At 40.2% G+C, this 1,153,433-nt stretch overlaps 3 protein-coding genes, 4 long non-coding RNA genes and 1 other non-coding gene across 13 annotated transcripts; 4 read left to right on the forward strand and 4 right to left on the reverse strand.

Annotated features, from left to right (window-relative positions):
- TYR (tyrosinase) lies at positions 28,259-139,255 on the reverse strand. The gene is given in 5 exon segments (NM_001287562.1): positions 28,259-28,887; positions 42,550-42,731; positions 92,473-92,620; positions 128,519-128,735; positions 138,321-139,255. Coding segments are annotated over 5 exon segments (1,593 nt in total). The 5' UTR covers positions 139,140-139,255; the 3' UTR covers positions 28,259-28,660.
- On the forward strand, positions 264,967-871,380 carry GRM5 (glutamate metabotropic receptor 5). Of its 3 annotated transcripts, none has more exons than XM_018043523.1 (10): positions 264,967-265,034; positions 283,302-284,163; positions 512,890-513,139; positions 688,882-689,117; positions 757,628-757,874; positions 762,172-762,340; positions 766,988-767,114; positions 794,751-795,690; positions 849,295-849,390; positions 866,697-871,380. In XM_018043523.1, exons 2-10 carry the CDS (start codon positions 283,503-283,505, stop codon positions 867,529-867,531), a joined length of 3,561 nt encoding a protein of 1,186 aa, XP_017899012.1. In that variant the 5' UTR covers positions 264,967-265,034; positions 283,302-283,502; the 3' UTR covers positions 867,532-871,380. The 3 variants fall into 3 exon arrangements, with proteins under 3 accessions (XP_017899012.1, XP_017899011.1, XP_017899013.1); XM_018043522.1 differs by lacking the exon at positions 264,967-265,034 and adding an exon at positions 266,958-267,124; XM_018043524.1 differs by lacking the exons at positions 264,967-265,034; positions 849,295-849,390 and adding an exon at positions 266,958-267,124.
- On the reverse strand, positions 940,844-954,229 carry LOC102182853. Its single transcript, XR_311196.3, has 5 exons — positions 953,475-954,229; positions 952,723-952,805; positions 951,625-951,741; positions 947,123-947,203; positions 940,844-942,528 (listed from the first exon to the last, which is right to left on the reverse strand). It is a non-coding gene; the product is annotated as an uncharacterized LOC102182853 (long non-coding RNA).
- LOC108634251 lies at positions 955,622-957,824 on the reverse strand. Its single transcript, XR_001917527.1, has 2 exons — positions 957,778-957,824; positions 955,622-957,022 (listed from the first exon to the last, which is right to left on the reverse strand). It is a non-coding gene; the product is annotated as an uncharacterized LOC108634251 (long non-coding RNA).
- Positions 979,164-1,013,562, forward strand: LOC108634200. Of its 2 annotated transcripts, XR_001917454.1 has the most exons (5): positions 979,164-979,525; positions 994,150-994,221; positions 994,305-994,495; positions 1,005,565-1,005,618; positions 1,012,707-1,013,562. It is a non-coding gene; the product is annotated as an uncharacterized LOC108634200 (long non-coding RNA). The 2 variants fall into 2 exon arrangements; XR_001917453.1 differs by lacking the exons at positions 1,005,565-1,005,618; positions 1,012,707-1,013,562 and having other exon boundaries at positions 994,305-994,955.
- On the reverse strand, positions 1,026,519-1,030,020 carry LOC108634252. The gene is made up of 3 exons (XR_001917528.1): positions 1,029,937-1,030,020; positions 1,028,247-1,028,817; positions 1,026,519-1,027,012 (listed from the first exon to the last, which is right to left on the reverse strand). It is a non-coding gene; the product is annotated as an uncharacterized LOC108634252 (long non-coding RNA).
- Positions 1,043,283-1,086,011, forward strand: CTSC (cathepsin C). 3 transcript variants are annotated; one of them, XM_018043267.1, is made up of 7 exons: positions 1,043,303-1,043,547; positions 1,045,629-1,045,774; positions 1,065,757-1,065,923; positions 1,071,085-1,071,240; positions 1,076,613-1,076,728; positions 1,082,937-1,083,068; positions 1,085,055-1,086,011. In XM_018043267.1, the coding sequence occupies exons 1-7, from the start codon at positions 1,043,376-1,043,378 to the stop codon at positions 1,085,555-1,085,557; spliced, it is 1,392 nt and encodes a 463-aa protein (XP_017898756.1). In that variant the 5' UTR covers positions 1,043,303-1,043,375; the 3' UTR covers positions 1,085,558-1,086,011. The 3 variants fall into 3 exon arrangements, 2 of the variants coding, with proteins under 2 accessions (XP_017898757.1, XP_017898756.1); XR_001917494.1 differs by lacking the exons at positions 1,065,757-1,065,923; positions 1,071,085-1,071,240; positions 1,076,613-1,076,728; positions 1,082,937-1,083,068; positions 1,085,055-1,086,011 and adding exons at positions 1,050,544-1,050,696; positions 1,052,502-1,055,030 and having other exon boundaries at positions 1,043,283-1,043,547; XM_018043268.1 differs by lacking the exons at positions 1,065,757-1,065,923; positions 1,071,085-1,071,240; positions 1,076,613-1,076,728; positions 1,082,937-1,083,068; positions 1,085,055-1,086,011 and adding exons at positions 1,050,544-1,050,628; positions 1,052,502-1,055,030 and having other exon boundaries at positions 1,043,284-1,043,547.
- TRNAE-UUC lies at positions 1,113,636-1,113,708 on the forward strand. The gene has a single exon. It is a non-coding gene; the product is annotated as a tRNA-Glu (tRNA).

Genomic DNA, 1,153,433 nt, shown 5'->3' on the forward strand with positions numbered 1-1,153,433 from the left:
GTGTAACCTTAGGCATTTCGGTTCTGGGGTTGTTAATGTCCCTGGCTAATGGTGTGACTACGGAAAATTGCTCTTCACTCTGGGATGAAGATTTCTCATTTGGACCAGACCTGTAGTTATTAGTCTTTTTAGTAATGTATATTTTTGAGAACTTGATTAAAATGAATATTATGACACACCTACAAATTATTACATTTAATTTTGGTGGGCCCACAATCTCCAAAAGCAGGGACTCCTTTTTGAGAACCTCTGAACAAAATAAGGGTTTCCCAGGGGGTTCAGTGGGTTAGAATCCACCTGCAATGCAGGGAACACAGGAGACACAGAAGACACAACTTTGATCCCTGGGTCAGGAAGATCCCCTGGAGGAGATCATAGCAACCCAGTCCAGTATTCTCAGCTGGAGAAGGCTGTGAAAGAAGAGCCTGGCGGGCTACAGTCCCCAGGGTAGCAAAAAGTAGGACATGACTGAGCTACTGAGCAAACACACACACAAACAGAAGAATCATTTTTATATTTGTTTTTTTTTTTTTTTTAACCTATACCTTTCAGTTCTGATTTTTTTAGGGGAAACTATCAATTTTTTTACAGGATTGTTCTAAGACATGAACTATGTAGACAAAGGAAAGGAAATTCTCTTTATATTTCCCCAGACCAAGAATCCATTGGAATTTTCCATTCCGTCTTTAATCTTTTTTGGATCTCCTGTTTTGTGTAAGGGAATGCTATGATTTTTACATATATAATACTAAACTCAGATTCACACACATACACACAGACCCCACTCACATATATTTAGAGCTTGCTGTTTTTGTTTTTTGGGGTGTTTTTACATTTTGTCTTTATTTGTTTTCTTCTAATTAACTTAAAGTTTAGACGATTGATAGTTTTGTTTTGTTTTGTTTTTAAATTTAGTGACTTTAAAACACCATTCAGGCATTGTGATAGTATAAACGCTTAAAGAAATAAAGCAATGTAGACAAAGCACAGGCTGAATTGATTGAGTCAATGTATTCGTGTTGCTCATAACCCCCCGAATCAGAGTTTGTTTGAAGCATTAACAGCAGGTAACGGATTTAAATTATAAGTCATCATTAAAGAAGCTTGCTGGAAGCAAATGGGCCAGGATTGTCATCAATAGATCAAGCTGATGATAAAGAATATTTATTATATTAATAAGAAAAATTTTAAGTAAAAAATTGTGTTTCTTTTCTTTAAGGATGGTAAACTCAGTGGAACAGTGATTTTTCTAAACACCCCATGAGACACATTTTAAAGTGCTTCTCCAATAAGCAGATTCCTTTTCTTGCGTTATCCAGGATACTTTAACATATTATAGAAACATAAAGTGATGAGGTGGTTGGATGGCATCACTGACTCAGTGGACATGAGTTTGAGCAAACTGTGGGAGAGAGTGAAGGACAGGGAAGCCTGGCATGCTGCAGTTCATGGGGTCACAAAAAGTCAGACACAACTGAGCAACTGAACAACAACAACGTGCTGAAGTTGGAACTATTCTGATTGTGCAGTTGAAGAATCTGAGGCCCAAAGGGAGATGAAAACTTGCTTCGAGTCATTCATTGAGTTTGTCACAGATAAACTTTAGTCATCACTGCTACTGTAAACGGAGAAGGCAGTGGCACACCACTCCAGTACTCTTGCCTGGAAAATCCCATGGACGGAGGAGCCTGGTAGGCTGCAGTCCATGAGGTCGCTAAGAGTTGGGCGCGACTGAGTGACTTCCCTTTGACTTTTCACTTTCATGCATTGGAGAAGGAAATGGCAACCCACTCCAGTGTTCTTGCCTGGAGAATCCAAGGGACGTGGGAGCCTGGTGGGCTGCCGTCTATGGGGTTGCACAGAGTTGGACACGACTGAAGTGACTTAGCAGCAGCAGCAGCAGCTACTGAAAGGGGCTTTCCCCCTTCGTGTGACAAATACATCTAATGAGTCACATCTGTTGGCTTGAACCTCCCCGTAAACTCTATTTAGCGCTAGGTGGAAAATAATGTATGAGTGTTAATTCCACATTCAGGTACAGAAAATCAGTCTTTCCCCCTATGTCTTTTCTAATTTCTTACTTAGTCTTATATGTTTTGCTGATTAGAACCTATTTCCAGATAACAGTTTTAAAATGTGTCAGTGGTGGTAAAGGGATTTTGTTTTCCAGGAGTTTATAATGGAAAAATACGTAGCAGTAGAGTTTCTAGGAAATGCTAATATTGCAATTTTAAATTTAGAGTCATAGACCAAAGTCATAACTTCAACAGCCTTCTAACCACACAGGGAAATGTTGATATTAAAACAAATGACTTTGGTTCTCTGTTCACATGACCATAACACATTTCTTGTTCAGGAGAAGAGAGTCAGCTTTCTGTAAACTCCTGGGACAGGAAATAAATGAAATCAAGCATAATAGATGGACAGTTAGTTCTACTACCACAGAACAATGAGAACTCTTTTTCCTTCTGTCAAATCTTCCCTCCATTACCCCAACTTCTTTATTTCATTCTGTAGTATTCTCAAAGGACAGAGTTGCAAAAGCTAGCTAGATGAGGTTTTCCAAAGGAAAAAAGCAGACTTCCAATACTTGGCAAAGAAATGTCCAATAAGGGAAAAGAGAGAAAAGGTCATGTGAATCATTTAAAATTAGCAGAGTTAAGCAGCATTGTTTTAGAACAGACACCAATAATGTTTCTGAAGCTAATACACAGAATTTTTATTTTCTCCTATACCAAAGTTTGATGTTCTTGTTTATAGAATCTAAAAATAGATTTTTATTGTATTTTACACTGGTGCAAATACCCAGTAGTCTAAATGCAGAGTCTTAATACTGTAATTTAAGAATTGGTAAGGGCAGGAAATGCCTCATAGGAGCAAACCTGGAAGGGAAAAAAAGGGAATCAAAGAAAGAAAAACTGTTTAACAGATCAGGACATGTTAATGCTTTTTTTATATTTTTTCCCATAGCATATATGCTCAAATGCGTGGCAAAACTAGCTATTAGTCTGGTTTGGAAAAATGTAAAGAATGTTGTCTTTGGTTCATCTTTAGGAATCCTCTCATTTTCATTGTTACTTGAATTTTTGCAAAAGCTTTGCTTTTGATCAGAATTCTATTTGGCTTCTATAAGAATTAGAGCTTTGATGAGCTGCCGGTTGACCTGGAGACAACGCTGATATTTCGATGAGGACCAGCACCACATAAATACTTCAGTATATGTGGCAATAAAGGGAGGCTGCCACGCACTGCTTCAGCTGCCGACGCTGCACATTGACATTCTGTCACTGCAAGGTCATATTTCTCAGCACTTATCCTTCTAGCCAGAGAGTGAAATCTTCCTAAAAAGGCAGATGCTGAGAAAGACATTCTGCTGTATCAATAGTGTATCTGTTCACCTACATCAGCACATTCATCTAAAGATAGTTATCATATTAAGATAACTATAAAATTCATTTTAGTGGTGAGAAATATCCCCAAGGCATAATAAGGGAGGCAAGCTTGCCCTGTATATATACAGCACAGTATATATTTATATATATATGTAAGCACAGTTCTCTCAGTCATGTCCTACTCTTTGCGATCCCATGGACTGTAGCCCGCCAGGCTCCTCTGTCCATGGGGATTCTCCAGGCAGGAACACTGAGGTGGGTGCCATGCCCTTCTCCAAGGGATCTCCCCAACCCAGGGATCAAACCCAGATCTCTGGCACTGCCAGTGGTCTTTACCATCTGAGCCACCAGGAAGCCCATATATATGGCTCAGATGGAGCGGATACCTTGGAATATTTAACCACTTTCTCCTTAGCCAATGGATTGGCTGCTATATGTATACTCAGCTCTCCAGCTGAGCCTTGCGTGCTAAGTTGCTTCAGTCATGTCTGACTCTTTGCGACTCCATGGACAGTAGCCCACTGTCCATGAAGATTCGCCCATCAAGAATACTAAAGTGGATTGCCGTGCCCTCTTCTGGGGGATCTTCCTGACTCTGGGACCTAACCTGTGTTTCTTAAGTCTCCTGCATTATCAGGTGGGTTCTTTACCACTAGCACCACCTGGGAAGCTGAGCCTTAAGGTATGCAAAATACCTTATGACACACGTGCTGGAACCTGACCTGGGTTGAACGCCAGGCTCAAGTGATTAGATGTGCTACACAGTTTAAGCTGCAAACCCCCAGAGACTATCCAGTTCAAGGAAATACCAGCTCTTAAGTCAGCTTGGCATCGTGAATCACATACCCGGGTACCCACTAGGTACAGTTATATTCTTATTTAAAGGTGGCCAATATTTGCTCACCAGATGGCATTAGGAGAAAAGTGTCTTTATGGTCTTGTCCTTTTCATTAAAATTTAAGTTCAGAGTTGGGAAAAGTAAACATCACTTTAAAAAGTGGGAATATTTGGCAGCACTTCTGTTCTTCCCTGAGAGTGTGCTAATTTGATCACTTTATTCAGCCACCTCCAGTGTGTAGAGTGAACAGGATCCTGGGTTAGAAATCAAAAGACTTGTAGCCTTTAGCCCTGAAAAGTATTCGACCAGGTGCATAAAAATAGAAATGGTATCTGCCTCTGCTAAACTCACAAGGCCGCATTGTGGCAGGCATGCGGAGGAGAGGAGACAGTGGTGAAGAAGGATACATTCCGGGCAAATCTTCCTTAATAGGTGTTCTGATAGTACAGTCAAAACACTTCTCTATGTAAAAACACGGGCTTTTCTGAGTTACAGCCATTGTTAACTAAAAGAATTTATATTTTCTGGGCAAGTAGAGAAGTACCCGCAAGCAAATCGGCACCACTATCTCTCTCTCCTGAGATTTCTATAAACAAAGCCACCTTTTTGTCTTGTATAACTGCCTTCTGAATTCCTCTAGAGTATTTTAGATCAGGCACAATGTGGCTGGAGATAGCTGTATTTATCTATGAGAGTTGAACTAGGAATTGTTGGAGGGTCATACAAGTTACCTGCTTATTTAAGGGTAATAGAGAAAAATCAGGTGCTTTTGAGACATCCTAGTGAATTAAAACAAGGCCTAATCTTAGAACTAGAAATAATTCTTAAAAGCTTCGTAGGAATAATTATACAAAGCACCTGGATTGTAGCTATTTTTTCCTGGATGGAAATAAAATTATCTTTTTTCTTACTCTTAACAAAGATACCATATTATATATTTTCATCAAAGCTTTGTAGATATTTGTATTTAAATTATATATATGCATATGTATGTGAGAGAATATTTTTATGATGGATTTAAGGAAAATTTTCCTATATGAAATCACATTCTACGATAATGTGTAATGATACTTTCCAACTTTCATTAATAATTGGAGAAAACATAGTTCACTTATCACAATGTGAGATGCTCAGAATTCTAGGCCCTTGATTCTTGTTGAGCTAAATGGAAGTGTGATTTTATACAGTGCTGGAGAAGAAGCACTATGTCAGATTCAATACTTAAAGAATTGGGAAAAAATACACTTACTTACATATGTAAGTTTATTGTTGTAGAATTATGGTACATTGTAGAAAACCTTCATTGTTTTGGTAAACAAATAAAGGTTGGGTAAATATTCCTAAAATTCCTTTCATTATAAACGAATTTCATGCCTTTGGCAGTAATAATCAAGATTTTTTTCCCAGGATTTTGAGTATGTTAGTGTTTTTTCATCCTGTGAAAGACCAAATGATCACACTAGTATTACTTGTGAAGTTATTAAACGAGCGATATTTAAGAAATGTTCCTTTGAAAGATTTTGAATGTAGTATAATTCCAAGCTTCTCACGGCTCTTGTAACTTTCAGTTCAGCAGGATGTATAATTGGGAATTATGGAATTCTAGTCTCTAAACTTACTATGCTGGGTTTGGGGTTTGGATTTTATTTTTTATTTCTTTGTGTCGTGGCGTTATTCTCCAAGCTCGTAATTATTCTCATTAAAGCACTGAAATATTTATATAATTTTAAGATGTCAAAACTTTGCATATTTCTCCAGAAAAATTAATAAAATATAATGTGTTCATTATGAATTCTAATGATGAGTTTTCATACTTGATTATTGACAATTTCTATTTGCCTAAACATTGACTATACTGTAAATATTTACACCCATACAGAAAGTTCTGCTTAAAGAATTTGGTTTATTTTCCCCAATATGTCATCATCTCTGTTTTTTTGAAATTTACGCATTACACGAAATAAAGAATAATAGGATAATAGCTCACAGGTATATTTGACATTTACATAGGTATGAGTGGTTTGCTTTGTTGTAGACACCTGTATTCCAGTACCATTTGAAAGCTAGCTGTGTGAGTTCCCCATCAGAAAAATGCAGACCAGAATTTTCTCTAAGATTTATTCCCTCGTGTTTCTGTGCTGGCTGTGAACCTGTCATCTTAGAGTGGACAGAATGAGTGAAAATGCTTCAGTATACATGCTTATGGTCACGTTTAGGTTTTCAGGCATGCAAAATTGGAAAACCTTCTTTGCATCAGGATAAAAATTATTTGCTTCAGAGTAAAGGACTTTCTGGTGGCTCAGTGTTAAAGAATCCACCTGTCCATGCAGGAGACGAGAGTTCAATCCTTGGGTCAGGAAGATGTCCTGGAGAAGGAAATGGCCACCCGCTCCAGTACTCTTGCCTGGAAAATCCCGTGGACAGAGGAGCCTGCTGGGCTACAGTCCGCGGGGTCGCAAAGAGTGGGACACGACTGAGCAACTAAACAACGAGGACAGCGACAAAAGACGTTATGCTGTCTGCGTCTCTAAATGGATGCTCTTGATGTTCCATTGTTACTCATTGTTTTCTTTCATCTAAAAGTCATTCGTTGATCAAATCAGCTGCCACAGAGCCCTCATTTATAGAGCTTTTAGGAGTGGTGGCTTGTTTGTAGGGTTTAAGCAGATTACTTCACTACATGGAACTGCATTTTTCTCAATCAATTCCTGCCGCATTACAATCCTTCAAGGGATTTATTTTCAGGGTATCTGCCTTCCTGAGATGGTGTCTTGCCTCCTGTGTTTTGCCAAGCGGTCAAGCATTCTATAATGAGCATTCCAGTAGGTCAAGTTCAGACGCATTTAAAAAGCAAGATTAGCAGTTATGTGCTTGCATTCCCCATGTGCATTATTTGCTTTGTATCATAATGGGGTCATGAGTGCATGTTTTAATAGCATTCTGTGTTGTAAAATTACTCATCAGCAGCGGCCAGAAAGAACACAAAAGATAATTGGGAAAAAATGCTTTGGGAGGGTGTGCAAATCAAGGAGACTTTGATGGAAACCTCAATTCTGAAGATTAAAAGTTCCTTTAAAATGCCTTTCCTTATTCATATTGATTACCTTGCTGTCAGGAATGTGTTTGCCAGAGCTCAAAAATATGAAAATGTATGACAATAAAAGTTTCTCATCAGGCTTTTTATTAGGCAGTGAAATATACAAGAAGTCTTTTTAAGTGGCTTGTGTTGCAGAGACCCTGTTTGCAGCTTGGTGGTAAATATGTCATCTAGTGGGAGATATAAGCCAATATCCAAGCCTGTTTTTGCATCTCAAATATAGACCCCATAGTATTGTATAAATAATATTTTTTACTTACAATGACTGTTAATTGTGACAGATTTCCAAGTCACCTGATATACATTTTGACAAGATGATTTCTGAAATGTAATTCCAGGCTTGTGCTGACAGAAGACTTCTGTAGGCGGTATTGATTAGTAGGCAAATTTAGACTTCGAGTTTTTAGAATAGCTCTCTGCCTTGCTTTTCTTTTGATTCCCTGGTCGCTCAGATGGTAAAGAATCTGCCTGCAGTGCAGGAGACCTGAGTTCAATCCCTAAGTCACAGAAATCCCCTGGAGAAGGGAATGGCAATCCGCTCTAGCATTCTTGCCTGGAGAATTCATGGACAGAGGAGCCTGGCAGGCTGTAATCCATGGGGTCCCAAAGAGTCAGACACCAATGAACAACTAACACTTTCACTTTTGGGTTTCTTTTATGGTGGTGGTGAGAAATGGTTAGTTATTTATTTAAATCTGTAATAGGATACTTGGGGGAAAATACATTCTCGTATCCCAAAGCAGATGGAAATAACATTCCTAGCAATGTTCTACAACTGTGTAGCTTCTGTTAAGCTTTGCCTTTGGAGTAGTTGCTTGTACCCTTTAACCCTTATCTGTTAGTAACAAGAAGTGTATCCCAAATTAGATAAGCTGGCAGACGAGACCTGGGAGCCATGACTATGCTCTGAAGTTGAACTGTGACTACAGTTTCTCTTCTCAGTTATCTAATGTAAAGTCCATTCCTCACCTGTTTCATTGAGTCCAGCTTTAGCCTGAAACATTAAACTTAAAGGCTTTTGCACAGCAAAGGAAACTATAAGCAAGGTGAAAGACAACCCTCAGGATGGGAGAAAATAACAGCAAATAAAACAACTGACCACGGATTAATTTCCAAAATATACAAGCAGCTCATACAACTCAATATCAGAGAAACAAACAATCCAATCAAAAAATGGGAAAAAGATCTGAACAGACATTTCTCCAAAAAAGACATACAGATGGCTAACAAACATATGAAAAGATGCTCATTATTAGAGAAATGCAAATCAAAACTACAAAGATATCACCTCACACTGATCAGAATGACCATCATCAAAAAGTCTACAAACAATAAATGCTGGAGAAGGTGTGGGGAAAAGGGAACCCTCTTGCACTTTTGGTGGGAATGTAAATGGATACAGCCACTACTGAAGACGGTATGGAGATTCCTTTAAAAACTAGGAATAAAACCACCATATGACCCAGCAATCCCACTCCTCGGCATATGTTCTGAGGAAACTAAAATGGAAAAAGACATATGTACCCCTATGTTCATTGCATCACTATTTACAATAGCTAGAACATAGAAGCAACCTATTGGAAGGAATCCATCAACAACGTCCATCAATCCATGGAAGTTGTCCATCAACAACTGAATGGATAAAGAAGTTGTGGTACGTATACACAATGGAATATTACTCAGCCATAAAAAGGAATGCATTTGAGTCAGTTCTAATCAGGTGGATGAAAATAGAGCCTATCATACAGAGTGAAAAAGTAAAAGTGAAAGTCACTCAGTTGTGTCCAACTCTGTGACCCCATGGACTATACAGTCCATGGAGTTCTCCAGGCCACAATACTGGAAAGAGTTGCCATTCCCTTCTCTAGGGGATCTTCCTGACCCAGGGATTGAACCCAGGTCTCCCACATTGCAGGCTGATTCTTTACCAGCTGAGCCACAAGTCAGAAAGAGAAAGATAAATATTGTATATAATACATATATATGGAATCTAGAAAGATGGTACTGATGAATTTTTTTGCAAGGCAGCAATGGAGAAAAAGATACAGAGAACAGACTTATGGACACAGGGAGAGGGGAGGAGAGGGTGAGATGTATGGAGAGAATAACATGGAAACTTACATTACCATATATAAAATAGGTAGCCTATGAGAATTCGCTGTATGTTTCAGGGAACTCAAACAGGGGCTCTGTATCAACCTAGAGGGGTGGGGTGGGGAGGCAGACAGGAGGGAGGTTCAAAAGAGGGGACATGTATGCATACATATGGCTGATTCATGTTGAAGTCTTCACAGAAAACAACAAAATTCTGTAAAGCAATTATCCTTCAGTTAATAAATAAATTTATAAAAAGTTAAAAAGAGAATCCTTCATTTATTTTTTCCTGTTGGTTCCTCAGCTCAGCTATAGACTTTAGAACCTTGACATTCTATGCTATACTCAGCACATGCTGTGTTCTCAGTCACCCAGTCGTGTCTGACTCTTTGTGGCCACATGGACTCTAGCCCGCCAGGCTCCTCTCTCCATGGGATTCTCCAGGCAAGGATACTGGAAAGGATTGTCATTTCCTACTCCAGGGGATCTTCCCGACCCAGGGAGTGAACCCACGTCTCTTACGTCTCCTGAGTTGCTGGCAGATTCTTTACCACTGTACAACCTGGGTCCAGGCTCTGCTTCTGTATGTTCCCCAGTCATCTTCTGAATTAGCCTATTTTCCTTGGTTCCAAGTTTTCCCTTCCCTCAGGGCTTGGGCAGATCATCCATGCACTGGCTCTGCTCAGCAGCAGCCCCCCTGCACCCCTGGTTGCAGCCGTTGCCCATCACACACCAGTGCGCTACAGAATCAGATGTCTCTATGGCAGGCTGTTCAGGAGTTTATTTACATAGGAAGTGATGCTGCAAGTACAATCGAGTCTTTTTCCTGGTAGTTCTGTTCTATAAAGATCGCACAAGCACACACTCTGAATTTGTGAATACTGAACTTTTGATCCCAATTTAGTTCTTGTGAGCATCTGATCCCGATATTTTTATCAACCAATCAATACATGACCTATATGTTTGTGTGTTTCTGGTTAAAGATACTTTATTTAATATATATTGTCATTAGCATTGAATTCACAGCCAGCAGCACTATAACATGCCTGAATGAAGGTTGTCTAACACACGTATATTCTCCAGAAGGTACATCATGGATAGATTATGATGGTTTTACTAGGCCTCATTTATTATTAGTTCAGTTCAGTCACTCAGTCTTGTCCAACTCTTCGTGACCCCAATAGATATGTTAATATATGTAAAAACTGTGCAAACACTTGTGTTCAGCAAAGGTTAACATGGCAGGCCTGAGGTTGCTGTTTTTCTTATGAAGTCCTTTTTGCAGGATTGGCCATCTGGGAACCTAAATTTCAGGAGCATTCCCACCACCCTAACTGCCAAGAGGGACTCAGTATAGCTAAACTTTTGTGCAAACAATGAGGTTTGTACTGAACACCTGCTTTCCTTCTGAGGGCCTGGAATTTTGGTGAGTGCTGGGCAGAGATCTTATGTGATCAACCCCCCATAAAACCTTGAACATTCTCTAATGACCTTCACTGGCTCATAACATTTCACAGTTTGTCACAACGTATTGCTGGAGAACTTCTGTGTGTCTTATATGATCTTGCTGGGAGAAGACTCTTGGAAGCAATTGCCTGGTTTCCTCTGGACTTCACCCTACACATCTTTTCCCTTGGCTGATTTTGCTCTGTATTGCTGTAATGATTTATAGCTGTGAGTGCAATTACATGCCGAGGCTTGTGAGTTTTAAATAAGAATCATGAAACCTAAGTCACACTGGGCTCCTCGGCCACAACCTGCATAACTCTTAGTACAGAGGGTATCCACTGGTTTTGTACCTGAGGAGTTAGCTAACCAGATTACTTTGATACAAGTTAGGCTGAAATTGTGGATGAGACTCCCATGGATTTGGAGGGCCAACTGTGTTCCTGTGCCACGTTGTACATAAGGAGCTTGAGCATCTGCAGGTTTCGGTGCCCATGGGGGCTCTTGAATCAATCTCCCATGCACACTGAGACCACTATACCTTGTATTCTCACTGTTCTATGTGCCTGAGAGGGAAGTGGATTAGCACCTTTCCCCTACCCTCAGATCTCCCTTCCATTCATAGAGCTGACCCCCTTACTGTCTTCTTTATTATATCTCTTTTTTCTGTTTGCTTTCTTTTTTTCCATCTGACAGATTAAGAGCAGTAAGTGCCCCATATTTGGACTCATCCTTTACTAACAGTTGAAGGCTCCATTTGGGACTTTCTTAAGCCTCATACACCAACCGAGGTTTACCAATAAACTCCAAGTTGGAGTTAGACACTGGCCCAGTTACTAATATCACTGTCTCTCTTCTTCTAATATTGTGTACTGTATAGACCTCTTATACCTTGGAAGGAAAGCTATGACCAACCTAGACAACATATTAAAAAGAAGAGACATTACTTTGCCAACAAAGGTCCGTCTAATCAAAGCTACAGTTTTCCCAGTAGTCATGTATGGATGTGAGAGTTGGACTGTAAAGAAAGCTGAGCACCGAAGAACTGAAGCTTTTGAACTGTGATGTTGGAGAAGACTCTTGTGAGTGCCTTGGACTGCAAGAAGATCCAACCAGTTCAATCCTAAAGGACTGATGTTGAAGCTGAAACTCCAATACTTTGGCCACCTCATGCAAAGAGATGACTCATTGGAAAAGCCCCTGATGCTGGGAAAGATTGAAGGTGGGAGGAGAAGGGGACAACAGAGGATGAGGTGGTTGGATGGCATCACCGCCTCAATGGACATGAGTTTGAGTAAATTCCGGGAGTTGGTGATGGACAGGGAGGCCTGGCGTGCTGCAGTCCATGGGGTTGCAAAGAGTCGGACACGACTGAGAGATTGAACTGAACTGAACAAAAACTGACATGCAAAAATAAGGGATGCTAAGCAGAGGCAATATGGGATTCCAACCATTTTTTGATCCCCTTTGAAAATTATTAAAATAATCCCCAAAGCACTAATACTCCTTGTCTGTTTCCCTCCTTTTTCTTCTCATCCTCTTCTTCAACCTATTTATTTCTATGTTTCCTTTGAGTGGATTGTGATGAATGTAATCTGTGTTGATAGAATTAGCTGTTCTCTAAGATACTCCCTTTTCTCTTTGTTATCTTCCCTGTATTCTCCCGCCCATCACTTTAAGTGATTAAGTCTAATCTCTTTTTGATTTAAGATTAAGTCAGATCTCTTAATTCCAACTGTGACCTACAGAAGAGGTTACATTCCCAAGAAAAACAAGCTCTACCCCATTAGCCACTCTTTATTACACTTCTGAAAACCACTACTTGCCAGTTTCCCACCAATATTTGATTTATTTCAACACAGAAGATTCACTATACCTGAGACAGTAGTTTTAGTCATTACGCAACACGGTGATTCTGTTTACTTGCTTATCAGATGTTGTATTTTTGGTGTTATACTTTACCAAGGAGCCTTTAGGTCCTTGTCAAAAGGAAGGCTGATGATTTGTTTCAGCTGACTTCATAGACAGGTGTCTTTCTGGACCTACAGAATTCCAGCATTGGCCATATAATGCAATATGGAGTTAGAATTCCTTTTGAGACAAATCCCTTGAATTTTAGACTCTTATTGCTTAAGTTAAAATCTTACCTCTGTTATGTGGGCCATTTTTTAAGAAACGTTTTATCAGTTTTAGTTTTCCTATTTGTAGAATAAGGGTTACATAAGTTAATAAATATGACATATTTAGGGACACTAAGTAAGTACTCATTGCTATTAATAATAGCAACAATTTTAATAAGTACAGAAAGATAAGTATGAAAGTCTGGAAGCAGGAAGGTACGAATTAAAATTCCTGGTTCTGCACACTTAGATTTGTGACTTTGGGGCAGGTATTTTTTGTTCACATTTTTTCCTTATTAAAATTAAGGTGAAAATCCACTTTTAGGGTATGTGAGAACCAGAAATTATAAAATAATATGGTTTAGAATTATGTCTAGCATAAAATAGATAAAGAGGTAACTATCATAATTATTATGGGAGAAAATAAATAATCTGAAGAAATCAGGTAGTAGGCCATTGATAATCCATGCCTTTTCCGTATTATTTATGAAAATGTGCTTTAAAATATTGCTCTGAGGTGATTACATTTCCATTACAATTTCATAGTCATTTGTCTGCTTCCCTGTCAGCCCCACTAATTGTTCATTTCTTCAATGAAGGGCACACTCTTAGGGTCTTAATCATCTTTGTATTCTAGGTCTTAGCAAAATATCTGATCCTCAATAGATTCTCAGTAACTGTTTGCTAAATTAAATTTAATTCTCATTGTGCTATTACAACTAAGGAGCATAACTAATAGGAAATATTGGGAACTGTTAGGACATATTCATAAGCACAGAAAGAATTCCAAACTGGCTGTCCTCAAGAAAGAAAGCTATTATACTGAAAAGCTAGAAGGGATCAGTTTAAAATTCATATGATCAAAATTATGTTTTTAGCACTTACACATTATTTGAGTCATTAAAAAAGATAGATCAGACTTAAAAACTAGAATATTAATTTTGATTAGTTTTCTCTCTTCCTTATGGCACCAAAAAAACTCTTAGTTATTTTCCTTTTTTGGAATTTCTTGCCTCTCTCCTTTTCTTGTTCCATACCCACCATCTTAGTCGTAGATACAACCTCAACATCAGCTCACTGACTCAGTGGCCAAAATATAGAACAGCATTAAATTTGAGACAGCTCACATAACATAATAGAAATGATTTTTCCATGTGTATTTGAAAGCATTTTAATAAAAGATTGATATCACTATCTCTCTGCCTTCTCTTTTACTTACACTCAAAATTCTTTTAGGCAGCAATTGAGACGTATCTTGGGCTTCCCAGGTGCCTCAGTGGTAAAGAATCCGCCTGCCAATATAGGAGACTCAGGAGACATGGGTTCGATCACAGGGTCAGGAAGATCCCCTGGAGGGGTAAATGGTACCCCACTCCAGTATTCTTGCCTGAAAAATACCATGGACAGAGAGGCCTGGAGGGCTACAGTCCATAGGGTTGCAAAGAGTCAATGCAACTGAGCACACACGAGATGTATCTTAATGGAAATATTCCAGGATGAAAATGTTCATCCCAGTGATCCCAATCATCCCAGTGATCTATAGCTAACTGAGGATCAGGAGAGCACCGCTTACTTTTGCTTTGCTAGAAATATCTTATTATCAAAGGAAACAAATTCAACATTCTCAAACACACTCCTTTCAGTTTTGTTTCCAAACCTTGATTCAAGACACACTAGTCATTGAATAACCAGAAAGATTAGCTTAAACACATTTTCTTCCTTGAACTTTTCTTGATGCTACCACCAGATGCACACACACACAACACACAGAATCACACATATGGCAATAAGCTATACCAACTTGGGATATTAGAAAGAGCATGAACTGCAGAGTCAGATGTGGGTTTGGATCACAACTTCATACTAGCAGTGCAACCTTGGGCATAGCCTCTTGGCATTCTAGTTTCCTTATTTTTCAAGGAAAGAAAAGATAATACTAAACTCAGAATTTTAGTGACAGTGGAGTGAAATCAAATGCATTAAACACCAGATACTGACATATCATATGACAAAACTCTATCTAAATATTAAGTCCATAAAGTCTTTCAACTTCTGTAATTCTTCTCCATTGACCATAAGCCAAACCTGATATATGTTTATAGCTTGTGTGTCTAGTTCTTATATTTATTCATGGACTCTAAGCATCTGACGGGCATAATTTCTGTCTCTTCATTTCTGTATCTGCACGAATTCAAGCTAGTGAAGTCTCTCAGTCGTGTCCAACACTTTGCAACCCTATGGATTGTAGCCCACCAGGCTCCTCCATCCATGGAATTTTCTAGGCAAGAGTACTGGAGTGGGTTGCCATTTCCTTCTCCAGGGGATCTTCTCAACCCAGGGATCGAACCTGGGTCTCCTGCATTGTGGGCAGACACTTTACTGTCTGAGCCACCAGGGAATCCAAGCTTGGGGATGCCTAATTTCAGATCAAGCTTTCATCTATTTCTTTCTACCAAAAATTGTTCTGAATTAAAGTTTTTTTTTTTAAATACATGATTCCACTATTGTCTATCATTAATGGCCTTTTCATCATGACTTATCATGCAATAGAATCTCTAATTGGAATGTTCACCATCTATATCTTAGGACATAGTCTTCTAGAATCACTAGCCGATTTATCATGTTGTTATGCTTTCAGTTCCTGCTGAGAATCTTTTCTGTGAGCATTTCTGTCTTCTCAGGGTCACTCTTTTCACCAAGTTCAGTTCTCCATCTTCTTTTATTAGGAGTATTTCTTCATTTTAGCCAAGCGTGACTTTTTCTAGAGCTATCAGCTGCCCTTACTTTATGGAAATTCTCAATATGCTGAAAGTGAAGCTGATCTTACTTTCTAAGGATAAACTGTTTCTTCTATTTTTATTTTTCTCTACTTGCTCAAGTCCAACCTTTTGTGAGTTACACCCTTATTCTTCCATTTACCCTCCATCACATGCTTACTAGGGGTCAGGCACTAGAAATATCATGTCTGAAAATCACTGCAGGCCTTGTCTTCATGGAGTGTATAGTTTGGTGGCAGAAAATACAGTAAACTTAATGCACACAAATAGATATATAATGAAAAGTATGGTAAGTTCTATGAAAGGAAAGGAAAATATGTGATCAGAGGTTAAGAAAGGAAGATTGGAATTAGATTGGCAAGGCAATTTGGAGAAAGTGGCATTTAAGAAGAGATCTAAAAATATGAGTAGAAATTTGAGAAAAGTGTGGAGTGAAGTGAGAGGGCGATCCTAAAGCAGAACTCACATGTTTAATTAGCTAAAACATATGTGGTTGGAGCACTGCAGGTAATGTGCAGAGTTGCATGAGACAGACTGGAAAGAGTAGCAGGGGCCACATCAGGGAGCTCTTTGTTGAGTATCTGGAATTTAACTGGAGGAAAATGTGAACTTTCTAAAGGGCAATAAGCATGCTTGAAAACAGTCACTTCAGTCACTATGTGTATTAGAAAAAGGTAGATAAAGAAGGTAGAATCCAGTCAAGAGGTTATTGTAGTAGTTTCAGCAACAGATGATGATGGCTTAGACCAGAACTAAAGCAGAGGTTTATGGCCCACACTAGATGAAAGAGCAATGTCAGCACTTCCATGGCTGTTGTTGAAGGGAAGATCGCAGAGCAGGTCAGAATGGATGTCCCAGATGAGGCTAGGAAAGCCACCTCTGGTTACACTGCATGGAGAGACTTCCAGAAAGCTCTGTTTGCCAAAATGATAAAGAATTGCTGATGAGGACACTCATATTTTTGAGATGCTCAGTGGTGTCTGTGCTCTGGAAGTCAAGGCTAATTGTAGGAAATATAGTTTTAGAGAAGTATCAATGAATCCAGAGGGGAATCATAGGATACTAACACTGTATTTGAGAAAGCTTGGGACGGGGGCATATGACCGTGGGATCCAGTGGTCTACCACCAAGAGGCTGCCGGCTTGACAATTTGATGGAGAATGATCAAGTCCGGTAGCCGTGGCCTGAGAATGGTTCTGAGCATGAAGGGCTTGGTCCTCCCATGAGTGATGGCGTTTGCTCTGTCAACTTGGCTATGATGAGCCACAGTGCCCTGAGTCCCCTGTTGAGGGAAGGGAACAAAAGGAATATTCTCTCAGAGCTGGAGGAAGTATTCGCAGCATTCATACATTCTCTCCAGCTAGCCAGTCAAATGTTAATATGAGTACCGCTGTGAAGGGATTTTGCAGATATGATTAAACTTTTTAATGAGTTGATTGTGTGTTAATCAAGAAGGAGATTATTCTGGCAATCAGTTGTAAAGCCTTTGTCTGTAGGGTTTTGGACTTTCTAACTAAGAGACCCTCCCTGGTGAACAAGTTTCACCTCATGCTCTTGGGGTTCCAGTTTGCTTATCTTCTTTCTAACTGCTTGCCATAAGGATTTCAGATTTATTTCATCAGTCTTGCATTGCTATATAAGATAATCCTGTATAATAAACAGATAGATAGATAGATGGAGAGATAATAGATATTCGTCTTAGCTGCAGAGCTCTCTGTAGGGTTGGCTGAGGACTCTGTTGTATCACTTTTTCTCTTATTCCCACATCCTACTTCCGTTTCTCTCTTAGAGGGGTAATCCTATAAGTACCCTCTAGCAAAACTCCTGCAGGAAAACTTGTCTTAGTCCATTTCTCAAAGAACCCCATCTAAGAATCCCTCCATATTTAGAGGAAGAAGAGTTGAACCTAGAAGAGATGCTGAGAAAGAAAAGCCGGGAAGTAAGAAAGAAAATCACAAGCAGATTGTCTCCCAGAAACCGCAAGAAAATTGTTCAAGGGAAGAGCAATAAGAAGTTATATGGTGCCCAAATATCAAGTAAATGAATCACAAAAAATCCTCTGATATGGCAATGCAGAGACCATTAGTGATCTTGGTAAGAAGCTTTGTATAGAGATGGGGACAGAAAATAAGCTGGGGTGGGTTGAGTAGCACATAAGAGACAGAACACAAATTTAAAACAGCTAAGAAACTTGACTGTACATAAGAAATAGGGGAAAAGTTGAGTGGAAATGATATCAGTGGAGAGCAATTTTCTTCTGAAGATGAGCATGTCTAAATACAGACGGGATAAGGATCCGACAGAGTGGGAAAGCTGAAGAGGCAGGGAAGCATGAGGAAAGCTGATGAAGCAAAGGCCCCAGGAAGTTCAGGAGGGTTGGGATCTCAAGATTATAGAGACATAGGACAGGAAGGTCATGTACACAGAAACAGCAGGGGTTAAAAAAAGATAAGCAAAATTGAGATATAGGATGTTTATATTGTTTCTAGCAAAAGAACAGAGGATTTCCTATTTGGCAGTTTCATGTACAAACAGCAAAAACAATTACATATAATTCATTCACAAAATATAATATTGTAAGTATGATATTAATATCATATACATACCTGTGTCTATAGGTATGTCTATAGTTATATCTGTACCGAAGGACTTTATATCTTAATAAACTGGCAAAAGAGTGAAATTAGCAAGAACACTAATGAACTATTGTTGCCACAATTGTTAAGGGGGAACTCTCATGATTTTATAACTACCTTCCCTTCAGCTACTCTGAATTTCTTGATTTGGTTTAAGGCCAGGGACAGCAAACTTTTTTCAACAAAGGGACTGATAGTAAATACTGTAGGATTGTTGGCCATATGGTTTCTCTGCAACTCTCCAATTCTATCACTGTATCATGAAAACAGTCATAGACAGTATGTAACATAAGTGAATGAGTGCAGCTGAGATCCAATAAAGTGCAAAGAACAAAAACAGACGGCAGGCAGGATTTAGGCCAGGGGCCATCACTTGTCCACACTTGCTTTTATCCATGCCAGGAGTTTGTTGAGACCATCAACCATCTCATCTCACACGTGATTTTGATGAGTTCAGTTCAATGATCAGTTTATTGTTGAAGCCTTCTGTGTCTTCCAAGTTCATATGAATGTACCTCTTCCCCGGTGGTGAAGACTCCACCAGCCAGTGCAGCAGATGCGGCTCCATCCCTGGGCCGGGAAGATCCCCTGAAGAAGGAAATGGCAACCCACTCTGTTATTCTTGCCTGGGAAATCCCATGGACAGAGGAGACTGGTGGGCTTCGGTCCAAGATGTCACAAAAGAGTCAGACGCAACTTTGCAATTAAATGACAACAACAAATGGTGTTAGTATAGTATTCTTAAAATACCTACAATACTTATGCAATACTTATTATGTAATAATTTATGTATTTTATTCTGATTTCACTGAGAATGGAGATAAAATCTTATTAACTTTTGTATCCCTAGCACAGTACCAACATAGAGTTGAAGTCCTACAAATAATTGTTAATTGAATGAATGAATAAGCAAAGTATAAACCATTACTGCCGACTCAAACAGAAGTCCTTCCTGCTGGTGCAGTTGAGTAGTTCAGTACTAAATTGAGAGGTGGTTTAATAGCCACAAGTGTTTTAGGGACTGTGAACCTGTTACTGGCATGATGTATATTTCTATGTCTTAACTGTTTCTCTGTCTTAAGGTATCAGCTCAGTTCAGTTCAGTTGCTCAGTCATGTCTGACCCTTTGCGACCCCATGAATCGCAGCATACCAGGTCTCCCTGTCCATCACCAACTCCCAAAGTTCACTCAGACTCACGTCCATCAAGTCAGTGATGCCATCCAGCCATCTCATCCTCTGTCGCCCCCTTCTCCTCCTGCCCCCAATCCCTCCCAGCATCAGAGTCTTTTCCAGGGAGTCAACTCTTCACATGAGGGGGACAAAGTACTGGAGTTTCAGCTTTAGCATCATTCCTTCCAAAGAAATCCCAGGGTTAATCTCCTTCAGAATGGATTAGCTGGATCTTCTTGCAGTCCAAGGGACTCTCAAGAGTCTTCTCCAACACCACAGTTCAAAAGCATCAATTCTTTGGCGCTCAGCCTTCTTCATAGTCCAACTCTCACATCCACACATGACCACAGGAAAAACCATAGCCTTGACTAGACGGACCTTTGTTGGCAAAGTAATGTCTCTGCTTTTGAATATACTATCTAGGTTGGTCATCACTTTTCTTCCAAGGAGTAAGTGTCTTTTAATTTCATGGCTGCAGTCACCATCTGCAGTGATTTTGGAGCCCAAAAAAATAAAGTCTGACACTGTTTCCACTGTTTCCCCATCTATTTGCCATGAAGTGATGGGACCAGATGCCATGATCTTCGTTTTCTGAATGTTGAGCTTTAAGCCAACTTTTTCACTCTCCACGTTCACTTTCATCAAGAGGCTTTTTAGCTCCTCTTCACTTTCTGTTATAAGGGTGGTGTCATCTGCATATCTGAAGGTATTGATATTTCTCCTGGCAATCTTGATTCCAGCTTGTGTTTCTTCCAGCCCAGCATTTCTCATGATGTACTCTGCATAGAAGTTAAATAAGCAGGGTGACAATATACAGCCTTGACGTACTCCTTTTCCTATTTGGAACCAGTCTGTTGTGCCATGCCCAGTTCTAACTGTTGCTTCCTGACCTGCATACAGATTTCTCAAGGAGCAGGTCAGGTAGTCTGGCATTCCCATCTCTTCCAGAATTTTCCACAGTTTATTGTGATCCACACAGTCAAGGGATCGATGCATGTGTGTGCTCAGTCATGTTCAGCTCTTTGTGGTCCTGTGGACTGTAGCCAGCCAAGGTCCTTTGTCCATGGAATCTTCCAGGCAGTTGCCATTTCCTACTCCAGGGGATCTTCTCAGTCCAGGGATTGAACCCACATCTCTTGTGTCTCTTTCATTAGTAGGCAGATTCTTTACCACTAGGGCCACCTGGGAAGACCATATATCATTATTTCACTAAACAGATTTACTATATTCATATTATGCAAAATGATTTTGCAGAAACAAAATGTATGATTATATTTTGTCTCTCTTTTTTAAAGATAGTTGATTTGTGCCAAGTTAATGTGCTCTTTGAGAATTTGATAAATAACACTTACTGAGTACTTAAGCTGTTATTCAGTTGCCCAGTCACGTCCAACTCTTTGTGACCCCATGGACTGCAACACATCAGACTTCCCTGTCCCTCACCATCTCCCGGAGTTTGCCCAAGGTTCATGTTCATTGCATCAGTGATGCCAGTCAGCCATCTCATCCCTTGAAGCCCTCTTCTCCTGCCCTCAATCTCTCCCAGCATCAAGGACTTTTCCATTCAGCGCTCTGTTCACATCAGATGACCAAAATACTGGAGCGTCAGCTTCAGCACCATTCGTTTCAGTGAATATTCAGGGTTTATCTCCCTTATGATCGACTGGTTTGATCCAGGAGTCATTTCCCGCACCGCAGTTTGAAGGCAGTAATTCTTCAGCGTTCTGCCTTCTTCATGGTCCAACCCTCACAACCGTGTGTGACCACTGGGAAACCATAGCCTTGGCTATACAGACCTTTGTCAGCAGACTAATGTCTCTGCTTTTCAACGCACTGTCTAGGCTTGTCACCCCTTTCCTGCCACTAATAAATGTTTGTATTATTCTCCAGACTATGTTAAGGAACATTCTATTATAAGCTACACTTTAAAAATGCAAAAACCAAGGAATGTAGAGGTAAAATAATTCATACAAGGTCATACAGTTAATGAGACTGAGCCAGGACTCCAATTCATAGAGTTTGACTTCAGATCCCATGCATTTTAAAGGTTTTCCTGTATCTTTAATGTACTGAATATCACAGCCCATGCCATGTTAATCACACATGAACAATTTATCATCTTACCAATTCTTGTTAGTTTTTAGGTCAATATTGTAGGCAGAATAATGCTTTTTCCCATCTCCCCTCAAATGTCCCTACTCTAATCCCCAGAATCTAGGTACATGCTATTAACATAGCAAAAAAGGCTTTGGGGATATGATTAAAGTGAAGGACCTTGAAATGGAATTTCTAGGAATACCAGCTTGACCCAAATTATTTTGATTGCTTAAAAGCAGAAAACTTTTCCTTGCTGCAGTCAGAGAGAGAGAGAGATGTGATTACAGAATAAGGATCAAAGTGAGGCAATGCTCAATGCTATCTGTCTTTAAAGAAGGAGGGAGGGGGCCATGTGACGAGGCATGCAGATGGCTTCAGGATGCTGAAAAAGGCAAGGAAATGAACTATTTCATCGTGTCTCCACAAAGAACACAACCTCACTGCCACTTTGATTTCAGTCCTTTGAAACCTGTAGCAGTAGAACCTGAAACTCTGGTCTACTGAATTACAGGATAACAAACCTGTGGCATTTTAAACCACTGTGTTTGTGGTTATTTACTGCACTAACAATGTTGCTGTTCAATTGCTAAGTCATATCTGAATTTGCAACCTATGGACTGCAGCCTGCCAGGCTCCTCTGTCCATGGGATTTCTGAGGCAAGAATATTGGAGTTGCCATTTCTTTCTCCAGGGGATCTTCCCGATCCAGGGATCAAACCATGTCTCCTTCATTGGCAAGTGGGTTCTTTACCACTGAGCCACCAGGGAGCCCCCTGCAGTAGCAATAGAAAGCATATAATCAGCAACAAAGTTCTCTCCAGTATTAGAGAGAGGAGAAATGTTTTCATTCTTTCTGTATTTTCTGTCTCCCTTTCTCCCCCTTTCTCTCCACACATATGTGAACACTCACACAGACACATCTATCTTTATAATTCCTCTGGCAAGAATGTTTTAAAATGGCATGATTTGATAAGGAAGAGTGACCAAATTCAGGTGGCGCTAGTGGTAAAGAAGCTTCTTATCAATGCAGGAGACATAAGACACTGGGGTTCGATCCCTGGGTCAGGTTGGGAAGATCCCCTGGAGGAGGGCCTGGCAACCCACTCCAGTATTCTTTCCTGGAGAAGTCCATGGGCAGAGGAGTCGGGCAGGCTACAGTCTGTGGGGGTCACAAAGAGTCAGATGTGGCTGAAGCAACCTAGCACGCATGACCAAATTCAAGGAAGAATGCAGAACTTTCTCAAAAAGCAGTAAAAACAAGTGGTTCAAACTTGTCTTGGGCTTTGTTTTCAGGTTTCCAGCCTTCCCTACCCTGTCATATGATCTCCTGTCTATCCTAATCACTGACCCTGACTCTGCTTTGATTCAAACTATGTTGATGACCTGGGCTTATTCTTCCAAGTATGGATTCCTGGTTTTGCTGTTTTCATTCCTATATGATTCTGAAATGTACACACATATTTCTACCTAGCCAAGATGTACTCATTTCTAAAAATATCTTACCTGAGAACCAATTTACATGCATGTTTCTCCCTACCTTTCTGAAATGGCCTCAGTCTGTATTTTCTTGATTTTAATGAAAGAAAATGCTCATTACATAAATGTTGTAATTTGAAAAAGTTTCATGAAAAGAAGCACCAAGTGAAGCGGCAATTATGTCTTCAGTTCGTCTCAGAGAGACTTGCAACAGTTCTTTCTTCTTCTAAGTTCTTCACCTTAGCATTTTCTTCATTCCTTTTGATCTCTTATTTTTAGACTCCATCTGTTTGCATTTTTTGATCAATGCAACCCTTTTCAAAAGCATATGACAATTCATTACAAAAACCATGAAAGTATTCAAATGCTTTGACCCAGAGATTCTACTCCTGGAAAACAAATGAAGTGAAATAAGATGCAAAATGTACCAGGATATTCATTATAGCAATAATTTACAGCTAGATGAAATCTAAATATTCAGGAAAGACAGTTGATAAAGTATGGCATGTCAACAAAATTGAATAACAAATAATGAAATTTATAATCATGAAGAACGGGATTCAAATCCCAGATAAATACCTAAACTACTGAACACATATGTAAGTAAGGAAGGCAAATCTCCTATTTAAGCCACAATCTCCTCATTTAAAAATATGAATAATATTCTTATAATGAAAACATGAAGATTAGATGAATTAACATATGTTAATATGCTGTGTTTATCACAGTTCTTGGAACATCATAACCACTCACTGCATTAACATCTTAGCTATTCATTTTAAAAAAAGAAATCAGAAGTCATCATAAAAATGATTAAAAAACATACAAGAATTGGCAGATTAACATGAAGTTACAAGAATATTGCTATTAAGAAAAGAACTCATGAAGCAATTAGATAAACATAGGCTATCGAGAGTTTTAATAAGGTTTTGATTTAAAAGAAAATACTTAAAAAGATTCCTTACAATTTTAAATAGCTAAAGGATTTGAGAGCGCTTAAAGCCTCCAGTGGTTGCCAAAGGCAATTTTATATTCATTATATTGTACAAACTGGCAAATGCTTTTGAAAATAAGCAACACAAAGTTAAAAAACTCATACTTGCATTTTAGCAGCTTTCAAAAGGAGTCTAATCAGAAGGCCAGTGGACCTCTGTTTTACTGACATTCCCTCCAAAACAGAAGCTCACAATAGGTGGCCCCAATGAGGCCTTTTTTCATAATGACAAAGAAAACTGTTCCTACAAATCAAAGCCCATATAAACAAGGGAAAGGCTATTTTAAAACATTCACAATCAAAGCCAGGTGTCAGCCAGCAAGAGACATTGTTGAAATGACTTGTATCCATCACATATTTATTTCTACAGATGGAGACTTATACATTTGACTTGTTGGAAAGGTTGGGTGCTAAAAATAGTCTTTAAAAAATTAAAGGACAGAGAGAGGAACAAAAAGAGAGGAAGCTACTTATTTCTTTCTCTGTTAACAAAAGGTGACTTCTAATGTAGTAGTAGAAAAACAGCAGAGCCCCAGAAGAAGCAATTTATAAAATCCACACTATAAAATGATGCCACAGAATATGATGCTGATTAGCATTTCATGAAACTGCCAAGTATCTTAAAATATCAGTTATGTAATTTTGGTATCTTATTGAGAAAACCACGGAGTCAGTGTGGTGGTGGTTTTATCGCAGATGTTGTTGCTACTCAAAGTGGATAACCTGAGCCTCTAGAGAAACAAAATGATAATTCGATGTTGAAATTCAGTGATAAAAGAGGGAATTGCTTTGTGAGAAGGAAGAGAATGACTTCATACAGATCCCATCAGCAGCAATGAAAATTCCTTGGTAGATTTTGATTCAAGATGCTTTGTAAAAATGATTAAAAATGTCACCTGGACTGAAAATTTCTTTCAAATCAAACTTAGCTAAATAATTATTTCGCATTCTGAGATCAGACTAAAGGCAACCACAATCACTATTCCTGTTTCTTGAGAACTTTCTTCAGACCGCATCAAAATTTATTTTGCCACTCTTTGCTCTGTTTTACTTGTTTCTGTTCTTTCAAATTTTGGTGCTTTAGAAGATTCTTGAGAGTCCCATGGACAGCAAGGGGATCCAACCAGTCCATCCTAAAGGAAATCAGTTCTTAATACTCATTGGAAGGACTGATACTGAAGCTGAAACTCCAATACTTTGGCCACCTGATGTGAACAGCTGACTCACTGGAAAAAACCCTGATGCTGGGGAAGATTGAAGGCAGGAAGAGAAGGGGACGACAGAGAATGAGATGGTTGGATGGCATCACCGACTCAATGGACACGAGTTTGAGCACCTTCCGGAGATGGAGAAGGACAGGGGAGCCTGGCGTGCTGCAGTTCATGGGGTCACAAAGAGTTGGACACAGATTAGCAACTCAGCAACAAGAACAACAAAATTCCTTACTAAATTGAATCCAGTCCTCAAATGTTATTGCTAATTATTTTAAATCTTGTAGTTCTGGTTTTGTACCAAGAGGAGGACATAAACCGTAGTATTTGCCCTATAGTTCCACAGACCGTCCTCTGTGTTGATAAACATGCTGCTACCCATCCCTGGCCTGATTTTCTCCTCTGGGCATCAGAAATTAGATAAGCCAGCAAATGATGACTGACAGCTAAAGTGAGTTAGAAGATGAATCTTGCTATATAAACTGAGTTTATTGACTATGCCAAAGCCTTTGACTATGTGGATCACAATAAACTGTGGAAAATTCTGAAAGAGATGGGAATACCAGACCACCTGACCTGCCTCTTGAGAAATCTGTATGCAGGTCAGGAAGCAACAGTCAGAACTGGACATGGAACAACAGACTGGTTCCAAATAGGAAAAGGAGTATGTCAAGGCTGTATACTGTCATTATGCTTATTTAACTTATAGGCAGAGTACATCATGAGAAATGCTGGGCTGGAAGAAACACAAGCTGGAATCAAGATTGCCAGGAGAAATATCAATAGCCTCAGATATGCAGATGACACCACCCTTATGGCAGAAAGTGAAGAGGAACTAAAAAGCCTCTTGATGAAAGTGAACGTGGAGAGTGAAAAAGTTGGCTTAAAGCTCAACATTCAGAAAACGAAGATCATGGCATCTGGTCCCATCACTTCATGAGAAATTGATGGGGAAACAGTGGAAACAGTGTCAGACTTTATTTTTGGGGGCTCCAAAATCAGTGCAGATGGTGATTGCAGCCATGAAATTAAAAGACGCTTACTCCTTGGAAGAAAAGTTATGACCAACCTAGACAGCATATTGAAAAGAAGAGACATTACTTTGGCAACAAAGGTCCGTCTAGTCAAGGCTATGGTTTTTCCTGTGGTCATGTATGGATATGAGAGTTGGACTGTGAACAAAGCTGAGCACTGAAGAATTGATGCTTTTGAACTGTGGTGTTGGAGAAGACTCTTGAGAGTCCCTTGGACTGCAAGGAGATCCAACCAGTCCATTCTGAAGGAGATCAGCCCTGGGATTTCTTTGGAAGGACTGATGCTAAAGCTGAAACTCCAGTACTTTGGCCACTTGATGTGAAGAGTTGACTCATTTGAAAAGACCCTGATGCTGGGTAGAATTGGGGGCAGGAGGAGAAGGGGATGACAGAGGATGAGATGGCTGGATGGCATCACCGACTCGATGGATGTGAGTCTGAGTGAACTCCGGGAGTTGATGATGGACAGAGAGGCCTGGCGTGCTGCAATTCATGGGGTCACAAAGAGTCGGACACGACTGAGCAACTGAACTAAATTGAATCTCTAAGAATTGATGGCATTACTTCAATAATTGTACATTTGTTCTAGATGAAAATTAGCCAAAATCATTTGACCAATATATATAGCAAGATGATTTTTACTTTTCTCTGAATTTCTAAGTGCATTCATAAACAGTCTAACACTACATGGCATGCCTTATAGGAATTGTAGGATATTTTAATTGAAAGGTACTATACAGGTCAATGGATCCTCTCTTAAATACCATTCCAGAGATGTAGAGGTTTAGGTGTCAGACTGAGGTGGATTTCTGGAGCTTGGATTGGATAATTCTGTTTTAAAAGCATGGCCATCTCGAGAGAGAGAGTGAAAAGACAGTGTTTAGGGATAAGGCTGGAAGTATAAGTCAAGCAGTCAAATGGAGATACATACCTAAAAATGCTGAGCAGTTAAATGCAAACTAGACATAGGGAACTAAAAGAGACTAGGAATTCAAGCACAGAGTTGTTGAGTCTGGATGAGACGGTGGAAGAAGAAACTTGGTGAAACACACTGAAATACTGTGGCAGAGTCAGAGAGTCTTTTTCTAGAGCACGTTTGGCCTCATTTCTGAATGGGGAGTTGTTATAAGCCCTGAGCCCGTGTAAATAAGTATGACTGTAGACTCAATACTTAAATTCTATTTCTAGAATTCAAGTCAAATTTGTCATCCAACCTCTATGTGAAGAACTCTAGTGGCAAACACTTATTATTTTCCAAAAATGTCCATTTTGGTTTTGGAAAACTCTGAATATTGGACAGTTTTCCCTTTTATTATACCCAAATGGGTCCCTGATAACTTCCACCCACTAGTCTTTTATGCTGTACATATCAATAGAAGGAAAGGAATATCAATTGGATTATTTTTAGAAATTCAACTGGACCAAAAATTCAAGAAGCAAGATTATCTGGACATCTTAATTTAGGGTCTTAATTGCCAGGAAAAATAGAAATAAGTTCTTTTACTAAAACTACAGACAGGCTAATATTCATGTAATTGTTTTCTACTAAAAAATGTTTCACAGCATTTTAAACATTCTCTAATAAAATAAAGTCCTTTTTAGAAGATATTTTTAAAGTGCTATAATAAGATGATTATCTTTATTTAGTGAGGACATCTTGAGACAGGTACTTAGCTTGATTCTTTGCAGGAGAAGGTCCTTGATGTCAGTGACCCTCAAATGTACAGTCAAAATTATGGCAGGAAAGGTCTGAAGACTATTTTCTACTTGAAGTCCATAACATATTTTGGAGCAAGAATGTAAAATATAAGGGGAATGTTATGCTTTCTTAAGATAATTGGAATGTATTTATCAAGCTCAAAGGAGTCAATTAGTGTAAATTTGTTGCTATTTTATTAAAATCAAAGAAAGGTGATAATAAAAGAGACAAGTCATTCCACAATCAAGAGGAAAAGAATCACAATAGTTCCCATATTTTACAAGAGCACTTTCATTCAGATACAACTAGCAGTTACTTGTTATCAAATGGCATCCTTTCCATGGAAATATGAGCTTGAGAAGAACTCTCCAGGGAATGATCAAACTCCAGCAAAGCAAGCACAGGTGGCTTCTACCTGAGTAGGAGGAGGCATACATTTTGTATTGATAACAGTTCTGATAAGGGGCTCCAGAGACACATGCCAGGGATTTCTGCTGGGACATCCCCTGGGGACTTCAACATCATTTAAGTTATAGCGAGGTCAGGTTTTTTGCCCCAACTCCATTGCCTAAACCTTTCATAAATGGCTCTGATACAACACATTGTGGTAATCCTCTTTTTCCATGAGCAGGGGCTGCTTTTCTTCTGGAAGCTGGTTTCTCTTTCGACGACATAACAGGCTAGTAAGTCCTCCCAGCACAGCAGTAAGGACAGACCCAACCACAGCTGCCCCAGTGAGCCACGGCCAGATTCGACGTGCTTGTTCTAAGTAGGGCTTAATGTAATCTTGAAAAATGTCCGGTTCTGAAATAGAAAGACATCCCAATGTTTTTACTATCATCATCATCACCATCATACTTGCTCCATACTTTGGAGTCAGAGGCTTAAGTCTGAATGCCAGCTCTGCTACTTACTAGCTATAAGAGCTTGGGAAAGTTATACCTAATACCCCAAGGCTTCAGTGTCTTCAACAGGAAAATAGGAAAACAATACCACCTTGTTTGGATGTTTCAAACTTCACAGATAGTATCTGACCTGTAAATTGTAGTGACTGCTCCCTGCCAGCTACTCTAACTCCTCTAGCTATTTATTGTTATTTGACTCCATATTTCTAAATAATAGGCAAATACTCCTATCTCTTAATTTCTCAAGTTTATCTCTGGAGTTTTTCATGCATAAGCAATAATTTTAGCTCTCTCACAACTTCCCTTTTCTCCACCTTTTCAATATAATAACATCATGATTTGGGGCCAAATCCACATCTAGGACTTTCATTATTTATAGTATTTAAATTTGATTCACAATTGAACCTAATAGTATTCTATGATTACATTATGATTACATTTTCTTTCTCACATCATTTTCCTCTTGGAGTTAATGATTTATTATATATACTATATATATATATATATATATTTGCTTGATTTTAAAGGAACCATCACTATTTACAAGACACTCTAAAATGTCCGTTTTGTGATACAAAGGAAAGAAGAGAGTGTATCTTGGGCTGACCTTGCAAAAAAATATGACTTTATGTGACTCAAGTCTTAAGCAAAAGTAATGCATGTAACTTTGGGGTTGTTCCCTTAAAAAGAAAAAGAATGCCTTCTCTTTTTCCCTCTTCTCCTTCCAACTAATGCAAATAGCATGTTGGTGAGCCAGTACAGGTCATGCGATTGTCAAGGGTACACCCTAGGTTTTATAGAACTACAAGAAAGCAGCAGCTCTGGTCCCTGAAATTATGGAGCATGTATTTGACTATATACCGAGACTGCTATTTGAGCAATAAATAAACTAACTTATCTAGGCCATGGATATTTGAGCCTATATCTGCTCCCCAACCTTACCTTTCCACTGATGTGGGAACTGTAACAGCTTTTTTTTATAACCTATTTTGATGACTACAATTGATTAGTTCTGAGTGAACCTCTGACTCAAGATGGGCCAATCAGAATTGGCCATTACCCAGAATTCATTGTGCAGAATTGAGCCCAGTGACTCAGGAGCTGGTAATAGTCTTAGCGCTAGAGAAGGGGTGGGGAGGGGAAAATGAGAAAGGGAAAGAGAGAGAAGATGAATCTTTAGACTGCTTGTTTCCTGGTTCCTACTGTTCCTCAATCTCAGCTACATTTTTGTCTTTTTTACATTTCTAGCATTCACTCCTTCCTTGGGTTTTGTAAACCAATAAATTATCATTTTATGTAATCTTGTTTCTATGGAGTTTCTGACATTTGCACTTCAAAAAGTCCTAATTATTTTTAAAGGTTAATTAGATGCCTGCAATAATAAAAGATGGAGTAAGTACCTTAAGATACTCTGAAATTACAGTTATATGAAAGCTACGTTATCATAAAAAATTACATCAACCATATAAAAAGAAAATGAGTATTTTTTTTTATAAAATAACTAGGAAAGAATGGGTAGCAACCTGTTGTGAATGTAAAATGAGATTCTCAATGTTCACCATAAACTCAAGAACTCAGAACAATTAAAACAAGAGAATTTGTTAAAAATTAATTTTATATTATATTTCAATCTTCATTCAAAGGAGAAAAAAGTGGCATTTCCCTGACTTGAGTGGGACTACAGAGCTCAGACCCTGTCTGTTTCCCCTGTTACTTTCTGAGTTCCTGTCCTTCCCACTGCCTTTTGCCAGCTTTCACTAAGATACCTCTAACATTCTTAGGCTCCATTAAGCATAATTTGAAAAATACAGTCAATTACTGTTTCTCTTCATCATGAAGGGGCAATAAGCTGCAAAGAATTAACATTATAAAATAAATAATAATAACAAAATTTATAACTTTGGATTAATATTAATTTAAACCAAAAGCTAACAGAACTAAAATAAATTTTAAAATGTGAAAAATATTTTCATCAAGCATAAAAGTTAGTTTTAATACATTTAAAAATCATATTGAAAATGAGACTACAAATGCTTAGCGTGCATTGCTATTAATCACTTCAATATATCACGCATTTTGACTGTGACAAAAGGCAGATGCATAGAGGTTACATAATAATTATGATTTTCTTTATTGCTTGCTGCTCAGCTCAAATGCTTTCAAAATTTTCAAATACTATTTCTTTATTTGTCCTTCTGCTTTCTGGCTTATTTTATTATTTCTCTACTTTGGTTCATTTCAAGCAGTTTTAAATTTTACTGTTGCCAGTGGACTATCTTCTTTGAAACAACCTGTATTTCTTTTTTTTTTTTTTCAACCTGTATTTCTTAATGACTTCAATCTAAACTTTTGACTTTTCCTTCCCAGTTATTTGTTTTTCAGCCTCAATAGTGCTCCTTTGAATTATTTCTTAATATAAAAAGTTTTCTATTATTTTTACCTACTTAAAATTTCATTTTCCTTGTTACATATTCTCTATAGAATAATCATATTGTTTTCTATTTGTTTGGTGCTCTGTCATTTCCAAAGCATATTCACATGCCCATTTATCTATATAAGAAATGCATGAGGTAGTTAGGAGTCATTATCCTAATTTAATGAATTCCTAATCTGCAACTTAGAAAATTTGCCTATAATATTTAAACTCTTTAATGCATATGTAAACTTAGGTATGATGCCTTTCACAGCAAAAGTAATTGATACCTCTTATTTATTATTATTATTCTATACTGTTCATGGGGTTCTCAAGGCAAGAATACTGAAGTGGTTCACCATTCCCTTAACCTGTGGACCACATTCTGTCAGACCTCTCCACCATGACCTGGCCATCTTGGGTGGCCCTGCATGACATGCCTTAGTTTCATTGAGTTATACAAGGCTGTGGTCCATGTGATCAGATTGGCTAGTATTCTGTGATTGTGGTGATGAAAAGGCAAAAAGTTAGGACACTGAAAGATGAACTCCCCAGGTCAGTAGGTGCCCCATATGCTACTGGAGATCAATGGAGGAATAACTCCAGAAAGAATGAAGGGATGCAGCCAAAGCAAAAACACCCAGCTGTGGGTGTGACTGATGAGAGAAGCAAGGTCTGATGCTATAAAGAAAAATATTGCATAGGAACCCGGAATGTTAGGTCCATGAATCAAGGCAAAGTGGAAGTTGTCAAACAAGAGATGGCAAGAGTGAACTTCAACATTCTAGGAATCAGTGAACTAAAATGGACTGGAATGGGTGAATTTAACTCAGATTACCATTATATCTACCACTGGGAGCAGGAATCCCTTGGAAGAAATGGAGTCATAGTCAACAAAAGAGTCCGAAATGCAGTACTTGGATGCTATCTCAAAAACGACAGAATGATCTGTTTGTTTCCAAGGCAAGCCATTCAATATCATGTTAATTCAAGCCTATGCCCCAACCAGTAACGCTGAAGAAGCTGAAGTTGAATGGTTCTATGAAGACCTACAAGACCTTCTAGAATTAATACACAAAAAAGATGTCCTTTTCATTATAGGGGACTAGAATGCAAAAGTAGGAAGTCAAGAAATGCCTTAAGTAACAGGAAAATTTGGCCTTGGAGTACATAATGAAGCAGGCAAAGGCTAATACAGTTTTGCCAAGAGAACACACTGGTCATAGCAAATACCCTCTTTCAACAACACAACAGAAGACTCTAAACAGGGACATCACCAGATGGCCAACACTGAAATCAGATTGATTGTATTCTTTGCAGCAAAGATGGAGAAGCTCTATCAGTCAGCAAAAACAAGACTTCTGACTGTGACTCATGAACATCTTATTGCCAAATTCAGACTTAAATTGAAGGAAGTGGGGAAAACCACTAGACCATTCAGGTATGACCTAAAACGAATCCCTTATGATTATACATGGGAAGTGAAAAATAGGTTTAAGGAACTAGATCTGATAGACAGAGTGCCTGCTGAATTATGGACAGAGGTTTGTGACATTGTACAGGAGACAGGGATCAAGACAATCCCCAAGAAAAAGAAATTCAAGAAAGCAAAATGGCTGTTGGAAGAGGCCTTTCAAATAGCTGTGAACAGAAGAGAAGTGAAAAGCAAAGGAGAAAAGGAAAGATATATCCATTTGAAAGCGGAGTTACAGAGACTAGCAAGGAGAGATAAGAAAGCCTTCCTCAGGGATCAACGCAAAGAAACAGAGAAAAACAATAGAATGCGAAAGACTAGAGATTTCTTCAAGAAAATTAGGGATACCAAGGGAATATTTCATGCAAAGATGGGCTCAATAAAGGACAGAAATGGTATGGACCTAACAGAAGCAGAAGATATTTAGAAGAGGTGAAAAGAATACACAGAAGAACTGTATAAAAAAGATCTTAAGATCTTCATGACCCAGATAATCATGTTGGTGTGCTCACTCACCTAGAGCCAGACATCCTGCAATGTGAAGTTAAGTGGGCCTTAAGAAGCATCACTATGAACAAAGCAAGTGGAGGTGAGGGAATTCCAGTTGAGCTCTTTCAAATCCTAAAAGATGATGCTGTGAAAGTGCTGCACTCAATATGCCAGCAAATGTGGAAAACTCAGCAGTGCCCACAGGACTGGAAAAGGTCAGTTTTCATTCCAAATCCAAAGAAAGGCAATGCCAGAGAATGCTCAAACTACCACACAATTGCACTCATCTCATACACTAGTAAAGTAATGCTCAAAGTTCTCCAGGCCAGACTTCAAAAATTTGTGAATTCCCAGATGTTAAAGCTGGTTTTAGAAAAGGCAGAGGAACCAGAGATCAAATTGCCAACATCTGCTGGATCATCGAAAAAGCAAGAGAGTTCCAGAAAAACATCTATTTCTGCTTTATTGACTATGCCAAAGCCTTTGACTGTGTGAATCATAATAAACTATGTAAAATTCTGAAAGAGATGGGAATACCAGACCACCTGACTTGCCTCTTGAGAAACCTGTATGCAGGTAAGGAAGCAACAGTTAGAACTGGGCATGGAAAATCAGACTGGTTCCAAATAGGAAAAGGAGTATATCAAGGCTGTATACTGTCATTATGCTTATTTAATTTATATGCAGAATACATCATGAGAATCGCTGGGCTGGATGAAGCACAAGCTGGAATCAAGATTGCTGGGAGAAATATCAATAACCTCAGATATGCAGATGACAACACCCTTATGGCAGAAAGTGAAGAAGAACTAAAGAGCATCTTGATGAAAGTGAAAGAGGAGAGTGAAAAAGTTGGCTTAAAACTCAACACTCAGAAAACTAAGATCATGGCCTCCAGTCCCGTCACTTCATGGTAAATAGATGGGGAAGCAGTGGAGACAGTGACTGACTTTATTTTTTGGGCTCCAAAATCACTGCAGATGGTGACTGCAGCCATGAAATTAAAAGACACTTACTCCTTGAAAGAAAAGTTATGACCAACCTAGACAGCAGAAGCATTACTTTGTCAGCAAAGGTCCATAGTCAAGGCTATGGTTTTTCCAGTAGTCATATATGGATGTGAGAGTTGGACTATAAAGAAAGCTGAGTGCCAAAGAATTGATGCTTTTGAAATGTGGTGTTGGAGAAGACTCTTGAGAGTCCCTTGGTCTGCAAGTAGATCCAACCTATCCATCCTAAAGGAGATCAGTCCTGGGTGTTCACTGGAAGGACTGTTGTTGAAGCCAAAACTCCAATACTTTGGCCACCTGATGTGAAGAGCTGACTCATTTGAAAGGACCCTGATGCTGGGAAATACTGGGGGCAGGAGGAGAAGGGGACGACAGAGGATGAGATGGCTGGATGGCATCACCGACTCAATGGACATGAGTTTGGGTAAACTCCAGAAGTTGGTGATTGACAGGGAGGCCTGCCATGCTGCAGTTCATTGGGTCACAAAGAGTCAGACACGACTGAGCAACTGAACTGAACTGAACTGAATTCTTATTCCAAAGTAGTTCCATCAACATTTCAAATGAATCAGCTTGCAAGAAAAGTTTCTTTTTCAAACTTGTTTTGGTCACTGATTTTGTTCAATTTTCTCTTCTGGATTCCCAGATTGTTTCCTTCTATGCTCCTTAGTGACACTTGGCACAATTATCTATGTGTTATAGTTAGTTATATATGTGTCTTACTTTTCAAACTTGATCACAGACTCTTGATAGCAAGTAGTGTATCTTTTACTTATCTTTCATTCTTCTTTTCATTAATTTACTCATTTACTGAGACACAATATATGCCACATGGTTGTTCACACATGTGAAAGGATCAGAGCCCCTTGCCTGAAGGAAACAACAACTGGAAGAGGAGACTGACAAGTAAACAATTTGTTTTAAGAACAATGCCGTTCTAATGAAAGTATGTAAAAGATAAAATGGGATCATAGGGAAAAGACCTCCTCTATCTGTCTGGGGAGTCAGAGAAGCATCCCAGGAGACTATCCCTCTGAGTAGAAAAATGAATCAGGACTTGAATGTAGGAGGCTGATAGCAAGCCATCCCTGGCAGAAGGAAAAGGATACACCTTTGCATACACATAGGCAAATGTAAGTGAACAAATCCATGAACAACAGAGCCCTCATCAAATCCTGTGTGCAGAATGAAATATTCCAATTGCTGTGCATGCTTCCTCCTCTCATTTTTAAAAATAATTTACTCATTTTAATTGGAGGTTAATTACTTTATAATACTGTGGTGGTTTTTGTCATACATTGATATGCATCAGCCATGGGTGTATATGTGTTCCCCATCCTGAACCCCGCTCCCACCTCCCTCCCCATCCCATCCCTCAGGGTTGTCCCAGTACACTGGTTTTGAGTGCCCTGTTTCATGCATTGAACTTGGACTGATGATCTATTTCACATATGGTAATATACATGTTTCAATGCTATTCTCTCAAGTCATCCTACTTTGGCCTTCTCCCACAGAGTCCAAAAAAAATGTGTCTCTATTGCTGTCTCACATATTGGGTCGTCAGTACCATCTTTCTAAATTCCATATATATGCATTTATATATTGTATTAGTGTTTTTCTTTCTGACTTACTTCACTCTGTATAATAGGCTCAAGTTTCATCCACCTTATTAGCACTGATTCAAATGTGTTCTTTTTAATAGCTGAGTAATATTCCATTGTGTATATGTACCACAGCTTTCTTATCCATTCATCTGCCAATGGACATCTAGGTTTGTCCATGTGCTAGCTATTGCAAACAGTGCAATAAAACTATCCCATTCACCATTGTGATGAAATGAATAAAATCCTTAGGAATAAAAAGTGACAGTGAAGTTGCTCAGTCGTGTCCCACTGTTTGCGACCCCCATGGACTGTAGCCTACCAGGTTTCTCCATCCATGGGATTTTCCAGGCAAGAGTACTGGAGTGGGTTGCCATTTCCTTCTCCAGGAGATCTTCCCAACCCAGGGATTGAACTCTGGTCTCCTGCATTGTAGGCAGACGCTTTACCAGTTTAGCCATTTATCCTTAGGAATAAATCTCCCTAAAAAAAAAAAAAAAAAAAAAAAAAAAAAGGACCTATGTATAGAAAACTATAAAACACTGATGAAAAAAATCAAAGATGACACAAATAGATGGAGAAATATACCATGTTCATGGATCAGAAGAATCGATATAGTGAAAATGAGTATAGTACCCAAACCAATCTATAGATTCAATGCAATCTCTATCAAGCTACCAATGGTATTTTTTCACAGAACTAGAACAAATAATTTCACAATTTGTATGTAAATACAAAAAAGCCTCAAATAGCCAAAGCATCTTGAGAAAGAAAAATGGAACTGGAGGAATCAACCTGCCTGACTTCAGACTATATCACAAAGCTACAGTCATCAAGTATGGATGTGAGAGTTGGACTGTGAAGAAAGCTGAGTGCCAAAGAATTGATGCTTTTTGAACTGTGGTGCTGGAGAAGACTCTTGAGAGTCCAAGGGACTCTCTCTGCAAGGAGATCCACCAGTCCATCCTAAAGGAGATCAGTCCTGGGTGTTCATAGGAAGGACTGATGCTGAAGCTGAAACTCCAATACTTTGGCTACCTCATGCAAAAAGTTGATTCATTGGAAAAGACCCTGATGCTGGGAGGGATTGGGGGCAGGAAGAGAAGGGGACGACATAGGATGAGATGGCTGGATGGCATCATCGACTTGATGCACATGAGTTTGGAGGAACTCTGGGAGTGGGTGATGGATAGGGAGGCCTGGCGTGCTGCGATTCATGGGGTCACAGAGTCGGGCACGACTGAGCGATTGAACTGATTGACTGACAGTCATCAAGACAGTATGGTACTGGCACAAAGACAGAAATATACATCAATGGAACAAAATAGAAATCCCAGAGCTAAATCCATGCACCTATGGACACCTTATTTTTGACAAAAGAAGCAAAAATATACAATGGAGAAAAGACAATCTCTTTAAAAAGTGGTGCTGGGGAAACTGAACAACCACCTGTAAAAGAATGGAACTAGAACACTTTTAACACCATACACAAAAATAAATCCAAAATGGGTTAAAGATCTAAATGTAAGACCAGAAACTATAAAACTCCTAGACCAGAAACTATAAAACTCCTATAAATCATAAGCAAAACACTCTCTGACATAAATCACAGCAAGATCCTCTATGATCCATCTCTCAGAGTAATGGAAATAAAAGCCAAAATAAACAAATGAGACCTAATTAAACTTAAAAGCTTTTGTACAACAAAGGAAACTATAAGCAAGGTGTAAAAACAGCCTTCAGAATGGGAGAATATAATAGCAAACAAGGCAACTGATGAAGAGTTAATCTCTAAAATATACAAGCAGCTCATGCAGCTCAATACCAGAAAAATAAACTCCCCAATCAAAAAACGGGCCAAAGAACTAAACAGATACTTCTCCAAAGAAGACATACAGATGACTAACAAACACACGAAAAGATGCTCAACATCTCCCATTATCAGAGAAATGCAAATCAAAACCACAATAAGGTACCATCTCATGCCAGTCAGAATGGCTGCTGTCAAAAAGTCTACAAACAATAAATGGTGGAGAGGGTGTGTAGAAAAGGGAACCCTCTTAACACTATTGGTGGCACTGCAAAGTAGTCCAGCCACTACAGAAAACAGTGCGGAGATTCCTTAAAAAAACTGGAAATAGAACTGCCATATAACCCAGCAATCCCACTTCTGGGCATACATACCGAGGAAACCAGAATTGAAAGTGACACGTGCATCCTCCTCTCATTGTTAAATCAAATGTCAAGTCTTTTGGAATATATTAGAAGAAGGAAGCTCTTAGCAAAGTAGCACCATATAGAAAGCAGGAGTACATTTGGTTTCATCTTTTAACCAGTTATGCATGTGACAAAATGACCTGCTACTCAATTTTTAAAAACATCGCTAAATTCAATTATAAGAGAAAATGTTTGACTAAAGCAAGAAGTCATCAGCAACCTTTTATGGAAAACACTTGAGTAATTATAAACATGACTGCCTAAATGATCAATAATGAACTGCCTGAACTAAATTATATTGAAAAATTTTAAGACATTTTTAGTAAGGTGGTTAAAGTTTAGCAATGAATAGAGGTAAAATTTAAACTCCTTGAAAGTACTATAGGAGCAATAGAATAATTCATAAAATGGAAAATAGGCAACTATTGTTGTTTATTTTAAAGCAAAACTTCTCTAAAACTTGTGCAAATTCACAGCTGTATGAAAATGCTCTAAATACATAAAACATTTAAAATCAATTTTATTTTAAAAAATCTAACAATAAATAATAAATACCATTAATCCCTTAAAGTGATACTCTTTTCCCTTTTCTTCTCCAGTACTTTTTGTTGCCTTTTTGGTAAAAAGTACCCATTTGGACATTAGGGAAGGAACAATGAGGTGGAGCCTGGTGGGCCACAGTCCACGGGGTTGCAAAGAGTTGAACATAGCTGAGCATGGACACATGCATGCATACAATGAGGTGGAACATGAAAGTCACTACCACATTGTGATAGTAAAGGACTGTAAAGACTGGAAGTTTATATGCTGATGTCTCCCACATCAGTATCTGCAGGCCACAACCTCTTCTGAGGTTCAAGGCCATCTAGCTACCTCAGAGACGTCTTTACTCTGATGTGCCATTCACCCCATTTCACTATGTAACTGATACCACATTGAGATTCTCTCCATGTCTGGCCCTGCTCCTATTGTTACTGCCTTAATGAAGTCAATCACCATTTATCATAGGCCAGAAAGCTTAAAGTCATCTCTAATATTTCCTTCTTTCTCACTATTACATAAATCATTTTCCAAGTTCCATAAATTTTGCTTTCAAAATAACTTCAAATTCTTTTGTCCTCTCTAACTCGCCTCCTATCACCGCTGCTGCAATTCAAATTTCCTTCAGCTCTCCCCTGGATACTCGTAATAGCATTTTCATCAGCCTCCCTGAATATGCTTTGCAACTGCCATAAAACTTCCTACAAGCTGCAGCAAACATAATCTTATGAAAACTCAAATTCGATCCTAATCTGTTTAAAATTCATTAATGAATCTGTTATCCTAGCAATATGGCCCAAATTCATAATCAAGACTCCCTTTTTAACTAATGAATTCCTCCTGTCACGGATATTCTCTGAAATGTCACTTTATTGACTCCTAGAGATAGGCACATCTCTAAATAAATGAGTCATTAGGTAAATAGTGGTTTAAGGTCTTTTTCTTTCATTACGAAGAGACTATGTTGTTTGCCATCGTATCTGTAGTGTCTCAAAGAATGCCTTGTACAAGACAGTTACTAAACATATGTATGTAAAAAGAATAAATAAACCAATAAAATCACCTAAAAAATACCTAGTGCAATAGAAGGCTTGAAATACATTAAAAATATCTAAAAATGAGCTGAATATTAAGAGGTGTGATTTTTTTTTTAGCAAGCTTTATTTATATGTATTGTACTATACATAAGAAAGTGTTAGGCCCTCGGTCATGCCCATCTCTGTGACCCCATTAACTGTAGCCCACCAGGCTCTTGTGTTCATGGGATTTCCCAGGCAAGAATACTGAAGTGGGTTAAGTATACTTTATTTGTGTGTAATTACATGTAAGGCATACTTACATGCATTTATTCTTCATGATAAATATCACTTGTGTTCAATTTAATTCATTGATTTTACCCTATACCAGATATTCTTTGGTATTTAGATTAGAGAAGCTTGCAAGATATCAATTCTGATTTTGTAGGGCTTACAGCCAAGGTAGAAAGAAAGGAAGTGACGTCGCTCAATTCTGTCTGACTCTTTGCAATCCTATGGACTGTGGCCCAACAGGCTCTTCTGTCCATGGGATTTTCCAGGCAAGAATACTGGAGTGGGTTGCCATTTCCTTTTACAACAGCCAAGGTGGAGAGAGGAACAAATCACATGTAGAAAAACTAGCATGCAGTTCTAACAAAGGAGTGATTAAACATGACTATGTGTATATATGTATATATAATTAGTTCATATTTGAAAGTTTGACAAATAGATGAAGAGGATCAGAATTTAGCTAGAGAGAATAGTGTGATCAAAAGCATGAGCCCATGAAAGAGTCTATTATGTTCTGGAAATGGAAATCATAACATCCTGATGGTGAATCTTTGAAAAATTGTTATCAACATGTTCCTTTCTTTACACACTATGGGCGTTTCTAGAAGGAAGGGAAAACATGTCACTGGAGATGACCCTTCTTTTTGACTCACAGGAATTTACCCCCCTTATCACTTCTCTACCCTTATCACATCTTTACCCTGTTCACAGTGATCTTAAGGTTTTCAAAGAACTGATCTCCTCCACCAGCCATTTTATTCCCCCTTCCATTGGCTATGATCTTCAGATAAAACAGAATGGGTCAATCAAACCCATATCTGTCCAACTAATGGCTCCCCAAAGGGTAAGAGAATATTGATAAAATACAGATTCTCCTGTTGACCTTAAAATGTGGTTCTGCTATGCCACATACTAGCTATATGGCCTGGGACAAGTTATTCATATGCTTTACGCCTCTATTTTCTCATCTATGATCTGGAAAAAGAAATAATAGTATCTTCATAAGGATAGTTATGAAGGTTAAAGCAAATAATGCATACAGCACCTCTAGAAGAGTTTATGACACTAAAAAGATTCATAATGTGTTGGCTATTATGAAGTGACTCAGTTTTTCTCATCTGTGTAAGTTTCCATTGCTCATGCTTCTCAAATTGGACAATTCAGCATTCCAGAAATGCATAGTACACTTTATACCTCCATTTTGTTATTCTTTTAGTTTAGAATATTCCCTACTCTTTTCCATCTGCTACCTGCCCACTCTCCCTTCACGGCCTAATCTTGTTTCTCTAGTCTATTCTGAAGTCATTGTTTTCTCCTCTGTGCTCTTGTAGTATTATGTTTACGACTCCTTTACTGCACTTAACACAGCCTGATGTTTCATGGTTTCTTTGCCAATGGTCTGACTTGTACACCGAATTTAGAGCTCCTTGAGGCTAGAGGTATGTCATTAATGTATGTGTCACTAAGGTGTAACAAAAGGTAGGAAGTTGATAAATGTCATTTATCTGTTCATTTAATTTTACTAATTTATTCACTTTTTCTTGAATTATCCATGAATATAATGAAACATCAGTGCTTGTTGAATACCTCTTATCCACAAGCTCTGTGTTGTTTTATTGCTTTTGACCATCTTCTGTTAAGTGGAGAGGACCCTGTAGAATTGAAATCTGGCTCTTACGTATGCTGGTATTTGATACTGGGAAAGTCACTGAGATTGTTTTAGCATCAATGTCCTCACCTCATTCTAGGGATAATAAGACTTACCTAATATATGCTGACTAACAATGCATGTAGAGTATGGAGTAGACTCTCAGATTGTGGGGGAACATTGCTATCTGTTCCTCATTTATCAAGAAAATATATGCATACTTAAACTAAGGAAGATTATTTAAAGCCTAGGTATAGTTCCAATCCTAGGCTTTTATAGCACTACCTTAATCATAGTCATAGCAATTATTATTATTATTATACCTATTAGCATTATTATTATTAATAGGATTTAATATCAAAATGTTCACAAGTTTTCTTGATAACCTTAGCAGGAAGTTCCCAAAGACGATTCTACAACTGGTGGATATTTTTCTTGTGCAGACTGCACTAGGTTCTTAATGCCCTTAATTATCACAACATCTCTTTGCGGTATTATATTCCCAATATCTTAGGATAAGAAGCTGAAATTCAGGGAATGGAAGTCAGAATTCCCAAGGTCACACCAAAGTCTGTTTAAAGCATCAGGTCTCACACTCATTGTTTTCTGATTTTAATTCTTGTGCTCTTCCCAGGTTGCCACACACAGAATGCCTTATATTAAGCACAATGGATAAGAGCTTAAAGATTCTTGCAGCTTGGGCCATGTAATAATAAATCAGTGATGAACTAAGGATTATAATGCACTTTCCCAAGTTAAAGCATTGGGGGATAACACTTTAAAGTCATAAGGTTTTGCACACTCTCAAAAAAGATTGGTCACTTCAGACTGAGCAATTCATATGAAAGAAACTGAGCTTTACCTGAATCTTGTAGGTAGCTATAGTCATAGCCTAGATCTTTGGATGAAATAAAGAAATCACCGTTTCTGTAGAGAGGGATGAAAGGAACCATGTAGGATTCCCGGTTGTGCCCAATGGGTGCATTAGCTTCTGGATAAACATCTTGAAGAGGATGATACTTTCGAAGCCACTGTTCAAAAATACTGCAGAGGAAAGGATTATTCAGAATCAGAAACATATTGTTGTTGAAGAAATATCTGGAGTTCTTAAAGTAAAATAACAAGGCATATCTTAAAATCTAACACCATGAAAATATACCAAACATAGTTTTCATGCTTTGAAAAGATTTTGTAAAGCCACAGTTCATGCTGTCAGGCCCTGATGAAATCCACTCATTTGAGAGAAATATTAGAGGATAATTTTGGAAAAGGAATTTCTTAGATGATAAGTGAAAGTTAAATGACAAGTTAAAACCCTTCAGAATGCCACAGAGCAAGTGTAATTATTGGCTGAGTGACAACCGAGACATAGTCATAAATAATATATGTCTCTTATCTCAAAGAAAGTTCACCCAAAGAAAGAACATGCAAAACCAAATTGGAATCAGTATTAGAAGCTGGCTATTTTTTGGTCATGGTTGGGGACTTTATTTCAACCTCCTTGTTATATTTAGAGAAGGATATGTTTAATGAGGGCTGCCCCTGTTGGTTCGGCAGTAAAGAATCTGCCTGCACTGCATCAGTCCCTGGGTTGGGAAGGTCCCCTGGAGAAGGGCATGGCAACCTACTCCAATATTCTTGCAACTCATGGACAGAGGAGCCTGGTGGGCCACAGTCCATGTGGTCACCAAGAGCTGGACACAACTGAAGTGACTTAGCACGCACGCACAACTACTTCATGAGTCTTGTTGAGAGAAAGAGCTCACCTTCCATGACAGAAGTCAAACATACTTAGCACTTAGCATTTCCCAACTTCCCAGGAAGCTAGAGTATGACCACATGATCAATACTCAGTCAATCAGACATATCCATTCAAGACTTTGAAACAGGAGATACTGACACAAAGAAGCAAAGACAATGGAAAAGCATTCTAGGAGTGGGCAAGGGAAGTGGTGCTAACAACATCATGTTTATAAACATGAGATCAGAGGTATCAGTAAAGGTAAGCACTGTCCAGAGGTACCCTGTGTTTGAGAGCATAGCTTTGGCAGATGATTTGGCTGCTGTCCTCCTCTCTTGTTCTTACCTGTTTCTCAACCTGCATCTCCACGATCTCCTGAATTATCCATTATTCTTTCAGCAAATTTGTTCCCTGTTTAATTCAGCCAGAGTGAGTTTCTGTTGCAAGCAATTAAAAACCCTGACAGGAACAAAAGCTAAAAACTAAGAGATCAAAACTGTCCAGTAAGGATGGAAGTGAAACTAAGTATAACAGAACATGTAGTGGATAATTAAAAGGGTGACAAAGAGAATGCCTCTGTAGGATCAAACCACATAACATAGAGGGAAGAGCACTAGACCTGGGGTCAGAAAACTCCCCTTGGGTCCTAGATTTGTGATTTAAGGGCTGTATACATTGTATAAGCTCATAAGCAAATCACAGAAACTCTTGAAGGCTTAGCCTTCACATCCTTAAAATGAAAGTAATAATATCTATCCCATCTGTTTCCAAACAAATTATCCAGTGTGGTAGTTTTTAGGAAAGTGATAAATAGATAAGCTATTGTTATTTAGCTCTAGAATTTAAGCTCAGAGGCAAAAAGTTTTGTGCAAGAAGCTGGTGTCTAAAAAATAGAGTGATGTTTCAAGCAAACAGAGAAGTTTAAAATAAAATTTTTTTTGAAGTACGATAAAGACGAGAACAAGGAAGCCAGATGGCAGCAGTGATGATTGCTTTTTGGTGATGAAAAAGAATTCTATTTGTTCAAAAAATCCGGACTTCAAATACTAGTTGTGGTCAAAGTTGTTTTCATTGTGAATTAATTGAAGGATCAGTAGGCTGCTGATAAATACCTCGGTTATTAAATACATTTTCTGAGTATTTACTTATGTTAAGTTTTGAAGAAATATGAACCTATGTAAAGCTCAAGTTCTGTGGGTTTTGACAAAGTTGTCTTAATGTTAAGACAACTTTAAGACTCTAAAATGTTTTAACCTGTTTAATTTTCCTTTTATACATCTGAATAATGAGAATAATATTTAAGTCATGAAGGTATTGCAAGGATTAATTAAGCAACCTAAATGTCTACTGACAGATGAATGGATAAAGAAGTTGTGGTATATATATATATATATATATATATATATAAAATATATATATATATGTATATATATGTATGTTTATGTATATATACACACACAATGGAATATTGCTCAGCCCATAAAAAAGAATGATATAATGCCATTTTCAGTAACATGGATGGACCTAGAAATCACCATGCTAAATGAATTAAATAGGTAGATAAAGACAAATATCATATTATATTCCCTTATATGTAATATAATATGTAATTATAATATAATATGTAATATAAGTGAATATAATATAAATGAATCTAAAATAGGATACAAATGAACTTATTTATAAAACAGAAATAGACTCACAGATATAGGAAAAACTTATGGTTGCTAAAGGGGAAGGGAGTAGAACAGTAAAATAGGAATTTGGGATTAACACATATACACTACTATACATAAAATAGATAAACAAGGACCTACTGTATTCAATGTCTTATAATAACCTCTAACAGAAAACTGTATTCAGTGTCTTGTAATAACCCATAATGGAAAATTATCTGAAAACTATATATACACATGGGCATCCCTGGTGGCTCAGTGGTAAAGAATCTGCCAATTCAGGAGATGCGGGTTCAATCCCTGGGTCAGGAAGGTCACTAGGAAAAGGAAATGGCAACCCACATCAGTATTCTTGCCTGGGAAATCCCACAGACAGAGGATCCTGGTGGGCTACAGTCCATGGGATTGCAGAAGAGTTGGACATGACTCAGTGACTAAATAACAACAATGTATGTACATACATATGTACAATATAAACTAATCAATTTGCTGTACGCCTGAAACATTGTAAGTCAACTCTATGTCAACAAAAATTAATTAATTGAAAAGATTAAAGGGTTAATTAAAATAGCATAAGTAAGATACTGGAACAGATTCTGGTAAAGACTGAAATCTGAGAAGGGGGCAGCAGAGGATGAAATAGTTAGATTGCATCACTGACTCAATGGACATGAATGTGAACAAACTTTGGGAGATGGTGAAGGACTGGAGAGCCTGATGTGCTGCAGTCCACGGGGTCTCAGAGTTGAACACAGCTTAGTGACTGAGCAGCAAAAACTGAGATGTATGGCTAAGCATTGGACAGATGGTGAGGAGAAGCTGTCCTCCCCCATAGCGTCTTTCTCTTCTTCATGATTCATGTTATACTGGAAGAACGTTAGCTGGTGAGAGATGTGAGACATGCTATCATAGAAATGCCAAAGCTGTGCATATTTGAACTAGCTCTTTTAAAATGGTTATTATTCTTTAAGCAGAAATGGGGAAACAGTATTCAAGAGGATTGGTTTTTTTTTTTTTTTTTTTTTGATGTGTACCTCCATTTCCTCAACTGAAGAAATTAGGAACTGGCTTAACAAATAATCCCAAATTCTTTTCAAGTATTTTATGAATGTATGTATTTTATGAATGATTCTTCTTATTTTGATGTCTATGGTTTTCTTCTTTTCATGAAAGCATTACTTGTTCATTACACAAAATTCAGAAAATAGAAACATGCAAAAAGGAGAAAATTTTAAAAAACACACATACTTGCTCAATATTTCTGTTAGTTTTTTAAATATGCAAATTTAATACTATATACATATGTTAACAAAAAGAATTATAACATAGACACTATTTTATAAGACTTCTTATTAGTACTAAATGTTGAAGTTATATTTAAGCATGTTTAAACAATATTCAGCAGTTTTCATGTGGTAAATCTATTTTTTAATGAGAAGGAGGCCCTTCGATAATTAATCTCTCCCCATCCCTATTAAACTTTGGCTGATTTAGAAACAGTCCAATATACAATCAGCTATTAGATAAGAGCTTCAGGCAGACATTGTGCCTTTTGTCAATTGAGAAAAATTACTCTTATAGTTCAGTTTATATATAATCTTATTTCTGCCAAGAAATAAAAATTCTTTACCTAAATAGGACAAGGACATCAATTCTTAGCACCAAGAGATACAATGGATGAAACCATTAATGTGCTCACCCACCTTATCCACCTTTTAAAATGAAAGTATTAATCCTGTTTAAATTCTTCATCGGTAGATCTCATCTTCAGTTAATTTCATCAAACTATGTCTAGAATGGCTCACATCAGAATACTAATGTTTAACTTGGATAAGCACACTGACATTTTGGGAAGCAAATTATCTTCTTACCAAAGATTTATTTAACCTGCATCTAGATGGTTTTCTAGAAGCCTGAGCAACAATGAAATGCACAAGAGAGGGTTTAGGAAAAGGTTAAGCTGATCACAGACAAAAACAAGGAGGAATGTGTTTTATGTATAAAAATAGCACGGATGTCAGGTCACTTCCATTCTTATAATAAGACAAAGCTAGATAAGTGGAAAATCAATAACTTTAAAGGACTCATGAGAGAACCGAGGTCACAGAGCAGACTACTTCTCCCCAAACTGCAGAGATAAGTGCAAGCAGAGGAACTCAACTGCTATTCCCTTTTCAGGAGGAGAAGCTGGATCCATAAACCCAAACACTTTGATAAATGCCTGGAGACGTGATGAGAGAAGCTAGTGATGAGATGGACAGCTAGTGATGAGAGACACTCCTGGAACCCATAGTCTTAGGGGGATTCCCACGCATTCCCTGGCTTTTACCTCCAGAAACTCTGTCCGATTTTCACAATAAAGACCTGAGAAAGATCCTCTCCTGGCTGTGTTGGGGGAGGGAGAGAGTATCCATTGTGAAATATGCCCAGAGGTCTTCTCCACACCAAAGCCCTTCAATCCAGAGGAAATAACCACCAAAGTATTATTCCCGTAGGAGGAAGGGAACTCCTCTCAGTCCAGCCTCTTTCAGCCTTCCTGTCTCATTCAATGCCACATGGGTCAGGGCTTCTAGAAAACAGATTGGGAATATGGCAACTAAAAAGGGAGATCAGAGGTGGAAAAATCAAGAAGCTATACCACTGCAGAAACACTCATGACAGTCACAGACCCAAGACACTGGCCAACTAAAAGATTGAAATTTAATCAGAATACTATAGAACACTTTCCCTCTCCTGTAATTTACCATGATACCAACAGAGTTCTAGTATGATCAGAGTGAATTATAACTAAAAGATCTGTGAGACAAATAGTTTCTGAGGAATAGTATCACTTCGAGTCATAGAATAAATGTTTGATTACAAGCAAAAGTGTAAAATAATAGTCTCTGTGGAATAGTATCAATTTGAGCCATAGCATAAATGATTATAAGCAAAAGTATAAAATAAAGATAGATGAATGCAAACTGATATGCCTACCTACATACATCTACCACGTGGAAGAATTTCAAATAATTACGTAGACACTTTGAGTACATAAAGGAGCAATGCACAGCTCCCGCTCCTTATATGTGGGCTGTCTGTAGTAACTTCCCCCCAAAATGTGCAGTGGCAGTGGAACCACTGAGGAGTTTGAAAGTGAAAGTGTTAGTCGCTCAGTCATGTCCGACTCTTTGCCAACCCTATGGACTACAGCCCGCCAGGCTTCTCAGTCCATGGAATTCTCCAGGCCAGAATACTGGAGGGGATTTTCCCGACCCAGGGATCAAACTCAGGTCGCAGATTCTTTACCATCAGAGCCACCAGGGATGCCCTTAGGTTTGAGAAAACTGGTGAATATGGTATCTGCCAAGTGACCAAAGCTAACACTGCCCATGGTCAGCCATGTTGACAGTGTGTGCCCTTGATATGATGGGGAGAGAAGAGTGCTTTCCCCTCGGTCCTCTTCCTCCTCAAGTAACTCCAGTCTACAAAATTCCAGTCTAGGGGCATTCTGTAAAACACCTGAGCAGTACTCCTCAAAACTGTCAAGGTCATCAAAAATGAGCAAAGCTCCAAAAATAGCCACAGTCAAGAAGGAGGGAGGAGACATGATCACTAAATGTAATATGAGATCCTGGATGGGATCTTGAAACACAAAGAGATATTAGATAACAACTAAGTAATCTTAATGGTGGCTCAGACAGTAAAGCATCTGCCTACAATGCAGGAGACCAGGGTTCAAGCCCTGGGTTGGGAAGATCCCCTGGAGAAGGAAATGGCAACCCACTCCAGTACTATTGCTTGGAAAATCCCATGGACAGAGGAGCCTGGAAGGCTACAGTCTATGGGGTCGCAAAGAGTCGGACATGACTGAGTGACTTCACTCACTCACTCAAGTAATCTTAATAGACTGTAGTTAATAATGTATTGAAATTGTTTCATGAATTGTGACAAAACTTCCATACTGATGTAAATTAAGAATAGGGGAAACTGGATGTGAAATATATGCAAACTCAGGTATGTACAGAGAAAATTATTCTTAAATTTCCTTTTCAAAAATAGAACAACAAAGAAACCTAATGTGATTGGATATTAGAGAACTGATTAGCTTTAGTACATTCACTGGTACAACAAAATTGTATAAATACAATAGAATTCTTTTTCATTGACTTATTCAACCATTTCATAAATAGTTGAATACATATATACATCTATAAACTGGTTCTTTGTCAGGTATTGATGTAGTTCTGTGTCCTTGTAGTACTTAGATCTAGCGGTGGAGATGGATACTAACCAGTAATTTCAGAAATGTATCTTTAATTACAGACTGGCAAATACAAAAGCAAGATGGTAATACAATTTAGTGAAGAGGTCTGATTGATTCTGCCTCCTTTGGGAAAGTCTCTGATGGTGTTAAAGAATGACTATTTAGAGAAGTGATATGTGAATGTTTCTGAAAAAGAACAGAATTTGCAAGAACCTTCAATGGGATGCTACATTCTCTTATCTGTCTCACTCCTCCCATAGCTTCACTTATTTCCTATAGCTGATGACTTCTCAATTTATATTTACAGAGTAAATCTTGGTCTGAAATCTCAGCCCAAATTTCCAGCTGCCCAACTGGCACCCTCATCTCAAAAGAATCTTAAAGCACAGCACACAGAATCTTCAAAAATAATATTAACATCTCTTCCTTATGCTACCCTTCTCCACTGATTTGTAACTTTGGGAATAAAAATATCTGTCCAGCCAGAATATGTAAAAGACCGACGTATCTATGGAGAGAACAGTTTGAGATGAAGCTAGAGAGGAACTGGGGGCAAAATCAAGAAGGGCAGTTGAGGACACGCAAGAAATATTTTCAATTTCTCCTAAGAGGAACAGGAAGTCACTGTTTGTCTCTGCAGTGGGGAGAGATAACATGAATAGATAATTTTATAAAAAGTATAAAATTTATAAAAAGATTGCACTGTGAAGAAAGAACTGGAGGATAGTCAGAACTGATATGCAGGGAACAAGTGATGCGGAAATCAGCAAGAAAATGTATCTACATTTAAAAAATGATGTGTGGCTTTCCAAGTGGTACAGATCAGGAGTGAGGCATCACAGAAGACTCCACATTTTCTGGTTAAAGGGGACTTACAATCAAAACAGAAGCAGAAAAAAGGAAACTGGACAAATTCGGTAAGGCCCTGGAGGCATATAAAAACCCAGGTCTTTGGGCTGATATACCTGGGCCGCTTCTTCCTCTGACACTCCAGTCACTTCTGCTGGGGACTTGGTTTTTTCTTCCTTAGTCTCCCCGAGTGGATCCTGAATTACTTCTGTCACTGACTAAGCCTTGCATTTGGGGGCAGGCAGGGTTTGGCAACAGGACTGGAAACGTACAGAAAAATAGATGCTAGAATATGAGTTAAAGACTCCGCTTCAGAAGTTATCTCTGAAAATAGAAAACAGTCTATAGTCATCAGCTATAGCCTATAGTCATCAGCTATAGCCTATAGTCATCAGCTATAGTCTATAGTCACCCTATTTTCTTTTCCTGTGGGAGGAACAAACCTAGAGACATTGTTTTCAGAGCAAGCAAAAGTATGCTGGAAAATATCAGTGCTATATCTAACTACAAAACCTCATCTTTTTAATCTTCCTTTTCTCTGTGCCTAACACATAGTAGGTATTCAATATTTACATGATCATTGTTGCTGCCCTCCTGAGTTTATAATCTCACCCAGGAGAATGAGTTCTTAATAAAGCCATTTCTATTAATACAACCTCTCGGTGTATGTTGCTTACTGACTTAAGCCTCAACAAATCAAGGAGGTAACTTATATTGATCCCATTTTACGGAAGAGAACATTGACTCAAAGGGTTGAAACTCTGCCAATGCTGACCCAACAAGACTGTGGCAGAGAATCCAGTGTTTCATGTCAGATTTATGTTAGCTTTACAATTATACTCAACTTGCAGAGCTGTGGCCAGAGCCCAGGTGTTCTATTCCAAGTTAAACAGTCTTCCACTAACAAGCGAAATGTTAGTGATTACTATTTAAAGCAGAAAGATGGACAGAGCATTAATGCTTTGCTCCGGGTGGTGCTAGTGGTAAAGAACCCATCTGCCAATGCAGGAACTTGAGATGTGGGTTTGGTCCCTGGGTTGGGAAGATGCCCTTGAAAGGAGCATGGCAACAACGCCAGTGTTCTTGCCTGGAGAAGCCCACAGACAGAGGAGGCTGGGAGGCTACAGTCCATAGCATTGCATAGAGTCGGACATGATTGAAGTGACTTAGCACCCACTAAGTGCTTTAGAGCTGTGCACAGAAATTAGAACTGGTATCCTTTGTCATTTTACTTTACCTGAGAAATGAACATTTTATTACAAAGTGTCTCAACAGTGCAGAGAAGAGTTGTGAAATATTAACATCGACAGTCTAAAGACTTGTGATTTTTCTTTGTGGAACTAAGACCCTTTTTACTTCCTCCCAAAGGACATGAGAACCCATAGACCAACACTGGCTTAGTAGGCCACAAAGCAGCGACAGAGAAGGGGGCCAAAGAGAACAGCCTTGGCATGGATTCTGGGTTTGTGCATTGACCTGTCCTTGAGGACCAACTTAGAGTTCCTCAGTGAGCAGCCGTGAAATGACTCTGGAAGTGCTGAGTCTTATCTAGAAGCTGACACTCAGCCTCTCCCACAGTGCAGCCACGTGGGAGAAAGAGGAGCTAAGGGAAGAGGTGCAGCGCATGCTGTGAACACAGGGGAGCCCTGCAGGATGTGCGGACAAAGGGCAGAAATCCAGCTCCAACCGTTTATAAGCAAAGGTTCAATGCCTGAGTGCGTGCTACGTCGCTCAGTCATGTCGGACTGGTGGAGACCCCATGGACTGTAGCCCACCAGGCTCCTCTGTCCATGGGATTCTCCAGGCCAGAATACTGAAGTGGGTTGCATGTCCTCCTTCAGGGGACCTTCCCGACCCAGGGATTGAACCCTCACCTCTTATGTCTCCTGCATTGGCAGGTGGGTTCTTTACTACTAGCGCCATCTGGGAAGCCCAAAGTTTCAATAAAAAGTCCTAATTTTGACGCTGGGATTTGGGGGCCCCAAAAAAAGCCAAAACCATAAAATTTCCTGAGACCTTGAATCAGATATTTGGTATTGGTTTTGTGAAGGGAGAGAGGATAATCTTTGTTAGCCTCAGTTTACTCATCTGTAAAATGTGGATAATAAACTTCAAAATGTCATGAGATGCCAGGGGCCAGAGTGAGGAACTCTGCCCATGGCAAAGGTCATGAGGAAGGAGGCTTGGCATACACAAAGGCGTGATCAAGCCTCAGGAAACCCCCTGTTCCCAAGCATCTACCCCCAAACCAGAGTCTGTTTTATGCTCTCACCTCCACCTCTGACTTTACGGGGGGCTCTCCCGCATAACTGTTTCTCCTGGAGAAGGAGTAAATGTGCAGCTACAAGGCAATAAAAATTCCTGGGTGTGACAAGAGTGTTTCAGTTTACGGACTCCTCTGAAGGTTATCTAGCCTGCCTGTATAGGTTCATCCGGCCACATGTGATTGTTTATAGCCTCCCAATCTGAGAGGCATGGGATGTTTTAGACTTACTAAAGGCAAATTCTTTTGGGGAGTTGGAAATTATTAGTATAGTGTGTTGGTTAGGAATTATATTGGTGAAGGGTTTTTCATTTGTTGTGCCAATAATTGCTGCTAATTTCCTGCCCTGGGTGTGACAAGGGTGTCTCAGGTCAAACCTCTCTGCTGACAGACTAGCTTGTGTAACAGGATTATCCATACTCCTGCCACTATGCACATGATTGTTTACTACCTGTCAACCATAAACAGCACAGAAAGTTTTGGAGTATTTTGAAAGTCTTAATTAGCATAGGGCTTTTCTCATTGTTGAGTCAATGATTGCCACCAGGCCTCCATATCCTTAGGCACCTGGGAATATATTAATCAATGTATTTGGAATATAGAAAAGGAAATATAGTATTTTTTAAGGTTAGCAATACTAGACTTTTTGAGTTAATGAATTTTCTCTTTTGTAATAGATCACTGTACTGTTATAAATCACTGCGTCCTTGCTATGTAAAAATGTAACTTTATCACTATCTTAAGACTAAATAGATCTTAAGGGGAACATTGGTGAAAGGATTTTCATTTGTTGGGTTGATGTTTGCTGCTAAATCTCCATGTTCCCTGCCCTTATAATGAATATAACTAGCATATAGGAGAAACAAGTATTAACCTTAAGCATATGGGAGAAATAAGTATTAACCTTTAAGATTAATCAGGTTAACCTTGGGTTAAATAAATTCCTTTCTTGATTGTAACTCACTACACCCTCACCCTATAGTAATGTAACTTTATTTGGAGGGTGGTGTCTGGTTTAAGAAAAAAACACCCTTGGAAGAAATAAGTTTTTGGTTATCAAAAGAAAGGATCATAAAATGTCAGCAGGTCTCATGGCCATAAGATGATGTAAAATCCCTAAGACCTTTTTATGTGAAGCACCTGATTTTGATAAAGGTTAGGACTGCTGACCCCCATGTGACTCTGTATTCATCCCTATGTGTAACAAAAAGTATATAAGCAAACCCAAAAATAAAGAAATTGGATCAGTTTCTGGAAAGACTGATTCCCTCATGTCATTCTTTTCTGCTCCCCGTTTTTCTGGCTGAATTCCCATCTGGAGCGTGGGTGCTCACCATGTCTACTTACCTGCCCTGGTTTTCAAGCCCACGCAAGAAGGAGCCCAAGGAGGGGCACCTTCCGATATTCAAGTGGCACCGGTGGCCCAACGTAGATGGTGCAAATTCCTTGTCTTGGAATTTTATTGGTATCCCATGTAAACCAAGTTATTCAGCCTCCTTTTCTCTCCTAGTATTTTCTGGCCAAATTCCCATCTGGTGCATGGGTACCCACCAAGCCTATTAATTTTGCCTGGGTTCTAAGATCAGACTGGGGCGGGGGGGCTCAGTGCCTCCTCTCCTTTGGGAGAATGGGAAGACGCCTGTGGCCTATGTAGGTGGTGATTGGTACTCCATGTGAACCAAGTTATTCAGCCTCTTTTTCTCTGCTAGTTTTCTAATCCCTTTCTATCTGTAATTAAATAAGTTATTTCTAAGGACGCCGACGCCGTCCCCACCTTTGAATTCCCTGGATCCACCAGGGCTGGACCCCGGCAATGACATATAACTGAAATTAGGTGTACAGTGCACCCAGAACAGGGCCAACACACAGTAAGTACCCAACAGTGGGTAATTGTTGCTGTTATTCTTACACCCATCAGAAGGCATCATTTCTGCAGTTTAATATAAGGAGCCAGTTTGAATTCCCTTAGAATAGAGGTTTTATCTTTCTATTCCTTGGGAATTTTGGTGTATCACAAGAAGGATGGAGTTAGCTTAAAAAACAAATATGTCAGTGAATTTTATTTCTTGTTTTAAAGAAATTAATGAACAGAGAGTGAATTAATTATAGAAGTTAACTTCACAGATGCTGAAACTGGATTGCTCAGATTCAGATTTTAGTTGTGATACTCAGAAGCTGTGCAAACCTGGGCAAACTACTTCACCTCTGTGTGCTTCAGTTTCCTTCCAAGTAAAATGACAGCTACAATATGGGTTGAATTGTGCCTCCCCAAAATTCATGTGCTGGTTTTCAGAAAGTGGTTATATTTAGAGATAGGGTCTTTAAAGAGCTAATTAAGTGAATATGAGATCCTTGGGGTTGGTTACAATCCATTATGTCTGGTGCCCTTATAAGGAGGAGAAATTTGGATATAGACAGGTACAACAGAAGGAAGAGTCTGTGAAGACACAGGGAAAAGAGAGTCAAGAAGAAATCGTGAAGTGAGGTCTCAAAAGTCACCAGTTTTGCCCATACCGTGATCTTGAAATTTCTAGTCTCCAGGATTGCAAGAAAATAAATTTCTGTTGTTTAAGCCACCAAGTCTACGGTACTATGTCATGGTAGCCATAATGGATTAATACACAACAGCACGTTATCTGAAGAGTTTCTTGCAAGTATTTAGTGAATAAATATATGTAAAATTACTTAGAATAATACATATAATAGAATACGGAATGCTGTTACTTTTATTAAAATTATAGCCACTTTGTTTTTAAGTTTCTTATTGGAGTATAATTGCTTTACCATATTGTGTTAGTTTATGCTGTGGAACAAACTGAACCAGCTCTATGTATACACACATCCCTTCCTCTTAGGCCTCCCTCCTGCCCCATTCCTTTCTACCCCCCAGGTCATCACAAAGCACTGAAATGAGCCCCTTGTGCAATACAGCAGGTTCCCACTAGCCGATTATTTTACACACGGTAGTGAATACCTGTCAGTGCTAATCTCCCAGTTCATCCCTCTCCTTCCCCTACTGTGTCCACATGGCCATTTTCTTGGTGTGTTCTTGAGTTTTGAGTCTGTTTTGGAGTTCTTCTTCCTTTGTTGTTGCTGTTTAGTTGCTAAGTCATGTCCAACACTTTCTCAGTCCCAAGAACTGCAGCCCACCAAGATGTTTCTGTCCATGGGATTTCCCAGACAAGAATACTGGAGTGGGTTGCCATTTTCTTCTCCAGGGGATCTTCCAAATGCAAGGATTGAACCCATGACTCCTGCATTGCAAGTGGATTCTTTACCATGAAGCCACCAGGGAAACCCCTTTTCTTATGATTTCCTTAAACTTTTATTTGCCACTTTATCTTTTACTTCTTTAAGGCTTAGGGCATAAAAACACCAACCAGATTTACTGTTTCGCTTCTTTGATCATTACATATGTCATGCTAGATTGTAATTGTTTGATTATGTGTAATTCTCCAATAGTATATGGGGGATCCAGGAAGAGTAATTACTTCGTCTTATTGGTCACTGCAGACCAAATGTCCATCACAGTGCCTTCTCATTAACAAGAGGGCTAGATTCATGTAGATCAAAAATATGTAAAATTTGAGAATTTTGTAGTATTTTTGGGAGAGAGCCCACATTTTATAAAATTCTGAAAGAGTATGAACTAAATATTAAAGAATCATTTACTTAGTGGTTAACTATTAGAACTGAGAAAAGGAGAAATCCAAGAGATGCTGATGATTTATTTTAAGTTGGTTATCTCTAAAAGTGGAGTTACTCTCTGACCCACACCAGTTAGCAAAGTGTCTGGCATGTAATAAGCATTGTTGTTGTTGTTGTTGTTTTTCAGTTGCTTAGTCACATCCAAAACTTTGTGACCCCATACCTGGCCTCCCTGTCCATCACCATCTCAAACTCATGTCCATCAAGTCAGTGATGCCATCCAACCATCTCATCCTCTGTTGTCCCCTTCTCCTACCACCTCCTTCCTCTTCTGCTGAGACCACTGGAAATACCTGGAGCCTTTCTTTGGATTTGAAATAACAGTGTCCCAATAATTCCTCTTCTTCATGTTGCTGGCTAATGATATTCTAGAACTCATTTAAGGAGTATTTGGAAATTTTTACTGAAAAGCAATACTTTTTAAAAGAAACAGACACTTTAAGAGCATAAATTGTTAGGAATGAGTAGCAGCAAATGAAAAGCCTGCTATACAGCTAAGAAATTCAACCTCAGTTGACTATAATTCCAAATGTATACTCTACTCCACGATTTCTTAGCTTAGTTGAGGAAAGGGCAAAGAAGTCTTTGGGAAATGGATACTGAGTGAAAACCAGATTAAAATCATTTAAGCTAATGATAAAACTTGAAAGAACTTAGGGTACAAACCAAAATATCAATGATAGCAAACTGAAAAAAAAAAAACCCAGCAAACTAAAAGTCTAAGGGGAGAAAAAGGCAGTTTCAGAAGTTACTGTTTTTTCTTTTCCCGTAAATACTTACTGGTATCATTAAGTGGCAAGGTACACTACTAAGAACCATGTACACTACCATATGTAAAATAGACAGCCAATGGAAATTTGCTGCATGACTCAAGGAACTAAAATCAAGGCTCTGTAACAACCTAGAGGGATGGGAAAGAATGGGAAGTGGGAGGGAGCTTTAAGAGGGAGGGGACACATGTACACCTATGGCTAATTCATGCTGATGCATGGCAGAAACCAAAGCAATATTGTAAAGCAATTGTCCTTCAGTTAAAAATAAATAAACATTTTTAAAAACATGAATAAAAGCAAGCCATAGTGCTTCCCAAGTGATGATAACACGAACCCAGAATTGACAGACACTGCATTAGACAAAAGTTGAAATCAAATGAGCCAAGCTACACTCACAGACCAGAGCTAGTCAGAGTGAATTTGTGAAAAAAGTATCCTAAAGGGCCAGCCCTCTCAGCTGATGCTCAGTGTAAGTGAGAGGAAGGCTATTCATGTGGCTCAGTACACACTACTGATTGACCTTCAGAGTCTCTGTGCTCTTACCTGGGAAGTTCTGCCAATAAACCTTACCTTGTTCCTTTCACTATGATGCCCATTTTGTAATTCATTAAACACTGTATTTTGAACCCACTACATGTTAAGTTCCAAGGATGGAAAAGAAGTGTTCCAATTCTCATGGATCTCACTCCATACCATGATAAAAAGATAAATAAAATTTCAAAGCAATGTAAATGACACTTTGGAGGGGGCATGTGTATAAAACCTATGGGATTACAGAAGAAGCAGCTAACTGCTGGAGTCAAGGACAGTTTCACAGTAGGGATGATATTTAAACTGGATGGATAGGTTATGGGGAAGGCATTGCACAAACCAACAGGGAGCCTGGGCACTCATGCTACTGAAAAATGAAAGTGGCTTGGTGTGTCAGAATGGAATATAGAGTTGTGTAGGATCAACAGGAAGTGAGACAAGAAAGGTGAGATGAGTCAGACTGTAAAAAATCATCTGTCCACCAAGGAGATGGAAGGTTGTAGGGATGGGGAAGTAGTTTTAACTCCATCCTCAGAGTTAATTTGCCATCTAAGTACATTTGATAAGGAGTGAACATGACTGAACTTCAATTTTGTAAATGCAGTTATAGTGGATATGATTAAATAACAATAAATCAACATCTATTACTTCTGTCTATTGAAGATCGCACATTGTGAGAGTGGGCCAATAGTGACATATATGCAGACAATTATTAGTTTTCTACAGGTAGTTACAATGCCTCTCTTTCATAAAAAAATTTATCTTCTCTTAAACTTTTCCTTCACTTTCTACTATTTATCATCAGAGTGATGCTTGTAAACAACTAATCAATTCAGTAATGATTCCCATTTACTAGGTAGTCATGTATCTAGTACTAGGCTTGGGATTTTGACATATATCATCATATTATTTCTCCACCAAGACTACAAGAGAGGTGTTAGTAACAGTAGCAGTAGTGAGACTTTAGCTCATATAACACTCACTATATATCAGGTACCATTCTAGGTACTCCTATATCAGAACTCAATTAATCCCCAAAATACTTCCAGAAGGAATGTTTTGTTGTTATCCCTATTTTGCACATGAGAAAACTGAACCACAGGATGGTTCAGACAATGGCCCAAGGTCACATAGCTTGGATTCAAATCCAGGATTTGGCAGGATTCAAATGCAGGAGTGGCAGGATTCAAATCTAGGCAGTCTGATCTCAGTACCAGCTCTTAGCCTTAGCAAAGTATGGCCTCATGGTGGTATTCACATTAAAATACAGAAAAACAAACAAACAAACAAAAAGCAGGGGTTTAAATAACTTTCCTCAGTTTATTTAGTTAATAAATGTAGCAGCAAGACTCCAACTCAGGTTTGCTGCTCTCAGCGCTTCCCATAAATGCTTCCAGTTGTGTGTTTTGCAAACACACACACACACACACACACACACATACACACAGAGTAGACCTGTGTGACTTGCACATTTTCCAGTTTAGTCAGGAAAAGAAAAAGAATGTTGGAAAAGAGATTTTGAGTCTCAGAGATTTTCCATGACTGAGTATTAGAAATAAAAGCTCAATCTGTTCACTGCTATAATCATAGAACAGAATAGCATCTGTACACAGTTGGCACTCAATAAATGTTGGATAAATAACTATCTCAGAGGGATATGGAGAATATATTGTATATATTCAGTGAACGGTGGTGGTGGTTTAGTATTTAAGTTGTGTCCATCTCTTGTGACCCATGAACTGCAGCCCACCAGGCTCCTCTGTCCATGAGATTTCACAGGCAAGAATACTGGAGTGGGTTGCCATTTCCTTCTTCAGATATTTAGTGAATATTTATTCACTAAATGGGGGTTTATTGAGCATCCCCCCATGCAGGCAAGTCAGGCAGTATACACAGTAGTGTGGAAGATAAAAGGCTACAAAAGGCAGAGTCCTTCCCATAAGCAATATTTAGGAAGGATTTATACCATTTACACATATTTTTTGTATCTTTCCTTTAGTCAAGGCTCTAGGACCTGTATATGATGTGAAAAGCCTTTTTAGGTATCGATACTTAAGTCATTCTTCGTGGTAATACCAATGTGTTCAAGGTGGGCATAATTAGTACACAGTTTCATCCACCTAACATCCCTTTCATGGACACCAAACAATACCTGTGGTTTCCAACTTTCCCTGTGAATTATGTTGTTAAGACTATTACCTCTGTCATAGGGGCTTCCCAGGTGGCGCTAGTGGTAAAGAACCCATCTGCCAATGCAGGAGATGTACGAGCTGTGGATTCGATTCCTCTGTCGGGAAGATCCCCTGGAGGAAGAGATGGCAGCCCACTCCAGTATTGCTGCCTGGAGGATCCCACGGACAGAGGAGCCTGGCGGGCTACAGTCCTTGGGGCCGTGAAGAGTCGGACACGACTGAAGTGACCTAGCACAAACGCATGCTTATATAAGCATCACTTTCAGTATGATGTTAACGGCTTTGCTGATTATGGTAGGATTCACCTCATTCTGACGGTCACGGTGGAAAGTCCATCCAACTGTATTACCTGTATAGATGGAGAACTCCTTCATTTGGAAAGAGAACTCCTTCCTCCAGACAAAAGGATATTGCTACCATTTTAGCACAGTGCCCTTCAGACACAGCTTGTACAATTTCAGCCTCTCATGAACTTGATATTGGTTTGATAGGAATTCAGAGAAGTTATGGAATTATTCCTTCACCTAATAGCCTAACCTAGAGATACGTGCCTTCACAGTTAAACAAAGGCTATAAAATCAATTTTATTTCCCTTGCTGGCTTTAAGAGTCCATGTTAATAGAAATTACTAAGATCCTCATTTTTCATCTTGGCTCACTAATAGGATATTTGTCAATTTATCAATATCCATACCTGGCCTGCACATTTCCTGGTCTCCGTCTCTTTTCCAGAACATATAATGAGAAAACTGAATAGGTTAATTCGGTACATATGGATTTTAAAAGGGAGTGATGAGGAAAGTGAGCCGACAGGACAAAAATCCATGATTGTCAGCTTAAGGCCTTTGCACTTCTCCATATGTAATGAGTCTCTGTTACCATTTGAGAGGGTGAATGACATGGAAAAAACTTATGCATAAAAGGATTTATATGAAAGTGTCATACTTTTTTTAGTTGGAGGGAATTAGAGGATTTTTTGGTTGGAGAGATTAGAGGCAAGAAACCAACGCATACTTCTAGGTAGTTAAGTATCTTACAGCCTCTACTAAAAATGTAAGAAAAATCAAAGGTAATGTGTGTAAATGAGATAAGGGAGCAAAGAAGATCACAAATGTTTGAACACCAAGGATGTCATCTGGCAGAGGGAAAAAAATCATTCTGAGCTCAAGTACTGCATTTCAATGAACAGCAAATATTCCATGCACGCCTAAGAGTATTTATGATGTTGTACAATTATAGAAACATATGCAACACAAATGCATAAATAATTTATAAAGTAATAATACTAGTATCATTAGCCATTTAGATGAAAAAATATACAATGTGTTCAAGACTAGCATAATGAACAAAGAAGACAGCGTAAAATATCCTTTAGAAAGCAAATCCATCTGGAGCTGAGAACCTGACATCTTAATCACAACTAATGACTCTGACTGCTGGAAGGAAAGAGCCCAGGAAAACACAGGTCAACGACTGAAGAAGAGATTATTTTCTGTGTGGTTTTCTTTAAAATAGTAGTTATATACCCATTTAGTCACTTTTTTTTTTTCTGCAGCTGAAATCTGCATCTATGAATATGTCCTAATCTTTCCTTTCCTACTCCTCTGCTCTCCTATTCAACTTGAGAAAAACTGATGAATATATTTCTTACAAAGGTCAGTGATCTGTCCCCCAACCTGGAATGCTCCTATGGAACACTTCCTCATCTTTACGCAGGTATGTCCCAAACTACATTTGTATATATTGTGTACCTATCATTTTTCAACTATAAAATTTCCTCTTAATAAGATTTATCTTTTATTAATATACTCTGCTTGGTAAGTTGCCATTCTTATATTTTCCCTTAATTCTTTATATATGGTATCCCTTAGCTCCCTGCACATATTTACAATAATTTATTGAAGTATATTCCTAGAAAGTCAAACGTCTAGATTCCCATCATCACAGTTTCCATAGACTGTTTCTTCTTCCTTGAGTATGGGATACACTATTTGTCTTTTCATTTACTATGAATATACTTTTTAAATACTCAACAACATACTACCAAACCAAATTCATAAAAAGAATTATACAGAGTAACCAAGTGGGATTTATCCTAGGAATTCAAGGTTGGTTTAACATCCCAAAATCAGTTAATGGAGTTCACTCATGATCTCCTAACTAAAGAGAATAATAGGATTAAATAATGAGAGTAGTTTTTAATTAGCATTAGAAGAAATTCAGTACAACAATAGTGGCATATAAAAAGTTCCAAATGTTTCTGTTATTACTTACTGATGTTAGGTCAACGAATACATTTGGAAAATTGAATTTCAGCTTGGAACAAAAGAATATAGTCACAAGTAAATGAAATTTCAACACTGCCCCGGCTTTTGGTATGTAAACCCTAAACAGGAAATTCAGGGATCCAAACAGAAGCATTCAAAGGCATATGATGGACTCTGGTTTGACTTTGACTTACCCAAATTCACGGGTATTGAAAAGTCATTCCTGCGTCCTCCTATTTCTTCCAATACTTCATATGAATGATATCTCCCCCCCCCCCCCAAACTTAGCTACATTAGATACTTAAGTAAAGTCATATTTGGTACTATTTACAAATTTTTCTTTTTGCAGGGCCAAATTTAATTTCCATGGGTCAGGGCAGATGAGTACTAAGCTTATAGTTGTAGGCAGTCTGTCTGCTTGATATTTTTAAAATCAAGCAGATTTAAATAGCGGTTTACATCTGTGGTAGAAGTTTAAATAGCATCAACTTTCTTGAAAAAGAGGCTAAGAAGAGTCAGGCAAGATATTAGCATCCTAGCCAAATATCCTTCACAACAAGGAAGAATTTGATTTCCAATATGAAGAGTTTCTTCTGTGGCTCAGCAGTAAAGAATCCACCTGCAATGCAGGAGACTTGGGTTTGATCCTCGGATCAAGAAGATCCCCTGGAGAATGAGATGGCTACCCACTCCAGAATTCTTGCCTGGAGAATCCCATGAACAGAAGACACTGGTGGACCATGTGGTTGGAAAAGAAGCAGACAAGACTGAGGGACTAAACAACAAGCTTGAAAGAAAGAAATCTAGGTGTACAGACAAGAGGTTAATAGAATGCTGTATGTTGGTGGATATCTGTGTTCGTAAAATTAACTTTTGCCAAATCTGTGGTAATGTGACCAGAGCTAATTCTAACCTATTCATCAAGAACATGAACATAATGGTTCTGAGAGCATTAAAATGCTGATGCCCAAGCTTCCATATTTATTAACTAAGAAGTTCTATGTCTGGGGTCTGTATCTGGGTATTTTAAATAAAAGTATCCCATGGATTTAAGCAGCAAGGATTGAGAACCACTTTTATAGTAAATAACCTGTTTTGTTAGGTTTGATTTATAAAATGAATGAGACAGACACTGAACAGAACATTAGGTATCTCAAGCTGAGTGGAGCTGCAAAGCTACTGACTAATTGATTAAAAAAAAAAAAAGCCATTCACAGTTCCCATAAAATTTAAAATGTGTAATTGTGTTTTGGTAAAAACAAAATCCCAAGAGATTGCTCTAATTGCTTCCACAATATTTATTTTTATGTCTTTTGATTCATTTTGAAAGAGTGGCCTTGTGACAGTGGGATGCATGCTGATTACTGTGGTGAAAGGTAAAAATCTTCTCAGATGGTCTCTCCCTGAACACAGATGAAAAATAGTTGTGTTTTTTGTCTTTGTTTATTTTACTATTATAACTTGAAGAATCATGACACTTTATATCTTGAAGGCAATGAAGAAGAAAAATTGCATTTTCATATTAGCTGTCTGTATCAAATCAAGCAAGAATAAAAAGAAAATTGACTTTTTTGCTAGAAGTCTGGTGGATAGAGTAACCTGTTTTAAAGGAAATAAGGAAAAATTTCCATCACCTATTTGCCAACATCTGACCAAAGTAAAATGTGTAAAATACCTGGGGATGCTGCTTATTCAGTGTGAAAAGTGAGAAGATTTTCTATTTAGATATTAGACTAGAGAAATGAGGATTTAAGGGTCACCTCTTTTGGTACCTTTGATGATGCGCATCACAGACAGTATTTGGGGGAACATCTCATGAAATTATGATCGGAAGAGTGAATAAATCGATAAACAAAAGCAAAACACAGGTAGATATTGCATGGATTTGAGAAAAAATGGAGCATTTTTATTGCCCACGAAATAATCATTATGAAGTTCGTTGCAAAGTAAATAAACGCTGACCTATTTTTCCAGCCCCAACAGGCCCCTTTCACGCATATCTTGCTAATTTCTGCCCGGAGTTCAGGGCTGTCCCAGTTTTGAGGACTGATCTTGATCTCAGTAGGAAGAACTGGTTATTGTTGTTGTTGTGGTTCAGTTGCTAAGTTGTGTCCAACTCTTTGCGACAGCATCGACTGTAGCCCACTGGGCTCCTTGTCCACGGGATCTCCCAGGCAAGAATACTGGTGTAGGTTGCCATTTCCTTCACTGGGGGATCTTCCCGACTTCTGTGTCTCCTGCATGGCCAGGTGGATTCCTTACCCTGGGCCACCAGGGAAGCCCAGGAAGACCTGGGATGTCACTACAATAGAACTTTTTACGTCCTACCGTAGACTAACCCTGACTGTCTGTTGATATATCTATTCCAATAACTCTGCTACTTTTCTGCCATGTTTCCTGGATCTGGCTACTATCTTATTAACTTATTTGTGAAGTTCCTCTAGAATTGAGTCTCCACCTATCTAAACAAAACTTTCCATGACAATTGGGTGTCTTGCCCCAAACTGAATCTACTTGAGTAAGCAATTTTCTTTTCTAAACAGACTGTCCCTTTCAACTGCAGCTAATACAATGTTATCTGTCCATCCCCTGCCAAGAATAGAATAGAATATTCAGCACATTCTCCTTCTGCAATTAAGAGTTAGTATTTGTTAATTCTCAAATTCAAATACCTCCTGAAAATGAAGCAAATATTTCTGAGTGGCTACTATGCACATAAAAATCTTAAAAATATATTTCCTGTACTTAAAAGCCACACAGTCTGGAGAGGAAGACAGATATATGAATATGCTATTTTAATGTACACTAGGATGCTGCTGCTGCTAAGTCACTTCAGTCGTGTCCAACTCTGTGTGACCCCATAGACGGCAGTACAAAGAGACAAGTAAAAGACAACGAAAAGGAGGAAGTGATCAGCTTCTATTGAAAGAAAGGAAATAGAAAGTAACAGTGTTTGAGCTGAAGATCAAAAGGCTGCTAGAAGACCAGGTGATAAATGAAGACCAAGAAGCTGGTGGAGCATTTCCAGGAAGAGATTCCACTTTGCACAAAGGCTCCATGGAGCGGGGTACATTTGTGACAATTCTACGCGGGGATATCTTAAGGAGCTGGAGAGTATACTTTGCCTTCAACTCTTGGTGCCCTGAGTTAAGGTATCTACTTTTCATTCTCTCCGCAAAGGTTGTGTACTGCCATTCTCTGAAGTTAAGATGCCTGTATGCAAATAGGAAGAAGCTTCATGATTCATCATGACATAAAATCTTTGGGGTTTGTCAGTCTAAGAGGAAGTGAAAGACACTTTGAAGAATACTTTATTTCCTTTTCTCCATAGAAATAATTCTCAAGGGAGGAGTCTCTGAGGGAATTTTTATTGAGGGGGTTAGATGCTATGGAAAAGTATTTTATATTCAGATCCTGTGATAGTTATTATACTATTGCTTTACAGACCCAAATATACCTTACCACTATCAATAATAAGGTGGACAAATCAATATATTCTGTTGAGGTCATCCATCCTCTTTGTCAAGTTGCAACACTGTTTGCTCAATACATTCATGTGCAGAGTAGGCATAGTGGCAGAGATGGAGGCCAGGAAATGGGTTCAACCATATAGCTCATACAGTTTTCCTTCTCAGGGAGGCTGACCTAGCTACCACCACTGAATGCCAAATCTGCTAACAGCAGAGATCTATTACAAGGTTCTGATCAAGTAACAACCCTTGCAAGCAGAGCATAACTTACTACCTGGTATGTTGATTATATTGGATTTCTATCATCATAAAGTATACCGCAACTGCTTTCACCAGCACAGATGAAAATTTGTGTATAACTGATGCTTTTGAACTGTGGTGTTGGAGAAGACTCTCGACAGTCCCTTGGACTGCAAGGAGATGCAACCAGTCCATTCTAAAGGAGATCAGTCCTGGGTGTTCTTTGGAAGGAATGATGCTAAAGCTGAAATTCCAGTACTTTGGCCACCTCATGCAAGAGTTGACTCATTGGAAAAGACTCTGATGCTGGGAGGGATTGGGGGCAAGAGGAGAAGGGGACAACAGAGGATGAGATGGCTGGATGGCATCACTGACTCGATGGACGTGAGTTGAGTGAACTCTGGGAACTGGTGATGGACAGGGAGGCCTGGCGTGCTGTGATTCATGGGATTGCAAAGAGTTGGACTTGACTGAGCGACTGAATTGAACTGAACTGAACTGAACTGTACTTTCTCTGTACTTCTTCTGCAACTACCACCACCCATAGACCCATGAAATGTTCCTTTATTGCTGCATTCTCCCACTCAACATTACTTCTGACTACAGAATCCATCTCACAGCAAAACCAATGCAATGCAGCTATTTCCTATGGAACTCACTAGTTTTACCATGTATTCCTATCTAAAAGCAACCAGCCTGATAAAATGATGAATAGGCCACCGAAGATTCAGTTAGGTGCCAGTGAGGACTCGCATCCTAATGAGCTGAGGCCCTCTGTTTTATAAAGACAGTAAATGCTTTGAAAGACAGTGGTGGTGGTTTAGTCACTATGTCATGTCTGACTCTTGCAATCCCTGGACTGTACCTGACAGGCTCCTCTGTCCATGGGACTCTCCAGGCAAGAATACTGGAGTGGGTTGCCATTTCCTTCTCCAGCAGATCTTCCCAATCTAGGAATCGAACCCAGGTCTCCGCCATTGCAGGCAGCTTCTTTACCAACTGAGCTACAAGGGAAGATCTGAAATTATATACTGTTGAAAGACAGTATATGCTTTGAAATTCTCCTGTGTATATTCTCTACAGGCGCTAGAAATAAGAATGGAAATGGAATGGTTCCTTTCACAATAAATTCTTATAACACACTTACAAACGTTTTTCCTGTCACTATAGTTTTGAAATTGTCTGGTTTTTAGGTATTAATTTTCTGAAATAGAAGAACTTTTCCACATGGGTACATAGAAACATTGCATTGAATTGGAAATTTAATTGAAAAATATTTTAGATGCCTCGTGATACTGAGTGTATGCATATGAAAGAGGATTACTATATTCGTCAATGATTCTATGTTAAATGATCCTGATTATTAAGGTATATTTGAGTTTCTTCCACACAGTAGTGCAGGAAGCACTATGTAAGATATTCAGTGAATTCTCTGGGGGTGTTTTTAATGTTTCTACATTAAATACTAATGAATTAGTGGAAGACTATTGTAACCAGAGAAAGGTAAAACAGCTTAAAATTCAGGTTCTCTAGGAATAAAAGTTCGATATTAAATAGCCAATGGATGGGCTCCACTTGTTATTAGCTACTGCTTCTCAGTCCCAAAGATACCTTATTCTGCTTCTACTGGGAATGAGACTGCGTAATCTGCACACCTCCTTTGCCAACCGGATCCTTGGCAGACACTGCCAGTAGAATGGAAGAAAAAAAGGGACTTGCTCATCCTTGTTTATTTCAGCAACTGCTCGTTACCCTCAGAAGGGCAGCAGAATATAGAGAACAAACGTATGGATAAGGTGGAGAGGAGGGGTAGGATGCATTGAGACATTGGGATTGACATACATAAACGCTAATGATACTATGTACAAAATAGATCACTAATGGGAACCTGCCATATAGAACAGGGAATTCTACTCAATGCTCTCTAGTGACTTAAATGGGAAGGAAATCCAAAAAAGAGGGGGCATATATATGGCATAGCTGATTCACTTTGCTGTACGGCAGAAACTAACCCAACATTGTAAAACAACTATAATCCAATAATTTTTTTTTTTTTAAAGAGAAGGGAAGTAGAGTCCAGCCTCCAGCTTTTTTATCTAAACTCCGAGTCATCATCACCATTCCCTCTAAGAAGTTTCAACATTGTTGGGCTAGAACCCCCCACCAAAGTCTGATATCTAGTTCTGTAAAATGCTGAAGACCAGCTGACTACAGCCCCCAATGAAACGTTTGAATTCCTGCTCTATGAGGCCCCTCTTCCAATGTCTAAACACCATGAAGTACCTATCCTAGCTGAACAATACCTTCTGTCAGAAGTCTGAGTCCGTTTCTGTGTCTTGTTGTTGTTTAGTCACCAAGCTGTGTCCGGCCCTTTTGCGACCCCATAGACTGTAGCCCACTTCCTCCCAATGCCACTTTTCTCTCACCATCCCCATATCTCCCCTCAGCCTTGGAAGGGGTACTGCTTCCTCTGCTTCCTTTCCCTGGATATAGTCTTTCAATTTCTTTGTTCACTTTTTAATTCTCTAATCTGATATGAACGGAGAAGGTAATGGCACCCCACTCCAGTACTCTTGCCTGGAAAATCCCATGGACGGAGGAGCCTGGTAGGCTGCAGTCTATGGGGTCGCTAAGGGTCAGACACGACTGAGCGACTTCACTTTCACTTCATTCAATCTGATATGAAACACACACACAAATCCTTATCATTTTTCATTATAAACTACAGAAAATTAAGTTCTTATTGGCTAATTGATCATGGGTTAATTTTTTTTTTCATACAAAGTTAAGAAAAACTCAGTCAGTAATCATAGAGCATATTTTGAAGATATAAGGCATAGGACAGTACCACAAATATTTAAGATGTATTCAGATTTCATATATTTTAAAGGTGAAAAAGTATATTCACATACTCAAATTGTTCCAAGCATACAAGTTTTTTTAATAACAAATGCACACATCCGTTTTTGAATTAAAATTAAAAATCACATCTTGAGTTGCACTAGTGAAATTTCCAGTGCTCAAAAGTCACATTTGCAGACCTAGACCATTAGCCTTCTTCTTATATTAGACTACAATGATATAAGGCAAAGTTAAGGTAAGGTGAAGTCGCTCAGTCGGGTCCGACTCTTTGCAGCCCCACAGACTGTAGCCTGCCATGGGATTTTCCAGGCAAGAGTACTGGAGTGGGTTGCCATTTCCCTCTCCAAAGGATCTTCCCGACCCAGGGATCGAACCCAGGTCTCCCGCAATGTAGGCAGACACCTTACTATCTGAGCTGTATGTGGCAGTCATATGATGCCAAAGATCAGAATGCAAATAAAATAACACTATTCAATGATATTTCCATTTTCCATCTTTGTTCTAATTTTACATGCGCCCACAAGACTGACAGAGCTGGGGAACACAGCTCTCTCATGTCAATCCCATCATAATAACAGTGCACCATGAGAAATATTTTGGATGGAAAATGGGGCTACTGCAGCACTTGACTCCTTTTTTTTTTTCTTTTTGTTTTTGTTTCTGAGCTTTGGTACTTACTCATGAACTTTGCTTCCTGAGTTTACACCACTCTGCTTCAGCAGTTCCTCTGACATCAATTCTGTCTCTGCCTCTGAACACACTTTTATGTCTTAGCCATTCATTGATCTCTCAGGATTCCTCACTCCCTGTTCTCTGTCCCATGGTCTTTGGTTGATTGCTTCCATATTTACACTCACCACTGACACTAGTATTGCCTTTACTTGTAACTGAGAAGACAAAATTAATACTTGTCAGTAATCAGTTCTGTTTCTGCTTAAGAGGTAAAATGTTGCAAGAGGTTGTAGCTCCTAATTTAACAATAAGAAAAAATCATAATAATAATAAAAAAAAAACAACATACGTTTGTCTCATCCAAGAGCTAGAGTCACAATGAAACCAGCAAACTGATTACGGTGGGTGATAAAAAGTGCTGAGAGGAGACAGGATATGTGAACTGTTTCACCCTTGGCAGGATAAAAGTCATTAAACTGGGCAAGAGGGCAACCACTGAAATTTTAACAAATTGATTAAGCTACATGTGGGCTATGGGAGAGTTTAGGAGTCCTGGGAATCCCAGGCAGAGGAATACACAACCGCTTGCCAGTCATTTTCTCCAGGACTCTCCTGGATGCCTATGGAAAGGCTGGGAAGCCTGCCTGTGTTCTGAAGATGAAGGAGGTGCACCTGGAGGGCCCACTGTGCTCAGGGGTGAAGGTGTTAACTGACTGTGCTCAGATCCCAGATCTTTCTTTCATATGAAGAAAGCTACTGGGAAATGGAAGATGCTGGTTTACAAACCACCTTGGGAACTTTCCCCCTTGTAATCTGAAACTCATCCCCATAGCAGAGGGCTGGGACAGCCAGAAGCAAGAGGCAGACCACTTCTGACTGGTAGGTGGAAGGTTTAATACTCAAGGGATCTACATCGTGGAGGCTGGTCTTGGGGGCTTCCAGGTGGCTTAGCATTAAAGAATCCGCCTGCAATGCAAGACTTCAGGAAACTCGGTTTGATCCCTGAGTCAGGAAGATCCCCTGGAGGAGGATCCCACACCAGTATTCTTATCTGGAGAATCCTATGGACAGAGCATCCTGGCAGGCTACAGTCCAGAGGGTAGCAAAGAGTCAGGCAAGACTGAAGCAGCTTAGCACCCATGCATGCGGTCTTGTCTTGGTGAGCTGCAAGATGAGTACATCTCTGCATTTCCCACCAGAATCTTAAAAGTTTAGAGCGAGGCATTAAAAAAATTATTTTTATTGGTATATAGTTAATTTGCAATGTAGTGTTAGTTTCAGATGTATAGCAAAGTAAATCAGTTATATCAGTTATATACTATATATATAGTAATAGTTTAGTCTCTTAAGTCGCATCCAACTCTTGCAACCCCACAGACTGTAGCCTATCAGGCTCCTCTGTCCATGGGATTCTCCAGGCAAGAATACTGGAGTGGGTTGCCATTTCCTTCTCCAGGAGATCAGAAAGCTGACCCAGGAATCGAACCTGGGTCTCCTGCATTGCAGGCAGATTCTTTACCGACTGAGCTACAAGGGAAGATCAAAAAATACAATATTTCCAACCACTGTACATACTGTATGGGAAATCGCTCAGTTGTTTCCAACTCTTCGCAACCCCATGGACTATAGAGTCCATGAAATTCTCCAGGCCAGAATACTGGAATGAGTAACCTTTTCCTACTTCAGGGGTTCTTCCCAACTCAGGGATTGAACCCAGGTCTCTAGCATTGGAGGCGGATTCTTTACCAGCTGAGACACAAGGGAATCCCACGTGTGGATATGTACGTGTGTCTATGTATATGTATGTGTTCATATATAAACACATAGAAAGATAGTGAAATACTATGTATATAGATAAATATATATCCACTCTTATAGATTCTTTTCCCGTATAGATTATTACAGAGTATTCAGTAGAGCTCCCTGAGCTATACAGTTGGTCCTTATTGGTTATTTATTTCATATATGGTAGTGTAACTGGACAACTGAATTCTGTCACATACGTTTTTCAGATGTTCTCAATAGCACCTCACTATCTCAAGCCTTTTTGCATTTCTTTTTCTTGGGGTTGGTCTTGATCATTGCCTCCTGTACAATGTCATGAACCTCCATCCATAGCTCATCAGGTATCAATCTAATCCCTGGAATCTATTTCTCACTTCCACTGTATAATTGCAAAGGACTTGATTTAGGTCATACCTGAATGCTATAGTGGTTTTGCCTACATTCTTCAATTTATCTGAATTTGGCAATAAGAAGTTCATGATCTGAGCCACAGTCAGCTCCTGGTCTTGTTTTTGCTGACTGTATAGAGCTTCTCCATCTTTGGCTGCAAAGAATATAATCAGTCTGATTTTGGTACTGACAGTCTGGTGATATCCATGTGTAGAGTCTTCTCTTGTGTTGTTGGAAGAGGGTGTTTGCTATGACTATTGTGTCCTCTTGGCAAAATTCTAAGCCTTTGCCCTGCTTCATTCCGTATTCCAAGGCCAAATTTGCCTGTTACTCCAGGTGTTTCTTGACTTCCTACTTTTGCATTCCAGTCTCCTATGATGAAAAGGACATCTTTTTGGGGTGTTAGTTCTAGAAGGTCTTGTAGGTCTTCATAGAACCATTCAACTTCATCTCCTTCAGTATTACTGGTTGGGGCACAGACTTGGATTACTGTGATATTGAATAGTTTGCCTTGGAAACGAACAGAGATCATTCTGTTGTTTTTGAGATTGCATCCAAGTACTGCATTTCAGACTCTTTTTTGATTATAGTGGCTACTCCATTTCTTCTAAGGGATTCCTGCCCACAGTAGTAGATATAATGGTCATCTGAGTTAAATTCACCCGTTCTAGTCCATTTTAGTTCACTGATTCCTACAATGTCAGTGTTCACTGTTGCCATCTCGTTTGACCACTTCCAATTTGCCTTGATTCATGGACCTAACATTCCAGGTTCCTATGCAATATTACTCTTTACAACATCAGACATTACTTCCATCATCAGTCACATCCACAACTGAGTCTCTTCATTCTTTCTAGTGTTATTTCTCCATTCTTCTCCACTAGCATATTGGACACTTACAGACCTGGGGAGTTCATCATTCAGTGACATACCTTTTTTCCTTTTCATACTGTTCATGGGGTTTTCTTAAGGTAAGAATTCTAAAGTGGTTTGCCATTCCCTTCTCCAGTGGATCACTTTTTCTCAGAACACTCTGCCATGATCCATCCCATCTTGGATGGCCCTATATGGCATGGTTCATAGTTTCATTGAGTTAGACAAGGCTGTGGTCCATGTGATCAGGTTGGCTAGTTTTCTGTGATTGTGATTTTCATTTTGTCTGCCCTCTGATGGAAAAGGATAAGAGGCTAATGGAAGCTTCCTGATTGGAGACACTGAGGGGGAAACTGGGTCTTGTACTGATGGGTGGGACCATGCTCAGTAAATCTTTAAGCCAATTTTCTGTTGAAGGGTGGGGCTGTGTTTCTTCCCTGTGGCTTGGACCTGAGGCCAAACTATGGTGGAGGTAATGAAAAGCCTGCTAGCTCTCCTTTGTATTTGCTCAATTCTTTGTTCTGTGAGCAGGCCAGGCTGTGCACTAGGTTGTTAGGTTGCCTTTCTCTGGAATCAGAACTGCCTTTCTGCAGTTGTGGTTAGGCCTATATTCTGTAGGTTTTTTCTTTTTTTCTCTCCTGGTTATGTTGCCCTCTGAGATTCCAAAACTCCCCACAGACTCACCTGTGAGAGGGTTTCCTACTGTGTGGAAACTTCTCCTTCACGACTCCCTCCCCATGACATGTCTCTGTCCCTAACTCTTTGGTCTTTCTTTTTGTCTTCTATATTTTGTCCTACCTCCTTTTGAGGAGAATGGGCTGCCTTTCTGGATGCCTGGTGTTCTCTGCCAGTGTTCAGAAGTTGTTTTGTGGAAGTTGCTCAGCATTCAAATTAGCATTACAAATAGCTGAGAAAAGAAGAGAAACAAAAGGCAAAGGAGAAAAGGAAAGATATACCCATTTGAATGCAGAGTTCCAAAGAATAGCAAGGAGAGATAAGAAAGTCTTCCTCACTGATTAATGCAAGGAAATAAAGGAAAGCAATACAATGAGAAAGACTAGAGATCTTTTCAAGAAAATTAGAGATACCAAGGGAATATTTCACTCAAAGATGAGCACAATAAAGGACAGAAAGGGTATGGACCTAACAGAAGCAGAAGACATTAAGAAGAGGTGGCAAGAATACACAGAAGAAGTATAAAAAAGATCTTCATGACCGAGATAACCACGATGGTGTGATCACTCACCTAAAGCCAGACATCTTGGAATGCGAAGTCAAGTGGTCCTTAGGAATCATCACTATGAACAAAGGTAGTGGAGATGATGGAATTCAGTTGAGCTATTTTAAATCCTAAAAGATGATGCTGTGAAAGTGCTGTACTCAAGATGCCAAGAAATCTGGAAAAGTCAACAGTGGCCACAGGACTGGAAAAGGTAGGTTTTCATTCCAATCCCAAAGAAAGGCAATGCCAAAGAATGTTCAAACTACTGCACAATTGCACTCTTCTCATACACTAGCAAAGTAATGCTCAAGATTCTCCAAGCTGGGCTTCAACAGTATGTGTATCATGAACTTCCAGATGTTCAAGCTGGACTTAGAAAAGGCAGAGGAACCAGAGATCAAATTGCCAACATCTGCTGGATATTCAAAAAAGCAAGAGAGTTCCAGAAAAACATCTACTTCTGCTTTATTGACTATGCCAAAGCCTTTGACTGTGTGGATCACAATAAACTGTGGAAAATTCTTAAAGAAATGAGAATACCTGACCACCTGACCTGTCTCTTGAGGAATCTGTATGCAGGCCAGGAAGCAACTGGACATGGAACAACAGACTGGATCCAAATAGGAAAAGGAGTACATCAAGACTATAGATTGCCACCCTGCTTATTTAACTTATATGCAGAGTACATCATGAGAATTGCCAGACTGGATGAAGTATACACTGGGATCAAGAATGTCAGGAGAAATATCAATAATCTCAGATATGCAGATGACACCACCCTTATGGCAGAAAGCAAAGAAGAACTAAAGAGCCTCTTTATGAAAGAGGAGAGTGAAAAAGTTGGCTTGAAATTCAATTTTCAGAAAACTAAGATCAATCACAGCTTCCAATCCCATCATTTCATGGCAAATAGATGGGGAAACAATGGAAATAGTGAAAGACTTTATTTTGGGGGGCTCCAAATTTATTGCAGGTGGTGAGTATAGCCATGAAATTAAAAGACGTTTGCTCCCTGGAAGAATAGCTATGATCAACCTAGACAGCATATGAAAAAGTAGAGACATTGTTTTACCAACAAAGGTCCATCTAGTCAAAGCTATGGTTTTTCCAGTAGTCATGTATGGATGTGAGAGATGGATGAGGAAGAAAGCTGAGCACTGAAGAACTGATGATTTTGAACTGTGGTGTTTGAGAAGACTCTTGAGAGTCCTTTGGACTGCATGAAGATCCAACCAGTCCATCCTAAAGGAAATCAGTCCTGAATATACATTGGAAAGACTGATGCTGAAGCTAAAACTCCAATACTTTGGCCACCTGATGTGAAGAACTGACTCATTTGAAAAGACCCTGATGCTGGAAAAGACTGAAGGCAGGAGGAAAAGGGGCTGACGGAGGATGATGGTTAGATGGCATCACCGACTCAATGGACATGAGTTTGTGTAAACTCTGGGAGTTGGTGATGGACAGGGAGGCCTGGTGTGCTGCAGTCCATGGGGTCGCAAAGAGTCGGACAAACTAAGTGACTGAACTAGCTAACTATCTCAAGCCTAGGTCTTGGGCATAGCTCCCACTGTCAATGAATGGTAGGCAGACTGTCCATTCCTAATATGGGCAAGTAGATTAGGAGCCTCTGATTGCCTGGTTTCAGCTCTAAAGAAGACCACAGTAGTCACATCTTCTCGATGACCTCCTTCAGCAGGGGGAAGCATTTCACCTCCACTCCTGTCATCAGACAAAAATTAACTGCCTGTGGGAGAGAGCTAAGAATTCTGCCACCAGACTCCATGCTATAACTAATATTAGCACACCCACACAACACAAATCTGGAAACTTGTTCTGATTTCTTTTCCCCCCTAAAATAAAAGGGATTTTGCTGCTTCTGTTTTTGAGGAAATGAGACTTTTTTTTGAAACGATTTTTCTTTTGGTAAATATTTCTCTTTCTCCAGATAAACTCCTCTGTTTAAGAATACAGCTATAGAAAACTCTTTCCATTACTGCCATTTTTGACATTGTGAGTCTAGTAACATGTCTTTCCTGAGATTCCAACAGATTCTCATCCCCACTGCTATTTCTAGACTATTGTGACATCTTGTGCTTGACAATAGTTATCTTGGGCCTTGTTGACTTCAGGATGGAAATAACATTTGCGTCGTACATCCGTGGTTTTCTCTGTTCTCAGCGTTGCCAATCCTACATGCAAAAACTTTGCTTTTATATTCCCAGAAATCTTCATATCATCTAAATCACCTTAATAAAACAAATGCATATGATAAAAAGACATTTTATGAATAACTTGACAAATGAGGTTCTGAATATAGCATTTCTTATGGATAGTTTGCACTTCAGTTATCATTCTTTGATTAATTTTTTCTTTGGGAAAAATATGGGATAATCTCCTCTAGATGACTATCTTTTAGAATTGAAACCATCTACCTTTTTTCTTTATTTTTTAAAGCATTTCAATGTGCTTCATTTCAATGCTTTTTTTCCACTTTTTTTCCTTAGCAATATTTCACTTAAATTATAAATTCAGGCATGTATCTCTTACTGTTTGTTAAAGGAAAGAAAAGCCATTCCAAAAAGATCTTTTTCTTAATTCCTCTCCTCAAAAAATTTGTTGTCCTTTCTTTTTTAGTTTGTTACCACATTTAAAAAATTTTGACCTAATTTGACATTTTCAATTCCTTTTCTGTGTTCATTCTACTACAGTTAGACTTTCAGACTCGACTCACCACTTGTTATGATTAAAATTACGCTCCTTTAACTCAAATTCATAAGTTAAAGTTTGCATCTACAGAACCTTCAGTTCAGTTCAGTTCAGTCACTCAGTCGTGTCCGACTCTTTGCAACCCCATGGACTGCAGCACGCCCGGCTTCCCTGTCCATCACCAACTCCCAGAGCTTGCTCAAACTCATGTCCATCAAGTCACTGATGCCATCCAGCCACCTCATCCTATGTTGTCCCCTTCTCCTCCTGGCTTCAGTCTTTCCCAGGATCCGGGTCTTTTCAAATGTGTCATTTCTTCACATCAGGTGGTCAAAGTATTGGAGTTTCAGCTTCAGCATCAATCCTTACAAGGAATATACAGGACTGATTTCATTTAGGATGGACTGGTTTGATCTCCTTTCAGTCCAAGGGATTCTCAAGAGTCTTCTCCAACACCACAGTTCAAAAGCATCAATTCTTCACCACTCAGCTTTCTTCACAGTCCAACTCTTACATCCATACCTGACTACTGGAAAAACCATAGCTTTGACTAGACATACCTTTGTTGGTAAAGCAATGCCTCTGCTTTTTAAAATGCTGTCTAGGTTGGTCATAACTTTTCTTCCAAGGAGTAAGCGTCTTTTAATTTCATGGCTGAACTCACCACCTGCAGTGATTTTGGAGCCCAAAAATTTAGTCTCTCACTGTTTCCATTGTTTCCTCACCTATTTGCAATGAAGTGATGGGACCAGATGCCATGATCTCAGTTTTCTGAATGTTGAGCTTTAAGCCAACTTTCTTACTCTCTTCTTTCACTTTCATGCAGAGGCTATTTAGTTCTTCTTTGCTTTCTGTCATAACAGTGGCATCATCTGCCTATCTGAGGTTATTGATATTTCTCCCAGCAATCTTGATTTCAGCTTGTGCTTCATCCTGCCCAGTGTTTCTCATGATGTACTCTACATATAAGCTAAATAAGCATGGTGACAATATACGTGATGTACTCCTTTCCTATTTGGAACCAATCTGTTGTTCCATGTCCAGTTCCAACTCTTGCTTCTTGATCTGCATGCAGATTTCTCAGGAGGCAGGTCAGGTGGTCTGGTGTTCCCATCTCTTTATGAATTTTCCAGTTTGTTGTGATCTACACAGTTAAAGGCTTTGGCATAGTCAATAAAGCAGAAGTAGATGTTTTTCTGGAACTCTCTTGCTTTTTCTATGATCCAACAGATGTTGGCAATTTGATCTCTACTTCCTCTGCCTTTTCTAAATCCAGCTTGGACATCTGGAAATTCACGATTCAGGTTCTGTTGAAGCTTGGCTTGGAGAATTTTGAGTATTACTTTGCAAGGATGTGAGATGAGTGCAATTGTGCAGTAGTTTGGGCATTCTTTGGCAGAATCATAGAATGTAACTATATAGAGATAGGGTCTTTGAAGAAGTAATTAAGTTAAGATGAGGCCGTTAGAGTGGTCTTCTAGCCAATTTGACTTGTGCCCATATAAGAAGAGGAAATTAGGACATGGACATGTACAGAGAGAAGACCCTGTAGAAATATTGAGAGAAGACAGCCATATACAAGCCAAGGAGACAGAAACTAAACCTGCCAGTACAGTGATCTCAAACTTCTAGCCTCCAAAATTGTGAGAAAATTAGAATGTAAGCATCTTAATGTCAAAGACCTTGTCTATTTTGTAATTGTGTGCCAGCAACTTGAATATTCATTTCTAAAAAATATAATAATAACTATTAAAGCTACAACTTCAGATTGCTACCAATATTAGCAGAATTTAATGGCTGAGGAAAGTAAGACTTAGAGGAGAATAAATAGCTTGCCAGAGATGACGTAGCTAGATGTAGCAGCCTGGGGATTCAAAATGTCACATGCCTGATGCTAAAATCTGTGACCTTAATCACATGATTTACTGCCTCCGAGTCTCCTGATTTCTGACCTTTTGATAAATTTTGCAGTCCTGTTCATCCTTTGAATCTGATATTTGGTGCTATTTCAGCAGGCCTAAGCTTCGGATATCTATATGATTATGGTGAGTGCCTTCCTATAGTCACACCACTTCTGCCTTCTTTGGTTAAATCTCCCCTGTCATGTTAGATATTCCATTCTTACCCTGCCCCACAAGACCTTGAAACACTCTTCCCTTTACATTGCAAAAAAGTGTGTCCTTGGGTAAGTCACACTCTCTGGGCCTCAATTTCTTAACACTCTCTTTCAGATTTAAAAGTTCAGCAGTAATAGTCACAACTCATGATTCTTTGTCTTTCATTTGGGAATTTTAAGTTATCATGATTTTAACTTCAGCAATTTAATTTCCCTACTACTAAGACATACTAATCCTACAAAGAGTTGGGAGATTCCCCACATCGTAGGAGGGCCATTCTTTATGGATTTAGTTGTAGCACATGGCCTCTTCATCAATTAATCAAGTACAACAATGCTTTAATAAGTATTTCATGAATGTCTCCTATGTGCTAGGGTCTTTGTTAGGTGTTTGGTGTGCGTTGAGATGCTACAGATGATCAGTGCAGAGATGTAACCATGTGTGTGCATGCTCAGTCACTTCAGTCATGTCCAACGCTTTGCAATCCCATGGATTGTAGCCCGCCAGGCTCCTATGTCCATGGAATTCTCCAGGCAAGAATACTGAAATCCGCTACCATGCCCTCCTCCAGGGAATCTTCCTGAACCAGGAATTGAACCCACATCTCCAGCATTGCAGGTGGATTCTTTAAGGCCCAGATGTGGCCTTAAAGGAGTTCAAAATTGAGTGGGAGATACAGACAAACCTATGATATGTCTAGTCAAAGCAACTGATATCAGAGTTAAATCCAATGATAACTGCAACAAGAAAATAAGTTGTGGAAGTATGGATAAGCATGACTAGAATGGTACAACTACTATTTGTTCTAGGGATTAAGTCCAGGGAGCATCTTTAAAGCTGGTAGAATCCAAAAGTGTGAAAAGAAACCAAGAAACAGGGAGGTCCTCCTCTACCATCTGATCTGATTCTTAGAGCAGAATTTCAGACACTCCTCTGGTTTCTGAGTTCACCTCCTTCCCTAACCCTGGGATTTCTGTCTTTCTAAGCAAGCTTCAGCCTTGCAATCACCAGCAGGAAGGCAATCTGCTGTTCATTCCTGAAGCTCCAGGAACCTGCCTTCTGCTTGGACTATTTCTGAGCTGCCACGTTGGCAAGGCATTTGGTTTGCAGGCATGTGGGTCGGGGCAACCTTCTTAGCAAGATGACCCAGGAGGGGCTTGAGGAATAGAATGGAAAAGAAGCCTCATCAGCAATCACAGCCAAGAAGTCACTCCAAAAGATACGGTTAATCTGTAGCTGAGGAGTGAGGAAGGCTTGGCATCCCTGGAATGTTTTGTTTCAGGTTAGTACCTAGCTGGGATTCCCTTGCCCTCAAGAGACAGACTACAGGAGAACTGAGGAAGTGTTGTTGATCCTAGAGAGCCCTTGAAAATAGAGTAAAGAACAAAAGTAGTACATATGCTTCATAAAAGTGCTTTATACTCTACTCTCTTTACGAGAACTAGTCGTCATATGTGTGTGCTCAGTTGCTTCAGTTGTGTCTGACTCTCTGCAACCCCATGGACTGTAGCCCACTAGGCTTCTCTGCCCATGGGAACCTCCAGGAAAGAATACTGGAGCGAGTTGCTATGCCCTCCCTTCAGGGGATCTTCCCGACCCAGGGATTGAACCCGAGTCTCCTGTGTCTCTTGCACTGCAGGCAGATTCTTCACCGCCGAGCCACAAGGGAAGCCTTAGTTCTTGTATAATGCATTATAAACTGTAATGTCACCTTCCTATGAGAAAAGGAATAATATTACCACACTGTGAGTGAGGAAACAGAGGTGGGGAGAGGTTCAGCCACCTTCCCAGGGTTGCACTTGTATCTCAAAGCAGAGCCAGGACGCGCTCACAGGCCTTCTGCTCCCAGGTCTCATGGTCCTTCTGCTAGAGGACTTCTCAGCCACGCTTAGAGTCTAGGAACTATGCTATGAGATTCTAGAGGCTGGGCGTCCCTTCCTGCCTTCTCCAACTTTGCCGCACTTACTTTCTGAGTCAGTGCCTGCTGCCTGCTCAGCAAAAATGAGCCCTACCCACATCAGAGGAGGGTTAAGATGAATGCATAAAGAATATGTGTTTATATTTATATTTATATATATATTTGTATGAATATATATGTATTTGTATGAATATATATATATATATGAGACATATGACATATAAAATGACATCTTAGATGTGTGGAATATCATCAAAATATATTACATGATATGCCACAGGGTATGTCCAAGGGGTGTTTGAATAATTTGGAGCCTACATTGGAAACCTTTGCAAAGTTAAGGATAAGTTATTCTATTTGGGGCAAAAGCTAATGTGGTTGCAGACTTCTGTGCTATATATGTGTGTGCATGTGTGTGCGTGTGTGCGTGTGTGTGTGTGTGTAGTATGGGCTTCCCTGGTGGCTCAGTGGTAAAGAATCACCTGCTATTGCAAGAGACACAGGTTCAATCCCTGGGTTAGGAAGATCCCCTGGAGAAGGAAATGCAACCTACTCCAGTACTCTTAATATATTATATATATATAATAATAATATCATATATTAATATATTATATCACACACAAAGCAGAGAGAGGACTTATTGTTTATTGAATTAACAGCTGAATGCATGCATGCATGCAGAGATGTGCTTGTTTTTGTCCACTTGAGCCCTCCTAAGCAATGAGGTATTAAGGAAAAGGAAGTATTTCTAAAGCTCTCTCTCTGTTTCTCTGACAGTTATCCATAGGGTACCCTCAGGCGTCAATGTTCATCTTCCTTCCGGAGGAATTTATGGGTATAAACATTCCAGATTCCATAGCTAAAAACATCAGCTTAGCTTGATGGGTGCTGTAGTCTTAGGTTGCTTTAACATTTCAAATGTCTCTGTCTTTAGCATACCCAAAATCTGGTCTTCTCAGAGAAAAAGAATAAACAGCATTCCAAACTATTCACTTTTTAAAGGGAATCACTCTTTAATCCTTTCTTCTTTTGAGAAAGTCTTTTACAGATCTGAGAACAGCGTAGAGTCCCTTGTCAGACCTTAATCTTTATAGCAGAGAAAAATAATTTATACTATAAACTGGACTTATCTATTTGCCAGTTACCTATTAATCATAACTAAAAGCATGATTACAATGTCACTAAGAAAGCCGCTAAAGCCCTGTAATTGTCCTAATGCATTCTACTGTCATCTCATCAAAAGCACATTATCCAGAGGACTATAAAGTCGAGAAAGAACCAAGGAGTTTGAGATCAGTCCATTCTTTTGACAAGAATACTGAAGAACAAAGAGGTAAAGCCTCTGAAGCCATAAACATTGAATATGAAAAATTATATAAAAGGTCATATATTAACTTCTGAATACCAAGAAACATGCCATTAATATTTAAATGACAATTAACAACTGCAGAAAATATTCGTAAGGTTAATGACAAAAAAGACCAACTAAGAAATTATGAGGAGCCTGTACAATTCAACAATAAAGTGACAAGTTAACCTAATATAACATAGCAAAAAATGTAAATAGACGCACATAGGAAATAGAAAACACAGATAAATATTTTCCCACTTGAGTCAAAAGAATATTAACTTTGCGAATAGCTAGTGCAAGTGAGAGTACAGGTTGGCCAGCACACTTTATTTGTGGAAATGTGTAAATAGCTAGAACAACCAGTTTTGAACGGCAATTTGAAAATATTGGCAAATTTTAAATATATTTAACTTCTCAACTTTCAATTCCAATATGAAAAATCTATTCTTTCACTATACTCACAAATGTCCAAAATCATATATACATGATTTAAATTTTTATAAATAAATACTATATTAAATACTATAAATACTATTAAATACTGTAAATAAATACTATATTTGGTATATTATTTTACCAAAAAAAAGATAGAAAAAAGAAACAATCAAAATGCCTGTTAATAAGTGATTGTTGTTGTGTTTAGTCACTAAGTCGCATCTGACACATTTGCAACCTCATGGGCTATAGCCCACCAGGATTCTCTCTCCAGAAGATTTCCCAGGAATTCCCAGGCAAGAGTACTGGAGTGGGTTGTCTTTTCCTTCTCCAGGGGATCTTCCTGACCCCGGGATTGAATTTGATTACTAAAGAAAGTTGCAACCAATACAATGAAATTCTATTTTTTAAAAAATATTTGATTAAATCACTTAAACAGTGACTAGATTAACACTGCATGATAACCTCTTTTAAAATTTTTATTTATTTATTTTAATTGGAGGCTAATTACTTTACAATATTTTAGTGGTTTTTGCCATACATTGACATGAATCAGCCATGACATCTTAATATCATAATGAAATTAGTGCTGACCTTGTGGAGTCCCTAGCATCTGTCTTAAAGTGCCATTGTGTTCCCGGATATGAAGGAGTTAATGAAGGATAAATTTTGGAAAGTGAATTTTATTTATAACACCTAAGTTTGAAAAATAAGTTATAAAATTTCTAAAAACCTTAAAATGGTCTCAATTTTGACTTGGCTTACTTATTGACAGACTTATTTACTTATTTATTTACTCACTGGCTTACTGCTTACAACCTTTGCCTACAATATAAAGTATTAAAAAAAAAACCTTTCTAGATAGCAGATATTTTGTATCTAACTAGAAGAATTTCCCGAGATTTATGTAGCCTTTACTATAATCTTGATTGTTTAAGAGAGGAAAAAAAGCAAATGTTTCTTGTTCCTCACTTATAAAAGAATGAAGATTCTTTACAATCCTGTTACCATCTTTTTACATTTTTTAAATGTTTTATTGACACTTTGATTAAAACTATAATGAAATATTATTTCTCAGCCATTCATAATCCTACTTACTCATGCCCACAATTCCTCTTTCGATTTTTGCCCTGCTCAAATCAGATGCTCCGTATAGAAACTGTGAAATAAATCTTGTAGAATATCTTTTAAATTACCTTCGTGATTTCTTAGAGGGTTCTCAGAAAATAACAAAGTTTTGTTGCTTCACCGTACAAGAAGAGAGATGCTAGAAATATTTAGGTTCATTCATTAGTTACGTTTGATGAATTGCATGAGAAACATTCTCAAATAAGAAGCTATTCAAGCTGCTGCTGCTGCTAAGTCACTTCAGTCGTGTCCGACTCTGTGTGACCCCATAGACGGCAGCCCACCAGGCTCCTCCATCCCTGAGATTCTCCAGGCAAGAACACTGGAGTGGGCTGCCATTTCCTTCTCCAATGCATGCATGCTAAGTTGCTTCAGTCGTGTCCGACTCTATGCGACCCTATGGACAGCAGCCCACCAGGCTCCTCTGTCCACAGGATTCTCTAGGCAAGAATACTGGAGTGGGTTGCTATTTCCTTCTCCGGCTCAGGCTACCTAGGTTAAATTGGTATAAGTCATTGCCATTAACTTTTTCAAACTTCTGGGCTTTATGACAGTTTCCCAGAGATTCATCCATGTCTCACTGTCCATGTCACATTTCTGATTATCAGAGTCTTGATGCTGTATTGCTTGATATTAGGCAACAACAATATATTGTGACCAGCCATACTTTCAGTTATTTAAAGTGCTAAGTTGGCTACAACCATACTTACTTCTTTTTAAAGACTTTTTTTGAAAGAGAAGTTTTAACCTTACAACAAAATTAAAGGAAGACAGCGATTTCCAGATACCCCTACCTCCACCACACACACATAACCTCCCCCTCATCAACATCCTCCACCAGAGTGGTGCATTTGCTATAACTGATGACCCTACAAAGTCATGCCACAGGCAAGCAAAGTCCATAGGCTACCTTAGGGTTCACTCTTGGCCTCGTACGTTCTGTGGGTTTGGACAAACGTATAATGATGAAACCATCATTATGCTATCATACAAATTTTACTGCCCTACAAATCCTCTGTGTTCTACTTGCGTTCATTCCTGCTGCTCTTAACCCTGACAACAACTGATCATTTCACAATCTCCACTGTATTGCTTTTTTGAGAATGTTCTATAGTTGGAATCATACAATACATAGCCTTTTCAGGTTGGCTTCTTTTGCTTAGTAATATGCATTTACGTTTCTTTATGTCTTTTCATGCCTTGATAGCTCATTTCTTTTTAGCACTGCATAATATATTGTCTGCACTTATTTATCCATTCACCTATTGAAAGACATTCTGTTTGCCTCCAAGTTTGGAAGTTGGAAGTTGCTATACATATCTATGTTCAGGATTTTATGTACACATAGGTTTCCAACCTCTTCATGTAAATACCAAGAAGCATGTATATGCGATCCTATGGTAAGAGTATTTTTAGTTTATGAGAAGCTGCCAGACCGTCTTCCAAAGTGGCTTGCATAATCTTGCATTTCCACCAGCAATGACTGAGAGTTCTCACAGCTCCATATCCTCACCAGCATTTGGTATTGTCAGATGCTCCCAGTTCTTTAAAGTGTATAGTAGTACCTCTGTGTTATAATTTACTTTTCTCCAATGACATATAACATGGAACATTTTTTATGTGTTTGTATGCCATTGTATATCTTCTTTGGTGAAGTGTCTGCTAAGACTTTGACCCATTTTTTACTTGGGACCATTTTCTTATTGCTGAGTTTTAAGAATTCTTTGTGCATTTTAGATAACTGTTTTTACCATATGTGTTTTACAAATGTTTTCTTCCAATCTGTGGCTTACAATGAAATTCTATGAAGCCTTTAAAAAGAAAGAGATAGATCTGTATGTACTGATATAGAAATATACCTGATACAGAATATTAAATAGAAGGAAAAGTACAGAATCAAGACAACTTTGTGCATATAAAACAAATATTTTTCTTTCTAGAAATACCAAAGGAAAATGGTAATGTGAAACTTCTATTATTTTGTTAATTTGTTTCTTTCTCTACTTTTAAAAATTTTCTAAACATTTAAAATTTATTTATTCTACTTAGATGGTAGTATAGACTTTAGGCAATTTTCCTCAATTTGCTTATTCCTCAGGTTGTATGTGTGATTTAATTTACAATTAAGGAAAAAAATAACATATTTTAATAGAATTTTAAAGGAAGTCCTTCAAAGAAATCAAGAACATGCCAGTTTCCCCAAATTTGACCGTAGCTTTCTCAATTTTCACTCATGGAAAACTATTCTCCAGCCAGCCTGGCCAAATACCTCAGTTTGCTTTCCTCTATCTTACAATTTATCTATTTTGTTTCCTTAGTATGACATACACTTCCTTACCTTCCTGTCATGTCTGTAATTTCTCCTCATCTTTAAGAATCAATCTAAGCATAGTCTGATTTCGGTGCTGACCATCTGGTCATGTCCATGTATAGAGTCTTCTATTGTGTTGTTGGAAGATGGAGTTTGCTATGACCAGTGCATTTTCTTGGCACAACTCTATTAGCCTTTGCCCTGCTTCATTCTGTATTCCAAGGCCAAATTTGCCTGTTACTCCAGGTGTTTCTTGACTTCCTACTTTTGCATTCCAGTCACCTATAATGAAAAAGGTATCTTTTGGGGTGTTAGTTCTAAAAGGTCTTGTAGGTCTTCATAGAACCATTCAACTTCAGCTTATTCAGCATTACTGTTTGGGGCTTAGACTTGGATAACTGTGATATTGAATGGTTTGCCTTGGAAACGAGATCATTCTGTCGTTTTTGAGATTGCATCCAAGTACTGCATTTTGGACTCTTTCATTGACCATGATGGCTACTCCATTTCTTCTGAGGGATTCCTGCCTGCAGTAGTAGATATAATGGTCATCTGAGTTAAATTCACCCATTCCAGTCCATTTTAGTTTGCTGATTCCTACAATGTCGACGTTCACTCTTGCCATCTCCTGTTTGACCACTTCCAATTTGCCTTGATTCATGGACCTGACATTCCAGGCAACAGTTAGAACTGGACATGGAACAACAGACTGGTTCCAAATAGGAAAAGGAGTACATCAAGGCTGTAGATTGTCACCCTGCTTATTTAACTTATATGCAGAATACATCACGAGAAACGCTGGACTGGAAGAAACACAAGCTGGAATCAAGATTGCCGGGAGAAATATCAATAACCTCAGATATGCAGATAACACCACCCTTATGGCAGAAAGTGAAGAGGAGCTAAAAAGCCTCTTGGTGAAAGTGAAAGAGGAGAGCAAAAAAGTTGGCTTAAAGCTCAACATTCAGAAAATGAAGATCATGGCATCTGGTCCCATTTGGGAAATAGATGGGGAAACAGTGGAAACAGTGTCAGACTTTATTTTTGGGGGCTTCAAAATCACTGCAGATGGTGACTGCAGCCATGAAATTAAAAGATGCTTACTCCTTGGAAGGAAAGTTATGACCAACCTAGATAGCATATTCAAAAGCAGAGACATTACTTTGCCAACAAAGGTCCGTCTAGTCAAGGCTATGGTTTTTCACGTATGGATGTGAGAGGTGGACTGTGAAGAAAGCTGAGCACTGAAGAATTGATGCTTTTGAACTGTGGAGTTGGGGAAGACTCTTGAGAGTCCCTTGGACTGCAAGGAGATCCAACCAGCCCATTCTGAATGAGATCAGTCCTGGGATTTCTTTGGAGGGAATGATGCTGAAGCTGAAACTCCAGTACTTTGGCCACCTCATGAGAAGAGTTGACTCATTGGAAAAGACTCTGATGCTGGGAGGGATTGGGGGCAGGAGGAGAAGGGGACAACAGAGGATGAGATGGCTGGATGGCATCACCGACTCGATGGACCTGAGTCTGAGTGAACTCCGGGAGTTGGTGATGTACAGGGAGGCCTGGTGTGCTGCGATTCATGGGGTTGCAAAGAGTCGGACACGACTGAGCGACTGAACTGAACTGAACTGAACTGAAGCATAGTCTTCTTTAGAAAGCATTTAATTTTCAGGACAAAGTTAAGTTCTTCCTTCTCTGGATTCACATACCTCTCACATTTTTTTCATGGGCTTTCCGGGCAGTTCAGCCATAAAGAATTTGCTTGCAATGCAGGAGATGCAGGTGACAATGTTATATTGCTATGTATTTTTGTCTCTTGTCTTTTTGAAGGATTATAATGAAGGTTGAGAGCCAAAGAACTGATGCTTTCAAACTGTGATACTGGAGAATAGTCTTGAGAGTCTCTTGGACGGCAAGGAGATCAAACCAGTCAATCTTAAAAAAACCAATGCTGAGTATTCATTGAAAGGACTTATGCTGAAGTTGAAGCTCCAGTATTTTGGCCACCTGATGCAAAGAGCCAACTCATTGGAAAAGATCTGATGATGGGAATGATTGAGAGCAGGAGGAGAAGAGGGCGACAGAGGATTAGATAGTTGGATAGCATCACTGACTCAATGGATATGAGTTCAAGTAAACTCCAGGAGATAGTGAAGAACAAGAAAGCCTGGCATGCTGCAGTCCATGGGGTTGAAAGGAGTTTGAACAACTTGACTGCTAAACAACATCAAAGCATCTGGAGGTCAGGCCTTTTTATTCATACCAATAGATAAAAAGGCACAGTTGCTGGCATAGTATCTATAATATAGTAAAAACTTAAAATGCTTGATGAATGAATGCATTTTTAAGGAAAATGATTTATCCTCAATCTAAGAGTAGTCCAGTCAAGTCAAATCTAGTCAAGGTTCTGGTTTTTCCAGTAGTCATGTATGGATGTGAGAGTTGGACTACAAAGAAAGCTGAGTGCTGAAGAATTGATGCTTTTGAATTGTGGTATTGGAGAAGACTTTTGAGAGTCCCTTCGACTGCAAGGAGATCCAACCAGTCTATCACAAAGGAAATCAGTCCTGACTATTCATTGGAAAGACTGATGTTTAAGATGAAACTCCAATACTTTGGCCACATGATGCAAAGAATTGACTCATTGCAAAAGACCCCAAAGCTGGGAAAGATTGAAGGCAGGAAGAGAAGGGGACAACAGAGGATGAGATGGTTGGATGGCATCCCCGACTCGATGGACATGAATTTGAGTAAACTCCAGGAGTTGGTGATGGACAGGGAGTCCTGGCCTGCTGTAGTCCATGGTGTCGCAGAGTCGGATGTGAATGAGCGACTGAACTGAACTGAACTTAAGAGTAGTCAAAAGGAAAACTCATCTTTGGACTTTCCAAGAATTCTCCAATGTGGTTAAGAACATGGCTCTTTAGTAAGACTGCATTGTTTAACTCTCAGGTCTGCTCTCTTATTAGCTATATATCTTGGGACAATTACAGAACTTCTCCAACTTTCTTTTTTAAAATATAAAGTAAAGATAATAATAGAACATTGCTGACTTGTTGTGGATTAAGTGAAATAAAACTTTTAAAGAGTTTAGAATAGAGCCTGCATGCGAGCATGCTCAGTCGGAAGTCATGTACAATTCTTCTGCAATTCCGTGGACTGTAGCCCACCAGGCCCTTCTGTCTATGGAATTTTCCAGACAAGAATACTGGAGTGGGTTGCCATTTCCTCCTCTAGGGGATCTTTCTGATCCAGAAATCAAACCTGCATCTCCCAAGTCTCATGCATAGGCAGCCAGATTCTTTTTGACGGAGCCACCTGGGAACAATGCCTAGCACATAGTAAAAACTAAATGCATATTATCCTTCAGAATTACTGTTTTAGATCCATTCTCTTATTTTTTTAGGAAAAAATATTAATTAATTACTTATTAAATTTTTGGCTGAGCTGGATCTTTGTTGCTTCTTGTGGACTTTCTCTAGTTGCAGCAAGAAGGGATTATGCTCTCATTGCTGTGCATGGACTTCTCACTGCAGGGGAGCACAGGCTCTAGCGTGCAAGGGCTTCAGTAGTTATAGCTCAAGGGCTCGCCAGTTGTGGCTCACCGGCTTAATTGCCCTGTGGCATGTGGGATCTTCTCTGACTAGGGATGTGTCAACTACATTGGCAGGTGGATTCTTAAACACTGGACCACTACAGGAGTCTCATTCTCTGATTTTCTTTTCTTTTCGCTCTCTCTCTTTTTTTTAACTTAAAGTGGTTGAAAGAATTGGAATTACTCTATGTCTTGAGAGTCCCTTGGACTGCAAGGAGATCCAACCAGTTCATCCTAAGGGAAGTCAGTCCTGAATATTCATTGGAAGGACTGATATTGAAGATGAAACTCCAATACTTTGGCCACCTGATCTGAAGAACTGACTCACTGGAAAAGACCCTGATGCTGGGAAAGACTGAAGGTGGAGGAGAAGGGGACGACAGAGTATGAGATGGTTGGATGGCACCACTGACTCAATGGACATGAGTTTGAGTAAGCTGCGGGAGTTAGTGATGGACAAGGAGGCCTGGTGTGCTGCAGTCCATGGGGTCGCAAAGACTCGGACACGACTGAGCAACTGAACTGAACTGAACTGATGTCTTTATTTGCCCAACAATGGTACATTTTGGTGGTAACCTAATTTGTTACTGGAATCTTCTCACTTTCTCGACACATGTGCCTTGAGGCATATGTCCTTGTTTTGGACCCTAAGCTTCCATTGTCTTCTTCAGTTCATGTTTCTAGCTTGTGCCTGGTTTCCATGAGGTAAGAGTCATTTTTCTGATTCTGAATATCCTTCTTGTCTTGTAGGCCTGCTGCTCTTCAGAGTTCCATTCATGTTTCATCCTTTTTATGTAGTTTTCCAAGAATGGATGTAATGATCGCATGAATTATAATATACTACAGTTGTTTACTTATTTGTATTTCCTACTAGACTAAGCTTTGCTAAGCCAGTGACCTTATCTCATTATTCTGTTTAGCCAATGCCAAGAACAAGGTCTAATGGTCTAGAAACATGCTAAATCTTGAAGCAAGTTTATAGCTTTGAATGATTTGTGATTTACCAGAGTTACAAAAAATATTTTTTAGCTAAAATGACCTCTATAGTTTCCTTTGTAGCTATGATGAAAGTAATTTGCTAAGATTTTTTCAATTATTTATTTATTTTATTGCAAATTTATTACAGATCTTCTAATTACAAAGTAGATAAAATGTTGTGGGGGGGGGAACAGATATAATTCAAGACATGGGTCCTGCCATAGTAGCTCAGAGATTAGTGGTAGAGACAAAGCACAATCAATAAGAAAAGCACACAATCAATAAGAATGATATAAATGATGTGTTCAAAAAAGTAAAGAAAGTGATGTGAGTTAACATATAGGAGCAGGATTATGCTGGCCATTATTTTAACAACCAGCTCTCTCAGAGTGAAAGCCTTGATTTGTAGCTTTTGCCAGTTTCCTGATGTAAATACTCCTACCAATACTGGATTCTAGCTACGCTTGAGATCACCAAATGCAAAATTGTGAAAATATGTACATAATTCAACCTTGCTAGTGATTTGGGGCTGGCTCCAAAATGCCTTTGGATGGGAGAAATGGTTTTCGACAGTCATGGTCTGGTCATTCATCATGGAAGAGCTACAGATTGAAAATAGTCTTGAAGATTGTTAGAAATTAGATTAGTCATGGAAAATACGTTCCAAATTTGGAGACTGGTAAAAGCAATGCATAGCAGCAGTAATGAGTGTGGAACATTCAGGCAAATGTACTCAGCACACAGTAGGTATTCAACAAATATGTTTGTAAATAACTGAACAGTAGTAAATAAACCATCTGATTGGAAAATGCATCTCTGTACACTGAGAACTAAGAGGACATCTCAGATGTTGGAGCAATTCACAGGTCTCTTTCTTCATAAAGATGTTTTTCAGAGATGATTGGATGACATCACTGACTCAATGGACATGAGTTTGAGCAAATTGTAGGAGATGGGGAAGGACAGGGAAGCCTGGCATACTGCAGTCCATGGGGTCACAAAGAGTTGGACACAGCTGAGCAGCCATAAGATAGCATTAACAAATAATTCTAAGAAAGAAGAAAATTTTAGTTTTCAAAGGTGGGAGAGGCTTCTAAACGTTGTATATCTTCATAATAGCTTTACCTCCATTAAAAATGCCTCCAAATGTTGAATTAAATTGTAGCATTTTCTATATAGATCAAGGAGGGCTAGATAAAGATCAACCATTTTCTCTCACCTGGCTTATAAATATGGAAATTGGTGGTTGGCAGGAGTCAAGAAGTGTTTTTTGTAAAGGACCAGAAACTAGATGTTTTCTATTTTGTGGGCCATATGGTCTTGTTTCAACTCTGCCATTTTAGCATGAAAACAGCCATAGACAATATGTGGATGAACGATTGTGGTTGTGTTCCAATTGCATCTTATTTACAAGTAAGGTAAGGGACAGATATGGCCTAAAAGCCATAGTTTGCATATTTCTTGCCTGGGGCATCAAGAGATCTAGGAAATTTAGGTTTCTTTAAAGTTCATGGGATGGCACCAAAGATCAAAAATATGCCCCAAATTCACAAAGATAATATGACATAAAAATGACTCAATAAACAGGATGAGATGGTGGGAGACATCACTGACTCAATGGACATGAGTTTGAGCAAACTACTGGAGACAGTGAAGGACAAGGAAGCCTGGCATGCTGCAGCCCATCGGGTTGCAAAGAGTCACACAAGACTGAGTGACTGAACAACAGCAGCAGAGTTTAATCCGTTTTGGTAGGATATTTCCCCAACACTCTTCCTTCTGCCTTGATGTCTAGGTTTGGTGGTTTTGATGTTATTTGCTATCATAATTTTGGTACTTACATACTTTCTTGAAAACTGATCTCTGAATAAAACTTGATATGGGATATTACTTAATTTTTATAATATTGCAGTTGCCAAGAAAGCAATAAAATCTGCTTAATAATCTTCCACTCACTTCTTTGATACCATATCCATGTTCTTGGGAACATGAGGGAGGTGGAGATGGTGACAGCTTCTTCAACCTCTCATCCATTGATGGATCCTTATGCTGTGCCCACATCCTGGTTATTGTAAATAATGCTGCTATGAAGGTAGGAGTGCTCTTTTCGAGTTAAGTATTTTGTTTTCTTCAGATACATTCCCAGAATTGGGACTGTTGGATCATATGCCAGTTGTATTTTTAATTTTTTGAGGATCCTCCATAGCATTTTCCATAATGGCTATATCAGTTTATAAATTTCACCAACACTGCACAAGGATTCCCCTTTCTCCACATCCAGGCCAACATCTATCTCTCGTCCTTTTGTTGATGGCCATTCTACCAAGCAAGAAGAACTGTTTCATTTTGGTTTTAATTTTGCATTTCTCTAATGACTAGTGATGCTGAGTGTCTTTTTATGGACCTGTTGGCTTTTTGTACATCTTCTTAACATACACTACATTTAAAACCAATAAGCATGTCATTTATGAAGTGCCAACCAACCTGTCAACAAACGCGTGATGAAGAAGGAAGATGGGATCATTGGCAGATCCTGGTACCTGGGACATCGTTCCGTTCATGTAGATGTGCAAGGCATTGTGCATACTGCTTTGAGAGGCATCTGCTATCCCAGTAAGCGGACTAGCAAATCCTGTTGGCAAAAAGAAAATTGGAAAAAAAAAAGTAGTTTGTTTTAATGATTGAAAATCTAAGTGAGTTTCTCATTTGGTTTACAACTGCACTTGAAAAATAATTGCTTGATTCAAACCAACAAAGTGAATCATAAAATGCATTCTGTATTGGGATTGTTCATATTCTAGATACCCAGTGAGCATTTAATAAATCTCTGTAGAGTTGAATGGTGTTAATCTGGTCACAATGGACTGATTAGCCAGATGGAATTGGCTAAGCCAGTCTGTGTTCCATCCTGTTGCTTCTGCCTACTATTCCTCCTTTAGATCCTAAAAAGTAATAAGACCTTTTTGCAATAATCAGCATAGCCACTCTCACTTCATTCTGCACCACGACTTAAAAACAGCTGTTTCCAGCTGTTATGTGTCCTCTTGCTTTCCAGTTCTGGTGGTTACTTTTAATTTTTATTTCTGATTCCAGAGAAAAATTAAAACTTGTGACCACTGACATTACAATTCATCTTTGACAGTCTGGAGGACTTCGGGTAATGTGTTTCATTTTGCAAAATATTTCAAAGTTAATTAGGACTCCATTAAATGGCTCTATTCATTGCACCAGGAACAATAATTATGATAAGAGTTATTTTTTTTCTGTATGTTAATTGAGCTAAATGCTTTCTGTGACATAAGTCCTTCAGTCTTTGCAGCAGCTCTACTGATTAGAAATTATCCCCACTGGAAAGAAGAGAAACATGAAGCTCAGAAAAGTCCTGAGTTTTCCAAGCTTGCACAGGTAGTAGCAGAGTCAGTATTTTAACCCATATCAGTTAGACGGCAACATCTGAGCTCTTGATATTCTGTGTTCTCTCCCATACATTACCAGGGAAGAGGTGAAGTAGGATATCAGTTCAGTGTCCATTCAGGGAAAACACAAAAGAAGAGTAGACCTCAGATTTAAAATCAAACAAAGTGGGAGGAACAGAGTTAAACTGTAAACCAGAATCAAGCTAAAGGAAAATGCCAAGGACATACTGAATTTCAAAATCTAGCATTATCAGGAAAACGGAAACTGTGAGGCTCTAATTTTATTTTAAAGGGCAGGATAGAAACAGCGCAGACCACAGGAGGCAGAGGGGAACTAGTTTCCTCTCAAGCGATTGGGATCATTCTGTCGTCAGCTCCAGGTTTAAGGTGTCGCTCTCGACTTTTGAATCCAATGCTTTGCGTGAGGCTGACAGCATCTCTGCCTCCTCAGCTGATGTTTTTGTCTCCTCCTTTTGAGCTTTACACTCATTCTCAGAGATAATATCAAGCCCAGCTACCTCCGGAAGCTTAGCCCAAGACCACACACTTCTCTCTCCCCTCTGACATCACTTGTGTATGACAACTTTTGTGATTGTGCATGTGTGTGTGCGCTCAGTTGCTCAGTCGTGTCTGACTCTTTGCGACCCATGGACTGTAGCCCACCAGGCTCCTCTGTCCATGGGCTTTTCCAGGAAAGAGTACTGGAGTGCGTTGCCGTTTCTTCTCCAGGGAATCTTCCTGACCCAGGGATCGAATCCACATTTCTTGCTTGTCCTGCATTGGCAGGCGGATTCTTTACCACGAGCGCCACCTGAGAAGCCCAAGATTGTATATACACGGTTCTTAATATGTGCAGGGATTTTTCTGAAAGCTTAACATGGTTATTTTCATGTAACCTTCAGAATGATTCTGCAAATTAGATATCTTCATAATCTCTGTTATGTACATTTCGATGAAGCAGTTTAGAGAGATTAGGCAAACTGTCTAAGATTAAAAAGCAAATAACAGAAGCTAAGGTTGGGACCACAAACCTGTTTTATTCCAGAACTTAAGCTCTTAAATGCATTGGTTTATTGCTTTTCCTATTAGTAATAAGTCATATATCATGGGGGGAATTTCTGTAGAGCAATGGTCTTTAAGCTTTTGAGTAGAACAGAATGAAAGCTTTAAAACCATCTTTTACACATGCTCTCACATATTTTAAGTAGTTTCTAAATTGCTTTAATTATAATTGCAAATAGTTTTAGAGGAAAAATTCAGGGGTAGATATTGCAAATAGTATAAATTTTAAAATAAAAATTTTTAGTCGCTTTATAAAAAATGTTTCCAGTGTAATGATTTGATATTTGCCATCATCCATATCAAAAGTACCTAAACAGACTCTTCTATTATAGTCTGAAATTTTATAAGATTTCCTTTTTTTCACTAGATCTCATGTTCTTGTTCTGTTTTCCCACAGGAGTGTGCCAAAATGTTATATATTATGCTTGAAATATTTTTTAAAAATTCATCAGCCTACCATACTTTTTTGAAACAAAACTAGGTATAAAAGTTAAAATTACCTTTTAAAAACTTCATGTGACAATATAATCTAGATTGTCATTAAAAATTTTAGTAATACATATTTTATTAGAATGATGTAAGACTAAATATTTTATAAAATAAGTTATTAAAATTTTATTGAAAATTCAGTTATTAACAATATTTATGAAAGATTGTTATTTAAAAGGGCTTCCCTGGTGGCTCAGACAGTACAGAATCTGCCCACAATGCAGGAGACCAGGCTCGATCCCTGGGTTGGGAAGATCCTCTGGAAAAGGGATGGCTACCCACTCCTGTATTCTTGTCTGGAGAATCCCATGGACAGAGGAGCCTGGTGGGGTGCAGTCCATGGGGTTGTAAAGAGTCAGACACAACTGAGTGACTAACATCCATTAGTTAAAAATTATTGCAGATATTTACAATACGCTGCAATAGTCGTTGCTAGAAAGAATAAGGCTCAGCGTATTCAATTCTAAATTAAAAAAAAAATCATTAGTCCTGAAAACTTTATTCTCATAGGAAACTAGTTAAATAAAATAAAAAATAATTAATAATAAAAAGATTTTTATAGGAGTTTCACTTAATTACTTAGTCTTTTTCTAGTATATGTCAAATGTGACATAGCTGATTCAGCATCAAAATAATCTAATCCATCAGTGACAACTCAAACAAAAATTCTTTGATGAAAGTAGCTATAAATGCTTTTATTTATAAAGCACTTAACTTTCAAGATACTCACTACTTTTTGTTAGAGCCATTTATTCCAGCAACGCTGGCGCCAATATTCTGAGTTCTTTGCTGGTTTAGTACCTCGTATGATTTTACCCCTTCTGGGTGATAAGTATGGATATAGGCTAGAGGTACGCCTTTCTTCTGAAAAGCTGAAGGGAGATTATGCAAGGGTAGGTGGTAAAGAAGAATCTCAGGAGATTTCTCACTCAGATTCATTTTAGTAAAGTATATTTGGGAAAAAGATCTGGAAATAAATTTTCTTAAAACTCTCTGTGCCAGGTACCCTTTAAAGTGTCTCAGTGAACCTGTAGTGGTGTTTTTTTAGCAATTTGAAGACACTGTTTGTAGAGAAAAGACTTTTAGAGAAGAGTTAACTGAGTTTTAATTCTACGTTTTTTTCTGAAAGTATTACTTGTCTCAAGTTATGTTTTGTGAGGCTTGTTTTCTTCATTGGTAAAAGAGGGAATAATTAATACTCATCTCATACCCTTAGTCAGTCAGTTCAGCCACTAAGTTCTGTCTGACTCTTTGCGACCCCATGGACTGCAGCACACCAGGCCTCCCTGGCCATCACCAACACCTGGAGTTTATTCAAATTCATGTCCATTGAGTCAGTGATGCCATCCAACCATCTCATCCTCTGTCGTCCCCTTCTTCTCACACCTGTAGTCTTTTCCAGCATCAAGGTCTTTTCCAGTGAGTCAGTTCTTCGCATCAGGTGGCCAAAGTATTGGAGTTTCAGCTTTAGTATCAGTCCTTCCAATGAATATTCAGGACTGATTTCTTTTAGGATGGACTGGTTGGATCTCCTTGCAGTCCAAGGGACTCTCAGGAGTCTTCTCCAATACCATAGTTCAAAAGCATCAGTTGGTCTGTGCTCATCTTTCTTTATATCCCAACTCTGACATCTATACATGACTACTGGAAAAACCATAGCTTTGACTAGACGGACATTTGTAGGCAAAGTAATGTCTCTACTTTTGAATATGCTGTCTGGGTTGGTCATAGCTTTTCTTCCAAGGAGCAAGCGTTTTTTAATTTCATGGCTGCACTCACCACCTGCAGTGATTTTGGAGCCCAAACACTAAAGTCTCTCACTGTTTCCATTGTTTCCCCATCTATTTGTCTATTTATCAAACAATTTCTCTCACTATTATAGCAAGTGTGATACAATTAATATAGAATCTAGCACAAGACAAATGCTTCCTGAATAGTACCTATCATTTCTATAAGTTTGCTGCATCTGATAAACCGGTGCCTATCCAGAGAGCTGCTAACCAAGAATATGGGCCACTCCAACTGCAGAAAAACTGCTTTTGCCACAAATTTCCACCTTAAGGATCCATACCAGCACCAGACACTTCTTGACTCGACCCCATGAACTGTAGCCCGTCAGGCTCCTCTGTCCCTGGGGTTTATCAGGCAAGAGTACTGGAGTGGGTTGCCATTTCCTTCTCCAGGGGATCTTCCTGACCCAGGGATGAGACCCATGTCTCTTACACCTCCTGCATTGGCTGAAGATTCTTTACCACTAGCACCACTTGGGAAACCCCTCCTAAACTCGATTTTTCTACGAAAGCCTGCCTGCTTGCCCTCAGCCAACAATAGATGTGTCAGGGTGATCCTGAAAACTAGATTGCTATTCTAAGCATGTTTTCAGCTAGGCTAGAGTTTCTTTCTTTCTTTCTTTTTTTTTTTTTTTTTGCTAACTTGCCAGATGATGCATCTAGGAATGTCTCCAATGTTCTTATGAAGGGTATTTGAATGAGAAGCACGTGGGGTTTGTCAGAATATATTGTGTTATGTGCTCAGAAATAGTTCAAAGGTATAGGTTGGACAAACACCCAACCTCTTTGTGATAAATACCAAATTGTTAATACAGACAGTCTGATTATATTAACAATTTTAAATGGACTATGTGTATCTAATCTCTTAAAATAGGACTGGAAAGTCCTCTGAAACAGAGACCAAAGATGTTGCTTTGATTTTCCATAGTCAGAAACAGAACCTTGCACATCTTTGTATTTAAAAGAAAATATAAAATATTTCTCAACATATATACATATATATATACATATATACGTATATATGTTGAGAAATATTTTACATATGTATACATATATACATTTCTGACGCAGGATACAGCATGCTTGGGGCTGGTGCATGGGGATGACCCAGAGAGATGTTATGGGGAGGGAGGTGGGAGGGGGGTTCATGTTTGGGAACGCATGTAAGAATTAAAGATTTTAAAATTTTAAAAATAAAAAACTAAAAAAATAAATAAATAAAAATAAAAAATAAAAAATAAATACAAAAAAAGTATACATATATACAGATATATATGTATATATGTGTGTTTGTATACACACAGATGGAATAGTATTCCAGCCCCCAAAATGAGAGAACGTTTGCCATTTGCAGCAACATGGATGGACTTGGAGAGCATTATGCTAAGTGAAATAAGTCAGATAGAGAAAGCCAAATGCTGTATAATATCACTTATATGTGGAATCTAAAAAATACACCAAACTAGTGAGTATAACAAAAAAGGAGCAGACTCACATACATGGAGAAGAATTTAAAAACTATCAGTGAGGAGAGAAGGGGGGCAGGGCCGGTATAGGCATAGATGAATAAGTATGAACTATTAGGTGTAAAATAAGCTACAAGGATATATTGTACAAGACAGGGAATATAGCCAATACTTTATAATAACTATAAATGAAAGATTTTCAAAGATTCACCTTTGAAAATTGTGAATCAGTATGTTGTACACCGGTAATTTATATAATATTATATGGTAACTATATATCAATTTTTTTAAAGTCTTAAAAAATACTTCTCAATTCTTCAGTGATACCATCCTGTAAAGATCAGGAAGAGGAAAAATAACATTTCTCTCCATAAAATCTACAAGGGACCTTTAAAGAGCTCTATGCTCCTACTTAAGTGACCAAATAAAGAGAATGTCATAGATGTAAATAACATAAAATGTGAATAAATTATTTTCTATTTTAGTTCTTCACACAATTCATTTTTTGCCTGGTGAATCACCTTGAAAAAATAGAAAACACCATCAGTAGTTTCTCTTGCCAAGATTTTATTCCCTTTTGGAAGAGCGAGTCCAAGAGGGATTCTAGTCTATAGATCAAACTTTTCAAATGTCTTTCATGTACATGATCTCATTTGAATCCCAGGGGTGAATATTATCACTGTCCCAAGTTTCCAGATGGGAAGACATAACAGAAGTTAAAAAACACACTTAAATTCAAGCTAGAAACCGAGGCAATCAAGGAATTGACTATGGCTCTGACTGATTTCAAATCCCATGCTCTTTTCTACACACTAAACTGGGGTAGAGTTCATACTGACTTGCTGACACACCTTGAAACCTTTTATTATGCACTATGAGATGAATTTAGTGACTTGCTATTTTCATCCATTGACTATCATCAGCAAGGTGCAGAGTGCATTATTGCCTCTCTCTCGTCCAAGGGTTCCTCATGATGGAAAGTCTAATAAGCCAGCAGGGACCTTGTTAGCAGTCACAAATGCCAAAATGGATCGAAGTTCTTTGTGAAGGGCAGTGACAGTTGCCCAAATTACTCTGTTATGCCTTCAACTCTGCGTGCTACATTCCTATGGGAAATTAATAAACACAGTTTCAGGCTGATGATAACAATAGGAAATTTCAGCTTGTCACTCCATCTATCTTTCTCTTTTGTTTCTTCCCCAATAGCACTCTGGAGAGTTTTTGTGTTTGTTCGCTTGTTTTTTTAATATTGATGCCGATCTCTGAGCCCTGGAAGTTCAGATTTAATTGGTACAGAGTGGGGTTCAGGCACTTGGAGTTTTAAAACACCCCAGGTGGTTCTAATGTGCAAACAGGGTTGAAATTCAATGATTTAGGCAAAATTGCTCTCTAACCTCTACACTTGAACTCACACTTTAAAAACTTTACCTCTGGAGATATTATTTTCTTCACCTAAAATATTTTGCTCCTATATTGTGACAGTCTAAAAATGCTTCTGTCTTTAAAATTCCACATCATGAACTTCTACCTTGAAATATTTTCATATTGATAACTGCTCCAATGTGTACCCATGAAAATGATGTTTTAAAAAATTGAGCAACTGCTACAAAGCAGGCACTAGGTAGGCATTTTCACATGTATTACCTAATTCAGTATACTCCTTTCTAGGAAGCTGGGCTATAAATGTTACATTTTATCATGCCTGTCAGAGTCTAAAATGTGAAAAAATACATGGTTAAATTTTTAGAACAGAGTACACTGAATTTATTTAATTTTAAGTGCTTCTTTAACCTATTTTAACATTTCATAGAGTTTCGGGGATATAACTGGAGGAAAAAACCAAACAGAAGATAGAAAAATGTACATTGATGCATATTAAGATCAAAGAGAAGGGACAGTTGACAGCAACCCCCCTCCCCCCAGCTATATTCCAATTCACTCTCCTGGTGCAGCTTTCTTCTGGAACTATGAAGTACATAGCCTCACAGGTTACACACAATGATTTTACGAGGTTGTATTTCATGGTTGAGTACTTTTCAAAAGTTTATAATTTAGATGACTTGCAGCAGAAATATAATACTGTAGATCAAAAAGGATCCTTGGATCTATGCAAGTCCCTAGTTACAATAAAGCATTAACTTTCATTCCAACTTCAAGGTTTCTTACACAAAGTGCTAGCTCTACAGTCATAGATACAATTAATTAGTATTTATGTTTATTAGAAAATATTTTTAATTTGACTCAGGAAGTCTCTTCAACTATGGGGAACAAAGCAATGAAGCAAACACGGTTGTGGGTGACTATTTACCATGTAATTATTAGATGGCAGTTAAAAGGTTCAGATGTTGCAGAATCCGCCTGCAATGCAGGAGACCCTGGTTTGATTCCTGGGTCGGAAAGTTCCTCTGGAGAAGGGATAGGCTACCCACTCCAGTATTCTTGGGCTTCCCTGGCGGCTCAATCGGCAAAGAATCTGCCTGCAGTGGGGAGGCCTGGGTTTGATCCATGCATTGGGAAGATCCCCTGGAGGAGGGCATGGCAACCCACTCCAGTATTCTTGCCTGGAGAATCCCCATGGACAGAGGGGCCTGGAGGGCTATATACAGTCCATGGGGTCTCAGAGAGTTAGACATGACTGAGAGATACAGCACACACAGCATAAAAGGTCACAAATTATCCACAAATTATGTAAATTTCTTAGAAATGCAAACACTCAAACCCTACCAAAAACTGTGAATCAGAAAGTCACTGGGATTCACCATTTGTGTTAAAAAGTCTTTCCCGTGGTTCTAAGGCACACTAAAGTCTGCACTAGAGAACTGCTGCTCTAATTTTCATTACTTGTCCAAAGACAATGGTGAAACCAGTCAAAATTATAGTCACCTCCATGAACTCAATAAAGAAAGTAGAATTATTTCCTGTATTATCACTTGAAATTGTTTATTTTAAATATCAGACTGATTTCTCCTCTTGGTAACATCAATGTTCATGTGTGTATATATACACTTGTGTGTGTATGCAAAGAAAATGACATGAAATCCTTTTGTTTATATACATATTTACACAGTAGACATGTGATTTACATTATCCAGTGATTTTTTCAACATTTCTTAGACCTTATCTCCAGTTTATAAACATATCTATAAAATTTTCTTACACATTAATCATAATGGTTCATTCTTCATTTATAATTTGTCTGAAGGTTGTTTTAAGGTAAAATTTTAAATGGCATTCCATTATTCGTGTATAGGAATGCAAGGGATTTCTGTGTGTTGATTTTATATCCTGCAACTTTACTGTATTCATTGATTAGCTCTAGTAATTTTCTGGTGGAGTCTTTAGGGTTTTCCATGTAGAGGATCATGTCATCTGCAAACAGTGAGAGTTTTACTTCTTCTTTTCCAATTTGGATTCCTTTTATTTCTTTTTCTGCTCTGATTGCTGTGGCCAAAAACTACAGTAAAGTTGCAGGATATAAAATCAACACACAGAAATCCCTTGCATTCCTATACACGAATAATGAGAAAGTAGAAAAAGAAATTAAGGAAACAATTCCATTCACCACTGCAACGAAAAGAATAAAATACTTAGGAATATATCTACCTAAAGAAACTAAAGACCTATATATAGAAAACTATAAAACACCGATGAAAGAAATCAAAGAGGACACTAATAGATGGAGAAATATACCATGTTCATGGATTGGAAGAATCAATATAGTGAAAATGAGTATACTACCCAAAGCAATTTACAAATTCAATGCAATCCCTATCAAACTACCAGCCATATTTTTCACAGACCTAGAACAAATAATTTCAAGATTTGTATGGAAATACAAAACACCTCGAATTGCCAAAGCAATCTTGAGAAATAAGAATGGAACTGGAGGAATCAACTTGCCTGACTTCAGGCTCTACTACAAAGCCACAGTCATCAAAACAGTATGGTACTGGCACAAAGACAGACATATAGATCAATGGAACAACATAGAAAGCCCAGAGATAAATCCACACACCTATGGACACCTTATCTTTGACAAAGGAGGCAAGAATATACAATGGAGTAAAGACAATCTCTTTAACAAGTGGTGCTGGGAAAACTGGTCAACCACTTGTAAAAGAATGAAACTAGATCACTTTCTAACACCGCACACAAAAATAAACTCAAAATGGATTAAAGATCTAAATGTAAGATCAGAAACTATAAAACTCCTAGAGGAGAACATAGGCAAAACACTCTCAGACATAAATCACAGCAGGATCCTCTATGATCCACCTCCCAGAATTCTGGAAATAAAAGCAAAAATAAACAAATGGGATCTAATTAAAATTAAAAGCTTCTGCACAACAAAGGAAACTATAAGCAAGGTGAAAAGACAGCCTTCTGAATGGGAGAAAATAATAGCAAATGAAGCAACTGACAAACAACTAATCTCAAAAATATATAAGCAACTCATGCAGCTCAATTCCAGAAAAATAAATGACCCAATCAAAAAATGGGCCAAAGAGCTAAATAGACATTTCTCCAAAGAAGACATATGTATGGCTAACAAACACATGAAAAGATGCTCAACATCACTCATTATTAGAGAAATGCAAATCAAAACCACAATGAGGTAACACTTCACACCAGTCAGAATGGCTGTGATCCAAAAATCTGCAAGCAATAAATGTTGGAAAGGGTGTGGAGAAAAGGGAACCCTCCTACACTGTTGGTGGGAATGCAAACTAGTACAGCCACTATGGAGAACAGTGTGGAGATTCCTTAAAAAATTGCAAATAGAACTACCGTATGACCCAGCAATCCCACTGCTGGGCATACACACCAAGGAAACCAGAATTGAAAGAGACACGTGTACCCCAATGTTCATCGCAGCACTGTTTATAATAGCCAGGACATGGAAACAACCTAGATGTCCATCAGCAGATGAATGGATAAGAAAGCTGTGGTACATATACACAATGGAGTATTACCCAGCCATTAAAAAGAATTCATTTGAATCAGTTCTGATGAGATGGATGAAACTGGAGCGGATTATACAGAGTGAAGTAAGCCAGAAAGAAAAACACCAATACAGTATACTAACACATATATATGGAATTTAGGAAGATGGCAATGACGACCCTGTATGCAAGACAGGAAAAAAGACACAGATGTGTATAATGGACTTTTGGACTCAGAGGGAGAGGGAGAGGGTGGGATGATTTGGGAGGATGGCATTCCAACATGTATACTATCATGTAAGAATTGAATCGCCAGTCTATGTCTGACGCAGGATACAGCATGCTTGGGGCTGGTGCATGGGGATGACCCACAGAGATGTTATGGGGAGGGAGGTGGGAGGGGGGTTCATGTTTGGGAACTCATGTAAGAATTAAAGATTTTAAAATTTAAAAAATAAAAAACTAAAAATTAAAAAAAATTAAAAAAAATTAATGACATTCCATATTCTTAGTCTTGTGTATTCAGGAAAACTCACTAAATGGCACAGACTGAATCAAGCAAACGTCTTATAGGCAAAGTGTTATTCAAGCTGCCTTCTCTTCCTTGTTCTTACTTACAACTGAATTGGTAGTACCTCCTACAGTTGGTATACTTCATTAGGTGTGATAAGTCTTTGATATACATTAATGTAAATGCTAACTATTTTTGAAGCAAAGGTAGAGTCCCAACCATCTTAGTCTCTGTTTCTCACAGTCTATTCTGATTTTAGCACTGAAAGTCCTGGGTCCTATGTAGAGCCAGATTTATAGGCATGCAACTGAGTGTTCCTCACCCAAACCTATCCATATCTGGTTTAATGCTTTGCGGTTGCTATCTTGAAATTTTTAATAATTTTGGAATGAACTGCTTCATGTTTTTATTTTGTGATATATTCTGAAAATTATATAGCTCATTTTAATTCTGGAAAACCCCATAGTCTTGGGTAAACAAGGATGGTTAGTCACACTGCAAAATTTCTATATATAATATTCCTTCATCAGCTTGATTTGATAGGGCATTTCTATCATACAGAAGTCTATTAAATCATTTAAATGTATCCTACAAGTTCATTTGTGTCTTTGCTTTTTAATTAGATAAGATCATTTAATGATACTTTCATATGCAAGTTACAGATTGTCATTCTATTTATAATTTTCTGTAATGAATATTATAACATATTTGCATAACATGTTAGAGTTCATAAAGCATATTTTTTTCACTTGACATTCCCAGTAATGTACTAGAAAAATATTAACCTGATCTCAGAGGAAAAATGAGGGTGGTAGTGGAGAATATATAGACTTGTACTGTCTGTCAATTTCCATAATGTGAACAGTCCCATGATTGTTTCTTTCAAAGTACCAACTGGGTCTCATTGAGTAAAGGGTTGGGAAAAGATATTGTCAATTTTCAAAGCAGATATGAATTAACACACCCTTGTATGTTCCTCACATAAAGTAGAGTAAAGCTCAGTAAAATAAGCATTTGCTTATTTTACAAATAAATTTAATGAGATTGAAAATCTAGATGACACATTAAAAGTCGCATGTCTTCTGAATAGCTAATTCCAAAATTGTATCAATCATCTCATTTCAAATCCCATGTCTTCCCCTTATATCATTCTGTTTGTCTTCTCTTTTGTATCTATCTTGTATATATCTAACTTGTATATAAGAGTTATTGCTATGAATGTGTAAGAGATACATATGCACAGATGAAAAAAAAAATTAACATCAAATATAGTTAGGTGCCGCTAGTGGTAAAGAACCCACTTGCCAACGCAGGAGACGTAAGAGATGAGACATGGGTTCAATTTCTAGGTTGGAAAATACCCCGGAGAAGGAAATGGCAACCCACTCCAGGATTCTTGCCTGGAGAATACCATGGAGAGAAGAGGCTGGTGGGCTACAGCCCGTGAGGTTGCACAAGAGTCAGATATGACTGAAGCAACTTAGCACACAAAGTTAGCCACAGGGAAGAATAATTAGTAAAGATTCTATTTATATTAAGGGTAATTATTTTTAAGATGCTCTGATTAAAATCACTTGAAAATGTTTGAATTTTTCCATAGGTGTACTTGCATTCATCAACCTTCAATTTAAAATAGAGTCTTCCCTAGGCTAACAAATTACAAAGCCTCATCTTCATAGTTTAATTATAAATGGAAATATAATTCATATCTTTGTTATGACTTAATTACCACTTGGCAACAGAGATTATTGCTTTGACTATGCTCTCAACTACTGTGTAGCAGACTGTTTTATTACATACTTATGAAACGATCCTCACAGTAACTCTGTAAAGAGGATACAATTGAAGCAACTTTCAGGTGGTGAAACTAATGCTTAGAAAGGTTCACTGGTTTATCCAAGGTCATTCAACTGGTAAGTGGTGAAGCCAGAATTTGGGCTAGTTATCTGTCAGATTTCTGCTCTCATTCTGTTATACTTCCTTACTTGGTGTAGATTTATTAATTGTATTGAAATATAAATACATTGCTGCCATCTATGGGGTCGCACAGAGTTGGACACGACTGAAGTGACTTAGCAGCAGCAGCAGCAGCAGCAGCATAAATACATTAAGATGACAACAGATCTTTTTTTCTAGTTAAAATATTACGCTTAATTCTTCTAAAGGAATTCCCTTAATTCTGTTTATGAAAAAAGTTGGAAAAAAAAAAAAAAAACACAAAGCATCAAGGACTTCCCTGGGGGTCCAGTTGCTTTGGTCTTCACCTTCCGATGCAGGTGTTGTGTTCGACCCCTGGTAAGGGAGCTAAGATACCACATGCCTCGCAGCCAAAAAACCAAAACAGAAAACAGAAGCAATATTGTAACACATTCAATACCGACTTTAGAAATGTCCCACGTTAAAAAAAAAATCTTAAAAAACAAACCAAAAAACACAGGGTATCGTATCTAGCCCAGTTTTCTATAAAATACTCTTTCAGCATAGAGAAAGCCCTTGATATTATGGATATTCCCACTCTCTTTTTGATGAGTACCTTAAAAGCTTTGTATCATAGAACTTCAAAGGCATCTAGTCAGTTGAATCAATCATATTCTTGTCACAAAACACAGAGAAGTTTGAAATTATTTGGTAATGCCACCAATCTACAAGGTCAGATGTTTATCCAGTGTTTGGCTCTGTCAAATGCAATTCCCTTACTGAATGTCAAACGTTTGTAGACTATATTTTTCCTCCTTTTCCCTTAGTATTCATTGTCACTTGCTGCTGTTGTCAATTCCTCTTCCATCACCCCACGCCATCCATCAGCTTCCTAGGCATTTGCTCTTTTCCTTTCTGCTTTTCTTTTTAGCCATGCAGGATCCTAGTTATTATAGAGGGCTATCAAACAGCATCAATACCATGCAAAGCCATATCAGAGTGCAAGGTGAAAAGAAAAATCAGTAATACTGACTCTGTCTTTATTTAAATTTTTGGTATTTCATTTTTTAAAAGTTTCTAGAGATATAACTCCATCTCAAAGATGGCTTTTATGAATCTTTCTAAGTAGAAAGTACTATCATTTTGCTCCAAGTTGGATATCAGCTCAGCTTAGATCTTATAGATAATGTTTCTGAAATATATAATATATAATGTTTTTGAAACATTTTTTGTCCACTGGAGGTCTCAAATATTGGTCTATTCCATTGTTTAGAATTTACTTTCTAAATGGAGTTAAAAAATAGACTAAGCAGTGACTTTATCACTTAATGAAATTTTTCCATTAATAGATAACCATTTACAGATACCTGTAAAGATCATGTAAATTTTACAACGATGTATGAGGTAGGTATTGTGATTTTCCTTATTTCGTAAATGAAGGAATTCGAGTCAAGACAATGACCAAAGGTCAACTAATTAGTAAGTAATAGTATTAGGATTTTAACCCAGGTAATCTGTTAACCACTGGAGAAGGAAATGGCAGCCCACTCCAGTGTTCTTGCCTGGAGAATCCCAGGGACAGGGGAGCCTGGTGGGCTGCCGTCTATGGGGGCACACAGAGTCAGACACGACTGAAGCAACTTAGCAGCAGCAATCTGTTAACCAGGCTTCCCCAGTGGTTGAGTGGTAAAGACTTTGCCTGACAATGCAGGAAATGGCAACCCACTCCAGTATTCTTGCCTGGGAAATCCCATGGACAGAGGAGCCTGGTCCTCTAAGTGTTGGATACAACTTAGTGACTAAACAACAACAACAAATCTGTTAACCACAACTTTATGTTTCCTATTAAACTCTATTTGGAAGACTTGGGGATATGACCTACCCTGGAGATGGTCTAACTTTACTACCTATTAGCTGTGTAACCTTGTTAAGTTAAATTCTCTGAATCTCAGTCCTTCATCTATGAGTGAAATAATGAATACGGTATTAGTTATTTGAAAGGAGTAATTAAGATAATGGATGTGAAAGGCTGTTAGGAACTGAAAATGTAGGGCTACATTGATGTCAGCAGTGGTTTTTAATTACAAGGGACTCTAGGAATTTGCGAGACTATTTTTTAGCAGACTGAAAAAATTTGTGTTTTTTTCCTTTTTTTCCTTTGAACCTTACCTGACATTCCAGCTCATCTTTGAGGATATCAGATCCTCAGAGTTTCTCTGACAATAAACACTTGTTTAGGTCCCCTCTATTTAATAACACTCATAATTCCCCCCTTTTAGTCATTTATTTTCTTTAGATTACAGTTAGTTATTCACAGCTCAGTTCTTACACTGTAAATTCCAAGACAGAACATCTGCATCATATTCGCTAGTTATTCCTAGTGTCATATCTTTTTGCCTTTTCATACTGTTCATGAGGTTCTCAAGGCAAGACTGCTGAAGTTGTTTGCCATTCCCTTCTCCAGCGTACCGTGTTTTGTTAGAACTCTCCATTATAACACATCTGCTTTCAGTGGCCCTACATGGGCCATAGTTTCATTGAGTTAGACAAGGCTGTGATCCCTGTGATCAGTTTGATTAGTTTTCTGTGCTAGTGGTTTTCATTCCATTTGCCCTCTGATGGATGGCGACTCTTCCCTGGTGGCTCAGAGGTTAAAGCGTCTGCCTCCAATGCGGGAGACCTGGGTTCGATCCCTGGGTCGGGAAGATCCCCTGGGTCGGGAGGATCCCCTGGAGAAGGAAATGGCAACCCACTCCAGTATTCTTGCCTGGAGAATCCCATGGACGGAGGAGCCTGGTCGGCTACAGTCCACGGGGTCGCAAAGAGTCGGACATGACTGAGTGACTTCACCTTCAACTTCACCTTCACCTTCTGATGGATGAGGTCAAAGCTGTGGTTTTTCCAGTAATCATGTATGGATGTGAGAGATGGGCCATAAAGAAGGCTGAGTGCCAAAGAACTGATGCTTTTGAACTATGGTATTAGAGAAGACTCTTGAGAGGCCCTTGGACTGCAAGGAGATCAAACCAGCCCATCCTAAAGGAAATCAACCTTGAACATTCATTGGAAGGACTGATGCTGAAGCTGAAGTCCCAAGACTTTGGCCACCTGAAGAGCCAACTCATCAGAAAAGATCCTGATGCTTGGAAAGATTTAAGGCAGGAGAAGGGGCAACAGAGGATGAGATTGTTGGACGGCATCATTAACTCAATGGACATGAGTTTGAGCAAGCTCCAGGAGATGGTGAAAGACAGGGAAGCCTTGCATCCTGCAGTCCATGAGGTCGCAGAGTCAGATACAACTGAGCAACTCAACAGCAACAATTCCTAGCATATAGCAAAGTGCCTGCACAGAGTGGATACTTTATAAAAGTTTGTTGAATAAATATGGAATATTTATTTTTCATTCTAAAACCATGTAACTCCAGTTGATAGCATAATTTTATTTGACCTTATTTTAAATTTAAGTTCTTGATTTATTTTTACAAACAATTTTCAAGTACAACAGCATAATTATAAAATCAGTTAAGCTGTAATTTCTGGAACATGCCTTTAGTATTCCAAGGTTTATGATTGAGTAAAATGGATCTTGGCTCTGAAATGGCTCTTATGCTTTTATTTAATAGGCGATCCTATCAATATTCTCCTGATGGAATCATTCATTACATATAGAGAAGACCCTGAGCTTGTCTGAAAAATAAGTACAGTGTTGCTCAGCGTGTAGATGATAATAGATGTTAGGAGAGGAGAGATAGGCAGTTCTTTTCTCAGACAAACCATATTAATATAAATAATTATTCACCCATAAATAATGGAATATATTTTGGGAAGTTCCATAGGAAAAAAGGACATGGAATGGCTAAGGAAAACAGAATTTCATGGCCTTTTTATACTTGTTGGAAAATGAGCTTAAGTGGGAAAATTTTATAGAAAATGGAGAAAAGTAAATAATGGCACGTGAGAGAAAATAATTTACTTTTGCTCAGTCAAGAATTGAGGTTTCAACATAAGGGAGGCATCCTTCAGTTCAGTTCAGTTCAGTCGCTCAGTCGTGTCCGACTCTTTGTGACCCCATGAATTGCAGCACGCCAGGCCTCCCTGTCCATCACCATCTCCCGGAGTTCACTCAGGCTCATGTCCATCGAGTCCATGATGCCATCCAGCCATCTCAACCTGGGTCGTCCCCTTCTCTTCCTGCCCTCAATCTCTCCCAGCATCAGAGTCTTTTCCAATGAGTCAACTCTTCTCATGAGGTGGCCAAAGTACTGGAGCTTCAGCTTTAGCATCATTCCTTCCAAAGAAATCCCAGGGTTGATCTCCTTCAGAATGGACTGGTTGGATCTCCTTGCAGTCCAAGGGACCTTCAAGAGTCTTCTCCAACGCCACAGTTGAAATGCATCAATTCTTCGGCACTCAGCCTTCTTCACAGTCCAACTCTCACATCCATACATGACACCACAGGAAAAACCATAGCCTTGACTAGGCGGACCTTAGTCGGCAAAGTAATGTCTCTGCTTTTGAATATACTATCTAGGTTGGTGAGGCATCCTAGACCAAAACTAAAATTCCAAGCAATTACTAGATCCTAAAGTATAAAAAATTGAAAAGGCTCAAACAGAAAGACCTAACACACATCTGTTAATATGTTCACTAAATCCATTTCCTCAAACTCCTACTCACAACCAAACTCATACTCAGTTGTGGCCTTGTCAATGAATTGTGGACAGTAGAATGTGGGCAGAAGGCAGGTAGATCACTTCCAGGTTTGGCCCATATATTCCTCTTCTAGAATCCTCCAAATATGCTTTTCCCTATCTCCCAGAGGATGCAGAAGATCATCAGGGAGATGGGGTTTAGAGAAGCTATTAAAATGGTCATATGAAAGACTGCTCATCAATCATTAACATCCACACTGGACTTGACATGAGCAAGAAATCAACCAATTTTTATTAGGTTAGGCCACTGGGTTTGTTTGTTACAGCTTCTACGACTTGTCAGTTTGGACTACCATAACAAAGCACAATAGACTGTTATAAACAACATAAATTTATTTCTCAGAGTTCTGGAGGCTGAAAGTCTGAGATTAGGGTGCTGGCATGATCAAGCTTTGATGATAGCACTTTCAGGTTGCAAACTGCTACATTCTGGTATACCCTCACATGGTAAACAGCAGAGAAGGGAAGCAAATTGTGTCACTTACAATGGCACTAATCCTATTCATGAGGGCTGCACCCACATGACCTCATCTAATCCCAATTAAACCCCAAAGGTCCAACTTCTAATACCATCACACTGGGGAGGAGATAAGGTTTCAACACAAGAATTTGGAGAGAACACAAACATTCAGTCTATAATATCCTAGCATGTTTCTCTTATACATTCTAATTTCCTTTCATAAAACAAATGGTCATAAGTTTAATAACTTGAAAAGTCTGGAGTAAAAGAATATTTTGACACTTCATTTACCTGTAGAGAATTAGTTTTGTTTTAAACAAAACCCAGACATAATACTGTGGTAAAGGCATATGATTTTAATTTTATGCACTTCAGTGAATACTAGGAAAAGGCACTGTGACAGAAGCTGCTACTTTTTTTTTTTTTTTTAACCAATACTAATTCCTTTCTTTTCCAAATAATGACTATACTTAGAGCTAAGTGTGGCCATGTCTGTGTGACCATGGGGATAAAATAGAATTGATAAAAAACTCTTCCAGCGTAGGTCTTTAAAGAGGAATGGGCATGTGCTCCTTTCCCCATTTTGTGTGTTCCTTTCCCCATTTTGTGTGCTTCCTACTGATTAGAGTGAAGGCATTAGAATGCCTTCTAGAGGTGGAAGTTGAGCATCAAGGACCATAGAATTGTACTACCAGTTCTAGATCATCTACCTCTGCATTGTTTCATCAGAGCAAAATAAACAACCACTTTTTCAGAGCCACATTATTATTTTCTTACAATGTCTTAACAGAGGAGAAATAGACTCAGCAATGTCCTATGAAACTCATGGCATATGGAAGGAATCTCAGAAAGGATACTTAAAATCACAGTTGCTGTTGGTGTATATACAAATGGGGCTTTTTATCCTGATTAATTACCATGCTTCAAGTATTTATTACAACTGATCCTTTTTATTAATGTATTCTTTTCTACCTTTTTAAACACCAAAGTTATAATTTCAAGTTCACAAGCTTTCAAAGCTTTTATTTTCAAGTCACCTACTGTGAAGTCACTGTCACAAGATTCTGAATTTATTCTAGTATGGAAAAGAAAAATACAGATAAGGTTAAAATTAATGACCAAAGGTAACAATTCTAAAACTTTGAATAAATCCTAAACAGTACTTTCTTCATTGTAATATTTAACATTTAACAAACATTATCGTATTTGACTGGAGGAAGAAATGGCGACCCACTCCAGTATTCTTGCCTGGGAAATTCCATGGACAGAAGAGCCTGGCAATCAACAGTCCATGGGGTCACAAAAGAATTGGATACAACTTACTGACTAAATAGCAATAATCTTATTTGATACATGGACATTCAGAGATAATACAGAAATATCATCTCCATTTTATAAACGAAAAAGATGTGCTCTGTGAACTTCATTGACTTACACAAGGTCTCAAGTCTTGAGCTCAAGACAGCGTGCAACAGGAGCAGCTGTCAGTGTGCGACTGTTATCGCGAGACTGGTCGCTAGCCGTCCCCTCCACCAGCGGTCAGAGTCACGGTGGTCCCCACGGCAGCAGTCCCCCAGGGTGGCAGTCTGTGGAACCTGGCCCAGTTGCCTGCCAGCGCTGACACCGGGCAGGGCAGGGGCCCTTTGTTTGGCTTGTAAAAACTGCGAAACAGCGGCGCCCTCAGTGATAGCCGGCGAGCATCCACGCGGGAGTGGCGGCCTGTGGGCTACTGTGAGGACTGTCGATGGCGAAGGTGACCTCCTGCCTGGCCTCACACCAGCTGCCCCGCAGGTGCGAAAGGAGCCTGTTCTGACATCTGAGGGAGGCTCCGTGAGCCCCTTCTCTGGTTGTTAAACTTTAAGAGTATAATACTTTTAGAGTATAATACTAAAATTATACTGTAAAAGTATATATATTATAATTTTGAAAGTATTAAAACAATGCTCTAAAAGTATACTATACTTTTAGAGTATTAAATTTTATCTTCCCTGGGTTGGGAAGAGCTCCTGGAGAAGGAAATGGCACTCCACGCCAGTATTCCTGCCTGGAGAATCTCAGGGAGGGAGGAGCCTGGTAGGCTACAGTCCGTGGGGTCGCAAAGAGTCGGACACGACTGAGCAACTTCACTTCACTTCACTTCACTTCACTTCAGTTCATACTTTTTGATAAAATTTTGCGGAACAGATAATAGCATTTGTTGTTTTGGAGGTTTACAGGAACATCGTGACCTGACCCACATGGTCAGCTGCAAGAACAAGAAGTATGGAACAATTAACCACACCCCTCGGTCACCTAGCTGAGTGAAGGACTTTGCTGAAAGGCTTCTGGGAGTTTGGGTTGTTTTTTTTTTTTAATTGCAGAAGAGGGGTGAACCACCCCTCTTCTGCAATAAACCTCTTTCTCCTCCAAATTCTGATGTTTTGGTATCATTTGGCCTCACTATGCACTGGGCACAGGGACTTGAGGTGAGTAACAGTTATTTTTCAAGGATCTGAGTATCTTTATAATAATCTAAGCATTTCCCAATGAGATTATGAGCTCAGAATTCAGCATTTGTATTCAAGGTTTTATGATCTACATTTGGATTTCAGCTCTTATGATTTATGTGCTGCAAGCAGATGGCTTCCAGCATGCTTTTTTTTTTAATCTATGAAATGGGGATAATAAATAGAAATCAAGGCTGATACTGGACAGATAAATTGTATACTAAAATACCTTATTTAGTAGTAACCTCTCAATAAATGTTAGCTGTTGTTTTCTTTTTGAGTTTTAAATTTTGAGACAGAATAAATTTATAGGACAATAAAAATACGAAACCCTAAGGAGTACCATTTATGTTGTATTTTATGATAATTTAATTCCCTAGCACAATACAATAAAATTTGGATATTGCCCGTAGAGTTGTACAATGTAGTAACCTTAATGAATTTTTTTTTAAACAATTGAATAGCTTTTATCTTGAGGAAAGTGGTATCTCACCACACACTCAGCATAAAAGATAAGCTCCTATTTCACATGTATTCCCTTGGATCTGGCTAAAGCTGTGATATAAATTTCTGCTGAAATTGACCTAAGTAAATAAATAAGCACTTTCACCCTCTTAAATTTCACTTTTGAAAGGATAATTATTCATAGTCTCTGGCATGAAATTGATTGGCTCTAAAAAGATGGAGACTAGAGTTAACCCTTGGCATTTGTAGCTGTGATATTTTAAAAGACCAGATTTTCCTAAGTAAGTTTCTTGAAATTTAAAAGTCAAAAGTTTATTTTAAAAAATTTTTTTGAAGTAACATTGGTTTGTGATGTTATATGTTTCATGTGTTCAACATTATATTCAACTTCTGTACACAATATAGCAAAAGTTTAGTTCCATCTGTCATCATACAACTGACTCCACTTGCCCTTTCTGCTCTCTCTCAACCCCTTCCCTTCTGGTAACCACTATTCTGTTCACTGTATCTATTTATTTTCCTTTTGTTTATTTATTTTTGTTTTTAGTAAAATAATAGAATATCTGTCTTTGTCTGACTTATTTCATGTACCCTAATACCCTCAAGGTTCATCCATGTTTTTGTAAATGGCAAAATTTTCTATTTTTTTAAGGGTGAGTTATATACCATTGTGTGTGTGTGTGTGTGTGTGTGTGTGTTTATCTCATCTTTACTTCTCATCCACTGATGGACATTTAGTTTTCATATCTTATAAATAATGCTGTAATGAATATATGAACATAAGTAGTGTTAGTTGCTCAGTCACGTCCGACTCTGCAACCCCATAGACTGTAGCCTGTCAGGCTCCTCTGTCCATAGAATTTTCCAGGCCTGAATACTGGAGTGGGTTGCCATTTCATTCTCCAGGGGATCTTCCCAACCCAGCGAATGAACCCGGGTCTCCTGCATAGAAGGCAGATTCAGGGGATATATTTTTTCAAATTGATATTTTCTTATTCTTCAGATAAGTATGCAGAAGTGGAATAGCTGTTTCATATAGTAATTCTATTCTTAATTGTTTTGAGGAATCTTCATATTGTTTTCCACAGTGGCTGTACAAACTTGCATTCCCACCAGCAGTTGTAGAGGGTACTTTTTTCCTCCCCATCTTCTTCAACACTCTTTTTTGGCCAAGTCACAGTATTTGCAGCATCTCAGTTCCCTAACTTGAAATTGAACCCATGTCCAGTACTTTTTATTTCTTGCCTTTTTGATAAAAGCCATTCTAACAGGTATGAGATGATATCTCATTGTGGTTTTGATTTGCATTTCCCTAATAATTACTGATGTTGAACATCTTTTCATCTGCCTCTTGACCATCTTTGAAAAAATGTCTATCCAACTCCTCGGTACATTTTTAAATTAGGTTCTGTGTTTTTTGTTTTCTTTTTGCTGTTGTTGAGTTGTATGCTGCTGCTGCTAAGTCACTTCAGTGTGTCCAACTCTGTGCGACCCCATAGACGGCAGCCAAGAAGGTGCCTCTGTCCCTGGGATTCTCCAGGCAAGAACACTGGAGTAGGTTGCCATTTCCTTCTCCAATGCATGCATGCATGCTAAGCCACTTCGGTCGTGTCCGACTTTGTGCGACCCTATGGACAATGGCCCACCAGGCTCCTCTGTCCATGGGATTCTCTAGGCAAGAATACTGGAGTGGGTTGCCATTTCCTTCTCCTGAGTTGTATGAATTTTGTATAATTGGGATATTAACCCCTTATCAAATATATGATTTGCAAGTATCTCCTTCCATTCAGTAGACTGTCATTTCATTTTACCTTTTTTAACTGTGAGGAAGATTTTTAGCTTGAGATAGTCTCATTTTGTGTTTCTGCTTTTGTTTCCTTTATCTGAGGAGACACATTCAGAAATATATCGCTGAGACTCATGTCAGAGAACGAAGAGGAATCGGGAAAAGTATATCTAATCTACTTTCTCAGAAGTGGAAATGTATACTTTTATTAGTGTGTTGACTATGATTCTTCTATATTTTCGGGCATCTAAAATGTCCAATGTTTTCACAAAAGAATTTCTTCTAAGATTCCCACGTAGAGTAGAGTGATTGGTGCTGGACCATGAAACAGATGCAGGATTAGAAGTGTATCAGAGCTCTAAGTTCTGCTCTGCCAACTTAGGGAAGCCAGAATGGGATACACATGTAATATTTTACATATGTAATGTTTCTGCTGCATTTTGAAATATGGTGGTCACCTAGAGAAAAAGCACTTGTGCTTGTGTTGAAAACTGAAGTAACCATATACAGTACTTTCCAAGGAATGCCATTTTTACCTGAAGGTACAATTGAGAAATTAACTATGATTATTCAGAATTAGGCAGTTTGGTAGACAATTTATTCAAAGTAAGTATGTTACTTAATACAACTGATAATATTTTTTGCAATGAGAAAATTTTAGCTTTCAAGCAAAAATTAGAATTTTGGAATGTTTTATTCCGTAACTATAATTTTGCCAGATTCTCAGTATTTTAAGACATTCCTCATGAGATTGTTAGTGATATTAATAAATTTGACATTTAGTATTGTACAATGAGAAATGTCAGCATTTGAAAGATCTACATATTGCAGTGAACCTATTTTACAAATGATCCATATGTGATATTACAAACTAATTATGATAAAAATCATTCATAATGTAAGATAGATCAACAAATTTTAATATAACAAATACAAAAAGCTTATTGATCTGCTTTCAGCTTTGACAGTACAACTGAACATTTAAGAAATTATACAAGTTAAGTTTTGGTAGAGAAAGATAAAGAAGATCCAGAATTATCAAAAAATATTTTTAAAACACTGTTCCTATTCCAGTTTTATATGTGTGAAGATGGATTTTCTTCAAGGTCTTCAATTAAACATCTTGTCATAATATGTTGAGTGTGGAAGCAGACATAGAATCCAGATGTCTGGTTTTTTTTTTTTTTGCAAATATATAAATCAGTGTCATGCCACTCACTACTTTTTTGAAAATATATTGCAATTATGTTATTTATACTAGCATGGAATGACTAATATTATTTTATAAATATTTTCAAATCTTATGTTTTAGTTTTAAAAATGGCAAGTAGCTATCAACCTAACCCACATTAAAAAAAAGCTTTTTGGAGTTCTCCATACATTATAAGATGTATGTAGATGTAAGTAGATATTGAAACCAAAATACAGGATTTTAGATCAGTCGTTGTAGAAGATTATAAAGCAGTCGTACAAATACATGAGGCATAGCCAAATTGTATTTGGTTCCTCAAATCTCCCAACTCATAATTTTTAAGTGAACAAATGCATAAAATAGAATTCTAATTTTTCTTTGCGGTGTTTTTATTGCTAATGAGTGGTGGCATTTTCCCCAAGATTTGTCCCAAGGAAGTGAAGTCTCCACAGACCAAATGCCTGACTCTACACTTAGAAAAGATACATTGTTAACTTTCTCCTTAAAGATCTAGGCCCTTAAATTGAAATATTTATTGGAAAAAAAATATTATCCTGTGGAAAATGGCTATTTGCCATTTTTTACCTTCAAAAGGTAAAAAATCTAAATGAAAACTATTATTAGTAAATACATATCATTAAACTAGTAACCTATGCTTAATTATAAGGGAAGTTGGGATGACTAATGAGATTGCAAAGAAGACAGGTGTTGGGGGGAAAGGAAACATGTCTTGCATACACAGTTGGAGGTATGGATGTGTACATCCTCACAATAGCCTCGATATGTAATTATTAAATACACTTTTAAATGAGGGAGAAGACGCTCATAATGTTAGAATTGATGCTCAAGTATATTGTTACATGCCTTCAAAATTAGTATTTCAATCCCTTTTAAATGGCCCTGTCCCAATATGAGATATTTTTCTTCTGAACTTCCCAGATGGCTCTAGTGGTAAAGAACTCACCTACCAATGCAGGAGACAGTAAGAGACTGTATTTGATCCCTGGGTCGGGGAGATCCCCTGGAGAAAGAAATGGCAACTCACTCCAGTATTCTTGCCTGGAGTATCCCATGAACAGAAGTGCCTGGCAGGCTGCGGTCCATGGGGTCGCAAAGAGTCGGACACAACTGAAGTGACAGTACTTTCTCTAATGTAGCACTCCATATTATTTCAGGCTTTCTAAAAAGGTAACATTACCTCCTAATAAAAAGAATCCCAATTCAAAGCAAACTCACTCAGACAATAATATCCAGGATACTTATTTAAATTTCTTACATGTAATAGAAAGGATCCTATTTGCACTGAGAGTTTGAAGTGAAAAGAAAAAAGAATATTCTTTGGGTCAAATTAGTTGAATCAGCTCATTCAACTAGAAGGAGACAGGATGTCTCCTAAACTCATTGGAATAATTACTTCACTGAAGATGGTGCTTCAGCTTAATTTGTGAATATTAAATATTGCAATAGTATTGCAAGGATTAAGTGATATAACATGTGGGAAATGAGAAGTCTGGCACAAAGCAGATTTTATTATTATGATGATCAGGATCATTGCATGATCAGAATATCAACAAAGTTGGGTTTTATTGTTGTTATTATGATCAGGATCATTGCCTGTTCAGAATATCAACAAGGTTGGCAAGGTGATAATTCTGGGGTTAAGTAATCCAGGCAAAGAAAAATTTTCCTGGTCTGTATGAACTCTTTCTCAAAACCTTCCACCTCATTCTAAGTCAGAGTACACCAATCTATACTACTTAGTTTTTTGATTTCGATGGCACCCCACTCCAGGGATCTTCCCTGGAAAATCCCATGGACGGAGGAGCCTGGTAGGCTGCAGTCCATGGGGTCACTGTCAGACACAACTGAGTGACTTCACTTTCACTTTTCACTTTCCTGCATTGGAGAAGGAAATGGCAACCCACTCCAGTGTTCTTGCCTGGAGAATCCCAGGGACGGGAGAGCCTGGTGGGCTGCTGTCTTTGGGGTCACACAGTCGGACATGACTGAAGCGACTTAGCAGCAGCAGCAGCAGCAGCAGCAGCACTGGTAAAGAAGATGGGTAAGGAAGCGCTTGAGCCTTGCCATCACTAGAATGGCTCATCACACTTAACCAATCTCCTTGGCATTCTGGTTCACACAGTAGTTCTCAGTTTAATTTATATTTTGAGTTTGTGTGACCATTTCTGGATATACTAAGAAAGTCCATTTCTCAGGCAGGGAGACTGGAAACTAGAACATCCTTTGAGAAGTCATTGTGACCTGTCACTGACCTTTCTCTTCTGGTATGAACACTGTTACCTCACGACTTTATTCAAGATTTCAAAATTCCCATTATCTTTCATGAAAACCCAGAACTGACTTACAACTGGCTTCCCTGGCGGCTCAGTGGTAAAGAATCCAGCTGTAATGCAGGAGGCCGCTTGCAACACAGGAGACTCAGGTTCGATCCCTGGCTCAGGAAGATCCTCTGGAGAAGGAAATGGCAACCCACTCCAGTATTCTCGCTTGGGAAATCCCATGGACAGAGGAGTCTGGTGGGCTACAGTCCCTGGGGTCACAAGAGTTGGACATGACTGAACAACTAAACTACCACCAGACTGCTCCTCAAAAAATTCTGGCAAATGAAAAGGTAAGATACTTTCCAGGTAGTCACAATAAAATAGAAAGGGTGAATAGACTGCCTGAAAAAACAAAGATTCCAGAGAATCATAATAGAAGGGATTTTTTAAGAAGAGCTGCTACATAAACTAGATGTTTTAGTGTTGCACAGCTTAAGAGGACAAAACAAGTACCAATTATTAGAAGTCAATGGCAGAAGTTTCATAATTCTCAATCTGATGCTTACCTTTCTGCCTCCTAAAATAGTCACCAAGTGTTTATGATACTCTGTATTCTAGAGTCTACAAGAGTTTCCATACTCCAACCAACTCATCTTCATCTCCTTCATCTTACCTTGGATAAAGTCCTCACCATTCATCATCCTCCCACAGCTTATTGATTAGTATATTCTACACCTTCTATTGTTGTTTTTGCTCAGTTGTTAAGTCATATCCAATGCTTTGCTACCCCATGGAATGCAGCACGTCAGGCTTCTCTGTCCTTCACTATCCCTGAGTTTGCTCAAACTCATGTCCATTGAGTTAGTGATGTCATTCAAGCATCTCATCCTCTGTCACCCCTTTCTCCTCTTGCCCTCAGTCTTTCCCAGCATCAGGGTCTTTTCGAATGAGTCAACTCTTCGCATTAGGTGGCCAGAGTATTGGAGCTTCAACGTCAACATTAGTCCTTCCAATGAATATTTAAGGTTGATTTCCTTTAGGATTGACTGTTTTGATCTCCTGGCTGTCCAAGGGACTCTCAAGAGTCTTTTCCAGCACCACAGTTCAAAAGCATCAATTTTTCAGTGCTCAGACTTCTTTATGGTCCAAATCTCACATCCATACATGACTACTGGAAAAACCATAGCTTTGACTATATGGGCCTTTGCCAGGAAAGTGATATCTCTGCTTTTTAATACACTCTCTAAGTTTGTCAGGGCTTCCCTGGTGGCTCAGAGGTTAAAGCATCTGTCTCCAATGCGGGAGACCCGGGTTCGATCCCTGGGTCAGGAAGATCCCCTGGAGAAGGAAATGGCAACCCACTCCAGTATTCTTGCCTGGAGAATCCCATGGACGGAGAAGCCTGGTAGGCTACAGTCCATGGGGTTGCAAAGGGTCAGACACGACTGAGCGACTTCACTTTCACTTTCTAGGTTTGTCATAGCTTTTCTTCCAAGGAGCAAGCATCTTTTAATTTCATGGCTGCAGTCACCATCTGCAGTGATTTTGGAGCCCAAGAAAATGAATCTGACACTGTTTCCATATTTTCCCCATCAATTTGCCATGAAGTGATAGGACTGGATGCCATGATCTTAGTTTTATGAATGCTGAGTTTTAAGCCAGCTTTTTCACTCTCTTTCACATTCATCTAGAGGCTCTTTAGTTCTCATCACTTTTTGCCAGTTTAATGGTGTCCTCTGCATATCGGAGGTTGTTGATATTTCTTCCAGCAATCTTGAGTCCAACTGTGCTTCACTCAGAGCAGCATTTTGCATGATATTCTCTGCATATAAATAAGCAGGTTGACAATATATAGCCTTGATGTACTCCTTTCCTAATATTGAACCAGTCCCATATTCTATGTCCAGTTCTAACTGTTGCTTCTTGTCCTGCATACAGGTTTCTCAGGAGACAGGTAATGTGGTCTGGTATTCCATCTCATTAAGAAGATTCCATAGATTTTGTGATCCAATCAAGGGCTTTAGCATAATCAATGAAGCAGAAGTAGATTTTTTTGGAATTCCCTAGCTTTTTCTATGATCCGCCTTCTTTTTCTATATCCGTCTTTGCTATTTCTCACTATAAACACGGGCTTCCCTCATAGCTCAGTTGATAAAAATCCATCTGCAATGCAGGAGACCCCAGTTTGATTCCTGGTTCAGGACAATCCGCTGGAGAAGGGATAAGCTACCCACTCCAGTATCCTTGGGCTTCCGTTATGCTCAGCTTGTAAAGAATCCACCTGCAACATGGGCAATCTGGCTTCAGTCCCTGGATTGGGAAGATCTTCTGGAGAAGGGAAAGGCTACCCACTCCAGTATTCTGGCCTGGAGAATTCCATGGACTATATAGTCCATGGTTTTGCAAGTAGCTGGACACGACTGAGTTAATTTCACTTTCACTATAAACACTATTCTAGCCATATATACTTTCTCCTTTTGTTTTATCTACACTTATGTTTTCGTACTTCTATTTCACTGTGTAAGTTGTTTCCTCTAATAGAAATGCTTTTCCTTCCTTTCTTTTCTTGGTGAGAAATTACTGATATTTCAACTTTCAGTTCCAGTTGCACCAGCTTGGGAGATAGTTCTGGTTTAGCTCTGGGTTCCTATCTCATTTTATATTGACCATCATATTGCATCTTCCTTGTGGATTTGTGTGATGTTTTCTCACTAGACAGTGAGCTTCTCAAGGTCAGAAAGTGTGTAAGAGTCATCTTTGTATGTCTTTGAACTTTCATAATTTCCCATAGTACCAGGTTCATGAAGGACTCTTTAAGCTGAATGCAATTAGATTTCATCTTAACATAAAGAACTTCCTTTTTTTCCCTAATGAGACAGGTTGATCTGTATCCTTAAATGGCCACACAGACATACCATTAGGGTGGACATGTCAGCAAAGTGCGAGATGATGAAACAAATATGTTGAGAAGAGTCTTCAAACTATAAGTCCCATGGTTCTATGTTGCAATGTGCTTGAGGCTGAAACATACCATTCATTTAGAGTAGTTCCTTGTTCCTGTACCTTCTTCTATTTTAGGTAACAGAAGCCGCTTTTGCTCTTTTCTCCTTGATTCTGGGAATTCACCCTGAAAAGCAATAGCTTTTATCTCCAGAAATGCTCCTTCCCTGAGTCTATCTCAAGAAATTTTCTTTTCTATCCTTGCTCCTCTCTGTTTTTCTCTATGCTTCACACATCATAATCTGTTTTCTCAGGATTCAGTCTATACTTTGCTTCTAAGCTAATTGTCAGAAAAATTAATGACTGATAACCAAGTTGTCAAAAACTAATTCCCATTTAACATAATAATAGCTGCCATTTATTGAAGAAATCTTATATGTTCCTTACATGTATTATATTATTAAATCCTTATATGAATGCTGTAAGTTATTATTCTTATCTACATTTTCCAGATGATGACATTAAAGCCCTAAGAAGTTAAATAGCTTACTAAAGGTAACAGATGTAGGAAGTGGTAGAATTTAAATCAAATCCCAGTCACCTAGATTGCCTTTAACTACTTTGCTAAACTGCCAACTCATACTCATCCTCCAATATACACTCCAGTATGAATTTTGCATTAACATTATTATAAAGTGTGCAATGCAACACACCATGGGTATCAGAGATTTGCACATGAGAAGATTCTTCTTTGAATCCATAGCCCATACTCCACAGGGACCACCTAACCAGAAGACTACCTTTTATAATGCATGCTAATTTTTCCTTGCTTTCAGGGTTTCTTTCATGCAATTCATAAATCGCACATCTTCAATCCTTACTTTAGCATTTAAATCCAAGAGGAAAGCTGCAGTTCCTCCATCCCAGGACTGACTGTGGGAATCTGTTTTATGGGGAGTACATTACATACCTCTAATAAGACCCAAATGAAAAAAGAAAAGGCAGCCATAACTGTGAAGTTCAATCTAAACCCACAGTTCGGCTCCACCTGCATTAGTTGAGGGAGCAGAGAGCAGTGTTTGCCTGTGCTCCCGCTTCTCCAGCCTTGTCTCCCTGGCGGCTGTACCCACTTGGGCACTCTCTGAAGTCCAAGACCCCTCTCATCCTTAGATCCTATCCCGGTTTTGAGATGAACTCTGTCTCTCCAGTGAGCAAACTATTCTCTCCATCTTTTTCTTTGTCTTTGTCCTTCCCCACTGAAAGGAACCTCTCTTTCTTGGAGATATGGCTGATTCCAGACTTTGGGCAGTGTAGGCACAAGATGAATCTAGAATATTTTTTTGCACCAGAAAAAAAAAAAGCTAAAAATGATAGGTCATGAAACAGAGACACAGAGTCACAAAAATAAGCTTAAAGGTATGCTCAGTGGTGAAATCTGGAATGGTTATTGTGCAGTGGGGAATCTGGGCCACACCTAGAGCAGGTGATCAAATTAATATCTCCTAAGTGAGACAGATGTTCACCATCTACCTTCAGCTGTCATACTCTCTTAGAAAGACACAAAACCACTTCTATAAAATTCTGGCTAAGAATACACTACCTGGATCCATTCTGTTAAAAATTCTATTTAAAATGTGTTATGTGCATGCTTGGTCATGCCCAACTCTTTGCAACGCCATGGACTACAACCACCAGGGTTCCTCTGTCCATGGAGTTTTCCAGGCAAGAATACTGGACTGGTTGCCGCTTCCTGCGCCAAAGGATCTTCCCGATCCAGGGACTGAACCCACATCTCCAGAGTCTCCCACACTGGCAGGCAGGTGTTTCACCACTGAGTCACCTGGGAGGCCCACCCGCTGAAAGTAGGAACATTTTCTTAAAAATTGGAAGACTATATTCTCTAAAAGTTGTGAATCTCCTTTAAGAAAAGGTTGTGAAAATGTTTCAGATTAAAAGAAACTCAAAGAGACAGAACAACTAAATGTCACCTGACCCTAGACTAAAGCCTGTTACAGAGAAGAAAAAATGATAGAAAGGATATCATTAGTGAATTAAAAATATTACAATATAAACAGCAGATTAAAGCATTACACCTATATAGAATTTACTGAAGTTGTTAACTGTTCTGTGCTTATATAAGAGAATGATACAGTGAAATATCCAAGGGTAAAGTATTTTTTACCCTTGCAATGTATCTATGCAATTGATCCTCAGATGGTTCAGAATAAGAAAGGAAAAAAAAAGATAAAATGTAAACAGTAAGCAAATATGAGTAGAAAGTATATGTGTGAATGAGAGAAAGAAAACTTAAAATGTAAACAGTAAGTGAATCTGAATAGAAAGCATATGTGTGGTTTTTTACAGATTTTATTGTTGTAATTTTTCTGTTTAAGCTTAACATTATTTCTTAGTAAAAGTTTAAAGATAAGAATAAATAAATGTGTCCCTTGTAAGGAAAAGCTCTTGCTGGTGGCTGAGATCAATGTTTTCTGACATCTTGCTACCAGTAAATAAGCTTCATAAAATTGGTATAGACAAACTAAGTGTTGGGTTAGGTGCAATTGGAAGAGTTGTAGATAATATTTGTGTTTTCATCATCAAACACACATTGAATACTTATTAATATTATGTTGTATAATGTCCTTTCTCTCCTCAAGAAAGAATACTAGATTGTGTGTACATAAGAATGCTTTATAGGAAAAAATAATTTACAAACATGACATTAGTATTAACAAATTATTTACAATAAGCCTGATGTCCTCTACTGATTCTGCACATTAGAAACTTATTTGAAAGCCACTGGCTCTGTTGACATGACTCAAGCCACTTTTCTTTTTTGACTTGAGATCCAAAGAAATGAGGATCCCTACGTTATTTTTAAGATAAGCTTAATTTCCCAAATAACAAAGTTCATGCTTTCTCACTGTTAGAAAATATATCTGAATAACCTGTAAAGGTCTTGATCCCTGCCTCCTGTATAATGTCACAAACCTCTGTCCATAGTTCTTCAGGCACTCTATCAGATCTAATCCCTTGAATCTATTTGTCACTTCCACTGCATAATCATAAGGGATTTGATTTAGGTCATACCTGAATGGTCTAGTGGTTTTCCTGACTTTCTTCAATTTCAGTCTGAATTTGGCAATAAGGAGTTCATGATCTGAGCCACAGTCAGTTCCCGGTCTTGTTTTTGCTGACTGTATAGAGCTTCTCCATCTTTGGCTGCAAAGAATATAATCAATCTGATTTTGGTATTGACCATCCGGTGATGTCCATGTGTAGAGTCTTCTCCTGTGTTGTTGGAAGAGGGTGTTTGCTATGGCCAGTGTGTTCTCTTAGCAAAACTCTGTTAGCCTTTGCCCTGCTTCATTCTGTACTCCAAGGCCAAATTTACCTGTTACTCCAGGTATTTCTTGACTTCCTACTTTTGCAATCCAGTCCCCTATAGTGAAAAGGACATCTTTTTTGGGTGTTAGTTCTAGAAGGTCTTGTAGGTCTTTATAGAACCATTCAACTTCAGCTTTTTCAGCATTACTGATCGGGGCATTGATTTGGATGGTTTGCCTTGGAAATGAACAGAGATCATTCTGTCGTTTTGAGATTGCATTCAAGTACTGCATTTCAGACTGGACCTGGAACAAAAGACTGGTTCCAAATAAGAAAAGGAGCACATCAAAGCTGTATATTGTCACCCCACTTATTGAACTTCTATGCAGAGTATATTGTGAGAAACACTGGACTAGATGAAGCACAAGCTGAAATCAAGATTGCTGGGAGAAATATCAAAAACCTCAGATATACAGATAACACCACCCTTATGGCAGAAAGTGAAGAAGAACTAAAGAGCCTTGATGAAAGTGAAAGAGGAGAGTGAAAAAGTTGGCTTAAAGCTCAACATGCAGAAAACTAAGATCATGGCATTTGGTCCCATCACTTCTTAGCAAATATATGGGGAAACAGTGGAAACAGCGACTGACTTTATTTTGGGGGGCTCCAAAATCACTGCAGATGGTGACTGTATCCATGAAGTTAAAAGACGCTTACTCCTTGGAAGGAAAGTTATGACCAACCTAGACAGCATATTAAAAAGCAGAGACATACTTTACCAACAAAGGTCCATCTAGTCAAGCCTATGGCTTTTCTAGCAGTCAGGTATGGATGTGTGTTGGACTATAAAGAAAGCTGAATTGATGCTTTTGAAGTGTGATGTTGAGTAGGCTCTTGAGAGTCCCTTAGGCTGCAAGGAGATCCAACCAGTCCATCCTAAAGGAGATCAGTCCTGAGTGTTCATTGGAAGGTTTGATGTTGAAGCTGAAACTCCAATACTTTGGCCACCTCACACAAAGAGTTGACTCATTGGAAAAGACCCTGATGCTGGGAAAGATTGAGGGCAGGAGAACAAGGGGATGACAAATGATGAGATGGTTGGATGGCATCACCCACTCAATAGACATGAGTTTGTGTAGGATCCAGGAGTTGGCGATGGACAGGGAAGCCTCGTGTGCTGCAGTTCATGGGGTCTCAAAGAGTCAGACACGACTGAGCGACTGAACTGAACTGAACTGAACTGCATTTCAGAATCTTTTGTTGACTATGGTGACTACTCCATTTCTTCTAAGGAATTCTTTCCCAAAGTAGTAGATATAATGGTCATCTGAGTTAAAATCACCCATTCCAGTCCATTTTAGTTCACTGGTCCAAATAGGGAAAGCAGTATATCAAGGCTGTATGTTGTCACCTTGCTTATTTTACTTATATGCAGAGTACATCATGAGAAACGCTGGGCTGGACGAACCACAAGCTAGAATCAAGCTGGAATCAAGCTGGAAAAGACCCTGATGCTGGGAAAGATTGAAGGCAGGAGGAGAAGGGGACGACAGAGAATGAGATGTCTGGATTTATCACCATCACTGACTCAAAAGTAAACTCCAGATATTGGTGATGGACAGGGAGGCCTGGCGTGCTGCAGTCCAGGAGGTCACAGAGAGTCAAACACAGCTTAGCAACTGAACTGACTGAATCTGTAATGGACTATAATTCCCTTGAGAATCAAGCCCTACTTTGTAATGTCTTTAAGTCAACATCTGGAATCTGGCTATTAACCCCTACGAAATCCAACAGTGTGCCCAGTCCTCCCATGCGGGGACCACCAACTTGTCTGTGTTCCTTTCTCTTAGCTTGTAGGTTCAGACTCTTGCGCACCATACATTGCTTTCTCATATTATTGTAGGACCAGCTTGATATTCAGCCTTCAAGAAATGTTCAACTCACTCAGGGTCATCAGAGTGCAATAGAAAGGACTCTTGGATTTTGGCACTTGGCAAATCTAGGAACATATTTAGCTCTGCCACTTATCAAATGGATGGTAGCCAAAGTACTTAATATCTCTAATCTTGTTTCCTCTCTTTAAATGGGAAATAACAATGCTACTTCCTCAGAGGATGGTTGTAAGAATTGAGACAGTGCTACACAGAATGGCATGGTGCCTTGCACATGGTGATTTATTGGAAAACATTAATTACTAACACTATTTAAGGAAAATAAAGAAAATTTTTATTTTAATAGCTGCACCATGTTCTCTTTAGGCTGATACTCTCCTTATTTAAATTCTTCTGGGAAAAAGCAAGGCTCTAAGGTGTTCGGGATTAAAAGAATACAGGAAAATGAAAGAGACAATGAAACTATTCTGCGTAGCTCAGCAACAGAAGTTAGAGGACACAGCAGAAACCACAATGACGAGAATCAAGCATAAAGTTAAGGAGGTTAAGGAGGAAATAGGAAAAGAGAAAGTTTCACCTCCATGAGAAGGTGCCAAAGAGGTAAAATATCCAGTGGTAAATTTTGAGTATCTGCCTTACCACGAATTGGCGGCCTGTGACTTCCTGGAACTCAAATTAAATCTGTAACTTGAGTGAATGTTCCTGTTTTCTCTTTGTTTGTAGGTTTGTTTCCACAGTGAAAATTGAGGTGGCAGAGATGCGTTCTCAAGACTGAGATGGCGCCGAGCCGAGAAGGATGAGCAGGTACTTAAGGGAAGGTGCAACCAAGGTTGAGAGCTTTGCAGAAGTAAGTAGGCCTTAGAAGAGGCTGTGAGAGGGGATCTCTGATAAAGCACAGAAAACTTGAGGGATAACAGGATGGGACCTTAACCTGACCTCTGGATTTTATCCTTATTATAGTTAAGAACATGGACTTGTCTCAAAGCAGCTTGTGTTCAGAATATTTTAAACTAGATAAAAATACTAAAAGGTAGAAAAATGTGATAGGTCCACAGTCCTCTATCTATGATTCCAAAATACAAAAATTCTAACAATGTGTTGTTTCGTTTGGCATCCATATATTTTAGTGGTGAAACCGGACTTTATTCTCCAGTCGGCTGCCTATTGTTTCTGTCTACTGCCACAGTAGGTACAGCCATACAATTTGCTGAAGATTTATTCATGTTTTGGAATATGTGTGCCACCCATGTTCTGCTAGAGTGATTGGTTATATTTATATTATCATATTCTCAAACACTTCTGGGCCCAGGGTTTTGGATAAGAGTTTATAAACATAAACTCAGAAAAACAGAAAATTTAAATGAGTGAAAAAAAAAAAGATAAAGTGTTTACCTTCCAGGGTATTTCTAAAGCTGAAGTTAGCAGCTTTATCCATGGAACCTGATTCATACTGGGTCAAACTCAGGCAAAACTCCACATCAGCCGAGGAGGGGAGCCTCGGGGTCCTGGCTTTGTCGTGGTTTCCAGGATTGCGCAGTAATGGTCCCTCAGACGTCCCGTTGCATAAAGCCTGGCGACTGTTGTACTCCTCCAGTCTGCTGCAGATGATCTGCACAGAACGCCTTTGTGTTAAATGAGTGTTGTAAAAGGGGGAAAGTAGGGAGGTTGGGATTCCTTATTTGGGTGTTGGATATTTGGATGTCTAATCATCAGGAGATTCATGTCTTAAACTGTTGAAGGAAGCAGCTTTCTGACGCTTGCAGAGTAACTGTAACCCATGAAAGTTACAGTTCAGACCGCAGTTCTAGTCTTGCCACTTAAGACTAGGAGGAAATAGGAAAAGAAAATAATTTTCTACCACTTAAGAAAATAAATTCCATAGATCTCATTGAACAAATAATAATAATTACTTCATATAATTGTTGTCAGATATTTGTTAGGAAAATTAATTTGACAAACATTTGCTAAACATCCATTGTGTAACTTCACTGGGCATATGCCTGTGAAGCTAGCCATGGCCCAGAGTTTAGGTCTGTACCCTCTTCTTTTAATTCTGTCTCTATCTGCCTCCTTGGCTATAATAACCAGTTTCATGGCTTACATGCCACTGCATGATAAGAACTTTCTGATTGCTATCTCAAGTTCAAAAGCTCTCTTCTGAGCTCTAACCCTATATATCCATCTCTGACTTCATATTTCAGTGTTATCTCACAAGCATTTAAAATGTAGTATTTAAAAAAAAATGTGTTCCTTCCTAATAGCTAATAAGGGGAAAAATCTGAAATAAGATATATATGCACGTATAACTGAATCACTTAGGGGTACACCTGAAACTAGCACAGCATTGTAAATCGACTATGTTATTATTGTTGAGTTGCTAAGCTGTGTTTGAATCTTTGACCCCGTGGACTTTAGCCCACCAGGCTCCTCTGTCCATGGGATTTCCCACCAAAGGCTGGAGTGGGTTGTCATTTCCTTCTCCAGGGGATCTTCCTGACCCAGGGATTGAACCTGTGTCTCCTGCACTGGCAAGTGTGTTCTTTACCACCGAGCCACTTTACTATAAAAACTAAATTTAAAAAGAAGTTAAAAAACGAAAAAAACCTTGAAATTAAAACAAGGTTAAAAAATTGTCTCCCTATACTTCCAGTCACATCAACTATCCTGAAACTTAAACCAGAAGTCCATAAATCTTCATTTTGTAACCAAAGACTGTTATCATCTGTATTTTGTTCCCCTTTATTTTTCACATTGAAATCATCAGCCAAACTTGTCAATTCTACCTCCAGAATACATCGTGAATCTCTATTTGTTTACAAATTCTATGATCCAACTGAGGAAGTCGGGCTGGCTACTCTTCTCTGTGCCTCACCTGCGCTTCTCCATCCATGCCTTCATTTCTGCCTAAGCACATCCATTCCTTACTGTTTATCTGATATTCTAATTAGTCTTCAAGGTTAAACCAATATTTTGAAAAAGAAAAATTTAAAAAGTCAACTGTGACTTAAAAAGTAATTCAGAATTGTCTGACTCTAAAATCTGAAGAAGTTAGAGATCCTTCGCCAAATTATTTTGCTTACAATTTCGTTTATATGTGAAAGTCACTCAGTCATCTCTGACTGTTTGTGACCCCATGGGCTGCAGCCTGCCAGGCTCCTCTGTCCGTGGAATTCCCCAGGCCAGAGTACTGGGGTGGGTAGCTATTCCTTTCTCCAGGGTATCTTCCCAACCCAGGCATTGAATCCAGGTCTCCAACACTGCAGGAGGATTCTTTACTGTCTGAGCCACCAGGAAAGCCCAAAAATACTGGAGTGGGCAGCCTATCCCTTCTCCAAGGGATCTTCCTGACCTAGGAATCGAACCGAGGTCTCCTGCATTACAGGTGGATTCTTTACCAGCTGAGTTACCTCACTTACATGCTGGCAGAAGAATAAACTATCATCAAAATATTTGACAAGTCAAAAGGAGTTCTTCCAATAAATACAACATAAAAATGCTAAGTGATTAAAAATATCACATTATAATTTAATTAGCAGATTTTTTTTTCTCAGTAGTATGTAAGTTAATTCCTCAACTGAAAATCATCGATGCCTTAAGTTCCATGAGGGCAATTAAACAGGTAGCAAGATAACAAACTTAAATTGAAGCATAAAGTACAGGAGAGCTCACCTTGCCATTTGTGACTATTCACAATAGCACTTAATCCATAAGTGGCCTGTGCCCACTGAGTAGATAATAGAGTTGTTTGTCAAACTCAAACTTGACTCATTTTAATCTCCCTTGATAGTCAGTAGCACCTCCTTTTTTAAAAAAAATAATATCTCCATGAAGATAACTTTCTTGTTTTTTTCATTTTTGTTCATCCCCAGAATCTAGAATAGAGACTCTATAAATATTTGATAGAATAATTAAAAAAAATCAATGGAAGAATCAGTGACTCTTCAACTACCAACATGTGTTGAACACCATTTTTTCCTAGTTCTGTTATTGGTACCAACATTGGCCCTAAAAGATATTTTCAAAAATGTATCATTTGTGTTAAACATATATTGAGTCCTCACTCTCAACAGGAAGGGTATCTTTGTGTATACTTTCTAAAATTCACAAATGATCTTGTAGGTCGATATCATTTTATTCCTATTTTAATGATAAGGAAACTGAATGTGGAAGAGTGTAAAAGGCTGGTAGGATCTAAAGCCCTGTATCATGATTAATTTATGGCAACAGGCAAGGTACATTAAACAATATTTTTAAAGCGAGTCTTCTTGCTTAGCTGTTTATATCACTGTTAAGAATAATCAAGGCAATCCTATCAGTGTCCTACTCCAGTGAGTTAGCAATCTATAAGAATGTAAAATCAAGTTGTGTTGTCATGCTCAGTCGCTTCAGTCATGTCCAACTCTGCAGTGTCATGGACTATAGCCCACCAGGCTCCTCTGTCCATTCTCCAGGCAAGAATATTGGAGTGGGTTGCCCCAGGGAATCTTTCTGACCTAGGGATCACACCTACATCTTATGTCTCCTGCGTTGGCAGGCAGGTTCTTTACCACAAATACCATCGAGTAAAACCACCATCAAATAGAACTGTATGAGCCTTGCTCCCCAGGAATGGGTGCTGCTATGTTACACAACAGACACTTGGAGAAGCTTTTAATTTCCAGTCATAAAGATATCACTTATTAATTCAAGGGTTGTGTGTTAGAAAAAAAATTATTTCCAGATTCACATTGGTGTGGGCTTCAATTCTGGTTCAGCAACTTACTAGCAATGTGTCGATGAATATATTATTTAGGCTTGCTAAGTCTCAATTTCTTCAACTGTAATATGAAATAATAAATATAATGTTAATATATGTCATATTTACATGTGTTTGTTTTAAAAATATACTTAAACACATTATTTATATTTAAATATGCATTAAATATATATAACAGACTAGTTCAAAATTGGGAAAGGAGTACATCAAGGCTGTATATTGTCATCTTGCCTATTTAACTTATATCAGAGTATATCTTGTGAAAAATCAATAACCTCAGATATACAAATGATACCACCCTTATAGCAGAAAGTGAACTAAAGAGCTTCTTGATAAAGGTGAAAGAAGAGAGTGAAGAAGCTTACTTAAAAGTCAACATTCAGAAAACTAAGATCATGGCATCCAGTCCCATCACTTCACGGCAAAACAGTGGAAACAGTGACAGACTTTATTTTCTTGGGCTCTAAAATCACTGCAGATGGTGACTGCAGCCATGATGTTAAAAGACACTTGCTCCTTGGAAGAAAAGCTCTGACAAACCTAGACAGCATATTGAAAAGCAGAAACATTACTTTGCTTTGGGGGATACTGAAGGACAGGGAAGCCTGATGTATGGAGTCCATGGGGTAGCAAATAGTCAGATACAACTTAGGGATGGAACAACAATTTTTGCATTAAATGTAATATATTGGATCCCTTTATAGTGTTAATTAACTACCCATTGCAGCATGTATATAGATGGAAGCACTTTCATTCCTGTTTGAAAAATAAATCATATCCAGATATTTTTAAAAGATCTAAAAAATCCTACTGCCTAGAAGACTCCTGCAGAAGACTGAGTTAAATTAGAGGTTGGAATGAAACTATTTTGCTTAAATCACAACTGCCAAGTGATTAAATGTTCAGATGGCTAAATGTATTAGTAACAATGAGTAAATCTACCCCAGTTCCAGAAATAATTTGAAATAAATCTCAAATTATTGTTCTTCTATTTGATATAGAAGGGGAGGCAGGGTAGGAGAAAGCATTAGCACTAGCTATGATCATGGAGATTGCAATTAGATATGGTTTGCAAACTGAGCAAATTACATAATCTCCTACTATCAAGGTTTTTCATCTGTAAATGGGGACTATAACAACTTTTTATGAAGGATCAAATAATTTTACCTATGTAAAGCACTTAGTACATAATGCCAAGTAGAGACTGTTTAATAATGACAGCTATTATATTATTGCATACAAGACTATTAGGCAGGCCACCAAATTGTTAACCCTGACTCTATTACACAAGATGAATAATCATTATTATAATAGCTATCATCAATATATCATATGAGGATATATTGTGATAATAATTCCATACTTAAAATTCAAAGAATATGTCAGATACTAAACTAGTCATTTTACATTAACAGTTTTCATTGAATCCCTTCAGAATAATGCTTTAAAATATATTATTCTAATTTTCAGGGGGGAAAGTTCTCACATAATTAAGTAACTTCTCCAGGATCTTGTAGCTAAGTGAGTTACAAAAGTCATGTTTTTATGGCTCAAAAGACTATCCCCTTCCACTTCATTAATTTGCTTTCCGTTCAGCTTAGTATTTTCATTAGTACAGAAAGCACACATATATCTTAATTGCACCCCATTTTTTCCTGTTGAGAAAAGAAGCCAAAGGTCAAAGATTACAAATAACTTGTCCAATATCATCAGATAATTGGCAGAGGGAGAATCTGGTGACAAAAGTCTTCTGATGAGGAATTTGTTTTTTTTTTTCCTGTTTCAACAAAGGTGACTTATATAATGTAGAGAAAAATCAAGTGTCCCAAGTCAAATGAAAAAGAAAAAGAAGAAATGGATGTATTAATGGAGAAGGTGAGCTTAGTGTTCTCTTAACTTTAAAGAAATAGCAGGAAAAAAAAGCCCAGTTATTAAAAGCTTTAGGAGCAAAAATTCTATTATGGCATTAGAGGTTTATCTAAAAGAATGTAAAACATATGACATTCCACAGAATCTTTTTCATAAAGAAAAAAGAGAAGCTGTTATTTCACCTAGCTGTTGCCATGGTTACCTAAAACCCATGACTCTCTGCTGAATTGTAACTTTTTTCTTCCTACTGTTTGCTTCCATGTGATGTGCTTTTCACCTGATGAGTGAATTCCCTGGCCATACTTCACTCATGTCCATCATCTTGGAAATGCTTTTTTCTCTTTATTTTGATCCATCATAACAGCTATTCTTGAAATACCTTTTCTTCTTACAGCTAGCTCATCTGCTGCTTGCATAACATTGGATCTAATTGTGTTGAGCATAGTTCGCCCCCCGCCCCGCAACAACCTCCAAAATCAGTGAACTGCTTTAATTCAGGAGCACTTTAAACATGCTTCTAGTTTAAAAGCTTTTGGAATTAAACAAACCAAAAAAATAATAAATGAACAAATATACAAAGGAGATATGAATACTGAAAATAAGCTTTCTGTAAAAGGTAGCATTTAGTAATTAAGTAATGCTTTTTAATGTATTACTTTATTTAATAATAAACCTTGTCCGTAAATATTATTAGTCTCACTTAAAACTCAGATTGGGTTATAACATGCTTGATCTTCTCTATGTGTGCTTTCTTTTTTTGCACACACACAAACACATACACACACGTAGAGAAAGCTACCAAAAATGTTTTATTCTAGGTTATAAATTGCTGCTTATTTTGGGCATCATTGTTTTCTTGGCCTTGGTTATCCAGTAGTTAAGGTTATGGTTATGGTTTAACGTTCTAGAAATCTAGCTATGTCTATACAGAGTTTAGTTTTATATGTGTTAGCACTGGAGCTAATGTTTCTATGGTTTTCAATTTTGTTCAATTTAGCATATACTGATAAAGCCCATTCTATGTATATATTATGTTCCTGGGTTCTGTGGATATAAAGATAAATTATAAATGGTTTCTACACTGGAACAGCTGGCAGTCTATTAGATAAAGACAGGTCTGAAAACCTGAAGAATTATAGGTACTATGTTATAAAATCTGTACAAAGTGTAATGATAGTACACAAGAGGGGAGGTCAATTCTACTTGAATAAGGGCTGTGAATAAACACCTAATGGAATATTTTCACTATAACATGAATGAAAAGGACTACTTCAGAATATCTGCTGCAGTTGTCTGTGCAAGTGACTTTGAGAGTTAAAGTGACTACAAGTTAGAATTTACATCCATGAATTAGTGGCTCGTTTGATCCTTTCTCAGCCTAAATGGCCCTTTATAAATAGGAAACTGCATGGTTGACTTGAAATAGCACTGGAGTCAGAAGCACTGTTGTTTTTTGTCCTCAGCTGTGTCACCTTAGGCAAATTATTGTACCTTTGGGGGCCTCACTATGTTTTACAAAATGTAGGTACAACACTACAGACTAATGGCAGTCTCTCAGCTAAGAGTTTATAAATTCTATGAATTTCTGAAAACTCCATTTTTTGTGTGTGATATTTGAAAGATATTTCAAGGATATTTCAAAGATATTTGAAATCAAGAAAAAGAAGAAGGCTTTTTTTTTTTTTTTTAACCAAAGGGGCTGAGTATAACTACTTAGGAAAATATTAATGAATTCACCAAGTGTGGAAGCTATTTAGTCTCACCATCTCACACAGTCTAGTTTTTTATTAGAGGGTTCAATTCAGGCAAAAGCATTTAAATTAGTGATATGTTTATTATAGAACCTAAGTTTGTAAAGTGAAAGAGATACCAAAACAATTTCCATATTAATTAAATCAGTCATTCTTAGGGCTGGCTCTGCATTAGAATTACAGTAGAAGGTTTTAAAAATACAGGTGCTTGAACTTCACAGTGGACCTCCTGAATATGATTTTCTGGCAGAAGGTAGATGGTGGAGCACATAAAAAGTTTTAAGTTCTTAAGTGAGTGATTTAGAAGATACTGAGAACCGCTGCGTTGTTGCTGTTGTTCAGCTGCAGAGTCATGTCCCACTCTTTGCGACCCCATGGGCTGTAGCATGCAGGCTTCCCTGTCCTTCCCCATCTCTCGGAGTTAGGTCAGTTGCATTGATTTAATTGCATTAAATCGATATAAATAACTGATCTTCATTTTTAAAGGACTTTAACCAGAAATGTGCAAAGGAATGGAAATAGCCAGCTAGAACTGAGTTTGACTGTAACCACACATAGCAACACTGCTCACAGCAGGTGGACATAAATGTTCACTCATTTCACCTTCCTTACTTAAATTATTGTTTGCTGACTTTTCTTCAGTGGTCTTTGTCCTCTGTATTTCCTAATTTTATTTTTAACACCAGTTACTCCACAGTGGTTTAATCATAGAATGATGTTAAATCTAATGCTGCAACTATTTTAACCCAGTGTTTACATACTAGACACAAATAAAATTATTTAGAAGTAAAGTTGAATACAATCATAAAGAAAAAAGAGAAAAATTCCACTCAATAATCAATAAATGAATCGGAAAAGTTACCATAATTTGCTAGCTCTCATGTAATTAGTGGCTTCCCAGATGGCTCAGTGGTGAAGACTCTGCCAGCCAGTACAGTAGATGCAGGAGACAGGGTTCAATCCCTAGGTCAGGATGATCTCTTGGAGGAGGAAATGACAACCCGCGCCAGTATTTTTGCCTCAGAAATTTCATGGACAGAGGATGCTGGCAAGCTACAGTCCATGGGGTCACAGAGAGTTGTGCACAACAGAGCGAGCACACACACACACACACACACACACACACACGTAATTAAATATCAATTAGTATTTGTCTATGAAGCTTCAGTGTGGATGTTGTAAAGTTTTGGTAATTTAGATAATCCACCAGTTTTTCTAGCTCAAGAAAAGCTGTACAGTTAAGGAAAGCATTATAACTAACTGAAAAATCCCATGTTCAAGCTTAACAGTATTTTAAGCAGTAACAGAGGATGTGAGAGTTAGATGAGTTCTTCACTATATAGATTAAGGTAGTAGGTCTGAAGGCTTATTGAAATAGATTTTTTTGAAGCACATTTTTCCAGCCTTTCCTGCACAAATACACTCCTTGCTCTTGGTAAACAGCTGACATTAGTGACACCAGATATTACAGTGGCCATTTACAATGCGTTTCAATAGGTTCATTTGGAAGCTGTAGGAACTTAGTGTGGGGTTTAGGGGTGGGGGTGGGGGAGGGGAGTGTTTGGGAAGCAGTTCACATATCAAAATTGCAGAGTTCCTGGTGAGAAGGCAAGATTCTTCCCATCTTATTTAAATATTGAGCTTATTTCCATAAAGTACAGCTAGTCAAAAGTGCTGTGTTAGAAATGGTTGGAACACAGGCAGACAAGTATTCCTTCTACCTTATAGTTTTAAAATAATAAATAATTAAAAGCATATTTCTTTGGCTACCTTTTGCCCCTAATCCAAAGTGAAAAAATCAGAATAGGAAAAATAGAAATTAAATTTCAAAATAGTGATCTCTTATCCTATACCTCAAAAGTTTACACATGTTTAGGGAAAATGCTCATTTCTTCTGCATCCTATTTAAAAAGTGAGTCAGGATGGGTCAGATCCTTTGGCTAAAGATATCATCGCAGATAGGTCCTTAGAAATATTATAGAGTGGTTGTACAACCAGGCTGCCTGAGAACAAATTTTGTCTCTACTACTTACTAGCTTTGGTATCCTGTACAAGTTATGTAATATCTCTAAACCTCAGTTTTGTTTTTTTTTAATCTTTAACATGGGGAAGGTTAGTAAGATTATTAAATGAATTAATGCACAAAACCACTCAGAACAGGGCCTCACACTTGTTAATCGATCAATGAATATTAGCTATTTTCATTATTTACCTGTTTAAGCCTGAGTATTCATATTTTTTAAAAGAAGATTTAATCTAAGTAATATTCCCCTAAATTCCTAATGGTAATAATCACTATAGACATTTACTAAATGATGTCTTCCCAGGATCCTCCTTTGAATATTCTTATCAATAGGATTCCTGGGATATGGCCAGATATTTGTATTTTCAATTTATACACTGAATTTTATTGAGAATAAAATTTCAGAAATATTGACCTAAATCATTTTTTTTTACTTAATCATCTAAATACTCATTTGTCCATTGATTCAACAAATACTTCATGAGCTCTTACAATTTGCCTGGCATCGTATTATGTGCTAGGAGATAGAGTGATGAACCAAATACTTTTTATTCATTAGATTTTAGGACCCAAGTACAGGATATTGGACAAAGAACCACACAAATCTGTATGGAACTGCAATTGTGAAGTGTGCTATAAAGGAAAATTACAAAGTATGTTGAGAGCTCTTGACAGGGGACATTTTCTAGGCTTGGCAGGAGAAGAACAGATGGGAAAGGAGGTTTCTGAAGACCTGCCAGAAGTGATGGCTAAGGTTCTTTTAAGCTTTGATATTGTATGTCCTGCACACCTTACCTGCCAAGAGGAGAAGAAGGATGCTGGGCTGAGCAGATTAGGGTTTGCAGGATTGCGACCTCCCATGTACTCATCTGTGCAAACCTCACAGTTTTCTGCATCTCTCCAGTCCCAGTATGGAATCGTGAAGTTCTCATCCCCGGTCAGCTTCTGGATTTCCTGTTCCCACAGCAGCAAGAAGAGTCTATGCCAAGGCAGGAAACCCGGGGCTTCATGAGCAAAATCAATGTCTCTCCAGACTTCAGAGTCCCCAAGCAGCGTGTCCCTTGACACATAATAATGCATCCAGACAAAGAGGTCATAAACACTGACGTCATTGAACAGGGGCGTTGTTCCGTGATTCATTTGGCCATAGGTGCCCGTGGGGATGACGTAGTCTGGGCTGGTGGTATGTTTTGCCAAAGTGAGATAGGCAAGAAATTTGTTCTTCTCTGGGACACTCAAATCAAAGATGTTTCTTCTCACCAGAAGTCGCCTTTCTGTGCAGCGGGGTCCCCGAAATCCAAACTTACAACTTCCGCAATTGAATCCCATGAAGTTGCCAAAGCACTGGCAGGTTCTGTTATAAAAGATGGAGGGCCAAGACTCGCGGTCGTCCACCCCCGTGAAGGGGAACTGAGGCCCGAGCGGCGCCGTGGACAGAATGACGTCCTGGCAGGAGCCCCTGCCCGAGAGCCGGCCGCAGGGGCTCCCGTCGCCCGCCCAGGGCGGGCAGCACTGCTTCTCCATCAGGCTCTTGGAGGAGGCACAGGCTCGAGGGAAGTGGCCCGCAGAGGTCCGGAAACTCCATAGCAGGCAGTACAGGGCGGCCAGGAGCATTTTTCCTCCGGTCCTCACACGGTCTGCCTGAGCTGGTTAATGGAGTCACACTCTTCCCTTTCCAGCTCCCCACTCAGTGACTATCACATGTTTTGGCTAAGATCTATATAATACCACTCCCACCTCCAGCATTAAACCCTCTCAGCCTTTATCTAAGCTTTCATCTTCTGAAAACCACATGACTAACTTTTCTCTGGAGTTGGCATATATCCCATTAGTGGGATAGGCCTATGTTAAAGTGAGAAACACTATTCACCATTAACAGTTTAAGTCTTATGGTTAGAATCCCAGTTAATTTACTATATAACTAGTGATATTTCAATTTGAAAATAAGAAGTCATGTCAGGAATAGAGCCTCTTTATTAAGACAAGTCAGGTAGTGTTAGAGATTTTGCACGTAAGATGGTTTGTTTCTCAAAGACCATAAATAATAAATAGGCCAAGGCATTGGTAGGATTTGGCTTTTCAAGAAGAGACATTTTTCACAGCCTGGAGATTATTTCTTATATCTGAAACTTATTTATTTTATACAAAGTATCAGAAGATTAAAACTTTTTCTGATATGCTTCCAGATTATCTTGATGCCAGCTGCTACTTGCTGTCTAATTGCTCATTTTCTGAATATTGCTAAGGATAGATCACTTTGATAGCTGGGTCGTCAGCTTTACTTTGGAAACGTTTTCTGGTGAATATTTGAAAGAAATCTTCCCAGGTGGCTCAGTGGTAAAGAACCTGTCTGCCAATGCAGGAGAATCAAGAGACATAGGTTCAATCCTTGGCTTGGGAAGATCCTCTGGAGGAGGAAATGGCAACCCATTCCAGTATTTTTGCCTGGAAAATCCCATGGACAGAGGAGCTGGTGGGCTATAGTCCATGGGGTCACAAAGAGACAGACATGACTGGGCAATTGAAAACACAGCACACATTAGAAAGGAAATTTTTTATTAAAGTGTAGGTGGTTGTCAATATTTTATTAGTTTCAGGTATACAACATAGTGATTCAATATTTTAGTGTTATACTACAGTATAAAATATTGGTTATATTACCTGTGCTACACAATATGTATTTCTGCTTATTTATATATAGTATTATATATATAATAGTTTGTACTTTTCTCATTTTATGCTTTCACCACCTTGTTTCACCCATAAGTTCTAGAAATCAGTAATTCATTTGAAGTTTTGTTTGCAATTTGGTCTTGCAAAGGAGTTCTCATTGTAGTGAGTGAATAAGGTCTGATACATTTATTCAACAAATTTTTATTGATCATGCAAATTCTTTCAAGACTTTTTTGTCTCTGTGTGTATAGTGAGCTAGATAAACTGAAATGAATGATAGAAATATCATTTTACCACTACACTAGTTTTTAAATGAGTAGTATAGAAAATCAGAACATCAGACTATTAATGGAGAGACATCTTTGAGAACTGAGGATATAGAAATGATTGAATAGTTTGAAATAATAATGCATGAGTTTTTCAATAGAAGTATCCTCTGAGTCAAGCTTTAAAGGATAGGCATAAGTTGGAAAGACAAATGAGAATGGAGACAATACTTCAGTCAGGGGAAACTGTAGAGAGATGAGAGCTGTATTTTTCATCTGCTGAGTAAGAACATGAGCTTCATGTATGCACCCACACCATGGGTTTAAACCTGGGCCCAATCCATGTGCTGTGCTTAGTTCCTCAGTCGTGTCGGACTCTTTGTGACCCCAGGGACTGTAGACCGCCAGGCTCCTCTGTCCATGGGGATTCTCCAAGCAAGAATACTGGAGTGGGTTGCTATGCCCTCCTCCAGGGGATCTTCCCAACCCAGGGAGCGAACCCAGGTCTCCTGCATTGCAGGTGGTGGTCTTTACCATCTGAGGCACCAGGGACCCAATCCATGGAGGGGCTTAAAAACTAAGTGGTTTGAACTAAAGTGAGTTGAAGAGCTAGAAGATAAGAGAGTCAAGTCAAAGTTGTCCCTGTGAGGCTTTTTTCCCCTTATCCTGTTCCATGCTTAAAGCTAGTGGCCCCTTGAACTTGCAGAACAAGGCAAGAAGGTGAAAGCTTAAAAAGCAGCAGGGATGCAGAGAAGGTCATCACTACATGTGATGCTGGAATGTCAGCCTTTCTGTTCTCTTCCCATTCTGCTTGAGTTTGTCTTGCTATTTAGAAAAAATATCGAGGCCGCCCTACAACTCTTTTGAGACTCAAGTAGCCGTTTTAGGTGAAAGGAAGCAGTGTGTGCATGAGAGGAAGAGAAGAGAAGTTTCCATGGAAATGCTGCCTCTGGCTGGATCAGAAAGTCATCACATGATCTCTACAAGGAGGCTTAATCTTTTTTCTTCTTGCTTTCAGAGCCACAGAGAGACTAACACAAGGCTTCTTGTCCCTGGAAGTCTTGTTTCTATGTTACTTATAAGCATATGTGGCCTTTTATAATTCTGTTCCATCTACTTACAGATAGAACTTAACTTCTCATGTTCAATTTAATTAGAAATTTTGCTTTATATCCCCCCCCACCAGCCCCCACATCAGGCTTCCCAGTGAACAACTGCGAAAGCCTCCATCACATCACTGGGCTTCTGTGTCTGTTCTCCCAAGTCTCTTTTTCATACTCTTCAGAGCATGCTTAGAGGAATTCCTGATGTACTTTGTCCTTTTAATTTCATTTGCAAAACTGATAACCTTAAATTGGTAGACTTCTTTATTAGTCTCAAATATAGGACATTATCTCCTCTGGCCTATTTGTAAAACAGTCTTATTGCTATTACAAAATTCTTTGGAGAAATGCCTATTGGTACAGTCACTATGGAGAACAGCATGTAGGTTGCTTTAAAAACTGAAAATAGAGCTACTATATGATTTAGCAAGTCCACTCCTGGGCATATATTAACAGAAAATCATAATTCTAAAAGATGCATGCACCCCTGTGTTCACTGCAGCTCAATTTACTATAGCCAAGACATGGGAGCAGTATAAAAATCGATCAACAGATAAATGGATAAAGAGGAAGTGCTTCATATATACAATGGACTATTACTCAGTGATAAAAGAGAATGAAATAATGCCATTTGCAGCAACATGCATGGACCTAGAGATTGTCATACTAAGTCAGACATAGAAAGACAAATATAATTTGATATCATTTATATGTAGAATCTAAAAATTAAAAAATGATACAAGTGAGCTTATATTAAAAAAAAAGAAATAAACTCACCGACATAGAAACAAAGAGATGATTACCAAAGGGGAAAAGAGGTGGAGAGATAAATTAGGAGCTCGGGATTAACATATCGCATTACTATACAAGAAATAGATAGATAACAAAGATCTGCTGTATAGTACAGAGAAAATAATATTTTGTTATAACTTATAAGGGAAAAGAATCTGAAAATTATATATATATCTGAATCACTTTGCTATGTGCCTGAAACTAACACAACATCATAAATCAATTATATTTCAGTTTTTAAAAAGTGCAAAATTTTTGTCAAACCCCATCTAGATTGCTTCCTCCTTGAGCTCTAGATACACATTTACTAAGTGTCTCCAGTTTACAGACTTTGAAATTGTTCTGTCTTACCCTGGGAGATTATTGTATGAGTTAACACCTTAGCTAATGTGAGACTGTATTAGTCAGAATTAGGGCCTCTGTAAATATTCTGCAATTATTTATGGAGCATCAATTATCAGGCATGCTATGAGGAAGGGGTACTATGGGAAGAACAATGAAAGGTTTGGTTTCTCATATGAGAGGTTTCTACCCTCATGAAACATATAACCTATTAAAAAAATGTCTTAATTTTAATAATATTTATTGGGGAAGGGAATGGCAACCTACTCCATCATTCTTGCCTGAAGAATCCCAAGAACGGAGGAGCCTGGAGGGCTGCAGTCCATAGGGTCACAAAGAGTTGGACATGACTGAGAGACCAAGAACAGCACAGCACAGCATATTTCAAGAGACATCTGAAAGATTAGTAGAAGTCTGTTTGGTGAAGAGACTAATAGGAGTGTAAGCTTTCTAGACCGAGGAAACACAATATGCAGAAGTTCCAACTTGGAAACAGCATGGCATGTTCAAGGATCCTAAGCAGTTAAAGTGGCTATAACCCCCAAAGGGATATGATATATGTATAGAAGGTATGTGTGGATGGGGTCATAGTACTTGAAGGATTTGAAGCAGAGTTTTGATGTAATCATGTGCACGTTTAAAACATTTAAACATAAAACTCAAGCTGCTGACATGAAAACAGATGTAGGGTGGAAGCAAGAGTCAATGTAGAAATAATTCTTAAGAGTTTATTGGAGTAACCCAGGCAATAAATTATGTGGCTTGGACCAGAGTGATGATCCCTGTGATAAAGAGAAGTGAAGGAATTTAAGACACACACAAGTGATGAATTCAAGAGGCATGAGAGGAGAAGAGAAAGAGGATCTGGAGTTGACTTCTAGGTTACTGGTTTGTAGAGGGTAAAATGTTTGTGGTAATTGAAGATGGTTTCAATTTTAGACATACTGAATTTGAATGTTTAAGTTTAGTCTAACCACAAACAACTGTCCTCTCTTTTCTGCTGTTTGCATTGGTAAATCAGCTACTCACAAGTTGTGACCTAGCCAACTTTGATCATTCCTTCACTCTGACCACTTGCCTTTGCTTCTTTATTTGATGATGACTTGAACCTTCTTCTCCAGCATTTTTAGACCCCTCCTCTAAATTTTAACAATAGCTAACATTTATTGAATATAAGTAACATAATTACTTCAGTTTGAGTAGTTACCATTTTTAAAATAAATGTAACTATGCATATTAAAAAGCAGAGACATTATTTTGCCAACAAAGGTCTGTCTAGAAAAGGGTATGGTTTTTCCAGTAGTCATGTATGGATGTGAGAACTGAACCATAAAGAAAGCTGAGCGCCAAAGAATTGATGCTTTTGAACTGCGGTGCTGGAGAAGACTCTTGAGAGTCCCTTGGACTGCAAGGAGCCCATCCTAAAGGAGATCACTCCTGGGTGTTCATTGGAAGGACTGATGCTGAAGCTGAAGCTCCAATACTTTGGCCACCTGATGTGAAGAACTGATTCATTTGAAAAGACCCCGACGTTGGGAAAGATTGAAGGCAGGAGGAGAAGGGGACGACAAAGGATGAGATGGTTGGAAGGCATCACCGACTCAATGGACATGAGCTTGAGTAAACTCCAGGTGTTGGTGATGGACAGGGAGGCCTGATGTGCTGCAGTCCATGGAGTTGCAAAGAGTTGGACACGACTGAGCGACTGGACTGAACTGAACTGCACTGATGCAAATAGTTAAATACACTCAAGTTAGGAAAAATAATATAATGAATTAGTGTGTCCCCATCATCAAGCTTCTTCAACCGTCATCTTTCTCTAGGTACTGTTTCTTCAGCCTACCCACAAAAAAAACAAAAAATTCTTTAGTGTTTTAAAACAACTCTCAGATAGCATATATTGCCTGTAATATCTCAGTGAAGACAGTTCACAATTAAGGACTTGAAAATACAAGCAGAGAAGTAGTACCACATCTCAGACAAAAAGAGAGAACAATAACTCTTTAATATCATTTGATTTTAAGTTTATGCTCAATTTAATTAAATTGTATTAAAAGTGTTTTTTCCCCAAGATCCAAATAAGGCCTACACATTGCTTTTGGTTGACATATATCTTAGGCTTTCTTTTTAATCATGTTTCTCTTCTTTTTTTCTTCCAAATAAAATACTTAAGGAAGAAGCTAGATTCTCTTCTATAGAATTCTCCACATTTTGAGGTTGCCTAATTTTATCCTGTGGCTGCATTTAATGTTTCTTTATCCCATATTTCCTATCACTTTATGAATCAGTTCAGTTCTGTCTCTCAGTCGTGCCCGACTCTTTGCAACCCCATGAATCGCAGCACACCAGGCCTCCCTGTCCATCACCAATTCCTGGAGTTCACCCAAATTCATGTCCATCGTGTTGGTGATGCCATCCAGCCATCTCATCCTATGTCGTCCCCTTCTCCTCCTGCCCCCAATCCCTCCCAGCATCAGAGTCTTTTCCAGTGAGTCAACTCTTCGCATGAGGTGGCCAAAGTATTGGAGTTTAAGCCTCAGTATCAGTCCTTCCAATGAACACCCAGGACTGATCTCCTTTAGGATGGACTGATTGGATCTCCTTGCAATCCAAGGGACTGTCAAGAGTCTTCTCCAAAACCACAGTTCAAAAGCATAAATTCTTTGGCACTCAGCTTTTTTCATAGTCCAACTCTCACATCCATACATGACCACTGGAAAAACCACAGCCTTGACTAGACAGACCTTTGTTGGCAAAGTAATGTCTCTGCTTTTGAATATGCTGTCTAGGTTGGTCATAACTTTCCTTCCAAGAAGTAAGCATATTTTAATTTCATGGCTGCAATCACCATCTGCAGTAATTTTGGAGCCCCCCAAAATAAAGTCTGACACTGTTTCCACTGTTTCCCTGTCTATTTCCCATGAAGTGACGGGACCAGATGCCATGATCTTCGTTTTTGTTTTCTGAATGTTGAGCTTTAAGCCAACTTTTTCACTCTACTCTTTCACTTTCATCAAGAAAGAGGCTTTTTAGTTTCTCTTCAATTTCTGCCATAAGGGTGGTGTCATATGCATATCTGAGATTATTGGTATTTCTTCCGGCAATCTTCATTCCAGCTTGTACCTCTTCCAGTCCAGCGTTTCTCATGATGTACTCTGCACATAAGTTAAATAAGCAGGGTGACAATATACTTCATGAATACTCACTTATAATCTCGTATTTCCTATAATTCAGTTCAGTCGCTCAGTAGTGTTCGACTCTTTGTGACCCAATGAATCAGAGCACGCCAGACCTCCCTGTCCATCACCATCTCCCGGAGTTCACTCAGACTCACATCCATTGAGTCCGTGATGCCATCCAGTCATCTCATCCTGGGTCATCCCCTTCTCCTCCTGCCCCCAATCTCTCCCAGCATCAGAGTCTTTTCCAATGAGTCAACTCTTCGCATGAGGTGGCCAAAGTACTGGAGTTTCAGCTTTAGCATCATTCCTTCCAAAGAAATCCCAGGGCTGATCTCCTTCAGAATGGACTGGTTGGATCTCCTTGCAGTCCAAGGGACTCTCAAGAGTCTTCTCCAACACCACAGTTCAAAAGCATCATTCTTCGGCCCTCAGCCTTCTTCACAGTCCAACTCTCACATCCATACATGACTACTGGAAAAACCATAGCCTTGACTAGGTGGACCTTAGTTGGCAAAGTAATGTCTCTGCTTTTGAATATACTATCTAGGTTGGTCATAAGTTTTCTTCCAAGGGGTAAGTGTCTTTTAATTTCATGGCTGCAATCACCATCTGCAGTGATTTTGGAGCCCCCCAAAATAAAGCCTGACACTGTCTACTGTTTCCCCAACTATTTCCCATGAAGTGATGGGACCACATGCCATGATCTTCGTTTTCTGAATGTTGAGCTTTAAGCCAACTTTTTCACTCTCCTCTTTCACTTTCATCAAGGGGCTTTTTAGCTCCTCTTCATTTTCTGCCATAAGGGTGGTGTCATCTGCATATCTGAGGCTATTGATATTTCTCCTGGCAATCTTAATTCCAGCTTGTGTTTCTTCCCGTCCAGCGTTTCTCATGATGTACTCTGCATATAAGTTAAATAAGCAGGGTGACAATATACAGCCTTGACGTACTCCTTTTCCTATTTGGAACCAGTCTGTTGTTCCATGTCCAGTTCTAACTGTTGCTTCCTGACCTGCATACAGATTTCTCAAGAGGCAGGTTAGGTGGTCTGGTATTCCCATCTCTTTCAGAGTTTTCCACAGTTTATTGTGATCCACACAGTCAAAGGCTTTGGCATAGTCAATAAAGCAGAAATAGATGTTTTTCTGGAACTCTCTTGCTATTTTGATGATCCAGTGGATGTTGACAATTTGATCTCTGGTTCCTCTGCCTTTTCTAAAACCAGCTTGAAAATCAGGGAGTTCACGGTTCACATATTGCCGAAGTCTGGCTTGGAGAATTTTGAGCATTACGTTACTAGCATGTGAGATGAGCACAATTGTGTGGTAGTTTGAGCATTCTTTTGCATTGCCTTTCTTTGGAATTGGAATGAAAACTGAACTTTTCCAGTCCTGTGGCCACTGCTGAGTTTTCCAAATCTGCTGGCATATTGAGTGCAGCACTTTCACAGCATGATCTATCAGGATTTGAAAGAGTTCAACAGGAATTCCATCACCTCCACTAGCTTTGTTTGTAGTGATGCTTTCTAAGACCCATTTGACTTCACATTCCAGGATGTCTGGCTCTAGATTAGTGATCACATCGTCATGATTATCTGGGTCGTGAAGATCCTTTTTGTACAGTTCTTCTGTGTATTCTTGCCACCTCTTCTTAATATCTTCTGCTTCTGTTAGGTCCATACCATTTCTGTCCTTTATCAAGCCCATCTTTGCATGAAGTGTTCCCTTGGTATCTCTAATTTTCTTGAAGAGATCTCTAGTCTTTCCCATTCTGTTGTTTTCCTCTATTTCTTTGCATTGATTGCTGAAGAAGGCTTTCTTATTTCTTCTTGCTATTCTTTGGAACTCTGCAGTCAAATGCTTATATCTTTCCTTTTCTCCTTTGCTTTTCACCTCTCTTCTTTTCACAGCTATTTGTAAGGCCTCCCCAGACAGCCATTTTGATTTTCTGCATTTCTTTTCCATGAGGATGGTCTTGATCCCTGTCTCCTGTACAATGTCACGAACCTCATTCCATAGTTCATCAGGCACTCTATCTATCAGATCTAGAACCTTAAATCTATTTCTCACTTCCACTGTATAATCATAACGGATTTGATTTAGGTCATACCTGAATGGTCTATTGGTTTTCCCTGTTTTCTTCAATTTGAGTCTGAATTTGGTAATAAGGAGTTCATGATCTGAGCCACAGTCAGCTCCTGGTCTTGTTTTTGTTGACTGTATAGAGCTTCTCCATCTTTGGCTGCAAAGAATACAATCAATCTGATTTCGGTGTTGACCATCTGGTGATGTCCATGTGCAGAGTCTTCTCTTGTGTTGTTGGAAGAGGGTGTTTGCTATGACCAGTGCATTTTCTTGGCAAAACTCTATTAGTCTTTGCCCTGCTTCATTCTGCATTCCAAAGCCAAATTTTCCTGTTACTTCAGGTGTTTCTTGACTTTCTACTTTTGCATTCCAGTCCCCTATAATGAAAAGAACATCTTTTTTGGGTATTAGTTCTAAAAGATCTTGTAGGTCTTCATAAAGCCGTTCAGCTTCAGTTTCTTCAGCATTACTGGTTGGAGCATAGACTTGGATAACTGCGATACTGAATGGTTTGCCTTGGAGACGAATAGAGATCATTCTGTCGTTTTTGAGATTGCATCCAAGTACTGCATTTTGGACTCTTTTGTTGACCATGATAGCTAACTCTTTATTAATCTTATTCTTTTCTTTTAATTTTATTTTTACTTTATTTTACTCTACAATACTGTATTGGTTTTGCCATACATTGACATGAATCCACCACGGGTGTATACGAGCTCCCAATCCTGAATCCTCCTCCCACCTCCCACCCCATATCATCTCTCTGGAGCATCCCCTTGCACCAGCCCCAAGCATCCTGTATCCTGTATTGAACATAGACTGGCACTTCGTTTCTTACATGATAGTATACATGTTTCAATGCCATTCTCCCAAATCATCCCACCCTCTCCATCTCTCTCAGAGTCCAAAAGTCCGTTCTATACATCTGTGTCTCTTTTGCTGTATCGCATACAGGGTCATGATTACCATCATTCTAAATTCCATATATGTGTGTCAGTATACCGTATTGGTGTTTTTCTTTCTGACTTACTTCACTCTGTATAATCGGCTCAAGTTTCATCCATCTCATTAGAACTGATTCAGCTGTATTCTTTTTAATGGCTGAGTAATACTCCATTGTGTATACGTACCACAGCTTTCTTATCCATTCATCTGCTGATGGACATCTAGGTTGTTTCCATGTCCTGGCTATTATAAACAGTGCTGCAATGAACATTGGGGTACATGTGTCTCTTTCTATTCTGGTTTCCTCAGTGTGTGTGCCCAGCAGTGGGATTGCTGGGTCATAAGGCAGCTCTATTTGCAATTTTTTAAGGAATCTCCACACTGTTCTCCATAATGGCTGTACTAGTTTGCATTCCCACCAACAGTGTAAGAAGGTTCCCTTTTCTCGACATCTTCTCCAGCATTTATTGCTTGTAGACTTTTGGATTGCAGCCATTCTGACTGGTGTGAAATGGTATCTCATTGTGGTCTTGGTTTGCATTTCTCTGATAATGAGTGATGTTGAGGATCTTTTCATGTGTTTGTTAAATGCAATTTTGCGTTTATTTTGTTTAGAATGACTTCATATGTGTTTCTGTGTACTGTTTATTTAAAGACATCAGAGGAAGCTGTTGTCTTATTTTTGCACTGTTAGGGTTTTCTTTTTTAATTTGTTATCAATATTCATTAACTACACTTGTGATATCATTGAACAAGGAACATTAGACTTTTTTAATGTAGATTTTTATTTTAAAATTCCAGCATATTTTTAAATCCCTGATCAAAATATTTTATTTTTTTCAATATAAATTTATTTATTTTTATTGGAGGCTAATTACTTTACAATATTGTATTGGTTTTGCCATACATCAACATGAATCCGCCACGGGTGTACACGTGTTCCCCATCCTGAACCCTCCACATACCGTCCCTCTGGGTTAACCCACTGCACCAGACCCAGGCATCCTGTATTCTAATTGCCTCCAGAGTGTTTTTATGGCATTTATTGCATTATTCATTGTATACTGACTCTTTTTTATTACTTCTAGGTCCTTGTTAAACCTTTCTTTCATCTTCTCAATCATTGTCTCCAGGCTATTTATCTGTGATTCTATTTTGTTTTCAAGAGTTTGGATCATTTTCACTATCATTATTCAGAATTCTTTATCAGGTAGATTCCCTATCTCTTCCTCTTTGGTTTGGTTTGGTGGGCATGTATCCTGTTCCTTTACCTGCTGGGTATTTCTCTGTCTCTTCATCTTGTTTATATTGCTGTGTTTGGGGTGGCCTTTCTGTATTCTGGCAGTTTGTGGAGTTCTCTTTATTGTAGAGTTTCCTCACTGTGGGTGGGGGTTGTATGGGTGGCATGTCAAGGTTTCCTGGTTAGGGAAGCTTGTGTTGGTGTTCTGGTGGGTGAAGCTGGATTTCTTCTCTCTGGAGTGCAATGAAGTGTTCAGTAATGAATTATGAGATTCAGTGGGTTTGGAGTGACTTTGGGCAGCCTGTATATTGAAGCTCAGGGCTGTGTTCCTGTGTTGCTGGAGAATTTGCATGGTATGTCTTTCTCTGGGACTAGTTGGCCCTTGGGTGGTGCTTAGTTTCAGTGGAGGTATGGAGGCATTTGATGAGCTCCTGTCGATTAATGTTCCCTGGAGTCACAAGTTCTCTGGTGTTCTCAGGATTTGGACTTAAGCCTCCTGCTTCTGGTTTTCAATCTTATTTTTACAGTAGCCTCAAGACTTCTGCATCTATACAGCACTGTTGATGAAGCATCTAGGTTAAAGATGAAAAGTTTCTCCACAGTGAGGGACACCCAGAGAGGTTCACAGAGTTACACGGAGAAGAAAAGACAGAGGAAGGAGACAGAGGTGGCCAGGAGGATAAAGGGCGGAATCAAAAGGAGAGAGGCAGATCCAGTCAGTAATCAGTTCCCTGTCTTCTCCACCTTCCAGAACACACAAAGAGATTCACAGAGTTGGGTAGAGAAGAGAAGAGGGAGGGAGGAGTAGAGGTGACCTAGTGGAGAAAAAGGAGAGTCCAAAGGGGGAGAGAGCAGTCAAGAAGTAATCTCACTCCCAAGTAAAAATGGTTACTGAAGATTGGGCTCTTAGAGGTACAAAATTGATAACAAATACCAAAAAGCAAAGATTAAAAATCTAGAGTAGAGGTTGGATTTTCAAAAATACGATATTAAAGAAAAAAAAACAATGTCACAAAAATTATAAAATATATGTATATGAAGTTTCCTTTAAAAAATAGGGTGTCCCTTTTTTTTTTTCAAAGTAATAGTAGGTTATAAAAATGAAAATTAAAGGAGTAATAGAGGACTTAAAAATTTAAAAAATTAAAGAATGATAGTAAAAATAGTAAAAATATATCTAGGACTTTCTCTGGTGTTGTTGTAGGCAGTGTGGGGTCAGTTCATTTTTGGATAGTTCCTTGATCTGGCTTATATTTCTCAAGATCTATAGGCCCCTTCCTATGTAGTTGGTACTAACTACAGGGTTTTAATCTATTGTACCTGTCACTTCCAAGGAGGTTCCCTCTGTTTCAGATTCTTCTGTTTGCTGGTCTCTTCGGTGTCTAATTTCCACCCTGGCACAAGGGGATGGGGGTGGACACTTTTCTAGGCTCACTTGTTCAGTCATGCTGTGGGGAGGGAGGGACACTGCAAACACACACTGGCGCATGCTTGCGGTGTCGCAGCCACACTGGGTTTGCCCTCTCTCACCGCATGTGTGCTCTCCCTTCTACCCTGCTTAGGCTCTAGGTTGCTCTGCCGGGAACTGTCTGCGGCCAGCTCTGGGTCGTATGCAGCTTCCCAGGTGCAAGGCGCTCAGGGTCAGGTGCTCAGGTGGTCCTCAGAGGCGCAGACTGAGCGGCTCAGATGACGAGGTGTTTGGCGAGTGCGGCCGCTGTGACTTACTGCCTCTCCCGCCCCTGCCGCTTGGTTTTCTGGGTGTATAACTGGCGCACCTTCTCAGGCGGATGTTGACCGTCCAGAATCCCAAGAAATCTTGGTTAGCAACAAAGCCTGCTTGCAGTTTGGTGGATGATGCCTCTCTGGGGCCGCAGCTGACCCCTTCCGGCTCTGGCTGCCCTCGCCTGCCTGTCACTGGAGGGGCGGGATGGGCCGGTCTGCAGCCGGCTAGCTCTGCTCGGTCCTTTGTTCTGTGCGCGGGCCTGGTGGTGTCTCAGGCTAGGGCTTTGCACGTGGCAGCTATCCCACAGTCCGGTTTGCTATCCCAAGTGAGTTCCCTCTGATTGCCCTCGGGGCATTCACGCCTGGTCCTTACTCTAAGCAGTGCAGCCCGCGCCTCCCTGCCCAGCCCCTTCTTGCTAGTGGCAGATGCAGGCGTCCGCGCTGCTTCTCCGCTGGGAGTTACCATTGGGCTCGTAATCTGTGGGGTTTAATTATTTATTTATTTTTCCTCCTGGTTATGTTGCCCTCTGTGGTTCCAAGGCTCACCACAGACTCGGCAGTGACAGTGTTTCCTGGTGTTTGGAAACTTCTCTCTGTTTTAAGACTCCCTTCCCGGAACGGAGCTCTGTCCCTATCTCTTTGTCTCTCTTTTTATCTTTTATATTTTTTCCTACCTCCTTTAGAAGACAATGGGCTGCTTTTCTGGGTGCCTCATGTCCTCTGCCGGCATTCAGAAGTGGTTTTGTGGAATTTACTCAGTGTTCAATGTTCTTTTGATGAATTTGTGGGGGAGAAAGTGGTCTCCCCGTCCTATTCCTCCACCATCTTCTCTGCTATCTGCACTGTTAGTTTTTAAATTGATCCGTGGAGAAGGCAATGGCACCCCACTCCAGTACTCTTGCCTGGAAAATCCCATGGATGGAGGAGCCTAGTGGGCTGCAGTCCATGGGGTTGGTAAGAGTTGGACATGACTGAGTGACTTCACTTCACTTTCACTTTTCACTTTCATGCATTTGAGAAGGAAATGGCAACCCACTCCAGTATTCTTGCCTGGAGAATCTCAGGGATGGGGGAGCCTGGTGGGCTGCCGTCTGTGGAGTAGCACAGAGTCGGACACGACTGAAGTGACTTAGTAGCAGCAGCAGTGGTTTGAGGTGACGTCAGATGGTCTTCTCTATTATATAGTTTTTAAAAGCAGAGACATTACTTTGCCAATGAAGATCCATCTAGTCAAAGCTATGGTTTTTCTAGTAGTCATGTATAGGCATGAGAGTTGAACTATACAGAAAGCTGAGCACCGAAGAATGGGTGCTTTTGAACTGTGGTGTTGGAAAAGACCCTTGAGTGTCCCTTAGGCTGCAAGGAGATTCAACCAGTCCATCCTAAAGGAAGTCAGTCCTGAATATTCATTGGAAGGACTGATGCTGAAGCTGAAACTCCAATACTTTGGCCACTTGATGCGAAAAGCTGACTCATTTGAAAAGACCCTGATGCTGGGAAAGATTGAAGGCAGGAGGAGAAGGGGATGACAGAGGATAAGACGGTTGGAAGGCATCACCAACTCGGTGGACATAAGTTTGAGTAAACTCCAAGAGTTGGTGATGGACTGGGAAGCCTGGTGTACTGCAGTCCATGGGGTTGCAGAGTCAGACATGGCTGAGGGACTGAACTGAACTAACAAACTTTTACCTCATGGCTTCATCATTCACTAATTGTTTCTTACATCCAGAATTTCAACTAAAGATTACAAGAATAGCTAATTTTGTAGTTCTATGTCTCCACTAGTATTTATTAATTGTGATTCTTTTGTTAAAAAATAACTTTTCCTTGCCAACTATTTGGCTATTCTGAAATATGTTCAGTACAAGAAAGGTGGGGAAATGTTCAATTCTTACCCCTGATTTACTGATTTTCAGAATAATGATTTGATGCCTTAACAACCTCTAAACAGAACCTATATTTTTGTTTTAACTCTCATGAAGACTTCTGGAGTTTTATGTATTTGATGTGTTTCCTTTAGATGTAAAAATTGATGCATCTTTGCTCAATATTCAGTTTATTAGTGGCCATTAGCCAAACTACATTATGATATGTTAGACATTGATTTTTATGACTTTGTTAGGTCTGTGCTAGTGAAGAACTGAAAGGGGAAAATTGTAACCACTAACCCTATACATTCTAAGTTTAAACTCATTAAATTTATTCAGTAAATATTGAGCATCTACCATGCCTCTGACCCTGTACTAAATACTGAAGAAATGCAAAGCTGTATGAGTCACAGGCTTCAGCTGCCCCTGGATTTGATGCCCTGAAGTCAGACTTTTTTTTTTTAATCTAAGGTCTATGAATTATCAATTCATAGGCCCCATGGCAAGAGAAAAGGAAGGAGGGAATAAGCATATAGTTACATCTTGTTCAGTAATATCATTTGTTGCAGCTTCAGTGTATTCAGCCATACCAAATAGGGCTCTCTTGAGTCTTAAATGGTATAATACATGTTAAACACTCAACACAAGATCTGACACCTATTAAGTACTTAATAAATGTTGAAACTGTTATTATTAAAGACCAAAAATTGGGTATGGATAGTGTTCATTGGTACAGGGTTCTCATTAGTTCTATATCTTTTCAGTGTAAAGAGCTAGGAAATAGCCATTTTACTAGATATAATTAAATACCATTCTTATAAATTGGCCCCTTTTTCTCTTCCCAGCAACCTCACTTGCCCTTTCTCTCCAATTAAATCCTTATTTTCTAAGATACTAAACTTTTGTCATTATACTGAGAAATCATGCTTCCTCAGTACTCTGAACTTAGCACAGGCTCCTTCCCCAATAAAAATCCTTCCTTTTTTGTTTCACTTTTACTGTCTTGTTACAATGAAATGGTAAGCTCAGATATTAAGGAAGACTTTGCTAACATACAAACCTCTATCAAGGATGTGTTGTGGGACTTTCCTCTATTTTCTCACTGAACCATGGGATCCCTTTGTCACTGAGCTCATCTCATTCAGCACTGGATTAGAAGAGTCATCATGATAAGGTAGAAAGCAATGGGATTCAGAATAGTTCAAATTAACTTGGGTGTCGCCATGTTTTGTGTGACTTTGGGCAAAGCACCTAAGCTCTCTGATTTTAAACTTCTTCAGTTAAAAGTCATAGTGCCTGCCTTTGTTGTTGTTCAGTTGCTAGTCATGTGAGACTCTTGGCAGTGCCATGGACTGCAGCACACCACGCTTCCCTGTCCTTCACTATCTCCCAGAGTTTGCTTAAACTCATGTCCTTTGAGTTAGTGATGCCATCCAACCATCTCATCCTCTGTCGACCCCTTCTCCTCCTGCCCTTAATCTTTCCCAGCATCAGGGTCTTTTCCAAGGGGACAGATCTTCACATCAGGTGGCCAAAGTATTGAAGTTTCAGCTTCAGCATCTGTTCTTCAGAGTTGGTTTCCTTTAGGATTGAGTGGTTTGATCTCCTGGCTGTCCAAGGGACTCTCAGGAGTCTTTTGCAGCACCGAAGTTCAAAAGTATCAATTTTTCAGTGGTCAGTCTTCTTTACTGACTGTGTGACTTTACTCTCACATCCGTGGGTGACTACTGAAAAAGCCATAGCTTTGACTATATGGACCTTTGTCAACAAAGTGATGCCAACAAAATTTGCTTTTTAATATGCTTGTTAGGTTTTTCATAGTTTTTCTTATAAGGAGCAAGTGTCTTTTAATTTTATGGCCGCAGTCACCATCTGCAGAGATTATGGAGCCCAAGAATATGAAATTGTCTACTGTTTCTATTTTTTCTCCATCTATTTGCCATGAAGTGATGGGACAAGATGCCATGATTTAGTTTTTTTCAGTGCTGAGTTTTAGGCCAGTTTTTCACTCTCCTCTTCACCTTCATCAGGAGGCTCTTTAGTTCCTCTTTACTTTCTGCTATTAGGGTGGTATTATCTGCATATCTGAGAATATTTCTCCCAGTAATCTTGATTCCAGCTTGAGCTTCATCCAGCCCAGAATTTCGCATAGTGTACTCTTCATATAAATTAAATAAGCAGAGTGACAATATACAGCCTTTATGTACTCCTTTCTGAATTTTGAACCAGTCTGTTTTTCCAGGTCTGGTTTTAACTGTTGCTTCTTGACCTGCATACAGATTTCTCAGGAGGCAGGTCAAGTGGTCTGGAATTCCCTTCTCTTTAAGAATTTTCCATAGTTTGTTGTGATCCACAGAGACAAAGGCTTTAGCATAATCAATGAAGCAGAAGTAGATATTTTTCTGGAATTCCCTTGCTTTTTCTGTGATCCAATGGATTTGACAATTTAATCTCTGGTTCCTCTCTATACCTTTTCTAAATCCAGCTTGTACATCTGGAAGTTCTTGGTTCACGTACTAGCATAGTACTAGCATAAGTTCAAGCATAGCTTGAAGGATTTTGAGCATTACCATGCTAGCATATGAAATGGGTGCAACTATGCGGTAGTTTGAACATTCTTTGGCATTGCCCTCCTTTGAGATTAGGATGAAAACTGATCTTTTCCAGTCCTGTGGCTACTGCTAAATTTCCCAAATTTTCTGGTATATTGAGGGCAGTACTTTCACAGCATCATCTTTCAGGATTTGAAATAGCTCAATTGGAATTCCATCACCTCCACTAGTTTTGTTCATAATATTGCTTCCTATGGTCCACTAGACTTCATACTCCAGGATATCTGACTCTAGGTGAGTGGTCACACCGTTATGGTTATATCTAGGTCATTAAGATCTTTATTTGTATAGCTCTTCTGTGTATTCTTTACACCTCTTCTCAATCTCTTCTGCTTCTGTTGGGTTTTTGCAGTTTCTGTCCTTTATTGTGTCCATGTTTGCATAAAATATTCCTTGGTATCTCGTTTTCTTGAAGAGATCTCTAGTCTTTCCCATTCTATTGTTTTCCTCTATTTCTTTGCACTGTTCACTTAAGAAGGCTTTCTTGTCTCTTCTTGCTATTCTTTGAATCTCTACATTCAGTTGGGAATATCTTTTCCCTTTCCCCTTTGCTTTTTGCTTCTTTTCTTTTTTTCCAGATATTTTTAGGCCTTCTCAGACAACCATTTTTTCTTCTTGCTTATCTTTTTCTTTGGAATGGTTTTGGTCACCACCTCCTCTACAATGTTATAAACCTCTGTCTATAGTTCTTCCAGCATTCTGTTTATCAGTTCTAATCCCTTGAATCTATTTGCCCTTTCTACTGTGTAATCATAGGGGATTTGATTTAGGTCATACCTGAATGGCCTAGTGGTTTTCCCTACTTTGTCCAATTTAAGTCTGAATTTGGCAATAAGGAGTTCATGATCTGAGCCCCAGTCAGTTCCAGATCTTGTCTTTGCTAACTGTATAGAGCTCTGGCAGAAGAAGAAGGGGACAACAGAGGATGAGATGGTTGGACAGCATCACTGATTCAATAGACTTGAGTTTGAGCAGGAGCTGGGAGTTGGTGATGGACAGGGAAGCCTGGTATACTGCAGTCCATAGGGTCACAAAGAATCAGACATGACTGAGCAATTAAACTGAATAGAGCTCCATCTTCACCTGCAAAAAATATAATCAGTCTGATTTTAGTATTAACCATCTGGTGATATCTATGCGTAGAGTCATCTCTTGTATGTTGCTAGAGGGTGTTTGCTATGACCAATGTGTTCTCTTGACAAAACTCTGTTAGCCTTTAACCTGTTTCATTTTGTACTCCAAGGCCTAACTTGCTCGTTATTCCAGGTATCTCCTGACTTCCTACTTTTGTATTCCAATCCCCTATAATGAGAAGCCCATCTGGGTTTTGGGTTTTTTTTTTTTTTTTTTTTGGCATTAGTTCTAGAAGATCTTGTAGGTCTCCATAGAAGAACCGTTCAACTTCATCTTCTTCAGCATTAGTAATTGGGACATAGACTTGGATTACTGTGATATTGAATGTTCTGCTTTGGAAGTGAACTGAGATCATTCCGTCACTTTTGAGACTGCACCCAAGTACTACATTTTGGATTCTTTTGTTGAATATAAACACCACTGCATTTCTTCTAAGGGATTCTTGCCCACAGTAGTAGATATGATAGTGATCTGGATTAAATTTGCCCATTTCCATCCATTTTAGTTTACTGATTCCTAAAATGTCAATATTCACTCTTGTCATCTCCCGTTTGACCACATCCAGTTTACCTTGATTCATGGACCTAACATTCCAGGTTCCTATGTAATACTGCATTGGACTTTACTTTCCCCAACAGATGCGTCCACAGCTGGATGTTGTTTCTGCTTTGGCTCAGTCTCTTCATTCTTTCTGGAGCTATATTTTCGCTCTTCCTCAATAGTCTATTGGACACTTACTGACCTTCTGAGGGGGTGCTCATCTTCCAGTGTCATACCTTTTTAACTTTTCCAACTTTTCATGGGGTTCTCAAGCTAAGAATATTGAATAAGTGGTTTGCCATTCCCTTCTCCAGTGGACCACATTTTGTCCGAATTCTCTACCATGATCCATCAGTCTTGCATGTCACTGTACGTATGGCTCATAGCTTCACTGAGTTACACAAGGCTGTGATCCATGTGATAATTTTGGTTCATTTTCTATGATTGTAGTTTTCATTCTGGAGGCCAGGGATTGTAGTTTTTTCTTTCTTCTTCTGTCTGCCCTCTGTTGGATGAGGCTAAGAGACTTGTGCCTTGATGGGAGGGACTAGCTGTGGGGAAAACTGAGTCCTGCTCTGGTGGGCAGAGCCATGCTCAATAAATCGTTAATCCAATTTTCTGCTAGTGGGTGATGCTGTGCTCCCTCTCTGTTAGTTGTTTGGCCTAATGCAGCCCAGTCCTGGAGTCTGCAGTCTCTATTGTATGGCTATAGGCTCTATGGTAAGGTAAACTGTGACCTCCTACAAGAGGACTCATGCCAACACATCATGCCTCCCAGGACTGCTGCTACCAATGCTTCTGACCCCACCTCAGGCCACTGTAGACCCACACCTCTGCAGAAGATCTCCCCCACCCGGCCCCAAACCCTCACATGCAAGTCTGGCTCAGTCTCTTGTGGGGGTCACTGCTCATTCCCCCTGGGTCCTGGTGCACACAAGGTTTTGTTTGTGCCTCCCAAGTTTCTCTGTTTCCCCCAGAACTTCCTGTGGAAGTTCTGTAATCAAATCTCTTTGCCCTTCAATGTCAGGTTCCCTGGGGATTCCAATATTTGTCGAGGTGCCTATTTAGGGTAAATCCCTTGATTATTGTAGTTTTGTAGTCAGTTTTGAAATCAGGAGGAATGGTTGCTTCAACTCCCCCCCCCCACCCCCCCGGGAGGATTCTTTTGGCTATTCTGAGTCCTTTGCCTTGCTGTATGAATTTTAAGATCTGCTTGTCAATTTATACTGCCTCACATTAATGGTAGACACCTCTGACTAGGAAACCTGCCTGCTCTTTGGCACCACAAACTGGGGGACCCAATGCATGGCTGCCTGCTGCCTATGAGGACTGGGACAGCCAGCGAGGTGAACCACAGACAGACCTGGGCATTGAGGGGGATGCGGGGGTGGTTCTCTGGGCCATGTGGGCAGCCCAGGGGCCTCAGGGCAGGAAGTCCACTGGCCCGGGCTGCACATGACTGGCTGGCTAGGGCAGTGGTGGCAGCCTGTCTAATCTGCTTCCAAAGGTTGCTAATGTGCCACTGCTTTCTTCATCTTCTTCTTCTTTTTTTAAATATATAGCTTTAGATAACAAAAACTCGACTTCTTGTCTCTTAAAGTTTACACTGTTTCATCCAAAATCTGAGCACTCATTACAGCTCACAATTTCTGATTGGCCATTTTAAACCAACTGTCTTTTCCTGAGCAGCTCCTCTTGTTCTTGAGTATCCTGTGATCCATTCAGTAAATAAAAAATGTAATTCCCAATAGAGGTCTTAGCAAGCTAAGTTAACATCATTAGCATATCTTTTATGGTGAATAAAAAAAAATTAACCTAGTGATTATGCTTGAAGTGATATATTTCCAAATGGATGCAGCAGAATAATATTCTATGCAAGATGACAGTTGAAAAAATGTTACCTAAATAATCTACAGAATTTTTTCTTTCCCACTTCACTTTTCTCCAAATAGCTACATAAATTACTAAAATTAAGTATGGGTTTATGAACATATTCACCTAATCTCAACTATTGTACCCTCTCTATAGCATTCAGTAAGTCCTGACTATCCTTTTAAGCTAAATTTTTTATGACACTTAACCTGATAGCCTTTTGACTGTTCCCAAGATCAATTTGCCCAGAAATATTCCTTTTAATCATATTATGCTCTTATTTCTGGGCAAACTCACATTAATTGCAGCAAATATTTATTTATATTATTCACTGTGAAGCTTGTACTCAGAAGAATAAAGGGCAGTGCCTTATTTTTTCATTTAATCAACCAACATGCATTTATTAAGGCTTGTATTTTGCCCAGCAATGTATGTGACAATGGAAGATAACAGTGACTAATGAGCTATGGTCCCTGCTCTAAAGTAGTTCACAGTTTGGCAAGGGAATTCAGAGAAATCAAGAGACAATTATGGAACAGTTTGTTAAGTGCATATTGTTAATAATAGTGAATGTGGTATCTGTCAGGGCACTTGCAGGAAACAGCTGACACACTCAAGTTGACTTTTTGAGGAGAGCTTAATAAAGGAACTATTTACAATTTTGGCAACAGGGTTAAAGGAAAGGAACATGGGATAATGCTGTACCCTGGGCATGCAGGGCAAGGGGAGGGAACAATTACTGGAAGACAGAGAAGTTTACTGTGTTGGCTGAGCCAGCTGGCAGGAGCTGTGGCCTTGTAGAAGGATGCAGGCAACCCCTTGCTACATGGCAAAGAAGGACTGGAAGATTAAATACACTGACCCCGACTCCACTTGCTTTCTGCTTTCTGATTTTTCTGTCTGTGCACCTCTATGGATGAAGCCAAGCTTAAGCTAGAGGAGCAAGGAGCCCACTAATCCAGATCTTATAAGTTGGTTATGTATTACTTGGGGCCCAGACAGGGTGGAGAAGGCAAAAAAAATGGACCTGGGAGACCAAAGGAATGATATTCAGCAGAAATGCCAGTTTTGTGATTTTCACATAGTGTTATGCATCTTTACAACAATCATGAGTGAAGTGGTTATTCTAATTCAGCAGACAAAAAAATGAGGTACAGGAATTATAGATGACTTATCTGAGAGTATGCAACTAATAACTGACAAATCCAGGGCTTAATACACTGTCTCTGTCCTTTTCACCAAGTCTATCTGTTGGGATTTATGTGCAGGGAATCATGGGAACACAGGAGAGACACATAACCCATACTATCCTGTGAAACGGCCTGCAGAGACAAGATTGTCAGGAACAACTTCCTGGGGAAAGATGATGCCTGAACTTAACTTTGAAGGAACACTGGTCTAAGTGAACAGATGAAGGGAAGAAAGTGCGGTGTAGGTTGAGGGAGCAGCAAAATTCAGAGACCACAGATGCAATTAATTGATTATGGTTGGAGCAGACAAAGCAGAAACAAAAATATAATTTCTATTCAAGCAGTGTGAAAAACTGATAGAATTTAGTATGTAGGGCATTTTAGGGAAGTTAAAGACTGGGTGCTTTAACATATGTGGAAAAACGGTACAGATGAACCTATTTGCAGAGCAGGAATAGAGACGCAAAAGTGAAAATGGATGCCTGGACATGGTTGAGGGTGGGGCGGATTAGTAGTTTAGGATCGACATATATACAGTGCCGTGTTTAAATAGATAGCCAGTGGGAACCAGCTGTAGAGCTCAGGGAGCCCAGCTTGCTGCTCTTTGGTGACCTAGAAGGGTAGGATGGGGGTGGGTGGGAGGGGGCTAAAGGAGGGAGGGGAGATATGTAGGTGTGTGGCTCATTCATTTTGTTGTGCAGTGGAAGCTAACACAATATTGTGGAGCAACTATACCCCAATAAATTAAAGAAAAAAACTGGATACTATTACTTCATGGCATATAGATATTGGAGTTCATCTGGACAAACGCATAGGATTATTTTCAATGAAAATAGCAAAGGAGATATGTAAAAAGGTCATCATCACGACCAGTGACAAAACTTGCTTCCTCGTGACTGAAACCCGACTCTTTTACCATTCCTTATTCATCACTCTCAAGGATGAGACCATCATTTTCTAGAAGTTTCACCATGACAAAATTTATAATTTTTACTACTTCCCAGAGTATAATAATGTGTGCTGTTAATGTGGCTGACAGACCTAATCCCATTAAAATACTACATGTGTGAAAAAAATGAATCAATAATGCTAGGTCTATGAGGAGATTAATGAGACTTCTGGTTCCAAAGTTCTAAAATAGCACATTTGTTATAGCTTGGTGCCCACACCACTTAGATATAAACTCTATTATTTTTGTCAAACATTTCCCTTTTATCCAGTGGCTAATGATATAGCCTATTATGTAGAGTCAATCATGATGTATATCAAAATCCAAAATATAAACAAAAATAGGCTTTGAAACAAGTGAGTCTGTCACACAAAACCAAAGTTTTGTCTCATACAATATTTGCCTCATTTAGAGTCCTGGCTTATTTGTTTATGGTAAAATAAGGGTAATAAAATCAGTTCACAGGATTACTGTGAGAACTAAATTAGGCAGTGTTTTTAAAACAGAAGACTTCAATCCCTCAACCCTAAAATGTTCCATAACTTTTCCTCATGTATTCTATACACTTCTTTTCTGGAGGACATGCCATTGTTTGACTTTTTAAAAGACAGGTGTTGTTTTAAAATGTAGAAAACATGTACATTCAGTTTGTTCCTTTAATTAAGCAATTCTAAAAGATTGTTAGGCAATGAACATGAAAGAATTATATAAAATTTTAAATTATCAACTTCTCTTTAATCTCACATTAACTGAATTTATTAATAACTGAGCTTAATGACAAATATATTTTTCTACTACTAAGATTATACATCACACTATTCCTGTTTTATAAGCTAGAGAATCAGACAATCTAAGATATCAAGAAACTTTTCTCTGATCCTTTGCATATTTCATAGTTGTAACTAAATTCCCAGGCATAGAATCCCTCATTCTTTCTGATCATTTTGCTCCTCAAGGATCTGGTATTTTTAAATCCCTTTGATAGAATCATATGAAAATCACTACTGCACACAAAGGCATATTTACATCATATGATCAAAGGAATGAAATAGAAAGCACGCTTTATGCCACAGGCAAGCAATTCTGATGCAGCCTCAACTTTTTTGGCTTTAACTTAGCCTGGAATAAGCTGGAAATGAGGCAAATGCCTCACACTCAGTTCATGTTATGAACTAGTTCTGAGGAAAGAAACTCCAAGAAAATCGGCAAGCTCTCCATAAAATCAGGAACTTTCACCTACACTTCACTTCAATTGTGTCTTCCCACTGGCTTGACTGTAAAACCAACCTGCTTCCTTTCACCCTGTAGAGAAGATAGTTTATTATCAACTAGGAACATACAGAGCACTGACAGCTTTCAGACCAACTTTCATGCCAACTATATGACGCAGTTTCTCTTCATTGAGGAATAATGGTTAAATGCAAAGCCGAAAGGGCACACTCGACAAAGGCCGAGCGAGGGACATCAGGACTGTGTCAGAACAACTGAAGAAAAGGCAATTTCCCTTTGATCTGACAGCCTAGGCCCTACTTCAAACTCAGCTACCTCGTCTATGGTGCTATTTAGTGGCTTAGAATATTTCTAGCCAAGAGCTGGCCTAATAGACTTATCTCCCTAGTGAAAGTCATACGATTTTCAGTATATCAGGTGAAGAAATAAGAGACTATGTCAGACATAAGCCTTTTGTTATTAAACTCTTAGGGATACATGTGATTATTAATTTCATTTTCTTCCAGCTTATACACATATATATTTATAGAAACATGAAGTAAAATACTGATGCAGACACTCAGGTACTTTAAAAGAAATTTAAATTTTGAAAAAAGATACTGAAAAATATATTACATGAGTGTTAGTTCCTCATGCATGTCCGACTCTTTGCAACCCCATGGACTTAGCCTGCCAGGCTTGTCTGCCCATGGGATTTCCAGGCAAGAATACTGGAGTAAGTTGCCATTCTCTTCTCCAGGGGATCTTCTTGACTCAGGGATTGAACCTGGGTCTCCTGCATTGCAGGCAGATTCTTTACTGTCTGAGCCACCAGGGAAACCTTACAAGGTTGAAGTAAAAAAAAAAAAAAAAAAAAAAAAAAAAGGAAAGAAAAAAAGAAGGTGGAAAGAGGGAGGAAGGAAAAAGGAAGAATGGAAGGGAGGGAGGGAAATGTAGGGTAGGAAAACATTTCCCATCTTCTTTTCTAGTTTTTTCAGTTCAGTTCAGTTCAGTTCAGTCTCTGAGTCGTGTCTGACTCTTTGTGACCCCATGGACTGCAGCACGCCAGGCTCCCCTGTCCATCACCAACTCCCGGAGTTTGCTCAAGCTCATGTCCATCGAGTCAGTGATGCCATCCAACCATCTCATCCTCTGTCATCCCCTTTTCCTCCTGCCTTCAATCTTTCCCAGCATCAAGGTCTTTTCCAAGGAGTCTAGTTTCTTAGGCTGGTCTAATAACTGATCTGAGGCAGATTAACAGGAGAAAAACAAGTTTACTGTTGTAAATACAGAAGGTCATAAAAATATGAGCCTCAGAGAAGTGACCAAAGCAGGCAGCTTTCATGCATTTTAGACAAAGAATCAATTATTTGTGAAGAGTTGACAAAGGGATTGGGGCTTGGAGTAGCAAACTAATGAAGTAATAAAGTTCTTTTGTACAGTGTTCTTGTCCTTGAATTTCCTGTCTGGTGATAAGGTGTAGGGAGAATACCTTCACATGGGAGACTTATTTCATGCTTTCAAAGGATCAGGGAACGTTAGAATATCCTTCTTGCATTGGCTATTTCTTAAGTAACTTTAATTCAAAATAGTCAATGTGGCAAAGTGGCATAATTAGGGGTAGTGCATTTTGCTCTCCCTCAGAAAGAAAGGCAAAGAGGAAGGAAAGATGGATGGAGAGAACGCAGAAAGGGAAATACTTGATTAATAATATAGATATGGACTTAATGGTAGGAGGTAAGGTTTCAACACCTAAGTAGGACATGAAATTTGGTCTCTGACCTATAAAAGAGGAGCAATGAACTGAAAAACCTTGCACAGAGTTGGCAATGGGAAAAGGCTGCCCCTCAGGGAGGAGAGGTTGGACAGAACATCACACTTACCAGCACATGGAAATTGCAAAGATGACTAATAATTACAAATGACTGAAATTTTACAGAACTCTAGAACATGAGTCCTCAGCTTAAAGAAGCACATCGAACTGAAAACTGAATAAATAAAACAGACTTCTAAAAATGTTACAATAAAGTAAAAGAAAATCAAAGCAAAACATAAACTCTGAAAAAGAATTTTATAAAAAACACATTACTTTTAATAAAGGAATACTGAGACAATTATAAAGTACAGACAATAATAAAAAGATATATGCAAAGTACTAAGAGAAAATAGTCTCACAACATAGAATTTCAGAGTTTAATTTACTATAAGAAAAAAAAAAAAAGCCATTTTGGAGGAAATTCTAAGAATATTTGCCATCACAGCTTTTCAGGGAAAGAATGAGTAAACAAATGAATGGATGTCACTTGAAGGGAAAAATTGAGAAAGATGCAATGGTTTCCAAGTTATAAATACACTGACCATAAAATCAATCACAATATTAAATAATTTGAGTGATATAAAAATGAGGTAGAACTCTAAGATTAATTAACAAACAGTACAGACTTTAAACTAAAAGCTTTATTAAGGATAAATAGTCATTTCTTAAAGATGCTAAAATCAATTTATTTACCAGAAAAGTAAAAATGTTCTCAATTTGAATACACCTGTTTATTGCTCAAACCCAAATCCCAAAAGTGAAGTTACCAAAAGGATGAAATACAGAGAAAAGAAGAAAACTAGGAAATTATTAACCAAAATCTGTGGTAGCTTTATCAGATAAAATAGATAAAAGATTTATTAAGGATAAAGAAAGTTATTGTTGACAATAAAAGGAATAATTTCTTACATATGAATTCAAGATTATTAATTTACATTTAATAGTATCTTCTGTGTATAATAAGCATTTAATTGTATTGTTTTTATTGTATAATTTAAAATATTTTATAGTTTTCCATCAGCAATACACAAATTCTCTGCACTTTTATATTTCCCCAAATTTATAGAGTGAACACTGACCAAATTGAACATTGATATTGAAATGTTTAAAATCATAGCAGGGATCTTTCAGAAACTATTACCCCAAAGTTCATCATTTTAGTAAAATATTAAACATTTCAATAATTGACCATCAACCAGGCCAAAAATTAAATATCAAAAATACTAAGTAAATAAAATCACAGAGATGGCTTTTCTGACCATATTACAATAAAGTAATTAGATATCAAATAGGCAAAGCTACAAAACATATATTTATAGATGTGCAAATTATAGAAGAAATTTAAAAAGATGTTAACATATATTTAGGAGTTAACACACAAGTTATATGTAACAAAACCTGGAGGATGCAGGAAAAAATGTTTCTTAGAAAGAAATTTATAGTTCAAAATGCATATATTTCAATACAGGTCCCACTGAGAATTAATGATTTCAGTGTTCAGTTGAAGAAATTAAAGGGAAAAAAAAAAGAACCAAAGAAAGTAGAACAAAATAAATACAATTAAATTAGTGATTTTTTAAGACAATGAAACAATAAAAACATATTTTTCTTGAGAACTAGTAAAGTAGTTAAATTTCTAAGATCGATAGGAAACTCCAGTGAAATCATAAGTTAGCTCTATTAAATTGTAAAGAAAGCATAACTATAAATCCAGAGAGAATTAAACAAAATCTTAAGAATTATATAAGCATTTATGATCAAAATTCTTAAGTTTAAATGTTTATGATCAAAATGGAGTGTATACATCCAAGGTAAAATACAATAGACAAAATTGACTTGATAAGAAATAGAAAACATAAATATACTCTAAAGCCATTAAATAAATTTAGTCAGTAATAATATATCTATGTATTTTCAGTAAAGCAACTTTTCCCGTTGGTCTTATAATTGTTTAATTAAAACATCCAGGAACACATATCCCTTATATTATATTATAAATAATAAAAATGGGAAACGATGTTGTAACTTATTTTATGAGTCTAGTTCAGGTTATTTCAAAACTAAACCAAGATAATATGAGACAGGAAGACAGTAGGGGACTAGCATTTATGGAAATCATGAAAAAAGTTCAATTTTAGTAGAGAAAATTAGCAAAGTAATAAAAAAACAACATGTTATGACAAACTAGGACTTAGTATTAGAAGATAATTTCAAACTATAAATTCATTACTGCTGCTGCTGCTAAGTTGCTTCAGTCGTGACCGACTCTGTGCGACCCCACAGACGGCAGCCCACCAGGCTCCTCCGTCCCTGGAATTCTCCAGGCAAGAACCCTGGAGTGGGTTGCCATTTCCTTCTCCAAAGCAGGAAGGTGAAAAGTCAAAGTGAAGTCACCCGGTCATGTCTGACTCTTAGCCACCCCATGGACTGCAGCCTATCAGGCTCCTCTGTCCATGGGATTTTCCAGGCAGGAGTACTGGAGTGGGTCACCATTGCCTTCTCCAACTAGGTTTCATTAAAGCATACTTAATTTCACTTACTGCTAACATTAACACAAATACATGATAAAAGGGATTCTTACATGAATAAATTCACAAGGACATGACTCAAAGGAGAAACAGTGACACATCACGGAAGGGAGAGACATAAAGGTTGAACACAAACGCCTATGAAATTGAACCTAAGCCAGAAGAAAGGAGATCAACAAAGCTACAGAATATGGACTGTAGAAATTCCAAAGTGAAAGTGAAAGTCACTCCCTGTCTGACTCCTTGCGACCCCAAGGACTATACAGTCCATGGAATTCACCAGGCCAGAATACTGGAGTGGGTAGCTGTTCCCTTCTCCAGGGGAATCTTTCCAACCCAGGGATTAAACCCAGGTCTCCTGCATTGCAGGCAGATTCTTTACCAGCTGAGCTATCAGGGAAGCACATAGAAATTCCAAAGGGCTCAGCAATTGACAGCACAGAGCAGGCCTGGAAGTGGGTTTGGAGGGTAACCTGGAAACACCTTGATTATTTGAAAGTCCTTTGAAGATGCAGTTGAATTCTAAGATCTTTAACCCCAATTGTGAGAAACTGACTCCTCTGCCCTCCACTGTCTTGCCAGCAGAAGTCAGAAGATTTCTTCTCTGAGAAGGGCAGGAAGTGCACAATTGAGGGTGGAGTATTGTGTTAAAAACAGGAAATAGGGAAAAGCCCATCCAGTTTTTGAAAAGGAGCCCTCAAACTTCAATCTTCATCCTCTCCTTGGGCTGTAGATTTTGAACAGTATTTTTTTTTTTCTAATTCTAGAGAAGAGATTGGTAATATTATTTGAAAAACATTACCAGCCCTAAGAACTCAGTGTTTCTGAAAAGCTTTCTGAAAGCTACTTGACTCCCTGTGATTAATCTTAGAGGGTACAAGCCCCTCCTCCCAGTGGCTCATGTTTTCTAATTAGCTTTTTTTTTTTTAATTCAACTTGAAGTGTGAGCAAAGATCACAGAATACCCAAAGAAAGCTTTCATGTGAAAGAGACAAAAGCGAAGAGGTGGCAGCAACTGTGACCCTAAACTAACTGATACAAGAGTTTATTTTGTCCTCCAGAAGCACCTAATGTCAGATTTCTCCATCAGAATTTAAAGATGAATATTCATGAACTTCAGACATTAGCTTTTACAGAGAAGTATGAGGCCAACCTCCTTTTTATTTCTTTACAGATAACTTATTTTATCTACTTGGATTCTTATAAGATTCTTTTCATCTTCATAGAAAAGATCAGAATTTTGTAAAGATTTTATAGAGAGGAAAAGAAGAAATGTCATTGAGTACCTGCTAAAAGGTCTTCAGGAAATTTTTGATAAAGAAGATTATTATGAAGTCTTGAAATGTAGTTTTCCTTTTGTTGCCTCTTTAAAATACTTCACTAAACATACATAATTTTTTGAGAGTGTGACATCAATGTTTAGTTCTTTTTGATGGCATACCATGTCTCTAAGACTGTCCACATATTGTCCCAGTTATATTTAGGTAACAGGGTAAGTGCCAACCATTTCTTTAAGGTTTCCTTAGAATTGTTAAATCTCTATGGTATTTTCATGTCTGGGGGCATGAGGAGAAGAATGATAATCTCGCATATCAGACATTGTATTTAACAAGAGATAGTTGCTCATTGTCCTCTGACAACAACCTGGGGTTCTAAATGGAAGAATTTTAAATCGATAGGAGTGAGACAGAAATTACCTCCCTAACTTCTTCAAATGTGTAGGATTGTCCATCAAGAGATGATTCAGGAATAGGACACAATGATATTTGTTTGTGAATTGGTTTATCTTACCCAGTTGTATCAGTTTTATAATTAGTGGAAATTCTTAAGGTTTAAGCTGGCGGTGTTCATTAAATGATGGTATGCATAAATGTCTGTGTCTACGTCCCTAAAAGTACTTCGATGCAAGTTTAAGAGGCTGTATATGGAGTTTGCTAGTTAAGTACCACTTTAAAGAAGTAGGAGTCGTCATTTGATTGAATAGGCAGTTCCATATTAAACATGCTAAGTTAAACATTTAGCTTCTTAACGAAAACTGACTCTCCAGTGAGAAAAAATGATTTGAAATATTCATCCATAGAAACTGTTTATTTTTTATCACTATGTCCTGAACTCTGTGTTTGATCCTGCTGCTGCTGCTGCTGCTGCTGGTAATCGCTTCAGTCATGTCTGACTCTCTGCGACCCCACAGACGGAAGCCTACCAGGGAATCCCACCTGGGATACTCCAGGCAAGAACACTGGAGTGGGTTGCCATTTCCTTCTCCAATGCATGAAAGTGAAAGTGAAGTCCCTCAGTCGTGTCCGACTCTTAGCGACCCCATGAACTGCAGCCTACCAGGCTCCTCCATCCATGGGATTTTCCTAGGGAAATAATCATTAATATGGTATTATTTCATCTCCCAATGGGAGAACAATCTAATGTGAAGACAGCCATGAAACCATGAAATTCAGTGCAAGTGGAAAGAGCTATGATAACGGTCAGCACAACGGTAGCATCATACACACCAACCTAGGCAATCAGGGAGGATTCTTGGAAGGAATAACCAGAGTCAAACACCAATAGAGGGTTCAGAGTAGAACAAAAGGCTCCCACATAATTTTTTTTAAGTTTGATGAAAATATTTTTTCCAATTAATTTTTAATGTCTTCATTGAGATATAATTCATATACCATGCAATTCACTTAAAGTGTACAATGTGTTGGTTTTGGGTTTTTTGTTGTTGTTGCTGTTTGTATTTAGTTTCTTTTATCATTGCTGTTTCCTTTTCTAATTGGAATATAATTGCTTTTCAATATTGTGTTAATTTCTGCTTTACAATGAAGTGAATCAATCATATCTATGCATGTATTCCCCTCCCTCGGGCGTCCCTCCCACCCCAACTCCATCCAACCCCTTTAGGTCATCACAGAGCCCTGAGCTGAGCTTCCTATGTTATACAGCAGGTTCTCACTAGCTATCTAGTTTACATGGGTATTGATTTTTAATATATTCAAAGACATGTGTAGCCATCAGCACAGTCAGTTTTAGAACATTTTCATCACTTTAGCAAGAAACCCAACACTCTTTAGCCTTTATCCCCTATGTTCTCCCCTCTAATTTCAGCCTTCTGCCATCATTACTATACTTTCTATCAGTTCAGTTCAGTTCAGTCACTCAGACTTGTCCGACTCTTTGCAACTCCATGAACCACAGCACACCAGGCCTCCGTGTCCATCACCAACTCCCAGAGTTCACTCAGACTCACGTCCATCAAGTCAGTGATGCCATCCAGCCATCTCATCCTCTGTCCTCCCCTTTTCCTCCTGACCCCAATCCCTCCCAGCATCAGAGACTTTTCCAATAAGTCAACCCTTCACATGAGGTGGCCAAAGTACTGGAGTTTCAGCTTTAGCATCATTCCTTCCAAAGAAATCCCAGGGCTGATCTCCTTCAGAATGGACTGGTTGGATCTCCTTGCAGTCCAAGGGACTCTCAAGAGTCTTCTCCAACACCACAGTTCAAAAGCATCAATTCTTCAGCACTCAGCTTTCTTCACAGTCCAACTCTCACATATATACATGACCACTGGGAAAACCATAGCCTTGACTAGACAGACCTTAGTCGGAAAAGTCGTGTCTCTGCTTTTGAATATGCTATCTAGGTTGGTAATAACTTTTCTTCCTATAGATTTCTTTATTTTGTACTTTCAAATGAGTGAAATCATATAGTATGTAGTCTTTGTTACTGGCTGTTTCCATTTTGCATAATGTTTCACTAAACGTGGAGTTACCATATGACCCAGCAATTTTAATCCTAGGTTTATATGCAAGAGAAATGAAAACATATGTTCACATAAAAATGTGTATTTGAATGTTTATGGCAGCATTATTCAAAACAGCCAAAACAAGTGGAAACATACCGAGTGTCTATGAATGAATGAATGAATGAATGAATGGGGAAACAAAATGCAGCGCACATTTACAGTGGAATGTTACCCAGTCATTAAAAGGAATAACCCACATCCATGCTTCTATACCTGTGTTCTGCGACAGCGAGGATGAGGGGTCTAAAGCAAATTAGGACTGCAATCATCACCAATTCCTATTAACTTGAATTGCATTGTCCACAAGGCATATTCTCTCAGTCTCCATCTAAAATCTTCTTCCAAGTCTCTAAGATCATAGGCTTTCTGAGAAAATTGAAGGCTATGCAACTGGGTTTGACTCAGATTATTTTGTCATTCACAAATTTACCAGACTGAAGAGAAATATCAGGAAAAACTGAAAAATGAAGGTTAAAGGAGTGAAATAAGCAACGCTAAATGACAGCAACATTTGATATAATAGAAGAAAGGAAGAAGTCTCTTTGTTTGAACTTGCTGAACACCAATCCTCCCCCCGAGATCGGGAGAGCCACTGTGAGGATCCCCGGAGAAGGTCATGGAGAGGACTAGACCGTTGATTGACCCTTGAGCCAGCCCCAGGCAATCAGAGGGTCCTCACCCCTCCCCTGTCCTTGGAATGCACATCTGCCCACTATTCCCACAATAGGAGCCATTTTCAAGGACATGGCTCTGAGAGAACACTGTGTTTCTGAGACCTTCTGGATGGTATATGTGATTAATTATTCACAATAAGGCCTCTATGTAAACTTATGTATGTATATGAGAAACTTTCAGGTAGGTATGGAAATGTACTCATCTCAGACTCACCAAGGCAAGCTTCATATGTAAGTTTCCTTGCTTATTAGAAGACTCCTACCAGTCTGGAGTGGTCTGCCTCTTTCTTTGGGATCTCTTTGACACCAAGATACAGATCCCAATATGCAAACTAAAAGAGATACAGAAAAGAGTCAGTCAGTGCAATGTGAACAACAACAAATTCCCCCTTCTTGTTTAATTGTCTGCTTCAATTTTCAAGCTTTTCAAAGTTTACCTTATGGAACTAACAGAAGCAGAAGATATTAAGAAGACGTGGCAAGAATTCACAGAACTGTGCAAAAAAGATCTTCACGACCCAGATAATCACGATTGTGTGATCACTCATCTAGAGCCGGACATCCTGGAATGTGAAATCAACTAGGCCTTAGAAAGCATCTCTATGAACAAAGCTAGTGGAGGTGATAGAATGCTAGTGGAGGTGATGGAATTCCAGTGGAGCTATTTCAAATCCTGAAAGATGATGCTGTGAAAGTGCTGCACTCAATATGCCAGCAAATTTGGAAAACTCAGCAGTGACCACAGGACTGGAAAAGGTCAGTTTTCATTCCAATTCCAAAGAAAGGCAATGCCAAAGAATGCTCAAACTACCACACAATTGCACTCATCTCACATGCTAGCGAAGTAATGCTCAAAATTCTCCAAGTCAGGCTTCAGCAATACGTGAACCATGAACTGCCTGATGTTCAAGCTGGTTTTAGAAAAGGCAGAGGAACCAGAGATCAAATTGCCAACATCCACTGGATCATGGGAAAAGCAAGAGAGTTCCAGAAAAACATCTATTTCTGCTTCATTGACTATGCCAAAGCCTTTGACTGTGTAGATCACAAGAAACTGTGGAAAATTCTGAAAGAGATGGGAATACCAGACCACCTGACCTGCCTCTTGAGAAATCTGTACGCAGGTCAGGAAGCAGCAGTTAGAACTGGACGTGGAACAACAGACTGGTTCCAAATAGGAAAAGGAGTCCGTCAAGGCTGTATATTGTCATCCTGCTTATTTAACTTATATGCAGAGTACATCATGAGAAACACTGGACTGGAAGAAACACAAGCTGGAATCAAGATTGCTGGGAGAGATATCAATGACCCCAGATATGCAGATGACACCACCCTTATTGCAGAAAGTGAAGAGGAACTAAAAAGCCTCTTGATGAAAGTGAAAGTGGAGAGTGAAAAAGTTGGCTTAAAGCTCAACATTCAGAAAATGAAGATCACGGCATCTGGTCCCATCACTTCATGGGAGATAGATGGGGAAACAGTGGAAACAGTATCAGACTTTATTTTGGGGGGCCCCAAATCACTGCAGATGGTGATTGCAGCCATGAAATTAAAAGACGCTTACTCCTTGGAAGAAAAGTTATGACCAACCTAGATAACATATTCAAAAGCAGAGACATTACTTTGCTGACTAAGGTCCGTCTAGTCAAGGCTATGGTTTTTCCAGTGGTTATGTATGGATGTGAGAGTTGGACTGTGACGAAAGCTGAGCGTCAAAGAATTGATGCTTTTGAACTGTGGTGTTGGAGAAGACTCTTGAGAGTCCCTTGGACTGCAAGGAGATCCAACCAGTCCATTCTGAAGGAGATCAGCCCTGGGATTTCTTTGGAAGGAATGATGCTAAAGCTGAAGCTCCAGTACTTTGGCCCCCTCATGCAAAGAGTTGACTCATTGGAAAAGACTCTGATGCTGTGAGGGATTGGGGGCAGGAGAAGGGGATGACAGAGGATGAGATGGCTGGATGGCATCACTGACTCGATGGACGTGAGTCTGAGTGAACTCCGGGAGTTAGTGATGGACAAAGAGGCCTGGCGTGCTGCGATTCATGGGGTCGCAAAGAGTTGAAAACGACTGAGCGACTGAACTGAACTGAACTGATGTCTTTCTTGGTGCCACAGTACAGATAATCGCTACTATGATGCCATCAGTATTATGGTAGATCATTTTTGGCACAGGATCCAGAGTTGAATTTTGTCTCACTTGGCATCTTTCTCTCTTGGGTTCTGTCCTCTCTCTCCCTTTCTCCCTTCACCCCTTCTGTGCCCTTTGTCTTTCTGTGTATTCTTTCTGTTTCTCTCTCTCCCTCTCAGAAATGTTTATGCTTATTGAAGTTAAAAGAATTCCTTAAGAGTTTGGTGTCCATTTTCTAAAACTTAGTGATACATTTCTTATTCACCTGAATCTCAGTTTCATGTACCAATTTTTTGAAGCATATGTTTGTGTTGGGGGGGGCGGTGGTGGAAGTAAAGGAACTTAAAGATGATGTGTTAATAATTCCATTCATTCTCTAAAGCAGGAAAATAAGGGGGAAAGAGATGTAATAAAATAGTCAAAATTACAGTCCGATAGGAGCAGAACAAGGAATAGAGTCAAGTTTTCTTGACCCCTTTTTAATGCCCTTCAAACCCTTCATCCCTACCTGTTGCGACAAACTTGAAAGAATTCAAGATATTAAGCCTTTGAAAATTGTCTGTCTACCATATCTATAAACCAAAAGCAGGTTTCCCATGTGTGTTTTCTTACGAGGCCCCTTCAGAGCCCTTTCCACTGTGAGACTTTTCTCCCACTCCTGTTTATTCTTCCCTCAAACCATTAATGATGATTAACTCGGTGAGACTGCTATGCATGCAGTATTTTACCTATTCCCAGACACCCCTCTACTCACCACCAGAGGCTGGTCTGGTAACAATCTGATGCTATGTACAGTAGCTTTCACATTGCCACTCCCAACAAGTTTGTGAGACTCGGATTCAATCCAGAGTATAATTTTAGCATGATAAAAAAATATAGCACTATTGAAAACCAAGATCTTCCAAATACTTTCTTAGTTCCTACCCTTTCATTGGTGCTTACTGTGAAAACATTCTGTTCAAATCAATATTTACTTATTGGATAAAGGTATCTGCTAGATGCTTTGGAGAATAAGAAGCATATTGAAGAGGTACTTCATGAGAAGAAAGAGGAAGTAAAAGCCTCTTTCAATCTAGTAGAAAAAATAACTTCACCTTAGTTCAGAAATGTACCTGAATGCAGTATCTGAATACAGACCTGACTACAGGAGAATCACCGGCAAACTCTGGCAAAATGAGGATTCCCAGGCTCCATTCATTCAAGAGAACGAGGCAGAAGTCAGGAAACTTTAATTTTGAAGTTAAGATTAAAGTTTTAACATCCCCAGAATATGCTAATATGAAGCCAGATTTGATTAAGCTCAACAATATTTTGCAGTTTGGGGCATACAAATTTTGCACATCATCGCACATATTCTGTTGGATTTATCCATGAGTATTTTATGCATTTTGATACAATTGTAACTGGTACTATTTATCTAATTTCATTTTTTTCAAATAGTTATTGCTACTATATAAATATTCAATAAATATCTTGGTGCCTCTTTGAGATTTTCTGTATATTCAATCATATCATTTGTGGAAAAAACAACAGCTTTTATGCCTTCTTTTCCAATCTGTGTTTTTATCTCCTTCACTTGCTGTACTGATTAAACCTCATATTCCTGGGATAAATTCCACTTAATGTATTTTACTATTTATATGTTACTGTGTTGATATATATTTTTAGGAATCTTTGTATCCTTGTTATATAAATATGATAGTAGAGTTCATGGGTTAAATGTTACAGAATAAGAATTACAAGTTCTAGGCTAAATTCTGGCTGAGAATATGGGATCTTATTCATTCTAAGCCATCACTGTTCATCTAAACAATATTAATATAAATCTTTTGCTTTTATCATACATGTACACTTTAATATTTCTCTCATAAGCATTATTTCATAAGATTTTCAAAATAACCCTGTGGAAGAATAGTTTTTCATTTTTCAGATAAAGTAGCTGAAATCTGAGAAAAGGTGATATAAGCTCAAGTGCTTACAATTTATCAGTTTCATTAGTAATTAGGGGACTGAACTCTAATATAGCTAGCATTTGGAATATAACATTTCTAAATTTGAATCAGTGTTAACCTTCTCCCTATGTTCTTACTAACACTTTGGCGTGTTAATTGTGATTGAAGCTGGCTATAAAGTATTGGAAATTCTTAATGTCTCTATAGAACTAAAATTTACGTGTTGTGATCATAATATATTTTCACTTTTTGTGTTTTCTCCATGTTTTCCAAATACATTTTAAAGAATATTAAAGAAACACGAGATCAGTCCTGAGTGTTCATTGAAAGGACTGATGTTGAAGCTGAAACTCCAATACTTTGGCTACCTGATCTGAAGAACTGACTCATTGGAAAAGACCCTGATACTGGGAAAGATTGAAGGCAGGAGGAGAAGGGGACGACAGAGGATGAGATGGTTGGATGGCATCACCGACTCAATGGGCATGAGTCTGAGTAAACTCTGGGCATTGGTAATGGACAGGGAGGCCTGGCATGCTGCAGTCCATGGGTTACAAAGAGTCGAAGATGACTGAGTGACTGAATTGAACTGAGCTGGAGTAAGTCTTGGAAAACTGAGGGGAGGCCATTGGAAAAGTTAAGATTGCAAATCTTTGCTCTTAATCCTTTGCATTATATGGATTTCTATAATAATGAGACAATGAAGGAATTGGAGAGGGGGATTCTGGTGGTATTCTTTAGCTATTTTAACATACAAAATCTTTGTACTTGAATCTCCTGGATTGCAGACAGATTCTTTACCACCTGAGCCACCAGGGAAGCCCTTGTAAAATCCCCTCTTTCTCAAATAGGCTTAGCCTAATTAAGCAAGGCCACATATCAGGAAAAATCCCTAAGATCTGCCAGGCAAATGACTTTCATTTCTTTCTAGATTATTTTCCCATTTTAGAATGTCCCCTTCCCCTCAAAAGGGCTATATCTAAAAAAAAAAGGGAACCGATGGAGTGGATACTTGTAACAGAACACTCTTGGTTCCTAGTTAGTGGGAAAAACAGGTGATTATTTCTGTAACCACTCTAGGGTCACTATAGGCATCAATATTCTTAGAATCAACTTTAATTCTTCATCTTATTTTTAGTAAAGCCTCATCAGGTGAAAGAAGTAAGCACTGGAATGGAAGCTTCTAAAGATTTCAGAATGAAATCTCCGAGAGTTTAAAGACTGATGTGCCCCAAATCTGTCAGAGAGGAGCCTGTGTATGTTTTTTCCCCTCACTTACTGTGATGCTCTCAGTCATACTACTTTCTGAACTTCTATTCAAGCATGCTGTAGCAGTAGGCACTGGAGCAATGAGAAATAAATTTTGCAATATTCACAGTTAACTCTCCCCTTCCTGATTTTCTCCCTCCCTGACCGTGAAACCTCGAGAGCGCTGCTTATCTTCTACAGATCGGATTGACATTGAGTAAGGTGTATCCAGAGTTTGAGCCTGAATCTGTTATGACAGATAATAAATCACCCTGAATAATTACTTGTATTTGAGGAGGTGTCAAAATCACTTTTAAAGCAAGTTGATGACAGGGATTATTTTTCCCCTGAGGTGAGAACTTTCACACTCACACCAATTTTAGAATGGTTACTGAACTAATGATCCAGTTCCAATCAAATGCTTATGATTATTTCTTGCCGTCTGATTTGTGATCATGAAGAAGGCAGAGCGCCGAAAGCACTGATGTGATTTTTTTCATATCTTTTAATACATAGAGAAAGCATTCTTATTAACCTCCTAAGTAATTTCTGACGGAGTCTTTTGGGCCTAGAAAAGAAAACAACAGTCTCAAAGGCCCTTGCTGAATCATCCAACTTCGGAGAAAACAAAATAGAACTTTAGGTCCCGCCCTGGTGCTCCAGGCTGGTTCCATCTATCTGGGACTTATCATCCCCTGTACAGAAACTTTCCACCCCCTACACCTGCCCAGAAGATATATCACCCCCCTGCCCAAATACAAATGCCATCTCAACTAAAAAATACCCAAAACATCCCTCCTGATTAACGTTTCCCTTATCACTTCCGCAAGCCTCCCTACAAATATGGAGCCTCCCTGATCCCTCTCTGTGCTCAGCCTGGTCATTAGGCCAACTGTCGCCCCTCCTTGCCTGAATAAAGGTAACCTACTTCTGTTGAGGTCATATTTCCTCTTTCTGCCTCGGCCCGAACTATACCTTACACTTCCTCCCTATCTTTTTCTACTCAAAGTCCAGTAAGTTTCATTTATAATGTTTTCTCCTAGATTCCCAGAGTGACATCACTAGGGAAAAAAATCACAGTTCTGTGACTCTCTAGTCAAATACAAATTAAATTTATTTAACTTCAACTGGACCTTGAGCGCACCTTTTTATCTTTCCTACAAATACTCCAAACTTTAAACACACACACACACACACACACACACACACACACACACACACACACACACTTCTTGGGAAAGGACCTGATCTTTTACCTTAGGTAGAAAATTTATCCCTTTTTCAGAGGAAGAAGGATTTGTACCCTTCTTTCCATTATTTTATTTATTCTTTTTTTCTTTTTTCAATGTTTATTTGGTTCTGTTGGGTCTTGGTTGTGGCATGCAAGATTGTTGTGTCACATGGGATCTTTCCTGTGGTGCAGAGACTCTCTAGTTGTGGGCTCAGTAGTTATGGCAAGAGAGCTTAGTTGCTCCACAACATGTAGGACATGAAGGATCTTAGTTCCTTGACTAGCGATCAAACCTGCATCCCCCACATTGCAAGGCAGATTCTTAACCACTGGACCACCAAGGAAGTCCCATCACATCCTTTCATTTCTCTTGCACCATGCACTTTTGCTCTTTTGTACCTCTTCTCAAGTCCTGCCCCCATGCCCATATTGTATGCTGTGACAGACTTTGATTTCTGCCCTGAACTCATCAAATCAAATCTTTTTCCCTAGCTTGATGAGTTTCAAGGAACAACTTTCTCTTGACTCTCTCAGAATGGCTTTTCCCTGCCTTCATTTCACTGCCTACTTCCCTTCATCTTCTAATCTGACGACAGTTTCCTTCAAGGTACTAAATACCTCTTTCACCGGTCAGTGGCAGATCCCTAGAGCTGCAGCGGTGAGTTGCCTTTAGTTTAGTTCAGTTTAGTTTAGTGAGTTGCCTTTGACATCTCTCTGCACACTGATGCTGCTATCTTCCTCCTCCCTACTGAAAATCTCCCCACTTTATTTATCCATAGTTTCTTCCTCCCTTGATCATTCTACCTGCTCCTTCACTTGCTTTTCTTCCTATTATTGTCACTTATGAATAGATTTCTCAAGGTTCTATTCTCAATCTCTTTCTTTAATATACTTATTTTCTTTCCCTGGGAGGATATCTTAACTTGAAGGAAGGTGAAGGTGAAGTTGAAGTCGCTCAGTCATGTCCGACTCTCGTGACCCCGTGAACTGTAGGCTACCAGGCTTCTCCGTCCATGGGATTCTCCAGGCAAGAATACTGGAGTGGGTTACCATTTCCTTCTCCAGGGGATCTTCCTGCCCCAGGGATTGAACCCAGATCTCCTGCATTGGAGGCAGACACTTTAACCTCTGAGCCACCAGGGAAGCCCTATCTTAACTTGAATAGTTTTAAATATTCTTTTAAAAAGTATTTCCAAATCTATAACTCCTAAATTGTCTCTTGTATTTTAACTTCTTAAGCAGAAAAATCTAGCAGCTACTTATAGAATTTTTTTTAAAATCTTTCTATTTAGACCAATAAGCCATGAAGGGGAGCAGAACTTGCCACCCCCAAAATATGCCTCTGTGCATAAAGATTGTCTTAAGCTGGTTATTATTATTATTATTTGAAATAGCAGATACAGAAAAGCTCTGAAAACCAAGTAGAAGTTATCCTTTTGTAAAAGACACATATTATAAGGGAAATCTCCATCTTAAGGACGACTGTCTCTGGAAGGAGGAGGGTGACAAATTACCTAGAAACTCTTATCGATGGTGATGGCAAAGGGAAGGAATTAAACCTACATTAGCAAGCATACCCTTGTTAACTGGATTTTCCTGACAGCCCTCCATAACTCACTCTTCCCGACCCCTCAAAATCATTTTTTGTATTTAACTGGAGATTGTGTTTAAGGTGGTGACTTGGGCCATTTCATACTGTTCATGGGGTTCTCAAGGCAAGAATACTGAAGCGGTTTGCCATTCCCTTCTGCAGTGGACCACGTTTTATCAGAACTCTCCACCATGACCCATCTGTCTTGGGTGGCACTACATGGCACGGCTCATAGTTTCATTGAGTTAGAGAAGACTATGGTCCATGTGATCAGATTGGTTAGTTTTCTGTGATTGTGGTTTTCAGTTTGTCTGCCCTCTGATGGAGAAAGATAAGAAGCTTATGGAAACTTCCTGATGGGAGAGAATTTGGCCACCTGATGCGAAGAACTGACTCGCTGGAAAAGACCCTGATGCTGGGAAAGATTGAAGGCAGGAGGAGAAGGGGATGACAGAGGATGAGATGGCTGAATGGCATCACCGACTCAATGGACATGAGTTTGAGTAAACTCAAGGAGTTGGTGATGGACTGGGAAGCCTGGCGTGCTGCAGTCCATGGGGTCACAGAGTCAGACATGACTGAGTGACTGAACTGAATAGAACTGAACTGGGCCATTTCAGTTACTTAGTTTTCCTGGGTATCTCTCATGCATACAGGAGGTATTCATGTTATTAAACCATTGCTCTTTTTCTTTCTCCCTGTTAATCTTTGTATTATGGGGAGTGGGGGAATAGATTGTCTTATCCAAGAACTAGAAGAGAAGGCTACTTTTCCTCTCTTACAACATCTAATTAAGATGCTACCTCAAAAATACTACTCCTTGACTCATTTCCTTCATCCTGAGTGCACTGCTTTCTCTTTAAAAAGTCATCATTTCTTGTCTGGACATGTGAAACCATCACCCAACTCTTCTCCACACCTTTACTTTCTGATCCTGCATCTGTTTCTCTAGCCAACACTTTGCTAGAGTATTCTCCCTAAAAATATGCCTAACCCTGTCTGTTTTTACTTGTAGAGTTTTGGCAGTGGCTCTTCATAGTATGCTCCAGCAAACAAATGTAAGGCTTATTTCTCTTTCAATTATTATCATAATGTGATAAATCAGTGCCTGGTTACTTTGTCATTTCTCCAATGGGGGAAAAAAAAAGAAAATTCACAGAGACAAGCCTGAGGCTGCTCTGAGATCTGAAAATAGATCAGAAAATATAATTGATCTTGGGTGGTCTCAGCCTGAAATCAGTTGGAGTGGAGATTGGGTTCCAATCCAAAGATTGAGATTGGATCTCAACAGTGAGAACACTAGATCCTAGACACTAGATCAGTGGTCAGTGTCAAGGGCCCTGGCTCTTTGACTTTGCAGAAAAGAATTCTCACAAAGATAAAAGGTAGTACACAAGTAAAGTATTTATTCATGTATGGATGTGAGATTTGGAGTGTGAAGACAGCTGAGTGCCGAAAAATTGATGCTTTTAAGCTGTGGTGTTGGAGAAGACTCTTGAGAGTCCCTTGGACTGCAAGGAGATGCAACCAGTCCATTCTAAAGGAGATCAGTCCTGGGTGTTCTTTGGAAGGAATGATGCTAAAGCTGAAGCTCCAGTACTTTGGCCACCTCATGCGAAGTGTTGACTCATTGGAAAAGACTCTGATGCTGGGAGGGATTGGGGGCAGGAGGAGAAGGGGATGACAGAGGATGAGATGGCTGGATGGCATCACCGACTCGATGGATGTGAGTCTGAGTGAACTCCAGAAGTTGGTGATGACAGGGAGACCTGGTGTGCTGCAATTCATGCGGTCACAAAGAGTTGGACATGACTAAGCGACTGAACTGAACTGAAGAGGAAAATGTACAGTGTATGTGGATAGACACTCGGGCAGATTCAGGGAGAGAGAGTCACTGAGTTATGCCCTCGTGGCAGTTTGAATTACTTTCGTGGGTTATTTGTTCCAGGTTTCCTTTGGTGAGTCATTTTGATTTGCCTGGTTCACAGTCTACATTTAGTGTACCTCAGGACTGCCCATGTGTGCACACATATCTCTTAGCCAAGAAGGACTTTACCAAAAAAGCATATAGGTAGAGAAAATCCATTAACATACCTTCCTCTTTGACCTCCAAGGAGCCTTTTCTGCACATGTGTGGTCAGGGAGGTCTCCTGACTTTTAGAACAAGAAATATGTGGTCTGCACAGGGCCCAGGCTTCTTTCTTAATTGTCCTGCTATTCTTGTCTTAGATTTTGGTCTGTAGGGAATGAATCTCCAGTTGCTTTACTGAGGGGCCCACCTACTTCCTGCCTCATGATTGTAATACAGATTTCAATTTTTTTTTTTTTGTCTAAAATGCTGATCAGTTATTCTTATTCAAACTCAGACCACTTCTAAATAAATAAACACACGCAAAAAAAAAAAAAGAGTAAATCCCATTGGTATTTGTCATGATATTATAAGTGAGTTACTCGTTAAATAAGAAGCAGTAATCATTTTAAAAAATGGATGTCCATCTGGCTGGATATTAAAATCACCTAGGAAGCTTGTTTTCTTACTGTTGATACATAAGCCTCCCCAGAATCTTCAGAGGTGGGGAGTGCGCATGTGTTCACACACACACACACACACACACACACACACACACACACACACAGAGACAGGTATTTTAAGACTCCCAGTTGATTCTAATCACAGACAAGGTTGAGAATCAACAGTATCCTTTGTGAGTTACAGTGATTCTTTCACCAGTAGTAATGTTACCAAATGCAAGTTCCTTTGTCTAATCCCCAATGAGGCCAAACAAATCAAATGCTGGAATTTAGAGCAAATAAAGGTTTATTAAAAGGCAATGGCACCCCACTCCAGTACTCTTGCCTGGAAAAGCCCATGGACAGAGGAGCCTGGGAGGCCGCAGTCCATGGGATCGCGAAGAGTCAAACACAACTGAGCGACTTCACTTTCACTTTTCACTTTCATGCACTGGAGAAGGAAATGGCAACCCACTCCAGTGTTCTTGCCTGGAGAATCCCAGGGATGGGGGAGCCTGGTGGGCTGCCATCTATGGGGTCGCACAGAGTCGGACACGACTGAAGTGACTTAGCAGTAGCAAGCAAAGAGAATGGGTGGCTCAAACTCCCAATAGTTTGGGGAGAGAAGTTTTTAGAGGCAAAATTTGGAATGAGGACTTCAGAGTGCATAATTTTCTTCAGATTGATTCATGGTGGGGTAAGAGGACTGCTCCAGAAATCTTGTGCTCAGCTTGAAGTTACCCTCCTCCACCTGGGTGGGGGCCTTAGTTCAGCAGAAGAACTCACGATGTTTCGTATGCATATTTTGTCAGAAGGAACCAGGACTTTGCACCATTGTGACACTATTGTTTCTTGACTGCTCCTCTTTTGTGTCTTCATTCCCTCACTTTCTTGATTAGCACCTGTTTGAATCTGCCCTTTGGAACTCAGGGAAGGTCTAGGAGGCCGAGTTAAGACTGTGTGTGCATGCTAAGTCACTCAGTCCTGTCCAACTCTTTGCAATCCCATGGATTGTAACCCACCAGAGGGTTTAACCCACCAGACTCCACTATCCATGGATTTTTCCAGGGAAGAATACTGGAGTGGGTTGCCATTTCCTACTCAAGGGGATTTTCCTGACCCAGAGATTGTACCTGTGGCTCCTGAATCTCCTGAACTGATAGGCAGGTTCTTTACCACCATGCCAGTTTATCCTACAAATAAGAAACAGGGACGTGGATAGAATTAGTAGGAGGCCCCACAGGGTCCTGCTTGGTTTCAGTTACCCTCAGAGCTAGGGAGGCATGCAAAATCTGTTCTGTGGTCTGTGATTCTGTATTTCTGAAGCAGTTTCTGAAAGTGGTCAGGGCATGTTACAGATAAATATATTTGAAATTGAATTATACAAAATTAAACAGGACTGTTTATTATTCTTAATATCCAAATATGTGAAATGCCTCTTTAAGAAATGATATGTTGTTTAGAACTAAACAAACTCACTTATTACAGAACACTATTATTTTGTTTTAGGCAGTGTTTTTCATAGAGTTTCCTCAGACCAAAATATTCCAAAGAAGACACTTCATTGTTGTTGTTTAATCGCTAAGTCGTTCACGACTATTTGTGACCCCATGAACTGCAGCATACCAGGCTTCCTTATCCTTCACTATCTCCCGAAGTTTGCTCCCGAAGTTATGTCCATTGAGTTGGTGATGCCATCCAATCATTTCATCTTCTGTCGTCCCCTTCTCCTGCCTTCAATCTTTCCCAGCATCAGAGTCTTTTTTCATGAGTCAGTTCTTTGTATCAGAGGGTCAAAGTTTTGGAGCTTCAGCTTCAGCATCAGTCCTTTCAATGAATATTCAGGGTTGATTTCCTTTAGGATTGACAGGTTTAATCCCTTTGCTGTTCCAGGATTCTCAAGAGTCATCTCCAACACTGAAATTAGAAAGCATCAATTCTTTGGCACTCAGCCTTCTTTATGGTCCAACTTTCACATGCATACATGACTAATGGAAAAACGATAGCTTTGACTATAGGAATCTTTGTTGGCAAAGTGATGTCTCTGCTTTTTTAGTACACTGTCTAGGTTTATCATAGCTTTTCTTCCAAGGAACAAGCATCTTTTAATTTCATGGCTGCAGTTTGATTTTGGAGCCCAAGACACTTTAGCAAATATTGGTGTAGCAATGCTTCTGATGGACAGCCACTGTACTTTTGGTGGTATAGTTATAATGGCAGTTATTATTAAAGGCCTGTCCAACATATTTCAGGAGATTTTGCCTCCCTGATCCCTGTTTCCCCCATATCCTCTGCTTTAGCTCCTCTCTGAAGTACGTAGATAATAGGATTCAATCCACATTTCCTGAATTGTTTGGCAGATATGAAGACCCCCTCTCCCCACCAAATGGAAGTGTTAACTACTTGATGACCCTGAACACATAGCCCCAGGCATCCTGGAGCCTAAGGACTGATAAAGTTAACCCCTATGACATCACCCTGTTCCCTCATCATCACTCGGAGAACTGTGCATGTTCTATAAGGACAAAGACCCATATAGTCAAAGCTATGGTTTTTCCATTAGTAATGTACAGTTGTGAGAGTTGGCCCTAAAGAAGGCTGAGTGGTGAAGAATTGATGCTTTTGAATTATAGTGTTGGAGATGACTCTTGAGAGTCTCATGGACTGCAAGGAGGTCAAATCAGTCCATCCTAAAGGAAATCAACCCTGAATATTCATGGAAAGAACTGATGTTGAAGCTGAAGCTCCAATACTTTGGCCACCTGATATGAAGAACCAACTCACTGGAAAATACCTTTATGCTGGAGAAGGCTGAGAGCAGGAGGAGAAGGGGATGACAGAGGATGAGATGTTTGGATGGCGTCACCAACTCGATGGACATGAGTTTGAGCAAACTTCGGGAGATACTGAAGGACAAGGAAGCCTGATGTGCTGCAGTTCATGGGGTCACAAAGAGTTGGACAGGACTTAGAGACTGAACAACAACAGCATGATCTGACCACATACCGTCTGATACCCTCTCCCTTATCTGGCATTTGAAAACGCTTTGTTGAAACCCTTTAGGGAACTTGAGGATTTTGGAGACATGTGCCACCTCATCAACTTGCATGATCCTTTCTCTGCTCCAACCTCCTGTGTTTCGGATTGTTTGGCCTCACTCTGCATAGGGCACATGAGCTTGTATTAACATGTTCACTAACAGTCAGCAGCATGCCCTAGTGATTTTGGTAATTTAAAATATCCCAATAAATTGCCAGTCACCCTCAGGGATGTGGTATTACCCCAAGTTTAGAGCTATCATATAGCTAGTTGGTCATTAGTCCCAAAGAATAGAGGAGGTTAAGTCCATCAGTTGGGAGTTATTCTCACTGCAGACCTCTGAGTCTTGTTAGCATTGATCCATATCTTTCTTGTCTTTGTTTTGATCCATTATGTAAATCAGTGATCCCTGCTAGCACCATATCTAGAATTTTGAGTCCTCAGAGCATTTCCAAAAGCTATAGAGGCTCAGATTTCTCAGAGAGATTTTGCCCTATGAAAAGATCACAAAAGTTTACAGCTGATGGGGAACATTACAACAATACCAATGGGATTACCTGGGCCTGATCACAGTTATGCTGTGATCACATCATCTTTAGCCATCCATCCTTAACTTCCAAATATCTACCAGAGATATTTTTTTTTCCTAAATCACTAATCAGATTGTGTCATTCTGGTACTTAAAGATACTTTATTGGTTTCCATTTGCTAAAGATAAAAATCTAGATCCTTAGTGTGACATTTAGAGAATGGCATTCTAACATGTATACTATCATGTAAGAATTGAATCGCCAGTCTATGTCTGACGCAGGGTGCAACATGCTTGGGGCTGGTGCATGGGGATGACCCAGAGAGATGTTGTGGGGAGGGAGGTGGGAGGGGGGTTCATGTTTGGGAACGCATGTAAGAATTAAAGATTTTAAAATTAAAAAAAAAAAGTGCCATAATATGTGAATAAGTTGCCTTTTTCGCACATATCCATACACACCCATACACCCACACACTCTCTCTCCCTCTCCACTTCTCTGTCAGTTCCAATGTGCACATGCTCATTCCAGGAGGTAGTGAGCTGGCCCATTATAATACCAATTTAAATCCATACACTCTGACCCAGTATTCCAGAAATCCTACATTTGAGAATAACAGAACATTAACATCTCTGCTGGGAATCAAGATTGCTGGAAGAAATATCAATAACCTCAGATAGGAAGATGACACCACCCTTATGGCAGAAAGTGAAGAGGAACTAAAGAGCCTCTTGATGAAAGTGCAAGAGGAGAGTGAAAATGCTGGCTCAAAACTCAACATTCAAAAACAGACCATGGGCTCCAGTCCCATCACTTCATGGCAAATAGATGAGGAAACAATGGAAACACTGACACACTTTATTTTCTTGGGCTCCAAAATCACTGCAAATGGTGACTGCAGCCATGAGATTAAAAGACATTTGTTCCTTGGGAAAAAAGTTATGACAAACCTAGACGGCATATTAAAAAGCAGAGTTTTCACTTTGCCGACAAAGGTCTGTACAGTCAGAGCTATGGTTTTTCCAGTAGTCATGTATAGATGTGAGAGTTGTACCAAAAAGAAAGCTGAGCACTTAAGAATTGATGCTTTTGAACTGTGGTGTTGGAGAAGACTCTTGAGAGTCCCTTGGACTGCAAGGAGATCCAACCAGTCAATCCTAAAGGAAATCAGTCCTGAATATTCATTTGAAGGACTGAAGCTGCAGCTGAAACTCCAATACTTTGGCCACCTGATGCAAGGAACTGACTCTTTGGAAAAGACCCTGATGCTAAGAAAGATTGAAGGTGGGAGGGAAAGGGGATAACAGAGGATGATTTGATTGGATGGCATCACCGACTCAATGGACATGAGTTTGAGCAAGCTCCAGGAGTTGGTGACAGACAAGGAAGCCTGGTGTGCTGCAGTCTATGGGGTCATAAGAGTTGGACACGGCTGAGCAACTGAATTGAACTGACTGAACTTCTCTGTTAATAAATGTGTTCTTTGGTTTTCATTTAGACTGCCTCTATGTTTATTATTTCTATCATTCCTCTCTTACTTGAAAGTTGGATAAAAGGAGGACTGGAGACAGCTCTTGTTCCCTCTCTCTGAAATGCTTGTGTCCTAGATAGCTACTCAACTTAATCAATTTTTTCATTCTGTTCTCTGTTCAAAGGTCCCCTTTTCAGAATACCTTCATCTGACAATACTGTCTAAATTCATATGTTTGTCTTGCTTTGGCCTCTTCTTTTGTTCTAACTTTCTAACTTTGATTAATTAGTCAATTTTGTATAACCATGTTGTGACATTTTCCTTAATTTTTGTTGCAATTTAACTCTATAAAATATTATATAAGTAAATTTATACTAAAGGTGAAGGGTTAATACAGCCACAATAGGGTAGTGGAGATGTGCCTGCAAATGGGTCTCTCTGCCCGGGCTGAACGTGCTTGCAAATGAGGCGTTCTGCCAAGGAGTCTGGACACAGCCTTGAGTTTAATGGTCCCTTGCAAACGAGGGAGCATTCCCTTCTTGTGATAAGAAGGAAAAAAAGGGCCCTGGACAGACTCTGCAGTAGACAGGGATTTCACTCCCCTTGCTGTATGATAACATGTATGCACCTGCGCTGTACTGAAAAGGCTTATTCATGTAGTCTGGAATTCTGCCTAAGGGGCTTTATATTAATAAACCGCAAATTGTTTGCGCAGTTCTGTTCCTCTGGCTGGAGTGTGTATTGTCTGTCTCTTGTGTGTCTCATGTGTTTTGTCTTTGTGTCATTTTGCTCACAACATCTGGCGCCCAACGTGGGGCTCGAGTGAAACCAAAAGGGTGTGTAACCCCGGGGGATTTTAAATCCATAGCAGGGGAACTTTCAGAAAATCATGGGGAATTCCTTACCCTAGCAGGGGAACCTTCAGAAAATCATGGGGAATTCCTCATCATCATTACGGACACAATACATGGAGTTAGTCAAAGGACTTCTCCAATCCGTGGGCATTAAAGCCTCGACTCGTCGATTGAGTGAGCTCTTTCACTTGGCGGAACAATACTGTCATTGGTTTCAATATCAAACTAAGTTACAGTTAAACTTAAAGGAATGGAAAATAATTAAAAAGGAATTGAGAAAGCAACATCAGAAGGGTAACGTGATCCCTTTGAAGTTATGGACTTTGTGTAGTGCTATAACACAGGCTTTGACCTTGCTCTGTACTGATAATGAAACTAAATCTAATGCTTCAAGGAGGGGGGAAATAATTTATGAGGATGTGTCAGACGTTGGTGGGGCTTCTGCATCGCCTGAAGGCAAGGATACAAGTAAGCCTCCTCCTGTAAATGGTGAAACATCTGATAGTTCAGAATCAGATTCGGAGGCTTCTTCGGTTTCGTCAGAGGAAGGCAAGGAGATTAAGGAAATGACCCATCTATTCCAGGAATGGTGAAAATCCCATAAGGAGGGGAAAAAATCTACACCTTCTGCTCCTCCCTGTGTGTCTCTTTTCACCGCTGCGGTTAATTGGCCTGATGTGGGCAGGGAACATTGTCGGTTCTCCTTTCCTTTGTCTATGCTTCATGATGATGACTTGCCTGCTCCCCCTGGTGGGTTTATCAATCCTCCACAGTTATTTCCCATCCAGAGACAGCAAAATAATAATGTGATAAACGTTCAATACACTCCTCTGGAATATATAAATTTTTAAAGATCTTAACGCTGCAGTAGCGCAGTACGGTCCTCAATCCCCCTTTGTTTTGGCTATGCTGGAATCATTGGGGAAAGGCAAATTAATCATTCCGTTAGATTGGGAATCTATTGCTCAAGCTGTCTTGGAGGGTTCTCAATGCTTGCAACTTCGTAGCTGGTGGAAGAAGCTAGAAAGCAGGCTCGGATTAATGAGGGACAAAATCCCCCTGGTCCTCTCGAGGACAAGGTAATGGGAGAGGGCCCTTATCGGGCTTTAAGAGAACAGGCTCAGTACTCTGATCAGGACTTACAACAAGTCCGCCAGGTCTTTTTACGAGCATGGCGCCTTGTGGTGCCTACTGGCCATGCCCAGCCCTCCTTTGTTAAAACAATGCAAGGCCCCAGTGAGCCATATACTGATTTTCTAGCAAGACTGAGGGTAGCTGTGGAACAGGCTGTAGGGAGGGATGAAATTTCAGAGATATTATTACAAACTTTAGCATTTGAAAATGCAAATCCTGAATGCAAGCGTATACTGGGGCCATTAAAGGGACAGGATGCATCTATAGCTGAATATATCAGAGCCTGCTCGGGAGTAAGAGGAGCTGAGCATCAGGCTAATGTCTTTGCTACAGCCTTGGCCAAAGCTATGAGACCATAAAAGGGAGGTAACTGCTTCCATTGTGGAAAACCTGGTCATATGAAAAGAGAGTGTCAGAAATTAAAAGCTGATCAAGGTGCAATTCCTAAAGACAGATCTTTTGCTGGGAGGAATAAGACTCCTCCTGGACCTTGCCGTTGATGTGGGAAGGGGCTTCATTGGACTAATGAATGTAGATCTAAAACAGACAAAATGGGCAACCCGATACCGGGAAACTATCCTGCGGGCCTAAGTCCTTGGGGCCCAGGAACAATACCGGGGACTTCTCCTCCTTGCCCTCCTGCCATCTCACCTGCCCCAACCCTGTTCCCTCCCAGTAACCGTTACAAGTCGATGCCCCATTAAAAGGACCTCAGATGATGATTTCAGACTCATGGTCTGCTACTTCAGGGAGTGCTACTGCTGATTTGCCACTAGCTGATAATGTTCTTTTGTCACCAGGGGGAAGCATTTATAAATTAAAAACAAATGTATTTGGACCACTGCCTAAAGGCACTTTTGGCTTGATATTAGGCCATAGCAGCACGGCTTTGAGAGGTTTAACCATAATTCCTGGGGTAATAGACTCTGACTATTTTGGGGAAATTTTAATTATGGTCTCTACTTCTACCGCGCTTTCATTGTTAGCTGGGGAACATACTGCTCAAATACTTCTCCTACCTTATCACCCCTTTTTGGCTCTTCATAATAAACGAACAGGGGGATTTGGAAGTACTGGGCGACATATATTTTGGGAAATGCTTATCCAAGATTCTCACCCTGTTCTCTCCTTGATTATACAAGGAAACAACTTTGAGGGACTAATAGACACAGGGGCGGATGTTTCAGTCATTTCTTCTCCACAATGGCCCCAAGATTGGGGAGAAGAAAAACGTCTTTTAATGCTGACGGGATTGGGCTCCTTTGCAGATGTCTGGAAGAGTACACATCCCTTGCAATGCCAATTCCATAATGGAAGATCAGTGTTTGTTACCTTTTATATTGTAAATATACCTATTAATATATGGGGAAGAGATCTTCTCTCTCCTTTGGGGGCTTCTGTAACCATTCCATTGGAAAACTAGTAGCCACTGCTCAAATTCCTTGAGCACTCCCATTAAAATGGTTAACTAATACTCCAAAATGGGTTGAGCAGTGGCCATTACCACAAATGAAGCTCGATGCATTAGAACAATAAGTACAAGAACAACTCCAACTTGGTCATATAGAGCCCTCTACCTCCCCCTGGAATTCTCCTGTTTTTGTTATAAAAAAGAAATCTGGAAAATGGAGGATGTTAACTAATTTACGAGAAGTTAATAAATGTATTGAACCTATGGGAGCATTACAATTGGGACTCCCCTCTCCAGCTCTTATTCCTCAGAATTGGTCCTTAATGGTGCTAGATCTTAAAGACTGTTTTTTTTACCATTCCCCTACAGTTGCAAGATAGAGATAAATTTGCTTTTACAGTTGCTGTTCTTAATCATGCTCAGCCTGTTAAGCGTTATCAATGGACAGTCTTACCACAAGGAATGATAAATAGTCCTACCTTATGCCAAGAATTCGTAGCTCGCTCTTTACAATCCCTCCATCGAGTATACCCCAGTTATATTCTATATCATTATATGGATGATCTCCTATTAGCAGCTCCTAGTATTGCTGAACATGATGAATTCTTTTTAAGTACAGGAGGCTTTAAGACTATACAATTTGCAAATAGCCCTGGAAAAAATTCAAAAGGACTTTCCTATTTCATATTTAGGGACAATATTGGAACAACATAGAATAAGGCCCTAAAAGTTGCAAATTAGAAGAGACCATCTTAAAACCTTAAATGATTTTCAAAAATTATTGGGAGATATTAATTGGCTACACCTGGTACTTGGGATTCCTATTTATCAATTACGACATTTGTTTTCTACTTTAGAAGGAGATACAGCTCTGGATAGCCCCCGGATCTTAACCCCATTGGCTTTACAGGAACTTCAATTTGTTGAGCAACGACTAAATGATGGCTTTTTGACTTACTTACATGCGTCTCAACTTATTTCGTTTATAATATTTCATACCCCTTATTCTCCATCTGGTGTAATTGCTTAAGAAAAAGGATTAATAGAATGGGTTTTCTTACCTGATAGTTTTTCCAAAAAATTGGCTACATATGTGGATAAATTAGCCTTCCTTATACAGAAAGGTCGCCATCGCATTTTACGATTGTCAGGATGTGAACCACACCAGATTGTTACTCAGTTAACAACTGCTCAAATATCTCGATGTTTACAATTTAATGAAAACTGGCAAATTTCTCTTGCCTTATATCCTGGTTCATTTTCTAATCATTATCCATCATCTAAATTGATTGATTTTCTCTGGACTAATGCTATGATATCTCATTCCCCAATTTCAGATGTTCCAGTGAAGGGACCCACTATTTTTATAGATGCAAATAAAAATACTGCTGGATATTGGACCCCAGAAAGTTCCAAGGTTCTCCCGCACTCATTTTCTTCTGTACAGCCGGCTGAGTTGTGGGCTATCTATTTAGTTTTGCAAGATTTTCCCCAACTTCCTACTAACATTGTTTCAGATTCTCGATATGCTGTTCTCTCTTGCCTACAGCTTCCCCATGTCTCCCTTCCACTGACCCTTAAAACAACTATTAATAAATTGTTTTACCAAGTACAACAATTGCTCTTTCAGCATTCAGAGATAATTTTCTTTACTCACATCTGTGCGCATTCTGCCCTTCCTGGACCCTTATCATTCGGAAATGCCACAAATGATGCCTTACTTTATCCTATAGAAGCAACAAAACAAGAACATCTCTTATAGCATACCAACTCCAAAGGGTTACAAAAATCTCATGCTATTACTCGAAAACAAGCTCAAAATATTGTTCATTCTTGTTCCATATGTGCACCCTTTGCTTTACCATTTACCCCACCAGGTGTCAACATAAGAGGACTACAGGCAAATCAGATATGGCAAATGGATGTAATTTGCATTTCTTCCTTCGGACAACAAAAATGTGTGCATCATACTATAGATACTTGCACACATTTTCAATGGGCCATTGCATTACATTCTGAAAAGGCTGATGCTGTTATTACTCATTTGTTATCTTGTTTTGCAGTTATGGGATTACCAATTGACTTGAAAACTGATGATGCACCTGCCTACCAATCCGCAAAATTAGCTCACTTTTTATCTCAATACCATATAACTCATACTTTTGGTATTCCTTATAGTAGTCAAGGGCAAGCTATCATTGAAAGAGCTAATCATACCTTGCGTGATTATCTTGAAAAAGTAAAACTGGGGGAACAAGAGAGATTTATGAAACCTAAAGACATTCTGAATAAAACCTTCTTACCCTAAATTTTTTGAATGTTTGGAAGAAGGGAAATCTATCAGCAGCAGAGTTGCATTTTCAAGGGAAAGAAGAGGACAAGAAGATCTTGAATACACCTATTTGGTATAAAGATAAAGAGAAAGATTGGATCCCAGCATCATTAATATATTTGGGACGAGGGTATGCTTTCATTTCTGTTGATAATTACAGGTTTTGGGCCCCAGCAAGATTGATAAAAATAAACAATGGCTGATCCCCTTGTTCAAAAATTCGAAGAGCTTACTATACAGAGAAGCCTTACTTCCTGTACAAGGGAAGCAACACCTCCAACGTGAGGTCAAATGAAGAGGTTGACCCAGGAAGCAGAGAAGACATTAATGAAGGCGGGGCAACCTCTGAATCCTACCAGTCTTTTGCTTGCCATGATGGCGGTGGTGACATGTCAAGTAATCGGTGTATCGGCAAGTAATCATACATATTGGGCATATATACCTAATCCCCCATTAGTAAGAGCAGTTTCCTGGGGGGAACCAGAAGTGCAGGTATGTACTAATGAGACTGCCTTCTTTCCCCCGCCAGCTTGTGGGGGAATAGAACAACTATCTCATCATAAACAACAATATAATATTAGTAATTTGACCATTGCAGTGGAAGGTATTCCTTTATGTGTAGGGGGACACCCCTTTTGTCTGTCCACCAAGGAACATTCTCATCATTCCTATAATACATGGGGGGTAAAGTATAATAATTACCATTCTGCTACTTTTGCTGTGCTTGTTTCCACCAGGGGACTTAGCACCTCGACAGAACTGATAGACATTCATAATGGAAAACACATGTCACTATGTCCTGTTAGCTTTTTTGTTCCTTGTCTAGAATCTTTGGAGTGGGAACGTTGCCGAGGTCATCGACCCTTTAAAGTCATGAATTATTCTGGGTCTATCATTGTAGAATGGAGTCCAGATCATGGGCAATTCTTAGAAAAATGGTCAAATAAACCTCTTAGGTGGCATCGTGCAAATAGCACTTTGATGGGCAATGGTAATGAAACAGTTAAATAGCAGCAATTTGCACTTGTCCCTCCTCAATTACAATTGCAAGGATATCCACACATTCAAGGAGATATTTGGAAACTATGGGCAGTTTCTGGTAATCTCACTATCTGGTCAGGAAACTATACTTTGGACAGTGGTGGCTCTTCGGGTCCATTCCATGTTAATTTACATGTTAATAAATCTTATTCCGCAATGGCATGTGTAAAATATCCTTTTGCATTGTTATATGGGAATTGGACCTGGAATGATACTGTGGGGTCTGTGTCATGTGACTATTGTAATCTAACTCAATGTGTAAATCAGTCTTGGTGGGAAGAATTTGAAAGACTAGCCTATAACTCCAATTTCTCACTAGTAATTGTTAAGGCTCAGACGGAAGTATGGTTACCTATAAATCTGACTCAGCCGTGGTCAGATTCTTTTGCTGTTTCTCATCTAGTAACTGTTGTACAGACTTTGCTACACCGATCTCGACGTATGCTTGGTGTGGTCATTGCAGTCGCATTAGTGACTGCAACAGTGGTGGTAGCAGGTCTTGCGTTACACCAAGGAATTCAAACAGCTGATTTTATTCAGGACTGGCATAAAGACTCTCATTTGTTATGGCAACAACAGCGAGATTTGGATGCACAACTTGCTACCGATGTGCTCAATCTTCAACACACCGTTTCCTGGCTTGGAAATCAATTGGCTGTTTTATCTACACGAAGTGTGTTGAAATGTGATTGGAATTATTCTCAGTTTTGTATAACACCTGTACCATTTAACATGAGTGAAGGATGGGATAAAGTAAAATGATCCTTGACTGGGCATCAAAATCTCACTACAGAGATTATGGACCTGGAACGACAAATTTTGTCTACTTTTAGAAGGACTTTACCTGACATTACGGGATCTGATTTGCTGAAAAGTCTTCAAGAGGGAATGAATAACTTAAACCCATTAGGGCATGTATCCTCACTAATTGGGACTACCTTTGGGAACACTGTGTTTATATTACTTTTATGTTACATTGCTTTTCTAGTCTAGTCCAGTGGTGGCGGAAAGGGAAACAACTAAAGCACAAAGCAGAGAAGATCCAGACCATGCTACAATTTATAAAAGCAAATAAAAAAGAGGGAGATGAAGGGTTAACACAGCCACAATAGGGTAGCGGAGATGTGCCTGCAAACGGGTCTCTCTGCCCGGCCTGAACGTGCTTGCAAATGAGGCGTTCTGCCAAGGAGTCTGGACACAGCCTTGAATTTAATGGTCCCTTGCAAACAAGGGAACATTCCCTTCTTGTGATAAGAAGGAAAAAAAGGGCCCTGGACAGACTCTGCAGTAGACAGGGATTTCACTCCCCTTGTACAATAACATGTATGCACCTGTGCTGTACTGAAAAGGCTTATTCATGCAGTCTGGAATTCTGCCTAGGGGGCTTTATAATAATAAACCCCAAATTGTTTGCGCAGTTCTGTTCCTCCAACCGGAGTGTGTATTGTCTGTCTCTTGTGCGTCTCGTGTGTTTTGTCTTTGTGTCATTTCACTCGCAACAAAAGGTATATAATTATATAATATGTAATACCTGAAAAGAAATTATCATATACACACATTGTTGTTGTTTAGTCACTAAGTAGTGTCCTACTCTCTGTGACCCCATGGACTGTGCACACCAGGTCTCCTGTTCTTCACTATCTCCTGGAGTTTGCTGAAACTCATGTGCACTGAGTTGGTGATGCCATCCAACCATCTCATCCTCTAATTCCCTTCTTCTCCTGCTCTCAATCTTTACCAGCAGCAGGGACTTTCCTAATGAGGTAGCTCTTCACATCAGGCTGCCAAAGTATTGGAGCTTCAGCATTGGTGTTTCCAATGAATACTCAGGGTTCATTTCCTTTACACACACATCAGTCAGTTCAGTTCAGTCTCTCAGTCGTGTCCGACTCTTTGCAACCCCATGAATTGCAGCACACCAGGCCTCCTTGTCCATCACAAACTTCCAGAGTTCACCCAAACTTGTGCACCGAGTCGGTGATGACATCCAGCCATCTCATTCTCTGTCGTCCCCTTCTCCTCCTGCCCCCAATACCTTCCAGAATCAGAGTCTTTTCCAATGAGTCAACTCTTTGCATCAGGTGGCCAAATTATTGGAGTTTCAGCCTCAGCATCAGTCCTTCTAGTGAACACCCAGGACTGATCTCCTTTAGAATGGACTGGTTGGATCTCCTTGCAGTCCAAGGGACTCTCAAGAGTCTTCTCCACCACCACAGTTCAAAAGCATCAATTCTTCGGCACTCAGCTTTCTTCACAGTCCAACTCTCACATCCATACATGACTACTGGAAAAACCATAGCCTTGACTAGATGGATCTTTGTTGGCAAAGTAATGTCTCTGCTTTTGAATATGCTATCCAGGTTGGTCATAAATTTCCTTCTAAGGAGTATCTTTTAATTTCATGGCTGCAATCACCATCTGCAGTGATTTTGGAGCCCCCCAAAATAAAGTCTGACACTGTTTCCACTGTTTCCCCATCTATTTCCCATGAAATGATGGGACCAGATGCCATGATCTTCGTTTTCTGAATGTTGAGCTTTAAGCCAACTTTTTCACTCTACACTTTCACTTTCATCAAGAGGCTTTTTAGTTCCTCTTCACTTTCTGCCATAATGGTGGTGTCATCTGCATATCTGGGGTTATTGATATTTCTCCCAGCAATCTTGATTCCAGCTTGTGTTTCTTCCAGTCCAGCATTTCTCATGATGTACTCTGCGTATAAGTTAAATAAGCAGGGTGACAATCTACAGCCTTGATGTACTCCGTTTCCTATTTGGAACCATTCTGTTATTCCATGTCCAGTTCTAACTGTTGCTTCCTGACCTGCATATCGGTTTCTCAAGAGGCAGGTCAGGTGGTCTGCTTATTCCCATCTCTTTCAGAATTTCCACAGTTTATTGTGATCCATGCAGTCAAAGGCTTTGGCATAGTCAATAAAGCAGAAATAGATATTTGTCTGGAACTCTCTTGCTTTTTCTATGATCCAGCAGATGTTGGCAATTTGATCTCTGGTTCCTCTGCCTTTTCTAAAACCAGCTTGAGCATCTGGAAGTTCTCAATTCATGTATTGCTGAAGCCTGGCTTGGAGAATTTTGAGCATTACTTTACTAGTATGTGAGATGAGTGCAATTGTGTGGTAGTTTGAGCATTCTTTTGCATTGCCTTTCTTTGGAATTGGAATGAAAACTGCCCTTTTCCAGTCCTGTGGCCACTGTTGAGTTTTTCAAATTTGCTGGCATATTGAGTACAGCACTTTCACAGCATCATCTTTCAGGATTTGAAATAGCTCAACTGGAATTCCATCATCTCCACTAACTTTGTTCATAGTGATGCTTTCTAAGGCCCACCTGACTTCACATTCCAGAATGTCTGGCTCAAGGTGAGTGATCACACCATCATGATTATCTTGGTCGTGAAGATCTTTTTTGTACAGTTCTGTGTATACTTGCCACCTCTTCTTAATATCTTCTGCTTCTGTTAGGTCCAGACCATTTCTGTCCTTTATCGAGCCCATCTTTGCATGAAATATTCCCTTGGTATCTCTAATTTTCTTGAAGAGATCGCTAGTCTTTCCCATTCCATTCTTTTCCTCTATTTCTTTGTATTGATGGCCAAGGAAGGCTTTCTCATCTCTCCTCGCTATTCTTTGGAACTCTGTATTCAAATGGGAATATCTTTCCTTTTCTCCTTTGCTTTTCACTTCTCTTCTTATCATAGCTATTTGTAAAGCCTCCTCAGACAGCTATTTTGCTTTTTTCATTTCTTTTCCATGGGGATGGTCTTGATCCCTGTCTCCTGTACAGTGTCATGAACCTCCATCCATAGTTCATCAGGCACTCTGTCTGTCAGATCTAGGCCCTTAAATCTATTTCTCACTTCCACTGTATAATCATAAGGGAATTGATTTAAGTCATACTTGAATGGTCTAGTGGTTTTCCCTACTTTCTTCAATTTAAGTCTGAATTTGGCAATAAGGTGTTCATGATCTGAGCCACAGTCAGCTCCCAGTCTCATTTTTGCTAACTGTATAGAGCTTCTCCATCTTTGGCTGCAAAGAATATAATCAATCTGATTTTGGTGTTGACCATCTGGTGATGTCCATGTGTAGAGTCTTCTATTGTGTTGTTGGAAGAGGGTGTTTGCTATTACCAGTAAGCTCTCTTAGCAAAACTCTATTAGCCTTTACCCTGCTTCATTCCCTATTCCAAGGCCAAATCTACCTGTTACTGCAGGTGTTTCTTGACTTCCTACTTTTACGTTCCAGTCTCCTAAAATGAAAAGGACATATTTTGGGGGTGTTAGTTCTAAAAGGTCTTGTAGGTCTTCATAGAACTGTTAAACTTCAGCTTCTTTAGTGTTAATGGTTGGGGCACAGGCTTGGAACACCTTGATACTGAATGGTTTGCTTGGAAATGAACAGAGATCATTCTGTCATTTATGAGATCTCATAGAGTACTGCATTTCAGACTCTTTTTTTGACCATGATGGCTACTTCATTTCTTCTAAGGGATATCTGCCCGCAGTAGTAGATATAATGGTCATCTGAGTTAAATTCACCCATTCCAGTCCATTTTAGTTTGCTGATTCCTAGAATGTCAATGTTCACCTTTGCCATATCTTGTTTGACCACTTTTAATTTGCCTTGATTCATGGACCTGACATTCCAGGTTCCTATGCAATAATGCTCTTTACCACATCGGACCTTGCTTCTATCACCAGTTACATCCACAACCGGGTATTGTTCTTGCTTTGGCTTCATCCTTTCATTCTTCCTGAAGTTATTTCTCCACTGATCTCCAGTAGCATATTGGGCACCTGCTGACCTGGGGAGTTCTTTTCAGTATCCTATCATTTTGCCTTTTCATACTGTTCATGGGATTCTCAAGGCAAGAATACTGAAGTGGTTTGCCATTCCCTTCTCCAGTGGACCACATTCTGTCTGACCTCTCCACCGTGAGCCTTCCGTCTTGGGAAGCCCCACATGGCATGGGTTAGTTTCACTGAGTTAGACAAGGCTGTGGTCCGTGTGATCAGACTGACTAGTTTTCTGTGATTATCGTTTCAGTGTGTCTGCCCTCTGGTGACCTCTCGCAACACCTACCATTTTACTTGGGTTTCTCTTACCTTGGACATGGGGTATCTCTTCACGGCTGCTCCAGCAAAGCACAGCCGCTGCTCCTTACCAAATGCACACATGCACATATAACCAATCAATCAGGTTTGAGTTGAGAATGTGTTCAAAGACCTTAAATAGATAATGCTAAGAGTTTGAATTACTAGTAATTACTGACAGCAGTATCTCTAACTTTCAAGAGATTTTATAATGTGTGTGTGCATGTATATATGAGATGGGAATACCAGGCCACCTGACCTGCCTCTTGAGAAATCTGTATGCAGGTCAGGAAGCAACAGTTAGAACTGGACATGGAACAACAGACTGGTTCCAAATAGGAAAAGGAGTACGTCAAGGCTGTAGATTGTCACCCTGCTTATTTAACTTCTATGCAGAGTACATCATGAGAAACGCTGGATGGGAAGAAACACAAGCTGGAATGAAGATTGCCAGGAGAAATATCAATAACCTCAGATATGCAGATGACACCACCCTTATGGCAGAAAGTGAAGAGGAACTAAAAAGCCTCTTGATGAAAGTGAAAGTGGAGAGTGAAAAAGTTGGCTTAAAGCTCAACATTCAGAAAACGAAGATCATGGCATCCGGTCCCATTACTTCATGGGAAATAGATGGGGAAACAGTGGAAACAGTGTCAGACTTTATTTGGGGGGGGGCTCCAAAATCACTGCAGATGGTGATTGCAGCCATGGAATTAAAAGACACTCCTTGGAAGAAAAGTTATGACCAACCTAGATAGCATATTAAAAAGCAGAGACTAAGGTCCGTCTAGTCAAGGCTATGGTTTTTCCAGTAGTCATGTATGGATGTGAGATTTGGAGTGTGAAGAAGGCTGAGTGCCGAAGAATTGATGCTTTTGATCTGTGGTGTTGGAGAAGACTCTTGAGAGTCCCTTGGATTGCAAGGAAATCCAACCAGTCCATTCTGAAGGAGATCAGCCCTGGGATTTCTTTGGAAGGAATGATGCTAAAGCTGAAGCTCCAGTATTTTGGCCATCTCATGGGAAGAGTTGACTCATTGGAAAAGACTCTGATGCTGGGAGGGATTGAGGGCAGGAGGAGAAGGGGATGACAGAGGATGAGATGGCTGGATGGCATCCCTGGCTCAATGGACGTGAGTCTGAGTGAACTCCAGGAGTTGGTGTTGGATAGGGAGGCCTGGCGTGCTGCAATTCATGGGGTCGCAAAGAGTCGGACACGATTGAGCGACTGAACTGAGTGATACATAATCAGATTATAGTTTAGGAAGTGGTTTACAATATAAGTCATATGCTATTTAGAGTCTTTGTGCATAGCTTTCAACTCAAACATAATTGATAGAGTATATATCTGTATGTGTATGTGCATTGAGTGTTTATATGTGTCTAAGTGTATATATATATATATTGCTGCTACTGCTGCTAAGTCGCTTCAGTTGTGTCCAGCTCTGTGGGACCTCATAGACGGCAGCCCACCCGGCTCCCCGTCCCTGGGATTCTCCAGGCAAGAACACTGGAGTGGGCTGCCATTTCCTTCTCCAATGCATGAAAGTGAAAAGTGAAAGTGAAGATGCTCAGTTGTGTCTGACTCTTAGTGACCCCATGAACTGTGGCCCACCAGGCTCCTCCATCCATGGGATTTTTCAGGCCAGAGTACTGGAGTGGGGTGCCATTGCCCTCTCTGATATATATATATATATATATATATATATATATATATATACATTTTTATTTTCAGGAATTGTATATAGATAATATATTATACTATACATACTATATACATCTCATCTTATTATAGGATGGTTTATTATGAAACATATGTAATCTAAAGTGTGCCTTAAATCAACCATCATCATAAGAGCACTTTAAAAAAAATAGTACTGAGTATTTTAAAAGTTTGTTATTTGCTATTATTTTCTCCCTTTCAGAAGGCTGTCTTTTCACCTTGCTTATATTTTCCTTTGTTGTGCAGAAGCTTTTAATTTTAATTAGATCCCATTTGTTTATTTTTGCTTTTATTTCCAGAATTCTGGGAGGTGGATCATAGAGGATCCTGCTGTGATTTATGTCTGAGAGTGTTTTGCCTATGTTCTCCTCTAGGAGTTTAATAGTTTCTGGTCTTACATTTAGATCTTTAATCCATTTTGAGTTTATTTTTGTGTGGGGTGTTAGAAAGTGATCTAGTTTCATTCTTTTACAAGTGGTTGACCAGTTTTCCAAGCACCACTTGTTAAAGAGATTGTCTTTACTCCATTGTATATTCTTGCCTCCTTTGTCAAAGATAAGGTGTCCATATGTGTGTGGATTTATCTCTGGGCTTTCTATTTTGTTCCATTGATCTATATGTCTGTCTTTGTGCCAGTACCATACTGTCTTGATGACTGTGGCTTTGTAGTAGAGCCTGAAGTCAGGCAAGTTGATTCCTCCAGTTCCATTCTTCTTTCTCAAGATTGCTTTGGCTATTCGCGGTGTTTTGTATTTCCATACAAATCTTGAAATTATTTGTTCTAGTTCTGTGAAAAATGTTGCTGGTAGCTTGATAGGGATTGCATTGAATTTGTAAATTGCTTTGGGTAGTATACTCATTTTCACTATATTGATTCTTCCGATCCATGAACATGGTATATTTCTCCATCTATTAGTGTCCTCTTTGATTTCTTTCATCAGTGTTTTATAGTTTTCTATAAACAACTAATCTCAAAAATATACAAACAACTTCTGCAGCTCAATTCCAGAAAAATAAACGACCCAATCAAAAAATGGGCCAAAGAACTAAATAGACATTTCTCCAAAGAAGACATATGGATGGCTAACAAACACATGAAAAGATGCTCAACATCACTCATTATTAGAGAAATGCAAATCAAAACCACAATGAGGTACCACTTCACACCAGTCAGAATGGCTGCAATCCAAAAATCTGCAAGCAATAAATGCTGGAGAGGATGTGGAGAAAAGGGAACACTCCTACACTGCTGGTGGGAATGCAAACTAGTACAGCCACTATGGAGAACAGTGTGGAGATTCCTTAAAAAATTGCAAATAGAACTACCTTATGACCCAGCAATCCCACTTCTGGGCATACACACCGAGGAAACCAGAATTGAAAGAGACACATGTACCCCAATGTTCATCGCAGCACTGTTTATAATAGCCAGGACATGGAAACAACCTAGATGTCCATCAGCAGATGAATGGATAAGAAAGCTGTGGTACATATACACAATGGAGTATTACTCAGCCATTAAAAAGAATTCATTTGAATCAGTTCTGATGAGATGGATGAAACTGGAGCTGATTATACAGAGTGAAGTAAGCCAGAAAGAAAAACACCAATACAGTATACTAACACATATATATGGAATTTAGGAAGATGGCAATGACGACCCTGTATGCAAGACAGGGAAAGAGACACAGAAGTGTATAATGGACTTTTGGACTCAGAGGGAGGGAGAGGGTGGGATGATTTGGGAGAATGACATTCTAACATGTATACTATCATGTAAGAATTGAATCGCCAGTCTATGTCTGATGCAGGATACAGCATGCTTGGAGCTGGTGCATGGGGATGCCCCAGAGAGATGTTATGAGGAGGGAGGTGGGAGGGGGGTTCATGTTTGGGAACGCATGTAAGAATTAAAGATTTTAAAATTAAAAAAAAAAAATAAATAAATAAATAAATAAAATAAAATAAAAATTAAAAAAAAAAAACAAAAAAATAAAAGTTTGTTATTCTCATGCATTTTCACTTTTTATTTCTCATCTTACTCTGAGTCTTTGATTAGAATCTTTTTGATTGGTTTGACTTTAACCTTTGGTTTTATGAAAGAATTATAGAATTTCAGAGCTGGAAGCACTTGCTGAACATCAAAGGGCCAGAGCCACTTATCTTTGAAGCAGTCAGGTATTCTCTGACTTGGCCACAGGCTCTGTCCACCCATCCTGAGTTGTCTGGCCTGATAGGGAAGGGTTTAATTCACTTTTCTGCCCCACTGCCCTCAGAGAACTGTTACTTTCTCTGTATTCTGCACTAAGAACAGACAGAAAAGGAAGGGAAATAGAATTTAGACTTCCACTATGCCAAGAATTCATATTACTCCTGCCAACTTGTCTTTGCTTTGATAAATTTTACCAGGCTATCCCTAGCAGCAGCTCAAAATTCCCACACAGCTTGGTTTTTGGAGCAGCAATACAGTGGAAGTGTGCACCAAGGTGGTCTTAAATCTGCATGTACATGGAATGCACACAGTTTTTATTTACAAATATTATTTGTATAAATATTGTATTCAGTTCATTTCAGTCACTCAGTCACGTCTGACTCTTTGTGACCCCATGAACCGCAGCACGCTAGGCTTCCCTGTCCATCACCAACTCCTGGAGTTTACCCAAACTCATGTCCACTGAGTTGGTGATGCCATCCAATCATCTCATCCTCTGTTGTCCCCTTCTCCTCCTGCCTTCAGTGTTCCCCAACATCAGGGTCTTTTCAAATGAGTCAGCTCTTCGCATCAGGTGGCCAAGATATATATGCAAATATACAAAAAGGGTACATACACTTTCTAAAAATGATGTTTTTCAGTTTTACATAAAGTTGAGGAAATATCCATTGTCTTTATAAATTAGTTTTTGGTGTTGTGATTTGGGTGTTCCTGGAGATTATTTAAGTGCGAGTACTAAAGCCCTCCATAAACTATTTTTGGCACCATCACTAACAAAGCAATATAATTAATTTATTTGAAAATAGTTCGTTTTAATGACCTACTTCTTTCAGTATCAACTATCCAGTCTTGAAAGCTAAGGGTAGTCAGGATTTTTTTTTCAGGAAATATTTGGTTAAAAGGAAATTCATTCATTATCCCAATAATCCATAACCTGAGATCCAAGTGCAGATGGACAGACTTCAGCTTAACCAAGAATACCTAAAATCTGAGCAAAATTCCCATGGATATACACTTTTCTGTAGAGAGGGTCTATAATTCCATAGAAGTAAGCTAGATTATACTGGTTCATAGGATGTTTGTAATGCTGAATATGAGAAAGAAAGAATGCTTTGAAATCTTAATATGACAGAAACGTATTTCTTCCTCACTTTAAATTCCAGGCTGATATGGTGACATTACATTTTAAAATGGTCAAAGACCCAGGATCCTTTCATCCTTTGTTCCACCATTCTATATTTATTTCCAGATGGATCATAAATAGATTAGAGTTTGAGCCAATAAAGAGACATCTTCCCTTTAAAAGCAAACCTGAAAATTGCAGCATATTTTCAATAAATGCCCTATTAATTAAAACTTGAAGTCCTCATTTTGGGTTGCACATATCTAGGCAAATATTAAATATTTTGTTACCTTAAAGGAGGAAGAGAGTGGTTACTAGGTGGAATCAGTAGTCTCTGACATAAACATACACTGTTCCTGCTTAGAATGATACTTGGTACACAAAAAATGTGTAATAAATAAATATAGTTCTTTTAACCATGGATTCTCTTGAAGAGTTCTATCTTATCCAGGACGGAAAGAAAGTAGAAGCAGAAGAGTCAAGATAATATGATTTATAAATTATTCCGAGTAGTATTGCCTTTTTCATCTTATATATAATTTATTGAATTCTGCCTTAGTAAGAACGATCTACTACAGTGGGATCCAAAACTGTTTCTTCCACAGTTCTAGCGATGCACAAGAGGACTTGCTCACTGACAGAATTCCAGAGTGCTAACTTCAGTTTGCAATCATTGAAAAGCATTCTGTCAGGTGTGAGGCTTCAACCCTAGATATTGTTTATCCTCTGCTACATGGAAATAGATATTCTAGACTTGCACTAAAGAAATAATGGCTCTACAGGATTATTTTATGCCAGCCACATTGTTTTATTTGATGCAAGAGTCAGGATTAATTTTTTAAAAAAATTTCTTCAGACCAAAGAAATACAACTTTGTATATCTCAAACAAGATTTATGGCATATATATATATATATATATATATATATATATCAATATTTCTAAACTATCTTAGAAAATTATTATTATGTAAGTATTATTATTATCATCATCATTACTGATATTAAAATTATTTCTCCATGAGGAGCTTGATGATTATCTAATCAAGAATATGGCACATCTTTGGAGATTCTGAATGTCAGCGCAGGTGGCTGTGAGCTGGTGCACTTAAGTGAGCGCAGGCAGCTGCGAGCCGGCACACTTAAGTGCAGCCCAGAGGAGCTACCCTGCATCCGAGGTCAGGGGCAGCGGACTAGAGTGCCAGCCTGCAACGAGGCAGGAACGGTCAAGAGGAGCTACCCTGCGTCCGACGTCAGGGGCGGCAGCTGAGAGGAGCTACCCTGTGTCCGAGGTCAGTGGCGGCCGGGAGGAGGTACCCCACGTCCAAGGTCAGGGGCGGCAGCCGGGAGGAGACACCCTGTGTCCAAGGTCAGGGGCAGTGGCTGAGAGGAGCTACTCTGTGTCCGAGGTCAGGAACGGCGGCGGTAAGGAGATACCCCTGTCCAAGGTAAGAGAAACCCAAGTAAGATGGTAGGTGTTGCAAGAGGGTATCAGAGGGCAGACACACTGAAACCATACTCACAGAAAACTAGTCAATCTAATCACACTAGGACCACAGCCTTGTCTAACTCAATGAAACCAAGCCATGCCTGCGGGGCAACCCAAGATGGGCGGGTCATGGTGGAGAGGTCTGACAGAATGTGGTCCACTGGAGAAGGGAATGGCAAGCAACTTCAGCATTCTTGCCTTGAGAACCCCATGAACAGTATGAAAAGGCAAAATGATAGGATACCAAAAGAGGAACTCCCCAGGTCAGTAGGTGCCCAATATGCTACTGGAGATCAGTGGAGAAATAACTTCAGAAAGAATGAAGGGATGGAGCCAAAGCAAAAACAATACCCAGTTGTGGATGTGACTGGTGATAGAAGCAAGGTCTGATGCTGTAAAGAGCAATATTGCATAGGAACCTGGAATGTCAGGTCCAGGAATCAAGGCAAATTGGAAGTGGTCAGACAAGAGATGGCAAGGGTGAATGTCGACATTCTAGGAATCAGCAAACTAAAATGGACTGGAATGGGTGAATTTAACTCAGATGACCATTATATCTTCTACTGCAGGCAGGAATCCCTCAGAAGAAATGGAGTAGCCATAATGGTCAACAAAAGAGTCTGAAATGCAATACTTGGACGCAATCTCAAAAATGACAGAATGATCTCTGTCCGTCTCCAAGGCAAACCATTCAATATCACAGTGATCCAAGTCTATGCCCCAACCAGTAACGCTGAAGAAACTGAAGTTGAATGGTTTTATGAAGACCTACAAGACCTTTTAGAATTAACACCCAATAAAGATGTCTTTTTCATTATAGGGGACTGGAATGCAAAAGTAGGAAGTCAAGAAACACCTGGAGTAACAGGCAAATTTGGCCTTGGAATGCAGAATGAAGCAGGGCAAAGACTAATAGAGTTTTGCCAAGAAAATGCACTGGTCATAGCAAACACCCTCTTCCAACAACACAAGAGAAGACACTACACATGGACATTACCAGATGGTCAACACCAAAATCAGATTGATTATATTCTTTGCAGCCAAAGATGGAGAAGCTCTATACAGTCAACAAAAACAAGACCAGGAGCTGACTGTGGCTCAGATCATGAACACCTTATTGCCAAATTCAGAAAGTAGGGAAAACCTTTAGACCATTCAGGTATGACCTAAATCAAATCCCTTATGATTATACAGTGGAAGTGAGAAATAGATTTAAGGGCCTAGATCTGATAGATAGAGTGCCTGATGAACTATGAACAGAGGTTTGTGACATTGTACAGGAGACAGGGATCAAGACCATCCCCATGGAAAAGAAGTGCAAAAAAGTAAAATGGCTGTCTGTGGAGGCCTTACAAATAGCTGTGAAAAGAAAAGTGAAAAGCAAAGGAGAAAAGGAAAGATATAAGCATCTGAATGCAGAGTTCCAAAGAATAGCAAGAAGGGATAAGAAAGCCTTCTTCAGTGATCAATGCAAAGAAATAGAGGAAAAGAATGGAATGGCAAAGACTAGAGATCTCTTTAAGAAAATTAGAGATACCAAGGGAACATTTCATGCAAAGACGGGCTCGATGAAGGACAGAAATGGTCTGGACCTAACAGAAGCAGAAGATATTAAGAAGAGGTGGCAAGAATACACAGAAGAACTGTACAAAAAAGATCTTCACGACCCAGATAATCATGATGATGTGATCACTAATCTAGAGCCAGACATCTTGGAATGTGAAGTCAAGTGGGCCTTAGAAAGCATCACTACGAACAAAGCTAGTGGAGGTGATGGAATTCCAGTTGATCTGTTTCAAATCCTGAAAGATGATGCTGTGAAAGTGCTGCACTCAATATGCCAGCAAATTTGGAAAACTCAGCAGTGGCCACAGGACTGGAAAAGGGCAGTTTTCATTCCAATTCCAAAGAAAGGCAATGCAAAAGAATGCTCAAACTACCACACAGTTGCACTCATCTCACATGCTAATAAAGTAATGCTCAAAATTCTCCAAGCCAGACTTCAGCAATATGTGAACCGTGAACTCCCTGATGTTCAAGCTGGTTTTAGAAAAGGCAAAGGAACCAGAGATCAAATTGCCAACATCTGCTGGATCATAGAAAAAGCAAGAGAGTTCCAGAAAACCGTTTATTTCTGCTTTATTGACTATGCCAAAGCCTTTGACTGTGTGGATCACAATAAACTGTGGAAAATTCTGAAAGAGATGGGAATACCAGACCACCTGACCTGCCTCTTGAGAAATCTGTATGCAGGTCAGGAAGCAACAGTTAGAACTGGACATGGAACAACAGACTGTTTCCAAATAGGAAGAGGAGTATGTTAAGGCTGTATATTGTCACCCTGCTTATTTAACTTATATGCAGAGTACATCATGAGAAACACTGGATGGGAAGAAACACAAGCTGGAATCAAAATTGCCCGGAGAAATATCAATGACCCTAGATATGCAGATGACACCACCATTATGGCAGAAAGTGAAGAGTAACTAAAAAGCCTCTTGATGAAAGTGAAAGAGGAGAGTGAAAAAGTTGGCTTAAAGCTCAACATTCAGAAAACGAAGATCATGCATCCAGTCCCATCACTTCATGGGAAATAGATGGGGAAACAGTGGAAACAGTGTCGGACTTTATTTTGGGGGGCTCCAAAATCACCACAGATGGTGATTGCAGCCATGAAATTAAAAGACACTTACTCCTTGGAAGAAAACTTATGACCAGCCTAGACAGCATATTCAAAAGCAGAGACATTACTTTGCCGACTAAGGTCGGCATAGTCAAGGCTATGGTTTTTCCTGTGGTCATGTATGGATGTGAGAGTTGGAGTGTGAAGAAGCCTGAACGCCGAAGATTTGATGCTTTTGAACTGTGGTGTTGGAGAAGACTCTTGAGAGTCCCTTGGATTGCAAGGAAATCCAACCAGTCCATTCTGAAGGAGATCAGCCCTGGGATTTCTTTGGAAGGAATGATGCTAAAGCTGAAGCTCCAGTACTTTGGCCACCTCATGGGAAGAGTTGACTCATTGGAAAAGACTGATGCCTGGGAGATTGGGGGTAGGAGGAGAAGGGGATGGCTGAGGATGAGATGGCTGGATGGCATCTCGGACTCGATGGATGTGAGTCTGGGTGAACTCTGGGAGTTGGTGATGGACAGGGAGGCCTGACTTGCTGCGATTCATGGGGTCACAAAGAGTTGGACACAACTGAGCGACTGAACTGAACTGAACTGATAACTAATCAGATCCATTACTTTATAAATTATATTACCATATGTTTGACATCAAATAACGTTACTATTCTCTTATTTAGTATTTGTTGTTGTTGTCCAGTTTCTCAGTTGTGTCCAACTCTTGTGACCCCATGGACCACAGCATGCCAGGCTTCTCTGTCCATCACCATCTCTCAGAGATTGCTGAAACTCATGTCCATTGAGTCAGTGATGCCATCCAACCATCTTGTCCTCTGTTGTCCCCTTCTCCTCCTGCCTTCAGTCTTTCCCAGTATCATGGTCTTTTCTAATAAGTTGGCTCTTCACATCAGGTGGCCAAAGTATTGGAGCTTCAGTTTCAGCATCAGTCCTTCCAATGAATGTTCAGGGTTGATTTCCTTTAGGGTGGACTGGTTTGATCTCCTTGCTGTCCATGTGACTTGCAAGAGTCTTCTCCAAAACCACAGTTTGAAAGCATTGGCATTCAGCCTTCCTTATGGTCCAACTGTCACATCCATACATGACCTCTGAAAAAAACCATAGCTTTGAATAGATAGTCCTTTGTTGGCAAAGTAATGTCTCTGCTTTTTAATACACTGTCTAGGTTTATCCTACCTTTTCTTCCAAGGAGCAAGCGTCTTTTAATTTCATGGCTGCAGTCACCATCTGCAGTGATTTTGGAGCCCAAGAAAATAAAGTCTGTCAGTTTCCATTGTTTCCCTGTCTATTTACCATGAAGTGGTGGGACTGGATGCCATGATCTTAGTTTTTTGAATGTTGAGTTATTTAATATACAGAGAATTAAATATGATTTATTATTCTCAATAATTATGAAAAACAATTCCCAATAACTATAATCATGAAACATTAATTTGATATTTGTTAGGGATTTTATCAAAAGCATTTAAGTGTTACATTGGGAATTAGAATAGGTGAGTTTTACTGCTCCTTTCAGCTCCAAAACTCATTAATTTGTTATTTTATCAATTATGAGACCTAGATTCTAATTCTGATTCCTCTCCTAACTGTGCAATTATAGGTAAGTCATCCAATTTTCCAATTCTATAAGGCCAAATGATCCACTTCAAAAAAAATTTAAGATTTATAATCTAAATTTAGCCATTAAGAGTATTAACTTGGGAGAAAAATCTTTAAAAGAACCTATTGATGGAAACTTGTAATTTTTGTTGCAAATAAAGAAACATTTTAAAATAAATTAATAAAATAGGTGAAAGAAAGATTTCTTAGGAAGCAATGGAAGCATTTATCTTTGAAAATATTTCATGACCAGATGAATCAGAATGGCTAGGTTCAGAGGATAATATAATCGGCAAGCCTTGGCATATGTCCACCTTTGTGCTTGCAATAGAGTGGCTGGTTCATAACCAGAGAAGTAAGAGTATTAGATGCTTTGGCTTGTAGGTGGCCTTCATATTCATGTGGAATTCTCTCTATATACATGTTTATGCCCCAATATTTCCTTTTTATAACACCAGTTACATTGGATTAAGTTTCAACCAAATGACCTAACTTCATCACCTCTGTAAAATCCTATCTCCAAATTATTAGGGGTTAGGTCTTCAACATAAGACTTTCTGAGGGTTATAGGTCAACCCATAACTAGAATAGGTCCATATTTAAAACTTTATTTAAAGATACATAAAGATCACATCTCTTTAGTAATTCATTTTGCTTTTACCTTTCCTATGTTAGTGGAAAATATATGATCTCTTTTAGTGTAGCTTCCTCCCTTGAGTTACATTGTTTAATAATACCACAATTTATTCAGTCCTGGGAGCCAGTCTGTTGGAAAGTATTCAGTGCAAGAAACTTAAAGGTTTTGATCAGTGTAGCAGTGTTTTTTTTTTCCCCCCCCCTGCTGCCTTTGTTCTTTCGCTGACACCTGATGTCACTATTTTAGGGAGACCCCAGATAGTAAGGATGTTCTCAGTTACCCACTACTCCAGTGGCTCCTTCACTGGTCAGACAGAAGTTTCTAAAGCTATAAGATGGGAAAGAAATGGTTTCGACAAAGTATTACGCTTGGCAGTTGTGGCCATATGGACAGCTGGGGCTGTCAGGCTGACTGTGCTTGAAGAACCCAGGAGGATGTAGATCCCTTCACAGTCTGTAGTGACTCTTAGTTGGAGAACAGCCAGAATCAGTCTGCCTTGTGGTCTCCAGAATTACTGGTTTTTATTTGACCTGATATGCTGAGTGACTATTCCCAGAGTACTCCCTCTGGACCAAAGTATTTGGGATGTCAGGGGTGGGAGTGGAAGGTTTTCAGCCTTATCCATACTTTTTTTTTTTCTTTGTGACATCCTTTTCTCCCATAAACACTCAGTCTTGGAAGTGAGCCTGATTCACTCGCCTGGACAATTCCGAGTGAGTAGCCCTTGGATGACCTTGATTTCCTTTCATCCAGCATTCCCAACCTGGTTGATTTCATGCCATGAGACCAGAGAAATTTTAATAAAACTGAGCCTAAGGAAGGAGAGGGATTGAGTATAAACTCTAGCTTATGTTTTTCTCTCTGAGGCTCCTTGCCTCTATGTAGATATTTATTAACCCATTTATCAGTGATATGAAATAGATGTTATCAGTTAAACCGCAACTTACCAGTAATGACTTAGTCCACTTTTTTTAGTTAGAGTGATTTTCCCTTTTGTGATCGTAGCTAGAAGAGAAAATTTAAGAAATTATTCCTATAGCAACAATGACATCAGAAAGGCCCACTCTGTCAAAATAAATGTTTTTAAGTCAAAAATTAGTAATTCTTATACAAATATGTATCAAACACATTTCAAAAATTTAATTCTTTGAGGGAGCCAATAGAGTGGTAAATCTGGTTCAAAATACATTTGTTCTTTGCATCTCATAGACACAAAGAATAGATTGGTTGTTGCCAGAAGTAAAGGGTGCAGGGTGGTTGAAATGGGTGAGGGAGATCAAAAGGAACAAACTTCCAGTTGTAGAAAACTAAGTCATAACAATATAACCAGTAGCAAGGCAACTATATTTAATAATACTCTACTGCATATTTGACGGAGAAGGTGATGGCACCCCACTCCAGTACTCTTGCCTGGAAACTCCCACGGATGGAGGAGCCTGGTAGGCTGCAGTCCACAGGGTCGCTAAGAGTCCGGCACAACTGAGTGACTTCACTTTCACTTTTCACTTTCATGCATTGGAGAAGGAAATGGCAACCCACTCCAGTGTTCTTGCCTGGAGAATCCCAGGGACAGGGGAGCCTGGTGGGCTGCCGTCTATGGGGTTGCACAGAGTCGGACACGACTGAAACGACTTAGCAGCAGCAGCAGCAGCAGCATATTTGAATGTTGCTAAGAGAATAGTTCTTAAAAGTTCTCATCACAAGAAAAGAACTGTAACTATGTATGGTGATGGATACATTAATATAGTGATCATTTCACAATGTATATAAATATTGAATCATGTTGTACATATAAAACTAATATTTATATGTTATATGTCAATTATACCTCAATAAAAAAGATTCATACAATGGATTCCCTTAGAGCAATGAGGAAAGACATAACTTTGGTGAATTTCACAAATTTAACATTGAATTGAAGCAGTCAGATAGGAAAGAGCACATCCTTTATGACTATATATATATGTAAAATAATGATATATGATATATGTGATATAGAGAAGCTTTGCATACATATAACTTGTACTTTACATGTGTACATACATATTCATCTTATGTATAATGTGAAAATAATCATGATTAGAAGTCAAGTGGTGGCTATCATTTTGTGTATAAACTGAGTTTGTAGAGGCTTCTCTGATGATTGCCACAGTCTGCATCCTGATTTGAATGCTGGTTCCATTCAGTTCAGTTCAGTTCAGTCGCTCAGTCACGTCCGACTTTTTGCAACCCCATGAGTTACATTGGGCGAGTTCAGTTTTTGAAAATTCATTGAACTGACACTTATTCTTAACATTCCTACCCCCAAAAAACAAAGAAAATTTGTGGAACACATTTATTTATTAAGCTAGAAGATAAATGTGTAAATGCATTTGCTAAATTAGATTAAAAAAAAAAAACTGGCTGATATCCTACATGTAAATAATACTATAATGTTTGGGGCTATCTTTTCTATTGGGCAACAGTTATTTTATATTTACACGGACTAAAATATTTTCATTTTAGGAAATTTCTGAAGGTTTAAAAAGTTTGCAACTCTACTTTACAGTATTTTACGGAATCTATGAACAGATACCTGTGTGCTTAGCTGCCCAGTCGTGTCCAACTCTTTGCGACCCTTCGTACTACAGCCCTCCAGGCTCCTCTGTCCATGGGATTTCCCAGGCAATATCCTGCCTGGGAAAGTAGAACACTTGCCAAGGAAATGCAGTAGATTGTCATTTCCTTCTCCAGAAAAGTGCCCTAATCAACGGTAAATAGTAAGCCAAATACATATTCACCTAGGAAATAAGATAATCATGGGTTTTGTGTCTAATTTAGCAAACTTATTTCTGCACTCTTTTCCTTACTGAATCTTTACTTTTCCCTACTGAATCTTCACTTCTCAAATACTCTTTGAATTCTTGGCTGGATCTGTTAGACAATGCGACATATAAAAATATGAAATAATCTTTTTGTGCTATTTCTATATTTTGAATCATTTTATCTTAATTACTCTAAAGTTATATTCTGCATAAATAATAGCTTTTGGAAGGAAATCGATTTTTAAAATAGCAAATTCTCTCACTTAAATATAATTTTAAAAATTTTATATTACCAGTCACCCAGATATATGTTAATTATTAGTAGTAAAATAAATCAAGGCCTTAAACTTTCTCAGTATCTACTTATACTATCACTTCTCTTTCAACAAGTTAATGAACAACAAAAAATTAACAGATTCCTTGAAAACATTTGTTGAACATAAAAAATATGCCTATTTATCATGAGAGGAGATTAATCCTCAAAACAGTTTGGCAAGGTTGGTATTAATTTGTCACTAATTCATCAAAATATGTAAGTAATTGGTCCAAGATCACTTGACTTATAAGTAGTGGATTGAGATCATAAGCCCTCAATCTTTTTCCAATGTCATCGCAGAGATGACTTCTCGACAATTTGCAAGGGGCTTGTTGGAAGAGTGAAATTTAATGAGGTGATTATCAAGAGTTTAGCCTAAAAGCTCTAATAGGATAAAAGCAATTTTGTTTGAAATGGCTAAATGAGCATTAAAGAATGTCAACTATTCTAATTCCACATAATTAAAAACCAATGTCTACTTCTTTTCTGTCTCACACTGGATGTCAGATATGATAAATGTGGATAAAGAAGGGCAGAAGGTGATGTCATTAGGGATAGAATTACACTGATTGCTACTGGCTTGAACTGATGATTTTTAAAGATGCAGGTGATTTGTGGATGTTGAAGAATCCTTGCATCCCTGGGATAAAGCCCACTTGGTCATGGTGTATGATCTTTTTAATATGTTGTTGGATTCTGATTGCTAGAATTTTGTTGTGGATTTTTGCATCTATGTTCATCAGTGATATTGGCCTGTAGTTTTCTTTTTTTGTGGCATCTTTGTCAGGTTTTGGTATTAGGGTGATGGTGGCCTCATAGAATGAGTTTGGAAGTTTACCTTCCTCTGCAATTTTCTGGAAGAGTTTGAGTAGGATAGGTGTTAGCTCTTCTCGAAATTTTTGGTAGAATTCAGCTGTGAAGCCGTCTGGACCTGGGCTTTTGTTTGCTGGAAGATTTCTGATTACAGTTTCAATTTCCGTGCTTGTGATGGGTCTGTTAAGATTTTCTATTTCTTCCTGGTTCAGTTTTGGAAAGTTGTACTTTTCTAAGAATTTGTCCATTTCTTCCACGTTGTCTATTTTATTGGCATATAATTGCTGATAGTAGTCTCTTATGATCCTTTGTATTTCTGTGTTGTCTGTTGTGATCTCTCCATTTTCATTTCTAATTGTATTGATTTGATTTTTCTCCCTTTGTTTCTTGATGAGTCTGGCTAATGGTTTGTCAATTTTATTTATCCTTTCAAAGAACCAGCTTTTTGCTTTGTTGATTTTTGCTATGGTTTCTCTCTTTTGTTTCTTTTGCATTTATTACTGCCCTACTTTTTAAGATTTCTTTCCTTCTACTAACCCTGGGGTTCTCCATTTCTTCTTTTTCTAGTTGCTTTAGGTGTACAGTTAGGTTATTTATTTGACTTTTTTCTTGTTTCTTGAGGTATGCCTGTATTGCTATGAACTTTCCCCTTAGCACTCCTTTTATAGTGTCCCACAGGTTTTGGGTTGTTGTGTTTTAATTTTCATTCATTTCTATGCATATTTTGATTTCTTAAGGTGAAAAGACAGTCTTCAGAATGGGAGAAAATAATAGCAAATGAAGCAACTGACAAACAACTAATCTCAAAAATATATAAGCAACTCATGCAGCTCAATTCCAGAAAAATAAACGACCCAATCAAAAAATGGGCCAAAGAACTAAACAGACATTTCTCCAGAGAAGACATACAGATGGCTAACAAACACATGAAAAGATGCTCAACATCACTCATTATCAGAGAAATGCAAATCAAGACCACAATGAGGTACCATTTCATACCAGTCAGAATGGCTGCAATCCAAAAGTCTACAAGCAATAAATGCTGGAGAGGCTGTGGAGAAAAGGGAACCCTCTTACACTGTTGGTGGGAATGCAACTAGTACAGCCACTATGGAGAACAGTGTGGAGATTCCTTAAAAAACTGGAAATAGAATTGCCTTATGACCCAGCAATCCCACTGCTGGGCATACACACCGAGGAAATCAGAATTGAAAGAGACACGTATACCCCAATGTTCATCGCAGCACTGTTTATAATAGCCAGGACGTGGAAGCAACCTAGATGTCCATCAGCACATGAATGGATAAGAAAGCTGTGTACATATACACAATGGAGTATTACTCAGCCATTAAAAAGAATACATTTGAATCAGTTCTAACGAGGTGGATGAAATTGGAGCCGATTATACAGAGTGAAGTAAGCCAGAAAGAAAAACACCAATACAGTATACTAACACATATATATGGAATTTAGAAAGATGGCAATGATAACCCTGTATGTGAGACAGCAAAAGAGACACAGATGTATAGAACAGTCTTTTGGACTCTGTGGGAGAGGGAGGGAGGAGATGATTTGGGAGAATGGCATTGAAACATGTATACTATCATGTAAGAAACGAATTGCCAGTCTAGGCTGGATACAGGATGTTTGGGGCTGGTGCACTGGGATGACTCAGAGAGATGGTATGGGGAGGGAGGTGGGAGGGGTTTCAGGATTGGGAACACATGTACACCCGTGGTGGATTCATGTTGATGTATGGCAAAACCAATACAGTATTGTAAAGTAAAACATAGTAAAAAATTTTTTTAAGTAAAATAATAATAATAATAATAATAAAAACCCAGGTGAAGAGTTGACTCATTGTAAAAGACTGATGCTGGGAAGGATTGGGGGCAGGAGGAGAAGGGGATGACAGAGGATGAGATGGCTGGATGACATCACCGACTCGATGGACATGAGTTTGAGTGAACTCTGGGAGTTGGTAATGGACAGGGAGGCCTGGAGTGCTGTGATTCATTTGCAAAGAGTCAGACATGATAGAGTGACTGAACTGAACTGAACTGACTGAAAAACCTAGGAAGAAACTGTTTGCAAAAGGAATACAACATGAAAGTGTAGAATGAGTCTGGAGTTCTAGATTCTAATTGTACTCTACCACCAAATCTCTATAGCCTGATGAGCTTGATGGTCTTCTCTGAGCTTCAGTTCCTTAGTGTGTAAATTAAAATAGTTGAGCTAGGTGGTCTCCAAGGTCCATTTTAGCTTGAACCTAGTAAGCAGTCAGTAATAGAAGACAAATAATATTTACACAGAAGCATCATTTTCTTGCTTAAAAACTTTCAATGACTCCCCATTATGATATAGCATTGTAGTTTAAAAATTGTTTAATTTCTCTCTATCCCAATGTTCTTACTTGGGTTGTTGTGAGGGTTTAAGTAAGATTCAATTCGGTTCAGTTCAGTCGTATCCAACTCTTTGTGACCCCATGGACTGCAGCACGCCAGGCTTCCCTGTCTGTCACCAACTCCCAGAGTTTGCTCAAACTCATGTCTGTTGAGTCATTGATACCATCCAACCATCGCATCCACTATCACCCTCTTCTTCTGCCTTCACTCAGGGTCTTTTTCAGTGGGTCAGTTCTTTGCATCAGGTGGCCAAAGCATTGGAGCTTCAGCTTCAGCATCAGTCCTTCCAACCAATATTGAGGGTTGATTTCCTTTAGGATTGATTAGTTTCATCTCCTTGCTGTCTGAGGGACTCTCAAGAGTCTTCTCCAACACCACAGTTCAAAAGCTTCAATTTTTCGTCACTCAGCTTTCTTTATGGTCCAACTCTCACATCCATACATGACTACTGGAAAAACCATAGCTCTGACTGTACAGACCTTTGGTGGCAAAGTAATCTCTCTGCTTTTTAATACGCTATGTCAGTTTGTCATAGCCTTACTTCCAAGGAGCAAGTGTCTTTTAATCTCATGGCTGCAGTTCCCAACTGCAGTGATTTTGGAGCCCAAGAAAATAAAATCTGTCCATTGTTTCCCCCAGTTATTTGCCATGAAGGATGGGGCTGGATACCATGATCATAGTGTTTTGAATGTTGAGTTTTAAGTCATCTGCATATCTGAGGTTATTGATATTTCTCCTGGAAGCTCATGTTTCATCCAACCTAGTATTTTGCGTGATGTACTCTGTATATGAGTTAACTAAGCAAGGTGACAATATACAGCCTTGACATACTCCTTTCCTGATTTGGAAACAGTCCATTGTTTCATGTCTGGTTCTAACTTGCTTCTTGATTTGCATACAGGTTTCTCAGGAGGCAGGTAAGGTAATGTGGTCTGGTATTCCCGTCTCTTTCTGAATTTTCCACAGTTTGTTGTGATCCACACAGTCAAAGGCTTTAGCATAGTCAATTAAGTATGTTAAAAATACCACAGTGTTCAGAAAATGGTAAACATTCAATAAATACTGGCTGTTACTGTTGACTATAGGCTTGATTAATTTTTCACCTGACTCACCTAACAGCCTTTAGTCTGCATTTTATTCACCTCACTAGCATTGTCTCTCACTGTTCTCTGCCTTACTCATCCTGCTGAACGAAACAAGAGTCTGTTTTTCAAGGATCATTTGCAGGGTAAAGAGTTCTAAATTAGTCATTTTTGTCCCTCAACACTTTATTCACTCTATTTTCTTCTTGCTTGCCTAGTTTCTGAGGAGAAGTTCGATGTAATCGTCTTTTTTCTGGCTTCTTTAGGGACTTCTTTTCATCTGTGATTTTTCTGCAATTTATATATGGCTGTAGAGATGATTTTTTTTTTTTTTTGGCATTTATCCTATTTGATGTTCTCTGAGTTCCTGGATCTGTGATTTGATGTCTGACATTAGACTGGGGAAATTCTCAGTCATTATTGCCTCAAATATTTTTAATATTCCTTTTTAGCTTTCTTCTCCTTCTGATAGTCCCCATTACAAGTATGTTGCACCTTTATTTATTTGGCTGAGCTGGATCTGAACTGTGGGATGTGGGATATAGTTCCCTGACTGGGGGTTGAACCTGGGTCCCCTGCATTGGGAGCATAGAGCCTTAACCACTGGACCACCAAGAAAGTCCCTGTTGCATCTTTTATAACTGTCCCACATTTCTGGTTATTCTGGGTTTGTTTCTTTTTTCAGTCTTCCTTTCTCTTTGCTTTTCAGATTTCTGTTTAGATGTCCTCAGGCTCAGAGATTCTTTCTTGAGGGGTCCACTGTGTTAGTAAGCCCATTAAAGACATTCTTTAGTTTGTTTCCATCTCTAGCATGCCTTTTTTATTGTTACTTCGAATTTCCATCTCTGCTTACATTACCCCATCTACGCTTTTCTTTTAAACTTGTTTTTAATTGGAGGATCACTGCTTCACAGTGTCGTGTTGCTTTCTGCCTTACAAAAGCATGAATCAGCCCTAAGGACACATGTGTTCTCTCCCTCTGAAACCTACCTCCAACCTCCCACCCCACCTCACCCCCCTAGGTTATCATAGAGGACCAGGTTGAGTTCCTTGTGAAATATAGCAATTTCCCATTAGCTATCTATTTTACAAACCCCATCTCTTGTACACTGTCTACTTTATTGGAGTTTGTAATCATATTGGAGTTTATATTAATCATAGTTGTTTTGAATTTTCACAGTCTGATCATTCTAACATACCAGCTGTATCAGAATCTGGTTGTGTGGCTTACTTGGTCTCTTAAAATTAAAACTGTATTTTCCACCCTTTTGTATGTTTTATATTTTTTTCTGGTTACCTGGACGCAATGTATTGGGTTAGAGAACTTCTGTAAATAGGCCTGTAGTAATGTGGTGATAGACAGAATGGACATGAATTTGAGCAAACTCTGGCAGGTAGTGAAGGACAGAGGAGCTTGGCGTGCTTCAGTCCATGGGGTCACAAAGAATCAGATATGACTCAGTGACTGAACAACAGCCACACTGTGGTGATGAGGTGTCAGGGGATGGGAAACAGTCTAGGGTCCTATGACCAGATCTTGATCTTTTAATGAGTCTGTGCCTCTGGAGTGTTGATTTCACAAGCACTTCTGAGTTCTCCCTGCTCTCAGATGGGAAAAGATTGCCAAAGTGGGTTGGAAGTGGATAGTTCCTGTCTCCCATGTGGAAGAATTGAATGTCCTTCCTGTGGAAGCTAGAACTTCTGGAGTTGGGTATTTCTTTTTTTCCAGGTCTGTTAGGCTCGGCTCTGGGGAAAACCCCAGCACATTAGTCTCTAGTTAAATAGGTTCTACTAGGGGAGAAGGGGATGACAGAGGATGAGATGGTTGGATGGCATCACAGATTCAAAGGACATGAGTTTGGGTAAACTCTGGGGGCTGGTGATGGACAGGGAGGCCTGGCGTGCTGCAATTCATGGGGTTGCAAAGAGTCAGACACGACTGAGTGACTGAACTGAACTGAGGGCAGAATGTGTTAAGAAAAACAGAGTGTTTAGATTGGCACTTGTTCCCCTTCCTCTACAGAAAGGGGTAGGGGATTTCTCTCCCATGTTTACTGTGAAAACCTGGTTGAGCTCCTGAGTTTATAAAAGAGTAGACCGCCCCCCCTTCTCCGTGGCTGGGGCTCCTGGAGTTTTCAGCCCTCAAACTCTCTCACACTGAGACTCCGATAATTCACCAATGACAGTAGGTTTTCCTACCCCAGTGCTTGTTCCCTCAGAGGTTCCTGCTCTTAGGTTTCTGCTCTGGTAAGTTGTGATTGTCTGTCTCTCCAGGTTTGGGGACAGCAGTTTTCCCTATGACCTCACTTTTCTTATGGATATAAAAGGAGTTATAGGTTTTCAGTTTGTTCAGCTTTTTATATGTTGTTACGATGAAGTGACCATTTCCAAGCTCCTTACATACTAGATCAGATACTGGAAGTTGCCTTAGTGAAATCTGATGGCCTTGCTTTGTACACAAGTGAAGCTATCTATCAGACAGCTAAAAGTTGGTGTTGATAGTTCACAAAAATATGAAGGCTAAATATATCTCTTTGGAAAATAGGATAGACATAATATTAAGTGTATGAGCTTTCCCAAGTAAAGGGGATAGGGAAAAAGATATGTGATGCTAGAATCTTGGAGTTTTTTCTCCCTGTTTTTGACAGGGTAATGTAACATTTCTTAAAGTGTCCATCTTCTCTGTTTTAAAGGTTTAATCCTGAAGTCATCCAGCATACTGAGAGTGTAAGCATGAGTGTGGGCATATGTGGCAATTGCACACGTCATTTTTGAGACACCATTTACATGGAAAATCAACAACTCTCAGGTAATAATTTCATCACATAAGACTTCAAAATCTCGATTTCATTGGCACTTTAATTATCAAGTGACATATCTAGTCCTAAAGTAGCAAGTCTTCATAATCACTCATTTGAGTTCATGTGCTTTTAATAATCTTCATACAGTATACAACAGTCTGAAAAATCTGTCCTCTGCTATGTGGGGAGCAGAGACAAGAAATTTAATATACTTATCATTTAATATTTTGACTAATTCTTTGCCAGTGTATTCAAAACCTAAAGCAAGTTTGTTTTATGAGAAAATTTTTCTTACACAGTGATGTTGTCTTTTAGATATGTTTGACTTTTGTCTTATCTGAATAATCAATTTGCTTAATTTTACCTTTCATGGTCTCTTTCATTTTCTCTTGAAAGGTATCTGTCCTTAATCTGCTACCATTCTACTCCCCTCAGTGATTATTGTTGAATAAGGAAGTACTTTCCTGTTTCCAAATAGCATATGATTATGCATTTGTCTATTTGGTTTGTTGTTTTATATGCCATATTCCCTGCTCCCCACCCCTCCAAAAACTTTTGATATAGCTTGTGAAGTAATCTGTTTATATATAATGCATCTAGTCTTGGAAAGAACAAATATTTTTCCTGACATTGAATTAATGTGTGGGTTCTTAGACACTGAATAGCAAAATAAAAAATACTTAACACCTTATCTAAACAATCTCTGTGTCTTCCATGGCACTTATGAAGCCAACCAAGAATGCAGAAGGGAATGTACCTCTAGGTTTTCTCTGTGGCTTAATGTCTTGCTAAACTGGTTACTCCCTTTTTGCTTGCTAACAACTGAAGAAGCAGTTGCATCACCTATCAAAGAATAAGTGAAAAAAAGTCATTTTGAGTTAAGTGTCCAGATTTTCAGACCCTTTACATTTGTACAACTCAAAAGAGAAAATTGATGAGGTCACCACTCCAAATCTCATTTCAGAATCAAACCACTAGCCCTGAATTTCATGGGCTAGAAATCCTTGCCGGATAAAAGATGAACCACCGAGAGCTATGCAGTGATGCTGAGAAGAGAACGGTATCCAGGAGACACTTAAATGGTAACAGGACCACCTCACCTGAGAGAAGAATTCCTTCTGTGTTAAGTGGTTTTACTGTAAAGTAGTGAAATAATTGGATTGCTTTTTTTTTTTTTTTTAGTATTTCAGTGACTCACTTGGAAAAGAAAGGAAAGGGAACAAATGAAATGTTAAATTTTGGATTTAATTTTATAGCAGTAAGCTCAGTAAAGACGTTTTCATAGGTCAGGGGAAAAAGGTCAATTTTTTCATATATGAAGCATAAAATCATGCGTTAATGTAAGCTGACAGAATGTGCGGTATTGGAACAAGAATAGAGAGGACTGAGAAATATAACAAAAGGAAAGTAGATCCTGAATAATGTGGAATGATAAAAGTGGCATCTCAAATCTGTCACAGATAAGCTTTTCAATAAATGTTGGGGCAATTGGTGAACCATTTGAAAAAAAAAGTATAAACTATGACCAATCTTTTACCCTACACACAAAAATGTCTAAATGAGTTAAGCAGTATTAGAGCAAAATCAGACCAAACTAGTACTAGAAGAATAAATCTTTTTACCACGTGTAAAAATTAACTCAAAATGGATTACAGACCTGAAATTTAAGAGCTAAAAACTAATATCTAGAAGAAAACATAGAAGGTCTTGAATTCAGATATTTTAATGGTACAAAAGGAAATGAGATATCAAACGATGAATTCAACTTTATCAAAATTGAGAAGTTTTACTCTTTAGAAGACTCACTAATAAATGAAAAAAATTAAGCTATGGCTGGGAGAAAATATTTGCAAAACATTGATTTGACAAAAGAAATATGTATATAGAATATATAAACAACATTTCAACTCAATAGTAAACAAACCGATTTTCAAACAGGCAAAAGATTCTAATAGACACTTCATGAAAGATGGAGAATAGGAGAATGGTCCTGATGAGCCTATTGGCAGGGCAGCAGTGGAGACGCAGACATAGAGAACAGACTTTTGGACACAGTGGCGGAAGGAGAGGGTAGGACAAACTGAGAGAATAGCATGGAAACATGTAAATTACCGTATGTAAAATAGATAGCAAGCAGGAATTTGCTGTGTGACACAGGAAGTTCAACCTAGTGCCCTGTGACCACCTAGAGGGGTGGAGGGGATGAGCAGGGAGGTTCAGAAAGGAGGGGACGTGCGTAAACTTGCGGCTGAACCGTGTTGATATATGGCAGAGAGCAACACAATATTATAAGTAATTACCTTCCAATAAAAAAGATCCAAAACAAGATCCTTAATATCAGTTGTAAGGAAAATGCAAATTTAAACCACAATGAGTCAACACTACAGAGCTGCTGTAATGCTTACAGCTTTAGAGATGAACATGCCAAGTGTAGGTGAGCAACTGGAACTCTAAGACACCGCTGACAGAAATGTAAATGGTACAATCAATTATTTTCTATTTCCTTTCCTCTGTTTATCTTGGATTTGATTTGCTCAACCTTTCCAAGTGTCTTAAAGTGAAAAGTTGAAGTCGTTATCTGAGACCTTCCTTCTTATCTAACATAGGCTTTTATGCTCTAATTTTACTCTGATTATTGCATTAGGTGCATCCACAAATTTTAATATGTCATGTTTTCACTTCCATTCAGTTTAAAATGTTTTCTATTTTGATGTCTTCTTTGAACCATTTTCAAGTGTGACATTTAGTTTCCAAATATTTGGTGATTTTCTAGATATCTTTCCACTATTGATTTTTATTGAAATTTAATTGTAATCAAACACATATGTATAAGACTTGTTTTATGAACCAGAAGATAGTCTATCTTAGTAATATTTCATGCGCACTTATGAAATATATGTATTCTGATGTTTTTGTATGGGATGTTATGTAAATGTCAAACAGGTCATGTTAGTTGATAATGAAGTGAAAATCTATATCTCTACTGACTTTCTGTCTCCTTGTTCTCTAAAATATTGAGACATCCTCAACCAAATTTGTGGACTTCTTTATTTGTATAAGTCTATGCTTCGTGTGTTTTGAAGTTTTATTATTCAGTGCAGAAGCATTTAAAACTGCTATGTCTTCTTGATGATTTAACTCCTTCATCATTATAAAATGAATATTTTATTCATGGTTATAATCTTTACTCTGAAATACACATTTTCTGATATTAAATTTGCCATTCTACCTTCCTTTTGATCACATTAATGTGACATGTCTTTTTTCATCTTTTCATCTGATGTATTCTTACAATTAAAGTGAATTTCTTTTAGTCAACATATAGCTGGATCTTTTTATAAAATTCAATATGCCTTTTATACTTTTTGACTTCTTGTTTACATAATTTACATTCAACAGAATTATTGATATGGTTTGGATTAAATCTCCTGTCTTGTTTTCTGTTTCAATTGATCCTCTTTGTGGTTATCACATTTTCCCTTAATTTCTTTATTTTGGATTAACTGAATATTTTTAGTCATTATTCCATTTTATCTTCTTTGCTAACTTACTAGTTTTACCTATTTATTTGAATATTCAGTGGTTCTTTTAGTGTTCATATTATGCATCTTTATCTTCCTTGAACTACTTTAGTCCTGTAAGTATATAAAGTGAGAAGGCCAAAGCACTTGGCCTCTCCTTTTGGTTAAATTTTGGATTGTTTCTTTTCTGTGCCTTAATTCACTAATATTCTGCCCCACCCCAAGTGTGTACTCTTCTCTTACCCAAATATAATGTAATACAGTTTTCACTTCAGGCAATACATATTTTTTATCCCTAGAAATTCAGTTTTGCATATTTCTATTTTTAATGTCTCTCCTTAACATGGTCATGGTTTTGCCTACTTTCTTGAACACATGAGATATACTCTCTGTTACGTCCTTATTTACTTGTGCTGTTATCCGTGCCTTTTTCATTTCCATTACTCAATTTTCCTTCTTATTAGAGGCTATATTTTCCTGCTTCTTGTATACTTGCTAATTTTTTTTTTTATTAAATGGCAGATATGGTGGATTTTACCTTGTTGAGTACTGGATAATAGATTCTTTAAATATTCCTGAGTTTTTAATCTGTGGTGCAGTTCATTTTCTTAAGATCAGTTTCAACCTCTGAGGCTTGCTTTTTAGCTTTGTGAAGTTGGTCTAGAGCAAGGTAAAGTTTTCCCATAATATTCAGGTAACATTAATAACCTGAGTCCTCGACCTGATGCATCATAAAACATAATGTTTTCCACTCTGGCTAGTGGGAAGGAAAACTGTTTCTAGCCAGAGTCTTCCATGTGCCCCTGTTTGACGGTCCTTGCCTTGGCCGTGAGTAGTGTCTCACTCTCATGCACAGTTCTGCACTCAGCCAAAGATTCAGAGGAAGCCCTCTGCAAAGGGATTTTTCGCCTCTCTATGTAGTTTCTTCCACTCCGGGCAGCTTTCCTTGTTCTGGTACCTGCCTCCAAAATTGCAGCTGCAAGTGTGAAATAATGGGTATTATCATTACCTGACTGGGGTTTTGTGATGATTGAATTAGATTGACCATGATATAGATAAGGTGTAATGTCCCTACCCATCAAGGGGTTACCAAATGTTACTTTCTGTCCTTTATTCTTTCTCCTTACTCAAGAATAAATGAGGCTTTTTTGAGTCTGCACTTTAGTCAATGGGGTAACAGTATTTTTAGAAGGAATGACTAGAAGACAATTCACCTGCTTACAAGCGTTTTCTTCAAAGTATAGCAGTAAGACATACTTCCCACTGTGCTTTGCTGGATTAGACTCACAGCTTCCACCCTCCTCCCCACGCTGCACAGAGATTAAACAGAATGAAAGTGGCTAATTGCTTATCTACGCTCTATACATCACAAGTAAATGGGCTGCTTTCACATAGACAGCTTTGTGACTATGTAGTATGTGTGTGCATGTATGTGTGCTCAGGTGAGTCTGACTCTTTGGGACCCCGTGAGTAGCCCGCCAGGCTCCTCCATGGGATTTCCCAGGCAAGAATACTAGAGCAGGTTGCCTTTTCCTACTCCAAGGGATCTTCCCAACGCAGGGATGGGACTCGTGCCTACTACGTCTTCTGCACTGGCACGCAGATCCTTTACCACTGAGCCACCGGGGAAGACAAGGCTATGTAGCAGCCAGTCTCTAAGATGGACCCCAAGGATCCTCCCTCCAGATACTGAAAACCTTGCTTACCTGCCTCCAACAATATATCAGGTACCGTCTGCATGCCAAATGGAATACAACAGAAATAAAGAAATGACCGCTTCTGACTCTGAAGACCATAGATCAAAAGAGCCACTGAAGTTTCCTGCGTTCTTGCTCACTCTCTCTTTCTCAAATTATTCACTCTGGAGAGACGTCACCTACAACTGTTTGAGAAGTCATATGGAGAGGTCCCTGTCACAGGGACCTCCTGCCAACAGCTATATGAGTGACTTGGAAGTGAAGCCTCCTGCCCAGTGAGGTATCCGGATGACTGCAACTTCAGCAAAAACTCGATTGAAACCTCACAAGTGCTCCTAAACTAGAACCACCCAGGTAGACTGCTCCTGGAGTCCTGATCTCCAGAAATTGTGCTAGATATTTAATGTTTAATGTTTTAAATTGCCAAGTTTTGGAGTAATTTTTTATACAGACTGGACAATATTGATGTTGGTATTTGGATGTGGGAGTGCTGTAATAAATATCTAAAAAATTGGTAGTGGCTTTGGAACCAGGAAATGTTAGAAGCTGGAATGATATGAAGAGTTTTAGTGAGGACACTGTCTGCCAGACATCATGGATTTTGAGAAGGCTTCCTATGATGGGATAAAGGGGCATGAGGATAATACTGGAAAACAGGAAGGAAGATCCTAGTTATGTGGTAGCTAAAAAATTTGGCAAAATTTTCATCTACAGTAATGTCCTGAATATTCATTGAAAGAACTGATGATGAAGCTGAAACTCCAATACTTTGGCCACCTGATGTGAAGAACTGACTCATTGGAAAAGACCCTGATGTTGGGAAAGATTGAAGGCAGGAGGAGAAGGGGACAACAGAGGATGAGATGGCTGGATGGTATCACCGACTCAATGGACATGGGTTTGAGTAAGCTCCAGGAGTTGGTGATAGACAGGGAAGCCTGGCGTGCTGCAGTCCATGGGGTCGCAAAGAGCTGGACATGACTGAGTGACTGAACTGAACCGAACTGAATGTGAAAAGTAGTAAACATGCTTATAGAACTAAATGACCCAGTAGGGAGATTCTTGGACAAGATGTTTTTCTCCTTGTTGCTTATAGTAAATGAAAAAGAAAAGTGGTAAACAAAAGCAAAAACTGTTATATGTGAAAAGGCTAGGATTTGATTGTTTTAAGATTATTAAGCCTCTGAAGATAGCAATGGATGTTAAAATTAAGAAGTTATTTCTTAATTAAAAAATTAAACATTACTTGGGATTTCCCTCAGGGTCCATTGCTTAGGACTTCACCTGGCAGGGGGTACAGGTTCCATCTTTGGTCAAGGAGCTGAGATCCCACATGCCTGGCAGCCAATAAACCAAAACATAAAACATAAAAAAATTCAATAAAGACTTTAAAACTGGTCCACATGAAAGTAAACCTTTAAAAGACATTAAGCAATCCAGGCTACTTCCAAGAAAAATAAAGATGTAACAAATACTGTAACTGAAAAATATTTTGATAAGATTTCAGATAGATTGAAGGTGATGTCTCCATGTATATCTGGAGGCAGAAGACTCTCCAGAGAGATAAGAGTTTCTGGGATAATTAAGGGTGCTGTACATCAGCATCATCCAGCATTGGACAGAGACCCACCTAAGAGAAAGGCTTATTACAAAGGCATTTGTTACTGTAGATTTTGTCTAATGAACTCCAAGAAAATTCACAGGGGACCCAAAAAGTTTTTAAGAGAATTATATCAGTAGAAAAATGTCAGCTTGGAGCAAAAGGGACAGAAAGAGGACAAAGTGAAACACCTTTGTATTCTCAGACTCCACTAGGAGGAAATAGGCTGATAAGACAGCTTACCTGGTTAATACGCACTGTTTCTCATGGAAAAGGAAGAGTGGTTTGGTGTAACCAAGAGCCTGGAAGGCAAACGCAAAAGCCATGGAATATAACTCCTGAAGAGGAGCAGGACTGACTGATTTATACTAATAATTAAAAAAAAAAAACTTTCAATATTTTCTCAGCAGCATCTGGGAGCTTGCAGGAACCATGACTCCTATGTGCCGCTCATGTCTTCCTTTTTGAAAAAGGATATAAGGTATAGGTAGAACCCACTCCAGTACTCTTGCCTGGAAAATTCCATGGATGGAGGAGCCTGGTGGGCTGCAGTCCATGGGGTCGTGAAGAGTGGGACACGACTGAGCGACTTCACTTTCACTTTTCCCTTTCATGCATTGGAGAAGGAAATGCAACCCACTCCACTGTTCTTGCCTGAAGAATCCCAGGGACAAGGGAGCCTGGTGGGTTGCCGTCTATGGGGTTGCACAGAGTTGGACACGACTGAAGCGACTTAGCAGCAGCAGCAGTATACGTAGACAATCCTGTATGTTTGTGTTGGCTGTATGAGGGCAGATAACTAGTTTCATCAGTTTATGACTTCAAATGGAAAGGAACTAAACTTCAGGATTTCAACATGAAATTATATCTGAGGATCCTTATTGACAACTGGACTTTAGTTAGATGACCAGATTATGTACTTCAAGCAGACACTATAATGGAATGAAGCTTTGAGGGGCCTTGAATGTGTTTGTGTGTTTTGATATAAATCACTGGATCCAGACAGAAACATATTCATAACATAGCCTTTACTGATCCCCACCTCCTAGTACTCATGTCCTTGTTTATTCCATACCTACGTTATATTGTGGATACTCTGTGTGTGCAATAGAATACAACAGAAGAGGGACTGTGAAACTTTGGACACTGTAGGTCAGAAAAATTGACTATGTATTCTCTCTCTTCCTTCCTCTCTCTCTCTTTCTCTGTTTCCACTATGGGAAACCACCTATGATGTTATGAGCAACGCTATGGAATCGATATTTGAATGAGATTCTCTAGTCCATGCCAAGCCTCTACATGATTGCAGTCCTACCTGATAGCTTGACTGAATCTCATGACACACCATGGATCAAACATATTCACTTAACCTGCTCCAGGATCTGTGCTTCTCAGAAACTTCAGGTAAAAAAATGTCGATTTAGGTGGATAACTTGGGAGTACTTTATTAGACAAAGATAAATAATACACCACTTATGCAAAACAATGATGTGCAGGACAGCTGGTCTGAGCATCAAGCTGTCTTATTATTTCACCAGATAAAAAATAAAGCAGAAGATGGTGGGTTCCATTATAACCACTGAGCAACAGTAGAGTGAAACATGGCTTTTCTGTATGGTTTGTACTCAGTTATTCCTGATAGAATTGCAGGAACCTTAACAGAGTAAGTGAGATGTACTGCGATTTATTGCCCACTTGGTAAGTCAACTCTGTTTCCATCACTCTTGTGTTACAGCCCATACTTCACCCACATAGAATGACTTATATTTCCCCAGTGTCGTATTTTTTTATATACTTGTATCGGATTTTCCCTTTGTCCTATTGTCTTCTTGTCCAGCTAACAAACTCCTTCTCATCCCTCCTCAAATATGTCCTTTTCTGTAATGCCTTCCATAATGCTTTAAAGAAAATTGGCTCATTCTTTTGCCTGTTAATGCACCTTGAATATAATTCTTCCTGATGTCTATAACACTACAATATCTCTTTATTTCCAGTGCTTCTTAGAGTGCCATACATGAAATAGGTGTTATTAACAAACATTCCCTGGCTTAAGGAAAGAATGAAAAGATGAGAAATCACTCTCAGGAGACCTGTTGAATAGCAAATACAAAATAAAAAATAAACTTAAGTTCTAGAATAAAAAGATGTAATATGCAATTAAGAAGTGACAATTTTATTTAGTGTTCCTAAATGTATTATTACTTTAAAATAGAAATATCTAACATATCACCAAGACAAATACCTTGATTTAATAAAGAAGCGAATTTTAATTTTTATAGGAAGAAAAGCTGTGTTTTCTACTCTGGAGATGAATGACTGGACTAGTTGAATATGATAGTTATAAAACTCTATGTGTGTGCACACACAGTCATGTCCGACTCTTTGCAACCCCATGGACTATAGCCTATCAGGGTCCTCTGTTCATGGAATTTTCCAGGTGCAAATACTGGAATGGGTTGCTGTTTCCTTCTCCAAGGGGATCTTCCCAACCCAGGGATCAAACCTGAATCTGTTGTCTCTCCTGCATCGGCAGACGGATTCTTTACCACTGCACCAGCTGGGAAGCACATAAAACAGCTACATCCAGCTTATATTCCCAGAGATCATAAGTTATGTTTCAAGACTGGCACATCTAGCAACGGTAAAAGAGATGCCAAGCAACTGGACTCGGTCAAACTGAACCGCAGATTCCAGCACCCTTTATAAAACAGCAGGCCGCAGGGTCAGTGAGAGAGTTTTCCGTTGACCTAGGGACATGTTTAAACACCTAGTACATGCTTGAGCTTAAGAGTGGGCATGGACCCTGCCCATTAACTTCTTACAACAGAATACAAGAAATAAGGAAATGCGGCAAGTGACTCATAGAATGATGGATAAGACACCATAAGAGATGAAACAAACAGAAATTGAAAAGAGGGAACAGGAATGTCGAAAGAATGGTGGATCTTAAAGGGCATGACGGAGAATGGGGATCCGAAAGAGGTTCTGAAGTGTAGTCACACACCAGTATGTTCTGTCAGTCATTCAGTGATTCTAAGAAACAGCACAACAAAGGATTGAGAGCATCACAGTGAGAGCCAGAGAGAACAGATCTGAAATTGTGCTTTTCCTTCTTGCTAATTATATGACCTTGAATATATGAACTTACCTTTCTGGGTTTCAACTTTATTGCATGTAAAATGAGGATAAATATAACTGTGCCTACAATAGTCAGAAAGATTATGTAAGGCAATCTATAGAAAAAAAAATTATACAACCTAGCATATGTGCAGTTACAACGCACTGAAATAATTTTTACTGCTCTCATTATAGCTAGTAATATTAATATTATTAGTTTTGTAGCTGCCTGGAGAGCCACAAAGGTGAGCTTGTCCCTTTTCTCCTTCATACTGCTGTGATGGGTGCTGATACGATGCCTGAAGTTGGAGCAATCTCCATGCGATGATGAGAAAAGGTCAAGAGCATGATACAGCGGTAGAAATGGTGACACTGTTTTCACTGGGCCTTTGGATCATGCCATCGGCACCTTTGTTTTCTGTATTTATTTCTGACTGTGCTGGGCCTTGGTTGCCCCATGGGCTTTCCTCTGGCTGTGGAGAGCCGGGCAGCCCTCTAGCTGCGGGACGTCTGCTCCTCACTGCGGTGGCTTCTCTTGTCTTGGACCAGGGCTCCAGGCACGTGGGCTTCAGTCCTCGTGGCTCCTGGGCTCTCGAGCACAGGTTCAGAAGCTATGGCTCACAGGCTTAGCTCCTCTGCAGTGTATGGGATCCTCCCAACCCAGGGATCGAACCCGCATCTTCTACACTGCCAGGTGTATTCTTTACTACTGAGCCAGCAGCGAAGTCCCCGACATCAGCATCTTATTGTAAGGTGCTTGTTATAGGAGAGTCATAATTCAAGTATTTTAAGTCACTAGTTAATAAATTTTATTTGTATCCCCAAACACTGCTGGCTGATCTATTAACCATCCAGCAAAGCCCTTCTAGAATGATTACGATATGGGAGACACTACATAGCATGATGATGCTGGTAGGTGAAAGTAGGCCCCTTTGTTCTAGAAAGCAATACTATCGTACAGTCTCACTAGATTCCAGGTTGGGAGTAAAAGAGGACCGCTGCCTCCTGGATTCAGACTGCAGGCCCTTCCTTCCCCTTCACATTATCTCTGTGCCCATGTCAGAATCTGAGTTTCCTCATTGGCAGAATGGAAATAAATAATGAAGACTTTATCAAGCTGTCATGAGGAATAGATACAACAACATATGAAAATTTTCTTCCATAGTTCCTGGCAATAGAAATCATCATCAACTTGTAGTTATTTATGTTTCCATAGCATCATATTATCATTTCCTAATGGATTTTCTTGAAAAATTCCCCAAGTATGTAATATGTAAGCAACTAGGCTCCTAGTGTGAAGTATCATTATAAATTCCTCCTGGTCCATATCCCAACTATTCTTATTTTTGATCTGTTTCTCTTATCCCCAATCCTACCTGCCAACCAGTCAGAGCCCAGCTTAAAGGCCAGTTTATTGAACTGAACATTTCCAAAGTACCTTTAGGTATATGGTAAAGAATCCGCCTGCAGGGCAAGAGACCCAGGTTCAATCCCTAAGTCAAGAAGATGCCCTGTAGAAGGGAATCGCTACCCGCTCCACTCTTCTTGCTTGGATAATTTCATGGATGGAGTGGCCTGGTAGGCTACAGTCCATGGGGTCACAAAGAGACACGACTATCACTTTTTCTTTCACAAAAGCATCACTATTCCTTTACATATTTGAGGCTGCTCTCATGATATAAATGCAAGACTCCTTGGAGTTTTTGTTAAATGATTATATCGTACTAATTATCCTTGAAGGTTAAAATTTCTAAAAGTTAAATAGGAACCTAAGATTTTCTTTGAAATATACATTTACTTTCTGGGCATAATGAAGAGAAGTTTGCAAACTGTGTGAGAGTTTCATTAGAATAGCTCATTTTGATTATGTTTTAAATGGTGATAATAAGGAAGCATCCTAACTAATGGCTCTATTAGCATATTTCTTGGAAGTCATGTTAGCGCTATGTGACAGGGTTGAATCTAAATTAGTGAATAATTTAGAGATAAAAAGTTTCTGCTCTAACTACAATTATATTTGCAAGTTCTTGAAATTATGGAGTAGAACAGTTTTTAAGGTCAGAGACACCTTAAAAATTTCAAGTGACCTATCTGATCCTAAACCGATTCTATTTCCCATGGGATTTTAAGAAAAATTAAGTAGTATCTCCAAGCCTCACTGTTCATTTGTAAAATGCTAATGATCATTATATTCACTGAATAGAGTTGTGAGAATTGGATAAAACCATGTATGGAAAAATGCACTGAAAGTCACCCACGGGTTACAGGTATAATCTAGACATCAGACTCTCCTTTCTTCTCGATACTTAGGTTGGATCAGCTTGAGTCGCCCTATTGCATACCATATTTTCTCTCCAGTATTTCTGAAATCCTGAGGCAGGTCAGTTCTCACAGTCATATTTCATCTTGGCCTTCATTTCTGTTCAATACTGTTCTCTGTGTGAATTTCAGGATTTTCTCTTTGCTGCTATTCAGTGTCAATTCAAACAAAGCAAAGCACATCCTCCTGATTTTCTTCTGTAAAAATTTAGTTCTTACTAGACCCTACTGCCACACTCTGCTCTATATCTCGGGTTTGTATAATCATACCACTAAACACCCATTAATGTACTCTGCCAAACAACTGGACTGCCTCGGCCCTCAGCTTCTCTTTCTCACTTTCCCATCTGAGAGTATTTATGTCACCACCACTTACCTCCCCATCCTCGCCACACACAGGATTATTTTGTTTGTTTTTTATGTCTTTTCAGCATTTTGAGTGAAGGAAATGTAGTTCTGTATGTTTTTAATTACCTAATGAATGGGCAACTCGAGTTGCTCTTAAGAATCCATCTAAGACTGAAAGGACGCATCTTGTCTTGACCGCCTGTTTGATCTTAGTTTTAAGTTGAACAGCCTGACCTACTTTACAAGGGCAGGCCATTTTTTTTAAGGAAGATAGGATTTATTTGCAAAGTGTATATACTGTCATTCTGGCCTTAATATCCTCATCTGTCTGAAGACAGAACTAGTATTTTATCTGTCCAATATGGTGCTTGTGATGAGTAAATTAGAAAGTCAGTATTGATATATTTTGCAAAATTTAAAATATAATACATGGGCAAAACTGAATTGAAACATGGCACAATAAACAAAACATGGACCCTAACATTAATAGACCTGTTAAGTGACCTTAAATGAATCTTTTGACCTGACTTTTACTTCACTGACTCTTAAAAACATTGTTGTTGTTGTTCAGTTGCTAAGTCCTGTATGACTCTTTGTGACCCCATGGACTACAGCATGCAAGACACCTCTGTCTTCTGCTATCTCCCTGAGTTTGCTCAGATTCATGTCCATTGAGTTGGTGATGCCATCCAACCATCTCCTCTTCTGTCGTCCCCTTCTCCTCCTGCCCTAAATCTTTCTCAGCATCAGGATCTTTCCCAACATCAGGATCTTTCCCAACATCAGGATCTTTCCCAGTGAGTCAGCTCTTCTCATCAGGTGGCCAAAGTACTGGAGCTTCAGCTTCAACATCAGTCTTACCAATGAATATCCAGGGTTGATTTCCTCTAGGATTGACTTGTTTGAACTCCTTGCTGTCCAAGGGACTCTCAAGAGTATTCTCCAACACCATAGTTCAAAGCATCAATTCTTCAGTGCTCAGCCTTCTTTCTGGTCCAACTCTCACATCCATACATGACTACTGGAAAAACCATGGCTTTGACTGTACAGATCTTTGTCTGTAAAGTGATGTCTCTGCTTTTTAATACACATCTAAGTTTGTCATTTTTCCTGAAAAAAGAAGAAAATAATAATACTTTTCTACAGATCTGTTATAAAAATTAAAAGAAACAAAGCTTTGAATTAGTTTCTTTCTTTTTTTTAACAGCATGAAAAGAATAGACTCAATTAATTCTATTTGTACTCCTTTCTCATATATTTGGCTCTGGGAGTCAAGAATATTATCTTTTTTCTTGCCCAGAATTCTGTTAGCTCTGCTTGAGGGAGACAGAATGGTAAATGAGCTGTGGCTGACAGGCAGCAGGATCCTGTCCATGAAAAGCACAGTAGAAGAGTACAGACCTTAGGCCTTGTTTGGACCACGGGTCGGGGGATGATCATCTTACGGCCATTCTGCTTTCCTTTAACGCAGTTTAGCTTCATTCATCTGGTGTCACTGTCAGCTTGCTGCCTTAAGAGATAAGTAGCTGAGAGGCTTCCTTCTTGGCGCTGCTGACAAAGGAAGAGTTATGTCTGGTTTCTGCTGAGCATAAGATAGAAACGAAATTTGTCACACCACTGCCCCTTTTTAGGAAGACGAACTTTAAAAATTACCATCTGGGTTAACTGCTTTTTGCGATAATATGAAGTCTTACAATAAATAGCAATGAGTATCTATAAGGTACCAGGCACTGGGTTCATTGCTGGGATTACAGAGAAAAATTCCACACGGTGATCTTGTTCCTACCTTTATGTAGTTCTCAAACTAGGGGAGGCTCTGAGACTCAAGTTTTAATTCTGTATAGGCTCAGCTTAAGCTAGGGACTAAAGATGAACAAATGTTTACCAGAGAAGGAAAAATAAAAGGTTTGGGTCTTAAGGTCTCTCAGAACACTCAGAAGCCATCGTGTTGCTAACGGGGTGGAATTTCACAGGGATAGAGTAAAGAGGGGCCACCGTAGGCACAGACACTTGTCATGTTATTTAGCAAGAAATGGGCTGCTTGTTAATAGGTAAGGGAGCTTCGTGGGGCTTCTCAGGTGGCTCAGTGGTGAAGGATCCATTTGCAGTGCAGGAGACAGGGTTCAATCCCTGAGTAAGGAAGATCCCCTCGAGAAGCAATGGCAACTGACGACAGTGTCCTTGACTGGGAAATCCCATGGACAGAGGAGCCTGGCGGGCTCTAGTCCATGGGATCACAAAAGAGTCAGACATGACTTAGCAACTAAACAGCAAGAGAGCTTATTAGAAAAGTGCTCTCAAATTGTCACGTCAATATGCTACACTCTCCCTTCCTTCCAGGGCATGTCAATTCCATACTAGTCCCAGCTCTTATAAAAGCTGTTGCTGAGGCCAACCCTTTCCCCTGTGGACTCACCTCTTGGACTACCTTAATGCTGTGTTTGAACTGATCTCCTTGGGGGAAAGACCTACGCCCGCAGCCGCGTTTACTCTGCAACCCTCTGCTACCCTCTTCTGGTGAGAGTCTATCACTGCAACTATCCCTTAAATCCGGGCCAGTGTGTCATCTCTAGGTGTGGTCGGTAAGGGCCAAATTGGGGAAAATGACATAGGGCAGGACTTCATAGCCAGATCCAGCTCCAGGATTTAGGGAAAACAGCCCAACCCGAGCATTTGGCATCTGAAGGCGATGGTGAGAGACTTCAGGTGGTGGGCACCCATTCCATTACCTGCATGCTCCCCTCTAAAGGGTAGACAGCACATGAGGAACAAAAGATTATTTTCCATTAGATCATGTTAGGAAGCATCTTCCATGATACCTTTCCTGGTCATTTGATTTAAAATGATAATCTTCCCATTTCTATTTCTTTTCATGTTTAATTTTTCTCTATAACATTTAGTTATCTAACAGATTATATTTAATAGCTTAGTTTTATTAATTGTCTGTATATGCTGCTAGAAAAACTGGAGATCATGGCCTTTTGTGAGTGTGTCACTGTTCTATCTGTAACACTTAGATTGGGGTCCAACACCTATTATTTGCTCCATGAACACTTCCAGAATAAAGAAATATCACTAGGAATCAGAATCTGATCACTAGATTATAGGTTGGGACCAGAATCTTCCATTACAAATGCAATGAAATCCTTCATTCCTGCTGCTTAGAAGTGAGAACCAGGTAAGGACTGTAGATATGAACTGAATTATCCAAATTAGGCCCAAGATTAGTCTCACTTTCAGTTATTGTGATTGGCGGGTTTGGCTATCATTCTCAAAGTTTGTAAGAATTACCCAGAAGGCTTGTTTAAATATAGATTCCTGAATTCCAACCCTAGAAATTATAATTCAGAGGGATTGGATTGTGGTTAAAACATCCGGATTTTAAACAAGCACCCCCAAGATATTCTAATGCAGGAAGTCCATTCATAACATTTAAATAGAAACAAACAACAACAACAAAAAAAAACATAAAAGCGAGTCTCATGATTCAAGATTAAAATCATTCTTAGAGATTGAGGCGGAGAAGGCAATGGCACCCTACTCCAGTACCCTTGCCTGGAAAATCCCATAGATGGAGGAGCCTGGTGGGCTGCAGTCCTGGGTCGCTAAGAGTTGAACACGACTTCACTTTCACTTTCACTTTTCACTTTCATGCATTGGAGAAGGAAATGGCAGCCCACTCCAGTGTTCTTGCCTGGAGAATCCCAGGGACAGGGGAGCCTGGTGGACTGCCTTCTAGGGGGTTACAGAGTCGGACACGACTGAAGCGACTTAGCAGCAGTGGCGGCAGTAGACATTGAGGAAGATCATTCAAGTGGGAATTTTGCTTATGGAATAAAATGATGGTGGAGACTGGGGATCAGTGGGGCCTGAGTGTATCAGAGCATCACTGCAAGCTTGATTTTAGCCCTTGCTAAAATGTACTTTCTGCGATCTTATTCTCAAGAGTTGCATTTTAATATTCAATGGTGATTTTGATGTTAGGAGTCCGAAAGTCATACTTTGAAAAATACTGGCATGAAAGGAAGAAAAGGGAAATTTGAAAAAAAAAAAAATACTTGCTGATGTCAGGTACTGTTACGAAAGAGCTTTACACAGAGGAAAATATTACGACCATCATTTTGCAGGTGAGAAACATTAGAGCTACACATGATATAAGACCCTGTGGTCACATTGATAGGAAAGAGGTGACCTTTGACTTGGATAAAAGGATTCTTGAATTCACCAGCTATGGCCCTTTTGCTGCTGTTAGATTTATCTGGTGTTCACAGTGATCATCTTGCAGCACTTACAGTCTGGCCAGCTCTGTATAGCTATGCGGGCTTCCCAGGTGGTGCTAGTGGGGAAGCACTCACCTGCCAGTGCAGCAGATGCAGGCTTGACCCCCGGGTCAGGGAGACCCCCGGGGTCAGGGAGACCCCCGGGTCAGGGAGACCCCCGGGGTCAGGGAGATCCCCCGGGTCAGGGAGACCCCCGGGGTCAGGGAGATCCCCCGGGTCAGGGAGATTCCCGGGGTCAGGGAGATCCCTCGGGTCAGGGAGACCCCCGGGTCAGGGAGACCCCTGGGGTCAGGGAGATCCCCGGGTCAGGGAGATCCCCGGGTCAGGGAGACCCCCGGGTCAGGGAGACCCCCGGGTCAGGGAGATCCCGGGTCAGGGAGATTCCCGGGGTCAGGGAGACCCCCGGGTCAGGGAGATCCCGGGTCAGGGAGATCCCCTGGGTCAGGGAGATCCCCTGGGTCAGGGAGATCCCCTGGGTCAGGGAGACCCCCGGGTCAGGGAGACCCCCCGGGTCAGGGAGATCCCCCGGGTCAGGGAGACCCCCGGGTCAGGGAGATCCGGGGTCAGGGAGACCCCCGGGTCAGGGAGATCCCGGGTCAGGGAGATCCCCGGGGTCAGGGAGATCCCCTGGGTCAGGGAGACCCCCGGGTCAGGGAGACCCCCGGGTCAGGGAGATCCCCGGGTCAGGAAGATCCCCTGGAGGAGGGCAGGGCAGCCCGCTCCAGGATCCTCAACTGGAGAATCCCGTGCACATAGGAGCCTGGCAGGCTATACACAGTCCACGGGGTCACACAGAGTAGGAGAGGGTTGAAGCGACTTAGCACACAAGCACACATGCAGTTGTGTAAACCCTGCTACAGTCGAGATATAGAATCTGACCACCACCCCAGAAGACGCCCTGGCACCATTCTGCAATGATTCCCCTTCGCCATCACTGGCAACCACCTTTCTATTTTCTGTTTCTGAGTGTGACTAATTTCATTTCAGTTCAGTTGCTCAGTCGTGTCTGACTCTTTGTGACCCCATGAATCACAGCACGCCAGGCCTTCCTGTCCATCACCAACTCCCAGAGTTCACTCAAACTCATGTCCATCGAGTCGGTGATGCCATCTAGCCATCTCATCCTCTGTCATTCCCTTTTCCTCCTGCCCCCAATCCCTCCCAGCATCAGAGTCTTTTCCAATGAGTCAACTCTTTGCATGAGGTGGCCAAAGTATTGGAGTTTCAGCTTTAGCATCATTCCTTCCAATGAACACCCAGGACTGATTTTTAGAATGGACTGGTTGGATCTCATTGCAGTCCAAGGGACTCTCAAGAATCTTCCCCAACACCACAGTTCAAAACATCAGTTTTTTGGTGCTCAGCTTTCTTCACAGTCCAACTCTCACTTCCGTACATGACCACAGGAAAAATCATAGCCTTGACTAAAACGACCTTTGTTGGCAAAGTAATGTCTCTGCTTTTGAATATGCTATCCAGGTTGGTCATAATTTCTCTTCCAAGGAGTAAGTGTCTTTTAATTTCATGGCTGCAGTCACCATCTGCAGTGATTTTGGAGCCCTCCAAAATAAATTCTGACACGTTTCCCCTGTTTCCCCATCTATTTCCCATGAAGTGATGGGACTAGATGCCATGATCTTCGTTTTCTGAATGTTGAGCTTTAAGCCAACTTTTTCGCTCTACTCTTTCACTATCATCAAGAGGCTTTTTAGCTCCTCTTCACTCTCTGCCATAAGGGTGGTGTCATCGGCATACCTGAGGTTATTGATATTTCTCCTGGCAATCTTGATTCCAGCTTGTGCTTCTTCCAGCCAGTGTTTCTCATGATGTACTCTGCATAGAAGTTAAAGAAGCAGGATGACAATACACAGCCTTGACGTACTCCTTTTTCTATTTGGAACCAGTCTGTTGTTCCATGTCCAGTTCTAACTGTTGCTTCCTGACCTGCATATAGGCTTCCCAAGAGGCAGGTCAGGTGCTCTGATATTCCTGTCTCTTTCAGAGTTTTCCACGGTTTATTGTGATCCACACAGTCAAAGGCTTTGGCATAGTTAATAAAGCAGAAATAGATGTTTTTTTGGAACTCTCTTGTTTTTTCCATGATCCAGCGGATGTTGGCAATTTGGTCTCTGGTTCCTCTGCCTTTTCTAAAACCAGCTTGAACATCTGGAAGTTCATGGTTCATGTATTGCTGAAGCCTGGCTTGGAGAATTTTGAGCATTACTTTGCCAGCATGTGAGATGAGTGCAATTGTGCAGTAGTTTGAGCATTCTTTGGAGTTGCCTTTCTTTGGAATTGGAATGAAAACTGCCCTTTTCCAGTCCTGTGGCCACTGCTGAGTTTTCCAAATTTGCTGGCATATTGAGTGCAGCACTTTCACAGCATCATCTATCAGGATTTGGAATAGCTCAACTGGATTTCCATCACCTCCACTAGCTTTGTTCATAGTGATGCTTTCTAAGGCCCACTTGACTTCACATTCCAGGATGTCTGGCTCTAGGTGAGTGATCACACCATCGTGATTATGTGGGTCATCAAGATCTTTTTTGTACAGTTCTTCTGTGTATTCTTGCCACCTCTTCCTAATATCTTCTGCTTCTGTTAGGTCCATACCATTCCTGTTTTTTATTGAGCCCATCTTTGCATGAAATGTTCCCCTGGTATGTCTAATTTTCTTGAAGAGATCTCTAGTCTTTCCCATTCTGTTGTTTTCCTCTATTTCTTTGCATTGATTGCTGACTAATTTAGGTATCTCATATAATGGAATCATGAAATTTTTGTCTTTTAGCCATGGGATTATGTAACTCACCATAATGTCCTTAAGGTTCATCTGTGTTGTGGTATGACAGGATTTCCTTTCTGAAAGCTGAATAGTATTCCATTGTGTATGTGTGTGTTCATATATATGCGTGTATGTGTATATATATATATATTTATTACATCATATTTTCTTTATTCATTCATCAATTTATAGACACTTAGGATATTTCCATGTCTTGGCTATTTTAAATAATGCTGCAACAGACACGGATATGCAAATATCTCTTTGAGAATTCGTTTTATTTTTATTCTTCTGGATGCCCAGAAGTGGGATTACTGAATTATATGGTTATTTTTCATTTTTAAAGTACTTTATATAGTGGTTTCTAGACCATCTGCACCATTTTACACTCCCATCAATAGTGCACAAGGGTTCTGATTTCTCCACATCTTACCAGCATTTGTTATTTTATGCTGTTGTCATTTTTTTTTTTTTTTTTGTAGTGGCTAACCAAACTGGCATTGGGTGATATTTCATTATGGTTTTGATTTGCATTTCTCTGATGATTAGTGATGTTGAGCATTAAAAAATGTTTTTAATGTCTTTCAGCCTACTGGGGGTCCAGCACTGAGTTGGAACAACAGACTGAATCCTGACTCTGGTGATGCCTCTGTGACTGCCTTCACCCCAGCTCCTCGTGGTACCTTTAATATATTTGATGGCAATTTTTATATCTTCTTTAAAGATATAGCTACTTCAGTCCTTCTTACCTTCTCCTGGTAACTTGAAGGGATGTTCTCATCCAGCTGATCACTCAGAAAATTCTTAGACAAAATTTCTTCTTTGAAGACCTCAAGGTAGAAATGCCCTTATTGTCTTGCTGGCTTCATAAATATCAGCGTTCGTGCTGTGTGCAGACTGATTCAGAGCTTTTAGACACCTACAGTTCTATGCCAAAAATAAGATGAAATCACTGTTTCCTAGGCAACAATTTCATGGAAAATACATAGTTTTCCTCCAGAAGTGTCTTAAATGGTAAAATTTACTATTTACTATCCTAATGTGTTCACTTTTTAAAGGAACAATCGACAACCAAATGCTTTAGCAGACATGGATTATTAAATTAAGCAGCTAAACTCTGATCAAGTTCTAATGCATGCACAAGGGCCGGGTGTCCTTTTCTGTGTAAACACTACATGGCAGATACTGGTGGGGTAGGGTGTAAGGACAGAAGGAAGAACAGAAGAAAGCAGAGAGAAGGACAAGGAGTTGGGGAGAGAGGAAGACCTTACTAATGCATATCTATGGGATTGTTTTGAAGATTAAAACAAAAGGTTCTTCATGGGACTAGATGCATATGCTCAGTAAATGTAGACATTATCATTTTTTATCTTGTTAAACTAAAAAACAATTGTTTCCAAGCGAAAAACTTAGGCAAGCACTCAAGTATTAAAAGTATCCAGAAACATGGCCTGCATTGTATCTGAGATGGTATGATATGTTTGGCTCTAGGTATTGACAGACTGGCAAGGCAAATCTGTCCTTTTTGACTTAAATTGACATTAAGATATAAAGATTTGGAGTCTGGATGAATTTCATCCCAATTCTTCCAACTATTTAGACCTCCTATCTAGAAGGCTTTACAAGAAATATTTTATATGCATTAACTCTTTAAACTCTGACACTCCTAGAGAATAAACATATCACTGTTAATACTTTAAAGGCATGAAAGAGATGCTCAGAGATTTTAAGTGATCAGATCAAGCTTGCAAGATCTGTTTAAGCCTAGTTTCTAGAATTCAGTCTCAGGTCAGCTCCTTGATGTCCAGCTGCACACTAGCCTACAGGTCCTTTCTTTTGTCCTTTTTCTAGGAAAATTGATAGGGCATTTTCATGAATTAGAACTAGCTAAATGACATTTAACAAAATGGTCCTAGACGAATCATGTACGGCTTATCTAGCAGAGTAATGAGTCAGTACACACTACCTAATACTCCAGGCTACAAGTAGGACACAAATCAAAATTATAAATTATTTTGGTAGTACTTTCCCGCCTGAGAACATTCTTTAGAACTAGGTTAATTACACAATAATAAGTATATTTCACAGTAATTCATAGTGTTATTATATCAAACCTGAAACCTCCCTGGGTTCATACAGATGCCTTAGAAACCCAACTGCTGCAGAATAGGTTAATGGCAAACTCTGGGATAGAAACACATCCTGTCCCTTTTTATTCCCCCATCTTAAGTCACTTCAAAAAGTAAACCTCAGAAAAGAGTGCATTGAAATAAGACACAAATGAACCCATTCAATGAACTGGCACCCAACCTTCAGCTAGTTTTATAAACTGCAAAACTTTTATTTCATTTAATTTGTATTCAGTTCACTCACTCAGTGGTGTCCAACTCCTTGCGACCTCATAGACTGCAGCATACCAGGCTTCCCTGTTTATCACCAACTTCTGGAGCTTGCTGAAACTCATGTCCATCGAGTCAGTGATGCCATCCAACCGCCTCATTCTCTGTCGTAGATTTTCTTATTTTGACACACTTATACTCACACATTTTAGAAGGAATAGCTTACAACAAATGTCAGGGAAGTCTTCTTGGTGTATTTTTCAAACAAACAAAACATAAATGTTCTCGACGACCCTGTATGCAAGACAGCAAAAAAGACACAGATGTGTATAACGGACTTTTGGACTCAGAGGGAGAGGGAGAGGGTGGGATGATTTGGGAGAATGGGAATTCTAACACGTATACTGTCATGTAAGAATTGAATCGCCAGTCCATGTCTGACGTAGGGTGCAGCTTGCTTGGGGCTGGTGCATGGGGATGACCCAGAGAGATGTTGTGGGGAGGGAGGTGGGAGGGGGGTTCATGTTTGGGAACGCATGTAAGAATTAAAGATTTTAAAATTTAAAAAAAATTAAAAATTAAAAAAAAAACAACAACATATTTTCCTCTCTCTTTTCCAGAGTTGAGTGAAGTCCTCCTGTAGGCTGATGACATTGCATTGGTTTCATTTATGGGCTGGCTTGGATGGAGACGTTCACCTGGTTCAGTGTTTCCAGCTCTCTCCCTTGGCTAACAGATGAGAATGTTTTTGTTTCCTTTGTCAGTTTGGATCCAGACTATTAGCTCAATATTGACAATATGATGCTCCGAGAGGTGTCAGCTGATTAGGCTCTGAAACGAAATATGTTTTTGTTGAAAATGGATCAAACATTTATATATCCTTTCAGCAGTGTTTTAACCACATTACTGTGGGCAAGGTATAGTGTGGTCAGCCGCCGATCAAGAGAGGGAAGCCAGAGCGTGGTTTATAATTCCGTCACTCACAGTCCCCTGAGGGGAACGCAGCGTGACACCCAGCGCCACTCAGGGGAAGCCCCTGGGTCTGTCATGAGGCAGGAGAGTGGGGAGCGGGGCTTGGTGTCTTTGCTGTGGTTTCCATGGGTAAGCAAGTTTAGGATTAGCTACTTTGAATAATTTCAGCTGACTTTCAGTCATAGGCGCTGCCCCTGGTTGTCTGATATCTGGTCTTGGGACAATTAGGGCAGGTACACAGTGACCCAGGGCTTCCCCGGTGGCGCAGTGGTTAAGAGTCCATCTGCAGTGCAGGGGACGCGGGTTCAATCCCTGGGTCAGGAACATCCTCTGGAGAAGGAAATGGTAACACACTCCAGTATTTTTGCCTGGGAAATCCCGTGGACAGAGGAGCCTGGCGGGCTACAGTCGATGGGGTCAAAGAGTCGGACACGACAGTGACCGAGCATGCATGCACACTCAGATCCTCCTCTTTTCTTGTGGGTTAGATAGAGATTCCCTGCGAGCTGCTCAACCATTCATTTCGTTTTCCTGCTGGGTATAAAGGAGGAAACTCCAAATTCCCTTATAATTAAGCCGGTCCATTTGACTTAATTCTGGTGAACGAGTTGAAGGTAGAACTGAGAACACATTCAGATCTGATCACAAAACTCTCACCTTCCCCCTTTCAACCTCATAGATATTTGGAGATTATATATTGAAAGTAAGTGGCACAATTAGAAAGTAATTTGGGTCCTAAATTAATGTGTAGCAGAAAAGACACCATTTCCAGCAGAAAAGAAATCAATCCCCAAATGTCTCGCTGTCACAGCTAACATAAGCAACCAACAAGTCTTTTTGAAGTTTAAGGACTTATCTGTTAACTTGCCTATGGATGCTTGGTCATTTTCAGAACAGTGACATTGTTGGATAGGAAATCTTATAGTTCAGATCTCATAGGGTATAAATTATGATGCTAGTAAGATATGACACTAACACTGTAACATTTCTACATAGCACAATGAAACAAAATTTTTCTCAGTGTTTAGGGAGCTTGCATTTTCTCCCTTGTTACTATTCTCAATGATAATTCCTTGGTTTTGCAAAAGTCACTGTGAGATAGGAATTCTTGAGATATAGGAAAGGTTTTCCTGTGCCTTAGATTAGTACCGTCTAGAAGGCAGGAGGTTTTTGTTGTTGTTGTTGTTGTTGTCTTTTTCTTTTTAATTTTCCACTCTGTGCCAACGTTTGCTGTTGTTGTTCAGTCACTCAGTTGTGTCTGATTCTTTGTGACCCCATGGACTCCAGACCACCAGGCTTCCCTGTCCTTCACCATCTCCTGGAGTTTGCTTAAACTGCTCTCCATTGAGTCGGTGATGCAATCTAGCCGTCTTGTCTTCTGGCATCCCCTTCTCCCGCCTTCAGTCTTTCCCTGCATCAGGGTCTTTTCCAGTGAGTCAGTTCTTCGCATCAGGTGGCCAAAGCATTGGAGCTTCAGCATCAGTCCTTCCAATGAATATTCAGGGTTGATTTCCTTTAGGATTAACTGATTTGATCACCTTGCAGCCCAAGGGACTCTCAAGAGCCTTCTTCAGCACCACTGTTCAAAAGCATCAATTCTTCAGTGCTTAGCCTTCTTTATGGTACAATTCTCACATCTGTACATACCATGAAATTAAAAGACGCTTACTCCTTGGAAGGAAAGTTATTATCAACCTAGAAAGCATATTCAAAAGCAGAAGCATTACTTTGCCAACAAAGGTCATTTTAGTCAAGGCTATGGTTTTTCCAGTGGTCATGTATGGATGTGAGAGCTGGACTGTGAAGACAGCTGAGCACCAAAGAATTGATGCTTTTGAATTGTGATGTTGAAGACTCTTGAGAGTCCCATGGACTGCAAGGAGATCCAACTAGTCCATTCTAAAGGAGATCAGTCCTGGGTGTTCATTGGAAGGAATGACGCTAAAGCTGAAACTCCAGTACTTGGGCCACCTCATGCGAAGAGTTGACTCATTGGAAAAGACTCTGATGCTGGGAGGGATTGGGGGCAGGAGGAGAAGGGGACGACAGAGGATGAGATGGTTGGATGGCATCACCGACTCAAAGGACGTAGGTTTGGGTGAACTCCAGTAGTTGGTGATGGACAGGGAGCCCTGGTGTGCTGCAATTCATGGGGTCGCAAAGAGTCAGACATGACTGAGCGACTGAACTGAACTGGACTGGAAACTATAGCTTTGACTACACAGACCTATGTTGGCAAAGAAATGTCTCTGTCAACACTATCTCTCTCTAACTCACAAACTGACTGGTCAGCATGGAGTCATGTATATAGTAGTTTTGTATCATATATTTGTGTGTTTAATTTTATGGACACTTTCTTAGTTATTGGGGTTTGAGCTGTTTAAAGGTCTGTTTTCTGTTTTAGCTAGCATAACAAGCATACTTGTGGAAAACACTACAAAGAATCGCCTATTAGATTTTAAAGCATGAGGCTAATAAGCCCTTATTACTCATCCCTTGTCATCTGTGGTGCCTACCACTGCTCCTCAGGGTTACCTTTTAGATTATTTAAAAAAAAACACCTTGCTTCCAGGAACTACGCCTATAGTTGTAGTTGATTGATCCTGGTAAAGCTAGATGAAGCCTGCAAACTTTTATAATCATTTATGGTTCTGAGAAGCAAAGGAACCCTTGAAGATTCTATAACATGCTCATTCCCCAGACTTTAAGGCAGTTTAGGTGTGTTTGTGTTGTATGTGATATATGTCATGGAAATATAATAAGATCAAGTTTTTTCTGTTTTTATTTAAATTTTCTAGAGCTCTTTTCCCATTCTTGTTAAAAATCACACGCATTGTTGAAGGAGCAAAGCTGACTAATTCCATTTCTCACTTTTCCTACTAGGGAAACTGAGCCAGCCAAGTGATATTGTTTTCCTTCTGCTTCAAAGACTTTGTTACTTCTCCCCTTATACACATCCCATTATCACCCTGTCCTTTCCAAGTCACATTTTGCCCCTCCTTCAGAAGGTAAAAGTATTTTTTTGAAAAATATCATGTCACTCTGTTGTATTCACTGGCTCTCTATACCATTTCTCTAAGATTCACTTTATCTCTGTACCATTTGAATGCTTCTGCCTTTCTCACAGAACCGAGATGGTAGTGTTGTTCAGAATATGTGTAATACATGCTTATTGAGTGACTTCAAATCTGCTTCACAGGAATGTCTTCTGCATCCCTGACTGTGAAGACTGCACAGTGAAAGCTGTATCTGTGGACCTCGTCTTGTCTTGTCCCACTGCCTTGGGCTGGGAGCTTATGGACTGTGGATACTTCACTTATTTAATTTCTGTACTAGATCTAGAATAATGATTATGTACTAATAATATATACAACTAATAATGCAACTATATAATAATACATATCACAATGTATTAACTGGAGTCACACTATTTGTCCTCATGGAGTTTACTCTAGCAGGAGAGACACACATAAATAGATAACAAAACAAAAGCTTATTTAGTTTCTTTGTAAAAAGGGTTTTAAAAGTAATGAATATAGTGTACAGAGTGTGTAATAGGGGTGCCTGACCTGGCTGGAAGAGTTCTGAATGGTTTCCCTGTTGAAGTAATTGTTTAAGCTGAGACCTGAAGGGTGAATAGAAGTGAGTCAGAAATTATTTTACTTGGCTTCAGTATTAATGACCAAATTGCTAAATGTGATTTAAATTATTTGCTTTCATTTACATTTTTTTATAAACCTCTGTAGGGCATCAGATAGTTTTTAACTTAAAAAAGTTTTTAATTTAAAAAGTCAGGGATGAAAACTAGAATACTATGCAGGAACATAATGTAAGGATTTTAAGTATCTTATTCTTTCCAAAGAGCTTTCAACCAAAGACTACATGTGATTACATGTTTAGTCCTTTTTCTAGTGAATATAAAGGAGAACATAGCAATGTCCGTGTTAGCACTACACTTTTTTGGCTCTGCTGTGTTTGTCTTCAAGTTAAGTAGATGAATTCAGGTTTTTTAAAAAAATTTAAACAAACAGTTAAGGTTCATTTTAATTGCACATTGTCCAAATATGACCATATGCATTGTAACCATTATATCACATTGACAAAAATGAACCAGTGTTTACAACAGGCATCCTACCTGTATAGGGACTGTTTTGAGATTCAAATAAGAAAATAAACATGAAAGAGATATGAAGAGGGATGAAATACAAGGTGAAGGACACGTGCTATATTTGCGACATTCTTTTCCACCCTCCCAGTTATTTCAATGTGCAAATACGAGAACTTAGCAATGGTTCATGAGATTGTTTTAATGAAAGAACAAAGTTAAGAAGAACAGAAGAAAACATAAAAGGAAGAAGAAAAGCCTCCACGTGATTATTTTTTAAATTAGCAATAGATAACTTTGAGGATTACATCAAAATTATGAGTTGTGGGATTAAAATGCTTACCTAATACTTAATGCCAATTAACTTTAGAGTGGTTAAAATAATGCATTTTATGTTATATATATTTATCACAATACAAAAAGTGATTCTACAGTTGATAATATAATAGTTTAAAGTGTTTGCTCAAATACAATATAGTATTGATGCAAAATTTTTAAATAATTAGTAAATAGAATCTAATTAGATAGTTAAAGCATGATAAACTATCATCAAATGAAACCTAGTCCAGAATGAAAGAATATTTTATTATTGGGTAATCTATTCATAATTTTATCAAGATTATTTGATAAGTGACAAATCTCCAAAAATGCTACAAAAAGGATCAGAGTTAAGCATCTGTTTCTCACAAAGTAGCAATAGATAGAGTTGTGTCGTGTGTATTAGAAAAGAATATTCTTACTAAAACCAGGTGGCTCAGACGGTAAAGCATCTGCCTGCAATGTGAGAGACCAGGGTTTGATCCCTGGGTTTGGAAGATCCCCTGGAGAAGGAAATGGCAAGCCACTCCAGTATTCTTGCCTGAAAAATCCCATGGACGGAGGAGCCTGCTGGGCTACAGACCATGGGGTCACAAAGAGTTGGATGCAACTGAGTGACTTCACTTCACTGCCACTATTATGTAGCATCGTTTGTGAGTCCTGAACAGTGCAATTGGACAAAGAATGAAAAAGAGTTATACACATTAAGAAGGATATAAAATTCTTATTCTTTGTACTTCGTATAATTGTTTACTAAAAAAACTAATCACTTTTTCAGAAATTTTTAAAGTCAAATAAAGGTACTCACAAGGGTTCTATCCCTGGGTTGGGAATATCCCCTGGAAGAGGAAATGGTAACCTACTGCAGTATTCTTGCCTGGAAAATCCCATAGACAGAGGAGCCTGGCGGGCACGACTGAGCACGCTAAACTCTAAGGCTGTCTAAAAAGGTACTTACAAAGGATAAGAGAATGTATTAAGCTGAAAGTTACTTTTCCAAAACCAATTAGTTTAAAACATAGTACACAAAGAAACTATAATGAAATATCCCATTTCACAAAAAATCAAAAGAAAGTAAAGTTTATATTTTATTTACTTATTGAAGTATAGTTGATTTACAATATTGTCCTAGTTTCAGGTATATAGTAAATATATATATATATACACACACATAAATATTTATATATACACTTATGTATGTATACTTTTCTAGTTGTTTACATTATAGATTATTACAGCATATTGAATATAGTTCCATGTGCTGTATCAGTTCAGTTCAATTCAGTCGCTTAGTCGTGTCTGACTCTTTGTGACCCCAAGGACTGCAGCATGCCAGGTTTCCCTGTCCATCACCAACTCCCGGAGTTTACTCAAACTCACGTCCATTGACTTGGTGATTCCATCCAATCATCTCATCCTCTGTCATCCCCTTCTCCTCCCACCTTCAATTTTTCCCAGCATCAGAGTCCTTTCAAATGAGTCAGCTCTTTGCATCAGGTGGCCAAAGTATTGGAGCTTTAGCTTCAACATCAGTCCTTCCAATGAACACCCAGGACTGATCTCCTTTAGGATGGAGTGGTTGGATCCCCTTGCAGTCCAAGTCCTCAAGAGTCTTCTCCAACACCACAGTTCAAAAGCATCAATTCTTTGGCACTCAGCTTTCTTTATAGTCCAACTCTCACATCCATACATGACTACTGGAAAAACCATAGCCTTGACTAGATAGACCTTTGTTGGCAAAGTAATGTCTCTGCTTTTGAATATGCTATCTAGGTTGGTCATAACTTTCCTTCCGAGGAGTAAGCGTCTTTTAATTTCATGGCTGCAGTCACCATCTACAGTGATTTTGGAGGCAAAATAAATAAATAAATAAAGTCTGACACAGTTTCCACTGTTTCCTCATCTATTTCCCATGATGTGATGGGACCAGATGCCGTGATCTTAGTTTTCTGAATGTTGAGCTTTAAGCCAACCCTTTCACTCTTCTCTTTCACTTCCATCAAGAGGCTCTTTAGTTCCTCTTCACTTTCTGCCATAAGGGTGGTGTCATCTGCATATCTGAGGTTATTGATATTTCTCCCGGCAATCTTGATTCCAACTTGTGCTATACAGTAAATAGGCCTTGGTTTTCTCATCTATTTTATATATGGTAGTGTGCATCTTGGAGAAGGCAATGGCAACCCACTCCAGTACTCTTGCCTGGAGAATCCCAGGGACAGAGGAGCCTGGTAGGCTGCTGTCTATGGGGTCGCACAGAGTTGGACACGACTGAAGTGACTTAGTAGCAGCAGCAGCAGCAGCAGTGTGCATCTGTTAGCCCCAATCTCCTAATTAATCCCTCCCCTGCCCTTCCATTTGATAACCAGAAATTTGCCTTCTGTGTCTGTGAGTTTCTACTTTATAAATTAATTTGTACTATTTTTTAGATCCACATAGAAATGATATCATATAATATTTGTCTTTGACTCACTTCACCTAGTATGGTATTCTTTAGGTCCATCTATGTTGCTACAAACAGCAACATTTCATTCTTTTATGAATAATATTCCATTGTATATATATATTCCACATCTTCTTAAAATAATTGTTTGTTGATGGGCATTTTTGTTGTTTCCATGATAAACAGTGCTGCTATGAACACTGGGTTACATGTATCTTTTCAATTTACAGTTTTCATCTTTTCCAGATGTATGCCCAGGAGTAGGATTGCTGGATCATATGGTAACTCTATTTTTGTTTTTTTTTTTTTTAAGGAAGCTCCATACTGTTTTCCATAGTGGATGCAACAATTTATATTCCTACCAACAGTGTAGGGGGGTTCCCTTAGCTCCACACTGGACACCCTCTCCATAATTTCTTATTTGCAGACTTTTTGATGATGGCCATTCTGACCCATGTGAGGTGGTACCTCATGTAGTTTGATTTGTGTTTCTCTAGTAATTAATGATGTTCAGTATCTTTTCATGTGCCTGTTGGCCATCTGTATGTCTTCTTTCAAGAAATGTCTGTTTAAGTCTTCTGCTCATTTTTTAAATGTTTTTATTTGTTGTTGTTGATATTGAGTTGTATGAGCTGTTTGCGTATTTTGGAAATTAAACCCTATCAGTCACATTGCAAATATTTTCTCCCAGTTCATAGGCTGTCTTTTTTGTTTTGTTTATGGTTTCCTTTGCTGTACAGAAGCTTGTAAGTTTGATTAGGTTTCATTTGTTTAGCTTTTCTTTTCTTTCTTCTTGAGAGACTGACTTAAGAAAATATTGCTACAATTTATGCCAAAGAGTGTTTTGCCCATGTTGTCTTCTAGCCGTTTTACTGTGGTGTGTCTTACATCTAAGTCTTTAAGCCATTTTGAGTTGATTTTTGTATATGGTGTGAGGGAGTGTTCTAAATTCATTGACCTACGTGCAGCTGTCCAGCTTTTCCAACACCACTTGCTGAAGAGATTATCTTTTCTCTTTTGTATATTCTTGCCTCCTTTGTTGAAGACCATTTGACTGTAGGTGTATGCTTTTGTCTCGGGCTTTCTCTTCTGTTCCTTTGATCTATGTGTCTGTTTTTGTACCCATACCACATGGTTTTGAGTGCTGTAGCCTTGTGGTATAAAATGATTTTATATTTTATACTTGCTACTTAAAATAAATATTGAGACAGACATCACGGGGATAAATAACTAGGACTTTTTGTACTGTGTTAGCAGATACTTAAAGTTTTATTTTGCATTTTATATGAGTATGTTCCTTAATCATTTGATTCTTTAGGGGACTCTTAATTCTTCCTGGAATAAATCTGCATTTAATACCCCTGAATGACATTCTTTCCCTCTACCTTTATGTTGTATTAGCATATGTATAGCAAGGGTCATCAGGCACTTCAGCACCTCTGTGCATATACCTCTGTGTATATATCAGACTGCTTCCTCCCAGTGGTGAAGCACACTCACACCCAGTGCAACTTTGCTACCCTCTTTGGTGAGTGTAGACAGATTCTAGAGGAAAGTTCTACAATGTGTCCATTTTCCATAGTCTCTGTGAGTTTGCTTCCTGGCTGAGAATCCCAGTTAATGTGAAAAAGGGACCAAGAAATAGACAAAGCAGAGAGAATGTACAGAATAACTTCAGGAGGCATTCATTCATTTATCTTAAAAATATTTCTTTGATTGTTCAATGTAAGGCAGTGTGCTTTAGGAACACTGAGAGGAGGAAAGTCTGGTTGCTGTTCTCTAGGACTCAGATATTATTAAAAGACCTTTCATCAAAATTATTTCCAAATTTTCATAGAAAGTGCCACAGGCTTCACAACTGATGCTTTCATGCATTTTGAAAAGCTTATCAATGGCTATGTTGTATTAGCCGGGGTGCTGCTCTTTGATGATGCCTCTTTGATATCAACTTTGATATAATGAACTGCAGGTCTGTGAGGCACCTTAAAAAAGAGAAAGGGTCGTTTCAAAATTCCTGAAAGGATTTTGTTATGACCCTCCCCTGTGATACTGCTTTTGCTTCCCAGTTTTATGTATTTAAATTTTAGCATAAATAATTACATGTGACCACAGCTTTCTGACATCACAAGATCTTAAATTTGTTTCTCCTGAATGCTTTCGGCGTGTCTGTAGTCTGCCCACGGGTGGCAGCTTTACTTTGCTCTCTCCCGGCTCTCGTCTCACCGTGTTGTCACTGTTTTCTCCTTATGTTGCCTTCTAGACTGTGAGGTTCCCAGAACAAAAGGTGGTTTGAATGTACAGATAAAAATTGCCAGCTTTATTAGGTAAAAATATAGGACACCCAGTTAAACTTAAATTTCAGAAAAAAAATATAGTGTAAGTATGTACCATGAAGTATTTGGGACATACTTAGATTAGAAAAATGACTCATTAATCTGAAATTGAAATTTAGCTCAGCTTTCTCTGTTTTTTTCTGGAAACTCTAAAAATGTCTTAAAACCTGAAGATCCTGTAATTCTGTTTTTAAATATTATTTACTGATAAAGGACATGATATAATCAGTAGCAGTGGAAAGTTTAAAAATTATGTCAGTCCTTTCATCAAATACTGTATTATGGGTTATATATGCATGCTCAGTTTTTCAGTCATGTCCAACTTTTTTGCAGCCCATGTCACTGTAGCTCGACAGACTCCTCTGTTCATGGGATTTCCCAGGTAAAAATATTAAAGTGGGTTGCCATTCCCTTCTCTAGGGAATATTTCCAACCCAGAGATCAAACCCATGTCTCCTTTGTCTCCTGCAGGGGTAGGCAGATTTTTTACTACTAAGCCACCTGGGAAGCCCCATTAAGGGACATACACACACGTATAAAACATGGGAATAAGTCTTTACGTGTAGATGGGTAGGCTTTCACATCTGGACTTACTGCAGCATAAAGTAAACTGAAGTACTGGGCTTATTTCAGCAAAAAGTAAACTGTAGAAACCCTAATGTTATAGGTCTGTTAAACAATTCAAAATGTATCATACATTGGGTATAAGTCCATTCCCTGAAAGAGCACTGTGACCAAATTTTATGTCATATATCTATAGATTTTATAAGATCTGATTTTCTTAACCATAGTCTTAATAGGTATTAATTTCAGTTTTTTCATGAATTTGTGCTTTATCAAAGAAAAGGAAAATAGTGCATGCATTCATTCAGTAAAGATTTGTTTAGATGCTAAAATGTGCCAGTCCCAACCTAAGCAAAATCCTAAACAAAGGTGGTGACATAACAGTGAGAAGAAAATGAGCATTCATAGAAATAAAATTGGCAATATGTTCTTAGAAATAGCATCGGATGATCCAAACAATAAGCAGTTAATACCTATATCATGGAATTCTGTGATTATAAAAATGTGTGGAACTTTGGGAACAAAATAGGAGATCTGCTAAGTACCTCAGGGTAGCAAAGTAGTCAAGTAATGTGAGTGAGGTAGAGATATCAAGGTTACACAAGAAAAGTCTTTAGTTTTTCCTATTACTCATATCTAGATTCAATGTATTGTTTACCTGCTTTCAGTTGGTAATTGATTCTTTATCATAAAATATATAGAATTATCAAATAAAAAAGAATTGGATCCAACAATTGTGGATCCAAGAAAATTAAGGGCTTAAGTTTAGATAGGACATGTTTATAGGAGAGAATGCCAAGGTATCTAGAAACTTTCCTAATCGTATTTTGAGTATTATTTGATGTAGGAGAGCCATCTTCAGAATGTTTTAAATTTAAAAAAATCTAAAAAGTTGGTTATTGGTTATTAACTTTACCCCCCTAAAGCACAGCTTATTTCCTCAAAACAGTTCTGTTTCCTCACTGACTCTTTACTGGTTATAGTTCCTATGTTTCCATGGAAAAAGGAAATCTAAGCTTATGTACATTTCATCAGAGAAATAAACACCAGGCTATTTTACTCCATCTAGCTATCACGTATTTATCTAAGATACTAACTTGTCGAGCTCCATACCTCTTTACTTCTCTTTCTCACACTTTTTTATTGAGATGATAATTTATTACCTAAGTTAAGGGCATTTAAGTCAAAGACAACCTTCCTTGGGACGCCAGGAAGGCAAGAAAAATCCTTCCTAAGATTCTGATAATAAATGATAAGACAGATTTTTCTTATTGTTTAAAAGACTCATGAAAGTGGTCACCATGGAAACCAGACGTGAGTCTCTGGAACATCAAGAAATCAGAAGAGAGGTCTTGAGCTGAGACTCTGAGTCTTAATTTTGGAACGCTGACATAGATTTTAACCCTCATCTGAGGATAACGTCTTCATAAGCTGGGTGATTTATTTTAGATTACAGTCTTGGGATCTGATTTTTTTTTTTTTCATTCTACTCTGAGCTATTTTCTTTCTCTTTTAGTTCTCCTGCCCCTCGCCCTTCCTCTCTTCTTCTATTTCTCTTTATCTCAAATTTTCTTTTTCCTTTCCTTTTTCTTTGATTCTTTTTCCCGCTCTTTCCCCGCCTCCTCTTCCTGTTTCTTCTTCATTCTTTGATGAACAATTTGTGGCGGCACGTGTGACAAGAGGAGGCAGGAGAAGACGCCCTCGGCTTCTCTACGCCTGGGATATTACTAACAGGACTTCCCTGGCGGCCCAGTGGGCGAGAATCCGCCTGCTAGTGCAGGGGACTCCGGTTCGGTCCCTAGTCCGGGAGGCTTCCACATGCCGTGTGGCAGCTAAGCCCGTGAGCCACAACTGCTGAGCCTGCACTCGAGAGCCCGTGAGCCACAACTGCTGAGCCTGCACTCGAGAGCCCGTGAGCCACAACTGCTGAGCCTGCGCGCCGCAACCACCGAAGCCTGTGTGCCTAGGGCCTGTGCTCCGCAACAAGGGAAACACCGTGAGGAGAAACCTGTGCGCAGGGAGGAAGGGAGAGTAGCCCCTGCTCCCCCAGCTAGAGGAAACCTGCGTGCAGCAATGAAGATCCAGCACCACCAGAATTACAGAGTATTGCCAAGAACTGTAGAAAACAGCACAACATATTAAAATCTCAAATGAAAGCAATAGTTGGAAAACATATCACTCAAATATTCTGACTGAGCGAATGTTCTAGCTAGATCAGAGTTAACTCATAATTGTTAAAAAATGATGAGTTTTTCCCCAGAATCTCCTTATATAATTATATATGATTTAAGTAGAATGATATGTAGTAAGAGTAATCAATCATATTTATAAATGTATTCATAATTTATATAAATACATTTATACAATAACTTATTTAAATATAATAACATATATATAACTTAAGTATATATAACATATATATAACATGAATATAAAACATATAACATATATTTAACTATATAAATACATTTATAAATATAGGAAATTGTTTAGAAAACAATTTCAAGTAAAACAATTAAAATACAATTCATATTCATGTACAATATAAAGGTAACTAGACTTCCAGAATGTGAGGTTATTGCACTTTGTAACCTTAGTGCAAGGGCTGACATGTAACAGCTGCTCAATTAATATTTGCTTAAGAACTCTACAGATCCATCAGAATACACACATACATGCACACTAACACACACACATATAATTTTAAGGAATTGAAAATGAAATGCCAGCCACTTTCTTTCAAAGTTTCCGAATTACAGAAATATTTTTTCTTCATTTGTTTGCTTTCACTTAGGACATTTAATCAAAGCTCTTGCAATATTTTGAACCATTATTCCTGAATATATTTTCATAAAATGAATTGCTAATATGATGTTATTTCACTTTACTAGAAATAAAATGATACTTATTTAGTAAAGTTTATAATAAAAATATTTTATTTCCGGTTATGTGAATATAGTATGTTAATATTTAAAATTTATACAAGTTATGTGTCAAAATGTAGGGATGTTTACAGGAAAAAAAGGCGGCATAAGATACTGGAAATGACATGTTTTGGGTTTCTGGTGTTATTTTACTTTTTGGAGTTGCTATTTCAAACTTGCGAGATAGGGCAAACTACTTCACAAACTACTTTACTGCTACAAACTTTAAGTAGTTTACCATCTACTTCCAACAATTGATATGAAGAATGTTTGGAGATGATATGTGTCCTTTTAACTTAAAATGCACCTTTAAAGTGTTTATAAATGTGAAATGTGGGAGTTCATTTGAAAAGATTCCTGTACTCAGAAGATGCCAAAAGGATATTGATCTCATAAAAGTTATTTTATTTTCTTGTGGTCAAATTATGCTTTGCCTAATAACATGGTACCTATACTCTTATTTGGGAGAAGGCAATGGCAACCCACTCCAGTACTCTTGCCTGGAAAATCCCATGGGAGGAGCTTAGTAGGCTGCAGTCCATGGGGTTGCTAAGAGTCGGACATGACTGAGTGGCTTCACTTCCACTTTTCACTTTCATGCATTGGAGAAGGAAATGGCACCCCACTCCAGTGTTCTAGCCTGGAGAATCCCAGGGACAGGGGAGCCTGGTGGGCTGCCATCTCTGGGGTCGCACAGAGTCGGACACGACTGAAGCGACTTAGCAGCAGCAGCAGCAGCAGCAGCATACTCTTATTTGATATAGTTTATGTTGTTAGTTAAAAAGAAATACAGAGGGTTTAAATGGACTGGCAGTTGTTCTGAATATTGGCTGCATGTTAGAATCACCTGTGAAGCTCTCTAAAAATCGAATTCCCTGATAACAAGGCAGTGATTTTTTTAAAAGCTATAGATGATTCTAATGCATATCCAAAGTTCAGGACCCCAAAACGAGAAAGTCCACAGATCCGAATTCATTTTAGCTTGCTATGGAATCTAGTTTATGAGAACCTGAATTGATCAATAAAATATATTCGTAGAATGTATTCATTAATTTGGGCTTCTCTGGTGTCTCTGCGGTAAAGAATCTGCCTGCCAATGCAGGAGATATAAGGGATGCAGGTTCTATCCCTGGGATGAGAAGATCCTCTGGAGTAGGAAATGGCAACCTGCTCCAGTAGTCTTGCCTGGAGAATTCCATGCACAGAGGAGCCTGGTGAGCTACAGTCCATGGGGTCTCAGAGTAAGACGTGACTAAGCACGCACACGCGGGCACACCTGCTAAGCAGCACGCCAGGCATCGAATCCATGCAAGCTGGCTTCAGAGAGAGTGCTCTTACTCAGGTGGTACACAGCATCTCATCTATAGTAACTGTAACTAACACGGTTTCAAATGCTTACCACGTACCAAGCTCTGTCTTTTACAAGTATAACTTGTTCAATCTTCACAATAAACTTATGGAACTATATTTTCTCCATTTTACAGATAAAGAAAGTAAGGAACAGAATTAAATGCTTTATATTACTTCAACTAGCACATGGGTGCTCAGTCTATCAGAGTTCTTGATGGATCCATATGTCTGCATTTATCTAGAGCAGCTCAACATCCCTGCTAAATCTTAAAGAAATGAAAAAACAACAACAACAACAACAACAAATGTTTAGTACCATAAGAGAAGGTATCAGTTCATCAGTCTCCAAGTTTCTGGCACTGTTCTAATTACTACATAACTTTAAATCATTTAGCTCAATAAGCTACTTCTAAGAAAATGAAACATTAAAACAATAGACATGTCCTAAATTACTGCAATGAATTAGATACAATGTTGAATTTCAGGTGGTTAAGACTTCTTATAATTAAACACATTATAATAGTTGCAACAGCTGTATGTATACCATTGAGAGCATAATTGTCTCTTATGCATACAATGCAAAGTTTCCAGGAATTCTATTAAGCAATGATTCCAAGGCTCTGTTTTGAAGAAAAAAAAAATCCTCTGTATGACTTTACTTGGTCATTTAAATGCAAAACAGAATGCTGCCGCCATAAAGTTTAATCTTTGATAGTAGATGAAAAAAATAACTGCCTTTGCCAAAAGTATTAACTGAGAATACCACAAGACTTTATCCAATTTAAATGCATTAACCAAGAGACAAACTCTAGTTGATTGGAAGATGTTTTTCAAATTCCCAAGTGTCTCAAAGAGTAGACATCAAGTTCCAAGCTACATGTCTAGCACCTTGTCCATTCTATGCATAGATGTAAATCACTGAAAATTAAAATAAACTAGTCCTTATTCCTATCACTATCATCACCAAATATCATTCATTTACCACATTTCAGGGACTGTTCAACTGCTTCACATCCCTTATTGCTTATCTATAGTAACCTCACTATTATTTATGTTTTAGAGAAGGAAAATAACACATCTCTGACCAATTTGAAAACAAAATTAAGAGAATTTTCTTTTGTTATTTATTATGATCCTAACAATCAACAGTATTATCAAAATTCTTGCCTCCACACAGCATTGTACTGGAACAATAGAGCCAGATTATGAGAGAATGTGAGAAAAAACAACCATGATTTGCCTGAGCTCACTATAATAATGCTTAGCTTAGTTTATAAAGTTACTTTATATATAACCAAGAGAATTAGTTTCTAAATTATCTTTCCCATTTTCCCCATTTCCAGATAAGGAAATCAGGTTCTGAAATTCAATAGCTTGTCTGAGTTCCCTTGTCAAGTAAGAGCCAGATAAACCATCTGGATTGGGACTCAAAATATAAGTGGATCTGGGTATTCATTCTGGGCTATCACAGAAGCGCATTGCTTATAGTAAAGACAGTTTAAGTAGGGTTGGCCAACGACTGTGGAGTGAAGATAAGGATCTGTCTTTGCCACATGTATGGACAAGGGCTTTATCCTAGAGAACACTGACTGAAGAACTTGTAGTTCCCCACGTACTGAGGGAAAAAGCTCTTTTATTATTGTATTTTTATCCAGTATCAAGACAAATTAAAAAATTCCCAAGGTAATCTCCATTTGTCCTGCTTGGAGAATAATAAAGACATAAGTGACACGACTCATAAGTAACAACTTCTTTGAGTTAAATTTCCAAGTTATGCCTAGAACTTGGATTGAAATTTTATATACAACAATATAAAATGAAAAACGGTTCATTTTTCATTGAAAGCATTGAATTTTTAAGGGTCATTTAAATAAGGGTCTATGTCATAATAATAGCCTTCAGAAATAGCAAGAACAACAAAACTTTTTTGAAGAACAGGCTACTTTTCTTATAGTAATTATAAGAAATTAATAAGAAATCTAAGAAATTATAAAGAAATCTTATACTAATTATAAGAAATATACAATTTATATTCTTAAATACTTATTAGTTAAAACATTTTCCCTTTTCTCTTTGTTTTGCTAGTGAACTCATCACTAAGCATTTTACATAAACCACTGGTACTACATTAATAAAAAGCCACTTGGGTGTTTGTCAGCTCCTCTTTCTACATGACTTTCATTTTATATTTCTAGTGACTTTTATATCTCACTCACATTTAGAAATTTGGCAGATTAAATGCATTGAATAAAATGAGATAAAATAACAAAATTCTATTTTGCAATTAAGCAAACTGAGATATGCTGAAAGATTGTCCAAGCTCTATTTCACTGATATCAATGCCTTTTTGGTTTTCAAACTATAGCAAGTATTCTGTTACTTCAGAGGTTACAGATGTTGTTCCCTATGCCTGTAAAACCCCTTCCTTTCTTCCTTCTCTTGGGTAAAACATACCTCCCCACCACCAACACACAGACACAAGCACACAGAGGACATTTTCTGCATAGCTGATTGGAATGGATCTTTACCTGTTGTTAATGCCTCAGAGAGAATTTATTTTTTAATGTTCTATGCAAACAAGACACCAAGGTCCCTCCTCATGTCATGCTATACTTTACAGCTTACCTTGTCCAATTCTTCTTTGCCTCCAATCCACAAATTGTGAGACAAATTAGTTAAGTTTGTGTGTTCCTTAGTTGACTGTAAGCTCCATGAGGACACGGGCTAATTCTACTTCATTCATCATTGAACCCCAATATCTAGCTATGATTTGCACATAGTAATTTAAAAAATACCTAATCAATGGGATGAATACATCAATAAACATATAAACACTCATATATACATGCCTAATAGCTATAGGCTTTTTAAAGCTAAGCGAGTATTTACTTGTCATTCTTAATTGCAGTCCCTCATATAGTAACTGACAAAAAGAAAAGGCCTTGGCAAGTTTTCATTAAATGAATGAAAATAAAATTCCCTTAAATTATTTTATAAAGCCACTTATAATCTGTTAACTGGTGGGTTCAGAGAAACATATAGTTGGAAAACCTTTAGAATTGCAATAACTCCTTTGGAGTCTAGAACGTGAGCAGGTAAAGTCTATGAAGCACGGATGCAAAAACAGAAGGCAAAAGGTGGGTGAGAGTGCCCAGGTTGGAAAAGGCCCAGTCAGTACTCTTGCATATTTCTTACAAACTTAATTTATTGTCAGTGATGTTAGCTGAGAAAATGAGTGAAAGCACCTACCGTGTATACCTCTATTTTCATAAATATTCATTTAAACATTCAGACATATTTGTTGAGTGGCTTTTAGGTTCTAGAATTCTTTCCTAAGAATCTGAATACATCAAACAAACAGATTCCTTCCTTGAGGGGCCCACATTCTTATGGAAGGGAAGGGAAGACACACACAATAAACAGTAACCACAGAAAATGGGTACCTTATACGGTACATGGCACAGGACGAAGAGATACGGGGGAAAACAGCTTCGAGTAGAGGGACCAGGAGTACTGAGGCAGTAAGGGAGAATAGGTTACAGTATTAAACATGCTAGTCTGGGAAGGCTTCATTAAGGAGGTGCAGGAAAAGAGCAAATTAGCCAAGATGGTGCGGTCAGGCTCTCTCGCCCCTCATCCTCTCGGCCCTCCCCCCACGTTCTGTGAATACAGATTATGTTAACAACCGAGATCACGTCCAGTACGGCGATGCGCGGCACGAGGTACGCGCTTGGCCACGGGCTAGTTTTGTTCTGTAAACACATATAAGCTCCACCTGAAACGCCCTTGGTGACGGACTCGTGTCTGCTGCTCTGGCTTTTGTGCTGGCCGGGAGAGACTAGGTCTGGAGTTCCTACAGCTCCCTGAGTTTTCTTCCAGGCTCTTGGCTCACGCCTTGCCTACCCTGGGTTCAGTGAACGGTGAGATACAGCAAGGCCAGAGGTAAGATTTTTGCAAAGATTTGAAGGAGAAAAGAGGGCCCGATGATTACTTGAGAAACAGCATTTCATGAAGAAGAAAGAGCTACTGCGAAGGCCATCAGTGTTGGAGCACACCAGGCTTGTTTTAAGAAACAGCAGAAAAGCCCTGGTGGCTGGGGTAGCATGAGGAGAGGATGAAGACTAGGAAACGAAGTCAGAAAGGTAATGAAGTGGGAACAGACTCTAGAGATTCCATCTGACTCTGTTTCAAATGGAAAATTACTGGAGGATTTTGAGTTAAGCTAACTTCTTAAAAAGAAAACTCTGGCTGCCGTGTTGAATATTAGATTGTAGTGAAAAAGTGAAGAAGCTGAAAGACCACTTTGGATGCTACTGCTGTAGGCAAATAAAAGATGATGGTGGCTCGAATCAACATGGTATCTGGGAAGGCGATTAGAAGTGGTAGGATTCTGGATAGATGTTGAAGGTAGAGCCAAGAGGATTTCCTGACATTGTCATGTGCAAAAGAAAAGAACAAAGGGAAATTTTGAGTTTTAAACTTAATAAGTAGCTTTTTCATTCTTTTTCACTGTTCTGCATATTTTTATATGTAGAATTCCATAATAGCTCGTGCATGGATGCTACATCACTTCAGTTGTGTTTGACTCTTTGTGACCATGGGCTGCAGCTGGACAAATGCCTCTGTCCATGAGATTCTCTAGGAAAGAATACTGGAGTGGGTTGCCATGCCCTCCTCCAGGGGATCTTCCAAACCCAGGGATCGAACCCAAATCTCACTATGTTTCCTGCACTGGCAGGAGGGTTCTTTACCGCTAGTGCCACCCGAGAAGCCCCTTTAGTAGCTAATCCTAAGGTAAAAGTCTCGCCCTTGAACAATTTACCATCTGAATTTGCTTTGGGGACTTAAAACTACGCTCCTTTTAATTTTTACCTAATTCATCACTTTACAATTACGAGGTTAAAGCTGTATTGTAAAATGTCACTGAGCAATTTAGGATTATGTAATACTGTTTTCCTTTCTCAGCTGAAAGTATCACTGTTGCTCAACATGAGGAATGTCCTTTAGTTCTAGCTTTTACAGCATGGAAGTGGCTATGTCTTGATAAACTATATGATGCATCTATGGAGTGCTTTATCATTTCTGACATGATTTGAGATGTCCTATTGTGTCCCATCCTCTCCATAACCCTGGGAGACAGATATGCAGGAAAGATATGCAGGAAATTGAAGAATCTAAGTGACTGGGTAGCCACCGTGAGTACCCCTTCTTACATAGGTTCAGCCCACTTGGGTGCTTTAAGCTAGTTTCCCATGATGAAAAACGACAGGGAACTTGTGTTCTATGCTCATTCAAAGCTAAGTGCCTCACACAAGGGTTAAATCTATGACCATGTCTTCATCACCAATGCCTCAGTCAACTGGGCTTGCAAATCATTTTCTTCATCAGACTTAATCACATTTCCGGAATCATCTAGTCATTAGTTTCCCTTTATTTTCCTCACTGTTTTTGTATTGTCTCATCTATTCCACCTTATCTTTCTTATTCAGGAAGGTCCACCAGAGCTTTGCTGGCCTCTCTACAAAGTACTAAAGCTTGCTTTGCAGATTGCAATCAAAGAATCTCAAAAACAAAGAATGCCACCATCAGTACACAGGAGAAATGGGGAGAAGAAAGATGCCATTGTAAAGACCCACAGGGTGTGAGATACATATCTTTTTCTCTTGTCGAATCAGGAAGGAAAGCTATCAAAGAACAACTTGCCTTGCTTTCAAGAGTCTTGTGCCAAACCTACGTTAGTAGTGTTTACCTTATAACCGACTGCCTGACTTCAGGGTCCTCATCTTTTAACCTTTCACCCAACTGCTGCAAGCACATGGCTAGGGAAACATAAGGGGGCACAATAATTATATGGCTGTAATGTCTTCTTTAAGCCACACAATTAATTTACCCTAATTTCTTTTTTTGCAGAGGCAGAAATGAAGTCTCATTTGGGAATTTAAAGATGACCTCAACATTTTTTTTTTTTTTTACAGTATTGGTCAGTTACAGGGATAGTGGAGGAAAAGACAGTCTAGTCATTTAAGGAAGTAAAAGATACTTAACTGCTACAGAGAAAGAAATTTTAATGGACGTAGAAACAATCCTTTGCAAGAAGTGCAGGCAAATGCAAAATGGCATTATTAAGTAATGCTATTAAGGAGCCCATTCTTTCTAATCATTCACACCTCTGAATCCTCTTGGAGTTCCCTGAATTCCCGGTCCTCTGCACCCTCCCGCCGTGACACCCCTTCTCCCAACCCCAGTCGGAGGTTTAAGTGCCATCGTCAGGGAGAAGCTTATGATCTACCTGCTCCCCCAGCCTCTCTCTGAGTGACGAGCCACCCACGCCTCCCCGCACCGCTCTGTTCCTCCCGCGGCTACCGGAGGGAAGCCGAGGCGCCGCAGAGGGAGCCCGAGGCGACCCTGGATCGAACCCCAAGCCTACGAGGCTCCAAGACCCCGGTGGCCCGGCCTGTGCGCGCCCGCTCGCTCCCCCGGCCCCGCCGCGCGCCGCAGGAGCCGGGCCGGCGAGCGCTGCGCTTCCAGCCGCGTCTGCCCGAGCGCGGCACGTGCTCCCGGCGCGGGCCCGAGAGCGCGAGCGCCCAGGCCGCTGCGCCGCCTGCCGCCGCCGCCGCCCGCACCGCCGCCGCTAGCGCCCCAGCCGCAGCCTAGGCCGCTCGGCGAGCGCGGGTTGCCGGCCAGGAGCGGCTGGCCAGGGGACGCCGGGCTCCGGGCGCGCACCCGGTAAGCGCAGCGCATTTCTCCTTCTTTGGGCTAGGGGGTCGCGGTGGCGGTGGCGGTGGGAGCCACCCGGGGCCCCTCCCCCAGTGCAGGGATGGAGGGCCGCCCGGCACGGGGCGGGAGCCGGGGCGATGCACCCGAGAGGGCGGGCGGTGGGCAGGCGGAGAGCTGGGGGAGCCAGGGACGCTGCGAGGTCCTGCAAGTTTGGAAAAGTCACCCTCCAAGGACGTGTGCTGGGTGAATCAGACAGGAATCTCGAGTCCGGAGCCCAGGCTACCGCGGCGTCTCTCCAATGAGAGCTTTATGAAGATCGCTTTGCTCGTATTTGCATAAGTGAGGGATTTAAGTGGGCTTGTTTCCATAGAAAATGAACTAAAAAAAAAATCAGAAAAGAAAAAAAAAAAAGAGGTCTGAGCCAAAGGGAGGGTTTGGACATCTCTTTCTGTCTCTTCACGCATACCGATACATGTGCACAGAGGGGCACATTTGACAAAGGAGGGGAGTCTCTATTTCTGAAGCCATTAGGTGTTGCTGGGGGAGCTCATAAGAGCGTTTGCTGGTGCTTCACCCTGAAGAAGAGCAAAAGAGGAATCTCGCTGGGTGTAAATGCCAGTGTTCCATTTCTAAAATGACACTTCCATGACTACATTTCCGAGAAGGAGCAATTTTCTAGAACAGGGGCCATTTTAACGGGGTACACCTGCAACTCTGGACCTTTAAGCTCAAGTTTATGTACTCCCTCTGGGGTTAGGAAAACATCCTTACTCCAGGTTCCTTTATGGGACTTTGCAAAGGATGGGGTCAGAAAGAGGGTGATGGAGAGAGAGGAAAGAGAAGAGAGCTAAACATGACTGAATGGGCTGTGTACAGTGCCAGAAGGAGCAGGAGCTGGGAGTCAGGTTTGCCATCACTGCGTTTCTTTGGTATCACCCTGGGTTAGTAGTCTCTGGGCTGGTGTCTAGGAAAATATGTGACCTTGAACATGTAGAAACATAGAGGCTCTTCTGTGTATTGGGTCACTAAGGTCCCATGCTGCAGCAGTGTCTGCCTAGGATCAAATGGGTTTGAGGATCTGCACACAAGGAAGAGCACCCAGAAAATCTGGATCAAGGGAGCTTCAGGGTAAAGTATCAAAGACATTTGCAAGCTCTTGGCTATGCTGTCGGTGTAATGCATACAGAGACGTCCGTAGAAATGGCTGAGAAGGACAATCAGACACGTCGCTATAGCCAAGAGAATCTGGAGTTCTGAATGTGATTTGGAGAGGTTCAGATCCACAGAGTCTAAAGTTCCATGCTTTTTTAAAGGTAGCAGTTAAAGAAGAAAGTTGGGTAGCAAGCTGTGATGTTCTTTGAATGAGGGTTGGGAAATACTCTGGAATTGATTCTAGTGCAAGGGAAATGAATGGCAACGTACTTTAAAGGTTGGGCACTCAGGTGATGGCAGGACGGTTTGAGAGTGATGTTTGAGAATACTGTAATCTGAGCAGAGGGTTAGCAGAGAGAAGGGTTCCTAGACTCCTAGGAGGCTACTGGCACCTGCCTAGTGTCCTTGACACCTCTGCCACTTGTGTGCAGAGGGCACAGGTGCCTGTTCCCCCTCAACACCAGCTCATCCTTAGAATGTAAGGATCTGAATCGCAGGCATTGAGATGAGAAAGTGCACATGGGGAAACTCAAGTCCTAGGGTGTGCCCCAATCCTCCGACCCTGGGAGCATCTGGCTGTGGAGCTGGTTTACCCATCCAGATTCGATCCTAAGTCTGTGTTCCTAAAGGAACTCACTGTGCCACTTGGTGGCACCAAAAAGTTGCGCTGAGAACTCTCTTCTCTATAAATACAAACTACCACCCCTCCCTCCTCCGCGCTTTCCCCCCTTCCCCCCTTTCTCAGTAGCCGGGAGAATTGCTGCACACGCCGCCCTCAGCTCTGCTGTTCTGCGCGCACTGAGCGCAGGAGATGAGCTTAAGATCATCTTGGGGCGGGGGGAGCCCGGGACCGGAGAGGCCGACTATGCCCCGCTGATCCGCGCGGCCCAACTTTCTGGGGGGCTGGCTAGACCGCGACTCCCTGCCTGCTGCGCCGCCAACAGGGGGTAAGCTGCCAAGTGTCTGCGTGCCTAGAGGGTCCCCGGGCCCGCCCAGGACGCAGGAGCTGTAAGCTTGCGGGGCGCTCCCTGTTGGGTTTGGGGGAGGGGGTCGCGGGTGGAGCGCCGGGGGTGGCTAGAACCTCGAGGTCGAAGCCCGCTCTATTCGCGGGTGGCTTCGGTTAAACCTGTTGGCGAGACAGGGCGAGAGCAACGGGGGAAAGGAGGGAATGGCCGGGGCTGGCGAGGAATTCTGCATGCCTTCGGGGGCGAGGTCCCGCGCCCCAAGGCCAGGGGCGGGCGTTTAGAATTCGAACTGGGCTCCGCCGACCCACCCGAGGGCTCAGAATTCAGAGATACGAAGGCAGAGGGGAAGAGGGGGGAGAACCGCTTCCCAGTGCATCGCTTGGCGGCGGTGACCGCGGCTCCTGCTGCGGGAGCACGGAGGACAGCGGGTGGTGCTGAAAGCACTCTCTCCGCTCCCGGTCCCGGCCCTCCGGCTCTTTGCTCTCCTCTGGATGTAGCCTGCCCTTCGGACACAAAGCCAGCTAGTTACCCTAAGAGGCATTGCCCAGGCTACAGACACTTGGGAAAGAACCCGGGGCAGGCCGACGAGCTAGCCAGGTGACCAGAGCCTCGCCTGCACCTGGGACCTCACAGAGGGAAGGGGGGAGCCCACCTGGAGGGCTCAGGTGCTGGTGCTAGGTCTCCCTCCGGAGCAGGTGCTGCGGGGAAGGGAAATTGAGGGGCGGGTAACAAGTGCTTGTGTTCACTCAGGCACCATCTCGGTGCTGCCTAAGCTGAATCGAAAGCTCTCGAGTGAGCAGGCAGATAGACTCTCCCACAGTTTACTCTCCGCCGAGTAACTGACAGAGGCCAGTCGGAAGGCAGTGGCTTCCTGCCACCGTCTTGATTCCCTGCATGTTCCATTGTTGTGAGTCCCGTGAGGCTGAGCTAGAGCTCGTCTGCGGGCCTTTTGAGGCAGCCGAGAAATCGCTGTCGTGGGCTCTATGCGGCCCCCCACCCTGCCCCCGCGGGGAGCTCAGCTTAGGTTTTCTGCAGAACCCTCTTGGCCATGCAACATTCTAGACATTCCTCTGAGTTGCGAGTGTTCAGGCATGCCGCCTCTTGTTAGGGGTGCTCCGTGTGCCTCACTCCTCTCATGGAGCACAGGGCATCTCCTTCAACTTCTCTCTTATGTCCATTTAAAAATTAGTTGTGACTGTTTTTGTCCTTTATGGACATCAGTTTCTGTTTAAGAGGACCTTTGGTTGGGACTTGAAAATCCTGCTTGGTGAGCTCATCAGGTTACTTGGTCTCCCAGACTCCAGCCTTCTCCAGCGGAAGCCTTTTCAGCACTCCGGACAGATCCTACAAGGTTTGGGGGTTTTTTGGTTTGTTTTTGAAGAATGTGAATAGAATGTAGTATTTCTTACATAACTGCTTGACTGCTTCTTTAAGAGAAAAGCTGTCCCTGATCATGTAAACTCCAAATATATTATTTAGGTAGTTTCATTGCACTCCCGAGACTGTTGCTATCCCAAGGTAATGTTTTGGCTGTAGGTTACACTCAAAAAGAAACCGAACTCTTTAATGTTCATGTATTAAAGGGCATATTGAGATTGTTTGGAGGAGAGGGATGGTATTTGAATATTCAAGTACTTGCCCAGTTCTTCACTTTCCTGTCATAGGTAGACGAGCCTTTGCCATCACATCATGGTACACATTTTTTATGGACATAATGGCAAATGTCAAGTTGAAAACTGAAAAATTCACTCAAAGGTGGATTTTTTGATATGTCCAACCAGTACAAAATATGGAAACTTTGAGAATATTGAAGTAACTACATAATATTTTCAGATTTTACTCTGCTTGTTGACATTGTTATATTACCTATTCAATGATTTATCTCATTAAACATGTTTCCTTTCATGACTAAAGGATTTTGCTAATTCTAATTTTTTTACATTTCTTCAAAACATGTTGAAGGTTTTATGAGTTGTCTAATATTGTTTCTTATGGGATTTTCAGAGCATTTTATAGAGAAAAACTAAATTAAATGCCAATGAAAGTAGAAAAATGTGAGATACAGTTAATTGTGAAAAATGTTGCACTTATTTGTGTACCATTTTTTCCCCAGGATTTCTGTCCTTATGAGATGAAGAGACACACTTATTCCTCCTTATACTTTTTGCTGTGTTATTTTAGTAGATAGTTTAAACTAACTTCATAAAACAGTGAAGGCTGTTTTTTGATATATGATGATATATGCTGAAAGTGATCAGTTTGGAGTTTGGGTAGATTGGTAGATTGGTAATACAAAGCAGAAACCTTCTTACAATTGAGAAATATGGGTCACTTTTAATATTCATAGAAATGTTAACACTAGTCCCAAAGTATCATTTAGTTATTTTCATTGAGTAGAGTTTGGAGAATATAAGAATACAGGAGCACCAGAAGACATATTTTAAGCATATGGCATGCTTGTATAACGTGAGAAAATTTAAATTTTGATTTTGCATTTCAACTATTTGAAACTAAGAAAATATTTTCTTGATATTTCTTTCTCTGTTGGTTAAAATGTAGTTCTATAACAGTTCTAAAAAACATTATGTCATAAGCTTACTTTCATTTCCTTTAAATTCTCAAACAGAAGGAAAAATATTTAGATTTTACCAGCTCTAATCTCATTTGAATTGTGTGTACCTTTAGTCGGAAGGGAAACCAAGCAAAGGTCTTGATGCAGGCTTATCTCTGCTCTTATAACTATCATTTATTGAGCATAGGCACCATGCCAAGTATTAAATATGTTAGTTAAAACATATAACAATCATACAAGGCAGTGATTTTTCTGTCGTTAAAACTGAGGGTTGTTTTCCTTCCATTGCCATGTAGCAGAGAAGTGGAAAAAATAAAATTATATGCGTATATAATTTTATACACATAACTGCATACATAACTCTCTTTCCACACACACACTTATACACATAAATCTGGTTTGTTTGGAACTGAGACTTATCCTTTTCCCATTATATTGTTTTTGTTGTTTAGTTGCTCAGTCGTGTCTGACTCTGAGACCCCTTGGACTGCAGCCCCCCAGGCTCCTCTGTCCATGAGATTTTCCAGGCAAGAATACTGGAGTGGAATGCCATTTCCTTCTCCAGGGATCCTCCTGACCCAGGGATCAAACCTGGATCTCCTGCATTGGCAGGTAGATTCTGTACTGCTGAGCCATTAGGTAACTTTAATCTGTGATGTGGCTAAACACCATGGAATGATTTCATTGTGGTTTCCAGTGACTTGCAATACAATTGGGAGTACAGAGCCTTGCACAAGATTGCTTGAGTTTGAATCCCAGCTTTGTGGCTTATTAGCTATGTGACCTTGGGCAAGTTACTTAGCATTGCTCTGCCTCTCTTCCTCAATTTTGAAATGAGGAATAGGTTGTAACACTATTAGCCTCATCGAGTGATTATGGCGAATTAATTACACAAATAGGCTTCTCTGGTGGCTCAGTGGCAAAGAATCCACCTGCCAGTGCAGGATACGTGGGATCGATCCCTGGATCAGGAAGGTCCCTGGAGAAGGGAATGGCAGCCCACTCCTGTGTTCTTGCCTGGAGAATCCCACGGACAGGGGAGCCTGGGGGGGGTGGCTACAGTCCATGGGGTCGTAAGAATCAGATATGACTGAGTGACTAAACCGCCACCACCAATATCATCTTTGACAGTTTACTCTGTATTTCTCAAATTGACATTCCAAGCTTCAAAACAAGAAACGCAGCCAGAAACAAGTTACAGTGTAAAGAGGGAGAAAGGCAAGTCTATTCCAAACTGCTCTCCTTAGAATTATTAGAACATTTCAGGAAAAGGCTTTGCAGGAGCGACACATCCCGATGGCTCTTACTTGTCTTCTGTTTTTGATGATTATGTAGATCTTGACAGGATGAGTTTCAAGTAAATCAGCAGTTTTCTATTGGGAATGGCTTTGACCTGCAAGGAACATTTGACAGCATCTAGAGACATTTTTATTCATCACAAGGATGAGGAGGTGTATGCTGTTGGTATCTGCAGATCAGGGATGCTCTAAACATCCTGCAGTGCCTAGGATGGCAGCCTGCCCAAATCTCCAAAATTACCTAGTCCACAATGGCAACAGGTGTAAGGTCAAGAAACCCCAATCTAAATGATTCTATGAAACAGAGTTAGCTATATTTATTAGGTTTGCTTGTATGGCTTCTGAATGTAGCTGATTCACATTACATAAGAATTTGGTGGAAAGGTGAATTTCCAAAATGTTTTGTAGCCAACGCGTAAGGTTTAACTAACCATCCCATTTGGTCAGATGGGAAGCAGTAGCATCTGATTATGTTGAGTGTGGGTTTGGGAGCCAGAGAGAATTGAATTTATGTCCTGACTCTGCCATTCACTATATGTGTGAGACCTCTGGCAAGACTCTTCACCTCTAAACCTCAATTTCAAGACAGATTTAATGTAGGTAGTAATCATACCTACCCAACAAGGTCATTGTGAGACTTACATTAAATTATGCTTATACATTATTTAGCACAAAGTAGGCACTCAATAAATATTAGCTATTAATAAGTAACTAGAGATTGAGTTAGAAATGCAAAACCACATTTTCAAGCACCTGATGCTAGGTAATATAATATGCACAGTAATGCTTTACAGTCTTTTGAGGTGTGCCGTAAATACCAAGAAAGCAGCTGAAGGCTGCAAAATGGGAAGAAGTTTAGAATCCCTGCTTGATAATTAAATTGAGACTAGTTAGCTGTCGATCACATCATTTTTATTGCTTTGCTGTAAAAGGCTGTTTTAGGTCTTCATGGACTACTAAACCAGTTGTGTAATGATTTAAAATGATTTAGTGAGCTTTATTCTACTGTCAGCACCTTTTAATTAATGCGTAAAATTACAGACTTCACTTTTGCACAATGTTATTTTATGGCCCCTTTTTGCTTTACGGGGATTTCAGTTTAAATATGGCATATTTTTCGTCCTGGGCTAGATGGAGGGGCTGCTGGACTTTCCTATTTGCAAGGTCACAGATGTGTGCTTGAGATAGTTACGACAATGGAGCTTTCCCCAGACTACGATGCTCTCAGTATCGTTATACCCGAGTGTCTCTTATCTATGGGATGCACTTGTTTTCAGGAAAATGTATCCGAGGTATCCATGACATATGCAGTATTGACACCCCTATCTATGAGAAGGCTGTCGCTCAGGCAGAAGGAATCATTTTAGTGCTGATGTCTTGAGCTGTGTGATTTGCTTGTGTGGGGATTAAGTTATATAAGAGACATCTGTGCCAGAAAGATGGTCAGCATCTGAGAAAATTGTTGAGAATAAGACAATGCTACTGTGAATCTGATTACTATGTAAGTTGCCATTTATGCTAAATTCTATCCACCAATAGTTTCTTCTCCATCTTCACTTAGGATACAATATGATACCGTATGGTTCCCTGAGGCACAGTACTTTTATGCATGTTAAATATATGTCTATTTTCTATAATGGGGTAGTGATTGATTTTATTATGGTATGAACCTAGAATATTGAATAAAGTAGTCTAGTGCTTCTGAGGAGAAGGCAATGGCACCCCGCTCCAGTACTGTTGCCTGGAAAATCCCATGGACAGAGGACCCTGGTAAGCTGCAGTCCATGAGGTCGCTAAGAGTCGGACGCAACTTCACTTTCACTTTTCACTTTCATGCGTTGGAGAAGGAAATGGCAACCCACTCCAGTGTTCTTGCCTGGAGAACCCCAGGGACGGGGGAGCCTGGTGGGCTGCCGTCTCTGGGGTCACACAAAGTCAGACACGACTGAAGTGACTTAGCAGCAGTAGCAGCAGTGCTTCTGAAAATAGGACCCAGAACCAAAATATCATGTAAGTTATAGTATTTATGTAAACTCTTATCATTTACTACTTTTGAGTGAATTATAAAGTACTGCATATTTTTAGATCACAGGTCTATAATTTTTTGAAAGCTTTTAAAATTACTGTGATAATTAATTTCTTCCCGTTGTCTATAGCAAGAAAATATATATAGAATACATATTCACATATATGTGAATTTAAAAACATATAGCTAACCCTGCCACATCAGAGTTATAATTTAAAGCAATAATTTGTTCTCTTGGGGATTCTGTTCTGCTATATGAAATGGCAATAATCAGACCTTCTGAGTGGTAATTTTGTTTTGTTTGAAATGGGATTAAAAGGGAAAAGGCTCTATATGCTGAAAATAAAATAATATGATTTTACTATCCTTTTTTTCCCTATAAGATCCTTGCTAAGTGAATGAGTGGACCTCCTGATGCAATAGCTAGGGAGAAAGGGCCTCACTCATGAACTTGTATATAAGCAAGAGAGAGCAGGTTCTTATGGAAAGAACACTGTGTGGTACAAAGAATTAATAAGCTTAAGGGGAAAGGACTGAGAATGAAGTTACTTCCACCCTTACAGTCTAAGTTCATAGATTGTAAAACATGAAAAGATTTATGCCAGCAACATCATGCATTTGTCCTACAGAAATACACTGAAAAGTAATTAAAGTGCAACACTGTTTATGATAGTAGTAAAATCTATGAGGAATCTAAATATTCAAAAATAGGGAATGATTAAATTTCTGTACATTCATATAATTGAATATGATGCAGCTGTTTGAAAGAAATAGTCCTAAGTGTGAATCTCAACTCTGTTATTCACTTGCCTTAGAATCGTAGCCAAACCTTCCTCTCTCTCTGAGTCCTAGATATGTCAAGTGAAAATATGCATAAAATGATCTATCTTGCAGTTTTTTTAATGATAGTTAAATGACATTTCATGTGAAATGCTAAGCACAGTGCCTAGAACATAGTAAGCTGTTGTGAATTATAATCTTATCATTATCCCCATCTTCAAAATGAACTAATCTCAAAAGATATTTATAATACATTATATAGAGAAGAATAAAATATATTGCATTTTAGATTTCATACTAATATTCCATTTAAATAAAAAAGTCTGTGTGTTAAATATTATATGCTTCGAGAATTATAGAAAAGCAGAACCAAGTTTCAGGATGTGATTAAATATCAGTTTTGAGATGATATTTTGCTGGACTCTAGTCCCAGTCAATGGACATGAGTTTGAGTAAGCTCTGGGAGTTGGTGATGGATAGGTAGGCCTGGTGCACTGCAGTGCATGGGGTTGCAAAGAGTTGGACACAACTGAGCGGCTGAACTGAGTCCTAGTTCTGCTAAAAAGCATTATTCTTCATGAGTCTCAATTAAACTATATCATATAAGACTCTTCCTAGTTCTGTGTTGCTGTTTTTCTTCATATATCGAGAAGCCACGTGGAGCACGAGAGGTTTCTCCCTCCTACTTCGGTTAGTCTGTACTTCTCTTTTTGATGTTCTCTGTTGCCTGGACCTGTTTGACAAGAGGATTTTCATGATCTGTTTTATAATTTTCCATAGTGGGATGGGAGCACGTGTTTAAATCTCAGTCAAGTAGCTGACCAAAGCGCCTGGTGGAGGCAGTTCCCTTTATTCGTTCGTTCAGCAAAATTTACTGAATATCCATTTTGTGTAAGGATTGTATCAGGTGTTGTGTATGGCACAAATTTACTCTTTAAAGGGTTGGAAGTCTGTTTGAAGACAAAACTTGTATATAAATAGTGATAGTGTTGTGGTTTAGTCACTCAGTTGTGTCCAACTCTTTGTGACCCCTTGGACTATAGCCCACCAGGCTTCTCTGTCCATGGGATTCTCCAGGCAAGAATGCAGGAGTAGGTAGCCATTCCATTCTCTAGGGGATCTTCCCAACCCAGGGATCGAACCTGGCTCTCCTACATTGCAGGCAGATTCTTTCCCATCTGAGCCACTAGTTCAGTTCAGTCGCTCAATCATGTCCGACTCTTTGTGACTCCATGAATCGCAGCAAGCCAGGCTTCCCCATCCATCACTAACTCCTGGAGTTTATTCAAACTCATGTCCATTGAGTTGGTGATGCCATCCAACCATCTCATCCTCTGTTGTCCCCTTCTCCTCCTGCCCACAATCTCTCCCAGAATCAGGGTCTTTTCCAATGAGTCAGCTCTTCTCATCAGGTGGCCAAAGTATTGGAGTTTCAGCTTCAGCATCAGTCCTTCCAATGAACACCCAGGACTGATCTCCTTTAGAATGGACTGGTTGGATCTCCTTGCAGTCCAAGGGACTCTCAAGAGTCTTCTCCAACACCACAGTTCAAAAGCATCAATTCTTCGGTGCTCAGCTTTCTGCACAGTCCAACTCTCACATCCATACATGACCACTGGAAAAACCATAGCCTTGACTAGATAGACCTTTGTTGGCAAAGTAATGTCTCTGCTTTTGAATATGCTATCTAGGTTGGTCATAACTTTGCTTCCAAGGAGTAAACACCTTTAAATTTCATGGCTGCAATCACCAGTGATTTTGGAGCCCCCCAAAATAAAGTCTGACGATGTTTCCGCTGTTTCCCCAACTATTTCCCATGAAGTTATGGGACCAGATACCATGATCTTCGTTTTCTAAATGTTGAGCTTTAAGTCAACTTTTTCACTCTCCTCTTTCACTTTCATCAAGAGGCTTTTTAGTTCCTCTTCACTTTTTTTGCCATAAGGGTGGTGTCGTCTGCATATCTGAGGTTATTGATATTTCTCCTGGCAATCTTGATTCCAGCTTGTGCTTCTTCCAGCCCAGCATTTCTCATGATGTACTCTGCATATAAGTTAAATAAGCAGGGTGACAATGTACAGCCTTGACGGACTCCTTTCCCTATTTGTAACCAGTCTGTTGTTCCATGTCCAGTTCTAACTGTTGCTTCCTGACCTGCATATAGGTTTCTCACGAGGCAGGTCAGGTGGTCTGGTATTCCCATCTCTTTCAGAATTTTCCACAGTTTATTGTGATTCAAGCCCATAAATAGCTATACTATTAGCTGCTTAATAAATCATATGAAAAAGTATGGATGAAAATGCCTCTCGAATGGAGAGAATAGAGTATATCCTGCAAGGTGAGGGAACTGGGGAGATTTTATAAAGAGACTATTTAAAAATATTACTTCATTCTATCCTCATTAAAACTCTTTGAGGTAGGTACTGTTCTCATTCCAGTTAGGCTCAGAGAGACTAAGTGATCAAGGGTGCACAACCAGCCCACGCCAGTGCCAGGATTCAAACCCAGGTTTGCTTGACTTCAAGCCAATGCTCTGAAAAAACTCTGCCTTAAAGGCCATGAAACAAGAGCATAACAGGGCTAAGTACCAGTGTGAACAGAACCACTGGGGCAAAGGGATATACACCCAGAAGAGAAAAAAACTTTAACTTGAATAGCAGACACCCTGGGCTTCCCTCTTAGCTCAGCTGGTAAAGAATCCACCTGCAATGCAGGAGACCCTGGTTCAATTCTTGAATTGGGAAGATCCTCTGGAGAAGGGACAGGCTACCCACTCCAGTATTCTGGCCTGGAGAATTCCATGGACTGTGTAGTCCATGGGATCACAAAGAGTCAGACACAACTGAGTGACTTTCACTTTCAGCAGACACCCAGCTGGGGGGCAGTTTTAGGAGAGATCAGGGCACAGGGCAGACTGGGACAGAAATCTGGAAAGCAGATCGCTCAGTCCAACACTTAAAAAATACTACAAATAACGAGTAGTCTTGATAGCAGAAATTCAGAAAATTACAAAACAAAGAAGAAATAAAAAATTATGCATATTCCCACCACCCAGTGGACATCCCGCTATATCAGTTCAAACTGCAGGGAGATCAAACCAGTCAATCCTAAAGGAAATCAACCCTGAGTATTGAGTGGAAGGACTGATGCTGAAGCTACAATACTTTGACCACATGATGTGAGGAGCTGACTCATTGGAAAAGACCCTGATAATGGGAAAGATTGGAGATAGGAGGAGAAGGGGCCAGTAGAGAACAAGATGGTTGGATCGTATCACTGACTCAATGGGCATGAGTTTGGGCAAACTCTGGGAGATAGCAAAGGTCAGGGAAGCTTGGCATGCTGTAGTTCATGGGGTCACAAAGAATTGGACACAACCTAGCGACTGAACAGTAATGTTTCCAGACCATGTGTGCATACACCCACACTCATAATATTTCTTGCAAAAACACAGCCATATCTGTTTTTTAATTTTTCTCAATACGTGTGTAGTTCACATTTCGTCTCCTCTCCCTACCCTCCACACATACACTTTACAAGATAACTTTCTATTCATTTTTTTTTTCAGTCTCTTTTACTGGTTTCTCCTTGTCTCTGGGTCTTTTGGAGTTTAAACATTGGAATTCCTTGGGGGCTTAGTCTCAGAAATAGTTTTCTTTCTCTAATTCCTAGGTAATTTCATCCATTTTCATGGTGTCCAAAAAAAAAAAAAAAAAGTCATACCAATGCCCCTTCCATTTATATCTCCTATGAAGACCTCTCTGTAGAATTTCAATATCAGATGCTTATTAAATATATCTTTTTGAATTTATACCAAGTATTAAGGTGGTGCTGATGGTAAATAACCTGCCTGCCTGTTCAGGTAGATGAAAAGATGTGGGCTTGATCCCTAGGTAGATAAGATCCTTTGGAGGAGGAATTGGCAACCCACTCCAGTATTCTTGCCTGGAGAATCTCATGGACAGAGGAACCTGGTGGGCTACAGTCCACGGGGTCACAAAGAGTCACATGCATTAAAAACTGATGTATTAAAAAACTGAATTCTGGTTATCTCCACCCAAATCTGTTCTTCTACAGTTTTCTGTCAACATGACACCATCTTTTGTTTGATCAACCTGAAACCTTAGTGTCCTCATTGATTCTTTTCTTTCCTTTGTAGCCCCAGTCAGATCTGAGAGCAAACACTTCCACTCTATGGTCGAGATAGATTCAGAATCCTATCGGTTCTCAACCACCTGTACTACCATCTCCCTAAGCCAAGCCACTGTCCGCTCTCCCACCTGAGTTACTGCAGCAGTTTCCCTAGTGCTTCCTCGGTTCTGCCTCTGTGCACATATTCGTGTTGAAGAGTTGGTCATCTGTGTCCCTCCTCTGTTAAAAACTCCTTGAACAGTTGGTCATTGTCTGTCCCTCCTCTGCTTAAAATTCTTCCAGAAAGTCACTCTCACACAGATTTAAAGCCAACATCTTTTAAAGTCCAAAAAGGACTTTAGCTCTCAGACATCCCTTCTGCCTCTCTCCCCAGTTTTACTTCACTTCAGTCACGCTGGCCTTCTTGCTGTCTCTCAGCACGCTAAGTATAAACCTGCCTCAGGGACTGAGCCTTTACTTTTTTTAACCTGGAATTTTTGTTCCCTCGATATTTGCATGACTCATTCTCTTTCACAAATTTTGCAGTTTAAACTTCTTTGGCTACATTAAAAAATTTTCTTTTTCATATCTCTTGACCCTTTCTGCCTTCTTTCCCTGCATTACTGTTTCTCTGTAATCTTCATTACTGTGTAGCAGACACTATTTTACATCCCTACCTTGTTTGACAAAACACCTTGGGTTACAGGATCCAGTGAGGGTGTGAATTTGTGTCTTCTTTGTCTACGATTGAATCCTCCGCAACTAGAAGAGTGCTTATTACAGAACAGTTACTTAATAAAGGCGTACTTGACAAATGAGTGATGCTGTCAGAGTTAGGATATATTCTACTGATCTATTTGGAATTTATGCTCTGTTAATTTCTTGTAGTTTGGAAGCACATGGGATGACTTGTTGCCTAACTATATAATATACTGAGTCATAGCACAGTTCTGTCAAATTTCTAAGTCATAATTTATTTCAAAGGATATTTCATGGGCCAAAAAGTTTGTTTGGATTTTTCCATAAGATGTAACAGAAGAACCTGAACAAACGTTTTGCCAACCCAATACTTTCCAGGTATCTGAGGTTGATAGCTAGTGTCAGTAACATACAGTCCCAGTGTGTATTCAAGGCAGAGGATGAGGCAATCATTGATTTATCATCTGGCAGTTCACAATCTAGTAGTCGATGCCTGGACAATAAAAATACATTTGTGCGAGATAGTCATACACTTCTGTACCTTCTATGTGCTGATTCATCACTCTCTAGTTTTTAAGCAAACTCTTGTTAGAGTCTATGTCCCTTGGAAGTTCAAACTATGTTGAGTGGCCTCTCTCATTTCTCATGGACTTTGAAAATAACCTCTTTTGAAAGAAGGGTCAGTAATGTGACCAGGGATGATACAGACAGTATGTTATAGAGTTACTAGGTGTAGACATGAATTCTAGCTCCACCACTCTCTAAGTGACTGGCTTGCTTTTAAGTTACCAAAACCCATTATGTCATTAGGAAAATAGAGATAATAAAATAATACCTACATCTCTGGGTTGTTATAAGGATATTTGATATACACACAACACAAACAAAGGCACACCCACATACAGACCTAGATATACAGTGCACATCGTATATAATCTGTGGGAATGAGAAAAAGAGAGCCTTCTATGTGTCTGCCCTTATAAAGTGCTCAGGAAACTCTCTTGTCTTTTCTGACATCATATGTTCTTACTTTTTCTGCTTACTTCCTGAGCTGCCTGCTTTACCACAACCTTGCCTCTTTGTGGGACTTACTTTTCAGCCACACTTTTTCTTTATTTACACTTGGTCTTCCCTGGTGGCTCAGATGGTAAAGCGTCCGCTTATAATGCGGGAAACCCGGGTTCGATCCCTGGGTTGCGAAGATCCCCTGGAGAAGAAAATGGTAACCCGCTGCAGTACTTTTACCTGGAAAACCCCATGGATGGAGGAGCCTGGTAGGCTATTCCGTCTATGGGGTCGCAAAAAGTAGGATATGACTGAGCGACTTCACTTTCACTTTCATACTTGCTCTTCAGGTAATATTACTCGTTCTAAAAGATTTATATATTGGTGACCCTCAATTTACATCTGTAACCTAAAATGCTTCTCTCGCTCCAGCCTTATAAATCTACTTTCTTCTTCAACAGCTATACTTGGGTGCTTCCAAAGCATCTCAAAATTAACATGTTCAAAAGAAAAATCATTGTTTTCCTTTGCTTTAATCTGTTTCTCTTTCAGCCGATCTTATGTCAATAGTATCCCGAATATGCCAGTTTTATAGACTCAAAACCTGGAAGTGGACCCTAATTCCCATCTACCTTACCCAGATCCAATCCATCAGCAAGTCCAGTTGATTCTACTTGCTTAAGATAGCTGATTGTGTCCACTTCTCTCCATATCCATTGTCACCAGTCACAGCCAAGTCATTATCATCTCTTACCTAGAGTACCTCGTCTCCTTATCAAGTCCACTATCCAGAACAATGAGCAGCTAGCTCCGGCAGTCTTTTCTAAGGCTTTATTGTGCCAGTCATTTGTTTATACCTCCTCAATGGCTTTCTGTTGCACTTACCCTCCAAGTTCCTTTCAAGGGCCTACCAGACTCTACATGGTCTGGCCCTTTCTTATCTTTCCAGTCTCATTTTGTACCACAGTTGCACTCAAGCTTTATGTTCTAGCCATGCTTTCCACATGACTGACTTAGTTTCATTCTTCATTTGATTGTTTGCATTCATCAGGTTCCAGCTAAAGTCAGGTTTTAGTGTACTCACCTGTAATCTCCATGAGTGTGGTAAGCATGTACACCCTGTTCTCTCTTGAATATTTGATTCCCAGGAGAGAGTCATAGCACGGGACATAAATATATGTTCAATGAGTTAATGAATAAATGCCTGGTGTATGATGAGTGCTTGATGGAAGATAATAAGGGTAATAATCAGTGTACTTCACTGCACTTCTTTGTTACATTAGTCTCTCCCACTCCATAGTTAATAGATATTCATTGAATGAGTTAAATAATTTAGCCTATCATGAGAAAATTTTATATTATATATATATATACACACACACATACATATGTATTCTCAGTACATGGGGCTTGCTGGAAGTAACTAATAAGTACATGAGACTGGTATTTTAAATTCATTAGTTTAATGCGCTGCTTCTAGCCTCACATTGCTTTGATGTTCTTACATAATAAAAATGAGCCCTGTTGCCTCACTAGATTTGCTCACCAACGTTCTGGATTTAATGAGAGATTGTGATCGCTTTTACTTCAGATTTTTTCTGTCTGCAGTAGAATTCACATGATCATGAGAATAAGCATTGGTCCCCAAGTCTTTGCTAAGTAGAGTGAAGGGAAAGCTTGAGAATATTCAGATAATTTCCCAATGACAAAATGTCTTTGCTTCCTTCCCCCCTTGCTTACAGTGCCCACTTCCATACCAAAGCTGATTTTCCCCTTAAATATTGCTAAAAATCTAGTTCTGGAACATCTAGCTATTTTGATGACAGGTTTGTGTGCGTGTGTGTTTGGCAATATATAGAGGAAGCCTTTCTCTGTTGCCATAGGAGCCAGTGGAAGGAAATGGTGAAAATGAAGGTGGGAGTGATTAGAAATGTGATTCAGGTTATATTCATTTTGTGTCTGGACTAGAATTTTTGCAGATCTGATGAGTTTTGAAAACCATTAGTATTCTTGAAGAGGCATCATAATTACATAAATTCCTGAAGCAACATCACCTGTCTTTGAAAGGTGATGATTAGGGAGTTAGTCACTTTAAAACAATTTGAGATCCTTGGCTGGAGAAGTAGATATCTTACAAAATAAGTCTCTTAAACAACCCTTTAAATAAACCAAATCACCAATCTGTCCGTTCTTTTTTTACAAATCATGCTAGAATTTGCTGTAGGCAACCTGGGACAATTTTTTCTTCTTCTCAGAAGTTTAAACTGAATTAGATGACTGTATTCATAGCTGTCTTAAGTTTCTACTTGGAAGTGTAGTTCTATATACTCTTCCTTCCAGCCCTTTGAGTCTTCATGATGTGGAAATTTTTCCTGAATCAGGAGTAAAGGACTGATTACTGTCAATTTTATTATAGGACTTTGTAATTACTTTGCAGACTCTGGAGAACTGAGTGGATTGCCAGAGAATTTTCTGTCCTCATCACCTAGCCACCAAATGCCCTTGGAAATTTAATAACAGAAAAAAATCATCTCTTGAATTTATATAGCCCTTTTCAATATACAAAACATTTGCATAGCTGGTATCTTATATTAATTCCTATAAGGGCAGCCTAGCACATGTTATCCCCATTTTTCAGACGACGAAATTCTGGTGCTGAGAGGTTAAAACAGTTTAGTAACTGTTCTTAGTAACAGAACTGGAATTTGAATATTATTTTCTGCAAAAGTTAGTACCTATTTCACTATGCCTATGTACTTGGGGTTGCTTTACTTTATAAATCTTCCACACCTCTTCTATCCTACAGTTCATTTAATGTGCAATATCAATCTGGCCTCATTTGTTATTTTGTGTATTATATGGAAACTAAACCTAATACTTACTTGTTGGGAAGATTATTCAACTTGCTTTATATTACATTTGAAAGCGAGGATGTAGGCTTTTTTTGAAGTAACTTTTTTTTTAAATTGCATACTCAATACATGTTCAATGCTGTTGGAAGGAAACAAAGAACATTTCTAAAACAAGCAAAAAACCCCATCATTTTTATTGGATATCACCAGTATTTAACATTTTTGTTTTTGTTTTTGTTTTTTTGTTTTTTTTTTGGAGATTTTTGTTCATGACATACTTCTTATTTTAGGACACTTTCCCTCACCTCTGTGTGATAATAGAGGTTGACCTCCTGCACATAATTTTTGGTTTTGTGTATTCCATATAGGGCTTCTCCAGTGGCCCAGATGGTAAACAACTTGCTTGTAATGCAGGTGACCCAGGTTTGATACTTGGGTCGGGCAGATCCCCTGGAGAAGGAAATGGCAACCCACTCCAGTATTCTTGCTTGGAGAATTCCATGGACACAAGAGCATGGCAGGCTACAGTCGATGGAGTCACAGAGAGTTGAGCACAACTGAGCAACTTATTCCAAGCAAACAAATAAACAAAAAATAACCTAAGCAAAGTAGGATCAAGATGCTTAGCAAGCTGCTTTTATTGAATCACAAAATCACAAAGGAGACAAGAAGAAGCTTTTGGGATTCTTTTTTTTCAAGTTACACCATAGCACTCTCTTTCTCTGCTACCATAAACAGAAGTTCCCAAACTGGCTATACTTCTGTTGTTAAATCCCCTTTCTGTTTACTTTTCCAGGTGTTGAAGATCATGGTCACATGGATGCGTCTAACCACGTGGTCCCTGGAGACATGACGGTCCTTTAGCGAGCGCATCTAAAGTACTGGCTGACTTTTTGGGTTGCCACTCACCATCGGATATCGTTGCATTCCATCTGTGAGAACCCTCCTAAATTTTCCCCACCATGCTGTCTTTATTAGCTTGAACTCCTTCCCTAAAATGGTCCTTCTGTTGATCCTGTCAGTCCTGCTTTTGAAAGAAAATGTCCGTGGGAGCGCACAGTCCAGCGAGCGGAGGGTGGTGGCGCACATGCCGGGCGACATCATCATCGGGGCTCTGTTTTCGGTCCACCACCAGCCCACGGTGGACAAGGTTCACGAGCGCAAGTGCGGGGCGGTGCGGGAGCAGTATGGCATCCAGCGGGTGGAGGCCATGCTGCACACCCTGGAGAGGATCAACTCGGACCCCACGCTCCTGCCCAACATCACACTGGGCTGCGAGATCCGGGACTCCTGCTGGCACTCGGCCGTGGCCCTGGAGCAGAGCATCGAGTTCATAAGGGACTCGCTCATTTCTTCGGAGGAAGAGGAAGGCCTGGTGCGCTGCGTGGATGGCTCTTCATCGTCCTTCCGCTCCAAGAAGCCCATCGTGGGGGTCATCGGGCCTGGCTCCAGTTCGGTGGCCATTCAGGTCCAGAACCTGCTCCAGCTTTTCAACATACCTCAAATCGCCTACTCGGCCACAAGCATGGATCTGAGCGACAAAACTCTGTTCAAGTACTTCATGAGGGTCGTGCCTTCTGATGCCCAGCAGGCCCGCGCCATGGTGGACATCGTGAAGAGGTACAATTGGACCTACGTGTCGGCGGTGCACACAGAAGGTGAGTCTGTCACGCTGAGTGTGTCTCGTGCCCTCTAGCTTCCCAGTCAACATTGAAAGGTTCAGAGGGCTAAAACGGTCCTAATCAATTGAGATTCTTTGAGTGTCTCAGTTACACTGGTGTAAGAAGGGACAGGATAGTAGATGTCTAGAGCAATACAGATTTAAGCTAAGGTGACTGGATACCTGGCCATCAGTTGGCAAAATGTATACTTTTTGTTTGTCTGTTTTGGCTTACTATTATGTTATTTGTGCGTCTTCTGTAATGATGCTAGGGACTTTTAAGTTCTAGATCTTCACTGAACTCCTGACATTTTCAACAGTTGCTCTGAGTGCCCTCTGAGAGGCTCTGTGTTAAAGGGAGGTACCCTTAAGTACACATCAGGCCTCAAGGCAGCCAAATCTGGCCCAGGTACGTTGTAAGAGGAAATGACCAAACAGTTTACTCTAACAGCTATCTTTCAGTAGTGTGTCTGGTTAAATCTGAAATGGAGATGTGTATGAGTTAGTTCTATCCTTGTACGAGACGTTCTCTGGAAGTGTAGGTTTTAATAATTTAATGTTAGTTGGCTTTGGAATTTATTGCTGCTTTATGCTGAAAGCATTGTGAGGGAGGAAAATATGACTGAGGTCTTATACCAGATAATATTAGCCTTATTTATTGTTGATAGCGCTTTTAAAGTTCTTTTGTATAATTTATTAATTCTAAGCCAAGACTGTTTGAACGATAGGTTTGACTGGACCTACAGAGGTTAAGACACCCAAATTGTGGGGTTTGCTCATTATGCAACACTCTTTCTAAGAAAGCATGCTGCCCATGCTAAACGCTGTGGTATACCAAACAAGATGCACAATGCTTTGTTAGATTTTAAGATTCTGCAATAACACTGTCAGTATGTTCCAAACAATCTCGTCTTGTAAAATGTGAGATTAAGTTATTAGGAAATTAATGAAATGGCCAGAATAAGACTACTTCATAGGTTGGGAGCCGATCACCAGTTAGATTTAGCAAACTTTTCATTCCTTTTCAAGAGGCATAATATGGATTGCACTGTGTGGCCACTCAATAATATTCAAGTCACACAAACATAAAATGATAAGTTTCTACACTGGATTAAGACTTCTATGCCTCTGGAAATTTTCATGCATAACTTTATGGATTACTTACAGAGATGTTGATGTATAGAAGTTTTGCACAATGGATAGGTGATTGGACTAGGAGATCTTTGAAACTTTTTTCCATAATGCTGAGATTTTTCTTACAAAAACACTAATTCATTTGATTATCACAACAAGCAGTGATACAGATAATCCAGATTTTTTGTTTCTATTTTAAAATATGAATGTTTCAAGAATTTAAATAATTCATCCAGTAAATACATGATAGCAACTTCAAAGGCAGAAGGGGGGCTCAGTAGCTACAAATTTCTAAGTCAGTACCCTGTTAGAATTTAGTAGAATCCAATAGAAATACACCCAGAGGATATATTTATGCAGCACATATTTATTAAGTCCCAATATGCAAATAGCATACTAATACTCTGTGAAGGATGGCGGTATGTTTCATGCATTACCGCCCTCAGTGGGCATGCAACCTAGCAAAGGAGGTGGAGCATGTGCTAATACTTGCATAACAATAATTCAAGATGACCAGAGTTACAAATGTTTCTAAAGTGAATTGAAGTAGAAAAAAATCATATCCTGCTCCATGGTGATAGAGGCCAGGGTGGAAATCTTAGAGAAGAAAATGAATTTGATAGTGAAATTTTAACTAGATGAATACTGACAATTGGTGAAAATTAAGAAGGCATGGGTTTTCAATAAAGGACATGAGAAAATATAAGATGAGACAGTATCTTCCGTCTAGCTTCAGAAGAGTTGGTCGGTCTGTAAGAGGTACTAATCCAAGATTGTATTCAAACAGAAACTAGTCATCAATGATTCTTACTAATTTAACTTTTTTTTTTTAACCTAAGTGTACACCGGTAGTGAATGATATAATAAATTATAATATGTCTACATAATATATTATTACATGGCTATTAAATGAAGCACTTTATAGATAATGAAATCATAATGATCTCTACAATCATTTTAAATGAAAAAACCACAGCATAATTGTATGTAAATGGTGTGTTATTTGTATAAAATTGAGTTTATAGAAGCCATTTGATTGAAGTTTCATAGAATTGTTCTCAAGAGAAGAGCAGAACTGATAACGGTTGTTCCTTCTGATGAGGGATTCTAAGGAGTTAAGGAATAGAGTGGAAGGGAAGACTTTCTTTTCTTATGTAATATCTATATGCAAACATTTGAAGTTGTGTGTTAAAGCATAGGCTACCTACTGCAACTTAATAATTAACAGAAAATATTCTCTTTGTGGGCAAAAAAGGGAATAAAAGTTTGATTGCCAAATTTAGGCAAATTTAATTATTTTTTCAAAAATAGGCCGATATAAATTTTGTTGACAAATTTGGACAAAATATTTGGAATATACCACTGGGATACAAACATTAAAGATCGGAAGAAATGTTCTTTGGTTTGTTGTTTTATGTGGTTAATCAAGAGGTATTTATATTGCTTGGCTCCTCAGCAAGTAAGTGGCTAGTGAAGTTACATGGTGTTCTGTATAAAAAAAATGTATTAGCATAGGGGCAGTGTGGTAGGAAGTTTTATAAAGTAAAACTTACCTCCAGGGTCAGAAAAGTGCTTGAGTATAACAAAATACAACTCTGTTGGGTACCCTGGAAGTCCTCAAAGGGATGCCTCGTTTTCTGTTGCCTGGCCCTTCAGGAAGCCCCTGGGGGATTTTCATGAAATGACAATGCCAGGTCTTACTTGAGCCTTTTTTTTTTTTTTTGGCTGGTTTAGGGCAGTTCTCTCTAGCAGTAGGTCACCCTACCCCAGTATCTCAAACTTATTCCCATGTCTGAATAATTATCTTCTTTCACTCAGTAGATACTCCTCCTTCTTGAAGGGTATGGGAATTTCCAAATGCTTTTATACACAAGACATTGAGGTCTGTAAACAGATGTCTTATTTTCGAAAACATCTTTTGTCCCCCCATGTTGCCTGTTCACTTTATACTTAAATGTGGCAGTACTTTGTCACTCAGTCCTCTTGGTGGCTGTCTCAAGATCTTCCTTGGAGAATGCGTGTGGTATCGCTGAATTTCGGAGGAGAGCACAAGGAGACTTGGATTTCAGCTTCAAGGTTAATCTCCTACACTTGCACTTCATTGATTTATGGTTTTTGTAGGTTGTGCTAAGTTGCTTCAGTCGTGTCCGCCTCTGCAACCCCATGGACCATAATCCATCAGGCTCCCCTGTCCGTGGGATTCTCCAGGCAAGCCTACTGGAGTGGGTTGACATTTCCTTCTCCATTTGTACATTACGGGACTGTGTATTTACTACGGCTTGTTATATGATGCAGAAATACTGACTAGGCCTTGAAGGCAAAGAGATTAAATGCATGAAAAAAAAATATTTTTAAAGACAGACCACTCTAGCCCTCCAGCTGTGTGGAGGAAAGGAATGTGCAGTGACTAAGAGGAAGAAAATTGTATTCCTTGTAAAGAAGTCAGTCTAATAGCCACTGTCTCTGCTCTAAGAAAGTTTAAAGGGCCCTTTGCTACCATACATTTGGAAACCTTGGTCATGTGTCCATTGACAGAGTGGGTGGGGGCTTGCCTGTGTAGAAGTGTGGCAGGTCAATTGCTTTGGCTCTGATGACTTCCACTAATGACTTCTTTGCTTTGCGACTTGATAGTTCCCTTCCACTCTCATTTGCTTTGGTCAATAGAACTTGGTGGAAATGAGTCCTTTCTTCCTAGTCTGTCTGTCTTAGAACCCTGTTTTCAGCATGTAAAGGATGAGAGCTGCTCGGTTGTCCAGATGAGGCCACCTTAGATCACTTGACCTCAGCTTTGTGAGAGCACTCAGTCAATACTAACACAGTTGCTCTCCTGACCCACAGTCAATTTCAATCACCTAGTAGATCCTAACCGAAACTATAAACATTACCTGCTGCTGCTGCTAAGTCACTTCAGTCGTGTCCGACTCTGTGCAACCCCATAGATGGCAGCCCACCAGGCTCCTCCATCCATGGGATTTTCCAGGCAACAGTACTGGAGTGGGTTGCCATTGCCTTCTCCGAAACATTACCTACCTAACCACAAATTCTTTATTTGTTGTTCAGTCGCTGAATCATGTCCAGCTCTTTGAGACCCTATGGACTGTAGCACACCAGTCTTCCCTGTCCTTCACTATCTTCTGAACCTTGCTCAAATTCATGTCCATTGAGCTGGTGATGCTATCTAATCATCTTTTCCTCTGTTGTCCCCTTCTCCTCTTGCCCTCAGTCTTTCCTAGCATCAGAGTCTTTTCAAATGAGTCGGCTCTTTGCATCAGATGGCCAAAGTATAGAAGCTTTAGCATCAGTCCTTCCAACGAATATTCAGGGTTGATTTCCTTTAGGATTGACTGGTTGGATCTCCTTGCAGTCGAAGGGAATTTCAAGAGTCTTCTCCAACACCACAGTTTGAAAGCATCGATTTTTCGGCTCTTAGCTTTCTTTATAGTCCAACTCTCACATCTGTAAATGACTGCTGGAAAAACCATAGCTTTGACTATACAAACCTTTGTCAACAAAGTGATATTTCTGCTTTTCAATATGCTGTCCAGGTTTGTCATAACTTTTCTTTCAAGGAGCAAGCTTCTTTTAGTTTTTGTAGCTGCAGTCACAGTCCACAGTGATTTTTGGAGCCCAAGAAAATAAAGTCTGTCACTGTTTCCACTTTCCCCCCATCTATTTGCCGTGAAGTGATGGGACCAGATGTCATGATCTTGGTTTTTTGAGTGTTGAGTTGTAAGCCAGGTGTTTCACTCTCCTCTTTCACCTTAGTCAAGAGGCTCTTTAGTTCCTCTTCACTTTCTGCTATTAGGGTGGTGTCATCTGCTTATCTGAGGTTATTGATATTTCTCCCAGAAATCTTAATTTCAGTTTGTGAGTCATCCAGCCTGGTATTTCGCATGATGTACTCTGTATATAAGTTAACTTATTGTACAATAATAGATGCCTTCAAGATGTTTTCCAGGATAAGTATTTTCATTCCACTGACTTTAAACTTGAACCTTACTGCCGAATAGGATACTATTATAATGTTTAAACTTCAAAATCAAAACAAAAATACATATATTAATATGCATTAATATTCTTGAGCTTTCAATGGAATAAATGCCATGGGCAAGAAAGAATATTTAAATGCCTCACCCATACATCTGGTTCAAAGCTAGAGATTTGATAGTTTCCTTAAAGTACAAATGCTTTAAATAATCAGACACATGCATATATTCCATTATTATATGCTTCCCTTTGATATAGCTCAGTTTCATTGAGAAAAGTAATTATAAATTGGCTTTTATGCCCAAAGCATGTATATTGTACTCTATGGTTGACTTACAGCATTTTCACACTTCCCGGTTTTGCTGACTTTAGTTGAAACTGTACTGTACATTAGCAGCCCCTGTCAGAGTGCCTAGCATATAATGGATGCTCAAAGACTACTTGGTGAATGAATGTATTTGCGTTAAAATAGTATCCAGCACACTATTAATGAACATATAGCATGTGGACAAATAGCAAGCACTTGTGATTTTTCACAGTTTTGCCTCTGTATAAAAATGAGGTGACAAAATGCCTCCCTTGATTAATTGTAAAATCCTGTTCACACCCAACTCCGCTTTTTGTTTCTGCTGGTTCTTGAATTAGTTACTTCCACCTAATGATAAAGGAATGCTAATTTGTTTTAGCCAAACAAAACAAAAGGAAACATCTGAATGATGCTCTAGGGGAGACAGTGTGCCAGTAAGTTGTACTGGTAATGTGACATCCTTAAAGCATTGTCTGCAGGCTAACTTTCAGGTGATGATATGGTTCTTCCAACAATTAGTTAAAAATTCGACAACAATCAAGCTTTGGTTGAAAGACCTTCAATGTGATTCATAGTCTGTGCTTAGCAACTTCTGGGAAGTGGAAACAATCATTTCCCATCGCATCTTTTCTACTGCTGGAACTGGGAAGGGTTAATTTTGACTCCACATTCCATCTGTTTCTGTGACTTTAATGTTTGTGTTTTGCTGCTTTTGTTCTTGCAGCATACATGATGCCCTGCCTCAGGGAGTCCTGCCCCCTCCCTGACCCTTAAACTGAAGTGTGTTTGTTTAGCTCACTGCCCACCTGTGAAGGACTGTGACTTTCTTAAGTTCCTTGTGTGAGAAAGGAGGCCCTCATCCGCCACTCCGCCACTCGCTGACATGGCTCAGACCTTCACTTTGTGGGGCCAGAAGCACGGACAGCTGTGGCTCCCCTGCTCATTGATGTGGCAGGGGATACTCTATTTCATAGCGCCTGTGAAATGGTGGTGAGGAAGTGAAACTAGCACATCTGCCTGCCTGAGGCTTGCCATTCGAGGAGATACACAAGAAAAGATCTTTCTACTTTGTTTCCTCACCCCCACCATTTCTGATCCATAATGAACCTGGCATCGAGGCCCCAACAAGGGGTTATTTTGAGAAGTTAGTCTGCCGTCTTCTTGGTCATCTGGCTTTCCGAATAAAGTCATGCTCCTTGCTGCAACGTCTTGTCCCTCGGATTTATTGGGCTATCACATGGCAAGCAGGGTAAACCTGGACTTGGTTTGATTATTGAACTGATTGTTGATAAATAACCAAATGATTATTGTCAAACTAACTGTGCCTCTATGAAGACAATTTAGTTTGGAAAGATGAGAAACAGCATGGGCCCTACTGAGTACTTTTTAAGGGGGTTTCATTTTGCTTCTTTCAGGAGTTGTATAGTGTTGAGAGTTGAGATCAATCTCAGATAGTCATGATATTAATTCAGACAGAAACACTACTGTTAACTTTATACAGTGTTTAACTTTATACAATGTTATACAATGTCTAAGCATCTTAGACAAGCATTTAATAACCCCTTATCTTACATTTGAGGAAACAAACAGTAAGGACAAATAATTTGGCCTTATTTTACATGATCATTAACAGAATTGAGTCTCACAACTCAAGATTCCTGTCCAAAATTTTGTTTTCACATTCAATGAAAGAATTATGTCTCTAAGAGGTAGTGGGTAAGTTCTTGTTAAGTCCTGTGTGCAAGACTGGAATAAATAACCTCAAAGATGGGCTCTGGAAAAATGAACATAAACCTCAGTTGGGTGATGAGGAAGTTGGATTATTTGTCCTCTTTGACAACTCCCTTTCTTGACAACCAAATGTTGTTTAATTGAGATTCTGTTATTCTATGAGTTAAAGCCTGGTCATTTATACCATATTGTGTCATTAATTTTCCAGTTGATTCGTTCATCCCATCACATAGTCTGATAAAATCACCGTTTTTGCTTTGCTTTGTTTTTTAGGTTAGAGAATAGGTATGGAAAGAGAAAGTGATTTTCCCATAATACTCCAACTACTCAGTGACAGGGCAAGGGTTTGGACCCAAGGCCAACTCTTTGGTATCTCAGATGATAAAGAATCTGCCTGCAGTGCAGGTGGTCTGGGTTTGATCCCCGGGTTGGGAAGATCCCCTAGAGAAGGGAAAGGCTACCCACTCCAGTATTCTTGCCTGAAGGATTCCATGGACAGAGGAGTCTGGTGAGCTGCTGTCCATGGTGTTGCAGAGTCAGACACAACTGAGTGGCTTAACACACAACTCTTTTTAATTAAGCCCAGTCTCCCTCCCTGCATATTGGGCTAGATGTGGCTTCAAGGAAAAGTAGAATACACATCTATGAGTCTCTTCCCTTCATAGGAAACAAGACACTGTTCATCCCCTTTTGAGAAAATCTTGTGAGCATATTTCCTGTGTCTTTGTATCTGGCTTTGAAAGTAGCACCTTTCCTTGTTCCCATGGAAGGATTTAATTATCGTAAAAAGAAAATGAATGAAGGAGGAGGCATGTGACAACAAGTCGCCCTCATAGAGGACCTTTGTGTGCGTCTGATGATAAGTACAGGCTGTACCTGGTGGTTTCTATTCTCATCTCCATTGCAGATGCCACAGCCCATCCTTCAGATGCCAATTACGGGAGGAAGCCGTATGGTACAAATGTTTTCAGCACAGGAAGACATATTGTTAAATGTTGTAGCCTTATGTATGAAAAACTTCTTTGGAATTCATCAGAACTAGGAGTTATAAAACCTTATCTTGGCACATTTGCAGGTACTCCAGAGAGACTTCTCAATTTAACCAAATGTTGAATTGAGGATGTATTTTGGCAAGAGACGTAATAGATGTGTTCATCTTAGGGGACTTTTAAACCAGAGATCATGCCCCAGTGATGCTTTTTATGCATCATTTTTTACATATTCAGAAAGGGTTTTTAAAAAGAGAAAAAATATCTAGTCAGTGTTTATTTTTTCCCCCCAAAAAATACATCATGGGCATGAATTTTTTGTAAAACCAACTTAGTTGCTTGAGACCAGCAGTTAGTATAGAGTAGAATATAAATATCAATATATTACATGATAGAGTAAATACTGCTTTGTAAATTTTTATCTTTAGTTGCATATAGCCATATGTGTATATGGTTACTATTTACAGTGTTTTCCTTTCTATGTCTTACTACTGAAAAAAAAAATCTTACAAGCAACTAATTCTGCTTTTCTCTTTTAGAGAAATGCAATTCACATACAGATGTTTATTCTTCTGTGACAATGTCATTTGATTTGTCTATCCTGGATAGGTGGGTTTAAGCCTTATTAGAAACAAGCAAGAATTCCAAAGTATCCAGGGTGGGAAATGGTAGAAACTTTGAGCAAAATAAAAATAAGTCATATATGGTTAGTGATAAATGACATAAGCATCAATATTGGACAATGTCAAGGACACTAGTTGAGGATTTTAGAGGCAAGTTTCCAGTATAGTTTTTATTAGAGATCAAAGTACACTTGAAAGTGACAGTCGCTCAGTCATGCCCGACTCTGTGACCCCATGGACTATACAGTCCATGGAATGCTCCAGGCAAGAATACTGGAGCGGGTCTCCAGGGGATCTTCCCAACCCAGGGATCGAACCCAGGTATCCCGCATTGCAGGTGGATTGTTTACCACCTGAGCCATCAGGGAAACCCAATGAACATTTTATTTTTTTAATATTTCAGTCCAATATAATAAATAAATGTCAAAAGGTATTATATAATTTTGGTATTAAAAGTTTACACAAAACACATTGACATGTGTAACTCCGTCATACATACACACATAAACACATAAAATACAATGTGAAGCATTTATACCGTTTATAAGGTGATCCCTTGGTTATATAGAATCACGATGCACCCTGAGATAAGATGTGTAATAAGACATAGCTTTTAAACATATACAGTGACAGTCTTCTTTCAGTTTTCTCTGAGTTTCCAATGATTAGATGCGTGATTTCATTTAATAATATAGTAAGGTCCAAATTTAAGGTCTCTTTAGAATGTGAAGATCAGGCCATATACCATTACTAAAAAAAAAAAAAAATTTAGCTAAAACATGAGAGAGTGCTTTTAGAAATAAAAGTTGTTCCATGAAATATCAAGCTGTAGTGGAGTCATAACCTTAAATCCAGTGTGTTGCAAAGACATCTCAAGAATTTACATTTCTTGACCTTTTAGATCACTCTAAGTAGTAGTATGAACACAGGCAGGTTTGAATGAAAGTCCTGATTAATATTCTTGCTAGTTGGAGGGATTTTGGACAAGTAAGTTATTTAGTTTCCTCATTATTAAACTGAGATAATAATTCCTGCCCCATAAGACTGTTTTGAAAAGTAAACATAAAGCAGTTAATGTTTGGCACAAAGCAAGTACTCAATAAATGCGTTCTAAATTTGCCTGCCAGGAACTTGCCTTGCCTTATCTTGGGCATGAAGAAAAATGCATCAATAATGTTTCAGTTTGGCTTTGGTTGGTTAAAACTGATTATTGGATGAGATGGAAAATTAGCCAGGAAAGTGAACAGTAAATATAGTGAGTTTTAGATTCTTCCTGAGTTTCCTTTTGGAAGTTGGGTCTGTAATCATGTATTATGACATAGGGTTCTTTTGTTCGTTGGAACAATTGTGACTGGATCCCACAACCTCTCCTCCAGTAGCTGAGATGCATTGTGGTATAGTATAATGAACAAGGTCTGAGGAGTCCTTGCTAGACTGCTTACACCATTGTCTCCAGTGTGTGTGGGTGCAAGTGGGGGGGACAGGAGGGAATCAGGATAGATAAACATGAGATTAAAGGCGGAAAGTTAATGCTGTATTGTAAGCACTTCTGAATTGTCATTTTTATAAAGAACATGAGTATCTTTTATAGTAAAAAATAGCACAATGGTTCCATAACTTCTTTATACATTTCAAATTGGACTTGCTCCATCACCTTCACTTGTCAGTAACTGCAACTTTGTTAATGAAAACTAAGCCGTAGCACATTGAGGCATGCCATAGGCTTGAGTTTAAAGCTGAAAGGATATAACTTCAGGATATAAAAGCTGAAAGGATATGGACTTCAGGAAATAAAACAGACTATATCTAATAATAAATAGTAACAATAAATAAGTTATATTAATATAAGTTAATATTAATTATGTCATAATTAATATAAATGTAGAATATAAATACATACTATAATATGATGTAAATATACTATAAATGTTAGTCAATACAAGTTATAATAATATAATAATAAAAAATTAATAATAAATATTTAATAATAATAAGTAGATTATATTTAATAGCTATTCTAGTTTATAAACAAAAGAGATGCTGTCTTATACATCATTAAAGCTCAGATATAACAATGATAGCAATAACTTATTTATCAATTATTTAATGTGTTATCACAAATTTACTTGTTTTTAATAATCTGTGAAGTGGTATCAAAATACAAATGTTTATGCTATTATTAGTACATTATTACTAATATTGTTTGAAAGTCAATCTTACCCATAGCTACAATGAGAAGTAGATAGCAAATAAGCAGACCAAAAAGGGTGTGTCTATGTTCCTTTACTCAAGGACTCTAAAAACTAAAAATTTGTATCTTTGACAATTCTTTCATCATATTTCCTTTTTTGTTGGTTGTGTAACTTTCTTTAGAAATTTTGTATCAGCTTTTCACCAGATTTTGGTTCAGAATTCAATCTTTGATTCTCCTTGAAGAGAGTGTAGAGGGCCATTAATAGTAAGGAAAGCTGTATTCTTGCATTGCTATATGATGGCTTTATACCCTTTAAAGAAGCTGGAGAAATATAAAAGTAAGACATATTGAAATATTATGTTAGTTTAATTTCAATTTTATGGAATTTGAAAAAAATTTAAATTAAAAATGGAGCTCATAATAGGTTTTATTGTAGTAAATTGAGAAAAGAGAAAAACTAATTAAGACACTGAAAAAGTTAAGCTATCTGGCTATATTATTTATGATCATATTTAATTTGATTGTTTTCAGTTCCCATGTTAGTACTCTCCTCCCTTAACAGTTCTGCTCAGTCATGTCCGACTCTTTGTGACCCCATGAAATATAGCACGCCAGGCCTCCCTGTCCATCATCAAGTCCTGGAGTTTACCCAAACCCATGTCCATTGAGTCAATGATGCCATCCAACCATCTCATCCTCTGTCGTCACCCTCTCCTCCTGCCTTCAATCTTTCCCAGCATCAGGGTCTTTTCAAATGAGTCACTCTTCACATCAGGTGGCCAAGATATTGGAGTTTCAGCTTCAGCATCAGTCCTTCCAATGAATAGTCTGGACTGATTTCCTTTAGGATGGACTGGTTGGATCTCCTTGCAGTCCAAGGGACTCTCAAGAGTCTTCTCCAACACCACAGTTCAAAAGCATCAATTCTTTGGCACTCAGCCTTCATTATAGTCCAATTCTCACATCCATACGTGACCACTGGAAAAACCATAGCCTTGACTAGATGGGCCTTTGTTGGCAAAGCAATGTCTCTGCTTCTGAATATGCTGTCTAGGTTGGTCATAACTTTCCTTCCAAGAAGTAACCATCTTTTAATTTCATGGCTGCAGTCACTATCTGCAGTGATTTTGGAGCCCAGAAAAATAAAGTCAGCCACTGTTTCCACTGTTTTCCCATCTATTTGCCATGAAGTGATGGGACCGGATACCATGAACTTGGTTTTCTGAATATTGAGCTTAAAGCCAACTTTTTCACTTTCCTCTTTCACTTTCATTAAGAGGCTCTTTAGTTCTTCTTCACTTTGTGCCATAAGGGTGGTGTCATCTGCATATCTGAGGTTATTGATATTTCTGCCAGCAGTCTTCATTCCAGCTTGTGCTTCCTCCAGCCCAGCGTTTCTCATGATGTACTCTGCATAATTTAAATAAGCAGGGTGACAATATACAGCCTTGATGTACTCCTTTTCCTATTTGGAACCAGTCTGTTGTTCCATGTCCAGTTCTAACTGTTGCTCTTCATCTCTTTTCAGTTCAGTTCAGTTCAGTTGCTTAGTCTTGTCCAGCTCTTTGCGACCCCATGAATCGCAGCACCCCAGGCCTCCCTGTCCATCACCAACTCCTGGAGTCTACCCAAACTCATGTCCATCGAGTTGGTGATGCCATCCAGCCATCTCATCCTCTGTCTTCCCCTTCTGCCCTCAGTCCCTCCCAGCATCAGGGTCTTTTCCAATGAGTCAACTCTTTGCATGAGGTGGCCAAAGTATTGGTTTCATAGATGAGCATAATTATTAATAATTCTTAGTTTTGTACAGAGGAAATAACAAATATAAACAATAATTAATTTTCTTACACTTAATATTGAAACTTTGTTTTTATTAAAAACATATGGTGATGAATCAGGCTGGCAAAATTTACATAAATTTATATTTATATGCAATCAATAGCAGTAAACTGTTATTGATAATGAAAAAAATCCAAATTATTTTGCAATTTCTAGTTACTTTCATTTATTGAATTGCACAAAATTATGAAAATAATTAAAAACAGGAGGAAAAATTTTTGATTTGAGAGAATATTTTACATAAAATGTATTATTCATTTTGACAAAGTGTAATATATTTCAATACAACTATATAGTATAGAAAAGCATACTTCATAGAGCTGGAGGTCCATGTGATGCTGTAATGAATGAACGAATTTGCTCATTAAACATTTATTGGGAATATACTATGAGCTAGACTCTGTCGTACACAATATGAAAAGGTAAGATGGAAACACTTGGCAGCATGTGACTTTTCTCAGATATATACCAAACCCTGATTTCATACTAAGGTAAAATGTACACTTATAGAAAGAATAGGGTATGTGTAAATAGGAACTCATAAAGTGTACCTGTCTGGCAAGAGATTAATGTATTAAGCAAATTGATTGAAAGAAGTCTTTATTAAGTGTATATAATTTAGAAAATTATAGAGAATATAAAGATTTTTTTCCCTCAAAGCAATCTATACTTACCAGTCCTTACCAAATAATACCAGTGAGATATGTGATCCTAGAAGCAGGATATTTACATGACTAAGGTGAATAGGGTTGGATATCTCTGTTGGAAGAAAAAAATAAAAAGAAATAAGCAGTGCGTCCCATCATTTTGTTTAACACAATATGGTTGTATACTTGCCTTCTGCTTAGTATTCTGGAATTGAAGGGAGCCATGTGAAGTGCCATTGGTGACCTAGTTTTGGTTTTGTTAATATTGTCTAATGCCCCTGGTCTATTATGAAGTTTTTGTTCCATTCAAGATAGGAGATCTGATCTAGGCGCCAGCATAATGCTTTTTTTACTTAATAAAAAGGAAAGATTTTAATCTCCCTCACTGACAGATATAGCAGATAATCGCAAACAATAAGCTGTGAAATGCATTATCATACATTATCACTAGTAATTAAGATAGTCTCTGGCTTAACAAAATTGAAATAAGTTATTTTCTGAACTTCAGACTTCTGATAATTATCTAGTTATGGGAAACCCTCAGAAAACTTAAATAAAGAAATCTTTTCTCCCTTTTAATCATACTACATTTTTCTTGGTACAGACTTAGCATTCTTTGAGTAGAGTTATTCATTATCTCAAACCTATCTCTAATTTTGATGTTATGTGGTATCTGGATTTTTCTTTAAATTTTAAAACCTCCCCCTCATCTCTGAGTCTTTTCTGAGTCTTAAACTCTCTAAAAAGCATCAAGTTCTTTTCAGTAATCATTGGAATTAATGGTTGTACTGAATTGGTTTCACTTACTTGAAAAATGCCCTTTTTCAGGAGGCTGTGCTGCTTTGTGACTTTAGGGAATGGTGATTTGGATGTGTCAGGAACCTAGCCTCAAAGCCTATTATATGCTTTTGTTTTACCTTCACTTTGTCAGAAGATGGCAAATTATTGTATATGGTTAGAAGGTTTCTTCATTGTATATGGTTACTGGTTTTTCAGTAGTCATGTATGGATGTAAGAGTTGGACTATGAAGAAAGCTGAGCGCCAAAGAATTGATGCTTTTGAACTGTGGTGCTGGAGAAGACTCTTAAGAGTCCCTTGAACTACAAGGAGATCAAACCAGTCCATCCTAAAGGAAATCAGTCCTAAATATTCATTGGAAGTACTGATGTTGAAGCTGAAACTCCAATACTTTGGCCACCTTGATGCAAAGAGCTGACTCATTTGAAAAGGCCCTGATGCTGGGAAAGATTGAAGGCAGGAGGAGGAGGGGATGACAGAGGATGAGATGGTTGGATGGCATCATCAACTCGATGCACATGAGTTTGAGTAAACTTTGGGAGTTTGTGATGGACAGGGAGGCCTGGCGTGCTGCAGTCCATGGGGTCACAAAGAGTCGGACACGACTGAGAAACTGAACTGAACTGAGAAGGTTTAAAGAGACTGAGGAGAATATAATACTTGTGCCATCAATAGAAAGAAAGAATATCATCTGTAAACATGAAGAAGAAAAATAAGCTTTCAAGCTCTTTATATACAGTACACTAAAGTGGTCATTATTGGACTTTCAGAAATTGTACACGATTTCTGAAATGTCTTAACCATTCCTGAAGCAAAGCAGAAATGCTGAAGTGATTGAATTTGAATATGGAAAACTTGACTTTTGATCCAGGTACCACATCAAAGAATTTGGTATTGATATCAGTGGAAAGAGCATTAATCTTGGAATTCTTCCGGAGACCATATTTGATTTCCCACTTTGGGATGACCTTGGGCAGTTCACTGAACCTTTCTGAATACATGAATTCTCATTTGCAAGATGACAGAAGACTTTCTGTACTCATGTTTTGTTATGATGGTCAATTGAATAATCAGTTAATGCACTTTGAAAATCTAAAGCTGCCTGATATCTTAATTAAATATTAAATGAACGCTTACTGTGTGCCAAGATCTATATGCTTGGACTTTTACAAAATATTTTGCTTTTACAAAATATTGAGTACAGTACTGTGAAAATTAGATGCTAGTCAAAGACTTCATTAATAATGTTTTTCACCACACTAAGTACAGTAATGATAACTGTAACAGTAAGAGTCCAAAAAGCCTTAGCTGTTATTTTGTGTTCTTTTATCAACCTCAATTTTAGGAAAGAGAAACTCAGGGTTTAGAAATTTAAACAACTTGTCTATAAAGTAGCAGACTTCCTGGTGCCAGGATACCAGTTGGAAAGGCAATTTAATGTTCAGAGAATGTTTATTTTAAGGACACTTGTGTTCTTGTTATATTGAAAGATTTATTTTTTTTACTGCTTTTATCATTGAGTCTAAGGGCTTAGACTCTATGGTTAAATAGGCCAAAATTTGAACAAGTTACATCATAACCTCTGTAAATCTCAGCTTAAGTTGCTCAATGATTGATGATGTTGATGATGATGATAGAGAGCCATTGCAAGGTGTTTGCCAGATATCCAGGCACTTTGCTGAGTTCTTGTACATACATGGTTCTTGTACATACATGGATTCATCCAATACATTGATCATATGAGATAGTACTGTTATTATCTCAGTTTTATAGATGTGGAAACTGAGTCACAGGAAACTGAGTCACAGGAAATAAGAATACTGGTTGACCTACATCAACTATTTATTGTGCAAATTAAATGAGCCTTTTAAATATATAAAACATTGATGGTGTGCAGTTCATAGCAAGCAGTCAATAAATATCTTCCATTACTACCAATTTAATTATTAAAACTATTTTTTTCTTGGCCTAATAATGGATTCAAATGTTATTCTTGGCCTGTGTTTGCATTTTGAAGCATTCTTACCCTATCATTCTGGTGGCTGAAAACAACTTAAATGATATTAAGTGAAAACAAAACAGGCACAAATGATATATTTAAAAACATATATTGTTTCTAGATACAAAAGTAATATATAGATATCATTTAACATTTGGAAAAGAATAAAGTAAAAAATAATTTTTAAAGTCCTTAATATAACAGAAATAAAACATTTTGGTATCTTCTCTTTTTACCTATCTTATGCATGATTTTAATAACTAGTTATAACTAATTTTACATTTTGCAATTTTTCTTCATGTTTTTAAACTTAGCATTGTAAAGAGAACATTACATATTGTTTATGCACATTATTAACCATGGTTATCTATTATCTTTTCTCTACAACACTACAGATTTGAGGGCCATTAGACTATTTTTATTTTTTACAATTATGAAAAGTGTGTAAATGAACATATTTTATGTGGTGTTTACCTTTGTATTTAGAAAGTTTTTCTTAGATAAGTTAATAGCAACAACTATTACAAATGCCACAAGTAAGAAAAAAGATTAAATTCCTGTATTAACTTTAAAAGGGTATGAAAAACTTTTAAAACTCAGTATGTGACTGAGCAAGATTGTGAATTTTTAAATAATTGCTGGCATAAAAAGTTGAGGTAATGTAAGTATATTTAACTGAATACTAGCTTTCTTAGGAAGCAAAGAATTGCATTTCTCCCTGCCCGTATATGACCCTTGGCTTCCTTGATGACTCAGTGGGTAAAGAATCTGACTACAATATAGGAAACACAGAAGACACAGATTTGATAACTGGATTGGGAAGATCCCCTAGAGGAGGAAATGACAACCTATTCCAGGATTCTTGCCTGAAAAATCCCATGGTCAGATGAGCCTAGTGGACTACAATCCAAAGGGTTGAAAAGAGTCAAACATGACTGAGTGAATAAGCATGCGCATAATGTATGGCTCCATCAAAGTTGTATTCAACTAAAGCTTTTGGTACTATAAAATACATTCTGAAGATTTAAAAATATAAAGTGTGCACCAGTTATGAGGTTGTTATTAACCTACCGTAGAGACCGCGTCTCTATGGTGAATCACCCTCCTTCATAAGTCCTATTCTTAACCATACACAGACATTTTATTGCCACTCTACACTCCTTCTTTATTAAGAATAGTCATAGTGAGGTGTAACTGATATACACCAACCTGTACACATTTGATATTTACAACGCAGTGAGCTACTGTGGGACTATCTTTTAAGTCCACCTGCACTGAATGGCCTTCTTCTAATCATGTTTCATCCATCTTTGAAGCCATGTTTGGTCCTGCTTCCTCCGTGGGCTCCTTAAGCTCATGTATATCATTCTTTCCCATTTTCTTTTTCGGTTTTATTTATTTATTTTTACTTTACAATACTGTATTGGTTTTGCCATACATTGACATGAATCAGCCATGGGTGTACATGAGTTCCCAAGCCTGAACCCCCCTCCTATCACCCTCCCCATATCATCTCTCTGGGTCATCCCAGTGCACCAGCCCCAAGCATCCTGTATCCTGTATCGAACCTAGACTGGCGATTCATTTCTTACATGATAGTATACATGTTTCAATGCCATTCTCCCAAATCATCCCACCCTCTCCCTCTCCCACAGAGTCCAAAAGTCTGTTCTATACATCTGTGTCTCTTTTGCTGTCCCACATACAGGGTTAGCATTACCATCTTTCTAAATTCCATATATATGTGTTAGTATACTGTATTGGTGTTTTTCTTTCTGGGTTACTTCACTCTGTATAATTGGCTCCAGTTTCATCCACCTCTTTAGAACTGATTCAAATGTATTCTTTTTAATGGCTGAGTAATACTCCATTGTGTATATGTACCACAGCTTGCTTATCCATTCATCTGCTGATGGACATCTAGGTTGCTTCCATGTCCTGGCTATTATAAACAGTGCTGCGATGAACATTGGGGTACACGTGTCTCTTTCAGTTCTGGTGTCCTCAGTGTGTATACCCAGCAGTGGGATGCTGGGTCATAATGCGGTTCTATTTCCAGTTTTTTAAGGAATCTCCACACTGTTCTAGATAGTGGCTGTACTAGTTTGCATTCCCACCAACAGTGTAAAGAGGGTTCCCTTTTCTCCACACCCTCTCCAGCACTTATTGCTTGTAGATTTTTGGATCACAGCCATTCTGACTGGTGTGAAATGGTACCTCGTTGTGGTCTTGATTTGCATTTCTCTGATATTGAGTGATGTCGAACATCTTTTCATGTCTTTGTTAGCCATCTGTATGTCTTCTTTGGAGAAATGTCTATTTAGTTCTTTGGCCCATTTCTTGATTGGGTTGTTTATTTTTCTGGAATTGAACTGCATAAGTTGCTTGTATATTTTTGAGATTAGCTGCTTGTCAATTGCTTCATTTGCTATTATTTTCTCCCATTCTGAAGGCTGTCTTCTCACCTTGCTTATATTTTCCTTTGTTGTGCAGAAGCTTTTAATTTTAATTAGATTCCATTTGTTTATTTTTGCTTTTATTTCCAGTATTCTGGGAGGTGGATCATAGAGGATCCTGCTGTGATTTTTGTTGGAGAGTGTTTTGCCTATGTTCTCCTCTAGGAGTTTTATAGTTTTTGGTCTTATGTTTAGATCTTTAATCCATTTTGAGTTTATTTTTGTGTATGGTGTTAGAAAGTGATCTAGTTTCATTCTTTTCCAAGTGGTTGACCAGTTTTCCCAGCACCACTTGTTAAAGAGACTGTCTTTAATCCATTGTATATTCTTGCCTTCTTTGTTGAAGATAAGGTGTCCATAGGTGTGTGGATTTATCTCTGGGCTTTCTATTTTGTTCCATTGATCTACATTTCTGTCTTTGTGCCAGTACTGTACTGTCTTGATGACTGTGACTTTGTAGTAGAGCCTGAAGTCAGGTAAGTTGATTCCTCCAGTTCCATTCTTCTTTCTCAAGATTGTTGTGGCTATTCGAGGTTTTTTGTATTTCTATACAAATTGTGAAATTATTTGTTCTAGCTCTGTGAAAAATACTGCTGGTAGCTTGATAAGGATTGCATTGAATCTGTAGATTGCTTTGGGTAGTATACTCATTTTCACTCTATTGATTCTTCTGATCCATGAACATGGTATATTTCTCCATCTATTAGTGTCCTCTTTGATTTCTTTCATTAGTGTTTTATAGTTTTCTATATATAGGTCTTTAGTTTCTTTAGGTAGATATATTCCTAAGTATTTTATTCTTTTTGTTGTAAGGGTGAATGGAATTGATTCCTTAATTTCTTTTTCTACTTTCTCATTATTAGTGTATAGGAATGCAAGGGATTTCTGTGTGTTGATTTTATATCCTGCAACTTTACTATATTCATTGATTAGCTCTAGTAATTTTCTGGTGGAGTCTTTAGGGTTTTCTATGTAGAGGATCATGTCATCTGCAAACAGTGAGTGTTTCACTTCTTGTTTTCCAGTTTGGATTCCTTTTCTTTTTCTGCTCTGATTGCTGTGGCCAAAACTTCCAGAACTATGTTGAATAGTAGTGGTGAAAGTAGGCCCCCTTGTCTTTTTCCTGACTTAAGGGGAAATGCTTTCAATTTTTCACCATTGAGGATAATGTTTGCTGTGGGTTTGTCATATATAGCTTTTATTATGTTGAAGTATGTTCCTTCTATTCCTGCTTTCTGGAGAGTTTTTATCATGAATAGATGTTGAATTTTGTCAAAGACTTTCTCTGCATCTATTGAGATAATCATATGGCTTTTATTTTTCAATTTGTTAATGTGATGAATTACATTGATTGATTTGTGGATATTGAAGAATCCTTGCATCCCTGGGATAAAGCCCACTTGGTCATGGTGGATGATCTTTTTAATGTGTTGTTGGATTCTGATTGCTAGAATTTTGTTAAGGATTTTTGCATCTATGTTCATCAGTGATATTGGCCTGTAGTTTTCTTTTTTTGTGGCATCTTTGTCAGGTTTTGGTATTAGGGTGATGGTGGCCTCATAGAATGAGTTTGGAAGTTTACCTTCCTCTGCAATTTTTCTGGAAGAGTTTGAGTAAGATAGGTGTTAGCTCTTCTCAAAATTTTTGGTAGAATTCAGCCGTGAAGCCTTCTGGACCTGGGCTTTTGTTTGCTGGAAGATTTCTGAGTACAGTTTCAATTTCCTTGCTTGTGATGGGTCTGTTAAGATTTTCTATTTCTTCCTGGTTCAGTTTTGGAGAGTTGTGCTTTTCTAAGAATTTGTCCATTTCTTCCATGTTGTCCATTTTATTGGCATATAATTGCTGATAGTAGTGTCTTATGATCCTTTGTATTTCTGTGTTGTCTGTTGTGATCTCTCCATTTTCATTTCTAATTTTCTTGATTTGATTTTTCTCCCTTTGTTTCTTGATGAGTCTGGCTAATAGTTTGTCAAGTTTATTTATCCTTTCAAAGAACCAGCTTCTTGCTTTGTTGATTTTTGCTATGGTTTCTCTCTTTTGTTTCTTTTGCATTTATTTCTGCCCTAATTTTTAAGATTCCTTTCCTTCTACTAACTCTTGGGTTCTCCATTTCTTCCTTTTCTACTTGCTTTAGGTGTACGGTTAGGTTATTTATTTGACTTTTTTCTTGTTTCTTGAGGTATGCCTGGATTGCTCTGAACTTTCCCCTTAGCACTGCTTTTATAGTGTCCCACAGGTTTTGGGTTGTTGTGTTTTCATTTTCATTCATTTCTATGCATATTTTGATTTCTTTTTTGATTTCTTCTGTGATTTGTTGGTTATTCAGAAGCGTATTATTCAGCTTCCATATGTTGGAATTTTTAATAGTTTTTTTTCCAGTAATTTAGATCTAATCTTAATGCATTATGGTCAGAAAAGATGCTTGGAATGATTTCAATTTTTTTGAATTTATCAAGGCTAGATTTATGGCCCAGGATGTGATCTATCCTGGAGAAGATTCCATGAGCACTTGAGAAAAAGGTGAAATTCATTGTTTTGGGGTGAAATGTCCTATAGATATCAATTAGGTCTAACTGGTCTATTTTATCATTTAAAGTTTGCATTTCTTTGTTAATTTTCTGTTTAGTTGATCTGTCCATAGGCATGAGTGGGGTATTAAAGTCTCCCACTATTATTGTGTTATTGTTAATTTCCCGTTTCATACTTGTTAGCATTTGTCTTACATATTGCGGTGCTCCTATGTTGGGTGCATATATATTTATAATTGTTATATCTTCTTCTTGGATTGATCCTTTGATCATTATGTAGTGGCCTTCTTTGTCTCTTTTCACAGCCTTTGTTTTAAAGTCTATTTTATCTGATATGAGTATTGCTACTCCTGCTTTCTTTTGGTCTCTATTTGCATGGAATATCTTTTTCCAGCCTTTCACTTTCAGTCTGTACGTGTCCCTTGTTTTGAGGTGGGTCTCTTGTAGACAACACATGCTGCTGCTGCTGCTGCTAAGTCACTTCAATCGTGTCCAACTCTGTGCGACCCTGTAGATGGCAGCCCATCAAGCTCCGCCATCCCTGGGATTCTCCAGGCAAGAACACTGGAGTAGGTTGCCATTTCCTTCTCCAGTGCATGAAAGTGAAAAGTGAAAGTGAATTTGCTGTTGTGTCTGACTCTTAGCGACACCATGGACCGCAGCCCACCAGGCTCCTCCATCCATGGGATTTTTCAGGCAAGAGTACTGGAGTGGGGTGCCATTGCTTTCTCCGAGACAACATATCTAGGGGTCTTATTTTTGTATCCATTCAGCCAGTCTTTGTCATTTGGTTGGGGCATTCAACCCATTTATGTTTAAGCTAATTATGGACAAGTATAATCCCGTTGCCATTTACCTTATTGTTTTGAGTTCAGGTTTATACACCCTTATTGTGTTTTCTGTCTAGAGAATATCCTTTAGCTTTTGTTGGAGAGCTGGTTTGGTGGTGCTGAATTCTCTCAGCTTTTGCTTGTCTGTAAAGCTTTTGATTTCTCCTTCATATTCGAATGAGATCCTTGCTGGGTACAGTATCTGGGCTGTAGGTTATTTTCTTGCATCACTTTAAGTATGTCTTGCCATTCCCTCCTGGCCTGAAGAGTTTCTATTGAAAGATCGGCTGTCATCCTTGGGAATCCCCTTGTGTGTTATTTATTATTTTTCCCTTGCTGCTTTTAATATTTGTTCTTTGTGTTTGATCTTTGTTAATTTGATTAATATGTGTCTTGGGGTGTTTCGCCTTGGGTTTATCCTGTTTGGGACTCTCTGGGTTTCTTGGACCTAGGTGATTATTTCCTTCCCCATTTTAGGGAAGTTTTCAACTATTATCTCCTCAAGTATTTTCTCATGGTCTTTCTTATTGTCTTCTTCTTCTGGGACTCCTATAATTTGAATGTTGGAGTGTTTCATATTGTCTCAGAGGTCTATGAGGTTGTCCTCATTTCTTTTAATTAGTTTTTCTTTTTTCCTCTCTGATTCATTTATTTCTACCATTCTATGTTCTATTTCACTAATCCTATCTTCTGCCTCCATTATTCTACTATTTGTTGCCTCCAGAGCGTTTCTGATCTCATTTATTGCATTATTCATTATATATTGACTCTTTTTTTATTTCTTCTATGTCCTTGTTAAACCTTTCTTGCATCTTCTCAATCCTTGTCTCCAGGCTATATTTATCTGTGATTGCGTTTTGATTTCAAGATTTTGGATCATTTTCACTATCATTATTCAGAATTCTTTCCCAGGTAGATTCCCTATCTCTTCCTCTTTTGTTTGGTTTGGTGGGCATTTCTCCTGTTCCTTTACCTGCTGAGTATTCCTCTGTCTCTTCATCTTGCTTATACTGCTGTGTTTGGGATGGCCTTTATGTATTCTGGCAGTTTGTGGAGTTCTCTTTATTATGGAGTTTCCTCACTTTGGGTGGGGTTGTATCAGTGGCTTGTCAAGTTTTCTTGGTTAGGGAAGCTTGTGTCGGAGTTCTGGTGGGTGGAGCTGTATTTCTTCTCTCTGGAGTGCAATGAAGTGTCCAGTAATGAGTTATGAGATGTCAATGGTTTTGGAGTAACTTTGAGCTGCCTGTATATTGAAGCTCAGGGGTGTGTTCCTGTGTTACTGGAGAATTTGCATGGTATGTCTTGCTCTGGAACTTGTTGGTCCTTGGGTGGTGTTTGGTTTCAGTGTAGGTATGGAGGTGTTTGATGAGCTCCTATCGATTAATGTTCCCTGGAGTCTGGAGTTCTCTGATGTTCTCAGGATTTGGACTTAAGCCTCCTTCTTCTGGTTTTCAGTTTTATTTTACAGTAGCCTCAAGACTTCTCTATCTATACAGCACTGATGATAAAACATCTGGATTAAAGATGAAATGTTTCTCCACATTGAGGGACACCCAGAGAGGTTCACAGAGTTACATGGAGAAGAGAAGAGGGAGGGGCGAGTTAGAGGTGACTGGAATGAGATGAGGTGGGATCAAAAGAGGAGAGAGCAAGCTAGCCAGTAATCACTTCCTTATGTGCGCTCCACTGTCTGGACCGCTCAGAGATGTTCACGGAGTTATACAGAGAAGAGGAGAGGGAGGAAGGAGACAGAGGTGGCCAGGAAGATAAAAGAGGCAAATGAAAAGGAGAGAGATAGATCCAGCCAGTAACCAGTTCCCTAAGTGTTTTCCACCGTCTGGAACACACAGAGATTCACAGAGTTGAGTAGAGAAGAGAAAGGGGAGGGAGGAGACAAAGGCAACCTGGTGGAGAAAAAGGAGAGTCGAAAGGAGGAGAGAGCAGTCAAACCAGTAATCTCACTCTCAAGTAAAAATGGGTACTGAAGGTTGGGTTTTTTAAGGTACAAAATTGATAACAAATACCAAAAATCAAAGATTAAAAATCTAGAGTAGAGGTTGGATCTTCAAAAATACAATATGAAAAAGAAGAAGAAGAAAGAAAAAACCAAAGTCACAAGAATTATTAAAAAACAACAACAACCACAAAAAAATATATATGGTGTTTGCTTTAAAAATAGGGTCTTTTTTTTAAGTAATAGTAGGTTATAAAAATAAAAATTATAGGAGAAATAGAGAGCTTAAAATTTTAAAAATATTAAAAAAAGAAGAAAAAGAAAAGAAAAAACAAACAACAAAAAAGAATGATCGTAAAAATAGTAAAGGTATATCTGGGACTTTCTCTGGTGTTGTTGTGGGCAGTGTGGGGTCAGTTCATTTTCGGATAGTTCCTTGGCCTGGCTTATATTTCTCAAGATCTGTAGGCCCCTTCCTATGTAGTCGGTACTAACGACAGGGTTTTAATCTATTGCACCTGTCACTTCCAAGGCGGTTCCCTCTGTTTAGCTTCTTCTGTTTGCTGGTCTCTTCAGTGTCTGTTTTCTGCCCTGAGACAAGGGGGGGCGGTGGTGGACACTTTTTTTTAGGCTCACTTGTTCAGTCGCGCTGTGGGGAGGAAGGAACGCTGCAAACAAATAACACTGGCGTGTGCTCGCGTCTCAGCCACGCTGGGCCTGCCCCCGCTCACGGCGCACACCGCTCAGGCTCTAGGTTGCTCAGGCTCTAAGTTGCTCTGTCGGGAACCGTCTGAGGCCGGCCCTGGGCTGCATGCACCTCCCCGGTCTAAGCCGCTCGGGTTCAAGCGCTCAGGTAGTCCTCAGAGGCGCAGACTCGGTTGGGCCTGCGTTTTGTGCTCTTCCCAGGTCCGAGTAGCTCGGGTGTTTGGCGAGAGCGGTCGCTGCAACTTATCACCTTTCCCATCCTTGCTGCTCAGTTTTCTGGGTGTACAATTGGTGCCCCTTCTTAGGTGGATGGTGCCTGTCCAGAACCCCAAGAAGTCTTAGTTAGCAAAGAAGTTTGCTTGCAGTTTGGAAGTTAATGTCTCTCTGGGGCTGTGATTCCCCGTTCTGGCCCTTCAGCTCTGGCTGCCTGTCACCGGAGGGGGATCGTCTGCAGCCAGCTAATTCTGTTCCATCCTTTGTTCTGTTTGCAGTCCTGGCGGTGTCTTATGTTAGAGCTTTTCACCAGGTACCTATCCCAAGTCTGGTTTGCTAGCCCAGGTTAGTTCACTCTGACTACATACACTCAGGGCATTCAGGCGGATCCTTACTCTAAGCAACGCAGCCCGCGCCTCCCAGCCCAGCCCCCGCTTGCTAGTGGCAGATGCAGGCATCTACGCTGCTTCTCCACTGGGGGAGTTACCGTTGGGCTCATAATCTGTGGGTTTTAATTATTTATTTATTTCCCCTCCCTGTTATGTTGCCCTCTGTGCTTCCAAGGCTCGCCACAGACTTGGCAGCGAGAGTTTTTCCCGGTGTTTGGAAACTTCTCTCTTTTTAAGACTCCCTTCATGGGACGGAGCTCCCTCCCTACCTCTTTTGTCTCTTTTTTTTTTCGTCTTTTATATTTTTTCCTACCTATTTTTGAAGGTGATGATCTGCTTTTCTGGGTGCCTGATGTCCTCTGCCAGCATTCAGAAGTTGTTTTGTGGAATTTACTCGGCATTGAAATGTTCTTTTGACGAATTTGTGAGGGAGAAAGTAGTCTCCCTGTCCTATTCCTCCACCATCTTAGGACCGCCCCCCTCTTTCCCATTTTCTATCGTAAACTTTGCAGTGTTTGTCCCCATTATTATAATACTTTATGACACTTTGCAATTTTGTGTCTGTGTCCTATTGTCTTAATGAAGCATAAAAGGAGGTGAAAGCATAAAATTTGGAATCAGAATATCTTGATCTGAAATTCTCTATCTTGGAAACATGATATAGTATATCTTAAGGTCTTTGTTAATATATTTTAAAAGAGTTGTTCTTTAAGATTACTGTAGATTGACTGAGAAGGGGCAAGAGCAGCATTTAGCTGGTAAACTGGCTCTCAGGGGGATATGGCTTTGTAACATGTGCTGATTTCCCATCATGGCCAACTTTAAGCTAGTAACAAAATGGGGGGATATTTGTTGTTCAGTCACTAAGTCATATCTGACTCTTTGCGACCCCATGGACTGCAGCACGCCAGGCTTCCCTGTCCTTCCCCGTCTCTTGGAGTTTGGTCAAACTCATGTCCATTGAGTCAGTGATGTCATCCAACCATCTCATCCTCTGTTGCCCCCTTCTCCTCTTGCCATCAGTCTTTCCCAGCATCAGGGTCTTTTCCATTGAGTCAGTCTTTTGCAGCAGGTGGCAAAATGTATTGGAGCTTCCGCTTCAGCATCAGTCCCTCCAATGAACATTCAGGTTTAATTTCCTTTAGGATTCACTGGCTTGATCTTGCAGTCCAAGGAACTCTCAAGAGTCTTCTCCAGCACCACAATTTGAAAGCATCAATTATTTGGTGCTTATCTTTCTTTATGGTCCAACTCTCACATCCATACATGGCTGCTGGAAAAAGAGCTTTGGCTATATGGACCTTTGTCAGCAAAGTGATGTCTCTGCTTTGTAATATGCTATTTAGGTTTGTCATAGGTTTTCTTCCAAGGAGCAGGTGTCTTTTGATTTCATGGCTGAGGTCACCATTTGAAGTGATTTTGGAGCCCAAGAAAATAAAAGCTGCCACTGTTTCCACTTTTCCCCATCTATTTGCTATGAAGTGATGGGACTGCATGCCATGATCTTAGTTATTTGAATGTTGAATTTTAAGCCAGCTTTTTCACTCTCCTCTTTCAGCCTCATCAAAAAGCCCTTCAGTTCCTCTTTGCTTTTTGCCATTAGAGCAAAGAGGAACTAAAGAGCCTAATTAGGTGAGATGTCTGGAATTGTCCAAATAGGACCTACCTTCTATACACTACTGGCCCCAGGGGGCTTTTCTGGGGTGATGAAAATGCTCTGTACTTTGCGGTAGTAGTTACTTTGGTATACACGGTTGTCCAAATCCACTGCAGTGTATAATATTTCACTGTATATTTCACTGCATATTTCACTGTAAAGAAAAAGACTCCTGGGATGGTGGTAGTTGTTATCTCATTACTGTAGCTAAAACTGAGTATTTATTGTGTTCTAGTAATTGTGGTTCTATTTTGTTTAATCTTTACAATGATACTCTGAGTTAGGTTAAATTATCATTACCATTTAATAGATGAGGAAATGGAGGCAAAAGGGGACTAAATAAAAGAATACATTTATCAGAATGCATCCTGAAATAGTCTGCATGGTCATGTGATTATTGCTGCCTTACTTTTAAAAAATTAATTAATTTATTTACTTTACTATATTGTAGTGGTTTTGCCATACATTGACTTGAATCCACCATGGGTGTATATGTGTTTCCCATCCTGAAACCCCCTCTCCTCTCCCTCCCCATCCCATCCCTCTGGGTCATCCCAGTGCACCAGACCCGAACACCCTGTATCATGCATCGAACCTGGACTGGTGATTCATTTCACATATGATAATTTACATGTTTCAATGCCATTTTCCCATATCATCCCGCCCTCACCATTTCCCACAGAGTCCAAAAGACTGTTCTATACATCTGTGTCTCTTTTGCTGTCTCGCATACAGGGTTATCATTACCATCTTTCTAAATTCCATATATATGTGTTAGTATACTGTATTGGTGTTTTTCTTTCTGGCTTACTTCACTCTGTATAATCGGCTCCAGTTTCATCCACCTCATTAGAACTGATTCAAATGTATTCTTTTTAACAGCTGAGTAATACTCCATTGTGTATATGTACCACAGCTTTCTTATCCATTCACCTGCTGATGGACATCTAGGTTGCTTCCATGTCCTGGCTATTATCACCAGTGCTGCAATGAACATTGGGGTACATGTGTCTCTTTCAATTCTGGTTTTTATCTCCTTACCCCCCTTTTCACATTCTTCAGATAGGCAAGCATTCACTATTTTCTATACCCAGCTTACCACCTTACTGTCAATTTGCAGTAAATAAATTTTGTGGGGGATTCTGTAGGAAATTTTGACTATGAGATGTAAAATACAAGGCATTTAAGAAACAAAAAGTTTTTGCATACATCATCGTCACTGTGCAGCACCACAGTGACTTTGGCAAAATCTAATAGGGCTGCATCTAGAATAATCAAGAACACATTATTCCCATGGTAACAATACTTAAAAACTCAAAGAACTAAATATTTAATAATAGCAGGTGTTCTTTTCATGTCAGTGTTTATGATAGAAGACTAGGAATTTATTCTATAAATTTATTGTTTACTTTTAAATATGTATGTCCAAGGAAAAAGCACTTGCCATTCAAAATGAATATAACCTTTGCTACAGAAACAGACACACAGATCAATACAGTAGATCAGAATAGAGAGCCTAGAAATAAACCCACACACCTGTGGTCAATTAATCTATGACAAAGGGGCAAAAATTTACAATGGAGTAAAGTTGGTCTGTTCAGTAAGTGGTGCTGGGAAAACTGGACAGCTATGTGTAAAACAAGATATTAGAACATTGTCTCATGCCATATGCAAAAATAAACCCCAAATTAATTAAAGACTTAGGTGTAAGACCTGAAACCATAAAATTCCTAGAAGAAAACTCTAGCAAAACACTGTTTGACATAAATCGTAGCAATGTTTATTTTGGCTCTGTCCCCTATGGCAAAAGAAATAAAAGCAAAAATAAACAGAAGGGACCTGATTAAAGTTAAAAGCTTTTGCACAGCAAAAAAAAAAAAAAAAAGTCACTGACAAAATGAAAAGGCAATTTACTGAACTGAAGAAAATATTTGCAAATTACATGGTCAGCCAGGGATTAATATTCAAAATATATGAACTGCTTGTACAACTCATTATCAAATGGACAGGCAGCTCATTTTGAAAACTGGGCAGAAGACCTAAATAGACATTTTTCCAAAGAAGACATTCATCTGGCCAGCAGACTCAAAAGTTGCTGATCATCAGAGAAATGCAAATTGAAACCATGACTAGATATTTCCTCACACCTATCAGAATGGCTATCATTAAAATGAGCATATATAAGAAATGTTTGTGGGGACATGGGGAAAAGGAAACCCTTGTATATTGATAGTGGAAATGTAAACTGATGCAGCCACTGTGGAAAAAATTTGGAGATTCTTCACAAAAGTAAATGTAGCCCTGCCTATAAGATCTAGTAATTCCACTGCTGGGGATATAGCCAAAGAAAAGGGAAACACTAACTGGAAAAAATACATATACCCCAATGTTTCCATAGCAGCATTATTTACAGTAGCCAAGATAATGGAAGCAATGTGAGTGTCCATCAACAGATGAATGGCTAAAGAAGATGAGGTCTGTGCATACACACACACTCACAGAGGAATGGGATTCTGCCACTTGCAACAACATGCATGAACCTAGAGTACCACACTCAGTGAAATAAGTCACATAGGGAAAGACAAATACTGTATGTTATTACTTATATGTAGAATCTAAAAAATAAAACAAATGACTGTAAATAACAAAACAGAGATCCACAAATATAGGGAACAAACTAGTGGTTACCAGTGGGGAAGGGGAAAGAGAAGAGGCAAGACAAGAATATGGGATTGAGAGATACAAGCTTATATATATATATACACATACACCCACACACATATGTATGCAAAATGGATGTATTATACAGCACCAGGAAAATACAGTCACTGTTTTGTAAATGCTCTAAATGAAGTATACTCTATAAAATATTGAATTACTATATTATGTACCTGAAAAAAATCTTTATAAAATTAGAGCTTGGATTCATCTTCAGAAAAAGGAATCCCAAGCATCATGCATGTATCGGCACATTTATTATTGAAAAATCAGTTTGCGTATTTGCATATAACGTTCTAAATAAAAGCCATCTGCTCTAAGAAAGCTAAGACAAGGCAAATTAATAGCTCACATAAAACAGAACATACCTTTTTAAAAAAAATGTTTGCAGGAAAAAATGAATGTTACCTATGATCAAATGGTATCAGAATCTTAGGAAAAAAGCACTGATTATTAAGGAAACCTGTTTTGTATTCATGTTCCCATTTACAGGTGGGTTAATATACAATATTCTTATATGTCACTGAGTCCTTCTACATTGTTCGCTTCTTGTAGTGAATTATTCCTAAAAAAATACTATACTGACAGAATAATCCAAAAATATTTTAATAGTACATTTACCAAATAATTTTAGCTTCCTTTTCCTATTTACCTTCTTAGGTTTATTTGTGTTATAAATTTTGTAATGTTCTGATGAGAAAAACTCCATTTGAGATGTATCAGGGCACTAATTCTCTTTAACTAACATTATGTTGTATGTTTATTTAATGTCACTAAATACTTTGGTCATTGGCATATAAGCTAAGAAGTACCTGTTGAGTTGAAAGTACAGGTTTAGTTTTGGTATTTGAATTGTTAAAAATTAAGTAATAAAAATTCTATTGGAGTAAGGTGTTAAATAGATGTTAATTATAATTCGTGAGCGTGGAAGCTTCTTTCAGTAAAGGAAGAAAAATTCCTTAGATGTCTTTCATAACATTTGTCATAGTTCTTTTTTTTTTTTTAATTGGAGGATAATTGCTTTACAATGTTGTGTTGGTTTCTGTCATACAATAGCATGAATCATCCATAAATATACATACATCCCCTCCCTCTTGGGCCTACCTCCTTCCCCCGCCATCCCTCTCCTCCAGCTTGTCACAGTGCGCTGGTTTGAGCTCCCTGTGTTATGTAACTTCTCACTAGCTCTCTGTTTTACACAGGATAATATGTATGTTTTAATGCTACACTGTCAATTCATCCCACCCTCTCCTTCACCCACTGTGTCCACAAGTCTCTTCTCTATGTCTGCCTCTCTATTCCTGCCCTGCACATAGACTCCTAGGTCCCATTTTTCTAGAGTCCATGTATATGCATTAATATATAATGTTTGTTTTTATCTTTCTGACTTGCTTCACTCTGTTTAACAAACTCTAGGTTCATCCACTTCAGTCCAACTGATTCTTTGCCATAGTTTTGAGTACATGGTGAATGAATACATGTTGAGTTACATTTATTCGAAGTTGAATTTAAAAACCACCATGTATTCTAATAAGGATATAACTATGCTAAATTATATAGAAATTTTTCCTTTTAGGACCTAGAAGTCACAGTGTATTTTGTGGGCTAGTCTTGGCAGTTGATTTGTGAAGGCTTGCTCTTTATTGCAGCCTTAGGGTGTTTGGTTTCCCACCAATATGAAAATCTGAAACTCTGTCATAAACTAATTTTATCTAATAAACCAACAGTTCTTGAATTCCCTTGTTTCAGTAGCCTGTTGAGCACTATAAGTTAGTTACCAGTTGCTACTGGACTTTAAGATGTTGAGTGAGTAGCCGGATATGGTATAGAGTAGTTACGTGTTGCTGGGCGTGGTTAGTGAGCAATCATCTGTTATGAAAGAGAAAGTGGAGGGTGAAGAGTGACAGTAAACGTGTCCCTGATGCAGGAAACAGTATGATGAAACCCTTTTCCTTTTGTCCCATGCACAATCACTTTACTTGTGATTTACACAGTTCTTTACTTGAAGACTTCCACTTTGTTCCCTGAGTTATTGCAACATATGGATTCAATGGTATATGAGGTAAGTCTGTTTACAACATTTACATAGTCATAACAACTGATTGGCCCAGATGACTTTCCATGCTACATTATGGATTTTTTTTTCTTACATTGTATTTGATTCACAGAGAAGAATAAAAGAATGCTTAATCTACTGTATTCATCTTCCTTTCTTCCAACAAGGACTGAGAATATGGCAAGTAATAGCAGATCTCACACACTGAATGACAATTCTGTATAGTATTTCATACGTGCGATCTCATTTGATCTTCCTGTTGACTGGTAATGCACATTCAATGACTGTCATTTTATAGGCACCAAGGAAACTGAAGTATAAAGAAAACAAATAATTTTATAAGGTTACATTATGACTGAAACAAACTTCATTTTTGCCGATTTCTGATTCCAAAGACTCTTTTCATTATATCATTCTATATTTAATATTCCAAAGTGAAATGCTGCAGAAGTATAAAGGGTACCTGTGAAATCCTGAACCTCCACTTCCACTCACGAAGGTACCTACTAGGGACTGTTTACTGTGTAACTTTCCACCTTTTCTTTGTATTTTTTCAAAATCAGTTTCTTTTTCTCCTTCCCTCTTTTCCTCCATACTTTGATAAGTACTATTTTTAACAAAAATTCAGTAATGTTTACCTTCTTTTGTAGCTTAATTTTTAAAGCAACAACAATATATTATGGACTCTTTTGCACATCAGCGTGTTGCATCTTGTGACTGTAAATCAATTCCAGGTCGTTGTCCAGGTGCTTTGCTCTTTGTGTGTGTAATTCTATTGGCCACGTGCTTTCTGTCTGTATTCCCTGTTTCAGATCTCTGCTGTTGATGATATCTCATCAGCATTGGACCTACACTTTTCCTTTCTACCGTGTTTCTGATTGCCATCCTCAGTTGACTTCTAAACATAAGTTTGTGTCCTTCTCAGGTACTGAGCTCACAATTTATCTTCAGCCAGAATTACAGATAGAAAGTATTATCACTTGAATAGACTGCGTTTTTACCCTGGCCCTCAGGAATGCAAACACAAGTTTACCCTCAGAAAGGAAAAGCATTGTTCATGTTCTTTTTTCCCCATAGCCCAGTGCTCTAACATCCTCATATCATAGGATGTAGAGGGAAAATGGAAGCCTATGTAACATAAATAAGACTTTCTAGATATAGTCTCACTATACTTGGATTTCAACTTTCACTGTCTCCTGCCAATGTCTTAAAGATTTCTGGCTAAAGAAAGACATCAAGAGGAGAGAAATTAATCTTTCTTGGTGGAAAGAAAATAATTTTGCCTAATAATTTGTAGAATTGATTTGATTACTTGCCATTTGAGATAGTCATACATAGGACAGCCAGTTCTGGTTATTTAAGGAATCTGCTATAAAACAGGACTGGGCCAAGGTGTAGAAGATAATTAGTGAGTGTTCGAGCCCAATATTACGTTACAACACTTGATTCATAAATTTCAAGCTTATAGACCAGACTGTTTGATTTGTCCTATTCAGTTATACAAACATCAACTGAAAATATGTAATTAGAAAGCTGAACAAAGTAGAACATGTTGTTTTCACATTGTGGGCCATAGTATGTTGCTGCGTGAGTGTGTAGTTGCTCAGTCGTGTCTGACTCTTTGTGACCCCATGGACTGTAGCCGGCTAGGCTCCTCCGTCCATGGAATTTTCCAGGCGAGAATACTGAAGCAGGTTGTCATTTCTTACTTCAGGGGGTCTTCCCAAACCCAGGGACTGAACCAGTGTCTCCTGTATTTCCCGCATTGGCAGGTGGATTCTTCACCACTGCGCCACCTGGGAAGCCTCATAGTTTACTGGAGTAGAGTACAAATATTTTCTGTTATTTCGACTTTGAGATCTTGAGATCTTTGAGCTACAAAAAGTAATACAGTGGCGGCAGTGAATATGTTTGCTAGTATTTTGTGTTTAGCAAGGTCTATATCAATTGAAAAAAAATTCTATTGTTGTAAGAGTTAAGTCAAATACTAATTTAATGCTGATGCAAGCTGCCTCTATAATTGGTGGGATATCATAATTATTTGTGACATATAGATTCTGAAATCAGATTCAGGCTGGGGGATATTTTAAATCAGTGATAATACAGCAGGGACCAATCCAGCATATCTCTCTCGGAATCTCGAGCATGGCAGGGCTAGTTCCCTGAGTCTTTATGTGTATAATGTTTCAGTGAGTATCACTGGTATAAGAGGAAAGACATTTTTTAATAAGAGGGGCAACCTCAAGAGTAAGATGCATATTTTAATATTTATTAAGTAACCCACTCTAGGGAAAAAGAGCATCAAGGAACTGATGGAACACGTAAGGCAGATCCAGGAAAGCCATTGGTGTGTCTGGGCCTGGAGTTCCAAACTAGCCTGTGTTACCTTGAGACTAGAGCATTTCTCATGACTTCATTGATGACTGATCTCAGTTTAAGAGCAAATTCTATTTATGGCAGGTAGGACGAGTCTGGGAAGTGACAGGAAAAGGTAGAAGAAGAGTTGATAAGTCCATGTTGTATAAAATGGAAAACAAAGAGTCCCCAAAGGGATAACATTTGTCCCTGGTATTATATTATGGACCATTCTCCAAGTTTATTCCAATATTTTTCATCTACACGTTTAATGAAAGCACACACAAATACCAGAGAAGGTAATGGCAACCCACTCCAGCACTCTTGCCTGGAGAATCCTGTGGGAGGAGCCAGGTGGGCTTCAGTCCATGGGGTCACAAAGAGTCGGACACGACTGAGCGACTTCACTTTCATGCACTGGAGAAGGAAATGGCAACCCACTCCAGTGTTCTTGCCTGGAGAATCCCAGGGACGGTGGAGCCTGGTGGGCTGCTGTCTATGGGTCGCACAGAGTCGGACACGACTGAAGCGACTTAGCAGCAGCAGCAGCAGCAGCACACAGATACACACACGTGATCCCACATATCCCTGACATGTGTTTTTTTCATGCGTCCTAATAGAGCCGGGGATGTCGTGACATCACCCTGGACTAACATACATCACTGGGAGAAATACATGAGGGTTTTAATGAGGGTCATCTGGCAACCTGTCAGAAATACACATTCTTGCCCCACCCCCCAGACTTACTGAATCAGAAACTTTGGGGGTGGGGCCCAGTGATCTGTGTTTTAAGTATTCTGATGAAGGCTAATGTTTGAGAAGTACTGAATTGAGATCCTGGGGGTTTCATTTTTACATAATTCTTGAGAAGCATCTGCCCCTACATTCTCATTTTTAAATCCTTCCAGACACAATTCAAAACCCACTTCCCCTTTCAACTTTCCTGGAACCCAAGTGGACTCTTCTTCCTCTTGACATACCGAAACCATTTCATACCGTACTAAGTCCTAAGGGACCTTGTAAGACACTGTCTTTTATTCCAGTTCTGTTGGCAAACATTTCAAGTCCCTAGTCAGACTAATAAGGAACACAACTTTGTCTTACTGTGTGTTTTAAAATCTTGCATAGCTTCTAGCTTGCAGTGGATTGTATTCAATAGTTAATGATTATGGATTTAAGGTCCTGTGATACATGCTGGAGACACAGGAGACATGGGTTCGATCCCTGAGTCGGGAAGATCCCCTCCAGTAGGAAATGGCAACCCACTCCAGTTTCCTTGCATGAAAAACTTCATGGACAGAGGAGCCTGGTGGGTGATGGTCCATGGCATTGCAAAGAGTCGGACATGACTGAGCGACTGAGCGTGCACACACACACACGGACACACTCAATACCAGAATGCTTGAATTTTCAGTTACCCTGAACAGTGTATGTTGAATGCTTTAGGCCATAGAAACCAACTTTCACAGAACATTCATGAAGTGAGTTCCTGTTGGGGGCCAGGCACTAATTCATTTAAAATTTATGTTGAATAATTGCTGCCAACCAGGCTTCATGTGATACACTGGGGAAAATTATGATATAGCATCTGCCCCTAAGAAATATACAGGCTGTGTTTACTTTCAGCTCTCATGAAGCCTTATCCATACCACTCCAGCCCCTCCAGGCCACATCTAATCTAACCAAAGCCTCAAGACACTCTACCCATCTACTCTTGTTTTATTTTCTTAGGAACGTTTATCATTATCTCAAAATGTCATGTGGTTTTCATTGTCATTTTGTCTTTTGTCTACCCTTCTCCCAACTTCTTCAGAGTAGGAACTTTGCCCAGTATATTCACAGCTGTATCCCCAGTGCTTAAAAGAGGACTTGGTACATAATACCCACTCATTAAATATTTTTGAATGGATGAATGACTTCCAGGGTGAACAACATTGTAGGGAACACATTTAACTGCCTTCATAGGTAAGGAAACTGAAGCTTCAAGAATTTAAATGATAAAGAGCCTAGCACTCAAGTTAAAAATCTTTCTAATGCCAAAGCTTGTATTCCTAGCTAACACCATCTGTCTCCATGTGATCTTTTTCCCCATTAGTGTCTCTATCTGTCTTTTTCCAAGGGCACACAGGAATTTGAGCTGCAGTCCTCACTACAGATTGCCTGTGCTTGAAAACTCTACTCACAATGTTAGGGAACTTTGCAATTAAGCATTTCTATGCATTAAAATACCTAGGACTGCCAGGACCTTGCACAGAATCAATTCTTCCAATAGTTTTGGTTATCTGCAGTCCTAGGTTGTGGAAGCTTCCTTGAACTGAATCAAGGAAGCAGAAAGATGGGATTAAGGAAGCAGCTAGCCAATGCATTGCCAGTCCAGTAAACTGACAGCAGGAACCTTGGCCATGAGGTTGTTTATAAAGAGGCCTGTGCAGGTAATGGGGTGACCTTCTTGGCAGCAATAATTTTTTCCCCTTTCTGAGCTTGCTTTCTGTTCATGATATTGAGAGAAGAAGGCTTATGAAGAACTTTAGAAAGCTTTTCTTTCTTTCTTTCTTTTTTGAACGGGACTTCAAATATCCATTCAATCAGTAGAATCATTGAATTCTGACCTTTTCCTCCTTAGCTTCAAATTATTGAGCATTATATTGGTATAGTAACAAATTCACTGATTATAAATTAATGGGGTTGTATATAGATACTACTTAGGTGGTGAAATGAAGCAATTCCTTCTTCATGGGGCTCTCATGTGCTGTGGACAGGGAATAGGCTTATTAGGAAGAATGTCCTGAATTTGAGTCCTAGTTCTTCCACCATTGGAAAGCCTTTCTTCTCACTCAGCCTTAGTTTTTCTGTCAAATGGGATTCATCATGATTATGTGGTAGAGCTATTCAAGAATTAAGTGAGATAGTGGTTATAAAGGACCTTAGAACCATGTTTGGCATGGTACAGCTTAAAGATGTGTTAGACTTATTATTTTAAGATGTGTGTGTGTATCAGTAGCTCAGTCGTGTCTGACTCTGCAACCCCCATGGGCCACCATGAGTGGTCCACCAGGCTCCTCTGTCTAAGGGATTCTCCAGGCAAGAGTACTGGAGCGGGTTGCCATTTCCTTCTCCAGTGATTTTAACATAGGATAGTATATAATGAATGAGGTCTCAGGTATAACAAATTGGAAATCCTTCAAACCTAGACTGGGCCCGGAGCTGGAATTGTTGCTGCCTGCAGTTCTGTGTCAAGGTCATGCTGGCCAAGTTAGCCTGAGGTCCTTAAAAAGGCTACCCACTAGACTAATTGAATGAGGGTCATCTTGGCCATACTTTGGCTTGGTTTTGTTCCTCTTGATAATAGTATTATAGTTATGTTTTTGTTCTGTTAACACCCACCAGTCTTTCATAATTCAAGAGTCTATCCCTAAATTCTGCCCTGGTTCACATTCTCAATGAACCTCTTTTATTTTTCTTCACTCACAGGAAAGATGAAGGCTTAGCTTAAGAGTGTTTTCTACAAATGAGCACACTATACAATTTCTGTGGTGATACAAAGAATGGAATATGTGTTAAATTTGGGTCTTTGCTTAAAAGTGGTCTCCCCTGTGGCTCAGATGGTAAAGATTCTGCCTGCAAGGCAAGAGACCTTGGATCCCTGGGTTGGGAAGATCCCCTGGAGGAGGGCATGGCAACCCACTCCAGTATACTTGCCTGGAGGATCCCCTTGGACAGAGGAGCCAGGAGGGCTACAGTCCATGGGGTTACAAAGAGTTGGCCACGACCGAGCGTCTAAACACATTTCCCATTCCAGGCCACATGTGAGTGCTTTAATTCAGAGGGTTTTCATTTAGAGCTTGGCCAATCTCTCCCTCTTTAGTCCTGAAAAATGATAGGGGGTTCACTTCTTCCCTCTGGAAGATTTGAGCTCCATGAAACCTCAAAATCTGACAAGCATATTTGCTTAAAATATGTTTTGGTGCTGTAAACATGGGACTCCAGACACTTGAGTTCTGCTGCTTGCCATCTGGTGTGATCTAACCTGTACTACTCTGCTATAAAATAAGGCCAGCAATGCCTCCCTCACAAGGTTATTAGGTAGGATAAATTAAATAAGATAATGTATATTCATCACCTTGAAAAGAAATTAACAACTGTTAATGCGTTTGCTTATCTCTTTCCACAAACCTTGTGTAGCTGTGTGCCACTCCTCTCTCTGCCCAGATTTTGCCATGATAAGATTATGAGGCACATGCTAAGGAAGCTGTAGCTACAGCCCATAAAACAGAGCTCTGTGTCTGTGTGAAGAAAATGGTAATGAGAGTGCCTTCCTGAGTTGTGTCACTTTTTTTTAGGCAATGCACCATCTTCCATTTAAATCATGTGAATAGTTGAAGCAAAGGTCAGCAACTCATCGCCCTATTTTATGGCAGAAACATTTCTGCAGATTTCTGCATCAGATATAATTCTCCCACTCAGAAATTTGGGGAGAATTTAGGAATGTTTTTCAGATGGCATTTTTCTCTGCATTAAAAGTCCATATAGTGTGGATGGAAGAGAGTAACTTTACAGTGGGGGAATCTGACACGCTACTGCAGCCAGGTGATCAAGTTTGCCATAAACTCATAAATCATACTGATAATATGTTCCCTTGATATGATGTGATGAGAATGGTACTTTCTTCTGTGGTCTTCTCAAACCACATGCTGTTGTTGTTCAGTTGCTAAGTTGTATCTGACTCTTTTGTGATCCCAGGGACTCTAGCCCACCAGGCTTCTCTGCCTGTGGGATTTCCCAGGCAAGAATACTAGAACGGGTTGCTATTTCCTTCTCCAGGGAATCTTCCCTGCCCATTGGTAAGCAGATTCTTTACTAGTGAGCTATCAGGGCAGCCCAAAACACATAACCCCCATCTAATCATGAGAGAAACAGTAGAAGAATCTGAACTTTGAAAGTGAAAGCAAAGGTCGTTCAGTCGTGTCTGACTCTTTGCGACCCCATGGGTTATACAGTCCATGGAATTCTCTAGGCCAGAATACTGGAGTGGCTAGCCTTCCCCTTCTCCAGGGGATCTTCCCAACCCAGGAATCGAACTCAGGTCTTCTGCATTGCAGGCAGATTCTTTACCAACTGAGCTATGAGAGAAGCCCAATTTTGAAGGGCATGTACAAAATACCTGATTAGTACCCCTCAAAAATGCCAAAGCAATAAAAGAAGACAAGAAAAATCTGAGAATGAATCAGTCATGCGGAACCTAAGAAGACATAGAAACTAAATATAATGTGGTATCCTGGGTGGGATTTTAGAAAACAAAAAGGAAATTAGGTAAAAAAAAAAAAACAGGAAATGTGAATAAAGTATGAACTTTAGTAATAACGTATCACTAAAGATATTAGCAATAGGAGAAACTGGGTATGGGACATACAAGGAATCTCTGTACAGTCTTCACAGTAATTCTATAAATCTAAAATTAAAATAGTTTTAAATCATCATTTTTCTAACTTACCCTTCACAATTCAGGTCACTCCTTTAGGAAACCTTCCTTTTATGTAATCCCCAAATCTCACAACTTCCTCTCACCACCATGGTTTATAAGCCTCTTCTGTCAATTCCATATTACATTGTATTACAATTATTTCACGAGACTAAATGCTCCTTAAGGACAGGAATGTAGTTTTTTCTGTTTATATTCTAGTGCCATCCAGAGTGTATGGGAGACCTTAGAGATAAATGTTCAGTAAGTGGTAGAATAGATGAAAATGTTAAACAAATGAAAGTCAAAATAATTAGATGTTTTTAAAATGAATGAAAAGCTTAAGGGGCAGGCCAATAGATGCCATGAACGGTCATATGCTGAGATGCTGTTGGAGAAGGGCAGTGACTGACAATCCTGCTCACAGTACATTTCACATGTTGTTACATCACTGAAACCATCATCATTAGCAAGTGGTTCATTTCTGAAGGGCAAGGCTCTGCTCTAGGGATTGAAAATGGTACACAGAGACCTGTGGGTATTAAGCACAGATGTTCCATCTATAGTTACTCCATATGGCTTGCCTATGGGCTTCATTCGTTAATTCAAACATTCGTTCAACAAATGTGTCATGACAAAGATAACACTACTAATTTTCATTTATTGTATAAAAATATATATAGCCATATATTGTGCTAGTTACTGTAGTGTGCTAGCTGATTTTATCCATGCAGCAACTTTCAGATATATAGTAATGCTATTGCATGCGTGCTCAGTTGCTTCAGACATGTCAGACTCTTTACAACTCCATGGACTGTAGCCTTCCAGGCTCCTGTGACATGGAATTCTCCAGGCAAGAATACTGCAGTGTGTTGCTGTCTCCTTCTCCAGGGGATCTTCCAGACCTAGGAATTGAACTTGCATCTCCTGCTTTGCAGGCAGATTCTTTACCATCTGAACTACCAGTGAAGCCTATATTAATGCTTTTAGTCCTGTTTTAATAGCTGAGGAAATTGAGGTAGAGAAGTTAGGTAACTTTGTCTGAGGGTAAAGAAGAGTCTGCCATGTTGCGAGCACTGGATATACAACTGGCAGAGTCGGGGGAGAAAAGGGAGAGGGGGTAGAAAGAAGCAGAAATGGTGTGCTACTGATGAATGTGTTGACCTGGACTTTTGCTTGAAAATGTGTTTCACTTACACCCTTTCTTTGAAGGATCTGAGAAACCAAAACTCCTGTAGATTTTCTTCTCAAGCTTTTCTTTTCCTTCTTCAATAGAAATTCAGTATTAGTTCAGTTCAGTTCAGTTCAGTCGCTCAGTCGTGTCCGACTCTTTGCGACCCCATGAACTGCAGCACGCCAGGCCTCCCTGTCCATCACAAACTCCCGGAGTCCACACAAGCCCATGTCCATAGAGTCAATGATGCCATCCAACCATCTCATCCTCTGTCATCCCCTTCTCCTCCTGCCCTCAATCTTTCCCAGCATTAGGGTCTTTTCCAATGAGTCAGCTCTTCGCATCAGATGGCTAAAGTATTGGAGTTTCAGCCTCAACATCAGTCCTTCCAATGAACACCCAGGACTGATATCCTTTAGGATGGACTGGTTAGATCTCCTTGTAGTCTAGGGGACTCTCCAGAATCTTCTCCAGCACCACATTTCAAAAGCATCAATTCTTCGGTGCTCAGCTTTCTTTATAGTAAAATTTTCACATCCATACATGACTACTGGAAGAACCATAGCCTTGACTACACAGACCTTTGATGGAAAAGTAAGCCTCTTCCTTTTAATATGCTATCTAGGGTGGTCATAACTTTCCTTCCAAGGAGTAAGCGTCTTTTAATTTCATTGCTGTAATCGCCATCTGCAGTGATTTTGGAGCCCAGAAAAATAAAGTCAGCCACTATTTCCACTGTTTCCCCATCTATCTGCCATGAAGTGGTGGGACCAGGTGTCATGATCTTAGTTTTCTGAATGTTGAGCTTTTTTTCTGAATGTTGAGAGTGAACTTTTTCACTCTCCTCTTTCACGTTCATCAAGGAGCTCTTTAGTTCTTCACTTTCTGCCATAAGGGTGGTGTCATCTGCATATTTGAAGTTAACGATATTTCTCCCGGCAATCCTGATTCCAGCTTGTGCTTCCTCCAGCCCAGTGTTTCTCATGATGTTCTCTGCATATAAGTTAAATAAGCAGGGTGACAATATGCAGCCTTGACGTACTCCTTTTCCTATTTGGAACCAGTCTGTTGTTCCATGTCCTGTTCTAACTGTTGATTCCTGACCTGCATACAGGTTTCTCAAGAAGCAGGTCAGGTGGTCTGGTATTCCCATCTTTTTCAGAATTTTCCACAGTTTCTTGTGATCCACACAGTCAAAGGCTTTGGCATAGTCAATAAAGCAGAAATAGACGGTTTTCTGGAACTCTCTTGCTTTTACCATGATCCAGCGGATGTTGGTAATTTGATCTCTGGTTCCTCTGCCTTTTCTAAAACCTACTTGAACATCAGGAAGTTCATGGTTCACGTACTGCTGAAGCCTGGCTTGGGGAATTTAGAGCATTACTTTACTAGCGTGTGAGATGAGTGCAATTGTGCGGTAGTTTGAGCATTCTTTGGCATTGCCTTTCTTTGGGATTGGAATGAAAACTGACCTTTTCCAGTCCTGTGGCCACTGCTGAGTTTTCCAAATTTGCTGGCATATGAGTGTAGCACTTTCGTAGCATCATCTTTCAGGATTTGAAATAGGTCAACTGGAATTCCATCACCTTCACTAGCTTTGTTCATAGTGATGCTTCCTGAGGCCCGCTTGACTTCACATTCCAGGATGTCTAGCTCTAGGTGAGTGATCACACCATCGTGATTATCTTGGTCATGAAGATCTTTTTGTACAGTTCTTCTGTGTATTCTTGCCACCTCTTCCTAATATCTTCTGCTTATTTTAGGTCCCTACTATTTCTGTCCTTTATTTAGGCCATCTTTGCATGAGATATTCCCTTGGTATCTCTAATTTTCTTGACGAGATCTCTAGTCTTTCCCATTCTGTTGTTTTCCTCTATTTCTTTGCATTGATCACTGAGGGAGGCTTTCTTATCTCTCTTTGCTATTCTTTGGAACTCTGCTTTCGGGTATATCTTTCCTTTTCTCCTTTGCTTTTTGCTTCCCGTCTTTTCACAGCTATTTGTAAAGTCTCCTTTGACAGCCGTTTTGCTTTTTTGCATTTCTTTTTCTTGGGGATGGTCTTGATCCCTGTCTCCTGTACAATGTCACGAACCTCATTCCATAGTTCATCAGGTACTCTATCTATCAGATCTAGTCCCTTAAATCTATTTCTCACTTCCACTGTATAATCATGAGGGATTTGATTTAGGTCATACCTGAATGGTCTAGTGGTTTTCTCCACTTTCTTCAATTTCAATCTGAATTTGGCAATAAGGAGTTCATGATCTGAGCCACAGTCAGCTCCTGGTCTTGTTTTTGCTGACTGTATAGAGCTTCTCCATCTTTGGCTTCAAAGAATACAACCAATCTGATTTCGGTGTTGACCATCTGGTGATGTCCATGTGTAGAGTCTTTTGTGTTGTTGGAAGAGGGTGTTTGCTATGACCAGTGTGTTCTCTTGGCAGAACTCTATTAGCCTTTGCCCTGCTTCATTCCATATTCCAAGGCCAAATTTGCCTGTTACTCCAGGTATTTCTTGACTTCCTACTTTTGCATTCCAGTCCCCTATAATGAAAAGGACATCTTTTTAGGGTGTTAGTTATAGAAAGTCTTGTAGGTCTTCATAGAACCATTCAACTTCAGCTTCTTCGGCATTACTCATTGGGGCATAGACTTGAATTACTGTGATATTGAATGGTTTGCCTTGGAAACAAACAAAGATCATTCTGTGGTTTTTGAGATTGCATCCAAGTACTGCATTTCGGACTCTCTTGTTGACTATAAATGGCTGCTCCATTTCTTCTAAGGGATTCCTGCCCACAGTAGTAGACACAATGGTCATCTGAGTTAAATTCACCCATTCCAGTCCATCTTAGTTCACTGATTCCTAGAATGTCACTCTTGCCATCTCCTGTTTGACCATTTCCAATTTTCCTTGATTCATGGACCTAACATCCCAGGTTCCTATGCAACATTGCCCTTTACAGCACTGAATATTGCTTCTATCACCAGTCTCATTCACAGCTGGGTGTTGTTTTAGCTTTGGCTCCATCCCTTTTCATTCTTTCTGGAGTTATTTCTCCACTGATCTCCTGTAGCATATTGGGCACCTACCAACCTGGGGAGTTCATCTTTCAGTATCCTATCTTTTTGTCTGTTCATACTGTTCATGGGATTCTTAAGGCAAGAATACTGAAGTGGTTTGCCATTCCCTTCTCCAGTGGACCACATTCTGTCAGACCTCTCCACCGCGACCCGTCCGTCTTGGGTGGCCTCACACGGCATGGCTTAGTTTCATTGAGTTAGACAAGGCTGTGGTCCATGTGATCAGATTGGCTAGTTGTCTGTGACTGTAGTTTCAGTCTGTCTGTCCCCTGATCCCCTCTCTCACTGCTTACCATCTTACCTGGGTTCCTCTTACCTTGGACACAGGGTCCTTCTTCACAGCTGCTCCAGCAAAGCACAGCCACTGCTCCTTACCTTGGACAGGGGGTAGCTCCTCTCGGCCTTAATAATTCAGTATTAAGTACTCAACAAATACCAAGTAACAACCATGCACCTGACAGTGCTTAGGAGAGAAAGTCCTTTGTTATTTTAAAGGTTTCAAGCTAGACTCACAGAGATCATCACCCTGGAATCCTGGGTCTGCAATTACTAACATTTTTGCTTTGGCCAGTTAGATTCCAGCTTCCTCTTTGTAAGTGGAAATTCTCATTCTTCTCTTGCAAGGTTATTGGGAGGATTAGAGATATATGTCAAGCAGTGGGTGTATGGTATTTATTTGATTAATGGTAAACAGCATTTTTATTACCCATGGGAAGATAAAAGCATGGGGGCTGATGGGAGGAGGAATTGTGCTGAAAGCCGGCTTTCAATTTCCATATATTTTCCTGGGCCTCGTTTGAACTTTAATTTTATTGAATGCGCTTACCCCATGAAGAACATTCTCAACAGGGTTTATTTTGTAGGGAGAAAATAGTATTAACAGATGTGTCAACTTATCTTTTATTCATTGTGCATTATTTGCGGATGGGAGCCCTGTTCGTGCTCAGAAGTCCAGTCATTTGGCATGGATGGTCTGAGGCTCATGCTAGAACCAGAATGCACTGATGAGTTCTTCACTGTCAGTATAGTCAAACACAGGCTACTCTTACGTACAGTCTATTCTGTAGTGGCTGAATCTTACAGTTGGAAGGGATCCAACTGCTCATCAAGTTCATTCTCCCTATATCCACCTCTGTGTAGACATCCGCATAGAGCCGTGAATGACTTCTTGGTGTTTATTCATATGCCAGTCTTGCTGCTTATATCTGTAGTAAAAATAGCGAGCCTTACTTTCTACCAGCTATTTAAAATGCCCCCATTTTATAATCTCATCAGGAAGTTTGTCTGCAGATGGCTCTTATTCAGTTCCATTTGCCTGTGAAAACCTGAGTGGAAGAAATACTTAAGGGTGGGATGTTCCAGACTGTGTTCAAGTGTTCTACCCTCCTGTCTTTCTAGAGGTGGAAACTGCATCCGTGCTCCACATCTCATGTTCCTCGTTGAGTCGGCCTCTCAAAAGAAGCATGTCTACTGATTATGCCCAGGTATATGGAAATAGCCACATGATGATGGCTTCGTATTCTCCCAGGTCATTGATTGTAATCTAAGTGCTGGTCTCTTCCTTTCTAGAAATGGAGAGAACAGTATCTACTTTTCAGAGCTATTTAAATGACTATAGAATGTATGTAAAGAACTTCACATTGGCCAGCAAATACCACACCCTCAAAGTATTGGAAAATTAAAGAGTATCTTTAAAGACAATATAAATCTTGTTCACAGTTTTGTATAAAGGAAAATCAGGAGGAAAAAAATTTTGACTGGAACAAATTTTATGAAAATATGTCTATATGGAAAAAACATTATCTTTCTAAGCATATAACATATAAATATATGTATTATATATGATAAATGTAACATTATGTTATATAACATGGTTTATGTTATGTATAAGTATATAAGTATATAAATATAATATATAACATATAAATAATGGTGATAAAAAGAGAGATAAAGATTTTTTATTTTTACCTAAACTTCCAGGGAACTCAGTGCTAAAATAAATTTTAAAATATACTGTCATTTTCCCTTAGATGATTGATACGTTTACTTCTTTTTCCTTGTAACTGAGTCTTGATCGTTCAATTTCAACAATCTGCTCCTTTTATTATAAGCCTCATTAGATCACTTTTAGATGACCTCAGTTACAAACATGTCATGCCTTTTATTTCAAGAGAAAAATGAAGGCAGTGAGATTAAATGACATGCTCCTTAAATCACACTGTTAGTATTGGTAGATTCAAGGTGAGGACGACCAGATGCTGCCTAGTCGGTGGAGTTACACTCCAAGTTTTAATGAGAGCTTGTGAAGCTATTTTCAGTCAAATAACTTTTATCCAGTCAGGAAGCTATTCTAATGGGAAGTTCAATGAATACCTTCCAAAGTACTTAATATTTTATACTTAGGAAATGACTGTTAGTGCTTATCTTTGCTCAAAAAAAAAAAATACACAGAAAAAGTATTTGCCTACACTCTCTTTAATATTTTCAAGGGGAAAAAATGAACTGGCAGTTGCTTGATGCAGAATTAAGCTCTGAAATATCCACATGAGGGCAGACTCATATTCAGAAACAATTTCTGTTTGCCCACAAGTAACCACCTATAAATGTTACCTACGGAATATACCTTCTAAGTCCTGCCAGTGGGCCCCCACTGACTTCTTTTCAGTCCTGACCACTGAGTGGCAGGAAGTACAGTCAGATAAACGGACATCCCAGTCCCTCAGAGCTGGCACTCAAGTGACGTCATGAGTTATGTCACAGTGGAGGGAGGCAAAAGGAATGCGATAGCTGCCTATATGATTATCTTGTACTTTTCATTCTGAATGATTCTCCCACGCTTATCACCAGTGTTGTTATCTTGGTGTTCCGAAGTATCTATGTTCTTAAAAAAAAAAAAATTTACTGAAGTATAGTTGATTTACAACATTGTGTTAATTTCTGCTGTACAGCAAAGTGACTCAGTTATACATGTATACATTTTTATATTCTTTTGCATTATGGGTTAACACAGAATGCTGAAGGGAGTTCCCTGTGCTAGACAGTAAGACCTTGTTGTTCATCCATCCTGTATGTAACAGTTTGCCTCTGCTAACCCCGAACTCCCGTTCTTTCCCTCACCTCCCACCTCTCCCTCTTGGGGACCACAGATCTGTTCTCTATATCTGTGTGTCTGTTTTTGTTTCAGAGATAAGTCAATTTTATCATATTTTAGACTCCACATGTGAGTGGTACACGGTATATTACTTTCTGTCTTTTGTCATAAATTTTACATTATATGATCTGCTATCACTGACTTTTATATAATAAAGTTTACAAAATTATGTAGTGTAGCAATCTCATGAAGTAAATCTAAGGAACTTTAGAATGGTGCTGATTTAACCAATGAGGAATTTGAGGTTTAGTCAAGCTGAGTGGCCAGTCCAAGTTCAAATAATTATTAAGTTATGGAATGTTATTAAAAACCCAGGTCTTTTGACACCTCGTTGTATGATTCATTTGCTATTCTTTCATTTTACTTTTCAAGGAAGTCTATAGTAATCTTTATTTTTTTTTTCTTTACAATTTTAAAGGCTATACTGTCTCAGTGGTAACTGCCTGCCAATGCAGGAGCTGCAGGTTTGATCCCTGGGTTGGGAAGATCCCCTGGAGAAGGAAATGGGAATCCACTCCAGTATTCTTGCCTGGGAAATTCCATGGACAGAGGGGCCTGGTGGCTACAGTCCGTGGGTTTGTGAAAGCGTTGGGCGTGACTTAGCAACTAAACAAAAACGACACACTCCACTTACAGTCATTACAAGCTGTTTGATATATTCCCCGTGTTGTAGCCTATCTTGCACGCCATGGCTTCTCCCACTCCCCTACCCCTGTATTGTCCCTCCCTCCCTCACTGTAACTACTCATTTGTTCTCTGTATCTCTGAGTCTCCTTTTTTTGTTTTATTGACTGCTGCTGCTGCTAAGTCACTTCAGTTGTGTCCGACTCTGTGCGACCCCATAGACGACAGCCCACCAGGCTCCCCCGTCCCTGGGATTCTCCAGGCAAGACCACTGGAGTGGGCTGCCATTTCCTTCTCCAATGCACAAAAGTGAAAAGTCAAAGTGAAGTCGCTCAGTCATGTCCGACCCTCAGCGACCCCATGGACTGCAGCCCACCAGGCTGCTCCATCCATGGGATTTTCCAGGCAAGAGTACTGGAGTGGGGTGCCATTGCCTTCACCGGTTATATTGACTAGTTTGTTGTATTTTTCAGATTCCACTTATAAATTATATGACACTGTATTTATCCTTCCCTGTCTGACTTATTTCACGTAGCGTAATGCCCTCCAAGTTCATCCATGTTGCAAAATTTCATTTCTTTTTATGGCTTAATAGCATTCTATACCCATACATCTTCTTTATCCATTCATCTGCCTATAGACACTTAGGTTGCTTTTACATCTTGGCAATTCTAAATAAAGCTCCTGTGAACACTGAGGTTCATATATCTTTTCAAATTAATGTTTTATTTTTTTTAGTGTATACCTGGGAGTGGAATTCCTGGGTCATACAATAGTTTTTTGAGAAACCTCCATACTGTTTTCAACTGTGGCTGTACCACTTTACATTCCCACCAACAGTGTACGGGTTCCCTTTTTCCCACGTCCTCGCTGAATCATGTTATACTGTGTTTTGTGTGATTTGACTGATTGACGTGAGCAACAGGAAATAGTCCTTCACAAGGCACTGGCCACGCTGAGCCAGCCTTGGTGAAAGGCGAAGGGGCGCAGGTCTCCTGAGCAAGCACCTGCAGTGGATCCTCTGCTCACAGAAAGCTGGCGGAACCAGGACCGGGTCTTCAAGAGTAATTCAAGCACAGAAGAAGCCGTAGCCCCGTTTGCAGGAGAAATGAATGTAGGCAATCGCTTCTAAGACAGGTTTATATCAGCTTAGGAAACTCTTCCTGGTGCTCTGATCATATAGCAGCATTGTTGACCAGGGGTACAAATCGTTTTTTCTACCATGTGTGGTGAAACTGTATCACAGAAATGGTCCATGACCTTTGCAATTTTCTCTCCTGAAGCAGGCTAAATTTTCGATTAAGAAGTAGAGGTTGAGTTACTAGCAAACACTGTGAGATGATAAGGAAAGATGTCTGAAGCACTGTGTGTGGGTGTGTGTCGGAGTGCTTGTGTTTGTGTAGGGGAGGCGTACGTGCTCTCGTATGTGGGTAGATGGTTGTGGTCAGGAATGTTATGAGTGACTATGCTAGTGAGTGTGCTCGTAGAAGACCTGCTTTACTAAAAGTTGGCCGCTGTGTCTTTCCTGACCTAGGATAAAAATGTATTTAGCCTGACAAATTGAAATCGGTCCATACCTTTCATATATACTATACTTTGAAAGGACTGAGCAATTCTACAAGCATGTCATATCACCTCTACTCACTAGACATACTCATTCTAGACCAAAGCACATACTCAGATAATTTCAGTAATCATCTGGCAGGTTGTGATAAGTTCTTTGAAAGGGTTACAATTGCTGAAAGATTACAGAAGAAGGACATCAAATTTAGTTGTGTGTAAAAACCATGTGTCAGTAGAAATGACATTGGGCTAAACTCTTAATTGTGAAAAAGATGCTGGCATGGTATGGTGAGAAGTCCTCACAGTTTACAGCTATTGCTGCAACCAGTAGGTGAAGGAGTCCTGCTTGAAAGTAGTATATGGGTAATTCTGCCCTTGTAGGTAAAGATTTGCAAACACTTCAGAATATTTTGTGTTACTGGCGGACTGAGTTGGGATTTTGCTGCCTGATTTTTATTATTCACTCTCTTCACTAGTATCCTGACCAAAACATGCAGGGTTCTACCCTCTCTCTCTCTGGTGCTATTTTTTAAATTAAAAGAAGTTAGAGACTGAGATATTTCCTTCTACTATCCCCAGAAGATGGAAGTGTTTGTGGACGTTTGTTCCCCTTGGGCCACAGCAGGAACATAGATGAGGAGAGCCTAAATATTTTCCCCTATAATCAGTTCAGTTCAGTTCACTCTCTCAGTCATGTCCGACTCTTTGTGACCCCATGAATCGCAGCACGCCAGGCCTCCCTGTCCATCACCAATTCCCGGAGTTCACTAGACTCATGTCCATCAAGTCAGTGATGCCATCCAGCCATCTCATCCTCTGTCTTCCCCTTCTCCTCCTGCCCCCAATCCCTCCCAGCATCAGAGACTTTTCCAAAGAGTCAACTCTTCACATGAGGTGGCCAGAGTACTGGAGTTTCAGCTTTAGCATCATTCCTTCCAAAGAAATCCCAGGGCTGATCTCCTTCAGAATGGACTGGTTGGATCTCCTTGCAATCCAAGGGACTCTCAAGAGTCTTCTCCAACACCACAGTTCAAAAGCATCAATTCTTCGGTGCTCAGCTTTCTTCACAGTCCAACTCTCACATGTATACGTGACCACTGGAAAAACCATAGCTTTGACTAGATGGACCTTTGTTGCCAAAGTAATGTCTCTGCTTTTGAATATGCTATCTAGGATGGTCATAACTTTTCTTCCAAGGAATAAGCGTCTTTTAATTTCATGGCTGCAGTCACCATCTGCAGTGATTTTGGAGCCCAAAAAAATAAAGTCTGACACTGTTTCCATTGTTTCCCCATCTATTTCCCATGAAGTGATGGGACCAGATGCCATGATCTTCGTTTTCTGAATGTTGAGCTTTAAGCCAACTTTTTCACTCTCCTCTTTCACTTTCATCAAGAGGCTTTTGAGTTCCTCTTCACTTTCTGCCATAAGAGTGGTGTCATCTGCATATCTGAGGTTATTGATATTTCTCCTGGAAATCTTGATTCTATCTTGTGTTTCTTCCAGCCCAGCGTTTCTCATGATGTACTCTGCATATAAGTTACATAAGCAGGGTGACAATATACAGCCTTGATGTACACCTTTTCCTACTTGGAACCAGTTTGTTGTTCCATGTCCAGTTCGAACTGTTGCTTCCTGACCTGCATATAGGTTTCTCAAGAAGCAGGTCAGGTGGTCTGGTATTCCTATAATAGCTATTGACAAATATAGAGAAATAACAAGTGGCTGTTTTACTTCTTATGTTTTTCATTTATCTTACCACATTTACAAAACTCTCACATAAGGCAAGCACACATGTCATCCTGAAGACTGATCTGATCTGAATTGAAAAGGGAAATAAAACTACGTGTAGCAACTTGGTCCATAGGGACTTAGATTCACTGAAATATGGAGGATGGATCATATTACATTTGTAATGATGCAGCTAATGAATAATGAATGTTCTGATGCTATCTTTGGGTAATCATCTGCAAGCATATTTTTTTTTTTTCCCCAAGACTTCATGGGATGTTGATTTTTATGCAAACTAGAAATTCTCCACCATCTGTAATAGCAAGCAAGTTCTCAGTGCTTCGACGAATAATAGAACACCAAATGAATTTGTGCAATTATTCAAGCAGTGTGGAATGATCTCTTAAATTGTTCTGGAGCATTGCTCTCTAGCTCTTTGACCGCTTGGGCTGACTGGTGTGCTGCTGTGCTGAAAGCTTTTTGAAATGTTAATGTTTTGTCTATGTAGGGTCTTCAGTTCTGTTCAGTTTTATGTATGCTTTGAGTATTTGTCTCCTACACACTTCTTTGTTTTTAATATTAGGTTGTGGGTTGTCAGAAGCTTCTTTGCAGTAGCAGCTTTTGCTTCTTGGTGGGTCTAGCCCTGGAGATAAGATTCTGTACATGCTCAAGGTGGAATTATAAGGCACTTACAGCTTTCCAGTTACCATGGTTATGGTGGCTTAGTCACTAAGTCATGTCCAACTCTTGTGACCCCGTGGACTGTAGCCCACTAGGTTCCTTTGTCATAGATTGTACCAAATAGGCCCCAAATTTGCAATGAGCAGAATAACCCAATTTAATTCTCTAAGCATGCTAGGTTAAATGGTCCAGACTTTGCTTACGGTAATTTGATGCCAGGGCCCTTTGGTTGGATCTGAATTCTTTGACCTAAAGTATATGAGCCAGTTTATTAGATTCCTGCTACTGCTACATATATTAAATTGCAACCATTATTTGTAGGCATATTTGCTTTCTTTTGCCCCAAATTCTGTTGCAATAAAAGTCGACTCTTATTCTGCTCTTTCGTCCCGCCTTACTTACTTACAATTTAGGATGATCTGTCTTCCTTCCTCCCTCCCTTTTGTCTTTTCTAATCAATATGAAAATCACATTCATTAACCTGTGCATTATTGCTATCATGTATGGAATATGGAAGAAAAAAATAACTTGGTGATTAATAGAGCTAACTTTGGAATCAAAGTAATTTGAAATCAAATCCAGATTCTGTTCCTTACTAGTTATGTGAGAAGGGACTAATCATTTAATCTCATTAAATGCAAGTTTCCTCATTTATCTGGAGAAGGGAAAGACAACTACCTCCAGTCTTCTTGCCTGGAGAATCCCTTGGATTCCAGAGGAGCCTGGTGGGCTACAGTCCATGGGGTCACAGAGAGCCAGACATGACAGAGTGACTACCACTTTCCTCATCTATGAAAACATCTATGAAATGGCAGTGTCGTTATATACATATTAATAGGAGTAATAGCATCTAAGTGATAGCAGTGTCATGAATATGACATGGAATGATGTACGCAATACATTTAGCAGACAGGGCAACAGTAAGAGGCTGGGCCTGCTGTTGCTGCTCAGGTGGCAGTGTTGGTGGTGGGAGCAACAGTGGAAAATCGTGCTGTTTCAAGTGCTTTCTAGTGCTTTCTAGTGCCCTTTGAAAGTGTATTGCAAAGTTCAAGTTATTAGCATTGGGACGCCGTCATGACTGAAAAGTGGTGTGTAAAGTTTTAGTTTTCACTAATGACTTAAGATTAATTTTTACACATGAACAAACTGAGAAGCTCCTGCCAATTTCTTTGCAATTCAGTGATACTCAACACCACTAAATTGATAATGGAGATGTCATCTCTCCTTTAAGTTATTCCTATAAAATCTGTGACTATGTTAGCCTGAAGACCTTCATGACTATGTGTCTTTTAAAATTGCTTTGTTCATCCCTCTTTCCTCAAAAACAAACATCCAGAATAACATCGCACTATAACATTACAATAAGAAAAGAAACCTGACTGTAAACTACTGAAAATAAAGCTAATGAAGGATCACAGGAGCTTTAAAATGAGGAAAAAGACGAATAGATTAGGAAAATTAAGGAGAGGCACCATGAATATTAATTCGAGCACACTGAGGTTTTGTTTACTGAGGTTAGCAGGTTCTAAGTCATTGAGTTTTCTTAGAAAACGGCCATAGTTAGCCTTGCACCATAATTTATAAAGCAGAAGATATTGTTTCTCTCTGCACATTGAACTATGTGAAACTGAACACAGATTCTGTTATTAACCTCTTGAGAAGCAAAGAAAGGAGGGACAAAGAGAGAAAGGATCACTCTAGGAATCCTTAACACCACTGAGTCTTCTCATTTTCTCATATTTATGTGCCATCTTCTGTGTTATTACATGTGACCCTATAATCTGGGAAAGGGTATTGGAATTAGAAGGAAGAGGCCTGTGCTCTAGCACTGTTCCTCCAGTGTTCAGCTGCTCTGTCACCAGAAGTCACTTTAGCTCCCAGTGCCTCCAGTTTATCCATAAAGGTGTGTTTGCTTTATATGCTGCTGCTAAGCCACTTCAGTTGTGTCCGACTCTGTGCGACCCCATAGACGGCAGCCCACCAGGCTCCCCGTTCCTGGGATTCTCCAGGCAAGAACACTGGAGTGGGCTGCCATTTCCTTCTCCAATGCATGAAAGTGAAAAGTGAAAGTGAAGTCACTCAGTTGTGTCCGACCCTCAGCGACCCCATGGACTGCAGCCTACCAGGCTCCTCCGTCCATGGGATTTTCCAGGCAAGAGTACTGGAGTGGGGTGCCACTGCCTTCTCTGCTGTTTTATATGACTCGTTCTTAAATGTCTTCAATCAAAACCCCATTTGATAATACCATGAAATTTTCATGCCAGAGGTGTACAAATCTTATGAAATATATATATGTAGAGTTTCAATAATTTCATACTTCCCTAAAGCTCATACATCTGTATTGACCTTAGGCTAAGAACTGTTACTCTAGGTGATTGCTGTTGTCCATCATAAGTTCTTAATTCTGTGATCCTTGGGCACTTAAAATTTTTCTGTCAGATAACAGCTTTTCAGGGTCTAGTGGAAAAATGTTAGTATAAATGCTCTAGTAAAGAATTTTAAGACTCAGGTATGTCTGTTTTGTGCTTCCTCTCACTTTGGATTTACTGAGAGATTTGGGCGAGTTTCATAGTATCTCTGGGCTGTCTCCCTAAGGCAATGGAGTTGAGGAAAAATCTTGGACTTCGGAATCAGATCTGTCCAAATTCTGGTCCCTTCACGTAGTCACTTTGCAAGTTTAAGGGAAAGTACTCTGAGAGCCTATTTTCACTGTAAAAAATCTAATGGTTTGTGATCTTGAGGTATAAAAATTTTTTAAACTCTTTGCCCAGTACTGACCTCAATGTAATACAGTTACATTCCATATTTTAAGAAGTTTTCTGTTGCTAAAGGTGTGAAAACATTTTTGTATTTTATAATTCTGAGATTTGAGTTTTAAAAAGAAATTTGTTGTTGCCTTAATATCTACATGCATATAAGTGTACAGACATATGTGATATGTCTTGTGTTTGTATATAGAGAGAGTTATAACTAATTACTTGGTGTGTGTTTTAGTTTGCAGATTTTCATGGCTTGAAAGTAGAAGTCTCTCAGTTGTGTCCAACTCTTTGTGATCCCATGGTCTGTAGTCTGCCTGGCTCCTCTGTCCATGGAATTCCACAGTCAAGAGTACTGAGTGGGTTGCCATTTCCTTCAGGGGATCTTCCCAACCCAGGGATCAAACCCCGGGTGTCCTGCATTGCAGGCAGATTCTTTATCAACTGAGGCACTAGGGAAGCCTGCGCGGCTTAGAGAGGATAGTTGTTTTTGTTTAGGTCTTTTGCACTTTTGGTAGTCTCTACAATTTTATATCTGTCTTATTGTTACCAATGAAAACAATGGCTATGTTTTCTCCAAGCTTTGTTGAAGTATGCTGCTGCTGTTGCTGCTGCCAAGTTGCTTCAGTCATGTCCGACTCTGTGCGACTCCATAGACGGCAGCCCACCAGGCTCCGCCATCCTTGTGATTGTCCAGGCAAGAGCACTGGAATGAGTTGCCATTTCTTCCTCCAATGCATGAAAGTATAATTGACAATTAAAACTGTGAGAGAGTTGAAGTGTATATCATGCTGATTTGATATACATATACGTTGTGAAAGGATTCCTTTGATTTAGTTAATTAACACACACATCACTTCACACACAATGGCTGTGGTTTGAGTCCTAGCTTTGTTACCTATTAAGTTACATGAGTTTGGGTAAATTCTTGCATTTCTCCAAGCTTATAGTTTTCTTAATGGACTGCTCTTTCTCATTCAAGGAAGCTTAGGTTAATTAGTAATTAAAATGAGGCCATATATAATCTAATTCTTCACTCTTGAATTTTTTTCAAAATTAAAATTAGTTCATTCAGCTTGAAAAGTCAAATATTAAGGAGTGAAAAGAGTTAAGAATAAAGGCAGTAATTATTTGGTTTACAATTTAGTGTCTTTCATCTTGTATGCTAACATGTCAGTTTACCTTTCTGTTGATGAATTAGTTTGATTTCAAGTTTATAAAATGAATTATTAATACTGAGATTATCCTCTAAATTTTTAGCTTTTGTTTGTAATTTGCTTTTGACTGAGGGCTGCAAAGAAGAAAAGATGCATAAGGGAGATTAGTTGTTGACAGTCTCTTTTATACGGTGTTTTAAATGATAGGGCTAAAGACAATTTAGACTGTTCATTACTGATAAGTACGGAGGTATCCTTTGTCATTTACTTAAAAAAAATATGCCAGTGTCTTTAATTGGGAAACAAAGAAATACCAGAAGCAAATGAAAGCGCAGCAGTTTTAACCTGTGCACATTTACTCCTTCCACCCTCTAAATGTACTTTCTCTTGATTGCTTTTACTGAAACCCTTACTTATATGTACACAGCTACAAATCATAACTCACTGTATATTGTAGAGAAACAAAATATGTCTTGAGCTTGAATCAGAAATAAAATGAGACATCTTTAAACTTAAACTAGGAAATACAAGAGAATGGAATAGATCAAACTATTTTCTCCAGCATCAGATGTTACAATGAAATTTTTCCTGTCTGAATCTAGAGCATTTAAGTTTAGAATTAAAACAATAACAACAAAACTATTATGCTTTGGAGTTCAGTTACCGCTGAAAAGTCTAGCTATTTACGAATTATCATGTCTACTCTAGCCTTAGTTCAAAGTATATGCTATTATCAGAAATAAATCTTTTGCAGTCTTGATGTCTATACAGCCATAGCCTTGGGAAATAACATTTAGATGTTTGAATATAGACTGTATAGTAGAACGGTTTTACCAGAAAAGAGTTCTTGTTTATTCACATATAATGGAGAGAAATAAAAGAGAAAATGTGTTACTTATGAACTTAAGATAGAAATCTCGGCATAGTCAAATTTAATTTTACTTGGAACATTTGCATAATTATCCAGCTGACCATTAGCTCTTAATTTAGTAAAATCAACAGCTTAAGTAGTAAATATTTGTTTACTTAATCAGCATGAGGTAAGCCATTTTGCAACATAGAATATCAAAGAATAAATTTTGACCGAGAGAGAATTCTTCTTCTCTTAGTACTTCTATACAGTACTATTTGTCTATAGATTCCTTTTTAATCAAGACTCAACAACAACAACAAAAACCCATAATTTTATTCTGTATTTAATAGCACAGATCAGTATTTTCCGAGTATGTACTGGTCATACTAAAGTTTGAAATTCTGTTTTCTGAATGGTCCTGGGACTGCCTTTGTTTATTTTAAGTATAGATCCTTTACCTTTGTAGGTAATGGCGTAACTGATTAGGGATTGCTGCTTGAGCCATCCACAGCAGTGGATCTAGGTAGATTGGAGAATTGAGAAACTTAAGATCCACAGCCCTGGTTCAGCAGCTTCTTCTACTCTCACTCCGATGACATAGGAGACTTCTAAATCACTCCCCTGCCTTCCCTTTGTCCTTCCAAGCAGTTTCGTACTCTGAGCCGAGAAAGTTCTTAAACACTGATCTACTCACAACAGTCTTCTTTAACCCCTAATTGCTTCCTCTTATACACCTGGATAAAACCCATATTACTTAGCAAGGCGTACAAGGATGCTCCATTATCTATTCATCCCCTAGTTCTCCAGGCATTATTTTTCCACCTTCATTGCCTCACATTTTTATTATTCATAAAAAACCTAAACATGAAATAGCAGCAGAACAATAATAGTAACAAAACCCCGCCCATTGACTCATTACCAGCTGTGTGAGTGATCACTGGATTTGGAGTTCTCATTATTCATCTAATCAGAAATTACTTCCTGAATGCCTGCTGTATGCTTGGCATTATACTTAGCAGAGGTATCCATTGACAAGCAAACAACACTAGCCGTACAGGTCAAGCAACAGCAAGTCCATTCCCTTCCCTCTTAGAGTTGCAGTCTTGGGAATCGGGGGGTGGCGAGATAAGTTATCACTCAAGCAAATGAAAAGTTTCATTTCTTTTGGGTGCAAGTCCTAGGAGACTCTGTGATGGGGCATGTGACTAATCAGAGAGGATGGGGAAGGTACATTTAATACAAGAGCTGAAGAATGATTAGAAATTGTGTAGGCAGAGTGGGAGGTATAGGAGTGCAATGTAGAAGTAATATGCAAAGTACAGAGTTGGAGGGGAAATAGATATGTGTGAACTCAAAGAAGGCTGGAGTGGCTAGAACACAGATAATGGGGAAAGGGAGTTGATGAAAGGGGCTTCAGCATGGCAGGGAACAAAGCATGCAGAACCAGTGAACTTACCATTAATAATTTGGTTTGAGGGGCAATAGGATGTCATTACTTCCCAGGTGGCTCAGACAGTAAGGAGTCTGCCTGCAATGCGGGAGACCCGGGTGCTATCCCTGGCTTAGGAAGATCCCCTGCAGAAGGAAATGGCAACCAACTCCAGTATTCTTGCTTGGAAAATCCCACGGATGGAAGAGCTTGGCAGGCTATACTCCATGGGGTCACAAAGAGTCAAACACAACTGAGTGACTTCACTAGGAAGTCATTTGGGGTTTTTTAATGAAATACTTTGGCCACCTAATGTGAAGAACTGACTCATTAGAAAAGACCCTGATGCTGGGGAAGATTGAAGGCAGGAGGAAAAGGGGACTACAGAGGATGAGATGGTTGGATGACATCACCGACTCAATGGACATGAGTTTGAGCAAGCTCTGGGAGTTGGTGAAGGACAGGGAAGCCTGACACACTGCAGTCCATGGGGCCACAAAGAGTCAGACACAACTGGGCAACTGGACGACAGTAACAGTGTAACTCTGATATTTATTTTGAAAGACTCTTCTTCCTGCATGCTAGAGAGTTAGTTAGAAGCAAGTGTCCAACTGGATGCACGGGAGAGTTAGAGTTAATGGCTAGAGTCCAACAAAGAGGACATCAGTTTATACTTATGCTAGTTTGCAAATGGTGAGTATTAAAAGAGATATATTTCTGGAGTAAAATGTATGATCTCATTTAAGCCTTACAACCATGCTAGGAAGTTGATCTTATAAAGCCCATTATACAGATCAGTCAATTGAGGCTTCAAAGAGTTATGTAAATTTACTTAGTCCCACAGGGATGTTGGCGTAGTCAAGCCATGGAAACCAGGTCCCTTAATTCTGAATCATATTCTTTGTCAGCCATGCTGCTGTCTCTCCGTATTCTGCCGTGCTGGGTTGCTCACATTGCTATGACTTTTCATTTACTGTTTTCTCGCATTGCAATGCTGTTCCATGCAGTGAAATCCTGAAAGTCTTCTCCAACCATTTGCTGCTTCACGTTCCTAGTCTTTGGTAATATCTGTGCTTTACGATTTCACAGCACGTTTTGCTTCCCTACTGTCTCCTTATTTCTCTCTTTAGTAGTTTATAAGTTTTTAAAGACAGGCAGTAGAGCTTTTACTTTTAAAGCCCCAGTGCCTTGCAAGATGCTAGGTGTATAGGGTGAGCAAAAACATTTAAATTAAAGGAATGTTCATGATAACCATCTGGATCAAGCATTCAGACCCCTGGTAGATTATCTGTACAGCACTTCTGCCAAATGATCACTGCAGACATCTGCCGTTACCCTTGATAATACTTTATTGACCACTTTCTAAGTCTCAAGCACATAACTTAGACACTTACTACATTATCATATTTGATACTCATAAGGTCTTTATGAAGTACTTGCTACAATTACGTCCATGTTGCAGATAAGGGAACTGAGCAACTTACCTAAGGTCATCAACTCCAGAATTCAAATTTAAATGGCTCTGGATTCAGAGATCCTTGGTCTCGATTACAATGCATCCATTCCTGTTATACTTGTTTGATATTCTTTATTTATTTATTTATTTATTTTTTGCCTATCCAGTGCTAGATGGCATGTAACACCTTGACTCCCTGACCTTAGTCTCACAGATGTCGTCTTCTCCATGCCAAACAAATCTGATCGAAATGAGTGGTTCTTCCTGACCCCTGCCGTTTCTGCTCTTTCTGACTCCTTCCACAACTTGTGCTGAAATGATGAGAAAGCTTTCAACAAGCTCTGGCATCAATTGATAGGAATCTATTCCTTTTATAAATGCATTTAAAATAAGACATTAGTAAAAGTATTTAAAAAGCAAGTTGTTGGAATCTTACTTGTCAGTGTAAATCTAAAGGTTGGTTTCACCTATGTGAAAGTTTTGCTGAATGTTGGCCCTGCTCTCAGCACATGAAATCTTGCAGTCATGGAAGGATTAGTGTCCTAATCCCAGAAGCAGTCTAGTCTGCCAGGGTGTGTTCCAGTTTTGGAGGTGGTGGAATCATTGAGTTCTCAATTGCTTGTAACCCATATATTCTCTGTCTAGGATCGGCTTTCTGATTGAGCCAAGGAACCAGGCAGAGGTCTGTTTGAAAGACAATATCTCTCTGTAAAAGGAAATAGGCTTTAGTCTCAAAACATAAATTTTGTACCCAATGTATCAAAGCATTGTGGATTTGAAGTGGATCTTAATGTTCACATAATCAAACAACAGTTCTCAGCAACCTTATAAATGGCTTCCTTGGCCAGGCTTTATAAAGGAAGAAAATGATTGTTAGAAAGATAAGTAACCTGCCCAAGTTTCAAAGCTGGATTTCAAATGTAGGTCTGAATGATTCCAGAGCCTAAGCTTTTAAACATTAAGCCCTTGTCCTATACAAGCTTTCCTTTAGTATCTTAGCACTGTTGTATTTTCCCGTTTGGTTTCAGGTTAAATATCCCCATAGCCTATAATTTTTCTTTACATGATGTGTCTTTGTACCATCCTCACCAGTAGTCCCAGTCTTGGTTGACTAAGGGGGAGAAGAACTATAGCCCTCCAATCCAAGTGCAATAGATTCTTTAGAGAGACAATCAAAAGTAGAAATGTAAAATAATGTGAGAAATTCAATTTTATTTAAATTTCAGAATGTAAATGTCAACATTAGAGATTTTTTCAGGCTTCTTTGCACTTAATAATCTACCCCTGATAAAATCACGTATAAAGATATTACAAAACATATTTTCTTCCTAAGTGAAATGAGAAACCTACCTTAGAAATCTTTCTTGCAATTTAGCATAAAGTATCATAGATCATTTGGTCCAACCTCTGGCATTTTAGGACTTCCCTGCTGGCTCAGAGGGTAAAGCATCTGCCTGCAATGTGGGAGACCTGGGTTCGATCCCTGGGTTGGGAAGATCCCCCAGAGAAGGAAATGGCAACCCACTCCAGTATTCCTGCCTGGAGAATACCATGGATGGAGGAGCCTGGTGGGCATTTTAGGAGAAAATTGTGGCGAATTCATTCAAATAGCATTTAGTACCTACTAATTTGCTAGGACCTCTGATACCTCCTGGACTTCCCTGGTGGCTCACTGGTGAAGAATCCACCTTCCAGGGCAGGATACACAGGTTCAGTCACTGGGTCAGGAAGATTCCCCTGGAGAAGGAAATGGTAATCTAGTATTCTTGTCTGGAAAATCCCATGGACAGAGGAGCCTGGTAGGCTCTAGTCCGTAGGGTTGCAGAGAGTCGGACACAGCTTAGCAACTGAACAACAATTGGTATCTTCTATTTTTTCAGTTGTATTCCTTTAGTATGCCCAGCTCTAATTATTCTTTGATTCTGTGAGGACCGACAACTCATGACCTTACCTACCTTTTAATGTCCATTATCCTTCTCAAGTCTTTGTTTCCATTTTATTTAACCTATATTTCGAGCTCAACTCTATAATCACTCATTGGCAGATCTCAATTTTCCCCTGTACATCATTCCTGCCACCATAACTCCCCAGACATGACTCCAGCTTTGTTAATCCCAATTTCTCCCATTTAACACATGCCCCTGAACCGCTGAACAAGGCTGGAGTAAACATACGGTGATACTGGTTGGTTTTACTTTAATTTGTGATCATAAACCTTATGTGGTTTCAATGTACCGCCTGTCAGTCTTGCAACTACATTTGGTTAGTCAATTCACTCTCCCACCGTCCTGGTTTACTATTTCACACCTGTTTCTCTCTTCTGGAACATGTACTGTTTCTCTTTCTCTTTATGCTGAACAATGTCCTTGATTCTTATTTCACTGAGAAAGTGGAGAAAATCAGGAGAAATCTTAATTCACTCAGCAACACATCCATCAAACCTTCTGATTTTCTACCTGTGGATTTTCTTTCCCTTCTGTTTTAATAGATGAACAGAGCACAAAGTCTTAAGGATGATGGTTATAGGCATATGGGTCCTCTCCTAATGAAATGTAATCAGCTAATGAAATATAATCAGCTAATGAAAATGGTAGGTTTTAAAAAGATGACTGTGTGACTTGAGGTCAGAAAAGTTGGGCACAAGTTTTCCATCTGTCATCAGCTAGCTATGTAACTCTGGATGTTGCTGTTGTTCAGTTGCTAAGTCGTGTCTGACTCTGCAATCCCGTGGACTGCAGCACACCAGGCCTCCCTATCCTTGACTATCTCCTGGAGTTTGCTCAAACTCATGTCCATTGAGTCACTGATGCCATCCAACCATCTCATCCTCTGTCGTCTCCTTCTTCTCCTGCTCTCAGTCCTTCCCAGCATCAGAGTCTGTTCCAATGAGTTGGCTCTTCACATCAGGTGGCCAAAGTATTGGAGCTTCAACTGCAGCATCAGTCCTTCCAGTGAATATTCAGGACTGATTTCCTTTAGGATGGACTGGTTGATCTCCTTGCAGTCCAAGGGACTCTCAAGAGTCTTCTCTAGCACTGCAATTTGAAAGGATCTATTCTTTGACCCTCAAACTTCTCTATGGTCCAATGCTCACATTTGTACATGGCTACTGGGAAAACCATAGCTTTCACTATAAACTTTGAAAGTAGGTAAAAGTAGATATTTTAAACCTCACTTCCTTATCTTTTAAGAAAGGAGGCAGCAATATCTATTGCCCATATTGTAAGATTTAGTGAAATAACAAATGATAATGTGCCTTGTAAATTATGAAACAAATAAGCGTGAAGATTAGCCTGCTCTGTCGGAACCGGGGCTCCATGGTCAGCTGCATGGACTGTGCCCTGCACTAATTGGGTGGAGAGCGTGGACAGAGGCATTCACTTAGGTTCACCATGGTGTCACCACTCAGATGTGCTGCCTGGCTGCCCTGACTGATCCATCCCAATAACAGGTTGTTTAATTGTTCAAGGAGCGTGTCTCAGCAGCTTCCCTTGGCAGTGCACTCTATCTTTACAGTTTGTAAAGCGCTAGTAAAAATGTACCATTAATCCTTTAAGGCCCAGTTCAAGAGTAACTCTTGGAGTTACCCATGCCATCTCAACAGGCCCTCCTCCGAGCTCCAAGAATCCCCAGTTTTTGCCTTCATATTCATGCACAAAATGTTGTCTCTTCTTTTGTTTCTTCTTCCTCCCCTTCTCTCTCTTTACACCATGACACAGCAGACATTTCGATCCCTAAGGGTAAGGATGTGGAGGCCCATGTTGTGCTCTGTGTGTCCTTGTTTCCCAGGATTTAACAAGAGGGAGAAGCCTGGCACTGTGGCACGTGCTGAGCTGAAGCGCTGCAGTTGCCTGTTTTCAGTACCTGCTCCTCAGCCCGCTCCAACTTCTTTCTCTGTAGTGTGAACCCGGAGGGCAAAGGCTGTCAAGCACATAGTTGCTTCTGGTGCTAGTATGATGCTGGGAACATAATAAATACGGAGCAAATGGTGGACATACAGCGAGGCAGGAGAACCTAAATTCTTCCATTTATTTAACACACTGTTTTCAAGGATGTGATCTGTTCCTAATTATGAGGAAAAGTACTGAAAATAGAGCGGTGAACAAAAGCAAAAAAAAAAAAAAAAAAAGCCTGCTCTTTGGAGCTGATATGTTAGTGGGTGAAGATGGACAATAATTAATAAATGAATGCTGATGTTCGTTAGCATGGGATCAGTCAGATCAAATGTTAGATAAGGTTCCCGGAGCAAGCCTTCCTGGAAAGAGGGCTTTGGACTCTTGGTTCACGGGGGTGCGGGCTTGTGGCTGTCTAGGGAGGAGAATTCTGAAAAGTGGGGGAAAGTGCAGGATCCTTGGTAGTGATGGGAAGCCTTGAGAGTATTTCAAACAGAAGATTGAGATGATCTGATTTATGCTAAAATACATATTTATACATATATAAATATAAATGAAAATATAGTATTGTATTTACTGATTGTAAAAATGTCCAATAGCTTGTTTTATGAAACACCAATTTCTGTTGCTTCTGTGTATTTCACTGATGCTGGACACATCCAAAACAAGGTTGCTCTTGTTGCAAATAATATATTTGGTGAATACACTCATCATATACTTGATGAATAAAGGGGCTAATGAACTTGAATGAGAGGTTGCCAAGGAGCCCAGCTACGAGGATTCATTGAAAAAGTATCCTGGATTCATGTAAGAATTAGAGGCAACAAATCTAGTTATTAGCATTCACAGGTTTGCATTTTTCAGTGTTTTTTAGGAAGCAAGGATTCCAAGACAGGATTTTCTGCCTGCCTTTACCTAATGTTCTTAAATGGCAAGATCAATGCACATCCGGCCATCTAAATATATCCATCAGCTCTTTCCTTGATGCAAATAACACACATTTTTATAAACTCCTTCAGTTCCTTATTATGACTTTATATAAAATATAATCTTTTGGAATTCTTAATGGTCCCTACTTTAGCATCTTACGTTTTTCTTAACCTAAATCCAGTCTTAAAAAATAACAAGCCAAAAATAGATACACTTGAAATAGAAGTCAGTGCATGGAAGCCAAGAAGTTTAGAAGAGGACATGCCTACCATGCACTTGTTTCATGTCCACATGTCTTAAAATGTTATCACCACATCGCCAGAACTCTCCTGGGGGCAAAGATAGCTCGAGTTCCAGGAAACATAGGTGCTTCTTGTTTTAATATAAGCAATAGTTGCACCGAAGTGAGAACATGAAGAATGAATAGAGGCGGCATTTTTGTTTCAATAACGACAATCTGCCTAAAATGTGTATATATATATTTGATATTATTATGATTAATGTGATTTTTTGTACTCTTTGCATGATTTTTTTTAATAAAGTCAGATGGTGATGTTAGAGGCTTTGTTATAATTTGGGGATAGTCACTGACTCCCATGCAGTTATGAGAAATATTAATATACAGGGAGATCTCCTGTGGTCTTTATGCAGTTTCCTCCACCAGTGACGTTTTGCAGACATCACCAGAACAGTGATTTTCATGCAGTCAAGGGAATTCCCTGGCAGTCCAGGGGTTAGGACTTGACGCTTCCACTGCAGGGGACACAGGTTCGATCTGTGCTTAGGGAATTAAGTTCCGGCATGCTGTGCCGTGTGGCATAGTGGTAGTATTAATGATGGTGATGCAGTCAAGATACAGTGAAGCTCCACCACCACAAAAATGTCTCATGCCTTTTTTTTTTCCCTATCCGTGTCTACCTGCCTTCCCACTTCCACCATGTGGCCCCTGGCAACCACTAAGCTGTTCCCTATTTATGTAATTTTGTCATTTTAAGACTGTTATAAAAATAGAACCATGCAGTATGTGATCCTTTGGGACTGGCTTTTTTTTTTTTTTTAATTTAGCAAAATTCTCTGGAGATTTATGTAGATTGTTGAATGTGTCAGCAGAGTGTTCCTTTTTACTGATGGCCGTATTCCACGGCATAGGTACATCAAGTTCATTTAACCACTCACCCACTGAAGGACGTCTGGTCTGATTCCAGATTTTGGCCATGATTAATAAAACTACCACAAACCTTCCACTACAGGTTTGGTGTCAACATAAGTTTTCATTTCTCTAGGATAAATGCCCATAGATGCAATTGCTCGGTTGTAAGATAGTGGAAAGTTTGGTCTTTTGTTTTTCCCCCAAGAAACCTCCAAACTGATTTCCCAGGTGGCTGTACCCATTTTAAATTCCCACTAGTAACATATAAATAATTGATTGCATCACTATTCAGTTTTTTCAGTTTAAGCCACTCTGAATGTGTAGTGATGTTTTAATGTTTAATGAGCATTTCCCTGATGGCAGTTGATGTTGAACATCTTTTTATACGCTTGTTGTCAGCACGGCCTCTTCAGTGAAAAATATCTCAGCAGGACTTTGACCCACATTCTAACTGGAATATTTCATTTGACTGTTGAGCTTCAATAGCTCTTTATATATTCTAGATAGTACTCCTTTGCTGGCTATGTGGCTTACAGATGTTTTCTCCAGGTAGACTGACTTTATTCTTCCTCTCCAAAAAATAATTTACAAATGCTTTCTTTAATTTATTTATTTTTAAATTTTTATTTTTACTTTATTTTACTTTACAATACTGTATTGGTTCTGCCATGCATTCACATGAATCCGCCATGGGTGCACATGAATTCCCAATCCTGAACCGGCCCCTCCCACCTCCCACCCCATATCATCTCTCTGGATCATCCCGTGCACCAGCCCCAAGCATCCTGTATCCCGCATTGAACATAGACTGGCGATTCGTTTCTTACATGATAGTATACAAATGCTTTCTTATAGCTGTCCTTTTATTTTTATTTTTTAATTTTTTTATAGCTGTCCTTTTAACAAACTCTTTTAATGGGGTCTCGGCAGAGGACAGTTTTGAATTTGATGAAGTCCCATTTATCAAGGTTTCCTTGAATGCTTTCTATTTCAAATTTAAGTACTTTTTGCCTAACACTAAGATATGAAAATTTTTTCCTAGTTTTTAAAACATTTGTAGTTTCAGGTTTTTCTTTAACTTCATGATCTATCTTGAATTATTTTTGGTATGAGATGTGAGTTTAGGTGGGTGCTCTTCTCCTTCTCCACTCCACCTCCTTTTTTTTTGCCTATGAATGATGACTTATCCATCATCATTTGTTGAAAAAGCTCTATTTCCTCCATTGAATTACTTTACTCCTTTCTCACAGATCTATGAGAAAGGCATATTTGTGTTTGTATGGGTTCATTTCTGAGTTCTCTGATCGTGAAACCAGGTAGACTGATTTTATTCTTCCTCTCCAAAATTTGTTTAGCTATTCTAGTTTCTTTACTTCTCAATACAAATTTTATAGTTATCTTGCCTGTCTCTACAAAAAATTGTACATGTTTTGTTAGATCTATTCCCAACTACTTCATTTTTTGACTGATTATATTTGCTATAGTGTTTTTCCTTTTTGTATCCGCATGTTTATTGCTAGTGTATAAAAATACAGTTGATTTTTATATGTTTGTCTTATATCCTGTAGCTTTGCTGAACTCACTTAATAGTTTAGGCATATGTTTGGAGAGTCTTTGGGATTTTGTATTTAGACAGTCATGTCATCTTCAAGTAGGAATCATTTTATTTATTCCTTTAAAATCTTTATATCTTTTATTTACTTTTTTTACCTATTGCATTGGTTAGAACACCTCTGTCTTGAATAAAAATGGGAAGGTTGGGCATTTTGCTTTGTGACCAGTCTTATAGGAAAGCACTGTCTTTCCCCATTCATGTAACAGTAGGTGTTGTCTTTTTTTTTTTTTTTTTGAATCTGTTTTATGGGACTTTTACCTTTGTTAAGCTTATTATTTTTTTTTTTTTTTACTTTACAATATTGTACTGGTTTTGCCATACATCAACATGAATCCGCCACGGGTGTACACGTGTTCCTCATCCTTGGCGCTCTTTATCAAGATGAGGAAATGCCCCTGGATTTCTGTATTCCAGAGTTCTTTTAAATTAATTTATGTTGAATTTTTCCAGGTGATCTTTCTGTACTGATCGGCATGATTGTATCATGTGGTGTATTGTTTTGATTTTCAAATATTGTACTAGCTTTGCATCCATGAATAAACACCATTTGGTCCTGGTCCTTGATTCCTTTTATATATTGCTGAATTCCATATGCTAGAATTTTGTGCAAATATTTTGCATGTATATTCATTAGGGATATTGGTCTTCAGTGGCTTCTTTCTCTCTTCCTTTCTTTTTATTTTGGCCAGGTTTTGGTGTCAGAGGACTACTTTCTCTAGCTTGGATATCATAGATTACTGGATTCCTAAGTTAAATTGAGAAAGGAATCTTCCTCTTCTTTTTTCTGGAAGAAATCGTGTAGACCATATTTTAATTCTTCCTTAAATTTTTGGTAGAATTCTGTAAAAATTCTGAAACCCTCTGAACCTGGAGATTTCTGTATTTTGAATTCTAAATTATGACTTTAATGTCTTTGATAAATATAGAGTATTCAAATTATCTATTTCCAGTTCAGGGAGTTGTGGTTTTTTGAATTTCCTCTAAGCTGTTAAATTTATGTTTATAAAGTTGTTCATAGTATTCCATTATGACCCTTTGGATGTTTTCAGGTTTTGTGTTGAGATCCAACACTTCATTTATGGTACTGATAATTTGCATCATCTCATACCATCCTGCTTAGAGATCTGTCAACTTTATTGATCTTTTTTTGAAAGAGCTAGTTCTTTGCTGCATTGGTTTTGTTGATTTGTGTGTATTTTCATTTCATTGATTTCTGCTATTATTTTATTATTTTCTGCCTTTAGCTTGCTTTGGATTTCCTTTACACTTCTTTTTCTTTTTAAGGTGGGGTTTAAATGATTTATTTGAGACTTCTGCTTTTCTAATGTAAGCTTTTAAGTGCTGAACATGTCTCAGAATTCCATTAACTGTGCCCCACAAATTTGATTTGTTATATTCCCTATTTTATTTTCAGTGTATTTTAAAATTTTTCTTGAGACTTATTTTTGGCCCTTAGATTATTTAAAAATTTGTTACTTAGTTTCTTAGTGTTTGGAGATTTTCCTGTTATCTTTCTGTTGTTGATTATAGCTTGATTTCTCTATAATAAAGCAATGAACTGTGCATGATTTCAAGTCCTTTATGTTGAGGTTTGTTTTATGGACCAGAGTAAGGTCTACCCTGATGTATGTTCCAAGGGCACCTGGAAAAGAAAAGTTTTTTTTTTCTGCTGTTGTTGGGCAGAATGTTCTATAAATGTTCATTAGATTCTTGATATGTTCATCTGTGGTATTGTTCTTTGTTTTATATGCTTACTGCTTTTCTGCCTGGTTATTCTATCAAAATGGTTGAGAGTGAAGTGCTGAAGTTTCCTCCTAAAATTATGCATTTGCCAAGTGCCCCTTTCGACTCAGTTTTTGCTTCGCATAATGAGTAGCTTTATTGTTTGTTGCGTGCATATTTAGATTCGATTACCCTCTTTATTGGTATATAATGTCCTGCTCTATCTCTGATAATTTTTTTGTTTTGTTTTGGATTCAGAGTTCTTTTCTTTCAGCCCTTGACAAATACTTAGTGAATTCTTTCTGGTCTCCTTACTTTCAATAAGAAATCTGCTGTCAATCAGATTATTTTTCCTATTATGTAAGGAGGCCTTTCAGTCTTATTGTTTTAAGGGTTTTATCTCTATGTTACAGTTTTAATTTAAATGGATTTCACTGGGTTTGTAATGCTCAGAGTTTGCTCCAGTGAGGTACCCTATTAGTGGAGATTACGAATCTCTTATTGATATGTGGGCTTCTTGAATCTGTAGGCTGTTTCTTGCCATATTTGGGAAGTTTCAAGCCATTATTTACTTCAGAACTTTCTCTGCTCCACCTTCTTTCTTTCCAGGACACCAATGACGTGAATGACAAGGAAATTGGGTCCCTTCTGACTCCTTGGCAAGGTTGGAGGTGTAGTCTCTGGCGCAGCCTTTGCTAGCGTAAATGGAGGAGAGGGGAGCAGTTTTGCTGTAGATTTTTAAGTTGAGTAGAGGGGTTATTATCTAAAAGTTTTCTTTTTTGTCAGGCTGCTCCTTTTGTGATCCAGTGGCTAGAGGGAGCAGGCTTTTCTTAAGGCTATTTTGACTGTGCACCCTGGTATTTCTAGGTTTCCACCTTTTTTTAGATCCAAATCTGGGATACATGAGGTGAAAAGTAAACTCAGGAAACTCAACGTCATTCTCTTCTTTAAGTCTTAGTATTCATAGGCATGCTTTCTCCCTCTCTCTACTCTTAAGATGTTTTAATACTTGTTTTTTATGTAATATATAAGGTTTTAGTTTTACCTAGTGAGGTGAGTAAGAAAAAGTACATCTATTCCATCTTCCCAGAAACAAAAGTTGGGACTTGGTTTTGAAAATTTTTATAGTTTGGAAAATTTTGACAGTTGAATCATTTAGGAAAATATAAATCTTTGTAATCTTATACATTAAGTTCATATGTAGAGTGAAGAATTTCATTTGACTGGGAGGATGAAAGTGGGTGAATTAAGAATTGAGAGTTGCGTCTCACAGCTGGTAAGACAACAGTTTATAAGATCTATGGGAAGACTTTTTTACTGTTTTACAAGGGTGGGGGATACTTTTAAATTTGCATCCCAATTTCCTTCTTGAAGCACTTCCTTTATGAAGCATTATCCTGTTGTATCTGAAGGTGGTGGTGGTTTAGTTGCTAACTTGTGTCCAACTCTTGTAACACCATGGACTGCAATTCTTCTGTCCATGAAATTCCCCAGGCAAGATACTGGAGTGTGTTGCCATTTCCTTCTCCAGGGGATCTTCCCAACCCGGGGATGGAACCTGGGCCTCCTGCATTGCAGGTGGAGTCTTTACCAACTGAGGCTCCAGGGAAGCCCTACTCTACTTCATCTTTCACTATTTTTTGACTCTAGTTTTCTAATATAATATCTTGAATATACTAGCTGCTCAAAAAAAAAGTGTAATTAAATAATAAGCTTCTTTTCTGATTGTTTAGGCCCTGCTTTTGACCTCTGCTTGCAGGTATTGGTCTTCAGTTGATGTGCTGGGTTTCTTCTAAAACATTTGTTTTCAAAGAGATCTTATTCATTTTGATGCCTCTTAAGTGTTCAAACACATTCCAGCTTCTCTTCTGTTTCTAGGCTTTCACTTAAAAGACATGTATTATGAAAATATGGATGAACCTGGAGGACATGATCTAAGGCACAGAATGACAGATACTACATAATTCTACTTATATATCTAAAATAGTCAAACTCCTAGAAGCAACGAATCTAACAGTGGTTTCCAGGGGCTGAGGGTTGGGAGAAATGAGGAGTTGTTGTTCAGTGGGTTTAAGGTTTCAGTTATCCAAGATGAATAAATTCTAGAGTTCTACTATACAACATGCTCCTGTAGTAAATTTTGTGTAGTTTAATTTTGTCAAGAGGGCAAGACTCATATTAAGTGTTCTTATTGGAATAACCAAACAGACAAACAAAAGAGACACAAGAAAACTCTGGGAAGTTTTGGGTATGTTCATTACTTTGAAACAATGGTATCATAGGTTTTGCATGATGGCAACCCACTCCAGTGTTCTTGCCTGGAGAATCCCAGGGACAGGGGAGCCTGGCAGGCTGCCATCTGTGGGTCACACAGAGTCGGACACGACTGAAGAGACTTAGCAGCAGCAGCAAGCTCATCAAATCTTGCAGTTATTTTTCTATCAATTGTACCTCAAGAAAGCTGTTAAAAGGGCACGCATTAGATAACTGTCATCACCCCTGAATCTGCACGTCATAATACTCAATCAGTAATCTGTTTATTAAAAACCACACGTTTCTTTTTCTGATTCCAACTTTAATGTCAAAGATACCACTTCACCACTTCCATCAAGACTTAATATCAATCGAACCTAATTCAATTCAACCTCTCTCTCTCACCCTTTGTACCTCATTATGGAGCAAGTTTTGCCAGTTCCTTCTTCATGATGCTCTCTCATCTTTGTTTTCCTTTGCTATTCTACTGTTGTCAGTGTAACCCAGGTCCCTAATCGCTTGTTCTTGGAATATTATAATTCTGTCTTGTTGCTCTGCCAGTCTACCCATGTGAAATTGCACATGCATCATATAAAAACATTTTCCATATAATTTCCCTGATAATACCCTTAATGACTTGCCATTACCCCCAAGATTAAGTTCAGCATGCTTTAACCTGGAATTCTGTGACCTTTTAAATATAATTCCAATGCATCCTTCCTTGCTTCTCTACAAAGCTTCTTAGAAAAAGTGTACATATATACCTAAAATGGAAACAGTTCCAGAAGACAGTCAATTTGAGTTTTACATACAGCTCTCCCTTGATAGCTCAGTTGGTAAAGAATACCCTGGAAATGCAGGAGACGTGAGTTCAGTCCCTGGGTTGGGAAGATCCCCTGGAGAAGGGAAAGGCTACCCACTCCAGTATTCTGGCCTGGAGAATTCCATGGACTGTAGAGTCCATGGGGTCACAAAGAGTCGGACACGACTGAGCAGCTTTCACTTTCACTGCCATTAGCTGTGAGAACTTGGACAAGTGACTTAATTTGGTGACTATTTTTGTCTGTCAAACTAAGGCTGCTGCTGCTGCTGCTAAGTCGCTTCAGTCATGTCCAACTCCTAGTGACCCCATGGACTGCAGCCTACCAGGCTCCTCCATCCATGGGATTTGCCAGGCAAGAGTACTGAAGTGGGTTGCCATTGCCTTCTCCAAACTAAGGCTATAATTAGATAATTCCTAAGGCCAATTATAGATTTCACATTCTTAAAAAAAGACAAATAATATACCCTTTATCTACTCTATTTCGTCTTTTCCCTCTAGAAAGCCACATTTGTTTCTTACATTTGGATATCCAATATGCTCTTATTTTTTTAGCCAGTAGGTATGCTAGGTGAGGCCCATTAGTGGGTTTGGAAACAATTTTGTGAACAAAACCAGAATGTTTTTAATGAACTGCCAAAGTATAGCACAGAACAACATAGAAGTATCAGAGTACATTCAATGTAGTAAAAATAAATGTATTTCATAATTTTTGTTCTAAATAGACGCATGATGGATATGTTTTAAAATATATTTCTTTCCATTGGTCAATGAAGTTGCAAGTGACAGCTTTAAGTCATATACCTCACATTCATGAATGCCATGTTTAAACCATGGAGACTCTACTGGACAGTTCTCTTAGATGCCACACTAACCCTTCTTCCCTTTGTCCTGTGCTTCCATGTCAATAGCATTTTGCTTCTTCCAGCCTGGTCCTGAATCTTGCTTTAGACCCAAGCTTTTTTTCTTTTTAATGTTTAGTAGATCCTAGGTGAGTTATATTTTAAATTGGAGTATAATTGCTTTACAATGTTATGTGGTTAATAGTTCTAGTTTTTGCTGTGCAATGGAGTGAATCAGCTGTAAGTATACATATACCCCTCCCTCTTGAGCCCCCCTCCTACCCTCCCCATCCCACCCCTTCTAGGTCATCCCAGAGCACTGAGCTGACCCCCTGTGCTACACAGCAGCTTCCCACCAGCTATCTATTTTACACATGGTCGTGTATAAATGTTAGTCCCGATCTCACTACTGGCCATATACTCAGACCCCTGGTACCTGCTGGTTTGATACCATGTGGAATCTATCCTGGCTTCTAGCATCTTTGCTGTCTTGTGTGACCTGTGATAATGTTCTTAGTTTTGAACATTCCACATGTCTCAATGGAGCCCCTGTCCTGAATTAGCTTCTGTTATGTACTTGACACTCCCCAGGTAACTTGAAATAGACAAATAGAGCAATTGAGGAAGGATAAGGCGGAAAGATTCATATTTTTAAAAAGGTAGATGTTTCCACTTATTATTTTTGTCTTTAATTGCAAAGGTGAATAGAGAGCATCTACTTATGGCCTTTGGGGACCGTTATTACCCTGCACGTTTGTTCAGAAATCAGCTCAGGTCATGCGTAGTGTTTGTGCATGTATGTATGCACACGCTTATGTGTGTTAAGTGTGTGTATTGTTTCAACTTGAACTATTTTGTATGGTTTATAAAGTCCCGCTGCACCAAAACCCGTCATTTCTTCCCTTCAGAGGCATTCAAAGGAGTCCTTGAGAAGTTCGTCAGCATTTTTCCTTTTGTTTTTGAAGCTGGAGTATGTCTTTCCAAATGGAGATAGCTTTGCTCATGGACCTCAGAGACAGACACAGTTGTAATCAAATTTTGTGCATAGAAAATGTGCCATTTTGTAATATAACTCTCCCACAGGGTTTTTCATGCTGAATTGAACTGTGAAGTTAATAAATTGAATGATAATTAAAATTTCCCTGAGAAATCTGAGACTGTAAGCTCTCACACAAGTGTGTATTTTTTCTAACAAATATGTTTAATTGTCCCTCTGATCTGTGAGTTATTTTTTTTTTTTTTTTGTCTCTGGTTTTAAAGATCCTGTGTGAGGTAGCTGTCAATCTCTGGAAAATCTCTGGATGAAGAATTCAGGTGAAGAAGGCGATTATATGATTCCTCCCTATTCCATGCCCAAGGCTTCAGTTTATGATCACTCCTCATGCACTTGTGGGCTTCCCTCGTAGCTCCGTCAGTTAAGAATCTGCCTGCAGTGCAAGAGACCAGGGTTAGCCTCCTGAGTCAGGGAGGCCCCCTGGAGAAAGAAATGGCAACAACCTCCACTGTTCTTGCCCAGAGAATCCCATGGACAGAGGAGCCTGGTGGGCTACAGTCTATGGGGTCGCAAGAGTTGGACACGACTCAGCAACTAAACTACTACTACTATGCACTTGTATGTGTTTTATCACTTGGAATTTCAGGATCTAGAACTTGATGGGCACCCTTCCCTGTTTGATACACCTTATAAATTATTTTTCAGTCATATTATTAGAAATGAGAACTGTGTTTAGAAACATGTCAAATGATTTGCACCTTGTTTGTACTGGTATTTCAGTAGCCATCATAGTTTTTAAACAAGCCAGAAAAATCAAAGTGTTAGTCTCTCAGTCATGTCAGACTCTGACACCATGGGCTATAGCCTGCCAGGCTCCTATGTCCATAGGATTTCCCAGGAAGGAATACTTGAGTGGGTTGCCATTTCTTTCTCCAGGGGATCTTCCCAACCCAGGGATCAAGTGCGGGTCTTCTGCATTGCAGGCAGATTCTTTACTCTCTGAGCCATTAGGGAAGCCCAAACCAGTCTTGAGGTTAAATTGTTCCTGCCTCAACTATGTCCCACAGCATTAATGCATTGAATAGCTTCTACAACATATAGCATTCACACCCTTCCATACTTTGCACTGTGTACTTCCCTGGCCTTATTTTAAGTCACATGTTTGCACATAGCCTTTGCCTGTCCAGCCATTCCTTGGTTTTCCCATTTTAGGTCCTTTCCTGGGTAGGTGCCAGTTATTTCCTATTCTCTCTGCTTAAAGACCTGCTGTTCCACTCTGACTCCCAAATCTCTCCAAATTTAAAAAATCTTGATTGTAATTTTCTCATCTTCTGAGAAATTTTGCTTATCCTCAGACCTACAATTCTCAAAGTTTAGGTGGCCTAAACTAGACAGGATTAGTTTTGTTCATTTCTGTATTTCAGTAGTCTGGCAAATTATAGGTACATAATATCCTTTAAATGATTTAATATTAATATTAACGATGGTTATGGGAATACATGAAAAAGTAGGTCAAGATTCTAAGTATAATTAAGAAGCAAGTTATTGGTGAAGTATTTCCCAGGATAATTAAGATAACTTAAGTCATAACTCATTGTAGCTGGGGAGCTTTGTGGCTCTCAGCTGAACACTACCTTGCCAGCAAAGTAAATACAAATCTTAGTATTAATTGAATCCTAATCATTCCAAGAACATCAACAGAGTGTTTCCTTGTTTTATATAATATCCTTTTTGATATTATGACCATGGACACCTGAAGGGATCCTAAAGACCCTTTCGGAGGATGTATAATGTCAAAATTATTTTCTTAACAATGTTGTTTGCTATTGCTAAGTTGTGTCTGATCTTTGGGACTCCATGGACTGCAGCACACCAGCCTCCTTTGTCCTCCACTATCTCCTGGAGTACTCTCAAATTCATGTCTCCTGAATCGATGATGCTCTCTAACCATTTCATCCTCTGCCACCCCCTTCTCCCTTTGCTTGCAATCTTTCCCATTGAGTCTTTTCCATTGAGTCATCTCTTCATGTCAGGCAGCCAAAGTACTGGAGCTTCATCTTCAGCAGCCCTTCCAATGAATATTCAGGGTTGATTTCCTTTAGGATGGACTGGTTGGATCTCCTTGCAGTCCAAGGGACTCTCAAGAGTCTTCTCCAACACCCCAGTTCAAAAGCATCAGTTCTTTGGCACTCAGCCTTCTTTATGGTCCAACTCTCACATCTGTAAATGACTGCTGGAAAAACCATAGCTTTGACTATATGGAGCTTTGTCAGCAAAGTGATGTCTCTGCTTTTTAATATGCTGGCTATGTTTGTCATAGCTTTTCTTCCAAGGAGCAAGCGTCTCTTAATTTCATGGCTGCAGTCATCATTCCCAGTGATTTTGGAGCCCAAGAAAATAAAATCTTTTACTGCTCCCACATTTTCCCCTTCTATTTGCCATGAAGTGATGGGACCAGATGCCATGATCTTAGTTTTTTGAATGAGAGTTTTAAGCCAGCTTTTTCAGTTTTTCTTTCAGACCAGTACTTCACATTGTTAAAATATGTAATAGTGACAATAATTTAAAAGAAACAATAAAAATTAATAATAGCAGAATTGAGTTTTTGTGGCAGGCATCTTACCAGATGCTTGAGGTATTTCCTCTCATTTAATTTCACAGAAGATCTCTAAAGTAAGAATAATAGTAATTTTTTTTCTCTAATAGAAGACAACATCAAGGCTCAGAGTGAAGTGTCATACCTCTGATTACAGAGTTAAAATATGTGTAGGAGAAACTCAAATCCAGGTGTATTTTAATCTAAAACCTATGCTTCCTCCTCAGCTTCCCAGGTGGCGCTAGTGGTAAAGAACCCGCCTGCCCATGCAGGAGACCTAAGAGACACAGGTTTGATCCCTGGGTTGCGAAGATGCCCTGGAGAAGGACACAGAAAGCCACTCTAGTACTCTTGCTTGAGAATCCCATGGATAGAAGCGCCTGGCGGGCTGCAGTCCATAGGGTCGCAAAGAATCAGACGTGACTGTGGAGACGAGGCATGCATGTGCATGTATTACGCTTAGCACTACACTACTCTACTGCTTCATCAGTTTCATGGAGAGGAAACCCGTGGTACCAAATCATTAGTCATGTAAGAGTACATCATTTCTTTCTGGGTAAGCTGAAGAAGCTAAAGAGCCATTCACATTGTCTTCAACAAGGTCAAGGAATAATTTATGAAAAAGATTTTGTCTGAGCCGGGTATTTAAAAGATGACTAGGTTTTATCCTGTGTAAAAAAAAAAAAAAAAAAAAAAAAACCAGGAAGAACACAAGATCACAATTGACAGAGTGACTAGTCTGTATAACGGCATAAAAGTGTTGACCCAGCAAAACACATTTGATGAACTGCAAGGCATTCCTTATTAATAAAGATTTAAGGACAGCAAGCCAACTGCTGGAGAAGAGTTTGGAAGGGTGCTGTGCTTAGTTGCTCAGTCGTGTCTGACTCTTTGTGACCCCATGGACTGTAGTCTGCCAGGCTCCTCTGTCCATGGGATTCTCCAGGCAAGAGTACTGGAGTGGATTGCCATGCCCTCCTCCAGGGGATCTTCCCAACCCAGGGACTGAACCCAGGTCTCCCACACTACGGGCAGACTCTTTACCATCTGAGCCACCAGGGAAGGGTGACAGGAGCTAAGTCACCTTGTAAACCAGGATAAAGTGCTTAGTCTCTGACTAAAAACAATGGGGAGGGACAACTCTTAGCCATAGTTTTTCTTAAAATCTTTTGAGGCAGAGGGTAATTTTAAATTTGTAGAACAAGCTGCAGGGATGATTACCACATCCCCTTAGCCCAGTCTCCCCTATTATACATTTTATATACTCCTGATACATTTGTTGAAAGTAAGAAGTCAGCTTTGAAATGACAGTCTTTATTTGGATCCCAACAGTTTATCCACACATCCCCCCTTTTTTTCCACTTCAAGGATCCAATTCAGGATATTATGTTGCCTTTAGAAGGGTTTCCTAGTTTTGGTACCACCATTATTTAACAGTTTCTCTGTATTCACTTGTTCTTTGTGATCTTGCCACACTTTTGAAAAGTATGACTTCCTCATAGATGTTAAAACAAATTCTTTGTGATAAATATATTCTCATATGCAGTTGTAAAAAACAATTTAAAAAAACAGCAACTATCTTCTTCACCCAGTTTCCACAAATGGTAACTTGCAAAACTACACTTTCAAATTCCTATTGAAATAAGTGAGTGATTGGTGTTGCCTTTTTTTTTTTTTTTTTTTTTTTTTTACCGTGGGTCTTGTAGGACCTTATTTCCTCTACCAGGGATAGAACCTGGACCCTAAGCAATGAGATCACAGACTCTTAACCAGCAGGGAATTCCATTTTTTGGAGGGGAGGTGTTGTCACTTTTTATTTTAGGCTTCCCTGATGGCTCAGATGGTGAAGAATCTGCCTGCAGTAAGGGAGACTTAGTTCAATCTCTGAGTCAGAAACATCCCCTGGAAAAAAGAATTGACTACCCATTCCTGTATTCTTGCCTGGAGAATTCCATGGACAGGGGAGCGTGATGGGCTATAGCCCATGTTCCATGGGATTGCAAAGAGTTAGACACAACTAAGCAACTAGTACTTCCACTACACACTTTAAAGTTGTGTAGTAATAACTCATTATGGTTTGAATTTCCAGTTCCCTGTTAATTACTGATATTGAATACCTTTTCATCTGCATATGCTCTTCAGTGAATTATCTGTTCATACATTTGCCCATTTTCTAATTGGATTGTTATTTTTTAACATTCAGTTTTGAAAGTTCTATATGTATTGTAGATACCAGTCCTTCATCAGGTTTGGTTTGCAAATTTCTTTCAGTCTGTAGATTATCCCCTCATTTCCTTCACGTGGGCTTTTGCAAAGCAAAAGCTTTTCATTTTGATGAAGTACTATTTTAGTTCAGTTCAATCACTCAGTCGTGTCTGACTTTTTGTGACCCCATGGATCGCAGCACGTCAGGCTTCCCTGTCTATCACCAGCTCCTGGAGCTTGCTCAAACTCATGTCCATTGAGTTGGTGATGCCATCCAACCATCTCATCCTCTGTCATCCCCTTCTCCTCCTGCCTTCAATCTTTCCCAGCGTCAGGGTCTTTTCCAATGAGTCAGCTCTTCGCATCAGGTGGCCGAAATATTGGAGTTTCAGCTTCAGCATCAGTCCTTCCAAAGAACACCCAGGACTGATCTCCTTTAGGATGGACCAGTTGGATCTCCTTGCAGTCCAGGGGACTCTCAAGAGTCTTCTCCAACACCACAGTTCAAAAGCATCAATTCTTCGGTGCTCAGCTTTCTTTATGGTCTAACTTTCACATCCATACACGACTACTGGAAAAACCATAGCCTTGACTAGACAAACCTTTGTTGGCAAAACAATGTCTCTGCTTTTCAATATGCTGTCTAGGTTGGTCATAAATTTCCTTCCAAGGAGTAAGTGTCTTTGAATTTCATGGCTGCAGTCAGCATCTGCAGTGATTTTGGAGACCTCAAAATAAAGTCTGACACTGTTTCCACTGTACTATTTATCAGTTTTAATTTTATGGATGATCCTTTTGGTATCAAGTCTAATCGAACTCTGCCTAGCCCTAGATATTGAAGATTTTCTCATATGCTCTTGGTTTTTTCCCTAGACTTTTATAATTTTGTGTTTCACATGTAGGCTTCTTATCTGTTGAATTCATTTCTGTTTAAGGAAATGGTTTAGGTTGAGGTCCATTTTTCTGCTTATGAATGTCTGTTTACTCCAGCATCATTTGTCAAAAGGCCATCCTTCCTATACTGAATTGCTTTTTCATTTCTGTCGAAAATTTATTGGACATATTTGTGTGGTTCTATTTCTGAATATTCTATTTTAAAGATCTGTGCGTGTCTCCTTCCACCCACACTACTTTGTCTTGATTACTGTAATTAAATAGTAGATATGAACATCATTATGCATGATTTTTAAAGAGATAAAGCAAAAACCATATTTATTCTCTTATTGTGCCTTGTATTATGAATTCACACCAAAGGCAAGTGATTTTTACTAACTCTAAAACTCCAGATTGAATTCTGCTTCCTTACTTTCTAGCTGTATGATTTTTATCATTTCACTTAAGCTCTGTAGATCTGTTTCCTTAACAGTATATATCACTGGGGGACTAAAATAAAGTAAGATAAATGAATAAAGCAGTTTATCACATTTTTCTATTTCCGTGTTTCCTTATAGTCTTAAAAAATAACACACCTCCAGAAAGTTTTATATGACTTTTATTTATTGATATTTACCATATTAAAATTAATGCTGAAAAATGTTTTAAGTATTCATAAGTTAATTTTAGAACAACAGTGTAACAATTACATGTTATATCAATAACAAATTTTAAAATAATTTTCATTTCCAAAACAAAATAATTGTTGAAAAGAGTGGTACTTGTTAACATGTTTGCAAACCTTTCAAATATCTGACTTAAGAGAAGACATCTTATTTCTCATAACTGCTTCAGAACTGCCTTTTTAATATATTGTTTTGATCTAAGTATTTGAAGAAATTCTAGCATCATGCAGATATATAAATGGAAAAGAGAGGAATATTTTATAATCTTTCAAATAATTGTAGCTATTACTCATTGCTTCTGCAATGAAAGGATGCAAGTAGCAGCTTCTAAAAGGTTAGGTGCAATGTAGCATCTAATAGGTTTAGCAATGAAAATTTTATGCTCTTTGGCATTAAATCCATTGGCCAGTTTGGGGCTTTGAATGAATCTTTACCCTTGCATACTTTTGTAACTCCACCCATTCATCATGTGGAAAATTTTTGTTCACTGAGTTGTGGACATTTTCAAATGTTTACAAATATTTTGCTATATATATTCAAATAGCTCATTTGTTAATATCACTATTGATCACATTAGAATAGTATTGAAGTATTGAGAAATTAACTTCATAGTAGTGGGTAAAAGTTTTCCAAAATTATTTTTTCCTTTTAATTTCAAGTTTTATTACTGGCATAATATATAGTCAGCTGTTTTCTTTGAAATGATAAAGTTACTTCGTAAAACTTGGATAAAATACCAGCTAAATATCCAAATCTAAAAACCATCATTTGTATGTCGGTCATTCTTTCAAAGAAAGTTGTGCTTCCGTGGAAAAGGTGGCTAGTTCATTTCCCAATTCAGCCTCACAAGGGCTGTTCCTGTAGATAACCACCTTGCTTTGATATGCAGCAATGTGCCTTATTAATACTTATTAATACCTGTCACTTTATTATGCAGAATATTTTTTCTTTTTTTAATTAAAGTATAGTTGATTTACAATGTTGTGCTAATCTCTGCTGTACAGCAAAGTAACTCAGTTATACTCATGATACAGAATATTTCAAAGATGTGTATTGAAAAGAAGGGTTAATGTGAGTAAAACTGTAATTTTCTTTCAGTTTTTTATTTAAGTGTGTGATGGTGAAAAAACAAACTTTGCCAGTTTCATATTACTGCCTTGATTCATATTAATGCCCCAGGAGTTTTACCAACCACTGCTTTTGTACCATCAGTACAAGTACCCATACAGGAGAAAAACACAAACAACACCTTAGTAATATTAGGGAAATAATTTCAATATTGTGAATCCTCTGAAAGATTCTTCAGGACCGCCAGGGTGCATGGCCGTTTTTTGAAAACTGTTGAATTAAAGCATTATATAAAATAGGAGAACACTCTGTTGGTGTTCTTAGTATGATTAGAATTTGATTAAGATTCGAATTTGAATTTATTTTGTATCAGAAAACTTTGTTTATTAAAAAGTTGTCCTAAGTGTGCATTCCTGGGGGTGGGGTTTTATTGAGATCCACAAAGCTCCCTTGTTCAAATGAGTTATAGCTTTAATTTTCTTAATTGTCTTAAAGAACTGCCTCAGTTTATGTGTGGATATTCACCTACTGTTAACATTTTATCTAGTCCCATAATCATTATTAAGATGAAATAATTTAAAAGTTGTTTATTACATACTTACAATTTGCCAGACTCTGGGGATACATCAGCAGGTGAAATGAGTCTTGTCTTGCTGTGGTGGCATGACTTGGGGCACTTAACTTTTGGAGATTGTGAGCACGTGGGTAGTCAGAAAATAATTTCCAGAAGCGTGATAACACTGTAACCATGTCTTAAAAAAAAACATGTGCGGCTAAGAGAACTGAGGGTGAGATTTGGAATAGCAGACCTTCTTCCTGGAGAGTCGCATTTATGATTCTTTGTGTGCTTCATCCTTGGGGTATAATGTCAAAAGCACGCAATCGTTAAGTTGAATTGTGTCAAATTGAATACCAGATTTTAAGTTACAAATAATCGTACAATTAGGAAGAAAATGACTCAAATTGTTCAAGTGGCAGTTTAACAGAAAATCTTAGATAAAAATAAAAGATTTTCTTTTCATGATACCATCAGGCAAGTTCCTAGATTTAAAGAAATGAAATGGAATGTTTCCTTGAGATGCCATGCCTGGCAAGTAAAAGTGCCTCAAGGCTGTCTTTAGGTTTTATCAGTAATACTGCAATTCAAATCTTAGCCTTCCTTTCTCTTGGTGCTTTTAATAAACCATCTAGGCATTACATAGATTTTAAACCCTTTAGATTAAAAAATATATATCTTACAAGTGTAAAGTGAACTTCATTTAGCTGGGTTTTATGATCTGTATTTAAGTTTAGAGAAGTAACTTTCTTAAAGAGAATAAAGATATTGCTAATTAGTTGCACAATATACATATAGTTGCTTTACACATGGAAGCTTTAGTTGCTAATTAAAATCCATTGGGAAAGCAACCAAGGAGGAAATAGTTTTATTCGTGTGTCCGTTTAAAGTAGGCAGAGAATTACTATCAGGGAGAAGTTTGTAATGGATTGGTCCAAAAATTATTATGCTCACATTGCAAAGACTTTCCTTACTGTTGCAGTCAGTCGGTTCAGTCACACAGTCGTGTCTGACTCTTTCTGACCCCATGGACTGCAACACACCAGGCTTCCCTGTCCATCGCCAACTCCCGAAGCTTGCTCAAACTCAAGTCCATCGCGTCAGTGATGCCATCCAACCATCTCCTCTGTCATCCCCTTCTCCTCCTGCCTTCAATCTTTCCCAGCATCAGGGTCTTTTCAGATGAGTCAGCTCTTCACATCAAGTGGCCAAAGGATTGGAGTTTCAGCTTCAGCATCAGTCTTTCCAATGAACATTCACGACTGATCTCCTTTAGGATGGACCAGTTGGATCTCCTTGCAGTCCAAGGAACTCTCAAGAGTCTTCTCCAACATCACAGTTCAAAAGCACCAATTCTTCGGTGCTCAGCTTTCTTCACAGTCCAACTCTCACATCCATACATGACTGCTGGAAAAACCATAGCCTTGACTAGACTGACATTTGTTGACAAAGTAATGTCTCTGCTTTTTAATATGCTATCTAAGTTGGTCGTAACTTTTCTTCCAAGGAGCAAGCGTTTTTTAATATGATGGCTGCAGTCACCATCTGTAGTGATTTGGAGCCCAAGAAAATAGTCTGTCACTATTTCCATTATTTCCCTGTCTATTTCCCATGAAGTGATGAGACCAGATGCCATGATATTCGTTTTCTGAATGTTGAGCTTTAAGCTCAACTTTTTCACTCTCCTCTTTTGTTTTCATCAAGAGGCTCTTTAGTTCCTCTTCACTTTCTGCCATAAGGGTGGTGTCATCTGAGGTTATTGATATTTCTCCCGGCAATCTTGATTCCAACTTGTGCTTCATCCAGCCCGACATTTTGCATGATGTACTCTGCATATAAGTTAAATAAGCAGGGTAACACTATACAGCCTTGACATACTCCTTTCTCGATTTGGAATCAGTTTGTTTTCCCATGTCTGGTTCTAACTGTTGCTTCTTAAGCTGCATACAGATTTCTCAGGAGGCATATCACATGGTCTGGTATTCCTGTCTCTTTAAGAATTTTCCACAGTTTGTTGTGATCAACGCAAAGGCTTTGGCATAGCCAACAAAGCAAAGGTAGATGTTTTTCTGTAACTGAGAAAATCAATTCCTAAGCAGTTGACTAGAAGTCCAGGGTTCCTGAGGAGGAGAGAGGGGTTGGGGTTCTCAAGGAGGAGGAAAGAACAAACAACTCAGTTTAAACTCTGCAAGAAAGTGAAAATGAAGTCACTCAGTCGTGTCCAACTCTTTGTGACCCCATGGACTGTAGCCTACGAGGCTCCTCCCTCCATAGGATTCTCCAGGCAAGAGTACTGGAGTGGGTTGCCATTTTCATTCTCCAGGGGATCTTTTCGACCCAGGGATCGAACCCATGTCTCCTGCATTCCAGGCAGATGCTTTAACCTCTGAGCCACCAGGGGATTATATAACAACAATGTATCCTGCTTGAGGACACTTTCTCCTTCCTGAAAACCTGACTAATCCTGATATTTTAGAATGTATATTATGGGAGTGGGTCTGGTAGGATCTTTCTAATGTTAAGTTCCAATCCTGTTATCCTAAAATGTAAATTGTGGGAGTGGGTCTCCTAAAATTTAACAAGCTTGAGACATTCTTTTGATTAATTGTGATAACCAATTTAAAAAGTGTATAACTCCCTTGCTAACACCAGCAAGGGAGGCATTCTCCATCCCCCTTCTGATGTCTATATCAGAAGCTTTCTCTGGCCCTTTTCTTATTTTAATAAGACTGTGCTACACAGAAGCTCTTGAATGATGAAGGCTGGTTGCTGGTCCCGAAGCTAAATCTTCTTCAGAGATCACGAATCCAAAATCGTTCACCGTAAGTTATCAGAACTCTCTTGCTTTTTCGATGATCCAGCGGATGTTGGCAATATGATCTCTGGTTCCTTTGCCTTTTCTAAATCCAGAATACATGCCTAACTGCAACTGCAGAAAAGAGAACCTTCCCGTCAAAGACTCCAACCTAACAACCTAAGGCACAGCCTGGCTGGCTCACAGAAGGAAGGATTGAGAGAATATCAAAGGAGAGCTAGCAGGCTGTGTACCGGCCCCTCCCTGCACAGAGGCAGAGAAGCAGGCTTGAGACAGCCAGAGCCTGCAGGCAAGGGGCTGCTGCAATCTCAGCCCCAGAGAGGACATCCTCCACCAAACTGTGAGCAGACTCCCAGCTGCTAACCAGGTCTTCCTGGGATCCTGGACATCTGCCAGGAAGATCACAGCCTGAGATCAGCTCCCCAGAGGAGACACATGGCACACCTGAGACGGCGCTCCCGTGGGGCACCTGGGAAACCGAACAGCGGGAGCAGGGAGGTGACTACGATGCACAGACCACCTGGGACGGTACGCTTGCCAAGCACCTGGTCGCCGGAGAAGCTTGGACCTGGGAAGGGCACAAAATGCACACCCAACCCACAGAGACTGAGCCAGAACTGTGTCTGAGTGTCTCCTGCGGGGGTTCGGGTCAGCAATGCACTGGGTGTAGCATAAGCCCTCTTGGAGGAGGTCGCCTTTAACCCCATCATAGAACCACAAGAACTTACACAGGACTGGGAAATAGACTCTGAGAGGGCACAAACAGAACCTCGTGTGCACCAGGACCCAGGAGAAAGGAGCAGTGACCCCATAAGAGACTCACCCAGACTTGCCTGTGTCCAGGAGTCTCCGGTGGTGGCGTGGGTCAGCGGTGGCCTTTTGCACGGTCAGGGGCACTGCGTGCACCATTGGGACCTTTGGAAGGAGGTCACCATTATTTTCATTACCTCCACCGTAGTTTTGCCTCAGGTCAAGTAACAGGAAGGAACACAGCTCCACCCATCAGTAGAAAATTGGATTAAAGATTTACTGAGCATGGCCCTGCCCATCAGAACAAAACCCAGTTTCCCCCTCAGTCAGTGTCTCCCATCAGGAAGCTTCCATAAGCCTCTTATCCTTCTCCATCAGAGGGCAGACAGACTGAAAACCACAATCACAGAAAACTAACCTATCTGATCACAGGGACCTCAGCCTTGTCTAACTCAGTGAAACTATGAGCCATGCCACGTAAGGCCACCCAAGACAGACGGTTCATGGTGGAGATTTCAGACAAAGTGTGGTCCACTGGAGAAGGGAATGGCAAACCACTTCACTGTTCTTGCCTTGAGAATCCCATGAACCGTATGAAAAGGCAGAAAGATAGGACACTGAAAGATGAACTCCCCAGGTCGGTAGGTACCCAATATGCTACTGGAGAAGAGTGGAGACAAAACTACAGAAAGAAGGAAGAGACGGAGCCAAAGCAAAAACAACACCCAGTCGTGGATGTGACTGGTGATGGAAGTAAAGTCCAGTGCTGTAAAGAGCAATATTGCATAGGAACCTGGAATGTCAGCTCCATGAATCAGGGCAAATTGGAAGCGGTCGAGTAGGAGATGGCAAGAGTGAACGTCCACACTCTAGGAATCAGCAAACTGAAATGGGCTGGAATGGGTGAATTTAACTCAGATGACCATTATATCTACTACTGTGGGCAAGAATCCCTTAGAAGAAATGGAGTAGCCATCATAGTCAACAAAAGAGTCCAAAATGCAGTACTTGGATGCAATCTCAAAAATGACAGAATGATCTCTGTTTGTTTCCAAGGGAAGCCATTCAATATCACAGTAATCCAAGTCTAGGCCCTGACCAGAAATGCTGAAGAAACTGAAGTTGAATGGTTCTATGAAGACCTACAAGACCTTCTAGAACTAACATCCAAAAGAGATGTGCTTTTCACTATAGGCGACTGGAATGCAAAAGTAGGAAGTCAGGAAACACCTGGAGTAACAAGCAAATTTTCCCTTGGAGTACAAAATGAAGCAGGTCAAAGGCTAACATACTTTTACCAAGAGAACTCATTGGTCATAGAAAACACCCTCTTCCAACAACACAAGAGAAGACTCTACACATGGACATCACCAGATGGTCAACACCAAAATAAGATTGATTATATTCTTTGTAGCCTAAGATGGAGAAGCTCTATACAGTCAGCAAAAACAACACTGGGAGCTGACTGTGGCTCAGATCATGAACTCCTTATTACCATTTTCAGACTTAAATTGAAGAAAGTAGGGAAAACCAAATGGCAACCCACTCCAGTGTTCTTGCCTGGAGAATCCCAGGGACAGGGTAGCCTCATGGGCTGCTGTCTCTGGGGCCGCACAGAGTCGGACACGACTGAAGCGACGTAGCAGCAGCAGCAGGGAAAACCAGTAGACCATTCAGGTGTGACCTAAATCAAATCCGTTACGATTATACAGTGGAAGTGACAAATAGATTCAAGGGATTCGATCTGATAGACAGAGTGCCTGAAGAACTATGGACAGAGGTTCATGTCATTGTACAGGAGGTAGGGATCAAGACCATCCGCAAGAAAAAGAAATGCAAAAAGGCAAAATGGTTGTCTGAAGATGTCTTACAAATTGCTGAGAAAAGAAGAGAAGCTAAAGGCAAAGGAGAAAAGGAAAGATATACCCATTTGAGTGCAGAGTTACATCAACAGCATACCCTTAATAATGTAAATATGAATGCCTTGCAAAAGAAGAATTGAAAAAGCAGGATAAGCATGTAGCTAACTGTAGGTTAGCTATAGTTTTACTTCTCTGGAAGAAGAAAATCAGCGGAGAAAGATGGTGAAGAACTATGCCCTAAAGCAGTGTGGATTAACATGAACTCTACAATAAATTATTCATTCATTCTAAAGTGATTTATTGAGTACCTACTGTGTTCTTGGCATTTGTCAAGGGATAGACCACCAAGTAAGATGGATTTAGTTTCTATCTTCAGAGTCCTTCCCTTGTAGGCTCATGAGTCTTTACTCTTCCAAATTGCCCCAGAACTAGTTACTTAAAACCAGCATATTGCACCAGTCGAGTGCTATCTCATTTGTTTTCAAACTCTTGCTCACATAGACCCTAAAAGAATTACATGCACACACAGTATATGTGTTTATGTATATCTATACACCCACTTTTGAACATGTTGATGCTGTTCTCTGAAATGTTTAATTATAAATTTTAAGAGTTGCAAAGGATGCAATTGCTACTATATTATATTTACATTTTAAAATAAGCCATAACAATGTGGCAGTCTGGATAGGAGGGGAGTTTGGGTAGAATGGATACATGTACATGTATATGGCTGAGTCCCTTCACTGTTCACCTGAAACTATTACATTGTTAATAGGCTATACTCCAATATAAAATTAAAAAGTTAAAAAAGAAGGAAACATCTATAATGATAAAAAAAACCCCGTAACATCCTTGATTTAAATGTAATCAGTGAAATCTAAAACATATAGTGATTTAATATACAGCATTGAGCCATTTAAAAATACAAGTACCTATTTTTATTAATGTCCATACAATTAATATTGCTCTTAGTTCCTCTTGAATTTATATTTCCATTCTATTTCCTTCACAAAATTTTGTCTTAACATATTTTTAGTTTTATCTTAATATATTTTTTATTTCTAATCTATTGGATGTTCCTAAAAAAACAACAGGAAATGCAGACAAATTATGTATGTGTTTCCTGTGATTAAAATTATCCAGGTTTGAGTTATTCTCATAAATATTTTAGTATTCAATTTATCAAAATGTTATTACAATTATAAATATGATATAAATTATGAAATATAATTATTACACATATAAAAGAGTTATTTATTGGAAATGTTAATTTTTTATAAGATGGGTGAAGCTTTTCCCCCTTATTATTCACAAACCCAGGGCTAAATATTACTTAATGTTAGGATTGAGACTTAGGTTAGCAAAAGATTTATGTGTCACTTTTTTCTTATTTTTTAATTTTATAGATATATGGACTATGAAATACTGTTTACATAAATAAAGAGATGGGCTCAGAGAAGTTCTGTTATTCAAATGACAGTAAATTCTTTGAACTCCTGAAATATTTGCCAAAACCACATGACGAACATAAGGAAGTATTTAACGACCAACTGACCTGATAAATCCTCCTTCAGTTTTGATAAAAGCAGAGAATTATAATCCATTTGATTTGCCAAAGTACTGGTTCCCCAATACCAATTCCACAATTTTGAAATGCTATTTTATTTTCTTTCCCCAAGGTTTTACATCTTGGGGCAATATATCACGGTAAATTTAGGAGAGAAAATTCTATGTGTCTTGCATTTTAAGTGTACTGTGGAGAAGAAGAAACCAGCATGGCTGATCAATAGTACAATGTAGCTCGTTTTTAGTCTTAATTTGACCTTCCAGATGTCACTCACTCAGTTGTGTCTGACTCTTTGCGGCCCCGTGGACTGTAGCCCACCAGGCTCCTCTGTTCATGGAATTCTCCAGGCAAGTATACTGGAGCGGTTGCCATTTTCTTCTTAGGGGATCTTTCTGACCCAGGGATCGAACTCATGTCTCTTGTGTCTCCTGCCTAGGCAGGCCAGATTCTTTACCACTAGCACTATCTGGGAAGCCCTTCAGGTACCAGTTTCTCTCTACACGTTTCACCTGCCTTATCTTATTTAACATTCATATCCACTTAGGAAATAAGAACTTCTCTTAATTCTTCTTTCTGTAATCTTAAAATAACCTGGTGTGTGTATAGTGGCACAGTGATTTGAGAAAGTTTTTGGTTCTGTATACTGTTTGAGAATATAAATGTCTAAATCATTTGGAACAAATGACTATCTTGGTTCATCATTTGGAAAGCAAATGATAATGTATTCCAGTGTTTTGTCTGTAAATGGTAAAAGATCATTATTAACTAGAGTAATGTTTCATATGAAATATATGCCATTTTTAAAATTCAACTTTAAGATATGCTGGTTCATTACCATTTCAAGAAGGACCGTTTCAAATCTAGGATTTGAACTCAGATAGACTTATACATATTAATGCTTTACTGAATATATCTATAAAATACAGCTAATAATAAGGTTCTTATAAATTTTCAATGCGATGATATATGTAAAATGTTAATGAAGTGAAGGGCATAGAATCCGCACTTGCATCACATTGACTAGGAAAAAAGCATGCAGCCACTGACGCGATATGGAGCCAAAAAGAAAGTAGAAGCTGGATCCCAAGGTGGGTGGGGGTGTGTGTGCGTGTGTGTATGTGTGTGTGTGTGTTAGTTGCTCAATGCTGTCCAACTCTTTGTGACCTCATGGACTGTAGCTCACCAGTCTCCCCTATCCATAGAATTCTCCAGGCAAGAATACTGGAGTGGGTTGCCATTCCATTCTCCAAGGGATCTTCCCGACCGAGGGATTGAACCCAGGTCTCCGACACTGTGGTCAGATTCTTTACCTTCTGAGCCACCAGGGAAGCCCAGGTTACTTTGTATTCCTAAACAAAAAATTTAATCTTTCAGGAAAGGATAGAGGTAAGGGATAGTTACTACTCATAGATTAAGAAAAATAAAACTCATTTATTAGGGAATAGTTTTAGATTTACAAAAAGATTTGCAGAGATAGTACATAAAATTCTGGTGTACATTTCACCCAGTTGCCCCTAATATTAGCATCTTACATTTGTCAAAACAATGAAAGAGCATTGTACAGGATTTTTAACTAAACTACTACTGGTCATATCATTTTTATAATGTAGAAACTACTAGGAAAGGCAAGAATGCTTTACGTTTATCAACATAACTCTTTGGGGATGTGTTTTATAGACTTTCATTTTTCATCCACATCCAGCGGCCATTCCAGTTTAGTCAAGACTTTTCTGCCCCACTCAATGCTCAGAAAACAAATTCAGTAAGAATCCTCTCAGTTACATGACTTATCTAAATATAATTAAGATCTAGTTAGTTAACCAGACAATATTTACCTAAATTTAAATTCTTGCTCAACTATTCCAATTGAGTAGGCAATTGAGATATTATATTTGTCATTAATGTTTCCAATGTTTTCTAGTTTTTTTTAACATATAAAGCAGGAGGTAATTATCAAAATGTGCACAGAAGCTTTAGTCAGTGGATAGAATAACAGGTGTGCAGGACTCACCTCTACACAGGACTAGCATCTGTCTATGCTGTAAGGCATACAGTAGAATGCCTTTGATTTTTGAGCTTTCTGCCATGGACCAAAAATCACTGCAGATGGTGATTGCATCCATGAAATTAAAAGACACTTACTCCTTGGTAGGAAAGTTATGACCAACCTAGACAGTATATTAAAAAGCAGAGACATTACTTTGGCAACAAAGGTCCATCTAGTCAAGGCTACGGTTTTTCCAGTAGTCATGTATGGATGTGAGAGTTGGACCATAAAGAAAGCTGAGCACTGAAGAATTGATGCTTTTGAACTGTGGTTTTGGAGAAGACTCTTGAGAGTCCCTTGGACTACAAGGAGATCCAACTGGTCCATTCTAAAGGAGATCAGTCCTGGGTGTTCATTGGAAGGACTGATGCTAAAGCTGAAACTCCAATACTTTGGCCACCTCATGCAAAGAACTGACTCATTGGAAAAGACCCTGATGCTGGGAAAGATTGAAGGCAGGAGGAGAAGGGGACGACAGAGGATGAGATGGTTGGATGGCATCACCGACTCAATGGACATGGATTTGGGTGGACTCTGAGAGTTGGTAAAGGACAGGGAGGCCTAGCGTGGTGCTCTTCATGGGGTTGCAGACAGTCGGACATGACTGAGCAACTGAACTGAAGCTGATATGGGCTCCACAGTAAGATGTTGGATTGGGAAATACATTCATATTTGTTCCAAACCTCCATGCGTCTGCTTGGTTACCCATCAGTTTCACCCCAGACTCCTATCAGGAAGTGTGTTTTCCCACAAAAGGCATTTAAAATTACTCCTCTATACTATAGTGCATGGGAGCAACAGGCAGGAATACACAGAAACATCAGAGCTGAAAACAAAGAAGGGCAGAGTGTTTAGCAGATGAACCAGAAAACCACTCTAACAAACCTGAAGGCCTTCTGCAGCAGTAGGGAAGTCCCTCAGACAGCGTAAATGGCACGGGGGCCTCAAGAGATCACTGGCAGTGGTCAGACATGTATAGAAATGAAGATCAACCCAATAAAAGTATATTATCATTTTTTCAAATATCTGTAAGGAAATGGTTTGCAAATTTATATCAGGCTCCCAGAACATTTATGTTTGATGTGTATATTCATAATGAAGTTAAAGAATAAGTGTTTAGCTCCTTATTCCAGCAAATGGTTGGTACCTGTATCTGAAGAAATTATTCAGTTTATTTGCTGGAATCCAGAGTTAGATCCCCAGGTGCCGTGCCAACACAACGGTGAGATGTTCGACTCTCCGTGACATTGGCGGCTTCTCTTGCGTTAGCAGTCGGTTTGCTCTCAGGGTTAGCGGAACATTCATCACAGAACTCCAGGGGCTTCCTATTGTCACCTGCCTGTGATTCCTGCCACCTTAGGAACACCTTTCATTAGGTTTAGATTATGTAAGAGTTACTAGCTGCATCGGGGATGAAATTGCATTGCTGAGCAAGAAAATGAATTTCTTTTGGGTCTTTGCAAAATGGATTTTTATTAGAACTGGGACTCTTTTAGAGAAGGCAGGAGGTGCGTGAAGGACCTTGAGACACCCTATTAAGGTTATGCCTTCTTTAAAGCAGCAAAGGTCTTGCAGTTTTAAAGGCCTATAAATTGAAGTTAGGAATCACACAGTGAATATCAACTTCCACTCGCTGGGTTGGCAGCTTTCAGCAAGTTGTTTACTCATTCTGTGCCTCAGTTTTCTCACCAGTAAAATGGAGATCAGTTCAGATTAATTCAGTCGCTCAGTCGGGTCCAACTCTTTGCAACCCCATGAATCGCAGCACGCCAGGCCTCCCTGTCCATCACCAACTCCCGGAGTTCACTCAGACTCGCGTCCATCGAGTTCATGATGCCATCCAGCCATCTCATCCTTGGTTGTCCCCTTCTCCTCCTTCCCCCAATCCCTCCCAGCATCAAAGTCTTTTCCAATGAGTCAACTCTTCACATGAGGTGGCCAAAGCACTGGAGTTTCAGCTTTAGCATCAGTCCTTCCAAAGAAATCCCATGGTTGATCTCCTTCAGAATGGACTGGTTGCATCTCCTTGCAGTCCAAGGGACTCTCAAGAGTCTTCTCCAACACCACAGTTCAAAAGCATCAGTTCTTCAGTGCTCAGCCTTCTTCACAGTCCAACTCTCACATCCATACATGACTACTGGAAAAACCATAGCCTTGACTAGATGGAATTTAGTTGGCAAAGTAATGTCTCTACTTTTCAATATGCTGTCTAGGTTGGTCATAACTTTTCTTCCAAGGAGTAAGCGTCTTTTAATTTCATGGCTGCAATCACCATCTGCAGTGATTTTGGAGCCCCCCAAAATAAAGTCTGACACTGTTTCCACTGTTTCCCCATCTATTTCCCATGAAGTGATGGGACCGGATACCATGATCTTCGTTTTCTGAATGTTGAGCTTTAAGCCAACTTTTTCACTCTCCTCTTTCACTTTCATCAAGAGGCTTTTTAGTTCCTCTTCACTTTCTGCCATAAGGGTGATGTCATCTGCATATCTGAGGTTATTGATATTTCTCCCGGCACTCTTAATTCCAGCTTGTGTTTCTTCCAGTCCAGCGTTTCTCATGGATGTACTCTGCATAGAAGTTAAATAAGCAGGGTGACAATATACAGCCTTGACGTACTCCTTTTCCTATTTGGAAGCAGTCTGTTGTTCCATGTCCAGTTCTAACTGTTGCTTCCTGGCCTGCATACAGATTTCACAAGAGGCAGGTTAGGTGGTCTAATATACCCCTAATAGAGGATGAGAGAATCCCAGGATGTAACAGCTCTCCAGTGCCTCGTGTGGCAACTGACACATACAAGACACTCAAAGTATTAGCTCTTCATTCTCTCCACCATCAGTCCTTTAGGGCAGACTAACTGTGAAGAAGATTGATCGGCTATAAATGAAGGAACTTCACTGAGTAGAGTGAGAGGCGATATGTGTTACATTTAACTGATTCACTTTGCCATTCAGTGGGAACAAACACAACATTGTAAAGCAACCATGCTCAGATAGAAATGATTGTTAAAAAAGATAAATGCACTGCGATGTTCATCACTGTGCTGTTTACAATAGCCAGGACACGTGGATGTCCAATACCAGAGGAATGGATAAAGCATATATGGTACATGTACACAGTGAACTATACTCAGCCATTAAAGAATGAAGTAATGCCATTGCAGTAACATGGATGTATCTAGAGATTGTCATACGGAGTGAAGAGAAAAGACAGATTCCACATGATAGTGCTTATATGTGGAATCTAATAAAAGGATAGAGATGAACCTATTTACAAAACAGAATCGCAGATGTAGAAAACAGAGTGATGGTTACAGGAGGAAAAGAGGCAGGGAGGGATAAATTGTGAACTTGGGATTGACATACACACGATTCTGTGTAAAAGAAAAATGAGGACCTACTGTATACCACGGGGAACTCTGCTTAATACTCTGTAATGGCCTACATGGGAAAATGCATATGTTTAAATGATTCACTTTGCTGCATACCCGAAACTAACACTGCATTATGAATTAACTATACTCCAATAAAAACTTAAACAAAAAAGAAAATATTTGAAACTTTCATATCAACTGTAATAATAACATGCAACTGTGTTTCTTAGTCGCTCAGTCTTGTCAGACTCTTTGCGACCCCATTGACTATAGCCCACCAGGTTCCTCTGTCTATGGGATTCTCTAGGCAAGCATACTGGAGTGAGTAGCCATTCCTTTCTCCAGGGGATATTCCCAAACCAGGGATCAAACCTGGGTCTTCCACATTGCAGGAGGTTTCTTTACCATCTGAGCCAACGGGGAAATCCCAATAATATGCAAATAAGTTTATGCAAATATGTGCAAATAAAAAGAGCTTCTACAAATGAAAATGTGCAGAATTTTCTGAATGGTGATAGATAAAGCAGATCTAAATTGTTATAAATCTAAGGATTTATAAGCAGAAATGATAAATGTCAGAGGAAGTTAAAAATTATTTGCAAGATTTCTGTGAGACTGAATGCCTTGGCAGTGGAGTTATGTCGATCGGCAAGAGAAAGCAAGCCTTCTCTCTGTCCATCATTACCAGGGCATTTTGAAGTCAAATAACACTCCTATCAAATGCTGATATAGAACCTAAGAGTTGAGTGAATTCTATGCATATTAAATGTCATCCTGTTCAATATTTTTCTCCATAACAAATGGCCTGTCCTTAAACTCTGAAGGTGACACAGTGTGATAGCTTAAATTAATATCTCCATCTTGCACCTGCAGAAAGTGCCCTTCTTACCTGCTGCGGTCATTTACTAGAGCTAGTACCAACTTCCAACACTATTTCAGATAGTCAAGACCTTCATATCTGATAACAAGGAGCTAATACCCTTGAAATTGAAACTTATACATTCTGGGTTGAACTTACTGGAAAAAAAAGGCCAGTTTTTTTAAGACTTAAGCTATCATTAATTATCAGGTATTTAAGAGTGTCTTACAGTGAAAGCATCTGGGATGAATTTCTCCAGCTCATTTATTTTTTTTTTAATGTTCCTTCACTTGGCAAAGAAAGTGAAAGTGTTAGTCGCTCAGTCATGTCTGACTCTGTGCGATCCTGTGCACTGTAGCCCACCAGGCTCCTCTGTCCACGGGATTCTCCAGGCAAGGATACTGGAGCAGGTAGCTTTCCCTTCTCCAGAGGATCTCCCTGACCCAGAGATCAAATCCATGTCTCCTGAATTGCAGGCAGATACTTTACCATCTGAGCCACAGGGAATTTTTAACATTTTCAGATGGATCTGTTTGAAAATACAGTTTTGCTGGGCTCTCCTTCTCGGCACCCCAGAAATAATATTTCATTCAATCTATGAGAAAATTAAAATAAGAGTGCTCCAACAGTGACTGCTTTACTAGAAATGCAATTATACATTTACTCTTCTAAGCAGGATGATTCAAGAAAAATATGCTAAGCCGAGAGGAAAAATTAGAATACCTAAATGTTTTAAATGTATTTGTAGAAAAACTTTAGTAAGAAGTCTTCACTTGCAGTTCACTAAAGGAACTTCCATTTTTATGTCTGAATAAAGGGAAATTTATGTTTTTCAATTTACTGCTAAATTGCACTGGTGCAATATAAAAACTTACTCTGAATTAAAGAGTCAGCAAACAATTATTGGGTTGCTTCTATGGATAATAGAGTGCTACTAATCTTAAAGAATATAGTGTTGAAAACTTAGCATTCCTTACAGATCTATTGTGGGTAAGATTTATATAATAACAGCTATTATTGATTCCTTTTGTGCCAAACCGGTTGTTCAGCCCTTGGATTTTTAAGTGGCTTATAATCACCTAATTTATTAGATGTTATTATCCAAATTTATTAGATAAAAAAACTAAGTCTTTGAAAAATAAGATTCAGGGTAGCCAAGTCCTATTTAAAAAAAAATAGAGTTTAAGAAAAGAGAGGTAATAGTAGATTCATAAGACTCATAAGACTGAATTACATTTCAACAGGGATTTAGAGCTTATTATTGAAGACATTCTGAGAACTCTGAAAGGGAAACAGCAATGAAACAATAATAAAGTTTCAGTAAAGCTCATATCTTTTTTTAATGGAAAGTTTAGAAATACAAAGTTATGAGAATCTATAGGCACATTATATCTGGATTTTGGCAAGGAATTTAATAAGATAAAGTAGTCTGACATCTAATGTGAGGTGGAGGGTTCCAGTAGATTTATAACTTGTTTGCTGATGCTTATAAGCATGTAGATTCTGTGGTGGTTCAGAGTTTAGATTCTGTGGTGGTTCAGAGTTTGGGTTCTGGATTCCTATCTGCCCTCCTTACTGTGCCTCAGTTTCTTTGTGCAGTCATTAGGACACCTCCCTGTTGAACAGCTGTCACACATTTGTCTTAGATTTTACTATGATAGACTAAATAATCTAGGGCAACCTGGAAGTTATCAAATTCTATATCATCAACTCTAATCTCAGGCATGTCCTGCTGGACATATGCATTATTGATTTCAATACTGGCAGAGATAGAGTACTGATAAACTTGAAATCATTCCAACCTTTGAGATATTGTCACTGACACACTAGACACAATACTAACAATAAAAATGAAAGGACAGTATCATGTGCTGAGCCCCAGTTACATGTCAGATGCTCCTCATGCATTACCTGTAATCATCACAGTAACCTAGAAGAGTATGCATCATTTTCCTCCTTTCACCCATGGAGGATTTCAAGCACTGAGAGACCCGTGGCTTCCCAGGTGGCGTTGTTGTTTAGTTGCTCAATCGTGTCTGACTCTTTGCAACACTCTGGACTGCAGCGCGCAAGGCTTCCCTGTTCTTCACCATCTCCCGGAGTTTACTCAAACTCATGGCATCATGAGTGATGCCGTCTCACCTTCTGTCATCCCCTTCCCCTCCTTATTCTTTCCCAGGTGGTGCTAATGATAAAGAACATGCCTGTAGGTGCAGGAGACGTGAGAGACTCGGGATCCATCGATCCCTGGATTGGGAAGATCCCCTGGAGGAGGGCATAGGAACCTACTCCAGTATTCCTGCTTCGAGAATCCCTTGGACAGAAGAGCCTGGTGGGGTCATAGGGTCACCAAAAGTTGGATACGACTGAAGTGACTTAGCAAGTACACAGACAAGGTCAAGAAAATGACCTTCAGTCAAACAGCCAGGTCATAGCAGTCCTGGGGAACAAAGGCCCAGATCCGCTTCATCTACTTCACCCCAAAGCTCAGGTCTTTCTGTTACATTTTACTGTCCCTAATGAGATGGAATTTTACCAGTATAAATAATTTATTTTCAATTTTAGGTTAAAACAGACTATGCTTGAATAAGAACAGAATAAGGTATCTGTGACTTCCTAAAGTTCTCACTAAAACAAGTATAAAGACTTTAATTTATTGGAAACTAAACAGGAATCAATAATATGGTGGTCATTTCATGACAACCACAGAAGGCCCTAGGAGTGGTAAAAAATGGATGTACTCTGTAAAGGATCTGTCCACCTTACACATGGGTTCAGTGTTGATAATGATGATGGTTTTTTGCCCTGAGCAGCCAGTGTAATTGTATTTCGAGTTCAGGACCTCTTATTTAAGAAGGACTCAAACAAGCTGATAATGTCTCACAAAAGAGCAACTTGACAGGTTTCAATACTATGCCACTTAGGTAAGATTGAGGAAATTAGAGATATTTGGCTTAAAGAAGACTTGATTAATGGGTATCATAAGATATGTATAGAGCTGTGAGAGAGACTTGAAAACATTAGTAAGTTAATTCAGTTTAAGATTAGAAAGAAAGTGTGGAGAATTGGAATAAACTGTCTCATGAGGTCCTGAGCTTCTCATTACTAGAAACATTCAGGCACATAGAAGATGACTGTCAAAAATATAGGAAAAGTTTGAGGGTAAATAAGCATTGGAGAGATGGCCTTACTTCCTGTTACTTTCCCTCTGAAAATTTATACATATTTACATGTAGCATTTACATTGCCACACATATATACTCACATGTGTACACAAATACACATACTAGGAGTGTGTCTAGAATAAAATTGTAGTGTTTGACCAGCTTGAGATTATGAGGGATAACAGTGAATTATTAAAATGCAAATTTTGCACAGCAATCCCTTCTATATTTTAAAACTAGAATATATTCACTTTGAAATCCCAGTAAAACTCATTTCAAAACCTCAACTGAGGCATAAGGGTAATCTAATACTGTAAATTTTATATACAGGTTATTAAAGAACATATTTATCCTTGAAACAAAAAAGCCAAAGCTGAAGTAGTGGCTATGACTGAATCTCATAAAACAAAAAATTTTAGGAAACTTCCTAGATTACATTTGATGAGTGTGATACCCTTGGGTTCAGCAGTGTTGACTCAATAACTTGTCCTTCAAAGAGGTCATTAGTAATCTTGTAATCATCAGTGATCATTAATACTAATAATCGTGTGATCATTAGGAATTCTTAAGGCCCCTGCCTTAAGGAATGTCAGACTTTACCCATCAGACCTTTCAGCATTTCTCTAATATTAGCTTTATCCTCAGTTTCTTCAGGGGGCTTCTCTGGTAGCTCAGTGGTAAAGACTCCGCCTGCAGTGTAGTAGATGCAGGAGACGTGAGTTCGATCCCTGGGTCAGGAAGGTTCCCTGAAGAAGGAAATGGAAACCCACTCCAGTGTCCTTGCCTAGGAAATCCCATGGACAGAGGAGTCCATGGGGTCACAAAGAGTCGGACATGACTTTATGACTAAACCCCAGCAAAACAGTAGCTCCTTCAAGCAATATAAAAGCTGAGGAGGCAAGTGAAGGCAAACAGCTACTGAGTTATGGTCAGCTTTGTTTAGCATTTCTTCCAGCACATTTGCTAACCCCCTTTCCTCATGAGACCCTGAAGCTTGTCAGTCCACCAGAGCTAGAATGAGCCAGCTCTCCCAGTTCTCAAGTACTTTTTCTGATGTGACCCCTGGCAGCTTTACACTTGTGATCTTCATCAGACCTGTGTTCCTTAGCCGGCCTCCACTCTTGGCTCCAGCTACACAGTCTTCCGGACGCCTAGAGCAAAAAGCCTCTCCTAGACACTATCCTTTCACTACCGTTATCTCAACCTGTGCGCATCTTTTGTGTGTTTTACCTAATGATGGGAACCTTCAGAGAAGCTGTGTTTAGATGTAAATTATCGAGATCTTTGAGCAGGTGAAATGACAAAACATGGAATGAGAGGTCGTAGGGTAACGACACTTGAAGTATTTAAGCAGAATCTGCTCATCTGACGAGAATGAAGTAGAAAGTGAGACAACATAAGCATTCAGTGGTAACATCCGTTATGGGTCAGTCCAGCCATATTCCTCTCTGACTGTTCCTTGCTAAACAACGGGAACTCAAGGTGGCTGACTCTCATCATTGCCCTGGTGGTGTGCCCATCTATCCTGTTATGTATGCAGTGCCATAAATCTGTTAATCAGTGTGGCAGAGAGTTGTTACCTTCTGAGGGGTGTTTTGCATAATAAGTTTTGCTTTGATAATAGTAGTAGGCAAAAGGCTTATTTGACTAATTCCTCAGGGCTAAGAGATTCAGAATACAACTTTTTCAATCACTCTTAAAATATTGTCATTTTTTGAGGTAATTGATGTAAAAAGTGAAGACTAAAAGCAGCAAGAGGGGAAAAGTCCTATGGATTAATTCTTTAAGAAATGCTAAAAATACAGAAAGTTTTAAGAGTTATCTGTTATCATGATCCCTTCAAAGAAAACCAACTGCTGAGTTGTCTGTATTAGTTTTCTATTGCGCTGTAGTGAATTTCCTCTGATTTTGCAACTTAAAATTTAAAAAATATATATTTTTTCTCGAGTTTCTCTAGGTCAAGAATCTGAGAGAAGCTCAGCTGCGTGATTCGGGCCCAAGGGTGTCTCATATGAGGGTCTCTCCCAGGCCCACTCGTGTTTCTTGAAAGCTCTGTTTCTTTTTTTTTTTTTTAACTGGGGTATAGTTGCTTTACATTACTCTGTTAGTTTCTGCTGTACAATGAAGTGAGTCAGCTATGTGTACACATATATCCCCTCCCTCTTAAGTCTCCCTCCCACCCAAGCCCCATTCCGTCTTCGAGGTCGCCATGGAGCACCAGCTGAGCGTCCTTGCCCTGTGCAGTAGCTTCTGACTAGATATCTGTTTTCCACATGGTAAGGACACGACTGAAGTGACTTAGCACACACACACAGTATATATGGGGACCTCCCTTGTGGCTCAGCAGTAAAGAACCTGCCCGCTAATACAGGAGATGTAAGGGACGCGGGTTCGATCCCTCGGTTGGGAAGATTCCCTGGGGAAGTAAATGGCAGCCCACTGCAGTATCATTGCCTGGGAAATCCCGTGGACAGAGGAGCCTGGCGGGCTACAGTCGGACTTGACTGAGTGGCTGACCAACAAGCATGCATATGTCAAGCCCCTCGCGGTTCATCTCAAGCCTCTTCCCCACCGTGCCCACGTATCTGCTCTCTGTCTGCATCTCTGCTCCGGCCCTGCAAATAGGTTCATTGGTACCATTTTCTAGATTCCATATGTATGTGTTAATATATGATATTTGGTTGTGTTTTCCTGTTTTTTAATGACTGGTGCCTGGAGATTCCGGTTTCTGACAACATGAGCCTCTCCGTGGGCTACCTGAATGTCCTCAGAACATGTCAGCTAGTTTCCCGGAGACAGAGTGCCCAAGTTGGGCGCTTTAACCTTTTTATGTCTTAATCATGGAAATGATAGATCATCACTTTTGCTGCATCCTGCTTGGTAGTTAGGAGTCAGTCATCACCGATGCCCAGTCGGCATTCAAGCAGAGGGTGTGTGTGCATATGTGCTAAGTGGCTTCAGTCATGCAACCCCATGGACTGTAGCCCGCCAGGCTCTTCTGTCCATGGGATTCTCCAGGCAAGAACACTGGAGTGTGTTCCACGCCCTCCTCCAGGGGATCTTCCTGACCCAGGGATGGAACCCACATCTCTTATGTCTCTTGTACTGGCAGGCGGTTCTCTCACCACTAGTGCCACCTGGGAAGCCCATCAAAGAACTTGTTGACCTAATTTTAAAACCATCACATGGTCAACTTTAGGGAGAAACATCTGTAGACCAGTATGGGTTGATTAGTGCAGCTAATTCCAGCTTTGGGAGGAAGAGTCTGGAAAAAGGCCTGCTCAGGAGAGTGAGGTGACAAAGTTTCTTTTTCTGATACTATTCAACGTGCAAAGTGAATGCTTCCAGAGTTTTAGTGTGAACCTGAATTTCCTTGAAGCACTGGTAAAGCATGGATTTCCAGGGCCCATGCCCAGATATTCTAATTCAGTGGGGTCAGAGAGCTTGAATTTCTAAGAAAGTCTCAGAGATCACTCTGATCCACCTTCCAAAACCAACTTTAAATCTCAAGACTCTAATTGAATTAGCCTCCTCAAAATGTGGCCCAAGGGCCAGCAATCTCGTCCCCTGCTAGCTAGTTAAAAATGTGAAATCTGAGGCTCCAGCCCAGGTCTACTGGGTCAGAAACAGCAGTTTCACATTATCCCCAGGTGATTCATAAGGGCGTTAGAGTTTGACAAGCACTGCAATCTAGATGGTATTGCTCAACTGGACAGGACCTCAGTTTTATCATCTGTTGAAATGGCAGTATTGATCTTATTTTAAATCCAACTTACTGTAGGGTGAAAAATTAGGATTTGAAGTCAAGTATGCAGGAGTGAACTGAGCTTCCGCTAGCCATAGTTTCTGCATGGATAAAATGGGGACTTTCCATAGCATCTTCTCTTGGTTATTCTAAAAATGAAGTAATGCTATGACTGTAATGTGCCTAGCTCCCTTCTGAACAGTCTGACATTCGTTTTTACATGAATATTCAGGATGCAGCTACTGCGGAACTGCTTGTGAAATTGCTTATTTGTTATGTTGGTTCCACCTATTTGATTAGTTAATTTGGTAAATTTAATGATGCTGTAAGTGAAATGATTCCAGCTAATGATTATTGATTTGAACCTCGAGAAGAGGGAAATAAATTGATTCCTAGGTAATTACAACTTAAAATACATACATTGAGAGTGTGCAGATGCTGGCTGATTAAAGATAATGAATATTTAAAAACTGATATGAAACTGGGGCCAAGTTGGAGGGAGGTAAATTGTGGTTCAGAGAGTAATTAAAACAAAAATGAGGGATGACTGACCAAAAATTAAATGGGCTTGCTTGCCTGTTAAGTGGGGGTGTTCTTCAAGCTGAGGTTGGATGCTCTGAGAATGTATATCATTGAGGGGCTTTTGCTTCAAAAGAAAGGTTAAAATAGATGATTTCCAATGTCCCTGAAATTCTAAGTTCTGCTTTATAGTACCTGCATTTCTTTTTCCTGCTTATGCTCTTTCCCCTCATCTTCAGAGAAGTGCATACTTTGATCTAGGATTATTATCTTCTGAGAGATGTTGATGAGGTCCCAATATAAACAGCAGGTTGTATTGCTGAGTAATTAAGAATACGTTATGAAGAGCCAGTCAGGCCAGAGTTAGAATCAAAGTTCTTCTACTTACAAGCTATGTAACATGGGCAAGTTATTACATACCTGTCAGCATCAATTTCTTCATCTGTTCATAGGCTTGAGAAGAGTAATCAGTCAAAGGATGCTCTGAAGGCCATAGAAAATGAGACAGAGGAGGGATTTAACAAAGTGTGGCACGTGGTAAACTTTCAGAAAGTGCTGGCTATTCCTCCTGAAATATTTACCTAGGATATAAACCTCTTATCATTTCAGAACCCTCACTTCTCTTACCGATCACAGTGAGGACAACATATACATTACAAGCTAATTCTCTTCCTGTATTACATTCTGACCCCGTAAATTTCACCATGATATTATTGTGCTGTATCCTCATTTTTCATATAGCCAGGTACCCAGAAAGAAAAATTCACATTCACCAGAACCTACATACTTATTTCCAATGATGGGCTTTATTTGATTTGGAGATATTTTACTTTGTGTGCAATAGGGTTTTCTTGAACAAACATGCTGAAATGAATTCTGGCACATGCCTTTTCTCTTCTCAAGACATCTCCTTACTCCTTAGTTCCACTCCCACAAAACCTCTCCCTGTCTCTATTTTTCTCATATATCATATATCATTGTTCCAACTAACGTATTTCACATTCAAATCTGTGGCTATACATTACATCTTCTCCTCCCATTCAAAACCTGAAATCATTTAAATTCCTTTTAGAGTTTATAAAACCCCTTCTTCATGTATTTTCAGCTGACATTTCATGGGCAAATATCACCAGTGATTTCCAAATTGCAGATCCAAGGTCTCTTTTTCATCCTTAACCTATGAAACATCCTCACACCATTTGATTGGTTAAGAACCCCTAAGCTCTTTTTTGTTGTGGCCTTCACGCCTTTCTGTGTTTTAGTGTTCCTTCTTTTGTTCAGGGAACAATGGCTGGTAGACTCCCGACTCTATTTCTAAACAGGGACAAATGACACACTTTCTGGCTTCAGAGGATCTATGCCTGTATGAAGGATCTGTACCTAGCATCATGGTGCTTTGCATGTACTAGTAAATGGTGGCTCTTGTTATAGTAATAATTCCTTATAGTTTTTCTTCAATTCTCTAGCTGCCATTAGGGTTTGTGAATCTTCAGGGTTTTATTCATAGCTTTTTTCCACACTTTACGTGGTTTCCTTTTTTAATTTTTATATTTTTAACTTTTTTGTATTGGAGTATAGCTGATTAACAATGTGATAGTTTCAGGTGGACAGCAATTGCCTGAGCCGTACACATGTATATATTAATGCTTTCTTGATCTTCTCTGTTCACAAGCTTCAGCTATCATTTTCATGCAGAAAAATGCCAAATTTTTATCTCCTGTTCTAACTTCTCTTAGTTTAAGGTTCAAATGTCTAATTCTTAACTAATCTTCTGCAGAAGGATGTCCCACACGCAAATCATACTTTATGCCTCAACATCATTCATCAATTTTACATAATCTGTTTCTTATTAATTAATCTCTTTTCCTGTGTTTGCTATTCCCATCCACTTAGTTATCAAGGACAGGATCTTCAGAATATTGATTGAGTCCCTTTTAACCACCCCTTGTACTTCATTTACCAAGATTTACCTTCCCCATTTCCCCCTCTTCTTCTTGTACCTTGTTACTTGCCTCATTTAATGGGGTAAGAGACAAGACATTGAGAAAGTAAAAACTAAGAGACTGTTTCAACAGTTCAGATAAGAACTTAGTACAGTTTTAGTCTATACCATTATACTGAGTGCAAAAAGTGAATCTATAGACAAATTGTCATGATGTAATATAAAACTTACATGATAAAAGGCAAATGACAGCATAGGTATTCAAGTATTCTAAAATACTGATGCTTTTTAAATGATTCTGCATTGGGGACTGTGTTCTAATAAAGCTGATATTTATTCACGTTGTTAACATTAGTAACATTAACATGTTAACACTGTTGGAATGTTAACAACATTCTTGGAGTCTTAGGTTCATTAATCTGTTCATTCACATATCCATTCATACATGCGCAAATTAGTTCCATAAGCAATTAATGAGCACATATTTAAAGCATTGTGGCAGGATCTTTAACCACAGCTCTTTCAAGGAGCTGACAGTCTGGAAGAGGAGATAAGCAACTCCATGTAAGGTATATGGTTTATTAGCCAACTCAACTGACCTTTTCAGTCTTTCCTCCATTGTGATACCCACTCAGGAAACTGGGAAAGTCAGTGCTTACATCCACAGACTCTTCAGCTGGATACAGTTCTAGCTATTGAGATAGTAACAGAACTTTTCTATGGATAGCTCAAAAAGTTCTGCTTTTTGATAAAAAGAATAGATCCAGCTGGGATGATCCCTTTTCTTCTTTTATGTCCCCACTGATCTTGAAGGCAAATGTGATATTTGTGAGTATTACAACTAACTTATAAAGAAGAAGTAAAGAGTTTAGGATACAGGTCAAGATTCTGAGGATGAAATGGTAGAAATTTAGGAGTCTGGATGTCTCTACAATTTTTATCTTCTTCAATTTTCATGTTACTTGAGTCATAGCTCTTAACCTATACCAAAGTAGTCATCTAATTTTTAAAGTGTTTTTTTATTTTAAAACAACTTCAAATTTATTTAAAAAATTGGAAAGGTATACAGAGCTCCTATGTATTTCTTAACCTAGATTTTTTGTTAGCATTTCTCCTACTCTGAAAAGCTTGAGAACAAGTTTTAGATATGATGCCCTCTTATTCCTTGTAGGGTGGCTGTCTGTGGGCCCATAACTAATCACCTCATACTTGGGAGCTTGACACAACAAAAGTTTATTCTTTCACATTTCTAGAGGCCAGAAGTCCAAAGTTAGTACTACTGTGCCAGCATCAAAAAGTTAGTGGAATGGTACTCCCTCCAGAGGCTCTGGCGAGATCAGTTCCTCGCCTCTTCCAACAACTGGCGCCTGCTTTCTTTGGCCTGTGTCCACATTGCTCCAGTAAATGCCTCTATCTTCACACTGTCTTTTCTTTGTCAGATTTCCCCTTTCCTCTCTCTTATAAGAGCGTCTGTAATGTCATTTCAGGGGCCATCTGTATAATGCAAAATAGTCTCCCCATCTCAATATAATTAATTTAGTCACATCTGCAAAAAACCCTTTTATAAGGTGATACTTACATGTTGTAGGTACCAGGCCCTTGACTTCTTTAGATCATGATTCTGTTTACCATGGACTTCCCTCGTGGCTTAGCTGGTAAGGAATCTGCCTACAATGCAGGAGACCTGGGTTCGATCTCTGGGTTGGGAAGATCCCCTGGAGAAGGAAATGGCAACCCATTCCAAGTGTTCTTCCCTGGAAAATCCCATGGACAGAGGAGCCTGGCGAGCTACAGTTCATGGGGTCTCAAAGAGTCAGACATGACTGAGCAACTTCCCTTCTCTGTGTTTACCGTAGCCCGTGATTCTCTAATATGTGTTTCCTATTTATAAGAACATTTTGTCACATAGACATAATATATCCATAAAAACAAAGAAGTAAACATTGACTCGGTAGTATTACTTAGACCACAGACCCTATTCAGATTTTTATAATAATACCAAATATATCCTTTTTAAAGTGTGTCAGCAAATCCAGGATCAAGTATTCTTCATTGTCATATCTCTTTAATGCCCTTCGATTTGAAATAGTTCCTTGGTCTTTTCTTACCTTGCATGGTCTTATTGTTTTTAAAGCATGTAATCCAGTTACTGTGTAGGATGCCTTGCCATTTGGGCTTGTCTGATATTTGTTATGATGAAAGAATTTATATATTCCGTGTAAGATTACCACAAAAGTGATGCTGGGCTCAGTGTTTCATATCAGAAGACACACAATGTTGATATGTGTCATCATCAATAATATTAATATTTATCATTAGGTTACTGAGATCTGTCAAATTTTCTCACTAGGAAATTTATTAACAACAGTGTGGTATTTATTAATGAATAAAGAACCAAAATGTATCTTCTGAGAAGTTACTTTGAAAGCATGTCAGTATCCTCTTTCATCAGCCTAAATCTCACACACCAGACTTAGCATCCACAGATACTTGCCCAAATCAGTTATCACTATGATGACGGTCAAATGATATTCAAACCTTCTAATTACATAATTCATCTTAGATTTTTTAGTTGGCATGGAAGAATTCCATGCTCTCCCATTTATGTTTTTATATCAATGCAGTCTTATGGGTTCCTATTTAACTCAAAAGATTACAACCTGTCATCATCAGCATTTATTTGATGTTCAAATTGTCCCAGGCTTGGCTTGTGGGAGTCGCTGGTCCCTGTGTCCTTTTGATATGTCCATTGAGTATTTTTGGCACAACACAATGTTCTCAGATTATCTTGTATTTTTCCTGCTTCAGCCCTGGAGTCAATTATATGTCTTTAGGAAACTCTTCATCCTTGGCAGTTATAAACAAATACTTGGACATTCTATATTCTATTTGTGACTTGAATGTCATTGTGTCTATACCTTTGCAACAGACTGAGATAAGAAAAATCTGTAAGTTATATGTGTGTTTGCATGTATCTATGTATTTCTATATCTTACCTTAGTTTTGACTGGGGCTGTACCATAGTTGTTTAACCCACTCCAGTGCTCTTGCCTGGAAAATCCCAGGGATGGGGGAGCCTGGTGGGCTGCCGTCTATGGGGTCTCACAGAGTCGGACATGACTGAAGTGACTTAGCAGATACCGTAGTAGGTCATATTTCACATTGATGCTTCCAATTGCTTTCCAGCATCATCTCTTTTCCATATTCAGAAATCTGATTTTCACTAGTGAGAAACTGGTCTTCCATGATCCTTAATGAATTGATTCATTTCATCAATCTTGTCTCTGTGTTACAAACTTCTTACTATGACCGCATAAAGCTTGGCCTTGAGTTCACTGTCTTCCCCCTTGGATATATTGGCTACCCTGATTTAGGTTCTCATTTTTCCCGCTTGGGCTAATCAACTACCTTGCCTCTTAGATTGTCTTATGCTTTCCACATAGATGCTAGAGTTTTCTGTTTAAATATCTAATCGGACTGTTACTACCTCTAAAAACCCCTGCAAAGGCTAGTCATACCCTATAGAAGAAATTTAATATTTATTGTCGTAGTGTATAAGCCCTTTGATTGCATGCCTCCTGCCTACTTGTTTTTCAGTTTATTTTAAATTTTTAAGTGTATAATTTAGTGAGCTTTGATATATTCACAAAGTTGTACAGTCATTACATACCAGTGCCAGAACATTTCCATCACCGAAATCTTGAACCCATTAGTGGTCAGTCCTCCTGGTCTCTGGAAGCCGCTAATCTACTTTCTTTTTCTGGAGATTTACTAATTCTGGACATTGCATAGGATTGCAGACAATATGTCTCTGTCTGCTTTTAAACTCCCTTTCTTTCATACTCCATCTCAAACCCTTCTTTCCATCTATGCAGTTCTGATTGTAACACACCACGTTAACATAGACTAAATATTGAATCAGGCATTCAAAATTCAGCATGACTTAATAAGACACATATGTATTTCCTTTTCTTATAAAAACCTGGGCTTATTTATTTATTTTTACATAAAAGCCTTGATTAAGCTCTCACTAGCTCAGGCTCTATCTTCCTGTCCACCATCAACAGATAACTTTCTATCATCCAGATTCCAACCCAAAGTTAGGGCTAGACCAGCTATCCTTTTCATGTATATTTTTTGGTCATTCATTTAATGCTGTGGACTTCCCTGGTGACTCAGATGGTAAAGCATCTGCCTGCAATGCGGGAGACCTGAGTTCGATCCCTGGGTCGGGAAGACTCCCTGGAGAAGGAAATGGCAATGCATATTCTTGCCTGGAAAATTCCATGGATGGAGGAGCCCGGTAGGCTGCAGTCCATGGAGTCGCAAAGAGTTGGACACAGCTGAGCAACTTCACTTTCTTTTCTTTTTCTTTCTTTAATTTAATGCTGTAAGATGCATGTCTTACTTTTCCTGTTCTGCCCCTAAGCCGGGCAATGACCTTGCAGGCAGAGTGGCTCTCCCCTCCCTGTCTGCCTTGAGTGGCATCCACAGCAGCTGTTCTTCCTCTTGCTGTGGTTTTAGATGACCCGGACTCCATAACCCAGGGCTCACCACCACTTCTCCCATTTCTCTCGGTTCCCAAGCAGCTGTCAATAGGAAGCTCTGGTTGCTGGTATCTTCCTGTTATCCCTTCATCCTCATGAGCTGTGGTGGTGTTCTTCTACCACTAATCTTTAACAGTAGTATGACTATTCATCTTGTATCTCTGTTAGTGAGTTTGGATAGTTTGTGATTTTTAAGGAAATCACTTGTGTCTGGCTTCCCAGATATTTTACCATTATGTAACAAATTTATTCTACAAGACAGTTCTGATTAAAACAGATAGACTGGTCTCTGTTTTAGTAGCTGACCTATGCCTGATAGAGAACATGATACTGAATTCTGCATATCATTTTTTCACTTCTGTGGGCCTAGCTTCATGGGCACAGTTAGCTTTAAAAGATGGTGGGGAATACAGTTACTATTTTGGTTGGCCATGCACACAACTGAAAATCATGGATCTTACTCTGTGAAAGAAGAGCACACTGCAAATTAAAGGACAGTCGGCGTTATTGGCCACAGTGTGCAGCTCGGGCACGCACGTGTATTTGTGCACACTGCCTCCTACATTATCCATCTTACACCCAAGAGAGACAACTTCAAAACCTCATCCAGTTCAGGATCTCGAGGTTATGGTACTCGATTATAGCAGGTCTAGCAGTGGATCTTTGTGAGCCAGTGACCTCCTAACATACACAGAGTGCAACGCTGGACTAGGGGCAGGGCAGCTCCAGCGCCACTGCCATCTAACTTTCCAAATTCATGGGCGCTAATTTGTTCTGTTTTCCCTTATTATTCTTATAATGTCTGAGGGTATATAGTGATATTTCTTATTCTATTTCTGATATGCATCATTCCTCTTTTTTCATTACCAGTTGACTAGAGTTTTATCAATTAAAAAAATTTTTTTTCAAATATGCTGCTTTGGTTTAAATTTATTTTTTTCATTGCTTGTCTGTTTTCAGTTTTGATGATTCCTACTTATAACTTTATTTCCTTATTTCTGCTTATCCTGAGTTTAATTCTCTCTTCATACTCTAAATTCTCAAGTTGCACATTAGATTCCTGATCTAAGATCTTTATTATTTTATAAGGTAAGCATTTAATGCGATCACTCTAAAATTTGTTTAACTTCATCGTGCAGATTGTGATATATTTTATTTACATATTCATTCAGTTAATTATTTTCCCTGGAGACTTTCTCTTTGGCCTTTGTCAAAGTGTGTGATTTAGAAGTGCACTGTTTACTTTCAAATATTTGAACATTTCCCAGATATCTGCCTGCTATTTGTTTCTAATTGGATTCTATTAGGGTTCAATAGTATGATTATATGACTTTTACTTTTGCAAATTTAAGGTTTCTTGAATTTATCAGTTTGTGGTCTATACTGGTGAAGGCTCCACGTGTGTATTGGAACAATGTGTATTCTCCTGTTTGAGGGTAGAGCACTCAATGATGTGTAAATTAGGTCAAGTAGGTTACAGTGTTTTTGAGATCTTTTATGAGTGTCCTGATTTTTTTGCATACTTGTTCTATAAATTATTGAAAAGAGTATTGAAGTCTCTAACCACAGTTGCAGATTTATCTATTTCTCCTTTCTTTAATAAGCATTTTTATTCTTGTATTTTGGGCTATCATATATACTTTGCCATATAGAAAGCTTTATATTTAATGTGAGCTTCTTATAGTCATATGCTTTAGAATTTTTATCTAATCTGACAGTCTTTTAACTAATGTTTTTAGACTATTCCCACTTAATATTATCTTTATTAATATGGTTGAATTAAAATACAAATCTGATAGTTGTTTTCTATTCCATCTGTTCTTTGCTTGATTTTTCTTCTTTTTCTGACTCCTCTTGGGTTAACTGCACTTTTTTAAAAAGAAAATTTTCAGTTTTCTTTCAGCACTTTGAAGATGTCATTTCATCATCTTCCAGGTTGCCTGATTTCTGAAGATATATCTATAATTTTTATTCTTATTCCACTGAATATAATTTGACTTTGTTCTTTGCCTACCTTGAAGAAATTGTCTACGGTTTTCCAAAGCTTGAATATTATGTGCCTAAATATGATACTTTTGGTAGGTATCCTGCTTATTCTGAACTCCCTGGATTCATGATTTGTTTTCTATCAATAATTTTGGACAATTATTATGTTTCACTTATCTCTGCAGGTATCTCTCTGTTTGTAGTTTTTGGAACAGTTGGTTGCTTATAGCACTTTGATGCGTTCAACAGAAATTGTGAACTTGCTGTTTGCCTGGCTTTTTCTTGTTGTTAGATTGGGAGTCGCACACAGTCTGGCCCTCATCATCCTCAAGCAAAATATGGAGCTTACTGTATGAGTTCTAGCTACCATACTCTCTCTTAAAAGGGTGCAGCTATGCCAGAGCCGTCTGGAGTAACAGCTTTGAATGGAAAAACAAAGCCCTTAATTTGACTTTTACTACTGTAGTGACTCTACTGTGTCACACTTTTTAATTAAAAAGATCTGGTGCCACATTCTTTTCTCCACTAAGGTGCTTTTTTAAAACTTCCTAATGTGACTGTTTAAGATAAAAATATCAGTTCACCTTTCCAACCCCTTAGGCCACAAGTTACCAGATTTTCTATCAAATCAGATTGTAAGCTGCATCAACAGAGTGCCTCACTTAGCATATCTGTATAGTCATCAATCTGGGCTGTTTAGCTCCAGCCTAGTGTCATCCGTCTCTCTTGGGTATTTACTAAAATATTAAATCAGAGCCCAATAAATACCAGTATTTCAATACTTCCAGTCATTTCCTCTTCAGCATAGACTTTCAGAAAGTGGTCTTCCTTCTAGATATTGGAACAAATTTCACCAAATACTTGTCACAACATACTGAGAGTTATCAAGTTTCCAGAATATACTACCTGTGTGCTCGCAGCCTATTCAACTACCTCAAAGACAATACCGCATATTTTGTATTCTGTTAGAGAACATTTCATAATATGGTACCAAAATATAAGCTGTTTAGAATATAGTTTCAAATACCTTTAAAAATCTGAATTAATAAAATTGCATGTGGTACGAGATAAAAGGTAAAATCCCAAGATAGGGGATGTTCAAAAGCACAAAGTCATCAGAGGCCCTGGATTTTCCTCTCCTATTACTCTGCCATCTCTAGAAGATTGTATCTGCTTGATTCAAGATGGTTTAATAGTACAATGGCATTCCAGCCAAAAGGAAGACAAAGAGAAAGATATGATTCTTTCTATTTGAAACATAATATAGATCTTGCACACATCACTCCTGCTCACATTCCATGATAAAAATTTATATAAGTGGCAATATTTAACTGCCCAAAAGAGGTTGGAAATTTTATTTTGATTTCACGTAACTATTTACCTAGCCTTCATGTTTCCCATTGCCTGAAATGATTGTTTCCCTTGTTTTCCAACTTGTCAACTCATATTTCTTTTGAAACTGCATTTGTATGTCACCTAGTTTGAGAATAATTTTTTTATTAAGCTACCTCATCTCTCCTTGCATCTCTCCTCTGCCACCTAGTACTTTTTCTAGATTCTTTCAATTAGAGCAGAGACTGTGTCTTACTCACTTTGGTATTCTATGTGTCTAGCAAAGGTATGCTTTAAATGAGTTTTAATAATAGTAGTGCATCAATGTATTTTTAATTACTAGATGAAGATGTGAGCGAGTGAATGAGTGAATAGATTAGAAATAAGTAACTTAATACACGAATGGGTGACTGAATAAATGAACAGATTTTCGAGAGCTTTGATATAAAGATGAGTGGTGAAATTAATGAGTGAGTTAGGGAATAATTGGGTGGATGAGAAGATTGATCAACTAATGAATTATTTAGTGTGTGCATCAATGGTTAGATGAATGGATGCGTTAGGTGATTAGTTGGTATGAGAGTGAATGAATGAATGATAGGGTGAGTAGATGTGTGAATAGATGAATAGATGAATGGATAGAAAGGGAAGTGGGTGAATGGATGAATCATTAAATTGCTAGATAAATGGATTCATTTATATACGTGTATTGTGAGTGAATGGTGAATGAATCATAGATGTAGCTAGATATATACATCTATATGCATCTCTGTATGTATATATATATATATGTATATATATATATATATGTATGTATGTATATATACATGCTGCTGCTGCTGCTGCTGCTGCTAAGTCGCTTCAGTCGTGTCCGACTCTGTGCGACCCCATAGGCGGCAGCCCACCAGGCTCCCCCGTCCCTGGGATTCTCCAGGCAAGAACACTGGAGTGGGTTGCCATTTCCTTCTCCAATGCCTGAAAGGAAAAGTGAAAGTGAAGTCGCTCAGTCATGTCTGACTCTTAGTGACCCCATGGACTGCAACCTACCAGGCTCCTCTGTCCATGGGATTTTCCAGGCAAGAGTAATGGAGTGGGTTGCCATTGCCTTCTCCAATACACACACATGCACACACATGCACACACACACATATCTAAGAGCTTCCCTGGTGGCTCAGATAGTAAAGAATCCACCTGCAATTCAGGAGACCTGGGTTTCATCCCTGCGTTGAGAAGATCTCCTGGAGGAGAGCATGGCAACCCACTCCAGTATTCTTGTCTGGAGAATCCCCATGAACAGAAGAGCCTGGCAGACTACAGTCTATGGCATTGCAAAGAGCTGGACATGACTGAGTGACTAAGCACAATAATTCACACATCTGAATTGACCCTTCTGCCATGTTGGATCATTTTGGGAGATAGAAAAGTCAGCCTGGATTTTGATCATATCTCTGCCACTTTCTCTCTGATTCTTCAGTTACTTAAAATTTATGCATCTCAACTTCCTCCTCTCTGAAATCAAATCATAATAGGTCCCTTGAAAGATTTTTGTGAAGGGGAACGAAGGCACTATGTAATATGATTGGTGCAAAGCATATGTTCCATATACAGTAATTGCTGTTACAGTCATCATCATCATCGTCATCAAATACTTAGTCAGCTCCTGTTCCCCACAAAGCTTTTGACTGATGCCTGCATGTATGTGGACACGTATATATAATGTTGGCTCTGCCTTCTAGGATCTCCCAGTTATACCGAGTAGGTAGGACATATGTATAAAAAGATAACCACCGTTAAGGTGAAGGGAACACTCAGTGCCAGATGACAGATTAATGAGGAGCTGAAAAAAGAGGAAGATCATTAGAAGTCAAGCGAGTCTTGGAATGTTATGTTGGAAGTTGGAAGATAATGAGGAGGATTAAATTAGCAGAGAGCAGATGATAACATCTTGCCCATAATTCTCATTATATTGCCACTTATCGCAAGAATCTAACAGTAAAAATGAATAAGTAGCAAGAGTTTCATTTAACTTAAAAAAAAAAATGAGGTCTCAATAGTTGAATGAATAGCCCAAGGACAAACAGTGACTTTGACCCTGGCGCAGTTGCAAATGGCAACCTCAGTTCTTGGCTGCTGTGTCTCGTTGGACTTGCCAGTTTTCTCAAAAATAAGCAAAAGATTTTTTTTTAATGCTGTAACATTGCTCGGAGGACAACTTGACTGAATTGTTTTGACTTAAAAACGTTAATCACTGAGAACAGGTGAGATGCTTATCCATTGAACCCATTCATTTACTTACTTGTCCAGATATTCTAATAAGAGCAATATTCTAAATATTGAAAAAGGACAATATTCTAACAGAGTAAATTCAGGTATATTGCCTAGTCTCAGTGTTCTTTTATACCTCCTGTCTCTGGTCAAAGCTTCTAGGTTATGTTGATTTATTTACTTAGGTTATTCCTGAAAAAGTTCTCACCCAGAGATTCAGAGCCTCCTGCAACTATAAAAAAGGGATTAGTGATCTAATATAACAGTAATTTTAGGCCCTGAAGTCTAACCAAAGGGATTCAAATCTAAATTTTATAAGTTGTTTGATATGTGTCCTTTAGTATATACTGCCTAATCTCTCTGAGCCTTATCAATATCTTTTTCAATATCACAGAAATGCCCATACCTGTTGACTCACTTCCTTTGATGGATCTAGAATAGTTGTTTTCCATACACCAATGGAATCATAAATAAAAGGTGACTTTACCTCCATCCACTCTGGGCATACCATTTATACTAACTACAACCTGTAGGATTGGTTGTCGATCCAGGTTCTAGATTGGTTTTAGATTGGGTTTTGGATCTGGGTACTCTAGATCTCCTGGATTCCATTACTGCTCAATTTGTCCTGTGCTATCAAATGCACTCTATTAGATCTCTAGCAGTGATGAAGAATACAGGATAAATCAACCAAAACATTTTTATCTCTCAGATTCCTGATTATCCCCAAATTCTTGAATATTGTTTACCAAATTTTATCCTGCTTCCACATTTTTTTTCTGTCATTGTTTATTCTCAACAGTGTGGTCCTTTTACATTAGAAATTAGGTCTGTTGCCCTGAAGCATTAATCAAAAATCAACTTCAGTTATCAGTGGACCTTCCTTTCTAGAAAACTTCCCTGGTCTACAGATAGTTTAGAAAGCAGTTTTAAGAACCCTGTAAAGCTCTTTTGGTATTTAGCAATATTCTTTTGTAATAAAAGTTGTACATACTTAAGATGTACAAGATGATTTATATATATATATATATTATATATCTACACATTGGCAGGTGGATTCTTTACCACTACTACCTCCTGGGAAGCTCTAACACGTAGAAATTGTTGTATGTTAATTATTGGATAATATCTCTGCTCTGTTTACAGTCTCTCAGCATTTCCCAAACCCATTCATAGTAAGTGTAAATCAACTCACACATTCTGATCCTCTGTACTTCTCTGACCTCACACTCATTCACCCTTTAAGGTAAATTAGTGTCCTTGGTCTTCCTCAAAATCTCCAAGCACAAGTCTGCCTCGACAGTCTCCTCTGCCTACAACAGACTTTGTCTTGGTCTGCTTGGATTCCTCTCTCTCCTCCTTCAGATGTTTACTCAAGTATCATTAATGAAAGCCTTTGTTGAACACTGTATTTTGGGTTGAACATGTTGTATATAAAATAAGAGGAAAAGATCTTTCCAAATTCCAACTGTATTTTTTTCCCATCAAGAAGACTTCGTTGGCTTTCGTGATTTATTCCGCCACGCTTCGTCTAAGCTTAGAGGTCAGTGTGATGATGAATAGCTGTACAGTGAACTCTTATCACGTTTCCCTCTTCTTGGCTGGGCAACGGTGCTAACCCAAAGCTCTCTGTCTCTGGCTGACTCTACCATGGTAGTACCTCAACACTCTCCCAAATAAGAGGTAAACCTTGTGTGTGTTTATGCGTTTCTGTGTGTGCATGTTGGGGGGTGGGGTTCAGACTTTTGATCCATTCCCCAAATAAGAATTTCTCAAAACTGCTGTAAGAAGCTACAGTTATGAAATGAGTATCTGTATTGCAATTCATAGCTGTAAAACTATATTTTCTCAGCGACTTAACATTTTAAAATTAAAATTTCAAATGCATGTGAAATGTAAAATTATTTCTAAAAATGGTTCAATTGGTAAAGAATCCGCCTGCAATGCAGGAGACAAAGGAGACGTGGGTTAATCCCTGGGTCAGAAAGATGCCCTGGAGGAGAAACTGGCAACCTACTCCAGTATTCTTGGCTAGAAAATCCCATGGACAGAGAAGCCTGGAGGGTTACAGACCATAGGGTCGCAAGGAGTCGGACATGACTGAAATGACTTAGCAAAGAGCAAATATGCATTAAAGATAATTTTAAAAACTGTTTTATATTGAGTTCAGTTCAGTCGAGTACTTAAACATTAAAAATTATATAACTTAAATAATTATTAGTGGTAATGATTTTATGTGATTTTATCAGTCTCCATTATATCTGTCCTTAATAGAGTCACTGATATTTTTCTGAGTGTATTTATTTCAATACGATGTCAGTCTTTAATTTTTCTATAAAATTGCTACAATCATCTCAACGCTGCATTTCGGGTTACTAAAGTTTAAGTTGTTGATATCTTCAGTTGACTTTTCCTTGAAAAGCAACAATTACCAAAATATGGTCCAAAAACTTCAGACGAGTCTCAAAAATCTTTTCATGGGGTCCATACGATCAAAACCACACACACATATATATCAATATATATGTATCATTACCTTTTTGGTTTTCATTTTGTTATGAATACATGGTAGAGTTTTCTATAGGCTTCTTGATATGGTATCACAATAGACTGAATCAGAAGCAAATATGAAGATCCAACTGTCTTCTGTAATCAGATACTGTATAAAACAAAAATGTAAAAAAAGAAGCTACTTTTAACAGAATTTTGTATAGAAATATGCCAATCTTGCCAAATATTTATAACATATAGTAGTTTTATTATTTTAAGTAAATTAATAAGTAATTATTTTGTTTAAATTTTTTATTTTGTAAATGTCAACATATCATCCACATAAACAAAAGCCATTCTTGTTCCTCAGTAGTATACCCAGTAGACATCAGAATAAATTCTACTAAGTGAAGGACATGTTCAGTTATATTATATTGAGGTGCATATATATTTAAGTTGACTCTTGAGAGTCCCTTGGACTGAAAGGAGATCTAACCAGTCCATCCTAAGGGAAATCAGTCCTGAACATTCATTGGAAGGACTGATGCTGAAGTTGAAACTCAAATAATTTGGCCACCTGATGCGAAGAACTGACTCATTGGAAAAGACCCTGATGCTGGGAAAGATTGAAGGCAGGAGGAGAAGGGGACAACAGAGGATGAGATGGTTGAATGGCATCACCGATGCAATGGACATGAATTTGAGTAAACTCCGGGTGTTGGTGATGGACAGGGAGGTCTTGTGTATTGCAGTCCATGGGGTCGCAAAGAGTCAGACACGACTGAGCAGTTGAACTGAACTGAACTGAATCTTATAGGTATGGTCTTTAAAAAAAATTTGTAAAACAAATTCATCAAACAAATTGTTTCTATGATTTTTAAAATTATTTTTAACAATTTTAGATTCTGAAAAATTCTATATCTTGTCAATTTCAGCCCTTTGTGTTATAAAATATGTTTCCAAAATTAAAGTAGGAGTCTTTAAAAATATTATCCTCACTCTCACCTACATTAAAAATATTTCAAAGTTCAGTCACTCTTTGAATATGTAGTTGTGCTTGTGACAACTATAGATATGTACTTGAATTGGTAGAATATAGCAGCTTGTTTTCATGTTTTCATAATTTATGTGTGTATCACAACTTGCAAGTAGATTTCTGATCCTTTTCTTATATAGTAAGAATACTATTTTTCCATGGAACTGTGCTCCATCAAATTTAGAACTGCATTTGTGTTACAGAAACAAACCATTTTGTCTTCAAATGCTTATCTTTTAAACTGACTTATTATCTCATTCACCATACTGCCAGATATTTTACCTTCAGTGGAAAGAACTTCAAAAAGTTTATTCCATGAAGGGGAAGAAAAAAATTAAGAAGCTTCTAATGATTCTGTTATAAACTATGTCATTAAACTATTGCAGTTAACCTGTTTACCATGCTTTTATTTTTCTTATCTACACAACACAGCTTGAAATGAAAATGGGCGAAATTACTGCAGAACACAGTTATTTGATCTAAATGAAAATTCATGCACCTTCTGTGTCTATATGTGGGTTGCATTATTGTCTCGGACATAGTGTTCTAAAATGAATGACTAACTTGGGAAGCAGATGCTGGCTTCTTTAGAAAGTTTCTGTTATCAGGTTTTCATCTGGTCAGTGATATGACTGTCATGCTGGATGGTAAACATCCAAACAAAAGTTTGTTACATTGTGCATCAATTTCTACAGAAATGGGAATGGTAACTTTTAATTAAACATGCACCTCTAATTTTTTTAGGGCATTGCTACTGAAATAGTTTATTTATGAAAAAAAAAGTGTTACAGTATAATCAAGTGTGTGCATAGTTGCAGATTGATCCCATTCTCAAGAGAACAAACCACTGCAGTAAGAGTTCAAATTACTCTCTCATACTCACTGACTCTTGCCTGGAGAATCTCATGGAGGAGGAGCCTGGTGGGCTACAGTCCCTGGGGTCACAGAAGAGTCAGACACGGCATACTGACTGAACAACAACAACTCATACACTGCTTGACCTCTGTTTACTGACCATATTCCGCATACACTTAACTTATTCATTTTCCATTTTCCTCGATGCAGCTGACTGTATGGCACAACACATGCTAGACAGCATCAAACATATCTGCTACAAACACCTCAGACTGGAAAAAGTTACCTGTTCCTAGCTACTCAGGTCAAAAAATGCTGTGTGTTGTCAGCACGGCTCCTGTGTGCTACCCTTGAAAGAAAATTAATTATACTGTGTCTGTAAAGTCATCAGAGGAGAAAATAACTTTCTTCCTATTTAACCATCTGTTTAGGTGGAAACTGTTCCGTTCAGTTGCTCAGTCGTGTCCAACTCTTTGTGACCCCATGAACTGCAGCACAAAAGGCCTCCCTGTCCATCACCATCTCCCGGAGTCCACCCAAACCCATGTCTAGTGAGTTGGTGCTGCCATCCAACCATCTCATCCTCTGTTGTCCCCTTCTCCTCCTGCCCTCAATCTTTCCCAGCATCAGGGTCTTTTCCAATGAGTCAGCTCTTTGCATCAGGTGGCCAAAGTATTGGAGTTTCAGCTTCAGCATCAGTCCTACCAATGAACACCCAGGACTGATCTCCTTTAGGATGGACTGGTTGGATCTCCTTGCAGTCCAGGGGACTCTCAAGAGTCTTCTCCAAAACCAAAGTTCAAAAGCATTGATTCTTCAGCGCTCAGCTTTCTTTATAGTCCAAATCTCACATCCGTACATGACCACTGGAAAAACCATAACCTTCACTAGATGGACCTTTATTGGCAAAGTAATGTCTCTGCTTTTTAAAATGATGTCTAGGTTGGTCATAACTTTCCTTCCAAGGAGTAAGCGTCTTTTAAATTCATGGCTTCAGTCACCATCTGCAGTGCTTTTGGAGCCCCCCAAATTAAAGTCAGTCACTGTTTCTATTGTTTCCCTGTCTATTTGCCATGAAGTGATGGGACTGGATGCTATGATCTTCGTTTTCTGAATGTTGAGCTTTAAGCCAACTTTTTCATTCTCCTCTTTCACTTTCATCAAGAGGCTCTTTAGTTCCTCTTCACTTTCTGCCACAAGGGTGGTGTCATCTGCATATCTGAGGTTATTGATATTTCTCCCGGCAATCATGATTCCAGCTTGTACTTCTTCCAGTCCAGCGTTTCTCATGATGTACTCTGCATAGAAGTTAAATAAGCAGGGTGACAATATACAGCCTTGACAGACTCCTTTTCCTATGTGGAACCAGTCTCTTGTTCCATGTCCAGTTCTCACTGTTGCTTCCTGCCCTGCATACAAGTTTCTCAAGAGGCAGGTCAGATGGTCTGGTATTCCCATCTCCTTCAGAATTTTCCACAGTTTATCGTGATCCACACAGTCGAAGGCTTTGGCATAGTCGCTAAAGCAGAAATAGATTGTTTTCTGGAATTCTCTTGCTTTTTCCATGATCCAGCGGATGTTGGCAATTTGCTCTCTGATTCCTCTGCCTTTTCTAAAACCAGCTTGAACATCTGGAAGCTCATCATTCATGTATTGCTGAAGCCTGGCTTGGAGAATTTTAAGCATTACTTTACTAGCATGTGAGATGAGTGCAATTGTGTGGTAGTTTGAGCATTCTTTGGGATTGCCTTTCTTTGGGATTGGAATGAAAACTGACCTTTTCCAGTCCTGTGGCCACTGCTGAGTTTTCCAAATTTGCTGGCATATTGAGTGCAGCACTTTCACAGCATCATCTTTCAGGATTTGAAATAGCTCAACTGTTAATTTCATGTTTTTATAAACACTTTACTAGATGAGATTGTGGACAAAGGTAGAAGTACAAAATAGAGATCTGTCAGAACCATCCCAGAAAAAGAGAAATACCACTTGATACCACTTATATGTGGAAGCTAAAAAGAAATGATAGAAGTGAACTTATTTATAAAATAGAAAGGGACTTCCAGGCTTAGAGAACAAATTTCTGGTTACCAGGGAGAAAGGGTAGGGGGGAGGAATAATTAGGGTGTTTGGGACTGACATGTATACACTGCTGTATTTAAAATGGATAACCAAAGAGGTCCTACTGTACAGCAGAGGGGACTCTGCTCAGTATAGTGTGTCAACCTAAATGGGAAAATAATTTGAAAAAGTGTATATATATATCTATATCCATATATATATAGCTGAATCACTTTGCTATACATCTGAAAATATCACAACATAAATAATCATCCAATATAAATAAAAAGTTAAAACAAAAAATCTCAACTCCTTTAATATTGGCTTTTTTCCCAAATGAGAAAAATGTTCAGAGGTGGACAGGCAGTCTGCAGCAAGCAGGGGGCTCTGCCCTGAAGATTACTGAGGGCCATGGTTCATCTGTCTGGCTGCCCTCCAGTCTCTTAGGGTGTTGCTGTCATCTCATGCTTGAAGCTAGCTGATGATCACCATTCACATTTGAGCAAGAAGGCAAAGGGAAAAAGTGCAGGACAAGCAGTTTCCTCTTAAAGAGGTAATACTGAAACTCTGTACCTCTCTTCTGCTAGTATTCCACTTGAAACACTATAGTCATGGATACCCGTAGCTGCAAGTAAGATTAAGAAATACAGGCTAGGAAATGTAATGGGGAAGATACCACAAACTCACTACTTGAAAGCAAGATTCTGCTAGTGATATGAATTACGTTGTCAAAGGAAAGAATTCTCACCAGCCAGGTCTCAGAAACATATTAAATTAAATATCTTACTTTATGCATATCTATGCCCAAGAGCCCCTACAATATTTTCCTGGAGGTTTAATGTGATCATTAAAATAATACTTTATTTAAAAGGAAAAAAATCCAAGAGGAATAACTAAAACAAGGACACCAGGATAACAAGGATAAACAGGGACAATTTTGGGGAAACTGAAATACATATTATCTCTATAATGGATGATAGTAGGAAAAGGCCTAATATTTACTTGGCACCTAAGTACATAGCCAGACTATGCCAGTTACTATAAATTTGCAGTTTATTTTGGCCTCTTAACTATCTAAGCATGTCAGTATTATTATCCTCAATTTCTATATGAATGAACCAAAAGGGTAGGTGACATTCCCAAAGGCCTCGTAATCACTGACATATTCAAACCTCCAAATCATGCACTTTCCACTACACCAAACTCTCTCAGTTCATAAATAGATCCTTAAATAAATGCTTATCAGAAAATAGAAGAGTATTACAAGATTAGATAATGCTTTAACAGATTTCCCCCCATGGGGATGGTATTGCTTTTTATTTTTATTTTGAGTAATCTTAGTTAATGTTTTGTTACTTTTAGTATGTAAGTCCTGGTAACCCAGCTGCTGCTGCTAAGTCGCTTCAGTCGTGCCCGACTCTGTGCAACCCCATAGACGGCAGCCCACCAGGCCTCCCCGTCCCTGGGATTCTCCAGGCAAGAACACTGGAGTGGATGCAGGAAAGTGAAAAGTGAAAGTAAGGTCGCTCAGTTGTGTCTGACTCTTAGCGACCCCATGGACTGCAGCCTCCCAGGCTCCTCCGTCCATGGGATTTTCCAGGCAAAAGTACTGGAGTGGGTTGCCATTGCCTTCTCTGGGTAACCCAGAAATATGTCTCAATTTTGGATATAGTACTTGAGAAAATTCTCATGCAGCAGGATACATAGCAGCCTGATCAGAATAGCACACATCTTGTTGGATTAAATTCTCCCCACCATTTCCAGTACGATCCAGTTAGATCCCAAGAGACTTCCCGGGGGCGGGGGGCACAGTGGTAAACAGTCTGCCTGCCAGAGCAGGAGCTGCAAGAGATGCGGGTTCAATCCCTGGATTGAAAGATCCTCTGAAGAAGGAAATGAACCCACTCCAGTGTTCTTGCCTGGAGAATTCCATGGATAGAGGAGCCTGGCAGGCTACAGTTCATGGGGTCACAAAGAATCAGACATGACTGAGTGACTGAGGACACACGGTTAGGTCCCAAGCAGTGATTGAATTATACTACTTACTATTAGAAATTACCATTCAAGCATTTGTGTATATATTTTCATCATTGCAAATGGGTGAAAAATAGCTCATTTAAGGAATATACTTTCTTCTAGCATGGTGATGTCTCAGCTCCTGTTACCATCATTTGACTCTTCCCCACCTCTCCCTTACCTCTATGTAGCCTGTAACGAAATTTGAAGTTTTGTCATAGATGGCTTGGTTATCATTGAAGTGACCTTCCAGCTTATTTTCTAATTTAAAGCATCAGCTCCCTAAAGTGTGTGAAGTGTGGCCGTACCGATCCTTGTAAAATGGAAATTCATTACCAGCCCTCAGCTTCTGAGTGGTTCTTGGATCCCTTTGCCACGTTCCACGGTTCCTTCTGCACATGCCTTCAGCTCCAGCTACCCTGTGCTGCTTAAAGATCTCTGAATATAGTCTCCTGTGTATGTTTCCTTAAAGGAAAACAGCCATCTCTTTCCCAGTGATGTCACCTGGAAAATTCCTACTCATCTTTCAAGTCTTAACTCTCAACATCGCTCCCTCTGAGAAGGCTTCTTCCACTCAGCTCTGACAGAATGAGGTCCTTGTCTTTTCACATTTGCTTAGCAGACTCCGTATTTCTTGGTCGCAGCACTTTTTGCCTTGAATTAAAATTATTATTACTAATTGCACTTATTAAATTCCAAACACTGGAGGAAGTATTTTATGTATTTATATACTTTGGCTTAGTTCAGATAACAACCCAATGAGGGTTGTTCTTTTAGTGTAAAGAAGGCTCAAGAAAAGGAAAGGGAATTTCCCAAAATTAAATGATTAGTTGATCAAGCCAGGAAATAAATGGAAGTCAGTGTCCTTAAGGTTATGTTTTGAACTATTATGTGATTTTGTTCCCATACCAGACTTTGAGTTCTTAAGAATAGGGACAATGTAATATTTATACTCAGTCTCTAGCCTAGCAGAGTGCCTACCATATAAATGCATGCTTAATGAATACTTGTGGAATAAATTGAAGAAAGTGTTTATGAAAGAAATGAATAAAGTCCTGCTAAATAATGTTTTTTTTTAGGATAGTAACTGGGCAACCAAGAAACTCACTTAATTAGAATAAGTTTTATGATAACTGTCACCTATCACTAAGATTTATTTTATTCTTTGCTTTACATAAGACTTCTGTTAAGAGAGCCACATTCTGAACACTGTAGTTTTTATGAGCAAGGCTTGTTAAGGCAAAGTGTTAGGTGATTATTTATTCTGACAGGTTTAACAAACTGAGGGGATCCTGTGTCAACTTACTACGCTAAGCTTTGCACTTGGACGATCTCATTTATGAGTAGTATCAGGAATGCTTGAGTAGAGGTTTTGAATTCCCTTTGATGCTGTTTTGTGAAACTGATGGTCTAGAATCAGTAAGACAAAAACAAGTGACTCTCAAGTGCTATTTTCACAGCTTGATTTTTAAAAGATTCCTTACAACTGGTGTTATGTAAGAATCAATTTTATAGGCAGACATTCAAACAGTCTTTACCTCAAGGTGCTATTCAACTACCAACTAGTAGCAAATGCATTCAGACATTTATTTATTGTGCAAAACATGATGTCAAGGTCAGCACTGCTAAGGAAACACTGAGGAGGGAGTGATGAATTCTGATGAAGGAGAAGACTTTCTGTTAGTGGGAGGCATCTGGGTGCTGAAAAATGTAAGATTTTGTAGGTGGATGACAGGTGGGGAGGGAACTCCATATATAAAGGCAGAAAAGCAGGAAAAGTTCAGGGTAAATTTGGAACATGGAGAGGAACAAGGTGTGATTAAGGAGTAGGTGAGATGTGAAGAAATGTGATAGAAAGAAGATAGGCTTTTAAACTAATGAAGTTGCGGGGAGAGGAAGAAGAGTGGCAGATAATTTCTTATGTGCTCAGAAAATGCAGATATTTTAAAATTTTAGAATTATGTAATATATATATAGTTTTAGTTATCAAGAGGCAATATATGTGGCATACAAAATGTACTGACTTACAGGATAGAGTAATTAAACATACATACTGTTCTTATGAAACTTGAATACTTGGCATGAGATTTCTCAGTATCATCATTTACGCACAGCAGTGATCAGTATATTGGGGTGGCCAAAAAGTTCGTTCAGGTTTTTCCGGTAAGCTCTTAACAGCAACCCAAATGAACTTTTTGGCCAACCCAATACAACGGTAAAAACATATGCTGCATTGTTCAAAACTTTTTGTAGAGCTAGTTTTTAAAGACTTTTCACCATCCTTCTTATTCTTGAAGACTCATGATATTGTACTTGTCATGGTTACATCCCTGAGCAAGGGCCCTTAGCTTAGCTTTAGTTTACATGTGTATGAAGGCAATATAAAATTACTTTCTTGTAGACTTATTACTGTTGTTGTTAATGTGCAATTAAAGTGTGGTTGTTGTTCAGTCACTAAGTCATGTCTGACTCTTTGCGACCCCATGGACTGCAGCACGCCAGAATTCCCTGACCTTCACCAGGACTCTGTTAGGGACCAAACGACGGTCTCTAGGACCTGAGTCATGTTTACCAGAAAGAGACAGGATATGCGCTCATCCTGCCTGGCCAATCATGTAACGCCAGCTACTCCTGTAACTGAGACAAAGAACTGCCTGTATATAAGCCGCCATACTCCTTTGTTCGCGGCTCTTGTCAGATTCCCTTGTGTGGGATGAGACTTGGGCCCTAGCGCGCTAGGAATAACAAACTCCCTTCTTGCGTTTGCAATACTGTGGTGGACTTGCTCTCTTGGTCGGTTCGGAGATACGGGCTTAGAGCGTAACAGACTCAAACTCATGTCCATTGAGTCGGTGATGCCATCCAACCATCTCATCTTCTGTCACCCCCTTCTCCTCCTGACCTCAATCTTTCCCAGCATCAGGTTCTTTTCACATCAGGTGGCCAAAATATTAGAGCTTCAGCTTCAGCATCTGTCCTTCCAATGAATATTCGGGGTGGATTTCCTTTAGCATTGACTAGTTTGATGTGTAGTGTGGAAGGTCATAAATCATTATAAAACGTGTCCACATCCTTTTTCAGAAGCTTGGTGAATGGAAAAGGCATACAGTTTTGGAAGGGATAATGGACTCAAGGATCCTTACTCTTTACCCTGTTAAATTTTGATCCCTCAGGTTTGCCATCCCAGCCTTCCTCCATCACCAGAGCCTTCTCCCCCAAACACACTATGAGGACGTGAGGGTGAAGAACCATCATTGCCAGCAAGCTGAGTTCCCAACAGTGGTAACAGAAGCAACTGGCTGATAATGGGACTGATCAGAGAGGGATTGGACAGCACTGTGCTATCCAAGACAGTCGCTGCGCGTCACATGTGGCTGTTTAAACTTAAATTAAAACTGAATAAATAAAAAATCCAGTTCTTTAGTTGGTACTAGCCACATTTTGAGTGCTCACTGATAATAGACAGCTCAAGTTTATAGAACATTCCCATCACTGAAGAGAGTCATGTTGAGTAGTGTTAGATTCTAACCTTAGGCCTGCCTGGGGTACTAAGTTGTTAAATAATTACTCATCAATTATCTTTTCTCTCTGAGCATGACTTCTCTTTATGTAACATTATGATAAAGTGGTAACACTGGCTTTAATGACCTGAGGGAGAATACAAAGAAATATTAGCTAAAGTCCCTTTCAACATTGTATTAAATGCCACTCTAAAGTGTCAGGTATCACTGTATCATGTGGGGGGACTCATGGGTTTGATGGCAGGCTTTTGAGTCTAGCACTGATTTCTTTTTAGTACATTTTGTTAGTACATCATTACCTCTTATATGGAACATTTTTGGTACAGTTAATATGAATGGGAAAACACAAGTTGGCTATTGTGTTTTATTCTGTCTTCAACTGGGAAGGGAAAGCATTTTAGCTAAACTACAGATTCATACTTTGAATAAAACTGCTGAAGAATGGCTTAAATGTGAGCCTATCCTAACAAAGTCAAACAGCATGTTGATAACTATGTTATTTGAATACTAACTTTGTCTACACCATTTGTGACCCTAAAGACTGAGTTAATATGAAGAGTGTGTTTCTTTCAGTGGTGTTTGCATAAGCCTCTGCTCTGTGACACGCACATTTAGGTGAAACACTCTTGAAACATTGCTAGGCAGGAAGCCACGTTACAAAGGTCATATGCAAATCGCTGCTGAAATATCTTTAGTAGCATGAAACGTTCAATTATATAATTTTCTGCCTCGCTCAGAATTCATACCTTTTTTCTTTCTCCATAAAATGACATTCTTTGTATTTTTTTTCCCTATAACTTACATGACTGAGCAGCAAAGATTCGGAATAAACTTGCCACGTTAGGCAGTGCTGATGCTGTGGATACTGAGGATTCTGTGAGTATTATGCTTGCCTGATGGAGGCTGACTGACAACATTTATTCATGGTCCAGAACATCCCATGGAGCCCTGTAATAATACCCATTAACAAGGGGACAGGGAAGCAAATGAAAGGGGCAGGCTCATATAGTCTAATGGCTTATGAGCGATCAGAACGTGTGACTTTAAGGGAGCATCAGAATGTATACATCCAGGTTATATCTCTGCTTAACACACTTTCTTGTACTTCTTTAAAGATACTCTATTAATGAAGAAAAATATGATACAATAGGCTCTTGCCATTTAAAAAACAGGATAGTTTCTTCTAAAGTTGTCATTTGAGAACTTATTCTCTGCCTGGTTTCAAGCGAGGAGCTTTTAATCTACTTGCAGTGATATGTGTGTGTGTGTGTGTGTGTGTGTGTGTGTGTGTGTGTACATCACAGTGAATGAATAAAATTAGTTTGGAACCTGTTATGTTGCTATTTGTGTCTTAATCCTTTCTTCTCATAACGTTCAATCAGTAAACAGGAGACTTCTACCAGCTGCAAGGTGCTCTACTGGTCTGCAACGAAGTTTATCCATAACATCCAGGGGTTTTATTCTATTTCTAACAGGGGAAATGGCTGTTTGGAAACCTGGGTGTTTCCTGTGCTTTCTATCCATTTTATCTATAACCATAATGTGGGATTCCTGGGTTCGATCCCTGGATTGGGAAGATCTCCTGGAAAAGGGAAAAGGTACCCACTCCAGTATTCTGGCCTGGAGAATTCCATGGACTGTATGGTCCGTGGGGTCACAAAGAGGTGGACACAACTGAGTGACTCTCACTTTTTACCGTACCTGTAAAGACAATTTAAGATTATAGGAACTTTAGAAAGCAGAAGGAAAAAAAGGTCATCTGTAGTCCTAACACTCAAATCAGTGACCCCTGCAATTTTATTTTCTTTCCATCTTCTCTCTATTCATATTAAGAGATGTTTTACAGATAAAAACAGTAATGGGGTAACAGATAGAAGTAGATACCTGTTCCTCTGTTTTGTTATTACTCTCATGTAAGAAATGGAAACCAGATGCCCAAGACTGGAGAGCAATTGTTCTGGTGAGATGTATGGAAAGAGTAACATGGAAACTTACATTACCATATGTAAAATAGACGGCCAACGGGGAATTTGCTGTATTGCTCAGGGAATTTAAACAGGCTCTGTATCAACGTAGAGGGGTGGGATGGGAAGGAGGTTCAAAAGGGAGGGGACATATGTATACCTATGGCTGATTCATTTTGAGGTTTGACAGAAAACAGCAAAATTCTTCAATTGAAGGATAAAGCAATTGTCCTTCAGTTGAAAAATAAATTTAAAAATAGTAAAATAGACAACCAAAAAAAAAAGAAAAGAAATTGTTCTGGTTTATTTTTTGGAAAAAGTACCCGTGTCTGTTTTTCCTCTAGCCATATGCAGTGATAGGGCAGTAGCCCCTGCGCCCCTGTGCCTTCTCAGACTAGAATCACTGGTCAGAAGCGCTCTCTATCCCCAGTGGTCCTTTTCCCACTTACTATGGAATTTAGAGGAGCTAGTTGACTGAGAGGTTGATGATAGAAGTTTTTACCACATTTTGGAATATAAATTCTGTATTAGAGTATTTGCTCAACCTTTCAACCGATATTCACTGAGTGCGTGCCACGTGCCATTCCGTGTACAATTTGTTGCCGTTGTTCAGTCGCTAACTAGTGTCCAGCTCTCTGCGACTTCATGGGCTGTAGCCACCAGGCTGCTCTGTCTTCTCAATCTAAATCTATACAATGCAGACAGTATGCTCTTTGCCTCCTTTCCTCCTTTCCTCAGTATATGTTTTAAATTGCTGTTGTTCAATTCTGACTCTTGGCGACCCCATGGCCTGCAGCATGCCAGGCTTCCCTGTGCTCCACTGTCTCCTAGAATTGGCTCAAGTTCATGTCCATTGAGTCAGTGATGCTATCTAACTATCTCATCCTCTGCTGCCCCTTCCCCTTCTATCTTCAGTATTTCTCAGCAGAAGTAGATGTTTTTCTGGAACTCCCTTGCTTTCTTCCTGATCCAACAAATGTTGGCAATGTGATCTCTGGTTTCTCTCCCTCTTTGAAACCCTGCTTGTACATCTGAAAGTCCTCTGATCATGTACTGCTGAAGATTAGCTTGAAGGATTTTGAGCATGAACTTGCTAGCATGTGAAATGAGCACAATTGTACAGTAGTTTGAACATTCTTTGGCATTGCCCTTCTTTGGGATTGGAATGAAAACTGACCTTTTCCAGTCCTGTGGCCACTGCTGAGCTTTCCAAATTTGCTAACGTATTGAGTGCAGCACTCTCACAGCATTATCTTTTAGGATTTGAAATAGCTCAGCTGGAACTCCATCACCTTTAATAGCCTTGTTCATAGTAATGCTTCCTAAGGCCCATTTGACTTCAAATTCCAGGATGTCTGACTCTAGGTGAATGATCACACCATTGTGGTTATCCCGATCACTGAGACATTTCTTATACAGTTCTTCTGTGTATTCTTCCCGCCTCTTCTTAATATCTTCTGTTTCTGTTAGGTATTTATCATTTTCCATTCTTTATTTGCCCACCTAATGTGAAATATTCCCTTGATAGCTCCAGTTTTCTTGAAGAGATCTCTCGTATTTCCCATTCTATTGTTTTCCTCTATTTCTTTGCACTGTTTACTCTCCTTGTTATTCTCCGGAATTCTGCTATCAGTTGGGTATATCTTTCCCTTTCTCCCTTGCCTTTTGCTTTTCTTCTTTCCTCAGCTATTTGCAAAGTCTCCTCAGACAACCACTTTGCTTTCCTGCATTTCTTTTTCTTTGGGATGGTTTTGGTCATGGGTTTTGTCCATGAGGTTCTCCTGGCAATAATACTGGAGTGGGTTGCCATTATTACCTTCCCCAGTGTACCACAATTTTTCAGAACTCAGCAGCATGACCCATTCACCTTGGGCAGCCCTGTATGGCATGACTCATAGCTTCATTGAGTTATTCAAGCCCCTTTGCCATAACAAGGATGTGACCCCTGAAGGAGCCTATATACCACTGGCAGTTAAATGGCGGATGAGGGAGAAAAATCTCTGCTCTTGTCCAGGTTACAGGCTTGTGTACGAGACATGTAGTTAAACACGCGTTTATAATCCAGTACACCCAATGACACTGCCAAGACAACAGATGTCCAGAAGCTGTCTAGGCCCTTAAAGAATCTAGGAGGTCAGAAAAGCCTTCAGGGAAGAAATATGAAAACTGAACAGGAGATTTTCAGAGAAGGAACAGAGATTGGTGTTCCAGGAAGAGAAGATAGTGTGAGTGAGCTCAAAGGAAAAGCAAAGAATGTGGTGCATTCCACGTGTGTGTGAGTGTGTGTGTGTGGTGGTGGAAGAGCAGTGGGCTTTGCTGAGAGCTTATACTGAAGATACTGGCAAAACGTAACCGAAAGGCCCTCCCATGAAGGTGGATCACCTTATCGAAAAGGCATACAAAGAAAGTTGGGAGAGTCCCGTGAGTTCTAATGAGGGGAGTGGGAGGAAGAGAATTGCGCTTTAGAAAGACCATTTTCACAGGACTGAACACTGATAGGGAGAGACTGCGCAGAGCAATCACATTTGAATGGACTGAATGAACCCACCACGTTTGGAAGATGAGGTGACACATAGTCTGTTTAATGATACTGTTCAATGATACGCATGCTGACATAGATCTAGGTCAGAATTTGTCATCAGTAATCATAACAGCACTTACTGAGCATTTAGTATGTATACTAGCAATTGCACATAGAATGTCTTTAGCCGCTCCAAATTCCTGCAGTGTTATCCCTGTTTATAGTGCAGAGAGTACTGAAGCTCACAGAGCCTCTTTCTCAGACCCCTCTGTTCAGTGAACGACACAGGCCTCTCTTCACTAAAAACCCCCCGCACCGTGTCAACCATACCCCATAGTCCTTCTCTATTTAAGTGCTGACCCAGGAGAACCAATATGAGCCACAATTAAGGTTTGTTAGATTGGAAAAGCAAAGACAGCCTGAGTCAGTCTTTACCTCCCAACACACTGAAAAGAGGGATCAGCCTGCTAAGGGGCAGAGACATGCAGTTTAATCCAGGGAGACCTAAGTTTCTGAGCAAGGTAAAAGCTCTTTCCCTTTAATTTCTCATGCTTCTCAAAATCTGATTTTTCAGTACCCCCAATTAGCCCAGAGATAATTTTCTTACATTCGAATCTTAGCTCTTACCTCATCGTTCTTCAATAAAATATTTGAAAGCTGAAGCAGTTCTGGAAATGGAATTGATGCTGCTAACATTATCCCTCTCTGGTTTGGATTCAACCCAGTTTACCTGCGAAGGAGAAAAGAGATACGAATCTATTCACTGGTTTAAAAAATGAGATAAACTCGTTCTGTGTCTGTCTTATTCACACACACGGGCGCAAACGTGTCTGCCATTTGAGGAAGAGAAATTGTGAAGCAGAAATTCCTAGACCAATTTTCTGTAGTAAAGAAATTCATTTTCTGGTTTCAGCCCTGTCTCTTTGCCAGCAGTGATGGGCAAATAGCTGGAATGTTATTCATGGGTGCATTTGTACACTTAGATATTTCCAGCTTCTTTCACAAGTAGCATCTCCTTTGATCTTAACAATAGACCTGTGAATCGAATGTGAGTTAGACTTGAGAGGTGAAAATTCTCTTCAATGATCACAATAGAACGGGGTTTGCTACAAAGTAGCTTTTTAGCTAGGTACTCTGAAGATCAAAGAGAATAATGCCAAAAGAAGAGTTTTCTTGTAATAGGACAGGATGGTATTTTTGACTGTATGGTAGAATCCCCAATAGTTTTTCTTAGTATTTTTCTGATTTCTTAGCTTTGTACTGCTATTTGCCATTCTAACAAAAAATTGTCCCATGTCAAAGCATATCACCTTATAAACACTAATACTGGTTTCAAGATTTGTATTTAATTTTTCTCTTAAAATTAATATATTCATTGCAGGAAATTTAGAAGATATTTCTGATTAAAATAATGAAATAAAGTTTCTCCAGGGACAATTATGCTATTTTCTCTCTCATTAATACCTTGTCTCCCCTTCTCTGTTTCTCTTTGTCTGTCTGTATCTATGCATATTATATACACACACAGACTTACACAGTATACATACATAGCTGTCTATGTACACCCATCATTTATCACATATTCTCTTAATAGGTTCTTTTTATAAATATTTTCTGTTATTTTTTTCTATTGACAGTACTACATAAATTCAAGTGAGTTACTACTGGGTACCAGGAGTTTTGCAGAAGAGTTACGGTTGTAAATGAGAAAGAGTAGTTATTCTAATGGAGTCCAGTTGATAACAAACAGAATACTTAATCATAAGTAATATAGTCATCATTTTAGATTTCTAAAATAACTGATGGTTAGATACTTTTGTTGTATGGGTATATGTATTATATATATATACACACACACATATATATACATTGCTATTTTTTAAATGTTGCAATGAATGTCCTTATAGATAAGGATATAACACATTTATATCTTTTATAACACATCCACAGTTATTTTTAAAGTAATACATTTCAAAGGTTTCCTTAAGGTTAGCCTTAAGCTTCTTAGAAGTAAAAGTGTGTGTCTTATTATTTATATATCTAGTATCTTATAATATCTAACTGGCACTTTATGAATTGTCCATGTTACAGTGCCTCAGGCTCAACCATTGATCTGATCAGTTGCTTGAAATTTTTCTTAAATTAGAATAATATTTCACGATTATACTTTCTTGGTAAAATTTGTTCATCTAACAAATGTTTAGCTAGTATATTACCTGCTGCTGCTGCTGCTAAGTCACTTCAGTCATGTCCGACTCTGTGCAACCCCATAGACGGCAGCCCACCAGGCTCCCCCGTCCCTGGGATTCTCCAGGAAAGAACAATGGAGTGGGTTGCCATTTCCTTCTCCAATGCATGAAAGTGAAAAGTGAAAGTGAAGTTGCTCAGTCGTGTCTGACCCTCAGCGACCCCATGGACTGCAGCCTTCCAGGCTACTCTGTCCATGGGATTTTCCAGGCAAGAGTACTGGAGTGGGGTGCCATTGCCTTCTCCAAGTATATTACCTAATACAGTTCAAAAGTTGGGGTACACACTGGGGATGTAATGAAAATTAACTAGAACCTAATATTTTCCTCATCATGTTTATGGTAATGGAAGAGACATAGTAAGCCACCAGTTACAATAGTGTGATGATTTTATTGATGGAAGACATTCAGAGCTGAAGGAGTACAAAGATAGAAGAGGGCAACAGGAAGGGAAAACAATTAGAAGAATGTGAGCTCATGCATGAGAGAAGGTGAGTTCCCTCTGGACGTCACTCAGATTTAAATTGAGGTCTGTTGGTTGATCCATGTTATTTTTATTATAAAACCATAATTATAGTAGCCTGAGATTGCTTGTACATCCTAGGAGGGATAGCTTCAAGGGACAGCCAGGAAATCAGTCATCATCCAAAGAGTAATGAAGGAGCAAAGAAAACTCATTCTGGTCTTGATGTTTAGTTTGGGAGCAAAAGTAATGTCCTTCCAGGTATACAAATGGGAAGGTGGCCGGGTTTCATTTCTCATCACTTGCCCCAGTTGAAAGCAATTGTTCTTTTTACTCACTTTTCATTTTATTTGTATTTTGCTTTTATTACTCTTCTTTCTCTTTTGTATTATATTAAATTCAAATCTTATTTCCCCTTTAATTCTGCTCTTTGGATGGTTTACATGATTAACTCTTATCTCTTCAAGATCTGTTATTTTGCATATATTATAATAGGAGACCAGTAAGTATTTCTTGAATTCATCCTGTCTTTTGGAAATTAGTCTATTCCTAATAATTACAATGAAAAGTATGTGTGCATATTAGTATTTGAACAACAAACATATTCAAAATAAAGGTTTCTATCAATTTTAACAGGCAAGAGCAGCAAAAGGATATAGGGGTGAATCATAGTTTTGAAAAAATATTTGCTCCATGTAATAGCGACTCAAAACTTCTCGGAACTTTTTATGAGATCTTCGAGACTTGAATTCTGTGTCCAGCCAGGTTATACCTAAGTTAACCAAGAAACATGATGCTTTCTGCCTTGTCAGGTGAACTTCATTAATGTGTAAAAGAAAGAATAAGATTTCATTTTTGTACGGTCATGGGCAATTCGTTTCTGGTCATTGGAGAGTTGTGTGAACTGGAAGCACTGTGTCATCTTTAACCAAAGCACTGAAACTGTAGCCATCTGGCTTTTGTGAACCACACTGGAAGCTTAACTAGAGAAACTGACCCCTGACTCAGACTGCTTTGAATACCAATACCTGATTCATTAATTGGGGGATAAAGTTCCTCATGCTTTGAACCACTAATACTGGAAGGCAGAATGTTAATACCAGTGATTTTCAAAATTAGAGAAAAATCAGCAGTTTTCTCCTTTGCTTTCATTTTAGAAAGGGAATCTTACACCGAAAGTCAGCATATAAAACAGCTCTGGGTAAGATGGAATCAGGTTGCCAAAAGCCCCCTCCTTTCTCCTCTCCTTCCCCTTTTGGGCCTGCCTCCTCCTCCCAGTCTCCCAGTCACATCCGAACTTTCGCACGGAATCCAGGTTTCTTCTGATCACATTTGAAAGCCAGGGGCTGCGTAATCTAATTTTTTGGTTCTAGGTCCAGAGGTTAGCCCTTAACATTATAGTCATTTCCAAGGGACATCTTGACACTCATGCAAATTACTGATATTCTTACTGGTAGTTTTTGGATAGGAGTGAGGTTTATCGTAGACTGTTCATTTGCTGCTCTTTCCTCAGCTCTGAACAAGGTTGTTCAGAAAGAGATGATAAATCCTGGTGTCCCACCCTCACTATCCAGCAAAAAGCAAGTCTTTTCCTGCATTGCTGATGGTTGATATTAATGTATCTGTTCACTAGAACCACACAAAACAGCAGGATGGGTAGCTCACTTGAAAGCAAGAGATGCTGTTTTAAAGTTAAAGCAGAGACTTGAAAGGTGAGTTCACCCAGGGAAGAGTGTGGAAGAGGTACTAGGAAAAGGGAATCACCATTCCAAGGGCACAGAGGTAAAAGTAACACATTGCACGTGGCTGAAGCTCCTTGGCATGCTTATGCATTGATCCGTATAGGAATTCAGTCAGGAGGAAAGACCTGTGAGTGACTTCATTGTCCTAATGAGGAGTTTACATTTATCTCTGTATGGGAGGCACTGGCATGTGAGTAAATACAATTTTTTTGAGAAAGTTTTTTAACCAATATTCACTCAGCAAGTATTTTCAACAGAAAGAACAAGCATACTCAAAAAATAGAGATTTCTATCAATTTTAATAGGCAAGAACATCAAGATATTAATGCAGGTTATTGGGTTGTTGTTTAGCCACTAAGTCATGTCTGACTGTTTGCGACCCCCATGGACTGTATAGCCCACCAGGCTCCTCTGTCCGATGAGGCTTCCCAGGCAAGAATCCTGGAGTGGGTTGCCGTTTCCTTCTCCAGGGGAAAGTGCTGATCCATAGATCGAACCTGTGTCTCCGGCCTAACCCTGGATTCTCTACCACTGAGCCATCAGGGAAACTATTAATGCAGGAGATAGGATAATAAATGCAGTCTATTTAAGTCATACATGAGGCTTCACAAGTGATGCAATCACAGGGAATCACTTTTCAGAATTCTAGTTATAACCTCTCATTTAGTTGTCCTATTAAAAGTCTTATCAGTAATGTGTTTCCCATTTCTTTGTGTAAAAAATTCAGTATGTTCAACCCATTTTTAGAGCCAAAGAGCATTTTATTGATGGAGTTGCACGATTTTTCAGAGAGTCTACCTGTGCGGAGATTTTTCCCATTGGTAAACATTCTCACTCCTATTAAAGCACAAGAAGTAATAAAGTAGTTAGATTAAGAATGCTCCAGGTGATAATATTTCATTGATTGGCAGTCCATCAGCAGTTTGAATGCCATCCTGCTCTCATCTGCTCCCAGAGCCCTGTGGAGGAGCGAGGTTGAATAACTAACCTAAAACAATTATAATGATATTTTTTTGAAAAGTTCATGACAGTTTGGTGCCTCAGATAATTGATTACTTTCTTTGCATGGACAAACCCAGAATAGATGACATGGAAGACTTAAGGAAACCATCACACATCCACTTGGTGTTTGTATTTAGTTAACTGATAATTTAGCGATTCTAAGCATCCTTGTGAACTGCAGTCTTTGTTTTTAGCTCTTTATGATCCAGCGCATCTTCTGCCTAGAAATTGGGTCAAAATAGCTAATAAGAATTATAAAATTGTTAGAATAGAAATGTAACTACAAGCTACACACAGCTGTCTTCTTTTAAACCATAAAGGAACGATTAAAGAATTTATTCTCCCCCTCTGACCCAAGACACACATGCACACACACAGATGTACCAAACTTGATTGTGTTTCTTCCCCTTCTAAAACTTCCCTGGTTCTCAGTCATCCAAAATCCCGAGTTTGTTATAGTTCCTTTATAATCTTTCCAGCTTCAGCTTTGCCTCTGGGTCCCTGCACCTTTTGCACCTATCAAAGCAAACTTCTTGCTCATCTTGTCACAAGATAAACCTGTAAGGATGAAACAGTGCTCCTCTCAAAAAAAAAAAAAAAAAAGCTTTTTCAAGAGGTCACAGCACTGATCAGTTTAACCTTCACATGAATCTTGCTTTAGGTCGCACAACTTTAGGAACATCTGTTCTCTGGCCAATACTCTCAAAGTATCAAGCATTTGACACTGATTAATTAGAGTTATTATTCACAACAACTTCTTGAATAAGGTTTATCATGTCCCTTTTAGAAAAGAGGAATCTGAAGCCCAAAACAAGTGAGGGTGTGGGCTCAGTTCAAGATGCAACAGAATTTGAATGCATATTTATTGACACATTTACAGATCTATCAATCTCTATTATTTTGCTCTTTCCTCTACACTCATAATGGGTGAGAGAGAGGCAGAGGGCATCAAGAATTCTCACTTGGAAGGCTGGTGAAACATCATTTGTTGATGAAAATATCACACAACATAGAACATTTGCATGGGAAGAAAATAATCTTTATGTTTATTTTGAAATATTACCATGTCAGTGAGGGGTAGCATTGTGGCACAGTGGCAAAGAATCCGGCTCCCAGTGCAGGAGACACAAAGAGAGGCAGGTTTGATCCCTGGGACGGGAAGATCCCCTGAAGGAGGAAATGGCAACCCACTCTAGTATTCTTGCCTGGAAAATTCCATGGACAGAGGATCCTGACAGGGCTACAGTCCATGGGGTTGCAAAGAGTTGGACATGACTGAGCCCGCACCTAACAATAGCAACATTGCATGCTATTGTTGAGATGGATACAGACAGTAGAAAATTGGCCATACTCAGAACTCAGAATTAATAGCATTCATCCATTTAGTGCTTCCCTGATGGTGCAACTGGTAAAGAACTCAGCTGCCAATGAGGAGACGTGAGAGACTTGGGTCCGATCCCTCGGTCGGGAAGATATCCTGGAGAAGGGAAGGACAATCCACTCCAGTATTCTTGCCTGGGGAATTCCATGGAGAGAGGAGCCTGGCAGGCTACAGTCCATGGGGTCACACAGAGTTGGACACGACTAATCTCGCTTAGCACGCATGCACGTATTCTGATATATTCACAGAGTTGTGCAGCTGTCTCCACCACCATCATGCATTTATGTGCTGGAAGAAATGGGTGAGATTATCCAATTGCTGCTAACTCTAAAGGTGATGTAGAGAAGAGACACCCAGATCCATTTTGTGTTGATATCTAGTTGTCCAGATAAATTTTCACATCATGTAGTTTTCACAAATGAAAGTTAAGTTGTATCAAATGACTACTGTAAATTTTAAAGCTGTACAGAATCAAAGTGATTACCTAAATATGAGAGGAGGGACAGTGTTGACATAGAGTTTGAATTCCTTACTAATGACTCCTATGGGAAGACATATCAGAATACTTAATCCTTCTAAACCTCAAAGTAATAGCAGTTATTAGTAACAACAGCCATAATGTGCTCATATGAGACCACTTGCTCCTTGCTTCCTAGGGGGTTGTAAGGATTCATGAAACGGTGCCATTTGAATAGCACAATTGGAGTTTCTTACCTGATACATGCATTAATCTAAAACTTTTGACTTAGGTTTCTACTTTGGATCCTGAAATTTATTAGAACAAAAAAAAATGAGAGGCCTTGATGACAATGATATTGAAACCCATTTGTTGACATATTAAAAGAGGAAATGACATATTATAAAAGTCAAACTCAAAACATCAAACTAATTCCAATGTTCAGCAGTGTCACGTTATATTTTTGGATTTAGGTACTGTCCTTTTAAAGTAAAAATCAGATATCTAGGTCATCAGATCTTCAAATGGAAGCTCTGGTATGCTGTGCTAATCTTAAAAGTTGTCCGGTAGGGCAACGGAAGTACTTAAAGTGTTTTAAATAGTTTAGTGATGTGTTCAGATTTAATTTATGAATGTGCAATCCTAGGAGAATCTTTGAGGGATGTAAGAAGCTGGTTGTGGGGGAGAGGAGCAGCCAGCCTCTAGTGCTGTTTAGCATTTGAGAAGGAAGTAGATAATGAGCATATACTCTGGGATCAGGATGAACTGAATGTTCAAATAGTGTCTTTAACTTGTTATCTTTTCACTTAAAAATATATCTAGCTAAAAAAATGCTGAAAGTTGGTACTGTATATACTCATATATCTCTCACCAAATTCACCATCTGTTAACATCTTACCTTGCACTTCTCTTTTGTCAAACCACTTGAAATTGTCTATAGATGTCATAACGTTTCACCTGTAAGTACTTCCGCATGCATGTTTCAAGAATGAGCAACTTCAGCCAACAGCACCTTGAAACAACTAAGGAAATCAACCTTAATTCGATAACATCACCAATACACAGTCTGTACAAATTTCCCCATCTAGGAACTCTTCTTTATGGCTCTAATTTTTGCTTTTATAAACTTGTGTTTTTTCCTTTTTGTTTTCATGTATAATATCCCATGGAGTTACGTATATTCACATCATTTCTCATCACTTTGCTGTTCAGTCTATGATATTTTTTATTTTATTGACGTATCGTTGACTAACAGTGTTTTGTTAATTTCTGCCAAACAGCAAAATGATGCAGTTATACATATATGTTCTTTTAATATTCTTTTCCATTATGGTTTATTACAAGACATTGAATATAGTTCCCTGGGCTATACAGTAGGAGCTTGTAGTTTATCCATCCTGCACATACTGATTTGCATCTGAAAACTTTAAACTCCCCATCCAGCCCTCCTCCGCCCTGCTTCCCTTGGCAACCGCAGTTCCCTCTGTCTCTATCAGTCTCTCTCGATCAAGCAACAGTCTCTTTCAGTTGCATCATTTCTCCATATCATTGAATGACTAAAAGAAACTCGAGGCCCGTTGTCCTTCGAATACCTCATAGTCCAGGTACACCTGATTATTTTTCCTCATGAGTAAACTTATGGCAAACATTTCAAGCAAGAACACTATTGATGACGTTGCATCTCTCACAGCATGGTGCAGGCACAAGATGTACCCCTGCTTGGTTAAGATGAGGATTGATAGGTACCTTCTTTGCAGAGGTAGTTTTTCCATTTTGTATTGATAAAATGAAAAGTGATATTTTATTCCCTAGCAGCAGTTTGACCTATGGTTTAGTGATCTTGTCTAAAGTTACTATTACCATTACATTGTTTTTACATTTGTAATATTGGCATTTTTCTGTATAAGAACCTCAGTCTCTTCCCTTCTCATCTCTTTTTCCTTTTCTCTCTCTCTCTGCCTGTCTCTCACTCGCTGCTGTGTACACGTGGTATCTTTCTGTTTTCAATTAGAATATGGTATATTCCATTATCATCATTGTTCTTTTTGCCATTCAGCTTGTCCCAGTTTTGATGGTGGGACCTCCTTTAAATTGATGTCCTTGTCCTTTTGTTGTTTCTCCATTAGACATGAGCATCTCCTAATTTTCTGGCACAACAAGATGTTCCCGGCTCATATTGTCCTTTTTCTGCCCCAGAGTAGAATCAGCCATTTCTCCAAGAAGCTCTGGTTTTATTATTAGAAAATGATGATTAAAGAAACAAAGATCTACGTTCCGGATGTTTATTTACTTTGGTGTGTTATACCTTTGGGGACCTTTCAAGGATTCAGTTGGGGACAAACATGCACACACATGTATGCACTTGAGCACAAGCATTAATGTGTTTTTACTGATAGTTCACACTGAAATTCAACACCACAGGGTTTTTTCTCCCCTTCCTCCTTTTGATGTTTATGTTTCTCTCCTACACTAACAGTCTTGCTTCCCAAAATATCCATGTTTACTCATATTTCTAACCTCACAATGTTCCCAAAAAGGTTTCAGATTAGACCGCCAACTCCACTACTATTTACATCATCTAAACAAACTTTAAGATTGTTTTCCAGTTCTTTTTATCCCTGTGTTACATTTCACATAGGTTTTACAGCCATTGTTTCCTTTATCTATGTACTATATTTTTGAACAATTAGATCCTTTCCATTATTCTAAAGTTACAACTATGTAAAATTATAAACTCAGGGAACTGTTTTTTATTCCTACCCTTATTCCAATAAAAAAAATTCTCCTTTTTCCCAAGCAAATGAAGTAAAAAATAATTCCCGATTCTCCCTGGAGGTCGAAATGCCTTTAAAGTTCATCCAAAAAGATGGAAACCTGGGACAAGGTCACAGTGCATGGGGAGATGTCAGATCAGAAAAAATAGGGCCACTCAAATAATGTTGCGGGTTGAAGCTAAAGCACAGTGAAGAAAGAAAATCGCCATTGGTTTATTCTGGTGAATTTTGGAGTATATCACCTAAGGCCTGAGCCCCTAATAGGGCCTGTTTTGATGTGTCCAGACAGGCTTATTTAGTTTTGTGTTAAGAAGTTCCAAGTTTAAAACTAGGGCACCCAGATCTGGGAGAAATTACTCAACCCCATTGAGTGGTATTTGACTATCAAAATATACCAGCCCTTCTACAATCTAGCTCCTTCTGTTTCTGCATTTGGACTCCTCATGTTATCTTATTTGTTCTTTCCATTAAGCCACTCCTGGCTTATGTCCTGGTTCTTGCATACACCCTTATTTCTCATCTGTCTGCTTTTGTCCATTGCCTAGAATATGTATAGCATTTTCAACTGGGGAGCTACTAGTTTAAATACAAGACAACAGATATTTTGTTTCATTCCTGTCTCTCAGCATGTGTTTACCTGTGCCTACTAAATGCCAGATGTGCTCTTTTTATTTCACCAAAAACAGACATATTTACAATTGTTGTTAAGTTTGTTCAGTGTTTATTTGTCCCAAACTGTGAGCTCCTTGAGGACTGGCCTTAATGGTCTGGCGTAATGCTAACACTTGGGGGTGTCCAATAATTTTTTGTTAAATAACTGAGTATAAATTACCAAAGAAGAATGATCATGGTTTCTTCCTTTGTAGCTTGCATGTGGAGATAAAATGCACAAATTACAAGTTTCAAATGTCCTTAGCTTCAGTTGTCCTTTGATACGTTTTTGGCCTATTTTTTTGTAGATCTATCCCCATGAGCCATGATAGCATAACATTGGTCCATCTTACTGGTTTGAGCTTCATGAAAATACAATTAATATGGATAACCTTGGCTTTTTGCTGTGAAAATTAGTTGTTCTGTAATATAAAGAGATTATTTTAAAGTAGGTAGACCTGGCGGCAAGGTTCTGGGTGATTAAGAACAAAGCAAAATAAAATTGAGTAAACAGTTCAGACCTTAACAGTGGCATTGGATGCCACTCTGTTGGACTTGGGACACATGTTGTGGTGATCTCAGGAGGAGAGAAATTATGTCAGATGTGCCAGAATAAAAAGGAATTCTTGAGTCATCCACGGATGAATTAGTCATCAACTAAAAATATAGAATATGCAAGGAAAATTATTGCAGGAGATGAAAAATAGAGCAATTGTGAATTTATAATATAGTGCAATCAAGCATTTTTAGGCAAGTATCAGTCGTGTAGCAAACACAGCACAAACTCAGTTATGAGGATAAAAGAGAATATGGGCTAGAATCAGTGTTGGAGTGAGTAGATGGGGATGGTTTGTTTTTAAGATGAAAAGCCAGTATACCTTAGGAAATCTAAAATGAATTTAAACTATATATTTGATACCAATACACACATGTAAAAATATAACCAAAGCTAAAGTTGGTTAATAAATCTCATTCTAATGGCCACACTGTTTTGCTTCAGGTGGAATTGTTGTTGTTCAGTCACTCAGACTTGTGTGACTCTGCAACCCCATGGACTGTGGCATGCCAGGCTTCCCTGTCCATCACCGTCTCCTGGAGCTTGCTCAAACTCATGTCCATAGAGTTGGTGATGCCATCCAACCATCTCATCCTCTGTCATCCCCTTCTCTTCCCGCCTTCAATCTTTTCCAGCATCAGGGTCTTTTCCAATGAGTCAGCCCTTCCATCAGGTGGCCAAAATATTGGCGCTTCAGCATCAGTCCCTCAAATGAATATTCAGGGTTGATTTCCATTAGGATTGACTGGTTTGATCTCCATGCAGTCCAAGGAACTCTACCACAGTTCAAAAGCATTAATTCTTTGGTGCTTGGCCTTCTTTATGGTCCAACTCTAACATCCATACATGCCTGCTGGCAAAACCATACTTTGACTAGACGGACCTTTGTTGGCAAAGTAATCTCTCTGCTTTTTAACATGCTGTCTAGGTTGGTCATAGCTTTACTTCCAAGGAACAAGCATCTTTTAATTTCGTGGCTGCAGTCACCATCTGCAGTGATTTTGGAGCTCAAGGAAATAAAGTCTGTCACTGTTTCCATTGTTTTCCCATCTATTTGCCATGAAGTGATGGGACCGGCTGCCATGATCATAGTTTTTTGAATGTTGAATTTTAAGCCAACTTTTCACTCTCCTCTTTTACTTTCATCAAGAGGCTCTTTAGATGCCACGGGGATGACCCAGAGAGATGTTATGGGGAGGGAGTTGGGAGGGGGGTTCATGTTTGGGAACGCATGTACACCTGTGGTGGATTCATGTCAATGTATGGCAAAACCAATACAGTATTGTAAAGTAAAATAAAGTAAAAAAAAAAAAAAAAAGAGGCTCTTTAGTTCCTCTTCACTTTCTGCCACAAGGGTAGTGTCATCTGCATATCTGAGGTTATTGATGTTTTTCCCAGCAATCTTGATTCCAGCTTGTGCTTCATCCATCCAGGGATTTCACATGCGTATTCTGCATATAAGTTAAATAAGCAGGGCAACAATATACAGCCTTGACGCACTCCTTTCCCAATTTTGCACCATTCTGTTGGTCCATGTCAGTTGTAACTGTTGCTTTTTGTCCTGTATACAGATTTCTCAAGAGGCAGATCAGGTGGTCTGGTATTCCCATCTCTTTAAGAATGGGTGGGATAAGAACGAGTAAGTTTTGTACAGAGGTACTCGAGAGTCAGAAAGACTGGATTTCGTTCTACCACTTGGTGAATTAAGGGCTTCCCTGGTGGCTCAGCAGTAAAGAATCTGCCTGCCAGTGAAGGAGATGCACGTTCATTCACTGGGTTGGGAAGATCCCTGGAGAAGGAAATGGTAACCCACTCCAGTATTCTTGCCTGGGCCATCCAGCGAATAGAGGAGCCTGGCGGCTGCAGTCCACGGGGGTCGCAAAAGAGCTGGACACGCGTTACCGACTGAACCACAAACTTACTGAATTAGACAAATTACTTGACTTCTCTGAGGCATAATTTTTTTCTTAAAAAAAAAAGAACGGTAGAAATTCTCTCACAATAATATTATATGAATTATATCAGAAATTTTGTGAAAAGCATTTGTATAAGACCTGTAATATAATAATACATGCCTAGTGGTGATCATTTTTCTTGTTGAAGATCAGGCTCTTTTAGGTAAATTTTCTAAATAAAGGATGTTCAAAGATTAAAAGTATAAAAATATGTTTTCACCATTTAAATAATAATCTATTTTTAGAAAACAAAAGAACGTATTTGAAACTTGCCTATCTTCCTAAAATGAATAAAAAGAGTAAAGACTAAAATCTTATTCATAAAGCTCATTGTTATGATTATTTGTAATTACATTTTTGTTTTAGTACAGCCATGATGTGTAATTTTTTTGAATCACTGCAACTGTTTGTCCCTATTGTAAATGACACTGACTCTATGTCATAGAGTTTTATTCATTACTTTCTATTTTTTTCCCACATATTCATTTACTTTGCTTATTGGTTTAATGTATAACTCTAACAACCGTCTCTTCTAATTTTTTGCTTCTATTCCACAGTATTCTTAGACTGGGTTTGCTTTAAGATCTGCTTATAAAATAAGAGGACATATACTTCAAGTGAGTCCTGGACATTCTCTTGAAAGAGATGTACAGAGTCGAAGGATTTTGTGGCACAGAATTTGTTTAGAAATCTTTTATTTTTCTAGTTACTGAGTGTATTTCCTTTATTTTAGAGTTTGAGACATAGGAATGCTAGATAAAAGAACCGTTACTATTACTATAATTGTTTTCATTTGGTTCATTTCTTATCCTACTGTTTATTATATGCTGATAAATTTTGATATATGAATTGATATCGGAATTAAAGAAAGCCCTGTTGTCACTGTCCATGTCAAACATGAGCAGTCTATCAGATTTCCAAGTCATTGTAAGTGATGAAAGGAGAGAACTGTTAAGAACAGCAAGTGAACACCAATACAGTATACTAACGCATATATATTGAATTTAGAAAGATGGTAACAATAACCCTGTATGCGAGAGAGCAAAAGAGACACAGATGTATAGAACAGTCTTTTGGACTCTGTGGGAGAGGGTGGGATGATCTGGGAGAATGGCATTGAAACATGTATAATATCATATATGAAACAAATCGCCAGTCCAGGTTCGATGCATGATACTGGATGCTTGGGGCTGATGCACTGAGATGACCCAGAGGGATGGTATGGGAGGGAGGAGGGAAGGGGGTTCGGGGTGAGGAACACGTGTATACCTGTGGAGGATTCATGTTAATGTATGGCAAAACCAATACAATATTTAAAAATTTTTTTTCAAAGAAAACAATGAAAAAAAAAAAAAAAGGAACAGCAAGTGTATGACCTAGAGGAGTGGAATGGGGTGTGGGAGGGAGACTCACGAGGGAGAGGATATAAGTATACTTATAGCTGAATCACATTAATATATGGCAGAGACCAGCACAACATTGTAAAGCAGTTATCCTCCATTTAAAAATAAATTGAAAAGAAAGAACAGTAAATGTAAATATTGCTTTATCAGATCCTCAGATTACTTTCATGTTTCATATGTTTTACTCAGAGACTATTATGATAATGTCATTTACTCTCTGATATTAAGCACCTTAAAGGCAAGTCTATATGAGAAGTAACATCTTTAGTACAAGAAATCTTGATGACATCTCCATGCATGAAGGTCAAGACAGCTTGGTTCCTCTATGCTCAAATTAAGCTGAGTACTTACCTTCTTCCTTACAGATTTCAGATCCACATAAACATTCTTCTCTTTAGACTGTCTTTGAGTGACACACTGCATGTGTCTGTGTATGCATATGAATGTGTTTAACAACTCCCACCAATCAAGTTATAAATTATAATATGACCAAGATTGGACCCACTCTTTCTTTAGTAGTATGCCGGATTCTAACTTCTCCCACTCCCTCTACCTATACTTCAAATGCTAGAAGAGTTATGTGTACCGTAATGATCAAACTGACTAATGTTTAAAAAATTGTATCTGAGCTATCTCCTTCTCTCAATGGTAGGTTTACATTTTAAAAGGCGAGTTGGTTCAAATAAAACTAACTGGCGATTTAATTCTTCCAGTCTATGTCTGACGCAGGATACAGCATGCTTGGGGCTGGTGCATGGGGATGACCCAGAGAGATGTTATGGGGAGGGAGGTGGGAGGGGGGTTCATGTTTGGGAACGCATGTAAGAATTAAAGATTTTAAAATTTAAAAAAATAAAAAACTAAAAAAACAAAAAAAAAACAAATAAAACCAACTGATTGAAGGAAGTGATTGAGCTCTTTAGGTGCCTTGTGCCTTGTTAATTGTGAACAAATGGATTAATGATATTTCTATACCATTCATAATTATGGTTTAAAATTAGCGAATTAAAATATTACATGTGGGATCTTTAATTCTAGTTTTAATATCCATAAAGGCCAAAAATCCACATTTTCATCCTTTGTATAAAGTACTTGTTCTTACCACAAGTCTTATCTAGTTAATCTGTCAGCTTTCCTTGGTTGTTTGTTAAATGCCAGCTTATTTCACATTGTTTTTCATTTTTTCCCTACTTTCATTTCTTCCTTTGACAAGATAGTAAACAGAAGAAAGTGTGAGAGACAATAGTGACAAAGAGCCGGTGACTCAGATGTGTCTTATTGCTACTGTCGTTGACAGTCAAGCCTCCGCTACCTTCCACAAGGGCTTTCATTGTTAAGTTTTAACTTTCGCTTAAAATAATGGTCTCCTGACCAATAACAGTAGTCACTATATGTTCACTTTTTGCCAATTCCAGGCACTTAGTTAGGTACTTTACATAGGTCATTTTGAGTCTCTGCAATCACCCTGCAAGGATGACATGAAGGGCTATTCGGATAAGGAAATTAGACCCTATGAAGTTTAAATAAAGTAATCAAGTCACAGAGCTACTAGGTAGTTGAGATAGGATTTGAACACTGGTCTTTCATCTTTCTTATAGCTCTTTCTATAGCTGCCTGCACTCTTTCTGTTTGTGTCCATTAATAATCAGCAGTTCCTCCCAACTGCCAAGAATCAGAAAAAGAAGATGTGGGGTACACTTTAAGGAGGAAGATGTAACAAAACCTTAAAATAGATGTAATCTTTGTGTCAGCTAAATATTGTCAAAAGAGATCAGGATTAGTTGGAGTTTATTTTTGTTTTTAATTATCCCTATCCCAAAATATACTATACTATTCAGCTAATCATATCTTTGCAGGAATCATAGAATGTATGTTTTTAAAAAAAACTTTTTAGGAAAAGTACAGTTTAAAGAATTTTAAGAAAAAGTATAATGAACAGAAAATAGCATAAGAAAATTATGAAACTTGTAGTTTACTTGTAAAGGTTATTCATTCTATAAAATTTCTATGTCTTTGAATGTTTTTGACTAGAGCATCTTCCCTGCCATTGATCCAGTGAAGGAGTGAGGCTTGAGACCCATCTACTCTTTGCTCTTGGGGAGGGTCATGTGCCCCTCACACCTTAGTAATGGGTGAACTTAACGTCTAAACCCCATTGACAGTTGGCAGAATTCCTTCCTGTTTATTTGGAAGCATATGCTTCCCTGGTGGCTCAGATGATAAAGAATCTGCATGCAGTGCAGGAGACCCAGGTTCGATCCCTGGGTCAGGAGGACCCCTGGAGAGGTGTATGGCAACCCACTCCAGTATTCTTGCCTAGAGAGTTCCATGGACAGAGGAGCCTGGCAGGCTATAGTCCATGGGTTGCAAAGTTGGACAAGGATTGAGCAACTATCATTTTCACTTGCTCATAATAACTAGAGTACCACTTTAGATCTAGATAAGTGTAGTAATTACGACTCTAAGTCTTATAACCATATAGTCTTTTCAGCCTTGTTTTCTTATTTGCAAAAAATGGGAAGTCATTACACGGATTGAGTGAATGACAATTTATGTATATATGAATGTATATATAATTTCTTATCATCTACGTCATCAACTCTCTCCACTCTTCTATTCACACCTGTCATCATATATATTTATTTTATTTTTGGCATCATCTAATCTGAAAATTGACAGCCATCACAGTTTCTTAAGAATAAAATATGGGGTTGTAAAAAATAAAATCAAAATCTGAATCTTAGCTCTGTCATCTCCTAAGTTGGGACCTTGGTGAAGTCACTTAGTCTTTCTGTACTCCAAATTTCTCTTTTGTCATATGGGGATATTAATAGTTGCAGTTGTACATTGTTGATGTGAGCATGCAATGAAGTTGTTAATTACAGTAGAAATTAGCACGGCGCTGGGCATAGCGTAGGCCTACAATTGACAATTGAAATATGTTAATTTGCCACTCCCCCTTTCCTTCCTCAGAGCTTTAAATTGTAGAGTCTGGCAAAGCATCTTGCACATTGATTTCTGTTATTGAAGCCCAGTGTTTTTCATACTTAAGTTTCAGCTCCTTGAAGAGGGAAAGCATTAAGAAGAAAAGTGTAACCTTGCCACTGACTTCAGTTCAGTTCAGTTGCTCAGTCGTGTCTGACTCTTTGCGACACCATGGGCTGCAGCACACCAGGCTTCCCTGTCCATCACCAACTCCCGGAGTTTACTCAAACTCATTTCTGCTGAGTCAGTGATGCCATCCAACCATCTCATGCTCTGTTGTCCCCTTCTCCTTTTGCCTTCAATCATTCCCAGCCTCAGGGTTTTTTCCAAGAAGTCAGCTCTTCACATCAGGTGGACAAAGTATTGGAATTTCGGCTTCAACATCAGTCCTTCCAATGAATATTCAGGACTGATTTCTGTTAGGATGGACTCGTTGTATCACCTTGCAGTCGAAAGGACTCTCAAGAGTTTTCTCCAACACCACAGTTCAAAAGCATCAATTCTTTGGCATTCAGCTTTCTTTATAATCCAACCCTCACATCTGTATGAGACTGCTGGAAAAACCGTCACCTTGACTAGACAGACATTTGTTGGCAAAGTAATGGCTCTGATTTCTAATATGCTGTCTAGGTTGGTCTTAACTTTTCTCCCAAAGAGTAAGTGTCTTTTAATTTCATGGCTGCAGTTACCATCTGCAGTGATTTTGGAGCCCAAAAAATAAAGTCTGCCACTGTTTCCCCATCTATTTGCCATGAAGTGATGGGACAAGGTGCCATGATTTTCGTTTTCTGAATATTGAGTTTTAAGCCAACTCTTTCACTCTCCTCTTTCACTTTCATCAAGAGGCTCTTTAGTTCTTCTTCACTTTCTGCCGTAATGGTGGTGTTGTCTACATGTCTGAGGTTATTGATATTTCTGGCAATCTTGATTCCAGTTTGTGCTTCATCCAGCCCAGCATTTCTCATGATGTACTCTGCATAGAAGTTAAATAAGCAGGGTGACAATATACAGACTTGATGTACTCCTTTCCCGATTTGGAACCAGTCTGTTGTTCCATGTACGGTTCTAACTGTTGCTTCCTGACCTGCATACAGATTTTTCAAGAGGCCGGTCAGGTAGTCTGGTATTCTCATCTCTTTAAGAATTTTCCACAATTTGTGGTGATTTACACAGTCAAAGGCTTTGGTATAGTCAATAAAGCACAAATAGATGTTATTCTGGAACTCTCTTGATTTTTCCATGATCCAGTGGATGTTGGTAATTTGATCTCTGGTTCCTCTGCCTTTTCTAAAACCAGCTTGAACATCTGGAAGTTCACAATTCACGTACTATTGAAACCTGGCTTGGAGAATTTTGAGCATTACTTTACTTGTTGTGTGAGATGAGTGCAATTGCGCAGTAGTTTGAACATTCTTTGGGATTGCCTTTCTTTAGGATTGCAATGAAAACTGACTTACATTTTAAAAAATTATATTAGCAATATTTAAAATACAAAAGCAGTAAATTATGAATTAAGTGCTAATGTTTATAATGCCTATCCAGTTATAAGTGGAACAGATTTCCAAATAAAGCTTAAATGAGTTAACGGCCAATAAAATTCAAATAAAGTCATTCATTTATTGTGGTTGATGATGCTATTTTTCTAAAATTAAATCATAGTATGCTACATGAGTTTAACATTGGATATGATTTTGCATTTAGCATGATTCTATCTCATTGTTGTATATGATAACTCAAGTCTCCTGTTACTTTTCTTTAATTATCCAAATCCTTTATTTGTGCATTTGGTCAAAGTATGATTTAACATTAACTTTTACAAATGCATTATCTACGTATTGTGTGTCACCTTAATAATTAGATGTGGCTTGTCCACTGAAATGCATGATAGTATTTGACTATTAATTATCCAGAAGATAAGAGCTATTGATTTCTTTGGGTTATCTTTGAAATCAATTGACAAAGTTTGACAAAATTTGACAAATTTTGACTTCATTATGAGCCCTGTTATCAAAGAATAGCAGATCACTGTTTGAAAACCCTTCCTTATTCAAAGCCAATACAAGAATAAAAAAATAAAGCCTTTCGTAGTTGTTTTGATGATGTTACTAAGATAGGAAAACATAGACAAGAAGCAAGTTGCAAGGCAGTATGAAGTAAAGGATTTTGGTTTTCTTTTCTTTTTTTTTTTTTTTTTTTTTAGTCATGCTGAAAGAAATAAGACTTTTATTATGTTAAGCCCCCTCTTGAAAGAAGAAAAAGAAAATTATCACTAAGATAAAAATCAATCTTATTACCCTAGACCTGAAGGACTCTTTCCTTGTTTTGTATCTCAGGGTGCATTTTTATTTTAATAGGTCCAGGTCTGGCTCACTTTTCTATTCCCTTTAATGCCTAGCATATATAATAGGTGTTCCAAGCCATTTACTGAAGGAAATAGTGATTTAAATCTCTGAAGAATATTTTCAAAGCTGCTTCACTCTTATCTCCCAGGAGCAGTTTAGGAAGCCTATGTATAACAAAATGAATGGATTAAATAATATTTTTAAGCATGTATGACTTCTAGGATCTCGTGATTTGAATCTAATTCAAGAGGAAGTAATGAATGGAATTAGGAAAAATGTCAAATTTGACGTAGGTGATTGTGTGGTGTTGGACTGATTTTTAAGATCCAAGATTCAACAAGTGAGCAGGAATCGACTATATGACATGGGATGATAAATGAGAATATTAATGAAAGTATTTACAATTTGAAAAGTGAAGAAAAATGTCCAAAGAATAGCATGTTCATGGATTTTGCGAAAGTATGAACCGTTGAAAAAGAAGTTTGGCAATGAACAGTGAGATGGGAAAGTCACAGATAAGGAAGCAAAGACGTTTCACAAATAGGAAGACACCAGCTTGTGGACTTTTACTTCAGCAGTCATTGCTGTTATTTAATTTTTTATTCTTGAGTCCACATTTAGTTAGATGTTAGTTGAGGGGAAAGAAGACACATTTCTTTTCAACTGGCAAATCAAAGCATATGCTTAGCAAAAAGAATGGCCAAAAACATTTGAATATAAAAGTTGAGATATTTTCTGAAAATCTCCCAACTTTTCTAGTTTATTTAAAGATAGGAAATAATATGTAAAGTTTAAATGTTAATTACCTATGAATGACCTTTCTGAATTGCCCGTTTGGAAGGCTTGTCTCTGAGACAACTTAAAGGAATTTCAAAGAGTATGTTTTTCCAAATAAAACTGATTTATAAAAAGGTCATCTACATGACTTAAAGATACATGGATCAGGAAAGTAAAATTAAATGTTAACAGTTTAGGAAGTCTTTAAGAAGAGCCTACCTGGCATTTTGGTAACATCAGCTTTTAAAGGAATCAACAAGGCACTGAAACTTCCATGAAACAGTTTTTTCCTAGAGTGTATTTCAATCCAGGTCAGCCAATGTGATTTAAATATATTGAACCTTAGAAAAATAGAGAGTACCAGCTATTTGAAAAACAAAGAATGATTATTACATCCCTGTAATATCGTGACCTAAATATAACAACACCTAACGTTGTTATTTATACGATTCTTTATCTTTCTATGATCATTCTGTATATACAGATATAAACCTTGCTTCTTGCTGTTTATATATTTTACATTTTCTTGCTAACAGAGAAGTAACAATAGCTAAGTAGGATCAAATGCTCACTGTATGCAAGGAACTATGCTAAGCACCACTTACACATATCATGAATATTTCCATATCATTTATTATAGGTATCACTTCAGTTCAGTTCAGTCGCTCAGTCGTGTCCGACTCTTTGTAACCCCATGAATCGCAGCACACCAGGCCTCCCTGTCCATCACCAACTCCCAGAGTTCACTCAGACTCATGTCTGTCGAGTCAGTGATGCCATCCAGCCATCTCGTCCTCTGTTGTACCCTTCTCCTCCTACCCCCAATCCCTCCTAGCATCAGAGTCTTTTCCAATGAGTCAACTCTTCACATGAGGTGGCCAAAGTACTGGAGTTTCAGCTTTAGCATCATTCCTTCCAAAGAAATCCCAGGGCTGATCTCCTTCAGAATGGACTGGTTGGATCTCCTCGCAGTCCAAGGGACTCTCAAGAGTCTTCTCCAACACCACAGTTCAAAAGCAGCGCTCAGCCTTCTTCACAGTCCGACTATCACATCCATACATGACCACAGGAAAAACCATAGCCTTGACTAGATAGATGGATGTTAGTCGGCAAAGTAATGTCTCTGCTTTAGAATATGCTATCTAGGTTGGTCATAACTTTTCTTCCAAGAATACACAAGAATACACAGAAGAACTATACAAAAAAGATCTTCACGACCCAGATAATCATGATGGTGTGATCACTCATCTAGAGCCAGACATCCTGGAATGTGAAGTCAAGTGAGCCTTAGAAAGCATCACTACGAACAAAGCTAGTGGAGGTGATGGAATTCCAGTTGAGCTATTTCAAATCTTGAAAGATGATGCTGTGAAAGTGCTGCACTCAATATGCCAGCAAATTTGGAAAACTCAGCAGTGGCCACAGGACTGGAAAAGGTCAGTTTTCATTCCAATCCCAAAGAAAGGCAATGCCAAAGAATGCTCAAACTACCGCACAATTGCACTCATCTTAAATGCTAATAAAGTAATGCTCAAAATTCTCCAAGCCAGGCTTCAGCAATATGTGAACCGTGAACTTCCTGATGTTCAAGCTGGTTTTAGAAAAGGCAGAGGAACCAGAGATCAAATTGCCAACATCCGCTGGATCATGGAAAAAGCAAAAGAGTTCCAGAAAAACATCTATTTCTGCTTTATTGACTATGCCAAAGCCTTTGTGTGGATCACAATAAACTGTGGAAAATTCTGAGAGAGATGGGAATACCAGACCACCTGACCTGCCTCTTGAGAAATCTGTATGCAGGTCAGGAAGCAACACTTAGAACTGGACATGGAACAACAGACTGGTTCCAAATCGGAAAAGGAATATGTCAAGGCTGTATATTGTCACCCTGCTTATTTAACTTCTATGCAGAGTACATCATGAGAAACGCTGGACTGGAAGAAGCACAAGCTGGAATCAAGATTGCCAGGAGAAATATCAATAACCTCAGATATGCAGATGACACCACCCTTATGGCAGAAAGTGAAGAGGAACTAAAAAGCCTCTTGATGAAAGTGAAAGAGGAGAGTGAAAAAGTTGTCTTAAAGCTCAACATTCAGAAAACGAAGATCATGGCATCCGGTCCCATCACTTCACGGGAAATAGATGGGGAAACAGTGGAAACAGTGTCAGACTTAATTTTGGGGGGCTCCAAGATCACTGCAGATGGTGACTGCAGCCATGAAATTAAAAGATGCTTACTCCTTGGAAGAAAAGTTATTATAGGTATATACACTCTAAATTAATATCTGTAGTAGGAATATGTCAGCATGATACAGATGACTCTGTCACAGCTGTCTCTAGGCATTTATTTTATTTCTAAATTTACTGTGATATACATATATCATTTATAGATGTATATCCAGCATATACATAAGATGACTTTTTGTAGTCAGAATTTTCATGCATCTTAAATCATTACTTGGGATAAGTTATTAGAAGCAGAACCGAGTCAAAACACATATTCCATTGAAACATCATTATTCTATTGCTATATCCGAAAGGTATGAAAAATGTGATGTTTTGACAGGATGGATAAATTATCATCCAGTAATCTGATGCCACTTTACACCCCCATTAGTAGTTCATGACACATATTTTCCTACATCCTTACTGACACTGGAAGTGGAATCTATCTTATTCACATTTGCAATATATCCAGAACTTTGCCTGACAAAACACATACTTAAAAATATTTGTTGAATAATGAACTTATCTACAAAATAGTAATAACCTCACAAACATAGAAAACAGATTTCTGCTTGCCAAGGGGGAGGTGTTGGGGAAGGGATGGATTGGGTGTTTGGGATTAGCGGATGCAAACTTTTGTAAGTAGATTGGATAAACAACACATAGCACAGTGATAAATCATAATGGGGAATAATGTGAAAAAGGATAAGCCTATATGTATAACTGAATATTCTTTGCTGTACAGCAGAAATTAACACAACACTGCAAATCAATCACAAAATAAACTAATAAAATAAATTGTGGAAAATTTATTGAATGAATAAGATATACCATTTATTTATAATGCTTATTTTTATAGCCTGTAATATTCTAAAGTTTTTGATTTTTCTTAACTGAATTGTGTTCAGGAAAAATTTTCAATTTTTTCTTTGACTATTTCCAATGAAAAGCATCTCTGTATTATGATAGCACGTCTACACATCTGTAATTTATATAATAGCATCTTTTTATTCTGTCATTAAAATAGTGTTCTGTACTTTTATTAATATGTACTTGACCTAAATTTTCACAGCTAGAAATAATTAAATCAGAAACCGCACTTCTTCACCCTTTTTTTTCCTTAGCAAAAACTACACTATTTTATCTATAATTGAAATAGTTCTTACGTCTACCTGACTACCTCCTTTTGTTCTCTACCTTCAAGGAGTAGGAATACGACATGAAACCATATTTGAAGGTCATATAATCCAAGCTGTGTTTCTCTTCCTTTGTGTAATGTGCCAGATTCTCATTTAATCATCATTTCTCTTTTCCTAAATTAACATAGACAAACTTTCTTTGGCATGTCATTTTGAGGTGGGGAGGGGTTGATAAACATGGACAGCAGTAACGTTTGGAGATGAGAGTTTGTTCTTTGTATCTAACAACTTCATTCAACTATTTATATATTAATTTATGTCTTTGTAATACAAGTCTGACCCAGTGATATTTTTAGGAAAACTCAGCTAATAAAGCAAAGTAAGATCCTGGATGTATTTAAGCACAACAGAAGTGGATGAGAATAGTGCATGTATCACTTATATACATAGTGATTCAGTCCAGATGAACTGGGGAAATCTGTTCTCACTTTTATTCTTTTTTATACTTTTGATCAGATTATGCATATTTAATTAGAAGACATTTATAGCACTAGCAAATGATAAATATGTTTAATTTGTTATCATATGACTCTATTTTTTTCACACAGAACTGTGAAGTCTCATTGATAAATATAGGTCAACTTTTTCCAGGTCATAAAATGCTTACTGATAAGTGGTTGTCTGGACTAGCCCTTTCAGTATGTTTTGACATAGCCCACACTTAACTGTCTTTTTTTTTTTCAGTGGTATTGGTTGATCTAAAACTATAATGAATTGAGGGATGTTTGGGATGCTTTTAAGTGTTTCTGTATGTTATTAATTACCATTCAAACACCATTCATTAGAAACATGTATGTGTGAGATCAATTGTCAATTTATAAATGAAGCTTGGTGCCCATATGGATTCATACACTCACAACTACTCTTTTTGGTACTGACATTGATTGCAGCCCAGAGTGTAGAATCACTGGTACAGCCTATTATTCTCATTTCAGATGAAGTAACTGTGGCCAGAGGGGAAGTGATTTCCTCACTGTTATATAACTTGTGAGTACCCTACTACAGTGAGAATCCAGAATTGCTAAATTTTGGTCTCACATGCTTTTCCCCTCTCTAAAATGTCTCATCATTTTTGCTCATGGCCCCTTAAAAGAATCTGATGGGCTCTTAGCCCAGGAAAATATCTGTGCACCCATCCATAGGAAGTGTTGCCTGTAGCCCTGAGAGAAGTCACAGACCTGTCAAAAGACAGTCACAAGCCCAGGTAGTAATCCTCATCAAAATTACCATCATCATTTTTGTGTCAAAAACCAAGGAGTCTGGGAGGCAGAGTGAGTGTGGGCTTCCAGAACATGGGTCTGAGATGAAATCCAGTGATGGAGGGAAGTTTTAAGACCATATTTTTAAATTATTTTATTTAATTGGAGGATAATTACTTTATAATATTGTGATGGGTTTTGCCATACATCAACATGAATCAGCCACGGGTGTACATGTGTCCCCCATCCTGAACCCCCCTCCCACCTCCCTTCCCATCCCATCCCTCTGGGTTGTCCAGTGCACCAGCTTTGAGTGCCCTGCCTCATGCATCGAATTTTCACTGGTCATCTGTTTTACATATGGTAATATACATGTTTCAGTGCTGTTTTCTCAAACCATCTCACCCTTGCCTTCTCCCCCAGAGTCCAAAGTCTATTCTTTATATCTGTGTCTCTCTTGCTGCCCTACCTGTAGAATTGTCATTACTGTCTTTCTGAATTCCATATATAGGCATTAATATAAAATATTTGTGTTTCTTTTCTGACTTACTTCACTCTGTATAGTAGATTCCAGTTTCATCCGCCTCATTAGAACTGACTCAAATACATTCCTTTCTTTAACTGAGTAATGTTCCATTGTGTGTATGTTCCGCAACTTCCTTATCCATTCATCTGGCAATGGACATCTAGGTTGCTTCCATGTCCTAGCTATTGTAAACAGTGCTACAGTGAACATTGGGGTACACGTGTCTCTTTCAATTCTTGTTTCCTTAGGGTGTATGCCCAGCAGTGAGATTGTTGGGTTGTATCACAGTTCTGTTCCTCCATTTTTTAAGGAATCTCCACAGTGTTCTCCATAGTGGCTGTACTAGTTTGCATTCCCACCAACAGTGTAAGAGGGTTCTCTTTTCCCCATACCCTCTCCAGCATCCATTGTTTGTAGACTTTTTAATGATGGCCATTCTGACTGGCCAAACAATTGATGCTTTTGAACTGTGGTGTTGGAGAAGACTCTTGAGAATCCCCTTGGGCTGCAAGGAGATACAACCAGTCCTTCCTAAAGGAAGTCAGTCCTGAATATTCATTGGAAGGACTGTTGCTGAATCTGAAACTCCAATACTTTGGCCACCTGATGGGAAGAACTGGCTCATTGGAAAAGACCCTGATGTCGGGAAAGATTGAAGGCGAGAGGAGAAGGGGATGACAGACGATGAGATGGTTAGCTGGTATCACTGATGTGATGGACATGAGTTTGAGTAAACTCAGGAGTTGGTGATGGACAGGGAAGCTGGGTGTGCTGCAGTCTATGGGGTCGCAAAGAGTCAGACACGACCAAGTGACTGAACTGATTTGATTCTGATTGGCATGAGATGATACCTCATTGTGGTTTTGATCTGTATTTCTCTAATAATGAATGATGTTGAGCATCTTTTCCTGTGTTTATTAGCCACCTGTATGTCTTCTTTGGAGAAATGTCTGGTTAGTTCCTTTGCCCACTTTTTGATTGGGCTGTTCGTTTTTCTGGTATTGAACTGCATGAGCTGCTTGAATATTTTGGAGATTAATTCTTGTCAGTTTCATTCGCTATTCTCCCATTCTGAAGGCTGCAAGACCGTATTTTTAAAGTATATTTTCCCTCGATTTTTCAAAGGAAGCAGTTGATATAATATGCATTTATTGGAGGCTTCATTTGAGCTGTAAATAACATCCTGGAGATTGTCTTTAAGAAATTTTAATCTCACTCCTATTTCACTAAAATTAATTGAGCACACACAAAAACAAAATAAGCAAAGAAAACAAGAGAAAACAGAGAGTGAAAATCCTTCCTGACTATATTGGTGGCTTGACTTTGTGGTGTTTCAGTAGTAACGACAGCCTTTAGTTTGAGAAAAGATGGAGGAGTTACTACTGTAGCTCATAAATATTGAGGAGCATGAGCTTCCTCCAGAGACAGTGCCTACCAATTCATGTGGATTCTGGTTGCCAAGAGACAAAGTTTGGCCCATTTAAATTATGTTCAGTGGTCTGACAAATGCCAGATTTATGATAAAATGCTGACTTTTGTGGGAGAAAAATTCTACTTAAAACATTTAGGCCTTTTAAAATTTAATTATCTTTCTAAATGATGACAGATATGGGCAGGTTTCAAATTGAGGGCTTTTTTCCTTTTATCTGGTTTTTTTTTTTTTTTTTTTTGGTTGGGGGCGGGGGCGGGGGGGCGGTCAGCATTCACATTGAAATTCTAAATAATGCTTTCTCCCAGATAGTCAAAACAACCTAACACTGAAGTCTCACTTCTAGAATACATTCATGCTGCCAAAAATTCTGAAGGCTTGAATTTTCAATCCTGGGGTATTTGGCTTTGTGCAAAGAGCTAGTAGAACTGGGGGAGGGCCAAGAAGAGGCCAGAGCTTCCTGAACCGCTATACTGACTTCCTTCCTTCTGGTACATCCTCTGTCCTGGTAGACTCCGCTAAGCTCTTCCAAACCAGTGAGTGATAAAGAGGGCTTTCTTTATTCAAGACATCGTGAGCCTGAAAATCAATTAGTATGGTATGCCTTAAGGTTCTAGCCTTCCAAACAGAAAGCCTAAAAAAGCTGCATGAAATAGGAAAGCAGTAGTTCATACCATTTTAGTGTAAATAGTTTCAATATGTAGATAGTTACCTCATTATACTTAACTGTTCATTAAATATTAAGTAGTTGAGATACAAGTGCTAAATAGTTATTTCAAATAGAGAGGCTAAATGCTCTGATTCATTGTATATATAGTATTTGCAGAGGTGAAAATCCATTCTTGACTTGGGATCAACAGTGAACAGAGCATGGAGCTGTCATAAAATTTACGTTTTTGTGGGCTCAAGATTGAGGTCCCTTAAGGAGTGGATTCCTCTGTGATTTATGTGTGAAGCCGCAACCTGAGGTTACTTTAGAAAAGCTTTACAAGGCCGTTTGGAGAACTGCTTCAAAGAAGAGCAATTGATATTTCTTTTCCTCCTCTTCCTTCCCCCGCCCTTCTTCGTTCACATTTCTTTTGTTTGCAACATAATTCAAGATGAAACTTTTTATTTTATAAAGAGTAGGTGGTACTATTTGTACCCAATGTTCTCTGTATTATGATTACCAATTATTCTATCCCCTGAAAAATATGGACACTCTCTTTTTCTTAAAAGTTGGTTTTTGAAAAGTTATTATAAATCTTATTGAAGAAACTTTATCTGAATATCTTCTTTGTCTTATCTGACTATTGAGACCAATTAAAGATGATAAACTTCTTTTTATTTCATTTTAGACAATGTTCAATGACTAATTCAATAGAAGGTCTTTCATTTGCCTTTTATTTTTAATTTTGTCATGGCCCTTAGGCAGCTAGTTATAATTTCATTTTCTTATGTTTGAGAAGAGACAAAGTCATAAATATTGCTAAGAAAAAGGAAAACTACTTTCCTTGTCCTTCTGAAGTGCGCATTACTGACCTTTCATCCATTGTGCGGTTATTCATACCTGGTTCCGTGGTGGCTCAAACGGTAAAGAATCTGCTTGCAGTGTAGGTTTGAGTATTATCAGCCTGCAGACAGTGATTGAAAACATGGAAGAAGACAGATCAGTTATTGGGTGAATCAAAGAAAGTCAACTTTAGCCTTCCAGAGAAATTTAAAAAAAAAATGCAGACTTGTTGCATTAATTGATGCCTGGTCTTATCCTGCCATAAGGTTTAGGGTCTTGGCAGAACTTACACCAGGTTGATCCCTGGATCAGGACGATCCCTTGGAGAAGGGAATGGCAATCCAGTCCAGTGTTCTTGCCTGGAGAATCCCATGGACAGAGGAGCCTGGTGGGCTACAGTCCATGGGGTCACAAAGAGTCAGACAGGACTGAGCGACTAACAGTTTCACTTTTCATACCTTGTGTGAAGTGAATAAGTGACGTACAGATGGGATATGGATCCTACCTTAGGATTCAGTGAAACAAGGCAATAGAGGCAGGAAGAGCGGTGCTGAGGTCTAGCATTAGCCTTAGTGATCCTGCTGCCCTTACCATGGTCTGAGCTGCCTGACCTTTCACCCGGGATTTTTCCAACTGTCCTTCCTGCTTCCGCCCCTGGCTTTGGCAGTCTGTTCTCAATTCAGCAGCGCGAATGGTTCTAAATTGTGTCGGCCATATCATTTAGCCCCTCAGAGTCCTCTGGTTTATTATCTGTCACTCCTTGAAAGAATATAAGCTCCATTAGGATGAGTGTATTTTATGTGCTTGGTCATTACTATATCCCCAGCTTTTGGAAGAATGCTTGACGTATGATAACTGTTTCTTCACATTTGTTTAAATGAATGAATTCTGGAAGCGGTTTGTTCTAAGGCTAGAGGTTTGAGTATTATCAGCCTGCAGACAGTGATTGAAAACATGGAAGAAGACAGATCAGTTATTGAGTGAATCAAAGAAAGTCAACTTCAGCCTTCCAGAGAAATTTTCAAAAAAAAAAAAATGCAAACTTGTTGCATTAATTGATGGATGGTCTTATCCTGCCGTAAGGTTTAGGGTCTTGGCAAAACTTACACCATAACGTTCAAGAGAAAGTACTTTAATGAAAGGACTCCATACTGATGTGTGATTAAGGCTGGAGACCAGCAGCAAAAGGAGACCAATACTACCCACAAGAGCTGTGATCAAGGAGAGAGAACTAGTAATGTGAGTCCAGGGAGATAGGAAGCTGGAGAACGGCCACCAATGGGGAGTCTACTCAGGAAGGAATGCTGCTTCTCTCAGAGATGCGACTCTGAAATGGGAAGGGAGGAGAGAAAAATATGCTAAACTCTCTTCTACACCCGTCCCCTATTGCCTCCCATTAGCCAAATCCAACTGAAAGCCAGGCAAAAAGGGACACCTACCACCACCCCCGTTAGGGGTCAGCCTTCTTGGGCAGAGACCATAGAGCAGGGCAGAGAAATGTAGAGACTGGGCCTTGCACTCCAGTGAAGGGAAAAAGGGAGACCCAGTGGATATGAACCATACAACAGAATTATACTTCTATTTTCTCAGTGATCAGACCATACCTGGGACACTGTGCTTTTTCTGGGTATCACTACTTTACATGGTCATAGACAGACAGACACAAGCTATTTCATGTAAGTCATTGTGACTATAGGAACTGGGGTTATTGAGCTTCAGAATATATGATTTGAGAAAACATACAGAACTGGCTATATAATTGGCAAGACCCACTGGAAAATAAAGTTGTGGGATCAGTGTTCAAAAATCCTTGAGCCTGTCAGAACAGTGACATCAGAGGATTAAATCAAGCATGTTGCCATTCTGAGCCATGCTCCTAGACTGTATGCCCGTGTAGGCAGCCCTGGGAAATGTCAACTCCATCAAACATTTGAAGCACTGGATGTGGATGATGGGATCAACAGGTAAAGCTTAGTATGTATCGCAAGATGGTACAACCCAGATCCAAGGTAGAGCATTTTATCAAATATTCTTCGTTTGTTTGGTGTTCTTGGTTTTTTGTTTTTGTTTTTAGTTGATCTGTTTAACACCAGAAGATCCTTCCTATAAGCTGGAATTGTCTGTGCTGAATTTAGCTACAATCTGTCAGGGATGTTACGAAAAGGATTAAGTAAAATGTTGAATGATATGAATGTTTCCAACACTAAGGATTGTAGATTAACATTTTTTGGTGAAAATTTTATCAGGAAGTGATGTCTTATTCTAATTAGAGAAGACTAATCTGAGGGTGGTATCACTTCATGGCAAATAGATGGAGAAACAGTGGAAACAGTGGCTGACTTTATTTTTCTGGGCTCCAAAAACACTTCAGATGGTGATTGCAGCCATGAAATTAAAAGACGCTTACTCCTTGGAAGAAAAGTTATGACCAACCTAGACAGCATATTAAAAAGCAGAGACATCACTTTGCCAACAAAGGTCCGTCTAGTCAAGGCTATGCTTTTTCCAGTGGTCATGTATGGATGTGAGAGTTGGACTATAAGGAAAGCTGAGTGTTGAAGAATTGATGCTTTTGAACTGTGGTGTTGGAGAAGACTCTTGAGAGTCCCTTAGACTGCAAGGAGATCCGACCAGTCCATCCTAAAGGAGATGTTGAAGCTGAAACTCCAGTACTTTGGCCACCTGATGGGAAGAGTTGACTCACTGGAAAAGACCCTAATGCTGGGAAGGATTGGGGGTAGAAGGAGAAGGTGACGACAGAGGATGAGATGGTTGGGTAGCATCACCAACTCAATGGACATGGGTTTGAGTAGATTCCAGGAGTTGGTGATGGACAGGGAGGCCTGGCGTGCTGTGGTTCATGGGATCGCAAAGAGTCAGACAAAACTGAGTGACTGAACTGATTAATAGATAGATAGATATTAGCAATGGGGTATGCTTTTAGTGGTCTTTTTGTATGTAGAGGACTTGTAGGTCTTTTTTATATATAGTCACAATGCCAATAGTTTAGACATTTGCTTTCACATTATTATAGTTGTTCTAACTTACCATATTTAGATGGTTCAGTTCAGTTCAGTCACTCAGTACTGTCTGACTATTTGTGACCCCATGGACTGCAGCATGCCAGGCTTCCCTGTCCATCACGAGTTCCAGAAGCTTGCTCAAACTCATGTCTATCAAATCGATGAAGTCATCCAACCATCTGATCCTCTCTTGTCCCCTTCTCCTGCCTTCCATCTTTCCTAGCATCAGGGTCTTTTCCAACGAGTCAGCTCTTTGCATCAGGTGGCCGAAGTATTGGAGTTTCAGCTTCAGCATCAGTCCTTCCAATGAGTATTCAGGACTGATTTCCTTTAGGATTGACTGGTCGGATCTCTTTGCAGTCCAAGGGACTCTCAGGAGTCATCTCCAACACTTCAGTTCAAAAGCATGAATTTCTCAGTGCTCAGCTTTCTTTATGCTCCAACTCTCACGTCCATACATGACTACTGGGAAAACCATAGCTTTGCCTAAATGGACCTTTGTTGGCAAAGTAATGTCTCTGCTTTTTAATATGCTATCTAGGTTGGTCATAGGTTTTCTTTCAAGAAGCCAAGTGTCTTTTAATTTCATGGCTGCAGTCAACATCTGCAGTGATTTTGGAGCCCAAAAACATAAAGTCTGTCACTGTTTCCACTGTTTCCCCATCTATTTGCCATGAAGTGATGGGACCAGCTGCCATCATCTTAGTTTTCTGAATGTTGAATTTAAAGCCAACTTTTTCACCCTCCTCTTTCACTTTCATCAAGAGTCTCTTTAGCTCTTCTTTGCTTTCTGCCATAAGGGTGGTATCATCTGCATATCTCAGGTTATTGATATTTCTCCAGGCAATCTTGATTCTAGCTTGTGCTTCATCTAGCCTGGGATTTCACATGCTATACTCTGCATATAAGTTACATAAAAAGAATTACAATATACAACCTTGACATACTCCCTTCCCCCTTTGGAACCAGTCTGTTGTTCCATGTCTGGTTCTCACAGTTGCTTCTTGACTTGAATACAGATTTCTCAGCAGGCAAGTCAGGTGGTCTGGTATTCCCATCTCTTTAAGAATTTTTCACAATTTGTTGTGATCAACACAGTCAAAGGCTTTGGCATAGTCACAGAGCAGAAGTAGGTATTTTTCTGGAACTCTCTTGCTTTTTCCATGATTCAGTGGATGTTGGCAATTGGATCTTTAGTTCCTCTGCCTTTCTAAAACCACCTTGAACATCTGGAAGTTCTCAGTTCATAGATTGTTGAAGCCTCACTTGGAGAATTTTGAACATTACTTTCCTAGTATTTGAGATGAGTGTAATTGTGTGGTAGTTTGAACATTCCTTGGCATTGCATTTCTTTGGGATTGGAATGAAAAGTGACCTTTTCCAGTCCTCTGGCCACTGCTGAGTTTTCCAAATTTGCTGGCATTTTGAGTGTAGCACTTCACAGCATCATGTTTTAGAATTTGAAATAGCTCAGATGGAATTCCATCAGCTCCATTAGCTTTGTTCATAGTGGTGCCTTTTCCTGTGGCCTACTTGACTTCACATTCTAGGATGTTTGGCTCTAGGTGAGTGATTACACCATCATTGTTATCTGGGTCATTAAGATTTTTAATATATAATTCTTTTGTATATTCTTGCCACCTTTTCTTAATATCTTCTGTTTCTGTTAGGTCCATACAATTTTTGTCCTTTATTGTGCCCATCTTTGCGTGAAATGTTCCCTTGGTCTCTCTGATTATCTTGAAGATATCTGTAGTTTTCCCCCATGCTGTTGTTTTCCTCTCTCTCTTTGCATAGATCACTTAGGAAGGCTTTCTTATCTCTCTGTGCTATTGTTTGGAACTCTGCGTTCAAATGGGTTTATCGTTCCTTTTCTCCTTTGCCTTTTCCTTGCTTCTTTTCTCAGTTGTTTGTAAGGCCTCCTCAGACATCCATTTTGCCATTTGCCTTTCTTTTTCTTGGGAATGGTTTTGATCACTGCTTCCTGTGCAGTGTCTTCTATCTCTGTCCATAGTTCTTCAGTCACTCTGTTTCTCAGATTTAATCCCTTGAATCTATTTCTCACTTCCACTGTATAATTGTAAGAGATATGATTTAGGTCATACCTGAATTGTCCAGTGGTTTTCCCTACTTTCTTCAATTTAAATCTGAATTTGGCAATAAGGGGTTCATGATGTGAGCCACAGTCAGCTCCCAGGCTTGTTTGTGCTGACTGTAGAGAACTCCTTCATCTTTGGCTGCAAAGAATATAATCAATCTGATTTCTGTATTGACCATCTGGTGTTGTCCCTGTGTAGAGTCTTCTCTTGTGTTGTTGGAAGAGGGTGTTTGCTATGACCAGTGCATTCTCTTGGCAAAACTCTGTTAGCCTTTGCCCTGCTTCATTCTGTGCTCCAAGGCCAAATTTGCCTGTTACTCCAGGTATTTCTTGACTTCCTACTTTTGCATTCCAGTCCCCTATAATGAAAAGGACGTCTTTTTTGGGTGTTAGTTCAAAAAGGTTTATAGATCTTCATAGAACTGTTCAACTTCAGCTTCTTCACCATTAGTTTTGGGGGCATAGACTTGGATTACTATAACATTGAATGGTTTACCTTTGAGAAAAACAGAGATCATTCTGTCGTTTTTGAGATTGCACTCAAGTACTGCATTTTGGATACTTTTGTTGACTATGATGGCTATTCCATTTCTTCCAAGGGATTCTTGCCCACAGTAGTAGATATAATTGTCATCTGAGTTAAATTCACCCATTCCAGTCCATTTTAGTTCATTGTTTCCTAAAATGTCAGTGTTCACTCTTGCCATCTTCTGTTCGTCCACTTCCAGTTTGCTTTGATTCATGGACCTAACATTCCAGGTTCTTATGCGGTAGTGTTCTTTACAACATCACACTTTACTTCCATCAACAGTCACATCCACAACTGGGTGTTGTTTTTGCTTTGGTTCCATCTCTTCATTTATAATGTTTGTATTGTTACACTGTGACAAAAAAGAGACAATATACAGAAATACAGGATAATTGCTTGGATGGTGAATGCCAGCGTTTGAATCCAAAGTTAGTTTCAGTTCAGTTCAGTTCAGTCGCTCAGTCATGTCTGATTCTTTGCAGCCCCATGAATTGCAGTACGCCAGGCCTCCCTGTCCATCACCATCTCCCGGAGTTCACTCAGACCCACGTCCATCGAGTCAGTGATGCCATCCAGCAATCTCATCCTCTCCGCCTGCCCCCAATCCCTCCCAGCATCAGAGTCTTTTCCAATGAGTCAACTCTTTCCATGAGGTGGCCAAAGTACTGGAGTTTCAGCTTTAGCATCATTCCTTCCAAAGAAATCCTAGGGCTGATCTCCTTCAGAATGGACCGATTGGATCTCCTTGTAGTCCAAGGGACTCTCAAGAGTCTTCTCCAACACCACAGTTCAAAAGCATCAATTTTTCGGCGCTCAGCCTTCTTCACAGTCCAACTCTCACATCCATACATGACCACAGGAAAAACCAAAGCCTTGACTAGATGGACCTTAGTCGACAAAGTAATGTCTCTGCTTTTGAATATGCTATCTAAGTTGGACATAACCTTCCTTCCAAGGAGTAAGCGTCTTTTAATTTCATGGCTGCAGTCACCATATGCAGTGGTTTTGGAGCCCAATAAAATAAAGTCTGACACTGTTTCCACTGTTTCCCCATCTATTTCCCATGAAGTGATGGAACCAGATGCCATGATCTTTGTTTTCTGAATGTTGAGCTTTAAGCCAAATTTTTCACTCTCCTTTTTCACTTTCATCAAGAGGCTTTTTAGTTCCTCTTCACTTTCTGCCATAAGGGTGGTATCATTTGCATATCTGAGGTTATTGATATTTCTCTCGCAATCTTGATTCCAGCTTGTGTTTCTTCCAGTCCAGCATTTCTCATGATGTACTCTGCATATAAGTTAAATATGCAGGGTGACAATATACAGCCTTGATGTACTCCTTTTCCTGTTTGGAATTAGTCTGTTATTCCATGTCCAGCTCTAACTGTTGCTTCCTGACCTGCATACAGATTCCTCAAGAGGCAGGTCAGGTGGTCTGGTATTCCCATCTCTTTCATAATTTTCCACAGTTTATTATGATCCACACAGTCAAGGGCTTTGGCATAGTCAATAAAGCAGAAATAGTTATTTTTCTGGAACTCTTTTGCTTTTTCCATGATCCTGCAGATTTTGGCAATTTGATGTCTGGTTCCTCTGCCTTTTCTAAAACCAGCTTGAAAATCAGGAAGTTCACGGTTCATGTATTGCTGAAGCCTGGCTTGGAGAATTTTGAGCATTAATTACTTTACTAGCATGTGAGATGACTGCAATTGTGCGGTAGTTTGAGCATTCTTTGGCATTGCCTTTCTTTGGAATTGGAATGAAAAGTGACCTTTTCCAGTCCTGTGGCCACTGCTGAGATTTCCAAATTTGCTGGCATATTGAGTGCAGCACTTTCACAGCATCATCTTTCAGGATTTGAAATAGCTCAACTGGAATTCCATCACCTCCACTAGCTTTGTTCGTAGTGATGCTTTCTAAGGCCCACTTGACTTCACATTCCAGGATGTCTGGCTCTAGATGAGTGATCACACCATCATGATTATCCAGGTCGTGAAGATCTTCTTTGTACAGTTCTTCTGTGTATTCTTGCCATCTCTTCTTAATATCATCTGCTTCTGTTAGGTCCAGAGAAGACTCTACACATGGACATCACCAGATGGTCAACACCAAAATCAGATTGATTATATTCTTTGCAGCCAAAGATGGAGAAGCTCTATACAGTCAACAAAAACAAGACCAGGAGCTGACTGTCGCTCAGTTCATGAACTCCTTATTACCAAATTCAGACTTAAATTGAAGAAAGTAGGGAAAACCACTAGACTATTCAGGTATGACCTAAATCAAATCCCTTATGATTATACAGTGGAAGTGAGAAATTGATTTCAGGGCCTAGATCTGATAGATAGAGTGCCTGATGAACTATGGAATGAAGTTCGTGACATTGTACAGGAGACAGGGATCAAGACCATCCCCAAGAAAAAGAAATGCAAAAAAGCAAAATGGCTGTCTGGGGAGAGCTTACAAATAGCTGTGAAAAGAAGAGAAGTGAAAAGCAAAGGAGAAAAGGAAAGATAAAAGCATCTGAATGCAGAGTTCCAAAGAATAGCAAGAAGAGATAAGAAAGCCTTCTTCAGCGATCAATGCAAAGAAATAGAGGAAAAGAACAGAATGGGAAAGACTAGAGATCTCTTCAAGAAAATTAGAGATACCAAGGAAACATTTCATGCAAAGTTAGTTTAGGGACCCAAATTCAGAATCATAGCAGCTTGATTCCCAGCCTACAGTTATTCCCACAAAACATGAGGAACGGTGAAGTTCCTCCAGATAAGGGAGACCCTTTTTGAAAATAATAAACATGGATTTATTTCAAGACAGTTAATTGTCAATATAACATTATAATTTAGTGTACTAAAGTAAATTTAAAATGTGTTACCTTGATATAGAAAAGACCCCAAACTGTTGAAGATTAGAAGTTTAACCTATATTCCACAATCTTAAATTTTGAGCAGTCTGCAACTCATCATTTTGGCTATTTTAGGAAGTTATGTAGAAACATGCTTTTCTGAACCTAACTTTGTGCACATACAGCATAGCTTAAAACTTACTGCTCATCAGCACCCCCAAATGGTTGATGCTGTCTTTTTAGCTGGTCTGTATTTATTAAGTTTTTATTTACATAATAAACTAAATTAAATTAAACTTAATAAGGACTTCCTTGGTGGCTCAAATGGAAAGAACGTGCCTGCCATACAAGAGATGGGGTTCCATTCCTGGTTTGGGAAGATCCCCTGTAGAAGTGAATGGCAATCCCCCTTCTGGTATTCCTGCTTGGAGAATTCCATGGAAAGAGAACCATAGAGGGCTACTGTCCATGGGGTTACAAAGAGTCAGACACAACTGAGAGACTAACACTTCAGTTCAGTTCAGTCACTCAGTTGTGTCCAACTCTTTGTGACCACATAAATCACAGCATGCCAGGCCTCCCTGTTGGAGTTGGAGTATTAACCAGCTCCTGGAGTTCACCCAAACTCATGTCCATCGAGTTGGTGATGGCATCCAGCCATCCCATCCTCTGCCCCCTTCTGCCCCTCTGCCCCTTCTCCTCCTGCCCGCATTCCCTCCCAGCATCAGGATCTTTTCCAATGAGTCAGCTCTTCACATGGGGTGGCCAGAGTACTGGAGTTTCAGCTTCAGCATCAGTCCTTCCAGTAAACACCCAGGACTGATCTCCTTCAGAATGGACTGGTTGCATCTCCTTGCTGCCCAAGGGACTCTCAAGAGTCTTCTCCAACACCACGGTTCAAAAGCATCAGTTCTTCAGCGCTCAGCCTTCTTCACAGTCCAACTCTCACATCCATACATGACCACTGGAAAAACCATTGCCTTGACTAGAAGGATGGGGTAAAGTTTTGTTGGTACCGGACAACTACTCCAACTGCCAATCATAGAGATAGAAAAGTCTGGAGAGTTTTAACAGAGAGGGAAAGCTTCGCCTTTCAGTACTCGTGTCTACATGCCTTCTAATTTGCTTGTGTTAATTTCACCTTGCTTATGCCATCGTTCTTTTTTTTCTTTCAGGAGGAAATGAGCAGGAAACAGGATAGATAAATAAATAAAGATACAGACACCTACACAAGCTATGCAATTACAGTACTGAGTAGGCAAATGACTTGTTAAAAATGAATCTTTTTTTTTATTATTCTTATGAGTCTCCAGAGAGTTCAGCCCAGTTATCCCTGTACCCGAAATTGAGCTGTGCACAAAATGGCCAGTCACCTTTTATTGTTATTAGGCTCTATATTGTGGATTTTAATCTTTTTCATCTCTTCGGGAGTAGGTGTGTCACATGGAAAAAGGATGAAGTGGCTAGGGAAAAAAAATAATGTTCTTGTTTATAAAGAAGCCATTTTGTTTCCAATATAACATCAGATGCTTACTTGTTAGTTTAGGGTGAATATTTATACCAGTAGAAGGTTTACTATTTCAGAGTGTGCGAGAAATTTGGATTTCCTTTCCCTCTCCATTTCCTAGCCATCAAAAAGGACAGAAACCAGGAATTCCTAAGCATTTTTTAGATTTTAAGTGGCATGGAATTTTAAAACTTTTATTTTAAACTGAAATAAAATGTTCTGCTGTGTGTGTGTGTGTGTGTGTGTGTGTGTGTGTGTGTGTGTGTGTACTCCCCCAGATAGCACTAGTGGTAAAGAACCCACCTGTCCATCAATGCAGGAGACATAAGAGATGTAGGTTCGATCCCTGGGTTGGGAATATCCCCTGGAGGAGGGAATGTCTACCTACTCCAGTATTCTTGCCTGGAGAATTCCATGGAGAGAGGAGCCTGGTGGGCTGCAGTCCATGGGGTCCAAGAATTGGACATGACTGAAGCAACCTAGCACGCAGGCATATATATGTGTGTGTGTATGTGTGTGTGTGTGTGTGTGTGTGTGTGTGTGAATGGATATTTCAGCTGCTGAGTTCCTGCTTAAAATAGATTTTAAATACCTCAGCTGTTTTTCATAGTTCTGCTTGTAACTGCCACTGATTCAAATGCCATAAGTGGCAATATTTCTCTTTGTCTAACTGCTTGGCAATTTTAGACATATATATGAGAAAATGTATTAAGCTTTTGTCTAATCCATCTCCTCCTCACAATATCAGTTAAAGGAAAAAAACAAATGAAATTACACCCACCAGAATGTACAATGGTGCAACCTCCATGGAAAACAGTTTGATGGTACCTCAAAAGGTTAAATGCAGAGTTTCCATATGACCCAAATATTCCATTTTTAGGTATGTAGCTGAAGCAATGAAAACGGACTCAAAGATATTTGCACAGCAACATTTGTAAAATCATTATCTTACAATAACCAAAAGGTGTAAACAACTCAAGTGTCCATGGCCAAGTGAATGGATAAACAAATGTGAAATATATGCATCCAATGTAATGTTACTCAGCCATAAAAATGAAGTTTTGATGTATGCTACAACATGGATGAAACTTAAAAACATTAAGAGAAATAAACTAGACACAAAAAGTCAAATGTTGTGTGATTCTACTTATATGAAAAGTCTAGAATAGCCCTATTGAAAGAGACAGAAAGTAGATTAGTGGTTACCAAGGACAGGGAAAGGGGAATGGGAAATTGTTGTTTAACAATTAAGAGTTTCTGTTTGGGTCAAAGGATTTTGGAGATGGTGAGGATGGCTATACAACACTGTACATGTAATTAATGAAAAATATCACAGTTTAGAAAAGAATGAAGTGTATCCAACATCTTAAATAAGATAAGAAAGGAAACACCAGGGAAAATCTTATTTGCCTGCAAAATGACTATGAGTGACATATCTGTGGCTGCCCACTGCACGGCTCTGGATGCCAGACACCAGGTGAAAATGTATTGATCATTATTGTGCTCCTTATCTACCTGAGGCATTGCTGTGGAGGCTCTGGTTGCAGAGGTGATAAGATGGGACTCACCTCCTGCCCTCTTGGAGCTTATGTGCCAGTGGGGAAGGCTGAGAAACAACAAGCAAACAGACTCAAAACGAGAAAAATGTCAGTTACAGTAATTGCCATGAAGGAAAGAAGCAGGAGGTTGGAATAGAGCATTTTTGTGTAGTCCATGTGTGTACTGGGGTGGATGTGAAGCGAAGTCGGTCAGCCGTGTCCAACTCTTTGCGACCACATAGACTGTACCCTACCAGGCTCCTCCATCCACGGGATTTTCCAGGCAAGAGTACTGGAGTGGGGCGCCATTTCCTTCTCCAGAGGATCTTCCCAACCCAGGGATCGAATCTGGATCTCCCGCATTGTAGGCAGACGCTTTACCATCTGAGCCACCAGGGAAGACCCCAGGGGTGGATGAGGGTGGAGCAAGTTTCTCTTTCTAAAGAGATGTATGGTTCAGAGTCAAAGGAAAAGTCATAGAAAACGCAGAGTCAGAAGCAAGAATGGGAAGGTACTTTAGCCACTCAGCCACATGGTAGTGGCAGGTAATAAAGAAAGAAGAATATTAATAGGAATGGACCTTGAGACTCAGTGTACCTCACACACCATCCACATTGAGAGAGGAGGCAGATGAGGAAGAGCAAGATGCCAGCTTCCGTAATATGTTAACTGTAAGATGAGTTTTAGATTTCTATTAAATTGTATTTGGCCAGAAGAGCTCAGGATTGCTCGAACCATGTCTTATAAATAATCTATTCCCCTTGAGGCTTCCAAGGTAATTATATCCTGAATGAGCAATGAATAATGGGAAATCAAAGTTCCACTTTAATTTTACTTAAGCTAGTGCCTATAACTGCCAATGAAACTTGTTGAAAAAGCTGGATTGGAGTATGTGAATTGCTCTCAATACTCCCAAGCTAAGCTTCCTACATCAAAGTCTAGATCATACCAAACCAAATCTGGCTGCCAAGTTTATAGTGATGGGAGTTCCTGAGCACCAAGGGAGTAAGAAAAGGCAAAGAAAGGTAGGCTGATAGGATTTGTGAGGAATGGAGAGAAGGGACAACTGCATACTTTGGGGTGAATTTACTCTTTGCTAATGCAACCTGTGCTTTGGGTGTCCTGAAATCTGACCTACATCTAAATCAGTTTAAAATCTACTTTGTGGGGGCATGTTAGATTAATCTGAGCTATGGAAAGGATTTTCACAGGCAAATAACAGGAGAAGAATAATGTGTACCAGTCAGAGGGAGAAGGTGACCAAAGGTTTATGTATATGTACCTGGAAAATAGAGTATGGTCATAGAAGAAAGTATAGTAAGATAAGCTGAAAATGGAATTTAAGTCATGTTACTTTTGAAAAAGAGACCCCAGAACTAGCCTCCTTAGCTTTTATGCTCTGGGCTATCATTTTCAAATTCAGAGTCTGATCTGGGGTTTATATGTGAAAGATGAAAGAGGAACGAGACTGTGGCAGGAAGGGTAGCAAGGATGTAGTCACTACTGAAGTGAAAAAAGTGAAAGTGAAATTTTCTCAGTTGTCTCCGACTCTTTGCAACTCCATATGATCCACAGAATTCTCCAGCTCACAATACTAGAGTGGGTAGCCTTTCCTTTCTCCCGGGGATCTCCCAACCCAGGGATCAAACCCAAGTCTCTTGCATTGCAGGCAGATTCTTTACCAACTGAGCCACTAGGGAAGCCCAGGAATACTGGAGTGGGTAGCCTATCCCTTCCCCAGCAGATCTTCCTGACCCAGGAATTGAACCAGGGTCTCCTGCATTGCAGGCAGATTCTTTATCAGCTGAGCCATCAGGGAAGCCTAGTCACTACTGACCAGACCTGAAATGATCATTGTTATTCATGTTACTAGGAAAGAGTCTAATAATTGGCTTTTTAGTTCATCATGTAAGGAGAGATGGTGAATCATGACTATTACTTTCAAACCCTATCATGCCATCTTGGCATTTCAGGTCAAACCCCTCCTGTTGCAGCTACCAGGCAGAAGGCAGGGAACAGCAAGCTTACTCAACTCTGAATAGCACTGAAAAATGGGCAGTGTTCGCATGGGACTCTGTTCATAGTTATTCATATTGCACATGCCATTTGCTCAAATGCTGAAAATAGAGTATTCATAGAAAGATGACAAAATACGTAAAAAGTGTAAGTAAGCAACATTGCCCCCAAGTTTTAATCTCATGTTGATAGCTATGGTTAGTATTTTAGGACATATTCTATTCTGTGTGTATGTGTGGTATTGTCACATAATACACTTTCATCTGAGCGACTTCCCCTTCACTTTTCACTTTCATGCATTGGAGAAGGAAATGGCAACCCACTCCAGTGTTCTTGCCTGGAGAATCCCAGGGATGGGGGAGCCTGGTGGGCTGCCATCTGTGGGGTCACACAGAGTAGGACACAACTGAAATGACTTAGCAACAGCAACCCTTTCATCAATAGTGTCTTACTTTGCTTTTAGCTCAGATAATAGTGATTCTAGTAGTAGTGGGATGATGTGAGGATGGTACCGGTCACAACAGACAGAGCATGTCAGATGCTTTGGAAGCTGTGAGGACCACCACTGCCAAATTTTCTGCTACCGGATTCTGTAACTATGTATATGTGCCTAGACAAGTTTCTTTATATCTTGACTAATTCCGTGAGGAACACGTCATAATGACTACTCTCCGAATGAAGACACTGGGGCATAGAGGACTTAAATAAATCTCCCAGATTACACAGGGAGTAGAGGGCAGAACTGGGATTTAATCCATATCTGTTAGATTCCAAAGCTCAGGTAAAACCTATATGGTAAAGCCTACAAACATTCCATGTAATTAGAATAATTTCAGATATGCGGGTGGATAAGAACCGCTGCAGAGAACTTGAGACATTTTCAAGTCATGCGAACATTTAGCAGTAAAATGGAGCACTGGAGGCCAGGTCCGGAGCTGTGGCCCAGCGCTCTGCCTTCTACTGTAATGAAATAACGTTGTTGCTATTTCCACCATTCTCTCTCTCTTGGTCTTCTCTCTCCCAGCGGTCTCAGTGTCCATGTGTGGCAGAAGCAGCAGGCCCTGGGTGGACTCGGAGCCCAGAAGGCAGAGGAGTTCCCTGTGGGGCTTTTGTGGAATGCTGCCCCACCACCTGTGACCTCCCAGTGGTTAGCACAGTTTTAGTTTAATTCTCCCATGACGACTGGATTTCCCAGGTGGTTCAGTGATAAAAGAATCTGCCTGCCAAGAGGAGATGCAAGTTCAACCCCTGGGTCAGGAAGATCCCTTGGAGAAGGAAATAGCAACCCCCTTCCGTATTCTTGCCTGGAAAATTCCATGGACAGAGGAGTGTGGCAGGCAGCAGTCTATGGGGTCACAAAAGAGTCAGACATGACTTAGCAACTAAGCAACAAGAACTATAGGCCAGCCAAACCTGTAGGCACTGTAAGTGTAGTTACTTAATTCTCACAAACATCCCTATTATACAGCTGAGGACTGAAGTTGCTCAGTCATATCCGACTCTTTGCGACCCCATGGACTGTAGCCTACCAGCATCCTCCCATGGGATTTTCCAGGCAAGAGTACTAGAGTGGGTTGCCATTTCCTTCTCCAGAGGATCTTCCCCAGCCAGGGATCAAACCCAGGTCTCCCGCATTGTAGGCAGATGCTTTACCATCTGAGCCACCAGGGAAGTCCTCACTGAAGTACAGAAGAGCGAAATAACCTATGCAAAGTCTCATAACCGGAAAAATGGAACAGCTAGAACTTGAACTCTGACATCTGCTTCCAATCCAGCATTCTCCATGCATTCGCCAAACTTCCGCAACTCCTCAAGTTCAGTTCAGTTCAGTTGCTCAATCGTGTCTGACTCTTTCCGACCCCATGAATCGCAGCACGCCAGGCCTCCCTGTCCATCACCATCTCACGGAGTTCACTCAGACTCACGTCCATCGAGTCAGTGATGCCATCCAGCCATCTCATCCTCGGTCGTCCCCTTCTTCTCCTGCCTCCAATCCCTCCCAGCATCAAAGTCCTTTCCAATGAGTCAACTCTTCGCATGAGGTGGCCAAAGTACTGGAGCTTCAGCTTTAGCATCATTCCTTCCAAAGAAATCCCAGGGCTGATCTCCTTCAGAATGGACTGATTGGATCTCCTTGCAGTCCAAGGGACTCTCAAGAGTCTTCTCCAACACCACAGTTCAAAAGCGTCAATGCTTCGGCGCTCAGCCTTCTTCACAATCCAACTCTCACATCCATACATGACCACAGGAAAACCATAGCCTTGACTAGACGGACCTTAGTCGGCAAAGTAATCTCTCTGCTTCTGAATATGCTGTCTAGGTTGGTCATAACTTTCCTTCCAAGGGATAAGTGTCTTTTAATTTCATGGCTGCAATCACCATCTGCAGTGGTTTTGGAGCCCCCCAAAATAAAGCCTGACACTGTTTCCACTGTTCCCCCATCTATTTCCCATGGAGTGATGGGACCAGATGCCATGATCTTCGTTTTCTGAATGATGAACTTTAAGCCAACTTTTTCACTCTCCTCTTTCACTTTCATCAAGTGGCTTTTTAGTTCCTCTTCACTTTCTGCCATAAGGGTGGTGTCATCTGCATATCTGAGGTTATTGATATTTCTCCCGGCAATCTTGATTCCAGCTTGTGTTTCTTCCAGTCCAGCGTTTCTCATGATGTACTCTGCATATAAGTTAAATAACAGGGTGACAATATACAGCCTTGATGTCCTCCTTTTCCTACTTGGAACCAGTCTGTTGTTCCATGTCCAGTTCTAACTGTTGCTTCCTGGCCTGCATACAGATTTCTCAAGAGGCAGGTCAGGTGGTCTGGTATTCCCATCTCGTTCAGAATTTTCCACAGTTTATTATGATCCACACAGTCAAGGGCTTTGGCATAGTCAATAAAGCAGAAATAGATGTTTTTCTGGAACTCTCTTGCTTTTGCCATGATCCAGCGGATGTTGGCAATTTGATCTCTGATTCCTCTGCCTGTTCTAAAACCAGCTTGAACATCAGGAAGTTCACAGTTCACGTATTGCTGAAGCCTGGCTTGGAGAATTTTGAGCATTACTTTACTAGCAAGTGAGATGGGTGCAATTGTGCGGTAGTTTGAGCATTCTTTGGCATTGCCTTTCTTTGGGATTGGAAAGAAAAGTGACCTTTTCCAGTCCTGTGGCCACTGTTTCTGCTGCTGCTGCTAAGTGGCTTCAGTCATGTCCAACTCTGTGCGACCCCATAGACGGTAGCCCACCAGGCTCCCCCGTCCCTGGGATTCTCCAGGCAAGAACACTGGAGTGGGTTGCCATTTCCTTCTCCAATGCATGCAAGTGAGAAGTGAAAGTGAAGTTGCTCAGTCATGTCCGACTTTTAGTGACCCTGTGGACTGCACCCCACCAGGTTCCTCCATCCGTGGGATTTTCCAGGCAAGAGTACTGGAGTGGCGTGCCATTGCCTTCTCAGTGGCCACTGCTGAGTTTTCCAAATTGGCTGGCATACTTAGTGCAGCACTTTCACAGCATCATCTTCCAGGATTTGAAACAGCTCCACTGGAATTCCATCACCTCCACTAGCTTTGTTCATAGTGATGCTTTCTAAGGCCCGCTTGACTTCACATTCCAGGATATCTGGCTCTAGATGAGTGATCACACCATCGTGATTATCTGGGTCATGAAGATCTTTTTTGTACAGTTCTTCTGTGTATTCTTGCCATCTCTTCTTAATATCTTCTGCTTCTGTTAGGTCCAGACCATTTCTGTCTTTTATCAAACCCATGTTTGAATGAAATGTTCCCTTGGTATCTCTAATTTTCTTGAAGAGATCTCTAATCTTTCCCATTCGGTTCTTTTCCTCTATTTCTTTTCATTGATCGCTGAAGAAGGCTTTCTTATCTCTTCTTGCTATTCTTTGGAACTCTGCATTCAGATGCTTATATCTTTCCTTTTCTCCTTTGCTTTTCTCTTCTCTTATTTTCACAGCTATTTGTAAGGCCTCCCCAGACAGCCATTTTGCTTTTTTGCATTTCTTTTCCATGGGGATGGTCTTGATCCCTGTCTCCTGTACAATGTCACAAACCTCATTCCATAGTTCTTCAGGCACTCTTTCTATCAGATCTAGGCCCTTAAATCTATTTCTCACTTCCACTGTATAATCATAAGGGATTTGATTTAGTTCATACCTGAATGGTCTAGCGGTTTTCCCTACTTTCTTCAATTTGAGTCTGAATTTGGTAATAAGGAGTTCATGATCTGAGCGACAGTCAGCTCCTGGTCTTGTTTTTGTTGACTGTACAGAGCTTCTCCATCTTTAACTGCAAAAAATATAGTCAATCTGATTTTGGTGTTGACCATCTGGTGTTGTCCATGTGTAGAGTCTTCTCTTGTGTTGTTGGAAGAGGGTGTTTGCTATGACCAATGCATTCTCTTGGCAAAACTCTATTAGCCTTTGCCCTGCTTCATTCTGTATTCCAAGGCCAAATTTGCCTGTTACTCCAGGTGTTTCTTGACTTCCTACTTTTGCATTCCAGTCCCCTATAATGAAAAGGACATCTTTATTGGGTGTTAGTTCTAAAAGGTCTTGTAGGTCTTCATAGAACCATTCAACTTCAGCTTCTTCTGCGTTACTGGTTGGGGCATAGACTTGGATTACCGTGATAATGAATGGTTTGCCTTGGAGATGAACAGAGATCATTCTGTCGTTTTTGAGATTGCATCCAAGTACTGCATTTTGGACTCTTTTGTTGACCATGATGGCTACTCCATTTCCTCTGAAGGATCCTGCCTGCAGTAGTAGATATAATGGTCATCTGAGTTAAATTCACCCATTCCAGTCCATTTTAGTTCACTGATTCCTAAAATGTCGATGTTCACCCTTGCCATCTCTTGTTTAACCACTTCCAATTTGCCTTGATTCATGGTCCTGACATTCCAGGTTCCTATGCAATATTGCTCTTTACAGCACCAGACCTTGCTTCTATCACCAGTCACATCCACAGCTGGGTATTGTTTTTGCTTTGGCTCCATCCCTTCATTCTTTCTGGAGTTATTTCTCCACTGATCTCCAGTAGCATATTGGGCACCTACTGACCTGGTGAGTTCCTCTTTCAGTATCCTATCATTTTGCCTTTTCATACTGTTCATGGGGTTCTCCAGGCAAGAATACTGAAGTGGTTTGCCATTCCCTTCTCCAGTGGACCCCGTTCTGTTAGACCTCTCCACCATGACCTGCCCATCTTGGGTTGCCCCGCGGACATGGCTTTGTTTCATTGAGTTAGACAAGGCTGTGGTCCTAGTGTGATTAGATTGACTAGTTTTCTGTGAGTATGGTTTCAGTGTGTCTGCCCTCTGATGCCCTCTTGCAACACCTACCATCTTAATTGGGTTTCTCTTACCTTGGGCGTGGGGTATCTCTTCACGGCTGCTCCAGCAAAGCACAGCCGCTGCACCTTACCTTGGATGAAGGGTATCTCCTCGCCGCTGCCCTTCCTGACCTTCAACATGAGATGGCTCCTCTAGGCCCTCCTGTGCCCACGCAGTCACGGCTCCTTGGACATGGTGTTGCTCCTCCAGGTCACCACCCCTGGCCTCAGGCGCAGGGTTGCTCCTCCCGGCAGCTGCCCCTGGCCTCGGATGCGGGGTGGCTTCTCTCAGCCATCACCCCTGAACTCCTCAAAGTAACTGTTAAATTACTAGGACAGACAGACAAAGGCACTGGCAGTTAAGTGTTCAAAATAGTAACAAGAACCTGGAATTACTAACTGCTTCTTTTCAAGAAGAATAGTCGCTGATCGCCTCCTAAACCTTAACCTGTTCTGGTGTTAATCCCAGTGTGTTTTAATCCATCTGACTTTGCTGTGATGATGCACTCAGTTTTGAGCAGTGGAAGAAGGTATATAAGTAGGATTAAGTGATTTTCACACAGTCGCATCACTAATATGTGACAGAGCTCAAAATCTATGCCCCATTTACCAACTCCAAGTCAGATGCTATAATCATTATACCCTGATTGTGGTCATTTTAAACCAAGGTAATTTCTAGTATTTTGGCATATATTTATTTCTTGAAAACTTACTGACATCTGCTCATCATAGGAAGGTAGGTTCACCTCTGCCTAGAAAGTAAAATGAAAACAGGCAGAAAAAGTTTTTATGAAGGTTTTCTCCCAAATGAAAAGCATTATTTCATAGTACTGCCTGTACCCCAGCATGATATCTAGTGAGATCATTTCTTGCAGATAACTCTTGGATTTATGTGAAAATATCCTCAAAATTTGGAAATAGCAAAGAAAGCAATAAAATATGTTTTACCTGCTAGAAAAGTGACTTGAGAGACACTCTTGTTGCACTGCCCTGATTTTTTTCATTAATATGGCCCAGTATTAATGCTGGAAACTTGAATTTCAGAGGCAAGAATATCTGAAATTAACAAGCTAATAATTTTAAATATATTTGACTTAATTGTGAATAAATATCAATTATTTTATCTGCCTTACAGAGATGCTTTCAAATTAATTCATGTTTAGCAAACATGGAGGGCCAGTATAATTCATTTTCTGCTCTTTTGTGTATTAAATAGATTTAAGGGTTCTGCAGAATTTTGAATGTATTTTTAAATTTCTTAGCAGTATTTAGATAATGTTCTTTGTTTCTACCTTCCCTTCTTTTTCTTTTTGATATGCTGAAAAAATTAAAGTATGCTAAGATCAGGAAGCAACAGTTAGAACTGGACATGGAACAACAGACTGGTTCCAAATAGGAAAAGGAGTATGTCAAGGCTGTATATTGTCACCCTGCTTATTTAACTTACATGCAGAGTACATCATGAGAAACACTGGTCTGGAAGAAGCACAAGCTGGAATCAAGATTGCCGGGAGAAATATCTATAACCTCAGATATGCAGATGACACCACCCTTATGGCAGAAAGTGAAGAGGAACTAAAAAGCCTCTTGATGAAAGTCAAAGAGGAGAGTGAAAAAGTTGGCTTAAAACTCAATGTTCAGAAGACGAAGATCATGGCATCCGGTCCCATGACTTCATGGCAAATAGATGGGGAGACAGTGGAAACAGTGTCAGACTTTATTTTTGGGGGTTCCAAAATCACTACAGATGGTGAAATCAGCCATGAAGGAAATGGCAACCCACTCCAGTATTCTTGTCTGGAGAATCCCATGGACGGAGGAGCCTGGTGAGCTATAGTCCGTGGGGTCGCAAACAGTCAGACATGACTGAGTGACTTAACTAACTCCTTGGAAGGAAAGTTTTGACCAACCTAGATAGCATATTCGAAACAGAGACGTTACTTTGCCAACAAAGGTCTATCTAGTCAAGGCTATGTTTTTTCAGTGGTCATGTATGGATGTGAGAGTTGGGCTGTGAAGAAAGCTAAGCACCGAAGAATTGATGCTTTTGAACTGTGGTGTTGGAGAAGACTCTAGAGAGTCCCTTGGTTACTTCAAAGAGATGTAACCAGTCCATTCTGAAGGAGATCAGCCCTGGGATTTCTTTGGAAGGAATGATGCTAAAGCTGAAACTCCAGTACTTTGGCCACCTCATGGGAAGAGTTGACTCATTGGAAAAGACTCTGATGCTGGGAGGGATTGGGGGCAGGAGGAAGAGGGGACAACAGAGGATGAGATGGCTGGATGGCATCACTGACTCGATGTACATGGGTTTTAGTGGACTTTGGGAGTTGGTGATGGACAGGGAGGCCTGGTGTGCTGCGATTCATGGGGCTGCAGAGAGTCGGACATGACTGAGCACTGAACTGAACTGAACTGAAGATTATATATCTTATTAAATCATATGTATGTATATAACACCCTATATTTCTTGAATGCAGTCAATGTGCATGTATCTCCCTGAGGCCCCACCATCCGCTACAGCCCTGCATACTCCAGGCTTTATGTTACCCTAGAGCTTCCCAGGGGACGCTAGTGGTAAAGAACCTGCCTGCCAATGCAGGAGACGTAAAAGACACAGGTTCAATGCCTGGGTCAGGAATATCCCCTGGTAGAGGGCATGGTAAATCACTCCTTATCTTGCCTGGAGAATCCCATGGACAGAGGAGCCTGGCAGGTTACAGTCCCTAGAGTTGTAAAGAATCAGACACAACTGAAGCAACTTAACATGCCTGCAGAGCAAGGGACTTTGTTGTGTTCATTTGCTCATCTTATTATCTGGCATTTGCTAGGTTTCTAATAAATACCTCTTGGAATGAGCTTTTGAGAGACAGTAAAGGAGCCCAGCACTCAAAGACAGACAACACTAAGACAGGCTTCCGGGAGAACCAATCTAATGAGATCCAAACCTCTTGAATACATTGTCTTCTTGGTTCTTGTGGCATTCGTTTTGCTTCCTGACGTGGTCTGCTGTCAGGCCAATTTTATTAAGAAATATTTCCCAGTCTTTGGGAATATATACCCAGACATAATTTTCCCACTCTTTTCTACCTTCTAATCATTCTCCCAACTGAAAATTGTTTATCTTCAATGGTAACATTCTTCCTCCCCCACAGAGTTTTTGTAAGATCAATGGATAAAAGTATATAAACACAACAGGCCTGAATCTTCTGATTGGGTGCAGACGTGTGTATGACACATTCATGGTGCCTGTGGAACCTGTGATTAAGCCAAATAAACACATACCAATAAAAGTGACATTGTTAACATAATAGTTCTAGATGCTTAACAGTTAATCCAGCTTGATAGCTCTCCTTTCCAATCCATTTTCCAGTGGCTGTCTACATCTGTCTGTCTGTCTATCTGTCTTTTGGAAGCTATACATATGTGTGTGTGTGTGTGTGTGTGTGTGTGTGTGTGTGTGTGTGTGTATATTTCAGTGGGAGTTGAGAAGTGGTTCCCAAAAGATATATCCACATTCTAACCCCCAGGACCTGTGAGTGTTACCTTTTTTGGGAGCATCATATACATGGTATGTAATATGCTTTAGAAATACAGTATATTATATATATACATATGATTTATTAAGATATATAATGCCTTGTGCAAGATAGAACTTTATATATGTTTATATAAATATATGTATACACATATATATATATTTGCAGGTTTGCATGAGTGTTTAGTCTCAAATCTGTGGTTCATAGATTCCTAGGATTCCACCAAAGAAATAAATGGTGTATAAAGTTATTTTCAATATTTAAAAGAACCCAAGAGATAGCATATGATGCTTGCAATAAAGTAACACAGGTTGATGAAAATTGGAGATTCATTTGCTCTTGCTTGGATATGCCCTTGGCTAAAATGGTGATTCTGGGAGAGGATGACATTGGTTTGCTCCCAACAGTCAGAAGTTCACATTGATGGTTACTTATGGCTTTGGTGAATAACATATGATAAGATGAATTAATTATAAATTCCTTTTGGTGAATACAATGTTCTAAAGTAAGAGCTCCTAGAGCAAAATAAAATAAATGGTCAAAGGTTCTTGAAACTTGATAATGAAACCCAGGCATGCATACATACACTCACAGTCTTACACTGATCACTGTGTCTTTGTCTTAATTTTCCTTCACACAGGTTCAGTCTACTTTCACTGTTAATCTCTCATTCATCAATTCATAACCATTTCCTAAACATCTCTTTTACTGCATCTTTTTTATCAGCTGGCTACTAGACACTTTCTGGTCTATCTGAAACTGCCCTTCTTCCCAGTTATTTATTTTATTCTCAGTTGAAGTATTGTTAGTTCATGTCATAATCTCTCTCCAAACTCTGAAATGGCTCTCCATCTCACTCAGAATGAAATCCACTGTTCTTACCTGGCCGACAAGCCTGAAATGTCTATCGCACTCTTGTGCCTACCCTCTCCCCCTAATATTCTCCAGCTATATTCCCCACCATCACTCAGCTTCTACCAGGTGCAGGAGTCAAACTGTATTTATTTAATAAAAAAGCCTCTCTGCTTTTAAGCAGCTGATAGCTTTATGAGAGAAGGAGAAAGCAGCATGTGATACAATAGGGTAAGGGTTAAGACAGAGTTAAAAATGAAGATCATTTGGGAGTCTCTCAGAGGATCATTGAAACCACGCAGAATAAAGAGAATAAGCTATGTCAAAAAATGAGCGAAAGGATAGGACCACTCCCAGAAGTGGACAAAGCCTGCATAATTCCAGAGTTGTGGGAAAACATGGCTCGTTTGCAGAATTCATTTTGGCTGTTTGCATAGAAAATGGGGGAACAAATTGAAGCATTTGGCTTGTTTAGCCCTAGGTTTGAGATGCATTCAGAAAAGGAGGTTTTAAAAATGTTAAGTAATTAAAAATAAACAACCCAGAAGAGATGAAAAGAAAATATCAGAAGCAATGGGAAGATCTCTGATGAGAGCAATCAAGCGGATGATCACTTTTTCAAAGGCCAAGGAGAAGACAGACCTCCCTCCTAATTAGTAAACTGGGGAATATTGCTGAAAAGTTAATGTGAAGACCTGATGGCAAAATTCCCTGCCATCAAGCTTATTCACAAAGATGCATACACCTGACGGAGCACAGCCTGGCTCCTTGGTTACCCTCGGCTTTGCTATATTGCTGGTACAGCAATTAAGAGAACATTCCAGGGTGGCTCTGAGATTTAAAACAAACAAAAAAAATTAACCCTAAGAACTACCTCAGGAGATGTCTGACAGATTTGAGTCAGGAAGAACTAGATTGGAATTCTACTTCCATGCATTTTTAATTTGGGGATATTATGTAGCTTACAATTATCTCAAATTTCTTGAATATAAAAGGGAAATAAAGATATCCACTTATGGGTCTGTGGTGAGAATTAATGTATATGATGGACTTGACACCATTGAAACCACACAGTAAAAACAACTGTTATTTTGTTATTATCCAGCCCAAACTATTTAGTTCACTGATAAGGAAACAGGTAAGGGAAAAATGACTAAGCCAACACATGGAATTCATTAACTTCCTGGTCCATCTCACCGTCACCCCTTATGGCTTTAGGATCATTCAGGATTTATAAATGACCTAAATTTCTATTCGATTTTCAGCTTCTGTTTATCATCCTCACAAAATCATGGGCTTGCTTCATCTTCAAGGAAGTCTTCAGAGATCACTTCAAATATGAGGGCCGGGTGTGCGTGGCAATATTAGAATGATCCTAAAATAAAAGAATCTGTTTCATAATGTGACTCTGGCAGCACCATTTCCCCAGAAAGCCATCCTGAACCAGACTAGGCTAACTTTCCCCTCTGCACTGCAGAACCGGTGCTCACTTCCGTGTTACTACCTGTTCCATGACCTACTGGAACGACTTGTCTTACCAGTGGCCCTCTCTAGAATGTCAGGGCAGATGCAATGCCCAGCTCGTCTCTGAACCATTTGTTCATAGTATGATGTCAGAAACATAGTATGTATTCTATATAATTGAAAATAACCTAATATGTTCCATAGAGGATGTCATTACTGTGTTTTATTTCAGTTGAAAGGATGACTGTTCCCTTGTGGCTCAGTGGTAAGGAATCCGCCTGCTAGTGTGGGAGACACAGAAGGCGTGGGTTCAATCCCTGGGTTGGGAAGATCGCCTGAAGAAGGAAATGGCAACCCCCTCCAGTATTTTTGCCTGAGAAATCCCATGGACAGAGGAGCCTGGCGGGCTACAGTCCATGGGGCTGCAAAGAGTTGGACTTGACTGAGCACGCATGTATGCACGTGCAAATCTGTATATTCAAGATTATAATTTCCACCACCATTCTTTTGCTGCATGGAATTCACTGTCTTAGTTGAAGTTCACGTAGACTCTTTGCTATTCTGTCTAGCAAAATAATCATTTGCTCTACACATTTATGTCTAAGCAGCAGTGGATTGCCGTTTGTTCACCTCAACTCTCAAGATCCAACTTTGCGCTTCTCTTCCCAACGCAGTGTTCAGCAGCTTCATGTTGACAGCTTGAAATTGGCAATGGTGGGAATATTTTATGCCATGGAAATCAGCAAATGCTATATGTCAGGGCTCTTTATTTTCCAGAGAGCAGGTTCTTGTACCTTTATCAGAATATCACGGCATATAGAATTCTAAATCCACTGTGATTTGTGGTTTTGTATTCAATGTTTTATCTGTTTTATCTGTCTAAAGTAAAAACTATGTCTAATTTTCTGGGTCCACTTCATTCTTTATTCCACCTAGATGCCTGTAAATAATTCCCAGCAGAGTTGTTTGGGTTTATAACAGACACCCATAAAATAAATAGTGAATTAATATGGAAACAGGCTATATATCTAACTTGCTCTTTTCCTGATTTACCTTTTAAAGTTGCTTAGGTTTATTAAATAGTAGTTGAGAGGATTAGCTTTGTGAGCGGATCAAAGTTTAGTGAACTGGGGGAAAAAAAAAAACTTTGTGAAACTGGGAAACAGTGATATTGCTAAAAGTATAGCTGAATTTAATTAGCCTGATGAAACCTTTTCTTGGTCTTATTCATTTGGACCAAAAAATGTGGAATTAAGGTGTTTCTTTGGATTTTTTTGGAAAGTATAAGGCTCTGATTGCTTTATACCCTTTTACATAGGAAAGGGGTGGATTTTTCCCCCTTAATTTCTGATTTGAATGCAACCAGATTATTTCAGGCCATTCCAGTGTTAAGAATAATTTGTTCATGTCCCTAAATGAAGCCTGGATTTTGAACTGCAGGTCTTTATTATAAATCTGTCTTTAGTGATTAATCAGTCCATTTCCTCTGTCGTTACTTCAAGAATATGGGTGTGTTTTAAAATTCTATTACAATGCTGTTCTCAGTCCTTTTACTCATAAATAATCAGTGAAGCTAATAGATTTTTCTTCCAAATATAGTAAATGGGAAAGAAATAATTTTTATTGCAAAATGTAAATTGGTTCCATATCTCCGCCTTCTCCGGGTGTGTGAGATAACATTTAACTGTGATAGATGTCTGAATTATAACCAGGAACATTACTTATGAGATTTCTCCCCATATACACTCCTGCACAGGGTGTTGATGTATTTGAAGATGAAATAACCTGAGAGAATGATTAATTATTGGGGCAGATATTCTAAAAGGAATCTCCCAGGAAACTGCAGTGGATACCATTAGGATTTTAAAGATCTAAGCACCTGGAGTAGTGAAAAAATCTAAAGATCTCAATTAGTTAACTAGGAAACTAACAGGAGATGAGAAAACATAAGGAAAGCAGTAACAATGCAAAATATGAATATTCCTAAGATTATTTTGAAACTACCTTAACTCTGACCCACTAAGAAAAATGAAGATTGAAAGGAAATAATTTTGATAAAGTCTAGGCATGTTTCATCTATCTATCTATTTGTTCATTCCTCCTTCTATTTCATCAATGAATCCTTAATGAGTAGACTAAGTCGTATATTAGGTATCTAAAAATTACTGTGACAGTCTTTAAGCTCAAAAATAGTACCAAGTTAGACAAATAGATATGCAGTTTCAATAGAATGTAATACTTGGAAATAAAATTGCATCATACTTTGTGTGAATGCTTAGGAGATATAAATATCTGGGAGAAATGCAAATGAAAAAGGAAAATGCTATATATTTGAGCACCTGTGATACACCAGCTGCTATGCTAGTTGGTTTCCTCCAGCTTATTTCTTCCACTTTTTTCAATAATGCTACAGGCAGTATTATTTCCATTTTACAGACAAAGAAACTGAAGCTAAGGAAAATAGCTAAGTTGATGTTTGGGTCAAATTTGTCCTTTCCAAAGGGTATGTTGACATCCTAACACCAGGCGTCTCAGAATGTGACCATATGGAAATAGTCTTTACAGAAGCAATCAAGTTAAACATAGGCTATTAGGGTGAGCCCTAATTCAGTATGACTGATTCTCTTATAAATGGAAGAAAGTTGAATACAGAGGCAAGTATGCACAGAAGGAAGACAGTGAAAAGGCAAACATGTCAGATGGGGGACTGGAGTAATGCATTTATAAGAAAAGGAAATGCCAAAGTTTGCTGTCAAAGCGCTGGAAGCTCGAAATAGACCCGGATTTCATACTGAAATTGAGGCTTTCAGCAGATCAGGGCCCCGAAGTTTTGGGCTACTAGCCTACTGTGAGACAGCAACTTTCTGTTAAACTAAGCCACTCACTGTGTGATACTTTGTTATGGCAACCTAGGAAACTAATAAAGCTGGGCAAAGCCATAAGGCTAGTAAGTAGTGACTCACAGTCATCCTTTTCTGGCTCCAAAGCCCACGTTTCCTGCTACACAGAGGAAATGATTTTTAACCCACATCTTTAAGGATGAGTTCAAGGTGGAAAAGTAAAGAAAGTGCTTTCCTGTATTAGAAAACCCTGTGAGTTCAGGCTAAATCTCCATGGCTGTTAGCCCCTGGAGTTGTCATTTTGTTTTGTTTTTAAATTCATACTTAGTTGCTTGGTATGCAGGATGGTAGAGCTTAAAAACAAGATAATTTCTGATCCTTCCAGGCAGTCATAGCTCCCTTAGCCTCAGCACTCAAGTACTTATTGCCTGATGCCGTAATTTTGACAACTTCATCCTGCCTTGTAAGGGTACATCTGGTTTCCTATCCATGTTTTACTGAACACTTCTCAAATGTTTCCAGACTCTACCTGTATATTTTGTTTTCCTATTCAGAGTCTAACACACTGAAATTTTAAACCCATGTTGATTGTGGGGCAACTGGTCTAGAAAATGTTTATCATTGGTGTGCTTGTGTTCAATGTCCTGAAATAGGTATAGGATTTATTGTTCTGAGAAAGGGAAGAATTTCTTCCCCTTTATTATTGTTGATAATTAGATAAAGCCAAATGCGCCTACTCAGTTTCATATCCCAAAACAGAAGAAATTTTAAAATCATATATGAAGACTTTAAAAAATCTTCTATGTTACCATACAAAAGAAATATATAATTATGTAGAGAAATGCATACGCACAATTTTAGGATTCCCAAACACTGTACTAATACTATGCCTTACATAAAAAACAAAATACATGTGCTTATGTTTTGGTATTTTAATTTATTTTCTATCTTTCTTTAAAATACAAATATTTAGCAATATTCATGCTTAATTAGAATATAAATAAATTTATAGATGAAGAAATTATCACAAACTCTATTCTTAATTACTACCCTAGCAGGTATTGTTCTTTTAACAATGTGAAATGTATCTTAATATATTAAGCTACAGAAGAAAAAAAATCTTAATTATATTGAGTTTCTTCAATATAATTCTTTAATATTTGAAGAATAAAGTTTTATTTTTATATTTGCCTTCTATAGGAAAAATTACAGTTTTTAAAACATTAATCTTTATTATATTTTTGAGCATTTGATAAGTTATATAGCTTGTTCAGGGCATTGTGATAGCAGTATGAACAATTTGAACATACATTTCTTTCTTTTTTTGGTTATCTGTTTGGTTGTTTGCAAACATGGAAAAGGTTCACTTTTAAGGACTCATGTGATTTGACTGAGACATCGGAATAGTCCAGAATAAGTCCCCCATTTCAAGATATTTAGCCTTAATCACACCTGAAAAGTCTCTTTGCCCAGGTAAGGTAACATTTCTTGGATACGAGGATCATAGCATGAACATATTTGAGGACCATTTTTCTGCCTTTCACAGGCGGAATATAAGTTCAAGTGCCAACTCAAATACAGAGGTGAAAGAAGTATCTTCCAATTTCTCCAGATTTGAGTTGTGAACCTTCAAACCAAAGTTTGAAATAATAAGTGAAATAATATTTATTTGAAAGCCAAATAAATGTAGACAATAATGTTACTTTGGGAGGAAAGTTTCTATGTCTTATGGAAATCGTTAATATAAATTTGAAGTTGATTTTGATGAGTTAAGGTGTATATTGCAAGCCTTACAGTAGCCAATAAAAAAAAAACTCACAAAAATATTTAAAAGAAAAACTGAGTTGATTTATTCTTTGCAGATGCCAATGATTTCAGATTGGGGAAATTTATATTGCAGAATTATCAAATAAACTCTGTGATGGATTTTGATCTTCTGTAAAGTGAAGGTTTCCTGAAAACTGCTTCTCAGTTAAGTTGTAGGAGTGATGAACCTTTAATGAGTTTTGGCAGTAGGCAGACTGGAATTTTGAATCACAACTGCAATGTTGTGACCTTAAGCATATTCTTTAACTTCAGTATGGCTGTTTCTTTCATTGTAAAATGGGACAATCAGTTCAGTTCAGTTCAGTTGCTCAGTCGTGTCTGACTCACTGCAACCCCATGGACTATAGCACGTCGGACTTCCCTGTCCTTCACCATCTCCCAGAGTTTGCTCAAACTCATATCCATTGAGTTGGTGATGACATCTATCCATCTCATCCTCTATTGTCCCCTTCTTCTCCTGCCTTCAGTCTTTCCCAGAATCAGGGTCTTTTCCGTGAGTCAGTTCTTCAGGTGGCCAAAGTTCTTTGACCAGGTGGCCAAAGTATTGGAGTTTCAGCTTCAGCATTAGTCCTTCCAATGAACACCCAGGACTGATCTCCTTTAGGATGGACTGGTTGGATCTCATTGCAGTCCGAGGGACTCTCAAGAGGCTTCTCCAACACCACAGTTCAAAAGCATCAATTCTTTGGTGCTCAGCTTTCTTTATAGTCCAGCTCTCACATCCATACATGATTAACAGAAAAACCATAGCTTTGGCTAGACAGACCTTTGTTGGCAAATGGGATAAGTGTACCCATCTCTGAGTTATACCATGAGGATCAAATAAAAATAATATGCTAAAGAATTTTGGACAGGTAACAGTATATTTTGACTATTATAATTGGATTTTAGAGCATTTTTAAGCTATAAAGAGTATAAAATATTACTATTAATCATTATTACTTTTATGCAAGCTACTCTGCCTATTATCCAGGGCAAAAATAGACAGAGACAAGGCTGTGGTTTTTACTTGCTTTCTTGGCATCTGTGCTAACCTTTAATTAATAACAATGTCAACATTCTGAACTGTTATAAATTGCCTCTGCTGTGAAAATACTTGCTACTCAATGGCATGACTGCAAGTAATGTATCTCTCACATCTATTATAGAAAGCATGTGTAGGAGGTCTGCATGATCAAATATAATTCAGCAATATTTACTGCATCTGTCAGGCACTATGCTAGATTCAGGGGATGTAGAGGTTAAAATGTATGCCTCTATCCATAGACTTGCGAAGGAAATAGAACTAAAATTGAGAAATATTAGGATAATGTTAAAATTTGACTTCAAGGGTGAATCGGAATTCTCTAGGCAAAAGAAGTAGCAAAGATATCTTAAAATATATTACCAACTGCTTGTTAGAGTGTCTACAATGTACAGCGAGTTTTACATATAAAGCATTGCTTAGACAATGACTACTCCAAATTCGTAGATAAGAAATACAAATTCAGAGAGTTTAAGGAATTTGAGCTGGAGAAGGAAATGGCAACCCACTCCAGTATTCTTGCCTGGAGAATCCCAGGGACAGAGGAACCTGGTGGGCTACAGTCCACGGGGTCGCAAAGAGTCGGACACGACTGCGCTACTTCACTTCACTTCAATTCACTTCAAGGAATTTGAGCAAGTAACTACAGCTAGTAGATGATGAGCCAAGGGTAAAATCTGAGCTTGTCTGACTCCAGAATGTGTGCACTGAACCTTATTCCTTATCCAAAGGAATAAGGCAATACTCAAAGAAGTGTTTGAGCATTCTAAAAGGAAAAAGCATCAGATCACAGAGAATCTGAGCTCCAGTAAGTAAAGTGAAGTTGCTCAGTCGTATCCGACTCTTTGCGACCCCATGGACCGCAGCCCACCAGGCTCCTCTGTCCATGCGATTTCTCAGGCAAGAGTACTGGAGTGGGTTGCCATTTTCTTCTCCAGGGTATCTTCCCGACCCAGGGATCAAACCCAGGTCTCCCGCATTGTAGTCAGATGCTTTTACCATCTGAGCCACTAGGGAGCGCCAGTAAACCATGCTCTAATCAACTCAACTAGCGAAGTTGGAAAACTCAACAGTGGCCCACAGGACTGGAAAAGGTCAGTTTTCATTCCAATCCCAAAGAAAGGCAATGGCAAAGAATGCTCAAACTACCGCACAATTGCACTCATCTCACATGCTAGCAAAGTAGTGCTTAAAATTCTCCAAGCCAGGCTTTAACAATACGTGAACCATGAACTTCCTGATGTTCAACTTGGATTTAGAAAAGGCAGAGGAACCAGAGATCAAATTGCCAACATCTGTTGGATCATCAAAAAAGAGAGTTTCAGAAAAACATCTACTTCTGCTTTATTGACTATGCCAAAGCTTTTGATTGTGTGGACCACATCAGACTGTGGAAAATTCTTTAAGAGATGGAAATACCAGACCACCTGACCTGCCTCCTGAGAAATCTGTATTCAGGTCAGGAAGCAACAGTTAGAACTGGACATGGAACAACAGACTGGTTCCAAATTGGGCAAGGAGTACATTGAGGCTATATATTGTCACCCTGCTTATTTTAATTATATGCAGGGTGTATTTTATTTAAATAAAATACAAGGTGTATATATATTTAAGTTATATAAATTTAAATTATATTTAAATTAGATGCTGGACTGGATGAAGCACAAGCTGGAATCAAGATTGCTGGGAGAAATATCAATAACCTCAGATATGCAGCGGAGAAGGCAATGGCACCCCACTCCAGTACTCTTGCCTGGAAAATCCCATGGACGGAGGAGCCTGGTGGCTGCCATCTGAGGTCGCACAGAGTCAGACATGACTGAAGCGACTTAGCAGTAGCAGTAGCAGCAGATATGCAGATGACACCACACTTATGGCAGAAAGTGAAGAAGAGCTAAAGAGTCTCTTGATGAAAGTGAAAGAGGAGAGTGAAAACTTGGCTTAAAACTCAACATTCAGCAAACTAAAATCTTGGTATTTGGTCCCATCACTTCATGGCAAATTGATGTGGAAACAATGGAAATGGTGACAGACTATTTTGGGGGGCCCCCAAATCACCGCAAATGGTGACTGCAGTCATGATGTTAAAAGATGCTTGATCCTTGGAAGAAAAGTTATGACCAACCTAGACAGCATACTAAAACGCAGAGACATTACTTTGCCAAAAAAGGTCTGTCTAGTCCATTAGTCATGTATGGATGTGAGAGTTGGACTATAAAGAAAGCTAAGCACCGAAGAATTGATGCTTTTGAACTGTGGTGTTGGAGAAGACTCTTGAGAGTCCCTTGGGCTGCAAGGACATCCAACCAGTCCATTCTAAAGGAAATCAGTCATGAATATTCATTGGAAGGATTGATGCTGAAGCTGAAACTCCAATAGTTTGGCCACCTGATACAAAGGACTGACTCATTTGAAAAGTCCTTGATGCTGGGAAACATTGAAGTCAGGAGGAGAAGGGGACAACAGAGGATAAGATGGTTGGATGACATCACCGACTCAATGGACATGAGCTTGAGTAAACTCTGGGAATTGGTTATGGACAGGCAAGCCTGGTGTACTGTAGTCCATGGGGTCAGAAAGAGTCAGACATGGCTGAGTGACTGAACCGAACTGAACCAGCTAGTGCTACTGAAATCTAAGATGTGATATCAGTTCAGTCATGATGGCTAAAGCTAAACAATTTCTTTCATAATGATTACTTTCATCTGCCAATTTTCTAAAATCTTTTTTCAAAATAAATTTTTTATCAAAATACTGACTCTTTACATACTTAATCCCAAGGGACTATCTCAAATTTTATTATTTTATTATGTCAAATTTCTCCAATAAAAGCTAATTCTTCACCATTTCCAACATCTAGAAATTCTAACATTTTGGTAAATCCATATTTATATGAAATGTTTATTTTAAGCATCCTGTTTTTACCATATATTAGAATAATTGTCTGACACAGAAGTAACAATGTAATTTCAATATAAAGAATTTACTTTTTATCCAAGAAATATTTGGAAGAATGTCATTTGAATTTTGTTAACATGCACATGTTTACATCATTGTAATGTTTTAGTTTTAAGTGTTCCCAACATTTGTTCTCAAAGAACTTACAATTCTCTGACAACACAGACGTCTTTAATGATCATTTATAGTTTTTTAAAATACCAAAGTTTTAGTTTTGAATACTTAAGCTTCTGTTCAGACATATATATTTTACTGAGTAGCATTATATACAAGGCACTCTGCAAAGTCGTGTGCATATATATGGATGAAAAAATAAGATCAGATCCATTCCTTAACAAAGTGTGTTCTACTTGAGATAACAACAAGGGTTGGCAAAAAAGTAGAGAAAAGGGAACCATTGTGCACTGTTGCTAGGAATGTACTGGATGTAGCCACTATGAAAAACAGTATGGAGGTTTCTCAAAGAATTAAAATATGATCCAACAATTTCATATATGGGTATGTACCAATAGGAAATGAAAACACGATATCAAAGAGACGTTTGCAGCCCTATGTTTAGTGCAGTGTTGCTGACAGAATATTTGTATGTGCATGTATGCTTGTGTGCTCAATCGTGTCTGATTCTTTGCAGCCCCATAGACTTTATTTGGGGGGCTCCAAAATCACTTCAGATGGTGACTGCAGCCATGAAATTAAAAGACGCTTACTCCTTGGAGGAAAAGTTATGACCAACCTAGATAGCATATTCGAAAGCACAGACATTACTTTGCCGGCTAAGGTCCGTGTAGTCAAGGCTATGGTTTTCCCAGTGGTCATGTATGGATGTGAGAGTTGGACTGTGAAGAAGGCTGAGCGCCGAAGAATTGATGCTTTTGAACTGTGGTGTTGGAGAAGACTCTTGAGAGTCCCTTGGACTGCAAGGAGATCCAACTAGTCCATTCTGAAGAAGATCCGCCCTGGGATTTCTTTGGAAGGAATGATGTTAAAGCTGAAACTCCAGTACTTTGGCCACCTAATGTGAAGAGTTGACTCATTGGAAAAGACTCTGATGCTGGGAGGGATTGGGGACAGGAGGAGAAGGGGACACCAGAGGATGAGATGGCTGGATGGCATCACTGACTCGATGGATGTCAGTCTGAGTGAACTCCGGGAGTTGGTGATGGACAGGGAGGCCTGGCGTGCTGCGATTCATGGGGTGGAAAAGCGTCAGACACGACTGAGCGACTGAACTGAACTGAACTGAGACTGTAGCACACTAGGGTCCTCTGTCCATGGAATTCTCTGGGTAAGAATACTGAAGTGGGTTGCCATTCCCTTCTCCAGGGGCTCTTCCTGACCCAGGGACTGAACCCACCATTGAGCCAGCTGGGAATTACTGACAACAGCCAAGTTACAGAAACAAGCTAAGTGCTCTTCAGTGGGTAAATGGATAAAGATGTGATACACACACACAATATATTATTCAGCCATGAGAAAGAAATCCTTGACATGTCTATAAATACAGAAAATGCTAGCAGCAATTTTTGAAATGGGGTTACTAGTAACAAAAAAAAGATATAAAATATTAAACATCTTGAAAAATAATTTCAAATTTATTAAAGAAAAATCTTGACCAATTTACAAAGAAAAGGATATGTCTTGGTATTGCTTTACTTTTTTATTTGTTAGACATTCAATAAAACTGCAGTTTTTTTTTTTAACATGTATTCATTACTCTCAATTTATCTTTTGTAATTTGTTATTGGGCTTCCCTGGTGGCTCAGTGGTAAAGAACCAGACTGCCAGTGCAGAAGACACGGATTGATCCCTGCTGGTTCAGAAAGATCCCCTGGAGTAGGAAATGGCAGCCCACTCCAGTATTCTCACCTGGGAAAGTCCCATGGACAGACGAGCATGGCGGTTTAGAGTCCATGGCATCTCAAAAGTATTGAACACAACTTAGCGACTAAATGACAAATTTGTCATTTTTCATTTCTATTTTTCTACTGTCATGGACATTTTTTCTTATGAATTGACATACATTTTTAAGTTAAAGATTTAAAATTTTGGTGTATATATTCAAAAATTTTGCCAATTATAAAATTGATTTGTTTTCTTATTGGTGGTTTTGAGAGTCCTTTCTGTATTCTGGATACAAGTCTTTTTGTTATATTTATAGTTTCTCAGATACTTTATTAAAGTCTATGTTATTTTCAACATAGGAGCTGTTTACACATTCATCCATTTAGTCTATTTTATTCACTATCCTTTTTATTATGCTTTTACTTAGAACATCCTTCTCAGTTAAATATTTAGGGAAAAAATTCCCTCACTTTGCATATTTGTATTTCTATTTTACATTATACTCCTTATCCTATACTGTCTTCTAAATTTATATCCAGTATTCATTTTGATAAAAAGCAACCTATAAATTTTGAAAAATTTATAGACTTTCATAACGAAAATCAAAACAGATTTCTTCACTCCCTAAAATTTGTCTCGTTGGCTTGTGACCAACCATTCCCTTGTCCCTCACAAACACTGATCTGATTTCCATCCTCACAGCTTTATCTTTCTCAGGAAGTCTTAAACGAATCATATAATGTGAAGCATTTTGAATTTGTTTTTTTGCTTCATGTATTCGAGGTCCATCCAAGTCATTGCATGTATTCACTCTTGGATCTATTTTATCAATGACTGGTCTTCTACTATGTAGATGCATGGCCTAGTTGGTCAGCCATTCACATGTTGAAGAATATTTGTGTTATTTCAAAATTTAGCATTTATATATACTTGGTGACAGCCAACATTATGTAAATTTTGCAGGAACATGAATTATCAATTATATTGGAAAAGAGAGTAGGATTGCTGAGTTACATGGTGCGTTTCTTGAAAATAAACAGACAGACTTCTTTTCACAGTGGTTATACCATTTCGTATTCCCATCAGCAATGTATGAGAATTCTTCTTGCTTCACATTTTTGCTAGCACTTATTGTTATTTTGTTTTATTTCAGCCTTTCTAATATTTGTGTGAAATTCTCTGTTTTTAATTAAATTCCTCTAATGACTAATGGTGTTGAACATCTTTTCATGTGCTAATTTACTATTCACATATCTTCTTTGGTAAGTTACAAATTAAATTATTTTGTCTATTTTTAAAAATGATATTATTTATTTTCCTGTTGTTGAGGCTTGAAAGTATTCTCCATATTTAAATACAAATCCTTTGTCAGACTTCTGATTAGCAAATACTTTATTCCTGTCGATGGCTCTTCTGTAAGTACTGAGGATATTTTTCACAGTTCAAAGATATTTCATTTTGCTGAAGTCCAGTATATCCATGTTGCTTTAATTTTTTGCAATCACACTCAGATAAGGCACATAAGAATTATTTATATACTCAATCACAAAGATGCTCGCTTCTTTCTTTAAGAAGATTTACAGGTTTAGGTTGTGTGTTTAATGACCCATTTGAGTTGTTTTTTTGCATAAAGTATGAGTTTTGGTTAAAGGTCCGTTTCCTTACATATTGATGCCCAATTGTTCCAGTAACATTTGTTAAATACAGTCCTTTCTCCTTTAAATTGCACTTGCAATGAAATCAAACATCAGTTTACCATATGTCTTTTGGTTTGTTTCTAGACGCTTCTGATTTTTGTTTGTTCAGTCGCTCAGTTGTGTCCAACTGTTTGCGACCCCATGGACTGCAGCACGCCAGGCCTCTCTGTCCATCACCAACTCCTGGAGCTTACTCAAACTCATGTTCATCATGTCGGTGATGCCATCCAACCTTCTCATCCTCTGGCATCCCCTTCTCCTCCCACTTTCAATCATTCCCAGCATCAGTATCTTTTCCAATGAGTCGGTTCTTAGCATCAGGTGGCCAAAATATTGGAGCTTCAGCTTCAGCATCAGTCCTTCCAATGAATATTCAGGACTGATTTCCTTTAGGATGGACTGGTTGGATCTCCTTGCAGTCCAAGGGACTCTCAAGAGTCTTCTCCAACACCACAGTTCAAAAGCATCAATTCTTTGGCACTCAGCTTTCTTTATAGTCCAACTCTCACATCCATACATGACTACTGGAAAAACCATAGCCTTGACTAGATGGACCTTTGTTGGCAAAGTAATATCTCTGCTTTTCAATATACTATCTGGGTTGGTCATAACTTTTATTCCAAGGAGTAAGCATCTTTTAATTTCATGGCTGCAGTCACCATCTGCAGTGATTTTGGAGCCCAAAAAGATAAAGTCTGACACTATTTCCACTGTTACCCCATCTATTTCCCATGAAGTGATGGGACCAAATGCCATGATCTTCGTTTTCTGAATGTTGAACTTTAAGCCAACTTTTTCACTCTCCTCTTTCACTTTCATCAAGAGGCTCTTTAGTTCCTCTTCACTTTCTGCCATAAGGGTGTTGTCATCTGCATATCTGAGGTTATTGATATTTCCCCTGGCAATCTTGATTCCAGCTTGTGCTTCATCCAGCCCAGCATTTCTCATGATGTACTGTGCATTTAAGTTAAAATAAGCAGGGTGACAATATACAGCCTTGACATGCTCCTTTCCCAATATGGAGCCAGTCTGTTGTTCCATGTCCAGTTCTAAGTGTTGCTTCCTGACCTGAATACAGATTTCTCAGGAGGGAGGTCAAGTGGTATGGTATTCCATCTCTTTAAGAATTTTCCAGTTTGTTGTGATCCACACACTCAAAGGCTTTGGCATAGTTAATAAAGCAGAAATAGATGTTTTTCTGGAACTCTCAGTATACAAATCCAACACTGTTTTGCTCAGGTGTAATTTGTATCTAAGTATTTAATTTGTGTGGGGTGCTATTGTAAATGTCATTGTTTTTCACACTTCATTCTAGTTATTCATTGCTAATACTTAATATGATTTCTTATGTAAAATGATCCTGTATTTTGTGATCTTGCTAGACTTTTAATCTAGGGGGTATCTTTGTAGACCCCTAAGGATATTTTGCCTAGACTATTATGTTGAAACAATGTCTGTGAGAGGAGATATTTTTATTTTTGATTTCTAATCTAAATTTATTTACTTTACCTTCCTGTCTTATTGCACTGGTTAGTACTTTCCTGTATGATGTTGAATCATAACGATAAGAAAGGACACAGTTTCATTGTTCTAGATTTAGACTGAATGTATTCAGTCTTTTAGAGGAAACATTGTGTTGTCTGTAGATTTTTAATAAATATCCTTTATCATGTTGATTAAATTTCATTCTATTTCTAATATACTGAGAGGTTTTATTATGAGTGGATATTGAATCTTACCTAAAGTTTTTCTGCAAATATTGTGAGGACCATATTATATTTCTTCTTTATTCTGTTAATTTGGTGGTTTATATTGCTTGATTTTTGAATATTTAACTAGTCTTGCATTCCTAGAGTAAGAAGTCATACTCTGTGGTGGTTTTTTTTTTTTATGTATTGATGGAATTTATTAACATTTTATTAAGGGTTTTTCTTGTCTATGCTCATTAGGAATATAGGTCTGTAGTTTTCTTGTAATATCTTTTCACACTTTGGTTTAGGACATTTCTGGACTCAGAGGGAGAGGGAGAGGGTGGGATGATTTGGGAGAATGACATTCTAACATGTATACTATCATGTAAGAATTGAATCACCAGTCTATGTCTGATGCAGGATACAGCATGCTTGGAGCTGGTGCATGGGGATGACCCAGAGAGATGTTATGGGGAGGGAGGTGGGAGGGGGGTTCATGTTTGGGAACGCATGTAAGAATTAAAGATTTTAAAATTAAAAAAAAAAATGAATTGGGAATTGCTTTTTCTTATCCTATTTTCTGAAAGAGACTGTATGGAAATGGTATTGTATCCAACTTAAATGTTTGGAGAAATTCAGTAGTAAAACTATTTGAGCCTGGAGCTTTATATTTGGAGGAATTTTAAATATTGACTTACTATTTTACCAAAAATAAAACTATAGGAATTGCCCATTTTTTTCTTGAGAGAGTTTTCATAGGTGTGACTTTGAAAAAATTATTCCATTTCATTGAAGTTGTCAAATTTTTGTTCAGAGCTGTTAGTATACTTTTAATACCTGTAGGGTATTTAGTGATCTCCATGTTTCATCCCTCGTTATTTGTGTTTTGCCTCACCCCCCTTTTAATCATGGTCAGTATGGCTAGGTGGTTCAGTTTTAGGTTTTATTTATTTTGTCAATGGTTTTTCTGTTTTAGATTTTATCAATCTCTGTCCTTACATATGTTATTTCCTTCCATCTGTTTGCTTTGGGATTAACTTGTTCACTCTTTTTCTAGCTTATTAAGTTCAGAGCATAGCTTATTTGTTTAAGGTTGAAGGTTTGATTATTTATTTAAGACTTTTTCATTTTGAGTTTAAGGATTTATTGCCATCAGTTTCCTTCTAAATGCTGATATGCTGCATTCTACAGTTTTGGTACGTTTCATAAAATTTTTGCCTAACCAAATTCATGAATGTAATGAATTCAACCTGTAGACTCTTTGAGGCTATGGAGACAAGGTAAGAAACCCTGTAAAGGTAGGGTAGACAGAACACATCTCTTTACTTCTCAATGGTTTATGTGCATATAAGTGACAACTGGCTATTAGGGAAGAAGATTCTCAGACCAGTTGGTTTGGGGCTAATTTACTCAACACGTACTCAGCATCCTCTGTAATTTGCCTTGAAGTTGTATTTTCAGTCTAATGACCTTCTCTTGTGTTATGGCATTATTTCACATTAAGCCAAACTAGATAATACATTATTGACTCAAAATGAGCTTATAGCCCTTCACCTTTGTGTCTCTCTCCCTTCATTTGCAGTGCCTTCTTTCTTGAACTTCAAGTTTTATGAATTAGTATCCAAATCGCCAGCCTGCTTCTTTTATCATATATTGTATTGAATTGTTATTTCTATTTTTAAGTGAGGTTTTTTTCTTTTTCTTTTTTTTTTACTGTAATGTAGGCTTCTTGCCTGGAAAATCCCATGGATGGAGGAGCCTGGTGGGCTGCAGTCCATGGTGTCACTAAGAGTCGGACACAACTGAGAGACTTCACTTTCACTTTTCACTTTCCTGCACTGGAGAAGGAAATGGCAACCCACTCCCAGTGTTCTTGCCTGGAGAATCCCAGGGACGGGCGAGCCTGGTGGGCTGCTGTCTATGGGGTCGCACAGGATCGGACACGACAGAAGTGACTTACCAGCAGCAGCAGCAGCAGCAGCAACAGCAGGCTTCTCAAAGTCATGGCCTATCTCAGCATTCTGTATACCCATCTCAGTGCCCAGGGCCTCCCAATGTAAATGCTCAATAAATACTTACTGTTTAGTTTTTGATCATTTCATCTTTCAGTTTATCGTCATTTAATGAATGTCTTTAAAGCACTGTAATTGCATGCGTTGCCCTATAAAGGTAGACTTGATTACCATAGAACATTTTATATGCTCTATTTTGCTTTCATTAATACTCAGAATACAATTACCATATGAAATTATTTTTATGTATTCTAAAAGCGCCCTCATTTAAAATATAGAGGTTTTTTATTTCATTTAAATTGAAGTATAGTTGATATAGAGTACCACTGGGGATAATATGTTGACAACATTACGAACTGATGACCACAATACATCTACTAACCATCTGTTACCGTAAAAAGTTGGTACAATATTACTGACTGTATTCTCTATACCATACATTATATCCCCATTACTTATTTAGTTTTTAACTAGAAGTTTCTACCTCTTAATCCCCTTCACCTATTCGCCCAGCATCCCACTGCCTCCCCTTGGCAACCATTAGTTTTTCTCTGTATCTATGAATCTATTTCTCGCTTGTTTTGTTTCATTTATTTTGCTTCTAAATTCCACATGTAAGTGACATCATATGGTTTTCTCTATCTCTGATTTATTTCACTTCTGATTTATTTCTAGAGCATAATACCCTCTAGATCTATCCATGTTGTCACAAAAGGCAAATTTTCATTCTTCTCTATGGCTGAGTAGTATTTCTGCAAGTGTGCCTGCGTATGCCTTGTGCCTTCTTCTTTATCCATTCATCTAGAGATGGACACTTCGAATGCTTCCGTGTCTTGGCTATTTTAAACAATGATGCAACAAACACAGAGGCACATACCTCTTTCTGAATTATTGTTTGTGGTGGTTTTCTTCAGCTAAATACCCAGAATAAGAATTGCTAGATCATCTGGTAATTCTATTTTTAATTTTTTGAGGAACCTCCACACTGTTTTCCCTAGTGGTTGTACTAATTTATAATCCCACCAATAGCACATGAGCATACCCATGTCTCCATAGACTAGCAAGTGCTTATTATTTCTTGTCTTTTTGATAGCAGCCATCCTGACAGGTGTGAGATGATATCCCATTGTGGTTTTTATGTGCATTTCCCTGATGATGAGTGATGTTGAACATCTTTCCATGTATCTGTTGGCTATCTATATATCTTCCTTAGAAAAACATCTGTTCTGGTCCTTTGCCCATTTTTTAATCAGATCATTCATTTTTTGAGATTGAATAGTCTGAGCATGAGCTCTCTGTACAATTTAGATATCAACTCCTTGTAGGATGTTTCACTTGCAAATAAGTCTTCGTATTCAACAGGCAGCCTTTTTATTCTGTTGATAGTTTCCTAACTAGGCACAAGCTCCTTAGTTTGATGAGGTCTTATTTGTTTATTTTTTCTCTTATTTCCCTTTTGTGAGGAGACACTTACAAAAAAAAAAAAATATGTTGCTTAGACTAATGTCCAAGAGTATTCAGCTTATGTTTTATTCTAGGACTTTATGATTTCTGGCTTTATAAAATACAGAGGTTTTGAAGGAGAAAAGACGTGCAGCAATACCTTAGATTATCAAGAGTTGGCTATTTAGAACACTTATTTTGATAAGGTATCAGTTCAGTTCAGTCGCTCAGTCGTGTCTGACTCTTTGCGACCCTATGCACTGCAGCACGCCAGGCCTCCCTGTCCATCATCAACTCCTGGAGCTTACTCAAACCCTTGTCCATTGAGTCAGTGATGCCATCCAACCATCTTATCCTCTGTCATCCCCTTCTTCTCTCACCTTCAATCATTCCTAGTATCAGGGTCTTTTCAAATGAGTCACCTCTTTGCATCAGGTGGCCAAAGTAGTGGATTTTCAGCTTCAGCATCAGTCATTTGCATGAATATTCAGGGCTGATTTCCTGTAGGATGGACTGGTTGGATCTCCTTGCTGCCCAAGGAACTCTCAAGAGTCTTCTCCAACACCACAGTTCAAAAGCATCAACTCTTCGGTGCTCAGCCTTCTTCACAGTCCAACTCTCACATCCGTACATGACCACAGGAAAAACCATAGCCTTGACTAGACGGACCTTAGTCGGCAAAGTAATGTCTCTACTTTTGAATATGCTATCTAGGTTGATCATAACTTTTATTCCAAGGAGTAAGCATCTTTTAATTACATGGCTGCAGTCACCATCTGCAGTGATTTTGGAGCCCCCCAAAATAGTCTGACACTGTTTCCGCATCTATTTCCCATGAAGTGATGGGACCGGATGCCAAAATCTTTGTTTTCTGGATGTTGAGCTTTAAGCCAACTTGTTCACTCTCCACTTTCACTTTCATCAAGAGGCTTTTTAGTTCCTCTTCACTTTCTGCCATAAAGGTGGTGTCATCTGCATATCTGAGGTTATTGATATTTCTCCTGGCAATCTTGATTCCAGCTTGTGTTTCTTCCAGTCCAGTGTTTCTCATGATGTACTCTGCATAGAAGTTAAATAAGCAGGGTGACAATATATAGCCTTGACGTACTCCTTTTCCTATTTGAAACCAGTCTGTTGTTCCATGTCCAGTTCTAACTGTTGCTTCCTGACCTGCATACAGGTTTTTCAAGAGGCAGGTCAGGTGGTCTGGTATTCCCATCTCTTTCAGAATTTTCCATAGTTTATTGTGATCCATACAGTCAAGGGCTTTGGCATAGTCAATAAAGCAGAAATAGATGTTTTTCTGGAACTCTCTTGCTTTTTCCATGATCCAGCGGATGTTGGCAATTTGATCTCTGGTTCCTCTGCCTTTTTAGCTTAACTACTAAAGGGAATTTATTTATTTATTTGCATAATTATGAAAGGCAGGAGTGCAGTAGAGGAAACTATCATAAAAGTAGGGCCCAGTATTGACAGATCTACTCTGTTCACCTCCTAATTTTTCTCTTTTTCACTGGCACATTGATTTTCTTTTCATTTCTTCATGAGTCTAAAACCATGGTTGCTGACTACTCTTGGCTTACATTACTGTAGAGAATAAAGAGATTTGCTATGTTAGCTTGAGTTAAAAGAAAAAAAAAAATACAACCAGAAGGAACCTCAAGTAACTTTTCACCTCTTTAGGCTAATTACTGAGGCCAGGGGGCTAAACAGCTGTGAATGTAAAGTAGACCATAGACTCGACTCATCTCAAACAGAGAGACGAGGGAGTCTGTTGCTAGGAAAAGGGACTATGCCCATACATGGCCCTTCTTGGAAGCAGGACTGATACCATGGTGGTGTCAGCAAGAATGAGTTCTTATTAAACTTAAACATGACCACAGTCATTTCCTTTTCTCCATAGGTGGCCTACAATGCCTCAAGTTCATGACCGAACATAGTCTTGAATCCTAGAATTGTGTCTAAAACTGACTTTCCTTTTTGGTGCAACATCAGGAGTAGAAAGGACTCCCATATCAGGGACTTTTCTCAGCCAGAAGTCCCCCCTGCAGACCTGGGCAGAATCATAGATATCCTGAGGGACAAGGAGGAAATAAGCCACACAGGCAGCCTCCATATGCTTCAGAGGAGACTTTGCAATTTCTGTGTGTTAGGTAATCCCAAATGGTTTACTCCACTGTAGTATCCCAAAGGTATGATTAAAGGATTAGAGTGTGGGGAAAAGAGCAGACGTTAGTGCAACAGAGTGAAAAAAGCCAACACTTCGGTACTCTCCTGGGATTTCATTAGCTGCAAAATGAGGACGAGAGAATTGGACCATGAGTGATTATGAAAACACTGGGTGAAACCAATCGAGATGAGTTAGCTATTAAGTTCCCTGTTGACAGAAGTTATGTCTGTTCTAATTTGCTTTTTGAGTTGCCTACCTAAGTAACAGGGGCAGTGATCATGTTTTTAAGAAACATTAAAATGTTACTTTTTAACAGCATTACACTCAGTGCACTACCCTATCTAATGAGCAGCTTTAGTTTTACATTTTTTGGAAGAATTCTTGGCAGTAGTTGAATGAACATATTCCAGGTATCCGCCTGGAGTTATAAATTAAGAGCTGTAGGTGTTAGCCAAAGACTTGAGAATAGAAGCAACAAGAGAGTTTCTACTAAGAGTTGGTCATAGATGGTGATGGCAAATCGCATGAGCAAAAAGAACTTACAAAAATATGTGTATGATTAATAAAAGCTATACTTGTTGAGACTTTTTTTATGTTCCAGACATTGTTCTAAGCATTTCACATGCAAAAATCACACTTAACCCTCGTAACCACTTTATGAGAATTTTCTAGGTAAGGAAACAAAGGCTCGGAAAGTCTAACCCACAGACACAAATGCTGAAATGAGTGATGGAGCCAGGTTTGATTAATTCAAATGAAATTTAAACTTAATCTAACTTTAGAGACATTTTTAAGGCCAATTTGGTGGCTGCCTCTTTGGAACAGAAAAACTAAGAGTGCTAGGACAGGAACTAACCTTTGTAGAGTATGTATTTTGTGCCAGGCATCGGGCTGGTGGTTGTCCTACCATAGCTGATGTGATTTTGAAAACTGAAGCTCAGAGACATTTAAATAAGTTATCTAGGCTCATCTATCATTCGCAGATGTAAGATTCAGACCTTGTCTCTTTATTGCAAAAGCCAGTGTGCTTCCCAACCATCATGATACCTGTAACAACAAAACTGGATTCATTTTCTCTTGCCTGAGAATCTGGGTACCCTTGGTGACCGGAAGTTTTGGTAAGCTGCAGAGGACCATATTAATTTGCTTGGGCAGCAGTAACAAAGAACCATAAACTTTGTGGCTGAAACAACAGAAATTTATTTCCTCGCAGCTCTGCAGACTGAAAGTCTAAGATCAGTGTGTTAGCAGTGTTGGTTCTTTCCTAGGGCCTTACTCCTTGACTTGTGGATGGTCATCTTCTCCCTGGGTCCTCTTATAGTTTTTTCTCTGTGCATGCCTATGTCCTGATCACCTCTTCTTAAAATAATACTGATCATAGTGAATTTGGGGGTCAGACATATGGCCTCATGCTACCTTAAGTACCTCTTCCAAAGGTCCTATCCCCATATACATTAACATTCTGAGCTGCTGCTGCTGCTGCTGCTGCAAGTCGCTTCAGTTGTGTCCGACTCTGTGCGACCCCATAGATGGCAGCCCACCAGGCTCCCCCGTCCCTGGGATTCTCCAGGCAAGAACACTGGAGTGGGTTTCCATTTCCTTCTCCAATGCATGAAAGTGAAAAGTGAAAGTGAAGTCGCTCAGTCATGTCCAACTCTTAGCGACACCATGGACTGCAGCCTACCATGTCCCCGTCCATGGGATTTTCCAGGCAAGAGTATTGGAGTGGGTTGCCATTGCCTTCTCCATTCTGAGGAACTAGAGGTTAGAATCTCAACATATAAGCTTGAAGAACATACAATTCAACCTATAACTTGGGCAAACAGTGCTCTTGGATCAAGACCAAAACTGAACAGCCTGTGTAGGATGTAATGTCCACGGCCACTACTTTCAAGGTACCATCCTCTCTCACCTGACTGCTGCGTTAACCTCCAAACTAAGCTTCCTGCTTTCTCTCTTTCCTAATCTCACATGATGTCATAACGTGTCAGTGTTTTTTCTTAAACAATCACAAAGCATATTCCAAAGACCATCATTGACTTTGTGTTCCGTGTGAATGTCAGCACCCTCTGAGCTATGTTACCAAGTGGCCCCGCATACTGCCACGTCTTTATTTCCATTGTCCCCATCCTAATTCAGTCCCTCATTACTTCTAAGTTTTGTAATTATGAAACCCTATTGTTTCTCTCTTGACCATCACCCTACGCTCTTGTCTCATGCTCCCTAGTGTTCCCTTTCTTAAGTGCAGTTCACATAATGTCACCTGCTCTCTCAAACCCCTTCTCTTGTACCTCTTTGTCTAGGAAGTTAGGGCCTCCGCGTTGTGATCCTAGCCGACTTCTGGTCCCCCCATCTTGTAGCCTCTGCGGTGGGAGAACCAGATCTTCACCACACACTTAGCCACCCCAGCCTGCCTGTGGCATTCTGTTTGCTTCTTCTGGGATGCCTCTTCTTTTCTTTTTAAAATATATTTTTAAATATTTATTCATTTATTTGCCGTGCTGGGTCTCACTATGGCGTACAGGATCTTGGATCCTTGATGTGGAATGTGGGATCTTAAGTTGTGCCATGGGGAACGTTTAGTTGCAGAATGCAAACTCTGAGTTGTCGCAAGTGGGGTCTGGTTCCCTGATCACGGATCAAACCTCAGCACCCCACACAGCACCTTAGCCATTGGACCAGCAGAAAGTCCGAAAAACCTGGACTTTTTTTTCTTGGCTGCACCACGTAGCTTCCTCAACCAGGTATTGAACCCAGGACCACACCAGGGAAAACACTGAGCGCTAACCACTAGACGGCCAGGGAAGCACCTGGAATACCATCTCCTTATTGTCAAAACCCACTCCTTCTGCAAGGCCCAACTAAAATTCTGTTTATGGGAAGACATTTTCCTGACATATTCAAACAGAAGTTATATAATCTTCCTCTCTCCACCACCAAAATTTCACCTTCATTGTGTTGGATCTTCTTACAAAGAAAGTCTCTATTATAATCACTGTAAGCAAAATGGCTCTTTCAAAGTCCTGGAGTAACTGAAAATATGACAGATATTGATGAGAAGAATCTTGGAAGATTCTATTGGCATAGTCCAGTGTTGATGCTGGCAATAGCTCATAGAAATATGCACAGAGAACCGTTAAATTTTCAGGTCTTTTGTTAACATGATCACTGCTAAGTCGCTTCAGTCATGTCCGACTCTGTGTGAGCCCAGAGACGGCAGCCCACCAGGCTCCCCTGTCCCTGGGATTCTCCAGGCAAGAACACTGGAGTGGGGTGCCATTGCCTTCTCCGAGCATGATCATTATTAAACATTAAATTGTATTAAATAAATTATATTTAAAAAGTAAAATATCAGGAAATTGTAATGAAAAACAAATTATTAATTATTTGACAACATTTTATTGTTTTCTATACTCTTTAAGCTGTTTACAGCCATAGTATTTATATGGTCAATATACTTTATTTTTTTATTTTTTATTTTTTTATTTTTTTTTAAATTTTAAAATCTTTAATTCTTACATGCGTTCCCAAACATGAACCCCCCTCCCACCTCCCTCCCCACAACATCTCTCTGGGTCATCCCCATGCACCTCCCCCAAGCAAGCTGCACCCTACGTCAGACATGGACTGGCGATTCAATTCTTACATGACAGTATACATGTTAGAATTCCCATTCTCCCAAATCATCCCACCCTCTCCCTCTCCCTCTGAGTCCAAAAGTCCGTTATACACATCTGTGTCTTTTTTCCTGTCTTGCATACAGGGTCGTCATTGCCATCTTCCTAAATTCCATATATATGTGTTAGTATACTGTATTGGTGTTTTTCTTTCTGGCTTACTTCACTCTGTATAATTGGCTCCAGTTTCATCCATCTCATCAGAACTGATTCAAATGAATTATTTTTAACGGCTGAGTAATACTCCATTGTGTATATGTACCACAGCTTTCTTATCCATTCATCTGCTGATGGACATCTAGGTTGTTTCCATGTCCTGGCTATTATAAACAGTGCTGCGATGAACATTGGGGTACATGTGTCTCTTTCAATTCTGGTTTCCTCGGTGTGTATGCCCAGAAGTGGGATTGCTGGGTCATAAGGTAGTTCTATTTGCAATTTTTTAAGGAATCTCCACACTGCTCTCCATAGTGGCTGTACTAGTTTGCATTCCCACCAACAGTGTAGGAGGGTTCCCTTTTCTCCACACCCTCTCCAGCATTTATTGCTTGCAGATTTTTGGATCGCAGCCATTCTGACTGGTGTGAAGTGGTACCTCATTGTGGTTTTGATTTGCATTTCTCTAATAATGAGTGATGTTGAGCATCTTTTCATGTGTTTGTTAGCCATCCGTATGTCTTCTTTGGAGAAATGTCTATTTAGTTCTTTGGCCCATTTTTTGATTGGGTCGTTTATTTTTCTGGAATTGAGCTGCAGAAGTTGCTTGTATATTTTTGAGATTAGTTGTTTGTCAGTTGTTTCATTTGCTATTATTTTCTCCCATTCAGAAGGCTGTCTTTTCACCTTATATTGTTATGCTACTATGCATCTGTTTCCAGCTCCGTATTCAATCACATAATGTTGGTAGCTTGAAATTAGTCATAGTGAGAATATTGCTAAAAATTCGGGGCTTGGTTTTTATTGTCTACACTTAAGAAAGTGATGAAGAAATTGTTAACAATTCAGATTAAATGTTAAGTGTGTCATGTCTATATCCATCATATTGGGAATAGCACAATATAAGAATGTAAAAGAATATACTTTTTGAAACTGTTTTCCAATTTAGCACAGGAGTTACTTGTGCCATGGATTGGTGAGCAAAGATCTGATACACAACTTATTTGGTTTCACTTTTATCAAACATCTTAGCATAAAACTTTCAGTCACCATCCATGTCAGAAATACACTGATTAGTCCATTGTAGCCATACATTGATTACTGACACAAGATTTTGTCAAAATTCAGTGAAGGCACTTTATAAAAAGAGGATTGTGTAGTTTATTATTATTTCTAAATTATGTGCTACAATCATTTCATAATTTCGTACGCACACACACCTCTGTAGAGAAGTTGTTGTTAAACGTTTACCACCAGATGTCCCTCATATTCTGGGAGTCAAGGAAACTCCATCAAAAGCTATGATACAGAGATATTTGCAAATAGCATAAATGACGCCAGTGTTTTGCCCTCGCCTGTACAGATGTTATTTAACATACCACTTCAGATCTTGACTTTACTTATTTCTAGACCTTTGTTCTTTATTTTACTCCCAGCCAATGTAGATACTAAGGGGCATTTCATGCAGAGATAGGTACAGTAAAGGACAGAAACAGCATGGACCTAACAGAATCAGAAGTGGCGAGAATACACAGAAGAACTATGCAAAAAAGATCTTCATGACCCAGATAACCACAATGGTGTGATCACTCACCTAGAGCAGACATGCTGGAGTGTGACTTCAAGTGCGTCTTAGAAAGCATCACTACAAACAAAGACAGTGGAGTTGATGGAATTCCAGCTGAGCTATTTCAAATCCTAAAAGATGATGCTGTGAAAGTGCTGCACTCAATATGCCAGCAAATTTGGAAAACTCAGCGGTGGCCACAGGACTGGAAAATTTCAGTTTTCATTCCAATCCCAAAGAAAAGCAATGCCAAAGAATGTTCAAACTACCACACCTTTGTGCTTATTTCGTATGCTAGCAAAGTAATGCTCAAAATTCTCCAAGCTAGGCTTCAACATACTTCCATTCAAGCTGGATTTGGAAAAGGAAAAGGAACAAAACAGCAAAAGGCCACATTCTGTTGGATCATAGAAAAAACAAGAGAGCTCCAGAAAAACATCTACTTCTGCTTCATTGACTACACTGACGTCTTTGACTGTGTAGATCACAACAAACTGCGGAAAATTCTTGAAGAGACGGGAATACCAGAACACCTTACCTGCCTCCTGCAAAACCTGTATGCAGGTCAAGAAGAAACAGTTAGAACCAGACATGGAACAATGAACTGGTTCCAAATTGGGAAAGGAGTACTTCAAGGTTGTATATTGTTACCCTGCTTATTTAACTTATATGCAGAGTACATCATGTGAAATGCCAGGCTGGTTGAAGCACAAGCTGGAATTAAGATTGCTGGGAAAAGTATCAATAACCTCAGATATGCAAATGACACCGCCCTTATGGCAGAAAGCAGAGAGGAATTAAAGAGCCTTCTGATGAAGGTGAAAGAGGAGAGTGAAAAAGCTGGCTTAAAACTCAACATCCAAAAAAAAAAAAAAAAAAAATCATGGTATCCAGTCCCATCACTTCATGGCAAATAGATGGGGAAACAGTGGAAACAGTGACAGATTTTATTTTCTTGGGATCCAAAATCACTGTGGACAGTGACTTCAGCCATGAAATTAAAAGATGCTTGCTCCTTGGAAGAAAAGCTATGACAAACTAGACAGTATATTAAAAAGTAGAGACATTACTTTGCCAACAAATGTTCCTATAGTCTAAGCTATGGTTTTTCCAGTAGTCATGTATGGATGTGAGAGCTGGACGATAAAAAAGGCCGAGTGTCGCAGAATTCATGATTTCAAGACTCTTGAGAGTCCCTTGAACAGCAAGGAGATCAAACCAGTCAATCTTAAAGGAAATCAACTGTGAATATTCATTAGAAGGACTGATGCTGAAGCTCCAATACTTTGGCTACCTGATGTGAAGATCCGGCTCTTTGGAAAAGACCCTGATTCTAGGAAAGATTGAAAGCAGGAGGAGAAGAAGGCCTCAGAATGAGATGGCTGGATGGCATCACCAACTCAATGGACATGAGCTTGAGCTAGCTCTGGAAGATGGTGAAGGACAGTGAAGCCTGGCGTGGTGCAGTCCATGGTGTCACAAAGAGTCGGACACAGTTGATTGACTGAACAGCAATATCGCAGTGACCAACTTTGCATGGACTCGATATTACTGTACATGGGTATGAGTCAGTAATGTGTTGCTTCCTCTCTCTCCACTTAGGAGTTACCTGCATGTGTTACTCAGTCATGTCTGACTCTTTGCAACCCCATGGCCTTGCCTGCCAGCATCCTCTGTCCATGGGATTCTTCAGACAAAAGGATACTGGAGTGGGTTGCCATTCCCTTCTCCAGGGCACCTTCCTGACCCAGAGATCGAACCTGGGTCTCTTGCATTGCCTGTGGATTCTTTACCATCTGACTCACCAGGGAAGCCCAGGAGTTACCTTAATACCTTGCTAAGACAGCTAATGATAGAAGGAAGGACATGGGAATCAATGCTCTTTGGAGACAGTCTGTAACCATTGGCAGTTAAGAGACTGAGGACATACTGTTCTCTCTTCCTCCTCAATACAGCCTTAATGGCCTCTTGAAAGATGTTCCCATGAAATGAACAATCTAACAGCCTCAATAATCCACTCTTGGACTGACTTCCTCTGCTTCCCTGTGTCTCTTGATTTCCCTTAGCCTCGTGTTATGGAGGACCGAGGCTATGGGACTCTTCATAATTGTGCAGGACAGATGGAGAAGAGCTTGATAACATCTGCTTCACCTGAATGAACTAATCCTTTGAAATAGGGTGTAACTAAGCTATTTGCCATGTCAAATATAAAAATTAAAATCACCCAGACATCATTGAAGACGGAAACAGGAGATGCAAAAGGGATATGGTGTAGGCCTCATCACCTGAGGTGTCCAGTTAGGAGTAATTTCTCCTTCCTCTGAATTCTAACACCTTTATCCACCCAGTGTTTTGAACCTTTATTATGGTATATACATGTATATGTATACATATGTACATATGTGCATATCATAGTTGAATATGAATATCTTTCATAGATATGCAAACATATATAAAATGCTTATCATTATATGTATATGGACATTCTTATACCAACCCCCTCTATATGCTTATTAATATTATATGAACAAAGACTTATGTACGTACCCATCCCCCAGCCCCATATGGTTTTTATTGTTTTATTCATTTCAATAAGTGCTTGGGTATTGACTGAGATTCCTCTTAAAGTGTTGAATCTGAGGCCAGTGGAAACTACCTAAGATCAAGAAACTAGTAAACTGATCAATCTTCCTCCAGCTATTTCACTTTTTCCCTAGGTTAAGCAAGGATTTTAGTGGCATTTTAAAGTTATTTAAAACCCTGGAGTCAACATATGAATGCTTGAAATTGGGCTTCTTTCTAGAAGGAAGCCAAAATCACAAAAAAGCCAAATCTCTCTAGAAGAGAGCCAAAATCATAACCTTTATGGACCCAGGCTGGGAGATATTCCCCTTGCTTTAGAACAGATGAAAGTGTTAGTCGCTCAGCCCTGTCTGACTCTTTGCAACCCCATGGACTGTAGCCCGCCAGGCTCCTCTGTCCTTGGACTTCTCCAGGCAAGAATGCTGGAGTGGGTTACCATTTCATTCTCCAGGGGATCTTCCTGACCCAGGTATTTAATCCAGGTCTCCTGCATTGCAGGCACATTCTTTATTGTCTGAGCTATTAGTATTTAAAAAATAAAAACATAAAAAACAAATAACAACAACAAAAACAAACAAACAATAGCTAGTGAATCTGATTTACAAGTAAATGTACATTTCTTCCTAACAAGGTTACAATTATTATCAGCAAAAATTATAATTCTTATAGAAATGTATATACTGAGTTTTATTTTCTTTGGCTTTATATATATATGGGGAGAATGCATGTCATGTGTCTGGTGAAAAATTATTGCCATTGTTCGACTCACTGAACAAATTGACATGAGTCCACAGAGTAGAAAAATAAAATCTTTATCATACTAAGTGGATCTTATAAAGGGTAGACTATCTCAAAAGACAAACAAATACTTTATTCAGTGTCTGAGAAATTAGGTAGAACAAATAATTAAATGAAGAGTAGTTATATAAGTTACAAAATTTCTCGCTTCAATGATGGTAGTTTTCTTAATATTACTAGACACCTTTCTAGTAACTCTGCTTTAGGTAGAATTTTTGACTCTGGAAACATTTAATTTTACAAAGCAAAGTTAGCTTAGGAATTACCCACAAGGCTCAAAATATATACTGAGCAGTGGAAAACGAAATGCAGAATGGAATATATATTGAAAAATGGAAACTGGAATTTGAAATGGAGTAGATCTTGAAAAATGGAAAATTGAAATTTGAGCAAGTAAGTGTAAGAAAAATGTGAAGAAAGTGTAAGAAAAAGTGAAATTCTCTTTAAAATCATTGCAACTTCATAAAACAATGTAGGACACATATTTAAAATCCCACTCTGTGGACCATATACATATCATATTATGCAGAGACCATGTGGGTGATATGTTGAAGAACAAGATTTCAGACACTATCTCCTCACTGTGTCCAAAGTACAGGTTACTGAATGGTGCTGCCCTTCCTCATAGATTTAAGTCCAACTCTCGCCCTTTTGGATCACAGTGAATGCATATTATACCAGAGATGCTTTGCACAGCTATTCATAGTCAATGCTCAAATAATTTATGAATGGAAAGTCTATGAACCTCAAGGGCATTACACTAAGTGAAATAAGTCAAGCAGAGAAAAACACAAATACTGTGTGATCTCACTTATTTGTGGGAAAAAAAAAAAAACCCATAGACACAAAGAGTAAACTGGGGGTTGCCCATGGCTGGGTGAGGAGGGGAAATGGGGAGATGTTGGTCAAGATACAAACTTTATCTTATAAGATGAAGAAGTTCTCAGAATATAATATGCAGTGTAGTGACTGCAGTTATCAATACTGTATTATACACGTGAAAGTTGCTAAGAGACTAGATCTTTGGTGAGATAAATATTCTCACCAAAAAAAAAAAAAAATCCTGATAAATATATGAAGTGGCAGATATGTTAACTAACCTTATTGTGGTAGTCATTTTACATTAAATACATATATAGAATCATCATGTTCACACCTTAAAGATTTAGACAGTGTTATCTGACTGAACTGACTGACTGATATATCAATTATATCTCTATAAAGCTGGTGGAAAACTCAATACTCATTTTCCAAAATGCATTTATTCAGCACATACTTAAGGCTGCCAAGGCTCTGGAGAAAAATGGGTAATTAAGATGTAATCCTTTTTGTTGAATAACTCACAGCATGTTCAGTTCAGTTCAGTTCAGTTGCTCAGTCGTGTCTGACTCTTTGCGACCCCATGAATCGCAGCACGCCAGGCCTCCCTGTCCATCACCATCTCCCAGAGTTCACTCAGACTCGTGTTCATCGAGTCAGTGATGCCATCCAGCCATCCCATCCTCTGTTGTCCCCTTCCTCTCCTGCCCCCAATCCCTCCCAGCATCAGAGTCTTTTCCAATGAGTCAACTCCTCGCATGAGGTGGCCAAAGTACTGGAGTTTCAGCTTTAGCATCATTCCTTCCAAAGAAATCCCAGGGCTGATCTCCTTCAGAATGGACTGATTGGATCTCCTTGCAGTCCAAGGGACTCTCAAGAGTCTTCTCCAACATCACAGTTCAAAAGCACCAAGTCTTCGGCGCTCAGCCTTCTTCACAGTCCAACTCTCACATCCATACATGACTACTGGAAAAAACATAGGCTTGACTAGACGGACCTTAGTCGGCAAAGTAATGTCTCTGCTTTTGAATAAGCTATCTAGGTTGGTCATAACTTTCCTTCCAAGGAGTAAGCGTCTTTTAATTTCATGGCTGCAATCACCATCTGCAGTGATTTTGAAGCCCCAAAAAATAAAGTCTGACACTGTTTCCACTGTTTCCCCATCTATTTCCCATGAAGTGATGGGACCGGATGCCATTGATCTTCGTAAGCTTTAAGCCAACTTTTTCTTTCTCCTCTTTTACTTTCATCAAGAGGCTTTTTAGTTCCTCTTCACTTTCTGCCATAAGGGTGGTGTCATCTGTATATCTGAGGTTATTGATATTTCTCCCAGCAATCTTGATTCCAGCTTGTGTTTCTTCCAGTCCAGCGTTTCTCATAATGTATTCTGCATGTAGGTTAAAGAAGCAGGGTGACAATATACAGCCTTGACGTACTCCTTTTCCTATTTGGAACCAGTCTGTTGTTCCATGTCCAGTTCTAACCATTGCTTCCTGGCCTGCATACAGATTTCTCAAGAGGCAGGTCAGGTGGTCTGGTATTCCCATCTCTTTCAGAATTTTCCACAGTTTATTGTGATCCACACAGCATGTTAGAAAGTCAAACAAATACATAATTTCAATAAAACATGAAAAATCTTGTGACATTGAAGTGGGGGTCAGCAATGAAGGCATAGTGAAAGGGAAAGTGTTAGTTGCTCAGTCGTGTCTTAGTCTTCGTGACCCCATTGAGGCATCAGTTCAGTTCAGTCACTCAGTCATGTCCAGCTCTGCAACTCCATGGACTACAGCATGCCAGGCTTCCCTGTCCATCACCAACTCCTGGAGCCTACTCAAACTCATGTCCATTGCATCAGTGATGCCATCCAACCATCTCATCCTCTGTCATCCCCTTCTCCTCCCACCTTCAATCTCTCCCAGCATCAGGGTCTTTAGTGGAGGTTATTTATTTTGAATTGAAGCCCTCGAGAATTCTGTCCCTTTCAGCTGAGTGTTGAAGTATGAGCAGGAATTAAACAGAGGAATTTTGCAATAACAAGGAGTGTTGTGAAATTAGAGATGGAAGAAAGCATGGTGTATTTGGTGGCCTATATATTTTTGGTATGGCTGAAATATGTGTGTATACATAAAGAAAAGAAAAGCAGTAAGACTGGAGAAAAAGGCTAGATGCTAGATAATAAAAACTCTCCTGGATGTCATAGAGTATCCTAAGAAATTTAGATTCTACACTGAAATGTATAGGATATAAATCTGTTTATATACATAATTCATTACTCTCTAATAAAGATAATAATGCTAGCCATGTGTATGGTTTTAAGAAAAGGTAAAAAGAAGTGAAATTAACATCTAAACTGTATTTTATTTAACTGAATACACCCAAAAATTTATTATTTCAACATGTAATCAATATTATATTTTACATTGTCTTTTTTTATATACTGTCTGTGAAATCTATTTTGTTTTATGCTGACAGTGCCTCAGTGTGAATTAGCTACTTGTCAAATGCTTATTTGCCGCATGTGGCCAGTGGCTACATTATTGGACAGCAAAGATCTCAACTTGAGATGACAGTCACCAGGGCCATAATCCCAGAATCCAGCATGGTTAACCCCCTCCTGAATGGAGCTTAGGATTTAGCAACAGCAACAAAAGCAGCCGCAGCACAGCCATTACACAACACTTCAGTTCTTTCTACTCATTTCTGAATCCTGCCATGAATGATGGTACGGACAGACATTTCCAAACTGAGCTCCTCCTCTCAGTACCGTGGGAGTCACTGAGTGCTTTCAGAGGGGAGCTGGCAGCCACAGAGCCCACACAGTACAGATCTGCGCTGGAGACGGTGGTGGCAGGCCAGGGAGCTGCTGTCAAAGAAGTTTCTTCTTTTCAGCAAAGGCTGTCAAGCTTGAACGGATTTGGCTGTGCTGCAGAGGATTTTCTGCCTTCATCTGGCGATGGGAGAATTTCTGGGTTGTCATTAGATCCAGTTAGAACCGAGGATCAGAGGTGACTAGTGAGCTAAAACAGGCACAGTGAAAAGCTCACCAACCCACCCAACCCACTGACACACAGTTCCGTATAGAGATGTGTCCTTTCTGTGGAAACGGAATCACCCTTAATGAGACATGCACTGCAGGTTTCAGCTGGGAAATTGACAGCTTACAAGGAAAGCAGAAGGCAGTTGAATTCTGCAGGGTTACAGTGGGAATCTGGGTCATAGCTTCTGTCTCAACTTTTCATTTCCTTCTGGGAAGAATAGCCAGGAAAAAGAACAAAGGCAAAAACACTGTTATTTTTTCAGAAGATTAATAAATTGATATGTTTTCACTTTCAAATCTCAGTTTAAGTTATACTAACAAGATAATTGGGGCTTCCCTGGTGGCTTAGTGGAACAGATCCGCCTGCTAATGCCGGAGACTTGGGTTCAATCCCTGCAGAAGGAAATGGCAACCCACTCCAGTATTCTTGTGTGGAGAACCTCATGGACAGGGGAGCCTGGTGGGCTACAGTCCGTGGGGTTGCAAAACAGTCAAGACAGGACAGTGACTAAAACAGCAGCAGCAGCAGCAGCAAGGTAACAATTAAAATACTGTACCCATTTAACAGCAGAACCAGGTTTTTCTGTTCCCACTGTGTCGCTGAAGCCCTTCCTTCCTCTGCAATGAAGATTTAGTTAAGTATTTAATAATAAGTGTGATGGCGTGTCTATTTCCAGAAGCCTCTTCTTATTTTGCAGGCCTTTTCTATAGAAAAGCTATAGTTAAGCCTTGTATATTTTGTAGGAAGACTCTGATATTTAAACATCAGTTCTCTGTAATGATGCGGATTGGGTCATTTAGTACTAAATAATGCATGTCTATAATATTTCTAGAAAGGGGACAAAAGAGCTCTGTTTGTTAAATAACATGTTTGCTGAGATTCTATTTGGTAGTATCTGGAATTGGATTCAGATGAAACACTTCGTGGTGGGTGAATGCCTTTGGAAGAGCCACTGAACTAAATTGAGTGATTCTCAGTGCTTTAAGGGCAATAATGTACTAAAGGAAAGGAGCATGACTTTGAAATTTAACAGATGGACGGTGAAAGTTGAGCTCTTCTACTCACTAGATTTCAATGATTTGGCAAATTATTTCCTCATAAACATTCTGTAATATAAATGTGGGAAATAATAGCTACCTCATAGGATTGGTTGGTTTAAATAATAGAAATAAGAGTTATTATTACTAGTTTAATTTGGAGTGACTAGTGCAGTATTTGGTACATACTATTAACCTTTTACCAGCTAATTCCACAGGATCTAGGTAAATGTTGTTGATAACGATGATTAAAACTGTCAGGTACTGTGAGTGCTTACTTTGCCCCATGTTCTGGTCTAATAACTTTCCCTAAGGTACGCTGTGGGCTTCCCAGGTGACGCTAGTAATAAAGAATCAGCCTGCCAACGCAAGAGATACAGGAGACGTGGGTTTGATCCCTAGGTCAGGAAGATCCCCTGGAGTAGGAAATGGCAACCCACTCCAGTATCCTTGCCTGGAAAATTCCATGGGCAGAGAAGCCTGGTAGTCTGCAGTCCATGGAGCTGCAAAGAGTCGGGCATGACTGAACAACCTCGCACACACACACAAGGTACCCATATCTAGAAATAAAATCCCTCCTTGGGCTTCCACATTCTCTTCCTATTATCATCATACTGCTTAGCTCTTATTCACTGCCAGTTCAGTTCAGTTGCTCAGTCGTGTCCGACTCTTTGCGACTCCATGAATTGCAGCACGCCAGGCCTCCCTGTCCATCACCAAGCATCTCTCAAAAAAGTTGTATAAATATATTGTCTTCACTCTCTGACTCCCATTTACTCACAGTCTACTCCTTTATGGCTTTGACTGTTGCCAAAATCAGTGGATTTTTTCCACTATGCATCTCATTTTAGTAGTCACACTGGTAATGTCCAGAAGAAAGTAGAACACGCTGTCATCTTCATTCCCATAGCCATACATTCTCTTGGTTTCTTTTCCGTTGTCCTTGATAGCTTTGTCTTTTCAGTTAATGCATAAATATTGGAATTCTTTAGGGTGTAAGCAGCTCTCTTTTCCTTTTGCATCCTACACGCTCATCTATTACTGTCGCTGTCCATATTCCGATGGTCTCAGATACTTCCAATTTTAACTTCTCTTTTCTGAGCCAGAATGTCATTCAATTTCCAATTTGGCATTTCTACTTGGCAGAAATTTAGAATAAATTCTAAAACTTGGTCCTTTTTGTAACTTTGATTCTCTTTCAGTTTTGGCTATCTCAGTTCAACCCAGTTGTATGAAGAGTTACTGGAAGGGCTAGTTATCATAATCTTTTATTCCAATCCCCAGCAATCCACATTACAGAACCAAAGATGGCACTCACACTGGCTGTAATTGACTTGTGTGATTTTTACACAAGCCAACTCCCATATATTTTTATTTCATTTATTTGATTTCATGACATCTGTCTTGAAAATGGATTTGTATGGTCAACTTGTACCTTTGTTCTGAAGATCAAATTTCATTTTCTAGCACCATGCCTGGCAGCCAACAACAGCAACAAAAAGTTCAGCAACACGTTATACGACTCAGCAATGCACTTGGCACATACTTTTCTGACAAATTCTAATATCCCTGGTTAGGATTTCATAATTACTATTTCTGTGTGTATTTCAAAATCCAAATCACTGTTATGCTATACTAGCTTTATTTTTGGAGTATTGCTCAGATGTTGCTTATATACTCCCTGCCTGGTATAGCGTCTCCAGTGAGTTTGCAGAATGAAATCCTTCTAGTATTTCCAATAATAAAACATCTTGGATGAAATTCAATAATGTCCTGCCTCACAGTGAATAATCTGCTCTGTGGGTCATGTTACAGACAGACTCCAGGGTAAGATTTGAAAGAAGTGGCCCAAACTTGGAAATCTGTTAGCAAAGATTTTCACGGCAAAGGCATTCGCGATCATTTGTGGATGAGAGTATGTGTTGCATTGTTCTGTTCGGAGGAGAGAAACATCTGCCTTGAAGAACTGTATTGTCTTGCGCTGGGAAGTAAACAGAGAGCAATGAGTCAGTAGAGAGTTTGGAATTGCTCTACCCATTGTGCATGTGGCTGTAATGGGGAAGGACACACATTTCTGAAAAGGGGAACGACTTCAAAAAGAGATGGGGATGGAATGAGAAGAGGTGTTTATCTCTCTGGCTTTTCTCGCTCCCGGTTATTTAATTAACCACGAGCTTCACCAAGACACAGCCCACTCAATATGGGCAGTTTTGTCTAAGATCGCTTGATGAATGCTTATGGCCCCGTGAACGGCCGGGAAGTGGTGATTAGGCACTCACTGATTAATCCTGCCCACACATATTTTGGGGGATGGTATCCTGCCAGGCAGTAACTCCCATGAAAAATGGCAGCGTTTTCCTTCACCAGTAGTTGCCAACAAAATATACTGTTTATAACAGCAACAGGAAATCAGGAGTAAAAACCACTTGGAATGTATTTATAAATTATTATTTATATTGAGAATCTTAATTTCCTTTTTGAAAAAAGAAAGATAATTTGGGTCAAATAAAAGGAGGGAGGGGAACCTCTTGATGTGGAAGTCCAAGCTCAGTATTTTTTAAAGTGAATTACATTTCCTAAAGTGAATACTTTCTGAAAGACTAGATTTACATGTTTTGAAATAAAATTATTTGTCTTTGGCGGCACTGGGTCTTCGAGGGCTTTCTCTAGTTGCGGGGAGCAGCAGTTACTCTCTAGTCACAGTGAGTTACTAGTTACTCCAGAGCTTGCAGGAGTCAGTAGCTGCGGTGCCTAGGCCTCACCGTTCCAGCATATGTGAGATCTTTCCTGACCAGGGATTGAACCCATGTCCCCTGCATTGGCAGTCAGATTCTTAACCACTGGACTCACCAGGGAAGTCCAGTTTTTACATTTTTTTTAGCATCCACTTGATGATTATATTCGAACAAATAAATTAACTCTTCCAAAATTTTATCTTTGTGTTCAAAATATCCCTGAGTAGGACTTCCCTGGCAGTCCAGTGATTAGACTCTGTGCTTCTTACACAAGGGGCATGCATATATTTCATCCCTGGTTGGAAACTAAGGTCCTCCATGTGGAAGTGAGATCCCACACGCTGCATGGTGCAGTCACCCCCCAACTGAAAAAAGTAAAGGAAATATAAACTTTTCTAGCAATTACAAATAGCAAAAATTGTGCACTTCAGTGTTATAAAATGGAGCAATAGGCTCCAATGCGTTAATATCTAGAGTCTACCATGTGCCAAGCATTATACCTGTATGTAATTAATTAACTAATATTTGTCAAATGAATATCTAGGTTATACTATCCCTCTAGGGAGTTCCTTGGAAAGCATGATGGAGCAGGTCAGTATTGTCCCACAAGCCTTTGCCAGATGGCACTAGGGAGATATGATCTACATCTTAAGTTACTCCCTGGGCAGTTGAGTTGAAACAGAAAGAATTCAGTGTAGAGAAATGGTAAGATTTCAACATAGAGGAGTGGGAAATAGGTATTCCAAGTAGAAAGAGCATCATGAATAAAACTAAATAAGTGGGAAGATGTGGGGTATGTTCCATATGAAGGAACATAATAAGAAGTAAGATCCCCCAAATGAAAGATAGGAGATGATAAGAGGTTATGCTACCAAGTAAGTAATGATGAAGGTCTGATTATGGTGGAAGGAGTAAAAGTACAGTGGAAAAAAGGAAACAACTGTCAGAGAAAACTATTTGTGGCTCTTTAGTATGATTCTGTTAGTTTAACTTTTATTCTTATGATCAGTTTCTCTAATACACATAGATTTATGATTTGAATTATACCTCCAATGGACATTTTGCCAGAAAAAAACTCATTTACCAGATATAGCTTATCAATGTCACCATACTTTATTATCTATCAGGAAGTATGTTTGAGCCCCAGTAGCACAGTCTATACTGATAGTGAACTGGCGCCTCCTGAAATAGTAGTTATCTGTGGTTGTGCATTGTATGCTAAAGGATTGCTCCATGCCTATGCTTTTAAACACAAATTTAAAATAAATAATCTCTCTTAGGTTAAAAGAAAGATTTAAAGTCATTCTTTAGCAAGTCTTGTTTTCATTGTGTACTTTATACAAATGGAAGCAAATGCTTCCAGGTCCTACCTGAAAGAGTACAGGTCAAACAGTACTAGTGAAAGCATCTGGCTTTAAATGACATTCAAGTGTGAAATATTAGAATCTCTTATTATCTGAATATCCAGGCCATCGGGAAATAATCTAGATGTTTTGACTGTGGTACAGTTGTGTCCTTCAGGTTTTTCAGTTCAGTTCGGTCGCTCAGTCGTGTCTGACTCTTTGTGACCCCATGAATCGCAGCACGCCAGGCCTCCCTGTCCATCACCAACTCCCGGAGTTCACTCAGACTCATGTCCATAGAGTCAGTGATGCCATCCAGCCATCTCATCCTCTGTTGTCCCCTTCTCCTCCTGCCCCCAATCCTTTCCAGCATCAGAGTTTTTTCAATGAGTCAACTCTTCATATGAGGTGGCCAAAGTACTGGAGCTTCAGCTTTAGCATCATTCCTTCCAAAGAAATCCCAGGGTTGATCTCCTTCAGAATGGACTGGTTGCATCTCCTTGTAGTCCAAGGGACTCTCAAGAGTCTTCTCCAACACCACAGTTCAAAAGCATCAGTTCTTCAGCACTCAGCCTTCTTCACAGTCCAACTCTCACATCCATACGTGACCACTGGAAAAACCATAGCCTTGACTAGACAGACCTTTGTTGGCAAAGTAATGTCTCTACTTTTGAATGTGCTATCTAGGTTGGTCATAACTTTCCTTCCAAGGAGTAAGCGTCTTTTAATTTCACGGCTGCAGTCACCATCTGCAGTGATTTTGGAGCCCCCAAAATAAGGTCTGACACTGTTTCCACTGTTTCCCCATCTATTTCCCATGAAGTGATAATAGGACCAGATGCCATGATCTTCGTTTTCTGAATGTTGAGCTATAAGCCAACTTTTTCACCCTCCTCTTTCACTTTCATCAAGAGGCTTTTTAGTTCCTCTTCACTTTCTGCCATAATGGTGGTGTCATCTGCATATCTGAGGTTATTAACATTTCTCCCAGCAATCTTGATTCCAGCCTGTGCTTCTTCCAGCCCAGCATTTCTCATGATGTATTCTGCATAGAAGTTAAATAAGCAGGGTGACAATATGCAGCCTTGACGTACTCCTTTTCCTATTTGGAACCAGTCTGTTGTTCCATGTCCAGTTCTAATTGTTGCTTCCTGACCTGCATACAGGTTTCTCAAGAGGCAGGTCAGGTGGTCTGGTATTTCCATCTCTTTCAGAGTTTTCCACAGTTTACTGTGATCCACACAGTCAAAGGCTTTGGCATAGTCAATAAAGCAGAAATAGATGTTTTTCTGGAACTCTCTTGCTTTTTCCATGATTCAGCAGATGTTGGCAATTTGATCTCTGGTTCCTCTGCCTTTTCTAAAACCAGCTTGAACATCTGGAAGTTCACAGTTCATGTATTGCTAAAGCCTGGCTTGAAGAATTTTGAGCATTACTTTACTAGCATGTGAGATGAGTGCAATTGTGTGGTAGTTTGAGCATTCTTTGGCATTGCCTTTCTTTGGGATTGGAATGAAAATTTCCCTTTTCCAGTCCTGTGGCCACTGCTGAGTTTTCCACATTTGCTGGCATATTGAGTGCAGCACTTTCACAGCATCATCTTTCAGGATTTGAAATAGCTCAACTGGAATTCCATCACCTCCACTAGCTTTGTTCATAGTGATGCTTTCTAAGGCCCACTTGACTTCACATTCCAGGTTTTTAGTGGAATAATATATAATCATTCAATAATGTGATACATTCTAGACACAACTGTTGCAATTCTGATTTCAGGAAGGATGATTAATTGTACAAATATTTTCATCTGGCAGATTTCCTCTTAATGTTGATAACTTTGTACTTGCTCATTAATTCACTTATTTTTTTTTTTAATTCTGCTTGTACAAGCTATCTTCCAGGCCCCTTTAAGGACTTAAGAATACAAAAGAGAATAATATATATCTCCTGAAGTTATATAGTCTTATTGGAGTAAAGACAAGTAAAACCAATTCTCTATTGGAAGACTGAATGACAAATGTGTGCAGGGATACATAGGTTGGGAAGAATTTGCAGAAAAATTCCTTGAGCTTAATATTAAAGTAACCAGATATCAACAGTAAGTAGAGGTCATTTGACAGGAGGGAGACAAATTAACTGGACTTTCTATTTTAATTTAGATGTATAACATCTTGTGGAAACCATCTCAATTGTAAAGTTTTTCTGGCATACTAGAAATGAAGTGACTCATTTGATTTTAAGTAGAGCATCTGCTCTTAGAATAAATGTGAATTAAGCATTCTGCTGTGGCTTCAGGCTTGGTATCTTTCTTGATATAAGAAAAAGAATAACCTTGATCCTATTTTACATTTTCATTCATTAGGTTCTCATTCTGTGGTTGAAATCGAAAAAAATGCATACGAATTAAAGTTTTAAATGTTTGGGAACGCATGTACACCCATGGTGGATTCATGTCAATGTATGGCGAAACCAATACAGTATTGTAAAGTAAAATGAAGTAAAAATAAAAATTAAAAAAAAAATAGCAAAATCTAACTGATGTGATAGAAACATTGAACCAAAACAAAATGATATCTAAGCAGTTGTTTGATATAATGTTTTATTCAGATCAGTTTTGCTCTGTAATAATACTGTTTACAAAATTAGCTTCCCCTAAATTCTCAAGTTATTTTTATTACTGAGATTGTTTTGTAATAATTTCATATTAGTTTCTCTTATCAGAAATAAGCCAGGATATCTAAAAGTTATAATTAATCTTTACTATTTTATGTTTGATTCAAGGAAATTATAGGAAAAGTTTATCCTATCAGCAGACTAATTTTTTTTGTTCAGTAATATTCAGTTGGCATTCCATTTAAAACTGTCCATATCTACTCTCCAATTTCAGTAACTTTTAAGTATGTTATTTAAATATTTTCATCAAACTGGTACTTTATATTTTTCAAAATCATATTGTACAGAATGGCTTAAAGTAAGAAAGAAAATTTTAGGGTTTTTTTCTGTTTTTTCACCCTCATATTTCTAAGCAGTATGAATATATGCTTGCTTTTCTAAAGCCTACTTTTTAGTTTATGGAAAATACACATCTCTTGTTGTTGTTGTTCAGTCACTAAGTCATGTCTGACTCTTTGCGCCCGCATGAAAGGGAGCACGCCAGGCTTCCCTGTCCTTCACTGTCTCCTGGAAATTGCTCAGAGTCATGTCCATTGCATCGGGGATGCTATCCAACCATCTCATCCTCTGTCACCCCCTTCTCCTCCTGCCCTCAGTCTTTCCTAGCATCAAGGTATTTTCCAATGAATCCATTCTTTGCATCAGGTGGCCAAAGTATTGGAGCTTCAGCATAAGACATCTCTTAATTCACATATATTATTCCATCTTAGTATAATTGTATTATTAGTCTCATTTATTAAGATTCAGGTAATTCTGTTAATCATCTCTCTTGTGTTTTCTGTGTATCTTGACTTCCAAACAGTGAGTGGAGTATTTTAATACCCTTCGCTTTATTGGTCTGTTCTCCCTACGTCCACAGCTCAACCTATAATCTTTCTCCTTAATTTTCAATGGAAAGATTGCTTACAAAATATTTTCTATTACATAATAAGTTTTCTACCTTGTGTAGTGTTGAAGCTGAAACTCCAATACTTTGGCCACCTGCTGCAAAGAACTGACTCATTTGAAAAGACCCTGATGCTGGGAAAGATTGAAGGTGGGAAGAGAAGGGTACAACAGAGGATGAGATGGTTGAATGGCATCACTGACTCGATGGACGTGAGTTTGAGTGAGCTCAGGGAGTGGTGATGGATATGGAGGCCTGGCGTGCTGCAGTTCATGGGGTCACAAAGAGTTGGACACGACTGAGCGACTGAACTGAACTTTGTGTATGTGTGGATTTATACAGTTGAAAAATCAATAACTGATATTTGCATCATCACAACTATAACTAATGTGGACTGAAAGTAAACTGGACTACGATTACATCTTCTTCTCATGATTCCCAGCCACAGGGCATCTGCTACTTGAAGAAGAATGTCAAATGGATTCCTTCTTCCTTTAACCAGTGGCTTGAAATGAAGCCACAGACTAGTTTCTTATTTTACACCACATCTTCCTTTCTCCATCACCTTTGTTTCCTTTTTGGAAAAATAAATCTCTGCTTCCTCACCTTTTTTCTCATTCTGTACCCTGCTTGGAATCAATTTCATTTTCTTCAAGAAGCCTATGAAAGTTTTTAGTTTTTCCTTTATTTTTAAATATACAATTGTAAAATATAGACATTATATTAACTGGTGAAAAATCTAAACACTTAAAGCTTTCCAATTTTATTGGAGCACATACTCCCATTTTTTTAATTCCCAGCTTACAGTAGGTTTCTTTTATGGACTTAAAATTAGTATTCTGCAGAATTTTTATGTTAAACATACATTATAACTCTTTTCTATTTTAATTTTAAAGAATATTGCTTGGACTTTGCTCTGAGAAAATCATATTTCCCTCACTAGTTGAAGCTTATTTTTTAGTCTAATATTCAGGATTAATGCCATTTGCTCCATGGTTTATAACCCCAATATATGCAATTATTGGGGCTTCCCTGGTGGTTCAGGGTAAAGAATTTGCCTGCAGTGTAGGAGCCGCAAAAGACAAGGGTTTGATCCTTGAGTTGGGAAGGTCCCCTGGAGGAGGAAATGGGAACCCACGCTGGTATCCTTGCCTGGAGATTCCCCATGGACAGAGGAGCCCGGCAGGATACAGTGCATAGGGTCTGAAAGAGTCAGACAGGACTGAAGCAACTCAGCACACATGAAGTGTTATTAGGTCCAGGCTGCCTATAAGATATTTTGTTGTTTTTTAGTCTTTAAGTCATGCCCTGCTCTTTTGCAGCCCTCTGGACTGTGGCCTGCCAGTCTCCTCTGTCCATGGGATTTCCCAGGAAAGAATGCTAGAGTGGGTTGCCATTCCTTCCCAAGGGGATGTTTCCAACCCAGGGGTAGAACCAGCATCTCTTGTGTGGCAGGCAGGTTCTTTACCACTGAGCCACCAAAGCAGCCCATATATATTTAACATTCATAAATTATGATGTACAAAAACCCATATATTAGGCTGTGTTATCTGTGATTTTCAGGCGATAAAACTGAGACTTAGAGGTGATAAAAACTAAATTAGAACTCAGACATAATCACAAAGTTCTCTATTACAAGCTGTTTCTATATAACTTACTGTATAAACACACAATGTTTAAACAAGGCTGTTAGAAGGCGTGCTAAAGATTATTACTTTGTAAAGGTATTTTTTCTATTTAACTATGAATATATTGAGAATTTTCATTATTGCCATCACAATCATTATGCACTAACATCAAATTATTTTTTGCAAATGTCCCAGCCTTAATATAACCGTCAAGTGCAAGACAGTCAATTGAAAAGTAGAGTTGGCTAAAAATGATCAGAGAAAAATAGATTACTCAGGTTAGTGTAAGACTAATAATGTAGCTCCCTTGGCACATTTTTCAGGAAGAGCCCTTTAAACTTTGTTAATTGAAAAATAACTAAATTGTCTACCTGCCATCATCATAGAGGCTTCTTGCTTTAATTCTGAAGAAGGAGACATGCAGATGTTTGTTGGCTGGGGATCAAGCTGCTATCAAGGGTCTAGTTCTGCTTTGCCCTTTACAGTTTGTTCACAAGGATGAAACTTCACCAAAAACCCACCCTCAACGTCTGAGGCTCTTATTTGCTGTGTGCGTACATGCTATGATGGAGCACACATAGGGCTAGGAGGGAGAAGACAGATGTTCAAACCCAGACTCTGCCAAATTGCAAGCTCCAGTTGCATCAGCTGCAAAAGGAAGATAATTGTACCTTTATCACAGAGTTGATGTAAGGAGCATTGAGCTCAAATGTATGAACCAACTTTCCATACATCAAAATGCTACAGGGCACCGTTATTATCTCTCTTATCATCTTATCGTGAAATGTGTGCAGTTGAATGCCTCGTACTCATTTATTCCTTTGAGATCAACCCCTCCTGGTGAAATTACATCTCCTGACTGATAGGCCATTTCCATCCCACAGCTTGGTCCCACAGCTCAGTTGTCTTGTAATTGTCTCCTGTATTTTTCAAATTAATCGCCCTTCCCCACCTTATCTTTTGAAAGCTCAAAAAATGAACCTGTCACGATTTATAGGGCCTCAAAAGGCTCCAAAAATATCTAAAATTGAAGCATCATGACCTTTAAATTGGAAAAAGAAATGCAGATATAATTGGACTTCTGAGTCTCCTAAAAGTCAGTGGTAGAAGAGGGGAGGGGGTAGAATCTTCAGTCTTAGACAGATCCATGAATAGAATGCAGCTTTCCACCTCCTGGGGATAGTAACTCCGGGCAACTGTAAACCTAACTGCCTCATCTGTTTTCTTATCTGTGGAAGGAGGTCATAATATATGTCTAAATATATTATTCTGAAAGTTAAATGAGGTCACATATATCTTCATACACCTCCTGGCTGATAAGTGGTCGTCAATCTTGATCCCCATGTTCCATAATTTTAAAAGATCGCCATCAGTCCTTAACCCCAGAACTTTGCTAAATACTTTGGAATTATTCCCCCCGAATCAGTAACTTTCCAATGGTATACAAAACTTCAAATATTTTAAATGCGCTTATACTTTTATCTGTGATAAGACTAAAATCTCAATCAAGGATCTGGAATTTTCACTTGCAATAAAACCATAAACTATCATGATTAGGAATAAAATATATGGATAATAGTCTGTAAAATATAATAGTAAGATAGTTGTACATCTATTCTACATAAAGTATATGTTTTGCATCTGTATATTATGGCTTTAAACACAAAAATCTGCATCAGTGGGGTGAGAGGATCATCTAATGAGAAACAGAGGTGAGAAAGTTGAGACAGAATGAAAAAACAGCAGGTAAATATTTTCTATCATCTCACTAGAGTATAAGCTTTTTGGAATCAAAGGAGGAGCCAGATTGCTAGTACTATTTGTGATATTGTCTCGGTGGAAAAGTTTTAACAGATCAATGTGTATATGCCTACTGTAGTTTGATTGTATATTGTCCAAATAAGCAGATCAGTGAAAGAACAAAATCTCCTTCTTCTCTTCAAGTACCAAATCTAGCACTCCCAGGGGACCTGCACACTCCCGGCCCCACCACATTCCAGCGCTACCGGGTGACTCCAACACTCTCCCTTCTCCTTCTCTGTTTCCCTACAGGCAACTATGGAGAAAGTGGGATGGAAGCTTTCAAAGATATGTCAGCCAAGGAAGGGATCTGCATCGCTCATTCTTACAAAATCTATAGCAATGCGGGGGAGCAGAGCTTCGATAAACTGCTCAAGAAGCTCACGAGTCACTTGCCCAAGGCGCGGGTGGTAGCCTGCTTCTGCGAGGGCATGACGGTGAGAGGGCTGCTGATGGCTATGCGGCGCCTGGGGCTGGCCGGAGAGTTCCTGCTTCTGGGCAGGTAAGTGCCGAGGAGACAGTTTACTTGCAGGTAATAATGTCAGGGATTTGGCAGCTTCAGAGGGTATCTCTTTTGCTTTGAATGCTTAATCTGTTGTAGTGCAAGTAGAGCTTAAAAATCATAAACACCAGAGCCTGGAAATAATCACAGAAAATAAGTAGATAGGCCATGGGCTGAAGACTGATGACAGCAGAAATCAACATGAAAATGAGGAATCCTTAAGTCCTCAAAAAAGAATTGTAGGAAATGAGAAGGCTTTTAAAATAACTTGCATAATCCCCCTTGATAAGTAAACACATGTCAAACTTTATGCAGTCTCTTCTGAAATTGATTCTAAGAATGGCTGTGTAAGCTTCTTTTAAAACGTAGCATTTTAGAACTTGGGGCTAGAACGGAGGGAATTACTTTTAGTACTAATTTTAAGGCATTGGTAATTTGGCTCATTATTTTATTTCAGAAGTGTTATCACATTGCCTGATCACTCACATTGTTACCAGATGAGTTTCTAAAAGATTAATTTGACTTTAATTATCTGGATGATATACTTGATTGGCACAACTCATCTCATTTCTTCCTGATCTTGTTGAATCAGTATATTAGTTAGTGTTCTGCAAAGAAGCAGCAACAGCAGTGTTTATCTATGAAAAGAGATACCCAGGAGAATCAAAGTTACTGCTCTGGTCCAAAACCTGGCAGATGTGATACTCAGGAAAATCAAATGCTTCAGTTTCAGTCTGAAGTCCAGAAAAGACTAATATCCCAACTCAAGCAGTCTTGAAGGAGGAGTTCCCTCTGACTCAACCTTTTTCAGGTTTTCCATTGATTGGATGAGGCCCACCCACCTTAGAGAAGAAGCTTCATTACTCAGTCTACCCATACAAGTGTTAATCTCATCCAGAAATATCCTTGTAGACAGAATAATGTTTGGCCAAATGTTTCAGCACCCTATGGCCCAATCAAGATGTCACATAAAGTTAGCCATCACAATCCAAGTCAACACCATAGTTTGAAAAGGTGAACATGGTTCACCGTTTCATACCTTTAAAAAGTCATGATATTATCACATCTTTTCTAGCTAGGTAGCCGATTTAAAGAGAGACAACCTTCAGAACCACTCCATCTTTCTTAGTGTCACTGTCCAAATTAAAAGCCAGCTAACTTGTTATTAGCTTTGGATGGCTCATTAAAGAAAACATGCTTCCTTTGTTTTCCGAATGCTTGATTGACCTTCTGTGATGAGACTTAGCTCCTGCTTGGCTACATTTTATGACAGCCAGTTTATGTACCTAATTCTCTTCTGTCTGAGCTGATGGCAGTAGATTAATGGGACTGTTTTATATGAGGCCAACCATCCTTCATAAAAATGATATGAGTGAGATTCCATTCTCATCGGTGTCATACGTTTTGTTTAAAATCATCCCTTGTTGGAAAGAGTGATGCATCAGCTAGTTTCACACAATCCAGGAACCTCCTCACTGCCAATATTCTGATGTTCCAAAGTACAGTGTTACCAGTGAGATGAAAAGAACAAGAAAGAAGCTGGCTTTAAACAGTCCTGTTTTTCTTTATGGGGAGTGAGACAGACAATGGATTCTGCAGCTCCTGTCTGCTGTTTTGCCAACATAAATAAGACAAATCCAAAGCACTTGCCTATCAGCCATATGTTATATCAACAAACAAACGTATTTTGATCACATGTACCCAAGAAAAATAGGTTGGCAAGTACTATATTTCCATTTTCCATCTACACTTTTTTGCCAATAGTATCACAAGGCCAAAATTCAATATTTTGTATATTTTAAAATTTATTCTGTATGTGCTGTTGATAAGTTCTTTTCAAATCATTTCATTCATGAAATAATAAATTCATAGCCTTAACTAGATTTCTTAGTTCTCTCATTGATTAGCTAATAATAATACAACATTTACTTGAGCACCAGTTCATCTTTGAGCGATTCTATTAGAAAAATCTTCCTTTCTCTGAATTTTAAAAGTATCTCTCTGTAGTTTCTACATCTTGGATCATATTTTTCTTTTTGAAAGTAATATGCTATTCTCTTTCAAATATCTGGAAACCACAGTCCGGTCCTTAGGCCCCTTCATCTTCCCTTGGAAATCCCTAATTGTTTTATTCCTATTTCTTCATAGTGAAAAGGCACTTCGGGTCTGGACCATTTATCAGGACCATTTATAGGATCATTTATCAAGTGCTGTGTGCCAGGTTCTTCACTAACCATTTAAATGCATTGTTTCATTTAATTATTAATTTGACAAATATCAAGTTGCTAGAGACTTCCCTATAGTTCAGATGGTAAAGAACCTGCCTGCATTACAGAAGACCGAGGTTCGATCTCTGGGTCTGGAAAATCCCCTGGAGAAGAAAATGGCAACCCATTCCCCTATTCTTGCCTGGAGAATCCCATGGACAGAGGAGCCTGGAGGGCTACAGTCCACGGTGTTGCAAGGAGTTGGACATGTCGAAGCCACTAAGACGTAGTATCTCTTAAGATGTTTGGGCTGTATTAGTGAACAAAATAGACAATAATCACTACCCTTGTGGACCTTGAAGATGATGAGTTAGATAAAAGTTAATAAGTGCTGTGAAAAAAATCTAAGAACAACTTGCATGGTGACTACCATTATCATCTCCATTTTATAGTCAAGGACTTTTAAGACTCAGTAAATACTGAGTTACAGTAATAATAATTTATTATATAGACATATGCCTTGAAGGCAGAATTCCAAATGCCTGTGTAACTCTAGAGACTGAGCAGTTAGCACTGTGTCCTACTCCTTCCAACAACAAACAAAAGCAAAGAGAATTTAGATCATCTATTCACTCTCATTTTATCGATGAGGAAACGGATAACCCAAGTGTTTGAATGAAGTCCCACAGGAACCCAATTACCTTGACTCAAAGTCTTGTACTGGTTTCTACTGTCACCTATAGAATAGAAAAGGGGGAAAGTTATAAATTGATAGCAGATTCCTGGTTCTTCATAGATCCTTGGTGTAGGAAAAAAAAAAAAAAAGATCCTAGATGATTCCAGTTGAAGTTAGCATTTTTATATTAATGTTCCCTCCTAAAAACTCCCATTCAGCTAACCCTGTAACTTCTAGTATTTTTAAGGCAATTTTGTTTGCATATATTTCCCTGATCTCTCTGTATGCTCCTTCCTTCCCTTACCCCCAGAGCAAACGTAAATGGATCTTAGATACAAGAAATCAAAATTAAGAGAAAAGACTATATTCAGAGCTTCCTATAGGACTCCACATTTAACCACTATAGTTACTTAAAAATCTATCCAGCTGCCTTGGGACAGGCATGTTTAATAGGTCGTTCAACTAAAATGTTAGGCAGGTCTAAGATAACTCTGCCTCGAAGACAACCTCATCAATCAATATATCTCACCATCTGTGCTGTTCATCTGTAGAACGTTAGAGTGATATGGACCTGGCCACTGGGTCTTCTCATTTGAGCTCTGGGTAATCTATTGTCTCATTGCCAAGAAAAATGTCCTGTCTGGGTCCCGGAAATAGTCTTGCTAAACACCTTAGCCTTGACAGCAGGATGAGATCAGTAATCTGAACAAAGGGGCTTATTTTTCTAGAATGGATACAGTGGTTTAGAGCTTGACTTGGGAAAATATTGAGATATATTATTTACAACTTGTAAAACCTAAATGTTAACTTGGAAACAAGGACCAATTTTCAACAAATTAATAGTTTAAAGATTGTTTAACCTTGTCTATGATTAAAACTATTTAGCTAATTGAATTAAGAATTTGATTGTTACCAGGACACAAGAGGAAATGTACTTAAATTTCAAGACTCATTGGAATTATTACCAGTGTTTTCTTCCCCCAGAGGTTATTGATTTCAAGCTACTGCTTTTAGCTTTTACTTTTTTTAATTGAAGTATAGTTGATTTACAATGTTGTGTTAATTTCTGCTGTACAGCAAAATTATTCAGTTTTATATATATATATATATATATATATATATATATATATACTTTTCCTATATTTTTTTCCACTTTGGTTTATCTCAGGATTTGAATACAGTCATTTATTCATCCTCTGTGTACTAGTTTGCATCTGCTAATCCCAGTGAGTGAGTGAGTGAGTGAAGTCGCTCGGTCGTGTCCGACTCTTTGCAACCCCATGGACTGTAGCCTATCAGGCTCCTCCATCCATGGGATTTTCCAAGCAAGAGTGCTGGAGTGGGCTGCCATTTCCTTCCTTCCGCTCTTCTCCTGCCTCTTGGTAATCAGGTATCGGTTCTCTGTGTCTGTGAGTCTGTTTCACAGTTGGGTTTATTGGTGTCATATTTTTGGTCCAACATATACACGATACCGTATAGTGTCTGTCTTCCTTTTTCTACCTTACCTCATTCAGTGTGATAATCTCTAGCTTCATCTGTGTTGCTGCCGATGGCATCATCACATTCTTTTTTATGTGCGGGTAATACTCCATTGTGTATATGTGTGTGTATGTGTATATACAGCACATCTTCTTAAAGCATTCATCTGTTGACTGACAGGTTGTTTCCATGTCTTGGCTGTTGTGAATAGCACTGCTGTGGACATAGGGGTGCATGCATCTTTATGAATTGCAGCTTTATCCAGGTATATACCCAGGAGTTGGATTGCTGGATCATATGGCAACTATTTTCAATTTTCTGAGGAACCTCCATACAGCTTTCCATAATTGCTGCACCAACTATATTCCCACCAACAGTGCAGGAGGGTTCACTTTTCTCTACACTCTCTCCAGTATTTGCTACCTGTAAACTTTTTATGGTGACCATTCTGACCAATGTGAGGTGATATCTCACTATAGTTTTGACTTGAATTCTCTAATAATTTAAGATGTTGAGCATCTTTTCCTGTATCTGTTGGCCATCTGTGTGTATCCTTTGGAGAACTGTCTACTGAGGGTCCTCTGCCCATTTTTTGATTGGGTTGTTTATTCTTTTGTTGTTATATGAGATATTTATCAGTGTTTCTCATAGAAGGTCATGCTGCATCAATATTTTTCGAGATAGAAAGGATAAGAGCTCACTTTAATAAACATCTTTGTGGATAGAATTATACACTATTGTTCTAGTAAAACTATGATAGTAGCTATTATGCAGAAGTAGACATTAGTCTTTATACTTGTATCTCAGCAGAGTATTCATTATATATGTAAATAAGTATACCTGATTTCCATTGGGCCATTTAGTGTAATTTAATTGTAGTGTGAAAAAAAGTTATTTTTTGAGAAATATTTATAATTTATTTTACAATTCCTCTCAATCCAGATGCAATGTACTAGTCAGAGGTTATTTTCATCAGAGGTGATAATGCTGGGATATAGCTGATATTCTACTTTTACCAAGTTGCCAGGAGCACAGTGTTCAATAGTTAGGAAACTAAAACACTCATGCAGAAGGGAAAAGGGCTTGACTAACACTTTACCACAGAATGTATCACAGAATGTATCACAGTTGACTCAGCCACTCCCCCTTTCCATGGATATTTTGGTTGTTTCTAGTCTTTTATTATTATAAAGTAGATTGTAATATATAGGACTTCCCAGGTGGCTCAGTGATAAAGAATCTGCCTGTCAGTGCGGGAAACATGGGTTCTATCCCTGGGTTGGAAAGATCCCCTGGAAGAGGAAATGGCAACCCACTCCAGTATTCTTACCTGGAAAATCCCACTGATAGAGGAGCCTGGTGGGCTGCACTTTGTGGGACTGGAAACAAAGAGTCAGACACAACTGAGCAACTGAGCAAGCATGCACACACGCACATGTTGTAATGTACAATCATGGGCATGTGCTGTTTCGTATTTACAGTGATGAATCTTCATTGTAGATTCTCGGAAGTGGGATTGGCTAGATCAAAAGATAAATGCGTATGTACTTTTGCTAGATAGTGTCAAATTCCTTTTGAAAAATTTTATTTTCCCTTCAGTGATGTGTGGAAAGTAGCTATTTCCCCTCAACTTGTCTGACAGGATATGTGTCAAGCTTTTTCATTTGTAAATCTGTTATTGGACAAATGGTATATCAATGTAATATAATTTGAATTTATTTTTTTCTGCATAAGGTTAAACTTTGTTTTCTTATGCTAAAGTATAAATATATACTTCTTAGTAAACTATCTCTGTACATCTTTTGTTCACTTTCACTTTTCATTTTCATGCATTGGAGAAGGAAATGGCAACCCACTCCAGTGTTCTTGCCTGGAGAATCCCAGGGATGGGGGAGCCTGGTGGGCTGCCGTCTATGGGGTCGCACAGAGTCGGACACGACTGAAGCGACTCAGCAGCAGCAGCAGCAGCTGCAGTACATCTTTTGTCTGTCTTTTATTAGATAAAAAAGTTGCTTTCATTGAGTTTCTGTTCTGTTTTAGAAGATAAAGAGAAAGGGAAAGAGAGTGGGAAGGAGAAGGAGGTCAGCAGGAGAGGAAAGAGCGGGGAGCAGAAACTGAATGTTCTAAGCAACGTTGGATGTTTCAAGTTTTAGATGCCTTTAAGTTTGATAATTTGTTGTTGTTCAGTTCCTCATTCGTGTCCCACTCTTTGTGACCCCAGAGACTATAGCACGCCAGGTTTCCTTCTCTGTCCATCACCAACTCCCAGAGCTTGCTCAAACTCATGTCTATTGAGTTGGTGATGCCATCCAACCATCTCATTCTCTGTCTGTCGTCCCCTTCTCCTCTTGCCTTTAATCTTCCCCAGCATCAGGGTCTTTTCTAATGAGTCAGCTCTTTGCACCACGTGGTCAAAGTATTGGTGCTTCAGTTTCAGCATCAGTGTTTCCAATGACTATTCCAGGTTGATTTCCTTTAGGATTGAGTGGTTTGATCTCCTTGCAGTCGAAGGGACTCTAAAGAGTCTTCTCCAGCACCACAGTTCAAAACCATCATTTTTTGTTAATAGTTAATGTGTCATATTTTATTTTATTTAAATATATTTTATTTAATATATTTTATATTCAGCATATATGTGATATCATACGGTATTTCTCTTTCTTTTTCCAACTTACTTTGCTTAAATAATCTCTAGATCCATCTATATTGCTGCAAATGGCATTATTTCATTATTTTTATGTATAATATTCCATTTTGTGTGTGTGTGTGTAGATATATGCTGCTGCTGCTGCTACGTTGCTTCAGTCGTGTCCGACTCTGTGCAACCACAGACATGGCAGCCCTCCAGGCTCCTCCATCCCTGGGATTCTCCAGGCAAGAACACTGGAGTGGGTTGCTATTCCTTCTCCAATGGATGAAAGTAAAAAGTGAAAGTGAAGTCACTCAGTCATGTCCAACTCTTAGGGACCCCATGGACTGCAGCCTACCAGGCTCCTCCATCCATGGGATTTTCCAGGCAAGAGTACTGGAGTGGGTCACCAGTGCCTTCTCTGGTATGTGTATGTATATATTTAAACATTCATCCCTTCGACTGCAAGGAGATCAAACCACTCAATCCTAAAGGAAATCAACCTGGAATAGTCATTGGAAACACTGATGCTGAAACTGAAGCACCAATACTTTGACCACGTGGTGCAAAGAGCTGACTCATTAGAAAAGACCCTGATGCTGGGGAAGATTAAAGGCAAGAGGAGAAGGGGACGACAGACAGAGAATGAGATGGTTGGATGGCATCACCAACTCAATAGACATGAGTTTGAGCAAGCTCTGGGAGTTGGTGATGGACAGAGAAGGAAACCTGGCGTGCTGCAGTCTCTGGGGTCACAAAGAGTGGGACATGAATGAGGAACTGAACAACAACAAATTACCAAACTTAAAGGCATCTAAAACTTGAAACATCCAACGTTGCTTAGAACATTCAGTTTCTGCTCCCCACTCTTTCCTCTCCTGCTGACCTCCTTCTTTAAACATTCATCTATTGGTGGACAATTGATTACTCACTATTGTTAAATAACTGGACAAGGTCCCACTAGTTTATCCTAGTGGCTGTTCTAAGTATCACAAAGAGAGAAGTCTTTAGCAACACTAGTGTTTGTATATTTATGATAATTCCCCTGGTTATAGGTGGCTCAGAGAGTAAAGAATCCACCTGCAATGCTGGAGACCTGGGTTTGATCCCTGGGTTGGAAAGATCCCCTGGAGAAGGGCATGGCAACCCAGTTCCATATTCTTATCTGGAGAATCCCATGGGCAGAGGAGCCTGGGGGTTTATAGTCCATGGGGCCACAAAGAGTCATAACTGAGTGACTAAACACACAGCACATGATAGATTCAGTCTAATTTTGATTCAGCTTCATTTTTGTTGTTTTAGATTATCCTCCAAAAATTAAATAAACCTAGTAAATTTAAATGCCTTAAAACTTGTTGTAAATTTTGTGATGAATTTGTAATGCAAGTAAAGTTAGCCAGACTATGTCCTGCTTTGCCTGGAGTTGTTTTACTCCTTATCTTCCTTTGAGTTGGGAAGACCAGACAAATTACATTATGTTTGGTCTATAAACAGCCCGTTGTTTACATGCATGAGCCTCAGATCATATGAAAAACTCTCTGAACCATAATGGGTTGAGCACTGAATATGTGTGAAGAAATTTGGAGAGCAACCTAGGAGACAGTATTTTCAGCCTTGTAGTATTTTGATATTTATTCCATCATTGGAGAAGACATTTTTAAGGGTGTGCGAATATGATAGGTGTTATTTTCCAAAAGATAATCCCAGGATATGGCTTATGAATTAGACGAAGTCAGATGCATATAGAAGAACAGTATCTCTAATGAAAATTACACTATTGAGGATTATAGCAGTGTGGATGATGAAAAGGCAATAGACCATGCCCTCCTTACTAATTAAAATGTGCATATCACCTTGTTTGTGAAAATAGTATCAGGACTATATGTCTGTGTTCAAGCTCACCAAGATGTGTACATCCAATATGTGCAACTTTTTGTATATCATGCACAACTCAATGAAGTCAAAAAAATACGTAGGAGCTGCTGTTGTGTTGGATAATAAGGAGTATAGGGAGATGTCAAGGGTGTTTTCTAGATTTAGTTCAGTTGCTCAGTCATGTCCAACTCTTTGCAACCCCATGGACTGCAGCATGCCAGGCTTCCCTGTCTATCAGCAACTCCTGGAGCTTGCTCAAACTCATGTTCATCAAGTCGGTAATGCCATCCAACCATCTCATCCTCTGTCATCCCCTTCTCCTCCTACCCTCAATCTTTCCCTGAATCAAGGTCTTTTCAAATGAGTTAATTTTTTGCATCAGGTGGCTGAAGTACTGGAGTTTCAGCTTCAGCACCAGTCCTTCCAATGAATATTCAGGACTGATTTCCTTTTAGAATTGACTTGTTGGATCTCCTTGATGTCTAAGGACTCTCAAGAGTCTTCTCCAACACCACAGTTCAAAAGCATCAATTCTTTGGCACTCAGCTTCCTTTATAGTCCAACTCTCACATCCATACATGACTAGTGGGAAAACCATAGCTTTGACTAGACGGACCTTTGCTGGCAAAGTAATGTCTCTGCTTTTTAATATACTGTCTAGGTTGGTCATAGCTTTTCTTGCAAGGAGCCAGTGTCTTTTTATTTCATGGCTGCAGTCATCATCTGCAGTGATTTTGGAGCCCAAGAAAATAAAGTCTGTCACTGTTTCCACTGTTTCCCCATCTATTTGCCATGAAGTGATGGGACCAGATGCCATGATCTTAGTTGTCTGAATGTTGAGTTTTAAGCCAGCTTTTGCACTCTCCTCTTTAACTTTCACTAAGAGGCTTTTTAGTTCTTTACTTGCTGACTTCTAGATTATTAAGCGTAAAACAAGATAACTGATGGTACCTTTATTGAAGACAATTGGATCAGAACCAGGTATGAGGTGGAGAGCAGATCATGAGTTCAGTTTGGATAAGTTGACCTAAATGTGCATTTCAAACATAGAAATAGCCAAGAAAGCAAAACAATTTGTAAATCTGGAGCTCAAAAGAGAAATATGTGTATTCAGTCACTCAGTCATTTCTGACTGTTTGCGGCCCCATGGCCTGTAGCCAGCTGGGCTCTTATGCAAATAGAATTCTCCATGCAAGAATACTAGAATGGTGTGCCATTTCATACTCCAGGGGATCTTCCTGACCCAGGACTTGAAACCACATGTATCTTGCATCTCCTACATTGGGAGGCAGTTTCTTTACCACTAGTACCACCTGGGAAACCCCAAAAGAGATATATAGGCTATAAATAAAAATAAGCAATGCATCTGAATAATTTAGCTTTATTAATGGAAGATGTGGATATGTAGAATGAAGACAGAAAGTCTAAGAAATTGTCTTGGAGGGACTTCAACATTGAATGATCGGAAGAAAGATGAACTCAACAAAGGAGATAGAGAAAAAGCAAATTCACAGTTTGGGAAGGAAAACCCAGATGGTGCTGTGACCTGTGGAAGAGCAGGTTTAAAGCACAGGCCACCAGTGTCAAATGATTCTAGGAGACAAGTGCAAATAATTTTGAGAGGACTTTTTTCGTAAGTGGAAGTAATTGAGGGTTTAGTAAGTGTTGAGTGAATGGAGAAATAAAAACAGTGAGAATAAAGTAGCTAAGAAGTGAGTAGGAGGTGAGAAAATGAACCCAGAGCACAGAAGCTGCTGCTTTGGAAAGTGAAACTAAGGAATGAAGGATGATAGAACTATATATTGAGAGAAAATGAACTCAAAAGAGAAGTTTTTAACATAATATTTAATTTTTCTCCAAAACTGTAGCTTATGCTCATGAAAAGTATTTTAAGCAGTAAACAAGCTATACAATTAAAAGCACTTATTTTCACATCTGTAGCAACACAGGGTATTATTAAATGTTTTGGTGTTTACTAATGTTATATGTGAAATTTAGCATCATCATGTTTTAATTCCTAATTCGTTAATTGTGAATGAGATTGTACATCTTTTATATTTTAGTCAATAGGTAATATATATTTATATTCTTTCGCAAGGTACCTAATCATGCACTGAGTCCATTCTTTTGTTTATTTTTTTCTTATTGGTTTATATAAAAGTTCTTTATAAATTAAAGAAAGTCTATTATTGACATGTGTAGCAGATATTTTCCCTCTTCTAATTTAATTTGACTTAACGGCATTTGGAACAACACCAAACTTTATACTTTAGCTATTTTTTCACATGTTTCTTCTATGACTCTTGCAATTTGTATATTGCATACAGAGGCCTGTCACAGAGATTTTCTTAGTGAGTTGTTTAACTTTAGGATCCAGGTAGAATAGGAGGCTGTAATAAATGGGGGGACAGTTTATAGTATCAAGTCCCTAGAAATGTGGAAATGAGTGACATTTACAGTGTAGGTGGGGGGAGGAAGCTGAGGTCAGCTCCAGATTTGGGACAGAAAGAATTTATGTCAGAGGCAAAGGTAGGCAATGTTTAAAAGTTTGAAAATATGAAACTCATTTAGTAACCCCTCTTTCCTTTGTAAATTCAGAGGCAAGAACGGGGGGGAGGGGGAAAGAGAGAGTGTGTGTGTGTTTGTTAGGAGGGTTTTGTATCTGTGATCTGAGGAGTTGTCACTGGAGATTGGAGAAAAAGGAAAACAGTACTTTTGATAGGTGGTTTTATATATTATCATTTATTTTTCTTACTCCACTTGTTATAAATAATAGAAGAAGATTGGTTATACTGTAATGAAGACATGTTCTTAGAATAACCACAAATTTAACGTTTGTACCTGTGTGGTCACATCAAGTATTGTAATGATTCTCTCTGTTAGGGTTTTAAAAGTTGATTGAACAATAGCCTTGATCTCAAATTAAAAACCAAGAGGAACAAGTCGTGGAGATGAGTGTATCTTAGCTAACTAGAGACCACGTCTTAGGTCTGTGACCGAATAGACCTCCCTCCTAAGTAGTGAAGGACAGGGAAGCCTGGTGAGCTGCCGTCCACGGGGTCGCAGGGAGTCGGGCATGACTGAACAACAACAAACGCCGCCCTGAGGCCTGGCACGGCTGGACAATGCAGAACGCCCCGCCTTTAGAAACGGCCTTCAGTTCAGTTCAGTTCAGTCGCTCAGTCGTGTCCGACTCTCTGCGACCCCATGAATCGCAGCACACCAGGCCTCCCTGTCCATCACCATCTCCCGGAGTTCACTCAAACTCACGTCCATCCAGTCGGTGATGCCATCCAGCCATCTCATCCTCTGTCGTCCCCTCTTCCTCCTGCCCCCAATCCCTCCCAGCATCAGAGTCTTTTCCAATGCGTCAACTCTTTGCATGAGGTGGCCAAAGTACTGGAGTTTCAGCTTCAGCATCATTCCTTCCAATGAAATCCCAGGGCTGATCTCCTTCACAATGGACTGGTTGGATCTCCTTGCAGTCCAAGGGACTCTCAAGAGTCTTCTCCAACACCACAGTTCAAAAGCATCAATTCTTCGGCGCTCAGCCTTCTTCCCAGTCCAAACGACCTTAAGGGTGGCAATAGGGAAACACTCACATTCAGAGAGAGGGATAGTTTGCTTTGAAAAAGAAGAATTTGAGTGGTCAACACTTGGCCCAGTCTCACCAAACAGATGTCAGTCATTCTCTCGAGCAGAAGAGAGGGTGATAGAGGAGAAAATCTGTGTGTCTTCACTTCATATTTTTTTTAACCCCTGCCCAGTGGGAAAGTCCTCTGAAATATTCCTTTTTGAAGTGTAAAGAATGAGACTTATTCTCCTTCTGAAGCAGATAATAATATTAACTTTGCTTTCAGATGAAGACTGTGATGCTCAGAGACATCCCTTGTCTCATCAATGTCACCATCTGAAATTTAAATGAAACCAATTGTTTTGTAAGGTGCTATCTATCTCACAAGAAGGCGAACAGAAGGTCTTTGTATTATTCCACAGAGAAGAATTCTTCTGTGACAGATGAAACTAACCAATGTCTTCAAAGCTCTTCCAGTACTTGGGCTTGTGCTTTGGAGGCATCTACATCCCAAAGGGGTCTGGTAGCTTTAAGGCTGATTACTCTTCCAAAATTTTGTTTAGATGAATTTTTTAAATAATTGGATGGTAATAGTAGCTCTTTATGGGGTGTTCTTTGTATAGCAAACACTTTTCTAAGCGGTTGGTTTTCATGTGTTTATTGATTTTTCATAACATTCCAATTTAAAAGTTATTGTTATTAACATCAGTTTATTGCTAAAGAAACTGCCACACAGAGAGACAATGAATTTTCTCAAAATCACAAGGCAGGAAGTGGCAGAAAGGGCACTGTTTGCTTAATCACTGTGCTAAGCTATCTAGATCTTTGATAATCCTTAATGTCGGTATATATTTGATCCATATGGTATAAAATATTTTTCTCCATCTTTAATAAAAAAAATAATAGCAATTAAAGATGATTCTAAAAGAAAGATTTCTTTTTTTAAGTAAGATAAATAAAGCCTGGAGCAATCCAAACTTCTGTAAATGAAAAAAATTCAATGATTAGATGGGCTGTTCCCTTGGACTGCAAGAACATCCAACCAGTCCATCCTAAATGAGATCAGTCCTCGGTTTTCAATGGAAGGACTGACGTTGAAGCTGAAACTCCAATACTTTGGCCACCTGATGCGAAAGCTGACTCATTTGAAAAGACCCTGATGCTGGGAAAGATTGAGGGCAGGAGGAGAAGGGGATGCCAGAGGATGAGATGGTTGGATGGCATCACAGACTTGATGGACGTGAGTTTGAGTGAACTCCAGGAGTTGGTGATGGACATGGAGGCCTGGTGTGCTGCAGTTCGTGGGGTCGAAAAGAGTCGGACACGACTGAGTGACTGAACTGAGATGGGCTGTTCAATCTGCATGACTATTTTTCCATGCACAACTTATTAGGAAAACACTGTAGTAAAGTTTAGCTTTCAGGAAAGAGAAAAATTTAAAGTTGTTTATAAGAATGATCAAGCATCTGTGCAGAGATAAAGGCAAACATAAATAAAATGTTATTCTGTGGTGAAACCAGGTAGAAATTCATTTGTTCTTCCAATGTTTTCCAGAAGACTAAAATGTTTTGGTAGAGTGATCATCTTGTGTACATGTTTCTATTAATTGGAGGACACAGTGATAAATCATTCCAAACCAGTGGCTGGCAAACTAAGGGCTATAGGCTAAATCCAGCCCTCCTGCTATTTTTGTAAATAAAGTTTTATTGAAAAACTGCCACACTCATTTATTTTTTTTTTGAATTTTATTTATTTATTTATTTTTTAAATTTTAAAATCTTTAATTCTTACATGCGTTCCCAAACATGAACCCCCCTCCCACCTCCTTCCCCACAACATCCCTCTGGGTCATCCCCGTGCACCAGCTCCAAGCATGCTGTATCCTGCATCAGACATAGACTGGCGATTCAATTCTTACATGATAGTATACATGTTAGAATGTCATTCTCCCAAATCATCCCACCCTCTCCCTCCCTCTGAGTCCAAAAGTCCATTATACACATCTGTGTCTCTTTCCCTGTCTTGCATACAGGGTCATCATTGCCATCTTCCTAAATTCCATATATATGTGTTAGTATACTGTATTGGTGTTTTTCTTTCTGGCTTACTTCACTCTGTATAGTCGGCTCCAGTTTCGTCCATCTCATCAGAACTGATTCAAATGAATTCTTTTTTACGGCTGAGTAATACTCCATTGTGTATATGTACCACGGCTTTCTTATCCATTCATCTGCTGATGGACATCTAGGTTGTTTCCATGTCCTGGCTATTATAAACAGTGCTGCGATGAACATTGGGGTACATGTGTCTCTTTCAATTCTGGTTTCCTCGGTGTGTATGCCCAGAAGTGGGATTGCTGGGTCATAAGGTAGTTCTATTTGCAATTTTTTAAGGAATCTCCACACTGTTCTCCATAGTGGCTGTACTAGTTTGCATTCCCACCAACAGTGTAGGAGGGTTCCCTTTTCTCCACACCCTCTCCAGCATTTATTGCTTGCAGATTTTTGGATCACAGCCATTCTGACTGGTGTGAAGTGGTACCTCATTGTGGTTTTGATTTGCATTTCTCTAATAATGAGTGATGTTGAGCATCTTTTCATGTGTTTGTTAGCCATCCGTATGTCTTCTTTGGAGAAATGTCTATTTAGTTCTTTGGCCCATTTTTTGATTGGGTCGTTTATTTTTCTGGAATTGAGCTGCAGAAGTTGTTTGTATATTTTTGAGATTAGTTGTTTGTCAGTTGCTTCATTTGCTATTATTTTCTCCCATTCAGAAGGCTGTCTTTTCACCTTGCTTATATTTTCCTTTGTTGTGCAGAAGCTTTTAATTTTAATTAGATCCCATTTGTTTATTTTTGCTTTTATTTCCAGAATTCTGGGAGGTGGATCATAGAGGATCCTGCTGTGATTTATGTCTGAGAGTGTTTTGCCTATGTTCTCCTCTAGGAGTTTTATAGTTTGTGGTCTTACATTTAGATCTTTAATCCATTTTGAGTTTATTTTTGTGTGGGGTGTTAGAAAGTGATCTAGTTTCATTCTTTTACAAGTGGTTGACCAGTTTTCCCAGCACCACTTGTTAAAGAGATTGTCTTTACTCCATTGTATATTCTTGCCTCCTTTGTCAAAGATAAGGTGTCCATATGTGTGTGGATTTATCTCTGGGCTTTCTATGTTGTTCCATTGATCTATATGTCTGTCTTTGTGCCAGTACCATACTGTCTTGATGACTGTGGCTTTGTAGTAGAGCCTGAAGCCAGGCAAGTTGATTCCTCCAGTTCCATTCTTCTTTCTCAAGATTGCTTTGGCTATTCGAGGTTTTTTGTATTTCCATACAAATCTTGAAATTATTTGTTCTAGTTCTGTGAAAAATGTTGCTGGTAGCTTGATAGGGATTGCATTGAATTTGTAAATTGCTTTGGGTAGTATACTCATTTTCACTATATTGATTCTTCCGATCCATGAACATGGTATATTTCTCCATCTATTAGTGTCCTCTTTGATTTCTTTCATCAGTGTTTTATAGTTTTCTATATATAGGTCTTTAGTTTCTTTAGGTAGATATATTCCTAAGTATTTTATTCTTTTCGTTGCAATGGTGAATGGAATTGTTTCCTTAATTTCTTTTTCTACTTTCTCATTATTCGTGTATAGGAATGCAAGGGATTTCTGTGTGTTGATTTTATATCCTGCAACTTTACTATATTCATTGATGAGCTCTAGTAATTTTCTGGTGGAGTCTTTAGGGTTTTCCACGTAGAGGATCATGTCATCTGCAAACAGTGAGAGTTTTACTTCTTCTTTTCCAATCTGGATTCCTTTTATTTCTTTTTCTGCTCTAATTGCTGTGGCCAAAACTTCCAGAACTATGTTGAATAGTAGCAGTGAAAGTGGACACCCTTGTCTTGTTCCTGACTTTAGCAGAAATGCTTTCAATTTTTCACCATTGAGGATAATGTTTGCTGTGGGTTTGTCATAGATAGCTTTTATTATGTTGAGGTATGTTCCTTCTATTCCTGCTTTCTGGAGAGTTTTTATCATAAATGGAACAATCCAAGAAGAAGATATAACAATTATAAATATATATGCACCCAATATAGGAGCACCGCAATATGTAAGACAAATGCTAACAAGTATGAAAGGGGAAATCAACAATAACACAATAATAGTGGGAAACTTTAATACCCCACTCACACCTATGGACAGATCAACTAAACAGAAAATTAACAAAGAAACGCAAACTTTAAATGAGACATTAGATCAGTTAGACCTAATTGATATCTATAGGACATTTCACCCCAAAACAATGAATTTCACCTTTTTTTCAAGTGCTCATGGAACCTTCTCCAGGATAGATCACATCCTGGGCCATAAATCTAAACTTGATAAATTCAAAAAAATCAAAATCATTCCAAGCATCTTTTCTGACCATAATGCATTAAGATTAGATCTCAATTACAGGAGAAAAACTATTAAAAATTCCAACATATGGAGGTTGAACAACACACTTCTGAATAACCAACAAATCACAGAAGAAATCAAAAAAGAAATCAAAATATGCATAGAAACTAATGAAAATGAAAACACAACAACCCAAAACCTGTGGGACACTATAAAGCAGTGCTAAGAGGAAAGTTCATAGCAATACAGGCATACCTCAAGAAACAAGAAAAAAGTCAAATAAATAACCTAACTCTACAACTAAAGCAACTAGAAAAGGAAGAGTTGGAGAACCCCAGAGTTAGTAGAAGGAAAGAAATCTTAAAAATTAGGGCAGAAATAAATGTAAAAGAAACAAAAGAGACCATAGCAAAAATCAACAAAGCCAAAAGCTGGTTCTTTGAAAGGATAAATAAAATTGACAAACCATTAGCCAGACTCATCAAGAAGCAAAGAGAGAAAAATCAAATCAATAAAATTAGAAATGAAAATGGAGAGATCACAACAGACAACACAGAAATACAAAGGATCATAAGAGACTACTATCAGCAGTTGTATGCCAATAAAATGGACAACGTGGAAGAAATGGACAAATTCTTAGAAAAGTACAATTTTCCAAAACTGAACCAGGAAGAAATCTTAACAGACCCATCACAAGCACGGAAATTGAAACTGTAATCAGAAATCTTCCAGCAAACAAAAGCCCAGGTCCAGACGGCTTCACAGCTGAATTCTACCAAAAATTTCGAGAAGAGCTAACACCTATCCTCCTCAAACTCTTCCAGAAAATTGCAGAGGAAGGTAAACTTCCAAACTCATTCTATGAGGCCACCATCACCCTAATACCAAAACCTGACAAAGATGTCACAAAAAAAGAAAACTACAGGCCAATATCACTGATGAACATAGATGCAAAAATCCTCAACAAAATTCTAGCAATCAGAATCCAACAACACATTAAAAAGATCATACACCATGACCAAGTGGGCTTTATCCCAGGGATGCAAGGATTCTTCAATATCCGCAAATCAATCAGTGTAATTCACCACATTAACAAATTGAAAAATAAAAACCATATGATTATCTCAATAGATACAGAGAAGGCCTTTGACAAAATGCCACACTCATTTATACAATGTCTATGACTGTTTTGGAGAAGGAAATGGCAACCCACTCCAGTGTTCTTGTCTGGAGAATATCAGGGACCGGGGAGCCTGGTGGGCTGCCGTCTATGGGGTCACACAGAGTCAGACACGACTGATGTGACTTAGCAGCAGCAGCAGCAGCATGATTGTTTTGGAGCTACAATAATACAGTTGAGTAATTGCAATAGAGACTGTATGTGTCATAAAGCTTAAAATATTTACTGTCTGGCCCTTTGCAAAAAAATTCATTGACCCCTGATCTAAAGGGTTTCTTTTCATTTCTTTCTTTTTTTTTTTTTTTTGAATCTGGCTTTCCTTACTTACACAGCTTATTAGGACTTAGGCTTTGGATATTTATTCAGCAGCACTCATGATTTCTACATACTTTCCACTTCCTTTTCAGTTCTCCTTGAGGTTTAATGGCGGCTGCTAGGTCATGGGATCAGAAAATTCTAGAACTGTTGGTTGAGTCAGGATATTGCTTATTCACCTCACTGTCCAGCAGAAACTAACACAACGTTGTAAAGCAATCATAACTCCAATTTAAAAAACAAACAAACAAACAAAAAACCAGTGGAGAGAAGACCAAGAACAAAGCAGTTGGAACATACAGTGCATTGGAAATACCTCCTTTGAGCACCCGTTCAGTTTTGAATTATTTAACTTTATCTAAAATAAATTTAACAAGGAATGGACTGTTTGGGTATAAATGTTAGTCTTTCTAGTATAGTTATGTTTACACCTTTCATTTGCTGTCATGGACTGATGACATGGATTAAAAATTCCCCCTTTCTGAATATTTTCTGAAATCCAGTCTCAAAGTCAAATATCTGTTTTTATTTCATTTACTTTTTCAAATTTGAGGCTTTGAAATGTGCCCATTGATCTTTACGTGTAGTAGTAAGTAGACATTACACTAATACTTATCTCCCTGTTTTTCCAGTATTTCTTCTTTTTCCCTTACATTGTCCTTCTCACCCTGCCTCACTCCCTTCTGTTCTTCCACCCCAGCCCCACCCTGTAGCCAACATGAATAACTTGGCTGTTTTCTTCTCACATTTCTTCTTGGTCTTTAATCATTGACATACATATCTCCCTCCAATTTAGGGGGATTTTGACTCTGATTATGTTAAATTTTGTAATTTGTTTTGTATCCATAATTAAATATGGTTCTTTTATAGCTTCTGGAATTCTTTCCTTGATCTCTGAAACCAGGAGAGTATTGTTTGTGTTTTACCTTTATTCATCTAATGCAACCAGAAGTTTTTAAATTAAATTCATGAAGGGGAAAGCCAACATTATTTTCTGTAAGATAGACGTGCCTGCATCAAGCATCATGCAGGCATGCATGCTTGGTCATGTTCAACTCTTTGCGACCCCCTGGGCTGTCGCCCACTGGGCTCCTCTGTCCATAGACTTTTTCCGACAAGAATACTGGAGTGGATGATTTATTAAATAAATAGTCCTTTCACATTGAAATAACAATATTTCATATATTAAATTTTAAATTTTTTTAAATTACATATTTTATGTAATTTTATGCCAGTATATAATTTGAGTCTTTTTTTTTTGATGCCATTGTTTTATTGCTTTTTTCTAATGCTAGAAGCATACTGTTTTGATTACACTGTCTCTCTAGAATAGTTTAATAACTGGTAAGGTATATCACCCTAATTATTCTTATATCCATAATTTTAGTATTTTATTAAAATATTTTTGTCTATAAAGACAATATTGTTTTCTAATTGTAAAATTAGTTTTCTGAGAACTAATTTTAGAAAACTGAAATTTAATGATATTAAATGTTCAATCCAAAAATTAGAAATGAGTTTTATTCACATATTTGCATCTTTCCATAAAGATAGATTATTTTATAAAGATTGTGTATTTTTTCAGTTATTATTGTGCTTTGTAGTTTTTCTTAGCATATTTTTAAATTCCCAGCTAGTTATTGCTAGTATAGAGAACAGCAACTTAATATTTTTATAATTCAGGTTCCTTTTTAAGTATTTATAGCTTTTTCCAGAAGTTTTGGATTTTGTAGATATGCAATAATTTTTCAAGGCAAATTAGCTGAGTCACTTCCTCTTCTTTACTTATACAAATTATGCCATTTCCTGAATTTATGACAATGGCTAAAATCTGTAATTGTTTTATAATTATAGTGATAATAAGTATCCCTTTCTGTACTTGATTTTAATGAGATTAGTTCATTATTTTACTGTTTAGAATGAAATATTCTATTTTTGTCCTTAGCATATTTGCTTATTTTTTTTCTTCATACATTGTTGTTTTAGTCATGCTGGGTATTCATATCTTCAGATCCAAATACACACACACACATACAACTCAAACAAGAATAAATAAAACTGAATATGAAGTTAAAGGCTTCAGTGGTGTGTTTGTAATTTGCTCTATCACCAGGAATTCTTTTAAAAATTAATTTGATTCTGGCTTAAGGTGGCAACCTAAGTACGCATGTTTATCCCTGCTCCTGCTTCAGAAATCCATTAACCTGACCTGCCATTTCATTTAAAGTAAAAGCCAATCTTTACAATATTTTGCTGGACTCCCACATATATTACTTCCCCTCTGACCTGTGTCCTATTGCCCCTCACCTCTCTCACTACAGTCCAGCCACAATGGCCTCTCAAAAAATCATAGTCCCATTTCCACCTAAGGGCCACTGCATTTACTATTTCCATAGCCTGAAGCAGTCTTCTGCAGATACCTCCTCACTGGATTCTTTATCATGAAGTCTTCACTCACACATCACCTTCTCAGTGAAACTTCCTGAAACACTACCTTTAAATGTGAAGCATGCACTCCCACACACACTTCTCACTCCCTACCCACTTTATATTTGTCAGCAATACACATTACCTTCTCATGTACTATGTAATTCTCTTATTCACTCAATTAATTGTTACTGTAGTCTATGCTAGAAGATAAACTCAAGGAATTTTTATCTGTTTATTGCTCTCTCCTCTGTCCCTGGAAAAATACTTGGTATATAACAAGCACTTAATAAAATTATATTAAGAAGCTGGAAATCCTTTAACCCCTATGTTGGCAAGCAAGATTAAAAAAAAAAAATTTTTTTTCCAAGCTAAAATCCTGAATGAGCTGGGATCAGAGATAGTGAAGCTTGGAGAAGAAGCGAGTTTCACATCCCCAGACAAGTGTGTAGTTTTATGATCTCAGAAAAGTTCAGCTAGTTCTCTTGTTTCCACCATCTTCATCTCAGCCAAACTCTCTTTGACCATCTGGTTCTTCCTGTGTCGCTAAACAAGCCTTAGCTAGGAAGAGGGGGCTAATATATTTAAGAGAAAGTTAAAAATTAAGAGTTCTAGAGATCTCCATGAAATATGAGGATGTGCGTGGAGATGAATTGTGTGAGTCTATGCAGATTAGGGTACGAAACTGTAACAGTGCTGGTATGAAGCAGTGTTCAGATCATGGCCCAAGAGGTGGCCTAGGAAAGAGTGGCTGAGTTAATGTAGGATGAATAATGTTGCTGATAGGACACTAAGTTATCTGCATAAAATATGGAATTTGCTGTTTCTGTGTGTTTGGTCTTCCCTAGTGGCTCTGATGGTAAAGAATCTGCCTGTAATGCAGCAGACCTGGGTTCAATCCCTGGGTCGGGAAGGTCCCCAGGAGAAGGGAATGACTACCCATTCCTGTATTCTTGCCTGGAAAATCCCATGGACATAGGAGACTAGCAGGCTACAGTCCATCGGGTCACTAAAGAGTCAGATGCAACTGAGCAACTGACACTGTGTTTTTAGTATTAAGAATTTTTATATTCCAAACAAATAATTTTTAAAAAAGACATTTGATGATTCTACAAATCATTTAGCCTGAGAAGAAGAGCATTATATTTTTTTAATTCATTACAGAAAAGCGTTTCATTCCCTGTAACAGAATCTTAGTTTACCTGATATGCCCCAAAACTTTTAAAAATGTATCTACATTTACTGTGATAATCTCAAGAGATAGCTTGACAATTCTATGTTTATATTTTTACAGTTTCTACAGTAGGCTAGATTATGTGGCAAAACAATTGAAAAAAGACAGTGGTGGAAACTCCTGTGGGAAAATTTCATTTCTAAAAATGCTACATAATCTTGATTTCTAAGTACACAGGAGGATTTTTTTTTTTAGCTTAGACTTTACTGCTGTGCATTTTGAGGCAATATCATAACCACAGCAATGCTAATACCTTATATTTCTGTGCTGCTCTACAGATTACAAATGCTTTTATATGCATTATTCCATTTAATCCTCCTTATTCCGGTAAATGCATGCTAGTCATCAGTAAAAATATGTCCAGATGGACAAATTGGACATCAGCCATCCAAATAAACACTAGGCCAGTGGCTACCAAATACAGGCTTATAGGCCCTTAGAAAGCTTTAATGAAAATTTCAAAGGTCCACAATGAAATTAAAGAAATAAATGGATAAATAAACACATAAAGAGACAATTATCTGTACGTATACATGCGAATGTGTCTAGTTATTGGCTACCATTATTTTTTTAAAAAAAGATATTTTCATTTATTTCTTCAAGTATTTATTTGGTAATACATTACAGGTGTGAGTGCATATCTTAATTGTGTCCAACTCTTTGCAACCCCAGGGACTATAGCCCTACAGGCTCCCCTGTCCTTGGAGTTTTCCAGGCAAGAATACTGGAGCAGGTTGCCATTTCCTCCTGCAGGGGATCTTCCCCACCACTATACACTAAATATAATATAGCAAAAATGACCAATATAATCCTGTCCTTCTGCAGCTTAAGGTTTAAGTAAGTAAAAAATAAGAACTAATTATTTAATTCTATGACTTTTAGCTTAATCGAGGGATATATGAAAAAATTGCACACATCCAATATGTGTATCTTAATTAGTTCGGTTCAGTCACTCAGTCGTGTCCTACTCTTTGCCGACCCCGTGGATTGTAGCACGCCAGGCCTCCCTGTCCATCACCAACTCCCGGAGTTCACTCAAACTCCTGTCTATTGAGTTGGTGATGCCATCCAACCATCTCATCCTCTGTCATTCCCTTCTCCTCCTGCCTTCAATCCTTCCCAGCATCAGGGTCTTTTCAAATGGAGTCAGCTCTTCACATCAGGTGGCCAAAGTATTGGAGTTTCAGCCTTAACATTAGTCCTTCTTAATGAGTTTGGACATATACATAACCTGTGATACCATCACCACAACCAAAGTACTAAACATCTATCATCTGGCAAAAATTTCCTTGTGTTCTTATGTGAGTGTGTGATTTGGTAAGAAAACTACCCTTTTAACATATTTTAAAGTACACAATATTATATTGTTAACAGTATATACTGTGCTCTGGCAACAAGTCTAGACCTGTTCCTCTTGCATAACTAAAATTTTATATCCATTAGAAAAAAAACAAAAAACATTTCTCCATCTCCTAGGCCATGGCAACCAGCATTTTACTCTCTCTTTTTACGACTTTGAATGGAATTATGCAACATTTGTCCTTCAGTGATTGGCTATTTCACTTAACATAAAGGTGTCTAGATTCATCTATGTTGTCATAAATGGCAGAATTTCCTTTTTTAAGACTGAATAATATTGCATTAAATTAAATTTTAGGTTTTCCATATCTTGATTGGGCTTCCCTGGTGGCTCAGATGGTAAAGAGTCCACCTCCAATGCAGGAGACCCAGGTTCGATCTCTGGGTTGGGAAGATTCCCTGGAGAAAGGGAACAGCTACCCACTCCAGTATTCTGGCCTGGATTATTCCATGGTCAGAGGAGCCTGGCAGCTATAGTCCATGGATTTGCAAAGAGTCAGACATGACTGAGCAACTTTCATTCATTCATTCATATCCTAATTATTGTGAATAACGCTTCAGTGAACATGAGGGCACAGATACCTGATACTATTCACAGATACTATTCAAGATACTGATTTCAGTAAGCTTGGGTATACACTCGGAAGTGGGGTTCCTGAGTCATATGGTGCTTCTGTTTTTGTCTCTTAGAGAAACCTCCATACTGTTTTCCCTTGTGGTTGCATCAATTTACATTCCTATCAACAGTATATAGGGTTCCAATTCCTCCACATCCTTGCCAATATTTATTATCTTTGTTTTTTGATAATAGCCATTCTAACAGGTATGAGGCAATATCTAATTTTGATTTTGATGTACATTTTCTTAATGATTAGTGATGCTGGGCGCCTTTTCTTATAACTGTTGTCCCATTTGTATGTTTCTCTGGAGAAATACCTGTTCGACATTAACCCCTTACCAGAGAGATGACGTCCAGATATTTTCTCCCATTCCATGTGATGCCATTTCAATATGTTGATTTTTTCTGCTGTGGCAGAACAAAGTATAATAAGTACAGTGAGTAAATGTTTTTTTTTAATTTTTTAGAAGTAAAATATTCATTTTTATATTAAGTGATGATAATTAATGGTAATTTGCTGAAAGCTTTCCAAATAGAAAATTGAATTGCCAGTGTTCTTTTGGCTCTAAAATAATTTGTAACCACAATGGTGTTTGTGAACCACCATTCAAGGCTGACACTGATGTGCATATACTACTAAGGATATTACTCCAGAGGGAGTAGTGATGAGTTGAGATCCAGCTTGGCAACTTCTGTGTGACTTGTTCTTTCATTTTACATGAACGTAATTGCTACTTCTTAAATATAATCCAGTAACTATCTACAAAATACAACATATTTGTGTTCTAAAGTAAAATGCAGACTATGGTTAGCATTTATAATAGTGTTTCAGTCATACAGTGTTAAAGGTGAACTAACATTAGGATGGGTGAAAATACCAAAGAAAGCATGTAGCATCATTCACACTAAAACCCAAGCTGCCTTAATTTCTTTCCATGTTCCTTCAGGTATATATTTGTTGTTGCTGTTTCAGTCACCAAGTATCCAACTCTTTGCGACCCCATGGACTGCAGCATGCCAGCCTTCCCTTCCCTCACCATCTCCTGGAGTTTGCCCAAGTTCATGTCCATTGAGTTGGTGATGACATCCAACCATCTCATCCTCTGTCACCCCCTTCTTTTGCCTTCAATTTTTCCCAGCATCAGGGTCTTTTCTAATGAGTCAGCTGTTTTTCATCAGGTGGCCAAAGTATTTGAAGCTTTCAGCATCAGTCCTTCCAATGAATACTCAGGGTTGATTTCCTTTAGGATTGACTGGTTTGATCTCCTTGCTGTCCAAGGGACTCTCAAGAGTCTTCTCCAGCACCACAGTTCAAATGCATCAAATTCTACAGCACTCAGATGTATTAAAATCATAATAATCTTTCTGTTGGCTACACTTGCCCTAATTAATCTTAATTCCAAAAGCTGTCATCATTCCAGCCCAGCTTGTCTTTCTACATTCACATTTTGAGTGATTTATTCTTATTTAAAACACAAAGCAGCTTTTTCAGATGGCTCACATTTATTGCACCCTGCTTATGAGTTATGTTGTCAATCTCATTTTATAAGAATCATTGAGGTACTGTGAGAGATACCCATGGCTCTGTGTCAAATGATATCGCGGCAGTACCGCATACTGTCCTTTTGATGACTGTGGCTTTGTAGTTAGAGCCTAGAAGCCGGCAAGTTGATATCCTCCAGTGTCCATTCTTGCTTTCACTCGAAGATTGCTTTGGCTATTCGAGGTTTTTTGTAATTTCCATACAAATCTTGAAATTATTTGTTCTAGTTCTGTGAAAAATGTTGCTGGTACCTTGATAGGGATTGCATTGATTTGTAAATTGCTTTGGGAGTATACTCATTTTCACTATATTGATTCTTCGATCCATGAACATGGTATATTTCTCCATCTATTAGTGTCCTCTTTGATTTCTTTCATCAGTGTTTTATTAGGTTTTCTATATATATGGTCTTTAGTTTCTTTAGGTAGATATATTCCTAAGTATTTTATTCTTTTCGTTGCAATGGTGAATGGGAATTGTTTCCTTAATTTCTTTTTCTACTTTCTCATTATTCGTGTATAGAATGCAAGGGATTTCTGTGTGTTTGATTTTATATCCTTGGCAACTTTTTAGCTATATTCATTGATGACTCTAGTAATTTGTTGGGTGGAGTCTTTAGGGGTTTTCCACGTAGAGGATCATGTCATCATGCAAAACAGTGAGAGTTTTTACTTCTTCTTTTCCCAATCTGGATTGCGCATTTTATTTCTTTTTCTGCTCTTAATTGCTGTGGCCAAACTTCCAGAACTATGTTGAATGTAGGCAGTGAAAGTTGAACGCTTGTCTTGTTCCTGACTTAGCAGAAATGCTTTCAATTTTTCACGCATTGAGGATAATGTTTGCTGGTGCGGTTTGTCATAGATACGTTTTATTTGTTGAGGTAGTGTTCCTTCTATTCTGCTTTCTGGAGAGTTTTATCATATGGACAATCCAAGAAGAAGATATAACAATATAAAATATATTATGCACCCAATATAGGAGCACCGCGCAATATGTAAGACAAATGCTAAAAGTATGAAAGGGAAAATCAACAATAACACAATAATAGTGGGAAACTTTTAATACCGCCACTCCACACCTATGGACAGATCAACTAAACAGAAAATTAACAAAGAACGGCAAACTTAAAATGAGAGCATTAGATCAGTTAGACCTAATTGATATTATAGGACATTCACCCCAAAACAATGAATTTACCTTTATTTATTATATTCTTTTTTTCAGTTATAATCCTTCTCATATACTATTGTGATAAAATTTATATTATATTCAAAAAATAATAATTCTGATCAGCTGATCTTTGTGCTGTTTATAAGCATAATGAAGATCTCATACGTTAGAAAAACTATTAAAAAATTCCAACATATGGAGTGTGAACATCACACTTCTGATAACCAAGCAATATCAGAGAAGAAATCAAAAGAATAAATATGCAGAGAAATATATGAAATGAAACACAACAACCCAAACTGTGGGATCAGTAAAGCAGTGCTAAGAGGAAAAGTTCATAGCAATACAGGCATACGCTAAGAAACAAGAAAAAAGTCAAATAAATAACCTAACTCTACAACTAAAGCAACTAAAAGGGGGAGGGAAGAGTTGGAGAACCCCAGAGTTAGTAGAAGGAAAGAAAATCTTAAAAATTTAGGGCAGAAATAAATGTAAAAGAAAAAGAGACGCATAGCAAAATCAACAAAGCCAAAATGCTGGTTTTTGAAAGGATAAATAAAATTGACAAACGCATATAGCCAGACTCATCAAGAAGCAAAGAGAGAAAAATCAAATCAATAAAATTAGAAATGAAATGGAGAGATCACAACAGACAACACAGAAATACAAAGGAATCATAAGAGACTACTATCAGCCAGTTGTATGCCAATAAAATGGACAACGTGGAAGAAATGGACAAATTCTTGAGAAGTACAATTTTCCAAAACTGAACCAGGAAGAAATCTTAACAGACCCCATCACAAGGCACGGAAATTGAAAACTGTAATGCAGAATATCTTCCAGCAAACAAAGCCGAGGTCCAGACGGCTTCAAGCTGAATTCTACCAAAAATTTCGAGAAGAGGCTAACACCTATCCTCCTCAAACTCTTCCAGAAATTGCAGAGGAGGTAAACTTCAAACTCATTCTATGGGCCACCATAACCCTAATACGAAAACCTGACAAAGATGTCACAAAAAAGAAAACTACAGGCAGATATCACTGATGAACATAGATGCAAAAATCCTCAACAAAATTCTAGCAATCAGAATCCAACAACACATTAAAGATCATACACCTGACGGCAATGTGGGCTTTATCCCAGGGATGCAAGGATTCTTCAATATCCGCATAATCAAGTGTAATTCACCACATTAACAATTGAAAAATAAAAACCATATGATTATCTCAATAGATACAGAGAAGGCTTTGACAAAATGCACACTCATTTATATACAATGTCTATGACTGTTTTTGGAGAAGGAATTGGCAACCCCACTCCAGTGTTCTTGTCTGGAGAATATCAGGGACGGGGAGCCTGGTGGGGCTGCCGTCTATGGGGTCACACAGAGTCAAGACACGAGACTGATGTGACTTAGCAGCAGCAGCAGCAGCATGATTGTTTTGGAGCTACAATAATACAGTTTGAGTATTGCAATAGAGACTGTATGTGTCATAAAGCTTAAAATATTTACTGTCTGGCCCTTTGCAAAAAAATTCATGACCCCTGATCTAAAGGGTTTCTTTTCATTTTTTCTTTTTTTTTTTTTTTTGAATCTGGCTTGTCCTTACTTACACAGCTTATTAAGGACTTAGGCTTTGGATATTTTATTCAGGCAGGCATCATGATTTCGCTAGCATACTTTCCATTTCCTTTTCAGTTCTCCTTGAGGTTTAATGGCGGCTGCTAGTCATGGGATCAGAAAATTCTAAGGAACTGTTGGTTGAGTCAGGATATTGCTTATTCACCTCACTGTCAGCAGAAACTAACACAACGTTGTAGAAGCAATCATAACTCCAATTTAAAAAATACAAACAAACAAACAAAAACCAGTGGAAGAGAAGACCAAGAAAAGCAGTTGGAACATACAGGTGCATTGGAAATACCTCCTTTGAGCCCCGTTTCAGTTTTTGAATTATTTAACTTTATCTAAAATAAATTTAACAAGGAATGGACTGTTTGGGTATAAATGTTAGTCGTTTCTAGTATAGTTATGTTTTACAACCTTTCATTTGCTGTCATGGACTGATGACATGGATTAAAAATTCCCCCTTTCTGAATATTTTCTGAAATCCAGTCTCAAAAGTCAAATATCTGTTTTTTATTTATTTACTTTTTCAAATTTGAGGCTTTGAAATGTGGCCCATTGATCTTTACGTGTAGTAGTAAGTTAGACATTACACTAATACTTATCTCCCCTGTTTTTCCCAGTATTTCTTCTTTTCCCTACATTGTCCTTCTCACGCCTGCCTCACTCCCTTCTGTTTTCCACCCAGCCCCACCCTGTAGCGCAACATGAATAACTTGGCTGTTTTCTTCTCACATTTCTTCTTGGTCTTTAATCATTGACATACATATCTCCCTCCAATTTAGGGGGATTTTGACTCTGATTATGTTAAATTTTGTAATTTGTTTTGTATCCATAATTAAATATGGTTCTTTTATAGCTTCCTGGAATTCTTTCCTTGATCTCTGAAACCAGGAGAGTATTGTTTGTGTTTTACCTTTATTCTATCTAATGCAACCAGCAGAAGTTTTTAAATTAAATTCATGAAGCGGGAAAGCCCAACATTATTTTCTGTAAGATAGACGTGCCTGCATCAAGCATCATGCAGGCATGCATGCTTGTCATGTTTCAACTCTTTGCGACCCTCCTGGGCTGTCGCCCACTGGGCTCCTCTGTCCATAGACTTTTTTCCGACAAGCAATACTGGAGTGGATGATTTATTAAATAAATAGTCCTTTCACATTGGAAATAACAAGTATTTCATATATTAAATTTTAAATTTTTTTAAATTACATTTTTATGTAATTTTATCCAGTATATAATTTGAGTCTTTTTTTTTTGATGCCAGTTGTTTTAATTGCTTTTTCTAATGCTAGAAGCATACTGTTTTGATTACACTGTCTCTCTAGAATAGTTTTAATAACTGGTAAGCGTATATAGCCCTAATTATTCTTGATCCATAATTTTAGTATTTTATTAAATATTTTTGTCTATAAGACAATATTGTTTTCTAATATGTAAAATTAGTTTTCTGAGAACTAATTTTAGAAAACTGAAATTTAATGATATTAATGTTCAATCCAAAAATTAGAAATGAGTTTTATTCACGATATTTGCATCTTTCCATAAAAGATAGATTATTTTATAAAGATTGTGTATTTTTTCAGTTAATTATTGTGCTTTGTAGTTTTTCTTGAGCATATTTTTAAATTCCGCAGCTAGTTATTGCTAGTATAGAGAACAGCAACTTAATATTTTTATAATTCAGGTTCTTTTTAAGTATTTATAGCTTTTTCCAGAAGTTTTGGATTTTGTAGATATGGCAATAATTTTTCAAAGGCAAATTAAGCTGAGTCACTTCTCTTCTTTAGCTTATACAAATTATGCATTTCCTGAATTTATGACAATGGCTAAAATCTGTAATTGTTTATAATTATAGTGATAATAAGTATCGCTTTCTGTACTTGATTTTAATGAGATTAAGTTCATTATTTTTACTGTTTAGAATGAAATATTCTATTTTGTCTTAGCATATTTGCTTATTTTTTTTCTTCATACATTGTTGTTTTAGTCATGCTGGGTAATTCAATATCTTCAGATCCAAATACACACACACTATACAATCTCAAACAACAATAAATAAAACTGAATATGAAAGTTAAAGGCTTCAGTGGTGTGTTTGTAATTTGCTCTAATCACCAGGAATTCTTTTTAAAAATTAATTTGATTCTGGCTTAAGGTGGCAACCTACAAGTACGCATGTTTTTCCCTGCTCCTGCTTCAGAAATCCATTAACGCTGACCTGCCATTTCATTTAAAGTAAAAGCAATCTTAACAATATTTTGCTGGACTCCCACATATATTACTTCCCCCTCTGACCTGTGTCCTATTGCCCTCAGCCTCTTCTCACTACAGTCGCAGCCACAATGGCCTCTCAAAAAATCATAGTCCCATTTCCACCTAAGGGCACTGCATTTACTATTTCCATAGCCTGAAGCAGTCTTCTGCAGATACCTCCTACATGGATTCTTTATCATGAAGTCTTCTATCTTTAAAAACTTCACGGACATCACCTTCTCAGTGAAACTTCCTGAACACTACCTTTAAATGTGAAGCATGCACTCCACACACACTTCTCACTCCCTACCCACTTTATATTTGTCAGGCAATAAACATTACCTTCTCATGTACTATGTATATTCTCTTATTCACTGAATTAATTGTTACTGTAGTCTATGCTAGAGATAACTCAAGGAATTTTTATCTGTTTATTGCTCTCTCGCTCCTGTCCATGGAAAAGATACTTGGTATATAACAAGCACTTAATAAAATTATATTAAGAGCTGGAAAATCTTTAACCCTATGTTGGCAAGCAAGATTAAAAAAAAAAATTTTTTTTCCAAAGCTAAAATCCGCTGAATGAGCTGGGATCAGAGATAGTGAAGGCTTGGAGAAGAAGCGAGTTTCACATCCCAGAGAAGTGTGTAGTTTTTATGATTCCAGAAAAGTTAAGCTAGTTCTCTGTTTCGCACCATCTTCATCTCAGGCCAAACTCTCTTTGACCATCCTGTTCTTCCTGTGTCGCTAAACAGCTTAGCTAGGAAGAGGGGCTAATATATTTAAGAGAAAGTTAAAAATTAAGAGTTCTAGAGATCTCCATGAATATGGAGGATGTGGCGTGAGATGAATTGTGTGAGTCTATGCAGATTAGGGTAGGAAACTGTAACAGTGCTGGTATGAAGCAGTGTTCAGATCATGGCCCATAGAGGTGGCCTAGGAAAGAGTGGCTGAGTTAATGTAGGATGAATAATGTTGCTTGATAGGACACTAAGTTATCTGCATAAAATATGGAATTTGTCTGTTTTCTGTGTGTTTGGTCTTCCCTAGTGGCTCTGATGGTTAAGAATCTGCCTGTAATGCAGCAGACCTGGGTTCAATCCCTGGGTCGGCGAAGGTCCCCAGGAGAAGGGAATGACTACCCATGTCCTGTATTCTTGGCTGGAAAATCCCATGGACATAGGAGACTAGAGGGCTACAGTCGCATCGGGTCACTAAAGAGTCAGATGCAACTGAGCAACTGACACTGTGTTTTTTAGTATTAAGATTTTATATTCCAAACAAATAATTTTTAAAAAAGACATTTGATGATTCTACAAATCATTTAGCCTGAGAAGAAGGCATTATATTTTTTAATTCATTACAGAAAAGCGTTTCATTCCCTGTAAGCAGAATCTTAGTTTACCTGATATGCCCCAAAACTTTTAAAAAAATGTATCTAATTTACTGTGATATGATCTCACGAGATAGCTTGACAATTCTATGTTTATATATTTTACAGTTTCTAACAGTAGGCTAGATTATGTGGCAAAACAATTGAAAAAGACAAGTGGTGGGAAACTCCTGTGGGAAATTGTTCATTTTCTAAAAATGCTACATAATCTTGATTTCTAAGTACACAGGAAGGATTTTTTTTTTTTAAGGCTTAGACTTTACTGCTGTGCATTTTGAGGCAATATCATAACCAGCAGCAAAGCTAATACCTTATATTCTCTGTGCTGCTCCTACAGATTAACAAATGCTTTTATATGCATTATTCCATTTAATCCTCCTTATTCGGTAAATTGCATGGCTAGTCATTTCAAGTAAAAATTGTCGCAGATGGACAAATTGGACATGGCAGGCCATCCAAATAAACACTAGGCCAGTGCTACCAAATACAGGCTTATAGGCCCTTAGAAAGCTTTAATGAAAATTTCAGAAGGTCCACAATGAAATTAGAAATAAATGGATAAATAAACACATAAAAGAGACAATTATCTGTCACGTATACATGCGAATGTGTCTAGTTATTGGCTACCATTATTTTTTTAAAAAAGATATTTTTTCATTTTTTTCTTCAAGTATTTATTTGGGTAATACATTACAGGTGTGAGTGCATATCTTAATTGTGTCCAACTCTTTGCAACGCCCAGGGACTATAGCCCTACAGGCTCCCCTGTCCTTGGAGTTTTCCAGGCAAGAATACTGGAGCAGGTTGCCATTTCCTCCTGCAGGGGATCTTCCCACCACTATACACTAAATATAATATAGCAAAAAAATGACGCAATATAATCCTGTCCTTCTCGCAGCTTAAGGTTTAAGTAAGTAAAAAATAAGAACTAATTATTTAATTCTATGACTTTTAGCTTAATCGAGGGATATATGAAAAAATTGCACACATCCAATATGTGTATCTTAATTAGTTCGGTTCAGTCACTCAGTCGTGTCCTACTCTTTTGGCGACCCCGTGGATTGTAGCACGCCAGGCCTCGCTGTCGATCACCAAACTCCCGGAGTTCTACTCAAACTGCCTGTCTATTGAGTTGGTGATGCCGATCGCAAGCCATCTCATTCCCCACCCTCTCCTCTGAGTCCAAAAATCCGCTATACACATCAGTGTCTTTTTTGCTGTCTTTGCATACAGGGTCATCATTGCCATCTTCTAAATTCATATATATGTGTTAGTATACTGTATTGGTGTTTTTCTTTCTGGCTTACTTCACTCTGTATAATGGCTCCAGTTTCATCCATCTCATCAGAACTGATTCAAATGAATTATTTTTAATGGCTGAGTAATACTCCATTGTGTATATGTACCACAGCTTTCTTATCCATTCATCTGCTGATGGACATCTAGGTTGTTTCCATGTCCTGGCTATTATAAACAGTGCTGCGATGAACATTGGGGTACATGTGTCTCTTTCAATTCTGGTTTCCTCGGTGTGTATGCCAGCAGTGGGATTGCTGGGTCATAGCAGTTCTATTTGCAATTTTTTAAGGAATCTCCACACTGTTCTCCATAGTGGCTGTACTAGTTTGCATTTCCACCAACAGTGTAGGAGGGTTCCCTTTTCTCCACACCTCTCCAGCATTTATTGCTTGCAGATTTTTGGATCGCAGCCATTCTGACTGGTGTGAAGTGGTACCTCATTGTGGTTTTGATTTGCATTTTCTCTAATAATGAGTGATGTTGAGCATCTTTTCATGTGTTTGTTAGCCATCCGTATGTCTTCTTTGGAGAAATGTCTATTTAGTTCTTTGGCCCATTTTTTTATTGGGTCGTTTATTTTTCTGGAATTGAGCTGTGTAAGTTGCTTGTATATTTTTTGAGATTAGTTGTTTGTCAGTTGCTTCATTTGCTATTATTTTCTCCCATTCAGAAGGCTGTCTTTTCACCTTGCTTATATTTTCCTTTGTTGTGCAGAAGCTTTTAATTTAATTAGATCCCATTTGTTTATTTTTGCTTTTATTTCCAGTATTCTGGAGTGGATCATAGAGGATCCTGCTGTGATTTATGTTGGAGAGTGTTTTGCCTATTCTCCTCTAGGAGTTTATAGTTTCTGGTCTTACATTTAGATCTTTAATCCATTTTGAGTTTATTTTTGTGTGGTGTTAGAAAGTGATCTAGTTTCATTCATTTACAAGTGTTGACCAGTTTTCCCAGCACCACTTGTTAAAGAGATTGTCTTTACTCCATTGTATATTTTTGCCTCCTTGTCAAAGATAAAGTGTCCATATGTGTGTGGATTTATTCTGGGCTTTCTATTTTGTTCCATTGTATTTCTGTCTTTGTTATTGATGATTGTAGTTGTGTCCTCAGAAATACAAAGGATCATAAGAGACTACTATAGCTGCCAATAAAATGGACAACATGGAAGAAATGGAAATTCTTAGAAAAGTACAATTTCCAAAACTGAACAGGAAGAATAGAAAATCTTAACAGACCCATCACAAGCATGGAAATTGAAACTGTAATCAGAAATCTTCCAGCAAACAAAAGCCAGGTCCAGATGGCTTCACAGCTGAATTCTACCAAAAATTTCGAGAAGAGCTAACACCTATCCTACTCAAACTCTTCCAGAAAATTGCAGAGGAAGGTAAACTTCCAAACTCATTCTATGAGGCCACCATCACCCTAATACCAAAACCTGACAAAGATGTCACAAAAAAAAAGAAAACTACAGGCCAATATCACTGATGAACATAGATGCAAAAATCCTCAACAAAATTCTAGCAATCAGAATCCAACAACACATTAAAAAGATCATACACCATGACCAAGTGGGCTTTATCCCAGGGATGCAAGGATTCTTCAATATCCGCAAATCAATCAATGTAATTCACCACATTAACAAATTGAAAAAATAAAAGCCATATGATTATCTCAATAGATGCAGAGAAGGCCTTTGACAAAATTCAACATCCATTTATGATAAAAACTCTCCAGAAAGCAGGAATAGAAGGAACATACCTCAACATAATAAAAGCTATATATGACAAACCCACAGCAAACATTATCCTCAATGGTGAAAAATTGAAAGCATTTCCCTAAAGTCAGGAACAAGACAAGGGTGCCCACTTTCACCACTACTATTCAACATAGTTCTGGAAGTTTTGGCCACAGCAATCAGAGCAGAAAAAGAAATAAAAGGAATCCAAATTGGAAAAAAGAAGTAAAACTCTCACTGTTTGCAGATGACATGATCCTCTACATAGAAAACCCTAAGACTCCACCAGAAAATTACTAGAGCTAATCAATGAATATAGTAAAGTTGCAGGATATAAAATCAACACACAGAAATCCCTTGCATTCCTATACACTAATAATGAGAAAGTAGAAAAAGAAATTAAGGAAACAATTCCATTCACCATTGCAACGAAAAGAATAAAATACTTAGGAATATATCTACCTAAAGAAACTAAAGACCTATATATAGAAAAAAAAACACTGATGAAAGAAATCAAAGAGGACACAATATGGAGAAATAACCCGTCGGAAAATCCATCTATTACCTCTTGATTTCTTTCATCAGTGAGTTTCATATATAGGTCTTTAGTTCTTTAGGTAGATATATTCCTAAGTATTTTATTCTTTTCATTGCAATGGTGAATGGAATTGTTTCCTTAATTTCTTTTTCTACTTTCTCATTATTAGTGTATAGGAATGCAAGGGATTTCTGTGTGTTGATTTTATATCCTGCAACTTTACTATATTCATTGATTAGCTCTAGTAATTTTCTGGTGGAGTCTTTAGGGTTTTCTATGTAGAGGATCATGTCATCTGCAAACAGTGAGAGTTTTACTTCTTCTTTTCCAATTTGGATTCCTTTTATTTCTTTTTCTGCTCTAATTTCTGTGGCCAAAACTTCCAAAACTATGTTGAATAGTAGTGGTGAAAGTGGGCACCCTTGTCTTGTTCCTGACTTTATGGGAAATGCTTTCAATTTTTCACCATTGAGGATAATGTTTGCTGTGGGTTTGTCATATATAGCTTTTATTATGTTGAGGTATGTTCCTTCTTTCTGCTTTCTGGAGAGTTTTTATCATAAATGGATGTTGAATTTTGTCAAAGGCCTTCTCTGCATCTATTGAGATAATCATATGGCTTTTATTTTTCAATTTGTTAATGTGGTGAATTACATTGATTGATTTACGGATATTGAAGAATCCTTGCATCCCTGGGATAAAGCCCACATGGTCATGGTGTATGATCTTTTTAATGTGTTGTTGGATTCTGACTGCTAGGATTTTGTTAAGGATTTTTGCATCTATGTTCATCAGTGATATTGGTCTGTAGTTTCTTTTTTTGGTGACATCTTTGTCAGGTTTTGGTATTAGGGTGATGGTGGCCTCATAGAATGAGTTTGGAAGTTTACCTTCCTCTGCAATTTTCTGGAAGAGTTTGAGTAGGATAGGTGTTAGCTCTTCTTGAAATTTTTGGTAGAATTCAGCTATGAAGCCATCTGGACCTGGGCTTTTGTTTGCTGGGAGATTTCTGATTACAGTTTCAATTTCCATGCTTGTGATGGGTCTGTTAAGATTTTCTACTTCTTCCTGGTTCAGTTTTGGAATATTGTACTTTTCTAAGAATTTGTCCATTTCTTCCATGTTGTCCATTTTATTGGCATATAATTGCTGATAGTAGTCTCTTATGATCCTTTGTATTTCTGTGTTGTCTGTTGTGATCTCTCCATTTTCATTTCTAATTTTATTGATTTGATTTTGCCTGACTTCAGGCTCTACTACAAAGCCACAGTCATCAAGACAGTATGGTACTGGCACAAAGACAGAATATAGATCAATGGAACAAAATAGAAAGCCCAGAAATAAATCCACACACATATGGACACTTTATCTTTGACAAAGGAGGCAAAAATATACAATGGAGTAAAGACAATCTCTTTAACAAGTGGTGCTGGGAAAACTGGTCAACCATTTGTAAATGAATGAAACTAGATCACTTTCTAACACCACACACGAAAATAAACTCAAAATGAATTAAAGATCTAAATGTAAGACCAGAAACTATGAAACTCCTAGAGGAGAATGTAGGCAAAACACTCTCCAACATAAATCACAGCAGGATCCTCTATGATCCATCTCCCAGAATACTGGAAATAAAAGCAAAAATAAACAAATGGGATCTAATTAAAATTAAAAGCTTCTGCACAACAAAGGAAAATATAAGCAAGGTGAAAAGACAGCCTTCTGAATGGGAGAAAATAATAGCAAATGAAACAACTGACATACAACTAATCTCAAAAATATACAAGTAACTTACACAACTCAATTCCAGAAAAATAAACGACCCAATAAAAAAATGGGCCAAAGAACTAAATAGACATTTCTCCAAAGAAGACATACGGATGGCTAACAAACACATGAAAAGATGCTCAACATCACTCATTATTAGAGAAATGCAAATCAAAACCACAATGAGGTACCACTTCACACCAGTCAGAATGTCTGCGATCCAAAAATCTGCAAGCAATAAATGCTGGAGAAGGTGTGGAGAAAAGGGAACCCTCCTACACTGTTGGTGGGAATGCAAACTAGTACAGCCACTATGGAGAATAGTGTGGAGATTCCTTAAAAAATTGCAAATAGAACTGCAATATGACCCAGCAATCCCACTGCTGGGCATACACACTAAGGAAACCAGAATTGAAAGAGACACATGTACCCCAATGTTCATCACAGCACTGTTTATAATAGCCAGGACATGGAAACAACCTAGATGTCCATCAGCAGATGAATGGATAAGAAAGCTGTGGTACATATACACAATGGAGTATTACTCAGCCATTAAAAATAATTCATTTGAATCAGTTCTGATGAGATGGATGAAACTGGAGCCGATTATACAGAGTGAAGTAAGCCAGAAAGAAAAACACCAATACAGTATACTAACACATATATATAGAATTTAGAACGATGGCAATGATGACCCTGTATGCAAGACAGCAAAAAAGACACTGATGTGTATAGCGGATTTTTGGACTCAGAGGGAGAGGGTGGGATGATTTGGGAGAATGGTATTGAAACATGTATACGATCATGTAAGAATCGCATCGCCAGTCTATGTCTGATGCAGGATATAGCATGGTTGGGGCTGGTGCATGGGGATGACCCAGAGGGATGTTGTGGGGAGGGAGGTGGGAGGGGGGGTCATGTTTGGGATCGCATGTACACCCATGGTGGATTCATGTCAATGTATGGCAAAAACCAATACAGTATTGTAAAGTAAAATAAAGTAAAAATAAAAATTAAAAAAAACAACAAGAACACAAATCTCACCCTATACAAGCTTACAAAAAACAACTGGACCAGCCCTTAAGAGGCAGAAACCAAAAGGAAGAAAGAATTCAATCTTGAGGATGGGAAAAGGAGACCTCAAACACAATATGTTTTTTAAAAAAAGTGAAAAGATAGAGAAATACTACACAAATGAAGGAACAAACTAGAAACACAGAAGTCCAAATAAATGAGGAAATAGGCAAACTACCCGGAAAAGAATTCAGAATAATGATAGTTAAGATGATCAAAAACCCTTGAAAACAGAATGAATAAAATGCAAGAATCAGGTAACAAAGGACCTAGAAGAATTAAAGAGTAAACACACAGAGACAAACAACACAACCGTGCCAGAAGGAATCAATTACAGAGTATCTGCAGAAGAACGAATCAGTGAGCTGGAAGATAAAATTATGGAAATGACTCCTGAAGAGCAGAATAAAGCAAAAAGAATTAAAAGAACTGAGGATAGTTTCAGAGACCTCTGGGACAATATAAAATGCACCAACATTCAAATTATAGGGGTCCCAGAAGAAGAAGAGAAAAAGAAAGGGTATAAGAAAATTTTTTGAAGAGATTATAGTTGAAAATTTCCCCAACATGGAATAGGAAATAGTCAATAAAGTTCAAGAGGTGCAAAGTCCCATACAGGATAAACCCAAGGAGAAGCATGCCAAGACACACAGTAATCAAACTAACAAAGACTAAACACAAAGAAAGACATACAAGGGAAACCCCATATGCTTAATAGCTGATCTTTCAGCAGAAACTCTGCAGGCCAGAAGGGAATGGCAGGATATATTTAAAGTACTGAAAGGGAAAAATCTACAACCAAGATCACTGTACCCGGAAAGGATCTCATTCAAAATTGATGGAGAAATCAAAAGCTTTTCAGACAAGCAAAAGTTAAGAGAATTCAGTACCACCAAACCAGCTTTACAACCAATGTTAGAGGGACTTATATAGTTAAGAAATACAAGAGAAGAAAAACCATCTACAAAATCAACCCCAAACAATTAAGAAAATGGCAATAGGAACATATATATCAATAATTACTTTAAATGTAAATGGATTAAATGCTCCAACCAAAAGACACAGACTGGCTGAATATTACAAAAACAAGACCCATACATATGCTGTCTACAAGAAACCCACTTCAGACCTAAAGACACATATAGACTGAAAGTGAGAAGATGAGAAAATATATTCCATGCAAATGGTTAGCAAAAGAAAGCTGGAGTAGCAATCCTCATATCAGACAAAATAGACCTTAAAATAAAGAAGGTTACAAGAGATAAGGAAGGATACTACATAATGATCAAGGGATCAATCCAAGAGGAAGACATAATGATTGTAAATATCTCTGCACCCAACATAGGAGCACCTCAATACATAAGACAAACACTAACAGACATAAAAGGAGAAATTGACAGTAACACAATAATAGTAGGAGACTTTAACACCCCACTCACAGCAACAGACAGATCATCAAAACAGAAAATTAATAAGGAAACACAAGTCTTAAATGATACATTAGATGAGATGGATCTCATTGATATCTTCAGGACATCCCATCCAAATGCAGAAGAACACACCTTCTCAAGTGCACATGGAACATTCTCCAGGATAGACCACATCTTGGCTCACAAATCAAACCTCAGTAAATTTAAGAACATTGAAATCATATTAGTCATCTTCTGCGACCACAACACTATGAGACTAGATATCAATTACAAGAAAAAACTGTAAAAAAAACAAGGACATGGAGATTAAACAATATGTTTCTAAGTATCGAACAGCTTACGGAAGAAATCAAAAGGGAAATAAAAAAATTTCTAGAAACAACAGACAATTAAAACATGACAACTCAAAACCTATGGGATGCAGCAAAAGCAGTTCTAAAAGGGAAGCTGATAGCAATACAACCTACCTCAAGAAACAAGAAAAATGTCAAGTAGACAACCTAACTTTACACCTAATACAGCTGAATAAAGAAGAATTTTTAAAAAAAGTAGTAGAAGGAAATAAATCATAATGATCTGAGGAGAAATAAATGAAAAATAAATGAAACAAGCAGTAGTAAAGATTAAAAAAAATAAAAGCTGGTTCTTTGAGAAGATAAACAAAATTGACGAACCTTTAGCCAGACTCATGGAGAAAAAAAGAGAGAAGAATCAAATCAACAAAACTCAGAGTGAAAAAGGAGAGGTTACAATAGACAATGCAGAAATACAAAGGATTATAAGAGACTATTACGAACAACTATATGGCAATAAAATGGATAACTTGGAAGAAATGGACAGATTCTTAGAAAAGTTCGACCTTCCAAGACTTAACCAGGAAGAAATAGAAATTATGAACAACCCAATTACAAGCACTGAAATTGAAGCTGTGATCAAAATTATCCCAAAAAACAAAAGCCCAGGACTAGATGGCCTCACGGGAGAATTCTATCAAACATCCAGAGAAGGGCTACTGCCTATCCTTCTAAAACACTTTCAAAAAATTGTAGAGGAAAGAACACTTCCAAACTCATTCTACGAGGCCCCCATCATCTTGATACCAACACCAGACAAAGACAACACAAAAAAAGAAAACTACAGGCCAGTATCACTGAAACTCCTCAGCAAAATTTTAGCAAACAGAATTCAGCAATACATCAAAAAGCTCATACCATGATCAAGTTTGATTAATCTAGGGATGCAAGGATTCTTCAAAATATGCAAATCAATCAACGTGATACACCATATTAACAAATTGAAAGATAAAAACCATATGATCATCTCAATAGATGCAGACAAACTCTGACAAAATTCAGCAGCCATTTATGATTAAAACTCCTCAACAAACGGGCATAGAAGGAATCTATCTCAGCATGCTAAGTCACTTCAGTTGTGTCCAACTCTGTGTGACCCCATAGATAGCAGCCCACCAGGCTCCCGCATCCCTGGGGTTTTCCAGGCAAGAACACTGGAGTGGGTTGCCATTTCCTTCTCCAATGCATGAAAGTGAAAAGTGAAAGTGAAGTCGCTCAGTTATGTCCGACCCTTAGCATGGACTGCAGCGTACCAGGCTCCTCCGTCCATGGGATTTTCTAGGCAAGAGTACTGGAGTGGGGTGCCATTGCCTTCTCTGATCTCAGCATAGTAAAGGCCATATATGATAAGCCTACAGCAAACATTATTCTCAATGGTGAAAAACTGAAAGCATTCCCCCTAAGATCAGGAACAAAACAAGGGTGTCCACTTTCACCACTATTATTCAACATATTTCTGGAAGTCCTAGCTACAGCAATCAGAGGAGAAAAAGAAATAAAAAGAATCCAGATAGGAAAAGAAGTAAAGCTTTCACTGTTTGCAGATGACATGACAATGTACGTAGAAAACCCTAAAGAGAGTATATCAGAAAATTACTAGAACTAATCAGTGAATTAGGCAAAGTTGCAGGATACAAAATCAATACACAGAGATCACTTGCATTTCTATATACTACCAATGAAAAATCAGAGAAATGAAGGAATTAATTCCATTCACCATAGAAATAAAAGAATTAAATGTTTAGGAAAAAACTTACCTAAGGAGACAAAAGAATTTTACACAGAAAATTATAAGACACTAAGGAAAGAAATCAAAGATGACATAAAGAGATGGAGAGATATTATATGTTCCTGGGTAGGAATAATCAATATTGTAAAATGGCTATACTACCAAATGCAATCTACAGATTCAGTTCAATCCCTATCAAATTATTATTGGCATTTTTCACAGAACTAGAACAAAATATTTCACAATTCATATGGAAACACAAGAGCCCTGAATAGCTAAAGCAGTCTTGAGAAAGAAGAATAGAACTGGAGGAATCAACCTTCCTGACTTCAGATTATACTGTTAAACTACAGTCATCAAGACAGTATGGTACTGTCACAAAACAAAAATGTAGACCAATGGGTCAAGACAGAAAACCCAGAATTAAACCCGTGCACCTATTGTTACCTTATTTTTGACAAAGGAGGCAAGAACATACAAAGAGGCAAAAAGAGCCTCTGCAATAAATGGTGCTGGGAATACTGGACAGTTACACATAAAAGAATGAGATTAGAACACTTCCTAACACCATACACAAAGATAAACTCAAAATGGATGGAAGACCTAAATCTAAGACCAGAAACTATAAAATTCTTAGAGGAAAACTTAGGCAGAACACTCAATGATATAAATCAAAGCAAGATCCTCTATGACCCCCCTCCTAAAGTAAGGGAAATAAGAAAAAAAGAAAGCAAGTGGGACCTGACTAAACTTAAAAGCATTTGCACAGCAAAGGAAACTATAAGCAAGGTGAAAAGACAACCCTCAGAATGGGAGAAAATAATAGCAAATGAAACAACTGACATCAGATTAATTTCCAAAATATACAAGCAGCTCATACAACTCAATACCAGAAGCAACCCAATCAAAAAGTGGGGAAAAGACCTAAACAGACATTTCTCCAAAGAAGACATACTGATGGCAAATAAACACATGAAGATATGCTCAACATTGCTCATTATTAGAGAAATGCAAATCAAAACTACAATGAGATACCACCTCACACCAGTCAGAATGGCCATCAACGAAAAGTCTACAAACGAATGCTGGAGAAGGTGTGGAGAAAAGGGAATGCTTTTGCACTGTTGGTGTGAATGTAAATTGATACAGCCACTAGGGAAGATGGTATGGAGATTCCTTAGAAAACTAGGAATAAAACCAGCATATGACTCAGCAATCTCACTCCTAAGCATATACCCTGAGGAAAACAAAATTGAAAAAGACACATGTATCCTATTGTTCATTGCAGGAATATTTACAGTAGCTAGAACATGGAAGCAACCTAGATGTCCATCAACAAATGAATGGATAAAGAAGTTGAGGTACATATACACAATGGAATATTTTTCAGCCATAAAACAGAACACATTTGAGTCAGTTCTAATGAGATGGATGAACCTAGAGCCTATTATACAGAGTGAAGTAAGTTAGAAAAGGAAAGATAAATACCGTATTCTAATGCATATATACGGAATCTAGAAAAATGGTACTAAAAATTTATTTACTGGGCAGCAGTGGAGGAACAGACATAGAGACTAATGGGGAGAGGGGAGGAGAGGGTAAGATGTATGGAAAGAGTAACATGGAAACTTACATTACCGTATGTAAAATAGATAGCCACCGGGAATTTTCTGTATGGCTCAGGAAACTGAAACCGGGGCTCTGTATCAACCTAGAAGGGTGGGATGGAGAAGGAGGTTCAAAAGGGAAGGGTTTTGAACATGAATATGGCTGATTCATGTTGAGGTTTGACAAAAACAAAATTCTGTAAAGCAATTATCCTTCAATTAAAAAATAAATTTAAAAACAAAAAACAATTTAGGTAATAACATTTTTAATTTCTAAGGCTCCTTCTTATTTAATAATGTCTTTAGTAGTTTTGGAGTGTATATTTATTATTACTAATATAATTATTATTTATAAATGAATATCTTCTTGAATCTTTCTAAAGATACTAAGTATAATTTTAAGGATTTTTTTATACTTTCTTTTCATCACAGGTCAGTTGTGCTGTTGTGCTATTTTCATCTTCGTTCTCATGTCTGGAGAGCTTTGATTGTTGATTCATATTTATAATGAAATTGGTTCTTTCAGACCTAATATTCAGTAGCCTGAGCTGCTAAGAGCAGGATATAAAAAGAATAGTTTTTGCAGCAACATACAAAACACCCACTTTGCCACAGAGATGAATAAAGTAAACTGTCTTCCCTTGAAAAATTCACAGCTTAATGGTGAAGACAGGCATAGCTGGAGCCTACCTATCCACCCATCTACTTGACATCTCCACTTGGACATTACACAGGCCTTGCAAACTTAAACTGTCAAAACAAATCAACAAACAAACAAAACAACTAGATTTCCATTTCTCTCCTGCTAATCAGGTCAGAGTCCCCATTTTACTAAATAATATTATTTTATGACCAAGGCCAGAAAATGGAAGGTCATCTCTTCTTGGACTCCCAAATTCAGTGCACCAGCAACACCTGTTAATTTATCATCAGAGTAGGTCTTAAATATACTTAGCTTCCCACCATTGTTTCTGCTCTCCTTCGAACCCAAACAGTTGGATCCGCCTGAACTGCTGTAGGAGCCTTCTAGCTCCATCCTTGCAGCAGTACCATTAACTCACCGCAAAGAATCCAGAAGACTTATTTTAAAACTGCTAAGAGATCATACCGTCTTAACTGAAATCATTTGACACCTTTTAAAAAATCCCAGTGAATTATCATGTCTCCTAAAGCCCTGCCTGATGTGGCCTCCACCAATAGCCTTACTCACCCTTCTGTCATCCACCCTTGTCTTTTCAGCTATCCTGACATTTAAAATTTTTTTCTAGCCCTTTGCTCCCTGGACATTTATATTTGTCTCATCCCTTATTCTGATTGCTACTGATCCCTGCTCACCAGCTCTATGTTCCATCTTAGACAGCAGATCTCAGCTTAAATATCATCCCCTCCAAGAATGATTACTGCCCCAATCAAAACACATACATGCACTATATTTTTATGTAAATAAATCTTTATTTCCTTTATTGTATCAATTCCAATGTATATTTTTATATATTTGCCTGTATATTGTCAGTCTCTTCCATCTAAAGGTCATGTCTAATGGGCATGTGAAATATTGTAAGGGCTTAATATGTATTTTTAATAAATAAGTACATGAATTTCATTTTAATTTATCCTAAAAATATTTGTAGAGTGTGCCCCATGTGTCTGAAACTCTTCATGGCCCATGAGGACCCAGCAATGAGCAAAACAAAAAAATCTCTGACTTCATGGAAATCACATTCTAATTTATGGTAAATGGAATTATTGGATAAAAATTTGATTTGCTCACCCATAAAAGTCCTTTTCACTGCTCCAACTAACAGTAGGGAGGGGAGATAGATGATAAACACAAAAAGCAAAGTATGTGATACAAGTAAAACCAAGCAGGAGAAGGACATTTGGAGACTGCACGTGAAGGTGGTATTTTTAACAAGGCAGTCAGGAATGACTCCTGACAGGGTGATATTTGAGGAGACTTAAAGGATGGGTGGGGGGAGTCATGCTGGTACCTGTAGGGAGAGCTGTCTAGGCTAAGGGCACAAAAAGAGGGGCGCAGAAGTGAAGATGCTCTTCGAATGTCAGTAGCAGCAAGAAACCCAGGATGGCTGACATGGCATGGATGATCTGAGGAGCTGAAAGGGGAAAGTACAGAAATCTCAAGCTAGTGGACGGACTGAATAATGAAAGAATAGTGAGCACTTGGGCTTTTACTTTTAAAAACATGGGAGGCCCCAAGAGTATTTTGTGGTGGTACCTAATTATAACAAATCATGGCAGCGCAATACATTAATCATTCTAGGAGCCCAGGGGTATCATCTCAAATCATTCTGGATGGTGCAGGGAGGCCAGAGGCAGCAGAGAGTTCTTGAAGGAAGTAGTAGCTGAGATGATGTTCATTTATCTGTCAAGCTCCTACCCATCCTTCCAATCACACCCCAAGTGTGACCTCCTCATGCCGCCTCTCACTTCATTATGCCATGTGTTTATAATCTCCTTCTGGCCATGAGCTTCTTGGTACTAGAGACCAAGTCACATTCATGTCTGTATATTCAAAACCTGGTGTAGTGTATGGCAAATACTTGATGTCTCTTGGACAGATAGGCATGAGTGGAGATTAGGAAACGAGTGCTTGCTCCTGATGCTTCTGAACTAGCAGATTTTCAAACTAAGTGATCGGGCATCTCATCTAACATATCAATATAGGATCAGATGATACTGTATTATTATTGAACCTGAGATTCACTTTTCTTTCCAGTAGTTACCTTTCACCCCGCCTTCAGCCAAATGGTTCACAGTCACTATCAATATCTTGACAAGCCATGTCAAAAAAAAAAAAAAAAAAGACAAAAATACAGATACTCTTTTCTTGTTAATTTCTTTACCACTACAATTGTCAATAAAAAATTGAAGCTTCAGGACTTTTCTGGTGGTCCAGTAGCTAAGACTCCAAACTTCCAATGCAGGGGGCTCCCAGGGAACTAGATCCCACATGCCTCACCTATGACCTGGTACAGCCAAATAGATAAGACAAAAAAAAAAAAAAAAGACTTGAGGCTTTACTTCATCAGTTATAGCAAGCCTTTCCTAGATATGTATTATTTGCAAATATCATTAGTAAAAGTGACTAATTAAGTCAAGCAGCTGAATGCCTTGACTGCATAATGTCATGTGTATGAGGATTATATATCGTTTGTGAAACTGTGTTTTTCATAACATAACTACACATACAATATTCTTAGACACAATTGTCCAGCTGCCTTAAGTGTTTAACTCTTTCTCTTAAAGTGTAGGTGTTTTGAAGCCACAGGGAATACTATAGTGTAAATCTTCATTCCATCCTTCTCAATTCATTTTTTTAAATTTAGTCTGTTTCCCTTCACTCTATTGATCTCCACATTGAGCTTTAGCATAAGCTAACCTTTCTTCTTCAGAACGTAGAGAAACGTTGAGATCATGCTCTCTACATTTAGCAATTGAGTGAAATAGCTACCCGATACAGAAAGAATAAAATTCTGGTGAAGTGTGTAATTTGTGCACAGAACTATTTATTTGAAGGTTGTTAATTATAAGGGAACATAATTGCAATTTTAATGTTACTAAGTAACCACATGCTAACCATGGAATCATTTTAGTTGGGATAGAATGATAAGCCCATACACTCCACCTCCACTGACAACCCTCTGCAGAATGCATTTGGAATCTTTTAAGAGCACTGCTTAATGCCGGTAATCAAAATGTTCTGCTTTTTCAGTGTATTAGTTACCACAGTGTGATAAATTGAATATAGAATTTTACGTCTGGAGATCTCTTGAGAATGGTTTCAACGTGTTAGCTTAGGCTGGGTCTTTTCCTGTAAATTATGTGTCACAGAGGGAGCTGTAAAAATGTTTGAAGATAAAATTGCCAAAAGGGATTATGTGATGGAGATAACAGTTAAATATTTGCAGCATGTGACCAGAGATTAACATTCCCCAAGATGGATAGCCGTTTATCTACTAATCGGGTTTATGGACTTGTATTCTGGATAATTCTGAAAGGACAAATGACATTCTGCATTTACGGGATCATTTTTTTAAAAAACTCTCATTTCCTAATGCCTCTGTTATCTTCACTTGTATGATGAATAACATCTACCTATGTCAACAGAGTTGTGATTCAGCAGAATGTGAGAGGGTATAATAACAGTGGTAAAAAGTACCAGCTCTGGAGTCTGACGACCTGTGTTCTAGCCAGTCAAGTTCTGTGGCATTGGGTTATTCCCTCAGTCTCTCTGAACTCAATTTTCCTCCTCTGTGTTTAGTGGAGGGTAATCTCTGTGGCACAGGATCGTGTCATAATTAAAGGTGATTTGCATTCACAAAATCTGGCACCTAAGAGTGGGCTTAGTGGAAAGAGCCCTCCAGTAGGCATGAGAGAGGAGAGCAGACCTGTGCTCCCAGGGGGGTCTGAATGAGCAGACTTAGGCTGCGTGCCTGGGCATCCTGTCTAATGGATTGGTATATGATTCGGTGACACGGCATTATCTTTGACGCCTAAGCAGAGCATGAGATTGCTGTGAACCCAGACAGGATGTCTGCTTACTCGCTTCCTAGTAGTTGCTTCCCACCCTGCCTGCTGCTGTATGATTTCCTAGACAGAACAACGTGGAAGGTAAACTGTGTGTTGTACTGGTGAATGTACAACGAATGGATTTCTGGGAGAAAAACGCGGAGGGAACTCAGTCTGCAACATTATGAGAATTTGAGAAAAAACGTGCACCAAAACGGGCTTCTGTAAACTGGCATGAGGCTGGCACAGCACTTCACTGATTATGGGGAATTATTTTTTCCTTTGTGTATGGAAGGCTTCACTGCTACCAGATTCATGGGATGCAAAGATAGAATGTTAAAGGATTCACACAGTGTTTCCTACGTGCCCAGCGTGTAAGGTGTTTTGCAAGCACTAGCCCATCTAATCCTCCCCAAACCCTGTAAAATGGGCGTTTTTATGCATTTTAGAGATAAGAGAACAAAGGTTAAGATACATTCTAAGTGCAAATGAAAAAAATACGACCTAGAAGTGCTCCTTCGATTCTGTCATAATACATCAGCTGCTGCTGCCTCAGTCACAAGTGTGTTCTAGTATTCAAGATGAACATGGGTAGAGTTGTCCTCCTTACTCAGAGAGAGGAAAAGGAAAAAAAAATTAGAAGTCAGGTTTCTGGAAAGTCATGGTTATTGTGCAGTAGACCTAATTCTGGGTAGGCTTCCCTGGTGGCTCAGCTGGTAAAGAATCTGCATGGAACGCGGGAGACCTGGGTTCAGTCCCTGGGTCGGGAAGATCCCCTGGAGGAGGGCATGGCAACCCACTCTAGTATTCTGGCCTGGAGGATTTCATGGACAAAGGAGACTGGCAGGCTACAGTCCGTGGGGTCGCAAAGAGTCGGACAGGACTGTGAGACTTTCACTTTCACTTCAGACCTAATTCTGGGACAGACATACTGCTTAAACTATTATCCTGCTTCATCACTTCCTTCATCTTTGTTTCTACTCTGATTTCTGCTGAGACCCACCTACCTGCGTGCATTCTTATTTCCTTCTTATTGTGGTGTTCTAGAGCCTGCAGAATTTTAAATAGTCAACTTGCACTGACACGCAGACATCATCTTGGGTAACAGAATACTGTTACATAATACAAGCTCAGGCATAATGTCTATGGACAATGAGGAAGTGATCCAGTATTTAATGCTGGGTTGTGTGTGAATGTGTGTGTGTGCACGCGTGTGTGCTAAGTCACTTCAATCGTGTCCGACTCTGTGCCCTTATGGACTGTAGCCCACCAGGTTCCTCTGTCCGTGAGACTCTCCAGGCAAGAATACTGGAGTGGGTTGCCATGCCCTCCTCCTGGGGATCTTTCTGACTCAGGGATCAAACCAACATCTTAATCTCTTACAGCTCCTGCAGTGGCAAGTCGGTTCTTTGCCACTAGTGCCATTTGGGAAGCCCCACTGTTTACAGGATCCTAAAGACTCAAGGATGATTCTAATGAGAAAATCATTTGAACTAAGTCTATTACACTGAGTTTAATTTGAAGATAGCTCCAAATTATTATAAAAGGATGGTTAAACTTAAATCTAACAGACAGCATCCATATCTTAACTATATGTAAAGATGCCCTCACAGCAATGTGGCAAGTGTGCAAACAAACATAATGTTTAGAAAATAATTTGTGTGCGAGTCAGCATCGTGACTTGGTGCGTCTTTGGAGTCAGAAAGACTTTCGTTTCAGTCCCTGCCCTGCCATAGTCAAGCATGGTGATCCCAAGCAAATATCTTCGAACCTCAATTGTCATCTGTAAAATAAAAACAATATTAATTTTTAACTAATAAATTTGTTTCAAAGATAAAACCCAACAAGGTCTGTCAAAGGCTCAGCACTTGGCCTGGCCTACTTAGTGAGTGGTCCATGACTGTGTGCTGCCGGTATCACCACTGATGTTTCCTTGGAAGCTGTTGGAACCAAAATTGGTCCGTCTTGAATCATCTGAGTTGACATTTTAATTATTTGGGCATTATGCTAATAAAGGCAATTTCTCCCCCATAACATAGGGAAACCTAACGTTTTGCAGTACCCAGAGCAGAGTGAGGTACAGCCGCATTTATCATAAAAACAATCTTAAATGAGCCAATACATTTAAAAATCACAGGGAATGATACAAAATATGTATCATTACTATTATGTTGCTATTACTGCTGCTACCACTGATACCACTATTACTGCAAGTATTGGGCTTCCCAAATAGTTCAGTGGTAAAGAATCTCTCTGTCAGTGCAAGAGACACAGTAGATGTGGCTTTGATCCCCGGTTCAGGAACATCCCCTGGATGGAGGAGGAAATGGCACTCCACTCCAGTATTCTTGCCTGGAGAATCTTGTGGACGGAGGAGCCTGGTAGGCTACAGTCCATCATGTTGCAAAAAGTCATAGACAACTGAGCACACATGTACTGCAAGAATTATTGATGTTTTCTTATTAAAAATACCAGTTTCTTCTTAGTTTGGGGGGAAAATTAGACCTAGTAATACATTTAATAAATATCAAGTGATATAAGGAGAAAATATGTAAAACATCTAAGCAAATAAAATTATAATTTTGTGGATCATGATATTTTGTCAGGGCATAAAAGCAAAATTTTTATCCGAGAGAGAGAGCCTACGAAAAAGACTTAGAAATGATGTCTGTAAATCCACTACCGTGTCAATGTGATTCTCAGGCTTCTGCTGTCTTGGAGCAATGTCGTTGGCAGCGAGGAGTGTCCCTAATTCCTCCACACAGCATGGGATCTCAGCTCTGTTGACCTGTCTGTTTCAACAGGTGGCAATGAGTGAAGAGGCGATAGATCCAGGATGCTGGTTCCCCTGTGAGGCAGAATGCCAGACCTGGGTTGTGGCATGCTCAGCACCTTGAAGGCTCCTTTCTATGTTCACACTTAGCAGGAATCCAGGGGCCCTTCTGAAAGTCACTGGGCAGCAGAACATGCTCACTCTTTGCCTGACAAATGGGCCTGGTTGGAAGCAACCAGGGGACCGTCTATGACAATCAGTGTAGTTACGATGGCTGGAATCACAGCCAGGAAAATCCAGCCTGCTTGGAAATTCCAAGGGCTATATACCTTTACTTCACTTAACTGGACATGCAGCATACTATCTGAGCGTAGAAGTGCGAATAGAGAGGTTTGAGTTCTGCATGTATCTGTGAACAGATGAACTGTGAGCCTATACAGCGCTGGGTGCTCAGTTGTGTCCACTTCTTTGTGACCCCATTGCCTGTAGCCCGGCAGGCTCCTCTGTCTGTGGGATTTCCCAGGCACGAATACTGGAGCAGATTGCCATTTCCTGCTCCAGATCTTCCCAACCCAGGGATCAAACCCGCGTCTCTTGTGTCTTTGCCATTGGCAGGAGGATCCTCTACCACTGCACCACTTGGGAAGCCGTGCCTGCAAAGTAAGGACTCATATGTGTCGTGTCGTTCATCTCTGTTTATGTAGCGTTTCCAGTTTTCTGCTGCCAATGTTCAGAACCCACTCGCGGATTCTTTGGCATCAGATGCAAATAGTGCTGATAATCAGAGAGACAGGTCTTAAAAATGTTGAATCTTTTCTTCCCCTCATGCTTCCTTTCTTAACCACCCCTACCCTCAACATACTCTTCAAAATAAACCTTGCACAAAAGGCTTAGAAATACAGAACACAATAGCTTGATTGCTTCTCTACTATCCCATTAATCTGTTTTTTCAGATTTTCATGCCATACACAACTCCTTAGAAATAACAGGATCAGCCTAAAGTGATGTTTCAAGAAGTTTTAAGATTTCCTAGTGAAAAACAAAAAGCTCCAGGTTTTAATGACTGCAGAAATGAGATGTGTGAATAGCTCAAAGAATGATGTAAATGTTTCTCACTCTTGAGATTTGCTCCCAGCAGTAATGGCAGTTTATTTCTGAGAGCTTGCCAGGTTTTCTGTGTCTCTAAGAACTGATCTGGGGTATATTTATACCTCCTAAATATATAGATATCCTGAAAATTCAGACAGATTGGATATTGGATAGCACTGATGGACATTATGTATGTACCTGAATATATTACCTGAATTCACTCTAAAATAGATTCAGTGCCGTTTGGGTCCCCATGTTCCAGATAAGCAAACCGAAACACAAAAGTTAAGACAACTTCCCAGTATGATATGACTGAAAAGTAGTTTGGTCAATGCTATCTAGATAGACTAAGAAAATGATTCTAAAGTCATAATTAGTCTAGACCATGCTAACAGCCATCTGTAGTGGTAGTTTAAGAATTCTAAAACACTTCGATCCCTGGGTCAGGAAGATCCCCTGGGGAAGGAAATGGCAATCCACTCCAGTACTATTGCCTGGAAAATCCCATGGACAGAGGAGCCTGGTAGGCTACAGTCCATGGGGTCACAGAGGGTCGGATACGACTGAGTGACTTCACTTCACTTTAGTACTTTTACTAGTGTTTTGGAAATTTTCAAAGATGGAAATAGTAGAGGTAGCCCTTTATTAGAAAAAGCCGCATACTATAGTGGAGAAGCAGCCTAGCGTGATACTTAAGAACATTCCAGCAAGCAAGACGAGTGCTAAAATATAACTGCACCATTAATTGTTATAAATGCTATCAAGAAAACACACAGGATGTCATGAGAGTGTATTCAAATAAGACTTTCCTCAATCTCCCTTCTTTCTGCAGGAAAGAATTCTGCAGAAAAATTGAAACCTGGAGAAAGGGTGAGACTTTGGTAGAGAAAGAAGGAGTAGGGAGGACATTCCATTCCAGGCATACGGAGCAGCAGCTCATTTTCTAGGAAATGAAAACCCCGGGGTGACTAGAAATGGGGAGCAAGAGGCAGAGGCACTGTAGCCCTAGCCTCGAAAGAGGTGATGAGGGCCATGACGAGGGCGGTCCTGATGCCCAAGGAGAGGGAGGAGGGGAAAAGACGGCGTGGAGCTGGTACTTCTGGACAGCGTTGACCTGTAGAGTGAAGAGGGTTGACGCGAAGCTGTGGAAGATGAGTTGTGGCAAATGAGATGTGGCTTTTGCTTTCTGCTGACTAAACACCAAATAAAGAAAGTTTGTACCTGCAATATACAAGTTAGGAGGAGGAACAGTTTCAAGGGTGAAGAACCTTTTCCAGAGCTATATGCGTGGGTGGGCGAGAAGGTGGGTGTGTGAGGATATTAATTTCTTTAATTCTGAAATTTGAAAGCTCTGATGTCATTTCCTGTTTCTTCTGAAAGAGCACAGAACAAAATGCTATTATTGAAACCTCCAGATAATGGGGGGTTTTCTAAATAGCAGGAGAGCTGAACACCAGTCTAACTCAAAGCTGTTCTCCTGTTTCCTTAGCCCCTGTGGCAGTGTGAACCCTTATCCCCAGCACACTCTGACAAATTTAAAACACCAGAGAACAAAACACGGTACGCTTATTTTCCTCAGAGCAAATGCCACCATGGCTAGGTTCAGCCAGATGAGGTTGAAGGAATCTCAACTTGTCTTCTACTCCCAACTATCTGTGAAAGGCAGAAATATCCTTGTAGGGCTCATTTCAGCTCCAGCATCTTAGACAGACACTTCTCCTTGTGTCTAGGTTGCAGTTACAAACAGTAGATGGAACACAACTTGAAATTGAACACCTCCGTTTGAATACCCTTTCCACCACTTTCTGACTAGGATGGTTCCTTCCGTGGCTCTCTGAGCATTACGTTCTTCACCCATCAAGGATTCTGGCGAGAATTAAACTCCATAAGGTCTGCCAGTTATTTATTATACAAAACACAGCCCTGGTTTAGATAGAGTAGGCCTTCAATAAATGGTAGCTCACTTTATTTAACCCAGAAGAGCAGCAGGCATGGTCTTGCCTCAAGAGAGAGCAGTGAATGTGTTATATAAAATATATTTAAACTTCATGAAAGCTAAGTGAAAATATCCTAAATGACACATGATTTGAAACAAATCCTTTCCCCATTTTAACAGAGAAACATCTCTGTTTAAAAATATCCAGTTGACTAAGAACAGGACCTTGAATTGATCATACTTAGGTTCTGTGGGTCATAGTCTCTTCCCTTATACAAAAAACAAGATGTCCAGCAAAACCACGTGTATAATTTTACACTTTCTAAGGAAAACATTATAAAAGTGAAAGGGAACATTTTAATATTATATTTAATATACCTAAAATATTTTCATTTCAACATGTAGTCAGTATAAAAATTATCAAGTTATTTTGCTTTCTCTTTTTTGGTACTAAGTCTCCCAAGTCATGAGTGTGTTTTGCACTTTCAGCACATCTTAATTCAAACCACCCGTGACATGTCATATGCCTAGTGGCTACCATTCTGAATAGCTCAGGGCTAGGTTATCACTAAAAATCTCTCATTCTGTGATGGTAACTACATATGTAGCCATTTTTAAAAATTATTATTACTGAATATTATTTTTCATGAGCACCTGGGTTTACGACGGTGCAAGGGATGAAATTCTGATTTCACTGAGTTAAAAATGAGAAAAGGGCATTTAAATTGCTTAGCGACAGCTGAGTGGCAATATGGTCGTATCTGTCCAGGAATCCATTCTGAGGCTAAGTGACAAATGTCCCTCTGTTATCCTTTTTAGAACTGAACACATTATAAAATGATTATATTTAAATTAACACGCTGCCAGATTCTACTAATACATATATTGTAAATGATTTAAATCATTAGATGCCCCAGAACTGTAACCCTTATCAATTTCTGTCAAGAATACATTCTTTGCTGGAAGCATATTCTTGTTACTCCTTTCATGTGATAAAATTCCGTTCAGCTTTAGTGACACAAACTATCAATCACCAAGTAATAAAACAAATCCATAACCAAGCCTACACAATCTCTGATTTCCATGTTAACACGAAAACTATTTAGAATTTTCACCCCTTAGCTAAAAGCGAGGAATTTTTTTCAATAGATTTCCTTAGGAATCGACTATGTTTCAGAATTTTTATATTTATAGAAAAAAATGAGTTAATGGTAAAATTCCTTATTACCATCTAAATACACAATTTCCCCTCTGAACATCTTTAAATAATACATTAATTTTAAATTAATATGGTATACTCGTTTAACTGAAACATAGATACATCATTATTAAGTAAAGTCTGGATATTAAGATTTCCTTGGTTTTTGCCTAATGTCCTTTTACCGCTCACAGATTCCATCCAGGATACCACATTACATTTAGTCATCATGTCTTCTTAGGCTCTTCATGGCTGTGATGGTTTCTCAAAACTTTCCTTGTTTTTGATGACTTTGAGAATTTCAATGAGTATTGACCAGGTCTTTTGTCAAATATTCCCAAGTTAAGATTTGGCTGATATTTTTCTCATAGTTAACTGGGGTTATAGATTTTTGGAAAGTAGACCATAGAGGCAAGGTGCCACTTTACTCACATCACAGGAGGATGCAAACTGTCAACACGATTCAATTTATGACTCTTGATCTGGACCTTGGTCACCTGGCTGAAGGAGTGTTTATCAGGTTTCCCCACTGTAAAGTTACTGTCCCCTCCCTTCCTTCCACACTTTACTCTTTGGGGAAAAAAACTCTCTATGCATACTCTTACTTTAAGATTGTAGAGTTTTGCTCCCCCACCTTTATGATGGAATACTTAACATAATTTATTTGGAATTATTCTGTAGAGGAGATTTGTTGGTACTTATTATTCAATTATTAACTTATACTGTATCATTAAAAACTTGTGGCTGTTTATTCTATACTTTAGATTATAATCTAATAATACTTTTCAACATTTCAGATTGTCTTGCTTTGTCCATTGGGAGTCCTTTCAGTTGGAAGCCAACTGAAACTGCCCCTTTGATATATCCCCATCAATTTGTGTCTATGTGTGTATCTGTCAGCAATTCTTTACTTTATGATGATACTATACGATGCTCCAGGCTCATCTTAAATATTTTATGCACTGAGAATCAGCCATTCCAAGCAGTCCTTGTTACTTTTCATGGAGAATGGTAATCACCTTGCTGATCTATATAATCTCAGCCCAGTAGTAAGAAATCTGGCTTCCATGATCTGCTATCCATTTACTTTACTCTTCAGTTGAGAAATACTTCTATATCACTATCGTCATACTTGTCATACCCCCACAGAAAACAACGTCACTGACTATATCACAATACTTCCGTGTCATTCCTTTTGCCTTATTCAGTTCAGTTCAGTAGCTCAGTCGTGTCCGATTCTTTGTGAACCCATGGATTGCAGCACACCAGGCTTCCCTATCCATCACCAGCTCCAGGAGCTTGCTCAGACTCATGTCAATCAAGTTGGCGATGCCATCCAGCCATCTCATCCTCTGTTGTCCCCTTCTCCTCCTGCCTTCAATCTTTCCCAACATCAGGGTCTTTTCAATGAGTCAGTTCTTCACATCAGGTGGCCAAAGTATTGGAATTTCAGCTTTAGCATCAGTCCTTCCAGTGAATATTCAGGATTGATTTCCTTTAGGATAGACAGGTTGGCTCTCCTTGCAGTCCAAGGGACTCTCAAGAGTCTTCTCCAACACCACAGTTCAAAAGAATCAATTCTTTGGCGCTCAGCTTTCTTTACAGTTCAACTATCACATCCATACATGACTACTAGAAAGCCATAGTTTTGACTAGATGGACCTTTGTTGGCAAAGTAATATCTCTGCTTTTTAATATGCTGTCTAGATTGGTCATAGCTTTTCTTCCAAGGAGCAAGCATCTTTTTAATTTCATGGCTGCAGTCACCTTCAGCAGTGATTTTGCAGCCCCCAAAATAAAGTCTGTCACTGTTTCCATTGTTTCCCTATCTAATTGGCATGAAGTGATGGTCAATAAAACAGAAGTAGATGTTTATCTGGAACCCTCTTGGTGTTTCAATGATCCAGCGGATGTTGGCAATTGGAACTCTGGTTCCTCTGCCTTTTCTAAAACCAGCTTGAACATCTGGAAGTTCACTGTTCATCTACTATTGAAGCCTGACTTGGAAAATTTTGAGCATTAGTTTGCTAGCATGTGAGAGGAGTGCAATTATGCAGTAGTTTGAACATTCTTTTGCATTGCCTTTCTTTGGGATTGGAATGAAAACTGACCTTTTCCAGTCCTGTGACCACTGCTGAGTTTTCCAAATTTGCTGGCATATTGAGTGCAGCACTTTCACAGCATCATCTTTTAGGATTTGGAATAGCTCAACTGCAATTCCATTGCCTCCACTAGGTTTGTTAGTAGTGATGCTTCCTAAGGCCCACTTCACTTTGCATTCCAGCATGTCTGGCCTTAGGTGAGTGGTCACACCATTGTAGTTATCTGGTTCATGATCTTTCATATAGAAACTAAAATCAAAGGGACACAAAAATATTCTATGTAAATGGTAAGCAAAAGTGAGCAGAGTTGGCTATACTTACATCAGATATAATAGACTTTAAATGAAAAGCTATCACAAGAGACAGAGAAGGGTCTGTAGTAATAAAGTTTTTCTTTATTCTTAAATAACAAAATTAACAATAACAAAATTGCATAACAAATAAATTTATAAAAAAACAAATTTATAAATAAAAACAAGTAAATAACAAAATTGCAATAACAAAAGGGTCAATTAATCAAGAAAACATAACAACTATATTTTATAACAACTATTATAAGTTTTTTATGCATCAGTTAATGTGATTACATGATTTTTCTTCCTTAGCCTATTTATGTGATGAATTATAGCAGCCTTGCATACATGAAAATCATCTGGCTGGGTAACTTCTTTTCTAGGGGGAATGTTATTATTGATTCAATTTCCTAAGTAGTCATAAACCTATTCAGAAATACATCTCCTTCTATAAACTTCCATGAATTTTGGTTGTTTGTATCTTTCAAGGAAATGGTTCTGTTGCCTTTGGTATCAGATTTGTGGGCACACAGCTGTTCATAATATTCCTTTATTACCTTTTAATATCTGTGGTATCAGCAGTTATCATCCCTGTTTCATTCCTGATGTTAGTAAGATGTGTCTTTATCTATTATTGGTTAGCTTGAATACTTGTATATAATTTTTATAGTCTTTTCTAAGAATCAGCTTTTTGGTTTCATTTGTTTTCTCTAGTGAGTCTTGCTTTCAATTTCACTGAAATATGCAAAAGTTTTATGACCTCTTTTCTGCTTTCTTTAGATTTAAATTCTTGTCTTTCTTTGGTATCTGAAGGTAAAAGTTTAGACTATTGATTTTAAAGAGTTCTCCTTTTCTAGCTGCATTCAATGCTATTAACTCCACTCTAAGGTCTGCTGTTGCTGCCTACTACGAATTTTACTGTTTCATTTCAGTTACTTCACTAAGACTTCTTCTTGGACGTATGTATGGGAAACGTTTGATGTTGTATTCTACAATGTACCTATTCTCTTGGAAAGAGTTTTGATGTCTTACTTGTTCATTGTCAAGAAATGGGAAACCAGTTTAGGGGCCTGTGGTTTCAATGAGAAATAGAAAGTGAATACAAATGGGATTTTCTCATTAAAAATATTAAAGAGGGTATTTTGCTTATGGAATCACAGTGTTATACTGATTGTACATTTACTATAAAAAATTCTAAATTTCAAAAAATATATAGCATTAAAAAAAATAAATCGGATAATCTCTGTACCTGGAAATTCCAGGGAAAATATAGGTTCTAACCGACATGATTAGCAAAGTTGGCATTTTTCTGGCTAGGTTTCTTGACTTAATTATCACTTAAAATTTTTTATTATGGCAACAGCAGCAATCATTCTTCATTCTCAAATGCTGACATGCTAAATATATCTTTCTGCTTAAAATTAGCATTGATATGTGAATGTATATAAAATGGTAATTTTAGCCATAACAGAAACTCTCTTTGGCTATAATAAGAAATCTGGAATTTTAAAAACTGATTTTAAAATGCATATAATAAAAACACTTATCTCAAAGAGTTTTTTGCGAATTAGAGAAAAGGCAGGTGTCTGTTGGAACCTACTGAAGAGCCCAAAGAAGAGTGGATGGAATCTGAAAATTATCGAATTCACAGCAAAGGCTGGAAGCAAACGAGGCCATAATGGTCAACATTTATTGAGTGATTACTGTATACCAGGCTCTCAGCAATGGGTTATTTCCTATTCTCAAACAACTCTTTGAGATAAATAGTATTATTATTTTCATTTTACAGATGAAGGAACTAAGACACAGAGAGGCTAAAAAAATTTCCCAAAGTCACATAGGTAGTAAAGGGAGAAACCAAAATTTGTTTACCCTAAGCTAATGCCAGAGACTGAGCATTCGATCATTTGTCCCCAGAGAAAACAGGATCCAAGGTTACCTGAAATGCTAGATCCAAGGAAGCAGTCTAGAACAAGTGTTCATACAGGAGTGTGTGGCGGAAACGAGGAAGCCAAACCTCAGTGGTTAACTAGAACTTAGGAACACATTGATTCAGAAAACAGAGAAGAAAGCAAGGTGGAAACACAGTCAGAAAGCTATTTTCTGTCCCAAATGGAAGCAACTAAAGAAGCTTCTCAGTCAGGGTCTGGCTATTCCTGGCCACATTAATGATAATTTCTCATGTTACCATACCAGAGGTGTCCCAGCTACATTTCACAATGAAAACTGGTTTTACCAACTTTTGAATATCAAATAAGTATTAAATAATATTAATATATGATTATTAATACTTTATTAGGTATGATTATGATATTGTGAAATACAGATTTTTAAAATATCTTTTAGAAAGAAATACTAATGTGTTTGCAGGTAAAATGCCTTGATGTCAAGGATTCACTTTGAAATACTAGAACATGAGAGATAGTTTAGGCGGGACAAGATGATTGGCAAAATTCTGAAGAGTTATGAAGCCAGTGGTAGATAAATGGGGATTCATTATGTGATCCTGTCTCTCTTGGAATATGTCTGAAACTTTCTACAAGTAAAAAGTTAAAAAGAAAAGTCATTTTATTTCAATATTTTATGCTTACTGGTGGTGGAGTTGGGTAATTTTATCTCAAACAGTAGGTGTCTGTTCAACAGATTTCAATTCACCTAGGTAACTTGAAGTCTTATTTAACATATATTAAAACCCATTAAGCATATCAAATATTAGAGCTAAGAATACCCATTTTGATCAAGGCTAGAAAAATATAATTACTTTTAGGATATTTGAATATTTCAGGGTCAAATTATACAAAATTTTTGTATGCAAGACTAAAGAGGAAAAGGAAAATTTATGAAAACTATCATTTCCTTCAAATATTCTGCTTCTAATCCTAGTGGAAAACCAAAGTAAGGAGAATATAATCTTTCAAATCACTTAATTCAAGGAAGTTTCTCTTCAAGCTTGTTTCTCAAAATGAACTTGATTTTATTCTGAATTTAAATCTATTCCTAACTGTTATTGTTCCTTGCTCTTAGACCACTGATTTGGTGCCATTAGGTGCTTATCTACTTACAGTTTTCCATTTTGGTCTCATTAGCAGAGGAAGATCTCTCTGCTGCTTCTCCATTTTGAAGTGTTTTCTTAAGTTCTGTTGCCTTCCCCGGGGACCAGAGCTCATTGTCGCTGGCTTTTCCTCTAGACTGGATTCTGGGTTGTGGAGTATCTGCAAAGGAAAAAAGAAGTTGAGAGAAATGTGATATGCTTATGAGAAAGGAGAGGAAAGGAAATAAACAAAGGTTACAAGTCTTTTTAAAACAGGATCATTTGGGAGATTCAGTCAGTTGAAGTCACCTGGCTCCTGTTGCCATCTTTCCCACAAAGGTTGGGGTGTTTATAGGCAAAGGCAGGTCCTGGGTTAACTGGATATTATCAGACACTATGGTTTACCCATCAACCACTTCCTCTAGACTTGTTAAGAGTGATTTCCTCTTGAATGCTTTGGACAGTTCTCAGCATGGGAGGAAATCAGCTAAATAAAAAACCCAGGGTTGAGGGTAGATGCTGGGAACTCTGCCCAGAGCTTGACTATAGCAATCCTTTGCCACTGGTATCACTGCCAATGCAGGAGATGTAGGTTCAATCCCTGGGTCAGGAAGAGCCTCTGGAGTAGGAAATGGCAACCTATTCTAGTATTCTTGCCTGGGAAATCCCATTGACAGAGGAGCCTGGCAGGCTACAGTCCACGGGGTTGCAAAAAGTTTGACTGAACAACTGAGCATATCACTCCTAATATGGGCTATGTCAGAAGTATGTGAGGTACCATCCTATGTGTTGGGAATATAAAGAGGTATCTGAGTTTGCCATCTTCTTGGGAACACAGGGCTGCCACAGAGAAAAACCTTGGAAAGGTTTATATAACAAGATATATAATATGGTCAAGATCCAATTGAATTATTCAGACTGAGAATGCTATAGGAATTCAGTGGAGATTCAGGGAATTTCAAGAGATCTGAGTGGTTAGAGAAGCAAAATCAGGGCTTTGGGACCTATAGACCAGGATATAAAACCTGGCTTTGCCACTTCTTGACCATGTGACCTTGTGCAAATCACTTAAACACTCTCTGATACATTGATTTTTTTTTTCATCAGCAAAAAGGCCTAATACTACTGATACTATCAGGTATTAGTAAAAGTAAATTGCTATTATAGAGCCAAGCGTATAGTTGGTATTCAGTCAGTGGGAGCCAGCTTTATTAATCAAGGTACTCTATTGGGCTTGCTTATTCTAAATTTGCCCATAGACATGAGACTATTCTCAAGTAGTAAGAAGTTACCCTGTCCTAAAAACTAAGATCATGGCCTCTGGTCCCACCACTGCATGCCAAATAGATGGGCAGACAATGAAAACAGTAGCAGATTTTATTTTCTTGGGCTCCAAAATCCCTAGATATTGTGAATGCAGTCATGAAATGAAAAGATGCTTGCTCCTTGGAAGAAAAGCTATGACAAACCTTGACAGCATATTAAAAAGCAGAGATATCGCTTTGCTGACAAAGGTCTGTCTAGTCAAAGCTATAGTTTTTCCAGTAGTCATGTATGGATGTGAGAGTTGGACCATAAAGAAGGCTGAGCACTGAAGAATTGATGCTTTTGAACTGTGGTGCTGGAGAAGACTCTTGAGAGTCCCTTGGACTGGCAAGGAGATCCAACCAGTCAATCCTAAAGGAAATCAACCCTGAATATTCATTGGAAGGACTGATGCTGAAGCTCCAATACTTGGGCCACTTGATGTGAAGAGCTGACTCACTGGAAAAGACCTTGATGTTGGGAAAGATTGAAGGGAGGAGAGGAGGGTAACAGAGGATGAGACGGTTGGATGGTATCACCAATCCAGTGGATGTGAGTTTGAGTAAACTCCGGGAGATGGTGAAGGATGAGGAAGCTTGGTGTGCTGCAGCCATGGGGTCTCAGGGAGTCAGACATGACTTAGCGACCGAACAACAACCTTGTCCTAAAACCCAATGGCTGTCAGATGCTCACACTTTTAAGATTTTCCCAAACGCTATTTTTGAGATTCTAGAAAGTGTCTCTGACAGAATTTTTATGGGCTGATTCCCGGGTGAAGAATGAGCGCACTCCTGATGCCAAAGTTCAGGCCAAGCACTGGCACGGGTTCACCAAATGGGCCAGACGTGATTGCATCCTGCAGGGCAGCGTGGAGTGCCAGGAGGAGCTCCACCACTTCTTTGAAGCCTTGGTTTCCTCTTTTGTGCCCTGGGACAGTGACGCGTGCCTATCAAGGCTTATATGGGGATTGAATGGGTGGGGTCTGGAAAAAGCAGAGAGATCTGCACTTTTCCATGATAGATACTTAATAATTGTTAGTTTCTTCCTGTCTCTTCCATTCCTTATTCCTGGGCTCCAGTTGTAGAAGCTGGAAAATGAAGGGGATGGATTTTGTAATTTTTCAGGTCTCCACTGGCCTATAACTCAATGGTTGCTGAATATCTACTTATAGCCAAGGTGACCTTGTCATAAATAATGGTTTGCTGCACAGAATGTCTGGCTGTTAATGTCTCTCTGTCTGTTTGTAATGCATTGCTATTAAGTCTCAGTATCATTTTTTCTTGTCCTGCCTTTTTCCCCCCCTCTGGCCTTTCATTAATATTATTCAGTTGGGAATATTTAATGTAAATCAAATTGCTCTCATTTGGCTTTCTGCTAGACTGAGGTGGAAATTTATCTAACTCTGGTCCTAGATTTATAAATTCAGACCTTTGTAAATGGAGGGTACGTGCTTATTATCCTTTTGTAATTACGATATTGAAGAGACTTTACTAGCATGTTTCTCATATTAATGTTCATTTGACAGACCTGCAAGCAGCTGTCTTGTTCACCAGTCTTCAGTATCATTTCAATCTTTCCTTGAAGCACCTTGAATTTTGCTTTTGATATTTGCCCAACTAGTCAATATAAGCTCCATTACCACTGGCAATTAATAGCAGTTCCTTCTAGCATGTATGCTCAAATCAGTGTGTGTGGTCAATCATCTGGAACTAATTAGAAGTCTCTGCTGCATCTGGGGCTACAATCTGCCATTTTTGGTTAGTGATTAGTTGTGGAAAGTTGTTGTTAGGTTTCTGATATGATGCAATGTGATTTTCCTTGCCTTGCGCCTCTTCCAGACAGGCTGTTGTGTTCACTGATAATTTGCATCTTGGCAGAATGGCCCACAGCCTTACCGAGGCTTTGTAATCATCTCTCTTTCACTGTCACCTGCAAGCCTGCCCAGACTGGGCAAGCCTGCAAAATGAAAACGACAATGTACTCGAAGAGGTCACCATTGCGGGTCAAAATTCTGGGGATGACCCAGGCTTTGGCATTACCAATGAGAGCATCTAGCAGTTGTGTAGCAAACCGTTTTCCACGGGAGATAAAGTGCATGTCTCAGATACTTGAAAGCTAAAGTGGGGTAATACCTAACAAACTCAGGTTATCAAATTATCATCTGCCCACTACTCTTTTCTCCCCCAGAAGCTTTTATGTGTGCTACTAAAAACTCTTTTTTAAATTGTGAAATCTGTTGTGTTACGCAGATTCTGAGTCAAACAGTGGAGGTTTGGGTGACTGTTTTCTTTTGGGGGTTTCGTCAGAGCTTTGCATATTTCCTTACTATCAGAGTCTTGTGGGGAAGGTGAGATGGTTCCTCACCCTCTTCCCTGCAAACTTTGGGTCTGATGTCGTAGCCCATGCAGGAGCAAATATGGAGTTTCTGTAAAAGTAGGGTTTAATGGGTGGCAGTCTTATTAGAAGGAGAGCCTAGAAGACCTTTCTTAAAACAGTGTTGCATAGCGAGCATCCTGTTTTCATATGTCTCTTCAGGAGTTAAGAACAGAGGATCAGAATGATATCTGCATCCCCAGGCTTATTGCAGCTTTACTCACAATCGCCAAGCTTCGGGAGCAACCTAAGTGTTGGTTAACAGGTGAATGGATGAAAAACGTGTGGTATATATAGATATATGATGAACTATTATTCAGCCACGAAAAAGAAGGAAATCCTGCCATTTGAAACAACATGGATGAACCTTGAGGGCACTATGCTAAGTGAGATCAGTCAGAAAGACAAATATTATATGCTGGCACTTACTGGAATCAAAAAAAACTGAACCTTTAGAAATAGAGTAGAACGGTGGTTACTGGGGGCTGGGGGATGAGGAAATTGGGGAGATGATGGTCGAAGGGTACAGACATAGAGTCAGAAGAAAAATACAATCCCTAATGCAGAGCACTGGGATTATCGGAGACGATAATGAGTTATGTCCTTCATTAAACGTTCTCACTACGAAACATAATTATGTGACTTGATGGAGGTGTTAGCTAATGTGATGCCAGCAATCATGTCACCATATATCAATGCATCCAATTAAAGTGTGGTGCACCTTAAACATACACAGTGTCGCATGCCAGTTACATCACAAGTTTTAAAGATTTTCATGTATTTTTTATTTTGCTGTGCTGGTCTTTGTTGCTACGTGTGGGCTTTCTCTAGTTACAGCAAGCGGGGCCGGCTCTCTAGTTGCAGTGTGCCAGCTTCTTGTTAAAGTGGCTAATCTTGTTGCCAAGCACAGGCGCTAGAGCATGCGGGCGTCAGTAGCTGCAGCGCGTGAGCTCAGTAGTTGTGGCCTGTGTGCATAGCTGCTCTGAGGTACGTGGGGTCTTCCCGGGCCAGGGATCGAACCCGTGTCCCCTGCATAACAAGGCAAATTCTTCATCACTGGACCACCAGGGAAGCCCTCAGTTTTCTTTTTTAAGAGACAAAACAAAAGGCTCAATAGAATTTGTGAAGGAGCCAAGACCCCTGCAATAGAGGCTGAGTGCCTCATCCCCACCTTTGTCCTGCCATCTATTCTGATGGGTGGGGAAGATTTCTGAGGACAGATCTTCTAAATCTCTGTAGAAGCAGTTCTCAAATTTCAGTGTGCATCAAAATTCCCATATGAGCTTGTTGAAAAATCCAATCGTCACACCCCCAGAGTCTCAAAGTCCAGGATGCAGTCAGGATAATACACGTATTCCATAAATTCTTGAAGAGAAGCTCAGATAGGTGTTCCAGATGGCTCACCCTTTGAAAGACTTTCTCTGTATGATGCTATTACTCCCCCTTCTCATGACCCTCCATCAAGGGGAGATGGTAGATAGATGGGGAGTTGCTGAACAGAACATCAGACCCTCCATTTCAAAGTATGAGCTGCCCCTTGATTAACTGGCAAATTGGAGGAGCTGATTTTATGGAGAAGATACTGGATGAGACATTAGAAACCTTGATGCCACCTTGGATCTACTTCCTAATTTTTCCTCCCATAGCCATTGAATTTTCTAGCTCCTTTAATTTCCTCTTCTGGAAAAGGAGGATTTTAATAAGATTGTTTCCGCTTATCTCACAAAATTGTTGTGAAGATCAGATGAGATAAATGGTTATGAAAGTGCTTTATAAAGTATTATGCAAATGTAAATAATTATTATACTACCTTGTCTAGAATTAGAAATGATCAGAGATGGAACTCCATGACTGCCTAGATCTTTTGCAGCTCTGATCCCTGTGATTAGGAAAGGGGTTACGCAAACGTCATTTGGTGCCATGCTTTATTCTATAAATACCTCTGTCATAGCCTAACCTTCCTTCCATTTCACAGAGCTGAATGTGCTCCTCAGAGGTGGTGGGGGTGGGTTGATGATATTCCTTTACTGAGGTTGTCATCTTGGGCACTTCATATTGTTTTAATGTCTTTGCATTTATAACAAGTATGTGCTTCTGTGGGTGCTTGTCTCAGCTTCTCTGCCTTGATTATCGTCAGAGCTGAATCTGTTTCCTTTGTGAAATCTTCTGTTAACCCTCCTACCCAGACACACCACCACAGGTTTGAGCCTCTGTTCCCTCCTGTGTATACTCCGTGTTTATTCCTGGAGCACCCGTCGCTAGAATATCAGTTTTCTGAGGATGCAGATCAAGTCTTGATCATGGTCTATTTCCTGCATTTATTCATGGATCTGTAGGCACTTGATGTGGACTGAATGCGTGAATGTAAGAATAAATGAATGCGAGAGGCCCATCAATAGGTTCAACTATGTCCAGTTCTTGAGACATTTTCCTGGAAGAGGCAATCAGCACGTCAGCAGTCTCAGCCCCACCAAAAGAAGTTCAGTGTGAAGTCCAATCACCACAACCTGAGCCCTGGCTATGAAACTGCTATGGCACCTACCAGAAACAGGTGCCTTGAAGGCTGTGAGGTCTCCAAGTTGCAATGTTCCTTTTCTTTTCCTGGGCCGGCCCAAGTGAGGGACTGAAATCCTACTTTCATCCTCTACTCTCCAGTGTGCCTGACTGCTTGCCTGATATCCCAGACCACTGATCTCACCTGGTTTGGACTAGCCTTATTCTAGATTTGGATATTAATTCTTTTCATCATAAATATTCTTTAATTGCTTACCACGGAACTCCTCTTAAGTGTAAGTGGCTGTTGCCTAGTTTCCCAACTGTCGGTCTGCCCTCTAGGTCTGACTCAGTAGCTGCCGTAGGGGTGGCCATTCTCCCAGCACCCAGGTACACACTGCTGACCAGTTACGGCAGCGAGCGTGGTTAAGGAAGATGCTACCAATAGACAATGTTTGGGACACTATGAGATCACTCTCTGCTGGGTCTCTGTTGCTTTCCCATCCTTGCTAGGACCTGCCTGGACAGCTAGATTTTCTCTTCTAATTTCCAAGTCCCTCATCCTTGTGAGCAAATTCTCTCTCTTGGTCCCATGAGTCTGGGATCCCAGCAGGACTTTTGTACTCACTGATGGTGGCTATAGACACGTGAATGACAAGAGAGAGAAAAAGAAAACTCCTCTGATTCTCACCAAGCCTTATTAGGGGAAATGTATTTATTTTGGTTTAAACCATGGGCTCTGGAGCCAGTCTGCTGAGGTTCTAATCCTAACTCTGAATGACTTGGGCAAGATATATAAATTCTCTGTGTCTCAATTTCCTCATCTTTAAAGGGAAGGTGGTACACTACTTACGTCTTGGGATTACTTTGAAGATGAATGAGTTGAAATATAGGAACATTAAGAACAGTACCCATCTGAATCCTAACCATATATTTTCTAATATATGTGTGTGTGTGTGTGTGTGTGTGTGTGTGCTGTTCCAACATATATTTAATTCTATAAAAATATTAAATGGGCAATATTCATGAGAGAATAATAGAATTAAATGATTAAATATGAGTAAATAAGGGGTGAGATGGAAAGATATTCCTGATGGTAGAATTTGAATTAGTGGTGTTGAAAGTGATGAAAATAGAAAAAAAAAATCACCATCTGATAAACATCATAGTAATATTGTTTTAGGCATGTATCATCAGTAGATGCTAAAACTTGTGTGTTATGAGAAATAGGATATTTTCATATTCTGAAAGTATCTCTCTACAATATACTTAGCTATTACCCAGGAGGAAATAATAACTTGATATTGGAGAGACTAGACAAAAATCATCTCAACCAAGTGATCAAAATGAACACCATTAATAATGAGACGTATCAATATCATATGCCTCTTGATAAAGTCCCCTCAGAGGGTTCAAAATAACCTCTGTGGCATTTTTACCAAAAATACGCAATCTAAATTTAATCAGGAAGAGATGCAGACCAACCCAGATTGAGCAATATTCTACAAAATGACTGGCCGGTATTCTTCAAAAGTGACAGACATCAAAAATAAAAGACTGAAAAAAATTGAAGATTGAAGATCTGGCATAAAGGAAAGTTGGGTGGCGTATCAATTAAATGCTGTATATGATCCTAAGACTGGATCCTTGTCCACAGAAAGGTCTTTAGTGGCGAAATTTAAAAACATTGAAAAAACTCAGTAGACTACTTATCAGTTTAGAATTGAAGTCAGTTCCCTGGTCTTGAAAATTATACTTGCTTATGTTACCTGTTAGCACTTGGGGAATCTGGTTGACGGCTGCATGAGAACCATTTGTAGTGGGATTTTTATAATCTGAACTTATTTGCCATATGCCAAGAAAGGTACTAGTTCCAATTCAGTGATGGTTACATAAAGCAAACATTGGGGTTTATACTCCAGGAACTAATAGTCTGGTAAAAGATATTAAAATAACAATGTACAAAGTGCTGCTGCTGCTGCTAAGTCACTTCAGTTGTGTCCGACTCTGTGCGACCCCATAGACGGCAGCCCACCAGGCTCCCCCTGTCCATGGGATTCTCCAGGCAAGAACACTGGAGTGGGTTACTGTTTCCTTCTCCAATGCATGAAAGTGAAAAGTGAAAGTGAAGTCGCTCAGTTGTGTCCAGCTCTTTGCGACCCCATGAACTGCAGCCCACCAGTCTCCTCCGCCCATGGGATTCTCCAGGCAAGAGTATTAGAGTGGGGTGCCAAAGTGCTAAATACTATGAAATATTTAACTTTAATTCTATGTAAAGGTTAGAAATTGAGAACTTTCTTTTAATGGCAATAAAAATAGTTCATGAACAAGACAGCGTTTGAGCTGCACTTTGATTAACATCTGGAATCAAAACATGCAAACTTAGAGGAAGGGTGAAGTCTGGGTGCAGTAATGGCGTCACCAAGGAGCCAAGAGGCGGCATTTCCCTGGGAGGTTCAGTGTGGGGCATGGGGCTTCGTAGGAGACAAGGGAACATAGGTATTAGAGTTTCATTGAAAAGGGTCTTGAATACAGCGACGAAATGTCTTAATTTCTTCCAGTTATCAACAAGGAGCCATGGAAAGCTTTTGGACAAATGATGTCAAGATCATTAAGTACAGAGGGACATGGGTGACTGTGTTCTGAGGTGGAAGTGAAGATCATGGTGTAAACCACTGACTGTTATTTATTTTGCATTAAAAATTTTTATTGAAATATATTTGATTTACAATGTTGTGTTATTTAACTGTGAAACAACTGTTCATGTTCCATTTGACCAATCAAAAACTGTAAACTCAGACATCTTCACATTTACAGAGGCAGATGGTGGAAATGAAGAGAGTAGTCTATCAATCACTAACACATTTGCTACTCAGCTATCCCAAACAATAGATAGGGCAGTTTTAAGTAAAGGCTTGGAAGTAGATGAAAATAATATAAGATAAAATAATAAAGAATAAAATAGTATTATCTTATTATAATGCAAATTTAGGAAAGGAAGCATGTCAAATGCAATTCAGGAACCCGAGGACACCATTTTACTGAGGTTTTGACTGTTGATTCTTCTATAACATTTTCTAAATACCCATTTATTGCACAAATGTTGGAACATAATACCTAGGTTACCAGCTATTCATTATATAATAAATCTTTTTATACTCTATTCTTATGTTTTGTATTCGGAAGAAATTTTACAACTATGTTAAACTACAAATAATAAAATGATAACACTGTAAAAATACAGAAACATGAGTTTAACATTTTTAAAATGCCTTGAGATTTCAAATGTTTGTAACAGCTCAGTGTTTTGCTTCTAAACTACTCTCTGAATAACTGAATTTTTAAAATCTATTTTCACTTTCCAACTTCATTCTAGTTTATTCATTTTAATATGTATATTTCAAAAATATTGTAGTTATGAATTTGGCATTCTACTTTTTTAACATTTTTAATACTTTTCTGTGTATTATATAATTTTCTTATGCATTGATTTCAATGACTGCAAAATATTACATCATGTCGCTAAACATATTTACCCTAACCATTCTATTACCCCTGGAGATACAGGTTATTTTTACTGTTATAAGCAATGCTAGTTGAAACGTGTATAATATCATATGTGAAACAAATCGCCAGTCCAGCTTTGATGCATGATACAGGATGCTCGAGGCTGGTGCACTGGGATGACCCAGACGGATGGTATGGGGAGGGAGGTGGTAGGCAGGTTCAGGATGGGGAACGCATGTACACCCATGGCGGATTCATGTTGATGTATGGCAAAACCAATACAATATTGTAAAGTAATTAGCCTCCAATTAAAATAAATAAATTTATATTAAAAAAACATATATATATACATATAAAACATATATATAATCCTAGGACAAATACCCATTTACATATAAATAGTTTTTTTCTAAATAAAAAATATCAAGTATCTAGAAACATCCACTTCTAAAGTGATGTATGTTCTAGTTCCTAAAAGTAAATTTGGTTTACCACTGATCAAAAAATATATATGGCACTTTTGTAATTGAATTTTCATTACTGATAATTAATATTGTTCAGTTTGATGGAAATTATTAAAATAATGAATACATTTGTTCTGAAATCCAGAGAAGGAAATCTTCCAAAGATATGCAGCAAATTCATACAAAAGATACTAAAGTAATCTAAGGTCCCTACATTTTGTTTAACCTTTCTTTCAAAACATGTTTAATTGCATACCATGAATCAAAAGCATCATTGCTGTCTCTTGGGTACTAAGATGAGTAAAACCATCTTTGCCCTCAAGAAGGTTATAGCCTACAGGGGAAAATGGGCAAAAACTTTCATTTTTAGTGTAGTAAGTTCTATGAGAAGAACATACCCAGGTATCATTTGACAATAATTATTAATATCAATTTAGTAATAGATTTTTGATGAGTGATTTTAATCTCCATAATAGTCCTTTGAGATAAAAGTTAAATCGGGCCCATCTAAAGGGCTTCCCAGGTGGCTTGGTGGTAAAGAATCCACTGGTTAATGTAGAAGATGTGGGTTCAATCCCTGGGTCAGGAAGATTCCCTGGAAAAAGAAATGGTGACCCACTCCAGTATTCTTGCCTGGAAAATCCCATGGACAGAAGAGCCTGGCAGGCTACAGACCATGGGCTCACAAAGAGTCAGGTACAACTTAGCAACGAAACGATGATGATACTGTAGTATCGCTTGATGATAGAAGTTAGAGACTAAAGTCATGACAAGATGCCCCATCCACATCTTATTTTCCATGGACCTGGAATAAAATGCCATATGACAGTCTGTACAAGTCTCCCATACAGCTCTCGTGTTGCTGACATGCTCGTATGATGCACCTCAGTACTGGCATATCGGTGTGGAGGGCAGATAACTACACGCGCAATTTACAAACAGTAATTCTTGCTCTAGCACATACAGCCATTGTGAAATTTCCAAGGTTCAGCTTTTTCATGAAAAAAAAAATGTGAAAGAACTTTTAACATATAAGGGAGGTTTAATATATGTTACATGTCTCTGCTGCTGCTGCTGCTAAGTCGCTTCAGTCGTGTCCAACTCTGTGCAACCCCATAGACGGCAGCCCACCAGGCTCCCGCGTCCCTGGGATTCTCCAGGCAAGAACACTGGAGTGGGTTGCCATTTCCTTCTCCAGTGCATGAAAGTGAAAAGAGAAGTCGCTCAGTCGTGTCAGACTCTTAGCGACCCCAGGGACTGCAGCCCACCAGGCCTTTGCGTACATGTCTCTAAGTTTCATTAATTTTCCATCAACATTTAAGTGTTGAATACCTTCTGGGTATAAGACACTGGGGCTTCCTGAGAAAGATACCATTCCTGACTTCAACTTACTTCTAGAGGTTGGACATGCAGATCTAATCAACCTTTAACTCTGCCTGTGAAAAGGCTGAGACCTAGATGTGAATGCTAATAACTGCACTCTTCGAAGGAGCCATCGATATTGAAATCTGTATCTGAACACAGGAAGCAACTCTTTATGGGCACTGACTGTTCTCTTAGTAGACATTAAATTTTTTTCAAAACTTGAACTTCAAGATGCAGGCTCCTATCTAGACATGATATCTGTGATTCAAATGATCGCTTTCTCTAGTGGTATCTTCTTAAAATCCTTGAATTCACAATCAATTTATTTATTTCAGTAGCTCAATAGCTCAGAATTTAGTTTGATCTATCCTATTGCATCTATTAATACTTCCTAGATGAAGAGACAGATTTGGAGGCTACACAACAAGGCTGCACAGCCTTAACATGGGAGCCCTGGGACAGGGGCCAGGAGCTGTGCGGGACTCTTGCTAACCCGGGATAACTCATTCTTGGTATACTGATGATAAATGCTTTTGTACCCCTGACGGAATGGCTACTGACACTATGAAATGCCTATTCTAATCTTGTCATGGTTGTATTATATTGTTGCCATGCAAGGGGATTTAATGAAAAAGAATTAGACAATTTATAGTTTCTCCATCCATTAACCACCTGCAGAGAAACATGCCTGAGTGAGTCAAATGGAAGGCACCACGGAAAATGCTAGCAAAGTGGGACCCTGCTTTCTTCACACTCACAGATTTATAAGAAAGCTAGAAAGGAAGGCAGGGAACACCAACTCCACTATGTAGTAACAGTTGTCTTAGTTGAGGAAATGGCCTTGTTGGAAAGGGGCCTCCAGAGTGAAGCTTCAGGAATCAGTCTGTTCTATCTTTGAACTGACTCAGACTCATACAGCTAGTTGCTTGCCAATGGATGCCAAGGAAGAGACAGAAAAAAAAAAAAATAAGCCTCCCAGTGCCATCGGAACTTATCTTTCTTCACCTATGTAAGCTTGGGTAGATGTAAGATCAATCTGCACATGAAAACACAAAATCCCTGGGGAAGTTAGTCTATGAGTCTAAAATTTAAGAAAATTTCATAATATTACTCAGAATGGTAGATTTCAGGAAAGTTTTGATTTTGGTTTCTAAAATTTTTAATTTTTATGCATACTTAAGGTGGGCCTTATTTCTTATAGGATATTAAAACTGGAAGGATGTTTAGAAACTATAGCGTTGAGTTCCCAGGCTAAGAGAGATGAACAGGTTTTTGTAAGGACATAAATAGAGTGACCACAAGGGATGTCTAAGTCAGTACAACTCTGAGTGCACCTCAAATGCCCTATTACTCTGGGAAAACAGGCATAAAAGGAAATACCACAGGAAAACTAGCCTTTATGGTTACTTTAGGCATAAAAGTAATTAACGATTGTCTCTTTTGAACTTGGTGATCGAACAGTTTTGCAAGTGCACCCTCTTCTGGACTGTGAGGCAGCGCCCAAGTCTGCGGGGGTCGTGCGTCAGAAGGATGGAGAATGGCATTACCCCAGGCTGTGTCGCCTGCCCAGTCTGACATCTGGACACCATGACTCGGCAGATTTGAGAATAGGGTGAAAAAGCGATGACCTGTATTCCAGTTGTGCGCTAGGGGAAAGACAGAAGCACGCACAGATGGGTGTGCATGCAAGTGTGAGGGTGCAGCTCAGCGGCTCCCCTGGGCCGTCTTCATACACCGAATACTGGGTGTGGGGACAGTAGACACATTTTAGACCCTGTTTACCTGTTAAAGGGAAGGAGAACCCAACCTCCTCCCAGATTCTCCTTGGCGCAGGGTCTGGGGAACGAGACTGCTGTGTGGAAACAAAGCTGACCGGCGTGGACAGAAGCAGGTGAGAAGTGACACGGGGCACAATGAAAGTTTTACTCATGCAAAATTGAACAAGCTAATGGGCATGGAAAGTGTGTGTCCTGAGAACTTGCTTTTATTTCGTTTTCCAGCACAATGGAATGCCAGCACATCTACATTTTCAGGCTGTTTACTGACCACAGAGCGCCAGGGAAGCTGAGAGATTTCATTTCACTGTTAAAGTAACAGTTATTTTGGGAAGAATGAAGCGAAAGCCCGTGAGACAGGGGTGAGACTGGTGAATATCAATGTTTAAAAAACCTAGCACTAAATTTAATGTATCTCTTAGAGTTATATAATGATGATTTCATTAGAGTGAATAACTCATAAAAGCAGTGATAATTTGTTTTGAATGAGCACATTTAATGCAGAATCTCAATAATAGACTAGGAGATTATGGGATGTATTTTCATAAACTGCTATCTTGTGTGTGTGCTCAGTTACTAAGTCATGTCTGACACTTTGCAACCCTGTGGACAGTAGCCTGCCAGGATCCATGGGATTTTCCCATCAAGAATACTGCAGTGGGTTGCCATGCCCTCCTCCAGGGGATCTCCCCGACCCAGGGGTTGAACCCGTGTCTCGTGGGTCTCCTGCGCTGGCAGGCAGATTCTTTACCACTAGGCTACCTGGGAAGCCCATGTTGTTATCTTTTAATTTAGTGAAACTAAACTCCATCTATGATGTCTCTCCCTGGTCACACAGCACAGCCATCTGCTTCCCACATACTATCAATTACAACTCTGGAATCTGTTTTCAATTTTCTGTATAAATCATCAGACACGGGCTCTTTAAAAATACATAATTGGCTGCTCTTATTTAGCACCTACTCTACCAAGCATCGTGGGTTTTTTAGAGTAATAACTCACAAAACTTTTGTTTTAGGTTTCTAGCCTTGGTGCCACTAAAAGAAGTGATTCAAATAGTCTCAAATTTAAATCAGGTTTGCTAGTTGAGGAAACACAACTGAGAGGGCCTTTTATTTTGCAAAAGAAGTTGAAAGATAAGACTCCTTTGGTCAACTTATTCGTAATCTAGCGTTTCCTAAAATGTCAGTCACGATGATTTCATTTATCAGAAATAATTTCTTTGCTGTTTCTGAATCAAACCACTTTTACACTGAAATAAGGATTTTTAGAAGGAGAAGTTGCTTTACTTCTATAAATGGAAGAATGCAGTCATTTTAATAAACACAGTTCAGGTCAGTCGCTCAGTTGTGTCCAACTCTTTGTGACCCCATGAACTGCAACATGCCAGGCCTCCCTGTCCATATCCAACTCCCAGAGTTTACTCAGACTCATGTCCATTGAGTCAGTGATGCCATCCAATAAACACAAGGTAACCATAAAAAAATGAATGATTGTTGAAACAAAAGTATTCATCCGTAAGTACATAAAAATCATCTTGTATATTCCCAGTGGTCTTCACACTACACTTTGCTAAACACTATTCACCCAGTGTCTTAGAAATGCAGAGCACACGGGTATCAGGAGACGCCTGATTTAGCACGTGAGGAAACCTCTAAGGTAGGGGTCGGTAGGATTGGTTAACGGCACTCTTATTTTCTGCACTTTTCTTTCCTTAATGCATCTTGTTCTTAGAGAAGCCAGTTGCCTTCTGTAAAGTGTATTAATTCCCCTGAGCTTCTCAGAACCATAAACATTTGCAATAATATTTATTCTAGTTCCTGAGACGCTCCTCTGCTGTTATGTAACACAGACAAGCAGTAAAAACATCTGCAGTCCTGTGGGGTCAACTCCCAGAAATCTTAATATCTATCCACAAAAACTTGGCTATTTCCAGCTTTTTAATTTTCACTTGTTATTGTGTCTAAGAGTACCATGTATATATAGATGGCAGCATTTCTCATTTTCTCTGCAAAGAGAAAAATCTCATAGAATTTGCTGGGCTCTCAAGGTATATCCCTGGTGGCTCAGAGGGTAAAGTGTCTGCCTGCAATGCAGGAGACCAGGGTTCAATCCCTGGGTTGGGAAGATCCCCTGGAGAAGGAAATGGCACCCCACCCCAGTATTCTTGCCTGGAAAATCCCATGGCTGGAGGAGCCTGGTAGGCTACAGTCCATGGGGTCACAAAGAGCGGAACGTGACTGAGCAACTTCACTTTCACTTTCAAGGTATATCATATATGACACCCACTAGCCACCCCCAAGATGCTTAAACTGCAAACAGAGAGGACTGAGAGTCAGAAAATGTGGGTTCCAGCCCTCCCAATAAACTAAATCTCAGTTTACACACACACATACACAAATGTGTGTGTGTGTATAATGGGAAAAATTATTCACCTCAAAGTGTGTTGCTTTGATGAAGCTTTCCAGAACCTTCAGGAACAGATGGAAGGCTAATATATACCTCTTCATTATTCAATAACAGACTTTTATTTACACCTGTTATATTTAAGATACTCTTCTAGATGCTGAGGATACACAGCTAAGCAGAATGTGGTACCTGCTTTCAAAGAGCTTACAATATAAGGAGGAAAATAATGTATAAACACCCAGAGAAATGACACAATGTAATACAAAGTACTGCTTGATCCTATAGAAATGAAAAATTTTTCATCTGCTCTTATATATGTTGGACTTCCCTGGTGTACCTGCTTCCCTGCTAGTACCACCTGCCTGCCCGCCTGCTGATGCTGGAGACATAAAACACATGGGTTCCATCCCTGGGTCGGGAAGATCCCCTTGAGAAGGAAATGGCAACCCACTCCAGTATTCTTGTCTGGGAAATCCCATGGACAGAGGAGCCTGGCAGGCTACAGTCTATGTGATGGCAAAGATACAGACATGACTGAGCATCTTAGCACACATACATTATAAATATTATTGCTAAATAGTTTTATTGGCCAATGAAATCTATTTGGCAAGATCAATAAATTGTACTAAAATTAAAATGTTCAAGAAATTCAGGGAAAAAATACCCTTAACTAATCACAACTTTGGAAGGATTATTTGACAGGAATCCTAGGTTAAGGCATTTCTAATGTCATGCAGTCCTAGGAAAATCCTGCCAGGACAGGCCTTCCAGGGTTTGTAGGGTGGCATGAGTTCTCTTTGCTTAGATACAGAGAGCCTTGTCAGGGACCATCAGGGGGATGGAGCGAGACTTTGTGTTCTGAGATCAATGAAGTTTTGCATGGGGAGGGTTACTTTTGACTCTTAATCAGAGATCCCTTTATCTTCCTTCTCCATGGATTCTCCCATTATGAATATTTTTCTCTTCAAATAATAGTCTTTCAGTGCCGGAAAGGCAATGTTAGCGTCAGATGTTTCTTAAATGTATAACCCCATCCTCTGAATTCATGTTTCTTCTTCTGAAAAATAGGGTGATTGTGTCTACTTTGACAGGCTATTATAAAGATGAAACAAGGTAATATTGACAGAACCCAGCATGGTACATAGTAGACATTCAAATAAATGTCAGTTCTTCCCCAGAGGCAGTGTTGGACATGATATGGTATTTTAAAAATAGTGTGGATTTCTTTATTGTTGTTGTTCAGTCACTAAGTTGTGTCCAACTCTTTGTGATGCCATGGACTGCAGCATGCAAGGCTTCCCTGCCCTTCACCATCTCCCAGAGTTTGTGCAAACTCGTGTCCATTGAGTTGGTGATGCCATCAAACCATCTCATCCTCTGCCACCCCCTTATCCCCCTGCCCTCAGTCTTTCCCAGTGGACTTCTGGCTTTTAATATATGTATAACACTACACTCTACTTATTGTACATATGGTCATTGTACATTCCTGGTTCATTCATTTGAAAAATGTGGATTGCTATGTCCATAGAATAGACACTTGGAATTTAGAGGCTAATGGAACAGGGTCATGCCCTCAGTGAGCTTGCAATCAAACGTGAGAGACATACATTTCAGCAAACAATTTTAATACAACTTTGTAAGTGCTGTGATGGCGGCATGCGCAGGGTGTGGTGGAGCTCAGGCGTGCTCAGATTTGGTGGTAGACAGGGACATTTCAAAATGGAAATGGATGGATATTGACTGGGTCATCACTGAAGGAAGAATTAGGATGCAGTCTGAGAGAACCTGGATAAATCTTCCTTTTGGTCTCATTTTCGGATGTGTCTAGCAACAGGAGCCTTGATTCAGTAGTCCTAGGTCAGCCTAGACTGAAGCTGGGACATAAAGGGACATATCACTCTGTCTATAGTCCAGAAGATATACATGTTGTCAGCTGTTGGGGAAGTCAGCAAATTCATACACACAAACGTATAAACACATACATTCACACATAATTTATATTGAAGTATAGTTGATTGGCAAAAGGCAATGGCACCCCACTCCAGTACTCTTGCCTGGAAAATCCTATAGATGGAGGAGCCTGGTAGGCTGCAGTCCATGCGGTCGCTAAGAGTCTGACACGACTGAGCGACTTCACCTTCACTCTTCACTTTCATGCATTGGAGAAGGAAATGGCAACCCACTCCAGTGTTCTTGCCTGGAGAACCCCAGGGATGGGGGAGCCTGGTGGGCTGCCATCTCTGGGGTCGCACAGAGTCGGACACGACTGAAGTGACTTAGCATAGTTTATTTACAATGTTGCCTTAGTTTCAGGTATGCAGCCAAGTGGTTCAGATATAACATATCTATATGTGTGTGTGTGTTCCTTACATATTCTTTGCAATTATATTTGATTACAAGATATTGGCTATAGCTCCCTGTGCCATACAGTAGGTCTGTGTTGTTATTTTATACATAGTGGTGTGTATATGCAGCTATGTGTGACTGATATCAACTTTCTGGAGTCATTTAAAAGGGGTCAGTCTTTCTGGATAATATATATTTCTGTTTGGAGTAGTGCACTGATAAAGATTTTGTTTTTAATTTATGGTTACTATCTGGAAGTATAATATTTATATGTTTGTTATCTATTCATTTACTCAATAAGTACTTACTGATTTCCTAAAATGCCCAATCATTGTGATGGGCTCTAAGAATAAAGCAGTGAGTAAAATACATACAAAATCTGACCCTCATGAGACAATCTGTCTAGAGAGTGGGATAAATTCAAATCGATTACCATGAAATAATAATCATGAGACATACCATGAAGAGAAAGTATGGATTATTGGGAAGCGGTAGCTTTAGAGCCTATTGTGAACAGAGCGCCAGGGAAGGTGTCCTGGGAAAAGGTGGGTTTGGTGCAGACCTGAAGAATGCAGATGCTTTCCGCAGGTGAAGATGGAGTGAAGGAGCAGAGCGGTGAATAGACTTCAGAGGATGCTTAGGGTGATTAACTGTCCTGTAAGATACTATAATAGTGGACACGTCATTATACACTTTTCAAAATGCACAGAGTGTACAATACAGTGAAGTCTAATGTAAACATCAGTGGACTTTAGCCAATAACAAAATATCAGTGCTGGCTTATGAGTTGTAAGAAGTATACTACGCTAATACAGTACATTAATAATAAGGGAAACTGGGGGTGCAAAGAGAGGATATATGGGAAAGTCATACTGTCTGATAAATTTCTCCATAAATCTGAAACTGCTCTAAAAAATAAAGTCTATTAATTTAAAAATATAAATAAATCATGGCATCGCCACGAATTGCTAGAAAGCCCAAACTAAACAGAGAATTCTGTCATATGGCAAACAATGGGAAATTTCTGGCTTTTTGCCCAGGGCTCTCCCTTGTCTCAGGGTGGAGAGATTTACTGTGCCAGTATCTCCTGGACAAATGTGAGAGATTTAGGTAGTAAGAAGCAATTGTACCTAGAGTTGTGCATGTTACAGTCTCTGAAACATATGAAAGCTACCATGAAGTGATTCCTTGACTTCTGGCTTTTCTTTCTGCTCAGTGCATAGAGATGTGTCTAAGAGAGGGTCACAGCAAGAGCTCTGGAGCAGGATGGAGCAGTGTCAAAAAGCCCAGCAGATTCCCCAGGAAGCTATAAATGTTAGAGGGAGATGTTACATCAGGTCGTCAGAGCCCTCGGTGGTAGCACCAACTCAAATTATCACACAGTTTTACAGGAGCAGCTTATTAATATCATTCTACAATCCGCACCCTGCCCCCACACCCAGGAATAAAAGGCCAAAACCAGAGAAAGGTACAAACACAGCGTCAAATATGTTTACAAGCTAAATACACAGGTGCTAACTGTTAGTGATTCTCAGCCATGCCATATACTTTTGACTAAATGTGGACCCAGAGAATATTCAGTTATTTGATGCTTTCTTCTCATTGCTTTGCTAATTGATTTAGAAATGAGAATTGACCCAATACTCAGTGACGGGCCATGTGTTCAGCTTGTGATAATTAGATATCACTAGTCATGCCGTCACACCTTACATTCCCAGGCTGTTTTTCTGGGAAGAAATTAGAAAGCAATGAGGTGTGTCTTCATAAAAGTGAGCAGTCTTTCAAATTTGCATATGCTATTGTGAAGAACAAGAGCTGTCTTTTCCTTTGTCAATTTCTTTTCACATATTTGATAATCTTGGTACAATAGGACATTCTCATCTACATTAACCTCGGAAGCATACATTTTTCATTACAAAGAGAGACTTCATATATGCTCTGCATTCATTTCCAACAAACTGTCAATAGCTGGGTGCCAGTAATTAACTGTCAGTTGCTGAGATGGACCATGATAAAACTGTACATGTGCGTTTGTAACAGTATGATTCTGGGGAGGTTTATTCTTGTTTGGAATAATTGCTGATACTTATCTTAAAAGTATAAATATATATGATTAATGCAATACAATGAAAGATAGTGCCACACCTGTGTTAAATTATCATAATTTAACAAGAAAATATGAAACAATGCATTCTTATGTTCAGATTCCCTAATGTTGGTGAGGTGGCTGTAATGAACAGATGCTATAGTGACTAGAAAGGTCTATGGACCTTTCTCGATCCCATCTTCACAACAAAATAAGGCTCAATTTCTAGAAAGAAGGAAAGTTAGTTGTTCTTTCCATGACAGAAATACCATTATAGCGGACCATTACTGAGTATGCTTCTGTGTTACAGGCATGATGCTAAACATCTAACGTGTATTCTCTCATTTAACCTTCCAACAATCCTACACTGAATTTATTTTATTATTGAATTTATAGCTAAGCAGAAAAAGTTTCAAAAAGGTTAAATTACATACTTAAGGTCACACTGGAGGTAAAATGGCAATGCCAGGATTTGAACCCATATACTAAAATGCTACATCATGGCTAACCTATATTAACCACTATATATTTGTTTTACCTTATGGAAAAAAAAAACACTTGAGGTTTTTGAGACATTACTGAACATTTGTTGCTCTCCATAGGGACTGGCGTTGAGCCAAGAATGATTTTAAGCTCAAGATGGAACACCCCACCACACACAGAGGCATGCACACATGCGTGCACACATACACACACTCTCTCTCTCTCTCTCCTAGAAGTGATTGTCCTACAGAAACCGCGTGAGTCCAAGTCCATAGAATGGTCTTAAGATAGGGCACATAACGATTCAGAGAGGTTGAACAGAAATGCTCCCCAGCGTTCTTCTCAGCTTTTCTTAGGTCACTTTAGCTTCATATTGCCGAAAGGAGCGAATGGTCTAAAACAAATGTGTCTTTTGTTGTTGCTCCCAGGCGGTTGCCTAGGTACTCAGCTAGTTAAGTCTGTCGGCTTCTCATCCCATTTACCCGGGGGAACTGCAAGGAGGAAGCCACATGCTCTGAAAGGGCTTTGTGGAGATTGTACCCTGTCTAGAATGGGTATCTGGTAACATCTGCATGAAGTATATGTCAAGCTAACACACTGGCTTTGATTTGTGGGGTACAATTTTAAAGCCTTCTTCAACCATCTGATTGTGAGAGAGACAGGATCTAAGCAGTTTTTTAAAGGTGAATGGCAGGTTATCTTGCAGATATGCCTGCAAGTACCTTTTATGAGAGGCTGGGTGTGGTCTCTTAGGTCATCTGCATTTTTCTAATTATTATTTTTTTAAATGTCAAGTATATTTCTTTTTTAATATAAATTAATTTATTTTAATTGGAGGTTAATTACTTTACAATATTGTATTGGTTTTGCCATATGACTTTTTACTTGAAGGATAATTGCTTTTCACTATTGTGTTGGTTTCTACCAAACATCAACATGTATCAGTGATTTAATGAAAAGATGCTCACCATTCCCTTCATTTAATTGTCTGCGAGGGACAACTAAGGTTCTGATGAGACCTGCACTCAGCAGTCAGTATGAAAGACTCCCGCTCATAACTGTCTCAGAGTATTATCTTGAGTTCACTCCTTGGTCGTCAAGATAATATTCAAGAAAACGTCTTCAATTTTGTATAGCAGAGCCATGCTGCTCTTCCCTTCTACTGTGCTTCTCGCCATAATTTTGTACATGGCATTCATTTATTCTACAAATATCAACTGGATATCTCCTGTATACCAGGGCCTGTTTTAGGCTCTGGGGATAAAGCAGTGGACAAAACAGACACATATCTCAGTCTTCATTTGGTTGATATCCTAGTGAAGAGAGACAAGCACCAAAGGGATGAGTTAGTCATGTGTATACCACGTTAGCGAGCTTCCCAGGTGATTCAATGGTAAAGAACCTGCCTGCCAATGCAGGAGACTTGGGTTCAATCCCTGGGTTATGAAGATCCCCTGGAGAAGGAATGGTAACCCACTCCACTATTCTTGCCTGGGAAATCCCACGGACAGCGGATGCTGGTAGGTTACAGTCCATGGGGTTGCTAAAGAGTTGCTACGACTTAGTGACTAAACAACAGCAACAATACCATGTTAGGTGGTGATAAATACTAAGGAGAAAAACATAACACGGAAGGGAAAGACAGTGTTGGACAAGGGAGGGAGGTGTGTTCAAGGGAGACCAGTGTGATGGACAAGGGAGGGAGGGAATGATGCCATTCCAACAGGATGGTCAGGCATGCTTTGCTGTGGATGGGCCTTGGAATAACAACTGGAAGCAGATAAGGATCTAGTTTAATGTCACCTTCTGGGTGAGGTCTTTTCCGGAGTCTGTGAGTTATCTGGGAAAGGAGCCCTGTGTCTGTTCAGTCATTATGGAATGTACACTATGAGTTAAGTCTTTGGAGTAAAAAGTGAATTAGACCTTGTGCTCTCCCTCATGAAAGAGTAAGAGAAATGGTCATGAATAAATAATTGCAATGCAGTGAAATATGTAGAGATAGAGAAAAAAAAGAGTCAAGTGGAAAACAGGAAGATAGAGAGGTGAACTGTGCCCAAGGGAAGTACTAGCAGGCTCAGGCTTCTTCTCAATATTTTGATAAATTTCCTTATAATCTTTCTAATACATTAATAGGTTTTATTTTAATTGGTAACATATCATTATCCTTCTGACTATAAACAGTTATTATAGAAATTATGGAAAAACACCAACGTATTGGGCAGAATACAAATACATCTGTAGTTTGCCGCACAGACAAAAAATGCTAACATTTTTATATATTTCTCAGATACAATTTTTCCTAGATGTGTACTTTTTTTAGTGTACATCATATGAACTTACTATTGTACCATAAACATTTCCCCACATCTTTTTTTTTAAGTAATTTAATGTAAGCATCTATATCTAAATTAAACACAATATTTACTAAATTAGCTCAGACTTGTGCTGGTTAAATGGCATGATTTGCTTAAACTTGTGGATGAACTAAATGTTCTGTTGGCTGAATTTTTCTTATGATTGGCTTAAACTTCTGAATTAACTAAATGTTCTCTGAAAATTCCCGGTGTGAAATTGTTTACCCAAGATGAATTCTTATATTTTCTGTTAAGAACATTGATTTTTAGAAAATGCATATTTTCCAATCATAAGTGTTCATTGAAAATCAAACTTAAATTTCTTTTTTAAATTAATCCCCACATCTTTAAATATTGTTCAAAAACACAATGACTAAAGAATAATACTCTGTTGTATGGGAAGATCTAATTTATTTACTTGGAAATAATTTAGGTTGAAGCTAAAAAACACGGGCTGCGGAGTCAAATACAAGTGCACTTGAGTCCTTGCTGTGAACCTGCCCACCGGCTATCGGAACTCAGTCTTTATAAACCTCCATTTCCTCATCATTAAAATGAGATCACAAAGGGATCTTGTTCATAGGTTTCTTAGGAAGATTAGATAAATTGTGGAAAACAGTTTTAAAGCATAGTGACTGGAGTCAGTAAACGTTCAATAAATATAAGTTAACTACTATCGTTAACAGTACCAACAAATCTAATAAGTCTATAGAATAAAACATTAACATCTCTTTCTTAATGTTTCAGTATCTATAAAGTAATCTTAACATGCACAAAGATTAACATGTGTTTTTCATTAGTATGTGAAAATACTCAATAGACATTGGCTATATTGGCTTTCCGTGATAAAGAGAACTGACTCCTATTGAAGTTGGCTTAGTTTATGGAACAGAAGCTGGTTTTGGACTGTGCGCTTTTCTCTAAAGAAAAAAGCTGTTGCATTGCGTAGTTTGGCTAGTAAGACACAGACCTACATGACGGTTTACTACTTTTCTAAGTGAGAAGCAGAAATACAAGCAACTGGTTGGCTTAGTCTTCATAAAGTCAAAGTCACTCCAAGTTAGCTCAGTCCTGAACAGTCTAGGGAATCAACCTCTGGCCTAAGCCAGTCAGGATCAGAGCTGGCACTTGCCCAAGCCCCCCTTGACTTTCCAAGCCAAACTGTCCTCCTTACACCAACAACTCTCATCTTTCTTTCCCCCTAGTGTTCCTTCCTGGAGCAATGCTCTGCCGGCAGAAACATGCATCTTTTTATCACTATTTTTGTAAGAAAATTTTAGAATGATAGAAAATCATAGACTTATAAAGCTGGCAAGATATTTTAATGTGCATCTAATTCGGTGCTTGCTAAATTTGGCTGTGAATCATTATGACCTAGGGCTATGATCAAAACAGAAATTCTCAGGCCCAGTCTCAGAGAGCTGCATTCTGTATGTTTAATATGCTGCATGGGTTATTCTTATATACAACCAGGTTTAGAAAACACTGATTTGCTCTAATCTTCCCACCTAAAATAAAGCTATGAGCTAATTCAGGCAGGAATTGCATCCTTCCTCCATTATGTCTCTGATCCCTAATAGCACATATCCAGTACAGAAATCCATACTTGGCACTTAATAAATACCTGTTAAAATGAGTATGAAACCACAGTATATCCTTGGAATTACTTATTTGTGTATTGTGCTCACTCATCCTTGTTTCAAAAAAGATTTAAGGTATCTTACAAATATTCATGTAAAATCTCTGCATTCTGGATCCGGAAAAGATTCAAATGTACAATAATCCAAGAAGGATTAGCAGCTCTGACTGCTTCCTAGATAAAGTCTAATTCTCAATTAGTAACATTTATCTTACTGAGAATCATATATATTTTTTCTTCTATATAAAATATTATCATGGAGAGAAATTATGACACAGTTGAAAAATCATGTGTCACGTGGTCAGATAAACCTACATCCAAATCTTCCTCTTTGCACCCACACTTAGCCCATGGTAGCTCTGAAGTCCTGGGAAATGCATTTAACCATTCTTTACACTATTTCTTCAAAGACAAGATTCAACTCAATTCATTTTTATCTGACAGGTATTTTTTTCAGCATCTATTATGTAAGGTGCTATTTTAAGCACTTGGGGAACAAAACAGACACTAATCACCACCCTCATGATGCTTTTATTCTATAAGGCATAATTATGCCTATTGCAGAGGATTAATATGAGGGTGAAATGTACATAAAGGACTCATATACTCATAAACATTTCATAAATGTTAACTCTCTTCCCTGCCTTTGATTTTCTTCTGATCATATAGGACAACCCAAAAATGTCATTGAGAAAATAATTCTCCCTAATGTCCCTTTGCCAAAAAACTTTGAATTTTGAAGACAAATCAGGCAGATGCTAACATCCCCTCCCAAAAAAAAGTCCCTTGATCTGTATTAAGGCTCTTTCTTCCCTTGTGGCTCAGCTGGTAAAGAATCTGCCTGCAATGTGGGAGACCTGGGTTCGATCCCTGGGTTGGGAAGATCCCCTGGAGAAGGGAAGGGCTACCCACTCAAGTATTCTTGCCTAGAGAATTCAATGGAATGTATAGGCCATGGGGTCACAAAGAGTCAGACATGACTGAGTGACTTTCACTTTCCATGCAGAACTAGTGGAATTTATAGACACTTTGGGAATTTTTCAACTTGACTGGTCCCAGGGGAAGAGCAAGCAGGCAGTCACATGTTCACAGAGTTCTCAAGGCAGCTACACATAGATGCATTCAGTATACAGCAACAGGAAACATGCATCTGTTTTCTTTTTTTTCTTTATTTTATTTTTTTTTTAATTTTAAAATCTTTAATTCTTACATGCGTTCCCAAACATGAACCCCCCTCCCACCTCCCTCCCCACAACATCTCTCTGGGTCATCCCCATGCACCTGCCCCAAGCAAGCTGCACCCTACGTCAGACATGGACTGGCGATTCAATTCTTACATGACAGTATATATGTTAGAATTCCCATTCTCCCAAATCATCCCACCCTCTCCCTCTCCCTCTGAGTCCAAAAGTCCGTTATACACATCTGTGTCTTTTTTCCTGTCTTGCATACAGGGTCGTCATTGCCATCTTCCTAAATTCCATATATATGTGTTAGTATACTGTATTGGTGTTTTTCTTTCTGGCTTACTTCACTCTGTATAATTGGCTCCAGTTTCATCCATCTCGTCAGAACTGATTCAAATGAATTCTTTTTAACGGCTGAGTAATACTCCATTGTGTATATGTACCACAGCTTTCTTATCCATTCATCTGCTGATGGACATCTAGGTTGTTTCCATGTCCTGGCTATTATAAACAGTGCTGCGATGAACATTGGGGTACATGTGTCTCTTTCAATTCTGGTTTCCTCCGTGTGTATGCCCAGAAGTGGTAACTTCCAAACTCATTCTATGAGGCCACCATCACCCTAATACCAAAACCTGACAAAGATGTCACAAAAAAGGAAAACTACAGGCCAATATCACTGATGAACATAGATGCAAAAATCCTCAACAAAATTCTAGCAATCAGAATCCAACAACACATTAAAAAGATCATACACCATGACCAAGTGGGCTTTATCCCAGGGATGCAAGGATTCTTCAATATCCGCAAATCAATCAATGTAATTCACCACATTAACAAATTGAAAAATAAAAACCATATGATTATCTCAATAGATGCAGAGAAAGCCTTTGACAAAATTCAACATCCATTTATGATAAAAACTCTCCAGAAAGCAGGAATAGAAGGAACATACCTCAACATAATAAAAGCAATATATGACAAACCCACAGCAAACATTATCCTCAATGGTGAAAAATTGAAAGCATTCCCCCTAAAGTCAGGAACAAGACAAGGGTGTCCACTTTCACCGCTACTATTCAACATAGTTATGGAAGTTTTGGCCACAGCAATCAGAGCAGAAAAAGAAATAAAAGGAATCCAAATTGGAAAAGAAGAAGTAAAACTCTCACTGTTTGCAGATGACATGATCCTCTACATGGAAAACCCTAAAGACTCCACCAGAAAATTACTAGAGCTAATCAATGAATATAGTAAAGTTGCAGGATATAAAATCAACACACAGAAATCCCTTGCATTCCTATACACGAATAATGAGAAAGTAGAAAAAGAAATTAAGGAAACAATTCCATTCACCATTGCAACGAAAAGAATAAAATACTTAGGAATATATCTACCTAAAGAAACTAAAGACCTATATATAGAAAACTATAAAACACTGATGAAAGAAATCAAAGAGGACACTAATAGATGGAGAAATATACCATGTTCATGGATCGGAAGAATCAATATAGTGAAAATGAGTATACTACCCAAAGCAATTTACAAATTTAATGCAATCCCTGTCAAGCTACCAGCCACATTTTTCACAGAACTAGAACAAATAATTTCAAGATTTGTATGGAAACACAAAAAACCTCGAATAGCCAAAGCAATCTTGAGAAAGAAGAATGGAACTGGAGGAATCAACTTGCCTGACTTCAGGCTCTACTACAAAGCCACAGTCATCAAGACAGTATGGTACTGGCACAAAGACAGACATATAGATCAATGGAACAAAATAGAAAGCCCAGAGATAAATCCACACACATATGGACACCTTATCTTTGACAAAGGAGGCAAGAATATACAATGGAGTAAAGACAATCTCTTTAACAAGTGGTGCTGGGAAAACTGGTCAACCACTTGTAAAAGAATGAAACTAGATCACTTTCTAACACCGCACACAAAAATAAACTCAAAATGGATTAAAGATCTAAATGTAAGATCAGAAACTATAAAACTCCTAGAGGAGAACATAGGCAAAACACTCTCAGACATAAATCACAGCAGGATCCTCTATGATCCACCTCCCAGAATTCTGGAAATAAAAGCATGCATCTGTTTTCATTCTCGTGCTCATCAAACTCCAGTTCACAAGGAAATTTACGCAGTGACACTTGCAAGCAGCAGAGGGAAACTGATGACCATCTAGGTGATGATCAGGCTGTGACTACGTCTCGAAGGCACCACAGTGATTTATAAAACTGTCTGGCTCCTCAGTGCTCTATGGCCTTATCCAGAACCATAAGACATGCTCTAGATTTTCATCACTGTTTCCCAGAGTGTCTGCATCAATATAATTTCCCTCCATTTTCACCCTGAATGAATACAGTGCTTCTAAAGTCAGTGATGTTAATGTCACATTGCAAAGCTGACTTGCTAGCTGACAGTCCCACCCCAGCATCTCCATGTATGCCTAACATTAGGCATGCCTTTCCTGCTCTTTGAGAAATCTTCCAATGCCTTTCCTGCTACCCACCACTGTTCTAATTGTCCCTCAAAGCCCAGTTCATGACCTATATCTTTTAGAAAACCTTCCACAGTTCCCTGCAGCCCACGATGGCTCCCCCACCTGCTAAATTTCTCCAAAGTTGATTCTCTGTGCTACTCTTTCACAAGTTAATTGAAGCTATAAAAAAAAAACCCTTAGATCTATATCAAATTAGGAACCATGACTGAAAGAAAAAACTAAAATCCATGTTCTTTGCACAAAAATATCTACCTATTTGAAATCTAAAAAAAAAAAAATCTTTGATAAGTTAATTATAACCCTAAAGATTCATAAATCACAGTGTCAATCTTGTTTCTGTATTGTCTTTAAAAATGCACTGCTTTCAACTGAAAGGAAAAGGGTTAACTTTTTAAAAGTTTTATAGAGACTCAGCAACTTGGAGGATTTTTAGAAATAAAAGGAAGTGTTTGTCTCCTGTAGTGTTTTAAACATTTAGTCCCCTGGATCAATCAAAGTCTCTAAAGATGGCCCCAAGTACCTGAGCCAAGCTGCACATGCCTGCTGAGGCAAAGCTGCATCCTTCCTACTGGAGAAAAGGACTACTCTTCTTCCTTCCATGGGACGTACACAACCTCATATCCATGGCTCTGACACTGTAATTGTTAGTACTGAGCAAAATGGGTGTGTACCCTAGGACAGAAAAAGAAGGTGGGCAGAAGATCTTCTCCTGGACTTCTCCAGTGGCTCAGTGGCAAAGAACACACATGCAGTGCAGGAGACATAGGAAACACGGCTTCAATCCCTGGATTGGGAAGGCCCCCAGAGGAGGAAATGGCAACCCGCTCCAGTGTTCTCGCCTGAAAAATCCCATGGACAGAGAAGCCTGGTGGGCTACGGTTCATAGGGTCACAGAGAGTCAGATGCAACTGAGCACATACATACAAAGATTCTCTAGATCAGTGGCCCCCAACCTTTATGGCACTAGGGATCAGTTCCATGGAAGACAGTTTTTCCAAAGACTGCGGGGTGGGGGGTATGGTAATGCAAGTGGTGGGAGCAGCTATAAATGCAGGTGAAACTTTGCTCTCCTGTGGCTCACATCCTGCTACGCAGCCTGGTTCCTAACAGGCAATACACAGACTGGTATCAGCCCATGGCCCGATGGGGATCCCTGCTCTAGATGATCACACCACCTCTGTTTTTTCACTATGTAGCACATGTCATGGTGAGATCTGTTTCTCTATGTGCCTTTCCTAATAAAAAATTTAAAAGCCATCATTCAGTTCAGTTTAGTCCCTCAGTCGTGTCCGACTCTTTGCAACCCCATGAATCGCAGCACGCCAGGCCTCCCTGTCCATCACCAACTCCTGGAGTTCACCCAAACTCATGTGCATCGAGTCGGTGATGCCATCCAGCCATCTCATCCTCTGCTGTCCCCTTCTCCTCCTGCCCCCCCCCCAATCATTACTTGAACACTAATGTGACAGACACTGCTCAAGCTTCATAATTATCAACCTCTTTCATCTTCACAGCAACCTTAAGGGATAAATACAATTATTATCTCATGACATGGGATATAACACAACAAAAATGGAAGCTTGCAGAGAAAGGATCAAGTTACTCACCCAAAGCTCTTACTCTTAATTGCTGCACTAGACTGTAATAAACCATGAATTCCCTTGGGAAAGAGGACATTTGTTAATATTTATTTAGAACCCACTTGGCTAACAGCAAGTGGCTCTTAATACATGCTCAGTAAATATTTGCTATGTTGAGTAAATGTTCAGAGTGAATTAGAGGTACAGTGTAGCACTGTGCTTTCTGAAACGTAACGGAAATCACTGTATAATTGTAAAGTTTTTACAAAAAGAAAGGTAACAACTTTGGGGTTTTGCCTTGTTTTTTTTATCATTCACAGCATGTTCACAGATAAAACTGCATCTGATTCTAATGCCATCACTGAGATGGTAGCAAGGCATTATTTTCATTTTATAATTTAGTGAAATTTCCCTGTCCAACAATCAATGATATGACAGAAGTCTTCTGACTCCTAGTCTGTCATTCCTTATGGATTCATTGACATCAAACTATGAATAGGATTCCTTCTAAGAGCATTCTAAGACTTCAGATCACTAAGTGATCTCTATTATCATTTAAGATGCCTATGTTACTCCCAAACAACCCTAAGGTTCTACTCTTAAAGGCTTCATTTCCCCAGGGAAGCTCCAGGTTGTCCCCACCCTCAAGGCCAGATGAAATGAATAAAACTCCAGTGAGACCACTGAAAATGTCTCATTGAAAACCATCACAATATTGTAATTATCTTCCAACTGTAATAAATTTTAAAAAAGAAAATGTCTCATTGAATGATGCACTGAAAATGCATCATTCCTCCACCAAACAATACCAGAAGTCCTGGACTGCAGAGAACACTGGCTTTGGTGGGTTCCTACAATCACAGAGCATCTCCAGTTCCTGTTGATACGTGGGATGGGGGAGGGGAAAGACTTCGGAAATGGTGACTCAAATATTTCAACCAAAGCAGTGGACTTCAGAGCAGGCATACAATATGTCAGTTGTTTATAATTTATGACTAAAGCTCAATACCTTTTTGAAGAAGCCAAGTTACATTTTTTTATAGCATTATTTATATAGGACAAGAGGAAAGGACTTTAGGCTTGCAAGCAAGCCTCTCCTCTCTCCTCCAGTAATTACTTCTCTACCTTCTGTCACAGTGCTTTATATACTCATTCATCAGACATTTATTGAGCAAAAATTATGTACTATGATGGGTTTAAAAATGCAAAATAATCCTTGCCCTCAGGAATTTACAGTCTTGTGGGGAGGGAGGGTAACAAGCAAAAGTCTAGACGATCATTTTTAGAGTTGCTGTGTAGTGGAATCTCTACTCCCTGGTTCTGTCACTGACTAGTTGTACAATTTTTGAAAAAGTCTCTAAACTTCGATTCTTTATTCTTTGAAATGTCAATAATATGAATCAGGAGAGTAAGCATTTTTTAATGCCTATTATTTGCCAGATATTGCTCTACATGCTTTACATGTATTAAATTTATTTAATCCTTTCAACAGTTCTAATAAAAAATTACTATTATCAGTACCATCTTATAGATGGGGAAGAGCGCTTCCCAGGTGGTCAGCAGTAAGGAATCATGCAAGAGATGCAAAAGATGCGGGTCCAATCCCTGGGTTGGGAAGATCCCCTGGAGTAGGAAATGGCAACCCACTCCAGTATTCTTGCTTGGGAAATTCCATGGACAGAGGAGCCTGGTGGGCTACAGTCCATGGGGTCACAAAGTGACCCCAAAGAGTCAAACATGACTGAGTGCATACTCATATGCACATGCACACACACACACACACACACGCACACACACGAGGAAACTGAGAGATTAAGTGATTTGCCCATGGTCTAACAGGTGGTAGGTCCAGGTTTTGACACAGGCAATCATAATACCCCTCTGTGGTGCAGGAGTGCACACCAAAATGAGGACCCTTGGGAGCTCTAAGGCAAAGGTTTCTCAGCCCAGGAGAGGAGAGGGGAAAAAGTTGGCTTAAAATTCAACATTCAGAAAACTAAGATCATGGCATCCGGTCCCATCACTTCATGGGAAACAGATGGGGAAACAATGTAAACAGTGACACTTTATTTTCTTGGGCTCCAAAATCACTGCAGCTGGTGACTGCAGCCATGAAATTAAAAGACGCTTGCTCCTTGGAGGAAAAGTTATGACAAACCTAGACAGCACATTAAAAAGCAGAGACATTACCAACAAAGGTTCACATAGTCAAAGCTATGGTTTTTCCAGGAGTCATGTATGGATGTGAGAGTTGGACTATAAAGAAAGCTGAGCGCCAAAGAATTGCTGCTTTTGAACTGTGGTATTGGAGAAGATTCTTGATAGTCCCTTGGACAGCAAGGAGATCCAACCAGTCCATCCTAAAGGAAATTAGTCCTGAATATTCAATAGAAGGACTGATGTTGAAACTCCAATGCTTTGGCCACCTGATGTGAAGAACTGACTCACTGGAAATGACCCTAGATGCTCAGAAAGATTGAAGTCAGGAAGAGAAGAAGTGTCAGAGGATGAACTGATTGAAAGGCATCACTGAATCGATGGACATGAGTCTGAGCAAGCTCCGGGAGTTGGTGATGGACAGGGAAGCCTGGTGCGCTGCAATCCACGGGGTCGCAAAGAGTCGGACATGGCTGAGTGACTGAACCAAACTTCTAAGCCCAGGAGCTTCCACTGCTGTTAATGACACATTCCTCTGTAGGAAACACCCCTTCTATTCATCACTCCAGATTCATAGCTGCCTCTTCTCGGCTCCACCTGTTGCCCTGAGAGCTGACGCAAATGACTGCGTCCTGGGCTCTCTTGCCTCTGGCTGCAGAGCCAGTGCTAGGCACTAGCCAAAAGTTGATGGAACGGAGAAAGATTTCAGGTTGTTTATGCCCCTGGCGGATGTCTTTTCAGTGGGTTTACTGGCTGCATCCTTTCCCAGCATCACCTGCCTTGGCCGTCTTTGCTCAGGCCTGTTTATCCCTGTGTCTCTGTGAAGTCACAACTCTCTCCTCTTGCTCCTTTGCTTGAGGGTTGGTAACTGGGCCCCACTGTTACTAGAATCCGGTACTGCAGTACCACTAATGATTTCAGCACACCCTGCCCACATCTTCATGAACAGCCCCTTTATTAATTTTGCTCAAATTTTCCTAATTATCCTAATCTAAGTGTGCCATCTGGTCCCTCCTGGGATGCAGACGAATACACTGGGTTTATAAGGTACTAAAATGTCAACATCTCTGACCCCCAATTCACCCTAAATAGTGTAATTTTTTCCTATCTCAATTTTCAGTGCTTCTGTGATACAGTCCTTTTCATATCTTCAAACTTCCCTGGTTTTTTGTTTTGTTTTGTTTTGTTTTTTGTTTTTTGTTTTTTGCAGGGACATCCCATACCCTGTTCCCCCTACCTGGAATATCACCTTTTTAATACTTCCCCCTCTCTTTCCCTGCAACATACACGTATACCTAATTATACAAATCTACCTGCCACATATTTATGTGCTTCATATAAACTGTGGTAAAGAAGTGTTACATCTTTAAGAATATTTTATTCTATATTAGAACATAGTTGATTAACAATGTTGCATTAGTTTTACGTGTATAGCAAAGTGATTCAGTTATACATATACGTGTATCTATTTTTTTCAAGTTCTTTTCCCATTGGTATTACAGAATCCTGGGCAGAGTTCCCCGTCTTATATACTAGTTCCTTGTTGGTTATCCATTTTAAATAAAGCAGTGTGTACCTGTCAATTCCAAGTGCCCAATCTATCCCTCACCCCCTAACCTTTCTCTCCTGGCAACCATAAGTTCCTTCTCTCAGGCTGTGAGTCCATTTCTGTTTTGTAAATAAGTTCATTTATATCAGTTTTTAGATTCTGCATATAAGCAATATCATATGATATTTGTCTTTCTCTGACTACCTTCACTCAGTGTGGCAATCTCTAGGTCCATCCATATTGCTGCAAATGGCTTTATTTCACTCCTTTTAATAACTGAGTAATATTTCACTGTACACATGTACCACGTCTTCTTTATCCACTTATCTACTGAGGGATATTCAGGTTGCTTCCATGTCTTGGCTATTATAAACAGCACTGCAATGAACACTGGGGTGCACGTATCCTTTTGAAACATCTCTTACTCTGGGTATATGTGCAGGAGTGGGATTTCAGATCATATGGTAGCTCCGTTTTTAGTTTTTTAGGAACCTCCATACTCTTCTCCATAGTGGCTGTACCAATCTACTATGACCAACAAGGTAGGAAGGCTGTCTTTTCTCACACCCTCTCCACCATTGTTTTGTTTTTAGAACTTTTGAGGATGGCCATTCTGACTGTTGTGAGGTGATAAATCATTGTAGCTTTGATTTGCATTTCTCTAATAATTAGTGATGCTGAGCATGTTTTATGTGCGTCTTGACCATCTGGATATCTTCTTTGTAGAAATGTCCATTTAGGTCTTCAGCCCATTTTTTGATTGGAATGTTTGTGTTTTTGATATTCAGCTTCATGTGCTGTTTGTAAATTTTGGAGTTTAACTCCTTATTGGTCACATTATTTGCAAATATTTTATCCTATTCTGTGGGCTGTATTTTTTTGTTTTGTTTATGATTTCCTTTACTGTGAAAAACTTTATTTTAATTAGGTTTTGTTTATTTTTGTTTTTATTTCCATTATTCTAGCGGACAATGAAAAATATATCATTGCAGTTTACGTCAAAGAGGGTTCTCCCTATGTTTTCCTCTAAGAGTTTTATAATATCCAAACTTACATTTAGGTCTTTAATCCATTTTAAGTTTATTTTGTGTATGATGTTAAAGAATGTTCTAATTACATTTACATGTAGCTGTCCAGTTAGCCCAGCACCATTTATTAAAGAGGCTATCTTGCCTCGATTGCTGAGTCATGCCTCTTTTATCATAGATTAACTGACCATAGGTGCATGGGTTTATTTATGGGGTTTATATCCTGTTCTATTAATCTATATTTCTGTTTTTGTGCCAATACCATATTCTTTTGATATAACTGTAGCTTTGTAGTACAGTCTGAAGTCAGGGGGTCTGATTCCTCCAGCTCCATGTTTCATTCTCAAGATTGCTCTGGCTATTCCATTTTTTTGTGTCTCCATCATGGGAAATAGATGGGGAAACAGTGGAAACAGTGTCAGACTTTATTTTTTGAGGCTCCAAAATCACTCCAGATGGTGACTGCAGCCATGAAATTAAAAGGCGCTTGCTCCTTGGAAGAAAAGTTATAACCAACCTAGATAGCATATTCAAAAGCAGAAACATTACTTTGCCAACCAAGGTCTGTTTAGTCAAGGCTATTGTTTTTGCAGTGGTCATGTATGGATGTGAGAGTTAAACTGTGAAGAACGCTGAGTGCCGAAGAATTGATGCTTTTGAACTGTGGTGTTGGAGAAGACTCTTGAGAGTCCCTTGGACTGCAAGGAGATCCAACCAGTCCATTCTGAAGGAGATCAGCCCTGGGATTTCTTTGGAAGGAATGATGCTAAAGCTGAAACTCCAGTACTTTGGCCACCTCATGCAAAGAGTTGACTCATTGGAAAAGACTCTGATGCTGGGAGGGATTGGGGGCAGGAGGAGAAGGGGGCGACCCAGGATGAGATGGCTGGATGGCATCACTGACTTGATGGACGTGAGTCTGAGTGAACTCCAGGAGTTGGTGATGGATAGGGAGGCCTGGCGTGCTGTGATTCATGGGGTCGCAAAGAGTCGGACACGACTGAGCGACTGAACTGAACTGATACAAATTAAAAAAAAAATGTTTTGGTTCTGTGAAAGATGGTATTGGTAATCTGACAGGGAGTGCTCTGAATCTATAGATTGCCTTGGGCAGTATATTTATGTTAATAGTATTGATTATTCCAATCCAAGAACATGGTATATCTTTCTATCTGTTTCTGTCATCTTCAATTTCTTTCATCAGCATCTTAGAGTTTTTGGAGTATTCTTTGTTTACGCGGTGGTAAATTGGGTTGTTCCTTTAATTTCTCTTTGTGATCTTTAGTTGTTGGTATGTAGAAATGCAGCAGATTTCTGCGTATTCATTTTGTATCCTGAAACTTTACTGAATTCATTGATGAGCTCTAGTAGTTTTCTTGTAGCATATTTAAGATTTTCTGTGTATAGCATCATGTCATTTGCAAACAGTGACAGTGTTACTTCTTCTTTTCCAATTTGAATTCCTTTTACTTCTCTGATTGCCATGACTAGGACTTCCAGAACTATGTTGAGTTAAAGTGGAAGGAGTGAGCATCCCGAGCTTCTTCTGATCTTAGAGGAAAGGCTGTCAGCTTTCCCCAATGAAATGATGCTAGCTGTAGGTTTGTCACATATGTCTTTTATTATGTTGAGGTATGCTCCCTCTATGCCCTCTTTCTGGAGAGTTTTTATCATCAATGGGTGCTGAATTTTGTCAAAAGATTTTTCTGCATTTGAGATGATCATATGGTTTTTATTGTTCAATGTGTTAATGTGGTGTATCCCAGTGACTGAGTTGTGGCTATTGAAATATCCTTCCATCCCTGGGATAAAGCTCAGTGATCATGGTATATGATCATTTTAATGTACTGTTGGACTTAGTTTGATAGCATTTTCTGACAATTTTTGTGTCTGTGTTCATCAGTGACACTGGCTTATAATGTCTGTGTGTGTGCTCTTTGACTGGTTTTAGTATCAGGGTGATGGTGGCCTCATAGAAGGAAATCAGGAGTGTTCCTTCTGCAATTTTTTGGAACAGTTTCTGCAGGATGGGTGTTAACTCTTATCCAGCTATTTGATGGAATTCCTGTGAAGCCATCTGGGCCTGGACTTTTGTTTGATTTGGAAGATTTTTGTTGTTGTTGGAATATTTTTAATCGTAGTTTCACTTTCAGTACTTTGTGATTGTTTCTTCATGTTTCTATCTCTTCTTGGTTCAGTCTGGGAAGGTTGTATTTTTCTAAGCATTTATCCATGTCTTCTAGGTTGTCCATTTTATTGGCATATAATTGCTGGTAGTAGTCTCTTATGATCTTTTGTATTTCTGTGGTGTCAGTCAGTTATTTGACTGACATTTCTAATTTTACTAATTTGAGTTATCTCTCTTTTTTTCTGATGAGTTTCCCTAAAGTTTTACCAATTTTGTAAAGAACCCACTTTTAGTGTCATTGATTTTTTTTTCACTATTTAATTTGTTTCTGCTCTGATTTTTGTATTTTCTTTCCTTCTAGTAAGTTTGGATTTTGTGTGTTCTTCTTTCTCTAGTTGTAGAGGTGCAAGGTTTGGTTGTCTGAGATTTTTCTTGTTTCCTGAGGTAAAATTGTACCGGTATAAACTTCCTTCCTAGAACTACTTTTGCTGTATCCCATAGCTTTTGGATTGTTGTGCTTTCATTTTCCTTTGTCTTTAGATATTTTTTGATTCCTCTTTTATTTCTTCAGTGATCCATTGATTATTTAGTAGCTAGGAGCCTGGTAGGCTGCAGTCCATGGGGTCGCTGAGAGTTGGACGCGACTCAGTGACTTCACTTTCACTTTTCACTTTCATGCATTGGAGAAGGAAATGGCAACCCACTCCAGTGTTCTTGCTTGGAGAATCCCAGGGACGGCGGAGCCTGGTGGGCTACCATCTATGGGGTCGCACAGAGTTGGACACAACTGAAGCAACTTAGCAGCTTATTGTTTAGCCTCCACATTTTTGTGTCTTTTACAGTTTCTTTTTCTGCAGCTGATTTCTAAAGCATTCTGGTTGGAAAAGATGCTTCCTATGATTTCAATTTTCATAAATTTACTCAGGTTTGCATTGTGGCCAAGCATGTGACCAATCCTGGAGAATTTTTCATGAGCACATGAGAACAATGTTTATTCTGCTGCTTTGAAATGGAATTTAATTTTCTGCTGATGGGTGGGGCTGTGATCCCTCCCTGTAGTTTAGCCTGAATTCCCAGGACCATTGTAGTCAGTGCCCCTGACCCTGCAGCAGGCCACTATCGACCCACACCACTGCTGGAGTCTCCCAGACACTAACAGGCAAGCCTGGCTCAGTCTCTTGAAGTCACTGCTCCTTCCTCCCGGGTCCTGGTGCACACAAGGTTTTGTTGTGGCCTCCAAGAGTCTGTTTCCCTGGTGGTGCTCCATCCTTTTGCCAGATCCCCAGATTGGGAAATCTATTGTGGGCCGTAGAACTTTTCCAACAGTGTGAGAACTTCTTTGGTATAATTGTTCTCCAGTTTATGGGTCATCTGCTCAGCAGCTCTATAGTGGGACTAACGGTGACCTCCTCCAAAAGGACTGATGCCACCTGCCAGGCCACCCAGATCTGCTGCAGCCAGAGCCCCTGTCCCCACAGCAGGTCACTGCTGACCTGTGCCTCCACAGGAGACACTCAAACACTAAAATGCGTGTCTAGCTCAGTCTATTGTGAGGGTCACTGCTCTTTTCCCTCAGTCCTGGTACATAAAAGGTTTTGTTTGCACCCTCTGAGTGTCCCTGGTGGATCTGAGATTTGATTTTAAACATGCCCTTTTTAGCCCTTGCTACTGTCTAGTCAAGGCTATGGTTTTTCCAGTGGTCATGTGTGGATGTGAGAGTTGGACTGTGAAGAAAGCTGAGCACCAAAGAATTGATGCTTTTGAACTGTGGTGTTGGAGAAGACTCTTGAGAGTCCCTTGGACTGCAAGGAGATCCAACCAGTCCATTCTGAAGGAGATCAACCCTGGGATTTCTTTGGAAGGAATGATGCTAAAGCTGAAGCTCCAGTACTTTGGCCACCTCATGTGAAGAGTTGACTCATTGGAAAAGACTCTGATGCTGGGAGGGATTGGGGGTGGGAGGAGAAGGGGACGACAGAGGATGAGATGGCTGGATGGCATCACTGACTCAATGGACGTGAGTCTGAGTGAACTCCGGGAGTTGGTGATGGATAGGGAGGCCTGGCATGCTGCGATTCATGGGGTCGCAAAGAGTCAGACACGAGTGAGCGACTGAACTGACTGACTGACTGACTGTCTTGTTGGGGCTTCTCCTTTGCCATTGGATGCAGGGTATCTTTTTTACGGTGGGATCCAGCATTCTCATGCCAATGGTTGTTCAGCAGTTAGTTGTGATTTTGGTGTTTATGTAGGAGAAGAGGAGGGCACATCCTTCTACTCCACCATCTTGCTTGGAATGGAATGCTCTGTAAATACCACTTAAGTTCTTGTCATCTAATATGTCATTTATGGCTATGTTCCTTGTTGATTTTCTATCTGGATGATCTCTCCACTGATGAAAGTGGGGTGTTCAAGTACCCTCCTATTATTGTGTTACTGTTGATTTCTCCTTTTATGATTGTTAGTATTTGCCTTATACATTAAGGTGCTCCTATATTGGGTGCTAAGTTGCTTCAGTCGTGTCCAACTCTATGTGACCCTATGGACTATAGCCAGCCAGGCTCCTCTGTCCATGAGATTCTCCAGGCAAGAATACTGGAGTGGGTTGCCATTCCCTGCTCCAGGGGATCTTCCTGACCCCCAGGGATTGAACCTGCATCTCCTACCAAGATGTACCTGTTCTCAGTGGATTCTTTACCACTAAGCACAAGTGCATATATATTCACAATTGCTGTATCTTCTTGGTTTGATCCCTTGATTATTATATAGTATCTTTCTTTGTCTCCTGTAACAGTCTTTGTTTTAAAATCTATTTTTTTCTTACATGAGTACTGCTATTCTAGCTTTCTTTTGATTTCCATTTGCATGGAATAACTTTTTCCATTCTCTCATTTTCATTCTGTATGTGTCCCTAGACCTGAAGTGGATCTCTTGTCGACAGTATTTATTGGTCTTGTTTTTGTATCCATTCAGCAGTCTGTCTTTTGTCTCTTTGGTCTGGGGCATTTAATCTGTTTACATTTGAGGTAATTATCAATATGTATGTGTTTGTTGCCTTATTGTTAATTGCTCTGGATTTGTTTTGGTAGGTCTGTTTTCTTCCCTTCCTCTTTGGTTTTCTACTCTTGTTATGTGCTGACTAATTTTAGTGTTGTGTTTGGATTTCTTTTTCTTTTCTGTGTATCTACTGTAGATATTTTTTTACCATGAGGTTTTTATAAAACAGTTTCTATATACAGGATTGTTTTAAGTGGCTGGTCTTTTAACACATTATTGACCAGAGTTATATTAATAAAAGACACATTAATATGACTTTTGTTGCTCATGCTCAGTAGCTTCAGTCATGTCTGACTCTTTGTGACCCCATGGACTGTAGCCCGCTAGGCTCCCCTGTCCATAGGATTTCCCAAGCAAGAATACTAGAGCCATTTCCTCCATTTCCTCCTCCAGGGGATCTTGCCAACCCAGGGATCAAATCTGTGTCTCCCGGTTTCTCTCAGAGAAGCATTTAAATACATTAAAAAAAAAAAATCCAGTTTCTAAAGCTACTGCCTTCCCCCTGACCAGTTCTTTTGTCTGTGAAATTCTCTCCTTCCTTGACTTTTAAAACTCCAAGACCTATTTCTTCTCCAACCTCTTTGCCAGTCTTCTTCTCATTTACTTTACCTGCTTCTAAATATCCATGTTCCTCTAAGCACAGTTCCTCAGGACTCTTCCCACTTGCTCATGTCTTTTGTTACCTTAACATTATTGACTAGAGATATATCAATACATTTTTGAAGAGTGACACTGTTAACATCACCATCACTGTGCTAAGTTGTTATAGCTTAAAACTGATCAAGGGCTAATTATAACTTGTGATTGTCGTTATCATTCACATTTTGCTCTGTTAGACTTTTGTTCCCACCTTGTGTGTATTATAAATGTAAAATTTTCAAAAGTGACACATTATGAAATTTTGAGTGAAGACTTTTTTGGTGAATTTTATGATACTTTCTTCGACTGTCCACATAGCATATATACTAGTGTCTCAGAAGATGACAGTTCTTCAGAATATAGTTCTGATTCAGACAATGTGAATATTAGACCAACGTAAAGATAAAAATTCTCAGTGATTGATTCTGATACGGAAAGTGAGAATGAAACTCACAGTGCTGGAGAATGTTCCTGTGCTTCTGCAGAAGAGTGGGTTGAAGGCAATGTTTCATGGAAATTAGAAGCCTTTATAGGTGTGTGAGGTGTAACTATTGAATGTGATAACTCACAAAGTGTTTGTGAAATAAAAGAATTATTCTTGGCCTGCCAAAAGAAAAACTGCTGGCCACAGGAGTTCATTTCTGCAAAAAATCCCCTGGTCAATAATGAGTTAATTTCAAATGCATTTCCAATATCATGCATTTGTCTCTCCTCTTCTCACAGTTGCTGGTTTTGATATCATTTGTGTGTGGATGATTTTCTACCTTTAGTGTATGTCTGCCTTTCCTGGTGAGCTTTTCGATTTTGTAATTTGCTTGTTTCTGTGAAAGTGATAATCGCTCAGCCGTGTCCAATTCTTTCGCAACCCCATGGACTGTAGCTTCTAGGATCCTCTGTCCATGGGATTCTCCAGGCAATAATACTGGAGTGTGTTACCATTTCCTTCTCCAGGGTATCTTCCTGATCCAGGGATCAAACCTGAGCTTCCTGCCTTGCAAGCAGATTCTGTACAGTCTGAGCCACCAGAGAAGCCTAGTTGTGGCCTTTTCTCTTCTGCCTAGAGAAGTTCCTTTAGCATTTGTTGCAAAGTTGGTCTGGTGGTGCTGGATTCTCTTAGCTTTTGCTTGTTTGTGCTTTTGATCTGTTGAATCTGCCTTGCTGGGTAGAGTATTCTTGGTTGTAGCTTCTTTCATCACTTTAAATACATCATGACACTCCCTTCTGGTCTGGAGAATTTCTGCAAAGAATTCACTCAATAACCTTATGAGAATTCCCCATAGGTAATTTGCTGCTTTTCCCTTGTTATTTTCTTTGCCTTTAATTTTTGTCAATTTGATTACTGTTTGTCTTGGCAGGGTTCATCCTGCATGGGACTCTGTGCTTCCTGGGCTTAGATGACTTTCTTTTCCCATGTTAGAGAAGTTTTCAGCTATCTCCTCAAACATATTTTCTCAGGTCCTTTCTCTCTCCTTCTGTGGAACCCCTATAATGTGAATGTCAGTGTGTTTCATGTTGTCACAGAGGTCTCTGGGTCCTCAAGTCTTCTCGTTCTTTTTCCTTTATTCTGTTCCATGGCCATGATTTCCATCATTCTGTCTTCCATATCACTTACTGTTCTTCTGCTTGTTATTCTAGTATTGATTCTTTCCAGTGTATTTTTCTTTGCCAGTATTGTATTCATCTCTGTTTTTTAGTTCATTTAGGTCTTTGTTAAACATTTATTGTATCTTCTTGGTCTCTGCCTCCATTCTTTTTCTGAGATATTGGGTCATCTTTATTGTTATTACTCTGAAGTATTTTTCATGTAGATTGCATACCTCAACTTCACTTAGTTGTTCTTCTGGGGTTTTATCCTGTTCCCTCATCTAGGACACACCCCTTTGCAGCCTCATTTTGTCTGATTTTCTGTGATTGTGGTTTCTGTTCTGTAGGCTGCATGGTTATAGTTCTTTCTTCTGCTATCTGCCCCCAGGTGGATGAGGCTGATCTAGATTCTTATGCAGGCTTCCTGGTGGAAGTGGCTGGTTCCTGCCAACTGGTGGGTGGAGCTGGGTGTGGTCCCTCAGGTGGGCAGGGCCATGTCAAGAGCTGTGTTTACCAGGCAGCTGGGTGGTCAGGAAAACTTCAAGTGGTCTGACTGCTGATAGGCAGGGCTGTGTTTCTTCCCTGTTGGTTATTTGGTCTGAGGCATACCAGCATCGGAGTCTACAGGCTGTTGGGTGGTGCCAGGTCTTGGTGAGAAAGTGGCAGCCTCCACGCCAATAAGTTCTTCCCAGAACTACTGCTGCCAGTGACTTAGTCCCTGCAGGGAGCCACTGCTACATCCTGCCTCCACAGAAGACCCCCTAATACTAGCAGGCCTAGCCTCTCATGAGATAACTGCTTTTTACCCACGATCCTGGTATGCACAAGACCTTGTGTGTGATCTCCAAATGTGGGGTTTCTCTTTCCCCCAGTCCTATGGAATTCTCGAAGTCAAACCCCCTACCCTTCAAAGCCAGACTCTCTGGGGGATCCTCCTCCTATTGCCAGACCCCCAGGCTGGGGAGCCTGATGGTGGGGTTTGAAACTTTCAATCTTATGGGAGAACTTCTACGGTATAATTGTTCTCCAGTTTGTAGCTTGCGTGGGATTTGATTTTACTGTGATCATGCCCCTCCTACTGGCCTGTTGTGGCTTCTTCTTTGTCTTCGGATGTAGGACTCTTTTGGTAGATTCCAGCATTTTTGTTGTTGTTAATGGCTGTTCTGGAATTAGTTGTGGTTTTAGTGTTTTTGTAAGCGGTGGGTGAGGCTTATGACCTTCTACTCTGCCATCTCGTCTCCATCCAGCACGTATAATTTCAATGATGATTTTTAATTAATTAATGGACTAGGGATCAAGAAAGACTGCTTTCTTCAAGGATTTAGCAAATAATTTTGATCCTTTAGAGTCGTAGCTCATTATATTTTACAAAGTGATTTATAACATCCTATATTTTCATCCACACTTATTCTGCAAGAGTGAACAAAATGAGTTCTGAGGATTTTAAGTGACTAGTCTAGAATGCTACAAATATTATGACAGAGCCATAATAAGCCCAAGTTGCTGGGAATTCATGCCCTGCCTTGGGCTCTTAAGCAAGCCCATCCTACTCACCTGCTCAGCAAAAGTTTCTCTCAGATCCAAAAAATAAACGGGTTTCAATAAACTTTTCTTAGGGATGTGCTGAAAACTATTCTTTTCCAGACCTTGTATTTTCTTTCTTTCTTTCTTTCTTTTTTTTTTTTGCCAGTATGTTCTTCCCACCCACCATTTTTATGAAACCAAGCAACACTTTCTGTGGTGAACACAGTTGTAACTCTGCAAGTGCTTTATTTTTGAACAGATGAAGGAACAATGACTGTCTTCAGGGAATCTCATTTGAAACCTCTTGATTGCAGAGTGCCACATTTCTGAGAAACAGTAGCTAAGGTAATTCAACTCCTGGGGCAGTTTAATGTGAACTTTGAGACTGATGAATGCAAGTACACAGAGCTCTCCCTCTGGTTGGTGGGGGAGAGAGAACGGAAGTGGCCTTTAGCAAGAAGCTTGGTAGGCAGCAGAGCTGTTCCTTGCTTTCTTTCCAACGTTGTCCTGCCAACTCCAGTGCACAGTTGTTCCCTATTGAGAGCAGATGCCTTTTGTACAGTTCCGGTTTGCGGAGAGAGATTTTCAGACACTCAGATATAATGGGGCATTCACACATTCAAAGACCATTTAAATTTGTCCCCAGGGCACGTGGTGATGGTGCCAGGAGCACACACTTGCCTAGAAATGGTCATGGAAATATAGCCTCTGTCGATGTAGGGTTGGTGAGGCAAATCAACCTGCACATGCAGGCTTCTGCTCTGACCAGTCAGGATGACGTTTAGCTAGCTTCTTTTCCAGAGCCCTTCTTTGGTTGCCTCACTACAGACACCTGGATTTAAATTCTGTTCCCAAGAACGCCCTTCCTCATTCTAGTCCTTAGGTCATTGCCTTCTTTCTTTATGCCAGCAGTCCTGAAAATCTATCAATATGGCAAATCCAAGCTTGTGAGACCCTGTTTGAAAGATGCCTTATTGCTCCTCGGATAAAATCCAGATCAGTTAATCTTACTGTATATGACCTGACCTAGAACTAACCATTGCCTCATGGTCAATTGGTTCTTCATTCCCTCTCATGCTGCTGATATATACAATGCTTGGCAGGGTCCTGAACATGATTACTAACCTGACTGTGTCTTTGCACACGCCACTCTCTTCCTCGCCACTCTCCTCCCTTAGTCCACTCACTTATCCTTCCACATAACTAAGTATTTTCTCCTTTGGGAAGCTTTCTCTGATGTCTAATCTTGCCTACCCTTCCCAGAGTACTCTAGAATTCTTTCCAAAACAGTACTTACCATGTTTGTCATGTACAAGGTATAATTGAAAGTCACAATCCACAAAAATGTTTAAAAAAATATTGTGGAAACTAGAATTGTTAAAATATGGTATCAATTTTCTTGCCTCTCCCATTAGACCTTTTGAGGGTAACTATTCTATCATTTCTTTGCATAAATTACTTCCAACCATTTTATCTGGTTAATTTTGGGATCTTGGTAACTGTTTGTTCTTTAATAAGCATATGAGATTTTATGGGTAGTTAAGCAGGTGATATTTCTAACGTGTCCAGATGTGATACAAAACAGAGCTAAGAAAGCTTGTATTTATCATAAAATTTGGGGGTTAAAGTCAATTTTCCCATGAAAGTTTTTATAAAACTCTAGATAGAATAAGCCATTTCCTCAATCCTGAGGATCCTCAGTGTTCAAGACTATGTGTGGGAGGATCTTTCACATACATAGTCTAGTGTGAGGGTCACTAATCTTTATGGTGGAGAAGTGGTTTAAAAATTTACAGATGAAAGTTCAGTTCAGTTCAGTCATTCAGTCGTGTCCAACTCTTTGTGACCCCATGAATCGCAGCACGCCAGGCCTCCCTGTCCATCACCAGATGAAAAGATGCTCGGAAAAGGAAAACAGATTGAAAGATAAGGTGTTAAGTAGCAGAGACACATTTCAAATCCAATGCTCACATTCGAAGTCATTAGCCTTTATATCATTTCTTTGTCTCCTTCCACCATCCAGTGGTTCCCAAAATGTGAGCTGTCTACAAGAGACTGATACAAAGGAAATCATTAAACAGGTCTGAATCTCATTCTACTCCATTTCTTGTTCAGTCCTTTTGTTGTTGTTCAGTTGTGTCCGACTCTTTGCAACCCCATGGACTGCAGCAAGCCAGGCTTCCCTGTCCTTCACCATCTCCTGGAGACTGTTCAAACTCATGTTCATTGAGTCAGTGATGCCATCCAACCATCTTCTTCTCTGTTATCTCCTTCTCCTCCTGCCTTCAATCTTTCCCAGCATCGGGGTCTTTTCTAATGAGTTGGCTCTTCACATCAGGTGGCCAAAGTATTGGAGCTTCAGTTTCAGCATCAGTCCTTCCAACGAATATTCAGGACTGATTTCCTTTAGGATTGACTGGTTTGATCTCCTTCCTGTCCAAGGGATTCTCAAGAGTCTTCTCCAACACCACAGTTCAAAAGCATCAACTCTTCGATACTCAGCCTTCTTTATGATTTAAATCTCACATCTATACATGACTACTGGAAAAACAATAGTTTTGTCTAGATGGGCCTTTGTCAGTAAGGTAATATCTCTGCTTTTTAATATGTGGTCTAGGTTTGTCACAGATTTTCTTCAAAGAAACAAGCATCTGCTATTTCATGGCTGCAGTCACAATCTGCAGTGCTTTTGGAGCCCAAGGAAATAAAATCTGCCACTTTTTGCAATGTTTCCCCTTCTATTTGCCACGAAGTGATGGGACCAGATACCACAATCTTAGTTTTTTGAATGTTGAGTTTTAAGCCAGCTATTTCACTCTCCTCTTTCACTTTCATCAAGAAGCTCTTTAGTTCTTCTTTGCTTTCTACCATTAGGGTGGTACCATCTGCATATCTGAGGTTATTGATATTTCTCCAGGCACTCTTGATTTCAGCTTGTGCTTCATCCAGCCCAGCATTTCATATGATGTACTTTGCATAGAAGTTAAATAAGCAGAGTGACAATATACAGCCCTGACATGCTCCTTTCCCAATTTGAAACTAGTTCATTGTTCCATGTCCGGTTCTAACTGTTGCTTCTTGACTTGCATACACGTTTTGCTGGAGGCAGGTAAGGTGTTCCGGTATTCCCATCTCTTTAAGAATTTTCCACAGTCTGCTGTGACCCACACAGTCAAAAGTTTTAGCATTGTCAGTGAAACAGAAGTAGATGTTTTTCTGGAATTCTCTTGCTTTTTCTATGATCCAGTGGATGTTGGCAATTGAATCTCTGGTTTCTCTGCCTTTCTAAATCCAGCTTGAACATGTGGGAGTTCTTGGTTCATGTGCTATTGAAGCCTCTCTTGGAGAATTTTAAGCATTACTTTGTTAGCATGTGAAATGAGTGCAACTGTGCAGTAGTTTGAGCATTGTTTGGCATTCCCCTTCTTTGGGATTGGAATGAAAACTGACCTTTTCCAGTCCTGTGGCACTGCTGAGTTTCCCAAATTTGCTGGCATGTTGAGTGCAGCACTTTCACAGCATCTTCTTTTAGGATTTGAAACAGCTCACTTGGAATTCAATCACCTCCACTAGCTTTGTTCGTAGTGATGCTTCCTAAGACCCGCTTGCCATCACACTCCAAGATGTCTGGCTCTAGGTGAGTGATCACACCATCATGGTTATCTGGGTCATTGAGATCTTTTTTGTATAGTTCTCTGCGTATTCTTGCCACCTCTTCTTAATATCTTCTGCTTTTGTTAAGTCCATGTCATTTCTGTCCTTTATGGTGCCCATCTTTGCATGAAATATTCCCTTGGAATCTTTAATTTTCTTGAAGAGCTCTGTAGTCTCCCATTGTATTCTTTCCCTCTGTTTCTTTGCATGTTCACTGAGGAAGGCTTTCTTACCTCTCTTTTCTCGTCTTTGGAACTCTCCATTCAGATGGGTATAGCTCTCCCTTTCTCCTTTACCTTTCGCTTCTCTTCTTTCCTGAGCGATATCTAAGGCCTCCTCAGAAAGCCATTTTGCCTTTTTTGCATTGCATTTTCTTAATAAGTCCTTTTAGAACATATAAATAGACACTCTCACTTTGCTTCACATGTGGGCGGGCAATTGTGCCCAGTTAGGCTAGTTCCTTTGCATCGGTAGACGTCCCCCATGGCTCAGTGGGTAAAGAAACTGCCTGCAGTGCAAAAGACACAGGAGACGCAGGTTGGGTCCCTGGGTTGGGAAGATCCCATGAAGAAGGAAATTTCAACTCACTCCTGTATTCTTGCCTGAAAAATTCCATGGACAGAGGAGCCTTGTAGGCTACTGTCCAAGGAGTTGCAAAGAGTCAGACATGACTGAGTGACTAGACACACAGACTCACACACACCATAACTTAATGCTCTTCAGCCTCCTCTTATCAACTCAGTAAAGGAGTACAGTTTCAAAGATACATGGCGGTTGTTTGAAGGCACAAAGAATGTTTGAATCCCCTACTAACAAATATTCTTCCTTTCCAAAGACCCCTGGAGAACTTAGGCATAAAGAGCAATACTGTGATTTATTAACTGGGTCACGATCCATAGCACCACTGAGGTACCGCTAGAGTTTGAGACCTAAATGTCCTCCTTATTCCTCAGCTAAACCTCATCAGAGCCTCATGATTGCATCACCTACTGGAGGCCCCATAGTACAGAAATTTGAAGTAATAGCCAGCATTCTCAGCCAGACTCAGAGGGAAATATATGGGTACGTGTTGTATATGCATGAAGTAGAATAGTTGGCAATGCACAGGCTGGTTGGCTTAGCCAACTAGTACCCTCATGTGCATGGGTTTTTATGTTCACAATGAAGATGCTCTTTTATCTACCACATACTTATATATAACATACCAAATGGCAGGCATTGATCTGAGTACCTGTGCATGCTAAGTCACTTCAGTCGTGTCCAACTCTTTGTGACCCTATGAACCATAGCCTGCCAGACTCCTATGTCCATGGAATTTTTCAGGCAAGAATATTTCAGCGGGTTGCCATGCCTTTCTCCAGGGGATTTTCCTCACCCAGGAACTGAATCTGAGTCTGTTAAGTCTTCTGCATTGAAAGGCAGGTTCTTTACCACTAGCGCCACCTGGGAAGCCCCACTGATTTGAGTATTTTGAGATATTAACATAATAACTATGTGTGGTAGGTACGACTAATATTTTATAAACGAGGAAACTCAGTCAGATTAATTTCCCCAAGATTACACAGCTAACAGCAGAACTAGGAGTCACCGTCAGACATTCAAGCAGCAGTGATCATCCTGTGACTGACCGAGCTAGGATCAGTCCGACTATCCACTGGGGTTCCCCTTGAGGGACTCAGAAAGGAGCAACACAGAGAGATGCAGACGTGTTCTTTGGACCTCATCTAGTGGGAATAAGAGAAAGACAGAGAAGGTTCAACTTCATTCATCCTCAAACACCGCAATCTGTATACCAGGTCAGTCAGCATTTCTCCTACTGTAAGATCCCCAGTTTCATGAGATTTTAACACCAATGATTTGTAACCACTAACTAAATACCATGCCCATTAATGAGATACCAATTCTACACACAGCTACTAACTTTTGATTTAAACTTAGCTATGGGAAAAAGTATAGATGTTTTAGAATTAAAAGCATGTATACCTTGGAGAATTTGTATAAGCTTTCTTGCAAAATAAAAGGATTTACTTGAAGGCAGATCAGTTTCTCTATTCTGCCTAAGAATTTGCTATTAAGACCTGGGGGAAATCACTGTAGGAATCAGTTTTTAAAATAAGGAAATTATACATCCAGGTTTATACCCATTAATCTCTGGACAACTGTTAACATTGCCCCCTTTCACCCTCAAAAATGTCCTGGGTTGGATGATAAATGGCATAGCTACTCTGTCTCCAGAAACACCCCTGTCCAGGACTTTACTCTCACCTGTGACGAGTGACAGCAATAGATACATTAAAAATTATAATATAGTACAACAAATGCCAGGATGGAGATGCTGAGACATGGTGCCTGGAGAGCAGAGAAGAGGTACTAAAGGCAGCATGAAAATGTGAGGGCTCAGAGACTGTTTCTAAAAGAGAAAACACATTAGCTGCATATGAAAGTTTCGAAAGTTTTAATCAGTATCTGAGGATCTGTTGAAAGATGAACTTTCAAAACAGAAACACCAACTGAAGTTTGTTAAGATTGAGAGAGATAACACATAGTGGTCAAGAAGCGCAGAATCTGGAATCAGAGTGTCAGATTTTGAATTCCAGGTCTGTGAAATTCAAGCAAGTTATTGAACCTCTCGAGTCTTGGTTTCTTCACAGATAAAATGGAGATCAATGGTATCTAGGGTTGTTGTGAGTCTTTAATAATTTAATTCATATAAAAACCTCTAGATATATAGTAAGTGCTATAAAAGATTGGTTGTTACTGGTTTAATAAGACTGAAACATGTAGAGTGTCTGCATGTGAATATAAGCTGGGAGAGGAGAGCAGCTTCTTGTGCGACATACCCAAGGAGTTGCACTTGATCCTGAGAAAAGCAGCAGTTATTGAAGGGAGTGGCATACAGAGGAGTGATGTGATCAGACTGGATTTGTAAAGATTAGTCTTTCTTGGCAGTCTTTCCTTTGTTGAAGATGGACTGGAGTTGAGATTAGCAGGGGGCAGAAGGAAAAGTTCTATCACAGTAGATTACAAGTGGCAGGAAGGAGGAGGAGAATACCCCTATCCTTTTAGGAAACATTTAGGCAGCATCACCTAACTCCATGTCAAAACCTTCGCTACAACGGAGGCAGATCCTTACCACGAAAGCTTCTTAACTAAATTAGGGGTGTAGAGATGAAGTTTGAGCCAGTAATACTTTGATGCAAAGTAATACTTTAGCATCTATTTTTATAAAGGTTTTACTGAAGGGTGACTGGATGTTAAAACTGCAAAGAACCTTCAGCCAGTAGTCTGACTGACTACTGTTAACATCCCACACAATACCAATCCCCAGGTCCCACACTTCAGCAATTAAGGAAGGGGCTCTGGAAGTGCGACTCAAGCTCTGATGTGTCTTCAAAGCTCTCCAGGTGACCTAAATGGGCAGCCTCGGCAGAGAGCAACCACTGATCTCATCCAGCCTCTTCCTCTGAACACATGGGGAAGGTGAGTCCCCATCTTCTTTCAGAATGTGGGTGGCACTCATATTGCCAGTCTTGCCTATAATATGTAAATACTGTTTCTAAGGAATTTATAGGGCTTCCCAGGTGGTGCTAGTCGTAAAGAATAATGCCAATGCAAATTCACCCCCAATGGAAGAGAACGGGAGATGTGGGTTTGATCCCTGGGTCAGGAAGATCCCCACTCCAGTATCCTTGCCTGGAGAATCCCATGGACAGAGGAGCCTGGCGCCCTACCATCTGTGGGATCGCAGAGGTGGACGTGACTAAGCACACGAGTGCACGCATACACACACACGAATTTATAACTAAATTAGAACTTCTTGGACACTGCATATAAAATCATATTTTGTAATAAATGTATGCCGATACTAGAAACTGGGAGAATACATAAGACATGAAAAGAAAAATTTAAAATAAGAAAACTGAGAGGAAGAGATTTATGCAAACAAAAGGCAATGAGACCACATATGCATTCCAGCGACCTAGGCTGGCCAGGGTTTACTAAGCTATGCATACCAGTATCTTCCTCTGGGAGGCAGAGAAAAAGTAGTTAGGAGAGAACAGAAAAGACTAGAAATAAGAAAGAATGTCCTGTGAAAGCAAGGGGTTGTGTCTGTCTTCCTCACTCTTGCATCCCCAGCATGGAGGGCAGCACTTTGCAAGTAAACTAGTAAAGTTTGCAAGTAAACTATGAGAAAATAATTTTCAAAATGCTTAGTTTCTCTGATTTCCCAGCCTTTCTTTCTGCCAGAAGCAGCTTTCTGTAGGAGAGGAATCAGTGATGGTCCCTGTCCTGGGTCTGATGCACTGTGTAGGGAGGACATTTACTGATGTTCCATGTGTAAAAGTGGGGCCTCAGTAGAGAATAAGTTCTAGATTTAAAATCAGGCCCTGTTGCATCTCATGTGACCTGAGGCCAAGTCCTTAACTGCTTCATCAACAGATTCCTTACAGTGGATATTTCTATGGACTCAGGGCTTGTGTGCCCTGTCCCGCACTCCCTCCAAACCCTATTGACATGTTGAAGCCCTAATATAGTAGTATTTGGAGGCGGGGCCTTTGGAAGGTAATTCAAATTAGATTACAGCATGTAGGTATTAATAGATTCCTCATCATGGGATTAGTGAAAGTCACTCAGTCGTGCCTGACTCTTTGCGACCCCATGGACTATATAGTCCATGGAATTCTCCAGGCCAGAATACTGCAGTAGGTAGCCTTTCCCTTCTCCAGGGGATCTTCCCCAATCAGGGATTGAACCCGGGTCTCCTACATTGCAGGCGGATTCTTTACCAGCTGAGCCACAAGGGAAGCCATCATGGGATTAGTGCCCTTGTAAAAAGAGAGAGACAGAAGCATTCTCCCTTCCCTCCCTCTCCCCTTTCTCTCTGTGCCTGCACTAAGGAAAAGCCATGTAAGGGCATGAGGAAACAGTTGTCTGTAAACCAGGAAATAGCCCCTCACCAGAGGGAATCTGCTGGCACCTTAATCTTGGACTTCCTGGGCTCCAGACCCTGCCCTATAGGCCTCCCTGTGGTCCCGTTGTGATCAAAACTGGGAATCAGGCATTTTAAGGTATCGTTGTTCAGTCATGCCCAACTCTTTGAAACCCTGAACTGCAGCACGCCAGGCTTCCCAGTCCTTCACTATCTCCCAGAGTTTGCTCAAACTCATGTCCATTGAGTCAATGGTGCCACCCAACCATCTCAACCTGTGTAGCCCCCTTTCTTTCCTGCCCTCAATCTTTCCCAGCATCAGGGTCTTTTCCAGTGAGTCGGCTCTTGGCATAAGATGACCAAAGTATTGGAATTTCAGCTTTAGCATCAGTCCTTCCAATGAATATTCAAGGTTGATTTCTTGTAGGATTGACTGGTGTGATCTCCCTGCTGTCCAAGGGACTCTCAAGAGTCTTCAACACCACAGTTCACAAGCATCAATTCTTCAGTGCTCAGCCTTCTTTATGGTCCCAGTCTTACATCCACACAACTACTGGAAAAACCATAGCTTTGACTAGATGGACGTTTGTCAGCAAAGTGATGTCTCTGCTTTATAATACTCTGTCTGGGTTTGTCATATACAGGTGTCCCTATCCCATTCGTCAGGCGTCCAATCCTGTATACAAAGTGATACGTTTCTTATAAAGAGATTGCCATTCTTACTTAGAGTATAATCAGATAAGTAGGAAATATCATGACTGAAAAGAAGCTTCTTTCTTTCTTTAAATATTTGCTTTAGGGGTCTTGATTGTTCCATGAGAGGTTACAACATGTGGCAGGGAGTGGTTATCAGTGGGGGACTCAGATCTTTCTCCTGGATACAGACATGTGCTAATGATTTAGAGTTTATATACAGCAAGATTTTAGGCTGAATTCTCCATTTTAAATTGACCCAACTTGAGAAAATATTTGCTGATTAAATCAAATAGGAGCTGCAGTCCTCTCATTGAAAACATCCCTGTATATATTCATTTGCTAGAGTAGCCATAACAAAAGACCACAGAATGGCCCATTTAAACAAAGAAACGGTCACTCTGGAGGCTGGAATCCCAAGAGCAGGGTGCTACAGGGTTGGTTTCTTCCAAGGCCTCCCTCCCTGGCTGGCAGATGGCTACCCACTGTTGCCTCTGCACGTGGCTGTCCGTCTGTGCTCGCGCACTCCAGTGTTACTCTGCGTCCTAATCTCTTCTTATAAGGACACCAGTCCATTGGGATTAAGCAGATTAAGCAGCCCCTAAGACCTCATTTCAGGCTTCCTGGTGGCTCAGTGTACCTAAGCTAATACCTCAGTTGTACCTTCAAGATGCCGCCCCCCATTACTCTGTAAGGTGGGAGGAGTCTGGGAGGGGCGGTACGTGATGGGGCCCGTGAGTCCAGTGGATGTGTGTGAGTCCCATATCTCTCTGGCTGCTCAGCGAGCCCCTTGTTCTGGTGCAGAATTATGCAGGACCCTGTGCTGGTGGATCAGACAGTTTTGTGAAATCATCATTTGGTGAGGTCAGCAGAGATCCTGTGGGCAGGAAAGGTAAATCCATAAATGGATTATGCACTGATATCAGAGAAGATTGCTCATTTCAAGATGGAAGAAGGACAACACAGATGACATGCCACCCCGTGTCTTGTGGGTCTCATGGAGTGATACTGCCATCCTGGGGACTTGGACATGGTCTCTGTTGCTTACAGGTTAAGCCTGAGACACTTAGGAAGGGGACCGTTCTTGGTGGGCGAGAGCCCATGCTGTGAGCCACAGGTGTGATAAGTAGCCCTCTCTCTGTGGCCCTCTGTGTCAGCAGAGGCGTGCCAGGGACAGAGAACGGTTGGCATCATGCGGTCTTTCGGTGCCTCCTCTGCAGGGGATGCTCTGCAATGAGCTGTAACGTGCAACACACATGTCTTCACGCTGCGGCCACTCCCACAGGTCCATGCACGAGTCTTTTCCACAGACCTCTTTGTTGCTGATTAACCAGCCATTCAACACTGTCCAATAATCCAGTTATATTCTACTTTAGGCCCCTTTTCTTTGCACATACATGGATATCCAGCAAACTTCAGCCCGCCAGGAGGATTTTCTCACACCACTATTTTTCAGGGCTACCCTGAGAAGATCTGTGGTGTAGCAACAGCCCAGTGTTGCCTTTGACCCATTCACTAGCTATCCATTAATCAAGCTCAGGTTTTTCTCTTCTGTTATTGGGCCAGGAGAGATTCTCCATGCAGCCATAGGTATTAGCTTCAGGAGAATTACTGATGTATTATTATAGTGGGTGACATGGAGCCTGGACCACCTACACGTCCAGCACACAAGTGCTTGCTGGCCTTGCTCGTGCCTGATCCACAACGTACCACTTGCTCATCTTACATTAGAAGGCTACTTCACTCACCAGAATCGTATGCATTTAGAATAACAGGGTCTGCCTTGGTACCTCCATATCCCCCAGCCACTGGAAGGCGGCAATGCCCACGGATGCTGGGTGCTGGGTGAGGCACTTCCCGAGCCCCTTAGGCGGAGGCAGCTGCCTGGAGGGAGCTTCCCTAGGGCCCCAGCGGTAAAGAATCTACTTGCTAATGCAGGAGACACGAGTTCGATCCCTGAATCAGGAAGATCCCCTACAGTAGGAAATGGCAACCCACTCCAGCATTCTTGCCTGGAAAATTCCATGGACAGAGGAGCCTGGCGGGCTACAGTCCATGGGGTCACAGAAGAGTCAGACACGACTTAATGACTACCCACCGACCTACCTGCCGGCAAAGGGCTCAGCTGTGAGTCATCGGCAGTCAACACTCCCAGCAGCTGAGAGAATGAATACCTTGGTCCTGGAGAGAGACCTTCATGGCACCTCCCTGCAACCACTATACATAGGTTAAAAGATAATATTGACAGAGATAAATCCAAGGAAATGAGGGAAGTTTGGTAACTCTGAATCTTGCCTGGAGTCTGATTTCACAATGAGTTTTTTTATTTATACACTTGAAAAGAAGAAGCTTCAGTAAAAAGTCAGATTCAGAACTTCTGTTTCTATCTACAGGTTTAAGTCTCTCTCTCCCAGGTGCCCTACTGAATGTTGATAAAAGACTATCTCAAGCTGCAAAAACTTTCATCCCCAAAGCTTTTAGACATCATAATCAAGAATGACCCTTAGGGAGTAACTAATCCAGCTCTTTTATTTATAACATTAGGATACTAACACATACAAGGAATGGCCTATCTTCTGTTACTAAGCCTCAGTTTTCTGCATGTGTAAACTTGAAATAACAGTAGTTCCTACTCATTGGTTGTAACTACTTGCAGAACAGAGAGGCTCAAAGGGACCCAAGACCACATAGCTAAGAGAGTAAATGAAGAGGGCATGTGAGCTTAGTGCAGATGGTTAGAAATCCTTCAATTTGTTCAATCTACTACACAGCGATAATTTCTACTTCTAAAAACGTTAGAGTTCAAAAGAAGAGACCATCCATTCGGTCACTCAGTAAAAACTTATTGAGGCCTCCTCTGTACTAGGCAGAATGCCAAGCCACGGAAATTCAACAATAAAGAGCACTTGCTGGAGACTTCCCTGGTGGTCCAGGGGCTAACACTGTACTCCCAATGCAGGGGGCCTGAGTTTGACCCCCCGTCAGGGAACTAGATCCTGCATGCCACAACTAAAGATCCTGCATGCTGCAGTTAAGACCCTGCATAGCCAAATAAGTTTTTAAAAGAAGAGTACTTGCTTTCAAGAAGCCTAGAGGCTAACTGGAAGGATTCACATTTATTTAACCACAAAATAAATAAAAACTTATAATTTACTGTCTGAGCCACCAGGGAAGACCCTCTAATTGTGATAAGTGCTCTGAAATAGAGAAAGGTGGGTTCCATGAAGGTGCATAGAGTGGAACTGACCTAGCCATGGAGGACACGGAAGATTTTGCTACATGTCTACTGCGTGGAGAAGTGGAGTGTTAATAGAGGTGACCGGATAAAGAAAATAGAAAGGACTATTCAAGGCAGAGGGGAGAATATGTGCAGAGACGAGGACAGACGTGGCAGATGAGGACATGCCACATACAGAGGATTAAAGAAGGTTATTCAGGCTGGAGTGTTTAGCAGAGAGGGACGGCAAAGGCCAGACCATACAGGGTCATGTTGAGGACTCTGGTCTTTAACTTGAGAGAACTTAACAAAGTCATCCTCATCGAGGAAGGATGTAATCAGGTTTGCATCTTTAAAAGGTCCCCTAACTTCCCTGTGGAGACTGGCTAGGCAGAGGACAAGCCTGGATGATGACAGAGGGATGGGGCTATTGCAGCTGTTCAGATGAGACATGATGACAGCGTAGGTGAGACTTGGTCGAACTGGAGAAAAGTGAATGGATTTGAAAAGTAAGTAATCAGTAGACTTGACAGCACTTGATGCTAGATTACATCTGGGAGAGAGAAAGTCTACAATGACCTTCTAGGTTTTTGGTTATTATTAATGGAAGTAGTGCCAAGATATACACATATAAACATTTCCAGGCAAAATGTGATTAAATATTTGATGAGTTGACTTGCAGTAAATATTTGATGAGTTGAATTCTATGAATTTAGAGCTTTGGTTTTGAACATGGTCCTTAATTTTTGAATTGTGGATTCTATAAGAAATTGATGAAAGTTATGAAACCTCTGTTCAGACAAAAGCACTTTCCTATCAGCTCACAATTTTGCATGTATTCTCTGGATCAGCTTCAGCCATGTAGAGTTAAATGCACATAACATTTATGCAGCCTATGAACGTAAGGCGGGCTTCCCTTGTGGCTCAGAGGGTAAAGCGCTGCCTGCAATGCAGAAGAGCTGGGTTTGATCTCTGGGTCAGGAAGGTCCCCTAGAGAAGGAAATGGCAACCCACTCCAGTACTCTTGCCTGGAAAATCCCATAGACAGAGAAGCCTGGTAGACTACAGTCTATGGGATCACAAAGAGTCAGACATGACTGAGTGACTTCACTTTCTTTCTTTCTTGGATATAAGGTCAAAAATACTGAATCTTTACATTTACTCCATTGTGTCAGTTATACACTGCACCATCCAAAATTGAAAGATAGGGAACACGGCTTTGCACAGCTGCTACAGTTACCCATTTATTACATTTTACTTGATTAACAAGTGAATTTTGAGTGTGTGGGCTCAGCTCCTCCTTGGTGGATCAGTGATAAAGAACCTGCCTGCCATTGCAGGAGATCCAGGTTTGATCTCTGGGTCGGGAAGATCCCCTGGAGGAGGAAACGGCAATCCTCTCCAGTATTCTTGCCTGGAAAATCTCATGGACAGAGGAGCCTGGAGGGCCGGCTACAGCCCACGGGGTCACAAGAGTCAGACATAACTTAGTGACTAAACAACAATAACAACAATTGAGTGGGCACTTGCAAAGTGTTATTCTAATTCTCACAGGGAATCACAAAACATAAATGCCCCTCCCTCTGGGAATCCATACAAAAGTACATCAATCCTTCATGACAGAGCCAAACGCAAGGGTTGCTCTAGCATACTGTCAGGGAAAGGCAGCTCTCTTTGAGAAAAACTGCCTTCTCTCAGCTCCTCTTCGTGTCCCTGTCTTTGTGTGGCCTTGGAAGGAAAATAAAATATTTCCTTCTCCAGGGAAAGAGTCATTTGGATGCAGCTGCACGTGAAAGAGAATTGCTGATTTAGAATCTGACTCCATGATGAGCATTTTATAAACATACTATATATAGCAGTGGTATACACTACCTACTGTATACACATGAGACACCAATTATATGCTAAATCAGCTCCTGTGCCAATCCGGAAATATTGGGGAAAAAATAAGTGCTTCAGTTGCAGCTGGCAGGCTTGGAAGGAAAGATATTTTAAAGGGAAAGTCACATACAAGGAGATACAGTATCACCTTCTCCAGAGCGCCTTTTCTTTCTTTTTTTTTTTTTTTCCTTCTTTCTTATTTTTTTTAAATGTATTTATTTTTAATTGGAGGATAATTGCTTTACAATCTTATGTTGGTTTCTGCCATACATCAACATGAATCAGCAATTGTTTATTCACTAAATCATGCCCAACTCGGTGACCCCATGTACTGCAGCACACCAGGCTTCCCTGTCCTTCACTATTCCTCTGAGTTTGCTCAAACTAATGTCCATTGAGTCAACTGATGCCATCCAACCACCTCATCCTCTGTCACCCCCTTCTCCTGCCTTCAGTCTTTGCCAGCATCAGGGTCTTTTCCAGTGAGAGTTGGCTCTTCGTATCAGGTGGCCAAAGTATAGGAGCTTCAGTACCAGTCCTTCCAATGAATATTCAGGGTTGATTGCCTTTAGAATTGACTGGTTTCATCTCCTTGAGAGTCTCCAAGGGGCTCTCAAGAGTCTTCTCCGGTACCACCGTTTGAAAGTATCAATTCTCCGGCACTCAGCCTTCTTTATAGTCCAACTCTTAAATCTGTACATGACTACCAGAAAACCATAGCTTTGATTATGCGGACCTTTGTCAGCAAAGTGATGCCTCTGCAATACTTTCACAGCATCATCGTTTAGGATTTGAAATAGCTCAACTGGAATCCCATCACCTCCACTAGCTTTGTTCATGGTGATGCTTCCTAAGGCCCACTTGACTTCACATTCCAGGATGTCTGGCTCTAGGTTCCTTCCTCAGAGGGAGCTTAATGAGTGTGGTTCTGGGCTTCTCTCTGAGGATATAGAGTGACTTCTCTGATTGGTAAGTTTTGGAGGAATAACAAGGTTCAGCTCGTCTTCACCTTTCTTCTGCAGGAAGTGATCCGTCTTTTTGGGGTGAGAGCTGTCATGAGTTCCCAAATCTCACCTGGCAGCCTGTTCCCTGTGGAGGTGTAACAGCTCTCCATTAGACTTGTCTCCCAGCTCAGTGTCTTCAGTCATTATGGCGATACTTTGCCATACACGTTCATCTTCATTTCTCAGTTTGTTTTTTTTTTTTTTTTTCCAGAATGAGATAGGGATGAAGGCTTCATCTTGGAAGCCTGCCCAGACCACTAGATTCTACACTCTCTGCAAAGCTTTTCCTATATCTCAAGTCAGAAATCACTTTGCTCTTTGCTTTTCCTACAATACTTTGTATTTCCATATAGCCACGGAAACAGGTTCATTTATGTTAGTGACACATTCCACCTCTACTTATGTGAAACTGCAGAGCTTGGAGCTATTTCTCATTCATTCATCGGTGGTCCTCCCACAGCACTGAATGTAGACAGTAGAACCTGGAAAACAGGCTTGTTGGATTCATTTGAACTGAATGCTTTAAAGCCATGTCATCTCTATATGTAGCTTTAAACTTTTTTTTTTTTAATGTACACTTTCCTTAATTCCCTAGTTGGTTAAAAACTGTAGGAAGTACACACTCCATTTTCTTTCCCCTACATTGGAGAGGAATCATCAGTGCAATGATTCAGGTCCAGTAGAGAAACCATAAAATTGCTGGCTTTCTACCAGCCCCTTGACTGTTTCCATTAGGAGAACTGTCTGTTTGCCCCCCTTCATTCACTCTGATTACTTATCCTGCACCTGCCCCCCGTTGCAGGCATCATGGAAGCTTGCTGTGGAATTAAAGGCCTTTGCATCTCTGATGTAGTAATATCCCCATGTTTGAAGCTGAGACATCTTCAGGAACAGCTGGGAGACAGCTGCCATTAAATCTATTTCAGGGAAGAGGGAATCTAGCATTTTTAATTGAAAATGGAGTATAGTCGCCCATCTAATAGTTTTATTCCAAATGACTATGAGCATGATGGTGTTTCCAAAGCAATGAATTGAACACCTAGCATTTTATGGGCTTGCATTTATTGCTGAAGCACTAATTAAGCTTTACAGATGAGAGATTAAGTGACTCATTAGCGGTCACAGGGAACATCAGTAATGGAGTCTTTAGGATGTCATAAGGAGTTTGTGTGAAGGTTGGATTCTGTGTATTCAGCATTATTTTTCACTTGGAGTTCATTCTACAGCTAATCATAATCCAGTTCTTTCACTTACTCATTCATTCATCCACTCATGCATCTATGCCTTAACACAAAGAGCCCTTATTGAGCACCTGTACTGTGCAAAACCCAACATGCACGTGTGCAAAGCCACTTCAGTCGTGTCCAGCTCTGTGCGACCCCATGGACTACAGCACGTCAGGTTCCTCTCTCCATGGGTTTCTCCAGTTAAGAATACTGGAGTGAAAAAAAAAAAAAAAAAAAGAATACTGGAGTGAGTTGCATGCCCCTCTCCAGGGGATCTTCCCGACCCAGGGGTCGAACCTGCATCTCTTACATTTCCTGCATTGGCAGGTGGATTCTTTACCACTCGCACCACCTGGGAAGTCCAGGAGGAGCTAAAGACAGATACAAACAAATCATCACTCGTGCCCTTGAGGAGCCCATAGGAAAGGGCAGATGAGAAAAGGAAGTACTGGAACACACTGGCTAAGAGAGAGAGGTGCTAAAGGAAGATGAAAGAGGGTCTCTAGCCAGCCTGGGGTCCAGGAAAATTTCCTAAAGGAGATCAGGTGTGAGCTAACATTGAGGGCTTTTAAGGGAGAAATCAGAGATAAGGAAACATGGTGCAGAGCTTCCAGTGTTTCCAGAGTGGTGTTTCCCCCTGGGAAGAGGGGGAGCAGATGAGAACTAAGAGCTGGGACCAGGCTAGGAAGAGCAGCACAGAACGTATTAAGTAAGTAATTTTGGACTTTGTGCTGTAGCTCATAGGAAGCTGCCTTAAGCAGGAGGATGATGTTATTGATTACATCATAAAAGTTTGATTGTGGAGCCATGGAATTAGATTATAGGCTTGAAGTATTCCTGTCCAATCAGAATCAATAGGATGAGGAGACTTGTCTGAGAGACATTTATGATGGAATGACAGGCCTTGGCTCTGATTCAATGCTTATTTTATTAGGAGTTAATAGGAAAGGTCATGGGAGAGATAGTAGAGAAGGTGGGAACTCCTCAAGTTCTGGCTTAAGGACCTTAGTGGGTGGTAGCATCAACAATATTATGAAACATAAGATGACAAGGAAGTTTGGGGCAATAAGTTGTAAGTGCAGATGTTGAGACTGCTGTGTCTGTGAAAAATCCAAATTGTGGTGGGTAGCAAGTAGCTGAGGAGTATGGTCAGGAAGTATAACATAGCCCCCTACATAGAGAGAGCAGTGATTTGCAGATGGATGTAACTGGGATCTATTCTACGTGCAACCCTATTTCTAACTGCTTTGACTGCACAGATGATGCTTCTTACTTATAATTAAAAGCATAATAAGCAGGTCACTCTTGGGTCTCCCTTTCTACATGGCTGAGCAAAGACCATTATTCTTTTGAAATACCAAACACCAGAATTATTACACATCTATACATTATTCTCAGGAAGGTAGGAAAATGACTACAAGAATAAGGACAGTAGTCAAAATACATTAATATTAAATGTGATCCTTTCTCTGGTAAAAGAGAAAAGAAAAACTGTGCTTAGAGGAGAAGGAGGATTTGACCAGGCCCCTTTCCAGCTTCACTGGAGATAAAATATCCTCTCCTGGTTCCATCCCATCACCTCAGCCATCTGCAGAACTGCACTGAGCTTGTAGCCTTCTCTTTAAGAATTAGTGGCACCTTATTTAAAGAAGAACCAAAGGCGCAGAGTCCTCTTTGTGTTCACAACCTTCACCCATCAGAGTAGGTGAACGTGTCCATACCCTGGTTACAAACTAATTCACTTCCAAATTCCACATACGCCAGTTCCATCGATAAAGCTACCCCAAACAACTGAACAAAGAGGTGAATAAAAATATGAGGTCTACACTGAATGGGGGTTCAGTAACTGTAGAATTTGCTTCCAAAGCTCAATTCCGGTTACTCCTCTGGCCCAGAAAACTTTCCACAGCTCCTCTCCCTGCCGGCCCCAGCCTGACTTAGAGGAGCCCTTTGCCACACCACACCAGAACAACCTGAATCTCTGTGACTAGGCTGACAGCTCCTTCAGGACAGGGCCCTGCTATCCATTTCATTTCCACCAGCACCTCATGTGGCATCAAACACAAAATAGGAATTTAGTTACTCATCTACCAGTGCAAATGGTGACAAGTCATGTGAATTAGGAACTATTTCTTTTAAATAAATTTTAATTCATGCCAGAAGTCATTTTTTTAACAAAGATAAATCAATGTGAACTAAAATGTCATTGGCAAATTGCATACAATATCTTATTTTAAGGAATGGATTTATGTCCATTTTTAAATGAATCCATTTAATGAATGGATTTATGTCACTTTTTTGTTCAAGCTTTACCATATGCATTCCCACAAGAATGGAGTTTCTCTTCTCTGCCACCCACCCCTACCCACCCCCACCAAATATCAACACATTGAGTTCTGTTCAAAAAATAAAATGTGAGTTATTAAGTTAGAATCAAATATTCTGAATGATTTATCTGAAATTCAGAGTCAAGAAAGCTGCTTACATGCCAAAACTGATTCTGCAATATAAAAGGATTGATTTAGCTATAAATAAACAAAAAACAACACCATGATGCCTGATGCAGGCATTTGTGGTATAGATGCTCAACTGCCCTCTCATTTATTTGCATTAGTAAACTGACTGCTTGATAAGCCTTGTCTCTGTTTTATTAGACCTTTGCGCAGGTTTTCATCACTGCCTCTCTTGCTGTGCTATTCATTTGTTCTCATGTCATTTACCTAGCTGGATAATGAGCTCCTGAAGGACAGGTTGTTCTGATGCCCCAGTATCTATGACGGTGTCTGGCATAAAAAAGGAACTTCAAACATATCTCCTTAATTAATAAAAAACCAAAAAGACTCCAAGGTTAAGGGCATCAGGACCATTTTTACCCCCACAGCTTAGGCTGGGATGGTGTCTAAAGATCAAATGTATCACCAGCCTACACGGGCAAACCGTTGTCTTCACGCCAAGAGCAGTGTATAGGAAGGGAGCCAGAGAAGGGTCAGGAATTGATGTCAGACAACAGCAGGAATAGTCCTTGTTGTTATTCAGTCGCTAAGTCATGTCTGACTCTTTGTGACCCCAGGGACTGCAGCACACCAGGCTTCACTGTCCTTCACCATCTCCTGGAATTTGCGCAAACTCATATCCATTGAGGTGGTACTCATCCTCTGTCATCCCTTTCTCCTGCCCTCAGTCTTTCCCAGCATCGGGGTCTTTTCCAATGAGTCGGCTCTTTTCATCAGGTGGCCAAAGTATTGGAGCTTCAGCACCAGCCTTTTCAATGAATATTCAGGGTTGATTTCATTTAGGATTGACTGGATTGACCTCCTTGCAGGAACTGGCACAACCTCAAAGCTGAGCAGGTAGAAGACAGACAGAGCTGGTGATCTGCTAACGGTCAGTCTGGATGCAAGTGAGAGCAATAGGGGTTGAGGGATCCAGAGAGTGACACAAACGGACAGAAATGAGCAAGTGTATTAACGGTGTATAATTTCCTCACTGTAGCTCTACAGGCCCATAATGAGCAGGTTTTTTCTGGTGTTTACATGTTCCCTCCACCTATCATATGCTTTCATCACCCCAGTTCGTATGCTATTTTTGTACAGGCTCATCCATCTCATTCATTCTTGGAAAAGACCTAAGAAATTCCTCAAAACGAGTTGGGAGCTTCCTAGAAGTTCATATTATTCTTGTGCTTACTGAATTCATCACAGTGTATGGAAATTGCCTATTCAGGGATCTCTTTTACTAACTTGTTTGAAAGTTACACATATCTACTATAGCCACACAGTGCCTAAGACAGACCAGGCATTTGATACACATATTAGTTGAATGAAATGGGATGGATGTTTTGTTCATGTGACGAGCTGTTGAAACACTGGGTTGTCTTTTCAGTATGGCAGTTAGCAGTTTCTAGTATTCACTCATTCTACAAATATTTGTTGTTGTTGTTGTTCAGTCCCTAAGTCAGTGTCTTTTCCAATGAGTCAGCTCTTGGCATTAGGTGGCCAAAGTACTGGAGCTTCAGCATCAGTCCTTCCAGTGAATATTCAGGATTGACTTCCTTTAGCATTGACTGGATTGATCTCCTTGCAGTCCAGGACTTTCAAGAGCCATCTCCAACAGCACAGTTGGAAAGCATCAATTCTACGTGCTCAGCTTCCTTTATAGTCCAAATCTCACATCCATAAATGACTACTGGAAAAACTATAGCTTACACTGTACAGACTTTTGTTGGCAAAGCGATGTCTCTGCTTTTTAATATGCTGTCTAGGTTTCTCATAGCTTTCCTTCCAAGGAGCAATTGTCTTTTAATTTCATGGCTGCAGTCACAGTCCACGGTGATTATGCAGTCCAGGAAAATAAAATCTGTCACTGCTTATATGCTTTCCCCTTCTATTTGCCATGAAGTGATGGGACCAGAGATCAAATTGCCAACATCCGTTGGATCATGGAGAAAGCAAGAGAGTTCCAGAAAAACATCTACTTCTGCTTTACTGACTATGCCAAAGCCTTTGACTGTGTGGATCACAACAAACTGGAAAATTCTGAAAGAGATGGGAATACCAGACCACCTGACCTGCCTCCTGAGAAATCTGTATGCAGGTCAAGAAGCAACCATTAGAAATGGACATGGAACAACACACTGGTTCCAAATCAAGAAACGAATATGTCAAGGCTGTATATTGTCACCCTGCTTATTTAATTTAAATGCAGAGTACATCATGAGAAACGCTGGACTGGATGAAGCGCAAGCTAGAATCAAGATTGCCAGGAGAAATAGAAATAATCTCAGACATGCAGATGACACAACACTTACAGCAGAAAGGGAAGAAGAACTAAAACGTCTCTTGATGAAAGTGAAAGAGGAGAGTTTGTTAGTTTAAAATTCAACATTCAGAAAACTGAGATCACGGCATTTGGTCCCGTCACTTCATGGTACATAGATGGGGAAACAATGGAAACAGTGAGGGACTTTATTTTTGGGGGCTCCCAAATCACTGCAGATGATGACTGCAGCCATAGAATAAAATTGCTCTCCTTGGAAGAAAAGTTATGACCATCCTAGATATCACTTTAAAAAGCAGAGACATTACTTTGCCAACAAAGGTCATCTAGTCAAAGCTATGGTTTTTCCATTGGTCATGTATGGATGTGAGCGTTGGACTATACAGAACGCTGAGCACGGAAGAATTGCTGCTTTGGAACCGTGGTGTTGGAGAAGACACTTGAGAGTCCCTTGGACTGCAAAGTGATCCAACCAGTCCATCCTAAAGGAAATCAGTCCTGAATATTCATTGGAAGGACTGATGCTAAAGTTGAAACTCCAATATTGATGTGAAGAGCTGACTCATTGGAAAAGACTCAGATACTGAGATTGATTGAAGGTGAGAGGAAAAGGGGATGAGACGGTTGGATGGCATCACCATCCCTATGGACATGAGCTTGAGAAAGCTCCAGGAGTTGGTGATGGAAACGGAGGCCTGGCATGCTGCAGTCCATGGGCTGGCAACGAGTCAGATATGAATGATTAACTGAATTGACGGAACTGAATCAATGGGACCAGATGCCATTAGTTTTTTTAATGTTGAGTTTTAAGCCAGCTTTTTCACTCTCCTCTTTTACCCTCATCAAGAGGCTCTTTAGTTCTCTTTGTTTTATGCCATTAGAATGGTATTATCTGCATATCTGAAGTTCCCAGCAATCTTGATTCCAGCTTAGCATTCATCCAGATTGGTGGGATTCATCCAGACTTTTCATGATGTATTCTGCATAGAAGTTAAATAAACAGAATGACAATATATAACCTTGTCATTCTCCTTTCCCAATTTTGAACCAGTTCATTGTTCCATGTAAGGTTCTAACTGTTGCTTCTTCATCCACATACAGATTTCTCACGAGGAGGGTAAAGTGGTCTGACCCATCTCTTTTAAGAATTTTCCATGGTTTGTTGTGATCAACACAGTCAAAGGCTTTCGTGTAGTCATTGAAACAAAAGTAAATATTTTTCTGTAATTCACTTGCTTTCTCTGTGATCCAGTGGAGGTTGGCAATTTTATCTCTGGTTCCTCTGCCTTTTCTAAACCCAGTTTATACATATTAAAAAGCAGAGACATTACTTTGTCAACAAAGGTCCGTCTAGTCAAGGTTATGGTTTTTCCAGTGGTCATGTATGGATGTGAGAGTTGGTCTGTAAAGAAAGCTGAGTGCCGAAGAATTGATGCTTTTGAACTGTGGTGTTGGAGAAGACTCTTGAGAGTCCCTTGGACTGCAAGGAGATCCAGCCAGTCCATCCTAAAGGAGATCAGTCCTGGGTGTTCATTGGAAGGACTGATGTTGAAGCTGAAACTCCAATCCTTTGGCCACCTGATGTGAAGAGCTGACTCATTTGAAAGGACCCTGATGCTGGGAAAGATTGAGGGCAGGAGGAGAAGGTGATGACAGAGGATGAGATGGTTGGATGGCATCACCTACTCAATGGACGTGAGTTTGAGTGAACTCCGGGAGTTGGTGACTGACAGGGAGGCCTGGCGTGCTGTGGTTCATGGGGTCACAAAGAGTCAGACACGACTGAGCAACTGAACTAACTGTACATCTGGAAGTTTTTGGTTCAAATACTGCTGAAGCCTAGCTTGAAGGACTTTGAACATGACCTTCATAGCATGTGAAATGAGCACAACTATCTGACAGTTTGAATGTTCTTTGGCATTGCCCTTCTTTGGGATTGGAATGACAATTGACCTTTCCCAATCCTGTGGCCGCTGCTGAGTTTTGCAAATTTGCTGGCATATTGAATGAAGCACTTTAAAAGCATCATGTTTTAGGATTAAAATAGCTCAGCTGGAATTCCATCACCTCCACTAGCTTTGTTTGCAGTAATGCTTCCTAAGACCCACTTGACTTCACACTCCAGGACGTCTGGCTCTAGGTGAGTGACCACACCATCAAGGTTATCCCTTTCATTAAAATCTTTTTTGTATAGTTCTTTTGTGAGTTCTTGCCACCTCTTCTTAATCTCTTCTACCTTTGTTAGGTCCTTACTGTTTCTGTCCTTTATCGTGCCTCCTGTATCATGCCCATCCTTGCGTGAAATGTTCCCTTGGTATCTCGAATTTTCCTGAAGAGATCTCTAGTCTTTCCCATTCTATTGTTTTCCTCTATTTCTTTGCATTTTTCACTCAAGGCTTTCTTATGCCTTCTTGCTCTTCTCTGAAACTCTGCATTCCATTGGGTATTATCTTTCCATTTCTACCTTGCCTTTTGCTTCTCTTCTTTTCTTAGGCATTTTTAAGGCCTCCTTAGACAACCAGTTTGCCTTCTTCAACAAATATTTATCAAGGGCTTATTAGGGGCCAGGTAAAATACTAGATATTGTGAGTCTTATATTGTGAATGTTAATCTTATCTACACAATGATCCTTTCCTATAGTGTCTTGTTTTGTATGGTTCATTTTGTATTTTAACATGAATTATAACAATAACTATGTCGAAGTGGTTTTGTCTCATTTTGCAGATTACGAAAGTGAGTTACATGGAAGTTAACTACTCAAAAGCTAATCTTCTAATAAGTTGAGGGGGCAGATCAAATCAAACTCAGCTCTGATTCAAAGTCAATCCTTTTTCTACTGTGCATCTATGAATATTTGTTGTTTTTTTTCTTTTTTTAATTTTTTTTTTACTTTACAATACTGTATTGGTTTTGCCATACATTGATATTTATAATTAACATAATTCCCTTACTTGGTGAACAGATAAATTACAGAGATCATGTCCCTTTATGATGACTTTGGGACTAATGAATAAAATATCTGGGTAAATTTTTTCCCTTTAGAATTTATCTAGATGACAAAAAATTATCTCAGGATAACTGAAAAATTTTCCAACTGGGTATTTCTATGTGCCTTAAAAACTGGCTTTCACTAGGCAATATTTAATTTGAAATAAAATAAAATTTGTTAAAATCTAAGACATCCCACTCTTGATCAATATTTCAAGAATGCCCTTAAGATTTGCACTGAATGTGGAGAATATAATTCTGGTTGTTTTCTTCTATGACCTGAGCCTCAGAAAATAACTTTTTGTTGTCACAGTTCAGCTCAGTTCAGTCACTCAGTTGTGCCCGACTCTCTGCGACCCCATGAATCGCAGCACGCCACGCCTCCCTGTCCATCACCAACTCCAGGAGTTCACTCAGACTGACATCCATCGAGTCGGTGATGCCATCCAGCCATCTCATCCTCTGTCATCCCCTTTTCCTCCTGCCCCTAATCCCTCCCAGCATCAGGGTCTTTTCCATTGAGTCAACTCTTCGCATGAGGTGGCGAAAGTACTGCAGTTTCAGCTTTAGCATCATTCCTTCCAAAGAAATCCCAGGGCTGATCTCCTTCAGAATGGACTGGTTGGATCTCCTTGCAGTCCAAGGGACTCTCAAGAGTCTTCTCCAACACCACAGTTCAAAAGCATCAAATCTTCGGCACTCAGCTTCCTTCACAGTCCAACTCTCACATCCATACATGACCACTGGAAAAACCATAGCCTTGACTAAACGGACCTTTGTTGGCAAAGTAATGTTTCTGCTTTTCAATATGCTGTCTAGGTTGGTCATAACTTTCCTTCCAAGGAGTAAGCGTCTTTTAATTTCATGGCTGCAGTCACCATCTACTTGTACCTTAACTATACCTACTGGGAATACAATGATTTGAAATTAAATGCAATGAAAGAAACTTGAAAGAGATTATGTAACAATGAGGTGTTAAGATGTAAACTTTATTTTACCTACTATGTAGTACCTTTAGGACATTTATTTAAATACCCAGTGATCTTAATCCCATGTGGCATTAGTGGTAAAGAATACGCCTCTCAATGCAGCAGACAAAAGATCCGAGTTCAATTCCTAGGTTGGGAAGATCCCCTGGAGGAGAGCATGGCAACCCATTCCAGTATTCTTGCCTGGAGAATCCCATGGACAGAGGAGCCTGGAGGGCTACAGGTCCTGGGGTTGCAAAGAGGTGGACACGACTGAAGTGATTTGGCTTGCACAATCTTATTCCCAGAATTTAACTCTTTCATATTCAAGTGCAGTACCTCAGGTAGATCTTTACAGAGGTTTACTTTATAGGTCATACTGCCCTTCTCGCTTCTCATCCATGACTTTTCTAGATGGTCTAGCCTGTTTGACCACTTAATGTAATGAGTGAAAATGAAAGTCACTCAGGTGTGTTTGACTCTTTGCGACCCCATGGACTATACAGTCCCTACAATTCTCCAGGCCAGGTGGGGCGCTCTTCTCTTGAGTATGTATATGCAAACACCTGTTAGGGTGTAAATGGAAATATACACGGTGAAAGGAAGGAAGATTAAAAATTAAATCAAGGCTAACGTGAAAATTTGAGACTTCTGAACAAGTTGTTAGGGTGGAAGGAAAATTGCAATCATAGGAGAGTTCTCGATCTGGATTTCAGTACTGCTACTATCTTATAAGTTTGATAAAAATTTTAAAGTCTCCTAATGTTTACTTTTCTCATACATAGTATAATCATTGTTTTAGTTGCTAAGTCATACCCAACTCTTTTGCAACCTCGTGGACTGCAGCCCAACAGGCTTCTATGTCCATGGGATTTCCCAGGCAAGAATACTGGAGAGGTTTGCTGGTTCCTTCTTCAGGGAACCTTTCAGACTCAGGGATCGAACCTATGTCATTGCAGGTGGACTGCTTACCACAGAGCCACCAGGGAAGCCCCATAGTATAACCATACTAACAGTTAATTGTATAGGAGGCAGTAATCAAAACGATCCCCAAGAGAAAGAAATGCAAAAAGGCAAAATGATTGTCTGAGGAGGCCTTACAAATAACTGAGAAAAGAAGAGAAGCTAAAGGCAAAGGAGAAAAGGAAAGATATACCCATTTGAATGCAGCATTCCAAAAAATAGCAAGGAGAGATAAGAAAGCCTTTCTTAGTGATCAGTGCAAAGAAATAGAGGAAAACAGTAGAATGGGAAAAACTAGAGATCTCTTCAGGAAAATTAGAGATGCCAAGGGAACATTTCATGCAAAGATGGGCTCGATAAAGGACAGAAATGGTAGGGACCCAAGAGAAGCAGAAGATATTAAGAAGAGGTGGCAACAGTACACAGAACAGCTATACAAGAAAGATCTTCATGACCCAGATAACCACGATGGTGTGATCACTCACCTAGAGCCAGACATCCTGGAATGCAAAGTCAAGTGGGCCTTAGGAACCATCACTATGAACAAAGCTAGTGGAAGTGATGGAATGCCAGATGAGCTATTTCAGATCCTAAAAGATGATGCTATAAAAGTGCTGGACTCAATATGCCAGCAAATTTGAAAAACTCAGCAGTGGCCACAGGACTGGAAAAGGTCAGTTTTCATCCCAGTCCCAAAGAAGGGGAATGCCAAAGAATATTTAAATTACCACAGTTTCACTCATCTCACATGTTAACAATGTAATGCTCAAAATTCTCCAAAGCAAGTTTCAAAGGTGGATTCATGTCAATATATGGCAAAACCAATACAGAATTGTAAAGTAAAATAAAGTAAGAATAAAAATTAAAATTAAAAAAAAGTATGTAAACTATGAACTTCTAGATGTTCAAGCTGGATTTAGAAAAGTCAGAGGAACCAGAGATCCAACTGCCAACATCCAATTGATCATAGAAAAAGCAAAAGAGTTCCAGAAAAACATCTACTTCTGCTTTATTGACTATGCCAAAGCCTTTGACTGTGTAAATCACCAAACTGTGGAAAATTCTTCAAGAGATGGGACTACTAGACCATCTTACCTGCCGTCTGAGAAATCTGTATGCCGGTCAAGCAACAACAATTAGAACCAGACATGGAAAGGAGTATGTCAAGGCTGTATATTGTCACCTTGCTTATTTAACTTATATGCAAAGTACATCATGTGAAATGCCAGGCTGGATGAAGTGCAACCTGGAACCAAGATTGCCAGGAGAAATATCAATAACCTCAGATATGCAGATGACACCACCCTTATGGCAGAAAGTGAAGAGGAACTAAAGAGTGCCTTGATGAAAGTGAAAGAGGAGAGTGAAAAAGTTGGCTTAAAACTCAACATTCAGAAAACTAAGATCATGGCGTCTGGTCCCATCACTTCATGGCAAATAGGGAAATAATGGAAACTAAGAGACCTTATTTTAGGGGGCTCCAAAATCACTGCAGATGGTGACTGCAGCCATAAAATTAAAAGACGCTTGCTCCTTGGAAGAAAAGCTATGACAAACCTAGACAGCATATTAAAAAGCAGAGACATTACTTAGTCAACTAAGGTCCATCTAATCAAAGCTATGGTTTTCCAGTCATCATTTATGGATATGAGAGTTGGACTATGAAAAAAGCTGAGCATGGAAGAATTGATGCTTTTGAACTGTGGTGTTGGAGAAGACTCTTGAGAGTCCCTTGGACTGCAAGGAGATCCAACCAGTCCATCCTAAAGGAAATCAGGCCTGAATATTCATTGGAAGGACTGATGCTGAAGTTGAAACTCCAATACTTTTGTCACCTGATGCAGAGAACTGACTCACTGGAAAAGACCCTGATGCTGGGAAAGATTGAAGTTGGGAGGAGAAGGGAATGGACAGAGGATGAGATGGTTGGATGGCGTCACCGACTCGATGGACATGAGTTTGAGCAAGCTCCAGGAATTGGTGATGGACAGGGAGGCCTGGCGTGCTGCAGTCCACGGTGTCGCAAAGAGTTGGACATGACTGAACAACTGAACTGAACTTAATAGTTAACTGGTATGAGAAGTTTAATAAATTAGTTAAATAATGTTTGTGAAGGGACTTTTCTAAATATAAAACACCATACAGATACACATATTAAATCAAATATCCCCATTTTACTTAGTGAAACTATATAGAAATACATTTAGATGCACAGTGTGTTCTGATATAAATCATTTCCCACCGTCATGTGTAGACAGGTGTGAAATGCATATTTTTTTTAGTGATGGATATCTGATCTGGCTTTCCTTTTGTGGGAAGCCTTGAGTCTGGAGTTGTGCCAGAGACTCGTTTAGACTGGAAGGTTAGGGAAAGTTTGGGGAAGGAAGGGCCCTGCCCAAAGAATAAATGTAGGCTAGATAAAAATGCTCAGCAAAGCAGGGCTGGAGAAAGGAAGTACCATTTCCAGGCAAACTGAACAGAATATCAGAAACTTCCATGTGGGACTCCTGACTGAGGGTCTCATAAAGGAGATAAAGATAAAACAGCCATGAAGTGTTAGTCCTTCAGTTGTGTCTGACTGGTTGTGACCCCAGTCCATGGACAGGCTTCCCCACCCATGGAATTTTCCAGGTGAGAATACTGAGGTGGGCTGCCATTAATTGAAAGCAAAATCTCGTCCGTGCCGTGAGAGTGCCATGACATGGGGAAGGGAGGAACTGAAGGGAGCTTGGAGAAGGACCACTCCCAGCTGAGCAAACGTGAGGGTGTGGGAGTCTGGGAGGGTGGAAGGAAGGAAGGGCGGGGGGAAGGCTTCGTGCAAAGAAGAGTGCGGCTGACCTGCGCTCCTGGGTCATAGCTGCACTTTCCTGTGGTTCTGAAGGCCGTATATTGCTGATTCTCAAGTTTACTGTCTCCAGCCTGGAGCTCTCCCTTTGAGCTCCAGATTCATCTGTTGAGCTGTTTTCTCATCATGAATGTCTAACAGACATTTTATATTCTGCATATTAATATGGGTAACTTGATCTGTGCCTCTAAAACTTGCTCTGCCCCCGGACATCTCCACTTTAATTCTGTTTCTACTAGGCATTCTTCAAGTCAAAAACTCTGGGCTCACCCTTCACTCCTATTTATAACTCCTCCTATTCAGTCCAACAGCAAGTTACACTGTGTTTAAGCTTCAAATATATATACAAGTGTGTGTGTGTGTGTGTGTGCATGTGTGTGTGTGTGCATGTGTGTGTGTCTGCAGTAACTGGTATTACCAACATTTGTACCTCAAGCCATCATCATCTCTTACCTGGACTACTATATTAACTTCCCAACTGAGCTCTCTAATTCCACTCTTGATTCCCTGTAATACATTCTCCACAGAATAGCTGGAATCATCTTTAAACATAAATCAGTCATGTAATTCCTCTGGTTAAAAGGCCACAAGGTTTCACATCACTAGAACAAAATGGCCCCCAAGTTCAATGTGATTGGATCCCTCTCTGAATCTTCAAAGGAATCTCTAACCCACTATCCCTTTTTCATTATGCTTCAGTTACATTGTTCTTCATTCTATTCTCAGAACAAAATGCTTATTTCAAGCCCTTGAATTTTCTCTGCCCAAAATATTCTTTTCCCAGACTTCCCTGTGACTCCTTCCTTCTCATTATTCAGGTCTGAGTTCAAATACCATCAACTCTTTGCTGATCACTCTAGCAGAAGTACCACAGTTCCTTCCACCATATTTAATCCATTGCACTCGACTTTTTTATTACAGCAAACATTGTGTCTAAAGTTATTATACGTATATCTGTGTGTGTCTGATTTTTTTTTCTGCCAGTCCCTCTGAAAGGCACTCCATAAGAGAAGTCACCCCTCTTATTTCTTTTCTCACCTGATTTGCCAGTGCCTAAGCCAATGCTTTGTATGTAAGAGGTCTCATTAAATATTTTTTAGCTGTTGAATGATTTTGTCCTATGTAATCAGTTTTCCAACATAGTTATTGAATCTTGCCTGAAAGAACAAACTCTTCTTTTTACACTACCAATTATAAATTAACATATAGAAAACTAATTTGCAAATGATAAAACTTATTAAAGATATTTTGAACGGGTATCAATGAGTTTGAGGACAGTGTCAGCTGACAGACTCATTCTGATAATTCCATGCGTAACTTACTACATTATAACTAGAAAATCATTAACATGTTTTCGTCCAGCAGAAGAAAAATAAATAAATAAAATTAACAGGTACAGTATAAAATGCTAAGGTAATAGAAGATGATTGTGGGCATAGCTACATGACACACCATTAGGCACTGTTTTTCCTGTTGACAACTTAGCGGGAAGGAATTCTTGGTAAAGGAATAGAGTGCAAGCCAAGTAATCAGGAAATGTCAGGGATTCACAAACACCCATACCTCATGGGGGTATTGACAATACCATTAATAAACCACAGTGTGAAGTTAATGCACTGCCTTGCGGTGACAATGACCCCCTGAGACCTGCCTGTGGTGGCACTGCGGCTGTGACTCATTGTCAGAAACTGCTGGGAGGAAAGGAACCTTGAACATAGGATTAAAACTTTATGAATAAAGTAATGTTTACATGAGTTGGAGGGAAGTGTTTTGCTTTTGTTTCAGAACTGAGAAATTAACTAAGTTAGTTATGAAATTGACATCATTGAAAATGTCGATACAAAATGGTTGCCTAACATGTCAGTGGATGAATAAGACTGCTCAATTTAAACATAAGTAAGCTATCTAGTCAAGGCTGTGGTTTTTCCAGTAGTCATGTATGGATGTGAGAGTTGGACTGTGAAGAAAGCTGAGCGCCGAAGAATTGATGCTTTTGAACTGTGGTGTTGGAGAAGACTCTTGAGAGTCCCTTGGACTGCAAGGAGATCCAACCAGTCCATTCTAAAGGAGATCAGCCCTGGGTGTTCTTTGGAAGAAATGATACTAAAGCTGAAACTGTAGCACTTTGGCCACCTCATGCGAAGAGTTGACTCATTGGAAAAGACTCTGATGCTGGGAGGGATTGAGGGCAGGAGGAAAAGGGGACGACAGAGGATGAGATGGCTGGATGGCATTACCGACTCGACGGACGTAAGTTTGAGTGAACCCTGGGAGTTGGTGATGGACAGGGAGGCCTGGTGTGCTGTGATTCATGGGGTCACAAAGAATCAGACACGACTGAGCGACTGAACTGAACTGAAGCTATTGAGCAGCTAGAATGAGCCAGAAATGGGGAAAATACGAACAAAGAATGAAAGGAGAGAGAAAGGGAGGAAGGAGGAAAAGTAGGAAAGATGGAGGAAGAAAGGCTCCTTTAACTCACGAAGATCACAAATTACTGAGTATACACAAGTAAACATTGGACTGTGTTCTGTCCAACTCGAATGAGAAATAAGTGCATTAGTAGGCATACAAACAAAACATCACAAGCAGGTGTATGAAAAAAACAGTTCATTATTGAGACAAAAGGGAGGATTGTATAAAGTGTCAGGAAGGAAGTAATACCAGAATGTGTCCTTAAAGGACAAATGACTCTTTGCATCCCCATGGATGGTAGCCTATCAGGCTCCTCTGTCCATAAAATTCTCCAGACAGGAATACTGGAGTGGGCAGCCATTCCCTTCTCCAGGGGATCTTCCCAACCCAGGGATCAAACCTAGGTCTCCTACATGGCAGGCAGATTCTTTACTGTCTAAGCCACACCAGGGAAGCCCTAAATACAAAAGAAAGATGGCATACACAATCTTTTTTTAGTTTTGGATAACTAATAGATATTATGGGGGTAGCTTCCATGGAGCTAAACAGTAGGTAGTCCACAGTCATATATATTATTGTAGCATATGATTATATATAACACCAGACCTGATGTTTACTTTTACTGATTTTAATTGTAAACTCAGTATTTTTATTAAAATAATTATTCTCCCAGAATAGATTTTTGCTAAATTTTTATATTATATTTACAAGAAAGTTGTAAGATACTCCTTGCATCTTTCAGGTTCTGCCTCTTTTGCTAACTTTCCAGCAGCCCTGTAGACATGTACTGACATATGGGGATATAACTTGCCCATTTCGGGCCCTGACTCCTGGTTTAAATCAGTTTATTGGATATAAATCATACAGTAACCATCAGTTTAAAATTGTACCCACAATATTGGTAACCTAGTGAACACTAGATTTTTCATAGATAAATATTTGATAAGCACTTGGTGGCTATAATTTGGATAATTCAGTGAGTAGCACAAGCAGTTTTCATGAGAACAGTAATATTTCTCAAGAGAAAGAACATTTGACATGGTTAACAAAGAGAGAGGTACTCAACCTCTAGTTTGTGAACAAGAGAGGAAATACAGGGGACAAATGAAAGGGAAGAAGAGGAGTCAGGAAAAGTGGTTCTTAGTTAAATAGCTCTGGATCACAAAACTAAAGAGAAGAAGGGAGTTTCAAGAAGAAAGGACTCCAGAGAAGTACAAGGGAAAAAGGACAAAAACTGCAAAGAAAAAAGTCAACATTTATTTACTTTACAAAACAATTTTTGGAAGAAGAGTTGAAGATGATTTTAAAAAGTAGTGTGTTTCATAATAGATATTTGAAAGTGAATAAAAAGTTATAATATATCATAACTGGCAGGGATGGAGCAAATTAAGAGCTGTACTTTTTATGATGTTGAGACCTCTGCAAATTTGAAGATCTTAGGAAAGAAAGGACTACAAAGAGAAAAACAAATGCTGACAAGGATTCTGAGAGCAAGCCCACTCAAGTGTCTTGAAGAGGGGGGTCTAAGATGTAGAGACAGTGAAGGACACTGAATATGAGACTTAGAATTAGTCATGATGACATCTCACAGAAGCTACAGAATCTTACAGAATCTTGCAAAATTCCTGTTGTAATCACATCTGTAATTCTCAACTACCTTTATCACATAGTATTGGACACCATGATAGATTTCTGATTTCCAAATTTGTTCCAACATACTCTCTTCCTTTTTGATAAGTGATATAGGCCTCTTCATTCAAAGGATCTCTCAGTCTAACTCTAGATTAGGAAAAAACCTTACATGTAAAGAAGTAGCCTCTTCGAGGACCTCCTGAGAGTCAAGTGGGACATTTATATCATGAAGTCCTCTAGATGGAGTGGAACCCATGTCATCATTCCGCCTTCACTTCCTTGTACGCTTCTTTCCTCATGCTTCTCAGGAAGGCTCAAGAAGGAAAATGGTAAGGGTGATATGATAGAAGTGAAATGTAAACACGATGAAAGATCAAGAAGGTGTGAATTTTTTACTTAATGCTAAGAATGGCACGGAAATGACTGTTCATAGAAAGAATATCCACAGAGCATCTGGAGAAGCCAGAAGAAAGGGAACAGGCTAGGTCTGTGTAAGTAGGTGAAAGTGTTAGTCCTGCAGTTGTATCCCACTCTTAGTGACACCATGGAATGTAACCCGCCAGGCTCCTCTGCCCGTGGGATTCTCCAGGCAAGGATACTGGAGTGGGTTGCCATGCCCTTCTCCAGGGGATCTTCTCAACCCAGGGATCAAACCCAGGTGTCCTGCATTGCAGGAGGAGTCAGGGAAGCCTGTTTAAGTAAAGTATTAGTTTAACCATTGAAACTGTAGCAATTATCAGGCCTTTTGGGGGTTTATTTCTTATTAAATGGTCAAGGGAAAACTGAAGAGTAAGGAGAGTGCCATGAAATATAGAGGTGAGGGAGTGAGTTCCAAGTTTAGGAACTCAGAAGTAAAAAATTACCTTACTTAAAATGGATCTGTGGTCAAGCTTCTGTTTTACTGAATTTAATTAGTGCAAATCAAGTATGGTGAAGTTAAGTGGCATCAATAGACGTGTTCATCAGCATAAGGTCACTTGTTCTTCAATTTATTCCCCATCCACATAGATTTCAAGCCAATTTAATCCAGCTTCCCTTCCAACTTCTAAATTAAAGGAGTTAATAAAGTGATTTGAGTTCCAGTTTATAGTGATAATATGAAGCTAACTCTGTGAGTGGACTTCTCAATAACATAAGCCAACAGACATCAGATAGACAAAGACAGGCAAGCAGATGGACAGAATAATTAGTATAAATGCATACATACATGTCCTTACATAGTTAATCTGTATTTTATTTTTTAATAACCTTAAAGTCTAGACTCCTCAGTCTCAGATTCATGTCTCCAATGCACAATCTCTGGAATCCCAAACTAGCATCTCTAACATCTCCACTTTTATATTAGAAAGTCATCGTATTTAAAATAGAATTTATAATCTTCTCGCCCAAACTGATTATTTTCTGTGAACCTTTTCTTGATGAATGCTACAAATAGCCCTCCAGTTGTTTAAGCCGGAGATCTGAAAATCATAGAATCCTCTGTTTCTCCTCTTATAGCCGACGGGTCTGAAAATCCTTTGATTCCATTCTTCATTCTCTCAAATTCCTTCGCTCTCCTCTTTATCTCCATGTCCACTACCTTCATCCACGCTGCGGTGCCTTCTCTTACTGCATGCTCATTTGCAGCTTCATCTCTACTCTTACCTCTCATCACTAATGTTTTCTCATAGTTTAACTAGTATGTACAGCGATGCAAATCTAACATGCAAATCTGACTGCATCATTGCAAAGAGCAAGACTTTTCATTGTCTTTAGGACAAAGACTAAAATCTTTAACCTGGCCTGTGAGGGACCTAGGATGGCACCGTGTGCCATTCTCTGCCTCTGCCATGGCCAGCCTTCATTTCTGTGAATGAGTCATGTTCCTTCCTATCTTAAGGACTTCAAATAATGACTTCAAATAGGATACTTCTTCCTAGGATATGGCTTTACCTGGTTAATTATTACTGGCATATTTCATTACTGGGTTAATTATCACTCATCTTTTGAGCTCAGAGTAAACACTGGCTTCATGGAAGTCTTCCTGTTCCCGAGACAGGGTCAAGTCAGCTTCTCATATTTCTTCATTGTACTTCTTTCCCTTCTTGCAATCAATTTGTAATTTAAAATTATTATGTGATCTTGATGTTAACATTTGTATTCACTGTTATGGCCTCAAATATATCTTTTCTGTTATATTGGGTGTTTCGTATGTAAGTTCATTGCATAGCATTTTGGAGCTATTTAATAAATGTGTTGCATGAAGGAATTTATAGATAAAGGAGAAAATTATAGAGAGCAAAGAACTTGCCAATTGCTGAAATGTATTAAAAGCTGGAAAATGAGTGCTGACGGCCAGCAGACTAAAGCAGCAGCAATTTGGATGCTGTGATTGTGATCATGGACAAGCAAGGAGAGGTTCAGGAAGGGCTGCTAGACCTATTAAAAACTATCATGTCTGTAATCCTAAGTCCACAATCTTCTGTGTGTTGTGCTTTTTATTTAGTACAGATCACAAGTTCATTATCAATACTATATGTTAATTCCAATAGTTTGAAACATATACAGCATAATTGTCAGTAGCTGATTATCCGGAAGCAGTAATAAAATTCATCTAACGTGATAATATGCACCACTAATCTAAAAATTTGCCAATTTTTACTGTTCAGTAAAATTAAATTCACTTTCTTCCAATTAAACATTTAACATAGCAAATCAAGCACAAAGACACAGTCTTATGATCAATGAAGAATTAACAGCCATGTTTCAATTTTACGCCTACTTGTAGCATTTAATATTTTTGTTTCTGATACAAATGGCACATAATTCAACATAGACTGACTTCAGCATTAAAGAGGACCGACTATTTTGTGTAACTGAGAAGTCCAAGGTGGTCAGGATTTGGTACGGTGTGAGTAGGACTCTGACTCTCTTTCTTAGGGACCCTTCATATTTTAGTTCTACGCTCTGGCTCATTTCTGTGTCACGGTGGAAGAATAACATCGAGCAGCTGTACAATCTCATGTGACACTGTCCATATGGACAAAGAGAATGTGTGCATCCCACAGCTCCCAGCAAAGGAGAGCTATAAAGTCTAATTATATTAACTTCAGTTCAGTTCAGTTCAGTCGCTCAGTCGTGTCCGACTCTTTGCGACCCCATGAATCACAGTACGCCAGGCCTCCCTGTCCATCACCAACTCCCGGAGTTCACTCAGACTCACGTCCATCGAGTCAGTGATGCCATCCAGCCATCTCATCCTCTGTCGTCCCCTTCTCCTCCTGCCCCCAATCCCTCCCAGCATCAGTCTTTTCCAATGAGTCAACTCTTTGCATGAGGTGGCCAAAGTACTGGAGTTTCAGCTTTAGCATCATTCCTTCCAAAAAACACCCAGGGCTGATCTCCTTCAGAATGGATTGCTTGGATCTCCTTGCAGTCCAAGGGACTCTCAAGAGTCTTCTCCAACACCACAGTTTAAAAGCATCAGTTCTTCAGGGCTCAGCCTTCTTCACAGTCCAACTCTCACATCCATACATGACCAGTGGAATATTAACTTAGGTTACCTCAGTCAATAACTGTGGCAACAAAGGAAACCAATAGGCACATAGCCTTGGAGTTGTGTTTACCACAGGGGAGTACAGGAGTGATATTGACAGGAAACACTGCCCACTATAAGTTAGGGCTTTTGGATAATGCTGCAAACATACAACTAAAAAGAGAGGACTGTGTGTGTGTGTGTGTGTGTGTGTGTGTGTGTGTGTGTGTATGCACACATGCCTCTAGTCACATAAATGCATATAGTAAAATTAACTTTATTGGACATTAGTGTAAATAAAAATGTAACTATGGATCGTCCACCAAAAAAATTTTTTGTTATTAATTTATATAGCAACTTGTTATCTCGATTATTCTAATTGCATTTCCACAGATTTCAAATATGTTTTAAAGCAATTTGGTAATGAGAAGAGATTATTTTCATTTCTCAAATATACATTGCTTTTATATAATTTCAGATGAATAACCACTGAGTTCTTTCAACAAAAATGACCATGTCTTGGTCACCATTTGACCACACACATTAAGTGCTTTGCCTAGCTCACAGTAGGTTCTAAAAGAAAAAAAAAAAAGTGTTGATTAAATTAATGAATTTCCACTTTAATCACATTTATTATCTAGCAGCTTGATAGTAATGGAGTATTTGAGTTGAGGATTTTACTGTGTCTCATTCACTTACTCACTAAAAAAAGCCAATTAAATTGAAAATCTGCTGCCTGAAATATACTATTCTAGGTAATAAGTAAAAATAAGTAATAAAAAAGTCATTATTCTTATACTTCTTATCACATCCTGTGCATATATAAATCATGGCATTTATAATGCTTAATTTGTCATCTGTTAATTCAATATATATTTATTCATTGTTTACTATTTGTCAAATACTAGGATATAAATATAAAAAATATATAATACCTGTCCCCAAGGAACTTAAGTGTGGGTGGCGTGGGAATGAAGGAGGATAAAGAATGTGTTATTTGTCATTGTAACTCAAATGATAGCATCGATATGTAGTAAGTGCCTAATAAAGATTTGTTAAGTTTACATATAATCATTGAAGAATGAATTAATAATGTCCTTTGGAGAATTTTACAGCTCACTCAATTCTTCTGGAGGGGATTAGAGTGGAACTTCAGTCAATCATGGTTATAAAACCAATCAATTAGGAAAATAAAACACTGAATTAGATAGACTGAATTTTATGAGAGTGTTATGATAAAATTCAAGACATTAAATTAAGTTTTATGGAATGCTGGTAAATTCCCTAAAGGATAAAATACTTTAACTTTCCTAATGAGCCCAGTTGCCAAGTTCTTTGTTATAATTAACCTCAGGGCTTTTATCCAAGAGTTCTTGAACACAGAGCTGCAGTTCCCAGAACCTGATGTTTCTCTCTCCAAACACTGTTTGATTCTCTTGCATACGCGGATGTCCAGACCCTCAGCTATGACCAGCTGTTCCTTCTACATTTCCAAACTCAATCCATCATCCCTGTGTTTAACCTTCACATGGTTACACTAGACTCCCAATTCTTTTGTTGATTCAACAAGCATTTGTAGAATGCCTATTATGCACCCAAACTATTACTTGACTTTGTCAGGGATGTGTGAGAATGGGTCCCCAACTCTGATGTCTGGGTGACTCAAAAGTCGAGACAGAGAAACTGACTAGGGAAGAAAGAAGATGAGTTTCAGTCTAGAGTTTCAGATGAGGATGGGACACAACTAGATAGAACCATCAGGAAAATAGTTATAATTGTGGGACAGAATCTTTGGAGAGAATCTGGATCCTCATAAATGCAATAGTTTAAATGGAATTCTTATCATTACTCACACAGGCCATAAAATTCTCCTTCCTTGTACCTGATGGGCCCTTTGTCTGGAAAAAAAATTTTCTCAGCCTATACAAAACCTATGGATATGTCAAGACTCAGTTCAAGTCCTTTCTTTTGTTTAGAGCCTGCCTTACCTATCCTTATTCCTGTAAATATTCCCTATCGCTACAACTTCTCTTTTAATGTGTATCATAACAGTTATCATTTGCTTACAGATAGCCTTGTATGTGTTAATTGCTCAGTCATGTCCAGTTCTTGGCAGTCTCATGGACTGCAGCCCATCAGGTTCCTCTGTCCGTGGAATTCTCCTGGCGAGAATACTGGAGTGGTTGCCATTCCCTTCTCCAGGGGATCTTCATGACCCAGGGATCAGCCCTGGGGCTCCTGCACTGTAGGCAGATTCTTTACCATCTGAGTCACCAGGGAAGCACAACAGATAGCCTTAGGTTGTTCTAAATTAGTCTGTGAACCAAAAGTGTATCAACCAAGAAGTCTCATTTTCTTGAAGACAGAAAATATTATTGCCTCTCTTAATCCCCCAGAGGCCTTAAACCTCAATCTATTTTCCAAAATCATTATCCATTTAAATTGCTAGCATTCTCTCTTTTCCATCTCACAACAATGTCCTTCTTCTCCAACAACTGCCATACTCCTTCCTGTTATCCAACACTGTGGAGCCCCTGTTTTAGTGACAAGCAATGGGTTATGTGCTGGACTTACGGAACTAAAACACCATCTTCAGAATTTCACCATTTCTTGAAGAAAAGCAACGCGATGCAATGCATGCTAAATCGGAATTAAACACTGAGAGTTTAAGGTACAAAATGCATATTTCTTTCAGACTGGATGAGTCACAAAATGATTAGAAGAGAAGGCTCTGAAATGAGGTTAGAAAAACAGGTGAAAGTGAAAGTGAATTCTCTCAGTCATGCTCGACTCTTTGCGACCCTGTGGACTGTAGCCTGCCAGGCTCCTCTGTCCATGGGATTTTCCAGGCAATCGTACTGGAGAGGATTGCCATTTCCTTCTCCAGGGGATCTTCCCGACCCAGGGATCGAACCTGCGTCTCCCGCATTGTAGACGGATGCTTTCCCGTCTGAGCCACTAGGGAAGACCTGGAAGAGTCACAAAATGCTTAGAAGAGAAAGCTCTGAAACAAGGTTAGAAAAACAGGTAGAAGTTAATCAAATGAAGAAAGAAGACTGTTACTAAGCAACCATGAATGATTATTAAAACTAGCTGTTGGGAGAATTAGTAAGAAACCATGATGTTTTCTGAGAACTTAATCAAGGCATATAAAAAGAAGAGGAGAATGATGAGAGACTAAGGGAGGACAATATAATGAAAGATCTTATGTGGTTGGTGATTGTCATGGAGTCTGCACTGTATTTAAAGGCAAAGAGAGCCAAAGAGAATGTTTATATGGAGGTGCAGTATTATTAAGTTTGTGTTTTAGAAAGCTCACTGATACCAGCAAAGGAAGATATGCAGCAGCTATTCCACGTGCGAGAGGATGGATTCCTAAATAAACTCATCTCTGGGATGGCCATAGGAAAGGAATAGATTCTCAAGATAGTGAGGACATGGAGTCACCACGACTGTCTCTGGAAGGAGAAGATCCTTGGTAAGGAAGAGTGACACTACCCACACCCTAAGGCTCTGGTTTAAACAACTGAAGGAATAATGGTAGAACCCATCTAGAGACACACCGCGGAAAAGGCAACCACTTTCTGTAGGGGGAAAGGATGAGGATTGTAGTTTGGGTCAAGCTGTAATGGGGGAAGCTTGGGTTCAGCCATCTCATGGGTGTGAAATCCTCTGATTTAGAGTGAGAAGAATAACAAAGTTGGACTCAGAGATTCAGAAGTAATTAGAAAAAAAATAGAAGTTGAAGTTACAGCATGAAATGTAAATGAGAGACTATATAAAAGTAGAGAAAATGCTTCCCCTGGTGGCTCAGTGGTAAATAATCCACCCACCAATGCAGGAGACACGGGTTCAACCCCTGATCCGGGAAGATTCCTACATGCAGCCGAGCCACTAAGCTCCTGGACCACAAGTACTGAGCCAGTGCTCTAAAACCCAGGAGCCGCCACTGCTGGGCCCGTGTGCTGCAGCTCCTAAAGCCAGCACAACCCAGAGCCTGTGCTCTGCGAGAGAAGCCGCTGCAGTGAGAAGCCCCTGAGAGAAGTCCCCGCTCGCCACAACTAGAGAAAAGTCCATGTGGCCACAGAGACCCAACAGAACCAAAAATAAACAGTTATGACAAAAAAGCACAGGCAAAAAATACCAAAGACAAAAGAAATTGTGGCATAGACATATATGCAAATACACACACAATGGAATATTATTAAACTATAAAAAAGAATGCGATTTGCTGTTTTCATCAACATGGATGAACCGTGAAGGCATTAGGCTAAGTGAAATAGTTCAGACAGAGAAAGATATGTACTATATGATCTCACTTAAATGTGGAATCTAAAAAGAAAATCATACATACAAAGAACAGACTGGTGGTCACCAGAGGTGGGGGTGGGTTGGGTGGGTGAAATGGGTGAAGGGAGTCAAATGGTACAGTCATGGGGGTATAATGCATAACGTATAGCATTTTGACAATAGTTATAATACTCTCTTGCATATTTGAAAGTTGCTAAGAGAATAGATCTTGAAAGTTTCCATCACACACACTAAATTCTGTAACTGTGTGTGGTGATGGACATAACCAGACTTATTGTGATCATTTCACAGTGTATACAAATATCGAGCCATTATGTTGCACACCTGAAACTAATGTCAATTATATCTCAATTTTAAAAAGATAAAACCCCAGTGAGCACTAATACGTAAGGTGTAGGTGTAAGCAGAAAGGCTTACTCAGAGGATGAGGAAGGCAGGGGGGAGTGAGAAGCGGGTCACGAAGAGTATGTTAGCACGGGATAAGAGGTATTCAAGGAGACAGCAGTCAGCTGTCTAAAGTGCAGCAAAGGTCAGTGACCCTCAGCACCCCTTCCCCATCCCAACGTAGTGCAGAATGAGTCCCCATTACACTCTGATATTTCTTAGATCCACCATATGAATGACACGCTTCCTCCATACTTCTCTGAGTCTTCCCAGGGCTTCTCTCTACACGGTCCTGACCTCACATCTGCTTATTACAAATGCTGCGACACAGTCTCACATAGATGCTTAACAATTACACTCCTTGTCTTAATAGTGTGGTATTTCCTGGTCTGAAATTACAGATATTAAACTATCAACCGTTTGGTCCTGTCCACCTCTTCTCTGTTCTTATTGTCTGATTCGTATTTTCTACTAAAGATAAAACACATTTCCCTGAATGCTTTTTTCCCTCCCTTTCTACCTCTGAAACATGACTTCTGCTCTAACTGGATATTCTGGATATTCAGGCATGCACAGCCAGTGCCTTTAAACCATTTAGGGGCAATCGCAAACTAGAAAAATGATCTCATTAACCTAACAGACATCTGTAATGAATGAATTTGGTGAGATGAGGAAGAAATGAGTCTATTTCTCAGAAATAAATTACTTTTAAGTGGCCAGGCTTCTCTAGGGCGACTTTAATAAGAGACACAGGTCCAGAGCAAAACGGGAAAACTGCGTCAATTCACAATGTCGATTGCATGGTTGCTGTTGTTGACCCTTCTGTATGGAATTGTGACTAAAATCTTGTACTCCTCATTGCCAGTAATTTCACAACTGCAGCTCATCATGTTGTCCCAGCTCTTTGGAACAAACAATTTTCTGTTTCCCCATTTCAAAAGTATCCTATGAGGAATAATAGCTCAAATGAGGTGAAAATATCAGGTTTTGTTTCCTTGTGAAGGTGTGTGTGACATCCAGGTGTGTGTGTGCAAGCACATAAGTGTGTCTGCATGTGTTAGTGTGTGTATTGATGTGTGTGCTTGTATGTGATTGTTTGTGCAAAATCCCAAGTGCTTTGCTAGACAGATACCATCAATACTTTTCTGGTTAGCAGAGAAGACCAGCAGGTCATATACCAGGTTAGATAAAAATGTTCTGTCCATCAAATGAGGATCAGGTTGGGTTAAAACAACTCAGCAAGTGAACAAGTAAGAATAATAACAAACAAAATTATTTCCTTGTTATTAAAATCTTGCCTACTGATGCCTGTTCAAGTAAAATTTCTGTTACTCTAACATAATCTATAGGTGCTTAAGAGAATTTGTTGAAGTGAAATTTTATTGAAAAGAATAGTGTTGCATGATGGGTAAGGAAATAAGGGTCCAGTTCACGCTGCCACCTGCATGAAGGCACGTCTTCAATTCTCCCATCACCTAAAAATCATAATTCCAGTATCCTGCTCTCTGAATAGGAGCTTCCAGGGGGCTCAGTCATAAAGAATCAGTCTGCCCATGTAGGAGACACGGGTTTGGTCCCTGGTTCAGGAAGATCCCCTGGAGAAGGAAATTACCAGAGAAAATTCCTCTCCGGTATTCTTGCCTGGAAAATCCCATGGACAGAGGAGGCTGGCAGGCTACAATCCATGGGGTCACAAAAAGAGTCAAACACAACTTAGCGATTAAACAACTCTCTGAATAAGCACCCTTTTATCGACTCTTGATTTTGCTTTTACTGTCTCTTATTTTCACTGCCTATTCATACGCCCTTGCTCTCAGAGAATGCCCTTGTTTTACAATTTCTCCATTTTCCCCCAATAGCTCAGCTCTTTCCAGGCAAGTCAGACTTTAAGGATCTGACGCCACAGTTAATTATTCAAACCAGATTCTGAGCCAGATCAATTTCTCAGCCAGATCATCAGATCTCTCACAAACCTGATCATTTAGCAAAATCTGTACTGTAATTCACCTCTGCACCCCTGTTTCTAAACTGTGTAGAATTACTAGATAAAACATATAGCTCTATTCCGTCATGATCCGCATCAGCTCTGTCTTCTTTCTCACTTCTTCCAATGCCTCCTCCAGTAAAATCCGGCTTCTGTCTTTTCCTCTCCACCAAAACTCCCCAATCGTGTTGCCAGATTCTAAAAGCAATTTTAAATCCTGTGTCCTCTGCTAGATCTGACATCGCCAGCTGTCTTGTTCCTTGTAAAGCTCTTGCCTTCCTTGGCTTTGTGGTAGCACCGCTCTCCCCCTCACTATTCTCCATAGGCATTCTCTTCCCTCTACACCTTTCCTTTATCAAGTTCCTAAAACAGTGTCTTCTTTTCCACATATTCCTTAAATATTTGTATTACCTGGACTTCTACACTTATGACTTAACTCCTATCATGCAGAACACTCTCACTGGGTGATCACATTTCTTCTATTAGTTCTACCAAGTATCGATTTGTTGACATTTAAATATCTCAGACCAGATTTCTCTTTAACTTTCAGATTAAATGTGTAACTGTATTCTTGACACAATCCACTTGAATGTTTCACAAATTATCCAACTTCAACATATCTAAACTGAACTACCCTAACACACATTTCTCACTAGTAAATGGTGCTGATCACTCAAGTAAGAAGCTCTGGTCATTCTAGACTCCTTTTCCTGCCTTACATTCCAAAGAATATCAATCAACAACACTGTCTCTTTGAACCTCTAAAATAGTAATCCTTACTTTAGTCCATTACTATCCTTTTTTTACAAAAATATATTTACCCACATTTATTCCATTGCAACTTTTATTTGTTTGTATGTTCTATCTTACCAAAGTTTTTAAAAATGTATAGAACTTGTTCTGACCTTTTAGCTGTTACAACACCAGTTTCTGGCTCTTGCTGGCTCTGTTGTGCATGGGCAGCTAGAAATATGTTTTATTTTTTAATTATTTTGTTCTTACTTCAGTTCAGTTCAGTCACTCAGTCATGTCCGACTCTTTGCGACCCCATGAATTGCTTGCAGCATGCCAGGCTTCCCTGTCCATCACCAACTCCCAGAGTTCACTCAGACTTACATCCATCGAGTCGGTGATGCTATCCAGCCATCTCATCCTCTGTTGTCCCCCTTTCCTCCTGCCCCCAATCCCTCTCAGCATCAGAGTGTTTTCCAATGAGTCAACTCTTCGCATGAGGTGGCGAAAGTACTGGAGTTTCAGCTTCAGCATCACTCCCTCTAAAGAACACCCAGGACTGATCCCCTTTAGAATGGACTGGTTGGATCTCCTTGCAGTCCAAGGGACTCACAAGAGTCTTCTCCAACACCACAGTTCAAAAGCATCAATTCTTCGGCACTCAGCCTTCTTCACAGTCCAACTCTCACATCCATACATGACTACTGGAAAAACCATAGCCTTGACTAGATGGACCTTAGTCGGCAAAGTAATGTCTCTGCTTTTGAATATGCTATCTAGGTAAGTCATAACTTTCCTTTCAAGGAGTAAGTAAGTGTCTTTTAATTTCATGGCTGCAATCACCATCTGCAGTGATCTTGGAGCCCCCCAAAATAAAGTCTGACATTGTTTCCACTGTTTCTCCATCTATTTCCCATGAAGTGATGGGACCGGATGCCATGATCTTAGTTTTCTGAATGTTGAGCTTTAAGACAACCTTTTCCTCTTTCACTTTCATCAAGAGCCTTTTTAGTTCCTCTTCACTTTTTGCCATAAGGGTGGTGTCATCTGAATATCTGAGGTTACTGATATTTCTCCCAGCAATCTTGATTCCAGGTTGTGCTTCCTCCAGCCCAGTGTTTCTCATGATGTATTCTGAATATAAATTAAATAAGCAAGGTGACAATATACAGCCTTGATGTGCTCCTTTTCCTATTTGGAACCAGTCTGTTGTTCCATGTCCAATTCTAACTGTTGCTTCCTGACCTGCAGACAGATTTCTCAAGAGGCAGGTTAGGTGGTCTGGTATTCCCATCTCTTTTCAGAATCTTCCACAGTTTATTGTGATCCACACAGTCAAAGGCTTTGGCATAGTCAATAAAGCAGAAATAGATGTTTTTCTGGAACTCTCTTGCTTTTTCCATGACCCAGCGGATGTTGGCAATTTGATCTCTGGTTCCTCTGCCTTTTCTACAACCAGCTTGAACATCTGGAAGTTCTCGATTCACGTATTGCTGAAGCCTGGCTTGGAGAATTTTGAGCATTACTTTACTAGCGTGTGAGATGAGTGCAATTGTGTGGTAGTTTGAGCATTCTTTGGCATTGCCTTTCTTTGGAATTGGAATGAAACCTGACATTTTCCAGTCCTGTGGCCACTGCTGAGTTTTCCAAATTTGCTGGCATATTGAGTGCAGCACTTTCACAGCATCATCTTCCAGGATTTGAAATAGCTCAACTGGAATTCCATCACCTTCCCTAGCTTTTTTCGTAGTGATGCTTTCTAAGGCCCACTTGACTCCACATTCCAGAATGTCTGGCTCTAGGTGAGTGATCACACCATCGTGATTATCTTGATTGTGAAGACATTTTTTGTACAGTTCTTCTGTGTATTCTTGCCACCTGTACTTAATATCTTTTTTTTCTGTTAGGTCCATACCATTTCTGTTATCAAGTCCATCTTTGCATGAAATGTTCCCTTGGTATCTCTAATTTTCTTGAAGAGATCTCTAGTCTTTCCCATTCTATTGTTTTCCTCTATTTCTTTGCATTATCGCTGAGGAAGGCTTTCTTATCTCTTCTTGCTATTTTTGGAATTCTGCATTCAGATGCTTGTATCTTTCCTTTTCTCCTTTGGTTTTCACTTCTCTTCTTTCACAGCTATTTGTAAGGCCTCCTGAGACAGCCATTTTGCTTTTTTGAATTTCTTTTCCACGGGGATGGTCTTGATCCCTGTCTCCTGTACAATATCACGAACCTCTGTCCATAGTGCATCAGGCACTCTATCAGATCTAGTCCCTTAAATCTGTTTCTCACTTCCACTGTATAATCATAAGGGATTTGATTTAGGTCATACCTGAATGGTCTAGTGGTTTTCCCTACTTTCTTCAATTTAAGTCTGAATTTGGCAATAAGGAGTTCATGATCTGAGCCACAGTCAGCTCCCGGTCTTGTTTTGGCTGACTGTATAGAGCTTCTCCATCTTTGGCTGCACAGAATATAATCAGTCTGATTTCGGTGTTGCCCATCTGGTGATGTCCATATGTAGAGCCTTCTCCTGTGTTGTTGTGTTCTTACTTAGAATTTCTGAACCACTGAACTAAATGTATTCAAAAGTATGTAGTCTTCAACGTCTGTCCGATTTACTTCAACTGATCTCAAGACTTATGTGAAGTTCTCTCTCTGTGGTTATACATAAACCTGCTTGGTCTCTTCCTGTCTCAGTTTCGTTCCCTTGTTCTCATGACTGGAGAGGGAGCATCAGGACCTCAATGTCCTGCTTTAAAAAAAAAAATTATTAAAGTAGAGTTACTTTACAATGGTGTATTAGTTTCTGCTGCACAGCAAAGTGAATCAGCTATATGTACGCATATGTCCACTCTTTTCTGGATTTCCTTCCCATTTAGGTCACCACCGAATGCTGAGGAGAGTTCCCGGTGCTGTCCTGTATGTTCTTATTCATCATGTATTTTATATACAGCCATGTACATATGTCAGTCCCATTCTTCCATCTCATCCCACCCCTCTCACCCACTCCAGTATCCTAACATCCATTCTATACTTCCGTGTTTCTATGCCTGCTTTGCAAATAAGTTCATCTTATCATTTTTCTAGATTTCACATATAAGTGATATTATACAATATTTGTTTTTCTCTTTCTGACTCACTTCACTCCGTATGATAGGTCCATCCACATCTCTGCAAACTGCCGTTGCATCCCTTTCTGTGGCTGAGTAATATCATTGTATATATTAATACATACCACATCTTCTTTATCCATTCTTCTGTTGATGGATACTTAGATTGCCCCCATGCCTGGCAATTGTAAATAGTGCTGCAGTGAACTACGGGGGTGAATTGAAATGCTCAAGACTGTATAAGACTTGCACAAAAACAGAAATTCAGGTCAATGGAAAAGGATTGAAAGCCCAGAGATAAACCCATGGACCTAAGGTCACCTAACCTTAGGGGGTAAGAATATACAATGGAGAAAAGATAGTCTCTTCAATAAGTAGTGCTGGGAAAACTGGACAGCTACATGAAAAAGAATGAAATTACAACACTCCATAATATCATGCACAAAAATAAACTTAAAATGGACTAGAGACCTAAATGTAAGAAAGATATTATAAAACTCTTAGAGGAAAACATAGGCAGAACCCACTTGGACATAAATCACAGCAAGATCCTTTGTGACCTACCTCCCAGAGTAGTGGAAAAAAACAAACAGACAAAATCTGGGACCTAATTTAACTTAAAAGCTTTTGCACAGCAAAGGAATCCATAAACAAGATGAAAAGACAGCCCTTAGAATGGGGGAAAATATTTGCAAATGAAGCAATTGACAAGGGATTAATCTCAAAAATATACAAATACTTCATGCAGTTCAATAACAAAAAAGAACCCAATCAAAAAATGGGCAGAAGACCTAAACAGACATTTCTCCAGAGAAGACATACAGAAGGGCAACAAGAACATGAGAAAGTGCTCAACATCATGAATTATTAGAGAAATACAAGTCAAAACTATCATGAGTATCACCTCACACCAGACAGCATGGCCATCATCAAAGAATCTATAAACAGTAAATGCTGCAGAGAGTATGGAGAAAAGCGAACCCTCTTGCAATGTTGGTGAGAATGTAAATTGATAGAAACACTATGGAGAACAGTATGGAGGTTCATTAATAAACTAAAAATAGAACTGCAATATGACCCAGCAAGCCCACTCCTGGGCACCTAACTGGAGAAAATCATAGTCGTTACTTTTCAGCCTGTGACCACTCCTTTTTTTCAAACCCTCATCAGTCCTCACTTAAGTTATTGCAGAGACTTCCTAATAAGTTTACCTGCCTTTCTTTAAATTTATTTGTAGAGAAGAACCATCTATCAAAACTGTAAACTGAATTGTATCATGTTCATGTAAAATTTCTATAGAAACGAAACTGCTGGCCGGAGTGTCAGCTCAGGATGGAGACTCAGGCAGTTCTCTATTTCCGATGTGCTCCAAGAAGCCCAGTTAGCAACTGTCCATAGGTAAGGCAGCAGTGTGAAAATCTTAGAGCCAGGAACGAGGCTAAAGCCTTCTCCGTCTTCCAAGCACAGAGACTGTGAAGGACCCCAATGGAAGGTTAAGAGGAGCAGTTACACTCTGACTGCATCACCTCTTCCCCAGACAAGCAGGGGAAGAACCATGGTGAGAGGGCCTCTCGGAGCCTACATCTTCTCCAGTGGGAAAGGAGGAGCCAGGCTGGGTGTCCTGCTCCCTTAGTGTGGCAGGACACTTCCCAGCAGGGACACTTGGGTCCTGCCTCACAGAGCTCACCAGGAAATCTGTGCAAATTGACACCAAGGATCAAACAGAAACCGAGAAAGATGCTAGGGAAGCGACTAGGGCTCAGATCTCTGCAGGACACATTGCTCCTTGACCGTGGGCCCCTGTGGAGAGTCCACCCAGAGACTCTATCCATCTGCAGAGCTGAGCCGGGCGCCCTGTTTGCTCAGGGAGCCCAGTGGGCAGTTCAGCCTGGCTCGAGTCACAGTGAGTTATGCTGGCCTTAGAGCTTGTTCTAAAGCCACACTCATGCAGGGAAACAAATATGAAGCCCTGCCTACAGAGTTGAGTCAGTGGTACCGTATGGTTGAGAATCACAGCCTGAGATTCTACATGACCAGGGGAAATTACCAAGTCAAGCCCACAGCCCCGTGCAGTCTAGAAATCCAAGCAGTGGCCCTGCCCTGCCAGGGAGCACAGCTAGAGACCTCGGACCAGAGGTGGAAACTGTCCACCAAGAATACAATACGAAGCAAAGCTTTCTTTCAGAAATGGAGAGATAAAGACTTTCCAAAACAAATAAAATCTAAAGAAGTTTGTCACCACTAGGCTTGCCTTATAAGAAATGCTAATAGGTGTTCTTTAAGTAAAAGGATGTTAATTAACATTGTAAAAACATATGAATGTGAAAAATTCCCTGGTAATGGTAGGTGCATGGTCAAAGTCAGATTCTCTAATACTGCAATGATGGTGCATAGTTCACTTACAACTCTAGGTTAAAAGCTTTAAACCAACATTAAAATAACCATAACTACAGTGATCTGAAGTTGGATGCATAATAGAAAAATATGGAAATTATAACATCGGTAACCTAAAATTGCAGAGAATCGGACACAACTGAGAGACTGAACTGAACTGAACCTAAAATGTAAGGGGGGAGAATTAAAGGTCTAAAGTTTCTGTTTGCTATTGAAGGTAAAGTTATCAGCTTAAAACAGGATGTGATAAATGTAACATATTTTATGTAAGTCTCACAGTATTGTGCGTTCATGCTCAGTCACGTCCGACTCTCTTGGCGACCCCATGAACTGTAGCCCGCCAGGCTCCTCTGTCCATGGGGTTTTCCAGGCAAGAGCACTGGAGTGGGTTTCCGTGCCCTCCTCCAGGGCATCTTCCCTTCCCGAGGATCGAACCTGTGTCTTCTGCACTGGCAGGCAGATCCCTTACCACTGGGCCACCTAGGGAGCCCTCACGGTAACCACAAGGGAAAAGTCAGTAGTGGGTACACAGAAACGTCTGGTGAAAGGCTCAAGGAATATGACTACAACAGCTGACCAAACCACACTGGAAGACAGCAAGAGAGGAAGCAAGGAGCAAAGTAAACAAAACAGTCAGAAAACAACAAAACTACAGTATTAAATCCTTACGGGTCAGTTACTGTTTTTTTTTAAATGGCTTAAATTATCCAATAAAAAGGACTTCCTAGGTGGTGCTAGTCTTAAGAACCTGCCTGCCAATGCAGGAGACATAAGAGATGGTGGTTTTCTCTCTGGGTTGGGAAGATTCCCTAGAGGAGGGCATGGCAACCCACTCCAGTATTCTTGCCTGGAGAATCCCATGGACACACAGGAGCCTGGCGGGCCACAGCCCATAGGGTCACAAAGAGTCGGATATGACTGAAGAGGCTTATCATCCAATAAAAAGACATAGAATGGTTGAATGAATAGAAAATACAAAATCCAAGGATATATGGTGCCTATAAAGGACTCACTTTTGCTTTAAAGGCATGTATAAACTGAGGGTGAAAGAATAGAAAAGCTATTTTAAGCAATGGTAACCAAAAGAGAGCAGGGGTAGCTGTACTTAAATCAGACAAAATGGATTCTAACTTAAAAATGATCAAAAAGGACAAACAATTTCCATATAAAATAATTAAAGGCTCACTCTCAGAAGAAATAACAATTTTAACTAGTTATGAACCTGTCATGTATTATGCACCTAAATACATAAAGCAAATACTAACAGAACTCAAAGGAAAAGTAAACATCAAGACATTAGTAGCTGGGGACATTAATACCTGACTCTTCATAATGGATAGATCATCTAGATAGAAAATCAATAAGGAGAAGATCTGAACAACACTATAGATCAAAGGGTCCTAACAGCCACATATACAACATTCCTTCTAGCACCAGCATATTATACATTTTCCTCGTGTACACAGAATATTCTCTAGGCTAGGTCATATGTTAGGCCATAAAAAGTCTTAATGAATTCAAGACACTAGACATGCAGCAATGGAATGAAACAAGAGATCCATAAAAGTGGGAAACCTAGAACATACTCATCAAAAGGAACAAATATTTTAACTGTTAACACTGTAACTTACTTGATGAAAATAAGTTATCAATCTGATTGTAAATACATTTAACAATCTTGACTTTATGATTAATCTTTTATGTGATGTGCTAGAGAAACCTTTCTTATCAATGTATTTCCCCCAAATATAAATTTGAAAGCGAAAGTGTTAGTCGCTCAGTCATGTCCAACTCTTTGTGACGCCATGGACTGTAGACTGCCAGGCTCCTCTGTCCATGGAATTCTCCAGGCAAGAATACTGGAGTGGGTTGCCATTTACTTCTCCAGGAGACCTTCAAAACCCAGGTATTGAACCCTGGTCTCCCACGTTGCAAGCAGATTTGTTACCTCCTATGCCAACAGGGTTATTGATATTTCTCCCGACAATCCTGATTCCAACTCGTGCTTCCAGCCCAGCATTTCTCATGATGTACTCTGCATATAAGTTAAATAAGCAGAGTGACAATATACAGCCTTGATGTACTCCTTTTCCTATTTGGAACCAGTCTGTTGTTCCATGTCCAGTTCTAACTGTTGCTTCCTGACCTGCATATAGGTTTCTCCAGAGGCCGGTCAGAAAGTCTGGTATTCCCATCTCTTTTAGAATTTTCCACAGATTGCTGGGAGAAATATCAATAACCTCAGATATGCAGTGACACCACCCTTATGACAGAAAGTGAAGAAGAACTAAAAAGCCTCTTGATGAAAGTGAAAAAGGAGAGTGAAAATGTTGGCTTAAAGTTCAACATTTAGAAAACGAAGATCATGGCATCTGGTCCCGTCACTTCATGGAAAATAGATGAAGAAACAGTAGCAACAGTGTCAGACTTTATTTTTTTGGGCTCCAAAATCACCACAGATGGTGATTGCAGCCATGAAATTAAAAGACACTTACTCCTTGGAAGGAAAGTTATGACCAACCTAGATAGCATATTCAAAAGCAGAGACATTACTTTGCCAACAAAGGTTCATCTAGTCAAGGCTATGGTTTTTCCTGTGGTCGTGTATGGATGTGAGAGTTGGACTGTGAAGAAAGCTGAGCGCCAAAGAATTGATGTTTTTTAAGTGTGGTGTTGGAGAACTCTTGAGAGTTCCTTGGACTGCAAGGGGATCCAACCAGTCCATCCTAAAGGAGATCAGTCCTGGGTGTTCATTGGAAGGACTGATGCTCAAGCTGAAACTCCAATACTTGGCAAACTGATGCGAAGGGCTTTTCATTGGAAAAGACCCTGATGCTGGGAGCGATTGGGGGCAGGAGGAGAAGGGGAAGACAGGATGAGATGGATGGATGGCATCACCGACTTGATGGACATGAGTTTGGGTGAACTCCAGGAGTTGGTGATGGACAGGGAGGCCTGGCGTGCTGCGATTCTTGGGGTTGCAAAGAGTCGGGCACGACTAAGCGACTGAACTGAATTGAGCCACCAGGGAAGCCCAAATATAAATTTACCCAGAATCATTTATTTAATAGAATGTTTTTCCTACTTCTTTGCAGTGTTGCCTTTGTCAAAAATCAATTCTCTAAGTACCTGTGAATTCTGTTCCATTAGTCTATTTATCCCTACAAATTATGTATCATTGAAAATATACAAATTGTGTATCTTTATCATGTCTTACTACTTAATAGTTTATTTCCCCAACTTTGTTCTTTATCGTATTATCTTGACTATACTTGGTCCTTTAAAATTCCACAAAAATTTTAGAATTTGTTTATAAATATCCTCCACATGTCTCCTCCAATGCTCCCTCCCACCCCCCCCAAAAATCTGCTGGAATTTTGATTAGGATAATGTTGAATCTATAGATCAATTTCAGGAAAATGAACTTTACTTTATTGACTCCTCTAATTTATGAATGTAGCATTTCCTTTATTAATTTAAGCCTTCCATAATTGCTCTTACATGCATGGAGAAATATTATTTATCTTCCTTAGATTTTTTTTCTAACTATGTGGTGGCTTTTAAGTAGTATTTTTAAAATAGTTTTCTATTGTATGTTCCAGATGTATAGAAATTAGCTGCTTTATGTAGGCTATACTAATGTTCACCAAACTTTCTAAATTCATTGACTACTTATTGTAATACTGAAACCATAATCACAGAAAACTAGCCAATCTAATCACACGAGGACCACAGCCTTGTCTAACTCAATGAAACTAAGCCATGCCATGTGGGGCCACCCAAGACAGGTGGGCATGTGGAGAGGTCTGACACAATGTGGTCCACTGGAGAAGGGAATGGCAAACCACTTAAGCATTCTTGCCTTGAGAACCCCATGAACAGTATGAAAAGGCAAAGTGATAGGATACTGAAAGAGGAGCTCCCCAGGTCAGTAGGTGCCCAATATGCTGAGTGAACTCGGGAGTTGCTGATGGACAGGGAGGCCTGGCGTGCTGCGATTCATGGGGTTGCAAAGAGTCGGACACAACTGAGCGATTGAACCGAACTGAACTGTAATAGCATATCCATACAATTTCAGACTTTCTATGTAAACAATCACCTTGAATAATAACAATTTATTCCTTTTATTTCCTTACTTAATTGCCTACAAGATTCAATAAAATATTAAAGAAAAGTAGGAGAACATATCCTTTACTTGTTCTATATATCAGGAAGAAATCTTTAAACAATTTTTTTGTATGATATTTACTGTAAAAACTCATGCACAGATTTAGGGAGTTGTCTTTTTTAGCTAGCTTACTGAGGACTTTTTATCAGAATGATGTTGAATTTGTCAGACATTTTCCTCCATTATTTTGTTAACATGGTAAATTAAACTGGTTGATTTTAAAATATTAAACTTCAAATTTCCTTTCTCCATTTTCTTTATCCATTCATCTACTGATAAACATTAATGGATGTTATTTTCATATTGTGGCTTAAAACACACTGGTGCACATATCTCACTGAGATCCTGATTTTAATTATTTTGGATAAATACCCACAAATGGGATTGCTGATTCATATGTTAATATATCTTAATTGTTTTAGGAAATGCCAAACTCTGCTCAATGATTGTTGCACCTTATTGCCATATGTGACAACAGGGATGAACTTTGAAAACTTTATCCTGAGTGAAATAAACCAGTCACAGAGATAAATGTCACATGACTTCATTTATGTACGTGCTAAGTGCTTCAGTCATGTCCAGATCTTTGGGACACTCTGGACTGTAGCCCGCCAAGCTCCGCTGTCCATGGGATTCTCCAGGCGAGAACGCTGGAGTGGGTTGCCATGCCCTCCTCCAGGGGATCTTCCCAGTGGAGGGATTGAACCTCTAATGTCTCCTGCATTGGCAGGTGGGTTCTTTACCACTAGCGCCAGCTGGGAAGCCCCGTTTCATTTATATGAAGTATCTTAAACAGTCAAGTTCATAGAAGTAGAAAGTAAGATGGTACTTGCCAGGTGCGGTGGAAAGGAAAAAATGGGCAGTTACTACTCCATGGGCACCAAGTTTCAGTTATGAGAGAACAATTTCTTGAGCCTCACCTACTGCTTTTGATCAGCTTCTTCACCTGCCATCCTTGTCTTTCAGTAAATGTGTCACATACCTCAAGGGAATGTCTTACCTCAGTACATCATTTTCTTTTCCTCCCCAAGATTTTGGTCACTTGAGTTCTGGCTGCCTAAATAGCTTTCTGATAGTTTATATACATTTAAGTTTACCCAGCCTTTGTAGTTGTCTTCAGACGAAGGTTTGTCTAATCTATCATAGCTAGAAATGGAAGTAGTCCAGTTTCTAATATGTGATTTACCATTTCAGTCTATTTGGATTAATTATTGGGCGTGTGGCATCTAAAATTTCCAGACTTCCAGGCTGTGACTGTCACCTGGATTCTCACATAATGACTACTTCTAAACCTTAATGTCATACCCTGAACAATCTTGGATCATTTACTAGTCTTCTCCAGCTTATGTTCATTTGTAAACCAGATCTGATGGGTGTGAGAAGTTAATAGTGGACTTGGTTTCAGTGCTTTTCATGGAGATAATTGGTCAGTGAAGAACAGGTTGGCTCCAGGTAAAATGGGAACCGAAGAGAGTTCATTCTGTTTATGTACAGATATCAGTCTCCTGAGCACCTGCTAATAGCCCTTTCTTAATAACTCTGCCAGTGAATTTTAACACTACAAAGATGGGCAATTTATCAGAAGTTGAATGCAGTGATTTACATAATTCTTTATTTAAAGTCTCAGAAAGGAAAAAAGAAATGAATTCCAAGGTGCACGTGAGCGTGTGTAACAAATTAAAATACTTCCCCCTGTACATTTTCATGGACAAAATCAGAAAAGTCTGGATGCAGATTTGGATCAAAGACCACAATGATGGGTTGTACTGGTTCAGTTTTGTTTTCTAGATTTAGGTAGGCTGAATTTACTGAATCCTCTTTAACTCAGGGTTACCTCCTACTTTTCAAGCTGAAGTTGCCTGAAGTGAAATGTGAAGATGTAAAAATATTTACCTCACAAGGTCACAGTTGTTATCACTCTAAGTATTTGTTTGCCCAAATCTAGTGTTCAAGAGTGGGTAGGGAATGCCAGTTTTTCTTTTCTTTATCCCCCCTATGCAGTACTCAGCAGGAAAATTGGCATGTACGGTGTTGGTCACAAGATTCAGCTAAATGAAAAAACAGTATCAAATACTGGAGGAAGTTGAAGAAAGGAAGAGAAAAACATCTTAGATCTGAAATTATGAACTCCTTTGTGACCTGTTATAAGGGGTAAGGGGAAGAAAACAAATTGGACACTGGGAATTATAATCACCAACATCATCATAAAGTCTGCCTTACTGCTTGGAATGGAATAGATGTCCAATAATTGACTATCCAGCTGGACACCGTGCTCAGTTAACAGAGTAGCAGAAGAAATTAGCTCAATTCAGTGGGAAGGGCTTTGAAGACTGAAAACTGGAAGTTACCCTAAGCAAGGAAGCTTTCAGGAAAAAAAGGTTATGTAAAGTGATGGATACAATAGCTTATTCATAACATGCTTTCTCTATTTAACGGAATCATTTCACTCACTATATTGCACATTTTACACAGTTGCTGCCATTTCTGCAATTCTCCAAATGGCTGTAATATGACAAGAGAAACAATAGATTATGTAATTCTCAATCTATTTACAATGATTTTTCTCAGCTTCTCTGTGAAGGATGTGTATGGTAAGGAAGCATCCATGGAGCGATAAAATTTTTAACCAGAGGGGGAAATACCTACCTCAATTTAAATCCTAAATGGAGGCAGGATGGATGTTCCAAGGATTCTGTATGTAATACCTTCCATCATTTTCTGTGATCCCTAAGTCTCTGGAAGTTGGTCTGCTCTGATCAAACCCAGAATTAGGTCAGATTATATCACTTATGATGTTAACATGCCTTAGCCTTCCAAGGAGATCAACCCAGTCAATCCTAAAGGAAATAAACCTTGAATGTTCTTTGGAAGGACTCATTTGAAGCTCCAATATGGCGGCCACCTGATTCAAAGAGCCAACTCATTGGAAAAGACCCTGATGCTGGGAAAGACTGAAGACAGGAGGAGAAGGGCGGCAGAGGATGAGATGGTTGGATGGCATCACCCACTCAATGGGCATGAATTTGAGCAAGCTTCAGGAGATGATGAAGGACAGAGGAGCCTGGCATGCTACAGTCCATGGGGTCACAAGAGTTGGGCAGGACTTAGCGACTGAACAACAACAACAGCAAAGCCTTCCAAGTGAGGAAACATGGAAAAGAGGTGGAGAGTGAGTACTAACTGTCTTGCTGGGTGACAAATTACCACATATTCAGCTATGTAGAACAATTTTTCAATATTCTATTGAACTCTCTGGAGATCAGGAGTCTATGTAGAGTATAATTGGGTTCTCCAATCAGGGGAAAACAGGCTGAAACCGAGGTGCATTCCTTTCTGGAGGCTTTGTGGAAGAATCTGCTACCAAGCTCATTCAAATTTTGGTGGAATTCAGTTCCTTTGAGACGCAGCTTGAGCTTACTCTTTGCTGGCATGACCCAGGGGCACACGGAGGTCCTCACGGCCACCTGCGCTCCTTACTGGGCAGCTCCCTCCATCTCCAGAACCAGTACTGGAGTGTCTCCTGCAGCTTGGTGCTGTGCTTAGTCATTCAGTCCTGTCTGACTCTTTGCAACCCCATGGACTGTAGCCCATCAATCTCCTCTGTTCATGAGAATTCTCCAAGCAAGTATAGTGGAGTGAGTAGCCTATCCCCTCTCCAGGGCATCTTCCCAACCCAGGAATCCAACTGGGGTCTCCTGCATTGCAGGCAGATTCTTTACCAGCTGAGCTACGAGGGAAGTCCCTCTTGAACTCTTTCTCCTGCCAGATCCTACTCATGTTTCAATCTCTTTTGTCAGGAAAAGACATTCACTTTTCAGGGACTTTCCTGATTATGTGAGACCTACTAAGACTTACCTCCCTTTTTCAAGGCTACTTTTCTTGGGATCTTGTCTGCATGCTAAGTCACTTTAGTCGTGCCTGACTCTTTGTGACCCCCATGGACTATAGCCCTCCAGGCTCCTCTGTCCATGGGATTCTCCAGGCAAGAATACTGGAGTGGGTTGCCATTTCCTTCTCCAGAGGATTTTCCTGACCCAGGGATTGAACCCATATCTCTTATGTCTCCTGCACTGGCAAGTGGGATCTTTACCAGGAGCACTGCCTGGGAGACCCCCTTGGGATCTTAATTATATTTTAAGTATCTCGTCCCAGCAGCACCAATCTAGATTAGCTTTGACTGAAGCAGTAGAAGGTGTGACTGCACCAGTGTGAGAATCTTACTCATGTATCCCTGGCTCTGCACTCTGCTTCCTGTCCTCTGTCATGTGCCTCTTAAATATGATCCCCTTAACATTTCTCAGAGCTACTGTCACTGTATGTCATCACTTTGGAGGCTCTAGGCAGTATGGAAAATGCTAGAGTGTTGGAGTAAAAAAGATTTGTAGGATTTTTAGTGGGTTAATTCCTCAGAGCCTCAGTATGGCTCAGAGGGTAAAGCATCTGCCTGCAATGCAGGAGACCTGGGTTTGATCCTTGGGTCAGGACGATCCCCTGGAGAAGGAAATGGCACCCCACTCCAGTACTCCTGCCTGGAAAATCCCATGGACAGAGGAGCCTGGTGGGCTACAGTCCACGGGGTCACAAAGAGTCGGACACAACCGAGTGACTTCACTTTCACTTTCAATGTCCTCAGTGGTAAAAACTAGAGCTAATTATTACCTCTAAGGCCTGCAGAGAATTAGGAAAGTAGTATAATGAAATTTGGGCTTCCCTGGTGGCTCAGGTGGTAAAAACTCTGCTGGCAGTGCAGCAGACCCAGGTTTGATCCCTGGGTCAGGAAGATCCTTTGGAGAAAGCAATGGCTACCCATTCTAGTATTCTTGCCTGGAAAATCCCATGGACAGAGGAGCCTGGTGGGCTACAGTCCACGGGGTTGCAAAGAGTGGGACACACCTGAGGGACTAACACAAATATAATGGAAATCACTTGACTTACACAAGTCCACAAGTCCTGACATTTCTTCGTTCTTTTGAATGTTCTGATATGGCTCCTCCAATTTCCATCTACTTATCCTTGGAAATGGGACAAAACTAAGATTTACAAGCCGTGGAGATAAGGTGATTTTCAGTCAATAACCTAACCATTTTCTCAAGAAGTCTACATTGCAGTTCATTTTGGAATTAGTTCATTAGTGTTAACTGGTGTACATTCATAAGAACTTTCATTTAAAAGCTCCGTATCTTTCTTTGTTTTTATTATTTTTTAGGGATCCTAATCTCTTACTCCCCCAGGGTAGGAAAGCAAAGAATATTATGTAAAGACAGACAACCACTCAGTAGACTCCTAGTATTAGGAAAAAAAAAAAAAGTCCCCAAATATCTGTTAAAATGCTATTGGTAAGAGATTTGGCAATATGATGATTACACGTGAGTAGAACAGCAGTTTCCATAATAATTATGTGGGCTGTGAACAGATTTTGAAAAAAAAAAAATTCTGAGATGCAGCCTAATGAATGTACTCATTAACCTTAATAGCATCAGGTAGAGGAGAAGACCAGTTTGGAGGGGGCATGAATTCAGCCCTTCAGAGTCATTTTATAAGACACATCCAACAGTGTTGTTTTCTCAGTTACAAATGAATACAGGCAGTTATCTGCAAAGAATGCTCTATACACTGAAATTTGCTTTTTATTTTTTAAATTTAAATTTATTTATTTAAATTGGAGGCTAATTACTTTACAATATTGTATTGGTTTTGCCATACATCAACATGAATCCGCCACGGGTGTACACGTGTTCCCCATCCTGAACCCCCATCCCTCCTCCCTCCCCATACCATCCCTCCAGGTCATCCCAGTGCACCAGCCCCAAGCATCCTGTATCGAACCTGGACTAGCGATTTGTTTCTTATACGATATTATACATGTTTCAGTGCCTTTTCCCCAAATCGTCCCACCCTCTCCCTCTCCCACAGAGTCCAAAGACTGTTCTATACATCTGTGTCTCTTTTGCTGTCTCTCATACAGGGTTATCGCTACCATCTTTCTAAATTCCATATATATGCGTTAGTATACTGTATTGGTGTTTTTCTTTCTGACTTACTTCACTCTGTATGAAATTTGCTTTTTAAAGTCTAATTTTCTGATGTTATGTTAAACATACGTTAAGTATTTAGCATGTTCAAGGCATTATAATAAACATAAGGATAAGATGTCCAAAACATGAAATTTATAGTCAATTTAGAGAAACTATAAATAAAGGTACCAAATTTTAATATGATGACAGAAGCAAAATGAAAAGCATCAACATGTTACCTCTATGAGAGCAGAAATCTTGTCTTCTGGTTGACCTCTCCATTCCCACATATCTAAGTTATTAGTTACCCAATACTTGTTCAGTGAATAAGAAATAAATGTCACAGGATTTTGTAAGCAGAGAGGAAGGAACTATTAAACCAACGGGAGCTTGAGAAAGGTTTTAATAAGCTGCATTCAAGTTAAGTCTGTCTGCTTGATAGATGAATTGGACTTAATCAAATCAGGAAAAATGTGAGGGGTTGAAGGGTTGACTCTCCATGCAGAGGGACCAGCATACTCACAGGCTTGGAGGTGGGAAAGTCTGATGTACTGGAGGAATAAGAACCAAGTACAGTGTCTCCAGTACACAGTATGTGTGTGACAGCCTCCACAGTACCAATATTATCATGCTGCTGCTGCTGCTAAGTTGCTTCAGTCATGTCCAACTCTAAGTGACCCCATAGACAGCAGCCCACCAGGCTCCCCCATCGTGGGATTCTCCAGGCAGGAACACTGGAGTGGGTTTCCATTTCCATCTCCAATGCATGAAAGTGAAAAGTGAAATTGAAGTTGCTCAGTCGTGGCCAAGTCTTAGAGACGCCATGGACTGCAGCCTACCAGGCTCCTCCGTCCATGGGATTTTCCAGGCAGGAGTATTGGAGTGGGGTGCCATTGCCTTCTCCAATCATCATGCTAAGTGGGACTAAAGAGTTCAGTGATCAAGAATAACTGTATATGCCTGGCATACCCACAACCCTACTCCCAGCTCCCTAATACATACATGCACACCTGACACAAATTTAATGACTACTAACTTCTCAGAAAGGGCTTCCCCGATAGCTCGGCTGATAAAGAATCCACCTGCAATGTAGGAGACCCTGGTTTGACTCCTGGGTCAGGAAGATCCCCTGGAGAAGGGATAGGCTACCCACACCAGTATTCTTGGGCTTAGATGTTAAAGAATCCGCCTGCAATGCAGAAGACCAGGGTTCGATCCCTGGGTTGGAGGGATCCCCTGGAGGAGGGCATGGCAATCCACTCCAGTATTCTTGCCTGGAGAATCCCCAAGGACAGAGGAGTCTGGCAGGCTAACGTCCATGGGGTTGCAAAGAGTCGGACACGACTGAGCGACTAAGCACAGCACAACTTCTAGGAATAGTCATTCTGATGCCTACATTTTTGGTCTGGTATTGCTCCTTCTGACACTTTGAGATGATTTCTTTATGTTGTTTGCCCATTGCAGATGTCTCCCCAAGAACTCTGCAGAGTTATACTAAATAATCATGTTGCCATTTGAGAGTTCAGCTAATGCAATCCTTACCCATAGTATGTGATTAGCCTTCCATGTAAATAAATCAGGAGACAATAGATGTAAGAACTAAGACTTTGGGAATACCCAGAATACTAATTGAGGTGATGGGAGAATAAATCTCAGAAAGGCAGGACTGGAACGCAATTTTCAGTAAGTGACGATTCAGTGACTGGGAACCTAATGAATTGTACTGTTAATAGGAAGATTGAGTAAAAAGAGAAGAGGATGTTCAGTCTGAAGGATAAATGAGGAAGCTTCCAGTGGGCTAGAAGTCAGAATCGCCCATTCAAGCAGGCTGTGTCTAATGGACTACCGGCTCCTTGAGGGCATGTACTGGAAGCTACCACAGTATCTGTGCAATTTGAATGTACAGAATATGCATAATATGCATTCAAATGCTTATTAGATTAATTGGAATAAAAAGTACATGGAGACTGTTACTGGAGGATCACTTAACTCAACCTTCTGTGTTACACAATTTTTTGTTTCCCATAGTAATAACTTAAAATATATATTGAGGATCCTCCCTGGTGGTCCAGCAGTTAAGAATCCAGCTGCCAGTGCAGGGCAGTGGGTCTGATCCCTGGTCTGGGAATATTCCACATGCCGTGGGGTAGCTAAGCCTGTCGGCCATAGCTCCCAAGCACACAGTCTAGAGTCTGCAAGCCGCAACTAGAAGGTAGCGCCTGTTCGGCGCATCTAGAGAAAGCTGTGCGCAGCAACAAATACCCAGACAGGCAAAAACAGAAATAAAGTAACTAACCGATTAAACAAAGAGAAACCAGGGGACTTCCCTTGTGGTCCAGTAGTTTTTAAAAAAAGATATATTAATATGAAATGAGGAAAGAAAAGAAAGAACATATTGTCTGCATTTAACAGATTTATATTTTGATAAGAGAGACAAATTTTAAAATTATTGAGCAACTCTGTTTAACATTCAATAATTAGTAAACCTTTCATAATTTTCCAATATTTTATTACCATGGATCCTTAAGGGATTCCACATTCCAGAATTATATTTTGCAATTAAATCTACTGATTGTAAACCCTGCAGTAATTCTATTATAGCCATGATCATTGGCCTGCTTTAAATATCTATTAGTTAATACAAAAATAATTAAAATAACAATTCTAAAGTTTAAATGTTTATAAGGATATAATTGTATAGAGCATCAGATCTTTAGAATCCTATGATTTTCATTAGTTTTATCATTTTTTGAGCAGACAGCTATTTCTCAGCATACAAAATGCTAAATACAATGGTAGAAGGTGGATTAAAATGGTACTGTACCACAGCAAAGAAGATTTTTAACCTGTGCTTTTTTTACACTCATTAATTTTATATGCAGAGAACAGAAATCCAGGAGAAACAAAGTGCTGGAGAGCATATAAAAGGGAATTGGATCATTGCAGACCCCCTGCTTGTATTCATTTCCCTCCTTTTTCAAACTCAAACCTATTTTTCTATATTTTAACCTAGGATATGGAGTGACAATGTCACTTACAGTATCATTAATGTTTCCCATAAGCCATAAACATCTTCCTCTACCCACTATTCTCTACATGACTAGTCCTTGGATTTCTGAGAATCCCTTACAAATAACCTCTTCCTTCCCACTGCTAATACAACTCCGTTAGTTTCCTTAACCACTGATGCATTTCCTAACTTGATTCTCTAACACTCATCTACAAGCTCTTCTACCAGGAGAGGCTTTTCTATCTCTCCTTGCTATTCTTCAGAACTCTGCATTCAGATGGGTATATCTTTGCTTTTCTCCTTTGCCTCTCACTTCTCCTTTTCACAGCTATTTGTAAGGCCTCCTCAGACAGCCATTTTGCCTTTTTGCATTTCTTTTTCTTGGGGATGGTCTTGAACACTGCCTCCTGTACAATGTCATGAACCTCCATCCACAGTTCTTCAGGCACTCTATCAGATCTAATCCCTTGAATCTATTCATCACTCCCACTGTATAATCATAAGGGATTTGATCTAGGTCATACCTGAATAGTCTAGTGGTTTTCCCTACTTTCTTCAATTTAAGTCTGAATTTGGCAATAAGGAGTTCATGATCTGAGCCATAGTCAGCTCCCGGTCTTGTTTTTGCTGACTGTATAAAGCTTCTCCATCTGTGGCTGCAAAGAATATAATCAATCTGATTTCGGTGTTGGCCATCTGGTGATGTCCATGTGTAGAATCTTCTCTTGTATTGTTGGAAGAGAGTGTTTGCTATGACCATTGCATTCTCTTAGCAAAACTCTGTTAACCTTATGCCCTGCTTCATTTTGTACTCCAAGGCCAAATTTTCCTGCTACTCCAGGTGTTTCTTGACTTCCTACTTTTGCATTCTAGTCCCCTATGATGAAAAGGACATCTTTTGGGGGTGTTAGTTCTAGAAGGTCTTGTAGGCCTGCATAGAACTGTTCAGCTTCCTCAGCTTTACTGGCGGGGGCATAAACTTGGATTACTGTGATATTGAATGGTTTGCCTTGGAAACAAAAAGGGATCATTCTGTTGTTTTTGAGACTGCACCCAAGTACTCCATTTTGGACTCTTTTGTTGACTATGATGGCTACTCTATTTCTTGGAGGGATTCCTGCACACAGTAGTAGATATAATGATCATCTAAATTAAATTCACCCATTCCAGTCCATTTTGGTTCACTGATTCCTAAAATGTCAGTGTTCACTCTTTCCATCTCCTGTTTGACCACTTCCAATTTACCTTGATTCATGGACCTAACATTCCAGTTTCCTATGCAATATTATTCTTTACAGCATCGGACTTTACTTCCATCACCAGTTACATCCGCAACTGGGTGTGGTTTTTGCTTTGGCTTTGTCTCTGCATTTTTTCTGGAGTTACTCTCCACTCTTCTCCAGTAACATTTTGGGCCCCTACCGACCTGGGGAGTTCATCTTTCAGTGTCCTATCTTTTCGCCTTTTCATACTGTTCATGGGGTTCTCAAGGCAAGAATAATAAAGTGGTTTGCCATTCCCTTCTCCAGTGGACCATGTTTTGTCAGAACTCTCCACCATAATCGGTCTATCTTGGATGGCCCTATATTACATGGCTCACAGTTTCATTGAGTTAGACAAGGCTGTGGTACATGTGATCAGTTTGATTAGTTTTCTGTGATTGTGCTTTTCATTTTGTCTGCCCTCTGAAGGACAAGGAGCTTATGGAAGAGAAAAGGAAAGATGTACCATCTGAATGCTGAGTTCCAAAGAATGGCAAGGTCAGACAGGAATGCCTCCCTAAGTGATCAGTGCACAGCAACAGAGGAAAACAGTGGGGTGGGAAAGACGAGAGGCCTCTTTAAGAGAATTAGAGATGCCAGGGGGACATTTCATGCAAAGATGGGCACAAGAAAGGACAAAAATATATGGAACTAGCAGAAGCAGAAGATATTAAGAAGAGGTGGCAAGAATACATAGAAGAACTACAAAAAAAAAAAAAAAAAAAGATCATGATGACTCAGATAACCACGATGGTGTGAACACTAACCTAGAGCCAGACATCCTGGAATGCGAAGTGGGCCTTAGGAAGCATCACTATGAACAAAGCTAGGGGTGGTGATGGAATTCCAGTTGAGCTATTTCAGATCCTAAAAAACGATGCTGTGAAAGTGATGCACTCAATATGCTAGTAAATTTGGAAACCTCAGAAGTGGCCACATGACTGAAAAATGTCAGTTTTCATTCCAATCCCCAAGAAAGGCAATGCCAAAGAATGTTCAAAGTACTGCACAATTGCACTCATCTCACACACTAGCAAAGTAATGCTCTAAATTCTCTAAGCTAGGCTTCAACAGTACATGAACCGAGAACTTCCAGATGTTCAAGTTGGATTTAGAAAAGGCAGAGAAACCAGAGATTAAATTGGCAAAATTTGTTGGATCATAGAAAAGCCAAGAGAATTCCAGAAAAATGTCTACTTCCACTTCATTGGCTATGCTAAAACCTTTGACTGTGTGGATCACAACAAACTGTGGAAAATTGTTACAGAGATGGGAATACCAGACCACCTGACCTGCCTCTTGAGAAATCTGTATGCAGGTCAAGAAGCAACAGTTAGAACTGGACATGGAACAACAGACTGGTTCCAAACCGGGAAAGGAATACATCAGGCTGCATGTTGTTACCCTGCTTATTTAACTTATATGCAGAGTACATCATGTAAAATGCTGCACTAGATGAAGCGCAAGCTGGAATCAAGATTGTGGGAGAAATATCAGTAACTTCAGAAATGCAAATGACGCCACCTTCTTGGCAGAAAGCAAAGAGGACTAAAGACCGAAAGTGAAAGGGGAGAGTGAAAAAGCTGATTTGAGGGGGATTCAGGATTGGGAACACGTGTACACCCGTGGCGGATTCATGTTGATGTATGGCAAAACCAATACAGTATTGTAAAGTAAAATAAAAAAAAAAATAAAATCCAGTGGCATTGGGGTTGATTCCCAGATTCCTCAGTGCACAAACCTCAGGAAAAGAATGTAATCACTCAATTTATATTGAGATGAATTCAAACTTCTTTTAAAGATTCAAATGTCATGGTGAGAATATTGCTATTCTATAGCACAATGAAAAAAATAATGGTTATTTGACTCCTATGGGCCTTAAAAAGTATGATGTTTAGAAGCGCTTACTGTGTCTCTACATTGGAAAGATTATCTTCTCTGTGGAAAACCCAAGTTCAAGGCCTCCAGGTTTAATATGCCTATAGAAGATATAAATAAATAAGGAAAACCCTCTCATGAAAATAAATATATATATATAAATATATATATATATTTAAGTAAAACTGAATCACTTTGCTATACAGCAGAAATTAATGCAATATTGTAAATCAACTATACTTCAATAAAAAGGTTTTTAATTACAAAAAAAAAAAAAATAAAACTCAACACTCAAAAAATGAAGATCATGGCATCCAGCCCCATCACTTCGTGGCAAATAGATGGGGAAACAATGGAAATAATGACAGACTTTATTTTCTTGGACTCCAAAATCACTGCAGATGGTGACTGCAGCCATGAAATTAAAAGACGTTTGCTCCCTGGAAGAAAAGCTCTGACCATTCTAGACAGCATATTAAAAAGCAGAGACATTACTTTGTCGACAAAGGTCCTTCTAGTCAAAGCTATGGTTTTGCTAGTAGTCATGTATGGATGTGAGAGTTGGACTGTAAAGAAAGCTGAGCACTGAAGAATTGATGCTTTTGAACTGTGGTGTTGAAGAAGACTCTTGAGAGTCCCTTGGATGGCAAAGAGATCCAACCAGTCAATCCTAAAGGAAATCAGTCCTAAATATTGACTGGTGCTGAAGCTGAAGCTCCATAATACTTTTGCCACCTAATGCGAAGAACCAACTCATTGGAAAAGACCCTGATGCTGGGAAAGATTGAAGGCAGGAGGAAAAGGGGACGACAGAGGATGAGATGGTTGGCTGGCATCACCAACTCGATGGACATGAGTTTGAGTAAACTCTGGGAGTTTTTCAGGGACAGGGAAGCTTGGCATGCTGTAGTCCATGGGGTTGCAAAGAGTCAGACATGATTGAGTGACTGAAGTGAACTGAGTCAATATATAACCTTGTTTTATAGATATTCCAATCTAAAACACTTTATATATACATATATATATATGTCAATTCAGTTCAGTTCAGTCGCTCAGTCATGTCCGACTCTTTGCGACCCCATGTATCGCAGCACGCCAGGTCTCCCTGTCCATCACCATTTTCCAGAGTTCACTCAAACTCACGTCTATCATCGAGTCAGTGATGCCATCCATATATATGGCATATGATGAATATATTCATATGATGAATTCATATTCAATTCATAGAAAAACAGCCCTGTACTCATGCCTGAATGCATCTGACTTTGTACGTAAAGCATTTCACAGATTTCTTGCCATTAGGAACTCTAGATAACGTATCAGTATTATATATTATATACTTGGGGGTATTTTAAACAGCAAAACCATTTTTAAAATTCAGTTTAATTGGAGGATAATTACAGTACTGTGGCGGGTTTTGCCAGACATCAGCATGCATCAGCTCTAGCACACATGTGTCCCCTAGTTCCTGAACACCCCTCTCAGCCCCCGCCCCACTCCATCTCTCCAGGTTGCCCCAGAACACTGGCTTTGGGTGCCCTGCATCATACATCAAACTCCCACTGGCTATCTGTTTTATATATGGTAATGTGTATGTTTTAATGCTAAAAACACAAAATACAAAGACCTGGCACTTAATAGACAATGAAGAAAATGTCTTTATAGTAGCAAAATGGAAGCAAGAAAGCAGAGGTTCACCTGGTCCAGCTTCTGCTGTGAACATGCACATCAGGAGACTCGAAGTTTTTGCCGCCCTGAGCATGTCTGAGGGTGGCCATAAAAGTGGTCTGAGTATTGAAATGGGGGCTGCAAATAAATTTTAGGAAACCCATGCGTTTGCAAATTCAGAATCTGCAAATAATGAAGAATGACTATATATCAAAGAATTGGAAAGAAAGTAATGAAATGGATTATAAGGAGATGGTTAAAATGCCCACCAATGAGAAGAGAGAGAAACTGGACAGATGGATGGATGGACAGATAGACAGAAAGAAAGAAAGGAAGAAAGAATAGATACTGAATCTATAAAACTGCTTTAAATGTGGTACATTTTCAGGTTTTCTCCTTATCTCCCCCTACTTTTTTATCTAACTTGGTAAAATTTATGTCACCCAAGTTGCGCAGTGGTAAAAAAATTTGCCTGCCAGCGCAGGAGATGCAAGAGACACAGGTTCCATCCCTGGGTCAGGGACAGCCTCTGGAAGAGGAAATGGCAACCCACTCCAGTATTCTTGACAATCCCATAAACAGAGTAGCCTGGTAGGCTACAGTCCACGGGGTCACAAAGAGGCAGTCATGACTGAGAGCGCGCACACACACACACACACACACACACACACACCCACACACACACGTCACCCAAAAGCATTACAGTAGTGCCAGAATCCTAAGAGTCCACTCTAACAATGCAATGGAAAGCATTAGATAGTAGAAAGGTAAGCTCAGGTTTCTCTTGGCTATTCATTTTCAGATGTATTATTCCTTACTAAGAGATACCATATCATCTTAAAGCAAACCTTAAAAGCACATTTTTATGAAAATGTTAATGTTTAATAAGCTAAAGGCAATAGAGCACCATCTAACTTAGCCAATATGGATTGAACTTTCTTGAGACTTACATGGCAAATATTCCCCGCTAAGCTTAAACACAATAACACTTTTCTGTCCACAGGTACTGGAATTTTCTGTTTACACACAAATTATGTTACAGTTTTTATTTTGCTGTTGAATGGAAATCCCTAGAACAAACCTGTTTTAAAAATCACCTTACTTATATACTACTGAAAAAAAGATCATCTTTTGCTAAATTAAATGTAGAAATTAATTTCCTGAAAAAAAAAGAAAAAAGCTGAAGAACATGATGAGAGAGGAGTAAATTAACAAACTGGTCCTGACTTTTTAATGGAAACGTTACCTCCAGAAAAGTTTATCAAGACAGGCTTTTTACAATCCCCATTAAATTCAGTGAATGAACGGTGAAGGGTGAATTGGACCCATTATAATCTTAACATTTCTTATGTAATACTCATAATCACAGCATTACATAAGAGCAAGCTAACACTAACAAAAGGAGCAATTTAAATTTCCCCTTCTTGGAGAACGCCGCCGCCTGACAAACAGGGCTTCCTGTCCCATTTGCAGCACGCCCATGCATCTCCTCGAGTGCCAGTGAGACCCACACTCTCCTATCAGTGATATAATAAACCCTCCAAAACAGAGCGAGAAAATGAAGCAAACAAGCCCACTTCATTTCAACTTGTCAGCTTTAAATAAAATCTCTGCAGCTGAAAATGAGAAACTTGAGGGAAGACAATGTGTGAAGTAACCACATTCAACATGGGGACAAAACATATTCCATTACATTTTTTTCCCTGATCTGCCACGGAAGTTTTTGAAATTTCAACACAGATCATTTTTAATAAAATATTTTCTTGTCAAGGAAGACTTAAGAGGAAGAAATTGCTTATTTTTTTCTGTTGGTTTATTTTTCTTCCTTCTCATTCACCCACTGATGCCTTTGGAAAAATCTTAAGTTATCCTAAGCCCCTATGATATCTTAATGAGTAATCTATGACCTTTGGAACAACTCTCATTATCAATTTTTAAGTCAGAGTTAGTATAGCAGAACACACTGAAAAAAGCTTTTTTTTTTTTTACTTATTCTAACTTATTACTATATATTACTTACATAAAACCTTACATAATACACAGATTTTATATCCAAAATATTGGAGCATGCCCTCTGCTTACCAAAATAAAAAGTATAAAAAACAAAAATGCATTAGGAGGAAGATAAAAAGGAATGAACATTCCAATAAATAGAAATGCCTGAATATTGGTCAAATAAATAATGATTGTTAATGTAAACCCTTTCACTCAACTTTTCCCAGTACCTACTCCCCCTCACCCAGCTTATCTCCAGACCCTTTCCTGCCTTGCTTTCAGGAAGCTCCATTCCGCTCTTCCCCTCAACTCTCTCCATGTCATCTCTTCCTTCTCTGTTGTTATCCTTTTTTCATTGCTAAATTTCCCTTGACTTTATTTACTTCTCTTGAAAGGGCACGTGTGCCTCTTTAAAGGACGGTTAGTACCGCTGGGTCCAAGCAGATACACATCATAAGCTGTGCATATTTCAAATGACAGGAAGGATGGGAGAAGTCAGACACTTTTTTCCTGAATGCCCCAAGGTGTGTCCAGATTTCACAGAAACACATTTTCATGTCTTTTATTTCCAAAGTTTTATCTCATGTATTTTCCAAATAAGCTTAGAATACTCTTCCTTATTCTGTTACACTATTATACTAGAAACTCCAATTTCAAACTCTTGTTTTGAAATTCCTAGGTTACTTTGAGTGATCAGTACATAGAATGATATTGATGTTCAGGAGTATGATTCCTGTCACCATTGTTGATGGCCTATTGTTAGGAAGTTCTTTCAATGACTCTAGCATAAAGAGATGCTTGCTCCTTGGAAGAAAAGCTATGACCAACCTAGACAGCATACTAAAAAGCAGAGACATTACTTTACCAACAAAGGTCCATCTAGTCAACGCTGTGGTTTTTCCAGTAGTCATGTATGGATGTGAGAGTTGGACTATAAAGAAAGTTGAGTGCCGAAGAATCGATGCTTTTGAACTGTGGTTTTGGAGAAGACTCTTGAGAGTCCCTTGGACTGCAAGGAGATCCAACCAGTCCAGGATAAGGAAATCAGTCCTGGGTGTTCATTGGAAGGACTGATGCTGAAGCTGAAACTCCAATACATTGGCAACCTGATGTGAAGAGTTGACTCATTGGAAAAAGACCCTGATGCTGGGAAAGATTGAAGGTGGGAGAAGGGGATGACAGAGGATGAGATGGTTGGATGGCATCACCAACATGATGGACATGAGTTTGAGTAGATTCCAGGAGTTGGTGATGGACAGGGAAGCCTGGCTTGCTTCAGACCATAGGGTCACAAAGAGTCAGACATGACTGAGTGACTAAACTGATACTGATAATGTAAAACATGATTTCATATGTGTATTTCACATGTATCCTTATTAGAGAAGTACCATGGGATAGGAAAGATGATATGGACTATAAGGACTTCAGTTTGGGCTCTCATGAATCAATATTTAATAGAATGACCATAATCAGAAAGTTCCTCTTGTTTAACCACTCAGGAAAATCCCCTCAAGTAGGAAATGGCAACCCTCCCCAGTATTCTTGCCTGGAAAATCCCATGGACAGAGGAGCCTAGTGGGCTACAGTCCATGGGGTCGCAAAGAGTCAGACACAAGTGATCACATACACACACTCAAACATCATTACATGTAAAATGTAGGGAAGAAATGAATATCATATGATGGTTAAATTAACATTAGGTATATTTTAGAAATATTTTTCAGTTTTACTTTATGATCCTTATCATGATTTATTATTAAGTAAAGGAAAAGAAATAGACTTAAAATTAATTTAACCTAGCTATTAAACATTCAGTAAATAGTGTGAATGGTGATATACAGCTTTCATGCTTATACTCTATTTTACAACCAGTGAAATTCTGCCAAAAGCATAAAGTTATTCTCAAGGTAAGTGAGACCAGTACCTTCCAGCATTCTTAGACACAAAGTTTCCATTGTATTTTGCATTTTTTATCCTACCAAGCTGCTATCTCAATAATCACGTAGTATAATGTAAGACCGTAGTGTGGCCTGAGTGCCATTTACTGATGAATGTTTTCAAAACGATAGCAAACGGCGTCGTTTTCTCAGACGAGACCTGTTCTTAGCTGAGGGGTTTTTGTTTCCCCACAGTGACGGCTGGGCGGACAGGTATGATGTGACAGATGGCTATCAGCGAGAAGCCGTTGGTGGAATCACAATCAAGCTCCAGTCTCCCGACGTCAAGTGGTTTGATGATTATTATCTGAAGCTCCGGCCAGAAACAAACCTCCGAAACCCTTGGTTTCAAGAATTCTGGCAGCATCGCTTTCAGTGCCGGCTGGAAGGGTTTGCACAGGAGAACAGCAAATACAACAAGACTTGCAATAGTAAGCAGATTTATTCTTTCATTTAAAGTGGGTAAGGCTCAGGCTCCCGTTTAAGTAAGCTGTGTTATGAGGATAGCGGCTGTCATCTGTTAGAAAGGAGGGCTCTTATATAGAGTGGGTACTGCTGCTTAGAGGGATAAGAACACATAAGAGAGTAAATGTTCACTCTATTAAGATTTCAAACTGTTTCTATCATTCAGGATGTTGGCAGTGTGCTACAGAGCTAATGTGAGCTCCAGAAAGGAACTCTTCTTGACATCTTTGGAGGCAAGAAATACATTCTGGTTATTTTGATTATCTTTGGCAATTAGCACAGTGGAAGGCACATAACAAGGATTTCATGTATGTCTGAAAAATGAATGAGTGAATGTTGAAGGACGGAGCCAATTCCCACTTCCATCGATAAACTATAAAACAGTAGCAAGGATTTGCTATGTATAATTATGATGTTCCAGGGGACATAAACTAAGCAGAGCCATTCAAACTATTTATAAAGATTCACAACTAATCCTTTAGTTGTAAGGGTAACAAGATGAGGAAAACTAGATCCTGCCCTCAAGGGATTTATTGTCTAGTTAGGGAGACCATAATGCCAATAAAAGCTGCACTTCAGTGTTGTGCGTGATGTAATAGGAATTTTAAACAAAAGGTTTGGTCAGTTTTATTTGTAGCAAATCCAAAGGGAATCTGGACTCGTAATAACCAGATAGGGTCAATATTGATCTGTAAGTCAAAATGCAAAGGTTAAGATTTGTTAAAACCAATAAAGGGTTTGCTAAGACTGATTTATCCCGCATTGTGTAACAAGCACCTCATATGTGTTTGCAAAGGAGTGAAATGTTTTAGTTGGTGGTGTAATGCCTTTATCATGATGCTGGAACAGAAGAGTGCACTGGGACAATGAGGTTGACGTGGAAATCCTAGTGCAGGAACTAATTCCAGTCTACAGAGAAGCTGTCACCAGCACCGAAATGAGGAAAATAGGAACAATGTAGGGACTTCTTTGTAATGCCTCTCCCGAGTTCACATCCATACTATGTTTTTCCTATCAGTCCCTTCTTTTGTGAAATGAATGAAGTAGTAATGCTGATCTGTGATGACTTAAATGTCAGTATTTGGGAAAACAAGAACGTGGCAGCCTCATGTAAGCTCCTAATCCAGCAATAGTGGAGAGGAATGCTGGGGTGGGATGTGCTGCCCATTGAAATCCAGAAACCACAGAAGCCCGCTGTGAAACTACATTTGCTTGTCTCCTGCTTTGAATGCTGCTAACTCCTGTCCAGAATCTTCAAGTGCTTATTCATTTCCTTTGTTTTTATGTTTTCTTTTCATGAAAAAAAAAAGTGTGTGAATATAAACTTGTGACTTCTGTTTCACAATTTTTATACCCAAGTTTATATTTTTCACAGTTCTATCCAGTTTCTTTTTTCAATTTAATTTTTTTTAAATTTTGTTTTACTTTTAATTGGAGGAGAATTCCTTTACAATATTGTGATGGTTTCCACCATACATCAACATGAATCCACCATGGGTATACATACATCGCCTTCCTCCTAAGCTCCCTCCTAAGCTCCCTCCTGTCTCCCACCTCATCCCACCCCTCCCTCTAGGCTGTCACAGAGCACTGGCTTTGGGTTCTGTGTCATACAGCAAATTCTCACTGTGTGCATGAGTAGCTCAGTCATGGCTGACTCTTTGTGACTCCATGGACTGTAGTCCACCAGGCTCCTCTTTCCATGGAGTTCTCCGGGCAAGAATACTGAAGTGGGTTGCCATTCCCTTCTCTGGGGACTCTTCCCCACCCAGGGATCAAACCCAGGTCTGCCGTATTGCAGGCAGACTCTTTACCATCTGAGCCACCAGGGAAGCCCACAGGCCCACTGGCTGGCTACTTGACACATGGCCATAGATGTGTGTCAATGATACTCTCAGAAATCATCCCACCTTCTCCCCGCCGACTGGGTCCAAAAGTGCGTTCTCCATGTCTGCATCTCCACTGCTGCCCTGTAGATAGGTTCATCACTACCATCTTTCTAGACTCCACATATATGTGTTAAAATACAATATTTGTCTTTTTCTTTCTGACTTCACTTTGTATAACAGGCTCTAGGTTTGTCCACCACATTAGAACCAACCTAAATGCAAAAAGCGGTGCTGCGAAAAGAGGGCAGCTACATGTAAAATAATAAAATTAGAACACTTCCTAACACCATACACAAAAATAAATTCAAAGTGGATTAAAGAAACAACTAAATGTAAGACTAGAAACTATAAAACTCTTAGAGGAAAACATAGGCAGAACACTCTTGACATAAACCACAGCAAGATCCTCTATGACCCTAGAGTAATGGAAATAAAAACAAAAATAAACAACTGTGACCTAATTAAACTTAAAAAGTTTTGCAAGGAAAGCTTATGAAGGAAACTAAGAACAAGGTAAAAAGAAAACCCTCAGAATGGGAGAAAATAACGGCAAATGAAACAACCGACAAAGAACTAATTTCCAAAATATACTAACAGTGCATGAAGCTCAATACCAGAAAAATAATCCAATCAAAGACTAGGCAGCAGACCTAAACAGACATTTCTCCAAAGAAGACATAGGGGTGGCTAATAAGCACATGAAAAGATGCTCAACATCACTCATTATCAGAGAAATGCAAATCAAAACCACAACAAGGCATCATCTCGCAACAGTCAGAATGGCCATCATCAAAAAGTCCATCCAGTTTCTGAAGGACACAGACTTCTTTCTTCCCTTGAGATATGGGGAGCACACAGCCTCTATGCACCAATCCTATGATTGTGTACAGATAACTCTATGTAGCTACACTGGAGGCATTTTGGAGGGTCAGCTGCAGATCCAATCTCATTTCTGGTTCCTCTTCAGTTAGGACTTAGTGACAGCCCCTAACCAGTGTGGCTAAGTAAATTTTTCCAGTTGGTCTTCACCCTCTTTTGTACTAGGGTTCTTCCTCCCCAACTCCTTTTTGTCTGAAATGTCCTCTCCTGGAAATAATTCTTTCTTTCTCTTACTTTTTTTTTCTATTGGAGGCTTTTTGACATACAGTCTTGAAAAACTCTGTGATTTCCATGGAAACATTATTTCTATGGAAATTATTCTATAAAATTCTCCATTTGAAATTGTTGCTGCTGCTCTGTGTTTCCCATGAACACTCTGATGTGATTTCTCTGCTCAGGGGCTGTCCCTCACTCTATGGAAAAGCATTCTTTTAGTCCCACCCCCCTGGAATCTTATCCGTCAACAGGTGTCATCCATGTACATAAAGATGAACACGGATATGTAATACCTCTGTTATTCTTCTCAATGAGAGAACTGTCATTATCATTAAAGATAACAAAACCAAGAATTAGAGAGACAAAACAACTTGCTCAGGAAAACACCAGAACTGACACTCACACTCAGGTTTGTCTGAAGTTTAGCTTATGTGCTACACTAAGTGCAAGTCTCTCAGCCATGTCTGACTCCTTGCGATCCCGTGGACTATACAGAATACTGTATAGTAGAATACTGGAGTGGGTAGTCTTTCCCTTGGTCAGGAGATCTTCCCAACTCAGGGATCGAACCCAGGTCTCCCACATTGCAGGTGGATTCTTTACCAGCTGAGCCACAAGGGAAGTCCATACTACACTAAAGAGAGAGACTATTTTAGTTTTAGAAATCACAATCAAATTTGCCTTCTATAATAGTTAACATATAGGTAGAAAATACAAAAAATAAAAAATAAATATTATTTGTATATAACTATGGAGTACAGTAATAGATACCTCAATATTCAGTAATCTCTACTTTTGACCATATTTCCTTATTTACTCAAATGTCCTTTCAGTATCCCAATCTACATTTTGAAAAAGACCCCAGGTAGTTTATTCTGTAACACTACTGAATGTGAGTAGTGTTTTCCTAAATATACTTTCATCAAGCAGTGTGTATAAGACAACCATTTTTGAGTTGGAGAGGTAAGTTGGAGTTTACAATTCACGACAGGCAAGAAATCTTCACCTTATTCACTCTCTATAGTACCCAAATCTAATAGATACGTCAATAAGCAAAATGACTTGATACAAACAGCGGAAATACTCATAGCTGAATAACTGCCGTTTTTGTTTGTTTGTTTGTTTTTAGAAACTTCTTAAAAGGCAAAGTATAAGAGCTAGGAGAAGTATATGAATCTGAGTCTAAAATTAGCAGTAGCCTTATATAGAATGAGCTAAAGGAAAAGCTCTGAGTAACCAAAAAGTTTAACACTTAACAGAAAACACTTAACACTGAATAAGTAGTAGAGCCATCTTAGAGATCAACTCCTAAGAATTAATTCCCAATAGATTACAGCTAAGTGATTTGTTTTTAATCTGGATGCAAAACCAATGTGACTAATATTAACAGCGCAATGTTCATGGCAAAACCACTAACATTACCTTAGTACAATTTTCTAAGCACAGTTTATTTTTCTTTAACGATTTATAGTAACACCTGGATAGCAGTCTTTTGTATAGCCTCTTCTGGTTTCCCACTAAAGTATTGATGACTGTATCAATAACAAAAGTAAAACAATAGAAAACTCATGTAACAACAATATTTGAGAAAGGCAGCCATCGGAATGCCAGTGCCTGGAAGACTTCCACTAAATAGCCATCAGTCAGTTCAGTTCAGTCGCTCAGCTGTATCCGACTCTTTGCGACCCCATGAACCGCAGCACGCCAGGCCTCTCTGTCCATCACCATCTCCCAGAGTTCACTCAGACTCATGTCCATCAAGTCGGTGATGCCATCCAGCCATCTCATCCTCGGTCGTCCCCTTCTCCTCCTGCACCCAATCCCTCCCAGCATCAGAGTCTTTTCCAATGAGTCAACTCTTTGCATGAGGTGGCCAAAGTACTGGAGTTTCAGCTTCAGCATCATTCCTTCCAAAGAAATCCCAGGGCTGATCTCCTTCAGAATGGACTGGTTGGATCTCCTTGCAGTCCAAGGGACTCTCAAGAGTCTTCTCCAACACCGCAGTTCAAAAGCGTCAATAACGCCTATGAAATCAGATATTGGTACAACTGGCTAACTATAGAGAAAAAATGTTGGTGTAGCCTCATACCACAATGTATATACACACACACTTGTATACGTGTATACATACACACCCAGATGAGCAAAATACTTAAGTGTGAAAAAGAAAACTATGGAGAAAAAAGAAATCACTGTAGAGGGATCAATTCAGATCAGTCGCTCAGTCGTGTCCGACTCCCCACGACCCCATGGACTGCAGCATGCCAGGCTTCCCTGTCCATCAACAACTCCCAGAGCTGACTCAAACTCATGCCCATTGCGTTGGTGATGCCATCCAACCATCTCATCCTCTGTTGTCCCCTTCTCCTCCTGCCTTCAGTCTTTCCCAGCATCAGGGTCTTTTCCAGTGAGTTGGTTCTTCACATCAGGTGGCCAAAGTATTGGAGTTCCAGCTTCAGCATCATCTTTCCAATGAATATTCAGGACTGATTTCCTTCTGGATGGACTGGTTGGATCTCCTTGCAGTCCAAGGGACCCTCAAGAGTCTTCTCCAACACCACATTTCAAAAGCATTCAATTCTTCAGTGCTCAGCTTTCTTAATAGTTCAACTTTTACATCCATAAATGACTACTGGAAAAACCACAGCTTTGACTAGATGGACCTCTGTCGGCAAAGTAATGTCTCTACTTTTTAATATGCTGTCTAGGTTGGTCATAGCTTTTCTTCCAAGGAGCAAGCGTCTTTTAATTTCATGGCTGCAATCACCATCTGCAGTGATTTGGGAGCCCAAGAAAATAAAGTTTGTTACTGTTTCCACTGTTTCCCCCTCTATTTGCCATGAAGTGATGGGACCAGATGCCATGATCTTAGTTTTCTGAATGTTGAGTTTTAAGCCAACTTTTTCACTCTCCTCTTTCACTTTCATCAAGAGGCTCTTGAGTTCTTCTTTGCTTTCTGTCATAAGGATGGCATCATCTGCATGTCTGAGGTTATTGGTATTTCTCCCGGCACTCTTGATTCCAGCTTGTGCTTCATCCAGCCCTGCATTTCACATGATGTACTCTGCATATAAGTTAAATAAGCAGGGTGACAATATATAGCCTTGATGTACTCCTTTCCTGATTTGGAACCAGTCTGTTGTTCCATGTCCAGATCTAACTGTTTGTTGCTTCTTGACCTGCATACAGATTAGGAAGGTTTTACTCAGAAAAAGAATGATATAGTATATGAGACTGAGAATATTTCATGTTTGTTTTTTTTTTCATGTTGCTATTGTTTAGTCACTAAGTTAGTGTTCAACCCTTTTGTGACCCCATGGTCTGTAACCCACCAGGCTCCTCTGTCCATAGAATTTCCCAGGCAAGAATACTGGAGTGGGTTGCCCTTTCCTTCTCCATGGTGGTTTTTTTTTTTTTTTTTTACCAGCTTTCATTTATTTAATTTTTTCTTAGCAGCTTTTAAAAACATTTCTTCTTTAACCTCATCCTAGGCAATAATCTCTATGAAATTAAAATGTATTATAATTATACACATGCACATATATTTATATATTTGAAAGTGTGTCAAAATAAATACAAAATGTTTTAATGTATAGCCTCAAATCACTTGGAATATCATCAATAATTCACATACTGTACATTAAATTCATATCAATATTTGCAAAACCACTGGTGGTTTTAATTAAATAAAAAAATTTAAATTCCATGTGTTAAAAACATAATAAAAAGGGAAAAAAGGCCAATATGTCAGTCTAAATATTTACTTCTTATAAGAAAAACCCATCCAACTTTAAAACATAAAAATAAAAAGCAGAACAAATGTACAATGGATATATTAGCAAGTGCTTCACAGAACAATTAGAAATTATTAATAAACATAAGAAAAATTCACTCATTATTGAGAAAAGTTTACTCTCATTATTAACTGTAAAAATACAAATGTTCTTCTTTTTATCTTTCTGTATTTTCCAAACATTCCAGAATGAGGATAAGTTATTTTTTATCCAAAAAAAAAAAAAAAAAAGAAGAAGAAATAACACTTTCAAATTATTATTTAAGAACACCACAACCCCCACACACACATTATTGAGGCATTTTCATTTATATGTGTGTGGTGCATGTCATAGATTAATTAATAATAATTCCATAAAATACACAACTCAAGTGAATTTATAAATGCCATCCATATTTGTATGGTATCTCTGTAAATACCATGTTTCTCTGTAAAGAAATAATATCAGAAAGTTCTCTCATACCCAATCCCAATCAATAGCTCCATTAATATAAAATTTTAAAATTTTTTAATTGAAGGATAATTGCTTTACAGAATTGTTTCCTGTCAAACCTCAACATGAATCAGCCATAGGTATACATATATCCCCTCCCATCTCCCTCCCGATCCCACTCCCCTAGGTTGGTTCAGAGCCCCTGTTTGATTTCCTGAGACATGCAGCAAATTCCCGTTGGCTATCTACTTTACACATGGTACTGTAAGTTTCCATGTTACTCTTTCCATATATCTCACCCTCTCCTCCCCTTTCCCCATGTCCGTAAGTCTATTCTCTATGTCTGTTTCCCATTGCTGCCCTGCAAATAAATTCTTCTGTACCATCTTTCTAGATTCCGTATATATGCATTCGTATATGATATTTATCTTTCTCTTCCTGACTTAATTCACTCTGTAAAATAGGCTGTAGGTTCATCCACCTCACTAGAACTGACTCAAATGTATTCCATTTTATGGCTGAATAACATTCCATTGTGTATATGTACCACAACTTCTTTATCCATTCAACTGTTGATGAACATCTAGGTTGCTTCCATGCTCTAGCTACTGTAAACAGTGCTATAATGAACAATGGGATACATGTGTCTTTCAATTTTGGTTTCCTCAGGGTATATGCCTAGGAATGGGATTGCTGGTTCATATGGTGGTTTTATTCCTAGTATTTTAAGGAATCTCCATACCGTCATCCATAGTGGCTGTATCCATTTACATTCCCACCAACAGTGCAAGAGCATCCCCTTTTCTCCTCACCATCTCCAGCATTTATTGTTTGTAGACTTTTTGATGATGGCCATTCTTACTGATGTGAGGTGATACCTCATTGTAGTTTTGATTTGCATTTCTCTAATAATGAGTGGTGTTCAGCATCTTTTCATGTGTTTGTTAGCCATCTGTATGTCTTTTTTGGAGAAATGTCTGTTTAGGTCTTTTTTCCACTTTTTTATTGGGTTGTTTATTTTTCTGGTATTGAGTTGTATGAGCGGCTTGTATATTTTGAAAATTAATCCGTTGTCAGTTGTTTCATTTGCTATTATTTTCTCCCATTCTGAGGGTTGTTTTTACACCTTGCTTATAGTTTCTGTTGCTGTGCAAAAGCCTTTAAGTTTAATCAGGTCTCACTTGTTTACTTTTGTTTTTATTTCTGTTACTCTAGAAAGTGGGTCTTGGTTTGATTTATGTCATCGAGTATTCTGCCTATGTTTTCCCTTAAGAGGTTTATAGTTTCTGGTCTTACATTTAGGTCTTTAATCCATTTTGAGTTTATCTTTGTGTACAGTATTAGGAAGTGTTCTAATTTCATTCTTTTACATATAGCTGTTCAGTTTTCCCAGCACCATTTATTGAAGAGGCTGTCTTTACCTCATTGTATGTTCTTGCCTCCTTTGTCAAAAATAAGGTATGCATAGGTGCATGGGTTTATTTCTGGGCTCTCTATCTTGTTCCATTGGTCTATATTTCTGGGTTTGTGCCAGAATCACACTGTCTTGATGACTGTAGCTTTGTAGTATAACGTGAAGTCAGGAAGGTTGATTCCTCCAGCTCCATTCTTCTTTCTCAAAATTGCTTTGGCTACTCAGGTACTTTGGGGTTTCCATATGAATTGTGAAATTTTTTGTTCTACTTCTGTGAAAAATGCCATTGGTAATTTGATAGGGATTGCATTGAATCTGTAGATTACATTTGTTAGTATAGTCACTTTCACAATATTGATTCTTCCTACCCAGGAACATGGCATATCTCTCCATCTGTTTATGTTATCTTTGATTTCTTTCATCAGTGTCATAATTTTCTGTGTACAGTTCTTTTGTCTCTTTAGGTAAGTTTATTCCTAAGTTTATTCCTATATTTAATTAGTTTTGTTGCAATGGTGAATGGGATTGATTCCTTAATTTCTCTTTCTGATTTTTCATTGTTAGTATATAGAAATGCAAGAGATTTCTGTGTATTGATTCTGTATCCTGCAACTTTGCTAAATTCATTGATTAGTTCTAGTAATTTTCTGATAGCATCTTTAGGGTTTTCTATGTACAGTATCATATTATCTGAAAATAGTGAGAGCTTTATTTCTTCTTTTCTGATATGGGCTCCTTTTATTTCTTTTTCTGCTCTGATCGCAGTAGGCAGGACTTCCAAACTATGTTGAATAGTAGTCGTGAAAATGGACACCCTTGTTTTGTTCCTGATGTTGGGGGAATGCTGTCAGTCTTTCACCACTGAGAATAATGTTTTCTGTAGACTTATCATATATGGCCTTTACTATGTTGAGGTAGGTTCTTTATATGCACATTTGTGAAGAGTTTTAATCATAAATGGGTGCTGAATTTTGTCAAGGGCTTTTTCTGCATCTATTGAAATTAATATTTGGTTTTTATGTTTCAATTTGTTAATATGGTGTATCACATTGATTGATTTGTATATATTGAAGAATCCTTGCATCCCTGGAATAAACCCAGTTTGATCATGGTATATGAGCTTTTTGATGTGTTGCTGAATTATTTTTGCTAAAATTTTGTTGAGTTTTGCATCTATGTTGATCAGTGGTATAGTCCTGTAGTTTTCTTTTTTTGTGTTGTCTTTGTCTGATTTTGGTATCAGGGTGATGGTGGCCTTATAGAATGAGTTTGGAAGTGTTCCTTCCTCTTCAATTTTTTGAAAGAGTCTTAGAAGGATAGGCATTAACTCTTCTTTAGTTATCGATAGAATTCTACTGTGAAGCCATCTGGTCCTGGGCTTTTGTTTTTTGGGAGATTTTTGATCACAGTTTCAATTTCAGTGCTTGTAACTGGGTTGTTCACACTTTCTTTTTCTTCCTGCTTTAGTCTTGGAAGATGGAACTTTTCTAAGGATCTGTCCATTTCTTCCAGGTTATCCATTTTATTGCTATAAGTTTGTTCAAAATAGTCTCTTAAATCCTTTGTATTTTGGCATTGTCTGCTGTGACCTCTTTTTCATTTCTAATTTTGTTGATTTGATTCTTCTCTCTTTTTTCTCGATGAGTCTGGCTAAAGGTTTCTCAAATTTGTTTATCTTCTCAAAGAACCAGCTTTAAGTATTATTTCTCTTTACTATTGTTTCTTTCATTTCTTTTTCATTTATTGCTGCTCTGATATTTATGATTTCTTTCCTTCTGATAATATTGTGGAGTCTTTTGTTCTTTTTCCAGTTGTTTTAGGTGTAAAGTTAGGTTGTCTATTTGATGTTTTTCTTGTTCCTTGAGGTAGGATTGTATTGCTATAACTTCCCTCTTAGAACTGCTTTTGCTACATCCCATAGGTTTTGAGTTGTCACGTTTTCACTGTCATTTGTTTCTAGAAAATTTTTTTTATTTCCCTTTTGATTTCTTCAGTAACCTGTTATTTAGAAACATATTGTTAGTTTTGTGTGTGTGTGTTACATAGAAACATATTGTTTAATCTCCATGTGTTCTGTGTTTTTTTATAGTTCTTTTCTTGTAATTGATATCTAGTCTTATAGCAGTGTGATCGGAAAAGATGCTTGATATGATTTAAATTTTCTTAAATTTACTGAGGTTTGATTTGTGACCCAAGATGTGATCTATCCTGGAGAATGTTCCATGTGCACTTGAGAGGAAGACGTATTCTTTTGCATTTAGATGAATGTCCTGAAGATATCAATGAGATCCACCTCATCTAATGTATCATTTAAGACTTGTGTTTCTGTATTAATTTTCTGTTTTGATGATCTGTCCATTGGTGTGAGTGGGGTGTTAAAGTCTCCTATTATGACTGTGTTACTGTCAATTTCTCCTTTTATGTCTGTTAAGGCAATGGTACCCCACTCCAATACTCTTGCCTGGAAAATCCATGGATGGAGGAGCCTGGTAGGCTGCAGTCCATGGGATTGCCAAGAGTTGTACACGACTGAGTGACTTCACTTTCATTTTTCACTTTCATGCATTGGAGAAGGAAATGGCAACCCACTCCAGTGTTCTTGTCTGGTGAATCCCAGGGATGGGGGAGCCTGGTGGGCTGCTGTCTATGGGGTCGCACAGTCGGACACGACTGAAGCAACTTAGCAGCAGCAGCAGCAGCAGTGTTTGTCTTATGTATTGAGGTGCTCCTATCTTGAGTGCAGAGATATTTACAGTTGTGCTGTCTTCCTGTTGGATTGATCCCCTGATCATTATGGAGTGTCCTTCCTTGTAATATTCTTTATTATAAGGTCTGTTTTGTCTGATATGAGGATTGCTACTCCAGCTTTCTTTTGCTTCCCATTTGCATGGAATATATCTTTCCATCTTCTCACTTTCAGTCTATATGTGTCTTTAGGTCTGAAGTGGGTTTGTTGTAGAGAGCATATATATGGGTCTTGTTTTTGTGTCCATTCAGCCAGTCTGTGTAATTTGGTTGGAGCATTTGATCCATTTACATATAAAGTTATTATTGATATATATGTTCCTATTGCCATTTTCTTAATTGTTTGGGATTTGATTCTGTAGATCTTTATCTTCTCTTGGTACTGAATTATCTTAACATTTGCTTGTCTGAAAAGCTTTTGATTTCTCCATCAATTTTGAATGAGACCCTTGCTGGGTACAGTAATCTTGGTTGTAGGTTTTTCCCTTTCAGTACTTTATATCCTACCATTCCCTTTTGACCTGCAGCCTCTGCTGAAAGATCAGCTGTTAAACATGTGGGGTTTCCCTTGTATATTACTTGTTGCCTTTCCCTTTCTGCTTTTAATGTTTTTTCCTTTGTGTTTAGTCTCCATTAGTTTGATAAGTATGTGTCTTGCCATGTTTCTCCTAGGATTTATCCTACATGGAACTCTTTGTGCCTCTTGAACTTGATTGACTGTTTCCTTTTCCATGTTGGGGAAATTTTCAGCTATAATCTCTTCAAAAATTTTCTCATACCCTTTTTCTCTTCTTCTTCTGGGACCTCTATAATTCTAATGTTGGTGTGTTTGATATTATCCCAGAGGTCTCTGAGCCTATCCTCAGTTCTTTTCATTCTTTTTACTTTATTCTGCTCTTCAGAAGTTATTTCCACAATTTTATCTTCCAGCTTACTGATTCATCCTTCTAATTCAAATATTCTGCTATTGATTCCTTCTAGAGTATTTTTAATTTCAGTAATTGTGTTGTTTGTCTCTGTGTGTTTATTCTTTAATTCTTCTAAGTCTTTGTTAATTGATTCTTGTATTTTCTCCATTCTGTTTTCAAGGTTTTTGATCATCTTTACTATGATTCTTCTGAATTCTTTTTCAGGTAATTTCTTCTTCATTTATTTGGACTTCTGTGTTTCTAGTTTGTTTATTCATTTGTGTATTATTTCTCTGCCTTTTCTTTTTTAATTATTGTGTTTGAGGTCTTCTTTTCCCAGGCTTCAAGGTTGAGTTCTTTCTTCCCCTTGGTTTCTGCCCTCCTATGTTTGGTCCATTGGTTTGTATAAGCTTCGTATAGGGTAAAAATTTGTGCTGCATTTTTGTTGATGGGCAAGGCTGAGTGAGGTGGTCCTGTCTGCTGATGACTGGGTTTGTATTTTTGTTTTGTTTCTTGTTTAGATGAGGCATCCTGCATGGTGTTAATGGTGGTTGGGTGATGCTGGGTCTTGTATTCAAGTGGTTACCTTTGTGTGAGTTCTCACTATCTGATACTCCCTAGGGTTAGTTCTCTGATAATCTGGGGTCTTAGAGTCAGTGTTCCCATTCCAAAGGCTCATGGCTTGCTCTCTGTTCATGAATGAAGATTTCACAAGTGGTTTGTTATGGCTTTAAGTGAGATTAAGTCAGATATCCAAAAATGAGAAACCAAAGATGAACCCCAGACAAATGGCAGTTACAAATCAGGCAAATAATAATTAAAATAATGGAAAATACACATATACACTCATAAATAAATAAAATCAAAATAGTTCAACAAAAATAAAGTACAATAGATTTACCCAGTGAACAAAGGAAACCAAAAATTATATCTACCAGTTAAGGACAAAACTAACTAATGCACAAACTAGAAAACAAAACTAAAGCAAGATTCCAAGTGGGGAATAAAGCAATGAACACAAAACTAACAAATATGTGGAGAAGAAAGGAAAGACAGAATAGATATGCAAAGAAAAGAGAGGTAGAGGAAGATTTACATGCATTAAAGATTAACCACAAGGGGAAAAGAACAGTAGGAAAAGTAAACAAAGGAATAAATGTGGAAAAATAATAATGGGTTTAAAAATTAAAATTAAAAAAAAAAAAGAAAGGAAGAAGAAAGAAAAAAGGAAAACTCCACTGAACTGAGAAAGGCCAAAGTAGAGACAGAGGTTTATAACAACAATAAAAAATGTGACTGAGTGAAAAAAAATAATTCAAAAGCTCAATTAGAGTTTACTGTGCCAATAAAATTGACAACTACAATGGAGGTGGGAGGGAAAAAGAGGAAAAAGAAAAAAGTAAAAAACATCCAAAAGAATCTACAGAACAAGTCAAAACATAAGAATAACAGATGTTTCTCTTGAGTGACTGCTGTCAGAGTCCTTTCCCTCACTGGGAGTCACAGTCTACCTCACCTCCCTATGATGCCCTCCAACACTATGCTGGTCTCTGGACCTGCTGTGGGGGCGGCTCAGATTCTAATCTGGTCCTACTCCTGTGTGTTCTTGCCTCCAGTGTCCATAGCTATCAGAAGTAGTGTGTTTTCTTTTGTGGGAGTTTTCAATGTCCTTTTATATATTCCATAGGCACAGAGTCTGCTTAGTTGATCATGTGGATTTAATCTGCAGCTTGTACAGCTTGGGGAAGGTTTTGAGTCTTCTTCTTTAGCCACACTGACCCTGGGTTTCAATTGTGGTTTCATTTCCACCTCTGCATGTGGGTCATCCACTGGGGTTTCCTCCTGAGGCTGTCCTGGAGGACTTGGGTCTGCCCCAGTGAGGGCCAGGTGTAGAGGTTCTGCAGCTACTTGGGTTGCAGGGGTTCTGGCAGCACCAGGAACTCAGGGGGCTTGGCGGCTAGGGTAGTAGGAAATATAGTGCTCTAGAATGGAATGGCAACCAGTATTGGCCAGTTACGCTCCAGTATTACTGACTGGAGAAAGCCCCTGTCAGAGAAGCCTGGCAGGCCACAGGGTTGCCAAGAGTTGGACATGACCGAAGTGACCCTGTGTGCATAGACGCTTTTTTTTTTGCCTGTGGCAGGTCTGCCCCAGTGAGGGTTGAGCATGAAGATGGCGCAGCTGCTTGGGTCATGGAAACCCTTGTGGCACCAAGAGTGCAAGGACACGGACTTCCTCCACTGCAGGAGTTATGGCCCAATCAGCGTCTTTTTCAGCCTCTTGTAGCTGGTGATCAGAAGGCCTCTTTGGCCAGTCTCTCCCTGTAGCTGTGCCCATTCAGGCACTTAGAGGGCTCCCTTGCCTGGGGTCCTTCTCTTGTTTGGTGCATCAGACACATAGAGGGCATCCCTGGCTTGGGTCCTATTCTGTACATTGGCAGGTCAGGCGCTTGATGGGCCAGCCTGTCTATTGTTAAGCTGCCAATGCTGGCATGTGGGAAGAGAGAGGCTATGGTGATGGCTCTACCCCCTACGCATGACTCAGCAGTATCGCCTTGCTTCCATGGCTGCCTGGCTTTCCTCCACAGGCATTTCGCACCACAATCTCCTCCTTCACATCCCCTCAGTCCTCTCTGCAGTCAACAACAGCCCTCACCCTGGGGTTGCTCTGGCAATCCCTGAACTCCAGCTCCCAGATGCTGCGCTCTCTGGAGGACCTGCATCCCTGTTCAGGGTATGTATGGCTGCGGCAAGGCCAGTCTGATTCTCCTTCCATTTAGGCCGCCACAGCTCAGCTGTTTCACTCTCAGCCTTAAAGGTTTCTCCTCTGACTCAGACAATTGCCCCGATGTGGGGATCGGATGCCTGCTTCAGTTCCCCCACCCGCCGACGGCAGGTCCAATCTTACTAACACTCCTGTTTCTCCCCCTAGTTCTTTCGTCCTGCTGAGTTCTGCATGTTCTATATATTCTTTTCCGCTGGTCAGGTCCTCCTGGCCACTCTCAGCGGGTGTTCTGCACGCACTTCTGTGTCTGAAGGTGTGTTCCTGATGTATCCGTGGAGAGATGTACTCCACGCCCACCTACTCCTCCGCCTTCTTGTTCTCCTCCAATATAACATTTTTTAATGCCCATCAGTTTCACCTACCCTTGTACATCTGCCAGGGTCCAGCCCCAGTGAATCCAGGGTGATTCGAAGGGGAGATGGAGTAGGTGAAGAAAAAACTTATTTATTTAATTAGAAATATAAAGAGATTAAGAAGAAATAGTATAATAGGTAATTTTAGTGGAGAAAGAGGCTGAATACTTGGTTTACGTGGAAAGCCAATAAAGTTCCAGACAAGGAGCTTGCACCATCTACGTTAGGCCACCGGTGTCCTCTTGAATAGCGGGGGTGCCCCACCTTGGGCTCCCTCTCTCATGGATCTTAGAAGCCAGGGCAAGTAAGTAGACATGGCGAGCCTCCACGTTCCAGATGGGAATTCAGCCGGAAAATAGAGTAAAGAGGAGACACGGTGGAAACCAGTTCTTCCAATGACTGGCCCAGCCTCCACTGTCTAGAAAGGCCTTTTATACCTTTTTGATTGTACATAGACATCAATGGGTAATACAAAATTATGCAGCGTTAGCAGCCCAGACTCTTATCAAAACCAGGCTTTTCTCTCTGCGTACCTAGTTGTATACACAAGTCTTAGGTGATTTACATCATCTTCCGGCCAAAAGGGCCAATTAACATTTTACAGCCTTTTTTCTGATAAGGGTTTGTCAACCAGAAGACTTATTTGTGTGATCTTCTCAAAGTCTGGTGCCACTCTCAGAAAACACTAAATAAAGTTACATTCTTACATAGCAAAGATACAGCAATTTACAATAAGTAAAAGGAGTACAGTGATTTGTAACAAAAGAAAAGTAATTAATTCAAAAGTCTAGTGTTACTAACATCAAAACTACTACATACCTTTTTCCATATCCTGATTACATTGATTAATATCCTCCCAGGTGCCTAAAAGGTAAAGAATATGGAGGCCTGGCAGCAATCATTGAGTCAACAGTGAAATCCTATCACCAATATGATTTTTAGCTCTTTAGAAAAGGATCTGTATCTTTAAGATGTTTTAAGCTTTGTGACTCTCTGGTTGAGGGCTGTAAGCAATTCACAAGCTGTAAAAAGTCCAGGGGAACCTGTTAGGCAAGCTAGAGAGTTATCAGAGGGGGTTTTAAGCCGAGACATTCTTTTGCAGGAGACTGAAGCCCTGAATTAACTTTTTCCAGAGTGTGTCAGAAGAGTGGAAAAGTACAATACAATAAGGCAGGCAGATTCTTATTTTGGGGGTACATGCTCAGGAAATACCAGGGGGAAAACCTGAGGCCTGACTCGCCTTGCCCATCAGGCCTCTCCGCATGACCTTGTCATGGGTGGGATTCCTCACGCTGGCTCCCGGCATACATCATATAAATGGAATCAAATATTAGTTACCTTTTGTGTCTGGCCTTTCCCCCTCAAAATAATGTTGTAGGGTTCATCCCTGTTGTTACCTGTATCAGTAGTTTATTCTTTGGTATTATTGTGTAGTGATCCTTTGTATGGATAGAGCAGAATTTATCTATCAGTTCTCCTATAGATGGAAATTTGGATTCTTCACAGTTTTAAGTATTATAAATAAAGCTTTTATGAACACTTCTATACATAATATCTGGCAAACACATATCCTAATTCCTGTTAAATGTACTGTATACCTGTAAATTGCTAGGTCATAAGCTAAGCATATGTTTAGCTTTCTTAGATATTACCAAGCAGTTTTCTAGACTAACTGAACTAAACTTCCACTGAAATGTGTAAGAAGTCAAGTTTCTGTGCACCCTTCACAATAGTTGGTATTATCTTTTTTCACTTTAAACATTGTTAGTGTTGGATTATTATATTGTGATTTTGATTGGCATTTCCATTATGCATTAGGAAGCTAAGTTCCATTTCAAATGCTTATTGGAAATATAGGTATCCTCTTTTGTAAAGTATCTTTTCTAGTCTTTTGCATATTTCTTTGAATTGATTACTTCTTAATATATATTTTAAAAGTTCTTATATCCTATGGATACAAGTCTTTGGCTAGATATACATACCATGAAAATCAGCCAGTTGGAGTGTAGCTTATTACTATTTCCTATTTCTCTCATTTGCTACTTATTTTGCTATTTTTTTCTATTTATGCAATTTTTCTTTAATTTTTTAATTCTTTTTTTCCTATTTGCCACTTTCTTTTGGATTAATCAGTACTTTTTATAATCCTACTTTGTCACCTCTATGAGCATTTTTATTTAATCTCAGTACATTTCACTTTGAGTTTTCAATAAATATAAATGAATCCTTAATACAAACTATGTTAAGTTGGCTCTTGTTTACATTTGAGAATCTTACAAATATTTACACCTGTTTATCTGCTTTCATTGTTTTTTTGGTTAGTGCCATATAATTTATTTTATCGGTATTATATATACTACTTTGTTATGATTTGTTTGCTTTGTCATGATTGTTGCTCTGAATGGTCAACAGTCAGATTTACTCATGCTTTTTCTTCATTCCTTCTGGTATGTCTTTGCTTTCATTTCTGATTCTTTCAGGCTGAAGATTTTCCTTTAGTGTTTTTTATAATGTAGGCTACTGTCAACAAATTAATCATATTTCTTCCTCAGAATATCTTTATTTTCCCTTTATTTTTTCAAGTTTTATAGAGATATAATTCACATACAGTGCTGCATAAATTTAAGGTGTATGACATAATGATTTGACTTACATACATCATGAAAAGTGAAAGTGTTAGCCACTCAGTTGTGTCTTGACACTGCAACCCCATGAATTGCTCTGTCCATGGGATTCTCCAGGCAAGAACACTGGAGTGGGTAGTCATTTCTTCTCCAGGGAATCATCCCAACCCAGCGACTAAACCCAAGTTTTCTGCATTGAAGGCAGATTATTTACCATCTGAGCCACCAGGGAAGCCCTATGAAATGGTTATCACAATAGTTTGGTGAACATCTGTCATCTCATGTAGACACTTTATAGAAAAAAAAAAAGTTTTTCTCTTTGTGATGAGAATTCTTAGGATTTACTCTCTCAACAGGCTTCCTCTGCAATGCACAGCAGTGTTATTAACAATTACTTTACCATATTGTACATTACATCCCTAGTATTTATTGATCCAGTAACTGTAAGTTTGTACCTTTTTTTTTTAATAGAGGAAATACTTTATTTATTTATTTATTTTACTTTATTTTGCTTTACAATACTGTATTGGTTTTGCCATACATTGACATGAATCCGCCATGGGTGTACCTGAGTTCCCAGTCCTGAACCCACCTCCCACCTCCCACTCCATATCATCTCTCTGGATCATCCCCGTGCACCAGCCCCAAGCATCCTGTATCCTGTATCAAACATAGACTGGCGATTCGTTTCTTTCATGATAGTATACATGTTTCAATGCCATTCTCCCAAATCATCCCACCCTCTTCCCCTCTTCCTTTTGACTGCCATCATCCATACCCCTCTCCTCCCCCCTCTCCTTCCCACTCTCCTCCCCCCTTCCCTTTGGTAGCCACAGATATGATCTGTTTGATTTTATGTTTGTTATTTGATATTTATATACATTTCAAAATTTATTATTTTTGAAGGATATATTTACTGAGTATAGCACTCTATATTGGGAGGTTTTCTCATTTACTTTTTTCTCAATTTTCTTTTTCCTTTAAAAACAGCTTTCCTTTTTTCCCTTAAGTTCATGATTTCATTGAGAAATTAGCTGTCATTCTTTGTCTTGTTCCATTGATGCAAGTATGTCTTTTTTCTCTAGGGTTTTAAGACGGCTTTTTAAAAATGTTTTGGTTGACTGTAATGAAAGTAGTTGTGATTTCCATTATGTATTTCGTTTTAGGGTTTCTAGAACTTCTTAAACCTGTGGACTAAAGGCTTGCATCTGGTTTGAAAATTCACCAGATATTATTCCCTGAAACATCCCTTCTGCCCCATTTCTCTCTCTGCTCCTTTCAGGGCCCAGTTACACCTGCATTAGATCATTTGACTATGTCTCACATGTGACATTTTCTCTGAGCTCTCTTTCTTTCTCTCTGTGTTTCAGTTTGACTTTTTTCTGCTTTTCTTTCTTTGATTTCACTGATTATGTCTACTCCTGTGTCCAGTCTGCTGTTAACCATTATAAAATTTCTTAATTTCAGATATGGCATTTTACAATCCAAGAATGCCTACTTAATTCTTTCTATAATTTCAAATTTTCTGTTCAAGTTCTCATCATTCATTTTTCAATCCTTTACTCAATTTGCTTCAACATATTGATTATAGATACTTTAAAGTCCTTTTCTTCAAACTGTAACATCCAAGATCTTCTGTCAGTCTACTTCTATTGACTTATTTTTCTCAGTTACTGGTCACCTTTTATGCTTCTTGACACATCACAGTATTTTTTTTTTTTAACGCCAGATATTGAATATAAGGTAACCATATGGACTGGATTTTACTCCCCCCCCAGGGTTGGTTTGCCTTTTCCAGATTCAAAGTAACTGAGATAGACTAGGTTGCAGCAGAAGACAGACGCAATCAGCTTCTGATTAAGAACATCTTTACAGGACAGTTGGCATGGAATTTTAATTGAGAGTCTGGCTAGCATGAGGGCCTCCCTGGTGGCTCAGTGGTAAAGAGTCTGCCTGCCAATGCAGGAGACAGCTTCAGTCCTTGGGTCAGGAAGACCCCCTGGAGGAGGGCATGGCAACCCACTCCAGTATTCTTGCCTGAAGAATCCCTTGGACAGAGGAGCCTGGTGGGCTACAGTCCAAGGGGTCAGAAGAGTCAGACACAACTTGGCAACTAAGCAACAACAACTAGCTAACATATCCCCTAACCTGGATGCCTTAGATTTTTATATTTTTGAGTTTTGTCCTCTAACCTCCTGCACCATAATGTTTCTAAATAGAGCATGAGTAAAAAACCTAACGGAAGTTTGAGCAGTTTTCATTCCTCAAGTGGTGCTTTTCTTCCAAATATCACAAAACAGTGTTAGATTTCAGTCTTTGCTTTCAAAGTCATGAGCCTCTCATGCAGCTTCCAGAATCAGCAAGTGAAGCATGAGGTCAAATGACTATCATGCATTTAGGTCTCCTGGAAGTTTACAAATTCACACATCAGATCATTTCAATATCCAAACATTTTTTGAGTTTCTTTCTTCCAGCAGTGTCATATACTAGGTACAATTACACCACCCCCTCTCCCAACCCCAATTCCTGTCCTTTCCCAGAACCTCAGAATGTGACTTCACTAGAAATAGTGTTACTGTAGGTGTAATTAGTTAAAATGAGGTCAGACTGAAGGAGGATGGGCTTGTAATTCAATACGACAAAAAGAAGAGAAGGGACAGGGCCTTCCCTGGTAGTCCAGTGGTTAGGAATCTTCCTGCCAGTGCAGGGGTTAGTGGTTCAATCCCTGGTCTGGGAACTAAGATCTTACATGCCATGGGGAAACTAAACTCATGTCCACAACTTCTGAGCATGTGCCCTAGAGCCTGGGAGACAGACTGCTGAGCCAGCACACCGCAACTACTGAAGCGTGCTCCTCCTAGAGCCCATGCTCCCAATGAGAGAAGCCACTGCAATGAGAAGCCCTACACAGAAACTTGAGAGTAGCCCCCACTCACCGCAACCAAAGAAAGCCCACATGCAGCCAATAAATAAATCCTTATTTATTGAGGGAGAGAGAGAGAGAAGGGACACAGAGATGAGAGATACAGAGGGAAAGCAGGGTGGGAAGACACAGCAGGAGCTTGAGTGATGCAGCCAAAAGCGCAGGAATGCCAAGGATTAGCAGAAGGCGATGGCGCCCACTCCAGTGCTCTTGCCTGGAGAATCCATGGGCAGAGGGGCCTGCTGGGCTGAGTCCATGGGGTCGCCAAGAGTTGGGCACGACTGAGCGACTTCCCTTTCACTTTCCACTTTCATGCATTGGAGAAGGCGACAGCGCCCACTCCAGTGCTCTTGCCTGGAGAATCCATGGGCGGAGGGGCCTGGTGGGCTGAGTCCACGGGGTCGCCAAGAGTTGGGCACCACTGAGCGACTTCACTTTCACTTTCCACTTTCATGCATTGGAGAAGGAAATGGCAACGCACTCCAGTGCTCTTGCCTGGAGAATCCCAGGGACAGGGGAAGCCTGGTGGGCTGCCGTCTATGGGGTCGCACAGCGTGGGACACGACTGAAGCGACTTGGCAGCAGTAGCAGCAGCAACCAGAAGCCAGGAGAGGCAAGGAAAAGTCTACACAGAGTCTCAGAGGAGTAAAGCCCTGCTCCCACTGTGATTTCAAACTTCTAGCATCTAGAACTGGGAGAGAATAAATTTCTGTTGCTTTAAGCTACCTATTTTGTGGCACTTTGTACGGGAAACTTAGGAAACTAATGACCCTTCATTTAAACCAAGCTGGATCATCAGCCTGAGTTCAGAATCTGCAGATACCCTCCAACAGTAAAGAGGTTTCCTGGGTGGAGCTAGTGGTACAGAACCCACCTGCCAATGCAGGAGACTTAGGAGACGTGTGTTGGATCCCTGGGTTGGGAAGAGCCCCTGGAGGAGGAAATGGCAACCCACTCCAGTATTCTTGCCTGGAAAAATCCCACAGAGAAGCCTTGTGGGCTACAGTCTGTGGGGCACAAAGAGTAGGACACAACTGAAGCGACTTAGTACACTCAGACAGTAAAGCAACTGGTGACTCCTCTCCACTTGAGGTTTCCTCTCTGTTAGCTCATCTTAACTTTGTTGCTTCTATACATCTTCATTGCCTTTAATTTTTTTTTTGGTTTTTGCATTTTTTGACCTTTTAAATTACTGCACAGTAGCTGTATTGTACTGCATAACAGTAAAAGAATGTTCATTTGCTTTCTTCTCCCTTCTACCTAATACCGCAAGTTCCTCCTCTACTTTTTATTAATTGCTACCACCCCATCCCAATTTTGATGTCTAATTAAAACCTGTAACTTAATAATGTCTATAATGCTTATACTTTTGTCAACTTTGTTTTATTTTTAAGCATTCAGAACCTTAAACTATGTGGTACTGTTAGACTGCAGCTTTATCTACTGATAACAGTGCGCCTGATTTCAGTAAACTTTACTTGAAATGCATAATTATGTCAGAGTTAAATTATAAATTAAATGAATACTAATAAATTAAAAGCATTAAGAATATAATTTAATTCTCCTAATTGTTCACTTAAGTAACCAGTTAGAAAAGCTACAGAGAATTAAAACTGTTTTCTAGTAACGGTATGCTGTTCTATTTTGGGACCAATTTAAGGACTATTTCCTTTACAGTTATTCTCTGTCAGCCACTCACATTCATTTACTGTCTCCTTGCTATGATTTCTCCCTGTCACCTCCGGTAACTTCCAGTGGTGTTCTTTATGACATTAACACACAAACATTCTCACCTCCATATCCTGAGAGCATCTCACACTTATGTGTCCAAAACTAATCTCATTATAACTTTTCCAACCACAGCCCCGCAGTTTGAGTTCCTTCTCGCCGCCTCTCCAATTTAAGTAGATGATACCCTCATCCACTCTGCCTCCCAAGATGTGGGACTAAGGGATCCTCCTGTATTCCCCTCTGTCACCTTCCCCACCAACTGGTGACCGAATACTACGAATTCTTCTGTCTGAACACTTCCATATCTGCCCCCTCCTGTACATTGCTGCCTGAACTCAAATCTTTATACTGTTGCTGTGGTTTAGATTTTCATCATCTCTCACCTCAGGAATTAGAATAATCTTCCTATTGAATCTTCTCTCTTTTTTAGAAACACTAAATTCATTTCTTTTTAGTTGGAGAATAATTGCTTTACAGTGTTGTGTTGCTTTCTGCCACACATCAACATGAATCAGCCACAGGTATAAATATATCCCCTCCATCTTGAACCTCCCTCCCACCTCCCACCCCATTCCACTCCTCTAGATTGACACTAGCTTTTTCCTCCTGCCTTTTATGCTGAAAACTAGTCCTTAAGCTGTCCCTGTAAAGAACAGGTTTTATCACGTTACTTCCATTTTTAAAGATCTTTGGTTCTGCAGTGGCTACAAAAAGGAATCCCAACTCCTCTGCTCCAGTCAAAACTCTGCAAATTCATCGTTTACATTTTTCATGCCTCCTCTTTAATTCCTTAAACACATGAAAGCTATGCCCCAGCCTCTTCACTGATAGTGCTCTTGCATTTTAAAGCGGCATACCCACTTAAGTCCTCGTGCTTCCGCACATGCTAAGCCTCGCTCAGTGACAAGCCTACCTTGAGTTATGGGTCAGTTCCACTGAGCTCACATCCTCCTGGTTTCTAATAACTCTAGTTGTCCATTCTCAAACTATTTCCCTCACATTTCACTTCCTGGGCGTGTTTGTCTTTTTGTCATGTACAATCCAGATACTGAACACGGATTCTCCGCTTTCTTAGCTTTATGCCACCAACTAACTACTCACACGGGCTTCCCAGATGGTTCAAGTGGTAAAGAACCCCCTGCCAATGCAGGAGGTAAGAGTTCAATCCCTGGCAGCCCACTCCAGCATTCTTGCTGGAGAATCCCATAGACAGAGGGGCCTGGCGGGCTACAGTCCATAGAGTCCCAAAGAGTCGGACACGACTGAAGCGACTTGGCACAGCACAACCACTCACGCAGGCATCTGTGTGTGTGCCAAACTACTATCAACAAAAGGAGGATGAGATAAATAGGTTGAGAACAATAAAAAAATGTACTTTGGCCCTTAGGGCATTTCTAGGGTTCTAATAATGCTCTATTTTTTGAGCCAGGATGTGTGTGTTTTGAGAAAAACTAATGCATGGTTATGATTTTTACATTTTCCTGTGTTAATGTTTTCGTAAGAGTTCACCTTAACCTCTATCCAGATAAAAGTCCTATGACCACTCTATCCAGTCTAACATTTCTTCCAGTCCACGTTTTTTTTTTCACATCACTTTCCCCTGCACACTTCTGTGCCTCCAACCAGATTTCTGCCACCATGATGCTTGATTCTTCTCCCTTGCTTTCTCTGTAATCCTTACTTCCTTTCTTCTCAGTATTTCTACACACCAAAATAAATAAGTTACTCTGTCACACAGAAGGCCATTTACTCCAGAGGAAAAAAATGATGCCCTCCCCACAGGGGATAACGCAACTGCAGCAATGTAATTTTTTCCACTGAATTATACCAACATACAAATGGAAATCTCATATTGTTACACCAGCATATAAACATGTTCCTTTTTCTCCATTAAACTATAGATTTCTGGAGAACACAATGTCTTATTTATCTCTGCCTTCCAAATTCCTAGCACAGATATTCCTAGTATACTTGCCACATACAAGGCAAAGTATATGAAAAATACTGCCAAATAAACATGACTTTATTTCCCTCAGACCTAGGTGGGGTTACAATGGCCAGAGGACCTGTGGGCTGCAGGTCCCAGAGGTCACCGCTGACTTGTTGGCTGGGTCTAGAATCCTTATATGGTTGAGCACTGTCAGTATACTGAATTATACCTTGCATCTCCTTGAATAAACATGTATGTGTTTATATATACATGTGCCTTATTTTTAATGCACAAGCTGCTGCAGTTAACAAATTATAAATTAATTGTTAAGTGACTGAAGTCAGTAATTTCTGGTTACTATGTGTTTTCTGTAAGAAAAAATACTAAAAGTACAAATAACATTTATGAAGTGCATGGAATTTTTTGGCATTAAAACAATTTTCTTTATTTAAAAAGGCTGGTTCCACTAGTGTGGCAGAGTTTCTTTTCCCTTTCTGTTACAGTACATTTCCAGCTGGAGCTGTCCACATTTTATGTGATAAAAATATCTCATGAAGATTTGAGGTGGTTAGTTACAGGACACTGCCTTATGCCTCAGATTTTTTTCCTACCTCCTTGTTTGCTTAAAAAAAAAAGCTTATTAATGGTTTAGCCATTGCTCAAAACACTTCAGCAGCTCAGTCTGAAAGCATGACTGGAAAAGCCAAAACAGTGTGTTGAGAGGAAAGAACTGTCTGGTAAGAGTAGCTGGACTGAAGGAACACTATCACGAGGGCCAAACAAAATCAACTAAGTGTCACAGCTACCCCTGAATTAGGGATTTCTCATCATAAAGTACACCAACACATTGAAAAAGGTCACATTTTGTAGAAACAAAAAGAAAATTACCTTTCTTTAATTCAGCACTTCCTTTTTGTTTTACTATATATGAACTCACTTCAGGAAAGACTACACAAGAACATTATTAATAACCATACGTTGATGAAGAAATGTCATCACGTTATGCTAGTGTTGTTATTGTTGTTGCTGTTGTTGATCTGTTGCTAAGTCGTGTCCACCTCTTTGTGATCCCATGGACTGCATACGCCAGGCTTCCCTGCCCTTCACCATCTCCTGGACTTTGCTCAAACTCCGTGCATTGATTCAGTGATGCTATCTAACCATCTCATCATCTGTCACCGCCTCTTCCTCCTGTACTCAGTCTTTCCCAGAATCAGGGTCAGGGCTGAACAGAAATCCATGTTTGTCTTTCTGTTAGCCAAAGATTTAAGTTAATTAAAATTTGACATGACAGTTTTGGCTGAATATACTTCTTTGATTTTTTACACTTTTACACTACTTCTTATTGCCAGGGTAAATAAAATTTCTGTCTTGGAGTCTACTTTAAGGAAATGGAACATAGAGCCAGATCAAGACCTCAGATACTAACAGATCAAAGTTTTGAGAAACATTAGCTGTCACATTTTTTTTTTAATTTCAATTCCAGAGTTTAAGAAATGAGAGTAATTATCCATCCAAGTGTTAGTGCATGTAATTTTCCATGATGAGTACCCACCATCAAAAGTACTCCAAGAGATCCTTTGAAGAAAGGCCTTGCATTAGAAAACTGCTAAATCTTATAAATTCTTAATACTCTGGGACTGACATCCTGGATGTATTCAGTTCAGTTCAGTCACTCAGTCGCGTCTGACTCTTTGCAACCCCATGAATCACAGCACGCCAGGCCTCCCTGTCCATCACCAACTTCCAGAGTTCACTCAGATTCATATCCATCGAGTCAGTGATGCCATCCAGCCATCTCATCCTCCGTCGTCCCCTTCTCCTCTGGCCCCCAATCCCTCCCAGTATCAGAGTCTTTTCCAATGAGTCAACTCTTCGCATGAGGTGGCCACAGTACTGGAGTTTCAGCTTTAGCATCATTCCTTCCAAAGATATCCCAGGGTTGATCTCCTTCAGAATGGACTGGTTGGATCTCCTTGCAGTCCAAGGGACTCTCAAGAGTCTTCTCCAACACCACAGTTCAAAAGCATCAATTCTTCGGTGCGCAGCCTTCTTCACAGTCCAACTCTCACATCCATACATGACTACTGGAAAAAACATAGCCTTGACTAGAAGGACCTTAGTCAGCAAAGTAATGTCTCTGCTTTTGAATAAGCTATCTAGGTTGGTCATAACTTTTCTTCCAAGGAGTAAGCGTCTTTTAATTTCATGGCTGCAGTCACCATCTGCAGTGATTTTGGAGCCCCCAAAAATAAAGTCTGACACTGTTTCCACTGTTTCCCCATCTATTTGCCATGAAGTGATGGGACCAGATGCCATGATCTTCGTTTTCTGACTGTTGAGCTTTAAGCCAACTTTTTCACTCTACTCTTTCACTTTCATCAAGAGGCTTTTTAGCTCCTCTTCACCTTCTGCCATAAGGGTGGTGTCATCTGCCTATCTGAGGTTCTTGATATTTCTCCCAGCAGTCTTGATTCCAAGACTGCTTGTGTTGATTCCAGCTTGTGTTTCCTCCAGTCCAGCATTTCTCATGATGTACTCTGCACAGAGGTTAAATAGGCAAGGTGACAATATACAGCCTTGACATACTCCTTCTCCTATTTGGAACCAGTCTGTTGTTCCATGTCGAGTTCTAACTGTTGCTTCCTAACCTGCATACAGATTTCTCAAGAAGCACGTCAGGTGGCCTGGTATTCCCATCTCTTGAAGAATTTTCCACAGTTTATTGTGATCCACAGAGTCAAAGGCTTTGGCATAGTCAATAAAGCAGAAATAGATGTTTTTCTGGAACTCTCTTGCTTTTTCCGTGATCCAGTGGATGTTGGCAATTTGATCTCTGGTTCCTCTGCCTTTTCTAAAACCAGCTTGAACATCAGGAAGTTCACGGTTCACGTATTGCTGAAGCCTGGCTTGGAGAATTTTGAGCATTACTTTACTAGCATGTGGGATGAGTGCAATTGTGCGGTAGTTTGAGCATTCTTTGGCATTGCCTTTCTTTGGGATTGGAATGAAAAGTGACCTTTTCCAGTCCTGTGGCCACTGCTGAGTTTTCCAAGTTTGCTGGCATATTGAGTGCAGCACTTTCACAGCATCATCTTTCAGGATTTGAAATAGCTCCACTGGAATGCCATCACCTCCACTAGCTTTGTTCGTAGTGATGCTTTCTAAGGCCCACTTGACTTCACGTTCCAGGATGTCTGGCTCTAGATGAGTGATCACACCATTGTGATTATCTGGGTACTGAAGGTCTTTTTTGTACAGTTCTTCTGTGTATTCTTGCCACCTCTTCTTTATATCTTCTGCTTCTGTTAGGTCCAGACCATTTCTGTCCTTTATCGAGCCCATCTTTGCATGAAATGTTCCCTTGGTATCTCTAATTTTCTTGAAGAGATCTCCAGTCTCTCCCATTCTGTTCTTTTCCTCTATTTCTTTACATTGATCGCTGAAGATGGCTTTCTTATGTCTTCTTGCTATTCTTTGGAATTCTGCATTCAGATGCTTATATCTTTCCTTTCCCCCTTTGCTTTTCACTTCTCTTCTTTTCACAGCTATTTGTAAGGCCTCCCCAAACAGCCATTTAGCTTTTTTGCATTTCTTTTCCATGGGAATGGTCTTGATCCCAGTCTCCTGTACAATGTCACAAACCTCATTCCATAGTTCATCAGGCACTCTATCTATCAGATCTAGGCCCTTAAATCTATTTTCACTTCCACTGTATAATCATAAGGGATTTGATTTAGGTCATACCTGAATGGTCTAGTGGTTTTCCCCACTTTCTTCAATTTAAGTCTGAATTTGGCAATAAGGAGTTCATGATCTGAGCCACAGTCAGCTCCTGATCTTGTTTTTGTTGACTGTATAGAGCTTCTCCATCTTTGGCTGCAAAGAATATAATCAATCTGATTTCGGTGTTGACCATCTGGTGATGTCCATGTGTAGAGTTTTGTCTTGTGTTTTTGGAAGGGGGGGTTTGCTATGACCAGTGCATTCTCTTGGCAAAACTCTATTAGTCTTTGCCCTGCTTCATTCTGCATTCCAAGGCCAAATTTGCCTGTTACTCCAGGTGTTTCTTGACTTCCTACTTTTGCATTCCAGTCCCCTATAATGAAAAGGACATCTTTTTTAGGTGTTAGTTCTAAAAGGTCTTGTAGGCCTTCATAGAACTGTTCAACTTCAGCTTCTTCTGCATTACTGGTTGGGGCATAGACTTGGATAACTGTGATATTGAATGGTTTACCTTGGAGACGAACAGAGATCATTCTGTCATTTTTGAGATTGCATCCAAGTACTGCATTTCAGACTCTCTTGTTGACCATGATGGCTACTCTATTTGTTCTGAGGGATTCCTGCCCGCAGTAGTTGATATAATGGTCATCTGAGGTAAATCCACCCATTCTAGTCCATTTTAGTTTGCTGATTCCTAGGATGTCGACGTTCACTCTTGCCATCTCCTGTTTGACCACTTCCAATTTGCTTTGATTCATGGACCTGACATTCCAGGTTCCTATGCAATATTGCTCTTTACAGCATTGGACTTTGCTTCTATCACCAGTCACATCCACAGCTGGGTAATGGTTTTGCTTTGGTTCCATCCCTTCATTCTTTCTGGAGTTATTTCTCCACTGATCTCCAGTAGCATGTGGGGCACCTACGGACCTGGGGAGTTCTCTCAGTATCCTATCATTTTGCCTTTTCTACTGTTCATGGGGTTCTCAAGGTAGGAATACTGAAGTGGTTTGCCATTCCCTTCTCCAGTGGACCACATTCTGTCAGACTCTCCACCATGACCCACCTGTCTTGGGTTGCCCCATGGTCATGGCTTAGTTTCATTGAGTTATTCAAGGCTGTGGTCCTAGTGTGATTAGATTGACTAGTTTTCTGTGAGTATGGTTTCAGTGTGTCTGCCCTCTGACACCCTCTTGCAACACCTACCATCTTACTTGGGTTTCTCTTACCTTGGGCGTGGACCAACCAATTTGCTCAATCAGTCATTTGAGGCACTGGATTTAGATTCCAAAGATATATAAAGAAAACTTAACCAGTAGCTGATACTATATCTCCCCGAGTCTCAGTTTCTCACGTGGGGAGATGATCATTAAAAACCACACCTAACTCACAGGACTCGAGAGAGGATTGAAGAGGATGGTGTGTGGGAAGAAAATGCCTGTTTCCAACAAAAACAAAATAATTGACACTGGATTTATTTTCGTGCTTGAAATAATAACAACAAATAAGACAAAGCACTAAAAATAATAGTTTTCAAGATATTGGACATCAAGAGGTGGAGGACAGTTTATTCCTAAGAGATGGGAAATAAATGAGGTGAGCCCTCTGAGTTGAGAAGATGGAATTGTGAGTTGAGAGAGACCATGAAAGCTGGAGTTCACAGAGCACAGAACAAGAGGCAAGAGGGCCATGTAAAGAGAACTCAGAATCTGTGTAGGCTCCCTTTTGAGTATTCAGCTGAGTATTGATCATTATATGCATGTGAGGATAACACTTGAGACCCGAGAAAGAACTACCCTGAAGGAACAGAGAGATCAGGGCTCCTGGCACCCATATGGGACAAGAACAGTATCTGTCCCCAGCAGTCAGAATGGAAAAATTTATAATTCATGGGACAGAAACAATACTTAAAAGAAAATATATAGCACTAATGGCTTCCCAGGTGGTCCGAGAGGTAAAGAATCCACCTGCCAATGCAGGAGATGCAAGGGACGACAGTTCAAGTCCTGGGTTGGGGGGATCCCCTGGAGAAAGAAATGGCAACCACTCCAATATTCTTGCCTGGAAAATCCCACGGACAGAGGAGCCTGGTGGGCTACAGTCCATGGGGTTGCATAATAGTCAAACACAACTGAGTGATTAAGTACACACAGCACATATAGCATGAACAGGATATATTAGAGAAGAAAAATATCTCAACTCAGTAACCACAGGTCCAGCTTAAGAAAAAAAAAAAAAAAACATTTGGAAAAGAAGAGAAAACTAAACCCAAATTAAATGGAAGAAATTAAGTAATAGATCAGAGTGAAAAGTCGATGAAATATAAAACAGAAACACAATAGAGCAAATCAATGAACCAAAAGCTTGGTTCTTTGAAAAGATCAATAAAACTGAAGACATAGACTGATCGTGAAGAGACAGAAAACACAAATTACCACTGTCAGGAATGAGAGCGGTAACATCACTACAGCGTCTACAGATGTGAAAAGGAAAATAAGGAAATGTTTTAAAATATCTAATAAATGTTAATTTAAATAAAATGGAGAAGTTCCTTGAAATTCAAAAACTACAGGACTTCAAAGAAGAACACACAGCCTAAATAGTCCTATAGCTCTTAAAGAAATTAAGTTTAAATTTAATTTAGTTAAAACTTTATCATAGTAGTAGTATGATAAAGTAGTAGTTAAAAACTCTCTCTCTCTCTCTCTCTCTCTCTCTCTCACACACACACACACACACACACAAATCCCTCTAAGCTTTATGGTTTAACTCGTGAAATGCCACCAAATATTTAAGGAAGAACTGATATAAATTCTATATAAAGTCTACCAGAAAGTGAAAGAGGCAAGAATACTTCCCAGTTCAATCAATGAAGCTGGCATTGCCTTGTACAAAAATCAGACCAAGATGATCACAAGAAAACTACAAACCAATATACTTCATAAGCATTGATATAAATATTCCAAACAAAATTTTAGCAAATCATATCCAACAAAGGTAAAAAGTATATTATGTCATGAACAGGTATGATTTAGCCCCACATGTAAGACTAATTAAATAGTCAAAGATTCATCAAAGTAATTTTATGAGTGAAAGTCATTCAGTTGTGTCCGACTCTTTGTGACCGCATGGGCGCTACAGTCCATGGAGTTCTCCAGGCCAGAATACCGGAGAGGGTAGCCTTTCCCTTCTCCAGGGGATCTTCCCAACCCAGGGATCAAACCCAGGTCTCCTACATTGCAGGCAGACTCTTTACCAGCTGAGCCACAAAACCTACAAAACTGTTAAATGTGTTGAAACCTAATATTTATTTCTGATAAAATTCTCAGCAAATTAGAATTAGATATAAATCTCTGAAGCTCATAATATATCCCCCTATGATTAGGCAAAAAGATAAGCTCTTACTACAAGAGGGTCTAGTCAGTGAAATATACATCAAGAAAGGAAATTAAGTGCACCCAGATTTGAGACAATAAAACTGTCTTTATTAACAAATTACGTGAATTCTTGCCTAAAAAAAATCCAGTGGTATCTACAAAAAGTTCTAGGGAGTGTATTAAGTCTGCAAGATTAACATACAAAAATCTACTCTATTTCTCTACAGTAATAGTGAACAGAAAGTAAAATTAAAAATTATTACTGCTTAAAATAATATTAAAACTTTGAAATACTGTAGGGTATATCTAGCAATAGATATGCAACTCTTTATGATAAAAGCTACAAATCATTGCTCAGAAAAGTAAAGATGACTTAAAAAAATTTTTTGTTGTTTAAGATACACTGTGTGCACATATCATGAGACTTCATAACGTTAAGATGTCAATTCTCCCAAAATTGATCTATGGATTTGAAGAATTCTAATCAAAATCCTAGCAATCTTTTTGAAACATAAATTGAAAAACTGATTAAATATATTTTATGGAAATTCAAAGGATCTAGAATAGTCAAAAGAACTCAATATTCAAATATTGGGCTTCCCAGGTGGTGCAAGTGGTAAAGAATCCGCCTGGCAATGGAGGACATGCAAGGAATGATGGTTCAATCCCTGGGTCAGGAAGATCCCCTGGAAAAGAAAATGCCAACACACTCCAGTATTTCTTTTTCTATTTCCGGAAAATTCCATGGACAGAGGGGCCTGGTGAACTACAGTCCATGGGGTTGAAAAGAGTTGGACACGATTGAGCACACACCCGCCATATGCAAAGATAGGCTTTTTAACAAATGGCACTGGAAAATCTGGATAGCCATTAGTTCATTGGAAACTCATCAACAGAAAGCAATACACGATTGATAAACCTATGTAGCAAATTTCAAAATAATTACGCTGAATGAAAGAAACCAGGAAAAGGAAGATAAACACTGCATGATTCAATTTCTATGAAACTTTAGAAAAATACAAAGTAATCTCCAGGGACAGAACACAGATTAGTAGTTACATCAGATCCCATCAGGGGATGGGAGGCATTAAGAAAGTCCATGAGGAAACACTTGGAGGTGATGAATATATTCACTATCTTGTTTGTTGAAATGATTTCACAAAAGAAAACATAAATGAAAATTTATGTTTACCAAATTGCTCAATTTCAATATGTGCAGTGCACTGTATGTCAGTTTTATCTTTTTTTTCAATTTTATCTTAATAAAGCTCTTTAGAGGTGTTTAAGTACATATTAATATTGTTGTTTAGTCACTAAGTTGTATCTGACTCTTTTGCAACCCCATGGACTGTAGCCCACCAGGCTCCTCTGTCCATGGGATTTCCCAGGCAAGAATACTAGAGTGGCTTGCCATTTCCTTCTCCAGGGGATCTTCCCAACCCAGGGATTGAACCTGTGGTCTCCTGCATTGGCAGGCAGATTCTTTATCAATGACCACCTGGGAAGCCCCTATTCAGAGAGGAGGATACTGGAATTATGATTTCTAGGTGATGGAAGAACAGAGGATGTGCCATTATGCATGCACCAGCATAAATTAGATGTTTATTTTCCTTCCCCATCATGCAACACTGTTCTTTTCAATAAAGGATACCACTGAGCCACCTGGGAACTGTTACATAAAAATTATATAACAATCTATCTTATACAAATTATATTAATACATCACATTAGGATAGGTATAAAATATATTTATATAAAAATGTATCATTTTTTCCCAGACTTTGTCTCAGGCTTCAGAGAAGTTTTGCAAATAACCAAGCTGTCTATCTCTTGTATCTCTTGTGATTTTGATGCCCAGAGCCAAATAGAAATTGATTTTATAGAAGGATTTTTTCCCTCTTGCTTTTCATTGCTAAGCTCATCCCTTTGGGGCTGCCCAGTGGAGCATTCCCTCGTGGAGTTGACTCAGGAGGCTGTGCTGAGTGATGGACAGAAGTCTACTGAGTGAGGAGCTGTGTTAAATTCAGGTCCACCATCACCTGCTCTGTAACCTTGGACCAGTCACTTAGCCTTGCCTTCTTTAATGATACAATGTAAATAATGCTTATATTTCAGAGTCATTATAAAGATAAAACAAGATCTAATAAAAGAAACTCTAGAAATGTTCTATTGTACTTGTGCTTATAAATTATCACAATAGATTGTGCTTTGAAAAGTTCTTATGCTTACATTATTGTAAAGAAGAAATATACCAGGTGGTATGGTTAAATATATTTTCTAATAATCTCGTGGCTACAGGTGATGATTGCGTGTGGGCTCAGTTGCTTCAGCATGTCTGACTCTTTGCGATCCTATGGACTGTAGCCCGCCAGGCTCCTCTGTCCATGGGGATTCTCCAGGAGAGAATACTGCAGCGGGTTGCTGTGCCCGCCTCCACGGGATCCTTCCAACCCAGGGATTCAACCCGCACCTCTTCTATCTCCTGCATTGGAAGGTGGCCTCTTTCCCATTATTGCCACCTGGGAAGCCCGCATATTACTAGAATACAATATAAAAAAACAGATGGGTTCCTCTGCCTGTTGGTGGCCCTAGTCTTCATATTAATGCAGGTGTTTTACCTGCCTTATAACAAGTGCCATTCCCTGGAGACACTACAGAGAGCAAATCTCTATTGTAATCTTATGGCTCAGTGTCAGATGCTATATATGAGTTTATCCACATCACCATAGCAACTGTGTGGGATAACTGTTGCCACAGCCCACATGCCTGGCCTGGAGTTTTGACATTTCAGTAATTGCCAGTGTCACAACCTTTAAAAATTGTCAGGAACTGGCACCCAGGCCATATGGCTGCTAAATAAAGACGCTACTGTCCCCTACAGCTGTGATGGGCGTTGAGGTAACAAGCGAGCTTCTATCAAAGATACGGTCACTGAGAAAATGATGCGAAAGAACTTGACCATTAAAAGACGATGTGAATTAGGAAACTGTGGCTGCATCCTGACAACATGCTGGGGTAGAATCCAGGGGAAACACATGCTCTGGTACTTGACTTCAGGGTATCCATATAAATGAATAAAAAGATGTACTATTAAAACTAGCAACTTGTTTATCTCTTTAGCAAATACTTACTGAATGCCTAGTATGTGCCCCTCATTTATTTTTAGGTTCTGGAGCTATAGCAGGAAACAAAACAGAAAAAAATATTAACATCTTCCTGAATGGAGCTTAACATCCCTGTTAGAGGAAGGCAGGAAAAAATAAAGTAGTTAAGTAAGTTATACTATGTTAGATGATGATGACGGCTAAGAGGAAGATAAACTAGGGAAACAGGATTTAGAACGTGAGAGAGAGCACAACTAAATCGGGTAGTCAGGGGCCATCTTACTGAGGACGCGACTTGGTAAATCCCAGGAGGAGATGAGGGAGGAACATGGGGGAAACAGGTGGACACGGAGGAAGACGATCCCAGGAGGGGGAAACCACAGGTGCAAAGTCTGAAGCAGGGCACGAGCTGCCATATTTGAGGAAGCAGTTCGGAGGCCGGTGCAGCTAGAGCAAAGTTCAGGGAACCTCGCAGATGACAGCAAAGAGGTCACGGAAGGGAGGTCTTGTAGGGTCCACTGGCACTGCAGTGACCTTGGCTTTTATTCAAATGAAACGTGAAACCTTTAGAGGCTGGGCAAAGAAAGTACTTGCACTGACTTTTTTTTAAAGATCATTTTAATGTAAGAATTGATGATAGATGTATAGCACATGGAACTCCACTCAATGTCACGTGGCAGCCTGGATGGGAGGGGAGTTTATTTCAGTTCAGTTCAGTCGCTCAGTCGTGTCCGACTCTTTGCGACCCCATGAATCACAGCACGCCAGGCCTCCCTGTCCATCACCAACTCCCAGAGTTCACTCAGACTCACGTTCATCGAGTCAGTGATGCCATCCAGCCATCTCATCCTCTGTCGTCCCCTTCTCCTCCTGCCCCCAATCCCTCGCAGCATCAGAGTCTTTTCCAATAAGTCAACTCTTCCCATGAGGCGGCCAAAGTATTGGAGTTTCAGGAGGGGAGTTTAGGGGAGAACAAATATATGTATATGTATGCTAAGCTTCTTTGTTGTTCGTCTGAAACTGTCACAACATTGTTAACTGGCAATACCCCAATACACAATAAAAAGTTTAAACAAAAAATGAATAGATAGTAGGCATGGGCATAAAGCACAGAGATAACTAGAAGACTACTGAGCTATCAGGATGAGATATGATGCCTTGGATCCACACAGTAGCAGTGGAAGCAAGGTGTATTTTTAATTAGCGAAAGTCAGATACAGGGAACCTCCACTTGCTGAGTTCTCTAGGCCAAGCACTGGGAAAGGAGGTTCAAGTACAGCTGTATCATTTGTTCTTCATGTAGTTCTACTGGACAGTGCGTGCTAAGTCGCTTCAGTCATATCTGACTCTTTGCAACCCCGTCCATGGGATTCTCCAGGCAAGAATAGCAGAGCAGTTTGCCAGGCCCTCCTGGCAACCCTCCTTCCCTGGAAAACCAGGGAAAATGCCCTGGAGGAGGGCCCAGCAAACCACTCCAGTATACTTGCCTGGAGAATAGTAGTAGTAGTATAACTATTTTGTTCAATAGGAAACTAAAGCTTGGGCAGGTTCACTAGTTTTTCTAAGATAAGTTGCACCACACATATTGAACTCAGTCTGACTCCAGAGTCCACACTCTGCCTCAAGGTCTCTCAGGTTTAAAGCACTACAGGGATGTGTGACTCCGTCAGCAAGACTCATGGAAGTCTATGGGTAGGAGAAATCAGCGTGGATCAGGGTATCCAAGGAGACTTGGAAGGGACGGCTTGGATGTGATATGGGAGAGTGGAGAGGAGGCGTCAGGCCACAGTAGCCCAAGCAAAGAGAAACCGTGCTGGAGTAGAAGAGTCCATTACCAAGGGGGGCTTCTACTGGCTTAGGGACAATCATGACAGGATTCCAACCCACAAGTCCTGTGATAGAATGCTTCACCGTCTACAGCAGACTGTTATGTGAGCAAGAAATAAGCTTGTATGAAGCTGGCAGAAATCTGAGGGTTGTCACAGAAGGTAAATTTACTACTCTGACTTGATACATTGATACCTTCCCACAACTCCTGAGGGGCAGCAGCTCCCAGGCTTTCATCGAGACGTGCAAACGCTCCACCACCCCGAAGTGACCACAGAAATTAGAGGATGCATCCGTTTCCATGGTGACTCCCACCAAGCTGTGGCTTCCAAAATATTTACTGATCAATTCAAAGCTTCGTAACTGTCAGAGCAGATATTAAATATGACTGAAGTGCCGCGTGATTTTTCCACGTATTCTTTTCCAAGAAACAAAGTATTAATCCAAGTTCAGGGCATTGATTAAACGTCTGCTATAGCTTCTTTACCCAATTACCATATTTTGAACATCCTTTAGCATGCTCGTGAGTTCGTTCAAGAGTTGTTAAGAGAGGATGCAAAGATTAGCTAGCAATTGATCTCTTTCTTCTTTCCAGGGATCTTATGATTTATCTGGAGATACCTTTAAAATAAGGTTATACAGGGCTTCCCTGGTGGTCCTGGTGGAGAGTCTACCTGCCCGTGCAGGGGACATGGGTTCAATCCCTGATGCAGGAAGACTGCAGGGCAGCTAAGTGCAAGCAGCGCGACCACTGAAGCTGGCACTCTAGAGCCGGTGCTCCGCAATAAGAGAAGTCACCGCAGTGAGAAGCCCGCACACCGCAACGGGAGGGCGACCCCGTTCACAGCAACCAGAGAAAGCCCAGCACGGCCAACAATTAATTCACTAAGAAACGATAAAGCTACACAGGTTAAGTAGAAACTAAGTGAAGTGGTCCTGAAGTGCTCTAGGCATTAGCAAAGGTAGAAAACACTTGCATCTGGGGACGTTAGGGCTTCACAATATGGTTAGCACGTAAGTCCTGCAGTCTGGTTGGGCTGCAAGAGGGAGAGTTTGAGGCAGGGTGTTCCAAGCTTGGAAGACTAAAAAAATGGAAGAATGGAGCTGAAAAAATACAAGGCCAGTTCAGATAATGGAAGGTAAACTTGTTTCAACCAGAGTGGAAGTGTCATATGGAACAACAGATAAGGCTGGGCCGTGAAAGTGGGAAAAGATGCCTTAAGGATCAAGTGTGCTAGGCCATGACGGGGGGAGTTTTCTTCTACATCTTAAGTAATTGACAAAAACATTTGAGCAAGAAAATTATATGACAAAAATCACACTTAAAAACGTTAATCTGACAGTATCATTTGAAGTTCATTGGATGAAACAGAGGTCAGTACTGGATGTGAGCAAGAAATGAACTTTTATTGCATGAAGCTACTGGGAATCTGAGGGTGTAACGGCATGTGCTGTCGAATGACACAGGAGTGGTGTAACCTTGGTGATCTTCTGCAGGGCTGAGGGGAGAGGGAGTGTCAAAGGTGACTTCAAGATTTCAACTATAGGTTCTCGAGAAAATTTTGTTAGTAGGGGAAAGAGAAAAGGGGGACAGGGTGGGTAAAGGAAATGAGTTTCGCACAAAATATTTCAAGTTTGAAGTTACACAGGTAGATGTCTGCAGACGAATGAGAGAAGTGGGACCGGTACCGCAGTGGCATGCCATGCTAATGGAGAGCCCCGGAGCAAAATGACTGGCAGTCAGTAGAAGACTAGAAACCTGGAGGCATGAAGAACTTCCAGGCAAATGAAAACTGTCCTTAATATCTGTGTTTCAGACAGTATCTGCAGGAAGATCAGGGACCACTAGAGACCTAAAAATGTTTCACAAAGAACCATGAGGTAAATTTACATATAGTGACAAATAAATTGTATATGACAAATGTGACTGATTCCTGAGTGGTGAATTTGCACAAACGGAAAGTTAAGACATCGTTATAGAGAGGCAATTGTTGGCATTGGACTAGCCTGTCAAATGCCAAAGTCATTTATATCCTGACTTTTCTGCTTAGTAGCTTTGTTACACTGGACAAAGGGCTTCCCGGAAGAGCACTGGGAAAGAATCCCCCTACCTGTGCAGGAGATGCAAGAGACTTGGGTTTGATCCCTGGATCAAGAAGATCCCCTGAAGAATGAAAGTCCTGAAGTACTGGCAACCTGCTCCAGTACTCCTGCCTGGAAAATCCCATGGACCGAGGAGTCTGGTGGGTCTACAGTCCATGGGGTTGCAATAGAGTCAGACACGACTTCATGATGAAACAACAACACTGGACAAGTTACTGAAATGCTCTTTCCACACTTTCTTCTCTTGTAAGTTTGGGATAATATTAAAGGCCTACTTGATAGTGGTCTTATGAGAAGAACATAGACTGGTACCCATGAAGCATTTAACAGTGTCTCAGTTCAGACTACCAAAACAAAATACTGTTGCCTGGAATATTTAAGCCCAACCAAGATCATGGTGCCAGTAGGTTGGGCTGTGGTGAGGGACCTCTTCCTGGCTTGCAGACAGCCACCTCCTCTCTGGTGTCTCTGCTCACTCATAAGGACTCTAATCCCATGATGAGGGCCCCACCCTCGGATCTCACAGGCCCCATCCCAAATAGCCCCCTCCAAGGTCCTGTCAACACTCTGGCAGTTGGGACAGCAATGTGTGAATTTTGAGGGGACACAAGTCAGTCCATAGCACACAGTCTCCAGCATTTAGTAAAATTCAAAAAATCATATCACTAGTAGCATTTTTCTTCTGCACAGTATTTTTCCCTAGAAATTTCACAGAGCTTCTTATGAATCCCAGCATTTCAGAATAAATACAAGAATGTGATTCTAAGAACAACAATAGAAAAAAGAATGTGATTCTAAGAATTCTGCCAAAATTTACAATGTTTGAAAAATGCAACTCAAACAAGTGTAAGTCACAAATCTCTACTGGGTGCAGTAGAAACACAAGAGGTTTGTGCATTTATGAACCATGTGCAAACCCTTGCTTCCACAAATGTTCCAGGTCAAAATGTTTTCCAGATTCTTCTTGAATTGGTGTATGTTGCATCTGGGAAATTCTAGCAAAATGTAAAAACCTTATTCAAGGGTATTTAATGGTTCTAAAACACTTTATTTGGCATTTAGTAAACTCCTTCAAAGTGGATGTTTCTTTAAAATTCTGGATAACTAAGGGTAATCGGACATCATGTGGGAGATTTGGGACAACAAAATTGGTATTTGAACTGACTGCCTCAAAAGCACATGGCAAATTTTGTTTTGTGGGCATTCCCTTGATGCCTGAAATTTTAAGTCTCTGATCCCACTTTATCTGATGTTATTTTTTCTTCCTTCCATGTCTCTTACTTTCTTTGGAGGAGGTGAAGAAGTAGGCATGGACCAGGGTTTCCTTTTATGTTCTCAAGCAATGTTTAATTAAACCTCAATTAGTGATGAGAGAGAAGAAAAGTCATCTGCTGATTCTTTCTAAACTGAATTAGTTGGTTCAAATAGTCACAGGTAACTGGAGAATGTTCTCCATCATGAAGTCAGCTTCCAGGGTACAAGGCATCTGCTGTCCCAGATGAGGAATTGTGAGTTAAATTTGATATCTGCATTCTCTTTGTCAAATAATTCAGTTCCAGAAATCTTTTGGTCCATGGTTCTACTTCAATATAAAATTAAATAATTTGCCTCTCTTGGACTGTAGGCACCCATATAAATACCCATGAAATACTAGATAGACTAAAACCAGTAATTATTACAAAAATTAACAGTAGAATTAGAATTCAAATAATTAGTCCATTAGTTGTCCAGCTGATAACAGGTTGCTTTTCCAAACAAGAATCTGACTCATGTCGGGATTTGGGTTATAATCACTGGAGGAATACTGTGGCCTCCCAGGATCTATTGGTAGCTGGAGGACTAAGTTGGTAAACTTGGACCAGTTCCCAAAGGCCATGAAACAGGCAGCTCAGCTTTCAGCAGTTTGGCCAGAGTATATCTGCACTTGGACCCCATCCACTCACTTTATTTTGAATAAATAGCAGCCATGCTTTGATTTATTTCACTTTCTCCAGATTCCTGGGAAAAAGCTTCCAATTCCTTGAGCCTGGGTTACATTCCTATTACCTGGCAACCAGGGCATGGAGAATGCAGGAGGAAACAGCTACTTCAGCTTCCCTAATGAAAGGAATATATAGTCTTCTAGAATCTAAGTACAATGAGGAATTCATCAGTATTAGGAAGGGATTTGGATTCTAGGCAACCAAATAATGAAGTTTACTATCGCTTAATTCTGTAATTGGAAATGATATAAGTGACTTCATTACCATCATCATTATCATAATTAACATTTAATAAGCAGTTATTTGCTTGCTAGGCTCTGTCTTATTTTAAGCTCTCAACAATCTTATAACTACCTTTAGCATTCTTTTATGGAAAAAAATGGAAGAAAAAATACTTAGTAACGTTAACTGACTTGCCTAAGATTACACAGCTAGTAAGTAGCAAAGCAACCTCAAACTTCCGGCTGTGTAACTCCAAATAAGCTAAAGCATGTGCACACACATGGAGCTGACTTCTTGGCTGCCACGAGGCAATTTTATAGATTATTAAATACACCAGGTGCTTAACAAGTACCTACTGAAAACTCAGCTTGAACAGCTGGAGTATATAGTTGGTGCTCAATACTTGTTGAATGAATAAAGAAATGTCTATTACATCATGCAAAATGCCAGGCTGAATGAATCACAAGCTGGGATTAAGACTGCCAGGAGAAATATCAACCACCTCAGGAATGCAGAATATATCACTCCAGTGGCAGAAAGCGAAGAGGACTGAAAGAACCTCTTGATGAGGGTGAAAGAGGAGAGTGAAAAAGCTGGCCTAAACTCAACATTCACAAAACTAAGATCACGACATTCAGTCTCATCCCTACTTGGCAAATAGAAGGGAAGGAAGTGGAAACAGTGACAGATTTTATTTTCTTGGGCTCCAAAATTACTGTGGACAGTGACTGCAGCCATGAAATTAAAGACACTTGCTCCTTGAAGTAAAAGCTATGACAAACTTCTGTTCAGTTTAGTTGTACAGTTATGTCTGACTCTTTGAGACCCCATGGGCTGCAGCACACCAGGCCTCCCTGTCCATCACCAACTCCTGGAGTTTGTTCAAGTTCATGTCCATTGAGTCAGTGATGCCATCCAACCATCTCATCCTGTTATCCCCTTCTCCTCCTGCCTTCAGTCTTTCCCAGAATCACAGTCTTTTCCAATGAGTCAATTCTTCACATCAGGTGGTCAAAGTATCAGAGTTTCAGCTTCAGCATCAGTCCTTCCAATGAATATTCAGGACTGATTTCCTTTAGTATTGACTGGTTTGATCTCCTTGCAGTCCAAAGGACTCTCAAGAGTCTTCTCCAGCACCACAGTTCAAAAGCATCAATTCTTTGGTGTTCAACTTTCTTTATGGTCCAACTCTCATATCCATACATGACTACTAAGAAACCATAGCTCTGACTAGACAGACCTTTGTCAGCAAAATAATGTCTCTGGTTTTTAATATGCTGCCTGGGTTGGTGACAGCTTTTCTTCTAAGGAGAAGAAAAGCTTTAATTTTAATTTCACGGCTTCAGTCACCATCTGCAGTGAGTTTGGAGCCCTAGACAGCATATTAAAAAGCAGAGACATCATTTTGCTGACAAAAGTCTGTCTAGTCAAAGATATGGTTTTTCCAGTAGTCGTGTATGGATGTGAAAGTTGGACCATAAAGAAGGCTGAGTGTCGAAGAATGGATGGTTTTGAATTGTGCTGGAGAAGACTCTTAAGAGTCCTTTGGACTGCAGGGAGATCAAACCAGTCAATTCTAAAGGGAATAAATCCTGAATATTCATTGGAAGGACTGATGCTGAAGCTCCAATACTTTGGCCTCCTGATGCGAAGAGCTGACTCATTGGAAAATACCTTGATGCAGGTAAATACTGAGGTCAGGAGGAGAAGGGGACAACAGGATGAAATGGCTGGATGGCATTACCAACTCAATGGACCTGAGTTTGAGCAAACTCTAGGAGATGGTGAAGGACAGGGAAGCCTGGCATGCTGTAGTCCATGGGGTCACAAAGAGTCAGACACAATTTAGCTACTGAATAACAACAATATTACATACTTAATAAAACACCTGTCAAGAGACAGGTGTCCCCTCCCCTTCACTGTTCTCCCCTAGCATGCGGTCTGAACCCAGCGCTGAGCTGATGATCCCACGGAACAGAAGGATTGAAGTCTAAGTTGTAATGAACTGAATGTATTTTCATAATGATACCATAAGCTGTGTATTTAAGCAGTTTCTTATCTTTATTACTTCTTATATATGATAATATTTTTAATGGCTTCTTTGGATAAAAGATTGTATATAGTTGGAATATCTTTGTAAATATTTAATGCTTTAACTCCATGGTTTTCCACTCCACCTTTTAAAAAATGGATCAATCCTGGAGACTAAGAAATAAAGAATACTTTAGAGACTGGACAAACGTCTATGGATGAGCCGCAGCTAACACACCCAAAGACAGGTTCCACCTTAACCTCCAGCAATAATTACACTGAAGAAACTTAAATTTTGCTTAAGACTTGAGCAAAAATTAGACTTAAAAAGTCAGAAATTCTTTTCAAAGTACAATGTCTCAGCTCTGAACTGCTTCATTGTAGATAGTAATCAGACCAGAATGAGACAGGCGAAATATTTCTTTGGAGATCTTATTCTCAGATCTATAGATTAGAAAATAATAACACTAATCTATTAGAATTGCAAAATGGTTCATTGTTTCCTCTTTGATTCGCTGGCCCTCTCTTGATCCTCAGATAGTATTGTTGTTATTTTACAGAAGAGCAAACTCAAAGAGGTTTCCTGGCTTGCCCAGAAAAGGGCATATAACTGACAAATAGAGAGCTAAAATCTGAATCTATGTTTATTTTAATTACATTCTTTTAATTATATTGTGTTTCCTTCAGTAAATGCAAAACAAACCCATGGGACACTGGATAGAAACAAAATTGTAATTATTAGAAAAATGAATAGTTGAATTGGAACTCAAATACAGTGATTAGCAAGTGGTTGTCCAGTTGTTAATATTGGGACACCACTGAATCCAACATGGAGTCGCAGAATGATGGAAAGCAAGAAAAATCAGTCTCTCATTGAGCAGTCTCGAGGAGATTTAGTCTAGTGCCTCCCATGTTACTAGGCTTTGACTTCAATACATTGTATTAGACACCAATCCACGGGAAAGGACCTGGGCTGTGTGGTGTCTATCTAGCATTCTGATGGCATGTCTGGTGACATGATGGCATAGAGTTAAGTTGGGACTAAGTCCAAGAGATAAAAAAGTTAGTATTTCAAAGAATGGTTTCTTACAACCCCTCAGTGATTCTCTATGTTAATACAGTGCTGCAGTGTTTGAAAAATGCTCAGTCAAGATACAAGTAATTTGATGTGTTTTCAACCTGTGGAGAAGGAAATGGCAACCCACTCCAGTACTGGAGAATCTCAGGGACAGAGGAGCCTGGTGGGCTGCCGTCTATGGGGTCGCACAGAGTCGGACACGACTGAAGCGACTTAGCAGCGGCAGTAGCAGCAGCCTATAGTAGTGTTATTTGCTCAGTCGTGTCTGACTCTTTGTGACCCCGTGGACTGTAGCCTACCAGTCTCCTCTGTCCACGGAATTCTCCAGGCAAGAATACTGAAGTGATTAGCCATTCCTTTCTCCAGGGGATCTTCCTAACCCAGGGGATCGAACCTGGTCTCCTGCATTGCAGGCGGATTCTTTACTATCTGAGCCACCAGGGAAGCCCTTTTGATCTGTGAGTTCTTAGAAAAAGTGAAATGTCTGCAAAACTCAGTTTCCTTGTTAAAGAAATTAAGTGAGACTAATGGTAGCAACTACTTAGAGGGCTTTTGAAATGGCTAAATTAGAATAATAGTCATTTCTCAATAAATATACCCATTACTATTAATCAGAATCTTTTACATATAACCTCTCATTTATTTGCTCAAGTGCTGTCCTCAGAAGTTAGTAGGGATGCTTATTCTTGTTTTCCAGTGAAGGAAAATGATAGTCACAAAATTAAGCTTGTTACGTTTATAAAAAGGGAAGATACTGAGTTTGAAATCCTATTTTAAGTTTTAGTTTTATGGGCATTTTACTTTAACTCTCTGAGTCCAAATTTTCTCATCTAAACCAAGGCAGAGGACAATGCTTATCGAGCTTTTATGTTTGCTGTGAGGGTTAAATAAGGTAATGAATGTCAAGCACACAGCATCTAGCATGTGGGGGATACTTTCTTCTCCCATCTCTTCTCCTTTAATGACTGCCTTTGAACTTTTCAAAATTAAGTCATCTATAGAAAATAATCATTGTCATTGTTGAAAGTGACATTATTGTCATTTTAAAGTAACCTCTATAATAAAGGAGCTGGTACAAGTGGCGTCGTAGCCACTTATAACTAGCATACTCATAAGAAGGTGCTTCATAAAAACATTTTTATAAAAGCGATCCAATGTCTATCATTTTATACAAATCCTTCTGCCCTAATCAAGTCTCTTGTATTAGACATGATGATTAATCCTCCATGTGTACAATTTGTGAACTCTGCATTTACAGGTTTATACACTGCAGTGTAGTTTTTTTTTTTTTTTAATTTTCTACTTCACTTCTAGTGCTTATTATATGAGATGGGGTTTTCATTTAGCATGCTTGTTATTTTTAATTAGAAGTAAAAGTCTTAATGGAACTTAAATTGTTAGCATCACTTATTTTCAGAAGCATAAACTCTGGAACATTTTGTGAATAAAAAATATAGTAATTCTGAAATTTTCAAAGGTGGGAGTGCTAATTTTACAAATACCTTACACTACTCCAGTGACGTCTTGCATTAAATTGTACTAGATATACAACAACCCACTCCAGTGTTCTTGCCTGGAGAATCCCAGGGACAGCGGAGCCTGGTGGGCTGCCGTCTATGGGGTCGCACAGAGTCAGACACGACTGAAGCGACTCAGCAGCGGCAGATATACAGCAACAGCAAGTACCCTTACAGGGTCTTGGCTTGTACATATGTTGTCTTTGTCACAACTCTACAAGAAGGTTTTATTTTCTTTATTTTCCAAATGAGCAAGCCCTGGAAAAAGAATTCTACCTGAATAACTCTAGCAAAGCTGCACACTAAAGTGATTGTTAAACCATGTTTTAAAATATGATAGGAAGCTCATCAAATAGAAATGGGAAAGTCAAGTCTTCAGGAAATATTATGAAACACAATTAAAATGAAAAAGAATAGTGGTAATGAAGATGGACCAAGTAGGATATACAGCCAAGCAGGAAAGGTTTGGCCTAGAAATTTGGTCTTAGTATAGTAAGGAGAATGGAACGCTAGGGCTTTTTGCAACATAGTCTTTTAAATAATATTATAACCGCCAGCTTTCATATCCCTGTGAAATTCTTCCTTCATTTACACACCATATGGAAGTTCCTCAAAAATCTGTAATGTGAATAAAAGGGATACACTATCTGAAATAACATATCCATCATCAAAGGGCTGCCAACCTGGATTTCATGGTGAATCATTTAAATTTAAAATTTGGTGTTTTGCACGTAGAAGTATACAGTCTCTGTTGAGTTTCTGTAGCTCCCTGGAGACAGGTCTTCTCTCTGCAGATGCTGCCTTCATTTGCATTTCAATATGAGCATTTAGGGGTCAACTGCCTGTATTTCAGGCACAGTTTAAATTCAAGTAGCTACAGATATTACAAACCAGTGTCTCTAGATTTGTGGCTACAGCTCTGGGTTCCCAGTGTTGCCATGCTTCCTGACCCAGAAGAGGCACATAAAGTGTTAAGAATAAAGGCTGAATGGTTTATATGATGTCATCAGTTTCTTTCAACCCTTTCGTAGGTTGTGCCTCCCAGCTTGACATCACTAGAACCTGTTCAAGCCCTACATCACCTAACTGGTCCTAACCAGTTCTTTATTTTACTAATCTTAACCTAGATAGCATATTAAAAAGCAGAGACATTACTTTGCCAACAAAGGTCCGTCTAGTCAAGGACCTTTGTTTTTTCCAGTGGTCATGTATGGATGTGAGAGTTGGACTGTGAAGAAGGCTGAGCGCCGAAGAATTGATGCTTTTGAACTGTGGTGTTGGAGAAGACTCCTGAGAGTCCCTTGGACTGCTAGGAGATCCAACCAAGTCCATCCTAAAGGAGATCAGTCCTGGGTGTTCATTGGAAGGACTGATGCTGAAGCTGAAACTCCAGTACTTTGGCCACCTCATGCGAAGAGTTGACTCATTGGAAAAGACCCTGATGCTGGGAGGGATTGGGGGCAGGAGGAGAAAGGGAGGACAGAGGATGAGATGGCTGGATGGCATCACACTCGATGCACATGAGTCTGGGTAGACTCCGCGAGTTGGTGATGACAGGGAAGCCTGGCGTGTTAAGATTCATGGGGTCGCAAAGAGTCAGACACAGCTGAGTGACTGAACTGAACTGACTGAACCTACGCTCCCAAGAACGCACCTTCATCTTCATTCCAACATTCATTTCTCTGTCTGAATCACTAGACAGTAAGTCTGCTCATATTCATTCATCATTTATACGCAGGCTAAGTCACTTCAGTTGTGTCCCACTCTTTGCAACCCCACGGACTATAGCTTGCTAGGCTCCTCTGTCCATGGGATCCTCCAGGCAAGAATACTGGAATGGGTTGCCATGTCCTCCTCCAAGGGATCTCCCTGACCCAGGGACTGAACAAATGTCTCTTATGTCTGCTGCACTAGCAGGCATTTTCTTTACTACTGCGCCACCAGTGAATGATGGGAGCTCATCATTCATATAACCAACCATTATTATGCCCATTGTTCTAGGTACAAGCAATGCAATATATCCAGAATCAGTGTGGGCCCAATCTGCTTGAAGCTCTGAACGAATCTAAGTCTATTCTGAATCAATCCCTGAATCCCATGGTATCTTTATAGAGGCTTTTGCGCCAAAGAAGTGCTTAGTAAATGTTAAGTGAAAAAATGGATTGTTCATTCGATGCCACTGTGTTGGGAACTGTGGAGGATACAGCCTAAACAAGACAGTTTTAAGTCTTCAGGATGCTCATACTCTGTGGTGGGCACAGACAAGCACACAGATAATCCTAATGCATGGCAGAAAGCATTTTGTGTCGTAATAGAGGTATAAACACATTTCTATGGGAGCGTGTAATGGCAAAAGATTAATTCTGGCTAGGGGGATGCTCTGCCCTTCTGTCACGGCAGGAAACAAATTATTGTCTCATCCACTGAGTATAAATGGAATCCATTTGCCAGATGCGTAAGGAATGAGTAGAAAATAAATGAGAGCGGGGAGAATTTGTTTCACTGCAATGTTACAATATGTTATCCAACGGACCCTTGTAGATTTATGGTCTCCTTCCCTTGAATCCCTGGTGGCTCAGATGATAATCTGCCTGCAATGCTGGAGACCCAAGTTTGATCCCTGGAGAAGGAAGATCCCCTGGAGAAGGAAATGGCAACCACTCCAGCATTCTTGCCTGGAGGATTCCATGAACAGAAGAGCCTGGCAGGCTACAGTACATGGGGTCACAAAGAGTCTGGACCTGACTGAGCAACTAACAGTTTCACTTTTTTCCCCCTTGAATCCCTTTTCTTATATCCTCCTTCCCTTTACTATCTTTCCCCTACTGGTGAGTAGAAAGGAAATAATGAAGATGATCCCAAAGTATTTCAGTATCTAGTATAAGGGCTAACACAAAGAACAACTTTGGGATTTTTAAAAAATAAATTGTTGCTGGTTTTGTTACTCTCTGGTCATAATTAATTTGCTGAAAAGAGTGTCAAATCATGATCTCCTTCGCCTCCCACATGAAAACAGCTTCAGTCCAAGAGGTTGGACACAAAAGGTCTGGGGCCAGCTGTCGCTAACCACAGGTAGGACTTTAGGGATGTACTTTTCCCTCTCTCGGCCTTATTTTCCTCCAGTGAGTGTGCTGGACCAGATTATGAGGTGCCGATCTCCAGTGAGCATAGCGTCCAAGAGACAATGTAAGAGACAGAAACATGTCAGCATTTGCCATGCCAGAATCTGAAACCAGTATTGTGGTGACTTCTGATTTTCCCACAGAGTGTACAAAGCTTGATTTTTATGCGAAATTTCCACACAATAGCACGTAGGCCCAACGAAACATAACTAAAGGCCAGATTCAGCCCAAGGGCTTGCTTTCTGCAGCTTTGGAACTAGAGGCTCTCTAGTCAAGGTCCCTTGGATCTCAGACCTTCTCTGATTCGGCATTAAGAGTCTGATTTCCCTTTGTTTAACAGCAACTTCAAAGTTCCGGTTCCCCAGATGAATTAAAGAACAGGCTTTGAGTGCTGTAAAATTAAACTGTGATCACAGATTGAAGGATTTCAGTTGCTGCTTATCCCTTTGGAGCCTTCTGATTTGATTAAACAATAGTAAAATTAGGATGGAATGTGAAGTGTTCTAAATCAGAGAACCCAGCTCTGAAGAAAGAAACAAAGAGGGAACAGCCATGCTACCCCGCTTCCACTTCCTCTCTCCAGATGCTGATGACAGACCCAGCCTGGAGGAGCAGCTGGCAAGCTCGGGGTTGCACAGATCCTCATGCTGACCCTGGGCCTGCCCTTCAGGAGACTCTACAAACTCATCCTTGAGCAAAGCAAATATGGCTGAATGAAGTCTAGTTGTTTTGTGTGTTAACATGCCAACTAATTAACATGCCCTCTCTTCCCTACCACTCAGAGGATAAGAAAAGAAGCCTGAATAAAATGAGCACTCGGGGCTTCGTGTTGTTGTTCAGTCACCCAGTCGTGTCCCACTCTTTTGTGACCCCAAGGACTGCAGCACGCCAGGCTTCCCCATTCCCCACTATCTCCCGGAGTTTGCTCAAACTCATGTCCATTGAGTCGGTGATGCCATCCAACCATCTCATCCTCTGTTGTCCCCTTCTCCTCCTGCCTTCAGTTTTTCCCAGCATTGCAGTCTTTTTCAATGAGTCAGCTCTTTACATCAAGTGGCCACAGTATTGGAGCTTTAGCATTAGTCCTTCCAATGAATATTCAGGGTTGATTTCTTTAGAATTGACTTTAAACCTTGCCTGATAAGGTGGAACTCCTTGGGCCCACCACACACTTCTATCCCTGAGCCAGTCTCTCACAGGCTGAGTGTTTCTGAGGAGATACTATGTCACTCATGCTGGAATCGGCAGCATCCAGAAAAACAGTGGTCCCCAACCTTTTTGGATCCAGGGACCAGTTTCACGGGAGACAATTTTTTCACAGACAGGTGGTGGGGATGGTTTCGAGATGGTTCAAGTGCATTACATTTATTGTGTACTTTATTTCTATTATTATTACATTGCAATATATGATGAAATAATTATACAACACATCATAACGCAGGATCAGTGGGAGCCATGAGCTTCCTACAACTAGATCGCTTCATCTTCGGGTGAACAGAGAACAATGAGAAGCAGCTGTAAATACAGGTGAAATTTTGCTCGCCTGCCTGTCACTCACCTTCTGCTGTGTGGCCTGGTTCCTAACAGGCCACTGGCCAGTACTGGTCCCTGACCCAGGGGTTTGGGACCCCTGTAGCATAATATCTGACCTATAGTAAGGGCTTAATAAATATCTGTTTAATCAATAACTTAATCTCTGAGTGAGTCAACAAATCAATTACTTAAGAAGCCACAATTTCTCTTTAGGGCCTAAGCAGCAAGATAAAAAACAGTGGAATATAATTCTAAGTTTCTATTAAGACAGCTAAAGAAAGGCTATGCCGACCAAAGTAGAGCATTTGGGAATACAGACTCTTACAGCACCCCCAGTGATCACAGATGGTCCCTTTACGCCACGTGTCATCTCATGGTTCAGGATATTTCAGATATAGTTATCTTACAGAGAAAACTGATTTTTTAAAAAAATTAGAAATCAGCCTGGTTTGCTTTAGGCTGTAAGTTCATACCTGCCTTCTGTGGCTGTGGTCCCACTGTCAGCACAGTTTTCAGAGCCTCTGTAGTTCGATCAGAGTTTACTGAAGGTGTGCCTCATTGGGTGAGTCTGGGATTCAGGCAGAATTCTATCCTGTTGTTCCCTCCTCTGAACTCTGGTGTGCTGACCAGGGTCAAATCCATCCCTGCGCAACTCAGCAGGGAGCCCAGGAGTTCATATTCAATTTCATGCAATCGTTTTCTTGAGATCTTCCCTGTTCCTGGTCTCCCTGAAACTTCCCAGCTCCCAATCTCTTTCCTCCCATTCTTGGACCTCTGGGCAAAAGTCAAAGGCTTTAGTTTCTACTTCTGCCTCATATATCCTGTTCCCCAGCTAGACTGCCATGGGAGCCAAGTGGGGAGAGGCTCAAGAATGGAAAAAAGCAATAGGGAGTTTCCCCGTACTTTTGGGGACAGTTCCTCAGGTCATGGGGAAGGGTTTCCTTCCTGAATCATAGGTGCCTGCCCAGCCACCGTGGCCTTCGCTACCACCATCTCTGCCGGGCTGCTCCAGGACTTACACAGGAAAACAAACAAAAAACGAAAATGGAATTTCTCCCACTCTCCTTAACTTGTAGGGTGCCCCTTTCCACAGACCACAAAGGAGGACCTCTCGTAGAGCTCTTTTTGTCTGGTACCTGTTTGGGGCTGTCTGCTGGCTCAGACAGTAAAGAATCTGCCTGCAATGCAGGAGACCTGGGTTCAATCCCTGGGTCAGGAAGATACTCCGGAGAAGAAACTGGCAACCTGCTCCAGGATTCTTGCCTGGAGAATCCCATGGACAAAGAAGACTGGCTGGCTACAGTCCACGGGGTCGCAGTCAGACACGAGTGAGCAACTAACACTTTCACTTTCTTTACTTGACTCTAGCTCTGGAGACTCTGAAGGAAAAGATCCAAAAATCTCATGCATGACGCAGTAGCATTCTCAATTGTGTTTTTCCCCAATCCACTCATTACTGTTTACTTTTCAGAATGCTCAAAAAGCTGCTCCAGTCATTCCATTCAGGATTTTCAACTGCACTCCACGGGAAAAACATGGTGGACAGTGCTTACTCCACCTTGATTAGACAAGAATTTTCCCCATGAAATGTTATTAGATGGTGAAAGCACAGAAGATTGCTTGTTGGGATTGTATGGATTACCTGGCAGATTCTGTTGTAAATTGACATTGATATTTAGTTTTGTTTGGTGCCATTCTGCAAAGCAATGATTATGCTAATAAACTGACTTGCCAATCTGAAAACCAGACCTGGTACTTGGTGACTTGCTTTGAGACATCTGGTCAAGCATCAGACCTCATTCATATTCCTAACATATTTTAATAGTGACAGTTATGTGTCAGATACTACGTTAAGCACAAGGGCTACCTCTGTGAAAGGCATAGGACCCTTGTCCTCAGGCAGCCCACAGTGTACTAGAAACCAGCCACAGGTCATCACCAGTGCTATGAGAGGACGAAGCAGAACCTTAAGTCTATATTAGGGACAGATATGTAAGCAGGAAATTTCCTTACAGGATGTTTGCTGCTAAGTCGCTTCAGTCATGTCCGACTCTGTGTGACCCCACAGACGGCAGCCCACCAGGCTCCCCCGCCCCTGGGATTCTCCAGGCAAGAACACTGGACTGGGTTGCCATTTCCTTCTCCAATGCATAAGACGTTTAGTGTATGATAAACTGATGTTTATCAGATATTTACTGAGCACCAGGGCCAGAGGAGAACAGAGCAAAACCTTAATTCTGAACTGGAGGAGGGCCCTAGACAACTTCTAAGTGGAGGTGACTCCTAGACACACACAAATTAATAAGTAGAAAATCTACCAGGAAGTATGTTCCAGATGTATGGAGTGAGACTCGCAAAGGCCCAGATACAGAAGAGAAGAGTTTGTTATCCGGATGTAAGAAGTTCCAAATAGCTGATGCACAGAGCAGAGAGGCGAATAAAGGGCAGGAAAGGAAAGGTCTTGAAGGTCAGGACAAAGTATTTAGGGTATAATTTGTTTATCAACTGAACGGTTCCAAGAGAAGACTAACAAAATCACTTTTGTGCTTAAGAAAGACCACTCACTATAAATCTACATTAGAAATACACAGATTTGAGCAGGGCAAGATTAGAGGCAGTGATGTTAGTTAGGAGGCTGTTGTAGTAACCCAGGCAAGGAATTTTTCAGATATTCTGAAACCAGTAAAAATATATCCATACAAGAGAACACTTATACAGCCAGGAAAATTAATCTAGCATTTCTGCTTGTTTTAAAGGAGTGATCAGGAACTCAAAAAGAAGTCTGCCATTCTCGTGTAGACAATATATATAGGGGTCTTGTTTTTGTATCCATTCAGCCAGCCTTTGTCTTTTGGTTGGGGCATTCAACCCATTTACGTTTAAGGTAATTATTGATAAGTATGATCCTGTTGCCATTTACTTTATTGTTTCGGGTTTGAGTTTATACACCCTTTTTATGTTTCCTGTCTGAAACGAATTGCCAGTCCAGGTTCAATGCAGGATACAGGATGCTTGGGGCTGGTGCACTGGGATGACCCAGAGGGATGGTACGGGGAGGGAGGTGGGAGGGAGGTTCAGGATGGGGAACACGTGTGCACCCATGGCGGATTCATGTTGATGTATGGCAAAACCAATACAATATTGTAAAGTAAAAATAATAATAATAATAAATTCAATTTAAAAAGAAACAAATTAAAAAAAAAAGAAGAAGTCTGGTGTCTGAGATAGATCCAGTTACTCATGTCAGTTCTATTTTCCAAATATGTCCTGAATCTGAACACTTCTTATCATCTCAACCGCTATCACTCTAATCTAAGCCACCAATACCCCTTGTCGGCTCAGTCCCTTTGGACATTGACCTCGCTGTTTAACAGGTTGTTCCTGCTGCTGCTGCTAAGTCGCTTCAGTCGTGTCCAACTCTGTGCAACCCCATAGATGGCAGCCCATCAGGCTCCCCCATCCCTGGGATTCTCCAGGCAAGAACACTGGAGTGGGTTGCCATTTCCTTCTCCAATGCATGAAAGTAAAAAGTGAAAGTGAAGTCGCTCGGTCGTATCCTACTCTTAGCAACCCCATGGACTGGAGCCCACCAGGCTCCTCCGTCCATAGGATTTTCCAGGCAAGAGTACTGGAGTGGGGTGCCATTGCCTTCTCCATAGAATCCCACCCTGGATTAAGCCACCATCACCTCTTAGCATCCTATTTCATTATCTCCTAGTTTTTTCCACTCTCGTTCTATCTTCCATCCTCAATGAAAAAAATTAATGAAAATGAGATTATGATCTTTCTCTGATTAAAAAAAAAAAATCCCAAACCTATACCCTACAGCCCTGCTTAGCTGCCATACCTCAAATCCTGCGTCTCTTCTCCTTCCTCACTGTTCCAGCCTTTGTTCTATTCTTTACTCAATAGCTAATGCTTCTTCTTAGCAACATCCTTCTTCCAGATGTTTATATTTTGAATAGAAAGAAACAAACAATCATTAGTAACAGAACTTGGGTAACATCAATCAAGAACCAAGTAATACTGATCAATTTATCAAATGCTTTATAAGTATAAATTCATTTATTCCTTATATAAATCTATCAGTTAGAAACTATAAAGCTCATTTTTTTCAGGCACAGAGAGGCTAATGACTTTGGCCATAGTCACACAGCCATGAGTAGTGAGTAGCAGAGCTGTAACACTAACCTGCTACCTTGTCCCAGAATCTGTACTCTCGTCCTGTTTACTCTGCTGCTCTTAGTAGCTGGCCTGCACCCTCTAACACAAAGTGAGACAACATCACACAGATTCACCCCCTTCAGATATGTGGCATTAGGGGGGAGTGGAGATAGACAGAGATCTAAGCCTAAAGAGATAAGAGGCATAAGAATCCCCTCAGAAGCCAATATCTCCCCAATAGCTACAAATATCGGAGAAGGCAATGGCACCCCACTCCAGTACTCTTGCCTGGAAAATCCCATGGATGGAGGAGCCTGGTGGGCTGCAGTCCATGGGCTTGCGAACAGTCAGATACGACTGAGCGACTTCACTTCCACTTTTCACTTTCATGCACTGGAGAAGGAAATGGCAACCCACTCCAGTGTTCTTGCCTGGAGAATCCCAGGGACGGGGGAGCCTGGTGGGCTGCCGTCTATGGGGTGGCACAGAGTCGGACACGACTGAAGTGACTTAGCAGTGACTTAGCAGCTACAAATATTGAGTCTACTGCATAAATTGCCTTTAAATATGGGTACCAGATGCCCCCCTACATCAAAAGAAAGGCAAGCTTGTCAGCTACTGTCAGTCATCTTGATTTCCTTAGTTTCTTCATGTATAGTGGAAATAGCTCCTAGCTCCCTGAGTCTTATATTTAAATGCTTTTAAAGCACTTATTTGTTAGCTCACATTTCAACAGAGCTTTCTTAGCAACCTGAAGTTCATAGCCCACCTATGGCTGCCTCTTATCATGGAGGGATAAGACTAGAAAGAAGATGAAATGGTGTAAGGAGAATTCAAACTTGAATTGCACTGAATTGACTCCCTGTTGCATCCTGAATGCTAAAACAGATTAAGATATCTTTCTTTAAAACACACACACACAAATATTGAGTCTTCATATCTGAAACTAATATAATATTGTAAATTAACTATACTTCATAAAAATAGATAAATAGAGACAAAATCAGGGAAGGGAGGTGGGAAACCACATGCATCAAAATGACTGAAGGAGAAATTACAAAGGTTACACTTCCACTGGTTTTCTTCTGGCATATTTTTTCCTTTTTTTTCTTTTTTTGAATTTGTAATCATTTGGAATGTTTGGGTGGCAAGGGAAGATAGTCACCAGGACATCTACAAGACCCTAATGTTGCCCAAAGAGGTTAGATGTTCCCAGATGCCTAACAAAACCAAAGGACTTGGCAGACTGCGCAGGAACACTGTATCCCTTGGGTTTCAACTTCTTGCTCTCGGTCAGCTTTTTCTACAGATTGGGCCCAGGTCTTGGGCAGCACTAATGGGCATTATTTGAGGGAACAGAAACACAGCCCTTTCCAAGAAAGACCTGATCTTGTTATCAGTTTGTCTTCCCTAACTTTATATCTTAATCAGAATATTTTTAAAAGATGACACAATAATACTGTTCAGGGAGCGCATATTTCCAATGCAAAGCAATTGAGTATATCAAAAAGGACACTGATCTTGGCATTAGAAATCCTTGTCAACTTCCAATGATTATTATCTTTGTGACCCTGGGAAACCTACTTGACCTGTCTGCACCTTTGCTTCTTTATCTCTACAGGATGGAAACAGTATTGATGATGCACCTGGCTATTGAATGCCAAAATTATTTTTTAAAGCATCATACAAATGCAAATTTTCATACTTGCCTCCATTCAATTCAACAAACAGTACAGTAACCAGGCCCCGAGCACTTTCGATTTACAAATGAATAAGGCTCCAACTGGCCTTTGTGCCAATTGCTGTCTTTTGTCCAGGAGGCACAAAGAAAAATCAGGAAGGGAACCTGAAAGATGACTGCTGGAGAGCTCTCCTGGGCATCACATCAGGAGAGACCTTTGGCTTGCTTTTATTCTCCAGAGTCTTAACCACAAAACACAGCGGCTACACGTTATTATGATCTACATCTTGGCACAGTTAATCTTGATGAAGCATCGACCTTGTGCCAGGCTGTGTGCAACGTAACATTTCATTCTCACATCCCCTTTTCAAGATAAAGGTCACCATATTTAACAGATGGTTAAGCTGAATTTTAAGAGAATCCAAGTAACTTCTCCAAGTCACAGAGCTACGAAGACATCAAGCAGGAATTCAAACCTAGATCCCTTTCTTCTGCTCAAAACAAAAGAATGAGAATCAAAGTACCTACCTACCACCTTTCACTAGCCACAAAAGCACCTACTGCTAAACCCTGATTGTGGGTTAGGAGGCTGAGTGTAGTACCTGGCTTAGGCTCAATATGAAGCACTTAAGCATGGCCTCAAAGACTGCCTGGAAAGAGAATCAGTCAGGTGAGGAACTACCTCCATTTAGGGAGTTACATGGAGGAAGGGAGCTCGACTAACTTGGGAACTGGATGTTTCAAATCCTCCTCCCCCTAAGTATGCCCACATTTCTAATACATAGTGGGAAGGGTACCTGACAAAGGTATAGGGTGACCAAGCAGATGCTGCAAATTCGGTTCCAGACTATCACAATAAAGTGAATGCTACAGTAAAGCAAGTCTCACAAGCTTGTAGGTTTCCAAGTGTATATAACAATTATGTTTAGATACTGTACTGTTGCCTACAGTACATACATACATGGTACAATAGCATTATGTCTAAAATAAAGATGCACATACCTTCATTCAAAAATCCTGTGCTGCTAAAACATAGTAACCATCATCTGTACTTTCAGTAAGTCATAGCAGTAGCAGCAAAGAACACTGATCACAGATCACCATCAGTTCAGTTCAGTTCAGTCGCTCAGTCATGTCTGACTCTTTGCGACACCATGAACCACAGCACGCCAGGCCTCCCTGTCCATCACCAACTCCCGGAGTTTACCCAAACTCATGTCCATTGCGTCGGTGATGCCGTCCAAACATCTCATTCTCTGTCCTCCCCTCCTCCTCCCGCCTTCAATCTGTCCCAGTCAGGATCTTTTCAAATGAGTCAGCTCTTCGCAACAGGTGGCCAAAATATTGGAGTTTCAGCTTCAACATCAGTCCTTCCAATGAATATTCAGGAGTGATTTCCTTCAGGATGGACTGGTTGGATCTCCTTGCAGTCTAAGGGATTCTCAAGAGTCTTCTCCAATACCATAGTTCAAAAGCATCAGTTCTTTGGTGCTCAGCTTTCTTCACAGTCCAACTCTCACATCCATACATGACCACTGGAAAAACCATAGCCTTGACTAGACAGACCTTTGTGGACAAAGTAATGTCTCTGCTTTTTAATATGCTGTCTAGGTTGGTCATAACTTTCCTTCCAAGGAGTAAGCGTCTTTTAATTTCATGGCTGCAATCAACATCTTCAGTGATCACCATAACAAGTATGATAATAATGAAAAAGTGTGAAATTAGAATTACCAAATGTGACACAGAGACATGAAGTGAGCAAATACTGTTGGGAAAAATAGTGTCCATAGACTCGCTCAGCACAGGGTTGTGACAGTCTTTCAACTTATGAAAAACATGATATCCACAAAGAGGAATAAAATAAGGTATGCTTGTATAGAGAAAATGATAGGGAGATCAGAAGAGCAAGATTAATTTTAGTACCTGAAACCGTGGTGGCTTTAGGAAAGATGTGTTCTTCCTACTAACACTAACCTTGATTAGTGTTAGAAAGGTTGAGGAAAAGAAAACAGAAGGGATAGTCCAAGTTGGTTAACTCATTTAACAAATACTTATCAAGGGCCTACTATGTGCCAGGAATTGTTCTGGGAAGTGTTCTAAGAAGTGGTAAGGAGAAAAATAATGTTGAGAAAGGAGACAGGGAGGGAGGGAGTGTGTGTGTGTGTGTGTCTGTGTGTGTGTGTGTCTGTGTGTGTGTGTGTGTGTCTGTGTGTGTGTGTGTGTGTGTGGTGAAGGGGAGTGGAACAGAGATGAGACTTAGACAGGATATCAGAGAAATCTCACAGAGGAGATGATATGAGGAAAGACCTGAATTGGGGAGGGAATAGCTCTGCACATCTCTGAGGCAGATATTCCCCACGTAGAAGGAACAGCCAGTATTGGGTTGACCAAAACATTTGTCCAGGTTTTTCCAAAACACTAATAATCCAAATGAACTTTTTGGCCAACCCAATTCAAGGGCCCAGAGGCATGAGCATGCCTGGAATGCTTGAGGATCAGGGAGGAGGATGGTGCAACTGCAGAGGATTGACTCATTGAGTGATTTAACTATTTTTATTAAAATAGAGTTGATACACAATATGATGTTAGTTTCAGGTGTACCACATAGTGATTCAACATTTATGTAAATCATTTATTGGAAAATGGTCACCACAATAAGTCCAGTGACCATCTACTCTCATACAAAGTTAATACAATATTTTTGACCACATCCCTCATACTGTATATTATATCCTCATGATCTGTTTATTTTAGAACTAGAGGTTTATACCTCTTAATCTCCTCCACCTATTCCACCCAACACCCCACCACCACCCTGCCCTTGGGCAACCACCCTGTATGAGCCTATTTTTGTTCTGTTTTGCTTATTTGTGTTTTAGATACCACATGTAAGTGAGATCATTTGGCATTTGTCTTTCTAACTTATTTCACTTAGTGTGATGCCCTCTACATCCATCTATGTTGTCACAAATGGCAAGCTTTCTTTTTTATGGCTGCATAATATTCCATTCTGTGTGCGTGTCTGTGTCTGTGTGTGTGTGTGTGTGTGTGTACCACATCTTCTCTATCCATTTATCTACTTATGGAATTTGGCTTGCTTCCTCGTCTTGGTTATTATAAGCAATGCTGTAATGAGCAGTGGGGTGCATATATCTTTTCATGTTAGTGTTTTGTTTTCTTTGACTGAACACCCAGACATGAACCTGCTGAAAGCATGACTTATCTTTTTGAGGGCCCTCCACACTGTTTTTCCATAGTGACTACACCAGTTTATGACCCCACCAATTCTCAAGAGCTCCCTTTCTCCATAGCCTTGCCACCAGTTCATACGCCTTGATGCTAGTCATTCTGACAGGCATGAGGTAGAAACTCATTGTGGTTTGTATTTGCATTTCCCTGATGATTAGTGGTGTTGATTATTTTTTCATGCATCTGTTGGAACTCCACATGTATTCTTTGGAAGAATGTCCATTGAGGTTCTCAGACCACTTTCCAACTTGATTGTTTCCCTGATTTTGAGTTACACCAATTCTTTATATATTTTGGATATTAGCTTCTCATCAGATACATTGCTCACGAATATCTTCCCCCATTCAATAGACTGCCTTTTCATTTTATTACTGTTTTCCTTTTCTACACAAGAGCTTTTTAGTTTTATATAGTACCATTTCTTTAGTTTTGCTTTTGCTTCTCTTGTCTGAGGCAACAGATACAAAAAGTGTTGCTAAGGCTATCAAAGAGTATACTGCTTGTGTTTTCTAGGGGTTTTATATTTTTAGGTCTAATATTTAAGTCTTTCATCCATTTTTAGTTTATGTTTGCATATGGAGTACAAAAGTGATCCAGTTAAAATTTTTGAAAGTAGCTGTCCAGTTTTCCCAACACCATTTATTGAAGAAACTATTTTTTTATATCCTTTACTCTGCTTTCGTAGATTATTAATTGCCGATACAAGAGTAGGTTTATTTCTAAGCTCTCTATTCTGTACCATTGATCCATCTGTCTGTTTTTGTGCCAGTACCATACTGTTTTGATTACTGTAGCTTTGTATTATTATTTGAACTCAGGGAGTTCTTCCAGCTTTGTTCTTTCTTGAGATTGCCTTAGCTATTTGGGATCTTCTATGGTTCCATAGAAACTTCAGGATTATTTTTTCCAGTTGTGAAAAATACCATTGGAACTTTGATAGAGATTACATTGAAGCTGTACATTTCCTTCAGGAGTATGGTCATTTTAACAACGATAACTCTTCCAATTCATGAGGAAGGTGGATCTTTCCATTTCTCTGTGTCATCTTCAATTTGTTTCATCAATACCTTACAGTTATCTGAGTACAAATATTTACTATTTTGGTTAGATTTACTCCTACTGTTTTATTCTTTCCAATGTGATTATAAATGGGATTGCTTTCTTAATTTCTATTTCCAATCATTTGTTGTTAGTATATAGAAACACAACAGATTCCAGAAAACTTGTATCCTGCAAATTTAATGAATACTTCTAATAGTTTCTTTGATGGAGTCTTTAGGGCTTTCTATATATAGTATCATGTCATCTGCAAACAGTGACAGTTTTACTTCTTCTTTCCCACTTTGTGACTCAGCTGGTAAAGAATCCACCTGCAGTGAGGGAGACGGTTCAGTCCCTGGGTTGGGAAGATCCCCTGGAGAAGGGAAAGGCTACCTAATCCAGTATTCTGACTTGGAGAATGCCACAGACTGTATAGTCCTTGGGGTTGCAAAGAGTAGGACATGACTGAGTGACTTTCACATTCACTTTCCTCTTTGGCATTACTTTTCTTTTTCTTATCTGACTGTTACTGCTATGATTTCCAATATGATGTTGAATAAAATAGAAAGAGTGGGCATCCTTGTTTTTTTTGGATCTTGGACGAAATACTCTCTGTTTTTCACTAATGAGTATGAGGTTGACTATCAGTTCAGTCACTCAGTTGTGTCCAACTCTTTGCAACCCCATGGACTGCAGCACACCAGGCTTCCAAGTCCATCACCAACTCCCAGAGCTTACACAAACTCATGTCCATCGAGTCAGTGATGCCATCCAACCATCTCATCCTCTCTCGTCCCCTTCTCCTCCCTCCTTCAATCTTTACTAGCATCAGGGTCTTTTCCAATGAGTCAGTTCTTTGAATCAGGTGGCCAAAGTATTGGAGTTTCAGCTTCAGCATCAATCTTTCCAATGAATATCCAGGACTGATTTCCTTTAGGATGGACTGGTTTGATCTCCTTGCAGTCCAAGGGACTCTCAAGAGTCTTCAACACCACAGTTCAAAAGCATTAAGTCTTCGCCACTCAGCTTTCTTTATAGTCCAACTGTCACATCCATATGACTACTGGAAAAACCATAGCTTTGACTAGATGTACATTTGCTGGCAAAGTAATCTCTCTGCTTTTTAATATGCTGTCTAGGTTGACCATAGCTTTTCTTCTAAGGAGCAAATGTCTTTTAATTTCATGGCTGCAGTGACCATCTGCAGTGATTTTGGAGCCCCCCTCCACCCCTGCCAAAAGTCTCTGATTGTCTCCATTGTTTCCCCATCTATTTACCAAGAAGTGATAGGACCAGATGCCATGATCTTAGTTTTTTGAATGTTGAGCTTTAAGCCAACTTTTTCACTCTCCTCTTTCACTTTCATCAAGAGGCTTTTGAGCTCTTCTTTGCTTTCTGTCATAAGGGTGGTGTCATCTGTATATCTGAGGTTATTGATATTTCTCCAAGCAATCTTGATTCCAGCTTGTGCTTCATCCAGCCCAGCATTTCGCCTGATGTATTTTGCATATAAGTTAAATAAGCAGGGTGACAATATACAGCCTTTACTGATTTGTAAGCAGTCTGTTGTTCCATGTCCAGTTCTAACTGTTGCTTTTTGACATGCATACAGATTTCTCAGGAGGCAGGTGAGGTGATAGGTCTGGTATTCCCATCTTTTGTAGAATTTTCTACAGTTTGTTGTGATGCACACACTCAAAGGCTTTGGCATAGTCAATAAAGCAGAAGTAGACTTATTTTTGGAACTCTCTTGGTTTTTCGATGATCCAACTGATGTTGGCAATTTGATCTCTGGTTCCTCTGCCTTTTCTAAAACCAGCTTGAACATCTGAAAGTTCACAGTTCACGAATTGCTGAAGCCTGGCTTGGAGAATTTTGAGCATTACTTTACTAGCGTGTGAGAGGAGTCCAATTGTGCAGTAGTTTGAGGATTCTTTGGCATTGCCTTTCTTTGGGATTGGAAGGAAAACTGACCTTTTCCAGTCCTGTGGCCACTGCTGAGTTTTTCAAATTTGTTGGCATATTGAGTGCAGCACTTTCACAGCATCATCTTTTAGGATTTGAAATAGCTTGACTGGAATTCCATCACCTCCACTACCTTTGTTCTTAGTGATGCTTTCTAAGGCCCACTTGACTTCACATTCCAGGCTGCCTGGCTCTAGGTGAGTGATCACACCATCATGATTATCTGGGTCGTGAAGATCTTTTTTGTACAGCTCTTCTGTGTATTCTTGCTACCTCTTCTTTATATCTTCTGCTTCTGTTAGGTCCATACCATTTCTGTCCTTTATCAAGTCCATTTTTGCATGAAATATTCCCTTGGTATCTCTGATTTTCTTGAAGAGATCTCTAGTCTTTCCCATTCTGTTGTTTTCCTCTATTTCTTTACACTGATCTCTGAGTAAGGCTTTCTTATCTTTCCATGCTATTCTTTGGAATTCTGAATTCAAATGGGTATATCTTTCCTTTTCTCCTTTGCCTTTCACTTCTCTTCTTTTCTCAGCTATTTTTAAGGCCTCCTCAGACATTGCCTTTCTGCATTTCTTTTTCTTGGGGATGGTCTCTATCACTGCCTCCTCTACAGTGTCACGAACCTTCATCCATAGTTCTTCAGGCACTTTGTCTATCAGATCTAATCCCTTGAATCTATTTGTCGCTTCCACTGTATAATTGTAAGGGATTTGATTTAGATCATACCTGAATTGTCTAGTGTTTTTCCCTACTTTCTTCAGTTTAAGTCTGAATTTGGCAATAAGGAATTCGTGATCTGAGCCACAGTCAGCTCCCAGTCTTGTTTTTTGCTGATTGTATAGAGCTTCTCCATCTTGGGCTGCAAAGGATATAATCAATCTGATTTCAGTATTGACCACCTGGTGATGTCCATGTTTAGAGTCTTCTCTTGTGTCTGATTTCAGTATTGACCATCTGGTGATGTCCATGTTTAGAGTCTTCTCTTGTGTTGTTGGAAGAGGGTGTTTGCTATGACCAGTGCATTCTCTTGGCAAAACTCTTGTTAGCCTTTGTCCTGCCTCATTTTGTACTCCCAAGGCCAAATTTGCCTTTTATTTCAGGTATCTCTTGACTTCCTACTTTTGCATTCCAGTCCCCTATAATGAAAAAGACATATTTTGGGGTGTTAATTCTAGAAGGTCTTGTCGGTCTTCATAGAAGCATTCAACTTCAGCTTCTTCAGCACTGCTGGTTGAGGGAAAGACTTGGATTACTGTGATATTGAATGGTTTTCCTTGGAAATGAACAGAGATCCTTCTGTCATATTTGAGATTGCATCCAAGTGCTGCATTTTGGGCTCCTTTGTTGACTATGAGGGCTACTCCATTTCTTCTAAGGGATTCTTGCCCACGGTAGTAGATAAAATGGTCAATGGAGGTTGACTATGGGTTTATCCAATAGGACCCTTATGCTGAGGTACATTTCCTCTACACCACTTTTAATGGATGTTGAATTTTGTCGTAAGTATTTTTTGCATCTATAGAGAAAATCATATTGCTTCAATTTGTTAATGTGGTGTTGTCACATTGATTGTTTTCTGAATACTGAAACATCCTTGCATCCCTAGGATAAATCCCACTTGATCTTGATATACAATTGATTTAATGTACTTTTGAATTCTACATTCTAGTATTTTATTGAGGATTTTTGCATCTATGTTTATTAGTGATATTGGTCTGTAATGTTCTTTTCTGTGTATGTTGTGTCTTTAGCTTTGGTATCAGGATGAAACTAGCCTCAAAGAATTAGTTCAGAAGTGTTCCTGTCTCTTAAATTTTTTGGAATAGTTTGAGAAGGCTAGGTTTTAACTCTTCTTTTAAATGATTCATAGAATGCACATGTGAAGCCATTTTGTCCTAGACTTTTGTTGCTTAAGAGTTTTTTATTTAGTGACTGATTCAGTTTCATTACCAGTAATTGGTGTGTTCATATTTTCTCTTTCATCTTTATTGAGCCTTAGGAGATTGTTCATTTCTAGAAATGTATCCATTTCTTCTAGTTTGTCCATTTTATTGCCATATAATTATTTGTAGTAATCTCCTGTGATCATTTCTATTTCTGTCGTGTTAATGGTAACTTATACTCATTCATATTCTATTTATTTAGGCCACTTCTCTTTTTTTCCCTTAATTAATCTGGATACAGTTTTATCAATTTTATTTTTTTAAACCTCTTAATTTCATTAACCTTTCCTATTTTTCTTAGTCTCTAATTTATTTTCATTCTGATCTTATAGATCTACTAATTCTGGGTTTTGTTTGACCTTTTCCTCTAGTTACTTTAGGTGTAAATTTAGGTTGTTAACTTGGCCTTTTCTTGTTTCCTGCTGCAGGCCTCTGTCACCATCAACTTTCCTCTTAGAACTGCTTTTGCTGTGTTCCTTAGAGTTGAATCATTGTTTTTCCATTTTTCATGTATTTCTAAGTGTAATTTCCTCTTTGACTTATTCATTGATCGTTGTTTATTTTCATATTCTTTAGACTCCAGCTGTTTGTATTTTTTGTAGTTTTTTCTTGTAGTCAATTTCTGGTCTCATACTGTTATGGTCAGAATTTTATTTATCTAATAACTATTAAATTTATTAAGGCTTGCTTTCTGGCCTAGTATGTGTTCTATCCTAAGTAATGTTCCCTATGCACTTGAAAAGAATGTTGCTTTTGGATGGAATGTTCCATGTGTAGCTATTAAATCCATCTGGTCTAATATATCATCTAAGGGCAATAATTACTGACTTTCTCTCTGGATAATCTGTCCATTGATTTAACTGAAGTCTTAAAAGCATTCTCCTACTATTGAAGTACTGTCAATTTCTCCTTTTATGTTTCTCAGTTATTTGCTTTATATATTGTGATGCTTCTATTTTGAGTACATATATATTTACGGCAGTTATATCTTCATCTTGGATTGATCCCTTTACCATTAAGTAATGTCCTTCTTTGTCTATTGTTACAGTCTATGTTTTAAAGTCCATTTTGTCTGATTCAAGTATTGCTACCTCAGTTTCTTTTCACTTCCATTTGCATGGATTATCTTTTTCCATCCCCTCACTTTCACTCCATGTGTCTTTAGATCTGAAGTGAGTCTCTTATAGACAATGTATACATGGGTCTTGTATTCCTATCCACTCATTCTATGTATTTTGATTGGAACATATATGGACTAAAGTCCCTTTACATTTAAAGAATTATTGATAAGTATTCACTTATTGGGTTTCCCTGGTGGCTCAGTGGTAAAGAATCCACCTGTCAATGCAGGAGACATGGGTTTGATTCCTGGGTCAGGAAGATACCCCGGAGAAGGAAATGGCAACCCCTTCCAGTATTCCTGCCTGGTAAATCCCAAGGACAGATGAGCCAGGTGGGCTACAGTCCATAGGGTCACAAAAGAGTCTGATACAACTTAGCAACTAAACCACAACAGCAATTAGCTCACTGCCTTTTGGTTAATTGTTTGCGGGTTGTTCCATAGTTCTTTTTGTTCCTTTTTCCTTTCTCTCTTCTGATTTTATAACTGCCATGTTATGTTCCGAATCCTTTCTCTTTTGGTGTGTATAGGTTTTTGGTTTGTGTACCATGAGGTTCCTATGTAACAATCTATATTTATAGATGACTATTTTAAGTTAGTGATCTCATAAGTTCAAATGCATTCTAATAAGCTTATACTTTTACCACCACCAGCTCCCACCATTTTAGGGTTTTGATGTCATATTTTACATTTTTAAATTTTGTGTATCCCTCAAGCCCATATTGTATTAACAGGTACAGGTTATTTTAACATTTGTCTTTTACCATCTTAATTGTATATAATTAGTTGCCTTTTCTTGCTAAATATTCAGGGGGGAATAATTTAAATAAAGAGTATTAGGAGTCAGAAGGATAAGGTGTGGAACACCATGAGTCAAAATCCTGTTTGTCTTTGAAAGTCAGGGCTTGGACATTGGCTTTTTCTTTCAGTAATAATGGAGCCACTAGAAAGTCTGATCAGAGGAGTATCATAATCTGACTCTTATTTTAAGAATATTTTTTAGTTATTGCATTAAAAATTTACTGGAGTGGCTATAGAATAGTTTAAAGTAGAAAGAAAGAATCTAATTAAAAGACTATTGCTGTAATCCAGACAGGATATATATCTTGAACCTGACAAAGTAGATTTGCATCAAATAATCTAATTCTGGATATATTTTGAAGATAGACCAAATAGAAGTAGACAGTGAATGAAGGAAAGAAAAAAAGTCAAAAGTGACTTCCAAGAATTGACTTAGCACCTGGAACAAATGCATTTCCAGTGGTATGAGGCCAAATGTCAAACTGTGAATAAAGTCTGTGTAGAAAAGGAAATTGTAAGATTTGGTTGGAAAGTAGCCTAGGGCCAGTGTCTTGTCCTGAGATGGAAACAAGACTAACCGTCTTACACTTATGTCAGGATGAACCATGCTGGCTTCCCTAGGAGCCTCTATGCCAGTACCGTTTGAAAGTCATAAAAAGCCATGTCATCTTTGGAGAGTTCCTATATATCTCTCTTGAATGAAAACTTCTCCCCATATGGAATGTTCTGTCTTTACCTCATCCGTTACTTTTATGCTATACCCATGTTCTTCCCACGTGTTTCACTCCTCTCCATTCCTCAGTCACCAGGCCTGGTAGTAGACTCCATCTCCTAGATACTTCTGTCCTTAATCATGACCTCTGCCCTCAGCAAGGGCATTTTCACCTGTCCCTGGAAACACTGCATTACCACTTAATGGGTATGACTCCACGCCTGTACCCCTTTAAATGTTTCTCCAATGTAGTCAGATTGATCTTTCTAAATTAGAAATCTGATCATGTTTCTTCCTATTTTAAACACAACAAAAGGTCCTAGGGCTCTTAACCTGACTTAAGCAATCCTGCTTTCATCTACTATTCAATTTCTCCTCATTCTCCTACCTCCTACCCTACATTCCAAACATTCCAACCTTTTTAAAGGTTCCCAAACATAGTGTGTTTGATCTCATCTGGGAACCTTCAAACATGCTGTCCTCCACTCTTCATGCATCAGATACTCAGCCACAATGCTCAGCATCAGCGAGTTTTTTGGTCTAGCGCTCCTCCCTATTCAGTCCTGCTAAGATGTTTATCTGCCCTCTAGACTCTAAGTAAACAAAAACAATAATCATGTCTATTTTATTCTTTATTATGTTCCCCACTTTTAGCAAGTTCTGAGCAGTCAGAACTAACAGGCATTCATTTCATATTTGTTTAACCAGTAATTCATCCCAAATGTTTTAGTTCTTTAATGAAATGTTCCCAAGGGCCCTTCACTGAAAGGGATTTCCCCCTCTTTGGACCTCAGTAGATTTTAACTCCACATCTGTTATAGATTTATCACCTTCTGCCTTTCAGTGTTACATAATTTATCTCTATTACTGAACAAGTCTCCTCTTAAGTGCAGAATCCATCTCCAATTCATTTTTATATTTTCCTTAGATCACCATACACAGAGCTTTATGTATACTCAGACTCCAGTAAATATTTAATTAATGGATGAATTAATGGGGCTTAAATATTGTATTTCAGAATTTCCAAATAGGTCAATTTATGGAGCACATATACTCTGAGGTTGGAAGTAGTAGGTGATAAATGCAACTAGGTAAGTTGAGGCAAGGCAATAGGGTATCTACTTTGCTCAGCTAAGACTTAATTAGAGATTTGTTGGAGATTAATTGGAGAAACTGGAAATTTGTTGAGGATATCTAAACCAAGGAAGTATATTATCACAGCTAAGTACTTGGTAGATTAATCTGTCTTTAAGATAAATTTTGTGGAATTTGATGGAGGGCTATACTCCATCCATCCCCAGAATTTGGTAATAGAGGAAGTGAATCTTGGTACTGGAGGGGATTCAGGTCTTCATGGGGAAAAACATGAACATAGAAGACAATTAGGAACACTAATATTATTAGGAATACTATTTTGGCACCTGTTCTTGGTATTTCCTCTGGTTGTAATTGTTATAAATTGTTCTAATGCATTGTCAAATTATTCAGAATCCATAAAGAGCTATCGTAGGATTAAATCTCAAATTTAATCCCTAATTTTTTTCCCACAGGTTCTCTGACTCTGAGAACACATCATGTGCAAGACTCCAAAATGGGATTTGTGATCAACGCAATCTATTCCATGGCCTATGGGCTCCACAACATGCAGATGTCCCTCTGTCCAGGCTATGCGGGCCTCTGTGACGCCATGAAGCCAATTGATGGACGGAAACTTTTGGACTCTCTGATGAAAACCAATTTTACTGGGGTTTCTGGAGACATGATCCTATTTGATGAGAACGGAGACTCTCCAGGAAGGTATTGTTACCATTCTTCTCTAGACACCAGAGCCTGATCACTCTGTCTCTTGATCCTGTGAAGCCTGTTTCTCTCCTTTGTGGTTATCTATGCTTCCAGACATGTTTGCTTAGTTCTGATATCACAAAGTGAGTAAAGACAGAGAGAGGAAGCTCCAGTTCCTGTGGCCAGGAAAAAGTGTGAATGCCGATGTCTAAAACATGCTCTTGGAACCATCACCACACTTCCAAGACCCACACTTAGAGGCAGGAGCCTCACAGTATAGTCGGATAATGAAAAGCCAGTTCATGGTTTCTCTGTACATACTTGCCCCCTTATTCCATGTATTCTTATCTCTTCTTGGGTCACAGAATTATTCTGAAACAGGAAGAATTCCATTTCTGGTAATCCAGAAACAGGACTGAGGTATTATTCTATTGTTTGTTGTAGGTACAGCAAGTTACAAGTCATATTTTATTTTAGAATCCTCCACTGGAACACTTTCTCCCATCTTGAGGACTAAATGGCCTTTTTCTCTAAAATTTTACCTTTCACTTAGAGAGGAGCCTGAGAAATACGAACTCACTCATAATTATAGGCCAGCCTCCAGGGAAGTCATTAAGTACCTAGAACGTTACCATCTTTCACATCTATCTAAGACTCTAAATTCTTAAGTGACTCTTCACAGGAGACTTTTAATCCATGAGGGATAATGTCACTGAAGTGACATTCTGACTTATAGCAGGGCTGAGTCTTCAATCTGCCCTGCATTAGGACAGTCAGGGTCCTTGGGTTGGCCACTGTAAAACCCCTGCTATTTTTCCAGCCACAGCTTTTGCTTGACAGGTATGCCTGGAGAGGCTGTGTTTACACTGTTTGCAGCTGATCCTGCCAAGAGAAGGTCCCGTGAGTCCCTCCATGACTCACACGCCATGTGCCCACACATGGTACCAGCCGTCTTGGTCTAGCTTGTTTCATATGCCTGATGCGAGCTGGAGTTTTTCCCTAATGCAGCTGTTACTATCTCACAAGCTGAACTTCTACATGACAGCAGTTCCAAGTCAGGCAGCCAAGAGGAAAGCTGGATACTTTCTCTGTTCTAGCGAGTTGATGAGTACTGCTCCATGCAAGCTGTTGGCCAAGATAAGACTTTTATATATTGCTTTCTACTTGGCAGAAATGTAAGCATTTTCTCAGGGCCAAAGAGAACTTCACATTCATTGTAAGGCATCTTGGTGTTCGGTGTTTAGTTGTTAAGTCATGTCATTTGTGACCCCATGGACTGTAGCCTGCCAGGCTCTTCTGTCCATGGGACTTCCCAGGCGAGAATACTAGAATGGGTTGCCATTTCCTTCTCCAGAACTTCTTAGGGCAGGTCAATGAATGAGCTCAAGCTTCAGGCTCAGGTCAAGGCTGGGCTCTGACATCGTCCCATGGATTTATTATACCTGTGTGCATCCCTGGAGCACTGACATCAGCTTGGGATTTGTTCATAGCCTTTGCTGACTGAAGCTCCATCCATTCAAATAGTTTTCATGACATGTACCTAAGTCAGTTCCAGAAACCAGACAATGAAGAAATAGCTCAGATGGCTCAGCTCTATTCTAGTGGGAAAGTTTAACAGATCTGAACATCACTGTCTCATTCACAATCTCCCAAATATGCTAGAATGGGGGATGTTTAGGACACTGACCCTTAACCATTTGCAGAACAGGAATCTCTTTAAGACTCAGATGAGATTTATAAGTATTCTCTCATGGACAATTTCCATAAAATTTTGCAAACAATTTCTGGGAATTCACAGTTGTTTAAAGACTTCTCAGTCATTACTAAGGTTGGATATTACAGTAATCTACTAATAAATGATCAGAATCAGCCCCTGAGCATACAAGCCAAACTCAGAAAAAAAGTGGTTTGCAAATTTTCTGTTTTTTTCCAATGAATCCAGTGAAAGTTACAAGATAATTACAACTTATAATCACTAAGTGTGTGTTCTGAGGCAAACACTTAGCTAAATCCTCTACATTTTAATCCTATGAGGTAAGTAATATTATCAAATTCTTTTCTAGCTGAAGGCTCAAACTGAGACTTACAAAAAAATGACTTGCCCAAAGATACAGCCTAATACACGATAGTCAAGATTCTAACTCAGTCTTCTGGACTTTAACTCCTAACCTGATACAGTAGCCTGCCAATTAATCAGTATCAAAATCAAAAAGCCCCTATTCTCCTGGAAATGTATTTGTAGGTACTGCATTGTTATTTCTCTGGAGTAAAAATTGCAGCTGAATCAAAGGCATTTCAACCTGGGCCATAAACCAGAGGAGACTAGGGTGATTCGGGGTTCTCCTAAAATGCTGGGGTCACAAGAGGAAGATCCTAAACAGGGGAAGCTAGGAGAGGTGACAACTTAGTCTGGCACACATAACTACAGATTGTTAGAGACTCAAATTCAATCATTGTTTTTAAGTCTCACGGAACTAGACTATTATCAGTATATAGTTCTTCAATGAAACCCTTGGGCAAGTGTGTTACAGAATTCTGAATTTTTGGTTTACAAAAGTATACAGTTATATAATGCCTCCAGCATACTGTGGGGCAGCACTCTTTAAACAATGCATTAATATTTCCACCGCAAAACATATGCATATTCACAGTTAAGTGTGATAAATGACGTATAGTCTCATGACACTGTGGGTCAAGTTCTGTCACTAGATAAGTTCAGAATGGCTCATGATTTGCTGCCAAGTGCATTATGAAAAAACTTATGGTTTTTAAGAGCTCTAAGGATTTTAGAATTATAGACAAGAAATATGGACCTTTACTATTTACCACCAACGGGATAGATTACAGGTTGGCAAACTGTGCTCCACAGGCCAAATCAGGCCTGCTGTTTTTGTAAATAAGGTTTTACTGGAACACAGCTTAATTTATTTCGGACTTTCCTGGTGACTCAGTGGTAGAGAATCTGCCTGCTGGTGCAGAGGATGCAGGTTTGATCCCGGGGTTGGGAAGATCCCCCGGAGTAGGAAAGGGCAACCCACACCAGTATTCCTGCCTGGAAAATTCCATGGAGACAGGAGCCTAATGGGGTCACAAACAATCGGACACAACTTAGCAACTAAATAACAAAAAAAGTCTCATTCGTTTAGATACTGTCTGTGGCTCTTTCACGCTGCTCTAACAGTGTTGTGTAGTTTTAGCTGAAGCCATCTCACAAAGCCTGAAATATTTACTATCTCTCCCTTTATAGCAAAAGTTTTCTGACCTCAACTGATAAATAGGGAGTCCACTGACAAATAAGGTTTAAGAGGCCCTGTGACTGCCCAGGGCTTCCCAGGTGGCTCAAGAGGTAAGGAATCTGCCTGCCAATGCAAGAGACGCAGGCAGGAGACTCGGGTTCAGTCCTTCCGTCGGGAAGACCCCCTGGAGGAGGAAATGGCAACCCGCTCCGGTATTCTCGCCTGAAGAATCCCATGGACAGAGGAGCCTGGTGGGCTACAATCCATGGGGTCGAAAAGAGTCAGACACATGCACGCTCACGCACGCACACACACACACACGTACGTTGATGCCTGAGCAGAGGAGACATGGAGAATCAACGTCAGATTAAGTACAACTCACTATTTAAAGCAAAAATATAAACATTATATTGTGGGTATTTGTAAGTAAGAGTATATAAAACAGACAACATGGCCTAAGAACAATAGATGATAAAGGCTGAGAATTCACAAGGTACTAGTACCTTCCAGCATTTCTACATTGCATAAGGTACTTTAGAAGCTTTCAATTTTCAGAAGTATTTTAAACATCATTTCTTAAAGTGTCTTTATACGATGAGTTTAGCCATTGATAAAGGATAAAATAAGAAAGGATCAGGTCCTGTCCAAATTACCTCCACATTCTCTAAAGCTGAAGCTAAGATTAAAGATTTACCTCACTTAGTTAACAAAGGAAATTTGTCATTTTATTTCAGAGGAGATGAAAACTTTGCTGTCTTTTTAAGAAGCCTAAAGAAGTACTTCCTTAAACTTCTTGAAGTTATTCCAAAACAGTCTTTCGTCATGCTGAGGTCAAGTCACCTTCTCACATGGGATTATTTTCTATTTCAGGTGTAAGCTTCAAAGTTAAAAAAAAAAAGGTCTCTGAAGAGAAAGTGAAACAGACAAGCTTTTAGTTATTCTAAGTGTACTGTCATGGAAAATTCCAGTGTCACTAATATGACAATAGGTACATTTTGGAGGACAGACATCTGTTGCTTTTCCATAGCTGAATATTTATATTTTAGCTGAATAATTATTATATTCTTGTTTCTAAGGTATGAAATAATGAACTTCAAAGAAATGGGAAAAGATTATTTTGATTATATCAATGTTGGAAGCTGGGACAATGGAGAATTAAAAATGGATGATGATGAAGTATGGGCCAAGAAGAGCCACATCATCAGGTCTGTGTGCAGTGAACCATGTGAAAAAGGCCAGATAAAGGTGAGACAGAGCCTGCGTCTCTTGCATTCTTGTTGTGAGTTCTGATGTATTCACTATCGCTGAATGTTTTTAACAAGTTGAGACATTTGTTTTGCCTTTTCCACAGTAAGCTTCAAATGTCAAAAACATTTAATTCTTTTCTTATTAAGTTATTTCAATACTTAGTAAAACCCAGAACAGTCTTAATAGTAGGACTGACTGAACCAACTGGTGAGTCATGCTTATACCCTGTCTACTCATGTAAGCCTTTAGAAGACATGCTTCCTGGGAGTAAAGAGTTCACAGCTGGAATTCACATCAATTTCTAATTAACAACAAATATTTATCAAGCTCCTCTAATGTAATAGTTTACATTAGTGGGGCAAAACTAAGTAAGACACATTTACTCTCACAAGATTAATAGTCTCGATGAGTGCTGCACTCAATATGCCAGCAAATTTGGAAAACTCAGCAGTGGCCACAGGACTGGAAAAGGCCACTTTTCATTCCAATTCCAAAGAAAGGCAATGCCAAAGAAAGCTCAAACTACCACACAATTGCACTCATCTAACATGCTAGTAAAGTAATGCTCAAAATTCTCCAAGCCAGGCTTCAGCAATACATGAACTGTGAACTTCCAGATGTTCAAGCTGGTTTTAGAAAAGGCAGAGGAACCAGAGATCAAATTGCCAACATCCGCTGGATCATCGAAAAAGCAAGAGAATTCCAGAAAAACATCTATTTCTGCTTTATTGACTATGCCAAAGCCTTTGACTGTGTGGATCACAAGAAACTGTGGAAAATTCTGAAAAGAGATGGGAACACCAGACCACCTGACCTGCCTCTTGAGAAACCTATATGCAGGTCAGGAAGCAACAGTTAGAACTGGACATGGAACAACAGACTGGTTCCAAATAGGAAAAGGAATACGTCAAGGCTGTATATTGTCACCCTGCTTATTGAACTTATATGCAGAGTACATCATGAGAAATGCTGGGCTGGAAGAAGCACAAGCTGGAATCAAGAGTGCCGGGAGAAATATCAAGAACCTCAGATATGCAGATGACACCACCCTTATGGCAGAAAGTGAAGAGGAACTAAAGAGCCTCCTGATGAAAGTGCAAGTGGAGAGTGAAAAAGCTGGCTTAAAGCTCAGCATTCAGAAAACGAAGATCATGGCATCTGGTCCCATCTCTTCATGGGAAATAGATGGGGAAACATTGGAAACAGTGTCAGACTTTATTTTGGGGGGGTCCAAAATCACTGCAGATGGCGACTGCAGCCATGAAATCAAAAGACGCTTACTCCTTGGAAGGAAAGTTATGACCAACCTAGATAGCATATTCAAAAGCAGAGACATTACTTTGTCAACAAAGGTCCATCTAGTCAAGGCTATGGTTTTTACAGTGGTCGTGTATGGATGTGAGAGTTGGACTATAAAGAAAGCTGAGTGCCGAAGAATTGATGCTTTTGAACTGTGATGTTAGAGAAGACTCTTGAGAGTCCAGTCCAACCAGTCCATCTTTAAAGGAGATCAGTCCTGGATGTTCATTGGAAGGACTGATGTTGCAGCTGAAACTCCAATACTTTGGCCACCTGATGCGAATAGCTGACTCATTTGAAAAGACCCTGATGCTGGGAAAGATTGAGGGCAGGAGGAGAAGGGGATGACAGAGGATGAGATGTTGGATGGCATCACCAGCTCAATGGACATGGGTTTGGGTGGACTCTGGGAGTTGGTGATGGACAAGGAGGCCTGGCATGCTGTGGTTCATGGGATCACAAAGAGTCAGACATCGCTGAGTGACTGAACTGAAATATATAACTGTCTACACTTTCTTGATATGGCTTAAAATGGTCACTGAACAGCTTCCCTAATGATATCAACACCTCATAGCATTGATCAGATTTGTTAATTTAGGGTCCATGAAAGGACACTTAGTCTGGCAAAGGGTCAATATGTCAGCAAATTGTTATTCATAAGGACAAGCATACTACTTCCAGGTTGTTCACAATGATTGGAAATTAGTCCGAAGGAGAATTGTCAGCACCTCTTGTATTCAAAATGAATGTGAAACAGAACATATATAGCAAGTGAAAAAAGGTAAAACAAATCAGTTCTTAATGATCAGAAGACATTATGTTGTCCCTATCAATTCAACAAAGATCATAAGGATTGGAATTAATCTTGGAAAAGGTCATGAGCTTTTTGGTAAAAACCTGAAATTTATAAAGCCAATCAAGTTGAATCACAGAAAGTCAGCATATTTCTAAGAGGAAAAATGCAAGTGCTTTTGTTTGCCAGGCTGCTAAGAAAGAATCCTTCAGCATTTGAAATGTGCCTCCTTGCATTACAAAATCTAGTAACTGTCCCAATGACAGTTTTTTACCAAGTGTGGTTGAAAATACCCTGAAAATGAAATCCATTTCTCTATGTGGGTATTCATATGTATATCACTAATAAAATAGTTAATATTTTAAAGTATTCTACGGTATACACGGGCTTCCTTGGTGTCTCAGATGGTAAAGAATCTGCCTGCAATGCAGGAGACCTGGGTTTCATTCCTGAGTCAGGAAGATCCCCTGGAGAAGGGAATGGCTCCCCACTCCAGAATTCTGGCCTGGAGAAGTCCATGAACAGAGGAGCCTAGCAGGTTACAGTCCATGGGGTCGCAAGAGTCAGATGCAACTGAGCAACTAACACACACACAGTTAACAAATCTTCATGATTCTCGATTCACTCAGCTGTGTTTGACTCCTTACAACCCATGGACTATAGACCATCAAGCTTCTCTGTCCACTGAATTTTCTAGGGAAGAATACCGGAGTGGGTTGCCATTCCCTTCTCCACAGATTTAATCCTCAGGGGACTCTAAATGCAGGTTTGATTTCGAAAGCATTAGTCTTGGTTGGAAGAAAGAGAATCGGCTGGAAGACTGCTCCAGGCTACACAATTATTTAGTGGCTCTAAGTAAGATGGCTTCCCTGGTGGCTCAGTGGTAAAGAAGGTGCCTGGAAGTGCGAGAGACCTGGGTTCAAAATCGGGGTTGGAAAAATCCCCCGCAGGAGGCAATGACAGCCCTGTATTCTTGTCTGGAGAATCGCACGGACAGAGGAGCCTGGAGAGCTACTGCTCTGCGGGGTCACAAAGAGTCGGACACAAATGAGCGACTGAACACCACCATAAGTAAGACTGGAACTTTGGTACCCCTTGATTCTCTTTCCTCCACCTACTTCAAAATATCATGAACCCTATCTTGATATAAACCAATAAGGTTCAATATTTATGAGCATGACCTCAAAGTCCAACAGGCATTATTTGATCTCTCATTTACCCACGTGTCGTGCAAACTCTCTGAGCTTTAGTCTTATTCCCCACCCCGAAAAAATGAATAAAATAAAACTAGCTACCTCATACAGAGCTATTCCAAAGTTTCAATGAGATGACACCATATGGCATGCACTAAATTACCGGTAAACAGTCAATATTCTTATGAAGGAAGCTTTAGACAGATGAAGCAGGTCTGATTAGCAATTTTGCCTCATTTATCTGGTTATTTTAGGGAAGGGATATTTCAGGTCCTTTTGTCATCATTTCCTACTTGTATTGTTGGAGTGCCAAAAGTCAGCACGAGGGACAGTACAGAATAGAAGAAAGGCGTGCCAGCTTACAACTGTGTTTGGCTACAGAAATCCAGACATTATTATCAAAGGTCGTTAACAGAGTCAGCATTTCAGACAAGGAATCTGAAGTGTAATCACTTCTGTGTCTAGTTTTTAATCACAGATTTAATTATTTATAGGAATGTTTAATGAATGCTGTCTCTATTCCACAGAGGCTATTCATGTACCAGTTGGTGGGGGAAAAAAAAAGAGAGAGAGAGAGAGACCCATTTCTAAAGAATAACATCTGGGACTCTTTCAGCTGTTAAATTATTTCAATTATTTTCCATTGCCTTAAAAAAAATCAAACAGACGAAGAGGAATATAATAGTCTCAGTGACCTTATCCTTCTTCATCCCAAGCAAATCAAAACTACTAAAATAGGAAGGAATGGGATGAATTGTTGAGCTAGATTTTTAGTAGAAACAGTCTAAGAAGTGATCTCCAGAAAAAGCATCTTCTGCCTCTGAATTCAAAACAAATTCTTAATTGCTTTATCAATATAGATAGATGTTTTAAAACTTTCATAGACATACCATGAGGGGCTTTTTTTTCCCCTAACAATTATTCAACTAGTGGCAGGAAGCCAGGGGAAATCCAGAAAGCAAAAATTTGTAATTTGAAGCAAAGAAAGGCACAAACTCTGGGGGAAATTCAGTTACATATACACATGTGGAAATGTAAACATATTTACTTGTGAGCACAAATAAGTCACTTCATTAATACAGGTAGCTAAAGCTAATTATCCAGAGATTTACACTTAATTTCATTCTTGACCCTGTCTCCAACCAGTTTTATGATGTTGGACTGGTTGCTTGAACTCAGCCTGTTTCTTCAATTATAAAATGAGAATGTCCATATTCATACTGCCTAACCATAAACATTTGAAATAATTTATGTGAAAGCCCCTTTCTGCTTTGTAAAGCAGCGTATTTGAATAAAAGATTGCTGTATGTTTATCTATGTGAGAAAAAAAATAATCAAAAATGTCGATGTTTGCTGTAGGTGATCCGGAAGGGAGAGGTGAGCTGCTGCTGGACCTGCACACCTTGTAAGGAGAATGAGTACGTCTTTGATGAGTACACCTGCAAAGCATGCCAGCTGGGGTCCTGGCCCACTGATGACCTCACAGGTACGTGCATCACAATGTCAGCATAGGCACCTCCCTCAAAACTCCGAAAGGACACAGATGTGGGAGGGAGTTACATCTCCAAGCAGTCCTCATCTTCATGGAACTGTTTATGCGACAAAGAGTTCCCTTAGGAACAGAAGGCTTCCCAACACCTGGGCTCATCGTGAAAATCTTGTATCTCAGAGAGAAATCAGCCTACATTCCTACCTTCTCTGCTAAACTGGACCAGAATCCTTAGGCTGTCTACTGGGCATTTTCAGCCCATCTTCAGGATATTCCCAGAGGTTGCTAGGAAGGACCCCAGTTAACTGTGATTAGAGGCATAGAGAGAGAAACATTGGCCAGGAAGAGACGAAAATATGTCATGACATGTCTAAGGACAAAAGGATAGCACAGAATTAGGTAGAATTTGGTCTAAACTCTTTGTTTCTCTTAGTGCTTATCCTCAACCTAAACCAGACACCTCTAACTAATGAGTTTTCAAATAATGTCAACACAGGGTAAGACTCATCTCTCCCTGGTCTGGGGGGTACTTTGGGAGGGTTGTTTTTTTGGTGTTGTTTTCGTGATGTTTTGGTTTAGGAGTTTTTTTCCTCCAAAAATGTTACGAAATGATTGTCATTGTCTTCTCAAAATGGTATTATATAGCTGTTTCTAATCTTTACAATATGAAAACAGAATGATACCTTCCATCTTCCCTTCCAATTTATTCAATAAACCTTTAGTAAATGCATTTTATGCACCTATTTGCCTACCACTGAAATATATAAAAATAAAGATATGCCACTCTCTTGTCAAGAAGCTAATGAGAGAGGCCCAAAGTAAAAGTGTGATTACGATAAAGTAAAGGGTACAGATCTGTGAACAGAAAGTATTACAAGGGGACCTGTGAAAATAAGTTTTCCAGGAAAATAAGAGAAAAAGACATTCCAGGCAGAGGGCCCACCTGGTAGGTCAGGCCATCTAGCCATTTTACAATTAAGATGGATTTAACACAAACTCCTAGAGGCTAGATTATAACAGCATTGGTGTTAGACTCGATCTCTCACAGGACAAGAGATTATCCATGGTAGCTGTGTTAGCTTATTGCAAAAGCCTGGTTCTAAAAATCCTGCGATTTTGGGCCCTCTGAGACCAGCTCATGTTAAGACTTTGTTTTCAGTGAGTGGTATTTATGCAGAAAATTTTTCTTTTCTAAAAAAAAATTTTAAATTCTGATTTAATAAAACACCTAAGTACCTTGTGACAGCATTTGAGTCCTATTTTCACCACAGATGATGAACTTTCTGATACTCATAAATCCCAGTGTCCCCAGAGCCAAGTCAGGGCTGAACACAAAGTTTTTATTAAATTTAGCTAAACAGATGAAATGGAGCGCACACACACATATACAGTAAAAATGTAAGAAAGAAAAAATATATAATTGGTTCTCTTGTGAGGGAAATAAAAACTGGTATTGGTGATCTTTTCCTTTATACTATTTATTTACTTTTTTCTATTCATAACTTCTAATTTCAATATAGATTATCATCAAATTGAACAACTACTTCACAGATTCAACTATCTACATGGCTAAGCACCTTGAATATGAATATACTGGTGTAAACTTTTGTCCTATGTTTGTAAAACTATCACAATGAAACACGGTCTTCTTTTTCATTCATTCAATAGAAAAGTATTTTATTATTACTATTTGCACTAGAATAATGTGCTGGATAAAACCAGGGTTAAAAAATAGACATGGTTCTCTGTAATTTACCATCTTGTTGGGAGAGAGATAGGACTCTCTCCCTCTTCCTCCCTCCCCCTGTCCCACATACAAATTGTGTTAAGAACTATGAAGCAAAAGAATAAGCGTTTTTAGAAAATGAATATAGTAGGGGAGACATAATTTAAATCTGTGATTATAAAAGATCTCTCTAAAGAAGCGAAAATTAGTAGAGACCTAAGTGATACAGACATAGCTATCAAAAAATGATGAGAAGGGCATTTCTGGCTAAGAGAAAAGGTCTGTGGATATGCCAATGGGAAAATGATGCGATAAGAGATCATAAAGATAGCAGGGGCTAGTTCCCATACAGCCTTATAGAACAGGTTCAGGATTTGCGTGTTTAATACTAACTGCAATGTGAAACCTTTGCAGGGAATATAGTAGAAGAAGAAAATATGATTGGATGCATATTTCTAAAATATTATTCTGTTTTCTGTGGGAGAGAATAATTTGGAGATGAATGGAAAGTGGAACCAGGGAGGCAGATGGGGTGGTTACCGCTGGTTGCCACTGCAGGCACCAAAAGTTCTTGGTGTCTTGGGCTGAACAGTGCATTGGAAGATTTCAGATGCACTTTGAAGTAGAATCAACAGGACATACAGATGATTGGTTGCAATGGATATTAAGCAAGGCTGCCCAATTTTCTGCCATGACGACTGGAGAAATAAATACTTTTTTTGATAAAGATCAGTAGTTTGGTTTTAGACAAGATCAGCTGGAGATGTCTTTGAGATTATCAAGTATGAATTAATTTAACAAATTAAGGCCTTAGTGTGTGCCAGAAAATGTAATAGAAAATAGAAAAACTGGAAATATAAAATTAGTCTAATTTCCAAGAAACTTAATAATCTAGTGGGAGAAAACATCTAAACAATAACCACTTCTCCTGGGAGAGGGAAAGAGTCTTATCTCTCTCCCAACAAGATGGTAAATTATATAAGAATTATGTGATTTTTATGTGCAGTTTTCCCAGCACATTCAGTTCACTTCAGTTGCTCAGTCGTGTCCGACTCTTTGCGACCCCATGAATCACAGCACGCCAGGCCTCCCTGTCCATCACCAACACCCGGAGTTCACTCAGACTCACGTCCATCAAGTCAGTGATGCCATCCAGCCATCTCATCCTCTGTCATCCCCTTCTCCTCGTGTCCCCAATCCCTCCCAACATCAAAGTCTTTTCCAATGAGTCAACTCTTCGCGTGAGGTGGCCAAAGTACTGGAGTTTCAGCTTTAGCATCATTCCTTCCAAAGAACACCCTGGGCTGATCTCCTTCAGAATGGACTGGTTGGATCACCTTGCAGTCCAAGGGACTCTCAAGAGTCTTCTCCAGCACCACAGTTCAAAAGCATCAATTCTTCAGCACTCACCCTTCTTCACAGTCCAACTCTCACATCCATACATGACCACTGGAAAAACCATAGCCTTGACTAGACAGACCTTTGTGGACAAAGTAATGTCTCAGCTTTTTAATATGCTGTCTAGGTTGGTCATAACCTTTCTTCCAAGGAGTGTCTTTTAATTTCATGGCTGAAGTCACCATCTGCAGTGATTTTGGAGCCTCAAAAAATAAAGTCTGACACTGTTTCCACTGTTTCCCCATCTATTTGCCATGAAGTGATGGGACCAGATGCCATGATCTTCGTTTTCTGAATGTTGAGCTTTAAGCCAACTTTTTCACTCTCCTCTTTCACTTTCATCAAGAGGCTTTTTAGTTGCTCTTCACTTTCTGCCATAAGGGTGGTGTCATCTGCATATGAAGTTCCTGATATTTCTCCTGGCAATCTTGATTCCAGCTTGTGTTTCTTCCAGTCCAGTGTTTCTCATGATGTACTCTGCATAGAGGTTAAATAAGCAGGGTGACAATATACAGCCTTGACGTACTCCTTTTCCTATTTGGAACCAGTCTGTTGTTCCATGTCCAGTTTATAGTCCAAATAGTAATAATAAAATTCTTTTCTGTTGAATGAAAAAGTAGACCATGCTCATTGTGATAGTTTTACAAAACATAGGACAAAAAAATTACATTTGCATATTCACGACCAAGTGCTATAGGGAAGGAATAAGCAAAGTATTATGGAAAAATGGAGAAGGGCACACCTAACCCTGGAGAAATTTAAAAAGGTTTAGTCTTGAGGCATAGTCTTTAAGTTCACTTTTAAAACAGTGAAGAAGAGGACCTCCCTGGTACTCTGGTGGTTAAGATCAGGCTTCAACTGCAGGGGGCACAGGTTCAATTCCTGTTCAATTCCCCCTTAATTCAGGGAACTAAGATCCTACATGCTGCATGGTGTGGCCACAAAAGAAAACAAATAAATAAAATTAAAAACTTCTAAAGTGAAGAAGATCATATTGGAAAGAGTATGCAGCATTGAGGCTCTGAACGGCACCATTCTCATTTCTCCAAATAAAAAGTGAGTCATACAAACTCTCCCCTCTCCCTGGCCGCCCATATCCAGTCACTCAGCAAGCTCTCCTATTGGCACTGCTAAATATTTTTATCCCTCCTCTCCATTTATTTGTAAAACTTTTCCCTTGGCTAAGTTATCATCTCACATTTGACTATTGCAGTAATCTCCCAGTTTATTTCTCTACTCCCAAATTTGTGCTGCGTGCCTCTAAGTCTGTTTTTTTCATCTCGCTAGTAGATAATGTATCCAAAATACAGATCTGTCCATTTTATTTAATTGCTCAACACTTACCAGTGTTTTCATAACTCTATGGGATATATCCAAGTTTTTCAACCTGGCATACAGAGTTCCCTCACCCTCCTATGATCTTTCTAATTTCATTCACCACCACTTTATGATTCTAATTTTACATTCTAGTATCAAGGGCTGCTTATAATTCTCATCTACACACAACACTGTTTTATTCCTCCATGTCCATAAGTGTGTTACCTTCCCTGCCTTACTGAATAATTCCTGCTCACCTCTGCCTAGATGTCACCTTCTCTCTGATACTTTCGCTATACTTAGAAACTGATAAGTCCACTATTCTGTATTTCTAAAGCAAATTCTGCTTCCCTCTTTACATTTTCAAACTGGATTTTAAGGTCCTATATCCTTATCTCCCCCGCCCCACCCCACCCCACTGCTGAATCATTTAGTTTCTCAAGGACATAACTGTATCTCACTGATCTTTGCATCCCTAGCACCTAACACCATGCCTGACACAGAGGAGGCCCTCAGTAAGTGTGTGTCAATCTGCAATAAATGATGGGGAATGTTAAAAAAAAAAAGAAGATGGAAGTATTAGGGCCATCCTCTGAAGACAGCTTTAACTAAGGAGTGTGGAGCTTATCCTATAGACTGTGTGGGGCCAGGGAAGTTTTTCAAGCAGAAGAATGAAATGACCTTCCTCTTGCTCCATGCATATGTGTGAGCATGTGTGTATATGCAGGGATGGGGGGAGAAAGTGGGAGGGGAGAAACGAGTGCTAAACCTGGAAAGGTCTCCACACTGACAGTACATGAAGTTTAACTTTTAGTTAAGATCTACAGCACTTTTCCAAAGAGCTTACAGCTGTTTGCAGCTATCTCGTTGACTCTGATTTAAAGTCACTTGGCACCTGGCTCTGCTAGCTAAGCCAGAAGACTGCTCCGATGGCTTCAGCTATTCCAAAGCTTGTTACAGAGATGCTTGGGTCTTTCTTCTACCTACTTGGCTCACAGTTGCCCCATTTCAGCCTATAGGTCACTCTGGGTCAGTGCCCTCATTGTGATAATGGCGACTAACAAACACACGCATAATGTTTCCTGTGTGCCAGGAAACTTGTTTAATTCCGATACAACTCTGTAAGATTGTTAGCACAGTTAGAGATCTTAAAATTAAGTAACTGCAAAAACAACTAGGAGAGGCAGTCAACTGACATTAATGTCTATATTATATTTAGCCATTTCCTTGTATATATTCACAGAAAGATGTTTGAAATGAACGTTACCTATTGTTAAGAAAAAATGGTTATTAGAGGTAAGATTGTGTGTTACTTGTCTGCACACACACACAGATGCATATAATATTGTATTATGAGAATGTATTTTATCAATCCTCCTCCTCCTCCTAAGTCACTTCAGTCGTGTCCGACTCTGTGCGACCCCACAGACGGCAGCCCACCAGGCTCCCCCATCCCTGGGATTCTCCAGGCAAGAACACTGGAGTGGGTTGCCACTGCCTTCTCCAATGCGTGAAAGTGAAGTCGCTCAGTCGTGTCCGACTCTTCGCGATCCCATGGACTGAAACCCACCAGGCTCCGCCATCCATGGGGTTTTCCAGGCGAGAGTACTGGAGTGGGCGCCATAATAACTCCATCAAAATAAACGTGTGTATGTGCATGCACCATCAGTCGTGCCTGACTTTGCAACCCATGGACCGTAGCCCCAGCCAGGCCTTTCTGTCCACGGAATTTTTCAGGTAAAAATGCTTGAGTGGGTTGCCATTCACTACTCTACAGGATCTTCCTGACCCAGGGATCGAACCCACATCTCTCGGTCCAGGCGGCTTCTTTACCACTAGCGCCACTGAGGAAGCCCCAATATCAGGCCAGCAGTATTTTTAATAGCCATCATAAACTGAAAGTAACCAGGAACCAAGAATTAGACAGAGAAAGAACAGAAACCTGGCAAGAAAATGAGAAAGAAAAGAAAGAAGATTTTAAGTGGAGAATGAGGGCAGAACATAGACAATATTCCTAATTCCTATTCCACTTTCATTAAGGACAGCAAGTAGTTTGTGTAACAATCTTCAGGTATCCATGTTGGCAGTGAAGAGGATAAACAGGATCGCTGCCCTCATAGTGATTATCATCCTAAATACTGACAAGTGATAAGATTCTGCGTGCCAACAGGTAAGACTAGGATGGTGTAGGGCCTGTCTCATTGGAAGCTTCTTGGATGAGGTTTAGTTCATTGCCTCCTCAATCAACTGCTTAACCATGTAAGAATTAAAGGTGGAAGTTGGCCAAATTCAAATGAAAGAGAAGAGTGTCTGTGGCCTAGAATACAAAAATGGAGGAGGAACTGAGAGCCTGGGGGAATGAGACAGGTAAGCCAAGCAAGGGCCAGCTCTTGCAGGGCTTCATAAGGCATGGCAACTATTTTACAGTTTATTCTACAGAAAATTAAGACTCATTACATATATATTCATTCAGTCATGTAGTCATTCATTCAACAGTTATATAACTAGCAATTCCTTTATCCCAGGCAATGTTCTAAGTACTGAAAATGTCAACATTTCTCTGACCAAAACATAAAACTCTCTGACCTTATGTCTACATTTGAGCAGAGAGAATAGTTTTAAACAGAGCAAGTATTATTTCCAGGAGTATCCAAAAATTGAATAAGAAAGGGAAGTGCAATCATGATAGTTGTGACTGTTGTTGTTTAGTCGCTAAGTCTTGTCTGACTCTTTTGCAACCCTATGGACTGTAGCCCACCAGGCTCCTCAGTCCATGGGATTTCCCTCATAAGAATACCGGAGTGGGTTGCCATTTCCTTCTCCAGGGGATCTTCTGACCCAGGGGTCGAACCCAAGTCTCCTGCGTTGGTAGGCAGATTCTTTACCACTGAACCACCAGAGAAACCCGCAATCATGATGGACTACTTTATAAATATCACTCATATAGTCAATGTAAAGTGCTAGTATTGTTTAAAAACATGAGTAGAAAGGATATTGATTTCGGAATAGTGGTTTCATCTGGAAACAGATGGGAGGGAGTCTGGTAGGATTTATAAGACAGTTTTAAATTATATCTGTCAGTTGTATGTGTATGTAATTTGAAACAAATTACAAAATATCAATATCTGTTGAGTCCAGATGTTTATGTTTGTTCTACACTTCCCTGTGTGTTTAAAGTTTGTTTAAAATACTTTATACTATTTGAGCTATTTAAATAATTGAATATTAAAAGATAAAATTTTAAAATAAAGACTCCATTTGGGGACTTTGAAAGGAGGAAGAGAGAAAACCAGGGAAATGAAATGTTGTAAGTCACAGCGTGGATCTGTTGGTGGTTTGGACTGTGATGATGCAGTGGGAATAAAGGGCAATGAAGATATCAGAAATTACAGTCAATAGGAGGAGGTCACTGTTGCCCTGAGACAAGAATGTAACTTCAGTGAGGTCTGGTTTGAAAGAGGAAGGAGGAAGAAATAGTGGAAGGCAACAATTGGGCTAGGCACTCAGAAAATTCCCTTCAGTTTTCTGCCAAGACAACTTTTTCACTGAACACAACTCCCCACCAATACATGCAAATATTGTACTAGAAAGCATCTTTGTTTTCTTTCAAAGAATTTAGGATGGGTTATAAGCAGCAGATCATGAGCTGCCCAGGCCAAAGCCAAAGCCAGAGAAACACTTTCAGGTGGGTATGCCAACTCTGGCAGCCTTCCAACAAACCCAAGTAAAAGGAAAAAGCATAAAGCAACAACAACAACATGACTTTCAAGAAGTAAGTTGGTGGGAAGCTTTATGACAGAAAGAATGATTTCCTGCTTTTCACTCAGAAAGAAATATAACTTAGAGTGCAAAGTTGTAAAATGGAAGGAGGGCAGCGCCCATCTACATTTTAATGTCAGTAGGAACATTCTCTAGGAAGTCCTGTGGTTCCCTAAGTTACCTAATTGCTTTGGAACCTTTGTATCTTCACTTCCGGGGGAAAAAAGAGAACAGAGTCAAACAAAAGGGAGTCAGTGGGAACCCTGGCGGGGTGGAGGGGGATGAGCTCCAAGGAGGCAGAACTACCCACAGCTCTTAGAGCTCTGGCCTTTGAGTTACTCTCTTCTTACAGACGTGGCCTTCATCTCTGTTGCTCGGTTTGACCTACTTTTCTTGGAACTTTTTTTTTTTAACCTTTTAACGAGTAAATAAAAACATGGGAAGAACTGTTTTTCATCACCAATATTTTTTAAGCATTATCCTTTTTAATCCTATGAGGTACATATATTATTTTAATATGTGCTTAATGCTTAAGCACTATCTTAAGCATTATCCTTTGGAATCCTATGAGGTACATATTATTATTTTACAACTGAATTAATTAAGACCCAGGAAGATTCTATAAATTGCTCAAGGTCACAAAGCTAGTGGAAAATCAAGCCCAGGCACTATGATTCCACCATTTTATGCTACACCACATATCTCTCTTCACAATTACATTTGGGAGCCCAGTATTTTCAGGAAATTATGGAAAGAGAAAGAAATTCAGCTTTCAAACTGGTTACATGTTAATTATCTCCAGGTTGCTCTGATATTTTTCATTTGAAATGTTTGTAAAAAGTGCTGCCTATTTGATTATTACAATTCAGTTTGGATGAGAAAAGGGTTAAAAAAAAAAAAAAAAACAAAACCTCTTTCCATTTATTATGTGTTTCCGGTTCTTTAGAGGAAATTTGTTACAAGTTTAGATAAGAAATATGTTTAATTTTTATAATTACAGTGGTAATAAATAGTTCCTGTTAGTATTTTAAGTGGAATAGTTTTTCATAATGCGACCTCTAATTTCTTGGCTTCTAAGTTAGGTAATAATCTAAATAGAAACACATGCTATACAAGCTGTCTATCCTATCACTCATTCATTCAGCAAAAGTTCTTTTTGTTAACTTTCTACACTATTTTCAACATTGTGCTAGGTTCTTTTGATTAAAATAAATATGTAAAGTATCTGACCTTCCATTTCTATGCATCAGATGTCCACAGTAGAAGGTTGACTTAAATAACTGCACTAAGAGTACAACATATAATACATACAATAATTAAATTTGCATTGGTGGCACAAAGGACAGAAACACTCATTAGCAAATAGCTCCAGTGTGGCTCAAACAAAGCACTGGACACTGGACACACAGTGATCATGGAGTCACAATTCCTACCCTCGAGTATTCCAGGGCCTGGGCAGACACACACACAAATAAAGAGCAATTTCAATACATTAAGTATGCCATGCATATATGGAAACTAATCTAATGTTTGTCTAATAATGAGAGAGAGAAGGGGTAAAGGAAAGAATGAATGAATGAACAGAACAACAAAGGGAAGGAAGGAAGATGGAAGAAAAAAAAACTGCTTGCATGAGAGTAAGTGCTGATTACATTGGGGAGAAAAAAATTAACCAGGTCATGGAATGGAATCAAATTTCATGTCCAAATCAAAGTTCATGCCTAAATGAGAAGTTAACCAGGTAAAAGGGAGAAGAATCTTTAAGGAGAAAGCAAAACTCTAAGGAATATTTCTAAGGAACGTGTATTCATAGATATTTTTTTCGAATCTACCCAAGCTATTTCGAAGCAAGTGAATCATTATTTCACATTTAGTTTCCTATCAAAGCCTACTTATGGAAAATATCCTTTTCTAAGTATCTGACATCATAATGGTGACCAGTTGTAAAAAAAAAAAAAAAAATAACAATAGAGTTCCTGGATCCCTAAGCACTTTCTATTAATAGATTTCCCTTACATTTGTTACATAGACTCACCAGTGCTATCTAAGAAAGGCAAAATTCATGACAGACATAGTGTAAAAAAATATAGCTGAGATTTCTAACTGCGTGTGAAACATGTCTTGAACAATTTTATCTTTATTATCTTCCAATAACAGTGGTTTAAATCAAAAGGCTTAGAGTCAGACACATCCCTGTTGAAATCCACACACCATCAATGACTCACTGTGTGACTTTAAGAAAATGTAAATTTCCTTTCCCTGAGCTTCAGCTTCCTCTTACCTAAAAAAATGTAGCAAACAGTAGTAATTAGTTCATAGAATTACTGGAGAGATTAAATAGCACACAAATAGTTTGGTACCTATTAACAATTCAATTATGTGAATGATTATCACTCTTTTGTGGTGGTGGTTGTTTAGTCACTAAGTCGGGTCCAACTCTTTGTGCCCATGTGGTCTGTAGCCTGCCACGCGTCTCTGTCCATGGAATTTTACAGGCAAGAATACTGGAGTGGGTTGCCCTTTCCTTCTCCAGGGGATCTTCCCAACCCAGGGACTGAACCTGCCTCTCTTGCCTCTCCTGCACCGGCAGATGGATTATTTACCACTGCTGCTGCTAAGTCGCGTCAGTCGTGTCCGACTCTGTGCGATCCCATAGATGGCAGCTCACCAGGCTCCGCCGTCCCTGGGTTTCTCCAGGCAAGAATACTGGAGTGGGTTGCCATTTCCCTCTCCAATGCATGAAAGTGAAAAGTGAAAGTGAAGTCGCTCAGTCGTGTCCGACTCTTCTCGACCCCATGGACTGCAGCCCACCAGGCTCCCCTGTCCATGGGATTTTCCAGGCAAGAGTACATCACTTAATTGCATCACCAACTCGATGGACGTGAGTTTGAGTGAACTCTGGGAGTTGGTGATGGACAGGGAGGCCTGGCATGCTGCAATTCATGGGGTCACAAAGAGTCGGAAACGACTGAGCAACTGAACTGAACAGAATTAAATTTTAAAACATAGTGACGAAAAATGAATATACAGATAGACTGACTTAAAAATAAATGAGAAAATCTGGGAAAAGTTCCAACCTCTATCAAACGTCTTTCACATTTTAAAGTAATATCCTCTAAGTCAATGATTGTCTAGCCCAGCAAATAGCACAGGATAATCAATGAATTTGAATTTGTTGAACTATTATAAACTTCTCTTTTAACCATACTTAGATTATCTTCTTAGATAATGTAATAAGATTCCAAATGATTTCTGATTCCAAATGAATGGATCACAAAAGGTTAATGTAATTCGGAAGCTCCAAAAAGATATCATAGTCATGAGCTATAACAAATCTAAACAGCATATGCCATCTTTCTATCTTTAATTTCTTCTTGCTTCCTATTTCTTTCTTTTAGGTTCTGGAGTGCTGATAAACTCAGCTACAGTGCCCAGTCTCTACTGTTTTTCTCTTTAATTAATATATTTTGCCGCTATTGCATTAATCACTGCCTGTACATTAACAACTGGACACATAAACCCATTGATTATTTTGCGTTAATGTTGGTTGTTTCCAGTTTGCCAAAGCACGTTAAAAACATATTATGTGAACACTAAAATTAACATATTTTCATACATGTGCCTGTTTTTGTCTTCCATTCTAGACTGAAGTCTATTCCCAAGGCGGATGCTTTGATTCCTCTTATGCTTGACACTAGATTAGTTTTTCCCCCTGCTATCTATTTTTTTAATCACTCTCTCTGAACAAAAGTTTTTCTGGTTTCAGTGGATAATAATGGAATCATTATTCGCTTTTTCTGTTTTCCTCGATGACAAAAAAAAATGAGCCTTCTCGGGGAGATCTGGCGGCTACTGGTTTCAGTAGTTTTACATGTGCATCTAACTGTGTGGTGGAAATAGAACTAAGGGTAGACTTCTAGGGTGTCCCAGGGTTCAGTCTTCATCCTCTTCTATCTACATTTGCTTCACTGGTGATCTGACTCAGTCTCATTCTCGGTTAAACACTGCAAATTTCTGAATTTAAATATATAGCCCAGACTTCTCATAAACCTCCAGAGTTGAATATTCAACTGCCTACTTGACATATTTATTTGAATGTGCCATAGATATTTCATTTTACGTTTCCAAAACTGAAATCCAGGTTTTTACCTTCTGATTCCCCAAGGCTGCTCTATCCTTAGCATTCTGTATTTCATGGGATGGCAAATTCATTCTTTCAATAGCTCAGGCCAGTAACTTTGGAATCTTCTTTTGAACTGTCTCTTATCCTTTGGTCAACTGGTCAGGAAGTTCCATTGTCTCTTCCTTCAAATATAGAAGTCCACCATGTCTCACTACCTCCCCTGAGAGAAACAGATCCAGGCCCCAGTAATCATGATTAATCACCTTTATTAGTAAAACAACCTCCTAACTAATCATCCTGATTCTACCCTTGCCCTGACCTAAAGCCGCTTTCTCAATAACCTAGGCAAAGATACCTTTTTAAAAAGTAAGCCAGATCATGTTAGTCCATGGTCCAAGAATACACACTAGCTCTCCCTCATTCAAAGTCACACTTATGTTCTACGAGACCTGGCCCTTTGTTATGAATCTGGACTACTTTCCCTTTCACTTAATCTCTCTCTGTCCCCCGATACACTGGTCCTTTTGTTCTTCTGTTAAATATCTGGAAGCTCTTATCCCAGGGTCTCTGCCTAGAATGCTCCACCCTAGACACCCATACGGCTGTTCCAAGTCCTTGCTCACATGTCTGCCTTGACCAACTTGCTGAGGACTACCAGCTGTCGCTCTTTAGCCTCTTCCACCTCTTATTTTCCCCACTTCACACATAACCTTTTATTCTATTCTGTTGCTAATGTGTTCATTTATTTTTGCTGATCACATATTGTCAGTCTCCCCAATTAGAATGCAAGCTAAAGAGTGGGGGTGGGGGTTGCATGTTTTGTCCCCTTGGGAAAAACAGGCTTCTAGAACACAAAGAAAGAAAGAAGAAAGTGAAGTCACTCAGTTGTGTCCGACTCTTGGCGACCCCATGGACTGTCCATGGGATTTTCCAGGCAGTAGTACTGGAGTGGATTGCCATTTCCTTCTCCAGGGGATCTTCCCAACCCAGCAATCGAGCCCAGGTCTCCCACATTGTAGACAGACGCTTTACCATCTGAGCCACCAGGGAAGTCCTTCTAGAACACAGCAGACACTCAACAAATATTTGCTAAGAAATAAATTACAGAATAGAAGAAAGGCAACAAATCCCCATGTATTGAGTGCCTGTCATCCACTATAATAGGAACTTCATGTTCTGCCCCCAATCCTCCTTATACTGAAAGGTCTTATCCAGAAAAGTTGGAATCACTGTCTCCATTTTACAGAAAACTGAGTTGAAATGCAAAATATCCATACTTGTGATCACACAGTAAGTAGCAGGAGTAAGGCTAAAGCCTTAGTGTGAAAGTCTTCCTTGAAAACTCATGTTTTTATCCTCGATAATCAGAAACTGGAGGCAACAACACAAACGGCCATTAGTTGCTGGATTTTCTCTAAAGGAATCTCTAAAATGCTGTGAAAATTTTTGTGCAGTGGTCTTTTTCAAATAAATGAATTTGATGAAGTTGTTTCAGTCACTACTGAAAAGAACAGCATTTTTTCAGTGAGGTGCCAGGGCTCGTATATTGATAAATTGTAAAACGGCTCCCTACTATTCTCATTTCTCAGTAACTTATAAATTTATGTATCCCACCAGATCAGTCAAAAAGATGGTATCCTTATAAAAGTAAACACCATTTCCTTCAGGAAAAATAAATGCTAAAATGCCCTCTCTCAATGAACCTTCTCAAAACAGGTCCTCAAAGAGAACATAAACCACTTTGCATCTTGCCAGAAACTGAGCAATGAAGAATTGCTCTTCACAATGATAAATTTGTGGTCTGGCTAAAAACAATGTCATCATGGTCAAAAACCACTCTGATATAACCAGACTGAAGGAAATACTGTGGTTTCATTGATTTCAGCTTTTGATAAATATAGCTTACCCGAAATAAATTCTCACGTTCCCTCCCCCACCCCAGGGAACATAAAACATTGTAACACAGTGCCTACCACTACATTATCTAACCCACTTGCAAAATGCTTCATAAAGCACTGGTGTGTTACATGAGTAATATGAAGTAGATAAATGTCTCCTATCTTGCCACCTCTTAGAAAATCACTTTGAGTGAAAAATTCAGAGATTGTATGTGCTGCCTTGTACTTACAAGCAACTTAAGACAATACAATACCATTTACTTGGGTTCTGTATTTATAAACCGGCTAGAAAGATAAAAGAGGCCTGGCTTTTCCCCAGAAAAACATAGCACAATCCAATAAAACACACATGCAATTTAGCAGATGTTGACTCAGTATTGTTTTATGTATATACATCTCTTTCCTCCCTTTTCACACTTGATAATTATTACACCACTGTTCAAGTCACGTGTTATTTTATATGGTCCTCACTTTAATCCTTGAGATGTAGGCAGGAAGGCATTATTATCTTCCCTCCTAAAGCTTTTACTGATTTCCCACCTGAACTCTCAGTAGTAATTCCCAGAAATATTATAATTCTCTCATGACATTCTATCACTGTGCCGTAGAGGGCTTCCTCTGTATACCTGACTTGTAATTTTGGCTGTTTCTTCTATATTTCCTCTTTTTCTCTCCCCCCTTTTCTCTTCTTCTCCTCCTCTGGTTCCTTTTCAAATGCTCCTCAATTACAATCCTACTACCTCGGTTTCCTTGATTGAAAATGCTTGAAACAACGGGGCCCACTTCATAGAAGGTTGTGGATCATAAAGAAGAAATACGTGTACAGTGCTCAGGGTGGTGCCCAGCAGAGCACAGAGCCTGAGCACAGGACCAGCAGACTATTTTAAAGGAATAAACAATCGCCTTTGTATAAACACAGTGGAGAGTCAGGACCTTGGGCAGAACAGGCACTCAATAATGTGAGCTGAACTAAGAGGGGAGTGTAACACACTAGATTTGCTCAGTGAACAATTTTCAGTGCACTTTCACATGGGGGCTTTGTTTCTCATATTTTTGTTTTATAATAAACATGAGCATTGTTGTTACTTAAATATATACCAGTAGCTTACCTGAGGAATCCTTATAATATACACCTGAGGAATCCTTATAATATGATAATACTTAAAATTCAGAAACTGGCATTCTGAGGAGGAGAATCATGAAGTAAAAATCCATGGCAGGGTATGCACTGAATTTTTGCAGCCAATCTTAGGAAAGCTAATGTAAACCCAAGCCCTAGAACAGTCTGGTATATCTCAAAGGAAAAAAAATTTAAAAATCAAGACAGTGTAACGAGGTCTATGGAAATATAGGAGTACCTAGAGAATGGTGGAAATACAGTGGAAATACAGTCAAACCTAGAGAGTGGCAGCAAGAATTCTGAGTCACAAAATCTGAAACCCTTTGAACATTTGGATAGAAGAACAATCACAAGAGGAAAAGGCTTTTTACTGTTTATGCAGATTATTTGTAAAAAGTTTAAAAAAAAAAAAGACTGACTGAAAGCAGAGGAAAGGGAGCCTGAAAAGAGAGTCTGGCAAGCCAGAAAATTAACAGAAATAGATAGAAATTAATTGTAAAACACTCATTATAGCTCAAATCATGTCTGTAAAATTCCATTCATTATCTCTTGGTTTAACATTGATGACTTCAATGTTTTATTCCAGTAAAATACAAAAACAGTCTCAAGTGTTTTATTTTCTCATTCCTGAATAATTGCTTCACTGGGCTTTTCAGGCAATCAGTCTTAAATTTCTCATATGCAGACTTTTCTACAAGGGTTTTCTATATTAAAATCTTCATTAGGAAAGGGAGGTTTGCGTTATTTCCATTTGTTGTATAAAAAAACGGAGAGGCAGATGAGCGGAGGAAGACCCCCATAATCACAGGAAGTATTTGCAGCGCGAGCCGGAAGTGAAGTGTGTGTCTCCGGAGTCCTCAGCTGGTCTCCCTGCCATTGGCAGAATCATTCATTTGTTCAACCTGTTTAACGGCCTGTTGTGTGCTGGCTACAGTGCCTGGCACAGCAGAGCAAAATGCAGCCTCCTGCTGCTCAATCTCTCCACCTACTGCATGAAACGGACTGACAAGCTCACTATGAGCATCATAGTTGTGCTATCACGTGCGAAGAAAGTGTGCAAGAGACGTGACAGGCAGGAGGAGCTGTTTGACCACACGGAGGAACCTGTCGCTCCAGGAATCAGAAAAGCCATGCTCAAAGAAGAGCTGGAAAATGAAAGAGTAATGAGTCAGCTAGTGAGGGAGAGAGGAGAGGGAGAGAGGAAAGGTAGAGTTGGAGCAAAGTATCCCAGCCAGCACATTTTATTATTACTCAAATTCATATGCTGTGTTCTCCCTCTCTTATTCATCTGCAGTATGACCAGAAGTCATATTTGCAAAGCTGTTCCCTACCAACGTGCATCTGTGACAATCCCCCCGTCTCAGCACTCTGCAGAACTATCACATCATTCTTTATTGTCTTAACTGTGAAATAAATCTTTGCATACAATTTCAAATTCCCCTATAAAATAAACCAGCAAAAAATAATAAAAACTATAGCCCTGAGTTGCCATTTCTCTGAGGGAATTTTATTTAAGGGAATCTAAAACAAAAAATATGTCCTAAACCTTGAAGGGGGTGAAATAGGCTGGATCCAGTGACAAATGGGTAGCTGGGAGTCCCCTGTGTTAGCCACGTCCTAACAACAGTTCTCGTCCCCATGTGCTATGGGTACTGGGCGCACATTCAGAAAAAAACGTCCATGCTAGAAAACTTTAGGGACACAAAAGGACTAATTTACTAATCTGTGTCTAGCTAGCAACGCTCGGGACAACATATAAGCCAGGATGAGAACCTTGCTGGAGACTCTGAACCAATGAGATTTCTCAGGTGGGAGCATGCATTTATATCAGGATAACAAATATCAATGTCTCAGATGGTAAAGAAATTACCTGCAATGCAGGAGACCTGGGCTCCATCCCTGGGTCTGGAAGATCCCTTGGAGAAGGGAATGGCAACCCACTCCAGTATTCTTGCCTGAAGAATCCCATGGACAGAGGAGCCTGAGGGGCTGCAGAACATGGGGTTGCAAAGAGTTAAACATGACTGAGTGACTAACACTACTACTAACAAACATCAAATATCTATGTCACCATTAACCCCTCCGTGCCCATGGCAGACACTGCTGATAATTCATGATTCTCCTTCCTACTAATTAATCTCAGGGGCCCTTTGAAAGGAACACTTTGACAGTCTGGCTCCCCTGATGTAACATAAGCTTCTCCGGTGGCTCAGATGGTAAAGAATCTGCCTGCAGTGCAGGAGACTTGGGTTTGATCCCTGGGTTGGAAGATTCCCCTGGAGAAGGGAATAGCTAAGTCAATCAGTTAATCAAGCAATAAAAACTTTCACAGGGTTTTAATCTCAGCACCAAGCCAGATTAAACCTCATTTTGTCTCCCTGTAAAATAGAGTTAATGATGCTTACCTGACTTGTTTATTATGAAAATTACCTAAAATATCTAGGATAACACCTGACATTTAGTAGGCATTCAATAAATGTTAGTTTCTCCTTTTTTTAATGCTGGCATAAACAAGAATAAAGTGGCTTCCCATTGAATGACTGCCCATAAAACCTAACATTTTGAATAGAGACTAAATTTTTATTTGAGGGAGTGTTCATGGTATGCTTTGTTTCATGCTAAGGGAAAGGGGAAATCAATCAACTCTCGAATATGCTTTTCCTGAAGAGGACCTGGGGGCTTTTGTTCTGGCCTAGAGTAAAAAATGTTGCAATTAACAACAGCCTTTTGGGGAACAGTGTATCTGAACTTTACAGTAAATGATACTTGTTAAAAAAAATGACTTCTGTGACTGCCACCCTCTTTCTTCTACTCATAATTCCCAGATCCAGTGAATTACTCAGAACTAATCAGCCAAGCACAAATATTGATCACTGCCAAGTCAGCATCAGGAACATTTCTAATGTGAGACACATCACACCACTAGGCAGAAGGAAGCCTCTTAGATGTTTACTTAGTTTTGCCCTCTCTGGTTTAGAATCCTGACTCTAAGATTCAGGTGTAAAACAGCAAATTTAAATTTCTTTCTACAATAATACATAACAGTTCTGTAACTTGGAACTTCCTAAAGGCAACAAAAAGGTTTGCAGAGAATGACTTGATCTACATACTACGATGATAATTACATACTTTGATTATATAGACAGTGAGTCAGTTCAGTCAGTCAGTTCAGTCGCTCAGTCGTGTCCGACTCTTTGCGACCCCATGAATGGCAGCACGCCAGGCCTCCCTGTCCACCACCAGCTCCCGGAGTTCACTCAGACTCACGTCCATTGAGTCAGTGATGCCATCCAGCCATCTCTTCCTCTGTCATCCCCTCTTCCTCCTGCCCCCAATCCTTCCCAGCATCAGAGTCTTTTCCAATGAGTCAACTCTTCGCATGAGGTGGCCAAAGTATTGGAGTTTCAGCTTCAGCATCATTCCCTCCAAAGAACACCCAGGGCTGATCTCCTTCAGAATGGACTGGTTGGATCTCCTTGCAGTCCAAGGGACTCTCAAGAGTCTTCTCCAACACCACAGTTTAAAAGCATCAATTCTTCGGCTCTCAGCTTTCTTCACAGTCCAACTCTCACATCCATACATGACCACTGGAGTAGGTACTGTATATTAATTTGTAAATTCTATGCTAACCGTATGAGTGAAGCACTGTGCTCAGGACAGGGTTCCATTTGTGAGCACAAGAGGCCAAGTCGTCTCTGACATCAGGGTGCTTAGAGTAAAGTAGAGCTGCTGCTGCTGCTGCTAAGTCACTTCAGTCGTGTGCGACTCTGTGCGACCCCAGAGATGGCAGCCCACCAGGCTCCCCCATCCCTGCAGATAGACCTAAACAATATGACCTCTCTCACGCCCCCTCACACATGCACATATATACACATAAAACAAATTGCATTTACAGTAATACAAAGAAAAATAAGATATCTAAATAGAACATGGGCTTCCCAGGTGGCTCAGTGGTAAAGACTCTGTCTGCCAATGCAGGAGACATGGGTTTGATCTTTGGGTCAAGAAGATCCCCTGGAGAAGGAAATGACAACCTTCTCCAGTATTCTGGCCTGGGAACACCCATGGACAGAGAAGCCTGGCAGGCTCCAGTCCATGGGGTTGCAAAGACCTGGACACAACTTAGCAACTAAACAACAATAAATATAACACAGTCACACACACCACTTCCAATTCTTCTCAAATATCTAAGCAGAAAAACTTCAGCTTAGGCCAAGTGATGAGAAGATATTACATGATCAGGGTTATGAACAAGGCAGAAAGAATTCTGAGTCTGCATCATGCTGTGATCTCAAGCCAGCACCCGAGAGACCCAAATCCAGACACGTAAAGAAGGAAGCAAAGGCAGACCCGTGGTCTGTTGGTGGAACCAACTGAGAGCATGCGTGACGGTGTTGGTTCCAGGCAGCCGCTCCCACTCTGGGCACGTCTGTTGTTCATGTGCCAAAGGAGAGTCCCATAAGAGCCCCACATGAGCTTTGTATACCTGAAACGCCCTGACAGCAAAGGACACACAATCTGACTCTCAGATATTCTCAGCAGCATCTTCCTTTCCTCCAAAATCATACAGGAAGTGTGGAGCTCAGTAAGGAGTCCCTGCCAAGTCAACGTACAGACCATCAGGCACATGTTCTAGGATCTTTGACTCCTCATTCATTCTGCCTGAACAGACTTGGAAGAGGGTTTGAAAACCCAACAGTCTAGGAACTATGAACTACAGGAATGTTAACCCTGTAAGACTGATACCCAAACAGTACGCGTGAGTAGCAATTACTGCTAAGCAGTCATATTGTTTTTAGGTGTCCAGGAAATCAGTGAGCCATCCATCTCTCATCAGACGTATGGGCAGCACACAAGCGGAATCACAGGATAATGTGCATAACACAGTGTTGGCGCCTCACTATCCCTAAAAAAAAAAACAACTTGTATTTTCTGCTGGAGAAGGTATAGAGAAAAGGGAGCTCTCCTACATCGTTGGTGGGAATGTAAACTGGTACAGCCACTATGGAGAACAGTATGGAGGTTCTTTACAAAACCAAAATTAGAGTTACCAAATGATCCCTATAATCCCATGCCTCAGTATCTATCTGGGGAAAACACTAATTCAAAAAGATGCATGAAGCCATGTTCACAGCAGCACTATTCACAACAGCCAAGACATGGGAGTGACCTAAACGTCCACCGACAGGCGCGTGGATAAAGGAAGACGTGACACAGATGTACACATATATGTGGGCATATATACGTACATATGTATCGTGGAATATTATTCAGCCATGAAAATAAAATAATGCCACTTGCTGCAACATGGATGGACCCAGAGATTATCATGCTAAGTGAAGTATGTCAGAGAAAAGCAAACATCATATGATATCACTTATATTTGGAATCTTAAAAATAATGATACAAATGCACTTATTTTCAAAACACAAACAGACCCATTGACATAGAAAACAAACTTATAGTTACCAAAGGGGAAAGGGAGTGGGGAGGGATAAACTAGGATTTAGGGGTTAGCAGATACAAACTACTATACATGAAACAGATACACAAGGTGCTGTGTACAGAACAAGGAACTATGTTCAGTATCTTGTAATAAACTGTAATGGTCAAGAAAAAACTCTTGTTATCTCCAATATATGTCACTGTACGCTACGAAAGGTTGGATTATACCAGAGAATCACAGAATACAGATCAGGCATGAAAGTGGGGGCAGGGGGGAAAGTGAGAAATGGAGACCTTTCTAAGCAAATGTCATCAGAAAACAGGCCTTGACTTTGTAATTCATGCCTCCTGTGCTTTTCAGAAAGGAAGTGCTTGTGCATCTCCTGAGAAACTCTAACATGCTTGTTAGGAGGGAACTTCACTGATATGATCAACATTCTTTAATCTAAAACATGGAAGCATATGCTAAACTGATTAAATTCATAGTAAAATATAAAGTACACATTCCATACACTCTTAGTTAACTTCTACATACCCTTCTAGTCGTGACTTACCAGTATACTGAGTACTGCCAGTGATTTACCATTATACTAAGAAGGAAACAGGGATTAAAATAAAAAAGAAAGAAAACCATTAATGGAGAAAAGGCCCAGTAATTCACAGAAGCATATAAGGAAGAGATTTAGGAAGAAGAACAGGGCGTTCGGATGTTTGTAAACCAATGCAAAGTGGGGACAGGAATCACTGAAAATCTAACCATATCATAATGTGAACAGCATCTCAGGATTCTGCGATTGGATAGAACACGTCCCATGACAGGAATACAGCAACGGAAGGATACCACCCCTTGCTCAAAGGAATTAGCTGCAGTAGCAGGGAAAGCAGGGGGCTTCCCAAGTGGCGCTAGAGGTAAGGAACCCACCGGCCAACCGCAGGAGACCTGAGAGACGAAGTTTCAACCCCTGGGTCGGGAGGATCCCCTGGAGGAGGAAATGGCAACCCACTCCAGTTCTCTTGCCTGGAGAGTTCCATGGACAGAGGAGCCTGGCGGGCTGCAGTCCATGGGTTGCAGAGTTGGACACAACTGAAGCAGCTGAGCCCAAGCTTCAACAGACCAACAGGCACATATGAGAGCAACGTGCCACTGGGAAAGAGACCTGGAAACTGAAGCTCAAACAGCTGCGCAAGCTCTTTGGGTGAGGATTTAAGAAGGAAAAAGAAAAAAGAAAAAATAAACTGTTTTTAGAGGAGGGGTGTGGTGGGTCATCCAGGCAACCACTTTCCTTTGGCCTCTGACATCCTTCCTTCCTTCTCGCTGATCTAGCTTATGTCTTTCCTGGCGTGTCATCTTCCGCTGCCATTCCTTGAGGTCAGTGTCACAGCAGACGTGTAGGCTGCTCAGAATTCTAAATCTATATCCATGAATTTCCTTGTTGATTACATTCATTTCCATGTCTCTAATTTCTACTCACAGGTGATGCCTAAAGCTATACCTTCCACCCTAAGATCTCTCCTAAGCTTCTGCTTCTGTCTGCTCCACTGGTCATAAACATTTAAATACATGTCCAAACTGGGACTAGATGTCATTCCTATAAACTGTGGTCCTTTTCTTCCAACAGCCCTCTTCTCAGTTAACAGCACTGCCGTTGGCTTGGTTGGAAGCCTCTATCCTGACTCCGCTCTCTATCTACCGCATCATTTCTTTCAGTACTAGCCCTGAAATACCTTTACCAGATGAATGTTCTCAGGACAGTGGCTTTCAGTTCTCGCCCTATCACCCCTTGACAGTCCTACTGTGACAGCTTTCTAACCATTTACTTCACCTCCAGTCTCCACCTGCCATCCAGACCTCCTGAATTTCCAGTCTATCTTCCTGCTCCTACTAGTCCTGTCCTTGAGACACTACAGTTCATGGGAAGCCTTAGGTAGGGTTAGGGATTTGTCATATAAGACATTCACATACTGGGTGAGAAGCCAGCTTGATGACCTCTACGGCTGGGCTGCCAACCCAGGGCCGGTTGTACAGTCATTGAACTTTGTTGTTGTTGTTCAGTCACTCAGTTGTGCCTCATTCTTTGTGACGCCATGGGCTGCAGCACGCCAGGCTTCCCTGTCCTTCACTCTCTCCCAGAGTTCGCTCAGTTTCATGTCCATTGAGTTGGTGTTGCAATCCAACCATCTCATTCTCCGTTGCCCCCTGCTTCTGCCCTCAATCTTCCTAGCATGAGGATCTTTCCCAATGAGTCAGCTCTTCACATCAGGTGGCCAAAGTATTGGAGCTTCAGGTTCAGCATCAGTCCTTCCAGTGAATATTCAGGGTTGATCTCCTTTAGGACTGGTTGAATCTCCTTGCAGTCCAAGGGACTCTCAAGAGTCTTCTCCAACACCACAATCCGAAAGCATCCATTCTTCAGTGCTCAGTCTTCTTTATGATCCAACTCTCATATCCATTATTGAGCCCTCTTATTAAACAAAAAATCCTTTGTCCCACCCGTTATGTACTGATTCAAAATCTTTTGAGTTTACACTCTTGAGTTGTATTTTTCTAGACTCTCCCAGTGACTGTAATGCACATTCATTTTTGGAAACTCTAAGATCTTATCCAATTATAAGATTCAGTGATTATAACACTCTAATCAGAATCCAATTTGCTATTCCAAAAGAATAGCTTCAAAAGTATTTTGTGCAATGGCAGCATCATTAAACTCAACATAAAGTCTTTGGAGTGGTTCATGTCAAAGGAAAAAAAAAAACACTCATTTGAATGTATAAATTCTGACAAGTTTGCGAAAATAGTCACCATATAAGAGGCATCCCTTATACACATTTCTTCCAACACATATCTAGTGGAGCTTTCTTTAGGTTCACACATGATGTTAATAGGTTGCACATGAAAAGTTCAAGAATATATTTGACACAAAAATAGTGGTGAGTCTTATCATATAGAAAGCATTTATTAATTAGTGTGCTAATTACATTTATACAAAAACAGTTAAGATTCAGCAAAACAGTATGGGCTAACAAAAAGAAGCGAGTCGAGGGAAAGCCCTCCTTGTTGTTTCCTCGCTAAGTCACATCCAGCTCTTTGCAAGTCCATGGACTACAGCCCGCTAGGTCCTGGGTCCATGGGGTTTCTGAGACAAGAATATTGGAGTGCATTGCTGTTTCCTTCTCTAGGAGATCTTCCCAAACCAGGGACTGAATCTGCATCTCCCTCATCGGCAGGTGGAGTCTACCACTGAGCCATCAGGGAAATATATATATATGTAAATATCTCTATAAATATAGATATAGTGATTCTCTTTAGCTAATGAAGGGCTTCCTGCTTCATGCACCACATAACATCTTTCCTCTATAAGTAAATTAGTATAGTCATGTAATAGCTCAGAACCTAGTAGGGGAAATAGACTCCTAGAGAATTAACTACAGAACATAATAACTTTCACTGTCATATCACTATTATAAACTGCTATGGAAGAATAATGATAGAAATGATTGGTCGCTATTTTTTTTTTTGTAAAATAGTCTCTATGAGGAACAAATTTTTAAATATGAACCTTAACCCTATGGTATACTAAAGTCTCAGAAGCTGAATTCCTACATACAAACAGCATATGTGAACACGGTTGCCTAAACTATGGACACAGGTATAGTCGTTAGCAGGCATCCCTGGTGGCTCAGGTGGTAAAGAATCTGCCTTCAATTCAGGAGACCCAGGTTCAATCTCTGGGTCGGAAGATCCCCTGGAGAAGGGAATGGCCCATTCCAATATTCTTGCCTGGAGAATTCCACAGACAGAGGAGCCTGACAGGCTACAGTCCATGGGGTAACAAAGAGTCAGACACGACTGAGCGACTAACACACATATGCATCAGCAGTGAGATATGCATTTATTTATAATTCTATACACTATATAAACTGTCATATTTGCTCTGGGCTATCCACATACACACTTTTTAAAGTTAAAAGCACAGGTGTTTTAAATAAGCATATATTTTCCCACAGAAACTATTTTGTAAAGTGTGCTGGGGATCCTAAGCTAGCTCACAAATCCTATTAAGCCCATGATGAATCTTATTATAAACTAATAGCACTATTTGAAACCTAAGATCTTGAAGAAAGAGACTGGCAAGTCAGAAATAAGGGAAAGGAAAAAGAATGTTTCCATTCCTTTTTACAACAGAGCTGCCCTTAAACGTATCTTGAAAGAACTACTTACTTCTTTGTCACTATCAGGGAGAAAGAAATTTCCCTCTGCCCTTCTAGGTTCTTCTGGCTGGTCTAAGAATTAAACTGACACAAGACAACAAGAAGAGAAATCGAAGAGCTTAATAACCTGTCAACAGGGGAGAGACTCAGGAGAAATGAGGAACTCACCAACATGGCCAAAGCCCTTACCTTAAATACCATCGTCAGTTAAAGACAAAAGATGTTAAGGGTGTCGACAGTCAGCAAGGGGAGAAAAAGCACAGCAGTAAGGGGAACAAAGGTCATGCAGATTTAAGTCTTTGCCTTCTCCACCAATCAGAATTTCTAGTGATATTGGTCGTCGTCCCCCTCTTCTATGCAGTGAGGGAGATCCCCTTACAAAGAGAGACTTCCCTGATAAATGCAAACATTTCTGACAAAAAGGCATCTCCTCCTATTTGGTTTTCAGAGTTTTTCCTTTGTCTGCTGTTTCTTAGAAAATAACCAGCTTAAAATACTTAATATGTCAAAGAGACATATTTTGGGGTAGCAAATTCTGCTCCCCTGTACCATCATCACATACTGTCTTTGCTGCTTCCCTTAGCTCTGATTAACCACTGACATTCAGTCACTTACTGCAACACCTTGACCATGAGATATAGGAAGTTACACCTGTATCAGTTAGGATCTGGTCTGGCTGCACTGCTGTTGTTTAGTCGCTCAGTCGTGTCTGACTCTTACGACCGCAAGGACTGTAGCCCACCAGGCTCCTCTGGCCTTGGGATTTCCCAGGCAAGATTACTGGAGTGGGTTGCCATGTCCTTCTCCATTGGCTGCATATATCAGGGAAATAAAAGTAGTTTACACAAGATAAATATGACATACGTCATCCACAGCTAGTCAGTGGTTCCATGGTTAACAGGGACTCAGACTCCCTATATTTTTCTCTTCCAAATCCCAAAACATGTTTTCTGACTTTAATGTTACCTCAGAGTCTAAGATAACTACTGGAGCTCCAGCCATCACGTGTATAGTCCAGTCAACAGAAGGAGAAAGCAGGGAAAGGCACAAAAGGTACTTTCCAATATGAACCACTTTCCTTTAAGGAGTTCTCTACTTACATCTTTCTGGCTAAAACCTAGTCATATGGCACATCTGACTGCAAAGGCTGCTGGCAAATGTGGCATTTTAGTTGTATCCTTTATCCCCTCAAATGAAACTGGAGATATGTTGCTGAGGAAGAAGGGGAGAATGGATATCTGCAGGCCATTAGTAATCTCTGCTACATTGCTGAATTGTCTAATGCTCCAGATAGCTTAACTCCTCTCTTGCTGCTGCTTAGCCACTTCAATCATCTCTGACTTTCTGCAACCCCATGGACTATAGCCCAGCAGGCTCCTCTGTCCATGGGATTCTCCAGGCAAGAATATTGGAGTGGGTTGCCATGCTCTCCTCCAGGGGATCTTCCCAAACCAGGGATCAAACCCCGGTCTCCTGAACTGCAGGCAGATTCTTTACCACTGAGCCATCAGGGAAAACCAACTCCTCTCCTGCTCACTCAATAAAGATATCTCAATTCTGTTTTAAAAATCTAATTGACAGGAATGAGCCTTCTAGAGCAATGGTTCTCAACTCTGGCTGCACACTTAGAAGCCCTTGGAGTGCCTTTTAAAAATCCTGATGCCCAGGCCAGTGAAATCAGAAACTCTGGCAGTAAAACCTAAGCCATGGTATTCTTAAAAAATACCTAAGTGATTACAGTGTGTAGTCAAGCTTGAGAATCACTGTCCTAAAGACATTTTAAAAGAGGGCACATAACCCAAATGTTGCCACATCGCTGTGTTTTTTGTGGTAGAGTCAAAGACAGCGTAGATGGATCCAGTGTTGGTCATCCTGGATGCCTTTACCTTTCACATACCATCTCATCCACGTAAACAGTCTGTATCATTTCAAATAGGTCTCAAATCTCTCTACACCTTTATCTCATCCAAAATCCACTCAGAAATCCAAAGAATGTTTAAAACACACACACACAAATCTGACCACCTCATTCCTCTACTCTGCATAGATCCCTCCAATGACTTCCCATCGATCTAAGACTCTTTGCCCGGCAAGATCCCCTCCTGCCTACATCCCAGGCTTATCTTGGGCCACATTACTGTATGTGACCTCCTCCCATGCCCCCAAGCTCTTTCTGTACAATTGATTTATTTGCTAAACCAACCAAATCCACAAACGAAGCTACACCTCAGTGCTTGTATTTGCTCATTCCTGTGGAAGGAGGCTTCATTACCCGCAGATGGAGTCAAGATCCTTGCTGTGTGTCAATGTGGCCCTTATCCCACCTGCGAGTCTTTAAAAGTGCCCCCCCTTCCCCACCACGTTTGTTTGTTTGTTTAAGGGCAGGGAATACGTTCTTTATCATTTTGTTTTCAGAACTCAGAACAGCTCCTATCACAGAGTATACATTTCATAATCTAAAGATATCTAAATATTTGATGACTGAATATCTGCGGAAAGGACTAGGATGGGATACTGAAGATAAAAGGGTCGACTGGAGACCAGCTGAGAGAGTCACAAGCATCTGCTTGTACCTTACACAGGTGACCCACATCCACATTTCTTCCCTCTTCTTCAGTGTGTGTCTGTGTCTCTGCAGGTTGTGACTTGATCCCAGTGCAGTATCTCCGCTGGGGTGACCCCGAGCCCATCGCAGCCGTGGTGTTTGCCTGCCTTGGCCTGCTGGCCACCCTGTTTGTCACCGCGATCTTCATCATCTACCGAGATACGCCAGTAGTCAAGTCCTCCAGCAGGGAACTCTGCTACATTATCCTTGCTGGCATCTGCCTGGGCTACTTGTGTACCTTTTGCCTCATTGCGAAGCCCAAACAGATTTACTGCTACCTGCAAAGAATAGGCATTGGTCTCTCCCCAGCCATGAGCTACTCGGCTCTGGTCACCAAGACCAATCGCATTGCCCGGATCCTGGCTGGGAGCAAGAAGAAGATCTGTACCAAAAAGCCCCGATTCATGAGTGCCTGTGCGCAGCTGGTGATCGCGTTCATCCTCATATGCATTCAGCTGGGCATCATCGTCGCCCTGTTTATCATGGAGCCTCCGGATATAATGCATGACTACCCGAGCATTCGAGAGGTCTACCTGATCTGCAACACGACCAACCTGGGGGTCGTCACCCCTCTGGGATACAACGGACTGCTGATCCTGAGCTGCACCTTCTACGCCTTCAAGACCAGAAACGTTCCGGCGAACTTTAACGAGGCCAAGTACATCGCCTTCACGATGTACACCACCTGCATCATTTGGCTGGCCTTTGTGCCCATCTACTTCGGCAGCAACTACAAGATCATCACCATGTGCTTCTCCGTCAGCCTCAGCGCCACGGTGGCGCTCGGCTGCATGTTCGTGCCCAAGGTGTACATCATCCTGGCCAAACCCGAGAGGAACGTGCGCAGCGCCTTCACCACATCCACCGTGGTGCGCATGCACGTGGGCGACGGCAAGTCCTCCTCGGCCGCCAGCAGGTCCAGCAGCCTGGTCAACCTGTGGAAGAGGAGGGGCTCCTCTGGGGAAACCCTAAGGTAAAGCTTGTGGGGGGTGTGGGGGATGTAGCGGGGGCGAGGGCGTGCCTGGCCCCTGTGGCCGAAGCAGTGGCCTTTGTTTCCCAGGGCTTTTACCTGGAAAATAGCTGAGGAACTAAAACTAGGGGAGGCGGGGTGCTGGCTAAGGGTTTTGGACATCGGCCTTGAATGGTTTTCGTGGAAAGAATTGGATATATACCTCTAAGTGGATATGGGACCTAGTGACTTAGCCTAAGCCTAGAAACTTAGAAGTTGAGATAAAGGAAAAAAAAAACAAAGACTTGGGGCAAAGAGAAGTGAGGTCAGAAGGACTGGGAGGGCACAGCTACATCACTAAGGCAAGGCAAGGTGTCTGGGTCCTGAGGGGGACAGAGACCCACTGTGGACTAAACTCTGACTCAGTAGAATGGAGCAGAAAGGAGCGTAGAGAGCAGAGCACCAACAGCCTTACCCGTCTGCACTCACACGGCTCTGACTCTTTCTCGAGCCCAGACAAACCCTGTGTCACAGAGATGCAAGAATGTAGAAGTGGTCTTTCCATTCTTAAGGGGCAACATGAACTCCTGGGACATGTCTAAGGAGCTGAAAGGGGCAGAACAACAGAGTGGTTTTGCCTATAATCAGCCTTAACAAGCAGCCAGTTCCCCATGCTCCCTGCCATCCCACCCCACCCACCAAGGTCAGTGTCCCAGCTAACAGTTTTTGGGCAACCGCCATCAGAAAAGAATCTGAAGCCAACACCCAAGGCCGCCCCCCCACCCTTCCCCCCCATATGAGGGACTAAAGCGCTTCAAAAGGCAATGAGATCATCTTAGTGGCCTGAGAACCATTTTGGAGGTGTCAAAAAGGCTACATAGACTGTTACTGGGAATAACATTTAAGAATGCATCTCAAAAGAACCAGTCAGAATACCATCCGCTAACTCTTACAGAGATTTGAGAATTTTCCGATAGACAAATGGGAGAGAAATACTTTTCAAAAGGAAGATAAATAGCTAAACACGAATCCTTGAACAATTCTCTTACCCCATCATTTAGCCAGCATGAAAAGTCCTACTTTCCAGTCAGCCCTAATTCATCAAAGCCTGAATGACGGGTGATGGTAAAGGTACTGTGTCTGCTGAGGACTAAAACAGATTTCACAAAATGCTTAGAGTTTATCCACACGGCCCAACTCATTTGCATTGTTACCTTGCCTCCCTGCCTCTTTCAATTCCTTCTGATTCCTGTATGCCTCTCATCTCTTTCCATGTATACTGTGAAAGGTATTCAACTAACTTGTAAGCCTTGGTAAAAAATAACCTCTGCTACTTCTTCAATAAATCCTGGAAATGCAATGGTCTATACAGAAGACCTGCCATATATCTAACTGCAGGCATACTTTCTGTCTACCTTCCTGACTCCACTCTCAAACATTCTTTTTCTGTAACTCTGCATGATCAGCCTTTTATTTTGTCTAAGAAAATTTATTTTTCCAACCTTTCATTTTATCAGCCTTTCTTTAAACTCTCTCTTCAAATATAATCTTCCAGGGCATCCTGATAGATAAAAGAAATGGGTTGCTGGAGGGAATGCTGTGAGTCTGTACCTAAGTATCCCAAAACACACCAGGGTAGGCTCCTTAGAGAGAGGATGCGGCAATGGTGAAGAGCACCAACCTTGAAGCCAGCTTGTCCTGAGTTTGAACACTAGCACTGCCATTTCTTCTCTCTGAGCCTTAGTTTCTTCCTCTGCCATATTGAGATCCAAAAGCCTACCTCACAGGATCATCAAAAGTGAAAGAAATAGTGTGTGCAAAGGCCAGGCAAACAGCAGACATGTTAGTGGAGGTAGCGGAGTGCAGAGCTGGGCAGCATGGAATTCAACAGCAGCAGCATCACTCACCAGCTGTATGACCAACCGTAGGCAAGTCACGTAACCTCTCTATACCTAGATTCCTCCTCTGATGAATGAAACACATATTACATGTAGTGGTTATAAGACTAAATGAGTAAATATACGTAAGTGCTTGCCACACAGTATGTACCAGGGACAGAGGAGCCTGGTGGGCTACAGTCCATGGGGTCACGAAGAGTCGGACACGACTTAGTGACTAAACGACAACAGCAGGTACTACTGAAGAGTTTTCTATTATTATTCAATTCAGTCGCTCAGTCCTGTCTGACTCTTTGCAACCCCATGGACTGCAGCACGCCAGGCTTCCCTGTCCCTCACCAACTCCCAGAGCTTACTCAAACTCATGTCCATCAAGTTGGTGATGTCATCCAACCATCTCATCCTCTGTCATCCCCTTCTCCTCCCACCTTCAATCTTTTCCAGCATCAGAGTCTTTTCCAATGAGTCAGTCTTCCCATCAGGTGGCCAAAATATTAGAGTTTCAGATTCAGCATCAATCCTTCCAAAGAATATTCAGGACTGATCTCCTTTAGGATGGACTGGTTGGATCTCCTTGCAGTCCAAGGGCCTCTCAAGAGTCTTCTCCAACACCACAGTTCAAAAGCATTCAATTCTTCAGTGCTCAGCTTTCTTTATAGCCCAACTCTCACATCCATACATGACTACTGGAAAAACCATAGCTTTGACTAGACGGACCTCTGTTGGCAAAGTAATGTCTTTGCTTTTTAATATGCTGTCTAGGTTGGTTACAACTTTTCTTCCAAGGAGCAAGTGTTTTTTAATTTCATGGCTTCAATCACCATCTGCAGTGATTTTGGAGCCCCCCAGAATAAAGTCCCTCACTGTTTCCATTGTTTCCCCATCTATTTGCCATGAAATGATGGGACCGGATGCCATGATCTTAGTTTCTTGAATGTTGAGTTTTAAGCCAGCTCTTCACTCTCCTCTTTCACTTTCATCCAGAGGCTCTTGACTTCTTGCTTTCTGCCATAAGGGTGGTGTCATCTGCATATCTGAGGTTATTGATATTTCTCCCAGCAATCTTTATTCCAGCTTGTGCTTCATCCAGCCCAGTGTTTCACATGATGTATTTTGCATATAAGTTAAATAAGCAGCATAAAAATATACAGCCTTGACATACTCCTTTCCTAATTTGGAACCAGTCTGTTTGCTTCTTGACCTGCAGAAAGATTTCTCAGGAGGCAGGTAAGGTGGTCTGGTTTTTCCATCTCTTGAAGAATTTTCCACAGTTTGTTGTGATCTACACAGTCAAAGGCTTTGGCATAATCAATAAAGCAGAAATAGATGTTTTTCTGGAATTCTCTTGCTTTTTCTATGATCTAACAGATGTTGGCAATTTGATCTCTGGTTACTCTGCCTTTTCTAAATCCAGCTTGAACATCTGGAAGTTCTTGGTTCACATACTGTTGAAGCCTGGCTTGGAGAATTTTGAGCATTACTTTACTGGTGTGTACTAACTTAACAACTGTCCATCTTTTTCCACACCTGAAAGTGTCTACGTCGGGTATGCAATAAGGATGATCTTCATAACAAAGAGAGCATCATAAAAGGCAGGACAGACCTATAGATATATTGATTATATAGCCTGGGGCTGCTCGAGGATCTGTGTTTTCACCTTGTCCAGCCGTATGCCTGACTAAAAAGCACAGCCTTTGCACGGTAAGCTTGGGGCTGGAGGCTTTGTCTGCCTTGTCCATCACTGTGCCTCTAGTGCCTAGAAGTACAGAGAAGGGTGCCTGACACATAGATGACACTCAGGAATCATTTGTTGGTATGTCTGGTGAATGACTGGATTGGAGAAGGTAGTAATGTGGTAGTTATTTTTTGCTTGTCTTCAAGTGTGCACACTACTGCCCCCTAGTGGTTCTTTCATGAGCTCAAGCTTGCAGTGATCTGTATTAAAGATACCCTCTGCACTCACTCCTGGGGTCATCAGTTTCTGCTCAAGACTGGGATCATTAATCCCATCCACAGATCTCATGTTTTGCTATAATTCTAACATTCCTCTAGTAACATTAAATTACTGTTTTCAACTATCTCATTTCTAATGGCAACATAAGCAACAAAATCCACTGATAATGCTAATGCATGCATGCATGCTAAATTGCTTCAGTCGTATCTGACTCTTGCCGCCCCATGGATTGTAGCCTGCCAGGCTCCTCCTCTGTGGGATTTTGCACGCAAGAATACTGGAGTGGGTTGCCTTGCCCTCCTCTAGGGGATCTTCCCCACCCAAGGATCAAACCTACATCTCTTTCTTCTCCTGCACTGGCAGACAGGTTCTTTACCATGGCGCCACCTAGGAAGTCCATACAAAATAGGAATTCTCAAGATTTGGGGCAGTATTTTAACTTGTTTCCCCTATGGGGTCATGTAGTTATTAATGATTCGATTTTGCAGTTAGTACATCTGGGTATTAGAAAATCAAAGAAGTTACAGAGGGAACTTTGGCTACTGTTGGCTTTTCTGTATGCAGTCTTGGCAAATTCTGGTCTATGTGATTATAGCGGAGATAGGCTACACTCTGATTATATAGAAACTTCTTTCTGCTATTAACCAAGATATTCAGGCTGCAACCTGCTTTTGACATAAAGAAGACGAAAGGCCAGAGAAAGCTAGCATACCCTTGCATCACATATATTCCACAGCAGCTCCCCGTTTTGAAGCTATAATTCTAAAAAATAAATTAGATCCAAATTAAAATTCTTCTTATAGCCCTTCCCTGGTGGCTCAGTGGTAAAGCATTCACCTGCTAATGCAGGGACATGGGCTCCATCCCTGGGTCGGGAAAATCCCCTGGAGAAGGGAACGGCTACCCACTCCAGTATTCTTGCCTGGGAAATCCCATGGACAGAGGAGACTGGTGGGCTGCAGTCCATGGCGTCATAGAGTTGGACACGACTTAGCAACAAAGCAACAACAAAAATTCCTCTATACCTCCCATGAGCCCTCGGACGAAGTATTCCTTCTCTGTGGTCCAAAATCAAGAAGTTTGGAACACTGTAGACATGACTGCTTGTGTATGGGTTTCTGTCTCCTTTCATAGTTTTCTAGAGGCCACTGTATATCACGTTACCTGGCACACTGGGGCTTATTTAAAGGCAAACAAGTGGACTCGGGTGCTCCCAGTATTTTCACACTTTAGTCTGAATTACCTTCATTAGTTGCGCTCCTCAGGTTTGCATCCTGTAATATGCCAATGGGCCCACTACTGGGATCTAAAGTGAGCTTAACGGTGTAACCTTAGTCTGTGGATGTCAGTCTCTGGAGAGAAGCTGCCACGCCTGCCTGGCTCTGCTCCCCTCCATGCAATGTGTGAAGAGGCAGGCTGCCGTAAACCCACACTGGCTGCCGTAAATCTGCACTGGGTGCCGTAAACCCACACTGGCTGCTGTAAAGCTACACTGGGTGCGGGCCCTCTCTCTGAAAAGGCTTATACATGTCTCTTCCACATCTCATGGCAGACGGTGAGGGCTCTGTTTTAAAAGAGGACACTAACTGCCTAATTTAAAATGAGAAACATTAATAACTTCTGGGGTTATAGTGGCTACATTTCCAAAGGTTAGTCCATCCTCTGTGTGAATTTGAACAAGGTACTTAAGTCTGCTTCCTCACCTGTGAAATGGTATTACAGTGTTGTGAGGAGTGGCCGAATTCATATGTATTAAATGCTTCCTAGGAACACAAGGAAAGCACTCAATAGATGGTAGATAAATCTTTTAGAAGAGTGTTCAGCTGCAAGTAAACTTGCTTTTCAGAGACTTTATATGACTTGTTTGCTTTTCATTTCTACGTGTTACTAAAAGTATGCATAGACTGTTCCTAGCATTGCTCCAGCGCTCACCTATGCCGGAGCCAACTTCCTCAGGCCTCTTACTGATGTATGTGCAAGAGCTCCATGCATGGCACCCCCTTACAAGGGAAATCAGTATTCTTGTAAGAGTCCGCTAAGAATTGCCTTTAGGTGTTACTGGCCCAGACTGTCTCATATAATAGCTACCCCTAGATGCAAAACAGTGTAAGAAAGCATGCGTTTCATTTAGTTTTCACATCTTCTATTATGGAAACTGAAAGGGAGGGAGGAGGTGTCAGGTGCTTATTGGATACGCAAAGAGCCTTAGCTCTTCGGCTTTGGAGCAGAGCATTTCCCACAATGTATTCTCTGGTAAGCTAGTGTCACAAACCGTTCCTTGCCATGGACAGTGGCAGCACTTACCAGTTTAGCAGCAGTAGTAATACTCATGGGCTTCCCAGGTGGCTCAGTAGTAAAGAGGCCTCCTGCCAATGCAGGAGATGTGGGTTCAATCCCTGGGTCAGGAAGACCCCTTGCAGAAGAAAATGGCAACGCACTCCAGTATTTTTGCCTGGGAAATCCCACTGACAGAGGAGCCTGGCAGACTACATCCATGGGGTCACAAAAGTCAGAAGTGACTTAGCATGCACACACACTCACTCACACACACACACACACACACACACACACACACACACACACAGAAAGAGAGTAATACTAATAGAATTGTCTAGAGGTCACAGAATACTTTGGCCACCTGATGCAAAGAGCTGATTCACTGGAAAAGACCCTGATGCTGGGAAAGATTTGAAGGCAGGAAGAGAAGGAGGCAAAAGAGGATGAGATGGTTGGATGGCATCATTGACTCAATGGACATGAGTGTGAGCAAACTCCAGGAGACAGTGAAAGACGGGGAAGTCTGGCATGCTGCAGTCTATGGGGTCGCAAAGAGTCAGACACAACTGAGTGATTGAGCAACAACAACACAAAATGTTTAATTAATTATGGCAATAATTATTCCCATTTTTCAAATGAAGGGTTTGAGGTCCAGAGTGGGTAGAACACTTGCCCATAGTCTCATGACTAGTAAGTTATGGAGCAGCTTTTTACTCAGGCCTTAGCTCTTTGGCTTTGGAGCAGAGCATTTCCCACAGTGTATTCTCTGGTAAGCTAGTGTCACAAACCATTCCTTGGGAAAAAAAAAAAAAAAGTTATTTGGTCAAATAAGCTTGAAAAAACTCTATTACTGGCGATAAACACTGAGAAGCCTTGCAGTGTGTACACCAACCATTCATTTGTGAATTCTTTTCCAACTCTTCCCAAGCTCGCTGAACATAACACTATTTTTTCAAGTAACTCTCCTAACGTCTGGAGGGTTGATACTACAAGCAGAGTTCTCTTTGGAAACCATCACCATAGCCAAAAAAGAAGAAACAGTTCAGGGGGCCTGAAGAATAGTTCCTGTCTTCAGTGAGGAGGAGGCTAGAAAGAGCCAATTCCACCTCTGATCATGGAGAGAATCACTTTTGTTCTCTGAGCACCAAAGGGAAGCACAGAGCCTAATTCTAACAGATCGAAAAGTTTCCTGAGAAGTTAAATAGGCTCATCCTAGAGCACAAAAAATGAAAGTGCCTGGAGTCAGTCATTCAGTTCACTGAAATAGCAAGGGGAGAAGAGAATGAGTCACTACAGATTCTATATATATATATATATATATATATATATATATATATATAAATGTATTATTTGTGCCGTCAATGTATAGAGGGCCCTGTGATTAACATTTTGGTTCTAGACCCTAATTTTCCAGCATGACATGGTGAGTGTCAAATCACTGTCAGGAAGATAACGCCATGCTTCTGTTTAGGGCCTTCACTTCAGCTGCAAATTGACAAACGAACACAAAGCCAGTTCTGACCTAAATAAAGCGTTGAATTTGATGAGTCTAAAGTTCTAGCCCTTCAACAGTCAGAAATGCCAGGGTCATGGGGCTGAGGTTGTGAGAAGCAGTGGCCCTTTTGTGGCTAAATGAATGACAGAGGCCTAGAGCCGTGGATGATAAATTTTCTCAGAAGGTAAAACCCTCCCCCAGGGATTCTAGTCAGGTGGCAGAGACATTTAGCATTGTCTCCACCTTAATTTTAGAAACTATCATTTGCCACTTTTGTTTTAATTAACTAATTAACTTTGGTCTAATTAACATTGTCGTGAAGGCCCACTTTAGGCTAGTTTCTAAAGCAACTGTCTAAGCCCTTTCACATTCATCGCCGAATTACAATCTGCCCGGAAAATTGGCTCTCTTGTGTGAATTCCAATATATCCAACTATTACAGCTTTGAAGATTTCCAATTGCTTAGATTTCAGTAAGCGGTGATTCGTCTTGATAAAGTGATTTGCATGCTAATTGTCCCTCTCTAGAATTGTCTGCCTCTTCCTTCTCTCTCTCCAGATCTTTTTTATCTTCCAAGGCCCAGGTTCCTCAATGAAACTCTATGAGATTAAACTACCTCTTAGACTTTCCCTCATCTGGACTCAGAACATTTAGCATGCATTCCTCACGCCTTCTTCATTTATTATTTATTCACAAGCAATTACTGAGAACTGAGGATTGCCAGGCACTGTGCTAGGTCCTGGGGATCTGAGGGTTATTTTGTGTATGTACACAATAGTTTCACAACATAGCTAATGAGATATTAAAAGTATCTGGATTAACATGTACACATTATATAAAACGGCAACCCACTCCAGTACTCTTGCCTGGAGAATCCCATGGATGGAGGAGCCTAGTGGGCTACAGTCCACGGGGTCGCAAAGAGTCGGACATGACTGAGCGCCTTCACTTTCACTTTCACTATATAAGACAGACAACCAACAAGGAGCTACTGTACAGCACAGGGAACTCTACTCAATATTTTGTAATAACCAACAACAGAAAAGACTCTGAAAAGGAACATACACATATATATTTTTAAGAGGTACACGTGCATGTACTAAGTTGCTCAGGTGGACTCTTTGTGACCCCATGGACTGTAGACCACCAGGATTTTCTGTTCATGGTATTTCCCAGGCAAAGATATTAGAGTGAGTTGCTATTTCTTCCTCCCGGGGATCTTCCCAACTCAGGGGTCAAACCCACATCTCTTATGTCTCCTGCACTGGTAGGGAGATTCTTTACCACTAGTGTCACCTGAGAGCCCTGGGCAAATGTAATTCAGGTGACTATTATATCTACTACTGTGGGCAAGAATCCCTTAGAAGAAATGGTGTAGCTCTCATAGTCAACAGAAGAGCCTGAAATGCAGTAATTGGGAGCGATCTCAAAAGTGACAGATGAAATTGGTGCATTTCCAAGGCAAATTATTCAACATCACAGTAATCCAAGTCTATGCCCCAACCACTAATGCTGAAAAAGCTAAATTGAACAGTTCTGTGAAGACCTACAAGGCCTTCTAGAACTAACACCAAAAGAGATGTCCTTTCCATCTTAGGGGACTGGAATGCAACAGTAGGAAGTCAGTAGATATGTGGAGTAGCTGGCAAGTTTTGCCTTGGAGTACAAAATGAAGCGGGCAAAGACTAACAGAATTTTGCCAAGAGAATGCACTGGTCCTAGCAAACACCCTCTTTCAACAACACAAGAGAAGACTCTACACATGGACATCATGAGACAGACAACACCGAAATCAGACTGATTATATTCTCTGCAGCCAAAGACTGAGAAGCTCCATAGAGTCAGCAAAAACAAGACCTGGAGTTGACTGTTGCTCAGATCATGAACTCTGTACTGCAAAATTCAAACTTAAATTGAAGAAAACAGGGAAAGGCATTCATGTATGATATAAATCAAATCTGCTATGATTATACAGTGGAAGTAACAAATAGTTGCAAGGGATTAGATCTGATAGACAAAGTGCCTGAAGAACTAAGGATGGAGATCTATAACATTGTACAGGAGGCGGTTACCAGAATCATTTAAAAGAAAAAGAAATGTAAGAAGGCAAAATGGTTGTCAGAGGAGACCTTACAAACAGCTGAAAAAAAAAAAGACACGCAAAAGGCAAAGAAGAAAGGGAAAAATATATCCAACTGAATGCAGAGTTCCAAAGAATAGCAAGGAGAGTTAAGAAAGCCTTCTTAAGGGAACAATACAAATAAATAAGAGGAAAACAATAAAATGGGAAAGACTAGAGATTTCTTCAAGAAAATTGGAGATGCCAAGGAACTATTTCATGCAAAGATGGGGACAATAAAGGATAGAAAGAGCAAGAACCTATCAGAAGCAGAAGAGATTAAGAAGAGGTGGAAAGAATAAACAGAAAAACATTTTCTTTTTTTTTTTTAAAAAAAGGTCTTAATGACATGATAACCACAATGGTGTGGTCACTCACCTAGAGTCAATATCCTGGAGTGTGAAGCCAAGTGAGCCTTAGGAAACATTACTAAAACAAAGCTAGTGGAAGTGATGGAATTCCAGCTGAACTATTTTAAATCCTAAAAATGATGCTGTTAAAGTGTTGCACTCAATATGTCAGCAAATATGGAAAACTCAGCAGTGGCCACAGGACTGGAAAAGGGCAGTTTTCATTCTAATTCCAAAGAAGGGCAATGCCAAAGAATGTTAAGACTACTGCACAATTGCACTCATGTCACACGCTAGAAAGGTAATACTCAAAATCCTTCAAGCTAGGCTTCAATTGTATGTGAACCAAGAACTTTCTGATGTATGAGCTGGATTTTAGAAAAGGCAGAGGAACAAGAGATCAAATTGCCAATATCCGCTGGATCATATAAAAAGCAAGGGAATTCCAGAATAATATCTACTTCTGCTTCATTGACTACATTAAAGCCTTTGACTGTGTGGATCACAACAAACTGTGGAAAATTCTTCAAGAGATGGGAATACCAGACCACCTTATCTGCCTCCTGAGAAACCTGTATACAGGTCAAGAAACAACAGTTAGAACCAGACATGGAACAATGGACAAGTTCAAAATTGGGAAAGGAGGACTTCGACGCTATATATTGTCACCCTGCCTATTTAACTTCTATGCAGGTACATCATGTGAAATGCCAGGCTAGATGAATCCCAAGCTGGAATCAAGATTGCCAGGAGAAATAGCAATAACCTCAGAAATGCAGATGATACTACCCTAATGGCAGAAAGCAAAGAGGAACAAAAGAGATTCTTGATGAGGGTGAGGAGAGTGAAAAAGCTGGCTTAAAATTCAACATTCAAAAAACTAAGACCATGACATCCTGTCCCATCACTTCATGAAAACAGAAGGGGAAAAAAAAGGGTAACAATGACAGATTTTATTTCCTTTGGCTTCAAAATCACTGTGGATGATGACTGCAGCCATGAAATTAAAAGAAAAGCTATGACAAACCTAGATAGCATATTAGAAAGCATATATCACTTTGCCGATAAAAATCTTTCTAGTCAAAACTATGGTTTTTCCAGTAGTCAAGTATGGATGTGAGAGTGGACTATAAAGAAAGCTGAGTGCTGAAGAACTGATGCTTTCAAACTGCAGTGCTGGACAAGACTTCTGGAAATCTCTCTGACTTCAGGGAGATCAAACCAGTCAAATCCTAAAGGAAATCAACATTTCCTGAATATTCACTGGAAGAACAGATGCTGAAGCTGAAACTGTAAAACTTTGGCCACCTTACATGAACAGCTGACTCACTGGAAAAGACCCTGATGCAGGGGAATATTAAAGGCTCAGAGAAGGGGACAACAGAGGATGAGATGGTTAGATGGAATCACCAATTCAGTGGACATGAGTTTGAGCAAACTCCTGTAGTTGGTGATGGACAGGGAGGCCTGGAGTGCTACAGTCCATGGGGTTGCAAAGAGTTGGACATGACTGAGCAACTGAACTGAATAGACTGAAGTTTAGTAAAGGGATACAGGATACTTATTAAGAGTCTGCAGGGGAATAGAGTGGCCCAAACGTAGAAGCAGTAAATTGTACACGTTAAGATTAGCAAAACTTTTCAAAGGAACCAATTCAAATGATAAAAATGATTTAAACATTTCAATGTCTACTTAGATGTCCTCAGGACTTCTTTACTGGCTAAGATAGGACAGAGAAGAGCTCTCTCTTCCTACCAGGGAAGGCCCCTGGTAATATGACAACTCCTGCCCTGACCAGCCTTGCATCTCGTCCCTCCCTGCTTGACTTTCCATACCGACCTGCTCACAAGTTTCCAGCTTTCAGGCCTCTATCAAGGTGGCTCCATTGGTATTAAATATACCTGGCCCACTCACCTTCAGCTCTCACTTGGCCAACTCAGACCCATTTTTAACATCATTTCTACTGGAAATTCTGTCCTGACCATCTGGGACATTACAGGGGCATTAGGCCTCTCTCTTCACAGTCCACATGAGCTTCTCCCTACACGGAATTTATCATCTTTGTTGTTACTACCTGCTTAACTGTGAGCCCCCTCCCCACATGGACGTGTGCACATGTACACACATATACACAACACCATGAATTTACTAAGCACAGGAGCCACAAACACATACACACAATGCCAGGAGACATGTCTTACTCTTTTTGATGTAGTTGATGCCCAGCACAGTACCAGACGCATAGTCAGTGCTCAAATATACTTGTTAAATGAATGGATGAATGGCTGGATGGATGGACAGATAACAAAAAATGATGTCTGAGCTACACTGGCATTTGACAATGAAAAAAAGGACTAAAGATAGTGGATAACTGCATTTATTGAGCACTTGCCATGGGCCAGGTACTGCTCTGAACCCCTTACAAGTATTAACTCTTCTAACCTTTATTGTACAGATGAGGAAACTGAGGCAAGCAGCGGTGAATTTATCTGCTTGCATCCACACAGACTAAGTAGGAGAAAGGCAGGCTAGTTCCAGAGCCCATGCGTGTTAACTACTAAACAGATATTCCTCATTCCAGCTCTTATACACTGTGCCCTGAACTTAGGAAAAACAAGACCACATGGGCGTGGAAAAGGACTCTCCTCCAAGGAGCTTCCCTGAGAACTGCTCCCTGGTTCTTTTCGGTGCCGTATTTTCTGGATGTGGTCATACCTTCAGCTGAGCCTGACATGACTTACTTTTATGCTGCATATGAGTAATGTACACAGAGGCCTGTGAGATAAAATCTGAACTTTAAGGGCTGCCTGAAATCTTCTCGATGAGTGGTGATGTTAAAATTTCTGTATCGATTCTGCTTGTGAGGGGAAAAAATCTGGCTGACCCATTTTTACTACTTATTATGCTTATTAGTAATATCATTTTATTATAACTAGGAATTATGAGGATTTATACTACTTTCATGTATTAAAATAATTCTTCTTCCTCTCCTTTCTCCCCCTCCTCCTCCTTTCGCTCTGTCTAATCTCATATAACGGCTCCCCAGGTGGCTCAGTGTAAAGCATCCACCTGCCAGTTCAGGAGACACAGGAGATGTGGGTTCAGTCCCTGGGTTAGGAAGATCCCCTGGAGAAGGGGATAGAAACCCACTCCAGAATTCTTGCCTGGGAAATCCCATGGACAGAGGAGCCTGGAGGGCTACAGGCCCTGGGGTCACAAAGAGCCAGCCACGACTGAGCACGCACGCACACAATCTCATATAAGATCTCATGAAACAGGCAAGGAATCCTGATGTTTCCCACCTTGGTCCAGTTCAGTTTAATTCCAACCAGTGCTTTTAAAGTAATCCCTTAATACCAGGCACATTGCTGAGTTCTAGCTAGGAGTATAAAGATAAATAAGACGTAAACTCTGACCTTAGGAGCAGCTCACAGAGTAAGGAAGACCAACCCACACACAAATCATTAATTTTTATAGTATATGAATAAGAGGCCTCCTTGGTGACTCAGATGGTAAAGCATCTGTCTGCAAAGCGGGAGACCGGGGGTTCGATCTCTGGGTTGGAAAGATCCCCTGGAGAAGGAAATGGCTACCCACTCCAGTATTCTTCCCTGGGAAATCCCATGGACCAGAGGAGCCCGGTGGGCTACAGTCCATGGGGTTGCAAAGAGTCAAGCATGACTTCACTTTCACTTTCATGAAGTAATAAAGGAAAGAACGCACACAGAAGCAGAGGTCACTAAGGGCACATTGGCTAATCTGAAGGCCTCAGGAAGGCTTCCTAGAAGGGGGATACCTGGGTTGAATTCCAACAGATGGCAGATGAGACAAGTCAGGTGAAAACCAGGGGGCACACTGTTCTGGGCAAGAGTGTGAATGAGAGCCCAGAGGTTTAAGCCAAGCAGTGCGTGCAGGGACTCGGAGGGTGTGAAACGTGGGCCAACGCTTTACAGGAAGTGGGCTGGAGAGGCTGACGGGGAAGAAGTGCAGCCGGAGGAATTCCCTGCCAACCACCTCCCTGCTCTCTCAGTTTCCTTCCAACAACCTCTTTGTTTAACACCCACTTCGTTTCTTTTTATAATTTTATTTATTGACCTGTTTTATTTTTGGTTGCACTGGGTCTTTGCTGCCACAATCGGGGGCCACGCTCTGGCTGTGGTGCACAGTCTTCTCACTCTGGTGAGTTCTCTTCTCGTGGACCATGGGCTTTAGGGTGCAGGCTCAGTAGTTGGGGTGCCAGGCTTAGTTACCCCACAGCATGTGGGATCTTTCCAGACCAGGGATCGAACCCGTGTCCCCTGCGTTGGTAAGGTGGATTCTTAACCACTGTACCACCAGGGAAGTACCTAACACCCACCTTAGACGTCTCATTTCCTCACACTCGCAGCCACCTTCCAACATCAGCTTGACGCCTCCCCACCCTTTTTCCCTGCTAGATAATAGACAGATTCATCTGTGCTTCTACCATACTGATTACTAGTGATCTCAGTTCAGTTCAGTCGCTCAGTCGTGGCTGACTCTGTGACTCCAAGGACTGCAGCATGCCAGGCTTTCCCGTTCATCACCAACTCCCAGAGCTGACTCAAACTCATGTCCATTGAGCCAGTGATGCCATCCAACCATCTCATCCTCTGTCGTCCCCTTCTCCCCCCGCCTTCAGTCTTTCCTAGCATCGGGGTCTTTTCCAATGAGTCAGTTCTTGGCATCAGGTGGCGAGAGTATTGGAGTTTCAGCTTCAGTATCAGTCCTTCCAGTGAATATTCAGGACTGACTTCCTGCTTCATCCTTTATGTAGCAAACACTTATTGTGCAACTACTTTGCTACAGACACTGTGCCAGGCACTTTGAAATACATTGTCTCATTGGGTCTTCAGTTCAGTTACTCAGTGGTGTCCGACTCTTTGCGACCCCATGGACTGCAGCATGCCAGGCCTCCCTGTCCACCACCAACTCCCAAAGTTCAGACTCATGTCCATCGAGTCCGTGATGCCATCCAACCATCTCATCCTCTGTCGTCCCCTTCTCCTCCTGCCCCCAATCCCTCCCAGCATCAGAGTCTTTTCCAATGAGTCAACTCTTTGCATGAGGTGGCCAAACTCCTGGAGTTTCAGCTTTAGCATCATTCCTTCCAAAGAAATCCCAGGGCTGATCTCCTTCAGAATGGACTGGTTGGATCTCCTTGCAGTCCAAGGGACTCTCAAGAGTCTTCTCCAACACCACAGTTCAAAAGCATCAATTCTTCGGTGCTCAGCCTTCTTCACAGTCCAACTCTCACATCCATACAGTATTATATGATAGAAAGCATTATCCCCATCCACGGGTAAGAAAACACAGTGAACTGAGATGAGTACAGATGAAGCTACTTTAATTTAGTGCGTATTTAATAAGTAGTAAGTTTTGGATTCAAACCCAAGTCTATAGATTTTCATTTCTTTTTCATTCTAATATGAATTAAACATTCATTTTCTCAACCATGTATCCCATGTTATTGTTGTTGTTCATAAATAAGGGCACTGTGAACATATTTCTGTCACATACAATATTCGTATTTTGATTCTGATTTTACACCCAGGGAAATGACCCCAAAGGTGACCTTTTTTGATACAGAGACAGATCAGTTGAGGTGATGTCATGCAACGAGGTAGCCTTTGGTGCCACTTACATTCCAACTTGGCAGAAGCAGTGTGGCGTAGGGAAGTGAGCCTGGTCAGCAAGGACATGGATTCCAGTCCTGGCGGCTCTGCCTTGTCTGAGCTGGGGTCTTAGCCGGAGCCTCTGGCTGGTGAGGACAATAACACACACCACTCTCTGCGTTAGGCTCACAGGCCATTGAGAGCATGATACGGAGCGTGTCCAGGTTCATGAGATGAGACGCCTCATCATGGGGCCCTCTCAGCTCCTGTCGACCCCATACACAGCTCTGGGAACACATAGAGGAGGCTCCATAACATCACGCTTTGGGAAAGTTACTGAAATAGAAAGGCTTGACCATGTAAATCTGGCTTGTATGTGTATGCTCCGTCGCTTCAGTCGTGTCCAGCTCTTTGCGACCCCATGGACTGTAGCCCGCCAGGCTCCTCTATCCATGGAATTCTCCAGGCGAGATACTGAAGTGGGTTGCCATTTCCTTCTCCAGGGAATCATCCCAACCCGCAGACTGAACCCAAGTCTCTTAGGCCCCCCGCACTGGCAGGCCGGTTCTTCACCACCAGCACCACCTAGGAGGCCCAAATCTGCCCTGAGTTACTGGTCAATCGCTGCTATATCCTGGGGGCTCCTGCCCCCCCAAACTTCCATCATATTCTGAAGCGGTGCATTAAGAAATTTCCATTAAACTGCTTTTTTAGAAGTCAGGTCTCCCTCAGAGTTTCAAGGTGACTTGTAGGAATTAGCCGTTTTTGTCATTCTCCTTGTGGTTTTGGTAATGCATTTATACTTCTTCATGAAAAAAACAAAACTGACTTTTAACTTGCCTAGAACACGCAGCTCCACTTCACCTAATGTATAGAAACGAGATGATGAATCCCTGTGGTGAATTTTATACATAACATAATACGAAGCTCTGTTTGGTGAGGCAAGTGCATGCTCACATGTTCACTTATGTTTAACCAAAAAAGAAAAAGTGGTGAAAGGAAATAGTTGCCACCTCCCTGATGGGCACAAGGGAGCCGCCTGGCTGCTTCTGGGGCACACAACAGATACCCCAGGTGGTGGGAGCTGCCAGAGAGCGCTCTGCTGAGTTAAAACGGCGGAGCCCAAAATGCAAACTAATCACTCTGTTTTCTCCGATCTGTTATTCACATGGCTGTTTAAACTGGAGAGAAAAAGAGAGACCTTGAGTTGGGAAACAAACAGATGGGGCACTGACCTTCCTCTTCCAAAAAACAGACAATGACTGAAAACAAAGCATGGTAAACCCAACGAAGCTCCCGCGGAAGATAAGGGAAGGTACGATCCACGTCTGTTAAGCAAGACGTCTGTTAAGCAAGTCTCAACCACTGTTGAGAGATAATAGTGGTCGATATCAATTAACATGCTGCCGACCCAGGCCTCATGCTCTGAGAACCACCAACTTCCATGTGCTAAGCTCACAGCGACCACATGAAGTAGATAGTATTATATTATTATTCCATGTTTTAAAAGTGAGCGAACTCAAAGGCAAAGAGGTTGTTTTGTCCAAGACAGCATAGCCGTTGAGGGAAATGGATGGTATTCAAACCCAGGGTCCTCTGAATCTAAAGACCATGTTTTTTCTACAACAGCATCACTGGTAAGTCCTGAAGAGGATATATCAAGTGGGTAACTGCCCCCCTTTCCCGTCTGCCCCCGGTTAGGACTTTTGCTCTGTGGACTCATGAAACTCTAAGAGGCTGGCTGTTGGCTGGAGTCTTCAGCATACGCTCTGCTCTCCACATACGTGGTGAAGGCCACAGCAGTCTCAGAAACGACCCTAACGTGCTCCTCCTCCGTCTGCCCGCTTCTGACGGTGGGGCCTCCCCACGTGCCCCCCAGTGCCAGTGTCCAGCATCAGGAGCCGCTCCTCTGCACGCAGGTCTAGATACGCGAGTGCCTCAGTGCCAGCTGGGGGCTGTGGTTAGCTAGCGGGAGTGTGAACAGACCTCGGGGCACACACTGGCCAGAATCCCAGGGTGTAGTCACCACGTAACACTGCCAGAGCAACAGGAGTGAAAGCCGACAAGCAAAGACACTTTCTTCAGGCTCAGATGGTACAGGCAGAACAAGGGAGACACGGAGTGCTACAGTATCAGCGTGGATGCCCGCTGTGGCGGGCAGAATGATGATTCCCAAACATGGTAACGCCCCGTTCCCTGGAACCTGTCAGTATGCTGTCTCCCATGGCAAACGGACTTTGAGGATGTGGCTATGTTCAGGATCTTGAGACGAGATTATCTTGGATCATCCAAGTGGGCCCAGTGCAATCACAAGGGTCCTTATTGGAACTGGTGGTAAAGCACCTGCCTACCAACGCAGGAGGCACAAGAGATGCTGGTTCGATCCCTGGGTCAGGAAGATCCCCTGGAGGAGGGCATGGCAACCCACTCCAGTACTCTTGCCTGGAGAATCCCATGGTCAGAGGAGCCTGGCGGGCTACAGTCCACAGGGCTGTGAAGGGTCGGGCATGACTGAGTACACAGGCTTACAAGAGGAAGGCAGGGATATCAGAGTCAGAGAGAGCCGAAGATGCTGACTTAGAGGATGGAGGAAGGGCCTAGAGGGCAAGGCAGCCTCCAGAAGCTGGAAAGGCAAGGATCATCCTCAGGAGGAATGAGGTCCTCATGATTTTAGCTTAATGGAAGCCATTTTGGACTCCTGATCTATAGAACTGTAAGATAATAAATGTACGTCATTAAGTTTGTGGTCATTCATTATAGAAGCAAGAGAAAACACACAGCTTCTGTAAGATCGGGGGCACAAACACCCCAAAAAAGATACCCGGATTCAACCAGACGAGAGGAGGTTTTCATCTTTACACAGAACTCCTGTGTGGTTCCCTCCATGACATTCTCCAAGGTTTTATTCTGGTTCAGTATGAGACACACACACACACACACACACGCACACAACTAGAGATCACCGAGACAAGACCATTTTCTTATTCATCCCTAGGTCGAGTTATTCAATCCCCAGGTTTCTCATCATCCCTAGCAGAAACTCGGTAAATTGTTGCTGTGGTCTCAGAGGAAATAAAAGGAAATCAAGCCCTACTGAGCTCTGACTTTGCTCCTCCGAGTATCCACCAGGCCCACTGTGCTACCCTTCCATCTCAGCCTCTCCCAAGGTTATGTCCTGTCCATGGTACTCCAGATCCCAGTGGAGTCCTGGTCAGTAGCTGAGGGGAGCGGGGCCAACTTGACTCACTGGGGTGAGCCTGGCACCACGGACAGTGTACTCCAACCCAGACAGACACACGGTGACATTGCGGGGGCATCTGAGGGAAATGAGAGGGGGACCTGAGTCCAGAGTGACCACGGACACATCTCGCAGGGACTCTCCCGCCACCGGGCACAGCCAAGTGTGCAGCCCCTCACTGGAAGGCTGGGGCCCAGGCGAAGCAGGCTCTGCTCCTCTGGGCACACAGCTGGCGGCTGCCAGGGCAGCACGTGGAGAACCAAGCATTTCAGCCTGCAAGCGGACCAGCAAGCGCTTTTCCCTTTCGATACTTCACTAATAAAAATCTAAGGAAAAATCAATTCTAACCTCCACTCACAACTGGAGTTTAACTCCAGGATTTGTTTTAATCTAAAGGATGTTTGCAATATCTGGTGATACTTGAGAAAAACTGAGCACACTGACTTCAGTGGAGACCTTGCAAAGACACCTGGGCAGAATGCTAATGTGCCGAACGGGAGCCTAGCGGACACGGACTTTGGGCGTCTGGCCTGTCTCTTTCACCTTCAAACTCCAGATCCCTGCATCAAGGCACAGGTTATCTAATTTCCCCTTGGACATTTCCAGAGGCTTCCGTTTAATTGTATTCACTGTGCAGACACTGCTTTGTGACTGCTTCTCCGGGGAGAACCGTGCCAGACAGAGCGCAAGCTAGCAGACAGCCTCTAAACTCCAGGGCGTCTCTAACCGTCCTGAGAGATGCTGGTGAAGGACCAGACTCTGGGTGTCAGCTGCTTACAGACGGCCCCCTTCTCTCCTTCTTTCTCACCCTGCAACCTTCATCCCTACCCCCCGCAGTCAGCGGACCAGGTCCTTCACCTGCACTGGGTGCCAGGAGGGCTTCTGGGCATCTAAGAAGAGACAGCATGTTTCTGCTGTAGGAGTTCTCACCTTGTATACCAGGGAAAAGGAACCGCCACCATGGGCTCGTACAAAGAGCCTGATGCACAGAGCCGGACACTAACTCTTGTGGAAGCACTGCTAACAGCAGATGTTCTGACCCCTGGCTATACCAACTGAAGGAGATTCCTCATACTAACGTGCTCGTTTCCTCGTCATCGCTGCTATCATATTTCTATACCCACAAAAATAATATAACATATAAAAGCTGGGGGAAAATCAACATTATTTCCTAGCACACGAATGCCAGATTTTTATAACATGCCTATTCTTCTCACACATCACAGAGGAGCCTTGCCCAAATATTCTCCTGCCGCTCACTTTTCCACCAGAGATGCCTTTCAAATCCAATAGGTCATGTTACCCGTGTTGAGTCTTCAGGAATCAAACTGACTACCATCAAGACCTTCCGTTTACTGAGGATGCACCAACCGCCCATGAGTGCAATTTATTTCATCCAGTATGGTCCTTACAGCAACCCTGTTCAGGAGGGTAGGCATGCCCACTATGCTGATGAGGCTTAGAGAGAGAAAGACACTTGCCCACCAGGGTGAGCGGCTACCGCAGGGTTTGAACGCAGTTGCTGCACTTAAGAACTCCAGCCCTAACACACCCCAAAATGCAAGGCTTTCTCTAAAGCCTGAGAAGCCAGTCTGCTGTGTCACATGCTTAGTCCCACTGTTTCTGGAGAGGAACAAAGGACAGTGAAGAGACAGGTCGCAGCCTTCGACTTGAGTGAAAATCGAGTCAGATTCTGTATGCCGCACTTCATGTCTGGGGCCCAGGGCAAGTGAGATGGGGATGTGGATGGGCTGGGAGGGGGTGAGAAAGGATGCTGAGGGCGGGGCCTGGCAGTCACTGCTGCGCCGCGTGAAATCAAGTCCGGAGGCACTCCAGCCCCAGGCTTAAACAGGCAGAACCTAGAGAGGAGAAGGTGCTGTGTAGGATGTGAAAAAAGGCTAATCACCGTGATGACGCTGATGACGACAGCACAGGGCAGGCACTATTATCGGTTCCTCGCAAACATTCATTGACTCCTTGAGACAGCCCCGTGGAGGAGGCAACGTGAGCAGCCTCATTTTATCAATGAGTGAACTGAGAGAGAGAGCCGGAAAGCCCACCGCCCAGGGACAGGTATCTGGAAGGGATCGGAACCTTGAATTCTAATGCACGCAGTCCGTGGCCTTCGCCAGCGGCAATTATAAATGTGAAGACTGTATTTGAAAGGGCAGTCAAGAGTTAGTAGGAGCAGATGAAAGGTCAGGATCGAGAAAGACATTTGAGAATGTGTCACCATCACCGTAATTTTTTTTTTAATTTATTTTTTAGCTGGAGGATAATTGCTTTACAGTGTGTTAGTTTCTGCTGTACAACAATGCAAATCAGTCCCATATATATATTATATGTATAATATATATACATATTCTCTCCCTGTTGAACCTCTCTCCCACCCACCCTCTTTCTGGAAGTCTTAAAGCCCCTGACGAGAGCACCAGTCCCCAACCTTTCTGGCACCAGTGACTAGTTCTGAGGAAGGCAATTTTCCCACAGACGGGGGTAGGGAAATGATTTCATGATGGTTCTCACAAGGAGCACTCAACCTAGCCCCCTCACATGCCCGGTTTACAGGAGGGTCTGAGCTGCTATGAGAATCCAAAGCTGCCGCGCTCTGACAGCAGGTGGCGCTCAGGAGGTGATGCATAAACACAGGTGGGGGTGGCCGCAAACACCAGCAAGGTTCCCTGGCTCACCTCCCGCTGTGCGGCCGGGCTCCTAACAGACCACCCACAGGTCCCAGCCTGTGGCCCCGGGGCTGGGGACCCCTGGTCCAGAGCACTAGTTAATCCAGTTAAGGCCCAGAGCCAATCCGGTTTGGTCATTAAAGCAAACACTCAAGAGAAGGGCATTTCAGAGTCTTGGTGGAAATGTCTGCATAAGGCAGACAGAGCTGACTTGAACGACATTGCTACAAGGAAAGGCAGATTCAGATTAAGTACGTGGTTTCATTTTTCTTAGTTATGATTCATTTGTAAATATAAAATATATATTTATAAACATAAAATTATGTATTATAAATATTTATAAATATAAAAATAAATGATTTACTTTTATATCTTCTAAAGGCAGATTCAGATTAAGTACATGGTTTCATTTTTCTTAGTTATGATTCATTTGTAAATATAAAATATATATTTATAAACATAAAATTATATATTATAAATAATATATTTATAAATGTAAAAATAAATGATTTACTTTTATGATTTCTTTGTTTTCCCATTCTTCAAATGAAGACTATTCCTAAAGTTGTCCATTTAAAAACGTTTGAGATGGTGAAGATTTCTTTTACAAATGGCTAGAAATAGTTGAAATTCACCAGAGATTTCTCTAGCACCTACTCGATGCAAATATTTCAGTCAAATTTTTAGAGTTAAATGTATTCGACATCCTGAATAATTATAACATGTAAGACAGGTAATCAGAGGAAAGTATTATTTTGACCAAGAAATTAAATAATGATTTCATCATTACTTGTGAAAGTGCTAAATGAAAGAACTTGTCAGAAACCAGGTGCAATTATCACTGCCTTAAAAATGGCTCTTTTCACTATTATTTCTGCAACTTGAGACGAGGTGCTAGTTTCAACTTGTTGTTCAGTCATTAAGTCATGTCCAACTCTTTGCAACCCCATGGACTCTAGCACACCAAGCTTCCCTGTCCTTCACTACTTCCTGGAGTTCACTCAAACTCATATCCACTGAGTCGGTGATGCCATCCAACCATCTCATCCTCTGTCGCCCCCTTCTCCCCCTGCCCTCAATCTCTCCCAGCATCAGGGGCTTTTTCAGTGAATCAGCTCTTCACATTAGGTGGCCAGTACTGGAGCTTCTAGCTACTAGGTTTAATACTTAATTCTTATTGCCCCACTGGGAAGTTTGGGATTATTTTGTATATTAAAAAAAAAAAACTTGACACTGAATAAAATGAAGACTTCTCAGAAAAGAAAAGGAGTTACTATCGAAGGCTCTCCTTCCTCTTATACCTCCACTCTAGATGAAACCTATACCTTCAACCTAGCTGCCCAGCCCAGTGTCATTCTTGACTCATCCCTCAGCCATTTTTTCCTACTTGTTTTACTTCATCTTTTGCATGCTTGATGATACTGCTGTAGATCCGGACTCCATCAACTACTGTCTGAACCGCTGACTAAATGTCCTAAATCTCTATGATCTATGTACACCCGTCCCAACAATCTTCCCGGGTGGCTCAGTGGTAAAGAATCAGCCTGCCAATGCAGGAGACACAGGTTCGATGCCTGGGTTGGGAAGACTCTCTGGAGGAAGAAATGGCAACCCACTCTGGTATTCTTGCCTGGAGAATCCCACAAACAGAGGAGCCTGGCAGGCTACCGTCCATGCGGTTGCAGAGAGTTAGACAATTAGTGACTGAGCATGTATGCAACACACTGTCGCAACAGTGTGTTGTCCTAAAGTACACATTTGATCACATCACTCAGCCTTTAAATTGGCAGGCATGCATGTCTTAAAGTATAAACATCAAAAACTCTTGCCCATGGCTCACAAAACCCTTTAAGACCTGGCCCTTGAAGACTTGACCTTCTCAACCTGAGGCCCAGTCCCCAATCTGTTCCACCAATTCCCCCAAAGCTTCCCCCACCCCAACATTGCTCCTCCCAACACATACTGCATATCCTAGCAAGGCCAGACCGCACATAATTCCCCAACACTCCACACTTCAGTCATTCCTTCGTTTGGCATACTCCTGCTGTGTATATTCTATTCTTTCTGCCTCTGCTAAGTTCTGCACTCACCTCTCTCTCTTCCTTTTACCTAGAAAACACCTTCTCACCCTCCAGATTCTCACCCAAATGTCACACCTCCTTAAAAACTGTGTTTGCCCTGGACTTTCTGGATCGCCTCATACGGAACTCTTCTCGTTGTATTACAGTGTCGTTTGTGTGTCCTGCTCCCTGCTAGACTAAGTTTCTTGTAGGCACTGACTTCTGTGTCTCTATCACCAGTAACTAACACAATGCCTTTTTAAACAGATTCACCAGTAAAAATGTGAGGAATAGGCAGCAAAAATTCTCTTCCGTAGTCTCTGGTGAAGACCTAGTTCCTTCCCTAATAGTGAATAAACACTCAATGGTAGTTCATTTTCCAAAAGAGTAAGTCAAGTTTTTAAGTCTCGCTCTACCATTGTCTAATATACTATTTAAATGTACTTCTGTCTTTCACTGGGCATGTAGAAAGCAAATGCTAAGAAGATTTAGATCTGGTGGGTTATAGTGTTATGAACAACATGTTTCAGGTGTTTAATTTTGGGGAAGAGAAATGCTTTGAAATGATTAATTAAATGGCTTGGCTCTGCAATAATTTAAGTATATCTATGGAGCTATAAAAGACTATGTCTGGATGATTTTGATGAATCGCATCTGAAACACTCCCTTTGTATAATGAATTGATATTTTTGAATGCTGTGATTACAGTGGATTTTAATTTGCATGTAATGTTAGTAGTCTCATTTGTTACTGCTTGAATTTGATTAAAATGTTTTTGATTAACTGATATAAATTATTGGGTGGTGGGGTAAATAGCATTTTTGTCAAAATTCTGTATCCAGAAATCTTCCTTTTATTTGCATTAGCCCTGTGTGGTTTAAGTACATCATATATATCTGGGCATGCAAGTCATCTCTCTTGTAGAACATACCAGAAAAAGAGTGTGTCTCAGGCATACACCTGTGAGTTACCAATTCCTTCTCGTCCCTTAAATCTATTCCCTTGGTAAAGATGGAATGGCCTTTTCTCTAACTTCTTGGCGAAAATAAGCTCTCTACCTTTCCTGAGTCGTTTGGTCCCACCTTCCCTCCACAATTTGTCTGGCATTCCTCCCATTATATATATTATATAATATATATATATTATATATATATGAGTTTTGGTATGTGTATAATATTCGGTATAAGTATGAGTTTAGGTATAATATTATATAATATTATATATTATATTATTATATATTAATTATATTATATTATTATATATTATATATTACATATTACATATTATAATATATATTATATTAATATATAATATATAAATATATTAATTATAATATATTATATTATTATATATAATTATATATATTATATGTTACATATTATAATATATATAATGCCTTATTATATCCTCCATTACTCAAAGCTGGAAAAGATTCCTGTGGGTCTGCAAAGGGAGAATCAGTTATAGACTTTCAACCCTCAGTAACATGCTAAAGAGACTCAGCAAGCAGGTAACACTGAAAAGAAAGATAAGTAGGAGTGTCTGAGTTGCTTAGGTGGGGAAAGAAGTTCCAACAAGAAATAACAGCAGACACCAAGGTTCAGAGGTCAGGGCTGTTTGGGGCCACTTCCTGTATCCCAGCTCTCTGTGTCACTAAGGTTAATCCATGGCCCCTGGCCCCTTTGTCCCTGTGTTTTCTTCAGAGAATTCAGCTTTCATCCTACCTTCAGATCTCAAGGGTTCTTTCTTGAGGTCAAGTAGTGAGTAGCCAGATGGCAGCTGGATAGTTCCATCTTCTTACCCAACACATACCGAACCTCACTTCATCTCACTTCATCGCAACACATACCGAACCTCACTTCATCTCACTTCAACTCAACACATACCGAACCTCACTTCATCTCACTTCAACTCAACACATACCGAACCTCACTTCAACTCAACATATACCAAAACTCACTTCATCTCACTTCATCTCACTTCAACTCAACACATACCGAACCTCACTTCAACTCAACATATACCAAAACTCACTTCATCTCACTTCATCTCACTTCAACTCAACACATACCGAAACTCACTTCATCTCACTTCGACTCAACACATACCTAACCTCACTTCATCTCACTTCATCCCAACACATACCAAACCTCACTTCATCTCACTTCATCCCAACACATACCGAAACTCCCTTCATCTCACTTCATCTCAACACATACCGAAACTCACTTCATCTCACTTCATCTCACTTCATCTCAACACATACCGAAACTCACTTCATCTCACTTCAACTCAACACATACCGAAACTCACTTCATCTCACTTCAACTCACTTCATCTCAACACATACCGAAACTCACTTCATCTCAACACATACCGAAACTCACTTCATCTCACTTCAACTCAACGCATACCGAAACTCACTTCATCTCACTTCAACTCACTTCATCTCAACACATACCGAAACTCACTTCATCTCACCACATACCGAACCTCACTTCATCTCAACACATACTGAAACTCACTTCATCTCACTTCATCTCAACACATACCGAAATTCACTTCATCTCACTTCATCTCAACACATACCGAAATTCACTCTTTTATATCAAATAAGTTCTTTAATGATTTCTTTTTTCTGTGTTTCTGTTAAATGTAACAAGAGCTACCTCCCATCATCAAAATCTTAGCCTTTCAATCTTAACTTGTCTTTGTCCTCAAGTGAAACATTTAATTAGAGATTAGATGCTGGTGAGATACTACATCTTATTTAAAATGTTTTTTCAAACATTTTTTATTTTCATTTGTATTTCCATAACTGCTACACAAATCCATTACTTTATCTCTGTACATCTGAATTACTGCAATGGTGATAAATCCAATACATTTGACCTTCTCAAAAACCGTCAATGTTTCCTCAGTTCCTATACGTTGAAAAATACACCAGGGACAATTCAAGGCTCTTCAGAACATCTTCAGGTTATCTTCTTACCTTTCCAACCTTCCTTCATGCTCCTCCTGAGCTTTAGTCTTCTGCATAAATCAAGTTGCCTCACCTATGGACCCCAAACACTTTTTTTACATCGCTGCTTCTATACATTATTTACTGACCATGGAATTAATTCACCCTCACTCATATTTACTGATCCAGCTTATGCCATTTATAAAGCCATTATTCACCATCTAGTCTATAAAAGTTATAAACATATATACCCCATTATTAATGACTTCACCATTCATTTAGATGGAGATATATATATATATATATATACACACACACACGGTAGAGATAATTTAAGCTATTATAATGTGTATGATATCTTATCTGTGTAGTAAAAATTTTAAATTTCTTCCATACCTTCAATTTTTATGAATTCTTCATAATACATAGAAAAAAATTATTAGTTTTGAATGCTATAGCTTTTAACAAACATTTTTCTAAAAGGAATAAAATGCAGTTTGGTTATAGTTTGTTTAAGTAAAATTTTCTTCCTTTTAGAAAGATGTTTGTATAAAAACTATAGCATTCAACTATTGCAATAAAAGTATTATACTAATACATAACACATCAGATATATATTGCATACATATATATATATATATATATATATAGTCCCCATTGAAGATAAACCAAAAGTTATGTGACAGAGAACTTGGCATACATTTCAATACCCTGACTTGCTCACCACTACATCCAGCAATGATTCACTGAGAAGGTGCTGTGTACCAGGAATTGTCTTCTCTTTGAGGATAAAGTGGTAAAACAAAATCTCCACCCTCACAGAACTTCAATTGCAGTCAGAGAGAACAACAATAAAAAGTAAACAAATAAAACAGTTCTATATAGGCATCAGTTCAGTCGCTCAGTTGTGTCCAACTCTTTGCGACCCCACGAATCGCAGCACACCAGGCCTCCCTTGTCCATCACCAACTCCTGGAGTTCACCCAAACTCATTTCCATCGAGTCGGTGATACCATCCAGCCATCTCATCCTCTGTCATCACCTTTTCCTCCTGCCCCAAATCCCTCCCATTATCAGGGTCTTTTCCAATGAGTCAACTCTTCGCATGAGGTGGCCAAAGTATTGGAGTTTCAGCCTCAGCATCAGTCCTTCCAATGAACACCCAGGACTGATCTCCTTTAGGATGGACTGGTTGGATCTCCTTGCAGTCCAAGGGACTCGCAAGAGTCTTCTCCAGCACCCTCCAGCACCACAATTCAAAAGCATCAATTCTTCAGCACTCAGCTCTCTTCACAGTCCAACTCTCACAGCCATACATGACCACAGGAAAAACCATAGCCTTGACCAGACAGACCTTTGTTGGCAAAGTAATATCTCTGCTTTTGAATATGCTATCTAGGTTGGTCATAACTTTCCTTCCAAGGAGTAAGCGTCTTTTAATTTCATGGCTGCAGTCACCATCATATAACTGTTACTAAAAATAATGAAGAAAAGTGAAGAACTAAAGCGTGCTGGATAGAGAGTGATTTTAGACATTTTTCATTATGGTATCATGAATAGCCTCTTTGACTAAGCTGAATAGAGAGCAAAATGAAGTAGGAAAACAGGACACATAAAGATTGGGGAGGTGGAGGGAACAGCAAGTGAGAAGATTTTGAGGCAGGAGCGAGATTATCATTTGGAGGGACAAGCAAGATCCACTGTGGGTGGAGTAGCCTAAGAAGGGCCGATGATGGTCAGAGGAACAGGTGGACTGGCACGTGGAGATCAGACGGTGTGAGATACAGATTTTGTACTTTGTCCTGCGTATAATGGGATGCTTTGGCAGGTTTGAGAAGTTACATGATGAGACTGAAATGTTAAAGTGATCCTTCTAGTTTCTATAGAGAGAACAGAATGTAGAGTGGAAAGAAGAGAAGAGAGAACTCAGCTAAATGTCCACTGCGATGGGCTAGGCTTAGAGATTATGATGGTTTCAAATGGAAAGTACAATAGGACTTAATCATCGTTATGTGTATGTGAAGGAAAGAGAAAAAGATGAGTCCTAGGCTTTTTACCTGTATCAAAATCGGGGGATTGGGACCTATATAATTCAGACTTGGAGAGGAAAATCTTAAAGGATAAAATGAAGCTTGAAGTTTTGTCAATATTAATACTATGTCAGAAAATTCCAGGATGGATACTTAAATAAAAGGGTTGGGGAATCATTTGCATTGGATGATAATCAGACTAAATGAGCATAAATTTGGAAGCAAGAATGGTAAGATAAAGGAGAGAAGGGTGGAAGGAAAATGAGCTTCATTTTGGAACTGTTAAATTTGAGAATTCTAAGAGACATCTAAGTGAACACATCCAAGAAGCTGCTGGAAAAACTGGCCTGCAAAACTAGAGAGTGTGGTGTCTGAAGTACAGTTTGGAAAAGCAAAGGGTAGGGTCCTCTAGATAAAGAGCCCAGACTAGATAAAGGAAAGTCTGATAAGTAGACAAAAAATTCCTGAATATTAGTATTAAGTACATCTGGGACCTAGACACAATTGATAACACAAAAGTGGGAAGAATGATCCCAGAGTGATCAATCGTTCCAGTGATACAGAGAAGTCAAATTAGATGGAGTTACGAGTCATTACCATTGGATATGGCAACCAGATGTTGGTTTGGTTTCACCAGAAAAACTACTGAGGCCCCAATTCTTTGAGGAAGTTCTTTATATCACAGAGGCCCAAGCAAAGATGGAAATCATCATTCACTTACCAGGTAGAACACTCTCATTAGCTGGATACTAGATCCCAGAGAATAAACTTTGACATAATATGCAGACTACCAAGATACTTTCCTCGTGGCTCAGCCAGTAAGGAGTGTGCCTGCAATGCAGGAGACCCGGGTTCGATACACGGTTGGGAAGATCCCCTGGAGAAGGAAATGGCAACCCACTCCAGTATTCTTGCCTGGAGAATCCCATGGACAGAGGAGCCTGACAGGCTACAGTTCATGGTGTCGCAAAGACTGGGACACGACTAAGTGACTTCACTTCACTTCACTTCTTCAAGATACAGGTGGGATGCTCATCGCTGAGGATCCTGTTGGTACCAAGAGCAAGGGGACCCAGTGGCTGCCACCTCAAAAGCTCCTCTTGGGATGGGATTCAATTTTTGACAGCTTCCTTGCTTGCTTATGCCCCAGGCTCATATTCCTAAGCCCATTACACTGTACAGCCACAGGTTTATAAACTGGGGGCTGCAGAAGCAGGTAAAGGAGCCTCAGAGTCTGGCAGCCCTGCTATGAGGGCAGCAATCCCAACCAAGGACTGGATGGTCAATCGCAGAGCCAACGGGGTCTGGAGACATATGCGGTGAGCAAGGCCCCCCTAGAGGGCAGCAGAGTCCTGCAGAAGGGGGCAGAAAGGCCTGAAAGGGGATGCTTGTGGGCAGTTCCACTGATGGAGACACAAGGGGGCAATACACACTTTTATGGAGCATGGAATCAAAATTAAAATGTAGTGAATTAAAGGGAGTCAGTAATACAAAAGGTGGAAAAATGTAAGTTGTATATCAGGCAACAAAAACAAGTTAGCAGGAGGAGACTTGGACAGAAGTCAGTCACAGGACTGTAACCTTCTCCGCTCAGTGCTGCTTATTACCCAAACAGCAATAATAAATAGGCATTATGTGCTGAGGATGTATTATTCATCATGTTGTCTGCTGAGCTAGATGGTATTTTAGGCACTAGACATATAAAGGTGAATACGATAGCTTCCTCCCTCTAGATAATGCCTCTCCTCTCAGTAGAGCCAGGGATGTAAGCCAACAATGTCAGCAGAGGTTGGAGGAGGTTTAAGTCTTTGCAGGAGGACTGCAGGGGCACAGAACAGGAAATAATTAGAGAAGAGAGGGGAAGGAAGAGACCTCAAAGGAAGGATAACATGATGGTATGGATCCTGGTTGTGATTTTTTTCCCTCTCCTCTCTGATCTCTGTAGGTCTTCCCTGAAAGAATCCATCTTTGTGTGTGTGTCATTCACTTATTAATTCATCGAGCACATTTCTTCATGCAGCCCTGCCAGGCTCCAGTCACTGTTGAGGGCACTGATACAGACGTGGTCCCTGACCTGGCATTAACTGGCAAGGCAGCGAGCATGCCCCTGCAGGACCACCCCCCTCCTGCCCTCTCTCTAGAGAGGAAGGGGAAAGCTAATAGGTCCTGTGTGAGGAGGAAGGTAACTGGAAAAGAGCTATGTCTTTTCTCTTAACCCTCCTGATCACTTAGGCAGTCGACAAACAGTGATTGTGCGTGATGTGCCAAGCTTCAGCCTCTTGGTCCAGGTGAAGTTCAAGGTTCGCCATGACATTTTCCATTTGAGTTCTAGGATCTTTCCCATCCTAGCCACCCACACGATGGGTGTTGTTACCTTCACCGTGAATGTTTCCTTGCTTGCAGCACCCATGTCTGTCATCCCCATTAGACACTAAGCTCCTTGAGCTCAGAGCCTGTGAAGCGTATTTTCCTAATGCCAGCTACAGAACCATGCTATGTACCTAGATGCACAAGACGTGTCTCAGTATATTGTTTATAATCAGAAGGACCTAGATTGAATTCCAGTATCAGCTTTCATCAGCTGTAGTTGTGAACTGTAGTTCTCTTTTTCAAAAGGTCATCACCACCCCACCCCAGGGTTGTAAGGATGTTTGAGACAATGTCTAAAAACTCCTAACAGTGCCTGGCACATCTGTTTCCTCTCATTCTTTGGCTTCTTCTTGATTCTTTTAATTGCGTTTATTTTCTCTTGTAGCCATCCCTTTGGCAATTTCAGTTATTTTTCTTTAATTGAATGCTCTAGAGTACAAGCATTACAGTTCAACAGCCCAGATATGTGTCTGACTTTGCCCCCTCTGACCTCTGAGCAAGTCATTTAACTACTTTGTGACTCAGTTTCTTTATCTGTAAACTGCGGATGACAACAGTACCAACTTTATAGTGTCTTTGTGAAAATAAATGCTAAAATCCAATGTAAAACATCAATGTTGTGAGTTAAGGAACCCTGTGCTCATTATTCAAAGATGAAATTTAAGAAAAGCTATATAAATCACAGGAAATCATATAGCAAGTAAGTGGTATTGCTAGGAACCCAACCCATGCTGATTCACTCCAAAGCCAGTACATTTAATTGCCAGTCCTTGGGGTCACAAAGAATCGGACATGACTGAGCATAGACGCTCATATGTACATACATACATTCATAGCCTATCTCAAGCAAACAAACCCAGTGCATTTAGAAAAATTTGGAGAAATATTGTATATCTGTCTATCCATGTGTATTTGTATATGATTATATAGATATGTGTATTTGTATGCATGTATGTGCAGTATGTGTATATATGTTATATGCGTAGTATAATGATGCTGTATAATAGCATAAATTATTTTATTACATTCTGTCTGAATTTCTAGATCACCATGCAACTCCTAGTTCAGTATGTGGTACATAAGTCCTTAAGAAACACAAGAGACTAAACTCTACAGATAAGGCCTTATCGCGTTGTTTTTATGTAATGTTTTGTTATCTACCATTATGAAATTAGAACAATCTCAATTAGAGTTTTTGTGATATTAGGCAATGAACAATGAGGAACCTGCTTAGAAAGGGCAAAATTAGTAAATACTTCTGTTGTAATTACATGTGATTGTAATAAACCATAAGACATTATCCTAAACCCAGAAGAAACATAATTCGCTTTATTAAAATGATACTATTAAGCAATGGGAGGAAGAAGGGAGGTGGACATTCAGTCCCTGGCCATAGGCCTGTGATTAGCATCTTGCGCGGTGACACGGAGCAGAGACGGTTCTCTGGAAGCTCACGAAAGAGCGCCTTCAGCCGGCCGAGGACTTGCAGAGAGACGGCCTCCCTCCCTGCGGGCGCTGTCCGCACTCTGCCGCCGTAATTGTACGGTAAGCGGTAAGCGTGCCTCTCCCATCCTCATGCCCACATTCCTACAGTGGCTGGGAACTCCCCAGCCTCCCCTGACCAGCACTACTTCATCTTGGTCTCGTCAAAAACCAACTAATCTTTAAACCTGAGTGAAACGGGACCTAAGATTTTTTTTTTTTTGCAATATTTGGAACCACTGTATGTGTTCCTCCATAGAAGCCAGAGGAAGAGAAAAAAGGATATTTTATGTGCGGATGTGAAACGGGAACAACCAAGGCGAAGGAAGAAAGGGGGTGGCAAACAGAAGAACTCTGCTGAGATGCGAAGAGCCAGTGAACGTCTGTGCACAACAGAGGGCGAGAGCCCGCGCAGACACAGCCACGCTTGGACAAATTGCAGGGCCTCACCTCTGACACATGTTCTTGCCTCTTCCATCTTCACGGCTACCTGCATGCGAAAAAGCATTTGTGGAGTTGCTCCTATACGCCGGGCTTTATGCTAGGTGTCTGTGAAAAGAACAGATGTGCCTTTGGTTCCGTGAAGTTTACAGACGAATGAGAAACACTGATCATAGACTAATGAGCAAACTAATAACTTGAAGTGAGGGTGTGAAGGAGGAGAATAGGTTCTAACAAAGATTGACAGGGTGATAGGCTGAGATACAATAAAGAGACCCTCATCCGTCTCCAGATCGTTTTCAAATCCAGCCTAAATCATAGCTGCCTAACTTAGAGTGTGCAGGAGCACATGGACCAGGTCTGGATGGTGTTAAATATCAAAGATTTATTAAACCATAAGATTTAGTGGAGATGATACACGTCATACCCAGCAGAAGGGTCAATGGTTTCATAAGTATTGGGAGAACATGTGGAGAAAACAAGACAAAGTATTCCGTATCAGACTTGTCTGGGGAAAACCTGCCTGGACACAGAAGTTACTAGAATGACAGATAGAGTAACATTAATATGCACCTGCTAAGATCAAGAATTTCACAAGAATTTCACCTGATCTCCAACATTTCCATTTTACAAATACAGAAATTATAACTCAGAAAGCATCAGCAAGTCTTTTAGGGGTGAGAGGGAGGAGTTTGTTTGTTTTTTAGTTAAAATGTATTCATTTGTACTATATAGCAAAGTAAATCAGCTACCTGCATGCAAAAAAGCATTTGTTGAGTTGCTCCTATACGCCTGGCTTTATGCTAGGTGTCTGTGAAAAGAACAGATGTGCCTTTGGTTCCAGTTCAGTTGCTCAGTCGTGTCCGACTCTTTGTGCCCCCATGGACCACAGCACGCCAGGCCTCCTTGTCCATCACCAACTCCTGGACCTTGTTCAAACTCATGTCCATCAAGTTGATGATGCCATCCAACCAGTTCATCCTCTATTGTCTCCTTCTCCTCCTGCTTTCAACCTTTCCCAGCATCAGGGCCTTTTCAAATGAGTCAGATCTTTGCATCAGGTGGCCAAAGTATTGGAATTTTCGCTTCAGCATCAGTCCTTCCAATGAATATTTAGGACTGATTTCCTTTGGGATTGACTGGCTGGATCTCCTTGCAGTCCAAGGGACTCTCAAGAGTCTTTTCCAACACCACAGTTCAAAAGCATCAATTCTATGGCACTCAGCTTTCTTTACAGTACAACTCTCACATCCATATATGACTACTGGAAAACCCATAGTTTTGACTAGACAGACCTTTGTCAGTAATGTCTCTGCTTTTTAATATGCTGTCTAGAATGGTCATAACTTTTCTTCCAAGGAGAAAGCGTCTTTTAATTTCATGGCTGCAGTCACCATCTGCAGTGATTTTGGAGCCTCCCCCCAAAATAAAGTCTCTCACTGTTTCCATTGTTTCCCCACCTATTTGCCATGAAGTGATGGGACCAGATGCCATGATCTTACTTTTCTGAATGTTGAGTTTTAAGCCAACTTTTTCACTCTCCTCTTTCACTTTCATCAAGAAACGCTTTAGTTCCTCTTCACTTTAGGCCATAAGAGTGGTGTCATCTGTATATCTGAGGTTATTGATATTTCTCCCAGCAATCTTGATTCTAGCTTATGCTTCATCCAGCCTGGCATTTTACATGATGTACTCTATCAGATCTAATCCTTTGAATCTATTTTTTACTTCCACTGTATTTGTGAGACTTAGAGTTCATGCAATTCCGGGGGCAGGGGGGGAGGGAGAACCCTATTTAAGAAAAAGTTTGAAAACTGTGAATACACAAGTAGGAATAGGGCCTTGCAAGGGATTGCTGTATGTGAGGGGCCTTGATCCTTCATCAGCTTTAGAGCAATCTGCTTCCACAGAGATACCCTGAGGTGTGGGCTCCTACAGACCCCAGATGGAGAAAACCAAGTTGCTAAGGGTAAATTGCAACTGAGATCAGTGCTGAAAAGGGATCAGGCTTCCAACCTTCTAGGGTTCATGTGTGTATGCTAAGTTGCTTCAGTCATGCCCAACTCTTTGCCATCCTATGGACAGTAGCTCACCAGGGTCCTCTGTCCATGGGATTTTCCAAGCAGAATATTGGAGTGGGTTGCCATACCCTCCCCTCCAGGGTATCTTTCCAACCCAGGGATCGAACCTGAGACTCTTATATCTCCTGCATTGGCAGGCAGGTTCTTTACCACTAGTGCTACCTGGGAAGCCCCTCTTTTAGGGAAGTAATGGTCAAAACAGTACAAGGCAGTGGCTCAGGCCAGGAGATCAGGAAAAATGAGAAAGGGTTTGAAGCGCAGCACAGTTACCTGAGTACCTTAAGCCACTTAAAATGAAAAGACAGAATAGCTCAACGAATGACCCAGTTGGTGTCTATAACCAGCATTTAAGTGATAATATGCATCGTGGTTAACCAATCTAGTAACCCTGGGCAAGTTCCTTAATCTCCCTGTGTTCTAGTTCTTCCTCATTTGTAAAATAAGGGTAACAGGCATATCTAACTCAAAGGGCTGTTGCAATGATTAAATCAGTAAAAAATCTGGGTATAGACTGTGTCTGACCTATTCCAAGTGCTCAGTAAATATTGGCTCTCACTGTCATTATGACCCAGCCTTGGTCTGACTCCAAAGCTTTTCCAATTTCCATGCACAAAAGTGTTAGAAAAAAATTCCTCCTTGAAAGTTACTCATCTGTCTTTAGAAAGAATAAATAATTTAGTCTAAAAATTTCTCAACCCGAAGATGTGCTCAGTCACTAATTCATGTCCAACTCTTTGTGACTCCATGGACTGTAGCCCACTAGGCTCCTCTGTCCATGGAATTTTCCAGGCAAGAGTACTGGAATGGGATGCCATTTCCTACTGCAGGGGATCTTCCTGGCCCAGGGATTAAACCTGTGTCTCTTATGTCTCCTGCATTGGCAGGTGGGTTCTTTACCAGTAACACCACCTGGGAAGCCCACCCTGAGGATCGCAGACAGCAATATTAAATTAACACTCCTGCGAGTTTCTTCTGGCTGACCCTGTTCTCCTAAGGAGATCCTCCTTCTGGTCAACATTTTGCTCCTCCTTGCAAAGTCCTCCCTCTTGAGGATGTTGCGTAAGCCTGTAAAGCACGTTAGAATTAGTTTTAAAATCTGTATGTTCCTGAGTTTCTACGGATTGTGAAACAAATAGCAACATCGAAGGAAAGTACACAATGGAAAGGCAATGACTTAAGATGATTCATATCTGAAAACAAGTTCTCATCATAAGTGGGATTAAAATACATCCTTTGGGAACTCTCTGGAAGTTCAATGAAAGGCTTTACCCAATACAAAATTTAACACATTTCCATAATATTGCTGTAATTTATTAAACTGTTCTCCAGTGGTTTATTTCTTCTTTCATATTGTTTTTGCCATTTTCTATATCACTAAAGAGAGAAGTCTTTGAAAGAAGCCTTCGAGCTTCTGTTGAGTTATTTCTTTAGAATGAATTCCCCTGAATAGAATTACTGGGTCAAGATGGCCGATTATTTTCATTTTAAGTGCTTATTTGCATTGCTTCCCCACCTGTCAACTTCTACTTCCTTTTATTTAATAGAGGATTGAGCCATATGCTCCCTGGCAGTTTCTCAAGTACTTTCGCAACGCATATTCAATTCTGACATTCTTTTCTGGGTCTATTAATCCTGCTCAATTTTTGTTTTTAATCTGAAATCTCTGAATGGATCAAGCTGACATTTCAAGTCTGGGCAAATGCTGCTTTTCTGCAGATGGAGACCACAAGACCTGCCAGAACACGTAGTAAAGTACTCCAAAGTATTTACTTCTGTAGCGGCTCACAGAGGGCAGGGGGATGAGACTGAAGTAGCGAATTACTTTGCAGTACTACTTGGTGATGATGAGCCAGGTTTGGCCTTCCCCTACGCCTCGGAAGATTCACTCATAAGAACTCTCATCCACTCACGTCTAAAATTCTCCTTTGATCAATGCAATTTGAAAGGATGGCTCAGGCTTTTGCTTCAGCTCTCTCCAGTATCCCCCACTCACCCCTGTCTGTCTCTGCAGTCACACAACGTCCCATGCAGCGACACTGATACTCTTCTCAGAGAAGCCTCTGTCACAGGTTTGAGACTTCTGCGAGGTTTTGGGTCTGCAAACTCCTGTCAGAGGGATGGCGGGGGCCCTGGAGGGTGATTTATGCCACCTGGCCACTATGGAGTCAAATCTGACCTTTGGAAAAATAAGTTTATATTGTGCTCAAAACCTCCCTCTACTGAATACACACTGTTGCTCTCATGTGTGACCTTTTCAGCCCCTCAAATGGGTTATCAAATTATTTAGATAAGGGCATTTTTCCCAGCATAAAATGAAGAAAAAGAGGTGTTAATAAGGAGCATGAGATTTGGAGGTGAGACATCTGGTTTCTAGCCCCATTTCTGTGACTTACCACTTATGGGGCCATGGCCAGACTGGAGAAGCTTTCTCAGCCATAGATTCCTTATCTGAAGGAGGAGGATAATAATCACTTTAGTTTATTGAGAGAATTAGACGGTAGAGGAGAAGCTTTCTGCAATATTTTAAATGCTATTCAAATGTATATCATAGTTTCTCTCCTTACTTTATCACTGTCAGGATCCAAAATTAGGATGATCCTAAAGGTAACAGAGCAATAAATTTGAAAAATAAAATGCAGTCTGCCTCATTCATTTTAAAATTAGAAACTGTGAGAAAGTCTAAAAAAGAGGGGATATATGGATATGTATAGCTGATTCACTATGCTGTACAGCAGAACGTAACATGACATTATAAAGCCACTACACTCCAATAAAAATTTTAAAATAAATAAATTCTTACAAAATAAAATAGAAGTAGAAGCTGTGTTTCCGGGTGATCACTACAGAGATCTCCTAGCATATATCTGTAGGATCGATCCAAACTTTGCCTGGAGTCTAAAAGCTGAGGTCTAGCCTGGTGGTTGAGGAGACCACATAGGAAGAGGGTTGAACGTGCCCAGAGCTGTTATAAAGGTTGTAGACAGGAGGAGTGGGGAACATGACTGGACCAAAGTTAAAATTAAAAACTGAAGGCAGAAACATCCTGTCCAAAGCCAGGGAGGCAAAGCGAAAGAACTGAGAAATAAAACTGGCTCCTAAACTTAGTATAATCGGGCTCAAATAAGACGGTGCCTGGAAAAGGGCTTCTCTGGTGGCTCAGCTGGTAAAGAATCCACCTGTAATTCAGGAAACCTGGGTTCGATCCCTGGGTTGGGAAGATCTCCTAGAGAAGGGAACGGCTACCTGCTCCAGTATTCTGGCCTGGAGAATTCACGGACTATTCCATGGGGTCGCGAAGAGCTGGACATGACTGAGCAACTTTCACACTTGGAAAAGAATTCCAAAATCATCACTGAGTAAAGCCAAGCCCTCTTTTACATAAATGTGTAACTGCCCAAGTAAGGGATAAGCACACAGAAACACGAAGCTTCGTTTTCTTCATTTTGGGTTTGCTGATACTTTCCTAGTCTAGTGACCTGAAAGGTCACTGGGGGAAATATTTGAAAAATACCTGCCAGCCAATGCCAATTCTGCAAACATATGTGACCAAAAACTTTATCTAAGTATTTGTAAGTTCTTGGACTTGTGTAGTTCCACTAGTTAGAACAGTTTGAGAACTCAACAATGAATACATAGTTCAGTTCAGTTCAGTCGCTCAGTCATGTCCGACTCTTTGTGACCCCATGAATCACAGCACGCCAGGCCTCCCTGTCCATCACCAACTCCCGGAGTTCACTCAGACTCACATCCATCGAGTCAGTGATGCCATCCAGCCATCTCATCCTCTGTCGTCCCCTTCTTCTCCCAGCCCCAATCCCTCCCAACATCAGAGTCTTTTCCAATGAGTCAACTCTTCGCATGAGGTTGCCAAACTACTGGAGTTTCAGCTTCAGCATCATTCGCTCCGAAGAAATCCCAGGGTTGATCTCCTTCAGAATGGACTGGTTGGATCTCCTTGCAGAATACGTAGTTAGTGACTGGTTATTTTGGGTTTCTGGACTCAGTTCCAATTATGGGGTGGTCCCCCACACAAACAAGCAATTCTTTGAACACCAACTGGTTGTCTGACAATTCAACTCAATTCTAACCCTACCTACCTGAAGATAACATCAGGTCCCACAGGCTAAGGGTTCAGTCCCACAAGTCTGCCCTCCCCCTCACAGCTATTACCAACCAATGACAGACTGGAGGTGCCCATGACCTCCAGTCATGGATGTAAGGGCCAGTCCCAAGTCCAAGCTGTTATCTGTGTTTCTCTCTGACTGGCTGTAACCCAGAGGTCCACACGACCTCCTCCTCAGCTGGATAAATTTGCTCGAGTGGCTCACAGGACTCAGAGAAACACTGTACTTACTAGACCACTAATTTACTGTACAAGGACAGAACTCAGAACAGCCAGACAGAAGAGATGCAAAGAGCAAGGTATGCGGTCAGAGACACAGGGATTCCATTCACTCTCCAGGCTCTGCATTTTCCCATCATCTCTACGAGACACCAAAGTTTCCACACCCATCCTTTGGATTTTTATGGAGGCTTCATCACATAGGCCTGATGGATTAAATCACTAACCACTGGCAATCAAAATCAATCTCTGGCCCTTTTCCCCTCCCTGGAGGTCAAAAGGGTGGGATTGGAAGTTCTAACCCTCTAATCACATGGTTGGATCCACTGGCAACCAAGCCCCATCCTTAGCTGAGTTTCAAAAGTCACCTCATTAACATCACAGAAGACACAATTATCCCTCCCAGTACTTAGGAAATTCCAAGAGGTTTTAGAGCTGTGAGCCAGGAATAGTGGAGGAAGACCAAATATATATGAAACACACATTTTGGTGATCTGAAATCTTATAAATCATGATATTGTACTGGTCATAACTGTAATTAGCATAGCTTCTGATAAGTGAACAGTGGTGTTTGTACCATGGTTACAAGGGCCAACTGTTTAGGCATTTTCCAAATCTGGATTATTGAGATCACAATACATCTTTTTACTCAGTATATCTCCCACTTTCGTTTTCTATACAAATATAACTCTATGAAGACTTTTGTACTTTTTATATACAATAATATGTATAAAAAGGAACAATATTTAAAAGACTATTACAAAGCAGAGACATTACTTTGCCAACAAAGATCCATCTAGTCAAGGCTATGGTTTTTCCAGTGGTCATGTACAGATGTGAGAGTTGGACTGTGAAGAAAGCTGAGCACCAAAGAATTGATGCATTTGAACTGTGGTGTTGGAGAAGACTCTTGAGAGTCCCTTGGACTGCAAGGAGGTCCAACCAGTCCATCCTAAAGGAGATCAGTGCTGGGTGTTCATTGGAAGGACTGATGCTAAAGCTGAAACTCCAGTACTTTGACCACCTCATGGGAAGAGTTGACTCATTGGAAGAGACCCTGATGCTGGGAGGGACTGGGGGTAGGAGAAGGGGACGACAGAGGATGAGATGGCTGGGTGGCATCACTGACTCGATGAACATGAGTTTGAGTGCACTCTGGGAGTTGGTGATAGACAGGGAAGCCTGGCGTGCTGCGATTCATGGAGTCGCAAAGAGTTGGACACGACTGAGCGACTGAACTGAACTGAACGAATGATTAGGTAAGACTAAAGTATTTGGTAGTAACTTGCTTCTTTGGGATTTTCATAAATACATATAAACAGACTCCTTAATAAATACCTTAACATAAACAAATGTCATAAACAACCTCAGAAATTTTGAACTGAGCCTTGGTAGAAAAAGTAATGAAACAAGGTAAGCGGTAGGAGGGTGCTGGCATCAGAGTATCTAAAATATAATTCACACTTACATCATAAGGAAACTGACCTCACCTAAAGAAAGTTCTGAGGTTCAAGAGGCTAATTCAGTGACTCAGAGACACTGTCTAGGACCTACATTCATTTAATCTTCCATGCTGCCATTTTTTGGAAAGTTGGCTTCACTTCTCTCACCTTACAGCATATTGTACCATTGTCAGATATAACATCCAAACAACCATCCCCAGCAAAAGGGGCCATGTTTTCCAGTGTCTTATTGATAAGACTAAAAAAATCATTAGAAATCTCCAGAATATCCCCTTCTCATGATCACCGGCTGACAATGACAAGTAACGTCGGTTACCATTATCATCTCAGTCTAACCCGAATGCAAGACTGGAACAGCTTGGTGTGAAGAATGGGATTATGTGAAAGAGAGACAAAAATATTATTTTTAATGAGGATCTGTTACACAATCTTCTGTGTTTCACCTGACAATCATTCTCCCTACATTCTTGCTTACTCCATAAGCTTCCTGCCCACAGTTTCTCTTTCACTTTTCCACCCATACTTTCACAAACCTCCCATTTCAACCACTCTACTATTATCACTCCAGCTCTGAGAGACCTAATGCCATTTCTTATGAACTTGCTACTTTTCCCTCCTCCCCAGCTGAGCATTTTCCCTCAACACGATTCTCCCTTCATTCATTCATTCATATATGCATGCATTCACTGAACAAACATAATCACCTGGAATAAGCTCAGCAATGTCCCAGCGCTGGGAGGATGGCAGTGAAGAAAACAGTCTAAGATCCATGACTTCACAGAGTTCACATGCTTTTGAAGATTCTGCTGGGAAAACCAGACAGTAAATAAAACAAATAAGTAAAAATATAAACTATGTTGGATAAGAGAAAAGCAGGAAATGGTAGGAAGAGCAGGAAGAGCAAGGTCACAGTTGCATTTTTAAACTGAGTAGTCATGGCAGGCTATATTGAAACAGTAACATTTGAGAAAAGATTTAAGAGAGATCCTCTCTCAGGATATTTGCAAGAAAAGCCCTGAAAGCCGAGGAAATGGCCATAGCAAAGGCCCTTCGGCGGGAGGATGCCCAGGGTCTTCAAGGAGAAGAAAGTGAGCAAGGAGGGAGGAAAGAGTAAGTTATGGGATCAGAGAAATAACAGGGGATGGAGAAGACTGTATAGAACTTTGTAAACCATTGTAATAAATTTAGATTTTACTCAGAGAGATGGGTAACTAGTTGAGAGCTTTCAACAGAGAAGTAATATAAAAATAATTTTGTTTTGAAAGGATTATGCTGGTTGCTGTGTAGAGATTGGGTTGGGCTTGGGTTGAGTAAGAGGAGGGGGTTAGTAAGGACAGAAGCGGGGCCAGTTTGGGAAGCTATTGTTATTTTCATAATAAAAGTGATGGTGGCTTGGACCAGAGTAGTAAATAGAGGAGGTGGTTAAAAATGGCCAGATTCTCGGTATGTTTTGAAAATGAAGCCTGTGGTATACGCAAACTGGTTAATGATGAATTATAAGTGAAAACAGTGTGTTCTTTCCTCCTTTTTTCCTATAATTATCTCAAAACACTGTATTAGTTATTCTCTTTTCCCAAACATCTTTCATGTGTTCTCTCTTCCTTGGTCTCTTAACATAAGTCTACAAAATCGCTTCAGTTTCCATTTACTGAAAAAAAAAAAAAAAAAAAACCAAGCAAAATGAACAGCAACAGCAAAGCCCTTGGAGATCTGACAGCCCCTCGTTACCTTTCCATTTTATTCATTCATTCATCCACATACCCATTCACAAGGTTTACTCGCTCTGATCATTTTTTTTTTAATTCTCCAGTTTTCCAGGTTTATACTTAATCTTTGCCTCAAAACTATGCCTTCTTGACAGCAATTTTGGTGTGAAAATCATTTCTTGGGTTTTCTGACATTCGAAGTGATTTGTTCTATAACTACTTCAATAATTCTTATTTTTTCTGTACTTTATTGGCCAAAAAGACTCTTTTCTCTCATATCATTTTGCACAGCTCATATATATGTCTATCCTGAATAAGAGAAAATAGATGAATAAAAATAAGATTTAAATTTACGTTGTAAATGGGATGCATTTATGATCATTTAAATGAGAGATGTCCTTAAAGAACACCCTCCTACACACTAACTGTACAGTGCTCCTCTCCTGCTCCACTGATGTCCATTTCATATTGAATTTACACAGAAAACGTACATGAAATTTCTAATATGTTCCATGATCCTTTCACTGACTTTTTAACTTTATTAATGTCTTCAGTTTGTGCATCATTTAAAATAAGGTATGTGCTTCAAAAAGCAATCTTATACATAAATAGGCCAACAGATGGTTAAACAGTTTATCCCTAAAACATGCATATCCTGTTTTTCAGGTGTGTGTGTATAAGACAGGGAAATAAGCTTTAAGTCTTTTCTTTGGATTAAAGACATTTGGAAACTATTATTAAGGAAGTGTTTAAATGCAAGTGGTCGAATAGGAGATAGCAAGAGTGAACATGGACATTTTAGAAATCAGTGAAATAAAATGAATGGGAATGGGGAAATTTAATTCAGATGGCCATTATATCTAATACTGTGGGCAAGCCCCTTAGAAGAAATAGAATAGCCTCATAGTCAACAAGAGTCTGAAATGCAGTACTTGGGTGCAATCACAAAAACAACAGAATGATCTTGGTTCGTTTCCAAAGCAAACCACTCAACATTAAGGCCTAGAGCTGAGCTGACTGTGGCTCAAATAATCATCTATTTATTGCAAAATTCAGATTTAAGTTGAAGAAAGTAGAGTAAACCACTAGGCAATTCAGTTCAGTTCGGTTCAGTCATTCAGTCGTGTCTGACTCTTTGCGACCCCATGAATTGCAGCACGCCAGGCCTCCCTGTCCATCACCAACTCCCGGAGTTCACTCAAACTCATGTCTATCGAGTCAGTGATGCCATCCAACCATCTCATCCTCTGTCATCCCCTTCTCCTCCCACCGCCAATCCCTCCCAGCATCAGAGTCTTTTCCAATGAGTCAATTCTTCCCATGAGGTGGCCGAAGTATTGGAGTTTCAGGCAATTCAGGTATGACCTAAATCAAATATCATCTGCTTATCCAGTGGAAGTGACAAATAGATTCAAGGGATTAGATCTGATAGATAGAGTGCCTAAAGAACTACAGATGGAGGTTCATAACATTGTACAGGAGGCAGTGATCAAAAGCATCCCCCCAAAAAAGAAATGCAACAAGGCAAAATGGTTGTCTGAGGAGGCCTTACAAAGAGCTGAGAAAGAAGAGAAGCTAGAGGCAAAGGAAAAAGGAACAGATATACCCAACTGAATGCAGAGTTCCAGAGAACAGCAGGGAGAGAGAAGAAAGCCTTCCTCAGTGATCAATGCAAAGAAATAGAGAAAAACAGTAGGAAAAGACTAGAGATCTATTCAAGAAAATTAGAGATACCAAGGGAACATTTCATGCAAGATGGGCACAATAAAGGACAGAAATGGTCTGGACCTAACAGAAGCAGAAGATATTAAGAAGAGGTGGCAACAATACGCAGAAGAACTATACAAAAAAGATCTTCATGACCCAGATAATCATGATGGTGTAATCACTCACCTAGAGCCAGACATCCTGGAATATGAAGTCAAGTGGGCCTTAGGAAGCATTATTATTAACTAGAATTTCCCAGCTGAGCTATTTCAAATTCTAAAAGATGATGCTATTAAAGTGCTATACTCAATATGCCAGCAAATTTGGAAAACTCAGCAGTTGGCCACAGGACTAGAAAAGGTCAGTTTTCATTCCACTCCCAAAGAAAGACAAGGCCAAAGAATATTCAAACTACCATACAATTGGTTCATTTCACATGCTAGCAAGGTCATGCTCAAAATCCTCCAAGATAGGCATCAACAGTGTGTGAACTGGAAAATTCCAGATGTACAAACTGAATTTATAAAAGGCAGAGGAACCAGAGATCCCATTGCCAACATCCACTGGATCATCAAAAAAGCAAGAGAATTCCAGAAAAACATCTACTTCTGCTTCATTGACTACGCTAAAGCCTTTGACTGTGTGGATCACAACAAACTGCAGAAAATTCTTCAAGAGATAGGAATACCTGAACACCTTATCTGTCTCCCAAGAAACCTGTATGCAGGTCAAGAAGCAACAATTAGAACACAGCATGAAACAATGGGCTGGATCAAAATTGGGAAAGGAGTACATCAAGGCTGTATATTGTCACCCTGCTTTTGTAACTTCTATGCAGAGTACATCATGAGAAATGCCAGGCTGGATGAAGCACAAGCTGGAATCAAGATTGCTGGAAGGACTATCAATAACCTCAGATATACAAATGAAACCATCCTAATGGCAGAAGGTGAAAAAAGGAACTAAAGAGCCTCTTGATGAAAGTGAAAGAGGAGAGTGACAAAGCTGGCTTAAAACTCAACATTCAGAAAACTAAGATCATGGCATCTGGTCCCATCACTTCATGGCAAATAGATGGGGGAAACAATGGAAACAGTGCGAGACTTTACTTTCCTGGGCTCCAAAATCACTGCAGAGAGTGACTGCAGCCATGAAATTAAAAGATGGTCCTTGGAAGCAAAGCTATAGAAATCCTAGACAGTGTATTGAAAAGCAGAGCCATCACTTTTCTGACAAATGTCCATATAGTCAAAGTTATGGTTTTTCCGGTAGTCTTGTATGGATGTGAGAGTTGACCATAAGGAAGGCTGAGCACTAAAAAATTGATGCTTTCGAATTGTGGTGCTGGAGAAGGTTCTTGAAAGTCCCTTGGATTGCAAGGAGATCAAACCAGTCCATCCTAAAGGAAATCGGTCCTGAATAGTCATTGGAAGGACTGATGCTGAACCCCAATACTTTGGCCACCTGATGCAAAGAGCTGACTCATTGGAAAAGACCCTGATGCTGAGGAAGACTGAGGGCAGGAGGAGAAGGGGGCGACAGAGGATGAGATGGTTGGCTGGCATCACTGACTCAATGGACATGAGTTTGAGCAAGCTCTGGGAGATGGGAAGCACAGGGAAGCCTGGTGTGCTGCTGTTCGTGTGGTCGCAGAGAGTCAGACACCACTGAGCAACTGAACAACAACTTAATTAAGGGATGCCAAATGTTTTCATGGAACAAATACTTTCCAGTAGAAAATGCTAATGTAATTAAAAGGTGTTAGTGTTAATGAAAGTGAAAGTGAAGTCACTCAGTTGTCTCCAACTTTTTGCGACCCATGGACTGTAGCCCACCAAGCTCCTCCGTCTATGGGATTCTCTAGGCAAGAATACTGGAGTGGGTAGCCATTTCCTTCTCCAAGGGATCTTCCCGACCCAGGGATCGAACCCAGGTCTCCCACATTGCAGGCAGACGCTTTAACCTCTGCACCACCAGGGAAGCCCTTAAATACAAGAATACAGTCTCTCATATAGAGACCTCCTATAGAGACACAGAACTTCAGATCCAAGTACTAACATCAAAGATTTCAAGGGAGGAAAGGAAGCCAGGTTGAAAGAAGAAGGGGGAGGAGGCGGGAGAGGGGGGCAGAAGGGGTGGCCTTACAGACGTCTCCTGCCACCTACAGATACCCAGGCGTTATGGGACTTTTCCCTGGGCCTCCAGAGAAGGGAGGACTGGAACTCGGCCCTACCAGAAATCAGACCAGACCAGAACCAGAATTCGAGTTCTCTGCCAAGAGGAGGTGATCAGTCTCCAATCTTCAGCTCAGGCTGAGGGCCCTTCAACCAGATTCCTGCATCCAGGACCGGGGGACTAGAAAATCAGGGAAGGATAGGAAGGGTTAAGGAGAGGAAAGAGAGAGAGAAGAGGAGAGAGGTCAATAAAGTCTCTTGTTCCTTACCAGTCGGGGCACTCTGGCCAGTTGTCCGCGTCAGGAGGAGACCAGGGACAAAAGGGTCCCAGTTGCGGCCTCTGGGTCTGGCCCATTGGCAGGCAAGCTGGTCCCTGAGTGCCCCGCGTGGTCAGGATGTCAGTCTCAGCAAAGAAGAGTCCCCGCCAGAGTCACCATTTGTTGCAGGAAGGCAGACCCCTTCCAGGGCCCGAAACTGGGCTCTTGTCTAACACTCGGAAATGAATTGTCCGAGGAGACACATGTGCTGGCAAAGCAAGAGATTTTATTGGGAAAGGGCACCCGGGTGGAGAGCAGTAGGATAAGGGAACCCAGGAGAACTGCTAAGTGTTAATGAATAGGACTCAAAAAACATTTCCACTACACAATATCATCAGGAAAAGAGTTCCAGTGGGTGGGTGGAAAATATACATCAAATAAATGAATTATTAATAGCTGGATCGTTTCACTGACTTCTAAGATAGACTACATTGGATTCCTTTATATATTTTAAAGGATGATAGAATAAAGTAAAATACGTGTACTGTGGTTTCTACACATCAGATAAACTATGTCCCTGAGGATTTCACTAAACTGAATGATACCTAGTGTGGTTTGAGAGTTAAAGAAAATACAGTAAATGGTGTGTTTGGTGAAGAGACTGAAGATGAAGGTGGATCTGACATGCCTCCCCCTATAGGCCTTTCACAGAAGGTTACTTAGCCTTCAGCATCACACGCTCCTCAACGCACACAGCTGGGAGTTAGCAACTCCACACTGCCTCCAGACACATTCCACACGTCGCGTAGAAATGCAAAAGTGAAAAACCGCCTTCTTTGAGGCTCCTGACACCTAGTTATCCGTCTATCCTTCAACTTTGTTTAAAAGTACCATCTACTGCCAACTTCTGGGTAAAGAATTTCTGTCTACTCCAAGCTCTGCTACCATTCTGAGTTACTTGAATGGCTATACAAAGGGTAAACTAGGGCTTCCCATGTGACTCAGTGGTAAAGAATCCGTCTGCCAATGCAGGAGACGCAGGTTCAATCCCTGGGTCAGGAAGATCCCCTGGAGAAGGAAGTGGCAACCCACTCCAGTATTCCTGCCTGGAGAATCCCAAGGACAGGGGAGCCTGGGGGTCACAAAGAGTCAGGCATGACTTTTTAGCAACAAACCAACAGCAAAGGGAAACTATCATCATAGGCTCACTTCTCAGTAACGATTAACTTCTAGTGAATTAGAATCTTCATTTTAGTCACTCTACTTTTGATAAATGTATTACCTGAATCTCCCTCACATAGGTAATAGTTATTTCTAATATCAAACCCTCTTTTCCGTCTAGCTTTAGGCATCATCTCCACAATATCTGCTATTTCACCTAATATACACACTTTTGCTTGAATATATTCATTTTATTCTAATCTTTGATCTCATTCTGCATTCATTTACCCATTTTGAACCACATAGCCTGTATAGAAATTTCAATATGTCTAGTAGATTTCTAAAAATTTCCAATGTCTAGTAGACACTGATAGAAATAGGGAAAAGGAAATAAAGAAAAGGAATTTTCATTCAAATCATTTTGGGCAAATTACATTTATTATCCATTCCTGAGTGACTTGCCCCTGTATTTTTAAATTTTACTATTTCATTTTATTTTTTAATTTTATCACCAGATAAACATGGTCTCTTGTAGAACTAAGTAAAGGGGAACTAGAGCTTTCTGAACAAAGGAGAAACAAAAGGAAAATAAAAAATCCTTACAGAAGGTAACTAAAGCTAATTTCAGAACAACTCATTCTTAAATATTTAAAAATGATGATGACAGTTATTCATACCAGAGTTATGGCATAGAAACCAGTGTCAAAGCTATACTGAGCACAGACCTACAAGTCTAAAGAGTATGAAAAAAAAAAAATAGCAGATTGAAGAGCCCTGAATTCAGCATCTAACATACAGCAGGTACTCAAAAAGTGTTTATCAGGAATGCTTACATAAACAGTGTTACAGAAGTTTTTGAACAGGTAGACTGAGTATGTAATTCCCTTCCCTAGACCATCCCATAGTTTATCTGCTTTCTGTGGGTACTTTCAACCATCCTCATGGTATTTACAATCATCTGTAGGCTGATGGCTCCCAACTATGTCAGAATCCCCTAACTTCTGGATTCTTAAATCCACGTGCCTACTAAATGTATCTAATTGTATGTTCCACCAGCCCCATATTCCACAATGAAGCTTTTTATTTCTTCCTCCAAGTATATACCCTCTCCTACATTTTCTTAACTTAGTTAAGTGCACCACGCACGGCAGTAACTGAGGTAGCATTCTACACTTCTCTCTTTATCAATGAAAAGTGAATGTGAAAGTCACTCAGTCGTGTCCAACTCTTTGTGCCCCCTTGGACCACACAGTCCATGGAATTCTCCAGGCCAGAGTACTGGAGTGGGTAGCCTTTCCCTTCTCCAAGGGAAATTCCCAACCCAGGGATTGAACACAGGTCTCCCACATTGCAGGTGATTTCTTTACCAGCTGAGCCACAAGGGAAACCCAAATTCATCAATAATCCTACTAATTTTACTTCCTATATATTCTTGAAGCTGTTATCTACTCTTTCTCCATACCATCACTACCCCAAGGAATTATCTCATCATCTCTCACATGACTATTGCGGTAGGATGAGTCTATCTCAAGTCTATCTCAAGTCCAGAGTATTTTATCTAAATGTCAACTCCATGTTTTTTTTTCCTTAGCCTTAAGATCTCACAGTGGAATCTCACAACATTATAGTACAAATTCATCCATAAGCTACATTTTATATCCTGCTCCATCCACACCTTGCATTTTACTCTGCCTTATTTCACACTTGACTGGCTCAGCAGTAAAGAATCTGCCTGCCAGCGCAGGTTCAATCCCTGGGTTGGGAACATCCCCAGAGAAGGAGATGGCAATCCACTCCAGGATTCTTGCTTGGGAAATCCCATGGACAGAGGAGCCTGGCGGGCTTCAGTCCAGAGGGTCACAAAGAACTGGACAGGTCTTGGCAGTTAAACCACCATCACAGTCGGCGGGGGCTGGGGGGAGCACTGTTTCCCCATCCACACCATGCTGCTAAGACTCTCGCGTGTTTGTGCTTGATTCTTATTTTCTGCCTGCTTACCTGTCTCTTCATACTGTATTCCTTCCCATCTTTGACGATGTACCATAGGATATCTTGCTGAAGTTTTCCCAGCCCTCCTAGTATGGGTTGAGTCCTTCTTCAATGTTCCTACAATAAAACTTCTTACTTTCTTTAAAAATTATCTGTTTACAGTTCATCATCCCACTCCAGATTGTGAACATACCAATGAGTTACCCACGTGCTCCTTATCACAGTACCTTGCACATAGAGTATTCAGTAAATAGGAATGCTGTAAATTAAACCCAAACAAGGGAACACGATTTAAAGTTAATAAGTCATCAGTTCAGTTCAGTTCAGTCGCTCAGTCGTGTCCGACTCTTTGCGACCCCATGAATTGCAGCACGCCAGGCCTCCCTGTCCATCACCAACTCCCGGAGTTCACTCAGACTCAAGTCCATCGAGTCAGTGATGCTATCCAACCATCTCATCCTCTGTCGTCCCCTTCTCCTCCTGTCCCCAATCTCTCCCAGCATCAGAGTCTTTTCCAGTGAGTCAACTCTTCTCATGAGGTGGCCAAAGTATTGGAGTTTCAGCTTCAGCATCAGTCCTTCCAATGAACACCCAGGACTGATCTCCTTTAGGATGGACTGGTTGGATCTCCTTGCAGTCCAAGTGACTCTTAAGAGTCTTCTGTAACACCACAGTTCGAAAGCATCAATTCTTCAGTGCTCAGCTTTCTTCACAGTCCATAATAAGTCATAGTCTTGTTTCTAAAATTATTGACATTGTTACTTACATGGAAGTTGAATGGAAATAAGATGAGCTTAGGAATCAGAGGCACAAATTCTCAACCTGAGTTCCCCACACATAAACCATGTGAGCCTGGGTTTACTTATGTTCATCCTCAACGCCTGCCTCTTTAGGATGATAATAGCACCCACGCTTTAGGGCAGTTTTAAGAACTGAGGATAATATAGCAAAAAGAACTTGGTACACTCAATATTCTGTTATCGTTATTTCTCAGTTCAGTTCAGTTCAGTCGCTCAGTTGTGTCTGACTCTTTGCGACCCTATGAATTGCAGCACGTTAGGACTTTCTAAAATGGAAGTATAGTTGATTACAATGTTCTGTCAGTCTCTTGTGTATCACAAAGTGATTAAGGTATTTACATATATATATAGTTATTATTATTTTTATTGTGACCTTGAAAATAATTACAAAGCACTTTATTTGAAAAGTGAGTCCATATTTGTAAAGCACTTAAAACAGTCCTCACAAGTATGTGCACGTGTGTGGATACATGTGGATATGTGTGTGTGTACCTAGCTTTTAGTAGGTACCTAAAATATATACAAACTCATTACATAAGAGAAATAAATTTCACTGACATTTTATTAATTATACATTCTGAAGAGCTTCAACTATTTTTAGTTGATGTTTTTTATTTTTTAAATAAGCCCAAACAGAAAGAATTATGCAGCTGCAGCAGAGACTATAAAAGCATTATTAGCTACTTTAAACTGTACATTATTGTTGAATGGAATAATGCGTAAGTGAATGAATGAAAATGTGGTCTATTTAGGCATCTGGTAAACATACTTCAGCTGTAATTATAGTTATAGACAGGAAGAGGGAGGGTCCCATCTGATAGCAAAGATGAGCTTCCCAGTCTGTAAGTGACAGTCTGTCAATGCACCTTACTCTGAAAACAAGAACTATTTGGAAGTTCCAAATAAGTCTAATGTATCTCTTGCTTTACTAGAATTAAGTTGGGACTTGTATTTTTATATTATTTATAAAATTTGTTACCAAAAGAGAATGGGTTATGAGAGAATAGAATGTTTAGGATCTGTTTCATAAGCAGGAGCACTTGGCAGCGTGCGTGTGTGTGTGTGTGTGTGTGTGTACATAAGCGAGACAAACAGAGACAGAAGTGTTTGAACGGGAAGTGTAGATGTCCTAAATTATCTATTAAAATATTTAAATTAACTGGAAATTAGCCTAACAGAAGATATTAAAAAATACTTCAAGGACCGCTTTGTAAGGAACCATGAATAATTCTATTATTCTATTAACATTCTCTTAATCTCTAAAGCCATGTGCTGGCAATATAACTCAATTCACAAATAAATACAACATGTTTTCTACTGCAATGTGATGGCTGGTAACTTCACAAGGGATCCTCTTCAGAGGTGTTTTCTTTGGTGCAGTAAAGGCTGCTCAATCTGGTCTTTAAGCTCTTTTCCTCTCTTCTTTATGGCCTAGACCTAAAGTTACTGAGTACATACTGCCTTCTCGCCTTCCTTCTCCCAAGAGACGGTGAGCTCTATGAGGCAACTATGGGATATTATCTCTCTATCCCCAGGACAAAGCCCAATGTCTAGAATTTAACAGATGCTCAGCTAACATCTGCCGAAGACAGTAGTTCATTTTGCTTCACTTAAAAAGCCATTTCACTTTCACTCAGATGCTAAAGACTTTTAACATCTTAGAAGAAAACAAAGTCATGAAGAAGGCCTTTATCCTAGGACAAATAGCGATTATAATTTTATTGCTTTTTGTTTTATTTAACATTAATATTGAAACAGAAGGAAAAGAAACTTTCCTAAAAAGTGACTATATCGAGGGCAAACAAGTCTTCTGAAAGACAGTCTATCACTACCTGCTGAATGTCAGGAACATGGATGACATGGCGCCAGATCAGGCTCCTGATTTAGGAGCGAAAATATAATAATCACAATAAATCTTAAGAGTCTTGGACCCTTACAAGCTCTACGGACAAGTCCGCTCTACTAGGTAGGCTTGTGATTCCGGTCAAATTAGTCAAGTAAGTCTGTTTTAATGGGGATCACAGTGCCTCTTTAAATACCCCCGCAGGCTTAAACTGATGAATAAAAAAGAGATGATTTCTGTGAAAGCATGTAGGCTCTGAAAACTGGCATACAAATACAAGGGCTCATCTTGATGCACGACTTAGCTGGCACATGTTGGAAATCACATATTTTAGTTGAAACTTCTAGTATCTTCCAGGAGTGCTGAATTGCCAACTCTAAGGTAAAAGCTGTTTGAGGCACCCTCCACAATGCAGGCAGCTCAGTGCTGAGTGTTACACATCAGTTTAACGGTTATATAAACCTCCTACATCAAAGGAACATCTCTTTTCTCTTTTAGCACCACCAGTTTCCAATATAACAGACAGACATAGTACTACTCAGTGAAGGTTCATTAATGATACAGATGACTTTTTAAACTAGGAGGCAACACATTATAACAGCTAAAAGTGCAGGTTCTGAATTTAGCTTCCTGTGTTCAAATCCTGGATCAGTCTGCTCAATCCTTATAATCTCAGGTTTCTGCTTTGGTAAGATGGATATAATAATAACAGAGGCTCTGCCACAAGTTGCTGCCAGGACTGCATTTAGGTCAAATGCCAGCATCACGGCTAACACATGGTAAACATTAAATAAATTCTAGTTTACCAACATTCATCTTTTCCTTAGATGCTATGAATTATGCTCCTTTTACCATAGATTATTAAATATGATCAACAGGCAATTTAAAAGGGTAGACCACATGTGGTTCAACCAAGAAGTAACAAAATTGTCACACAGTATGATCCACATACCATCACAACTATCTCCAATGTCACCGGTCAGCCACCGCAGTGAAAGCAGGGGCCCCGTTCAGCCGCGGGGCCGCCCTCGAGAGCCCAGCTCTCCCTCAGCCTGGCCAGTGAACGCCACAATCACATCTTTCTGTTTGCTCCTGCCCTTGTTCATGCTCACCAGGTACAAAGACAGGAGACTGGCCCAGCACAAGTCGGAAATAGAGTGTTTCACCCCCAAAGGGAGTATGGGGAATGGTGGGAGAGCAACCATGAGCAGGTAAGCAAAACGTGAGTGGCCTGAGCTGGTGTGAACTAAGTGTCTGCAAGCTGTAGGCACAGGTGGCTCCCTGGTCCGGGTCCTCACTCAACCCTGCCTCCCAGGCAGTGTGTCCAACCTGGGCCACCGCTGGATTTCTTTGTGTGTTTGATTTGCAAAACCCACACCATCCTCAAGAGAAGTGATGGGAGCCTCCTGTCCCAGATGCTGCTGTTTCCCAGGGCTGTGCGCTTTGCATGTCTGAAGCCTTAGCTCACAGTCAGTGTCCCTGTGGATCTTAACTTACTGGTCAAACGCTTCTGTGGAGTTTGCAAAGTGGGAGGAAACTCAGAACTATCCAGTCACTTGACAAAAATTAAACAGCAAAAGCCTAGGACTGGTTTTGAGGCAAGGACTGCCGTGGAGGGAAAGATTAAGCCTTGATTTCACAAGCTTGGGAATTAATCTGACTTGCATTGGATGAAAAGTCATCTCACAGCCAAGGGCAAATGCCAGGTCAAACAAGTGAACCACAGAGGCCGGAGGCTTTTTGTGAACGGACACCAGGAAAGCTAGCCCTCCTCTAGCTACTGTAGCTTTGCAGCCCCTTCCTCCTCTGTGTTTGGTGGTGGACGCCCCGTGTCGCTGTGCTGTGCATGTTCCTTCCTACCAGGCCTTCCCAGCTGAGCTGTGTCCAGGAAACGGGGATACTTGGAACTATGAGCATCGACTGAGCTGTGTTGCATGAAATAATCGTGCTTTATTGCATGGGACTGGGTTTCAAAGAAGAGGGCTCTGGAGATAAAGACTGTCGAGGCTGGCATTAAATGGCTCCAGGAGGCTGGAGGGGCCGAGTTGGGAAACCGATCACCATGAACAAACTCCCCACCTCTAATTTGCTGCGGCATTTCCCAGTCCATCTGTCATACACAGGTGTGGAAGGGAAGCTCTTGCAAATCAGCCTGGGTTAAAGGAAAGGGGGCAAGTGGCGTGTAGTGTGCACACACGTGTGTGCATGTGCTGAGAGCAGGGGCTGCAATCCTGCTGCAGAGCAACGAGAGAATCCAGTCCCGCTGAACTTGCACACCCCAACACTGTTCGATTCCACAGCAGTGGGTTTCTTTTGGTTTCCAAAATAATGCCTAAGTTTCTACAAGGACACTGTACAACTTTTGGAAGGCCATTCACATTGCAGTCTGTGAAAATGGTGTCCTGACCTGTGTGGTGTGTAGCCTGAGCCATTGTTCCTCACAGCCTGGTCAAGAGCTTGACTGACTTCATCCACTGCTCCCAGACTCAAGACAGCGAGAGCATGAGTACGTGTAGGCACGTACGTGTGCACATGGGTATATCTGATGGCCTTATGCCCCTTTATACAGCCATCTTTAGGTCCCAGTGTATCTGGAAGATAACCACCAATGGATCATTTTGTGGGGGTCACTCAATAGACTGCTGCTGGGGTTCCAAGGGTCCTTCCATTCAGATGTGAAAAAGTGGCATAGCTCCTGTACTTGAAAATCATTCAAACAGTGTCAGGGTTGGCAGGACAAGGTGAAAAGACTGCACCAGATGAGAACAGGGGCTCTGTCCAAAGTGACTTCTGATTTGAAGCACTGTCTCGGACTGGATTTCCCAAACCTAGCAAACCTGATTGCCTATCAAGTATACTAAGGCAAAAATGGATAACACAGATCCAGTGTTTATAGCACACAGAACTCTGCTCCATGTCATGTGGCAGCCTGGATGGGAGGGGAGTTTGGGGGCGAGTGGATACATGTATATGTATGGACTCAGCCATACATATACATGTATATATGTATATACACACACACACACACATATATATACTGAGGCAAAACCTAGGAATCTGTAGTGTAACAAGTTTCCAAGGTCATTCTGATTTAGTCAGTCCATAAACCTGTGTTTTGAAATAATCCATTTGTGTAGGAGATGACGTGGAACTATTCATGGCAAACAGATTTCAATTCTGTCATGCCATATTTTCGTGAGTGTTTGGTCAGCACCTCGAACTCTCCAGTCTGATCAGCCTAGCGATTAGGTTTGTTCAAGGCTGCCTTGATTGAAAACAGGTGAGGTGAAGACAGAGCGTGAGTAAGGGGATGCCAGCTTCCTTGGTTCAGGTCCAGATCTACAAAGGTAGCCACGCAGTGTGTCTACACTGGAATGGTCTGTTTCCCTACAATAGGAAGACATCATTTAGCATTTGTTTGTATACAGCCAAGGTAATGGTGAGGCTTATTACACTGTATGTCCTGGCAGGCAGAGGGGAACAGTGTACACTGCCCCAAAGACAGTTCTGTTGGTGCAAACACCTTAGCCCATAGATAAGAACACTTAAGAAGAAACAAATGAACTTCCCTTCCTACTTTTTCTTCTCATTTCTTTAGCATCAAGTAAAAACTGACAAAGAGAGAAAGTGTATGGGAGGAGTCCTTATAGTTGTTCATATCAATACACACACAAATCTACTTATCCAGAAGAAATAAGCTTAACGTGAATATTAAGAGAAAGATATTAAGATATCAGAGGGGAGACCACTGCAGTGTAAACTATTTCTAAATAAGGGGTTAGAGTAGTTAATCTCAAGTTGCTTGCTCAGAAATGGAACGGAAGGGCTGGAAACCCAATACCTACATGAGACTCTGGTAGGTACTTTTCGTATCCGCTGATAAGGCCCTCTTTCTTATCCACGCCCACTCCGTCCCCCAGTTGCTTCCCAGAGTCACAGGCACGCATCGTATTTACTCTGCAAACATCGGGGGTGGTTCTGTGGCCATCATCAAGTCCAACCAGTCCCAGGGAGGGGCTAAGGGAAGATCAAACCACCACAGAAACCCAGGAATGTCAGCCTGCATCTCATTGCCTACGGTTTCTATGATGAAACTACAGAGTGGACTTGATCCTGTGAATTTACGCCTGGGGAGGGCCTTGTGAGCCACACGGCTTAGCAGGAGAGGAGGAGCAGCTGTACAAGGCATGCAGTCATGGCCCAGCAGAACAGCGTGACCTCATCAGCAGCGCTGGCAGGGCCTGGGGACACCGCCTCCCCCTCCCTCCTCCTCCTACCCCCTCCCACACTCGGAAAGGACTCGGAACACTGCAGGCATCCATAACAGTCTAGCTTCCCGAAGCACTAAGTCATTGTTTTCCCTTTGGGTGAACTTTCTTTTTCCGTCTGACTGTACCGTAATTTCCCATTTGTTCACACTTTCACGGGGGACAGTCTGTGTTTCAGAGTAGTCTTCCTGATTGCAGGAGGAGTGAGACAGAGTCCTGAGCAGGGAGATGCTCTAAGAAACGGGAAGTCTCTGAACCCTGGAACGTGGGAGTTCATACAGAACTGATTCACCCCCAGGAATGGCTAGAACCTCAGCGATGAATGTCGTCACTGCCCGTCTCAGCAGGGGGATTCCAGCTCTGTGCTTCTTAAGCCTGCATTCTGATGTGCTCACATTAGGCTCCGTGATGGAGAGGCACAGCCACTGAGTCTCCCAGTCTCTGAGAAAGGGCCCTCCTTCAACAAATGAAATAGATCTAAACCCCCCATTCAGTGCTTGAGGGAAGGAGGGTGGTAAGGGGTGATTTTTACTGTTGCTATGTCATGACACCAATTATGTGAAAGAAAGATCAATCCCCAATCAGTTGATTAGGGATTTTCACCTAGTAGATGCAGCATCTGATTTTAGTGGGAATAAATATTTAATAATTCCTTGGAGAATCCAGTAACAGTGATGTCATAAGAGTCATTATTAAGTGACTAAGGAACTCAGATTTGAAAGCAACCCCCAAACATGATATCTGTACTAGGATTCTTTTGCCTTTCACTCATTCAATGACTTCTTCCTCCATGTAATGCTCATTATTAAGCATCTACTATGAGCCAAGCACTGACAAGACCCAAGGTGAAAGGATGACTGAGACTAATGCCTCTGAAAACCCACTGTCCATTGAGGAAAAGAGAAAAACAGATCACTGCAAAGCAATGCGGAACTCTTTCTCCATAGGATAATTATTTATCAGGTTAACTTCTCGTTTAGTATCATATATAGTAATCTACGCCAGTGCAAACAGAATTAAGAGTAACAGAAACTAAATAACAATAAATGTTCAGAAATGGCTAGACACACAGCTATACAAAATTCAGAGTCCATAAAATGCTCCAATCAAAAGACATACAGTGGCAGACTGTTTAAAAAAGAAAAGCCTACAAGAGACCCATTTTAGGGCCAAGCACACAAATAGACTAAAGGAGGGGTTAGAAAAAATATTTCACGCAAACGGAAATGACAAAAAAGCAGGGGTCCCAGGACTCATATCAGACAAAATAGAGCTTACAACAAAGGCCATAAGGAAAGATAAGAAGGACACTATACCATGACAAAACTTTGGAGTCCACAGGAGAGAGAGAGTCCAGCTTTTCAGCACAGTAGCGGGCAGCTGGTCGCTGAGCAGCAGGTGAGGATGGCGGCAGAATCTTGTCTCCATTCCTCCCCAAAATCAACTTGAGTCAACCTTCTAACATACTCAGAGATGTTCTAAACAAAACTAATAATAATTGCTATGCATCAGACACTGGTAGTCCCTTCACAAATGTTCTACATCAGGTTCTCACAAGAATATTATAAGCAAGATATTTTTTCCTTTCTGTGGGACATATGAGATCATAACAGTTATTTGTCTTTCTCTAGCTTATTTCACTGAATACCATGCCCTCGAGTTTCATCCACGTTGTCACAAATGGCAGGATTTCCTTCTATTTCTAAATAGAATAAGCTGAATAATATTTTTTAACCACATTTTCTTTACCCATTTGTCCACCAACGGACTCTCAATGCTAGTGCTAAGTCACTTCAGTCGTGTCTGACTCTGCAACCCCATGCGCTGTAGCCCACCAGGCTCCTCTGCCCTTGGGATTCTCCAGGCAAGAATACTGGGGTGGTTGCCATTTCCTCCTCCAGGGCATCTTCCTAAACCAGGGACTGAACCCACATCTCTTCCACCTCCTGCTTTCGCAGGTGGGTTCTCTACCTCCAACACCACCTGGGAAGCCCATGGACTCTTACATTGCTCCCATGTTTTGGCCATTGTAAATACTGCTGCAACGAACATAGGGGTAAAGAAATCTTTTCAAGATATTGATTTCATTTCTTTGGGATTAATACCCACTAGTGGAATTGCTGGATTCACATGGTAGTGTGATTTTTTAAATTTTTTGAGGAACCTCCAAACTGTTTTCCACAGGGGCTGTATCCATCCATATTCCCACCGAAGTGTACAAGGGTTCCCTTTTTTCCCCTGTCCTTGGCGAGACTTGTCATTTCTTCTCTTTCTTGATGGCGTCCATTCTAACAGTCATGATGTGATTGTGGTTTTGATTTGCATTTCCCTGATGATTAATAAGGGATAAGCACCTTTTCATGTACCTGTTGCCTATTTGTATGTCTTCTTTGGAAAAAATGACTCTTTACAAAGGACACATTCTCTTTATCCATTTATCTATCAATGGACATTTAGGTGGTTAGGCTACTGTGAATAATGCTTCAGTGAACGTGGAGGTACTAATACCTCTTTGAGATCCTAATTCCAATTTTTTTTAATAAAAGATTGCCAGGAGAAATATCAATAACCTCAGATATGCAGATGGCACCTCCCTTATGGAAGAAAGTGAAGAGGAACTAAAAAGCCTCTTGATGAAAGTGAAAGAGGAGAGTGAAAAAGTTGGCTTAAAGCTCAACATTCAGGAAACTAAGATCATGGCATCTGGTCCCATCACTTCATGGCAAATAGATGGGGAAACAGTGGAAACAGTGTCAGACTTTATTTTTGGGGGCTCCAAAATCACTGCAGATGGTGACTGCAGCCATGAAATTAAAAGATGCTTTACTCCTTGGAAGGAAAGTTATGACCAACCTAGATAGCATATTCAAAAGCAGAGACATTACTTTGCCAACAAAGGTCCGTCTAGTCAAGGCTATGGTTTTTCCAGTGGTCATGTATCGATGTGAGAGTTGGACTGTGAAGAAAGCTGAGACTGAAGAATTGATTCTTTTGAACTGTGGTGTTGGAGAAGACTCTTGCGAGTCCCTTGGACTGCAAAGAGATCCAACCAGTCCATCCCAAAGGAGATCAGTCCTGCGTGTTCATTGGAAGGACTGATGCTAAAGCTGAAACTACAATATTTTGTCCACCTCATGCGAAGAGTTGACTCATTGGAAAAGACCCTGATGCTGGGAGGGATTGAAGGCAGGAGGAGAAGGGGACGACAGAGGATGAGATGGCTGGATGGCATCACCAACGCAATGGACATGAGTTTGGGTAAACTCCGGGAGTTGGTGATGGACAGGGAGGTCTGGTGTGCTGTGGTTCATGGGGTTGCAAAGAGTCAGACACGACTGAGTGACTGAACTGAACTGAACTGAACCCAGAAGCAGGATTGCTGGATCAGGTGGCAGTGCGTTTTCAATTCTCTAAGGAGCTTCCATACTGTTTTCCACAGATGCTTTGCATCCCCACCAACACTGTGCAAGGATTCCAATTTCTCCACATCCTTACCAACATTTACTATCCTCTGTAAAAGTTTTTTTGTTGTTGTTGTTTAATAATTATCCTAACAGGTATGATGGGATAATACTATGTTGTCCACTAGAACATTTAAGAGGGTAGGCCTCATTTTAAGTGTCCTCATGATAATACAAGGAAGGAAGGAGGGGAGAGAGGAAGGAAAGATTGCAGAGATATATCATGAAGCGTGGGAAGCATCCCAAGGGGAACGGAACTGGAACTGAGTGCCTCCCATCTGTCGCATGTGTCCATTTTATGCAATAAGAAAAAATAATCCAAAAAACTGCCTTCTTAAATGAGGAGCTCTTTCATAGGTGTTAACAATAAGCAGGTCAGTGGTAGACGTCCAAGTGGGATTCAAGCCGTGAACTGCAAGTACTCTTCAAACATCAGATTTAAGCTACATGCATTAGTTGAAGTGCTTCAACTAAGGTCAAAAGCAATCTTTTGTCTAAATGGAAGCCATTCTGGGGACTTTCCTGGCAGTCCACTCGTTAGAGCTCTGTGCTTCCACTACAAGCCGTATGGGCTTGATCCCTGGTCAGGGAATTAAGATCTTACATGCCACAACGAGTGGCCAAAAAAAAAAAGAGAGAAGAAGAAATTAGTTTTCAGCAACTGCTGTAAAATTCCAGGGAAGTCCTCTTATCCTACAGTCCCTCGGGAGTCATCTCCGCCATGTTCAGGTGAATGTCGACACAGAGCTTTGGAATTTATCAGCAGGCCATCTTACGGACACAGACTTTGGCACTTCTCTTGCCCTTGCTGTTCCACAAAGGTATTCTTGTCAGCCCCTCAGTGCAGCGTGCATCTTGGCCCTTCACAGAGCCAATATTGCGTGGTGGCTGTGATCTTCATTTAGGGTCCTATTTGAGGCCCTGGTCTCCCTTTTGAGTTAGACAATATAGTTAAGTTCCATAAACCTCAGTTTTTCCATCTATAACACCAGTTAGTAATACCTGTCTATACCAAGCATTCATGGTGAAAGAATTGACTTCATCTTCTTGAAGTGAAAGGGAGAAGGAAATGGCAACCCACTCCAGTATTCTTGCTTCAAGAATCCCATGGAAGAAGGAGCCTGGTAGGTTACAGTCCATGGGGTCGCAAAGAGTCAGACACGATTGAACAACTTCACTTTCACTTTTTCTTAATACTCCCAGCCCCCTACTCTGTACCAGGTACCATACTAAGCACAGGAGATGCGTGCAGTTGCTGCCCAGGAGGGTTCCACGTTTAGTGCAGGAACAGACCTATCATGAAAAATGCTATGTTGCTAAGTGCATGTCAAACTGCTATTGAGAAGGTCAAATATAACAATATAGGGAAAAACGCCTTGTGAAGTAGAAAGTTCTATTCAAACAGGAGCTATTATCATTCCAGGACTCTCTTTTGCCACCAATCCCAATCCCATGTTTTATTCGAGGCTTAAATCAAGCTGGATTCTTCCGCAAAGTCTTCCCGGCTACACCAGGCAGCAGAGGCACAAAACAGCTGTGTCGTCTCTTGGTCTCTCCTCAGTTGCAATCTGGGCGTTACAGTGATTGCTAGGAGAAAAAAAAATCATTTCCTATTTTGGAAAAAACTTCTCATCTTAGCCAAAGCACTGCAGCTAAGCCTAGAACCCATATCTCAGTATGAGGAGGAGTTTAGAGTCCAGTGTTTTGAATTATGGATCAAAAGAAACAGCTTAACTTGAAAAAGAAAACTCTGTGATGATTCAACAAACTGCCTCTACTTGGCACACACTCCTGCCTGTCCTTCATCGGATGCTTCCTCTTTATAAAATTTTTCAGTTAAGTCACAACAATACTATAAATTACTATGTTTAAAATAAATAAGCTGGGGGGAGGGGGAAAATAAATAAGCTATAAGGCTATATTGTACAGGAAAAAATAGCCATTATTTTATAGTGACTTTATCTTTTTGTTTTGTTTTGTTTTTTTAATTTTTATTTTTACTTTTACTTTACAATACTGTATTGGTTTTGCCATACATTGACATGAATCCACCACGGGTGTACACATGAAATACAATCTATAAAAATTCTGAATCACTTTGGTATTCACCTGAAACTCATAAAATATTGCAAATCACTATTAATACTTCAATAAAAAGTAATTTGAAAAAAGTCTTTTTTTTAAAGCAGCAACAATACTAGACCATCAGGCGCTTCAATAACCTACCTGAGTGGACCTGGGATGTACTGAAAAGGCGTCCTGCTGCTATTCGACCAAAGACAGTTAAAATAGGGCTGAAAGCTTCTCCTCCCACCAGGGCTTTATTAGGGACTAAATGCTTACTAAGAGACGGCCTCCGAGAGAACCGTGCTAGAAGCATGCGGCCACTGCTCTTGTACCAGCCACTTTAAAAGAGAGGCAAAAGTCCACCATGGGGTTCTTGGAAGGGCTGCTCAGGATCAAATACATGGAATTATTTTCTTCGCCATGTATGCATGACGCATATTAACTGGATTTTGTTTATGCGTGTTATTTCACCACTCCCTAGGCTTTCAGGCCTCGGTAAGCTCCACTTTATTTGCAAATCCTTCTTTGAGCTTCTTCCCCTGTGAGCAACCTTTTCTCTGAATTCCTCTAACACCACAAGAAAAACTCAGTGTACAGGGACAAATGTCTTTTTTTTTTTTTTTTCACAGTAGTTTTCACACCCATATTTTCCTTCCCATCCTCATTTTGGCCATACCTGTTAGTATCTTCAAACTGTATCCTACCCTCTTAAAACAAGCTCTTAAATCTACCCTGGGTACCACTATTGTTTATGTCAATCTTCTTCTCATTGCCTGAAGGACTAACTAAGTTAAATACTAAATAGGCTTGAATACTTTCCTGAAGTAGGACCAGGACTAGGGACCAGAGTCCGGTCAATCGATGAAGCTTTGGTGAAGGTTAAAGAATACAGCATGCATGCTTCCTGTGTTCAACTGTTTCAGTTGAGCTCAAGAAAGAAGATCAAACACATAAAATATTAAAGAACAGAAGGAAATTCTTACACTTGAAGTTTAACACAGAAAAGCCATGTGCATTTCTTTATATAATCACTTACTGATTGATCAATCCTATAGATTACATGGGCATCTAATACTGAGGGGCTTCCCAGGTGGCTCACTGGTAATGCAGGAGAGTCAGAATCGACCCCTGGGCCTGGAAGATCCCCTGAAGGAGGAAATAGCAACCCACTCCAATGTTCTTGCCAGGAGAATCCCATGGACAGAGGAGCCTGGCGGGCTACAGTTCACGGGGTCACAGAGAGCCAGACATGAGCTGTTGACCAAACAGCAGCAGCAGCATAAAACCCAGCGTCATAACTAGCGCCCAAAGAAGCTGAGGCCTTTTCTGCTTTCCTCCTTTCCCAACATATCATTTTCTCAGAGATTGGACATAGCTGAAGAGACTGGGCATGCACTCACTAACAATGAGAGCGCCTCTCTGGTCTAATGCATCAGATCACCCATCTATCCCAGATGCTATTAATAACAAGCCCAAGGCTGATTACTACTGACTTATTAAAAGAGCAAAAGAAAGTAGAAGAAAGAAGATTCTTGTAGGTCTGGGATGGCCAAGAAGACTTTTTACAGCAGACAAAAAGGTCTAAACACTGCCTTCTGATTCCTTAACTTCTTAACTCTATCCTCACACAGTCAAACTGGACTACTGGCTATCTCCTGGAAAGGTCTTTGTGGATTCCTGGATTTCCGTCACTGTTAAGCTTCCTGGAGAGCAGTTCCTGGCATTCTCTCTTTGAATCTTGCCATAAGCTACTAATTATTCAAAACCTCGATGCAGTCTGCCTCATGTATGCAGGCAGCATTCCCTGGCCAATCCCCTCCCACGGGAAATGGTTCCTTCCTCCTGTGAGGTTTTGAACCCCTTGTGATTTGTACCTTCTAGTAGCTCAGTAAACTGACCGCTTGTCCCCGTGCTCCCCCATCCCTCACTCAGCTCATGCTAAGCATCCTTCCTTCTGTCCATCTGCTTCCTCATTTCCAGGTCCTAGGAAAAGGAAAACAACCTCTATCAGAATCCTGTAACTCACAGTGCTAGCCTTCTTCCATACGTGTGCTCTCTCTTGAATTCAGTTATATCCTCTTTTAGGGAAGTCTCATATCAAGAACTCTCAGCCACAATATAAAAAGCTCAGGTGAATCAAAATCATTGGCAAATGCATCACAAAATCTTATTACCAATATTAATTGAAATACCAAAAATTTCAAAACAGCGCAGATTTAAGACTATCCCTGACATTACACCCCTCTCATTTACTAGTACTTCAAAATAAGTCAGAGAGAAAATAAGCATACAATAGACAGGACACCTGGAGGAGGGCATGGCTACCCACTCCAGTATTCTTGCCTGGCGAATCTCGTGGACAGAGGAGCCTGGCGGGCTATAGGCCATAGGGTCACACAGAGTCGGACACGACTGAAGTGACTTAGCATGTATGTATGCATACAGAGGACAACTGTCTTTTGTTGAATCACAGCATGAAAAAAAAAGGCTGATAATATTAGCAAGCTTCAAACTCCTTCATCATTATCCTTGACCAATACAGGGGCTCAGTCAACCTGTGCTATTTGAGTCAGCAACCAAAGAGATATGCAGGGTGTTTCCTTGAAATTGCAAAATACGTGAAAAGTAAAGAGATATGGGGTAAATAAAAGAGAATATAAATCAATAGTTTATCTCCTTAAAAACATATATCATCACCAGATAACATCTGAGGCCGCTCTTCCATGGAATAAGGAAAGTTCACTTCAGAAAGCAAATCTGGCAATGTACTGTCATGGAAAATGGAATTGAAAAATCATGCCATATTAGTCCACACTTTACCACTTTCTGTGTAACCTTGAGTAAATCACCTAATCTCACTGAGCCTTGATTTTCTTATTTTTGGAAGGAAGATAAAGACTGATCCTATCAACTTCTGACAGTCGGTGTTTCTAAAAGTGCTTTATAAAGCACTATGAAAATAGATGCTATTGCTTTGATTATTATGTCTCTATCAGGTAATTTAGTCCTTGACTTCATTTCCATTTACTGAAGTGTTTTTCCCTATACGTGCATCTCCAATGCATACATCATCCTGGGCATTTAAATTGTTCTTGACAGCAAGCCAGCTATTTACATCCATTTACACTGTAACTGGGTAAATTTATATAGATGATTCTGCCATTTTCTTATATATTATGGTGCGTTTCTCAGTATAACTGTCAAAATCAAGATGTCAGGTTTTAGGCAAAGCTCAGAAAGAAATTATTCCATCTAATTTAGAATGTCTGAATATAAACAATATCAGATTCCTCATTATTTTTAAAAAACCTGTATTTCCATACTTTGTAATTCAAAACTATTGAAAGCAAAATACTGATTTTTTAAAGTTTAAGAAAATGCTCAAAAAATGGAACTGCAATTGCAAATTTTCTGCTTATAATATTAATTAATGAAATTATTTTATTGATCTAAAATTGTCTAATGTAACTCTACGGACATATTTGCTAATGATGATATAAGGTTTTTGTAGTTTTTAAATACATTTTTATATTAGGAAGTTCTTTTTTATATAAAGTAAGTTTAACCTTACTATACTTCTCTCTTGGCTACCCCTGAATTCAAAATCACAAACAAGAGAGGTTAGTAATGATAGTTTTTTCATAACAAGAATTTTTGGATTTTCAGAGGATATAGTCTCCTTTCACTTTTCACTTTCATGCATTGGAGAAGGAAATGGCAACCCATTCCTGTGTTCTTGCCTGAAGAATCCCAGGGACGGCTGAGAAGTTTCTCTCAGATACAAGCATGACAAAAAAGAAATCAACACTTCCTTTGTGTATTTCATGATAGTATCCAGATCCATGTTTTTTACTTCATTTATGAAATAATCTTTTCTCTGTACACACTGAGTACTAATTACAGTGAGTTGTATAAAAAGATGAATCCATATGACAAAAGAAATAAAATCTCATTAACATTAAATTTTTAAAACTTAATTCTAACAAAAATAATTATGAATGTATGACATTTTAAGAATAGAAAGGATTTATCCACGCAATTATGAGCCAAAAAATATTACTGAGCAGGCAATGGAGTGTCCCCAGAGGCTCCATGGTAAAGAATCTGCCTGCTAAGCAGGAGACATGGGTTTAATCCCTGGGTCAGGAAGATCCACTGGAGAAGAAAATGGTAACCCACTGTAGTATTCTTGCCTGGGGAATTTCATGGACAGAGGAGTCTGGTGGGCTACAGTCCACAGGGTTGCAAAGAGTTGAAACAACTTAGCAACAGAACAACAATGCACTGGGTATTATGCATAGAACAGGAAACAAGGAACCTTCTGTCTCTGTCTTCAAAACACTCCATCCCTCAGATGAGATGGATATACCACAGAGTTACTCAGTGCCTAAGACAGGGACTCTAGGAATCTAACCCGGTCAGGAATGGCATCAGGAAAACTTCCTTCCAGAAAAAGCAATTAAGGTAAAGTTAAAAAAAGAAAGGAACGATTTAGGCAAAAAGGAAGAAACAGGCAGAGGAGGGAGTGCAAATGAAAGAGCAGGAAGAAGTAGAATAACATAGAATCTAGTGGAGTAGAGGTGATCACCCAAGGAGACAGCTAGGGTGAGAAAGGCATGCCGCAGATAAAACCCTATGTAACTCCATAGCTGGGTACAGTCGGTCAGGTTAAGGAGGAACAACCAGAAATATGTTACGGCATTACCATAAACACTCTGCACTGAATTCTCTCTTCCTCAAGCAGAGTTCAAGACAGCACAGGAATAGTGGGCCCTCCACATCCCCGGTCACTGATTCTAGGAGTCCCGATGGATACCAAGGGCTCAGCTACTCAGACTCCTGACATAAACGGCACAGAAAAACGAAAGCAGTTGGCATTCAGCCTCAGGTCTCGCATCCACAGATTCAACCAACAGCAGACCTGACTCTCTGGGTTGAAGCCACGGACGGGAAACTGCAGATACAGAGGGCCAACTGTAGAAATTATTTTTGTTTCTTGAAACTTAGCATTCACATAGAATGCAAAAAATAACTCCTTAGATACCTTCTTACTTTCGTTGTTTCCTTTAATCCTTAGAACCGGCTTCACAAATGAAGTCTATACCACCTGCTTTTTTACTGAGACTTAAAGGAGATTATTATTTTGTAAGCATCCAGACTGGCAGATCCAGAATTAGAACCCTGATTTTAGAATCCTTTGTCCACTGTACTTTCCAGGACACCACACAATGGCCCTGCTGGCTTAAAAATCCTAATCTTCCATCAAATCCTTATTAAGATCTTGCTGTGTGCCAATGAACAAGACAGAATAGGTCCCTATCTTCATGGAAACCACATTCTACTAGTAAACCGACTAATGTCTTAAGGTCTGTTTTCTCTTAATTCCCATGTGCTTTGGAGAAAAAAAAAAATACCCCATGACCCAAGAAAGGCAATGAAGTGTTCAGGTAGGGACTCCATGTCTCCGGTGTCTCCTGTGTCCATTTCCAGTTATTTAGATTGCCTGGTGCGCTCTCTCCTGTGTGACCACAGGCTCCTTCACTGTGAGCAAAGACGTGGCCAGGAAAGGCGGCAGTCCCTTGTGCAGGTGGCCTGGTGTCTGGCCGATCCTGCCGGCCATGCCAACCATCTCGCTGATCAGTTTGCACTGTTCACTGAACCTGTGGTGAGCAACGCGCGAGCTATGAGGCTGGAAGAAAACGCGAGGAGCCCTAGGAACTGCACATACGTTTATTCTCTGGGGCCCGGCACCGCGGCTGTGGCAGCGACAGACATGCTCTATTCTCTCCTGGTTGACCCAGTGGACACAGCCCTTCCACAGCCTCACCAGCCTAACGTAGCCATAGCACAGCCCTAACACCACCCCAAGGGCTTTTTAAGGTGGAGCTTATATATACCTTGGGGCTTCCCTGGTGGCTCAGACAGTAAAGAGTCTGCCTACAATGCAGGAGACTTGGGTTCAATCCCTGGGTCAGGAAGATCCCCTGGAGGAGGAAATGGCAACCCACTCCAGAATTCTTGCCTGGAAAATCCCATGGACGGAGGAGCCTGGTGGGCTACAGTCCATGGGGTCGCAAAGAGTCGGACACGACTTCACTTTCACTTTCTATATTCCTACCCAACAAAAGCAGCCTGTGGGCAAGCGAGTGCCTCCGGAGGCACATGCACAGTGCCCTAAGTGAGCTCAGCTGTTACATAACCATTATTTACAAAATGTAGTGAGAGGGTGGGGCGAGAGAGCCTGACCATCCCATCTTAGCTAATTTGCTCTTTCCCGACACTCGTTGGGACAGTTTCCTTCTCACACATTCATCCAAAGGTTTTTCAACGCGCTCTCCTGGCTTGGAGCCCAGCTACCTGGCATTCTGATGACTGTTACTGTTAGGGTTATGTTCCATCAAAACCTCTGTGTGCTGGGGGTGAGAGCTTCCCTAGGGTAAAGCTTGGTAGAGTGAATCCAGTTACACTTCTAGCTTCTAGCCTGTGCTTTGTAGCAAAAGTGGCCTCAGCTACCCGAAAGACTTGTCTGTTTCTTATCCTGCCAGCAGGAGAGAAACGGGGGTGAAACGGGGTTGCTGGCAACCGTGTTCCCAATCAAATCCCATACATCGTTTGGCCCATTTCTCCTGTGCCATGTTCCAGAAGTTAGTGGACAGTTGGGAAGAGGAAAAGTGATGCACTGAAGACATAGAGGGTGGCAGGTCAGGTTAATGCAAAAATGTTAAAAAAAAAAACAACAACAACAACAACAAACCTGAAACTCCCTAGAAAGTTTATAGGTTAGCAGGGTCCCTTCTGTTACTGGGGATGCATAAAACCTCAATAGCTTGAAATGATGTCCACTGGGGCAGGGTTGGGGCGGGGATATCTCATATTCCAGAATTTTGAAGGACACCAAGTGGCAAAATACAGGGTAGATTAAATGGACTGGGATTTCAGTGGAAAGAGGAAAAATAGGAAGGCCACACAGTGGAAAGGGACAAATGAAGACATGGGAAGCAGTGTGGCAAAGAGGCAAGAAGTATGCTTGTCATAGGGGCTGTAAAAACAGTGGTCTGTTATCAAGGGAGTGGACGTCTCAAGCAAGACAGGCTATCAAAGTTGCAGTAGGCAGTCCCAAGGCAGGCGGGCTCCAAACAGAATTCGGTCCCTTGCCTGGCAAAGGCCGGCCAGTCTGCCAGCCAGGAGGTCAAGGGAACAACAGGAACCCAGAGAAAAAGGATACCTTCTTGTTAAGAGTTTCTTAGTCTGTGAAACACCGACTGCACAATCACTTTAGGGAAGCAGAGTGCTTGTCAAATACATGGATCCATGGAACCCAATCTAGACAATCAGAGTCTCTGGGGTCCCGGGTATATGACAAGTACCACAGGTGAGTCCTATATGCTATTAAGTTTAAAAGCTACCAGCTGAGATAATCAAATTGGGTGGCTAAAGCCTTTGTTTAGAGACTACCTAGGGCTTTCTCTTGGTCCACAGCACCTAGAACAGAACTGTCTGGGCATAACAGAGCCCTAGTTACAGAGCTCTCACATTCCTTCCTGGGGGTAAATCACACCAGGATCTCTCCATATCACCTCCCTGAAGGTCAGGCCACATCCACTGAACGTGGGTGAACTTCTTGATAGTCTGTGTTCTGAGAGGCAGCTGTCTCATTTTTTTAGAAGGAAGGAGGGTACAGGCCGTCTGTCTGTAAGTCTGAAGCATCAACTCATTAGAGGCTTTCTTCACCAGAGCAGATTTCAGTTTCCAAAGGGGAGACCAGAAAGGACTACTTGGGAAAGAAAGGCAGGAGAAAGGCTCCAAGAAACCATGTCGATCAGGCGCTACTCATCAAGACCCTAATTTGAACGTAGTGTGCCAGGTGCCAAGGGCAATAATACTGCAATGCTCCCTGGCAGAATTGTTATTCACTTTTAGGCCTAAAAATAAATGTGTGAGGAAAGTTTCTAGGAGGTCAAAAAGTTCTAATTATAAATCAGTGTATGTGTTCACTGAATTTGTATTTTCCACCCCATAAGTCAGACTAAGTAAAATCGTGTTCCAAGTCAGGAGTTCTTACAGTAAACCCTAGTTAAATGCACCAACCACTGGTCTGCAGAATAAAAACTGAATTGGAACCACTATCTCCTTTCTGGTGACCCCCGACTCCTACCTCTACGGTCCCTTCTGATGATCAGGTTAAGGGGTGCTCCTAGTTCTAACATTTCCTGCCAGAGGCTCCCAACGTTAGGAAGCTCGTGCTGTGTACTCGGCATATCTACATACAACCACAATACCGCAAGCCCTTGCTTCTAGGTTTGCAACTTCACCAACTGCCGCACTCCGGGCTGGCCGAACTGACATTATTGTTCAGTCGCTAAGTCTTCCTGGATGGTTTTTCCGAGCCGGTGGTCTGCAGCCCGCCCGGCTCCTCGGTCCATGGGATTTCCGGGGCAAGAATACTGGAGTGGGTTGCCATTTCCTCCTCCAGGGCTCCCATGAACAACCCCTTTAAGCTTCCTAGTATCCCCTTAGACATCCTTTCGCGGTTATGATGAACGGAAGGCCAGAGACGAAAGAGCTGCCTTGAACTCAAAGGCAGCAAAAAGCCCGCTCCCAGATCTCTTCCCCTGGTGTCCTTGGATGCCTCCTGTCCCCAGTCCGAGCCCTCCAGCCCCCCAGCACCCCCACCAGCACGGAGGAGCGCGCAGTCACCTCTCGTCTACCTTCTCTCCGCAGCTCCAATGGCAAGTCGGTGACTTGGGCGCAGAACGAGAAGAGCAGCCGCGGGCAGCACCTGTGGCAGAGGCTGTCGGTGCACATCAACAAGAAGGAGAACCCCAACCAGACGGCCGTCATCAAGCCCTTCCCCAAGAGCACGGAGGGCCGCGGCGCGGGGGGCGCGGGCGGCGGCGGGCCCGAGCCCCCGGACGCCGGCCCCAAGGCGCGCCCCGCCGCGGCCGAGGCCGAGGAGCGCCGCGCGGTGCCGCGCGCGCCGTCGCCCATCAGCACGCTGAGCCGACAAGCGGGCGGCCTCCCCGACGACGAGGACGCGCGCTCGCTGCGCTCGGAGCCCGCCGCGCGCAGCAGCTCGTCGCAGGGCTCGCTGCTGGAGCAGATCAGCAGCGTGGTGACCCGCTTTACGGCCAACATCAGCGAGCTCAACTCCATGATGCTGGCCTCCCCGGGGACGCCCGGCGCGGGCGCGGCGCTCTGCTCGGCCTACCTGATCCCCACGGAGATGCAGCTGCCCGCCGCCGTGATGACCACGTTCGCCGAGATCCAGCCGCCGCCCGCCGCCGAGGGCCCGGGCGGCGCGGCCTCGCCGGCGGAGGGCGCCGCCCGGGAGCCTTCCCCCTCGGCGGCGGCGGCCGGGCCCGAGGCTGCGGGCGGCAAGGCGGACCTGGAGGAGCTGGTGGCGCTCACGCCGCCGTCCCCCTTCAGGGACTCGGTGGACTCGGGGAGCACCACCCCCAACTCGCCGGTGTCCGAGTCAGCCCTGTGTATCCCATCGTCTCCCAAGTACGACACGCTTATCATCAGAGATTACACCCAGAGCTCCTCGTCCTTGTGAATGTCCTTGGGAACCACGCCGGGGTCCCCCCCGCCCCAAGAAGCCGAGACCCTCCGGTGTCCCCACAGACAGCAAGGACAGGCCTGGGCGCCTGCTTCAGACCCCGAGGTGGAAGACATCGCGTACACCCGCAGTGGAAACGAGATCAACAGTGCTATCTACCATCCACCGACGAAGACACCAACCACAAACCTTTCGGCAGATTTTCTTCTAGTGGCCTTAGAAAACATGGGCTTTAAGAAACACCGCTTCTACTTTTGAGGGCTCACGAGGAGTTTGTTGAACCAGTTACATCCCAAGTGCTTTGCTCTAGGGAAGCAAGGAGTGTGAAACAGCAAAACGGAGGGTTGAAAGGCATACTCAATAAGCAACTGTAAAAAAAAAAATTTTTTTTTGTTTACTTTAATTCTTTTCCCAGAAGATTCTTTGATTCACCAAACATGAATGTACATTTTCTAACAAACTCAAAATCTGGGACCAAAACATCAACCTTTCTTTCTCTTCCTTTTTTTTTTTTCCCCTTTTTTCCTTTAAAGACCTTGGAAAGCAGACATGGGCCCAGTATTTGCTGAGGCGTTGATATGAGTGTGTCCCATGGGCAACACGCAACTGTGTGATGAGGGCCGTGCTGATGTATGTAGGGCTTTTACCAGACACTTTCCAATTTGGTTGTGACCTCCTCTTCCAAAAGCCTGCATCCTGGATTCCACCTAGTTATTTCAGTTCACCTCCATTAACCAAGAAAACCAGTGGAAGATTTCTTGACTATTTCACCATGTTGCCAATCAATACTGGAGTAGCAAAAAATATTTTCTGGAATACTGTTTTGTAATTCCCTCACTGGGGTGCCGTTGTGTAGCTGGAAATTCTCTTTCTAATAATAATAATTCTTGAGCTCCAGCTTGGCTATCTCTTTCATGAAATGTGGCCACTCATTATGAATGCATTGCCAGCTAAAATATTTAAAATATGCATTTGGGCTTCTTCATTCCTTTCTTTTGAGAACCTGATGCACAAAGAGCTCCTCTGTTCTTTTCAAGTCCCACCACTGGAAGAATGGTCTGTAGACCCAATGAAGACACTGTCGTGATTGGAGGGACTGTTCAAAAAATTAACACGATCTTAATACACTGGAGACTTTAAACTGTCAAGTCGGCTTAGCATAGATTTAGCTATGCCAGTGAGCAGTGATTTTAACTTTTCTTGGCTGCTTAAACAGGGCAGCTATGAACTATGACACATGTAGATTTTTCAAAGCAATACAGAAAACTAAAACAGAGGAACCTTAACAGATACAAACCACACAATCTTTCTTAGCCATTCCAAAAAGAGGCAAAGCAATTATTAATATTTTCCTTTTTAAAATAATTATGAATATAATTTTGTGCACTTCATACTGTCACTTTTTAAAAACTGCAGAAAAGAGATTTAGAGTTATAATAGACATATCTGTGCTTTGATAGGCTCCTATAGATAGAATTCAGCTCAAGACCTGCATCCACTGTCATCTCTTTCTTCCTCCCATTACAGCTATCCTCAGGTGCCAAATGTTTTTGATTTTTAAATAAGGATAGTAATAAAAGGAGGAGGTATCCTATAAATTTAAAGTCCAGTTGACCCAGCCTTATACTAAAGATAGCCTTATGAGAAAGATTTGCTGTAAGGCAGAAGTATATTTTTAGCAGAGAGAAAAATAAATAAAAACCTTTTTCCTTTTGCTCAATATCCTTATTTGGTATTTTTTATTTCACATCTACTTAAAAGAAGGGATTGAGAAATGAAAATATATCTATTACCATACTTTATCATTCTCTACTTTGAAACATTATAATACACTGTTTTACCTTTCCTGATAATTATTCTCATATTAAATTATATTAAATCTCCCAATATAAAACATTGAAAGCTAACATTATTTTACTAAAATAGTAATTTTTTAAAAATCAAACCTCCCGTACAAATTTGAAAATAGCATCATTGGAGCCCCTTGATCCCAAATATTATGAGACTCTTGAAACAGTCAATCTAGCTAAGTTTTGTGGTTTCATTGAAAGCAAATGTCTGCCTCTACTTGAAAAACAAATGTAAATATTTTGAAGTAAATACTAATATCCCTGGATTCTCATCAAAAGGGTGGCATTCACCTGGGGGTTCCTGTCTTGATTTCTTAGGCATGGAAACCTTCCTAAGTATGCTCTGTCTAAGTTTTTTAATTTGTTTCAAAGAACCGGTATGTTGGTTTCCACTGTATTCTCAAATACAAGTTTCACTGTGTTGACCAACAGGAAAACATTTTTAAAACTTTCTCCATGATCAAATTCCTTTTCTATTTTTTTAGTAACATATTTCCTTTAAAAGTATACTACCACATGAGAAAATTCATTAGAAATTAAAATTTAATGTGAATAAATTGCCATCATATAATTCTATATGAATTAATAGTCAACATAAAAATAATTTATCTAATTAGAGGAGAACAAGAGGTATTTTTCTGTGTATTTATATAACCCTTTGCCACTTCATTCAGTACATTGTATAATATATAATATTATTGGTAATGCATTCTTGGGATCTTTTCTTTTGGAATGATGCTAACTCTGTCTCTTTGCCAATTCTAATACCAGGTTCCAAGTTAAATCTACAGTACGAAAGAGAACTGAATATTCATTCTAGGGCTAGGATATGAACTTCACAATTCATTTGAATACCTATTTTCACTGAATTTCCTAGAAAACAATCTGTTCCTGGTGCCCAGTGATAATTCAGGTGGGACCAGCATGACTCAAGGGAAGGGGAAAGTACAATGAAATGCTGAATTTCAGAAAACCGACCCTAAAGGACACTTTGGTCCCAGGATTAAAAAGAGAAGACCTGGTTCGATCAAGTTGTACAGACTATCTGAGCAGCCCACCCATTCTCTATTGTGGGAAGCGGTGGGGACCGCCTGAGAAGACCGTGTCTGCACCGCGAAGAAGCAGAACCACCTCTCTGGGTTAGGGGTTGGGGAACAGAAAGGGAGTGTGGAAAGGAGAACCATGTGAGATTTGACTGAAGCAAAGAGAAAAAAGCAGACCCCTGAATGTGCTAATCCTTGTTAGTAACAGTCTTTCCCAAGTTTCTGCTGTTACCAGCATGTGATCAGAAAGACTAGGAACTATTTCTGACTGTCAATGAATTGTATAATTCTGTGCAATTCTGTGACTTCCAAACCAGGAATAAAACTCTTAAAAAAAAAAAAAAATTCCTGTTCTAGTCTCCCAGCAAAATGTACGTGTTTCGGAGACTTCAAAGGTTATGACCTGAGTTCACATTTAGCCACAGCTTATTAATAACCCTCAAGCTGTCAGAATCTCTATAGTTACCATTTACAATTTTATACTGTGAAAAATATACAGATCAGTGAAAACCGTAAAGATAAGTTGGAATTCACTTTAAAGAGGGCCTGAAGCCTAAGAGATGCTCTACTATCTGTTGAAGAATGCGGCATGTATAAACTAGTTGGCTGAATTTCACTGATCTTCCCAATGTGAACAAATATACTATGTATATTGTGTGTATTTCTAGAATTCAATGGCAGCTGCTGGTGGTGTTGTAATTAGAAATCTATATAGAATATAGATGTTTTAGAGAGATGGTGCCAATCCTAAAAGATTTGTGTGGGCTACAAGTGCTTGTACTTACTTTTTTCTGCACTTTAACTGATTTGGTTTTAAGATGGTGTGTGTGTATGTGTTTGTTTTATTTTTTTCTGTTGTTGCAGCTTGTGCTATTAAAATGATAGAGAATGTTAAATTATTTTGATGTGAATTGCAAATGATTTTTTCATAAAGTTTAACATTTCTATCAGCATTGTTTTGCTTTGTACTTGTGTAAATGTGTTTTATTTTAGTACTTTAAAATATACTTGCCTGTTTCTCAGTTGTCTAAATCATGTTAGAGCTGGTATTTGTGAAGTCAGTTACTTTTTGAAAAAGTATTAAAAAAGAAACTATGATATGACTTCAAGATTCTTCCCCTTAAATGTTTAGATTGTTGTCTTAATAGTGTTTTCTGTGACCCAAAGAGCCATGCTATTAATTCACCTTAAATTCTGAACAGTCTGCACATTCGAGTTACGGGGTTTACAAAGCAGCCTGTGGACAGTAGAGTAAAACGTAAATGGAAGCCAAGCACAAAACAACCAGAGATGCTGTCCCCAAAGGCACCTGCAAATACCTTTCAAGACATAAATAAATACTTCTATTAAAACAAAGAAGCATGTAGGGAATAAAAGTCTTGTGTGTCTCTGAAAATACCAATACAAATTATAGGTGTAGTTCCACAGTTATCTGTGTTGACAGAAGTAACATCACAAAAATAATGTAGATTATGTGTGTGTATACATACATATACGTGTCTGCATATGTATGCAGACTTACACACATCATCATAGATACTTTACTTTTGAATCTATCTATATAGTTTTGTATGTGTATGCTTATGTGTATATGTATGGGCATATCTATATAATTTTTCTGGAAAAAATTACTTGTTAAACCACTTTTTACTTTGATAGATTCTTAAGCAAATTTACACTCCCTGAACACAAATTAGCTAAAACCTAAAAGCATAATGCGGACTAGATGAATGATGTATGGAAAAGAAAGACAATGTAAATTTTTAAAATATATCTGCTTTCTACTCCCCTGTATTATTTGTACACAGTTAATATGTATATATACACTTATTCTTATACATGTATAAATTGATACAAACTATGTCTGAACTTACAAAAGAAAACCTTTTTTGGTCAGACTCTCTAATTCAGTCTCTTCTAAGTAATCCAAATGGGCATATGTTTATGTGAACTTAAGGTTAATATGAAATACTTGGACTACATACAGAAAATTATCTCTTAAAGATCAAGAGAGTTTTGTAAGACTCCCTATAATCACAGGAGGTCAGATAAAACCAGATGACGCAGTAGAAACAGCATTAAATAGGATTAAAAGTCACTCTCTATTGCCCTGTCCCATATGATCTTAGATGAATAACCTTGACATCTCTATAACTCAGTTCATTTTTATTTAAATGCAGACATGAGTAAAAATAGCCTGTGAGATTTATTTCATTTCTAGCATTCCTGGTATGTGGTAAATGCTTAATAGGTGATAGCTATCAATGGAAATATAGTGTTTTTTATACAGTCAATATCCAGCAGGCAACTTAGGTATATTAAGTCCAATATTACTTGTGGAGTGGTAACAAATTCTTGTCCAACATAAGGCATATATCATTGTGGGGGAAAGCCTATGGAGGTTGGAACTGTCCATCTAGGATGACTTAGTTAATTGATCTTAAGGACCACAGAAAGAACATTTTTCTTCTGTTATAGTCTATGCTGAATGCTAGCCAGTTTGGGGGTATAGAATGTAAATGATCAGTTTGTAAAAATTAACAGTTCTCAAACATTTACTTTTTTATGGTAGCTAGCTAGATAGGTAGGTGCGTGCTAAGTCACTTCATTCATGCCCAGCTCATTGTGATTCTATGGACCTCAGCCTGCCAGGCTCTTCTGTCCATGGGATTCTCCAGGCAAGAATACTAAAGTGAGTTGCCATGCCCTCCTCCAGGGAATCTTCCTGATCGAGGGTTCGAACTGGTGTCTCCCACTGCTCCTCCTCTGCAGGTGGATTCTTTACTGCTGAGCCACTAGGGAAGCCCCAGATAGGTAGGTAAATAAGATTATATTAATGAAATTGTCCCCTTAAAACCACAGTAACTTCATTTTTTTCTCAAAGTATTTTGAAATATGAAATCAGTTACTACATTATTTTTTAAGAATAATTTCAATAGATAAGTTTTAAGAAGAGAACTTTAGACTTAGGTTTCCTGGCCATGTTTAGACACCTAAACAAAAAGTATTACAGGAAACTTTAGCTGAACCTTCACAAGAATAAATATTTTAAATTAGTAACTCCAGACCAAACACACTTATTTTTGTCATGACATGTCAGTCTTTTTGTACGAATATTTATACAAATATATGGTATATAGACCAGACACATTTGGTTTATTTATATATAACTTGTATTTTGTCTCATGGACATAAAGCGAAGCCTTACGTAACTAGCATGCTTCTGTAACAGGACAGATGTTATATAATAAATTTATGAATTATATGTCCATGAAAATTATAATTTAATATATAAATTGGCTTTTCTGAATTGCTAGGTGGTAATAGTTCCTAGAGTTTTAAATGTTTGTAAATCATAATAACTCCAAGTTTAATGGCTGCTTTTACCTCAGAATTTGCCACTCTTCTTTAAATATGCTAATACGCATTAACCTTGGAAGTATTTTTACTTTTATTTTTTTATGAGTAGTCTCCTCAGAGTGGAACTTCATAGAATGAATTTCAAAAATGCTATGATATAAAATTTACAATTTGTAAACAACTTTTTCTTTCAATCTTGAAAATTAATTGCAATTTCCATGATGCTCTCTTAAGAATTTCAGAGCAGAAAACATAGAGTCTGTCATTACTTTCAGAGCCATTCTACTGAATCATGGAATGCCTTTCTTCATTTTATTATCCACTTTCCTCCTGTCTTCTGATTTCTCAGAGCTCTACCAGCATTTTAATTTACTCCCAGCAGTCAAACAGATTTTCTTTTTCTTTTTCACTCAACATATTGCATGGTTTCCTTAACTCTGCCAGCCTCAGATGAAGCTATACATGAAACAGTAGCAGTAGTAGGTGTTAACTAGCCCGTGAACCGTATTCCAAGAGCAGTAAAAGGCTATGGGAGTTTTATCCAGAACTTATTTTGGAAACTCTTATCACATGCTTTCCAATTTACCTCAGTAATCAAAATTACATGGCCACATCTAACACACGTACCATACTGATGCGATCCTATTCCAGCATGTTCAAAGCCATATTTCCACCTCTCACTTCCCTGTATGCTGGGGCACTGTCTGCCACGCACTTTTCCTCTCCAAAGAGCTCAAGTCATATCACTAGACCTAATACATTCACCCCGCTCTTCAAGGAGGCATGAAACCCTCTAAATGCATACAGAGAGAAAAGGGCTTATTCTGGGATTGCAAATACCCACTCAAATAATCCACGACAATCAGCAAAAAAGTCAGGGGACTATCCTGACTAGTTCTATTCAGTCAGGATGAGAGCGAGAATACTTTCTTATACTTTGCATAGTAACAAAAAACCCCAAATTTAATTTTAAGAAATAAGAGAAGGCTGAGATATAACCATTTCTAACTGATAAAGTGGTGGTCAGGAATATGAGAAAAATGCAAGTAAGAATGACTAGGCTAATATATAGATTAAAAGTCTGAATAAATTAAAGGAAACCGAGAGGCCCTAAGAAAGAATAACACAGCTGTGTTACTCAGTGGTGCTATTTGCTAAAGCAGCACCATCAGTTAGCCTGGCTCCGGTAGATGCGAAACACTGAGAAAGGTGAGCGCAAAATAAACGAAAGTAGGTATAGGGATATTGATGTCTGGCAAGAAGTAACACAAATTAGAATTTATTAAAATGGCCAATTTTAAACTGGTTAACAACATATACTCAGAGTATGGAATAAGCATGAACCAATATGTGCTTTAAAATATGGCTTTAAAACATACAAAGTAAAGATTAATAGAAACATACACACACACATACAAATTCCACAGTCACAAAGAACCTCTTTGGTATACCTAAAACACAAATACATCAAGAAGTCAAAAAAATAAAATTTAAAGGAATCAAGTAATAAAACAATGAATAATCAAATTTATTTAGAGCTTTATACCTATTAAACAGAGAATAGACATTGTTTTCATGAATGTTTCATGAAACATTCATAAACATTAGGCTTGAATTTGACCACAAAAAAGACCTTAATACATTCCCAAAAGCACAAATCATATAGACTACATTTACTGACTAAAAGTCATAAATTTTTGATTTTTTTAAAAAAAATGATACCCCCCCCAAAAAACTTGGGATCTCTCTTCCAAGAGCAGTTTTGGTTAAAGAGGAAAACTTAACTAAAAGTATATCTTACATAGAAATGAAGTTATTGAAAATCCTGCACACAGTACTCTAAAGAAAATGTTTTACTCTAAACATATACATTAAAAAAATTAACTAAAAATAAATTAACTAGACATTCAGTTGAAGAGGTTGAAAAATAATCAATAAAAAACAAAGAAAATATTTAAAAATTGAATAAATTGAAATTAATACAAAACAAACAAAAAATTTTAAGTGATCATTAAAACCAAAGTCTTTTAATTTGTAAAGACCAACACAGTGACAAACACCTGTCAAGCTTAATCAAGTAAAAAAGAAACCACAATCACTATTGTGAGAAAAGACACATAGCTAAACATAGAGAAGATACGCAAAAGAACACACTAGGTAAAGCTTTGTTTTCAATGAATAAATTTGAAAATGTAGATGAAATAATATTCTAGGAAAATATAAATTATCAAACTGAAACAAAAACAAGTAGAAAATGCAGATAAACCAAGAATGATAGAATATCATGAAAAGGAATTTAAAAATATTTAACTCTAAGTGTAATACGCTTTAAATATTTTAGTTTTATCATGATATAGAATATGGATATACATGGAAATATCTATAGCTCATTTTATGAGGCTTTTATAACTTTGGTACACAAATCAGACAAGCAAGGACATAAAGAGAGTTATAAACTATTCCCATAAACATCAGTTTTAGAATCCCATATAAACTATTCATATGTCAAATTTTGAAATTTAATAAACTAATAATACTTCATGACTAAGTACAGTTTACACTAGGATTTTAAGTGTTGCTCAATATTAGGAAATCAATTACCATAGCTTGCTACATTAAAATGTAATTATCTAGTAGATAAGATAGAAACATTTGATCAAGTAAGCAATTTCTGATTACAATAAAACAACAACAAAAAATAAAAGGAAAATTTTGTAAGATGAAAAATTTCTATTATAAACCTATGGCAAACATAAACAGAAAAATATCAGAATTGCTATTAAATCAGGAATGAAAGATATATTCCATATATCCACAATTCTAAACTGAGCATGAAATTTTTCAGTTTTTCTCAGCACATTTTCTGAAAATTAAATAAAGTGCAAGCATTCATTGTACTGAGACAGTGGCCTTTCTTGGGACAACCATTTATACCTGCACTGTTCTGGCAAACTAGAACACAGACCCATTCTACATCACTACTATTTAATATGGTATTCGATGTTCTAGATAAAACTCCAAGTCAAGAAAAAGAAAGTAGATATTACTGGGCTTCCCTGGTGGCTCAGCAGTTAAGAATCTGCCTGCAATGCAGGAGACCTGGGTTCGACCCCTGGGTTAAGATCCCCTGGAGGAGGAAATGGCAACCCCTCTAGTACTCTTGCCTGGAGAATCCTGTGGACAGTGGAGCCTGGCGGGCTGCAGTCCGCGGGGTCACACAGAGTCGGACACACCTGAAGCAATGCAGCAGCAGAAGCAGATATTAATACTTAGAAGAAAGAAAGAAATCTACTATCAGCAGAGTCATTAACCTATAGAATCAAAAATAATCAAAAGATAAAGTATTAACATTAAGAAAATTATTAAAGCTTTCCTGGTGGCTCAGTGGTAAAGAATCTGCTTGCCAATGCAGGACCCACGGGTTCAGTCCTTGATTGGGAAGTTCCCACGTGCTTGTGCGCCACAGCTACTGAGCCCGTGCCCTAGAGCCAGGGAGCCCCAGCTACGGAGCCAGCGTGCTGCTGCTGCTGCTGCTAAGTCGCTTCAGTTGTGTCCGACTGTGTGCAACCATACAGACAGAGGCCCACCAGGCTCCCCCGTCCCTGGGATTCTCCAGGCAAGAACACTGGGGTGGGTTGCCATTTCCTTCTCCAATGCATGAAAGTGAAAAGTGAAAGTGAAGTCGCTCAGTCGTGCCCGACTCTTAGCGACCCCATGGACTGCAGCCTACCAGGCTCCACCGTCCAGGGGATTTTCCAGGCAAGAGTACTGGAGTGGGGTGCCATTGCCTTCTCCGACGGAGCCAACGTGCAGCAACTTCATACTGAAGCCTGAGCGCCCCAGAGCGCATGCTCTGCAGCGAGAGGCGCCGTCACCAGGAGCAACCTGTGCACCGCCACTGGAGAGTTCCGCCTGTTCGCTGCAGCTAGAGAAGAGCCTGCAGCAATGAAGACCCAGCACAACCGAAATTAAGTAAATAAATGAAATCATACAAAATAGAATAAAAATAAAACAGTCAACGTAATTATATGAAAGGGCAAAAGGAAAAATAACTAGATGAGCTATATGACTTTGAGAAGCATTTTCTTGTCATGGGTTATTCATGAGCATAAGATATTCTAAAGTAGTAGGAAAACGTAAAGATATAAATAATGATTTTTTAATTGCCAAAAATACAGTAAAGTGTGTTTGATGAAAAGGAAGCAAAGGGGAAGAATGTAGGTGAAAGCAGTATCTCGGAACACTTCCCTAAGAGATTTCCAAATAGAATTTTAAAGGGTCTGTAGGTTCTGACCAGATAGATACAAGCAAGGAAAACAGTCAGGCACAGGAAACAGCCTACCCACAGACACAATTAAGTGCACAGAGTGTTCAGGGAAATAGCATTAGTTTAATAGCTAGAGCTCCTTGGGAGGATTCAATGAGATATGGTACATGAAGTATGCAGTGTTGGGCATTCAGAGTATGTTCCTTCAATGCTCCAGTAGTAGTACCAGTCATCGTGGTAATGGCAGTGCTAGATATTTAGATCTCACAGAATACTATATAAAATCTAACATACATCTAATTATTCAGTTCAGTTCAGTTGCTTAGCCATGTCTGACTCTTGCGACCCCATGGACTGCAGCACACCAGGCCTCCCTGCCCATCACCAACTCCCAGAGTCTACTCAAACTCACGTCCATTGAGTCTACTGAGTAATCATTCATCTTTGTAAAACTGGTTATTCTACTTTTATTCCTGAACATATATGCATCTTTTTCTAACAACACAACTAAATTCAACCATTCAGAACTCAGAAGGATCCTAATCACCTGTGATCACGTGTGTACACAATTGTTTGCTGTAGCAAATACCAGAACTATAATAAATTCAATAAATAAATTGATATTGATATTTACAATCAAATTTGATGAAATGGAGGGGTAAATTAGTAAACCGCCTATGGTTAGTAATTAAGAAAAATAAATTAATAATACTCGATAATAAAAATGCAGAGAATATAACAAAGGCATGACATATTTAAAACTGGGGAGAAAAAAAGAAAAAGAAAGGATTTAGAAATATACAAAATACATTGTGCATAACTTTGGCAAGCACCTGCTTCAGCTCTGACGCCTCCTCCAATCACTTAAGCCTCTTTATATAGCTCTTCTTTATTCTAAAAGCTGCAATAGCTGTCTTAGGTCAACATCCAAGATTTTCAGTTACTCTACAGCCTTTATGCCAGTATAAACATCCATTTTAATTTCTCTGTCTCTCTTTGTTTTTTATTATGGTGATAACACTTACCATGAAACCTACCCTCTTAAAAGTGTTTTAAGTGTTCATTACAGTATTGTTAACAGTAGGCAACATTTGTGTATAGCAGCTCTCTAGAATTTATTTGTCATGCATAACTGAAGCTTTTTTACAGGAAACAACCAATGCAGAGGGCACTACTACCTGGATTTCACCCAAAGGTAGGCCATGTAGAGAGCCACAGAATTCAAGCACTGGCAGCCTCACCATGACACAGTCTAACTAAAACGGGCTGGGCAGGAAACAGAGTAGGCCTCCTGGGGCCTTACAGAACATCTCATGAACCGGAATCAAAGCCAGAGTAACAGACATCAAGAGGGACACCTGCAAAGGCGGGAAGGACCAGGGAGGCGACTTTCTGGTGAAAAGTTTCACAATTCTCCCATGTTGGGAGCTCACAAGAATGGCATGAACACTGAGAAAGGCTAGGGAGGGCTCACAGCTAAGGATGAGACTCGTGTGGCTTCAGTATACCTTCATTTAGGCTACTAAACACTATTAGGCACTGAGCTGCTTTTGATTATTTTTCAGCTTAACATTGGTTTAAACATGTCTGGCTTAATTTAGAAACAAATCATGAACATTATCAGTTCAGTTCAGTTCAGTCGCTCAGTTGTGTCCGACTCTTGGCGACCCCATGGGCTGCAGCACGCCAGGGCTCCCTATCCATCACCAACTCCCAGAGTTTACCCAAACTCATGTCCATTGAGTCAGTGATGCCATCCAGCCATCTCATCCTCTGTCATCCCCTTCTCCTCCTGCCGTCAATCTTTCCCAGCATCAGGGTCTTTTCAAATGAGTCAGCTCTTCACATCATGTGGCCAAAGTATTGAAGTTTCAGCTTCAGCATCAGTCCCTCCAATGAACATTCAGGCCTGATTTCCTTTAGAATGGACTGGCTGGATCTCCTTGCAGTCCAGGGGACTCTCAAGAGTCTTCTCCAACACCACAGTTCAAAAGCATCAATTCTTCGGCGCTCAGCTTTCTTTATAATCCAACTCTTATGTCCATACATGACTACTGGAAAAACCATAGCCTTAACTAGACAGACCTTTGTTGGCAAAGCAATGTCTCTGCTTTTTAATATGCTGTCTAGGTTGGTCATAACTTTCCTTCCAAGGAGTAAGTGTCTTTTAATTTCATGGCTGCAGTGATTTTGGAGCCCAAAAAAACAAAGTCTGCCACCGTTTCCACTGTTTCTCCATCTATTTGCCATGAACTGATGGGACCGAATGCCATGATCTTTGTTTTCTGAATGTCGAGCTGTAAGCCAAATTTTTCACTCTCCTCTTTCACTTATGCAATTTGGCTTTTTTAAACTCCAGATATATTTTGTAACATTAGATCATGAAAGCAAGGTGTTTTTGCCATACTGTGTAGTGTCAACTCTTTGCGACCCCATGGACTATAGACCATCAGGCTCCTCTATCTATGGGATTCTCCAGGCAAGAATACTAAAGAGGGTTGCCACTTTCATCTCTAGGAGATCTTCCCAACCCAGGGATCTAACCCACGTCTCCTACATTGCAGGCAGATTCTTTACCACTGAGCCACCTGGAAAGCTCCAGTGTCATTTCAGCCTACCTTTAAATTATATTCAATATCTAAACTACATAAGAAATGATCCCAAGCCTTCTTTTGTCACCAAAATATGATTTTTGCTTCTGAATGTAATTTAGAGTAATTTTCAAGAAGCTTGCTGATAAATAGAAAAAAATTGAAATTTACCTTTGTATGTTATTTATTCAAATAACAAATACTTCCTGGGTGTCTGCTATGTATGTGCCAGGGCAATTTTCTAGATTTGAGGGAGTCCAGCGATGAAAAAAACTAAAATTATGTTTATATGGACTTTACTTTTTATTATATGTGTGAATATGAGTGTTGCTGGAAAAGACAAAAAATCAAAAAGGAAAAAGGAAAGTTTAATATACATTATGCAATGATAAGTGCTGTGTAGAAACATAAAGTCGGTAAAGGAGACATAAATTCTGGAAAGGGGAGTAATTTAAAATATGTTTTTCAGGAAAGATTTTACTTTTAGATGATGTCTGAGCAAAGATTTGAAGGAAATCGAGAAGCAAACCATGAATATATCTGGGGACAGAATATTGCAAGCAGAGAAAATAATTAAAGCAAAGAGCGTGAGGAAGGACTAAGTTTGGAAAAGTTAGGAACTGCAACAAGTCTAGCGTGGCTGAAAGGTACTGAGCCCTAAGTAGGGCAATCAGAGCTAATCCCAGTAAGCCAGTGTCAACTCATTAAAGTTCTGGAAGTCGGTATAAGGAAGTTGGCTTTTATACTGGAGATTTTGAGTAAAAGAGAAACATCTGGTTTATTTTAAGAGAAGCAATCTGGAAGCCCTGGAATAAATTGTTAGGAAGTAAAGTTAGAAACAGGGAGGCTAGTAAGAAACTATTGCAATAAACAGACAAAATAATAATGACTTTGAGACCATGGCAATAGGGTCATGAGAAGCGGTCATACTTTGTGTGTATTTATAAAGTAGACTCATCACGCTTTGCTGATGGATGGCTGCTGGACCTTAAAGAAAGAAGAATACAGAATAGCTCCAGGGTTTGGGGCCAGGATGGAGCGGCCCTTAACTGAGTTGAGAAACAATTCGGTCAGAGATGTGAGTTCGATCCCTGGATTGACAATCCACTACAGCATTCTTGCCTGGAGAATCCCACGGACAGAGGGCCTGGCGGACTAAAGTGCACAGAGTCACAAAGAGTCGGACATAACTGAAGCCACTTGGCACGCACACACCTAAAACTTATGACTTTTTTTAATTCTAAGGGGTGTTGCGAGATTATGTATCACTATGAAAGTGATGGTATTTCCTCCAGCAGAACAGAGCACCTTGCCCTGGCACATGACATCACCTGAGGAACAGAGGCCAATGGAACCCTTGAGATGCTCCCAAACAAGTTATGGGGGTTGTGGTTATCTGGGCAGGTTGCCTAGAGAGGGTTATGCTGGAGGCAGGACTTGAAGGACCACCGTGCAGAGATTCCCCTTGGCAAAGGCAACAGATGAACAAATGCATGTGTGTGAAGTTCAACCATCTGTGATAAACATGGGAAGACTTTGTAGCACTCAATATAGAGTGCTTATGAGGAAGTACCAGGAAAAATGTTAAGAAGTTTAAAAAAAAGAAAAGAAAAGAAAAGGAAGGAAGGAAGGGGATCTCCTTAGTGGCCCTGTGGTTAAGTATCCACCTTGCAATGCAAGGGATGTGGGTGCGATCCCTGGTCAGGGAACTAGGACCCCACATGGCACAGGGCAACTAGGCCTGAGGGCCGCAGCTCCTGAGTTCACGAGCCACAAGCAGAGAAACCACCCGCTGCAACACAGGAGCCTGAGAGATGAAACCAAGGTCCCTCCCACCACAACTGACACAATACAGCCAAAGAAATATTTTTCTTTTTAAAGGAAGGAAGAAAAACAAACTTACATGCTTTGTTAAGAAGTTTAGACTTTATCTTTAAGGTGATAATAAGCCATTAAAGGTTTTATAGAGTACTTGGTAGAGACAGTTTTTGTCTTTGTAATGTACGATTCTGAGAAGATGAAAACAATGGAAAATAAATAGGGAAGGAGAGTTGGAGGCAGATGGATCTGTTAGAAGGCAATGTTGACAAATAATGAGAACAGAACTGTAAAGATGGTAAAGTAGTGGTAAATTTGGGAAACCTTAGGAGGGACAGTTGATATAAATTAGTAATGGTCAGGGTGATGTGAGATGGAGAGAAATGGGTGATATCTTGGTGTCTGGGGTGGTACCTAATATAAACTAGCGTCTCTGTTGGTTCAGGCAATGCATCAAGAGGGGCAGGTTTCTGATGAGTTCTGTCTGGGAGTTGAGACTACTGTGAAGTGACAGTCAATACATTCAGATAGTACTGGACCATAGGGGTAAAGCTCAGGAAAGAGAATAAGTGAGGATTACAGCAAGTAACAGGTGAGTGATGCAAAAGGGAATTGAAAAGATGTTACCAAAGGAAATATTTATCAAGGTACGAGCAGGGCTATGGAACTAACTGGGAATTCATAGGGAGAAGTAACAGTGGGAAGTGGCCATAACTCCTAGGACTGAAGGGTAAGAGGGAAAAGGGTTTCCTGAATGGTAAGACCTGCAGCTATGCAAAAGGGTCACCTGAAAGGCACTGTGGTCTTTCGGAGCTGGGCGATGCCACGTTCCCCCTAATCAGAGCTGTCCGCACATCTCATCCTGGCTGCCTAGAACTGTCTGATGGTTGACTACAGGAGACACACAGACTCAGGAGAAGGTAGTCATCAGTCCTAAGAGCTGGTCCCTTACAACAGCTGAGGGGGACTGCCCCATGAACAGCTCTTGAGGCAACTGTCCTTGCATTAAGATGGCATTACCTTTCCAAGTACCACTGACAACTGTTCACCTCTACAATGTTAACTGCCTGGTAACCGGTGAAATTAGCTAAAGCTCTAAATCATTAAAATCAGAAGGGGACCATAGAGACCACCTGTAAAGTTTATTATTAACCCATCTCTGGATATGCACATTGTCTAGGAACTCACACATAAAGGGGATACACAGAAGCAGAAATTAAACACTACTATAACATATTCATTTTACAATAAAACAATCACACACACATGGTGGGGTAGAATGCAAATAAGTCCATACAGATTTTAAAGAAAAACCAGAAAATGTAAAGTGACTTCATGTGTTCATGTTCTTCTTCCACGAGGAAAAATTTGAGAAGCATTATTTCCACTTCTCTCGTTGACCTTGATATTGGAGCCCACAATATCGATTGGAGTCCAACTCTTGTCAATTCAAATTTTGCATGACCTTGGACAAATTTTTAAGATTCTCAGAACCTTGGATATCTCCTTTGTCCCTCGTGTTGCTAATGCCTAAACATAAGCATTCTGAGGATGAAATGAGAGCATCTGTGTTCAACACCCAACATAGTGTCCGAATGTGCACTTTTTCCATTGTTAGCAATTCTTCCCCTGGAGATGTTGTTGCACAGTGTTGCTGATGTGCTCAACGCCACAAGTAATTCATGAACAAGGACCAGGAAAGGGAAAGATTGAGCATCCGCTCTGTGACTGTAACTGGACATGGAACATACGCAGTGGCATTTAATCCACACAAAAGCCCTGGTGAATGAAACTGGAACCTGTTTCCTAGCTCCCTTTCCAGAGGCTTCCTGCTCCAGCATGCTGATTCTTTTTGGTTCGGATCTTCCACTTACTCAACATGTAATTGCATCAGCTTCCAATGACAGAGACATTCACATCTAATTTGCCCCCTCGCTGCAGCCTCTCTCCTGTTTACCATGGTGACAGGTGGCTTGAAAGTCACAAATGGATGGGATTCTGGAGGAGCTGAACAGAGCAGCTGGTGGGCCAAGGTCATAAAGGCACTCTGATTCAAATGATTTTAGGATATTGGGATCAGACTTGAAAATCTTTCTTCCATCCAGTTCTTTCCTAGAGAGAGTAATTTAGGATGGTCCCAGATGACTTCTCACTTCTCTCACTTTTCTTAACTAGAGAATATGATATGCTCGTGCGGTCACTAACTAGCATCAGAGGGGTGAGAGATGGTATACAGCAGTGTTTCCCTTAGCGTTCTCCAGAGATGAGGCCGACACGCTTCTAGCTCAGAACTCCTGGCCAAAGGATTATAGCCACTGCTAACATCATCCATCTGTAGACAATATGCTAAAATTTTGTTCTGCCAACAGACAGGCAAGCTGCACGGAATAGCATCTGGGAGTGGGGGAAATGGTCCTCTTTCAAGATTATGCATTATACCCCATGTTGGGCTCCCAGGACCACTGTGATTAATTTTTTAAGTCAGTTTTGCCAACACTGCTGTTCAGGGAGGACACACCGAGCATCCAGAGAGACATTCAGAGTGCTGAGAAGCGTGCACCTGTTTGAGCCAGGCAAACAGCTCAGCACCAGTACACCTTGCCCGCTGTCGGGTCCCAGCTGAAGCGACAAACTGCGTCTGGACGCAGGACGGCAAGAGACAAAGAAGAGGGAAAAGATAAGGCTTAGCAAGTTTTTCGCTAACAGTTTGATTTGAGAATGTTCAATAGATCAAGAGTTCATGAATTGTAGCCAAAATTCTTGAGGATGAAAGCAATAAAGTGGAAGGTTGGCCCAAGGTTTTCAGAAGACTAAGTATGGCAAGTTTTCTGCAAAGAGCAATGGACTTAACGTGTCCTCAGTTCTGTTTAATATTTACTAACAGTCTCAGAATTCTCATCAGTAAGACATCCTCCTTCGCAGGATTAGTGGAGGCAGAAGCAAAATAACATTTGTGATCAATGTCAGTCATGAGTTGTTAGTTACTATTATTAATTTTAATAAAATAAAATCCCATTCTAAATAAGTTCTGTATCAGCTTTTTGAAAGCAACATGATCAGACAGCTAAAATGCTCAAACTTGAACTAGGTCTTCTAACTTTAGTTCTGGATGTCAGGGCTACCTCCGTGACATCCCAATGCCTCCTCCTTTAACTGAACTCTTGCTGTATCTTGGCAATCTGCAAAAGAAGTTGCACTTCCAGGTCACAAGTGTGCATGGCTAAGTGCGTCAATTTCTTTGAGAAGCAAGGTCATGCAGTTAAGCATTCCTCCCCCTCACCTTTCCCCTTGTGTCTGCATTTCCCCAGAATGGCATTAGCTGTCAGTTCCCTGGTTCCATAAGTTGGAGTAAGAGAAAACAATATGGAAACAGAAGTACTTTTAGTTTGAGTAAACACTGGAGAAACAGCAAATTGAAAGGCAAACAGACAGACTGTGACCTGGATTTGGGTCCAACAGATCTGGACAAAAATTAGACTCTCATCACCAACTAGCTGTGAGATCTTAGGCCAAGTAATTTAATTCCCCTGAACTATGGTTTCATTTTCTGTAAAATGGGGATAATAATGGTGCCAAGCCTATCTCAAGGTTGCTTGGATGAGAAGATAATGTAATAATATATACAAATGCCCTTGTCATTATAAAGAATTATAAAATGATTAGCCATTAGCTGTTATCAGTTCAGTTCAGTTCAGTCGCTCAGTAGTGTCTGACTCTTTGCGACCCCATGAATCGCAGCACGCCAGGCCTCCCTGTCCACCACCAACTCCTGGAGTTCACTCAGACTCAAGTCCATTGAGTCAGTGATGCCATCCAGCCATCTCATCCTCTGTCGTCCCCTTCTCCTCCTGCCCCCAATCCCTCCCAGCATCAGAGTCTTTTCCAATGAGCCAACTCTTCTCATGAGGTGGCCAAAGTACTGGAGCTTCAGCTTTAGCATCATTCCTTCCAAAGAAATCCCAGGGTTGATCTCCTGCAGAATGGACTGGTTGGATCTCCTTGCAGTCCAAGGGACTCTCAAGAGTCTTCTCCAACACCACAGTTCAAAAGCATCAATTCTTCGGCACTCAGCCTTCTTCACAGTCCAACTCTCACACCCATACACGACCACAGGAAAAACCATAGCCTTGACTGGACGGACCTTAGTCGGCAAAGTAATGTCTCTGCTTTTGAATATACTATTTAGGTTGGTCATAACTTTTCTTCCAAGGAGTAAGCGTCTTTTGATTTCATGGCTGCAGTCACCATCTGCAGTGATTGTGGAGCCCCAAAAAATAAAGTCTGACACTGTTTCTACTGTTTCCCCATCTAGTTCCCATGAAGTGACGGGATGGGATGCCATGATCTTCGTTTTCTGAATGTTGAGCTTTAAGCCAACTTTTTTGCTCTCCTAGCTGTCATAGCAGGCATTAAAATGCTAAAATGTTTCGGCTCAATCTGCTATCTACTCCATTCTTCTAATTGTTCAGAAGAAACTGCACCCTTGACTCTTCTCTTTTTTCCTTCCTCCCTCTTTCATGCATTCATAGCAGTCATTTGATCGACATTTAAAATACATACAGAATCAAAACACTCCACACCATTCTGTACGTGTATGGGTCAGTCACTCAGTCGTGCCTGACTCTTGGTGACCCTGTACGCTGTGGCCCACCAGGCTCCTCTGTCCATGATATTCTCCAGGCAAGAATACAGGAGTAGGTTGCCATTCCCTTCTCCAGGGGATCTTCCTGACCCAGGGATGGAACCCAGGTCTCCAGCACTGCAGGCGGATTCTTCACCATCTGAGCCACCAGGGAAACCAACCTACTTCCACCTGCTCAAAAGCTCGCCGTCTCTTGTCAGAGTTTCAGGAAGAGCCTTCAACACATCTCTGCTTTCACCTTTGCCTCTCTCCCACCTCCTTTCCCACCCAGCTCCCCCCTAATTTTTTCAGCACGATAGCCAAAACAATTTCTTTCAAAATAAGTATGACACTCTTCTACTGAAAACCTTCTGGGACTTCTGATTTTACTGAAAATAGAAGCTAAAATACGTACAATAGCCTTCATAGTCTTTTTATTCCTTTAAGGCTGTTCTTTTAATAAATCACAACATATATGTCAAAACAATTTGCAGTCTCTGAAGACCAACTAAGAGGCAATGAAACCATTCACTTCCAACTTTAACCTCCCATGGAGTCTGGACAGACTTCAAGCCACTTTTCTATCTGTTGGGCCTCCCTGGTGGCTCACACGGTAAAGAATCTGTCTGTAATGCAGAAGACCCAGGTTCAATCCCTAGGTTAGGAAAGATCCCCTGGAGAAGGGAATGGCCACCCACTCCCATATTCCTGCCTGGAGAATTCCATGGACAGAGGAGCTCGGCAAGCTACAGACCAGGGGACCTATCTGTTATTATTTCTGTGTTAGATCACAAGATGTGGCTTTAGACCAGGCTCTCAAAGTTCTAGAAACCAACCTTTCAACACAGGCGACATCGTGCACCCACATGGAATGCCTCCGAAGCTCAGGGAAATCACCTTACAATCCAGTCAAGGGAGAGAGCAGAGCTGACCTCTGGTCTAGCTCCAAGGAGACCACACTAGAGTGTCAGGCCTCTGTGTCTAAGTACCTCTGTTTTTCATTTATCACCTGTCAAAATCCCGCGCCCCCCCTCCCCACCCCCCAGCCATGTCTGACCTTGTATAACACTGCCTTCCTGGCTCCTTGCCTAACCTATCCAGTCAAGAGTGGTTATTCCTTCCCTTGCCCCCTCCCCCCTAATTTCTGCTTCTCAGTTTTCCTCTTCTAAAACTACTAAGTTTGCTAAATACTGATAGATTGTTTCTTCCTCGAAGACAAAATTAGTAACATTGGCTCATTGTAACATTAGTTCTCAAGGCAAGTAGGGATAAGATCCTTTAGAATTTCGTAGTGGTGATTCAAGGGTGATGAGACTTCTGAAACGGCCCACACTCCACAGAGTGTGAAGTGTGTTTCTCTCTCAATAAATCTACTTCTTACCTATTTCCCCCCCCTCGAAGTGTGATGAGAGAAGACCACACTTGCCTGCAGGGTAAAATACCTTTTCCGAGAGGGATTTGTTGTCCCTCCCTCCCCACCAAGCCCTCACCCCAGCCCTGCCTTCTCCAGTCTCATTTCAGTGCCCTGACTCTGTAGACCAGACCAGTGTTCCTCAAAGCAGGTCAGGGAGAGTCATCCCGCAGGATCATCTGGGGTACATTTTGAATACCTGGACGCCTGAGCTACCTCTCTAGAGGCCCCTAGAAATTCAGATTAAGTAAAAATTAAGATTAAGATTAAGGGCCTGAGCCAGGACCTAGGTATAAAATTCAGCATCAAATGATCAGCAAAGTTTGGCAGTAACTAACTTAGGGGTGAATTTTAATAGATTTTTTAAGGAGGAAAAGAGAGGACTATAAATGCCAGCATGGCCCAAGAGAGAAGTGATCTAGGAAGATGATGTAATTTTCCAACTGAAGCTCATTTCATTTTTTAAATTAATTTATTTATTTAGATATGTCTTAGAGGTGGGGAAAAGTTTTGGTTTGGGCTTAGGTCACCACAGGGAATGAATATGTGAGCCACATATTACAATATTCTTTCATTTGAAAGTTATATTTCTCAGGATACAGTAATAAATTGACATCCTAGTAACTATATGGCTTCCCAGGTGGTGCTAGTGGTAAAGAATCCACCTGCCAAGGCAGGAGATGCAAGAGACGCAGGTTCAATCCCTGGGTCGGGAAAATCCTCTGGAGTAGAAAGTGGCAACCCACTCCAGTATTCTCGCCTGCAAAATCCAATGGACAGAGAAGCCTGGCAGGCTACAGTCCATGGGGCAGCAAAGAGTCGGACATGACTGAGCACCTGAGCACACAGTAACTATACATTAGCTTATGAGGGCTTGTTTGCTATGAGTCTGTTTTAAGAGACACATCTGTTATCATGTTAACAAAATCAGGCTTCTGAACCTGAAAATCTCCAGGCTCTGAGAGGACCTGGGAGGGCTTCACCTCATTCAAAACCCATATATTAGTAGCTGGCGGAAACCCCTAGGTACCCTAACACCTTTTACCCATAATATATAATTAATACATGAGAAATGATCAATAGGGAAGATCTGGAAACTTAGATACAGGTCTTGAATTTGGCCAGTTTGCTCTGTAATACTGGTCACTCACAAGGACCACTTGTATGCTCAATTCCTAGTCCCAGGTATTGTGCTTGGCAACTTACATACTTTATCCTGTTCAATTATCCCACTAACCCTGCAAAAGAGTTATTACGTGGCAGATACTGCCAGATTTCCACACCTTAACTGTTCTCTCCTTTGTACCTAGAAAAAGAGCCCCACTTTGATGTTAGGTTCTTGATACTTGGAGTGTATATAAAATGACTGGAACTCTAGCCCCTGTCTTGGACTCTAAAAGGACTTTAAGGATGGAAGACACTTGCCAAGGAGGCAACGCAGAAATAAGCTGAGTTCCTGATGCTGCCGCTGCTGCTGCTAAGTCACTTCAGTCATGTCTGACTCTGTGTGACCCCATAGATGGCAGCCCACCAGGCTCCCGGGTCCCTAGGATTCTAGAAGACACTATACGTTCCCTGGATGGTCTCCTCTGTAATTCTTTTACAAAGGAAAGAAATAAACCACTATAATTTTGGATTTTATTTTTATGTTGTCAAATATAATCCGAAGTGGTACAGAACTGGATTCTCATTTTAGATTTAGGAACCCAAGTACAGAGAGGTTATATAATTTATCTGATATTACACACAGCTAGGGAGTATTAAGCAGAAATTATTCACCTGGCAGTATGATTCTAAGACCAATGTTCTTGAATATATGCTATAGGCTCTCCAAAAAAGAAAATTTTGCTTTTACATTTGGTATAGAAAAAGCAAACTAGCTATCCACTGATGCTTTTTATATGCCAGGCAGTGTGTTAAGTATTACCAGATATATTATCATGTTTGTTCTTTAAGCTTGGGTTTCTCTAAATCTAAAAATTAGGTGATTAAATTATCTTTTTTTTTTTTTTTTTTGGTCATCTCTGTAAACCAAAACCAAAATATTTCCTACAGTTTGGCAGGGAGCACTTGCCAGTCCTCAGCCAATCTTTTCTCCAAGTCAGGCAGCTCCACGGGAGAAAGTGATCTCTTCATTTCTGATGAATATTCAGACATGAGATTCAAACAAGCCAAACATGTTCTTGTCCTTGGCTTTCCTTTCAAAGTCACTCTCCCGCTGTGGAAGCAGTATTAGAACCTTCAGACCCATTGCAAACAGGATAAAGGATAATAGAAACAAATAGCTCTCCTGCCACAGAATAGACATGAAAAATGAAAGAGAAAGGCTCTTTTTCCCAAGCAGCAGCTTCATATTACAAGGTTAAATAAAGAAGAAATGCCCATACAACACAAACATATACCTGATGCAGGGTACAGGAGGCTCGGGGCTGGTGCACTGGGATGACCCAGAGAGATGGTATGGGGAGGGAGGTGGGAGGGGGCTTCAGGGCGGGGAACACGTGTACACCCATGGCGGATTCACGTTGATGTATGGCAGAACCAATACAGTATTGTAAATTAAAATAAAGTTAAAAAAAAAATACAGCAAGTGAAAACTGAAACTAGAGAATTATGAAACACCAAACACCATGTTATATTTAAGTACAATTGAAGTCTTAAATGTAAATGTAATTAATTAAGTAGTTGAAGTTTTAAAAAAGAAAAAAAATGGTTATTTAAGCTTGAGATTAAAAACAGGACTTTCTTAGCTTAGAAGCAAGGAAAAGATCACAAAGAGGGAAAAAAATCGACATATTTGATTATTTAAAAAAATTAAAAGAAATACAAATGACAAATATGAAAGATCTGAGTTTTATGAGAATGAAAGAATTATACATTACAATGATAAACACTAATTTCTAACACATTAAGCAAACATATTTAAATGATAAATCTTAATGTTAGGCAAAAGATAATTAAACAAGTCCCACTGAGGATGGGGAAATAAAATGCGCAGCGTCTCTAAGCAAGAATTTTGGCAATGACTGACTATTTACCCAGGAATTGAGACCAAACTGTCTATGTAAATATTTTTATTTTTTCAAATATTTTATCAGCCATGACCTTTGACTCTTTCTTTAAATAAAAACCCCTCTTAAATTATAAATATTTGCTTTCACTGAAGGTATTTATCTAATGAAAAGCACAGCAGGCTCTGTAGATTTCCAGAAATGATTTGGTAATGCTAGATTTATCGTAAGAAGCATGAAGTTTCCCAAGGGAGCTAATGGAAGCGCTCTGAAATCCTTGATAAAGTAAATGTTTTAGGATGATGGCTAGGGCAAGAGTCTCACGAATTCACTCACTCATCATTCAGCAAATGGTTTTGGTCGTCTACTATGTGTGAGGTATGAAGGTGGACCCTGGGTATCTGATGGTGAACAGGAAGCTTGTCAGTTGTCACCCTCAAGGATCATCTAGTACAGTGATACAAACAGTAATCAATTTATTACACCAACTAATGGGGACATTGCAATTGTAGAGATACTCATGCCTTGAATGAGGTTGCATGGAACACAGAGCGCAGATACTAGAGAAATGAGCCAATGACAAACCATTTTGTTTTGTTGTGAGTGTAATGGAAACTTTATCCACAGATTTGACTCTTGATTTCAACTATTCCCTGACACACTTGAAGGTCTCTGTTGCTTAGCTAATGAATGAGCCTTCCTCCCTGTGGCTTTGCGGTTCTCTCTTCAAGGCTTTGGAAATTTGTGAAAACCTCTGAATTCATCCCTTATGAATAGCAACAGTCTATCCTACAACTAGCATTTCTATCCCTAGCATTAGAGCTCTCTAGAAATTAAGGTGTTTAAAGAAACCCCTGTCCTTAATTGCTGCGAAATCAGCATTTGTCTTATTCTCAGCTTTATCCTCTCTCTATACCTTGTGCCCACCATATGCATGATGTGTAATTCTTTGTTGATGAGTTACTGGGATGGCTGATTTAGACGAGCTATAAGAAGGTTCTGAAAAAGCAACTTGCAACTCCGTCAGAATTAGCTGGTGGGCTTAAGAAAAAGAGAAATAAAGAGAAAGAAAAAAGAAGCCAAGTCTACATGTACTAACTCAAAAAAATATGGAACCAGAATCTCTAGGGATGGAACTCAAAAAACCCATATTTGTTATCAAATCCAAGTGATTTTGATGCAGTCTATTGGAAGTCAATGTGAAGGAACATTTGAGGTGGTTAAAGGATCGCTGGAGGCTTCCCTGGTGGCACAATGGTAAAGAATCTGCCTGCAATGCAGGAGACCTGGGTTCGATACCTGCATTGGGAAGATCCAGAGGAGAAGGGAATGGCTACCTACTACCGTATTCTTGCCTGGAGAATTCCATGGACAGAGGAGCCTGGCGGGCTACAGCCCATAGGGTTACAAAGAGTCAGACATGACTGAAGCAGCTAAGCAGCAGCAGCCGCAAGGATCGCTGAGTGTTATTCTCCTTTTATTTTATTATTTTACTGACATGGCACTGTGATGAAATTGATGGAACACCATTGACACTAATGAGGTAACAAAGTAGAGGCGTGACCCATACGAATGACTAGAAATGTATAGAAAAAGAAATAGAAAGGAACCTATTTGTATACAAGAAAGGCTAGAAATAAATCATTTTTCAAAAATAGTTATTGTCAAGCTTCACATGCCATCTATTTCCCCAGTAATCAAATCATAAAATATATACTGCGTGCCAACGAAGTTTCCTACCTGTGCTGTGAGCGGCAAATCTGATTTTGTACCTCACCTCCTCAGGGTATTTAAATAGCGATATGGATACTTATGCAAATGTATGAGTGAGGAAAAAAATACATGATGAGAAAGGAGGAAAGTAGAAAAGGTCTTAGCTTCCTTGAGCACTAGTTGTCATGCTGGGTTTTTATGATGCTGCTGTTGTGGTTTAATCAACAACTCAGGTCTGACTCCCTGTGACCCCATAGAGTGTAGCCCGCCAGGCTCCTCTGTCCATGGGATTTCCCAGGTGCGAATACTGCAGTGGGTTGCCATTTCCTTCTCCAGGGGATCTTCCCGACCCAAGGATGGAAAATACACCTTCTGTACTGGCAGGGGCATTCTTTACCACTGAGCCACCAGGGAAGCCCTTTCATGATGCTGGGTGATCTACAAATATGTCATTTAAGGATTTGATTATAATCGGTTTAGACCTGAGGAAATCAAGGTTTTAAAAATGGATTGAATCCTGAGATTGTTTCATTCCTGAGTCTACGCTCCTGCCTCCAGTAGACACATAACTAGGATGACATAGCCTGATTTTCCTCAGGACAGTCCCAGTTTATGCCTGTTGACTCAGCATAATCTTTGACTGTATCCACTTTCACCCTCAAAAGTATCCCAATTTAGGTATTAATTATGTGGCCTCTAAGTATGGAACCGGAATATTAGATGTAAGTAGACTATAGATATCAAAGATGGACCTCTGTGAGACATACTTTGGAGTCAGAACCATCTACATTCTAATCCCTGCTCTTCCACTTAGTATTGTTGATGTTGCTTAGTTGCTAAGTCATGTCAGACTCTTTGGTGACACCATGGCCTGTAGCCTACCAGGCTCCTCTGTCTGTGGGATTTCCCGGCAAGAATATTTGAGCAGGTTGTCATTTCCTTCTCCAGGGATTCTTCCCAATCCGACTGAACCCATGTCTCCTGCAGATTCTTCACCACTGAGCCACCAGGCAAGGCCTTCACTTAGTTCAGGCTTGGCCAAAAAGTTTGTTTGGGTTTTTCCATAATATTTTACAGACAGAAAAACCCAAAGAATGTTTTGGCCAACTCAATAGTATCGTGTGTTGGTTACTGAAACTGGAATCTTGGGCCAGTTACTTGATCTCCCTAATACTCAGTTTCATCAACTACAAAATGGAAATAATAATGCCATCTTCCTCCTAGGACTGGGTGAAAGTGGAAATTTCAGGAACAATATTTTCATGACACAATATAAAGGGTAGATGAAGAAAACAGTTTCTCTCTAAGATGTAACAAGGACAGTTTGTCAACTGTTGGTTGACCTTAAGTAATGGAATGAAACCCATACTTTTGAGAATGGACAGGGACAATCATTCAAACATGACATATTTAATGCCTGGTGGGAAGCATTTTCACTTCAAATCACTGCTTTGTTCAACATGTCTGAGTTATGGTTTCTTTCTAGAGAACTAACATTTGACCTGAAGATGGTAATATGCACAAAGCCTTGTCTTTTTATCCAGTAGAAAATAACATGGTTTCAACTGTCCAGTGCTCATGTCTTTACAGCTTCCTTTTGTAATTTGGTTCAGGGTTTAAAAAATATCAAATCTCACAGTTTGGAGCCTTTCAGCAACATGTCATGGACACGGGTAGGGAGACGAATTGGAGGTTGAGATTGACATATACACACTACCATGTGTGAGATAGACAGAGTTGGAAGGTGCAGCAGAGCACAGGGAGCTCAGCTTGGTGCTCTATGAGCACCTAGAAGGGGGGCTCCAAGGGAAGGGATATATGTATACATATATGGCTGGCTCACTTCGCTGTACTGCAGAAACGAACACAACACTGTAGAGCAATTTTATTCCAATTAACTAAACAAATAATAAAAGGCATATTATCTGAGAGATGAAGTCTACCCTTCTAACGTCTGAAAGTTTTACAGCCTACCATTGAGCAAATAGAAGCCAGCAAAAGAAAGGCAAGCATTAGGCACCGTTTTATTCTCTCCAAATGATTGTCAGTTTAGTATATGTGTTGCCAAACGAGCACTGATGGTCAGTTTCAGTTGAGTTCAGTTGCTCAGTCATGTCCGACTCTTTGCAACCCCATGAACCGCACGCAGCACTCCAGGCCTCCCTGTCCATCACCAACTCCCAGAGTCTACCCAAACTCATGTCCATTGAGTCAGTGATGCCATCCAACCATCTCATCCTTTGTCGTCCCCTTCTCCTCATGCCTTCCATCTTTCCCAGCATCAGGGTCTTTTCCAATGAGTCAGCTCTTCGCATCAGGTGGCCAAAGTATTGGAGTTTCAGCTTCAACATCAGTCCTTCCAATGAACACCCAGGACTGATCTCCTTTCGGATGGACTGGTTAGATCTCCTTGCAATTCAAGGGACTCTCAAGAGTCTTCTCCAATACCACAGTTTAGGTATTACTAAATTTAGCATATGAGAAATATCAGCATAGGTCTCAGCCTTCCTCACTTTTTACCTCTCTATGACTGGCTTTTTGTCGATCTGAGCTCAACCTCATTTTACCCTACGTGCTTGGTTTCAAGGCAACAGTCAAAATAACTATAATCCCATTCCCAGACCAGTCAAGGCTTGAGGACTAGCTGTATAACGCAAATCAGGCCAATGAGATCCTTAAACATCTTTCCATATAATATCCTCACTAAGGAAATGGCAGCCCACTCCAGTACTCTTGCCTGGAGAATCCCAAGAACAGAGGAGCCTGGCAGACTATAGTCCATGGGGTCTCAACAGTAGGACATGACCAAGCATAAACCATCACCACCACCCCTGCCATAGCTCTCTATCCCTTGGTCCATTAGGATACTGCCAAAGGCAAATACCGGCAAGTGTTGCTCCACACGGCTTACACCAGAAGGAACTGCACGATCTGACCCCACAAGACATCCGGAGGACTCTGAGCTTCTCTGAGGTGCCGTCTTCCTCCCTGAGAATTTTCTTCCTGAGTAAGTATTAATAGTAAGATGACTTCAGCAGTGCCACGTGTGCCATCTAGATACACCAGTGCCCGGAAGAAGAAAGGGAATGTGTCTTCCTGGAGCACCCTCTTTCTAGCAGACAGCCCTTCCCCAGAGCCCGTAGATGACTTCCCTTAGAGCTGGTGGGTTTGAATTGTTCTCATATTGGGCTCCTCAAACCTTCAGTGGTATGGAAATGGGATTATACTTATTTCCATTATTGCCTCAAGACAAAGCGTTTAGGGTAGAATGGAGTAAAGAAAGTAACTACATGACCGCTACCATCCTCTTAACTTTCATTCTTCAACACCATCGAAATTTGTTTGTTGTGTGTGCCTATCAACTTATCACTGTAATTTTAGACTCTACCACATAGCTGTGCGTTAATTCATTTGTGCTAAGTCACTTCAGGCTGCTCTGTCCAAGGGATTCTCCAGGCAAGAATATAGGAGTGGGTTGCCATTCCCTCCTCCAGGGGATCTTCCTGACCCAGGGATCGAACCCATGTCTCTTGCATCTCTGCACTGGCGGGGAGTTCTTTACCACTAGCACCACCTGGGAAGCTGCAGAGTTACCACACAATAAATATTTGTTGAGTGATTATGTTGATGTTATCTGCAATAAAGGCCACTTCCTAACTGAAAGAATTTTTATGACATTTGACATTCAGATGGGTAGCATTACTCTTAGCTTGTAACAAGTCAAGAAAATGAGGCCACAAATGCATTTAAAAAAAAAAAGAAAGAAAAAGAAAACAGTGGGATAATAGGTAAGCAACCTGATGCTGAAGGACATAATGCAGACTGCCCACAGAGGAGTCCTCTGAGACAGCAGCTCTCTCTAATGATGAGGATGCTGGTTTTTTCTGCAGGTCATTCAGTTTGAGTCTGTATTTGTTTATTGGCAAATGAAGCTACAGGGCAGAATGGAAATAGCCTAGGTCTCATAGTGAGGCTTGGCCTGCAGGTCTGTTGAGCACCTGTCTCAGTCATTTTGGTGCTTACTCTAGTATTCACTCTGAACCTCAGTTTGCTTGCCTATAAAGGATAAGGGAAAATCATCGTAAGTTTACAAAGATTGCATACCTAACGCTGGATCTATCCACAGCCAATTGCGATTAACCAGGGTCATGTTAAGAAGCATTTTTCCTGTGAGTTATGTAGGTTCTAGATAATTGACTTTACTCACTCCCACCTTTTCCCCCTATGCTTGCTTCTGAGTCTTCTGATTTTGCATCCATCTAATTCTTTTTAATTCAATATTTGACTTTTCTAGCCTTTGACCGAAAGTATCCTTGGGGATTCTACTTTGACTGTCTCCTCTTAGGATTGAGGATGATATAAGTTACCTTCTGGAAAACACTACTTGGATCAAAACATCCCCTGACACTTGCTTTCTGTATCCTGCCCTCCCGGGTAAGTTAGTTTAAACTGATATGGGGGCTAGACTCAGGCAAAGTCAGGTATGGAATTAATGTTTGTGGCAGTTGTTGTAGAGATGATAGCAGTAGCTCTCACACTTCAGCGGGCATCAGAATCACCCAGAGGACTTGTTAAAACTCTAATTGCTGTGCCTTGTCTCCAGAACTTCTGTTTCAATCAGTCTGGAGGGAGGCTTGAGAATTTACACCTCTATTGGGTCCTGTATCAGGGGACACTGATCCTGCTTACTGGGAGACTTTGGGACCTGCTGCTCTAAGGACTCTACAAATGGTCATTGTAGCTGAATAAGGAGCAGCCAAGTTGGTCTAAAGAGGCTCTCTTCCCTCAGTTCAATTCAATCACTCAGTCGTGTCAGACTCTTCGCAGCCCCATGGACTGCAGCATGCTATGCCTCCCTGTCCGTCACCAACTCCCGGAGTCCACCCAAACCCATGTGCATCAAGTCGGTGATGCCATTCAGCCATCTCATCCTCTGTCATCCCCTTTTCCTCCAGCCTTCAATCTTTCCCAGCATCAGGGTCTTTTCAAATGAGTCAGCTCTTCGCATCAGGTGGCCAAAGTATTGGAGCTTCACCTTCAGCATCAGTCCTTCCAATGAGTATTCAGGACTGATTTCTTTTAGGATGGACTGGTTGGATCTCCTTGTAGTCCAAGGGCCTCTCAAGAGTCCTCTTCAACACCATAGTTCAAAAGCATCAATCTCTCCCCTCAAGTTTAGTTAAATCAGCAAACAGAAGTAAGTATGTGCCATGCATAGGTTTACAAAGGTGAAAAAAATATTTCTTGCCCTCAGGGAGCTTACAGTTTAGAGAAGTGAACATGTGAACAGATGTTTTCCAGCACACACAAAAAGTCTGTGCTATAAGTATGCACAGGGTACTGTGGGACAGTGGATAAGGGTAGAAAAACTAGAAGGGGGGTGGTCAGGAAAGGCTTCTAGGAGATGGTTTAGTTGCCTCATTAAGCTTACGGTATAGCTTAGCGGTGGGAGAGATATATGGAAGTAACCCCTGTACCAAGAGAATTAAGAACGGACATGGTGAGGGTGCATGAGAGGTGGGTGCACAGCAGAAGCATCATCAGTCAGCCTGGGACATACTGAAAGGCTTCTTGGAACATCAAGTTTGTGATTCTGACTTAAGGAATAAATAGGATTATCCCAGGCAGAAAAGATTCCAGAGGGAACAAGTTATCAAGATATGGAAGAGCTACATGACTTAAAGGAAAGTGAATAAATCAGTCTCCGGAAGGTAGAGTGTACGTGATGTCAAGCACACATTGGAAATGAGAACTGAACGCTGCGTAGGGGGCAGATCGTGAAGGGTTTCAGGTTCTAGATCAGTAGGCTTGGATGCTATTCTCTATGTAGAGACTGGGCAACAGGACAGCATATCCCCTACTTACAACTATCACTTGTTACTCGGAAGGTCAGCCCCATTCTACAGTGCTGCTCTGTGCCTAGTTACCGGCCCCAGAATCAGCGTGAAAGACAGATATGTCTGCGATCTAACGAGCCTTGTGACGAAATGCGGGAGTATGGAGGGCAGTAGCTAAGCATCACAGTGCTAGAAACAGTAGGACTCAGTAACTGATTAGATTCGGAAGGTCAAAGAAAAAGAGAAGGGAGAGGGCTCTGATATTCAAATTGGATTGTTTGGAAGATGATGATATCCTAAACCACTTAAACAATGCTAGAATCGGTAGGACTGAGGAACTGACTGGATTTGGAAAATGAAAGAAAAAGGGAAGGCAGATGACTCTAATATTCAAGGTAGATTGTTTGGAGAAATGGTGATGTCCTAAACCACTTTAGTTGCTGGCCATTTTGACCTAGCATAAGCTCCCAAGGGGAGGTTATTATAAGTAGAGTAACAGCTAACAGTTATTGAGCATCTATAGTGCCAGGCACATAAGTTAAAAAATAAGCAAGGTGACAATACACAGCCTTGACGTAGTCCTTTTCCTCTCTGCAACCAGTCTGTTGTTCCATCTCCAGTTATAACTGTTGTTTCCTGACCTGAATACAGGTTTCTCAAGAGGCAATTTAGGTGGTCTGGTATTCCCATCTCTCTCAGAATTTTCCACAGTTTATTGTGATCCACACAGTCAAAGGCTTTGGCATAGTCAATAAAGCAGAAATAGATGTTTTTCTGGAACTCTCTTGCTTTTCTGATGATCCAGCAGATGTTGGCAATTTGATTTCTGGTTCCATTCAGAAAACTAAGATCATGGCATCCGATCCCATCACTTCATGGCAAATAGATGTGAAACAGTGGAAACAGTGGCTGACTTTATTTTTCTGGGCTCCAAAATCACTGCAAATGGCGATTGCAGCCATGAAATTAAAAGATGCTTACTCCTTGGAAGGAAAGTTATGACCAACCTAGATAGCATATTAAAAAGCAGAGACATTACTTTGCCAACAAAGGTCCATCTAGTCAAAACTATGGTTTTTCGAGTGGTCGTGTATGGATGTGAGAGTTAGACTGTGAAGAAAGCTGAGTGCCAAAGAATTGATGCTTTTGAACTGTGGTGTTGGAGAAGACTCTTGAGAGTCCCTTGGACTGCAAGGAGATCCAATCAGTCTATCCTAAAGGAGATCAGTCCTGGGTGTTCATTGGAAGGACTGATGTTGAAACTGAAGCTCCAGTACTTTGGCCACCTCATGCGAAGAGCTGACTCATTGGAAAAGACCCTGATGCTGGGAAAGATTGATGGCAGGAGGAGAAGAGGACAACAGAGGATGAGATGGTTGGACGGCATCACCGACTCGATGCGCATGGGTTTGGGTGGACTCCGGGAGTTGAGATGGACAGGGAAGCCTGGCGTGCTGCGGTTCATGGGGTTACAAAGAGTTGGACATGATGGAGTGACTGAACTGGACTGAACAGAATAGGGCCAGGCACTAGTTATCTCATTTCCTATCCGTAATAGTATTGATGAGCTGGGGACTATTTTCATCCCCATTTTACAGAAGAGGAAAGTGACACCAAAGCTTTTAACCAAGGTCACATGGCCAGTAAGTGGTAGAGGTAAGATTTGAATTCAAGCAACCTAGACCAAAGTTGATCAGACCAATGCTCTAATCAGCATTTCTTTGCCACAGGTAACTCTTGTCTCACAGAATCCTCACCTTTGCAGAAGGAATACAGCCAGCTCTCAGGAAGGGCTGAAAATTGGGAAGGGAAACAGATGGCAAAAAAAAAAAAAAAGTCGTCTTCATCTTTCATGGGCTTCCCTGGGGGTCAGCTGGTAAAGAATCCGTCTGCAATGTGGGAGACCTGGGTTTGATCCCTGGGTGGGGAAGATCCCCTGGAGAAAGGAAAGGCCACCCACTCCAATATTCTGGCCTGGAGAATTCCATGGACTGTATAGTCCATGGGGTTGCAGAGTCAGACACGACTGAGTGACTTTCACCATCAACATCTTCTATAGCCACCTGGTGAAGTATGGGGATACTGCAGGAACCTGTCTATCCTTGATTCTCAAGTTTATATGACTGAGTTCTAGGGTCTCTGGCTCTTTCTCTCTTAATTTTATTCTTATTTTCACTCTTACTCTCTTTCTAGACACCAAATGCCTGGCAAAAGAATTCTGACTGGGGACTTCCCTGTTGGTCCAGTGGTTAAGACATCGCCTTCCAATGTAGGGGTATGAGTTTGATCCGTGATTAGGAGAGCAAAGATCCCACATGCCTTGTGGCCAAAAAAGCAAAACAGAGCAGAAACAACAAATTCAATACAGACTTTCAAAAATAGTCCACATCAAAAAAAAAAAAAAAAAGCTTAAAAAAAATTTTTTTTTTAAAAAGAGAATTCTAATTGAACTATGAGTAGACGACCAATTGTGGTTTAGTCACTGGGGTCTGGGAGGGCTTGAGGGAACATCTCTATATATAAGAGGCATTTTATCCCTTAACAATCACTGTAAATTACAAAGAGAGTTCCAAAATTTTCTATCATCAAATGTCCCTGGACTTGAAATTTAAAAGACCTGATTTTAGATCTGCTTTATACAAATGTCATTAAACAAGTGGTTTGTTCTCTCTGGGTCTTGATTTCCTCAAAATTAGAGTCTCCATAAATATCCTTGCCCAGCCCAACTCACAGGTTGATTTTAATGGACCGATCAGAACAACTTCTCCTCCTCCTAGGGTAAGGCGAGTTAAGTTCTTATCACACGTACGCACTATTTTAAGCCTTTTACGTATTATTGACGTCACTCCTTATTAACCCTATGAGGTGGGGGATGACTTATTTCCATCTCAAAAATGCAGAAATTGAGAAGCAGAGAAGAAAAACTTGATCAAGTATACAGCTGTAAGCAATGGAATACAGCTTTTGAGGCCACGTTCTCAACAAGTCCTAACGTGGATGTGAAAACACTTAGAAATCAATAAAGCATGACTCAGACGTAAGAGACTGTTACTACTCTAAATCACTGAATCTGAGTACAAGAAAACAGTGTTATGGTCAGAGGATCAAACAATGAAACATAATTGAGCATTTGGATCTTTGTTTATACAAGTTTTTCATACTCTGGTGTCCTATTTTGGTAGTTTCAGGAAAAAAATGATTTCAATTTTGGCTCAAATTATTTCATGGGAGTCTTTTGGGAAGCACTGTGTTTGGCATTTGTGATAAATATTTTGATGCCTCTCTCAGAAATTTTGGTTTCACTCAGTGTCATGGCTCATAAAATTTACGTGATTTATTGCTGCTTTGGGACCTCGGTCTCACTCAGTTCTCATTCCAGGGTAAAGTCCCATGACCGAAGGAAAGGAGAGCGTGAGAAAAATGGCAAGACTGACTGAGTCAAGGAGCAGAGAGCCAAAAGACCATGGCAGGGAGCCAGGGAGGGGAGAGGAGGGGATCTCCATCATTTCCCGAAGGAACATGCTTTCTCAAGAAAGAGTTAGCAAGTGCTTTTATTTACAGGAGAGCTACCAAATGAAGAGAAAAAGGCGAGGGTATTGTCAAGATACAGTGGGGCTCAAAGACTGGCAGAGAGGCCCCCTGGCACTGCTGGGCACCTGGACGCTGGGCTGGAGCTCTGAGAAAAAGGCAAGTGTCGACCAGAAGGCCCGCCACTGATGTGATCGTAGGCAGAATCTGCCTCTTTCTTTTCTGCATTTAACCAATTCCATGTAGGAAAGAGTGGGACATGGGGGGTTTCTTTGATCCATAGATTCATTTATGCAACAGGTATTAATTGAGCCTCTCTTTATGTGGCAGATCTTGTGCTGGGGTGTGCAGACCTGGGAAGGTGCTCCATACATCCTCCATGAAAGGAGGGATGGAGAAGCTGCGCGCATAGGAGGGAGGTGCTAGACAAGGAAGAAGACGCGAAACTGAGATGAGGCCAGGAGATATGGAGAGACCTGAAAGTCAAGCAATAAACTTCATCAATAAGGATGAACTGAATTTTTAAAAACAAAATCTTTAATTTTTTATTTTGTACTGAGAGTCCCTTGGACTGCAAGAAGATCCAACCCATCCGTCCTAACAGAAATCAGTCCTGAATATGCATTGGAAGGACTGAAACTCCAATACTTTGTCACCTGATGCAAAGAGCTGACTCATTTGAAAAGACCCTGATGCTGGGAAAGATTGAAGGTGGGAGGAGAAGGGGACGACAGAGGATGAGGTGGCTGGATGGCATCACCGACTCAATGGACATGGGTTTGGGTAAACTCCGGGAGTTGGTGATGGACAGGGAGGCCTGGTGTGCTGCAGTCCACGGGGCTGCAAAGAGTCGGACATGACTGAGCGACTGAACTCATTGGGGTATAGCCAATTCCCTTGACAATCACTGCCTTGTCATGGTGAAGAGGCTCGTGTAACTCAATAAAGCTCTGAGCCATGCTGTGCAAGGCCACCCAAGATGGACGGGACATAGTAGAGAGTTCTGACAAAACATGATCCACTGGAGGGGGGAATGGCAAACCACCCCAGGATACTTGCCATGAGAACCGCATGAACTGTATAAAAGGACAAAAACATATACTGAAAGGTGCATCCCCCAGAGTTGTCAGAAGGCGTCCAATATGCTACTGGGGAAGAACAGAGGAGAACTCCTAACAGCCCCAGAAAGAATGAAGTGGCTGGCCCAAAGTGGAAGTGATGATCAGTTGTGGATGTGTCTGGTGATGAAAGTAAAATCTGATGCTGCAAAAAACAGTATTGCATAGGAACCTGGAATGTCCATAAATCAAGGTAAATTGTGTGGTCATCAGGTCAATCAAGACTTCCTCCTGAAAGTCCATGGACAACAAGAAGATCAAACCAGTCAATCTTCAGGGAAATCAACCGTGAATACTCTTGAAAGGACTGATGCTGAGCTCAAGCTCCAGAGCTCACCAAAGCTCACAAAGCTCCAGCTCCAGTATTTTTGGTCACCTGACGCAAACAGATGACTCATTGGAAAAGTCCCTGATGCTGGAAAGATTGAGGACAGAAGGAGAAGAGGGCATCAGAGGACGAGATGGCTGGATGGCATCACCAATGCAATGGACATGAACTTGGGTAAACTTTAGGAGATGCTGAGGGACAGGGAGGCCTGGCATGCTGCAGTCCAGGGGGTTGCAAAGAGTCCGACATGACTGGGCGATTTAACAACATGGCCAACTAATAACATTGTGATAATTTCAGGTGAACAGCAAAAGGGACCCAGCCATACATACGCATGTATCCGTTCTTCCCAAACTCCCCTCTCATCTAAGCTGCCACATAATTTTGAGCAGAGTTCCCTGTGCTATACAGTAAGACCTTGTTTTTCATCCATTTTAAACACAGCAGTATGTACATGTCCATCCCAGACTCCCTAACTATCCCTTCTGCCTGGCAACCATGAGTGCGCTCTCTAAGTCTGTGAGTCGCTTTCTGTTTTGTATGTTCATTTGTATCATTTCTTCTAAGTTCCACATATAAGGGATGTCATATGATATTTCTCCTTCTCTGTGCGACTTACTTACTTCAGTATGACAATCTCTAGGTCCAGGATAAACCAAATTTCAACTACAGCTTATCTTTTTGCAGCAGATTGAAGGGTCAAACTTTGATACAGGTGTAAACCCTGACCTAGACAGCTGTTTGCCAAGAGGATATTTAAGTGTTTGCTCAGCCAAAACTGTGAGCAAACATATTCTAGTAGAAAAGGCTGTGGCTGGGTAGATACAATACACTATTCAATAGCATTCCTTAACCATGAATAATTGTGCGTTTATGTGAAGGTGGCAATGTAGCCCAAGGCAAATTATTTTTCTGCACAAAATTTGAGCTTTGTTTTGAATGATCGGAGTATCATAAAACAGAATTAAAGGAGAAACTGGTTGACTAATAAAACACTTCATGATACAGTGAAGAGAGCAGATAGCATAAAAACTTGGAGAAAATGAAGTCAAATGACCAGAGTGGAAGGAGAGGTTTCCCCACGGGAGTCTGACCTGCTCTAGACCAGGAAGGACTGCTGTGTTTGGAATGGGATACAACAAGGCCATTCCATGGAGGAAACAGTGGGAAAGGGGAGGTTGCTGTGACTCACAGATTCATTTATGCAATAGGTTATTATTAACTGGACTTCTCTTATGTGGCAGATCCTGTGCTGGGAAATGTAGATATGAAGGGGTGTATCATCCACTCTTTATCGGTGGATGGGTGGAGAATCTGCCCGCATAGGAGAGAGGTGCTAGAAAAAAGAAGATGCAAAATTGAGACAAGGGTGGGTGTCACAGAGAACTTGAAAGCTAAGCCACAGACTTGTAGGAAAGAGAAAATTATCAGAGGCACTTAAATCAAGAAATGTCAATGATGAAATTGGCAATTAAAGACTGTGAATTGAGCTGAGACGTATGGCCAGGAGAAGTCAGCCAGAAGAATATGGCCACAGACTAGGCATGAATTATTGAGACCTGGTCCAGGCTGCTGGCACAGGCAGAAAGGAAAAGACCGGCATGGATAATGTTCTAAAGAAGACAGGGGAGGTAACCCGTGATGCTTCTGAGCGCTTCCTGCCGTGACTGGAGGTGGTGACTGGTCAGAGACTGAGGAACTGGACGGAAGAGTGTGTTTGGGCATCCTCCTAAAGGTGATATGTTGCTAACAGAAAGCAGTAAGCCCTGAAAGCCCCAGTTACACCCCCACTAACGGCATGGGTCAGGGCATTCCTTTTCTTGTTCCTGTCTATTTTTGTTCCTGTCTCATATTTGGTACAGGATTGCCAGTGGATGCAGAGAAAAGAAACAGGCCCCATGTCAGGCTTCTTCATGTCTATGGGAAATGACAAGATGGCACTTAGAAGTCCTTGTTAAGAGGAAGGCTGCCCCGAGTTGAAGTGTCTCTGCGAGGCGTGGAACAGCTGGCTGTTTCCTCTGGGACACACGGCCCTTTCACTGGCAGAAGGACTCCAGGCTCCTCTCAGCAGAGGCCGTCACTCTGAGCTAAAGGCTCTGGCAGAGCAGGTGAGGGGGTGGGGACAATGCCCAGTTATCTAGGATGCATGCCAGCCTCACTTTACTCCACCCCAAAGGGAACGTTGGTTTGCTGCTCACGCACAGGGCAAGGCGTGCTTCAAGAATACATATGCTTCAAGAGGACAGCATCAAGGACATATATCCAGACTAGAGCAGAAAAGTTCTTTTCTGCTAACTAGAAAAGATTAAACCGAAAGTGTCTTACTTACTAGAAAAAAATAAAAATTAAAAGTGTATTGTGTGTGTGTCCTCAGCTGCTTAGTCATGTCAGATTCGTTGTGACCCCGTGGACTGTAGCCCACCAGGCTCTTCTGTCTGCGGGCATTCTCTAGGCAAGAATACTAGAGCGGGGTTGCCATGCCCTTCTCCAGGGGATCGTCTCCACCCAGGGATCAACCCCAAGTCTCCTGCATTCCAGGCAGATTCTTTACCATCTGAGCTTGCTAAGTCGCTTCAGTCACGTCCAACTCTGTGCGACCCCATAGACGGCAGCCCACCAGGCTCCCCTGTCCCTGGGATTTTCCAGGCAAGAACTGGAGTGGGTTGCCATTTCCTTCTCCAATGCATCAAAGTGAAAAATGAAAGTGAAGTCTCACTGCCAAAGTACTACCTTTCTTGCTCCCAAATGTTTCCGATTTTTAAGCCTCTTTCTTTGGCCAAAAGAGAAGATTGCAACGCCATGTTCCTTCCGATCTCTATTGTAAAAACCCTGCTTTCCACCAGAAAGCAAGTTGAGAGTCTTCCCAGAGAGCCTATCCCAGAGGCAGGGTCTGGGGACAACCAGGGCTGAGTGCAGGTATCCCCCCGGAGTTCACTGTCAGTAAAATTTTACTTTTTGAACAGAATAATTTTAACAGAACCGGGAAACATGACAGGCTGTGACTGGCACCAAATAAATCTTGTTGAAAGAGCAGAAATTCAATCCTGTTGATGTCAAATTTTTGGAAGACATATCTCAAGTGGGATCTTGAGTCCGTAAAGACCTTTATGGAGTTTAGGGAGTGATTATGTTTCACTTTACAGTAAGCCCTCCCTCTTATTCCACCTCATTCTTAGAATGAAGTAAGTAATTCTATTCACAGTGGTCTCTCCATCATCAGCGGTTTTCCAACGTTATTCCATTTTGAGCGTATCCATTAGCTGCAACTTTGCTAACACCTTACAAAGCTCACTGAAACGCAAAGTATGAACTTTACTACTTGAGACTCTCCACAGCCCAACCCCACAATCTTTATTCCTCATCTGTATTCTGTCCACAGGCTGTCTGTGTCTTACCATCTTTCTGTATTTGTTCATGATCTTCCTGCTGCCTGGAAAACACTTGCCTCTTGATTCCAAATATAAACATGCAATCTTTATTTTAAAATTGGAAGTGTGAACAGGAAACGAGGAGAATTGCCATTTACCACCTGCCAGACACAATGCTGTATATTTTGTATAATTAAAACAGGAGAGGGCAGGGCACAACCTTTAAAGAATGGTACAGCCCTGAGTGTATACATGCTAAGTCATTTTAGTCGTGTCCAACTAGGAACCAGCTAGGTCCAAAACGGTGGGAGATGTGACTTCCAGTAGACCTTGGGCCTTGTTATATGCTCATCGTAATACTTTAGCATGCTAAATGACACACCACTAGGGCCATGACAGTTCTAAAAGGAAAGTGAAGTCCCTCAGTCGTGTCTGACTCTTTGCAACCCCATGGACCATAACCTACTAGGCTCCTCTGTCCATGGGATTTTCCAGGCAAGAGTACTGGAATGGGTTGCCATTGACAGTTCTGAGGCTAACCGTAAATAGTCAAAAAGTGAGTGGTGGCCCAATTCCTGGAAATTCCTGCCCATCCCCCCAAATAATTAGAATAATGCTCCCACTTATTAACCTATGAAATTACCCAGCCCATAAAAACTAACCACTCCATACTTCAAGGGTCTCTCTCTCACCTTCTGAGATGGCCCACACTCTCGTCTATGGAGTGTGTTTCTCTCTAAATAAATCTGCTTTTAACCTATCACTTCATGTCAGAATTCTTTCACAATGAAGCAAGAACCTTAAACTCACCAGCAACATAATTATCTCATGTAATATCACCAACACCACTGTGCTAGTATTCCCGTTTTAGAAAAGAGGTGGATGAAGCTTATCGAGCTAGAGTAGTTTTTCCTGATGTAGCAGCTAAGAATCAAAACCAATTTGTCCAAAGCTTGAACCTTCAATCTCCTTGATGCTATTTCCTGACATTTACTGGCCTGTGCCTGGAATCAGCTGAATCTGCTTCCTAACCTGGCTCTGCTGGAAGTCATTGATTGCATCCTTGCTCTCCTCCTCATCACTGAATTCCCTTCCCCATTACCATGTCCTTGAACACAGAGCTTCTGCAGAAGGCAGCTTTATGCTCAGATTCCTCTCTCTCTTTTTTTATCAGTATCCCCAGACACTCAGATGAGTCCATCCTTACTTGATTCCCAGGGTTGTGCTGTTTCAAAGGCTTACCCAAGGGAGGGCCTAGACTAAAACTCATCTGAGCATATTTGAAAAAATTAATAGCCAATGAGTGTCAGCTCTGTGGTTTCAAGAACATGGGTCTCTAGAAGTTCTATTTTTTATTTTACGTATTTATATGTTTATGTATTTACAGTAAATACATAAGAAAGTACATATCAGAAGTGCAGGCTGAACACACAGACGTGTAACCAACAACCTCAAAGCCCCCCTCATGCTTCCTTTTAGTCTCTGCCTTCCCGAAAGAGGAACACTCAGCTTCTCAGGTTCTAGAGCTCTCTTTCCGTGACTTGTGTAAGCTGGATGATAACAGTGAACACTATTTGTGTCTGCCTTCTGTCAGTTAACACTGTGTCTGTGACATTCATTCATGCGGCTGGAATATACACAGGTTATTCTTATTGTTGTTTAGCACTCTCACTTAGCTTTATGCTCTCAGAAATGATGAAAATACTTTACTTACAAAGGTCAGAAGAATCCCATATATCAAATGTGCAATATTTAACATATAATTAGATTTTCTAATTTTTAAATTATACTTTTTCCTGGCCCAGCTTTATTAAGGTATACTCGACACAGAAGAATTTCATATATTTAAGGTATAAATGTGGTGTTTTGATGTATATAAAACATTGTGAAATGATTACCACAGTCAAGCTAATTAACATGTTCACCACCTCACAAAGATGATTTTGTGTGGGGGGGACATTTTTCTGTGTGTGTGTGTGTGTGTGTGTGTGGTGAAAACACTTAAGATCAAATCGCTCAACAAATTTCAGGTATACGATACAGTATTAGCTATAGCCATCATGCTGGACATTAGATCTCCACAACGTATATTCAAACAGAACCTTTGTGCCCTTTGATCAATATCTCCTGACTTCTCTCCACCCCCCCACCTCAAGCCCTGCCAGCCACCATTCTACTTTCTGCTTTTAAGAGTTCAACTCTTTTAGATTCCACATATAGATGAGATCATGCCATATTTATTTTTCTGTGTCTGACTTATTTCACTTAGCATAATGTCCTCCAGGTTTATCCATGTTGCCCCTTAAGGCTGAATACTATTTCACTGTATACACAAACACGTATTTTCAATTAGTGGATTATATAGTAGTTAGAAATTGATTAATGAAATCATACTTTTAAACATTCATTTACTTGTTCAAAGACCATTAATCAGAAGCTTCCTCTGTACTGGAGAAATAGCACATGTTTCACCCCACTATTATAATCTTTCTCTTTCGCCCTCACTGTTATGACACTCAGAGCACTTTGCTTCCCTCATAGCTCAGTTGGTAAAGAATCCATCTACAAGACAGGAGACCCTCATTTGATTCCTGGGTTGGGAAGATCCCCTGGGGAAGGGATAGGCTACCCACTCCAGGTTCCAGGGCTTCTCTTGTGGCTCAGCTGGTAAAGAATTGCCTACAATGTGGAAGACCTGGGTCGGGAAGATCCCCTGGAGAAGGGAAAGGCTATCCACTCCAGTATTCTGGGAAGATCCCTGGATTCAATCCCTGGGTTGGGAAGACCCCCTGGAGAAGGGAAAGGCTATCCACTCCAGTATTCTGGCCTGGAGAATTCCATGGACACATGGGGTCACAAAGAGTCACACATGACCGAGTGACTTTCACTTTTGGAGCACTTTGGTTCTGCATTAATGAGAACAAATATTTAAATGAGAATTATGCAAGTACCAGGAAATCCTTGATAAGAAATTACTTTAATAATTCCCTGTGTTGTTGTTCAGTCACTGAGTCATGTCTGACTGTAACTCCATGGACTGTAGCACACCAGGCTTCCTTGTCCTTCACTACCTCCTGGAGTTTGCTCAAACTGAGGTCCATTGAGTAAGCGATGCCATCTAATCATTTCATCCTCTGCTGCCCTCCTCTCCTTTTGCCTTCCATCTTTCCCAGCATCAAGGTCTTTTCTGATGAGTTGGCTCTTTGCAGTAGATGACCCAAGTATTGGAGCTTCAGCTTCAGCATCAGTTCTTCCAGAGAATGTTCAGGGTTGATTTCCTTTAGAATTGACTGGTTTGAGCTCCTTGCAGCCCAAGGGACTCTCAGGAGTCTAGAGCACCACAATTTGAAAGCACCAGTTTTTTGGTGCTCAGCCTTCTTTACAGTCCAACTCTCACATCTGTACGTGATTGTTGGAAAAATCTTAACTTTGACTATAAGGACCTTCGTCAGCAAAGTGATGTCTCTACGTTTAATATGCTATCTAGGTCTGTCAAAGCTTTCTTTCCAAGGAGCAAGCATGTTTTAATCTCATGGTTGCAGTCACCATCCACGGTGATTTTGGAGCCCAAGAAATCTAAATCTGCCGCTGCTTCCACTTTTCGGACCAGATGCCATGATCTTGGTTTTTGTAATATTGTTTTGAGCCAGTTTTTAACTAATTAATTTAATTGACCCAAATTAATTTCTTGGTCAGTTTTCTATAGTGCTTTACTGTATTTCTAATTTTTTCATGTGAATAAAACATTGAAGTTGAAAAAAGTTTACAAGAATCTCACATGAATATTGTCTTAAGGGAAAAGAAGCTTAAAGTTTAGAGCTTCTTAGGACTTCTGGACCATTTGGCCCAATATTTTTCAAGTACTTTTGCATCCAACTAACATTTAGTGATGGTGTGCCCATGGGCAAGTCAACTGACCTTATCTGTAAAGTGGAGATGATTCCTATTTCGCAGAGTTGCAACCCAGATTACAAATTATGATATTTGTGCAAATTCCAAGTAGTATGCTTGACATACAGTAGAGACTCAAGTTTATATATATTTCAAATATATAAGTAGGTAATTGTGTTTGTATGACCAACCTCACTCCAGACTTGTGACCATTACTGTAAATTACCAGCTAGAGCAGGGAAGTAGTATGAATGTGCTATGAAGAAAATGTGTCTTCATTTCTGAACACTTGAGGTTTATTACTAACCTCCCCTCTTCCTATCTTGATACTGGGAAAGACTGAGGGTAGGAGGAGAAGGGGGCAACAGAGGATGAGTTGGTTGGACAGCATCATTGACTCTATGGACATGAGTTTGAGCAAGCTCCAGGAGACAGTGAAGTACAGGGAAGCCTGGCATGCTGCAGTCCATGAGGTCGCAGAGAGGCAGACACAACTGAGCAACTGAAAAACAACAAAACTTCCTACCTAAGGCTTAACATTTCCAGCCTCAATACAATTATCTGTTAAATGGGGGTATTTTACATATATACCACATAGACTTTTGGTAGTAACATTATGCATGCAGAAGTTCTTTGTAAAATAAAATGCTTTAAAAACCCAAATGATTCATTTTACTATAGAAAAGACTACAGAGAAACACTATGGCATCACTAGGGGAGAAGCCAGAGGGGTTTTTTTTTTAATATTTTTCTTTTTTTAACTATTTATTTTTGGCTATATGGGTCTTCGTTGCTGTGCAGAGACTTTCTCCAGTTACGGTGAGTGGGGCTGCTGTCTAGGTGCGGTGCACAGGCTTCTCCTGTGGCGCCTTCTCCTGTCACAAAGCTCGGGCTCTGCAGCACAGGCTCAGTAGTCACGGGCCTAGCTGTGACAGAGGCAATTCCTAGGCAGGTTGATAGGAAGTCCGGGGTCTGTGAGGAGGAGAGCGGGAGTCTGGGGCTCACGAAGAGGAGACAGGGGTCTGGAATTCTCAAGGAGGAGGGGGACAAACGCCATTTGTTTCTCTATATTCCTTAGTCTTAGTCACCTAAAACATTTTATTTTTCTTTAAGCATGGAACTGACGATTACACAACAAACTACTCAGTTTAAACTCTGCTCTAAGGATTCAGTTTGGTTCAGTTCAGTCGCTCAGTCGTGTCCGACTTTGCGACCCCACGGACTGCAGCCCGCCAGGCCTCCCTGTCCTTCACCAATTCCCAGAGCTTACTCAAACACATGTCCATGTATTCAAAGTCATACTTTTCAAAAGTATGAGTACTTTTCTTTTCTTTTTTTTTATTTTTATTTTTTATTTTTTTTAAATTTTAAAATCTTTAATTCTTACATGCGTTCCCAAACATGAACCCCCCTCCCACCTCCCTCCCCACAACATCTCTCTGGGTTATCCCCATGCACCTGCCCCAAGCAAGCTGCACCCTACGTCAGACATGGACTGGCGATTCAATTCTTACATGACAGTATACATGTTAGAATTCCCATTCTCCCAAATCATCCCACCCTCTCCCTCTCCCTCTGAGTCCAAAAGTCCGTTATACACATCTGTGTCTTTTTTCCTGTCTTGCATACAGGGTCGTCATTGCCATCTTCCTAAATTCCATATATATGTGTTAGTATACTGTATTGGTGTTTTTCTTTCTGGCTTACTTCACTCTGTATAATTGGCTCCAGTTTCATCCATCTCATCAGAACTGATTCAAATGAATTCTTTTTAACGGCTGAGTAATACTCCATTGTGTATATGTACCACAGCTTTCTTATCCATTCATCTGCTGATGGACATCTAGGTTGTTTCCATGTCCTGGCTATTATAAACAGTGCTGCGATGAACATTGGGGTACATGTGTCTCTTTCAATTCTGGTTTCCTCGGTGTGTATGCCCAGAAGTGGGATTGCTGGGTCATAAGGTAGTTCTATTTGCAATTTTTTAAGGAATCTCCACACTGTTCTCCATAGTGGCTGTACTAGTTTGCATTCCCACCAACAGTGTAGGAGGGTTCCCTTTTCTCCACACCCTCTCCAGCATTTATTGCTTGCAGATTTTTGGATCGCAGCCATTCTGACTGGTGTGAAGTGGTACCTCATTGTGGTTTTGATTTGCATTTCTCTAATAATGAGTGATGTTGAGCATCTTTTCATGTGTTTGTTAGCCATCCGTATGTCTTCTTTGGAGAAATGTCTATTTAGTTCTTTGGCCCATTTTTTGATTGGGTCGTTTATTTTTCTGGAATTGAGCTGCAGAAGTTGCTTGTATATTTTTGAGATTAGTTGTCATTCAAACACTTTTACTCCTTGGAAGGAAAGTTAAGACCAACCTAGATAGCATACTGAAAAGCAGAGACATTACTTTGCTGACTAAGGTCCTTCTAGTCAAGGCTATGGTTTTTCCAGTGGTCATGAATGGATGTGAGAGCTGGACTGTGAAGAAGGCTGAGCACAGAAGAATTGATGCTTTTGAACTGTGGTGTTGGAGAAGACTCTTGAGAGTCCCTTGGACTGCAAAGAGATCCAACCAGTCCATTCTGAAGGAGATCAGCCCTGGGATTTCCTTGGAAGGAATGATGCTGAAGCTGAATCTCCAGTACTTTGGCCACCTCATGAGAAGAGTTGACTCATTGGAAAAGACTCTGATGCTGGGAGGGATTGGGGGCAGAAGGAGTAGGGGACGAAAGAGGATGAGATGGTTGGATGGCATCACCGACTTGATGGACGTGAGTCTGAGTGAACTCCGGGAGTTGGTGATGGACAGGGAGGCCTGGTGTGCTGTGATTCATGGGGTTGCAAAGAGTCGGACACGACTGAGCGGCCGAACTAGACTGAACTGAACTGAATGACTAATTAAGAAAGTGTATAACTCCCTTGCTAACACCAGCGAGGGGGGTGCTCTCCGTCCCCCTCTGATGTCTATGTCAGAAGCTTTCTCAGTCCCTTTTCTTACTTTAACAAAACTCTGGTACACAAAAGCTGTTGAGTGATCAAGCCCGGTCCCTGGTCCCGAAGCTAAATCATCTTCTTTGGAGACCGTGAATCCCACACTGTTCACCGTAAGCTATCAGTTGTCCCGCAGCATGCAGAATCCTCCTGGACCACAGATCAAACCCATTCCCCAGAACTGGCAGGCAGATTCTCAACCATTGAACCATCAAGGGAAATTCCAGAGTGATTTTAATTCAATTTTTTATAGATACACATTATAGAGTATCTACAGTATGCCAGTCACTGCTAAGAACTTTATAGACACATTCACTGATTCACCAAATTCTCACAACAAGCAGGGTTTAGCATTCCTCCCACTTTCACATGAAGACAGTGAGGCTCAGAAGAAGTTAAACATCTTAGCCAAGGCTACTTGGCAGTGGGTAGGACCAAATCACAGCTCCAGGTCTCTTTGGCTCCAAGGCCCATGCTCTCTGCACTGCCTGGCACTGCTACAGCAATGTGAAATAACAGATGTTGCCCAAATTAAAACTGCATGGAGTTGTGACTGGTGTGAGCTGTGCAAAGTGGGTGGGAGAGATGTTGGGGCTAGGCAGAAGTGTGTACTCCCTGGAGAAACCGGGACAAACCGTCAAAGGATGGGCTTATGGGAAAAAAAATATCTGTTGCTCTTAAAATGTTAAAACATTTTGTTTGAGTAGAATCTTCATTTCCCTGTAATGATAAGCAGTGAAATATGGTTAGCGAGGCAACTGAGAATGCTGTTCAAAGTTACAGTGTGCTCTGCAAGGTTTCAGGAAGATCGCCCTTAGTAGAGAGTAGCCTTTAAAAGGGCCTAATTTAAATGTGACCCTTCAGTCCATTAGTATCTATTTTGTGAGCATTTTAAAATTACTTGTAAAAACATCACACAGCTATTTAAATGAAACATGGAGGAGATTTTCAGCCCTCTTGGCTGATATGGTCCTAGAATCAGTTCAGTTCAGTTCAGTCACTCAGTCATGTCTGATTCTTTGCAACCCCATGGACTGCAGCACACCAGGCTTCCCCCTGTCCATAACCAACTCCCGGAGTTTACCCAAACTCATGTCCACTGAGTCGGTAATGCCATCCAACCATCTCATCCTCTGTCATCCCCTTCTCCTCCTGCCCCCAGTCCCTCCCAGCATCAGGGTCTTTTCCAATGAGTCAGCTCTTTGCATGAGGTGGCCAAAGTATTGGAGTTTCAGCTTTAGCATCAGTCCTTCCAATGATCATCCAGGACTGATTTCCTTTAGGATGGACTGGTTGGATCTCCTTGCAGTCCAAGGAACTCTCACAGTCTTCTCCAACACCACAGTTCAAAAGCATCAATTCTTCAGTGCTCAGCTTTCTTTATAGTTCAACTCTCACATCCATACATGACCACTGGAAAAACCATAGCTTTGCTAATAAAAGATGTTTTATTAGAAACAGCACTCTTTCTTTTTCAACTGTGAATAAAGCTACTAACCAGATTCTCTTAGTAAAGAGCCCGCCTACCAATGAAAGAGAAGTGGGTTCAGTCTCTGGATTGGGAAGATCCCCTGGAGAAGGGAATGGCAATTCACTCCTGTATCCTTGCCTGGGAAATTCCATGGACAGAGGAGCCTGGAGGGCTACAGTCCATGGAGTTGCAAAAGACCCTCACGCACAATTTAGTGACCAAACAATAACAACAAAAAAGCCACTAAAGCAACTTCATTATCTTAGGTTAAATTTAAAAGAGCAGAGAAACTACTCAGTTCCACCTATACTACCTGGCTATGCAGTTTTTCTTAAAAATACCATAAAGTGGAAACTTTAAGAAGGAAATAAAACGATAGGGATTCTCTGGTAAAATCTTTGTTGTATCTCCAAGCAAATTTTACAGGAAGCAATTTCCTTTTACATTGTAAATATCAATTCAGCCTTTTTGTGGTTTTACTGATCACAAGCAATCATGCATTCTTGACACAATTATTTTAAGGGATATCAAGATTATATAGAAAAAATAATCTAAACATAAAACATCATTAGCAATTTTGATGACGAGTCCTCTGTACACATGTACCTTCTCTGCTCTCTTATGCATGTGCTCACACACATGAACACACGCACACGTACATGTATATACATCAGTTCAGTTCAGTCTCTCAGTCGTGTCTGACTCTTTGCGACCCCATGAATTGCAGCACGCCAGGCCCCCCTGTCCACCACCAACTCTGCAGTTCACTCAGACTCACATCCATCGAGTCAGTGATGCCATCCAGCCATCTCATCCTCGGCCGTCCCCTTCTCCTCCTGCCCCCAATCCCTCCCAGCATCAGACTCTTTTCCAATGAGTCAACTCTTCTCATGAGGTGGCCAAAGTATTGGAGTTTCAGCTTCAGCATCATTCCTTCCAAAGAAATCCCAGGGCTGATCTCCTTCAGAATGGACTGGTTGGATCTCCTTGCAGTCCAAGGGACTCTCAAGAGTCTTCTCCCAACACCACAGTTCAAAAGCATCAATTCTTCGGCCCTTAGCCTTCTTCACAGTCCAACTGTCACATCCATACATGACCACTGGAAAACCATAGCCTTGACTAGAAGGACCTTAGTCGGCAAAGTAATGTCTCTGCTTTTGAATATACTGTCTAGGTTGGTCATAACTTTTCTTCCAAGGAGTAAGCGTCTTTTAATTTCATGATCCTATATAAATGGAATCATACACATGTAATGTACATTTTATTAATCTTCTTTGCAAGTTTCCATGGATATCTTTTCAAGCTTTTATTATCATGCTAAAGGTCTGCTTCAGTGTAGTACAGTTCAGTCACTCAGTTGTGTCTGAATCTTTGTGAGCCCATGGACTACAGCACGACAGGCCTCCCTGTCCATCACCATCTCCCAGAGTTTGCTCAAACTCATGTCCATCAAGTTGGTGATGCCATCCAACCATCTCATCCTTTGTCATCCCCTTCACCTCCTGCCTTCAGTCTTTCCCAGCATCAGGGTCTTTTCCAGTGAGTCAGATCTTTGCATCAGGTGGCCAAATTATTGGAGCTTCAACTTCAGCATGAGTCCTTCCAATGAATATTCAGGATTGATTTCTTTTACGATTGACTGGTTGGATCTCCTTGCCATCCAAGGGACTCTCAAGAGTCTTCTCCAACACCACAGTTTGAACGCATGTAAGAATTAAAGATTTTAAAATTAAAAAAATAAAAAACTAAAAAAAAAATTAAAAAAAATGATTACATCTATAAAAAAAAAAAGCATCAATACTTAGGTGCTCAACTTTCTTTATAGTCCAACTCTCACATCCATACACGACTACTTGAAAAATCATAGCTTTGACTAGATGGACCTTTGTTGGCAAAGTAATGTCTCTACTTTTTAATATGATGCCTAATTTGGTCATAATTTTTCTTTCAAGGAGCAATCATCTTTTAATTTCATGGCTGCAGTCACCATCTGCAGTGATTTGGGAGTCCCCCCCAAAATAAAATCTCTCACTGTTTCCATTGTTTCCTCATTTATTTGCCATGAAGTGATAGGACTGGATAACATGATCTTGGTTTTCTGAATGTTGAGCTTTAAGCCAACATTTTCACTCTCCTCTTTCACTTTCATCAAGAGGCTCTTTAGTTCCTCTTCACTTTCTGCCATAAGGGTGGCCTCATCTGCATATCTGTAGTTATTGATATTTCTCCCAGCAATCCTGATTCCAGCTTCTGCTTCATCCAACCCAGCATTTCACATGATGTAATCTGTATATAAGTTAAATAAGCAGGGTGACAATATACAGCTTTTTCCTGATTTGGAACCAGTCTGTTGTTCCATGTCCAGTTCCAATTGTTCCTTCTTGACCTGCATACAGATTTCTCAGGAGGCAGGTCAGGTGGTCTCGTATTCCCATATCCTGAAGAATTTTCCAGTTTGTTGTGATCTACACCATCAAAGGCTTTGGTGTAATCAATAAAGCAGAAGTAGATGTTTTTCAGGAAGTCTCTTGCTTTTTTGATGATCCAGCGGATGTTGGCAATTTGACCTCTGGTTCCTCTGCCTTTTCTAAATCCAGCTTGAACATCTGGAAGTTCATAATTCACGTACTATTGAAGCCTGACTTGGAGAATTTGGGGCATTACTTTGCTAACGTGTGAGATGAGTGCAATTATGTGATAGTCTGAACATTCTTTGGCATTGCCTTTTTTGGGGATTGGAATGAAAACTAAACTTTTCCAGTCCTATGGCCACTGCTGAGTTTTTTTAAGTTTGCTTTCATATTGAATGTAGCACTTTAACAGCATCGTCTTTCAAGATTTGAAATGACTCAACTTGAATTCCATCATCTCCACTAGCTTTGTTCGTGGTGATGCTTCCTAAGGCCCACTTGACTTTGCATTCCAGGATGTCTGGCTCCAGGTGAGTGATCACACCATCGTGGTTATCTGGCTTGTGCAGGCCTTTTTTGTACAGTTCTGTGTATTCTTGCCACCTCTTAATATCTTCTGCTTCTCCTAGGTCCATACCATTTCTGTCCTTTATTGTGTTCATCATTGCATGAAATGTTCCCTTAATACCTCTAATTTTCTTGATGAGATCTCTAGTCTTTCCCATTCTATAGTTGTCCTCTATTTGTTTGTACTGATCACTGAGGAAGGCTTTCTTATCTCTTCTTGCTATTTTTTGGAATATTCTTTCCAATATTCTTTGGAACTCTGAATTCAAATGGGTATATCTTTCCTTTTCTCCTTTGCCTTTCACTTCTCTTCTTTTCTCAGCTATTTGTAAGGCCTCCTCAGACAGCCATTTTGCCTTTTTGCATTTCTTTTTCTGGGGGATGGTCTTGATCCCTGCCTCCTGTACAATGTCATGAACCTCTGTCCATAGTTCTTCAGGTACTCTGTCTATCAGAACTAATCCCTTGAATCTATTTGTCACTTCCACGGTATAATTGTAAGGGACTTGATTTAGGTCATACCTGAATGATCTAGTACTTTTCCCTACTTTCTTTAAGTCTGAATTTTGCAATAATGAAATGTCTGGTTAGCATTTCATTATATGTATCAGTTCAGTTCAGTTCAGTTGGATGAGGCTTATTAACAGTAGTGACTAAATATGCTAGAATAAGAGTCAGTAGTTTCTATCAACTCATAATAAGTCCCGTTCTCGAATATCTTTTAAAAGTTTGTCCCCATAAAATAAGGAATTTGAAGTAGGTGACATCCCTAAGGCTGATATTCCAAACTTCTGGACATCACACCTCAAATTTTTCTTCCCAGATTTATGTTCCCTATCTTTGTTCACCTCCCAGAATGAGGTAGACACACAGAGACAGAGAGACAAAGAGAGAAGGTGGGGAGGTGACTTCATTTGGGAATCAAGAGATTCCCAAGGAAAGCTTTCAAAGATACCATGACTTTGGAGACCTCATAGGACCAAGCAAGCTGGCAGGATGTGGATCAAGGCATCCAAAAAGCAGGCACCAGCACTAATGTGGGCACGGAGGCAGGACAGAGCACAGTGGCAAAACTTGCAAGCTACCTAGGAGAAAGAGGCAAGAAGGAGGCTGAGCTCATCCTATGGAGGAAATTTGTAAGTTGGCGTAGGTGATAAATGTGTTTAAAGATTTTGAGTGAGAGGAAGATAAAATAATGTCAGAAGAATTTCTCTTGTCCTCATCCTCTCACCTTTCCTGAGTGGTTCAGAACAGAGGAGTTGCTAGATGCAGAAAGACCGGTTTGGAGACTGCAGACCTGGGGGGATGAGCCGCACTGAGATGAGCAGGCAACAGAGCTGCCCCACAGGGCAGCCAGTCCTTAGCAGCAAGGCTTCTAGGACCAGGCCGCCTGGATTTGGATTTTTTTCTTAATTATTTATTTTCAATTGAAGGATAACTGCTTCACAATATTGTGTTGGTTTCTGAAATACATCAACATAAATCAGGTATAGGGGATGTGAATCTTCTCCTGGGCCTCAAAGAGTCAGAAATGACTGAGTATAAACACACACACACAGTCCTGTGTCTGATAGCTGTGTGACCCCAGGGAGTTACTTAAGCCCAGCTTCAATTTCTTCATTTGCAAAATAAGGATAAGACAATCAGCTATCTTCCCTGGGGTCTTTTGAGGGTTAAATGTGTTAATATTTGTGTATAGCAAGCACTATATGTGTTTGGAAAAGAAGTATAAAGGTGTGACGAATGAAAGAGATATTTCGGAGATAAAGTTGGGGCATTTAGGGGACAGCTTTGATGCCATTATAACAGGAAAGTAAAGATGACTCTGACATTTCTACTCGGGTTACAGAAAAGACGCTACAATGAGAGCTAGGAGCAAGGAAAGCAGGTTTATAGAGGAACACCATGAAACATGTCTGATTCATGCTACCTGGATTTTAAGATATAGAAAGGATATTCGCATGAAATATGCAGCTGGAAACTTGAAACAGAATATGGGACTCAGGAATCCAAGGAGAGGTGTAGATTTTGGAGTCATGAGTCTCATATATCATTGGGCGTGATTTTCAGCTTGGGATGTGATCGATAGAAAATTCTATGCATAAGGAGATAGAGTGCATGCATCCATCAGTAAATATATATTAGAGATATCTAATATGTGTGTGGCAGAAATGTAATTTTAACACTGGTCCTGGATAACAAGGATCCATTTAACCCACGACTTAAAATGATCTGTTATTCTAAGAAAACATGAATGATCCTGCGTTTATGACGTTTGACTAGCCTGTAGTGTAATTTCCGAATGATGATTTTTCCGACTGGATGCCATAAGACAATGACAAATTCTCTGCTTAATGAGCTCCAGCACACTCAAACCACAGACACATCAGAGAATTCTACTGCACTGACGTCAGAGAAATGATAGACCACACTGCCCTGTGATGATTGAACGAGCTTGATAAATCAATTAAAAGTTAATTTTCAGAACAGATTTCGAAGGCTACAGAAGTCTGGTTTGACAGGGCTGTAGGCTGTTGTTCAGTCCTGACAGAATGAGAAGGAAATAATGGAAAAAGAACTTAGCTAGGATTAGAAAAACTGGGTGCTTGCTTATGCTTACGAAATTATCCAAATAATTTCATGACTTGGGTCAAATCTTTATATTTCTCCAAACTTCAAGTTTCCTTATATCAAACTGCACTAAAATATCTTTGTGATTCTGTGATGGAAATCAGTGAGCTATTGCAGAAGAAATTATTTCACAGTCGGCCGATCAGTTTTGCTAACACACGAGGGACCGGGTTGGGCAGGCCATCGGTTTCTCGGCAAAGAGGGTGGGCCTGGGTGCCAAGAAGCCCCCTTAGAGTCTCACCATCACTTTGGTGTGTTTCACTTACTGTGCCTCAAGGTCTGACCTCAGCATTGCGGGCTCAGCAGAGGGGAAACGGATCCATTTCCCAGGGGCAGACTCATGTGCAGAAGCGAATAAAACGGGAAAAAGAACAGAGCTCCAATGTTCTAATTTATAACAAGACATGATGATCAATGAGAATCAAATACTTGAAGTAGAACTTCCATGATATTTTCTCTTTTGGCCGACTTTCACAAGAAGACTGATATTAATGATGTCAGATATTGATCATTTTAACATATGGAATTAAAATATGAGAAATTACATAGAATGTGAAGTATAAAACTGTAACTGTATGACATTATACTCTAAGCTACTGTAGGAGTATCACAATAAAGAAGGTCTTGGTAAAGTACCTTGGGTGGTACTTAGACGGTCATGGTCCAAAGCGTACCTCTGTGATTCTCCTTTCCTAATCTTGAGTGTGGAAAAGGCAATGGCACCCCACTCCAGTACTCTTGCCTGGAAAATCCCATGGACGGAGGGGCCTGGTAGGCTGCAGTCCATGGGGTTGCTAAGAGTCGGACATGACTGAGTGACTTCACTTTCACTTTTCACTTTCATGCATTGGAAAAGGAAATGGCAACCCACTCCAGTGTTCTTGCCTGGAGAATCCCAGGGACGGGGGAGCCTGGTGGGCTGCCGTCTATGGGGTCGCACAGAGTCGGACATGACTGAAGCAACTTAGCAGCAGCAGCAGCAATCTTGAGTGAGTGATCTAATGTCATTCTAAAAGCCCATTATTAGTATGTTATTATAATCAAGCATCTTATTTTAAGTCCAGTGGCTGGGGAGCTGCTGCCACTAGACCTTTCATTTCTGTGAAATGACCTTGTTTCTACAGGTTTCTTCTCAGAGGAACATCTGACCTCCAGGTTCTCGAGGACTAACTCATAGTGCTTCTGCACACCCTGCATAAATTTTTGGTAGCAAAAATTCTTCCTCTGTACGTAGTTAGGCAAACTATTCCTGAGAGAAGGATGAGACAGAAAAGCAGCGCTGTGCCCAATAGAACTTTTGGTGGTGACAGGAATATTCTACAATCTGGGTGGTACAACACAGCAACTACTAGTTGTATGTAGTTGTTGAGCACTTCAAATGGAGCCAGTGTGACCGAGGAACTGAATTTAAAGTTTATTTGATTTTAATTCAAATGTAAGTAGCTGCATGTGACTAGTGAGCAGGCTCCTGGAGAGTAAAGGTATTGCGGTAGCTCCTAAAGTCACTGAACCAGAAAACTTTGTAAGTGGGCCTCAGGCATCTCTACTTTGTGTTCTGAAGGCTTCCTGGAACTTTCCTGGTGGTTTATTGGTTAAGAATCAGTCTGGGGTCAGATACCTGGGACAGACAATACAGGGGACATGGGTTCGATCCCTGGTCCTGGAAGAGCCCATATGCCATGGGGCAACTAAGCCTGGACACCACAATTACTGAGCCTGGGCCCTGCACCAAGAACTTGTACCCTGCAACGAGAGGAGCCCCTGCAAGGAGCAGTCCCCCAAACACAACGAGAGAAAGCCTAAGCACAGCAACGATGACCCAGTACAGCCAAAAATAAACAACCTGATTTATATATATATAAATATATATATATATAGATCATTTTAACACATTAATATAAATATATATATATTTAAAGAAAAAGTTTCCCAGGGAATTCTGATGTACAAACACCTTTGGAAACTTCTCGAGAAAAAGTAGTGTACATAGAATAGAGAAGCGTAATCCTACCTTTGATCTTTTAGTTTGGGGTGAGGAACTTAGCCAATCTGATTTTCAGCTTCTTTTTACGTAGAAAGAAAATTGTCTTAGGGTCACTGTGTGTATTATTTAAATCAATACTTGTAATAAACTGTTAGGTCCACATTTGGTGAGTTGCAGAGTTTCTAGAACAACAGAAGATGCTGAATAAATGACTGAATGGTTTTAAACTATGCTGTGAGAAAATCCCTAACAAGATACTTGCTTGTTCATAAGCATCATCTAGCCATAATATTTATAGCTAAAATGTATTAACCAGTTACTATGTGCCAACCAATATATTGAATATTTGCATTGCTCTGCGTAGGAGATATTTTGCAGGGGTGATATCTAAGATTAAGGGAGGTTAAATTTTTTACCAAGACCACACTGTTAACAGTTCACTGGGGAGGGGTTCCAATCCATATCCATTTGAACCTGGTATCGATGTACATAACCAGTAAACTCTACTTCAGTTTCATCATCAGCTCTTATTTCCATTGGGATCTAAATTAGAGCAATGGAAGAAGCAGTGCTTGGGGGCTTCAACTGCCCACATCCTGTCTGGTTTGAAACCATCATCAAAATGGAGAGACTGGATGTATTCTAGAGCAGAGAGACTTGGCAGGAACCACATATGAATTGAGAGAGAGCTGGCGGCAGGGCACAGCAAGCTCTGGAGGGGTGTCAGGCTTGGTAGCCTCCACACATCTGTGCACTTCAGCCCACAGTAACTCCCAGCCCAATTCTCAGTTTTAATTAAGATATCTGGTGGGGATGACCCAGAGTTTGGGAACGCATGTAAGAATTTAAGATTTTAAAATTTAAAAAAAAAAAAATAAAAAAAAAAATAAAAATAATAATTAAGATATCTGAACATCCTAAAGGAAATCAGTCCTGAATACTCATTGGAAGGACTGATGCTGAAGCTGAAACTCCAATGCTTTGGCCACCTGATGCAAAGAGCTGAGTCATTTGAAAAGACCCTGTTGCTGGGAAAGATTGTGGGCAGGAGGAAAAGGGGACGACAGAGGCTGAGATGGTTGGATAGCATCACCGACTCAATGGACATGAGTTTAGGTAAACCCTGAGAGTTGGTGATAGACAGGGAGGCCTGGTGTGCTACAGTCCATGGGGTCGCAAAGAGTCAGACACGACTGAGTGACTAAACTGAACTGAACTCTGTGCAGATTTTTATGGACATACTACAGTCAGGAACCAAATTTTGCCAAAGATCTCTCAATTTTGACATTAGATTATTCTATATAATTTGGCTTTATTTCCTTTAAAAATGTGCAATTTTCCCTAACAGAATTCTCTTCTGTCAAAAGCTACTTTGCCCTAAAGTCTCAAGCGATTTCTCTATTTATGCTTGAAATAGCAATGACAAGAGACCGACTCGTCTAATTTTAATTTGCCACCTATTTCTACTCTGGAAGCTATAAAACTGCCTACCTCAATTCCCCACTCCTCGTGAGGAGCAGTGGCATCACATTGGTCCAGGGACATAAGCAGAAGTCTAGCTGAGATGCATTCTTGCGCCTTTAAATCATCATCACACTTTAATCCTTGGGGGCTGGAAGTGCAGGAACCATCTTGAGGGAAAAGCCGTGGGATAGGAGAATTGTTGGTTTGAACTTTCTAACCTATGGAGCTAAGGTCAGCAACCCTCCTGCCATGGACATGCTTGTCTCAAGGCTGACATTGCATTTATTTTTATCCACTGTAGTAGGGTTTTCTAATATGTGCAGTTAAAAGGATCCCTAACTGATATGGCCAACCTAGACAGAATATTAAAAAGCAGAGACATTACTTTGCCAGCAAAGATCCATCTAGTCAGAGCTATGGTTTTTCCAATAGTCATGTATGGATGTGAGAGTTGGACTGTGGAGGAAGCTGAGTGCCAAAGAATTGCTGCTTTTGAACTGTGGTGCTGGAGAAGACTCTTGAGAGTCCCTTGGACTGCAAGGAGATCCAACCAGTCCATCCTAAAGGAAAGTAGTCCTGAATATTCACTGGAAGGATTAATGCTGAAGCTGAAACTCCAATACTTTGGCCACCTGATGCGAAGAACTAATTCATTGGAAAAGACCCTGATGCTGGGAAAGATTGAAGGCAGGAGGAGAAAGGGACGACAGAGGAAGAGATGGTTGCATGGCATCACCAACTCAATGGATATGAGCTTGAGCAAGCTCCAGGAGTTGGCGATGGACAGGGAAGCCTGGAGTGCTGCAGTCCATGGGGTCACAAAGAGTCAGACATGACTGAGCGACTGAATTGAACTGAACCAATATGCCTGCCTTAAAATGAATTGGGGTATTACCCTTCTTTTTCAATGATCCACAACTATTGACCATTAGCATTATGTATATTTTAAAATTAGATCTTAGCTATAAAACCATCTAGTCCTACTGTCTGTTAAAATGATATATCTTAGTTACATCTCTTCTTGGAAGCTGATTTAAATGACATATGGAGGGCGTGGTCATTTTTGTAACATATTTTGTTGATTAATTATCTATTTCTTCTAGATTTGAAAGTTTGGGAGTTTTTGGCCAAAGAGTTCCACATATTATTTTTATATATGGTTTCCTCTTTCAAAAATTTTCTTACTACCTTTAATACTACTTTAGATTTTAATGTGTTCAATCTCTCTACTTTTGACTAAGTAAATAAAATCACTTGTTAGATCATGTTAAGTGATGGTTATTTATTAGAATATCATATTTAATTTGCTGCTCCAATTTAATTAAATTATAGTTTACTACTCAGAGGTTTACAGATATCATTGAGCCAACCTTCAGAACTCAATAAATTATAAGAAATACAAAACTTGTTATTTGTCATATTCTAAACATATTTTCCTATAACTTGTTACGCAATCTAATCCCCTAGGAATTGTTACTTTGTTTTGTTTCAAGTGCTATGTTATCTTTGTTCATTTCTAGAGTTTCACTTCTCTTTCATGGATTCTTTGCTTTGATTTATACATTCAGTCACTTTAATTGTTTATTGAATTAATCTATGAGGCTTATTACTGATATGTCTCTTTTTGTCAAACGATCTTGGTGAAAAGAAAAAAATAGCATATTTGTTAAAATACCATTTAGAAAAGCCAAATTTAGCCTAAAATTTATTCTCCAAATTTTTAATGACTTCCATTTCACAATTTTCAGCAAATTGAATATCCGAGGGCTGATAACATTTCCAAACCACTTCACCAGCTAGAACCGGAGAACTGGCCAATTTGGCTTATATTCTTCCAATTTCCAGTTTCTAGCTCCTCATATTATTAAGTCCTCCTTGATGTTTGTATGTTGAGTAGGAGTAAGTATAACATTTATTGAAAAAGATGATTGAAATGATTTTCTTAATTGTTGCAAGATCAAGAGATACTTTTATCTGGAGACAGAGCCAACTAAAACATCTGGAAACTTTCAGAATCTTGGCTGAAACTCCCATCTCTCTCTAGTGTTATACTGTACCATCTGCAGAAAGGTTTTCAAAGTTTTTAATAACCCCATTCTTCTGTCACAAATAATAAAGCTAGATAGATCATTTCAGATGTCCTTTCCAGTTCACACGATCAACATAAACCATAAAAATAACTTCAAAGTTATGAATTCTATGTTTTAAGTACATTTCTAAAACAAGTGAAACAGACGAAACTTTTGAAGTGTAATGAACAGAAGTAGGAAAGTATGTACATTGTGAGTTTACAGCTCTCTAAATTATCACAACTCCATGGACAGAGGAGCCTGGTGGGCTATAGCCCATGGTGTCACAAAGAGTCGGACACGACCAAGTGTGGGCACGTGCGCGCGCGTGCACACACACACACACACACACACACACACACACGAATTATCACAAAAGAATGACTGCTACCGACTATCCCTTCCCATATGAGATGGAAACTCCACACTCAATGTCTCCCATCAGTCCCACTTCCTGTTTTTCACTGTAACACTTATTGGCATCTCACAGAATAAATTTCCTGTCTTATTTGCTTGGACTCTTAAAATAGCCACCTAAGTCTACTTGCTTCCACCTTTATATGATCTTGGTTTTTAAGTTCTCAAAACTTAATTTTACCATTTCAGGATTGAAATGGCCATTTTTGTTTTTTTAATGGAAATTTCTTCATACCACTTGGTAACTAATGTAATAATACTTATGGTATACAGCAAGCTTAATTAATGATAAACACTGTGATTTCATTGGTTTATGCTGATTGTCTTAGGATGCTTGAGGATTGAACTCCTATCATGGTGGCGTGTGTGAAATACTCTCACTGCCTTCCAGTCAGCCGAAATCATGATTAGTTGCAAGGCTCCTCCAAAGATCGTTTATGAAACGCTTTGTGCTTTAAGTGAAGTACCAATTCATCACTATCCTTGAGTTATGCTATGACTAATACTTCTGAGTTTAGATGAATCCTCCAAAGGTATAGGAGAAAAAAATGACATTAACAATGAACTGTGGTCTAGACATTTTTCTGATATTGTGCAAAATTTAGAAAAGCCTGGAATATTTTTGTGAAAGTTAGTTTTAAAAAAAGTAAAAACAAATTAATTGGTATGTTGGGTGAGAAAAACTAAATTATTATTTTAAACAAGAGTATCAGCGACTTCTTGATGCTAGTAATGTAAGGGCTGGATGCACGCGCCCACTCAAAAACTTTTTCATTAATAATTGAAAGTGTTAGGCAACGTCCAGTGCAGGCAGTCACTGATTTGTTTTCTATCACTAGTTTTTCCAATTATAAGATTTCATATAAATGCAATCAGACAGTATTTATTCTTTTGAGTTTCACCTTTTTCACTTGGCATAATTTTTGGTTTTGTGAAAAGTGAACCTGTGTCTATAAGAAATGCTATATGATGCTTGCTCTTCTCTTCCTGACTTGCTTCCCTCTGTGTGACAATCTCTAGGTCCTTACAGTTACCAAAGGGGAAAGAAGGGTGGGTTGAACTGGGGGGTTGGGACTGGCATACATACACTGCTGCCGCTAAGTCGCATCAGTCGTGTCCGACTCTGGGCGACCCCATAGGCGGCAGCCCACCAGGCTCCACCGTCCCTGGGATTCTCCAGGCAAGAACACTGGAGCGGGCTGCCATTCCCTTCTGCAATGGATACACTGCTGCTGCCGCTGCTGCTAAGTCACGTCAGTCGTGTCTGACTCTGGGCGACCCCATAGGCGGCAGCCCACCAGGCTCCACCGTCCCTGGGATTCTCCAGGCAAGAACACTGGAGTGGGTTGCCATTTCCTTCTGCAATGCATACACTGCTGCTGCTAAGTTGCATCAGTCGTGTCTGACTCTGGGCGACCCCATGGACAGCAGCCCACCAGGCCCCTCCATCCATGGGATTTTCCAGGCAAGAGTACTGGAGCGGGTTGCCATTTCCTTCTCCAATACATACATCACTATCTATAAATAGACAACTAAGGAGAACCTCATGCGCAGCAAAAGGGCCTCTGCTCACTGCTCTGCAGTGGCCTGAATGGGAAGGAACCCAAAACAGAGTGCATATGTGTATACATACAGCTGATTCACCTTGTTGTGCAGCAAGAAATCAGCACCCCTTTGTAAAAACAATCATACTCAATGAAAATTAATTTAAAACCAATTTTTAAAGTTAAAAAATAACTGAAAGTGCTAAGCGTTTACTGTTTCTCTCAGGGTGGCACACACGTTCTGTTTAAAATTTACAGTTTCAGATAAAGAATACATACAGTCATCAATGAGGAAAATTTCTTTGAAGGAACATAAATTAGTTTCACATAATAAAGCAGTGAAAAAAACAAGCACTTGGGGAAAATTCTTAACCACAGTGAGCCTACAAGCCCTCTTAACAGATGATCTCCAAAGCACCTTCTTTCAGATGCTTCTGTCTGTCTGAAAGCTCCTATGAAACTTTCCCTTGCCTGTTTTTGGTGTCTTAACAAAGGATCTCACAGCCATATCCTAATTTTGATCTTTAACTGGCGCTCATTTCATAAATTCAGAATTTTTCAACATCTGGAGAAGGTGGGAATGAGATGCAGTCACAATTCTGAATCCAGCAAGCCCTGGATCCTTCACAAGTAACTTTTTTCCACCCCTTTAGCTCATCAGTCTCCTTCCACATTTATTATGGCAGTGAGAGAAAGTCAGGTGACACTTTCGTCTTCCTGGAAATCTCCATGTCTACATCACAGAGTTTATCAGATATGTGTCTTATTTTCCACATTGCTGCATGTGACAGTGTTGCCAAACTCTCTATGCTAAGTAGCAAGGGTCCCCTTTCCTCCCACGATCAACAAATGTTACCCACTTTCCTTCAAGCCTTCACTGATGGCTCTTCTCAAAACTGTTGACTTCACTGATAACTCTTTTTTGAGGCCCTCTGTGAAGAATATTCCTGGTGGCTCAGACGGTAAAGCGTCTGTTTACAATGCGGGGGACCCGGGTTCAATCCCTGGGTTGGGAAGATCCCCTGGAGAAGGAAATGGCAATCCACTCCAGGACTATTGCCTGGAAAATCCCATGGACAGAGGAGCCTGGTGGGCTACAGCCCATGGGGTCGCAAAGAGTCAGACACGACTGAGCGAGGTGGACCGAGGTGGACCTGTGAAGAAAGCTGAGCGCTGAAGAATTGATGCTTTTGAACTGTGGTGTTGGAGAAGACTCTTGAGAGTCCCTTGGACTGCAAGGAAATCCAACCAGTCCATTCTGAAGGAGATCAGCCCTGGGTGTTCTTTGGAAGGAATGATGCTAAAGCTGAAACTCCAGTACTTTGGCCACCTCATGCAAAGAGTTGACTCATTGGAAAAGACTCTGATGCTGGGAGGGATTGGGGGCAGGAGGAGAAGGGGATGACAGAGGATGAGATGGCTGGATGGCATCACTGACTCGATGGACGTGAGTCTGAGTGAACTGCAGGAGTTGGTGATGGACAGGGAGGCCTGGCGTGCTGCGATTCATGGGGTCGCAAAGAGTCGGACACGACCGAGTGACTGAACTGAACTGACCCTCACTCATTGCATAATTCCAAAGTTAATGATCACTATTTTAGGCTTTTGTGATAGCAGTATACAACTTCCGGTACCCAAATATCTTCTAGTTACTCTTTCGCTGCGTAACAACCCCAACCCTAGTGATGTAAAACAACTATCATCTTATTATAGTCCTAATGTTGTGGGTCAGGGTTCAGAAATGTTACTGTTGGAATAGGTTGTTTCTACTCCACATGTCTGGGGCATAGGATAGTAAGGCTCAGTGACTAGGACTGACTCCACAAGTGACATCTGGAGTCACCTGAATGACTGTTTACACGTGGGTGGTGGATTTTGCTGCTTATCAGCTGGGACCTCATACCTACCTTGTTGTTGTTGTTCCATCACCCAGTCATGTCTGACTCTTTGCGACCCCCTGGACTGCAGCACACCAGGCCTCCCTGTCCTCACCATCTCCGGAAGTTTGCCCAAGTTCACGTCCATTGCATCGGTGATGCCATCCAGCCATCTCATCCTCTGTCGTCCTCTTCTCCTTCTGCCCTCAATTTTTCCCAGCATCAGGGTCTTTTCCAATGAGTCACACATTCACATCAGATGACCAAAATACTGGAGTTTGAGCTCCGGCATCAGTCCCTCCAATGAGTATTCAGGGTTGATTTACCTTAAGATTGACTGGTTTGATCTCCTTGCTGTCCAGGAATCTTTTCCAGCACCACAGTTCGAAGGCATCGATTCTTTGGTGCTCTGCCTTCTTTACAGTCCAGCTCTCACAACCATACGTGACCACTGGGAAGACCACAGCCTTACCTATACTTACATACAAGCACCTAAAATGACCACTCTGTATGGCTGATTAGGCTTTAGCATGCAGAGTGACTGGGTTCCAGGAGGGAAAGTCCCAAGAGAATAAGGAGGAAGTTGTATCACCTTTATAGGTGGCGCTAGTGGTAAAGAACCTGCCTGCTAGTGCAGCAGAGGTAAGAGACGCAGGTTCGATCCCTGGGTGGGGAAGATCCCCTGGAGGAAGGCATAGCAACCCACTCCAGTATTCTTGCCTGGAGAATCCCTTGGACAGAAGAGCCTGGCAGGCTACAGTCCATAGGATTGCAAAGAATTGAACATGACTAAAGTGACTTAACATGCACTCATATGTCACGTTTTCTGACCTAACTTCAGAGATGGCATAGCATCACTCAGCTGTCTCAAGCCCAGGCAGTTTAACAGGAGAGACCATAAACCTCGCCTGCCTACGGAAGGAACATCATTGTAGGAAGAGGATGTATGATGGGAAGACTTTTGTGGCTGATTTTGGAAAATACAGTCAGCAACAATAGTATTTCAAAACTAAATACACCATAATTTCAAGAGTTGAATCAGAGAGGAACATAGCAGAGATGGTATACATAAATTATACATTTTGAGAAGCATTTACAGGAGACTATTTGCAAATGTGGAATTAAGGTGTACTAAAATTGTGAGGGATAATGTAGTATCCCAGGCAGGGCACTGTTACCACTCTTAAGTTGGAAACAGCAAACCTAGTTTTGAACTATGCTATGTGCATTATTTCACAAGTTGCTCCTTTTCTTCCCCAGCACTATATTTGTAAGATTCATTCATTTTCTTGAACATCGGTCATCTATTTTCGTAACTGTATAGAATTCTCTTTTATGAATATATTGCAACTTATCCATTCTCCTGTTGATGGCCTTTGTTTTTTTCTAGTTGTGGCCATTGTGAACAGGCTGGGGCACACATGCCCATTTTCTTGAGTAACTGAGTCAATTTGCACAACCACCAATGGTGACTAAGAGTAACTTTTGGTTGATATCCTTGATCACATTTAGTATTCTTAAACTCTTCTATTTTTGGTTACCATTCTGCTGTAGTGGTATTGTTAAATTTTTCTTTCTGAGTACTGATACCATTGTGGTTTTTTTTTTTTTTTAATGTTTAGTGACCATTCACATTTCCTACTTATAGAAGGAAATAATAGCTCAAGTCTTAAGCTTAACATTCTGTCGAGTTTCCTGTCTTATTGTTTTTACAGATATTCTAAACTATTCTCAGACAAGCCTTTTGCCAGGTATATATATTGCATATATCTTTTGTCTCATTTCACTTTCCTTACAAAAACAATCTTTCATCATATAGCTTTTTTTCCTTTTTGTTTTACTTAAGCAAGTTCTCCGTAATACTAGGTGGTGATATCTTCTCATGTAATCTTCTAAAGCATTATAGTTTTTTCCATTTTTATTTAGGTCTACAAACTCTCTGAGGTAAATGCTTTTGTTTCATGTGTGGGAAGCATCCACTTTTATTTATTTACCTACAAATATTCAATTGTCTAAAGCATTTATTGAAAAAGATGTCTTTTCTCCATTGCTCTGCATTTCAAAGAGGGAAGAGGCATCTCACATTTGCTGTAGCAAACGATATGCCTGGTTTTATTCTCCACATTTTACTTTGTATCGACTACAGAAGTTTTCCTTTTTATTCATTAAAAAGTTTATTTTGGTTTTGTTAAATATTTACTCAATATTTCTCCCTTTTATTATGAAAGATTTGTGTTTTTCCAAACCACTGCGTCTATGTTCCATTTCCTCAACCTCAAATCTATATATCTATCTATAAGTCTATACACTTAATATTATATGATATCAACTCTTTTCCATATCTATAATTCCCTGTTTTACTTGCTTTATTTCACACTGTGTTAAGGTAAATATTTTAGTGTATTTTGCTTCCCTAGCTAATGGCTTACTCCAGGATAAGAAATTTAGAAAGTTTCAAGATTTCTCTCCTGTCACCTACTTCCTGAACACCTTTAGATAAATTAGAGATTTTAAACAAAGACAGTTATCAAATTTTCTCTTGCTTGCAGTATAACTATAATAGAGTCCCTGTTTAGAATTTTTATTCTGCATCTATAGACTATCACTATCCATTTACAGACCTATGCATAGAGGTTAAGAATAAGAGAGAGATTGAGTCGTTTCTAACCACTTCACTTTCTCCCATCTTGATTTTCTGGTTTGGGAGTTCCCTGGAAGTCCAGTAGGTAAGGCTCAGTGCTCCCGGTGAAGAAGGCATGGGTTCAATCCCTAGTGGAGGAACTAAGATCCCACAAGCCACAGAGTGTGGCCAAAAAAAAACACACCTAAAATAAAATACAGATTGATTCTCTGATGTTTTATTTCTTGGCTTGTTAGAATCCTTGCAGGAGTATTTTTATCAAATAGATATATTCTCTAAATATTTCAATGTCTATAAAATTATTTTCTTTTTTCCTGACAGATAAATGATCTACTGATTGGTTATAACAATCTAGTATAGTAGTTCTTTTCTCTATCATCTGTAGATAAGATTCCTCATCTTCTAGATCTGTTTCATATGAAATATCTGATAACACTCTAATTTTTTTTATAAGTAACTTGTTCTTCAGCAGAAAAATTTAACATTTTGTGTAAGACCAGAAACTATAGGAAACTATAGTTTCCTAGAGGAAAATACAGGCAAAACACTCTCTGACATAAATTACAGAAAGATCCTCTATGACCCACTTCCCAGAGTATGGGAAAAAAAGCAAAAATTAACAAATGGGACCTAATTAACTTAAAAGCTTCTGCACAACAAAGGAAACGATAAACAAGGTGAAAAGGCAGCCTTCAGAATGGGAGGAAATAATAGCAAATGCAACAACTGACAAAGAATTAATCTCCAAAATATACAAGCAGCTCATGCGGCCAATACCAGAAAAATAAATGACCCAATCAAAAAATGGGCCAAAGGACTAAACAGACATTTCTCCAAAGAAGACATACGGATGGCTAACAAACACATTAAAAGATGCTCAGCATCACTCATTATTAGAGAAATGCAAATCAAAACCACAATGAGGTACCATTTCATGCCAGTCAGAATGGCCGCTATCAAAAAGTCTACAAGCAATAAATGCTGGAGAGGGTGTGCAGAAAAAGGAACCCTCTTATACTGTTGGTGGGAACACAAACTAGTACAGCCACTATGGAGAACAGTGTGGAGATTCCTTAAAAAACTGGGCATAGAACTGCTTTATGACCCAGCAATCCCACTGCTGGGCATACACACTGAGAAAGCCAGAAATGAAAGAGACACGTGCACCCCAATGTTTGTCGCAGCACTGTTCACAATAGCCAGGACATGGAACAAGTTAGATGTGCATTGGCAGACGAATGGATAAGAAAGCTGTGGTACATGTACACAATGGAATATTAAAAAGAATGCATTTGAGCCAGTTCTAATGAGGTGGATGAAACTAGAGCCTATTATACAGAGTGAAGTAAGTCAGAAAAAAAAAAAAAAAAAAACCAATACACTATATTGACGCATATATATGGAATTTAGAAAGATGATAACAATGACCCTATATGCAAGACAGCAAAAGAGACACAGAAGTAAAGGGCAGACTTTTGGACTCTGTGGGAGAAGGCAAGGGGGGATGATTTGAGAGAATAGCACTGAAACATGTATATTACCGTATATGAAATAGATCACCAGTCCAGGTTCGATGCATGAGACAGGGCATTCAAAGCTGGTGCACTGGGACAACCTAGAGGGATGGGATAAGGAGGGAGGTGGGAGGGGGCTTCAGGATGGGGGACACACGTACGTCCATGGCTGATTCACGTCAATGTATTGCAAAAACCACCACAATATTGTAGAGTAATTAGCTTCCAATTAAAATAAATAATTTAAAAAAAATTTTAAAAAATCTTCCCCAGGCCCCTCAAAAAAATTAACACTTTAATCTTTCTTTCAATATTTAAAAAAAATCTTTACCTTCAGAATGTAGGTGTTTTACCAGGATATTTGTGGGTGCATACCTTTGTCCTACCAATCTTGCCTGGAATACGAGGAGGACTTTAAATTAGATTATTCAAATGTTCTTAAATTCAATGAGATTTTCTTCTATCATTTTACCATTTCCTCTCTTATTTCAGCTCCTTTACCTTCTAAAGGGCTTCCGTGGTAGCTCAGCTGGTAAAGAATCCACCTGCAGTATAGGAGAGCCCAGTTCGATCCCTGGGTCAGGAAGATCCCCCTGGAGAAGGAACAGGCTACCCACTCCAGTATTCTTGGGGTTCCCTGGTGGCTCAGATGGTAAAGAAGTCACTTGCAATGTGGGAGACCTGGGTTCAGTCCCTGGGTTGGGAAGATCCCCTGGAGAAAGGAAAGGCTACCCACTCCAATATTCTCGCCTGAGAATTCCGTGGGCAGAGAAGACTAGCAGGCAGTCCATGGGGTCTCAGAGAGTTGGACACGACTGAGTGACTTTCACTTTACCTTCTAAAAGTCCCATTGTGGGCAAGTTAAAGCCTCTGGGTTTTTCTTCTAAGTCCTTTTTCCCATTGCCACCATTTCCTTATATTTTATGTTTGGTCATTTCTTTTTCTTCCAAAACACTAATAACTGTTTCAAAGGTGTCTACATTCTCTTTTTTAATTCCTCTTTGGACACATTTTAAAATTTGAAAATTATGTAAATTTTTTCACCTCACACAATTAGCTGTATATTTTTGGCGCAAACCTTTAAATTTTTACTCTTAGCAAATTCCAATTTACTTACCTGTTTTCTCTTACAGAATTTTGTGAATCTAAAAGTCTTCCTTCATTTTGTCTTTATACTTTCTTTTTTCATTCCATGCTGTGTTTCTGATGATATAACATTTTCAAGAATTTGGGGGGAGACCATGTATGTTTCAAGAATTCACTCCGTTAAACAAGAAGTGCTTCCGCAGGTCTTTCCCATGTAACCTCGTCTCTATTTCTGGCTTCTATTTAGATAGCTGAAGGGAATCACGTGACCGATGTCTTCGAAGAGCCTTCTGTATGACTAAGCACACTGACTTTCTAAAAAAAAAAAATATTTATAAGCCACTCACAAAAAGCTCTTGAACTATATTCTTAGCTTTCTGTCCAGCGCACAGATTCCTAACAGCGAATCTTCCGATTATTGCATTCTTTGCAATCTGGATAGGTTGAGAACGTTCCAAAATCATGAAGTCACAGTTCCTTTTTGCTTCAAAGTTCTTCCCTCAATCTATTTTTTATTTTCCTAAGCAGCAGGAAGGGACCAAGTTACGCCATCAATCGTCCGCTTAGAAAGGTATCTGGGTAAATACGCAGCTTCACTGCTCACACGCTCTGCTTTCCACAGAGCTGTAGGTACAGGGCAGCTCAGTTTCTGCTGCTGTATAGCAAGGCTCTCCTTTCCTCCAGTTTCCAATAACATGATTCTCATTTTGTTTTGATCCTTTATCAGCAATATCTTTAATGCTCATATTTCCACCAACAGTCTGTTTGTAATGATTTATATGTCCACTAAGACAATACAGGCTTTCTTTATCATGATTTTTACTTTCTCGTGAATCCTCACGAAAAGAGTGGTTAATGCCCACTTTTAAGCTAACAGTCTGTTCAAGGCAATCTAGTCTTCTTCTATCATGTGCCTAAGAATTCTTTCATCCTCTGCCTACTGCCCAGTTCTAAAACTAGTTCCATATTCTAGGCGTCTACCCAGCAGTGCCCCACTTCCAGGTACCAAAATATGTATTAGCGTCTTATTGCTTCTATAACAAAATGCCACAAACAGTGGCTTAACACAAATTTATCTTATAGTTTTGAATGTTATAAATCTAAAATAGATTTAATTTTATTAAAACCATGGTGTCGGCAGGGCTGAATTCCCCTGGAGGCTCAAGGGGAGAATCTGTCTCTTTTTCTTTCACCGCTTCTAGGAGCCTCGTGAGTTCCTTGGGTGGTTACCCCTTCCTCCATTTCTAAAGTCAGTCAGGTGGCACCTCCACCTTCTCTTTAACTCTGCTGCTCCCGCCTCCCCTGTGACTATGCTGGATATTCTGGATGATCCAGGGTACTTAATCACCAAGCTCCTTTTGCTTTGTCAGCTCATGTAACATAGTATATCATTCAGGGTTCTCCAAAGAGGCAGAAAGAACCAATTATATGTACGTTGTGCTAAGTTGCTTCAGCTGTGTTCAACTGTTTGCAACCCTATGGACCGTAGCCCACCAGGCTCCTCTCTGGGATTCAACAAGTCAGAATATTGGAATGGGTTGCCATGCCCTCCTCCAGGGGATCTTCCCAACCCAGGAATCGAACTTGTGTCTCTTACGTCTCCCGCAATGTCAGATGAGCCCTTTACCACTAGCACCATTTGGGAAGTTATCTATCTATCTATATACAAATATACATACACACACACACACATATATACATCTAAATAAATATGCAAATCTGTGTATTATCTGTGACATATATGTACATACATATATACACATATTTACAAATATTTTTCTTTCTTCATTAGTGGAGGTTAGTTTTTTTTTTCTATTAAAGTCTACTCACATTATAGAGGATAATCAAAACCTACTGATTTAAATGTCAATCTCATGTAAAAATTACTTTACAATATATAAAATAACACTTGACCAAGTACCCGGCCCAGTTGACACAGAAAATTAACCATCACATATACAGGCAAACCTCATATTATTGCACTTTAGATTACTGTGCTCTGCAGATACTGTGTTTTTTACAAAATGAAAAAGCGCCTGTGGTAACCCTGCATTTCTCAGATGATGGTTAGCATTTTCTAGCAATAAGTCATGCTTTTGAATTTTGTTTATTTATTTTTGGTTATGCTGAGTCTTCGCTGCTGTGCAGACTTGTCCCTGGTTGCGGCGCGCAGGGGCAGCTCTCTCGTCGCGGTGTGCAGACTTCTCACTGCAGGGCTCTCTCTTGTTGCAGAGCAGTTTCTGGGGCCCACGGGCTTCTGTAGTTGTGGGTCCTGACTCCAGAGCACAGGCTCAGTAGTTGTCATATCAGGCTTAGTTGCTCCTTGGCACGTGGGATCTTCTTGGACCAAGGACTGAAACTGTGTCTCTTGTACTGGCAGAAGGATTCTTTACCACTGAGCCACCAGGGAAGTTCCGCAATAAAGGATCTTTAAATCAGGTATGTGTTTTTATTAGACATAATGCTGTAACACATTTAACAGACTACTGTATAGTGTGAGCACAACTTTTATATGCATGGGGAAACCAAAAATTTGTATGACTCAGGTTATTGAGACCTTCACTTTATTGCAGTGGTCTGGAGCAAAATTCTACCATATTTCCAGGGTATGCCCGTGACAGTAGGTTTCGAGGATTAATAGATGAACAACTTTGAAGGGCCAATACTCTGCCTACGACAGTGATGATTTTAAAATGTGAAGAGTGAAAGAAGACAACAGTGGCAGAGAGGGGAGCAGGTATAAACAGAGCTGTGAAAGAGCATTTCAAACAGAGAACACGCAATCGGTAACAGAGCGGAGGCACGGGGGAATAGACGGGAAGGGTGTGGTCAGAAGAGGAGAAAGGAGTCGAGGCTGTTTGCAGAGGTGGCCGTGGGCTGGCTTACAGACGTAAGGGCTTTGTCTTCACACAGGGTGCTGATTTACCCTTCAGTGAATCATGCAATGTGGACAATAAGACGATCCATCCTATGCGTTCTGAAGAGTTTGAAGTAGGAAATCATGAGATCACCACTGTGCTTCATGAAGGCCACTCTGGAACCAGGGTGAAGAAGGCCTGACTTCCGGGGGAACCACGGGAGATAAAGGGAACAGAGGCTGAAACAACACTCTAGCAAGGGCTCTAAAGGGACGGAGCTCAAGGCTTGATCAACAAGACTTGGTGACAGATGAGCTCAAGATGATAAACTGGCAAAATTTTGCCTGCCAAGCACTGTAAATATTCTGTTCCTATTTAAGCCAGAAATGTGATTATAAAGACAATTGATCATATTATTAGAAGATGGTGTGGGCATCTGGCAATGTTTTGTCAGAGTGGTGATGTCTGATTACATTCTAGGAAAATGTCACGGTCAATGGGTAGGAAACGGTGGGGGCTTCTCATTACCAGAGGACTCTCAAGGGAATAAGACTGCTTTTTTGGCAGTCCCAAGGCAAGAGTAGAAAGGGGAGTATTTGCTGAGGATCCTAAGAATGAAAAGGAAGCAATGGAAGTCTTCCAACTTATAAGACAGATAAAATGAGGAAAAGACTCACAGGCTTTTGGTGCCTATGTGCTGTGCACTTTCACAGGCGAATTACACATCATAATAATAGTGACGACTTTTGTTGAGCACGGAGTTGTTAGAGGAAACACTGACTGAGACAGCTCACGACGCAGGCACCACAGTCACTGTTTGCCTGAGTCACTTTCCGGCAGGAGGGCCTGGTAAGGAACATGGAACTAACAAGCCACCACCAACCGGAAGAGTTCAAGAAAAGTCAAAAGGGGGCACCAGGCGCCCTGCCACCTCCCAGAACCCTCCCTGCAATCCATCTTGGCCGAGTGACATCTGAGCCACCTGGAAGGACCCTGAGACAGAATGATTGGCCAGAGACAATCTGGGAGCATGAACCAGGCAGTCACGCGGCAGAGCAGTCCTCCTGGGTTCCCGCACCCTGCTGCTCTCCACCCGGGCGCCCCTTCCCAGTAAAGCCTCTTGCTTTGCCATCACGTGTGTCTCCTCAAATAATTCATCTCTGAGTGTTAGGCAAAAACTCACTCAAGAGCCCTGCAAGGGGTCCCTCTTCCTGCAACAGTGTCAGGCTTCAACAAAAATATTTGCGTGCACTTATCATTTAATATTTATGTAAACCTAGTATGGTACATATGTACTGTTAGTATATTACCGTTGAAGCTTAGAAAGCTATTATAGCATAATACCCTGAGTTACATAGTGGAGAAGTAAGGATTCACACTTAGACCTCTCAGACACTCATAGATGTTTGTTTAGTGTTTAAGAAAAGAAAGGCACTTCAGTCTTTTTTAACTGACAAAGTCTCACTTGATCTAAATAATGGACCAAGTAGAAGCGATGATGTAAAATACAAAGAGCATAACCAATAGTCTCAAGGTTGCATCTTCAGACAGCCAATGACAGCTGTGTGACCTTGAGCAAGTCTTTCCTCTCTCTTTATCCCATTATACTCTCTGCAAATTAGGTCTGTTTTCCATTCTACTGGTCCACTGACCAATACAGCAGATTGTTTACCCCGGAGTGACTATTTTTTCACCATTCATCGCTGTGGGAGTATAAGGTTCAGATTCCCTTCTTCCTGACACATATTCTTTATTATATCTGGTGGATGATGACCACTGAGTCTGCAGGACGATTTGGTTTGCAAAATATCAGAATGGAAACTTGAAAGTCCCTTCCAGATCATAAAGCCTAAGAATGCGCTATAGCTGACAATGTTTGCTTCTTTAAAAAGGCTGCAAATGTATTCAGCTGTGAAAGAGAAATAGTATTTACTGAGACCCTTCTGAAGGTCCATTTCATTTTGTACAAAGGAGAAAGCCCACAGGAAGAAAAAAAAAAATAAGGCTGGGGATTTTTTTTTTTCCTCTATGGGAGAGATTACAGAAATGCTAAAGTACATCAAGGACAATGGAATGTAGACAACATAGATTCATCCTAAAACTCTGAAACATCTTCATACCCTGGAATTAGTTATAGAGAATGGATAAAAAGCAGTGAAGCCTTCCTGGAGTGAACCCAGAAAAGGTAATTTGACATTTGCAAAACTCTTTAGGCCTGAATCCCCCAAAGATGAATTGTTTATTTTCCTTAGAAATTTAATTTAACAACAGCTGCTAGTGATATGAGAAGAGCAGGCAGGCTTTTAAAGATTAACACGGAAGTACAGAGAGCTATTATACCAAGGGAATCATGTTCTGTAACAAGCTGGAAAGCAGTATCTTCCTTCAGTAGACGTGTTTGACAGGGTTTGGGGCTGTTAAACCATTCGAATTCCTTATAATTGGGAAACTGCCTCTTTCGCACAGGCCATCAGGTGCCCACTTGGCTGTACTTAATGGGAGATGCTGATGGAAAGCCGCAAAGGCAGCACTGGGGTGACATTCCTTTTAATGCCATCCCCAAACAGACAGAAGTGTGAGCTTTCCAAGGGGAGGCATAACCACTGGAATGGAGGCAGGATTACAGTGCAGAACCGAACAACTCAGGAGAGGGTTGTGCAGGCCGGTGACTTAGGATGGGGCTCAGTGGGCACGCAGGCCCATCGCTGCTCGTGGATGGATCTCCTGTCCCTCTCTCCACATCTCTGCAACCCTACCCACCCCCTGGAGAAAGAGTGCGGATTGTGGAAGCAGCGTGTGCTTCTGTTTGAGAATTTATTTAAGTGAAAATAAGGAGTGGAAAGAACAACCAAAGCCCTTGTGTTATGGCGTGAAGAGCGGACGCAGGGCAGGGGAACAGCTCTTCGTGTGGCCTTGCAAAATGTGACCTCTGTTTGGTCATCGATGCGAGAGCTGCCTTACATGATGGCAAAGTCAGCCCTAAAAGTTTATTTCTGTGGATTAATAATTGCTTGCTTATTTTAATTGGGGAAAGGAATTTAAGGGATAAAATAAAGGCTAGCTGTGTAGGAATTGGGAGTTCCTTTTAAGAAATAAAAGAGAAAACTGGCCTAAGTCCATTACTGTGACTGGTGGTAACAAGACACTGAGCCTGCCGATTGACTCTAGAATCACCTCCCTGTCTCCTTGGATCAGCTGCCCATCACCATTTGTGGTCTCAACCATCTCGGACTTGCCCGTGAACTTTCCTGCTTCCATTCTATCTTCCAATTTGCTTCTCCACTGCAGCTGCTATCATATGAGTACAAGCTCAGACTACTCCCAGCGTGACAGGCCAAGAAATTGAGAGATGAGGTTGCTGGGGCAAGGGATAGTGACTTTATTGGGAAAGCCAGCAGACCAAGAAGATGGGGGACTAGTGTTCCAAAGAACCGCCCTACCTGAGTTAGAATTCAGGCTCCTTTTGTAAGTAATTAAAGGGGAGGAGAGAGTGGCCACTTGTTGTAAATGTCTTGGTGCAGGAATCCTTTCTTCTCATACCTATCCACCAGGGCTGTGGTCACAATGCTACTGAAAACCTCCAATGAGACAAAAGTTGGCAGCCCAGTCCAGTATTCTTGCCTGGAGGATCCCATGGACAGAGAAGAGTCAGACACGACTGAAGCAACTTCTCTTTCTTTTTCTTTCTTGTTTCTGTCCTGCAACTGTTCATCTCTGTATGAATGGAGAAGTGTTATACCTTTAAAAAGTCAGAGCCGGAGAACGGACTAGCATACACATTTCAGGCTATAGGCAACATTCTTTTAGTCATTCTTAGCACAAGCAACAGAGTACAGGGGTTAGAGCTAAAAGGATAGATCCAGTATGGCGTCAGGCTTGTTCTTCCCTATTATGTAACCAGAGAGAGAGTTCCCAAAACACAAATCTGCTCATGTCACTCCTTTGTTCACAGATTATAAAATGTTCACCATTGGCCTCAAAGTAAAATCCAGACTCCTTAGCTTGTTGCACAAAGCGTCTGTGATATGGCCTCCAGGAAGGGCCACCAGCAGGGCTAAGGAAGAAGCCTGCAAGGACTGTGAATTGTGCTTACCTGAAGGATGCTCAGGAATGTTCCTGGGAGAGAGAACAGGAGTCACGTACAAAGGGACGTGCACAGAAACCAGCAAAAATGCCTTGAGTCGAATTTGAAGGGTTGAGGGGGGACAGCCTGAGCCCCAGTTCAAAAGCTCTGCAGCAGAACAGACGGCAGTGGGGCAAAGACACTGGGCGAGGCGAGGGCGGGGCTCTTCATTCACGGCGCCATCTGTCTGCCCTGGCACAGAGGAGAGCGAGGCAGGGGATGCCCCCCACGGCCCTGTCCAGCCTCAAACTCCTGCTGACCTTCAACCATGCTCTCCTCCCTCAGGGGAAGAGGACGCTGAAGAATGAAGAACACTGTCTCTCACACGGCTCTGTTCACACTCGCCCTGCTCTGGAGCAGACTTGGCTTCTCCTTTTTTCCTTTTCTTTCTTCTGTCTAACAAACTATTTCTCAACCTTCAAGACATGGCAGAGATTTCAAAAGCTGAGTGTACCTTCCTACAGGCTCTGACTACTCATTGTTCCTTCTCTGTGTCTTGTTAGGACCTTGCACATTACCTAAGATATCACTTATCATGTACTATAATGACTCGTTAGAATGGTTGTGTCCACACTGGAGTATAAGTTTCTAGTGAGGATATGTCTTATTCAATATGCTAAATGTAAGAGAGAGAGACCAGGACTCATGAAACGCACTCTTCTTTCTCACTGATTGAACCCAAAGAACTAAAATAGAATTCTATATTAAATGTTTTCATTTCTCTGAGTTCAGAACCTCAGGGAATGTCTTCTTCTGATTCAAAAGCTATGCCAAAAATGTTCTTTCCTCTACCCATAAGAGGGAGACCCACGTAGAAGAAAAGAAGAGGAAGCTAACAGACTTCAGATCAAAATTCTAAAGATATGGGTAGATTCCAACTTGTCTCTGGCACCATACTGACGTGAAGAAAAGGTTTTAAGCTGCCTCCAGAGAACGGTGACTTAGCCTGCTTTGGGTGAGGCTGAGTAAATAGTAAAGGGAGCTGGAGTTGGATCTAGTACTGCTTATATGACAATAATATTTCCCTTGGGATGTGAGGCCACATATCTAGAAAGAGGGATTTGGGAAGAGAAAGCACCTTGAAAGACGTGAACATCAAAAATCTTAGGTTGAGAGTTGTTTCATTGCTCTATTATCTTTCTGGGATGAGGAGAACATTTCACTGTGAAGAAGGATTCATTTTAAATAAATTCAGTTCTGCATTGCCATTAGGTTTCTACTGAGATAAAAGTTACTGTGCTGAGTTGGAATAATAAAGGATGGATGCAGTCATGTTTGAATGAATGAATAAGGCAATATAGAAGAATGATTAAATGTTTTAGCTTTGGAGCCAGATAGATCTGGGCTCACAACATAAATCTTCCATTATTCTGTATAATGCATTTTGGTGCTATAATAAAAATTTTAACACTAAGGTGCATGGATCGGGGAAGGTAATTCCAGCTGAAAGTAGCAGATTACCTATCTAAAAGTGGCTTAAACCATATGGCAACAAAATGTCTCACCCAAGAGAGAAAGTCACGAGAGGAGGCGGTTCTAGGATTAGTGCTGTGACCCGCTGACATTAACAGGAACCATCTGTCCACTCTATTGTGGGTTAAACTGGATCCTCACAAAATGATATGCTGAAGACGTAACCCCCAGTGCCTAAGAATGTGACTTCATTTGGAAATAGGGTCTTAACAGAGGGAGTCAAGATTAAGTAAGTGGGCTCCAACACAAGATGACTAGAGTCCTTATTAAAAAGAAAGGAAATTTGGATATAGAAACGGACATTCATGGAGGGAAAATTTTATAAACAAACATAGAGAAAACACATGTTGTAGACAAACACCCATCAAGACAGAGGACTAATGTATCTAAAAGGCAGGAAAGCCAAAGGCTGCCAAGAAATCACCAGAAGTTAGGAGCAGGGAAGGAAAGATTCCTGTATAGTTTTCAGAGACAGCATGGCCCTGCTGATACCTGATTTTAGACTGCTAACCTCTAGAATTGTGGGGCAATCAGTTTCAGTTTATTTTTTACTTTTACAACGTTGTGTTGGTTTCTGCCATACAGCGCGAATCGGCCATAATTATACACATATCCCCTCACTCCACCCCTCTAGATCATCACGGAGCGCCAGATGGGTCCCTGTGCTACCAGCAACTTCCCACCAGCTTACACACCATCGCGCTGGGATTCGAGAAAAGAATAAGGTTGAGGATGGCAGAGCTGCAACAACGTGTACTAATTTCCTAGTTTGTGAGCTGCCACAACTAAGTACCATAAACTGAGGGACTTAAAACAACAGAAACTCAAATTCATTCTTTTATGCTTTGAGTTTCTGTTGTTTTAAGTCCCACAGTTTATGGTACTTAGTTGTAGTCGCTCATAACTAGGAAATTAATACATGTTGTTGAAGCTCTGCCATCCTCAACCTTATTCTTTTTGCCAATCCCTCCACGTAATCACAAAACAACTGCTACAGTTCCAGGCACTATATTCTGCCACATCCAAAAAAGGACAATTTCTCCTAGAGTGCTAATTTTTTTTTTTTTTTCAGGAAAAAGGAAAAAAAAAGTTTTCTTTCCCAGGAGGGAAACTTAGCTTTAGGTCTCCAAGAAGACTTATTTTCAGGTCCCATTCATCAGGAATGGTGATATGCCCACACTCTACGTGCGTGAGTGGCTGAACATGACGTCCACAATGTCAAGTATCTATCATGAGAGGCAGACACTGCTTTCAAAGCAAAAAGGAGAGGAAAACAGTTGCTAGATGGGCATGGGCAGCCAATGCCACCCGCCATAGGACAGAAGAATCAGATGGGTGACGACAGCTATCAAAGTCCCAACTTTATTCGATTTTCACACTCTCTGTATTTATGTAGACTCCATTATGAAATTTTACGATAAAGTAACAGTGAGCAGGACTTCCCTAGTGGTCCAGTGGTTAAGAATCACCTTCCAATGCAGGGGACATGGGTTTGATCCCTGGTCTGGGAACTAAGATCCTACATGCCAAAAGACACAACAGCTAGCAAAGGTCTATTTGGCCATCTACTGTGTGCCAGGGCATTGCGATGGATTTGCATGTATTTCCTAACTTTATTTTAACAAACACCTACAAAGTCAGTATAGTTATCTACTGTGTGCCAGGGCATTATGGTGGATTTTGCATGTATTTCCTAACTTTATTTTAACAAATACCTACAAAGTCAGTACAGTTAATGTTCCCATTTAACAGATGAGAAATCTGAGACAGAGAACATAAGGAAATTCTCCAGTGTCACACAACTAGTGAATTAACTTAGGCAATCTGATTGGAAAAATCAATTGATAAAACGTTTAAATATCTATCCTGTGAGATAGAAAAATATGTCCCTCACTAACCAGTTTCTCTTTGGAAGCTTTATGACAAAGTTGAAATTTTCATCAAATGAAGCAAATTTCCTTGGAGATTCTCACAAACAGCCTCTGATACAGTTCTGTAAATTCCTTTCTTACATATATAAAAGTCCATATTCCTCAGAGGAAAACATTTTCCGCAAAATTCAAAAATGGAATATTTAAAAACCAAATGCAAATTGTTTTCTCATCAGAGAGGTTTGGTAGTATGGGAAACTCCCTAATTTCAGAGTCTTTGAATCCCAGCTTAGTCACTCAGAAAACATATAAATTTGGATCAGTTACAAAACTTCTTCACACCTAATTTTCCTCATCTGTGAAAGGAGTAGTATAAAGACGAATTTGTGAGGCAGTTTAGGGAAGAAATGAGACAACGTATATAAGATATCTGGCACAGTTGTGTTGCAGAGTAGTCACTCAATAATTAGCTCTTATTATTAGTCTGGCTTCCCAGGGAACTCAGTAGTAAATAATCCACCTGCCAGTGCAGAAGACGTGGGTTTGAGTCCTGGGTCGGGAAGACCCCTTGGAGAAAGAAATAGCAACCCACTCCAGTAGTCTTGCGTGGGAAATCCTGTGGGAGGAGCCTGGCGGGTTACAGTCCGTGGGGTCACAAAGAGTCAGACATGACTCAGTGACCAAACAAGAAATGATTAGTCCACATTAGAAAAGACTGTTTCAGTCACCAGGCATGGGTACTGTCTTTGAAACTAGCATCATCGAAGAATTTTTTTTTAAATCTACATAATTTAAGCACCAGCAAATCAAACTGAAAAAAAAAAAAAATCCAGGGACTCACCTGGTGAGCCAGTGGTTAAGACTCCATACTTTCACTGCAGGAGGCACACGTTCATCCTCGTTCTGGGAAAGATCTCACATGCTGCACGGCACAATCGAAAACAAACAAAAATCCAAAAACTGCGTTTGCTTTTGCACTGGAACAGCCCCAAGGAAATGTCATCAGGGCTAAGTGCCATATTTCAAGGTGACCAAAGTCAGTGCTTTTTGATACAGCTTTATAGTAATTAACGTTGTCATGTGGCAATAGCCTATGAAAAGTGGCAAGAACTGATCAATTTAGACTTGTATTTTGCCATATAAAAACATTGGGACATTTGAAATAGTATTGGAGTTCCTGTTAAAAGTCCCTCAATGGCTTTGGTCATTTGGTCACTTGAATTTCTGAATGTGTCTTAGAAGTATGGTTCTTTTTAAATACAAATTTATTTCTTCTAAATGCATTTAGCATCGACTTCCGTGCGAGATTAAAATTTGACCTGGCAACTATAGTTTGTTCATTTGGGAGTTGAGTAGTGCCTAATTCAGAGGATTTTTGTGAGTATTAAATGAATTTATATACACAAATTGCTTAAAATAGTCTCTGACACACAGTGACCATTCCATTCAGTTCAGTTCAGTCGCTCAGTCGTGTCCAATTCTTTGTGACCTATGGACTGCAGCACGCCAGGCCTCCCTGTCCATCACCAACTCCCAGAGTTCACCCAAACTCTTGTCCATCCAGTCGGTGATACCATCCAGCCATCTCATCCTCTGTCGTCCCCTTCTCCTCTCACCTTCAGTCTTTCCCAGGATTAGGGCCTTTTCAAATGAGTCAGTTCTTCGCATCAGGTGGCCAAACTATTGGAGTTTCAGCTTCAGCATCGGTCCTTCCAATGAATATTCAGGACTGATTTCCTTTAGGATGGACATGTTAGATCTCCTTGCAGTCCAAGGGACTCTCAAGAGTCTTCTCCAACACCACAGTTCAAAAACATCAATTCTTCAGCACCCAGCTTTCCTTATAGTCCAATTCTCACATCCATACATACTACTGGAAAAACCATAGCTTTGACTAGACCATTCCATAAGAATTTGTTATTACCATTGTTATTATTATCTTTGTCATTAATATTCTACTGAGAAATGAAATCATTTTCATTAGAAAATGATTAGAAATAAGAAGCCCATAGTGTTCTCTTTAGAGCAGTCTATGTGAATTACTTCATGATTATAATGTAGATATAAATGAGGAATTATTATCAGCACATATTAACAAAGGCCTAAAACTTGAAAAAAGTCTGGATTATTTTGCCCAAGATAGATGGGCAGGATAAAAGAAAAGACATTGCTTTTTTCCTTTCATTTCATTTTTTAAAATTTATGATTGTATCCCAAATCTTCTTGAGGCCAAAAAAAAAAAAGTACTGCATTGGGGAGAGGGGAGGAGAGGGTGAGATACATGGAAAGAGTAACATGGAAATCTGCATTACCGTATATAAAATGGACAGCCAAGGGGAATTTGCTGTACGGCTCAGGAAACTCAAACAGGGGCTCTGTATCGACCTAGAGGGGTGGCGTAGGGAGGGAGATGGCAGGGAGGTTCAAAAGGGAGGGAATATATGTATACCTGCGGCTGAATCATGTTGCAGTTTGACAGAAAGCAACAAAATTCTGTAAAGCAATTATGCTTCAATAAAAACATAAATTAATTAAAAACAAACAAAGTATTACATGAAAAAATGTTAGGGATTTTTAGATAGCTTAAAGACATGAAACCTATCTCATATTTAAATATATAGATACTCTTTACTATTCTCTCTGTGGTCAGGGGAACTTCCTAGAGGGTTGTAATTAGTTGGACACAAGACCATGGAACATGAGACCAATTTAGAAAAATTATTCATGAGGAAATGAATTATCCTGATCTTTTTTATGAAATGGGAAGTGGAAAAATAAGTGAACAAATTAATAGTTTGATAAATTCTTCTGCTACACACATGCTCCTTAAAAAAAAAAAAAAAATCTGGTCACTTCAGCACTGTATACAATGCCCCTGATTTTTTAAATCATGTCCTGTTGTTCTTCACTGGGGCTACTTGCAAGTGTACAAGCGAACTGCTTTTCTTTTTTAAAACTTTGCAATCTTTCTAACAGACTTCCCTTCCAGATGTTTCAGTTGCTGTGTCATGACAGTTTTTCTCCCTGAACTTCTTGAAATTTGCTTCTTGAAGCAGACTTCAGACTGCGCTCATTCTGTCTTTCTCTGGCTATGAGATCAGCCAGCAAACACAACAGCGTCTACCCCGAGGCCAATCTCTTTCCTTTCCCTTCATGGTGAGGACCCGAGTATCAGTTCCCTGAGACACTTTACCTTCTTCTCCAGATGAAATTATCTAAAAGACAGTAAAGAATTTGTCAGAAACTCTTCTCTGAGCCCAAGGAGCGTGTTGACAAACGTTGCGTGTGGCTCCGTGTGTTTCCTGGTTAGGCTGTGGTGTTCTTTTCTGTAGCTGGTTCCTCATACTGATAGTGGGCACCCACTGTGGTGCCACCTTTGTCTCTCTCCTTCCATCATCATGCAAACACACTCTAAGGTCCACTGTGCAGATTTCCACATTGTATACACTCTTGATATACAGAACTCCAAATCCCAGGTTAAAAGAAGCATTTTAAAAAAATTAGACTCACACTTAAATCACCATATTCCAATCTTGAGCTTTAACTCAGCAAGTCTCAATAATCCTTATAAGATTAGTGTTTACTATCTGAGGTAATAATCTTAATTTCATAATTTAATATACACATATACATGGTCTTTTTTTACCTTTTTTTTTTTTTAAGAATTGAGAGATACTTGATATTTTTTCCTTTCTTCACTTTATCTCAATGTATTTTCACTCACTGACTCCCTGGTTTGGTGCTATTTAATTGACAGATAAACTATCTAATAGGCCATGAATTCTCAAAGTACATAACCAGCACCAGCAGGATGAATTTAGAGTTGCAGATTCAATGATATCCAATCCTCCTTTCACAATGGAATCCATAGATTTACAGTAGGGCCCATGAATTGGTATTCTAGGCAATAATTTTGATGCAGACTACCCTTTGAGAGGTCCGTCTAGTCAAGGCTATGGTTTTTTCAGTGATCATGTATAGATGTGAAAGTTGGACCGTGAAGAAAGCTGAGCGCCGAAGAATTGACGCTTTTGAACTGTGGTGTTGGAGAAGACTCTTGAGAGTCCCTTGGACTGCAAGGAGATCCAACCAGTCCATTCTGAAGGAGATCAGCCCTGGGATTTCTTTGGAAGGAATGATGCTGAAGCTGAAACTCCAGTACTTTGGCCACCTCATGCGAAGAGTTGACTCATTGGAAAAGACCCTGATGCTGGGAGGGATTGGGGGCAGGAGGAGAAGGGGACGACAGAGAATGAGATGGCTGGATGGCATCACCGACTCGATGGATAAGAGTCTGAGTGAACTCTGGGAGCTGGTGATGGACAGGGAGGCCTGGCGTGCTGCGATTCATGGGGTCGCAAAGAGTCGGACACGACTGAGCAACTGAACTGAACTGAACTGAATATTACCCTTTGAGAAGTACTATTCCAGATTAAAAAAAAAAAATGTTCCTCCTTTACTGAGACAGGCTGCATTATCCAAGAGCCCATTATTCCAACATCTTAAGCTATTGTCCAGAAATTCCAATGATTGCCAGTACCATCTGTGAAGCCAAATGTTTGACTTCAAGACAGTTTTTCTCTTCTAAAATCTTATGGATAGAAAAATATGTTGAAAATACCACTTAGCATCCATAGGTCCTTTCCTTCCTTTGACTTCCTACCCAACATTTCAGAAAGAATCCTGTTTTCAAATGTCTTTAATCCTGAGATGAGTCGGCAAGAGTGAGAAATGGTTAGCCATCTTGCTAAAGTTATTCTTCCCTATAGGATACATGCTTTGGAAAAACAACACATCTCCTAAATTATGAGGATATTTACATTCACCTGCATCTAAATGAATCAGTAGAAAGTCACCAACAGCCATGCCAACTTTTCCGTGCCTCCTGTGATCAATGTCAAGCTTTTCTTTTCCCAACAGTGCTTGAAAATCATACTTACTGGATCATGTCTTTTCCAAAAGATCTGAAATCTCTAAGTCAGTGGTACCAAACCAAGTGAATTTGGATCCAGGGTACATTGGCCATGTCTGGAGACACTTGTAATTGTTACGAATGGAGCTGGGAGTGCTACCAGCACCTGATATGTGGAGGCCAGGATGCTGCTAAATACTTGACAATGCACAGAGAATAAATATAAGTTGTACTGATACTGAGAAACTCTGCTGCATAAAACAAGCCTCACACCTGCCATGAACACACAATAACTATCATATGCTCTTTAAAAATGTTTGTGATTAAGTATATATATCCCATTAGATCAGTATTATAGCTTCTCAACTTTTGTTCTTACATCAACTGAAAAAAAATTCACAACCTAATTATGTTTTACTCAAGGGACTCACCGAGGATGGAAGCCCAGAAGACAGCCTCTCAGATGGCTTTGAGGTAAGGGAGCAGCCAGGATATACAGGAGTTCAAACAAACAAAAAAGTCCGGTAGTTGAACATCAAAGGTAGCTGCTAATTAAAGAAAACCAGACATCTCAAATTAATGAACTTAGTACTTTTCTATATACGGGAAGATGCAAGAGTCTGGGCTCCTTGAAATCATTTCTTTGATTTGCACCCTAGCTTTCTGGGGCCAGTATCCTGGCTCCTTCCTCCCGAATCCCCTGGGCTGCACAGTTGGGGGGCTGGCCGCAGTGACTGAAGTCTTGATGGCCTGCACATCCTTTGTTTATTGATGTGGCAGGAGGCATTTTTTTAACTACACTCTAACTCAGCTTTTGGCTTTCTGATAGAATCTTTAATTCCACACGTACTTCTTTTTCTTTACTTTTCTGTATTAGAAACATTATCATGGACATTTGTGTTTCTGTAGTTTGGCAACTCTTCCTCTGGAAGAACAGTATCTCACCTGCTCTGTTTATGTGATTTTTAGTGAATCTGCTATTCATGAGTTCCCTTCTCTCCTGAACACACAGTGACCAGGGGGCCCAAAGCTAGGCCAATCTGTCTCCTCTATTGGAATGACACACTTTTGCGCTTTTGTGAAGGCACACAAGAGCACAAGACAGTTGTAAGGGCTTCATCCAGTGGCAGCACTCAGCAGTCACACGCTGCTAATGCTACAAGCTGCGCTGATTCCTCTGTGAACTCTGCAGAATCTGTCCACTAACTGTTCTCCTGGGAGAAGGCAATGGCACCCCCAGCACTACTCTTGCCTGAGAAATCCCATGGGCCGGAGGAGCCTGGTAGGCTACAGTCCGTGGGGTTGCTAAGAGTCGGACACGACTGAGCAACTTCACTTTCACTTTTCACTTTCATGCATTGGAGAAGGAAATGGCAACCCACTCCAGTGTTCTTGCCTGGAGAATCCCAGGGATGGGGGAGCCTGGTGGGCTGCTGTCTATGGGGTCGCACAGAGTTGGACACAACTGCAGCGACCTAGCAGCAGCAGCAACTGTTCTCCTAATTTAAAATCTTTAGAGACCTATTTACCTGCAAATAGCCAAGGAACCTACAGTGAAATGGAGCCAGACCCTGTGGTTCTTCCCCCACCATGTCATCAGTCTGCCTTTTGTCTGTAGAAAAACATGAGCCAAAGAATAAGTTTAATCCGAGAAGTGAAAACATGCAGAAGCCAAGGAAAGCAGTCAAGAAAAAAATAATAACAGTTTGGTCATCAAGAAAAGTCAAGGGCTTTCAGTACCCCTTCCAGGATCATAGATAATATTCTGAGCCATATTTCTGAGCTGTTTTGTAGATATTGAAACCCTCACCAAGTGGAAGAAATTAACTACACGATGACCAGACCATAATATAAGCTGCAGCAATTCTGAGAATAGGCCTCAAAGAAATGGAAACAAACCAGCCCTGGACTTGAAGATTAACTGTACTAAAAACAACCAAGATGATGCTGGTCAGACCACCGCTTGAGCAATTTCAAGTCACTCTCAGAGCTGAATGTGCTTTTTCTGCATGTAGCCCCCTCCCTCTACATATACACCCTAAAATCCCATTTAAAAGCTCCTGCCCGCTGCTTGTTGGGAGGAGGAACACTGCCTTTGGACAGACATCTGCCCCTTTATTGATTTTAGAGCTGGGAGCAGCCAGACCCCACTGTCAGCAACAGCAGGATACACTTTTCTTTATCACTGATGTGCTGATACAAAGAAGAAATATTCTCCCAGTTGCTTCACCTCCTCTTTTGGAAAGAAATCGGCTTGAATTCATTCACAGTTAGAGCTTACCTCTGGTAAGGAGAAAAACTTAATATTCATCCCTCAAAGCTCTGAAGTCTTCGCCTCATCGTCCACTCAGGGGAGTATTTCAGAGGAGCTGCTCAAAGGTGGTCTGCCTTCCAAGGGCATCAGCAACACCTGCGGCTTGTTGGGAACGCAAGTCAGGCGCCAATCAGGGCTGCAGCGGTTCGGATTTAGCAGGTCTGGGATGGGGCCCAAGAATTGGCTTTTCTAACAAGTTCCAAGGTGATGCTACTATTCTTTAGACCACATTAGAGCAGAACAGGGAGACCCTGTCACTTTTTTGTGTTTTTAACCTTTATCTTACCTGACATAAAGCTCAGCTGCAAATAACAGAAACTGGCTTAAGTAACAAAGGGAATTTATTTCCTCGTACAGATTGAGTTTAGAGGTTTGAGGGCTTCAGCTGTAGCCCAATTATGTTGCCAAATATCTGCTTCTTTCCAAGTAAATGACCTCGTTTTGAGTATAACTGAAAACTGTAGAGCTGCCAGGTGTGGACATACAACTAATCACCCCTCCTCAGATTTATCTTTAATCTGGGCATTTTTAGCACATTTTAGGGCCTTCATAAAAAGTAAATGTTAATCTCTGTCATTCCTCCTCCTTTGAGGATGTCTGTTAATAATTTCAGGGCTCCCCTGAGGTTTCTTTCAGTGGTAAAGAAACCTCCTGCCAATGTAGGAAAGGCAGGCTCAATCCCTGAGTCAAAAAGATGTCCTGAAGAAGTAAATGGATACCCACTCCAGTATTCTTGCCTGGAGAACCCCATGGACAGGGGAGCTTCTCAGTCTATAGTCCACAGGGTTGCAAAAGAATCAGACATGACTTAGAGACATAATAACAACAATGTCTGTTATTTCTACCCAAAACAATTTCTTTTTCCATTTCCACATCCTTTTGTGATAGCAGAGGAGCTCCCATGTGCTAGGTAGCGAGTGGGGAACAGACATGGTTCTTCTTTAAAGAGCATTCTGTCCAGCTCAGATGACTCTCCAAGTTTTCTTTGTGTGTATGTGTTAGTTGCTTAGTCGTATCCATCTCTTTGCAACCCCATGGACTGTAGCCCACCAGGCTCCTCTGTCCGTGGAATTCTCCAGGCAAGAATGCTGGAGTGGGTTACCATTCCCTTCTCCAGGGGATCTTCCCATCCCAGGGATTGAACCCAGGTCTCCTGAATTCAGGCAGATTCTTCACCATCTGTGCTATCAGGGAAGACCAAATTTTCTTTACCCACTCCCCAAACCAACTTAGGAATCCTTGCTACTCCAATCTTTCCTCTTACACACTGTATCACATTATACTGAGTATATATATTAAATGCTGTGTATATAGAAAAATATGAATAAATATAAAGAAGGCTCAATGATGTAAAATTGTTACCTGAACATTGGGTTTGCCTTTTGGTGGTATTGCCAAAAGACAGCAAAGCCAAATTGCAGAAGGTCATGTTACTCACTGCAAGTGAGGCGAACACTAGGGATCTTTCCCAAAGCAGTGTTTTCTCTGAACAGCCAAGTGGGGAAGTTTAAGCTATTGGTACATGCATATTCATGAAGGGGCCTGGATGGGAGGCAGAGTCCAAGCTTCAGTTGATTGAAGTCAAGAGGGTCAAAAAAGGTCAATGCTGCTCTGCTTCGGATTCCAGTTGATCTAGTTGTTGGCATTTAGCTTCTGCAAAATGGCTCAAGACTGTGCTTTAGGCTGGTCTTTACCATCAAAAGAGAACTGAGATCTTTGCGACAGATCTAATATTTTTGCTCTTGTTATTTCTCTAGCCCGTTAACAGTCTGTTATTTATGCATTTTTTTTTTTTTTTTGTTCCCTTAAGACTGTTTGTCACTGAGACCTGTTCAAGATCAAGCATTATGGCCAGGCTGAGATCATAAAGGGCTTGGGCCAAAAATGGCTTCTCTTATGTCAAGAAAGCCGTGCCTGGTGCTCTTTCTCCAGGGACGACCCCTGCCCCACAAATCTGCTTACAGAAAGAGGTAAGTGGAGGAAAATGACAGTGTGGCCATAAAAGTTTTTATAACTTAGATCAGGATTTGTTCAGCTGATACTTGGTAGATACTCTCATTTTCAACTAAGAAACACACAAGGGTGATAAAGACTGGGAAAACATAAAAATCCCATAAAAGAAATCATATTATGTTTTATTAAATCCAAATCTTAAAATATCTGACAGTGACTTGAGAAATCAATAATGTTGCAAAGTATTCTTTTTTAATAATACTCTTCTGCCTTGGGATAGTTGACTATATTAACTGTTATTTCTCCATGTAAGCAAAAAGAAAGCAGAAAGCCATAACGTCCTGCATTGGACGCATCTTCAGTTGAATATAAATCCTCGGAAGAGTGCAGAGCTGGTTTATAACTCCACTTGAGCCACGCGCTTTCCTGGTGGTCTTTCCTTCTTCCATCCAGCCTGGTAAAGCCCTGTCAAAGAAACCACGGGACTGGGACTCTATTGTGTCAGCATCTACGTTATCTGGAGGCCTTCATGTTCTTCTCTTGTGCGTGTCTAACAGTCAGCTCTCAAGGTACAGGAGAGTGTGAGAACACACGGCTGAGCATATGGTAAATAAAACTAGGGAAGTTTTTGGAGAAAGGGCAGAAAAGGAGAAGCGGTCTCCCACCCCCACCGCACCTAGCCTTTAGATTTCTCCTTTCTGTCCTCCTCTCCTCTCAACTCATCAACTCAGGCGCTGGCGTAGATTCTGATTTGTAATAGTTGCATTTTAATCTGTTGCTGTTAATGGTAATGATGGAGAGTGTATCTGGTGACTTGGACAAGGGCCAAGAAACCGCCAAGCCCATACACTGAGAAACAAGGCCCGTCCTTCTGCTGTTTGGGTCACTTACGCTGGACAGACGGGCGAGCTGCAAGTAAATCAGAGTACTGAGACACCTGCTGGGCTGTTTACCAGGAGAGGCTCAAAGTTGCGTGGGACCAAAAGTTCCCCTACTGTGGGGTTCCTAAGAAAACAGGGCATACAATAACAAATTAAAATCGTGTAACCAAGTGTTTAGAAAATGGCAAAAGAAATGGGGAAAATGACAAATGTAGAAATAATGACAGATACTACAGCCGTCACAAAACCTAGAAAAATAGCATAATATTCCTATTAATAGACTGTCTCTTCCACCACAATAATGCTTGTTTTCCTCCATATGTATGTCCTATTACTGGTGCCTTATATGGAGCACTTTTGTATAGCAAATAACTCTGGTCCTGTAGGTTCTGGAGCTTAAAAAGGCAATATGCAATTCAGGTGGTTAAAATGTATTAGGACTGTGAGTTTAGCAAGGCATATCAACATGTTAGTAGTGCACCTAGGGAACTTCCCTAGTGGTTCAGTGGTTAGGAATCTGCCTTGCAATGCAGGAGACTTGGGTTCAATCCCAGGTAGGGGAAGTAAGGTCCCACATACCTCAGAGGAACTAAGCCTGTGTGTTGCAACCACTGAGTCCACGTGCCACAATGAGAGAGTCCACACACCACAATGAAAGATCTTGCATGATGCAATGAGGAACTGAGGCAGTCAAATAAATAATAAAAAATAAATTAAAATTTAAAAATAAAATTCATTACCGAAGAAAAAAAATAATGTTCCTAGAAGATGACTTGGAAGTGGCCTGCTCTAGACTGAATGTTTATGTCTCCCCAAGTTCATATGTTAAATTCTAGCTCCCAGTATAATGGTGTTAGGATGTGGTGCCTTTGGAAGATCACTGGGTCGTCAGGGGGGAGCCTGCATGAATGGGATCTGTAACATTATAAAGGAGACCCCAGAGAGTTTCCTTCCCCCTGCCGCAGGTAGGAACACAGTGAAAAGACAACTGTGAACCAGGAAGCGGGATTTAGCAGACATCAGACCTGCTGGCACCTTGGTTCAGGCTGTTTAGCATCCAGAGCTAGCAGAAATGTCTACTGTTTATAAGGCACCCCGTCGACGGTAGTTTGTCACAGCAGCCTGAACAGGCTAAGACAGGGCCCGAGCAAGGGAGGGTTCCTGACACGTAGCACAGTAAATCCATCTCCTGTGCTAAGTGTACTCAGCTAGGAACTTGACAGTTAAAACTTAGTGACGATTTTGAGATCCTACACTAGCAAAATTGGAGAGATTTATGAGGAATGTGACAATGTGGGAGGGATTCTTGGTACTTACCTACTTTCACCTTAGAATTCTGATCTTTGTGAATGAATTGGATATTCAAAAAAAAAAAGTAAATCATTTTAAAGTGAAAATTATAAAAAGAAACCTATAATAAATAGTTCTAGTCTTACGTTTGATTTTTGTTGTTGTTCAGTTTCTCAATCATGTCCAATTCTTGGTGACCCCATGGACTGCAGCACGCCAGGCTTCCCTGTCCTTCACTATCTCCTGGAGTTTCCTCAAACTCATATCCACTGAGTCGATGATCCCATCCAACCATCTCATCCTCTGTCACCCACTTCTCCCCGTGCCCTCAAGCTTTCCCAGCAGGCAAAGACTGGGTCTTTTCCAATGAGCCAGCTTTTCGCATCAGGTGGCCGAAGTGCTGGAGTTTCAGCTTCAGCATCAGTCCTTCCAATGAATATTCAGGGTTGATTTCCTTTAGGATGGACTGGTTTGATCTCCTTGCTGTCCAAGGGACTCTCAAGAGTCTTTTCTAACATCACAGTTCAAAAGCATTGATTCTTTAGCACTTAGGCTTCTTTATGGTCCAGTTCTGACATCTGTACATGACTACTGGAAAAACCATAGCTTTGACTTGACAAGCTTGATAAGCTTCTTCAAATTATGTTGAGGTGGAAGAAAAGAAAAAAAAAAAACTGAGATGTTTGAGAACTATCAGGAATCTAACAAGGACCTCAACTACAGTTTCTGTGAAAGCACCACGGCATCTCAACTCATGCTTAGTTCTGAGCTGAAGGAAAGAGGTGAGAACAAACAAGATAGAAAGGTGGTCAAGAGGGGCCACTGTGGCCTCAGGAGATCAGTCCATTCACAGAAGTCCATTTATAACGCCTTGTTTAGAGGGAGAGGAAAGACCCAGGCATGCCTCCTGGTGCCAAGCAGTTCTGCAACTGGAAGGTCACTGGAGGCCCAGCTGAATCAACTGGACCAAGGAGACTGGAGGAGAAGCGTGCCTCCCAGAAGAGTCTTAAGTGCCCTGGCTTGCCCCCTGCACACTGCAGACCAAATGGTCCACCAAAGACAGATTCTGTACTCAACAGGAGACAGCCTTTGGACATGAATGTGTGACAGGCTTCCTCAACACTCTAGTATAAGCTCCTGACCCACATAAACAAAACAATTGTCCTTTTAAGCCACTTCCTTTAGAACAGTTTCTTACACAGCATGGTAACCAGAACACTCTTCTCCACTGATTTATTTCTTAAGTGAGGCACTAGGTAGGCCCTTTGAACATACATAATTTTTAACATGTTGTTAGGTGAGTACATTGAGAAACAGTATAACCCTCAAAGACCAGCAGTTGCTCTATCTTCAGAAAGGAGAATGAATCCCAGAGGCGTCAGTAGTGGGAAAGAACCCGCCTGCCGTTGCAGGAGATGTAGGAGGCGCAGGTTCCACCCCTGGGTCGGGAAGATCCCCTGGAGGAGGGCACGGCAACCCACTCCAGTATTCTTGCCTGGAGAATCCCATGGAAGGAGGAGCCTGGTGGGCTGCACAGACCTGCTGTATACCAGTGCATTTCAAGAACGCCAAACTCCCACCCACTGCCCCTCCAGCCTGGCTGTGTCCTACTTTCTTTCTTTCTTTTGAGCACATTCTTCCTTTCACCAGGAGTATCTCCCCTGAATCTCACTCCTTCCATCATATTTCTCCCCTCCGTCACCACCTTCTTCCTTATCCAGCTCCCTACAGTATAAACGAGCCTCTTCTGACTGCACAGACCCCTGCTTCTGCAACGTGAGTGAGCATCATGTTGCACAGTAACTGCCTTTTTGCTTGTTTCTCTCCTATGATTATGAAATCATGAGAGAATTGCAATTCAAAATGAAACCAGATGATACGAAACGGAAAATCTTACACATGTGCCCTCAGAAGAATGGAATTTAAGAAGTGAGACTGATTTCTGTACATGCCTGCTGTACTAAAAACTAAGACTTACCTCTGGACCAACGAATACTTGCTAAGAATCTCTCCCATCCTCAAGCTTGTGAACTTCCTGCCTGGACTCTCGCTGGACTTCTCCCTCTTCCCACTCTCCCCCATAAATTCAGCCTTCGCAGATCCCCGTGGACTCACCTGTAACTTGCTACAGCACATGTCCTCTGTTTTGGTGTTTTTTAACTTTCTCTTCTTTATTGCAAGCAGACTCAGGTCTCCTGGCTAGATATTCCGCAGAAAAGTCCAATCATAATTAGCACATGTTTTCTGAATTGCAATTCATCTGCTATTTCCAAATAAACTCCATTTCTGGTCATTGGAGCTTGTTCCAGTTTACTTCTTTATTTAGACTGACAAAATCCCAAAGGTGTGGAAAAATTCTTGGTCAATTGTTGTACTTCTAAAGCTCTAATATGCACATATATTTTGGTGTATAGTAAGTGCTCATCATTTTCTCATTAATGAACTGTAACATGCCCTTTATGCAGGGATTCAGTTAAGGGACTCTTTAACCCAATTTAGTCTTTCTTAGTATGTGCTGGCCAAGTGGACCTGAATCTTCATTCTATTCTCAGAGAAGAGCAGGACCCATTCTATAAACCAGTATGAAGACTTCAGCTGATAAAAGCCACCGGGTATACTGATCTGGTCATACAAAGCCACTGGGTATATTGACCTGGCCCCTTATAGCCTATAATTCTCCAATATAAAGGGAAACTCTACATTCTATTGGAGCTCACCCTTCATTATCCCTGGGAGGGACTGGTTCCAGGACCTCTACTGATACCAAAATTCATGGACTCGTAAGGCCCTTATATAAAAGAGCATAGTACCGTGAAGACAGCTCTCCAAATCCGTGGATGGAAAACTTGCAGATACAGATGACCACCTGGACAACTTGAGAAAGATCTGAGGCCTCTCTCCTTTGTGTAGCTCTTAGATTAAGCCTGGGCCAGTACGGGCCATGCCCCTGCCCTGGTACCATAATTTAGATCTTTTGTAGCTGTGGTGAAGTAAAAGTTCTAGCCCTGCAAAGGCAATGAAAACACCAAGCTGACCTTGCAGGAGGCCAGGCAAGGGAGTTCAGTGGCCTGAGGTAGGGTGAAATATCAGCTGGCCGAATACTATTTCTTCCACATACTTCCTGTGAAATGTGGGGAAAATAGTAATAACAACATCACAAAAGTATTTTTGACATTAATGAGCTGATGAATGGTAAAATGTTAATCCCCTTACAAATGTCAATTATTCTTGTAAGCAAAAGGTAGGTAAAACATAATAAAATCTTAGCAAAAGATGGAGTACTATCTCTATCAATACAGGAAATAAATGACTCTACTGTTTCCCAGTGGTCATGGGCAAGTTACATGATCTCTTTGTTCAGATACGAGATGGAGTCAAAAGTTGCATTTACCTACAATGTTAATACATGTAAAATGCTTAACCTAGCACCTGACATAAACTAAATTCTCATCATAGATTAACAAAACACAACTATGTACCCTTAAATGCACTTGGAAGTTTAAGAGAGGGAAACATATATATATATATATATATATATATATATATATATATAGTTGTTGTTGTTTTTATTTAGTTGCTAAGTCATGTCCAATTCTTTTACGCCCTTTGGACTGTAGCCTGCCAGGCTCTTCTGTCCACGGGATTTCCCAGGTAAGAATACTGGAGTGGGTTGCCATTTCCTTCTCCAGGGGATTTTCCCAACCCAACCCAGGGATCAAACCCTGTCTCCTGATTGACAGGCAGATTCTTTTCCACTGAGCCACGATGGAAGCCGTATATATACATATAGTTTGTTTCATTTAGTTTTGGGTTTGGAAGAATTAGAGGAGGCTTCACAATGTATGCTGTCTGTGCTTTGAAATATAGGTATCATTTTGACATAGAGAAGGGTCTCAGAATCCACCTCTAATGCAGAGAAGGAAAGAGGTATATTTTGCCAACTAGCTGTCTTTCTCAAAAAGTTAGATGACATTCTTTCACTGTATAATATGGTAGGGAAATGATAATGTAGGGAGGTGGGGGAGTAGAAGTAATCTGAGGATCTCAAGTTTGTCCAGCCCTTAGCATTTCACAAAATGGGACCCTCAGAGGCAATGTAGAAACCAGACCTAGAGCCATTGTTCCGGGGGAATTTCAAACAGAGGATCAAAATGCAACGTCAAAATTGTTCAGTGTATCATCTATTCTGCTCTGAGTACTTGGAAATAGGATAATTAACTTTTTCTAAGGGTTAGACAGACCGACAGACAGACACACACACACAGAATTTTTACCTGCTCATCAACGCTGAAATCCCACTCAGATTTTCTTACTCCACCCACACAGCCTCCCTCAGGCAATTTCAGCCCCTCCCAGAACAAGACCTGGCTCATAGAAGCGCAGCCCAAACAAATACTTTAAAAAAAGAAAAGGCAAGAGAAATGTTATTGTATGTCCTTGTGGGCCTAACCAGAATTAAAACTATAAAGTAAGCTTCATTCTGTTTCATAGGAGATAAGTCTTTTGCCCGTGAAGTAGAATGCAATAGGAAAAGGGAAAAGAAAGCCAGAAAAGGAAATTGCTGGCTTCCCTGAGCCATTTTGGAGGGCAGGACTCCAGGGCTGGAGAGATCAAGGTAGGTGCTCTTGCCCTGCTAACCCCGAGCTTTAGGACTCACTGGCTAGAGGAAGCTGTGGGTGAGGTGTTTGCTAGGCAAGTCTTCTCAGAAAAGTGATTCCTCAAGCCTTCAGGTTCTTGGAGGTCATGTGACAGGTTGTTTCCTGGCATCCAATCTGAGGACAGCTGCCACCCCACCCCCAGCGCCCACTGCCACCTCACTATAGTTCCTTGGCTCTTGGCCTTTTTTGCCCAAGAATTTTCACCATCATTAAAAGAAATCAACACACAAAGACAGCGCCCTCCCAAACACCAAGTACACTTTAATACAGGGCTAGAGGAGGGCACAGCCCTTTGAAAATCAGAACAAACCTCACTGGAAAAAAGTATTCCTGAGTCCTACCTCTGGCTTTCTGTGCTGGTTCAGTTTAAATCCTCTGCTATCCTGTTATAGAAAGCTCACTCTTACAGGTTTCTCTAATTTTCTGCAAAGCTGCAGATAATTGTTATTTTAAGTCCTCCTGGTCCACGGAATCTAAATATACAAATGAAAAGACCCTTAGGGACTACCTGAGTTTGTTCAACCCCTCTGATCTGACCAGAGGCTTGACTTCCCCAAGCAGCTGAGCTCAGAGAGCCCTTCAGAGGAAGATGCTGTGACCCTCTGCGGGCTGACGTCAGGGCTCCAGACCTCCAAACCCAACTCTTTGCGCTCTGTCATAAAGCCTCCTTGTGTTCCTGAGTCCTTTTATTAAGGCTTCTCTTGTGCCTGCCTACATCCAGCCAGAAGGCTGAGAGCACCTAGAACTTATCTTGGATTTCAGTATCAATGTTCACTTTGTTCATGAAAGAAGATTTGTGCCTTACTTGGAGGCTTTTAGACACTTCCCATGAATATGATCAGAAAGAGGGGTTTAAGAAAAAGCCTCAAAATTTCATTAGGAAAGCATTTACTCACTTGGTGCAAACATAAAGCAGAACTTGGGTGAGACTGAGAAATGAAGTATTTCTTATCAGATCAATAAGCAAGGAGGTCGCAGCCATCAGGGCTTCCCGCCCTCCAGGGTGCTCAGGAAGGAGAAGAATACCTGCAGAGATTTGGCAGCTGTAAGGCTGCAGCCACTCCCTGTGGGGCGTCCTGAAGAACTCAGGGTGTGAAAAACCGCTGGACACTCCACCCAGCCGAGATGATGAAAGCAATGGTTCCAGGGGGCAGACTCCTGCACCTTCTCACACATAAAAAAGTGCTAAACTCCTTAACCTGAGATCTCTAGGTTTCTCTAGTTCACAACAATCTCCTGGTGTTCAGGCTACCAGCCCTTTGTCACAAGCTTCTGGCTCAGACGGTAAAGCATTTGCCTACAATACGGGAGACCCGGGTCCGATCCCTGGGTTGGGAAGATCCCCTGGAGAAGGCAATGGCAACCCACTCCAGTACTCTTGCCTGGAAAATCTCATGGACCGAGGATCCTGTTAGGCTACAGTCCATGGGGGCGCAGAGTCAGACACGACTGAGCGACTTCACTTCACTTCTTCTATATGACCTGACCCCTTACTTCCCGCCTGCCCTTCCTCGGAGCAGTTCTCTCAGGATTACTTGAGATGCTGTCTGCTGGCCTTGAAGTCCTAAAAATTCCTACCAAATAAAACATAACTCTCAGTTTTTAGGCGGTGATTATTTTTTTAAGTCAACAAAGTGAAAACATGGGCCAAAGAAGAGCTCGGGAATGTATTCCTCCCTGTGCCCATGTCTCTCCTTAGCGTGGACAGCCAAGCTGCTGCTCACCGCCAGCAAACTTGTGCTGGTGCCCTGCTGTCATGAAATACTTAGGCGCTTTGCTGTCTCTCTTAACTCTTGACTGTCTTTATGCCAGGTGGAAAGTCTCTGTTATAAAGACTAAACATGACTCAGAAAAAGCCAAACACACACACACACACACACACACACGCACACACAAAACCCTCCTCTCTCTTTCCAGGTCACATCACTGCACAGCCTGCTCTCTGACTGCCCACAAGACCACAGTTGCTCATCTGGTCTTGTCTGCCGTTAACGTTGGTGGGTCCTCCTCCAGAGTCTCTCAGGCCCTCTGCTGTTTCCCGTCTCCCCGTAGCTTAGTTTCGGACCAGAGGGAAGCATTTTCTAACTGACTGACTCCTCTGGGCTTGCAGAAGTGAGACCCACGCCAAATTATGAAATCTTCCAAGGTCTTTGGGTCTTAGCCTTCCCATGCCCTTTGATACTTTTGTTCCAGCTGGAAAATTATGCAGGCATATTATATAGGCACCTAAGTATACCTTCTTAAATAAGTTATAATGTTGCTAATTTAACAATATAGTATAACATAGGCAGAATGGGAAATAAGCCTTAAACAATTCTCAATCATCCCTAAAATATTTCTCTCCATTCTCCCCACATTGCTCTGGTCCAGACCTTCACTGTCTTTTACTTGGACACTAGCGTCCTGGCAAATTTCCGTGCTTCCTGTCTGCTTCTAACCTCTTTATTATGCATTTCACACTGCCACCACTGTAACCTATAGGAATGAAGGCCTGACTATACACATTCTCTGCTTAAATGCCTCTGTACTTAGAGGATAAAAGCTAAGATTCATAGCGTGGCTTCTAATTCCCATCTCCCAGTGCAGCCCAGGACACACTTCAGGTGACAGGGGCGGCACACAGAGCATTGTTTCCTGACCACTCCAGGGTCTGCACACCGTGGGTCCTTCTCCCGAATGCCATTCACGAAGGTCTTTCCTAAAGAGCTTTTTATCCTTCAAAGCTAAGCACAGAGATTCTACCCAGTCACATTTAATTCAGAAACATCCATTCCCATAACATCCTACGTATAACTTATTCATAACATTTGACGTCGTATATTTTTCTTAAAACATGTTGGGCTGCTTTACTATTTATCAAATGTATTTCTGGCAGAAAATTTGAAAAATACAGGAAAATACAAGAAAATGGGAAAACAAAGCCAAATGAAAGCATCTAGAGGTACTCTACTAATGTTTTGAGGTATATTTTCCAATCTTTGGCTCGACGAATATATTTGTACTTTTTCTCTCTTGCTCCCTTTCACACAGCACACACATATTCACCAAAACACCTGCTTGTCAATCAAACATATTTTGTAATTACTTTTATTTTCCACTTAAAAATACATTGTGAGCTTTGTTCTATGTCCCTAAGTGATCATAGAGTAAGCTCCATGATGGGAATGTGTGTGTGGGAAGCAAGCATGGGCAGACATTTAGATGGATGAATAGCGCAGGCTCAGGAGAAATATTTGCTGAACTAATTTAACAGAGAAAACAATGAAAGGAGAGAGAGAAAAAGAAAAGAATAGGACTAGAGCACATGGAGGGTAGGAGACAAAGAGAGGAAAGTGCATCATCTGAACAGGGCTTTCATGAGGTTTAAAGTTTTTATATACTTTGTCTTTGATTCTTGCAGTAGCCTTCTGAAGTAGCTATAATAGTTATTTACAAATCAGGAAAGGGAAACTCAGAAAGGTTAAGTGATTTGCCCCGGCTTGTGTGCTTAATAAGTGGCAGAACCAGTTGTGGGAATCCATAAACTATATTTATCTTACTCCACATGACTTCTGGAAAAGCAAGAGCAATAACCAAGGGCCTGCTGAGGTCTGGGAGCTCGGAGCAGTGGGTGTCCCTGCCCCCTGGCGTGGGGCCCTGCACGTAGCTGGCGCTGTGAGTGACTGAGGGGCGGGGAAGAGAAAGAACGAACCAGCAGATGTTGGTCAGCGTCTGGGGTTCGGCGCGCTCAAGCCACTCTCCTTCCTCCTCGCCTGCTTCCCTGACCGCCGAAGCCGGGTCCTGAATGCCTGCTCCCAGTCTGTGCCACGTGCCTCACGCTCCATAAACGCAAGCTCTGTTAAACAGTTCACCGGTTCCCTTTGCTCTTGGAAAATACTCCGCCGGCTTAAAAGGCTCTTCAGGGTCAGACTCACCTCATCTTTCCCTCTCTTCTCTCTTCTCCTCATACATTCCATTTCCTTCTCCAGGGGATCTTCCAGACCCAGGGCACTGCAGGCGAATTCTTTGCAGACTGAACCGCCAGGGCAGCTCCCTTGTACATTCCAAACACCTCTCAATCCCTGAAACGCTGGGGTAGTCTTCCCGCCCTGCTCTTCTTTAGTAACTATTACTTTGAGCCTTTCTTTACTGACTGTATTACTTTTGTACTGATGTGTAACAAATTATCACACATGTAGCAGTCTTACACAAGCCTCACTCTTTCTCTAGGTCAGATGTCTGGAACGGCGGGGCTTGGTTCTCTTCTTAAGGTCTCACTGGGTTAAAATCAAAGTATTGGCCAGGACTGGGTTCTCACTGGCAGCTGAGGGAGGTTCCTCTTTCAGACTTACTGGTTATTGACAGAATTCAGTTTCTGGTGGTTAGAGGACAGTGGTTGCCATTTCCCGGTGACATGATTCCCTCCCTCCTCGAACAAACAACAGTGCTCCAGATCTTTCCCGTGCTTTGAACCTCTGTGGTTTCTGCTTCTGCCTCCCTCTTCAGTTTTAAGGGTTCATGTGATTGCATTACACACATCTGGATAACCAAGGATAACCTCTCTGTCTAAAGGTCATCTAATTAAAATTTTTTTAATTTTGTCTGGCCTCACCATGACTTGCACGATCTTAGCCCCCCAACCAGGGATTGAACCTGAGCCCCTGACATGAAAAGTGTAAAGTCCTAACCACTTGACCACCAGGGAATTCCTGATCATCTACTTTATAAAACCAGTGAGATCTACAAAGTCCCGTTACCATGTGTCTAACATGTTCATTGTCATAACAACCAGACGGTGAAGGTTATGGGGGTCAAATTTCTGCCTACCCCAGTGGCCACTCCTTTGCCTTAGTGTCCTCATAGGAAGCACGCCCGTTCACTTCTGGACTATACGCTTCATGAGGGCAGCGACTGCATCTGTTTCACAAGTCAGTCACGTGCTGGAGCCAACCTATATCAGCTAACAAGGGCCTGTCATTAAATGTTCAGACATTTTGTAATCTGGAGGCTAACCATACATATTATTTAAAAAATGAAAGTATATAATCAAATAAATTTTATTTTTAAGAGGTAATAAATAATCAGACTCATCATTCCTATTTATCATTTACCTATTCACTCTTACCTTTTCTCCTGAGGTTACTTTCATTGATTGTATCTCTGTGGTGGAAGCATTGTTTATGGAGGGGCACATTTATTCCCAACTCCTTGTTCAGTGATGTCATATTCCTAGCTTGAAATTGGCCATAGTGGATATATTTATACCACAGAAATCAGAACAAAAGCTAGCTGCTGGCTTGCTTTATTGTTTATTTCTCTCTCTCTCTCTTTTTTTCTTTCTAGCCATTTAACACAGCTTGTGGCATCTTAGTTCCCAGACCAAGGATTGAACCTTGGTCCTCGGCAGATAAGAGTGCAGAGTCCTAACCCCTGGATCGCTAAGGCATTCCCTAGTGGACGGCTCCCCAGCCTCTGGGATCTAATGCTGGAGAGCTGAGATGGAGCTGATGTAATAATACCAGAAATAGAGTGCATAGCAAATGTGACGAGTTTGAATCATTCAAAACAATCCCCTCCTTAAGTCTGTGGAAAAACTGTTCTCTACAAAACTGGTCCCTGGTCCCTAAAGTGTTGGGGACCACTGCCCTAACGTTGATTTCTCTTGTCAGAAGTGAAGAAACTAGGTAATAAGGTTAATACATGTGTCCAGACTCAATAGCAAATACAAAATAGAAGCCAATGTGGTCTGAGCTTACAGCCTGGACTCTGAAAAACGACACCGAAATTGAACCAAGAACAAGGCCATGGGTAGGTGGAGGGTAAGCCCTTGCTTCTCTGTGCGTTCAGAAGGGGAACTTCCTAGAATGTTGACATTGGGGGTCCCACTCCAGATTCACAAAGTCAAAATCTGTCTTTTAAAAATTCTTTTGCAAGATACCCTTGAAATTCCTAAGCACCTTGAAATAGAAAGCCACTGTCTGGGGAGGCAGATGCAGCAGCAGGTGACTACCCCGCAGATTGTCATTAGAGCTGAAGAGGCAGAGAAACAGTGCCGGGGCTTTACAAGGCGGAGTGGGTGCTTCCGCTATCGCGCAGCTCAGTAAGATCGCCCGGAGGACGTTCTACACTGTCAAGGCCTTGGCCATGAGTTACGCACATGCATGGGCTCTACACAAGCGCTGCGGATGAATCAGTCTGCAGGGCAGGAATAGAAGTGCCTGCAGACCCAGAGAACGGGCTTGTGGACACAGCTGGGGAAGGAGAGGGTGGGACGAACTGACCGAGTAGCCCTGAAATACAGGGAGTGGCATGTGTAAAACAGACAGCTAGTGGGAAGCTGCTACACAGGGAACCCGGCCCGCTGCTCAGTGACAGCCTAGAGGGGTTGGAGGGTGGGGGCAGGTGGGAGGGAAGCTCAAGAGGAAGAAGACATATGTATGCTCACACACATGTATCACATTGTTGTATGGCAGAAACCAACGCGACTTTGTAAAGCAAGTATCCTCCAACTAAAAATAAAAATTGATAATAAAAATTCCGAACTTGTCAGAAACAGGATGTTACTCACAGCATCCTTAGATGGGCACAGCCGTGCACCAGCTATTAAAACCAACAATGAAACCAGCGCCTCTGTGGCTCTCAGCTCAGGTTTCCTGGCTGCAGCAGTCCTCTGCCCAGAGTGGTAATTGCCCCGTTCCCCACAGTGGTTTCCCCGCCCTGCTCTCTGCACAAACAGCCTTCCCTTCCCTCCGCAAGCAGACCTCCTGTCTCCTGGGACCTCACATGTCACATGCCCCTCCCCTAACACATCCTCTTCTCTCCTCACCGCTAAGCCACATCCTCTCCTTCTTCCCGCCTCCATTTCTTTTCCAGTCTTAAAATGATGTCTTAATCTAAGTCTTTTTCAGCTCACATGACATCACTTCCCTCACCGGGATCAAATTTTTACCGCAGATCCTTGGAAACCAACTGTACAAAATAAGCACAAGGATTTAAGGGGGGGCTACAGAGCTGCTTGTTCAAATCAAGCATTCTCCTTTTTTTCTTTAAAAATTAAAGCAGCTGAATCTAGCTAGTTTCCTTTTGTCAGGGTCCTCTGTGTGCAGCAACAATCCAGGGCCCACAAGAGAGCCGATCTCCCTCCCATAGGTGCCATTTTTGCTCCAGTAATTGACTGTGTTCTGGTTGACCGCAAAGCAACAATAGCTGACTCCTGCTGGCCAGCTTTCAAAACAGGTCTCAGAAGAAGCCGGGAACAGGGCAAGTTGTTGCTTCTAGTTTCCTCCCAACAATCCATCTCCAGGGTTCAGATTTACACGTGGACTCCTGTTATCACCTTCGACCTCTTTATGGAGGTCCCTTGTCTCTGAGTGATACAGAGCCTCTGTGAGATTAGCAGTAAGAAAGCTTATGGTCCCCTCACATGACCAACAGACTGACTGCATTTTCTGTTTTAGCAACTTCCTCTTTATTCTCACAAGCTGCTACACAAGTTGCCAGTAACTCTGATTGGGAATGCAATTGATTCTTTGGATTTTGTTCCATTCCTAACCACATTTCAAGGTTGTAATTAGGTAGTGGGTCATTCCCTTATAGCTCAATTGGTAAAGACTCCGCCTGCAATGCAGGACACCCTGGTTCGACTCCTGAGTGGGGAAGATCTGCTGGAGAAGGGATAGGCTACCCACTCCAGTATTCTTGGGCTTCCCTTGTGGCTCAGCTGGTAAAGAACCCACCTGCAATATCAGGAGACCTGGGTTCAATCCCTGGGTTGGGAAGATCCCCTGGAGAAGGGAAAGGCTACCCACTCCAGTATTCTGGCCTGGAGAATTCCATGGACTGTAGAGTACATGGGGTCACAAACAGTCAGACACGACTGAGCAACTTTCACATATAGATGGAAAAATGGTTCAGCTGAATGCAAGATATAATGCTTCCAAGTTACTCTTTCATCCTAAAAATTCAAGACATGCATACTGACTTTACTTATTGCCTCTTTTGTTTCTCAGAGAAAAGTTTTTTTGTCTTTTTGTTTTTTGTGTGTGTGTGGAGGGGTGGGAGTTAATAGTGATGGTGATGGCTTACAGAAATGTTAAGAACAAGACATGGAAATGAATTATAGTTAAAATAAGCAACCTGAAGCAATCTCTAGAAAGGAAGTCCACCAAAACTCCTTTTGACAATTGAAAGATTTCAGTTTGATTTGATCCCTCACTTGACTTTGTTATATAAAATTTCCTGTGTTTAGATTATAAATTCTATGAGCATAGATACTCATATCATTCATTTACTTATTATGACTATATATGTTTAATCACTAATTCATCCTTTTATACAACAGACATTTACTAAATGTTTGATACGAACAATAGATTCAGAGTAAACAGGTATAAATAAGACATATTCTTTGCCCTCGAGTAGCTCATTATCTAAAGGGATAGAAAAGGGCATGTAATGATGTAAACTGTCTAAAATTTTATATGTGCTAAAATGGACATCTCTAGAGAACACCATGGGATCAGAACAATCAGCAGATGCTGTGATCAACTTTGCAATGATGGTAGTAGCTGGGTGGGAAATTTTCTTAATAAAGCAAAAGGAAGAAAGAAGAAGAGGAAGTTTCTGGGGGGAAAGCACTTTAAGATCACCTTTCTATGATCAAAACTGGGGTGCTCAGATTTTATGTCGAGCTTGTCCCAGTTTTCTGCAAGTGACATCACATCCTCTACCAGGATCGAATTATACTACACATCCTCAGAAACAAATTGTAGGAAATAAACAGGATTAAAAAGAGAATAAGTATTTCTGTTTGTTCAAATCAAGTATTCTAAAAAAAAAAAAAAGTCCATCTAGTGTTATAGATTACGTAATACCCATAAGTCAACTGGGGTAATGCTATGCCTTGAACTAAGATTACTCAGAACTCCACTGCTGCAATCAGAGTTGTTTCTAAGAGTTCTGTGAATTCCTGGCGGACTTGGGTGTTCGATGTCATGTCTAGCTCTGAGCTCCTGCTCCCACAAATCAGCTCTGTTGAAGGATTATTTCATTTTCCTTGCATAATGCCTCCAATTTACACTTTGACTCAGGTATAGGACTTCAAATCTCTTCCTTGACCTTAATAAAATCTTTTCCTTTACCTTCTGGGCCCCCAAATCACTGCAGATGGTGACCGTAGCCATGAAATTAAAAGACATTTGCTCCTTGGAAGAAAAGCTATGACCAACCTAGACAGCATATTAAAAAGCAGAGACATTACTATTTTGCAGACAAAGCTCCATCTAGTCAAAACTATGGTTTTCTCAGTAGTCATGTATGGATGTGAGAGTTGGACTATAAAGAAAGCTGAGCACTGAAGAACTGATGCTTTTGAACTGTGGTGTTGGAGAAGACTCTTGAGAGCCCGTTGGACTGCAAGGAGATCCAACCAGTTCATCCTAAAGGAAATCGGTCCTGAATATTCACTGGAAGGACTGATGCTGAAGCTGAGATTCTAATACTTTGGCCACCTGATGCGAAGAACTGATTCATTGGAAAAGACCCTGATGCTGGGAAAGATTGAAGGCGCAAGGAGAAGGGGATGACAGAGGATGAGATGGTTGGATGGCATCATCAACTCGATGGACATGAGTTTGAGTAGGCTCCAGGAGTTGATGATGGACAGGGGGAAGCCTAGAGTGCTGCAGTCCATGGGGTTGCAAAGAGTCGGACACGACTGAGCAACTGAACTAAATAAACATCACCAACAAAATCACGCTGGTCTCATTCTCATATTTGTAACAACAGTGTAAGGCGCAAGGAACACAAGCCCTGTGTGAAACCATGACCCGTTTGAACCAGGACACCTCTGTCCTTTGGCCACAGGACACAGGGCTGTCATCTGCTCTTTCTTTGTCTTGGTGGCATCCCCTCCCCTTTCCCACTCACTTCTCCTTCCAGGCAGGCCTCCTGGCTTGCTCCTAAGAACTCCACATCCTTTGGAGAAGAGTGTAGTAAAATCAAGTCCCACTCCCCAAATTCAGCTCTAGATTACTTTTGCTTATTCAAGAGCCTACAGGGTCTGAGTAACCCAGGGATGGTGCTTTTGTTCCCAATATAAATTGCGCTTCTAATACAATCGGCTTTTCTGAGACAGTCCTCATGGTTTTATATAGCACTCTCCCCCTACATTACACCCAGCACTCTTCACATTTGAGGATGACATTACTATTCATCAAACCTGTTTTCTTCTTACTTTCGTTCTGGTTTTTTTTGGAGCTGGTGTGCAATAAATCCAGTTCTGTTACTGCACAGCCACGCTTCACCATGAACTCCAAACATAGATCATGATTTTGTTGCATGTGGTTGTCTTAAATCTCTGCTGCTGCTGCTGCTGCTGAGTCGCTTCAGTCGTGTCTGACTCTGTGCAAACCCATGGACGGCAGCCCACCAGACTCCCCCATACTTGGGATTCTCCGGGCAAGAACACTGGAGTGGGTTGCCAGTTCCTTCTCCAATGCATGAGGTGAGAAGTGAAAGTGAAGTCGCTCAGTCGTGTCCGACTCTTCACGACCCCATGGACTGCAGCCTACCAGGCTCCACCATCCATGGGATTTTCCAGGCAAGAGTATTGGAATGGGTTGCCATTGCCTTCTCCGGTCTTAAATCTCTAGACACCCAAAACACCCAGGAACAAGTATTCTCCACCAGTCAAGGTGTTTCAAATGCGCCCATGTCTCTGGATTAATTTACTTGTTCTATAAACCTTAATCACGCATCATATGTTCCTTGCTCTGCTCTAGGCGAGTTCACAGTCTGACTGAATAGAAACTCCAAGATGCTTTAATGAAAGGCAGCATTTTTGGAATTAGTGCAAAGCCTCTCAGGGGGGTGACCTTAAAGAGGCAATCTTGTTTTGCAGCATATTTCCCAGTTCACTAGTTAGAACATTAGTTCCAGGCTTTGCAGTTGTGCCTCGTACTACGTGCTCCATCTCCCCCCGGGATAGCATGGTGGAATACCCTTGGAAAAGCAAAAGTTGTAGATAAGATTCTTCCCCCACCCCAACTGTGACTTAGAAACTCCTCTCCCATGCTTTTACAGAGTCGACAGCATCATACATACTATGTTATATTCAGTTCAGTTCAGTTCAGTCGTTCAGTCGTGTCCAACTCTCTGCGACCCCATGAATCGCAGCACGCCAGGCCTCCCTGTCCATCACCAACTCCCGGAGTTCACTCAGACTCACGTCCATCGAGTCCGTGATGCCATCCAGCCATCTCATCCTCGGTCGTCCCCTTCTCCTCCTGCCCCCAATCCCTCCCAGCATCAGAGTCTTTTCCAATGAGTCAACTCTTCGCATGAGGTGGCCAAAGCACCGGAGTTTCAGCTTTGGCATCATTCCTTCCAAAGAAATCCCAGGGCTGATACAATCATGCAATTACTTGTCTGTCTGCTATCCTAGACATGACCAGGGCAGGGTTTTGGTTTACCAAAATTCAGTTCCCGGCATAGGAAATGGACCCTGGCAGTGTACTCACAGGAGTTTTATGGAAGAAAACGAAAGGGAGGAGCAGGAAGAAGAGGGAGCAAAGAACCTATTATGACTGTCATTCGTGGGAGTGAGATTATTCTACACAATGGCTTTGATTTAGCAAATGGGAGAATCTCCCTTCAGAGGTGTGGTCAAATGAATAGCTTGTGCATGGCTTAGCAGAGGGCAGGAGGAGAAGGGGACAACAGAGGATGAGATGGTTGGATGGCATCACTGACGCGATGCTCCAGGAATCGGTGAGGGACTTGGAGGCCTGGCGTGCTGCAGTCCGTAGGGTCGCAAAGAGTCAGACACCACTGAGTGACTGCACTGGACTGAACTAGCCCAAGGATCTCAGCTCTCAGCTGTACCAAGCTGCATATAGTCTAGGCACTGGGATTAAAGCTCTTCAGTAAGATGGACTAATAATAAGAAAGTCTATGGCACCCACTCCAGTACTCTTGCCTGGAAAATCCTATGGATGGAGGAGCCTGGTAGGCTGCAGTCCATGGGGTCGCTAAGAGTCGGGCACGACTGAGCGACTTCCCTTTCACTTTTCACTTTCATGCATTGGAGAAGGAAATGGCAACCCACTCCAGTGTTCTTGCCTGGAGAATCCCAGGGACGGGGGAGCCTGGTGGGCTGCGTCTATGGGGTCGCAGAGAGTCAGACACGACTGAAGCGACTTAGCAGCAGTAGATATTTTATGTCAAACTCTACCAACCTCATACTCTGTGAGCACCACTGCTGCTGAAGACCATGATGGGATTCTAATCATGGTTTCTTTTATTTTGTTTTAATGTAAAATGCTTTCAATTTGTCATATCTTTGTATTATCAGCTGAACTATGTCCCGCCTCCCAAATGATCTGTTCAAGCTGTTACCCCAAGCACCTCAAAATGTGACTATATTTGGGGACAGGACTTTTAAAGAATTGATTAAGGTAGGCGGCTCAGTGGTAAAGAATTTGCCTACAATGCAGGAGATGTGGGTTTGATCCCCAGTCTGGGAAAATCCCCTGGAGGAGGGCATGGCAGCCCACTCCAGTATTCTTGCCTGGAGAATCCGATGGACAGAGGGGCCAGGTGGCTACAGTCCATGGGGTCACAAAGAATCAGACAACTGTGCACGCGCATACACGCACACACACACAGCACTTGTATTTATGGAGTTGTTGATGAAAATAATCCTCAAACTATAGCTCAGCATTGCAGTCACCTTTACGTGTGTGTGCAAACATGTAACCCATCATCCAGACACGACTTAGCAACCAACAACAACAAGGTAAAAAGAGGCTCTGAGGGTGAGTCATAATCTAATCATCTGACTGACCTCCTCCTAAGAAAACTTGGAGACACAAAGAGACACCAGGGAAGCGTGTGCACAGGGGAAAGACCATGTGAGAACACACACGAACACGGCCATCTGCACACCGGGGAGCGGGGCTGCAGAAGAGGCCAGCGCTGCTGACAGCGTGAGGACTTTCAGCCCCCAAAACTACGAGAGGGTGGGTTTCTGTTTAAGTCATGCAGCCTGCGGTATTTTGTTACGGCAGCCCTAGCAAACTAACACACTTCGAAGCAGCACTCATCGTTAGTAAAAATCATTAAGACTAACCAGCAAATATTCACTTGTTAAATTTTAACCTAAAAAATTGAATGAATAAATGAATGGAGTAGGTTACAAAGTACAAAGACCTAGAAAAATAGTACAGGTTAAAATTTAAGAGAAAACCACCTGGATGTTCCCAGATAAACGTCTTATCTTTTGGAAAATCTGAAGTTTCTCCTTTCTGAAATAAGACTGTTAGATAGCTTATTTTATCCTTTAAGAGTCTCTAATTTACTGTTCAGTACATGATTGGTAATACTGATTCTGATTTTAAAAGTAAATGATTCAAGCCAGGATTCCACTAGCCAAGAGTATAAGATTTTATAATGACCTTATGGCATGTGTTTGCATTGACTTGAAGACTATCTTTAGAAGCTAACTTTTCAGTCTGAGAAGATAAGATTGAGAATCTATAATGTGGTTGCATTTTATTGCAGTAGTGTAGATTACGCTGCAGTAACAACTGACTTCTGAATCTCTATGTCTTAACTGCTGACTTATTCTTCTCTTCTTTGTACATTTCCGTTCAGGTCACCACTGCCCATACTATTCCCTCAGGGACCCAGGCTGATAGGGGTTTAATCTTCAATTACTTTGACAGGAGAAAAGATGGGGCACATAGAGCATGGCTCTTAAAATTTCTGCTCAGAAGTCCGCACACGCCACTTTCGTTCAGATTTCACTGGGAAGAGTAAATCATGTGACTATCTCCAATACTGGGCTCCCCAGTAGTGGCCCTAGTAGTAAAGAACCCGCCTGCCAGTGCACAAGACACAAGAGACGCCAGTTCGATCCCTGGGTCGGGAAGATCCCCTGGAGAAGTAAGTGGCAACCCACTCCAGTATTCTTGCCTGGAGAATCTCATGGACAGAGGAGCCTGGTGGGCTACAGAGTCTATAAGGCTGCAAAGAGTCAGACATGACCCAGGTGACTTAACACACACACATGCCCAATATTAACGTAGGTGGGGAGTAAAATTTCTCTAAGCGACAGAAAGGATAAGAAATGCAGGACTTGTGAACAGCCTGGGTGATGGCAACCGACATGCTTAAAGATGCTCCCCAAATCTGATCGTCTTCATAGGCGGACATAATTTGGAAGTTTCAGTCTATCAGCTCTAGGAAATGCTAACTTAAGCTTGACAGTTAATTTTACTACAAAAAGAAGAAAATAAAGGAGGAGGAGGACAGAGCAAAGGAAGAAGAAGGGGAGGAAGAAGAGAAGCCAAGTCCACACACCAGGAAGCAAGCTTCTGAAACTCATTACCTCAGGAAGTGGCACAGATTGAAAAACAGCTTCAGATAAATTCCGAATTGATATATGGAACTGACTCCGTGTGCCAACTGGTAATGAAAAAAAATGGATGATATCCCAATGTCTCCAGTCAGCCAATCACACAGTTTTGATTTATTTTAAACAGATAAGCTGGACATTAATACATTAATATCCAATGTACAAGAATTCAGTAGTAACAACAGTTCTGGGTGCCCATAGAAACAAATATAATGTGTCCTGAAATTTGAATTTCCTGTCAATTTATGTTTTATTTATTCAATGACTGGAGAAGGGCAACCAATTTTGCAGCATAAAATACAATGGTCCCCCAAAACCTAGGAAAGCAACTCTTGAAATTGTTTAGTATGTAGGTTGTTATGAAGACCTACTGAATGCTGTCTCTCTGCCAGGCGCTTTTTATACAGTGTAATGCTCACTTTTCTCATCCACCTGCAGATGTAATGCGCACGACCCTGAGCTGTTCCTAGACGCTTGTAGGGCCAAGACTGATTAACATTTGACATGAAACCACTCTCCCTTTTCAGGAAAAATTTGGGTTTTTTTTCAACTGTTATCAGGGGAGCAATCTGGAGTACAATATCTAAAAAGACTTTGCCCCCAAATTACTTAAATAACAAGCAAAGAGAACAAAAGCACACAACCATCTTGTCTTTTCAAATTACTAATCAAATCATGTCCATGAACTAAGAACTTGGGCCAACTTCAGTCCCTAATCCAAGAGGATATGAATATCCTTTCAATGTACTTTTAAAAAAAGTAAAGTATTCTTACCAGGAAGTGCCAAGAAACAAATACAGGAGATATCGGAAAAGATTATTTTGATGATATATATCTCCTGAGATTCTGAATTTTACAGTTTTGTATAGCGAACAAATTAATTAATTAGTCTGACAAAGGAAAGAGAGTCTCCCCTGATCACTGACCAAGAAACTCCAAAAAAAATGTTATTGGTTCCATTTTACCGATGAAGAAACTGAGGCTTAAAAAAAGTCAAATCATCAGTTCTAAATCCAGTTGACCTCTACTCATCTTATCTCCTTCACTTTCTGAGCCTTTATCTTCCTTTTTACTTCTTCCTACCTGCCTCAAACGGCTTCCCAGGTGGCCCTAGTGGTAAAGAATCCACCTGCCAATGAAGGAGACAGACAGACGTGAGTTCAATCCCTGGGTTGGGAAGATCCCCTGAAGGAGGGCATGGCAACCCACTCCAGTATTCTTGCCTGGAGAATCCCATCGACAGAGAAGCCTGCTGGGTTACAGTCCATAGGGCTGCAAAGAGTCAGACACGACTGAAGCGACTTAGCACACATGCACACATCTACCTCCAAAGCCTTTCTTTTTCTGCTTGCTGCTAGAATTTCAAAATCTGGGATCAGGGGTGACTCTGATGGGCTGCATGCTCAGGAAACAATGATACATGTCACTACAGCTTTTTCTCAGGCCCTGAGAGATTCAGACAGAATTTTATCTTTTAATAAAAATCCTTTTACCAGGATGTGCATTTTAAAACCAAGTTTGAGATGCTAATTGATTTTGAAGAAAGATGGAATCCTTCATGGGGAGATCACGAACTTCATGGAGAAAGAAATGTCAGTGAAGGCTTTCCTGGTGGCCTTGAAATCACACCACCATGGCATCAGCCTACATAGAGGTATGGCCTTGCTCTCATTCTTCCAATCCAGGTACCAGAAACCTGCTAGGCAAAGACAGTGATCCTTGAGTAGGACTCACGAATCTCCTCCCCCTACAAAAGCAAAAAAGTGTGTGTGTGTGCGTGTGTGTGTGTGTGTGTGTGTCTGAAAGGCGGGGGCGGGGGGGCGGGCGGGGTTTAAAAATATACAGGGCATGAAGGAGTTGATTTCAAACACCTAATCGAACCACAGTGTTTTTAAAAAGGGAAAATCCATGAGCATTCATGTTCTCATCTCCTCAGAGATGAGTCATCCAATCCTTTATCTCTTTCTATTGTTCACTCAGCCTGAGTCTCTTCTAATTAAAACATCTGGTAACTCCTACAGATGTTTCTAGACTGAATAGTGCACCCTTTCTTCATGGCTTGCTGGACCCCCATCTTACAAAACAGTCTGATCTCTTTCGGTGGGTGCTCAGTAGCATTTCAACACGGCACTGGCAGAAGGGTAGGTTGAAATGATCAGAGGTATATCTAAGCTAAACACGATGGTCTGCAAAAGAAATGGCCATGTACCAAGATCTGTGCCATAATCCAGTGAAAGAAAGACAGGGAACTGAATAAAGGGGCTACTTGCCAGAAAACTCATCTGCCCTGATTTTTCCCACAACTATTTGGCCAACGAGAAAGCACTTGAGTTAAATTCTTTGTTGGTGCTTGTCTCCATTTTATCCCCAGTGATGCAATTTGCTTACCTAACTCTCAACACCCACTTAAGCAAGCACAAATGGGAATTTCCACGGAACATATTTCTAGAGAACCTCGGATGTTGGCCATTGAATTGGAGGCAGCTGTGTTATCTAATGTACACAAAATGCTAATTAACCCCTTTTGCTACCGTCACTCTTTTACTCCAATATCTTCATGTTCAACCAGAGAGACTAAATTTAGAAAAGGCCTCTTTCCTGAGAGCTCTAAGTACACCTAAAGAGCTCAACCTGAGAAATAAGCTCAGAAACTTAGATGTGACCTGGAAACGGGATTTTTCTGGGACTCCCCATTAGACAGATGTTTGGGGCTCTGGGGTCTTTCAGTTGACTCACAGCTCAACAAACTCCTACAGAAACCTACGAGGAGCCATCGGAACACGAGTGCAAGGCGAAAAAGACCACTCCCTGGCTAATGTTTGTGACAATCTGATGGAGAAGGTAAGTAAGATAATTCATATCTATAATTTAGATGACTTTAGAGGGCAGATGCTACCAACTGGTACTACAAATAATCTTTAGAGAGGAGCTCTTAGCTCCTCATTCTTTGATGCTGATGATGTGTTTCTTCAGGTTGGTGCTTTTATATGTATTTTTCTATATTAATTTTTAATGTATTTCTATATTCTATATGTACTATTTTAATTAAAAAAATGTTTAAAATCCCCTTCAACTAATTACATATTGTTGTTATTGTTGTTCAGTCATTAAGTTGGGTCTGACTCTTTGTGACCCCACGGACTGCGCATGTCAGGCTTTCCTGTCTTTCACTATCTCCTGGAGCGTGCTCAAGTTCATGTCCATTGAATTAGCGATGGCATCCAATCATTTCATGCTATGCTGCTGCTGCTGCTGCTGCTAAGTCGCTTCAGTCGTGTCCAACTCTGTGTGACCCCATAGATGGCATCCCACCAGGCTCCTCCGTCCCTGGGATTCTCCAGGCAGGAACACCGGAGTGGGTTGCCATTTCTGTCTCCAATGCATGAGAGCGAAAAGTGAAAGTGAAGTCGCTCAGTCATGTCTGACTCTTCAAGACCCCATGGACTGTAGCCCACCAGGGCTCCTCCATCCATAGGGTTTTCCAGGCAAGGGTACTGGAGTGGGTTGCCATGTCCTTCCCCATTTCATACTATATTCAGCTCTAAATCCAGTATTGTTTCTAATAATCATCCTAATAATATTTAACATTTGACCAACTTAAATACTTTTGTCCAACAGTTCACTTAAGTTCAGTTGCTCAGTCGTGTCTGACTCTTTGAGACCTCATGAACCAGAGCACGCCAGGCCTCCTTGTCCACCACCAGCTCCCAGAGTTTACTCAAACTCATGTCCATTGAGTTGGTGATACCATCCAACCATCTCATCCTCTGTTGTCCCCTTCTGCTCCCACCTTTAATCTTTCCCAGCATCAGCGTCTTTTCAAATGAGTCAGCTCTTCTCATCAGGTAGCCAAAGTATTGGAGTTTCAGCTTCAACATCAGTCCTTCCAATGAATACCCAGGACTGGTCTCCTTTGGGATGGACTGGTTGGATCTCCTTGCAGTCCAAGGGACTCTCAAGAGTCTTCTCCAACACCACACTTCAAAAGCATCAATTCTTCGGTGCTCAGCTTTCTTCACAGTCCAACTCTCACATCCATACATGACCACTGGAAAAACCATAGCCTTGACTAGATGGACCTTTGTTGGCAAAGTAATGTCTCTGCTTTTCAACATGCTGTCTAGGTGGGTCATAACTTTCCTTCCAACGAGTAAACGTCTTTTAATTTAATGGCTGCAATCATCATCTACAGTAATTTTGGAGCCCAGAAAAATATAGTCAGCCTTTGTTTCCACTGTTTCCCCATCTATTTGCCATGAAGTGATGGGACCAGATGCCCTGACAAGGGGGGATAAGAACAAATAACAACAAAAATAGCTTCTTTGGTTAAATACAACAGTGTGCCAGGCGCTGGAGATCAAAAATCACAGTGTTGGGGTGAAGCTTGTGCTTTCTGGTTAACTGCTAACCACACCACTAGCTATTGCCATGTGCCCATCTGCTTCACACACTGATGCCCACTTGCAGGGCCCCAGTCAGTGCTAGGCTCTTCTATTCTTAAGACTGCCACCTGCAATTTGAATTTGAATGACACCATCAAGCTCCACGAGGAATCACTGAGCAACCTTTGATATCTCCAAGCAGCCAGCTGTGCAGTTAACACAAACATATAGGCTTGGTAGTGGCCACATCAATAAAACAAAAATCAACCATCTCCTTCACAGGCAGTGTGGAAAGTCCAGTGAATCCCTCACTAACCTTCTAAGTAGCCACGGTCATACAGTAGGCACTATCCATCCTCATAACATGAAGGAGCAAAAGTAAACATCAAAACCATCTTTTACTGTATTCTGTGAAAGTGGTGGCCTCATTCGTATCTCAGGAAATTATGAAATGTTCTCTCTTGGCCTTGTGCTTTCCATTTCATCTCCGTCCCTGCCTCCCTTCCCCAGCCCTCGCTTCTGATCCAACTGCCTTGTTGCTGTTTACAAATCTGTGACCTCCCAGCCTGTGAGGTGGGAGATGGCAGTGATAATGCCTTCCCCATCTTGTTTGCCCACTGCCTCAAACACTGGTCAAATACCAGGCAGCCACTCAATAAATGTGGATAAAATAAGGAAGAAAATACAAATAGCAATCAAATTATGTGAGACGAAATATACATATGGGACTTGAAACAAGGATCCATGTAGGACTTCCCTGGTGGCTCAGTGGATAAGAATCTGCCTGCCAATGCGGGGGACACAAGTTCAGTCCCTGGTCAGGGAAGGTTCCACATGGCGGGTGTGGTGGGGGAAGGGCGGAGCAACTGAGCCCGTGTTTCACAGCTACTGAGGTGACATGCTGCAGCTGCTGGAGCCGACGTGCCGAGGGCCTGTGCTCTGCGGCAAGAGAGGCCACCGCAGTAAGGCCACGCAGCACAGCTAGACAGGAGCTCCTGCTCTCCACAGCGAGAGAAAACCTGTGTATAGCAACGAAAGACCCAGCTCAACCAAAAGAGAAGAGTCCATCTAATCTGCTAGAAGATTCTAGCCCTCTATAAAATGTTAAAATTGGAAAGGATCTTATATATCATTTGGTCTAATATCTTTAGTTTGAAAATGAGGGTCATATGCACAGAGAAGTCAGTTAGCCCGGGGAAAGCCAGGCATAGACCTCCCTCCAAGAGTCGTGCAAATTTCTTCACCTCTTAGTCTTTTCTGATGATTAACTTTCCCACTCTCATCACTTGTAGCTCTGGTATTGTTTGATTTTGAAAAATCAAAAATCTCCTGATTTTTCTGGTTTGCTTTTTGTCAGTTAAACGTGGCTTTTTTTTCTTTTTTTAGTGAGTCACACTTTTCTTACTAACTGTAGTGACCTTTCCTCAGTCTTCCGTTACTTCTCTTTTGTTTTAAATATTCTCTACGTTGCCTAAATTTTCAACATCCTGTTCAAGTTTAGGAGGGGGAACCATGCATAGTAGAAGGTAGTTTGGAAACTCCATCCTCAAAGACGATGTGAACTGATTTGGGGGAGGCGTGGCTCAGGGGGATGCACATGGTCCTCCCAGACGGTCCAGGAGATACCAAGCCAGACAGGCTAGGGCATACTGGAAAGATCTGGCAAAGATGACCCAAAGGAATAAAAATGAATGGATGGGAAAACTCAACTGAGTATTTTTTTTAAAAAAGTAAGCAGTGTAAAAATGAAACAAAGTTCATAGTTGGTGAATTTATTCAAATATTTGTTTATTCAACTGACATTTAGAAAGCATGTTCTTTTGTACCCAACCTCCTACCAAGTGACTGGGCTGCAGTGAAAAGAAACAAACCCTTTCCCAAGGAGTCCAGGTTCAAGAAACAAAGGTGTGTTAAAGGAAAGTTCTCAGATGCTTGGTTTTGAGCAAAGGTCAAGGTTTACTTCAAACTTGCCACAAGGGTACAACTTCAGGGAAAGCCCATTCAAATCTTACGTCCACAAAGAGAAACAAACCAAAACAAAAACAGTCTCAATAAGTTTGTAAGTCGAGATGCTCGAAGGAAATATCTGTTAAAATTTATTGATCTCGTCCCAAGATTTCTTAAAGGGTTTAAATCTGTAAAACTAGCATATGTACATCCATTTTGCAGGCGAAATTCTAATTTCACTGACCAGGAAGTTAATCAGATATACCGCCAATTTAGTAAAGAAAGATTGCTCAAGTATGTCATCAAAAAGTAATCATGTTTTTCCTCAGGTGTGAGGCATTTCATTTCTTTTTCAATTCCTAAAATTTATCCTCAGATAAAGGTGAGACGGCATAGACTGAAAATTATAATGCATACTCTCCATCCTGAAAAAAGACAGTGACGCATTTTTGTGACTAATAAGAATGATTAGCAAGAATGAAAAATAATAGCATTAGATAGTCAATGTATGTTGCATCACGGCATGAAGGTACATGATCAGTCCCTCTTAGGAGAACTTCAGTGATTTTCTATCCTCTAACACACCCGTGATGAAATATTCTGTCAACTAACAAATTCTTTCCATTCTGACTCTTACTCATCAAATAGTCTTAACATTGCCTGGCAGTAAAAAGTACTTTGTGGGCAGAGAGACCTGGTTTGAATATCTGCCCCATCAATTAATCAGGTTAAAAAAGCTATTTAAACTTTTTGAGCAAACTGTTTCCTCATTGTTCAATGGAAATAGTTTCTCATTTCCACTGAAGAGAGTTTCTCAAAAACTCTTTTAATAGAGTTGTTAAGGTTACATAAGATAATGCATGTCAAAGTATTCAAGGTAATAGCAACCTTCTCCAGTATTCCTGCATGGAGAATCACATGGACAGAGGAGACGGGTGGGCTACAGTCCAAAGGGTCACAAAGAGTTGGACACAACTGAAGAGGCTTAGCAAGCATGCATGCATGCAGAAAATATCCAATAAATTATAATTATGTTAATTAAATAATTATCTTTTTTTTTTTTTGCCAGTGTGGGTGCATTCAGCTCATTGCATGGGGTAGAAATCAAAGCACTTGAATCTTAGCTCCAAAACTTATAGGCTGTGGGATCAAAGTAGATCTTTTAATGTTTCTCACTCACATTTCTCATATATAAAACTGGAACAAAATAAGAACTATATCACAGAGTTGCGCTGACAAGTGATTGAAATAATACAAGGAAGTGCCCACTATCACATGGAATAGTTCTTCACTAAATGGTATTCTCCTTACTCAGCACGTCCAGATCTGATATTCTGGATAATGGAGAGTCATCCCTGTGTTACAAATGAATAAGCTGCCATTTAATTTGTCAGTTCAGTAGTTAAGTATTTTTAGTATGAGATGGTCCTCTAGGGCCTCTAAGGCCTGCTCATCCCTGGAGAAGGTGACCAGGTCACATTAAAGAACCTGCAAAATTGTGGATGAAATCAGGTTATTTTACCAATCTTTGTCCACATAAGAAGTCCTGCCCCATTAAATCATTTGTTCTCTCATTTAAAATGAGTATCAGTATATTAGAAAAGAAATAAAAATCAAAGTCCTGAATTCCATGTTATATATCTAAGAGGGAGAAAAAAAAAAGGTTGGAAAACCCCTGCGGCTAGAGTCCAGGAGATTGAGTCCAATTTGGGGTTCAGTTGGTTGCCAGGCATGAGAGTAGTTTCTCAGGAGCTTGTGCTGCAGATTGCCCAGCCTGTTGTTGCTCCCCAGGCTCATCCCAGGGCCCCAGGCATTGACCTGCAGCAGGCTGTAGCCATTCAGAACTGTCTGCTGTTGTCTGATGATTCTGGGATTCCTCACTGTAATGCCTTACTATCACCTAGTCCCTCCCCCAGAATTGGCCTGGTGCCCCTTTCCCCTACCTTTCTTCCGCATCTGCCTCTCTAAGACTCAGCTAAGGGTCACTTCCTCTGAAAAGACTTGCACCTCTCACACCTTCAAGACCCTGCCTCTGGGTTTCTTTGGACTCTGTCTTGACTTTCGCTGTAGACATCTAGGGAATATCTTGTTAGTCTCCATCTTCTCTCAAACACTGAATGTAGGGACCATTTCTTATTCTGCCCCCCTCCCCTTTTTTTTTTTTTTTTCTTTTTAATCTCAAGCCCAGCACACAATGGGTTCTCACTAACACTTAACTGGAGACTGGTCAAAAATAGAAATAAAAATATGATCAAAATTCCAATTAGAGGCAAAATAAGCAGGCTTACCGCTTTGTTACTGTTGTTGCTCCGTTGGTTTGTTTGCTTGTTGCCACACGACGCGAGATTTTAGTTCCCCAGCCACGCGCTGAATCCATGCCCCCTGTATTGACAGCGTGGAGTCTTAACCACTGGACTGCCAAGAAAGGCCATAAGCAGCTTTATCTTTACATTTATTTTATGTATTTGTTTTACCTCTTACTTATTTTATTCATTTACCCGGCTGCACCAGGTCTCACTTGCAGCCTGCACGACCTTTAGTTGAGGCAAGTGAACCTTTAGTTGTGACATGTGGAATCCAGCTCCCTGACCAGAGATTGAATTCAGGCCCCATGTGTGGACAGAGGGCAGTCTTAGCCACTGGAGCACCAGGGAAGTCCCAGCTCTATCTTTAATCGGAATGTGGAGGGCAAACATTGGGACCTCCCAGTATGTTATTCTTAGCGAGTTTTCTGTTGCTATCTGTTTCATTTAGGGTTTAGCATGGGGCATATGTTTTTTAATCTCTAAAAGGGTAATAATAATTACTGTTCAAAATGACTGTATGATTTGAAATTGATAATATATGTGACTACACACAGTAGAATACCTGAACAAAGTTAAAGGGTCAACAGATGTTGCTATTGTAACCAAATCATCAGCAGTCTTTTCATAAAAAAAGCAACTGACACACAATACCCAGTGAAGTACACAGACCTTACTGGAGGTTTCAAGGGAAAAACAGAGAAAAGTGTTTACATGTTGTTCCAACCACAAACCACAGAAAATCCTCAGTGGAAGACCTCTTCTTGGCCATGTACTATTGGGGACTTCCTCTCTGATCTTTGAATAACTACCCAGGAGTAGATTGACTGGATTATATGATAGATGAAATTTTTTAAAAATTGCCAAACAATTTTATAAAGTGATTGTACCATTTTGCATTCCCATCTAGAGTACATGAGAGTTTTGATTTTTCCACATCTTGTTCAACTTTTGGTATAGTCGGTCTTTTAAAATTGTAGCCATTTTATATATTATATTTATAACGATCTTATATCTCTAGCACCTAAAGAATTATTTAGTAAGAAAAAAAATCAAAGATGGTCATGATTCTTGAATAAGCACTTAACTAAAAACCAAACAGCCAATTCCCTTGCTGGAAGTAGGAGCAGGAAGATCCTAAGGAGAAAGATGAGTCTTTAAATTAGGCCATGAAAGGGATGAGAACAGTTTGTAGCCAGTAGAATGCAGAGTTCCATGGCAATATTGTGAGTCCGGCTGAGGCAGTATCCAATGGGGTTGAAACAATTTTTCCCACACTGTTCAGTCTCTTGGGAATAGCAGTGGACAGAGTCCAAGTCAGTGATAATGATTATTGCAGATTATTCAGCAAGGGGTATGGGTAGAATAACTGCTGAAAGAAATAGTCCCCAAATTCCAGTGACTGACCTCAAAACAGAACTTGTTTCTCGCTTGACGTGGAAGTGTAGGTCCGTGAATGGTCTCTGCCCCATAAAGTCTCTTGGGCACCCAGGTCCTTCACCTTGCCTCTCATGCAGGTCTTTCAGTTCTCTATTTATCCAGTGGTGCAGTGAAAATGCTAGGATTAGACATGGGGGGCTTTGATGAGCTAGGCTTGGATGTACTTACTGCTTATCCCTTCCACTCAAACTTCACTGGCCAGAACTTTATCACTGGTTTTACCTAACTGCCAGGGGAAATGAACAAAGAAATCATATGTCCCGGAGATGAGGATAATAAAGCTACTGGTGACCATTTTAAGTCTCTGACACACAAGGCAGAAGTGAGGTACCAGAACGCTTTTCAGTATAAGATAAAAATAGACATGGGAATTTTTTAAGCTCAGTTCATATAGTGACATGATGTATTTTTACATCTTAATCTCTCATTTCTCCTAAAAGCTGATTCATGCCTCCACCTTAACTTCCTCCTCACTTAATGCCCAGTCTCCCCTTTTATCTTATTCCTGGCCTCATTCTCAGTTGTACATTAGCATTCATGTCCTCCATCAGCTCTCAGCTCTGCGCCAAGAGCTCACTTCTGTGCTTGAGTTCACTCCCTCTGCAGAGATCCAGTCCACACCTGTGCCCTGGTAGCTGGCTTCCTCGGCTGTTTTCTTTGCCTTTTCGAAAGTCTATTCACTCTTCCTTCAAGGCTCAGTTTAGTTCAAAGGACACCCTCTAAGAAGCTTTTCCATAAACAAATACCTGGGCTGGAGACACACTTTTTTATTCTAAATCGTCCCTTTATTTATTTTATTCTGGGTTTGTGAACTCAAGAACTTTAAAGATCTTTTTTCATTCATTGGCAAATGAATAAAAATACAAAATGAGTTGTTTTACATAAAAAATGGTCAACTATTCAAACCTAGTATATAAAAGTACAAAGTATATAGTGTCTAATAGATACTCAAATATCCTAAATGATAGTTTTTCTGCTCAGGACTTTTTTGGGGCATTTTTAGTTTATCAATCCTTTCACATAGTACCACATTTCTCTTGCGTTATTGGTGTCTAGGTACTTGTCCTTGCTTTGTACTGGATTCTGGATCATGAGCACATGTTTTTCTTGTGTGTATGTGTGTGTGTGTGTGTGTGTGTGTGTGTGTGTGTATGAATTCTTAAATGTACTGAGCACAAGTATTCATGGCACAGAGCCAATAAATGTGTTTTCATCAAAAAAGTTCTGGGAACCTCATTCCAGAAGGAAATGATGAAAAGACTTAAGCTAACGTGTTAAGTATAACAAACACACAAAAAAATTCTTTAACAAGAAAGTATAAGCAAGCACAAAGTATATTTCAGTAAACATGGAAATATTATAAAAACCCTATAATGTTACACAAATCACAAAGTGTTATTCTTAGAAAGTAGAATAAAATTGAAGTTAAAAATTTGTATTTTCCAGTTGCCATTAAGAATCCAGCTTATAACTGCTCTTTTATTGCTTTCCATCCCAGGAAGTGAGGCAGAATGATTCCCTCTTGGGAGAAATTGAGCTTGTTTGTTATTTTCCACCAAAAAATTGCTTGATGGAGGCAAATAAAATTCTGCAACTACTCCTGTTTCCTAAATACTGCATGAAAGCCCCATGCACGTCTGGTTTCAGCAAATAGAGAGAATCTTCAGCATGAGACAAATCATACCTGTAAACAGGAGAGAAGCTTGACAAAAGGTTCAGAAATTGAGGGTCCACAGCAAAACAAGTGGTCTGTAACACAGATTGTATATTTCAACTATGTAGATTTTTTTTTGAAACTGAAAAAAATAAATATAGCAAACCCTTGCATTGTATGTAATGTTCATCTTTGTATAGATCTTGTTTCCAAATTTTGCTTTTCAGGAAGTTGATTTATAGCTGTGAAATTGCTGTTCCTTTTGTATTTCTAAGAAACTAAAAGTTATCAAGTTAGCCCATGGAATTAAAAACTGAGCCTCAAATAAAGAATAATGACAACTAAAAATATTTCATGCCCTCATTTTTTGAAGCCTTGAAGCATTTTATTTTAAAGAGTTCAAGTTATGGCCCTAGTTGAAAATACCTCTTTCATTGCCATTTTATTCCATAGAGCATTCAACTAACATGGAATCTAGGTTGCTTCTGATTAAATAAAGATTGGAGGAAACAGACTTTTCAGACTGAGAGATCTCCTGCCAATGCTAGTGACTTTTGTAGTTAAAGTGCAAGAGTATCAGAAATGTTTATATAATCGAGCTAAAGTAGAGCATGATAATTAGCAGCAGCACATTTAGGGCAAAATGTGTCCGCAGAGTGCCCACTCTTCTATATGCGTGTTCCTTCAATAACAACAGTGACATATTAAGCTCACACTCTGCGTGAAACCTGCTGCGAGCTGCTTTACAAATTGTACCCGTTGACCAGAGTGCAATCCTCCAGCCCCTCCACCACTCACCAGACACAGACAATTTCATAGAAGACATTCAGGAACCAGTCATTTTGGGAAATGATATGGCCAGCTAAATCTCCCAACCTGCTCATTTGGCCTTTTAGATACTAAGTCACTCTCATCCATCCATCCACTCGTTCAAAACTATTCAAAAGTATGCATTGACTTACTCTACTAAGTTAGGCATTTCTTTAAGGGAGGTAAAAGAAATATGATTCCTATTCTTATAGTACTTCAGTAGAAGAGATAGTAAGTAAATAGTTGCCTAAATACCCAAAGAGTTGTTGACTAAAATAAAAAGTATGGTAGGAAGGTATAAGAGAGACTATAAGAGAGACTAAGAGTGAGGTTTAATTTAGTTTGGGAACTTAGATGGAAAAAAGAACTTTAAGAAAATAGCACTTAAATTGGGTATTTAGGAATGATTAAGAGTTAGTCAAATAGGAAATGGGAGTGGAGAGTACAGTATTCAGGGAGGAAGCTCTCAAGTTGAATGTGTCTGGGCACTGAGAAAGTGAAAGGGACCAGTGAGGAAATGGCGCAGCAAATAGAGGAAGAGCCGGATCATGAAAGACTCAATACATCCTTCAGAGAGGTTTTAGACATCTTCCTAAAACTACTGAAGACTGAAATGTTCAGATTTATTTTTTGAAAAAAATCACTCTGGTTGCTGGTGAGATGACGGTAGATGAGGGGGTCCAGAGAGGCTATGTATATTAAACAAGAGAAAAATGACGATTTCTTGAACCACAGTGGTGGCAGAGCTGAGAGATATTTCTCACCAAAAATAGAGAAGACTTGATCTATGTATAATATTGCCTACTACAGTACTGTATAAAACAGAAAGTAATCTGGAAATTACTTAAAGGACCACCTATAGTGTTAAATTTGGTAATTCTTACAGTAGATTACTAGGAAGTGATTAAAAATAGTAATATAAATCTATATTACTATAAATCTATATTACTATAAATAAATTTATATTTATTAACTGGACATATGCCTATAACATGTTGAGGGCAAACAAGACAGGTGTGTACTATGAACCTGGGTATATTATGAAGGTCAAACTGAGAGGGTTTGCATAAAGAGATATCTAAAAAATTGGCCATAACCTATAGAAGATGAAATTTCCAATGACTTGTAATTACTTCTTTAAATGTTTTTGTATTGTTTGAATGCTTTACCCTCAGAATATATAACATTTATAATCAGAATATTCAATAAGGCTTTCTGTATTTTCATTTTAATAACAACAAATGAAGCTAGAGAAGACTTAATGATTTTGGAGTCACCTCCGAAATGATTCCCAATGAACCTCACCTCCTGATAGTCACGCTCTTCTATAAGCTACTTCCATATTGAGTCGAATTGGCCAGCATGACCAATAGAATGTTACAAAAGTGACAATCTATGACTACTGAGGTTAGATCATGAAAGGCATTGTGACTTCTGCCTTGGTGTCTTAGATCACTCTTTCTGGGGAAAGCTAGCAACTGTGTCATGAGTATACTCGAGCAGCCCTTTGAAGTCTATATGGAGAAGAATGGGGCTTCACATCAACAGCTAGGACCAACTTGCAAACCATGTGAATGAACCAATTTCAAAGTAGATTTTTCTGCCCCAGTCAAGCTTTCAGATCAGTGCAGTCTCAGCTGACATCTGACTATGTCCTGAAGAGAACTCCCAAGCCAGAATTGCCCAGCCAAGCTACCTCTGAATTACTGAATGACAGAAATTGTGAGATAACATGGGTTATTGTTGTTTTAAACTACTAACTTGTTACACTGCAATAGATAGTTACTAGGGTGACAGATTAAATATTGTAACTGAGAAAGATGGAGCTATCAAGGATAATTCCTAGATTTCTGGCTTGCACAGCTGGTTGGACATGCTTTTACAGATAACAGAGGGAATGACCTATTTTTGAAGGTAGAACGAATTTTGCTTTATTTTTTATGATCTGGGGTACCTTGGGACATCTAGTAATAATAAATATCAGGATTCTTAGTTGCAAGCAAAGTAAGCAAGCTTTGTCTGGTTTATACAGAAAATCACTTGCTGGTGAAAAACTCTTTGGAAGAAAATATGGGAAAACATCTACATGAATTCAGTTGTTTCTTAATTAGGTCAAAAAAGCACTGAACATACAGAATAACTTGAAAATTCTTAAAAAATTTTTTTAATAAAAAGACATCAGTAAGAGAATGAAAAGATAAAATCAACCCACAGATTGAGACAAGATATTATATATCTCAAAGGAATCTTATCCAGAAAGTATACAAAAACCTACAAATAGTTACGTACATATGTTACCAAAGCAATATATGCAGAATATACAAGAAAACCTACGAATTAATGGGAAGGGCAGAGCTCTCAAGAGAGAAACGATCATAGGCTATCCAAATGGAAAATATACACTTGAAGAGATGCTCAGTTTCATTGTTGCTAAAAACTGAATGTTTATATCTCCCCTCCAAATTCGTTTATTGAAACTCCAATCCTCAACGTGCTGGTATTTGGAGATGTGGCCTTTGGGAGGGGACTGGGTCATTAGGGTGGAGCCTTTATTATGGCACTAGCATCCTCATAAAGACACAGAGACCTTGCTCCCTCTCTCTCAACCATGTGAGGACAGAGGGAGAAAGTGGCTGTCTATAAGCCAGGAAGTGAGCCCTCTCCAAACACTAGATCTGCAAAAACCATAATCTTAGACTTAACCTCCAGAACTATGAGACATAAATGATTTTCATTTAAGCCACCCACCCGGTATATGGTGTTTTTGTTATAGCAGTCGGAACAAAGACAATTGCTTATAAAGGAAATCCGAAATAAGTTCATTCAACAAAACTACCTAGTCACCAAAGTGGCTAAAATGTAAATGTTGATTTAAAATGTTGATGATAGTACACAGGAACTGGGGTGCTTATACACTTTAACAAAAGAGTGAATTGTAATAATCACTTTAAAAAACTGTTTGGAAATGTCTAACTGAACATTCAAAAACCCTATGACTCAGAAATTCCACTCATAAATATGTATCCAATTGAATTGCATACCTATTTTCACCGAAAGATAAAAACAGGCGCGTTCAAAACAATACTGTTGTAAATAATGGTGGACATAGTCCCTCTCTGGTAACTACTTGGATGTATACAGGAAAATGGATTAATAAACTGTGTATTCTCACCTGATGGTAAATATAAACCAATAAGACTGAATGAATCGACAACCACCTGCAAAAATGCGGGCGAATCCCAAGTATACAATGTTACGTGAAAGAAGTCAGACGCCAAGGACATACATTATATGAAACTATTATATAGAGTTCAAATCTGTGGTTTCACAAGTCATGGTTATAGTTATATTTGTCAGAGAGGCTGTGAAAGGAAGTAGGCATAAAGGATGCTTCCGGGGGTGTCGATTACATACTCATTATTTTTTTAGTTTGTAGTCATTTCATTAAGCCTACACACTTAGAATTTGGTCACTTGTCTGTATCAGTGTTATGTTTCAGTAAAAAAAATGTTATCTAGTAGCTCACAGAATCACTGTTCTGGTACCGAGCCAGGCCCGTGAATACAGATTCAGGAACAATGGCCCAAACTATTCCATTAACTGGTCCATGAGAACCCAGCCATAGCCACCGCAGAGTGCGCCCCTGACCTTGTGAACTCTGAGCACTGAGCCCTGCCACCAGCTCCACCATAGCTGCTAGATCATTTTTCCCCTTGACACCGCGGCCGGAGAAAATGTCTCACAAATTTTCATGCCTTACGTCACCAGCTCTCCATTCAAAGTCTGTGGCAGAGGCATCAGATTGATGGATCCTACGACATGTCCCCATTTGCTCATCACCAGGAAATATGGAAAAACAAGGATTTGGAACTTCAAACTTTTATTGTAGGACAAGGGCTATCTCTCTTAATTTTCTCAAGTAAGAAAAGAGGGTTCGCATAGTGGGAAGTTAAAAGCAAGTCAGGTTTAACTATAATTTGTCATGTGGTAGCAGGGATTTGTCAGGAGTCTGCAACTTGAAGAAGAAATCTTGGCTTTAGATAAAAATTTGGAACTACTGACACATAATTATTATTGACCCCGAGGGATGAATCATATCATCAAGAATATAGAAAGATAAGAGAAAGAGATTTCAGGTCTGGCTCTGAGGAATTTCAACATATGATAGAAAGTAAACAAGGATGAGCTGGCAGGCTAACAAGGAGGTCAGGAGGAAAAACAGAGGAGGGGGGGGTGTCACAGAAGAGAAGGGGGTCCTTCACAAAAGAGGGGGAATTTAATCGGGTCAGATGATGTCAAAAAGATAATTAAAACCAGGTGCCAAAAAATGTACATTCATTAAAGAGACATGAAGTTACTGGCGAGTATAATAGTGCTGTCTCCATTGCAGCGACAGAGTAGAAAATGGAAAGATAGATTCGAATAGACTGGAAAGAGACTAGGGGAGGGGCAAAGCGCGAAGTCAAGTATAAATAACTATTTTGAAAAACTTCACGATGAAGAAAAGTAACAAAACTTTCTTGACGGCCTCTTCTGTCTCCAAGAATAATATACTGCCTATCATATCTTCTATTTCATAATAATTTATAACCCAGGACAATGCTCTTCTTCTAAGGTAGTGACTCCCCTCCCTAGAAACTCTTTAGGGGGCATTCCCATGTTCATTTTGCTTTTCATACTTTTACGATCTAAGGGGTTGAAACAATAAATATTTTTAAATAAATGTACCAGTGTTTTACGGTATTGATAAAATTTTCACAGGGACCTTGAAAAGCACCTGGAGAGGAAACAGACTCGTAAAGTTTACATAACATTTTCACCTAGCTGTGAGTGGACACCAAGATTCAAATTATGCTAACTAACTCCTGAAAATTTTCACAGGTACGTATGCATTACATCATTCTCACAGTCATGATTCTTCATTTCCAGGTATTGCACCTTCGTGCCTAAGTGCAAGGAAAGAAACAAAGGAAGATGCCAAGAACCAAAGAGATAGGCTAGGTAAGCATGCTACATTATATTAAGGAAATACTGCTTTCTGGAAAGATCCTCCCAGTAGCCCCTAACAATATCTTCTTGGCCAGGCTACCAGCAATGAAATGGAGATTGTGACACCAAATTTTCTGAGGACATGGTCATCCTGAATAAAATTGAGGCTGTGCTGGTGCTGAGAAGGGAAGGACCGGTACTGGGCCCACAACAAGCAGCAGCTGTCTCAGCACATTATCAGAAAATCAGATTGAAAAATTATCACTGAGAACATTCTTTGTCAGAGGTATGAATACAACAGAACAAAATCTTCTACACCAGTGGAATAGAGCACCCTTTGATCTGTCAGTTGAACGCCTGTTGAAGTGCGGTTGAAGTATTCTAATACTGACAATTTCATTTGCTGCCTTGACGTGGCTCAGAGGGTCCCCAGGGTCTAGCAGTTCCTCGCTTACCCGATATGCCTCCTGCCGATCAGGAAACTCTGCTCACTCAGCTGGTTCCCCTGGCAGCTGGACCAGCTGCACACTACCTCAACCTTGCTGCTCTGCTTCCTGTAATCTGGGAAATTATTCAACCTAGTCAGTTACAGTCTCCTACAGGAACCGAGGGCGCCTGTCTTCATCCTCTAAAGCCTGCCTCCCACCACCCCTCCTTATTCACTCTCCTCCCAAGGGCGATCCTTGCGGCCCTACAGGGCCAGTAATGTCCTTCTCCCCCTGCCGTGAGAGCATGTGACTAATAAACAGCCGTCAATCTTATTTGTCCAGACTCGGGTGTCCTGTGTTTGGTTATCTCGTATTACGTAGGGTAGGGAAATCCCTCCTTCACCAGCAGAATGAGTAGGACGTGATCTAAACAGTGGAACACTAGAAAATTGCTAAAATTTGACAGTTTTGACCTGCAAAAATGAAAAGTTTATATGATTCAGCCTAATAATTGGCTTACATTAGTGACCATGCCGTATCTAAGCAAGAAAATTCTTAAATCTTGAAATCATTCCAGTTCAATAAGATGATCATCCTGGGCAAGTGGAAAGAGACTCTATGAAGGAGCCAACATTCCTCTTGCTCTCTCATAGAGTAGAACACATGGATTCTTGAATTTCTCCTTCTCTCACTCTTGATCCCACTCCATTTCTGTATATATATATATATATATTTATTTATATTTATATATATATTTATATTTAGGTACTTGTGTACAGGGCTTCCCAGGGGCACTAGTGGTAAAGAACCTGCCTGCATTGCAGGAGACGTAAGAGAGGCAGGTTCGATCTCTGGGTCAGGAAGATCCCCCGGAGGAGGGCACGGCAATTCACTCCAGTATTCTTGCCTGGAAAATCCCATGGACAGAGGACCCTGGTGGGCTACAGTCCGTGGGGTCGCAAAGAGTTGGACACGACTGAAGCAACTTAGCACACATGAACACAAGTGTGTATATGTATGTATCTTGCTGTTTCTCTGTATCTCTCTTCCCAGTGCATTTGATTAATGTAAGTTCAGTTCAGTCGCTCAGTCGTGTGCGACTCTTTGTGACCCCATGAATCGCAGCACGCCAGGCCTCCCTGTCCATCACTATCTCCCGGAGTTCACTCAGACTCACGTCCATCGAGTCAGTGATGCCATCCAGCCATCTCATCCTTGGTCGTCCCCTTCTCCTCCTGCCCCTAATCCCTCCCAGCATCAGAGTTTTTCCCAATAAGTCAACTCTTCGCATGAGGTGGCCAAAGTACTGGAGTTTCAGCTTTAGCATCATTCCTTCTAAAGAAATCCCAGGGTTGATCTCCTTCAGAATGGACTGGTTGGATCTCCTTGCAGTCCAAGGGACTCTCAAGAGTCTTGTCTTTTCCAACACCACAGTTCAAAAGCATCAATACTTCAGTGCTCAGCTTTCTTCACAGTCCAACACTCACATCCATACATGACTACTGGAAAAACCACAGCCTTGACTAGACGGACCTTAGTCGGCAAAGTAATGTCTCTGCTTTTGAATATACTATCTAGGCTGGTCATAACTTTCCTTCCAAGGAGTAAGAGTCTTTTAACATCATGGCTGCAGTCGCCATCTGCAGTGATTTTGGACCCCCCAAAAATAAAGTCTGACACTGTTTCCACTGTTTCCCCATCTATTTTCCATGAAGTGATGGGGCCAGATGCCATGATCTTCGTTTTCTGAATGTTGAGCTTTAAGCCAACTTTTTCACTGTCCTCTTTCACTTTCATCAAGAGGCTTTTTAGTTCCTCTTCACTTTCTGCCATAAGGGTAGTGTCATCTACACATCTGAGGTTATTGATATTTCTCCTAGCAATCTTGATTCCAGCTTGTGTTTCTTCCAGCCCAGCATTTCTCATGATGTACTCTCCATATAAGTTAAATAAACAGGGTGACAATATACAGCCTTGATGTACTCCTTTTCCTATTTGGAACCAGTCTGTTGTTCCATGTCCAGTTCTAACTGTTGCTTCCTGACCTGCATATAGATTTCTCAAGAGGCAGGTGGTCTGGTATTCCCAGCTCTTTCAGAATTTTCCACAGTTTATTGTGATCCACACAGTCAAAGTCTTTGGCATAGTCAATAAAGCAGAAATAGATGTTTTTCTGGAACTCTCTTGCTTCTTCCATGATCCGTGGATGTTGGCAATTTGATCTCTGGTTCCTCTGCCTTTTCTAAAACCAGACTGAACATCAGGAAGTTCATGGTTCACGTATTGCTGAAGCCTGGCTTGGAGAATTTTGAGCATTACTTTACTAGCGTGTGAGATGAGTGCAATTGTGCAGTAGTTTGAGCATTCTTTGGGATTGCCTTTCTTTGGGATTGGAATGAAAACTGACCTTTTCCAGTCCTGTGGCCACTGCTGAGTTTTCCAAATTTGCTGGCATATTGAGTGCAGCACTTTGACAGCATCATCTTTCAGGATTTGAAACAGCTCGACTGGAATTCCATCATCTCCACCAGCTTTGTTCCTAGTGATGCTTTCTAAGGCCCTCTTGACTTCACATTCCAGGATGTCTGGCTCTAGGTGAGTGATCTCACCATCGTGATTATCTTGGTCATGAAGATCTTTTTTGTACAGTTCTTCTGTGTATTCTTGCCACCTCTTCTTAATATCTTCTGCTTCTGTTAGGTCCATACCATTTCTGTCCTTTATTGAGCCCATCCTTGCATGAAATGTTCCCTTGGTATATCTAATTTTCTTGAAGAGATCTCTAGTCTTTCCCATTCTGTTGTTTGCCTCTATTTCTTTGCATTGATCGCTGAGGAAGGCTGTCTTATCTCTCCTTGCTATTCTTTGGAACTCTGCATTCAGATGCTTGTATCTTTCCTTTTCTCCTTTGCTTTTCACTTCTCTTCTTTTCACAGCTATTTGTAAGGCCTCCCCGGACAGCCATTTTGCTTTTTTTTTTCTTTTCCATGGGGATGGTCTTGATCCCGGTCATCAACCTCTGTCCATAATTCATAACTCAGCCTTCAGGAGAAGGGATTAAAAGTGATCTGATTATGGTTGTCCATTGGTATCCATGAGGAATTAGTTTCAGGACATGCTCCCATCCTCCCTGTCGATATCGAAATCTGGATTCTCAAGTCCTGTTTATATAATGGCATAGTACACTCGGCCCTCATTATCTGTTGGTTCGACCACCTGGATTTAACCAACCATGTCTGTTGGTTCTGTTGGTTGAACTGGTAGAGGTGGGACTCGTGGATGCAGAAGATCAAGTGTACTTAACTTTGAGCATCCTGTAGTCTTGCCTGTGGACTTTGGGGCAAATTTAATTTCTGCTTCCTTTTCCAAAGGAGATATGCCCGTTCAAGTGTCTAGATGGCTCAAGGGTGCAAAATAAACCTACCTTCAGCAGAGAACTGTAAGCAATGTACATGATATTTAAACATTGATAAGTATGTTCTCAATGAGGCATTTAAATGAAAAAAATTTTTTGACTTGTTTTTATATTTTGACATTTTTGTTGCATTTTATTTAAAAGAATTATAAAAAAACTTTGCCTCATTTCTTGAGGAGCACATTTATAAAAGAGCTCTGCTTCTTGCTATTTTTCAGTGCGCTTTTTGTTTAATTAATTTAAAAAAAGACATTTATTGAGCACCTTGCTAGTTACTGGGCTAAGGATAGGGGATGCAAAAAGTGATAAGGCATTCAGTTGTGTTTAGAAAAAGTGATCATGTCTTTTTCATCTTTATAACCCACCAGAGTGCCTTATTTATAATAGACATTCCAGAAATTTCTTTGACTAATTTATCAGGATTGAATTACATTACCACCAGTATTCTATTAAATGCCATTACTATTCCCACCAGTTGAGCTCTGAGTGGCTGGTCCTAGAAAACCAGGTTCCACTAAGGATGCAGAGAAAGCCAGAAAGTGCGGTGGGAGTTACAGCCCACCCTGAAGAGCAGACATCTTTGAGAGCAGTTAAGTAACAAGTCTGACGTGGGATACGCCATTGGTTGTGCTGTGTACTTGGTCGCTCAGTCATATACAACTCTTTGCGACGTCATGGACTGTAGCTCACCAGGCTCCTCTGTCCATGGGATTTTCAAGGTAAGAATACTGGAATGGGTTGCCATTTCCTTTTCCAAGGGATGGTCCCTACCCAGGCATGGGACCAGCCTCTCCTGCATTGGCAGGTGGATTCTTTACCATTGGCATCACCTGGGAAGCCCCAGTGTTATTTGTTAGGAATCTTCGATCTTCTCTGCTAGCCCAGTATGATTCACTCAGTTTCGAGAAAGAACACAGCGATAGTTGTCCTTGAGTAGCACCTCATGAGATATCAAAGTAATGGCAGGAATACCAGTGGAATAGAGACATAGAAACTTTGTTTATGGGTTTAGGTCATTTGTCAAGTTCCTAGATGGTAATCCAAGCCACAGGTCCTCAGTGAAGGGGATGACCTGAGAAAAGAGAGCTGTGTTGATGCATATATGCCTCTGCTTTGACCTCACTTGACTTAATGCCCTCCAACTCAACAATTCCTGTTTCCCAAGACAAATGGTTTACAGATAAGGCATACTGATGGTTCAGATTTTACATAGGAAGAAAATAATTGTGGAACAGAAAATCAGCATTAAACTGACCAAAATTGAAGGAACGAGTGTTCATATCATGAAATATCTAAACACAGTAGAAGCTTTTAAGAAGAAATAAAACACATGGAAAGAACTCAGCAAAGTATTCAGTTCAGTTCAGTTGCTCAGTCGTGTCCGACTCTTTGTGACCCCATGAATCGCAGCACGCCAGGCCTCCCTGTCCATCACCAGCTCCCAGAATTCACTCAGACTCACGTTCATCGAATTAGTGATGCCATCCAACCATCTCATCCTCAGTCGTCCCCTTCTCCTCCTGCCCCCAATCCCTCCCAGCATCAGGGTCTTTTCCAGTGAGTCAACTCCACATGAGGTGGCCAAAGTACTGGAGTTTCAGCTTTAGCATCATTCCCTTCAAAGAAATCCCAGGACTGATCTCCTTCAGAATGGACTGGTTGGATCTCCTTGCAGTCCAAGGGACTCTCTAGAGTCTTCTCCAACACCACAGTTCAAAAGCATCAATTCTTCTGTGCTCAGCTTTCTTCACAGTCCAACTCTCACATCCGTACATGACCACTGGCAAAGCATTAGCAATCCTATATTTTATAAAACAGTAAAATAAAACAATATGCACTAAAAGGAAATCTTCCACATTCAATTAACATTTATTGTACCCATTGAAGGGAACACCTCTTGGAAAAGATATCTCATAAATAAAAGCTTTAGTCAGGTATGTCGACCACAAAAAAGAGGAAAAAAACCCATAACTATCAGGGTTACACTACAGTCATAGTTTCCTATTTCATTCAATGGGTTTTCATCCATTACTGTTATTTTTATTCTGATGCTCACACTGTCCCACATTTGGCCTGTGGGAGCCCATTTTAGCTGGCTTCTGCATCATTTTGACATGTCTCCATCACTCCTGGAGTGCTTCTTTCTTTCTATCAGAACAGGATATTTATCCCAGCATCATTTTGTACTTTCCCGTCCTCAGACCTGGAAACAGCTATTTCTCCAAGGAGCCCTCATTCCATGTGGACCACACACCTTGTGCTGTGTTGCACAGTGACAGCAATTAGGCACCTACTTGTCAAGGAAGGGTGTGCAGGAGGCTGGGTTCCCAGGTTGACCTGAGAACTGTTGGTTCCAGTCCCCAGCATGCAGATGCCCTCTTCACCCTGCTCTGGCTTCAGCACCCTGTGTGGGGCCGTGTCCCCCAACTCTTCGGTTCTGGTATCATCACTGTAGCATGCCCCCATAAAGATGCCCCCCTTACCCCCCACCCCAACCCCAAGTTCTGCCTCCCCTCTTTGTGCCATAGTGGCCGTCTTCCTAATACTGGCTCCACTTCATGATTTCTGGCCTCAATTATTCAGGAAGTCAAAGGAACAAAAAGGAAAGAGAAGAACAGAGAAAAGAAGTAAAGTGGGGAGAAGAGTAAGAAAGAAGCTAAAGAGGAAGAAAAAAGAAAAATGAAAGATTTGGGGAAAAAATAATAGAGCCATACAATTTAAGGAGACCTTAAGGTTATGTACCCAGTAATCCTCAGTTCAGTTCAGTTCAGTCGCTCAGTCAAGTCCAACTCTTTGTGACCCCATGAATTGCAGCATGCCAGGCCTCCCTGTCCATCACCAACTCCTGGAGTTTGCTCAAACTCGTGTCCATTGAGTCGGTGATACCATCCAGCCATCTCATCCTCTGTCGTCCCCTTCTCCTCCTGCCCTCAATCTTTCCCAGAATCAGGGTCTTTTCAAATGAGTCAGCTCTTCACATCAGTTGGCCAAAGTATTGGAGCTTCAGCTTCAACATCACTCAGTCCTTCCAATGAATATTCAGGACTGATTTCCTTTAGGATGGACTAGTTGGATCTCCTTGCAGTCCAAGGTACTCTCGAGTCCTCTCCAACACCACAGTTCAAAAGCATCAATTCTTCAGCACTCAGCTTTCTTTACAGTCCAACTCTCACATCTATACATGACCACTGGAAAAACCATAGCCTTGACTAGATGGACCTTAGTCGGCAAAGCAATGTCTCTGCTTTTGAATATGCTGTCTATGTTGGTCATAACTTTTCTTCCAAGGAGTAAGCGTCTTTTTATTTCATGGCTGCAGTCACCATCTGCAGTGATTTTGGAGCCCAAAATATCTGCCAGTTTCCACTGTTTCCCCATCTATTTGCCATGAAGTGATAGGACCAGATGCCATGATCTTTGTTTTCTGCATGTTGAGCTTTAAGCCAATTTTTTCACACTCCTCTTTCACTTTCAACAAGAGGCCAGTGATCCTAAGTCTAGCTAAATATTGGAATCACTTGGAGAACTTTTAAAAATTAAGATCATGAATGTCCTGGTAAAAAGACTGTTATTTATCCAGGTCCCCCGATGCCCAGTTAATGAGTCCTTCTAGTGCACAGATGTTTTCAGTCTGTCTCAGATGGGGCACTGCAGTTTGCTTGAGCTTCAGGGGAATGTGTGTGCATGTGTCTGTATATAAATACAAAGGAAGTGGAAGGGGATCCTCCTGGGGAAATTTTCTGCACTTCCAGTTCAACCTGGGAAGAATGGAGCTATAAATATATTCTCTGTATTTTGCCTCTATTCAGTATTCCTTTAAAAGGCTTTTTTGGCTTTAAAATGATGATAAAGCATTGTATTACAGTATTTGCCTTCTTTTAATCATTATATTTCACCCTTACTATAATCAAGACAAATTCTGGAAACAGTCAAGGGTTCTTTTAGAGATACAAGCATTCTTCTAACAAAAATTACTTGAATTGGCCAATCTCATTTAATATTGTATCTAGTAATACATAACTTTTCATAATATTTTGTACATAGTTTAACAGGCTTCATCCTTTCATACAAAGGGTACATTTTTACAAATGCATTCTTTCTAAAACAAATTTAGTATTTTGGGCACAATGATGCTTAGAAAACTATGTGCTACCTAAATCATGGCAAACATTATAGTTATGTCTATTTTTATATCACTAAGCAGGTGAAGTACAGTGATGTTTTCATACTGATGTGTATTTATATAAATGTGTGTATGTGTGTGTGTGTGTATCTTTTTACATCACAAGGACACTAATTTAATGAATTGTCTGACTCTCTGTGACACTATGGACCATAGCCCAAAGGCTCCTGTGTCCATGGGATTCTCCAGGCAAGAATACTGGAGTGGGTTGCCACCTGCTGCCCCAGACAAATCTACTTAGTATGCTTCTGAGATAAAATGATTGTGAAAGATGAGACAATTCAGATAAATCAATCAGGATTCGATGAATGTGAAAAAAGTATAAATCACTTGAAACGAGGGAAATCAGGGAACACTTCATGAATGAGTAACATTTGTTTGGTAGGGTAGGTAAGTTTTCAAGCATTGGTACAGTATATGAGAGAGAGAGAGAGAAACACATCCTTGGTTGTTGGCAAATTTTCACTGGAACATGATTATCAGAGGAAATAGATGCACGGATGCTTACACATGACCTAGAGTCTCAGGCCTCATCATCAGAACAAGAGGTTTAGATTAAATACAGAATATAGTGTATTTGAATAGATGAGTGATAGATTTAGGTATAAAATTCAGGAGAATTAAGCTTGTCCCATCAACAGCTGCAAAATGACTTAAGGAGAGCAGGAATAATGGATGAAATTGTCAAACTCAAATTACTTATTAAAATCTACTTTAAAAATTGTTCTCTATTCATTCAATAGATTTCTATTGAGGACCTGTTATGCTCCAGGAATAATGTAATATCAATTTGTTTTCATGTCATCTGCTAGTTTGTCGGTATTATTTTTAAGATTAAAAACAATAGCCTACATCTTGGTCTCCAAACACCATACTTCACTAAATGGAGGAACAAGTACTCAAGGGAGAAATAACTAGCTGTAGAATCAGACAAAGGAAGAGAAAAGATGTTCCTAAAACATCTAGTGGTAACAGAAAGTAAGGTTGCTAAAAAATCATGTGTGTGTGTGTGTGTGTGTGTGTGTGCGCGCGCGCGCGCGCGCGAACGCACACGCTCTGTCGTGAAGTCAGGTCAACTCTTTGCAATCCCATGGACTAGTCCGCCAGGCTTCTCTGTCTATGGGATTTCCCAGGCAAGAATATTGGAGGGGGTTGCTATTTTCTCCTCCAAAGGATTTTCCTAACCCAGGGATCGAACCCACATCTCCTGTGTCTCATGCAGTGACTATGGATTCTTTACCACTGAGCCACCAAATAATGATCGGTCATGTCAAAAGGGCACAGGGGTCAGCTTTAAGTGGTTCCTCCTGGCCAAATCAGGAAAAACTGAAACATCAAAACAATGATAGCAAAGGATTATAACACTTGAATAAAGAATCTATGAGTCTTCCCTGATATAAATAAAATAGGTAAATATATAAAGGGATAATGAAAGTTCTTCCTTACAGTGGAAAGCCACCAAACAAATATATAAGGAATGATGGAATTAAAAAGTACAACTTGTTAAGCATCATAATAATAATTGATTTGGGCAAAGTATATCACTAGATCCTAAAGCTAGCAGGTACAGTTTGAGGAAAACTACAATATTTACATAGACACACAGTTCTCCTGCATGGTAAATTACGTACGAAGGACAAGGGTATAATTTTCAGCAGAGAAATGTGGCGGACAACCAAGGAACTAGAGACTGGTAATAATAGTAGTTCCTTCCTTCATAAAATTAACTCTTAAATTTTTAAAATTATTATTTCCTCTCATAGCATCATCAGAAACCTCATTACTTTGCAATGTCATGCGTGCTGGGAGAAAATAGCAATGGTGTGTAGGATACTGTGGATTGACAATCTCCATATCTACTTCAATCACTTCCTAGTATTGTTGAGGCTGGAAAACTGAAAAATCACTTTTTCCATATTCCCTTGACACTAAGATTCTGCATATGCGCATGTTTTACAAACCAGATGCACAAGCTTGAAACCTGAATTTAAACTGGGTTAATATAATGAAGGGGCTTCCCTGATGGTTCAGTGGAAAAGAATCTGCCTGCCAATGCAGAAGATGCAAGAGACACAGGGTCGATCTCTGAGTCTGGAAGATGCCCTGGAGCAGGAAGTGGCAATCCACTCCAGTATTCTTGCCTGGAAAACCCCATGAACAGAGGAGCCTGGTAGGCTACAGTCCATAGGGTCACAAAGAGTCGGACCTGACTGAGCAATTGAACACGCACACACACGCAATAAAATAGAGAGAAGGGCCAGGTGTGATGGATATGTTCTGCTGACGTGACTTACAGCAGAATGGAGAGTTTATAGATCTGACTCCAGCAGTATCATCTTGATTTAACAGGAAGATTCCTGACTACAATGGGAAGAGCAGCACCTGTAGATTTATGGTTCTTCTTCTTTTTTTTTTTTCTTAATGTTTTGGAGGCACCTTGGTGGTGTGTGGGATTTTAGTTCCCTAACCAGGGATTGAACCCTCACCCTCTTCAGTGGAAGCACAGAGCCCTAATCACTGGACAACCAGGGAAGTCTTGAAGTTCAATGCTGAAGCTTTGGGGGTCATTGATAAAAGTTCAGCCTAAACTCTGTTGCGCTATTTATCCCCAGATTTTTCTAGGTCATTTAACACAGATTAGTAAATTTCTTTCTCTTTGCATTAGCTACAGTGGATTCAGTACTATGCAATCAAACAGACACAATATTGAGTAACAAAAGGAAAACGTGCCTTGAAAGAGTTGTGATAATAGTCAGAGTCAAAATCTCCCAGACTGATCTGAAAATGTTAGTGTTCTGAGAGATATCTAAATAGGTGTTTAAGTATAATAGACTTCTTTTCCGTAGGACTTCTCAAAAACTTTGAGTACTCCATTTGCGTTGTAAATCACACTGTGCATCATTTCCCCAATGTATTTCACGAGGAAATTATTCATTTCAGGGGAAACTTATTATCAGCTTGAGAAACACAGACAGAGTTTGTGAAACATTGGTCTAAGTAAAATACCCAGAACTCTGAGCCAAAAACCTTTGCTTTTGTTCCAAGTCTATTTGTTCTAAGCGGTCTGTTATTAGACTTTTTGTTTCCATATGTCTTGTTGTCATGCAGCAGTAGGCAGTTTTCTGGCTAGGGCTATCAATGTCCAACCAGTATAAAAATATATATACTCTTATTTTATAAGTTGACAGCATTATTTATTTGGACAAAGTAATTTCAGTTTGTCTAGAATAGCAAAAACCAGACACAAAAGGATGCCCAGCTTACTGTATGATCCCAAAGAAATCAAAGTGAAAACACTAAGATAAATATATCTTGTCTTTATTTCTTAGCTTATGTGTGGTTTCAAATGAGTTCAATGGGGATGAGAATTTTACAAGAGTCAGGTAAGTGTATTCGTGGTGGGGTAGTATTTGAATACTAAAGCTTATAAATGTATAGGCTTGGAATTAGCCTTAGCTTTGCAAAATTAATGACATTTTCATGAACTGTGATAAACAGTCTCATTTTCTAGAATAGATGGAAAAATTAATTCAGCCTAGAGTGCTAGGAAAGACTTCTTCGCAGAAGATGTGATGTTTGATGTCTAGAAGGCTTATTAGAACTTGTGTTATATCGTGTAGGGCAAGCATGCGTGCCAAGTCACTTCAGTCATGTCTAATTCTTTGCAACACTATGGGCTGTAGCCCACCAGGCTCCTCTGTCCATGGGATTCTCAAGGCAAGAATACTGGAGTGGGTTGCCATGCCCTCTTCCAGGGGATCTTCCCAACCTAGGGATCGTCTCCTGCATTGCAGGAGGATTCTTTACCACTGAGCCACCAGGAGGAAGTCCATACAGAGTAGGTGGTGGTTTAGTCACTCAGTGATGTCCGAGTCTTGTGACCCCACAGACTGTAGCTCTCCAGGCTCCTCTGTCCATAGGATTCTCCAGGAAAGAATACTGGAGTGGGTTGTCATTTCCCCCTCCACATGTAGGGTAGAGTGGAATGTAATAAGATGATTGAGGGTGGGTCAGTGTGATTACAGAGGCTGAATGTAACTTCTGCATGTCTAATGGATGCTGAAAATCACAATCAGGGCTTTCAACTTGGCAATATGGACATCATGTGAATTAAGTGATTAGAAAAGAATCATAACATGGAATGTCATTACTACGCTTAATTATCATAAATAAAATGCATGCCTCCATCTTAGGCAGGCCCTATATGTCTGGCCTTGGAGTCATAATTTTTCTGCATTCCTGCTCCTTTCCAAGATGTTTTGTTTTGTTTTTCCTCTCAGGGTCAGGTCTTGGGCAGGAAAGAGTTTCCTAACCATCTCCCAGTAGTAACTGAACTCTGCTGTGTCAGTCCAGCAACCAGGGTCCAGGAGCTTTTCTTTCACCTTTCCCAAAGACAGAAGTCTTTTAATGCTACACTTTGCCCAGGAGAAGGGGATTCCCCTCCCCACCCCCCCGGGTCCCAGGACTGGGAGAGTTTCCTATTTTTCCTGGGTAATAGATATTTTTCACATCATCAGTTTCACATAAACAGAGGAACTTTCTCTGGGCCCTACATGTCCGAGAGGGCACTACCCCTCTTGCAGTTGGCTTAAAAGTTGTGTTTTATATGAGACACGTTTCCAGCCAAGTGAGAGGTAATTTGCAACTTTTTCCCAATGACAACCAATCACTAACCAATCACCTGCACACTAGTTTCACTGAGGGGGAGTCTCTGTGCTATCTTCAGCCCTGCACCCGGTCTTACACAGGAACACTTCTGGTCTGGACACAAGGGGAGTTCATGCTAACACACAAGTTCCATTCCACAGGCCAGGTTCTTACAGTCATTTTAAACTGATAAGCTATCCTGCCCACTGATTTTCAGCATTTGGTAGCTGATTTCTTCCTCTTCAACTGCTTTGATGAGAGCAAAACTGTCCTCTACTGTTCTGTCAAAGATAAAATAATTCCTTAGTCTAATCTCTTCTCAGAGGTTTATGCTATACATTGAAATTCAGTTGCTTTGCCTTGAAGTCTTAACTCTCGGGGGAGTTTGTAATTTCCTCGGTTCTGTCTTGTCACAACAAAAATTTGAAGCAATGGCCGGACCATTGTTACAGCCCTGTGTAATTTCCTTGGATAGGCCAGTGTTACAGCTCCGCGTTACAGCTCAGTTTTATTTAGAAAACAAAGAAAAATACATCCTCGAGGCGTGAGGGAAGGTCAACCCAAAAGATGCAAAGAAAAGAGAAGCTTCCAGCTCAATTTTGGCTCCTCTTTTTATGTTTTTTCTCCTCCCCTCAAGCCTGCCCTATGTAAACTGGGCTAGCCAGGAGGGCTGTTTCTTTTACCTGAGGTCCTCACTTCAGTCCTTGGACCCTCCTTTGTTCTATTTTTGTGGGTTTTCCCCTTCTTTGTGTTTTAGCCACAGCCATTTTGGACTCCTTTTTCCTATTCTAACTACCTAACAGTTTCAAAATAATTTATGATTTTGTAAATCACCTAACTTTTTCTTATTGTTAAGGCAGCACTGACATTTGCTTGCCACTTCCTACATCCTAAGCAGAAACAGAAATGCTTGTCCACTAGTTTTCGCATCATTTGATGCCTTATCTGAAATTGTCACTCCTATTGTAAATTTTTCTAAGTTCATCATCCCTTTCACATTAATGAACTGACATTTGAGAACCTGTGTTTTGGAGAAAAAACAGGTGGAAAAGGGTTGTTGAGTGTCAGTGAGTAACAAGAAGGGCACCCCACGTTAAGCTTCCTGAGATACATGAACTATGAAGAAAAGATAGATACTGCTGTCAGTAAAGTTTAGGGATCTTGGAAACACCATTGACTCCTGGTTGGGTTCTGTTCATCTCTGTTTAGCTTTTCATCTGAAAAATAGGCAAATAGTACCTATACAATTAAGTGATTAAAACAGAGAACAGGGCTTCCCTGGTGGCTCAGTGGTAAAGAATCTGCCTGCCAATGCAGGAGACACAGGTTTGATCCCCTCGTCTAGAATGATCCCACGTGCCGCAGAGCAACGTATGGCCATGTGCCAGAACTAGTGAGCCTGTGCTCTAGAGCTTGAGAGTCACAACTACTGAGCCCACAGGCTGCCACCACTGAAGTCTGCACACCCCAGAGCCCACGCTCCATAACAAGAGCAGCCCCCACAACGAGAGGCCCACACACTGCAACTAGAGAGGAGCCCCCCCACCTCCACAACTAGAGAAGAGCCTATGTGGCGGTGATGACCCAGCACGGCCGAAAACAAATACATAAAAAAAATAAAGCTATTAAAAAATGAGGCACAGAATATTTTAAAAATCGAGTATTGTATCTGATGGAACGCTGAGTCAATCAACCCTTAGTTTCCTTTCCATTTCCCTTTCCAGCAAGGATCTTGATTTATTGAAAGTGAAATATGTTTTAAGAGTAGCAATGCTAAGAGATGTGTGAGGTTGCTATCCTAACACCGAGGAGTTATTTCTTCCCAATGGGGAGAAGGTTGGAGAAAGCTACACAGAACAAATGAGCCTGCTGTACTAGAAAAACACCATCTAATCTGTCTACTTGAAACGAGGGATAAAAATCACATTCTCACGCTGGCTTCCTCTTCATTCACATTCGCAGATGTAGCTGCTATATAAGCCTTGATGATAGTTTTAAAAAGCATTAGACCCTTGAAACACATCTTTATTCATGAACAAATTCTTGTTGGTCCTGACTCTGGACTCTGCTGCTATGGTTAACACTGAGAAGATCACTCCCAGGTCCACTCCAAATGTCCACTCTTAAGAAACCAATAGGGGGGATTCATGACCCTTTTAGGTATTTTATGTTCTGCAAAACATCTCAAAGTCTATCACTTGTCTTCCTCTTCTGTACAGTTCATTTCTTCTAGTAACATTCACTGGTGCACCAGACACTAAGAAAGACACTGGGAATACAGCAGCAAGTGGGAATATATATCCCGCTCTGGGGGAAGAGTACAGATTAGGGAGAAGTCAGACAAATGAACTGGTCTTCCCCTGTGGCTCAGTGGTAAAGACTCTGCCTGCAATGCAGGAGCTGCCTCTTGCTCAGGAGACTTGGGTTTGATTCCTGGGTTGGGATGATTCCCTGGAGAAAGAAGTGGCAACCCACTCCAGTCTTCTGTCCTGGAAAATCCCATGGACAGAGGAACCTTGGCTACAGTCCTCGGGATCACAAGAGTTGGACGTGACTTAGCAACTAAACAACAAGTAAATGAATAGATCTTCTTTCAGTGTGCTATGGATTCCAGGCCCTTCTTCCTCCATGCTCCCACCTCTGAACAAACACCACCAGTAAAACATGAGCAGACCCCACATTTCAGTCGCATTTGACCACATGTATGAAATTCTTAGAAATTAAGAAAAAAAAAAAAAGGACAACATCACAGTGAAATTATCTCTCTCTTATCTGTCAGTAAGAAATTCCTGGTTCTGGTTCAAGAAAAAACTGCAGAACCGGAAAAGTCAACGTGACTAATCCTGCAGAGAAAGAGACAGAACTTGGAGGCAGGAGAGCGAAAAGCTGACTGGTGCAGAACCAGTTTAGATGGCACTCTAAACCAACTGATATAATGTGGACCTCAGGCCAACACGTTTCCTGTTCTCATGATTATATGAAGTATCCTCCCTGTTGTAGATGAAACAATTGCTTTGTTTTGATTTCTGAGGCACTCCCAAGACTCTGCTGACTGAATCCCTAAGGAATCACATTCATCAGCTGGACTTCTTAAGTAGTGGCTGTTTCACAAATTCAATGGAACTATTAATACTTCACTTGTGCTTGACTCAAGCATACTCTTTTCATTCTTTACTCAAAGAGAGGTGGAAATATCTTGGCACTTTGCTATCAGTGAGAAATAAAGTTGGGGAGGTAGCCTCTTCCTAACTTCAAATATTCTTCATTCCTCACTCATGAAAGTGAAACTACTGATCCAAGATCAATGGTTTTCCTATTTGGCAGTCTGGTGATTAAATACATTCACAAGGTGGCCAGCCAAATTTAGCAGTTCATTCTGTGACCACAGATTAGTTTTCCTTGCTATGCATAGCAACAGGACTTCTGTAGACACCAGACTTAGAAAGCATCATGTATTTACTGGACAGGATCATAATTAACTATCCAGGCCCCTGAATTACATAATTTATCTCCACAGCTTTGAAATCAGAAATTATGTAAGCACTTCAATTTGTCAAAAGAAAAATTAAGTTTTTAAAAAATAAAGTTTTGTGTCAGAGGGAAGGTACTGACGCTTTAAGGAGAAGACCATGGTTGAATCAACTCAAGACTCTTCAGGCAGATACAGAAAAAAATAGGTAGGTTTCATAACCCATGCCTCCGTGGACCTCAGAGCCAAATTTAATTTATTCCTTAAAATTATGTGAAGCTGGTACATGGAGAGAACAGAGTTGTAGCTTCAACAAAACAAACTTCTGAAGACACCAAGCGGGGAAAAACTAAAAAGTTAATTTTAGGATTTTAATTTAAAAAATAATGGAAATAAACGTCTTTGTCATGATGTATGTATGTACGTATAGTGGTGGGGAAGTACTGAAGTACTAGGCTATAAGGTTTATTCTCTTAGTCTCCAAGAGTGGTTATAGGAAGTGTATTGATTTCTTCACAATTCCTTGCTGGGAGAGACTGCAAGCAAACATGATATACAGGTACTGATAAAAGTACATCCAACCTCTGACTAAGCTAAAGTTTTACTAAAGAGTTTCGCTTTGGGACTCTATGGACCTTTGAGGCCCCATCCTAATTATTTCATCAGTCTCAAGCATGACTCAGTAAAAGTCACATTAAAAGTTATTTTATTCAAGAAAAAGATACAAAATCTGGACCTTGTACAAGGTATTATATTAGACTTTATTTGAGGAAGATGTAGAAATTAAATATATTTATATATAGCAGGTACAGATACAGGAAGTGATGGAGAGGAAGAAATATCTGGTCATTGCTGCCAGCGGAGCTGGGTAAGGAAGAACCTCAGAACGTGAACTGGCTCTTGAAGGATGGGTAGGACTTGAACCTGAACAGAGAGAGCAGGACATTCTGAACATAGGGAAGAATATGAGTAATAGCATGGCTCAGAGGCTGAGGCATGGTTGAAAGAAAATATTTATCAGTATGTTTGAAAAGGAGGATTGGGGTCCAAGAATACTGAGGAAAGGCCAGGAATTTCACCACCAATGAGAACTGGAGTTATGCTCCTGATAGAACAGTTTGACTCTAAAACAGGATATACTTCTTTGAGTTTCTTCTTGATGAAATAAAAATTCATATTTTAAGGCAAGATGAGAAAAAATTAAGCATGAGGTTTTCTCTGCCTGTCTGAAACTCCTCCCTCCCCACTAGTGTGTGTTGTCTGTATAAAGCATTAATCAGGCTTCCTCAATGGCAGATGTACTTGCTCAAGCATATAGATCAGTTTTTCCTCCTCTGACACCATCCACGTAACTCCTGAAAAGGTAACACTTCTTCCTCAACCCTATAAGTAGTCACAGTGACCCATCTCTCATCTGGTGCGTGCAGACATCCTTGGTAAACTTTATGTACGATGCCAACAGATCATTTCTCTTGAAGACAGCAGTCGGGGTCGAACAGACTGGTCAGACAACTCGAGAAGATCCAGGCTGCGTCTAATGAAAGTTCTTAGTTTACATACTCACATGTGGTCTCTTGTTGCTAGGTATATTACTTGTATTCTTTTATTTATTTTACTTTTTAAATTAACTAATTTATTTTATTTGGAAAACAATTACTTTACAGTGTTGTGATGGTTTTTGCCATACATCAGCCTGAATCGGCTATAGACATACATATGTCCCCTCCCATCCTGAAACCCCCACCCTGAGCCCTCCACATCCTACCCCTCTAGGTTGTCCCAGAGCACCGGCTTTGGGTGCCCTGCTTCACGCATCAAACTTGCCCTGGTCGTTTACCTTACATATGGCCCTGTGTATGTTTCAATGCTATTCTGCCTATTTTATAAGATTATTGTTGCCCACATTGCCAAATGTGTGCCTGAGCCTCAGAAAAAATTAATGATGGTTGGATACTTTAAATGACTGAACAAATACAGTTCTATAAGATCAATAATTGTAATAGTGTAACTCTAAGAGGGTCGCTAAGAGTCGGACATGACTGAGCGACTTCACTTTCACTTTTCACTTTCATGCACTGGAGAAGGAAATGGCAGCCCACTTCAGTGTTCTTGCCTGGAGAATCCCAGGGACAGGGGAGCCTGGTGGGCTGCCGTCTATGGGGTTGCACAGCGTTGGACACGACTGAAGCGACTTAGCAGCAGCAGCAACTCTAAGATAATGGAAAAAAGAATAAGATGGAGTCACTTTCTGGACCAGTGAGGCCGGTGATCCAGAGGCTTTTAGTTCCTGTAACAGGGCCTCATCCAATATAAGTAAACTGAGTGACGTAATAACGAAATTGTCTCTTGATCTAGGAATGAGCATTCATAGGGACAAACTGATCCTGAAACGCCTGCCAACTCGGGGTCAAAATGAAGACTGAAGGGAAAGAATTATAACGAGACTGACACCGTCAGTTCTATAAGGACCAAGCCACCAGCCACTGCCGTCACTGACACTACAACCTGAAGGGGATACAGAGCAAAATCGAGATGAGACCTCTGTGCTCTGAGAAACTGAAAGATTTGGCTCTCTGACAGCTGGATGTTTTCAGGGGAAATTTTTATGAGCCTAATTTCCTGCATCTTCCCATATTCAGAAAAATAACTAAGGTATCTGTTCCTCATCAAAGTTCTACCGGATAGTGCTGCTCAAAACAGCTAACATTGGACATTATAAATCTTTTATATTTTGGGCAATAAAATAAATTTAATAAGGCCTCATCTTAAGTTTTATGCTTTAATTCAAGTTGTAACCATTTAAAAATTGTTATTGATTATATTTCTTTTAGTAAATGGCTGTTCACAGCCATTCTCCATTTTTCTATAGGATTGTTTGTATTTATCATTAATATGCAAGGTAGTTATTGAATGACAATATATCAGAGCAAGAGTGATCTAAATAATATCATAGTGACATTTATCCCATAAAAGCGTTTTGCTTCATAATTTGTAAAATATATATATATATTCATCAAAGTAATTTTCTATAAGATCTTAAATCAAGACTTGATTAATAGACTTATGATTATGAATAGAAACTAACTAAACTGTTTTTCTTAAAGAATTAGATACATCTTAAATAACTTAACTTTATTCCCAGTTTTCTATAACTACAGAGGTTTTATTGAATTGAAAGACCAAGAAACTATATAAGTCCTCAAATATCTGGAAAAGTATCCTACAAAAAAAAATGATGTTGTAAAACCTTCTCCTTCAGAATATAAGTAAATGTGTAACTTTTCTGTACATGTAGAAGTACAGAAAAGATCAAAATGTGAATAAGATTTTTGATGCATTAGTTTTATTTGGGGGGATTTTTGTAGTTTTCCTTTTGGCCGCACAGCATGTGGGAATCTTACTTCCCCAACCAGGTATTGAACCCACACCCACTAAGTTGGAAGCATAGAGTCTTAACCACTGGACATCCAGGGAAGTCCCAGTGTTTTAGGTATAATAATCAGAATTTTGTGATAAGAGTTACTAACAGCTAAGCGGAAGACAGGAGCAATAACAATTTCAACATTTCTACAGCACTTTATAATTTTCAAAGAATTTCACATAAATCACTCTTGAGCCAGATTAGACTAAGGACAACAATTAAAGTTTTGGGAAAGCTTGAAAGTGCAGAGTGAGAGGGTTGAAACTTTGAGTCACTGAAAATAGAAAAGCCTTTCTTGAAATCTTAGCCAGTGTGCAAGAAACAGAGGCCTGTTCTGATGGGTCCTGACTGGTACTCAACAGGGGCACTGTCATCCAGGATGTCAAGGAGCAACAGAACCTTCTATGGGTTGGCCAAAAAGTTCCTTCAGTTTTAAAAGTAAAATAAAAGATACATTTTTCATTTTCTGCAAGAACTTTGTTGAACCACATTTTCAACGTTTTGTTCTACTACCTTCTGCCATTTTTCAGGCAACTTCATAATTCCATCTTCCCTGAACTTTTAATCTTTTTGAGCAAAGAACTATTCCAGGTGCTTTTTTAAAGACTTCCAGGGAATTGAAATTTTTTCATGAAGAGAATTTTGTAAAGGTCTAAATAAATGGACATCTGAAGGTACAACATCTGGTGAATACAGCAGATAAATCAGAACTTCCCAGCCAAGCTATAACAGCTTTCACCTGGTTGTCAAAGAAACATGTGGTCTTGCGTTATCCTGCTGGAAGATGACACATTTCCTGTTGACTAATTCCAGACACTTTTCCTCGAGCAGTATCTTCAGTTGGCCTAATTGGGAGCTGTACTTGTTGGAATTCATCATTCAGTTTCCTGGCAGGAGCTCATAATAGAAGATTCCCTCCTAACTCCACCGCATACACATCACCTCTGAAGGAAGACGGCCTCTGGTGCGGTTGCTTGCGGGTCATTCCACTTGCCCCACAGTCTCTTTCATTCCACATTGTGCATCATGTGTTCATTCATGTCCGACTCTTTGAGACCTGCCAGGCTCCTCTCTCCACGGAATTTCCCAGACAGGAATACTGGAGTGGGTTGCCATTTCCTACTCCAGGGGATCTTCCCACCCAGGGTCTGAATCTGCATTTCCTGAGTCGGCTGCACTGCAGGTGGATTCTTTACCCACTGAGCCATTGAGGAAACCCAAATCAAAGTGTTAGCCACCCAGTCGTGTCTGACTCTCTGTGACCCCATGTGACCCCATGGACTGTAGCCTGCCAGGCTCTCTGTCCATGGAATTCTTCAGGCAAGAATACGGGGGCGGGTAGCCCTTTACTCCTCCAGGGGACCCTCCCAATCCAGGGATTGAATCTGGGTCTCCTGCACTGCAGGCAGACTCTTCACTGTCTGAGCCACCAGGGAAGCCCACTCAAAACAATTACTGTACAATATTCACTTTTCATTGCCTGTCACAATTTATTTCAAAAATGAAATGTTTTCTTTATATTTAAGTAGAGAATCACATGTGGAAATAGGTCCAAAAGGATTTTTTTTTTCTAACTTCTATGGAACCCAAACATAAAGTGGTTAACATAACCAAGCTGGCGCAATGATTTTCAATGCTTGATTTGGATATTTTGAGTATTTTAGCTATCCCCATGTGGTATAACATTTATTGTTCTCAATTAATATCTTGATTTGATCACCATCAACTTCAACTATTGTATTCGATTATGGAGGATTGTCCAGTAAGAAACTTTCAAACAAAACTTCACAAACCACTTTTGACACATTTGATCAGTTACAGCACTTTCTTCATACAAGGCTCTTTGCATTTCAGCTTCATTTTTACCTTTCTTGAAATAATAAAATATAATATGATGAAAGTGTTGCTTTTTTCTTCCACCCTCAATCTTAAATTGGCTATACAACAATTTACCAATTTTGGTAAGTTTTCTATTAAGTGCACATTGATATGATAGCTGGTGACTAAAATAACATGATAGCTGTCACAATACAATCTAAAAAAAATGTTTCAAATGGAATTAAAGACAGCTAAGCGCTACTAGAGCTATTGTTCAGAAAAAAAAATGAACAAACTTTTTGGCCATCCTAATAGTTCCAAAGGCTAGACAAGCATCAGGTGAAATGAGGCCAGTTCCAGGGAAGTCAGGGGAGATGGGAAATGAGTCACAGTTGAAGAAACGTTCAAGCCTGAGGTCAGAAAGAATGGACATTATAACCCAACATGGAAGTTGTGAAGGTTTTTAGACCTATAAAATATTAATGATGGTGATGATGATGACGATGAGAGCTTCCTATGCTGGCCAGCCACACTTAATATTCACAATTTTATGAAAAATAGAATAGTTTTGTCATTATATAAAAGCTAGCTTGTTGTTGTTGTTGTTGTTGTTCAGTTGCCAAGTTGTGTTTGACTTTTTGCAACCCCATGGATGCCAGGCCTCTCTGTCCCTCACCGTCTCTGGGAATTTGCTGAAGTTCATGTCTATTGATTGGTGATGCCATCCAACCACCCAACTGGAGGAGGGAATGACAAATCACTCCAGTATGCTTGCTGAGAACCCCATGAACTGTATATATATAAAGGTGGCTCAGAGCTAGCCAAAATTTAATTGCCAAAATTTAATCAGGAGCAGACTGGTGATTGTAATGAAAACCTTTTAACTTGAAGTTCTATGCCCATAACCACTACTCTCCTGCCTCTGGAGGAGTAAAGTAGGTTGGCATAACTTAATACTAACATCCTTAGGCACAACTGAAATGCATGACAAGTCTGTCCTTTAATAAGTGAATATGCAGAGTTTCGACTCCAAGATTCCAGAAGATGTGGGGAAGCAGCTTTGAAACCTCTTTGGTAGACTGAAAAAAAAACCCGTGGGTTCTGCAGAAGAGAAGGGGAAAGACCATGCACTCCAGGCTACGACCTCTGGAGAGGGGGAAACCTGCTTCAGTTAGGAGTCCTTCAGAGGCAGAAGGTGTGGTGCTTTCTGTAAGAAAAGGAAGCTTCTGTTTAGGGGTGATCTTCCCAGCGCGAAGTGCTAAAGCTAAATTTATTCTCAGCCTCTCCATTAAACTCATGCGTCCTCTTTGCCTTTGCTCCCCTCACATCAAGTACATCGGCAGTGCCCGGTCCTGCACTTGAAAAAAAAAAAAAAATCCACTTATTTATTTACGGTTGCGCTGAGCCTTCCTTGTTGCTCGTGGCTCTCTAGTTGCGGCGAGTGGGGCCTCCTCATCGCAGTGCACGGCTTCTCCTTGCGGTGCTTCTCTTGCTGTGGAGCACAGACTCTAGGCACGTGGGCTGCAGCGGTTGCAGCGTTCAGGCTCAGCCCTTGTGGCTTGCAGGCTTAGTTGCTCCCCTGCAGGTGGAATCTTCCCAGACCAGGGATCCATCCCGTTTACCTGCTTTGGCGGGCAGATTCTCATTCACTGTACCACCAGGGGAGTCCGGTCCTGTGTTCTTTTCATTCTTCTGGTTTCCACCAAAATGTCAAGGGGGATTTGAGGACATACGAAGGAGGAAGAATAACTTAATTGCACCTAAGGAGCACTAGCTGAGGGTGTCCATTGTGGTAACAACAAGGAAGGCAGACTTGAAACGGAGAATTCCTCCTCACCTGACACCTGTACTTGGGTGGGGATGAGTCTGTTCTCACGGTGAGAGGGATTACTCACTAGTGTTGCTTGATACTCTTGCTAACAGCCTGCTAAGTTAGTCCCTGATGTGAACTAAGACTATTTTCTTTGAATTCCCTCAAATACAAATCTGAGATATGTATCCAGTTGGAGCTTTTCATGGATTAAACATAATGATTATGAAACCATTAATCAAGCTCCTGAACTGAAATAGGCAATTTGGAAGGAGCTTTTTTTTTTTTTTTTTCCTTTAACATGGCAGTGAATCATATTCTCCTTACAAAATTTCTCTGAACTTCTCATTGGTAAAATCAGGACACTAACACTATATTGCTATTGTCAGAATGAAAGTGGTATATAAGGTAGTTGGTTACTAGAGGTAGAGGAAGGGAAGGTGTTAATGTAACTGTTTTCCTTCTAGGGACCCCTGTATTAGGCCACTTAATCCTAAGTGTGCATCTATAGGGCAATAATTATGTCCATTTTGGAACTTCTCTTTGATGGAATATTCAAAATAATAATTACTAAATTAGGTAATAAAACAGGAAGAATAATAGCAGGTATGCATTCTAAGAAAGTAAAGGAAAGCATGCATGCACACAGTCTGTTCGCTCTATGAGAGCAGAGATGTGTGTGTGTGTGTGTGCGTGTGTGTGCAATGTGTATTTGCATATATATTATAGTTGTTTGGCAAAATTCATGGCATAAAGTATTCAAATAATATGTGCGCGGGGAATAAATAGAGAAAATGTTCACATTACTTTAAATGTATTAAGGTTGAAATTTTGCTTTAAGCGTTTTCTTTGAGTTTACAACATGAAAATTGGGGTGATAAACCCCACCGCCTCGCAGAGTATTAGGGTAAGCGCTCATTTGGAAGGCTGCAGTGCACGCGCCCCGCTGCTTCCCTACCCCTGCACCACAAGGCAACCACTGTGAAGAGTGTTCTGATTATCTCAGTTTCGTTCTTGTATATACAAACATGAAATTACTCATATTCCTTTACCTGGTAATTTGTTTCCATATCATGCATTATGTCCACCTTTCCATGTCTATATGTAAGCCTCTACCTTATTCTGTTTGAACATCTCCAAAAATGTCACAGTATGCATTTTCCTTAATTGGCTTTACCTCTCTTTTATTGCTCATCATTTCACTATTGTAAGCAATGCTATAATGAACCCATAGCCCATGGAACTGCAGAGTCAAAGGACTACATGTGCTTAAACTTTTTATCAATATCGTCAATTGCTCTTCAGAAAGGCTATTTCCATTATTGTGCTCATCAGTAATGTAGCAAGGTACCTATTTTCCCACATCTTCGGCTACAGTGGATATTAAGTCTATTTATTACATTTTTATCACTGTAACAGGCAAAAATTAATATCACACTTTAATATACATTTTGAATTAATTGGAAAAAATTTAAATATTTTTATTTCACTTAAACTGCTAACTCATATTTCTGGTTCATTTGTCTATTGAATTTTCTTTCATTATTAATGAAGAATGTGTATCTGTTCAAACGGAAGATTGAAATGAAATCACTAAAGAGTCTTGCTAAATGTAAGTCTTTTCCCCAGGAGAAATAAATCATTTACAGCTGGGGAGTAAAGAAACGTCCGAAGGGAAGCAGAAAAGATTCAATTTGGCAATTTCAGCAAGAGCTAGCTTTGCTCTTATTCCCTCCCTAGAAGCAAAGAAAATCCTTTGTGCTTGAAAACAAGTATCTAAGCCCCCAAGGCAGAAGGTTAAGAGTTTGACTGGGCCCTCAGTTTTCTACTGGGGAGGGACGCTCCTATCAATGTTTCAGATACTTCTTCCCCTCTTCAGGTTGAAGAGGTGTCAGTTCATCTACTCATAGGTGATTGCTAGTTAATAGGGACACTGTAAGAAAAAACAGTTGTGACTTAATTCCCAAAAGCTGGGGAGAGAGACAACTAGAATTCTTCTTTCCCCTTTTTCCTTTTCCTCAGTAGAGGCAGGGGCATCAGGCAGGTGGGTGAATGGCAGAGCTTAATATATAGACTGATAAATTTTGAAAACCTTGGCAGAATGGGGAGACAGGTGCAAAGCTGGTTAGCATGTCTAGGTTATTAACAAATATAATGATGGTAAAAATAGTTCCTAAACTATAATTATTTTATCTAGTTATTTTTTATTGATATCAGTTATGCCCAGAGTCTGAGTCCCCAAAACTGAGAGAATAAGATGTCCACAGCAATGCAAAAGCGTGAAGGGTTTTTATTTCTAGCTCGAGCTAGGGCTCCCGCCACATCCAACGCAGTGGAGTGGAGCAAGGAACCCCGAGCCCAGATTTACAGCAGTATTTATAGGTTTTAGAACTGAGAGTTGGCAAGGGCTGATTGGCTGCAGGAGTTTCCTAGTATTTACTATTTGGCTAATCTTTATTGGCTGCAGGGGTTTCCTGGTATTTACTAATTGGCTATTGGCTGCAGGGGGATGTCTTTTACGTCCTGATAAACTCAAACCAGGTTATGGGGAGTATGCTGATTAGACAAGTCCTGGCATCCGCGGGGATGACCTCACTGGGCAATGACTCAGCTTTTCCCGTGAGTCCTACCTTAGTCCCTGAAGCCTATCATGGCGTTTGTTAGGTCCCAACAATATCTAGCAAAGTTAATCCAGAGAAGGCAATGGCAGTACTCTTGCCTGGAAACTCCCATGGACGGAGGAGCCTGGTAGGCTACAATCCATGGGGTCACTAGGAGTCTGATATGACTGAGCAACTTCACTTTCCCTTTTCCCTTTCATGCATTGGAAAAGGAAATGGCAACCCACTCCAGTGTTCTTACCTGGAGAATCTCAGGGATGGGGGAGCCTGGTGGGCTGCCGTCTCTGGGGTCACACAGAGTCGGACATGACTGAAGCGACTTAGCAGCAGCAGCGAAGTTAATAGAAAACACTTCATGCATTGCTTTTCTCTTTTTTGGTTACGTTTTCTTTGGGTTAAACCTTCCTGTTTCCCTCACTTCATTCCAGAGATGCTGGTTTGCATTCAAGAAGTTGACTACTATTAAAACAGTATTGATGTATGTGGGTGTATTAATTTGTCATAAATACACAATAAATGCTTGGTCCTTTCTATATTTGGAAGAAGTAAGCCTATTTCTGCCTATTCCTAAAAATTATTAATGTTTTATAAGCTGCTAACTAAAATAAGTTTCTAAATGTAAAACTCTGATTTCGGCATACCAAAACTAAAAGAATAAACCTAGTCCAATCTTCTACTTTTAGAGATAAGAAAGTAAGACAAAAAATTTAAAATCTCCCATATAAAAATGTCCTACTTCTTTCTTTCAAACCCTTTCTTTGTATAAGAAAAGATGAAGCAAAAGAGAAAAATAAAGGGAAATTCATCCTGGGTTTGGGTGGCATATGTATTCCAACTGGACATGTGAGAGCTTCGTCAGCATCTATAGAAACCATTTCCTCGTTTCTTAAAGCCACCGCAGGGTCAGCTTTCTCTTCCTGTGGATAATTACACGCCTTCCAAGGCTGCTCAGCAGCTCTCACGGCCACAGTGCACCCCTGCAGGCCACAGCGTCTACTAGGGTGGTGGCGGTTGCTTCAGCTGCTAAGTCAGGTCCAACTCTTTGGAGCCTCATGGACTGTAGCCTGCCAGGTTCCTCTGTCCATGGAATTTCCCAGGCAAGAATACTAGAGTAGGTTGCTATTTCCTCCTCCAGGGGACCTTCCTGACAAACTCATGTCTCCTTCATCTCCTGCACTAGCAGGCGGATTATTTATCAGTAAGCCACCTGGGAAACCCCCATTAGGGTGGTAGTTGCTCTCATTTCGAAACAAAGGTAGTTAAAAATGACTCTAACACACCCTAAAGTGAGAGATCTTGTAGTTTGGGGAGCTCTGTCAGACTGATTTTGAAGTTTTCTCTATGAGAGAGATACTTGTTAAATAATAGAAATGTCTCTTAAATTGTTACAATTTCTCAAGGGATAATACACAGAGGGAAACAGAAGCTCACAATAATGTTAGACAATGTTTGATTTTTGGGGTTTTGGAGGATAGGAAAGTTTACTTTTACTTTTATACCATAACAGTTTGGGTCCATAAGGCCTGTGATACAACGAGAGAGTATGGGGATTAGACATTGACCTGGGTTGAATGTTTACCATGATTTATAAGCTGGGGGCTGTCTGCAAGGTGGTCACCTGTACGTTGCTATACTTATTTCATGTTTTTATGAGGGTTGCGTCTGTTAAAAATTAAAGCAAAATATCAGAATTAGCAGGTACTATCCTATTTGCGCTGATTTATAAGCTGGGGGCTGTCTGCAAGGTGGTCACCTGTACGTTGCTATACTTATTTCATGTTTTTATGAGGGTTGCGTCTGTTAAAAATTAAAGCAAAATATCAGAATTAGCAGGTACTATCCTATTTGCGCTGACATTCAAGTAACCAAATTTCAAATGACTAGAATTTTGATAAGTCTTTACACAGGGAACTATCATTCCTAAATCTAATTCAGAAACTTTCATGATTATAAAATACTTTCCTGATTGTTGTTGTTATTATTTAGTTGCTCAGTCATGTCTGACTCTCTGCGACCCCATAGACTGTACAGCCCCCAGGCTCCTCTGTCCATGGGATTCTTCAGACAAGAATACTGGCGTGGGTCTCCACTTCCTTGTCCAATCTCCCGATTATCCTTAAGACATATCTGACTAACACAAAACAGATAAGTCAAGGCAGACCCATTGAGGCTGAGTGACTTGTCCAAGATCACCAGCTGGATAGTATTCAATGATTAAGTTTGGTCTGAAATCTCGTTTTCCTGACACTTGGGCAGAGAATACCAAAAGCTGCTTCTCAAAGATGGTATGCGGTAGTCCCTTCCATGTTTTCAAATATAAAATCTTCACTTTAAATAATTTTTAAAATGTCATTCTCTCCATTTCACTACTCTCTTAATGGCTCTACCTTTAAAGGTAGTTCCTAAAGAACACACATTTTAACGATGGATTGCCTTACATAAAATTGTATCGTCTTAATCCAACAGGATCTACTTTAATATGTATCTATGAAAAAGAGCCATGTGCATGAATATGAGACATATTACCTTTTTACATACATGTTGATTCATTTTGTTCCTTACATCCTACAAAATAACTTCATATTTGTTTGAAAATTCCATGTTTGAAAATTGTGGAAGTACAGTTCTTCTTTTTTGCGAACATGAGTTTGCTGAAGGCAGGGAGGGCCAATTCTTGGAAGAAATATGAGGAAGTTCAGTGTTGTCTCTATTGCTCCATTTCCCCTTTCCTCAGTCTAGCTCCCAGGAAACCTCTGGCACTTGAGGGCTCCCCTGCTGTGATGCTCTCTCTGAGCTTTACTCAACTCTGAATCCACCCCTTTTCCTAGTATCACGAAGGGGTTGTGTAGGAAACAGGATCTTAGTCAACAGTGAAATTAGAAGTGGTTTTTCAGTTTTATTAGTGGAGAGATCATGATTTAGGCACATTTTGTCATAGTGCTCCAAAGGGCCTGCATGTTACCTGGGGACAATTAAATCCAACAACCCTTCATTAAAGCGAATCCAAGCCTGTATAGTTCTAGTTAGAGCCCCTGCTCCACCCTAGGCCCACCACTAGTAGCATGCTCAAAAACACAGACAAATAGATGAATTAAACGAATACTGTGGGGCTTTCCAGGTGACTCAGTGGTAAGAATCCTCCTGCCAATGAAGGGGGCATGAGTTCAGTCTCTGAGTTGGGAAGATCCAGTCTCTGAGTTGGAGAAGGAAATAGCAACCCACTCCAGTACTCCTGCCCGGAAAATCCCATGTACAGAGGAGCCTGGTGGGCTACGGTTGACAGGGTCGCAAAAAGTCGGACATGACTGAGCAAGCACGCACACAGTGAAACTGTTGGTGGAAGCAGGTATGTTACAAAGCAGTTTTACAGAAAAAGGAAGGTTAAGCATAGTTGGTATAACAGGAATGTCTTGGAATCAATCATACAAGTGAAATAAAAGTGGACTTTCAGACATCAGTGATAAACTAGTAGTGAAATTGCCACCAAGAAGCTAAGCTCTGTTTTCTTGTCACATTGAAACTTTTTACAAACAAAATAGAAACTTTCGTACCTCTTTGCCTATTTTTTCCCCTCTGCACAAGGTGCACTCCTTAAGTCAGTCACCCTCTCTCCCCACCACAGATCCCTTAACAGATAATTCTGTGTATTATCACCATCACCACCCAATGTAATAGAAATAAGCCTTTACATTCCTATTGTAGATGTTACAGTTTACAGAGCACGTTCACCTACATCAACACATGTGATCCTAATAGCAGCTCTTTACGGTAAAGCCTGTTTTTGTTTTATATTAAGAATATCTAAACCTCAGAGAATTTCCCAAGATAATACAAATGGATGGCAAAATTGTCTTCTGATGCTAGTGTTCTTTCCACAACAGAACAATGAGACAAAATTCTTTATATAACACCTTACAAATTGAGAAAGTCATACTTGGGTGCGAATGGAGAAACTAATAAGCAGCATATTTTTCAACTTTCTAGTTTCCTTGCTTCTCCTTGTATGTTTAAGTGTACAGTAGTCTTTACCACATCTTGTTATTATCTATCTCTAAAATCACAGCTGTGTTTTTGCTATAGAAATAGCCTGTGGAATTAATATGTGCCTTGAAAACTACTTGAATTTGATCTTAAATCTATATAAATCTTTATATTTATGTTTCTGCACACAGAAGATGTACTAGATCTTTGATTGGATTAACTTAACTGTATACTTTTGAGATTACAACTGGACAAATTACTTCAAATAAAGTGATTTAAGTCTGTTCGTATTCACTAAGTTATACGTGTCCCCCTCCTCCGCATATGGAATAACAAAAAGACAGAATTTAAAGTAGAATAGAGATTAGACAGCCAACAAGTCTTAAACTGTCATTTAATAGAAACTGGAGTCCAGAGAAGAGTTACAGCTAATTAGTGGCAAAAACTTTCCTAGATTGGCTAACACTTCTGGGGAGGGAAACCTGGGTCCTATGTAGCCAACTTTCTCTTTTTCACACAACTATGAATATTATATGCTTGTTATAATAATTCTGGCTAAAATAACATTAAGAATTATCATCAGTTAAAATGATAAAAATATTAATAAGGGATTTAAGGAGCCAATTCTCCATGGCATTTCTACACATCTTGTGAGAGATTATCTTTTCAGGATTGTTCTCTTAGCACAAGGCCCTGGAAGCTAGAAATGGTGTCTCTCTAGAGGTCAAAAGGGGCTTCCCAGGTGGCAAAAGTGGTAGAGAATCTGCCTGCCAGTACAGGAGATGCAAGAGACATGGGTTAGAACCCCGGGTTGGAAAGATCCGCTGGAGGAAAAGATGGTAGCTGGCAACCCAATCCAATATTCTTGCCTGGAAAATTCCATGGACTGAAGAGCCTGGTGGGCTACCATCCGTGGGATTGCAAACAGCCGGACATGACTGAGCGTGCACACACCATGCCAGTCGAAGAACCTATTTGTTTGATGACCAGGATAGTAAACACAAGATGTTCCCTCTTCTTCCTGGAGACAATCCAAACAGCAAAGATAGTATCTCTCTGCAGATGAGAGGCGAGACTAATTTGCTAGTAACTCCTACAGAGATCAGGATATCCTCCTCTGCGAATTCCTCACTTGTGATCCAGACCATGGTGTGAGCATTGTTCACATGGACCCATTCCTGCACGGCACCTGTTTCTTTCTCTAAGTATATAAAATAGTTTATAATATAATGTTTAATATTGTTACAAACTCTTCATAAACAGACTTTCGTTAGCTGTATTTCTTGATTTTCACATGCTATATTTTTGCTCATCTCTGTGCAGTCATTTATTTTCCTGTTACAAATGCACTGTAAAATCTTTGTTCTTAAAAATCTTTTTCTGTATTTCATATGATTTTTAGCAGAATAGACATCCAGATATCAAATTGTTGAATCAAAGAACTACTTTTTGAGATTTTTATTTCTTGTTACCAAAGTACTTTCCAAAATGTTCAAATCAATTTATGTTCCCACTAGCCAAGTCACAATGTGTTTTCATAACTACCTTTCACTTCTTCCCCATTACTTATCATGATAGGTCTTCTGAACTTTTCATACGTCCTCAGATACTTCCAGCCTTTCTATATGTTTTTCCATCTACATAGAATGGTGCTGATGTGTACAATTCACACCCTGCAGATCCCAGCTTACATGTTATCTTCTCAAAGAATTCTTTTCCGACTCCCAAACTAACACACAATACCCTTACCTCTAATACTTTCCTTTGTGTTATTTATGCACATGTAACTGTTAAATGATTTTATTCTTGGCTTGAATTTAAGCCCAGGAAAGCAGCAATCTCATTTGGCATGTTCTTCACTGAATCCTTGGTGCTAAAACAGATCTTGACATACAGTAATTACTTTATACATATTTCTTGAATTAATTAATCTTTTTCAAATTTTATAACAATCCAGTGAAGTTTCAAGGAAGAATCACAGGCATAGGTTGAATTGATCTCCTCAACATCACCATGTGAGTTAGTAGCAAAGACATTATCACAACCCAGCTTTCCTGGCTTCTGGCAGAGATTTTAGAAAAAGTTCAATCAATGCTTCAAGAAATATTTGAATATTTTTATCATTAAAAATAACATATCTCAGGGAAATTGAGATCTCAATTAGAGATATCATAGAGATTCTTTAAATACATTACTGTCTCTGTAGAGATATATCATAATGTCTCTGATTTAATCATTTCCCAATAAATGGATTCAGTTGAACCAAATCAGGAATTATAACTGTAGAGTGAAGAACTGTTTTCCCGGTCTTCTAGGGAGCCAGAATGTTGAACTTAGCATTGTACGGGAAATGAAAATACACTTTCCTTTTGACTTTGAGACATGTCATGTGAATCATGTGCAGATGGTCTTTCTTCATTAGCTCTTGCAACTCTGCAACAAGTCTGTTGCCTACAGGTGAAGTTTTCCAAAGAAAAATTAATAAAGAAATTCAACAAGGCACAGTAATTCCTGTTTATTCCTATTTATTCAGGTTCTAAGTGACTAGAATTACGAAAGTTCAAATTATGGTAATGTGTCTGCATACTTTTATAAAGATACACAAATGATGGCTTGATATGAAAATTTTATTTTTCAAAGCAACTCTAAGCATGGCCACATTGTAGTAAAAAGGTATAATGAAACAGGACAGGTTTGAGATACTATTCAGTCTCTATCTTGTTGTTGTTCAGTCGCTCATTCATGTCCAACTCTTTGCAACCCCATGGATTGTAGCACGCCAGGCTTCCATGTCCTTCACCATCTCCTGGAGCTTGCTCAAACCCATGTCCATCGAGTTGGTGACACCATCCACCCATCTTGCGACACAGAATATGAGTCAGGGCTTGTAGTCCTGCCCATCAGGAATGGCTCTGCTGCAGTTTCAGGCAGCTGTCAGTTGTCCAGAGGATTTCAGGACTATCAGCTCCAGCTTTCTGAATCAGCTTCAAAAAGAACAGGGATCTTTGCCCTGAACCAAAGAACGAGAACACCAATTTGGTACGTGGTTCTAGAAGCAGAAGCTAGAATTGGTCCTGACTTAGTGACGGTTGAAGCAAAGACTCGTTCGTTAGATTTTAGGCTCAATATTTCCTCTTCCTTGTTTTCAACATATCATTAACTTTCCTGGTCCTCCTTCTGATTCTCTTAATTTTTCCTTCATGAACTCCTGTTCTTTAGCTTAGCCCTTACACTTTGGTAATTGTCAGGCTGTCTTCAGCCTTTTCCCTCTACTTCCTCTGTGTTCTATGGGCTTGCTTTGGGTGATCTCTACCGCTATGTCAACTCTTACTTATTTGGTGAGAATTAATAAAAACTGCATTCAGTCAACACCTAAAGTAGTCTGAATACCCTGCAGGTATTCTCATTGCCTGTCTATACCTGAGTAGAGGAGATGCCCGACAAATATCTGTATGACCTGAATGACTGAATGGCCCCTTCCTTGAGTCCTACAGCAATATATCCAGCTTATCATTAGATACCTTCATTCTGATATCCCACAGGTACTTGAAATAAATGTCTCCATTTTTTTTTTATTGTTGTTTAGTTGCAAGGTTGTGTCTGACTATTTTTTGACCCCATGGACTCCAGTGCACTGGGCTCCTCTGTCCTTGGAATTTCCCAGGCAAGAATACTGGAGTGGGTTGCCTTTTCCTTCTCCAGGGGATCTTCTTGACCCAGGACTGAGCCCTCATCTCCTGCAAGGAGGTAGATTCTTTACTGCTGAGCAACCAGGGAAGCCTCCAGTTGTCTTTACTTTCTTCCAGAAACACCTACTCTACCATCACTTCCTCTTAGTGGCTACAACACTATACCATGTTGAATAAATATGTACTAAATAAATACAGTTTTGTGGCTAAAGAAGTATTGTGCTTTTTATTTATGGACAACTGTTTATGCAGAATATCTCCTGAAGTCTGCCTACAAGTAAGGGAGCGTGGTACAAGGGAAGGAAGGGAGCACTGGAACTCAGACACGCTTTGGGAATCCGCCAAATTCTCTAGCTCAGTCACTCAAGTTGTATGACACTTGGCATGGTCCTTAATCTCTCTCTCCTAAACACTTGTTCATTTCTAAACTAAGGTGAGTAATACCAACCTTGCAGTGCAGCCGTAGGGACTAGAGAGTGAGCACATGTATGCAGTGTCTACACATAGAAGACACTCAATAACTGGTAACTGTTACCATAAAAAGCAGCTATGTACCTGTGCCTTCTGCCTCTCTCCATTTTCTCACTTTAACTCAGTTTCTCTGTTCTTCTTAGTTCACTACTAATACTCTTGTCAGTCTTCCGTATTCTACATTGTTGAGAAGACCTGTTGAAGTCACAAAACTCAGGAAGAAAAAAACGTATTAGAAATGAAAACCTAAAGCATCTAATAGCAGTGTGAATTTGCATTTCAATCATTTTTTCCCTCTAAACCCAACCTTAACTAGGTCTTGGAACAAGTCAACACCCAGGAGAGGCAAGTCTTAGAACTACTTTTGAAATTGTAGGTTCAGGTAGAATTTCTGGAGGAGAGGGTTATTGTGGGAGATCTATGAATAGGCAAAAAGCCTATGTTTACCAAAGTATGCATAATATGGTTACATGGAAATGTGCTAAAGAAGGAAGCAATTAAAATATTAAGAACAAATGATGAGATAACTAAGAAATGTATTAGAATGAAGTTACCTTGAGATACTTCAATCTTTTATAATTGAAAGATGTAATAGACAGAAAATTAAGCATGGTCCTAAGAGATGGAATCACTTTGAGTGTATATCAAAGTTCGACTAGAGAAAACACAATTTTTAATGTTTATCTCATAAAATTAAGCCATAAATTTAACCAGAAAAATGATTGCTTAAATTTTAAATGCTAATATTACATATGCTACATTCTTAGAACATAATCTAATTTTTAAAAAAAGAAAAGAAATTAAATATAACTAGTTGAAATAAGAAATGGAATCAACTAGATATTAAACCTTAGTTATAAACTTCTTAAATTACAAAGAAAAACAAGTATGTCATGTGATAACTTGTGGAATACAGTTAAAACTTACTTAAAAAAAAACAAACCTGAGCCTAATACATCTTTATTATTAAAGGAAAAAACTAAGGGTAAGGTGCTAAGTTCTCATATTAACAAATTAAGAAAAGAAAAGCAAGACAAACTCAATAAAGTAGAAACAAAAAATTATTCCAAATAAAAATGAAATTGGTTAAAAAATTAAAAAAAAATACCCAAAATTGGTTACTTGAAAGTAATATCCCAAATTTAATTTCACTGAATGCTCCATTGAATCAAAAAAATAGTAGAGAGGGTAGCAAAAGCATACAATTTTGAAAGTGATAAAACATTTTAAAACAAATAAAGCAATCATAATATTTATACAGAGTGGGAGCTGAGAAAAACATGAAAAAGAAGACTAAGAAGCAACCTTGCTTTAAAATCAATCAGTGAAACAAAACAAAATATTCTAGTATTTAGTGAACTGAATATATTCATATTTGGTGTTTAATTTGGAGGGAAAATAAGGTTTATTTTATAAACAGCACTATCATCCTTGCCTTAAATAAAAATATGATACCATATACAAAAGCAGACCTTAGGTGCTTCCAAAATACAAATTTAAAATTAAATGGCAATAATTTAAAATATTTTAATTTGGAAAACTTAAAATATTGAAATTTACAACAACTTAAAGTATTTAAAACAACTCAGGAAAGATAATTTCTACGGAAAGGATATGGTTGTCACTTTCCTATGGAAATAAAAGGAGCTACGGAAAGGATGTATATTCAAAATTTCTTATTGTGATATTGTTTTCACTCACAAAAAATAATGCTAAATAACTAGAAACAACACAAATGACCATTTAACAATAGTTAAATAGATTTGCTACATACCTTAGTATTCAATGCCTTACGTATTGAACATTCTTTGGCATTGCCTTTCTTTGGGACTGGAATAGAAACTGACATTTTCCAGTCCTGTGGCCACTGCTGAGTTCTCCAAATTTGCTGGCATATTGAGTGTAGCACTTTAACAGTATCATCTTTTATGATTTGAAATAGCTCAACTGTAATTACATCACTTCCACTAGCATCACCAACTGGACAGACATGAGTTTGAGCAAGCTTCGGAAATTGATGATGGGCAGGGAAGCTTGCTGTGCTGCAGTCCATGGGGTCACGAAGAGTTTGACATGACTGAGCCACTGAACTGAACTGAAGTACTGGTTAAAAATAAAATTCAATTGATTAAACTTGAAGACACGATCGGTGTTATTCAAGGATGTGTGTGTGCTTAGTCACTCGGTCATGTCTAACTCTTTGTGACCCCATGGACTGTAGCCAGCCAGGCTCCTCTGTCAATGGGATTCTCCAGGCAAGAATACTGGAGTGGGTTGCTTTGCTCTCCTCGAGGGGATCTTCCCAACCCAGGGACTGAACCCAAGTCTTCCACAATGCAGGCAGATTCTCTCCCCTCTGAGCCACCAGGGAAGCCCATGAATCTAATAAACAGAAGAGAGCTCTGATTAGTGCCACAAAATGGAAGGCTTTTATAAAAAAGAGGGTGGGGGCGAGGAGTTCAGTTCAGTTCGGTTCAGTCACTCTGTTGTGTCTGACTCTTTGCAACCCCATGGACTGCAGTACACCAGGCTTCCCTGTCCATCACCAACTCCCAGAGCTTGCTCAAACTCATGTTCATCAAGTCTGTGATGTCATTCAACCATCTCTGTCGTCCCCTTCTCCTCCTGCCTTCAATCTTTCCCAGCATCAGGGTCTTTTCCAGTGAGTCAATTCTTCGCATCAGGTGGTCAAAGTATTTGAGCTTCAGTTTCAACGTCAGTCCTTCCAAGGAACATTCAGAACTGATTTCCTTTAGGATGGACTGGTTGGATCTCCTTGCAGTCCAAGGGACTCTCAAGAGTCTTCTCCAGCACCCTCCAGCACCACAGTTCAAGACCATCAATTCTCGGGCGCTCAGCCTTCTTTATAGTCCAACTCTCACATCCATACATGACTACTTGAAAAACCAGAGCTTTGACTAGATGGACCTTTCTTGTCAAAGTAATGTCTCTGCTTTTTAATATGCTGTCTAGGTTGGTCATAGCTTTTCTTCCAAGCGTCTTTTAATTTCATGGCTGCAGTCACTATCTGCAGTGATTTTCAGTTCAGTTCAGTTCAGTCTCTCAGTCGTGTCTGACTCTTTGCGACCCCATGAATTGCAGCACGCCAGGCCTCCCTGTCCATCACCATCTCCCGGAGTTCACTCAGACTCACATCCATTGAGTCAGTGATGCCATCCAGCCATCTCATCCTCTGTCGTCCCTTTCTCCTCCTGCCCCCAATCCCTCCCAGCATCAAAGTCTTTTCCAATGAGTCAACTCTTCGCATGAGGTGGCCAAAGTACTGGAGTTTCAGCGTTAGCACCATTCCTTCCAAAGAAATCCCAGGGCCGATCTCCTTCAGAATGGACTGGTTGGATCTCCTTGCAGCCCCCCAAAAATAAGTCATCAGCAATAAATAATATATAAATATATAAAAGGTTGCCTCTTCTTCCTCTGAGTAGTAGACTGGAGAAGGCCCAGAATACCTCGTTGGTTCTAACCAGAAAGTTCCAAACTGGTTGATTAAGGTTTTATTTGGGAGTAAGGTCAACATCTGCTGGATCATGGAAAAAGTAAGAGAGTTCCAGAAAAACATCTATTTCTGCTTTATTGACTATGCCAAAGCCTTTGACTGTGGGAATCACAAGAAACTGTGGAAAATTCTGAAAGAGATGGGAATACCACCCTGACCTGCCTCTTGAGAAACCTGTATGCAGGTCAGGAAGCAACAGTTAGAACTGGACCTGAACAACAGACTGGTTCCAAATAGGAAAAGGAGTACGTCAAGGCTGTATATTGTCACCCTGCTTGTTTAACTTACATGCAGAGTACATCATGAGAAACGCTGGACTGGAAGAAGCACAAGCTGGAATCAAGATTGCCAGGAGAAATGTCAATAACCTCAGACATGCAGATGACACCACTCTTATGGCAGAAAGTGAAGAGGAACTAAAAAGCCTCTTGATGAAAGTGAAAGTGGAGAATGAAAAAGTTGCCTTACAGCTCAACATTCAGAAAACGAAGATCATGGCATCTGGTCCCATCACTTCATGGCAAATAGATGGGGAAACAGTGGAAACAGTGTCAGACTTTTATTTTTGGGGGCTCCAAAATCACTGCAGATGGTGATTACAGCTATGAAATTAAAAGACGCTTACTCCTTGGAAGGAAAGTTATGACCAACCTAGATAGCATATTCAAAAGCAGAGACATTACTTTGCCAACAAAGGTCCGTCTAGTCAAGGTTATGGTTTTTCCTGTGGTCATGTATGGATGTGAGTGTTGGACTGTGAAGAAAGCTGAGCACTGAAGAATTGATGCTTTTGAACTGTGGTGTTAAAGAAGACTCTTGAGAGTCCCATGGACTGCAAGGAGATCTACCAGTCCATCCTAAAGGAAATCAGTTCTGAATGTTCCTTGGAAGGACTGATGCTAAAACTGAAGCTCGAATATTTTGGCCACCTCATGCAAAGTGTTGACTCACTGGAAAAGACCCTGATGCTGGGAGGGATTGGGGGCAGGAGGAGAAAGGGACAACAGAGGATGAAATGGCTGGATGGCATCACCAACTTGATGGACATGAGTTTGGGTGAACTCCAGGAGTTGGTGATGGACAGGGAGGCCTGGCATGCTGAATTCATGGCGTCGCAAAAAGTCGGACAGGACTGAGCGACTGAACTGAACTGAACTGAAGGTCAAAACTGCAGTTAAGTTAGGTATTAAATCTAGGTTTGGTACTGTGGGTTTTTAGCACGTGTGAGGCCATTTTGAATCTGTGGACCATGTTTAGCAGTGTGTGTGTGTGTGTGTGTGTGTGCGTGTGTGTGTGTGTGTGCGTGTGTGCACTCATGCACGCAGTGGGTCATGTCAGACTCATAACAATCCTATGAACTGTAGCCTGCCAACCTCCTATGTACACGAAATTTTCCAGGCAAGAACACTGCAGGGGGTTGCCATTTTCTTCTCTAGGGGATCTTACTGACCCAGGGATCAAATCACATCTTTTGCGTCTCCCACACTGGCAGGCAGATTCTTTAGCATTGTGCCACCTGGAAAGTACCATGCAGCTATTTTCCTTAAAATGAATCCAATTTCTTGTTGTGAAGACATCTCTCTAATGTATATTTAAGAATGAAAGGATTTCATTAAGGATGGAATGAGGCTGATGAGAATGAAAGGACGAATGAAAATTATTTGACAGTGTTGTTCTAAGCATTTCACATATTAACTCGGAGCTTACTGCATCCCTGTGACGCAGGGCCTATTATTAGGTTTTGCTAACAAGGAAACCAAGTCAGAGAATATAAACAGCTTTTCTGAACATAGCAAAAAGTGATATTAAGATTCGAATCATGGCATTCTGTATCTAGAATCTGTACCGCTGAACATATGTGCCCTGCTTCTTATGCATATTTGTAAGTGACTGGGTAATTTTAGTAGACAATTCGGAAGTGTTCACACCAGGGAGGGAACAAAAGTTGCCTTTCTTGGCGGAGTATAGATGGAAAGGGGAAACATCTGTAGCAAATGGCAAAATATATTTAATGTAATTTATTGAGTTTTACTGTTTCATGTAATAAAAACACAAATATGATTAAGAAGGGATTTTAAAAAAAAAGAAGGAATAGGAACAAATGAAAATGATGATAAATTTGAGAGCTTTTTGGCTCAAGTTGTTACATTAACTGAATCTGAACTAAAGTTATTTATTTAAATATTTAACTATTTTTAAATTCTAAGAAGTACTATTAGTTTAAAAAATGAGAAATGCATAAATCAGTTTGATCTTGTCAATTAAATAAGTAAAAAGTAATAATAATGTTAGCCTATTTTCAACTTATCAAAATGAAATATTTTAAACATTCCCGAATCATTACCTGGGGTAAGTAATGTAATTCTTGGTAGCACTTTCTCAACGTGAATAAACTGATAGTCTTGACCTTTAAATCAGCCACCCTGTGTTGGTTTGGCTGTGTTCATGCCAAGACTCTCTACAGCTTGCTATTTTAGAATTTACCTTGACTTCATGTTTCCCTTTCAGCAATAACCTAGAGAAAGAAGGGGAGTCAAACTGAACTGCAAAACTTTGGAAATAAAGTGCCAAGAGGAGAAGGGGGGCGACAGAGGATGAGATGGCTGGATGGCATCACTGACTCAACGAACATGAGTTTGAACAAACTTAGGGAGATAGTGATGGACAGGGAGGCCTGGCGAGCTGCAGTCCATGGGGTCGCAGAGGTCGGACGCGCCTGAGCAACTGAACAGCAAGGCGTGGTCCTCTTGCCCCACGTGTGCTTACACCCTGACTTGCTGATAGCGTATGAAATAGTTCTAGGTCAGCGTCTACAACTTCGAAGCTAATCCACACAGGTATATAAACTTAAAATTTCAGATATTGCTGGGGCTGCAAAGTTGGGCCCTTACAAGCTATCTCTGAAAGTGAACAGCATGAGGTGCGAAATATAAACATTTATTGAATGACATGACATTTGCCCCGTGAAAATTTGAGACTGATCTAAAGGTCAAGCCTATCAGTTTCTCCAAGCTGAGAAACTGCATTCATTTCCCAAGAATCACATTACTAACTCTGGTAATGATATGGGGTTGTTTAAAATACTTCATTTTAATACGTTGAAAGGGCTTCCCTGATAGCTCAACTGGTAAAGAATCCCCTCTAATGTGGGAGACCTGGGTTCAATCCCTGGGTTGGGAAGATCCCCTGGAGAAGGGAACGGCTACCCACTCCAATATTCTGGCCTGGAGACTTCCATGGACTATACAGAGAGTCAGACACAACTGAGCGACTTTCACCATAATAAGCTGAAAAGAAGCTGACATCATAAACCTGATAAGTTGCAGAGTAAGTGGTTTCAATCAACATTTAGTAAATATTTATCGAGCATTTATTATGTCCTGGTGACACGGTGGTGAACAAGACAGACAAGGCCCAAACCTCATGGAGCTTCTGTTCCACTGGGGCAGATACACAATAAGCCAGAAAGTGCAATAAGTATAGGCATTTATCACTGTTAGGTAGAAGCAGCAATCAAACGAAGAGCTAGAGAAGGCCACGTCAGATAGCACGATTAGCGGATACCTTCCTGCGGAGATAAAATATTTATCAGTGAGAATTTCATTCAGTGAGAATGACAGGTCGTGGGGAAAGCTGAGTAAATTATTTCAGGCAGAGAGGACGATAAAGCACAAGGGTAATGGAGACAGAAAGTTTAGAAGGTTTGGGGATTAACAGAAGGCAGAGTTTCCTGACACAATTAGGGGGATGAAGGAATAAGTGGGTATACTGTACAGGATCTTATAGAATTTTATTCGAAGATGACAAAAGTAACCTATTGTGAAATATTCCACTTGTCAACATTGGGAGTACCTTGTTACGGTTTACACGTCAATAAGAAATAATGGCGCAAGTAAAACAAACTTAGTATGATGAATTGGCAGATCAGCTTGGGTGGGGGACCTGGGGGGAAAAAATGAGTCAAAGATGACACTTAAGTTCCTGGCTTTCATACATTCAAGAAATAGTGGATGAAACTAGAAGGTAAATTTGATCGACCGGGAAGAAATGATAGCCTATTGGCCCAGAGTGGTGTTGGTGGAAAAGGAGGAAAGTGGAGACATTCACTGTTTATTGGGTTGCTCTCCCTCTGTGTGACCTATAGCAGCCATCCCCAGGGGTGGGTTCCGTGGAAGACAATCTTTCCACGTGGGGGTGGTGGGGGTGGGCGGTGGTGTGGGTATGTATGTGCTGGTGTTGGGGGTGGTTTCAGGATGATTCAACCACATTACACTTACTGTGCTCTTTATTTCTATTATCAGTACATTGTGATGGATGACGAAATAGTTATACAGCTCACCACAGCGCAGAACCAGTGGGAGCCCTGAGCTGGTTTTCCTGAGCTCAGGTGCTTATGTGAGCTATGGGGAGCGGTTGTAAACTCAGAGGAAGTCCAGCTTGTTCATCTGCCATTCACTTCCTGCTGAGTGTCCTGGTCTGTGGCCTGCGGATTGTGGACCCCTGACCTATAGGATAATCCTGGTGTATCAGTAACGAGTAAAGCTTCTCAAAATTCTCATTTCAAAAACATGGCTTATTTAACATAAGGAAATAGTGAACTGAGAACAGGATCAACAGTAGAGACCAGCTCAGCAATTCTTAGTTTCACAGCTGCATCAGCACGCATTTTCAGCAGAACTTTTCTTTCTCTTTATTTTGTATCTGACTCTCATCAAAGCAGACAAAGATTCACGTGCTTAATTTCATTCTAACACTCTAACTTAAAAATGGAGGCTTTTCGTTGGTTATCAGATCTATACTCACTGGCAGTTTGACCACAGAAAAGTCACTTATCCTTTCTAAGCCCCATTTTTCTTATCTGTAAAATGGGAGTAATACTATCTGGGAGATTACTATCATATTGACACAATATGTGACTGTACTGTGCAAATAATGATGAACTATTCAAATAGAAAACATAATTGTTATTTTTCTATCCTCACCAGCTCACATTACATCAAATTCAAGATAACTTCCTTCTATTTCTATATCTTAACTAAGTAAACCTACAATATTCCTACTCCTGGAAAATGACACTGGAATGTGCTCGAGTGGATTTTTTCCATGGTTGGAGTTGTGTCCGTGGTCACATAACCACATCTCTCCTTATCCCTATTCACCTCAGGACCAAGGGCACACACTTTCAATAGTTGACAGTGAGAGAATCTCAGAATGTAAAATTATTCTGGTGAAGTTCTCAGAATGTGGTCCAAGGAGCCAGGGGATTCATGAGACTCCTTCATGGGCTGACAGGTTATTCCTTTTTCAAGTATTAAGTCTGTATATCTTCACATACTGCAACCGAAACAATGTATCATAATGAATGGAGTACAGGAACAGAAAATATAGCATTCATCAATTAAGCCAGGCATTAGAGTTTGCAAAACTGTAAAACAATGTATCTCTTCTAATTTTTTTTCATGCTACATTTTAAAGTGCTGCTTTCGTTTTACTATTATTAAATGAGTAAGTCAATTGTTATTTTTTTTTTTTTTTTACTTTCATCCTAATGGAGTAAACACTGCCAGATATAATCCATATAAAGCTCTTTGGAGTCCTCATAATCTTTAAGGATGTAAAAGGATGCCAAGAACAAAAACTCTGTGAAATATTGGCAGAGTGCAATCAACCAGCCTAGGCAGCATTATTAAGCAACCCTGTGATCTTTCCCAGATAAGCTCTCATCAATTGAGTTTTCATGCTCAGAAAGCTAATCCTGCCTCCTGTAAAGGTGTAAAACCTTCTGCCTTTCTTCTTGCTTATCTTCCTCCTTTCCTTTCTTTCATTAATTTTATGGAGAGGATGAATGAGGTGGCTAACTGACAAAAATCTTGAGATACAAAATAATAGTCCATAGAGTCCATACAGAGCATGGACTCTAGTGAAAAAGGCATTCAATCAAATGATGATCGTGAACTGTGAGCACAGGAACATAAGGTCACAGAAGAGAGAGTTTTGACATCTGCCTAGGAGACCAGAAGGAGAAGAGCAGAGGATGGCACTTGGAGCATCACAAGATCTGAGCAAATAATTCAGCTCTCTTTTGCTCTTGTGGCTCAACCTCTTATTTTAAATAGAAGTGGCCCACTGTAGCCACCAACGTGGTACTTTACTCCTCTTTCTTTTCTAGAGAGAATGTGTCACAGGCGTGCAGTTTGCTGACAGACTCCGGTTGCAGTGACTTCAGGAGCCACCTGTTTTCCAGTCCAGGACAATGGCTAAGTGCACCATGAACTGATCATCGGCCTGGGCATTTTTCCCGAGACAAGCTCCTGCATGGATGTCATCGCACAAGAGTTTCCAGACACCATCTTCTGACACCATCCAGAGTGGTATTCCCGAGTCTCTTTCTCTCAGATTGATCCTCCTTCATTTTTACAGAGGTCAGAGCTACACTGGAGTCTGAGACTTTCCCTTCCTATTCCTCTTCCCTTTCTAAGTTCTCTTTCGCAGACATTCAGTTCAGTTCAGTTCAGTTCAGTTCAGTCACTCAGTCGTGTCTGACTCTTTGCAACCCCATAAACTGCAGCACACCAGGCCTCCCTGTCCATCACCAACTCCCGGAGTTCACTCAGACTCACATCCATTGAGTCAGTGATACACCAGCCATCTCATCCTCTGTTGTCCCCTTCTCCTCCTGCCCTCAATCCCTCCCAGCATCAGGGTCTTTTCCAATGAGTCAACTCTTCACATCAGATGGCCAAAGTATTGGAGTTTCAGCTTCAGCATCAGTCCTTCCAAAGAACACCCAGGGCTGATCTTTTTAGAATGGACTGGTTGGATCTCCTTGCAGTCCAAGGGACTCTCAAGAGTCTTCTCCAACACCACAGATCAAAAGCATCAATTCTTCGCGCTCAACTTTCTTCACAGTCCAACTCTCACATCCATACATGACCCCTGGAAAAACCATAGCCTTGACTAGACGGACCTTTGTTGGCAATGTCTCTGCTTCTGCATATGCTATCTAGGTTGGTCATAACTTTCTTTCCAAGGAGTAAGCGTCTTTTAACTTCATGGCTGCAGTCACCATCTACAGTGATTTTGGAGTCCCCTGCCAAAAAGTCTGACACTGTTTCCACTGTTTCCCCATCTGATTGCCATGAAGTGATGGGACCAGATACCACGATCTTCGTTTTCTGAATGTTGAGCTTTAAGCCAACTTTTTCACTCTCCTCTTTCACTTTCATCAAGAGGCTTTTGAGTTCCTCTTCACTTTCTGCCATAAGAGTGATGTCATCTGCATATCTGAGGTTATTGATATTTCTCTCGGCAATCTTGATTCCAGCTTGTGCTTCTTCCAGTCCAGCATTTCTCATGATGTACTCTGCATGTAAGTTAAATAAGCAGGGTGACAATATACAGCCTTGATGTACTCCTTTTCCTATTTGGAACCAGTCTGTTGTTCCAGGTCCAGTTCTAACTGTTGCTTCCTGACCTGCATACAGGTTTCTCAAGGGGCAGGTCAGGTGGTGTGGTATTCCCATCTCTTTCAGAATTTTCCACAGTTTCTTATGATCCACACAGTCAAAGGCTTTGGCATAGTCAATAAAGCAGAAATAGATGTTTGCTGGAACTCCATTGCTTTTTCAATGATCCAGTGGATGTTGGCAATTTGATCTCTTGTTCCTCTGCCTTTTCTAAAACCAGCTTGAACATCTGGAAGTTCCCAGGCATTACCCCCTAGTAAATTATCTGAACCTCAGTTCTGTCTCCAGTGAAATTGAAATCATATAATATCTTGCTCACACAATTGTGTAATAATTAAATGAGATGAGATATGTGAATTACCTTGATAAAATGTAAAGTCCTAAATGGACTTACCTGGTGACTCAGAGAGTAAACAACCTGCCTGCAATGGCGGAGACCCGGTTTGATTCCTGGGTTGGGAAGATCCCCTGGGGAAGGAAATGGCAACCCACTCCAGTATCCTTGCCTGGAAAATCCCATGGATACAGAGGAGCCTGGCAGGCTACAGTCCATGGGGTCTCAATGAATCAGACATGACTCAGTGAGAAACACACTAAAGTGGTGAATAAATGAAATTATTATGGTTGCTACTCTGACTACCAATGCCAGATATGTAGGATGCCAAATGGTATTCTATGTTGAATGTCAAATTCTTTCTCTATTTCTTTGATACTTCTTTGTTTCAATATGCATTCCTGAACAGTGACTTTCAAACTTATTCTCAAGGAATACAGGAATCAAGATGCTCTTTGCCAAATACATGAAATATAGCTATATTTATGTCCATGATACTATTCATTCATTCAAAAAATATGTGAGTACTGTGTGCCAGAATTATTGAGGGTGCTAGGATTATAGCAGAGAAACAGGATTTGGAGTCTACTGTCTAATAAAGATAGTTTTCTAGTAGTAATATACACAGTAATAAATGTAGTTAGTTATCTGTAGAATCTGTATTAACTCATTCAGTCTTCTCAAAGCTAGATGAGGTAGTCATAGGTCTACACCAATTATGCACAAGTTATAGATGAGAAAACCAAGGCACAAAAAGAAGTCAAATAACTTCCTCAAGATCAAAATATTAATAGTTGGTGAATAGCAGAACCATGCTTCAAACTTAGGCAGTGTGATACAAGTTCTTGTTCACCTCTAAGCCATCTCTGAGAATCTAGGTGATTCTCCAGCTGCAGCTATCCGAGGATCCTTTGAAAGGGTTAAAACATAACCCTAGTGGGGAACTGATTCAGTAGCTAAGGCTGGGAGTCAAGAATCTACATTTCTAGCAAATTCCAAAGAGATGCATATGCACCTGGTCATTTTCATCCAGCAGTTAGAGAATTACTGCCAAGTAATGCTGTGCTGTGCTTAGTCGCTCAGCCATGTCCCACTCTCTGCAACCCCATGGACTGTAGCCTGCCAAGCTCCTCTGTCCATGGGATTCTCCAGGCCAGAATACTGGAGTAGATTGCCATGCCTTCCTCCAGGGGATCGTCCCAACCCAGGGATCCAACCCGTCTCCTGCATTACAGGTGGATTCTTTACCATCTGAGTCACCAGGGAGGTCTAATAAGCAATGCCACTTCTTTATAAACTTAGTTAAAATGATCTGAGCCTAGTACCAAACTGTGGTTTGCACATAAATTGACTTTTACTTCATATCATTTGAAATATACTAAATTTTCAGGAATGCAACTTTTAGATAAATCAATAGGACTTTGTCTGCTGGGAACTTGACCAAGTTTTCCAGCATGACATCTGATAAGGCAACTGTGCCATTCATTCAAGATACTGTCACCTTTGGATCATTTCTCAATAGTAAAATACATCCACTAGACTAAGGGGTATTTGAGTTATCAACTCATTGAAATAATTTCTATTCTTAGAAAAAAGGTACCCGTCAATTTTACAGTTCTACATAGAGACATAAAATGCAAGTATCTGAATATCTCATTCTATTCTCCAGTACATTCATACATGAGTATTTTAGGTAATGAAATACAGGTGTTTCTATTAAATGTTATCTAAAATCTTTTCCTCAATATTTACACCTTTTCCCCTTACTTTCTGTGGTCATATCAATGAGATTTTTTTCCTGTTTTCATTTTAATTTTTTAAAATATCTTTTTTGTCTTTTGTATTATTACTTTTCAAATAAGCTTATATATGAAGTGCATTTCAAATTACCAAAAGGTCTCTATAAAATATTTGTTATAAAAATAAAACTTTGCATCTGATCAATTTGAGAATCACTAGTTTTTCTCCCTGCTAATGGAGAGAGGACTAGTTTGAGAATTATTAGATTAGTGGAAATAAACTAAATTGAAGGTCAAAGTACCTGAGGTTTCTTCTTAAATCTTAGTAACTGGCAATGCGACTGTTATTATTATCTCTGGATCTCCATTTCCAAATAGCAAAACAAATCCATTAGGTTAAGAAGTCTTCGAGATTCTTTCCTATTTATTCATTGACTAGAGATGTGTTTTCAACTTTTTTTCACAGTTGTTTATGCTACTTTGATTACATGATCAAAGAAATTTTCAACTTGATTATTCAATTCATAACTGATGATCCAACATAAGTTTTAGTATTTCAACAACCAATGGCACATTTTCTCAGAGATTAGGAATGCTACATTTCTGTCAGCATGTTATCTCTGAACAGTAAATGGGCTAGTTTAATTCATGCTGTCAGCTCTTCATCCTCAGTAAAGGGCAATAAAACCTAGAAGGGTGTTAGCCCCACCCATGCCTGTGCAGTTTGTGACTATATTAGAGAGCATTTTCATTTCTGAGCTTTCAAGGGCAACGCCTTCTGCCTAATTGAAATTGGCTTTCAGGCCTAGAAATCAAGATAAGGTTATTAAGTGAATTTATTTTAACACCTCAGGACACTTCCTTAGTTTTTTCAAGCCATTATCTAGGGAGACAAAGGTGAATAATCTGGACTTGCTTCCTTCAATCTGGTGGAAAAGGTGGGCATACAAATATTTATTTGAAACCAGTGTAATGAGGGCAAAATGAACGTGCCCGAGCAGGAACACAGGAAAGTCTGTCTTCATCACATGTTCTTGGTGATGCTCGAAGCCTGACGCCTAGAACACTCTGTGCAGGAAAGGAGCCCCGACTTCCAACAGACAGGAAAGACAGCAGCTCTCACAGAAAAGGGTGATAATTAAACTGCACAAGGAAGCATCTGGAAATCGTGCTACTTAGTAATTACCAGCGATCAGACTGGCACTCTGAAACCTGATCACAAGACCTACTATCTCCCACCAGCTACCTTCCTCATCCAGGGCAAGTTACTTCCTCTCTCTGGGCCTGCAGCTTTTCAGTTGTAAAACAAGAGCCTCAGTGCCTGTACGCGTTTGCGGGCGCGCGGGCGCGCACCTAAACCCTATAAAATTAGCAGGAGGGCAAAAACCAAAACACTAATACACAAAAACGGCAAGTTTGCACTACAACTGAATTCTCCTGTAGACAACAGGCCAAGAACATGAACAGGAAACCGACAAAATCCAGCAAAAAAAAAAAAAAAAAAAAAGGCAGAGAAAGTTTTCGGAAAAGGAAGGAAGAGCAGTTTTCAAACAGCTGGGGGGTGGCTGGGAGTGTGCTGGTGGTCGCCTGTAAAGTAGTTCTGAGGGAAAAAGTTAACTGAGTGAGGACTAAGTGGGGACGGCGAGCAAGTAAGGAAAGCTGCCCTAGTTAGACCGCGCGCTCTGGACCTTCCTCCCAGCCTGCATGCCGCCAGCCTCCGCACCCGGCTCCGCACCCGGCTCCCGCTTCTCTCTGACCTTCGGTCTCCCCTCGCCCGCAAGCCTGACTCTGTACGCCCCCCTCCTCCTTTTTTTTTTCTTTTTTAGTCTCAGTCTCCCTCCCTCCGTTACCCCTCCAGGAGCGAAGGAGCGCGTCCGGGGCGCCCCTGGAGCGGCGGTGGCTCTCCCGCCCCTGGAGAGCTGTCCTCGGGCGACCGAACCCAGAGCCGGCGGCCCCCGGTCGACCCGCGCGCCCCGAGCCCCCCCGAGGGGCGGAGCGACTGCCGGGCGCGACCCCTAGCCCCGCCCGAGACCCCACCCCCGCCGGGCCGCGTTTCCGGCCCCTCCGCCGACTTTAAGGCGCGCGCGGCCGCGGAGGCTGCAGTCCCGTCCGGCGCGCCGCGGCTCCCTCCCGCCCCCGCTTCCTCCCGGCTCTGCCCGCATGGGTCCCCGGCTCGGCTCGTGGCTCGCCGCGCTCCTGCTGCTCGTCTGTGGCGCTGGCTCCGTGCGCGGGGACACGCCTGCCAACTGCACCTACCCGGACCTGCTGGGCACCTGGGTCTTCCAGGTGGGCCCCAGCGGCTCCCAGCGCGATGTCAACTGCTCGGTGATGGGTAAGCCGCTGGCGCCCGGGCACCCGCTTCCTCCCTGGGTCTGCCCGGGGCTCCTGCCCTTCGATCCCTGTGCCCTTGTCCCCGCAGCGAACCTCCCCGTTCCTGCTCCTGTTGGCGGGTGGCCGGGATGTCGTGGCTGGACTTGGGGACCCTCCGGGCGCCCCCTCCCGCTCCAGGGCGGCGATGTCAGAGTGGAGAGGCTGAGCGCTTCCAACTTCACGTGGTCTTGATTGTTTCCTGGGCCCTCAACACTTTCTGCAATAATTTTTTTCTCCCTTGAGTTTTGTTTCTTGTTGTTTTTTGTTTGTTTGTTTGTTTGAAAGAGAGTTGAGACCAAGCAATCTTATCTCCCCATCCAATGCTCAGTATTTCGTTGTGCCAGTGAAAAATGAGCTTAAAGACTCTTGAGAATATAGCTGTTAACTTTTTCTCCTTTTGTTTGATTGTGGAAGAGCCCTTATGCCCAGCGGTTTTGATTTGGACTTGTGTTGCTGCTGTTAGTCTGAGAAAGCTTCTGGTATGGTTCCCCTCCACAGTTTCATGTATTGGAGGATGGGTTCATGTACTGCAGGGCAGGTAGTATATAATTGTTTTTTTTTAATACCTCTTTAGCCAGTAATTTGAAATGCAGGGAGCCAAGCACAATGTGTAGGTCACGGAAGGCTCTCAGTATCTAGTATCTGAGCAAACTCAGGGAGATGGTGAAGGACAGGGAAGCCTGGCTTGCTGCAGTCCATGGGGTCACAAAGAGTCAGACACAACTGAGCCACTGGACAACATTTGAGCACATTTCCTATGCTCTCAGATAACACTGCTATCCTGAGGACAAAATTTAGTCAAGGAGAGGAAAAACACAGTCTTGGGTCAGGAGAGGCCCTCTAGTTCAGTACAGGCCCTTACCACACTGTGGCTTCTGCAGAATGAGCAGAGCTCTTGGCCACAATTCCCTTGTTAACAGAACAAAGATTGCTAGTTCATTTGTCACTGAACAGACTTACTCAGCTGTCCAACTCCAAGTGACGATGTGGCACTTCATAATATGGGGCATTATAATCTTTTTCTCTTTTAAAAGTTGAACTTGGAGGTCCGAAGCAGAAGGGAGATCAGGGTTTGCATTGTTCTGTTGCGTGCAATCTCCTGTGTGCGCTGTCACTCAGTCCTGTCCAGCTCTTTGTAGCCCCCATGGACTGTGGCCCGTCAGACTCCTTTGTCCTTGGAATTTTCCAGGCAAGAATACTGGATTGGGTTGCCATTCATATTCCAGGGGATCTTCCCCCACAGGGATCGAACCCGGTTCTCTTGTGTCTCCTGCCTCGGCTTTTACCACGGGTGCCACCTGAGAAGCCCTTGGAATCTCCTATTTCAGAGCATTAATAGGAAACATGGAAAATTTGTGCACAGTGTGGAAACTTCCAGAGTAGACATGCAGAATCCTTTTCAGGCAGCCTCTGCCCATATACCATACTTTGACCTTAATCTAATCATTAAAGACAAATCTGAGTCCCTGTTTTCTGAAGGTTAAAAGTTTAGTTCCCATCAGTGTAAATTAGCTTTGTAGGATAAAAACCTTGAGTTTGCTGAAGACTGGAAGGATTGAGATTCTGAGATTCTGAGCTTTGTAGCCATTTAGGAGAAATATACCCCATTTCTCCTTTGACGAGATCATTGTCCTTTGTTCTTATGACCTGATAGCAGATGTTTTTTATGTTTTTATATTTCCACTTTTTGACTACCATTTTGTCTTCTCCCCATTTCTGTCTGTCATTTTCAACTTTCCCTATTTCTCCTTTTCAGGGAAAAATTTTTTCAATGTTTGGATCATCTGGGAAGGTAGTGGGGGTCTCTACCTGATGGGTTACTTAATATATCTTTTGAGCCCTCACTTCACAGGCTTGCCTGAGACCCCTCTGGGATTATTCAGAAAGAGGCCACAACACACTCTGATATCTTCATAAGCCAGATCCTCTGGTATTCAGCAGCAGGAAAGGAAAACTGCTTAAAAATAATGGAACTTATAGATGAGACTACCTCCCATCGAAGTCCAAATAACTTTCCTTTGTTGTGTATTTTCTTTCCTTTAGGACCACCAGAAAAAAAAGTAGTGGTGCACCTCAAGAAGTTGGATACAGCATATGATGACTTTGGCAATTCCGGCCATTTCACCATCATTTACAATCAAGGCTTTGAGATCGTGTTGAATGATTACAAGTGGTTCGCCTTTTTTAAGGTACGTTTTGTTGGAATATGCATTCATTATTTCCAATGATTTGATATCTGAAGAGTCTTCTAATGAGGAGACCCTCAGTATTTTAACTTTAGATTAGCAAGATAACCAGAATTGTACCAGTTTTTCCAAGAGAAATTAGATGATGTAATTTTGCCACTTTATTTAAAATTATGACTTTGGTTTAAAAAAAAAACACACCGAATCCATATTTGCATGTGTGCAATCCATCTGTATTTAAATTTACATTTTGGTAAGTAAGTATGACTAAATAATTTATTTTCTTTATTAATACACCTTTATTTCTAATTGTTGCTTTAGTTGGCTTCATACTGAATCCATAGGAAAGACAGGAATTTTATAAACTTTTCTTGAGGTTATTATACTGTCCCTCTTATCATTGCTTGTTAGCTCTGAGAAACTGACCTGAATGACTCATTGAAATAATGTCATGTACTAAATATATTAATGTGAATAACTTATTTGACTAAGCTCAGACAAAGAGATGGAGAGCCTTGGGGTTACCCCTTGGGCTAAAGTAAAAGGTAGCCCCGCCAGCCCAGCTGGTTTTCTTCTCTCACCGGGGAAGAACTGATGTCCATTCCGGTGGTCTTACACACTGCTGCTAATTGCAGACACACTCTAGGGTAAAACAGTTGGGCACAAACTGCAATCCATCCCAGATATCCTTCCTGTTTGCAGAATATTAAATGGTTTAACTAAGTTGAACCCACAAGCCGGAGACTAGCTATTTCTTATTATAAATAAAGGTTATAAAATAGAGAATCTTTCAAGGGATAGTATCAATAGCCTTTAAAACATATGGTAAGAGTTAACCAATTAAATGATAAGAGTTAACCAATTACAGGATTTTGTAAGAACATGAGGGAATGAGTCTGTTAAAGATGAGGAAAGACTAAGAACCAGCAAAAGACGAGTTTCTGAATTTATTGTGATTCCTCATGTGGGTTATGATGTAATCTGAGTCAGATTTCTTAGAATCATAATGCCCAATACTTTTTTTTTTTGTTTTTAACTATGAGGACCCCTTCTTAATATGAAAAAAGAAAAGAGAGACAGGAAAAATTGTCTCCTCTCACCTGGATTGGCTATCTGCTTTTCAGCTGGTGGGAACCAGTCCATCTGTGCTGGCCACTGGCAGGCCAGCGGTCTGCTTTATTAGTTGAAGCCCATGCTTGACCATTTATTAAATATTTTTTATTATCACCCCTAGATACTATCACCCTATAGATACTATGTATTTTTAAAAATTGTTAAGAGTATCTGTATGAGCTTTTAAAGTGGTAGTGTGTAATGTGATTCCATCTGAATATAATTCTTGATCTTAGGCCTAGGGCTCTGTAGACCTCTTACAGGTACTCTGTTACAGTCCTTTAAAAGTTCTTTGCTTTTAGGTTGGGAGTCAGTGCCTGTGGACTTGATGCTCAATGAAAGAGAGATTCGAATCAATTCTTACCATGTACCCTCTTGCCCCTCCTTTCCCCTTTTTTCCCTTTTTCTTTTGTGGATGCAAAACAGGTAATTGATACTTGTTTAAAACATGCAAGTGAAGTAGAATTCAATTGAGTAATAGGTTGCCTGAATTATTTAAGTACAAGATAGGGTGTAGTATATAAATAGATGAATAAATAGTTTTACCCATTTAGCTTGGAAGACTTTTCATTCTTCACTTTGGTAGACTTGGAGAAACGGGCGGTGGAGCCTCTGATGACACCGTCAGTTACCTGAGATGTAATCAGAAATAGGCAAGGGCCATTTCCCTCCATTAGTATTTTCCTGTCGGTTTGTCTGCTCTCAGCTTGAGTAGCAGTCTGGAGGTGGTGGGGACAGAGGGTATGTCTACCAGCCATACTGACCCTTGAACAATAACAAATTTGAGCTTCATGGGTCCACTTACACAGAGATTTTATTTATTTTTTGATAGTAAATACTGCAGCACTGCACGATCAGAGGTGAGTTGAATCTGCAGATGAGAATCCAAGGTTGGCTGATACCTTAGATGTGGAACCCTGATTGTGGAGGGCTGACTGTTAAGGAGGGCTGACTGTTAATTATTGGTGGATTTTCAGCTACTTGCAGGATTGGTGCCCCAAACCCTGTGGTGTTCGTTTGTTCAAGGGTCAACTCTATTTCTCTTTAGATTGAAGGTATAAGCAGATTTCGCACTTTTCTGTAGCCTCAGAACATTATTTTCAGGTAAATAAAGGCTTTTTAAAGCCAAATAAGGTTATAAGTGTTCTCAACCATAATTGGGAAGTCATTGTATACTCTGTTGTAGGGTAGAACCTTACCTGATCATGTGCTTCTGAATGGCATTCTCTCATTAGGAATAAAAATAACAAGAGTGATCTCCTGCTACTTATTTCAATATATTTTTTAAAGTGTCCATTTGACCAGAACCATTATCAGGACTGTGTTTTCTTTTCCTGCTGAAAAATCAGACACTCTAGTCTGTGACTAGGTCATGTGATAAGTGTCATAATTTCAGTAAGCAGAGCAGAACAAGATATATGGTTTTAAAATTTCTCTCAACATAATCTAGTAGTTCCAGAGAAACATGCTTTCCAGAGTGATAAAATGCCCTGTTCTCTTAGCAAATCCAACTAGAAAAGTAATGGAGAGCAGCAAAGCTTAACAAATTTAGGAAAAATGATAAAGTGGAGTTGACTTTACATAATAGGACAAATACTTTTGGGGGAACACTTTTTAACATAAAAGTCTTGCTGGACTTTACCCGAAGCCTTACGGAATTTTGTGCAGTGGTGCTGGGGAAATCATGCTGGGTGTGTGACCCAACAAAGTGCACCTATTTACGCAGAGGCATGTGAGATTTTTTTTTTTTTTTTCCCTACCGATTTTAGAAGTAACTTTTAAATGAAAATTATTTTTTAAAAAAATAATTATCAAAATATAAGCAGTATTTTACTATTCAGCTATCATGTATAAGCTGACTGCTATTGCAGAAACATTTGACGAACGTTTGTCATTCATACCCTCCGTTGTCAGTCTGCGAATCAGCTGGATTCCAGGTCTCTCCTCTGGCTGAGAACAGACTCTCCCGCTTGTTTGCTCTTGCCCCGTTTCAGATAGGCTTTTGTGAAATTGTTTCTTAGGGTTGTTCCTGCTCGAGTTTGCTGAGCAGCTGATGTGGGCAAGGTATCCTGTTAGGTGTCTACCCCTCATCCCCAAGCTCAGCCTGCAGTTCAGAACAGACAGCTTCCACACCATTCTCCCTACATTCCAACTTTGGAGCCATGTGGTACCACTTTTATTGCCAGGAACGTGCTGTATTAAGTTACCCTTATTCAGGCCTCATCTGGAGAATAAGCAGAATTTTTCATGATTTGTTCTTTTTAGGCCTTTTTTTCCCTTGGTTTTAACTGCTTAAGAAATTGGCAGTGGAGTAGGATGATCTCAAGCTAGATAGATTTCCTTCTCAAGAAGGAAATCTTGACGCTGAAAGTTTACGCACTGTGTGAGTCAAGAAGGAAGCACGAGGTTTATATTTTTGAAAGACACTTTTTCCTACTTAACTTTCACCATAGATTCAGTTATCAGAACACTCGGGATTGGGGGTTACAAACTCAAATGAATTTAGGGCTCACCCAGGCAGATACCTAAGCATCTGAAACAACTTTATGTAAAGCAGTAAGGAGTAATTTGATTTATGGCCTATGAAATGAAAGCTTTCCTACAGACATTTGAATTCAGTTTTCCCTTAAAATAATGTGCTGGCCACAGACCAGTTTCTAAGACTATCAACTTTTAATAGCATTGCCATTTGGTTGTAAGTCCAACACATCTGCAAATGGAAAGTACTTGCAGATGAAAAACAACCACCTTCCTTTATGAAAACACACAATGTAACAAAACAATATAGAGGGTGTTTAATTATGACTGACCTTGTGATGGGTAGGTAAGTGGTTATTTTTTCTTCTTTATGCTTTTGTGTACCTTGTTCATTTTTTTACCATGAGCATGTGTAACGCTGCTCTCCACTGGCCTCTACCTGATTGCCAAGGAAGGAAGTGGTATGAAACAGACTCCGCTCCAAAGGATACCCTTAAGTTGAATAGGCTTTCTAACCTTTTGCTGTTTCCCCTTTTACTTTCTGAGACTGTAAAAGGAAGTAGTAGAGAATGAACTCAGTTTATATTTTGAAGATTAAACTACTCAAGGGCTGAAGAAAGTACATGGAAGAGCAGCTAGATTCATAATGGCTGAAAAACTTACTTGGTGATGGTTTAACAAAGTTCACTGATTTTTAATTGAGTTTTTGTTTGGGACCTACTAGCTTAGTAGAACTGTAAGCTAAAAGCTCTACCATGAGTATGTCTAAAGCAGCTTGGTACTCAAAACAAAGACATCCATACCAGAGGATTTATTTGCCCATTTTGTGTGCTAGTGACTTGTAAATTTCAAGCTTGTCACAACAGCCAGAAATCACGTGTTTTCTACAGCAAAGGATTTGGGAGTCTCATTGTGGTCTTTTCCATTCTGACTTCTGGGTTTATTTTTAAGATGTAACAATTCAACTTTCAGAGTATTATTGGGATAGAGTTACCTGCTTTAATATAGATTGAATACACCAAAATGAGGTGTTTGTCTTTCTTTTAAATAACTCGATGTTTACTTTTAAAAGTGTTTCGATTGAGGAAAAGAATCAGAAGACGCCTAGCCGTTTGTTTTCTTTCATGATGATGCTTTATCTCAACTTAATGACTGAGTTTTCCATTGTAAACCTTTCATAGGATGTCACTGATCTTATCAGTCAGTTTTTCATGCAACTGGGAACTGTGGGGATGTATGATATTCCACATCTGAGGAACAAACTGGGTGAGCGCCATTGAAATACTTCTAACTTTCTTATTAAATGCAAGCCTCCCTCCTCCGTGGTGGCTTATGTAAGTTAATGTTCATTTCTTCATCAGGGAGAGGGAGTTGGAGAATAGATAGATCATGGTTTTCTTACAGATTTCTTGCTTGAGCCTGCTTCTTTGCCGCTTCGTATCTGCCTGCAGAATTTTCACTTTAGTGTGCTCTGTTTACACACAAGCTTTCTCAAGCATGATGCTCGTAAGTGGACATGAAACCAAAAAGGTGAAGACTCAGTGAAGGAGAGGATGGCCCAAATTCAGTTCATGGCCTTGAAGTAGCTGTGCTGCCTGAGATTCCTCATTCTTTTCCTCAAATGACTCAAGAGGGACCTGTGTGAGACCATGGCATTTTAGATGTGTCTTCCCAGTGGAAAAGGTGGCTCTTCCTAATGACAGAAATTAACATACCTGTCACTCATCCCTATGAGACACCACCTGTGTCTTTTTAAACTGGTTCCTTCTCAGAACAGACTATTGGCTAGGGAGAAAAGGATCTTTTTTTTTTTTTTTTTTTACTGTGTACATTCTCCTCATACTTTCAGAATAGATGTTTAAATCACTGCTCTCCCTGGATCCATAAATTTCGGTAGCTAAAATTTTGATGGAAAAGCAGGCAGTGAGAGAGAAGAGCTGATGGGGACTTGCCCTCCCTTGCGTTTTATACAGCAATCTTTCCCCTTTCCCTTCCTCTTTTACGTAGCTCCTAAGTAAGGAAATGAGATATGAAAAAGGGAACTGGGGCAAGTGTTGAAAGTACCATAGCCTTATCCTGTGTCATCGTTTTTCAAGCTGTTTAATGGGCCAGCAGTGGGTCACACATCTGCCAGGAAAAAATCGTTCCTAAGTTGTGTCACTTTGTTTTGTAAAGCTCTGAAGGTTCCAGGCAGCCACTAATAAGAGATCAAAGTGAAACTTAGAGCTGGAACCTATAGGCTCGCTCTTCCGAATTTATTTCTGGTAGTTGAGTACGTGCAGACTGTGTGAAATTAGCTTCCTTTCAGAACTGCTCAGAATCTTTATTATGCTGTAGCTGAGGAGGGAGCTACAATAGAAAAACTTTTCAAAGTTTACCACGTTTTCCTCAGAAAAAATAAGGTATTCTCAGAATGCAGTTTATAAAATTCTGTCTTAAAGCTCCCGTTCTTTTCCTAACTGGGGAGATGCTTTTACCAGTAGGAAAGATAGGTCCTTTGTAAATGGGATAAGTAGCCTTGTACCTGGGAATATTGATCAAAGTAGCATTAAGCCTGACTTCCCTGGTGGCTCAGACGGTAAAGCGTCTGCCTACAATGCGGGAGACCAGGGTTCGATCCCTGGGTTGGGAAGATCCCCTGGAGAAGGCAGTGGCAACCCACTTCAGTACTCTTGCCTGGAAGATCCCATGGACGGAGGCGCCTGGTAGGCTACAGTCCATGGGGTCGCAAAGGGTCGGACACGGCTGAGCTACTTCACTCGCTTGCATTAAGCCTACGTCTGGAATTTGTAAGATATACATGCTATTATGTCTAGGTTGCTAGATTAGGCTTCTTATCTATATTTAAAAGCTACGTTAGGCTTATCTGGTAGCATTTAATTTGAAATGCATCTGCATGTGCTTCTTGAGCATGTTGGCTGCACGCACAGTACGTGTTGCTTAAGCATTCAGCTTTTGAGAACAGTGGCTTTTTTGTGAATGTCTTAAATAACATTAAAAAAAAAAATACCAGCATTTAAAATACTCAGTACTGGTATTTTTTTTTTTTTCCACGTAAATAAATGAATATGGTTAAGCATTTTTTAAGAGACAGTGTGATCCTTGTTGGCTTGTAACTCTAGTTTTCATTGTCTTTTAGTTATTAAATAGAGCGTCTGTTGAGCGGCTCTTTTAAAACCACAGCCGAAAACAGACTTTGGGGCTAAGAGGCAGAACAGCGCCCGCCAGTGGACCTGCCTCCCTCTCACAGCTCGCAGAGGCCTAGCAGCCACAGTCCCTCTGGAGTCTCTGAGGGCACGTCACATGCAGAGCAGTCCTGGTGCCTACCTCCGAGGCAGCTGCCCTCCGAACGTTTCCTTGGAAAGCAGCCACCGCCGTTTTGGAATGTGAGCAACCAAAGACCAAGCAGGAAGAAGGAAAAAGCTCTGCGATTCTTAGGTGGCTTTATCCTTCAGCCTTTGAATGAGAAGAATCATATGCAACACCAGGGTGATTTGCTGTTGTTGTATTTTTTTTCTCTTTTGAATGTTCTTTTGTTGAAGTGATTTTTTTTTTTTTTTCAAACTGCTTAGGACTTGAATTATTTGTTGTATTTTGTGCAGATTTTACTCAGTTAAAATGGTCTTCCCATGGGCCTTCTCTTTCTCTAATGACCTTGAGGAACCCCAACACGTGTTATAAGAAGAAAATCAAGCTTCAGAATATCTTGAGATGCACAGATGCATTATGTGAGGGAAGATGGTCCCAGGGAAGACATGCTTGGGGAAGGGAGCTTTCTGAGATAAGCTGAACTGCTGAAGGGTCTCTTTTTGCAGATCATAGATCTGCAGTGCCCCTGTCTAGAGATACATTTGGGGCGGAGAGAGGGGGAGCCTATATTTTTTTCCTTAGATGCCAGTCTTGTGCTAAGAGCTTAACATGCTTTACCTTACAAATAAATGTCCTGTGAAGTAGATATTACTAGCTTCAGTTTTCAGATAGGGAGAATTACTCTCATACAGTGCTTAAGCTCACACAGCTTCTGTTTTTTCTTTTTTTAAATTTTGTTATTTTTTTAAAATTTCTTTGGCCATGCATGTGGCATCTTGGTTTCTCAACTGGGAATCAAACCCACATTCCCTGTACAGAAGTGTGGAGTCTTCATCACCAGACCACCAGGGAAGTCCCACACAGCTTCTAATTATAAAATGATACGGGCTATTTGCCAAGTTTGTTTCAGAAAAAAATATTGGTACTTCAGGTCACATTTGGGTAGATTTTCTGGTAATCCCAAATGTTAGTTCAATGCACTGAATTGCTCTTGTTAAAATTTTAGGAGAAGAACTGGCCTGAAGCTGAGATTTTCTTACCGAATGAGGCTACTCATTTTCTTTCCTAAGCCTGGGTCCCTTTATTCAAGGGACACAAATTTACTTTCTCCTTCCTTTTATAGTTCTCCAAATTGAAGACACAAATTTACTTTCTCCTTCCTTTTATAGTTCTCCAAATTGAAGGAGAGTTTTATAAGCTTCGAATTAAGTACCCTTGTCAAGCTTACTTCTCTTAATTAAGTTATTGTTCAAAGCCATTGCTGCCTTTTAGTGCTTTCCTGCTACACAATGGACTAGTTTCCTCCTCAGTTGTTTAGAGCTGATTAAACATCAGCCTTGGCAAACCAGAAACGTGGGGCTCCACCCAATTCATATTTCCTAGGAGGACTTTTCTGCATCCCTTGAATTACTCCTTGAGTGGAGAAATCTTTCTCTGCTGGTAGGTTGTCATCATTACTTTATTGGTTCAGATACTTATGTTGTTTGAGAGGCACTGGTCTGCTGTTCTGGAAAGGTGGTATCTATAAACACTAAGGAACAGTACACCCAACTGCTACCTGGATGCTTTCTTCCATCCTGCTAATTCTGTGTCACTCAGGTTCTCGGTGCTGCATCTGTGCGGTTCCCCAGCTCTCTCCATCACTGGGAGGGACGCCTTTCTGTTGGTTCCAGGTGTACGTGGCAGGGATTTCTGACCTGGTAGTACTCTGCTGTAAAAGGAATGACTTGAGCCTGTCTTCTTCCAGACTGAAAGCCTATCTTCAGATTTTAGTGCATGTAGAACTTTCTCTGGGAACTTTGGAAGATTATCCACATGTCTCTAATCTTTTCACAGACTTCAGAAGTAACACCAGCTTTCAAAAACTTAATTCTGTAGGGTCCTAGAAGCACAAATCAGGAATGGTGCTATGCTTATATTTTTGGTGTTCTGTTCTAAAAGATTTATCATGTTTCATGCCTCCAGTGTTCTGTAAGAGTTGTGTATTTTCAAACTGGTTGTAAATACTGACAAAGCAACAAGCGTGTATATATTTAGCGAGGCATTTAAAATCACCCCTACCGAAGTAGTTTTTTCCCAAAGTGGTTTCTTTGAGTAACTTTGCATTTAATGTTTGTTTTGATTATAGAAGACTTGGGTACAAAATTGCAGGTATCTGTGTTAGAAGTGCCCATAAGAGATGACTGCTTAGCATTCTCTGTTGTAATTGCTTGTTTGTCCTTCCTTCTGATTTTTAAACTCCTTGAGGGCAGTGATCAACTCTGTATTCCCGACCTTTTTATTTCATATGTATAGCACACTATGTGATAAATAACAGACCTTCAATAAATATTTGTAAAAGAAAGAAAATTGAATAATACATCATTGTGTTGGTTTCCTGTTTCATTGTGTTTCTGACAGTATTTTTGCCTTTGTGTCCTTTAGAGGCTGTGGTGGACCTTCAAGCCGTAATTGTTGAATGACTTTGTAGAAAAGGGATGAGACTTTTAAAATTTTATTCTGCTTATTTGTCATTTTTAATTTTTTGTGTGAGACTATAGAGGCTAACGGAGAAGGCAGTGGCACCCCACTCCAGTACTCTTGGCTGGAAATCCCATGGATGGAGGAGCCTGGTGGGCTGCAGTCCATGAGGTCGCTAAGAGTCGGACACGACTGAGTGACTTCCCTTTCACTTTTCACTTTCATGCATCGGAGAAGGAAATGGCAACCCACTCCAGTGTTCTTGCCTGGAGGATCCCAGGGACGGGGGAGCCTGGTGGGCTCTAGTACATGGGATTGCAGAGAGTCGGACACAGCTGAGTGACTGAGCATGCACGCAAATCAGCTGTCGGGAAACACTGAGCTTTATTGGCGTCCACGGTGGTTCCCCAAAGCCTAGATAACCAAAGACTCATATTTGCTTAGGATGCCGTGGGTTATCTGTGCCCCACCCCTTGAGAAGCACTAGCTGAAGGTTGTTATTGATGTCCAGTCACTCAGTTGTTTCTGACTCTTCACAACTTCATGAACGGCAGCACGCCAGGCTTCCTTGTCATTCACTATTTCCCGGAGTTTGCTCAAACTCATGTCCATCGAGTCGGTGATGCGATCCAACCATCTCATCCTCTGCTGCCCCTTCTCCTCCTGCTCTCAGTCTTTCCCAGCATCAGGGTCTTTTCCAGTGGGTTGCCTCTTAGCATCAGGTGGCCAGAGTATTGGAACTTCAGCTTCAGCATCAGTACTAGAGTCAATGAATTCTGAAATTTCTTTCAACCCTACATCTTAAGAGTTTACAAGCAAGTAAGTGAGGAATGAGCCAAGGGACTTTATATCTTGCTGAGGATCAATTTGCTGTTTTCTTAACTAGTTCTGGAACCTACATTTTGCTTTAAAGGGGACATCGTCTCAGCTCTGGAAATAAATCTGTGACCCTCCATTTTCACAACTGCCAATTCCTTAAGTAAAATGCTAGAAATTATTTGGTTGCAACCACTGCCACAATTTCCTGTCAGTTTCACAACTGATTAAAACTCAACTTCTAAAACAAATGGTCAAGCTGAATAGTGGGCAGAAAACTAGAAGGAATCCTTGGAATGACATAGGTTTGTTGATGGAAGATGCGACCGTCCTGGACGGTTGGTGAAATACCTGTTTAGGAAGATGTGCCTTGTTCTAAAGGCTTTATTCACACCACAGACTGACAGCCTGTGCAAACAGTCTGCAGTTGCTGAGTCAGACACGGAACACAAAGGGCAGAGTATGGTGTGGACACTGCTCTTCAGTATTGCTGGAAGGAAAGCTCTCTGCTTGTGCGGTGTATCATCAAATCATTTAACGTCATACAAAGTATTCTTTTCCGAAATGGTGCTTGATGGATTAGACCTACATGTCCAGGTTTTTTTTCTTATATATTCCGCAGTATGTGTTGTTGTTTAGTCGCTAAGATGTGTCTGACCCTTTTTTTGTGACCCCATGGACTAGAGCCTGCCAGGCACCTCTGTCCATGGAATTTTCCAGGCAAGAATACTGTAGTGGGTTGCCATTTCCTTCTCCAGGGGATCTTCCCGACTCGGGGATCGAACCCAGGTCTCCTGCATTGCAGGCAGATTCTTTACCAACTGAGCTATGAGGGAAGCCCAGTTATGTCATTAGTATTTGCAAATCCTGTTTTCGTTGTAAGTGTTATTTGAAGCCACTTGTTCATTTTGTTATTTGAAGCCACTTGTTCATTGAGTTAAATTACATCAGATGTAAGCCACTTGAGTTAAATTACATCAGATGTGCGTGAATCTAAGCATGCACATGTGAGCAGGAATATGCCGTGTTCCAGCCATCTTACAGGCAGCACGCTGCGATTAACAGGTGAGCCTCTGACACTGGAAGTTCGTGGGCATATCAGTGTTACTTTGTATATGAACTAACAGTGGAAGTTGGTTTTCAGTTTTATTTCTGTGTTACAAATAAATATAAATTATAAAATGTTCTTTCTAATATTTTAGTGATTATCTTCTCATTTTGGGAAACCACTGGTTGACAAAATAAAACTTTTATCCGCTGCTCAGTTGAGAGCTGGGTTTGAGAGTATAGGTTCTTTGATGACTTGAATAAAGTCTTAACAGCTTCGTATCCCCCATGGTAACAGATGGTAGTGTTTATATTGTTACTTGTGTAGTGTTTTAGAAGTTTTTAAACTTGTAACGTCAGTGTCATCTTTATCCTTGATAGGAATCCAGTGAGGTAGATATCATACCTGTTACCAGCTGGCAAAATTGAGGCTCCTTAGTTGTGATTTGTCCAATGCTACATAAATGATAAGTGGAAGAACGGGAATTTAAAGGGCAAAGTCCTTTTTACTAAAGAGCATTTTTGCTCATAGCCAGTGCATTACATAAAGGAAGTATTCAAATATTTGCAAATGTAATCAGGAAAACAGTGGAACAAAAGGTGTAAGTGATTTTCTCACACTTAGTGTCAAAAAGCAGTTGAGAATGAGATCCAGGATAAATAAGTTCTAAAATATCCCAACCTTTTTCAATTGGTTAATATTGCTAGGTAATTGGATGGAATTGAGTAGTTGATAAAATGAATAGGAAAGTGAAGCAGGGCGGCTTTCAGAATGGCAACTCAATGATAATTTTGAAGAAGCAAATGAATAGTTACTGAATGCTAGTAGTTTTCTAAACTTAAGTGCTAGGATTTGTAATTTCTTCAAATTTTGTGTGATTATCTATTTGTTGCAATAGAAATTGGCATCAATGAATAGAAACTTAAATTATCTCATTTGTGCAAGTCAGTATTCAGAGACTGTTTATATAAATAAAATAAATGAAAATGGTTAGAAAAAATTTTGACTACATTTCAAGCTGGATAGTGTGGCCAAAACTTCAGTTTCCTACTTGGTAATATTTTCAGAAATCACATAAGATGTATTTTACAGTAGCAGAAAAAAATGACAACAATACTGAAACTGTTCAAATCGAGAAAATAATGGGGGCACAGTGCGTGGTCCTCTCAAGGTACTAAGTACTTGGCTTCTGGGATGGGTTAAATATCTCTTTTCTACTATGTTACAGCTGTCCTGCATAGTGGTATTATAGTCCTCTCCTCCCCTTCATAAAGTAATTTCAGGTTCTAAAAGAAGACCGTATTATTTTAGGTTGGGAAAACTACAGAATAATATAAAATAAAAACTTTAATGGAAAATAATTCTATCAAATTAATGTATAAAAAATGGTACATAAATGGATATAGCCTCTCTTAGTAATTTGCTTGAGAAAAAACAGTTATAGTTTTTAGGATTATTTTGGATCACTTAGAATGTTTAGATGGGGCTTCCTTGGTGGCTCAGATGGTAAAGAATCTGCCTGCGATGCAGGTGACCTGGGTTTGATCCTTGGGTCAGGAATATGCCCTGGAGAAGGGAGTGGCTGCCCACTCCAGTATTCCTGCCTGGAGAATCCCATAGACAGAGGAGCCTGGTGGGCTGCAGTTCATGGGGTTGCAGAGAGTCAGACACGACTGAGCAGTTAACAAGCACGTTCAGAGAATGTATAGGTGCTCTGTATAAGTAGGGAGTCTGAATTATTTACCTACTTTGTGAATAATAAGAAAACCATAGATGTAAAGGCTGTGCAGTTAGGAAACTTGCAGGGATATTTTGGAGCTTTCAGGTCAGCCTAAGTTTACAGGTAAGGAAACAGGTTTGGAGAGGAAAAATTGACATTCCTGAAGTCATACTAGGAGTCAGAACTTGGGTCTCTGGGAACCCTTTTTAATTATAAAAGTATCACGCTTTAATTATAAACTTTTCCGAGTTTCTCATGTTACTATTTAAGTAGAATTTGGCATTTGTTGTTCTTTCTGTTATTCATTTATTTACTCACTCATCCAGTAAATAATTGCTTTCTACTGCTAGTGTCCTAGTTACCAAATAAGCAAAAAATCCTGTTCACTGTGAGAACAATGCTTATGTGAAAAGAATAACCCTACAGGCTACTGTGAAATTACATGGGTTAGTATTTATAAAATACAGCCTGTGAGGCTGAGTCTTTTATAGCATCCTGATTTTGCAGATGAGGACACTGAGAGTACAGAGAGGGTAAGTAACTTGCTCAGGATCACACAGCCTGTAAGAGGCAGAACTGGATGCCATCCAGGAGTCACGCCTGCCGGCCATGTCCTCTACCTCTGCCCCGAATCAAAAATCTTAGACAAAAATTTAGGTGAAATTAGATGACCTTTAGATGTGTGGATCTTAGATGAAATCAGATGAAACAAATGTTTAAGTGAAACAAAAATTTTAAAATAATCTGCAAGCAATAAATGCTGGAGAGGGTGTGGAGAAAAGGGAACCCTCCTACACTGTTGGTGGGAATGCAAACTAGTACAGCCACTATGGAGAACAGTGTGGAGATTCCTTAAAAAATTGCAAATAGAACTACCTTATGATCCAGCAATCCCACTGCTGGGCATACACACCGAGGAAACCAGAATTGAAAGAGACACATGTACCCCAATGTTCATCGCAGCACTGTTTATAATAGCCAGGACATGGAAACAACCTAGATGTCCATCAGCAGATGAATGGATAAGAAAGCTGTGGTACCTATACACAATGGAGTATTACTCAGCCGTAAAAAAGAATTCATTTGAATCAGTTCTGATGAGATGGATGAAACTGGAGCCGATTATACAGAGTGAAGTAAGCCAGAAAGAAAAACACCAATACAGTATACTAACACATATATATGGAATTTAGGAAGATGGCAATGACGACCCTGTATGCAAGACAGGGAAAGAGACACAGATGTGTATAATGGACTTTTGGACTCAGAGGGAGAGGGAGAGGGTGGGATGATTTGGGAGAATGACATTCTAACATGTATACTATCATGTAAGAATTGAATCGCCAGTCTATGTCTGATGCAGGATACAGCATGCTTGGAGCTGGTGCATGGGGATGACCCAGAGAGATGTTATGGGGAGGGAGGTGGGAGGGGGGTTCATATTTGGGAACGCATGTAAGAATTAAAGATTTTAAAATTAAAAAAAAATAATAAAAAAAAAGAAAAAAAAAATTAGGTGAAATTAGATGACCTTTAGCCATGTGGGTCTGTCCTTGGATGGAGAATTTAGGTGACCCTTAAGATGTGTAGGGCAACAATTTGAATCTGACTCATGAAGGCCAGTTAATTTCCACCTTTTTTTTTTTAAAGGAAATAATGAATAAAGCAATGATTCTTACAATATTTGAACTCATACTTGAATTATATCTTCTCTATTTAACTTTGCAAAGTCTCCTTTTTTTTTCTCCCCATGAGAACAGTATCCCAAAGAATCATTTTGAAACTCACATAATATAGATGAAAACCTTTTGCAGATTGCTTAAGCCTTTCCTGTGTGGTTTCTAGGTATCTCCTCTCAGGGTTTTTGGCCAGTGACTTGTATGTTTATTTCTCTGGCACTCCGTGAGAAGACGGAGTGTATAAAGAAATGGTGCGTGGTATTTGGGAAGAGCACTTGGTTTTAGAGTCCTTGGTTCTCAGTTCTAGTTCAGCCACCTCTTTTAGGTCTCTTTTCTGTCCCCCGAGTCTATACCTTTATGTTCTGTTGAACCTCTAAGATTTATGAGTAATCTGTAAAATGTATATAAAGTATGATGTGATCAGTAAATGTTAAGATCCTGTAGTTCCATAATATTGATGATGAAGGGTATAGAGTCATTCATCAATATGAACGGTAAGGATCTTTAGCACAGCTGGTCATGTTTTAAGGATTTTTTTCTTCTTCTCCAGTCAAAGTAACAACTCAGCCTTTCCCTCAAACGGAAATTCATTTCGTATTAGCGATCATGTTTATAACTATGACTAGCTGTGCCTGCTAGGCAAACAAAGCCACACTGACGAAATACATGGGGCCCATTTCTTCTAACGTGCAAGAAGAAACTTTGAACTTTTGGTATGTTGGGAAAGTCATTTCATCTGTGATCTAAATTTCTGGGGAAATTTCCCAGGCTTTTCCAAGCATGGTTAACTTGCTGAACCACATGGTTTTGGTTCAGATAAATAATCCCGTGAATTACATGTTTGCATAGTTCACAGAGTTCCCGTTGTCTTAAGGTCAGGCGCTACATCAATACACAGTGTGTGCATGGCTCGCACTTAGCATAATGCCTGGAAAGTGTTATGTGACCGATAAGTATTTGATATATAAGTGGAAGGGCTTATTGTTCAGTCGCTGAGTCATTTTTGTCTGTTTGTGATCGCATGGACTATGGCATGCCAGGCTTTCCTGTCCTCTACTATCTCCTGGAGTTTGTTCAGATTCATGTCCGTGGAGTTGGAGATCCCTCTCCTCCTTTTGCCTGCAGTCTTTCCCTGCATCAGGGTCTTTTCCAGTGAGTCGACTCTTCGCATCACGTGGCCAAAATATTGGAGCTTCAGCATCAGTCCTTGCAATGAATATTCAGGGTTGATTTCCTTTATGATTGATTGCTTTGATCTCCTTACAGTCCAATAGGATATATAAATAATGGTTTTTTTTCTTTTGTTTTCAAGAAACTTAACCATAGTCCCAGACAGAACAAAGTTATTCTAGCAACATCTGGACCATCCCTCATAGATGTTCTTTCCTAAGACTTTGTTGGCATGTTTCTCATTCTTAGGAAATAGCATTTTTTTTAAGTGATGAGCTTTACAAAATCTATCTTTTTATAAATATATAACTTTATAAAGTTAAAAAGGTTTTATATAACTTTTCATATAACTATTTTTTTATAAATAACCAAGAAAGCTCCATCCAAAGGCTGTTTTCACCTTTCATTTTTTAAAAACCATGTTTCATATTAATAAAAAATTTTACATATTTACACTCCACTCAAGTACCATCTTGTAATTTTTTTCCTGTTAATAGCTCTTGGGTTGTTTTGTTTGTTTTTTTCCTTGGACACCCTGCGAGGTTGTAGGATTTTATTTCCCTGTTCTTGTTCAGTCACTCTTTGCAACCCCATGGACTGCAGCAGGACTCAAACCTGGGCCCCCGGTGGTGAGCGTGTGGAGTCCTACCCACTGAACCGCCAGGGAATTCCCAGGTTCTCTCTCTCTTTTTTTTAAATTGTTCTAAACAGAGAGGTCAGCACATGTTCTTGCAGGGTAGATAGTAAATGTTTTAGGCTTTATGAGTCTTATAGTCTCTGTTGCAGCACCTCATTCCTGCTGCTGTTGCACCAAAGCAGCCAGAGTCAAGATACTATAACCCAGTGGCCCTGGCTGAGTTCCAGCAACACTGTTTATAAAAGCAGGCAGCCTTCTCCAGCTTCTTCCTCTGTGATGAACATCCTCCTGTGTTTAGCATTTTTTTTTTCATTTATGTGTATCTGACACTTTCAACAAGGTAGCTCTGAAAAACTGTTAAAGCCTTGTGAGATTACTTTTTTGTTTAATTGGAGGAAAATTGCTTTACAGTGTTATTGGTTTCTACTGTGAGTGAGTGAGCGAGCTCAGTTGTGAACGACTCTTCGCTATCCCATGGACTGCAGCCCCCAGCCTCCTCCGTCCATGGGATTTTCCAGGCAAGAGTACTGGAGTGGGTTGCCATTTGCTTCTCCAGGAGATCTTCCTGACCCAGGGATTGAACCCAGGTCTCCCACATTGTAGCCAGATGCTTTTCCGTCTGAGCCACCAGGGAAGTCTGCTGTACAGGACTGTACAATAATGCAAATCATCATAATTTTATATATAAAACTCCTCCCCACATGGGGCTTCCCAGCTGGCGCTAGTGCTAAAGAACCTGCCTGCCAATGCAGGACCTGTAAGAGACATGGGTTCAGTCCCTGTGTGGAAGATCCCCTGGAGGAGGGCATGGCAGCCCACTGCAGTGTTCTTGCCTGGAGAAGCCCATGAACAGAGGAGCCGGGTGGGCTATAGTCCCTGTGATAGCACAGAGTCAGACACGACCGAAGCGACTTAGCACACAAGCTCTCCCACATGAGCCTCCCTCCTCTCACCCATCCAACCCCTGTGTGTCATCACAGAGCGCCAGGCTGGGCTCCCTGTGTTACATAGCAACTTCCCATCAACTGTTTTAGGTACGAGGGATATATATATGTCAATTCATTCCACCCTCTCCCTCCCCCTGATGGATCCGCAAGTCTGTTCTCTATGTCTGTGTCTCCATTTCCTTCCCTGCAAATAGGTTCACTGGTATTATTTTTCTAGTTTCCATGCATATGCATTGATGTATGGTATTTGTTCTTTTTCTAACTTCACTTCCTATAACAAGCTCTAAGTTCATCCACCTCACTAGAACTGACTCAAGTGTGTTCCTTTTTATGGCTGAGTAATATTCCTTTGTATATATGTACCGCATCTTCTTTTCATCTGTTGATGGGCATCTAGGTTGCTTCCATGTCCTGGATGTTCTGAATGGTGTTGCAGTGAACATTGGGGTACATGTCTTTTTGAATTCTACAGCAGAGATGGGGGGAGCAGTGGCCTAACCCTGCCTGGCCTGTCCACATCATATGGGGTTACCAACGTTAGATGGTTTTGATCAGTGACAATAGCTTCAGGTAGTTCAGCATAATAAATATGAACTTTTATTAACTTTTTCATGTGACATACCCTCCAGTGTTGCAGCCCAGTCATATCCTAGACCTTTGTTTCAGTGTTCCTTTGTCCTAAGTTGGGGCTTTAGCAGGGACATGAGGAATGGTGAGTCAGACCTATGCTTGTGGAGATATTCTCAGCTCGGGGTAGGGATGCGAGCTTCACAGTATCATGAAGCACCAAGACAGAGCAAAATGCACACGTGAGTAGCCTGCAGTCACTCACCCAGTGCAGCCGACTGGGTGGTGAATCCCAGGATCCAGCCCTAGCTCTTTTGGATTCTAAGACCATGCATTTTTAACTCCATGTTGTTGTTACACAATCACTAAGTCGTGTCTGACTTTACAATCCCACAGACAGTAGCCCACCAGGTCTCTCTGTCCATGGGGTTCTCCAGGCAAGAATACTGGAGTGGGTTGCCATTTTCTTCTTCCCATACCAGGGATCAAACCCATGTCTCCTGCATTGGCAGACAGATTCCTTACTACTGAGCCACCAAGGAAGCCCTTTTAACTCTACGCCTAAAATTCAGAGACTCGGATGCAGTAAGGTAGTTTTACCTTTAGGTGTAGTTCAGCTTATACATTCCTTTAAACTTGGGGTTTGCAAACCATCGGTCTGTTTTTGTAAATGAAGTTTAACTGGAACAGACTGTAGTTCATTCCTTTATGTATTTCTGGTGTACCTCTCACACTGCAAAGGCAGGGCGGAGTGATAATGACAGAAGCCTTATAACCTGCAAACGTTAATGTATTTACTGTTTGCCCCTTACTCAGGCCACCTAGCACAGGTGAAGTAGTATCTATTATGCTAGATTTAAGAGTCCACAAACTACATCCCGTGGGCTGAAACCACCCTACTGTGTGCCTTTGTAAAGAAAAGCGGTGAAACACAGCTGCCTGTGCTCATATCTTTATGTTGCCCTTCACTGCTTTTGTGCTTCTGTTCTATGAAGTCAGTGCCTGAAACTGTCTGTATTCAAGTCCCTTCTTAAAAAAGTTTACCATCATTTTTTTTTCTTTCCTCCTCCTATGCTCTCTACTTTCATTCAGGATTATATATCCTTCCTCCATAAGGATATATTAAAATATGAGGGTTTTTTTTTAAGGCTCTGGAGCCAAAGTATGTGAGTTATTGATCTATCACTTCATACAGTTGACCCTTGAATGACATAGGTTTGAACTGCACAGGTCCACTTGTATTCAAGTTTTTAAAAAATAAATACATACTACAGTACTACGTGAGCCAGGGTTGGTTGGTTCCTTGAATGCAGCACCCAGGATACAGATGGATGATTGAAAAATTATCTGTGGATTTTTGCCCGTGGTGTATCGGTGCCCCTGCTCTGTTCAAGGACCAGCTGTAGTTATTTTTCATTGTCAACACTGATATAAAACAACAGGCTATGCTAGTGAAATAAAGTGGAGAGAATATTTAATAATTAGGATATTTTAACTCCCCATTCACGATTAGAATTTGCTAAGTTGGAAGGTTGACAGAAGAAAAAATTTGAATTCTTTGGAAGGTTTTTGTATTTTGCTGGAGTGCCTCTTCTCTGAGTGGACCAGTCTGAGGAAGTGAGCAGGACTGTGTTGCTTCTGCCCCTTCGCAGCTCTGTTACCGCAGGCACTGCTTGCTGTCTGAGGTGAGCCTCACTTACTCACTGGTCAGTCTCCTCAGAGGCTTGCCGTAATGATTAAATGAGGTGACTTTGGTAAAGTGCCTTAGAAAGCAGCTGCTTTAAAAATATTGTTTTCTTCACCTGCCTTTCATTCTCTTGCAGTGTTGGTGGTCAGTGATGCTAATCCTAAAAATGTTTCTTTCTCTTCTTCATTTAGAATAGTTCTCAGACTGAAACCTCTCAGATTTTGTTTTGCCTGACGGAGGCTGGTCCCTCAGGTGAAACGAAAAAGAGGCGTCGTTACTGTGAATGAGAGACCAGGAAACGGACCTGAGAGAGAACAGGTTCATGAGGCTTTTCCTTCTCTTGCTTGGTTGCAGTATAAAGAAGAGGGTGGCAAGGTAACCAGTTACTGCCACGAGACCATGACTGGCTGGGTCCATGACGTGCTGGGCCGGAACTGGGCCTGTTTCACTGGAAGGAAGACAGGCAATACCTCGGAGAACGTGAACGTGAACACAGCACACCTTGCGGGTCTCGAGGAAACGTGAGTTGTCATCAATGAAAGATCCATTTAGTTTTGTATGGTGTTTATGAGGATGTGTCTATATTAATCCTTGGAAATTTTAATTTGCTTATATTAACTTTATTTGACTTAGAAACATAAGCCATGTTATGTACCACTTTACTGGAAAAATACATTGAGTGATTTAACTGAGAGAAGAAAGTATTTTTACAAAATACTTCTAAAGTAATGGACCAATGAGGGCTTTAAAGAATATTTATATAAAGGACCACAGAATTGAGTGACTTATACAGGCAAATGGAACAACAGACAGATTCCAAATCAGGAAAGGAGTATGTCAAGGTTGTATATTGTCACCCTGCTTATTTAACTTACGTGCTGTTCATGGGGTTGCTAAGAGTCGGACACGACTGAGCGACTTTACTTTCACTTTTCCCTTTCATGCATTGGAGAAGGAAATGGCAGCCCACTCCAGTGTTCTTGCCTGGAGAATCCCAGGCACGGCGGAGCCTGGTGGGCTGCCATCTATGGGGTTGCACAGAGTCGGACACGACTGAAGTGACGCAGCAGCAGCAGCAGCAGCAGCAGCAGCAGCAGCAGCAGCAGCAGCAGAGTATATCATGCAAAATGCTGGGCTGGATGAAGCACAACCTAAAATCAAGAGTGCCGGGAGAAATATCAATAACCTCAGATATGCAAATGACACCACACTTCTGGCAGAAAGTGAAGAACTAAAGAACCTCTTGATCAAAGTGAAAGAGGAGAGTGAAAAAGTTGGCTTAAAACTTAACATTCAGAAAACTAAGATCATGGCATCCGGTCCTATCACTTCATGGCAAATAGATGAGAAACAATGGCAACAGTGACAGACTTTATTTTTGGGTGCTTCAAAATCAATGCAGATGGTGACTGCAGCCATGAAATTAAGAGACACTTACTGCTTGGAAGGAAAGTTATGACCAACCTAGACAGCATATTCAAAAGCAGAGACATTACTTTGCCAACAAAGGTCTGTCTGCTCAAGGCTATGGTTTTTCCAGTGGTCATGTATGGATGTGAGAGTTGAACTATAAAGAAAGCTGAGTGCTGAAGAATTGATGCTTTTGAACTGTGGTGTTGGAGAAGACTCTTGAGAGTCCCTTGGACTGCAAGGAGATCCAACCAGTCCATCCTAAAGGAGATCAGTCCTGGGTATTCATTGGAGGGACTGATGTTGAAGCTGAAACCCCAATACTTTGGCCACCTGATGCAAATAACTGGCTCATTGGAAAAGACCCTGATGCTGGGAAAGATTGAGGGCAGTAGGAGAAGGGGACGACAGGATGAGATGGCTGGGTGGCATCACTGACTTGATGGAGATGAGTTTGAGTAAACTCCGGGAGTTGGTGATGGACAGGGAAGCCTGGCGTGCTGCAGTCCGTGGAGTCACAAAGAGTCGGACACGACTGAGTGACTGAACTAATCCTAATACAGAAAAATCATTTTATTATTGCCATGTAATAAGATGTTGCAGGCTTCCCAGATGGCCCTAGTGGTAAAGAACCCACCTGTCAATGAGGGAGACATAAGGGACATGGGTTTGATACCTGGGTCAGGAAGATCCCTTGGAGCATGGAATGGCAACCCACTCCAGTATTCTTTCCTGGAAAATCCCGTGGACAGAGGAGCCTGGCGGACTATAGTCCTTGGGATCATAAAGATTTGGACAAGACTGAAATGACTTAGCACAGCACAATAAGATGTTGCAGAATCCTTGCAGACACATATTTATTTTGCATCAAATATAGGTGATACTAATCTAACATAAATCTTACGGCAATAAATAACCGAGTTTCAAGTTCTAAGTATTTATGTAATGTTTTTGCTGAGGCTAACATAACAGATTACACAGACTGGGTTAAGCAACAGAGATTTGTTTTCTCCTAGTTCTGGAGGCGGTAAGTCCAAGGTCATCACGTCAGCAGGTTTGATTTCTTCTGAGGACTCTGTCCCTGGCTTGCAGATGGCTGCCAACAGTTGTCCCTACACAGTCAGCCTGTCTGTGTTCTAATCTCCGTTTCTTATAAGTATGCCAGTCATGTGAGCTTCCCAGGTGGCGCAGTGGTAAAGAATCCACGTTATAATGCAGGAGATGCAAGAGGCTTGGGTTTGATGCTGGGTCGGGAAAATCCCTTGGAGAAGGAAATGGCAACCTGCTGCAGTATTCTTGCCTGGGAAACCCCAGGGACGGAGGAGCCTTGACAGCCTTTAGTCCATGGGGTCACAAAGAGTCTGATATGACTGAGCAAACACACACACACATACCAGTCATACTGGAGTAGAGCCCATCCGTGTGACCACATTTGACCTTGATGTCCCCTTTAAAGGCCATGTCTCTCAATATAGTCACCTTCTGATATACTGAAGGTTAGGACATGAACACATGTATTTAGCTTATAACAGACAGTTAATATTTTTCTTAAGTCAGGTCCAGTGTAAGTCACTGTGAACCACACAAGAGATTTCAGACTTTATTAGTTGGGAAGGAAAAGATAAATATTATTGGTAGCAGATTTTCTATTTTATTTGACTGTGAAATCCCCTGGAAGTGTGTATGAGCAGATCGCCCAAAGCCAGGCCACACAGGCAGTGAAGGGCTCTGTAGCAGAAAAGGGGGATGTGAGTTCAAAGAGGACAGATTGCTCTTATCTGGGAAGGCACCCACCCCGAGATTTAGACCAATTCATCCCCTCCATTTTGAACATAGATTTTAAGTTGCTTTGCTTGGTTTGACCCTTGAGTGACACATTTCCTGTGAAGCTGCTCACTGTGTACTATGTACTTTTCTGATATTTCAAGCATTGCCTCATTTAGTGAAGAAGCTACAGGCAGAGTGCTCAGAATCTATGCTGCCTCACTTGGAAAATAAACATTTAGGACTAAGTTACCGTCAAGGTCTCTTTCAGCTCTTAATGATCAGATCTCAAGATAGATATTTACAATTTAAAAATGTGTTTGCTTTGGTGTTGGAGAAGACTCTTGAGAGTCCCTTGGGCTGCAAGGAGATCCACCCACTCCATCCTGAAGGACATTAGTCCTGAATATTCATTGGAAGGATTGATGCTGAAGCTGAAACTTCAACACTTTGGACAACTAATGCGAAGAGCTGACTCATTGGTAAAGACCCTGATGCTGGGAAGGATTGAAGGCAGGAGGAGAAGGGGACGGCAGAGGATGAGATGGTTGGATGGCATCACTAACTCGATGGCATTGAGTTTGAGTAAGCTCTGGGAGTTGGTGATGGACAGGGAGGCCTGGTGTGCTGCAATCCATGGGGTTGCAAAGAGTTGGACATGACTGAGCAGCTGAACTGAACTGAACTGAACCTGTGTCTTAAGAAGAAACAACTGTAACTGTTTTTGTTGTTTGCTAGTTTGTCAGAAATAGAATACAGAGAGTTTTATGTTTAATAAATGTACCTCTCTGGTTTCACACTTTGAAAAAAGTGGGAAAGTACTTTGATAAAAACATTAAAACATTATCAGTGCGGTTGCACATTTTTGTTATTATTGCCAGTGCTTCCAGGTTGTTTGGCTGTATCTCAATACTCTCTCTGTGAACATCCGAATTAAAAGAGAAAGAAAAGTTCACAGTATGCCTAAAGTTACTCAGGTTAGGTATATCTTGCTTTGTATAACTGAATGTTAATGGAAGTTATACACTCACTATATGAATAACTTAGAGTAAATATAACTTATCTAATAAGTTATATAATATGTAATAACTTATATAACACATAATAAGTATAACTTATTTACTATATGTATAACTTACATGTATGTATAGTATATGAAGTTATCCATACACTATATGGATAGCGAGTCATACTTAAGTCATAGAACCTTTTTTTAGTAGAAATAACATGGTGAATTCTGTAATTCCTGGCACCTGGCACATAGGTGTAACACGTGTTTGAGTTAAATGAATCAACTCCCTCAGTCTTTTGTCTTTGTAAACATGCTCTTTGTGTATTAGATTTGTTTACATCTCTGTCCAAGCATTTAGCGTCAGTTAAACCAGTGCCTCTCAGTATTTAATGTTGCTGTGAATCATCTGGGAATCCTGTTAAAATGTCGATTCAGATTCAGGTGGCCTGGAATGACATTTAGAGTCTGCCTTTCTAGCAAGCTTCCAGGTGCTTCTGCTGATGCTGGCTCAAGAACCAAATCTGAGTGACAAGGGTATAAACCTTGTCCATACGGAACAACTTTCATCATGTGGTTGTGAAACTTGCCTTGCCATATGTCCACTGACTACAGTTTCGCTGCACTTCACCCACCCCCTTTTTTATTATGGCAGAGTTTAAAAGGTGAAGTTTGTGTGCTCAGCTGTGTCCAACTCTTGGCAGCCCCATGAACTGTGTCCCACCAGGCTCTTCTGTCCATGGAATTTTCCAGGCAAGAATACTAGAGTGGGTTGCCATTTCCTCCTCCAGGGGCTCATCCCGACCGGGGGACCAGACCTGAGTTTCTTTTGCCTCCCGCATTAGCAGGCAGGTTCTTTCCCACTGTGTCACATATACACATTGAAGACAGTTTCTCTGTCTCCGCCACCTTTTTTTTTTTTTTTCACCATTGTCAAGTTTAAAAGGTACGTTGTAGAAATTGTATTAATAGAGGTGTGATTCGATGTTACCGCTCAGAGATAACCTTGGTTGTATGTACTTTATAGTATCAATATAAATGTACACTTTCACAAAAAATTGATTTGTGCTGTGTCAACTTCTTTGAGAGTCTGCTTTTTTGTCTAATATAGTGTGAACATTCTCCCATATCACTAAGTAATCTTCCAGACATGTTTACTGAATAAACTGTATAGCAAAAGAAGTGCCATTATTTATTTAATCCATTCTTTGTTTTAGAATTTATGTTTATAGTCTATTACTAGTATAAAAGTGTTTCACTGAACATCCTTATACAGTTATCTTAGTTCACTTAAATTTTATTTTCACAGGAGGCATTCCAGTTCTAGGCTGTGGATGTAAACGTAGAGATAGAGAGATAGAGAGACTGATATACCCAGTTGCCTTCCTGAAGGATGATATTGCTTTACACTCAGGCCCAGGGTATGAGTGCCTATTTTAATGAGATCTGTTTACATCAGTAAAGAGTGTATCTGAAGCCATCTTAACTTTTGTTGGCAGGTATTCTAATAGGCTCTACAGATATAACCACGACTTTGTGAAAGCTATCAATGCCATTCAGAAGTCTTGGACTGCAGCCCCATATGCGGAATATGAGACTCTTACCCTGAAAGAGATGATCAGGAGAGGTGGTGGCCACAGCCGGAGAATTCCAAGGTAATGAAGCACATCTCTTTATCATGGATAAAGATATGTGTTGATTGTATCTTCCCTTCTAACCAGCCCTGCTTGGGTTGCGCACTATTTTATTGGTTATCCCAGCTTAGATGTTTATATTACCTTTTCTCTGACCGTGCCCCTCTCCTATTCATACATATTCTGATGTTCTCCAGGTCCTGTTTACGGGCTTTGCTTTCTCAGCATCTGCTGCTTCCTTTGCTCTCTTTCCATTTCTCCACTTTGGCTTGAGGGCTTTATCGTCTCTCACCTATATGAAGAATCAGCTTCCTGTCTTCTGTCCTTTTGATCTCTTTCCCTCCCTGTCCCCATTCTTAGCCATTCTATAAAATACTGCCAGTTACATCTTCCTATATTCAGCTGTGATCAGGTTACTACCAGTTGTCTAAGGAATAAATTTAGCCTGGTAATCAAAACCATCTAAATTTGACCATAACTCTGTTTATCACCTGCACCTGCTTTCAAACAGTATGACAAAAAATTACTGAAAACTTTCATCTACCACCATTCATGAAACTCTCTTTGCCTCACATACCCCTGAACCTGCCTATAAAAAGATGCTTACTCCTTGGGTGAAAAGTTATGACCAACCTAGATAGCATATTCAAAAGCAGAGACATTACTTTGCCGACTAAGGTCCGTCTAGTCAAGGCTATGGTTTTTCCAGTGGTCATGTATGGATGTGAGAGTTGGACTGTGAAGAAAGCTGAGCGCTGAAGAATTGATGCTTTTGAACTGTGGTGTTGGAGAAGACTCTTGAGAGTCCCTTGGACTGCAAGGAGATCCAACCAGTCCATTCTGAAGGAGATCAGCCCTGGGTGTTCTTTGGAAGAAATGATGCTAAAGCTGAAACTCCAGTACTTTGGCCACCTGATGTGTAGAGTTGACTCACTGGAAAAGACTCTGATGCTGGGAGGGATTGGGGGCAGGAGGAGAAGGGGACAACAGAGGATGAGATGGCTGGATGGCATCACTGACCTGATGGACGCGAGTCTGAGTGAACTCCGGGAGTTGGTGATGGACAAGGAGGCCTGGCGTGCTGTGATTCATGGGGTCACAAAGAGTCGGACATGACTGAGCTACTGAACTGAACTGAACTGACCTGCTTTCAAACAATATGACAAAAAATTACTGAAAACTTTCTTCTACCACCACCATTCATGAAATTCTCTTTGCCTCACATACCCCTGAACCTGCCTATAAAAACCATCAAATTTGCCACCTGTAAAAATCTCAAAATTCTTTCAGTTTTGACGTCCAGCAAAAAAAAAAAAGTTACATATTTACCGATATACTTCTCCTGCCTTCAGCCAGAAGTGGCATTTCCCATCTTAGTTTACATACCCTGTGATATGCATCTGATGGGAAATTATATCATTACTTGAATTTATATAGTCAGGAGTTTGGTAGATTTCTTTTACTCCCTGAAAACTGTAGCTGAGTTTAGCATATGTAATCCGTTAACATGTATTAAAGGACCAATGACACTCTTGTAATGCTGTACCTTGCTGCAGGAGAAATAGATGTAACTGAAGGGTAGGAAACCAATTGGAAAAGCTAATGGGACTCAGTACATTGTATAGATAGGCTATTTTCTTTTAGTATATCGAAGCATTGTCTAATATTCAGAGAATATAATGATTATTTTCTTAATAACTATAGAGTCCTTTGGTCAAGTTTTATTGTTTAAACAGACCACTGATAGGTTAATGGTTAACTAAAATACATTGCTGGCCGAATGCCGGACTGGATGAATCACAAGCTGGAATCAAGATCGCTGGGAGAAATATCGACAATTCAGATGCGCAGGTGATACCACTCTAATGGCAGAAAGTGAAAAGGAACTAGAGAGCCTCTTGATGAACTTGAAAGAGGAGAGTGAAAAAGCTGGCTTAAAACTCAACATTTAAAAAACTAAGATCATGTCATAACGGTCCTACCATTTCATGACAAATAGAAGGGGAACAAGTGGAAGCAGTGACGGAGTTAATTTTCTTGGGCTCCAGAATCACTGAGGATGGTGACTGCAGCCATGAAATTAAAAGATGCTTGCTCCTTGGAAGGAAAGTTACGACAAATCTAGACAGTGAATTGAAAAGCAGACATATCACTTGGCCAACAGAGGTCCGTCTAGTCAAAGCTATGGTTTTTCCAGTAGTCATATACAGATGTGAGAGCTGGATGATAAAGAAGGCCAAATGCCGAAGAATTGGTGCTTTTGAATCATGGTGCTAGGGAAGACTCTTGAGAGTCCCTTGGACTGTAAGGAGATCAAGCCAGTCAATCCTAAAAGAAATCAACCCTAAATAATCATTGGAAAGACTGTCGCTGAAACTGAAGCTCCAATACTTTGGCCACCTGATGCAAAGAGCCAGCTCATTGGAAAAGACCCTGATGCTGGGAAAGATTGAGGGCAGGAGGAGAAGGAGGTGTCAGAGGATGAGATGGTTAAATACCATCACCTACTCAGTGGACCTCAGATATGCAGATGACACCACCCTTGCAGCAGAAAGTGAAGAGGAACTAAAAAGCCTCTTGATGAAAGTGAAAGAGGAGAGTGAAAAAGTTGGCTTAAAGCTCAACATTCAGGAAACTAAGATCATGGCACCTGGTCCCATCACTTCATGAGAAATAGATAGGGAATCAGTGGAAACAGTGTCAGACTTTATTTTTCTGGGCTCCAAAATCACTGCAGATGGTGATTGCAGCTATGAAATTAAAAGACGCTTACTCCTTGGAAGGAAAGTTATGACCCACCTAGACAGCATATTGAAAAGCAGAGACATTACTTTGCCAACAAAGGTCCATCTAGTCAAGGCTATGGTTTTTCCAGTGGTCATGTATGCATGTGAGAGTTGGACTGTGAAGAAAGCTGAGTGCCGAAGAATTGATGCTTTTGAACTGTGGTGTTGGAGAAGACTCTTGAGAGTCTTCACTGCAGGGAGATCCAACCAGTCCATTCTAAAGGAGATCAGTCCTGGGTGTTCATTGGAAGGACTGATACTGAAGCTGAAACTCCAAAACTTTGGCCACCTCATGCGAAGAGTTGACTCATTGGAAAAGACTCTGATGCTGGGAGGGATTGGGGGCAGGAGGAGAAGGGGACGACAGAGGATGAGATGGCTGGATGGCATCACCAACTCTATGGACATGAGTTTGGGTGAACTCCAGGAATTGGTTATGGACAGGGAGGCCTGACGTGCTGTAATTCATGGGGTCGCAAAGAGTCGGACACAACTGAGCGACTGAACTGAACTGAACTCAGTGGATATGAATTTGAGCAAACTCCAGGAGATAGTGGAGGACAGAGGAGCCTGACGTACTGCAGTCCATGGCGTCATAAAGAGTAGGACACAACTTGGCAAATGAACAACAATAAAATTCATTGCTAAGTTTTTCTTCTGCAGACTAATGATCATAATCTGGCATTTTTCTACTCTGAGACTCTATGGAGTTTTCTTCCTGTCTGACTCATAGCATTCTCTCATAATTATACCCCTGTCTCAAAACAATTTTTTTTTGTATAATGTTTCTCATAGTATATTCTAAAGAGTGACTAGTCTACGAGATGTTCTGTTTAGTCAAAATTCAGAAAGGCAGCGTATTGTATCCCTTCTCAGATTTGCTAAAGTGAAAGAGCCATCCTGTGTCTGTGTGAGACGGAAAGTTGAGAGCTGTCCAGTAGCAATCCAGAGGAGCCCCCAGAGGAGATGCGATCAGTGTTGGAACCTTAGGGAGACCAGGGCTCCTGTCTGAAAGATTTGAGCCTGAGACACAACTGCATTGCCATGTATCTGATGCCATGTTTCTGAAGAACTCCTGTACTTGAGTTTTTCTCTTTCCACCCAACCACCTTGGTTTTAGAGAAGAGAGAGATTTATGAAGCCCTGTTTTTAAGGCCAGTAAGTCTCCATAGAAGGGTTAACATGAGATAGAAGTGGGAGATGTTGAAGCCAGACGTTGTGGTCTAGCTGCCTGGTTTTCAGTAGCATTTTTGTGTATACGTTAGAGCTGCTGAACGTGACATAATAGAAACTCAGAGATTCTTAACCTGAATCTCTGAAACTGAACCTGCTCAAATTGTAGGAAAATGTACCATTTATGGACATCTCTCTGAGTGAGCCCAGAGCTTTCTCCAAATTCTTAAGAATCTGGACCCAAATGATGAAGAGCCAATAATGTATCAGGTGCCTATGATGTTTGTAATTCTCACTTCTCTGCCACCAGCTTCCTCTTTCACTCACTTCATTTTCATACCATTGAGCTTCATTTATCACGTTGCTTTTATTCTGTCTGTGTGTGCATTGACGGATAAACACTCTGCCTATAGGATGTAGGAAGAAGGAAGTTAACACTTCAATTGAGTGTTTTGTTCACATGTAAGATAGTTACTTAAATGTATCCGCAGCATATATAGTCTTACAGACATGGATGTTGATGGTCTTGGTAATCACCATAATAGCTTAATAGCTTATTAAAGACATCCAAGACTAGGTAATGTTTTAAGCACATTAGTCATTATTGCATTGAATTATCATAACAGAGGTTAGAGGTAGGTATGACTGCACATCGTAACAGGAGGTGACACAGTTTTATGATGTTAAGTTCTTTGACGAGTGTCATACAGCTAGGAAGTGTGAAGCCACTGTAGGTGTCTTTATGTCTTACTCGTATCTGTTTATTGACCTAGTTTGCCGCCTTCTACTTACATCCTCTATTTCTCTGCCTTTCACTTCTTTTGTGACTACCATCACCACCCTCCATAGAGTCAAACATCAGTAATTCCTCTGTTTTCTCTAAAACCTTTGTAGGTCATCTTCAATTTCCCATATCTACGTTTTTGGGTCAAAATATATGAAAAGAGAATGCTGTTATTTAGGCATACTAAAACTAGCAATGGGAATATATAAAACCAATATTATTTCATAGGGGAAAATTACTAGATCCTGAAAAATAGATGGGTAATTTTGAGACTTCTCCAGTAGCCAGTGGCTGAGACACTGTGATCCCAATGCAGGAGGCCTGGGTTCAATCCCTAGTCAAGGAACTAGACCCTACATGTCGCAACTAAAGATCCCACATGCCACAGCTAAGACCAGTCATAGCCAAATAAATAAATTGAAAAAAAAAAAAAAAGGGCAATCTATCTAACTTAGTTGTATAATTGACACATTGTATAATAGACACATTTTTGTATGATAGACACATTGAAACACTGATGGACAAGTGTTCTTTGGATCTGAATCTATATCCTAACCAGCCAGGTGGTTGAAATTATGGGATTAAAGGTTAGGAAATCATCCTCAAAGGAAAGACTATGTATTGATGTCAAGTGTCTATTTCCATCCTAGGCCCAAACCTGCACCTGTAACTGCTGAAATAAAGAAAAAGATTTTGCATTTGCCAAAATCCTGGGATTGGAGAAATGTTCACGGTATCAATTTTGTTACTCCTGTTCGAAACCAAGGTAAAAAGATGTCTGATTTTTTTCTTTTGTATTAAATCATTCTGAAATATTTATTGAACATTTACTATGTACCAGGCTCGCACATTCTGGGGAAACAGAGATGAAACTGGTATGATCTACTTTAGTAAAGAAATAGAAAATCTATAGCTAATGAATACGCACTTCTTCTTTTTGTATCCTTGACAGACACTGGTAATACGTGATCTCTCCAGCTGAGCTCAGCGTTTCTTCAGTGTCCTCCTCAGTATGTGTTCCAGATAGCTAATGAAATTCATTAGAGTGGTATATAAGCCAAACTCATTTGCGCTCCAAGTTATGGAGACTTGTATTGCAACAAAGAATTGCAGCTAAAATAAGTCTTTCTTGTCTTCCTTCTGCAGGTGGTTTGTTGGAATCTTTCATTTTTTTAACTGAAATATAGTTGACTTAGAATGTTGTATTAGTTTCAGGTGTACAGCAAAGTGATTCAGCTTTTATATACTTTTTCAGATTCTTTTCCATTATAGTTTAATGTGAATATGTGATATGAATAAGTGATATCATATGTTATTTGTGTTTGTCTGTGATTCCCTTGGGCTTCCCCTGTAGCTCAGCTGGTAAAGAATCCACCTGCAATATAGGAGACCCTGGTTTGATTCTTGGGTTGGGAAGATCCCTGGAGAAGGTATAGGCTACCTCCTCAGTATTCCTGAGCCTCCCTGGTGGCTCAGTCTGTAAAGAACGCCTGCAATGCGGGAGACCTGGGTTCAGTCCCTGGTTTGGGAAGATCCCCTGGAGGAGGGCATGGCAGCCCACTTCAGTGTGCATGCCTGGAGAGTCCCGATGAAAGAGGAGCCTGGAAGGCTGCCTTACTTAGTAAGATAATCTCTAGGTTCATCCATGTTGCTACACATTGCATTATTTCATTTTCTTATGGCTGGGCAATACTTCACTCTGTGTGTGTGTGTGTGTGTGTGTGTGTGTGTGTGTGTGTGTGTGTGTATACGCACACACCGTATCTTCTTTATTCTGGACCCACTCTCCTCCCACCCCTCCCCCATCATTAGTCTAATGATAGGAGCCCAGAAAATGAATCCTTAATTTTTTTTGCTGATGAAGTAGATTTTTTGAATTGTATAAGGATCTTTCAATTAACTTTACATCAGGATATGACATACAGTGGTAAGTATTAACTCAGCTTCCCGGTGGAGTGTTTACCAGCATTATCACTATAATTGCATTTTGTCAGTTGTTTCTGAAAATTAGATACAGTATGAGTAGATTTAATAATGCCTCTAATAGCACTTGAGAGCAAATTATCTTAGCCTAAATTTTAGCCAACAGTGATTGGAGAATCATTTATACAATGCTCAGGTTTATTACTTCTAAGCTCATTTTGAAGACAGCTGTATGCAAGACTGATTTGTTACTATAAAGTGGGTGTAGTATTTGCTGTCTGGAAACATTCTGATTGGCGTCTCCTGAAAGGATTATACATTAGTAACACCCAAAGATAAACTTCCCTTCCCCTTTCCTAAAAATTCAGTGATCAGCCTCTCCCGGTTCTGAGTATTCACCACCACCCCTTCAGTTCATCCCCACTGCATCCTTGGAGAGTGTTCTGAACATATGGGGCTTTGGGCAAGTCCTGCAGCGGCAGGGTTCCTGTCCTTTATCTGGCACTGGAGGTCTCATCTCTTTGTCTTTGTGCCAGTTATTCTTGGGCTCTTTGGCTCCAGGGAAAGTGTGGGTCCTTCTTGGAAAGGGGACAGCTTCTTTGAAAATGAGGGATTGGAAATGAGAGAAAGTTAAAGGTAATTAAGAAATGAATGGAAAGTCAGTTAAAAAGATTTGATGATTAAGATTTATTCTGTCATCAAATAGGTTTCCTGTCCTTACTGGAGACGATTAAGTAGATACTACGCATTGACTGTTGAGGGCTTAGCACATGGTTTTTCCCACTGTGTTGTATTTATAGGGTATCTAATGTGTCAGGAATTTTTGTTTAAAGGCTGAGGATATGAAGACTAATATGATACAGTCCTTTGTAGAGACTACAGCTTAGCAAGACTTAAAAACAAAACATTAAGATACAATATAACTTCTGTAAGTAGGGCGTTTAAAAAATTCATTAAGAGAAAGTTGGAGGAAAAAATTCATTCAGCTCACTTCCCAAAAAGGTTTGATTGACTAGTGCTGAGATAATAATTCGAAGGAAATCAGACTTTCTCACCACAGATTTTTTGACAGTGTCTCTCTTGTAGCTCAGTCAAAGCTATTGTTGTCTGTAATGTTCCATATTCTTTGCGTATTATAAATATGGTTTGTATAGACATGGGCAGTTTAAAAACAGAGGGCTTTGAGTGATTCATTGCTTTTAAATTGATCCCTCATCTGTGGTATCTTCTCAGATATCTGAGAAAACAGTATACTCAGTGGTTCCTCTTCTGACTTCTTCGTGGTGTTCTGTACTTTAGGTTATGAAAAAAATTATTTTCTCTTCCTACTAACTGGGCTACTTGGAAGTTTCCACTAACTTAAATACACCAGTGTCCTATAGAATTCAAAATTACCCACAGTTCAGGGAATTTACAACTTTTCTCTATTCAGAGAGCAAATTAAGAGTAATTAAAAAAAAAAAAAAAGAAGTCCTGGGTAGGGGGATAAACTTTTACCCTGTAAGCACCAGCCTTATAACTAAGGTTTACTTTGCATGTGAGAGGGAAGAGAGCTAGGAAATTGGAAGAGAAGGACTTTCCTTGTTCATCTCCCAGTTGTGCTGTCTTTATTCTTGTGTCTTCAAGAGAGAAGGGGAGTATCTTTCAGGTCACATTAATTAGGAAATGCAGAGTGGTTTCCTAACTTTAAAAATCTAGTTCATTTTAGTCTCGTTCCAACTATTGTTTATACTAAAGCTGGAAGGCAGGGATGTTAAACTGTTCCACCCTATTCCTTTTACATCCAAGATGACAAGAAATGTCAGAAAGGTCAAGTGAATTGCCCAGTCACATAGCTGACTGATGGGGTGAGTGGGAAGGGCGAAAAAGAATCCTGGCTCCTTACTACCCGTTCAGTGTGTTCACCGCTGTTAGAAGGTGAAGGCTGAGCGTTAACATGCAGTTAAGCCATGTGGCAATCACATTATCTATTTGAGATTGTGGAAGCTTGATTACTGCAGAACTCTGTCTGGGCCAACTCCCCCTCTTATTCTTTTCTTTTTGTTGTTGTTGTTTAGTTGCTCAGTCGTGTCTGACTCTTTTGCGACCCCGTGGACTGTAGCCCACCTGGCTCCTCTGTCCATGGGATTTCCCAGGCAAGAATACTGGAGTGGGTTGCCATTTCCTCCTCCAGGGTATCGTCCCAGCCCAAGAATTGAACTCTTACCTCCTGCATTGGGGAGCTGATTCTTAACCAGGGATCCACCAGGAAAGCCCTCCTATTCTTTGTTGCCCTGTTATCTCCTTAAGAGAAAATGGTCCTTTTGGAATCTAGACTCTGGCCTTGACTTTTGAAGAGATGTTAATTACTTCAGCAGCTGACCTTGGGAACATCACAGGCTTGAGGAAGATTTTATTTCCTTCCCCCTCCTTGTAATTTCTCTGGTAATAGCACATTCTGAGTCCTGGAATGGACTTGTAGCCTGTCTCTCACACAGTGCTGGATGGCCTGATAATGAAGGTTTAATACTTAAAGCCAACAGAGTTATTTCTGTGACTGCCATGGGCCAAGACTGCTAACCGGCCAAATTAGGATTGTTTCTAGACTCTCTTGTGATATTACTGATGTCTCATGACAGGAACATTGGCTTTGCCATTTATTGTCACTCGTCTAGTTCTCTGACTTTCTATCATGTGAAAGAGGAGTTCTAAGGGCAATATTATTTAGATGACTTCCAAAACAAAATGGACAAGTTAGTTTTGGTCTGCCGAGTGATTGGAAGATGGGGAAAGGAAATCTGAGAATTCTTTAAAGTCGATACGGATCTGTAAATGGAAGAAAATGGTATTCCTTAGGAGGCAGCTGCTAAGTCGCTTCGGTCGTGTCCGACTCTGTGCGACCCCGTGGACTGCAGCCTACCAGGCTCCTCCGTCCATGGGATTTTCCAGGCAAGAGGACTGGAGTGGGTTGCCATTGCCTTCTCCTGTTAGGAGGCAGCTAGGCGCTGGCATCTGCCGTCCTTTAGTTTGGTGACTGGCCAGGCCATTGCCTCTTTCTGAGTCTCAGTGTATGCATCGTCAAGTGAGTAGATTGTACACTAGATAAATTCCAAGGCCCCCTTCCAAATGTTTCTCTTCTAATTGTCACAATTTAGCAAAAGCAGTATGGATAAATCTGAGATGTTTATGGGGAGAATTTTGGGAACCGTCAGAAATGGTAGCAGTTAAAGGGTGACGGGGCACTAATAGACTAAAAGTAAAGACTGACTGTTTCCATTGAAATAACTTTTTCCTGGCTATAAGTATGTGTCTGCTTGTTCATAATCTGACTTCTTTCCACAGAGATGCACTGAGTTCCTTCATTGCATCAAGGTAAAGAAGACAGGTTTCCTGTAAACACTCAAGGAAATTCAGTTTAGTTTAAGGAAAATAGTATTAAGTAATTCAAGTAGAGTTTAGAATGTTCCCTGGTGGCTCAAATGGTAAAGAATCTGCCTGCAATGCGGGAGACCTGGGTTCAATCCCTGGGTTGGGAAGCTCCCCTGGAGAAGGGTATGGTTACCCCCTCCAGTATTCTTGCCTGGGGAATTCCATGGGCAGAGGAGCCTGGCAGGTTACCGTCCACGGGGCCACAAAGAGTCAGACACAACTGAGCGACTAACACTGTCTTTCATAGCACGCCAGAGACTGAGCTTAGAATATCCTGGTATTCCTTTGTTCTCAGGGAAGGACATGAATGAACATTTACTTGGAGAAGAGAAAAATGATGCCCCTCATACTTTTAAAATATAATGTTATGAATATTTTTCTGAGGAAGGCAGTCACTAAATTACTAAATTCACATTTATTAAAGAGAACAAAGGCAGCATTCTCTTTATGTAGAATGAGTTTTGTTAGTTTTTTGGGGTTTTTTAAGTCTCTTTATGTAGAATGAGTTTTGTTAGTTTTTTGGGGTTTTTTAAGTTATTAGTAAATTGAATAATATATCAACTTCATTTAATTTCCAGTGTCTTGGGTGCAGCAGATCTTGGATGCAGGATACCTGGGTTCAATCCCTGGGTCGACTGAATGACTAGCTTTCACTTTTGGGGGGTTTGTTACAAGTATATCTCCAGGTAGAATTTACATCAGTGGCAGAGGTAAAAGAGGCTATGTTATAATAAAGATATTAAAATTATGTTCATTTCCCTCTGGAATTGTAATAAGTGGAAATCTAGTTTTATTACATGCCATATTTTATTCTGTGTATAAATTTCTTCAACTCATATTGAAGAACCAGATTAAAAAATATCTTTATATAAATTACCTCATAATACAGTATTTTTTTCTTCTTTTGAAGTAGCAACTATATTCCTAGCATATGCTTCATAAGTAAATTTATTTTGTCTTTGCCGGAGCATTCAGGTATTAAATTAAGCTGTTTTCTTTTCCCTTCTCCCCTACTTCCATCCAACTACTTTTCAATTTATTTTCAATTTCACTACCTCCATCTGCTTTAATATCTTTACTTCCTTATTGAATACCTTAAATACCATATTGGTCATTATATAATAATTACTCTTTTTGTTATATTTTCCCTGGTTGAATCCAACTCTCTATAATAATACACCTATACTTGAGCCATTCTTTGAGTTAATTCCACCCAACAAGTTGCTTTAGAAAATACCTCTCTGGAGATATTTAGCAGCTCAGTTCATATGTATTCCTCCCTAATTTTCTTTCAACTTGACTCAGAATGTTGCAGATGTTTCAATACATCGTTTCTTCATTATTAAGAATACTGTCAAGTGCTTTGCAGAAGTTAGGAGGTTTTTTCCCTCCCAAAGCATTCTCAAGGAAAGTCCCATTTAGTAATGTTTGCCTTTTGGTGAAAAAGCTGAAATCTTAATATTTGCCTGTAAGGTCAATAGCGTTCGTTGATTGAGTCTCCTTTATTGTGCTAATTCTTAGGAACAAAAGCAGCAACACTCAATATAGCTATATTAACGTATGTCATCCACTCAGGTTTTCTTTGGCTTTTCTTGAGGGCGTCAGACTCTCTGAGGTTATATGTCTTCCTTTTCCATCACCAGGGTCTTGCGGAAGCTGCTACTCATTTGCTTCTATGGGGATGATGGAAGCAAGAATCCGCATACTAACCAACAATACTCAGACGCCAATCTTGAGTCCTCAGGAGGTTGTGTCTTGCAGTCAGTATGCTCAAGGTAAGTGTTGTGTTTCAGGCACTGTTGAGCTGTGTGTAGTTTGCCATTCTTGGCAAAACCATCAGGATGGGGGGTAGAAAGAGCACAATGTCTGCTCTCCGAAAACCTGGGTGCAAGTTCTGGCCCCATCACTCACTACTTAGTGGTTTCCCATGGAACTCACTGTGGCGTCCAGCACAGTGTCTGTCATCGCTATACTCTGAGTAAGGACGGGCTCTCTGGAGCCTCCTACATACGTTACCCAACAGTGGTCAGAACCCTGAGGGCGCAGCTGTTATGCTACATATAGACAAGGGACAGACATGAAGCTGTTCTATAGGATTTTGAAGACCTCCCAGCTTCTAACTACGAGTTTGTTTCAAATAAGGTCTCACTCTGAAACCTAATTCTTACTGAAAGCGTATGAACACTAGTTTCTCTCTAGAAGGATGTAAAAGTTTTGTACGTAGGCTTTCAGAACAGGGCATATATAAGGTATGTAGAAAGCCAGTGGATTCAGGGAGAAATCAGCTCATTTTGAAGTTTGCTGCTGCCGTCCCCAGATTTGGCTACTTGGAAGTTTCTCAGTTCACCAGTGCAACTGCTGGTGTATAGTTATTTGTCAGTGAGCCTTTTATTCTTCCTGAGATACTTATTAAACACCCACATTGTGACTTCTGGGCCCTGAAGACTCAAAAATATCACGAGAGTAACCTCAGGAAGCTTACAGTGAAGCAAGGAAAATAGAAATTCAATAAGCATGAGAACAATGAAGGAAAAGTACAGGGTTATGGATGTGTATACCAGCATAGCTTGTTGTCTTGCTCTTCTCAGACACGGTGTGTTTTTACAAATTGAAGGTTTGTGGTGACCTGCGTTGAGCCAGGCTGTCAGCGCCGTTTTCCCAGCAGTGTTTGCTCACTTCATGTCTCTCTGTCACATTTTGGTAATTCTTGAAATACTTCCAACCCTCCCCCCAGCAAAATGATTATGACTCACTAAATGCTTTGGTGATGGTTAGTGGGTTTTGTTTTTTTGCAATAGAGCATTTTTAAATTATGGTGTGTGTATTGCTTCTTTTGGAAAACATGAACACTTACTAGACTACAGTAAACTGTAAACATAACTTTTATATTCCCTGGGAAAACAAAGCATTTGTGTGACTTTCTTCATTGTGATATTTGCTTTATTGTGGTGGTCTGGAACTGAACCTGCAGTGTCTCTGAGATATACTGGGGCCAGGCCTGGAGGGAAGGAAGGATATGGGGACCTGATTCAGACTTTTCTGTAGGAGATGGTCAAAGAAGACTTTCTTGAGGAAGTGTCTGCCTATTTAGTAGTGACAATAATTGCAAGCTTTTATTGCTTTTACGTGACTTAATCCTACAAGGAAGGTGCTATTGCTGTCTGTATTTTACAGATAAGTAAACAGAGGCACAGAGAAATTAAATTCTTAACACAGTTTTGGATTTGAATCTATATAGGCTTCAGAGCCTCCCACTTAACCATGAAGCTACCTTCCACTTCAGGGGCCAAATCAATGTCAGATAGATGGGGATGAGAGGATAGTTAGCTAGATGGCTGATGGACGGTGAATGAAGCGGTATTTAAGTCAAGAGCAACTTCCAGGGGTGATATAAGAATAGTTAGTGGGCTTCCTTGGTGGCTCGGTGACAAAGAATCCACCTGCCAATGCAGGGGTCACGGGTTCTATCCCTGGTCCGGGAACATCCCATGTGCCACAGGACGGCTGAGACCAGGATCCACAGCTGGGGAGGTCCACACGCAGAGGCCACTGCGATAAGCCCGCACGCCACAGCTGGAGAGGAGCCCCTGCTGCCACAACTGCAGAAAGCCTGCACACAGTAACCAAGACCCGTCACAGCCAAATATCCAATAAATCTTTAAAAACACATTAATGGAGTAGAAAAGAAAACGTGAAACGGGACAGTTTCTCCTGTAGCCCTTTCTAACAGACGGTGGTAACCCTCTGCTCTTCACCCGCAGGCTGTGAAGGCGGCTTTCCTTACCTCATCGCAGGGAAGTACGCCCAGGACTTCGGGCTGGTGGAAGAGGACTGCTTCCCCTACACAGGCACGGATTCGCCGTGCAAGCTGAAAGAGGGCTGCTTCCGGTACTATTCTTCCGAGTACCACTACGTGGGCGGTTTCTACGGGGGCTGCAATGAAGCCCTGATGAAGCTCGAGCTGGTCCACCAGGGGCCCATGGCCGTTGCCTTTGAAGTCTACAACGACTTCCTGCACTACCGCCAGGGCGTCTACCACCACACGGGGCTGCGAGACCCTTTCAACCCCTTCGAGCTGACCAATCACGCTGTGCTGCTGGTGGGCTACGGCACGGACGCGGCCTCGGGGCTGGATTACTGGATTGTTAAAAACAGCTGGGGCACGAACTGGGGTGAGGACGGGTACTTCCGCATCCGCAGAGGCACCGACGAGTGTGCGATTGAAAGCATAGCGCTGGCGGCCACCCCGATTCCTAAGTTGTAGGGTGTAACTCGCAGGGTTTCATGCTGACTGCCGTCAGCCAGGAGGGGGAGATGCCTTATTCACGGACTGGGGACGTGTGCAGTATTCCTGCTGCAGTTTCAAAAGATTATAGATAGCTTCCTATGAAGATGTGTGCCTTTCCAATTAAAAGTGCCCTTGATTTTAGTTTTAATATGCTTTCCCACTGAAAAGCAGTCTGCTTTTTCCTCAGTACTCTGTTCAATGTGGTTTTTATGGAGGATGGTGAATGATGAAGTAATGGATTTTGCTAATCATTTTGTGATTCAAGCACATGCTGTATTTTTAAAAAGTCGATGTGACCACATAGGCTTATTTTTAAATTGTATAAATCATGAGACAATATGACAATGGTTATTAAATTTTAAAAAATTATAAATATTCAAGTAATATGTACTATGGTTATGTATGTGCTTAAGAGAATATTTACTCTTGACTCCTGTTGTATTTGTTTCATGTATGTAAATACTTGAAAAAGAAAACTGATTTCAGGGCATTTCAACTAAAAACAACAAAATTATGAATATTTACAATAGGGGGTATATGCAATTAAAATCTAGTGAACTGTTTCCCGGCAGCTCAGTGGTAAAAAATCTACATGCAATGCAGGAGACTTAGGAGATGCGATTTCTAGGCTGGATCAGGAAGATTCCCCTGGAGAAGGAAATGGCAGCTCATTCCAGTATCACTGCCTGGAGAATGCTATGGACAGAGGAGCCTGGCGGGCTACAGTCCATGGGGTTGCAAAGAGTCAGACATGACTTAGTGAATGAGCATGCATGCATGAACCCTGAAAAGTTATCTCCTGGGTATTTGAGGAGCCAGGGATTATAGAGAAAAGAAACTCAAGTTTTGGTGTGTCTGGATATTGGTTAAAACGTTTTACAGTGTATCTTGCCCTTGAAGGTATTGGTTAGCCTTCATTGGCTGAGCAGTAATAGCCTAATAAGTGGAATATGACCAGTTTAAATTTGCTCAGGTCTTTGGGATCTCCAAGGGATATTTCAGAGATGTGAAACCTCCACACTGAGTAAACAGATATGATTCAGTAGAAATGATAGATTAGGCAAAATGAAGCAAATTAGTCAAAGCTCTAAACCATAAATAAGAACCACAAGCCTTCTAGAACTGACAGGAATCCTAGAGATCATGCCATTTCACTCTCTCTTAATCAGAAAAAGAAACTAAGGCTCACTCAGTGGGCAAGTGACTCATCCAAGGTCAAATGATGAGTCTTGATTAGAGCCTAGATTTTCTAAGTCTGGCTCTCTTTGAGTGCCTTAGACACTGAATCTCTGCACTTTCCACCAGAGGGTCCAAATCACCAAGATACAAGGTGCATACTTGGAGATTTCACATTGACATGTTAAGTCTCAGAGCTTTGTCTTAAACCTCATGTCCTTCTTGCATTGCAATTCACTACAATGACATTTTTGTTCTTAAACTGAAGCATATTCCAGGAGTTTGCCTTGTGTTTAAAGGGTGGCTCCTGGCACATGGCCACATACTTTTGACCTTTTTACCACATGATGACAAAGAGGCAGACACTCTGAGTGAGTGTCTGAGTTACACTCAGGTGTAACCAGGGCCCTTATTATCTGGAAGACCTCCAAGAAGGTATATTTTCTTTGTTACTGATTGAATATAGTTATAATCCTACTTTATGCCTACCTAGCCTTGTGGCTACATGAATGTGTAAATAGACTTCACAATGAAGCAGGAATTCATTTGCCACTAAAATTCACATCTATCAGCTTAATACCTAAGATTTTCTTTAACCTGTAAACATGAGCCCATCCTTTGGTTTTTATTTGGACGTCAGTCAGCTGACCCACGGGAGGGTGTGTCCAAACTTTTGCATAATCTCGTGAGGGCCCTGGCTAAGCTCTGAAGGAAAATTGTTGCCCGTATCATTCATTAAATACTTGAAGAAATACTAAAGGACTAAATACAGCCATGGTCTGGTCTCACAAGCATGGTTAGTTGAGGATGAACAATGGTTTGAAGAGGCCCCAAGTTTTCAGAGATTGCAAGCAGATCTCCCAGACAGCTCCAATTACACTGCCCTCCAACTTGCATTTTTCTGCTGTGAGACATCTGCTTTTCCTGTGACTCTGCAAGAGAAAGATCACCATTTCATGTGCAGTGGTGGAAGTAATTCAAGATGACTGAAGGGAACATCATGGTTTCTCAAGCCATGTCATTAAACTATTAAACTACAAAAAGTAGCTAGTTGCATTATCTAAAACTTTTTTATATTGGTGCTAACAGAACATATCATCAAAGTCTGTTGAGAAAGTGAGCTCTAAGGGAAAAAAAAAAATGAGTTTGGGAATTCTGGTAAGCCTCCCTCAAAACACTCCCAGAAAAGCTCCAGTGGTAATGTGCATTGATGATACCACTGGCCACAAAGAAAACAATAGCTTTAGCTAGGCAGCCTAGCACAAACTGGATCCTGACCCTGGTGCTTTAGTGCCTAGAAGGGATTGCTGGCTCTGCCACACGAGCTGTGAAACCTAGGGCAGCTTACTCAGCCTGCCTGTGCATCCGTTCCCTCATCTGTAAAACGGGGATAATGGGATAAATCTCTATCCCTGTGTGAACGCTTCCTAAACCCTTGCTGTTACAATAAAGCAATCAAATGGGTTTGCACTTTTGAATGACATTATTTGCTTTATTTAAGGTCAGGCCTTACCCCCTCCCAAGCAGGTAAATGAAGATAAATTCAGATAATGAAGTTTCCTTGACCTTTCAGACTTACTGAACTCTGATTTCTAACCTGGTCTCAGGAACTGACTAGATTTGGATAGTAAAGGATATTTGTATGTACTTTTCAGAGCTTTGGGGGTTAAATGCCTTCATGAATGGAAAGTGCTTGGAACGCAGTAAGGATATGTAATTATTAGTTACCATTCAAGTCATCTTTTCCCCAAATTCAGATTGTAAAATAATCTTTTGCTTTGGGGAAGCAACTGAGATGTATTTCTGTTAAACAAGCTCCACTCTACTGAGAGGGTAGAGGAGGGGTTTTGGAGATGTTTTTTTAGAGGGAGTAAAGAACAAACGGGAACGTGGCACAGAGAAACCCACAGAGAAGAATCTTCAAAAACTTTGTGAATTCGGGAGACGATTTTGATTTTCTGGAACCGAGGTTTTACATTCCCCACCACATCATTGCCTTGCCTGCTGCCTTTGTGGAAAAAAGTGTGACAGGTGATCAGGTTTAGATGGCTACAGCAGAGATGAAAATCAGGCCCCAGCTGAGAGCAAGCAACTTTGAAGCAAGAAAGTCTAAAGGTTAAGCTAAGGTTGTAACAATTCGATTTTTCTAATCAGGATTTTCCTATTAGAATAAGCAACAGATTCACATAAAAATAGAGCTGGTAGGCCATCTATTCCACCTCTGTCATTAACATAAAAATGGATTTAGTGAGCTGGACATGCCTAGCTAATAAAGATAAATTTAGACCCCAGTGTGTGACAAACTTCCTACTGTACCTGCTGCCTCCCAATTAAGAAAAATGGAGAAAGAGATATAAATGTTATGAGACAAGCTGACCTTGTTCTATAAAATCATTTCTAAGATCCTTTCCAGTTCTCAGAAATCCTATTCTGAACCCTTGGTAGCAAGTTCTCTAAGCTCTAATCCATGCGTGGTGGCTTGGGAGGTTTAATCTTAACAGTTTTCCTCTAAATACACTGATGTTAATATTTATATTTATTAACTGTAATAAAGATTTATTTTTGGACTACAGTTAAGTAGAAACTTCCTGACCAAAACAGGCGAGCTTATGACATAAATTCCTCAGCCCGATGGCAAGTGCATGGACTTGAATTTGTACGTTGGTCATGGGTTAGCTAGCAATTGGGCCTTAGTTTCATCAGCCGTAAAATACTGACCTCGTTGAACTTAGTTCTGATTAAAAGTGGATTTGCCTGAAATCGCCTAGACTGTGAAATAATTGAATCCTCAGCCTGCGTTATGGCTGCTCTGCACAACGTCCTCTTGATGACAGCAAACCAAAGTTGCAGGAGGTAAAACAGCCCTCGGACAGAACGTGCAAGTCACGTCTTCGTTGGTGTCTTCGTTTTCCTTTCAGAAGATCATTTATCAAGATCCCTTTTTCCTACATGAACAGAAAGCAGAAGTAAGAAATTAAACTTCTCGTTTTCCAGTTTTGAGGATGTGAAGCTGATATGTTTTGATTTTGAACTTTCTAGCCTCAAAGGCAATTTGCTTTTTGAAATTCAAATTCTATAGGTAGTTAAACAAGGAAAGACTGTGATGAACTCTGAACTCCCCAAGTTGAGGGGGAAAAAAAGCAGATGTGTTTCTTCCTCTAACGCAAAAGGTCTAAAGAGATTGAAAACCTAGCAATCAGTTGGAAAGAAAGAAGTTGGAGAAATAACCTTCCCCTGAGGAAATGAAGGAAATGCCAGGAAGCTAAGGCTGTGCATTAAAGTAATCATTGAGATGATTTTTTTTTTTCCTGTAAGGTATTTCTTGCAACTTCAAAAGTATTGAACAGTTTCAAGTGAAGTATAAGGTAAATGATAGAAAATGAATGCTTTTAGTATCAGAGTTTTCTACCCCCCATTCTCTCGTTTAAAGGGGTTTCTGGACAGTTAAGAGAAAAGCTGTTTTCCCTCTAGATAACTGTTCTTATGCCCCCATATGCACAGTATTCCCAAGAGATAGTAGACACAATCCCCGTTCTGCAGACTGAAATTCAGCAGAGCAATAAGAACAGGTCTACGAAGAGAAAGCAAAATACACTGTGCCCTGAAAATATCATGTACTCTGGAATCAGACAACCTGTGCTCCTCCAGTGATTGTTATTTAGACCTTAGTCCAATGACTGAACAGAGATCTATAGTCTTTAGCGTTCACTTGTTAAAAGGTGATGCCAGGAAATTTCCTGGCGGTCCAGTAGTTAGGACTTCGAACTTTCACTGCCCTGGCCTAGGTTCCATCCCTGCTTGGGGAACTAAGATCTCATAAGTCATGGGGTATGGCCTAAATAAAGAAATAAATAAAAATAAACAAAAGGTGATGCCAATATCTACATTTAAGGGTTGTGGTGAGGTTTCAAAGAAGCTGCGAGTATTTACATACTACCTGTGTGTGTAAAAAAAAAAAGTTTTAAGGCTTCAGGTGCTTTACAAAGGAAAAGATGCGGTACAAAATAAGTTAAGAACAAATGAGAAAACTGAAGCCCAAAGAAGTTTAAGGTGGAACAGTAGGATGTGGCTGTGAATAAAGTCTGTACAGAGTCCAGCACATTAGCTATGAGAAATGGAATATTTCCTGCCATGTCAGTAAACAAAGGACATCACAGTCATCAGCAATTGCAGCCACCAGCAACGGTGAGCTGGTGAGCCCAGAGGGAACTCAGGAAGGAAAGAACACCTGCCCTCTATTAGCCATCATACTGCAGCCACTCTCTAGGGTGAGCCCCAAGGAAACTCAGGACACAAAATTACTGGCCCTAGATAGCTGAGGTAGAGAAGGCAATGGCACCCCGCTCCAGTACTCTTGCCTGGAAAATCCCATGGATGGAGGAGCCTGGAAGGCTTTCACTTTTCACTTTCATGCATTGGAGAAGGAAATGGCAACCCACTCCAGTGTTCTTGCCTGGAGAATCCCAGGGACAGGGGAGTCAGGTGGGCTGCCATCTAGGGGGTCGCACAGTCAGACACAACTGAAGTGACTTAGCAGCAGCAGATAGCTGAGGTACGTATCAAAGGGATAATTTCAGTGGGCCCAGAAATTGAACCCTCCCATGAACAGAAAAGTGCTAAATTCCTTAACGTGGGCAGTTTGGCTTTTCTCTAACAATAATCTTTTGATGTACTACTACCGCCCTTTGTTGCAAAGCTTCTATAGAAGCCGGTCCCTCCCCTTGCCTCCCTGGAGCAGTTCTCTCACAGTTGTTCATGATGCTGCCTCTTGGGCTCGAAGTCCTAAAAATTCCCACTGAATGAAACAAAGCTCTCAGCTTCTAGGTTGTGAATGTAAGTCTACACCTGATACATGGGGATCTCCCCACTCCAACACTGGTTCTCAACCAGAAGTGATTTTTGTTCCTCAAGGGACATCTGGCAACATTTGTAGACACTTGGGTTGTCACACTAGGGACAGTCTCCAGTGAAGAATGATCCAGCCCCAGATGTCAGCAGCGCCCAGGCTGAGAAAGTCCGAGCTACAACATGCCAACTCCTTTACGCTTTCTTCCCTGCCACCCAAATGAATGTTACTGACTCTGGAGGATGGAGAGAACTCTGAGTGCTAATGTTATCCCAGAAGCTTCCAGAACTTGAGCTAAACTTTGAAGAATCAAGAGGAGTAGTAAAAGACGAGGCCCAGGGAGTGAAGGCTAACTGACGTCATGAGACAAGAGAAGGGCTTTTCCCCTCAGTGCTGGGACAACAGGCTGAGCCCGTTCTGCAGGACCTCCCACCTGATAGGAACCCACTGAAAGCATAAGTTCCAGTGGGAATTTGACTGATGGAGAAGAGATTGGATGAATCCTTATTCTAAAAAAGGAAGAGGGGAGCAAGTGAGAACATAGAATGCTAATTGGAGGTCCTTGTGTGCAAGACCCTGATGCTGGGAAAGACTGAGGGCAGGAAGAGAAGGGGGTAGTAGAGGATAAGATGGTTGGATGGCATCACTGATTCAATGGACATGAGTTTGGGTAAACTCTGGGAGTTGATGATGGACAGGGAGGCCTCGTGTGCTGCAGTTCATGGGGTCACAAACAGTCAGACACAACTGAGTGACTGAACTGAACTGTGTGCAAGAAAATTCTGCCATAGACGATGAACACACCATTTCAACCCACCAGACTTTTGAGCAAGATAAGGACAAGAAAGGTTGTAGTAATTTTGCTTACAAAGAGCATTTAGTTGTTGTTTGAACCCAGGTCTCTACGTGATAGAACCACAGAGCTTAACTACTCTATACTTCCTCCCTCAAGATGTCTTTCCCGTGTTTTTCCTTGTGGTATGTTGATTTTTCAGGTCCTGGTCTGTAGGTAACTATTATACTTGCTCAAATCCCAAGAGATTAAAAATATATGCCTTCAGCGACTTAAAGCAGGATGAAAAAAAGAAGGGTAATCTCAGAGAGAGACATTAAGTCAGGAGAGGAACGGTGGGAAAGGGATGACACGCTCTGTCTTAGACACGTTCATTTCAGCTGACCGCTGCACAAGCAGGGAAAGCTTCTCCTTTCAACACGTGTCTCAGCAGAAAGGTGATAGCTAGTCTCCGGAAGGATTTGGCAAACCTAATGTTTAGCAGATTTGCAACAATAGCTCTAGGCTCAAATGAAAGATATTTTCTGGCAGTGCATCTGGCCCTCCAAGGGAGAGTGGATTCTATTACTTGGAGTCACATAGCAAGGAAGGTATTAAGAGTAGCAACGTCTTTCCAATGTAAAATTAATCAATTAATTAAAGATGAAACATGAGTGAGGCCTTCTCTGCTGTATTCCGTGTACCTTAGAATGTTGGTAGAAAAGATTATCCCCGCAAGATGGGTTCACAGAACACATATGTGTGCCCTGTGCAAGTTTAAAGCCAGTCCAGGACTCTTTCTATATGTTTGAGCTGCCTAGCTGTTGAGCTTTTGAAGTTGGAGATAATAAAAAGAGAAGAAAAAATGGTTCCTGCGATTTTGCATAAATTTTTATTGAATTCAGCTCAGAGCCCTTTTGCATGAAGAGTGCTGGCTTTGGCAAGCATCCAGAAAAACATCTCTTAGGGGAAGCCTCTCTGTTTTTGTTTTGGAGCAGCTTTGCAGAATTAATCACAGCATTATTTATAGTTGTAAGAATTTGGAAACAACCTAGAGGTCCAGGAGTTTAGGAAATAGATCATTTATAGTACACAGGCTTGACAGTATAGTATACAGTATTAAAAATAACTATGCCACCAATGTAACAACCGTAAGAAATGTCTATGTTATAATATGTACAAAAAATGATACTGTGTTTTGTTACATAAAATGCAAGTGGGCATATAAGCACCTTCAAAAGGGCAGAAGGATTATGAGTGGCTAAAGTTGTTTCCTTTATTGGTTTTATTATAACAGCTATGTTATAAATAACAGAAAATGTAATCAAAATTTGCATGGTGGCCCAGAAGCCCTCATCACATAAATATGCTCAAGTCTTTTTTGCCTCATAAAAAAGCCACCAATTTTTCACCCTACAAAATATATCACATTATTTTTTCCTTCTCTCAACACCTAAGCTTCTTCAAAGAAACTTTTTTTACCTTCTCGCTATGTGTTTTCTCCTTAATCTAATGACATCTGCCTTCTACCAGGTCACTTCTTTGAAATTTTTCATATTAAGGTAAGCAAAAAAACACCTTGTGTTACTAAAAGCAGTTTCCAGCATTTATCTCCACATTTAAAGCATCTGCCTGCAATGCGGGAGACCTGGGTTCGATCCCTGGGTCAGGAAGATCCCCTGGAAAAGGCAATGGCACCCTACTCCAGTATTCTTGCCTGGAGAATCCCATGGATGGAGGAGCCTGGTGGGCTACAGTTCACGGGGTCTCAAAGAGTCGGACACGACTGAGCGACTTCACTTCACTTCCTTAACTTTGCACCTTTCAACTTTCAGATCTCTAACTATTTCTTTGCAGTTTTCTTTTCAGGCTCCTAGTCTTCTACCCCGGAGAAGGCAATGGCACCCCACTCCAGTACTCTTGCCTGGAAAATCCCGTGGATGGAGGAGCCTGGTGGGCTGCAGTCCATGGGGTCGCGAAGAGTCGGACACGACTGAGTGACTTCATTTTGACTTTTCACTTTCGTGCATTGGAAAAGGAAATGGCAACCCACTCCAGTGTTCTTGCCTGGAGAATCCCAGGGACGGGGGAGCCTGGTGGGCTGCCGTCTATGGGGTCGCAAGAGTCGGACACGACTGAAGCCACTCAGCAGCAGCAGCAGCAGCAGTCTTCTACCCAGTCCTTAATTTTACTATTCCTCCAGCTTCTGTACAATCCTCTTCTCCCCATCACTATATCTTATCTCAGGTTGAGCTTTTTTAGAGTCAGTATATATTATTTATGTGCTGGCAGAACCCCAATTTAGCCTTCATCTCCAGAGCTCATGTATTAGTTATCTGCTGTGGCATAACACACTACCCAAAGACTTAGTGGTTTAAACCAACACAGGTTTATTACCTTACATTTGCGGTGGGTCTGGAATGTGGGTGCAGTCTCACTGGATTCGGTGCCTCATGGTCTCTCACAAGGCTGCAATCAAGGTGTCAGCCTATGGTCTGCCGTCTCATCTGAAAGATCAGAGACTGTAGGCAGTATTCAGTTCCTTGCAGGTTCTTGGATGAAAGGCATTAGATCCTTGCCATCTTTTGACCAGTGGCCATCTTCAGTGCCTTGCCATATGGGCTTCACTACTGTGAGCGCATCTAAGTGTGCAAGTTATGATAGCAAGAGAGGGAGTGTACCAGCAAGGTAGGATTCACCATCTTCGTAATCTAATCGTGGAAGAAGTAACCTTCTCAGTGGTTCCATATTCCATTGGTCAGAAGCAAATTCCTCAAGGAGAGGGTATTTCAGAAAGCCTGACTACCAGGAGACAGAGATCACTGGCTCTCGTAATGATGCCTACCATAGCTTTAAACCTGATATCTCCTTTCCAACTTGGACCTAGATGTACAAACCCCATTAGCCAGTGAAAAATGCAAAAATCTGAATATATCATCTTTTTCCCATTCCCAAAGCAAGCTCACTTTCATTCTTCTGGTTACTGGTTGGCTCCTTCATCCACCCAGTTTCCAAAATCAGAAACCTAGGAATTTCATTGGTTCATTCCTCTTCCTCACCCACAATGTTCAGCTAGTTGTACAGGCTCAGCTGTGTCTGACTCTTTGCAATCCTGTGGACTGTAGCCCACCAGCCTCTGGGTGTGACCTCCTACCAATCCTAATTTCTAAATGCCTGTTAAATCTGTCTCTCTGCACACCTGCCTTAAACCTTCGTGATCTGTAACTTGGGTCCCTGCCGTGTCCTCCTAGTTTACCTCTCTACTTCCAGCCTTGCCCTCCCCACAGCAATGTTGACAATGTCACACCTCTGTTTAAAATCTTTAATGGCTTCCCAGTTCAGGCGTATTTCAAGGTAGACAGCCTCACAGTATAAAAGTGCACATTCAGTAAACCTGTGGTTTTCATAACGCAGGCTACAGAAATTTAAACTCAGCAGAATCTTCTTGGCTGGCAGGGATACACAGTATTTGAGGGACAGATACTATGAGGAAAATAGCTTTCTATTTGAAACTCCTAAATAGAATTATAGTGGTTTGGTGTGGTGTCTCAAACACCACAGATGTAAAGTCAAAACAGTTGTGTCTGTCCGTGGTAATTGCCATCAATTTTTCTTTAAAACATAACTTTTTTAGAAGCCTGAATTCCTTGAAGGTATTTTCTATCAGATGACAAAGTCCAGTCATATAACTTTCAGGCATTTTTGTCTATTAAAACTTTCATGACAGTTCTCAGAAACTCAGCCCTAACTGTCCGAGTGACTCATCTCTCAGGGTCTCTGCCAGCCCACAGGATGGTAGTATGAGGACAGGAAAATGTTCCTGTGTGGTCAAAGGCAAGGACCTGCACGCAACAGGTCAAACTCTAATTCCTCCCCAGACCGTATTCCATTATAGTTGCTTGGAATTCAGCAATGTTATTGTCTGCTTTTTAATCTCCCTCTTGTTCTACTCCGGCCCCATGGGCTGAAAGTGAAAATGGCACTTCCTGATAGCATGCTGCTGCTGCTGCTAAGTTGCCTCAGTCGTGTCCAACTCTGTGCAGCCCCATAGGTGGCAGCCCACCAGGCTCCTCTGTCCCTGGGATTCTCCAGGAAATAACACTTGAGCGGGTTGCCATTTCCTTCTCCAATGCATGATGCATGATAAGTTGCTTCAGTTGTGTCTGCCTCTCTGCAACGCTATAGACAGCAGCCCAGCAGGGTCCTCTGTCCATGGGATTCTATAGGCAAGAACACTGGAGCGGGTTGCCATTTCCTTCTCCAGGAGTTATAACATGATTGGTTGTTAAATATTTACCTAATTGTTGTCCCCAGAAGGTGCTGATACCAGTTCTGGAATGTTTGGCTGAGAGCTGTCTATGAAGTTGTCTATCAGAAGCAGACCTGATAAGCCAACTATAAACTGGAGGCCAAACACCTGTGCTTATTTTAATGTGTCATCATTATCCTCGAGACATAACTCACGGGATTTCCTAAAATACTCATCCTCCTTAAATTCAGTTTAGCTGGATCAATTTACCAGGCCTGGAAAACAGTTGACACTTGTTATCCTGACAGCCCCATTCAAAAACGAGATAGGAAAAATAACATTTTCATTGGGACATATGAGAAAGAACTATAAAAACCCCGAAGACTTGGTTTGGCAGAAATATTTTCCCATGCAAAAATGAATAGTGTTTCTGGCACTTGGCTGTGTTACTTTGCAGCTGGCAGCTGAATTATCTTGGTCTCTGCCCAAAACTCTGGCCTCAAAAGCTGATCTTCAAATCTCCTGTGTTAAAAAAGGATTTAAAACGCTTAATGACCATTTACATGTCAAAAATGAATCATTATGTTAACCTGATATGAGTCACTGTGCCTGTCCAAGGAGTTATAATAGTAAAATAACTACTTTTTGAATGGAAGTGCACTGTTCATACGCGTGTGTGCTAGGTCGGTTTAGTTACGTCCAGCTCTTTGTGACCCTGTGGACTGTACACTAGGCTCTTCTGTTCATGGAATTCTCCAGGCCAGAATACTGGAATAGGCAGCCTCTTCCTCCTCCAGGGGATCTTCCCAACCCAGGGATCGATCCCAGGTCTCCTGCAATGCAGGCAAAGTCTTTACCACCAGAGCCACCAGGCAAAGCAAAATAACCTCTCAGAGAGGGAAGACAGGATACAGCGTGCTTGGGGCTGGTGCACGGGGATGACCCGGAGGGATGTTGTGGGGAGGGAGGTGGGAGGGGGGTTCGTGTTTGGGATCGCACGTACACCCGTGGTGGATTCATGTCAATGTATGGCAAAACCAATACAGTATTATAAAGTAAAATAAAGTAAAAATAAAAAGTTAAAAAAAAAAGACAGGTTTTAGCAGTCTATTTTATAGGCATAATAACAGGTTCTATGACACCAAAAGCTGGCTCACAGTACTTGTAAGAACCAATACTTGAGCCCACAACTTTAGACATGAGCCTGTTCTCTATTTTGCCCCATTCTTGTCAACGTATATTTTCTGAAATGCAGTGTTTCAGGCACTAAGATAATAATTCTTCCTTTAATGGTACCTGACTAAAATTATACACCCCTCTTAGCCAAATAATGACTTGGAGAATTATTTATGCTTTCCTTACCATTGGTACTTTTACACTATTTGTGAAGGTAATTATCCTACCCATGATGGATCTAGTACTATAAAAAAGGTATAGGCTTGGTTGTCTACAAACATGCCCATAAATGAGTGTGTCCTGGTCCATAAATTAGGATCAGCTATGTTCTTTTTTCCTAGAAAATTAATTTTGCCAGGACTCCCTGTAATTCACCATCCTCTAACCCATATCCACATATCATTTAATCTTTGGGACTTCCAAATGGGGTCTTTGTTATGAGACAGGAACATAGCCTGTCTCTTCTATGTCAAAAACCAATAGCTCTAATTCACTGTCTTTCAATTAATCAGATAATTTAAATTCTGTGTTGTTTCAATCTTGTGCGTATTGTTCCCTATCACTGTATGTCAGTTTTTGTAAAGAAGGGGGAACAGGAGTTGATGAGGGAGGAGTCAAAAGGGCAGCCTTATAAACCAATGCTTGTCCAATAATCAAGGGCCTCTGAGGTGGCTTGGTGTGGAATAAAAGGAAACAACAGTCCAATATATAAATTTCAATGAAACATGATGATATGATCTAGCTGTTGCCGGTGAATTTAAGGTTCTTTCTTTGCTGTGAAAGAATTCAGAGGGAAGCAGAAAGGTCAAGAAAGTAAAGTGAAAGTTTATTTAAACAAGGATAGTGCTCTTGGAGCGGAGAAGGCAATGGCACCCCACTCCAGTACTCTTGCCTGGAAAATCCCATGGACGGAGGAGCCTGGTAGGCTGCAGTCCATGGGGTCGCTGAGGGTCAGACACGACTGAGCGACTTCACTTTCACTTTTCACTTTCATGCATTGGGGAAGGACATGGCAACCCACTCCAGTGTTCTTGCCTGGAGAATCCCAGGGACGGGGGAGCCTGGTGGGCTGCCATCTATGGGGTCGCACAGAGTCGGACACGACTGAAGCGACTTAGCAGCAGCAGCAACAGCAATGCTCTTGGAGAGCGAGCGCAGGGAGACAAGCGTTATCTACCGCCCTGGGTTGCTTTGGCAAGCACTTATGAGGGGCACAGAAATGAAGGGGCGGAATATTCACTGGGGGAGGAGTAGTCTGGGGGTAGTATTCCTTGATGTTCATGTCAACTCCATTTTCCCTAGGGGTTGTTATAGTTCGTTGGTTGCTGAGTAGTGTCCAATTCTTTGCGACATCAGGGACTATCATTGGCCCAGCTCCTCTGTCCAGGGGATTTCCCAGGCAGGAATATCACAGTGTGTTGCCACTTCCTTCTCCAGGGGAACTTCCCAGCCCAGGGATCAAACCCACGTCTCCTGCATTGGCAGACGGATTCTTTACCACCGAGTCATCAGGGAAGCCCCAGGGTGAGTTGAAACATGGTCTAAATTTTGGTAACTAAGCCCACGCACCGCATCAGGGAGCCTGGGCACCTCAATGAACATACAGTGCAGTCAAAATTGTTTTGTTTCATTTTAAGGAAGGAAGTAGATGGAATTTTGATTAATCTTTAAATGCTGTGCACAAAGATCTCCATATCCACCCCCTCACACCCCTGCTGTTTCTCTCATGGATTTACAGAAAGCTCACAGGTTCCGTTGTTGTGGGTAATAAACCTCTCCACCTTGCTTCACACACATTCTCCCCTACCTTCTACATTCTAAGAAAATGTCGGACTCAGATGATACATTTTCTATATTTAACACAACTGTTGGTGCAAAGTTGATGTTCAAAGAATATTTGCTAGTTTTATAATATGAATAGTCCTACCTGCTAATTATAAATCTTCAAATTATTGTTTAAGTTCATCTGTGCTTAAATCCAAATATGGTTTTGGAGAGAAAAAAGTGAAATAAACTTTAAAAAATCACACTGTTACATCATGTCCTTGAATATGAAGGGAAAACAGAATTCTTTTGTTTTGCTGAAAGTGAAAGTCACTCAGTCGTATCCAACTCTTTGTGACCCCATGGACTATATATTCTGGAATTCATGGAATTCTCCAGGGCGAAATACTGGAGTGGATAGCCTTTCCCTTCTCCAGGGGAATCTTCCCTACCCAGGCATTGGACCCAGGTCTCTGGCATTGCAGGTGGATTCTTTACCAGTCAACCCACCAGGGCAGCCCAAAAATACTGGAGTGGGTAACCTATCCCTTCTCCAGGGGACCTTCCTGACCCAGAAGTCTAACTGGAGTCCCCTGAATTGCAGGTGGATTCTTTACCAGCTGAGCTACTCACTGGACATCAGTAAATAAGAGCAAAGAAGAAGACCTTCTACAGTCAGTTCAGTTCAGTTGCTCAGTCGTGTCCGACTCTTTGCGACCCCATGAATCGCAGCACGCCAGGCCTCCCTGTTCATCACCATCTCCCGGAGTTCACTCAGACTCACATCCATCCAGTCAGTGATGCCATCCAGCCATCTCACCTCGGTCGTCCCCTATTCCTCCTGCCCCCAATCCCTCCCAGCATCAGAGTCTTTTCCAATGAGTCAACTCTTCTCATGAGGTGGCCAAAGTACTGGAGCTTCAGCTTTAGCGTCATTCCTTTCAAAGAATTCCCAGGGCTGATCTCCTTCAGAATGGACTGGTTGGATCTCCTTGCAGTCCAAGGGACTCTCAAGAGTCTTCTCCAACACCACAGTTCAAAAGCATCAATTCTTCGGCACTCAGCTTTCTTCACAGTCCAACTCTCACATCCATACATGACCACTGGAAAACCATAGCCTTGACGAGACGGACCTTAGTCGGCAAAGTAATGTCTCTGCTTTTGCATATACTATCTAGGTTGGTCATAACTTTTTTTCCAAGGAGTAAGTGTCTTTTAATTTCATGGCTGCAATCACCATCTGCAGTGATTTTGGAGCCCCCAAAAATAAAGTCTGACACTGTTTCCACTGTTTCCACATCTATTTCCCATGAAGTGATGGAACCGGATGCCATGATCTTCGTTTTCTGAATGTTGAGCTTTAAGCCAACTTTTTCACTCTCCTCTTTCACTTTCATCAAGAGGCTCTTTAGCTCCTCTTCACTTTCTGCCATAAGGCTGGTGTCATCTACATATCTGAGGTTATTGATATTTCTCCCGGCAATCTTGATTCTTTATGTCTTTATGATAATCAAAGATACTCTGAGATGACTTGTTCCAAACATGACTAAAAATCTAACAAAGAGCAAATACACTAGTATCTCCATATTTCTTTTGTCGAAGCTAATAAACCTTTCCACCTTGCCTCACTAAAGTGCCTTAGTCATGCTTTATTTCTGGGTCTTGGCAGTGACTCTGTGGGGAATAATTGCCATGTAACCTCATGTTGAGCTCTGATAACTACACAGACATTCTGAAGCGTGAAGGTTTGGGATATATTTGGAGGACATCTAGAGATTATGTTAATATTCTACATAATAACATCTGGAAGTAGTCAGGGGAAGTGATCTGATCACAGCCCCCTCTAAAATATAGGCTTATTGCCAAGGAGGGAGAAGATGCACTTCTTTTTCTTGCAACCAGAACAACAATGCCTTCATGCCCTATAAAAGCAGCCTAAATATTATGAAACATACCTGGGTTACTAGAAACAAAAACGATATGATTTCTTGTTGTTCTGAATCTACCACTTATTGAGGTAGATTCTAAGCAGACTTACATGGGATATCAAAGGAAAATTAATCACTAGACTATGCATGTATGTGTATTTAGATATATATACATGTGTACATGTACAAGTTCCCAGGGGGCTCAGTGGTAAAGACTCCACCTGCCAATGCAGGAACTGCACATCCGATCCCCGGGTCAGGAAGATCCCCTAGCGAAGGAAATGGCAGCCCACTCCAGTATTCTTGCTTGGGAAATCCGTGGACAGAGGAGCCAGGTGGGCTACAGTTCATGGAGTTGCAAAGAGTTGGACATGACTTACCAACTAAACAACAATGTATGCATACTTTAATGTATATGTGGGGGTGCACACGTGTGTGTGACAGAGAGAGAGAAGAGAAATTGAGAAGTAAAGGCCAATTGCCGAGAGAAATTGGAAGTTTTTATCATCAACTTACAAACGGAAACTGGGGCTGTGCCTGAGAGGAGGATGAAACATTTTGAGTCGATGAGGCATTCCTCCAGTTATAATTGTTCGGGTGTAGAATTTGCAGCATGTGGATATTTCCTTTACACGCCTGTGGTTTGGAGATATTTAAATCAGTCCTGATGCTTCCTGCTAGCGCTCTCTCGCAATCTGATCCTGGAAATGCTGGATACCTGAATGATCTCTTCATGCATCTGAAGCTGTTTTATCCCAAGGCTTGGCATGCCATCTGCAACTCAAAAGTTCTTAGCCCTGCCATTAAGCTAGATTTTGCCTCACAAGAGAAAAAAGAGAGAGAACTAGACTTTTTGAAAAATCAGCACGTAGGTTGACCTTGGTCTAAACTCTAAAATCATCAAATGATTTCAGGTCTGTTATATATTCACCTGGGTTATTTTGAGCCACATCTATTTCCTTTTTTTTTTTTTTTTTTTTTTGCACAGTAAAGTTTATTCTTTACTAGCAATACTAAGCTAACCTTTGTGTCATGAACTATTTTTCTATTTTATCATCTGAATGATTCTTATAAAAACCAAATATGTCTTAAGTTGTTTCCAAACCTGCATTGGTTAAAACCTTCACAAGATTACCACTCTCCTTGGGTTAAAATTCAAGCAAGAGTCAGTGCAACCGAGGTTAAAACCACAAACCCTCAAGTCAGACTGGCTAGCTTCAATTCTAGATTCTACATGCTTACTCATCTGTCTGTATTTCAGTTTCCTCACCTGGAAAATGAGTGTAAACATAGCATCCATCTCATACATATGTCAAGAGTATTAAAGAAGCTGATTTACCTAAATCTGTTCAAAAAGTGCCTGGCACACAATAAATGTTTAATGAATGGTATCTGACTTTAATATTGACCCTGGATACAGGGTAGTCAGTGGTTGGATCCTTCAGTTCAGTTCAGTCACTCAGTCATGTCTGACTCTTTGTGACCCCATGGACTGCAGCATGCCAGGCTTCCCTGTACAACACTAACTCCCGGAGTCTACTCAAATCATGTCCATCAAGTCTGTGATGCCATCCAACCATCTCATCCTCTGTCATCCCTTTCTCCTCCTGCTTTCAATCTTTCCCAACATCAGAATCTTTTACAATGAATCAGTTCTTCACATCAGTTGGCCAAAGTATTGGCGTTTCAGCTTCCAGTGAATATTCAGGTGAATATCAGTGAGCGATCACACCATTGTGATTATCTGGGTCGTGAGGATCTTTTTTGTACAGTTCTTCTGTGTATTCTTGCCACTTCTTAATATCTTCTGGATCACTAATCTAGAGCCAGACATCTTGGAATGTGAAGTCAAGTGGGCCTTAGAAAGCATCACTACAAACAAAGCTACTGGAGGTGATGGAATTCCAGTTGAGCTGTTTCAAATCCTGAAAGATGATGCTGTCAAAGTGCTGCACTCAATACGCCAGCAAATTTGGAAAACTCAGCAGTGGCCACAGGACTGGAAAAGGTCAGTTTTCATTCCAATTCCAAAGAAAGGCAATGCCAAAGAATGCTCAAACTACCGCACAATTGCACTCATCTCACATGCTAGTAAAGTAATGATCAGATTTCTCCAAGCCAGGCTTCAGCAATATGTGAACCATGAACTCCCTGATGTTCAGTCTGGTTTTAGAAAAGTCAGAGGAACCAGAGATCAAATTGCCAACATCCACTGGATCATGGAAAAAGCAAGAGAGTTCCAGAAAAATATCTATTTCTGCTTTATTGACTATGCCAAAGCCTTTGACTGTGTGGATCACAAGAAACTGTGGAAAATTCTGAAAGAGCTGGGAATACCAGACCACCTAACCTGCCTCTTGAGAAATCTGCATGCAGGTCAGGAAGCAACAGTTAGAACTGGACATGGAACAACAGACTGGTTCCAAATAGGAAAAGGAGTACGTCAAGGCTGTATATTGTCACCTTGCTTATTTAACTTCTATGCAGAGTACATCATGAGAAACGCTGGACTGGAAGAAACACAAGCTGGAATCAAGATCGCCGGGAGAAATATCAATAACCTCAGATATGTAGATGACAGCACCCTTATGGCAGAAAGTGAAGAGGAGCTAAAGAGCCTCTTGATGAAAGTGAAAGAGGAGAGTGAAAAAGTTGGCTTAAAGCTCAACATTCAGAAAACGAAGATCATGGCATCTGGTCCCATCACTTCATGGGAAATAGATGTGGAAACAGTGGAAACAGTGTCAGACTTTATTTTGGGGGGCTCCAAAATCACTGCAGATGGTGACTGCAGCCATGAAATTAAAAGATGCTTACTCCTTGGAAGAAAAGTTATGACCAACCTAGATGGCATATTCAAAAGCAGAGATATTACTTTGCCGATTAAGGTCCGTCTAGTCAAGGCTATGGTTTTTCCAGTGGTCATGTATAGATGTGAGAGTTGGACTGTGAAGAAGGCTGAGTACCGAAGAATTGATGCTTTTGAACTGTGGTGTTGGAGAAGATTCTTGAGAGTCCCTTGGACTACAAGGAGATCCAATCAGTCCATTCTGAAGGAGATCAGCCCTGGGATTTCTTTGGAAGGAATGATGCTAAAGCTGAAACTCCAGTACTTTACACATCTCATGAGAAGAGTTGACTCATTGGAAAAGACTCTGATGCTGGGAGGGACTGGGGGCAGGAGGAGAAGGGGATGACCGAGGATGAGATGGCTGGATGGCATCACGGACTCGATGGACGTGAGTCTGAGTGAACTCTGGGAGTTGGTGATGAACAGGGAGGCCTGGCGTGCTGCGATTCATGGGGTCGCAAAGAGTCAGACATGACTGAACAACTGAACTGAACTGACTGTTAGGTCCATACCATTTCTGTCCTTTATTGTGCCCATCTTTGCATGAAATGTTCCCTTGGTGTCTCTAATTTTCTTGAAGAGATCTCTAGTCTTTCCCATTCTGTTGTTTTCCTCTATTTCTTTGCATTGATCTCTGAGGAATGCTTTCTTATCTGTTCTTACTATTCTTTGGAACTCTGTATTCAAGTAAGTACATCTTTCCTTTTCTCCTTTGCCTTTAAGTTCTCTTCTTTTTCTTAGCTATTTTTAATGTCTCCTCATACAACCATTTTGTCTTTTTGCATGTGTTTTCCTTGGGGATGGTCTTGATCACTGCCTCCTTTACAATGTCACAAACATAGTTCTTCAGGAACTCTATCAGATCTAATCCTTTGAATCTGTTTGTCACTTCTACTGTATAATTGTAAGAGATTTGATTTAGGTCATACCTGAATGGTCTAGTGATTTTCCCTACTTTCTTCAAGTTAAGTCTGAATTTGGAAATAAGGATTTCATGATCTGAGCCCCAGTCTGAGCCCAGTCTTATTTTTGCTGACTGTATACAGCTTCTCTATCTTTGGCTGTGAAGAATCTTTGGCTGCAAAAACATGGCTGCCAAAGATGCTTGGATCCTTATCTGACTTTTATTTACAATTTAGTATGTCTCAGGGACTTTTCTGGATTTCTCCACATGTAATTTTGTCCAGTATTCATAACAATCCTATGGAGAGATATTATCCTGATTTTCAGACTAAAAAGCAGATTCATATTCATTATCATCCTTCTCCATCATATATTAATCCAATTCTATACAGCAAGTAATTCCTTCATATGAACTTGATGATGTAAACACAGGACATTAAGCTAGAGAGAGAGAGAGTGAAAACAAGCATGAGAATATCTGTTAACAGGAGCTGAGATTACAGGCCATTCCGTTTTTAAATCTTGGGTCCAATATCTCCTCGAGACACAGCAGCACTAAAATTTCTCTTAATTTACCCTGTGTCCTCACAGCACATTCCCACTTTGTCTGAAGTAATGTTTTTTTGTGTAAAGGACAAAGTCCTAACTTACTGTATGGGAGAATTCAGAGGATTAAAGTCTCAGAGTTGGTGTGATGGATGGTCTTGGAACAAGGAATTCGCTTTGTAACAGAGACAGATGTCAGCCCTGTATACCAAAGGGCACTTAAAGGGACAGCCTACTCTGAACCTCACGAGATCCTATTCATCTTTCACCACTTAATTCAATGGATGATAGAGGCCTGGTCACTTGATATTTACACATACAGCAGCTGCTATTGAAAAAATTTCTGTCGATAATACTGAAAACTTACTTGAAGTGGACTTGCAGCCTCCAATTCTAGACATGAGTTTTAATATCTATGTCCCTGGAATATTGTGCTCCATGACTAATTCATATGCCTAATAGGTGGGCCACATACTACTGATGAGATAAATGCTGGGATGAATATACAGAACTGATAAGGTCTCAGGAAGAATCATAATAATGCTAGAACAAGCCAGGGTCCCAGGGCACTGAGACTGTTCTCCAGGTTGGCAGGGATAACGGGCATCATAACTGTAAATGTGCTGTCGGTATTCATCCACCAGTTTCCATTAGAAACCTTTGTTCTGCTTGGCCCCATGCGACGTGTTCTCCAATTTTATGTCAGGAAAAGAGTTAATTTGTAGACTTCCATATGGACAGTCATATTCTAAACTGAATACTAGTCACTTGGATAATTATTGGTGGCTTAAAGCAAAGTCATACTCTTTTGAGTTTTCCATTTCCCCTCATATCACCTATTTTATTTTATCTCTTCCCTTCTAGCTTTCTTTTCTCTGCATATATATATAAAACTCCAAATAAATTGATTCAATAGGATTTTTGAATTCTGAATGTAAAAAATCTTAGCCTTAAACTCTATGATACTGCAAAAGGTGAGGTTATTTAGCTACATAGATACAAATAGGCTAACAGGGTCAGTTAAGAAAATAATGTAAGCTTGTTTTTAATGCAACACATATATATATGGTTTGCATTAAAATGTATATAGATAAAAGCATTGATAAAAAGTGCAACAAGACAATTTCATCCCTAGCTATAATTTCTTGACACATAAAACTACCCAGAGATATTTTCAAGCATCCCAGATCTCAGGAAATATGAAAGCTATCAGTTATTATTGTAAAACAAACAAAAAAACAACTTGAAAATGAGATCTAGAGTATGTACAGATGGATTTAAAATAAAAACATCAGCAATGAAAAAAATAGTATAAAAGCGCTAGCACTGAATTATTTAAATAGAGAAGTATAGTTAAACATCTGTAGAGGCTGTTGTTACAGGACAGAATTTATATATTATAAACATAAAATATTTCACTTTAGTATATAATTTATTTATTTGTTTGGCTGTCCCGAGCAGCTTGTGGATCTTGGCTCCCCAACCAGGGAGTAAACCTGGGCCCTTGGCAGTGAAAGTTGTAGTCTGAACCAGTGGACCACCAGGGAATTCCCAAAATATTTTGTGTAATAATATAAACATTAAAAACTGTGTTGGAAGAAAGGAAGAAGGAATAATATATAATTGTACTAATTTTTCACCTATTACAGATGGCAGTTAATAGAGATCCTGAAGTTGAAAAGAATACTTTAAAAAACATGACTCTAACATTTCAACATTAAGTGTACATGTAATAAGTAGAAATACATTTTAGGAAATATCTCTTGGGATAACAAAAGACTTCAAAAATACAATAATTCCCTTGATGCACTTCGCTTTTAAAATGGACCTTTTTCCCCTTTAGAATAGTTACAGATTTATAGAAAACTCATGAAGCTAATACAGAGAATTTTCATCTACCCCCACAGCCAGTCTCCCCTGTTATTATCATCTTATGTTGGTATGGAACATTTATCAATATTGATCATTACTATTAACTAAAGTTCGTACTTTAATTCCTTAGTCAAAGTCCCTTCATTTTTACCCCATGTCTTTTCCTACCCCAGGGTCCCATCTAGGATATCATTACATGAAGTGATCGCGTCTCCTTCGGCCCTCACTGGCTCTCACAGTTTCTCAGCCTCCCCTAGTTTTGATGACCTTGACCATTTTGATGAATATAGGTAGGTATTTCATAGAACGTCCCTCAGCTGGGATTTATTTGATATATTTTCCTGGCTAAACTGGGGTTATGGGTTTCGGGGGAGGAAGATCCCAAGGGTAAATTGCAATTTTCATGACATTATACAGAGGACCCACAGTCAACATGCCTGATCGCTGTTAACTGCAGCCTCCCGGCGGAGGTTATGGTTGACAGCTCTCTGGTCTTCTGTTCATCACTTCTCACACTTCACTCTTCAGAGAGAAGTAAACACACCGGACCCACACGTAAGAGTTGGGAGTCACGTTTCACTTTTTTGGGGTGAAGTATGTGGATAAATCATTTAGAATTCCTCTGCAGAGCAGATTTGTTTGTCCCCTTATCTAACTGGCAGAGCTTCCCAGGGGGCACCAGTGATAAACAATCCTCCTGCCAGCGCAGGGGATGCAAGAGACGTGGCTCCAACTCTCGGGTCAGGAAGATCCCCGCGGGAGGAAATAGCAACCCATTCTAGCCGTCTTGCCTGGAAGATTCCATGGACAGCGGAGTCTGGTGGGCTCCAGTTCATGCGGCTGCAAAGAGATGGACACGACTGACTACACACACGCAACTGGGTTCCAGATTTAAAAGCTGAAATGTAGTCCACGGTATAGTGCAAGTACCTAAACTTAAATGAGTGTCAGATGAAAAGTTTTCTCCCGGCACACACAACAGAGCTGTATTTGTGCGCCTGAAAATACTGTGCTCAGTCACTCACTCGTGTCTGACTCTTTGCCACTCCTTGGAATATGACCCGCCAGGCTCCTCTGTCTGTGGGATTTTCCAGGCAAGAATACTGGAGTGAGTTGCCATTTCCTGCTCCTGGAGATTTTCCAGACCCAGGGATCAAACCTGCGTCTCTTCTCTCCTGCCTTGGCAGGTGGATTCTTTACCACTAGCGCCACCTAGGAAGGCCTGTAGATAATGACAGCTAGGTTACAATTTAGGCTTAGCCCTTTTGGATTAGATTTTGAGAAATGTCTTGATTTCAGAAACATTAAAATGTGGAGAAGGAATAAGGTCTTAGCATCAAGACACTGTGGTATGTATTGTTTTTAGCCAAATATAGAATGGAATCATGCGGTAGGGACACCTGTATAGGTGGGAAATTTCTACCTATGCTGCAAAAAACATTTTTCCCCTTGTATAGGATTCTGATAGGCAACACTTTCTATTTATTCATTCCCTATATCTACATTTCATTGATAACCTAAATTCTTCATAGTGAATTGAAAGCAGCTTGATAAAAACCTTAGAATATATTGTGACGCCACAATTTACCAGTTTATTGTTAATATAAGGTTTTACATTTTTATTACTTAAAAATTGAGAAATTGAAACAAGGAAGTCTTAAAATCACGTAAGTTAAAGTCCTCCCCAAATAGCCATACTTCCAATTCTCAAGATAAAGCAACTAAGATTTCAAAAATAATTTTCTACATTCAAGCCAAAGTCGGGACTGAAAGCCACATTTCCTGTCTTTCCTAATCTCCAATTTCACACTTCCTGTGTCCTCCTGGCACAATGCATCTTATTCCTTGACCTACAATAGATGACTAAAACTCCACAGTAAACAGCTCAGCTTGTTATGGAAAGGAAACATGTATACTGTTGGTCAAGGTCGGCTTATCATCCACAGGGTGATATACAAGATGTTCAGTGTGCCCATAGGCCCATTGACCCCTGCCCCAATCCCTCCTGGCTTCTCTCTGAACCCATTCCCCTCTTAGAGCTTATTGGCTGGACCTACTTCTATGGAAACATGTACATTGGGAAATGGAATAAATTATCTAGTTTAATTAAAACAACAGCATGATATGCATTATCAAGATAAAATATTACTTTGACTTAAAAGTTTCCTTCTTGGAGCCCAGGAGAGACTGTTATGGAATGTTCAGCATTCTAAGGCTGTGTTTGTTTTCAGTACATTTTAAGTGGAATATTTTTCACCCTTCTGAGCAGGGCATACAAAGGCTTTAATTAAACAATGTCCCATGGGAACTCTTGCCCCCAGAGCCTTTACTGGCCCTAATTGGCAGATGCAGCTGTAGACTCTATCAATATTAGATGGTCTGTTTCTTGTCTCCATTTATATCATGCTCATCAGGGAGCATGTGGGAGGCACCCCAGAATTATCAGCTTTAATTAAAACTGGCTCAGTTGGTGGGGAAAATATCCTATGCAAAAATGGGTCAGGTGAGAAAGCAAGATTTTAAAAAAGAGAGAGAAACAGCAACGTCATACTGGGACTATTATTATCGAGTCTTCTTTAGGAAAAATAAAGGAGGATACGTGATGAACTGTTTCTCACCAACTGCTTGAGAGAAGCATAGGCATTTCAGGCCAGGTTGAATTACACAGACGTGGGGTCTCTCAGTCGGAATGTCTCCCTCCCCTGCCCAGGGTCCCCGAGTGACTGCCAAGGCTCCAGTAGGTTTCTTTCTAAGGAGGAGTAGCACATTCATTTAGACACACTCACTGAATTCATCATCCAAGGAATTATATAAAACTACATGTGGAATCTCCTAGAAGATGGTTTTATGTATCTCGAATACAATATATAACAAAATTACTATTACTTATTTGCTTTCTGCTGTGCACTTATATATCACTCTAATCCTAACAACTCAACACTGCTATTTTGCATTTTCTAGATACAAAATCTGACGTTCAAAAATATTAAGTCCTTTCCAAATGTATTAGACTTAGTACACAGTAGAACCAGGATCTAAACATCTGTCTAGTCCCAGAGCCCAGACAACTTTCCCTACCCCTCCTGTGTTAGTCAAACGAATTTAACATTTTGCCAACAGCTTGCTTACAGGGACTCATGAGCTGAAGACAAGCAAAGTTGCTTTGAAGACAAGAAAAGTTGAGTTTAACCTCTTTCCCATTTTCTTAACTTCTCTAAGCCTTAGTTTCTTCATTCATCAGATCAGGGTAAGAAATATTTCTTGAAAATTAGATGACAGGGGATAACTTCTGTGAAAAGATTTTTAGCTTGTGGAAAATGCTTGACAAATACTATTTCATATCTTATTCTGTTACATTCCACAGTGATCCTATTTTGGAAGACACTTTGAGATGGAGAGTTCTTCCTGTCTCTCTGGAGTATCGCTGTTTGCTCACACAAAGCCCCTTTGAAGGATACGGTACGTTGTCATTCACCTTTAGCGCTCTACAGAAATAACAAGACTCCTTTATTTGTTCTATTTACAAGGAAAGAATTGCTGGCGACATGTCTCTTCAGGATAAATACTGTGAAATTTGAAAACATGATCAGCCAATAACGGGAAAAGAGTAAAGGTTTAGAGTCGGCTTCTCAAGCTTTTCCAGTGATGTCCCCTTAAAGGCGTGGCAGGATAAACTTTTATATCTATGTGGTTTGAATGCTCTAGCATAGATTTAAACACTCCTTTACATCTTATTTAAAGAATATTATTTAATCTTTAAGATGTGCAGTTTTGTAACCCTTAGTATACATGCTGTTTTATTTGAGAAAGAATTATTACGTCTACTCCCCGACATGTCACCTTTTCAAGTCATCCAGCCATGTCCATGCTCCGAAAGGTTTATCATACTTATCTTATGTCTATGCTTCATCTCTAAGAAGCTTGGGGGGAAATCTGATATTCAGTCTAGAAGTACAAATTTGGAAAATACTTCAGCCAAAGTAGAAATAGACCAAATAAGAATGTTTGGCTTCTATGAACTGTTTTTGAGGTGACTGTCATGAGAATAAGCTCCTTTCTGACATTCTGATGTTAGGCGGGATGGTCCCTGGGAGGCCAATTATTCCTGGATGAGGACAACAGAAAGGCAAGAGAAAAGTGATTCAGGTTCTATGCTGATGACATATTTTTCTATGAAGTTCATTGTTTATATATTAGAATATTAAACATTAAAAACCTCACCTAACTCACTATTCAATTGAAAGCACAATTTAATGAGAAATAATAAGTCATAGTCGGGGGTCTTCGGTTTTATAGCCTGTTCCATTTCCAGGCTAACGTTTAAAGGTCGATCCCCTGGCACGTTACTCAGGGCCCTCGATTCAGCTCTGAAGCCCTGAATTATCTAGTTTCCCCAGCTGCCGTGAGCATCCCCTGGTGAGGGCTTTTACTTAAATCCCTCTCCAGAAACTTCCCTGTAAGGGCACCACCTGGGCCAAAGTCAGGCCTGGCTCCCTTGCCAAGATCCAGAATGCCCTTGAAGGACCGTCTCAACTCCCCAGCTGCTGGGAAGACACTCCATAATTGCTGCCTCACAAGTCAGCCTTCTTCTTACCCAGTCCAACTTCTCCTACCCCTTTTTGGGTGCCATTCCTACAGATTAAGCCTTTATCCCAGACTCTGTGTACTGAGGAACCCAGCCGAGGATAGCTTCTTACACTAGCAAGTTAACTGGCTTCAATTCGCCCTATGCAACGATTTCCCAAGTTTCATTAGACACCATCTCTGAATTTAAACGTGCAAATAAAGTAACAACTCTGTGAATCAGAAACATCATTGGTATGTGGATATGTAACTGTAGGCAGAAAAGTGATAGTTTCTAATTCAACTAGTTTTAGTGAGTGAGTGAGTGAAAGTTGCTCAGTCGTGTCCGACTCTTTGCGACCTCAAGGACTATACAGTCCATGGAATTCTCCAAGCCAGAATACTGGAGTGGGTAGCTTTTCCCTTCTCCAGGGGATCTTCCCAACCCAGGGATCAAACCCAGGTCTCCTCCATTGCAGGTGGATTCTTACCAGCTTAGCCACAAGGGAAGCCCCGATAGCTCAGTTGTTTTAGTGACAGCATTGTTTATTACGGTTCAGGCACGAAATTGTTTGAATGTACATATTTAGTTTTGATTCTCACAATCACCATAGGGTGTAAGTATTATTCTACCTGTTTAGGAAATGAAGAACTGAAATCTACTCACTTGGTTAAAGTCATAGTGTTAGGAAATCAAGAAGTCACAATTTGAACTCAAATCTTCTCCCTCCAAGGCTGGTAGTTTCCAGTCCATCTGTGATGCTTTGTGCTGTTTACACGTGTTTCCAGCTCTCTGCCTTCTGAACACAAAGCAGAACAGACTTTCATACCCACCGAGTGTTGAGCATGGCCATGCCGCTTGCTTGGGCTCACGGAATGGAAGCAGAAGAGACGGCTCCTTTCTGCCTTACTGCCCCCTCCTGCCACAGGGAGCAGTGACATTCCAGATGTTCCTGGCTCTGCCACCTTGTGCCTCTGTGTAAAGACAACATGGAAAAGAGCCGCCAGCACGACTCAAGATGAGCGTGGATTGTAAGCGAAAAGGAATCGGCATTAAGTCACTGCTCTCCAGGGGTTGTTTGTTACCACGGCCTAACCTTATGTGGGGCTTTCCAGGCGGCGCTAGTGGTAAAGAACCTGCCTGCCAATGTAGGAGACAGGTTCAGGTTCAGGCTCTGGGTCGGGAAGATCCTCTGAGGGAGGGAATAGCAAGCCACTCCAGTGTTCTTGCCTGGAGAATCCCATGGACAGAGGAGCCTGGCGGGCTACAGTCCATGGGGTCAAAAAGAGGCAGACGCAACTGGAGGAGTGACTTAGCATGCATGCATGGAACATTACTTGATTAATTCATAAATTACGGCTAAAGAACAGATTAACTTTTAACTTAAGAAGTATTAGTAGGAGGAATCCCCTGGTGGTCTAGTGGTTAGGACTTGGTACTTTCACTGCCATGGGCCTAGGTTCGATTCCTGGTTGGGGAACTGAAAGGTCCCAAACGGCTCCCCCCGCCCCCTCCCCAAAACGTATTAGATTAGTAGGGAGCTGCCATTTTTGCTATAATTGAAATATCCTTTTAACACTAGAATTTACTTTATAATATAATATATTTGAAAGAGTTTGGGTTTTGCAACCATGTACATGTAGGATTTAATTTGAATCTCTGATCTAACCCATACTTGTTTAATAATCTTGAGTTTCAATTTCTCTTTTTCAGCCCCTGTTTACTCATCTATAAAATGAGGCTAGTAATATATTTCGTCACAGCATTGATGTAATGGTTTGATAAAATAAGGCTGGTAAAGCTTTTAGCAAATTGTCTGACACATAGATGGTATCAAATAAGTGTTTTACAGGAAGTATATCTTTTTATAACTCGCTGCCTCTGAAAGTCATTTTTACAAATATAGATTCCTGAGGCCCATACCAGACCTGCTGAATTAGAATCTTAGGTTGTGATCCACACTTTTAACAAACTCCTCTAGCAATTCTTCCCTGAGATTTGAAAATAATTGTACTAGACAAATGTTAAATATTGCTGATATATATATATATATATATACACATATATATTATCTCAGAGAATCAGACAAGCCTCCAATGAGAATCTTCAAATGATCTTAGAACCAACAGAAGTATCACTCACTGCACTGTAGATAAATCAAAATGAGCTCAACTGTATATAAATCAAAATGAGAGGATTTGGGGGAATACAATATACACTTCAAAGCTGTGACATCTAAAAGAAAAATCCCTGTGAATTCTTTATGTCTTTAAGTATCACATGAATGGTAGAGTCTGACTAAAGTAATCTTTGCTGATGAGAATCAGGGTTGGAGGGGCAGTCTGGGACTTAAAGACTGACGGAAATCAGACACCTGTGAAATGAGTGTGGCAGCCAAGGAGATCAAGGCAAGGACAATTTTCTCAGAAGCCCCTATGCATACACAGAAATAACTCGTGAAATTTTCTGGTGGAATCCTAAGCTGGAAATTTTATTTCTGTTGCTTTTTAATAATTCAGATGCCTTTGAAACCTGCTGTGCTTTTTAGTTGTGGTGAGTAACTTCGGAAATGTGTGACCCTTCCAACGGCCGAGTCACCAAGTCACTTTCTCTACTTCTCCTCTTGTCCTGAGTCTATGTTTATATATATGCATATTTACAGGCCAAAAAAAAAAAAAAAGAGAGAGAGAGAGAGAGAGAGAGGGAGAGAAGGTAGAAATAACCAAGGAAGAGGCTAAGGAGTCTTAATGATGCCTTTGGGTTATCTTGTCCAAAACAGGTGAGTGAAGAGCACTTTTGGCTTTGAGTCTGAGAGTGGGGCAGGGTGGGAAACCCATAGCCAGTGGGATCTGGGAGAAAGGGTCAGAGGGAAAGCAGGGCTGGGCATCGTGACCTGAGACCACCGTGTAAAGAAGCATCAGAGCTTGGTTTAGCTTTGGAGTCCCCAGAGAGCTGCCCTCTGGGGCCCAAAGCTGGACAAGGACACTCTGCTACCATTTGGGTCAGAATAGGTAGGGACCCCTCTACTCCTTCAAGGCATCACACAGCTGCAAGGAGCAAGCACAGCAGAGACGGGTCTACAACAATCTCGCTTTTCCCGGCTCAAGACTATGACTTCTGGCAGACACCATTTCAGATCTCCGTGAGCCCCCCTCCTGCTCTGCAGGTGTTCTGTATCACACACAAGAAGAGAGCCAGGGACCCACGCCTGCAGTCCTCCAAATAACTGGTATTGAGTTTCTTATGACCTGGGGTAGGTGGGGAAGTCTTTAGCGGATCTTAAATAAGACACACAATTAAACAAACGCGATGTTACTTGCCCTTTGAATACTGAAAAGTTTGACATGTGTGCTAAACCCATCAACTTGCCTGAATGACACTGGGGTCAGCTGGCAGACCCCCGTGCTTTGATTTCTGCCGACACAGAAACGGGATGTTAATGGAAGGCGAGGCTGTAGCGTGGTGATTTAGCATTGCTTGCGGGAATAACTTGCTACAGTCATCATTTCACTCATCACTTTAGGTGAGACGTGCTTGAGGCAGCTCTTCCTCAGTCTTTGATTTTTCCAGCCTTTGTTTTGTTTTGTTTGTTTGTTACAGTTAGGTGCTGCATTTATATCTGCTGGTTTAAATTCTGTTGTATTTCACTTTTAGCCTTTTAGTGTGGCAAAGCATGTTTTCCTTTCAATTAGGTACTGCTAATGGAGTACCTGGTAAGGACTTAGGGATAATTCTGCAGCTAATTTTTGTACTCACTGCATAAGGATCATTCCTCATGTATAATGTGCCCCAAATGCAGCTTCACTTTCCAGATACCTTGATGCAGATAGAATAGCTTTTCATCATTAGGTGCAAAGAAACAAATCACAGAGAATGCAGAGAAATGGAAATCAGTAGCAGATTTGCTCTTCCTTCCTTCCTTCCGGTGTCCTTTGGGGAGCCAGATCCTAATCAACAGAGAAGAGTCTTGGGTGGCTTTTACCGCTCCGAGTGAACTGGATTATCACTTAGAATGATGTCTGGTCATTATTGTGCTTCCCTGGGGACTTAGTGGTAATGCCTGCTAATGCAGGAGATGTGGGTTCTGTTCCTGGCTCAGGAAGATCCCCTGGAGAAGGAAATGGCAACCCACTCCAGCATTATTGCCTGGAAAAATCCCAGGGACAGAGAGGCCTGGTGGGCTATAGTCCCAAAGTCTGAGACATGCCTGAGCACGCAGGCTGCTACTACTAGTCAGCATGAGCAGGTGGGAGTTACCAGTTGTGCTTTACTCTTCCATGGCCTACCTCCAGGATCAGATGCCATCGGTTGCCCCATCCATCCCCCTCCTCCTCTGGGCACTCCCCTTTGCTAGCACATGCCTACACAGTTCTACTGGAAACCTCTGTGATTCCCTCTTGAAAGCACTCTCTAGGTTCCAGCCCCTAATAACCAGAAGTGCCATGGACTGATGCACCGGGAAACAACGTCAAGCAAAGAGAGAGGGGAATGGGGGGATAAAGTCACCTCTCCTGTGCTCCAGGATGAAGTCACCGCTCCCGTGCCCCCGGGAACCAGGAGGTGAGTAACCTTGTGCCACGCCCTCCGCCGTCTCCCTGAGTTCCCACTGGGATTGGGTGAGTCCCAGCTGGCCTCCACATTGATCTGCTTATTACCGTAAACCTTACTGGCCTTCTTCCATTTCCTGTCCCCTGCCTCTACTTTGCTGTTGGGGTTTCCCAGGACCACCTCCCAAATATATTATTTGCACACAAGTATTTGTCTCAGAGACTACTTCAGGGAGTATCCAACCCCAGACAACTCCTTGGGGTAGAAAAGGGAGGTAATGAACACTTCAGGAGTGACTAATACGGAAACTATTAATAAAACTAAAGAATTTTTAGTGATAAAGTGATGGCACTTCTGGTTGTTAGGGGCTGGAACCTAGAGAGTGCTTTCAAGAGGGAATCACAAAGGTTTCCAGTAGAACTGTGTAGGCATGTGCTAGCAAAGGGGAGTGCCCAGAGGAGGAGGGGGATGGATGGGGCAGCCAGTGATGTTGGGTTGTCCCATCAAAGGAGGCTGTCACGGAGGGTCTAAGGTCTCCCTCATTAGAGGACACTTACTGCCTCGGTGAATTTCCCCCAATCTAAGACCTTGGTGATCTTATCAGCAAAAAGAGCAGATTCATCTCTTGGGCAGGGTCATATCTAGTACGTTCATAGAATGGATAGATAAAACTTAAATACCAACTCATGAATTTACCGTTAGAAATAATGGCCAGAGGGACTGGAATACTCAACCTCCAAGTGACCACTGCACGCTGTTGCCAGAGGCTGACCCACATGAGATTCCAAATAAGCGGCAGAGGTTGCATGAAAGGCATGGAATCAGGACAAAGGGAGCCCGAGGCAAACCCAGGTCTAAAGGCATTAATCTCAGACACCCTGACACCACGTCTGCAAGTAAGGGCGACAGTGCCTGCGAAAACAAGACTCTCACACTCCTTGGCAGAAAACCCCTCCAACCTTTCCACACTGGGGATCTCCTTATGTGTAGGACACGGAGTTGTTGGGCGTTGTTCAGTGGCTAACTCGTGTCTGACTCTTCGCAGTCTCATGAACTGCAGCACGCCAGGCTTCCCTGTCCTTCACTATCTCCCAGAGTTTGCTCAAGCTCATGTCTATTGAGTGCATGATGCCATCCAACCATCTCATCCTCTGCCACCCTCTTTTCCTCTTGCCCTTAATCTTTCCCAGCATCATGGTCTTTTCCAAACAGGGGATTATTGGCTAAATGCAAAACTTCTCTGAAAAATGTTTACAAGTGGAATGCCTCTAAGATACTCAACACCTTCTGAGCTTCACATTCTTCCTTTAAATGTTAATAAATTCAATCAGACAGGAAGAGTTCTGCTGGACTGTAAATTATTCAGACTTGTTCAGTGATTTTGCATATGTCAGCCCCAATTTTAATTTCCAAGGGGCAAATTCATCTCCATAGTATTTGGTTTTAAGAGGACTAACAAACTACACCACTTCCCCCCTTGCTAATACCACCTGCCATATCGAGGCTGTGATTTCATTTGTTCTCACAACCAATCTTTGAAGTCAGTATTAATCATCCTTACTTTATTCACAAGCAAGCAGATGTTCAGGTCAAGTTACTTGGCCCAATGATGGAACTGGAATTCAAGCCCAGGTTTGTTTTCTAACTCCTGCTTTTTCTGCATACTACCCAAAGGTATTGAGCTTTTATTTAAGAGCCGACTTAACGAAAGCTTTCAGTGCTAGAGCAAAGTCTGACAACTCCTAAGGGTCCATTTGGGTTTCTGTGGTGGCTCAATGATAAACAATCTGCCTGCAATGCAGAAGATGAGGGTTTGATCTCTGGGTTGGGAAGATGCCCTGGAGAAGGAAATGCCAACCCAGTATTCTTGCCTGGGAAATCCCTTGGATAGAGGAGTCTGATGGGCTCAGTCCATGGGATTGCAAGAGCCTCGGACATGACTTAGCAATTAAACAACAACAACAACAAGGGTCCTTCTAGCTCCAAGAGTGTGTGATTCTTTACAGCACTGGCTTTGTTAGACCTCAGAATTGAGACTTTTTTCTAAATAATTCTGGAAAAGTTATTGCTCCTGGTTATTCAGGGATGATACACTGTGACTGAGTTATCTTTCTAAGTGCCTCAGTTATTCACTCCACTGACCGTGGGATCACGTTATTCATCCACGTTACTCACCGCGTTTCCTTCTTAACGCACTTTTGCATCTGACATCCATGTTTTCACGAGGAATGAGAGTAACTTTCTAAAGACTGTAAAAGATCTAATTACCCATATTGACCCTGCCCAGAAGCAACCACAAACAATGCTGTAATTAACTGAGTTCGGCTATACATGGGAGACATATGGGTGACTTTTATTACACAAGAAAAAAGGCAAGCTCAGGAAACTGATGGATAATTTACTTAGCATTCTGAAATGTGTGCAATGCTGCTATATCTGCCTTTTTCTACTTACTTGCTTCTTCTCTCTCCCCCATTTTTCCTTATTAAAAAAAAAACACTTATTTTCCTATTGTGAAATTAAACAGACTATCATCAAAGAACATTTTTGAAGTGATAGAAATATGGAAAGTAAAAAATATCCATTTTTACTATTTAGAAATGACTACAGTTAACCATGTAATGTTTCTGTCCCTTTTGGCTCTGTGTGTGTTCCTATGCAATATATTTTTGGCTTGTTTGTTTTAAAGAATATCAGTGTATGCTATGTTTAAAATGGATAACCAACAAGGACCTACTGTGTAGCACAGGGAACCCTGCTCGTTGTTATGTGGCAGCCTGGATGGGAGGGGGGTTTGGGGGAGAAAGGATACATGTATATGTATAGCTGAGTCCTTTTGCTATTCACCTGAAACTATCACAACATTGTTTGTTACCCTACAAAATAGAAGTTTTTTTTTTTCTTAAGAAGAATATCAGTGAAGATGTTGTCATCTGCATCAACCTTTTTCACCTAAAGGATCTTTGCCTTGATGTACCTCTGTGCTTGTTTCGAAACCACCTGGGATTGGACAGATATGTTTTGCAGCTGTTCTTAAAGAGACATGCAGTGATCACAGAACTGCCTGCACAAGTAAGGCCTGGAGGTGTCTGCAAGTTACTTTTGGTGACTACCATGCTAGGATCTCCCCTCAAGGTGGTTTTTGTATTCTGTTAGGCACAATCCGTGCTGTGTGCAAAGAAGCCTGGAAGACTGTGCATGCCCCAGCTGCCCCAGGCTGCCCCTGAAAATCTCTGCCCCTTTGCTTGAGCCCTGCCTCCTACACCTTTAAAATTCCCTTTCTCCCCTCCCTTTGGGAATAAGGTGTTTTCAGAGCACAGCTCTCGCTTCTCCAATCCTAGTTCAATGATGACATTTCTGCTCTGCCATATGGAGCCCGGTTTTGTTTGATTGGCATTTACGACTTCCAGCAAAGGACCCACTGAGGGGTCACATCTCTTTGCTCTTGTTGTTCCATTGCCAAGTCATGTCTGACTCTTTGCAACCACATGGACTGCAGCACGCCAGGCTTCCCTGCCCATCACCAGCTCCTGGAGTTTGCTCAAACTCATGTTCCTTGAGTCGGTGATGCCATCCAACCATCTCATCCTCTGTCACCCCTTTCTCCTCCTGACCTCAGTCTTTCCCAGCATCAGAATCTTCCAGTGGGTCAGCTCTTTGCATTAGGTGGTCAAAGTATTGGAGCTTCAGCTTCAGCATCAATCCTTCCAATGAATCTTCAGGGTTGATTTCTTTTAGGATGGACTAGTTTCATCTTGCTAGCCAAGGGACTCTTACGTATCCCTTGGGGATCAATAATAATATCCTCTGGGGGAGACACAAGTGGCCACTGGGAGCCCAGTGGGAGGCCACTGCAGTCTTCAGGCCAGGACTCATCGCCAGTGTGACCCCTGTCTGTCCTCTGCCCCATCCCCACTGTCCAGCACCCCCTAAGAGCAGCCTGGTGCCTCAGGAGCAAGGCCGAGAGGATAGCAGGAGGACCGAGCTCTAGACAGCGGTGTTCCCCTGCCTCTTGCTGGCTTGCTATTCACATCTCCCCTTGAGTTAAGGTCAGAAATCTGAGGCTTGATCTCAGATCAGACCCAGCAGATTTCTCTCCAGTGGCAGCAAGAGTTGCTAAGGAAAAAAGACAGTAGGGACTTCAGCCCTTCCCCCAGCCCCCCAGGTCTCAGGAAAGGAACTCTTCTCCAGGCTGAAGGGCATGGTATCTTACTATAATGGAAACCTGAGCAATTCTCTGGCCTATTAAAAAGCTTTGCCTGCTCCCAGCTGCTCCTTTTTCAGGCTTGCAAACTGTGTGCCAAGTATCGCTGCATTAAGGATTTCCTGTTTATCACCCCCTTGAAGCTTTTAGCAATCCTGTGACAAACTCGGGTTGACTCTGGCCTGCCAGACCCTGTGGAGGTCTCCATCTGGAGTCCAGGCCTTGGCTGAGCTCTCCAGCTTCAAGGCTTGCACTTCTAAGACTCCTGGCCCTTTGATTTTCTGGTGATGCAGAATCCTCTGTGGTCCCTGGAAAATAAGCTGTCTCATATAGGGGCCTCTTCTCTCCTTCCTACCTCTGTGCTCAATTCCTACCCATCCTTCAAAACTCAGCCCAAACTCAGGCCCTGTGTACCTGGGGTGCATGCTCAGTCCCTCAGTCACGTCCAGCTCTTCACAGCTCCATGGACTGAACCCCGCCAGGCTCCCCTGTCCAAGGAATTTTCTAGGCAAGAAGAATACAGGAGAGGGTTGCCATGTCCTCTTCCATGGATATCTTCCCGACCCAGGGATTGAACCCATGTCTCCTGCATCGGCATGGGGATTTTGACCACTGAGCCAGCCTACGATCTCAATTTGCTTTCACTGGCAGTCTGTGTTTTGACCCCAGTTTTCAGCTGAGTCACACCTAGGTGACTTGAGATGGTAATTCTGTTCTCTTTGGGTGGGCAAATGTATTTTTAACTCTGGGAAGGCATGTAACAAAAATTACAGTACAGACTGTGGCAACACATTTTGTGATATTGTTTTGTATACATTCTAGAAATGCACTGTTCAAAAGGGCGGCCATTCGCCGTAAGTGGCTATTTAAATATAAATTAATTAAATAAAAATTCCATGTCTCAGTTGTTCTAGTCATATTTCAAATGCTCCACAGCCACATGTGACTAGTGGCAACCTTCTTGGACATTACATGTATTAAACATTACTATCATGACAGAAAGTTCTCTTGGATGACACTGTATTCTGGTTCTCCAGAGGGTGAGCTGAATCCTCATCTCATAGACAAGCTAAAGGAGTATATCTCAAAGTCAGGTCCAAAAGGACAAAGTGGGGAAAAAATATTCACCACTTATTACTAAGGGTTAAGCTCCCTACTACATAAAGAGCGTTCAAAAATAAAGTCTTCCCAGGTGGCGCTAGTGGTAAAGAACCTGCCTGCCAGCGCAGGAGATGTAAGAGACACAGGTTCTGTCCCTGGAGGAGGAAGTGGTAACCCACTCCAGTATTCTTGCCTAGAGAACCCCATGGACAGAGGGCTACAGTCCATAGGGTTGCAAAGAGTTGGAGATGACGAAAGCGACTTAGCATGCAGCATGCAATTAAAAAGGAAAAGACCAACTATCCAATAGAAACATAGACAAAGGACATGAACAGACAGTACAGAAACTGACACGGCCTGTAAATATGTGAAAGGACATTCAAATTCACCCAAAGAAAGAGAAAGTCAGCTGAAACTTCCCTGCGGTGCCACTTTCCACAGATCAAAAAAAAAAATCCAACATTTGAAAACAAGGCTGTAAGAATGCTCTTGTGCACGTGCACTCAGTCGTTCAGTTGTGTCCAATTCTTTTCGACCTCATGGACTGTAGCTTGCCAGACAGACCCCATGGAATTTTCCAGGCAAGAATACAGGAGAGGGTTGCCATGGCCTCCTCCAGGGTAGCTTCCCAACCCAGGGATCAAAGCTGCATTTCCTCCATGTCCTGCATTGGTAGGTGGATTCTTTACCACTGAGCTACCTGGGAAGCCCGAGAATACTTTCGGACATGGCCTAATAGAAGCGTTTCTCAAAATGACGAGTGCATATTCTGTGTGACTCAGAAATTACCTCTAAGAATTCATCTTACTGCACATATGTGAAATGAGAGAGGCACATTGCAGCATTGTTCAGAAACAACTCCCCACCCATCACCATTAATAAAGAACTGCTAAACCTAAGTTGGTGACATGTATGTGTAGCTACTTAATAATATGCTGCACAGTTCTCTATATATTGAAGCAGAAAGATTCCCCTAGATAAGTGAAAAAAGCAAATTCAGAACAGTTTGCATACAATGCCACCTTTTCTGTAAAAAAGGAAAAACAAGGAGAGTAGAGCCCAAAAGGTTCTGAATGAGCTTGTCCATGCGTGAAGAAAGCGCTTAAGAACCTCACTTAACTTGGTGCCAGAGCAGAAGAGCGAAGCTTTCGCCAGACACCAACTTGGACTGTTTAATTTTTGGAACTGGGCGATTCTGTATCATCTCTTATGATTACTAAATTGATCTTTTAAAAAGAACCTGATTCTGCTTTGGTGACTGAGCCACCAGATCAATGACGATGCCCATCAAGGAAGGAGCGCGCTGACCCTCTGCAGAGTTCCAGTCCAGCAGAGGCCCTGCCCCTCCACGCTGTGGGCAAGCTCCGCCCAGGGTTCCCACGCATCCTGCCTCCTCCTCGGGTCTGCTCACACAGCGCTGGATCCAGGGGCCCTGGAGTCCTGCCCTTCTCGGCTTGGAGAAGGGCTAAGACCAGAGGAATGTGTCCGTCTGCGCCCCTTCTCGCTCCGCGCCTGGCAACCCTCAGAGGGCGGCCCCGTGGAGGCCCAGACTCACCTTCCCACGCAGTGTCCGCGTGGCAGGTCCACGCAGTGCCTGTGGTCCGTGGCAGGCGGCTATGGCACAGAAGTTGGGAGCAGTCTCCCGGTCCTCATTAGGGACGTTCTTCGATGGAGAAGTTGTTGAGAGCAGACAGGGTCTGGCGGGGCCCCAGGCGCTCCTTCCATCCAGCGAGGAGCCCTCACTCTTGGGGTGTCCGGCGCCTACGGGTCTTGGTGGATGCCCCGTGCTCCTGGAAGCAGCCTTCTTTCTCGATAGATGCCTAGTTGATGGTGGCAGCGGGACCCACTGTCAGCTCGCGTGGGGCAGCCCAGGGCCGCAGGGCCTGCAGGAGGGGTGCAGGAGAGGGCAGGGCCTGTCCCTGAGGAGCCCCCATCGCCGCATCCCGGGCCGGGCTCTGCGTCCCTCCGCGGCCGCCCTCCTCGCCAGCTTCCGCCTCCTGTGCTTCCAGTTAGGGCAGGACCAGCCCGGCGTCGGGCTCCAGCAGCTTCTTAACCACATCACTTGGAAATAAATACAGGCCAGCCTTGTAGATAACGACACAGAATTTTCTCAGGAAAATTACAGACTTGCCCAAGATCACAGGCTAATTTAAGACAAAATCTTGCTTAAGAATTTAAGGCAGGGTTCTTCGGAGAAGCAGAATCAAAGATTGCTGGTTTCGGACACTGGGTGGCTTTCTTGTGCCCTGAGCAGCCTCTGGTCTTCTGGTCCCTCAGTGTGGTCCGGCCGCAGACCCCATCGGAGCAGCCGGATACAGACGGATCCACGGCCAGGGAGAACAGGACCGAGGGTTTGCACACGTGCCATGCCGGGCTCCAGAGTAGATTTCCGGTTGCTGACATTTCAAACATCTTACCTATTGTCGCTGCGTGCCCTTTCAGTTCTCCATCCGTTCATCCATCCATCGTCATCACTGTCATTAACATCATGGCTACTAATATTGAGCATCTGTTTTGTCTGCTGGGATAGAAAGTCATAAAGTCAAACAAGCGTCTCTGCTTTTAAGGAGCTCACAGTCCAGAGGAAGAGATGGGTATATAAACAAATAACTGCATTATAAAATGGGTTTTACTCTGGGATTCTGAGAGTATCTTATAAATGGAACATGCAACTAGTGTTACCCAACTGAGCAGAGTTTGGTTGCTTCCCCCGCCCCCACCCCACCGCACCCCACAACTGGAGACATCTGTCTTTTGTAGGGAGAAAAAGGTTTTATTACATGGGGGTCAAGCAAGGAGACAGGAAGCAAGAACTCCCAAATCTGTCTCCCAGATGGCAAGATGAGGTGAGTATTTAAGGATTGGGTTCTAGGGCTGTGAAGAAAAAGGGAGGGCGTGGTGGTCATAAAGGTTAAGGAAGTGATAAGTTTTTCTTGTTGTTATTGTTGTTTAACTTTTTATTTTATATTGGAGTATTGTTCATTAACAATGCTGCATTAGTTTCAGTAAACAGTAAAGCGATTCAGTTATAAATACACATGTATCTATTGTTTTTCAAATTCTTTTCTCATTTAGGTTGTTACACAATACTGAGTAGAGTTTGCTGAGCTATACAGTAGGTCCTTGTTGATTATCCATTTTAAACATAAAAGTGTGCATCTGTCCATCCCAGGCTCCCTAACTATCCTGTCCCCCCTCATCACTGTTCTCTAAGTCTGTGAGTCTGTTGCTATTTTGTACATAAGTTCATTTGTATCATTTTTAAAAAGATTCTACATGGAAGTGATATCATAGGATATTATTCTTTCTCTGTCTGAGTTACTGCACTCAGTATGGTGATCCCTAGGTCCATCCATGTTGCTGAAAATGGCATTATTTCATTCTTTTTTAATGGCTGAGTAGTATTCCATTGTATTTGTGTACCACGTTGTTTTTCACACATTCGTCTGTCCATGGACATTTAGCTTGCTTCCCTGTTTTAGCTGTTGTAAATAGTGCTGCAATGAATATTGGGATGCCTGTATCCTTTCAGACCATGTTTTTCTCCAGGTACATGCCCAGGAGTGGGGTTGTGGGGCCATATGGTAGCTCCATTTTTAGCTTTTTAAGGCACCTCCATACTGTTTTCCACAAGTGCTAAGATCTCATGCACAGGTCCAACCAGACTTCCTGTGTCTTCGTGTGCAAATTCCAAGTGTGTTGGTATGAGGCATGAGGCAGAAAGTTGGGCTGTGCTATTGTTACCAACCAGGATTCTTGGCCTCCCTCCATAATCAATAGAAATTGATCAGAGGCCAGACAAGAAATTCAAGCAAGGCTTTGTTGAGGCCTCTGCTTCAGTGGTGGAGCAAGAACAAACATGTTCCCTTGCTTGCCCGCTCACTCTTTAAGGGGTGGACAGATAGCTGGTTCCTTTGTGGGCCCCTCTATCAAGGTCACAAGTGTGGAGCCTTGTACCAAGGTCACAGATGTGTTGGAGCCCTGTACCCAGGTTCCGGACAAAAACCTCCAGAACTGACAGAGCCGCAGAGCAACTGTTGCCACGAGCCCTGCCCTGACCTAAACTGGCCACTCCCCAACTCCATACTGGGTGAAATATCCACTGTATAGCATCCTAATCAATCACCTGATGCTGCCTTGCTAGAAGGAATTTTCCTTGTCTTGAGGCTATAAAAAGTGGCTGCTACTGCTGCTGCTGCTAAGTCGCTTCAGTCGTGTCTGACTCTGTGTGACCCCATAGACGGCAGCCCACCAGGCTCCCCCGTCCCTGGGATTCTCCAGGCAAGAACACTGGAGCAGGCTGCCATTTCCTTCTCCAATGCATGAAAGTGAAAAGTGGAAGTGAAGTCACTCAGTCGTGTCTGACTCTGTGCTACCAACCCACAAAAGGGGTCAGCTTTCCCTGGTCTGTCAGGAGGTCAGCCCGCTATGTTTGCAGTACCCTCATTATCTCTGCTCTTTGCTCTTGATGAACTCCCTCTGTTCTGAAATACTCTCTGTCTGGAAATTATTTTCCATCCTGTATGGACCATAAGACTTACGTGGGGTTAGGGGAGGGGTGTGTCCAGGGGGTGGGCCGGAAGGATGTCCAAGGTGATTTGCCCTCCTCTTAGGTGGCGGTGGTCATGTATGGATGTGAGAGTTGGACTGTGAAGAAAGCTGAGTGCCAAAGAATTGATGCTTTTGAACTGTGGTGTTGGAGAAGACTCTTGAGAGTCCCTTGGATTACAAGGACATTCAACCAGTCCATCCTAAAGGAGATCAGTCCTGGGTGTTCATTGGAAGGACTGATGCTAAAGCTGAAACTCCAATACTTTGGCCACCTCATGTGAAGAGTTGACTCATTGGAAAAGACTGATGCTGGGAGGGATTGGGGGCAGGAGGAGAAGGGGAGGACAGAGAATGAGATGGCTAGATGGCATCACCAACTCTATAGACATGAGTTTGGGTGAACTCCGGGAGTTGGTGATGGACAGAGAGGCCTGGCGTGCTGCAGTTCATGGGGTTGCAAAGAGTTGGACACAACTGAGTGACTGAACTGAACTGAACTAGGTGGTGGTGGTACAGGGGCTCATTCGGTACCCTGCTTTTGCTCCCAGATGTTCAGGAGTGGGAGTTGGGCTTTTTGGTCTTTTTTGTATCTTGTCTGTAATTTGCCCCAGCTGCCCATACAGATAGTTATCTTTAGTCCCTTATAGTTTGTATTTGTTACTTGAGGAGACCTTTGTCCAGGTGTGGGCACTGCAGCAAAGCATCCCGGGCTCCAGGTCCCATCCTGTCTCAGCTTCAGCAGGTCACCCACTGGACAAGCAGGTTTATTCTGCCCAAATTTTCACCAGCTATATTGGCTCCACCTGGAGGAGAGCATGACAACCCACTTCAGTGTTCTTGCCCAGAGAATCCCATGGACATAGGAGCCTGCTGGGCTACAGTCCATGGGCTTGCAAAGAGTCGGACACGACAGAGTGACTAAGCACAGCGCAGCACGTTTTCCTCCGTCTGTTTTCAGCCAGTTTTACTGTGTTAGAAGCAGAGCATATTTCAGCAAGTTGGTTCTTTATCTGCTCTCCTAGAAGACTAGCCCAAGAATTTGTGTTCAGTACTAGGTTGGGTTTTTTCCTTCTTTTTTTTTTAGCCCTGTGGGGCAAGGTCTCACTAGTAGGGAGGGGGAGTGTGATGTAGAGAGGGCCTTAATGGGGAGAGGTCACCTGAAGAATATGTAGTTTGGGATGAGGAAGAAGAAAGGGTTTTTAGAGGTGAGGCTTGCGGGGAGGCACTGAATTACTGAGCGTTCTGGTGTGTTTGGGGAAATGCATGTGCTTTCAAACTACTGGAGTATAACATATGAGGAAAGAAGTACAGAAGTCAGGAGGGGAGGGGTCGGGGAGAGATGGTTCACTGCCAGGATAGATATCATAGCAAGAGGGGATCCAAGAGGAGGAGAGCTGATTTTACAATGTAGGAAGTGTGGGAATATTTCTCTCTGTGTGTATATGTGCATGTGTGCGTGCGTGCACGTGCACGCACGTGCGCACACGAGCGTGTGTGTGTGTGTGTGTGTGTGTGTGTGGTGTCAGAGCCCTAGGCTCTGAGAATGGAAATGGAGAGAAGACAAAGGGGTCTCAGACTTATCTAGAGTAGAAAGAGAAGTAGTTGGCTTCTTCAAGATTCTTAGCTCCTTCTGCATTAACCATTCTCCAATCTAGTCAATGCACTTGCTTTTAACTTATCGCTGTTATAAATAAACCTTTATATGCAAGTAGCTTCTTCCATAGTTAATTTTCTCAGCTTTGAGTCCAAGGAAACAAATAATGAGCCTAAGTAAATAGTAGTTAGGAGCACAGGTCTGGGAGCCAAACAGACGAAATATCAAATTCCAACTCTGACATTTACCGGCGACACAATTTATTTTTGTTGTTGTCTTGGCATTTTCTTTTGAAATATTGGGGTAATTCTGCCTAACTAACAATTTTGCTTGGAATGGATGGGTAAAATAATCTTTATATATCACAATTGAAACAGGGCCTGGAATAAGTTAAGTGCTTTGTTATTTCAGTTTTACTAGACTACTAGATTTACATTTTAATTTTACTAGATTATAAAAATGTTTCCTAAATGTTCTTTGTAATATGGAATGACACAAAGTGTGAGAGCACCAACCTGCTTTGCATATTATCCTCTGTGAATGTTATAGGAAGTTTCTAATTTACTTTTTACTTGCAATTTACAAATTTTAAAAATGAAGATGCCAGTGTCTAATTAATCCTTATGTGTGGAGGTATGGAGCATCTCTAATTAGAGTAGCTATTACACGCTATGCACAAATATTTAGCTTACACAAAAGCTCTCTGTCAGAAGACGGATCTCTTCTGTTATAGACATAAAAAGATAGTCTCGCTTTAGGTTTTCTTTAAATGTAGCACGTCTGAGAGGAATGAGGCAACGTAGAAAGAGCAAATGTTTTTTTTTTAATTTTTTGTTTTAACACTTCTGTGTATGCCAGAGATTTTGCTAGAGGTTTGAATCACATTTTCCCCTAATGTCACAATCAACCCTGTCTGTCGTATTATTCCCATTCCTCAGATCACGGTGCATAATTGTGGCTTATCTGTTACGTTCTTTTCTTGGACAGAGGCGTGGTAGAATGAGGACAACCATGGGCAAAGGGAGCTGACAGGATTGGAAGGGCAGAGAAGCTACCGGTGACAACCCATGATGATCAGTTTTGTCCTGTAATCTTCTTATCCCAAATCCCCATACCTTCTTGTTCTGATTGTGCCCATTAGGCAAAGCAGTCTGTGCCATCTTCCCCCATGGAAGCAGAAGGCAGGAAACTTTTCTCTGAGATCACACAGTTTGTCAGTGGAAGAGCTACAGACAGTCCTTTCCACACACGGCCCAAATCCCTTTCCATAGCTGAAGCAGAATGCTGAAATAAGGTCCCTTTGATTATCCAGTGGAGAGAAGCCTAGAAACCTTCACTCTAATGCACACTGTTGCAGGCTCTGACCGTGAAGCCCACGTCCTCTGGCTAAAAGAATATGACTGCAGAACACAAGCTAATTAATGTTATGCCGATACTGTTCTGCTTTGCCACTGAGGAGACTGATTGTGTGTATGTTTTCATTTAAGCTGTAAAAAGCAGAGACATCACTTTGCCAACAAAGATCCATCTAGTCAAAGCTTTGGTTTTTCCAGTAGTCATGTATGGATGTGAGAGTTGGACCATGAAGAAGGCTGATCACTGAAAAATTGATGCTTTTGAACTGTGGTGCTGAAGAAGACTTGAGTCAAGCCTTGAGTCAATCCTAAAGGAAATCACCCCTGAATACTCATTGGAAGGACTGATGCTGAAGCTGAAGCTCCGATACTTTGGCCACCTGATGGGAACAGCTGACCCATTGGAAAATACTTTGATGCTGGGAAAGATTGAGGGCAGGAGAGGATAAGATAGTAGGATAGCATCACTGATTCTATGGACATGAGTTTGACCACACTCCAGGAGGTGGTGAAGAACAGGGAAGCCTGGCGTGATGCAGTCCACAGGACCACAAAGAGCCAGACCTGACTTAGTGACTGAACAACGGCAACATCTTTTCCATTTATAACTCTTGTGACAAGACGATCACTCTGGCAAACGCAAAGACCCACAACAATGCAGACTTTGGGTGCTGATTTGGGGTTTCTACTACTGTTACCAGCCAGAGTCAAAACCCAGCTCATTGCTCAGAAGTCAGCATTTGAGAGACAAGGGTTGATGGAAAAAGTAAGATGCATTATTCAGGGAGCTGGCAACCTGGGATAATGGTGGACTACTGTCCTCCAGAGTAGCTCCCTCTTACCAGTTCGAGGGGAAAGGGTTTCATAGGCAAAAGCCAGGAAGTCTCAGGGCTGTGCAGGCAGGGGCCATGGGCAGAACAGCAGTCAGCTCCAATAGTCATCTGGAAACTGTGTGTCCCTATGTGGTGCTAGTGGTAAAGAACCTGCCTGCCAATGCAGGAGACTCAGGAGGTGCTGGTTTTATCCCTGGGTAGGGAAGATCCCCTGGAGGAGCGCATGGCAACCCACTCCAGTATTGTTGCCTGGAGAATCCCCTGGAAAGAGGAGCCTGGTGGGCGGCAGTCCATGGGGTCACAAAGAGTTGGACACAACTGAAGCTACTTAGGTCGCACACACAGCCTTCAACTCGAGGGTCTGTTTGCTCCCTTTTCCTTCAGGCCAGTTCCTGGGATTGTGCAAGCCGTCAACTCAGTACTGCTCAAGATGGAGACACTGATGTCATGGTTACAGTCTGGTCACCATGCAGTTAGCTTTCTCCCTTTGGTGGTGGCTGTAGTATCTGCAAAGCAACTCAGGGATGTGCCTCAGACACTGTTATCTATGTCCTTCAGCTAGGAACTGAAGATTCTGTGACTGTGTTGTCCTGATTATTAACTGCTTAAACCTCCTCTTTTGTGATTCAGGGGAAATCTGGAGGCTACAGCTTTTCTACAGACGAGCCAGGGTACATGGAATGACCTCTGTATCTGGCAGGGCCTCACAGGGCTCTGCCTGGTTTCACGAAGGTGAATGTGTGAGCTAGTTTGGTTCTTTTCCTGGTTGGCCCCCAGATGCCTCCTCTGTGAAAATGAACGGGTTGGCTTGTCACTTTCTTTGGTCTTTTCCTGCATGAGCAGGCGATAAAGTGATTAATAAGGGCCCGAGATGACCAACTCCGGGAGTTGGTGATGGACAGGGAGGCCTGGCGTGCTGCAGTCCACGGGGTCACAAAGAGCCGGACATGACTGAGCGACTGAACTGAACCGAGATGACCGTGTGTTTTATAGGGCTCCACCTAGTGGCTTTGCCCCATATTGCAGTTCCAAGTTCTATCCCATTTTCTTGGGCCTTTGGTGAGGTGCTTCGGATAGCTCTGGGTTGCCCATCACACAGTAGGTTCGTAATTGGTAAAACAGGGGAGAATGGGGAGGAGTGGTAGGAAGAAGGGGAGAAGGAAAATACTTACTTTGAGAAAGACTCTGCCTGCAATGCAGGCGACCCGGGTTCTATCCCTGGGTTGTGAAGATCCCCTGGATGAGGCCTTGGCAACCCCCTCCAGTGTTCTTGCCTGGAGAACTCCATGGACAGAGGAGCCTGGTGGGCGACAGTCCATGGGGTGGCAAAGAGTCAGACACGGCTAAGCACAGCACAGCTCAGACATCTATTGAGTCTGTGAATGTCTGTGTTTACACATTAATTAATTAAATGTAAAGACCTAAAATGTGTTTCCATAAAATGTGATCCAGTTTCTGTACCCATGCTTCCCGGGTGGCACTAGTGATAAGGAACCCACCTGCCAATGCAGGAGACATAGAGATGAGGGTTCGATCCCTGGGTCAGGAAGATCCCCTGGAAGAGGGTGTGATGACCCACTCCCGTATTCTTGCCTGGAGAACCCCATGGACAGAGGAGCCTGGCGGGCTACGCCCTACAGGATCGCAAAGTCAGGCACGACTGAAGTGACGTACCACACAGCACGCACGTCAGTATCAGAACTGCCGCTTCAAATGATGGGAGTAAGGTATTCTTACTTTGGAGAGATTTCATCCATAGAGACCACAGTTAGTGCATTCCAAGCAAAGTTCTACTGTGGTAGAATCCTTGAGAGAAAAGTTCATAGGGGAGGTAAGAAAAGCATGTCAAAATACTTAGTCCTATAAAATGATGCAAATGTTTCCACCATGCACCTCCTTTGTTGACCAAGGGACATAGAAAGATCCAGGAGACACGGTTGCTATTACCCTCAAGAGACTGGTAAGTCAGGAGGAGAGGCAGACGTTTATAAACATATTCATGATATTATATATAAATATAAATCTATAATAAAGGGTTTTTTTTTCCAGTAACTACAATTGTACTTTAACAGAGTCATGTATTTTATTGGGAGACTTAAGGAATCCTTCACTGAAGCAAACACAATATTGTAGGAGAATAGAGTAGGAAAAAATCCTTCACAGAATAGAGGCTGGTGCTTAAAGGATAATTCAGCGTTTTCTAACAGGATGGGAGGAGCTCTTCAGAGAAATGGAAGAGCATGTAACTGCACATGTTAGGTGGAAAGTGATTCACAGCACTGATGTCAAACGTACGCGTGTTCGAAGACGGAGGAAAGTAAATTTATCTTGTTCCTGTTTCATTTGCTTCACCAAAAGCCCTGCCCTTGTATGCCTTTTCTTTTTCTACAAGGACTGAAATCCGTATAATCATGACTCCTGTGTACGTTTGAAGGGGGTATGATGTGTTTGTAAAGAATATGGGCTTTTGAGGCTACAGATCTTGCTTTGAGTCCTAGCTCCATGCTTTTCAGCTAATTAAACACTGACAGCGTCTTAGGTCTTCAGGATTCCTTTACTCCTACTCTTTTGTAAAGGTGAGAAATAATAATACTCATTATGTAGCACTGTTATGAAGATTAAATGTGAGCACAAATATCAGGAACAAAATTGCTGATATCTTTATTCGCTATGAGAGAAGTTAAAATGATAAAAATAATGGAAGTTGTTTGCTAAAAAATAGTGAAATTTTGATAAAATGAGTAAGTTACTTTAAAATTCAACTTATTGTAACATACACAAGATATATTATAAAAATTGAATAGTCCTATACTAGTAAAGAAACGTGTGTAAAAATAAAAATGTTCCCACAAATGAAACTCCAGGCACAGATAACGTTTCAGTTCAGCTCAGTTCAGTTCAGTCACTCAGTCGTGTCCGACTCTTTGTGATCCCATGAATCGCAGCACGCCAGGCCTCCCTGTCCATCACCAACTCCCGGAGTTCACTCAAACTCATGTCCATCGAATCAGTGATGGCATCCAGCTATCTCATCCTCTGTCGTCCCCTTCTCCTCCTGCCCGCAATCCCTCTCAGCATCAGAGTCTTTTCCAATGAGTCAACTCTTCACATGAGGTGGCCAAAGTACTGGAGTTTCAGCTTTAGCATCAGTCCTTCCAATGAACACCCAGGACTGATCGGATCTCCTTGCAGTCCAAGGGACTCTCAAGAGTCTTCTCCAGCACCACAGTTCAAAAGCATCAATTCTTTGGCGCTCAGCTTTCTTCACAGTCCAACTCACATCCATACATGACCACTGGAAAAACCATAGCCTTGACTAGACAGACCTTAGTCGGCAAAGTAATGTCTCTGCTTTTGAATATGCTGTCTAGATTGGTCATAACTTTCCTTCCAAGGAGTAAGTGTCTTTTAATTTCATGGCTGCAATCACCATCTGCAGTAATTTTGGAGCCCCCAAAAATAAAGTCTGATACTTTCCACTGTTTCCCCATCTATTTCCCATGAAGTGATGGGACCAGATGTCATGATCTTCGTTTTCTGAATGTTGAGCTTTAAGCCAACTTTTCCACTCTCCTCTTTCACTTTCATCAAGAGGCTCTTTAGTTCCTCTTCACTTTCTGCCATACGGGTGGTGTCATCTGCATATCTGAGGTTATTGATATTTCTCCCAGCAATCTTGATTCCAGCTTGTGCTTCTTCCAACCCAGTGTTTCTCATGATGTACTCTGCATATAAGTTAAATAAGCAGAGTGACAATATACAGCCTTGATGTACTCCTTTTCCTATTTGGAACCAGTCTGTTGTTCCATGTCCAGCTCTAACTGTTTCTTTCTTACCTGCAGTGGTAAATTATTCCCAACATTCAACAAAAAAATAACACCAACTTCTGCTAAACTTTATGAGAATAAAAAAAGAAGGAATACTTCCAATTTTACATTGCCAGTATATCTTGTTAACAAAATCTGATGCAAACATTATAAGAAAGAAATACGTCAGGTTAATATCTCTCATGAACATAGATTCAAAAACCCTAAATTGTGTTAGCTGGTAACTGAATCAAGTGAGATTAAGGTACGTTTGTTTTAGATTGTTTCAATATTCAAGAAATATTCACTATAGTTAGAACATAAAGGAGAAAATCGTATGATGATCTCAATAGTTTCAGAGAAAAGCATTGATACCTCTCTTCACTCATTCATGTTATAAACTCTTAGCCTGTTAGAACTAGAAAGAAACTTCTTTAATATGCTAAAGAACACCTATCAAACCTTTACTGTATACTTCACAATTAAAGGTAAAATCTTTGAAGTTTGCACCATGAGCTCACGAACAAGATCAAGATGCCCACTCTCATCTCTTCTGTTTAACGATGTCCTGGAGATCCAGTCAGGACAAATGGTGTGAGAACTGCAAAGGAAGAAATACTGTCATTATTTGTGGATAACATGATCATAGATGTGGAAAATCCAAAAGGATCTCCAGACCATGTATAAGAATTAGCAAGTGAATTTAGTAAATTTGGCGTACAAATATCAATTTGCCCTTTATATACCAGCAAAAAAGTGATTAGAAAAACAATTAAAACTACATAGCTAATGAATGATGTACAAGGCCTGCCTATACACAGAACACTTTGAAACACTATTGAGAGGTTCTAAACATACTCAGATCTAGATCAAAAACAAAAACATTAAAAAATGCCCATGAAATGTTATTCCTAATTTCATGGAAGCCCCAATCAGGAGACAACCTATTAACTGCTTATCAGAGGATGGTTTTCCAAAAAGTTTTGTGGAAAAACTTGTTGATTTCAAGGCTTTGTTCATCTCTGGCAGGAAGGGTTGTGATATGTCTTACGAGTGTCTCGAACATCAGAGGAGCTAAGGAAGAGAATGTAGATAGTGATCTTCAAAGTGCAGCTGATGGGGGGTGAAGAAGATGGAGAGGGCGGGTAGAACAGATGAATTCATGCCTGTGTAGCTGCCCTGAGGGTCCAAAGGCGAGCAGCAGGTCACCCGACTCAGGTTTCCAACTGTAACCAAGGCACAGTATTAACAGCAATTTCCGTCTTTGGAGTCAACATTGACGTGCACCCAAATCTAACTTTCAGTGTACTAAAAGTCATTTATAGTCTGTCCTCTGTGAAACTAAGCCCTCGTGGTGAGGAATATTAGGACAGTGTTATTCAAAGCATGGATAAATTTTGTGTGTCTGTGGTTAGGCTTGCAAATTTGTTGAACACATACTGTGTGTCAAGTGCTCTAGAAGAGATTTTACACATATAACACCTGTCAGATATTCTTGGTACTTTTCTTAGAGATAAGGGACTGAGACTCATAGAGTTTATGCAACTTGCTCGACGCATCCAGATACTTGAGTCAAAAGTCAGTTTTGAACTCAGACTTACCTGACCCTAACCCTAAAACCTGAGCTCTTTTCTTTACACCATGATGCCTACAAACTTGAGGTGTGTGAGAAACCATTTAGTTCAGTAACCGATACATCATTAGAATTCAGTGAGTTCTATTCTTATTTCATTGTTATTAAAACATGGCTGAGTCTCCTAAGGAGTCTTTTATTTATTTATTTTTTTTAATGAACTAGAGTCTGAATCTCTTATCCAATGATTGATAGCTTCTTGGTGGTATACATTGTGAAAAACTATATGAATGATATTACAAAATATGACAGAGAGAGATTTCTCTAAGCTTTTCTGTCAAGAATTAACAGTAAGTGAAGACAGCTGAGCGCCGAAGAATTGATGCTTTTGAACTGTGGTGCTGGAGAAGACTCTTGAGAATCCCTTGGACTGCAAGGAGATCCAACCAGTCCATTCTGAAGGAGATCAGTTCTGGGTGTTCATTGGAAGGACTGATGTTGAAGCTGAAACCCCAATACGTTGTCCACCTCCTGTGAAGAGTTGACTCATTGGAAAAGACTCTGATGCTGGGAGGGATTGGGGGCAGGAGGAGAAGGGGACGACAGGGGATGAGATGGCTGGATGGCATCACTGACTCGATGGACATGAGTCTGAGTAAACTCCGGGAGTTGGTGATGGACAGGGGCCTGGCGTGCTGTGATTCATGGGGTCGCAAAGAGTTGGACATGACTGAGCAACTGAACCGAACTGAACTGAGCTGAAGACAGCTAGGATTTAAGAAAACCTGTACTGTGGACTGGGCTTCCCAGGTGGTACTAGTGGTAAAGAACCTACCTGCCACTGCAGGGAACGTAATGAGAAGTAAGTTCAGTTTCTGGGTCAGGAAGATCCCCTGGAGGAGGGCATGACAACACACTCCAGTAGGCCTGCCTGGAGAGTCCCATGGACAGAGGAGCCTGGCAAGCTGCAGTCCACAGGGCTGCGAAGAGTCGGACACAACTAAAGCAACTTAATATGCATGCATATCCGTTCCCTCTACTGTGTTCCCTTGCTAACAAACTCCTGAAAATCTGTGATACTCTTCAAAGAGAAGGAAGATTTGCTCCAAACGCCAAGGATCAGTTTATCCCTGTGGTGTATTAATCATTGGATAAAACCTTAACTTATTTCATAAATAACAATTTGGAAAGTCTTCTAAATAAATAGCTAGGAACTGAATTAGTTCTTCCATCTTGAATGAGTTAGGTTCTTGTGGCCACTGAGTTTGCAGTAAAGGAATCTCTTCCTGCCTTTTGAGTAGGTTGTTGTTGAGTCGCTAAACCATGTTTGACTCTGTGACCCCGGGGAATGATGCCTGCTAGCTTGCTCTGTTTATGGGATTTCCCAGGCAAGAATTCTGCAGCGGGTTGCCTTCTACAGGGGATCTTTGCGATCCAGGGTTCAAACCCGTGTCTCCTGAATTGGCAAGTGGATTCTTTACCACTGTGCCACCTGGGAAGCTAAATTCTTCATGAAAAGAATTATTTTTCATTTTGCTATTCTGAAAAAACGTCCAATAGAAACACAAGAAGCTATTTAAAACGTTTGCATGACAACAAGTAGAAATGAATAACCACATTTCTAATTTACCAGTTATTTTCAAGGAAAGAGAAAGGCAACTTTTTATTTAAAAAATACCATTAAAAAATATCACCCATATGTGAACTCACATTGTGGATTGTATGTGACAAATATTTCATCTTCAGCAGTCTTTTTATATTGACACTTGGTATTCCAAATAAGAGACAATCCTTATTAGATTGTCCCATTTCTCTTTAGGAAGTTCAAACACTTTTTTTATTTAAGTGTAACAAAACACATTACTGTTTCTCTAATCGTTCTTTCCTAGATTCATTTCATCTCTCACAACCCAACAGCTTCTAGTGTTCTCACTTTACACCTCTTTCTCACAAAGCTCATCTCCTGTTAAAAACTCAGTTAGCACATTATATAGGTGGCTGTTGTTTCAACACTCACCTGTATCCCGAGCTCCAATCATTTTTTCTGTAAATGTAATCAGGCAGTGCCCCTTGAATGCCCTACTAGTACCCCAAAATCAGATTCAGATTGTATTGACTTTTTTTTTTAATTTTTTAAAGCTCTACTGAAGTGTAGTTGGTTTAAATATTGTGTTAATTTCTGCTTTACAGCAGTGATTCCCTCACACACAAATATATTATTTTTCATACTCTTTCCCATTATGGTTTATTGCAGGATATTGAATATAGTTCCCTGTGCTGTGCACTAGGGCCTTGTTATTTATTAAACTGACTTTAAATACCAAATATCTGTTGGGCGATTTCTAGGCATGCTTATCTCTACTCTCCAAGTGCAAACTAAAAAGTATCTTGAATTTAAATTACATAGTCTTCTTTCCAACCCATACGACGTTGCATTATTATAAGAGCTACTGTGTATTGAACCACCTAACTGTGCTCTATGTACTGTATGTGTTACCCTGTATACAGGAGATCTCTTTAATTAAAAAATAAAGGTAGATGATATTATCTTGATTAAAAAATATTTAGATTCAGAAAGTTTTATGTGCCCAGTTCAGTTCAGTTCAGTCACTCAGTTGTGTCTGACTCTTTGCGACCTCATGGACTGCAGCACACCAGGCCTTCCTGTCCATCACCAACTCCTGGAGTTTACTCAAACTCATGTCCATTGAGTTGGTGATGCCATCCAGCCATCTCATCCTCTGTCATCCCCTTCTCCTCCTGCCTTCAATCTTTCCCAGCATCAGGATCTTTTCAAATGAGTAAGTTCTTCACATCAGGTGGCCAAAGTATTGGAGTTCAGCTTCAACATCAGTCCTTCCAATGAACACCCAGGACTGATTTCCTTTGGGATGGACTGGTTGGATCTCCTTGCTGTCCAAGGGACTCTCAAGAGTTTTCTCCAACACCACAGTTCAAAAGCATCGATTCTTTGGCACTCAGCTTTCTTTATAGTCCATCTATCACATCCATAAATGACTACTGGAAAAACCATAGCCTTGACTAGATGGACCTTTGTTGGCAAAGTAATGTCTCTGCTTTTTGATATGCTGTCTAGGTATGTCATCGAAGAAGGCACTGGCACCCCACTGCAGTACTCTTGCCTGGAAAATCCCATGGACGGAGGAGCCTGGTGCTCTGCAGTCGGACATGACTGAGTGACTTCACATTCACTTTTCACTTTCATGCATTGGAGAAGGAAATGGCAACCCACTCCAGTGTTCTTGCCTGGAGAATCCCAGAGACTGGGGAGCCTGGTAGGCTGCTGTCTATGGGGTTGCACTGAGTCGGACATGACTGAAGCGACTTAGCAGCAACAGGTATGTCATAACTTTCCTTCCAAGGAGTAAGCGTCTTTTAATTGATGGCTGCAATCACCGTCTGCAGTGATTTTGGAGCCCCAAAAAACAAAGTCTGCTGCTGTTTCCCCATCTATTTGCCATGAAGTGATACGACCAGACACCATGATCTTCGTTTTCTGAATGTTGAGCTATAAGCCAACTTTTTCACTCTCCTCTTTCACTTTCATCAACAGGCTCTTTAGTTCCTCTTCACTTTCTGCCATAAGGGTGGTATCATCTGCATATCTGAAGTTATTGATATTTCTCCCGGCAATCTTGATTCCAGCTTGTGCTTCATCCAGCCCAGCATTTCTCATGATGTACTCTGCGTATAAGCTAAATAAGCACGGTGACAATATACAGCCCTGATGTACTCCTTTTCCTATTTGGAACCAGTCTGCTGTTCCATGTCCAGTTCAACTGTTGCTTCCTGACCTGCACATAGGTTTCTCAAGAGGCAGGTCAGGTGGTCTGGTATTCCCAGCTCTTTCAGAATTTTCCACAGTTTGTTGTGGTCCACACAGTCAAAGGCTTTGGTATAGTCAATAAAACAGAAGTAGATATTTTTCTGGAACTCTCTTGCTTTTTCGATGATCCAGCTGATGTTGACAATTTGATCTCTGGTTCCTCTGCCTTTTCTAAATCCAGCTTGAACATCTGGAAGTTCACAGTTCACGGATTGCTGAAGCCTGGCTTGGAGAATTTTGAGCGTTACTTTACTAGCGTGTGAGATGAGTGCAATTGTGCGGTAGTTTGAGCATTCTTTGGCATTGCCTTTCTTTGGGATTGGAATGAAAACTGACCTTTTCCAGTCCTGTGGCCACTGCTGAGTTTTCCAAATTTGCTGGCATATTGAGTGCAGCACTTTCACAGCATTATCTCTTAGGATTTGAAATAGATCAACTGGAATTCCATCGCCTCCACTAGCTTTGTTCGTAGTGATGCTTCCTAATGGCCACTTGACTTCACATTCCAGGATGTCTGGCTCTAGGTGAGTGATCACACCATTGTGATTATCTGGGTCATGAACATCTTTTTTGTATAGTACTTCTGTGTATTCTTGCCACCTCTTCTTAATATCTTCTGCTTTTGTTAGGCCCATATCATTTCTGTCCTTTATTGTGCCCATCTTTGCATGAAATATTCCTTTGGTATCTAATTTTCTTGAAGAGATCTCTAGTCTTTCCCATTCTATTATTTTCCTCTATTTCTTTGCATTGATTGCTGAGGAAGGCTTTCTTATCTCTCCTTGCTATTCTTTGGAACTCTGCATATGTGCCCAAGATTTCATATAACAGAGAAAAGATTCGGACCACAGTTTTTATGATTTCAAAGTTATTTCTTTCACTACTCGCTGCCTCTAATATTTTCTCTCATTTTTAAAATACAGTATAGTGGTTAAGAATATTTATGAGTCACCCTACTTCTGTCTGAATACTGGATGTTATATTTACTATGCTTATGACTTGAGGTCAAATTACATTGTTTTCCTCTGCCTCTGTTTTCTCATCAATAAAATGGAACTAATGAAAGTTCATATCTCACTGGATTATAAGAATTAGATGAAATATGAGCAACCTAATACAGTAACTGACACATAGCAAGCTCTCAATACACTTTCCTGGGAATCATCTAATAGTTATGCTATCTTATTAATCCATTATTAAAAATTCTCCTATATACCTTTTCATCTTTTTTACTCTGAATATCCATGGTCCAAAAAAGGAATCTATCTGGTTAAATGACTAGTCCATTTTCCATCCTAGCAACACACTGATCCTGTGTCATTTGGGGGCACTTCTTTCCAAGAATACACCAATCTTCTTTGTGTCATCAGATCTTACTCACCTCTCCAGGCCCAGCTCAAATTTGTGCTTAACCAAATTCTTCTCAATTAGTACTTTCTTCTTTGCACTGAGAAACCAGGAGTTAATCTTGTTTTATGATTGAGCATGAGTGATAGACCCTCAGTTATATCTGACTCTGGGACCCCATGGACTGTAGCCTGCCAGGCTCCTCTGTCCATGCAATTTCCCAGGCAAGAATACCAGAGTGGGTTGCCATTTCTTTCTCCAGAGGGTCTTCCCTACCCAGGGATCGAATAGGGATCTCCTTCATTGCAGACAGATTCTTTACCATCTCAGCCACCAGGGAAGCCTACTATTAAGAAACGTTTCTAAGTATAAAAACAGGTCAACTTAAAAAGTATCAGCAGATACATGCTTGACTTTATCTTATAATCTATAGACAATACATTAGAATATGTCATGAATCCATACAGCTTTTCCAAAGGAATACCCAAGACAGAAGTAGCAACAAAGTAATAAATGACAGTCATCAATCCAAAGAAATAAGTTAGATGAAGCTCATCTGTCTCCAAGAGATGGGGACCGGGCAAGTGGTCAGGAAGGAAATACAATGTGCTTTTAACTATGGATGAAAAATGATGTTCAATTCCATGTTGCAGAACATAGTTCTGTTTTTGCCAAATAAATCCTCTACTTCAAATTACTGTGCAAATGCTTAATTAAAACGCCGCCTGTGGCCTTTGTTTCGGAATCTGATACTTTTGTTGCCGCCTCTCGATCGCTGTCCTTGGAAGCTCCCCCTTCTCTCCCGTGTCCCTGAAGCCTCGGTTTCCCTCCCGCTGCCCTTGGAAGCTGCGACATCCTTCCCGTGGTTCTTCCAGCTCTGGTTGCTCCGTGGCCACCGAAAGCTGCCAGTGCCGTGAGCCGTGCCCCTTTCCCTGCACTTCTGTTCCTGCTGCAGTAGGGCTATCCAGGCAAGCACCCTGCTCTCCTTTGAGAAGGACCCTTCCCCTCGCTTTGGAATCAATATCCTCACCCAGCTGCTCTTTAAGTTCTTTCAAAGCATAACTAAGCTTTGGCATCAGAGTTTAACATTCTCAGGTGGTCTTACCTATTCCTGCGGACCTCAGATTGGTACACACTACTCCTGTCTCTGAGGCTTCCGGTTGGCTGGTGGTGAAGAACCCACCTGGCAATGCAGGAGACATAAGAGACCTGGGCTCAATCCCTGGGTCGGGCAGACCCCCTGGAGTGGGGCACGGTTACCAGCTCCAGTATTCCTGCCTGGAGAATTGCACGGACAGAGGGCCCTGGCGGGCTACAGTTCAGGGGGTTGCAGAGTCAGACTCGATTGAACAGACTTAGCATGCACACACTCCTCTCTCCACACGACAGCCTGATGCCATAGTCCTAGCCTCGTCCACCAAAGGGCAGATTTTGTGAGTCGCATCTGGCTTTAGCAGAAGAGACTATTGGATACTTGGTTCTCCAAGGAAATATCATGCTCTCCTTACTGTTACCGTTCACTGATTAATCATGATCTGTTGTGAATACATTGCATGTAATTGTTGACATTATCAAAATTTTGTGGAAAAATAGTTGTGCTGTGTATTCATCAGGGTAATTAATTATAGCTGCTGGGGAAAGCAAACTCAAATCACAGTGGATTAAAAAAAAATGGTTTATTTTTTACTCATGTTGCCATCTGCCTAGGGTCAGGTGACCTGCTGGAGATCTTGAGGAAGTGCTGGCTTCCAAGCAGTGACTCAAGGAAACTGGTTTCCCATCACGCAGCATGCTTCCCCTCATGGCACACAGTCATGAGTGTGTTAGACTGGGAATCAATCACTGGAGTGGTTTGCAGCTGGGGTTGCATAATAGTCACTGTGGATGGTGACTGCAGGGGCCTCCCAGGTGGCTCGGTGGGTAAAGAACCCACCTGCAATACAATAGATGCAGGAGACATGGGTTCATCTTCTGGGTGGGGAAGATCTTCTACAGGAGGGCGTGACCACCCACTCCAGTATTCTTGCCTGGAGAATCCTGTGGACAGAGGACACTGGCAGGCTACAGTCCATGGGGTTGCAAAGAATCAGACACAACTGAAGAACTGAGCACATATGCAAAGTAATTGCAGCCATGAAGTACAAAGACACCTGCTCCTTGGAAGTAAACCTACGACCAACCTAGACAGTGTAGTAGAAAGCAGAGAGAGCACGTTGCAGACGAAGATCCCTATAGTCAATGCTATATAGTCACGTACAGATGTGAGAGTTGGACCATAAGAAGGCTGAACGAGCACTGAAAAATCAGTGCTTTTCAACTGTGGTGCTGGAGAAGACTCTTGAGAGTCCCTTGGACTGCACGGTGATCAAACTAATCAGTCCTAAAGGAAATCAACACTGAATATTTGCTGGAAGGACTGAAGCTGAAGCTCCAATACTTTGGCCACCTGATGCGAAGAGCTGACTCATTAGAAAAGACCCTGATGCTGGGAAAGATTGAGGGCAAGAGGAGAGGGGCTGACAAAGGATGGTGAGTGGATAGCATCACTGACTCAATGGACCTGCATTTGAGCAAACTCCAGGAGGTAGTGAAGGACAAGGAAGCTAGCATATTGCAGTCCATGGGGTTGCAAAGAGCTGGACACCACTTAGCAACTAAACTAGGTGGCTCAGATGGTAAGGAGTCTGCCTGCAATGCAGGAGACCCAGGTTTGAGCCCTGGGTCAGGAAGATCCCCTGGAGAAGGGAATGGCTACCCACTCCAGTATTCTTGCCTGGGAAATCCCATGGACAGAGGAACCTGGTGGGCTACAGTGCACGGGGTCACAAAAGAAGCAGGCACAACAGAGCGACAAATACACTTAGGGAGTAAATAGCAACAGTGACTTAATAGTATATCTCCATTCACATTTTTATTGGCCAGACCCCAGTCACATGACCTCAACTCAACACCAGAAGCTCGGGGTTACTTTTCTTGTGTTCCCTGGAAGAGGAAATGGAACTGATCAGCCTCTAGCTTGTCTGTGACCCATCAACAGTCTCCCCTTGACTGGTATCGATCCGCAAGACTTCTGTGAAGCTATCTCTTACCTGGTCCACCTGAAAACTAGATCATGTCTTGACTATTCCAGTCACTCCCAGATAATAAAGCATCACTTGAGTTCCAAGAACAATCTCAGTCTAGTAGTTGAAATGTCCAGACTGACTCTGAAATCCATCTGAAACTAAAGTATTCCTCTTTCCATCCTGTATCTCCATCACGGTGAGAAGCCAGGTATGGGGCAGGAAACACGATGGGCTTCTCTTCACTAGCGGTGATTCCTGAGATGAGGATCGGCACCGGGAGGGAACCCAGAGGATACACTCAGGGCATATCAGGTTTTACCTGTATGCTCGTAGTCTGGGGCTAGTGCTCTCTGGGTATGATAGATGATAATAATCTTTTTCCCCTTCATGCAGTACATTCGTGAGCTCCTTGGAGATTTCCCAGTTGAGGACGTTTGATTTCCTCACCCTTGATGTTGGCAACATCTTCATCTCGGCTGTCTCAATGATCCCTCTCTCTTCTTTGTTTTGCTTTTACCTTTATTTATTGACTTTTGGCTGCACTGGGCCTTCGTGGCTGCACATGGGTCTTCTCTAGTTGCATCAGCCGATGTGCGGGCTTCTCACTGTGGTGGCTGCTCTCATTGCAGAGCACGGGTACTAGGATGCTTGGGCTTAGTAGCTGCGGTGCACAGACTTGGTTGCTCCCTGGCATATGGAATCTTCCTGGACCAGGGATAGAACCTGTGTGCCCTGCACTAGCGGGCAGATTCTTAAACTCTGGACCAGCAATGAAGTCTGATCCTTACCCTTATGTTTATGCATCTAATAAACATGTTCATAACGAGACTGACTCTTGGACAGTTTATTTTTTTAAAAAACAATCCTTCAGACTGGCTCCCTATTATACAGTCTTTCTTGGCTTCTTGACAAATCTTCTGACATCAGTGGACACTAAGCTTCTTCCCACTGTAGATAGCACATTTCATTCTGAGACTAGGACAATAGTCCCAGCCTATTCAGTTTAGATTTCTCAGGCATTTCTTTGCAAACTCCAAGGTGTAACAGAAAGTGGGGTCTGGCTGCTTGCTGCTCAAGAATGAGGCGAAACTGGTGGAAAGGAAAGTTGGCTTTATTTTGGATGCTGGCATCCTGGGGAAGGGTGGACTCCTGTCCAAAAGCTGACCCCCTTCACTGACAGTCAGTGGGCAAGAGCTTTTACAGTCTGAGGGAGGGGGCTCCGTGCAGAAACAGCACAGTCAGCTCTGGCCGTCATCCTGAAACTGGTCATGCAGTTGTCTGATCAGCATTACCTTGGTTAGAGACAGTTGATCTTCAGGTTCGAGATCAGTCTGTTTCCTTTTCTTGGGGCCATTTCTCAGCATTGTGGCAGCGTATGTCATGGCTACCGCCTGATCATCATGCAGTTAGCTTTTTGGCCTGATGGAGGTTCCAGTATCTACAAGAAAGCGCTCAGGATATGGCTCAGAAGAGCATCTATAGCCTTTGAGAAGGAACTAGAGGTTCTTGACTTGACTTAATGACTAAACTAGTATTATTTGGTCTCCTTTGACTGTCTTCTTTTCTGAAGGTTCTCACTTCTCTGATTCAACTTATTCTTTGATTAACGTTTTCCCACATACGAAAGGCAGGCAGAGAACAAGAAGGACAGGGAGCATAGGGTCTTGCTGCTATTCAAAGGGACGCATGAGAGTGAAAGTGAAAGTCGTTCAGTCCTGTCTGACTCTTTGCAACCCCGTGGACTATACAGTCCATGGAATTCTCCAGGCCAGAATACTGGAGTGGGTAGCCTTTCCCTCCTCCAGGGGATCTTCCCAACCCAGGATCGAACCCAGGTCTCCTGCACTGCAGGTGGATTCTTTACCAGCTGAGCCACCAGGGAAGCCCAAGAATACCAGAGTGGGTAGCCTTTCCCTTCTCCAGCGGATCTTCCTTATCCAGGGATCGAACCCAGGTCTCCCGCATTGCAGGCAGGTTCTTTACCAGCTGAGCGACAGGGCAAGCCAAAAGGGACGCAGACCAAGCTGTATAAGTGGTGTTTTGACTTTTTAATTATTTCTTTGACTGCCTCAGGTCTTAGTCGCGGCGATTCCCTGCATCATGTGGGATAACCGCGGTACCTGGACTCTCTGTCTGTGGGCTGCGGGCTCAGCAGTCGTGGCTCTGTGGCGTGTGGGATTTTAGTTCCTCAGCCAGGGATGGAACGTGCATCCCCTGAATTGCAAGGAGGATTCCTAACCACTGGACGACCAGGGAAGTCCCTATAAGTGGTTTCCTGAAACCTTTCACAACCTGCCTGAAATAAAGAGAACATCTTTTCCCTTATATAAGAGCAAGTGGTGAGGAAAAAATATTATAACATTCTCAACTGTTTTCCTTCAATATTTCTCTCATCCTTCAACCTCATCTCAGAAGGCTGTGGCTTTTCAGTCACATTGTTTGCAAGATCTGCATAGGTAGTTTGAATTCCTTTGACATTTTAGGGGAGTGAATGTTGACATATATTGCGTTGTTTCCCTAACCTGAGACAATACTGAGAAAATTATCGGTTTAACATATTATTGACTTAACAATAAGCAAAATATCCAAAGAATGATTTGCTTTTAAGAAATAAGTCAGAGTGGATTGTCTAAAAGTCATGGCTCACTCATTTGCATTCTGACTGGGAAAGAAAGCGGAGGAATTAGACCTTAGTGCATTGGGCATCATCTTCAGATTTTTTCCAACCCTATTTATTAATAAACCTATGTTTCCCATTTTTAATTGAGTTATAATTAACATACCATATTATATTAGTTTCCAGTGTATAGAATAGTGTTTCAATATTTTTAAACCTTATGAAATGATCACCTCAGTAAAACCAGTTGCCATCTGTCACCATACAAAATTCTGACAATATTATTGACTGTATTCCCTACGTAGTCAATTATATATATGTGTGTGTGTATATGTATCCCTGTGGCTTACTTATTTTACAGCTATAAGTTTGTACCTCTTAAGCCCCTTCACCTATTTCCTCCAACTCCCCAGCCCCGCTCCCTCTGGCAACCGTTAGTTTGTTCTCTAGGAGTCTGTTCCTATTTTGTTTTGTGTGTTTGTATTGGTTTTAGATCCCACGTGTACGTGCGATCGCACTCTATTAGTTTTCCCCTTTCTGACTTAGTTCACCTAGCACAGTACCCTCCAGGTCCGCTCATGTTGCTGCCAATGGCAAGGTGTCATTCTTTTTGATGGTTGAGTAATGTTCTATTCTATGTATATACACCACATCTTCTTTACCCATGCATCTGTGGAGAGACACTTAGGTTGTTCCATCTTGGTTACTGTAAATAGTGCTGCGGTGAATAGGGCTATATGCGTCTTTTTAAATTAACGTTTCATTTTCTTCAGGCAAATACCCAGAAGTGGAATTCCTGGACCATAAGGTAGTTCTGTTTTTAGCTTTTTTCCATACTGTTTTCCACAGCGATTGTACCAATTTACTTCCCAAACAACAGTGTATGAGTGTTCCCTTTTCTCCACATCCTCATCAACGCTTGTTGTTTCTTGTCTTTTTGATAATAGCCATTCTGATAGGGGTCAGATGATAACGAACTATGGCTTTGATTTGCATGTCCCTGATGATTAACACTGTTAAGCATTTTTCCATCTGCCTGATGACTATCTGCATGTCTTCTTTGGAAATGTCTATCCAGGCCCTCTGACTCTTTTTTTTCATCAGGTCATTTGTTTGATATTAAGGTGGTTGGGGACTGAGTCCTTAACCTGTGGAATCTGATGCTATCTCCCAGTAGATAGTGTCAGGACTGAGCTGAACTATAGGACTCCGTGGAGAAGAGCATGGCAACCCACTCCAGCATTCTTGCCTGGAGAATCCCATGGACAGAGGGGCTTGGCAGGCTGCAGTCCATAGCGTCGCAAAGAGTCAGACACGACTGAAGTGACTTAGCAAGCAAGCAGTAGGTGTCAGAGAATTGGTGCTGTGGGCAGTTCTCCAGCACACTGGAAACGGAGGGCAAGATCCCTATAGCCTCGGAGGTCCCTCAAGTTCCCAGTTTGTTTTACACCAGCCCTGCATGATTGCTGAAAGCTTCCTGATGTCTCTTTCCTCGGCAGAGGCCATAGGTTTGGGCTAACCCCAGGCCTCAACTTGCTGTCACAACGCGCAGATGTCCTTAGCAGGAAAATGAATGGAGATCATCAGCTCACTTTCCCGGGGCACTCCTTTTCCTTAAATTCTAACCTAGTTCCTGTTGTTCTCACACACTCTTGCTACCATTCTGAAGCTGAGCTGTCTGTCCCCTGATATATATGTATATAGTGTGTGTGTGTGTATCTCAAACAAATACATGTATGTGAAAGTGTTAGTCAGTCAGGTCTGACTGTGACCCCGTGGACTGTAGCTCACCAGGCTCCTGTGTCCATAGGATTCTCCAGGCAAGAATACTGGAGTGGTTCAGTCCAGTTCAGTTCAGCCGCTAAGTCGTGTCCGACTCTCTGTGACCCCATGAATCACAGCACACCAGGCCTCCCTGTCCATCACCAACTCCCGGAGTTTACCCAAACTCATGTCCATGGAGTCCATGATGCCATCCAGTCATCTCATCTTCGGTCATCCCCTTCTCCTCCTGCCCCCAATCCCTCCCAGCATCAGAGTCTTTTCCAATGAGTCAATTCTTCGCATGAGGTGGCCAAAGCACTGGAGTTTTAGCTTCAGCATCAGTCCTTCCAGTGAACCCCAGGACTAATCTCCTTTAGGGTGGACTGCTTGGCCGTGCCTTTCTCCAGGTCTCCTGCATTGCAGGTGAATCCTTTACTATCGGAGCCACCAGGGAATCCATATATATGTATACATGTGTATTTAAAATTTTCATGCTATTTTACCATTTATTTATGTCTATTTCCATTAGTGATTATTCGGTAGGATTTATTATTTCATTTTCATGACACCTAGCATTGTAACTGCTCTTGGAACACAAGAAACTTTGTTAAGTTGAAATATATTTGGTTTATGGACTAATCTGCCACTTCCTTAATTTTGACTAATTTTGGAATTTACTTAAATTAACACGCGTTTGAAATAAAATGGAATACAAGGTAGTGAAGAATCACATAGAAAATTTCCTTAAAGCACCTAAAGTCTAGGGTAGAATGAAAGTCATAATGACGCCTCTGCTGCTGCTGCTGCTGCTGAGTCGCGTCAGTCGTGTCCGACTCTGTGCGACCCCATAGACGGCAGCCCACCAGGCTCCCCCGTCCCTGGGATTCTCCAGGCAAGAACGCTGGAGTGGGTTGCCGTCTCATGTCTCCATTTACAGAGGGTTTCTTATTAATTGTCTGAGGGGTAAGGAATTTCTGGGTGGCATATTTCCATTTCATAACTCTCTTCTACCTCTTTCTCCTGGATTCCATTTCTTCTGGTACTTTTCCCAGCAGGCTTGAGAATTTCAGAAATATAAAGCAAGCCCCCTAGCTACATGTTTACTTAAGGAAAAATTCTATGTAAGATTACTTTTCAAACTTGAGTGAAAAATGGGTTGTACATGCTAAGTTGCTTCAGTCCTGTCCGATTCTTTGTGACCCCATGGACTGTAGCCCACCGGGCTCCTCTGTCCATGCAATTCTCCAGGCAAGAATACTGGAGTGGGTTGAGTAAAGTATAAACCTCCCTTAATAGGAAAATATTTTCATGGATTTCTAGCGTTGTCTTAACTTATTTTTATTATAGCATTAATAAAATATGCTTAAGAACAGGTTTAAATTCACTAGCTCTTTTAGAACTAAAATAGCAAAACACATTTATAGATTAGTTATATGCATGTGGGCTTCCCAGGTGGCTCAGTGGTAAAGAATCCACCTGCAGTGCAAGAGACACAAGAGATGTAGGTTCGATCCCTGGGTCGGGAAGATCCCCTGGAGGAGGAAATGGCAGGCTGCTCTAGTACTCTTGCCGGGAGAATCCCATGGACAGAGGCGCTTGTCAAACTACAGTCCATAGGGTTGCAAAGAATGGTGCAAGGTTGAACAACAGAGCATATATAAATATAACATTTTATTAAAATTAAGATATTGACTGAATGGGATAGGTGATGTCATCCTTTAAATTTAAAGGCCAAGATTGAATTTAATCGTACAAATAGGCACTTGCTCATTTGCTGTTTTACTTTCTGTGTTTTTTTCTATTTACTTTTTCTTGAAGTATAGTTGGTTTACAATGTCATGCTAGTTTCACATGTACAGCGCATGATTCCGTTCTTTATGTCTATTCATTTTCATATTATAGGTTATTATATAATAGTGAGTATAGTGTGCTGTTCTACACAGTAGGTCCTTGTCGGTTGTCTGTCTGCTTTACTTTCTGTGTACTTGATGTTGTTCTTTTGAACTTCTCAGATTATTTTTTGATTGTTATTCCTATCAGTTTAATTTAATTTTTAATAGAACATTTTTGTAACTACCAAAACATGATTTTAGTGGGCCAAGTAAAGTAATGTTGCATTATGGAGTACAACACTGGAACATTTTAAGGACCATTTTAAACATTTCTTCATTTTTTTATTTATGACTATACATACTGCCGATGAACTTGTATAAGTTGGTAAGCTGACACAAATGATCTGCCCAATGCATTTGCTTGCAACTTGGACTGACTGTTCAGGCACAGAACAGTGTGAGTTCAACATGACCTGTTAACATGATGCTATGACAACTTTCAGCTGTCACAGCACCAAACTGATTATACATCCAAAAACAAACCAGGGAACAGAATTAATTTTTAATTTGGTTCTCTTCAGGGGTCCCCAGCCCCCAGGATCTAAGGTCTGATGATCTGAGGTGGAGCTGATATAGTAATAACAGAAATAAATTGCATCATAAATGTAATGTGCTTGAATCATGCTGAAAACATCCTCCACCCCCACTGCATCCATGGAAAAATTGTCTTCCACGGTAGCACAGTCCTTCGTGCCAAAAAATGTTGGGACAGCTGCTAGATGGTCTATTTTATTCTGTGTTTGGTCTCCCAGATTTAATGAAACGTCACTGCTGTGTCTATGAAACCTGCTTGGGTACTGCATCCATCAAGGAACTTTCTCAGTCTTGGTCATTGTTGGGTACAACACACTGTATGCTGAAGAAATCACTTTTATTTCTTGTCTCGAGAAAAGGAAAGATGGCATAGTAGCATTTGCCACCGAAGTATTTTCCATTCAAAATATAACACTTGCTCACACTGTTTTTCCTTATACCAGTTTTTCCTGTGTTGGCCAAAAGAATTCCTTGTGTCCTTTGGTCCTAGAAGAGGTGTGACACAGAGTCCTCCATCCTTGGCTCTCTCTCTATTCTATCCATGGCTTGGTATATGTGTGCATGTGTGCGCGCTCAGTCGCTTCAGCTGTGTCCAACTCTGTGACCCTATGGGCTTCCCTTTGTCCAGGGATTCTCCAGGCAAGAATACTGTGTGGGTTGCCATGCCCTCCTCCAGGGGATCTTTCAAACCCAGGGATCAAACTCATCTCCTGCATTGCAGGTGGGTTCTTTACTCACTGAGTCAGCTGGGAAGCCCCACATGTGTGCAGTTAGCTATAGTTAAAGGTAGAAAGTCTTGAACATTCCAAGAGAGTTTTACAAGATAAAATTGTATAAGATTTCAGATAAGTGAGATTCCTTTCATTTAGGATATTTGAAAAGATATATTGAAATATAGCAAATGATAGCAAATATAGCAAATACTAACAACTATGTCTCGTGTTCTGGTTCCCCCGATCCCTAGCTAGCATGCAACTTTCTTCCCTTTTCCTACTAGAGTCTCTCTGCTTGATCGCCAAGGTCAGGGTCTACACAAGGCTATGTGGTAGCTTTGTGCGAATGAGAGGAAGGTGCCCCCTTCTCTAGGTGAATGCAGGCCAGCACCAGACTGCATGTTAGAGTGAACAGAGCACAAGCTGGTTTCCACCCACATTTTTTCTGTTGGTTGAGTGCCCCTGTTCAAGGTGTAACATGCACAGTTGTCTATGGTGGCATCAACCATCATTCACTTAGATATTGTACCATGAATCAACTTAGACTAATGTGATATGTTAATGGAGGATTTGGGAAATAAAATTCTCTATGGAAGCTACTGAAAAAGACACTCGGTCTCATTGGACATGAATAAGAAAGAGATAGCCTTAGTTAATGCAGGTTGTTGTCATAGGATCATGAGATCTTGTAACCAGGCCCAATAGGAAGCTATATTAGGTATAACATACAAAGACACAGAAATGGCTCAAATACAGTACAGGTTTGTTCCTAACTTACATCGTTTAAGTTTTTTATTGCTGACATCCAGTCAAAAATTGCCAGCACCCAACAAGATTTTGGTGTCCCTATAAACATTGTTGAGGCTTCCCAGGTGGTAAAGAATCCACCTGCCAATGCAGGAGATGCAAGAGAGGCGGGTTCAATCCCTGGGTCACAAAGGTCCCCTGAAGTAGGAAATGGCCACCTGCTCCAGTATTCTTGCCTGGAAAATTCCAAGGACCGAGGTGCCTGACGAGCTAAAGTCCATGGGGTCGCAAAGAGTCAGACATGACTGAGCATGCACTCACATAAACATTGTTGAGCTTTGTTCTGGGGTGGTCTTATGTTAGTTAGAAACAGTTTTATTCTTTAAGGTTTTACTTTTAATATTTGTTAGGAACAATGAGAGCCTTTAGTTTCAGGCTAATTTAGTCCCACTGCTGAGACAAGACTCTTTTGAAAACTACTTAATACTCCTATGAATTATGAGGGTTTTCAGCCTAGCTGGTGAGTGTGTGTGTTAGTCACTCAGCTTTGTCTGACTCTTTGCAGCCCCATGGACTGTAGCCCTCCAATGGAGTTTTCCAGGCAGGAGTACTGGAGTGGGTTGCTGTTTTCCTCTCCAGGGGATCTTCCCTGCCCAGGGATTGAGTCCAGGTCTCCCACATTGCGGGCAGATTCTTTAACCTCTGAGGCACCAGGGAAGCCTTAGCTGGTGAGAAGAGACACTAATTTCAGCCCTGTGTGAGTTCCAGGTAGTGTTCCTTCTAGAACATTCTTTTTCCAGACTCAAATAGTTTCCTCACAGTTGCTGATCAGTACTCTGCTGAACACTCAAGGGGTACCCTCTGCACACTTCCCAAGGGCTCTCTCTCTGTGCCCCTCTATCGTTTATGATGCTTTATCCTGTGAACTCTAGCTGCCTGGGTACCCCCAGAGTCCCGTCTCTGACTCCTCCTCCAGACAGTGTGCTGGGCCCTGCCTGAGGTCTCACTCCCTGAGCCGTGCCCCAGTACCTCTCTCTCCAGGGTTGGAAGGACGGGGCTGATCTTGCTTAGCTTCTCAATGACCACTGTTCTTCACTGCCTTAAGTCTATGACC

Source organism: Capra hircus, chromosome 29, assembly GCF_001704415.2.
Source record: "Capra hircus breed San Clemente chromosome 29, ASM170441v1, whole genome shotgun sequence".
In the NCBI taxonomy this organism is placed as follows: domain Eukaryota; kingdom Metazoa; phylum Chordata; class Mammalia; order Artiodactyla; family Bovidae; genus Capra; species Capra hircus.

Excerpts from the sequence above, each read along its gene's own strand:
- CTSC (XM_018043267.1), top strand. The coding sequence starts at position 1,043,376 with ATGGGTCCCCGGCTCGGCTCGTGGCTCGCCGCGCTCCTGCTGCTCGTC. Across the intron at positions 1,045,775-1,065,756 it reads AGTGGTTCGCCTTTTTTAAG|TATAAAGAAGAGGGTGGCAA; the intron begins GTACGTTTTGTT and ends GCTTGGTTGCAG. Across the intron at positions 1,065,924-1,071,084 it reads CTTGCGGGTCTCGAGGAAAC|GTATTCTAATAGGCTCTACA; the intron begins GTGAGTTGTCAT and ends TTTTGTTGGCAG.
- GRM5 (XM_018043523.1), top strand. The coding sequence starts at position 283,503 with ATGGTCCTTCTGTTGATCCTGTCAGTCCTGCTTTTGAAAGAAAATGTC. Across the intron at positions 284,164-512,889 it reads GTCGGCGGTGCACACAGAAG|GCAACTATGGAGAAAGTGGG; the intron begins GTGAGTCTGTCA and ends GTTTCCCTACAG. Across the intron at positions 767,115-794,750 it reads GCCCACTGATGACCTCACAG|GTTGTGACTTGATCCCAGTG; the intron begins GTACGTGCATCA and ends GTGTCTCTGCAG.